Here is a 1,097,381-nt window from a genome sequence, read left to right on the forward strand (position 1 = left end):
TCTCCTTTTATTTTACTTCTTACTCTAACTAAACCTTCCCCTATTCTCTCCCTACTATTTTCCCCTGCTTTATTATATTAAACCTAACTTAAAATAATATTTAAACCTTATACCTACTCCCCTACTAACCTATAACTCTTAATACTCTAATTTTTTACTTACTATTTATTTACTTTATATTATCTATCTTAAACCCCTTACTACTCTATCCCCTTAACCCCTATCCTAACCTAACCTACTTCTTACTTACCTCTAAAAACTACTCTTTTCTTTAATCCTAAAAACATAACCCTGACCCTGACGCTTCTAACCCTAACCCTAACCCTTAAAAACACCGCTAACCCTAACCTTAACGCTTGCTCCTGCCCCTAACCCTGATCTCTGACCCCTATTCCTCCTTTATATGTCTTCCTATATAACCCACTCCACCACTTCTTATCCCCCGATCTACCTGATTACCCGCTAACCCTATCCTGCCATATTTCCCCGATTACTTCCATCTATCTGATTGCTTGATTACATTGCTTGATTATATTGCTTGATTACACCGCCTCTCCCTGATTACATGCTTAACCATGCACTATCTTAATGACTTGATTACCTTGTCTCTGTATGATGACTTGATTACCTCGCCTCTGTATGATGACTTGATTACCTCGTCTCTTTATAATGACTTGATTACCTTATATCTCCTTGATTACTTGATTACCTTGTATGTAACCCCGCTCTAAACCCTGCCTAACCCTCAACCCATGCGTCTACACACAATCGATCCACTATTATCGTGTCGCTACTGCTCTGCTAACGCCTTCCTTATATTACATCCATCCATCCTCAAAATTACAATGCTTACCCTCTATAACTCGCACCGTGTTTTCCGTCTAACCTATTGCACCTATGATCAACCCCTATCTTATATAACCATTAACCTCCACCTCACCTGCCAATATGTTTTTCTTCTACGCCTATACATATCTCTCTCTTTGCTCTACTCCCTTCACTCAACCCCGTTATATCTCTCAACCCATGCCTCGATTCGTTATACGCTGCTTCATTTTCCCTCTTAACCCTACCTACTCGCTCAATCACACCAATATCACAAATCTAATGCGACTACAACCCACTAAAACTCACCTTTATACCTCGACCCCTTACGCCTCATCGCACCGCGGCTCAACCCATAAACCTCTCCTTCTTAATCATTCCTTCCCCAACTTCACTGCCTTTCTCCGTGAACAATTGCCACACCCCCGACCTTTTCTTCGCACACGCATCTATTCCCTGCTCAACATCCTCGTCGTCATCATATCCTCCCTCCTTACATACATTGCAACACCTACTTCACTCGTCCAACTCTGCCTCAAAATCCGTCGCATCTTGCGCCTCCTTTATCACATCCAACGCTCGCCCCGTCTCTATCTGCCGGATCAACCTCCTGCTTCTCTCATAATTCGCCTCGATATCGCCACCCTCGCCCTCGCTATCTTCTCTTCGTCTTCACCTTCTCCATCGGCCCATGATATATCCCTCACCTATGCCTATGTCTTCATCTAATCCTCAACGCCCGCTCGCTATAAACATCGCAATGCTCTTCTTCGCCTACCTCGCACCTTGCTCGCCTTACCCTCTTCTCTTCCCTCTACTTTACTTCCCCTCCTCGCCTCCTTTCCCCTTGTTTATCTCCCCGCTTATTATTGCCTCACTTGCCTCATCTCTTTCTCTTTCTCTTACCTCATCTCCTCCTCAAATATCCCTTGGTCACATACATCGCATGCGTCATATATCTCTTAGTCGCATGCCTCTTTGGTTGCATCTCGTCTATAAATCCGCCTCCCCTCTCTTCTCAAACTCTCACCTCAATTCTTCCTTTCTCCCTCCACCACCGACCGAAACCATTGCCTACGCTCGGACTTTCGACATCTCGACCGCAACCCCTCGGCCGTCGCCCCTCCGTTTAAAACCACCTCACTCTCGAAACTCGGTATTTCACCTCTATCCCTTGCCTCGGCTCTCTATGGCCGTATCTGGACCTCACTCCCCCCTAACTATATTCATAAACTACTCCCCTATCCTTCTCTTTAAACCCTTACCCTAATTTTATTCTTAAATCTATCTCTCTACTTATATTTATAATTATTCTTTTATTTTTATTTTTATTTTTATTTTTATTTTTATTTTTATTTTTATTTTTATTTTTATTTTTATTTTTATTTAATTTTTCTATTTTATTTATGTTTTATATAACTATTCCTTTATTATATTTATTAATTTATTTATTTAACCCCTTTTATATAAAACCTTTTTATTTTTTCTTTTATTGCCCTTACTATCTAATTATATATATTTCTTTTAAAAAACTCTCTTATTTATATTTCCTTATTTACCTCTTAGCTTCTTATCCCTCCTTCTCTTGCCACTGCCTCTCCAAACTCACTACTACTTGACATACCCTACTTGCTTGAATCCCGCCGCCTATGCCTCCACCCCATTCAATCAACTCCCCCAACCACTCGAATAATCTACCCATCTGCTCGCTATCTACCTCATCAATCACCTCACCTATCTTCCGCCCTACCTCCCTTAACCACCAGTCTATATCCCGCACCCACTGCACTGCCATGATCTCAAATAATACCCCCTTATACTGACATGTCTTGCCCCTTGCCCTCCTAAATAACCTCTCATCATCACCCGCCGCTTCCCACTGCTCGCATATATCTTGTGGTAACCCGCAGTTGAAACACGCCGAGTAATCCGCGAATCGCTTCAACTCCATCATCGCCTCCTCTGCCCGCGTTATGCTCGCCCTCACCTTCCGCCACTCCTCTGACCCCTTCCATCTACATGCCTCCATCTCATGATACACATCCTCTACACCCTCGCACCTGCATACACTGCAGCTTCCACTCCAATCTGCCAGCATGTTCTCGAACATGATGACCTCCCCTGCCTCCCGCATTGCCTTTGACCTCCTCTCCACCTCTCGCTGCTGCACCAACCGCTGACTCCTCTCATAATCCAGCGCTGCCTCTGCCTCTGCCTCTGCACTTGACCCCTCGTCAACGTCCGTGATCCCCATCATGTCGCGACGATCCGCGATCTCTCTTTCCACCTGCTCCGCCTCGCATATATCACACATCTCCTCCTCATCCACGCACCCAAACCTGTCAATATTGCCATCCATCTCCCGATCAAGCACTTCTCGTCGACAACACTTGCCCTCGACGAACTCGACCGCATCCCTATCCCACTCCCACTCGTCCTTCTTCCCCTGCCGCTGCTGTTCCCACCTCTTCTTCTCTGCCTCCTGCTCGAGCCACGCCCGCCGTATGACCACCACTGACTCGCTCCTCTGCCCGTCTCGCCCTCCTCGTCCACTCTCCTGCACAAAGTTCTCCAGCGTCCGCGGCATCCCCACGTGCACGACTAATCGCACCTTGCCATCGTCGATGCCCAACCCCAACGCATTCGTCGCCGTGATCCATCCCTCCTCACCCCCGCTGCTGCTCATCCACTCCTGCAACCGCCGAGCCTTCTCTGCCGAGTCACCGGCTCCGCGCCAGTACGCTATGCAACCCAGCCTCTCTGAAACCATTTGCACTCGCCGGATGGTTCCCCCGTACACAATCACCTTGCCCTCGCCGTGTGCCTCTGTCCACTGCCGGACAATCTCGCACGCACGCTCCACTGCCTCTTCGTCTTCACCATCATCCCCATCCCCTCCTTCCTCCTCGCCCTCCCGGTTAACCCTGACAACAACACTACTACCACCACCACCGCCGCCGCTGCTCTTTATCATCCTCCTGCGGCCGGTATTCATCGAGTTCCTCCTCGTCTCCTGCTCCTTGCCCTCCACGACGTCGACGCTATACCGTATGTTTCGCCGCGTTGTTCGCTCCCTGAATATGTGCACCCGATCCAGCGTGAACTCCATCGCTTTGAACAACGCACTCTCGTCCGTCGGCTTCAACGTTGCCGTCAAGCATATCACGGGCACGCCAAAGTCACGGAGCGTCTGGCCTAGTCGCTTTATCTTTGGCCGGAACTTCTTGCTGCACCGCAACACCGTGTGACACTCGTCCACGACGACCCGGTCAAGCTTGTGCTGCCCGTGCATTCGCTCCACAAACGTCCGGAACCCCTTGGTGACGGCCGACTCGGGCGTGATAAACACCAACGCCGCCGCTCGCTGGACGACACCGCGGCTCTTCCACACGTACGCGTCGATGCCCGACCTCATACACCTCGACACCATGTCATCCTGCAGCGACACCAGCGGCGACACCACCACCGTCACCCCATCCGGCGTGCAGTACGCCGGGAGCATGAACGTCAAGCTCTTGCCACCCCCCGTCGGCGTCACCTGCACGATGGGCCAGTAACCACGGGTGACGGCGTGGATCACCGCCTCCTGTAACCCCCTGAACTCGGCCCCCGGTCCCATCATCTGCTTGAGCTGCCCCCGCATGTCGGCCCGGTGCAGCCGGTCGAAGCGCCTCCGCCGCATGCCGTCCCGCTCGTCGTCGATGGCGTATCGGCCCCGCTTATCCCCGATGCCCAACTCCGTCCGGTCCTCCGCCCCGAAGCCGAAGAACCGGTGCCACTGCATGCTGATCATCCGGAACCCCTCCCGCCGCTTCATCGTCCCCAGATCTCCCTGCCCGTACAACCTCGCGTATGCCAACCCGGCGATGTGTGACCCGTGCCCGGCCTGCATATCATACATGCTGTCGGCAAAGCCACTGCCCTCATCGTTGTTGTCGTCAAACCATTCGTCCCCGTCCGGCTTGAACGCCTTGTTGAAGTACCGGTTGCTGATGCCGATCGCGATGTGCCGCCAGCCACTGATGTTGAGCTCTTGGCCGGAGAACTGTGAGCTGTAGCGCTGTATCACCCGTCGGGCACGGTCGTTCCCCCACTTGCGCTCGCTGAACCAGTCCATGAATGCGGCCTCCTCCTCCATCATCATCTCGTTCTCGCTCTCCTCCTCCTCCACCGTTAACCCCCCGGGCTCTCGGTTCACCCTCTTCACATTCCACACCCGCTTCTTATCCTTCCGCCCGTCTTCACTGACCACTTGGTCGGCCCACAAGAACGCACTCCGCCGGCGCTGCTGCTTCACCCTGCCCTGCACCGCCTGCCACCACGGCAGCACCAGCCACATATACCACACCAGCAGCTCTCCGACCTCGCGTGGCAAGTACCGGTGGATGACCTTGACGGTGCCCGACCTGCGGTAGCCCTTGTGGTACATGGTCACGAAGCACACCATCCCCTCGTGGATGAATATGTTCCTGACGCCGCCGTTGGCCGTGTTCCACATCCGGATCCCCATGAGCTCGGTTGACCGTGCCGGCTGGCCCCCGAGCATATGCATCAGCATCAGCAACTGCCCCCGGAACTGCTCGACCAGCCGTCCATACTCGCGCACTGCAGCTTCTCGGTATACGCTCTGGCCGGCTTCCGACATGGTCGTCCACGCCTCCCGGGCGGCCGGCGAACCCTTGATCTGGTCCTTGACCCAACCCTCCCCTCGCCTGACCCAATCCGCGTTATCCTCGTTGCTCAAGAATGAATGATCTAGCATGGTCTCGCCGTGCCGGTCCTCTATCCTCGACCATGGTATGCGCGGCAGTGACCGGGGTAAACCTTCACCCTCCTCTTCAGCCATCACATCATACTCTCCTCCTCCTCCCATCACCTCATGCTCCCCCCTTCACCTGCCGTCACCTGCCTCAGCTCTCTCGTCCTTGCCCTGCCCTGCATCTTCCTCTGGCACCCCACCTTGCCCACGACCAGCTGGGCCAATGTCTGCCGCGTGTGCAACAGCAAATTGTGCAGCATGTCCGATATCTCATACATCCTGAACTTGATGCTGCCGTGGATGATCTGATCACCCCTCCAGTCGATCGTCTCTCTGCCCGGAGTCGTGAAGTGGATGTGCATGCCGTATGCGCGCGTGTTCAAGATCCAATTCATCGGTGTCGGGTCAGCGGCTACCCCCTCTGGAGTCCGGATCATGAACTGCAACATCTTGTGCCGCACGATCCTGAACAGTCCCTCGGCCTCCTCCCTCGCCTGGCGGGCAGTCATGTACTGCCGCAGCTGTGTCACCTGCGCCTCCCGCTCCAGCATGGATTGGTACAGCACCAGATACCTGGCCACCTTGATGACGGCCGAGTATATCGGCGTGTACTTCCCCACCGGCACCCAGCCACGACCCTCTCGGTCTATCCCCATGACGGCCAACGCACTAATAATAATATTCTCGTAGTGGTTGCCGGTCTTGAACGGATGATCGAGAAACTGCACAACCAAATCGAGACAGCCACGCTGCAGCTGGGCATCGCTGTACTGTCCCGTGGGCTGAACCCCGTGCCTAGTGGCGTACGTCACGGCTCGGCTGAACTCCTTCCACAGCTCCTCCTGCCGGATGGTCATGCGGTATGGTGGCCTCTTTCGCTCGACGGATGGCGTCTCGCTGGACCTGCGACTGTGGTTACTGCTGCCGCCGTCGCTCTCTCCGTCACTGAACGGACCACGCTGCTGCTGCTGCTGCTGCTGCTGCTGCTGCTGCTGCTGCTGCTGCTGCTGCTGCTCCTCGTCGCCTTCCTCCTCGTCGCCGGCAACACTCCAACCCGGGCCCTCTAGCCGCCGCCAGATGATCATCAACGTCATCCACCACGCCTTGTAACGCTGCCACGCGTCTGGCTCCATCAGCCCCTGGAACGGGTCGTTCGTCGTGATGGAACCTTCCTTGCGCTGGACCTCAAACAACTCGGCCGTGCCGGGATGACAACGACTCGCAGCGGCGTACGCACTGTCCAGCACGCGTTCGAAAACCTCCCACATCTTCTGCAGCACGGGCTCGTCGGGTCGGATCGGCTGCATGACCTCGAGCATATGGTCGGGGTTGATGCCTTCGAGATGGTGGGCCCAACCGCATCGCATTATCCAGCTGTTGGCCTCCCACTTGTCGTGTATGCCCTGGATGTCCTCTCTGGCCTCTGTGGTGAATGCCTGCGTATCTTCGTGGTACATTCGATCTATGTCGGCGGCCGGGTTCTCATCGTGACCTTGACTGTCATGATGGTCTTCGTGCCCCCCTCGTCGACCCGGCCAACTTCGAACCATCGGTTGCCGTACCCCCAATGACAAATCCGTTGGCACTGAACCCCAACCCTCCATGGCACGGGATCCTGCTCTCGCCGAGTACCCCGCCGCGTGCTGCCGGTCCTCTTTGGGCCATTGGTTAAACCATGCTGCTCCCGATAATGCTTCCTTATCTGAACTGTATCTCGGACGACGTATGGGCAATGTTGGCAACCTAAGCCGTCGTTCTTTGGCGGCTTGATATATACAATCGGGCCGGTCGTGGGCGGCGGCAGAGCCCAACAGCGTAACTCGGCCTGATCCTTGGCAACACCGTCCATCGTCATGATGGCTGCATTGATCCTCTTCCGGTCCTTGCGATCAATCTGCGAATGCTTGGACTTCAGATGGTTCATAACCTCGCTGGCGATGATGCCAATGCTGCAACTCTTACAGATGACGAACGGGTACTCGTCCAAGTAGATAAATGGCCGGATGCTGGGCATAGAGCTGCCTAAGTTGCCTTGCTGGTTCGTCATGGTGTCTTATAGCTGGCTCCTAAGTAAATGATTGCCGTGTTGATATGTTATAAACTGTAGATATAATGTTTTATGGGGTAAGAATAAAATGGAAGCTGGTCTTATTTTTTATTTGGGTTTATATATTTGTGGCGTTTATGAAACTCGACTTGAAGTTGCTTTTGCTGGTTGCTATAGAACCATGCTTACTACCTATACTAAGCCTACTAATCACCTATTAAATATAGCATATAGTTATATATTAATAAAGCTTCTTTATAGTAAACTTGACTATATTTCTGCCTTATGCTTTCTAGTATATTACCCCTTGGTCGCATATCGCTCGGTTATATATCTCTTGATCGCGTATCTCTTGATTGCATCTCTCTTGATGGCATATTTTTTGTTCGCATGACTCTTTGTTCACATGTCGCCTATAAAAACTTCTCTTATCTCTCACCTCTTGCCTTCTTCTTCTTCCCTCCCTCATCGTCATACTCACATCGACCAGCCCGGCTTAATACTAGCAACCTCAACCATAATCCATTTCACCCGTCTCCATAGTCACCCCTTTCGATCCAACATCAACTCTCTTGCAACGGGTAATAACCTCTTGTCTACTATGCGGCAATTAGCGCTAACTTCTGCTCAAGTCGTCTGTCGAAATGCCTGCCCTTGTACCTATCGGCCCTCTCGCCGTGGCCGCCACCTTTGACCACGGCACTCTCACTCTGCGCTTCGGCCTCGGCTTTCCGGGCTTCTATGCCATCGTCTACATCAGCATCGGCTTCCCCCTGCGGCCCGGCCTTTCAACGTCGCCTTTCTTCTTCACCCTGCAAACTGGATGCAACTGCGCTGGATCTGGCATTATAGCTACTACTTGACAACGAAATTCAACGCTGCTGTTACCCTCCTGCTGCACGCGTGCCACGTTTGACTTTATCACTAAATTGCCTCTTGCCTGCGCATAGCTTCTGCTATCTGCTATGTAGTCTCTCTCTCCTACTATTAGTATTTTACTGACAAGCTGGGCGACTTGCCTCTGTGATGTGCTGCTGCGCACAGACCACGTAATTCACCCAATAATATTACATGCTGCCCTCTGATTCTCCCCTCTCTTTCAACCACATCAAAAACTCCAGCATAACTTAAATCACTTACTGCTTAAGCAATTTAAGATATAATACCTTATAATCATATATATAGTATTGCATATAAGTTATCTTTAGATCCCTCTCTTTTTTATATTTTTTTCTCTTATAGTTTTCAAGAGTTCACCCCCCTCTATTTATCATGAGTTCGCCCCCCTGTCTTCAATAGCGCATTTTCCCCCAGTATGGTGATTTTCATAAGTTCGCCCCCGAACTCGCGTTGATGTATAGTTAGGAATTCCGTGACGTCTCCACCATGATCAAGTTGCTCAGTCTGTCCAACTTGTCGCCGTCCGTGGTCAGCGTCGTCATGGCCTGCCGCCTCTCTGAGGCGACACTGACGACGACGTCGCGTAAAGTAGACCTTCCGCCGGAGTACTTTCACGCCTTGATATCCACGTCGGCTGTGCAGAGCTTCTCTCCCCGGGATGCGTCTAACGTCGGGCTGTCCGACGTTGATTTATCGTCCCCGGTGCAGCCGCTCATGTACAAGATTGCGCTTCTCGACCTTCAAACCATCCAGTCGTCCCTCATGGCCGCAGCCAATGCCGGCATTGTCCCTAAAACTGTCGTCGGTAATATGAAGAGCATTTTGGCTGCTGCTAAACGACTGAGGGAGATCGTGGAGGCAATATTGCAGAAACAGCCGACCCTTGAAGACACGGTCTGGATCCTTATTGACAAGTTTCTGCAAAGCGGTGCTGCCAACTGCCTCAAGGAGGCTCTTGAGAGCGGCGACTACAACTCCGGAGACTTGATGACGGTCATCCTGGACCTGGGAAAAGCAATGTCACCCTCTAAGTCTGCGCTTGCCGTGGCCACGACAGTAGATCCAGAGAACTCTTCGACGACCGCTACAGAGGATGGGAGCAGCAGCTCGGCAAAAGTCGAGATAAGGTCCGTCGACGACCTGGCAACTGCCTCCTCCAAAACGGCCCAGCAGTTGGCTCGCTTGACAGCCACCGAGCTGGAACTACTTCTGGATAAGCACAGCCCCAGTACATCGGGCGACGGATCTGCTCGGACAACAGGTATGGAAGTCATAGTAAAAGAGCTCGAGCTGCGCCATCCATCAGCCGCATTTGCTTCTAGCCTGAGGGCTCATGTCAACAAGGGCAAGGCTGCAAGCCCGAAGCAACTTGCCACAGCGCCGGGAGACGAGAAGTTTGTCGCCCCCTCCGTGGACCTGAAGAAAGTCTTGAACTTCCTGGAAGCGCACCCCGACTTCGACTTAACCGCGGATAGCGTTGAGCAAATTCTTCGCGATACAGCGAGCGATAAGACCGCATCCACCGTCTCTCCACCGACGCCCTCCACCGAGGATGATCAAGATGCCGTCATGCTCTCGGAGTCAGAGAGCGTAAAAGCCACGCAGAGAGTATTCAAACTGGTGCCCCAATTTGGAAAAGCCTTGACACTTCTCGAAAATGGCGTTCATTCGGCCGCATCCATCCACCGCCTCGGCAAGCAACGGCTGGTGTCTATGCTCCAGAAAGATCCGAACTATGGGCCGACGGACATTGAGAACTTATTCAGCCGCGCTTCAAACGTAACGGCGGCCACGCGGATGATTGTGGGAACGTTTCAGACTTCTAGGACCGCGTTCAACTTTGGCGGCGTCAACACTGGCCTTTCTCAGGAGAAGCTCGACGCCATCACCAAGGATTTCCCCAATATGAGCACTCTCTTCCAACTTGGTGACCCATGCACCTGCAGTGACTGCATGACAGTCTATAGTCCCTCGTCGTACCTCGTGGACGTTCTGCAGTTTCTCAAGGGCCGACTCCTGGTGGACTCGTCTGGCTCTGCCAGCGGGCTGGATGCTCGAACCGCCCTCTTCGAGAGACGCCCTGACATCGGTGATCTCGACCTCAGCTGCGATAACACCAATGTTACGCTGCCACATATCGATCTCGTATGCGAACTGCTAGAAGACCAGGTGTCCTCACCACCCGTGTTCACTTACCGTGGTGTCGTAGCTGCAGGCATCATCAGCCCGGAGCTCCTGACATTTCTCCACGACACCCACGACCTGCCATTCACAAAACAAGCCGTGATTTCGCAGCCTACGGGCAGCATCTTCCGCCGGGTTCACATCGTCCGAGACAAGATGGCTGTCGTCCGCATGCAGTACCATCTCGGGCCCCGTGGTGGCTCGTGGGCTGTAGCTGAGCTTCGGCAGACATGCGGAGACGCAGCTTCTCTCGCTGCCGCCCCGTACTACGTAAATCAAGACGCGTACGACCAGATATCGCAGTCCGTGTACCTCCCCAATCTACCCTTCAATCTGACCGACTCTGAAGGCCTGAGCTACCTTCAGCAGATGGGCGTCGACCGCGAGGATCTAGTTCGAGCTCTTTCATCGGAGCCTTTGACAGATAGTCAGAGCTACACGGCCGCCATAGCTCACCTAGGTGTTTCGGAGAAGGAGGGCGAATTGATCGTGCAGGTGCGGTCAGATCAGGATTCGTTCTGGAACACTGGTAACACAACGTCTCCTGAGCTGGTCGTCAACAACGTACAGATGTTCCTCGACACGGCGAAAATTTCCTACACCGACCTAGTCTCCCTTCTGGACTGCACCTCCTGGCTTAACCCGCCTGCTCCCACTGGTAAGCTTTTCATACACCACCAAAACGAGAAATGCACCCTGTCTCAGAAGGACATCATCGGTCTCGATACCGCCGCTCTGGATAGACTGCACCGATTCCTCCGCTTGTCTTGCGCCATTGCTAGAAATACCCCTGTCATCTGGACATACGAAGATCTAGATCGCGCGATACACCTCCCGCGCGTAGGTGGTGGAAATCTAGACGGTCCGTTTCTTGCTCTTATTTCCATTGTGGACGCCATTACGGTTGCCTTAACTGAGGTATCTGGCAATAACCTGGTGGCGGGTGATATACTGAATCTGTTCGGTCAATTACCCGATGACACTTACCAGAAAGTCTTCCTGAATGTTACCAGAGTTGGTGGCATCGAGAAGGACTTTCTACTGGAGAATATCGTAACGAACACAACGGTGAAGCTCTCCACTCACGTGGACTACATTGCTAAAGTCCTTGGCATTGCTGCCGCGCAAGCCCAAGCGCTGGTATACCTTCAGGGAGACCCCTCCTGTCACTCGACAGCATCTCAACTGTCTATGCCTGGTTCTTCCTGGCGAAGCAGCTGAGAATATCGATACTGGACCTCCTCCTCCTTCGGACACTGCAAAATGCAGCCATCGCGCCGAGTCCCGAGGAGCTGCTGAAGTTCATCGTCAGCACGCGGAAGATTATCGATGCCGGGTTGTCGGCTGCGGACGTCTCGTATCTGGTTAATCATGAGTCTTACGATGTCAACTCACGGGACCTGTCAGATCAAGCGCTTACAACCATCTTGCAGAGCCTTCAGGAGGCCTATTCCCTCTCTAAGGCTAGTGAGGTCCCCGACTATGACCCGTCGGGAGACACCGACCAGGGAACTGCCACAGCGTTGGGACTAGTTGCGAAGCTGCCTGGAGTGAACCCTACGGATGTAGTATCATTCAAGGACATCATGGGCGGCTCTTTGCCTGCGGGTGCCGACAGCTTTGTCAACTTCAAGCTGGCCGTACTTGGAAAGGACCTGCTCCAACCGATTTCGACAAGCCTAGACCTACTCTCTATCAGCCCCTCGGATCCCACAAAGCAGAAGGACTTCATCACAGCCGTTTGTACTGGCATCTCGAAATATCTGTTTGCTGCAAAAAGGGAGACGAATTTGCGTTCCGTCATTACTGAGTCATTCCGCGTCTCAGACGCTATGGCGGGTAGCATCTTGGACAATACTGCGTCCATTCAGGCGCTTCTGAGCGCAGACCTAATTCAAGGGAAAATCTCCCGGGCCAATTTTCCGACGCAGTATCAGGAACTACAACTGTTAAACATGATCTGCTCCGCCGCACAGACGCTCAACATCACCCCCGACCTATTGGGCTGGCTTCTATCCAAGTCTGAGGCCCTCGGGTGGTTTCCGATTGACAGCCTCCCTCTGGCGCCTTCATCATCACCTCTCAGTTTCCGGTCTCTGCTTGAGCTCATTGAGGTTCTTAGCCTTTTCAGCTCGAGAGACTTCTCATCCGTCAAGGACCCCGATGATAAAGACAAGACACTCACATTGACCGGCTTTTTCGAGCAGACCCTGCCACCTAGTGACCCAACCGCGCCGCCTGCTGACCCGGTCGGCTACCTGGCCAAACTCACCTCCTGGGACGAGGATATGCTCACCAACTTGGTCGGTCATTTCAGCTTTCCTAATACCGCGATGATGGTTCCTTCGAATATTGCAAAGCTTAGGGATGCCATGGCTCTTATCCGTAGAACAAATCTCGACTTCGTCGTTGCAGTAAACATCACATCCTCGATCGATCTCTCAACGGACACGGTAGCCGCGCTCCGTCAAGGATTGAAGCAGCGTTATTCAGACCAGGACTGGCTCCTAGCTCTGAAGAATATTCAGGACCGTCTTCGGCTGCAAAAGAGAGACGCCCTGGTTGGCTTCCTGCTGGCCACCAACAAGCCAGACCCTGCCACGCCCGGCTCCGGCATGTCCTCACCTAACGACCTCACGGAGCTGCTCCTCGTGGACGTTGAAATGGGCACCGAGGCGGTCGCCTCGCGCATCATCCAGGCCCATGCTTCGGTCCAGATGTTTGTCCAGCGCCTTCGCATGGGGCTTGAACAGACGCTGCCTGACCCTTCGGCAGCAGAAGTAGTGGCCTGGAAGCAGTGGGACTGGATGGCGCAGTACCGGATGTGGGAGGTCAACAGAAAGGTGTTTCTCTATCCCGAGAACTGGATAGAGCCTGAGCTTCGCGACGACAAGTCACAGATTTTCGAGGACTTCGAAGGCTCCCTCGCGAAGGCCGAGCTCACTGATCCCAACATAGAGACCGCGACGGTCGCCTTCTTGGAGAGTATGGACGGCATCGCCAATCTAGAGCCCATGGCGACGTTCTACCAGACCGAGTTGAAAACGCAACACGTATTCGCGAGGACGAAAGGCGGCGATCCCGTCATCTTCTATTACCGTCGGCTCATTCAAGAGCAGCTGTGGACACCGTGGGAGAAGGTAGACGGCGCCGATATCACAGGAAATCATCTTATTACCTTTGTCCGCAACAACCGCCTTATCCTGGCGTGGCCGCAATTCACGTTCGAGCACGATCCGTCCCAGCAGTCTCGGGCGCCACCGGTTCCCGATCCTGACGCGCTCAAACAGAACAAGGGCCAGGAAAGCACACCTATCTACCTCCGCCTAGCCATCCACCTTGCTGTTAGCGAGCGGGATCCCACCACGGGCAAATGGTCGTCGCGCCGCGTGTCGAGGGACGCGATTTATTGGCCGGACAACAGGGGTCTATACAAGCCCGCAGACAGGTTTCCGGACACCATCCCGGACGATATCGCGCTTCGCTACTGGGACTTCGGTGGCAGCGTCGGCCAGATGATTTCAGTTGTTCAGAGCGCACCCAGCGAGATCGGGCCGAGCGAGGTATCCCTTGGCGCGTTTGCCCTTACCGGCTGTAAAGGTTACCCAGAGCCCTACCGACCAGATCGTAAAAGCAAAACCTCAAAGCTTCAGTATCGAGTCTCGCCTTCTTTCAAGAACACTGAGTACTACACGCAGAGATACCGGAAAGCGCGATATCTTAGCACAAACAGCGCGTCCTCACTCTCCATGTGGACCCTTCTGGACGTAATGGACCCTCGGGACATCCTAGGCAAGACATACGGCGGCTTCTCGGTAACTTACCCATCTGAAATTGCGATGATAGATTTTGCCGCCCTCATCCTGCAGATCTACGGCCTGGCCAACCGCAAATCGTACGCGAAGGAGTGGGCATCGGAACAGCTGGCACCGCAGACCTACATGATGGTGGACAATGATAGGGTCGTCTACAATCTTCCCATAACCATCTCTACCGGGCTCTTCATGCCGTTCATCTACAACGACGCCGCCGCGAGAAGCTATGTCGTGGTTCCCGGCCTCTATGCAAAGGATAAGGAGGCAGGCGATCCTAGGACCGCTTCCGATATTTACAACTTCTTCGGGAAGGTTCTGGTACTCGTCCAGCGATATCTCAAGGTGTACAACGATAACTCCGGGATCAGCATTGACAAGTTGCGCGACATGGTCAATCAGGACCCAGACTACGCCGTAGTGAAGAAGGAATGGCTCAGCGTGTACTGGGAAAACACCACAAACTTCCGGCTGGCCAATTTCTACCATCCATTGATGTGCTTGCTCAGAAAGACGCTCTATAGCGACGGGCTGCCCGCGCTGTTCGATCGGATGACGCAGCTGTCCACGACGGCGTTCGACTTCAAGAAGTCATACACGCCGAGTGCGCTGGTGCAGCCGGCCATTCCCAAGGAGAACCTCGAGTTTGACCTGCTGGATGGATACGCGTCGTACAATTGGGAACTGTTCTTCCATCTCCCGCTCGAGGTGGCCAGCAAGCTCAGCGCCGACCAGCAGTTTGAGGCGGCACGCCGGTGGTTCCACTACATCTTCAACCCGGAGGGCCACGACACGCCCGCAGCAAGCGGTGGTCCCGCCGTGCCCGAGACACAGCAGAAATACTGGCAGACCAAGCCCTTCTTCCAGAGAACCGTGGCCGACTACACTACGCAGCTCATAGACAACTTGATGTACGCCGTCGCCAGCGATCCCAACGGCACCAATCTAAAAGACTGGATCACGCTGTCGCTGTCTCAGTGGCGTTCGAACCCGTACTCGCCGTACGCCATCGCTCGCGCAAGGCCCGTTGCATTCCAGGTGGCCGTCGTGGTGCGCTACATCAAGAACCTGATCGACTGGGGCGACTCGCTCTTCCGGCAGCTCACGCGCGAGACCATAACCCAAGCCACGCAGCTGTACATGGTCGCGGACAGGCTGCTAGGGCGCAAGCCGCAGGTGGTGCCGCCCGCGGTCCAGCGCCCGATCAGGAGCTACAACGAGCTGGAGCTCGAGATCGACCTTTTCGGGAACACACTGATTGACCTCGAGAACCTGGTGCCAGATCTTGGCAGCCTTCCTCACGGTGGCGCGGAGCTGCCTCCGGACCTCCATCTGCTCTATTTTGGCATCCCGCAAAACGATAACATGCTGCAGTACTGGGATCTGGTGGCGGACAGGCTGAACAAGATCCGCCACAGCCAGGACATCGATGGAAATCCCGTCTCTCTTGCGCTCACGGCGCCGCCGATCGATCCCGGAGCGCTAGTCCGGGCCGTGGCGTCCGGAGCTTCCACCGGTTCCCTGGCCGGCGAGCTGTCCGCGCCGCTACCCCTTTACCGTTTCTGGTACATGACGGAGAGGGCTACCGAAGTCACCATGCAGCTCATTAACCTCGGGCAGTCGCTGCTGAGCTACATGAGCCGTCGAGACGACGAAGGCCTCGCGAGGCTGCGGGCCGGCCTGGACGTGGGCCTCTTGCAGGCAGTCCGAGCGGTCAAGGTGGCCGCGGTGGCAGAGGCCGACCTCGCCATTGATTCCATCGCGAAGAGCCGGGACGTCATCGCTACGCGGCAGGCGTACTACCAGTCCAAAGAGCTGATGAACGGGTGGGAGAAGGCCTCCGTGGACTTGGCCATCGCGTCCGGAGCCGTGGAAATCGGCGTCCTGCTGGCCAACGTCTTTGCTGGCGGCACGCAGATGCTCCCCAATGTCACGGCTGGCGCCTCCGGTTTCGGTGGCTCGCCGACGCTGACCGTGACCATCGGCGGAGGCAGCATCGGCAGCGGCCTGTCAACGCTCGCTGACGCGCTGGCCACGGGGGCGCGCATCCTGGACAAGGCGAGCGCCATCACGGCCGCGCAGGGCGCCTATCAACAGCGCCTGGACGATTGGAAGTTCCAGGGCGACTTGGCGACTGGGGAGCTGGCCCAGCTTGACGCAGAGGCGAAAGTGGCAGCGAAGCGCAAAGAGCTGGCCGCGGCTGATCTTGCGGCTCACGACGTCAACATCGCGGCGGCAGGACAGGTACAAACCTACATGATTGCCAAGTATACGAACCAGGAGCTCTACGACTGGTGCGTCGGGCAAGTCAGCGCGGCGTACTTCACTGCGTACAAGCTCGCCTACAACATGGCGCGCCAGGCGGAGCGATGCCTCACCTACGAGCTGGCGCTGAACGACTTCTCGGCGCCGCCATTCATCGCGAGTGGGTACTGGAATAGCCTCAAGTCCGGGCTCCTGGCTGGCGAGCAGCTGCTCACGGATATCAAGCGGATGGAGGCCGCCTACCTGGCCAAGAACGTGCGCGAGTACGAGCTGACCAAGAACATCTCGCTGGACCAGATCGACCCGCTCGCCCTGGTAACGCTTCGCGCCACTGGGAAGTGCACATTCTCAGTGCCCGAGGCCGTGTTCGACATGGACACCCCTGGTCACTACCTCCGACGCATACGCAGTCTCGCCGTCAGCATCCCCTGCGTCGTCGGTCCGCTCGTCTCCGTCTCGGCCAAGCTGACGCTGGTCTCCCACCGGTACCGGGTGCGCCCGACGCTGGCGCAGTCCGGCACCGATTTGTACGCGGAGAACCCACCGGGCGGCGACCCGCGCTTCGTTTACAACGCGGGCGCCACGACGCACACAATCGTGACTTCGACGGGCGTGGCGGACCCCGGCGTGTTCGCCCCGAGCGGTGCGGCGGGCGGCGGCGCGGTCGGCCGGGACAGCAGCTCCGACCGGTACAGGCCGTTTGAGAGCGCGGGCGCCGTGGGCACGTACACGCTGGAGCTGCCGACCGAGATGCGCCAGTTCGACTACTTTACCATCTCCGACGTCGTGCTGCACCTGGCGTACACTGCGCGTGAGGGCGGGAGCTCGCTACGCGACAAGGTCGAGCAGGGGCAGCTAGCGCGGCTGAATGCCCTGCGGAGCAACATGTTTGCCAACGGTCTATGGGCGGCGCACAGCATGCGGCGAGATTGGCCGGGACAGTGGTGGCAGCTCATACAGCAGCGCAGCGGTGGCGGCGCCGTGGAGCTCACTATCAAGGGGAACAATCTTCCGTACTTTGCGACGGCGGCTGGTATCGGCGCTACCATCGCCGGCCTGGCTTTCATCGGAAGAACCAAGACAGACGGCAGCCCGACAAACATGGGCAGGGCGCTAGTGCTGAACGTGACGACAGGCATGGGCACACCAGCAGCGACAACAGTGACCGTGACGCTGCACGCTGTCGACACTTTGGCGGGCATGTTCTTAGGCGGGCCGGCGGACTCTGACGACCCGGCCGCGGGCACAACCCTCGGCCAGGGGTTCATGTTGGCCGTGTCGGACTTGTCGGATGTGAAAACATCGGAGTTGGTGGATGTTTTTATTTTTGCACAGTATTCTATGAAGGGGGTTTAAGTAGGATATTGGCTTAACTTTGTTCCTCTCCCGGCAGTTTAAAGTTCTCTCTCCTCTTCAGTACTAATTTTATTCAGCCGAAGGCTGACTCTACATTAATCCATATTAATCCATAAGTTTCCAGAATAATGATGGTTTGGTGCAGACAAGGGTAATAAGTTTCCCGGGCTCTGATTGGCCTAAGCTTTGTATTGCCAGCCGCAAATCGTTCGGCAATTAGCTGATGGCTCCAGAGAAGTAGGTCCAAGCCCCTTTGCACCATCTCGCCGTTTATTTACTCAGAAGATGATTTATTTACGTTACACTTGGTTGAAGACAGCCATTTCGTCCGCTTCAACGCTTCTGCGTGTCTTCTTTTCGTTAGGTAATGGGTCCTAAATCTACTTCCCGGGACCTATATAATAGACATTATTCCTATTGCCTGTGCCCGCTGTGGCGAGGAGAGACCGGCGGGCGATTTCGTTAGTAAAAGGAAATCTGCTGGGAACACGAAGAATTGCCTTGATTGTCGTAATAAGAATAATTCTCATGTCAGCTCTGTCTCCCCACTCTGTAAGATTAATGCTAACTAAATAAAGTATTCTAGATCCAGAGACGCGACCTTGACGCTGAGAAACCTAGCCTTAGCTGAGAGACGTCGGAGACGACAGGTTCTTACACGGAATCCCTACAAGACAGACCACGGTTCTGCATAATTCTAGGTGATTCTGCTGGCGACAAGAAGAAATGTTACAAAAATTGCTCCAGTGCGTAAATAATGTAATGGTTGTAGATAATTGCTTGGCCCCGCGGACTCTCAGCCTTCGGCTGATTGTACCCCTTGCACCACCGCTCTAAAGTGCAAGGGGTGACGTAAGTATTTTAGGTACATGCGGGGAACCTGACGATGCATCATCAATCATTCCCACCAAAAACATCATACAAATCATTCTACTCAAGCATTCTAGTCAGGAACGGGGCCCGTTCCTGGTTTTGAACCAATCATAGAACTGGAATTTCTACAGGGGTTCCGTGACTTGGAACTGTTGAATATGTGGGGTGTCACGTGTGGGTCAAGGATCTTAAGATGAAAAGCAGGTCCTTCAGGGGCAGATACTGAACCAGAACACGAACACAACACGAATACACTGATTCAACCAATGGACCGAATACACGTACTGTCTGACAGGACGCAGATGGGAGCACGTGACTGTAAGCTCATTGTCGCATATCAGCCTGTCGCACACACGGCATAGCCCACCGGATTATTTCCGGAATTCCACTCGGAATTTCCGTTCCACACGGATTTCCGTCTTCTATATAAGACAGCAACGTCATTCTCTTTTGTATAGTACAATTGCTCCTTAGATAATTCTCATCAATTGACTGGTGCCATCAATGATCCCTGTGGAGCCAATTGTCTGACAAAGATGCTTTTGGCGGGACAACGACACGTGACAAGACTGAAACAAGAAGTCGGCCCCGCTTCCCATGATCCAATGCGATTAGGTCAAAAGCCATTCTAAGAAATGAAAAGCGTAGGGAAGGAAAAAAAAAAAGCTTCGCCATTAAGGTGTAAATTAGAACTAGAACATTTGCTTCGTATGTGTCATTCGCTTACGGGGAATTCCTAGATCACTAAGATCCTTGTAGACAGTATCATACTGTGCGAAGCGGTATGAAGTACACTATCACTATATCGAGGAGTTGAGACCTGATTGCTGCCCAAAACGCTTGTCTAAACTGAGGCAATCCTCCTTGCTGACACTTCCGACTTGCTTCCCCGATCACTGGCTCTTTGTATCCTCTTCAACTCTTTTCCTCATAATATCTATACGTCCGACCAACACTGCATAACATATAAGAGCCTTCTGTAAGTTATACTTATTTTTAGATGATTTTTCGCCTGGCTGATTTTCGCATCTAGATACTTTTGTCCACGCTCCGGCACTTCATGGAGATGGGCCCGCGTCTTTGGAACCAGACCAGCAGCCCCAATAGTAATACTTGGCCTTATTCATAAATCACCCTTTACAGCTGAGGCATAATGCGTCTCCTGAGAGCAGAGACTCTTAAGTTTGAAGAGTTTAGCAGCGACGATGTTCCTGTGTATGCGATACTATCCCACTGCTGGGAGCAGGATGAGCTCTCGCACCAGGATATGAGCAGCGTAGTCGAGCATGGCAACATGGCGCCAGGAACGAGGCATATTCAGGAAAAGCAAGGCTACCGCAAAATCTACAACTTCAGTCGCCAGGCATTAAAGGATGGTTATGAGTATGTATGGGCTGACACCTGCTGCATCGATAAATCCAGCAGCGCCGAACTCCAAGAAGCCATTAACTCTATGTTTCAGTGGTATGAGAGCTCCAGGGTCTGCTATGCCTACCTCTACGACGTATCTATCCCTACTCACAGCGGCAGCCCACTTGACAGAGGCCTGTTTGCAGCAGGATGGATCAAGTCCTTCAAGGCGTCTCGATGGTTTACTCGGGGTTGGACACTCCAAGAACTCCTAGCCCCACGGAGTGTGGTATTTTTTGACCAGAGTTGGAAGAGGTGTGGCACCGCCAGTGACTTATATAAAGTCATCAACACAATTACAGGCATAGACGTCCGAGAGGCCGTTAGAGATGTGGGAGGATATGGTCCAAGGTTCTGGCCGTTTCGAATTGCGAGGCGTATGTCCTGGGCCGCAAACCGGCAGACCACTCTAATCGAGGATCGAGCCTATTCGCTCCTCGGGCTCTTCGATATCAACATGCCGATGCTCTACGGCAAGGGAGAGCGAGCATTCTAGCGTCTGCAAGAGGAAATTATCAAGGTCGATGAGGATGCCTCCATTCTAGCGTGGAGTTCTACGGAAGCTGAGGCAGGATTCGCGCCTAATGGCCTAGCCAGGTCACCTGCTCAATTTCACAAGTACTCGGATCTAGTGAACCTAAAGAGCACCCGCTTTCGCTATGAGGCTTTTAATCCAACAATGATACCACGAGGCCTCCAAGCGACAATGAGGATCCGGAGAGATCCGAACGAACAGGCCCTCGCATACGCTGTTTTAATGACCGAAGGAGACCAACGCTCTAAATGGTCGAAGTCCTTAATACTTCCTATTTTGTTCCCTGAATTGACCTACTTACGGTCGGATATAGAGAATGAATGTATCAGGTTCTCGAATCCCTTTTGGGTTCCATCAACTTTTATTACGGAAGCCGAGCCAGAGCCCGTTTGCTTCATCAGACACGTGCAAGCCGCGGATGCGAACCCCAACAGTGACGGGTTGAGCCTTTGCTCAACCGTCTGGAAGGATTACGTCACAACATTCACATATCCTGTTCAAACGCAGCCTGGACGTCGCCATTTTCCTGTCGTTTTTGGTGGGTTCTCCAAAAGCTCGGGATGGAAAAAGGGTGGCCACGTATTTATCCTGGAGTTAGCTGCTCGTGCCCAGGCAGCACAGAGGTTCGTTGTTCTAGTTGACTATCAAGTGAAAGGTGGGAAAATGGTCGAGGGCCCAATTGTTACGGTCATCAGGCTGCAGCGAGCGATAAATCTGGCGTATGCTGTGAAGTTGGCGAGATTGAGGGGGCTTCGACGTGGCTTTGCTCTATGTAATCTCCCAGATTCCAACGGCGATATGATTCCAACAGATGAAATTGTTTACGTCAGTAGTTTCCACAGTTACTGGATTCACACTGAGGATAACAATCTTGAGGGATTATCGGTTCGCCCAGTCAGGGAACCGACAACAAAAGCCCTTTGCGCCACAAGGAGCTCAGGGGCATTTATCCCAAGGACGGCAATTTAGAGGAGGCGACAATGCCCTCATGGTTTGAGGACATTTCTCGAGGCTCGAGAGGGTTTTTCAGATTTAGTTAGGAGTTTCTACTTTGGCTTGGAAATCGATGATTTTTGATCTGGCGACATAAAAGCTATGTTAGTAGTTGAGTTTAGATGTGTCCCCGGCTCAGGACACGTTCACCTAGCCATGATCTGTCTCGACGATCCGATGGAACATCTCGGGACAGTACGTACTCTTCTGACCGAGAGGGTTAAAAGGCTGGTTTAAACGGATCGATAGGAATGACGTTGAGAGCTTGGCTAAACTCTTGTCGAGAGACCCTCCTCCATATACGGTCGATTGGCCTTTAGGGCGATACGTGACTATGTTTGCTGTAGGTAGCGGCTTGCAGAAAAAATTCAAGATCAGTCGAGGCTACAAGACAGGGAACGTTTTTGTGACCACCGTCCCCAGCTGGCACGAAGGTTTCCCGGGATACCTTCCCCTTTAACAATAGACTTGGCAAATGCTTTGGGCTCGACGATCTCCCCGAACGGAGTATAGCACCCTCGAATGAGGTACTTCTTTCGAATTACACCGAGGCGGTCAGGCTGCGATAAATACCGATCCCGGGATAGCCATATATAGGCGGGAGTAGTATAACTATAGACCGGTAAAGCATATTCAAGGAATAAGAGCCGGCCAACCCAAATCAATGCTGCTAATCCAGATGTAGAGTTATGCGCCGAGTTGTAGACGAGGGAGCACCATTGTATCCCCATGACTGCCGTATAGTAAACGATGGCCGAAGATGACATATTTCCAGCGGGGTCTTGATGCGTCCAAAACATCATGGAAAGTTGGAACAAGGCCTCGGATAATCGCAGCCAATAACCGGACGGGAGACAAAAGTCAGATAGATCTATCGTAACTTGTCTGTTGATCTATTTCTATTCCCTCGTCTTCTTCGGAATCGGTATCCTCATCGGTCTCTACATCTGTGTCCTCGCCGAAATCTTCGCCACTCTCTATACCATCCGAGTCGGAGTTGGAGTCGGAGTTGGAGTCGCAGTCGTCGCGCCACTCATGGCATTCCTCGCCACCAGACTCACAGTCTGCGGCGTCTAAACCATCGCGGATATCATCTCTTGCCAGTTGTAATTGACCTACTAGGTACATTATGTGCTGCATCATCTTTATCTCATTTAATCCTAGACGTAAGTTAAATATCTCCCGGCTTTGTCGCGCCGGATATTGCAGAACGCGAAAGCTGAAGCAGATAAATCTCTTCCATGTCGCCAGGTATCTCTTAAAGCTTGGTATGACCCGAAATCCATGCGGCCAAAAGGCATCTTTCGAAATTATGTTTAGCCAACAACGAGACATATATGGCATTCGATCAAGTATAGCTCTTGCCCTATCGAACATAAGGTCTAGGCCTTGGAGAATAATCCGTAGCCGAGCTTCGGTTTCAGCAGAGCTCCATAAGGGGGATCCCTGCACTGGCCGAGTAGATACCTTCCACTTCGCAGGGGGCCTGGTTGCTGGGCTGAGGCGGCAATGATATCGAGTGGCCTATTGCGGAACAGCTCGGGCCAGCGAGTATGTTGGAGCCATGGAGTCGTCTCGCTCTGTTGAGCGGCCTCGACATGATCGGTCTGAGTGCTTTCGAACGGCCTTTTCATGATGATATTGGTCACCTTAACTTGTCGGATGTCTGTGGGTGACTGGAGACGACAGTGATGAAGGAACCATCCAGGTTAGCAAAGTCTGTGTCTACGGATGGGTAGATGGCTAGGAGACACATCTCACGCGTGTCGACGCGTTCAGCTCGTTCAAACAACTTAAACTTAAATTCATTGTCAGACAACTAGCTCCACAGGGATCATTGATGGCACCAGTCAATTGATGAGAATTATCTAAAGAGCAATTGTACTATACAAAAGAAAATGACGCTGCTGTCTTATATAGAAGACGAAATCCGTGTGGAACGGGAATTGCAAGTGGAGTTCCGGAAAATAATCCGGTGGGCTATGCCGTGTGTGCGACATTCATCAATGGGTAACACTAACATCATCATGCCTGAGGGAGTCAGCCAATCAAATGGTCAGGAGTGCCTTATTGAGAAACTTCTTTCAGGTGAAAGAGGATTGTGGGGAATTACAGGGGCCCTAAGCCAATGACAGCGCGAAACAACCACTTTCAGTGAAAGTGGGAGGAACGATAGTGATGTAGGGCCCGCGCGGTGGCCTTCTACCAGTCCAACTGACAGTTCGCACCATCAGGTCCATAATGGTAGTCGGTTTGCAAACCATTTGCCATCATATTGATGCGCAAAACGCGATATCTAGAACTTGGTCCCGACAAGCTGAATTGATTCTTTCAAAACCAGTTCACCAAACAACTTTAGTTTTGCCATTGTCCTGATCGAAAGCGCGCCTGTTCCAGAAACAAGGAAAGCCGTCACCCAGTCCCTACCATGTATGGGGCTGGAAATGTGTAAATGCCGACGCCCATAAAGAAAAAAAAAAACATACATATATGGCAACGACTTTGAGGGCCTGATGTTTTTCGCTATATGATGGTACCGGGTTGAAATTTGGGGTTCAAAGTCTCGACTCTACGTCCTGGCCATGACCATTGTGTACGGTCTTCATCTTGAGGTCCCCCCAAACTCGGAATGAGGAGCGGGACACTGAGGCAGCAGAGGACTACCGCAGTAATCCCGCGTCTGGTCAGCAGCGGACTAGCGTAGCAACCTCGTGCTTAAATGGGTCTAGGGACTTCATCCGCTGTGACAAAGGGGGGATATTGTCCATCGCTGAGGCTCGGCTCTGGATTGTGAGCGTGATCAAGTCGTCAGATACATTTCCACTACTAACTCGATGCGCAGCAGCTCAATAAACCGGACGAGGAGGACGAGGAGGACGAGGAGGACGAGGAAGAGATGGAAGAGGACAATTGAGTGTTGGTGCTGTCCAGTTCGACCGTCATGGTGGCGGCCGATGTCTGTAGGACTAGATAGATATCTGCTTTGCTGGTCCGCAGCGACCCCCCAGCTTTGATTACATCCTCTGTAACGCGAAAAAAATTCAAGAATCTATGCTGAGGTACACGTAGCAATGTACTGCGGGGTGGGTTGCCCATCTCGCTAACCCGTTTTGTCTCTCTTCCGGTGGTTTTTGGGGTTTTGCAACAGTGACCCCTATAGCCTGCCGTAGCGGGGTGTTGTCAGACTTTTGGCACGTGATTTTTAGCAGCGATAGCAACAGCAATCACAGCTTTAGTTTTAGAAGCCCTTTCATGGCATTCGAAACTGTAGCCTCTCTAGACCCATGTTAAATGACACTTTTGACGCTGTATTTGAAGCTCCTTTCGAATGAATTTCTCGCTCATCGCGAAGCTGGTCGTTACCTATTGAAATCTTCCCAAGAAGCGCCGCCCCCATTCGACGATGCCCGGGTCGACGGCGCTTCCCTAAGTTGCGCGATACCTGCACAGCCCTACGACGACGGGTGATAAGACTTGTACACCTGCACAGCCCCCTCAATAGACTGTACTAGGCCGAAGAAAGCCGTGAGAACTAGTGCCGCCGCTGCTACCAAAAACGGCCATCTGTAGAGCCCCTTTCGTGTGTCAAACCACCACTGTTTCCATGTGGAAGGCTCACACTCATCGAACGCCTGCTTCAGGATCACCAGTCGATCGTGCCAAAACTTGAACCTGTCAATCTGTCGGTCTTTAGTCTGCAACGGGAGACAAGAGTGGGCGCTGAGATCCAGACTCTTCTCCGCCGCTAATCTGCGAAACCACCTTTTGCTGCTTTCGTTCATTTTCGGGAGAAGCAGGGCGAGTGTCTTCAGTGTCTCTTCTGCGAAGTCGGGTGGAAATATGTACCTGAACATCTTTGTTTAGCTCTATTCCGCGTATCTCGAGGTTTTTTGCTGTTCTGACAGTCCTTGACTACACGGGGGGAGAGGGACGGGTTGAATACTATGTACTTACGCATGTTTAGCCACCATGAGAAATGATGCATGATGAAAGATTGCGACTTCAGTGTCAAAATTGAACAAGCGTAGATGGTCGGATATGTCGTCTGTCCACGTGATCTTCAGTCCAGCAATGCGGTCTAGATTTTGGGCTGTAAATAGTGTGTCGAGTTTTACGGCCTCCTCACTCCTTGTGACTATAGGGTTAAAATGGGCTGCGATAAAGTCCTTGATGGGACCAGAGTCATCCTTCCACAGCAGGTCCGTTCCTCCTGGGATAACGTAAGGTGCCGTGCCGATGCTCATCATGAAGAGGAGCCTCGAAGTAAGATTGATCGATGCTTCGAATCGAGATTCGTCAATGTCAGAGTGGCGCTGTAGGTTCGATTTGATGTCCTCTCTGCCTAGGTTCTCCCGAACCAAGGCTACTGCAATAGCCAGGACATCTTGATGTGTCCGCACGGACACATGCAACCCATCATCCCTTAGAAACATCTCTGCCTGTTTGGAGTAGTATGCAAAGTAGCTATCCAGGTCCCCTTTGAACGCATTTTCGGTATTCCGCAACTGTCCGATGTTGATGCCCCAGAAAGCCTGCGCAATGGCTGTCCTGGCCGATCCGGAGATCGCCTCTGAATTCAGCGGCTGATCGAGTCCTTGGCTGATGGCCGTCATTTGCATCTGGGGTAAGGGTCAGTCGCTGCTGGTCTGTTCTTGGCATATGTTTAAACAAAATAGAATCATCCGAAAAGCTCAAGTAAATAAATTACTAGAACTAAAGATACTGAGTTGAGGCCCTCTGGAGTTTTTCCGAAATAAAATCCATTCCATTCCCCACGTCATCGCATATTGGCCCTCCAATGCAATGCCCCGTTAGGCTTTTTCCTTAGCATACTTGTCCTGGACTGCCTTGCTAGGCTTTTTCCTTAGCTGCATACGGTTCCTGGACTGCCTTGTTAGGCTTTTTCCTGAGCAGCAAAGAGGCCAGACTAGTAACCAACCAGGCTGCGAGAAGAAATTAATCATCCAATCGACAACAAGTTAACACAGTAAGGGGCGCCTGCGTTGGGGGACAGAATACGGGGGCTCGGGCCAGGAGAATCTCAGAGTAAGTTTCAGGTGGATTTGTGGCAGGCGGCGCAGTCACCACAGTGTCAGAGATTGAAAAGCGTACTGAGGCTACTTCCTTCGGAGAATACATTTACCCGAGCCGAGTGCTGCGACCAGCTTCAACACAAGGGGACTTTGCAAATTTTGTTCGGAAGCAACTGGATAGAACAATCAAACACACATCGCGAGCAACTCCGTGTACCCTGCCAGGATAGCACAGAGCTTGCTCAACCGCCTACTGCGTACATACACGCAAGTAGGTCATAAATTGGGAACGAAGACCTCTACTCTCCAACACCCGCCATTGGAATCTTCGTTATCGAGCTGGATGCCTGGTTTTGGACTGCGGCTTGCTTAACTCTGAACTAAAAGCCCAAGCTCCTGGAGACAAAAAGTCGACTCGCTATCACTCGTTATACACTCAATCCTAGGCCCTGAACGTGGTCCACCTGTGGGATTAGACTATCCTGCACAGTGGATGACCATCGGCGTGCCATCCTAGCTGCCCTAGCGTCGCCACAAGGCTTCTGAGGGCAGTTAAAAGCAGTAATGTACGATGTCTAAGCAATCTTGCTATATGGGGAGGCGTTAATATACTTTCAGGCAGGTGAACACGCCAACATCATTTGAGGACTCCGTGTGCGAGCCTGTTCCACTGCCGTTACCAGCGAGATTAGCATCGGGGAGAATCAAATGTTGGCGACCCAAAGGTCTAGTATCCGAAACTTTCCGGGAGATCTATCCGATTATTCTCGAAGTCGCCAAAACACATCTGGAGTCCCGTCCCAGGACCGAAGACGTTGTCTTGGGTTGTTACATGCTTGGAAACAGTTCTCGCACAGCCGTACCATACATCAGCTTTGCGTCGAGAGACCAGAAATACCGAAGAGAACTAAGGAAGCTCGTTCAAAACGAGGTTTTGAGAAAATATCCCGGGTGGAAGTCAGTCGACTGGAACCAGGATCCTGGGTCGAGGAACATGTCAGCCTGTGGAAGCAATGTCCACGACACTCCCAATAGTCCTCCAATTCTTCGGATAAAGAGCTCAACGTCGGGTTTCGGAGGATCAAAGATCTTTCTACTTCAGAAGAATGGGACGAACGAAATCTGGCAGCACATCGCGACTGGGGGTGGCATCATCGCCAACGGGAAAGGCTCCTGTTTTCTCATGACAACAGCCCACTCTCTTCCAGGCTATGAAGGACCCTCGTTTCCACTCCCACAAAGTCCAGACGAGTTCGAGTTCAACATGGACGATCTGAGCGATGAGGAAGAGCCTGATGAATTGGGCGTTGAATCCACCAGCCTGGGGAGCCGGACGCCGCCGGAAACCCGACGCAGTTCAACAGACGAGCTATCATCACGTAACTCCCAGTCCGAAGAGATTGTTTCCGGCGAACCATCATTCTTCAAAGAGAATGTGGAAGTAAGCCAACCAACCACTTCGGCGGAGGAGTTGCAGGTGCCAAAGCTTCCTTTGACCACGTCAACATCCGACCAGCAAACACGAGCTTTACCTGCTCAAGAGCACCATCCTCCACTCTACACCATATACTCCAAGACTCCATCCATCACATCGTCAAGAAGCTCTCACCCTGGACTGGACTACGCCCTAATTGAAGTCAATCGAATTGAACTTGGTAATGGAGCACAATTGCTTGAGACTAGACCGCCAGTGGCACTGTACCAGCCTGGACCGCGAGAGGTTGTGGCGATAACATCTTCCCATGGCAAGACAAATGGGCGATTGCTGGAAACACCACTGTTTGTCATTCGTTCTGACACTACGGACAGCCAAGAATTATGGACCGTTATTCTGGACTATGACACAAGGGAGGGTGACTCTGGCTCATGGGTTTTCGATGCTACAAGTGGAGAAATGATCGGCCACATTGTTGCAACAAGCGCTGAAACAGGCTCTACATTCATCATACCTGCGTTCCAGGTCCTGGACGACTTACACCAGCGGTTTGACGGATCCTGGCGGCCCATCACAAAAACCGAAGACATTTTAGTACATACCGGTACTTCAACAGCCGTGGCACAGCAGAGCTCAGCACAACAGAGCTTCCCCGAGCCGTCTACTTTGGCCATCTCTAACCCTATCGACCCACAAGTCGACAGCTCTAGCGGCACAGCTACGTCGGTAACAGCGCAACGCACGCCAGGGGCCATCTCTCCTCGCTTCCTCCAACTCCCTTCGTCTGATGCCGCGGCTGGTATCTTAGGTGATCAGGAATCTCCCCCAATGCCATATTCTACCGCCACTGCCCGTCATTTCAACACTACTGACCCGGAACTTGCGGCTGGGGCAGATACCCAACAGCCTTGTAACCATCACACCAAATCGCCACCAACTCTATCATCGTCGCATCCCTCTTCCTCAGCGGAGCGATCGAACAAAATGTCTTATTCATGTCCTCCCCTTCGTGACTACACCAACTTCTCTCTCAACACTAACCCATCCTCCGATTACAACAGCACCCATCGCCCATTGGCTGGACAAACTACTCCAAACGAGGGCTATGGCGTGTTCTGTTCCTTGTCCGAAGTTCCCAGGTCGCCATCCCGCGGCGTCAGATCTCGAGCACAGAGCGTTTCTAGCGATAGGCCTTCAACAACCGCCCATAGCCTGATGTTGGCCCCTTTAACAGTGTCGCCTGAGGCGGGCTTCCTTGGCGCCTCTGCTCCTTCCCAAATCGTCGCGAACGATCACGACACCCACGCCGAGACCTGCTACGACCAGCATGTCGTTGAGCCCTCTGGAGAAACTACCCTAGTGTCCTCTTCTGCCCGCACGATGCTGTCCATCTACGACCACGCACTAGCCGGAACCCTCACAGCGGACGGCCTGACGGGACATGAGGAGATCAACTCCGTCGACCCCGAAACCAAATTAACTCCGCTCGGTGCCGCCGTATGGCATGGCGATATAGACCAGATCAATCTGCTACTCGAAAAGGGAGCAGGTCCGAATGGAGCGGACGGGGCACGGCCTCCGCTTTGGGTGGCAGCATCAAAGCCGATTAAAAATGCCGGCCGCATTATCGAGATCCTTCTAGAGCATGGGGCAGATCCGTCATTGCCATCGGCGATTGATGACAACTCAACGCCGCTTCTGGGTGCGGTGAAATCATACAAGCCGCCTGCAGTGATCAGCGCGCTTGTGGATGCGGGAGCATCACCCACAGCCGGGAACAACAGAGGCGAGATAGCGGAGCAAGTCGCGACGAAGAGAAAAGATCGTGCTCGGCTGCAGGCTATGCTTCCTCGATCGCAAAGGGCAAGCAAGCGACTCCCGGTCCTTCTCATGCTCAGCGGACTGGTGCTCCTCATCGTCGCGTGGGCCAATAGGAACGCAATGGTTGCTATGGCTGCGATTGGGTTAACTGGAGCCGGCCTGGTCGCTGCCGATGCCGTCAAGAAGAGATTCCGCATGAGTGGCGTGTTTGACTCCATGATTCCAACGGTACGCTGGTCCCGAATTGTTGAGGCATTCAGCTAACGACGGCCAACTAGAGTCTTCAGGACCCCAGGCCGGTGGAACAATTCAAGACAGGCATGCGCGACTGCATTGAGACCAACCTAAACCGATTTTTCCCTCCGGGTAAGCAATTCCTGAAAAAGGTCGTGGAGAAAGCTGTGGAGCACTTCCAACAGCAGCTTCAACAATTTCAGCAATCCGCACTGCCCGGCATGCCCATGCTGCCTGACGATCAGGCGCTATTCATGCCCCGCCGAATCCAGCAGCTGATGCCGGTCATGGCGGCGCCTCGTGCCGACACTGAGGAGGAGGAGACGAAGCAATCTCATCGATTGTGGGACATATCGTCCAAGACTAGCCCTTCGGCACCTCCCGCGTACGAAGATATCTACCCTCAGAAACAGCCCGATAGGAAGCAAGCCTTTGGGGCTCAGGCTGCCACTGACGCTGAGGCTGATGCGAAGTGTGCCACCTTGTACGACCAGGCATTGGCATCTGGGGCTATTGGGGTCGGGACCGAGGAACCTGAAGTTCTCAAGATTAGTCGTAAGAATGCTATCACTAAGGAGCAGCTGGAGCAGTTCCTCCGGGCTCGTGAAGTTCAGTTGAAGAGACTTAGTAGTGAGCGGGACCTATTCTTTATCTGGGTAAGTGGTTTAGAACTCAGCTTAATACCTAAACTCAAGCTAACTAACTTTTAGATTCCGCTTCTCCTTGTAATGGTTTGTGCCATGCTCTATAGCTACTTTCCCTGGCTATTCACCTTCGCATCGGGGAACTGACTTCGAAGATGAAGATGGAGATTCGGAAGCTAATCTTGAGAGGGAAGAATTCGTACGTGAGGTCCTTCCTCTTTAGGCATACGATCCTGGAAAAATCTCAGTAGATTGATGAATACAATAAGAGTATTGGCTTGAAAGAAAATAGTGACGTTGCGGAAGTGTTGAAATCCTAGTTGCTGAACCATATCCAGGATGGAGGCCCAAACGGCTTCCAAAGACTCGGGAGGGAGGTAATACATGAGCTGTTGCTCCCGAGCAACTGGATACACTCGCTGGGCGAGTGTCTCGACGCCGCGAGCGGTGGCATTATATTTACTATGGTCATAGCTCGAGGGGTAGTGTTGGACATGAGAACTGCTGTAGTGCTGGTAAATAACGGGTAGCAACACGCCGTCCATCCATGTGCGAAAGTCTTCACCCCGAAGGCGACTAGACTGCTGCTCTTCGCGGTATAAGTGCGGGAACAGCAAGTACAGCGAGACATCTTCGAATCCGATGAGGCGACCAAAAGTGTAATGCGGGATTTGATGCACAGGACGGTTGACTTGACGCTGGTTCCCAGTCGTATCGAAGTAGTGAACCTGTCTCTGACGGAGATGGAGATCTGACTGCAGATCTGGAACAGGCATCTGGGTAGTAAACCATCGAATTCCTTGCTTGGCGACGGCAAGGTTACTAGGAAACCCTGTGATGCTATCCACGTCAAAGCCGACCCCAGCAACGTGTGTGATTCGTTCATCCCGATTTAAGCAAATATGAGGCGCCTGGTTCCCGGACCTAATACCGCAATAGATCTGCCGCCGACTTGGAGTGCTAATCTTTCCGGAAAGATCATCTTCCACAGAGGCGATGCGGGTAGAGCTGAGGACCTCGGGACAGAGGTCTGCAGTGGATTCCAGGTAAGCGGCAAGACTAATATGTTCCCTTGGATCTTGATCGTGCTGGACCTTGGCTGAACGGTGACAGTCTACACAACATCCTCGAAATCTGATCAACTGGTCCGCTAGCTGACGTCCGAGGCGTTTCACTTGGTCGTTGTAGACTGTATCAGTGGGTGATGAGGTTTCTGCAGCGTCGGCTGTAGCTATCGAAGCGGCGTCCTCCGTATCAGCTCCCACGAGTGGCAACGGTGGCAACGGTGCTTCCAAAGAAGCTTCGCCATCCTCCAAGGAAGTCTCTTCTGGTATAATTGGTTGCAGGGGGGGTAGGCGGAGGAAGGAGATGCGAGATATCTAGATTATTGAGCTCCAGAGCGTGGCTATGGACCTCCGACATCATGCTGACACTCTCGGGTCCATCACCGGACTGGATCGGGTTTCCGCCGTCGACTGGACAAGGAATTGGGGGCAAGGCGGAAGGAAGGCCTATGCTGTAGAAATTTGCATGCTGCCTGTCCCTTTTCGCAGAGGTTGCCTTCTGTCGCTTTGCTCGCCTCTGTTCATTGTTCGCATTAGCTTTGTCCTGGGGAGTAGCGTACTGGCGTGGTCGTCCGCGCTTTTTGCGTCCGAGTTCTGCACCGGGTGGCTGATCCATGGTTGAACCTGGAATAGTTACTATAGAAGATCAGAGAACGTGTTAGAAGATTGGTATTCACAGTGATAAAACAAAACCAAGTACTTAATGTGAGGAAGATGTTTGGATAAAGATATCAGTGAACCCCCTGAGACCATTGATGTGGAGATTGTTTTACTAAATAGGCTTAGCGCGAGTGGGAAGCGTGCTAGTTCAGATACAGTTTAGTTTTGACCACGAAATCAAAAGTGGTTTAGTTTTGGCCACGAAATTCTAATTGGCCACCGGACGGCAGAGCGACGACGAGGTTGACAACTTAGAAGAGTGGTAATACCACAACGAGGGCAGAAGTGAAGGTGAAAATAGGTTTTCCGATGTTGCAAGATCTAATTAAGTAGATTTGAGGCACAGTGAATAGTTTTTGTCAACTTTCTGCTTCTGAAGTCCAGTCGGGTTTTCCCTAATGGCAACTGCGGCAGCAACGGGCACTGCCCGACAGAGTAGGCGGCTACTCCAAGAGGATCGACAAAGCTTTGCCAGGCAAACACACGGAAGCGTTATACGATGGACTAAAGAGAAGAGAAGCCGACGTGCTCTCGCAGCTCCGTACGGGAATGGCGAGGATCAACAGTTACCTGTGCAAGATAGGCGCGGTGGAGTCGGACATGTGTGATTGTGGACAAGCAGCCGAGACGATGGAACATTTCCTGTTTCGATGCACAAAATGGGAGACACAGCGCGAAGGCATGAGACAAGTTGGACAAAGCATGATGGGAAATCTCTCGTTCTTTCTGGGAGGCAAATCGACGTCAGATGGACAGAAGTGGACACCTAATTTACAGGCGGTGCGAACGGCGGTCAAGTTTGCAATAGAGACGGGGAGACTGGTGGCGAACCGGGAGATATGACACATTAACAACTGAACCTAGGGAATACTAACATCCAACAGCCTCAGGTGGACAGTCCATGCTTCAGCTGCTGAAGATAGGATGCTGAACACTTGGAGAAATCGGCCTCCAAGCAGGTCTGTCAAACAGAGTCAAGCGAGGCTGGAAAAGAATCGGAGAGAGAAGTGGGGTTTTCTTTTGTGGTCAGGATCAAGATGGCGGAAGTGTAAATGGCAAGCGTATCTAACGGCCCTATGAGACTCGTTCTCCCGGGCGTAATAAAACCTACTACTACCTGATTAGGAAAATGTAACGCTCGCCAAAAGTATACTAACCCAGAATAGGAAAATGTAACGCTCAACCGCACTTTGTTCCCAATGGCCTTCGAGGTCATCAACTTTAACCATGTGATATAACAGCAACATAGATCTAAGATAGAAAAGAATGCATTTCCATGTTATTGAGGCATTTGACTACCCAATTAAACTATATAAGACGGGGAATTTTGGTTGTGGCCTTGAAAACCTAAGTCGCAATTGCCTACTAGATTACTAGTATAACCAGTTGCTCTCCGTCCGTAGAGTGAGATGTTACAGTTATGGGAACATCACACATCCTTTGGGCGTCAACGGTTTAGAAATATAATGGGTACTGAGATTGTATACCGTATAATCACCAGCCCTTCCATCGCGGATCCGTGATAGGAATCGCACCACCTTTCCCGCACCTCTTGCATTTGCATTGTTTTGCCTCCACAGGTACCAGCTTGCCACGTCCACAGCCCGAACAGCTTCCCACCAAAGGCTCTTCTAAAAACGAATCTAGAAGGTCCTTGATGAACTCAGGGGCATCAGCGGCTATCTTGTCGTAAGTATCCTTGCTTTCTGTTGAAGCCAGAGATGCTGGAAGGTTTTCTCTGGCAAACTCGAGGGCCTTGTCGCGGAGCCCTCTCGAGAAGTCTGGAGTCAAGGTATAGACATCCGGTAGAGAGCGGATAAAGTTGCAGATATTCGGTTTTCGACTCAATGCATTTGCGTAATTAGCTACCGATAAGCATTGAAGCCCTTCCATGCGATATTTCTCTCCCATCGCGAACATCATTGCATGGACCCGAAGAGGGGAGATAACGTCGGCTTGATCCTCTATACCTGTTTCGGTGATTTCTTCGGCGTAGTTACCGGTGTATAGGTAATCGACCATTCGCCGCACCATTGAAAGAGGATGATCATCCATGAAATACTGTCCGGACGCTTCCTGGAAGATGTGTTAGTGAAGAAGGCAGTGCAACCGGGAGATGGGGCCTACCTTGAAGGGCCCAGTGCAAGCGGCGCGTAATACTGGGGACTGACTGCATACGATAACTCCATGAACAGGTATCCTCTGTCCCTCACAGACGAATACAAAGTCAGTGAATTCTTCAGCCTCCCGTGCCCTATGATACAAATCAGATTACATCTCGTGTAGGATCGCAGCAATAGAAACATACTTTACGATCTGCGAAATGGTCTGCTGGGAGTTCATTGCTACGACGTTCAGACGAAACAGAATCGTTAGGAGAAATGTATCGATTCTGCAAGCAATAACTGAGACGGTAAAGTCTTTCAGACCGTTTCAATTCAATCCAACGATCGTCGTCGTTAAGAATTCCCAGCGCGAAAGAATGAAGACCTGGACTCAAAGTCGTTGACATAAAAGGTGAGATGTCGAGTCAAGGTCCGGGCCCATTGCTCAGTAAGTTGCTCCAATCCACTGCTGGCTTGAACCAATCCCGAAAAGATGTATATTAACTGTTAGGGAACACCTTCCATCAGGGTAAGTAGCGAGAACATTAAGATCGCTAAAGGCAAGTGTAGAGTATACTGCCATAGCGGTGAGAAGCCGCTTGGGGGCTAAGTGTCGCTAACAGCACTCTCTACCGGGTTTGCCAGTAACAATGTTGTACTGGGGTCTCCCTAGCTTCAGAACATTTGGCCAAAGTCCCCAAACAAGGTTCAATCGAACCCCGCTCAACAGCTGGCCTTTCTACTTCTATGACGAACTTCTTACGTCACTGTTTCCTTGTAGAAGAATGAAGGCCAAGCAGTCACCATCGTGCAAAAATGGGGTAAACCCCTTGAAATTGGATGATGGCCAAATCACCGGAGCATAAAGTGAATCCCTCACAATTCCATAGCGGCAGTTTCGGTGTACAGGAACCGTCGTCCTCAATTCAGAAACTTATTCGACTCTGGCTGACGGTTCATGAAGCCGAGGTCATCGACCGACAGTCCAAAGGCCATGCATCTAAAACCGCCAGGTCCTATCTCCTGAGTGCGTGTGTTACGTGATGCCTCGCCCTCTTGTGACGGTCGAGGTTCCCAACGTAGTAAACCGTAACCGAATTGGTTTATGTTGGCAGTTGTAACGGGGCGTAACGTACTGAGCGTAGGGTGGCGAATCACGTCTGATAATATCAAGAAGTATTCTTGAGTAATCAAGTTGTATTGAAAGCTGAGGTAGCTAGAGTGTCTGTCTAAGGAATGTTGTGTGGTCTTTTATAGGCATAGTCTGGGGGGTATCTCACGATGGACATCGTGAGATATCGCCACATTCTCACTCGCACAGAGTGAGAGAGTGAGCGGGACGACGGGTTCCGGAGTGAGCGGTAATACGTTGGTCCGTGCCGTACAGCGTCATGCATTCGGTCGTGACATACTAGCGCTGCCCATAAATCAAATGCAATCAATCAAATTGCCAAATAAATCAATCAAATATGCCAAAATCTTATTTCAAATCAAACAAATACAAAATCCCGAATTTGAAATGCCATTTGATATATTTGATACGTGATATGAGGTTGAGGTCCAACCGGCTGGGCTGCTGAGTGAGCTTACCCGGAACCTGGTGAGTGACAGAAACCGGTTAGTGGCCTGGCCAATCAGAGCCATTGCTCACAATCGCTATTAGTGAGCTACCTTCAGACATCACTCTAAATGCGCTAGAGACAAAGTAGCTTCTTAAGTTCCCTGCTGTTCGCCCCCACATCATCAGACCGCGTCTTTGGCAGTTTGTTTATTTCTCTCGACGCGTGCCAGCCAGCTCTGAGGGACGCCCAACCCAACGGAACCCCACGGCATCATGCTTCCTTCTCCACCCTCCGCCTTTGCTCTCCTCCGACCGCCGAGGAACTTGGCTAGTCAGTTTGAATCGACGACGCAGACGGCATTGCCAAATCATCCTACCGTTGCAGATCTCCCGCAAGCTGTATGGAGGAACAAACGATATGTTTTGGACGAGTCCCTGTCTCGAAAGGGCTCGAAGGGACGGAAGAGCTGGATCAAGCGCCATGGATTTTTTTCTTGTTGAAGTTGACGCTAACGACAGCCCGTTGAACCCTTACTGGGCCTGTCGTTTGTGCGACGCGAAGGGCCAGCCCGAGTTCTTCGCCGCTGCTGCTACCAGTTCAGCAGCTGACCACCTCCGCAAGTATGAGAATGAGATATCGCGAGCTTGAGCAACATTGACCATATGCAGGTCCCACAGGATCTTCGAGAGCAGTCAACGCGCCGATACAGACCCATCAACCGACGATTATGACCGTCCCAAGCGACCGCGCTTGCAGTACAGCGCCGTGCCGCGGGCCAAGGTCAAGATGATCCGGGAACTGAGCCTGGGGCTTCTAATCAACACCGATGTTCCCTTTTCTTTCTTTACCGATCTATTTTTCAAACAGCTGGCCTGGCAGCTCGACCCTCACCTGTCTGGCCAGGTACCGTGGAGCCGGCAATCGATGAGCCGTCTGCTGGATGACATGTACAAGTCAAAGAAGGATAAGGTCAAGCAGGAGCTCTTAGATGCCCTCACCAAAATCCATCTCGGGTTTGACCTGCGGACCTCGCCCAATCGGCACGCTATCATGGCGGTTACTGCTCACTTTCTTGACCACCAAGCCAAGCACCAGTCGCGCCTATTGGCACTCCGACGCCAGCTCGGGTGCCATAGCGGTGGAAACCTCGCCGTAACGCTTTCACGAGTTATACGGGAATTCGAGATAGAGGGTCGAGTTGGGACAGTGATCTCGGACAACGTATCCTCGAACGATAACTGTCTCCAAAACTTCTACGGAAGCCTCAACGTAGAGATGGGACCGGCGGAAATCCGGGCCAGACGTATGCGCTGCTACGGACATATCTTGAACTTGTGTGGGTGAGGGACGCTAAAATTGGACTCTCTGACTACCTTAACCGCTGGTACCGCTGTAACCGGCCGGTGGATGAGCAGTGAAAGGCGATTGCGAAGACTGTGGCATCCCTAAGCGTGCTACGGAAACCACCTGAAGACAGTGTGTTCAAGCAGTGGGTCAAAAACAGGACGGCGAAGACTACGGCGATGAGCAGCGAGCTCGAGCGGTATCTGCGGTTAGAACCACAAGAAATCGAGGATCCGATTGAGTGGTGGATGGCTCGCCAGGGGCAGTTCCCAATGGTCAGCCAGTTGGCTCTTGATATACTTGCCATACCGGCGATGGCGACTGATTGTGAGAGGTCGTTTAGCCTCGCCAAGTTGACGTTGATGTCGCAGAGGCTTTTAATGACGACAGAAACACTGGAGAAGTTGCAATGCCTCAAGAACTGGGTCAGGCATGGTGCGGTGAAGCTGGGCCCGACAGCAGGTGGGAGAGATGAGCTCCAGTGGGAGATTGTAAATAGCGGTACGGAGAGCGCGGATGCTGAGATTTGAAATATTTGAAATATTTGATTAAATATTTCAAACAACAAATCCAGCGTCGAGTGCTATCAAATATCCCAAATATGACCCCGGATTTGATTTGTTTGATTTGAGGGCAGCGCTGTGCGCTAGGCACAATCACCCACCGAGCGAGGACCCATCTGCACACCCAGCACACCGACGATTTGAAGAACAAGATGCTGCAACTATCTCAAATCTTGCGATATCTGGCACCACTCCGCGGGATATAAGGACATACCTCCATACTCACTCAGAGACCCTCGCAACCCAACGACACATATATAATCGGATCGCGGAGACGAGGAGAGATCTGCGTGAAGGTCAGAGCAGCATCCAAGCATTAGTTGATCAACTGCACAGAGAAGGTTTCTGGTGCCGAGTTCGATTGGACCCGGATAATCGACTGACAGCCATCTTCTTCGCCCACCCGGACTTTGTTGCGTACCTACAATGCAATCCAGATGTCTTATTGTTGGATTGCACCTATAAGACGAACAAGCACCACAAGCCACTCCTTGACATGATTGGAGTTGATTCCTATCAACGTTCCTTCTGCATCGCATTCGCCTTCCTCTTAGGTGAATTAGAAGAGGATTACTCATGGGCGTTAGAACGAACACCTTAGGTCACTCTATCAGCGTGAACTTCCGTCGGTTATATTGACGGATAGATGCCTGGCGGCGATGAATGCTGCTGCGATCTGGTTCTCATCCTCTAAAGCACTACTTTGCCTCTGGCATGTTAACAAGGCAGTCCTTCAGCACTGCCGGCCGTTCTTTGCATCGAAGGTTGGTCAAGCAACAGAGCAGGCAGAAGGCAAAGCGTGGGATGAGTTCTATGCGTTTTGGCACTCGATTGTGGCTTCCCCAGACGAAAAGTCATTCGAAGAGCGGCTGGCTAAGTTTGAGCTTAGGTACGGCAGCAAATACCTCGAGTCGGTGGGATACATCAAAATGTATTAGCTCGAGCCGCACAAAGAGAAGATTGTCAAAGCATGGGTGGATGAGCACTTACACTTCGGCAATATAGCCACTTCAAGGTAGGTAGCTTGCGGTATATGGCGCAGGGGGAAAAAATGACAAAACTAATGTGCATGCTCTAGGGCTGAAGGAATCCATTCACTAATCGAGTCGCATATCAAGACTTCTTCATTCGACCTCTTCGACGTTTGGCGGGCAATGAAGCACGCTATTACGAACCAACTGAAGGGACTCAAGCATATGCGAGCCTCTCAACAAGTGCGCACACCTCTGGAAGCCTCTGGAATACTATTTGAGGCGGTGCGAGGTTGGGTTTCACACCAAGCTCTGCGCAAGGTGCAAGAGCAACGGCAGCTACTCCAAAAGCAGCATAACGCTCCTTGCAGCCAGACCTTTACATCTTCACATGAACTACCGTGTTCTCACACCTTGGCGAAACTAGAGGAAGAGAGGCAAACCCTTTTGCTCGAGCACTTCCATCCCCATTGGCATTTGAAGCGAGACGTGGCGCAGCCCCGTCCCATGCTGGAACCACGACGAGCCACAAACCAACCTAACCAGAGAGACAGTCAGCCGACGACGAGCAATAGACGTGAGCCCTCTGGATTTGAGCCGGCAGAAGCTCGCAAGAGAGCTCCCAGTAAATGCAGCAGATGCCATACAGTTGGCCATACCATGGCCTCAAGGGCCTGTCCGCTGAGGTTCAAGGAGTTGCCCACACAAGCAGCACAGGCCCCAAACTCGGTTCCGCAGTTAGGCGTAGTAAGGCTAACTCCAGTTCCGGATTCAAACTGGTACAACGAACAGCGCTTCGGTGGCGTTGCAAGCACCAATGTCTGATGCCATCCTGGAATTCCCTACGGAAGCTAATCAGCGCTCACCCTCTGTTGCACACACGCTACTTGTCCGCTCCCCTCCTCCTATCTTAGATTCGCCTATCGCTCCTCACAATCCTGTCATACCGGGCTACTCAACTGGAATTCTGCCAAGATCTGCCAGCGAAGGATCTCCAGTTGAAGAGGCGGCTCTTTTGCGCAACCCCCCTTGCAATCACCGCCACGGTACGATTCCCCTCGGGCTATATATGGAAGATATATCGCCGCCAGAAGCGCATGGTACGCAGCGCAACCCGCAGGTAGCACCAAGACCAACCAGCAATATCGCAGGGCGATGGGGCTTCCACTCAGGTATGGCAAGCAAAGTTATAAGTGGTGTCTAGACTACAAACAAATGTCCAAGCGATGCATCACTTCAACCGGATCAAGAGAATGGACAAAGGAAGAGATGATGGCATATCTAGACTGGAGTAAGGCTGAGGATGAACGTATGGAAGCCCAGGTCGCGAAGGAGATGGGCGACAATCCCCTGACAAACAAGAGAAGAGGTGTAAAAGAGATTTGGAAGAGCGTGGAACGAGATAGTAAAGAGTAGCAAGCTTTGCACACGGACACTGGCTCGACGGAACAATGTATCGTAGTCAAAATGTAGCCCATTTACAATGTATTTTCTGCTAAGGCTTTCGTAGAATGAGCGAAGAATGTTGGATGGCTGGATGGGAGGATCTGAGTGCCATTTTGGGGGCTTAGTCAGGGGGCGCGCCCAGGCGCCCACCTATGAGTCGCCGATCTGTAGTACCGGTACAGTAAGCCTGCCAATACGGTATCGAAATCATTCATGCGTCTCACGGAGACCACGAGGACGCCTCAGCTTCGGAGCTTATGCACTTTATTCAGGGCTCATTTAGAAACTGGGCTAGGCATGGCAGCTGGGAGACCATTACTTATGCCTTCCTGATCGTAATGCAAAGTAATGGAACTCTAATGCTCAAATGCAAGTGTGCGTAAATCTCGGTTTCAAATTATGAATATGAAGATCCAACAAACTAAATACCTTACTAACTTAACATGTCCAATCTTGTGATTCATCCAAATCCATGATCTGTGGCCTAGGACAATACTACTAAGTAGAGGAATAAACTTCTCTGGGAACAAAGACCGCGGACCCAACTTAACCAATTAATTAAATCCCAAAAGGCGAGCACTGAAACTGAATATATCCTTTATAATTGCCATCGCTTGAACTGAAGAACGGTCCCCATGTGAACAGCTGACCGCTCATATAGTTATCCGGTCCCTCCTCGAAGTCGATGGTCCCATCAACAAACATGCGATCTGGGGTCGAGATATTGCCTCCCTCATAAGCCGTGGCTCGGAACCGCTTGCCGAAGCCCCGAGATGTGACTTCCTTGGTCACGAGCAAATTGCCGAGGCCGCCATTGTTGCCTGAAAAGTCGGTGTTGGTGGACACTTCTATGTAGTTTTCAAGATGGTTGGCGTCGTCGAAGTAGATCTCAGAGTGGATCTCGCAGGTGCTACCCGCGTCGCCGCCAGTATGAGTCAGGTAAATCCAGACTTTGGTTAAATACTGCTGCGCAGGAGCCCTCGCTGTGGCCGGCGCCTGGGTGACTTCAGCCTGGCGGGCTTTAGGTGTCTCATGTACAATTGCGAAGGACGCGGGCTTGACCGGTTGAGGCATTGTCGGTGTGTGTTCTTGTTACGGAGATTTGCGAAGTGATCTCGGTGTTGTAATTCAGACCCAGAAGTAGACTTGTATTTATATTTGGGCCAATTTTTACCCAAGATGATGATTTCGGTGCTTGTGGTACAGGGGCCTCAACGAGCGAGGAGCTGGAGGGGTATTATATAGGAAAGCATCGGGCGTTATTTTGGTTTATGATTTCAGCTGAAGCCGCATCAGACCACCCCATCTCTTGCGCTTAAATCGAATCTCTCGTCGTTGTAGGGGATCTGCGCAGAGTGTTCGGACAGATAACCTGCCTGGCGCTCGCAGCGCGGCAAAGATGGTGCTGCTTTGTGAAAAGGGGGTGGATAAGTTTTCTACCGAAATGCCACAAATCTTGCCGGAGCGGAGCGTGAGCCGGCGCCGCGGGCATTGAAGAAGTAGGCAACGATGATTGAGAGTGAATCGTTCCAGTGAAGCTCGAGATGTTGGTCAGTGCTAGTGAAAGATTTTCCAATCAATAAATTATCAGGCTTGTGGTTGATTTTACAACTTGCGCCATGCCGCTCCGAGGCAATCACAGGATGAGACGGTCGAGCCCACAGTTTTAATCATTCATCACATTGATCCGCGAGGAGAATAGTGACGCATTTCCTACTTCTTGCTTTTGCTAGGAGTGCAGATTCTCCAGAAAAGCTGTTGATGAAGACGGTCTACGAAGCGCCTCCCGGGGCTGGTGCTCCGCTGAGGGGCTATAAGCCCCTTCGTGGCAAACACGGCAGATGACAAATTAAACAGAAATGCCGAGAATCAAAACTACGTTCTGAGGGAGACGAATTATGACCTAATTATCTCGTGTTTTGCGGGAAAGTTTTGTCGATAGTTAACGCCACACGCCTCAGCTACTGCGTCTCGCAGTCACCCTTGCCAATTAATAGTAGCAGTGGCTCTCGAACTTTCGCAAACCGACGGGGATAGTATTCTCGACTGCACCCATCGGTCCTTGAAGGAGGATTTCAGCCAACCACCGAGCTGACAGGCTACGCTCCCTCTCGTAGCTTCCACTTTCACTGAAAGTAGACTTCTACGCATCTCGGTTAGTCTAGCACCCCTGTAATCCGCTTTCACATGAAAGAAGACTCTCAATAAAATAGGCTGACACCCTCACCGAAGGTGTGGAGGGTGTAATACAGGCCGAAGTATGTATCTCTGAGACATGATATTTCATACTAATAACTCTGGCTATGTGCTGGTGCTCCACGGAGCGGTGCGTGCATGATCGTGACCTTTTTTTTGCCCTCTCTGTCTGTGTACTATGGCAACGTCATCAAGAAAAAAGAGGTTGGAATTGTTGAAACAAAAACGGGTTACCCCCAGAAGACTGTTGAGACTTATACTTCAACAGGAATACCATCCAGGACCACCTAATGCATAGCTGTCGCATATCACCACTAGGTTCGTGCGACTGGATATGAAACGCGGCCCGTACTTTGGGGTTGTGTATCCGGTTTCACATCCAACTTGTCGCATCAAGGATTCCAATCCTAACGACATGAGCTTAAATAGCTCTGCCCGAACACATGGCTGTTCAATTTCTTTTGTTTTTTAGATAATTCTCATCAATTGACTGGTGCCATCAATGATCCCTGTGGAGCCAATTGTCTGACAATAGCCCCACCTAATGCATCACCAAAATTTCGATCCTCCCATACAAAATCTAAATTTTGGTGCAGGCAAAAATAGACCATCCTGTCAATAAAAATCGAAGCTAGTAAAATGTCTCTCCATAAAATTGATCAAACTTTACTCTCTGCGTGGTTTTTTGACCTCTCGACCGCTGCGTGTGCGCTGGCAGTGCCTTGTTACGACCATGAAGTCCTCACTTTCGTCCTCTGACCTGACACCCACCTCAATCACCGACTCGACCTCCTCATCCATATCCACCTCTATTTCTGCCTCCTTTGAGTTAGGAAGAGCTTCTCCAGCCGCTAGAGCCTCCGCTAGAGCCATGAATCGTCGGTTCGGGTTCGGTACCGCCTTTCTTTTCTTCCCTCGCCGCAGCTGGGCCACCTGCTCTTCGAGGCCAGTAATCCGCGCATTCTGAACGGCCACCTTCATCTCTACAGCTTCCAGCCCCTTTGCGATCTTACTGTACTTCCGCCCGGTTGGACGACTTCGGTGTTTGGCCAAATCTCTCACCTGGCGGCTCGTTTTCGGCGTACATCTGAGTGCAGCTGAGGAGGGCTGGGCGTCTTAAAACGTTCCGGCACCTTTTCTTTGTCCGGTTGAATTTCCGGATGTATTAGGGCTTTGCGACGATTTATTGGCCTATTTCCAGTAAATCTCCAGCCGGATAAGATAATATCCTTCCTCATGCCCGCCTCTCTGGCTTTCGCATATGCCCGAATAAAGTTGACTTTATCGACCGGCGCAGAATCGGTCAAAGTAGCCAGCTTTTGGAGTTCTTTCCGATACGCACCTTTATTGACATTAAAAATCCCATTATCTAACGGTTGCAGACCATGAGAACAATGTGCTGGTAGGTAACAGCAGTAGACGTTGTTCAGAAAGCACGTAGCCATCCACTCATCCTGGATGCTCGTCAGCCATCTTATAGCGGGAGACTTTGAAGTGAAAACCCCAAAAGACTCACCTGTGCATGGCTTCCGTGACCGTCAAGGATAATGAGTCTCGCATCTGATGCATCACGAGGCTCTGTTTGAGGTAGATAGACGTCCTTCAACCACTCGAGAGCTATGTGGTTGTCGGTCCAGCCGTTCGGTGATGTGATGTAGTGCCAGTCCGCTATCAATTCGAACTCGTTAAGAAACCACTGCTTCTGTAGCTCTTTTCCTTTAAAGATAATCCCCGGTTTTAAAGCGCGACCAGTTGCGGTGACAGCCTCAATAAACGAGGTCCACGTGCGCGACTGAACGCCTTTCAACATCGCCTTCTTCTTCGGGTCGGAGCTCCCAATTACGAGGCTATCCAGGCCTCATGGACAACCAATTAGCTATGCCCTATAAAAGCCCATAGAGCACTTATAGTAGACTTACCGAAACCCGCCATTATGCCGCCCTCGTCCACGTTAACCGTGTTCTCAGGCTTGATCCAGCCGTATTCGTTCTCCCGGATATCGAAGTACCAATTGACCGCCTTCGGAGTAAACCCGTCAAATCTAGCAGCTTCCTGACGTTTTCCAAGCTTGGTAGATAGTTGTGGGTGACGTTTTACGAACCTCGTGGTCCAGTGCTTGCCCAAAGGTTTGTTATCGCCTTGTTGTTGAAGGATGGCCTCGACACAGGCGCGGAGCTAGCTGTGAGAGGGAGCATAGCCCAGAGACTCTTGCCGCAGCACCCAACGAAGGAGAGTATCCTCTTGGCTCTTTAAAATACGCAGGTGGGCCTGGATACGTTCATTCCTGCTTGCTTGACCGGAAAGTCGTCTCGAAATGGTCCACTGAGGTACTCCACGTTTCTGGGCCGCCTCAGTCTGCGATAGGCCTCTATCAGTAACATCGAATATAGCCTCAGCTACGTCGTCTTCAGTATAAACATGCCGAACCATCGTGGCAGGAGTTCCACCGCGTAAACTAGGCGATATGCCTACTTGAGTGTATGTAGTTGCACAGGGTAGATGAGGTGAAAATGATAATTTTTCAAAGGGCTAGAGAACTAAGCCGCGCCGCGGAACGGGAAAAAACGAACCCGATATCAAGTTTCCACGGAAAAAGCAATATGGTACATGTCTTACTTTGTAAGTAACTTTACTCCAGAGCGAATGCGATGTTGTTGAAAATTTAGATTTTGTATGGGAGGATCGAAATTTTGGTGATGCATTAGGTGGGGCTATGCATTAGGTGGTCCTGGATGGTATGCGTTTTTGGTCCTCGAGGCGAATGCCGCAACCGGTGTGCCACGCCCCGGTGACGACAAGGAAAACAGGTTTATCGTTAACTGAGCCCATCTCTGATCTGCGGGATGCAACCGAGGTGTGCAAAGTATGAAGTGGAAGTGGACAACGGCTGGATGCGGCGCACTGCGGGTAGTTATATCCGGCGATCTGGGCCACCTCAGCCTCAAAAACACCGAAACAGTCCCGATCGAGGATCAGGCATTGGCATTCGTGCGCGACTACGGCAGGTTCCATATGGTCTCCTCCACACGTGGGCGAGGATAGCCTCAAGTGCAGGGGATCATACGACGACGAATCCTTCTGTGTCTCACCCACGGCCCGCATCAGGAGATGCCTCAGAGCCCAGCTCACCACGTCTCTGGACAAACTTCCCATTGTGACGGAGGAGCCACAGCCTCGCCTATGCGAAAGGTGGGCTCTGGAATGTGTGCCAAGGATCCGGTTCCTGCAGAACGTTGTTTTCTCCTGCGTATGCAAGGTCCGGTCCCAGCTGAACCCAAGCCCCCCTTTCTCTCGACCCATAAGGGTTCCTCCCTCGGTTAAGGGGGGCCTTGCTTCAGAGATGGGTTTCCCATTTATTGGGCACAGACTCGATCTTGGATGGGCACACCCGAGTCCGTGGTGACGAAACCAATACCTTGACGAGGACATTTGAGGCTCTTCCAATGTCTTGGTCGACGTGTTTTTGGGAGCTTACTTTGCATCGTTACAAAGACTCTTTTTCGCAGCTGCCACGACGGCAACGCCCGGTCCCTCCGATTTCCCGCCCGAGTTCTTGGAGTACGATGAAGGGGCGACGCTGGTGGGCGTTTGCGCCGCCATGATTCCCGTCGCGACGGTCATTGTGGGTGTAAGATTTTGGGCGAGGTGGAGGAAACGAATGCATATTGGCATCGATGACTGGTTAATCTTGATATCGCTTGTACGCTCAACAACACCTTCACCTTGTCTGTCGCTAACCTTTGAAAGCCTCTGCTTTGGTCTGTGGCGATTCTCGGCATCTGTGGTGGGTGCTCTGCAACATCATCTCGAGGAGGATTTACTGATCAAGACGCTAGCTGTTCATTATGGCGGTGTCGGAAGGCACTTGGCCGTGGTCGTGATGGAGGATCCAGACATCTTTGGACGATCAATGCTGGTGAGTGATCCCTTCTCCCTGCACTAACGCTACATCTAAGACGGATCTTCAGTGCCTCTTCATCGGCGAATTTACATACGGCACCGTCCTCTGCACCATCAAAGCAGCCATCCTCTTGATGTACTACCGCGTCTTCCCGACCCGGTTCATGAAATTCGGCGGATACGTCCTCGGCGCCATCACCTTTGCCTGGTGGGTGGCCGTGGTCTTCGTTTCCATCTTCCAGTGTGTGCCCGTCCACAAGACATGGCATCCGTTCATGGAAGGGGGACACTGCTTGGATAAGAACCAGTTCTTTCTGGGCAACTCGATTCCCAACATTATTACGGACGCCTTGATTCTCTGCCTTCCTGTCTACGAGGTCTCGAAGCTGCAGGTTCGCCGGTCGCAAAAGTTTGCCATTATTGGGATATTTCTCCTTGGAGGGATGTAGATCTACACTTGGCTCTTCAAGCAAGACTGTCTATGTGCTGACTGGTGATAGCGTCGTCGTGGTCAGCTGTATTCGCCTTAAGGTTGTCATTGACCTCGTCAATGCTGGAGTTGACGCAGACTTTACTCGTGAGCAAACCTATATCAACCCCACTCTTGCCATGTCCCGCTAACGCCAGCCAGAACTCATCGGACCCTGCTGGATATGGACGACAGTCGAACCTACGATCGGACTACTATGTGCAAGCCTTCCGACTATGCAGCCCGTTCTATACCTCCCCTTCGGTCGCTTCATCGGCGAATCCTCGAAAGAACAAGAAAACACATCTGGTCTTGTCACAATCGGTGGCACAGGATCAAAGTCAACCAACAAGAACAAGGTTCAGACAAAACACGGACCATTCAAGAGACTGCACGACAACGACGCGGCCGAGGAGCCCGTCCTGTGGCCCGAGTCTTATATTAACGAGCAAAGCACCGTGGTGGAGAGGACAGTCTACGCAAAGGATGTTGGTCCGGAGGCGATACCGTTGGGCTCGATTGCTGTGCATCAAGGCATGACGTGGACCGAGTCTCGGCGGGCAGGCTATTGATACAAGGGATATCAAGTAATGAGTAATTGTAAAATAGATAAAAATTGGTAGAGATGATTTGATGGGCATTGATAACTCTTGTTCTTTTCAGATGCCAGGCTAAAACCAAGCTTGAAGAAAGACTTATCAGCCAGGCATGATAACCTAAATTAGAGATAAACCACCGAGATCCTCAGCGTATCCTGTTAGAAGGCAAGCCCAGGGCATAGTTCTATTGCAGAGGCTCGTGAAGCATAACGACAGAAGACATAGGCCCCTTAACCTGGAAACAGGGTCAGTGACGGGCGTAGTAACAGAGTATGAGCCCGAACTTACGCCAGTGTTGGTATCAGTATCAAACGTTGCTGCGATGCCGTTGATAAAGTCTCCATCTGGGACCTGAACCGTTGTCCAGTTCTCTGGTCCTGGTTCCCCTTGACCAAAGATTGCGAGCCTCTCTCTGTTTGTTTTTAACTACAAGTCCGAATTAGTCAACTCCATCCCAAGCTTTGCAGCAAGTCCAGCACAAACCATGAGTCTTTTCAAAGTCCCGGACTTGGATACTCCAATCTCGACGATCCTCTCCCCATATGCGCCATTCAAGTCCAGATGGGTCATTTCATCTTCGGGCCAATATCCTCCGTGGCCAACGTATCGCTTAGGCTCCCAGTACCTTTTCACAAATTCAGCCCTGAGGCCAAGAATGGGCCTGGTCGCATCGGTGGGGTTCCGAGGCGTGTAGGCTGTGATTCGGGCCAGCTTTTCCAACTCGCCCTGACTTCTTGCCCATGGGAGCGTCTGGTAGGGACTGAGGTTGTCTTCAGGGTATCCTTCATCCAGCCCATGGGGAAAGATGGGAGATATCTTGATGTCTCGACGCTGCCACAGGGGAGGCGCGACAAATGCCCAGAGAAGCCTCTGTGCCAGAGGACCGGGGTTGCCCCAGAACAGGGGGGGTTTCTCCTCGAAGATTGGAGCCTCCAGGATGCCGATTCGCGATATGACGCCGTCCTAAATATCATTGAGCCGAGTCCACCAAGCCCTTAAGTGATCAACACATACCGAGCGAGTCTGTCCCTCAACGCCGACTAGACATTTGCCCTCTGAGACGCAGAGTATTCTGCAATCCACATTAAGTCGTTGGTTACCGAGCCGGAATTTGAGCCCTGATCGAAGTCGAAGCTGACGGCGGTTAGTCTCTTCCAGGCCCATAATATGCCATCCTGTCGGGACCAAGGAAAACCCACATTGATGCCCTTAATCCCAGTAATTGGCCTGTTCTCTGACTGGCTACTCTCTCCAAAAACAAGCTCCATCTCAGTTATCCAGTCCCCAGCAGTTATTCGTGCCGTCTCCACCTTTCCAGCTGGAGTACCAAAGAAGCGTGGGCTACTTCCGAAGACGACACCAAAACCGGACAGGAGACCATCGTCATTCCAAAAGCTTTCGAAGAGGAAGCTTCCAAATCGAGACTTCTCCATCTCTTTCCAAGAATGAAGCCAAAACGTCCGGCTGATGCCGTCTTGTCGCGACGCTTGAGTGGGAGCCACCTTGAACAAGATGGGTCGACGAGCCTGTTCAACGATCTCCAATTCCGGTTCCATAGCATACTTCATGTTCCCGGCCTCTTGGCAGTGGTCTAAAATCTCAACGCAGCACTGCCAGATACGTCTTCTATTTGCGATGGCCAGAAAAGAAGCTTCCACTCCAAACTTAGGCGTCGTCACAACCTCAAGCCAAGCGTACAGCTTCTTGTAATCGAACGCTGTGTTCAAAGTCTCCAGAGACGCACTCAGGTCCCAGAGCCAGGGCATATCGATAGCGATGCGCGATTTCCAAAAGCTGTTGCTTCGGGTATCGTGGTAGAAGGGCCTCGAGACGCTTCTCAAAGACAGGAGCGTGTCGCACGGTACTATGTTTGCGATCTCGCGAATTAGCTCGTTGGATAGCCTGGAGAAGGGGTCATCATCTGGACTAGCAGGCCCTAGGAGAATTGCTTCGGGTTCGGGAGAGGGCTGGAAGCTCCCCGACGTCAACTTCTCGCGCAGGTGGTCGTAGAAGTCGTTCACATCGTTGGGGTTGGTGACAGAGAACTAGTGACGTCGTCAGCATATCTATCTTGGCAGTCCGTACATGCTCCAGCCTCACCTCCTCGCCTGGAATAGGCTCCCAAAACTGATCCCTCCCAGAGACGGGACCATAGTTGATCTCGAGGTAGGTCGAGTATTGCCCCGATAGACCAGCCATCACCTTGTAAAGCAGGTCCCCATCCACCGGAGGAGGGCCTTTTGTGGAAACCTGGACTCTCTTGAGCATTAGGTAGCAGTCTTTGTGGAAAGGAAATACGGCCGATCTGTTGGGCTCGCTCGCATGATAACTTAGAGATGTTAGTGTAAGGTTAAAAGAGTGTGTCCCACTTGGAAGGACTTGCCAGTCAACTTCTCTCTGCTCTGGCCGGTTTGGGGTCTTCAAATAATATCAGAAACTATTGTTTGAGGTCTGCATGTAAACTGTCAACTCACCGTCACCCGGAAGAAGTATCAATTGACCCTAATGGTTGAGATTCAGCCTGGTTCATGCAGCGGGAAACAAGACTCACGTAGTCATCGTAAGGCTCCGCATCAGCAAAGAAAGTCCTGATCGCCTTAGCATTTGGCTCATTGGTAGACTTGTATCAAGCTCACCTATCGTCTGAAGGAGCGACTGGATTGAAGCCGAGGCACGAACCCTCACCCAGCCATTCCAAACTCTCCTGGCTGACTAGGTCAGGATCATAGCGCAGATCCTCCTCATCCTCGTACCAATCTTCAGACTCGTCGTCAGAAGGCTCCTTGTCCGGCTCATCATCACTTTCTGAGTCGTCTGGAGGAGGAAGTCCCTCGCGTCTTCTACGCACGATTTCTCGGCGTCTCTTCAAAGCGCGCGGCTGGCGGCTCCCGATCTCGGAATGGTCGTTTAGGGCGACGCCGCATATGGCGCAGTAGCAGTCAAACTCGCCCATTATACCAGGGAGTTAGTGTTAAGAGACGAAAACAAAGAGGAGGTGGCTAGAATTCGGCCAATAGTTTGGAATAAGACCGGCACGAGTTGCGCCGAATTATCTATTTAAGGGGGCGTGCAATTTAGCTACTCTACTAGTTAGTTCATTTCATTCTGTTCAATTTCCTTTTTGGGTGATTGATTGTGTTGGATACGCGATGGGGTAGGGGTGAATTCAGTAGATTATGGGTTACAAATTGATGATCTTATTGATTGAAGTCTTGATGATCTTGTTCTTGCTCGCTTCGTCATCGTGCGGGGGCGTTTGTCCATTCTTGATGTTTTCACCGCCACAAGCCACACATTGTTATAACGAGGAGCAAACTCCCTTCTATCCGCACACAGGGGCCAATCTAACAGATTGATTGATTTTCTCCTACACGGTTGTAGTCGTCTAACGGGTTCCGATGAACAGCCGAAGCCTTCGGATCAATGCTGGTCCGCGGTGCCCCACTTCGCCAACGTCGAGTTGCGTTGACCACCTGTCGCACTGAGCGTGCTAAAAGAATAAAAGATCAGGTAAACGATAATGAGCAGCAGCAGTGTGTTGATTGATTGTTGTCTGAGGTTGTCTCTTGTGCGGGGTATTCCATCCCGCAGAGTTAAAGCATACGGTTAGATTACTAACGCAGTTGTTTCATGAGGCCGTGAAGATCATGCCTACCCTGCGACAGGATGCGACAAGTGCGATGTAGCGATTTGTAACTCGAAGGATTGTTGGGACTTCTACCATAGGCTAATTTAGTTGGGGAGGAGATGTACCTTTTATTTGCGCCAGTTTAATTGGGTCGGCCCCCCTGTCGTGACCGCGTTGGAGGTTTATGACAGTTGATGGGATAGTGCGAGGTGTCAATCATTAAAAGCCCGCACCTGGCAATAGAGGTTGTCTCGAAGATTGAGAGTATGCAACATTGGGTGTAGCCAGAAGAGATTGAATCAAAGCTTGCCCTTCTTCCTAAATGAATAACTGAAGTTGTGCCCTTTTATCCTTCTTGGATAGGATCGTCTTCGTCAGCTGCGACGGAATGTTCCTCACGATCTGTTTCATCCAAGTCTGATACCGTAGCTAATACAGCCCGTGTGTCAGAGCGGCCTTAGTAATACGATGTGGTTTCCAAGAGGTTGGGTCGGCTAAACTTCGCTGACCCCGGAGGGCTAGCCGTATTAGGAAATGTAACGCTCAATCGATTGTCACTATATCACGGTATGCCATGACATGCTGCGACAGCAATATCGATCTAAGAATAATAAAACTTCTTTTTTATGTTTTTTAGATGAGTAAAGTATATATAAAAACCATACTTGGCCGTGATAATTAGTAGTAGCCGTGAAGACCTAAGTCGCAATTGCCTACTAGATTGGTGGGGCCTCAAAATCGGCCATCCCCGTCAGTCGTTCCTCCTGACGGGGGGTCCGCTGATTAGGAAAAGGACCGTTGATTCGGAAAAAAATAAAGATACCTCAATTTATATGGGGACCCCCACAGAAATAGAAGTACCTCTCTTTTAATGAATATCCCTCATACTACAATTGATCTGCTGCATAACCCCGCTTTCAACCCCTCCCTACCATGAAGCTATCACGACTTGGCGACATTATCACCAACAACCCCACAACATAACTCGCCCACAGCATTTGCAATTTTGAAGCTATTCGCGATATGGATATATCATTGGATGCGCCGATGAGCAGAGAGCATGCCATCCGAAGATGGATCAATCCGCACACCGGGAAGCCTGACTTTTCTCGCTTTTCCGAAGGCAACCTTGAGGCTCGCACCGTCGCAGCTGCCCACCTATATAAGGTCGGCTTTTATCGCACCATCACGAAGGCTGCACAAGAGCTGCGGGTCCCGTATAAGAGACTATGGTCGCGTCTTCAAGGAGCCCATCCGCGCACCGAAAATGGCGGTAATCGCACGCTGTTATCGACATCAGAAGAGAACGCAATACTTGCTTGGGCACATCGCCGCATCACACAGGGTCATCACATACAACTTCGTGCGATGCGACATCAGGCCAATGTGATACTCAAAGCTACGGGTCGTGGCGATGGGACTTCTTCAAGATATTGGGCCAAGCGCTTTATGAGGCGTCATAGAGATATATTTAAAAGGACCAAGAGCAACACCCGCGATGCGAGGCGGAAATCAATGCAAGATCGCAGTCACATTGTCGGCTTCTATGAAGGCTGGAAGGATACGATTATCGATATCGGCGTGAAGCTCGAAAACACCTGGAACTTCGATGAGACTGGCTTTCAGATTGGATACCTTAAAAAAGGGACTTTCGTATGGACTTTTGAGGTCATTGAGGAGGCCATCTTAACCGACTCTCACGACCTAGTCTCTATCACAGGGGTTGAGGCGATATCTGCTGCTGGCGAAGTTATTGCTCCGTTTCTTATCCTTCCTGGTGTTAACCTTCCGGTCCGATGGTTCAAGAATAACCTCGATGAAGAGGCAATTATCACGACTAGTCCAACGGGTTATGTCACAGACGTTCTCGCACACGAGTGGATTCGTCACTTCGAGCGTCTCACGAGACCTGCTGTTCCCGGCGATGTCAGGCTGCTTCTTATGGACGGTTGTGAGAATCACTTCACAGAGGAAATCTTCTTCTTCTGCCACCAGCATAACATTGTGCTTTCTCCCTTACCTCCGCACCTCACACATTTCCTTCAACCTCTCGATGTTGGTGTATTTGGCATATATAAGTATTGGCATCAACATGTGCTATATCGAGAGATCGCTGACGGCGCCGTTGACTTCGGAAAAGTCGACTTTCTCTTCCATTTTCAAGAGATCAGAAAGAGGACTTTCAAGAAGTCTACGATCCTCAGCGCCTGGGCGAAATGCGGTCTATTTCCTCATAATCCCTCGATTGTCCTGGACCGCCTTAAAGACCCGTTGTCATCCCTCACAGAGGAAGTAGCGGCAGAGACTTTGCCCGGCTATATTTCAGAAGGGTCATCTTCGTCAGACGACTCTTCGGAATCTCATCAATCTTCACGGCGCCGTGATAACCCTCAAACCCCAATTTCAAGGAGCCAATTTCGCTGGGATAATGTGGATACACCCCCTCTACGTATACGCACAATTGAACGCTATTCTGAGTACATTCGGATGCGGTTGGAAGTCTCTATAACCTCCAATGTCGCTATCACGCCGTCAGTTAGTCACGTATATGATAAATTGCAGAAGGCACACGTGACACTCTCACTTAATGGCATCGCGGCCACGCGGGAGCTGCAGCGATTCAGAGACAAGGCGTTAAGACGGTTAACCCTCTCAGAGGGGACATCGCTTGTATGTAAATACGGGCCAATTCGCGTCGGCGATGCGAGACTGCGAGTCGCCCGTGACGAATATAATCGACGAGCAGCTCAGCAAGAGGAACAGAGGCGCCTCCTAAAGAAGGATGCCCTTGACGAAGTGAAATTCGTCAGACGATGGATAGCAGAAGTCCGGTCACGTGAACGCCGCAGTGTCACAGAAGTCAGGGTCAACGAGATATACGGTCATAAGGATAGACATTGGAAACCCCTTTTACAGTGGAAGAAGCGGTGTGACTGGTGGTCTAAGGCTGACCGCCGCCGGCACCTAGATTCAGCGGTATTCCTTAGTCAACGATACGCTCTTCATCGTCAGCTTCACTTACGTGAGAAGCTTATACCGGACTGGGAGCCTGCTGTGCCGTGGCCTTGTTACTATGATAATGAGGTTATCATAGAGGCTTTGAAGTTCATCGTCTTAGATGAACAGGAACGTCAAGCAAAGAAGTCCCTGCTTTCTTTTGAAGTAGATGGAGTTGAGATAGTTCATGAGATTGAGGGTGACAGCGACATTGAACCATTCATCGTCGTCAAGGGCGAAGAAGACGAAGAGGAAGTGTAGTTATCCCTCCTTTCAGATGGCCAATTTCCTCTTATCATGACCTCTTAATTTGGTGTTGAAATTGTGACTTGGTGATGTTTAAAAAAGCGTCAAATATTGGTTATGTACAGGTCAAAAATACGCTTGCAAATATCAAGGTAATGCTCTAAACGATGGTACTTTCACACACATAGTAATTTGGCTGTGGGCTGATGTATCTTTCTTTTCCGAATCAACGGTCCTTTTCCTAATCAGCGGACCCCCCGTCAGGAGGAACGACTGACGGGGATGGCCGATTTTGAGGCCCCACCAAGTAGGGGCCAAGCTGTCTGGATCTGGGAGATTCAACGAGGATAGGAGGGGCTTGAGACCATGCCGAGCAGACCTAGCAATGCCGTGCTTCTTGCCCGGATGCTCCGATGCACGTTTAGGACTGAGAGCAAAGCCGCACTTGGTACATATGATGGCTGCTTCCGGCAGGTTATAATAAAGACTAAGCGTCTCGAGCTTCTGCAGCTTTGCCAGGGGTAGAGTGGGATAGCTATGTTGCTCTTGCTGGATAGTCCCATTCTCGTCGATAGAGAAGCGGGCCATTACGACCAGACCTATATAATAGATAGAACGAATAGATAGAAGCTAAGGAGCTATTATATAGAGAGAGGATAGGTATGCGAATATAGTGGATGATGATGAATGTTGTTGTTTAGTTCTGGAGTAGCGAAGGCAATAAATTCAACAGGGGTCAGACGACGGAAACGCGACGCGTTTCGCGTTTTAGGTTTTCTAATTTTATTGGCGCTCTGTGAGAAACGCAATGCGTTTCTAGATGGGGAAATACGGGGCGGAAATGCTAGACGGTGATTGGTCAGAAAGGGGAAACGCAATGCGTTTCTGGCGTGCATTCTTGATTAGGTTTTCCGCGATCCCGATTCGATTGAGCCTTCAGTCGATTGAATTGAATCGGGCTGATCGGGGAAAGGGGGGAGCAGGGAGACCAAAGTACCCACAGCTGATTTTACATTTATCGGCTCTGCAAATCTCTTCGCGATCTGGATTCCCGAGCTTCCACTTCCTTGATAGATCCCCCAATGGCCTCCCAAGCCGCACTCTCGTCCGCTCGTTCCAGCGTTCTTGATTCCATCGAGACCCAATCTTCCCCGTACCCAATCTCTGACTTCGACTCAAGCCCGGCACCCTCCTCCCAATTGGAGAGCGAAACCAGCGAATTGGACGGACCTTCCCTCGACGATTGGAATCGAATTGATTGGAAGCTCCCCCATATTATACCCGCGAACCACGAAGCAAGAAGGATCGGGGCTGGTGGTGGAGTCATGGCTTCAAGGTCCGCAATTCAAAGGCAAGGAAGATTAACTCGGAGGTTTCTTGGCTCTGCCTCCATTGTATCCGGAAGAAAAGGACGATTCTGTCGAACTTCTGCTTTGTTGCCTCTTGAAGCGGGAATATCAAGAGGCACCTCAGTACTCATGGTTTTCGAGTGAGTCTTCTATTAATCTATTTATTACTTTGCTTTAGCTAACTTTCCAGGACCCTGAAAATAAGAATCGCTCCCAAACAGGCAAGAAAATCGAATCCTATCTCCAAGCCGACCTTGCCTCCCCAAACGATCAACGACTGATCGCCAACCTTCTTGGTCATTTTTGCCCCGAGGGACTTCGTCTTCTCCTACTCGACTGGGTCACCTACCATAACTTGCCCTTCCGAACAGTCGATACTCCTCGCTTCCAACGAATCCTTCAGTATATCAGCCCAGTGGTCAAGAACGAAGATCTTCCGAGTAGGCAGCTGCTGAGGAAGATGCTCATGAACGAGTATCAGAGAGCTATTGGTCCTGTCACGGAGCCTCTACAAACCGCACGCAGCCAGATCCATTTCTCGTTTGATGGCTGTACTTCGCGCAAGAATTTCTCATTTCTTGGTATCAACGCGAACTTCATCGACTGCGATTGGAGGCACCAAAAGCTGCTCTTGTCGCTTAATCCCGTATCATCAAGACATTGTGGTAACAACCTGGCCGATGAGGTAGCGGATACCCTGTCGTTTTGGAAGATCGAGAAGCAGATTGGCTATTTCACTCTTGACAACGCTTCGAACAACGATACAGCGATGGAGTTTCTTGGGAAGGAGTTCGATTTTGACGATAAGGAACGACGCTTAAGATGTGCTCCACACATTGTTCATCGGGTAGTACGCGCCATGCTGTACGGCAATAGTAAAGTCAACGCGGAAGTGATCGCAACTACCCCCGAGGAAATCGGCAATGACATCAGCGACGAGGATGAGGGGGTCGCTATTCGTCACGCCTTGCGAGCCGTGGATCAATATGCAACCACGGACGAGGATGAAGACGATGAGGAAGATATAAGCGATGGAAGTGATGAAAGCGATGAGGTTGGCAACGAGCCTGTTACTGTTGATCCTTTCGAGCCCATCGAGGCGAACTTCTCTGTCCTATTTAGTCCTACTGCCCCCGGACTACAAGACTTCAGGAAAAATGGCCCAATGGGGAAACTTCACAATATGGGCATTGCACTTCACCGAAGTTCACAGCTTCATGATCTGTTTATTCAGGCCCAGGTTAGTACTATCAGCCCCCGTTGCGGCTTTCTTGCCTAACTAACCACTACTCTATAGATCGAAGTAGCTAGATAGGTAGCCAAAGAGAGCAATCTCGATACTAAAAAACCCATCCCTACTCTCGAGTTTGTCCACAACGTAGTGACACGCTGGCAGTCGGACAGAGCGATGATAAAACGAGCCTTACTCCTTCGACGCCCGATCAATTACTTCTTCCATACAATCGAGGAAAAGTGGAATATAGCCGGTGCCAAAGCTAAAGATCGGCCTCCTATTCTTGATTGTAGGCTTTCCGCTTAGGATTGGGAGATCATTAAGACTTTTGACCTTATTCTGGAACCCTTCGAAGTCGTAACAAAACAACTTCAAGGAAGCAGTCAGCCAGACAAACGATCAACTACCGGCGCCTTCCACGAATACCTTCTTTGTTTTGAACTGCTTTTGGACCACCTTGAGGAAGCAATTCAAGGACGGGTCCTCAAAGAGAACGCAGAAGGCGAAATGGAGATCATCAACATATTCACTGATGTAGGAGTTGAGACTCGCCAGCTTATCAAAGTCTTCATCAAACTCGCGTGGCAACGGCTCGACAAATACTACCACCTCATGACGCCAATTGCGTACGTTGCCGCCGTTGTTTTCCATCCCTGCAAGAAGTGGAGACTTGTTGAACAAATGTGGAATGGGCTTCCAACTCGTCGATCAGTGGAATGGACGGAAGATTACCAAAGCCGGATCAGGGCTCTTTGGACGGCTAAATATAAGGACAACCCTACCCGATTCAATCAGCCAAGAGTCAATCCGGTAGCCCATCAATCGTATAAACGACGGCTCAACAGGAAGATCGGGCCTTATCGGTCAACTATGACTCAGACGCCCGCCACTGTTCTTGATGAGTACGAGCGATATATCGTGGAAGAGCCTATCGATAGTGCTCAGTTTGAGACTGATCCGATTTCTTGGTGGAAACTCAATGAGTCGAGGTTTCCTGCCCTCTCTGTAATGGCTGTGGATTTCCTCTCGATCCTCTCGTCCTCGAGTGAATCAGAAAGGACCTTCAGTAGCGCAGGCATACAATCATCATATGTACGAAGCCGCCTGAGTAGGTCTACTATTAGCCAGCAACAGTGTCTTCGATCGTGGGGAAAGGAGGGTATCTACGAGCCAAGGGTGCAGTTGGATCAGGCTAAGGATGACTTCACTGAGCACGCCATGGACATATCGTAGCTAATTATTCCAAGCCTCGTTACGTAATCACGATCTTTAACGATTCAATTCAATCGCGATTCGATTGAGGGTCTGATCGATTGGGCGCGACTCGATTGGCGTTGAGCTCCCCGATCGCGATTCGATTGGGTGTTCAATCGATTGAGTTGATCTGGGGACCACCCTGGTACAGTAGGGTGACAGCCCGATAACAGATAGGAGGCTCTGGGGATTGCGATAGGGGTTTACGTTACTTTAATCGCAGGTTCCTTGAGGACACCTTTCTACCTTCTGTGCTTGTACGGATGCCGTTTCGTATAAATGAGGAAGGTATGCTTAGACAATTCTCGTCAGCTAATATCAGACAATTAGTTCTACAGGGATCAGTGATGGTACCAGTCAATTGATGAGAATTATCTAAAGAACAAAAGAAATTGAGCAGTCCTGTGTTCGGGCATAGCTATTTAATCTTATATCGTTAGGAACAGAATCCTTAATGCAACAAGTTAAATGTGAAACCGGATGCACGATCCCAAAGTACGGGCAGCGTTTCATATCCAGTCGCACGAACCTAGTGGTGATATGGGGCAGCTTATCTATGCTAACCAAATTAGGAAATCGTCACGCTCTCCAAAAACTGTACTAATCCAAAGGAGGAAATCGTCACGGTCGAGCAATGACGGCAATAATTCTCAAGTTTAACAAGCAGCTACAACAGGAATATAGATCTAATCATAAAAATACATTTTCATATTCTTTAGCCACTAAGCTCCCGGAAAGAGCTTTATAAGATAGGGGGCCTTGGTTGTGTTTCTGAAGATCTACTACCAGATTGGCCCCTGGAGAGAACTCTACTACATTTCCAATAGTCATTCTGCAGTAGGGTTCATCGCCCGTAGGCCGGCTATAGAACCGCCAGAGAGGGACCATCCTTATCCTTCGCGTCGACATCGGCGCCCTTGGCAAGGACTAGCTTGACGATGGCTACGCACCCATTCTCGGCACCCACCAACAGCGGCGTCTGACTAAACCGATCCTCCGAGTAGAGATTGGCATCATTTGCAAGCAGCAACTCGGCGACAACCTCATGCCCATCCTCAGCAGCCCACGACAATGGCGTCTGACCATCCTTGTTCGCATCGGCGTCGGCGCCCTTGGAGAGAAGGACCTCGACGATAGCCTCCTGCCCATTCTCGGCAGCCCACGACAGCGGCGTCCGACCATCCTTATCCTTTGCGTCGAGGTTAGCGCCCTTGGAGAGCAGTAGATCGACGACAGCCTTATGCCGCCAGTACCCGGCACCCCACCGCAGCGTCCAATAAATCATCCAGTGCCCATTCCCGGCAGACCGTGACAGCGGCGTCCGGTCATCCTTATCCTTTGCGTCGACGTCGGCACCCTTGGAGAGAATCAGCTCGACAATAGCCTCGTATCCGTTGCCGGCAGCCCACGCCAGCGGCGTCCGACCATCCTTATCCTTCGCATCGACGTTAGTGCTCTTAGCGAGTAGAAGCTTGACGATACCCTCTTGTCCATTCTCGGCAGCCCACGACAGCGGCGTCCGACCATCCTTATCCTTTGCGTCGACGTCAGCGCCCTTAGAGAGCAATAACTCGACGACGGCCTCGTGCCCATTCGCGGCAGCCCATAGTAACGGTGTCCAACCATCCCTATCTTTTAGGTAAACATTGGCACCCTTGGAGAGCAACAACTCGACGACGGCCTCGTGCCCATTCGCGGCAGCTTGCGACAGCGGCGTCCGGCCATCCTTATCCTTTGCGTCGACGTCGGCACCGTTGGCGAGCAACAACTCGACGACGGCCTCGTGCCCATTCTTGACAGCCCATAACAGGGGCGTCCGACCATCCTCATCCTTCGCGTCGACGTTAGTGCTCTTAGCGAGTAGAAGCTTGACGATACCCTCCTGTCCATTCTCGGCAGCCCACGACAGCGACGTCTGGCCGTCCTCATCCTTTGCGTCGACGTCAGCGCCCTTAGAGAGCAATAACTCGACGACGACCTCGAGCCCATTCGCGGCAGCTTGCGACAGCGGCGTCCGACCATCCTTATCCTTTGCGTCGACGTCGGCACCGTTGGCGAGCAACAACTCGACGACGGCCTCGTGCCCATTCTTGACAGCCCATAACAGGGGCGTCCGACCATCCTCATCCTTCGCGTCGACGTTAGTGCTCTTAGCGAGTAGAAGCTTGACGATACCCTCCTGTCCATTCTCGGCAGCCCACGACAGCGACGTCTGGCCGTCCTCATCCTTTGCGTCGACGTCAGCGCCCTTAGAGAGCAATAACTCGACGACGACCTCGAGCCCATTCGCGGCAGCTTGCGACAGCGGCGTCCGACCATCCTTATCCTTTGCGTCGACGTCGGCACCGTTGGCGAGCAACAACTCGACGACGGCCTCGTGCCCATTCTTGACAGCCCATAACAGGGGCGTCCGACCATCCTCATCCTTCGCGTCGACGTTAGTGCTCTTAGCGAGTAGAAGCTTGACGATACCCTCCTGTCCATTCTCGGCAGCCCACGACAGCGACGTCTGGCCGTCCTCATCCTTTGCGTCGACGTCAGCGCCCTTAGAGAGCAATAACTCGACGACGACCTCGAGCCCATTCGCGGCAGCTTGCGACAGCGGCGTCCGACCATCCTTATCCTTTGCGTCGACGTCGGCACCGTTGGCGAGCAACAACTCGACGACGGCCTCGTGCCCATTCTTGACAGCCCATAACAGGGGCGTCCGACCATCCTCATCCTTCGCGTCGACGTTAGTGCTCTTAGCGAGTAGAAGCTTGACGATACCCTCCTGTCCATTCTCGGCAGCCCACGATAGCGACGTCTGGCCGTCCTTATCCTTTGCGTCGACGTCAGCGCCCTTAGAGAGCAATAACTCGACGACGGCCTCGTGCCCATTCGCGGCAGCCCATAGTAACGGTGTCCAACCATCCCTATCTTTTAGGTAAACATTGGCACCCTTGGAGAGCAACAACTCGATGACGGCCTCGTGCCCATTCGCGGCAGCTCGCGACAGCGGCCTCCAACCAAGCCGATCCTTCGCGCCGACGTCGGCACCGTTGGCGAGCAACAACTCGACGACGGCCTCGTGCCCATTCTTGACAGCCCATAACAGGGGCGTCCGACCATCCTTATCTTTCGTGTCGACGACGGCGCCCTTGGAGAGAAGCACCTTGACGATAGCCTCGTACCCGTTGTCGGCAGCCCACGACAGCGGCGTCCGACCATCCTTATCCTTTGCGTCGACGTCGGCACCCTTGGAGAGCAACAACTCGACGATGGCCTTGTGCCTATTCTTGACAGCCCACGACAATGGCGTCCGACCATTCTCGTCTTTCGTATCGACGCCAACGCCTTCTTTGACGAGCAGTAGCTTGACGACAGCCTCGTGCCCTCTCTCGGCGGAATACGACAGCGGCGTCCGGCGGTAACTATCTCTCTGGTCTGGACTCTGCCCACGATTGAGCAGGGCGCTTCCTACTTCGTCTAGCCCGAAGTATGCCGCCAAGTGGAGCCCTGTCATGTTCCTAGGAACCCGTTGGCTGTAGTTCGAATGACTTGAGTACTGCTTGATGGCTAACATCGCTTGGCTCGATGCCTCGACCTTCGCCGTGCTCTCAAGGAAGGATATGACCAACCCGCTTAACGCCTCGGCTTTGGCTCTGGCCTTGGCTCTAGCCTCTCCATCTGATGTCGAAACCTCGTGCGCATGATGTCCCCAACTTCGAGCCGCATAGTTGTAGAGGGGGCTTGATCGCAGGCGCTGTTCAAGTTCCGCGTCCGTTAGGCAGGATCCGCTTTTGAAGCTATCGAATGAAAGATATGTGACGCATGTTGTCGTGATGTCATATTCTGCCTCACGGAACCACTTTTTCCGCGTTCGCACAAAGTACTCCTGGGTAGTGTAGTGGACCAGCCGGATGATGCTGCTTTCTTCGTCGACAGTGACTAGCCCAGCACACACAGATAATATAAGTTTAGTATTTGGAAGGAAGTCTGTGTCCAGGGCCGTGGTATTCTTCCGGACAGCAAGAGCGTGCTGGAGCTCCAGGGTAGCAAGGGGTCTTTTCGAGTGGACGATCCATGTTAGAATTTGCTTGGCCAAGTTTTGGCGCTCCTGGCCCTGATCTTTAATTCTCTTCATGGCCTGATCGTAAGTGTCGTCCAATCCTGCCATTCCCTTGCCGAGTGCCTGTAAAGCTAGCTTCAAATCCCCCTTTGTCAGCTTGGATAAAAGTGTATCCGTGTGGAGTTGCACAAGTAGGAACCTAAGTTCGACGTTAGCCCAAGCCTACTTTGGCGTCCAGCCAAATCGATAACATACATTCCATCAGCGGCTTCAAGGACTCCTCTCCTGATCATACCTCTCATTTCATCGTCAATAATGTCGGATTGTCGGAGCGACATTTTGTTGTTCAGATAGGTCAGGATATCTCCATCAGTTGGACGGATCGTGCGGGACAGGCCTTTGCTAAAAGAGTTTGAAATCTCTCTGCTGGGCCTGGAAGTAGCAAAGATGTTTGCTACGGCATGTATTTGAAGTTCGAAAATCTCCTTCAGAAACCTCGTTCGGCTGTCGTCGGATATCTGATATTCATCAAGTGCATCAACGACGATGAAGACTCTCGAATAAGTAGCAGCCACGGACCGAAGAGTTTGGCATATCTCGTCAAATTTTGGCCTCGTCCGGGTTTCTTGGCATCGGTCGTAAAGATCTTTCACGCTCGCAGGTCGCGAACGGGCCAGCTGCTTCAACAGGCTTGCGAGCAAGTCTTCGGCCTTCTGCTCGTCCTGCCTCCGGAAGTTGCAGTAGATGTACGCGATGCCAGTGTTTTGGTCATCTCGAAACCTCCAATAGAGATAATCGATCACGATTGCTGTGATGATGGTCTTCCCCGCTCCGGGAATGCCAGGGCAAAACAGCGTCTGCTTGTCCGTCTTCAGCCATGCTTGGAACTCGGCTGAGTCCAGAAACCATTGGCCGGTTCCTGCATGCCGCCGATGGATGAAGTCGCTTTGTTGAAGACCATAGTCGATTGGTGTAAACCAGTCGAGTATTTCAACGTCTTCTTTCGTGTCAAGCTGGGACTTCATCATTTCGACATTTGCCTCGGTTCTGGATACAATCTCAAGAACTAATATATCATTAGACGCTCGCCACCGAAACTTGACGATCATATGTTGGTTGGCTAACCCAATACACGAGAGGCGTCCTAAATGAAAAATCTACTTACTCTTGATGCATGCCAAATCTTCGACAGCTTGCGGAGCAACCACAAGCAAAAGCTTCCTGGCATATGCGGCAGCGACGACAGCGGCATATGACTGCCATTTCCAGTTCTTATGCGAGTCGGCATAATCACTGATGCCGCGAATGACCAGGCACGGGAAGTCGTTCATGAGTCCCGCCGCTTCCATCTCGAAACAAATCACGTTTTCCTTCTTCGCGATGAGGTCGCGCTTGACAGCACTTTTCATGACTGAGTTTCCGGAGCCAATGTTACCGTAAAAGATCCTGGGATATGTATCTTCGCGATCATCGAATTGGACCTTGTCTTTGGGCTCCGCTTTCTCAACACACTCATTGCAGTTGCGATTTCCCTCGACATGGACGCAGCTTGATTTAAACAGCATATCCTGGTCAGTGCCAGGATAAGTCCACGTCTTGCTTGACCCTGCTGTTTTCGAGATAGTTTTTTGGACGAGCTTCGAAATTTTTCTCCCCAGACCAAATTCTGACCTCAAATTGACCACAGCTGTTGTCAGCACACTTGGGGGTTCATTTAAAAGCCCCACGCGCCGAAACTCGTTGGTTTCTTCCCGTCCTAAGTCGTATTGGATAACTCCTCCTCCTAGGTCGTCTGGGAAGGACACAACTATATCGCCAAGGCGAATGTCGTTCTCTTCGCTGTGTACACCACCTCCGATTCCCACCATAAGAACGAACCTCAGCCCAGGGAACGTAGATTGCATCTTGCTCGCCACAACGGCTGCTCGATTGGTGCCGTAACGAGGGAGGACAGCCATGACGATGTTGTGCGGTCCAATGTGGCCCAGAACATAGTTATTGCCGTCGTGCTTGGGCTGATTTTGCAGTTTCGCGTGTTCTTCATCAAGTATGGCCCGTGCCGCTTGCAGCTCACTCCAGAGTGCGCATATCCAGCCAACTGTGTATTTTTTAGGAGGGAAGCTCGAGAGCTCCTTGTCCGTATCGGAATCGGCCATTTCTCCGCCGCAAGATTAATCAGTTAAGGGGAACGGGTGTCCCAATGTCGTTGACACAACTTGAGAGAATGAATGTAAAGCGAACATCGACTCCGCCTGGAGACCCTCGAGTTGCAATTCGAAGGATGAACTGTGACTGAAACCTGAAATGGCGCTGTTGAGGATTGCGAGAGTCAATACCAAATTTGTTGGTTGAGTGATATTTCGGCATGAGTTCCCGACACCCAATCGTACCGATGAGCACTGACATTGCTTCACCACAGATGTGGCTGGGGGCTGTACCTATTCCATTGCTCATTGGTGATTTCTTGACGCCCTTGGGGCCACTTGAGACATTCATGCTTCACCCCCACTCGGTTGGCTGCACATTTAAAAATGGGCATTGTCGCCTAGGCCTTTGTGATTGATCCTCACCTGGAGTGGCGCAATTTCACCGCTATTCTTGCATTCAGCTGTACGCAACCAGAGGTCACGAGCGACAAATAATAAGCTGCCCGCAGTGACATGAGGAGTTAGTGGCATATATACCCATCGTCCTCGCTATTCTCTGCTCTTCATACGCTCTGATCAGATACGTATCCAATGAGGCCTCCCACCAGCAAGCATTTAGGCAAATTGCTGAGATCCGATCATCTACAGATACGCTTGTGCCTAGGTCGAAGTTGATGGGCTGGGTGGGGAGGTGAGAGGCTTGCGATGCGAAGTCGCGACTCTTGGGGGGTTAGGCGTAATCGCCCCAGGCCGTGCGTCATAGTCTCTTCCGATTGGATGGACCAAAACCACGCCCCGTTGTCATGCTACGACACGCTCGCGGAAACAACGCGTCCGCTCTCACTTTTGCGGAAACTTCTTAGCCCTCATGCTTCCTCAAAGCCTCAAATGAAGCCATCTGACATTCAGGCCGAGTCTCCTACCCGCTGAAGCCCTCCATCATCCGAAGGGAGCCACTCCAGTAGGCAATTGCAACTTAGGTCTTCAAGGCCACAACCAAGATCCCTTATCTTGTATAGTTTTATTGGGTATTTAGATACTTAATAATACGCAAACGCATTCTTTTTTTTTATTAGATCTGTATTCCTGTTGCAGCTCGTGGTTAAACTAGAAGACCTCAGAGGTAAATCAGTAGCAGAGCATGGTCAAGCGTTACACTTTCCTCTTTTGGATTAGTACAGCGTTACACTTTCCTAATAAAGTTGGCGCGTTTTCGGAGTTCTAGACCTCGATTGCTTTTGTCACATATCACCACCAGGCTCATGCGACCGACGTGAAACGCGGCTCGTACCTTAGGGCCGTGCATGCGGTTTCACATCCGGCTTATCACATCAAGGACTCCCTCCTAACGATATGAGCTTAAATAGCTGTGCCCGAACACATGGCTGTTCGATTTCTTTTGTTCTTTAGATAATTCTCATCAATTGACTGTGCCATCAATGATCCTTGTGGAGCCAATTGTCTGACATGGAGAAATTGGCCTTCAAGCAGGCCTGCCACACAGAGTCGAGCGAGGCGAGACCGATCAGCGGACGAGGAAGAATGTGGGGCTTCTGGGGAACGCGAATAAACTTGGAACTGTAAATAGCCTAGCGCACCTGGCCCTATGAGGCTAGTCCTCCTGGGCCGAATAAATTTCATTCATTGGTCGCCGATTTTGGAGCAAGGCAATCTGCACACTCTTGAATCAAGTCGTCCAACTTCTCAGTCTCCAATTGCTTCTCCGTCAGGGCCTTCAGTGTTAACATACTCTGCCAATCGTCAAGATATATTTCCTTTTCCAATTCCACGTTGAACCTGAAGTAACAAATCCCTTCTCCCCCAGACCTAGAATTTAGCATTTTGATCTTGCGATCGAAGTCCTGGTGTTTTGCCTCCGTGTTCGTCGCATACGAGACAACTGTGCTGACAGCGTTGAGATATCCCCAACCGGGCTGTTGTACTGGCGTCTTATCGCGCCCTGTCCCAATGCTCACGACGCAGGAAACTTTCGGCGGATCTGGAACAGGTTCACCTTGAGTGATTCGAACGAGTTCATATCGTGCATCCCAGACTTGGTTGATGGGGTTATTGTTGAGGAGGCCGCCATCCCAGAATTCTTCCTTCATAACCTCCACTTTAGGTAGGTAGGTTGGAGCAGCGGACGTGGCGAGAGCGGCATCTCTTACTGTGATATGTGCAAATTTGTCTTCGACGTCCGATAAGGGGTCATAGGAGCGAAATAGCTCGGCGCGTTCGCGGTCGCGGTTGATGCTAGTGGCACACATGAACCTGAGGGTAGTTAGCCATTTATCTTCACAGGAGCAGGGTGTGCCGACATTGGCGTGGTTCCAGGTTTGCGGAGTTCACTTTCACCGCTTTCGTTCTCCTCCCCCATCACTTTGTCAATGGCCGTCTTCAGGTAATAATCCGAAAAGCGAGAAGGGAGAACGAGGGCTTTGAGGCGCAAGTAGGGATTGCCAATGTAGTAGCCAAGTCTGCCGCACTCATGCAGATGATAACCCCCCAAAACCCTGGGGAGCCTGGGGCTAAAGACTTCCTTAGCCATCTTCATATATACCTCGATTGCCTTCTCGGTATTCAATCCCAGCCGGAACAGCAAGAGTGCAATCAGTCCGCCTGTGCTGGTTCCACCGGCGAGATCGAAACAGTCTTTTGGAAGCCTCTTCGGTTGGCGGCCCTTATTAATTTTCTCCATGATTGCATCCAGGATTATTAAACTGGAGATAACTCTGACACCACCGCCGTCCAAACTGAGTAGTCGCAAGCTGGACTTGGCACCGCTCGATCTGGAAGACTGGGGAAGCGGGATATCAATTTGCTTCTCTTTGTAACCAACAATCGTCAAATCCGGTTCGTTTCTGAAGTACGCCGTGGCTCCTATCGGGATTCGGTCGTTCTCGATGAACAGCTTCTTCTCCGCGCCTGTAAAGATACTAATAACCCCGAATCCACCCTTGCGAGTCCAAAGCGGGAAAACACCCATGGAACGAGCGCTACCGGTACCATCGCCTGGAGGAGTGAGACTCTTTGTAGTCGCTGGACTGAGGAATGTCTGTAGATTCATGTGCGTAACATCAGCATCTAGGTCCTGTAGAATAGAAACGGGATATCATACCGTAGTGCTGAAATTCGCACCACCGCCAGTGCTAGACGCGCTGAGTCCGAAACCTGATAGCAAGCGACTGGGGCGATATTTCGAGACGACAACGGTGATGTCCTCGCTATGTTGGTTTACTACCCACACACAAGGCGGGATGCCCTGGAATGCTCGAAGACCTGCGCCGAAGATTCCCTATGTGACCAGATCATATGTCAGTAGCCAGGACACCAAATCGGGTATGGGTATGTTCAAACTAACCTTCGTCGCTACATGCGGCGGGTAAGCTGGTAGGGTTTCCCACTCCGTTGGCCTCTCTGGTGCTGGGAGTTGCACCGCTGGAATGTATCGTTGTTCAGATTCTCCTCCTGTAACAGAAACCATGGAGAAGGGGATCTCGAATATGTCATAATGCATTGGAGACTCTCGGGTTTTGGTTATCACATCCCTCTGTTTCCCTGACGCAATGTGATAGGTGACCTCCTCAAGACCCTCAAGACTTGACCTTTTCGAGGCGAGAGCCGCGAGTCGGGTTGCTGGTTCAGCTGAGGTAACCAGATGTCTGAGATCTACCTCCGCGTTGGACAGCACGAAGACCAACCGCTCATCGACTCGCTCGCTCCTTGGGACAGACCCTGGCCATGTAGTTGGCAGGCCCCTGATGGCCGCTTGGAACTGGTCCATTCCTAGGGTGTAGGACTTGGCAGCTTGCAACTCAAGTCCCATTGGGCTGGATGTAGACAGCAGTGAGATCTTCCCGGCGACGTTGACGTCGAAGACTGACACGTAGACAGTGCCCGCACCGGTGTTATAAAGCGAAACATAAACCCTATCTCCATCTGTTATGAAGCCGCTGCCGTCTTGCTCGATTGGCCGTATCGCGCCCCCTTCGTGTACCGTGCCAAACTCCACCTTCAGCCCGTGGCCGAGGACTTCTTGTGGGTTTTCACATCTCAGCCTGAGGAGGTGTTGAGCTTTAGCAAGAATCTCGGCATCCCGTATAAGTTCTCCAAAGACTGTAGCAGAAGTGGTTTCGTTATCAGGGATCTGTTGTGATGCAATCTGTACTCCCTTCTCGGTACGTAAGATTATCCTTCCGGCTTCTTCTTGGAACTTGGCGAGATGGGACGGATCTTCGCGGTCATTGTAACGTCTCAGGAAATTCGATCCGGTCACGGCTGCTTCGAGGGCCGGAAGGCCTTCCGGCAATATAACTGGCCATTCGTAGAGAGCCTCCTGGTGCAAAAAAGCCAACGCTCCCTTCTCGGGTAGACTTCCTCCCGCCGGCTCGAATGTCAGTTTAACTCTGGCTTTAAACCCAATGACGTGTGTTACAGTGGCTTCTGCAATCTGATCTCGTTTGTCAATCTCAGTCGAGCTGAAAGGCATGATGGCATATTTGTTGCCTTCGCGGACTCCAGCCACTCGACCTGCCTGAAGGACAGGAAATCCATCTTCCATTGCAATGGGAAATGATTCAGATGACTTCAGAGTCAATGAAAAACACGCGCGGGTGCTTGGACCCTCCGCCCGAGGATGCTGCTGTGGAAATTCGACGTGCACGAGCTCGCGGACCCGGATTAGCAACGTTCTCCATGAAATGTCTCGACCTTCTGTTTCTTCCATGGCATGGACAAGGGCTTCTGTCATTATACCGCCCCACTGGCCGTCCTTGAAGTATTCCCAGGCGGTTTCTCTTGTAGCAGAGGCGGCTATTCGAACTGCATCCTGGTTCCCCTCGATAGCGGTTTCTCCACGAAGGTCGCCTTTCTGCTTGAGAATTTCGACCCATTTGGCTATGTCGTGGTGCTGGACCTCGAGCAACTGCTTGGGAGTCGCATTGTCGCCGTGAGTCTCATCGCGCGCCATTCGACCAGAGTGGCAGCAGTCGAGGATGACGGTCACATTGGTAGTCTTGTTCGTGGTGTCTCTGAGCATGTGGGCTATCTCGACGTCCAGTATGCCCCTGAAATTTCCCTCACTAGTTTCATTGAAGTCGGTCGGTACGAGGAATTGATATTGGCGCGGTGTTTTTCGATCCCCCCCGTCCCCTGTTTCCTGTTTCCGCCGTGTCTCGACCAGTCCCCCGTGTCCGGAATAGAAAATGACAATAGTGTCTCCAGACGAGCTCTTGTCGATAATATTCTGCCAAGCAGTCCGAATGCCATCTCGAGTCGCCTTTTTGTCACAACATTGAGTGATTTCAAATCCACGTGCCGTAAGAACCTTGGTCATTCTATCGACATCATTCAGCGGACCACGAAGTCCACCGAACGGACTCGCAATAAGCAACGCTCTCTTGGTTGGGGGCATTGCTAGGCGAGAATAGGTAATAGGATAATTCCTTAGAAAGATGAAATGATGCTCTGGGTTGTGTAGAGACACATCCTTGAAATATGGCAATACACAACTTCAGTTTTTATACTTGGGGGGTCTCAAAATCGACCATCCCCTGACCTTCGTACCTGGTAGGGGGTGGATTGACTAGCAAAAAGAGGTTTGACTCGCAAAATTGCAGCTAAACCAAATCTGTATGCACTTATCTAGCAAAAGTTACACCGCATGTCTTCATAGATGCAAATCAATGCAGAAAGACCCCTAAATTCCAAAAATGAAGCTACAAAGAGGGTCACTTAAAATTAGTGGTAAGGCCACTTTTTTGGGGGAATTCAAACCTCATTTTGCTACTCAATGAACCCCCTACCTGAGGTACGAAGGTAAGGGGATGGTCGATAAACTGGGCAGAAAAGTACAAAACGCCCAATAGCGACGGCACTCAACATGGCATGTGATCGGATAAGGGTTTTTAGCGATGGTAGGTTCCGTGACTGAGTCGATAGTTCCCGGCTGAAAAGCCACTTATGAACTCTCATTCAGTCTCTTCACATGTGACAGAGCTCCAGAGATATCTCACATGGTATGAAGGAGTGGATCGAATGTAAGTAATATAGGCGTCATATGATAAGAGAAGTTAAGGTTTGCTTTCCCTATCTCCTGAATGCCCACAAGACAACACCTCCGTACCACGCCCTACATCAGCCTATCTTAGCAAAAGTACAAAGCCACGGGAGCTTCGCCTCTTAGTCAATGCTATCTAAGGTTGCGTAGTATAGCTCTGCTTATCGGAAGTACCTCTTTTACCTTTCAAACTTCGCCAGTACTAATGTACCTCTCAATCAATGTTAGTCTAATTGGGCTAACCCCGCAAAAGGTACTGAAGTGTTGTCTCGTGGGAGATAAGATGCCCAATAGCGACATATGGCATGTGATCGAGTAAGGGTTTTTAGCGATGGTAGGTTCCGTGACTGAGGAGCCGATAGTTCCCGGCTGAAAAGCCACTTATGAACTCTCATTCAGTCTCTTCACATGTGACAGAGCTCCAGAGATATCTCACATGCTATGAAGGAATGGGCTGAAAGCAATTGATGTCGGCGATAGAAGAGAACAAACCCCTCATTTTCCCAAGATTTATTTCACAGGGGCAATGTAGGAACGAATCATGCCATATAGTCATTTACATCTACAAGACATGGAGCAATTGGACATCAATCAGGGGAGATGCTCAGTCAGCGCTATGAACGGACCAGGCGGGAGCAAGACATGGAGAAATCAATGCAAATAGGTAACGACACGCGCGGTAATAACATGCTTCACGATCCTTGAAAACTGCCTGACCGGCCTGGCATCTAAATTCATTCTCCGTTATGACGAACGTGGCCAGATTCAAGACCTGGAGCGGGCAGTCCGAGTAAGGCGCCAACTCGTCGACTGCACCCCTGAAGACAATTATAATCGACCAGTCTGGTTAAGCAACCTCGGAGTCGACCTGGGAAAGTTATATGACCGGAGATGGCGGATGGAGGGAAGGTTGGCTGACGAGGGTCTGCATATTTCCAGCGCCTTTCAGATTTCTGGTTTCCCGCACATCTCTCTCTCAAAAGACCAGTTGTGCAACGGAGGGTGTGATCAGAAGAGATTTCATTGCGCTGCTTAATTCTAGCTAAGGGAGCGACGAAGGTCGGCCACTTATACCTATGTTCAGTCTTCCAATATCATAGGCAGCAGCCTGCTGCCTGATGCTAGTTGTGGTCGTTCACGATGATCGTGATTCTTGCCTTATTTATATCCTCATTCCAACAATCTCTTCGGCTGCTAAAAACCTCCACTGTGGTCTCGACAGGGGGTCTCGAGCCAATTAAAATGAGCCAAATGAAAGGTACTTGTTTTTCCTAGTAAATTGGCCAGTGATAGAAGTCCCAGCAATTTTGGTTGTTACAAATCGCAACATTGCACAACTTACATCCATACCAAGTCTGCCCGCCGCGCTTCTTCCTCGTATTGCCTGTTACCTCCACTAAGGGGCTTCTTTTCTGGCCCCTTGACCTAGGCTGCCCCTGTTGAAAGCCCTCACAAGCTAGGCAATCCGATTTTACTAACCCCCCAACCCAAACAACCCCCCACAGGTTGACATGATTGATGCTCCGATCGCCCTGTTCACTGCATTTTTGGCGGTCTTGAGTATCTAGCTCGACCCCAGTCCGGTAATGCTTCCTGGAATCGCTTTCTTCAGAATAGAAGTTAAATAAGGCGTTGAAAATGCACTCCCTCCACTCTTGTTGATCTGTATACTTTGCCCAATCCGGCTGGCCGTGTAGCTGCAGAAGATAGGTGTTGACTAGGATGACTTCAAAGAGGAAGGTCCACGTAAGAGCCTGCCAAGCGCCGCGGCGAAGGGGTGGTCATAGCCTAGATATGCCCTCAGTTGATCACCTCGGTCAACATGATTCATCTCATCGTTATAGAAAGCAGCCACGGTAGGAATGTTGACTTCCTTTACGGCTTCCTCACTAAAAAACCGCTGTACCGGCCGTGCTCGTGGATGGTCTGTTGACGGTCTCTTCCTCTTTCGCGAGGTGCGCTCATCGCCCTTAAACACGGTTGTCAGGAATAGCATGAGGGCGTTATCCTTCCACGCGATTTGGTTGACCGATGAAGAGAAGAAGGAGACAAGTTAGTAAGAGATTTGCATAGAATCTTGTCGTAGCTTCCTACCTGATTGTCAGCGGTCGTAATGACCTTGACCTCATTGTATTCATAGCCTGACTTTCCGCTAGCCTTATCCCTCTTTTTATCTGCCTGAGCTCCGTGTGGATGCCACAGTTAGGGCGAGCTGTGCCTGTGGCACCGTGGCCGTGTGTGTGAAGGCTGCGGAAGAGATCTGCTGAGGAGAAGAGGTTATCCACGACGACGTGATATGTCTGCTTTGGCAGCAGATTACATAGGGCAATGTTGAAACAAAAATGGGTTACCCCCAGAAGACTGTTGAGACTTATACTTCAACAGGCAACAACTACGCTCTGAGTCGAGTTCAGGGGGATCATATCGCTGTTTTCCTCCTGCTTCTTGCCGCGCCCTCTCCTGGATAGCTGTGCTTTTTCCTTGATAAAGCTCTTGTCATCGAAGGCATTGAGTGTCTGCGCCTCTTCAAGAATTGATTGGGAAGTCATTGTTTTCTTCAAAATGATTTGTATGGTGTTTTGCTAGCAAATGCTTCATAGGGGGAACTTTGGGTACCCCGCTTGTACTCTCGTCTTACTCGTCATCGCAGGGGTCATGTGGGGCTCGTGACTTGGTGGAGGCTTTTAGCAACCGAAGAGATAGGCACTTCTGGTCGGTTGCCGACAACGCGTCCATCTGAGTAGCTCAGTTGTTTTACGAGGCATTGATTGCGGATGTAGATGGAAAGGCGCGGCAAGCGGATCAGGCTGTGGCGGGAGCACTACGCACTACCATTCTGAAGGTCCGATCCGAGTATTGTGATCCGGCAGACTGGGCAGCGTATATTCATTCAGGTTCTTAACGTCAGGCCGGATTATCAGGACAACTTTAAGAAATCAAGGGAAGACTGAGAATTTCCGCTTTATTTCAATGAAATGATGAAAAGAATACATATCAGGGAGCTTATGATTTATGATCACACGCCTGCTGATAGCCGTAGTCAATTGACTGTAACATACTACATCCTCATTCATACCTCTTGTCAAAGTCCTACCTAACAGCTCGATATTTTGGCCGAACCGATTAGAAGCGGGGACCTCCATGATGCCTGTTACGATAGGAGCGGAAATCAAAGCGTGATCGGAGCGCAAGTTAAGACAGTGTGATTGTAGCACAAGCAACAGCCACGGTACTGTGGCTGGAACTTTCGAGGTCGTATTTGATATTCACGGCAGGATTTCGTGTTGTCAAAACTAGCCTAGACGCTGTCATATGAGATGGGCATTGTCAGCATCAGCTGACTTTTCAATGAACCTTAAAAATACGGCAAGGACACCGCTGAGATGGGTTGCGCGCGTGGTGTACGGAATTCTACAGCCACTTATATGAACATGATGCGCACTCTGGGCCAGCCGCTTACATGGACATGACTCACATTCCCGGGGTGTAGATATTCGCGTCAGATGTTTTCAACACGACTAAGAAGCACCACCCGGGAGTAAGTTTGCTGATGTATAACTGTTGAGCATTGGGCCTTCAAGGTGGCTCCATGCAGGACTGGCTTATCCTTTTTGCACCCCAGAGTCATCAACGCGTCGACTCAAGCATGGCTGCGCTGCCTCACATGGCTGTCTGCGAAGGTGTTCTCGGCAGCTTACCGTTGCTGGGACAGTTTCCATCCGGGTTCCTCGAAGAGCGATCAAGATCCGAAAGCGCCACAGTCGATCCCCTGATCCAAATCCAGCCCGAACTCTATTGCTGTTCACTGCTAAAGCTAGGTATCATTTCAATGCTTCAAGGTGAACCGGGCTACGCTTGCACGAGCTTAAGGAAAGCAGTCGAACTGTCAGAAAGCCGATACCCAGATGTGTACATCCAAGCAATTGCATATCTGATCCAATGCCGGCATATGCAGTTCAACTGGACAGCCGCCGGTAGTTATGTTTCAGGGGTGGAACTGAACGCTATCTTCGATCTCGTCACAGAGATTAAATGCCTCCAGGCGTGCTTGCAGAGCGCTAATGCTTACGAGCATGGTTGTGTACGCAGGCTCACAGCTGTGCTGGAATTACAAAGAAGGGTTGTATCAGCAAGGCCCAGCGTTCCAACTAGCGTCCAGATTGCTTTAGCACGGAACCACGGAACTGAGGGTGTCGCCCAGGCTATCCTGAACTGCAGGCTCAGCGGTGTTGACGAGGCCAAGATACTCCCACTCGAGGTCGAGCTGGCGCACATCTATCGAGTTGTTGGGGACCATGATCGCTTCCACAGCGCGATGGGCAGTGTCGTTCCCCTGAAACCGACTGATTTTATCATACGCGCACACCACAAGCTTAGGCTGGGCGATGCGAAGGCGGCAACATTTGGAGCTCCTGAGACCTGGAATATGTTGCTCGAACAAGGAACAGAGAGCAATGCGCAGCCGCGAGATGATGAGAGCGCCCACTTCGCCATGCCACTGCTAGAGGATCTCCAAGCCGCTGCTTCCCACTATCGGGACTCTGATTTTCTCTATGGAGCTGCTCATTACACACGGGGTCACGCAGCTGTCGAACTTCGACTTGGCTACCTTGCCACGCTGGGTACCTTCAGGTCTTTATCTACCACCTCTACCCCATACGAGAAAGCATTGGCGCATGTCAACCGTGCAAAACTCCTGTATAGCCACGCTGGTGATATTGCAGGAGTTCAGGTTGCCACCGCTCACTCTTGTTTGTGTCGGGTGGGTATGACCCAATTCCCCGAGGACAGCAACGCTGCTAAAGCGATCGGCCAATACGGTAAGGAGAAGGGAAGCTATAGTTTGGCCTTCGGACTGGGTTTGTTTTTTGCAAAGTATGCGCGGAGATGGCTTGTCTTTCTCGGCGACTATGAGAAGGCACTAGCAGCGCATATGCTTGCGGCCGCGGTGTTCGATGGCCTTGGGCTGAAGTTATCATATGTCTACAGTATTTCCGACCAGCTGTCAGTCTACGAGCTATTGGGAGACCAGAGCATGATTTATATCACCGCGGAGAAGGCATCGAATGTGTGTCACGAGATTGAGCGAGAGAGGCCGCGGACTTCGCAGATTTCCCAGATGGCACTCAACCACGCAGTACATGTTCTGGGAAAGGTATTCCAGCATGCGAACAAGCGGGCTGACCCAGAACGGCTCGCACACATTGCAGACAAATTGCGTGAGTGGCGCCGTCCAGACCAGACCGTGCCAGTCGAAGAGCTTCAGTCTCGCGTCTTTGAACGCGACCAAGAATTTCAGGCTGCCATGCACGAAGGAAGAATGGCCAATATGGAGGAACTTCAGGCAAGACTGGAGAGTCTGAATATAGACCCTGTCGACATTCAGACCCAGGGAGCATACAACCTGATCGACCACTTCATCTCCGTGGCGGACGCCTTGGTCCCACTCTATCGCAGTCGTAAAGCTGTCAGAAACGGAGAGTTGAATGAAGCGAAGAAGCTGTGGGAGAAAACCGAGTCAGTCTTAAGAGCCCACCCCACTAGTGAGAGCGAAGTACTTCTTGCTTCCCTCAGCGTCAGCAAGAGAGAATTTGAAGCGGCTGCGGCGCACGCGCGGGCGTATAAAGACCAACTCATCGCAGCGGAAAATCGTGAGAGTGTCGGCACGAATCAGGAGACCGAAGGCTTCCTCCGAAGGAAGAAATGGCAGGAAAAAACCCGATTACTAAACCTCTTTGCACGTGTCAGGCTTTACGATGACGCCAGATCATTACTGGAGGAGCTGGAGCTGGAATGGGGGCCAGACTGGTGGAACCAATACGAATATCCCGTTTGGGAGAATCTCGGTATCATTGCCCAAGTCAGCGAAGGGCTCGGAGAGTACGAGCGAGCGTGCGATTATTACGAGCAAGCCATGGAAGCTTTCGACAAGAGAAGGCACGCACTTTCGGTAGATGACCACAAGGTTGCGCTTGCAGGAGATTCGGTGGTCCAGGACATCTACTTTGGGGCCGCGCATGCCGCCGCACGATGGCATCTATCTGCAACAGAATCAGCGGCTGAATTCCTTTCTCCTCAAGTCCAGCGTGCTTTTGCTGCGATCGAGCGTGGGAAGGCACGCAGCCTGCTAGACTTGATTGAGGGTGCTATTCCAAATCCCAATGCAGATGGAAGCGTCGGGTCGCAGTGGCAGCAGTATAGGCGGCAGGGGACTCAGCTCGCTACGCTTCGAAGCTTGCTGTCTAGGTGCTACGAAGCTCAGCATCTGGATCGCAGCACAGAATCTAGGCTCAAAACAGAGATCCAGGAGAAAGAGAAACTACTCCGGGAATTGGAGGTGAAGTTGTCAGCTGGTGGACCTGATCCCACTTCCACCATCGGAACAGTTCTCAGCCTTCCGTCTCTCTGTCGACTATTGCCTGCGGATACCGCGCTATTGCAATACTGCTACAGTAGGGAGAATATGGTGGTGTGGAAAATCACAGCATCGGGAATAAGAGAAGTCTTCGTGGTTGATGTCCCAGAGGTTTGTTTGGAGGGTCACATTCTGCAGTATCACAAAGCTTGTGCGACTGCGTCGTCAGGAACGCGGGATCACGAGTCCTGGCTGGCCGATAAACTCCTTCCCTTCGAGTCCTTGGACGAGTCCAGGCTCATCATCGTTCCATACCGCTGTCTGCATCAACTACCTTTCCACGCACTACCCTATCAAGGGCAACTGTTGATGGACAGTAAAACGATATCTTACCTCCCCAGCGCCAGTGTCCTCGGGTATTTACAATCCGACCCAGCTCCAGATACTAACATCTCCGTCTTGGCGGTCGGCAACCCTTCCAAAATGAGAGACAAAAGCTCGTTGACCCTGAAGGAGCGCGATCTGGATCCGCTGCCGAGCGCCGACGTCGAGGTTAAGGCCATTGAGAATCTGATCGGGGACACCAGGGCATTGACTGGACCAAATGCAACGAAAGAGGCGGTCTCTGCGCTTCTTGGCCACTATCGAGTGCTCCATTTCGCGACCCACGGGAGCCTCTCTACGGAAGCGCCTATGCTGTCAGCAATTCACCTCGCGGACGGTGAAAACATTACTGTCGAGGACTTGATGTGGCGACGCTTGCGCGCTGACCTGGTCGTCCTCAGTGCTTGCAAAACAGGCCGCGGCGAGCTCACAAGCGGAGATGACGTGATCGGCTTCGCCCGCGCCCTGCTGGCTGCTGGAGCCAAGAGTGTATTGGTGAGTCTATGGAGCGTCGATGATGACGTGACGAGCTTTCTCATGACCAAATTTTATGAGCATTTGAAGAAGGAATGGTCTCCTGCTGGGGCACTTCAAGCGGCACAGCTCGCAACACGACAAGCCAAGCAGGACGACGTGCAGAGATTCCTCACGGGACTTCGTGATATCTGTCCCGAGCTTAAGCTAGGAGATGCTGCTCATCCGGAGAACTATAGTCATCCAATGTACTGGGCGCCATTCATCGTTATCGGTAGCGGCCGCAAAGGCGCATTTCGAAGCCTACGCGCAACCCGCCCGGATGATGCGGAGCGGGCACTTTGAAGACGCTCTGGCAGATCGCGAAGAGGTGAACTTGTGGATATAGTAGCCGAAAGGTTCAAGGATATTGTCCATGGAAACTTCAAGTAGCTCCCGAATCTGAAAGAGATGGGCACGGGCCCAAGGAGCTTGTTGAGGGCTCCTGTGTCACAGGATCAGGAAAAGTATGACCAAAGATCCACAGGATCAGGGGGATCGTGGGATTGATTCCTTCTCAACATAGCTCCAACACAGCCCGGTCGTCGGGATGAACTATTGTGTATAAGAGATTGACCCCTATACACTCATTAGCCAAAAGTCAAAACCGTTTCTACTGTACTAAGTAATGATTGTATTTTAATATTTACACTTTTTGGCTGTGCCCCAATCCTTATCTCCTGAGTAGTAGGTTTTATTACGCCCGGAACTAGTCTCATAGGGCCGTTAGATACGCTTTGCCATTTACACTTCCGCCATCTTGATCCTGACCACAAAAGAAAACCCCACTTCTCTCTCCGATTCTTTTTGTTCCAGCCTCTCTTGACTCTGTTTGACAGACCTGCTTGGAGGCCGATTTCTCCAAGTGTTCAGCATCCTATCTTCATGTTGGAAGAACTGAGAGTTCCCCCTTAACTTCAGGATCAAGATTAAAGTTTGAAGTCCTACGATTAAGGTTCAAAGTCCTAGATGGGATCACTCAAGGATATAAGGCCCCAAAGGGCCTCTCATTGAGATCATGAAAACATAACCAAGAATAATTACAATCACAACAACAAGAACTACCTTTTGTCAAGTGCACTCAGCATCCCTGCGTGACACAACAACATTGTGTCCGCCAAACAATCGTTGCCTAATAAGTCCTCAATTGCCGTCAATCGGTTCGATACTAGCATATATATGCAGCGGGTGCTTGACCTAGCTCGCACGAGCACTTTGACTTAGAAGCCCGTTGCGTATGATCAGCTACGCATTCCGTGTCCTTTGCTCGAAAAGCTCATTCTGCAGCTTCTGTCAGCCAAGGGACCTGGGCTGTCTGAACGACGATATACGTGATTGCCGGGAATAGCCCAACAATCATCTGTGGGTATTGAGTCATCAGCATGTGGTAATATCGAACTTATCGAACCGACTACAATTCCAGCGTGGGCAAGTCCAAAATTGAGCCCCGGTCAGTACGTCTAGCAAGCTGCTGAAAGTTATTAGAATCGTGTTTTCCCATCGACTGATCGCCGCGTGATATTGGGAGGCCCTCTTTGTCGCTTCCTAAAGCACGTAAGCGTTCGAAATGTGATGCAGAAGATAAATGTTATTATATCCGGGTCATGGGTTCTCACTGCCTTTGGCCTATCATCCGGAAGCCTGGGTCGTCAGGAACTCACTATTGATCCAATGAGCGGGCTGCATGAAAGGAAGGCGAGCATTTTGTGCTTTCTCGGAGCTTACTCCACGGTGCAGGTACATGATCCTGCTGCTGCCTAATAGTACCTTCCATGAGAGCGTCTTCAAACACGAGGCCGATCGGCTTCTCAGATCTATCTACGCACCTATACCCGAAATTTCAGTCGAAATGCTCAAATGGAGACGGTCCGGTCATGAGTTCTGTCATCTAGTAGGGTCGGAAGACTCACAGGAAGACGGACAGGTATTGAACAGCATCTTTGATACAGGGTAGAACTTTCCAGTTTCGAAGAGGCTGCCACAACAACTGATTTGAACTTTTCCTACTCGGGTTTGCTGGGGGAACTTGGTGTGGTCTACTTACTCTTGCCACTTTGTAGATCGATGCTTAGACTGTTAAGGTTGCAGGAAGTTCATGAACGAAGCAAGGCGCCCCGGCGGCAACGGTTGCAGGGGCTTGGTAAGGCATCCTATAGTCTTTTTTTTGCCTTGTTGGCGTGTGCAATGGGATTATGGATATTTTGTTCCGAGCCATGGCACTTCACCGCTGACCAAGAAAAAGGAGTGTCCTCTCGGGTGCATCGTCCCCTTTCGCTTTCGCAAACGGTGGCAATGAAAGCTGGGACCCCCCTGGACGAGGGCCGAGAAACGGTTGTGTTTCTAACGATGAAAGGCGAGAAATGAAATAAAATAAAATAAAATAAGACTGCTGAGTGTGAAAGAATACAAGGCGCATGCGTCTTGAAGATAAAGCAAGTAATTCCCACACTCTGCTCCCCAACTGCACCAGGTGGTAAGCACAGGATCTTACCCATATCGTGAGTGAGCTGGAAGGCTCATCCTCTAGCCTCGATCACCAGGGCGAACTGAACGAGAAGCGTGTGCTCCTGAGAAGCCGAAGGTTTTTGTCGCTTTTACCCTCGCCTGCAGTACCAGGGAATCAAGGCAAGACTTCGCTTATTGTTGATTAGTATGCTTCCACCATTCAGCTAGTCAAACTGGAGAGAAGTCATTTGACATGTCCTCAATTCGAAATCACGATGAATCCACATTCATCCTTGGATACACTCCGAGTAGAGGCAGCGAATGTTAGAGGCAGGCCCGAGAAGGTATATATAATGAAATCGCCAGTCATTTTAGGACACTTGACAATGAGGCAAAACGCTGGACTAGGTAGGTATCTTCTTGTGTGACGGTGTAAATTGGACTTCGGCAGACCCTGTATCCTCTTTTGAGACGGCGAACTAAAACGGCCTTCGGCCTACTTGTCTAAAGCAGCCGCCGTGCTGAGACTGCGATTGAGGACCACCCAATCCGTTCGCCCCAATGAACTTCCACTTTTCTCTCTCTGTTCGCTGGAGAAACCGTCTATTTGGCCTTCGTAGGCTGCATCACTAGTCACATGACAGACACACCACCTCAACATGGCGGCGATAGCGAAACTGCTGGATAAGTGTCATTTGGAAATACGTAGCAAACCCTTCTCTATGACTATCCTATATCAAACCTCGTTCTTCAAGACACCTTTGGCAGGCGGTTTGCGTCTTCTGTAAAGTTGCTCAACTTACCTAATATGAACTCTACATGTTGGTACGGGCCCCGGTGTAAGCAACGCGCGGCATTTCGACGTGCGGCGCATTTCTGGAAGCGAAATGGGGTGTAGAAATCTAAGGGCCGTGGTTGGAGCAGAAGTGGGTGCTGCGCATTTCAACTCTGCATGCTTGAGTGGGTGCCCGAGTCTCACTCGCGCCGTATGAAATAGGAAATGTGCCGTTCTTCCACTGTGCATGCTTCAGTAGGCAAGGACTTTGCTGAATAGTTGTTAAGGCCAGTGGCGGTCATCATGGATCACACGTGGTTCGTCCTGGATCACGGATAATTTATCTATGCAAGTAGGTAAGCCATCGCTTCAGATTGTGAACAATAAGTCCAGTTCCCCTCGCGTCACACAACACATAGCTAAGTACTGGTGATCTCGTCATAAGCGCACTTATTTTCAATGCAGTAGCTCAGAGTGGTGAAATTTTGGATGTCGGCTCGTGATCATATCACTCGTATCGAGCCACTTTCTTCGTACTCGGTCGACTTGCCTTGTGAAAATGTGGTATCGCTGATGAATTGTCATGGCCTGGGCGTCAAAAGTCTTGTAACCTAGAAAGCGAGTGGTGAACGACCTTTTCTCCTCGCTACGCGCACTGGGCCTTCAAACGAATTACTGTCGACAAGCGCAGGGAGGGATGAAAAGAGGAAAGAGAGAAGAGGGCACCCTAGCACCTGGTCCATGACCTGTCCAACATCTAGGCTGTGTGACTCGGAACTTCTCCCCGGTAACCCGGACCCACAGCTCTCTTCGTAAGCGCTTGAACAGACCCACCCACACAACAGCTTTTAGAAGGCAGGTGTGGGTAACCTTATGAATTCTCGCCAGGTGTTGCTTTGAGCACACCTGAGGGTCCCCCTTTTTCAGGGATTTGTGCTGTGTAATGGAATAGTCATGCCTCGTCAAAAAGTGGGAGCTGACGTCATCCAGGGTTAAATAATGTTTCAGGTAGTTCTGGGTTAGGTCTCTCGTATCTGTTGGTTCTAGCAGTCTTTGAAGCTAGATACAGCAGTGTATGGCTGACCTGGCGCACAAATTGGCGACGCCGATAGCGTACCGTTGTGTCGGGATTGGTGTGGTAGCCGCTGTCCAGTAGCATAAGCAGCTTATATGGGCCTCGGCCAAGTTTTGCAAAGGTTCCGCATCTTAAACCACTCTGTGATAATCGGCGGATTGCATCGGGCCTACTATCCCGATCTGTGGCTAGCTGTATGCGGGTTCCTTCCTGATCCGCCAATGCTCCGGATCACGTTCCCCCCACCCCCAAGATCATCAAGCCTCAACAATGGCTCGTCGGGCTACCTCACTTGCCAAGCCGAGAGTGTCGGGAGTGGGCAGAGCGCAATTCTGGTACCGAAGAACCTTTACCCGGCTTAGCAAGGTTCAGGGCACCAACTGCCGTGTAAAGTGAACGGAACAATTCTAGTCTCTCGTACAAGTGGGCGAGTGCGCCATGGCCAACGATGAAGCAAGCAGGCACCGACATGATAAGAGCGGGGGCATAGTTTCCTTTCGTCCGACTCAATGATTACGTGCGATGATGTTGCCACTGCTACGTTCTGTTGGTTTCCCCCTGCTCGTCGGTTGGCGAAGACAACATCGTTGGTGATTGGCGGGTCTGTGTGTGATTCTCATACGACAGGCAGCCAGTAACAGCATTCCCTGTTGATCGGCTAAAGAGTGCGAAATTGACTTTCGCGCCCACCGAACGGAGTCATCATGAGATTCTGAAAAGACTTAATCAATAGCTGTTGGTTGAGTAGATAAGCAAAGAGTCCCAGCAGCCAGGCTCAAAAGACTCCCATTCCAGGCTAAAATCTTCTTCTGTTCATTTTACCTCACCCAGTTTCATGATGTGTTACTTCGACCAGGTTGTCTGGGCATGCGGCAATTGGAAGTGGGGCAGGTTTCGTCAACAATGCAACAAAGAGAACCGCATTGGAGAGACCTGCGGATTGAAGCTCGTGTATGAGCGGCAGGACGAAGCAAAAAAATGCAAAGTATGCGATCAAGTGACGAAGAAGGAAAATCAGATTGAAAGGACGACCGAAAGAATGGCTTGGCTTCGTGAATGGAAGCATTTGGCCAGCCTTGAAAGATGTGAGGAAGAGGTGGCTTCCCTGAAGGATGCAATTTTGAGACTACGCGAGCAACACAGCACAGACATGTGTGGAGGAGCCGCCTTCCGCCTCGAGTCCGGAAGTCCATTCGAGCCCCATGCCAGCATCGGCGGTCCGTTCTCTCGCCCGTCTATTCCCGTCAGCCTTACTGAAAAGCAAGATGACCTACCATCAACTATGCTCTTCGAAATCTGCGCAACCATGCGTCAGACGCGGCCTAAAGACAACAGCAACAACAACAAACATCTATCACGTCTTTCAAAGAACTCAGCTGGAGTCCAAAAGCACGGGAAATTTTTGGCTTAAACATCCTTGTCGGTCAATGGTTAGCTCAACGCACGGCGCAGCCGTTGGTAATGGCTATTTTCCCAAGTCTATGGAGAGCGAAGAACTGTAACGGACCCAGGGACAAGGCTGGAGAGGCCGATAGTATGTCTTGTTGAGCGAATGCGGTGCTGTTATACTTTCGATTAGTGGCGAGAAATGTACCTTGCATCGCTCACGATTCATATGGCCTTTGGATTGCTGCTAAGTTGTGCTTCAACAAGTACCAAGTTAGTGGTTGATTAGATTGAGGTGGTAGGATGATGGCCTGGCTAAGATCGCAGGCAACGATAGTCAATCATTAACCAACCTCGTTTCCCACACGACGGACCGTGCCAGCCAGCCCGCCCTACTTAGTTCGAAGAATCACGCTTCTCCTATTGTTTCTTAAATGCTCTATAAATATTATCATATATAGCAGACATAGTCCCGACTACTTCCCTAATAATTACGCCCCGCGTCGTTTGGCAACCGACGAACTACGACGGGGGTAACCGACGAACTCTAGTTCACATTTCTAGGCTTGGGAGATGCCAGAGTAACAATGTTGCAGATCTACGATATATCAACTCTACGTCCACCTATTGGGTAAATTCCATGTCGTCCATATAGCCCATATTACTGGGCGATTGTCTTCCTATTGCACATTGAAGGCCCAGAGATCCTTCCCTCTCCGTTTCGTTCTAAGCTCCACCATACACCAAAAGGCTTTGAATGTTGACTGCGCCAAAGCCACGCTGGCGCAATAGTTCCCTGCCACGGTGAACAGGAAACTCGGCCACAGCCATGACGCCGACATCCTTAGCATCGACGCCGGCTTCACCTAATAGCCGTAGCACCGCCAAGAGCGTCCTCCCTGTAGCAAATACGTCGTCCACCACCACCACTGACGCGCCCTTGTGGACCAAACCTCGATCCATCTCAATGCTCCTTTCTCTTGAATCGTTTGATGTCCAAGACGAGATGTGCGATCGGTGCTTCATGATAGAAACAGTGGGTGGGGGAAGCTTGCCGGCTTCGCGAATCAACACTAAGGGTACACCGACCAGCGCAGCCAACGCTGGAGCATAAACAAAGCCGCCGGCCTCGCAACAGGCCACCGCGTCAACTTTGGCCCAGTCACCTATGAAGTGAGTTCGCAGTAGAGATGCACACAGAGCCAGTCCGCCCGGTTGCTGGGAGATGTTCAGGACGTGGCGAAACTCGATGCCCGGACGCGGAAAGTCGGGCACCACGCGTACCATACGTGCTAGCTTCCGCAGGTCCTTGTGTAAGAAGGGAAGTAGGGAGTGTTGGGCAAACGTTTTTGCCGCCTGGCTTCCGCTCGAGTCATTCTCGAAAGTGAGTGTAGGACAGTAGTTCAAGACGGTCGGATCCGACCTGCCATTGTTACTGCCCTTGCTCTCGCTCTTGTCATCGCCACCGCCACGGTAACCCTGATGCCCTCGGCGAGCTCGCCGCGTTTCTTCGTTAGTTTTGACGCAGACATCGAGCAGTCTGCTGTCTGGCACCAAGTGCGACAAGGATGTGACAGGTGCCTCGTCTCTCATCCCTGTGATCAGCAACACATCCACATTTGCAGCTTCGTACAAGACATTCAGAAAATGCTTCTCTGGCAGCTGAGGTCGTTGCCTCACTTGACTCTGGAAAAACGCCGTTAATGCTGGCCGATGTTGCTCCTTGTAGGCCCGGTCCCGAAGCAGGCGGTCAAGGTCAGCGCCAGTAGCCGCCGCGTATTCTCGCTTAGTCACATCGCTAATGCTGACGGGGCCCCATAGGGACACGCCTAGGCGCGCCTCCACTCGCGAACGCGTAGGCGTGCAGATTATGTCAGCCCTCAATTTGGCTTAAACCCCACAGTCGCAGTTTTCAGGGGCTCCGTCTGTTGCTGCCACTGCTGAACACAACTACAGTCTCCAGGAGCGGGTTTCCGCTATGGCCCAAGCAATATTTCCTGATGATGTGCTCCCGCCGGAGGGTACATACGATTCACGTGAGGCTCTACTCGCAGCTATCAATGAATGGGCAGCACCCAGAGGATACGCATTCATAACTGGGAGATCTTCGCGATCAACCAGTGGCAGGCAGATTGTTACATACGCATGTGATCGGTGGTGTCGTCCACCTAGCGCCTCAAAAGATCGCCAGCGCAAGACTACTACACGAGGAACCAATTGTCGGTTCTCAATCATTGCGAAGGAATCCCTGGATAAGGCGACCTGGTCTTTAAGGCATCGTCCGGACGGCCGATTTTCCTTACACAACCACGAGCCAAGCTGGCACAAATCGGCTCATCCAGTCCATCGGCAGCTCTCTGATGCGGACAAGTCAACAATCAGCCGCCTTACGAATGCCGGAGTAGCGCCAAAGGATATCAGGACTTATATCCGTCAGAACTCGAACACCATTGCAACCCAGCAAGATATCTATAATCGTATCGCAGATATCAAACGAGAGCTGTGTGAGGGACAGAGCACTATACACGCCTTTGCTAACCAGCTGGATAAGGAAGGGTTCTGGAGCCGGATACAGCTCGATTCAGATGACCGAGTCACGGCTGTGTTATTCGCCCACCCAGAGTCATTGGCGTACCTCCAGGCTTATCCAGACCTACTTTTCCTCGACTGCACATACAAGACGAACAAATATGGGATGCCACTGCTTGATATGATTGGCGTCGACGCCTGCCAGCGATCATTCTGTATCGCCTTTGCATTTCTTAGTGGCGAGACTGAGCAGGACTACCTATGGGCCTTGGACCGGCTCAGGTCCCTGTATGAACTCTGCAATACAAGGCTTCCATCTGTTATCCTAACAGACCGCGATAAGGCTTGTATGAATGCCGCAGAGATCTGCTTCCCATCTTCAATTTCTCTCTTATGCCTATGGCACGCGAACAAGGCAGTCCTCCGCTATTGCCAGCCGACATTCGTGCGCCACCAACAAGGATCGGAGGCCTATCAGCAGGGCCTGAGCGATTGGAGTGAGTTTTTCAACCACTGGCACTCAATTATGAAGTCACCAGATGAAGAGGCCTTTGATCAGCGCGTACAAGAGCTTGAAAGGCGCTACCTACCGCAATACATTGAAGAGGTTGGCTATATCAAGGCCAATTGGCTCGATCCGTACAAGGAAAAGCTGGTGAAGGCTTGGGTTGATCAGCACCCTCATTTTGGTAATGTAGTTACCTCGCGGGTTGAGGGTATCCATGGGCTCCTTAAGAGCCACCTCAAGAAATCTACGCTGGATCTCTTCGAGGCTTGGAGGGCTATGAAGCATGCGCTCCTTAATCAATTAGCCGAACTGCGATCCAACCAAGCGAGCCAGCAAATGAGAATACCGATTGAGCTCTCTGGATCACTATATAGTGCCATACGTGGCTGGGTATCTCACGAAGCTTTACGCAAAGTTGAAGAACAGCGGAAGCTGCTCTTGAAAGAAAACCTGCCTGGTTGCACCGGCGCATTCTCTCGATCTCACGGCCTCCCTTGCGCCCATACTCTCAAGGCTCTACAAGAACAAGGTCAAGCCCTTCGCCTGGAGCATTTTCACACGCATTGGCACCTCAATCGCCATAGTGTTCATCAGTTACTACTAGAGCCTCGGCATCGACCTGATCGAATAGCCGCCGGCTCGACTACTGGTAGACCGCAATCAAGCACCCAGAGAGAACCAAGTGCATTCGAGGCAGTTCAGGCAACAGTACGGCCAAAGGCACAACCCAAATGCAGCAGATGCCACCAAGTAGGTCATAGAATGACTTCAAAGGCATGCCCTCAGCGATACGAGGAACTTTTGCAGTCGTCAGCATCGTCGGCGCACGTAGGGGCAATGCCAGCGGCGTTGCCGTCGGCATTATCAGGGCAGGTACGACCAGTGCCGACGACATCTTCATCAGCACCATCTTTGCAGGCAGGGGAAGCTCTAAGACCAATGTCTTCAGGGTCATCAGGGCAGGCAAGGCCAATCAGGGATAGTGCTAGCTGCATTGTTGTTAGTATCGACGACACAGACAGTACAGTGCCGGCAGCATCATCATCAGCACCGTCGGCTCAGGCAAGGATAGTGCCGGCACCTAGGTATGATGACCCGCGGGCTATCTATCAGAGATATGTTGCTGCTCGAGATGCCTGGTACAAGGCGCAGCCTCGTGGCAGTATTAAAACCAACCAGCAATATCGGAGGGCGCTAGGTCTACCTCTGCGGTATGACAAATCAAGCTATCAGTGGTGTCTCGATTGGAAGCAGATGGGCAAGCGCTGCGATACGCCAACTGGCTCTAGAGATTGGACTAAAGAGGAGATGATGGCCTACCTAGATTGGAGCAAAGCAGAAGATGACCGGGTCGAGGCTCAGGTAGCTACGGAGATGGAACGCATCCCTTTTTCTAGTAGAAGAGGTATGTGTGATATTTGGGAGGCGGCAGCGGCAGATGGCGAGGCCCAGCAGGCTATTTATTCAGGTAGATAATCAACTATTCCTCACCGTTCGGGATCATAGGATTTTAGTACTCAGTAGTAGTAGTAGAGTTTATAGGATTTTAAGAACCACCTCAGAACTCGGAATTACAGCTGTGCGGGGTTTAAGCCAAATTGAGGGCTGACATAATCTGCACGCCTACGCGTTCGCGAGTGGAAGCGCGCCTAGGCGTGTCCCTATGGGGCCCCATTTTTAATAGCCCTATTACTAATAGCCCTATTATTAATAGCATTTATTATTAATAACTCCTATTATTAATAAGTATTGTTATTCGCACCAACAGACCTTGTTAGCCGCACGAACAAATCATGTGCCCAAATCTGTGACGAGCAGTCACAATAGCGTGCACCTAACCGCTATACCACAGGGCAAAAGATTGGGCCATAATCGCAATTGTAGCAATTATGCAGGTGCACCAGCTGCCCTATAGAGCCTCTATCGCTGACGGTGGACCAAGCCGTAACAAAATCAGCCCGCCCCAAGCCACAATACAGGGGCCTTAACTGATCCTTTCTTTAGCTACTAAGATATCTATGCCTAAAGAACCTTTATAGCTTTTTAAATACCTATAAATTAATTCTAACTTCTATTTGATTCTATTACTAACTTTAAATTCTAGTCTTACTTGATTAATTATAGAGTAAAGCTATACAAAGCAATAGCTAGTGTTATTACTGTGTGGATGCCTCGTGAACAGAGGTACTGCTGGTTTTCTTTTGTCTAGTACCCACTAAAATCTGGCTCTCTGCAAAAAAGAGTCCTCTGATTAGCTTAAATCTTGTTCGGCGCTAACAAAACATGTTCTGCGAATAACAACACTCTTATTAATAGCTTAATTCTAGGCCTTAACTCTAGTAATACTAAACTTACTAAGAACTTTAATACTAACCTAGATATTAATTTATTTATATATAAACCTTAATACTAATAATCTTTATAATAAATCTATTAACTTAAAAACTTTTCTTATTTCTTTAAAACCTTAATACTAATAACTTATTTTACTCTATAGGGATTTTAATATAATACTAGTATAATTAGTAATCGCGGACACGCTGTTGTGATCTGAGCCCCACTTGCCTCTGGCCTCATTCCTCCATCCATACGAACGAGAGTGATGCACAATACCGGTAATACTCCACAAAACCAAGAGCTGTCAGGCTGCAATAACGACGGAATGGTCTCCCCTCCCGCACCCAATGCCCCATCAGGATGTACATCTTTGAACAACACACAGAGGGTCGCTTGAGCACTGACCACCGCTCGGGCCTCCCTCAAACGTAGCAAGGCCGATCACGCGCCCCCATAACCCTCTAGTAAGGCATCTCAGCCCGACCAACACAACGTGCAGTTCGGACGGCAAAGTGCATGACTGTTTTGGTGTTGCTGCAGGTTTAAGCATCAGGCAGCAATGGGTCAACGCATTTCCGGCAACGTTGGCTGAGTAAACACCGCACCCTTCTAGTTTTATCCGCCTTGGCTGCTGCCGGTAGACAAAGGTAAGACCGGAAGCTCGGTTACAACCAATCCCTGCAATGCAGCCGCGAGTTTTTCCCTCTAAGGGCGGATAGATAACGCAGATCATCTAGTCTGCTCTAAGCGATCTGCGCGGAGCGGACCGGTTTGCCCCTCCTCCTACTGTACGATGTGATGCGGGGCAAGCGACACACTTTCAGCTCCTCACCTTCCGTGCCGCCTCAAGCTGAGGCAAGATACCAGGCCAATGATTCCCGATCCGGTCGCACTTGCCTGAGTCGACAGTTCCTCTGCTCACTGCCCCACCGCGATTTCTCATGCATCTTCTTTCAAGGCAATTGCGTCTTTGCCCCTCTCGCACCTGTCAGTGAACCTCCAAGCTGAATAAACTCTGTCCTGGTTTGAGGGTTGCTCGCCTCTACATTTGTCTGTTTATCAAGCACCGCCAAAGGTCTGAGACCCATGTGTCCCCACCACGACTTGATCAGTGGCCTGTAATTAGGCACCGGCCTGGCTTGTGCCCATATTCGCCCGCCCGTAAGACTCGGGCCCGACAACGAGCCTATCGTGGCTGCAGCCGGTCAATCAAGCTGTTTAGAGAGTCTTCGACAGGGGTTTTCATCAAAACCAAAAACGGTAATAGATCGACGCAGTTTTCTCTTTCCCCGGAAAGGAGATAACGTCCATCATCCCTAAAGGGACTTGAGCGATGGTACGAAGGTCAGGGTTTGACCTCCAAACCAAGGCCGTTTCTGACTCTTGGCTTTGAGTCGAAACAAGTTGTGTGTATCCGGAGACCGGGTTTGATTTGATTATCTCTCTGTAGGGTTATTATCTGGTAAATTCTCTTCTATTTTAGAAATCAGGACACATGCCGCTCCATACGACCGAATCACAGTTTGCCAACTGTCAGAAGGCGTTCGAGTTTAAATCATGCATGTATTGGTATACCTCAGCAATCACGTTCCTGTGAAGTGGACCTTCTTGTCTCCCCCACTTGAGACGAGGAGTTCACAGTGTCATGAGGTCTCAATGTGCACAAAGGGCTTTGTGCACATGACTGCAAGTGCGGTGTCCTAGATTGGCGCCGAGCTTTCGTGTCAAACATGACTGAAGCGGGGTAGAGGATTTGATGCTGAGGCTTAGGGAGATCTCGCGACAAGCATATCTGTTTGAGCCATTGTCTTGTTTCATTTGCCCTTCACGCCCCATGCTATGGATTGCAGCAACCGCAGCCGGATCGATCATGGCACCCAATGTGGATCAAACGCTTCGATGTTGCAAGAAAACGTTTGCCACGTCTAGTGCTCTTCGCCAACATCGGGCTGATTCGCAACGACATGCCTTAGACGAAAATACGCTACCTCAGACGGCTAGTCAGCGGCTCGAGCAACAGGCCATCTTGAAGTGTTCTTGTGGGAAACGCTTCAAGGCACAAGCGCACATGGATCAGCACCAGCGTGATTCACCCATGCATCGGGGACCAACCGAGTCGGGGGCCACAGCCTCGACTCTTGACCAGCAGACATTTAATCCCTTACCTGAGGGACATCCCGCACTAGACCTCAGCCGACATGCGATGCCCATCAAAATGATCGCGACGCCCTTCATGAGCAGAACGGGAACAAAAGTCGACCAATCAGAAGCAAGGCAGAAGCAGAGGTCGAGCAGGCACTTTGAACTGGCATTCCAAGGTGCAGAACTATGGTCAGGCTCCGGAAATTGGTATCAAGATGTCGGAGATGATCACGGACTTTGCGATAAGGATTGCGGATGGTGTGGGCATTGCGCTGATGAGGCAAGGATATAGAGCTAGAGTGGGCAGAGGGCTCGATTGAACCGATGTTATGCTTTAATTTGAGTATGTTGTTTGCCCGGCAAAATACAGTATGAGTCAGGCTGGAAGGTCCGCTCCAGGCATGCTGACTTCCCCATATCATCATTCGCGGCACTACCTTGTCGTGCATCAACACTGTCGGCTCTGTCCCCGTGTTCACTTCATACGGTCTACTGGCCTAATTATCATGGGGGTTAGGGTTCCTGGGTAAATTTAGAGGACGAAGATTTTGTTACGTCAAGATGCACCTCATGAGCCACACAAAGATGGAAGTATGATCTCGCTACGCTCAGAACACACCCTGCACTCCTGCCAATATGAACCAGTACGACCGATATAGCCCTTGGAGAGCCCATGCCGTCACGTGTGGAGCCTTGCTATGACAATAAGGCCTATGTTTTGGCATAGATATATTCGAGGCACTCTAAAGGCGTATACTAGCTACCCTATTTAGCTATCTATGTCTAGAGCGAAGCCTGGTTATATTATGACGTAGATTGATCCCGAGAGCTTAGCAGGTAATTATAAATCACTCCGCCACGGAGCTAGGGCCTATCAAAATGGTAGGGACTGGCCTAAATAATAAAGACACGAGGCAATTACTCAGGCAAGCTTGAAATTTGACGGCTTAGAGATTCCTACCGAGTCAAGGAAGGCGCTGCATCCCGGTACAGTTAAGGCTGCTCAGAACCTTAACGAAGACCGCAGCGCATCTGTACTCTATGGTTCGGATACCTCTACAGACGAGCTCTTACTTAACTTTAAGCGCCTAAGCGTTCGCGCTCTGCAGAAAAGCCAGCTTCCACCACGGTATCTACCGTAGGATCTTGAGAAATTCGGACGCTCTAGCCCCTCCACTTTTCCACTCTTTAACCTCCAAACCGCTAGTTACCGTTGGTTAATTGGCTGATACGGAGTTTTGTGGCGACGCTAGAGTGTCCGAATTTCTCGAGATCCTACGGTATACCGACTTAGCATGGAGCAAATAGAAGAGGCAAAGGTAATCAATCTGCTCTAAAGCTAAACGCGTTCAGGGACGAGAGGAGGTTTAATCTTACTCAAAAAAAAAAAAAAAATCAAGCCAAAGATAACGCTTATTATGTTGGGGGAAAAGCACGTTAAGCCATTCTGGGCCACAGGGTAATCTTGTGTACGTAGAAAAGGCCAGAGGCTCACGAGAACCCCTTGGACCATCGTTCATCATCATCCTTTTCACTTACCACCAGCAGAGGGAAAAACAGACCTTGAAGGCTTCCTCCAGCTATGGCTCGTCTTCTTATCAATTGATCATTCAGCCTTATCACTTTTCTGTTGTTTTCCAGTGAGAGGTGAGAAGAGCAAGTATTATTCGCACGTAATTTAGTCCAGAGGAAGATGTGTGCAGAGGGTGATTGATGGTAAAGTTGATTAGTACGTTACTGTACGGTACTGTAATTACCCGATAGACTGAAAATGATGCGTTTCGGCTGTTCTCAGACTTGCTAACAAGGAGCACTCGCAACTCATATTCCACGGTGAGTATTCCACTCTAAGAACGCCGTCTTTGCCAACCAAATATCCTCTGAAAAGCTTCGATGTGACCGACTTCGCTTGCTTGAATCACCAGTCACCTTCTTGACATCCATCGCCTCCGACTTCCACGCTCGCTTGTTCGGCACCAGCTGCGCCAACGGACGCCGAGGCGGCTCGAGTAGCAAAGCCCGTTCAAAGTCGATCATCATAACCCCGTTGGTCTCAGTGTTAAATAACATGTTCGCAAGTCGCACATCCTCGTGGATCACGCCCTCTCGATGCATGGCTCTCAAGGACCGAATGGCCTCGTTTTCGAGTGATTTGTTAATGTCGCTAATTTTCTGTGCTTTGTCGATGCTGCACCCTCCCCAGGACAGAAATGTCATGTGCACCACGTAGACCCGATGGTCATAGTAGTAAATCTTGTCCATCGACTGGAGGTCAATGGCACCAAGGAAGACGGGCACGTAGACGCCTTGGATAGGCTTGAGACGCTCGTAAACAGCAGCCTCGTGCTCGAGATCTTTGATGAAAGCTCGCACCGTGCCCTTGCTGACAAAGGTGTAGCCATGCGCAAGTAGGGTCACTTGGAAGAGCACACCCCGCGCACCACCCTCCCCCAATGGCCTGATCCCGTCATCAAGAGACTGTTCCAGCTGCTTCCAGAGTAGGCGAAGCCATTCCTCATGATTGACAGGATGACGTGCGCGGGCAGGAGCACAGCTCTTGCAGTGAAGTGCCACGTTGGGGCACTTTGGGTCGAGAAAACCTCCCTCAACCATCCCGAGAAGGCATTTCTGCGTACAGTACTGCCGACCCTGTTCACCGCCCCCTCCGCGCGGCCGTCGCGCCAGTCGCTGGCTCCGCCTAGTTCCTTGTCTTGTGTTTCGTCCAGTTGGCGTAGGTGTGTCCGGTGGCTTGGGCGCCGACTCGTCATCAGATGGTTCCCGTCTGTCGTCCTTCCTCAACGACCCCTTACCAATATGGCTCTTAGCGGTTCGACGTTTCCCTCTGCGGGGCAGGTGTGGCGTCCGATCGACGCCCTTGTAGGTGGTGGGTTCATGACCAGGTGAGTAGTCCGATGACGCCGATCGTTCATTTTCTGGAATAGAGCGTAATGTCGATTCGAAGTCCTCGGCCCATGTCTTCAAGTTCTCCATAGCTCTTTGGCGTTCCTCCTGCCCATTCTCCCGTCGTTCTCCTGGCGAACCGAGAGCCATGAGGGTGAACGCAAGATACTGTCCGACAGCCGTACAGATATGGAGGTTGTTTGGATGAGCTGACACCTCCGGACCAGGCTCCGCTAGATGATAGTACAGCGTCTCAGGTTCGTCCCAGTCAATCTTGAGAAACACGATGGCCTCGCCAGTAGTCAAAAGCCCATATTCAAGTCCACTTTCAATCATGTAATGGTATGTCTGCGTGATGGCAGATGACGTCAGCTTCTCTGCGTGGTACTGGAAACGCGCGTCAGGGTCTACAGAAGTTGGAATCGTCTTTCGGTTCACAACTTCCTTGTGGATGTCCATGGCGCGGAGACCGAGACGAAGATGCGGAGCGGTCAGCTTGTGCGGCGGCTTATACTCGGAAACGTAAACCATGGTGCGCCGGGAAGACAGGGTATTGTCGGATCGATAGACGCAGATTTGATCCGGTCGCAGCTGGTTGAGGTCTCTTCGATGGTCCGGCGTCCGTGGTGGTGTCGCTGGGGTCTCCCTGTCCACGACTTCCTCGGCGACGTCGCTGAGGGCATGGGGATGGTTCTCAAAAACGACACCATCTCCGATCTGAAAGGCCCTTCTGACCTCTTCCACCAGTTTGAGCTGTTGTATGATGGCCCTGACCGGATCCTCCACGCTATTATGCAGGAAATATTCGAGCGTCTTCTCGTCTGCTATCGGCCGTTGAGAGATCCTATTTCCCAAGCCGGCCAGGAAAGTTCGGTTCTCGAAACGCGGCGGTCGGCAGGAAATGAATCGTAGAGTGTACCGAAGGTGAGCTTCTGTTGATCAAGGAAATCGGGCCATGGCCTCAGATTTTTGGGACACCACTTGTCACGCGGATTTGTGATGGAGCCCCTCGAGGTCAGTTTTGGATCTGTTTCGATGGCAAATCGGGAGAAAACGGAGGTATGGCAGGCTTCGATGTACTCGTCAAGTGTCGTGAGTCGTGTTTGTTCCTCTGACGCTTCGGCGCGTTGCTGTTCCCTCTCGGCGCGTTGTCGCTCCTCTTGTCGTTCTCTCTCCGCTTCCTCGGCACGTTGCTGTTCCCTCTCGGCGCGTTGCTGTTCCCTCTCGGCGCGTTGCTGTTCCCTCTCGGCGCGTTGCTGTTCCCTCTCGGCGCGTTGTCGCTCCTCTTGTCGTTCTCTCTCCGCTTCCTCGGCACGTTGCTCAGCTTTCCGTAGGAGCCTCGTCAGCTCTTCTACACTCCTTGATCCATCCATGATGCGTGGGATTGATGTCTCGGTGAGGATCGATTTCGAAGGGTGGAAATTTGCATCGCAAACATGTGTTTGAAGCTCGGCCTAATTAAAGTGGAGCCCTATTACGTTGCGAGGGGTTACCCGCCGGAAATCATTTAAGGCAAGATCTTTGTCAGCGTGCGGGTCCCCACTTTGGGAGATCTCAGTCAGAGTTGTCAAAAACGTATTTAGTCTAGTGTGCTGGCCTTCTGAGGCTTGGTCCTGCCCGGCGTAATAAATTTCATTCATTCACAGTGTCCCACAAATCCACAGCGAAATCAACAGTCCAACTCCTATCGAGGTAATTTTACAGTCAGCTTTCTTGCTTGGGAACACTTTTGCTGACCTTATTTTTTCTATTTTTGCGTTGGTTAAGGCTCGAATCCTAACGTGATGGAGGGTGCTTCCTCGTCGACTCCCATGTGCCGCGACAAGCGCATTGACTTCACACCATCGCTTCCGGCACAGCAGGGACTAGGGATGGGACCCATTCCACTTCCCGAGAAGGTATTGCCGTCCTGAAACCCTGTACTCTACCTGTAATGTGACTAACATGCCATGTAGCCCGCAGTTATTGAAGAACGTAACGGCGAAATAGAATTTCGCGTCGTCAACAATGATGATGACCGGGAGAGTCTCATCGTCCTGGGTGGGCTGAAATGCGTCTTCCAGAAGCAGCTGCCAGAGATGCCCAAGAGCTACATCGCGCGCCTCGTCTACGATAGAGCTCACATGTCCATCGCCATTGTGAGGAAGCCGCTAGTAGTAGTAGGTGGCATCACGTACCGGCCGTTCAAGCATCGCAAGTTCGCCGAGATTGCCTTCTGCGCCGTCTTGTCAGACGAGCAGGCCAAGGGGTACGGGGCGCACCTCATGTCGCATCTAAAGGATTACATTAAGGCATCATCGGATATAATGCATCTCCTGACCTATGCCGACAACTTGGCTATCCCCTATTTCAAGAAACAGGGTTTTACAAAGGAGATCACGTTGGATGACTCAATTTGGAAGGGGTGTATAAAAGACTATGAGGGCGGAACTCTTATGCAGTGCTCTATGCTCCCAAGGATTCGCTACCTGGAGGTAGGCCGCATGCTCCTCAAGCAGAAGAAGTGCGTCCACGCCAAAATGCGGGCTTTTAGTAAGAGCCACGTGGTCCATCAACCTCCGAAACAGTGGGAGAACGGCCTCGCTCCCATTGACCCCCTGTCCATCGACGCAATCCGGGTGTCGGGCTGGTCACCTGAGATGGACGAACTGGCTAGGCAATCCCGCCACGGTCCGAACTACAAGCAGCTGCTACATCTCTTAAATAACCTCCAGAACCATCAATCATCGTGGCCATTCCGGCAGCCTGTCAGCGAGGACGACGTCGCCGACTATTACGAAGTCATTAAGGCACCAATGGACCTTAGTACTATGGAGGTCAGGCTGGAAGCAGAGCAATACATGACACCTGAGGATTTCATTAAAGACGTCCAGCTCATCTTCGACAACTGCAGGCAATTCAATGACGAGAATTCGCTGTATGTGAAGTGTGCCAACAAGTTAGAGAAGTACATGTGGCGGCAGATACGCACGATCTCGGAATGGTCCCATTTGGAGTAGTATGATGGTTTGACTTGGTTAACTTGAGGCACCGATACCTTTTTTCGTCTGTGAGTCTGCCGGCGTATACTGCACAGTACGCAATCCACGCCTCCATGTTCTGCCAATGTAGTGGCTTCAAGTACGGCTATGCGAGAGCCCGGGGGAACATTGATGACTGGGAAGAGTCTCTTCGCGAATTGGTCACAGATTGGTCATGTGGATAGGAATGAGTACCAGAGACGGACGCTGTACGAGCGACAATCAAATTCGCGATTACCACGGCTCGCCTCGATCAGAGATGGTCAAGGTCCCGCTAAACCACTAAATCGATTAATACTAACTGTAAAACCCTCGTAGAATCAAACAGCGTTTCTGACAGGTTTTGCAGAAGTCAGTATTTTATATTGCCGTGGTATATCGTCCGCGCAATTGCGCTCAAATTGCCCTCTGCCTAATCTGCCTCGGGGGTTCTCAAGATAATATCGTGTCTATTTAAATGAATGCCAATAAATCACAAAGCGGTCACTCAGGATAAAACTTATGAGAAAATCCATCTCTATTCTAATCTCGGTAACATGGATCCAAGAGGGCCTTCGATAAACTGCCGCAATTTTCCAAAAGCTCCTGGAACTCCTCATTCTCCCATACATGCCCAACAACACACGTGACATAATGGACTAGAAGCTGTCTCAATTTCTCTGGAACCAGTTCCTCGAAACCAAATCGCAGCAGCGCAAAGATCTCACCAACGCTATCTTCAATGCGGGCGGGACCCCGACAGGTCCATTCACGACAGCGGGGCTGTTTTGTAAGAGGGCGGTGCGGGCTCCTCGATTGAGATTGGCAGGAGTATGGATTCCCAGGTCAAAAGAGTCCGGGACAAAAGGCGGGCAGGAGGTGGCGGATGCCATCGCCGCCGCCGTGGGCTGCGCGAAGCGCAGTATTGTGGTTGTTGTGGTGCACTTGGTAAGAAGATTGGTGTAATTAGGGGGCTACTTTCTTAACATCTGCATGCCAAGAAAGTAAGATGACAAAGGTAGTGGGGCAGCTTGAATGCTTTGGCCTGGCTACGGCTTCCAGGGTCATTTAGCTCCGGCCATTTCCAAGCTGTTCGATAAGCTCCGCGGACGCCATCTCCCATCAACGATTGGTTATTAGAGCTCCTGGTCAATCCCTCACCGTATACTTGACCACCCACCCAGGCCTCTCCCTGCCCGCCCTGGCCTCTCCCTGCCCGCGCGAGGGCGGTAAGCCTGGGAACCCACAGAAATGGAAGGCGGTGTGGCTAACCTCCATGCGGTAGCTCGGACGTCGTATGTCGACCTCCTGCAGCCTCCTGCAACCTCAGAAGCCACCGTGCTGAACCAGTCCGGACCGGACCAGTTTGCAGAAATTGGGCTCAGCGCAACGGATGTTTTCCTACTGCTCGTTGGTGTCTGTGTAACAGGAAGGGAAAAATGCACGCGCTAGGGGAACCAAAGAATAACGGACCGAACGGGGCACTTATGGTTTTTTTTACCCCTATACTGCCATGCCGCCCGAGAAGCGAGATCCTCTGAACCCAGTACTACGTAAGGTGGAGGTGCATAAAAAAAAATGCTCGCAGCTCATGTCAACAAGGCTCCTCAGAGGCGGTTTTTGTGGCTGCGGCACCTAACGCTTTCTGGCGCCAGGTTTTTCAGCCCTCGCAATAGCTTCATGTAGGCTGCCTTGGCAAGGCTCCCCCAACGGGCGATTCAAAAAAGCCACGATGGCGTCTTTCGCTCACCTGCCAGCCTCCTCAACATGTTTTCATGTATTGAACCGCTGCCATGTCTCAAGCATACGACGACGCGGGCGAGGGCGCCGTCTTCGTGGGTTTCTGGGTTGACCATGGCCGAGGCAACATCCTGGGCGCGACTCTCACACTGCGAGCGCGCCATGCACTTGTCCTTCTGGCCTTCCTGGCCGTCCTCGTGACCTTTGCGGCAACCCGGAGCTGGCTGTTCTGGCGCTTTCTACTGCACAGCTTCATCAGCGGCAAAGCCGAAGATGCGTGTGCTCCAGCTCTCCTCCGCCACAAAGTCATCATACGCAATGTCGTCACCCCCAGCGCTGTTCTCTGGAGCCTCCTTTCAACGTCCTCTCTGAAGCCGAACACCCGCAAAGACTCACAGAGGGGGTTCTTCCTAGGCCTCTTCAGTGCAGGCCACGTTCTCGCCTTTGCCGCAGCCAGTATCCTCACCTCGCAGGTCATCGTGGGCCAGACCGTTGTTTCCAGAATCACTGAAACATGCGGGCAGTGGACGACCACCTACGAGGGGGATTTATGGAGAACGACGTATATTTCTTGGGTCTCGAGCTTACTCGCAACGCTACCATCGATGCCGACAACTACGTACGGAATTGCCACAGCAACCGAGGCACGTCTAGGCAAATCATGAGCTGCAACAAGCTGCTGACGCGTGAGCTTTTCTTTCGCACCGAAACGGACGCAGAGTGCCCTTTCGGGGACAATGTGTGTCTCACGGGGAACCGACCCTTTGTCATGGACTCGGGCAACATTACCCTTGCCGATCTGGGCATCAACTCCAAGTTTGCGCGGGGCTTGAGTGTGCGACGACGAAGTACCTGCGCGCCACTGGATGCGGAGCGATTTCGGGTTCCAAACCCACCGGAACTGGCGGCCAACGCCCTGGTCGAGTTCTCGACCTATGCTTTCTTTATGAGCAACGGCACCCCGATAGGATCGCAGTATGTCCGACACCCCAATGTCAGCCTGGATTACGATCTTCAGGCCTACGCAGTCGTACCGCCGCCGGGAGTAAGCGGTGTAGAGCTCGCGGCACCTCTGCAAAAAGACCAAGACGACCACACGGTGAGCCTAGTTGTGCTCTCCGGCACCGGAATCATCTTCACTTCACCTAACGACGACCCGCTCTTCTCAGCGCGGAGGAAAACACGGAACTCCACTTCCTACAAAATGGACAAAGCCGTCAACATGATCGGCTGCGACGAGCGTGCACAGCTCTGCAGCTCTCTTACAGGCAGATGCACGTCTTGGGAGGGGTCTACCTCCTCTTTACCCCGACGCCCTATCCGTTCTTGGCGGAGAAGTGGCTGAGGACGATGCCATGGACATCGTGAGGTCAACCATGCTGATCCAATTATTGCTCCAGACGACCTTGCTGCCCGAGAGCGTTGGCGAACGTACGGCCGCCTCCGCCCTGCAGGCCGGCCGCTATCTCTATGCCGGAAGGCAGGTGCGGATCGAGCCCGAGCAGTGGAAGCGCGAGCTAGAATACTGGTTCGCCGTCGGCCTGGCACGCCTGCAGCTGGAAGTTTTTGGGACGGTGGAGAAGCCGCCTGGTGTCGACCCGAGCATGGCCGTCAACTTGTGGGAGAAGGACAAGTTCAAAGCTCTGAAAGCGCTGTGCGGGGGAATCAAGTTCACGTCGCCGGGGCACACGTCGCTGAGCACGCTGGGGTTCGGGCTCATCCTCGGCATGTCGGGCGTGCTGGTCCTGCTGAGCTTTGCGGATGTGGTGGTGCCTTGGCTGCTGCGCAGGCGCGGCTATGAGTTCCAAGAATGGGAGCAGACGGACATGTTGAAGCGGCTGGAGAGGACATTGGAGGTGGAGAGGTGTTTGGACACCGTAACTGACCCCTTTCTCAACAGAGAAAAGCCCTAGATTAACTTGTAGACTAAGTCAACTCATTACCCTAGGGGCTTGAAATACTAAGAAAGGTGGCATGTCAAGCTAGTGTGTGCGCGTGAGTGCGTGAGAGAGATTTTGTGTGCGTGTGTATGGGTGTGGGATGCCTGGACAAGGAGGGCGGATGTGTTGGGCTCGGCGCGACAGATGACTGATTGTCAGACAATTGGCTCCACAGGGATCATTGATGGCACCAGTCAATTGATGAGAATTATCGAAAGAGCAATTGTACTACCCCTTGAGCTGTGGGAAACTGTTGAATATGTGGGGTGTCACGTGTGGGTCAAGGATCTTGAGATTAAAAGCAGGTCCTTCAGGGGCAGATACTTAACGAGAACATGAACACAACACGAATACACTGATTCAACCAATGGACCGAATACACGTACTGTCTGACAGAAACGTCCCGACCGTACCGAGCCCCACATCCGCCCCAACTTCTGAGATTGATTGATTCCATCTACATCCTCATAGAAATTCTTTCGGATTGATCAATGACTTCCCAATCGGTACCTATAGAGATCTCGTCCGAGGCTCTCAACGCGTATGATGATAGCAGCTTTATCAATGAAGATAATAGCCTTCAAGAGCATGAGGGTGATAGCACCCGGAGACCGGCTTTTCTGCCTGCCGAAGACCGAGGCTTCGATTTTCAACCCTTCCAAGTGCCGCGACGAGAGCTTCTCATCAATAAGCTGCCCCAGAGCCCGCTGATACTTTTCCAACACTTTATACCCATTTCCCTAGTCAATAACTGGGTCAAGTACACCAATGACTGGGTCAGCAGCCTCATCCAAAGCGGCGTTATTGATAGCCAAGAACACGAAATAACAGAAAAGTCACGCCTCCGCGCCTAGAAGCCAACTACGGCTGCAGAGATATATATCTGGCTTGGGATCCTTATTTATATAGGAGTCCATGGCGAAATAGCAGTCGAAGACTATTAGAAGACCTCTCAGCTAGAGGATCAGCGGCCTGAACACTCGATAATTAAGTTTATGACTTATGACCGATTTTAACTCCTTCATCGTCACCTCCGGCTTTTTGACCATACCAAATTCACTGACGATGACGACTTTCCTATTATCTTCCAATGCGTTGAGCTGTGGTCTCAATATATTCAACTTGCAACAATAGAGCTTTATAATCCGGGCTCATATCTTGCCGTAGACGAGGGCATGATCCGATATACCGGAAGGAATAAGCAAGTCACATACGTCCTCAAATAAGCCTATCGACATAGGTCTCAAATTCTGGATAGCTGCCCAGCTAGGCCTCTTCATGAGGTGGATTTGGCACCAACCTGGCGCAAAATACGGCCCAGTTGGTGTTGAGAGGAAGAAGCCGGCATCACAACGAGGGGGGAGGAAAGGCGAGGGAAGAGGCAGCCAACGGAAGGCTCCTAACGAGGTTGACGAGGTCAAGGAAGTTATCCACGTCGTCACACAAGACGGGGATAAGATCATGGCGTTAAACTCCACTCAAAGCGTCGTTATTGCCCTTATTAGCCTGTTGCTGGAGTCGACGTATCACGTCTTCGTGGGTAACCTCTTCTCGTCGCCAGACCTCTTCCGCTCCCTTCGTCAGCACAGCCACGGTGCAACTGGCACAGCTCGGCCTAATTGTGGCATCTACAAAGGCCTTGCAGACGCCAAAAAGACCGATAAGGCAGGGAAGTCAGGGTTCCAATTTAATGAGATCAAGGTCATCCCAACGGCCGATAATCAGGTAGGAAGACTCGACATTCTTCCTTACAATTCGGCTGATAACTTATCTTCTTCTTCTCCAGGTCAATCAGATCGCTTGTAAGGATAATGCCCTCGTATTGCTCCTTTCAACCGTCTTTACTGGTGATGAGAGATGTGATCGTTGGAGGAGGAGACCGTCAACGAAGACCCCAATGGCACGGCCAATACAGCGCCTTTTTAGTGGTGAGCCTGTCAAGCTTATAGTTATCGATCCCTACTATTGCCGCTTCCTACAACGACGAAATGAATCATGTTGACCGAGGCGAACAAAGGAGGGCATATCTAGGCTATGATCATCCTCTCCGCCGGGGCGCTGGGCAGGCTATTGCTTGGACCTTCTTATTGGATATAGTCTTAGTGAATAGCTTCCTCTTACAGCTGCACGGGGAGCCGGCTTGGGAGCGTTATATAAGCCAGAAGAAGTGGAGGGAATGCCTCTACAACGCGGTCTTCAAGACCTTCCATCCGCAAAGCCAGTCAAGGCGGACTTTTCGAGCCGGAGACGAATTTACGCCCGTGGCATAACATAAGCACGTCCGAAGAGGGAAAAAATCAGATTGTCTTGCTTGCAAAGGGCTTCAATTAGGGTAGACAAGGTCAAGAAGTGCAAGGAGGCCTTTGGCCCCGGTCAGCTACAACAAAAGAAGGCGTCAATCGATTTGGGGATGTGAGCAGAGTGATGTAGCGATTTGTAACTCGAGAGATTGCTGGTACTTCTATCATAGGCTAAAATAGGGGGGGGATTAGGTATCTTTGATCCGATGCATTTTAATTGGCTGCACTCTCCCCCCGCCGTGACCTGGCGGGAGGTTTTCCACAGCTCAAGGGATAACGTACATGATAAGCGAGTGGGACAAATAAGCGAGCGTGACAAGTTGTATTTTCTTAGTATTTGCACTATAAAATTGAACTTCTTAAAAAACTTTTAGAAAATTCCACGAGTATTTAATATAGTTCAAACTTATAAATAGTCTTTCCCGCATAATTTATATCCTCTGTGAATTTTCTTATATTTTTAAAAAACATTTATATAGTAAGTATGGTAGAAAACATTTTCGCACTGTATACTTAGCCATTTTACTATAAAGGGCTTTTTTAAAAATTCCAAAATAATTATAGTAGAGTTTTATCTTAAGTTAATTACTTAAAATGCCTCTCTTTAGACTTCTTAAAATTATGTAGCGGATTTTAGAAATTATAAAATCGATTGCTTTTAGTTATACAGTATGGTGTCACGCTCGCTTGTTTGTCCCACTCGCTTATCATGTACGTTACATAAAAGAAATGAGCAGGCGTTTTTCCGAGGCTTGGGTTTATAAGTGTCCGGATGAATATTTGTTGCAATGTCCGGATTCCATTCTATCTTATCAGATAAACAGAGGTAGCGTGCTGTTTAACAAGGATAGTGTGACGGTCAAGGTTCCCAACGTAGTAAACCGTAACCTGATTTGGTTTATGTTGGCAGTTGCAACGGGGCGTAACGTACTGAGCGTAGGGTGGCGAATCACGTCTGATAATATCAAGAAGTATTCTTGAGTAATCAAGTTGTATTGAAAGCTAGAGAACTAGATTGACAGGAAATGTGCGAATGAGGGACTCTATATACTACAACTCTTTGTACGGGAGCGACATTGAAAAGTCGCTCCTGGGTGTTGGAGCGAAACGGGTGGTCGCTCCTTTTGTGATTGGTTGCTTTCCTGGGGGTCACGTGCAAGGGCAGTGGCGAGTTCTCGTGTGACGGGGGTTGTAACAGATAGCCCTCCATCTAAAACCGATGCGTACTAGTGCCTAGAAATGACAGGGGTGCTGTGTTCCCTAGACGTGATCTTATTGACTGAGTCTGCCCGAACACAAGCGAAATCCGACACCCTAAACCCATTATTGATGTTCGAGTCGAATAACTGCCCCAATGTAGCACTAGGGTTGAGATTTTTGTAACACTCGCTTGTTTGTAACACTCGCTTATCACGTACGTTACCAATTTTTTACATCCATAGTTTATTATCTTGTCTTGCTACACAGATCTTTGAGGAGCAGAGACTAGACCGAACGGCGCCAAAGCGTTCCGTCGCGTTGCGGAACGCTTTATCCCTTGGGAAGCAGCCAGATCGTCACGCTGACGTTAATCCGTGTAGCTTGTTCGTTATACTATGTAGCATTCTAGCCCACCAACTACGAGCGCCACATTTCCGCTATGACTTGTGGCTGCGCTTCTCCTCGCCGATGCAATATTCGGATGCCAACACACCGACTTAGCTTCTGTGGCTGAGAATGGTCATGGCCATTAAGAACAAGCTCAAGGTCTTGACTTTCTGGGGAGGCGGGTTTGAGACTTATAACCAGCATATTATTGTTGCATCAGGTCTTTCCACCTTTTCGGCATGAGATGAACGTTCGGGTGGTTAGCGTTGCGGCTGAGATATATATCAGTCAAGGCAAATATGATTGGATGTTGGCCTTGCAGGTCTGTCAGCTAGAATTGTCCCTCTGATCCAGAATATGTTATCTTGCAGGTAGACGGGAAGCTACGTACTCCATGGCCTGTCGAGGGTACGTCAGACTTACCCGCACTTTGGCTTTCGAAGACCCGCAATCACCCAACCGAAGCAAGGTGTCAGTCCTAACTTCAAGGTTGAGTGACCAACTATAGAGGTAGCTCGCCAGCATTAAATACTGCAGCTCGGCTTTGGTACTCGTTACTAGTTACACTTAGAAGGCAGTGGGTATACGATTTATTGCCTGGGTTCGTCTTGAGTGCCAGGATCAACTTGGGCCTGACACGATAGCTTTGCTCATGTACCTCCATTGAGACAACTGAGAAGAGGGTATGGCCTCCCCGAGCGACCAAGGCCATCGGGACAAGCTTACGTTGTGCGAGTGACGATCTGGCGAGGTTTGACTGGTCCCTGGTTGGTGCCAGAAATGTTAGGCAGAATCTCCAATTTCTGGACAGGTATTAAGGCGGGGTAGAAGAAAAAGAAGGCAGTCCCACCAATTTGTCACATTCATCAACCCCAGGGGTTGCTGTCTCTGACGATCTAATTCCATCAAGCCAAGCCACGACTTCACGTCACGACCACGGTTAGAAGAGTTGATGCTTGCGGCCTTACTTGGTTCTCAGTTTCGTTATCATTTACCTCCGCTTCAATCAACACTACATTCATAATGTCGGACATCGGCCTCATGATTTTTGATCCTCCAGGTGGCAACTGGGGGACGTGGACGGCGACGCATGGGCCCTGCTTAGTCGAGTAAGTCGACATTGTTTTATCGACATGACAAAATTTAGAGTCTGATGATTATCAATCAGTATTGTCATGGTGCACGGTCTCAATGGGGGAAGACTCTCGACCTGGACCAAGAATATTATTTGCTGGCCAAGGGACCTCCTCTACCACCATATCCCTCGTGCAAGAGTAATGACGTTCGGTTACGATGCTAGCGTTATCTTCAGCTCAGACACTTCCAAGATTCGCGACTATTCCTGTCAGCTTCTGGCACAGTTGAGAGATAAGAGAGAGGCAGAACAGGTAACTTTCGTACCTAGGACATCCAGTTTCTCAAAGGGGATTTCGTTAATAGTTGCACAAGGAGATACACCGCGTCCTGATCTTTATCTGTCATAGTCTCGGAGGCATCGTCGTTAAGCAGGTAAAATCTTACCTTAGCCGTCCAGCCAGTTCTTGTCTAACAGCCCCTTAGGCTCTTATCATCGCTTCGATTGCGGATGAGTACCGATCAATCTCAGAGAGCACTTCGGGCATTGTAAGTACGCTTTGCGTGCGGCAACTTTGTTTCTCCACGTGACAAGCCTGACGTAGTAACTGATGGTACCAGGTTTTCTTCGGAACTCCCCATCGTGGATCTTCATCTGCCACCATTGGAAAACTGCTCTCAAGGGTTGCTAGATTTGCGGGGACACGGCACTATCTCATGCGGTCCCTAGAGATAAATGAAGACGGCCTACAGGAAATTGCTGAGAATTTCACGCGAATCGTACCGAAGTACCGCATCAAGAGCTTTTACGAGTCGGACAGACTCTTTGGGCTCAAGCTGGTGAGCATATTCTTCCTTACCCGTTGCGGGAACCTGGCCAAAAGTTCCTAATTTGCCGCAGATTGTGCCAAAATATTCTGCCACGATGGGCGTATCTCAGGAGGAACCTATCTCAATGAAGGGTGATCATCGAAAAATTTGTCGATTTTCGCGGGACGATCCGCGGTTTGAGGCCGTCTGGAAAGCGGTACAGCGACTCATTCCGCCTCAAAACACCGCCAGACCCGCAGTGACGAGACCAAGTGCCTTATTCCCAGGTAGATATACCATGAGCTTTCCCCTCTTTCAGGATGTATATATCCATTAACGTCAACGTTTTAGAACCAAAACCAATCGATACCACCCGAAAGTTCGATTGAGTCCCCAAGACAAAGTGATCTTTCCTGCTTCCAAAGGAACAGCCTGGCGGGCAGCTGCGATTGGATTCCAGCACATGCCAATTTTCAACGTTGGCTTGTCTCTGAGGACGCACATGTGTTGCACATTGTTGGCGAGCCGGGTAGTGGAAAATCGACTGCTGCGGACTGGCTGTTCAGGAACAGCAGCACCTGGTGCCCAGGGCGGCGATGTTTGATTTTCTCATTTCAATTGGGGTACGAAACTGCCAACGCATCCACCGCCTGGGGCTCGTTGTTATTCCAGTTGCTTGAAGGCGATACCAGCCAATCGCGGTGGGAAAGTGAATCACCTCGTCTCATCCAAGCTTTGACCTATGACAACCTCGGGTCCTTTTTCGAGTCCGCATCGTCGAATTCACAGGAAATATATATCATTGATGGTCTTGACGAGTGTGATGAGACGGTTCACGAATTTCTGAGGTCTCTCGGCACGGTATTGGAAAACTCTCGGCAATCACGCCCGAAGTTTATGCTGTTTAGTCGGCATATTCTGCTATCCCAGATTGACGGGCTTTTCAAGCCTCACGGAACTGTATTGCGAATCGATATGAACGCCGAGAGCATTCACGTGGAAAACGTCAAGAAATATATTCGAAACAAGGTTGACAAGCTTTGCATAAGGCGAGATGGACTAGACGAACTTCGAGACAAGATAGTTAAGGAGCTAGATATGCGAAGCTCGGGCGTTTACTTGCTGGCGTCTCTTACGTTAGAGTCCCTTACGAAGTCCGAGGCTACGCCGGCTGAAGTACGAAGGATACTTGGTAGCCTTCCTGACGATCTCCGGTCGATTTACTCCGACGCGCTCGAAAAAGTAGGACCCGCCGACCAGGAAAAGGTGGCCATACTACTTCTCTGGGTAGTATTTGCCGTGCGTCCCCTCAGCGATGCAGAGCTCTCCGCAGCGATCCAATTTTGTCGACGAACAGGGTCCTTTGCAACGCTTGAGGCGCTTGACGATCAAATTAGTCGCTCTATTCTCGGGACGGGAGGCATTTCGGAGCTTGTTGGACCCATCATCAAGCAGTCTGCAGATAAGATTGTGTCAATTGTTCATTCGTCTGCAAGGGAGTTCATAATTGGCCTCGCACCCGACCAATCACAAAACTCTTCCTTCCCGAATTCTGCTTGGGTGTGGAACTCAGTCGGAAGCTTCGATGGAGTCGAAAGTGAAAAGCTTTCAACTCGGGCAGCTAGAGCTCTTTCTCTGCACTGCCAGAACTTGATCTCGTTTGCGGACAGCACTGGGTTCCTACTTTCTTTGGTTGAACCCGCGACCGACACGGTTAGTTTCAGTCGCCCTCGGGCATTGCTCAGATATGCTGTCGAACACCTGCCAGATCATATTCGCCAGTGCTCTCCAAACCAGGACGCTCACGCTACCTTCGCAGCATTTCTTCGGAGCCCGACCGGGAGAACTTGGATGGGTGTGTTCTGGGTCTTGAGGGATCCGAGCCAACAGTACAGGGAATTTTCACCGCTGCAATTCTGTTGCGCTCTGGGTCTTGTGGAAGCGGTGAAGCAGCTACTGCCGAAGGGTGGATACCCAAGTGAGAGACTACCGGATGTCCAAGCAGTGAAGTCCACCCAAGCTTTAGCCAGTGAGCTTCTCACCGCAGTTGATATTGCGGCCATGTACGGAAACGTGGACGTTCTCGAAACCCTCTGTCGTGACCATCGGGTCCCAGTTGACTCGGATGACCTTATTCCACTGACGACGTACAAGCGAGGCGGTTCAGTCTTCGGTCGAACTAACTGGATCCACGTCGAGGTCTGGAGCCCTCGGAATCCTGCGCCGGGCACCAAGGGAGAAGACGTCGTTAGGGAGCGAGCCAAGGCCGAGGAACAACTCACCCGCCGGTATAGGCCCTTACATACCGCAACTCGATACGGCCATGCGGACGCCGTGGAATATCTTATTTCTCGCGGGGCTAATCTGTTACGCGAGGATAATGTGGGGAAGTGTGCTATCGAAGTTGCAATTGATAACGAAGTCGAAGTTGCCATTTCTCTCCTACTCCGCCATCACGAGCATGCGTTGCCTAAGTTGCTCCTTCGTTTCATCCGCCGACGACAGGACAGGTATCTCGCGCGGATTCTGAAGCTGCGCCCCGACCTACTAGTTGATGGAATGCAATTCCGGAGCCACCTCGGCCGATATAGTGGGTCAGTCATGCATTTAACCGCAGCGGCTGGCAGCGAAAACATGTTCGATGCTCTTGTCGACCTTGGTGGGCAACCTGATGTCAAGGACTCAGGCGGACGGCAAGCCATACACTACGCGGTCTCCGCCGGCCGGGACGCCTTCGTGAAATACCTTCTTGGCCAGGACCCTGCAGCCAGGAAATTGGTAGACAATTTTGGCAGGAATCCTCTACACTATGCAGTTCTTGGGGCCAACTGTGCAGCTCCATCGTGGACCCTGATTGGTAGCAGAGAACGAACCATCACAACCTTGATCGGCCAAGTCTCGATGGATGTATCAAAGCTGTTGGTCAGCTCAGCAATTATATCACTAGCTGACAGCTCAGATCTGAGTGTGGTATTCCCCTTGACCGAAGACGACGTAAAAAAAAACGACTGGGTCGATGACGAGCCGGACGGAGGTGACTTGGATAACGACGGCTTCTTGAAAGACGTCTTTCCAAGTGCTATCAAATTGATACTTAAGGATTCCCCAGTCCAAGTCGGGACATGCTTCCTCCACAAAGCGTTTACGTCTGCCTATTTCCCACTGCACATTGCCCTAGAGCTCAGTTCCAACGCCAGTGAGACGGATGATCAAGGACGCACACCTCTCCACGCTGCTGCCACTTCACGAAGGGTCTGGGATGAGAACCATCGGGCGCTGGCCACCAGGCTCAGAGACATAAATTGCCGCGATACCCAGGGTATGACACCACTACGCCGAGTTGTTGAATCCTCCGAAATTGCAAACGCGGACCTCATCAACAGGTTCGGGCTTCTTGTAAGCCTCGGCGCCGATGTGAATTCCGCCGACTCTTCGGGCGAGACTCCAATCACAGCGACTGCGAAGTATCTTCTAACCGCACCCCACATCTCCCATTCCAGTTCCGATGAAAATGTATTCCCTGATGGCGCCTTGACTATACTGCTTTTTAACAAAGGCGCCTCCACGGAAGCGATAAACGACGACATATTGCCCCACCTTGTGACGGCTCTTGTCAAGACAAGGAGAACGCAAGACGCAGCCAACCTACTGAGAGCTTTATCTCCACGACAAAAACAGGAGCTGTTGGAACGTGGAATGTCAAAGGTGCCTGGGACGGCCGAGTTGGTCCTCATGACTCACGAAATGGGGTGGTCAGTGGATGACCTTTCCCACATGATTCCGCATCTCGACCTACAGGACCTGAACGATCTTTTCGCTCAAACTCTTTTGCGGAAGATTCAACCAATAGCGGAGCTCTGCTTGCCTCTAATCCAGGGCAACGACTGGCTAGATAGGCCCGGTGCACGTGACTATTTGGTAAAAGCCGCCCAGACAGGGGACAAGAATACCCTCGATTTCTTCCTCGACACTATGAAGGGGAGTGTGGATGTATCAGACTCGCGTGGCCAAACAATTCTTTCGCACGCAGCAGAGAAGGGGCGCACTGAGATGACACAATCCCTGCTCTCTCGCGGCGCGTCAGCCTCTATCCCGGACAATGAAGGTAGAACGGCCGTCTATTGGGCAGCGAGGGAGGGGAAAATGGAGGTCATCAAGGCCCTCGTAGAGGTCAAAGCACCGATAAAGCCGATGGACGTTATGGTTGCTAAGGAGAGGGGGCGGAACGAAGTGGCGAAAAATCTCGCCTGGCACCTACAGGCGAGAAATGAAAATGGGCCGGCGGGGACATTGTGAGTGGGTTAGGACCGCGCTCGGACGTGGCATCCTGGCCCGTCTGGAAAAAGAGCATCGTTCCATGCCCCAAGAAACCACATTTGACGTTGAAGAAGGAAAGCCGAGAGCAAAGCAAGGCCTAGGATCTGAACTCTCAGACACGCTCACGGTTGGGCCGATCAAGTCGAAGACATCACCTGCGTCAGGGATTATGTCACATTGTCAGACAACTGGCTCCACAGGGATCATTGATGGCACCAGTCAATTGATGAGAATTATCTAAAGAACAAAAGAAATCGAACAGCCATGTGTTCGGGCACAGCTATTTAAGCTCATGTCGTTAGGATTATGCGACAGGCCAGATGTGAAACCGGATAGTTACATCCGGTCACACGAATGTTATGCGACACACATCGTATCACTAAGGCTGATCTAGCACACGTGCTGTCTGACCAAGAGGATCAAACCTGGATGAAACAGATAGCGAGGAAAACCCCATCACAGCTGATAAATACGACCTTAGCCAAAGAAGGACAGAACAGACTAGCTTCAGCCATTCATTGAGTTAGGAATCAAGAGCTTCACCGCAGTCAAAATCTCCCGTGGAATGTGACATAGTATCCAGACCGTATAACCCGTTGGAAGAACTGAGAGTTCCCCCTTAACTTCAGGATCAAGATTAAAGTTTGAAGTCCTACGATTACCCAGGGGGCATATTCTATCGAAGTGCCCCTCCATTCGTTCATCACAGAGGGGGCATCAAAACGTGTAACTGTGTCACTCCTGTAACCACTGTCAACCTATAGAAAATTGGCTGTTTGACAAAAATAAGCAATCAAAAATATTTAAACTTTTGGCCCACTTTTTCAAAGGGTGATTTTACAGAGTTATTTTTGTCAGGCAGCCAATTTTCTATAGGTTGACAGTGGTTACAGGAGTGACGCAGTTACAGGTTGTGATGCCCCCTCTGTGATGAACAGAGGGGCGGCCTATCATTAGTCAGCCCCCTGGGTAAGGTTCAAAGTCCTAGATGGAATCATTCACAGATATAAGGCCCCAAGGGGCCTCTCATTGAGATCATAAAAACTTAACCAAGAAGAATTACAATCACTACAACAAGAACTACCTTTTGTCAAGTGCACTCAGCATCCCTGCGCGACACAACATGGCACGCCTCAACCTCTTTGGTGGACTCCAATCGCTGCTTGAGTCGACGATATCACTATCACTTGAGGTGTCGGTCGTGGCCGTGGCGGAGTCGATGAAATCGTCGTTTGATGTCAATTGACGGTCCAGATCCAGGTTCAGAGTCCCGGCTGCACTGACCTCAAGGACAGCACCCGGATCCACCATCGACGTGGATGCTGGCAATGGCGATCCGGTGTTCATTGTATCTCCTTGGGACTCGGGTTCCGACTGTGCAGATATGATGAGGTCGCCGAATAACTGGTCAAGCTCCTCAAGCGTGCGTCCTCTGATGCGATTCACTAAACGGAGGACCGGCGGATGACCTCGCTCTACTAGCGGATAAATGAAACCGCTGCGACTCCCGGGCTTCACTGCGCGGCCAATCTTGAAAGAGTTTATAAATATTGTCCTGCCAGTGCATTGCAGAAGGCTCTCCGGTGTCCAGTGAAAACGAGGGTCAGAGGGATCGCAATCTGGTGTCCAGCCAGACGATCCAAATCGCTCGGCGGCAGCGGCGTTAAATGCATTTTGCAAGCTACCACGCGTTGTAATACAGCGATCCTCGTCTTCCATAGGGCATTTTAGGACTGCCGGATGGCGGTGACGCCGGAGCTGCCTATGTTCTGATGGGACATGTATGAGTGAGACCCAGGTAAGTCGCCGCTTGAGGTTCTTGTTTTGGCTTTCCTTCGTCGTTGAGATGAGTTCAGTGTTCGAAGGCCAAGGAAGGATCCAATGCGTAAGAAGGAGGAGATGACCAAGCTTCACGAACCAGCCGCACGCCTCTGCATGACCTAACACATCACTGATCATCTCGATGCTACGTCTGACAGCGATGCGGTAAGGTATTGACCGTAGACCTTTCCGTTGTTCCAAGTGGCCATCGCGGAGGTCGAACCCGAGAAGTTCGCAGACAAGGTCCCACACGTGAGGAAAGCGGATTTTGTTGCCTGTCAGGAAATGGGGTCGGGTATGACTGATGTTACGACGACGCTCATGGAAAAACCTCTGGAGGATATCATAGCAATATGGCGGAGGCTGAGACGCAGGAAATTGAGCAGCCGCTTCATCGGTGAGGTCGGATCCGCTCTTCCAGTGAAGACTTTTCCTCGCGGCCAGCCACACGTCACACTGGAAAAGTTCAATGACAGTGCTGTACAAATACTCAAGCCAGACGCATCGATTCGTTGGCAGCTGTCGTACGGAATAGTGGTGGGCCCATTGCTGTGCTTGCCACATCCGCGTATGGACGTCGCGGATGTCCCGGATTATCTTCCACTGGCGACCATATTCACCCAGCAGGATGCTGTTGCCCACCATCAGTCGTTCGCCAACATCGTTCTTGAAGCGCCAATTATCCCAGTCAAACTTCCCCGGGAGCCACCAGCCTAGCCCGTAGTCTTTTGAAGTTTTGTACAAGCCAAGGCCCTCTCGTTCAATCTCGAGGTACTGTCGTTGAGCATCTCGTGTGGCGATTTGCCTGGTCGACCTCCAACGATCTCTCCAAAGTGCTGACTCCTTGGCGATGATTCCAGACATGTTCAGACGCAAGCTTCGGAGTGCCAGGATCATGACGATAGTCTCAGGTAGGGAGTATCTGTCTGCGGTTTGCGATTTAATGTACTCGAAGAGAAAGCAATACTTGTTGATGGTGCCGTGCAGAAACCGCGCCATTGTTCTTGATTGAACGGCAAAAAATGGAGCCTCCCGATTTGAGGGTGGCTGTTCACAGCCTCCCTGTGTCGTAGTCTGAGAAGGGTCAAGATGTAAGACGATGCGCTCGAGCAGCGCCAAAGATACGCGATCTTCGGCTCGTACTCCGTAAGTGAACGGGACCGAGATACCGTCCCTGCCATCCGGAACTAAGCTCGCCCTTACACGCAGCTTGCTCAAGCGATAGGCAAGTTTGAGAGAGGCCTGGTTGGCATGGTTCCCGCGGGTAGATCCCTCACAATCATCTAGATACGTGGGATCTAGTGCCATTTTTTCGAGTTGGCGGTTCTGGAATGGATATTGCTTAGCGACGTCAAAAGGAACTTTGATGAGGTTGTAAAACTGGCTGTATACGAGGCCTTCGAGGATCTCACGGCTCCCGTCCGTGGGCTTGATGGTCATGTCCACCGCGTCACGCATCGTAAGCTTAGGGTACTCGGCGAGACGGAGGGGAGCGGATCCAGGCTTAAGTGGCTCCGGATCTTCGGTTGGCCTTTGTTCAGCAGAGTGCGTGGCATTATAACGACGACTCCAACACTGTCGCTGTCGCCAAAGGCGCTTCAGACAGCATCGCCGCCACAAGAGCACATTGGCCTCGGCGATGGAGCCAATTCGAGGGGTATATTGACGACCAATGTCGATGTACGTAACACAGGGGTCAAGGAATGTCTGGTCCACGGCGGCATTCCATTGGTTGCGCCAGTCATGGATGGTCTGCGTGAGATCGGCATTCATGTAGGCAAGTTTCAGGTTCTTAGCCCCCATGTACAGCCTTATGCCGGCGAATTGGGGGAATGCCGCTGCGCGAGATTGGACCCCTTGCCAAATGGCACCAAGGTGCCTATGCTGAAGAATATAGGAGAGTGTGTGGGTCCTCCTGCCTTGGCCGAGGATGTCGGTATTTGCATTCCCGTCCTTGAGGCGTTCCGTGGAGATGCCCTCTTGTCGGGCGCGGGAATTAGATTGGGCGATATGGCGGCTTTTGGGTATGTACTGGAGTATATTTGGGTCTTGTACCGCTGCAGTAATAGCTGGCAATAGGACATGGTCGTACCAACACGAGTAGTGCTCCTTGGGAAGGCAGGTGTGTTCGAGTGGATTGTCCGGTATGTGCCGGGGACATAGAGCTGGGAAGAATACCCAAATGAATGTATCAATCAAACCTTGGATCCGCCCAAAGCAATAGTTAGGCACATGGTGTAGGGGTCGTCGTCGCTGAAAGGTTTCCTGGGAGCGATAGTTGGTTTGGGTGAAACTGTTGCTCGGGATATCGATCTTGAGATGTACATCGTCGGTGTGGTTGAAGATGGCAAAGGGCTGTGGATACCATTGAATACCCAGTTTAGCAACAGCTAATGAAGAGGGAAAACTGCAAATACTATCAATATCGTAGGTTTTCTGTACCAGGTCATTTGCAAATGGCTTGTCAAAGCCGTGTCTTGTCGGGAGGCAGAGGCTTGGCGGTGCACCGCCACTGAGCGATCCTTCCAACGCAATCTGACAAGCCGCCCGATAATCATGACAGTACGGGTCCATTGAATATCCCATGGCCGGATGAGTGTCGCCATTGTAGGCGGCCTTAGGCTGAGAGGTGTGATTGAGAAGATCAGAAGAAGGATCTGTGACATATGGGAGTGGATGGTGGCTATGGTCGTCATCGATTAAGCCGTCCAGCCGAGCCACAACGTCGTCTAGAGAGTCGCAGGAGTGATGATATTCGTTCTTGGCCAATTCCTCATGATCTGCTGTGTGTTCTTGACTTGAGCAGCTCGGGTGGGCCGCCCATTCTTGGGCAAGGTACTTTTCAAGTGTGGGAACTGAGTCATCAGGAGTGGACCGGTGTTGATGAAGATGCTCGAAGGACTCGCAGCCGTTATAACATTCATTGCTTTCATTGTCGCATTCATCAGCTATAGATGTAATCAGTAATTAAGGCAAGTCCTGAGTGCAACCCTAGGATGCGACGCAAGGGGAAATGGCATTGATACCTTGAGCTGGTAATGTGGATAAATGAAGGCTTTTCTCGACTGCTTCTAGGAGTTCCTGCATTCCTTCGTCAGGCTGATGCCTTCCCTCCCCAGCTGAACAGTTTGGAAGTGATGTATCATAGATCTCATCATTTTCTTCCGAAGCAGCGGGTGCACGACTGGTCGTGCTGTCCACATCAGACAGACAATTCTGGTCATTATTTCGAAAGACATCATGATCCTGATCCCACAGGGAGTCACCGTTCAAAGGAGGGTCAGGATCATCAGAATCTTCGGGATTGCTCGACGGTGGTATAGCGAGGCTGTCTAGGGCTGTAGGAGAAGGCGGCGTTTCAAGTTCCCCTGACGAGGTGGCTGGAGTGTAAGGCGCGTTCTGGTAAAAGTTCATGCGAAGCTCCAAGTCTACATCTTCTTGTTGTAATCGGCGGTGGTAATAGGTTCTCGAGTGTATGCGTTGCGCCGCTAGTCGTTCTGCTTCTGTCTGTACCTTTCTAGGTCGCCCTCGGCGTCTCGGTTGTTTTTTATCGGACATGCTTGTTTCGGGAAAGGCGAGGGTGATGAAAATAGAAAGGATAGGTTATCAGATATAGATAAATGCGATAGTAGTGATGTAGTGAACGGACGTTCTGCCGATTAACTTAGTTGCAGACGAGTAAATTAAGTTATGCGACAGTATTGTAGGGAATAGCTGAATGCAGGAAGGGACCACCGCATCTACACGAGAAGATGAACGAATAATTACACCTTATATAGAGGAAATCACCGGTAACTATTCTATTACCGTGGCTTTAAGGGGTCACGGCAGTGTATAATACAGTCAGCATCATAATGAGGGGCAATTTCGGCAGTTGTTTTCCTCGAGGGAAGAAAGTTTGGTGGCTTGATTATACGGAGGTAGGACCCAAAGATCGTGGCCTGGGCCATCAACAGCACAATCTTCCAACAGCCTTGTCAAATATGCATAACTACACCTCTTTTCAATCTGCCCTAGAGCGGCCTCCGCCTGGCGCCGGATAGCGTTGGGGAGCACGGAAAAGTTTTGCACGAGATTTCCTTAGAACTATACCGTCGTCAAGCCGTCTCGAATTGGGTGAAGGATTTACTACATTTATCCTGTTGCGACGTTATTGCTTTTTCCTAGGCAACAAGTTTCGGACGACCCTGCCAGGATACGGAGCTATTCCCTTCTTGAATATTTCTGAGCCAAGACTTTTCGAGCGGGTCCGCACTATTCTACTTTCGATTTTTTCTGAGCCAAGTCTTTACAGTGGGTCGACGCCTTTCCTATTCGGAATTTATCTGAGCTAAGACTTTCTTATGTCATCAACCAGTTTCTCGAGCTTCAATCCGATAATTATTTCAAACCACGATAACTTACGCCATGAGGTAGTGAGAATTATGGGACTAGATGCATCCGGTTACGATTTTATCGCTCTATTTTATGTACCAATTTTACTTTGTTTTGGAAAAATTCGGTTCTCTGAACAACCCGCCATTCCCTGACCCCATGATCTCCATATGAGCTAACCCCAACCCTGGTGTTGGGAAATTTTGGACCAATCAGCGACTCGATCCAACTCCAAGCGATATTACTCCAAAGCACAGACGGCAAAACACGATTTATATGGGCGATTTTACTTAAATCGCCGGAGAATAAATTGTCAGGGGGTTTGATAAATGGTATCGGTTGGCTATCAGACCGGGGCCATTTGAAATTAAGCAGGCAGTCTTGAGATCGGAAGAGCCCTGGTATCTCGTCGATGATCGAAACGAGGTCCTTTCTTTCACGCGGCGTAAAGTTCCTAATATGCCTTTTGTGGAGCAGATGTGAAGCGACCTGATCTGCAAAGACTGCATATTGACAAGTGCTACAGACAAGTATGTTGAACTCCGTCAGGTGTACGAAGGTACCGTATGTCTGGAATTTTCCCTTCCCGCTGTCAAGTCGACTATTCCCGTCCCTGCTGACCGCAAGAGGTTGTGGCCGTGACGGGTTGATTACGCGCCCATCGTCAGGGAGGGTGCATGGTACTTGGCTCGATGAAGGGCTTAGCAATGGCGCCTCGGTACTTACGGTATTGCTCAGCCCTCGTCGTGGTCGCTTAAGGCTTGTCTGACTGGTGGTCTGTGGCGACGATATTGATATCCGCTTCCTCTTCTTTGCATTCGTTCCTTGTCCCAAGTTTTGCCTCGGCAGAATAGTGTCTGTGTCGGAACGTACAGAGGCGATATCGTTTGTGGGTGGCGCCTCGGGTCCGATCATGAGGAAGCTATGCCATTTCTCAGAGCAGCGTGCATACAGTCTGAGCAGTGATGGCTGCAACTTGTCCGGAAACGCGCCATCTAGGCCGTAGATTAAATGGCGCTGCATTGGACGATGGCCACTCTGCCATGCAAATGCAACGTCCGGATCGGCTGCTTCGGTCACGTCATCAAACCGGTTGAAGGTTGGAAGAGCTCCGCGAACATGCCGCTCGGTGATGGCGATCGATAATTGACGGTAGAGCCGAACGCCAATCTCCATCTCGGTGCCTAGAGCATCTCGGCTCAGGCGTTTAAGTTCTTCTGTGAATACCTTGGTGGTCCACCCGGTACTCCTTGAGATGGGTGTAAAGATGAGCGTCCTATCCGGCTCATGCCTGAAGCATTGACGTAGGATGGCGTAGGCGGTCGGACGTATATAGACAAGATATCGATACATCAATGCTGCGACCTGGGGGAAAAGAACCGTGCGACCTGGAACTCGCGGTTTGTGGTGAGGCGAGCCTTGTTGTGGCGAGTTATGGAGAACATCTGCCCGCCGAAGATCCCGATGCCTCGGAGCCTCGACCTTGTGTTCGTCTGTTCCAGAGTCAGCAGCTCCGAGACTCGCGCAGCCTGGCCGCTGTCTAGCTGCTCGAGAACCATGAGGTTCTTGAGAAAGGTATCATGCCCGTGCAGGTATGCCTGTGCTGCATCCACGTCCCAGCTGCCCTGGCCGTCGCCATGCCGCGTCTGGAGCAGACCGTCCACGGGAGCTGTGCAGGCCCGCATGAAGACCGTCAGGTATAATTCCCCGAGCCCGTTATGAGGGTCTGTGAGGAAGGAATAGCCGGGAGTCGTATTCGATAGCCTATCGCGCAAGCTTCCCATCTGCGGGTCCTCTGGATCGAAGTCGTACATTAAGCGCCGAGACTGGACGGTAGCTTGGCGAAATGCCTCATGGGCTAGGCTGCGGAACTGCCCCATGGAGAGCCGTGTGTCTCCGTCCCATGAGATCGTCTGCCCATCCTCGCTCCAATCAAAGTGCCACGCGGGGCCTTCACTTCGTTGAAGGGTCAACCCATACGCCAAGAGACTGAGGAACTCGCCAAGTGGCGACATCGTGCCGTCACACATCTGGTCGACGCGAACCGCATTGAGGGCTGCAAGCTGGCCGTAGCGGGGCCTGGCCGCAAATCCGGCATACGTATGAGCACGAAGAGGCAGGATGGCCTCGAGGAAGATCAACCGAGTGCAGTAGATCAGCCTGGAGAGAATGGGGGTATATCGGGCGGGTCGCAGATATTCGTTCCCTTCCTGCCTTGATAGTCCCCGGACAGCACTGAAGTAGACGAGCAGGGCTGAGCTTGCCCTTCCATCTTCGAAGTGTTCGGTAACCATTTCATAACAGAATCGCAGCACAGCATCCACGGATGGATCACAACTGTTATCCGTCTCTCTGGAAGGGACTCTATGGCTCCCGGGCTGAAGTTCGCCTTGGCCACCGTTTCTGGACTCAGAGACTCTATACCACTGGCTGTCAGAACCATATTCTTCATCGCTTGAACACTCGCCATATAGGGCATCACCGGCTGTATCCTCAGACTCGGAGAATTCGGACCCATCATCTTCCTCCTCTTCTTCTTCCTCTTCCTCCCCTTCTTCTCCTTGACCAGCTTCAGAACCAAGATTCTCTTGACGGAGCCAGAGAGCAGAGCCCGCATATGCATTCTCGGCATTCTCGTCTTCGTTGTCGCAAGGAGTCCAACAAGAGTCAAGCCATAGTTCTTCTAACATCCTACGTTGATGTGTTGAGAAGGTACGGCCCGTGATGGCACGAGATATGGCTCTCGGAAGTCGCCAGATACGCAGCCAGAAGCAGATGCAGCGCTTGAACTCGTTCCTGTATGTCCGTTCAGAGTTTGACTGGGACACGAGCTCGAACGGCGCCTTATAGGGGCGATCCATGAAGCGGCTACGCAGCCATCGCCGAACGCTGACATCGGTGAATCTCACTGTCTCGCCGCACTGGTCAAAGAGCCGGTCCAACGCTGCGACAATAGATAAGAGCCTGTTCTCGTCTGTCGCCGAGCTGCTGAGCTCGTGCCCGCCACGATGCATCCCTAGGTAGAGCGGCTGGGATGATGGCACGGGCAAGCTAGACAAGGAAATGAGGATTCGGCAGTCAGCACCCTCCAAAGTTCGATCCCAGCCGGTTCGGCGCATCCAGTTTGTCAACAAAGCTTGCGTGGACAGCACATCGCCATCGGTTGGGGGGTTGAGATCGGCGGAGTGTAGCTCCGAGCGAGTGCGTTCTTTATGTAATAGCTGATCTGCAAAGCGCTGTATGGGATCCGGGACTGGCTGCAGGGGTCTGTTGTCTGATCTTTTAGATCTCTGTGCCGAAGCTCTTGGGGGCGTAACGATCCAGGCCCTTGTAATGTCCAATGTCCAGCTCTGGAATACGAGGTTATCAACGATATGATCTCGCAGCCAATGCTTCCCGGTACTTATTGTGGCTTTAACCTCACGGTTGTGAAGCTTTCTGATGTGTCGCGATAGAACGGTTAAGCTTGTGGAACGTAGGCCGCAGTGCCTACAAGCCTTGCCGTCCAGGATCTGCAGGTGAGGATGGGGCGCAGAACCATCTGGTCGCTTAGGGAGTGTCTTGGGGCCAGGAAGTTGAAGTGAGTTGGCTAATGCGTTGAGCTTCTGGCGAGCCCCTTTTGGGACATGATGCTTCTCTCCAAGGTGTCGCCCAACGCGGTCATCGCCTGTTGTAAGCGCGAAGCCACATAGCGTACAGATGATGGCCTGCTCCGGTAGGTTAAAGTGGAGATGAAGCTTTTCCAACCTGGAATACTGGTCAAGGCTAAGTTGGATTTCTTGATGCATTAGATCCATGCTATAAATTGGCTGACTGATTTCTTCTGTAGAGGATAAGTGATGTAGGTGTTAGCTGAAGAAGATAAGAACATAGCAAATAAAGGCTCAGGTTAGGAAGAGGGAAGTGTGAAAGGAATTAACTTGGTTGGCACGGACCAACGCGACGCGAAAACGGGCCCCGTTTCGCGACGCGGTTTTAGAGTCAGAAATGAGAACGGGCCCCGTTTCGATTTTAGAGAACCCCTGTAAGAATGGAGAGTTTTGGTTGGTCCAGAGCTGGAAACGGGCCCCGTTTCAGTCTTTAATACTTGAGTAGTAGGATATTTGCACCATCGATGGTGCATGTATCAAGACCCTTTCGTCGAGCTTCAATCCGACAATCATTCCGAACTCCAATAACTCACGTCACCGGGTAGTGAAAAAAATATGGGACTAGGCTCATTCAGCTACAGCTATTGTCCTCTATATCTGACATCATTTTATCTTTTTCTCAAACACTTTGGTTCTCTGAACACCCCGTCATCCTTGGCCCTAACATTGCCATATGACAGGCGGAGGGCGGCGAGACGGAGGGCGATGTCGAGAGAAAGCAGCCAAAGTTGTGCTAGCACGGGATGACTTAAAGCCAGCTTGATGGCAATTTCATCCGAGCGTAATCTCAAACGAATGAATGTGGCGCCCTGCATGATGCCGCTTTGCCGTTCAGCCCTGGCCGCTAGTGAAGCAAAAGCAGGGGGGTCGAGAGAGAGCGCGTTCCCCTCTCCTCCGCTCCGCTCCGCCTGCTTTTTTTCGTTTTCCGTTTCATCATCTTCTGAATTCTCAGTCGGGTCGTCTCGACTCTCAGACCGACATAGTTGGAATCCTTATCGGACTTGCCAAACGCTGCAGACTAGCTTGTTGGCCGAGTTGGCGCGCTTGCGAGCCGCGAGTCTCCAATCACTCCTGTCTGGGCACCAGAGCTGGCTGTTTATCGCAGTTCGGTCCGCTTTAGCTTTGCCCGTGAGAGCTGCAATACTCTCCTCATCGTATTCAGGCAGTCGATGACGCTAGAATGAAGCTCTTGTGCTACGTCGCCGCCGCCTCGGTACTGGCTACTATGGCAAGAGCCAAGCCCGGGATCACTAATACTTCCTTCAACATTAAACCCAGCAAGCCTTTCGCCCTTCAGCTCAATGGCTGCGATGGTGGCTGCACCATTAAGCTTTTGATTGACGATTCGGACACCTTCAATTATGTCTCGACATTGGCTTGTATGCTTTTCTGCGTCACGTATCATGCCATACACTGCGCTGACTCTCTCTATAGCAACTGTTAAAGGTGATTCGTTCACCTTCACTATGGACCAAGGCTTACCTTCTGCTCTCTACGCCTTCGAGGTGATCGATAATAAATCTGGGGAAGTAGGCTCCCTCGCTCAATTCCAATACACTGCTGGCGATGGCGGTGGTGTTGGCCTAGACTCTACTTCGTCCGCCTCCGATTCTGCTTCAACTACTTCAGCTATCGAGTCCGGGTCGCCGAGGGTCACCAACTCGGAGACCTCTGTCACGAAAACATCTGGGACTTCATCTGACACAGCGACCCGTTCAAGCTCACCTCATGGAGGATCAGATGGACTGAGCTCTGGGTCACTGGCCGGTATCGTTGTGGGCGTTGTTGGTGGCGTGTTGTTGTTCCTGGCTGGCATGTTCTTCTGGTGGCGGAGAAAAGCTGGGACTTCAGGCCAGAGACACGAAGAAGATGCATCTCGTCCACAAGTGCCGGAGTTAGAGGTGAAAGCAAGGGTTGAATTGCCGGCCACCATCTCCAAGTCACTGACTGAGATTGGAGGGTTGACTCAACTGCCACAAGCAGCGGAGCTGTCGAGCCAGGGCCGAACAACGGAGCTGGCTAACACGGAACAAGACAGTAAGAAGGCAGGATATTCGGAAATCACTGCTGCAGAGCTGCACGAACAGGATCGATCTCCTTATAGCGAGCTGCCACCAGAGACACTCAAGTACGAGGTGGACAGCAATCAGCAGCCTTCTCCTGACCCGCCAGAGCTGCCATCGAGCCCTGTCCAGCGGCCGTCGGAGCTAGACGCGTCGCTGACTTCTCCATCGGATTCTGCCCCCAATACAAGAGCGGCTACCACGTCAGCTATCGGGGCCGAGCAGCCTGCCTCCGCCTTCAACCCCGCCGAACTCGCCTCGTTTGTCCCACAACCATCAAACAAGGCATTACTCATGGACCAATATGCACAACTTGAAGCTCGCAGGCAACGGATTTTGGAGTTGGACTGGATTGAAAGAGAACAGGCGGAGTTACACCAGCGCCTAAACGAGATGGCGACCAGGAAAAGGGAGTAAAACTGATGTGGTCACTTTTCTTTATTGTACGTAATACCCTAATATCTTATGCGTAACCAATCCGGAACTCTTGGCGTGACTCATAGCTGATATTAAACCGTTTCATAAGCACTCAAGCCCTTCTAGATGTTCCTATCGTCGCTTAGCTGCTGTTTTTTTGTCTGATCAAACCAGCAAAGAAGCGCTGTAAAATATGCTGACACCCTCACCGATGGTGGGGAGGGTGTAATACAGTCCGAAGGATATATCTCTATGACATGATATTTCATACTAATAACTCTGGCTATGTGCTGGCGCTCCAGGGAGCGGTGCGTACATGACCGTGACCTTTTTACGCCCACCCTGTACTATGGCGACGTCATCAAGATAAAAGAGGTTGGAATAGTGGCTGGTCAAGTTGCTGTTTCTTGCGCCGGTCCTGGTCGCGGACTTTCATCAAAACACCTGCTACTCTGTTAGGACTTATAGAGCCTCAAGCGTGAATAACATGATGGAACTCTACTTGCCATCAGGTAGCTTCTCATAGTGGAGAGATGCCCGTTCAAATGAGGTATCGATCATTAACCCGTCTAACATCTTGACCCTAGACATAGCAACATAGCTGAGCCCTGTCTGGAAGTCCCGTTCAGATAGATCTGTCACCATCTTGTCCACTGTGATGCTCTGTGACTTATGAACCGTAATGGCATATGATGCCATGAGTGGGAACTGCTTTCGTGTACAGGCGGACATCCCAAGAAAGAAGTCTCGCCTCACTGGAAGTATGGGTACTACCTCGCGCCCATCATCCGTGGTTAGATATGATGGCCCGGTATACTTATCCATCACCATCATAATGACAGATGGCGGGTCACGATGCGTATCAGCGCCAGGGGCCCAACCGATGCCATATACTGTTCCTTGGGCCCCATTAACTAGGCCTGTTTGATGCCAGATGTTCTGGGTTAGCATGAGACGAGCACCTATACATACCGGAAACTGGCCAGCCAGGTTGCCAGCTTGTTCAGATGTTGCCTTGTCAGCACCGTTACCAATGTTCTTCGCCATGGCTTGGTTTGCTGGGTGCTTTAGACGGCCGAGATGCTCGTAGTTGTACTCGTTAACATGAGCTTTCTTGCTATAGATACGAAGAGCAGCATCAAACGTATCTACCTCGCACTGGCTTAGCTTGGCCTGCACACGCTGGCTTAGAAGTTTCTATGACTCTATGGATAGCTTTAAACCACGTAGTTCTTTAAGCGCAACTCGAAAGCTAGCCTGGTCGTCGCCCTGTTGCCGCTGGACCTTTTTTAAGAAGACAGTGTGGTTGAAGGCCCTATATGCCGTCTGGCCAGAGACCTCATGCAGGTCCTTGAGTGGCCCATCAAAGTAGAGGGGCTTGTTTGCAACCGGCGGGAGCTGGAAGAAGTCGCCAACGAGGATGATGCTCATGCCGCCAAAGAAGTCGGCTGCTCTGCCGGGAAAGACTTGGCGGAGGCGTTTGTCAACCCACGAAAGCTGGCGCAGACCCAGCATACTCTTCTCGTCAATCACGAGATACCGAACGTCCCGCAGCTTCTTCTGGATAGCATTAGCATCTGCTGGCGATAGCTCTGTAAAAGCTCTATCAACGGGTAGCCGGAGAAGGGAGTATAGAGTTGTCCCCATGATCTGGTTGCTTGCAACACCCGTGGGTGCAGTTCTCCAGATCGGACTGGGCCGGTCACCCGCGAGCCTCTGAAGATGCGAAGATAGGACTTTGACCATGTAGGACTTGCCTATCCCGCCACCACCGTTAACGTGAAGCAGAATCTGCTCCTCGCTGCCGCATTGAAAGTGTCCAACAAATGTATCGTATACTACCCGCTGCTCTCGGTTGAGCGTATCGCGGGCTTCTAGAGGAAGGTCTTCAACATCCATACCGAGACGGTTCTGCTCAATCCGCCGGCGCCAGTAATCGCCCTGGACGATTCCTGGGTCGGCGTAGCGGCCGACGTGGGGTGTCCAACCGTATTGGATGTCGATATCCCGTCTGCCAAGAAGATCTATTGCCTCTTGGCTTGGTGGGCAGTCGGGAAGCTGGCGGGCAAGCTCAAGCCAGTCCTCCTCCACAAGGTCAGGTTCGTGAAATTCCTGCTCGAACTGATCCGGATCTGGCCGACATTCCTTGGTGTTGGCTGTGCCGTAGTAATCGTCAGGGTGCTAGTGGTTCCCGTAATAGAATTCGGCGGCAGGTGCGTAAGTGGCGTACTCGACACCGTCGACCTTGCGTAGTTAGTTGGGATCGCGATGTGGATGGGCCAGCATCAGCTTGACGCGGCAAAAATCATCGTATTGGTCATGTTGACGGTTAGAGCTGTACCGGGGGAAGTAGTATAGAACACGAGGCTTGGCTTGACGACCCCAACGTGTCCACTTTGTCCCGTCCCTCTTGCTTGTATTCTAGTTGGCTAGAAAGTCAAGATAAGTGAGTCCTTCGTGGAGGGGGGAGGGCGAGAAAGATACTTATCATATATATCCCAACAACCTCGGCGTCATCATAATCACCACCCTGGAGGCGAAGAGACCGTCCCTGCTGCTCGTATGGACGGCAATCAACAACCCTGACAACACGGGTGCCCTCCTGCAGCTCGCAGTTGAGCAAGACGTGGCAGATCTCTTGCTTCGAGAAGTCCCTCTCCGCAAGCAACTTGTTCATCAGACGCGAAGCAAAAGAGAGAAGCGGGTTATGGTGTGAGACATAGGCAAGATTTGTCGCCCCAGGCTGGCATAGCTGTCAGTCCGCTTCTCCATCTTACTGCAATACTTGGCTGCATAATTGATCACAGCCTGGAGACTGGTACAGGGGGATATGTCAAGGTTGGGCATGATGATTCCTCCAGCTCGCTGCCTGGATAAAGGGTAGCCTCCCGAGGATGAAGCATGCTCGTTCCGACTAAAGTCGAGTTAGAAGAAAATGTCAATCATTTGAGCGGGAGGATGAGAAAAGAGAAAGCGAAGGGCAACGATGATAGGGGAAAGCTTCATCGGACCAGGCAAAACCATACTTTCGGTAACTAGGAGTGTATCGTTGGCGTTGTTCATCTGGCAGGCTGTAGAGTGATGCGAATGGTGTTGAACACATCCGATTTGCTGGTTTAGGTGTTGTTGCTTGAGCCTCTGCTTTCGTCTGCGTTCTCGAGCACGTGCTCGCTTTTCTTCAAGTGAAAGTGCCCGGCGACCTATCTTCCGAGAATGCAACAGAATATTTCCTCACGCACAATTTGTCAATCCTCAACAATCTTCTGGGTTCGCAACCCTTTTCACTTCATCGCTCGTCCACGATGACGATGGCTAGAGTTGTGATATAGCAGCCCCTTTTACTTTGATTTTCCCCTGGACCGTTTGACATATCTAATCGTCAACCGACCTGCTTGCTTTTTTTTCCAGCCACCTACGAAAGTCCAAGAGAAATTATCCACAAACGCGAAACCTTCGGTGCCTCAATCTAGGATATTTATTGGGCAATAATTATTCTCAATCATGAAGGAAATGAAGAGGCGCCTTCTAGGATGAGGGTTGCATCTGTCCGGATTAATATTCATGATTGTTGATGAGCCTGTGTATAACCCTGCTCGTTCTAGGGCATCTTCATTGTACGAAGGCAACCCGTACTCCATTGATCGCGTCCATACAAGGCGATCTTTTTCTTAGCTTTTACACAGGGGAGGAAGCCCTGCCGGAGTATTCGCCGATAGACACTCCACACTGGACCACCAGGTTGCGTACCTAGTAAGGTCGAACAGTGTATAGTAGTGAAGATATGAATATCTGCAATTTGCTTTCATTAAGAGTTGATCCGGGCATGTCACTAGTAAAATTCTACAGAGCGCGTCTCGCACGGACCGCTTGGGGAAGGCATTTGGGGGTGAATAGTTGGTGGGCGCGCCCACCTATCAGTTGCCGTAGTGTACGGTTGCATATTACCACATGGGTGACAGTAGTGCCCTCTTGGCTCCGTCGGACAAAACAAATTCAATTATTCATTGCTGCTGACTCGGCAACTACAACTAAGACTCAACGAACGAACGAGCATAGCTGATTAAGTAGGTGCTCTTGACTTAATGTCTAACCTAGAAACTACGCAGTTTACCATAACCCTCAGCCCTCTCTCTCAACTGAGCGCCTCGCTCCTTCTTTCCCACCCGCTTCGTTCCCTTGGGTAAGATGTGGTTGAGCCGTTTCATAGGTACAACTTGACTCCACACCTGAACTTGAGAACCGCCATTGTCCCCCAGCGGCAGGCCTTGAAATCTACACATAAACGTGCCCACACCGTCCACCGTCGCGTTAATCCAGTTATAAACCCCTGGATCAATCCTGCTCAGAACGGCAGTATATGTGCCGTTGCTGTTAGCTACAGCTTGATCCATATTGAGGGACTCCAACCGTTCGCCAGGTCGGTCAGTGATGGTCCACAGTGTGTAAGAAGGCAGCACCCAGCAGGTCGCGGGGCCAGCGTCAATCGTGATTACGAGGGCATCCTCCTTGCTCAAGTTGTAATGCGAGAAGGAACTAGCCTGAGTAGCGAGGGTTCCAAAACTAGAAGACTGAACAGGGGCATTGATGATATTTTGTGGTCTTGATAAGGTCTGATCGCCGAGGAGAAATGTTCCATAGGCTGGTATGGATTGCTTGAAGTAGTCCCTAGCTTTATCGATGATTTCATCTTCCGAAATGCTATCCGGAAGCGAGCCAGTCGACACTATCTCCACCTCAAGAGAATCAGGTCTTTGAGAGTCCCAGTCGGCAATGTTGTTGCGTACGAAGAGCTGGACGGCGCGGGAATCGCTTTGAATATGGTTTGGAGACGAGGAAGCGGTTGAGTTAATAGTAATAACAAAAGAGCCATCTGAGTCGAGGACGAGATCTTCATTCGCCAAGACGGTAATGGCCGTGGTCACGGTAAGGTTTGTGATAAGGGAAAAGCTCGCATCAGCTAGACCACCTGCCGCTCGCTTTCCGCGGATAACATAGTTATATGAACCGCTGACCGGAATGGTACGGTAAATAGCGTCAGGGTTATCATAGGCATAACGGCCCCCAAGTACAGATCCTCGAGGGGGGTTAATCAGCCAATACACCATTGGGTGTGCTGGATCGTCGTTGATGGCTTTCTGCATTGAGCTAAAGGCCAACTCCTTAACGGCCGTGTCAAGGGATTGTAGCATGGCTGGAGACTTTACGTCATATCCATGCTGTTCCGCCACTGAGGCAAATTGCTGGCGTGCGTCCGAAATGAGATCATCGTAAGGGTGTAGCTGGTGGAGTTTGATAGCGAGGCTGCCCAGTGTGCGTTGGTCTGGTGTGTCCAGAGGATTCGACTGGCTTGAAGCCAGAGAACACATGAGTGCTCCTCCAAAGGCAAGATGATAAAAGAGACGACGCATTGTAAGTGGGCGAGGTAGAAAGTATAGTTACGCAAAGAAAAGCGAGCGCTGGACCTAACTTAGTTCTGCGTCAGCTTTATCACTTATATGCCACTGAGAGCTCTGAACGGAAACGCCGGCAGGGTTTTTTGCCCTGAGCCTCGTGACCCGGTAACTCGCCGACTCCGAGTATTACCACCAGCAAGGTGGCATCACGGGATCATCCATTACTTCCAATGGATGCCAAACCCCTGCTGGAGCAATGAATTTCGGGGTTTCGGACGGTAGTACGGGCACGATAAACGCCTGAGGGTCCGCACGCCATTTTTAGTGAATTGCCTTTATCTTGATTTTCTACTGGGTACTCTGTATGATCCAACATCCTGCCAGGTTCCCCCCACTTAAATCGTGGCTGTGGTGAAACTTAGAATATAAAATCGCCGACTGTTAGAGATTGAATTTTTATGGGGATTGTGGCTTGGGAACTTTGAGTTTAAGCCCAAATGCAATGCCTCGATTTATGGATTACCCCTTGCGGGGTCTACCTACTGCCGCGATGGCTCCTATGCCTACGCTGGACTTAAACAGGATGATGATTGGTTGCATTAGTCTCACTAGGGAAAACGGGCCCCATTCCCAAATGATCCCTGATAATTTGGGAAATGAGATGGATTTTGGGAATGGGCCCCATTCCTGAGGCGGTAGCTGACAAGGATGGTTAGGGATAGGTGATTGGCGCAGAAGCGGGAATGGGGCGCGTTCCCGACTTGAATACTTGGTAGGCAAGATTCGGCCGTATTCTTAGACCGGATCAATGCGGAGTCTGAACAGGCCCTTGAACGTCAGGATCAAGCAGCTCGGGATGAACGTATCCGCCACGGTACTTCTGCTAAGCGGTCAAGGCGCCAGGTGGATGGGTCAGATGATACAGCACCGCATCCCAAGAGGAGCCGAACTCTTCCGTCAAGCTTCAGAAGTCAATGCGTGCGAGATCAGTCTCTCAACGATGATGATTGGAGTCACCGGCCACTGTTTGGGTACCCCGGTGGCATTGCCACCTCCAGCGCGGTGGTTACGCGAATGGCCGTGCTCGACCACCTTGGGACTCGGGTTGGGTTCAGCGATGACAAGAACCCACTTCGAGCGAATCTCAAGTTGTGGACTTTAGGTGAACAATTAGAGGAATGGTGTACCGTTGGTTGTCAGCTCTGTTACGTCTGCGGCGATATGGGGTTGGATCACAAACTCGACGATTGCACCACTGTAGGTTCCGAAGTGGCTCGGCGACTACTCGGTTGGCTAGAGACTCTACGTCTTGACCGATTCGTAGGGGCCCGCGGTAACTGCAGCCTCTGCACCGAGACCGGTCAGATATGCGAGGACATAGCCATAGGACTTCGGGTATCTGATGCGAGCACCGAGGAAGAGAAGAATCGTTGGAAGCAGAAATACACGTCAGCAACCGATCCGGACGGCCTCTGCGGTAACAAGCCAGCCATACGAAGGGCGATTGCCGCTCTTTGTGTGTTTGACGAGCAGCTCCTCGGCAAGACATTGACCACTTTAAAACTCGGCCCATGCACCTTCACCAGCTTCCATGCCCCCGGTACTGATTCCCTGTCGCCTCAAATACGAAGCAGCTTGATCGACTCGGTTTCTATAATGAAAGAGAATACCGGATGATGACCCTACAGAGGGATGATCAAATTAAACCCGGTCTACGGATACACGCATCTTGTTTCGACTCAAAGCCAAGGGTCAGAAACGGCCTTGGTTTGGAGGTCAAACCCTCACATTCGTACCATCGTTCAAGTCCCTTTAGGGATGATGTATGTTATCTCCTTTCCAGGGAAGAGAAAACTGCGTCGATCTATTGCCGTTTTTGGTTTTGATGGAAACCCCTGTCGAAGACCATTTCTAAACGGCTTGATTGACCGGCTGCAGCCACAATAGGCCGTCGTAGGGCCCGAGTCTGACGGGCGGGGCGAATATGGGCACAAGCCAGGCAGGTGTCTAATTACAGGCAACTGACCAAGTCGTGGCGGGAACTGGGTATCAGACCTTTGGTGGCGCTTGATAAACAGACAAATGTAGAGGTGAGCAACCCTCAAGCCAGGACAGCGTTTATTCAGCTTGGAGGGTCACTTACCGGTGCGAGAGGGGCAAGACGGAGTTGCCTTGCTAGAAGATACATGAGAAATCGTGATGGGGCAGTATGAGGAAGAACTGTCAACTCAGCAGCAAGTGCGACCAGGAGGGGCAGACCGGTCCGCTCCGCGCAGATCGCTTAGAGCAGACTATGATCTGCGTTATCTATCCGCCCTTAGTGGGAAAAACTTGCGGCTGCATTACAGGTGTTGGTTGTAACCGAGCTTCCTGTCTTACCTTTGTCTACCGGCAGCAGCCAAGGCGGATAAAACCGGAAGGATGCGGTGTTGTCTCCGCCAAAGTTGTTGGAAATGCATTGACCCATTGCTGCCTGATGCTCAAACCTGCAGCAACACCAAAACAGTCATGCACTTTGCCGTGCCAACTGCACGTTGCCTTGGTCGAGCTTAGGTGGCTTACTGGGGAATTGCGGGGGCGCTTGATCGGCCGTGCTACGTTTGAGGGAGGCCCGAGCGTTGGCCAGTGATCAAATGACGTACGCGTCTTGGTCGGCGAGAGAATCAAGTTCTTTGAGAAGAGCCAACTTGAGCCCCGTCAGGGAAGCAAAGACGATCGTACATAAAATCCCTTCGGAATTCCCCAGTTAGTTCTCTTCAGCCACGGGCAGTCAGAGCTCTGAACATCCTCTTGTTCTTCCTTCAAGAGTCCAAACCCTTTTCCTTCCATTACCTCCTCGGCCAACTATCAAACACCCGACCCGCCGACCAAGATGCTTCTCAAACATCTCTTCCTGGGCTTCCTCTTGGGCGCCATGTCTATAGCGGCCCTACCTCAGCTAGAGCCTGAGGATGTCGATCTCGAGGTAAGGGACGATGAGGACCTAGTCGCCCGCGGCGGTCCCAAGTTCTGCCCCCCGGCCAGCACTCCGACAAGCACGGGCACTGCGTCTGCCCTGACGGTCAGATCAAGGATGGCAAGTTCTGCAAGTGCCCTGACGGCCAAATCAAGGTGGGCAAGTCCTGCAAGTGCCCCGGGGAGCTCATCAAGAAGGGCGACGATTGTGTCTGCCCCGACGGACAGATCAAGAAGGGCAAGTTCTGCAAGTGCCCACATGGTCAGATCAAGGAAGGAAACCACTGCAAGTGTCCGGATTATGAGATCAAGAAGGGAGACCACTGTGTCTGCCAAAAGGGCTATCATTGTGGTCATGATGGGAAGTGCAAGAAGGATCCCTACTAGGAGGGCAGGAGGTGATGAAGATTGATGTTGGTGGGCTATGGGACCCACTCCTTTAGTCGTTTGCAGGGTCTTGATGTAATAGTTTGGTGTCGATGACACATGTACGATCCTTAAAGACATGCTGCTTTGGATATGGGTTTGGTTAAATTGATCATGTAACTCGGTAATATGCGGCCAATGGCTACATGAATACTACCTCAATTTGTCTTCAAGCTTGATGTCCTTGTTTTCGGTGTCTAAGGTCGGTGAATGGTGCTTGGAGCGTTGACAGTGGCTGATCCAGCATATTTGCGTGAAGACACTGGCACCCCGGTCATTGGGGAGTATAATAGGGCAGGCCTAACCGCTCTACCAACAAGTCAACGCAATCTCTACTAGAGTTCATAGAAAATCCCATATAAAAAGAAATGTGGGTCATGCAAGCATGGGGTAGGATTCATAGAAAGCCGAGGGGTAAGATTGATTGGGCAAGATGAGTAGTAAAATTCGTAGAAAAGGCATGTATCAAAAGATTACATTCAGGCAGTATCACACAGCGTGTTTCAATTGATTCTAAGTTGCATTACGCCGTCGCGCCTGGGTTGAAGTTTTGGTTGATTTTTTTTGATGTGGTTGAAAGAGAGGAGCGACGGCGTGAATAGTGTTATGTGATTGGGCCGCACAGGCGGACCGTGCATCGAGGTATATTCAGACAGGTCAAACCGACCGCCAGTCCACACCCCGTGATATGCCTTGTGTACGAAGCCATCGGGTTAGTTAAAATTACCCTTTTGAGTTTCGCGGTCATTTCACTAGCCCATTTGGGATTTAGCGCTTAAATCTCTAGCCAACCAGAATTAAGCAGTTAAGCACTAACTTTATTTAATTTGCACGGTCAAGCACTAGCCTAATCAGGCTTTCGTGGTTAACGTGATATCTCCTTAACTACGCGGGGGCTATTATCGCATATTAAACCGGGGTCTAATCTAATAAAAACAAAGCTAATAAATGGTATTTTAATTCCTACCTAATTTCTAGAGTAATCGCGGACTCGCTGTTGCGATCAGAGCCCCACTGAGCATGGTGTGATCCACAATGCCAAAATGCATCAGGCTGTGACGACGGGATCACGTCCCCTCCCCGGACATAATGCCACGTCAGATTATGCCTCTTGAAAACATAAAGAAGGTCATTTGGTCAATGATCAACGCTCGGGCCTCCTTCGAACGTACGGCAGTTGATGAGATGCTCCTGCAAACTTGCAGCTAGCCACCTCAGCTCGACAAAGGCAATGTGCAATACGGCTGGGAAAGTGCATGACTGCTTTGGCGTTATCGCAGGTTTGTGTTTCAGGCAGCAATGGTTCAATGACTTTTGGGCAATGCAGGGTGGGGAATCTATCTACCAATGTAGACGAAATGTAGATGTAGATAGATGTAGATCTACATCTATCTATCTACCAGGGGGCCATGTGGGTCATCTATCTATCTATCTTACCATCGGATATGTAGGCGAAATGTAGATAGACGCCAAGATGAAGACGGAAAGTAGAGGGACTTTTTTTAGTGCGCAATTCCCTTCCAAAGCAAGGTACCGGTACCCCCACCTTACTACTACCAACACCCCCTGTCAGATCATTTCCCTTCCCCCTTTCCCTCAAGCTCATCGCAAATTTTGGTCAATCTCTTGATACAGCTCCCCCTTTTCAAATGTCAAGTGGCATACCATACAGTCGACTCTCAGTATAGAGCATCTGCCACAATGTCAACTCCAAGCGACTTGTTCAGTCAATCGGTAACTGACGCAAATAATTGCTCAGAGTTATCCAGTCAGCCAGATCTACCAAAACTAGATTCATCGTCGTCCCTCAGCACCTCAATTGCCGTCAAAGACTGGAGTACAGTTTCTCAAATCGTCCGTGGCCATTGGAATCTCTCAACTCGAACTGGACAAGCCACTGGATGGTTTTGGGCTCATGGTTACAATGTTCAAGCCAAAACTGCCACCACCGAACGGGGCCCATCCAGTTGGCTTTGCTGCCATTGCACCCAACGGAAGGTCCACAAACCAAAAGCCTATGTCGCGTCGAATACCCGGAACATTGAAAATCACCTCAGCAAAGCACACAGTGTCTTCCATCCAGATCCATCAAAAGCAAAGCGCTACGTATTGGAGAGACCTTTAAATCAATGCAACCTCCATGAGTTTACCTCCAGGAAGCGGAAAAGGGATGACTTTCACGACGAGCTGGTTGCTCGATTTGACAAAGCAACATTCCAGCGCCTGCTTATTCAGTGGATTATGGACGCAAACCTGTCTTTTCGCCTCTCAGAGCACGTGGGGCTCCATGAACTCTTTGACTATCTCAATCCGTTGGTCCGTGAGACTTCAGCAAACCTTACTCACAAAACAATTCGGGCCAAGGTTATTCATGAGTTCAACACTTACAAAGCCCACGTTACTGATACTTTGCTACGGAGCCCTAGCAAGGTCCACATTGCATTCGATGGCTGGACCTCTCGGAACAGGCATTCTTTCTTTTCCATCAATGCTTTCTTTCTCGACGACGAAACTTTCCAGCCTCGAAAAATCCTGCTAGGCCTCCCAAACCTCGCCATGGCCCACACCGGGGAAAATATCTGCGCAGCGGTCACGGAGGTACTAGAAGAATTCGAGCTTGTACAACACAACAAACTTGGATATTTTGTTCTTGACAATGCTTCGAACAACGATAAGGCTGTGGAGGAATTAGGGCGCAAGTTCGAGTGGCAGGAGCCTGCAGCCAGGAGGATTCGCTGCTTTGGACATGTCCTTCACCTTGTCGCTACGGCTATGCTTTTCGTCCACGATACCCAAGCTCTCGAAGACCTTGACCCGGACGACTTTGACGAGTGGACAAAAAGAGGGCCGGTTGGAAAATTACACAACCTTGTCGTCTGGATCAATCGATCGAACAAGGCAACAGTCATCTTGCGCAGACTACAAGACGATGACCCTGACAAGAACTACCCCGGCACGCTTGATGTCGTTCTTGACAACTGCACACGCTGGCTATCGCAATATTATATGATTGAACGTGCAATTAAGCTCCGTCGCTACCTTGAAGAACTTGTGGATATCACGATCCAATCGAACAGGAAGTTGGTCCGATCTCGATCCAAAGTCGAAAAATCGCGAAGCTCGCTTCCTTCATGTCTTGAGGAGGACAATCTCCTTACTGATGCAGATTGGGAAGCTCTGAATTGGTTCAGCAACATTCTCGCCATGTTCAATTCTTGCCTTTTGAGGCTTGAAGGTGACTGTCAAGTTCGGCTTCGAAAAGGAGGTGCGGAAGCACAGTACGGTATGGCTTGGCAGGTCGCCATTGCATACGAGTTCCTCTTATCAACATTAGAGAGGGCCAAGACAGAGTCGGCGGATCGGCCAGAGTCCAGCTACCTTTCTGCCTGTATCAACTCTGCGTGGGCCAAACTTAATAAATATTACACCAAGCTCGATGAAACACCGATTTATTACGCAGCTACTGTTCTTCATCCCGGAATACAATGGGCGTTCTTGACAAGGGCGTACAGCGGAAGGGAGGGTTGGATTGACAAGGCCCGACATCTCATCCAAACGCTTTGGGAGGAAGAGTATAGGGATCTTCCCGCCCAGTGGGAGATCGCTGACAGCAATCTTCCTGTAGCCGTGAGGGCACGGGAGTACAATCCCTTTGACTCATTCCAAGACGAGCTTATGTCGTATCCGAACTCCGAAGAAGAATCGGTCGCCGATGAGTTCGAAAGGTGGCAATCTACAAAGCAGGACACATTTTCAAAGCACGATAATCCGCTTGAATACTGGTCTGCCAAGCGGTTTGAGTATCCTCGTGTAGCGAAAATGGCGATTGACGTCTTATCAGTCCCTGCAATGGCTGCCGAATGTGAGAGAGCATTTTCCTCCGCTGGTAGTATGGTCTCTCCTCAGCGGACTCGTTTGGACGCGAGCACAATTGCAGTTACCCAAACGGTTAGGTCATGGCTGAAGGCAGGACTTCTAGAAGGATATGACGGGCTGCTGAAGGAGACGAGTGGCGAAGTGGCCGGGGTAGTTACTTAGTGGCTAGTGCATATCGTATTTAGAGTGGTAGATAGAAGCATCTATCTATATCTACATGTAGCCTACCTCTATCTATCTACATTCCGTTTTATGACTAAGCATCTACATCTATCTACCTTGGGTGTCGGTAGATAGATGTAGAGATTTCCCCACCTGGGGCAATGTGAGTTGAGAAAATGCCGCATCTTGCCGGCTTTATCCGCCTTGGCTGCCGCAGTACACGAAACAACTCATCGGTATTCATAATGAGGCGAGACAGGAAGCTCGGTTACAGGCAACACCTGCAATGCAGCAGGAGGTTTGCTTTGAGGGGAATCGATAATACAGGTCAGCTGGACGGGTCCCAGCGATCTTCGCGGAGCGGGCCGCTGCCTAACGGCGACTTGATGCTGACATGGTGTGTGGGGTAAGCATGTCACGGAAACATACGACAGCCAATGATTGCCCATGCGGACCCCCTCACTGCCATGCTGCAATTCTGCTCTCGCACCGCTAAGTGACTCTCCGAGCGCTTTTGAGTTGCTCGCCTGCACTTGTCAGTCTGTCACAAGTGCCACTGAACGCCCGAAGGCCCTGTGCTTCCACCGCTACGTGGTCAGCTGCCCGCCGTCAAGCCCTGTGTAGTCAGTCTGTGCTGAGGGGCTTTTATGGCTGCAGCCGGTCAAGCAAGCCGTTTTTTGGGCTTTCGACAGGGTTTGCATCAAAACCGAAAACGGCCGTGGACCAAGGCTGTTTTCTTTTTCCTCGGAGGAATAACCTCTGTTATCCATCCCTTCAGTGACCCTAGCGCCCACTCCACGGCAGAGCCATGCCTTGAAAGCTTTGGGAACGGGCTAAACGGCACTGAAGCAATACTACGAATGTGAGCGATGATTCAAACCAAGGCCATTTTTAGCTTCTGTTTTTCCCGGAGAAACAGCAGGCATCTAGACCGGGTTGAATTTGATCATCGCCTTGTAGGGTCATCATGTAGTATGTTCTCTTCCATTTTAAAATCGAGCCGATCAAGCCGCTTCCTAGTTATTTGCCGCGACAGGGAATTAGTACCTTAAGCCATGGAAGCCGGGGAAGGCGCACGGGCCGAGTATTCTTGTATTCGGACCCAAAACCTAAGATCGAAAGAAGGGTGCACGGGCCAGAAAAAATGGTATTGGGTGCCATTACCAGTGGTAATTGGTACAGTAGGTGAGGTGAGACAAGAGAGAAAAGGGAGGAGCAGTATAAAAATAATAGGCGTAGCGGAAGTAGAGCAGTAGAAAAGTAGGGAGGTCTAGAGACGCGACGCGTGCACGGGCCAGAATTGTGGTAATTTAACGAAATACAAGAAGTCGCGACATGTGCACGGACAACCCAGCAACGTGCACGGACCAGTTTTGGTGTAATTGAACGAATGACCACCACGACTGTGTACAGTAGTAGCATGCCCGAGGAGGTGAGGTGTTGTCAAATACTAACCTAATTTTCCAAAGATTGGCTTCCGAGGCAGAGGGTGATTCTAAAGATAGATGCAGAACCCAAGCTCAACTCACGGGGAAGGGAGAATGGCGCTCTCAATGAGGGCCAGCTGAGACGCATATATTAGAAGCATTCTCTCTCTATCTCATCGTTCTCCATTCTCTATGTCGAACCCTCTCTGACTGAGATACCGGCACCTTCCCTTTCGCACTCTTCATCTTGGCCGTTATACAAGAAACTCCTACTTCTCTTCTACATAACCAAGTTGACCCTATTAAAGAATCCACCCCTCAGTCACCATGCTTCTCAAACACTTTCTCCTGGGCGCACTTCTTGCCCTGAGCTCCGTCGCTGCACTTCCCAACCCCGAAGCCGACCTTCACGACGTCGAGGCCAGAGATGACAAGCACCACCGCCCCCGTTGCGGCAAGGACGCCGACCCTGATCCTATGGATAAGCACAAGTGCATCTGTAAGGACCAGGGCAAAGAATTCGATCCAGAACACAAGATATGCCGCTGCCCCAAGGACCAGAGGCCGGATCGTCACGATCCTCATAAGTGCGTTTGTAAGGACCGGGACAAGGAGTTGGTGATGGGGGTATGCAAATGCAAGGGAGACTTAAAGCCGAACAAACATGGCGAGTGCCGGTGTCCCAAGGGCACCCGTCGGCACGGAGATAACTGCAAGCGTCACGGGTATTGATCATGACAAAAACTGATGATGAATAATATGGGCAATGGTTTCTTTTCACGTATACTCTGCGCGAGCCTGCTTTGAGGCGTCGCGGTTACGATCCTTAGATAGTTATCCTTCTTCTTCTATTATGCATCCCTTCAATTGTCGAGGAGCTCCGGTCGGGTCACGGCAAGGGGGGCAGCCAATAAAAATGCATCGGATCAAAGGTACCTAGCTCCCCCACCTATTTTAGCCTATGGTAGAAGTACCAGCAATCTCTCGAGTTACAAATTGCTACATCACACTGCTTACATCCCCAAACTGTCTGGCGCCTCCTTTTATTACCACTGACCGGCGCCAACGGCCTCCTTGAGCTTCTTGACCTTGGCTGCCCTGATTGAAGCCCCTGGATTGACTGCCTCTGTAGGTAGTGATGAAGGCATCGATTGGGAAGTCATTATCTAATTAAGAATGGTTTGTATGAGGATTTAGGTGGTATTGATTAATGACGCATCGTGTGGTTCCCCTTATGTACCTCCTTGTTGACAGGGGCAGTGTGGGGCGGGGTACTCTCCGGAGCTCCTCGACAATTGAAGGGATAGTTTACTCAGATTGGTCAAAAGCAAACAAATACCGGTATTTCACTTTGAATGACTGGTCCAATCTGATGTAGATGCCCTGACAGGCCTGCTTGAAGGCCAATTTCTCCAAGTGTTCAGCATCCTATCCTACTACTACTGTACGGAGGCAGCTTTCAAAAGTCTTCGGCCAAGAAAAAGCAATGTCGACGCCACACTAGTAGTAAATACAAGAGGTACATCAAGTTCACTTAACCCACTAAATGAGGCCAGAAGATAGCAGGCTCTAGTCAGTAATTAAAAAATAACCTTCCCCTATAACCCCTGAAGCTATAGGGGAATTAGGAAGAGACCCTACTGTAGTCAATCCCAGCGTGAAGTATCAGAAAGTAGTCACAGGGTTCAAGGATGTGGCGTTCATTAGCTTGGCCGAAAACTTTTGAAAGCTGCCTCCGTACTAATGTTGATCCAAATCGCGCCGCATTATCGACTTTTCGTCCGTGCAAACCTGGACGACCACGAAATTCCCCGGCCTTTTGCCGAAAAACCACCCTTAGATTCTCCACTTTCTGTCCGTGCACATTGACACAGTAACCGGGTTCGACAAAAACAACCTGTTGTTTATCTATTTTCTATCCGGATCTTTATATCTTTTGGAATACCTTGTAGCCAATTGGCGGAGACCCAAGCCTTTGGCGGATGTCTGGTGCTGCGAACCCCGCTTCAGACGTCATCATCGTCATGGGACGCGAATCGGACGTTCCGGGCGGGGGACATCATCGTCCCCTGCGTAAAAGAGCGAGAACGACGAGGGCAATGCAATCAGAGCAACAAGAATGTGATATGGAATGGCAGGAGGAGGAGAGCAGCGAGGGGGTGCCGAGCAACAATCGACCCAGGAAAAGGACCACGCCTAAGACGGCCGACAGTATGACCGACGCGATTCAGGGCCTGAAACAACTCCTGGAACAAGACTTCAATAAGAAAATTGAAATCATGAAAACAGAGTTCCAGCTCGAGTTCACCAAGCTTAGCGACCGTATGACTGAGGAAGTCGCTAGGACCACGGCCCGGATGGCACAGGAATTGTCGCAGGTGCGAGAGCAGCTTGCTCAGGTTTGCAGCGAGCTGGAGCGTACCCGACTGCAGCTGGGTACCGTGAGCGAGGCTCATGCAGCACGATCGCCTAGTCAATCATATGCGGATGCTGCCAGGATGACGCCTACCAGTATTACCACTCAAACTCCATCCACGGTTCGATCGGCAACCCCGGAACCGGTGTTCTGCACAGTAGACACATCCAGTGTGCCCGAGGATCATATCGGAGACGCTACGCCGGCAGTGCTTCGCAGAACCATTGAACAGGAAATGCGAACGTCTAGCGGCCAACCTAGTTGGCGATGTGTTGCAGTGACCAGAGATGGACGAAATACCAACCGCCTGAGGGTCATCGGTAGGAATGAGGAAGAACTGAAGAAGATCAAGACCATTATTGAGGTCAAGAAGGCTCCAGGTGCGAGAGTCCTCCGAGACCAACTGTACCCAGTCAAAGTTGACAACATCAACCGTGCGGCCGTCCTCGACCAGGAAGGCAAGGTCCTTCCAGGAGCAATGGAAGCTTTGGGCCAGGAGAATGAAGTCCAGATTGCCAAGATGGCCTGGTTGAGTCGAAAAGACAGCGTAAAGGCGTACGGATCTATGGTGGTATACCTCACCAAAAACAGCGATGCCAGGAGACTCCTACAGGAACGCTACTTCCTTGCAGCGGGTGAATCGGCATATACCAGCGCGTTTGAGCGGAGAACCGGACCGATACAATGCTACAACTGCCAGGAGCTTGGCCACAAGGCCTTCTCGTGCAGCAAGAATCGGGTATGTGCGAGATGCGCCGTCGAAGGCCACCATCACAGTGAGTGCCAGACGCAGGTACCCAAGTGTGTACCCTGTGGTGGAGAACTATGCACCGCCCCGTACACTGCACCCCTGGGCCTAATTGGATGTCAGCACGAGATATGTACCGTGGACTAGCAGCGGGGAATCTTTACAATCTTTACAATCTTTACAATCTTTACAATCTTTTTGAGGGACGTAGAGGTCGGTGCGACCGTGGGCGTGGTGTCGCGAAATGGACGCGACTGCTGACGAGATCCTGGTGCGAGGTGGAGATTCAATCACCGTGGCGCGTCGGTCCTCGAGACCCGTGAAGCCGACTGCAAAACTACAGGAAAGGCTACAGGCGATTGAGAAGAGGAATGATACAGTGAGGAGGAACGGGCCACAACAGCCGCGGGATGGTGAAAATGAAGGCGAGACTGGATTGGCCGACGGGGCCAGAGATTCGCAGATGACGGAAGGCGCGACGGGCAACCACGCGTCGCCCATGCAGATCATGTTCCGAGCGATGCTCCAGGAGACGTCGACCCATTTGATGAGTGAACAGAGGAAGATGCTAGAGAGGCTCTGGGACGCGTTGATGGAGAACCAGTGAACGGCAACGCGGATGATGAGCGAACAGCTGGAGATGATACGCTAACTCCAGCAGGAAATCCAGACGATTAAGGCCCAGGCAGCCGAGGAATTGAAGAAGGCGGACGAGCTCAGACGCTCGCACGAACAAGCCACCAGGCAGCTCAAAGCCATGCGTGAACAGGCTGCAAGAGACCTTGAGCAGATGCGAGAGCAAGTTATGAAAGAGCTAGGGAGAACACAACCCCAGACGGCAGAGGAGTTGAAGCAAGTGAAAGAAGAAATGAAACAGGTGAAGGAACAGCTAAACACGATGGCCGACAGCATCTCCAGCAGTGCTCAGACGAGCCCACAGCCATCGTATGCGGACGTAGCCCGCACCCCGCCTACGAGCCAGCCAAGCAATGTCCACACACTGTCGTCCATGCGCACGACCCCATCCTCGTTCACGGATACCTTGTTCTGCACCATCGACACCTCGCGGGTCAGCGAAGAGGACAGAGGCAAGGCGCAAGTTGGAGAAGTTCGTCAAGCGATCGAAGAGAAGGTGCGGGCCAGAGAAGGCCAACAGAGCTGGCGGTGCGCAGCCGTGGTGAAAGACGCGAGGAACGCAGACCGCATCAAGGTGATCTGCCGGGATGAAGCAGAGATGCTGCTTGTCAGGGAGGTGGCAGAGAAGACGGTGGTCAAGGGCGCAAGAGTCCTCAGGGACTAACTGTACCCGGTTAAGGTTGACGGCGCAAACAGGACTGCGGTGCTGGATCTATCCGGCAACGTGCTGCCAGGTGCGGCGGAGGCACTAGGAAAGGAGAATGAGGTGACGATCGCTAAGATGCACTGGCTCAGTGATAAGGAGAATGGGAAAATGTACGGTTCGATGGTGATCTACGTTACGAAGGCGGGTGATGCGCGACGTCTACTGGAGGAGAGGTACTTCTATCTTGCCGGAGAGTCAGCTAGTACCAACATCTTCGAGCGGCGTCAAGGCCCAGCCCAATGTTACAACTGCTGGGAAACTGGTCATAAGGCGTTTACCTGCAAGAAAGCGCAGCGATGCGGTAAATGTGCGGAGGCGGGATATCGCCACGGAGAATGCCAGGCCGTCGAGCCGAAGTGCGTTCTATGCAGAGGGCCGCACGAGTCGTTCAGTCGACACTGCCGAGTGCGGCGACTATATGGTGATGTGCACTAATCTGAAAATCTTCCAGCTCAACGTGCGGAAGAGGGATGTGGTACAGCTGAGCATGATGAACGACAGAGACTTGCGGGACTATGCGGTGCTGGCGGTAGCTGAACCATACGCTTTGAGCATTGATGGAGCGTTGGTGATAGTACCGAACAATCACAGAAACTGGACGAGATTCCTACCGACAAAGAGACATGAGATGCAATGGGCGGTTCGCAGCATGCTCTGGATCCGCAGTGACCTAGAAGCGGAACAGGTGCCGATACCCTCGGCTGACCTAACCGGAGCAATACTCCGGTTGCCTGACCGGGAAGTCTTGGTGGTATCTGTGTACGTGGAAGGGAGGGACGAGAATGCTTTACGCACGGCCGTGAGACAACTGCACATGACGATAATGGACTTCCGCAACGGCACCGGCAAAAGAATGGATGTCGTTCTGGCCGGCGACTTTAATCGATATGACCAACTCTGGGGAGGCGACGAGGTGACAGGCAGGAGGCAAGGCGAGGCGGGCCCGATCATCGACCTCATGGACGAGCATGGCCTACTCAGTCTTCTCCCGCGAGGGACGAAGACTTGGGAAGGGCCAAACTGCGAGAGTACGATCGACTTGATGCTTATATCGTCCGAGTTGGCAGAAGAAGTGGTCCACTGCGGCATCCACCCGACCGAACATGGGTTAGATCACAGGGCAATCCGAACAGAGTTTGACCTCACGACGCCTGAAAGGACGGTTGAGCCAAGATTACTTTTTAAGAACGCACCGTGGAATGCGGTCAGGGAGAGGGTGAAGGGCAAGCTGGCACCACTCCCATGGGACGGCGGAGTTCAGGCATAGACGGACAGGCTGATGGAGGTGGTTCTCGATGCGATCCACGAACTGGTTCCACGGGCTAAACCATCACCGTACGCGAAGAGATGGTGGACAACAGATCTTACGAGGCTTCGAAAGGCGTATACGTTCTGGAGGAACCTGGCGAGGTCCCAGCGCCGTGTAGGCCACCGAATCGACAACCTAGAAAACAGAGCCAAGGAAGCAGCCAAGGAGTATCACGACACCATCAAAAGGCAGAAGAAGGCCCATTGGGATGATTTCCTCGCAGACGGGACTAACATCTGGCAAGCCGCCACGTACCTCAAACCCGGAGGTGGGATGGCCAGTGATAAGATTCCCCCATTGAAAAGAGCGGACGGGACGACGACGCAGGACAAGGCCGAGCAGGCGGAAGAATTGCTCAGTGCATTCTTCCCACCGCTGCCGGCAACCATAGAAGACGAAGACCCGCGACCGCGGCGGAGAGAAGTGGCCATGCCGAACTTAGCGATGGAGGAAGTGGAGGAGAAGATCATGGAAGCCAAGGCGTGGAAAGCGCCCGGGAAGACGGACTGCCGGCGATGGTGTGGAAACAGCTGTGGCCGGTGGTGAAGGAGCGCGTTATGCATCTGTTCCACACTTCACTGGGCGAAGGACAACTACCGGACCAGTGGAGGAGCGCCAAGATCATTCCGCTCAAGAAACCGGACAAGGGAAACTATAGGATCGCAAAGGCATGGAGGCCGATCTCGCTTTTGTCGACGCTGGGCAAGATCCTCGAAGCAGTAGTAGCTGACAGAATTTCGTACGTCGTCGAGAGGTTCGGACTCTTACCCACAAACCATTTTGGGGCGAGAAAACGGCGGTCGGCAGAGCAGGCACTGCTGCTCTTCCAGGAACAGGTCTACAAAGCATGGCGGAACCGCAAAGTGGTCAGTATGGTTAGCTTCGACGTCAAGGGTGCCTACAACGGAGTGTTCAAGGACAGATTGCTGCAAAGACTCGAAGCAAGAGGCATCCCTAAGGGGCTTGTGAAGTGGATAGATGCGTTTTGCTCGAACCGCACGGCCACCATCGTGGTGAACGGCTACACTTCTGAGCGACGGGAGCTGCCACAGGCCGGCCTTCCGCAAGGGTCGCCACTGTCGCCTGTGCTCTTCCTCTTCTTCAACGCAGACCTAGTGCAGAGCAGGATCGACTCGAAAGGCGGCTCGATCGCGTTCGTCGACGACTACTCAGCCTGGGTCACAGGGCCGACGGCGGAGGCGAACAGGGACGGCATACAGGCCATCATTGACCGAGCACTAGCGTGGGAGAGACGCAGTGGAGCGACGTTTGAATGCGACAAGACGGCTATCATCCACTTCACACGCGTCGCTGAACGCACCAGTGATGCACCGTTCATGATCAAGGGAGAGGAAGTCAAGCCGAAGCAGAAGATCAAGATCTTGGGAGTGGTTATGGACACGGAGCTCAGGTTCAAGCAATATATAGCCGAGGCCGCTTCCAAAGGTCTCTCGGCAGCTATGTGTCTGAGGAGACTCAAGATGCTTCCACCGCATACTGCCAGATAGCTCTTCGTCGCCACCGTTGCTCCGGCCATGGACTACGCTTCTGTCGTGTGGTCGCATGCACGCGGAGAAAGAGAACTAACCTGGCTCAATAGGGCACAGAAAGTAGGGGCATAGGCGATCACGGGCGCCTTTCGAACGGTGTCGACGGCAGTGGCTGAAGCGGAGGCCAGCATCCAGACGGTATGCGAGCGACATGCTCAGGCCGGCACGAGACTATACATCAACGTCCGGACTCTGCCAAAGACACACCCGCTGGCAACATTAAAAGTGTCAGTGAGCCGAAGGTATATCTCGCCGATGAAGAGACTGGCACTTGCACATGCCGAGAGCGGAATCGAGCGAATGGAAACGATCCAAGCCTATGCGGTACCACCGTGGCACGGCCGCGTGTTGCTGGAGTGCGAGACTGATCGGGAAGCGGCGGTAGCAGCGGCCGACAGTGCCGACGATATTGTCATCGCGACTAGTGCTTCCGACAGGGGAGGACTAGTAGGCATGGGAGGCGTCATCTGCCACAAATCGCCTGGCCGGGCAGATAAGGTAGTCGCCAGGTACTCGGTCACTCTCGGTTCGCGAGACGACCAGAACCCATACACGGCCGAGCTGGAGGCGATAGCAATGGCACTTCGATGTATGCCCGACGGACTTCAATGCCAAGAGCTCACGGTATTATCGAGCAGCCAGTCATCCCTAAAGGCGATTACACGACCACGATAGCAGTCAGGTCAGGGCACCATTCGGCAGATCTATGATCACATCGAACGACTGGGAAAAGCAAACAACAGGGTCAAGATGATGTGGATACCGTCCCGAAGCGATGAATTTGCCATGGGCCACATGGCGAAGAGGCAAGCCCGAAGAGCAACCGCGGCAGAGCGCACACCGGAGTCGTTACCATACCAGGCTCGCTCCACCCGGACCAGATTGGCGAGGTCGCAACTGCGGCAGCAACGGACACTGCCCGACAGAGTAGGCGGCTACTCCAAGAGGATCGACAAAGCTCTGCCAGGCAAACACACGGAAGCGCTATACGATGGACTAAAGAGAGGAGAAGCAGACGTGCTCTCGCAGCTCCGTACGGGAATGGCGAGGATCAACAGTTACCTGTACAGGATAGGCGCGGTGGAGTCTGACATGTGTGACTGTGGACAAGCAGCCGAGACGATGGAACATTTTCTGTTCCGGTGCACAAGGTGGGAGGCAGAGCGTGAAGGCATGCGACAAGTTAGACAAAACATGATGGGAAATCTCTCGTTCTTTCTGGGGGGCAAGTCGACGTCGGATGGGCAGAAATGGGCACCTAACCTACAGGCGGTGCGGGCGACGGTCAAGTTTGCAACGGAGACGGGAAGACTGGGAGCGAATCGAGGGATATAACATACTAATCATCGAATCCAGGAGATACTAACATCTAACAGCCTCAGGTTGACAGACCATGCTTCAGCTGCTGAAGATAGGATGCTGAACACTTGGAGAAACCGGCCTTCAAGCAGGCCTGTCAAATAGAGTCAAGCGAGGCTGGAACAAAAGAATCGGAGAGAGAAGTTGGGCTTTCTTTTGTGGTTAGGATTAACACGACGGAAGTGTAAATGGCTTAGCGTATCTAACGGCCCTATGAGATTAGTTCTCCCGGGCGTAATAAAACCTACTACTACTTCTGGCCTGGAAAGTCGGCATCAAAAATGAGCCTTCTCCGCCACACCCTCCGAGTTCGCACTTTCACAGGCAACCTCCACGCAAGCGCGCCTTTCCACGGGCTTCTTGTTCATCGATATTTCTCTGGTAGCATCTCAGCAAAGCAGACCCAGAACCTCGGCCTCGCGATGAACGGACACGGAGATTTGAACAACTCCCACGCTGGGAGGGCAGCAATTAGGCTTGCTGCCGATCCCGCCTACAGCTATCAATCCCTCGCCATTGGCTCCGACAAAGATGACGTCGGAATCCGAGAGCAATATCGCCCTTTTCTTTTTAACGGCAGTCCTTCCACCGATGACTGGATCTCGGAATTGGAGCTGAGCACAGCGATCAAGATGGTGCAGTCCGAGATCTTGGACAGAGGGCTCGATCGCCTCCGCATTCTGGTTCTGTACGGTAGTCTTAGAAGTCGGTGAGTGCTATGGACAAAGACGGATGTCATCATTTGATCTTTTGCCATCCATTTTAGCTCGGATATTACCAGTCTTACTCACCATCCCCAGATCATATTCCCGTCTGCTGGCCTACGAAGCCGCGCGCATTCTTTTCCGCCTCGGCTGTGATGTCCGAGTCTTCGACCCTGCTGGCCTGCCCCAGAAGGACGACGTCCAGCACTGCCATCCTAAAGTACAAGAACTGCGGGAATTGAGCAAGTGGAGCGACGGGCATGTATGGATCAGCCCTGAGCAGCATGGCAACTTGGTAAGCCCCCTCAACTGTGATTAAATGTGTACAGAAACATCAACCTAATCCACATCACAGACGGGCATCTTCAAGCAGCAGATTGACTGGATTCCATTATCCTCCGGCTCAGTGCGCCCTACTCAAGGAAGAACCCTGGCCATTGCCCAAGTCAGCGGAGGATCACAGTCTTTCAACGCTGTCAACTCGCTTCGGATACTAGGACGGTGGATGCGCATGTTTGCCATTCCCAACCAGAGCTCGGTGCCAAAGGCATACACGCAGTTCACATCTGAGCCTGAGGGCAGCCGTATGCTCGCCAGCTCAAACCGCGACCGCCTTGTTGATTGCATGGAAGAGCTTGTGAAGTATACCATCGTCATGAGACCCCACTTTGACTTGTTTGGGGATCGATTCAGTGAGCGCGAGGAGCGCAGAGCCAAGGAGACAAAAGGGGAAGTGGGAAAGTAGGCTGCATGATATAGAGATTTCTACAGACCAGTTGCATATTGTTCGAGCCAATCGATCCGGTGTGCACTGGTCTATTTTAATGTAGTTTATTAAACTACGACCTGCCCTTGGTACAGTAATGGATCAGGATACAGTTGAAAAGATAGTACTAAATCCCCGCCGGCAGCCGTGGCAAGCTGCTTCCTCACAATATAATCCAGCAGCTGACTTTGCATATGCTACAGCCAGATTGTGTTTAATTGAGCAGGCTCTTTAAACTCTCATTTTACAGGCCGATCACTCTCAGTTCGCCGCGGGTTTGACAGCATACACCTGGAAGGAGCCTGGGAAGGTTTAGTTGGCGGCTCAATCAGACCAAGCGTCCGGTGTACTTACCTGCCCATTCGTTAAAGTCTGTGATCCCTAGTCGAGCAGCCAGTGTCTCGGCTTCACTTGCCATCGAACTCGGCTGGTTCTGGCAAGCACACGTGGACGAGTCAGCTCCGCAGCATGGCTCCTTTTCCCCCGGCTTGCAGCAATTCTCTTTCGTCTTTGAACTGCAGCAAGATGGTGCCTCCTCTTCCTCTTCGACAGTGTTTATCCCACAACACGATGTCTTGGCCTCGGCGGCGGTACAGTACACATTCAAGTCATTCTTGCTGTCCACGATGAGAACATCTGGCAAAGACCAATTAGGCTCCATCATACTCTAATGGGACGATTCGGCTTACCGTTAAAACCTGCATTCTTGAGAAAGGCCTCATAATCGCTGACCTGGCTAGCTCCAGCGATGCACTCGACGTATAGAGCAATGCTCTTCTTCATCTCCTCGGTAAACTCCTTGCGCGCCAGTATGTCGCTGATGGCAACCCGCCCGCCGGGGTTGAGCAGTCGGAACATCTCGTTGAATGCAAGCTGTTTCTCCGCTTCAGGGACAAGGTTGATGACACAATTGCTGATGATACAGTTAGCAGTGTTGTCGGGTAGCGGGATAGAGGTGATGGCGCTTTCGATGAACTGAACGTTCGAGGCATTGGCGTGAGCTTTGTTGGCATTGGCCTTGTCGACCATATTCTATTGTGCATTATTAAATGGATGCTAGACTCGATCCGGATGGCAAGGACTTTCTCACCTTGTTCATGTCCACTCCGATGGCCTTGCCTGTAGGACCGACTCTCTTTGCAGCCGTGAAGACATCGAAGCCAGCGCCAAACCCAAGATCAACAACGGTTTCGCCCTTTGACAGTCAACAAAACGAAACGACGCGGGACATGGATAGACGCGCCTCTCTCAGCCTCGCGAGTGCAATTGGGTTGCCACAGCTCAAGCCCAGGTTCGCACCCTCGGGGATGCCAGCGAGCTCTTCTTCTGTGTACCCAAACGCTTTCGCAACGGTTTGCTCATACTGACCGGTGCTGCTCTTCGTGATTGAGCCGTATCGCCTATTAACTTGGTCATATATCTCGTTAGACTCCATTGCCAGTAGTAAATTGGTGAGGCCAGGGTAAGGATGGTGTTGGATGAATGCGTTGTGGTGGGGTGATGGGCCTATTTCGTTCGCAAATCCATCCAGATATTATATAGTTCTTGGGAGCGCATCGATGGGAGCGCATCGATAGGAGCGCATCGATATGTCACCGTTGAGAATATCTCATATGCTAATAAATCAAACATATCCGTCCACCTTTGCGCCTAGGCACCAGTCTGACGTACATGATGGTCTGATGGAAATCATGGACTCTGCCCAAGTAGGCCTTGACCCGTGGCGTCCAATCACGGGGTGTTTGAGACAGTTCGCAGGGAGAGACCTGTAAATGCTGACTAATACGCGAAATCGATGGGTCCTCATACATGTACGACCGGCCGTACAAATAAGATCACGTGATATATCATACGGCCGGTCGTACAAATAAGATCCGTTATGTAAGAGGCACATGTGGCCACATTGCAAGGGGGCCACACACCGCATTTTGGCCCTCGTACAAGACGATTGATAGCTTCTATGGTATTAATTCTAGTTGCCTTGGCTTTTCCCTGCTACAATGGTTGCAATTGACGACTCTCACGGCTTCCCCGATGATGCTCTTCCTCCTGAAGCACAATTTAGCTCACGCGAGGAGCTGACCGCAGCAATCAACGCTTGGGCAGCGCCACGAGGCTATGCCTTTATCTCCCAGAGGTCTTCAAAGACTGCGAATGGGAGACTTCACGTTACCTTCATATGTGATCGTGCAGGAACCCCTCCAGCTGGTGGGAAACGGTTACGGAATACCGCATCACGCCGTATAGGATGCCTCTTCTCTGTCACGGCGAAAGAGAGCCTATGTAGGACTCAATGGCATCTACGGCATCGCCCTGATCCTCGCTTTCATCGTCATAATCACAGCCCAAGCTCTACCCCAGTGGCACATCCAGTACATCGCCAACTATCACAGTCAGATAAATCAACAGTCCGCCAAATGGCCATCTCTGGCGTTAAGCCAAGCGAGATTAGGTCATATTTACATATGACCTCTGATACACTCGCCACGCAGCAGGATATCTATAACTCTATTGCGCAGAGTAAGCGAGAGCTTGCTCGGGGTCAAAGCAGCATACACGCCCTTGCTGAGCAGCTCGACGGCGACGGCTTCTGGAACAAAATCCGGCTCGACGAGAGTGGCAGGGTCGTGGCAGTATTATTTGCACACCCACAGTCACTGGGATACCTCAAACTATACCCTGAGGTGCTTCTCTTGGACTGTACGTATAAGACCAATAAGTATAAGATGCCCCTTCTTGATATAGTTGGTGTTGATGCTTGTCAACGATCCTTCTGTATTGCATTTGCCTTCCTCAGCGGCGAAGAAAAAGATGACTTTACCTGGGTCCTTGAACAGTTGCGGTATATGTATCAGCTTCATGGAGTAGCTCTCCCTTCTGTGATACTCACGGATCGCTGCCTTGCTTGCATGAATGCTATCTCCTCTTCTTCTTGCTTCCCTGAGTCAGCCTTGATCTTATGTCTATGGCATATTAATAAGGCTATCTTGACACATTGTCAGCCCGCCTTTGCTCGAGATAAAAGCAATACTCAATGGCAAGAAGAATGGAAGGATTTCTATGATATGTGGCACGAGATCGTTGATTCAGCCACTGAGGATATCTATAACGAGAGGCTTGAGAAGTGGAAGAAGCGTTATCTTCCCCTGTACGTTGAAGAGATGAGCTATATTATGGAGACCTGGCTAGACCCTCACAAGGAGAGGTTCATCAAGGCCTGGGTTCACCGATACCTTCACTTGGGGCAATTTGTTACATCACGGGCCGAGGGCATCCATCAACTTATCAAGAGCCACATGAAGCACAACAAGATTGATCTCTTTGATGCCTGGAGGATCATTAAGCTTGTTCTATCGAATCAGCTTTCTGAACTTCAGGCCAATCAGGCCAGGCAGGAGATTACTATACCTCTTGATATCTCTGGGGTATTATTTGGTAATATCCGCGGCTGGGTATCACATGAGGCCCTGCGGAAGGTTGATGCTCAACGGGCACGGTTACTAAAGGAGCTTCCCGTGTGTACAGGGGTCTTCACGATGACTCTTGGACTACCTTGTGCTCATAGCCTTCGGCCTTTATTGGTAGAAGGTCAGCCCCTTCAGCTACATCACTTCCATTCACATTGGCGCCTCCAGCGCTCAGGAACCCCCGAGCTTATTATTGAGCCTCGCAGGTTATTTGATCGCCTGGCAGCCAGTTCGACATTGCCACCGTCAAGCACGCAGCGTGAGCCATCTGCGTTTGAGGCCATTGAGAGAGCATCACAACCTAGGGCGCCGCCACAGTGTTCAAAATGTCATCAGACTGGCCATAGGATGAACGCCAAAGTGTGCCCGTTGCGCTACGACCATCTACTCGAACCTCCTCCTCAGGAATCAGCCCCCCCCCTTCAAGCTACGACGACAACGCACACGACAACGCATACATCCAGTCGCTCTATAACCCGCTCAGTATCGCCTGGGTCCCCGTCAGGAGCCTCTATTGTCTCCGAGACTATTACAACCACACATACAACAACACATACAACAATCCGGGTCTTATCCCCCCCGGCAGCTACGCCGGCAGCTACTACGGAGGCGCCTGTGTTGCGAGCTGGTGACCCCCGCGCTATCTATCAAAGATATAAAGAATCACGAGCGGCCTGGTATGCTACGTTACGTCGGGGAGCCCCAAAGACCAATCAACTATATCGGAAGGCTATGGGGCTGCCAATGCGCTATAGCAGAGCGGAATATGACTGGTGCCTTGACTATAAGCAGATGGGGAGACATTGCAAGGAGGGAAGAAGTATTAGAGAGTGGACCAAGGAGGAGCAGATGAGTTATCTAGACTGGGATAAGGCTGAGAACGAGCGAGTTGAGCATAATGTAGGGATAGAGATGGCACAGCAGCCTTTCTCGGGGCGGCGAGGTATGCAGGGAATATGGAATGCCGCTGAGGAAGATCTCGAAGTACAAGAGAGATGGTATCAAAATGGGAAACCCCCCCATTAACATTTGAAGGAATAATATAGCACGTAATTCATATATATCACTATGAAGACAAAGAAAATGCTAATCTCCGAGTATAATTATGGTGACCTAATGGCTTGATTAAATAGAGCTATGGCTGAGTGTAGATGTAGTGCAAAGTGGGCTTGGTCATCACTTATATATATGATAAGTCACGTTAGGGCAATAACACCATAAAATGGCCTTTGAATTATCTACTGTGTGCCCTGCCAAACCCATGTCACATACCCATTCCGGTCAATATTCTGGATATAGATCCCTGACCGCTCCACTGCCCGGATAGCTGGCAGGCTCATAGTCATGCCTATAGCAGGCGTTGGCCACGAGAGGCCTGTGTACGTTACCTCCTCATGGCGATATACCATATCAAGAGACCGAAGGATATTATGAGTCCACAATGGACATACATCAGGGACAGTCCGCTGTTGCCGCTGACCCAAAGAGTCTTCGAGGTACGCAACATGCCATTGTCCCGCAGCCTCGTATCCCCATGCCAACGTATCTATGACAATTGGTTGCCCTTGAGGAGGAAAATATGTCCTAGAGGCTGTTGAATAGGCACCGGGGTTCGCTGCATAATACACAGCAGCTGACGTGACATCCGTTGGCGAGGTATTTGCAAGCCGCCAAGTCTGAACCGCGAATGGCGGCACCGCATTGTGATTGTAGCGCCCTACAGCCTGTGCCTGCTGGTTGTTTTCGATCGGCTGTAGAACAAAGCGGTTGTTCTGGTCCAAAGTAAGCCCAGCCCCTGTTGCAGTATTATCGACGAAGATAGGGATATTAGGCGGGTTCTGGCGCTGGCGCTGGTGTTGTTGATTGTTAGACATCTTGATGATAGTATTGTATATGAGAATAGAGAGCATCTTTCGGTAGAGAAGTCCCTGCCTTATATATTTCATGCGTTGAGGTGATTCACTTATATCGTCGTGATCGCCGTTGTGTGCTTCACGGCCTTGGGCAGCCTGATGCGCTGTAGCTAACGCCAATAGATGATATATTATTCATTGAATAGCTACATCCCTACTGAATCACTCACTATGTTCAATTTGATGCATCACAGCTGCTTCATTAGATGAAGGAGAGGATCTCTCACTCACGCACTTTGGCGGGCTTACATAACGGATCTTATTTGTACGACCGGCCGTATGATATATCACGTGATCTTATTTGTACGGCCGGTCGTACATGTATGAGGACCCGAAATCGATATGTCACCGTTTTGAGACGGGCATAAAAATGGGATCCCATCGGTGACATATCGACGATAGGTAGCGACTCATCATGCCTCCGGGACCACCTTCGACACCACGACCCAAGACCAAACGGGTTTCAGCTCAGCACACACGGGAGCGGGTCCGCAATAATCAGCGTCGGCATCGTGCTCGTCGGAAAGACTATATCGCAACGCTAGAAGAAAAACTCGGCAAAGCAGAACAAACTATTTCGAGCCTCAGAGATCAGATCGAGGCTCTTCAGGCGGCATTGACGCGATACCGCCGCTATCAGAATGATCAAAATAGGGCAGATTGTCGCACGCCGCTGCTGCAACAGCCTCAAAGTCAGGGTGGCACATCATCGCCACCTCTTGCCGGCACTCATGGCAAAGCCTATCAGCCATCCAATGTTGTCTCTGATACAGATGACCTCGGAGCTGGGAAAATGCCCGCCCCGGCTTCCACAGATCCCCTGGCCTCCGATGGCCAACCTGGATCGGAAGTCAACGCCCTCATTTTTCCACCAGCTGAAAGTCTTCAGGCGGTTATCTCTATAGCTCAGTCATCTGAACCTGTCACCGGACCTCTGCTGGCTATAGGATCTGCCTCAACATCAAGCCCACGCTCTGCACCCGAGCTTACTTCCACAGCTGCAAGCTACCAAGCTGTCGCTGAGGCCGGAAGTCTGCTACCTGAAACAGTAATACCAGACCAGATATCGGCCCCAACAACACCCTGCTGCTCCAGTGATCCCTCATCGGGTGCACAACTAACTGCCGACACAATAAATCGAATGGCTCTCGTTCCGAGTCAGGAGACCCCACTCCTAATGCCTGCATTGCTCGAACCAGCAATGGAAGCCTACTACCAAGAAAAAGCTTACAGCGAGTCCACAATGCTTTGCTCCGAGGCATATATTCTCATCGCGCAACAGAACTTCAAGGGTATGAGCCAGGGAGACGTGGCTACATGGCTATGGAACGGCTTTCGCCGCTCCCTTCAACCGGGTGAGGGATGCCGCGTTAATACGGATATGCTATTCAGCCTTCTGGCATTCATCAGCGATACCTGACCCTACGTCCTGCCAAATGTGATGGCTCTACATCAGATTTTTCAACAAGACATAACTTTGTGCACTGCATGGCTGCTTGTGGACTTCTGAGGTTTCAAGGAGAACAGTAGATATAGGGCTGAGAAAACATGTTGGAAACTTGACTGACACTGTCGGGCATTTCGACGAGCTAAGCGAAAAGGTATCGCGCGTTAAACCGTTCTAGTGAATTAATACCTGCGCCCACAGCTTGGTTGCAAGGGTCTCGTTTCTAAGACCGCAGACGAGCGTGTGTTGATGTGCTGCATGACTTCCGCTACGTGACCGATGCGGGGTTGGCCGATAGGAGCAGCGGCCGATACGGCGGGGGTCAGTACGGCGGGGGTCGATACGGCGGGTATTGGCGGCCGATACGTGATGGCGTATCTGTCGGAGTGTGTAAACAGAAGGATACGGAAAAACAGACCGATACGGACCCAGGCCAGTCCCACGCGCACCGACCATGTGCCATCGCTGTATCGGTCGAGCTTCATATCGGCTCTTTCGAGGTCGGTACATGCAACGGCCGATGTGGAGCCCGACCGATACAACGGTGGCGCAAGGTCGGCGGGCGTGGGGTCGGCCTGGGTCCGTATCGGTCTGTTTTTCCGTATCCTTCTGTTTACACACTCCGACCGACACGACACGCCGTATCGACCGCCTATATCCGCCGAGCCGACCACCGTCCGTATCGGCCGCTGCTCTTATCGACCAACCCCTCATTGGTCGCCACATGCACCGACCTCTAAGCCCGCAAATCAGATGCGGAAAGTAGCGGCGCAAGGGTTCCATGGCCTTCCTTCTTCTTCTATCACGTAAAGGGAAGTGAGCTACTTTGAGTACTCTGTCCTCTAGCCAAAATGGCATTCAACGGTGGAAGCGCTCTGAATGTGATGCCCCACTTCGCAAGCACCCTCTCTTTAGTAACAGTTGCTGCCAGTACCGTACGTACGCAACAAATTCGCACACTCGAATGCCTCTTTTAGCATACTCTAATTGATTAGAGGCCTTGAGGCTTATCCAATAGGCCGTCTCGTGTTTTGTGGGGACACAAGGGCTTTGATGGACCGATCATACGAAATGCACAAAGCGCGTTTGTGTCCTCGGCAGGAAGCCAAGCGCGACTCCGCCACGCCATAGCCTCGTTAGGCATCCACCGTGGTACCTGTTGACGGATCCCCTCTCTCCTCAGCGCTTTCCTTCAGCGAACCATAGTTACACGAACATTGTCGCTGTTGGCCCCCACAACGAGGGCAAATCATCTCTTGTCAGCCGGGCCCCAGGGATCGGCATGCTTACAGTGGCAGCGCAAGGGTCAAGACAAAGATAAGACGGATCACGATGCCGCTCTTGGCGCTCTCAGGCTCCCCATTGCATCGTAGCGGAAAGAAGACGAGGCTCAGTTCGCATATGTAGTGTCAGCGGTTAGGCAGGGTAGCGATCAACGCATCTGGAGAGTCAGGGCAAGCCCATTTGCGTGACCACAAGGCATTGCTGCTTCAGATCAGTTGCGTACGACCAACGACTTCTGGACCTTCTGCCTGGACGCGGTCTGGGGTGGGCGGGCCCTGACCACGGTGGACACAATAAATACGATAAGGCTGTCGCACCCTGCTAGAAGCACTCGCGCAGGGGGTAGCTGAGGGTCGGTTACAAGGGCTATAAGGCAAGGAACCGCTCACCAGCTCAGACCTGTCAGATCAACGACACCTAGGCGGCCCCTCTGATTTCGGCACCCCAGCAGGCGCTTAAAAATAGAAAAGTGGTCAGCCCGGAGTCTCGACGCCTGGCCAGGCCCTTCTACCACATGGTAGAGGGCATTATGAGGTGGGGTGCACTGTCCACGTACGGAGTGCTGCGGAGCCAATTCTCAGGTTCTTTGCGGGTGAATAACACGGTGCCCGTAGGCTGGCTGTGCTGGTGCATACTTGTCCAATGACCTTGAAGGATCATGCTCTTGTCACGGATATGGCTAGGAGTAAGCGCCCTTCACGAAGCATGAAGCATGCCATTGTACTCTTTTCTCACCATCAGCCGTTGCCTGCCTCCCAACAGCTTCACGCCTTCTCTGTGGTCTGCCTCCTGAATTAGCAACACATCCATAACGCTCCCTGCCCCCACATCAAAGGTGTGGAGAGGCGGCCAATTGTGGGCATCGACGCCAAGATAACGGGTGAGCCCGCATTTACGACTCGTAACTGCGGGACTTCTTCTGGGAGACACGAGTAGAAGAGCTTGGAACTGTAAATAGCCTAGCATACTTGGCCCTATGAGGTCGGTCTTCCTGGGCGGAATCAATTTCATTCATTCGTGCTTGTTTGTTTGTTTGCATATTTTTCGTCCGGCAATCCTCTTGTGGATGGATCCAGGGTAAGCTACCCGCCCGGCGTGATCTGACAACCAGCCATGCACACACAAGGTCAAATCGTGCCAGCCTGCTCTTGCCTCCCCTCACCTGCTTGGCTTTGCACTTTCCACTCCCAACACAACAGAACCCTGTGATTGACCTGGTGCAGCGGCACACCCCATCACTCAGCAGCCCTATTGGCCTCACAAACTGTGCCTAGCTACAGGGGTCCTTTTCAGCTGTTGAGGCCTCCGCGCACGCAAATGCCGCAAATATGTTGCGTTGTCCCGCCTCGTCAGTGATGGCAATCCATCGCTCCATCGCCGTCCCGACTCATCGATCGGAGAAGCCATCTCGCTGATGCCATCATATCGCACAATAAGACCAACGCGCCCTCTCGGTGAAGATGGCGCCTAGGTTTTTTGGGAAGGCGAAATCCAGGACCAGAAGGTTTTTTCAGGCCGCTCCTCAGGAACCCGCCTCGGCTCTTTCACCACCAACACCTTCGCCAACACCGTCTCGGCCTGTATCCCAACCAACTACTCAACCGACATCTCAGCCAACGCCTTCTCCACCTACCTACACCTCATCGCTGCCGAGCCTACAAGAGCGACTTTGGAATGAGGCCTACGATGGGCTTAAAGCGAGCGAGCCCAAACTGGTCGGGGCGCAGGGCTGCCGTCAGATCAATCAAATCAGATCAGGACCCAAATCTGATCTGAACTGATAATTTGCCCTCTATATCTGATCTGATTGATTGATTGATAGATATCTGATATATCATAGGCCACGTGAAGCTATCCCCATCCTCAGGATCCTGCCCTAGGTTCTAACTGGCCTTGTTGCTCAAGCATAAGCCCCCTAGAGTAACACGCCCTCCCCTGATCCAGTTCTTCAGTAATTGAACCGACTCAATGCTCGATCCAAGCAGGGAATGCCGCTGTGAGGTGACTGTAAGCTTCGCAAGACTGAATGCTCTCTCACAGTCAGTTGCCATGGCCGGAATAGCAAGGACGTCTAATGCAAATCTACTTAAACGCGGGAAAGCGTTCCTATGATCAATCCACCACTGAATAGGATCATTCACCTGCTCCGGTTCAAGCCTGTAGTATCGTTCAAGTTCACTACCTGTTGCTGAGAACTTAGGCTGCCGGCTTTTTACCCACTGCTCAAACCTACTTTGCTCAGGTCGGGGCGTTAACGAGGGCGTGGCGAAAATACTCTCCTCAGAGGCATCATCGTCGTTTGAGTACCAACGCTCAAAGTAGCCTTTGATGCCATCCTTTGCATCCCGAAGCCATTGTAGCTGCTCTGGGGAGGTCCAGTTAGTCTCGAGCCACCGGAGGCCAAGGTCCGGATTTAGAACAACAGAGGCCGCAAACAGAGGCGATCGCCCGAGGAGAGTGTAGTACTCGTTAAGCTTAATCCAAGCATTATTGATGCTTGCCCGAATACTTGCACGCTCTTGGCCCTCCATACTAGCAATATTGCTCACGGAACGAGCATCGCCCTGTAGGTAGTCCTCTCGAGAATGTGCAGGGAGGGCATCTTCATTAAACCGTGGGCTGGCAAGTGGATGGGCCGGAAGAGCTGTTTCGCGACGGCGGCGTAACGGCGTGATCTCATACCCCTGAAGCCGTGATGGTAGTCGTGGCTGGCGTGAGGGTCGCTCTCGGGTTTGTCCGACTGCTGATGGTCGCGCAGGTGTTGATTTCACACCCGTAGCTGGTTCGGTCTCCTCTCCCTGGATCGTATGCCTTACTTCCGCAGCTAGATGAGCAGTTTCATCCTCGTAGAGAACCCTCCGGTCTTCGAGATGTTCCAGAATAAACTCCATCCCTGTCATGACCTCCCAGAGCCGGCCGTGACCCCCGCTTGTACCCCATCCCTGTGTTCTCATCGTCATATTATAGATCGGCTCCAAGATATGACTAACTTCCCTGAGGACCTTCTAGTCATCAGAGGTCAGGATGTCAGCTGTAGGAACCTTTCTTGAGGCGTCTGCTGCCAGCTCTAGCTCTTGAATGAAGCTATTGAGCCCAGACTGCTTGATCAAGGCGCGTTCGATCATCATATAGGTCGAATTCCATCTCGTAGCGTTGTTCTGTATGACTTCAAGCTCGGCCGTTGATTCTTCTGCAAGCTTATAAATGTCTGCCTCCTCCTGCTCCCTGGCATGTGCTTTGAATGCTTCGGTGCGTTGCGGAGAGCTCGGATGAACCTGACGATATTATGAAGCTTCCCAACTGGACCCTTAGCTCGCCAGTGTTCGAGGTCTTCTTCAACCCGCTCCAGCATGCCATAAGCCTCAGATTGAAGTTCGAAAGAAGCTGCATCATCGCCATAGAGGAAAGCTTGGGCAACAAGGTTTAGAATATGCCCGAAACATCGCATCCTTCGTGCCTCCGTATCCGCTCGAGTCATCGAGGCATCGAGAGTTGTGTAGAGGCTTCGCAAGCAAACATCGTTGCTGGTGGCATTATCACAGATCGAGACCCCAAGCTTCGAATCGATCCCCCAATCACGGACGACATTCCTTATAGTGTAGGCGATATTCTCGCCGGCGTGAGACCCGATCTGCCACCTGAAAGCCAGCAGCCGGCTTTGGTATAAGTTGCTCTGATCAATATAGTGACCAAAGATCGAAATGAAAACTAGTCTGTTTGGAGAGGTCCAGAGATCGAAGCTGATATGTACCTGGGTAATAGCCTTGTCGAGTCCCTCCTTGACGGCCGCTTTCTTTAAGGAGAGTATATCCTCTAGATCTTTCTTTGCTGCAGTTCGACCCCAGGGCACCTGGATATAAAGATCAGGGCCTAGCTGACGGAACAACTCTTGTAGGTAGTCACTCTCGAAGGTAGTAAAGGGGAGATTAGAATCAACAATATAGCCAACTGAGAGCTCTCTGATCCGTGCCATCTTCGCTCGGGGAAGAACTAAGGAAGAAGGAGCTGGCCGTTTCTTGGATGCGCTTCTTTGAAGATCGAGGACCGACGAATCGTCAGATGAACCCGGTCCGAAGGTCTCGGTGATCCTGTGAGCTCTGAAACTGTTAGTAATACCCAGGAAAAGGGAAGGACCGCCAACTTGTAAAGATGGGCTTGTGCCGAAGATGTCGACTGAGCATTGAAAAATCGCGGTGTGCCCTTATCATCACAGAGCCGGCAACACCAGATATCCCCGCTAGATGTATTGTCTCTCCTCAATTCTGCTAGGAACCAGCCATGGTTTCCGATCCAGCTTCGCCGGCCCCTGCTCTTCCTCCTATCTAAGAGGCTTGCAATAACGAAACGTCGTTGGCCTCAAGGTTGGCCTCAAGTAATCTTGTAAATGTCGTCAACGGAAGAATCGGTAGTCGAGGCTAAAGCCAAAGCTGCATCATACTGCTTGGCGATGCTCTTAGGCCGGGGTCCGAGACGAGGAAATGCGGGTGGTGGCGATGACGACGCGCTGCCAGCAAGGCTGCCTTTTAAAGCGGTCTCGGACATTTTGGACTATAATTAGCAGAAGGTCTGGATAGCTTCAAAATTAAATAGCCAAGATACGTTTCTGACGATCCAAGGGTGGTGTATGTTCATCTGGCTAAGGCTATACCGTGATAGAGCGAGAGTAGGAAAAAGGGGGAATCTTCCTTCAGATTTGCCTCCGCCCAGGACCCAGTGTCAGACAACTGGCTCCACAGGGATCATTGACGGCACCAGTCAATTGATGAGAATTATCTAAGGAGCAATTGTACTATACAAAAGAGAATGACGTTGCTGTCTTATATAGAAGACGGAAATCCGTGTGGAACGGAAATTCCGAGTATAATCCGGTGGGCTATGCCGTGTGTGCGACAGTGCTGATATGCGACAAAGAACCTTCTACCTGGCCTGCTATCTTGGAAATGACGGGGATATCGTCTCTTTAGCATCAAGGCTGCAGAGAAGGAGTCTAGCCCACTTAAAATTTCAACATCTAGCATTCAACTAGCAACGAAAGAGGTAACCGTGGCGAAAGAGTGTGATCTTCCTTATAAATCTCGCAATGAAGCCGGCCAAGGAAATACAACATGCCGTGGAGAGCAGCCATGGAAAAAACACAGCCCGTGAATCCACCGCTTCGTAAATAATTTTGGACACTGCCCATATTGCATCTCAAGATCAAAGCAATCAACCTCGAGAGAAACATGCCTATCGATGTCGTTGTAATAAAACCCTTCAGAATCCCGTCGCTCAGGCTGAAACGATGTGAACACATAGCCTGATTTCAGTTCTTCTTCAAGAAGCATTGCATCTGCATCCTTACCTCTTCTCTTAAGCCCGGCAATCGGAGAGCGATAGTCATTGTCTGGGCTACTTCCAAACCCCGTCCCACAGCCTCCACTCCTCTCGCTGCCATCTTCGCCAGACTCGATAATGAAGATAGCAACTCCCCGGGGCCCAGGGCCGAGCAATGTCGCTGTGCAGAGTGTTTTCCCCCGATAAATGGCTTCTTCAATTTTAGTCGCCATGCGCTTCTGCCATTCCGCAGCGAAGGTTGCTGGATGGTGTAAATCCACGATGCTGTGCAGCCTTTCGGAGAGAATGCGAAGGCGGCGATTGGCAGCCTGGAAAGCCAACCATCTCAGCGGCCGTAGCGCTCTGCGTTGTCGACCAGGCCTGTTACGCTTCGTTCTTTTATGCCAAACATGGCGATGGAAACCGTTGGTTGGGATCTCTTCGTCCAGTCGCCAGAGATGACCCTCAGTCTTGACACCCTCTTCGGCTAGGATCACACTAGAGAATCGGCACCCTTTGTTGAATGTGAGCTTTCCTGTAGGCTCAGGACATTCCAATCCATCAAAGAAGTGCATGTGGAGAATGTCAGTGAAAGGTGCTGCCCTTGCCGCCCCAGCGTTTACACCTTCTGCAGGGTGGTTGGATAGTATCTCCCCATTCACAAGACAGAGCGTGAGCAAGGATAGACTGAGGCTATATCCGCTTTGTTGAAGCTCCCTGCTGTCTAGTCGATTGATATACTGGCAACAGTTGGCGATGATAGCCAGGCGGTCCCAATCTCTATCGAGCTCGCGGCCTGTGACATCCTCAATAATTTGCGGGGTCATGGATACCGGGGCCGAATCGTCACAGCCGAGATCACCGGACTGGAGTAAGATGGTATACTTCCCAGCTCTCGAAAGGATGTTGCCCAAGTAAGGTGGAGGCGGCTGATGGCTTTGATAGGCCAGACAAAGCATTGTTGCTTGTTCGTGGAAGTTGACTGAATTGATACAGAGTTCCCCATCCAAGGATCCTAGAAGGCCGTGTGGCTTCTTATCATTGAGGTTCGGGGAATGGGGAACAAGAAGCGTCATCTTCGTTTTAGCGCGGTAGTTTTCCTGGTACGTCCAGCCTCGTGAGAACCACATGTCTGATGTCAGGTAGTTTAAAAGTCGAAGCGCTTGTAGGGCCCTTTGCCACGACGTTGATGACGAGAGCCAATATCGTTTCTCCCATCGCACCACAAGGTCGCCAGAGAGAATCTCTATAAGCAACTGAAGTTGATGCGGGGTCTTAACTGGTCTTGCCAGTAATGCAACTGGGTATTTGCTCAAGCTGTAGACCCGATCCATTGCTTGCATTCCTATTTCTTTCGCTTCTCCCTCTTCCTGATCAATGCAGTGTTTATCGATCCAGAGGTATTCGGCACCAACGTACTCCATGTACTTTTTCATGCGAACAAAAACCGTATCTCTTACGCTGGACGGCTTCGCTCAAGACGAAGCTACGCTTTCAACCATGTAACCTCCTTCAGGAACACCTAATTCTTCTGGAGGTCGCCGCCATGTGTAGGATAGAGCGACGTATCGTGGTTCCTTGAAGGCATTGATAGTTCTCAGCCTTAGAGTCGAGCGGGTGGAGCGTGCACGCCTGCGATTCGTGTTGCGGTGCCTTGGCGAGTCCGTAAAATATAGGCATCTCAGATTCTTGATGAAATCCAAAGACTTCTGCTGTTCCACCTGGGCGGTTTGAATAGCGACTAGCTGCGTTGTAATCTTTTCTTGTGGACGCTTGCGCGGATACGAACGACCGGATCGTTCATATCATCAGTCGCCTGAGGACCGCTAGGCACAAGCGGTAGGTTTTCTTGCGGCATACTCCGCTCCATTTGTGCTGCAGTCGAGGCTGTGAAAAGATTTGTAACTTGGATGACGATGTTTACTCTGCTGTAGCTTTTCAAGAATATTGTCGCTTGAGATTTGCAGGCTTGTTGTGTTGAAATGGTTCTGAAGGCTGGATGAGACGGCAGCACTTCAATCAGTCCGTAAGCGGAGAACTGCGCCGCATTTTATCTGTTCAGAAACCTGTAGCAATTCTGCACTTCCAAGCCGCGACAACGTAATGGAGCCCGGCACTGCTCCTCCCATCCCTGAGGTGGTGGGGTTCCCAGCCTAAGCTTAGCCATTCGGAATACTCAGAATCGCTGCAACGTGCAAAGGCATGCACGCAGACTCGTATATCCAACCAGCATACGCCAAATCGCGGGGTTGAACAAGCAAAGTAATCGGAGATAATGCAGCTCATTGCATGGCTTACCAGTACCCTTCCACGACTAATCTGGAACATGAGATATGGGCATACGGCTTGATCTCGCTTAAGATTGCAGATATTGCACACTCCCTGATAAGAGTGAGGCTAGCTGATAAATACTACCACCGCTTATCTGATCAATGCAGTAGCATAGTGTCTCAGTGATAACTTCGCAACTCTGTGGTGTGTGGTCTTCGTTTTTGACCATGTGACAGCCATAACACAAGTGGGGTCAAGCGATTACTGCTTCCTGCTCGTGTACCCCTCAAACTTATCACAGTGGATCACGCGCCGTTGCAACCACCAGTCACCTCAGCTAATTCAAGGCAACGTGCAGATCGAATGACAAGACGCATTGCCGCTTTGGTGTGGCTGCAGGCTTGGCTTTCAGGCAGTAGTGCGTCTATCAAAACAGCAGACCGGTCCCTGCGGGCCCGCCAATGCCTTTCGGAACGAGCCTTCAGATCCTCTGATTTCCCTGTGACTCTTCGATCACGGCTCGGTATATGGATTGAGAGTATCCCTTCAAATGTCGAGGACCTCCCGCCAGGTCACGGCAGGGGGTTGCAGCCAATTAAAATGCATCGGATCAAAGGTACCTAATCCTCCACCTATTTTAGCCTATGATAGAAGTCCCCGCAATCTCTCGAGTTACAAATTGCTACATTACACTGCTCACATCCCCAAATTGATTGACGTCTCCTTTTATTACGACTGACCGGCGCCAACGGCTTCCTTGAGATTCTTGACCTCGGCTGCCCTAATTGAAGCCCTTGATAAGCGAGGCATTCTGATTTTTTTCCTCTTCGGACGAATTTATGCTATGCAACAGGCATAAATTCGTCCCCGGCTCGAAAAAGCTTCCTTAACTGACTTTGCGGATGGAAGGCCTTGAACACCTCGTTGTAGAGGCGTTCCCTCCACTTCTTCTGGTTTTCATAACGGTTCCAATCTGGCTGGCCGTGTAGCTGTAAGACAAAGCTATTCACAAGGACCACATCTAGTAAGAAAGTCCAAGCAATAGCCTGCCAAGCGCCCCGGCGGATAGGATGATCAAAGCCAAGATATGACCTTCTTTGGTCGCCTCGGTCAACATGATTCATTTCGTCGTTGTAAGAAGCAGCGATTGTAGGGATCGATATAAGCTTGACTGGCTCACCACCAAAAAAGCGCTGTATTGGCCGTGCCGTTGGGGTCTTCGTTGACGGTCTCTTCCTCCAACGCTCAGTCGTCTCATCGCCGGTGAACACAGTTGAAAGGAACAATACGAGGGCATTATCCTTCCACGCGATTTAGTTAACCTAAGGAAGGAGTCGACTAATTAGCAGCTACCATCCACAACCCCTCTTTCGGCACAACCCCTCTTTCGGCAAGCAAAATAAAAAAAGCTTCACCAAAGCTCACCAACTTCACTTATACCAGAATTGGCCAAAGTAAATAGCTACTTAGGAGATAATGCCTCTATTGATTATAGAAATGATTGGAGTTAACGACTTTAGCTCTCTTAGGCTGTGCGGGGTATGTGATCTATGCATGCTGTGTTATGGAAATACTGTTGGTTTAATCATCAAACTCCTCACCGCTCTTTCCCGTGTTTTTTGACCTTTATCTGCGACAACGACGAGAAAATGCCTAGGTCGAGACCTCGATGGAAATATACAGAGGAAAACATGGCAGAGGCTATCTTGGATGTTACTGATGATGGCGTTTCACCTCCTCAAGCCGCTCAGAGACGGGGAGTGCCTCGAAGCACTCTAGTCGATAGACTTAACGGCCGCGGGGCCGTTAAAGAGCAGATCCACCCTCATCGACGCTTATCCAAGAACCAAGAGGATAGATTGGCTGCCTGGATACTCCGGCAGGAGTCCTTGGGCTACGCTCCGTCCCACAGTCAGATTCGCGCCTGTGTCATGGGCCTGTTGAGACAGCAGGGCGAACATCCCGACTTAGGACGCAACTGGGTGATCAAGTTTATCAGTCGCCGCGCAGATCTAAAGACCAAGATGGGTAGACGTCAAGAAGCCAAGAGGTTCGACTCTTTCACACCCAAAGCGGTTCATTGGTACTTTGATATCAGGGAGGGCCAGTACGGCTGGATCAAGCCCGAAAACACCGTCAACGTTGATGAAGGAGGTATTATGACTGGTTTCGGCAAGCATATACCTACATTCCTTGCCATTCTTTGAAATTCGACCGACTAATTCTCTTTATTTAGGCCTAGATAGCCTGGTTGTTGGAAGCGCGGACCCGAAGCGGAAGGCATTTCTCAAAGGACCACAAACTCGGAATTGGACTTCATTTATCGAAGCCATCACTGCTGACGGCCGCGCTTTGATTCCAGGCATAATCTTCAAGGGGAAAGAACTGCAGAAACAGTGGTTTCTTGAAGAATTTAAGAAGATAGCAGACTGGTATTACATAACTTCGCCTAACGGATGGACTGACGACCACATTGGCGTTGAATGGCTTGAAAGAGTTTATCTACCCCAGACAATGCCAGCTGACGACTCTGATGCGAGACTGATCATTTTAGATGGTCATGGGAGCCACGCAACGGTATGTTCTTCGTTTACCTCGGTTCAAGATCACTACTGAGCGACGGAAGGATGAATGGATGGCCACGTGCTTTTTGAACAACGTTTATTGTTGCTATCTGCCAGCACACTGCTCTCATGGACTCCAACCACTTGACAATGGAGTATTCAATGCCTCCAAGGCCGCATATCGACGAGAGTTGGAAAAGTTCGCTTCATTGACTGATTCCACTCCAATGGACAAGGTCAACTTCATCAGGATCTACGCCAAGGCTCGTCAAGTTGGCATGACTAAGAAGAACATACTCTCCGGCTGGAGAGTTACTGGGAACTGGCCGATTTCACGTACCAAGGCACTGAGGCATCCAGAAATCCAACAAGATAGGCCAAAGGGCAACCCAAGAGCAACCCCCGAACCCGCGCCGTATTTTGACTCGGACGATACACCACAAACGAGCCGTCAAATTCGTGATCTCGGGCTAAACAAAACACCAAAGACGCGGAGACGGTACCACGTAATAGCCAAGGGCTTTGAGGCTCAACAGCAGACAATAGCGGCGCATACGCTGAGGATTGCTAGCCTAGAGGAAGAATTGGCTCGCTTGAAAAGAGGGAAGAAGAGGAAGGCGGTGCCGAATCCTAACAAACGTTTTATGACTCTTGGGGAGACCCTATCCGGTGGAGAAGCTATAATAGAAGATGAGACCCAAAATATGGCTGTTAGACTGGAATCGGTCTGTTCAAGCGAGCAGGAGTCAGAATCGGAGGCTGGCTCTGTCATCGAAGTCAGAGAGGAAACTATACCCCGCCAACTCACCACGCGATCAGGGCGGCTTGTCAAAAAGCCCAGGGTACAATAGATGAACCTATTCGTTATTTATGAAACGAAGATTTTGACGCATTTCTATCAATTTGGTCAAGTTCTATGTAAGTAAAGTTGGTGATTTTTGGTGGTGGCTTTTTTATTTTGCTTGCCGAAAGAGGGGTTGTGCCGAAAGAGGGGTTGTGGATGGTAGATAAGAAGAAGTTTAGATTGTCTTACCTGATTATCAGCCGTTGGGATGACCTTGATCTCATTGAATTGGAACCCTGACTTCCCTGCCTTATAAGCCTTTTTGGCCTCTGCAAGACCTTTGTAGATGCCACAGTTAGGCCGGGCTGTGCCGGTTGCACCGTGACCGTGCTGGCGAAGGGAGCGGAAGAGGTCTGGCGACGAGAAGAGGTTATCCACGAAGACGTGATATGTCGATATCGGCAGTAGGTTAATCAGGGCAATAACGACGCTTTGAGTTGAGTTGAGAGCTATGATCTTGGCCCCGGCTTCCGTAGCCACGTAGATAACTTCTTCAACCTCGTCGGCCTTATCAGCCGTGCTAGGACCCTTGCTCTTTCCCTTGCTTTTCTTTCTTTGTGATGCCGGCTTCTTCTTCTGAACTCCAACAGGGCCGTATTTTGCGCCGGGCTGGTGCCATATCCACCTCATGAAGAGGCCTAGCTGGGCGGCTATCCACACCTTGAAGCCTGTGTCGATAGGCTTATTAGGTACGTATGTAACTTGCTTATTCCTTCCTGTATATTGTATCATAGCCTCTTCGACGGCAAGATGCGTGCCCGGCTCACAGAGCTCTGTTGTTGCAAGTTGAACGTGCTGAGACCATGGCTCAACGCATTGGAAGACGATAGGGAAGTCGTCACCGCCGCCGTCGGTGAATTTGGTGAGGCCAAAGATGCCGATATTACGATAAAGAAGCTGAAATCGATTGCAAGTCATAAACTTGATTATCGAGCGTTCAGGCCGCTGATCCTCTAGCTGAGAGGTCTTCCAATGGTCTTCCACCGTTATTTCGCTATGGGCTCCCATATAAATAAGGATCGCAAGCCAGATGTATACCTCTGCAGCCGTGGTTGGTTTCCAGGCGTGGAGGCGTGACTGATCTATTATTTCGGGTTCTTGGCTATCAATAACGCCGCTTTGGATGAGGCTGCTGACCCAGTCATTGGTGTACTTGACCCAGTTATTGACTAGGGAAATGGGTATAAAGTGCTGGAAAAGTAACAGCGGGCTCTGGGACAGCTAATTGATGAGAAGTTCTCGTCACGGCACCTCGAAGGGTTGAAAATTGAAGCCTCGGTCGTCGGCAGCAACAGAGATGATAAGGTGAGTGCGTTGGTAGAGGCAGGAGCAGATGTAGCAATAAAAGATTTCGTGGGGCAGACGCCCGCCGATCTTGCGAGAGGCACGAATTAAGAGATCTTCATATTTCTGTTAAAGACTTGGCAGAAACCGGTTGTGGCAGAACAGCAGGATCAGGATAGGAAACAGAATTGATATTCCTCGTAAATCTCAAGAGGAGGAAATTAGAGAGAAGGAATGCATGAGCTGGCCCAGCCGTCCTGGCACTAGTTTGCCAGGATCTATATGCTGGTAGAAAGAGCGCGCTTACATAGGTGCTCGAACACTTGTTCAGTGCTAGCACGCACGTCTTAGCATGAATAGCGAATGAGTCTGGTATCAAGGTGTTGTTGCTCAAGACAAGATAGAAGGAACAAGTCAAAAGATGGCCACTTCGGGAAAGAGAAAATAAGTCCAGGGAAGAAACACAGTATACAGATGAAGCCGCAAAAATAGATCTTGGATAGCTATCAAAGCTGATCTTCTCTGTGCTGGGCTTTTCCATCGTGCTTCTGGGGCGGGTGCTGATTCAACTACAGGCCTTCCCGCCCAGGCCCTTGATCCTGCAACCATCTAGGGCGCGGTGGGGTGCGTCGATCATCATCTTCTCAATCGAATCAATCTTGATCTTGCAGAAGAGCTTTGAGAAAAGGTACTGGTCACCAGCATCGTTGAGAAGAGGTAAGGTGCGGTAGCCTTGCTTAAGGTTGCTAAGCTTAGCAGTGTAGGTGGCCACTGCCGGTCTGTCATTGTAGTTCTCGCCATCGTTAGAGAGTTTGACAGACCATCGAGCAAAGACCAGATCGGGTTGTTTCTTCGTGACTTTGAACTTGAAGTGACCATCAAACATTGGGTTGAAGCCGTTCTCTCGTACGATATTCGTCCGGAACTTTTGCGGCGGGTCAGGATCTCGAGGCAAGGCTGACTCATTCCTCTTCTCCCGTTTATCACTGGTGTGGAAGACCTCAACCTCGACGTATGGGTTCATCGCCTTGTTGGCGGGAAGGCTGGCCGGTCGCATAAGCCGTTGTGCCGAGATGACATCGATGGTGAATGAAACAACACTGCGCTCCTTCTTGCCCCCAGGAAGTTCGGGGTTGTATGGGAGCACTTGGATGTCCCGTAGCTCCGCAGGTTTAAGCGCGTAGCCCGAGGAGTCCTGGCCACCGTCAAACATGGCGCGGTTGATCTGCATACCCAAGTCGAAGGTCTGCCAGTTGAGCGCAACCATCTGGATTCCGCGGCGCCAGTACAGGAGGGGATCAAAGTTGTTGGAGGTGATTCGGGTGCGATCAGGGTAAACTCGCATCATGTAGCGCAGGTTGTGGAGGTCGACTGCTATCTTCTGTTCCTTGGCGCGAAAGTGCTTGGCAAAGCTCGACTCCATGAAGGAGAAGATGTGGTTGGGTTGCTTCGCCTCGGCGGCGTCAAAGCCAGCAAAGTTGACACCGGCACAGTAGACGCCAAGATCGCCAAGCTCTTTAACAATCTTGGTAGACGTTTTTCGTGAGTTTCGCTCCCCGCCGCTGTCATCGTCACTGGCGCTTCTACTCGCCCTACCTTGCACCCCGCCTTCAGTAATGGTGTTATCACGAGTCTTTCTGACCGGCCGACGACAAGAAGGGCTAGGGCTACGAATGAGGCTCTGAGGAAGCGACTGCGAAGGCATCAACATGGCGGCATCAGTCACGGAACGAGTCAGTGGTGAGTTGAGGCTGTTGCCTCGTCGGCGGCCGCGGAAATTGCTGGCAGGAGGCTCCTGCTTGCTCTGCGGCTTCTTGACCTTGATGAGGATGCGTTCCATGAGCTCAGAGGGCGAAGGCAACTTGTCATAGCAGTCTTCTAACGTCTCGGTGACCAGTCGAGAGCCGAAGGCCTCCTTCATAATGTTGACCATGATGGCTTGCTGATTAGGGTTGCAATGAACCTCGAGGGAGATCCAGAGAGGGAACCTCGACTTAACAAAGGCGTACTTATTGATCGTGGCTATGACCTCACGGAAACTAATCGAGGTCGTAAGGGTGCGACCGTGGTTGACCTCGGGCTGCCCAGAGTTGCCATCCCAGCAGTCAACCTCGACACAGCGGCAGCCTCGAATAAGAACCGAGATGTAGCCCTCGACGCTGGACTGACCGGCTACCTGTCGACCAAGGAGGTAGGTGTTGTGGGAGCTAGAGATGATATATTCGTTCATGGGGCGGTCAAGAGTGTAGTTTTGCGGCTCCGGTATAATCGCTGAGTTTGTCTCAGATGTTAGGTACCTCACAAAGGCGGCTTCGGACATGACCAGCATGTCATCAGCCGCATCGGTGGTCTCAACTGCATCAGGTCGGTATCGGCGGCTGAGGTAGGCAAATTGCTTCTCCCACATAGAAAGGTTAGAATCAACGTCCTCCCCTTGGGTATCGCGGAGGAACGCTAGAAACTCTGGAAAGGTCATGCCAGTCTCAGGTTTAGCGACAATGCTGCGAATGATTCGCTGAACATCGTGCCTCTGCTTCATTAGGTGGATGAAACCCTTGAACTCGGTAAAGTTGAGCTTCTCACGTCGTCGGACATCGGATAGGCGGAAGTTGGTCTGCAGGGTCCACTGGGAGCTGTAAATACGAAGGTTCTGGCAAACACGCTTGACTCCGGCTATGTCCAGTTCCTCCTGCTCAGGATCACGGGGCTGGTGACCGAACTCCCTGGTCATCTCAGTCTGCCAATGCTGGACCATGGCCCCATCGTCGAAGGCCATGAGAGAGGTCATTGATCCCTGCCGGTAAGTCAATGTAGCCTCGAGGAACCCAGTCCAGCGGTTCAAGACTTCCTCATTATCGGTGACAATGTGCAGAAGCTTGGTCCTCGAGCTGCCTTGGACGTTATAGATGATGGTGAACCAGGTATCCGCACACGATTCGGACATTCCAAAGTCAAGGCAGTATTGTTGAATATCAGGACCAGTTCGGATCTCTTTGATCTCATCGATGTGTAAGGATTTATGTGGGCGAGCAGGGTCCCACGAGAGCTTGTTGGATTCAGTCTCATACATAAGATTAACCCGTCTCGTGCGACTTCTCCTGGACACCTTGAGAACTTCACAACCATTCCGAAGCTCGGCCGGCAACACGGGTCCGGCCTTGGCACTGCCACTTCCATTAATTGAACCGGCAGCGTCATTGTTGCTTGATGAGTGAGTGGTTGCGTCGAGGCCAAAGAGAGATATGTTGCCATCCGGAACCACGTCAGCCTCCTCGTCAGTGTCAGTCACGGCGTTATACTCTGGTGGCCGTGGCGGGGCAGTGGCGTTGCTGTCACTCCGACGGCGCAAGATGCTGGGCCCGATACTACGGTTCAGGCTGGCAGGGGCTGCCGAAGATTGTTGTCTGATGCTGGCAAACCGATGAGCGCGATTCGAGAAGCGGCGAATCAAGCTGCTACTCTTAGGCGAGGCCTCGGGCATTGCGCTGGGGTTGCAGCTAGCCAAGCTTCGATCTAGTGAGTCGTTGCTCGTCTTACGAGATAGGATAGACTCCGGTAGCTGAAAGTTGTAGGAGTACGGGTCCTCATTCCTACCGTGCATGGGTTTAGGCGACGGTTGGACTGAGGAACTAGTAGTCGGAACGACGGTATCGGGTGACATTATGGGCGATCCTTCTTGTGAGTGGTAGGCTGCTGTGAAGGCGCTGATAGCCGATACCGGGACCTTCGAGGGCTGAATGGGTGTGCGGGTCGTTAAACCCCGGCCAGAGTAAGAGCTTGGCAACTGGGCCGATAGAGAGATCATGTCTATACCTAGTTAAGGTAAGAGGGGGGAGCAGGATGTGATATGGCTCGGGGTCTGGGTTGGAAGGAGCCATGGCTGTGGGATTGTGGTGGTGACCGCACTATGTGAGTAAAACCAGGGCGCATCTGAAGGTTTCGTCGATATATACAGGAGATTAGTAAGTGGGACGAGCCATGGTGGAACACGCCGGAGAGAAAGGGGGAGGGGCCGCCATTGCAGGGGAAGATACAGTTGCACAGGCTGACCTCTTCGTGGAGTAGCCGTTGTCGACCTTCTGGGGCCGACGCTAAACGGAACGCCGCGGGAGTAGGGCTGGAGTCCGAGAAAGGGCATGAGCGTAGGCATGGTGGATGGACGGACGAAGGTATCACCATACATGCAAGGACGGCAGGAGCCCTGCCCAGTGTCTTCCTGCTGTCTCCATTGTAAGTCAAGATTAGGGCGGGTCGGATGGAGGAGGCAGACACGTAACCGCTTCTCCTTTGTGCCAATCACTCCACTGCCGAGCCACACCAATACAGCTATGCTAGAAAAATGATTCCCTCCTAGCTTCATCTTCTCGCACATCTTCAGGGATCCACCTCACTCCCTGGCAAGGCAGAGTTCTCGGAGATGCCATATGAGGCAGGTCTTGATGGCTGTTGGGCTGTTCACGCACGACGCGTGACCTCCAGTTGGTCAGGCTGCATCGGGATGGGAGTTTCCGGCAGCATTAGCTCGTCCATCTGACCGTGATGGAGTTCAACGCTGCGCCCGCACATTCTGATCATCCTCAGCCACGAACTTCTCGAACCATTCAGAGAACTCAAGAGCTCTAGGTGCCGTCATAAACCCCTCATGATCCTGCAGCAGTGAGACAACCGAGGTTGACATGCGTGCGACACCAACAACTCGCCGGAGTGCGCCCGTCCCCGTCTCCTTCTCTTCACCCAATCATCCCTCTAGGCATGCTGGTTCCCCCGTTTTTGAGGCTGCTGAGCCATCACGAGCGGCACAGGAACGGGTGAGCCGAGGATCAGCAGGTAGTAATCGAGGGAACGTCCCCCTAAGCGGCGGGTAGTCTCGGCAGCCCTGAACAGGGAAATAGCGGCTCGAGCCCCGTCAAGCGAGTCGTGATCACACACATCGCCTACTCTACGCTGAGGGAACCAATCGGGGAGCAAGTTCGTGCCAGAGGCCTCTGGAGCCACGTCCGAGATGGCACCATCCTCCATCATGCATCAAGGGCATTGATGAGACACTGCGGCATTTCTTCCATTGGCTGGGCGTCTGTTGGAGGCCTCAAAAGGATAAACATCGCTGTGAGATGCTTTGCTGCTGCCCGAGAAGCACCGCAGCGCTGTGAGGTAGCCCGACCTGGGGAACGCCTCTAGACAGTTGGCGTTGTTAGATTCCGTGGGAAGAGGGCGGGAAGGGAAGCTGTACGAGACGCAGAGTAGAGCTGGAAATAGCATCAGAGGGTAGAATGGAACATGAATCGTAGAATTTCTCATACCCTCCGCAATCTGGCATGGGGTCGATGCAAGCGTCGCCATGGCCGGTCAATCTCGGCGGCAGGAGACCTTCATTCCAAATCAGAGCGATGACGCGGCAGGATGGGCGAAGGGGGCTGGTCTGAAGGCAGCGATGCTTGCAGAAGAGGGGAAACGGTGGATACAAACGGGCAGAGCATGGGAAGAAGCAGAAGATACATGTTCGCAGGGTGGTAGGAGGTTGATGTCTTATGTACATAGAGTCACGTGAGGTGCGGTTGGGCTGGTGTGTGGGGGGGGCGCGCCTTGCCCGAATGGGCCGTCCGCGTTTACTGAACCTAATTTAAGCTATTTTAAGCTTAGTTTCGATTTTTGATTATTTTATTTAAAATGCGATTTGAGGTGTAAAACTGACCGACCATTTCGCTTGTGGAGCCCGTTACTTTTATCTGCCCTGCGCCCTCTTCGTACTGGTACCTTCGCCATTTTGATCTCAAGGGCATCGAGGCCCCGCCGATTGGATTAGACTCATGTCCTATGACTTGCACAGCGTCTGAGATAGCGATAACCCTATTAGAAACCAGGGTTGCATACCAACCTGTCCGAAATCGAGTAGGCCTTGGACCTGGTAAGTGTCACTGGAACATTTGGCAGCTATCTGGCACCTTCGACTGTCACACGAACTCCTTGAAGCTCTAGCGCGTTGGCGTTGAGCCTTCCATCATCATACTCGGCTTGGACTTTTATGGCCGATCCTTTCAGCTTGAATGTTGTTCGTGCTGGAAGCCCGGCTGTAGCTTCGAGGGCCCTGGCTAACCCGGTCACTGCTCTGACAGGGCTGAAATTTTCTCATATGCCAGTAAGCAAGCATGAAACCACCCCAATTGACAAAGGGAACCGTATCTCTTATTAGTCTCTGACCAATAGAGATTATGGGAATACTGGACAAACCCGGCGGAACTCACTGTCGGTATTTTGAACAAGCTGCCGCTACCCGGTACGTCGTCTACCACGGCCATAGATGGATATCATGAGGTTAGGGATGGGAAAAAAACACATGCATCATCTTTGCTAATTTTCTATCTCTAGCTTCGACTATGCCGAGACATTTTGAATGAAGATCGCTTATGCCAGCAAAATGGGACTTCATAGTCTGATAGTCTCGGCTGTCGTCCTCGACACCTGCAATCTCGAAACTCTGAGGGCTATACCCAGGGGCGAGCATATTAGGGGCACTGAAGCTCCTTTCTCGCTGGTCGACCTCGAGCGGTTCCTCCCGCTGAAATGCCCCCCCCCCCCCCCCCCCCAAAAAAAAGATGCGGAGACCAACCTTGCTCTCGGAGACCAACCTTGCTCTCATCCACTTTGGCAGCAATGCCAAAGTCAGTGAGATCGATCCCAACCAGGCCGGCTTCGGTTCCGTCCTCGTCGCCGGCGGCTCGCATGCGGTTTTGTCGCTCAAGAAAAGCGAGAACGAGCCTGAGCCTCTGGTCTTCCTGGGCTGCCATCCGAACGTGCTTGACCAGCCCAAGCACGAGACCCAGGCAGCCAGAGCGGTGTATCGGAGCGAGGTGCCAAAGGCACCATGGTTGAGATGCCCGATAAATGTCAACAGAACACATTGAAGTCCCTTTCCTGGCCAATCTTGCTGCCACATACTTGCACAGTGCGCTCCCAACTCCTCGGCCCGAGCCTTCTCTTGAAAGAATCCGAAAACCGGCAACAACTATCAGCCTCCGCCTGTTCGAGGTTCCCATTTTCGATGTAAGTGCTCTGTTAAGCTATCATGGTTTAGAGGATGTTGGCTGAATGGAACAGAAGCCGGTGAACTACAGCGCGTTCACGGAATGGGCCTTCTTCCCTTCCCCAGACCTTGTCCCTGCGACGTGCCCGAACATTACCGTCACCGTGGGTCCCTCCCAGCCTCGTTCAGCTTGCTTCATTGGTTCCCACTTAACCCAGCCCCATCGTCCCTGGACTTGGCCGGTGGTCGTCGATTCCTCATCCCTCGACCACGCTTGCGGATGAACACATCTTGATCATCATCATCATCATCGCCGTCGTCGTCCATGTGGCTGCGAGACATGGCATTTCCCCCAAACCCACCGCTGTGCTCGATATCTTCTAAACTGTCGTCAGTATCCATGGCCTGCGGCCTTGACAAGCCAAGTGCCGTCATCACTGATTGTGTCACTTCGGGAGACTCAGTATGAGGCCGATCTGGTGTCATGGCAACTGATTGCTCGGACATCGGGGCGGGAGCGGGCTTGGACGCCCTGTGCGAATACTTTCTAGGCCTTCCACTGCCGGGTCTGGCTCCGCCCCGTTTTCCCCGTGTCTTGGGCTCACTTCGAGACTTGCCCATATGCTCGGCCATTGCTGACTTTAGAGGCTGACGTGCTCGTTTTCGAAGCCTGTCCGAACCCTTCCCTAACGCAAAGTCCGAGTCAGTTGCTGACGGAGACCCGGCGCAAGACCTAGCCGCATCTGTTGCCGTTAGATGATACTCATCCTCCTTAGAGTCATCCTGTACCTCTCGCTTCCGCTTTCGCGGTAGTTTCGGTATGAATTCAGGCGACTCGTACATTTCCGAGTCCTCGTCTTCAAGGTCTTGACGCGAGGCCTTCTTGCCCTTGTCAGGATTCTTTTTGTCAGACTTGGGAGCTTTTCTTGCTACTCCCTGTCCATTATCGGCGCGATTTGGACGGCGTGTCCGCTTCTTGGCCTGGTCAGACATCTCTCCCGCCTTATGGTCGAGCAGCTTCTTGGTCAGATTTGGGAAGTTCTTGCCATAGTTGAAGAAGAGTTCCTCGCCAGCCTGAATGTCACGCGTCGCAGTGAATTTGATTCGGTATTCGCCATTGACGTAAAGAATTCGAGGCGTAATGTTGCAGCCACGCTTGTCGCCGTCTGACTTCTCCGACGCATGGTTGATATAGCGGCTCAGGTTGCCATACATAGCCGCGTCCACCCAAATGCCTTCATTTTCGAGAAGCGTAAAGACGTATGAGATGTTAGATTCTTCATCGAATACATCACCGCGTCTGGCCTCTCTCCGGACGCCTTCGTCATGGGTGATGAGTTCTCCAACATACTCGATGATGAAATCACCCTGTGCGATAAATTCAGCTGCGAAAAGCCCGTAGCCAACTCCCTCTAGCTGGCCTTGGCCTAACGCGAGAGCCCTGGTAAGACCCCGCTGTAAAGAACAGTTCTGGCAGCCAGTCGCGTGGAGGAGTTCATCTTCGGCATTTTCAGGATCAGCCCTCTTGAGAACGCCACAAGTACCGCAGAGATCTGGATCGCACTCGCGGTTCAGCTGCACACAAACACATGGTCTATCCTTTTGTTTCGAAAGACAAGTTTTGCCTTGCGAATGGCAGGCGCAGCCAGTGAATTTGTACGCGCAATTCTCCTCCGTGCATTCGCAGTACTTCTCACATAAATATCCGTACTGGACGCAAATGCAATTTTCCAGGGTACATGGTCCTTCGTGAGAGCAGGGCTCAATCAGCCCACGCTGTTGATGCTCCTGGCTGCGTGTGCGACTTTCCCAGTCGCCAATGAGCGCCTTTTTGAAGCGATCATACCATGAAACCGTCCTAGTTGGCGTCTTCCTGACTGGCTCAGGCGGAGGCAGTCTGATACCGAGGTGTTCATACTCGTGGAAAACATCGCGACAGTCGCGGTCGAGAAGGTGGGCCACAATGCAGAAGGGATCCTTTTTGACGCGACTGTGGTCAGCTGTCGCAACCGTGGATCGCATAACGATGTGCTCTTCCGGCGTCCAAGGCCGCTGCGCAGAGTTTACCGCGGAAGTGGTCGATGTTTGGTAGCAGTTGCGTTTGCACGGTTTAAGAGGATGCCCGTTGGCGATGTTGGCCCTGTCGGACAGAATGCGTCTTCTTCGCTTGAGGGTATCTGAGAGGCGAGGAAGCATCGAAAGGTTTCGTTTGCAGTTGGAAGTATCATACTCTCCATGCTCGCAGGAATGACTGAAGCAGATGAGACAGCCAAGAATACAATAAGTTCCCAGATTGAATTCGGCAGCCTTGAATTCGTCCTCGTATTGAGAGTCGGAGCCATCCTTGGCCGTCTGTTTGGTATCCATAATGCTGTTGACAGACTCATCGAGTAAGAGGACGTCTCGAAGCGTAATCTGCTTCGTCGAAGACTGGTTTTGGTGGAATACACGGTAAAATGCTTCCGTGAACATTTCGGCAGCTCTGTTGGCCTGGGGGTAGGTAGTGGACTCGGCTAGGCGATGGGAATTGAGGATGTCGGACTTCTGTCGGGGCGCGACTGCATCATCGGGTGCGCGACTTGCCATGTACCGGATCAGGGTTGATTTATCGCAACCGGGAAGCCTGAGCCTGTCCAGCCAGTTTTCAAGGTAGAGCGAGACAGTCGAGGCGAATTCCGAGCGGACAGTTACGCGCACTTTTTCCTCGCGACTCATTGGCTTAAATCCGGATTTGCGGTCAATGTCCTCCAGCTCCTGCAACCAAACGTTGTACTTTGACTCCTCAGAGCTCTCAAGGTCCCTCAGGTGGGGAACAAATGTCAGCATCGTATTTGGAGTGAGGATGTTCTTTTTGATTTCCACGTGGTGAAAGCGATACCGGGGAACGCGCTCTTCGTCGGTCTGGATGCGCATAACCTCATAGCGATCCTCACGTTTGTTGTTCTTGGGGCTGAAGTGTTCCTGTTTTTTTATGTTAGTATCGATTTTATCAAAGTATATAGGGTCAACTACTTTGAATTTGATTCTCATGGTTTCAGCCTCGTCGCTTGACGCAGGATTGCTGCTGAGGCCGGCAAAGAGATCATTACCAGTGAGAACACGGCGCTCCGTAGCCTTAGTGGATTCGATGATGTAGGACGTCATGCGTGCATGTCCGTCTTTAATATCTTAGCGAAATATGGTTAACGCTTAAACGATGCGAGAGATATCCCATTCCGGCTTTCGCAGGGTTTAATACTTGGGGCTTATAGCTTTAGCATTTTTAGTTGCTTTGGGGGAATAATACTCCAAAGTCGGCGTCACCTATCGATGCCCCAAGTTGGGGGATCGCACGCCAGATAACCTCGGCATGTCTTAGGCATCATCCCATTCATCATTTGACGTGGTTGCCTTTTGCGCTAACCTAAACGTCGGTTGCGACGGGTGAGGTGGCTCAAATGAATGAAAGCTAGATTGGCCTTGGCCAGGTCGTTTCTAAGGCGGACTGACGGGCGCGCAGCCGGTACCACTAGCAGGATCGTGCAGAACAAATCGGGCATTAGTCGTCTCGAAACGAGCCGGCTGTGGCGATGGTAATCGTCGTGGAAGAGAAGAATTATCCCCAGGATTGCTTAGATCGTCCAGGGTCAGGTAGGTTACCTTGAGTTATGTGGGAGGATGAGCAGGACTAAGAGCAGGAACTGCACCCGGAATTAGGCCTAGAGCCATGGCTGCGACTAACTTTATCAAAGTTTTCTAGGATTATCCCTCTCCTTCAGTCACGGCTGCCTGCACCATTCCGCAATGAAAACGGTCTCGTGCTAGATAATAAAGTAAAAGGAAGGGCGACGCAATCTGCGAGTTTGCCCTATCAGTCGGAAGGAGGTTTGCCTGGGTTGAGTCCTGAGAACCTAAATGAAAGACGCGCGTGGCCAACTAAAGGCACAGGTCCTAACTGAAAAGCGAGCAGGTGCGGTTAATAGCACAAGTAAACCCACTAATCCAGTGAATGTTTCGCAAATAATCCCTCATGCGACGAGCCAACGATGCCGGCTAATCTAGTTTGCGCGTCAGACTTTTATTAGGTTGCCTGTGAGGCTCGAGATGAAAGTGGTGATGATTGATTGACAAGCGGGCGTTGAGAGTCTGCAGGACTGGACAGGGGAACGCGTTCGCCAACAGAGCTTAGCGCGTCTCGCCGGCCACACCCCTGTCAGTCGCCTTGAGGGCCCCTTCCCACTAGGTATTAACCCAGATATCACCCCACACCTTATTAGTCCAGATACTTGGGCATGAGTAGCCGAGCAGGTACTGTAGACCAGCAGCGGGCCCGCGCGACGTTCGAGAACCTCGATCTACACAATATGGTCTAAGTAGTTTAGTTCTTTCAAGCAATTCTTAGCGAGCGATACGGTATTGTCGGTACGAAGCGTATCCGGATGTGCCTGGTCTAACACGATAAAAGGAAAGGAACTTACAGCCAACAACCCGCGACAATCCAAGACAGCGCATCGCAACACATGATCAATGATTATGCCGTCTCCAGGAATGGACCGACCCCGCAACCGGAATCGTGTCTCATTCTACGCCCTGTCTGCATTTGACGTGGCTGTGACCGTGACCATGGCCGCCTGGGGGCATCCCCACACCAAGCCCGGGCAGTGAATTGCTGCTTTCGGCGGTCAGCATTTGGCCATATCGTCCATCGGGGGAAAGCTTATTGTCGAGTGTGCACCTGACGCTCCCTCTAAATTGCAGTATGCAATGTACGACGGTCGACGGTGTCAGCCTTTGGTCTCAGCTCGCAGGCCCTGTCACCAGCGCCCGGGCTCCCCAGCCCTCTCCACTCGTTTCCGACACCCTAAGGGAAATTCGGAGCTAGGGAGGCTTTCCACAGAGCTTCCATGCGTTCCAAGGCGCGGTGGAACCTAAGGGGCCAGTGTTGGGATTTTACCTTTCTGTCGCCGACTTTGTGCGGGTTGGATGACCGAGGGTTTTCGCCTGACGTCAACGGTCGTGGATTGGAATGGACGTGCGATGATAGGCCGCGGGGGTCTGTGACAGACGGGGATGCCGCCTGATACATTTGTGCAAGATGATGCTGCACTGTTGAGTTTCTGCCTTGCTGCGCACGCGGAAATGTGTTTAGCATGTACGTGTGCTGTATGTAACGGGTACCTGGGGACTAGATATATCCGCTCATGTATGAAGTCCGTACCGGTACCTTGTGCGAGGCCAGCCCACCCCTTGTGTCGCTGGGACCATGCCCTGCACCCTGGGTTGCTTCACCCGAATGACCTTCCGCCACCTGATGTTAGCGAAGCGCAAACAGCAGACTAGGCTAGGCCAGAAATATAAAAGAGCAGTGATCTCCCTGGCCTCTTTTTCGAAAGTAGGTCATTTCTCACTATCGACCCAGATAGACTCGCCTTGAATAGTTGTTTGGCTCTGATCGCAACACGCGACCCCAAGTCTTGCACCACCAAGCAACTTACACCACCACTCACAAACACGAACCAACAAACATTACCACCGACAAGCAACTAAGCAACTGCTAGTCCTCAGTTCCTCATCTACAGCAACTCAAGCTACACCAGCTACAACAGAAACCCAAGCCAACATGCCCCCCAGCGACCATCGCAGCTTCCTCCTTGTCCCGGCCCGCCTCCCAGCCGACCTCTGCCTCCTCTGCCCAAGCGTGGCTAAGCGGGTCGCCGACAAGCCAAATCCGAGATCCTCGCAACTACTATCGCGCTTCAACTTAGCTTTAGCCTCCACCAGGAACAACGGCTCCAACTTCCGCAATCAGACACGACACTTCAGAGTTTGGCCTTGGCATGGCCCGGCTTCAACACCAACATAGTCAACCCCTCATCTTCCCTAAATCAATCGCCCTGATTCCACCAGATCTGCGTTTCGCCGCCTTAGGGCCTCGACGATAATACACAACACTTTCCACCGCTGTCCCTTGGGCTGGCCCGGCCGGACCTCACTTCGATTCTCTGATGATGACACCTTGATAAGGGGGCATCACTATACCGGTACCATTACGAATTTAATCTCCCCAGTCTTTGGCTATCTTCTCATACCACTTTGGGTTTTGTTTTGGGCTTTGTATCACTAGCTAGGCAATGTCATGGCACCGCCGATATGGCGGTTCTCTGGTGATGAGACGTAAAGTTACTTTGTATTCCTACCGTTGCTGCTGCATATAATGACGAGGTGAGCCATGTGGACCGAGGTGACCAACAAAGGCCATACCTAGGTTATGGTCACTCCCTTCTTCGCGGGTGCTTGGCAGCTCTCTGCTGGACTTTTCTTCTCGATGTGGCTCTCATCAATAGCCACTTGATCCTCTGCTTCCTGAGCTTGCCGGGCTGTCGCCGTCTTTGCCTTCACCCACTCAGCTGCGCCGAATACGTCAAGTAAGTCTCGCGAGTCAAAGTGCTTCACCTAACCTAACCTCTTGACCTACACTGATTCCCGGTCTATGTCCTCTTCCAGATCGCCCTTTCAGAGCCGCATAGCATCTTCTGCCTTAAGCTCATCCTGACAAAAATTACTGGCGAAACCAAAGAATGGATGAGATATCAGTACTTCATGTGCTATGCAGAAGGCAGTCTTTCACCTCCTCTCCTTGTGTCACTGATTCTTTCCAGCTGGCGATAGGTTTGGTTCTAAAATTGAGTGCTTTCAATGACCCGGCTATAGTACTCTGCGGGAACAAAATCCCTTTTCTTATTCGTCCGATCACCTCAGCGGTTGCAAACAAGATACACTCCATGTGTTTTCAAATGTCAAGAAGCACTTTGCCTTCTTGGAATAGCAATTGGCCACTTCTTCAGGCGGCGGCAATTACCTGTGTGGTAAGCATTTAACGGCAGCGGACATACTTATGAGCTACCATCTTGTGTCTGCTCGAGCGAGGTTGGCTAAATTGGATATGGGCGATGGGAAACTGGCTGACAGGTACCCCAACCTGTGGGCATATGTTGAGCTACTGCAGGAGGAAGCTGGTTACAAGAAAGCCGCGGCTAAGGTCGAAAAGATAGCTGGCACAAATTTGTCCATCCCGGTTATTTATTGATTAAGATAGCCATACTGGATCGTTATGTACAAGGTGATTAATCCGGACGCCCTGTCGCTCTATACTGTCATGTCTGTTATACGTCTTGCAGCGGCAGGGCGGAGTATTACTTCCCGTTCGGACGCTTAGTGTCAGGGAATTGAGGTCTCGGAACACGAGGGAAAGATGCAGGCAGCGCTGCTCTCAAAATCAAACAAATCAAATCCGGGGTCATATTTGGGATATTTGATAGCCTTCGACGCTGGATTTGTTGTTTGAAATATTTAATCAAATATTTCAAATATTTCAAATCTCAGCATCCGCGCTCTCCATACCGCTATTTCCATTCTCCCACCAGAGCTCATCCCTCCCCCCTGCTGTCGGGCCCAGCTTCACCGCACCATGCCTGACCCAGTTCTTGAGGCATTGCAACTTCTCCAATGTTTCCGTTGTCATTGAAAGCCTCTGCGACGTCAACGTCAACTTGGCGAGGCTGAACGACCTCTCACAATCAGTCGCCATCGCTGGTATGGCAAGTATATCAAGAGCCAACTGACTGACCATTGGGAACTGCCCCTGGCGAGCCATCCACCACTCAATTGGATCCTCGATATCTTCTGGTTCTAACCGCAGATACCGCTCGAGCTCGCTGCCAATCACCGTAGTCTTCGCTGTCCTGTTTTTGACCCACTGCTTGAACACACTGTCTTCAGGTATTTTCCGTAGCACGCTTGGGGATGCCATACCTAGTCTCCGCAATCGCCTTTCGCTGCTCATCCACCGGCCGGTTGCAGCGCTACCAGCGGTCGAGGTAGTCAGAGAGTCCAATTTTGGCGTCCCTCACCCACACAAGCTGCTCCTCCGAGGTCCAATTCACCTCCAGGTAGCTCATGCCGAGTGATGGATGGAGGATGATGGATGCGGCAAACAAAGGCGACTCTCCAAGCTTGGTGTAGTACTCATTGAGTTTCTGCCAGGCGGTGATGATTGAGAGTCTCAGATAGCGTCGATGATCCTTTCCGATGTCGTCAATTCCCGATAATCCTGATGGCTTGTCTGATCCATCACATTGTGCCAAGCCACGACCCCGCAAAGAGCTTTCTGTTGACTTTCGCGGATGTATAATGTCCATCTCGCAGTCCCTGAACCGAGCAGGAAGCTGCCGATTTCGGTCCGGTCGCCCTCGGGGCAGCTGAACTTACGAGTTGGTGTTCTTCCCTACTGCCTCGTCTGGGGCAGCCTAATAGAACAGCTTCCGATCTTTCAAGTGTTCCAGCAAGTATTCCATACCTGTCATCATCTCCCAAAGCCGTCCATGACCTCACTCACGCCCCACCCCTGCGTTCTCATGATCTGCAGATAGAATGGCTCCAGGAACAATTTTCGAGAGCACGAGATTGATCGCAAGCTTGAAAAAGCATGTGCTCTCTATTAATCCAATATATATGTGACCCATGCCAAGAGAGGAGTCGAGGGCTTCAGATATGATGGCGTTGGGGTCAACTTGGCTGTGGAATTGGGTTTGGGGCAACAAAAGCCACTTGGCAATCGATGCTGGGTTCACGGACGGCGTCGCATTCCAGCAAGAAAGTCTATCGCCACTGAGAATCGGTAGTTGGCTTGAGATGAACTAAAACATGGTACTCGCTGCAGAAAACAAATTCCTCCGAGTTTACGAGGCCTCCCAGGGACGGAAACCCACCCACCAAAACAAAACCCTATCCTCCGAAAATCGTGTGTGTGTGAAGAAATGCCGCAACAGCCGTGTCTCGATACCCATTGCCCAAAAATTAAGGCAGCTTAGCAAGCACCCGATACACGACATGTTCCTCTCCGTCGATATCAATAAGAATGCCCTGCGACACGAGCTTGCCGGTGAACGGGCCTTTGAACTTGCGCTCGTACTTGATGCCTCCATGAGACTTGGTGCAATCGGCGGTTGTCTTTGGCCACAGGCGTGCTGCAGCGATGTGCGGATTTTGAGCTTGGTCAAGATTCTGAGTACTTGCAGCCAGGGTGTTGGCGTGTTCTCTCCATTTGGCGTGGCGGTCTGCGCGTTCCTGAGCGTCCTCAACGCGTGCGATCTCGACGCCAGCCAAGTCCTTGATGCGCGCGATAGTCCGCGGAGCTCGTTTAGAAGTTGCCTTGGAACAGGGTTTCCGGATAGGCTTGGTAGCGACTGGTGCCTGGGCTGCTACCTGGTTGTCTGATTGCCTGGCAGGCTTCCGTCGGCGCAGACTGGAACGGTTTATGGAGGACTGCTCTGATTCTTGGGCCGGACTGGCATCTCCAGAAATGGATCCAGATTGAGGAGTAGGGATGACGATGGTGTCGGCTGATGACACCTCGGAGGCTGCGGCTGGGCTTGCTGCCCTCATTTCGCCGCCAGAGTTGCTGAGCTCAGTGTCCGCGTGGGAACGGCGAGACCTCGTGAGACGCATCCTCGGCCTGGGTCCTCGGGTTGAAATGGTCAGAGTTTGCCTAAGGATACGCGGTCAATTTTTTTCCCGTCTCATATTTTGTCGCTGGAAAGTGGATGAGATAGCAATATGGGAGTGGTGGCGAAATGATCATCATCGCGTGTGCGACTTGAGCAAAACAGAGTCGAGTCTGCAGAGGATCACGAAGAGAACCTAGCACAGGGCCGCAGGGGTCAAACAAACGATTTAAAACATCAAATAGCGACATGATAAACAAATGAGCATCGTCATGCCGCAGCTTGCAGTCATCGACAGTTCTCGCGAAGCCGTTCGAGTCGCTTGACTCGCCTCCAGGGAAGCTGGAGAGGATGGTGACGAGGGCAGGGAAGAGAGGCAGCAGGAGATGGGACTCACTCTAATGACTGACTGAAGATGGTTTCTCGTAGCAGGACGCTCTTTTCCAGTGCCGTGGTAGTTATTGAGCGCGACAAAGCTAGGTCTCGGTCTGTGGTCCGGGAACCCCGACACTTATGCCTTACGCCAGCGGGTCCCTGGCAATTAATTTTGTATGAGAAATTTTTTGGCGCTTGTAAGACATGGGTCAGGTGGCGATTAAAATGAGCACCAGCCGGCAATGAACAGTTTGACTGCTCTAACAGTTACGGTGAGTTTAAAAACTGGTGATATTATGGAATAAATGTCTGCGATTCGATTGATGCCCATCTATTTTCGTAGATATGTATGATTGTGAGTTTCTGAATGTATTTGCTTCATGATAACTTTTTTTGGTGGTTGTCGAGTAAGACGGGGTTTAAGAGCATGGGTTCAACCACAGTATCCAATAAGAGCGCGGCTCGACTTGCGAGGCACACAGTGGCTGCAGACTAGAAAGCTGCGGTGTGAAATTTGCTTAGCCCTCCCAAGTACCATCCGCACGTACACTGAGAACCGTCAAGAAGCTGACGAGAACACTGTCATACTCGGTGTCTTTGGTAAAATGATCAAGAACGGAGATGTAAAGTTCCAGAACGTCGCTCTCTAGCAGATCGAGAAGCCTGGAAATCTCGAGTACTTCCGGGTCACCACCATGGTCTTTCCAAGCGACAGTCAAGTCATCTGCGTGCACCATCATGATATCATAAGCGTTTTGTTGCCTCCTGCTCAGCTTGAACGGTGGCCGATCTGCCTTGTCCTCGAAAGACATACACCGAACAATCTAAGCAAGTAGTTGTTTAACCACAAGCGTATAACGCCTCTGGATCTCGGCCTTGAACCGGAAATGAAACGGCTTGGACCGCTCCTTGATAAGCTCCTTGCGGTTGACCTCAAACAAAGCATCGCAAGAGACGGTATCCGGTGTGATGACGGCTTTGGCGTGGTTGACCATTCGATCGAATGCGATATGTATGAACCGAAGCTGAGCATCGTCTGACTCGTCCGGGTCGTTCGGATCGACTTCGTATTCCATGGAGATCCAGTCCCTCAAAAAGTCCTTTTTCCCGCTAAAGTCCTTCAAGTGAAGAGCAGAGCCAAGCCGACGAAGCCACGGATTCGGTGCAGTAAAATCGTTCTCCGCATCAATTCGCCCTGCCTCTTGACTCCGGACATCATTGCCCTTACGCTGGAATGCGTCAATGGCTTGCTGAAGTCTGACCTGCGAGCCGTGGTCTTCAGATCTGAGCCCGTCGAGATTTAGTCCCCTTGCCACCTCGAACTACTCGCTACGAGAACCCGTCAAGAAGAATCGTTGATAGAGAACCCCGCTCCTCCACGGATTATTGCTTCGCTCTTGTTCAGCCATAGCAGCTGAGCGTCGGCCAACCTTCAGCTCTAGATCCCACTCGTGTTCATCCTTCAGATGCTGCCGTATTCGTTTCAAACTCGTGCCCACATATCGGCAAGTCGATACAGTCGTGCTATCTTCTGATACAAACGTGCAGCGGAATCCTCTCGTCTTTGGCCTACCCGATGCAGCAATTGGCGGCGTGCCGTCGGGTACAAGCGGAAGACTATCGTGGATCTCTTGTTGATCTTGGATAATATCAATCTTGGATGCCCACTTCTGCACTTCCTTGATCTCGGCAATGCCTAGATGGTGGGGAGAACTCTAAAGATGGTTTTTGATACGTCGTCGAGTTACCATAATCAGACAAGAGCGGCAGCCGAGAAGCCGGTATTCCGGTACGTGTACGAAGTAATCCATTCCGAACAAGTTTAGAGAACCAAAGATCAAGATTTCTTGCCCAACTCACCCTGGCTACTTCTCAATATTAATAACTCATCTAACCCCTTATTTCATATTGACTTTCTTCAAGCTGAACATAACGAGACCGATGGTCTACAGCCACCTCTGTGCCTCGCAAGTCGAGACGCGTTCTTAATGGCCACGGCGGCACAACCCATGTTCTAAAACCCTGTCACTCAACAACCATCAAAAAACAACATCACGAAGCAAATACGCCCACAATCTTGCAATCATATATTTTCATAAAGAAATATCGGTATCAACCAAATCGCAGATATCAGTTCGATATTCTTAGCTACTTTTAGCTTCACTGTAGCCCTCGTAGTGGTCAAACTGGTAATTGCCGGCTGGTGCTCATTTTAATCGCCGGCTGACCCATGCCACGCGAGCGCCAAAAAATTTCCCATACAAAATTAATCGTCGACAACTCACTGACGCAAGGCATAGTTGCCAAGGGCGGCTCTCGTTCCAGATGAGAAAACTATTCCAGCAGGTGTTTATTAGACTCGCCGCGGTCATCGACGTCTGGAAGCAGTTCTGATTGCATCATCTGCCAGCGATGGTCGAGCTCCTCCCTGTCAACCTTGTTAGTTACCTTTCCACATGCAATGCTTAGAGACTCCATGCAAATGAGCTGTGGAGGCAAGATTGGTACTTACGTCGTCTGCTTCAGCATCCTGACTCCCTTCTCCCTACAAAAGAACAGAAACCGCCGCATAGTTCGATCCCGCTTGAAAGATGCCATCACATCGCCACGAGGTGCTCCATCCGATTTGTCCATCGTAACGTTGACCTTGCGCATGATGATGTGAATGCGAAGCGCCTCAATGTTCCAAATCACTTCCTCAATCTCGTCGAGGTTAACATGGAAGTCAATGTGATCCTTAAACAAACCCCACGAGGCAGGGCTGACGTTCTTAAGGACTTGGTGCTGGAAGCAGCCGGCTTGCTCAATCCAGGTCCAATACTGGGTGACTGCCGTCGAGCTCGTGAATAATCGGTTTTTGACCTGGTAGAGGCGCCAGTCATACTTGGTGATTTCGCCACCACTATGTGAGTCCGTATCAGACCATGCGTCGATGTGGAACTCATCGTGAACCGGACCGGAAGCGGGCGACAAGCACTTGGGTCGCTTATGAAGATGAGTGTTAGATGGGCTGTCAGGCCCCATGGGAACTTGAGCAGCCAAGGGAGATTGGTCGATAAAGGACGTTTCGCGAGACGTGCTAGAAACAGAATGCATGCTCTTGCGCTTCTTCAGAGGTTTGGGCGTGTCGCTTGGACTGCCCTGGCTCTGGCGCGCCTTCAATCCGGAGGGACGGCCGATGTTCTTGAAGCCATGCTTGTATCGAAGGGCAGTCAGCTTCGGGTCGTGATAGAAGTCATGGATCGTTCGAGGCAAGTTGAAGCTGGCGCCCTCGGCCAGGATTAGCTCGTGCAGGCGCTGTCGCATCCACTCAATTGGCTGGATATCCAACTTGAACTTTTCCAACTCCGACATCGTTTCAGACAAACGGAAGAGCGCATCGTAGGACGTGATGCCGCCCTTTCCTGACTGGATGTACTTCTTGCTGAGGAGCTGATACGGGCTGACCGGGCCCTGTTCGTGAAACTCAAGGATTTTGACGCCCCGATTGACCAGCTGGCCGATCTGATACTTGGACGAGCCACCCTTTTCTTGCTTCGGACCGGCATCGATTGCAGCCTGGTGTTTTTCGCGCCATCGAGCGAGCTGCGGCTCAATCAGTGTTCTCACATTTGGCCAGTTAGGCTCCCAATAGGGGGTGATTTTCGTTGATCTTGACCAGGGGTACACCCTCAACGCACTCAGGGTAAGTGTAGACTTCTCCATTGTGCCGGAGCACCAGATTATCTCGGGTGATCTCCTCCAGAGGCTCCTCAGAAGGAGATTCCGTCGGCTGAGGCGACAGTTCGATGGGCATGGAAGCCGGTGTTGGTCGCTCTGCTCGCTCGGCTGATGGGGGTCTACTGCGAACATTGGCCGGCGTGAATCTAGGGGGTAACTCGATACTCTTGCGGTATCGGCGTCTGCTCAGGTTCCTGCGCTGGTTGAGTGCTATTGGGAGCCGACATGTCTTTCATGGGCGTGTCGAACTCGGTGGTAGGCTGAAGGATGCCAGACCGTGTAGGTCGCGGGACATGCGAAGGAAGGGCGGAACGTGGGACTTCAGGCCTAGATTGAGGTTGAGACTGAGATGGTGTTACCCTAGCCTCTACCATACGCTCTGGAGCAAGATCGGGCCTGGGTACGGGAGAAGGGCGGCTGACTGGTGCGGGAGGAGGCTCGTAGGCATGCCTGTAAGTTGGTTCGGGAGCTTGCTCAGGACCTCGTTCAGGAGCCGGAGGGGGAACAAGCTGATAGACAGGCTGGGGCGAAGGATGATGCGAAGACACGCAGACTGGTTCCTCAGTTCGAGGTGCCTGTTCGGGTTGTGGTTCGGGTGCAGGCTCAGGTCTGGTGTGCGACCCCTTGGCCTCCCTCTGCTGTCGCGACCTTTCCCTCGAAGCCAGTATGTCAATCGTATCTCCAGACGCGCCGTGGCAACGCTGACGGTTCCACTCACAGTTGCCACATCTCTGAAAGAGGTCACCACCGACAATAATACAATCATTGAAAGCTCCCTGATTCTTATTGCACGACCAGCATCGCTTGGACTGAATCTCTCCGGTGGCCTGGATCATGCAGGATAGCCACTTGACGCCCTTGGCTTCAGTTCGCTCATAAATGCTAGCAAGATGCGAGTCGTTGAAACGGCGACCGCGACGGATCTTGACGGGTCTCCGAATTTCGAGTTCCTGGATTCCTTCCACCCATTGATTCCACGGCTCGATGCGTTCCACCGGTCCGATCACATTGCCATCAGCATCGACAACGTCCACTATAACATCAGATGCGGGTTTGTCAACGGCGTTCTCGTTGCCGTGATGCTCAACACCTTCCATGCTCTCTTCATGGGCAGCCGATTGATAGGTTCTCACTTGGATGGAATCATCGGCGACCTCTCTCCGAGGAACATTTCCACTGACGTTTGAGAGTTCTGGTAATTCCTGAGGAAGGCCAAGGGCTTCCATGTCGGGGTCTTCGGAGTCCTCGACGTTGGGGTCCTCGCCCCTCTTCTCCTTGAAAAACCGACGCATCGTCTTCCAGATCTTCTGCTGAGTTTCGATCCTCGCCTGTCGCGACTCGTGGTAGTCTTGTTCAATACGCTTCAGTCGATCTGTCTTCACTTCACACTCCTCAGTCACGCGGGCTAGCTCGGCCTCGACCTTAGCTAGTTCTCGAGCTAGCCGCGCTTGCGACTCGCTTAGCTGGCTTCTTTGTCCGGTGAGCTCACGAAGTTTGATTCGGAGTTCGGTCGTAGATTGTTGAAACTCTTGCTCGTCCATGTTGTTTTCTGCTTCTCGTTGGCGACGAAGGTTGGTCCAGAAATTCCGTTCTGTCTTGTCCCAAACGGACTTGTGTTCCTCCACTGGGAGCGCCTCCCCGGCCGCGGCATCATCCACAGTGGCCATTTTGCGCCGCGTTGAGGCTGAAAGTCGCCCTTGAAGAATCGTCGAAGATGACTGAGATTCAAAGAAAGATTAAATGTCGTATGTGTTGGTGGATGTTGGCGTAAGTGATGGTTTCAGTCAATGTCGAATGCGGGACGCACGTGACCGCCTCCAGCTGGAGAAAAGTGCGGCTCGGGTGGGCAAGCTGCTGGTGGCCGAGCAAGTCCCACAACTTAGACCAGAAAAAGAGAAGAAAGGCTGGGTCGAGTCGGAGGAATTGGAAGATCGCTGTGGCTCTAGCTACAGTCCGATAGTCCGAGAGGCGAAATAGAGTCGTGGGGCGCGTGGTCCAAGGCGGGCGGGAATTGGACGAGCCACCCAAAGGACAAGCTGAGGTGATAGATTGGAAATTGGAAATGAGTAACCGAAGGGCGCGTAGGACGAAAGCCTGACAATGGAATCGTAGTTGGTAATCCGATTGATGTGGACCGGCCGATAGGCACCTGCAATCCCCTCACGCGCAAAGCGCAATTTTGCGAAAGCGGTCAAATCCCCGTCACTTGTCGCTCGTTAGTCGTCCCGGTTGGCACCCAGCTCTTTTTTTTCCCTCCCGGCGTCGTCAATGGCGTGTCTTGGGAAAAACCGGCCTCAATCCAACAGACAGTCACTTCGAAATCCCTTCCACCTCCGTCGCGCAAATGAGTGCACACTTCACGCGCCGTCGCGCCGGCCCCTCCTGGTTGGAGCGCACCTCGTTTTCCCAACTTGCTCGAAGGGAGCGAAAACGAAAGAGGGAGGAAGAGGAAGGGCGTGTGAACGAGAAAAGTAGTGAAACCAACAAGGCGACAGAAAAGGAGATTCCTAGGCTGGAGAGACTGAATGAAGAGCGCGCAACGCGTTGCGTGAAACGTTGCACGACCGTGGCGCGCGATGTTCTCGGTGATGAGTGACAGGAAAGAAATTTCAACAGGTGACCGGTCCCTACGGGCCCGCCAACGCTTTTCGGAACGAGGCCTACGGGTGTGATCTGGAAGGCATTGGGCGCTATGTGTCCCGAGCGCTGGGCGGGTCTGGTGTTTGAGCTACTGCGTATTGTGACGGTCGAGGTCCCCAACGTAGTAAACCGTAACCTGATTTGGTTTATGTTGGCAGTTGCAACGGGGCGTGGAGTACTGAGCGTAGGGTGGCGAATCGCGCCTGATAATGTCAAGAAGTATTCTTGAGTAATCAAGTTGTATTGAAAGCTGGAGAGCTATCTAAACAGGGAAGTGGGAATGAGTGAAGCTATTATACTACTCTGATTTGCTTGGTCGATCATGGTTTTCTGAGTCGAACAGAGTCAAACCGACCTCGTTCGACTCGCATGTGGCGAATAACCTTATTGGTCGGCACGGAATGTGTGATGTTCCGTCTTCATACCATTCCGATCTTGGGCAGAGTGCGTAATCAACCAACTACTTCCAATCATTGGATCCGTTGGATCCTCCAACTGCGGGTCCAACTCAACTGAGATCTCGCTCCCGTGCTTGGCAACCAGCCAATTCAGAGGTCCAGTTGATTGGGTTTGGGTCCAACCGGATCCAACTCGTTCTATTCAGTGTGGGGCATCATCCCAAGCCGAACCCGACAAACCTTTTCTCCACGTGAGGAGGATGGTTTCGGTTGCAAGATACATCCGGTACCGTAGATTATACAATGCCGTGGCTGTACCTGCTAACACGCTTTTGACCATATCAGAGCTTCGCGATTTGCACACGACGCGTCGGATCGCGTGGCGGTTTCTCAGCGCGTCAATTGTCCCTGCAGACGGCCTGGAAAGACTGCGCTGTTGTGTCCGATAAAATGGAGGCGAAGGACGTTAGCCTTTGGGCGTCAAATGTTGCAGTACGTCGCCGCTGAAAGGATCCATAGTACTCCTTCGCTAAAAGACTCCAGCAGTCTAGCTTCCCAGCCGCCAACACCATGGATGTCGATTCCCAGGACATTTTCTTGGGCCAAGTAGGCTCTGAAACGTCGTTGACCCTACATTCGTCTCCCTGCCCGTCGAGGCTCTCTACTCAGTCCTCATTCTTGTCAGGCTCAACGCCGCAGACCCCGCCGAGGAAGATACTTAACCTGGATGAGAATCCTACGCCTGGCGAGATAGCCACGTTCCCGTTCGAGCTCTTCAACGGCGAGCTTCGGGCAGGCACGCCTTCGAGGACCAATGGCGCAAAAGTTGCCTGGTGGTGGGTGAAAGGGTTCCGTATGAGGCTCAAGAGTAACAGCAAGAAGCTTCGGTGGGTATGCCGCCTGTGAGTGAGGAAGAAGTGCCGGACGGTCTCGCACTTCCTGTACGAATCTAACGGCAGTGCCAATATTATCAAGCACCTGCGAGATATCCATGGGGTCAAGGTAAGCAATAAGCCGCTCCTCATTATTTTACTCCGACTTAATTTTGCAGGACCCAGCAAGAAAAGACGTGACGCCGCCCAGCTGCACTAAGACTCTGACAGAACACTTTGGAGCATACATGGGCAACTTGTTCTGTTATTCTGTTGCTTGTTCTGTATAACATGTTAATTTTTTTTATTCTGTTATTCTGTTATCATGTTAAGGCTCTCACACTAATCTGTTATAACGGAATAACAGAATAAACAGGATAACTGAAATAAGCTTTTTTCATTGCTTTTGTCACATCAAACGGACCAAAAGGTCATACATTGATCAAACCGGAAGGAAGGTCTCTCAGCTGTTCAGAAAGGCTGCTGACTGGCAGGTCGGAAGTCCGAACTTCCGGTTAGCAGTTGGTGTCATCTATGTTTCCCAAAAAGCAAGTTCTTCAACACAACGGCTCCGGAGGCCCTTCACCCTAGGTATAAGAAACCGACCTATTTTCCACTCATTAGATAGAGAACCAAGAGCTTCTATGACAATCAATTCATCGCTGAACGTGACAGCTTTTTATCGCCGCAGACACCACAAATACCAGAAAATTTTCACATTAAGATAGCATTCATCTCATACCCATCATTATGGCTTCAGAAAGCGATATTTTATCGTCGATCGGCGACTCTAATTCTCAAACATCTGATCAGTTACCTTCAAACTTCTTCTCTATTATGGATCGGCAGTATCCAGATAAGAATAAACCGCTTGCCGCCGGCCGCAAACGAAAGACCAAAGGCACTGTGCTTTATGTGTGCCGATTATGCCCTAGATGGAGCCATGGGCATCGAACAACAGCTGTACATCATATCAAAAACCGCCATGCTGCACAGCCTCGACCGCCGCCGCCGCCGCCTTCGCCGATATCATCGAATCAACGCTCACTACCCGCCATGTTTGCATCTATCCCTACACCTGATAGTCTTCGGCAGGTTTTCAATCGGCAGGCATATAATGAAGCTGTTATAGGACTGCTCACACAGCGGAGAGCTCCTTTTTCAGCTGTTGAATGGAACGAGTTGAAGGATCTCGCTTTAGCATGCAATCTGACCATCGGTGATCAACTAATCACGTTCAGACGTCAGGCCATGCGTCATATTGCGGAAAATCACGTATTCTATAGAGATCAGATCAAAGACAAACTCGCAATCGCGTCTTCACCTATTCACATCTCCACCGATCTCTGGACATCGCCACATCGTCATGCTCTACTGGCTGTTTGTGCTCAATGGGTTGATCAGGATTATCAGCTGCAGAAGGCACTTCTAGGACTACCGGAATGTCGCGACAACCACTCTGGAGAGCGGCAAGCTGATCTCATTATGAGTATTCTCGAGACCTTCGGCATCATGTCGAAACTCGGCTATCACACCGGGGATAATGCTACGTCAAACGACACATGTCTGGAGTCCATAGCACGTCGATTGAAAGAGAACCTTAATGTAAGTTGGAGGCCGTTTTTGATGGACTAATCTAATGAGGAGCGGTAGATCGACTATGACCCCAAAAAACGCCGCATCCGCTGCATCGGCCACATCATCAATCTCTCCCTTCAAGCCTTCCTTCTCAGGTCATCGAATGAAGCCCTCATCGCCGCACTTGAAGCCGCATATGAAGCCACTAGTGAAGACCTGTTAATTCGCTTCTCTCATGCCCTCACCACCAGAAGACGTAGAGGACGTAGACGTCTCTCGAGATCGGACGTTGATGAGGACTATCTAGGCATTGAGGGCATACCTGCGCTACGTAAACTGCACGGTCTGGCTGTTTGGACACGCTGCTCATCGCTTAATAGCCAGCTGTGGGACGATGAAGTCGGTTTGCGACTAGGGATCGATAATGAAACGCGGTGGTCTTCATGGTATCATGTCCTCGATAAGCTTTTCAAAAAGAAGGCGCATATCGTTCAATTCATGCATGAACACGAGAAGACACTCGGAGACAATCGATTGACGGCGGCTGATTGGGATTTGCTTCAGAAAACGTACCTATTTCTCCAACCCCTTGATGGGGCCACATTGTGCGCTGAGGGCAATAAAGCATCTCTTTCACAGTCATTATTTCTAATGGACTGCCTTCTTTCCCATTATGAAAACGAGAAAGTGAGTCATTCATTGCGAGGGTAGTGAGGACATCTCAGCGTTAATCCCACATCTGAGATATCTCTCGCATGCGTGGTGCGGCCGGGACCCCTGCGGACATCTCATCGCTGGTCTCAACAGCTAAGATAGATGCGAATACGATTATAGCGGCACTACAGCGCACCCGAGACACGCGATGAACGCATGCTACATGCCATCGATATGGCTGGTTCATTATGGATAAATACTATAGCATGACCGAGGACGTTCCCGTTTATTCCGCCGCTCTCCTTCTCGACCCTTCGAAACGAGAGGCCTATATTAAGCAGAACTGGCCGGATGAGTGGTATAACAACATAATTAGCGGAGCACAAGCGATTTAGGAGGAAGAATATAATATTGAGCTCCCTGCTAAGCCTCTGGCCGCTCTGAGCGCTATCGCAGAAATTATGGAACATAAGAGTAATAAACTAGCTCAGTTAGCGAGGAATATAAAGGGTAAAGACCGCCGTATTGCGTTCTAAGGATGATTTCATAACCTGTATTATCGCTTAGCTGATAGAGGTTAATTCTACGCTGCTTTAATAGTAGTGCGCATCTAAGCAGCGGAGAAGATATCTATAACTTAGCCGCATAGCCATCGCGATACTCTCCATCTCACCAGAGTCATCCGAGCCAGAGAGAGCCTTCTCTGGGGCCCGCAGGACATGCTCATGGGATAGGCTGCGGATTAAATGTGCAAACATTGAGAGGGTAGGGTGTATGGGCAGCTGGCTGCGCGAAGGTCATATCATACCTACATCCCGCGGTGGATTTGGGTTACCGATGGTGTTCTCCGCGTTAAAAGATGATCTTACTGATTCAGATGACGATTTAGAAGACAGAGAGGATATTGATTGATATAGAATAGAGCCGTTAAATTAATTGTTGGATTTCATCGCCCCATTGGCTTACTATCGTGTTTCTTATCCTGTTATCCTGTAATCTGTATTTTTTCTTATCTTGTTCTGTTTAACATGTTAAGGGATTTCTTAACATGTTATACAGGTTGCCCATGTATGCTCACAAGACACCAGACAAACCAGAAGCCAGGGCTCATACCCCGTCCATGCGTGTACGCTAATAGCCGTCGTAGCTGCTCCGCAGCCTCTCACGTCTCGTGGAACTCCCACTCGACCGATGTAGCTGGTCTAAAAAAGGTAAAGCCTTCGAGTCGGTCTCTCCGATCCCACTGCTCTACCTGGTCACCTCCCGTGCCCCCACTCGGCTACTAGTAGCCATCTGGCCGTCGGCCATAACAGCGCTGTCCTGCGACAGCATGATGACTCCCGTCATAAGCTAAAATTAATCTCATTCGCTTACACTCCCAACTCCGTCTGATGATACCAGTAACCCCGCTCTGGGCTACTAGTAGCCGCTCGTTCTCTCGCTTGATTCTCTGAATGCTATCAGTCCTCATTCCATTCCGGATTCCCACTCACGTGTGAATATAAACATGATAACAAACCTGATTACTCACTAGAGGAAGTCAGTCTCGACTCTGCCTCGGTCAGCAGTGATGAACTCAGGTCTTTGTTCCAATCTCACGGGAGTGGGCTTCCAGCCCTTTTATGTCCTCCACTTCGTTCCGTCCACTCTGACAATGGCCGGATCGTTCCTCACCAGCCCATTGGCCGTCGTGTTGCTCGTCACTCGCCCCACTTCCTTGCTGACCCAACTCCGGTCGTCCCTCCCTCTCGTTGGCTATCAACTGACTCATTCCACTCCGTTCCATGGTCTTTACCGACTGGGGTCGTCTTCCTGCACTGCGTTCCGGAGCGACTCTTCTCCGGCGACTCTGTCTCGTTCATTCTTCGCTGTCCCGCGTCCCCGCGTCCCCCCTTATACCAAAGTTAAGAATCGGCTTCGCTGATAAGGGGGGACTTACCTCTCGCTACGCTCGAGTGCGGAGTGACAAGTCACTCCTTAACCTCGACTTGAAAAATTCTCGGGGACAAGTGAACGATCCGTCCACTTTGACTCTCTTGACGAGTCTCTTTCCACTCGCCTCTTTTCTATTTACTTCATCAATGTCGTTCCACTCCATCGTGATTACATGATCCCATGCATCCTTTGATGCTATTCACATTTATTCTCTAGCACTGCGTCGACCTCGTACCTGGGTCTTGAGCCCGGCCGTTGACAATTCTCGAGCGGTAAGCTTTCTTTCCGATTTAAAGTCGTCGGATATTCGTTTCTGATATCAGGCCAGGTCAGAATTTCCAAGTTAGTGGTTGGAAAGACGGTCTGTATGGCCAAGGGACCACAACTTGGAACCCCGCAATCCCGATGCGGCGTGGCACGGTAACTACACCGGGGAATTCTCATCTCGTGATTCGCATGCTCGCGGATCGGTTGTTTGGGCGTTTCACTGCCATATCTTGTGGCATGCCGAAGGAAAGTTTTCCGGCGGGTGACTCGAGGCTTTGTCTAACGTCGAACTCTAGCCGGAATGTTTATCGCGATTGCCCAATGGGTGACCGAGCTTCGGAGTACGTTGGAATCGTTACATAGTCGTCGAGGAATCGTCAAAGGCTTTTGCTTAGCCGGAGAGAAATCGGCGGGTCCAGTGGATTAAAACTATGCGTAGGGACAAGAGTCTGTATGGGATCAATACCCCCAAGAAGCCGGCTGCTAACCAAGACGAAAAATTAATGCGAACTTCATTTTGTAAGAGCACATTTCACATATGTGAATGTTCAATCGTAAGTCTATTCAAAATCTATACCAGTCAGCATATCTCCTGAAACATCTCTCCTCGCAACATACCAAATATCTACCAGTCATTACTCTGCGACGGCCGCAACGTACTACTCCCATGCGACCCCGGCAAGCTCGACAGGCGATACTCTCTATAATCCATAAACGCCCGCATGGAGCTCGAATTGTTCTCTTTCGAGCCTGGTAAGCTAAGCGCGTCGTCCTCTGGACGGGAAAACGCACGCGGTAAATTAGTGTCAGAAGTCTCCTCATCCCTCGGGCTCCTAATTGTGTTGCGGAAACTTGTCGATGGATGGAGTGCGAGGCTGGGGCGGCTGGTGCCGTAGCTGTCGCCGGTGGAGAGGCCGGGGACGAGTTTGCGGAAGATTGGGCGGAGGAGAGGGAGACAGCCTTGGATAATGTGGTTAGCGAGTGAAGGACGGAGGGTATTCGCGTTCTGAAGTCGGATTTACTGGCGAAAACAGCCAACTGGACCTCCACGCTCCCCCAGACCATTGCAAGTGTCAGCTGATATGGCAGCTCTTGAGAATGGGGGTCGTAGTTCTGAGACTGGATGATCTGAAAGGCCGAGGCGATACAGACGCTGGGATAGTGTAAGCAAGCGTCTTGGAGGTAGGCCGATGAACATACAAAAATCCACAAGAAAAGAGGCCGACAACCGCAATCTTTTGCCCAAACGGGAGCTTCATCCTCAAAACTTCGAATATAGGCAAAGCCAGAATGAGAGTATCCAGCAAAGTGTGCGTCAAGTCCGTTGCGAAATAGTACCTCGCCACATCCATTGTACAGCGGCCATGTATCGACTTGTCCCAGTAATACTGGACGGGCGAGCAGCGGAATAGTGTGACGAAAGTGCGTATGAGGATCCATACAACGCACGCGACCATGAGGAGAAGGATCGGCCATCGGATGGGTAAGAGTTGGAACATGCGCCGCTAGAAGGTGAGGACGGCGAGCTTCGAGAGGCATATTGACCAGGAATAGAGAAACTCGCTGATCCACAGGATTAGGTATGACTTTTCAAGGATATAGTCGATCTGCGACTGGGGGTACTGGCCAATTTTCTGGCCAAGCTTGAAGTGTTCAACCCCTAACACTGCATCAGCACGCTGCGACGTGACACAGAGTTCCAAGACGCACATATGAGGATAATGGTAGAGTACCCGACAGCAAAGAACTGCTCAAGTCAGCAAGACAATGTCTCGCAAAACCAGCGCAGCGCAGCCTCACCCAAGCAGCGATGGAAAAGCCATCGTCATAGCCCATGCCCATCCTCGTCATGCGCCGCGCCTTGAGCCTCAGGATGAGCGCGAGCGCGGCAAAGGGCAGGGATAACGACGCCGGCCCAGACACTCGGGACGAGGTTTGTCATGCCTGACTGATGCGACGGAGAGGAGGAGAGGAGGAGAGAAGGAGGAGGCCGTCATCGAGAAGGGTATTTGAATGTGTGCTTGTTGAGACCGTATGACTAAGATGGTCCGATCTGCTGGTGGCTGAGATGTGGATATTATGTAGTGAGCCGTGCTCCTCACAGACACACAACTTAGACTTTTAATCATCACCAACACACGCTTTGCACTTCAACAGTGCTGAACCCGCGGTGGAGAAAAATCTGGGGGCGGCAAAAGAAAACCTGGGGAAAAAAGAGGGGCGGCGTGGGGAGGGTTTTATCTATTGGTCAGAGGCAGGGCCTTGGGTCCATTGGGCCTCGTGAGGGTGGGAGGGACCAAGGATGGGCGGACCAGTCTAGACTCGGCACCGTCTGACGAGTCATGCGACACGTTGTTCAAAGTTGCGGTCGCAAGCTACCTGTCACGAGTTGTTCAATGGCACCAACCCACTCGGAAGAGTAAATGAGGCTAACAGTATCCAAGACTGCGAATGAGAGGCTGTAGGAAGAATGTCGGAAGAGTCAATTGCTTGCCTCAGCGAGGATCATCAACACAGCTACCACCAACTCGTCACCTTAGCGCCAACGCCCTTATCAGCCGGGCAATGTCATCAGCAGTGACACGGGCCAGCCAGAGCCGCGGAATTTCGATTACCCCCAGAATTTGATTGATTGATGCAGGGTCTGCCCCAATCTCTGTCTGTTATCGACTGGTCTCGGCTGTTGTCGCTCGAGTCAGATAAGAGAGCTGACTAGCCATCTCCCCTTGCCGGCGCCATTTGGACGGTCTTAATTAGAGGTCAACTAACGACAATGAGCGTGAAGTTGAGCTGAAAGCCAGAGGAGACAAGCCTTGTGGCGTTAAAGATGGTGCATTGCCAATGGAATATGCCGACAGAATATCGGAAAGCTTGTATTTGCAGAAAACTCTCCGGCAAGACCACCAACTACAGACTTCTCAACAAGCAGTCAGTTATCAAGCAGTACTAATTACTTAGTGATACTGATATTATATCAGTATCAGTAAAGCTTCTAATCAATCAATCAGTAATCAGCAACTCACGTGATACTGTTATATTCGGTGTCGAGATTTATATGGTATGTTTGCCTGCCGCAGAGCTTCGATTCAATCATGAGATCCGATGCACCCGACGCGTGGTGGCGATTTCATTGACGTCCCTCGTTAGCTAAAATGTGATAGTAAGTACCGCCATGACACTGCATCACTCTATGACAACGCAGGTATCTTCACAACAGAAGCCATCGTTCTGACAAAAATCCAGAATTGGATACATTCCACACCGTCAGCGGCAGATTATTTTGCAGCTTGAATGGGCTATGTCGCTGGTTTCCAAAACGAGCGTTTGTAACATGGGAGAGGGTCGAAGCCCATGTTATCGTCCTGGGAAACCAAAGCCAGTGGTGCTAAGAGGTACTAGCCCTGTCAGACAATTGGCTCCACAGGGATCATTGATGGCACCAGTCAATTGATGAGAATTATCTAAAGAGCAATCGTACTATACAAAAGAGAATGACGTTGCTGTCTTATATAGAAGACGAAATCCGTGTGGAACGGAAATTGCAAGTGGAGCACCGGAAAATAATCCGGTGGGCTATGCCGTGTGTGCGACAGGCTGACATGCGACATCGAGGTTTCTGACGTCAAAAACCTTGGTCAGATAGGTAAATTACCGTTCGGTAAATTACCTCGACGGAACCCTAGTTCGGGCAGAGCTATTTAAGCTCATGTCGTTAGGATTGGAATCCTTGATGCGACAAGTTGGATGTGAAACCGGATACACGACCCCAAAGTATGAGCCACGTCTCATATCCAGTCGCACGAACCTAGCGGTGATATGCGACAAGCCCTTATCAGCTTCGTATCCCATCGGCTGTCATAAACCTCCATTCCGTACCTCGCCCCACATGACTCCTGTCATCGGGACGGTACCTACGGGGAACCCAAAAACCCCTCTCAAACGCTGCACAGCTAAAATCACATACAGTTCATTTTGCTCATTGCAATGCCTTCCCGAAAGATACCTCCTAAGATACCGGCAGTCAACATCTATGTTGGCAAGAATTTCATAACAGAAGAAAACAGCAGCCGCGAGCAAGCGGCTGATAATACGTGCCGGCCCGAGTTTCCCCAGAGGAAGACCGCGGCTTCAATTTTCAACCTTTCAACGTGCTGCCTCTCGACCTTAAGCTCAACCCACTGCCCCAGGAGCCACTACAGCTCTTCCAGCTCTTCGTGCCTGTTTCTCTAGTCAAAAGCTGGGCCAAATACACCAACAGCTGGGTCGCCAGCCTGAAGGAGAGCGGCGTCATTGACAGCCAAAACCACGAACTGAAAGATGGCTCAAGGCTGCAAAAGTGGACGAGGCTCAAGGTCTCGGATGTATACATCTGGCTTGGAATCCTGATTTATATTGGACTGCACATGGAAACTAGGATCGAGGGCCATTGGAAAACCTCTTCGCTTGGGGACCAGCGTCCTACCTACTCCATCATCAAGTTTATGACCTACAATAAGTTTCAGCTTCTTCACCGCCATCTCCGACCTTTGACCACACCAAATTCGTACCTGATGAACGCTTCCCTGAGGTATTCCAATGCGCACAACCGTGGTCTGATCTTATACAATACGTATCAACGCAGCTCTTAGAGCCGGGCTCTCATCTCGCTGTGGATGAGGGCATGATCCAATATGAGGGGAGATCTCACCAGAAAACCACCGTACAGAACAAGCCGATCAACACGGGGTTCAAGGTTGGGTTGTAGCCCAAAAGGGCTTCTTTTTACGGTGGATTTGGCACCAGCCCGGTCTAAAATACGGCCCTGTAGGTGTTGAACCTACTAAGAAGAGGAGGACTGGAGTGGGAAGAGGAAGAGGCAGAGGCAGAGGCAGAGGCAGAGGAGGCAGAGGCCGGCGAGGCCGAGGGAGGTTGAGGAGGTTAAGGAGGTGATAGAGGTTATGACTAATAGGGATAAGGTCATCCCTCTGAACTCGACTCAGAGCGTGGTTATTTCCCTTATCAATATGCTGCCGCCGGCCGTATACCACGTCTTTATGGATAACCTTTTCTCGTCGTCCGACCTCTTCCTCTCCCTTCGTCAGCACGGCCACGGGGCTACAGGCACAGCCCGTGCTAACTGCGGTATCTATAAAGACCTCGCAGTCTCAAAAAACAAGGATAAGTTAGGGAAATTAGGCTATGAGTTTAATGAGATCCGGGTCATACCAACAGCTGATAATCAGGTAAGTAACTAAGATAGAATTATATATGATTCCCTTACTAAGTTCTCTCTTCGTCCTAGGTCAACCAAATCGCGTGGAAGGATAATGCTCTCGTGTTGTTTATGTCGACCGTTTTTAAGGGGAACGAGAGAATTGAGTGTAAGAGGAAGAAGCCGTCAACAGACCACATCCGGGCACGGCCGATACAGCGTTTCTTTGGTGATGAGAGTGTCAAGCTAATTAGCATTCCTACAGTTGCCGCTGAGTACAATAATGAGATGAATCATGTAGATCGAGGCGACCAATTGAGGTCATATCACAGCTATGATCACCCTGTCCGCCGGGGCGCTTGGCAGGCCCTAACTTGGCACTTCCTCTTAGAGGTTATCCTTGTGAATAGCTATATTCTTCAGCTTCACGGGCAGCCAAGTTGGAAGAGATATACGAGTCAGGTTGAGTGGCGTGAGCGGCTTTATAATGATATCTTCAAGGCTTCCCACCATGACAGTCAGTCGCGGCAAAGGTTTCGAGCTGGGGACGAATTTACGCCTGTTCCACAGCACAATTACGTCTCAAGAGGGAAAAAAAAAATCAGACTGCATTCCTTGTCAGGGCCTTCGGGTTGGGGAGGTTGGGTCAAAAAGCCAAAAAAGAAAGCCCTTAGCAGGTGTGAGCGGCAACAGAGGGAGGCCTCGGCGGCCGCGACAGTCATGGAAGGGATGCGACAAGTGCGATGTAGCGATTCGTAACTCGAAGGATTGTTGCGACTTCTACCATAGGCTAATTCAGGTGGGGAGGAGATGTACCTTTTATTTGCGCCATTTTCATTGGGTCGACCCCTGTCGTGACCGCGTTGGAGGTTTATGACAATCGATGGGATACATCCCTTTCCCTTTCCTCGGAAACGCATCCTGCTGCTTCCATCGGACAAGACACTTGAACTTTCAGGGTATTAGTTACTGTCCATGCGCGCGGAGCCCAGGCTCGTGGCCCAATCTTGCCAAGTTACACTGTCACATTCAGCCGGGGATTGTTAGACTGCGTTGAAGCTCTTGTTTCCAACTAAATGAGTGACTGAAGTTGATCTGGTTTATCCTTCCTTGGATAGAGGTCGTATTCGTCAGCTGCAACGGGGTTTTCCTCACTACCTGTTTCATCCACGTTTGACCCCGTGTGTCAGAGCAGCCTTAGTGAGACGATGTGATAGGCTCGAATTTGCTGCCGCGGTCCTTTTCGGCCGGAAAAACAGCCACCCGGGTGGAGTCATTTGGGTGTATGCGATGACTGAAATTCTCCTCGATAAAATATTGTCATCATAGGCTTTGATGACTTGTATCTCTTCTAGAATTGATGGGGAATCCATTGGTGGCTTGGAAATAATTTATATGGTGTTTTGGCTGCAAACGCTTCATTGAACAAACTTTTCGTACCCCCGCTTGTGCTCTCGGGATGACCGGGTTCATGTGGGGGGCGAGATACGACTTGGAGGTCGAGATGCACTGCGGAGATGGTGGTATTCAGCCATCTCGTGGAGATAGAGAAGAAACCTTATCCCATGAGTGCCCACAACCCTGCACAGCCATAACTGCTCCACATAACGAGAGCACAAGCTAGTTACAGGGAGCCTAACTAATGAGTAGGGGAGATAGGTGACTATGTCATAGAGTTAAGGTTGCGTCATGTAAGTGCAGATATTGATGAGACTTCTATTACTATGGAGAAGAGAAAGCGGAATGATGTACCTCTTATCTAGTGCATTTTTGATTGGATCGACGCCGCTTACTGTACGTAGGTGCAGGCTTGTGGGCACTCATGGGATGGGCAACATTTGTCAGCTTGTTGGCGGCCCTCATTTACTCTCGTTGGCCTTGAGGGTTTAATTTGGAATGAACACAAATACCGTCCATTTGCGCTCTCTGTGAAGCGACTCGCTCTTTTGGTGAGCGGTCTTTGCTTTATGCTCGCGACATGCACTAACAGTAAAAGGCGGCTTGGCCACAGAATTTTATTAAGCAGCGGTGGCATCCTAGTCGCTTCGAGGGACCCTCATTGCTAACACAGCTCACGGCCTCGGTCGATGAGCCTGCACTGTCATTCATTCCGAGGTACCAAGATGAAAAGAATTGACAAACGGTAATACGTAAGGACAGGAACTATGGCGTCATGGCCTATAAAGCAGAATGCATCCCTGGGGTCTCTTACTGTCTGTGACCCTGTTTCGTGCATGATTGCATGAGATTCGAGAGTCGCTGGCTCTCTCCATCATCAATGATCTATGTCATCTCCAAGACAAGGACCCGAGGCGGGGGGAAGGCGAAGCGAACTCAAAGCATCCTTGTCCTATTAGATTTCCTCGTGACGCTCGCAAATAATAACCTCAATTCACCCTCACACTCGTCCGCACTGTGGGTGGGAGTTGTGGATCTTTTTTTGAACCGGGTTTTCTTTGGGAAGATGGAATACAAAGCGGGGCGATGCGCGTAAAATTGTTAGGCCCTTGGCATCGCTGCGCTAACAGCAAATAATACGACCTCGCATACTGGTTTGCGACATGAGTTTGAGGACAGCACACCATAACCATAACTTTCTCCCTCACTAACCTACCTACTAACTCCAAGGTTTTTTGCCGTCATAACCTTAGAGGTGCAGCACCTAAGAACCAACGACACTCAGGCTTGCACCCCAACATCCTCCTTGGCAGTCACCGCGACGACATGTTCTCTTCTGCGAGGGACAAGGGTCACTGCGTTATTATGATTGCTCATTCTATTTAAACAAGGGTGGGCCCACCTTTTGTCTCGACGCAAATTCCCTGGCAGCCTGATTTGAGGGTATTCAGGTCTCTATCATTCCCGTGAAGCGGCTGACTTCGCCCTGGAATCTCGCCTTTCCTCTGGAGAGCCCCGACCAACTTTCGCTCTCAAGAGATCGCCATGTCTAGTCCAGCCCCCGATGGCAGTACAAGGCCGGCTATTCAGCACAGCCTCGCCCTCCCTCGGGAACATGCAAACCTCGACTGGCGCCGTGAACGAGGCGTCCGCAAATTCTACGACAAGACAGGCCATTTCCCTTGCGAACTCGCTCCGCAGTGTTGCGACACCTACTGGGACGCATTCACCTTTCTAGAGCGCATTCTTACTCTCGGCGTCAAGCTCTCGGAACAGGACTCGATCACTTTCGACGACGTCATGGCCTACCTCGCCGAGAGAGTCAAGTATCACAAGCCCAAGGCCCAAACCAAATTGCAGCTGAGCGACGTGGACAGCGCTATTGATCATTTCTTTTCGGGGGAACCAAATGCCAAACAAGCTCCTGTGAGTCGGGGGAATGGAGGAGCTAACCAGTCACGGTCAACCACTAGCGCCCCCGAGGCATCTCGAGCCAAGAGATCCCTTTCCTATGATCTAGAGGAGGAGTCTGTTCAGGTATCACCGAAGCGACGGAGGATCCAAGAAGTTGTGCCGTCAAACAGAAAGTCGATACCGGGACTGCCACCCGCTTCGACAACAAAACGTCCTTTATACTCGAGCGATAGCACTTCTTCGTCCAAGTCCTTTGATGACTCTGACACAGACAAAAACTGGAGTCCTGGGGCGCTGAGCACTGACACTGCCGACAATAAGGACTCTGCCCACGTCAACACCGCCCAGAACGACTCCGACAAGACCGAGAAAACCGTCGACGATGCTTCAGGGGCCACATCGAGGCCATCAGTACAAGGAAGACCTCCGGTTTCAGGACCTGTTGATGGAAACAGCAACGCCTCCAACATCAACGCCAACTCCAACTCATCGTCCGTCCCAGCCTCGACGCTCAACACCCCCCTCAAAGACAACACAATCACTAAGACATCTCAATCAAACTCGTCCGCCAGACGCCTCTCCCGCGTGAGCCCCCTTTCCCTCCCAAACGTTGCCCCACACTAACGATTGTAGTCCGCTGCTCACTCTGCTGCCCCGGATTCCCTTAACGAAGTTCGCCGAGAGATGGACGACGCGTGTCGAATGTGCTCCGAGGCGGTTGAAAGAGGAGCCCAAAGACTAGAACGATTACTCTCCGACCACTACAGCCAGAACGCAGCTCTACAATCCTCCTTCGAGCGAGCCAAAAAAGTTCACCAGCAACTCGGACGAGACCATCGGATTAATGCCAAAGCCCAGGTCGAAGCAGCAAGCAAAATCAGCACGAACGAAGGCTACATGGAGCTGAGCCGCAAGATCCTGCAAGCTTGGCAAGAAATAGCTGGCTCGGATGCATCTCCGTCTGGGTGGATTCGAAATGCGATTGAGGAAGCCACCGAGAAGCTAGCCGAGCTAGACATCGAGCGCAAGGAGGCCCTGCTCGAGCATGGCAAGGCTGCTGCTGCTTTTCAGCGAACGAGGCGGCAGATGGAGGAGGCCGGGGGGAAAGTCGACGATCTCAAGAGTTCAATGGAGGCGTGGGGAGTCCACCGAGACAAGCTGCAGCAGGAATGCCGCGCGGCGAGGTTTTTCGCGGGCATTGTGAGGTTGGGTCCTAGGGGGATAGGGTTGCTGGAGGAAGAGTTTCCGAGGGTTTCCGAGTCGATTGGCGATATATTGAAAGATGTTAGTACTTGAGCAGGTCGCGGAAGGTTCGGCCTGGATTATGTGATTGTTTCGGGATGACTGCTTCTGCTCTGGCAAGCAAGCGTTTTCTTTTCTTGTTAGTCTAATTGTATGCTGTTAGCATAGATAGGGTAACTAGCAAAGCTTAACGACGGAACTCTTCACATACCCTTCTCCTAAGCTTAACGTTCCCCATAAGCGAGTGTCCCAAACAAGCGGGTGTCCCAAAGCAGTTTTATGTGACGATCGTGTGTTTTCCCAAGGGACAAACCGGTCGTGCCTGTACATAAATAGTAGTTCTCCTACTGCTCATGTAGTATGAATCAAGCAACTTGAATCTTCTCATTTCAACACGTTTCACCTATTTCAACGAGGAGTTTCAGAGCACGATCCATAGCCAGACCATTTCTGAGCTTGTTCAGCCTGGCGGTGGCTTTCGGGAACTATTCATTCCGGATCCCAGAATTCTCTCAGGTGGCGAGACTGATGAAAAGGATCTGGACCCCGCCTCACTAACTACTAAGGTCCGCAACCAGAGTACGGATATGGGGGAGAGTCAAAGATTCCTATGCGGCAGCCGTTAATGCCAACCTCTCGCAACACTATCGATACCAGCCCCGAAGGGACAACTTTACCACCAAAGGGTCCCCTAGCACTTGTGGCTTTAAGGAATGAGTCGGGGCGCGCTACTGCTTCTAGTTGCAAATCTGCAGATGGTAGTATGTTGCACGTCCCCCAAGGCCCCGCCGGGGGATGCAAGGAGAAGAGTATCTGGTACGGCGAGCGACCAGCCTGGTGGCTTGACGTTCTCTGTCCTACAGAGCCTGAAATGAAGGTCCTCTCCCACGCCTTTGGCGTCCATCCACTCACCGCAGAGGACATTATGCTGCAGGAGGCCCGTGAGAAGGTGGAACTCTTCTCGCATTACTATTTCGTCAACTTCCGGTCCTTTTGTCATGACCACAACAGCGAAAACTTCTGGAAACCCGTCGACATATATGTTGTTGTCTTCAGAGAAGGTGTCCTCAGTTTCCACTTCTCCAAGACACCGCACCCTGCCAACGTTCGTCGTCGAATTCGTCAACTGGGAGACTACTTGATCTTGTCATCTGACTGGATCTTATATGTTATTATTGATGATATAACCGATGTCTTCCAGTCCTTAATACAGGACATTGAGGATGAAGTGGATGAGATTGACGACGCCATTCTGAGGCTGCACTTGTCTGCTGATAAGCGGCTGAAGGAGGATAGTTCTAAACCCGACGACGCATTTACCACCTTTGACCCCAATAGTGATATGCTTAGGCGAGTGGGTGACTGCAGGAAGAAGGTGATGGGCTTATATCGATTGCTAGGAAATAAGGCGGACGTCATCAAGGGGGTTGCAAAGCGTTGCAACGAGCGGTGCGAGGTCTTGCCGTGGTCCAAGATTGGCCTGTACCTCGGCGACATTCAGGATCACATAGCCACCATGACTACCAACCTCTGCAATTACGAAAAGTAAGTCCTGTACACGCGTGCTCCTGTAGTGTGAGAACAAGGTTATGCTAACAAGCCTAGGATACTCGCACGATCGCACGGCAACTATCTCGCACAGATCAACATCCGCATGAATAGGCGCAAGGAACAGACGGCCGACGTCGTAGGCAAGCTTACAGTTCTTGGAACTATCGCCCTCCCAATGAACGTTATCACCGGTCTATGGGGCATGAACGTCTGGGTGCCCGCCCAGGAGTACGAAGGTGATCTTACCTGGTTCGCCTGGATCACTGCTGGCCTACTGTTTTTTGGAGTGGAATGCTATTTGATCGCCAAGAGGGTTTATAATATTGTGTAGGCGGCATATTGCCCCTATGGCTGTTGAGAATGTTCAAGATGGGTGCTACCAAAAGTGATCCTCGAAATCATGTCCAGCGGAATCAGTGGCTGACAGAGCGCTCAGCAGAATCTCCCTTTGCTACCTTCTTTGTCTTTGTAACCCTCAGACGTGTAGTTGAAACTGGGCATTGAAGTCACGAGGCAGTTGAACGCGCCTCGTTAGGGAGTCCGATAGCGGAGCCGCTATAATTGATAGAGTAATTGGGAGGAGCGACCAGCCCAGTCCAGTTTTAGAAGGACGGGTACCCGTCCTCCTATTGATCGCCAGCCGATCCTGCAACATCGCACAGGCCAATATCACCAATTTTTATGGTGGGTTCTGGCAGCATGGCCGGAGAATAATACTTAGGCTCCCTCGTCCATCCTTTGACTCCTCATGTGGGCAGTTTTCCGAACTTTGTAGTTGATGGCAGATTGCCTGCAGCGTAACTAAAAACCAAAGTTGCATGATGACAGCACAAACCAAGAGAACACCTCGACAATGCATAGCATCATTAACTTGTACTGAGCGGCTGCAGAATTTTAACACAGCTCGGACAACATCTGTCGCCTTCCATGAGTAAGCCGTGGGAAGCTGACTACCCTATACTACATCGGCGAACATTGCCGCGAAGTATCATCAATTCCTCATGAACCCGATATCTTCACCAACATGTGAAATTGCTGTTAGGAGTTTATTAGAATGCTTGAAAGCTTTTTCCTATCTGAAATTGCCATGTAAAACTAAATTCGGTGGTGACAAACGCGCTGGATATTGACCTTGTCAGTTCTACTATGACAGTATACTTGCGCAGTTGAACAACATTATTAGACAATGATGGGGTCACCTGGCGTGTCAACTTCAGGCGATGATTGGACGCGAGAACTGGAAACTAGGATCGGCGGTCATTTCATCACCAGTATTTCTAGATGCTGGATTCATCCTTGTGTAATCAATCACTGAGGTTTGACCACCACAATGTCGCTGTCCTACATCACCTGGACCACCAAGTCATTCAGTGATACCAGTATACTGCGCCAATGATTGATCGCTCGTTTACATAATGCCGTAACGTCTGTCACTCACTGAGACATGTCTCACCACCTTGCTTTCTCCTGCTTTCCGCGCCCTCCATACATCGGGAGCACCGTTCCTTGACTGGTGCCGGGAAGACTCCTGATCGATAAGTTCGCAGTCATGAAGCTCTACGATCTCCTCGCCTGGACGCTTTTCACTTGCCCGTCGTTCGGCCAAACCGACGAAGAGGTCCATCTACAATGGTCCATCTGCGACTGCGACGCGAGAACGGTGCTCCAGAAACTAGGTGAAGATGTCCGCGGCCCGTACAAGTCGAATCCGATCGTCTATTTCGACACTCTCCCTCCAACACACGCGCAACATGGCGTCATGTTCCGCACGAAAGTCAACAAGGGTGAGCCTTTCTCCTTGATCAAAATCCGCTTCAACGAGAAACCGAGCTACACTCCCGAAGCCGCTTCCTGTGTCTGGGATCGCTATGGCAGCGGTGTCTTCTACACCTGCGGAGAGAAAGCATCCTTGCTTGGAACCCACTCAAAGATATGGAGCGACGACCAGATTTGCTTTGCCGAGCAGTAAGACGATATCGACTGGGACGGGCTTGTTCCCTTCGGCCCGTTTCCGGATGGCAAGTGGAAGTTGAGGATACTGGGATACAAGGCGAAACTCGACGACGTGGTGGCTGGGACCCTGCATCTGATGGAGATTGAGATAGGGCTTCCGAAGACTGAGTCAGAAGACGCTTTTCAGTGCATTACTGAGTATCTGGTTGATCGGGGCGTGGTGCTCTGTGATCCTCAAGAGTCAAAAACGTTGAGGCTCTTTCATGCCAAGGGATATCTAAAGCTCGGCGAGGATCTGAAGATAGCAGATTCGAATGCGGAGTTGTAATCGAACTTCACCACTGAGACAGAAGATTCATCATTATGTCAGCTGATTAACCTTTGGAGTTGGATTTTTGGAACCATCTCTATCCTCGCATTGCATGTAAGGAGTCAAATACGAATCACGGGCTGATTCACTCGAGTTGATCTACTGATGATGTCGCCGATAAGACGCGACCTCCTTTTAACAATTGCACTCGCTCATACCATTCATTATTGGGCTCCTCTTGGTGTTCGCAACCACCAACCCCTCCACAAGCCTACAATGCTAACCCTCCGCCAACAACTTGGAGTCTCGCCAGGCATCCTGAAGGATCTTCGCCGTCTGAGCTATAATATTTTGCCCTCTCTTTCCCATCACCTGTCACTCGGAAACACGGCTTTCCGATGTCTGTTGACCAATGGGATCAATGGGTGATAGTATGATGTGAAATTTTCATCGATAACCCTAATCTAATCATCGTTGTTACTGATCAAGCCTGTTTTAGAAATTGCCAGCTCCCTTGCGTCCGCGAGATTCCAGCTACTAAATCGTGGAACGATTCTGCTCTCATTTGGCCCGTTGAAATGAATACGTATCCAGAACAAGACTCGGAAGGACGATTCGAGCTCGTGCATGAGAGAATGTTAATCGCCATCAAGCACTCCAATGGCCATAAAGGCGTTATGCCTGTCTTTCCATCCGCTCCCGACATTCCGTCTCGCGATTCTCTAATAACTAGGTCCAGGTCGATCAAGAATAACGGCCAGAAAGGGTTGTCGTAGTCCTAATTAATCATGAGATTGTTGATCCAGACGTCCTTATGAATAAAGCCTGTTCCGTGCACAGACTCGAGCCCCTTGATGCAGCGATCGAGAGCAGCAAGCAGAGCCGATCGGCAGCTGACCATATCTCATCAAACAAGTCGAAATAAGGCGCTTTTGCGATTTCCTGTAACTCAGTGCTTGAATTGCTCCTGACGCGGTATCCCTCCGTCATCATCAACTGATCACGACCGGTATTTGCCACATCAAGGTCCAGCACCGGTTCATCTCGGCAGGTTTCTACCCTTAGACAAAATGGCTGCCCCTGCATCGTTCATCAGCCAGGACAGTCGGGGCCAGACCCAAAGAAAAAGGTACTCACAAAAGCTGCTAGTCAATATTGCCGTTGTGGTATTTAGACATTTGGCGGTGAGGTTGAGTTTCCTGCTTGGAAAATTTGCCCCAACGCCGTCTTAATTGCGTCTCGGTGACCTTTCAAATCGCCGCCCATCCAGCATGTGGCAATACAGCCTTCCTTTAGTGCCAGAGCAGAGCCTCTTCGCCGCGTTGGTTATTATGACATCGATATGCGATAACCTTAACCTCAACGATTCGGAAACTGTTTCTCTGTGCTACCACTCCGTTCCTTCGATTCTATGACTGGGTATGACGGCTCTGCGACGGAAAGCTTCGAACATCATAGCTTCGCACTACCTGCAGCTGCGCTATTTTAACCCCAATTTCGTTCTATATTCCGCCAATATTCGGGAGTCGCAATTCGCAAATTCATTCCAACACCGTTAAGCGCCTTAGCTCTCCCAACAGGTCACCTACACAATCACTCGGCTCGACTTCGTTGAGTTAAGAGATCAACTAGCGGCGGAATCAAGCTTGGACTATCTGTAAGCGGTCCATGTGGGAGGGCTGATCTGTACTGACATGTTGGTTTCGGCTATACCAAGGGAGTACCTCCTATTACGCCACGACCAAGATTCGCATACCTACTCAAGTATTAAAGACTGAAACGGGGCCCGTTCCTGGTTTTGAACCAATCATAGAACTGGAATTTCTACAGGGGTTCCGTGACTTGGAACGGGCCCCGTTCCCAAATCCATCATGTTTAGCGGAAACGCGTAACGGGGCCCGTTTCTGACGCGATGGTCTGTGACACCCTAGTAGAAATCAATGATGGCCAGCCAGAGACGAATTGTTCACCATTCGCGAACACTTCTTAAACCCGAAACAGAAAGAAACACTATGGTCATATCTTCGAGTATTTTCGACAAATTTCCTACACCTCATAGGATCACCCCGAACCAAGTGCAAAGGCTTGAACAACTTGGGTTGCACTATGGTTTCTCAGCACCAGCCATCATTTGTACGCGTTGTGGCTATGCTTTGAAAACAGACGACGATCGAGTCGGACGTCATCTTGGAGAGAAACATAATGTTCCCAAGTCGAGGCGTCGAGGTCTCAACGCCCTCATCAACCCGCTCCAACTCCCTGACCCTGATCTTCTACGTCCGCGACCAGATCGATCTGCACCCCTGTCAAGATCAGGTCGCTCATTCAATAGTGCCACACGGATAGGGGTTATCCGAGCCGGATAGAGACTATCCGAAGGATCAAACACATAGAAGTCTCAGCTCTGGAAGCAGAGTTTAACTATAAAAGACTAACCTTTAGACCCTCATTAGATAGAGAAATTAAGAGTCATTCGTTGCCCGATTCACCGAGGGACCTTCTGCCCGGTCGTCAGCTAGTCATGCACCCGTGCCGAGCGACAGGACTCAAACTTGGACCCGTTTCAGCTGGGGGGACGTCGGGTATATTGTGATGGAGAGTAAAGTTGTGGTCGGTCGGTTTCAGGGCCTGGTATAAGTATTTGTAGCTTGCATGATCGGTGGATTTACGACTAAACGCTCATGTAAAACGGAATCACTCCTGGGTCCATACCGGTCCAGATAAATGGCATCCCCTGGCTTAGCCCATCGTCATCAAACTTCCTATTGCTAATCTCTTGGCTGATGTGTCCCATCTCTTCCATGAACCTCTCGTTAGCGGCCGCAACAGCCTTACCTGTACCGGCAAGCAAGTTCTCTGAATTGAACATGTACCGTAGCGTTCGATTGTTCTCGACGATCTGTGGCCGATTGAATCGAGCAAGGAGAGAAATCTGATCCACAGACTTCTGCTCGTTGGGAAGCCAGGGAAGTAAGCTATCGACAACACCCTTCTGGTTGGGAATGGGAGCGTATAGCGAAGCCGGATGAAGTGGCAACACACCCGACGCTGTCACTGGCTCGCCTTGGTTCAACACGTGATGCGAGACGCCAGTAAGCCATGCCATGTGCGTAAGGATGTCTACCAGGTGCTTCCGCCTTTTCAGTGGAGCAGGAGGGAAGTCAATAACCTCTGCAGCACCGTTAGCCTCGGCGACCCAAGCTTGCAACTCCCAGTCCTTGGCGAGAACCTTGTCGGACTTGTAGGTCGACTTGACGAAGCTCTTGATAAATGTGCGAATGACCCTAATGATCCTGGCGCCGTCTTCATAGAACGGGAAATGCGGCAAGTCAGGCCCATGGGTTGCGTTGAGCAGGCCGCGCGAGCGGAGATTGGCCTCAAAGTAATTCGAACGGACTGGGCCGGCGACAGTAGGATAAAAGTCGGTCGCAAATTTTCGAACGGCAACGTTGGAGAAGGCAAAGTTCTGATCAATTAAACCACCGGGGTTGAAGAGAATCTTATTACCTATCGGGCGGATTGCGTAGGCCTGATACATCAACCGTTCGAGAAGGGCAAGGACGGGATGACAGCTGCTCATAGTCCGAAGGGCAGCCAGGTGGACAATCTCGGCGACGGCATGCGTGCTGGCAAGGTGGTACATTTGGCCATGAAATAAGTCATTGGCATTGAACATGACCTTGGCCAGCAGCCAGTCATTCGGTTCGTCCAGAGGGGTGTAAGTCAAGTTCGACCCGACGTTGGTCTTGATAGCGAGCGGTAAGAACTGGTGGGACCGGTCGTCGAGGTAGAAGAGGGCTTGACAAGCGGCAGCATAGCGGCCCTCTTGGGCGACGTAATCCTTCTGGTAGCTGTGGTCTGCGAGGAAGAGACGTCCCGCTTTGTGGAGCGACGGTAGCGTCGATCCCGTGAGTTCCTGGACGATTTTTGAATCGACAGCAAACGGTAACTCATCCGCATGGGGGCGCAGACGCTGGAGAATGTATGAATTGGTAGACAGTCGTTCCATGGCAAAGAGCAAGTCCGAAGTGAAGTTGCTGAACTGCCCTTTTGCAATGCCCCCAGGGACCGAGCCCGACCAGTGGCCATGATACAGGATCTTATAGTCCTCGAGATTTTGGAGTCCACCATGCTTTAGGTCACATCGTTAGCAGTGAGAATACGAGCAACCTAAGAAAAATGGGGGATCAAGTACAACTTGGATATCATGAAGGGCTGCCGCGGCTTCATGAGATGCTGCCTGTACCACCGGCGCTGCATCTCGTGCCCACAGGCTCTGGTCCCGCTGAGAGATCTGGTCTCCCAAGGGGCCAGACAGGAAGAAAGAAGTTTTTCCAATGAGAGAAGGTCTATAGAGGATCTCTTTTCCTTTTTTCCGAATCTCCAGTTTTCGTATCAGGATTTCGTCATCCTCGTTCGGCAGGGTGAACTCGGTAGGTAAAGGCAATCCTATGTCAGCGGCTTGGCCCGCGGGAACTTCTTCGGGAATGGATGATGGAGGACTGTCGCTGAGAGGAAGAGCTCCAACGCAGGCAACAACCCCGAGGATAATGAGAAGAGCACCCATCTTGGCTCAAACGATAAGCTTTAGGCTGTGGTTGAATGTTTGATCTGGGTTGAGCAATGTCGAGGGCAAGTATGGCGATCCCGGTCGCGCTTTTGTATCCCAGCCACTACTTCTCAGCCTTTCGTTTTCTGGTTGACTTTTCATTAACTTTATTCTCAGCGCGCCTTTCCCGCGAGGGGACCACGCCTATCTACTCATGTGCTATCGTCCAGAGACATGGCGGAGGTCAGCCCATCACCTTCGCCGAACACGGGCATGCTGCGCCGTGGAACCTAGCCTCTGAACAAGCGACACCCGGAGATAGATGAGTAACCCCCAATGCGACAACGGGAAAGTCCGCGGCGCATTCTGAAGATCTAGCACGTCCCGCCGTTTGCATATGTAGTTTTTTCCAGGGATACGTAGCACTCAACGTTATTCAACCGTCATTCAAACTCAATCAATATCAGGGAACCAATAGGATTGGTAACTTTCCTCCGGACGGAATATAATCGATCTACCCTATTGGCTCCCTGACATTGAGCGTTTCGTTTCCTTGGAGTTTGCTTACATGGGGTTCCAGCTCGTTGGCCTGGTCCTGTTATACCAAGTGTTACCGGCTGACACTGACATTTACGAGCTGTAAGGTTTGCGTAATACAGCCAGTTTCACATGCCGGACTGTTTAGGGTTGGAATGTTGAATGGACGGCCACTCGAGCAGCGCCTATTAGGCCTATCCTTCCACCTACTAATAGAAATTTACTCTCTCAACCCACCCTCACATGTAGGCTCGGTCCTGCATATTTACATTTAGGCTATGACGAGACACTCCCTATCAGCTGAACAGGCTCTACGTCGTAAGATTTACTTGAGTTCCTCGTAAAAGTACATGCCAAAGGCTTGCTCTCTTTGTCCGTGATGCTCACTTCCCACTTGAAATCGTCATCGTGTCGTAAGGGATGCTAGGTTGCTGCTCCGAGCCTCGTATTCGGAAATCAAAATTCTCGCAAAAGCAAGCCCTAGTCAAGATTTTGAGGGCGTTGACGACGAACGGACGGACTGTAATCCATATATGGCTCAGCGAGCTTTTGGCACAAGGCAGATCATAGTCCCGCAATGGTCCGTCCTCCAGGACTCTGGCCTGGTTTGTGATGCCACGAGACCCTATGCTTCGAAGGCTTAACAGCGGATGCCGTTCCAAAAAATATCCCGTGCATTTCTTATCCCTTTCATGTGATTAAGCCTGCAACCACAAACATTTGATATCGGCGAATGAGACATGCCGAGCCAAGTGACATGAGATCCTCAGCCGCAAATCGATACATCGGAATTTCGGAGGATTATTTCCACTAGCTGTATTTCCTTCAAATACCCGAGACGTGCGTGGACATATCGATCCGCTTATGCTCTGTCTGGTTTACAAGTTGGGCATTATCAAACCATGCCACACATCATCTCACAATGAGTACTACTATCAAGCTTCTGCTGCTTTTCGTGGCCTCTAGTCCCTTCGCCTTCGCTTTCCCTCCCTCCAATCACCCGACTTTCGGGGCACAGGGACAAAAGGCCATCGGCCACAATGATCTCTTCATTCCTAGCCCCCACAATCCCGTTCCGTACAAGGAGCCGTTTGAATGGGATGAGAAGATCCACTACTACGAGAAGCATGTCAATGGTTCCGGGCATGGTTATTATCGGCGATCTTCGTGCCCTGGCGTCAATACACTGGCAAACAGAGGATTCATCAACCGTTCTGGCCGCAACATTAGCTACGATGAGATAGCCCAAGCTGCACGTGTGGTATGGAACTTTGGGGATGACAACGTAAGTCACTTCTCAAAACCCCTCTGAAGCCAGTGCTCTAACAGGTCTTTTAGATTGAAATTGTGCTTGGCCCTACCCGCAAAGAGCATCCTGGCCCGCGCATCGACCTCCACATGTTCGCCGACGATGCCGTCCAGTTCAAGATCAACTGCCTCGCAGCTCCGACTCGCAATGATCGAGGGGTAGGAGATAATGTCAACCTAAATAAGACATTGCTCAAACAACTGCTCTCGGCTTCGAAGGACGGTGAGACCTTGACTCTCGAGGACACTGCGGAGCACCATCACCGGCGCCACAATGACTCCAAAGCCACGAATCCCAACTTCAGGTTCGGTAACAACGGAGCCATCTGCTCTCTTGCCCAGTACGCCAATATGTTTGGCATGCTGGGTCGACATGGCAAGAATGGACCGGGCACCTTGCACGTCGAGGATGTAAAAAAGTTTTATCTCGACGAGGACTGGCCGAAGGACTACTGGAGGAGACAGCTGCCATATTACTCCCCCGAGGCCAACAGCTACATTGACAGAATGGCGCGTCACATCGGGTACCAGATTGAAAGACCTTACCCGCCGGACGAACATAAATTGTATGATGTTGAAGGAGATGTGGCAGTCTTTGACGTTTTACCTCCATGGAAACTTCCAGATAGGTATACGCTAAAGGAGCATGAGGGGAAGAAACCATCGGACCTGTAACGCCGTGCTATCTGGACAACTAGAATACCAACAGACAAAAACGACCCCAATTACAGCTTGTGCTGCCTCTTGGAAGGGTTAGCCTTCCTCCATAAAGCTGTAGTTTCATTCACCTTTTGGCTCTTGACGGTCAGTGCCTCGTGGAGATTCTTGTACACGCCACCGGCCTCAACTAGGTCTGCAGTCTTGCCCTTACGGTAGTCGAAGAAGACAACCTAGCCGTAAGACTGTATATCCATGATAGCCGTGACGTTGAGGTGGCGGTGGGACGAGGCATTCTACTAGATCGTTTGCTTCTGGTATCACGTACCCGCCCGACCACCCAGTAATGATTAGGGGGTCGTACTGGTAGCAGGACTTGCGCCAACCGTCTCTTTGGAGGGCTATCTCGCCTAATTTCCCGTCCTGGCGGCCTTTGGTTGCCCAGCTCTTTCCAGCCGCGCAATATAGATTTCGAGGCTATGACCGTGGCGAAGACGGCAGCACGTCAGACCACGAAGAGACAAGTACCAGGGAAGCAGCCACCGATAGCAGTTTTAACGACGCTCAATACTGTGAGGACGGAACATCGAAACGTGAATAAAAAGTATCTACAGAGTATAGGCAAATAATTATGAGCCTAGGCTCGATTCGACAGAAGAATACCACCTATGCCAGGCGGATGTGTTCCCCTGTTGCTGTATTGTTCCATAACGCTATTGCGATGCGTCGAATAATGCCCTGCCTACTCTGGTGTCTTGAGCCCCTGATCACTTAGAGTGCCAATAGATCATGGTAGTCCGAAGGCCAAGACGCACTGCACAATGTGATGAAACAAGGGAGACATCATCGTTGCTCCCTGACTAAGGGAGCAACGCACTGACCAGATCTGTTGACCGCGACAGTAGAACAATAGTAACGGGTAGAGCCAGTCGCTTCAACCATAGCCTCACAACAGAGGCGTGGCTGAACTGTCTTGGGCAGCGCCGGCACATACGTTCGGGGTGGTGCGGTAGTGGATTCCGCGAGCTCAATATGTGATACAGGTAGATGTGTGTGACCAGCTAGTCAGTGAATAGTCACTCTTCTCTCTTCTCCTCTCAGCAGCATTGAGGATGGAATATTGAGTGGCCACAGATCCCAAACGCGCAGCAGCAGCCCAACTCCTGGGAACAATGCCTTCATAATCACCCAGAAACCTATCTCATTCGAAATTCAAGCAAATTTCGTCCCCGCATAGCCTTACTGCGGCATAATAAATATCTGCGATACCCATACAAAACATTCGGCTCACCAGCTCGCTAAAGCCACGGTATTTACCACATTCGTTATATAGGTCCATCTTGAAGGCATCGTCAATACGCAACCTCATGGCTTCGGTAAGCCTCCCTTCACTCCGCACGTTTTGATAACCGAAATCATGGCGCCTGCAGCTTGGTATGAAGTTGAAGCCAGCAGGCATATCAGGGGACCAGGAGCATTCATTTGATGACCAGTCGAAGCAGGGGGGATTCCGGGCGTCCCGAGCGCGGCTAAAGGTGCCCATATCGACTTCAAAGAGCAGTCTGTCGACTTCGGCGGCTGTGCATCTATCCTGCCGTGCGACGTTGTAAGACGGAGACTCATCTGCAGCTAGAGAAGTGGCTGACACTGCAGAAAGGTTGACCAAAAGCCAGAAAGATAGCTTCATTTTGCAACGCAGTATAATGTTCTAGTAAGGTGATAGGCCCAATGGCTTGGTTTTGGCTGGCCACATGATGAGACCAGGAGGCAACATGCATTGCCAGGCGTGACAATTATATAGTTGGTAGCATACTTGCCAGAGGGATTTTAACCTCCCCAATCGACGTCAGTAACTCGTCAGGAATAAACATTCACAAGCAAGTCCAAAGGCAAAACGAGAGGCGTATCTGAATTCTGTCATCGGTAACAGATGTGAGACGGTCGTACCGGAGGCTGATACAGACGTGCGCCATTCGCAGAAACATTGGTGGGCTTCCCACCTGATGGAGGGGTAGAGAGACACGTCAGTCATCTGCACCAAAGCAAAAGCGGCAAAGTCCAGGAGGTATCGTCAATGCTGGTTAGCCTCAGCTCTTGCGGTTAGTTTACCGGATGAATACACTGTACCGGAAAATTCACATGTTGGCGCCGATCTTTGTATGACGAAGCCCTCTTGAGTCGTGACTCTGGGCAGTAGCATGTGACGGATACTTATGCATCCCAGCATTTGGGGAGGTATATCTGTAGGGCTGCAGAGGCTGAGAGTCTGGCGGAATTATGTTAGACCCTTTCTCGCGTCCTCTGTGATGTCGTGCTTGTCATATAGATGCTTTGTAACGTGAGATTTCTTAATGCAGAGAGCATAATTGCACTGGTGGCGGATGCATATTAAAGAGAATACCCTCAGGACTATCAATTTTCCCAATTCCCAGTCTGCCGGATAAGGCTTGATACATAGAGTAAGGACAGTGTATGAAACACCGCTCAACTGGCCACATGCGCGAAGACCAGCTGCCAACCCTCTTAGACGTTCAGAAGTGGATAACAAAGCCCCATGATGTCAAAATACTGGGTATGAGCTAGAATGTCCACTATCGGCCACGCTCCGTTGCAATCCGAATTCCTAATGCCTGGACATACCCGGATATCAGCAGTGGTAACAGGCGCGAGATCAGGTGTCGAGATGTAGTACTCCGGACTAATGTGGGCATAGCCAACAAGCATAGGTGGCACATGGGGGACTGGATCATTGTAATGCGTGACGCGATAATTACCACCAGCTTGATTAGTGATATACGTGCTGAGGGCGTCGTCGCCAAAACGGGGAGCGCCGAACGTGTACTATCAATTTATGAGCAAATCCAAAACACTGTTGGGATGTCCATAGGTAGGAATACCAGATCTACATTGTACCCATTATTCCTCAGTTCTGCCGCGGCGAGACTAGCGATGGCTCCGCCCAGGCTGTGGCCCGTGATAGCGATACGGAATCCGGGATTTCTTGCCACAGTGGTTCTTATTGCTTCGAGAACACGGCCGCGAGCGTCCACCCAAGACGTCCAGAAACCCCAGTGTGCTGTGCAGCCGCTGCAGATATCCACGGGTATGCGGGGAAATATAATATCAGAAAGCCAACTTCGAATCGATGCTGAACCTCGGAAAGACACGATCGTGAGGTTGTTGGTGTAGTCGACGGCCACGAAGCCCGTCACGTCTGTAAGAAGTGAACTACAATTGATTGGTCAGCTAGGAGGACTCAATGTTTTAACGTGAGTGAATCCTCTGGGTTGTAGAGAGGTCTCTATAAGCACTTGCGCGGAGCGCTTTAGGTATTTGAAGAAGTTTTTGGTGGTGGTGGTTAGGGAGGACGGGGGACGGATGAAAGCAAAAGTTGGGCTAGAATCACAACTTGAATTGTGAAACAGCCTCTATATAACGAATTTTCATTGCAAACTCACTTCTCAAATTCTGCTATGGTTGTAGTGTTCTCTGCTTGCACCAACGGGCAGTTACTAAAGTGACAAGAAACCTTGTCCCCGGGCGAGTTGTTATTCTCTTGGCAGTATGCCGCGTCAGCATACTGCTTCATAAGGTGAAGCATTGACAACAGGCTTGGGTTAACATCTGATCTCAGTTAGTCTATAAAGTATACTCGTTGCCGCTTTGGCTTACCTCTTCGCTCGACTGCTATGGAACTAGCAGAGCCGCAAGATAGGCAAAGAAAGAATGATAGGGCGAGTTTGAAGAACATTTTGAGAAAAGTCCTCGGGCAAAGTGACGGCTCTCAATTACTCTGACTACATGCCCTGGGCATATTTCTCCATAGCATGATGATCTTATACCCGATTATTATCACATGAATAATTGGGCTCACTGAAGAACTCTAACGCCACGAACTCCTCTGACCTGTATCTGACGCTGGTTTCTATGCACTTCGGAACTCAAAGCAATCTGGTAGCATGTAATACGGAATGGCAACCACACCTGTCCGAACCGCTTGACGCTTACACGACTCCCAGATAAAAAATTCTAATTCCCTACCGAAATAGTAAGGCTCTTGAAGATGATACTCCTGATTGCTCTCGCTACCACCGAACTTCGGGGACTTGGTTGCTCACATACATATTGGCCTTGCAGAAAATGGGCGAATAAGAGGATTGTTTCCCATTTAAGTTCAAGTAACCTTCAAACAACTCTTATCTTTGCAACACGATGGAGCCTCCGAGGGTCGAGTTAATTGGTTGCGAGCCAAACATAGGGTTTTAGCTGCAAGCTTCGGGTCGCGCCTTGAAACTGGATTTAACACCCACCCGGTTTGTTCCAGTCCTTTCGGCCACCAAATCAACGTCCTGTGCATATGGGATTACCAGCGAGGACAGACATGTAGGCAGATTTAGTCAGTTTGCACTATTGGATATCCTTCGTCAGGGAGCTCTGCATAATCCATGTCCCGTTTTACATTCCGTTATGCGCGGTCTCCGCCTCGAATGCTGGCACAGAGATATCAGACTGCTAGAATTTGGCTCTACTCTCCTTAATCGGTCACCCATCGCCATATGCGTCAACCAGAGGGATTTAAGTTCGGGAGCGGCAGACGACGAGAGTGATCAGACATAGTGTGTTTCTACAGTTCGATTCTGGATGCTGCAAGCTCGGAATATACCGGAAAGGGCGTTTGGGCTGATGCCTCAAGGGGCTGATGCCAGGAAGGACGCCAGCCGATGGGGTTGATGCCCAACTGAAGGGCGCCTTGGACGTGATAATTACGACAATACAACTCTATTTAGGTCTTCTAAGGAGACATTTCTTCTAGCTATCTGGCCTATTACCTTAGCATGAAGTCTTCCTTGTTCCAGACGATCATAAACTAAGTTCAGAGAGTTCGGACCCGGCACTTCATCCTAATCATTACATGGAACCTGGATTCTCCACCGGCTTACTGGAAACAGCAAGGTTATTATATAAAAGCATAGGTTTATTTGGAGATAATAATTCGAAGAAAACTAGATTTAGATCCTTAACCAGGTTCCTATAGCTTCGAAAGGGAAATATCTCCTTCTCTCGCACTGACTTCGTCCGCGGCTTTCAGGCAAGTTACACCTCTTCTTCTTCGTCGATAGTTGCTAAGTTAAACTATAAGATAGGAGGTCTTCGAGAGCGGATTCACCGCACACAATATCATCTCAGGCTTCGAGAAGTCAGGCATCTATCCACCAAATCCCGAGCCGGCGATAGCATACCTTGCCAAAAAGCAGCTTCAGTCGAGGCAGGATGTTGACCCGGCTTTTTCCTCGCTTCTTCCTCATAACACCCGCTTCCAGACCGCCGCAGATACCGCACAACGCCTCTCAGACCGCTATGGCGATGTCTTCCGCTCTCCAACGCGTGCCGGGCTTCGTCAGATACGCAAGGTCGTCATAGAAGCCGTGATACTCGAGTCTACAGTCACCGCTTATGTAGATAGCCGGCATGCTCGAATTAAGAAACAATATAACGCTAAGAAGAGGGGAAAGAAGGCGAAGCTAGTAGGTAATTTCTCTCATAACATGAGTCTATAGGAGATTCGAGATCAGTAAGAGGAGGTTATCGCGGAAACGCGGCAGAAGGAGGAAAAGGCATAGGTCCGGGCCGCTCGCAGCTTCATGATATAGGAGATAAAGAAGATCAAGGATGAATGGCGGCAGAATAAAGAGAACACTGTCAATAGCGTGAAAAAGAAGCTATCGTGGGCTTAGTGGCTTAAGCATATAGGAAAGGATATCGAGTATTATTCTATGGAGACGCAACGGTCAACTATGCATCAGATGCTTACCCAAAAGCCTGACAGCTTCATAATAGATACATAACTGCCGCAAGAGGTCAACGAAGCTATTCACGAAGCTAGCTTTGCCCCGAAACCGCTCAGCGCAATGGATTGGACCGCTCTCGCAGGAAGTAATGATAGCGTCACTTTCCAGCTTGGCCGGGCTCCTGCCGAAGAAGAAGAAGAGGATAAAGATGATGATGACCTCCCTCTCTTTAAGCCTCCACAGCAAATACCCTCGCCGTCAGAGATGCGTTCGTCGCCGCCGGTTATAGCTTTATCAGCATCATCGCCGCGGCTGCCGTCCTTGCCGCCTGAAGACCCCTTAACGCCGTGCCCGATACGGCCTTAACACCACATATCAGGGATACAGAGGATCACGAGAAGCATCAAGCAAGGAAGGGCCGCATAAGAAGCCAGCCCGAGGGGCTAAAGAGACGCTATCACAGCCAAATTTGTATGGGGATCCGTCCAGCAAGGCGGCGGCCTTGGAGGCTTAGGCGGCGGCTTCTATCACCGATATCATCAATATCATCAATATCATCACATCAGGCATCGCCAATAGCTTCAGCCCGCCCTTTTTCAGCTTCAAAAATCACTTTTGACGGCCACCAAAACTCAGAGGATGAAAAAGGCGGCTGTTCAAGAGGGGAAATATTGTTGAAATGAGCATATTATGTTGGTTAAAGAAGAAGAAAGACTGGTGCTAACCAGCGGAAATTATTGACAAGAAGACATCCACATCCTCGCCACCAATGGATCGGAATAGCCATTGATCCGTTAAACAATGGATCTCAACAAATATGGCCTCGTTGATGTCTCACATTTTGTGGCTGTCTCATAATTTTGTGGCCAACCTAGCTTGCTAGGGTGGCTCGCCTGGGGCCCTAGCCCCACATGAGCCAACGGGTAGTTGTCCGACGGGAAGGTTATTTTGCGGGAAGACGGCCAGGATCCGCGCCTCTCTTACATAGCCCCATATGAGTTATGTCAGCCTGAACAACCATGGAAATAGTACAGTAAAGCACAAAAACCTGGATTATGCCACTAATAGTCGAAGCTATGTCTCAATAACTAAGGAGCAAGCAATTCGCGAGGCTATAGACCTAGCTAGAGGTATTGGGGCGCGCAAAGTATGCTTAAAACTACTTTGGCCGCTCTGGAGTGCATGGACTTGGCATTTGACCCTCTTGAGCCTCACGACTGTTGCCCGCTAAGGATGAGCCAGGGCGCACAGAACTTTCCATATGCACGATTTGGTCAGCAAGTTGTCACTCATGCGGCTTTACAACGGCATGACATGGCAACGGCGAATTTTCCCAAGTAAGGGCATCCTACCGCAATTTAACTAAATGTCGGGGATTAGTTAAGCATCTTGGCTCGGTTGTTAAAGACCGTCTTCTTCACCTATCATGTAATACCGTCATTTGGTAAAAAGATCAAGGGTCAGGTAAACGATAATGAGCAGCAGCAGTGTGTTGATTGATTGTTGTCTGAGGTTGTCTCTTGTGCGGGGTATTCCATCCCGCAGAGTTACTTAAAGCATACGGCTAGATTACTAACGCAGTTGTTTCATGAGGCCGTGAAGATCATGCCTACCCTGCGACACGAGACATTCAACCGTTTCCTCTTCGTTGTGTTAGAACATCAACGTACGACCAGGGCTGCTCGATTAAGTGCCGCAGCTGGGTTGAGATATTCGGCGACCGTAGGGCCACCGTAGGCAATATCAATATGGTCGTCGCGACACCCTCAAGTAGGTTCTTGACTCAACACAACCGCCGTCCTTTCGCCCAAATATATCAACCCCCATGGAGGAGATCGACAGGCCGCGGAAGCAGAGATCTGTCGTCGCGCTGCGGCAAGGATCCAGGGGCAAAAATGTCCCGGCTTCATTTACAGCGGTAACGTTAACCCACTGCTCAGAGTCAAGGCGCCCTCCTTTGCCCAGAGCGCCCAGGTGTGAGAGGGTCTCGGACGGTGCAAGCCGACGAGTCGTCATCACCTGGCCCAGCGGCCCGAGGCTGGTGTGGAGGCGCGTTGCTCGCATCGCAAATATTTAAACTTAGCAATGCCAAAAAAAATTACAATTAAGGTCTTAGCATCAACCACAGCGCGTAAGCTAAAACATGGGCTTGAATTTGGAGGTGGTGTGTAAGTAGTGTTTCGGAGCCACGGTGGTGCCAAAGAAAGGGAGTCGTTTTTGACGGGAGTTAGGTGACAAAACGGATCCTCCTCGGACTTTTCAACGAGCATCTTGTAAGCTTGAAGATCAAATTTAAACAGAGTTATATTTCCAAGCAGCATAAGTCATCATCTAAACCATTTTTCCCCCTCTCCTTTTCGTCCTTGTTTTCGCCGCGTACACCTCTTCAGGAGTGACACAGCTGTTAATGACTGAATCTTGACTCCTCATTGGTTGCTGCCTTGCTCGGTCGCCTCTGGAAAATGACGCTCTGCCATTGGCCAAGAGCGCCGGAACAAGATGCTGCCAAGCAGGCCTCTCGCCCCGAAATAGAGAAGGGCATGGCTCAGCTGCTGACCACCAGAGGTTCCTGATAATTCCACAAGTCCTCTTCTGGATACCTTCCAACCCACGACGCGTCTTAGGTATCAGCAAAGTAAGCCCGTACCCCCATCAAGCATCCCAAATACCTAAGTTCTGAACATACAGGAGAAATCCCTCAGTTCTCACTGGCTCAAAAGTCTCATCAATGGCTGAAGCATGGGGATTGAAGGCATGAATCAAGTGCATTGGAAGTGTTGAGACCGTAAGACTAAGGTGGTCCGATCTGCTGATGGCTGGGATGTGGATACTATGTAAGGAGCTGTGCTTCTCTCAGACACATGTAACTTAGACCTTTCAAGAACAACACATCATCTTCCACTCCCGCAATATTGCTTTATCAGGAAAGCAATTGCTAGTCAGCTACTTTTCTCCTCAATCAATCAAGCAACCATTCAATCTACAACCACATCTAGGCCATCTTTCAAGGTGCCCAGTTGGAGACACTCGTCAGTTTAACGTCATCCTGACTCTATTGAGAGTCATCTTTTATTAACGTGCTTTTCCTTTGACAACATCATGATCACTACATCCTGCAGTGGCACCACCGTTGTGATTATGCTCCGGTTAATTGCCGGAGCCCAAGAGCAGCAGTGAAGTTGGCGTGAGATGTAAGCAAAGAATACACTGAGAGAGATAGAGAATGCTGTGTGCCATTGAGGAAAAGCACCCGGTAAGAAAGCACCAGGAGAGTGGGGAACCAAGGGCCTTAGCAACCTCTGTCGCACAAACCCCGAAACCCATGCTTTCTGATCGCACCCAAGCCACCCGCATCGGGCCTCAATAACATGGCCTTTCGAGGAGAGAACCACTGTATAACCGCCTTCAACACTCGGTTCGAATGCGGTCTGCATGAGACTAGTCGTATCATGCATCGTATCGGACATCGCTATCATATCGGTAAACTCGGCTAGAATACGGCCTGCATGAAGTATATTCGAACGGGACAGGAATCATGTCCGACCGGAAACACGAAATGTGAATGTGATGTGTGGCCTCGTCCGTCGAAACGACGAAATGGTGATCTCAGTGGCTTGAGTCGTGCTCTGCTTTTCATGTATGGCTGAGGCAATCTCCGGAAGCAAAAGCTTCCAAGGTAGATAATTAATCTCCGTTTTGTTTGTGGCTGATGGTTAGGGGTGGTCTGATGACTCCTTGAAGGGCATGCAATTCTTCGGGCAATGCACGACAAGAGTTGTCCGAACAAACCGTGGATGACCGCTTGTCACGCCATTGCGGTTAGATATGCCTAGAGAGCTATGTCACATTGGACTCATGGGCAGATGCCTAGGTGTACGATTACGTTGCCTTTGGGCTTTTAATTCTTAAAATCTAGAACCCCCCAGCCACCAAGAACACATCTCCTTGTCTACCTCCCAACTACCCTGACTTAACCATGAACTACTTATATTAACTTATAGAAGCTCTCACCATGGCTTCCACCCTAGCTCCGCTCAACCTAAATTTCACCCGAAAGGCACTCAACAACGTTGACGACGTCGCCGGCCGTTGGCAGTTCGAGGGCGGCTCCGTGACACAAAACAACCAGCACGTTGCCAACTACGCCAGCACCAAGCGCGTGACGCACAATGGGACCGACCAGGACGGTCAGAACACGGCTAGCGTTACAACCACCATCTTCTTCATCGGCAGCCACCCGCCCGAAAACATTACGCTCGAGGGTGCCCATGACTTTAGCTCGGGCGACCAGACCGGGAGCGTGAGTGCTTCATCGAGCGCGCATAGGGCGAGGATTGGGAAGCAGTATACTAGGGATGGGCCTACGGGGAATGTGCAGATTCTGGGATGAGTGTTGAGTGCAGGAGGTAGTAAGGTGGGCTTCGGGTATACGAGATAAGATGTTAATGGTTTTGAAGGTATTCGATCAGAGGGATCAAAGTTCGACATTGCTGCTAGGCTTACATATTAATTTCACATGCTGTTGGAAGAACTGAGAGTTCCCCCTTAACTTCAGGATCAAGATTAAAGTTTGAAGTCCTACGATTAAGGTTCAAAGTCCTAGATGGGATCATTCAAAGATATAAGGTCCCAAAGGGCCTCTCATTGAGATCATAAAAAACTTAACTAAGAATAATTACATCTCGACAAGAAGAACTACCTATTGTCAAGTGCACTCAGCATCCCTGCGTGACACAACAACAAGGAATGGATGCTCCGATATGCTAATGAGAGTTTCCGGGTTTCGTCGTTCCAGCATGACGTAACGCGTCCGGAAGTGTTTCCTCGCAAAGACCCCGGAAGTACTTAGGGCGGATCCTCTGCATGTTGATCGGAAGGAGATCAGGTCGCGACTCGAGAGACGCTCGGCTATCAAGCTGGCAACGTCCGCGGGAAGACTGGCGAGTGTAGGCATTGCATGTGGTCGCTTGACTATGCTTTAGCTAGTATTGATCGATCGTTAGCCTTGCTGAGTGCAAAAAAAAAAAAAAAAAGCTCGACACGTCACTGTGAATATTGAGGTTGTAACCTCAAATGTCTCGTGTGATGTTTTAACTGGGTCGGAATGCGGGGAACTGGTGGGCTGGCCCAGCATTTTAAAGCCCAGGATGACCGCCCTTCCCCTGGCATGGGTGTCACCGGTGTAACCCTCATCCTTATCCTTTCTTTTTCCTAACACTCAATAATGCCCCCCCTTTTTCTTCTCGCTGGACCCCTGTCACATATCACCACCAGGTTCCACTGTAGTGCGGTTTAGTGCCTGAGGCATATCAACAATGGCCCAAGCCCTGCTGAGATAAAGACCGTCAGCATCACCAGTCGTTTCATGAATGTCATCTAATCAGCAACCCCTTTTTTACGATCTATCCCATATCAAACTTCGTTCCTCAAGGCTCATTTGGGCAAACCGCAACCGGTTTGCGTCTCCTGTATTCGTAGAAGCGCATGTCACGTGTTTTCGCGGCAATCACGAGCAAGATCTAAACGCGTGTTAAACCGATGATCTACCGGCCGGGTCAATCAAAACCAAACCAAAAACAGAGGCGTTCAACTCCGTTGCCCAATCGAAACCAACGACTTTTGGCTCTTCATCACGCAACTGCGAACCTCGTCTCTCATCCCTACGCTGAATGACCCACCTTTTCACGCACCAGACTCAATCGCTCTCTATCGCATCACCTTGAACCCTACTGCTTCTTCTCGAGCCCCACGATGGCCAGAACGAGGACGAAGAACGTCGACACTAGCCTCAACACTCGCGCCACGCCTCGATTGCGCACCGTTCAGTCCTCGTACATTTGTCGCGTAAAGCCAAACGCACAAGGCGCGTTGATCCGACGTCAACGGTCTAAACCGCGAAGCCCGTCATTCTTACATTTTCCTTCGAGTCCCAAGCGCTTCTACGTGGAAAAGGAGGGTATCCTTCCTACCGAAGACAGCCCATTGCAGGGTTTTAGTTATTTGGATGTCCCAAGGTCTGCCATTTCCCAGACTATACGCCCGATTGCCCCCTATGCCATAATGGGAGACGAGACCGTCGACTCTTCAGGTCCCGGGCTCCACGGGGCTGACCTTACCCTTCGCGATCACGATGATCCGCCCGACCTCGAAAGACAAACAAAACCGACATCTCTAGACAAGATGGGGGGCGGAAAGGACCGCGAGGACTTGGAAGGCAAGAAGCACAGGAAATCGGCTGGGCGAAAGAACATAAGCAATTCGGAGGAGCCAACTGATGCAGATAATACGGCTGAATTGGCCGAGCCTAAGGAGAAGCGAGATGATACAGAAGAGCCGAGATACGAAGTCGAAGCAATCGTCGGTTACTCCATCAAAAACGACACCGAAGTTGAGCTCAAGGTCAAATGGGCTGGCGACTCCGAGCCCACGCTCGTCGATGAGTGTACGTTTCAAGAAGACTGCCCACTTATGCTTTACAGCTACTGGCAAGACCTGGGGAGCCGCGAGAAGGCAACAGGGATAAAAAATTTGTTCCACGTTTTTAGTATCTGCGATTGGAGGGTCAAGGAGAAATTGGAATTCGAGGTACACTGGGTTGGATACCCGCCTGAGCAGTCGACGTGGGAGCTTGCTTGGAGGGTGAAGGATTTCGCGGAAGAGATGCACGCGAAGTATTTGGAGACACGCCCAGCTGCGAGAAAGGCTTGGGAAAAGGAGAACCAGAGAAGCGTTGGGGAATCTGCTATGTGATGGCCGATCTTTTGGTTGATAACGTTATGGCATTCGTAGAGGGCCTGTTGGTGGCTTATGGTATTGCTCGCTACTTAACGTGATAGCACCGTCGTCTGTGAGACAGACAATTGAGCGAGTCCCATCGATATAGTCTTGAGGCAAGTTGCTCGCTTCGATGCACTCCACATCAAGAGGCATCAGGCTCATTCGAAATTGAAAGGATAGCACTAATACCTGTATGATAGGTGGTGACTGTCAGAAAAGAAGCATACAACAAGGATGCGAACCATTCAATTCAATCAACCGAATGCACCAGTTGCGTTGAGTTGACCTGATCAACCAGAATCTCTAGTGGAGTTGATCAATTGCGAGTCAAATTGAGTTGAATGTCCACTGGTTGAAGTCGTTGACCTCCAAGCCAAGCTATTTCCACCCTCGCTCTTCCATAGCTATTATTATAATGACGTGAGAGATAACCACCGTCCAGGTATTTTTCGTACCAGGTCGTTGACTCGCCAAGTGTGAGAGACTATGCAGATTTGTCTATGCCCAAAGAGAACCTTTCATAACCTGGACAGCCGTGCCCGCCAGCTTGACCTTGTCAATCTTGGAGTCTTTTACCTCCACTTCGACAACAATGTTGCTTTCCTTGCCCATCTCCACGCCTTGCGTGATGTTATACCTGCGGCTCGGAGTCTCCTGCTTGTCTCCCACGGCGCTGAGGAACGAGCTCAGGCAGCACGCGGCAGCACCCGTGGCTGGATCCTCGAACTGGTGCGTGATCATGCGCGTGCGCAGGGAGACGACGGGCTGGCCGTTTTCATCCTGGCTGGATCCGGTGGGGACGTAGCAGTACCTCCCCATGAAGCCGCTCTGTCACCCATCGTCCAGGAGCTTGTCGATGGAGAACTGCGTGCTGCTCTGCTGCACCTCGGTGAGGAGTTCCAGAGAAGGCAACTCTATGAGAATGAAGCTCACGCCATTGACGACGCTGAAGATGGGCGCGTTGAGCTCGATCTCCCGAATCTGCGCATTGGACGAGAGCTCACTCGCCGACAGGGACAGGTCACAGAGGTGCTTGGCGTGCAGGTGCACGTTGTGGGGGATACTCGCGCTGGCAAACCTCGGGTAGCCCTCGCTTTGTGTGATGGGGATCGGTCCCGCCTTAGTGACCAGCGTCTCAACGCCTTCATCCAGCAATGAGACAGCCGTGCCCACGGTGGGATGTCCCGCAAAGGGGATCTCGGCGAAGGGCAGGAAGATGTCGATGCTGCGTTGCTTATTGGTCGCCGGGTCGGGCACGTCGTGCACAAAGACGGTCTCTGAGAGGTTGAACTCACGCGCGATGGCCTGCTTCTGCTCCTGCGTCGGCTTGGGCCCGGAGGTCACTGGACATCTCCTTCCAAGAGGCGTCCTTGCCATTGACGACGCTTGTTCCAAAGCCTAAGCCCGCTCTGTTACGCCAAACTCCTCGCGTGGCACTGCCCTCTTCTCAAGCCAACGATCTCGAAGGTTTCTAGTGGCCTCGTGTAACTCCTGGCATACTGATAAATCCGTCATGCCTCCATCTCTTATCGATTCATATGTGGTCCTCGCTATATCCGCTCAGAATTCACCATTTACTTCCCAGATCTTACTAATTATATGCCGGAATCCAGCTAGCTAGAATGCATTGATAAGATGAATACTCTTATATTTGATGAACATCTCGTCTTGCACACGACAGTCCCGCAAGCATTGAGGTAGGCGCAAGAAATAGCGAATGGTATCGAGATTCATCTCGAGCAAATCAGCCACCATGAGAGGTTCGTCCCCCTCGCCCAGGCGAGACTACAGGATGCCAGTATTTGTTAAGGATTGTGGTTTGATTTTGATCCAGAGGCGGCTGGATTACCGCCAATAAGCTGCGACTACCTGTAATTTGATAAATGAGAGTAGCGAAAAAACACAATTTAAAAGATCGCCATCGAGCAAGCAGAGTTCCAATTCATTAGCCCAAGCCCTCACCTAAGGTAATGATAAAGTGGCTCGACTTAAGCTATAGCAAAAGAACACACTAAGCCATAGAGTAAGCGATATTTAGAGAACTGAAAAACAAAAGAGCAGTCTTGAAATCCGGCAATTCAGAAGCATCCAAAACCGAGTTACTTAGGTGCCGCTAGGGCTAACACTTATGCCGACTCGTGACGGTTACCTCATTCAAGTGCGAATATCCTTGATATGTTAGCCGCTGCTATGAGTTGAAACGGTCCGCGAGTTACATACCACTTTACTCGTCGCACTGGTTCTTGTTGTCCAACTTGGCACTTTCACGAGCCAGCATCGCCGGAGCCAGCATCCCCGTACGGGTGGTAGTGTGTCTTGGTTGGCTTACAAGGTTTGGTGACCGTGACTGTGACCGGCTTGGTGACCGTGACTGCTGGCTTGGTGATCGTGACCGTGACTGGTTTGGTGACCGTGACTGCTGGCTTGGTGATCGTGACCGTGACTGGTTTGGTGACCGTGACAGTTGTGCACGGCGGGTAGTAATCGCCAGGAGCAGCGAGAACCAGTGGCATGGAAAAGAAGGGTGCAAGAAGAGTGAAGAACTTCATTTTGCAGGATAAACCAATAGGCTGAGATGTGTGATGCAAAATTGGTTTGTGGCTCTGAACAGGTATTGAGTATCAACTTAAGGCCTGAGTCCAAGATAGAGCACAACTGCTCGTAGGCTGCCGAGGGGAACAGCCTATATATAGACAAGTTGTTGTTTCAATATCTCCTTGTACCATTGCAAGATTATCTCCAGGCGAGGATCGGTAACTAGATGGGAGGTCCACAACAACTATCAAAGCGCTGCTTTGCACACTTCGCGTTGGGGGTACATTGATCTGAGCCCCACTTGCCGTCTGGCCTCATTACTCCGTACCACGGAGAGTGATCCACAATAATGATCCACAACACCAAGAACTGTTCAGGCTGCAATAACGACGGAATGATCTCCCCTCTCGGATCCAAGGTCTCGTCAGGATGCACGTCTTGAGCAACACAAAGAGTGTCATTTGACCACTGACGACCGCTCGAGCCCCGTCAAACATAGCACGGCCGATCACGCGCCCCCCAACCCCAAGTAAGCCACCTCACCTCGACCAAGGCAACTTGCAGTTCAGACGGCAAAGTACAAGACTATTATTAACGTGCTGCAGGTTTGAGCATCATGCAGCAATGGCCAATGCATTTCCGCCAACGTTAGCTGAGAAAACATCACATCCTGCCTGTTTTATCCGCCTTAGCTACTGCAGGTAGACAAGCAACTCATAGTCTTTATATCGTGTGAGGTAAGACAGGAAGCTCGGTTACAACCAACACCTACAATACAGCAGCAAGTATCTTGCTTTGAGGGCGACCAGAAAACGCAGGCCACTTATAGAATGGTGGGTCTCTTTCAATCAAGGCCCACGGGTAGTAGGCTCTAAGCGATCACCACGGGGCGGGCCGGTTTGCCCTACAACGATTTGATCTGACAAAGTATGCGGGGTAAGCGATGGTTTCAGCTGCCCACTAGTGCAACCTCCAGAATAACGACGGCCAATAATTTTAAATCTAGTCGCACTTGAAGCTAAGTGGACGGTTTCTCCCTTCACTACCCCACCACGATTTCTCACTCCGTAGTATACGTCTTCCTGTCAAGGCGTAAGTAGCAGGAACACAGGGTACATCAGGGGACAGTCAATTCTAGTGGTATCGCCACGGCAGGAGTGTGGCCTCCACTCATGTGATCAGCCTAGCCTAGTTTAGTATGTGTTTCCCGGCTATTCTGACCCCTAGCTAGCAGGCACTCCCTACAAGGGGCGCCCGGGGCAGCAGCCGATGTGCTCAATCAAGTCTCTCTCGAACAACAACATGAAGCGCAGCTAGGGCCTCGACACTTCCTTTAAGACGGTTGTGCCTTGCCCCTCCCACACTAGCCATCGACCCGCCAAGCTGAACAAACGCTTCCCCGCCCTCGGGGTCGCCCACCCCTACACCCGCCCGCCGATCCGGCAACCGAAGGTCCGATACGGTACCCATGTGTCCCCGCCACGGCTCGATCAGCTGCCTGCAATTAGGCACCTATCTGGCGTGTGCTCAGGTCCGCCCTGCTTGTAAGACCCGACCCCTGCGGCAGGGCTGTTGTGGCTGCAGCCGGTCAAACAAGCCGTCAATGGGGTCTGCGACAAGGGTTTCCATCAAAACCAAAAACGGGAATGGATCCACGCAGTTTTCTCTTTCCCCAGAGAGGAGATAACGAGATCATTCCACCAGGGTCTCTGGTCCGCGTCGAAGCTATCTCCTGAGTGCGCAAAGACCTCCGACCAGGTCACGATGAGGGGTTGTAGCCAATAAAAATGCGTAAAATTAACGGCACTTTAATTCCCGGTCAAATTTGGTGGTGATAGAAGTCCCAACAATGCTGATTAGGGCAGATTGCTACATCACAGATACGGCAGCCGAAGTTAGTCTGTTTCCGCACATTCGGCCGCTTCCTTTTTGCATTACCGCTGACCTCCCTAAGAGGATTCCATTCCTGACACTTTGCTCGCACACGCCCCTGCTGACAGCCTTGACAGGCTAAGCAGTCTGATTTGACATGGCGGTTGACATGATTGACCTCTCGATTGATGTGTTCCCGCCGTAAATCGGCGCTTTGGAGGTCACGCTCGTCCCTGATAGGTAGTGCTTCCTTAGTTGACTGTTGTGACCGTAGGTGTTGAACAATTCGTTGCAAATACAATCTCGCCATTCCCTATGATTCGTATATCTCTTCCAAGGTGGCTTAGGACCGTGTAGCTGAGCAATATAGCTGTGGACTAGGGCTACATCTAGGAGGAAGGTCCAGCAAAGTGCCTGCCATGCGCCCCGGCGCAGAGGATGATCGTACGCATAATACCCTCTTATCTGATCACCACGGTCAATGTGATTCATCTCGTTGTTATAAGCAGCAGCCACTGTCGGTATATCTATCATCTTGACGGCTTCCTCACCGAAAAAACGGCGTATTGGCTTGGCTTCTGATGTTAATGAGGACGGCCTCTTCCTCTTCCGCGTGACACGCTCATCGTCGGCGCCGGTGAACACGGTGGCCAGAAATAACACAAGCTTGCTATCTTTCCAAGCGATCTGGTTGACCTAGGGGTACGGCACGATGATAGATAAGTAGGGATTTCTCATAGAATGATATCTCAGTCTCGTACCTTATTATCAGCGGTCGTGATCACCTTGACCTGGTTGCACTCATAACTCTTCTTGAATTTGCCGTCATCGGTCTTATCCTGCAGCAATTCTTGATGGATACCACAGTTCTTGCGAGCCGTGCCTGTAGCCCTGTGGCCATGGTTGCGAAGACTTCGAAAGAGATTTGACGACGAGAACAGGTTATCCACAAAGACGTGATATGTCGCTTTTGGCATCATACCGTAGGATCTCGAGAAATTCTGTCACATCGTATCACCAAGGCCGCTCTGACACGCGGGCTGTATGACCAAGAAGGATCAAAACTTGGATGAAGCAGATCGTGAGGAAGACTTCGTCATAGCTGACGAATACGACCCGATCCAAGGAAGGAGACCAACTTCAGTCACTCATTCAGTTAGAAATCAAGAGCTTCAACGCACAGTCAACATCCCTCGTCAAATGTGACAATTGCCTTGGTTAACGCGACGTGGTTGGGGAACGCGTTCTAGATTGCGAAAATGTGGGGGGCGTGCGTTAGCCCACAATAGCTGATACCTAGTACTGCATAGCTATAATTAACAGTCGAAAGTAGACTCTATCTGTGGTTATCTGGTGTAGGGTAAACCCCCGCTAGGATCTGGATCTCCGACACGCTTTTATGGGACCGCATAATGCACCGTGCTATATCAATTATTTCAACTTTTAAAATGCATGAATTGATTTGATTGAAAGGAAGAGTTCGATAATTTGATTGATTGATTGGGATGATTGATTGATTGAGTTGACATATGATGAACGCTGTGGATATGTCTCTGGGATCTCGGTGGTACGAGCATAAGAGACACGCCACGCTCTGAAATTGTGAGAGGGACTTCGGAGTCTGAAAGGCCGTTGTTCGGTGGATATCAACTAAATTAGTGTTGTCTCTTGGCGTTAACCAACAGAATACCCGCTTCTCCCTTTTTCCTTCCTCCCTACTTATTACTCCTGCCCGATTAATTAGATGCTGTGTAAGTCAACCAAGTTTCCCATCAACTAGCCCCGTCGCATCTCAAGACTTCAACAGACGTATGTCGTATCGCCAACACCTAGCACAAACACCAATGCAAACAGAGTCTCAGGCCGCTCAGCTTCAGTTTACCTGAGGCCTCATGCTCAGCCACCTGACCTCCACATGAGCAGGCAAAGCCCGGAGAACCTCTTCGTCCATGTCCGGCTGCAGAAACGTCACAAGAATCAAGTCAAATGTTGCCAGATGGTCGCTGTTCCACTGCCCATCATGAAGCCTGGGTACACTGCGGATGGCGTCTTGAGAGACTAGGCTATCAGCCCAAGTCACATCAACCTCCCCAACGCTATGGAGCGTTTTGAGAAGCTCAAGACCGGGCGAGTGGCTGAGTGTCGATTGACCCTTCTTGAAGCCCATGCCGGCAGCCAGGACGCGGGATTTCTTCTGGCCAAGCCCGCTAGATGACGTCTTGGTGCGGAGTTCCTCGAGGATTTGCAGTGCGATACGCCGTGGCCGCTCATACATGCGCCTCGTTGCTTCCTCCAACAGTGGGAAGCTGGAGTTGGATAGCAGGTAGAACGGGTTGACTGGGATGCAGTGACCGCCGACACCCAGGCCGGGTGTGTAGTTCATATAACCAAACGGCTTAGTTGCAGCCGCCCGGCAGACTTCATACGGGTCGATCCGGTGAGCAGTGCAGGCATCGGCCATCTCGTTGGCGTATGCAATACAGATCATACGCTGACAGTTTTCGTATAACTTGGTCATCTCGGCGACCTCTGGCGACGAGACGTGCACAATGGTGTCGAAGACGGATGAGTAGAGGCGCACGATGGCGTCGAGAGAGCCAGGTCGGAGATCTTCAAGGGCAGAGACGATCTTGGGAATCGAAGAGACGGGCGGGTCTGTACGACCGGGGTCGACACGCTGTAGATTCGTCAGTTATCTTAAACGCGGAAGAGACATAGAGGAGTGCTTACCTCGGGAGACATGCCAGCAAAGAAACCCTTTTGCATGGCCAGTGGGCCCAGAAGCTCTCTCGTCATGCCGACGGCAATGGAGCTTTCAATGACAATCGTTGCACCAGGGCGAGCATGCTTCTCCACGGTCTGAAGCGATTTGCAAAGAAAGGACGTATCGACGGTGTGATCCTGGCGCAGGAGGGTAGGTACTGAAATCAGAAAGTGTGTGGCCCGGCGGAGGGCAGCGGCATCACATGTGTATTCGATGTTCTTAAGGTCTTCAACAACCTCCTGCGTCTGTGCGGTCCGGAGATCATTGATGCGAGTTCTCGAGACGTCGAAGCCGATGACGGGATATGTTGATGAAAAGGTGCTGACAAGATGAGACCCGACATAACCAACCCCCAAGACGGCCACTGTAGGTGCATCACTGGGCGAGATTGCTTGAAGGCTGTCATCTGTCGAGGTAGTTGCTGACTCCAGAAGACCATTGAGGTTCTTGTCCAGCAATGGCGTTGAGGTATCCGATGGCGGTGTCTCGATACCACTGCTCCGCATGTAGTGATGACTGAGCCATGGCCGTTCTGAGAGACCTTTTTCAACCGTGAGATCAAGCGAGAGGGATGAGCCTCTCCGAAGAGTATGGCAGCATGCGTCGGCTTGGGCCATTCCGTTGCCAAGTTGATGATAACTGGTACCTCTGGCCTCTTGAACTCAAAGGCGAACAAAATAAAGACCGCTTGTGATGCACTGGTTCAGAACGTGAAACGAATGATTGGAAATGCACTTGAACGTTTGACTCAAGACTTTGAAATTGAGACACGAGGTGACCGACGGGCCATGGGCTTTCCAACTCTCGCTATATACTCCAGTGAGAGAAGCGACAAGAGAGCATAAAGCATCATGCCGGCTGTCTCTTTGCGTGCCAAATTTCCTTGTCCTTGTCTTACGGTCAATTTGCGTCTCCATGCCGCCCAGCCCAGATGGCTTCACGTTCGAGAACCGTTCCAAATAGCCAACTTCAGGTGCTCTGCCAGCCTTGTCATTCTTGAATAGCGCCGGAGCTAACATGAACTATTGGTGATCTATGGACGCCCGTGTTGGTTGCGTGCTGGAGCGGGAGCCCCTTCTCATGGTTATCACAATTCTGCTCAGGGGACGGGGCTCGTTGCTGGAAGAGACCTTTCAGGCGGCTGGGAGTCCGGCGTGATACGGTGGGGATGCGACGTGGCGAATCTGCAGGTACCCAGTTGTTCAGAAAAGAAAATTAGTGCCCAAAGGTAGCTCACCGGTGCTCTCATGGTTACATGGTGACATCAAGGACGACGGTGGCGTGTTGGAGGAAGACCAATGGTGGACGGATACGGGATATTCCGCAAGGCTGAGGACGCCCTGTTGGATTTGTGGGCTTGGGAAAAACAAAACACTTCCGGTGATCCAGGAGCACAGCGCCATTGCGGTTCTATTGAGCCCCAAGTGCTAGGGTACTATAATCCTTTTTTACTTTTTTCAACGTCCCGTGTCTGTCCCCTGCGGGAACAATCAAACTAGCTAGGATATTCCAGCTGGCCGACCGTCTCCTCGCCTGAGATCGGCCTGAACGGCACAAATTCAGACACTGTGAGGGAAAACGGCTTCCCAGAGAACGCCAAAGGCTATTGGGTGACTATTAGTGTTTGCCCCTATGCAGACCCAGGTCGAGACTGCACACCGGCTTTGTTGCTTGCTACCAACTTCGAAATACGCATGTGCTCTATATTGCTCGGCCCAGAACGTCAAGGAGCCAACGCAACCGAGAGAGCCACCGGCGCGGCTGAAAAATCGTTCACCGCAGACGAGTCATGCAAGAACATGTTGATGAACAAGCTTGATGGCTCATAACCTGAACCGCGAATGAACTTGCTGGGCAGCTCCCTCTCGCCACATGGCAGCTTGTTCGTCGTCACGGACATTATTGCCAACAAGCCGTGATGGCCGAGAAAAGGGCGTCGGTGGTTGGGCCATTTAGCTAACTACTAAGGGTGCCATTAACTCCACGGGGGTTGGACCCTTCTTTCCATCTGTTGCTGGCTGTTCCACCAAGACCTGGATTTTGATGTGGAACAGGGCGGGTAGCGCTCCCGGCCTGGGAAGTCCAAGCCGTCCAAGCTACGGCAACAAAACATTGCTTGTTTAGGGAAAAGAGATTCATGGAGGCTACTATGGTGGCTGAGGCGGGCAGGGTATCCAGTATCGACATCCGTGCCCAATACTACGTACTAAGACGGTGGTTAAGTGGCATGATGTGACGGCCTGATCGACGATGTTGAGAAATGCTTGGTTCAATTTATAATAATGTGCAGCTCTAAACTAATTACGGAATATCTAATTACCTTATGCAAAAAAGAAAAAGAAGAAAAGAAAGAAGAAGAAAAAAAAATTAAGCCAAACTGTGCGGATACATGCAGATGCAAGACGCTTCTCACTCAGGGGTCGTCCGTTGCAGGTTCTGTCTAATGACTTGCCAAGCCGGGACATTCTCTGTCACCCTCAGATGCTGTCGGGTGAAGAAGAAAGCATACTCGTAGATGCTCCAGTACACACTCGCAACATTGACAAACACCATGATAAACTTGAGGAACATATATGCCGGGAACGCAATCCACTGAATCCGCTCATCCGTCGCCCGCTTTCTCCTCAACAGCCCCAAGTGGATGAGGTTGAACCAACAGACAAGGAGGAAGTTGAAGACGAGCAACCCGCTACTCACAATCAGCGTGAGGCGCCAGCTGGCGGCTAGAGCGACGGGAAGAACAAGGGGTGCGAAGAGGAAAATGAGCGAGTCGTAGCACTCGCCAAACACCCACAACTTGGTGAAAAGCTCACGCCAGCCCAAGCGCCAACTGAAGGTGAGATATGCCATATTAGTCCACATGCGGAACATGAAGAAGAAGTTCCAGCGGAAGAAACGTTGTCTGTAGATGGACATCTCGCCGTAACCGCCGCGGGAGCCTTCCTTCTTGGCAAACAAGGCCGGGAAAAGACGGGGCGGCGTTTCGGTCTCGACAAAGACTTGCGAGCTCATGACCATGCGGTACCCGGCGGCCCTCGCCGTGTGGCCCAGGAACCAGTCTTCAGAGATGTGGTATCCGGGGTGAGCGTGGAAGATCTTCTCCAGCACGTCTCGGCGCCACAGCGCAATCGCGCCGTGGGGAAAGATGACACTCCCGTAACGGGTCTGGAACACCTTGGCTAGGCCAGCAACTTTGTACTCAATGTCCTGGGCTTGCTGCATGAGCGTGCCGCGAGACGAATCTGGACCGACGCTCTTGATGGTGTAACCCACACACGCCACCTTGTCCTGGTCGGGATTCCCGAAAAGATGCGTGGGTAGGGGTAGGGTGGCCGGAAGGAGCACATCGTCGTCAATCAGCATGCAGTACTTGTACTTGTTAGCTAGCGCCACGCCCACAAACTCGGCCGTGATCTTGCTACCGATAGGCACCCAATAGTGCCTCACTCCAAACTCAGCACACACGTCGGCGGTGTGATCAAGTGGAGTCGGCGAATTCCCGTTAGCGATAACAAAGATCTGCTCGGGGCTGAAGATGGCTCGACAAGCCGGCAGCGTCGAGCGCAGCGTCTCGGCTGACTTGTAGCATGGGATGATGATGCAGCACTCAGACGCATCTCGTGGCTTTTCCGAGTTCGAGTCAGGCTCTGTGCGGTCAAACGTGCAGAAGAACTGCGGCAGGGTGTTGCGGATGGTGCCGGCAATGACGAAGGCAAGAAGGCCCCAGATGTGGTCCTGGAGTTCTTCACTGTGGAAGAAGTGCCAAAACAACCGCGCAACGCCGTCCCAGAGCGGCCAACCGACAAAGACGAAGTACACGATGCTCAAAATGGTCACCACGTAGAGTAATCTGGTGAACGACTTGGTCCAGACTCCTGGGGCATCGAGTACCTGTTGGTCGTGGGCGAGTCTGGTAAAGACTTCAAAGTCTTCGTCACTGAGCGCCGGCTCCTCAAAGGGGAGTTGCTTGCCCGCCTTCATGGGATTCTTGAACATGTAAAGGGGCGAGTTGGACGAGGTGCTCCGGTAGGACTTTACCGAGCCAAGTGTCTGCGCCGAGGTGGAGGCTGAAGGGCTTGGGGAGCCACCGTCGCAGACAGTTGAGGCTGGCCGGCTGCTTGAGCTCAAAAACGACAAGACTGAGAGTGAGCTGCTGAGCCGGGCAGGCTGCGGACCTTGCAGCCGAGACTGTGGCGAAACGCTAGACGAGGGGGACGGGGGTAGCCCCTGAATAGACCCGCCCTGAGGCGCTGGAGACGGAGCAGGAGTCGAACGAGAAGACGAGGTGAGAGCTGGTGACGGAACTGCCACGGGTGAAGCTGGCGGGAGGCGAGGCGGAGGTGTAATAGTGAACGAGACGGGATCACTCTCAGATGCCTTGGACTGATCGTTGGAGCTCATGATGGGCCAAGTGACAAGAGATAAGAGTACTGAAGTAACGGTCTAGCAAGTATCAGAAGGATAAGCAAATGAGTGAGAAAAGGCCACAAGGAACCTCAACAACGGGAGGCAAAGCCTCAACGAGTGTTTGAAATAGACGAAGGTATTGACTGCAGAAGGAAGGCAAGAAGGACTGTTGATGCTGATTCCCTTGATGCTCCTCTTTATAGCATTAACACAAGCATGATGAATCTGCCATTTTCTCTTTTACCCCCAATCCAGTAGCTTCCGGCGGAAGCGCCAAACTGTGTTCTAGACATCTCCCAAGGACATGGGTCTGGCATGCAGGAGGCTACCGTAGGTTAGACAACTCAGAATACGATCGATACAGCTCCGTGCCTTATCCTATGGAAGCCTCAGTTGAACGATTGACTCCTGCTCAGGCTTGCAGCTCCTTATTTCCTGGCCACCGTGGATGAACAAGCCACTTGACCCTACTTTAGCCTCTCTCAGGTGGGAATTATGGGGAAGATACTGGCAGGCGGCTAACCAGGAAATCCCAAGTTGTTGGTTGGCTGGATGCCTTGATCTACTGTAGATTCTGCATCCAGCCCAGCTCGGGTCGCCCTGTTTGTCACTCGTTGGCTGGAAGGTCCGCTGAATGTGGAAATTTGCAGTGGCCCGTCCCGCTAGGGATCAGCAGTATATTGAGCAACGCCTATGGGCTAGGATGGTGACGCCTTACGTGGTTGTCCAAGGCTCGGCCCTGTGATTTTCGTTTCTTTTGACAATGGCTTACTCCGTAGTACGTATCCTTATTTTTGGACTATTCAGACGCTGTACCTCTCCATCACACGGAGACAGGCACATATACAAGGGCACAGAGGGCCTACTTGTCCTTCGGTAGTAAGGGATCTTTGGACAAGGACTCCGTGCGTCATGGCGCCTCATTCGGCCGTATCCCTGACAAGCTGTTAAGCGCTGGCGGCAGACAAAGACGTGGCCAAGACGCGCGGTGACCCGGTCCTCGTTGCATTCAAGGTACGTACGCCAACCGCCTTCGCTAGTCCGCAAACTATCGATCGCTAGCCGGCCACAGAACCAGGCGTTTCCAATGTGTCCCGTAATAACCGCGCTGCACGCTTGGCATTCGCCTCCGGGGCAACATCCCGGGCATTTAGGGATAGCGAGCATTCCAACGGTCGAGAATCATAACCTGGCATTCCCCGTTTTGCCTCTCCCTTTCGTCGCATGTCGTTAACGGTTTTTTGTTACTGTCATCTCCTTTTCTCTCTGCCATTTCCCATGTAGTCGTCGCGATGGGGAGACAAGCAGCCGCTGGTGGTGCTCTACTCGCTCTGTGCCGCCTCTGCTTATGTCTCCTTTCTTCCTTGGTTCTGCCAGTCGCAGCTGCAGCGGGAGGCCGTTATTCCAACTGCTCCTTCTTTGTCACGAATGGCACCGCTGCTTCACAGTTTTCTTACTACCGCTTCTATGATTTCCGCAACATTTCTTCAGACACGTGGGATGATGTCCGAGAGTCCCGCGACCCCAACAATATCACTGCAGGCGCTTCGACGAATGATATGGCGTGGCAGCTCGACTGGTCACGGAGAGAGGGTCTGCGACATGCAGGTCCGGATGCTGGGCCTAACCTGCTGCCGATCGACTACCAGCCAGACAGCGTGTACATAAGTATGTTTAGACCTTTGATGCAGACTCACATGGCTGCCCGCTGTTGCGAGTAAGTCGGTTGACTCGCCCTCCTCGTGTCGCAGAAAGCATATCGGATACATCAGACGGCAATGCCAAAACCGCCCTGGCCCTTCCAAGCTCTCGCCAAAATGAGAGCTCTCATCAGTCAAGCGGCATGGACTTCACCGACGAAGCCATCCTGCACTTGTCGCTGCGTCTCTACGCGCGTGTCTCGGGCGCACCGGGTGCCTGCGCCGCCTTCTTCACATACAAGAACGACACGCAGGAGGCCGACATCGAGCTCTTGACTCGCGACGATGAGGATGTGGTGGGCTTCAACACACAGCCGACGTTCGATATCCGTGGCAAATACGTTCCGGACTCACACTGGAACATGTCGCTGCCTAAGAATATCTCGAGGGAGACATGGATCAGTTACCGTATGGATTGGGTGGGAGACCAGGTAGTCTGGTATATCAACGGCGTTCATATGGCCAACACAACAGTCAATGTGCCTGTTGCGCCCAGTCGGTTATCCGTCGCGTTGTGGGGTGAGTTATACTTAACCCGCGACATTTCATAATTGAGACAAGCTAACCTGACCGTTAAATGTAGGCAACGGCGGGACGTGGACGGGCAACATGACACTGGGCAAGTCGGCCCTCCTCGAAGTGCAGTGGATCGAAGTGGCGTATAACCTCAGTGGTGCAAACCCAGCAGAGAGAGGGACTACTGTGTGCAATTTGGATGAGGTGAATGATGAAGGTAGCTGGCGGCCGTATATATTTCCGCCAGCACACGATTCTCCTGGCTACAAGCTGGGTCTGAGCGCTTTTTTGATGGGTTTTACTTTCATTTTAGCAATATAATGAGGATGCTTATAAGACTTGGTCATAATACGCGAAAGAATTCTTCTTGCTCTGTTCTTCTCATTTGTTCAGGGGCAAAGTCGACAAGACGCTGTGCAACCTCGTTGTGAAGCCGGGAATGCGACCCCAGTGGTATTGGGGCCAGCTCTAACCCTTGGTCCTTCCGATTGCACCTACGAAGTCCACCAATCTTTATGGCTTAATCTTGGCCAGGTTGGCTCGAACAACGTCATTTAGGCTTCCGGAATGGCACTGCTGTAGCTGTGGTATCTCCTCGACGTCCCAACTCCACCAACGAACACGGCAGCCCTACCAGCAGCCCCTGAGCGTAGCAAGTCCAAACCCGCATGGACAGACAGGGGATTTATTTGATTAATCTACTGGTCTGGAACGTCATTGCTGTACCACAGGCGCCTCAACTCGGCAGGTGCTCGGCTCTCCGTCGTGAATGCCACACGACCTTGTACTGCCTCCCGTCACAGCTGAAGCTGATGCCAAAGCGGCTGGGAGAGACAGACCACCCCAGTTTGCCGGAGACAACCTTGCTTGGTCCAATAATAGGAGCGGCTTGCCATTTCGGGATGAGGGAACAAAACTTTCCCCGGTAAACCAAGTGCTGCAAATCGAGACTAAAACCGTACGGAGGCAGGGCCAAAAAGTCTTTACCTAAGTTGTCAACGCCACATCCTTCAATCGTTGTCAGCTACTTACAGGTACATCCCTCTTAAATCCGCTCCATAAGCTAACCTGATGCCTCTATAACTTCAGGGCGTGTAGGGGAAGTGTGGGTTTCGGCTACTGACTGGAGCCTGCTATAATATACTGGCGTCAAGCAGAATCGAATGAGATTGAAGTATTCCTTGTATGTACCCTGGTTATGGCGCTGTTGTTGCTTTTTCCTGGGCAGACTTTTTGGCCCTGCCTCCGTATGCAGTCTGCCTCTCTGAGGTTCGGGGCGTCAATGCGCGGGGTCGGTGCACATCATGTCGTCCAATTACCGAATTGTGCAGAGTAGGGCTGCCCAGGTTCACAAACGAGACAATAACGCCAATACTTTTTCGTCATTGAGGCAGAATCGCCAGAAGTAGTCGACTAACAGCTGACCTAGCACAATGTCCGGCGCTGCCTGCGGCCTCCAAGGACAAGCCCTGGACGACAAGGATGAATACAGAGCAGAAGCTTCGCCGTGATTGCACGTCGAAGCTACCATGAACCGCAGGTTGTGTTAATTTCTAATACTAGAGTGTTCGCCATGGTTTACAGGGTATGCAGGCCTCAACCGTATGTGCGCAGTCAGATAGAGCAACGCGGTAAAGAGGACTGTCCTTCACTTCCGCATTGTCCAGACTCTGGCTCGGAAGACGACGGTTCCGACCACACAGACCACCAAGGACGCAAGCGCCGTAAAGTCTCTAGATCCCCTTCTGTCGCAGGGTAGGCATGATCTTCACGGCCTCAGGAAACAACTGCGTTAGTAATCTAGCCGTATGCTTTAAGTAACTCTGCGGGATGGAGTACCCCGCACAAGAGACAACCTCAGACAACAATCAATCAACACACTGCTGCTGCTCATTATCGTTTACTTGACCCTTGATCCTTTTGGCACCCTCAGTGCGACAAAGGGATATCAGATATATCAGATGTATAGGCGCTTGTATCTGAATTGATTGATCGGATGAAATTCCATATCTGATTTGAATTGATTGATCTGATTGATATATTTGATTGTTAATCTGATCTGACAGCAGCCCTGGAGTCGCGTAGGGAGACCAAGTGGCTGAAGGAAGCGCTGAAGGAACAGATTGAAACGACCAGGGAACTTAAGGAAATTGTTAGAAGACAGGAAGAGACGGTGCAGGAAATGGGCAGACACGTGGTTGAGATTGATGAAGCAATATTGCGGGAGTGGGAAGTGATGTGTTGTTCTTGAATAAGTTACATGTGTCTGAGAGAAGCACAGCTCCTTACATAGTATCCACATCCCAGCCATCAGCAGATCGGACCATCTTGGTCATACGGTCTCAACAAAGAGTAACTCAATCAGCTCTTCAGGGGATCCTCTGGTGGCACCGGTCCCGGTCTCTTCATCTGGTATTTCGTCGCCGCTTATTTCACCCAGGCCATTCATCCACGTGGTGAACTCCCTATCCTCGTCCTCCTCCTCATCGCTTCTCATCGCCCTCATCGTCCTCGTCTTCATCCTGCATGTATTCCTCATGCCCTGCAGCTGCTTGGCCACGTCGAATCGAACACCTGTACGTGCCGGCGAGCTTCTCCATGGCGGCTGAGCCCCCAACTGCCTCGTGGGTCCAGATCGCATCCAAGAACTGGAGCTGCTTCCTGTTCAGCGCCAGGCCCGCAGCCTGTATGCGCGTGTCGGGGGGCATTTGATAGAGCCGAAAGACCATCGCTAGGCATCGTTTAAGCAGGATTCGATACTTGCCTGATGACGATGGCTGCACGAGCGTGAAAGGCTTGCTGTAGATGGACGAAGTCTGCGTGCTTCGGAGCCAGCAGAGGATGTGTCGACTCGTCTTCCTTGCCGTCTCCTCATAGCGGTCTATCATCAAGTCGGTGAGACGGACAAGTGAGGCGATCCTGTCCTGGCCCCCACCTGGTCTTATAAGATCTTCGTCGAGTCCGCATACTCCGCGTCGTCCGAGGAGATGTTCCCGTCCGCCAGGGGAAGTGGACGTCCGTGTTAAAGCCATAAATACCTAGCGGCGACCCCTATCTCTATATGTCTAGTCCTAGCCGGTTCTCTCCATCTAGGGCCGCTGTAGTGCGAACGCCGTTATCTCCCCCGCCGGCTCTGCCGCAGCGGGATGCTGTCGTCTATTGAGTTCCCGCGTTAATACGGCTCGCAGGTGGGCCTGGACCGCCGGGCCATCCACCGGCCGGACGACACTTCCGCCTCGCTTGATAATCCAGTATCTCCCCGTTGACCCGGTCGTCCATGTCTGTAGATAGACGCATTCGAACTGCTGGTCGAGATCGCGGCGGCGACGGGGTCGAGCATGATCGGCTTTGAAACGGCAGTCATCCGGCGGGCTGGATAGGTGGCGCCGCATCAGCTGGAGACTGATGGTGCGGAATCGGCAGTGGATGCAGGCGAAGCCTTCGTATACTCGCAGCTTGTCGTGCTCAGCCGATCCGTCGGCTCGAGGTGGTGCCTCGTCGGGGTCTAGGAGCCTGGGTGGGGACAAAGACTTAAGAAGTCGGCTCAGCCCTTTCCTTGCCTCAGTGGAGACGCTATGCTTATCGCGAAGATGTGTCGTCACGCGTGGTGGCCCGTTGGATAATGCGAATTTGCAATCATCTCGGGTGCAGATCAGGACACGCGCTTCAATATCGTGGAAGAGATTAAGGTTATTAAATAGGTCCTGGTTAGCCATTCTGCTGCTAGCTGCTACTTCTATTTCTACGTATAGTAAGTATGAGTATACTACTATATATAGAGGAGGCAAGATGTGAGAGGAAAGAGAGGAGTAGTATTTATTTATTTAATTTTTTATTCATTACGCCCGGCGGCTTAAACCGAAAGGGCACCCATCACTAATATATCCATACATTGCTCAAATTGTGTCCTTGTCTCCTTGAGCCCATACCGTGCCCGCTTGTTGCTTATGTTTCCTTACCTATTCGCTCTCTGCGGATTCCCATGGTTTGGTAGCGTTATTAACGAACTAGCTTGAAGCCTATTCTTCAAGTGTTCAGTGTCCTATCTACGGCGGCTGAAGCGGTGTTCGCTTTTATTGGCACGGGGTGAGGGTCGAGTGAAGTTGGGAAATAGTTGGTTGGTGGGGAGGGTTTTTGGGGGGGTGGGGGTGGGCTTCCTCTCCCCGGTTAGCTTGCATCAAGGCGGCCCGTGGCCAATGCATACCGGATTGTCGCTCGAACAGCTTCCAAGTTTGGCGTCCATTTTTGGTCATCAGATGGTGACTTTCCTCCAAGATAGAAAGAGATGTTGCCTCTCTGGGTATCGGTGCATTGAAGCATCTCTGTCCGGTATGCTGTCCACTTTCGGCATCGGAAGAGGAAATGTTCAACTGTCTCTCTCGCTTGTCCACAATCACACCGGTCCGATGGTACCGCTTTGATGTGGAAGAGATATGCGTTCAATCTCGCTATGCCTGTTCTGAGCTGGGCGAGCACACTAGCTTCTTTCCATGACAGCTGGTCGTAGAGTTGTCTCGTGTGTTTCCCCGGGAGTGCCGCATCGACTCTTTTAGAATGTCTTCCAACCTTGTCTGGCAACGACCCATTGGCGTTGACTTTGGATCGTGCAATCCTGAGCGTTGTCGATTTCATGCCAGGAAACCACTTTTGAGGAATGGCTCCTTGCTGTGTTGCCTTCCATGCCTCTGCCTTGGCCTGCTTCAGAAGCTCGTTTTCATCGCTTGAGGGTAGCCACAGGACCCTTACGACGTTTCCGTCTTCCCGCAGGTCTTCAATGGAATCGTAGATACAGCGTATGTATTCTTGCCCGGACTGCTGACGGGGTTGCTTGAGCGTAAGCGCAGCAGCCTTGTTGCTCGTTAGCAGTGCAAACCTGCGATATTTCACCCTTGGTGGAGTTCGCCTTAGGGCATACGCCATCGCCGCTAGCTCTCCGCTATATGGGTTCTGTTCTGTTCTCATACCAAGAGTAAATGAGAAGGTCTCGAGCTTTGGGCCGCCTCGCACCGAAAGCGGAATCTGGACTGCTCCACCAACACCCACTACGTCATTTCGCGCAGAGCTGCTCACTGCGATGCGTATGGCCCAGCCTGCTTCCGACTCTCCTGGGGCTGTATCGTCGGTGATGGCCTCCACTCTTTCCTCCCATGGCGCTAGTGCGAATGGTTGAATGGCTTCCAGCTGTTCCATTGGTATATCTCCGAGTGTCGTTGCTACCTGGTAGAGTGGTGACCGGTGAGCCCTTCTGAACGCTCGTATGCGGGATGTCATCCTGCGGAGAGGGTTGGTGCTGGGCAATGCGCGGATATCCGTCCACATCTTGGCTGCCCTCCTCCAGAACCGCTGTTGTGCTGAAGCGATATGAGCTTCTGCTTCCGCTACGCTCGTCGCCACTGCACTAAACGTTCCAACGATAGCCTGGGCTCCCGCTCTCTGAACCCTGTTAATTGGTCCCATGATTCTGTCCTGGCACCTGTGCATCCACACATTGGAGGCGTAGTCCACAACCGGGGCTACTGTAGCTGTGAATAGCCGTCTTGCTGTCGCTGGTGATAAGCCCCTTAACCTCTTTAGTTCCATTGCTGCTTTCAACCCCTTGGATGCTGCCCTGGCGATGTGTTCCTTGTACTTGAGCCCGGCGTCCATGATAACTCCCAGGATCTTGACACGGTCTTTCGGTTGGACTGTCTGCCCCCTGATCATAAAGGGCTCTGAGTCGGACTTGGACTCCTTCCGGGTGAAATGTATGATAGCAGTCTTGTCCGCCTCAAATCTCGCGCCGCTTCTCCTCTCCCAATCCATAGCCTCTTTGATAACTGCTTCGACTCCCTTACGGTTGCTCTGCGCTGTCGGCCCTGTGACCCAGGCTGTAAAATCGTCCACAAACGCGATCGCTCCTCCGTTGCTGTCGATCCGCCGCTGTACCAAATCTGCGTTGAAGAAAAGAAACAAGATTGGAGACAGCGGAGAGCCCTGGGGTAAGCCTGCCTGTGGTAGGTCTCGAATTTCCGATGACTCTCCGTTGATTAGGATCGATGCCGTGCGATTGGAGCAAAACGCTTCTACCCAGCCAACTAGCTGCTCCGGGATGCCACGTGCCTTCATTCTCTGAAGAAGCCTTTCCTTCCACACTCCATTGTAAGCTCCCTTGACATCGAAACTGACCAGGCTCACGATCCGTCCACGTCGCCAAGCGGCATAGATCTGTTCCTGCAGGAGCAGAAGCGCTTGTTCTGCTGATCGTTGCTTGCGGGCTCCAAAATGATTCGTCGGGAGCAAGCCGTACGTTTCCACAGCATGTGAGATCCTTTCCGCGACCACCGACTCCAACACCTTGCCGAGTGTAGCCAGTAGGGAAATCGGTCGCCAGGCCTTTGCCACCGTGTAGTCTCCTTTACCGGGCTTTTTGAGCGGTATGATCTTTGCGTGCCTCCACTGGTGGGGCAACGTTCCCTCTTCCAATGAAGCCCGAAATATTACCATCACCCAGTGCTTGACGACTGGCCACACCTGCTTCCAAACAAACATCGGCAGTCCATCTTCCCCGGGGGTCTTCCAAGATTTTGCCGCGAACAGTTGTCGTTCTACCTCCTCTGTTGTGATATCTGGCATCGCTATAGGGGCTCTTTGAGGCCTAGGGCCTTCGTTTTCGATGTCGTTCGGCAGGGGAGGAAAGAACTTGGATAGGAGCTCTTCAGCTTGTTCCCTGTGGTTAGTCGTGGCTGTCCCATCCGCCCTGGCCAGCTGCGGAATTTTGCCAAATGCTGTATCATCCTCAGACTTCAAGTACTTGGCCGCCTTCCAGATGTTGTCATTGTCCGCCAGAAACTCGTTCCAATGCTTCTTCTTTTGTTGTCGGATGGCGTCATGATACTGCTTTGCAGCCCCTTTCGCCATCTCTTCCAGCTCCGTCCTGGCTTGCCCTGCCCGCCTCTCGGCTCGAGCGCGGTTCCTCCAGTTCGTGTATATTTGGCGAAGCTGCGTCAGGTCCGTCGTCCACCACCGTTTGGCGTACGGCGACGGCTTGGCTTTTGGTGCCAGGGAATGAACCGCCTCCATAACCACCGACATCAGCCTGTCAGTTTTCTCCTGTACGGTGCCTTCCGACGGCGATGCCTCCAGTGCGCTTGCAATTCTTGCGTTGATTTCTCTCCATGGCGCATTCTTCAGGAGAAGCCGAGTCTGTTGTTTTGGTCCGGGAACCGAAATGTCGAAGACCGTGTCAATCGCCCGATGATCTGAGCCGTGTTCCGTCCCGTGAATCGCGCATTGGACAGTTGATGCCGTCAACTCCTCCGAGGCCAAGACCAAGTCGACCGTTGTCTCAAAGACTCCGTCACTCCACGTCTTCGTTCCTCTGGGGAGCAAGCTGGTGAGGCCAAGTTCGTGCATAAGGTCAATGATCTGGTCCGCTTCACCCTGTCTCACTAAAGAAACGTCATCTCCTCCCCAGAGCTGGTCGTGCCGGTTAAAGTCTCCGGCAACCACCACATCCACAACCCTACCTGCTTCTCTTCTTGTGTCTGTGATAACCTGGCGTAAGATGTTGCAGGTGTCTCGTAGAGCCTGAGCATCTCCTCCTGGTACGTAAGTTGATACTACCAGGACCAGCCGCTCAGGGAGCCTTATGACGGCTGCCGTCATGTCCGGCGACTCAATCGGTATCTGCTCCGCCTCCACATTCTTGTTCACCCACAACATGCTCCGGACCGCCCATCTGCCATCTCTCCAAATTGTGGGGACCATTTTGATCCATTTGGGGTGTCCCGTAGGGACTGTAAATAGTTTGCTATCGACTTTTCGTGCCTGTGGTTCTTGGATCGCCAAAACTGCAAAATTTTGGAGTCGCTTGTCGTTCATTAGGCTTTCGTGTACCATACCCTGTTTTCTTACATTCAATTGGATCACCTGAAACATCTTACTCATGCCGGGTAGGATAGAGTCTCGGGCAGCTTCTGCTGAACGACTCGTGCGGTCCACCACAGGGTAGTAGTAGTAGTAGTAGGTTTTATTACGCCCGGGAGAACTAATCTCATAGGGCCGTTAGATACGCTAAGCCATTTACACTTCCGTCGTGTTAATCCTAACCACAAAAGAAAGCCCAACTTCTCTCTCCGATTCTTTTGTTCCAGCCTCGCTTGACTCTATTTGACAGGCCTGCTTGAAGGCCGGTTTCTCCAAGTGTTCAGCATCCTATCTTCAGCAGCTGAAGCATGGTCTGTCAACCTGAGGCTGTTAGATGTTAGTATCTCCTGGATTCGATGATTAGTATGTTATATCCCTCGATTCGCTCCCAGTCTTCCCGTCTCCGTTGCAAACTTGACCGTCGCCCGCACCGCCTGTAGGTTAGGTGCCCATTTCTGCCCATCCGACGTCGACTTGCCCCCCAGAAAGAACGAGAGATTTCCCATCATGTTTTGTCTAACTTGTCGCATGCCTTCACGCTCTGCCTCCCACCTTGTGCACCGGAACAGAAAATGTTCCATCGTCTCGGCTGCTTGTCCACAGTCACACATGTCAGACTCCACCGCGCCTATCCTGTACAGGTAACTGTTGATCCTCGCCATTCCCGTACGGAGCTGCGAGAGCACGTCTGCTTCTCCTCTCTTTAGTCCATCGTATAGCGCTTCCGTGTGTTTGCCTGGCAGAGCTTTGTCGATCCTCTTGGAGTAGCCGCCTACTCTGTCGGGCAGTGTCCGTTGCTGCCGCAGTTGCGACCTCGCCAATCTGGTCCGGGTGGAGCGAGCCTGGTATGGTAACGACTCCGGTGTGCGCTCTGCCGCGGTTGCTCTTCGGGCTTGCCTCTTCGCCATGTGGCCCATGGCAAATTCATCGCTTCGGGACGGTATCCACATCATCTTGACCCTGTTGTTTGCTTTTCCCAGTCGTTCGATGTGATCATAGATCTGCCGAATGGTGCCCTGACCTGACTGCTGTCGTGGTCGTGTAATCGCCTTTAGGGATGACTGGCTGCTCGATAATACCGTGAGCTCTTGGCATTGAAGTCCGTCGGGCATACATCGAAGTGCCATTGCTATCGCCTCCAGCTCGGCCGTGTATGGGTTCTGGTCGTCTCGCGAACCGAGAGTGACCGAGTACCTGGCGACTACCTTATCTGCCCGGCCAGGCGATTTGTGGCAGATGACGCCTCCCATGCCTACTAGTCCTCCCCTGTCGGAAGCACTAGTCGCGATGACAATATCGTCGGCACTGTCGGCCGCTGCTACCGCCGCTTCCCGATCAGTCTCGCACTCCAGCAACACGCGGCCGTGCCACGGTGGTACCGCATAGGCTTGGATCGTTTCCATTCGCTCGATTCCGCTCTCGGCATGTGCAAGTGCCAGTCTCTTCATCGGCGAGATGTACCTTCGGCTCACTGACACTTTTAATGTTGCCAGCGGGTGTGTCTTTGGCAGAGTCCGGACGTTGATGTATAGTCTCGTGCCGGCCTGAGCATGTCGCTCGCATACCGTCTGGATGCTGGCCTCCGCTTCAGCCACTGCCGTCGACACCGTTCGAAAGGCGCCCGTGATCGCCTGTGCCCCTACTTTCTGTGCCCTGTTGAGCCAGGTTAGTTCTCTTTCTCCGCGTGCATGCGACCACACGACAGAAGCGTAGTCCATGGCCGGAGCAACGGTGGCGACGAAGAGCTGTCTGGCAGTGTGCGGTGGAAGTATCTTGAGTCTCCTCAGACACATAGCTGCCGAGAGACCTTTGGAAGCGGCCTCGGCTATATGTTGCTTGAACCTGAGCTCCGTGTCCATAACCACTCCCAAGATCTTGATCTTCTGCTTCGGCTTGACTTCCTCTCCCTTGATCATGAACGGTGCATCACTGGTGCGTTCAGCGACGCGTGTGAAGTGGATGATAGCCGTCTTGTCGCATTCAAACGTCGCTCCACTGCGTCTCTCCCACGCTAGTGCTCGGTCAATGATGGCCTGTATGCCGTCCCTGTTCGCCTCCGCCGTCGGCCCTGTGACCCAGGCTGAGTAGTCGTCGACGAACGCGATCGAGCCGCCTTTCGAGTCGATCCTGCTCTGCACTAGGTCTGCGTTGAAGAAGAGGAAGAGCACAGGCGACAGTGGCGACCCTTGCGGAAGGCCGGCCTGTGGCAGCTCCCGTCGCTCAGAAGTGTAGCCGTTCACCACGATGGTGGCCGTGCGGTTCGAGCAAAACGCATCTATCCACTTCACAAGCCCCTTGGGGATGCCTCTTGCTTCGAGTCTTTGCAGCAATCTGTCCTTGAACACTCCGTTGTAGGCACCCTTGACGTCGAAGCTAACCAGACTGACCACTTTGCGGTTCCGCCATGCTTTGTAGACCTGTTCCTGGAAGAGCAGCAGTGCCTGCTCTGCCGACCGCCGTTTTCTCGCCCCAAAATGGTTTGTGGGTAAGAGTCCGAACCTCTCGACGACGTACGAAATTCTGTCAGCTACTACTGCTTCGAGGATCTTGCCCAGCGTCGACAAAAGCGAGATCGGCCTCCATGCCTTTGCGATCCTATAGTTTCCCTTGTCCGGTTTCTTGAGCGGAATGATCTTGGCGCTCCTCCACTGGTCCGGTAGTTGTCCTTCGCCCAGTGAAGTGTGGAATAGATGCATAACGCGCTCCTTCACCACCGGCCACAGCTGTTTCCACACCATCGCCGGCAGTCCGTCTTCCCCGGGCGCTTTCCACGCCTTGGCTTCCATGATCTTCTCCTCCACTTCCTCCATCGCCAAGTTCGGCATGGCCACTTCTCTCCGCCGCGGTCGCGGGTCTTCGTCTTCTATGGTTGCCGGCAGCGGTGGGAAGAATGCACTGAGCAATTCTTCCGCCTGCTCGGCCTTGTCCTGCGTCGTCGTCCCGTCCGCTCTTTTCAATGGGGGAATCTTGTCACTGGCCATCCCACCTCCGGGTTTGAGGTACGTGGCGGCTTGCCAGATGTTGGTCCCGTCTGCGAGGAAATCATCCCAATGGGCCTTCTTCTGCCTTTTGATGGTGTCGTGATACTCCTTGGCTGCTTCCTTGGCTCTGTTTTCTAGGTTGTCGATTCGGTGGCCTACACGGCGCTGGGACCTCGCTAGGTTCCTCCAGAACGTGTACGCCTTTCGAAGCCTCGTAAGATCTGTTGTCCACCATCTCTTCGCGTACGGTGATGGTTTAGCCCGTGGAACCAGTTCGTGGATCGCATCGAGAACCACCTCCATCAGCCTGTCCGTCTGTGCCTGAACTCCGCCGTCCCATGGGAGTGGTGCCAGCTTGCCCTTCACCCTCTCCCTGACCGCATTCCACGGTGCGTTCTTAAAAAGTAATCTTGGCTCAACCGTCCTTTCAGGCGTCGTGAGGTCAAACTCTGTTCGGATTGCCCTGTGATCTGACCCATGTTCGGTCGGGTGGATGCCGCAGTGGACCACTTCTTCTGCCAACTCGGACGATGTAAGCATCAGGTCGATCGTACTCTCGCAGTTTGGCCCTTCCCAAGTCTTCGTCCCTCGCGGGAGAAGACTGAGTAGGCCATGCTCGTCCATGAGGTCGATGATCGGGCCCGCCTCGCCTTGCCTCCTGCCTGTCACCTCGTCGCCTCCCCAGAGTTGGTCATGTCGATTGAAGTCGCCGGCCAGAACGACATCCGTTCTTTTGCCGGTGCCGTTGCGGAAGTCCATTATCGTCGTGTGCAGTTGTCTCACGGCCGTGCGTAAAGCATTCTCGTCCCTCCCTTCCACGTACACAGATACCACCAAGACTTCCCGGTCAGGCAACCGGAGTATTGCTCCGGTTAGGTTAGCCGAGGGTATCGGCACCTGTTCCGCTTCTAGGTCACTGCGGATCCAGAGCATGCTGCGAACCGCCCATTGCATCTCATGTCTCTTTGTCGGTAGGAATCTCGTCCAGTTTCTGTGATTGTTCGGTACTGTCACCAACGCTCCATCAATGCTCAAAGCGTATGGTTCGGCTACCGCCAGCACCGCATAGTCCCGCAAGTCTCTGTCGTTCATCATGCTCAGCTGTACCACATCCCTCTTCCGCACGTTGAGCTGGAAGATTTTCAGATTAGTGCACATCACCATGTAGTCGCCGCACTCGGCAGTGTCGACTGAACGACTCGTGCGGCCCTCTGCATAGAACGCACTTCGGCTCGACGGCCTGGCATTCTCCGTGGCGATGTCCCGCCTCCGCATATTTACCGCATCGCTGCGCTTTCTTGCAGGTGAACGCCTTGTGACCAGTTTCCCAGCAGTTGTAACATTGGGCTGGGCCTTGACGCCGCTCGAAGATGTTGGTACTAGCTGACTCTCCGGCAAGATGGAAGTACCTCTCCTCTAGTAGACGTCGCGCATCACCCGCCTTCGTAACGTAGATCACCATCGAACCGTACATTTTCCCATTCTCCTTGTCACTGAGCCAGTGCATCTTGGCGATCGTCACCTCATTCTCCTTTCCTAGTGCCTCCGCCGCACCTGGCAGCACGTTGCCGGATGGATCCAGCACCGCAGTCCTGTTTGCGCCGTTAACCTTAACCGGGTACAGTTGGTCCCTGAGGACTCTTGCGCCCTTGACCACCGTCTTCTCTGCCACCTCCCTGACAAGCAGCATCTCTGCTTCATCCCGGTAGATCACCTTGATGCGGTCTGCGTTCCTCGCGTCTTTCACCACGGCTGCGCACCGCCAGCTCTGTTGGCCTTCTCTGGCCCGCACCTTCTCTTCGATCGCTTGACGAACTTCTCCAACTTGCGCCTTGCCTCTGTCCTCTTCGCTGACCCGCGAGGTGTCGATGGTGCAGAACAAGGTATCCGTGAACGAGGATGGGGTCGTGCGTATGGACGACAGTGTGTGGACATTGCTTGGCTGGCTCGTAGGCGGGGTGCGGGCTACGTCCGCATACGATGGCTGTGGGCTCGTCTGAGCACTGCTGGAGATGCTGTCGGCCATCGTGTTTAGCTGTTCCTTCACCTGTTTCATTTCTTCTTTCACTTGCTTTAACTCCTCTGCCGTCTGGGGTTGTGTTCTCCCTAGCTCTTTCATAACTTGCTCTCGCATCTGCTCAAGGTCTCTTGCAGCCTGTTCACGCATGGCTTTGAGCTGCCTGGTGGCTTGTTCGTGCGAGCGTCTGAGCTCGTCCGCCTTCTTCAATTCCTCGGCTGCCTGGGCCTTGATCGTCTGGATTTCCTGCTGGAGTTGGCGTATCATCTCCAGCTGTTCGCTCATCATCCGCGTTGCCGTTCGCTGGTTCTCCATCAACGCGTCCCAGAGCCTCTCTAGCATCTTCCTCTGTTCACTCATCAAATGGGTCGACGTCTCCTGGAGCATCGCTCGGAACATGATCTGCATGGGCGACGCGTGGTTGCCCGTCGCGCCTTCCGTCATCTGCGAATCTCTGGCCCCGTCGGCCAATCCAGTCTCGCCTTCATTTTCACCATCCCGCGGCTGTTGTGGCCCGTTCCTCCTCACTGTATCATTCCTCTTCTCAATCGCCTGTAGCCTTTCCTGTAGTTTTGCAGTCGGCTTCACGGGTCTCGAGGACCGACGCGCCACGGTGATTGAATCTCCACCTCGCACCAGGATCTCGTCAGCAGTCGCGTCCATTTCGCGACACCACGCCCACGGTCGCACCGACCTCTACGTCCCTCAAAAAGATTGTAAAGATTGTAAAGATTGTAAAGATTGTAAAGATTGTAAAGATTCCCCGCTGCTAGTCCACGGTACATATCTCGTGCTGACTTCCAGGCCAGACACACAGTGGGAGCCCACATAACAAATAGCACTTTGGGCAGTGCAGATAGAGATTTTTAGGCCATATAAACTAAGCCAAGCGTGGCTAGGAGCCATGCCTGGACCCACCCACCGCCGGCCATGGCGAGTGAATCCTTACAGGGTCTGATATTCCCACGCGAGAGAGCCGCCAGGGTGGGCCTCATTTCAATGAAGATTACGTCTCCATGGCTTCTTGCGGCATCTCACGGCATCTCTCCTTTCATTTCTCCAGCGTGAAATCATGAGATCTAGGTGCGATGACTGTGTTTTGGGGCAGCTATTCTTGTTAGATTTGGTGGACTACAAAGTCTTTGGCATAGGTGTTCATGCCGCCTGTCTAGCAAGTCGCAATGTCGCCAGGAGTTCAAGCTACCGTGATTCATTGCTCTTTGGCCACCAAGGCTTGTTCATCCCAGATAATAACTACTTGCTATCCCAAACAGTCGCGTCGTACTCATCCATCCACTCCACGAACTCGCCACCGGCTTTGGCCCAGCCGGCAATGCCTTCGAATAGGATCACGCTCTCCATATCGCTGTCGCCTTGCTCGTCGAGATGGTCCTTGAACCATCCAGCTGCTCGCGAGCCCCGGCCCCAAGAGGATGCTGGAGAGGTTAGTATGTCCCTTTATTACATGCTGCGAATTTTGGAAGCAGTGAACCAAGACCTACAGCAGTACCAGATGATTTTTTGGACTCCCGCCGATTTAAACAGGCTGTACAGCGTCGGTATGGTCGGGTAGAGGCTCTGTGCCGGCAGATTGATGGATCCGCGAATGGTGCCGCCCTGGATGGCAGAATGGGTGAGTTGATACTCGATTAATTGTTGTCTCGGAAAACACGGCAGGTAGGTAAAACCTCGTGGTCTGTCCGGCGGAGATCGATGAGGACATAATTCTTGCCAGCGATATTCTTGCTGTCCTTCATCATCTCCAATGCTGCCTGACGTGTCATGGCCGCAGGGGCCTTGTTGAGTGGAGGAGGGTAGGCAGCATGCCAGGGCGTGGCGGCATCAGTAGAGGCCATCTTGGATGAGCAGATGCAGTTGACCGGTTGGAATGCGAGAATTAGGCGAGGACGGGCGCCCAACCTTAGGAGAGATTTTGTGATGTTCATCACATCTTGGAGGGGGGAGGGAGGGTATTTCTGATTATGAAGCCCTCTGAGGGCCGAAGGCAATGGGCAACCTCACTCAGACATGGTAGGGAATGTGTCATACCCAGACTATGATTGGCGACGGCCAAAATTATATGTGTTCTTGGGACCCTGTCATGCCCGAGATGTGATTGGTTGTTCAGCTTTGCAGGGACTCAGTCCTGCGCCAGCTGTGACTGTGTAACCCCACCAAGGAAATTCCAACCGGGGGCTGTGTCATGCCGAGGCTGCGATTGGCTCGACGGCAATTTCGACCAGCAGCGTCCATTGCGATTCCTAGATTGCTGCAAGTTTTGGGGCGCAAGAGGGACCGCGGTGATTCACGTATAAGGTCGTGTTCGTCTCGACGATAGCGATTCATACAGGCACAGAATTCATCTGCGTCGCTGGACTCCGAGCCACCCACAACCACCCTGCACCGCGCACCGCATCGCTTCAAACCTACCACGCAAGACGACCGCCCGCCTTCAACATGACACTGGAGAAGAAGAAAGGGTTGGGCAGCCACGAGCCGAAGCCTACCCCGCCTCGCGCAGGCCTAGACAATGGAAGCACTGGACAGTCTGACCTAGATCCCGAGGCCGCGCCTGTGAACACGAGCCCCGATGAGCAGCCGAAGCAACAGCTGTCTGCCTTCAAAGGACTCGGTCCTCTGGATCGCTACCTAGCCCTGTGGATTTTCCTAGCAATGGCTATTGGCATCATTTTGGGCAACTTTGTTCCCGAGACGGGGCCAGCCTTGCAGAAGGGCAAATTTGTGGGTGTTTCAGTGCCGATTGGTATGTTTTCCTCAGAGACTTGAACTTCCGGTATCTGAAGCTGACAAATTTACAAGCTGTTGGCTTGCTCGTCATGATGTATCCTATCCTTTGCAAAGTACGATACGAATCGCTGCATGATCTCTTTTCGCACAGAGAGATGTGGAAGCAGATCTGCTTTAGCCTTTTCGTTAACTGGGTCCTAGCTCCCTTCCTCATGGTGAATCTCGTCACCCGGTACGCTTCCTTTCGCAGACGGCATACTGACGTTACTCTTAGCTTGCCCTGGCCTGGGCTTTTCTCCCTGATAAGCCAGAGCTTCGCACCGGTCTTATTCTCGTGGGCCTTGGGAGGTGTATTGCGATGGTTCGTTCACCTGTCACCTTCAGACATTTACAAACCATACTAACACCTTGCTTTCAGGTCCTCGTTTGGAACAGTCTCGCCGGCGGCAGCGACGAATACTGTGCCATCCTCGTCGCTATCAACTCGATACTCCAGATGGTCCTCTTCGCCCCCCTGGCCATCTTCTTCATCCGCGTCATCAGTCACGAATCGGGTACGATCAATATATCCTACAGTGTCGTTGCAACGAGTGTGGCTGTTTTCCTTGGCATCCCGCTTGGGGCAGCTATTATTACGCGATTTGTTCTTCGTAAAGTCGTTGGACCCGATTGGTATCAGCATACATTTCTCAAATTCCTTGCGCCTTGGTCCCTCATCGGCCTGCTCTACACTATTCTCGTTCTATTCGCATCCCAAGGCCGACAAGTTGTTCATCAGATTGTGTCGGTCATCCGGGTAGCCGCGCCACTGATTGTGTATTTCGTGCTCATCTTCTTCGCTACTTTATGGATCAGCAGACTGCTCGGCTTCCGTTTCTCAATGGTCGTGACCCAGAGCTTCACGGCTGCGAGCAACAACTTCGAGTTAGCTATAGTAGTGGCAGTAGCGACTTTTGGCCCCAACAGCGATCAAGCCCTGGCATCTACCGTTGGTCCGCTTATCGAGGTGCCTGTCTTGGTAGGCTTGGTGTATGCTGTCCGCTGGATGGCCAACAGATGGGGTTGGAAGTAAAGTAGTGAGCCGAACGGACTGGTCTGCGATGGTAACAATAGATAGGTGTATTTATACACGCACAGTCTTCATGACGTGTATTCTACGAGAAACGACAGTAAATTTTTTCTTGCAGTTTTTTTCAAAGTGTCCAAATCTTCGTACTCTCGTTGTCGTATGCTCAGGCGAGCTGATCCAGGAGCTGGAAGACCTTGGTGTTGAACTAGCAACATTTGTTGCTGCCCGCCGGGGAAGGGGTAGAGCCACAGAGTACGCTGAGGAGACTGACGAAGCGGTAACACGCAGACAGCACATGCGTCGGCTGCATCGTGCGGCTCGTCAGCAGGTCGCCGCACACCACAGCCCGCCTGACCTGATTTCGCTCCGCCTCCGCAACGATCCACTGCGCTGTCTGCCGCACCCGATCCAAGTCATGATGCTTGAAGTGGAGGTCGCTGAGAAGCAGCCATTGCACCGTACTGGCAGACGGCGCTCGCATGGCTCATGGTGGCCAAAGGGGTGGTGAAAGATGCCACAAAATGGGGCGTCATGGAAATCTAAGAGAATGAGAATTGAGGGGGATTGAAGAGTAGGATGCTGTCCGTTATGATGTCACTGACGGTAACGCACTAAGTTGACCGACTCTACTCTGGAGGCGTGCATTGGCACCCGGGGAGCACGGCCCCATCCAGAGGCTTATTGTCGCACTGAGCGTGCTGAAAGGATCAAGGATCAGGTAAAGAATAATAGGCAGCAGCAGTGTGTTGATTGATTGTTGTCTGAGGTTGTCTCTTGTGCGGGGTATTCAATCCCGCAGAGTTACTTAAAGCATACGGCTAGATTACTAATGCAGTTGTTTCATGAGGCCGTGAAGATCATGCCTACCCTGCGACACCTTTCGTACCGAAAGGCATAAGAGCGTGGTTATTATTGCGTTTCGCTCTCCTTGTCCAGGTGTCTTGCACTAACATAGGACCTGGATCGCAATGTCAGAACCTCCTTCCCAACTCACCGTGACACCGCTTAAGTTTACAAAGAGTATAATTGCGCTGTCGCACGGTCGTGAGATTGTCCTAACCATATTGGCCTCAGTGCTTGCATCGCGGCTCCTTGGCTAATAAACATGCCAACGCGAAACAGAGTTGCCCTTCAGTACCTGATTTACTAAAAGAGGCGACGTGATAGGTGTTTTCTTTATCAAATAGAGAATGGTCCGATGTCTCCTCTTCGGAATATAGCGGCTATCTGCAATTAACACAAGAGCATTCTTCAAGACAGAAAGGAAGCTCCACTGGCGTCCGTAATCTGAAGTCGCTCTGTATATTTTAATCTTCGCTCGGTCACTCTTAGGCTCTTAGGAATAACGACAGCACTTAGAAACATTTTTGCTAAGCCGGAAATTTAGAAATCCCTAGCGCAGTCTGGGGTTGAGTACGAGACATGGCTCCATGCTCAAAGAGCAATGAGATTCTACTGGTCATCACACGCGGATTTGCAATTCGGACAAACCCATCAATTAAAATGAGTTCAGTTAGATCGGGCTCGATCCTTTCAGGGATGATGGATGGTTCTTAGTTTAGGCGTCTACTCCACCGAAACAAGGTCCGTGAGGTTTTGTACCGATGTGGGCACGGAATGGCCAGGGGCCAATAGCAGGGAGTTCTTACGACTCCCTCTCCTTGTACATTTGTAGGACTTCTGTTTCCTGGCGCTTCAGTACAGCTTTTGGTGTATGAAAAGTAGCGACGTGTCTTTGGCCCAGCAATTCGGGGCCGGAATTCAGCTCGGAAAGGCTCCAGACAGTTTCTTAAGCGGAAATCTGGCCAGGCCACTACTGGAGCTGTCCATTGTCGGCTGAGATGATGGAACAGGGGCTTCATTTCACTAGACGCCATCAATGCTTGAAATGAGTGGCGTAATTAATGAGCAAGTGACAGGTCAAATGCAAGAGGCAAGACCCGAGAAACAGCAATTCGTACTGCGTAAACGGCGTGGACCTTGGTCGTAGAGTCTATTGCAAGCCACACACAGAGCAAGCCACACACATTAATCGTCGACAGAGCTAAGCGAGGGCTAAAGATGAATCACAAGCTGAAGAGTCAGTTGTGAAACCAGGGGTAGCGAAGGTTAATGACGCCTTGCCCAGGAGTGGCCGATGTCTTGGCCTGAAAGACGCCAATGGGAGGGACTACCGATTTGACGGTCTTTATTAGCGCGTTGCGCCCTATGGACAAGTGCATGCGGAAAATCGGCAATCGCAGACTTACCAAGTCTGGCATTGTCTGCACGACGGACCAAGTTTGGTTCAATTACTTGGGATTCTGGACTTGGGGTTCCAGACTTGAACATGAGGCGAGAAAATCGTGACCAGTGACAGGACTGACCAGATTGCTTCAAGCTCTACCTAGGTTCCAAAGCCTTCTCCGCCTACTTGGTTTCACCGATTCGTTCCGCAGGAATGGCGTCTACAGCCATGTCGTGACATCCAAGAGGGACCAACCCCAGCCAAAGCTTAAAGCAAGCTAACCAAGGAAAGTTGAAGCCACCCCCTCACCTGGATACAGCGTCCCGTCTCCCCGCCTCCAAAACTTTACTAGCTGGAGCATTCTAAAAAACGCCTCTGGCAGTTGGATGGTGGGCTCGAGAGGCTTGACCGGGATGTTGACTCGATCGCAAGGAGGTCATCGAACGCCATGGCGCAGCCTAGCAAGATGCCGTCACGAATAACGCGCCTTGATCGAGTCATTCCCCCGCTTCCCCAGGTCTCCCCGGATCCGCTCCAGCCGTGGTGTTCCACCTGCCAGGGACTAGGGGTGCAGATCAGGAGTCCATTTATGTCGCTAGACATCCACGTCGTTGGAAATGCGACCCTTCATGACGCTCGTCACTTTCTAATCGAGTAGTGCTGATCCTTCGGCTGGCAGCAACACCATGTCGTCGCTATTGAGCGACCACCCTTACACGGCCAAACGGGCCCTTCAGGGTGCGATCTACACCCCAGAGGCGGTCCTCGTCATTGTACGCTGTATTGTTATCGCGGCATGTTTCAATATGCTGATGTGCTTAGGTCTGTTCGACGTTGGCGCTGTGCAATGCCGTTGAGCTGCTGTCCCTCATCTTCATGACCTTCAAGCGTCGCTCAGGCCTCTACTTTTGGAGCATCCTGCTTGCGTCGTTTGGTGTCATTCCCTACTGTGTCGGATGGTTGATCGTCTACTTTGACTTTACTCATGACTACGTGGGCATGATCATTGATAGCGTTGGCTGGGCCCTGTTGGTCTCTGGCCAATCCGTGGTGTTGTACTCACGGCTTCATCTCGTCGTGACTGATGCTAGAATCCTACGGGGTGTTCTCTGTATGATCATCATCAACGGTGTTGTCTGGGTATGTCAGTCCGTGCTCTGAATGCATCAGCGCTAACAGCAGTGCGGCACACGAGCATCACAGTCCTGCTATTTGGATCGACGTACAGCCCGAACGAGAGCAAGCGAGGGTTCAACGCCGTCTTCAATGTCCTCGAAAAAGTACAAATGACCTTCTTCTGCCTCCAAGAGTTCATCATCTCTGGCCTCTACATCTGGAAGACGATCGGCATCCTCAAGACGGCCTTTGGCAATACACGACGTGTTCTATGGCAGCTCTTTGCCATTAATATCGTCATTGTCATCATGGACATTGCCCTTCTCGCAATCGAGTATAAAAACTACTTTGTCTGGGAGCAAGGAGTCAAGGTGGTTACATATTCCATCAAACTCAAGCTTGAATTCGCTGTCCTTGGCGAACTCATCGATTTTATCCGGCACCGTGGAGGAACCCAGTCTGGATCGAATCGAGATTACCGCAACACAGGTGCATTTGTCGAGCTCTCTGCACACAAGCCAGGAAAGGACAAAAATATTGCCACCAAGACCGATCCTGTGCGAGATGACTTGGAGTCCAACACGGTGGTTGTGGCGTCCAAGGGGTCACGTCTTGACGATGGCTCTGGAGACGAGATACGTGTCGTTACCAGAGTGGATGTTGAGAGTCTGAACGTGGATCCGAGAGATGATAGGAGTACTGATGAGTTGTATGATCACACGATTGCCAAATCCACGGCGAGATAGCGCTGACGCGTAAATACTCTCTTAATACTTAACCTCTTTGTTTAATAATCCAGTGGGCAATTGCAACTTAGGTCTTCAGGGCCACAACCAAGATCCCTTATTTTATATAGCTTTATTGGGTATTTAGATACTTAATAATATGGAAACGCATTCTTTTTTTTTTTTTTTTTTTTTAGATCTAGGTATAACGTACATGATAAGCGAGTGCACCAGACAAGTGAGTGCACCAAAAATCTCTACCTTAAAGATAGAAATCGCTATAAAAACACCACAAACCATTTGATCAATTAAAACTACTCACTATACTCTTCCCCAGATGTCTCAATCACTACCTGACAGGTCCTTGCATTATGACCGGGCTTGCCGCAGACACCACAATGCCGAACTCCCGCTCGCGCCGACCTCCCTTGACCACCACTCCGCGACGATTCGGCCACTACCTGCGCATCAATATCCATCTGATCAATTGCTTGCCTTCCTTCCTCTACCGTCATTACCCCTCTTTTCTGTAGTCGGGTTCTTTTTGCCCTCCGGCGCCGGCTTAGTATCTCATTTGCCTCTCGAAGGTCTTTGTTCTCAGCGGTCAATAAGGCAACCCGATGCATAACTGCCTTTGTCCCCTTTGCAAGAGACTGTAGAGCTTCTAAAATTGACTCTGGGGAGCTGCTCTGATGCCTTCTAATTCGTCTTTCGAGGTATTCAGACTGAGATCCAGCCTCAAGCACGGTCTTTGGGGTCCTTGAGGCCCAAGGGGTCGACGGTTCAGCTGCCTCCTCAACCGGCGTTGGCGTACGTAGCTGCACATCAAGCTTTGAGATCACATTTTCCGCATTAAGAGGAACAAGCCCAGCTCCTCTAAAAGCCCCCTTAATATTTCGTTCCGTCATAGTGGCTTGAAATGCGGCGTAGAAGGCCGGAAAGAACTCGGTCTTTGAAACGTGGGTTATAGAGCATCTGATCAGACGCTCTATTTCTCGACCATAAGCACTCTTAAGCACGCTGAAGCACCCGACGTCAAGGGGCTGAAGTAGATGAGAGGAATGAGGTGGCATACAAAGCCTAATGATCTTGTTCTCCTCACAATATCTCTCGAATTCGATGGAGTGGTGACTTTCGTGGCCATCGAGGATTAAGAGACGATAGACACCAATTGATCGATTGGTTGTGCACCGGTTAAAGTGCTTGAGCCACTCGAGACCGGTCTCGTTATCGGTCCAGCCATTTTGGGTCGTCGCAATAGCCCAATCGCCCGGGAGGTTGCTTTCTCGGTACCAGTTGGCGAGATGATATTGGCCCGCACCGATGATAAACGGCGGGATCGGCCAGCCTTCCGCATTGATCGCCTGAATGACCGTAATCCATTCCCGGTTTCCAGGCTGCACTGCTTTTGGCTTTTCACGCCTTTCTGTGCCTATGACGACCATTCCGCTTGCAATCATGCCCATAAGAAAGCCAGTCTCGTCAACGTTATAGATATCATCTGATCGGATGCCGTACTTCGCGATTGTGTTCGCCACAAGCCGAAACCAATCGCGGATAATGGTTGGATCTTCGCACTTAGCTCTCTGGTAGTCGTATTTGCGAAAAAAACGCGTCTTAAGGTCTGGGTGTCGCTTGACGAAGTTTGAAGCCCAGCGCACGCCAACTGGTGACGCGTCGCGGTCGGCAAGCAATTGATCAGCCATTTCTTTCACACCACGTAGCCGGGGGGAAATCCTCGCGAATCTAGGTCAAGAATAAACTGAATAATGATCTGTTCCTCTAGATCTGATAGTTTGCGTGATTTCGGGATGGTATCGCGTTGAGATTGTATGCCATTGTGCCGACGACGTAAGGCATAGTAGTCAACCTGGTAGAGCCTTGCAGTTTGTCGTAGTTTTAAATCTGGGTTATTTTGAAGGGCCTGAAGTGCAAGAAGTAATCTAGCTTCTTTATTTGATTGAGACATGTCTAGTTGTGAGGAATTAATTGATCAAATAGTGATGATGTTAGATGAGGGATTTTTGGTGCACTCGCTTGTCTGGTGCACTCGCTTATCATGTACGTTATTCCTGTTGCAGCTCATGGTTAAACTAGAAGACCTCAAAGATAAATTAGTAGCAGAGCACGGTCAAGCGTTACACTTTCCTCCTTTGGACTAGTACAGCGTTATACTTTCCTAATAAAGTTAGGGCGTTTTCGGAGTTATCCCTTCAATTGTCGAGGAGCTCCGGTCGGGTCACAGCAGGGGTTGGCAGCCAATAAAAATGCATCGGATCAAAGGTACCTAGCCCCTCACCTATTTTAGCCTATGGTAGAAGTACCAGCAATCTCTCGAGTTACAAATAGCTACATCACACTGCTCACATCCCCAAACTGTCTGGCGCCTCCTTTTATTACGACTGACCGGCGCCAACGGCCTCCTTGAGCTTCTTGACCTTGGCTGCCCTAATTGAAGCCCCTGGATTGACTGCCTCTGTAGGTAGTGATGAAGGTATCGATTGAAAAGTCATCGTTGAATTGAGAATGGTTTGCATGAGGATTTAGATGGTGATAATTAATGACACATCGTGTGGTTCCCCTCATGTACCTCCTCGTTGACAGGGGTGGTGTGGGGCGGGGTACTTGCCGGAGCTCCTCGACAATTGAAGGGATAGACCTCGATTGCTTCAGGAGAGTCAGTAAATGTCGCAAGTATTGAAGCTACAATGAACGTTCGATTTGTAGACGATCAAGAACAGGACCCGGCCGTGCTACACCGACGTCGCTTGCAAGCGAAACGCACACAAAACTACCGGCGGCGCAAAAAGGCGAACCGAGACATCAAGGCCACCGATGATCAGGCCGAGTTGTTGCCCCAAACAGTGGAGTCAGAGTCGGAGAGTGGGCAGGCAGGCAGACTTGCGTATTGTGATATAACGTGCTAAAGTGATATTCATATTCGTATTCACATATTCGCAAAAAGTGTGCTAGAATATCACCCTAGCACTTTAGCACGATTGATATCACTATAGCACTTTACCACCTGTGCTGTCAGACATCCGCAAATCAATCAAAATTAACATCGGAGTCTCCATCGCCGCCACTATCAAAGCCCGTATCAGTAATTACACCCATACCACCATGAACAGTCTTCTGGATATGCCCTTCACGCAGCCAGTTACCTATACATCCAACCTTCTCAAGATTCTCGCAAGTCATTCGTTCTCTATCCCAGGAGAGAGTACGTCGACCACCAGAGAAAGCAGATTCCGGATCAGCTGATTCAGGCGCGATCGAGAGGATATCAATAGCCATTCGACTTAGCTGAGGATAAGTCTTCCGCTGATCCTTATGACACCACCATTGAAGTGGTGATCCACTTATTTTGATGGGTGTTGCCTTGATAAAGTCTTCAAGATCGTCCATACTATGACCAAGATCCTCGGTGACTTCCAACTCTTCAAGTAAAGCGTCCCACTCGTTCGGTTGCCGCTTTTGCGAAGCAGATGCCTTATCAACCGACTCTGCAGGTCCAGTCTCAGGCTGAGTTTTGTACTCTTCTTCCCAAATTGTACGGACACCAGCAATGGCGTTCTCGTGCCATGACTCTGGCCAGTGGCGCTCAATGTACCTGATTCGCTTTGAAGGATCAAGTAGGAGGGCGGCAGCGTAAACAGGCGCATCTTTAGTCATAGTATAATACTTGTCGAGAATGAACCAGCCCATCTCAATTGAATGAAGGGTACGGCGATCAAGCATCTCTAGCTTCGAGTAATGTTCCTAGATTGGATAATTAGCTAAGTTAGGGTTTAGAGTCTATCAAGAGACAGCAAACCTTGTTCTTTTCATAGTGGCGTAATAAGCCATCCATAACTGTCAATATTTGCGACAAGGTAGAATTCTTACCCTCAGCCCATAAATTTGCCGACGCGAATGGGTGGAGAAATCTATGTGTTTTTTCAAGGTAATCCCAATCTGATGAGTTGAGGATATTATCGTTGATCTCCTTATCGTAATCAAGCAAGAATTGCTTGATCTGTGATTGTCTTCGGATAAGATTATCGATCAGCTTATACCAAGAGTTCCATCGGGTGTCGTTATCGATTCTAAGCCGCAAGCCTACTCGATCCTCCCATAGATCACTGTGGATAGATGAATTTCGAAGCCAGACTGCAACGTTATGTAGTTTGCGCATCGCCGGGATGGTTTGCCAGTCTCTGAATTTCCCATCCTTGAAATCGGGGGGCTTCCGAGCGGCCCTTTTCGCCTTTCCCTTCCATATCTTACTGAAAGACTGTTCTTGCTGTCCCGAAGCTTCAGACCGCGATGTTGGCTCATTGGCGGATACATCATAGAGTGTAAAGTAGAATTGTTCGTACATCTCGGTGCCGGTTACGTCGCTAGCAGCGGCAAGTGCTGCGCGTAAAGCTTCTTTCGAGGAAGCAAGGAGAAAGGCGTGAAGGGAGAGATTTATGATATGAGCGACACATCAGATTCGACGCTGGTTGGGATGGAAAGATATCTAGACTCAGTTAACCAACTACCTATTAATCAACGTTCTAAATAACATACGCCGTATTTATCCTGTAACCGTTGAGAGAGATGCTTTAAACAGGTATCGTTTGAAGTAGCATTATCGCCGGTATGATAGCCGATTTGCTTCGCAACACCGTATTCTTCGATTGCTTCCGCCATTAGAGCTGTTTGGCGTTCGCCACTGTGGCTGTATTGACATTCAGGCATAGCTAGCAGGGCCTTTTGAAGTCGATAGCCATTATCAACCCATCTAGCGCATACTGCTAAAATGCCATGCCGATGAGGCGATGTCCAGAGATCGGTCGAGAGATGGATTGGATCTTCGATACGGACGCCTGAAGCTTTGCTTTCAATTGGGACCGGTATAAATCGAGAGTAGTGATAATACGACGCATAGCTGCGTCGCGGGATGTGAGGAGAAGATCCTCAATAGCCGGATTGCATGCCAATATGATGTCCTGCATCTCATCCCATTTCACCACGGAGAATGGTAAACGACGGCGTGTGAGAAGACCGACAATCGATTCTATATATTGCTGTCGGTTAAAGGCGCGGCGTAAAGTGGTATCTGATGGCTGACTGTGAAAAAAACTGTCTATCCGAGGCTGCTTTGATGGCCGGGTAATAATATCTTAGTCGTGCTCGTCTAGGGTACTGGCCTCCGTCTGAAGAATAGAGGCATGTTTCCTTTTCGCGTGGTAAATAGCATTGCCATGCTTTCCATTTGACCATGGACTATCTGGGGGGCAATGAAGGCATTCATACATAACACGACCAGACGTCTTTCGTTTGCCAGATGGGCCTAGTTTGGCCCTCTCTGGATAAGTGGTGCGGAAAATGACGTCGAAGCTAGATTATTCGAAGGGCAGATCATCGGGTGATGCTCTAGTCTGTGATTGAGTAAGGGTATCAGTGATAAATTTTGAAGATGAAATCATAATTAAATATTGAAAGTCGAGGCAGCAGACTGTCGGACAGCGCGCTCTCACCAGGTAGCTCATAATATAATGATGATCGGAATGATTGTCTTCTGTCTCTTTCTCATCATGGTTGTTCTTGCTCTCCTACTTCTTACCATCCACAACCCCTCTTTTGGCACAACCCCTCTTTCGGCAAGCAAAATAAAAAAAGCTTCACCAAAACTCACCAACTTCACTTATACCAGAATTGGCCAAAGTAAATAGCTACTTAGGAGATAATGCCTCTATTGATTATAGAAATGATTGGAGTTAACGACTTTAGCTCTCTTAGGCTGTGCGGGGTATGTGATCTATGCATGCTGTGTTATGGAAATACTGTTGGTTTAATCATCAAACTCCTCACCGCTCTTTCCCGTGTTTTTTGACCTTTGTCTGCGACAACGACGAGAAAATGCCTAGGTCGAGACCTCGATGGAAATATACAGAGGAAAACATGGCAGAGGCTATCTTGGATGTTACTGATGATGGCGTTTCACCTCCTCAAGCCGCTCAGAGACGGGGAGTGCCTCGAAGTACTCTAGTCGACAGACTTAACGGCCGCGGGGCCGTTAAAGAGCAGATCCACCCTCATCGGCGCTTGTCCAAGAACCAAGAGGATAGATTGGCTGCCTGGATACTCCGGCAGGAGTCCTTGGGCTACGCTCCGTCCCACAGTCAGATTCGCGCCTGTGTCATGGGCCTGTTGAGACAGCAGGGCGAACATCCCGACTTAGGACGCAACTGGGTGATCAAGTTTATCAGTCGCCGCGCAGATCTAAAGACCAAGATGGGTAGACGTCAAGAAGCCAAGAGGTTCGACTCTTTCACACCCAAAGCGGTTCATTGGTACTTTGATATCAGGGAGGGCCAGTACGGCTGGATCAAGCCCGAAAACACCGTCAACGTTGATGAAGGAGGTATTATGACTGGTTTCGGCAAGCATATACCTACATTCCTTGCCATTCTTTGAAATTCGACCGACTAATTCTCTTTATTTAGGCCTAGATAGCCTGGTTGTTGGAAGCGCGGACCCGAAGCGGAAGGCATTTCTCAAAGGACCACAAACTCGGAATTGGACTTCATTTATCGAAGCCATCACTGCTGACGGCCGCGCTTTGATTCCAGGCATAATCTTCAAGGGGAAAGAACTGCAGAAACAGTGGTTTCTTGAAGAATTTAAGAAGATAGCAGACTGGTATTACATAACTTCGCCTAACGGATGGACTGACGACCACATTGGCGTTGAATGGCTTGAAAGAGTTTATCTACCCCAGACAATGCCAGCTGACGACTCTGATGCGAGACTGATCATTTTAGATGGTCATGGGAGCCACGCAACGGTATGTTCTTCGTTTACCTCGGTTCAAGATCACTACTGAGCGACGGAAGGATGAATGGATGGCCACGTGCTTTTTGAACAACGTTTATTGTTGCTATCTGCCAGCACACTGCTCTCATGGACTCCAACCACTTGACAATGGAGTATTCAATGCCTCCAAGGCCGCATATCGACGAGAGTTGGAAAAGTTCGCTTCATTGACTGATTCCACTCCAATGGACAAGGTCAACTTCATCAGGATCTACGCCAAGGCTCGTCAAGTTGGCATGACTAAGAAGAACATACTCTCCGGCTGGAGAGTTACTGGGAACTGGCCGATTTCACGTACCAAGGCACTGAGGCATCCAGAAATCCAACAAGATAGGCCAAAGGGCAACCCAAGAGCAACCCCCGAACCCGCGCCGTATTTTGACTCGGACGATACACCACAAACGAGCCGTCAAATTCGTGATCTCGGGCTAAACAAAACACCAAAGACGCGGAGACGGTACCACGTAATAGCCAAGGGCTTTGAGGCTCAACAGCAGACAATAGCGGCGCATACGCTGAGGATTGCTAGCCTAGAGGAAGAATTGGCTCGCTTGAAAAGAGGGAAGAAGAGGAAGGCGGTGCCGAATCCTAACAAACGTTTTATGACTCTTGGGGAGACCCTATCCGGTGGAGAAGCTATAATAGAAGATGAGACCCAAAATATGGCTGTTAGACTGGAATCGGTCTGTTCAAGCGAGCAGGAGTCAGAATCGGAGGCTGGCTCTGTCATCGAAGTCAGAGAGGAAACTATACCCCGCCAACTCACCACGCGATCAGGGCGGCTTGTCAAAAAGCCCAGGGTACAATAGATGAACCTATTCGTTATTTATGAAACGAAGATTTTGACGCATTTCTATCAATTTGGTCAAGTTCTATGTAAGTAAAGTTGGTGATTTTTGGTGGTGGCTTTTTTATTTTGCTTGCCGAAAGAGGGGTTGTGCCGAAAGAGGGGTTGTGGATGGTATAGCTAAACAGACGAAGCTATGATACTAGACCTGCTGGCCCTGCAACAGACCTGTAACACTGTTCTGACGATTCACGCGTTATCGTGTGACACCGTTTCCTGTGGCTGTCTATGCAACACTATCATCCATGCCACTTCTCCAACACAGACCGCGGAATTCAAAGATATCTGGCAGGGCGAAGGATTGGTGCCAGCATCAAGTCACAAGTGCATTTGGTGTGGTGGATGCTAGCAGCAACTTACATACCAAAGGTTGCACTCTGGCCTGCTGCCCATGCCGAGGTCTACAGCCTACACTCAGGATTGTAGCATAAACTATAGAGCTGCAGCTTAAGCTGAAGAAGTCGGATGTAGTTGGCATCCTCTCGCCTCCCACAGAAGGGCGTGTGCGTGAGTAGCAAGAAAGATTGAATCTAAAAACTTGTATTTAGATTATGGGGAAATTCTGCGAATCTAAATACGCTATGAAATCCTATGTTGTGTTAAAGGTGTGACGAGAACAAGGGGGTGTTGAAAAAGTTCGTTCCAGTAGATCCAACCAAAGTACTGTAGATAAGATTATCTAATCTTATCTGATAAGGGTGCTACACGGCCGATAGCATTTTAGCTATCGTGATATCACATTTAGCTGAAAAAAAGAGTGATATATATTCACGGTGATATATATCACTTTAGCACTTTAGCACAGTGTGATATCACTTTAGCATATCACAATACGCAAGTCTGGTCTGGCAAGGCCTAACAGGATGACAGTGAGGAACTTGACCGCCGTTGGCAGCTGATGCAATCAAAGCAGCTCCCAGACGTCGACGGCCGCGGCGAATTTGACAAACGGTTGCTGGAATAGTTTTCTTATTTGAGTGAGAGCCGCCTTATCAACAGTTCACCGACGATGTTCTCAAGCATGTAGAGCAGAAATGCGCCTCATTTCCACCTCTGCTCCAATCACAGCCCTTACCTAGATCTCTACCCCCGTTTCGCATCTAGAAATGCGCCGCGTTTCTTATATGGGGACCTGTGCTAACCTGTAGCGTTCACATTACCGGTAGGTAACTTGAATACCTTCACAGGAGACGCAAACCGCGAGCGGTTTTCCCAAATGAGCCTTGAGGAACGAAGTTTGATACGGAATAATCATAGAGAAGAGTTTGCTAAGCTTTTGCAAATGACACTTATCAAGAAGTTTCGCTTTTGTCGCCAATGTCGAGAGGGTGTGTGTGATGTGTGGCTAGTGATGCAGCCTACGAAGGGTCAAAAATAGACGGTTCTTCCAGCGGACGGAGAGAGAAAAATGGACGGTTTATTGGGGCGAACAGATTGGGTAGTCGCCAATCGCTGTCCCAGTTCGGCGGCTGCTTTAGACAAGTAGGCCGAAGGCCGTTTTAGTCCGCCGTCTCAAGAGAGGATACAGTCTGCCTAAGTCCAATTTACGCCGTCTCACAAGAAGATACCTTGTCCAGCTTTTCGCCTTACTGCCAAGTCTCCTAAAATGACTGGCGATTGCACTACATATACCTACTCGGGCTTGCCTATGACATTCGCTTCCTCAACCCAGAGTGTATCCAAGGATGAATATAACAAGCGAAGTCTTGCCTTGATTCCCTTGTACTGCAGGCAAGGGTAGGAGCGGCAAGAACCTCTGGTTTCTCGGTAGTACACGCTCTTTGCTTAGTGCCTCCCGGTGACTGAGGCTAGATAATGGGTCAATCCATTTCTTCGCTATTCATTGCATGTTTACGGTGCTCATTGTCCTCCATTTTGAGGAATTCTTCGTTCTATTGACGAGTTTGGTATTTTGAACACGTCTAATAGAAGGCATTTTGCCTACAACCGAGTCCATCCTCCCACACCTTGGGGCCGTATGTGGTCTTACCGAGGGTTTGGCGTTTAGGAAAGAATGAATGCTTAACTTTTGGCATATTCTCCATTCCTCTCTACAGCTAGGAAAGCCAAACTCCACAGCTGGCGTACATTACTCTCGGTTCCGGAGCTGAGCCCGGGCGGAGGCGGTAAGACGCCCAAGGGTGAGAACCTGTAGCTCCCACTCTTCTCGCTACTTGCTGTACTGTAGGTCCAGCTCCAGACCTCAGACTGCAGTTGGTTTGAATTAGCTTCGATGACATCCCACAAAACGTTGTATGCACGTCTCAAAGCAGTGTACACTCCGTCATCGCGGCAGAATGCCGGAACCTCATCAATATCCCGAGAGGCGCGCTTCAAATCCGACGCAGGACATCGTGAAAGTTGTCGCTCCAAGCCCTTCGCCATCAGTGCTAGTTGCCAGCTCCAAATGACGGTTCCATGGTACGCAGAGTTGGTGAAGTTAGCTATCAAGACATCGTCACCGGATAATACCGGGTTCGCAACGACAGCACCAAAGGGCGTAGTCAGGCCCGCGGGGAAGGGACGAAGGATTGCATTTGCGGTGGAGTTGACAAAGGTCGTCAGCTGCTCGTCGTCGGTGGAGTTGAGCAGGAAGAGACGGAAAGCCGTATCGGTATGGGTGATGGGTATCTTCTCTGGTGATGCGGTGCTATTGATCGCGATAGCATAGTCGATGACTTTTCCGGAGGAAGAGTAGTTGGCAAGAGAGTCCGCATGCGTCGGACCATCGTAGAAGGTGCTCTTGCTGGTATACTCTTCCAGAAGAGATGTAGCATCATCAACGGTGATATTGTACTGGAAGAGAGGGAGCGTCTTGTCTTCCCAAACTTTGGCCCTTTTAGCTGCAACGGTACTCCATTTCTTGGCGACAGAGTTGTTGGGGTATACGCCTGGCATTGCTGCCAAGCTAGAGATGGCATAAAGTGCTGCTGGTACGAGGGCACAGTTCACATCAAAAGGAATTCGACCATTTGCAAGACCGTAGGTGGAGTCTCGCCATTGGCCTACAAGTTCATTCTCTTTGAGGTGAATCAGGTTCTCGATCGACTGATTTTTCTCAAAAGCCTCAGTGATGTTCATGATTTTCTGCGCGGCGATGTAGCTAAGATGTCCCCAGCTCAGGCCCTGATTCTGAACATTGATCTCGCCAGCCTTGATGTTTAAGAGTGGTTTGATCCTTCCTGGTGAGGCATTGAAGTACCGTGCCATGAGGATAGGAAGAAAGTAATCCGTGTCAATCATGGGATACACGAAGCGCGCAGCCGTCGAAGAGATATTGTTCTGCAAATTCAGAAACGTTGCATAGTCGCCAATAGTCTCCTCATGGCATACTGAACCGTCAGTCCGGTTGATTCGTTCTAAAACGGCTCCAATGACGGCTTCCATGGCTGAACTATTGCCGGTGCTGAGGACGGGCTCCAAGAGGAGGGCAGAGATCATGCTATCTCGGCCAAAGTACGTCAGGAATCTCCAACCGCCAGCGAGAAGCTTTTCTGCGTATGAAAAGAAAGACAGGGAGCGGGCCTGTGACGGGTCTTGCTTGACTAGAGACTGGGATTCCTCGTTCAAGACCTGTCCGGGAGTCAACTGCTTGAGCTGAGGGTAGTTGAAGGACGCAGAAAACCGGTAGAACCCAGCCCCGAAGCTAACGGTCTTGTTATCGATACTGATTTGGCTGCCGTTGTTCTCCCAGGGCTCCAATGTGAGGGTTGTAGCGGTGACGTTGTCCAGCCATAGACGAGAGAATTGAACACCCGTTTCATTGACCGTGGCGACATTAATGGCGTCTTGAATAAGAGGGCTGAGGATACTGGGTCCTTCGGTGAAGTCACGGATGTTCCGGATGCTCCCAAGTATAGCCACTGTCAGCTCTGCGGAAGCATTGAACGAGAGGACCCCCTCAACGCCAACAAACGGGTACTCGGACGAGTCTTCCTCTCGGTGTACTGCGCCCAGAGGACCTCCAACGGTGGAATTAACAAGCTCAACGGCAAGAGTCCCGTTTTCACCGCTCTGAGGTTGGAAGAAAGTGCATATTCCGCTGTTCCCAGCAGGCCATGCTACAATCAGCCGTGGACCGATGATGGAGAGGTTGCTGTCTGGCAGAGGACTGGTGATAACGACTTGTGCGTCGACATTGCAGTCTGAGTAAAAGAAGCTCTCATATGGCGGGTCGCTGAGATGCTGGCTGGTTACTTGACACGAACTAGACTTGTCGCCGAGGACGATCATGTAGTACAGTGTAGTAAGCAACAAAGCCGCGTGAGGGATCAGCATATTGAAACCAGACGAATGAAGCTGAAGACTTGAGTAGTGGTACTCGTCTGCTTTGAAGCGGTCACCGAGGCCAACATTTATACGTCCCAGCGAGAGGCGTACCAGTTGTTCCTAATCGAGCTTCTTCATGGAGATGCCCCAAAGCGCGGTTACGAAAGCGCGGGTTGCGGGGTAGTCCCGCGCATAAGAAGTTTGCGGGGTAATAGGGCCGCACAGTCGGTCCGAGTGTGAAGCTGGTCAACGAGGTATATGCCACATTCGACAACTTCTCTGGCGATCTCTCCAAAGGTCCTGACTTTGGTGCACTAGCCAGGAGCCCCACGTGCAAGGATGGGCTGATGACGAGGAGAAGTGGAAAGTTCCGGGCTGAAAAGTTCGGCAAGGCCATTCTTTTACGTCCGACAAAAGCCCACTAGCCTGAGCCATTACTCCTACAAGCCAATCAGTTCATCTTTTACGGCTAGCTGGCAGTGACCGTTGGCTGGCTGTAACGGTCATGGATTGTTGAGCCACGCTTAAGCATCAAGACTAACGAGTGTCCTTTGTGCTGGGCCCCATGCCAGTAGGAGAGCTGGGCTGATTGTACGGCCCGATTAGTTTTGTTCCTAGCTGTATGTCGTACTCGCTTCTTTAGACCCTTGAGCTTATGACTGGGCCTTCTGCTTGAGAGCTCCTAAAGCCGGTTTTAATTTTGGACTAGTTAGAAACTCGGGCGCAACTGGAGTTTTGAGATGGTATGGAAATCCAAGTCTCTTTCTACGCTTGGCACTTCCAGGACCCCTGGCTCTGTCCAGATGGTCACACCTCGTAGGCGTTCAGAACCCTTCCGACAGTATTATAAATCTTCATATCTAAGCACAAATAGATGTATATCCATTTAAGGAAGACATCCTCATAGATCCCAAATCAGTGGATGATAAAGGAGGAACGCCTTGTATATGTTGAACAGAAGGCATATGCTGGGTATCACGTGCGGGTCAAGGGTCTTAAGATTGCTTATGGATACAGTAAATCCTTCAGGGGCAGAGACTTCCCCAGAGGCACACAACACGAACACACCCATCCTGCGTCAATGGACCGAATACACGTACTGTCTGACAGTATAATGCTTATTGTGGATGTATTTTCCGTTCATCCAAAATCGGCTCGTCCCATGGTTCTCGGGATCCACTAAAACGTCCCCGAAGGAGAGATGAGTCGACTTCGAAATTTTCCTCAGGAAGGTGGCTGTACTATGACTATGAAGAGATATGCTGGATTCCAATGGTTCATCCGCGGAGTGGGTTGGCTAGCATCCTTCATTAGGTCTGCTGGCATCGCAGCCATCCTCATCATTGTCCGACTGTCTTAGGAGATTATGTATGGCGAGGCGTTCTCGGATGTAGGCAGCTGTCGAGGTTTGGGATGGTCGCCAAGGATTTACGTCAACTGCTGCAACGTCCCGGCGACCCGGTGACTCGAGCCAAAGTCTATGTTGGCGGATTAGCCGTTCAAGGTCCTGGCGCTACCAATTGTTAGGCTCTAATGTCACTTAGGTTGGACATTGGTGACTTACTATGGGCTTTACGTGGGATGCGAAGCCAAAGCATTGGGTGATCACATCCAAGCATAGCTGTGCCTTGTCGATGGCCATCTGCATCGGTAACCCAGTATTATACCCCCCTGTGCAAGTGCCGAATAAGATCAGGCGCGCGCTATGGTAGGCACATACCGCGACATCAAACTCCAGCATGTTCCCTTCGTCCTTCTGCTGAATAATGCTCGATAGGATTTCCACGATCTCTTCTGTGTGTCCAAAGCACTTGTCCTTCATTAAAGCTAGCTTGGTAGGTGTTATCCCTTCTGTGCCAAGATAGGGAGAGAGCCCAGGATATTGGGTGAGGAAAATACCATAGAGGTCACAATAGCATTGATGCCAGCTGAGGTGCAAGCTTGCATGCTGCGGTGATCTATAGAGCTTTATGGGGTCTGAGGGTGGGTACTGGCCAGAGGGCGCAAGCCTAGATCGGAGTCGAAGCAGGTCGTTTTCGAATTCTTCTATAGAACAAAGCAGGTCGAAAATATTAATTTCTTTAAGAAACAGGCGTCGATTTAATCTATTTGCACGTGATTAGCATATCTGCATCTTCACATGCGCGATAGGAGGAAGAGGCAACGTAGACGGTAGTGGTTAAATCTTGGACTGGACAAGCGATGTAAGGGATTAGGCGGTGTCGGCAATAAAGAAATTCATAAACATACATTCTAATACGCCGCCGAATAAACGTAAGCTTTACAAAAGCTGCATGAAGGCCTATGGCTCGAGGCTCCAATCCCTTATCGGAGTGTAGATATCCAGTGTTTACCAGCCGTTCCTCGGTAAAGTCGATCTCCTCACAAGGTAATTGAAGATGGATAGTGTCCGGGTGAAACAGTTCATAGCCCTTCGATTCCGAAGAGAAATTCTCATCAAGTAGGTACAACGACCAGAAAGTTCTTCTCCTAACCTCCTGAGCAGCCGGTCTTAGGCCTGAGTGTTCGTAGTTGAGGCGCAGGGCCGCTGCCCACCGTCCGGCGAGGCCAGCCATCATGAAAGCCCGCGAGAGCTGTCCCATACTGACTCGATAGCGAGTGACGAGCAGGGAAGCCTGGAGCTGGAAAATCGAGGGTCGTTCGAGGCGATCGAGGATTAGGCGTTCTGACTCCCGGGTCCATGCATCGCGCTCAGCCCCATGTTTGGAGAAATATATGGCTGTAATAGCGCAAATGGCAAGCTTTAGTGCCTTGTCGATGGTTTTATCACGACATCGCTGGACGACGGTAGCCTTGTGAAGGAAATTGTAGGAGGAAAGGGGATAGAGACTGTTAAAGTATTGCTCAACTAGTGATATTGCGACATCGTCCGAGGGGCAAGTGTCTGGTGACGCCGATGAAATCGCAGGTTCCATGCCATGAGTCGAACTGTCACGGTGAACCTCGGATACGGCCCTGGGAGTTGGCCGCTGCTGCGGCCCGGCCGACTTGCTGATCGAGCCTGGTTGAGTATCCTCCCATGTCAATGAAAAAGTTATCTTGGGGTTAGCCATTGGTCTTTTCGGAGTGATGGGTCTGGTCTGGCGTTGAGAGTAGCGCGGATTGCGTCTTGTAAACAGCACCAAAGGATCAAGATGCCTCCCAGAACCTCGCTATTCAATTATGTTATTTGTCGTGGCTATTATTTATCAGCGTGATCGTCGCACCACAAGGGCAACGACAAATCCCGAGACGACGTGTCACTTCTTGTTTTCCACCAGAGGAAAACCATCCAATGAATCGCCCACATGCGCGATTACTTGGTCTGCTCTCCCGCGGAAATGATGTTCATTCGCTGTTGTTGCCATGAGTGACTAAGAGTAATTATCGCCCAAGTGTTTTAGGGGTTTTTGTTCGATGCTCCACACAACCGGTTGGCGGAGAGCTTGACTCCACCTGTGCCGCGCTCCATTATTGCGTCACCTGCCAGCACGATTGCGCCTTCGGTGGCCTCATATCAACGGAGTACAATTATGTGACAAAAGTCTACCCCCACCCCACCTCAGACCCCAGACCTATATTTTAACCACGCACCTTTGCATCGCGATAGCATCATCAATTAATTATCAATAAAATAATTATTTACATCAAAATAAAGCCTTAATTATGCCATTTGATATTTCGTATACCATCCACGTGCAGCCTTAACAGCGTATAGTCGGCGCTCAAGTGACCCCATAAGCTTCGAAATCATTAATTGCGAAAGACCATCCCACTCAATCAACACACATCGATCAAATTCTGCCCTATCTTTAATATTATCCTTCAGATCCTTGAGATATAGGAATAACTTCTTTAATTTATTCTTCAGAATATTCCATAGGTTCTCAATTAGGCTCATGTCTAGCGAATTTAGCGGCCAATCTAGGAGTTCAATCTACCGTATCGACTCGACAAATTGATAAAACTTGGTGGGTCTTGATACCCTTGCTAGCCTCTGTTTTCAGGCTCTTGATTTGCTATCCCGCAGGAGAGGCTCTCACTGGCAGCTCGCGAGGCGGCAGAGGCTGGCTCTAAACTTGAACTTATGGGGCCAGAACCAATTAAAAAGTCACGGACTAGGGTACTCAGACCCACCAAGTTTTGCAAATTTGTCGAGTCGATACGGTATCGGATCCGAAAAAGTTATGGCCATTCCCTTCACGACTTACGAACTCATTAAACAATCGGGAAACCATCAAGGGGGAATCTCGTAGGCACAGGGGGATAACGTCCATAATTGGCGCGTGTCCCATCATGCAAGGCTAAGCAGTACACGGACATTACCTTATTGATTGACATACGTGCCATGACGGGAGCTTGGCTGAACCTCAGAATACCTACTCGTTGCATGCAACCCCTTGAGATGTACAAGAGCAGCTCACATGTATTTGAGTTGACTCGATCCATTTAGATAACATGATAACCGGCCAAAAAAATCTCTGGGGGCCAGAGTACCCATGGCGCTTCCAATCTGCTCTAGAACAGCCAAGGGGATAACTGCTGAGCTCACAGGAGCGGCCCGGCTGTGCATTCTCGGAGCCTGTCAGAGCCAGCCATGCATCTGCAGCGTCCGGATGACCGGCAAGTATTGGCACGCGAGCTTGCACAGCAAGCAATCTTACAGACAGAAACGGTCTTAGGAGGCAGCCGGCTCATGCATGAGGGTTACATTCACCTGTTGGCGCTCGACTAGGGTTACATTGGGCTGTCCCACGGCCCGTGCCCTTTGCTGTACCCCAGGTTTTTTCCCCTGACCCCAGCAAAGACCATGGGGTAACCGCTGGGATTTCTTGCTCACCGTCTCTAATATGTAGGACTCGCACATGATTTATCTACGAAGAAATGGCCCCGGAAAGTCACCTTCGCTCCCCCTAAAACTTCCCACCTTCGCTTAGTCTCGCATCTCCATGCTAGTTTAGCCTACTAGTGCGTACGTTAGCACCATCGCGTTATCCGCATGCGCTACTCGTCTACGAAGCATAGCAGACCGTCACCCAATCTTCATAACCCATCGTTGTGCACAAACTCCCCTCATTCTCGGCTGTCATGGAGGTTAGACACGAGTTGGTTCCTGCTTCTGCAGATGGGCGGCCAACAAGAGCAATATACGTCTTGGAACGGGCTTTTTCAGTTCCTTCTTTGATTGGGAGTCTTCTCATCATCATCACATTCTGCAGGGCCCGAGGTTTTCGCAAGCCCATCAACCGCCTTATCTTTTACGCGACCTTCGGGAATATCATGTCCAGCGTTGCAGTAATAATGGCTGATGAATTTCTCTACAACCCCACAGAGGCTGGTTGTAAACTGCAGGCTTTCCTCATTCAAATGTATTACTTTCCACGTTTTCCGTTGCAGCCAAGAGCTACACACAGTCCACTAACATCCAATGATCTAGGTTCATGCCTGCCGATGCGTACTGGTCATTGGTAATGGCTCTCAACGTTTATCTTACCATCTATCATAAGTACGACGCGCAAAGGCTGCAGAGAGTAGAGGTTATTTACCTGTTTTGTTGCTACGGATTGCCGTTTATCCCCACCTTGACATTTATCTTCATAAATGATCCTGCAAGGGGGACGTTTTACGGTCCGGCCAGACTATGGTGTTGGGTGACACCAAAATGGGTAGTTGTAGCAATGGCTACATTGCATTGTCCTGTCTGGTAAGTCTTTTTCCCTATTAGTGATTTGGTGCGCCGGATCTGACAAGTTTAGGGTGGCTATCGTATTATCTCAAGCTAAACTTTATCTAGCCTCCTTCATAGCCAAGACATTCTCCATTAGCCAGTCACGATAGACCGTCTGGATCCAAACACCTAGATGGCGCAGGCAAGGGGCGAGCTTGTAGCAGCCAACGAGGGTGTCAGTGCTTCCAAGGGGGCGCGTTGGGATCAGATCAATGCTGTGAGGTTGATCCCTGATAAAAAAAAAAAAAACAAGAGTCCATTCTCCCTCGTTGACGGATATGGCAGGGATTGTGACGTTGACAGCCAAGGATCGCCATCATGGACGCCTTGGCCTGTCCGTACAACGGCTGGGCTACGCATAGTAGCGCTATGGCTACTAATGACTAGAACATAAGGGCTTCACCTCTAATGGCCATAAAAGGCCCCTCCCGCCAAGGGTCTCTCTTAACAATCAAACCTAGAAGTTTATTTTGCTTGAGGGGGAGCGTAATGTTTGTATGAATCCAGACTTATATGCGCTTAAGAGACCGAATGTGGGAGGGACATTCTGGAACGATGTCGCCAGCATTTGTAACAGAGCCGATAGAAAGTGGTCCCAAGAGGTGGGACAAGAAGAGAAATGTTCACTTACATTCCAAACAGTCTCCTTATAGACCTCCTCAAACCAGGCTTCTGCGATACTTCAATAATCGTGGGCTATAGCGTGGATGGTAAACATAAACATAGGAAGTAAAGGTGCTTATGCTATGAAGTACGAGCCTGATATGGGCAAAATGCGTTAGCATTTTGCGAGGTCTATGATATTGCAAATAATATTCTAGTCGTTCCTAAGCAGTCTAAAGGTTTTATTAGTGCTATGAGTTAACTAAGAGTATGCGATAAAGAATATAGAGGGACCAATTGGCGTGTAACGTACATGATAAGCATGCGTCGCACTTTCCTTAACCCGTTCACATGGAAATCACTAGAAAAACACAACAAACGCTGAATCAATTAAAACTAATCGCTTCGTTCTTCTTCAGATACTGCAACAACTATCTGACATGTTCTTGCATTATGCCCAGTCCCGCCGCATCCTCCGCAACGTCTTTCCTTCGTTTGCGCCGACCTTCTATGACCGCCATTTCTAGGCGATTCGCCCTCTACCTGCCCACCAGCATTCATCTAATCAATTACCTGCCTTCCTTCCTCTACTATTATTGCTCCTCCCTTCTATAGTTAGGTTCTTTTTGCCCTCCGCCGCCGGCTTAGTATCTCATTTGCCTATCGAAGGTCTTGGTTCTTAGCCCTTAGTAAGGCATTCTTATGCATTATTGCCTTGGTTCCCTTAGCAAGAGACTTAAGAGCTCCCAGGATTGACTCTAGAGAGCTACTTTGATGCCTCTTGATTCGTCTATCAAGGTATTCAGACTGAGATTGGGCCTTAAGCACCGTCTTTGGCGTCTTTGAGACCCAGGTTGTAGGTTGGCTAGCCTCCTCCTCAACCGGTGTTGGAATCCATAGCTATATATCAAGCTTCGAGACTACACTTACCGGGTTAAAAGGTATAAGCCCCGCTCCTCTAAAAGCCGCCTTGATATTTCTTTCTATCGTAGCGGCCTGAAACGCGGCGTGAAAAGCCGGAAAGAACTCTGTCTTTGAAACGTGGGTTATAGAGCATCTGATCAGATGCTCTATTTCTTGACCGTAAGCGTTCTTAAGTGGGCTAAAAGACCAGACGTCAAGAGGCTGAAGCAGATGAGACGGATGAGGCGGCATACAGAGTGCGATGATCTCCTTTTCTTTGCAATATCTCTCGAAATCGATAGAGTGGTGACTTTCATGCCTATCGAGGATCAGAAGACGATAACGACTAGTTGATTGGTTGGCTATACACCGGTCAAAGTGCTTTAGCCACTCGAGACCTATCTCGTTATCAGTCCGGCCATTTTGGCTCGTTGCAGCAGCCCACTCGCCCGGCAGGTTACTTTCTCGGTACCAGTTGGCGAGGTAATATTGACCCGCACCTATGATAAACGGCGGGATCGTCCAGCCTTCGGCATTAATCGCTTGAATGACGGTAATCCATTCCCGGTTTCCAGGCTACACTGATTTCGGTCTTCCGCGTCTTTCTATGCCTATGACGACCATTCCGCTTGCAATGACGCCTATCATAAAGTCAGTCTCGTCAAAGTTATAGATATCGGCAAGGTTGATACCATATTTCGCGATTGTATTCTTCACAAGCCTAAACCAGTTGCGAATAACGGTCGGATTTTCGCATTTGGCTCTCTGATAGTCGTATCTACGAAAAAAACGCGTCTTAAGCTGTTTGTGCCGCTTAACAAAGTTGGAAGCCCAGCGCTTGCCGACGGGTGACGCGTCGCGGTCGGCGAGCGATCGGTTGGCCATTTCTTCCACACCACGCAGTCGCGGGGGAAATCCTCGTGAATCTAGGTCGAGAATGAACTAAACTATGATTTATTCCTCTAGATCAGAGGGTCGGCGTGACTTTGGAATCCAATCGCGTCGAGACTGAATGCCATTCTGCCGGCGACGTAGCCTATGCTCAGAGATCTTATAGAGCTTTGCAGCACGTCGGATGCTTAGCTTCGAATTATTTTGAAGAGCTTCAAGGGCAAGAAGAGTTCTAGCCTCAGTACTTGGGTCCGACGTATTTCGTGGTTGAAGAATTAATTGGTCAAACGAAAAGTTAGGTGTAAGAGGGAAAAGTGCGACGCATACTTAGATGCGACGCATGCTTATCATGTACGTTAAACAATAAGGTCAGGCATGCTAGTAAATGAATACATTCTCCTGCCTACCTTATTACATCTTAGATAGACCTAGTTCCTCGTAGTACAGAGCCTCCTTGCCCGATCCTCCATCCCAAGTACACATCGACGCATCGACACCTCTATTACATATCCCAGACCACCACAAGATTATGTCCACGCAAAAGCCATACCCGCCCGGTCCGTATCCAGCGGCGAGGATGAGTTCCAGATTTCCCCGGCATGCGCAAATAAGGAGCCCGCCGCGTCTAGCTCCCAGGCGAAGAGTCGCCGCAGTCCAACTGGAAAATCCTCCTCCTCGGGAAACCGGCCGTTACTCAGACTCAAGTCTATTGATAATACCAGCCGAAGGTACAGATTTGGATTAGAGCTGAAAATGTCTGGCCACCCAAACGAGTCACTCGTTCCCGTAGTCGTTGTAGGCTGTAAGCATCCTAGCTCAAGGAAGCCGGCAATATGTTGCACTGCGCGGATAACAAAATCGGCGATGTCATACTGTTCGTAACATGTCTTGATAGTTTGAATGACAGCCTTTAAGCGCAAGTTCTTCTCCAGAAGCTCAGAATTCGACGTCGCCGAGCCCGAGGATATCGGCAACCTGGCGAGCTTGACATCCAACATATGGAGAACCAGCGGCGTTGCGATGCACGCAACAACACTGCTGGGTAGCCATCGGTCAAGGTTCATATGGTGCAGCGCTTGGAGTGACTGGGTCACTGATAGGGCAGCATCCTGAATCTCCCATTGGTTTTGAGATACTGCTGGCCACCCGCTTGGAATGTAGTAGCATGGTAGACTGGTTTGGCTTGCCAGGCTTAGAGCCTCGTAATGACAGAGAGCAATCCATGATGAACTAAATCTCAGTTAGTCTTACTTGCGAAATTATATACGAGTTAGGCTTTTCGTACTGGTAATATATATAAATAAGGTTAATGTGCAACGTTACCGAATAGTGAGGAACCTCGGTGTCATTCGACACTGCCAGCGTCTCTGTGCGTCTGCCCCGCAATAAGTGAGAAAACGAGGTTTTCTCGTCCCATTCCCTTAATGAATTCTTGGTATCCGAGATTCTTGTTAATATTGCGGCCAGGTCTGGTCCATGTAGACGTTGCTTATCCATTGGGTAGACCAGCGCCAGGACATCAGTCAGAACGACACAAAGGTCGGCAAACCTCTCTAGAATACTATTTAGGCATGTCTTTGAGGTTTTACAGTATACTCTGCTATGTTGGATTTCGTTTTCTAGGTCCGCAGATCGTAGTGGTGCGTAGAAGGCAGAGCTAGTGTGCGCTGGATCGATCTGGGGCCGTCTCCTGAGACACAACGAGAGCACCCTGTCTCGGATGATGCAACACCACCATAGTCTTTTCAGAACACTCTGAAGACCCGAATTGTCCGTTTCGATGGATGCCGTGGAGGGCGCGCGCCAGGCTGCTTCTGCGATTTGAGCGTGTTGAATAGCGATGTTCAGCCAGGTGATGTTGACCTCTTTAATGCCGAGGTAGGTTGAAGAGGATCTGAAGGAGAGCAAGAGAGCGGCTTGTGCAATGCAAATCGACGATGATTCACTTCCGAAATCATACAGGAGCTGCGGACAAGCATGAGCGGGTAGTACTGGAGTTTTGTAGAGGGAATAACCTTCGCCTTGCTGTAAAAACCAGCCTTTGCTTCCCTTAGACTTGAGAAACCAAGATTCTCGAGTGTTTCTAAAGGTACAAACTGCTCAATGTTTAGCCATAGTCCTTCGTGAAGTAGAATGGTGGACATACGTTGCAAGCTGCAAATAATAGCGCTTGGAAGACCAGCAGAGATATTTTCGGATCTGATGCATCTGCGGCCGCCCACCGTCGAGAATATACGTCCCAGAAAGATCGTTCATCTAGTAACGGGAGAAGAGGATGGACATGGAGGAAGTACTGCTGCACGATAGAATCCATGGTCTGCCGTCGGGGGACAAGAAGACAGCCTTGTATGTCGAGAAAGTTTATTTCTTCGGAGGGCATGTTGGCAAGATTGCCGATACTGAGGAAGTGATAGTCCAGATAGAGCACTGAGTCTGCGCCCGGCTCTACGCAAAACGAGGGTTCGAAGGAGGTAGGGGTCGGGGGGTTGAGCGCATGCGGCGATGTCTCTGCGTCTGATGTGATCTCATCAGCATGTGGCGAGTGACCCCAAACCGACTTCTTCAAAAGCCGGACCCTGTCCTTGAAGCCTCTGCTGAAGCCGGATATGTTAGCGTAGCCAGACCTCTGGGCGTTGGGAGAGGTACACTCACGCTCTTTTGGTGGAGGGCAGAGTTGTGCAGGTTTTGCCACGCAAACAGCAGTTCGTACATGGCCCGTCTTCCTTCGAGACATCGCAGCGGACCTTTCTCTCACGGCAGCGTAAGCACGCCCAGGGTGCTTTCAGCCGTGGTCGGGAGGCCTTGAACTCGGATTGAGAGATGTCTCCCGGGCCGATTGGCTCCATGATTGACACGCCCGTGGTAGTGTCCGTCCCACAAGAGATCCTACCTAGAGGTATTTGACAATGTCACGAGCCCTTTAAATCGTCTGAACGGCCTGCAAAATAGTAAAGTTGGAACTCGTCTGACTTGGTGACTGCACGGCAATGGTAAAACGAGAAGAGGATTAAGGTCAACAAAGAATTATGTGGCGTTGCTGTCGATGGGCCCGCAATATCAGAGATATATGGAGAAGAAGAAAAAAAAACAGGTTCTTGATCATGGTTGAAGCAAGTCCCGGAGGGAGCCGCACTACTTACAGTATGCTGTCGATGAGTGCAGTTGATGCGGTGGAGAGCCCGCAGAGGCTTCTTGGTGTGTCCTCGGATCCGTCAAAGATTGGTCAGTCGCCTCGACCCGCAGATCTTCACCACAGACATAACCACCTTACTGTCACATTGCTGCCATCTTTGGAGACATGCAGTACAATTGCAGTAAGCCAAATTTTGACAGGTCCGAGCTAGCGATGATCCTGTGTATTGATTGGTATCTCGCTTCGAAGATCCAGCCACAGCTGATTCTTGGGAACCAGGGTTATTTCGGAAGGCTAATCGGATCCCCCTCCTTTCATTACCCGATTTGCATTAGGCTACCCCGCAGTTTTGTCAAAGCGGTTTGCAGGGCTACTGGCTTCGGCCTACCGTACCTGAGCCGGATCCGACGTAGCAGACGAATCTCCCTGTTCGCCCTTCCCTTAACTGTTGGGTTAGTTTTCACTCTGCTTGTTCGGCGAGCAGACGCGGAAGGGCTTGGATGTTCTTGAATCCCAGCCCTCCGTTGCCGCCGTGGCAATTTTCCAGCCTCCCCCTTGCTCCCTGAGCATCGGTGTTCCAATACCAATCCACGTACTAGGAACAGCAGTACCCAGTCGCCCAAGGCTGATGCTCTAAGTCCACCGTGCTATACCCTACAAGATTGGTTGATTGGCATTGGGCTTGAGCCAGATTTGTAGACACGCCATGCGGACAACTCCCGACCTTACCTGGCATCCTACTAGGCCTGGTCCCACCAGTCAGACTTGAAAGAGCGCTTCCATTCCGTGATTGCAGATCGTTCGACTAAGTGATTTGATACAGCCCGCCGTCTAGGAGTAGGAGTAGCATGAGTTGGGACGTCAATCACGCTCTGCTTCTCTAGCAAACAAGATAGGGCACTCCTCAAAGTGCAGCTAAAATAGAGTAAAAAACAAGCCATAGTATTATTGGCTCTAAAGATATGAGCTGAAACTATCAGGCATGCCAAGGTGAGGGCCCAACCTGTCAAGCCCGTTGTTTCAAGGCGACAAAAAGAATAACGAACCTAGCCGTGGGGCATATTCCTATCTGCCACCTTAAATACCGCTCCTCAAAGTGTATACCGGAATCCCTCTAGCCCTCCGATAATCTTTCCACCGGCCGCAGCGCGCTTGTTCGCCCTGAAAAACTTGACATCTAGCGCTAGGGTGATGAGAATAATCAAGCTACTGGCGATCGTCGCGGCGTAGATTCCTGGCCGATACCCAGGCGCATCCTGGCTGCGGAACACGGTGCTACCAATGATACCTCCAATGCCCCCCGTCCCAACCAGGGTAGCCGAGCAGAGAGCTCTCTTCCATTGGCCGCGAATATTATTGGCTTGCCAGGTCAGGATGCAGGGGACATTGGCGTTGCAAGCCGTGGTGGTGACGAAGGCTCCAAATTATCGTGCGCCCACGTTGGTAGCGAAGCCGAGCAGCGGCAGCCCTGCAGAAGCGAGTTAGTGCCTAGACCTCAGACAAGTTTCATAGGGAGTCGGGCGTCTCATACCAACGAGGAGCAGGCAGCCGTTGAACACGATAAACGGAGAACGAATTCGATACTTGTCGCTCAGGAACGCCATAGTATACATGGCAACTCCTGCAGCGATGTACGGAGGCGCAATGAGGCATTGAGACACGGCGACACTGAATCCCAGACCATCTTTCAGGATCAACGGCAGAAAGTAAGCAATAGCGTATGTGTTGACGGTAGTGAGACCAAAGAGTGCGGCGAAGCCCCAGATCTTGAGGTCATAAGCATTTGCCATATACTCGCGGAGAGAAAAGCTACAGGGCCTAAATCAGCAACAAAGTCAGGGACAGGCGTTTCGGCAAGGGCCTACCGTTCAGCAGTGGCGTCCCCTCTGTCCAGTTCGATTCTTGCCACGATAAAGTCGGCCTCTCTCTTGCTCAGCTTGAGGCCCAAAACATGACTCACAGCGTCGGGGAAGCCCAAGACGGTGAGGTAGGCGAAGCCAGCCACAACACAGATGAGCACTCCCTGCAGGATGAAGATCCACCTCCACCCCGATATTCCGCTTTGTACAATTATGACGTCGGTCTCCTTGTCGACCACGACTCGCCCCCACCAGGAAGGACCGGCGCCATGACCATCCAGTTGCGAGAAGCCGAGAGCCAGGACGCCTGAGAACGCGGACATGGTTGTTCCGATGAGGTAGAACACGGCGTTTCGTTTCTGGAGCTCGTATCTGGGATACCAACAACTGAGTAGGTATGCACAACCTGAAGTCTGTCAGTTGCTGACGGCGTGCGGCATCATCGCCTCATGTGTACTCACCTGGGAAGAATCCAGCCTCGCAAGCCCCAAGGATGAGCCGGAGGGGGATGAGCTCGCTCCAGTTCTTGACGAACCCACTCGCGATGGTTGCCAAACCCCAAACCAGCGTTGTAAGTGACAGAAAAAGGCGTGATCCTACTTTCCGTAGGATCGCGGTCGACGGAGGCTGGAAAAGCACGTAGGGAATGAAGAACAGGAGCACGATGATAGAGTATTGGCTGCCCGTCATGACCAGGTCCGTGCTCATGCCAGAAATCATTGCAATTCCAGTGTTGTTCCTGTCCATGAGGGAGACACAGTAGAGGAATCCGAGCGTTGAGACCAGGCGGACATCAATGCGGCGGATTGTCCGCCTCTGCTCATCAGGAGTCAGAGCTTCGACCGCCGCAACGTAGGCAGCCTGGGCAGCATCGCCGTCACAGGAGGTTGCGAGCTCGAGTTGCTCGCCAACAGCGACGTCTTTGCCGGGTGTATCGTGTTTCGCCATCTTTTCAGACGTGCCCAGAGAGGCGAGTCGTAACTGCGACTATTTTTTAATATGTGGAGAGAAGCTAAAGGCTTGAGGTAACGAGGCTGAGGTTAGGGTGCCGGACAGCCTAGATATAGACAGCCCCATTCATTAGCAATCCAAGACATGCCAATGACTATCGGATCCGGATTCAGGCGTGAAGTGGCCTTGGGCTCTCTCGGTTCTGCCAAGTATTCACCTTCATATTGCAACTGAGGGTTGCCCTTCCAGAGTGTTTTGTCCACATCAAGAAGTCAAGATGCGCATGGTTAGGTCCATGGCCTGCAACGTTCCTTGATAGCCCCTGTCATAATCCAGATGAATTTTCAGCCGCAAGAGATCAACATCGGATCCGGTGTCCCTAGCTACATACCTGCCACCCCTGGAGCAGCTGAATTGCAACCATCACAATGGTTCCTTTACTTTACCCCGCAAAGTTCAACCCCATACCCCGCAAAAAACTACTGCAACTCCCCGGATTTGTGGCGTTCGCAACTTAACCGAGTACCACGATAGGTCTTGATGAGGTCTGTGCGGAAACCACATCGGGCCAGGTGCTGCCCATTCCGCAATGACAGAAATAAGAAAGCAGGTGGCCCACCAGAAGGTTGGCCCAATCCAGTGTCAAGTTTTCCGCTTTGATGTCGGTTTCCATGATGAACTTGGAAGGCTGGGGACTGTTATCACCTTGGCGGAATTGCAGTTTCTAGAGGCGTATGCTTGAGACACTAGCTGGAAACCGACAAGTTTCTGCGATCAACAGGACGAGAGGCTTCGCATCGTATACGAGTTACCGAAAACATGACCCGAGTTCACTTGGGTGCGAGCCTTGGACGATATTGAAGGTCGGAACCGTGCCTCCCATGGTAGTCACGAAGCCCTCCTGAGAGGATCCGACATATTGACGGGCATGAAGAAGGATGAACATCTCGGGAAGAATGTTCTTCAGGAAAGGTATATTTATTCCCCAGGCCTCCCCGGAGAAATGCCCTCTACTCAAAAACCCACTTCGTCTCAAAGTGGCCCCCTTCTCCAGTCTGAATACTGAGCTCTACCATCTCCATCTTCCTCACCATGTCCAATCTCCTTACACTAGCAGGCCTCGCGGGTCTTGTTGCGCATGGCGCGCTGGCAGCAAGCCTGGGTGCCTACAACGTTGATCCCAACAGCGTGTCCGTGTCTGGGATGTCCGCTGGAGGGTTTATGGCGGCCCAGCTGGGCGTTGCCTACTCCAGTACTTTCAAAACAGGCTTCGGTGTGTTTGCCGGTGGCCCCTACGACTGCGCTCGTCACCAACTGGTGAGACCTCTGACTTATACTCAGCACTTGCGCGCCGCGGGGCTATGCTAATGTTCGTCACTGAAACAGTACAGCACCTGCATGTACAATCAGAACCCGTCCATCACCAAGCCAGTCGCCAACATGAACTCCTGGAGTGGGAGTCAAATTGACCCCATCGCCAATCTGCAAGATCGCCAGATTTACATGCAGGTTGGATCCGCCGATACAACCGTGGGGCCGAAGCCCATGAATCAGCTCAAGGCGCAGTTGGCCAACTTTAATAATCCATCCAAGGTCTCCTTCATCACCACCAGCGGCGCTGCTCACGTATTTCCAGCCGACTTTGATTCGACTGGCAACAACCAGTGCGGGCAAGCAGCGTCCCCCTACATCAGCAACTGTGGTTACGATGGTGCAGGTGAAGTGTTGAAGTGGATGTACGGTGATCTCACACCCAGGCAGAACGGACAGCTCTCTGGCAGTGTAGTATCCTTCTCCCAAACAGGCACCTATGGCGCCTCTGGAATGGACAGCACTGGATATCTCTACGTTCCACAGGCTTGCCAGAGTGGTTCCGCATGCAAACTACATGTGGCTCTTCATGGATGCCTGCAGAGCTTTGGCAATATTGGAAACAAGTTTATCAGCAACACGGGCTACAACAAATGGGCTGGTAAGTCTGACTCATTTTGCTGTTTCGTCTCTGGGCCGTTGGCTAAAATAACCTTGATACAGATACGAACAACATCATCATTCTCTACCCGCAAGCCAAGGCTGACTCTTCGATCCATGTAATCTGGAGTGGACTTTACCTTAGCAACCCTAATGCTTGCTTTGACTGGCTCGGTTGGTATGGTTCCAATGCTGATCAGAAGGGAGGTGAGTTACCTGAGTTTTGCCTGTTTGAGAAGATTTGTCCCACTGACGCATGATCTCATTTCCTAGGCGTTCAAATGGCGGCCATTGTCAACCAGGTGAACAAGATCACGAGTGGTTACTCGGGCCAGTGATCATGCCACTACTTCATCAGGAGGTTCCTTGGGTACTGCCAGACCAACGGCCTTCATCTACCGGTTCGTTGGCTCTGCTACACTCGCTCTACTCGTGTTCAGGCAATAGGTTTAACTAGCTGGAGGGAATCCATTGTACCTAGACTCCTTCCTTCGTCAGGCTGGAAATGACAATTTAAACTGCCGAGCAAACAGGAATGCGTATCTCATATCGGATTAGTCAAGGGTGTATGACACTCTTTACTACCTAGTTTCGTGGTATACAAGCAGACAAAGGCCTACAGCAGAATGAAGGGACTTGATGTTCCTTGGGACTCTAGACCCTGTCGTCGCTTTGGCCAACGTTTCTTCCTTTGCTTTTTGTTGATCATCATAACGGCTCTAAAGACGGCATCGGTTACAAGAGCAAAGAACACAGTTATCAACACATGACGGCATTAAAACAGAATTCCGTAAGCACCGTAAATTTCTTCTATTGCTGCCAAACTGCAGGAACATCATATGACTGCCGTGTGTCTCGATTTTGTACCCAAAGACGGAACTCTCCATATTCATTGTCGGCTTCATCAATACGTGCGTCCGAACAAGCGGTTGGTCTTACAAAGATGCTGTCGGATCCGAATACAGCGGGAAGAGTAATGCAGTCGGTATCTACGGAAACGTGCTTCGGATCCGATGGAGGATGCGGGACGGCATTGGCGAAGCAGTCAGGATCCTTCGTGTAGCCAGCTGCGGCGCAGCATTACGAAGGCGCCATGTGGGCGTGAAAATCCATTGACGGGTTATAAATATAAGCTTGGGAAGGATACCAGCCACCTCGCAGGACTCGAGAGGGGGGCTTGATCATACACAATGTCCCAACCCGCCCTCCTCACGTCTTACCCGGAATGCTTCGACCGGTCAACAATCCCCTCCGAATCCAGGGCGTTCAATCAAAAGCTGATTGAACTCGCTCTCAGTGCTCCCAAGTGGATGGAAGTGGGAGCTGCAGAGTATCGGCGTCTACGCGCGGCTGGGAAAACTGTTCTTCCGGGTCCAACTCTCCTCGCATCCGCAACCGCGTTCCAGATACCTTCGCGTGACTCGGATCGTCCTATTCCATGCCGACTCCTCAGGCCGCAGAACAACAAGCCTTTGTGCGCCGTTTTCATGCACATCCATGGTGGCGGCTGGGTGCTGCAGGACGTGTTGAAATGAGCATGTTGTGTTGATTGAAGAAGAAGAAAGGTTGGTGTTAACCACCGGAAACTATTGACAAGAAGACATCCACATCCTCGCCACCAATGGATCGGAATAGCCATTGATCCGTTAAACAATGGATCTCAACAGGACGAAACATACCAAGACCCGAGACTACAGGCCATAGCAGATGACCACGGTCTGCTCTGCATCTCGGTCGGCTACCGGCTCGCACCTGAGAATCCTTTCCCAGCGGGACCCGAGGATTGCTACGATGCTGCAGAATGGCTCGTAGCCAATGCTGAGGATACCTTTGGGGCGTCGCTGGGTTTCATCGGTGGGGAGTCTGCCGGCGCGCACTTGTCGATGCTCACAACTATCCATTTGCTACAGCATGACAAGGTCGAATTCTCCAGCTTTCGCCTCAGAGGCATTATACTTCATTTCAGCTGTTATAGCCTGGACTGGACGCCGAGGGTCTATTCATACCGCCGAGGACAATCCTGTCTCGTCCTGGACCGGGTCACTATGACTGACTTCCGGGAGGCGTTCCTACCAGACTGTCCGCCCGAGACGCTGAAGGATCCTCATGTTAGCCCTCTCTATGCGGATCTGGAGAGCTTGCGAGGAAGGCTACCCTCGGCTCTCTTTACTTGCGGCAGTGAAGACTGCCTCCTGGACGATACGTTGTTCATGAACTCGAAATGGTTGGTGGCAGGTGGCGAGTCAGTCCTTTGCATTGTACCGGGTGCGCCGCATGGTTATATTATGTTCCCCCGACACTTGGCTGGGAGCGGTGCTGAGGCAGGAATGCGAGCTGTTGATAATTTCCTGGTAATCAGAACCAAGATTCATTAAATAGTATACTGCTATTTACTTACAAGCCAAGTTAGATAGTTAAATAACGCTCCTGTAATAGCTCTAACAATGGGTCATTTAACCCGCCGGCACCTTCACACAGCACAGGAGATGCCCGCGAGGATCCAAGTGGCAAGACGAAGCGCATAAATTCCGCCCAATTAGAAACTTCCGGTTCGGAAATGACGATACCAGTGGTGTCATCCTCCACAAAATGTACCAAGAGGGCCGATCTTGCGGCCCCACTATGGATCCATCATGAAATTTGACGAGATGGATGGGGCCATCTCGCCGAATCTCCTTGAGTGCGTTAAGGCTTCGTGAGGTTACTTGACCCACATGACCTTAGTCATGACGTAGGTACGAGAGGGGTACGGCATAGTGCTCCATTAATTATTTCCACCTAAAACACCATATAAATCTTTTTGAAGATACTCATGAGCTCCCAATCAATCTCTAGTCAGGCACTGAGTGCCTCTAATCCAAGTATTATAATTACGAAAGAGAATAGCCGTCGCGAGCAGCCAGCCGATTTCACCTGCCGGCCTGTATTCAACCCAGCCCCTAGCTGCGGCACCAATTTCCTCCCGGTGATGGTGCCCGATCGCGACCTCGAGGTCAAAGAGCTGCCCCAGAAGCCTCTTGACCTCTTCCATCACTTTGTGCCTTATTTCCTAGTCGCTAAATGGGTTAAATATACGAATGACTGGGTTGACCATTTGCTTCGCAGTCGCAGCTGGAAGCCACGGTGTCAGACAACTGGCTCCACAGGGATCACTGACGGCATCAGTCAATTGATGAGAATTATCTAAAGAACAAAAGAAATTGAACAGCCATGTGTTCGGGCAGAGCTATTTAAGCTCATGTCGTTAGGATTGGAATCCTTGATGCGACAAGTTGGATGTGAAACCGGATACACAACCCCAAAGTACGGGCCGCGTTTCATATCCAGTCGCACGAACCTAGTGGTGGTATGCGACACATGGTGATGCCGACACGGGTAACGAGGAGAGTGCTCGGGTGATGATTGCGTTAGAGGCCTGGGCGTCATTGAGCAGGTTGTTCGACTCAAACGTCAGTTGGGGTTAGGTAGGTTAACAGCAAAATGAGGATGTTCGTAGGCTTCATTTCCACAAGACATCGTTAGGCGTAGAACAACCCTGATGATTGGCCGGCTAGTGTGCATGGTAAAATTGGGGTCCAAAAGAATCTGAACGCTGCCCCGCCAACGTGTAATCCACCACATCATCCCTCGACACCCTCTCTATCTTTGACCATCCACAACAACAGCAAATGATGTCCAATAACGATGGAATTTTCTCAATTATTTGCGCAAATCGCGCGCCAAATCAGGATTTCAATGAGGTGGCCCGAGCCCTTATCGTTCGCGAGGTAGAGACAGGAAGGACCTACCGTGATGTCGCCGCCGAGGCAAAGTGTTCACCAGCCACCATCTTCAATATTTATCAACGCTGGAAAACTCAACGAACTCTGGATAAAAAGCCAAAATCTGGGCGTCCTAAGAAACTCACGGTTCAGCAGATTCGGTACGTATTAGTTTCACTTAAACGCGACCGCAGGATCACATATGAATCGCTTGTCAATTATCTAGGTGGTAACATCTCTCGGACAACGATACGCCGAGTTATCCGCTACCTACCACTACGGTCGCAAATGGAGAGCAATGCAGAGGATACCATTATCAAAAGAAACAGCTCGTCAGCGACTATCATGGTGTCAAGCTTGGAAGGAAGATATCGAAGAATTGATTGAGGTACGGCGGTTTGGAAACTAGGTGTCAAATTTACTCGGGAAGCTTTCACTTAACTAATACCATCTTTAGACCATTTTCTCTGATGAATCGATAGTTCAATCCCAACCGAATTATGAACGTGGATGGATCTTCCGGAAGCCTCATGAGAAGTTCATGAAAGAATTCGTCAATATCACAGTTCATGGGAAGTCCAAGTTATCGATCATGGTTTGGGGAGCAATTTGGAGAGGAGGGAAATCTGATATCATCGTTATGATCCGCGATCAAACCGCAAAGAGGAAAGGATATACTTCTTTGAGTTATCAAGAAGCTTTATCCAAAGGTTTACTTCCTATATATAACGGCACAAGAAGATCCCAGCTGGATAATGCGAGAATTCATACATCTCAGTCATCGACCGACTGGTTACTTTCCCACTCAATTGAGTGGATTGACTGGCCGGCACATTCCCCAGATCTCAACCCAATTGAGCATATCTGGAAGCAATTAAAACTTAACATTAGGAAGATGTTCCCTCATTTAGACCTCCTGAAAAATAACGAAGTCGATACGGCAAAGTTGATCAAATGCATCAAGTTGGCGTGGGCAGCAATTACTGTTGACCAGATTAATGCACTGATTGACTCACTCCCTCGCCGACTTGATGCATGCATCCAGGCGCAAGGATGGTATACCAAATATTAAAGAGGAAAATTAGGGGTTCATTTTGATATATAAATCATATTTTTAAATATTTATTTGATGGAAATATATATATGTGAAGTTGACGCTGTGAAAGAATTCTAATCCTGTAGGGTGGGCTGTTCAGATTCTTTTGGACCCTAATTTTACCCAGGGTGCCGGGGTCAGAACCCTGTCAACCCCAAGGTTAAAGTTTACCTTGGGTTCAACTTGTGACTTGGGATCAATGATGGGTTTAGGGACTATGAGAAGCTACCTGATGGCAAGTATAGCTCCATAATGTTTTTCACACTTGAGGCTCTATAAATCCTAACAGATTAGCAGGCGTTTTGATGAAAGTCCGCCACCAGGACTGGCGTAAACAATAGCAACTTGACCAGCCACTATCAGTATGGCTAACAAACCGACCGTCTGACAGACCGTCTGACAGGCCACCTTCAGACCGCAGACCGACCGACCGGCAATTCTCGTCAGACCGACCGACCAGAGCTGCCGGTCGGATTGGGTGGTCTGAGTCGGTCTGGGTTGGGGGTTTCCAGGGCCGCCATTGGTCGGCTCCGACTTAAGGTACCCGTGCCACGCCCCACTTATTTTGGCACCCTCGAACTCGCGCCACAAAATAAGTGGGACGTGGCGCAGGTAGCCATTGAGTGCACCCCTTTAACTAGCGCGGGTAGAATCTCAGGGTCAGATAATCAGACCTAGACCGGCCGAGGTGCTAACCCAGACCGACCTAGACCGACCGACCGAAGGGGCCGGTCTAGGTCTGTCGGTTTGTTAGCCACACTGGCCACTATTCCAACCTCTTTTTTCTTGACCTCGCTATAGTAGTTACACTGAGATTCAGGACAAGGCCGAGCAGGCGGAAGAATTGCTCAGTGCATTCTTCCCACCGCTGCCGGCAACCATAGAAGACGAAGGCCCGCGACCGCGGCGGAGAGAAGTGGCCATGCCGAACTTGACGATGGAGGAAGTAGAGGAGAAGATCATGGAAGCCAAGGCGTGGAAAGCGCCCGGGGAAGACGGGCTGCCGGCGATGGTGTGGAAACAGCTGTGGCCGGTGGTGAAGGAGCGCGTTATGCATCTGTTCCACACTTCACTGGGCGAAGGACAACTACCGGACCAGTGGAGGAGCGCCAAGATCATTCCGCTCAAGAAACCGGACAAGGGAAACTACAGGATTGCAAAGGCATGGAGGCCGATCTCGCTTTTGTCGACGCTGGGCAAGATCCTCGAAGCAGTAGTAGCTGACTGTCGCATACCACCACTAGGTTCGTGCGACTGGATATGAAACGCGGCCCGTACTTTGGGGTTGTGTATCCGGTTTCACATCCAACTTGTCGCATCAAGGATTCCAATCCTAACGACATGAGCTTAAATAGCTCTGCCCGAACACATGGCTGTTCAATTTCTTTTGTTCTTTAGATAATTCTCATCAATTGACTGATGCCGTCAGTGATCCCTGTGGAGCCAGTTGTCTGACAATCATTGATCCCTCCACGCATCACTGATCATGCTAGCGCGAAAAAATTCTCCTATAGAAAAAAACTATTGGTAGCTCAGCCGACGGTTTTCATAGGTGATAGCGACAAGCCTATATACTTATAGCCGTACTGCTTGTCTAGAAGGAAGAATTCAACCGCCTCCATAGCCGATGACTTGCAAACCCGTGTTCGACACTCGGTGGCTGGAGGACGGAGTTCAGTTGGCAACCATAGTAAGTTCTGTCCTTCCCATGTGATCCAGGAGGCGTCGTCGCTTATGCCGTAGCTGTGATCCCTCCCGAGAGTCCCTGGCTGATAGTGGCTTATCCCTTGGTAAAAGTAACGACAAGAGTCATCCAACCATCGAGAGTCGACCTCGGCGAGAACAAACTTCTCGCCGGGCTCGAGGCTGACTGGGAAGGATTCTGGACGCCCTTTTACCTCTTGTTTTCTCCCTGTGGCCATTTCGTAAATAACCACCGTTGAAGGATCTTCTCGGAATGCCAACAGCTTGCTGGTGGGGGAAAATGTGAGTTGATGAATCCGGCCAACGGTTAGTCTTCCCAGCAAGATGTCCTTTGCAATGTTCTTGACAGCAATCTCAGTAGATCGTGTCCTTGGCATAAAGACACAATTTGCTTCGAGTTCCCCATTGGGCGAGATGAACTCTTCTTGGTGATCTAGAGCCTGTTTCCCAGGCGACAGCGACACGATTCCCTCGCACGATACGTCCAAGATATGGATATTGCTTGAAACCCCCATGGCCATGTGGTACCCTGAGGGCGAGAATGCCACATGAATGCTGCCCCAGGCTATATCGAGAGACGATTGCTGCCTCAGAGTCTGCGCGTCCCGTAACAATACCCGGTCCGATAGGGTGATGGCCAAAATCTCGCCTCCTCGCACAAAGTTGACCATTGTCCACGGCTCTCGGGATGGTACCATCGTCTCCAAGGTATTTAGAGCCTTTCCAGACTCAATGTCCCAGAGGCGAACAGTTTCAGCCGATGATCCGGACGCCAGAAACTTCCCGTTTGGCGAGAAGGCAACCGAGAAAACTCGTTCATCGCGATTCAAGAATAGCGACTGGACCCTCAAATCCGTGCGATGACGCAAGGACTTGATGACGGCGCCTGTTCTCACATTCCACATCTTGACCGTTCCATCATCCGAGCCTGATGCTATCATTTCCCCATCGGCTGAGAACGCTACTGAGTTGACTGCCTTGACATGGTCATGGAGCATGAGTTTGCAATGCCCGTCCTCTGGGTTCCAGAGCTTAACGGTTCCATCCGCCGACCCTGATGCCAAGAGCGCGTCACCCGGCGAGAAGGTGACCGAATTGACGGTGTTTATGTGGCCATTCAGGGTGTGTTTGAGCTCACCCGTTGTGGTGTCCCACACTTTGATAGTCTGGTCCCCTGATGCTGATGCGAGGAGCTGCTTGTCGCTTGAAAAAGCCAGTGAGAATACAGGCTCACTGTGGCCATGGAGGTCGTGCATAGAATCGCCCCAAGTCCCATTCCATATCTTGACGATGCCATCGTTGGATCCTGAGGCTAAGAGCGCGCCATCGGCCGAGAATGCGAGGGCATTGACTTCAGCTCTGTGGTCCCTGAGAGTCATTACCACCGGATCCCATCCCCTAACCACGGCGGGCTTCTTCACAACCCATTGCGGCGCCATATCCTCGAAAAGACTTCGTATCAAGCTCAGTTTCGGGGTAAACAGAAGCCCAGAGACATACGCCTGAAGTGGATAGTTCTTGATGAGCCAGCCGTTGTGGCTAAGAAATCGACGAGCGTCAATCGTGAGATGAAGCAAGGCTGACTTCTTCGTCATATGCTACAATGCATTAGAATGGCTCGTTTTGCGGGGCTCTCAGAGTCTCAGTCTCACCACGTTAAGAAATGTTGCCATCAGTTTTGCAGGATACCCAACGGGACGTTCAGCACCATGCTAAGATTCATGTGTGAGCAAGTCTTGCCGTGGGCCATGTAGCTCCTGGGTTCTTACCATTCTTAGCGCTCTTTCGAGCTTGTCTAGCGAGGAAGCGGCGGCAGCCATAGCGCCGCAGAGACTCAATGCCTCCAGCCAGGGCAGGAAATGTTTTTCGAGAAACGCCTGCATCACTCCTCCATCCAAGAGGTCGTCGTGGTGCGGCGCCTCGAGCAAGTGGTCGGCCCAGTGGACGCAGGCGTAGCCTACCGATGACATTGGATCGGGGTTTGGCGCCCTGATTTCGGCGACGTGGGTTCCAGGATGGCATAGCCTGTACATGTCTCGATGGACAGAAGTCTTCATGGCGTCCAGGGAGCCGGTGAAGAAGCGACGATGCGTCTCCTTTGCGCTGGGGAGTGCCGCAGCTGCTGCGCGGGTCAAGTAGTCCTTGGCCGACGGATGGAAGACGTGAACTCGTTCCTTCCGAATCGACAAGAAAGAACCGCATCTTTTGACGAGCCTCCTGACTGATTCGGTCTGGGTGCTGATGGCTGAAGGCAGTCTCGACACGGCTCCCAATTCTTGGACGTGAAGAGGCCTATACGCCACGAGGACTGCGGAGAGCAAGCGGATGCAATGCTGGCTTTCCCTTCCATGCTCAATCTTTTTCATCATCCTGGCGTATAGCTCTTCCAGCCCGGCAGGCATTTGGTCTAGAGCGGGCTCTATGTCTTCAACGTCCTGAAGCTCTTTGAAGACGAGAGCGACCCATAGAAACGTTCCTGACGCTTTCTGCCTCAGCTTCTCTCGAACTCGAGTGCGTAGTGCATAATTGCCTCGAGGTTGTTCAAGCTTTGAAACCCTATCGTCAATGTACGCGTCGACTTGTCGTGAAACGCTGTCGGCGTTCTGCTCAAGACTGAGCGTGATCTTTGGATCATACCGCCCGAGGCGGCCATCAATCACACTACTGTTTTGACTTGACACAACCCACTTGACACGGGAGGAAGCCGCTCGCACCGTGATGAAGTCCAAAAGGTCCGTTAGGCCGGTCTCGCACTCGTCGAGCGCATCGATGACGATGTGCGCATTGCCCACGCGCGGGTCATGCAGCATCCATTTAAGGATCTCGGACAACCCCTGGAATGCGTTCGGTCCCTCGAAGAGCGCGGAGCCAGCCACGGCATAGTCTTGGCGCAGCTTTGAAGTTAGGGACGGGTGCTGCGTCGCGAGGGAGAAGATGAGGCCTCTGAGCAGTGCATTGACGTTGTTGCGATTTGCTTCAGTGCCCCGGCAGAAGAAGTAGGCAAGAGCGTGAATATCTGTCGTACTGGATCCTGGTGACTGCGTTTCTTGTTTTCTTTGTTGGTGCAACATTCGCTCTAGCTCGTCAACGATGCCGACCATGAGCTTTGATTTGCCCTTCCCTGGCTCTCCACTGATCCAAAGGAGCCGTATCTGGTCCTCTCGGTGCCACCTCTGAAAGTCGTCATGCTTGAAGACCCAATCGCACGAACCTTTGAGCAAGCCGCCCTCAGAGTGCCTAACATCGTCCAGGTCATCACGGGGACGGCTCAGGACGAGGTCTTGGAGGCAGCTGTCGCCTTTCCCAGCATGGATGTTGAGGTGCCCTTTGTTGACACCCACGAAAGTACCACCTTGGTTGTCGCCGTTCAAATCGATCTGGTAACTTGTCGCCATCTTCCTTGCGCGTGGTGTGTGAGCTCAGTGTCCAGCATGTCGCGGACGGGTTCGCTGAGCGATGGGCCAACGTGTTTGAACTCGACTGGACTCGATCAGCCGGCTTGCGGGGAAAACGTAGAGCTGAAAACGCCATCTCATTACCGACCAATCAATCCGGAGAATGGCTGTTAAGGTGGCCGCCATCGTGGCCAACCAAGATCCTGTAAGCGCCAGCCTGATTGCCAAGCAATGCGGCCAACCAACATCCAAGGCCAAACTCTCAGCCGAAGAGTTTGGCAGTCAGATTGGCCAATTCCACTCAGCGAAGCACCATCGTCACACGATATAAACCACTAATGTATTGCTACAAGTGGGGATCCTCATTTTTGTGGTGTGTGGTGTAGTTGGTAAAATCTAACAACACTTCTCTCAGATCTAAAGACTTCCCCTTGCATGCAGCCATGCACATAACACGCCCCAACGACCCCCAATCTTGTGTTGTTGGATTGCGCAGGAATGCTGAGTGCACTTGATAACAAATTGTCCTTGTATGTAGTGATTGTAATTATTCTTGGTTAAGTTACCATGATCTCAATGAGAGGCCGGTTGGGGCCTTCTATCTTTGTGTTCCCATCTAGGACTTTGAACCTTAATCGTAGGACTTCAAACTTTAATCTTGATCCTGAAGCCAAGTGGGAACTCTCAGTTCTTCTGTGAGGGAATGGTCACGTGATTTACAACGTTATGAATAGGGTCATTTTATGAATTTTTATGTAAATAGCTTTATGTCAGAGTTTTCCTTAGGAATCTCTTTCTCTCCTCGTAAACAATCATTTTGCCCAAGTCGCACTCGGCCTCGTTCGTGCTCTTGTACCGTCACATCTTCCAACACCTTGTCCCTTTGGGCGTATCACAAAAGGCACAGCTCCGCCTTCGAAAATCGCAACTCGGTCACCAGCCCGCGTTCCACTAGCCGCTAGTCCGACATATCCGTAACCGATAACGTACATGATAAGCGAGTGCAACAGACAAGCAAGTGCAACAGTGGGCTTTTGTAACGGGCTGTGCCCGTAGGTGGCCTCAGGAACCCTCGGCCTTTCGTGGCCCATTTTTTACCATTAAGCCACCATGACGCGTAACTTATCTGGTATCTGGTGGGAGCCGGATTCGCATGTCCTATGAGCTTGCCCCCGAGTTTGACCGCGAAACTCAAAAGGGTAATTTCGACTGACCCGATGGCTTCGTACAAAAGGCACACTGTAAAAACTCATTGAATTCGTACAGTGCTAGTGCCCCATAAAAGTCTCCCTGGCCAGTACTTCTAATTGGATGTTACGTCATAAGCGGATAAAAGTGGGGAAACGGAGTCAAAGTGGATACTAGCGCTGTACGAATTTATTGAGTTGTACGGTATCAATGAGTGTAGAATAACGGTCAAAGAGATGAAGATGATTTAGCTACATAATGGATATACAGGCTCCAAAGCAAAGCTTCGCCTATGTCGAAACGGCCTCAGCTAGCTTTCAGTACTTCCCATCATGGAATTTGAAGTCGCTGACTGTGCCAAGATTAGCCCCGATTTGCACTCCTCTGTTCGGTCCGTTGAACGTAGAGGTGTACTGGGTGCCTTTCGCGTTGTCCGGCTTCGCCTCGGCAGCCTCGTCAACCCATCTCGAGAGCTGCTTTTGTAGCCGCTTGAAGTGATCATCCTTCGAGCTGGCTACTTCCGCCATGCCCTGGTGCGTAGTCTTCAGGCGGCTTGGGTCGGGGCAGCCTGGGATCTTGACGGCTTCTTCGTCTGCGAGGATGACGGCGGTTCCCTCCAGCTCGGTCTCGCGGCCTTCATAGAAAATAGCGACTTCGATGCCTTTCTTCGAACTCAAGAACGCAAGGAACTTCTCGCAGATTACCGTAAGCTTTTCCGACTTGGAAAGATCCTCGTCGAGTGGAGCGTTGCCGCCGGCGAGTTGAAAGAAGTTCTTCCCGGTCTCTGTCCATTTGGTATTGTCTGTGTGGAATGGCGTACCGACAAATGCGATTCGCTTGACACGCTTGACGAATTCTTTTTGGCCTGTTGAGCCAGTCTGGGCTCGCAAAATGGCCTGGAGGGCGAGTTAGCCAAGCGACTCAACGCGAGGACAGCAGTTGTATGGACAAACCCTCTCACAGACAATGCCTCCGATACTATGCGCAACAAATATGACAGGGCGGTCACACTGCCATTAATCAGAAATGAAACTTCGTCGGCGCTATTAGTGTTTTACTTGCCGTCTTGTTCTTGGCTCTGTAGTCCATGACCTCGTCTAAAAGATCTATCGCATAGGAGTCGATTCCATTCTTCGAACTCCCAGCCCAGAACTCCTCCACCTTCGCCTCATACTCAAAAAGAAGGATGCGAGCCTGAGGCAAGAGGTTGGGAAGAATGCTCTTGGGCCAGCACACGGCCGCGTCTTCAGAGACGGCCGTCCAAGGCTGCCCGTTGGCAGACCAGCCGTTGATGAAGACAATGCTATGAATGTCAGAATAGGAATGCAGTTTCAGGCAGAAATCCTCCTAACGTACTCAACGCTGGCATTGGGAGGCTCAGAAGCCACTTCGAGCGACATTTTGTTTGGGCTGGTGAGGGGAAATGGAGGCCGAGGTGGGTCAGGCTCTGGCAGGAGTGAGTTTTTATGGATGTCCGGCACACGCTGAACCCGGGCCAAGACCTTCAGCCGCCCAGACTCTCCAGGCAGAACAGCATGGTCCACTTGTTGGATCCCACTGGTCGAATTAGATCTTCTTGCTGTTCAGCTCAACTGCAAGAAGACGCCGTTTGACGCCCCGGCGGGTGATCGGCCAATAGAATTTACGCCTCCCAACCAGAATGCATATTCCGTCAGCGAATTCCCCGCAGCAATGAGACCTGTCAAACGGGCCTGCGTGGCTTTGAGCATCGGCAATTCCAGCATAGCCACCTCTCGCTGCCTGAGGCACACTGCGAGATGGGGGCTGTGTCGGCCAAATATGCATTCGCATAATCGCCCATCAACTTCAACCGTTCCCAGGGTTTCCAACCAGCTGCAACTCAAATACGTTCCAAAATGACCGACCCTCTATCCATTACCGCGAGCGTTATCGGCATCGTCGGCCCGGCCTTGCACGTCATCAGGATTTTGATCAACGACATCAAAGAGATCCGCGACGCCCCTAAGAACCTGGGAGATCTCCTCGGAGACCTTGAACTAGTTGGGACCGCCCTCGAGTCGGTCGAGTCGATCGAAGAGGAGCAGTGGAAGATTCTCGGCAGGGCCACTACCGATCTTGCTAAGGCTACCATCAAGAAAACCAAAGAGACATTGGAGGAGGTTGATGAAGACCTCGAGAAGTACAGCCAGAAGAAGAAGATCCCGAAGTGGGATCGGGGAATTCTCGGGTTCTGGAAGAAGAAAGACCTGGAGGGCATGTCGGCCCAGCTTCACACTTGCCAGGGCAGCATCACGTCGTTAGCCAGTACAGCGACTCTGTACGTCATAGCCTGGGAGACGCCCCTGGATACAAGGCTAACTTCTCTGTTATAGTCACAGCTCCATCAAAAATGCCGAGACGACTAATGAAATGGCTACGATGGTCTCCACCAGCCAGGACCGAATCAACACCTCGCTCACGGCCGTGGAACAGCGCCTGGCCGAGATAGAGCGGCATTTGAAGGAACAGCGCCCTGTAGAGGTATCGCTGGAACCAGATGCTGAAGATGTCTCTGCACGGGCTGCAAGGGAGCGTGAGGAACTTGAGGCGGCCCGACACCTCCTCCAGAGTCTGCTGGCTCAAGTCCAGAAGGTCTCTGAGGATGCGAAGAAGAACAAGTCCGGTGATAGAGATTACTACGATATCTTATTTGGAGGCAACAACAAAGGAGTGCAGTTGGGCGTGAACGAAGGCAACATGAGCGGCTTCCGGTTCGACGGTGCATAGAAGTGCCTCAGATATGGGTATCAGTCGATTCTGTTGATTAACTTAAGCTTGTGACCTTCTGTAGACCTTCCAGGGTGTTTTGATATCTGATCTAGTAGCACTCTTTTCCCCAATGTTTGAACACTCAGGTAACCGACCAGCTTGGAAGGCTTCGACAACAGCCGGGAATCGTAGAATAATCACTCGGGACTGGGGTGTTATTCAGTCCGAAGGACTTTGCCTTTCGGTACGAAAGGTCTTCTTAAGCTCTGGGATTTTCACCCCCAAAATCATTAGGGAAAACCCGACTATGCCTAGAGGCAGGAAGTTAGTAAAAACCATTTACCGGGCCTCAAATCTACTTAATGAGATCTTATAATATCGGGAAAGCTATTTTTACCTTTACTTCTGTTCTTGTTGTGGCATTATTGCACTTCCAAGTTGCCAACCTCGTCGTCGCTCTGCCGTCTGGTGACCAATCAGAATTTAGCGGACAAAATGTGGCCGTTTTCGGAAGAGTGGGGCTAGGATTCAGCCAATCACGAATTTCGCAGACAAAATCTATCCATTTTCGGAAGTGTGGAGCGGCTAATCTATATATAGACTAGTGCTCCATGGTGGGGTTGTTTTGCTCGAACGTCACCCATGAGTGGGTACGAAGCTAGGGGTGACAGGAGGGTAGGGTAGCGTTGCCCTAAGGCATGCACCTCTTCCCAGAATAACCGCGATGATTGGTTGTTTGGGAATATAAGGAATGACGATGTCGATGCGTAGATACTGTATGGGATGGAATGAATAAAATAGTTGCTAATAACTGGATATGAATGTGATGGGTTTGTCCTAGATTCGTCCAAATCTGAATCATATGCTTAGTGGGAGAAGCGTGTCAGATTTGAACTTTTTTTTGCCTGAAAAGGGGACAAATTGTACTGTTTACCTTCCTTGCCATGCGCCACCAACCAAGTATCAGGTCGTAAGATCATTGGTGGCCCTACCCGACAATCTACCGAGCCGATTCGGTTACCCCTCGCAACACGGGTCCACAAATCAGTTGCGGTTGAGAAACAAAAGCCAATATTTGGCCATACTCTCACTTTAGCACCTGCATCATATGAATTGATTTGATAATTTGAAGCCATGGACGAATCCACAAGACTCCGAGAGCTCGAACGGCTTTTAAAGGAGTCGGAACAACGCGCTGCGAGAGAGCAGCAACGCGCCGAAAGGGAACAGAAACGCGCTGAGGAGGCAGAGAGAGAACGACAGGAGGAGCGGCAACGCGCCGAGGCAGCAGAGAGAGAACGACAGCTGGAGCGGCAACGCGCCGAGGCAGCAGAGAGAGAACGACAGCTGGAGCGGCAACGCGCCGAGGCAGCAGAGAGAGAACGACAGCTGGAGCGGCAACGCGCCGAGGCAGCAGAGAGAGAACGACAGCTGGAGCGACAACGCGCGGAAGCGTCAGAGCAACAAACCCAGCCCACCACACTCGACGAATACATCGCTGCCTGCCATTCCCTTGTATTCTCCAGCTTCACCATTGAACTGAACCGGAAATTGACCTCGAAGGGCCCCATTACTAATCCGCGAAACAAATGGTGTCCCACAAATCTCCGACCGTGGCCCGACTTCCTGCAGCAACAGAGGATCACATTCGGCACCCTCTACGACACCTTCCCTACCGATCGTCGCGTTTTTGAGAACCGATCCTTCCTCTCCGGCTTAGGAAACAGAATCGCGAAGCGCAAGATAACAGATGAGAAGACGCTCGAGTACTTCCTGCACAACAGCGTCGAGGATCCGGTCAAAACCATCATGGACCAGCTCAAAGAGGTGGAAGAGGTCAGAAGTGCATTTCATCTAGGAAACGGCATCATTTTCGAGAACCATCCGCATGCCATCAGCGACATGGCCGAGGAGGTCGTCGACCGCGACACCCCATCGACACCACCCTCTACGCCAGACCACAGACTCGATCTCAACCAGCTACGACCCGATCAGATCTGCGTCTACCGATCCGACAACGCGGGCTCGACGAGACGTACGATGATCTATATTTCCGAGTACAAGCCGCCTCACAAACTGACCGCGCCGCACCTTCGTCTCGGTCTACGCCCGATGAATATTTACAAGGACGTGGTCAACCGGAAGACGATCCCGACATCCGTGGACCCAGATGCGCGTTTCCAGTATCATGCGGAGAGGCTGACTGCAGCGGCCATCACGCAGACCTATCACTACATGATCGAGGGTGGACTCGAGTTTGGTCTATTGACGACGGGCGAGGCGATCGTGTTTCTCAAGATTGACTGGCGGGAGCCTGCGACGCTTTTGTATCACCTGGCAGAGCCGGATGCGGAGGTGTCGGCCCATCCTCATCATTATCACCTGTGCACGGCAGTAGGTCAGTATCTGGCCTTTAGTCTCATGGCGCTTGGTCCGCCGGGTGAACAACGGTTGCGTGGGCAAGACGAGCGCCGCCAAGCTACTGAAAAATTGAAGACGTGGATGGAAGATTTCGAGACGACGCTACGATCGATTCCGGAGGACGAACGACATGCGCCGAAGAGCTCACCCGGCTACCAACCAGAAGCTTACGAGGGTGTCGACCGATCTCCTTACCTTCTCCGAGGAAAAAGACGGCGACGTGTGGGGGATGAGCCCGTGAAGGAACATGCACAAAGGGATCCAGGAGAATCATCTGATGACGAGTCAGCGCGCAATTTTCCAGACACACCGAGTCCGACAGAGCGGCGATCACATCGAGGAGGGTCAGGAGGCCAGACAACTCGACGCAGTCAGCGAATTCTGGCGCAACGGCCGCGGGGTGGAGGAGGAGGAGGAGGAGGAGGAAGCAACGGCAACGAACAAGACAGGCCGTACTGCACCCAAAAGTGCCTTTTAGGGCTCACCAAGGGCGGTGTCCTCGACCCCAGATGCCCGAACGTGTCGCTTCACAGCAAGCAGCCCAACAATCACCGCAGCCACTGCCGTGGCCCAGGCCGCACTCGCGCTCGCCATCATCCAATCGATCACGCTAAATTCCTCAAGCTTCTACGGGAGCAGTTAGAACGGACATTAGACGGCGGAATCACGCCGTTGGGACAGGGTGGTGCGCGCGGCGTACTGTTCAAAGTGAGCCTGCTTGCGTACGGCTATACCTTTGTCAGCAAGGGCACGGTTCGGGCATTTGTTAAAGACCTTGAGCACGAGGCGGCGGTGTACGAACGACTGCGGCCCATCCAAGGCATAAATGTGCCCGTGTTCCTTGGGGCCATCGACCTCGGATTGATGAACAAGATTTATTACTATGACCATCGAGTCTATGTGATACACATGACATTTCTATCGTGGGGAGGATATGAGCTTGATCCGACAGGGACTGCGGATGGTGTGAGTGGTGTGGAGGAACAGCTCGAAGGGCTCGAAGGGAAGGCGATGCGGTCGTTGCGCGCAATGCACCAACAGGGAGTAGTCCACAAGGATGTAAGAACAGCAAACATGCTGTTCAATCCGGAGATCCATGGGGTCATGATGATCGACTTTGAAAGAGCGCTGCTGCTGGAGCCACCTCGACGTCCGTTGGCTCAGCTTGTGCCGAACAAGCGAAGATGGAAGCCAGAGACAGTAGATTGCAGCAAGTTAGCAGAGAAACCAAGCGATCGAGGTCAGGTCAGCGGGGCATTTTCCGAGGACATTGGGATGATGAAGATAGTATTTGAAGAGCATCATCTTCACAAGTCGTAATATAGTTAGTAGCATCATGAAACAGGAGGTGCATAACGAAGCCCTAGAGTAATCTTCTCGCCCCCGTTTTTTCTTGCCCTACTCTTTCAACACTGTCAAGACCAGAAGACGGGTCTGGATTAGATGATAGCGTGAGAACCAAAGCATTGTCCCAACCTTCGATACAAAAAGCCTACGAGCAAGTGCCCACCCATGATGTTGTCGCGTACATTGCAGCAACGACTGGCGAGTCGTCCTGAACCAGCCATACCACCAACCAATTGACCAAATTCATCACCCTGAACTTCGAACGTAACCAATCGCCGTTAGCATTAGAACCAGATGGTTAACAGCCATGAAATGGAAACTTGTGTGCAGCTGGCATCTTGTGGAGTCGAGACAAAATCAAGATATTTTGGGCCATATTATATTTCCCATCTTGATGTACGTCACGCGACTAGAACGCCTTTTTTTTTTTTTTTAATCAGGCTTGCTCCGAAAGTGTTGCGTCTATTATAGCTTGAGTCTTTTTTTTTTTTTTTTAATCACACCGCACCGAGCCGTCAAGGACAAGGATCACAACCATCGTGAATAGCTTCACGGTCAGCGTGAACGCTACACCATAACTAGCATCAGGCAACAACCTGCTGCCTATGAGATCGGCAGACTGAACACAAGTATAAGAGACCGACTTTCGTCGCTCCTTTAGATAGAAAAAAAAACAGGCGCTCATTTGATCCTCATGGCCCATCAGTACCTGCGTCACGAGCAAGAACTGAAGGGGAATATCAGTACACTTTTTGAAGTCCTAAGCTAGGTTTTACCTCAAACTTGAAAGAGATTTATTGTTTCCTGCACGGCCTATGACGCCTCAAAAGAATGACTGGGTGATGATCCTATAGGGAGATAGTTACATTAAATTCGGCCTACACGCCTCTTATTTCTACTCAAAGACAAAGGCTAGCAACGGCCTTAGTTTAGGAATTATTGCTCTCACATTCGGAGTATCGCTCGAGTGCCCATCAGCCAGCTCTCTGGCCATAGCTTCGACACGGAGTGGGAGGACCATGGACCCTGGTGGGATGATCTCGTTATCTCTTGGAGGAAAGAGAAAACAGCATCGATCCATTGCCGTTTTTGGTTTTAATGCAAACCCTTGTCCAAGACCCCCATTGACGGGGGGTTTGACCGGCTGCAGCCACAACAGCCCCGTCACAGGGGTCGAGCCTCACAAGCAGGGCGGACATGAGCACACGCCAGATAGGTGCCTAATTGCAGGCAGCTAATCAAGTCGTGGCGGGGACACATGGGTATTGGACCTTCGGTTGCGCTGGATCGGCGGGCGGGTGGAGGGGAAGCGTTTGTTCAGCTTGGCGGGTCGATGGCTAGTGTGGGAGGGTAAGGCGCAATCGTCTTGAAGGAAGACGTGTGCTGCGGAGTAAGAAATCGTGGTGGGGCAGCGAAGGGAGAAACTATCGACTCAGCCGCAAGTGCGACCAGATTTGAAATCATTGGCCGCTATTATCTTGCCGCAGTTTAAGGTGACAATGAAGGTTACACCAGTGCGTAGTTAAAGCCATCGCTTACCCCGCACACCTTGTCAGATCAAATCGTAGCAATGCAAACCAACCCGCCCCGTGCTAATCACTTAGAGCCTACTAGATAGTCTGCGTTATCTCGTCGCCCTGAAAGCCAAAAACTTTTGCAGGTATTGGTTACAACCAAACTTCCTGTCTTACCTCGCACGGCACGAAGACCCATGAGTTGCTTGTCAACTGGCAGTAGCCAAGACGGATAAAACCAGCAGGATGCATTGTTTTCTCAGCCAACGTTGCCGGAAATGCATTGACCCATTGCTGCCTAATGCTCAAACCTGCAGCAACACCAAAACAGTCATACACTTTGCCGTCCTCGCTGCACCTTGCTTTAGTCGAGCTAAGCTGGCTTACTGGGGTGTTGCGTGATCGGCCGTGCTACGTTTGAGGGGGCTCGAGCGGTGGTCAGTGATCAAACAACCTCCTCTTTATATTGCTCAAGACGTGCATCCTAACGAGACTTTGGATCTGGGATAGGAGACCATTCCGTCGTTATTGCAGCCTGACAGCTCTTGGTGTTGTGGATCACTCTCGGTGGTGCGGAGTAATGAGGCCAGACGGCAGGTGGGGTTCAGATCATAGCTGTCGGAAAGCACGTGTGGCACCAAGATGACTACAATTGTGTTGTTGTTCTTGTTGAGTTCAATCTGACTGTCTGAGGTCATCGCCACTTATGAAATACGCAGCTCCCCCTCCTTCTTGCCTAATTAGGCCAATTTCCTTCTTCGGGTTCCACGTGAGCTTGTTGCGTACAGGGTCCAATTTAACAACAGCAGTGCGCCCGCGATTACTTCAAAATATAGACTAGTGATAGAAAAAACCATAGGCTCAGGGGTAAGTTACTAGCGCTGGGCTAATTCTTCACTAAAAAAACCGTGGGCGAGCCAGCCCATAGCTACAATATATGGCAAGGCAATTTCGACTGGCCTGATGGCTTCGTACGAATGTCCATATTCTTGGCCGAACAATAGCTTCACGCTTTCGCTATGGTCTGCCCGGGTCATGCCCAACCTCCTGAATTGGCAACGCATCCACAACGGGCGGCTCAGCTTTGACGGGACATGCTAAAACTCTAGGCTAATCGCTGCACACCTCGTGCATGTCGTTCCCACCTCCACATGCGCCGTGTCAGGGGGCGGCTCACGCCAACACCAATAGAATCTCTAGGGCATTTTAAATACTGTTGTACAAGTGGCTAAAAGGCAACACTCGCTTAAGAGACTTACAGGTCAAGGTACCTGATACCCTGACCAGGCAGCAAGGCGCAATAATTTCTCGTGTGGCCATGGAACAGCCCATGTAAGGCGGATTTCCCGTCCCCCTGCAGCGCAGCTATAGACCCAGCTCTACAGTCTTACATATTGCGGAAAAGTCACGCAATACTTCTTTCTGTTCGAGTGCATTCATTGTCCCGTCGACCTGGAGAAAGATACGTTCCAAGCCTAGCGTCGGGAGATTAGATCTGCCCGTACGACCTCCCCGTCTTCGACTGGCAGAATGGCAGCTGCCGAAATTCTGAAGCTCCTCCTCGCTATATCGTTCGTGGATCACGTGGCTGCAGCAGATTCTGGAGATGACTTTTCTAACAATCTATTCTCAGACCTGGCACCGTGCTTGTTACAATCTACATTGTTTTAGCTTGCCTATGTGCTAATGGTACCTTGTGCGCAGCATTCTGACCCTTTTCGGAGAACGAGTCGCCATGCAATTCATGAGCCAATCGATGGGCTGGGCCGACAACATCATATTTGCAATGGCTCCCCTGGGCATCATTACTGCTATCGTTGGTGCCATTAGAGTTGGTGGTCCTTCATGGCTCAAAGCTATTATTGGGAGAGCTAGGGAGAACCTCGCGACGGCCGAAATGGATCTCATGTCGTCCACCTCGAAAGAAGTCTGTGAGCTCTGGAATCGCCAAGAGGTGGTAAGATGCATGGGGTCAGCCCCAGTCATAGAGTTTATCTGCTTGCTACCCAGGACCGGAGTTGCAGAGGCAGAGGTAAAGGTAACGGACCTTGAGACGGCAAAAGAAAAATATCTCTCTGAAATTGGTTGGTGAGTCCATTCATGTCTACCAAGCCAGACACTCACCATCCCCTCAGACTTGAACATCCGGGAGGACTTCTGCCGATGGCGTGATTCACGAAATCTTCGGAAAGACGCAGAGAAAGATCCAACAGATTCATCGCCACCGATCGTCATCATACGAAACAAGTCGGACGCTGCGCCAAATATTTCGCTTAATTCCCACAATCAAGTCTGGCGAGGAGAATTACGCGCAGCAGCCGTCTTTGGGGTCTTTCTTCAGCTCGGGGTCCTTGTGTACTCGGGATTCACCACCTATTACCCGACATTGAAATTACTGAAGGAAGAGCGCCCCATTGCCAAGTACGCCTTTCCTTGCACTGCGGTCGGGACACTAGTCTTGGTCGTTGGCATGCTGGTATGTGCCCATGTTGTGGAGAGTAGCACGAAAGAGGAGAGATATCAAGCAGGAGAGGGGAGGAAAGCCAGACTGGTTTGGCTGCAGCAGGAAAAGACCGTAAACGACCAGGATTTTGATTCCTTTGCGATATTTACCAAGGATGATAGAACTGTTATCACAACATCGAGGCGACTGGGCAACAAGCATGCCACCGTCTTGGCATTCAAGGCTGGCCTCGGCACGTTAATCAGCCTCTGCGGGTTTATCGTGCAATTCACTGGTTTGCGCGGGATGCACTGGTCGGCCTCGATTGCTCAGCTTGGCGCAGTCCTCGTGATGACGGGTGTCAGGGCATGGGTTCGCCGTGGGCTTGCGAAGCCTCCCACCTGCCAGCCTCTCCATTCAGAATTCGAGCTTGATTGGTTTGCGATGACTTTTGGGGATCTTGAGAATGCTCCATGGCTTCATTCCTCAAAAGTAGACGGGGAGAGACACAGCAGGCCTTGGACGAACGGTGGCTGGGACTGGCGCATCGGAACGGTTGGAGATCCTGCTACATCATTCGAACCCTTGCATCCGATCGAGAGCGAGCCTACAGATCCTAAGAATCTGTCGAAGGTGCATAGGGTAATGATGATACGGAGAGATCTTGGTGAGCTCGCGGACTGGCATGGCTCTGCATCTCAAAAGGCCATTGCCCTTGCAAGGGCGATTGAGATCACGATGGATGCTCTCATTGAAGGTCCCACTAGAAAGTTTACCTGGACTCTGCCAGCCTGTGGCGGCGATTCAATCCATTTTCGTTTAGAGCGACAACAGAACGGGAAGTGGAAAGCATACTCAGACGAGATCGAAGCAGCGCTATCGTTATGGCTATATTCCGTCAATGAACAAGAGCAGGGTCAACGTCGAAAAGGGCAAAAAAGCAAAGAGGCTACGAGAGTTCCGCGCAAAGACGACGCGTGGCTGCGCGCCAAATGATCGCCCGCGAAGCTCAGCCTGCGACTTCTGGGCTCATACACGGCGGACCTCCATCAAGATCTTTGGTGGTGGATGCCCCGTGATACGGCAAGAATCATGAAAGTGGAGGAAGATCGTGACGGCAAGCCAGGCGAAAAGTCAGGGGACAAGCCAGAGGTCACACTAGAGGTAGAGAATCACAGAATCGTTGGATGTGGTTCCAGCCCTATCGATGCATCTCGAGAGCTGGATAAGCGAACTCGATACAGGAGCTGCGAGCTCGCGAAACCCAGCTTTGAATCGGCCCAGGAGGATATTGGCGAGGAAAGGGCAACAAAGGCTGTCTTGGCGACAGAGTCGCATGGCCCTCTCAAGTTGCTATATGCCCAAGACATGTTCTCGGCTTTCATGTGGGCTGCGGCAAAGACACTGAAAAAGCCCCTCAAGGGCAGCGCTGACATACGTCCCGACGACACCAGCGGTGACAATGCCTGGCAGTCCTTCACGCTCCGGAACAACCAGCTGTCGCAGATGGCACAGGATATTCAGAGCACCGGACTTGGCAGCCTGGAAGATATCTATCTGAGCATGATTCCACCGCTCAGCAAGGAACACAAGCTCCCACAACCCGACGCCATTATTCAATTGGCACGACAACAAGCTCAGAGACACGAGCAGCTGAAGCATTGGAAAGAGGCCGGCGATGCATACTTGTGGCTCTTCCGAACGGCAAGGAGATTCCCAGAAGAGAGTAGCATTGCTACCAAGGCTACAGCCGTATTGATGGAATTCCTGAGACAACTCGCCTTAACCATCGAATTGAGGGAAGCTCAATACGGGGGAATCATACTCTGGCAGCTGAAAGGGCTGAAGTCAGTTCTTGAAAAGGAACTTAAATCTGTTGGCCGAGGCATCTTATCGAGCTTCATGGGGTTATATGAGGAACAGGGCGATGGTTGGAAATGTGTCTCTGTGCAGGAGGCCCGGACTGGCTGGGTGGAAGACACGACCTACACAAGCTACCCTGAATCATTCAAGCGCAAAAGGCTGCACCTGCTCCATCAAGACAACACCCATCGCCGCCCTCCACCGGGAAAGCGGAATACCACCGGTCGCCCAGCTTCTCGAAGCACGGCGGCTCCGCTTCTCTGCACGACTCAAGTCGCTCGATGAGGCCCACCCCTGGCGAGCCGGACACGCCCACCCCGCCAATCTACTTACCACGACCTTATCAAACGAAAATACCAAGCACCGCCAGAGAGCAGCTTCAGGACACGGCTTCAACGCACCGACGAGCTCCTCGCACCCTGCACACGACCAAAGCTCATCCAGCAACGCTTTGGCGATGAGCAAACGACACCGCTGCAGACAGCATCGAAAGAGAAGACGGCTGAGGCCTTCCTTCACTGGGTCCAGACACTCAATCCACTCGCCCTGGTCGTATACTCAGATGGCTCTCTATCCTCAGATGGAGCCGCCAGCTATGGCTATACTATCCACCAAAATAGCCTCCCGATCCTTGATGGATCAGGACGACTCGGACCGGCTGAGGTCTTTGATGCCGAAGCCACAGGGGCATTAGAAGGCTTGAAAGCCGCCCTACACTTGCAAGAATCAGCAACCCGAGACATCTTCATCTGCCTAGACAACCTCGCTGCCGCTACATGCCTGCGGGGCACACCATCAGACTCCTCCCAGGAAGTCTTTCTCGAGTTCCAGTCCCTAGTAGCATCCCATGGGGCCACTCAAGTGCGCTGGGTACCTGGTCACACCAAAATCCCCGGCAATGAACAAGCGGATAAACTAGCAAAAGCAGCATCCTCGCTGCCCGAGCCCGAGGGCGCGCGACCCACGCTGGCCTACCTGCGAAGAATCGCGAGACAGAAACCAAAAGAAGCATTCAGAACCTGGTGGCCCTCCGCCTCCCCTGAGCAGTATAAGAGATTGAATCTCAAGGCGACAATAGCCTGCCCGCGGGAGCTCTCGCTCCCGCGTACAGTCTTGCACCACTTACTCGCTGCAAGGTCCCTTCACGGGGATTTTGCCGCATATCACGAGAGGTTCAATCATACTGAAGCACGAGTACTCTGCTCATGCAATCGACGCAAAACACCTGACCATATCTTCTACTGCAGAAAGGTACCGCCACGGAAGCGAGCGAGGCTCGCTCCATCGCCGAATACGGCAGTGAATCTGGCATTAGGAAAAGACTTTGATAAGTTCGTCAAGCTGGCCAAGATAAGCGCCTTCTTTGATAGGATCTGCCCTCGCTACTAGACAGGGGCCGACCTGAGATGCAGTGGCGTCTGCCCCCTCCTTTATTCTCTTTTCTCTTCTTTTGTTACCCCTTTCTATTACACAGGCTTGGCCAGACAAGGAGCCGCAACGCTCTCTGTCTGGCTGCGGCCATCCTCAACCACAGCCCTCCACCATGACTATCCTAGTCATGAGCTGCCCCGCGGCTACTATTCACTAGCCGTGCCTGGACCGCCCGCTGACGGGTAACAGGCTCGATGTAATGCGCCATCTGTGCCGATGATATGCTGGATAGGGGACACTGTATGGTTAGATCATAGGTAGACTCCCGTAGCTCAGCACGTCCTGTGCTCCCTTAGGAGACTTCTGGGGCCTCACGGCCCCCCGGACGAAAAATATACATACATACATACATACATGCACCTGCTCCATCCACCTTCCTTTGTCATCACACTTTCTTGGCATACAAGTGTTAAGAAAGTGGCTCTGTCTACACCTAATTCCTTAACAAGTGCACAACAAACGTCCCAATCTGCGCTTTGCGCAGCTGCAAGCTGCGGCGATGGCTTCGTCGATGACGAACCCGCCTGCTGCCCCGGACCCCTTCGATCTGGGGATCCACACTCCCGCCAATCTCAATCGAGGAGCCCGTGCAGCCCTCTTGCAGAACAGCCCGGCGGCCGTCAACGCCCCCGTCGGTGTTTCACCTGGACCCGGGCGGACGGCCCAGACACCGTCTTCACCACTCATCGCCGCCACCACTGTTGCAGCTACGGAAGGAACTGCACGCGAACACCCCTCATCGATCTTCGAACAACGACCAGTTTCTATCATCGAATCGGCCAATGATCTCGCGCGCGAGCGCGTTGAAGAATACAACGCCAAGTTGATGGTCTTCCAGGCCTTTTGCGCCAAGTTTGAAGAAGCCGCCCAGCAATTCACCACCGGACCGCAACGGCGTTTCGCTCAACAATTTGCCGACAGCTTCCTTGACTCCTGGAAGCGGGAGCTCTCCAGCAACGGATCTACCTCTAAGCCCACGTACAGTAGCGTCACTGCCGCCTCGCCTCCTGTTGCAGGCGACCGTCGGACCCACCCGCCTCAGCAACATCGTCAGCAACAACAACAGCGCCAACGGATTCACCCACCTCATCGTCAGGGGCAACCGACGACCGCCGCTCCACCCCGACAGGATCTCCGTGTCTTTATCCGTCTAGAAGCCGAAGCTCCGGCCCGGGCTCAGAGTAGCTACGCGATCCGGGCCCTTATTCGGGAGAAACTCGGTGCCGTTTCAGATAAGATTCGACAAGTATTCCAAGTCAGGTCTGGATGGGCCGTCCAGACTGCCGACCCTGAGACTCGCGACTTCCTCATAGAAAAGCAGGCCGAGTGGGCGGCTGAATTAGGAGCTACGACAGTAGAAACGAACAAGGAATGGTTCACCTATGTGGTCTCAGACTTTCCCACAAAACTGACTGACTTTCGTGGTAACGAGGTGGACAGCGACAGTATTGTCAGCGGCGAGATAGAAATCCAGACCGGACTCAAGCCTGTTAGTGTACGTCCTGTGCGACAAGTGTCGGACAACCCCTTGACCAAGACCTTACTTGTGTCCTTCTTGAAGCCTACAAAGAGATACTGGTCTCTCTTTGGCAGCCGCGCGGCTAGACTTCTCGACAAGACTGACCGCCTCAGACAATGTGAAACATGCTGGGACTACCATTTTGCCCGCAACTGCCACAGACAGCCAGTCTGCCAACGCTGCGGTAAGACTGGACACAGTGCAGACGACTGCGCTGCATCAGAGCAGTGCATCAACTGCTTAGGTACTCATCCGGCTAGCTTCCGAGGGTGCCCTGCTCGGCCGAGGAAAGTGCACGGCGTCTTCCGCAGGGTTCCGCAGCGATCGATGGAAAAACGATATCGATCGCCATCGCTATGGCGATAGGGGTCGATGGCGATGGCGATGCAGGGTCCCCATCGCCATCGATCGATCGCAGGGTCAAGTCATATCGATCGCCATCGATCGTCCTTATGTCGATATTCAGGGGTGACCTCAGGGGATAAGTAGTAGGGGCTAGAATTCAATATCTCTGCCTCAACAAGAGGCAGAAATGAGTGGCTGGCAAACAGGCCAAGTCCGAAGGCTCTTGAGTCTTCGGTTCATTAGTTTTGATGGGATTTTGTACGTGGCAAGATGTCGCCCTGTCCATGCTTTCCAGTTTACTGTTAGACTTTTAGTCTGGACTCAAACAAGGAGCCAGATTTGTTTAATTAGTCAAAGGTCGGTTGTAGTTGCAAAGACAAGCTGAAGCTTTAGCAGCGCAGGACGCCAGTCAGAAACCAACTGCGGCATATCATTATCACGCACGACCCAATGCCTTCGTTCTTGGTGCCAGGAGGGCTTCTACAAACCCACTATCCCCTTAGATATGTTCCAAGGCGTGCTACAGCGGGCCGGAGATGGAATAGAGAGCGTCCCTAACAGCGACAGCACCATAGAATGGCACTTAATTGAGACGAGATGCAACTTTCGAAAAGCATCATGCCTTCCCGACTTGGTAATAAGTGGGGCAACAGGGGGTTAGCGATAACTTCGATATCGATCGCTCCGATGGCGATATAGGGTCCTAATCGATCGCCATCGCCATCGACGCGGACCCACATGTCGATGGCGATGGCGATATGGGGTCCCATCGCCATCGATCGATCGATGCGGAACTCTGGTCTTCCGCCGGCTCACCAGAGAGCAACGAGAACACGTCCGGGCAGTGGGCGCACAGACATACCGACAACGTCACCTGGGATCACGACTAGAAACTCAACAAGACAACGCGACTGTTCTACAAAGAAACGACAGCACATCATCTGAACAGCCGAGCCTTCGTGCTCCAAGTCCAGCGGCATCAGGCGCACCTTCGTGCATCATGGTGGCCACGACCCCCCAGGCCGGCTACGAAGTGGAGGAGGAGCCCGAGCAACCCAGACCAGGCTCACCAAGGAAACGTCGAATAGTACTTATCACCCGTACTCATGACCAGGAATAAGTACTCACAGACTCGAAAGAACGACAGGAGGCCGCTCAGGATCTTCCAGGCCAACGTCGGCAAGATCCCTCCGGCCCACGACTGCGCCCTGGCGCTGGCCGACTCTGAACGATACGACATCGTCCTTCTGCAAGAGCCATGGACGGCCCATACAGACAGCCGCTCCTTGACCAAAACCCACCCGGCATACGACACATTCACACCTGTCGAGATGTGGGATAGTAACGACACTCGGCCGAGGGTCATGACATATGTCCGAAGAGACCCAAAGCTCCTGGCTGATCAGATCAGGCCCTCTCAGACTCGAGATATTCTCTGGCTGGTGATCAACGGCATGACGATAGTCAACTTCTATCGTCAGAATGATGAGCATGACGCCCTGGAGACACTACTACAGTGGCCTGTCCCAGGACGCTGCCTCGTTGCTGGCGACTTCAATGCCAGACATCGTAGTTGGCAGACAGGCCCTACTACCAACCGCGGCCAGGAGATCGTAGCCTGGTCATCAGAAAACGATCTGAACCTACTCAATTCTCTGGACATTCCAACAAACCCATACGGCAATACGATCGATCTCGCCTTTACGAATATGCCATTGGCCGAGGCTATCGTCGAGGACCACCTCGCCACTAGCTCCGACCACTTCACGCTTAGCCTGACCCTGCCCGACGTCAGGCCAGCTCCGACTCAGCCGGGTAAGGTACGGGTGACAACAGACGACGAGCTCAAACGATTTGTAGAGATCGTAGAGCTCGGGGCCACAAGAATCCCCCTCGCGAATTCGACTCCAGCGGACCTAGATGAGCTAGCCTCCGCACTCGTGAATCTCCTGATGTCGGCAGCGAAGGCAGCCGGACGGCCTTCACGGAGGAGCACGCGTTCTGCTCCGTGGTGGACCGAGGAGTGTGTCGGCGCCGCCGCGGCTTTCCGTGCCATCAGAAGACTCTACCCTCGCGGCTTCAATCAAGATGTCCAGATCGCCAAGAGGGACCTCCATCGCGTGGTCCGCCGGGCTAAAAGACAGTATTGGCGAAACCTCATCGACAGTTTCTCCGATAGCAGTGCTGTTTTCAAAGCTGTTCGCTGGCTAAAATCTCCAGGACCTTTCCAGCCCCCACCGCTGCAGGTCGACGATGTCGTATACGAGTCTCAGATGGACAAGGCCAACGCACTTCGGCAAGCCACACTGGAACGACGGACTGCGGAAGACGACATCACAAACCCTTGGATATCAGTCTATTCTCCTAGATCGATCCCATTCCCGCTGGAGATTTCGCTGGACGAGGTTCAGTATGCGACTCTTCACACAGGCAATACATCTCCAGGATCGGACAGCATCACGGTAGATCTCCTCAAAGCTGTATGGCATATCATCGGAACGCACGTCTGTCGCTTATTTGAAAGATGTCTGACGATAGGCCACCATCCGAAACCGTTCAAGGAGGCGGAAGTGGTCATGATCGCCAAACCCGGACGCCGCGACCTCACGTCGCCAAGGGCCTGGCGACCTGTCTCTCTGCTCTCCTGCCTCGGCAAAGGGCTGGAACGTCTGATCGCACGCCGTCTATCGTGGGCAGCTGTCCACTACAGCGTCCTTCACCCACAGCAAGCCGGGGCTCTCCCCAAAAGGTCAGCAACAGACCTGGTGGCCGCCCTGATCCATGATATCGAAGATGCGTTTGCACGCAAGAAGGTGGCCACCCTGGTCACGATGGACATCCAAGGTGCTTTCGACACCGTCATGCGCAACAGACTAGTCTTGCGTCTTCGTGAACAAGGCTGGCCCGACCATCTGGCTAGATGGGCCGAGTCCTTCATGAGGGATCGATCAGCCCGTGTCAGATATCAAGACACCCTTACCCCCTTCACCCCTCTTCAGTGCGGCCTCCCCCAAGGTTCACCGGTATCGCCGATTCTCTTTCTGCTCTATACTGAACCAATCTACCGACTGGGCAACCCCCAAGGCCGCTTCGGCTACGCAGATGACACGGCCATCCTATCCATAGGCGACACAGTAGACGAAAGTACTGCCATGGCATCCAGCGCCATCGCGGAGATGGTGCGCTGGGGCGCGGAAAATGGCGTGTCCTTCGACCCGAAGAAGACTGAAGCCATGCACTTCTCCCGCAGCAAACTCAGGACCGCACCGGCAGTACGTCACGGAGATGTCAAGAAACACCCCGAGTCAGCTCTACGCTGGCTTGGCATCTGGCTCGACAGCAGGCTATCGTTCCGGATCCATGTCGAAAAGTGGGCGGCGAAGGCACAGGCCGTCGCCTACCACCTGCGAGGACTGACCAACACAATACATGGCCCTCTGCCGAGCGCCGTGCGAGGTGCTGTCAGAGCATGTGTCGAGCCAGTGCTGCTCCACGGCTCCGAGGCGTGGTACCCGGGCAGGACCAGGCCGCGGTGGACTCAGCCTACCAAGGACCTGCCATCAAGTAATCAGCATCTCATACAGAGAATGACTAAAGCTATGAACCAGGCCATGAGAGCCATACTTCCCGTCTGGAAGACGACACCCATCACCATCCTCCACCGAGAAAGTGGGATACCACCAGTTGACCAGCTACTCGAAGCAAGGCGACTCAGGTTCTCCGCGCGGCTCAAATCGCTTGATGAGGCTCACCCTCTGGCGAGTCGGACGCGCCCGCCTAGCCAACCTACTTACCACGACCTCATCAAACGAAAATATCAAGTACAGGTAGAAAGCGGCTTCAGGACACGTCTCCGTCGCACAGACGAACTCCTTGCACCCTGTACGCGGCCAAAGCTCGTTCAGCGATGCTTCCATCAAGAACAGATGGCGCCGCTGCAGACAGCGTCGAAAGAGCAATCGGCCAACACCTTCTCTCGCTGGGTCGAGTCACTCGACTCGCTCACCTTGGTTGTATACTCGGATGGCTCTCTGTCCTCGGAAGGAGCTGCGAGCTACGGCTTTACCATCCACCAGAATAACATCCCCATCCTCGACGGATCCGGTCGACTTGGACCGGCCGAGGTCTTCGATGCCGAAGCGGCGGGAGCATTAGAGGGTTTGAAGGCCGCCCTGAATCTGCAGGAATCAGCAGCCCAAGACATCTTCATCTGCCTAGATAACCTCGCTGCTGCTACATGCCTGCGAGGCACACCATCAGACTCCTCCCAGGAGGTCTTCCTCGAGTTCCAGGCCTTGGCAGCGTCTCATGGTGCCACAAGGGTGCGCTGGGTACCAGGCCACACCAATGTCCCCGGCAACGAACAAGCGGATAAACTAGCAAAAGCAGCATCCTCGCTGCCCGAGCCCGAGGGCGCTGGGCCAACGCTGGCCTACTTGCGAAGACTCGCAAGACAGAAACCGAAGGAAGCATTCGGATCCTGGTGGTCTTCCGCCTCCCCTGAGCAGTACAAGAGATTGAATCTCAAGGCGACAGTGGCTTGCCCGCCAGAGCTATCGCTCCCGCGGGCAGCCTTACACCATCTGCTGGCAGCGAGATCCCTCCACGGGGATTTTGCCGCATACCACGAGAGGTTCAACCATAGCGAAGCACGAGTGGTCTGCTCATGCAACCGACGCAAATCACCTGACCATATCTTCTACTGTAGAAAGGTACCGCCACGGCATCGAGCGAGGCTCGCTCCCTCGCCAAACACGGCAGTGAATCTAGCATTAGGAAAAGACTTTGACAGATTCGTCAAGTTGGCCAAGACAAGCGCCTTCTTTAATACGATCTGCCCTCGCTACTAAACGAGACCGACTCGAGACGTACTAGCGTCCGCTCCCTCCTTTATCTTCTCTTATGTTCCTTTGTTACCTCTTTCTATTATCTTGGCTCGGCCAGATAGAGAGTCGCAACGCTCTCCATCCGACTGTGGCTATCGGCAACCACGGCCCCCCGCCATGACTGTCCTAGTCATAAGCTGCCCCGCGGCTACTGTTTACTAGCCGTGCCTGGACCACCCGCTGACGGGTAACAGGCTCGATGTAATGCGCCATTTGTGCCGATGACATGCTGGATAGGGGACACTGTATGGTTAATTCATAGGTAGACTCCCGTAGCTCAGCACATCCTGTGCTCCCTTAGGAGACTTCTGGGGCCTCACGGCCCCCCGGACGAAAAATATACATACATACATACATAGACGTTGCGGTCTTTGGGCCCGTAAAGAATGCATACCGCCGAGAGCTTAACAAGCTCGCCGGAATCGATGATGCCACGCAACTAGGCAAATCACATTCATAAGATACTACCACAAGGCAAGGAAGATCAGACCGAAGTCAAGGAATATCATCGGAGGTTGGAAATCATCAGGATTATGGCCAGTCTCGATGGCAAAGTCCCTGATGAACCCCATGGCGAGTAAGCTAGAAGAACGGCCGGTCACGCCGCCCGAGGCGCTGACGCCGTCGTCAGAGGCAACAGAAAGTCTTTTCTGTACACCCCGGTCATCGCAATAGCTCAGAATGGCGTTATGAGGCGTTTCTTCTTTTGCAAAGATCGATCGCACGCTTCGACTCTTCCTCACGAAATTGGCAAGGGCTTGGACCGTCAGAATTCAACATTGGTGGATTAAGAGAAGGAATTATCACTCCTTCGGCATGAAAATAAGGTATTACGGCTAAAACAAAGGAAGAAGATTACCTTCAACCCCAATGAGCGTTTTTCGAAGGTCCCCGACATCGCGAAGGTCAGTGATCAAATGTATAAGCTTCTGAACCCCCCAGCAACATAGCGAAAGTCTAGATGACCAAACTTGAGGATAGGTGGATAGAATGGCGGCTGGCAATTCCAATGGTGCCCTATTTAATATTTAAATATTATTTTGTTGTTATTAAATGAAGGGTGTTAATGATGTCTTCGTTGCCCGATCTTGTGGAAAAAGGTGACCGGTTTCTGGGGTGGGGACTTACTACCACTGGTCTCTCGGTTAGGTGACCTTCTCTGGCCAGAATATGATCATGCCAGAGACAACCGGGCATTCTATTTAGCTCATATAGATCAGTTTCTAAGCGGCTAAGCCGCCGGGAACACGATGTGGGCAGCATGTGTACCACCATCAGTCGCGAAGACTTTTTGGTAAGACTAGTTGACTCCGGTACGTTTGATCTTATGTTCATGGGCCCGCTTAAGATGATTCGAAAGGATTTGAGACTGGTAGAACGCAGGTTGCAGTGCTTGCAATTCTCTTAACTTGCCGATCCCTAAACCTACAATTACTCACAAGAAACACAACGATCCCAAGGTAACGGATTCTGATAACCCGCTGGGTTTCAACAGGCAGTGCTCCCCTTCGTCCTCTAGCGTGGATGCCATAACAGACCTTTCAAGTCTTCTAGTATGAGTAAGTGGTCGAGTATGTGTTCGTGGGAACATGAAGCAACAGAGACATGAAATTCTAGCAGATGCTATGGAAAGAGATGGGCCCGCTTACTTTGGTTGCGTTCCTAGAGAATCTCCTCGCAGTTGGCGTCGAATCGAAGGATGAAAAGCCTCGCATTTTGCATGAATTTTTCAGTCTTGTCGAGCTGCCTGTCCCAGCCGAAGAGCGTCTCGACGAACTCGATGCCGGCATTCTTGCCTGGACCTGATGTCTTTCGCTCGGCAACCTTGAGCATGGAGGACTCGCAAGCCTTGAGAAGCCCCCTCAGCTTCTCACTAAGACGGTCACCGGCGTCAATGAACTCCCCAGCAAGGACCCTGCTCTTAGCGCTACGTGCCCTACCCACAAATTCCTCAGCTCGCTTCACCTTGCCGGCTAGTTGAATAAGGAGAAGCCAGAGTTCACCGGCCATATCGGAGAGGGGGTAGATGGGCCGTGATGGTAAATAGTCCAGTCATAGATCCACTTGCCAAGGCTATTGGCATCAAACACACTGCCCAGTAGCAGGACGGGCTCCTCGGTGGGATCCCAATTCTTGAGTGAGTAGCCCTGAGGGATGTGGTGCTTTCTGGCATCAGCCTCGGTGGCCTTGGGAGTAGCCAAAATCGGCGTTGTGGTGCAGTGGCAGCTGGTAGGTCGGACGAGTTGGGACTGGGTTGGTAGGACAGCGGTCGAGGAACGGCGGCTATGCACGAAACTGGTGGGAGACTGGAGCTGGGGCACAGGCATCTGCTCTCGACCGTAGAGCTTTTTATAGTAGGCGGTGGGGACGGCAGCTTCCGGGCCGTCGTTGTGATCGTAATTAGCGGACAATCCCAGATCGTATTCAAAGTCTTGAGTGTATAGCGCGGGTCGGCGGTCGTGACGATTGCTGAGGCGCGACTGCGCAGGAAGCACGTAGGTGTGTCCCGGAGCCTCGATGAACTCGTCCTCGTCGGACTCTCCATAGAGGTTGGAGGCCCCGATATAGGCAAACGAGTATTGGCGGTTGCACTTGGAGCGCCGAGACGAAGCGGAGAGCCTAAGCGATAAAGAAGTTCTGTGGTTTATAACTGCAGTGCTATACTGCCCGAAGCTGCTGTAGCGGGGAGAGCCCTTGGGTGGACGCGGGCCGAAGTTACCCTGCTGGGGGGAGCTGTTGAAGCGTCCGAAGTCTGGTTGGGTTGTAGGACAGTGATGGATCGTCTCAGCCCAGGCGCGATAGGGCGAGGGACTAGGAGTTACAGATGACATCCATGGGTAGACACTGGCGTGGTTGAGGATTGGGCTCCATCTAGGAGTTCCTGGGAAAGGGTAACTCATGATCTAGTAATGCGGCGATGCGTAACTGATATCCGCCAAAGAAAAAACCAACCGCTCTCTTCCAAGCTCGTACAGTTTTTGCTGATGAAATTCTGGAATTTTCGAGATTGCTTGTTCTTTTCCCTTTCTTTAGCATTGATGTGGAGTTGTGGGAACGTAATCCGTCTCGTCATTTGGTGCAAAGAAACTCTGGATTACAGTGTTAAAAATCAGGACGCGCCTGAACCTCAGCAGAGCCCGATTTTTTCCTCAGCTTCTCGGTGCAATGTAGAATATAGTTCTAGTATCCAGGGTATTCCTAAAGAAATTGTCCGGGTTGGCACGCCAGCAGACGTCATAGTCGAGTATTAAGCGCAGCGGCGGCTTGACCACCTAATGTTTGTTAATTGCAACACAGCGGTTCGTCCGCTCAGGGATTTAACACGTGAAAATCGCACTGCTGATGTCGGTGAGACGAGGCTTCAATTCGGGATGATCATCAGCTAAAACAGATGACAGTAAGAAGCGCACAAGCAGCTCGGGCAGACTTTGAGATATCCGCGGAGCGATCTTGATTCGCCCACCTATCACCTCCTACTGAAGCCCAACAAATTGACGATCCCCAGCGTTTGCGGAGCTCCAAGAGCTATCGGCAAGAGCACGGACCTCCAATCATCAACTGCCGCGTAGCAGACCTCCGACGCCCATCATGGCTCCAAGACAGAGTTTATATGACGAAAGATCAAGTCAAAACATGATGGCCAAAACTCTTAGGTGAGGAGGCGTCCTCGGATATTGTCCATATAGAGAGAGCCCTTGTCCCAATACTCATTCGGTGTGTTCTAAAGGTCCAAGCGCGAGTACATGTTTGTGTAAATTATAAACGCCCTCCCCCCCACCCTCCCCCCCAACCTTCGCAACCCAGTCGGGGCCCGTTCAAGCCACTCTATCTCAAAACTCTAAAGGCCCTCAAGCAAGTCAAGCATACCTGCAGGCAAAGCTTTTTGTGTTCCATGGCCCTTTGAAATTGCCTATCCCTCTAAGCTCAAAGACATGGGCGATAAGTAATTGCCAGACTCCGAAACCCTCGGCAGATTGGCCAATCCTGGCCGCATAAGTCATCTCCCCAAACAAAGAGATTTATGATCCCCTCTGATTCCGAAAATGGGCGTTTCAACGTCCTGGTCCCATTGGCAAACTCAATTTCCCGCTCACGGCCCCGTCGTCCTAAGCCTAGGCTCTGCTGGTACTCTGCCGCTTGCTAGGGCACACACAAGCTTTGGGCGCTGCACCCAGTATCGCATTCCGGTCAGGGCTCTTGAAATGCTGCCTTATTTGATCCTCGCATCCTCTTCGATCCTCCCCTGCCCTGCTCCCTCGAACGTAACCGCATAGCTGCGACTAAGAGTCGTCTCCGCAAGCGTGATGAAGCCTTAGTACTCGCTTCTCACGAAAGAGCGATGGAGGAACAGAACCGCTAGCTCTCTTCGTGTTTCAAATCTTTGACTACCGAAATTTACTACCTGAAGACCCAATTGCTGCGGCATACGCACTGCAATTGCGTTCTCATCCAGGAATACATCACCAATGAGGCAAAGAGGTGCGTGGGTAGGCTGCTCGCTTGTTCTTCTGCTTTTTCTCCCAACGGCAGTTCGCTGAAGCCCGACCACGGGAGCCCATGCGATGCCAGCACCGCCGATTCGGTAAACATGCAGGGTCTGGAGGCGGATAGCTTCCCGCTGATATGGACGAACCCTTTTCAGCGGGGACCTTGTGCAACGGAGGTTAGGGGCGACGTGTTCGACATGGGTTTAGAACCACTTCAAACGGCCGCCATGCCGCCTGATTCGATGGTCTCTGCTCAGCCAGTTCCAACAACCCCCCTCACCATATGTGGACCGGGGCTATCTGTCATTATGGAACCGCGAGGACTTCAAGTGGATGAGATTGCTTGGGACCCATTCCGGAAGTTTTGATAATAGTGGTTGTCGCTAGCTCCTAATGTTAGAAAGAATGGACAACGGTCTCGCGTGAAAGATATTCGAAATTTCCCATGAACGCGGACTTGGTCGATATTCCGCCATCCCTTTTATGTAAATGGGGCTTGAGTGATGCTTCGCGTATCCGCACGAGGTGCAAGTTGTAGATAGGAAGGCATTTTGGTTAAGGAGGTTGTTCAGTGGCCATTTTCCGTATTAGCTGAGGTTATCGAGCAGCCCTGCTGGGTAACAATGATGATTCAATTTATGAGAATGAAAGCAGATAGGATGTCTTATGTTTTGGAGGCGTTGAAGCTCTTCATTCTAACTAAATGAATGACTGAAGTCGGTCTATTTTACCATTCCTCGGATATGTTCGTATTCGTCAGCTGTGACGGGTTTTTCCTCACGATCCGTTTCATCCAAGCTTGCTCATGTGAGTCACACAGCCCGTGTCAGGGCAGCCTTAGTGATACGATGTGACAGGAGAAAGTCTACAAGGAATGGTGGGCTCGCAAGGTCCTTGGCCTGGTCAGCTTTGTCAAGATCAGGTCGCTCATTCAATAGTGCCGCACGCATAGGGGTTATCCGAGCTGGATAGAGACTATCCGAAGGATCAAACACATAGAAGTCTCAGCTCTGGCAGCAGACTTTAACTATTAAAGACTAACCTTTAGACCCTCATTAAATAGAGAAATTAAGAGTCATTCGTTGCCCGATTCACCGAGGGACCTTCTGCCCGGTCGTCAGCTAGTCATGCACCCGTGCCGAGCAACAAGCTTCGATAGTAAAGGTGCTTATAACAGAGCATTCGACGAGAAATTACGCAAGAGGGTTACGCCAAGAGGTATACCTTGCATGCGCGCCTTCTATTTGGGGCGGGTGACCACCGTCGTGGTGAACAGACAGACACTCGACCTAGGCGGCAGGATAGGCAAATTCCCAAAAGCGGATCGACAAGGCACTTATCAGGCGGAGATACCCACACCCTTTTTGATGCACTGGGGAACGAAGACAAAAACCAAAAAAAAAAAAAAAGGAGAGAGAGGGAGATTAAGCTATTATCATTTTGACTCATAATCCCAATTAATCCGAATACGCGAGGTTGAACGGATCAAGAAGCGGCTTAGTTTTTCTTCCTGTATACCACATCCTCCTCATTACCAGCCGCTTTATTCTCCCATACCGTCGCGTTCATATCCTTGACATATTCCCTAGATGGAGTCGAGGGGCATGACAGCAAATTCTTCATAGGCATTCCAGCACCTGCGGTCTAGTAATATACTCGGGGTCGGCCTAGGGAGGACTCAGTTGCGCCTGGGAGAATCATACCAGACAGAAATCACAACGGGCGCCGAACATCAGAACCCTATTGCGGCACTTGATAGGGCCCTCTTCGCGATCAATACTCTGGTCTTCAAGCCAGGTATGGAAACTCACATAGTAATTCGCGCAGGGGCTGGTCATCTTAGTGAAGATGTGGTCGATCAACAATAGCCTGGTCGTATGTTGATTCTCCAACGGAACGAAGGGTAAAAGTGTCAAAGGCCCAGAAGGAATGAGATCAAGGATCCGGAGGGCCCAGAGGATTAAATCTTCCCAACACAGCCTTTAACACAGCCCGGCTGCAGGGATTAACTGTCAATTCTGATAGTTGTGCACTTATTAGATACAAATCAAGGGCCTTTCTACCTGCTTTTTCCATTTAACCTTGTGACAAAACGGCTGAATGTTTATATCTCTCTACGACACGATTGCATTAACTAACGTCCCAATCGACTGGTACGGATGTCATTCTGATGGCAAAACCCGCCAGCAATGACGGTACTGCTGGATAGGTAAAGAGCACGGTCCCTAGCATGACGGCACTCATCGTTCGGCACAATCTATATGTATGTCCATTGAATTGGAAGATCACCTTTCTGTCACAAAATTGATGCAAAAAGAACGAATAGTCCTCTGGATCTAGCTCTGCTAAAAGCCGATCAAGCGGAGCTTCGCTGTTCGTGCCGTTGCTTGTACGATTTGGCCGTGGCTGTATCAATTAGGCAATTCTTGCGTTCAATTGGCGGGTGGCTGGCGCAAGGACCCCTACTAAGCTCCTAGGAGTGCCACAAGGACCCAACTGTTGGGCTCCGGGCCGGTGAATGCCTCCCCATTCGCCCAACGGCGCACTCAACTGGCCCAGCAGTGAGTTCCGCGTGCTACTTGCGCGGAACGTGGCTGTTGGGTCAAAAGCTGCCGAGGCGAAGAATAATCTTGCTTCATGGAGTCGGTTGTAGTGATAATTCTGTGTCTGTCTGGTGATGGGGAATCAGTTCTCAACAACCGAGCCAAGATCCTGAACCAATCCCAAACCTTCCGCTAATTGCGGCGGTAGCCGCTTGTTTCAGAAAGTTCGCCGTTACCATGCCATGTCGTTGTGCAGCTTGCTGACCAATCGTGCATATGGAAAGATCCGTGCACACCGGCTCGTGCTTAGCTGGCAAGTACATCATGCGAGCCCCAACACTTTAGCTAGGCTTGTATTCTCGCAATTCGCTTGTTCCTTGGTCATGTAGACATATCTTCGTGTCTCCACAGGGTGATATTTTGCACCGTAAGCTGTTTCATAATAGCTGCTCGTAAAAATGTATGCTGTACGCTCGCCGATGTTCCCGTGACATTCGACAGGCAAGTATCGTTAACCCTGACGACCACGCCACCTTTCAAGATGTCAGAGGCGCCCCCGCTTCTCCCAGTGCCCGCGTCGGTGGCTTATGCCGAGCAACCCAAGGCACCGTCGATGCTGGCCGCATTGTACAGCTTTCCAGATGGAAAATGCAATTGTGTCGCTCAGCCTGGTCGCAATCATGGATTTTTTTAAAGCATGGGCAGCCCAACATGCCGTAAGTCCAGCACTGCAGGGCCAAAATAATATATATACACTGTACATGTCTCCGACCAACCACGGAAGAATCGTCATTAACCAGTCTTACAGTCTACTGGTGCCTTATGATAAATTCTCCTTGCATCCCCGGGTCGGCAAACGCCGATGAGTAAATATGATTGTGAAGGCTCTCTTCCTTTCCGCCTTTCGCAGAATTATTGCGGTTGCTGAGGTATTTCGCGTCAAGGTAAGAACTTATTACAAGTGTTTGGTCGACAGGACAACCTCTAACTTGCACCCCACAGAATTTCAACAATAGCCAAAGTATTTATGCTCGTTCCAACAAAAGATTTAAGCTCAATCTTCCATATAGTCTCCGTTCACATCCTTACTGAGGTTGAGGTATGTTATACATCTGCTCATAAGTGCACGGAGGTGATAACAGTATGGCTAGTCCGTTTCCTCCTTTGACGGGTCTTCGGGGGATCCCGGCTATTGACGACCGTGTTGCCAGGGCTATGGCGTGGCATTGAGCATCGACTCAGCAATGTGTTTTCTATCCCGGGAATAGATACCGCAGGGGGGTTATGAACCTCCATTCTCTATTCGCGGCGATTAAAATGAAGCCTTTAGAGCAACCAGACTGCAACGGACAACTACATGTGATTTACTCCAGTAGCAGACCACTGGTTCATCACCACTAAACTGGCCTTGCCGGATTACCGCGTAGCCATTCCCATAATCAGTAATGATGGCTGGGTATATGTAATGTGGACATTTCCTAAACGCCGAGGACTCTAGAGCTTTCTATTGTCGCCCAGGGTATCACAAGCCACGATGGACGGGCGATATCTACCAGTATGTCCCTGCGTTGGTGGAGTTGCTCTGCTGACACGGAACTAACACTCGGATATGGCCTGCTTGAACCTCAGGGTGAGACGTTTAGGCAATGGATCCTTCGTATCTTGCCAATTTTGTTCCCGAAGTAGGTTTATAAGCGGCTCAAACGACATTAGAGCAGCGAGGAGTCGCCTTGGATAGTCTTAGAGTGCTTCAAACCGCAATGCGGTTTGACGCAAACATAGCCCTCCTCACATCTAAATTTGGATAGCAGACCGGTGGTAGTGTCTTCACGTCGCGTGACGCTTAATTTTTCTCTCGACTACAACCCTAAGACGTGGGTCTCGCCGGTCCTGCCTAATGGAAATTTCTCAATATCGAGTGAGCGCGGAAGGTATTGACGCGTTACCTATATACTAGATTAACGACTGTAATAGCTGGTATCATAACTATCGAAGCATTCTCTCTAAGAGACTAGCGAAATAGAATCTTTAGGCCTAACCCGAGCCTTTTTATCTGGTCTAATGCAGAGTACTGCGGTCAGGAATAACGTAAAGTCTCTCAAAATGGCCAGTCTAAGTCAAATTCTATGTCCTCTGCCTCAGTACTTATATGCACTTCTGCCAACCCTTCGGAGGAAGGCTCTCTAGTGTGGGCGTTGGCACCAGCGATGATAGAATAAACAGGGTGCATTTGCGGGTTACGTGGAAGCATTCTCTCCAATGGCCTTTGGTCCCGGTGCCAAAGGAAAACGGTACAGAATGCTTGGGCATTCGGCACTTATGATGGCGACGAACTGAGATGTCTGTTCCAATACAATATGAACGTAGCACTCAACAATGTAATCTAAGCCAATCCTTCCTCCATCCCGCTCCATCTAGCACCTACCTTTAACGCACGTCCTTGCAGCTTGTTCCGGGTAAAGCCACATTAACTTTCTCACGATAAACCGTGTCCCCAACGTAAGATTGTCCAGCTCTTGAGTTTGCGTGACTATAGAGCACCTGATTGATACAATGACGCAATCAGTCATCTTTATGTGAATTGTGACTGGAGTGGCGAGTCCATTCACATCATTTGGTTGTACTGCAAAACTGCTGATGAAGTCCCACCAATTTTATCTAGCCGATCGAGCTGGTGATAAAACATGTGAAATTAGTACTAGTGAGAGATAATGAAGGTAGATATTTGACTAAAGAGGAATCCTGACCTCTGACGCATTCGATAGCGACATGGATAATCCCTTCAACGCCAACCTCAAATACCGAATCTCCCTCTCCTCCATTGCTTTGCCGCCCTCATACTTTCCCCCACCAGCGAATCGTCAAAACCTCCTTCCCTGCCTTAATTATCAACAGCAGGCCTAGCTTAGCCGGATCCCGCCTCTAAGCCCATTTACGTTTTACCCTACCTATTCCGTCCCTCTCTCCCTTGCTTCCTTGCGCGCCGCCCATTCTTCCTCCCAAAATCGCCCTCAGACCACCTTCATATCAATGCCTCATGCTACACTCAGATTGATCCGGCCTCGCCATCTCAATCTGTTCCTCTGTCCATTCCAGATCGAGGCCTCTCGCTTTCATCTATAACTCCTCTCTCAAACATTCCTGAGTACCTCACTGGCGCTTCCCAATCCAAATAAGTCTCGGCCGACGGCGCACCGCCTACCCAACAAACTTCCATATACATGGTCCAACACTTGGTCAAACAAAACACTCTCATACGCATAACTACCTCGAGGCTAACCGCCGGCGTGGTGAGGCTTATCAGGAGGACCGTGCTATCATGGACCAAGTTCGCCAAATATGGGGGACGGAGGAGACAATCATGTTGCGAGAGATTGAGGGTCTCAAGGAACGTGTTCATCGCCTTGAAGGTGAGAACTCGATTCTCAAGTCCATCGTCATCCAGGTCACTGGTATCGTGTTGCCAGTGGGCAGCCAGCATGGTGATAGTGGTGGCGCTTCAATGGAGAATTCATACTCCTCTACGACCTCAAGTCAGTCGACGTCACGATCCCAAAACCCATCCATTCCGGTCAGCTTCTCCAGGACAGACCCTTTCTCTCTATCTCTAGGCCTCGACGGTGCACCCTGTCGGGCTCACTTCCGCAGTCCTGGTGACTCCTGTATAGCACCCAGTCGCCCGTCCATCCCTGCGCCCATCGTCCCCTTGGATCCTCTAACACAGCCCGAAAAATCCATTGACAAAAACTTCCTCTCTTCTCCATCAGGGGATTTCTTTGGGTCGGTTGCGAGCATTGACGTGCAGGAACCCAAGCTAGACGGCATCACCGTCAAGGAAACTGCCGTCAAGAAATCTACCTTTACTGTTGGTGACGAGCATGCTGAAACTCCCCCGTCTCCAACAACCTCACCTCCAGTCGATGCTGCCCATAACCCGGACGTGAACCGAAACTCCTCTATCGACGGCTTATCGTCAGGGAAGAACAGTCCATTCACCCTCACACTCGCAGAACCCAAGCGGCTGACAATACATGCCGGTCACACATCCTGTCACTCCCTCTCAATCATCCCCACCGTCTCTAGCACCGAGACGAGTTCCCTCCATGACCGAAGCTATACCACGACTCCGGCACCTGAGATGGTCGCAGATGCGTCAATGCATCCCACAAAGCCGGAAAACCTTGAAAAAACCGCCACTGGCCAACGATCTCATGAGGCATGGCAAAACGAGCATCTAGATCATCCAGAGCCCATGCTCGACTCCGTGGATAACAAACTACTTAAGGGACCTTTGATCAAGAACATTCGTGCTCTAGATGAGACCTTCTAGGAGGCAGTCAACCAGAAGCTCAAGCCCGTCAGGCGGAGTTTGCCACAGAGCTCGGAGTTTAATCCTGACCCTCAGGACATGGATGCCCCGGATCATAGAAGATCTAGTTGGCGGAGATCCAATGACGCGCATGCAAATACCTATGATGACGACTGCGACATACCCGGTCGCGAGAGCGTGGAAGCGGATATTCCCCTCAAGTTCAAGTCCACGTCAAATTTTGGGGCACCGTTTGGTACAGTCTAGAACAATGCCAAATGGCTTCCGAACACGTGATAAAAATTACCTCATTCATCAACCACTATCGCGAGAACGTGACGAATATTGGCTGCTGAACAAATAACCGCTGAATCATTTTAACGGAAGCAAGAAACAATGAACAGATTCTGTTCCTTCAAATGTATGACTTGATATAAGTGCCCTATCTCCTGAGCTGTCTGAAGCCTCCAAGCAGTGATAAAGCAATATTGCGGGAGTGGAAGATGATGTGTTGTTCTTGAAAGGTCTAAGTTACATGTATCTGAGAGGAGCACAGCTCCTCACTTAGTATCCACATCCCAGCCACCAGCAGATCGGACCATCTTAGTCATACGGTCTCAACAAGCTGGTTACGGAGGGCTTACTCCCAAGTCAATTATGTCAAAGGCTACTCAGTGATAGTTCTGCTTATCGATAGTACCTCTCATGCCATAAAAAGATGGCCAGCCCTGATGTACCGCTCAGTTAAACTGTCCTAATTGGGCTAAACTCGGAAAACGTGTGGAAGTGTTGTCTTCGTTCATCTGTTGGGCGCGCTTGGCTTCCGTGGTATCTGGAGCTTATCATGGCTGCCGATACAGCGATATGAGCCCTTGATTTTGTTTCGAAAGTGCTTATCAAACCAATCCCTGGCGTGAACAAAGTCTCCCGTTACTTATCCGCCTTCTTTAGGAGATTCGCCGCAACATCGAGTAGGCGGGGACAGTCTGATTATGAGCAGGAGGTGAGGAAGGTTACGCGTTTCGCGTCTTAGTGGGATTCTAGAAACGGCGCGCGTTTCCAAGAGCAAAAAAAGAAGTGCGGCCTTGCTGGATGTGATTAGCCGAGAAGTGGAAACGGGGCCCGTTTCTAGTCTACATTCTTGAGTAGGTTAGGGGGCTAACATCCATCGGAGCAGCAAGTATCTCCCCTCCCAGGGTTGTAGCAGGTGTGGAAATTAATACACTCGATAAATCCAGGACCACAAGATCTCTCGCATGTGTAGGGTGGGGGAACCGGTTCACAGGAGTCAACCTGTCGCTCCATGACTCCCTTCAACGCCAAGAACGCCGATGATCGTCCGGCCACCAGGGGAATGTGTGCGGAGGCTATCCCAACGAAGACGAGAGTGGCTAGGAGCTGCATCTTAGAAAACAAAAGTACGCAAGTATGAAACAGGTAAAGTGAGTAGACGATTTCAGAGTGGATGCGTGCGTTGGAATGAGTGTTCTGGGACCGAAACAGACATGATTTCCGAGAACTGTAGAGCTCTCCATCTGGGATATATATAATCTCTAATCACGGCAGGCTTTGGCATTCTTAGGGGTCCATGCATCCATTCTGGATGAGTTGACTCGTCGACATCGGAGGTTGACTGGGCTGATATCCACACCTTGAAGCCTGTGTCGATAGGCTTATTGGGGACGTGTGTAACTTGCTTATTCCTTCCCGTATATCGGATCATAGCCTCGTCGACGGCAAGATGCGAGCCCGGCTCACAGAGCTCTGTTGTTGCAAGTTGAATATGCCGAGACCATGACTCAACGCATTGGAAGACGATAGGGAAGTCGTCGTAACCATCAGTGAATTTGGTGTGGTCAAAAAGGCGGATATGACGATAAAGAAGCTGGAATCGATTGTAAGTCATGAACTTGATTATCGAGTGTTCAGGCCGCTGATCCTCTAGCTGAGAGGTCTTCCAATGGTCTTCAACCGTTATTTCGCTGTGGACTCCCATATAAATAAGGATTCCAAGCCAGATATATACCTCTGCAGCCGTGGTTGGTTTCCAGGCGTGGAGGCGTGACTGTTCTGTTATTTCGTGTTCTTGGCTATCAATAACGCCGCTTTGAATGAGGCTGCTGACCCAGTTATTGGTGTACTTAACCCAGTAATTAACTAGGGAAATGGGTATAAAGTGTTGGAAAAGTAATAGCGGGTTCTGGGGCAGCTCATTGACGAGAAGCTCTCGTCGTGGCATCTCGAGAGGTTGAAAATTGAAGCCTCGGTCGTCGGTAGCCGGAAAAGCCGGTCTCCGGGTGCTATCACCCTCATATTCTTGGTGGCTATTATCTTCATTGATAAAGCTATTATCATCATACGCGTTGACTGCCTCTATAGGTAGTGATGAAGGTACTGATTGGGAAGTCATCATTTAATTGAGAATGGTTTGTATGAGGATTTAGGTGGTGATAATTAATGACGCATCGTGGGGTTCCCCTCATGTACTTTCTTGATGACAGGGGTGGTGTGGGGTGGGGTACTTGCCGGAGCTCCTCGACAATTGAAGGAATAATTACCATCTATTTTAGCCGTATTTCACGACACCAACTGGTAAAACATCGCTCTCTTGTGTCCATCTTCATTATGCCGAGTAATGCGAATCTCAAGGCCGCCCGGGAAGTCGTGCAGTCACGTGCCTAAGAGACTACTGGATGTTGGCCGAGTTGAGGAACCCATCATGCGCCTGTTCACAACCGATCCTACCACTGTGGAGAACTATGCTATTGCAAGCTATGCCTGGGGTATTGGCTCGAAAGCAGACGCCATTCACTAAGCCCGAACGACCCAGGCGAATATAGGACCAAGGATGGAACATGGGTTGTAACTCGCGAGTCTGCCGAGGACCGTCCGGGACCTAATTGAAGTATTGGTCACCGAAACCTTTGGATTGATGCTTTCTGTATAGTCCAAGATGATCCGGTCGAGCAACGGCATCAATTGGATAGAATGGCCGAGTTTTACAAACGAGCCGACGTCCTCGTCTCTGCTGCAAGTGCTTCGCATTGCGGTGAAGGATTCTTGCAACCTCGAAACGTTGACCAGTGCTATGGTGCCATCTATGAGTTACCTTTCAAATGGGAATTCCCCAATCGCGAGGTCAAAGGTTCTATGTTCCTGTGCGAAAAGACCCTGAACTACATTTTAGACGAGGACCCTCTATATATGCGGATTTGGACTTATCAAGAGCACCTCGTCTCGACGCGTGTCATAAGTTTTGGCACACGACAAATCAAATGGAAATGTCAGAAGGACGGCAACGTGGTCGACAGTGGTGATTACTTAATACCAGATGGTGACCTAGAGCATCACCTTGACGAAGCATTCTCGCCATCCCCATATTCTTCAGAGAATCTTGTGGAGATTAATTGGAGAGTTCAAGCCTGGATGAAAATCGTTGAGAAATACCCATTCCGCCATTATTCTCGTCCCAAAGATAGGCTACTAGCTTTCTTTGAATCGATATCATATTTGGCGCCTTTCGTGGGTTGGTCAACGTCGGAATGTCTGGCCGGGATACGGAAAGCTGACGCCGCCCGATAACTTCTTTGGAAGAAGGAGAAACCCCCGAGTGCGGAAGAAAGTAACCCGGACTAAATCTCTGGACCTTCGTGGTCTTGGGCGACATCACCGGGCGGAGTTATCTACGACTTTGGCGTATAGCTCCGTGATTTAAATGATTCGTTTAAGACAATCGAATTTGTGGAGGAGCCTGAAACGCCACTCCGCCTTGTTACGGAAGGATATATCTAAGAAGCCTACTGGAAGAAGGAGTTCTTCGGGAGCCTTATGAAACGTAAGCCCTTTAGATCGGTTGAGAATAGTCTACTCGTCGAGGTAGCATGGGACGTTGAAGTACCGCCCCAGTCAGTGTGGTTGCTCAATGTGGCGCCGAACTATCAACCATGCATGGATATGGGATTAATTTTAGTGAGGGTAGCAGAGGATCCAGATCGTTTTGCACGGCGAGGCTTTTTTAGGGCGGTGGGCTCTGGCCTGTCGGGGCTAAATGGGCGATCCTTGGATAACCAGAGCACCCTTTACTCAGACCAACGAGAAGTGTACCGCAACATTTCCATAGTCTAGTTCGTACCGTGTTGCGGGCACCCTTACTGGTCGGACTTCGAGCAGCAGATATTACTTCTTGGGCGACCGGTCTTTGTAAAAAAAGATTGCCAGTCTATCAGCTCCCTATATTACTTGAGAATTTCAACAACGGAACCGTACGCTATACCACGACGAACATTAGTAAAAGCAAAGTTCACAATTCTAAATCGAACAAGGGCAGAGTTCCGAAGCGAGAGAACACTGCCAGAATTGGGAGATCCTCTGGGAGGGTCGATTCAGCCCTGTCTGGAAGACACACTCGCCTACTATACGACCAGCTGTCGTGGAAGGAGGCCAGCGTGCTGGCACAGCTTAGGACCGGAATGGCCCGACTAAATAGCTATCTATATCAGATTCGAGCTGCGCCGAGAGATGAGTGCCCGTGCGGACGGGCAAAAGAAACGGTAGAGCATTTTCTCTTCCGCTGTGTGAATTGGATAACACACCATAAAGAGATGCTTCAATGTACGGACATAAAACGCGGCAATATCTCCTTCTATCTAGGAGGAAAGGCGGCATCAGATGGACAGAAGTGGACACCAAACATGGTCGCTATGCGAGCCACAGTCAAATTCGCAATCGCTACGTGTCGCCTTGATCAGAGATGATCCAAATCCCGCTAACCTATTAATACTAACTATACACCCCTCGTACAATCAAAAGCAGGCACTGCTTCAGTCGCCGAAAATAGGAAACCGAACACTTGGAGGAATTGGGCTTTAAGTTGACTTGCTACTAACCTTCACGAGGACCAAGAAGAAGAGCGATGACTAGTCCAAAAGAACAAGGCGGGATCCACAAGGGCTTGGCGAGATCAAGGCAAGAACTAGAGTTGTATATGCATTTTTAGCTTCAGAGCCCTTTGGGCATGGCCTACCGGGCGTAATAGACTTGTGTGTGTGTGTACAGTAGCACCTACAAAAAAGCAGACTCCAAAAGCGCCCCAACAAACGTCCACCGGTCTATGTTGGACCTATCAATGTGTCTTTCATGCCCGTTCCAAGCATTGGTGGTATTTTCGAACACCCGAATTGAACAATGCCAGTCTACCATCACTATGAGTCCTCCGCTTAATTAATCGGCGTACTTAATAACTCAATCAAGTTCCCTTCAGGATCAGCTACGTATGCATATCTGCCACCAACATGGAAGTCATCCGGAGCAGGTGGCGAAACAGCCCGACATCCCGTGCTAGGCCGGGTGATATATGCAAAAATGCCTTCCAGATCACCAACCATTAAAGCCCAGTGAAAGTAACCCTGAACCTTACTACCGTCCATTGGATCCTTGGGCGATTGATCGCTTGTTGAATCCGCATTTTGAACTAACTCGATGATAACCCCCTGAGCATTCTGAAGTTGAACGACCTGGAATAATTCAGGCGCGTGGATCGTGAAATTCCGGACGACATTTTCGAATTCCATAATGCTGCGGTAGAATTGTGATTGTGCAGATATGTTGGCGACGGAAAGCCCGACGTGGTTGAATTGAAGGCCATGTGCTCTCCAAGTGTGACTGTTAACATTGAGCGCCATAGTGACTATTGATGTACAAAGAGGAAGTACTTTTCAAATGTTCGATGTCGAGTGAGCAATGGCATATCCAATTGTGCGACCGATTTATTACAATAACGGCTACAGAACACCTTTTAACAAGGGGGCCACGAGACGTACGAGAGTGCATGCGCGCATTGTAGTTCGCTGGAAAGCTGAGGGTTCCTTCTAAGTCCGAGCTTAGTCTGATTAGAACCGGTGGCTGATAAATGTGGGACCTGGCTAAGAAAGCGCCGGCCTTAGTGGGCACAAACCCGCGGAAAAAGAAACCCCCACCAAACCTCGTGCGTCTTATCTCCGAAGCATTGCGTACAGGAGCTAGTAAACAAGGGCAGATGCAGTACCTGGGCTAAGCTATCATGGTGTCGTCGTCAGCATTGGACTGGCAGGACAGAGATATCTCACGCCACATACGCAACCGCTGACCGCCCAAATGAAGAACAAGTCAGTCTAGACTAACTTACTGAGAGCGTGAACATCCGCTCGGCAGCGCATGACACCCAGAAAATCAAGCCTCTCGGGACATAGGTGCAAATGCCGCGGTCTTGGCGTAAGACTCAATTGTATGGTGTTCAAAGATTTGCCTAGTTACTGTACTAAGATAAATATGGAAGGAAAGTCGTCGCAAAGCGACCTGTCCAGCGTGATGAGCCAGGGAATTCACGCAACTCGCACACTTGCGCTTTCGAATTCCATAGTGCCAATGGTCCTCGTTACCGGCGTCAAACGCGGCATGGGCTTCCCCTGGTACAACCAATCGGTCAGCGGTACCTGGACAGCAGCATCATCCTCGGCTGCCGGGGTGCAATGGCGGCGAAATTGCTGCCAAGCATCTTGTCACCGCCAAGCGGCTGCCCATTTCCATTGTTAAGCTGAATAGAGTATAGCCAGCGCGTTCTCCGCGTTCAAGTAGAAGAATTGACGGGACCTGCTCATCGCTCGCAGCGACAGCGGGCAACTTCTGACACACTGCGGCAGTCCCGATGTCGTTACCGTAGCCTCGCTACTTCTGCCGACCTCGATCCACCCTCGGTATTTCCAGTGGTTTAACAATGCTCGGCCCTCCAACGTTGTAGTTACCAAAACGTTCATTCCATTACCGCGACACCGCAGCTGACCACGAACTTATCCTAGTGTACAGCACGCGAGATAGCTTCGGACACACGGCAAAGAAATATGTGACGTTTTGGCTTATTCCCAACTGGTTGTACTAGTTTCAAATTAAAGTGTGCTTCGTGCAGCTCCAGCCCTTCGTATCAGGTGACTAGTATGCAGTTGAGCACCTTTGCAGCTCAGTCTCCGAATGCAAAACCAGGAACAGGAAAGCGATGGAAAAGATACGATCACTACGGCACCCCTAAATCCTTTACTGAAGTATGTCATTAAATGGATTCTTGCGGCTTGTGGCGTTTACGTCGCCCTGCACCCACTGCAGTCCTAGTGGGAGCCATATTTTAGGGAACCTCCCAGAAGTGAGGGAAGAATCGATTCATAATACTTTCATCGTAAAGTAGTAGGTAGAATAAGGTCTACTCTACAACAAATTGCCTTGGTGTTTGTGCGCCTGCAAAAGTTGCAGATATGTATCCCGAAGGCATTCGTGCAATGGCCTGTACTGAATATCCAAGATCCTTGCGGCCTCGGTACCGTCAACGTCATACGTGACTGCCGCATCATTCTTCCAGCTTCCTGGTTTCCCGGGTTCAATTCTGTCTCGCAGTTCCGGTAGCACTCTCCTGGCCTCGTCACGTACTAACTGCCAATGACATCGTTGAGCAACCAACAACCTTTTACCAGCCGCCTCTGGTACATCTATGGCCCGAAGTAAACACTTCGCAACGTCTCGTACGTCTATCCAACTTCCTAAGTGGCGAGAATTGTACACGGGAGGATTAGGTGAAGGTTCAACGAGCTCCCAGAGCATTCGAGTGGATAAGTTGACGTTGTCGAGCTGGACAGGGCCAACATGGGGGCCAAATGTAGCGCTCGGAACAATAGAAACCATGTCGTAGCTCGGCCTTTGGTCTCTCATCCAGGTCCACATAGCTTTCTCAGCCAATGCCTTCGAGCCCATATAAGCGGTCATGTTGCCACCCTCCGCAGCCTCATCATATGTCAGAGGGTTCCAATCCGCAGAGGTATACCGATAACTGGCATCGTTGCTGAGAGATAGATCGAGGCAGGCAGTGAACGAACTGACATGTATAACCCTTTCCACGGACATTCCACCGTATTGGAGAGCTGCTGTAAGTATGGAAGTGCCGCTCTGAATTGCTGGGTCTAAAACCTCTGATTTGACGTCCTTGGGGTTGTTAACAAGTGGAGAGGCCAGATTGATGACGGCTCGAACTGGTCTCGCAGTAAAGGCCGGTTTGAAACTTCCTGGCTTAGAGATGTCGGAAACTTTGATCAACAACAATCGAGTCAAAGATTCTGGAAAAACTCTGCGGACACTCTCAGCAGCTCGCTCTGACCTGATTGTTCCAATGACGCTATATCCTAGTTCAAGAGCAAGTTTTATGACGTGCATTGCCACAAAACCATTGGCACCTGTTACAAGAATATAGTTAGACATTGTGAAGGGTAGGAAGAAACGTTGTACTAGACTCATTTGTGAAACTGCGTCAAGCGTTTACCGTCAATGCCTACTTATAGATTTGTACTCGTTCAAGAAGCATGTCTGGTCATGTGTCAATCCTACCCAAATTCGTCTAAGCTACAGTAGCATGATGCACCTGATTGTTAAACCCGACGGTCGGGGCCACATTATCTCCGGGCCCATGAGGGGACTCCAGGTTGCGCCAAGCTCGCCAACTCAGTCTGTCAAAGGCCATGGCCCGGCAGGCTGGATCAGAGGCTTGATCCCTGGAATCTTAATTCCGGCGAAGAGCCGACTATCTCCGCGTCCGTCTGGCCGCCCGCGGATATGGCCTGGCCCAGGGTCCTGCTGACTCATATGGACCCAACCGACTTGCTCCACCCTGTGCCGTGCCTCGAACACCGCACATCAAAGAACCAACTCTCCCCGTAAAAATTCTTCGCTCTTTCGAGCTGTTAGCAGCTTGATTGCCCGGGGTAATTTTACAGGCCACCCGACCACGCTTTCGCCTTCGGGTGTCCCGCGGAGAGCTGTAATTAAGTCCGGACTAATATTTGTAAGCCAGCAGGAATCCGGAGTTTGCAGCACTCTCGCTGACAAATACCTTCCGCGCTGCGCTGCCCAACGGGTGTACCAACAGTGCCACAGTCTTCTCGCAATCAATCATCATATCTGCCACTTTACAGTCACGGTTGGCATTATAAATCGGTGCCTTGCGCCTATTCTTGACCAGCTGTATCTCAATGTGACATATCAAACAACACCCGCAGCCTTGAAACAATAATATCACCATCATGTCAACCACAGCTCCTGCTGCGCTTGTCATAGGGACTCACACTTGGTCCCCTGATAATTACGATAAAGCCAAGAGTATTGTTGAAGCGGCTAGACAACATGGAATTTCTGTACTCGACACAGCGAGAAGCTATGTAGGATTCTACCAGATGAGCCTTCGAGTCCACGCTCTACTAACATCTCTTCGCAGGGTCGCGGAGGGTCAGAAACGGTCCTGGGCAGCTTGGGTCTATATTCGGACTTTTCCATTGATACGAAAATTCCCACAGGTTTTATGCCAGGTGCGGCCGGTAACATCGAGAATCTTGCAAAAGAGAGCTTCGCGGCCCTGAAGTCGAACAGGGTAGGCACTAAACTATATTCTATACGTCGACTGCTCTGTAGTCTCTTACACAATTCCATACTAGGTTCGTACACTTTTCCTTCATGGTGCTGATGAAACCGTCCCATTTTCGGACCAAATGGCGGAAATTCAAAAGCTCTACTCGGAAGGGCATTTTGAAAGATTTGGTTTGTCGAACTTCACCCTATCACAGCTCCTTGACCTCGTCAATGTCGCAAAATCCAAGGGCTACATTCTTCCCACTGTGTACCAGAGCAGCTACAGTGTGGTGGCACGTCAGAACGAAGTGCTATTATTTCCCACACTTCGAGCGCTTGGGATATGCATCGAGGCTTTCTCCCCCCTGGCCGCGGGCTTCTTAGCGAAGACTCCAAACGATATTGAGAAAGGACACGGAAGTTGGGATGCGAGCACTCCAATGGGGCGATTCAACCGCGATCTCTTCTACAAACCGACATACATGCAGCTGTTGCACCAATTCAGCAGGATTGCGCAGGAGTGTCAAGAGTCGCAAAGTGGTCTCGCTTACAGATGGGTCCGGTACCACTCGGTGCTCGATGGGAACCTCGGCGATTCGATGATTCTCGGTGCTGCCACCTGCGAGCAATTGAACGAAACCTTGGCTGAACTGGACAAAGGTCCGCTGGAGCCATATCTTGTGCAACGCATTAGCGATCTCTGGGAAATCGTTAAGCACGAGGAGCCTGTGGACAATCTGAAGTCCGCACAAAGAGTTTTTCAGGCGTAGAGGTGATCAGTCCTGTTCCATTGTACTCAAGTGTTTGTGAAACATCAGAATACCTGCAGCGCTATGAGAGCTGGGTGGCGGCGGGGGTTGGGCTTTGTATGCGTGGCACGTAGTAAAATTATTTGCAACGAGCCAGAGGGCACTTCTTGGCCGTCTCATTCAACCGTAGCGTGCAGAGTAGAGAGTCTGACCCATCACATGAAGAGCCGTGCGTCTCAACGCAAGACCTAGGGCCGTGTAGCACCATAGATATCAGAGCTGGGTGGCGGTGGGGGTCGGGCTTTGTATGCGTGGGACTTAGTGACACAGGCAGTTGTCCTGCTGGGCGTGCGATGCGAACGCCGCGCGGCGTTGGGAAAGACAAGATTATGCCTGCAACATCCGCCAACATTGGCGCGAAGGGAACTACGTCGGGCGACAACATTCAGGCTCGACAAAGAATGTAGCATCTGCTTCGAAGCGCTTCCTACGGATCAGATCCAGTGCCCCCCTTGCGGTCAGCTACGCCACCATCCTGCTCAGGGCGCGTGCTAACACTCGCAGGCCACGTTTTCCACGAGCGATGCGTCTTACCGTGCAGCAATCGGGCCAATACATGTCCTTATTGCCGGCAGCGGCATGGCCATGACGCGACATGGACGGTCGGCGCGATCAACCTCCAGTCCTGACGCTAGGGCACTGCACAGAAAGGACGGGAGGCCTGGTGGCTAAAGACGCGGAAGCGGTCGACGCAGCCTCGTGCTTTTGTCGTGTTCTTTGGGGTTTTCTAGACCCTCAAGGCTATCCATTGGCTCGCGTCTTGCGAGGTGCCTTAGCACCTCGCCTGAGCTAAAGGCGCTTTCGGCTCTCGCGACTCTGGACTCGTGTCCTGTGGGGTGCATGCTATTCCCGCACCCCTAGTTGCAGGTAGTGGACAATATGGTTACCCGCGAACTGACTCGTCCTTTGCCCACACTAGGAAAGAAGGCTGCTTTCTTGCCTTTCAGTGTCATTGCTGTTGGAAACATCTCCAACTGGACAAGGAGACACTGGCCGCAAACTGGCGTGATTTAGCCGCGCGAGGCATCGCATGCATTGGCCAGAGTGTCCATGGCGGCTTGCTGATGTAACCCATTCTGGCTTGCATTCTCTACTATCCGAAGGGCCGCAAAGGCACAGGGCCAAGCGGATGTCTACATATGCCTTCCTCCATCAACCTCACCCCACTAACACCAGTATCTGGACGAATCCAGAATGCATACCTATTTGTCCACCAGGGTGGCAATAGCCCCAACTGGATGAGTGGACTGGCTCAGAAGGTGCTGCGGCTACTGTGTGTCCTGTAATGCGCACACAAATGGCTAGGTGGCTCCCCTTGACGACGTGTTGCTGTGCCCACTCTGGACTTGCATCCGCATGTGTGCTGGTAGTCGGGATCTGTCGCATAACATTCGTGTGACCGGATGTAACTATCCGGTTTCACATCTGGCCTGTCGCATAATCCTAATGACATGAACTTAAATAGCTGTGCCCGAATACATGGCTGTTCGATTTCTTTTGTTCTTCAGATAATTCTCATCAATCGACTGGTGCCACCAATGATCCCTGCAGAACCAATTGTCTGACAGGATCACATGCCCACCTTTGGACGCGCGCCAGCACCTTGCACTTCAAGAATCGGACGAAGAGGGCGCCTCACTCCATAATGATCTGCACGGCAAGAACTGGACGCCGCCACATCGTAGCGACGTCGAGAAACTGACATGTAGCTGCCCAATGTTAAGCAAAGAATTAGACGGTGCACGCCCTACCTGATGAAGCAATACTGCGGGAGTAGAAGGTGTTATGTTGTTGAAAGGTCTAAGTTACATGTGTTTGAGAGAAGCACAGCTCCTTACATAGTATCAACATCCCAGCCACCAGCAGATCGGACCATCTTAGTCATACAGTCTTAACACTACCCCTGTATTCGCAGAGCAGTGATCTGCGCGTGAAGAGTTGGACGAAGCGGGACCCTGTCACTGCATCTGCTTACAAGCTCCACATCAGTGATCGGGAGGTCAGAAACGGACGACACGGTAGCGAGAGATGCCACCAAAGGGCATCAAGAAACCCACATTCAACTGTGGCTCAATGCCATGCGAAGAACGGGACAAACCCACGCTCAGTGATCTGCATGTCAAGAGCTGGAGGACGGGACGCGATAGCGAGAGGCACCACACAATACAATACAATTTATTGCGCTCGGCGGCTTGTTTTGGCCGAAAGGGTACTCATCACTAATGCGGCACCACACAACGACGCCCGAAATTGGCATTTGGCTTTGGCTAATGTCCATATACTCCATTATCACTCAGGTGCGCCGTTCCCGCAACGCTGCAACACGCCCCGGCTTCACAACAGGACTAGGTGCGCCTCCGTGCTATAACCGTACGCCTCACAGCGGCAACTTTTGGCCTTCAACAATCGGTTCCGAAGAGGGGGGTCTGGAAGGGCTTGGAGTCGATGGCAGGGGTGGGGTTGGTGACGGTGGACTCCGCAAGGCCCCATAGCCACTCAATGAGGGTCTGTTGAAACAAAAATGGGTTACCCCCAGAAGACTGTTGAGACTTATACTTCAACAGGGTCAGCGTGCACCTATCCGGACTTAACAAACCCATGGCCGCGGAAGAATATTTCACAGGACCTACAACTATATCAGCTGCAGACTACTATAAGCTGACATCTATGCGATTGGTCCAATGTGCTCATTCTGTCAAAAACTAACCTCCACTCAACCAGAACCTCGACGTGGTCGCGCGTCTCCATACCGCCTGGGTCGGGCGCCCTCCGCCCGAACGGGTCTCCGCGGGTTCGGACTAGTGCAGCCTGACTAACCTTTTCTCCGCGGGAATCATCAAGGTGCTAACTCCGCCTCATCTCCATCCTTAGTGCCGCATTTGAGAATGCTCCCGTCGCGAGCGATGTCCCCAACTGAACAAAAAAATCGCTGCCGGAGAAATTAAGCGTTGATTTACTAACTTCGCCAAGGTTGACTTTGCCATACTTACCTAAGGCTCGTTACCCTGGCAGGTGTACAACAATAACGGTCGTGAGTGCAGGCATCATGTGGAACTTGCAAGGGGATAAGCGAAGTCTGGTGGAGCTTATTCCATGGGATGCCGTGGATGAGAGCCACCACCAAAGAATGCGAGACCAACGACTCGCCTGTGGCTGGCGCGCCGAGAAGTACCTAAATGGAGAGACTGCGCGATCCAAGGCTCTACAACTTTCTATTGGATTGTGAGCTTTAATATCTTCAACCGCCAAACCTTACCATAACAACCCATACAAGTTATATCAGAGGAGGTAGCGGACAGAACGCTTCTGCTCAAAAAACACGTTATGAGATGCACGAATGTAAGTTGAGGTGATCACCACGTATGGCAAGAAACTAACGTTTCAAAAAACAAAGGAATGCAAAGAACTTGTCGATTCAACAACTGCACTGTATCCTTTCAAATGTCGAGGACCTCCCGCCAGGTCACGGCAGGGGGGAGCAGCCAATTAAAATGCATCGGATCAAAGGTACCTAGCCCCCACCTATTTTAGCCTATGATAGAAGTACCAGCAATCTCTCGAGTTACAAATTGCTACATCACACTGCTCACATCCTCAAATTGATTGACGGATAACGGGTCCTGGGGTAGCTCCTTGACGAGAAGCTCTCGTCGCGGCACTTCGAAGGGTTAAAAATCGAAGCCTCGGTCTTCGGCAGGCGGAAAAGCCGGTCTCCGGGTGCTATCACCGTCATGCTCTTGAAGCCTATTATCTTCATTGATAAAGCTATTATCATCGTGCGGGTTGTCTGTCTCTATAGGTAGTGATGAAGGTATCGATTGAGAAGTTATCGTTTAATTGAGAATGGTTTGTATAACTAAGGATTTAGATGGTGATGATTAATGACGCATTGGGTGGTTCTCCTCATGTACCTTCTTGATGACAGGGGTGGTGTGGGGCACGCTACGGCCAGGAGGTCCTCGAAAATTGAAGGGATAAAGTGCCAATCGAGGCAACACCATTCGTCAGGTTAGACTGGCCCGTTCGGCATGAAATATGCTACCTTTTTCGGCCCCATCTCGTCGTTGGCATGTTCAAAGGCGTGCCGCCATTCTGCCAAGGCAAATTTACCCGTGGTTTCAATTCCACCCCGTTTACCAATAGGCAATGCTCCGGTTTCCACAAGTTTAATGAGTTCCTCGGCTTGCTGGCGAGTGTACATGAACGTTCCTTTTATGGTCAATGCCTTGAACATCATCAGTAGGTAAGGGAATTCGACATCGCCAAGCATACCACCCATAATGCTAATTCGACCCTGAGGCCGAAGTGCGATGATGGCTGACTTTATGTGCGTGGCTTTAGTTCCAAGATTTGGTGATATGTCGAAATAGGCGTCAGCAGGGCCCTCTGCTTGGAGGGCTGCGGCGTCGGCTTGGACATCCCCAGTTATGGGGACAACAGCAACGCGGCCTTCACTGCCCTCGGCTAATTTTCTGAGCTTTCCCTCATTTCGACCCATGGCGATGATTTTCCCGGCTCCGAGAGCTTTGGCAACGAGCACGGCGGCGCTGCCGAAGTTTCCTGTGGCGGGAGCGACTATCACTGTCTCCCCAGGTCGAACAGCGATGTCACTGAGACCGCCATAAGCAACCGCCAGCGTGCTAATGTATCCAAGCTCGTCAATGCTGTACCCAAGTTTCATGAGCCTGTGCTCGTCCAGGATATGCACGCATTCAGCAGGGACTTTGACCAGCTCAGCCCAAGTACCGTTTCGCCATTCCCGAGACATTAAAGCTTCACTCTCAAATGTGGACCCCATGTGAATTCCCTGCAGTAGAGGTGTAGCGAAATTGTTGTCCCGAGGTCGTATAACGCCGTCGGTAAAGACCAACATGCCCGGCTTCAGGTATGGTGTGTCGGGTGCTGCCGCGGCGACGCGGCAGATTGCGTTTGTACCGGGAACTAGAGGAAGAGGGTAGTTATACCCTCTGGGGTTGCCATTGCAAAACACATCCTTCGCATATGAGACGATCGTGGAGCATAGCGGGCGAAGAATGACCGAGCCAGCGGTTGGCAACGGCGTTGGCAGTTCCACGATTGAGCCAGGCTCAGTCGCTGAGCGAAATTGCAACCCGCTAAAGGTTGGCGGAAGGTTGTGCGATTGGTGATCAGCCATTGGGTCGGTTCACCCTGTTGTAGCGCAACAGCTTGAATGGATTGGAGTGGGATGAATTTGAATGTGATGAGTGTCCTACTCTGAAGCCGACAGAGTCAATGTATTCCTTACGGGTTGGAACTCCCCATGCATTTATATATATGTACCCCTTCATTCGCTGCAAGCTTCCTACTGCGAGCCAAGCAGCGTGTATCAGGACGAGTTTGGACTTTATGTCCGGACCGGACTTACGCGGAGGTAGCTCTGGTCGCTCCACTAATAACCCACAGCCACATTCGGGCCGCGCATTGGGCCACCCACCAACCAACCAACCAACAGCCCCTTTGTCTCGTTCTATTAGCAGTCGACGTTCCAACGCGACGGGTCGTACCACCGACTGTCGCTTTACATTTGGAGGAAAGCTGAACAATGTGACTTCCAGCTAAATGTGCTGCACCCAACCGTCTGCCAATCAACATTGGCGCCCGCCAGTCAAGGCTTGCAACACGAGTCTCCAGATTCATGTCCTGTTCAGCGGGCTCAATTTGTTCGTTGTATTCATTCTACCTAATCAACGAGGGTAAACCGGCCTCGATAGTGGAACGTTTCTTTCTCATCACACTTGCGGTGTGCACGAGGTAGAGAATGATAAAGTTCGGCTGGTGGCATAGCTGCCTTTTTAAAAGCGTACATGCAAGGAACGAAGTTGCTCAGTAACAATTGCATAATGTATATTGCTGCGAAGTAACACTGTTTATGATTCAATCATGCCCTGTCTAGCACATGTTTCTCCATCGAGCTCCTCTTTGAACTGTCCGCCTGGTTCCCCTTCCTCCTCTCCATGATGGCGAGAATCGGAGCTGGGTCGCAATATGGCTTGTAGTCTTTGATCAGATCATTCTTGTCAAAAGTGACCACAACCACCTCGCTAAAGTCGATGTTCTCTCCGAGAATGACAAGAGACACTTCGAGCGCAGTTGTGAGCACCATGCCACCAAGATCCAAGCCCTGGATGGAGATTGTGCGGGCCTCGATTCGCCAGAAGGAGAGGAGCTGCTTCATCCACTCGAGAGCCCCGTCATGCCCATAGAAGGGCTTCGACGTTCCGTGGATGACGCAGTCCGGACTTAAGTACGAGACCATCCGCTTCCAGGCCTCTGGAGGCGAGTCATCGTGCATGTGCGCCACAACATCCCACCATTGATCCAGTAAAGCGCGGAGCACCTTGAGTCTCGTCTCGCTGAATTCAGATGACATATTTGAAAGCAGTACCGGGCAATAACGTAAAGATAAAGGCAGTAAATGGCTCTGACTTAGATTTATCGCGAGCAGTTGCGTAACATGGCGGCGTGGAAAGTAATTTGCAACTTAAGAACTCGGCGAGGAGCTATGGTGGAAGGCGAGTCGACTTGAAGATCCCACTACAAGGCGAGCTGAGCCATTGGTACGGTCCAAGGCCTCCTACTACAGCCGCTTGGGGTTTTTCAATGTCAGACGGACTTAGGTATGCCATTGACGCGAGCCCAAGCGCCGAGCCGATAACGGGAGGTGGGGAAAGCCGGCATATCCGCGGGCGACCAAAGGGAGGCAAACGCATTCGGCGCTTTGCCGGAGTTAAGACCCCGAATCATCAGTTTGAAGGTCCGGCAGCTGCCGAGCCTGTCCGAGACGCCGTGAGAGGGCCCAGCTTGCGCCCAGCATTACTTGGCGACGACGCCGCCGTTGACACGATCAATGACATAGAAGAGTGATTTCCGCTCTGGGTTCCAAGGACCAATGCTTTCCATGACGGTTCTTCCAGGCTTACCAAGGTCAGCCTGCCAGACAATGAGGCATTGTTAAACCCGAATCTGTCACAGCCGATCCACTACCAATTACATGATGGCTCTAGCAGCTTTCCGCCAGGTTGGAATGCTAGAGCGGCCGAGACCAGCTCAAAAGTCAGGCCGAACCACTGGTGGTGGTGCTGACGCGCTGCGGTACGTGGCTGGGCAAGCATTACTACGTGCGGGAGTACAGAAGTACCAGCACAGCACTGCGCTGGTGAAAACCCTCCTTGACACCTTGCCTCCATAGCCTTAGCCCAACAAGAAGCCATTGGCTGAAAGAACAAGCCCGCGACTGCAGTCGAGAAGCGAGCGTGGAGAGCGGGAAAATGGGTTGGTCCCCCTGCACGTCACCTCAGCCTTGTCTTGCTCTGCAGAACCAGGTGGTGGGTCGCGGAGTCAGCAACCGGAACTATCAGCCTCTTAACCCCGCAACGCCGCGGGAATCACCAGAGCCTATATAGCCAACAACACCGTGCCGTGGAAAATGGACCACGCAGAGCCTCCGAATAACACATCGTGGTTCAAGATGACCCGACAGCGGCGGAAGCTCCCTCCTTCATGCAGCCTGTGTCGGACCCGTAAACTTCGATGCAATCGTGCCAATCCCTGTTCCAACTGCACGATCCGCGGAGTTCGGTGCGACACGGTCGCTCGGACGGCTAGCCCGGCCCCCGTTGCCGAGTCACCCGTGGATGCGGAACCGGCCGCAACAAAGCTGTTGGAGAGGCTTGCACGCCTGGAGGCTGTACTAGCAGACAGCGGCAGCAAACCTGAACAGACTTTTGAAAATCTCAGCCGAAGTAACCTGGCTTCATCATCGTTTATGTCCACGAGGCTCAAGAACGTGACAAGCGACGTGTTGAGGCTTGAGAAATCGTGTTCAACGCAAGATACTCTAGTGAGTCCGCGCATTAGAGAGGCCCCAGAGCAAATTATACCTAACACTAGCTATCGTCAGGGCCTAGGCCAAGATCCTTTCGTGGTTTCCACTCGCCCGATCCAGGAAATTACCGAGCCGCTGTCCTTTCACAATTATGGGGGCTTTGCTGGATTCGATGCTGCATCGTTTGTTCATCCGATGACCATTAGGTGCGTTAATGTGCCTCTCCGGCACGAGGCTCACATCCTAGTGAACAAATTCATTGCCGATGTCAGTCCATTTCATCATGTCATCCACACCCCGTCGCTCCATCGCGTCATTGACTCCCTCTTCAACGATCTGGACAGGGCCAAAGTTCCTGACACAGGCGCGTTACTGCTTTTGCTGGCCATCTGTTCTAGCAGCACTTACATGTGGACGATTCTCGACAACCACAGGTGCCTTTACCCTGATACGGCGACAGCAAACTCACAGTCTATGATGTGGCTTCGAGCCGCTCTGGATGTTGTCGACCATGCAAATCGCGCTTCATGTGTAACATTGGAGTGTACACAGGCGATGGTCATTGTGTTCTTCCAGCTGTGTTGCCGGGAAGGCATTTCGAGAAGGGCTCGGTCCCTTGCTGCTCACGCCATTGTCATGGCTCGGGAACTAGGGCTACACCGCATTGATTGTGACAACCAATCCTCTGACTCGGATGGGTTACAATGCACTCGGACAAAGACGGAGATCGGACGCAGGCTATGGTGGTATCTCACGGCAACAGACTGGTAAGCGGACGCTCTGCCTGGGCTTCGTTGTCTGACCGTAGTAGGATGCTCTCGCGACTGTCAGTCTCTCAACAAGACATATACTCCAGGATGTCAGGTCCAACATCAGTCAAGAAGCCCCGCCATCTGGACGACACGGACGTCGGAAAAGGTGAACATGCTGATCGCCCTTTGGACGAACCAACAAGCGTGTCCTATCTGCTCCAGCGCATTCGCCTGGCGGAAATAGTATATGATCTCCCAGATTGGAAGGGAAACGCCGGGTCAAACCCCGAAACTACAGCATACTGTAGAGTAATGGACGAGGACGCCAGACTCAGGCAGTTCATGCGAGACCTCCCGCCGTTCTTTGACCTCAACCACAACGCCCATGCTAAAACGCCCGCTACCGGTTCCTGGTATTCTCCTGGAATAATCACGCAGAGGTATCTGCTCAATATGGTTCTTCATGCACGCTTCTGCAAACTACACATACCGTTTCTTGCCCGCGGCACCATTGAACCCGGCTTTGCATACTCTCACGATGTTTGCCTGGAGTCAGCTCGGATGATCATCAAGATGGAACACCAACTGAGCACTGAAAATCTGCCGTTCGCGTTATTCCGTCGAAAGTTGAACGTCAAACTTCGCAGCATTTTCGTCGCATGCACTGTTTTCGTCCTGGATGCCTGCCTCGGACATGGAAACGAGGCAGGAGACCAAGTGGATGGCCTAGCTGACGTCTGGAAAATTCTGCGCGAAGCCGGAGAACAGTCACCTTCAGCATCGAAGCTGTTGGACATGTCAGTCCAGATTGTGCGGAGGTACAACCCGGCACATCCTGTGCTCGAGGCAGAGATATTTAGGCACGACCAGACAAACCAAGTTCCGAGCGAGGCATCCCGAGTCGTAAAACCGCACCATGGCTACAACGACGGTTCACTTGTTCAGCGTGTCAACCACGCTTCAGGAGGTTCTTTCTTATGCCAGACTCTGGACACCTTCCAAGGTGAGATAGGATGTGAGGGAGCAGATTGGGCGGGGTTGTGTGGACTTGAAGCACCTTTTCTGTAAAGCGAGACCAGACGTGCAACCAAAAGCTCTGTTAGAAACTTATTAAACGCAACACCCCTGGAAAATGAAACCGATGAGGCTTGCCTGTGCCTCCTGAAGAAGGGATTCAGATGAGAAGACTTTTCAGGTTCGCCTTCAGCGCTTCTCGGCCCTCGTCCCACCCAGGCTCCAATTTGTCCCCGAAATCTGCGCTGTAACGGTTGCTTTCCTCGAAGAGTGCCGACGTGCCAAGCATGCGGTATGCTGGAGAATTGAGCCTGTCAGTTACGCCATCTTTGGTGTCCTGGCGCCAGGCTTCCTTGGCTTTCTCCAAAAACCCGTCGAGAGGCACGTCTACAACCTGCCATCCCCGGCCGTCTATCTCTATCTCTTCCAAGATGTCAATTAGTTCATTTGTTGACACGGTGTGGCTTGCAAAGTATGCGGGCCTGTTGCGATATTGCTCGGGGGATTGAAGCACGGCGGTAAGGGCGTTGCCACAGAGCTCTAGCCTGCTGATACTGCATTTCTGATCCCCGGAACCGAAGCGCATGACGGAACGTGCGTCGCGGTCGATCCAAAATTGCTTGTTTTCGATCGCCCAATCGTACCAGGCGCCAACAATAATGGCTGTCCAAGTGATTGCACCAGACGCCGACACCGCTGCCTCTAGCTCTCTCTGGGCCTTTCTCTTGGGCCCAAAAATGAAAAGCTCGTCCGCGTGCGGGTTGAACGTATCAGAACTAAAATCAGGAGTAATCAAATGGGTCACGCCGGCTGCAATTGCTGCTTGAACAATAGCTCCTTGATTCGTCGCTGCTGCTGGATTGAACGCTTCAACAAGTGCATCCTGGCCGGCGAGAGCAGACGTAAGATCTGCCACATCATCGTACGACGCGGTTTTTTTGACGACTCCATGGGGATATTCATGGTGCTTGCCACCATGACGCCCAATAGCTGTAACAACGAAGCCGTCTCGCATCAAGGCCGCGACCAAAGCTTGGCCAAGTGTACCCGAGGCCTGTAATTGATTACCATTAGCGGCGTGTTACAGGTGGTACCACGGTGGAGATAAACGAACACCCAATACGGCAACGTTCTTCGTGTTCGCCATTGAGGATGAGTTGGAGCGTGAGATTATTGGGAAATAGTTTAGCCGTTAAGGATTCTCAGTGCTAAAGAAGTTCATAATACAATATACAATTGAAGCGCTCCCTCAATATCAGTCCGTATGCTGCAATATATATAGCACTTCGTGCCCCAGAGCGTCCGTAGCAGCAGCGGACGCTAGACGGATGCTTGGATTTCTAAGCGGCAGTGTGAGCGGGCCGGATTTCCTAAGTGTTTTACGCGACGTGCGGCCGAAATTTTGAGCTCCGCGGATTACTTGCGGTCGAGGGGCAACAAAGAGGGGCGGACGCATCAGTCCGGCCCTAGGCAATACAAGTGATCCCCGCGGAATTCAGCCCTGATTTCATCCGAGTTGCTTGAATGACCTTGATGTATTTGTCAGCGGGTCAAACGCCATTACGCTGCTGATTGGGCCTCTAAAAGCAAGATGAAGAATAGTAGAAACATGCAGCTGACCTGCCTTATGCAAGAGTAGTCTGCACTTAGCTTATAGACATCTGGTTACTTGTGCCATGAATACCAAAGGGGACGGAGGAACTTGGGCGTCGGACTGGCGTCATTCTGTAATATCGGGGAGGCTTACGCTCGCGGACACTTTCGCTTGAGCAGGCGTATGACATACAGATTGAGACACTTACATAAAATAGCTACGACGATTGGATTTCTATTGCTTAGTTAAGCCGCTCACAGCTATCTTGCACATACCAGGACATGCCGCTCTGGTCCGCGAGATGTAGGGCATACGATATGGCAAGGCCATTAATCATCAGACTCTCAGGCAAACCCCCTGTGGTTCGGCGGGAAGTACTGTTTACGAACCACAAAACTACTCTACTGGGCCCAGCTATATCTGAGTACCAGAGACCAGGTTACGTTGCTCAGATCGTCTCAACCAAAGGAATGTTTTCATTAGAGACTACCCAAACGTGATACGCAAGGCGAGGCACACCTACAGAGCGACCGCAGCCCCATCCCCACGAGGATCGCTTCCAGCAGAATACACCCTTTGACATTCAATTCCGTCGTTGTGTACCCATATAAGCTGACCACGACCGAACAAGGATCTTGGCTGCCCACGTACCATGCTGACTCGATAGCCAAGTTCTCGTAGCGCTGAAGCTACCGAGACGCTAATCCCATCCTCAAGACTGACAAGTTCCTGCGATTCGCGGCCTGAGCTGCTTGGCGTCTCATTGTCGAAAGAGATGCAAACCCTTGGCGCATCCAGGGCCGCCTGAGGGCTCATTCCAAACACGAGCATATTCAGGAGCACCTGGACGTGACCCTGAGGCTGCATTAATCCACCCATCACACCAAACACAGCCTCCAAAGCACCAGTTTCTGCATCCGTCACCAATGCAGGCATAATTGTGTTGTAAGGCCGCTTGCAGGGTCCAAATGAATTGTAATGCCCGGGATCAAGGCTGAACCCACGACCCCGGCATTGCAAAACAATGCCAGTCTGCGAAGGGATGATCATAGTCCCAAATCTGTCTGCCACACTATTGACAAACGAGCATCCGTTCCCTGCTCGGTCTGTAACCGCCAGGTAGACGGTATCACTAGGAAGCGTTAAGAATGGCGTCCTGTGCTGAACGCCAAAGGCCTTGCAGGGATCGAATAACGCGGCTCGCGAAGCAAGGTACCTGGGTGAAAGTAGCGTCGCTGTCTCGAACGTAGAAGCCTTATGATCTGCCACGAACCGGGCCCCATCGGCGAAGGCGAGCTTTAAACATGATATTAAAGCATGTAAATATCTGCCCAGGGCGGTTGTGGAGGTTAGCTGCAATAGACTTGTCCATGGGATAACGATTATGCTCGTACCTTGGCGTATTGTGTTCTCCTATCGAAAATTTGTCAATTGTACCAGAACCTATCAACTGCTGCATGATGCCTACCGTCATCAACGCAACTATTCCTTGACTATTGGGGGGATGCTCCCAAAGATCAAGTCTTCGATTGAACCCTTTCATCATCCCGATGCACGGATCGATTCGAAACGATAACGCTTCAGTTATCTCGCTTCCGCGATCAGCGTGAGCCTTAAGATCATCCAGATGCAGAACTCCACCCAGTCTGGAAACGGCGTGGACAATCGATTCTGCGATGGGCCCTTCATAGAAACCTCGTTTGCCTTGCTCGGCTAGTCGACTCATAGTTTTGGCCAAATGTGAATTCCTGTAGATTTCTCCAGAAAGAGGTGCTCGATATCCCCGTGGGCTGCTAGGGTCTCTTTTGAGCATATCGCCGCCATTGGGTGCGGATCGCAGAGCTTCTTCGTCAAGCTGCCACTTTTCATCTCGTCGTGGTTAGTTTTCTCTTTTATAAGCGGTTTGTACCAGTTCGAAATTGCGGTTAAAACGTACGTCAGCCGACGTGATTTCGCCGATGGGTATGCCTGAACCAGCTAAGTCGATTGCTGGAGTAAGCACCTGCTTTAGGGACAGCCTGCCGGAGCCGAAATGCTCAACTACATCGACCCAAGCCGCGGCAGATCCCGGCACCGTGACAGCATGGGGTGATGTCCTTGGGATCGCACTGTGTGGTCCAATGTCATGGCGGACCATCTCGAGAGTGGCACGAGCGGGCGAGAATCCAGAACCATTCAATGCACGCACATTACGACATTCTGAGTCGTAAAACAAACAGAAAGCATCCCCCCTAGTCCGGTCATGCCAGGCTCGGCTACATTCAAAACTGCTGCAGCTGCTATTGCAGCGTCCTGGATTAGTTAGCTGCAAGTTTGATGCGTCATCTAGTGAGCTGTCGTTCCGCCGTTAAGTGTGACGAACCGCTGCGTTCCCTCCAGCGCGAAGCATTCTAATGCCAGCTTCGTTTGCCAAGGGTGAGGTTGAGCTGACTATTCCATAAGAGCTGTGAACCGGGCTTCGGCGGCTGTGAAACCCGCAGAGCAGACCGGCATGTAGTCCTTGCGCCAACGCAGGCATGGACATAGGACGCCGTCTGAAGGTGCACTCCATGCCTGGACGGATACCCATGGCTGTGAAAAACACGCACTACTCAGGGCTGAATGCCACAAGTAGCCAGTAATTTTTCGCGAAGACCTGTTGTGATCGCAATATAGTGAAAGATAGGAAAATAAGGGTTACAGTAACCCTTCACTGTGTCAACTTCGCTATGTTGCCTCAGCCACGACTTGTTCTTGTTCTTGGGCGAAACGCCGCGGCATTTGTGTTGTATTTATCGGGCGTGTCCGCCTGATCAGAAACTGATTCGTGCCATTTTACTCCGACTGTCATGCCAGTAGAGGACCCACTGTGGGGCTACATGCGCATGTAGCCTTATCTCCGGTTATTTCGAATTCTGTCCGATGGAAAGCCCACGGATTTTAGGGCAGAGATTTTTGCTCCGATCTCATTGATCAGAAAACTCCACATTGGGGAATTCCGCAACCCAAAGTCCATAATCAAGCCTGCATTTAGAAGGATTATCCTCGGATTATGGGCATGATAATGCCGCACATGGGGGGATAACCTCGTCGCTATAACCAAATGTAGATGTAGCATGCATCTATTGAACTGACTTTCTTTCTAGCTTGCTTTATCTCTAAGTCTAAGCTATTAATTTCTTTAAAGATATTAAAGATATAGAAATAGCTTCTTTACTTCTTAAGTTATACTACGTAACTATATATAGAATTAATCTTTCAAAAAACTTTATAACTCTATATTTTAAACTATTCCTTATTAGGGCATAAGTTTTTTAGCCTTTTATAGCTATAGTTATTAAATAAGGTTCTTAAAAAGTCTTCATATAGTTAGACTTCTTTTTTTACTATATCTAGTATAGTAATAAAAGTATTAAGTAGCAGCGCTCAAGCTATTTATTCTGCCTCTGCTATCCCTTCAATTGTCGAGGACCTCCCGCCAGGTCACGGCAGGGGACAGCAGCCAATTAAAATGCATCGGATCAAATGTACCTAATCCCCCACGTATTTAATCCTATGATAGAAGTACCAGCAATCTTTCGAGTTACAAATCGCTACATTACACCGCTCATATAAGTGGTGATCAATGACGCAACTGTCGGATACGAGGGTGGTAAGTCAAGATGAATGATAATCTTAAGACGGAGAATAGATTAGTGATTGATTCAACTCTGTCTCTTCGTCTTCGTCCTTTCCTCGTCCTCATTATATTCGACGAGACGAGGCTGTGATACGAGACCCGCCGAACCTGCAACAGATCTGTAACACCACTCTGACTCTCGTGGTGCACTCTTGTGACAATCTGGGTAGAGGCATATGCAACAGCAACGTGTGGTTCCCCTCATGTACCTTCTTGATGACAGGGGTGGTGTGGGGCACGATACGGCCGGGAGGTCCTCGACAATTGAAGGGATAGTACTACGACTAAGCTCATACTGTGACGGTCGAGGTTCCCAACGTAGTAAACCGTAACCTGATTGGTTTATGTTGGCAGTTGTAACGTGTGACGGTCAAGGTTCCCAACGTAGTAAACCGTAACCTGATTTGGTTTATGTTGGCAGTTGCAACGGGGCGTAACGTACTGAGCGTAGGGTGGCGAATCACGTCTGATAATATCAAGAAGTATTCTTGAGTAATCAAGTTGTATTGAAAGCTGAGGTAGCTAGAGTGTCTGTCTAAGGAATGTTGTGTGGTCTTTTATAGGCATGATTGGGGGGTATCTCACGATGTCCATCGTGAGATATCGCCACATTCTCACTCGCACAGAGTGAGAGAGTGAGCGGGACGACGGGTTCCGGAGTGAGCGGTAATACGTTGATCCGTGCCGTGCAGCGTCATGCATTCGGTCGTGGCATAGGTCGTGACAGGAATTTTTTAAAAAATTTTAAAAAAAATTTATACTTATAACGTACATGTATAGCAAGTGGATCAGACAAGCAAGTGGATTAAGTATACTGTGCACTAAAAGTAGAGATTTCTAAGCTTAATTAAAATAGCTACAAAATAGCTACTAACTTAAAAAAAGCTATGTTAGATATTAGATTACTAAATAAGCTATCTATATTTTTTTTAGACTTTTAGAAAAGTTTCTTTATAGAGTAATAGCTATTTATACAGTGTAAATAGCCTTTTTAAATACTAGCTAACTAAGACTTTTCTAAAAATATATAAAATTTAATACTAGTAGCTTATTATATAATATACTTAAACTTTTAATTTTATTTATTTTAGGCTTAGCTTGATTTTCTTAGAAATTTTTAAATTATTTTAATATTAGGTATAAATCCCTTTATAGGGCAAATTGATCCATTTGCTTGCCTGATCCACTTGCTATACATGTACGTTATAAAAATAATAAATATTTTATAAGATTTAAGTCTATTTTAAGTTTAGTTTAAATTTTTTAGAATTATTTAAAGATATTTTTAAATAAAGTATAAATACTAAAATTCAAATTGGTCCACTCGCTTATCATGTACGTTAGTGCTTTAGAACTTATCAGCCCGTTAACTCCGAGTTGGGTATTATGCAACGGTTTGTTGGCAAGGCATTTCCCATCTTCTACAGAGGCGAGGTCTCGGATAGCTGTTGCTAAACCCACGCCTAAAGTTCCCCGCAGCAAATTTTATGTTAATTGAACACATGGTGAGAGCCTTTCCAAAGGCGGTACTTCGGTACGAGGGCGGAGCTAGCATCATTATAATTCCCGCGGAGAAAAGGTCAGTCACACTTAGTGCATTAGTGAGATCCCGCGGAGACCAGTTCGGACAAATGCCGCCCGATCCAGGCGGTATGGAGACGCGCGACCACGTGTAGGTTCTGGTTGAGTGGAGGTTAGTTTTTGACAGAATAAGCACATTGGACCAATCGCATAGATGTCAGCTTATAGTAATCTGCAGCTGATATAGTTGTACATACATACAGTGGGGTGCAAAGTGTTTGAAACTTGTATCTTGTATCGGCCTCCTAGCCTAGCCTGATTAGGCCGGTTTTTTCAGTGCCGCTTTCACAACCGCTTTTCCTCCTTTCAACACCACACATCACGATGCCTCGAGGCAAAGAGCTCTCGCCGACCTTACGGTCGCGCCTTTGTGAATTACGAAAGTAGGGTTATACCTTTAAATAGATCAATAAAATCCACCCAGAAGTCCCTCTTTCCACGATCAAGACTACGATTTATCGCGAAGAAAAACGCGGTGTTGAAAACCGCTCCCTGCCGCGTTGCGCGGGCCCGCGAAAACTCTCAGAAGAACGACGCGATCAGATTTACGATGCGATCATAACCAACCCTAACCTTACGTACCGAGACCTCCTCGAATCAGTCGATAACGCCGTTAAAGAACGTTCCTTACAATACCTTCTTCGCGAGCTAGGTAAGAGGAAGTGGTTGAAGAAAAAACGCGTCGCGTTGACGCCGCTCCAGGCTCGAAAACGACTCCAATGGGCACAACGCTATGAGGAGCTCGACTGGAGCCGTGTCAAGTGGAGTGATGAGTGTATGGTCCGCCGCGGTCAAGGAATAAAGCCAGAGTGGTCTTTTCTTCGTCCTTCCGAGCAGATCGAGCAAGGCGACGTTATGGAAGTCAGACGGCAAGGCACCGTACGGCAGATGTTCTGGGCCGCCTTTGGTCGAAGATGCCGTACGCCGCTCGTGCCTCTTATCGGTAACGTCAACGCAGAAGGCATCTATAGCCCCTATAACTTTATTTTGCCGTGGTTTATCGAGCCCGGCGATATCTTCATGCACGATAACGCCTCGGTTCACACAGCCCAGGTCATCAAGAGCCTTCTCGAAGACCTAGGCATCGAGGTCATGAACTGGCCGCCTTTCTCGCCTGACCTGAACCCCATCGAGAACCTGTGGGCCCTGATGAAGGCCGAGATATATCGGTTACATCCTGAGCTCAACTACGCAGAGGATACGGTTGAAACGAAATATGCCTTGGTAGAAGCTGCGGTCGAGGCGTGGGATGAGATCGAGCCGCGGGTCTTGAAGAACCTCTCTGATACGATGCCCAACAGAGTCGCCGCAGTAATTAAGGCCAATGGCTGGTATACGAAGTATTAGATCTGTTCAATTGACGACGAAGGTTGAAATTACATTGCTAAAGCGGCCATGGTTCCACAGCTAATTTGGGTTAGATCCAATGGTCGATACAAGATACAAGTTTCAAACACTTTGCACCCCACTGTACGACCAGGGGAGCTACTCCCCGTCTAAGACCGAATGTACATGGAAGAAGATCCTTGCCATTCGTCATGGCACTGCCACGAAGCGGGAATACGACCACCGTATTCCGTACTCTGTATAAGTAACCAGATGGAGGCTCCGCACACCACGCCGCAGAGGGCGTTTCCACCTGCCTATATACCTTCCTCAAGCTCCTGGGGTGCCCACCACTAAGTTATGTCCAGCTTGTTGCTCAACCAACAACAGGTCGGCCAATAATCGCTCAGACCTAGTGTGTGACCTACCGCCATGTCGTTCAAGAGGCCTTGCCCCGACTCAGACCACGAGTCGCCGCTTGGCCATCAAAGAGGAAAGAAGACAGAGCACAGTCATTTTCCTCAACGAGCCTATCGTACGTACAGAGAGCTTGTCTTTCACCTCCCGTTCAAGCCCTTTTTCCCTTTTTATTTTTTTTTTATTTTTTTTTTTTATAAATATTGATAATATCATCCTTAGGTGAACGCCTCAAGGCCAAACTTGAAGGTCTTGAAGATGAAGTGCCGGCCCCGCAAGAGCTCTTCATTGATGCTGCACCAACACCGAGGTCGGAGATCACCAACCCTCCTCTTGACTCCAAGGCGGCTTCGACTACATATCCAGATGTTGCGACACCAGCAGCTCATCACGATCTCATGACTGGCGCTGTTTTCGACCTTGGTGCGTCTGCAGCTTCACATTTTCTTCTTTAGGAGGAGCGGTCTGCTGACATGCGTGAATTGTGATTGTTAGCAAGTATAGACGCAGCATATCCCTCAGAAGGATGTCTTGGCAGCCATCACCTGGACTTTCCGACCGCCTCAGACTTTCACGCTTCATTGTCTCCGCACGGCACCTCTCTCTCGTTGGACCCGCAAAATGTTCTACGGAGACTACAGGACGACTGCTCCGTCATAAACATGCCATCATATTTCGAGCGCAGCAAACCTGGTCCTCTTGAATATGTCCGTCCTGAGATACCCAGCCATGCCGCTACAAACCCGCACCCGCGTGGCGGAAGAAGCATTGACCGTGCTGCTCCCGTCCAGGACCGAATACGCCACATCGTGGATTCAGCCATCGAGGCCGGCTTCACGACTTTTGATGAAGCTATAGAGGCCTACTATACGGAAACCTTTGATGAGACCTCGCCACTAGATCGGGACCAGAGACTGAGCCGCAATCGGCGGCTACCCCGGCTGCTGGGTGCTCTGCGCGATGCTTCCAAGGACTGGAGTCATTGGGAGCGGCGAGGCTTTCAAGAACAGATCACTCAAGGCGCCGAGGATATTCTCGTCGACGAGCTTGAGCTCTTCAGGAAGGAATACCCAGACACTGCTTTTCTCCGAGAAATGACCAGCTCGGAGCTGGGAGGGGGCCAGACCGCTGGAACAAGTCGAGGGTCGAGAAACAGGCGAACATTCCAAGACGATGTGTGTGCTTTCCCCCCCCCGTTCCTCCCGCCCTCACAGTTCCCATCTCTTTTCCTCCTTGAAGCCTCTTTCCCCGCCCCGAGGGCGATCGCACAAAAAGCAACCTTTAGAACGGCCTGATACTGAACAATCTCGCAGCTCCCAAACCTATGGGCTTTGGCTACGACGCTTGTAGCGAGGACAAATGCATCAAGGCATGATTCCGACTGCGAAGCAGTCCTGCGTATCATGGAGACTTTGTGCGCTTCGCGAAGTAATGGGTCCTGAACAACAGGTCAATGGTGTAATAACAGGAGACGCATCCCACACAGAAGGCCTCTGTAGCCAACGCAGCACGCAATTTTGAAGACTGAAGAACCTACGGCCACACTGCTTGGTTCCAAAGCGGCCAAAGGATCAATTGTGAGTCCAAGGCCTCCGAAGCAGGCAGCTAGCCCCAGCAGAAGAGCATGCCGCGCAAATATCTTGAGAACGGGGTGGTCACTCTCCCAGCGTTACTCTCGGTGTTGCTTGGCAGCCTCCCGGCAATTTTACGTAAACACTCCTACTGCTCGATGCACCTCTCAACATTCAGATCATCGAATCCAAGCAGAAGCATTGCGTTGCCTTGCACACAAGGCCTTGCCCTCATTGCGAACGTCAGTCGATCTGTCTCGTATGCTTTGTAGTATGCTCAGATCGGCCAATGGCCTCGGTCTCACGTTGAAGCAGCAAACATGCCCATCGGCCCAACCTTCAAGGCTAGCGCCTTTATGACCGATTGTTATCAATCTTCAGGATGCGCAATGATGGCCCCTGCTGCAGGGAGGGACTTGGTTGCTCCAACAGCTCAGGGGAAAGCTATTTAGTCAGTACAGCTTGAGGAAGAACATGTCTTGGAACATGCAACCTGGCTCTCTCACGGGCTAGAACGAGCCGAGAAAATCGATAAAGATACATCACGCTGTTCCCCGATTACATGTGCATCTATATGCGGCAACACGGCCCCTTGGTCTCTGTGAGAACGCTATTCATAGCTCCTCGTTTTTTTGGACAGTTGTCATAGCTTCATTTTTCTTGTAGAATGAGGCGGTAGCCTCATTGCTCCGTCCTCGATCTCCGTGTAGAAGGCTTTCCTTGGGAGAAACCAGTCTTGACGCGGCTGGGCATGCTTCCAGACGAGGGAAGGCTTGAGGGCATTGACGCACGCCTGTTACATCTGCCTCGGACTTGGACCTGGATTACTTGTGATAGATGTTAAGCAGGCGGATGACATAGTTCTTGGGTATCGCATGAGTCACACTGTGAATAGCGGTCTAATCAGTCCTCTCTTTTAGCCTGATAGGTAGGATTTTTCCATGACAGTATGCGTCTAAGCTTCCGAGGATTACATCCTGCAGTCTGATATTGTTGCCTTTTTTGAGCTTGCTTAGATGTGGAACCGGCAAATTCTCAACACATCAAGAGACCTATATAACTGGGCATTGCGTCGCTACCCACCCCCCTTCCCCCATCCCCCTTCGCCCTTCCCCCTTCCCCCCTAGCGGCGTTTTCACTAATCCACACACAGTCAGGGCACAAGCACTTATATTTGATACCAGGTGCAGCCCTTAAAGGATTTCCCATTTACAACTCAAATCCCTCTCTACATCTCAACGCGACTTTACCCAACTGCTGTAGCCCGGGCAATGGAGTTGCAAGATGGCCCCTCCACGAGTACGTTGGTCGGGACCGATGCTATGGACCACACCACATCGCCCGCCACGGCTGCCATGAATATGGCGGCCAACTTTTACCGCGATGTCCAGGCGTGTGCCAACAAGCACGAGCGGCAGCAGTTGCACAGACAGTACCGCGACAAGATCCTCACAATCGATCAGCTCGGTGCCAACATAGCGGCGGCTTTCCTGCCCTTCCTCGGCCCCTCGGGCAGCCGTGAAGGCGGCGCTGATGCTGAGCAATGGTCCGAATTTGACCGCCTCGCCCAGCGCGGCAAGAATATGCGGGACCGGCAGAGCCAGCACATCAGACACCAGTCGGGCGTGATCGCCGCTTGGGGAGGCGAGAGGTTCCACTACTACGGCTGGGAGGCCCTGCCGCTGCCTCTCCTGCGACAGTTGCACGAGCTTGCGGTGCTGGTCCCGTGCTGGACCGACGTCGTCGACCTGCTGAATTCCAAGATGCTTGCCCGGCATGAGCTTCGCATGTTGCGCGGCAATAACAAGGCGCTCCTGATCGGGGAGCACTCGGCGGCTTCCAAGGTGCAGAACCGCCACTCCCCCGTTGAACGCTCCGACATCATCTCGGCTCTGGAAGCTGCTCGTCAGAGGGCAACCCCTCTGGACCTTCGGCAGCAGATGGACCTTGCGGCGGAGAAGGTGAAAGGGGCTAGTCTCGGGGCATTCGGCCTCAAGCGAGATCTCTACAGCATGATTGTGCCATCAGTCAATGGTGATGGCTCGGATGAAACGGCCTCCTCCTCCTCCTTCTCCTTCTCCCCACTTCACAGCCCCCTGGCGGCAGTGCACCGTTAAAGGTACCTAAGCGAATCAGGTCGGTGCCGAGCTCGGCGCAACCCTCGAAGCGTTTGGCTGCTTCTTCGGAACGCCGCTTGACGAGAGCCGCCGTTATCCATAGTGATGGGGAGTTCTCTAGTCAAAGAGGCTTGGGATCGCGAGTCCAGGCTGAGCCCCCTTCATACCCCACCGAGGCTGGTCCTCCTGAGCATGCAGACTCGGATTCTTGTTCGGGCGATGCTGTTGCGGTGACGGAAACGCTGGATGAAGCTGCTGGCGATAAAGGCGCGGACGAGCCAGACTGCAGGCCGAGAAGAGTACAAGAGCCGGAATTAAGAATTGAGGGCAGGCATGAGAGCGACAACCGGGATGATGAAGGGACTACTAGTGACAACGTTGGGAGTAATATGGAAGATGATGGGGCCAACGACAACACAACAGCACAAGGCGAAGAGATGGACATAGAGCCGGCAAATGAGCCAGATCTTGAGGACATGAGGCGAGTCGAGCCAGAGAGTCATGATGCTTTGCAAGACATGGTCGCGCTGTCAGAGGGATCATATGCAGTGGAAGTGGAGGCGCTTGATGCTCTATTCCACATGAGCCGAGAGAACAGCTCTGGTCAGATGCAGACACAAGCACACCTTGACGTTACAAGTCCCGACATTCCAGCGCCTCAAGCTACGGGGTCCAGCCCAGGCACCTCGGATCGCAGCAGTGTCGAGATGCCGGATGCTTCTGTCGTCCAAGCCCATCCCGGTGTTGTCGACGAGCCTGGGCCATCGAGGGCCTTTCCAACGCTGCTGCAGACATTGCGAGCGCGGTATGACCCTGAAATCACCCGTTTCATTGGCAAACTACGAGAGCCTCACACTTCAGATGATGCGGCACCACACCGTCTCTTACAGCTCGAATGGATCGAGGCACAACGCTGGGCCAGCATCTACGTCGAGCCAGAGCATGTCTTGGGCCGGAGCTGTGTGGCTTCCCAGCAGGAGGCGGATGTTTGGTACCTTGACTGGGATACCTTCCGCTCCTACGGCGAGAGTGGCTTTGCCTTCGAGCGTCCTGTTGTCATCAAACAAAGGTTCCAGGACAGAGGCATGTATAATATCGCAGAGTACATCGACATGCTATGGCAGCGCTTCCCCGAGCAGGAGGTGCTCATACAGAACAGCACGATGGGCACGCGCAATTCCATGAGCGTCAAGGACTATTGCATTACCGTTGCCGAGGTTGACCTCAGCTCGCCCGAGTCAGCTGCCCCCGTCAGCAACGTCATCAACCTCGGCCGTCTAGCCCAAGCCGACGAACCATTGCTGACCAGGCTGCCTCGATTTGGGCTCCTCTACATGTTGGCTGATCGCGTGGCAGGCGTCATGGGCCGGAGCAGTCAGCTCAAGCTCAGTGGGGTCAAGGGCAGCCTTGGCTTTGACATGTTGGGCTTCTCGGGGGCCTTCTCTGGCTCCCGCATGGACCCTCTGGTTGGCAGCTGGGTACGTTGTCTTGCCGGCTTCAGCATCTGGGCCATCGCCACCGACTTGGACGCTGGGGACTGGCAAAGATTCTCGAGAGATGGCCGTGATTGGTCTCCCGAGGGCAAGAGTCGCCTCATTGTCCTGGAGCAAGACGATGTTCTGTTGATGCCGCCGGGCTTGCTCGCTGTCCATGCAAACCTTGTGCCGCGGCGCTGTCTCGCAGAAGGCGGCATGCTCTGGGACGAGTGCAGAATTCCAGAGATCATAGAAGGGCTGCTCTATATTGTCAAAAATCAGCAATGTGTCGACATGCCGCCTGGCATCGAGTTGGGGGCTCTTGTTGATTCATTGGAGGCATGGTTGGATGCTGACGATTGCATCTACCCATCGCCTCACGGCAGCAACACTAGTGAATATGATCAGGCAGTGAGAGCTAGCATCCAGTCACTCAGAGAATTGTTATGAGAGCATTCGAATCCGACACTATCCTTTTTCTCTGCGAGTGTGGGTGGCCCACCGAAGAAGCATGTTGAGTGAGCATACTGTAAAGGAGAACCTGGGGTTGTAAACTTTAACATTTGCAACAAGTATGTCCATCTAATGCGAACCTCCCATATTTCAAAGCGAATTTGAGGATAATAAATAGTAAGGATGATGGGTGCACAATGCGAACAAGGTGTATGTAGTAGCTATTGGCTCAGGCCGACTCTGTAGTATATATAGGTCGCCGTGTGATGTCAAGCGAAGCCTTCAGGTGACTCGACAGAACTTATTCTCAAGGGTCAATTCCAATTGTAAGGATTATGGTAGTACTTGCTGTGGAGCTACAGCAGCGCGAGTGTACGAGAACATAGAAACACTACTGTGAGTCTTACCAACTAAGATCGGTTGTTATGAGAAGGCTTGGGTTACCAAGGCTAGCCAAGTTCGATACGTATCCTGTCCTAAGAAATGGGCTAGGCAGGGTATATAGTATCCCGAAGCATGGGCTGGCCAATCATGTACTGTCCTTCGGAAAAAGGCTGGCGTATAATATGATACCCCTATCTGGCTAGCATGCAATTCTAAGCCCCGTGATGTGCCTTATCCCCTGGACTGACCTAAGGTGCAATTGGGGTACCGACAGGGGTCTGATCCAATTAAAATAGCCGATATCAAAGGTACTTTCTTCCCCACCTATTTTAGCCTATGATAGAAGTCCCAACAATCCTTCGAGTTACAAATTGCAACATCACACACATCACAACCCCAAGCCGAGTACTTTCTGAGACTATTCCCACTTTGGAGCTCACGCATGCCCCGGTTCTGCCGGGTTTCGTCAAATCTGATGCCTTTGCACGCAAGGCAAGGGCCCCGTTTCCCTCGCTGGATGAGATTATGCTGTGAAATAGGCGTAAATGTGTCTCCCGACCGGTATCTCTTCCTGGACTTAGCTATGTGCCCGTAGTGTTGGATGAGGCTATTCACAAGTGCCTGCCTCCACCTCCCTTGGGGTTCAAAAGGAGCCCATTTGACCGGTTGCCGTGACTGTATGATATAGCTATTCACAACAGCTATATCCAAGAGAAAGGACCACGCGAGGCATCTCCAACTGCCCTTCCGTATGTGATGATCATAGTGAAAAGGTGCACGAAGTTGATCGCCGATATCAACAGCCCCCATCTCATCGTTGTATTCTGCCGCAAAGGACGGAATCACACAGTCAGCACGGCCTCTGTACTAAAATAACGCTTAGCTTGATGAGATGAGCTTGCCCCTGAGTTGACCGCGAAATCCTGATTAGGCTAGTGCGTGACCGCGAAAATCAAATGAAGTTAGTGTGTGACCGCTAAATTCTGGTTGGCTAGAGGCTTTGAGCACTAAGTCCAAAATAGGCTAGCGTATTGACAGCGAAACTCAAAAGGACAATTTCGACTGACCCGATGGCTTCGTACACAAGGCACATCACAGGGTGTAGAGTAATTCTGCCCGCTTATCGGCCTCACCGCCTACCTAAAATATCACAACCCCGCGTCTCATCAAAGTTACACGCACACAATAGGATATCTTCGTCGCCTCATAGTCTTCATCAACAAACTTCTTTTTGAACTTTTACACCACCCTGAAACGGTCTCATGACACTGTCACGATGCCGCCGGCAGAAGCGCACCATCGCCATCAATCTTCGCTCGAAGGGATCCTCGATTTCTCTGCACGGCCCCCCTTGACCCCAACTCAACGCCACTCAGCCGCTCGCCGATTCAATCAGTTGGTCAATCATTTCGACATTTCCGATGGCAGCAGCAAGGATTACGACCGAGTGAAACTTGTTCGGCTCACATACGAGTATGCGCGTTCTGAGGAGTCCAAGGGCAACTTCCTGCGTGCATTCTTTGAGTCCGCGGGTCTTCCGATTGATGCGGATGAGGATATCGATCTGTGCAATGCAGACCGACAGGCAAAACTGCGTGATTCATTTTTTAACTTCGCCGAGTATCTGTTTGAGAACTTCTTTTTGCCACGTATGTTCGTATAGCCCTCTTCTGATGTCGGTCTCTAATCATGGCGCTCACAGTGAAATCGTCTACCAAGAAGACTCCCCAGCCCTCTCCCGCATCCCACTCGGCGGTCCAAAGAGCACAAGGAGAAGGGCGGAATTTTCTTGGTACCCCAGAACGTGTATCAGCTCTTAGGGGTGCCTGTTTGATTCGTGATCGTCATCGCTGCGTTATTACACGTCGCTTTGATGACACCGAAGCTCTTTGGCGTATGGACGATGCGAGTCGACACGGTGTTGTGGCTAAAGACGACGATGGAAACTCCCTTGAAGAAGAGGAGGTCTTCGGCACTCTCGAGGTGGCGCACATTCTGCCACATTCACTCACTCAGGTGAATGCGAGCAAGGAGTTGGTATGGACTCTTACTCCTCTTCAAGCGTCGTCCCTGCTAACCACCATTCTTCTAGAATCCCTCCAAGGCAGCGGCACTGGCAATTCTCAATATGTTCGACAGCGGGGCCGCATTCCTGGTTGAGGGAACCGAGATCGATCGACCCCGTAATGCCATGACCCTCACTCATACCATGCATCGCTGGTTCGGCGACTTCCAGATTTTTTTCGAGCCCGTTGATCAACAAGCGCACACCTACTGCATCAATACCTTTATGCCGAAGATCTTGAAGAAACAATTTCCTGTCACTCGAACACTCTACCTTACCGAGTCACGAACCATTGACCCTCCTTCGCCTCGGTTGCTAGCGATCCACAACGCCATTGCTCATATTCTCCACCTCTCTGCTGCAGGGGAATACATTGATCGAATCCTGCGAGACCTGGAACAACATGGTGTCCGGGAAGATGGTTCTACAGAGATAGACCGTTTTGTGAAGCTTCGACTGGATGGGTGGTCGGTCAGCGAAGTCAATGGTTAGTAGAGACGGAAGTTTCAGAAATGGTCAGGTTCTCCCTAACCCTCCCTTTCGGCTTAGCTTCGTGGAATGATGCGCTAGGCTCTATGTGGGTTAGTAGCTCTACACTTCCAAAAATGGATGGATTTTGACCGCGAAATTCGTGATTGGCTGAATTTTAGCCCCACCTTTCCGAAAACGGCCAGATTTTGACCGCTAAATTCTGATTGGCTGCAACACTTGAGTCGATAGCAAGGTCAACAACTTTACAAGACGAATATAACAATAATAAGGAATAAAAACCTATTAATAAACAAGTAAGATGAATTAAAATACCCTATTGTATGCTTAAATTCTATATTTAGTAGTTTTATTATAGATTTAGCGTCTTGTTTGAGTCCGGTAAAGTATAGTAGGATCGACAGCCTATCCCGGATCTGCGAGAGATCGGCATGCGCAGGCTCCCAGTCATACATCAAACGGGAGTAGGATGCTGTGGCCGAACGTAGCACCTCACGAGCTAGGCCGCGGAAGTTTGACATCGATAGTTGTTGGTTGCCATCCCAGGAGAGCACCTCGCCGTCATCGCTCCAGTGAAAGCGGAAGGTCGACCCCTGAGACCGCCGAAGAGCATTGCCATATGACAGGAGGCTCAGGAACTCTCCCATGGGCGATAGCGTGCCATCGCACATATACTCTCGTCGGTCTGCATTAAGTCTTCGCAGCAGCCCGTGACGCGGCCGACGCGCAATGCCACCGTAGCTTCGCGAGAAACGCAGGAGCACTGCCTCGAGAAAGACCAGCCGGGAGCAGTATATGAGTCTCGCCAGGATGGGAGTGAACCGGTGAGGCTGGAGATATTCGTCGCCGTCAGGGGTCGACAACCCGCGCACGGCACTGAAGTAAACCAGCATCGTCGAACTCGCGACGCCGCCCTCAAAGTCTTCGGTAATAGCAAAGTAACAAAAGCGTAGCAAGATATCAGCGGCGGGGTCTTGGGGTTGGTGCTCCTGGCTGTCTAAAGACCAAGTAGAAGTTGTCTCGGCGTCGGACTGATCGCCCGCACCCGCAGCCACACTCCTTGGGCCACCGTCTTCCGTTTCGTCCTGTTGCTCACCCTCCTCACCCTCCTCACCCTCCTCATCCTCTTCATCCTCATCATTATCTTCATCCTCATCATCTCCATCTTCATCTTCACTCTCATCCTCGTCCTCGTCCTCTTCCCCATTCTGCCCTTCATCCTTACTATCACCAGTGTCCGCATCGACAGGTCCCTCAGACCTCCAGATGTCGTCCACCCAAAGCTCACGCAGAGCTCTAAACTGATGTTTATTCAATCCTCGGCCTGTGACTTCCCGTGTGACCACCAGCAATAGACGGAATAGTCGAAGCCAGAAGCAGACAAAGCGTTTCAATTCTTTCCGGTAGACCTTCTCGGAAGATGACTTGGTAACCAGCTCAAAGGGCGCCTTATTCGGGCGGTCTGGAAACCTGCCGCGAAGCCACCTTCTCAGGCAGACATCAGTTCCCCGGACTGTCTCGCCGCATTGGTCGAGGAGGCGATCCAATGCTGCCACCATCGACGCCAATCTTCGTTCATCTCGCGCCAGGCTGTAAATGACTTCCCCTCCTAGGACACCTAGCGGCATAGGACGGTCAGTCCTGCAGTCGGGTAACTCCGCGAGCGAGACAAGAATATCGTGACGCGCATCTTTGAGTATCGTTTCCCAGCCTGTGCGCCGCATCCAGTTGGTCTGGAGGGCAGAAGAGCTCGGTACCTCACCTATAGGCAGTCTCTGATGGCCGCTCTGCTGATTCTCCAGACGGGCATGTTCCTCTACAAACAGCTTTTGGGCAAGTTGTTTGACAGGATCACGACTGGCCTGCAGAAGGACGCTGCTAGGTACAGACCTGCCGCCAAAGTGGCCGTCAGCGCCGACGAGCCATGACCTTCTGGTATTGTTGAACGTCCAGCTCTGGAATAAAACACCTTGCTGGATATGATCTCGCAGCCGGTGCTGCCGGGTTTGCTTTCCGGTTGCGAGCTCTAACTTGTCGCGGTGTTTGGCCCTGAGATGATCCTCCAGAACCTTCACGCTAGCGGAGCGAAGACCACAGTGCTTACAGGAGGAGGCCACCTGCAACGTAAGGTAAGGGTGAGGTCGTGATCCATCGGATCTAGGGGCCAAGGTGTCTGGATCTGGGAGATTCAACGAGGATAGGAGGGGCTTGAGACCATGCCGAGCAGACCTAGCAATGCCGTGCTTCTTGCCCGGATGCTCCGATGCTCGTTTAGGACTGAGAGCAAAGCCGCACTTGGTACATATGATGGCTGCTTCCGGCAGGTTGTAATAAAGACTGAGCGTCTCGAGCTTCTGCAGCTTTGCCAGGGGTAGAGTGGGATAGCTATGTTGTTCTTGCTGGTCATTCCCATTCTCGTCGATAGAGAAGCGGGCCATTACGACTAGACCTATATGATAGATAGAACGAATAGGTAGAAACTAAGGAGATATTATATATAGAGAGGATAGGTATGCGAATATAGTGGATGATGATGAATGTTGTTGTTTAGTTCTGGAGTAGCGAAGTCATTAAATTCAACAGGGGTCAGAAGACGGAAACGCGACGCGTTTCGCGTTTTAGGTTTTCTGATTTTATTGGCGCTCTGTGAGAAACGCAGTGCGTTTCTCGAGGGGGAAATATGGGGCGGAAATTCTAGACGCTAATTGGTCAGAAAGCGGAAACGCACTGCGTTTCTGGCGTACATTCTTGAGTAGGGTGATATTCTAGCACACTTTTTGCGAATATGTGAATATGAATATCACTTTAGCACGTTATATCACAATACGCAAGTCTGTCGAGGTGCGGTTCCTCTAAGAAGAAGGAGGCCGAAGTAGCAGACGAAGAAGTCAGTAGAGATTTAAAAACTCGCCGCGGTATTCACGAGACTGGGTCTGCGAGTATCTCGTATCCTGAACGAGATCAAGACGACTATACTAGGCGAGCCTAAGAGAGAAATCGAATTGCATTAATTAAATTTCGAGTTGGGAAGAGGGAAGATGCAAAGCAACTTAAATCTGACGGAGGATATAGAGCAGATTAACGGTGACTTATTTACCTGCGTGGCAGACGGGACTCTCCAAGTCTATAACTTTAAGATAAAGCTCCTCTAACACAGCGATTGCAACTGCTCCCTCATCCAGAGCTCTATCGCAAACGAAGCCAACCGCTACATCCGAGATGGGTAGTGAAAAACATCATCAGCAGCATTGGCTCTACCATAATTAGAGTCTAGACGAGGTACAAGGAAACCTGTGCGTTGTACGATTCGGAGAAACGACGATGATCTTAACGAAGAACATGAATCAACATGACGACGATTAATCGATCATTACTATGCCTGAATGATTTAGGACGATGCCAGGGGAGAGATGGTAATCTGGGGCCTGTTGGACTTTTCTTGTGAGACGCGGCGACGTGGTGCTGTTTGGGGACCTGCCCGAACGAAAAATATACATACACACATATATAACTGCATCACAGCGAAAGCCAACTTAATATTCTCAAGAAAATACCTCCATTAATATAAGTACTTCAGCCACCCTGAAACCACACTGGAGAGTAGCTACGGAGTCATGGTTGATTGATCCACAGTCATTCTTGGCCGGACTCCGCTGTTGGAGCATCCAGGGGACCCCTAAAGACCATTGAAGGTTAGAACCACATCCATACATTCCTATTCCCAAGAGATGCCGGTTATCTATCCATTCATACCCACTTCTTAATGTCCACTGGGATAGGCCGAGAATGTCCCTTCAATTGTCGGAGCTCCGGTCGGGTCACAGCAGGGGTTGGCAGCCAATAAAAATGCATCGGATCAAAGGTACCTAGCCCCTCACCTATTTTAGCCTATGGTAGAAGTACCAGCAATCTCTCGAGTTACAAATTGCTACATCACACTGCTCACATCCTCAAATTGATTGACGGATAACGGGTTCTGGGGCAGCTGCTTGACAATAAGCTCTCGTCGCGGCACTTGGAAGGGTTGAAAATCGAAGCCTCGGTCTTCGGCAGGCAGAAAAGCCGGTCTCCGGGTGCTATCACCGTCATGCTCTTGAAGGCTATTATCTTCATTGATAAAGCTGCTGTCATCATACGCGTTGAGAGCCTCCGCCGATATCTTTATAGGTACCGATTGGGAAGTCATTGATCAGTCCGAAAGAATTTCTATGAGGATGTAGGCGGAATCAACCAATGACGCATCATAAGGTTCCCCTCATGGGGGTATCAAGGACGTGGGGGGCGCTCCGCACGGCTTGGAACACATCCCTCAGGCAATCCGTCCGCCGTGCTCTCCCCGGTCGCCGCCTGATGGGCAAGTCGGCATCCACCTCAGATTGGATTGCAGCGTACAGGTCTGCCGGGCTTTCCAGGGTCGACTCAGCTGCGGCCGTGATTGTTGACTTCTTCTACATCTTCTACCTCTCACAATTCCCCGGACTTCCATCCCTACCTCTTGCCCTATCCGCCGCGTCCGTGCTCACGATTGGCGTGCGGCTCGATAATGTCGACATGCAAGACGATTCGAAGTTTGGGCCAGGGTCAGTATACGACAGGGCCGCAGCGCTCCCACCTCTACCCGCTGGGTCCGGCTGGCTGGAATTTTGTGCGGATGTTGCAGTGTGTGGTGCCATAATCAAAGATCGCGAAACAGTTTGGACCGGGTTCCCCTGTCAACTACCGGAAGTGTGTCTCAGCCCTGCAGCGCTGATGGATCTCCGGTGGATAGATGGGATGGTAGGGCCTTTCTATGGCGCGGCTCTGCGTCTGTTGGGCATGGACGGTCCAGCGGGGCGGATCATCTCCGGCGTTGGCGACTGCGGGTGCGCTCGGCTCGCCATGGACCAGCTCGTCAGATATAATGAGCTTGCTGATATTATACATGACCAATATCTGGATTTGCCGCTTAACGACGTGCTCGCGGCAACTGGGCTGTCAGGCCGCTTTGACCCATCCGCGTACCAGTTCTCCTGCAACGTCGTAGTGGAGCGTATCTCACGTTGCCCTAGGCATGACGAAGACACCCAGGACTTGCTGGCTGGCATAGCGTCTGGCGCCGTCGTCCCATATACTATCATACCTCGGTACAACTTGCTCGTCGAGTTGGCATCGCACGGGCCCCCGCCGGAACCTCAGTGGTACTGCGTCCCATTGGAGGACGCGGTTGAATACGACTGCTCGACTTTCCTGGCTGAGGATTGGAGCGTGTCAAATTTCCCCACGCTCAGAACGGGATCTGGGGGGCCGCGCGGGCAGCAGCTCTGCGCACGTCGAACGTGGCATCACAGTCTGCTACCATCTGCAGCTATGAGGCAGTTCTCGACTCGCTAGGGGGCGGGTGTTCTCTCGAAACCTTCCTCGGCTTTCTCGCTTCACACGAGAGCTTCGATGATAGTGTCGCCAGGTCCACCTTGGGCGGATTCTGGGACTTGCTGACCGCCAGAGCGCCTCGGCATAGCGACGTAGCGGCTTTCTTCTTACAGTACAAATCGGCCCTCATGTCCCGGCCCGCCTGTCTCACGGGGGGATACAACAGATTGCTTACTGGCCTGATGGCTACCATAATTGAGGCTACTACACTCAACCCTTACGCCAGGTTGTCTCGGCTGGCCGCCTCCCCTCAGCCGCCTGCTCGGCTGTCTAAGGAACGGCCAGCAATGGAGCTCTAACAAGCCTCTCCGGGTACCACTTTGTCGCATATGAAGCCTACTTGGGAATGATTGCTCACAGAGTTTTGCCTGCCCTGCTGTCAATATTGTTGCATACATTCGTTGCGGGTCACGATCACTGTCCCGGGGCAGAGGAGGTATCTTTGTGGGAATTGCTATACGGGCATGACATTTTGGCTACACGGGCATGGCTCTTATACGGGCATGACTTTTGTAACATCTGATTCGCTAGATGTCCGTTGACCCATAGATACATCTCCGCAAAGGCGGCGAAACCAGCTTCGCTAACAAGATCTCCTTTTCAGTGTAGAAGCAATTAGGTCGGGCCAGCCCCCTTGAACAGGTCTTGCACAGGCGTTAAAATAAGGACTGATTTTCCATACAGAACAAGGCCAACTCCATTACGTCCTCGAAGGCAGCTATCTACACCTCTATTTCCTAACTGTTATACAAGAAAGAACCTCCTCGTCGCTCTTAACCATTTCCCACTGACTCCTGCGCCTTCGGATGCTTGGTTGCGTCCTCCGTCCGCTGGCACGCATCCCTGTAGTTCTTCCATTTCCCAGAGTAGCTGACTGACTGCGTGTCTGGGGCTGGGATGAGGGACCGACCCGGCTACCGGCCCGTTGGCTCTCTTCCAGGGCAAGTCTAGCAAGCGTCGACTTGTTCCGACTCCCTGGTAGTCGACCTCGCCTGCGCCCTGACGCCTGGCTAGCTGGTTGGCTTGCTGGCTTACTGGCGGGTTGGATACTGGACTGGCTGCTTGTACCGATAGCTAGCCGTGTCGGAACAGCCTGTGTAGTATTCTTCGGCCTACCGCGGAGAGCAGTGGCGATCTTGGGGTCGAGGATCCGTCGATAGGGATCTCGAGAGGTTGACTCTCGCAGCCGCCACCGTGGATGGACGTCCCACTTAGTAAAAGGCGTGCCAGACCCCATCTTCGAGTAGATCCTATGGCAACAGGGGATACCCAGCTCTACCGATACTGAGCAGTCCTCACTACAATCCACGAGAGGATCAGGGAACGGGTTCTTCCCTGTCGGCATCGCTTTCCTTGCTAGCCGATATTGCTTTGTGATCAGCCCGAGGCCTTTGGACGAAATCGATGCTCGCAATTCACCTAGGTACTCAGAGCTCAAGCTGAGATACCTACCCCTGATAACCAGGTAGGAAGCTTCGACTCTTCTAGCTATATGTCCCTTACTAACTTATCTACTTATCTAACAGGTGAATCAAATCGCCTGGAAAGATAGTGCCCTCGTATTATTCTTATCAACTGTGTTCAAGGGCGATGAGAGGACCGACCGTTGAAGAAACTATCAACGAAAAAGGCCACAGCGCGGCCGATACAGCATTTCTTCAGCGGTGAGCCAGTCAAGCTGACATCTATCCCTACGGTGGCTGCTTCCTATGATGATGAAATGAATCATGTGGATCGAGGAGACCAAATGAGGGCATATCAAGGTTATGATCACTCGATCCGCAGAGGCGCTTGGCAGGCTCTCACTTGGACCTTCCTTCTTGACGTGGCCCTTGTGAATAGCCACCTTCTTCAACTCCATGGGCAGCCAAGTTGGAAGCGATATACAAGCCAGAAAGAGTGGCGCCGATGCATTCATAACGAGCTCTTCAAGGCGTTCCATACGACCAGTCAGTCAAGGAGAAAGTTTCGGACCGGAGACGAATTTACGCCTATTGCACAGCATGAATTTATCGCAAGAGGGAAAAAATCGGACTGCGTAGCCTGTCAGGGTTATCGCCTTGGGCAGCCGAGGTCGAGGAGCTCGAGGCGGCCGTTGGCGCCGGTCAGTAATAACAGAAGGGGGCAGCGGCGCCGACAATCAACGAAAGGATGTAAGCAATGCGATGTCGCGCTTTGTAACTCAGATTATTGTTGGGACTTCTATCATAGGCTAATTTAGGTGGGAAGTAATGTACCTTTCATGTTTGGATTTTAATTGGCTAGACACCCATGTAGCGACCTCGACGGAGGTTTTCGACACTAGAAGGGATAGTTGTCAGGGAAGTCAAACTGGTAATCGTCGGCTGACCCATGCCACGCAAGCGCCAAAAAATTTCCCATACAAAATTAATCGTCGACGACTCACCGACGCAAGGCATAGGTGTCGGGGATAGTTTTTCGTCAGGCGATACGACTGTAGCGTCATGGCCGCGTATGCATTCGGTTACCGGCACATACGGAGTGAGTGGAACTTCCCACTCCCAGGCCATCACATGTCAGCAACATCCGCTTGTAGTGCAGTCCACCCGCCAACTGAATAGCCCCAATCTGTGGCTTGAATCATTAAAACCATAACAGCAGTTCGACCTCACAGTTTAAAGCAGTCCAATTGAATCTGCAGCCTCTAAGGCCATCCTTGTAGTGTGTTGACGCGACGGATAAACCATAACACAAGAGGATATGTTTTGGTTGGGAAATATGAAAGCGGAGAGAGGCCATGTCAGCCCACTTCACGTTTAATGTGCACACCACTAGCTGGCGTAGGCCATATCGCCGCAAAGTGACGCTTCGCTCAACTATATCTCTTACTATTTCTCATCAAGATATAACATGCGAATGCAACGAAGAGGCTATGTACTTGAAGCCCTGAACTTCTTGAGGCCTTCATGTTCATGAATGGCGTCCAGATGTGTTTTGCTCCCAAAGCATCGTTCCTTGCTATCGCTAGGTATCCATCACTCCCATTCCGCTCTCACCGCGCTACCCTGAACTCAATGTTTGGCTTTACCAGGGACATAGTCCAAGGTTTCATGACCATTTTCCCAGAGGTTGCGTCTAATATTAGCGGGACAAGGTAACAACTAAGGCGTGCGCCACGGTGGAGAAAATTGCGGGCGATAGTGCCAGCACTGCCCTTAGGGTCAGATGCCGGATTGGATTCAATTCAACGGCGGTCTCGGCCAGGGACATCGTAACGCATAAATTGGCCGGGCGCTCTGCGGTTGATGGCCCAATCATGCCCGGGGAACGAAGCATTATGCAGGTGCAGGCCGCAGACAGACGGAGAGAACAGAGACAGGCCGCAGACAGACGGAGACAGACGGAGAGAACAGAGAAAGAGATGGTCGGCTCGTCAAGGAAAAGAGAAGCGACGCTGGCGCGATAGAAGTGGCGCGGTCGTGGCGTAGCGAGAACCTTTCGTTCCTCAGGGCATATCTGCTCAGTTCGAGGGAGCGGCAAGGCTTTTCTAGCTAGAAATGGCGCTCTACTTTGCAGTCTCGACTTGAACTGGTTGTTCCATAGTATGCAGCCTGATTTTAAGTCGCAGAAGCTGACGATCATGGCTGATTGCCACTCCGATAAGGGACGGAGAGCAGTTATGCCATGTCTCAGGCTTATAACTTATGTTCGCCTCGAAAGGTTGGATCGGAAAGCAGCTATAAGTTCAAGTCGATTCGCTCTTTAACCAAGACAACTGGAGCAGTTTCCGACTACCAACTCCAACAGCGATTCGAAATGGGGCCTGGGATTTCACAGTCTCCAACTGGCTCTCCCACGGGGAGAGAATCGCAAGCATTCTCGCCTCAATCACCACAATCAACTGAAGAGGACTCGCATATCCATTCGCCATGGCTTGACCCATTGAGTCCCAATCTCCGAGACTCTTTCGTCATCCTCGGCAAACATGACAGCCAGATGGGACTTCTTGGTACCAATCGAGCCGATCATACGGGCCCTGGTCTGGACGTCTTCCGGTCCAGTTCGAACAAAGTACGCCAGCCGGACCCGTGGCCGAAGAAAGTGGTCAAGAGCAAGTGGTCGATGGTCATCTGTCTTATGCTTGGAGTTGGCGGCGCCCTTGGTCACCATTTTCTCTATGATCATCTCCATGGCCGAGAAGCCAAAGACCAGCAATGGTGGCTCCGACTGGGCCAATTCATTTCCTTCGTCGCTAAGGCAAACTTCGTCGTGGCCGTTTTGATGGCTCGCCAGCAGGTGGCCTGGAGGGCAGTCGGACAGAAAGGCTTCTCTGTTGAAGCAGTCGACTCTCTCTTTGGGGCCGTCCACGACGTCATGGAGCTCTTCAACAAGGAAGCATGGAATAAGTCCTGGCTCGTCATGTTTCTTGCCATGTACATGTGGGCCAGCACTTTTATCGTCATTTTCTCGTCAGCTACTCTTGATGTTGTCCCAGACACTAAACGAGAAAACACCACGTGCCCATCAATCCGAACTCTGAACTTCTCCAATGATGTGAAAAAGAGCTGGAGAGATGAAAAGAAGGCCGAGAACGAGACCTTGATCGGAATCTCCCTTTCCTCCTATAACGAGACCATGGACGGTAAAAAGTCGGAGAATAAGAATGACCAGAACTTCTTCGACTACTGGGACAAGCCCAGTAAGGCATTAGGAGCTATTGCTTCCACTGTTTTCCCCGAGGGCAACCACTCCAGAGGGACAATGTAGCACTGGAAGTCTGCGGAGATGGCTGGGACTGTTCAACCACCATTCATTTTATGGGACCAGGATATAAGTGTAAACAGCTCGCCAAAAACGCCGGATCTACGATGGAGAAGTTCGGAGAGGCCAAGCCCCCTGTTGACCTGGATATGCTTGTTCCTGCTGGAAATTACACGTACTACGCAACCACAAACGAAGGGGATTATTCTCGGCCACAAATTAACCCCGGCGAGGGCGGTGTACCCACCCAGCCACTGCCGTTCCCCCGAATCTTGGTGCTTTCAGAACTGAGCCAATTATCTGGCTTGGACACGCTACTGTGGACGATGTGACCACCCCACACGCCCTAAACAACAGTGATAAGGGGTGGAAAGACGACTATACACCAGTGATCTTTGCGTGCGAGCACTGGGAAACGAACTACACGGTCAATCTCAACTATACGAGTGGTCTACAGACGTACAATGTGACCAAGCGAGATTATAAGCACAAGATCATCGACACCACATATATAGGTAACAGCAGTAGTGATGGGACCCTGGACGGAACCATTGCGGCACCCAAAGAGAATTATGTCCTGCCTCACCCAGACTTTAGAAAGTATCGTCAAGTTGCCGCATACCATGCCCTCGGCAAAAAGCTGCGCGACCTGCTACACGGATCTATCAAGCTGCCAGATTTCATAACAGACTCCGAGATCACAACTTCGAAGCTCATCGACCGGCACGAGCATCTGACCGTTCCCAACTTTCAAGATGCAATGCGCCATCTGTACGAAGATCTGCTCATCTCTCTCCTCTCAGATCCTCAGTTGCTTGTTGTGTCGTGGGCAGCGGACCCAAGCAAACTCTCGGGTACCGGCGTTGGCGGTCCAGATACATACTATTCATGTGTACGTCAACGAGAAGCCAATTACTTCTTCTACCAACGGAAAGTGCTAGTAGCCGTCTACGTTGCATCATTTGCCGTTGCCTCAGTCGGCGTAACCTACGGCATTGTTGCAATGTACAAGGACGGGGTCAGGGAACAGCGCGAGATGACATTCTCTTCGATCGCAGGAGCGACAAGGAGAGTGAGTCTAGATCAAAATGAGGATAGAGAGACACAGATCCGGTGCTGGCCTGTCGAGGAACGTTCTGGAGACCGGCTCTACGAGTTTAGGGCTGAGGGACGTGCTGGACAGGAAAACGGCTCGAGGTCTGCTTTTGGAGAGAAGGCTTCTCTTGCGGTCAGGGAGGTGGCAGAGCCATGGTCTGTTTGATGTGTTGTTTCCAAAGGGAAGAGGCACTCCTTGAACCCTAACCAGAGTGGCGCATCAATCACTATCAATCACTATGAAGGTGATAATGCAATGAAATGACTGCTGATTAAGCAGGACCACAATGATAATGATCATTGAGGGGCAAGGAATGAAACGATAGTGATTGAAATGATTCAATGAACGGAACATCCCGGCCATAGTGAGCGCGATTAAGTCTGGGCTCATTCTTCTGCCACCACATCCTTGAGCAATCCGTCATAATCGTCCAGCAAACCCGCCTTTAACCAGGACCTCACGGTTTGCGTTACGGCAACTGTTTCCGCCTGCAGCCGGCAGCGTTTGGCCGACACCATGTTCCCACAGGAAGAGAATACCCTCTCGCACTCCGCCGCCATTGGAGGCACAGACTCTGTGCCTCGAGGTAAATTACCAGGAGGTAAATTACCAAAACCCCTAGGTAAATGACGGTCATAAACCCGAGGTTTATGACGCGTCATTTATCACGTGCTTCCAAGCACTATTTGGTGACTACGAAACGGCGTCGGTGGAATGATAATACGCACATACAGTCTGGTGTCATTGGTATTCGTCGGGGATGAGGTACCGATCACACCAAAATTGGCTGTGCGGGTACAAGAGGTCCATACCCCCGTGCAACGGCTCCGCGCTTGTTTCTTCGCCAAAACTCACAGACTTGCTACTTCAATATGATAGTATTATATATCTCGAAAGCCAACCTATTTACATTTCAACGTCAATAAACAGACTCTCATATGGTGATCATGGGGTCAGGGAATGACGGGTTGTTCAGAGAACCGAATTTTTCCAAAACAAAGTAAAATTGGTACATATAATACAGCGATAAAATCGTAACCGAATGCATCTAGTCCCATAATTTTCACTACCTCATGGCGTAAGTTATCGTGGTTTGAAATAATTGTCGGATTGAAGCTCGAGAAAATGGTTGATGACATAAGAAAGTCTTGGCTCAGATAAATTCCGAATAGGAATGGCGTCGACCCACTGCAAAGTCTTGGCTCAGAAAAAATCGAAAGTAGAATAGTGCGGACCCGCTCGAAAAGTCTTGGCTCAGAAATATTCAAGAAGGGAATAGCTCTGTATCCTGGCAGGGTCGTCCGAAACTTATTGCCTAGGAAAAAGCAATAACGTCGCAACAGGATAAATGTAATAAATCCTTCACCCAATTCGAGACGGCTTAACGACGGTATATTCAACGAAATCTCGTGCAAAACTTTTCCGAGCTCCCCAGCGCTACCCGGCGCCAGGCAGAGGCCGCTCTAGGGCAGATTGAAAAGAGATGTAGTTATGCACATTTGACAAGGCTGTTGGAAGATTGTGCTGTTGATGGCCCAGGCCACGATCCTTGGGTCCTACCCCCGTATAATCAAGCCACCAAACTTTCCTCCCTCGAGGAAAACAACTGCCGAAATTACTCCTCATTATGATGCTGACTGTATTATACACTGCCATGACCCCTGAAAGCCACATTAATAGAATAGTGACCGGTTGTTTCCTCTATATAAGGTGTAATTATTCGTTCATCTTATAGTGTAGATGCGGTGGTCCCTACCTGCATTCAGCTATTCCCTACAATACTGTCCCCTAACTTGATTTACTCGTCTGCAACTAAGTTACTCGGCAGAACGTTCGTTCACTATATCATTACTACCGCATTATCTCTATCTGATAACCTGGCCTTTCTATTTTCATCACCCTCGCCTTTCACGAAACAAGTATGTCTGATAAACAACAACCGAGACGCCGAGGGCGACCTAGAAAGGTACAGACAGAAGCCGAACGACTAGCGGCGCAACGCATATACTCGAGAACCTATTACCACCGCCGATTACAAGGAGATGTAGACTCGGAGCTTCGTATGAAGTTTTACCAGCACGCGTCTTACACTCCAGCAACCTCGTCAGGGGAACTTGAAACGCCGGCTTCTCCTACTGCCCTAGACAGCCTCTCTATACCACCATCGAGCAATCCCGAAGATTTTGATGATCCTAACCCTCCTTTGAACGGTGACTCCCTGTGGGATCAGGATCATGATGTCATTCGAAATAATGACCAGAATTGCCCGTCCGATGTGGACAGCACGACCAGTCGTGCATCCGCTGCTTCGGAAGAAAATGATGAGATCTATGATGATACACCACTTCCAAACTGTTCAGCTGGGGAGGGAAGGCATCAGCCTGACGAAGGAATGCAGGAACTCCTAGAAGCTGTCGAGAAAAGCCTTCATATATCGACGTTACCAGCTCAAGGTATCTATGTCATTTCCCCTTGCGTCGCATCCTAGGGTTGCACTCAGGACTTGCCTTAATTACTGATTACATCTATAGCTGATGAATGCGACAATGAAAGCAATGAATGCTATAACGACTGCGAGTCCTTCGAGCATCTTCATCAACACCTGTCCACTCCCGATGACTCAGTTCCCACACTTGAAAAGTACCTTGCCCAAGAATGGGCGGCCCACCCGAGCTGCTCAAGTCAAGAACACACGGCAGATCATGAAGAATTGGCCAAGAACGAATACCATCACTCCTGCGACTCTCTAGACGACGTTGTGGCTCGGCTGGACGGATTAATCGATGACGACCATAGCCACCATCCACTCCCATATGTCACAGATCCTTCTTCTGATCTTCTCAATCACACCTCTCAGCCTGAGGCTGCCTACAATGGCGACACTCATCCGGCTGTGGGACATTCAATGGACCCGCACTGTCATGACGATTATCGGGCGGCTTGTCAGATTGCCTTGGAAGGATCGCTCAGTGGCGGTGCACCGCCAAGCCTCTGCCTCCCGACAAGACACGGCTTTGATAAGCCATTTGCAAAGGACCTGATCCAGAAAACCTACGATATTGATAGTATTTGCAGTTTTCCCTCTTCCTTAGCTGTTGCCAAACAGGGTATTCAATGGTATCCACAGCCCTTTGCCATCTTCAACCACACCGACGATGTACATCTCAAGATCGATATCCCGAGCAACAGTTTCACCCAAACCAACTATCGCCCCCAGGAAACCTCTCAGCGACGACGACCCCTACACCATGTGCCTAACTATTGCTTTGGGCGGATCCAAGGTTTGATCGATACATTCATTTGGGTATTCTTCCCGGGTCTATGTCCCCGGCACGTACCGGACAATCCACTCGAACACACCTGTCTTCCCAAGGAGCACTACTCGTGCTGGTACGACCAGGTCCTATTGCCAGCTATTACTGCAGCGGTACAAGACCCAAATATACTCCAGTACATACCCAAAAGCCGCCATATCGCCCAATCTAATTCCCGCGCCCGGCAAGAGGGCATCTCCACGGAACGCCTCAAGGACGGGAATGCAAATACCGACATCCTCGGCCAAGGCAGGAGGACCCACGCACTCTCATATATTCTTCAGCAAAGGCACCTTGGTGCCATTTGGCAAGGGGCCCAATCTCGCGCAGCGGCATTCCCCCAATTCGCCGGCATAAGGCTGTACATGGGGGCTAAGAACCTGAAACTTGCCTACATGAATGCCGATCTCACGCAGACCATCCATGACTGGCGCAACCAATGGAATGCCGCTGTGGACCAGACATTCCTTGACCACTGTGTTACGTACATCGACATTGGTCGTCAATATACCCCTCGAATCGGCTCCGTCGCCGAGGCCAATGTGCTTTTGTGGCGGCGATGCTGTCTGAAGCGCCTTTGGCGACAGCGACAGTGTTGGAGTCGTTGTTATAATGCTACGCACTCTGCTGAACAAAGGTCATCTGAAGTCCCGGAGCCACTTAAGCCTGGATCCGCTCCCCTCCGTCTCGCCGAGTACCCTAAGCTTACGATGCGTGACACGGTGGACATGACCATCAAGCCCACGGACGGGAGCCGTGAGATCCTCGAAGGCCTCGTATACAGCCAGTTTTACAACTTCATCAAGGTTCCTTTTGACGTCGCTAAGCAATATCCATTCCAGAACCGCCAGCTCGAAAAAATGGCACTAGATCCCGCGTATCTAGATGATTGTGAGGGATCTACCCGCGGGAATCATGCAAACCAGGCCTCTCTCAAACTTGCCTATCGCTTGAGCAAGCTGCGTGTAAGGGCGAGCTTAGTTCCGGATGGCAGGGACGGTATCTCGGCCCCGTTCACTTACGGGGTACGAGCCGAAGATCGCGTATCTTTGGCGCTGCTCGAGCGCATCGTCTTACACCTTGACCCTTCTCAGACTACAACACAAGGAGGCTGTGAACAGCCACCCTCAGATCGGGGGGCTCCATTTTTTGCCGTTCAATCAAGAACAATGGCGCGGTTTCTGCACGGCACCATTAACAAGTATTGCTTTCTCTTCGAGTACATTAAATCGCAAACCGCAGACAGATACTCCCTACCTGAGACTATCGTCATGATCCTGGCACTCCGAAGCTTGCGTCTGAACATGTCTGGAATCATCGCCAAGGAGTCAGTACTTTGGAGAGATCGTTAGAAGTCGACCAGGCAAATCGCCACACGAGATGCTCAACGACAGTACCTCGAGATTGAACGAGAGGGCCTTGGCTTATACAAAACTTCAAAAGACTACGGGCTAGGCTGGTGGCTCCCGGGGAAGTTTGACTGGGATAATTGGCGCTTCAAGAACGATGTTGGTGAACGACTGATGGTGGGCAACAACATCCTGCTGGGTGAATATGGTGATAGGAACGTAGGAATGTAGTTCTAGCCTTCAATGAGCCCTAGGTAGGGGTCCCCTGGATATTCCCAACGGCAGTGTCACACCAAGAATGATTGTGAATTAACCATGACTCCGTAACTACTTTCCAGTATGGTTTTAGGGTGATTGAAGTAGCTATATTGATGGAAGTATTTCCTTAAAACTAGCAATTCGGTTTTCGCTGTGATGCAGCTATACGCATTCATTCGAGTGTTGATCTTGAATCTCATTGTCTTCTCTAAGCCTGCCTTCCCCCTCTCCGCAACCATGCTCTTCATGTCGGCACCTGCAGAGTGATCTAATTTCCTGCGCTTCCCCCTTTAAGCTCGACAATTTCACAGCTGAACGGTAGGAGCCTATATATAAACTGTCCAGTGGGGTAAAAATAAAAATCCAAACGGGGGAAACCAGATTTGCAAGCTAAATAAGGTAATGTATTCCATAAGCGAGTCGGCTAGTTTCTAACCCGACGCGTTTCTTCCACGACGAGCCATGGATCCGCTTCTTGCCGAAGCTAGGGTTATTTTGGCCCTCGAAGCTACTAAGAACAACAAAAAGCTAAGCATTCGAGCTGCAGCAAAGATATACGACGTTCCTCGTACAACCCTGGCCGACCCATGCGCTAGCCGACCTGCACGACGCGATATCTTACCCAACTCGCTTAAGCTCGTAGAATTGGAAAAGGACGCTATCATACAGTACGTAAAGCTGTGCGCGATCTTATCCGCCTAGATTGCGTGGTGCTGAAGATATGGGCAACCAACTACACACATCGCGTCGGGCATTGGCAGGAACTGGGCCTCTTGACTTCGCCAGGCCCCGGTCAGAGCTCCGTACGCGTTTTCCTCGCAAATAAAATTACTAGCGAGCTAAATTCGAGAATCCAAAGGTTAGTGGCGAGTGGTTTGTACTTGTACGGAATATCAAGACCGAGTACGGTATCCCCGATGAGGATACCGTACGACTTCGACGAGACTGGGTTCATGATGGGCATTATCTTCGCATGAACGGTGCTTACTACCTCTGACAGCCGTGGAAAGGCCAAATTAGCCAAGGCCGGCAACCGAGAGTGGGCAACTGCTTCCCAAGGAGCCAATGCTCAAGGCTGGACTGTTCCACCGTTCATCATACTAGCCGTGCAGTACCATTTGGCCAACTGTACAAAGAGTGATCCCAGCAGATTGGGACATTACAGCAACCGAAATGACCGGAATGCCAACGAAATAGGCCTAGATTGGATCAAGTACTTCGACAAGCATATAGCGTGTCGTATGAAGGGCATATATCGGCTATTTATCCTCGACGGCCACAAGACCCACCACTCTACCGTATTCGAACTCTACTATAAAGAACATATCATTCGTATACTTTGCATGCCTCCGAATTCCTCCTATTTCCTCCAGCCACTAGAGATTAGGTGCTTTGGGCCGATGAAAAAGGCGTATGGCCGCCAGATCGAGGACCTGATGCGGGCGCATATCACGCGCGTGAGCAGGATCGGGTTTCTATGCGCATTCTCCAAGGCCTTTTTTGCTTCTATGCCAAAGAAACATATACAGAGAGACTTTGTAAGTGCTGGCATCGTACCGTACAATCCAGAAAGGGTTCTTCCCAAGCTAGATGTATAGTTACGGACTCCAACACCCACCGGAAGTGTGAGGCCAATGGTGGAAAGCGCCGCAGTCATCTAGGTCAGGCACAGGATCTCCTTTTCCTTTACATGGACGCTTGCAACGAGGCTTTCCCACCAAGCGTACCTCTTGCCGATAGACCTGAACAGGGCCGTGGGCGCAGATGGGATCCTCACATCAGTGTCGATCCAGGCCCAGATGCGCTTCAGAGCTTGATACAGTGGAGGAACGCTCTGATAAGAGTTTGTTAGCACCGTAATTCTGTAACGCAATTGCAGTAGACCAGAGTAGCGCCAGAACCAGCCTGCCCGACTGGTAGGACTCAAAGAAGCAAATGGCAATTCTCCACTTACACTCCGCACTGGTATTCGAACGACCTCCTCAAACCAGTCCCGTGATACGTTCTTGTGGTCGGGGAGCGTTGCGAGCATGCCCAAGAAAAAAACTGGGAGTAGAGGTGCTTGTGCCGTAAAGTGTGAGCCCGATGTCGGCATGATGCGGATGCACTTCGCGAGGTCCGTTAAATTAGCAAGAACGCCGGGGTGGTTTCGAGGCAGCCTAAAAGTCCAATGAGCACTCTGAGTCCTCATGACGATTACCGCAGCGCGGAAGGAAGGTCTCAAGCCAAATCAAATCCCTCCTCCACCCGTCCCGACTCTGCTTCTTCATCCATACTTCATCCATACCTTAATAGTCGACATTGCAAGTAAATGATCGCAGCAATTCTCCACGCCTCGGCCGTTACATCCGTCATTTCCCGGTTCGAGTCGATGATTGTGTCGTCCGACTTCGATCTGACCCATTCTATCGTTGGAGGGCGTGTTTGGGCGTCCTCCCACGATATGCCTTCTCGACTCCACTGCCGCATCTCTTGGAGTTGACGGTGAAGATACCGTGCCGTGATGGGAACAATGGTGCTGTTGGGTTCTTGCTGCAGGCGGGCCGCGCAGTACGTCACTTGGCTCATGGTATGCAGCAGCTTCTTGGAAAAGCCACATCCGCCGTGGATCTCAAACATGTCCTTCTCGGTGCCATAGAGAAGCCAGCCAAATCTACCGGCCTCTTCCTCGGGTTTCAGCGTGGCTGGCGAAGGGAGCGCCATCATTGGCTGGGCAAGAATGACCGCTCGGCCGACGATGATGGACTGGGAGATGCGGAGATCGCTATATTGGACGTTGTGGTCTTTCCAGAATCGGCAACCGGGATCTGTTTTGTGGAGCAAGTACTCGCCTTGTTTGAACCCTTCCAACCAGCGAGGGGAGGAAGGTTTCTTGAGCCGCCGCTCGGTTAGGACAATCTAAATGAGAGTAAGATCTTGTTACGACAAGGTGTCGACGGAGCGCGATCATTCGACAACGGTTTGCGGTTACACGTACATCTTGCATGGAGAGGATAACAGCCATGGTAATGACTTCATCCCCTCCCCGATTCGTCTGCTCTCTGGAGCAACAAGAAGCTTGCTGAAATACTCGTCTGCCATCACATACCGTTCATTGATTCGTTGCCGAATAAGCTCATCCGGCAGGTAATCATAGATATATACCCCAGCCAAGCTCTGAATGGCGTATAGGATGCCTTCGTTCTTATGCATCGGTGCCAAGTCCCTTAACCATAGGTTCGTGTGGTTGAGAATGCTCCTTCCCGGACACCAATTCTTCGTATCTGTGATCAATTCATGAGGAGTCGCTCGGCAAACCCAACAAGGTATTGTATGTCCCTTTACAGGGACATAGATTACGGACGTACAGAATTCAAATAACCGCCTATCGATGCGATCCATCTTGGCTTGGAAGCCAAATTGTGGTGGCAGCATTCTCGGCTGATCGGTCGTCATGGCTTGCAATGCAGACTCTTGAGGTGGTGTTGGAAGGTTTGTCGCCATCGTTTGCGGGAGCACATTTGTCCAGGCCATATCGGTCTTCACTGGTAAAACAGACATGCTAGTCGCCGCGTATGGCGCAGGCATGGGCCCGATGAGGGTCACAACACTGGAACGCCGACTGACAGTAGATAGCTGCGTCGAGTCCGTAGTGACATCCTCTATACCATCGTTGGATGATGGTGGCACAGCAAGGGTGGATGGCCGTCTCGACGGCTGTCGAGATGGCCAGTTGAACTTCACATAGCCATTGATCTGGCCATTTTTAGGTCGGAGAAAGCGCGGAATGGTTGACACCGACACTCTATGTTCACGGTCCGTGAAGGGGCTGATGAGAACCGTTCTGTCTACCGGCTCATGGCTCTCGGGACCTTGAGGATCGGCTGCGAGCTTTGTAGAGGCAGCCGGTACCGCGGGCAGCAGATGAGGTAGGCGAGTTGGCTGAGGAGCTTGATGAGAACATGGCTGGGGTACTGCATGAAATGTCAGCTCAACGACTTCATTAGTCTACTACTATAGCGCGACCGGTTTACTAGGCGGCTTTGGTTTCTTTCGATCGGAAATGGAACAATGACGAGGCAGGGACCATGAACGAAGATCGGTTCTGAGCAGGATTCGCCCAGGGGTGAGATTGAGCGCGGTGAGGGGGTGCATCATGTTCTCTCTCATCTCAATGCCCAAGGCTTCACGTTCATGAGCCGAGCACCATATCGACACCAATCACAAGGATATTATAGGAACGACAAGGAGTCCGGACGAGAGGGGAGACCCCGTCAATAAAGGCGCGAATGTGGAACGAGGGGAAGAAAGGCTGGAAAGAGGCGGTGAATGCGCGGGCAGGCTCGTTTCCTTACCTGAGAAAGTCGGTCCCCAACAACACTTGAATTCCGTAGCAAGATTGAAGGGCACCTGCGATGGAGATGTCAAGCCCACAGACAATTCTATTGGATTATCAAACAACGGGACACCAGTGGCCAAGTGCCTATTTATATTGTTGGAATCCCTTGGATGGGCAGCGGCTATATTCACTGGGATTGTGTCGTTGTCATGCTGCTGGTACTTGACGCGCTTTAGCGGACGATCAGACTCTGGCCGGTGCTCCATCTGAGCGGCTCGCCGCGATGAAGTCAACAGACCGCAGGGTGCGCCGGAAGACGACTCTAGCTCGCCTGCAGCGCTTAGCAGAAACCTGCGTATTGCAGTGAATGGAAGGGGAAATGGGGGGCCAGGGAGTGACACCTTGGGGTTGGCCGTATGATACGGCCCGTATCAGAGCACCAGGGGAATCCGGCGGCAGCGGGCGGCCGCAACAACGAGACGAGTGCGACAGAGAGGGGCCGGGACGCTAGGGCCAGCGTGCTATCGTTGCGGCGCGTTACTCGAGAGCCTATTGCGATGCTAACAGAGTGGTTCGCTTTAAGACGAAAACCACGCTTATGGAAAGTGCATTTGGAAGCGACAACCAAGAGAATTGAGGAGACAATAAAAGCGAAGGGGAAAGTGCGCAAGAGGAAGCAGAAAGGCAACCAAGGGGAAGCGTGGAGTAGTACTTATTTTATTGTAAAAAGCATGCCGACCAGGCCGTTCCATCACCCTTGGTCCGTTCCCAAAACGTACTCCGTACGAAAGGAGGTCCCCGTTCGAAAAAGCAACTACGCCGCCACATCTAGGATAAATACATTAAGCACGAACGCACTCCATACTCTTATTAATATTGGTAATACCAGACACTAGCGAGCCATAGAGGTCTAGCAAGAGATTTTCTGCCCTGTTTTCGATGGAGCTCTGTAGCAGGATGAAGCAAGATACCGACAGGTAGATATGGCGTTTGTACTTGAGGCAAAATTTTTAAAACGTTTCTCCGCTCTAGGAGAAGGGTTGCATCTCCCACGGGAAGGTGTTTCTCCAATGGCTACCCGTTGGAATAGAGCGGGCCAACTTGAGCAAGCTAAAGGTCGCTTCCAGATGCAGTGTCGCCCAAGTGCCGCGCCTCACGCGCCTTGAAGCGCGCCCTTGGCTTGGCGCCGTGATGAACCCAAGATTACGGTTACACGGAGCGGGTAGCATCAGCGAGTGCGTGTACCAATCGTATGCCATCTTGCAAGCCTGACTGGCTTCCGCTGTAAAGCCCCCTGCAGCCACGGTGTGGGTCATTTCGAGTTCATGTCGATCTCAAAATAATGTGGGCACGGTCCGCGCGAGCGAAAGGACGGTTGGACCAAGCGAGCGGCACCGAGGTTGCAGAGCCTTCTTTTCTCCTTCCCCCTTCTCATTCTTCGTCCACGAGTGCATAGCACAACACTCATTGAATTTCACGCAACGTGGCGGTGGATATGAGGCGAAAGTGAGGGAAAGGAGCGAGACACGTAGTCATGGAAGACTTAATCTTACATCTCTATGAGGTGCAATAATGACAAAGGTTATTGAGAAAAGGAGGCGGCCAGAGACCATAGATGACTTGTGAACATCCCATCATTTGAGACTGGCCCTCCTCTCCATGGACCGTTGCAGAGCCTAACCCTTGAGCTGGTCCGTGCTGCGGCAAGTGCCGCTTGATCCGGGGCTGCATATCTGCACCCCACTGCCTCTGCAGGCCCATTCTTCATTCGGTGGATAGGTGTCGCACATCACCACTAGGTCCGTGCGACTGGATATGAAACGCGGCCCGTACTTAGGGGTCGTGTATCCTGTTCCACATCTAGCTTGTCGCATCAAGGATTCCAATCCTAACGACATGAGCTTAAATAGCTGTGCCCAAACACATGGCTGTTCAATTTCCTTTGTTCTTCAGATAATTCTCATCAATTGACTGGTGCCATCAATGATCCCTGTGGAGCCAATTGTCTGACAGGCTGGCTATAACGAAATGACATAGAACGTGCTGTCGTTGCAAAATGTGTGTTTCTTGGGCAAGCAGAAGATCTGGCCAACAAGGTGTTCTAATTGGTTGAATTTCTTCCGGCTGATTCTTCAAGATGATGAGTCACCGGCGAAGGTCGTACGCCCTTGACGCTTCAACATTTGAGATCAAAGCTAGGACACATGGCTCATCCCAATCATTTCCTATTCTTCGGTATCATGATCCTTGGAATCAACACCTTCAAGATGGAAATCACAAAATCAAGGAGCCTTACGAAGGAGAAAGTCGCCGGTCGAGACTTTTCCTTTGAGATCAGCGAAGTCATCGCCAAACCCTACGACCATCTCTTCAAGGGCACAGAAATCATCACAACTCGTACCACGCCGAAGTTGAAGACCTACGGGTTCGATGAGGAGGACTTTGCCAATTTGGATGACCTCGACACAGTCGTTTTCACAGTGAATCGGGATGGACAGATCTTGGGGTATGCGCATGCAGCCAAATCGTGGAACAATGTCGTCACACTCAACGACATCGCCCTAGACAAGAGTATTCGCGGCCAAGGGCACGGAAAACGACTCCTCGACGCTGCTGTCATATGGGCCCGCCAGCTTGGAGTAGCGGGGGTGCGATTGGAGACTCAAAACAACAATGTCCCGGCTTGTCGGTTCTACAAGCGGTATGGATTTGTGTTTGGAGGATATGATGAGTTGCTGTATAAGGGAATACCGGAGCACCGAGACGAGACAGCTTTCATCTGGTATTATCTTTTCACTTGACGGGTATCTGTTATTGTCCCTTAGAGATAAGATCTCGGCAGCGGTCATTTTTGAGTACTTGAACCGAAATAAACAAGGGCCAAGCATCATGTGATTAGCCGTGACAGGTCAACTTCCTTTCAGACTTGGCAGCATGTGCTGCTCCGCTGATAACCGGAGACTGGCCATCCGCCCCCCAACCAAGGTTTCTGTGCCGCTTTACGGCTGTCCCCCACATTGGAAGGCCGGTTGCTGGTCTCTCTATCTCGCCATGTTAAAACAAAAATGGGGTTACCTCCAGAAGACTGTTGAGACTTATACTTCAACACGCCAAACGTCGACTTCTTCCGCAAAGGTCGCTCCCAACCGTCCGTGAAGCCGGGAGACAGCGGGATCATCTGCCGTTGACATCGAAGACTGCCTTTCAGTAAATATCTCCAACGTGTCCATTTTCGGGCTGAAACCTACCGTGAACCAGGGGATATAGATAGCTTTGAAAGAAACGGCCAGCGACATCGATGTGGATGATCGAAGGCGACAATGCGACGCCAAGTTTGATCCTTTGTTGCAGCAATAATTGTGCAATCATCCTCGCTCTGATAACCCTTGTACCAATTGATTGCAGAGCGTCTGTTCTCAACGTACGCGGTAGCCCACTTCTGCCTTCCTCTGAGCCATGCGGAAATTGGGTGGTTGACAATTGCAAGTCGTATGAAGCTCGCTGTATCTGTCGTCCGGACCGCATCTGGCTATTGAAAGGATGTATTCTCAAGCTTTCCAGCACAGACAGCTGAAGCCTGGAGGCATGTCAGCTGACGCTGATGCGAGAGTCCGAGCACGCCATAACGACGGCGTGGATAGCTACGGTTGACGCCCTCGCCAACGGCAGACTTCTACTACGCTCTTCTGCTGGGCCATTGCATGGCTATCTTATTTCGAGACCAGTTGCGCGTCTCTACATTTCAGTTAGGGCTGGGTACAATGAACCTGCATCCGACGACGCTTTATTTAGCGGGGAGACCCGAGTGAGTTTTAGTCCAGCGGTGTGACCTACAAATGGCCTAGGAACAATTTGTTGAATCAAAAATGGGTTACCCCCAGAAGACTGTTGAGACTTATACTTCAACACAATTTTCGAGAGCACAAGATTGATCGCAAGCTTGAAAAGGCATGTGCTCTCTATTAATCCAATATATATGTGACCCATGCCAAGAGAGGAGTCGAGGGCTTCAGATATGATGGCGTTGGGGGCAACTTGGCTGTGGAATTGGGTTTGGGGCAACAAAGCCACTTGGCAATCGATGCTGGGTTCACGGACGGCGTCGCATTCCAGCAAGATAGTCTATCGCCACTGAGAATCGGTAGTTGGCTTGAGATGAACTAAAACATGGTACTCGCTGCGGAAAACAAATTCCTCCGAGTTTACGAGGCCTCCCAGGGACGGAAACCCGCCCACCAAAACAAAACCCTATCCTCCGAAAATCGTGTGTGCGTGAGAAATGCCGCAACAGCCGTGTCTCGATACCCATTGCCCAAAAATTAAGGCAGCTTAGCAAGCACCCGATACTCGACATGTTCCTCTCCGTCGATATCAATAAGAATGCCCTGCGACACGAGCTTGCCGGTGAACGGGCCTTTGAACTTGCGCTCGTACTTGATGCCTCCGTGAGACTTGGTGGAATCGGCGGTTGTCTTTGACCACAGACGTGCTGCAGCGATGTGCGGATTTTGAGCTTGGTCAAGATTCTGAGTACTTGCAGCCAGGGCGTTGGCGTGTTCTCTCCATTTGGCGTGGCGGTCTGCGCGTTCCTGAGCGTCCTCAACGCGTGCGATCTCGGCGCCAGCCAAGTCCTTGATGCGCGCGATAGTCCGCGGAGCTCGTTTAGAAGTCGCCTTGGAACAGGGTTTCCGGATGGGCTTGGTAGCGACTGGTGTCTGGGCTGCTACCTGGTTGTCTGATTGCTTGGCAGGCTTCCGTCGGCGCAGACTGGAACGGTTTATGGAGGACTGCTCTGAGTCTTGGGCCGGACTGTCATCTCCAGAAATGGATCCAGATTGAGGAGTAGGGATGACGACGGTGTCGGCTGATGACACCTCGGAGGCTGCGGCTGGGCTTGCTGCCCTCATTTCGCCGCCAGAGTTGCTGAGCTCAGTGTCCGCGTGGGAACGGCGAGACCTCGTGAGACGCATCCTCGACCTGGGTCCTCGGGTTGAAATGGTCAGAGTTTGCCTAAGGATACGCGGTCAATTTTTTTCCGTCTCATATTTTGTCGCTGGAAAGTGGATGAGATAGCAATATGGGAGTGGTGGCGAAATGATGATCATCGCGTGTGCGACTTGAGCAAAATAGAGTCGAGTCTGCAGAGGATCACGAAGAGAACCTAGCATAGGGCCGCAGGGGTTAAACAAACGATTTAAAATATCAAATAGCGATATGATAAACAAATGAGCATCGTCATGCCGCAGCTTGCGGTCATCGACAGTTCTCGCGAAGCCGTTCGAGTCGCTTGACTCGCCTCTAGGGAAGCTGGAGAGGATGGCGACGAGGGCAGGGAAGAGAGGCAGCAGGAGATGGGACTCACTCTAATGACTGACTGAAGATGGTTTCTCGTAGCAGGACGCTCTTTTCCAGTGCCGTGGTAGTTATTGAGCACGATAAAGCTAGGTCTTAGTCTGTGGTCCGGGAACCCCGACACTTATGCCTTACGCCAGCGGGTCCCTGGCAATTGTTGGAATAATTGGGAGCTTCCCCCTCACTTCAGGGTCACATCACAAAGTCCTAGATTGAATGTTGAAAGTCCTAGATGAAATCGCATGGGATATAAACCCTTAGGGAGCTCTCACCATGACAATAATAATAACAACCTTGATTTTATCAATCACACCCAGCATCACTGCGCAATTCAATAACAGCAATTAATTTTGTATGGGAAATTTTTTGGCGCTTGTAAGATATGGGTCAGGTGGCGATTAAAATGAGCACCAGCCGGCAATTAACAGTTTGACCGCTCTAACAGTTACGGTGAGTTTAAAAACTGGTGATATTATGGAATAAATGTCTGCGATTCGATTGATGCCCATCTTTTTTCGTAGATATGTATGATTGTGAGTTTCTGAATGTATTTGCTTCATGATAACTTTTTTTGATGGTTGTCGAGTAAGACGGGGTTTAAGAGCATGGGTTCAACCACAGTATCCAATAAGAGCGCGGCTCGACTTGCGAGGCACACAGTGGCTGCAGACTAGAAAGCTGCGGTGTGAAATTTGCTTAGCCCTCCCAAGTACCACCCGCACGTACACTGAGAACCGTCAAGAAGCTGACGAGAATACTGTCATACTCGGTGTCTTTGGTAAAATGATTAAGAATGGAGATGTAAAGTTCTAGAACGTCGCTCTCCAGCAGATCGAGAAGCCTGGAAATCTCGAGTACTTCCGGGTCACCACCATGGTCTTTCTAAGCGATAGTCAAGTCATCTGCGTGCGCCATCATGATATCATAAGCGTTTTGTTGCCTCCTGCTCAGCTTGAACGGTGGCCGATCTGCCTTGTCCTCGAAAGACATACACCGAACAATCTAAGCAAGTAGTTGTTTAACCACAACCGTATAACGCCTCTGGGTCTCGGCCTTGAACCGGAAGTGAAACGGCTTGGACCGCTCCTTGATAAGGTCCTTGCGGTTTACCTCGAACAAAGCATCCTAAGAGACGGTATCTGGTGTGATGACGGCTTTGGCGTGGTTGACTATTCGATCGAATGCGATATGTATGAACCGAAGCTGAGCATCGTCTGACTCGTCCGGGTCGTTCGGATCGACTTCGTATTCCATGGTGATCAAGTCCCTCAAAAAGTCCTTTTTCCCGCTAAAGTCCTTTAAGTGGAGAGCAGAGCCAAGCCGACGAAGCCACGGATTCGGTGCAGTAAAATCGTTCTCGCATCAATTCGCCCTGCCTCTTGACTCCGGACATTATTGCTCTTACGCTGGAATGCGTCAATGGCCTGCTGAAGTCCGACCTGCGAGCCGTGGTCTTCAGATCTGAGCCCGTCGAGATTTAGTCCCCTTGCCACCTCGAAGTACTCGCTACGAGAACCCGTCAAGAAGAATCGTTGATAGAGAACCCCGCTCCTCCATGGATTATTGCTTCGCTCTTGTTCAGCCATAGCAGCTGAGCGTCGGCCAGCCTTTAGCTTTAGATCCCACTCGTGTTTATCCTTCAGATGCTGCCGTATTCGTTTCAAACTCGTGCCCACATATCGGCAAGTCGATACAGTCGTGCTATCTTCTGATACAAACGTGCAGCGGAATCCTCCCGTCTTTGGCCCACCCAATGCAGCAATTGGCGGCGTGCCGTCGGGTACAAGCGGAAGACTATCGTGGATCTCTTGTTGATCTTGGATAATATTAATCTTGGATGCCCACTTCTGCACTTCCTTGATCTCGGTAATGCCTGGATGGTGGGGAGAACTCTAAAGATGGTTTTTGATACGTCGTCGAGTTACCATAATCAGACAAGAGCGGCAACTGAGAAGCCGGTATTCCGGTATGTGTATGAAGTAATCCATTGCGAACAAGTTTAGAGAACCAAAGATTAAGATTTCTTGCCCAACTCACCCTGGCTACTTCTCAATATTAATAACTCATCTAACCCCTTATTTCATATTGACTTTCTTCAAGCTGAACATAACGAGACTGATGGTCTGCAGCCACCTCTGTGCCTCGCAAGTCGAGACGCGTTCTTAATGGCCACGGCGGCACAACCCATGTTCTAAAACCCTGTCACTCAACAACCATCAAAAAAAGACATCACGAAGTAAATACGCCCACAATCTTGCAATCATATATTTTTATGAAGAAATATCGGTATTAATTAAATCGCAGATATCAGTTCGATATTCTTAGCTACTTTTAGCTTCACTGTAGCCCTCGTAGTGGTCAAACTGGTAATTGCCGGCTGGTGCTCATTTTAATCGCCGGCTGACCTATGCCACGCAAGCGCCAAAAAATTTCCCATATAAAATTAATCGTCGATAACTCACTGACGCAAGGCATAGTTGTCAGGGGCGGCTCTCGTTCCAGATGAGAAAACTATTCTAGCAGGTGTTTATTAGACTCGCCGCGGTCATCGACGTCTGGAAGCAGTTCTGATTGCATCATCTGCCAGCGATGGCCGAGCTCCTCCCTGTGAACCTTGTTAGTTACCTTTCCACATGCAATGCTTGGAGGCTCTATGCAAATGAGCTGTCGAGGCAAGATTGGTACTTACGTCGTCTGCTTCAGCATCCTGACTCCCTTCTCCCTACAAAAGAACAGGAACCGCCGCATAGTTCGATCCCGCTTGAAAGATGCCATTACATCGCCACGAGGTGCTCCATCCGACTTGTCCATCGTAACGTTGACCTTGCGCATGATGATGTGAATGCGAAGCGCCTCAATGTTCCATATCACTTCCTCAATCTCGTCAAGGTTAACATGGAAGTCAATGTGATCCTTAAACAAACCCCACGAGGCAGGGCTGACGTTCTTAAGGACTTGGTGCTGGAAGCAGGCGGCTTGCTCAATCCAGGTCCAGTACTGGGTGACTGCCGTCGAGCTCGTGAATACTCGGTTTTTGACCTGGTAGAGGCGCCAGTCATACTCGGTGATTTCGCCACCACTATGTGAGTCCGTATCAGACCATGCGTCGATGTGGAACTCGTCGTGAACCGGACTGGAAGCGGGCGGCAAGACCTTGGGTCGCTTATGAAGATGAATGTTAAATGGGCTGTTAGGCCCCATGGGAACTTGAGTAGCCAAGGGAGGTTGGTCGATAAAGGACGTTTCGCGAGGCGTGCTAGCAACAGAATGCAAGCTCTTGCGCTTCTTCAGAGGCTTGGGTGTGTCGCTTGGACTGCCCTGGCTCTGACGCGCCTTCAATCCAGAGGGACGGCCGATGTTCTTGAAGCCATGCTTGTATCGAAGGGCAGTCAGCTTCGGGTCGTGATAGAAGTCATGGATCGTTCGAGGCAAGTTGAAGCTGGCGCCCTCGGCCAGGATTAGCTCGTGCAGGCGCTGTCGCATCCACTCAATTGGCTGGATATCCAACTTGAACTTTTCCAACTCCGACATCGTTTCAGATAAACGGAAGAGCGCATCGTAGGACGTGATGCTGCCCTTTCCTGACTGGATGTACTTCTTGCTGAGGAGCTGATACGGGCTGACCGGGCCCTGTTCGTGAAACTCAAGGATTTTGACGCCACGATTGACCAGCTGACCGATCTGATACTTGGACGAGCCACCCTTTTCTTGCTTCGGACCGGCATCGATTGCAGCCTCGTGTTTCTCGCGCCATCGAGCGAGCTGCGGCTCAATCAGTGTTCTCACATTTGGCCAGTTAGGCTCCCAATAGGGGTGATTTTCGTTGATCTTGACCAGGGGTACACCCTCAACGCACTCAGGGTAAGTGTAGACTTCTCCATTGTGCCGGAGCACTAGATTATCTCGGGTGATCTCCTCCAGAGGCTCCTCAGAAGGAGATTCCGTCAGCTGAGGCGACGGTTCGATGGGCATGGAAGCCGGTGTTGGCCGCTCCGCTCGCTCGGCTGATGGGGGTCTACTGCGAACGTTGGCCGGCGTGAATCCAGTGGTAACTCGATACTCTTGTGGTATCGGCATCTCCTCAGGCTCCCGCGCTGGTTGAGTGCTATTGGGAGCCGATGTGTCTTCCATGGGCGTGTCGAACTCGGTAGTGGGCTGAAGAATGCCAGGCCGTGTAGGTCGCGGGACATGCGAAGGAAGGGCGGAACGTGGGACTTCAGGCCTAGGTTGAGGTTGAGACTGAGATGGTGTTACCATAGCCTCTACCATACGCTCTAGAGCAAGATCGGGCCTGGGTAGGGGAGCAGGGCAGCTGACTGGTGCGGGAGGAGGCTCGTAGGCACGCCTGTAAGCCAGTTCGGGAGCTCGTTCAGGAGCCGGCGGAGGAACAGGCTGATGGACAGGCTGGGGCGAAGGATGATGCGAAGACACGCAGACTGGTTCCTCAGTTCGAGGTGCCTGTTCGGGCTGTGGCTCGGGTGCAGGCTCAGGTCTCGGTTGGATCTCCAGGTGCGGAGGCTCCGGTTCCGGCTCAGGTCTGGTGTGTGACCCATTGGCCTCCCTCTGCTGGCGCGACCTTTCCCTCGAAGCCACTATGTCAATCGTATCTCCAGATGCGCCGTGGCAACGCTGACGGTTCCACTCACAGTTGCCACATCTCTGAAAGAGGTCACCACCGACAATAATACAATCATCGAAAGCTCCCTGATTCTTATTGCACGACCAGCATCGCTTGGACTGAATCTCTCCGGTGGCCTGGATCATGCAGGATAGCCACTTGACGCCCTTGGCTTCGGTTCGCTCATAAATGCTAGTAAGATGCGAGTCGTTGAAACGGCGACCGCGACGGATCTTGACGGGTCTCCGAATTTCGAGTTCCTGGATTCCTTCCACCCATTGATTCCACGGCTCGATGCGTTCCACCGGTCCGATCACATTGCCATCAGCATCGACAACGTCCACCACAACATCAGATGCGGGTTTGTCAGCGGCGTTCTCGTCGTCGTGATGCTCAACACCTTCCATGCTCTCTCCATGGGTAGCCGATTGGTCGGTTCTCACTTGGATGGAATCATCGGCGACCTCTCTCCGAAGAACATTTCCACTGACGTTTGAGAGTTCCGGTAATTCCCGAGGAAGGCCAAGGGCTTCCATGTCGGGGTCTTCGGAGTCCTCGACGTCGGGGTCCTCGCCCCTCTTCTCCTTGAAAAACCGACGCATCGTCTTCCAGATCTTCTGCTGAGTTTCGATCCTCGCCTGTCGCGACTCGTGGTAGTCTTGTTCAATGCGCTTCAGTCGATCTGTCTTCACTTCACACTCCTCAGTCACGCGGGCTAGCTCGGCCTCGACCTTAGCTAGTTCTCGAGCTAGCCGCGCTTGCGACTCGCTCAGCTGGCTTCGTTGTCCGGTGAGCTCACGAAGTTTGATTCGGAGTTCGGTCGTAGACTTTTGAAACTCTTGCTCGACCATGTTGTTTTCTGCTTCTCGTTGGCGACGAAGGTTGGTCCAGAAATTGCGTTCTGTCTTGTCCCAAACGGACTTGTGTTCCTCCACTGGGAGCGCCTCCCCGGCCGCGGTATCATCCACGGTAGCCATTTTGGGCCGCGTTGAGGCTGAAAGTCGCCCTTGAAGAATCGTCGAAGATGGCTGAGATTCAAGGAAAGATCAAATGTCTTATGTGTTGGTGGATGTTGGCATAAGTGATGCTTTCAGTCAATGTCGAATGCGGGACGCACGTGACCGCCTCCAGCTGGAGAAAAGTGCGGCTCGAGTGGGCAAGCTGCTGGCGGCCGAGCAAGTCCCACAACTTAGACCAGAAAAAGAGAAGAAAGGCTGGGTCGAGTCGGAGGAATTGGAAGATCGCTATGGCTCCAGCTACAGTCCGATAGTCCGAGGGGCGAAATAGAGTCGTGGGGCGCGTGCTCCAAGGGGGCGGGAAATGGACGAGCCACCCAAAGGACAAGCTGAGGTGATAGACTGGAAATTGGAAATGAGTAACCGAAGGGCGCGTAGGACGAAAGCCCGACAATGGAATCGTAGTTGGTAATCCGATTGATGTGGACCGGCCGATAGGCACCTGCAATCCCCTCACGCGCAAAAGCGCAATTTCGCGAGAGCGGTCAAATCCCGTCACTTGTCGCTTGTTAGTCGTCCCGGTTGATACCCAGCCTTTTTTTTTTTTTTTTTTCTCCCGGCGTCGTCAATGGCGTGTCTTGGGAAAAACCAGCCTCAATCCAACAGACAGTCACTTCGAAGTCCCTTCCACCTCCTTCGCGCAAACGAGCCCACACTTCACGCGCCGTCGCGTCGGCCCCCCCTAATTGGAGCGCACCTCGTTTTCCTAACTTTCCTCGAAGGGAGCGAAAACGAAAAGAGGAAGAGGAAGGGCGTGTGAACGAGAAAAGTAGTGAAACCAACAAGGCGACAGAAAAGGAGATTCTTAGGCTGGAGAGACTGGATGAAGAGCGCGCAACGCGTTGCGTGAAACGTTGCACGATGGCGCGCGATGTTCCAAGTGATAAGTGAAAGGAAAGAAATTTCAACACGTGACCGGTCCCTATGGGCCCGCCAACGCCTTTTGGAACGAGGCCTATGGGTGTGGTCTGAAAGGCATTGGGCGCTATGTGTCCCGAGCGCTGGGAGGGTCTGGTGTTTGAGCTACTGCGTATCCACTGTCGTGTCGCAACCCAGGGATCTTTCTTAATCTGAACGAATTACCAGCACGACTGCCGACAGTATGCTAGCCAGCCACTAAAGCGATTCTATCGGCACGCTATCGACTCGCCAGCAGCAGCGGTCCACCTGTTGTTGTGTCACGCAGGGATGCTGAGTGCACTTGACAACTGGTGGTTCTTGTTGTCGTGATTGTAATAAACGTTTATGTGTGACGGTCAAGGTTCCCAACGTAGTAAACCGTAACCTGATTTGCTTTATGTTGGCAGTTGCAACGGGGCGTGGCGTACCGAGCGTAGGGTGGCGAATCACGTCTGATAATGTCAAGAAGTATTCTTGAGTAATCAAATTGTATTGAAAGCTGGAGAGCTATCTAGACAGGGAAGTGGGAATGAGTGAAGATATATATACTATTCTGATTTGCTTGGTCGAACGCGCTCTCGTTCGACCTGTTCGACCATTCAAGGTTAAGGTTTTACTTTTGATCGAACGTGGTCGAACTCGTTTCCGTTCGACCAGTTCGACCACACACCACTTCCACCGGGGTCTGTTTGTTCCGTTCCGAGCTCCGACGTTTTCCGTTCGTATCCTGGTTGATCTTCCTACTTGTAACAAAGCGCTAACGTGGTTGATAAGCGATCGACGCACTTAGGTTACCTTTGTATATACTTTCTGCTAAAAAATACCGCAGTGCATCGCTCGCATATATGCGTCGCTCGCTTATCAACCATGTTGAGTAAGACCGGCTAAATAAAGCTCCCGGTGGACTAAAAGACGGCACGCTCGGCTCTCCATCTGCGACTTGGGGTTCGAAGGGTTTTTCGTCAGAGTCCCAGGTCACAGAAACATTCAGGAAACCGGCCCGTCGCAGATTGATCGTAAAGTTTTCAACCCTTAGATACTCACATCTTTCTCTACCTTAGCCCAGAACGCCCACGAGTCATGAGGCCGACATCGTTATCTTGGCCAATATGGATACTGGCAACAGCGATGGTGGGCGTCAGTGCTCAAGACGACCCAGAGCCCCCGGAGTATCCAATACGCGTCAACATTGGTGTTGTTTTCCCGCGCAATGAGACCTACAGCCTCAATCTCCGTGAGCTGCCCGTCGTCTTCGCCATCGAAAATGCCCATGCGCTTTTCTGGGCCGGGTACAGCATTCGCTGGCAAATCGAGGGCATGGGTCCCCGACCCAACTCGGGCGTCTTCGAGGCTGGTAGCGTGTATACGATTGGACACCAAGCCCCTCTCCCGCCCGATGCCATCGGCAACAACTGGATCGCAGCCAACACAAGCTACTTCACTGACTCCCCTCGCGAGCCCGAGCCAGGGCCATTCCGCTTAATCTGGTCGCTCTCCATGTCGCATTGCGTCCGTGGGGGGCCCAACCGTTGGATCATCGAAAGCCTCGGCAACCGGATCAACGGAACGGTCGACTTCAGCGTTGGAAATGATACCGTTGCTCCGGTCAATTTGACCGCCGCGTGCCCCAAGTATTCCAACGGCATCACTATCACGCGCAACTCCCTCAGGACTAGGTCGTGCCCCGTCATATCGTTTGAAGATCCAGACGAGCAGCCCAATCTTTGTGGTCTCAGGCTCGACCAGACCATGGCGGACTGTGTCATGGCTAACGTCACCGGGAGTGACGACAGATCAGCCTGCGAAACCCTGCTGGAGAGGGTTCAGGAGGACGGAGGTTCAGATGGAGCGTCGGAAGATGGAGATTCCTCCTCTAGGCTAGCAATCCTCACAGTATGCGCCGCTACCGTCTGCTGTTAAGCCTCAAAGCCCTTTGCTATTACGTTGTACCGTCTTCGTGTCTTTGGTGTTTTGTTCAGCCCAAGATCACGAATTTGACGGCTCGTCTTTGATGTATCGTCCAGGCTTGCTAATCAATCAATTCAATTCAATTCTGGCCAAATTGCGGTTGGTTGATGCGGCTCTGCGGAGGAGCAGATTGATATTGATTACTATTGATCAATTTAGGGGCCGATCGACATTGATTGCAATTTATTGACAAATATTACTAAACAGAAACCTTCAGCGCTGATTGCCCATCAGTTACCAAGCGCGGCGATATATGCTACGGTGGGGCCGACTTACCACTACTTTAACAAATCTATCACCCCCCGCCTGTCCCAATCCGCAAGGCACAAAGACGCTCCAATTATATCGCCTCCCAGCCTCGCACGGTTCGCCGGCGTCAGGGGTCCCGTAAGGCTGAAAATTCGTTCCGGTTCGTCCGACATACAAGGTATTGATAGGATATCAAGGGCCATCTATGAGAGATGAGGCCACGTACTACGCTTGCTAATCCAGTACGTGATTGGATCTGTACAAGCCAAATCCTCTGGATCATCTGTCCGTGCAAGATAGTGGTCGTATTCATCCCGGTCTTCTTCCAGTTGGACCGCAGGACATGTTAGACTATCAAGGAAGTCGTTGAGGCCTGATGCCACCACAATCCTGCGCCGCTCCGGAGGTCGCTCTAGTTGAATTGGAATAACACGATGCTTGTACTCAGCTTCCCATATCTGTCTGACGTCACGCCTAGCCTTGTCACGCCAGTCTGGCCTGTCGTTCCAGAACTTGTCAACGAAGCTCCACTTCATGCGAGGATGTAGCACAACAGCTGCCACATATATGGGCGAATCGTCCGTCAATCCATAGTACTTGTCAAGCTTCATCCAGGCCTGGTTGATATTGTAACGGAAGTGTTGTTCCTTATGATCTTTGTATCGCGTCTTGAACTCTTCCAGATGTTGAAGTAGGAACTCGTACGTAGGGAGTATGTCCCATACTCGACTCCCTGACGCAGTGCCAGGATTGCCTTGCATACAGGTTGTAGCCTCTTCAAAGGGCTTGAGGACTTCAAGATAGATTGTAAGAGTGTGCCAATCGTCATCATCAAGTGCATCATCCACAATATGAGGCTTCTCCCGCCGCCTCGCTGGAGGTTCTCGGGTGCTGTTGTGTGTGATCTTGTTCCAGTACCATGCGGTACCGGTACCCACCTGCCGGTAATACCCACCTACCGGTAAGCAAAAAAAATATTTCCCCATACAAAATGCCCAATTTCACTTGCACAGTACTTTGTCAAAAGGAAAGATTTTTTCATGAGAAAATGTCTGCTGTATTAAGAATTGTATGGAATTTAATATTCCAGCATTGTTTCTTTAGTGACGCATGCGGCATGGCCGCACGGCACTAATGTAAAATGCCTCAAAATGCCTCCCTTATCACCCAGCCTCCCCGAAGCTTCATCCAGAATTTTCTCTTTCCCATCTTTCCTCAATCACCTCAAACATGCCTCAATTATCTTATACGGAGGAGGATGTTATCCAGGCCATACTGGATGTCACAGATAATGGCCTCTCCCAGAACCAAGCTGCCCAGAAGAATGGCGTGCCTTAAACCACTCTTTCTGACCGATTAAGAGGCCTACCGTCAAGATCCGAGGTCACCCAGCCTGCTCAGCTTTTCTCCAAGTCGGAGGAGTCCAGATTGGTTACCTGGATACTTCGATAAGAGGCCTTGGGCTATGCTCCTTCCCACAGCCAAGTTCGCGCCACCGTCGCTGCCTTCTTGAGACAGCAAGGACGGGAAAGGCCTATCGGTGTACACTGGCTAGCCAGGTTCATTAAACGCCATGACGATATCAAGACGAAGGTGGGGAAACTCCAGGAAGCTACAAGGTTCAATTCATTTACCCCAATGGCCATCAATTGGTACTTTGATATCCGGGAGAGCGAATATGGCTGGATCAAACCGGAGAACACGGTTAATGTTGACGAGGGCGGTATCATGGCTGGATTTGGTGAGCATTAATCATTTTTGCTACGAAACTCTCTAATCCACTGAAAAAATAGGCATGGATTCCTTGGTCATTGGTAGTAGCGATCCTAGGAGGAAGGCCTTCCTCAAGGGCTCGCAGTCCCGCACTTGGACTACCTTTATCGAAGCCGTCACCGCAGATGGCCGTCTTCTGAAGCCGGGGATTATCTTCAAAGGTAAAGAGCTTCAGCAACAGTGGTTTATCGATGAGCTTCGGGGGGTCGCCGACTGGTATTATATCACGTCCGACAATGGCTGGACGGACAACCATATCGCAGTCGAGTGGCTCAAGGAGGTCTATCTGCCTCAAACGCAACCGGCGGATGAGTCTGATGCAAGGCTCATCATATTAGATGGCCATGGGAGCCATGTATCTGTGAGTATCTACCTGTTCTAGATCGGAAATACCACTAACGGCGCTAACTAAAAATCCAGGATGAGTGTATGGCTACGTGCTTTTTGAACAACGTATATTACTGTTACCTGCCTGCACAATGCTCTAATGGGCTGCAGCCGCTGGATAATGGCGTATTCAATGTATCCAAGGCTGCCTATCGAAAAGAACTGCAGGAACTGACCAGCCTGACCGATTCTGCGCCGGTGGACAAGGTCAACTTCATCAAGGCCTATGCCAAAGCCAGGGAAGTGGGTATGACGAAGAAAAATATCCTCTCAGGCTGGAGGGTGACTGGAAACTGGCCGATTTCACGGCGGAAAGCGCTCATACATCCTGAGATTCAGCCGGACAAGAAGGAAACGACGCCCGGGTCAGACGGCCACAGAGACAGGCAAGTCGACTCTGATAATACGCCAAAGACCAGCCGCCACATCCGAGATCTGGGGAAGAACAAGAGTCCGTCAACAAGTAGGCGCTATTCTGTGATATCGAGAGGGTTTGAATCTCAAGAGTCAAAGATCGCCTCTCTGAGCACCAGAATAGCCAGTCTCGAGGAGGAAGTTAGTCGGTTAAGCAGAGGCAAGAAGAGGAAGGCGATACTGAATCCCAATAAAAGATTTATGATATTGGCAGAGGCTCTAGTGGCTAGTGATACTATTTCCGAGCCAAACGAAGTAATTGAAGGGGTGGATGCTGTTGAGGATGTGATCGAGGTGGGAGGGATAGAAGATGATGAGAGGTCAAATTCGGAGGAGGAAGAGTTAGCTGTGGTACGCACACGCGCGGGGCGTGAAGTCAAAATACCGCGAAAATATTAAAATCCACTTAATTCTAAAACGAAATTCGAAAATCATTTCACGGGTTTTATTTTTAGTGAATTTTCAACATATGGTTGAAAAATTGCATTTTGTATGGGGAAATATTTTTTTTGCTTACCGGTAGGTGGGTATTACCGGCAGGTGGGTACTGCATGGTAGGAGACATGAGGCCGAAGCCTTTAGATTACAGCAATTACAATTGAGTTTTCGGTGTACCCTTTACAGAGACAAAAGCTGCTTCCTATTTGCGGCGACAGGGAATCGGCGCCGGGACCTTGGAAAACTGGGGAAGGCGCAAGGGCCAAGTATTGTGTTATTCGGACCCAAAACCAAAGATCCGAAAGAAGGGTACACGGGCCACGGCGGCAGCATGCACCCCGGCGCTAGTCAAACCAGACGGAGAGCTTGTCCAGCAGCCCGAAGAAAAGGCTGAGGTGCTGCGCCAGTCCTTCTTCCCGCCCCCATGTCAAGCGGACCTCTCGGACGTGGAAGGACACGTATATCCACCCCCAATCGAGTGCCCAGACATAACCATGCCTGAGATCGAAAGAGCTGTACGAAGAGCGGCCCCGAACAAGGCCCCTGGCATCGATGGCATCACCAATGGTGTGCTGCATCAAACGCTTGACATTCTCCTCCCAACACTCCATGTACTCTTCAATGCGTGTCTTCAGCAGGGACACTGCCCCACGCACTTCAAGGATTCGGCCACAGTAGTCCTGCGCAAGCCTGGAAAAGACGCCTTTGCGCAGCCCAAAGCATATAGACCCATTGCCCTCCTCAGCACCCTGGGGAAGGTATTGGAGGCTATCATTGCCAACCGGCTAGCATATCTCGCCGATGTTCATCAAGTACTTCCCAGCCGACATACGGGAGGCCGGAAACTCGCCTCGACAGAACACGCAATGCACTTCTTACTCCAGCGAATACACGAAGCATGGGCGGAAGGCAAGGTAGCCTCTCTCCTACTGCTCGATGTGTCTGGAGCATACGATAATGTATCCCGAGAACGGCTTCTCCACAACCTCCGGAAACGGCGGGTCTGCCAGAACATAGTACGTTGGACAGACTCATTCCTACGTGACAGATCCACCACACTCAAACTGCAGGAGTACACGGCGCCCTCGGCGCCCATCCAAACGGGAATTCCACAAGGATCACCCGTCTCACCAATTCTCTATCTCTTCTACAACGCGGACCTCATCGAGGCATGCAAAACAGAAGACACAGAGGCAGTCGGATACATCGACGACGTATCCATCCTGGCAGTGGGCCCAAGCACCCAACGCAACTGCAAGACTCTCAAAGGCATCCACCGAAAGGCGGAAAGATGGGCAGCGAAGCATGGGTCCCAGTTCGCACCCGCCAAGTACGAACTCATCCACTTCACGAGAGACCCGAAATTGAACTGCACGCATGCTCTACGCCTGCCGCATGCCACGATCAAGGAGTCACCGTCCTGCCGTTACCTGGGCATCCAAATGGACACCAGACTCCGCTGGGACTACCATCGGGAGAAGGTGGAAGCAGGCGCCACAAAGCGGCTCTCAGCCCTATCGGCCCTAGCGTCGTCGACGTGGGGTACTGGACTCGTCAACCTCCGACAGGTCTACAGAGCAATGATCATACCTCAGATGCTCTATGGCTGCTCTGCTTGGCACATTCCCGGCAGCAGCCGCACTGGTAGGGGCAGCTCCATGGTGAATGCTATCAAGGAGGTTCAGAGACGAGCGGCCCAGATAATAACAGGCGCTTTCCGGACTACGGCTGGAGCAGCGGTGGATGTGGAAGCGCATCTGCTCCCGGCACAACAACAGATCGAGCAAACGGCTCTAGAGAGCGCGATGCGAATCAGGACTAGCCCACTCTATGGCGACGTGGCCTCAGCTGGAACCAACGTGAAGAGCCCTCTGGACCAACTCTCGAACATTTTGGAAAGGAAATACAGGGTGAACCTCAGCCGCCTCGAGAAACGCCAACCACACTTAGTGCCACCGTGGTGGACTCCGCCTTTCGTCCGAATCGCCGGATCTGCCGACGAGGCCATCGAGGAGCACGATGCGGCGGAACCGGTAACAATACGCATCTACACCGATGGTAGCGGCATCAACGGCCACGTAGGCGCCGCCGCCATTGCACCTGAGCTCCGGATCGATGGCGTCAGCGCGAAGCGCCTAGAGTATATGGGCCCATCCAAAGCCTCAACAGTCTACGCGGCGGAGCTGAAGGGAATAGTGTTGGCACTGCAGATACTGCGTGACGTGCATGCAACCAGCAGCGCTCCCGGAAAGAGCGCCATCTTCACCGACAACCAAGCCGCTATTCAGGCTCTACAGAACCCCAAGACTCCGTCGGGGCAGTATCTCCTGGCGGAGGCCATCCAAGAGCTGGAAAACCTCCGAAGCCAAGGGTGGGAGCTACAGTTCCGCTGGATCCCAGCATATATCGGCGTGCCTGGCAACGAAGCGGCAGATCAAGCAGCAAAGGAAGCTGCCGGGTATGACGCGGCCACAGGAGCACGCTGCGGACCACAGATTGAACCCGACACACTACGAACCCTGATGGCAACCACAAAACTCACCGTCCGTCAGGCCATGCAAGACGAGTGGACGATGGCGTGGAACACAGCTAAGCACGGCAGAGAGCTATACAAGCTCGGGGTACGACCAGGGAAAGCGACACTCGACAAACATCAGGGGACGCACCGAGCTGTCAGCTCAGTGATCACCCAGATGCGCACCGGCAAGATCGGCCTCCGGGCTTATCTAAGTGCCATCAACAAAGCCGAGACCGACCAATGCCAGTGCGGCCGCGGACCACAAACAGTACGACACATCCTGCTCGAATGCAGGAACTGGATAGAGGAACGACAGGAGATGTGGGCAGGCAAGCAACCATGCGTGGACATCAAGAAGATTCTCTGTAAATCATCAATGGCAGTACAAGCAGCAAAGATGCTACTCAGGACGGGGCTGCTCGGGCAGTTCCAAGCAGTCCCGACCACAGTCACCAACACATAAAGTCGACGAGCGAATTCGGTAAACAGAAGGAAAGGAGGGCTGAGAGGCCTGACAAGTGCATAGATGCAGAACAGATAAGTAGGCTAGCAGTAGAGGTATCCGGACTCGGGCAGAGGGGGAAGCAGTTCTGGAAGGACACCAGTTGACCAGACGGAGAGTCCTGACAGAAGTGGCTTCCGGCTGAAGCAAGAAGTGGGAACACCAGTATTGTAGTCTGTACGCTGCATAGCTGCCACTAGGGCGGCTGGGACAGTCTATGAATAAAACAAACAAACAAACAAGGGTACACAGGCCAGAAAAAATGGTATTGGATGCCATCAATGGTACAGTAGGGTTTGGCTGTACGAGTAGAAAAGTTCAACGATGTAACAAGTAATCCCTGCTTTAACGTAAGTTTCCGAGTGTTTAAACCCAGACGAGACTTGAGTAACGTATACTAATCGATGGCAGCCAAAACCTTTCAAAGTTTACAGTGGCGCCATCCACAATATAATCCCTCCCCGTGATGCATATACGAGATGGCGTCAACACCGCCGCGAATCTCTCCTTTTTGCCCGGTCGTCAATGCTTCGCGCATCTAGGTTTCCCCCGGGAATTTGACTATTGCTATCGCGTCCTGTTGAAATTGGACAGCCACCTAGTTGACTATATATTGGACCTGTCTCCATGACTACGTCCGAGCACAACGTTCACATCGGCCGCCAACCGAGATTCAGCTCGCATATATCCGGCTGGTTCAACATTTCAGCCTCGCTACTGAACACTCATACATCCCGTCCGTCTTCCGAGCTCCGTCTATAATAATCATCGATCGCCTACTGCGCTTGTCTGCCCGCTTGAATGTCCGTCAACCGCTTAGACCCGCTCATCGTCCCGGCCGCTAAACAACATACGGCCACCGTCATCTTCGTCCATGGACTGGGTGACTCGGGCCATGGTTGGGCCTCGATTGTTGAGAACTGGCGGCGACGGCAGCGGCTGGATGAGGTCAAGTTTATCTTGCCTCATGCTCCTAGAATCCCCGTTACCGCCGTAAGTATGCTTCCTTGCCAGCGGTGTAGTGGATGGTTCGAGGTTAAGCACTAACATTGGAGGAACTAGAACGGGGGAATGAGGACGACGGCATGGTTTGATCTAGTATGTTTACGCCGAATATTGACCATTCTGCATCACGATCTACTCACATTGGAGCTAGGTTGCTTCTTCTCATGTAGGCGCCATGGTCCGCCAGGAGGATGTCGAGGGTATCAAACTCAGCCAGAAGTACTTCCACGAACTCATACAAGAGGAGATCGACTCCGGAATTTCTGCAGACCGCATCGTCCTTGGTGGCTTCTCCCAGGGCGGTGCCATGTCTCTCCTTTCCGGTTTGACCTTCAAGGCCAAACTTGCCGGCATCATCGGCCTCTCCGCCTGGCTTGTTCTCTCTCAGAGCTTCCCTGACATGATATCACCTACCGACGCGAACCGTCAGACCCCCGTCATTATGTTCCACGGTGACCAGGACACCATCGTGCCTACAAGCCTAGCTAAGCGTAATGCGGAGAGGCTTAGAGAGTTGGGATACGATGTGACCTGGAAGACCTTCCAGTAAGTGCAACCGAATTAGAAGACTCGAGCTATAGGGCAGATTAGGCTGACATTTGTATCCAGCGGCATGGGTCACTCTACTAGCCTGGAGGAGTTGGGTGATGTGGAGCCATTTTTGAGAGCGCGACTCCCTCCTAATGCATGCAAGAAGGATGAGGCGTAAGGGGGATATATCTGGTCTGTCTACGAACATGGGCAAAGTACACCATATCCGGCTCAGTCTCTCTTCTCGGCCTACCAATGTCTCACGAAATTAATGAGTTTACCGTAAAGGATTTTATTGAACCTGCCACCACAGTTGTGACGTTTAACTCGAGTCTCTTTGAAATTGTGGTGCCAATCATGTTCGACGCCGTCATTGCATGGGATGACCAGTAGGAAATTTTGCAGTACGACGCAGCATTTGGGTGGTTCGGCTTTCTCCCCGACATCCTTGTTACTGCTGCTGCTAGGAAGCCAGGCGCATCAAGTCGTGGTGAAGCAAGCATCACCCTCGCATACACACTAGCCACCGGCATCTGCCAAGCTCATGGTAAGTATTACACAGAAGCAAGAAAGCAGTTCGGAGGCAACGCAGAATCTATGAATTTTCTCACTGGCAGCATTTGATTCGGCCAGGACTACGAATTAGGCCGAAACACCTTGCTGTGTAGGTCGGTACACCAGCAAATGGTGCAATATCAGCCCGAAGTCCACTGCCCGCACATCGGGCCTTCTGGGAGAGGAATTTGCGTCAAAAGGAATTGGCGATAGCATACCAACGCTGGCTACGATTAGTATCCCCACTCACTTCGATTGTATGCTCAGACGGCTCCTTATCCGCGGAGGGAGCTGCCGGTTATGGCTTCACTGTCCACAAAAACGGCCTCTCAGTCTTCAATACCGAGGCAACAGGAGCTCTAAAGGGCCTGCAGGTCTTAGACTCCCCGACTCAACAATGCAAGGAATCGTAATCTACCTCGACAAGATTGCAGTCGCCACATGCCTAAAGGGCACGCCCTATGACTATCTCAAGAAGACTTCCTCGAATTCCAGGCTCTGGCTACATTACACGGAGCCACCCAGGTACGCTAGATACTTGACGACTCGAACATCCCATGTAACGAAGAGGCTGATGCCTTGGCCAAAGCGGCATGCACTCAGCCTGAATCTGGAGATACTCTCCCAACAGTGGCATACTTGCGCTGAAAGGGGTGACGACCGCGCCAGAACTGGATAAAGTCCGGCCGGGTTGGACTTGGGAATCATGCTGAGGGCGGTGGTCTCAGAGTCCAGGATAACCTTGTCCACATTCAACAGAGAATGGTTTACGGCTTTAGAAGCAGTAAGTAATTAGTGGACGAGTCGGATAATACCTTCCACACGACACCGGTCACGTCACCCGTGGCCTTTGCCAGTGTGCCGGTGGCGTAAGTCACGATCTTGACCCCATCTCGAGGTTGTCGTAGAGCACCTTCCTCCGGATGCTAGTGATATCCATGTCTAGGAGGCTATCGCTGGCATTATTCGTGATCTTATTTGCGGCGCTCCCGACATCGGACCCAGCCTTGGCCAAGGTACTGACTGAATTACTCAAGATCTTCGTCTCGGTGTAGGTGGTGACTCCCACCACCTTAAGGTGGTGCTGGTACTATGGTCTGCAATTTGCTGCACCGGGGTGCATGCGTTAGTTATTACCTGATGAGCTATCCCGCTAATTTTAGACACAACCTCTGTGACAATAATCACGAAACCCCAGAATATGTCTCAGGATAAGTCAAATATTACGTTCAGGGCAGCGCGGCAGAAGTGGAAAAGAAGTACAGGGCTTCAAGTACATAGGCTCCCCTTAGCATTCACATGTTGTATCTTACGAGAAATGGTAAGCTTGCTATAGCTCACCGAAGCGTCATTACGAACGGTGACACGGCTTACACCAGCCGGTGGTGGCACATTACACATAAAGTAAAGCTGGCATGGCTTCTTGTGGCTTCTATACCGCCCAGCCACAAGAAGTCTTATTATTTTATGGTTTACCCAAGGATAGCCTTGGATCCTACAGGTTCAATTGGGCTCCCTTCGAACTTCGAGCTTGCACTGTTGTTCAGATGTTCATAATTCAAGCCACAGATCCTGACTATTTAGTTGGCGGGTGTACTGCACTACTCGCAGATGCTGCTGACTTGTGATGCCCCGGGAGTGGGAAGTTCCACTCACGCCGCATTTGCCTGTAACCGAAGGCATATGCAGTCATGACGCTATCGTCGTATCGCCTGACGAAAAATTATTCTATGTAGGGCTACTCGTTCACATTGACTTACATGCGTTCGAAAAGAATGCCAGGTATCAGCCACAATGCCGACTCATAGTGGTCATAAACTCTCTGCTTCATTTAATGACTATTAAATGGTTTGAATGGGGAGGGTAGACTATGAATTGCTATTGGTCTAAAACCAGAAACGGGTCCTGTTCCCATATCAAGATACTTGAGTTGGCTGGTTTGTAAGGCCTAGCTCATCCCGTTTCCCTGCGCTAATGCTTCGTCAGTGCATGTCGTTGAGACAGGGTTGGGGTTCTTGGGCGGTTCGGAGCGTGTAGGCCAAGGCAAGGTCCCGGCTTGGTGTACCCCACAGTCTTCAAGTGGAGGAGCCTCTAAAAATAGCTGACCGTTACCTGAAGTATCAACGGTGAGGCGAGGAAAATAAAACAATCCAAAACTGGCTTAAGCCCATTACGCAAGATTTACAAAAGCTATTTGTTACGCAAGAGTTACATATGCAATTCGTCACCATCTTCTACAGCCGTTTTTGGCTGCCACACTTTTGAGGTACGTAGTCCTCATCCGACAACCACTAAACTACTGCCATCTGCGGCAGTATCGATCGTAGAGACCGGCTGTGGTGGGATCAGAGTGCGTAATCAACCAACTACTTCCAATCGTTGGATCCGTTGGATCCTCCAACTGTGGGTCCAACTCAACTGAGATCTCTGCTTGGCAAACAGCCAATTCAGAGGTCCAGTTGATTGGGTTTGGATCCAACCGGATCCAACTCGTTCCATTCAGTGTGAGACCCCGGCGCCGTAACTTTGACCCCACATTCACCTTCCCAGTTAGGCCCGCTGGCCAATGATCGGCCGCTGAGGGGCATCATCCCAAGCCGAACCCGACAAACCTTTTCTCCACGTGAGGATGATGGTTTCGGTTGCAAGATACATCCGGTACCGTAGATTATACAGTGCCGTGGCTGTACCTGCTAACACGCTTTTGACCATATCAGAGCTTCGCGATTTGCACACGACGCGTCGGATCGCGTGGCGGTTTCTCAGCGCGTCAATTGTCCCTGCAGACGGCCTGGAAAGGCTGCGCTGTCGTGTCCGATAAAATGGAGGCGAAGGACGTTAGCCTTTGGGCATCAAATGTTGCAGTACGTCTCCGTTGAAGGGATCCATAGTACTCCTTCGCTGAAAGACTCCAGGAGTCTAGCTTCCCAGCCGCCAACACCATGGATGTCGATTCCCAGGACATTTTCTTGGGCCAAGCAGGCTCTGAAACGTCGTTGACCCTACATTCGTCTCCCTGCCCGTCGAGGCTCTCTACTCAGTCCTCATTCTTGTCAGGATCAACGCCGCAGACCCCGCCGAGGAAGATACTTAACCTGGATGAGAATCCTACGCCTGGCGAGATAGCCACGTTCCCGTTCGAGCTCTTCAACGACGAGCTTCGGGCAGGCACGCCTCCGAGGACCAATGGCGCAAAAGTTGCCTGGTGGTGGGTGAAAGGGTTCCGTATGAGGCTCAAGAGTAACAGCAAGAAGCTTCGGTGGGTATGCCGCCTGTGCGTGAGGAAGAAGTGCCGGACGGTCTCGCACTTCTCGAACGAATCTAACGGCAGTGCCAATATTATCAAGCACCTGCGAGATATCCATGGGGTCAAGGTAAGCAATAAGCCGCTCCTCATTATTTTACTCCGACTTAATTTTGCAGGACCCAGCAAGAAAAGACGTGACGCCACCCAGCCGCACTAAGACTCTGACAGAACACTTTGGAGGGACTGCGGCCCCAGCCGACCAGCGTATCTTTTCTACCATTCTTAGGAGGCTCAAACTCGGCGCATTCGAAGAGCTACTCGTCGACTGGATAACACACGATAATCTCCCTTTCCAACTAATCGAGAGTGAGCGTCTTCGCCGCCTCATTGAGTTTGTCAACCCGATGTACAAAGACAAGATACCATCTTCCGCGGTCCTTCGATCTCGACTGCGATCGATCTACAATGGGGCGAAAGGAGCTGTAACGGAACATCTAAAAACTGCTCGTGGCAAGATTCACATCACATTTGATGGCTGGGCGTCTCGCAATCAGCTCTCGTTGCTTGGAGTCAACTGCTTCTTCGCTGACCAACAATGGCGGCACCGGAAACTGCTTCTCGCCCTTCCAGCTGTATCTGGACGCCATACTGGCGATAACTTAGCCAACGAAGTGGCTGACGTCTTGGCAGAGTGGGATCTTGGAAGCGACCGGCTTGGGTATATGGTCCTTGATAATGCCAGCAATAACGACACGGCAATGGTGGCTCTCGGCAACGAATTCTAGTTTGATCCAGACGAACGCCGTCTCCGCTGTCTGGGCCACGTCATTAACCGGACTCCGAATACGATTTCGACTCTCTACCGGCAGATAAGCTTAAGCAATGTTGGAATAATTGGGAGCTTCCCCCTCACTTCAGGGTCACATCACAAAGTCCTAGATTGAAAGTTGAAAGTCCTAGATGGAATCGCATGGGATATAAACCCCTAGGGAGCTCTCACCATGACAATAATAACAACCTTGATTTTATCAATCACACCCAGCATCACTGCGCAATTCAACAACAAGCAATGGCGGAGGAGGGGCCCAGTTGGTCGACTTCACAATCTCAACACCGCTGTCTTGAACTCGCCACAACACTTAGAGTGCCTCTTGAAGTGGCAAGAAGAAGACCTCAAAAGCGGTGTCCTTGAACCCGTCGATCCTGAGACTAGGAAGAAGCGAGTGCCGCTCAGACCTATCGCTGATAACGAGACCCGCTGGAACTCTCGCCATCGTATGATGGTCTGTCAGACAATTGGCTCCACAGGGATCATTGATGGCACCAGTCAATTGATGAGAATTATCTAAGGAGCAAGAACTCAATGGCAAGACGCGTTGAGTCGTGCAGCTCTTTATACACAAATGAAAGTGTTGCCTGTTTAGGCAGTAGCAGCTGCCCTGCAGGCAGCTGCACTAGTGGGGCCAGGGCTTGATATGCGACACCCAGCCACCAGCAGATCGGACCACCTTAGTCATACGGTCTCAATAGTAGGATGGCTGTTTAGCGTTTCACTCACTCTGGCGATGCTAACACCAAACAGCCTCAAGCTGGCAGACCATGCTTCAGCTGCTGAAGATAGGATACTGAACACTTGGAGAAATTGGCCTTCAAGCAGGCCTGTCACACAGAATCAAGCGAGGCGAGATCAACCAGCGGGTGAGGAAGAATGTAGGGCTTTTGGGAGACGCGAGCAGAATGGCGTAGAATTGTAAATAGCCAAGCGTACTTGGCCCTATGAGGTTAGTCCTCCCGGGCGGAATAAAACATACATACATACATACATACGTACGCCCTACGAGAACTGCATCACCAGTACACAGCCTGAACGGCAACCTATAGCAACCGTCGATCCCACTACGGCTGACTCCGATGCTCGATACTCGAGCGGCAGCCAAAGCTTAACGTCCTCATCTTTCACAACCCATACACCGTCAGTGCTTATACCATAGCCACAGTAGCTAACGTCTCGTAAAGAAGGCTGAGTCAGTTGACTCTCAACAGATGGCAGGTCCAGGCTCAGAACTCCGATGTCAGTAGATAGGCAAGAGTTAGCCATCCGATCAAACCAAAGGTGAGCCATCGGCCTGCCCACGTTGAGCGTCTGGAGGCAGGCGCCCGTACCGGCATCCCAGATCTTGACTGTCTTATCAAGCGAACCTGATGCGATCCACTGGCCATCCGCCGAGAACGCGGCCGAGAGCACCGAGTCGCCGTGGCCCTCGAGCGTCCGCATGCAGCCGCCCGTACCGGCATCCCAGATCTTGACTGTCTTATCAAGCGAACCTGACGCGATCCACCGGCCATCCGCCGAGAACGCGGCCGAGAGCACCGAACCACAGTGGCCCTCAAGCGTCCGCACGCAGCCGCCCGTACCAGCATCCCAGATCTTGACTGTCTTATCGTACGAACCCGATGCGACCCACCGACCATCCGCCGAAAACGCGACCGAGAGCACCGAATCGCCGTGACCCTCAAGCGTCTGAATGCAGGCGCCCATACAGGCATCCCAGATCTTAACCGTATTATCGAGCGACCCCGACGCGATCCACCGGCCATTCACCGAGAACGTGACCGAGATTACCCAATCGCCGTGGCCTTCGAGCGTCTGCATGCAGGCGCCCGTACCGGCATCCCAGATCTTAACTGTCTTATCATACGAACCCGATGCGACCCACCGGCCATCCGCCGAGACCACGACTGAGAGCACCGAGTCGCCGTGGCCCTCGAGCGTTCGCATGCAGCCGCCCGTACCGGCATCCCAGATCTTGATTGTCTTATCAAGCGAACCCGATGCGACCCACCGGCCATCCGCCGAGAACGCGACCGAGAGCACCGAACCACCGTGGCCCTCAAGCGTCCGCACGCAGCCGCCCGTACCGGCATCCCAGATCTTGACTGTCTTATCGTATGAACCCGATGCGATCTGCTGGCCATCCGCCGAGAACGCGACCGAGAACACTAAATCGCCGTGGCCCTTGAGAGTTCGCATGCAGGCGCCCGTACCAGCATCCCAGATCTTAACCGTATTATCCCTCGAGCCCGATGCGATCTGCTGACTATCCGCCGAGAACGTGACCGAGATTACCCAATGGCCATGGCCCTCGAGCGTCTGCATGCAGGCGCCCGTACCGGCATCCCAGATCTTGACTGTCTTATCGTACGAGCCCGACGCGATCCACCAGCCATCCGCCGAGAACGTGACCGAGATTACCCAATGGCCATGGCCCTCGAGCGTCTGCATGCAGCCGCCCGTACCGGCATCCCAGATCTTGACTGTCTTATCGTACGAACCCGATGCGACCCACCGACCATCCGCCGAAAACGCGACCGAGAGCACCGAATCGTCGTGGCCCTCGAGCGTCCGCACGCAGCCGCCCGTACCGGCATCCCAGATCTTGACTGTCTTATCAAGCGAACCTGATGCGATCCACTGGCCATCCGCCGAGAACGCGGCCGAGAGCACCGAGTCGCCGTGGCCCTCGAGCGTCCGCATGCAGCCGCCCGTACCGGCATCCCAGATCTTGACTGTCTTGTCCCCCGAGCCCGATGCGATCCGCTGACCATCCGCAGAGAGCGCGACTGAGTCTACCCAATGGCCGTGGCCCTCAAGTGTCTGAAGGCAAGCGTTCCAATTCTCTTCTACACTCGGCTTCGATATCATCCAATCCGGCTCTTCCTTCTTGAACAGCTTTCTAACTCGACTACGGGTGGGGCTAAACACCAATGCCGATGCGTAAGCCTGCAACGGAGCAACTTCTATTGCTCGTTTGTGGAAAAGAATAAATCGGTGCGCGTCTCTTAGAAGTTCGGTTAGTTCTCGCGCTTCCACGTTTCGCTGTGATGTTAGGCGGTCTCTCTCAACATATGGATAAATTAAGGCCACTCACTACTAAACCCCTGAGCTTCTGCATTGCCATAGCTCCCTCCGACATACTGCGCAACAGACTGAGAGCTTCTAGCCAATACAGATACTTCGTTTGAAGGAAGTCATGGATGACGCCGCCGTCCTGTAAGTCCTTGTCTCTCGTCTTCGCCGCGGGTTCTGAGTCATGGAGATGGTCAACCCAGTAGATACAAGAATATCTGGTCGAAGCCAATGGGTCAGGGTCGGGCGTCGAGACCTGTTCGATAGGGAATCCTGGGGCGCACAGGTTGTAAATATCTCGTCGGAGCGATTTTGACAGGGCCTCCAGTGACCTCGAGAAGATGGCATGGTGCTGGTCTGCGGCACCAGAAGGTAGGATCTGGTCGGATGTCTTGCTGAGCAGGAAATCCTTCGCCGATTGATGCACAAAGTAGATGACGCCCTCTCGGAGGGTAAGGAAAGAGCCGCAGCACCCGATAATGTCTTCCAAGTCGTCCTGGTCGAAGTCCTCGAGTGACTTGACAAGAACCTTCAATTCCTCTAAAGTAATGGGCCGGTATATTACCGAAGCAATACCTAGGATCTCTTTGCAGAGGTCCGCATCATTCGAATTAAAGATATGTTTCATCATTCGCTTGTAGAGTGGATCAAGTCCTGGTGGATACGACTCCAACTTGTCGCGCACATGCCGTTTTCGGACCTTGGGATCTGCGAGCTCTTGACAGACCAGAGCTACCCAGAGAAACGTGTCATTGGCACGAGAGACCAAGTGTTGTTCAACGACATCCCGTGTCTGGCGATCATATTTCTTTTCTTTTGCCAGTGCTTCAACCCTGTGCCGAATGAACATGCGTACGGCGGCGGAGATTGAAGCCTGATTTAATTCGAGGTGCAGTCTGACTTTCTGCTTCGTATTATCCAGTTTCTCCTCGATGTCTGGCCAGTTGCGACTCGAGACAATCCACTTGACACGAGGAAATTCAGACGACATCTTGACAATCCAGTCGAGAAGTTGCTGACAACCTGTCACGCATTCGTCGAGCGCGTCGATGATCAGGAAGGTGCTGTCTCGCAAGATTTCTGCAAAGATGTCTTCAAAGATCTCAGACAAAGCCACCCATGCATTTACATCCTCAAAGAGTTTTTTGCCGGCATTTTTGTACCTTTTCTTTACGTGCGAGATGAGGGACGGTTGCTGGTCAAGCAGGAGGTAAATGAGGCCGCGCAGCACGGCCGTTGCATTATTAATGCGCGAGTCGGCGGCCTGGCAGAAGAAGTAAGCCAGAAGTTTCTTGCTCTGCTTCTCTAGCTCCTCGACAATGCCGCAGAGCAACATGGTTTTGCCCTTGCCAGGATCGCCCTTGATCCAGAGCAGCTGGCTGTCTCTGTCGTCTCGCCATCTCCGAAAGTCCTGATGATGCAGAATCCACTTGTACGAGTCCTTGAGAAGCCCACCCTTTGTCTCCTCGATGCGTCTCTTGTCGTGGCGGGGATCGGTCACTTGTAGGTCGATAAGGCACTGGTCAAGGTTCGGGTCGTCGTGGTTCGCGTAATTGTTCGTTATGTGATTGTTTGTCGTGTAGTTGTCTCCCACCTGGAGTCTGCCATTGCCAGCAACTGTCGCATTCCTCAGGGAATTGATCGTCCCCTTTTCGCGTTGGTCATTCATTGCCATCTCGCGCTCATCGAGGGCTAGGCACCGGGCACGAGAGTCCTCCGAGATCAGCTGTACCCAGTCAAAGTGGACAATGTTGACCGGACTGCCATCCTCGACCAGGAAAGTGACTCATATTAGGCAGATTTTGGGCGCTGGGTACGTACAGATCAGCTGTCCTTTTTTTGACCCCGTCTCTGTAGATTGGAGCCAATCAATGCTCGGAACAGTCGTCTGCGCAAGCCACTAAGCCGCCACGGAGTCTAAGAAGCAGCTAGGTTATTTTTAGGGATTGACATCTGCGACCTGGGCGCTTTCCAGACAAGGGCATAGCGCCAGTGGTGCGCAGCCGGCTTGGGGTTTGTCGTTCGCCCAGAAACGAAACCAACGGGCTTGCTGGCGGCAGAAGGTTCGAATCACGGGATCAGGCCGTGAAATAGAAGGACTCTCTCGAGGCGAAGTGGTAATATATATCAATAAATGACGTGCCCATGTGCAGATAACATGGTTCCCAGCGCTGCTGTCCCCAGGATGTGACACTGTTGTAGCCTGGAGGGGATTTCTTTGAGCACGCTCTAGTCGCTGTCCATAAATCCCTTGGTTCCATGACTATCCCCGACATGCACTCTCGACCTTCCCTGCGCATCTAAATCTCCAATCTTGTTCGTCGTAACGCCAGTCCTGCTGGGAACTGCTTGAGAGATATATTCATTCCCCACCTTTACCTTTGCGGTTTCGGCCACCTTCGCTTTGTCTATCGTGTTGCTGCTGCCTAGTGCTTCTAGTCTCCTACTTGCTGCCTCTTGAAGGAGGTCATCCGTCTCTTGCGCCGCGTCTGACAACACCTGCAGGCTTGGCCCTTCTCCAACTTCTTCAATCTCGATCTCCACCATTCGCTTGTAGGCTTCCTGTTGTGGGAAGATGGCCTCCAAGCCGTCAAGAAGTTCCTGAATATCCTCAAGCAACCGCATAAAGGACTTTTGCTTATAGAGTGCCCAGGAGATCTTCTTCGATAGACTGGTGGCCTTCTGCCGCTTCTTCGCAAGATCGCGCATCGTGTTTCGCAGTGTCACGACGGCCTGGTTGGTATTCGTGCTTGGATCGAATAGAGCCAACTCCTCTTCTCCCGCGCCTAATTTGAAGTTCGACGACTCCGTATGTGCATTGCTGAACAGGTTGAGGAGTTGCTCCAATGTGTTCTTTGCTATGCGGACCTGATTGTTGCTAGGTTTGACTTCGGTGAATCTGCTGTCATTGTTGATCTTGACAGCATCTCCCCAACGAGAAAGACGCAGTCGAGCAATGTCGAGTTTAACCTGGCAAGTCTGGTAGTCCGTCCCGAAATTCCGTCCCAGCTGGATGTATTCAAAACAGTCAACCACGTTATTGAAGAGTGCCGCAACGCTCAGCGCGCTGGCAACGACGCCGAATATCTCAGCCATGATGTGCTAGGGCAGAGAGGAGTCACCGGGTGTTTGTGATGATGCTGCAATTAGGGAGCCGATGGGATCGCTCATGAGCGGGGAATGCCTTGAGCTGCAATTCCGGAGGGTAAATATGTCGAATTGCCGCCTCAAGTGAGTAAACCCCCCCCCTTGCCTTTTCCGCCTAATCTTGCTGCCTGAGAGTAGGCGCGACTGACGGTATCGCAACGTAGGTGGCGCGACCCCGCGTTCGAGACTTTTGCCAGGCGTACAAGATGGGTCTAAATGTCGACCCTCCCGTGTTCCTTTCAATGATACGGGGGCCTTTAAGGAAGGAAAAGTCCGTTGATTGGGATATGTACATTAGCTACATGGAATTTGTATAGTCGCCACTAATCAGGCCAATATTGTCCTAGCTGCTCCTGCAACCACTCCGAGTCCTGCCTTGATGGCGGAGGATGCCGTTGTCGGGCGCCACGAACAAAGAAGCAACATTCGTCAGGAATCGTCCTAGCTGAACGCCATTGCCACCTTGATGAGGAGTACACCATGACGATGCCATGTGTTGAGAGCTTTATCCCTTGGGCTGTGGAAAACCTCCCGCCAGGTCACGGCAGGGGGTGTGTCGCATATCAGCCTGTCGCACACACGGCATAGCCCACCGGATTATTTCCGGAATTCCACTCGGAATTTCCGTTCCACACGAATTTCCGTCTTCTATATAAGACAGCAACGTCATTCTCTTTTGTATAGTACAATTGCTCCTTAGATAATTCTCATCAATTGACTGGTGCCATCAATGATCCCTGTGGAGCCAATTGTCTGACATTGCGCGGGGAAGCCAGGTCAACTTTTGTTATCAAGTCAGGACGCCTCTGCTCTGACATTCTTTGTCCAAATCGCCATGAGCATGCTGTTGCCTTCTGAGGAAGGTCGCCGGCGTGGGTTCAGCGGTTGAACTACGATCATGTCCCGGGCGACTCCTTCAGGACTAAGATCGCGCGTCTCAGTTGAACTTGAAATGTCATGACTTGGCTCGATGTCTTCGAATTGGCCATCTGGTGGTGGCGCAGCTGATCTTCGTGTCGTGGTGTCATGATATTCGTCAAGATCACTGTCTGGACCAGCCTCAGATCGTTGTGCAGGTGAGCTCGGGTCTGCTGGCAACGGCGGGTCTGGTGTTGAGGTGTTCGAGCCGGTTGGCCCGGAAGCTGGTAAGGCGTCCCTACTGTCCAGCTGTGGTGTTGGGTCCGGCGTCGGAAGAATTGGTGGTTCGCCCAGAGGTGTGAGAAGTCTTTGCGATAGAGGCTGTACAGGCTGTGACGTGTTGTCTGTAGTTCCTCTAGCGTCTTCCACCCCCGAGTTCGAACCGTCTGGGCTGAAACCCAAGATGTGGTCATCGAACTCATAGAGAAATTCGTCCAAGATCGTGTCCCAGTCTCGCTGAGGAAATGGCTCCAATGCCTGCGGTGTTGGCCTGTATTCCACGACCGCTTCCGTCTCGAGCTGTCCCTCTTGCTCTGGATCAAAGAATTCCCCTTCATTGAATCGTAAATCTCGGGACAGGATAACCTGGTTGAGCTTGGGGACCCAAATACGATAGATGTTACTGGCGTGGTAGCCAACAAGATATCCAACGTGTGCTCGTGGGCCAAGCTTGAATCGATTGATGTCCTTCCCGGCCTTGTAGCGGCAGTTTAGGGGATATGCTTTGCAACCATACGCATAAATCCCGCGCCAGTCCGGTCGAAGGTCCTTTGTTGCATCGAAATCGACATTTGGAGGTCTATACCATCGAAAGTGCTGGTGAAACCAACGGTCCATTTTCTCCTTGGGTGACATCCACTCATTCCTCCGGCTAGGAAGGATGTTGTGTATCCAAGTGGCTGCACGGTAGAATTCTGGCCAGAGATCTTGCGGAAGATGCCCAATCATACACCGCATCCGTAGCTGATTGATTCCTCCAGGTCGTTCCGCTCCACCAGTCGGCTCTTTGGTGTGTGACAGTGGGAGTTCGATGTCTATTCCTACCTCTGTGGCCCAGATCTGAAACTCGGAGTCCCTTTGATAAGGTAGATTAATGATGGTCCTTTCGTTGTCGATTCTGATCTTGCCGATCGATGCACCCGTGTGTCGCTTGACTCGGGCCTCAAAGTCCTTGATGATCCTGCTGACTTCCGTCTTTGAAGCCAAGGACCAGGAGAACATCATGCCGCTGAACTCGTCTGTGATTAGCAGAACGTAGCGGTGTCCATTGAATGCCGCAGGGAACTCGAAGATATCGACGAAGATCCAGTAAAACGGTTGTCTTGACCGGTCTGACGATTCCCTGCGGGAGATAATCTCGGTCGCCTTGCCTGTGCCGCAGGCCGTGCATTGAACAGTAGTCGGACCCTTGATCCGGACTCCCTTGGTCTGTATGACAAGTTGTTCAAGTGCTTGCGGCCCTGCGTGGCAAGAGCGAAGGTGCCAGATTTCGGAAGAGTCCATTCGTGGCGGAGGCGGAACCCTTGAAATCGCCACTCTGTGTCGTCTCGGCTCGAGTCGGTCCGTCTGGAAAGAGGAGAGTACCTCTTGGAAGGCGTTGAATACGGAGATCAATGATTGTGGAAACTTGAAGTAAGAGCGGGAAACTGGCTTGTATTCGACTACATCGAGGTCGTATTGGTCTGTGAGTCGACAGAGGACGTCATTGTCTTCATAGGTTCCCACTCGGAGTGTGTTATCGAATCCACAATGCCATAATCCCTTCCTTGCAAGTCTCTTCGCGCTGATGATGTTCGTGTGGAATCTCGGTACATATGCAACGTCAAGAAGGACAAGCGCGCGCGTGTTTCTTCCGTCTTCGCCATCCAGTATGTTTTCCATCCTTTGGGTGCCTCGTGCCTCGACCTTCAAAGAACCTTCGCCGATCATGACGTAGTCGGTTTCCCCAGCCTCGCGGATTTCGGTCAGCAGACTCCTGTCATTGACAATATGGGTAGTTGCTCCACCGTCATAGATCGTCGAATTGTAAAGAGGATGCTTCTCTCGCAAAGCTGCGAAGACTGCGTCGGTGGTTCCACTGGGGAGGCAGTTGGCATCGATGGTCAAGCCAGCAAAGTCGCCGTGTTTGCGTGGGTTTGTGTTGGTGCTTCCGGTTTCCTCCAGTTGGTCCGTCCTCGTGGTGGGCGCTGAGCCTTTGACTGTGTCCACGAGGCTCTTCCATCTGGCTTGCTTCAGAGCTTCCTTGCAGGCTTTGACGCGGCTTGGCTTGACTTGCTTTCTATCCTTGGACTCGCCATTGATCGCGATCTGCACCGCAGCACAATCAACGGGCTTCCATCGGTGCTTGGAAGAAGGTAATCCGCAAGGACAGTGGCTTTGAGCGGTGTCAGAAACGGAAAACACGCTGTCACTCAGCTTGCTGGTCATCCTGGTGCTCCGGACATGCTCATGGAAGAGTTCTCCAAGTGCTCGTAGCGTGATATCAATCTTGAGACCGAACTTCTTGCTGTTCATGATCTGAACCTTCTGTTGGCTTGCCCAGGTTGGGTCAAAAGCTGAGACCGCGGCGAGGAAGTCGTTGACTGCAGATTGTCCTTCAAGCTCGGCGATCTTGTGCCTTTCTCCCTCCAATTTGGCCTTATTCCAAGTCACGAGCCAGTCCTCCGGCTTGACCCTCTTCGTTTGGGTGAGGATCTGACGATATCTCAAGCGCGCTTCCTCTTTCTGTTCGTCCTCAGAGGGCGTAAGGCTTGATTTCAGGTCGCGGACGATAGTGCGAAGGTCAGACTTAGATGTCGTGTTGCCAAGATACGTCTTGTCGACGGTTGATCGGACCCAAACAGCGAGTTCAGCATAGGCACGCTGCCGGTTGGCGAAGGTCGCGAGTTTGACCTTGTATTCTGACTGGAGACGAGTGAGTCGGGCTGACGGTGTTCCTGTGAACAGGGTGTCCTTTGGTTATTATATATTTTTAACTTGAGCGTAGTTTTGCTACTTGATGCGCCATGCAGTTTTCCATGATATCGCCAACATAATTTGCCCTTGAATACAACTTGTACGATGAGAAGGGCTCAAACACAAGAATTTTCATGCAAAATATGTCAGTATCGAATGGGCCCCGATAGTCCATGCTCATCGTCGCTTCACTAGATGGGGTTTGACAGATGCCGTCTGCTCAGTTGCTGGGTTCGCGAATCGCTGCTGCAGACTGAGCAACTGATATGTAGGCCAAGATGGTCAGGAGGTACGTCCTTGGGCACCGAACCTATACGACTGTAAACAAGTCTCTTCTGATATTCTTTGGTCTTTCCTAGGCTGAGGAGTTACCAGGCTACCTAGCTATAAACTCAGGACACTGGGCGACCCCCGTTTCGATACTGCCACAACCTGCTTAACTCCCACATCTTCGGCGCCTTCACGTAATTGCCATAAGTACCATGTCCTGTATGAATGCCTGCATTATTGGTAGGCGTAACACTCAACACTTCTTCTCTCGAGGCGACTTTCCGGCGTCCCCTGTTCGACTCTCCCTCGAGTCCGTCCATCAGCCCGCTCAAAGAGGGACTTGGTACTTGTTTTTCCCTCTCGATCCAACCATCTACGGCATTAATCGAAGAATCCATGTCCATGAAGTCCCCTTCCTCGGGGTCACGTGTGAAGCGCCTTGTCGGATCAAGAGGAAAGATGGAATCAAGGTAATGCTGGTTGAGCTGATGTCCCGCCCTTGGATTCACGAAAACTCTGCCCATGAACCGGTTTTCGAGAGGGTCTTCAGGCTTCACCTTGGTGAAGTTTAGCACTCCCCATCTACTCGCAAAATCGTAGGCATTAGCGTAGTGTTCGATATGTGAGATGGCGCACCCGTGGATGCCCTCAGATGCTACCTCCTCGGGTGCAGAAAACCCGCTTGTAGCAGCGGGCGGGGCGGTGCTACGACACGGGTTGCTGAAATGGTTTGCAAGACAGCCGAAAGTATAGACCTCGAGGTATTGAAGAAGATCCTGCGGAATTTCATCGAGAAGCCAGTCTAGTATCATGCCGCCCTCGATACCGCCTTGGGAGTGCAGAATCAGAACAACCTTCTTCACGCCCCGCCGGTAGAGTGCCTTTTTCACCAACACATAGCATTGCCGGACGTCCGATGTGGCATAGAGAAGGGCACGCTGGATCAGACACTGAACGAGATCGAAAACCACACCAGACCTAAGGAAAGTTAGAGACTGCTGTGTATTTTGTACTATCTGCTCGCGCAGAATTTGAGGCTTAAGTGGGGTGATGGGCGAAGATAGAACAGAGATCACACATACGTCTTGTTATGCACCCCAACGACAGGACGATGGAATGTACGCGATAGCCGGTCGATGTTATTTTGAAGCCAGTTCCTCCTGAACCAGGACGATGGCGGTTAGCTCATATGCGCCCCGAAATTGTCCAAGAGGGAGGTTTGACTTACCCTACACAAATTCCGTTGAGGAAAATCCAGTACTCGTCGTCATGTGGAGCCCATCTTCGAGAATAGGCGTCCTCAGTAGACTTGAGGCCGTCTTCAGGAATGCCCTTGTTAAAATGACGGCATACAAGGACATTTAGCCCTAGAACCGTTGTAATGTATAAGATCAAGATCGAAACCGGTAGATATAATAAAAAGGGTAGAGAGATCAAAAAGCCCAACTGGACGACAAAAAGGACACAATGAAATGCAATGTCGATGAGGTTAGCTGCCGTAGGGCAGAGTTCGTCCATAGGCCCAGAAGGCCATGGATAGAGCGGCAAAAAAATAAATGGAATGTAAAGAATGTTGCGGAAAAAAAGTTTGACATCGGAGGCGAACAATTGCCAAGGAGAACCTGTGTACGAAGGGGGACGCTCTGTCTTTGCCTCTTCTTGCGAAGAAAAGAAGCGGGGGGAGTGGGTAGACATGATGACTGCTGACTTGCGTTTCATTCATTAAATTTGATTGGAGATGACGCTGGATAGAATGAGGCATCTTAATATATAGTCCGGCAGGCATGTGATATCACATGCTGCACCTTACGTGGGAGACAGTGGACATGATTGCAGAAGGTCACCAGTACCTCTTCACATGCCAGGATAATCTTTGTACAATTCCTTCATTGACACTCGCAATGGATAAGTTCCTCTGGGCTAGGAGATGCACATCAAAGTTACTATTGTGTTGCTTTTGCTGTTCGTTATTGGGTTTGTTGAGGCATTGAGCATGATGCCGAGTGTGTAACCTTATTGAGTGTCTGATACTATGAGGCTTGATCTATCAAGGCAACCTAAAAAAAAGGTTTCTCCTAGTGCTGAGAATATCTTCCTGCCACGCCACCAAACATAGGTCGTTTGGGAGTATCATTCCGTGTCCGTCTATGTGCTTACGTTCAGCTGGCCCAAAGGTCAGCTTATGTAATGAGAATTTGCGGCTGCAAGGTCGGCGTGGCCAGAAATTGTAGTTGCGGCTGGAATGTTGTCTCACCGAAAGCCTGCCTCAATTCTTTCTCTGATTTGCAGCCTGCCAGGCCACTGACCTGTCCAAACCTGTCCTGCACATCAGCTGTACGTGGCCCTAAATATGTATAGTTAGCAGAGCTCTCCAGCAGTTTTAAACCACCTTGCTCCCCTTCTATGGATTCTGCCCAGGCCACTTCGACAACTGCTTAACAAGGTCGACTGCTCAGACTGACTTTCACCGCCGAATGAATACGAGCGCCTCGTGAAAGCTTGTCTTCATTCACATGTCGAAACATGAGTTTTCAACTTCGTAGTGTAACAATTACCGGCATTTGGTATTTGCTCCTTGACGGCTAGAATCAGTTGTGGCGGCTGATATCCATACGCCAAAAGTAACCTCCTCTTTCACCACCGAACGAATACGAGCACCTCGTGAAAGCTTGTCTTCATTCACATGTCGAAACATGAGTGTTTAACTTCGTAGTGTAACAATTACCGGCATTTGATATTTGCTCCTCGACGGCTAGAATTAGTTGTGGCGGCTAATATCCACACACCAAAAGTAACTTCATCCGCCAAACTAAATATGTCTGATTTTCGACATGTGATGCCCACTGAACCCAATGTTCGTTCTGGAGTTGGACCTATGTAAAAACTGAGACTTAAAGAGAGCGACTTTGGACCTGGACTGTCCTTTTTCTCATTTCCGCAAGTGGACTGCCAATTCAAACTTCTGCCGCATTTTTTTTGGGTTAACATTCATATCTAGCCCAATCCTCTACGTGCATCACGAGTTTCTACCTTGCCAAACCACTATGCCCACCTCCACGAACAGATCAACCGCTGCCATGGACGGTGCAAGGGCAGCCCAAGGGTCCGAGCCTGCTGGTGGCGACGGGATTCACAATTCTCAGAATGGCACGACATCCGACGAACGCGCCAATTTCCGCCAGTCAGACGGCGTGGAGGCCGAAAGAAGCGACACGCAAGGGATACCCCCATTTGCTAATGGCGGTAAGCACGACAGCCAATCGCCTCGCCGTTTCCCCCGAATCTCGCTCCCTGTTGAGCTAATGCGAGATTCCTATGATGTTGTGGTCATTGGAACTGGATATGGAGGGGGCGTGGCCGCTAGCCGGATGGCAAGAGGCAAGCAAGCAGTTTGCGTCTTGGAACGGGGAAAGGAGAGATGGCCTGGTGAGTTCCCTGAGACGCTCCCGGACGCAGCCAAGGAGATTCGTATCAGTGGCCAGTTTGCGCCAGGAGACAGGAGAAGCATCCCAGGAACGCTCGTCGGCGGCGGAAACCCCACGGGGCTCTATCACTTCGCTGTCGGCGAGGGACAAAACGTGTACATGGGCAACGGATTGGGTGGCACTAGTCTGCTGAACGCAAACGTGTTTTTGGAAGCAACCCCAACCGTCCTGGAGATGGACATATGGCCAAAAGAACTTAGAGGAACAAAGGCGTGGAGAAAATGTAAGCAGGCTCCGACTTCCTTTTACCAAATGCTTTTCACATAATCCCCGAAGGGGCTTGGTGGTTGGGTTTGCTTGGTTTCATTGAAGCGAATCTACCGCATGTCCTATTCCTCTAATGTGGTCGATATTCGGGGGAGCCTGACTAATATGGTAAAGACTACGACCGAGCAAGCGGCGTTCTTGAACCAGTTGAGTATCCTACGACGTTCCCTGAGCTTCCCAAAGCGAACTTGCTTAAGAAACAAGCAAATCTTATGGGCTTGGAGGACAAGTTCTATCGTGTCAAACAAACAACTCGGTTTGAAGATGGGCCGAACAGCTCTGGGGTTTTTATGCGGGCCTCCTCTCTGACAGGCATGGACGCCACTGGCATCAATGACGGGAGCAAATCGACTACTCTGGTGAACTACCTCAGTGATGCATGGAACTGGGGAGCGGAAATCTTCTGCGAGTGCGAGGCGCGGTACGTGACGAAAGCCCCTGGACGGGACGGATATATCATCTACTTCGCGTGGCACTCTGGCAAGCGGGGACGCTTTACGACCCTCTACGATGACTTGATGTGGGTTCACGCAAAGAAGCTTGTATTCTTTGGGGCTGGCAGCCTTGGAACTACGGAGATTCTCCTCCGCAGCAAGCAGCTAGGTCTCAACATGAGTGATGACCTTGGGACCGAGATGAGCGGAAACGGGGATATGCTGGGCTTTGGGTGAGACCTTCTTGCTCTGTTTCCCAATGCTCAAAGAAAGCTTGACTAACAAAAGGTTGGGTAGCTACAACACTGACTATGAAGCCAACTGTATGGCACATCCTGACCCTACCCCGGACCGACCAGTTGGACCTTGCATCACGTCGGTGCTGGACTTGCGCGACAAGCAGAATCCCTTGGGAGGTTTCGTGGTTGAAGACTGCGCAGTGCCTCTCGCTCTTGGCCCGTTCATGATCCCCATATTGGAATACTTACCAGACCCGATACGGCCTTCATACAATGCTGCCCGGGCAGCCGCAAAGGAAGCAGCACGGCTAGGAAGCAAGCTTCTTGGGCCGTACTCCCCTCAAGGCAGCGTCGCAAGAACGGGAGTGTATCTGATTATGTCTCATGACAGTGAGTTTCACCGTGGTCTAGCCTGCTGCTTGTGACAGCGCTCATACCCCTTCATAGGTAGCCAAGGTAGCCTTACCCTTCGGAAAGACAAGCCTGTCCTCACCTATTCCGGGGTTGGCCGTTCCAAATCCGTGTCTCGCATCCATAGCTTCTTGGAAGCGATGACGACGGCTGTCGGTGGAAACTTTGTTGCTAACCCTGCTTGGACTTTGCTCGGCGCCCAAGAAATAACAGTTCATCCAATGTATGGCCAATTTGAAGAAATCTTTTCCAGTATTCTCAACGTCTCTAATGCATCTTGCAGAGGTGGAGCTCGGATGAGCGCAGATGGCACGGGCAATAAGGGCGTGACGAACCACATGGGCGAAATATTCAAGGGCAATGGAACAGAAACTCACCAGGGCTTGATCGTTTGCGACGGCTCCATTGTCCCAGCCGCGGTGGGTGTGAACCCATTTGCAACAATCACTGCCCTTGCTGAAAGATCGGTTGAACTTGTTGCCCAGAAATATGGAATTGCCATAGACTATGACACGAAGAATGGTGACTGTCATGAAACATCTTATCTGGGCTAGAGGCTAACAACCAGCAGGTATACTGGATATGTTCGGCAGCCGGTCGTTCCCTTTGCCAGGAGATGCGGGCATAGAGAAGCTGGCGTGTACTATTGCAAAAGCTAACGAAAATGGGGATGCCGGAATAGGCTTCTCTGAAGTCATGTCCGGATTCATTCATGCTGGGCGCGATATAGGTGACTTCGAAACTGCTGCCAAATTCGCCCGCAGCCGGTGTGAATCTGCGCGCTTCTTCCTCAGCGTCAAGTCTTGGGACACCGCAGAATGTAAGCACATTGCCACATACCGACCTTTTCAGATATGCAATGCTGACACCTCGGAAGTGGTCAACAACAGCCTCCACCCGGCCAATCTCACTGGTACCTTCTGCTGCAACTCTCTTGGGGGAACATTCATCGTTCATCGAGGCACTTTTCAACTGTTCAATCAAGATCCTCGAGAGCCTGACACCGCGAACCTGACATATAACTTCGACATGGTGTCTCCCAGCGGTACCAGACTGCACTTCAATGGTTACAAAGTCGTCAACACAGCGGCTTACCTCAACCCCTTGGCGCTCTTGAGACAAACAACCACACTGTATGTCACCATTACAAACCATAAGGCTGAGATTGTCGGACGTGGCACGCTCCACATCCAGCCCGCGGATCTCTGCCAGGAGCTTCAGACTTTCGAGACAACCGGGCCAACGGCCTGGGCAAGGTTGGCATCCGTTGCAAACTTTTTTGCCTACTTCGCCAGACAGCTCGCTACTCCGTTCTTCTCAGCACTAGGTTACCTCCAGTGGCCAAGTGACGGAGTGAACTACGCTTCTAGGGTGACTACTGCTTCCCAGGTCATCCCTCTAAGAGCAACTGACGGGGTCAAAACGACAATGCTCATGTGGAATCCCATCGGGGAAGATGGGAACGAAACCTTTGCCCCGGCGCCAACCATTCTCTTTATAGCAGGGGCAGCAACTGACCATACGATGTTTGCCCTCCCTACAATTGAAAGGAATGCAATCAGCTACTTCCGCGAAGCTGGCTACAGAGCATACTGCCTCACGCATAGAGTCGGCCGGACCACTGTGGCCCAAGAGGGACACACGACGTACGATGCGCGGCGAGACATCCGCGCTGCCCTGGCTCACATTCGCAAAGCCGGCGGTGCGCAAGGCCAGGAAGAACCACAGAAGGTTTATGTGATCGCCCACTGCGCTGGCTCCATCGCTCTCGCCTGCGGCCTTCTCGACGGCACGATCCCGGGGGATTGGATTCGAGGCATCACCTGCTCAATGGTATTCATGAACCCAAAATTTGGCAAGGTCGACCATCTTCTATCTAGATTTCCGGTGGATTTGTACAGCAAGCTTGTCAGTTCCTACTGGGATTGCTGCAGCAGTCGCAACGACACATACGTCCAGCAGCTTCTCAACCAGGTGTTGCGTCTCTACCCCGCCGGTGATGCTCGCGAGACATGCAGATCGGTTGTTTGCCACAGAAGCGAATTTGTCTTTGGCCGGTGAGTACTGGTAACAGCTAGTCCATTCCATGGGATTCCTTGCTAACCATATCAATTTCTTGCACACCAGCCTCTGGACCCACAAAAACCTCAATGAGGCAACTCACAGACATCTAGACCAATTCATCGGCGGTACCTCAATGCGGTCTCACGGATGGCTCATGAATTCTGCGCGTCGTGGTTATGTGACAACCAACGACCCAAGCGTGAGTCTTGTGACACCGGAAAACATGGACCGCTTGAAGGGAATTCCGATACTGTTTTTGTCAGGTACCGGAAACATGGTTTTCACCGCGGAGAACACAGATACCTCCTACACTACTCTGTGCAATGCTTATGGGAGGCAGTGGTACGAGAGGGAGGTCTTCGCCGGCAAAGGACATTTGGATGCCTGGATGGGAGCGACTGCGTATCAGGACGTCTATCCAAGGGTGAAGCGACATGTTGATGAAGTTATGAAGAAGGAATGAGCCCACATCTATGAGGACACTAGTCCCTATGACAGCATTGATGACCAGGCTGGCGATCAATTCCACCTCCACCTCAATCTCTTCAATTTTATGGAAGTTGAAGTCAGGTGCATCAATTCCATCAACTCAATTTCACCTTCACATTGATGGCCTCAATTCCATTTCGATGCCTTCAACGTTGACCACCGGTTGAAATGTATGTATGTGTATTTTTCGTCGGGGGGGCCGTGAGGCCCGTAAAGTCCCCTGCTGGGCGTGCTGAGCTAGGGCCTTTTATGCTGAACATCTACGTAGTGCCTGCGAGTAGCCTATCCCTTGGGCTGTGGAAAACCTCCCGGCCGTACCGAGCCCCACATCCCCCCGTCTTCTCAGAGATACATGAGGGGAACCTTATGACGCGTCATTAATTGATTCCGCCTACATCCCCATAGAAATTCTTTCAGATCGATCCAAAGACTTCCCAATCGGTACCTATAGAGATATTGGCGGGGGCTCTCAACGCGTATGATAATAACAGCTTTATCAATGAAGATAATAGCCTTCAAGAGCATGAGGGTGATAGCACCTGGAGACCGGCTTTTCCGCCTGCCGAAGACCGAGGCTTCGATTTTTAACCCTTCGAAGTGCCGCGACGAGAGCTTCTCGTCAAGGAGCTACCCCATAACCCGTTATCCGTCAATCAATTTGAGGATGTGAGCAGTGTGATGTAGCAATTTGTAACTAGAGAGATTGCTGGTACTCAGTGTTACGGTCAATTCAAGTTCAAGTCAATTTTTGAGGGAATTGAATTGCGAAGGCCACGAATTGAATTATGAGACCGTAAGTTGAATGGAATTGAGGTAATTGAATTGAAAAGTCACGTGTTCCCTCTCCAGTACTTTAAACACTCAATTGCTTCTACAGTCTCGTCAACTAGCTGCTGCCGTTGGGGCCCCATTGTGAGCTTTGCCTGACTGAAAATACGCTCGCATTCTGCTGACATAGGAGGTATAGATAGGATGTCAAGGGCCATCTGAGATAACGTAGGGAACGCCTGTTGTTGCCGTTGCCAGAAGGCGACTGGGTCGTTCGTAGTTTCCGGATGCCTTCCCAGCCACGACTTCAACTCCAAGGCCGCTGGACCATCTCCCTCGCTGGCGTTCTCGTAGAAATCTTTGGGCAACAGGTCTGGCAGCCGGCCCGCGTGTTGGCTAGGTTCCTCAGGAGTCAAGGGGCGTAGGGAGGGTTCCTTGACACCCCAACCGCTGAAAAAGAAGTCCTCGAAGCTGCTGAGTATGTAATCTTCCTTGCCTTTAGCGTAACAACCAACGAAGCGGGAGCCCAAGGCAGGATGAAGGATAACAGCTGCCCACTAGACCAGGGTTTGGCTCAGAAGCTCCTTATACCGTTCCAGTTGATTAAGGGCTAGCTGACAGCAAAGTCGGAGGTATTCCCTTGTATTAGTACTAAGATCAGACTTAGTAGCTAGAGAGGAAGTCCGACTATAAGCCTGACTATAACCCCTTGGCTGTGACTGATACTCAACCTCAGTCATTATAACGGCGTGGCGGAACGATCGTACGGGGCGGCAGACGGTACTCTTCGGAGTCGACAGACAGGCTAAGAGAACGGCGATCGCGTTCAGCCTTGAAGTGAGATATCAGGCGAAGGAGACTCTGCATTATCCACCCAATATAGCCGGGCTGCCGGGATTGGAACTGCATTGTTTCCTCTTGAAAGGGACGGAGAAGATCGACGATCTCTTGCAATACATATACATTCCAATCTTCGTAGCTCAGTCTCTTCTCGAGTGGCAGGCGCCGGTCTTCCTTCTCTGCCCGGTTGGCTCCAATCCACATCTGCAGAGGCTCTTGAAGACGAATAGCCCGCTCAATCATACAGAAGGTTGGGTTCCAACGTGTCATTATTGTTGCAAAGCTGTAGGTTGTGGTGGGCTTGGAAAAGGGAGTTATCATCATCAGCTGAAGAGACGATACCAGAGACCAGCAGAGAAAAGGATTCCCGACGTTGTGGAGAGCGGCGAATGAAGGATACAACCTCTGACAGCTTGGCCACAGGACCACACTTGATCCACCTCGCTAAACGCTCCTTTTCCTGAGAGCCAAGTCGTATAACATCCTCATCATCAGGTATCCCTAGTTGTGGCTGCTCTGTGGGTTCAAGGAAGGCTTTGGCAGCAAGGTTGATGATGTGGCCTCAACAGCGTAGCCGGACTGTTGGAATGTCTGTGAACGCCGGCAGGCTCGGAAGGAGGTCAAGTTGATCGAAAAAGAGATTCTGAAGGCATATATCGTTGACGGTAGCGTTGTCAAGGGTGAAAAAGCCGAGATTTGGATATCGAAGTTATTGATAACTTCTGCAACTAACGGAGCGATATTGGCACCTGAATGAGGGCCACTGATCCGCCTCAGGGCTAATAGCTTATCCTTCGGGTTGCCGGCAGAGTCAATGAAGTGACTGACGATCCCAAGGAGGGCCTGCTGGCTAGGGGAGGTCCACGTATCGAAGCTTATGCGGATAGCTGACTTTGACTCCTGCAGCTGCCTTTGAATCAGCTTCTGACCACTCCTGAAGTCATCCATAACCCACTGCTTAATAGTCTCATGATGACGAGGAAAAGCGGCGTTGATGATGTCGGAAGGGGTCCGTAAGAGGCGTTGGAAGGTATCATGCTTAACGGTGTTAAGCGGTATATTTGGCTCAACAATCCAGTGGATCAGAGCCTCCTTGAACTGCTCAACAGCGGCCTTCGTTGTCGGAGGAGGGGGCCTGGCGTGAGACTGTAGGGCGGCAAGGGCCAAAGAAGCTGCTGATGACGAAGTCTCAGGGGTGCCAGCTTGTGTAATTGAGTGCTGAATCTGAAGATGATGCCTTGCGGACGACGTAGCTTTTAGCTTACATAGGCTACTTTTCCCCTTTCCTTGACGGTCGCAGAGCTTGCAGACCCAGAAGGGGTCGCCGAGTGTGTTGCTTCCGGTGACTTCGATAAGTCCCCAGCCGTGGTTGATAATGAAGGATCGTAGCTTATTACGGCGGTATACCCAGGTGTGTAAAACGAAGGTCTGGCGACCGATTCGTATTCGAAGGAGGCTCTCAAGCGTGAGATGACGTGGATCTTCGATATTGAACTCTTCAACCTGCGCGCCAACGGACTTTGGGCCAGATAGCATTCGTAGGGGGCCAGGCGGGAACCAGGCGGGCCGGGTGTCGAGGAGGGAGTTATCGACGGCGTAGGAGCGGGGGAATCGCGATTAGGGAGGAATAAGTCGTCATATTCCTCGTCAAAAGGCGTTCCAAGCATCGTAATAGACGTCATCTTCATAGCCTTTCGTTCCTCGGCTTACTGCCACGGATTACGGCGCGAGAGACGCAGACGCACCGGGCCCCTCTCTGCAACGTGGACTTGGCGGCGATTGGATCGGCTAGAAGATGACTAAAATAAGGAAGATAATCAGAATGAAGAAAACGGCGTTCAAATCAGCCAAAAAGGCGGCCTTTTGGGAGGTTGAGGGAGGGAGGTTATGTATGTGATGTGCAAAGGAAGGAGATTGAAAATGAGGAGCGGCGCGATGAGATCGCGAAGTCACGTGCTTAAGCTATTCCTATTCGGGATACTGACTAAGCAGACTTTGGCAATTAGGGTAGCACCTTGAGAAACCATCGGAAAATGCCCAACTTGACACATTTTAATAGCATCACCCCAAAATCCTTATTTAACTTGAACTAATTCTATTACTTGACCATGTTGGATTACATTAAATTACTTGAGATATTCTCGAGTTGGGTTGAATTGAATTGAATTGAATTGGAGAAAGTTGAATTGACCGCAACGCTGCTGGTACTTCTATCATAGGCTAAAATTTTAGAAGGGGGAAGGGGTACGTACCGTTGGCCTGATGCATTTTAATGGCCGCACCCTGTCAGACAATTGGCTCCACAGGGATCATTGATGGCACCAGTCAATTGATGAGAATTATCTAAGGAGCAATTGTACTATACAAAAGAGAATGACGTTGCTGTCTTATATAGAAGACGGAAATTCGTGTGGAACGGAAATTCCGAGTGGAATTCCGGAAATAATCCGGTGGGCTATGCCGTGTGTGCGACAGGCTGATATGCGACAAACGAACATTCAGGAGACCAGCGTACGGAAGCTGTGGCCAGTGGTGATTTAATATGGGCTTGAGTCCGTAGGAAGGGAGGCAGACAGGTCATTGACAACTCCGCATACACAACCACACAACAGAGCATCGAGATAGCGACGATCATCATGGAACCGTTTATACATATACCAGAGTTGCCATTTGTTATATGTAAAGTATGCCAGTATAGTTATGTACCGGTAACGGACATTGGAAAACAAGATGGGGTAGCTCAGAGGGGCGACTGTCGCAGCATAGCACATGAGATGCTCTCCACGGGTCGCGAGACGCGGTATGCGCAATTAAATTGATAAATTACACGTGAATTAGAGTTTACTCTTTTACCTAAGGATTCGCGTCAGGCTGAGCTGTGTGAGCAAACTTTGATACTTCAACCCTGCTCGCGTCTGATTGGCTAAACCATCGCCAAGAAATTAATCCTTGCAAGGGACGATTGATTAATCGAAGCTTGGGTAAAGGACTAGGCATTAATTGGGAGCAGGCTTTAATTAAGAATAGAAAAGTAGGGCTTTGTAATAAATAGATAACCTTACAACTTTTTTATTTATTTATTTATTGTAAGATATCTGCCTGAAATCGTTGAGTTTCATACCAGAAAGTGGAGGGGACACCAGATCGATTGATTAAGTACATACGCATCAAGGTAGTTCCCTATATCTATGAAGGTGTAAAGGTTCTCATCATGTTTTAAATCAGACAAGAACACCAACAGAAACCCAAGCATTGCGGACAATGATCGATGCAGGAATGCCGAACAGCCGGTCGGCTTGATCAACAGTCACATCAGCCCAATTCTTGAAAGTAATATCTCCGCCAAATTCCCTAACGCGTGGGTCTGTCAAAGTCTCATACCAAATCTTTCCTGCCTTCTGCCAAGCAAACCCACCGAAGCCAATGGCAATCAAGTAGAATGCGCGATTGGGGATACCCGAGGTATCGTGAACATCCAGGCTATCGCTGTACTGGCTATAATGGGCGATCTGACGGTCTCGACCAAGGATCGGATCGTTGAACGCAGTCCCCGGGTTTGCGATGTTGCGGAGGGCTGCACCTTTGAAAGCAACGGGGAACAGATTCTGACCAGTGAGCCAATCAGCATCTGCAGCGGTCTGATTGAAGTGCCACTGCTCAACCAATGCGGCAAAGACATCGGAGATGGACTCGTTCAAGCCTCCAGCCTGCTTCCAGTACGGGATCCCGGCGGTGTATTGGGTGATGGCATGGGTCAATTCGTGCGCCACAACATCCAGGGAATCTGCAAAATAGTCGAAGGTGATGCCATCACCATCTCCCAAAGCAAACTGGACGCCGTCCCAGAAGGCGTTGTTGTACCCGAGGGTTCCCGGGTTGCGGTTGTGATGAACGGTAACAATAGGAGTACCGCCGTTGCCGTTGATGGCGTTGCGACCAAACACGGTGTGGAAGAATTTGACCGTGATGCCAACACCGTCATAGGCGTTGTTGACCTGTCTGTCGCGTTTGCGCGCAGCACCTTCCGCGCGAGCAAGGGTACCAGGAAGAGGGGAAAGGTTCCCCCCATCGTAGATGGCGCGCCTCAGCACGAGAGCCACGGCTTCAGGGTCATGGGGCTCGTCCGTCGCGGCAGGGCCAACGAGAGCAGCTCTCTGTTCACGAATCTTAGCATCTGACCTCAACATTGCCCTTGCACTCTCCCGAGTCTTGTCGTCTGCTAGTTCACTCTGGGCGACATGTTCAAGAATGCCGGGCGGGACAAAGCCTGATCTCACAATTGGTGCTTGGGCTGCCGGAACATCAGAATCGCCAGGAACAGTGGGTGCTTCACCGCTCGTGAGGGCTTGCACACGCCGCTCGCGGAAGTCCTGATCGGCTGATAGGGTGTCACGAGCAGCCCGACGCGCTTCATCTGGAAGAGCCTCAGACTTTGAGTCGACAATGTTCTGGAGGATATAAGCAGGGACGAAGTGGCATATCTGGAACGAGAGGTTAGCATGCAATCGAAAACAATAACTCTGAGAGTCCTACAGCCTCGGACTGGTGCTGATTGCACATGATGGTTGGCCGACAGGTACTTTGCGAGGTAAGGGGTAGAGAGGCCAATATTCGTTTTAGATCGTAGTTGAACCTGGGTGATTCTTGGACGATGAATTTGCATTCGATGCTCACCACCCATACCTTTTATTTATACCTCAATTATGGACGCCCGGTCAAGAGCGACCCCCAAGCAGGCTGCAACGCCTTTCACATGTCCAACATTCTGTGTCTTGGCCTAAACCAAAAGCAAAGCCATGTTGGTCATCGAAAACTCAATCCTGCAGTACGCAACTCTGTTGCCATTTTCCCGATTCATTGTCGCATGAGAAAGACATGTGCTGGTTGAGGAACAAGCCGCTCAGCAGGGCCGGAGAGTACGGCTTGTTGCAGGACTCAGTACACTTGGCAGCTGCCGAGCTGAGTTTAGCACGCCAATAGTGAATGATATGATCATAGCATGATATTCCTGGAGCCTTCAAAGGTAATTTTGCACAGTATATGGCAACATGTGTCGGTTGTTCTCAAAGCGCGCCGGGCTGCAGCGGCACAGTGTACTAGACCATGCGGTAACAGGTATAACCATTTATAGCTACTGATGTATCTTCGTAGCAAATCGCGCGAAGGTATTAACGAAAATGATGGATGGTGTGCTCGACAAGACGATGGCTAAATTTTCGTCAATTCCTCCACGCCGGCAATCATTTTTACAGCCACCCAGCGTGATATTTTTCGTTACTAATTTGCAAAGCGGGACCACTATTAGGAGAAAAGTTATTATCTACGTCACCCTTTCGATCCTTAAAAAAGCATATTAATTGCCGACTATATTAGGAATCGCGGGTGCGGGGTGCTAAAGGTGTACGGTATTGCCTTCCGATAGGCCATTTAATGCCTGCAGGATGTAGTGCTTTCTTCAGAGGGCTGAATAAGCCCTCGGGACTAGCGTATCCCTAATACCAATCAGAACGTAACAGTCCCCCGTATCCTGCTAAGCGTAAGCCTTAGTAGTAAGCTCCTTTTGCCAACGGATATCATTCGTATTAGTGACGAAGTTTATAGTCTTTTAGGGATCATCACCTGAGAGCCGTATGGAGCTTATTAACTGCCGCTACGATGTTTCGGCATTCACAAGTCATCGTAAGCCTCAACGTTACATTTGGTGTTGGAGCACATTCAGCCGCACCGACGTGTTTGTACTATATTCACCCTGGTGTGTGCTTGAGAGTACGTACAGCGCATCCAGCAGTATTAGGGTTGTTTTCCCAACGTGTGGAAGATTTCTCTTGCTATATCAAGCACGATCACTGCGGGATCTCAAACTCCAGTCAGGTTTTCGCTGCACAGCGAATCCTAGGCTCCTCCTCGAGGACGCTAACTGGCGGATGCAAGCTCGAGGCCTAGGGGCAAGACCGCCGTTCACTCGGTGAACTCAACGGACCCCCTGCGAACTCGAAGGCTCCCGGGGAAAGACATTGCAACCATCGCCAAGATCTTGCCAACTGCTGGAACTTACTTTGCAGCTACTAGGGATGCAGCCAAAACCTCGAACATTGTACCACACTTTGTACAGGTTCAGGTACACTAGGGAAGGGAATCCAGTAATCATCTCCTGTATACCAACGTTGATCGGAGAACATGCCCGTCTACGACTTTCCGCCCTTGTAATGTCCAGAATGCAGTAAAGAATGAGCATAGAAGAAACATATGAAGTGTTATTTTGGAATCTCGCATCCCAAAAACGCAGAAGAGCTTGGAACTGGCGAGAGACTCTCACCATTTCCCAATGCGGCACAGAATGCCCGAATAGTCGCAGCGATAACCTATAGAGTCATACACATACAAGTTTTGAGAAGGAATATGCTCCTTTTCTGCTTCCGCTAAGATGATGGCGACGAGGTACTTCCATTTAATCATCCATCAACACTTACTGCTGTTCGACTGTGATACTCTTGACTACTTACACTTAAAAGCCAGGGTGTATACGGTTTATCACCTGGGGTTGTCTTGAGTGCATGGATCTGCTTAGGCCTGGCATGATAGCTTTGCCCATATGCCTCAATCGAGACAATGCGATCACGTCTCTTCAAGATGCAGATAATCCTGCTTCTACATGGTGGCCGCCCTGCTTCTTCACATCTTCAGGCCACCGATCCTAGACATGCTGTCACAAGGCGCAACAACACAGCCTTCTATACGATTTCGTTTTCACATCGACCCCTCCCCATCCCTCCCAATCCTATCAGTTTGCTCCCTTTAATCTAAATCCACTCAAATTTACCACTAACAGCAATAAGATTCTACGACCAGGCTCTCGCTCAACTGCCGATATTCCCCTTCCTTCAAGAGTGTGAGAGGCTATGGCCGAAACTTTAAGTGTCTCAAAATCGGGTGGATAAAATGTTTTGAAATCAGCAGCATGACGATTAGCACGGTCACCGAAAATTGAATTTCTATGGCGCCGCCAGATTGCTGCGCTACAACTGAGCACCAAGTGCAGAATGCCAGCATGCAACCCAAGCTTTAGTTCGGACTTTTCATTACATGGTGCGTCTGAAATAAGCATTTACGCTCCAACGTCAACCTCTTACCGCCATCGCAGCCTCAATTTTTTCGTATTATGGTATGATTACCTTTTCTATGTCCTCATATAACCCAAATGTAGAATAATGCATCTGCACTAAATCATCCTGATTTCATTATTACTATCTTGCCCCAAGCTTGAAAAGTAAGAATAGTGACAGTAGCAGACCTGCGCTTGCTCCTAGTCGTATTCAGTCGAAGAGTTTTTGGCATTTTGTTCAAGAACAGCCACTACCGCACCTACTTGGTCCGCTCTTGCAATCTACCGATGCTCAGTCGCCTTTCTCGCTTCATTCAAACCCTGCCCGCTAACGCCCAGCTACCACACAGCCCTTCCGCGCCGCCTGTTCACCATGGCCGCCATTGTCGACTCCTCAGCGCAGGCAGCGCCAAATATGACGCCCGAGTACGAGGTTAAGCTCCTACTTGAACCCACCGCAGTCCTCGGCCCCAACAAGGAGCTCACGAGTACCGTCCTGTCGGCCTTCAATATGTCCCCAAGCGCCACCAAGCAGAGTATCCAGTTTCTTGACACGACCAGCAAGGATATCTATACCGCCGGCTGGAGCGCACGCATCCGCAAGACTGAGAACGACGATGATTTGGAGCTGACGTATAAGAAGCGGTATCCCATCGTGGGCGGTGACATCGACGCCGCGCTCACCACAGCTAATAACGATGGCTTCGACGCCAGCGACGTGAGATACGAGGCGCAAGTCGAATGGGGCTACCAAAAGCAGACACTCTCTATCAGCCGCAAGAAGAAGGTGGCGGATTCCATGAATAGCGGTGTGGATCTGCCGGAGGAATCGGACTCGCATACAATGTTGATTGACGAAGCGCCCGATAAGTTCGATAACTGGCGCGGCAGCAGATGGGGCACCGGCGCATTGGCAGAGTCGCGTATTTTTGGGCCGGTCCGCGCCAAGCGCTCCATTGGCAAGTGGGAGGAGATGCGGGTCTACATCGAGGTCTGGCCCCTCCTCAACAGCGAGGGCACGGGAATCGACTACCTCGTCGAGGCGTCTTTCAAGACAGAGAGCCGCACGGCTGCCTCAGAAATGCACGACAGCTTTATCTCCCACCTAAAGGACAAGGACTGGCTTCTCGAAGAGGACTCACTGAAGACGCAGCTCATTATGGAGCGTTATTAATATGGAAAGTTACTAGGCGCAGGGATGGTTCTTAATCTGGCTTCTGCAATAATGGACTCCAGAGTAAAAAGAGAATTTCTAATTATGAATTAAATATCAACTACAATTTAATACCTAGAAGAACCCCCCCACAATAAACGAATCAGGGTATGATTTATCTGCCTATGACGTAGTTTTGACTTTTGGCATTTCCTCTCTAATATGACACCTGCCGTGCTAGCCCTCACCCGGAGCACACGCTGCGCGGAGGCGTTTAGTAGAATTGTCTAATATCTTTTCTCTAGTATCCGCGCTCCTAGCAAAAGCAAGAAGCAAGATATGCATCATTGGTCTCCCGATTAACCTGACTAATGATTAAAACCGTTGTTTAACAGTCTTATCCATACTTGGGCATTGTAGAGTAGAGGGAGCTCTACCCACTACCGTAAGATCTCGCGAAATTCGAACAAAGTGGCGTCCTTATATTTCCACTCTTAGCCGCCTTACCTCTTAATCTAATTGGCTAACTTCTTTCCGGTTATTTCCAAAAGATCTGACTCATCAATTACTGTAAGCTGATTCGATAGCATGGCCAGCTGGCTTGCATTAGCCTGCATTAACTTGCATTAGTTGAACTTAGTTTTGTTCGAATTTGGCGAGATCTTACGGTACTGTGCAAGTGAAATTGGGCATTTTGTATGGGGAAATATTTTTTTTGCTTACCGGTAGGTGGGTATCACCGGCAGGTGGGTACTGCATGGTACTATCGACACGGTCTTCACCGTCCTGCTCCCAATTGACTAAACATCCCGAGGAAAACTATGCGACATTTCACAGCATCTTCCTTGCTGCCGTCTCAAAGGCAGCAAGCCATCATCGACCTCATCTAGATGACCTCGTACGGCTCCCAAAGCGAGTTGACATCCGGGAAAACACAGTCAACGTTAACCTCATTATCGGAAAAAATGCCAGCCTGAACGGCAGCGCCGAAAGCCACGGCCTCATCGGGGTTGGCACACTTGGAGACCTTATTACCACCGAAGTATTCCTCGATCAAGGACTTGACCTTGGGAATACGGGTAGAACCACCGACAAGGATAATATTATCAATCTCAGTCTTGTTAATATTAGCACCCCTGAGAACTTGCTCAATAGACTCGAGGGTTTTCTTAAAGAGATCCATGTTGAGCTCCTCAAACTTCGCGCGCGTTAGGGTCTCGGAGAAGTTATCGTCTTCGAAGAAGGCCTCGATTTCAATGCGGGTGCTCATCTGAGAAGATAGGGCATGTTTAGCCTTCTCGGCTTCACGCTTCAACTTGCCCATGGCCTTAAGGTCCTTGGTGACGTCGATGTTATTTTTCTTACTGTAGGACTCGGCGAAGTAATTAATGACGCGCTGGTCGAAGTCCTCGCCACCAAGATGGGTGTCACCAGCGGTAGCTAAAACATCGATCGCACCTGCGTCAATGGCGAGAAGGGAGATATCGAAAGTACTACCGCCGAGATCGTAGACAATGGTCTGTTGCTCATCTTCTGCCTTGTCTAGACCGTAGGCAATAGCGGCGGCAATGGGCTCGTTAACAATCCGGAGGATGTCGAGGCCGGCGAGATTACCGGCGTCCCTGATGGCCTGTCGCTGGTTATCCTTCGACAAGTTAGCAAGCTTGCAGACAGTTCCGTGTTGGAAGGCAACTTACGTTGAAGTATGTGGGAACAGTGACGACGGCGTCTGCGACCTTCTTACCGAGGTAAGACTCGGCGACCTGCTTCATCTTGCCTAGAATCATAGCAGAAACCTCCTCAGGTGCTAACTGTCTGTCTGCACCGTCGATCTCAACCTGAACGACAGGCTTGTCGTCCTTGGAGATGACCTTATAGGGGAAGTGTTTAATGTCCTTCTGGACCTCGGACTCCGAGAATTTCCGACCGATTAGGCGCCTATGATGAGGTTAGTGGCTAGCCTTCCATATGATAGAGACTGCTCTTTGGGTTTACCATACTTGATATCGAAGATGGTATTTCTGGGGTTGGCGGCCGCCTGGTTCTTAGCGGAATCACCAACCAGACGTCCCTCCTTAGTGAAGGCAACAGAAGATGGAGTAATTCGGTTACCCTGATCGTTGAGAAGAATCTTGACCTTGCGCTTTTGCATCACACCGACGCAGCTATATGTAGTACCTAGATCCTAGAGGCCAACTGTTAGCTAGTTGGGTTGCAGCGAGCCGAGGAGGTCTGGTAGAGCCGGTCGTATATACGTACAATACCAATGACGGTATTATTATTCCCGGTGCTACATGCTTGGACGGTCTGAACGAACGCTAGGGAAGAGAAGAGGAGCGCGATCCAACAAAGAACCCCCAGGCTCAAGGCCATGGCTGAGAGCCGTTGTGTATGTGGAGGCCTGTTCTGCATAAATATCAAGCAACGTGAAAGAGTGGAAGAGAAAGGAAAATGTAACTTACTCTAGCGAGGCGAGGAATCCTTAAATATCAAACGGGTCTATTCACTCAAAAATGGGAGGGGATATCGATGGGTTGGAAAGATCGAGTTGGGAAGAATGGAAGAATGTGGGAGCTTATAAAGGTACGTCTACAAAATAAAAGCTTAGGTGTCTTGATTGCGCCAGAGACCAGATCCACATCAGCCGCCACAGACCTGGTTGTCTTTATTCCGTTTGTTCTTTACCTAAACTGGAATAAGGTAATTATCCGTTGCAGGGATTAATTTCTTAGCAATAGCCTACTTAATACACCCTTTGAACCCCAACTCCATACGAATCCCATGTTTGGGTTAAACACTGCACACTGTTTGCCATTTTCAGTAATGAAGACGCAGTGGGGGTAAGGTGATTGGCAACGAGGGATTAAATATGAGGTGGTCAATAGGTTTGATCTTATCTTATCTTAGTATCTTAAGGCCTGCTCGCTTCCGGCACAGCCGCTGCGACTATGCCGGCGGATCTTCGTTCCTCCTGGTCCTGACCCGGTTCCCGCCCCTGCCCCTCACATGTCGGGTGATAAATTCCGTTGTGGAGTTGCCGAGTTGGGGGGGGGGGGGGAGACGGACAAGCTGGACGTCCTGGATTTTTTTTTCTGGCCCTTTCAGAAGATTAATGGACCTCCCATCTATATGCACTCAGTCTCATCAGCCCTGGAGTCCTGGTGTGTCGGGTGCCTACCGTACATGTCTCGAGTGTAGAGAGAAGAACGTCGCTCGGAGGAAACGCTTGCGTGCTGCGCCTGTGCAGCCTGCTTCCCCGACGCCTGTCAACCTAGCACTGATACACGAATGCAGACATTGAAAATCAAAGATCAGTCTGGATTCTATTGCTCCCCCCTTCATATCTAAGGAGCGACGAAGGTTGGTCTCTTATACTTGTGTTCAATCTGTTGATCTCATAGGCAGCAGGCTGCTGCCTGATTGTCAGACAACTGGCTCCACAGGGATCATTGATGGCACCAGTCAATTGATAAGAATTATCTAAAGAGCAATTGTACTATACAAAAGAGAATGACGTTGCTGTCTTATATAGAAGACGAAATCCGTGTGGAACGGAAATTGCAAGTGGAGCACCGGAAAATAATCCGGTGGGCTATGCCGTGTGTGCGACAGGCTGATATACGACACTGATGCTAGTTGAGGTCGTTCACATTCATCGTGATCCTTGCCTAATTTTGGCCTCATTCCGACGACCTGATCTTGACAAGTTTCCTCCAACACTCAGTGAAGGTCTCCGGAGCTTGACAACGCCCATCCCCGTTCACTCTGGCCCTCGCTGTAGCCGCTGCGACGAACCGTGGGATTCGACCGTATATCGAATGTGCGATCGATGTCGCGAGCACGACGCTCTTTCTCACCGTCGCCAGCGTCGCCAGCGTCGCCTCGTCGCGCCGAGTCAACCTCTCGCCCCTAGCACATCGAGCGGCGAGAGGTCGATATGCTCGGAATGCCGGAGACCATGGATCTCGACACTGTACCGCACTTGCGACGACTGCCGTACTCGCCGAGCTGCCCGCCGTATGCGAGCTTCGCTTACGTCTGATACGGCGCAGGAGCCACCACCGAACAATATTTGTCCTCGCTGTTCTCGACCCTGGTCTTCAGCGATTTATCGGTTATGCGACAATTGCCGGTTGCGTAATGCAAACCAGCGCATTCTAAATGACCAAGCCATTGCAGAAGCGGGTGCTACTGATCAGCAGCGTCTCACGAAGGTGTGTTATACTTCAGACCACCTACACTGGCGACGGTTCCGTGTTGCCTACTGAATCTTGACAAGACCCGGGCGAGACGCCCGAGGCTCTCACATCCGGGTAGGGGCCAAAATTCCGTTGGCTCCCAGAGCCTAGATCCCCTAGCTCTATCACCTCTCATACACCATACTTTCCATTCAGCTGTCTCGTTGAACTTGACTCGCTCCTTGGTGTATCATCATCCTCAACCTTTGAGCTCACTATTTCCGTGACGACGGTCTTGTGGATTCCTATAGTTGGCTGTGGGGACTGGCTAGAGCTTTGTCCGTGTTGGCGGCTTGTTGAGACGTCTTCCGTGCTCCCCAGCTCAATGTGTGCTGTATATCGCGTGGGGCTCGCTTTACTTGCTCCTCGTGAGATGAGCCCTGTGAACCCGCCGCGTCCGTTCTCCCGGCCGGTGCCTCCTCGGGGTACATCCGTAGTCCGTGACGACTTGCCACCCGGCCCAATGCCAGACGTGGAGCGTCCGTCTTTGTCTCCATGTTGAGTGGCACGGACGACCTTCTTAATCAGTTCGGCCATGTTCATCTCGATGTAGAGCTTCGTGAGGTAGGCGAAGCATTGGAACTCGAGATAGCTGTGACATGACTCGTCAGCGGAACACACCTTGGTGCGTGAGGGGCCAGAAACACTTACACCACAGCAACTGGAAGAGACATGAGCCCAATTAAAACGACCTTTGAGGTTGTGAGTTCACTTGAATGGGGAAATCTTAGAAGTGGTGTTGCTACTTACATCCATGGATATCGAGATTATGACCATGGCAATGTTGACGGTGAAGAGAGTGTTGTACTTGGTTAATCCGTTGGAAATCAACCGTGTTCGAACCAGATAAATGAAGTAGATATTGAGAGAGGCATCAACAAGCAGAAAGATGACCTTCTCTATGCGATCCCATATAGCATCGATACGGATCCAAGTCTCTGAAATCTGTAGTCGGTTGGGAATCCAGACAATGCCAACTGTGATGTTGATAAAAGTCAGGATTGCAAAGGCTCCCCACTTGAGCCTGGAAGCCTTTTCTCGGTTTATCATCAGAAGGGACAGGCGATTGATGATAATTTGCACGAGTAGCTGAGTCTGTTGGTTTTCATTTATCAGTTTCGGTTCCATGATCTCGGTCTCGGTCTCGTGCTGCGACTTGAACATACCTGGAAGCACCAGCATACAACTTTAACAAGTAAAAGACGAATCAGATGCGGATTTCACATTAGAATTTTCTGGATTTGCCACACGTACTGATGAAGAACCAGATCCAGAAACTGAGTGGTTCAAAGGATGTTAGTCTAGCTCAATCATGCCTGGTTAGAAAGGGGATGTTACCTCGTTTCAATAGTTCCCCACATGTACAGCCAGGTGAGGACACTGATGATTATACAAGCAATCCACTCTCCCCAGATCATCCAAACGTACGCCGTGACCCTCCGGGACCGTGACCAGGAGCTCAGCGTCTGCTTGCTGGCCTTGGCAGCCGTGAATATGGCCACACCAAAGCACAATCCCCAGAAGATACTGGCAATGTTCATGTGCAGATTGGTGACGACCTCCTCCTTGTACCAAGGTGGCACTAGAAACCCAGTCATGATGGGAATTTCGATGGCCGTCAACCAATTGGGGGAGGTCTGGTATCTCTGGGTAAAGAGAAGTTGATCGAAAAGCCCTCTGGCTTAACTTCACAACATAACCTAAATCAGAGGGTAGGGAGTGATTCTGTACTAAGAATATAGAAGTACCTCTTTGGCGACATTGGGGTTTCTGAACTACTTATTCTTCAACCTCAAGAGGTAGGGCTGTGTCGGAACAGTTCGGTAACAATGATCTTCACGGGGCTCGACAGACGCACAACCTTGCCGATCCGAGCGGTCATTAAATTCTCTAGCAAAGCTCGAGTCAAGGAGATTCTGTGGTTCATATTAGATGGGTACGAATCAATGAACAAGGTTGATCGTGGAGGCCTAACCTTCTCGGTCTAGGTCGTGGATAGCGCCAACCATGACGGTCGGAGTGTACTGCCTATCTCTAAGCTAGACTGATGCATTAAGCATGAATGGTAAGGTATAGAATACTAGGTAGTCAAGATTACAGTTAGCCTTGTTCCATGCTTCTCTTATTTCAGCTCGAACAGGAGTCTCAACTAGGCCCCGGGCCCCTCCCCACGTTATTGGGTGTGGGAAGAAGATGTATGGCTTTCATACAACCGGCAATGCGAAGCCACACCGGGTCGCAAGTGAAAATCGTAAGATAAATGCTGTCGAGCATGCGGTCAGCTCCTAGAGGAGGTGAATCGGCTGGGAGTGCCCCCTTTCGTGGTGCTCTCTCATTAAGGCAGCGTTTGACGCGTCAGTCATTACAGTAGCTCTCAGCGTCTTGAAGACCAAAGCGGTAGGGATCTGCAAAGACCAAGAGACTGAGGAATTTAAAGTTTTATAGCGCGGCGCGGCCCCTCAAGTGAGGTTGTCACCGGCTCGTCGTTAAATGATAGCTCGGGCTAATAAGCGCTTTGAGGGGACTCTGGATAGATACTATCAGCCCTCGTCTTGATTGCGCCATTTTGAAACCCAGGGGTTCCAAGCAAATCTCCCAATCCGGCGTCCCCGCTTCCTTAATAAACAGCGACATTCGGCTACAGAGGCTAGTGGAACAACTACTTGTCAAGGGCCCAAGTCCCTCGGAATCTGGGGTGCGAAGCGGTCCAGTGTACCAGCCTGACCTTGGAGGAAAGATATCAATTTGGTGGTGGGTGATTAAAAACCGCTACCCGCAAGCCGCCAGCCTGCTCGGCAGATTTGGAATGAGGAGCCGTGGTCGCTCTTCGGGGAGAAAACGCTTGTTGTAGGGAAGAGGTGTCGGAATGAGGATAGAAATAAGGCAAGAATCACGATCATCGTGAACATGTTCACGATGTTCGTGAACGACCACAACTAGCATCAGGCCGCAGGCTGCTGCCTATGATATTGGAAGACTGAAAATAGGTATAAGAGGCCGACCTTCGTCACTCCCTTAGATAGAATCAAGCAGCGCAATGAAATCTCTTCTGATCACACTCTCCGTCGCACAACTCGTCTTTTGAGACTAGCGACGATAGTAGCGGCTCTGAGCCCAAATTGGTGCCGGCCTTGACGAATCGGCCAGTCGGACTAATCTACGCCTGTATTGTCCACCTAGATATGGAGATTGGACCGCCAAGACTCGCAGTAATAGTGCCAAGGTCGGTCATAATGACTTCCAGGTCCCGGTATTGTATGGTATGAGCATGAAGTTTAATTCTGTGGTCGAGTGCTGTAGAACGTCGACCGCGCAAGAATATTTTCGGTGGTGTGCCATCTCGCCCTTATCATTCTTTTTGATCAAACCATGTGTCTGACCCGCAAGTGAAATCCGCAATTTTGAACAATTTTCGCGGTGATTACCAGCAGGTCCTTCGGCATGTTCCGTCGTCTCGTCAGGCTCACATGCAAATCAGCTATGTAGGAGGCGCGTTTTGGCGCGGGGAATTGTGGGAATGTTAGTGAAGTCGATATTCTAGCGCCGTGGTTGCGCTTGTAAAAGATATCCGTGCACCGCCAACTTAACCCAAGACAAGCAAAGCGGTTCAGGGCCACAAACGGTCTTTTTGAGGCTGACCCTGGATTAGCGTTGTGGGGGGAAGTTCTGCCAGGTAATTCGCACTGGAGATGGGCATGGCAATGTGCTCTTGGTCCGTGCTAGTAAGGTAACCCCGCTAACGTGTCAGCCCCAGCAATGGGCCACACTTTTATATCAACACCATAACCTTGTACATTCCAACCGTGATTTCTCGCGCAACTTACCTAGTATCGCCAAACCGATTTGGCCATTGAATCCAGCATGCCCGAATATAATGAAGGCGCGTTTCAGAAGGTGTTAAAAGAGTGGGAAAGTGGCACATCTATGCGTAAACCCGCGGAGACGTATGGAATCCTATATTCCACCTTCCAGGCTCGCATTCATAGTCGTGCAACGCGAAACGAGAGTCATGAGAGTCAGCAGAAGCTCTCTGCGATACCAGGAAAAGGCTATCGTGACTGGGTTCTCATTCAGCAAGACCTGGGCTGCCCAGCTACGAACCAATAGTTGAAGGAATTCACCGGCCGCATCGCGTTACGCACTGGCAACAAAGAACCCATCGGCAGACAGTGGGTTGAGACCGTTTTGGGCCGCAATCCGGAGGTAAAGACAGTGAAAAGGCAAGGCCATCGATACAGAGAGCTATATTGGAGCGTCGGCTGAGCATGTCGAGGCGTTCTTTCTGTTACTGATGATTCCGCTGATCTAGAAGATCAAGCCTTAGCATCGCTACAATATGGACGAAACGGGGTTAATGGAGGGCCACGGACTCAATGGCCTAGTGCTTGGGAGCTCACAGAAGAAGATTTCGCTCATCAAGCAGCCCATCTCGCGCTCCTGGATCACAGTTAGCGAGTGCATCTCAGCAGACGGGAGAGGCATGGCGCTGCTGGTGATCTTTAAGGGAAAATCAGTCCAACAACAGTGGTTTCCAAAGGGGACGGCTTTTCTGGATGCTTGGAACTTCACGGCATCTGAGAAAGGTTGGGCTTCTGAGGGGATTGCGCTGAACTGGCTGAAAGACAGCTTTATCCCGATGACGGCACCAGATGACACGTCTGAGCTAAGACTGCTGCTTGTTGATGGCCACGGAAGTCATACGGCTCACGATTTTATGTTTGAACGGCATCTTCCTTCTTTTCCTCGCTCCAAACGCCTCTCACGTTCTCCAACCTCTCGACGTTGCCGTCTTTGGCCCCTGTCAGAACGCGTATCATGTCGCCGAGAGATCTCCAAGCTAGCCAACATCGCCGACTAGACCCCGCTGGGCCAAACTACTTTCCCCACCTGTTATCACAAGGCTCGTCTTGCCAGAATCACAGAAAAGAACATCATCGCAGGCTGGAATAGCTTCATACGTAAAAACCAAGTCATTTTACTGTTGTGATGATGCATGATCTTGGCGATGTGAATCCTTCGTGTGAGTCGGCGTCGAGATGACCCTGCGGGAGTGATAGCCCAGGAATGCTGACGACTGGACGAAACACTGATTGCAGGTGGCAATGCATGACGCACCTACCATTGTCAAGCAAGGGCCTCCTACGTTGTACGACGAAATGGGATCGCCATCGCACTGACTCGAGGGCCTAGTCAGCCACCTGACGAACCGAACTCTAAACCTTATCCCTGCGCGGGTGTGATCATATGCGTGCGTCTTTTTTTAAGGCACCCACCTAAAGCGTATTTCCCCACAGAGGAGTGGGCAATGCTGTCAAGCAAGTGGATATGCACGCCAACACGACTCGGTTGCATGCAGAAAATTTTCTAGTCTGGCCTAAAGACAGGGGTCACTGACCCTCTTTGGCGTAGTTTTTGAGGTCCCCTAAAGATCGATATTTTTGATATCGATGTTACCAGCTAGGAAATTAGCTCAGAGGGATATAGGATAACTCCAAGGGATTCCTCATCGCTAAGCCAAGCCTACCCCTAGGGTAGACTAACAAAATTTTTGCCTGCAGCTGTAATCCTGTAAGCATTCGGCATAAATGTTCTTCGCTCGTCGGGTTTAGCCTCGACGTAGCTTTCACTAACTGCTCCGAAAAGCTACGCCTAGACTAACCCCTTGACTGGTGGGGCGAGCAAACCGACGTTATGCTGGATATCGTAGTAACACGTGTCAGACAATTACAGTAGCGTTTCGGCAGCGAAATCAAACTGCCGATGTCATGGCGTGTCTGGTAGGCGTGACTGACCCGATAACCAGGATACGCTTGATGAGGCGAGTCTTGTACCCCAAGGAGCCTCACTAGTCCAGGAGGTGCACGAGTCGAGGCGGATTGGTGACGCAACGGTGGCTCCTTGTGTGGCTCCAGACGACTATATGCTCAATCGACCCCAATTGCGCTCTATACCGCGACCGATATCGACCAACATTCAGTCGATAATTTGGAGTGCCACATACAGGCGCCGTCGCCAGTGAGGATCACCGCTTTTCAGCAACTGACGCGCCAGAATGCCAGGCTTTCTTGTTCCTGACACCTATGTGGTAGTCGCACCGAGCCTCGACGACCTCCTAGTAGCCAGTATCATCTGGGGCTTCACACTCGCGACGGGAGTCTTTGCGGGCAATAAGGCTCTCAAGCAAACGTGGGCACAATGGAAACGTTCTCGACGCATAAAGCCGTACGTGATCATGATTTGGGCCGAATGGATCGTCTCCATGGTGATTGGCGTTTTAGCTTGGGCTTTTCTTCGGGGGTTCATTGAGCCAAGGTGCGTCGAGAGAATACCTTTGCATAGTACAGGAAACCTTGGTGGGCTGACAAGAAGTCGTTGCGCAGCTTTTGGATTTACTTCGTTTTTCGTATGACACCTGTCATCCAAGCGACTGGTGGAGCGACTTGAAGCTGACAGTCTGTTGCAGTTGCTCTTTGGGTCGTTCAAATCCAGTGCATCTGCGGCATCATTATCAATCGAATCGCTCTCCTCATGGTCGACAAACGCGATGTCCGCAAGATTCGCTGGGGGGTAGCCATCTTGCTGGGACTCATCAACATCAGTGTCTTCGTCATCTGGATCCCCGCGCAACTACAAATTTCTGAGACATGGGTGAATGTCAACCATATTTACGATCGCATCGAAAAGGCTGTCTTCCTGGTCATCGACGCCAGTCTGCATCTCTACTTCATCTATCTGATCAGAGTCAAGCTCATCGCCAACGGTCTTGACAAGTATACTCCTCTGTTCCGGTTCAACATATTCATGGTGGCGATATCCATGAGCCTCGATGTGAGTCTTGAAACCATTGTAGGGCAACAGTGGCTGGTGACCGCGGACTGACCCATTGGCACCCAGATTATTCTTATCGGTAGCATGTCTATCGGCAACGGTTTTATGTAAGTCTAGTCCAATTAGTTGATTCAAACGACCTCGGGTCTGACCTTCACTTCCTAGCTACGTACAATTCCATCCTCTTGTCTACATGCTTAAACTTTATATCGAGATGAACATTTCTGCCCTCATCGTCAAGGTTGTTCGCGCTACGGGTAATCACAGTTCCTATCAAAACGACTATGCACAGGGTACAGAGCTGCGGTCGAAGCTCAGGGGTAACATCCAGGCGGCCGGGCCCTCTGGTAATCGGACCGGTCTAGGGACCGCGGGCCAGTTGTTTTCCAGCCGTAATGAGGCGCACATCGAGGCCGATGCAGGCAGCAAGACAACGTCCAAAGGCATTACGAAGATGGTCCAGACGCGGGTGACAGTCACGCCGAGACGCCAAGATGAGGAAGACGAAGACGGCAGCTCGCAGTCGTCGACGCGTCAGTTGAAGCGCAACTCTCATGTCTACGAGGATCAATTCGTTTGAGGGTATGCCAACCAGTGAAGGGGCTGGGAGGCTAGGATATGCGCGAATCAAGCATAGACTACGACATCCATAGGGATATCGATGAATACAATTTTGTTTGTCATATAGTTATGCTAATCTAATATTGTGCTCAAGCAAGCTCTTCGGTGCAATCCTCCGACAGGCTCCGCCGCGTGGGAAACTCATTCGTCCATCAGTCTACATACATACCACTTTTTCCGCACCCCCTTTGATGCTCATCTTAGACCAAGGCATAAAACGGCGCCGTTATTACATGGACCAGTACCAAAGGCCGGCGCGGGCTGGAAGATGCGACAACGAACTGTCCTTGCCAAGAGATCCGGGCTCGGTCACTTGTGAGGTCCCACTCAGTGCGGTATGAGAGGAACACTACAATATCCCTTTGGCTGTGCGGAAGGAACTTTCGGGTCTTTAACAGGATTCTTAACAAATAAGAGCTTGACAGTGAATGAGAGACATTTGAATTAGGGATTATGACCCGGATCTAGAGGTTCAGCTGCTAAGATAAATACATTAGAATCCCTGTTTTCCCGCCTGATATCAGCTGCTCATCCGTAGCTTCGATAAGTGAGACGAGTACTCAAGGTCCTTCTGCACAGCCAAAGGGATACGGCAGACGCGAACGATCGGCAAGATAGTTGCCGCACCAGAACAAGAAGGTTCAGACGGTGAGGTTGCTAAATTAATCTCGGCCTAGGGCCCGCGGGGAGCTTCCGTAGTCGCGGAGCCAAGTGGGCTGGTATTGGTTGTTAAGGTTTCTCCTGTGTGGGACCCTGAAGATGCCACTTCTAGGCCCTTGTCATATTCCCAACTCCCACTTTCGGCAAGGCTAATCCTTATGACCTCCGCTCAACCCCGGCTTTCTGTTACATAGTACGTGGAGGGGGGAGTGATCAAACGCGGCCACGTCCCAAAGTGAGGAGATGTCTGGGGTCTTCGAAAAAGGGGCTGACGCCAGCAGACAGAACTTTGCCAAGGGTTGGAGAAGCCTCGGGCGACCAAGAAGCAGACGGAGGGATATAAAGAGCCGGAGCAAGGGGAAAGACGGTCGGATACGCTGGAGACAAGCTAGCAGAGCTCTTCATTCCAGCTTTTGAACTTCGACCTTTTTCCTCGCTTCCAGGATGGGCGTGTACACGAAGCTTGCCGATGAGGTGAACGAGGTCGACGTGATTATTGCTGGAGGTATAGTACTCGTCTTCCCCCCACCATAGATCATAGAAGGGCTAAAACCTCCATAGGTGGCACCGCAGCATGCGTCGTAGCTGGACGCCTGGCCGAGGCCGACCCTAGCTTGTCGATTTTGGTAATCGAAAGAGGCCAGGACAACCGCGGCGTTCAAAACATCGAGAACCCTGTGTTCTTCCTGGACCACCTACTGCCCACTAGCACGACGGCCATCTTCTACCAGAGCAACAAGGCAGACCAACTGGCAGGCCGTGAGGTTATCGTCCCCTCCGGTGGCACTCTCGGCGGTGGATCATCCATTAACTTCATGATGTATACCCGTGCCCAGCGTTCCGATCTTGACTCATGGAAGACCCCGGGCTGGTCAGCCGATGAGCTGCTTCCGTTTATGAAGAAGGTATCGTAGTTCGCAAGTGCTTTGCTACCTGAAAGAACGTCGCGACTGACAGTACCAAGCTCGAGACGTATCATGGTAGGGGCGAGAAGGGCGTTCATGGACACGATGGCCCTGTCCACGTGTCTGATGGCACATTCCGCTCCGAGTATTCTGAGAACGAATTCATCAAGGCTGCTGCTCAGGTCGGCTGGCCTGAGATCAAAGACCTGCAGACGTTGGACGCGAACGACGGCGTTGAGCGCTGGCTGCGCACTGTCAGCAAGGATGGCAAGCGTCAAGATACAGCGAGGGTGTACCTTCATGACAAGCTCAATGGGAGTGACTACCCTAACCTCCATGTCCTGACCGAGTCCAAGGTTGTTCGTATCTTGCTTGACGACCAGAAGCGCGCTGTCGGTGTGGAGTACACTCCAAACCCTGACTTCCAAGCCGTAGTTGGTCCCACCCAGCACCCCAAGCTGACTGTCACAGCACGCAAGCTTGTGGTGGTCTCCTGCGGTGCTTGTGGTACGCCCCCTGTGCTGGAGAGGTCCGGTCTAGGTGACCCTGAGATCCTGAAGAGGGCGGGTGTTCCCGTTGCTGTCGACTTGCCGGGTGTAGGCCGCGACTACCAGGATCATCAGCTCATCCTTTATCCCTACAAGACCAGCCTCCAATCACAAGAGACAATTGACCGGGTTCTCAGAAACCCGGGGGGCCGCCAGGAGTTGATCGACAAGAAGGACAAAGTCTTGGGGTGGAACTCCATTGACATCTCATCCAAGCTACGGCCAACGGAAGCAGATGTGGCAGCTCTTGGTCCTGACTTCCAGGCTGCGTGGGACCGGGACTTCAAGAACGCCCCGAATAGGCCTATGATGCTCATGGGCCTTGTATCATGGTAAGCTCCCTGTTCTTCCAAAAGCAGCTGGGCACAAGTGAAAGACCAATGCTGATGGAAACAGTTTCCTGGGCGACCCTTCAACCGTCCCGGAAGCGCGGTATCTCACTGTCGGTAACTACACGGCATATCCCTACTCGCGCGGACACGTCCATATTACAGGCCCTGAGGTCGACGATCCGCTGGATTTTGACGTCGGCTATCTCAATGATGCGCACGACATCGACCTGAAGAAGCAGCTTTGGGCGTATAAGAAGCAACGTGCAATCATGCGGCGCACCGCAATGTACCGCGGTGAGGTCGCGGCTGGCCACCCGCGCTTCCCGGCTGGTTCAGCAGTCGCCTGTGTCGACCTCGATGAACCTCTTCGTGATGTTCAGGACCTGCAGTACTCTGCTGAAGACGATAAGGCGATTGAACAATGGATCCGAGAGAATGTCGGCACTACGTGGCACTCCATCGGCACGGCAAAGATGGCGCCTCGTGAGGAGTTTGGTGTCGTAGACCAGCACCTCAACGTTTGGGGCACCAAGGGTCTCAAGGTCGCCGACTTGAGCATCCCGCCGATGAACGTCGGTGCAAACACCAACAATACTGCGATGGTAGTAGGCGAGAAAGCAGCAGATATCATCATCAAGGAACTAGGCCTCAGGTCATGAAACTCATGACCTATGTTTAATAGGAATTGTTATTGCATCTTGATGATGTTTATGGAGTTGAATGCTGGTGCAAAACATGTGAATGGCGAAGAAATCTGAAGCATACAGAACGTAAAAAAATCCTATTTAAAGTCACTTCCGGGGTATGTGTGGCTAGTCTTGATTACGTTCTAGGTCGAGGCTATACATGGTTCACTGAAATCTGGGTCTCCTATATCTTCAACGAGTTCTGGGACGACGGATGGCGATCAGTACGGAAGAGCGGCAGGAGTCCTCAGCAGCTATACAACTGGCCGTGTGGGCAACTACAACGTATCAATTTTGACCCCAAAGTTGATTTGATTGACATATGATGAGCGCTACTCCACACCAATTACCTATCACAATCATGCTCCCGGGAATAACCCAACTCCATCAGCTCATCCCTCCGCTGATGGAGATGTCAACGGCGACACGGCCGTCGGATCCGATAAACTGACCGGCTTGCAGCCATAAACTACATATCTGCATCTATTAGCGACTCTCTGCTTCAGGAGCACGCGACTCACACTGGCCAATAAGCATGCACAGTCGTATCCCTCAGTGCTTTCCTCGCCCTGGCCACCAGCGCCAGCACCTCCTCCCTCGACCAGCCCAGCCCGCGCGTCAGGGGCGCCAGTGCCGCCGCCTCCAGCGCATAGTCAGTATTAATCAGGCTCCACTTACCCAGGTCTTTATACTTCTTGTCACGCGGCCAATGATTCGTTGGCCACTTATACACTGTCTCGACCACGCCTTCGAAGCCGACGGCTTCCATTGTCGACTTGCGCTCCTCCGCAGCGGTAGTGGACCGCCCCAATTTCTCCAGGCCCTCCTGTATGAGAGTCATCCACCTCAATAGGTCGGAGGTTTCGGAGAGAGTGCCGTCATCACAGCGTAAGTGGCCGATGTCCTGGGCTTCGAAGTAGCCACCGGGTTGGAGTTGGCTAGATTGAGTCGGCTGTGAGTGATTGGACACGGTAAGACACCAGGGATAGGGTTATGGCAGACTTGAAAGCATTCTCCACGATGTTGAAATTATCAGCGAAACTCCCTGTCGTCATCCGGCAAAAGATAAAGTCGAACGTCTTAGACCACGTCCACTCCTTCTCGAGGTCGTCTATCTTATTATACGAAGTTAGCATCTTGGTTCTCAAAAACATGGTTCGCTTCCCCTCAATACCTCGAAAGAACAATTTGGTGGCACGCTACGAGCTGGTCAGTAACAATATCTATGGTTATGAAAGGACACTGGAGCTTACAAGGTTGGTTGCCCCGGGCTGAGATCAACACCGATTACCTAGCTTATTCATCAGCAGAGGGAAGTCGAACATAGTGAAAGAAAGCAGACCTCCGCCTCAGGATGAGCGTCGGCTTGAGGTTGAGTTAGCCATGAACTAGGTGATCTTGAACAATATATCAGCTTGGGAACACACCATACTCTATCGCCCAGATACCGGTGCCTGTACCAAGGTCGAGAACCCTGGCGGCACCATCATTTTTAGGACACAGGCAATGTCTGCCTCCGATGGTCAGGGTCATGACATGATGCTGCAAGTCTGGGTTGCTGTCAGTGCTTCCTTGCTATCGGCCGGGAGATTCTGTGATTCGAACCTAATCTTTCTATCTCCTTCTAGGGAAGTAGATGGTTATCTTGAAGTTCTAAGAAGTTCGACGTCCCACGGAACGTGTAAAATGTGTAATTACCTCATCATTCGGCATGAAATATTCTGTTGCATATCTGTCAGCGAAAGGGTGATATGGAGGATAGATCCCGACGGCGGGGATTCTCACTGCCTGCGCTCATGGCATGATATGTCCGGCCGTTCTCCTCCTGATATGCAAAGATGCTTGATCTCAATGATGCCAGAGACTCGCTCAGTGGCTATGAACGAGTTAGTGGGCCTTTCGCATTACAATCGGTGGCTCCACAGCTGCGAACCTACCACTTCCAGGGCAGAGTCGGCGTCTTCGTCTGCAGCCTGCGAACGTATCAGCTTGGTTTCGAGTGCGGCGGAGTGGCAGCAGGGTTGCAGCGGGGCTGCGGCGGTGCTCCCATGCCAGTGAGTCGCTCCAAGGAGACGAATAACATACAATCCGCGTTCCATTCGCCGGCAATAATTCATCCATCATGCGTTCTGCTGCTCCAAGAGAAGTGTAAGTGGAAATTCTACAGGAAGGGTCATCCTTAACGTACAATCAGGATTTCGATCACGTCTCCTTCTACTGACCTGACGAAGGTGTGCCTGTGCAGCAGCCATTTGCCCGTCTGATTAATCACATTACCCCAGTTGTTTGGACAAACCCAATCCGCCGCCACTCAAGGTTAAATCGGTGGGAAACTAGTTCTAATAAAAGTACACATTGGTGGCGTCTACGTGGACCCTCATTTGCTTCCTTACAACGGTCATGCAAATGCTCTAGCGGCTGGGCGGCACCTTGTTGTCGGTCTCCCGACCCGGAGCAAGAGAGTAGCGGTGTGTGGCAGCAGCACTTAATTGGTCCGGCATTCACCGGGTGTCTTGAGACGGGACGAACCTGGGGAAGGGGGTTCATGTTGATCGCCACTGCCGTGCATAACTCTTCCCAATTGAAGTCTCCGAAGGCGGCAAGTCTGGGAGCCTGCTACCGCTGCTACTGTACCCATACCGCCGGCCACTACGCCTCTCCCCGCACAATTGCCGATCACGATCGACCCTCTGTTGCCCCTGAAGATTCCAGATAACCGGTCAAAAGGTGCCTCCCTCAAAGACTGGAGGTCCGTACGTGTTGCCCCCTCTATCCACTACTTTGGATCAGCTATCCGCCTCTCAATCCACCGACTTGCATAGTATTGGCCGGCCGCCTCCATTACGTGCGAAAGCAGCCAGCTGGCTTCCATTTACGCACGGTAGCCCGCCAAGGGCATAGACGATGGGACATTTCCTCTTTCCGATGCACGAAGTGGGACACCAAACTTCCAGGCGGTGCTAGCGGCGATCAAATTTGCGATGGATATAAGAAGGCTCGATGCTAGCCAGGAAGCAGCGATATGCTAACGAAATTTAAGGAACATACTAACCGTTCGTACTTAATTATACTCACACCAGACAACCTCAAGTTGGCAGACCAAGGCTTCAGCTGCTGGGGATAGGATGCTGAACACTTGGAGAAGTTGGCTTTCAAGCAGGCCTGTCCCGCATTGTCAAGCGAAGTGAGAGCAATGAGCGTTACCGTCCACTGCATCATGCCCCGAGTGGCCTCTGGCATTGCCATCTCGCACAGCTCCACATCCATTTCCGTCGGCGTTCTCCGTCGGGTCCATCCACACCACGTTCATTGGCCGCCCATCATACGAGGGCAGAAGAGTGCCTGGCACAATCCTCTCAATTTCCTGCTTAACCCTTTTTCTTAGCTCCACCGGCTCAATCCCGGAGCGCTGGTGATGCTTGCGTATGTACTTTGGAAATACCTTAGGGACCACGCGAACCCGCACTCGCTCGCTACAACACCAGTGCGAGCGCTGTACCGCCATAAGCAGTATCGTATTGGCACCGTATCGTCTTCCAACCTTGGACAGCAAATACATAATTGGACCGGCGTTCTCTAGTCGGGATGGAACCGGCATTTACCGCGCACCAACAGACATAAGTGGTGTCCTGTTCGAATCGACAGCGATGCAACCACTTGATACACACACTCTGCCGGACGCCGAGCTGCATTCTCCCTAGCCGTCCAGTGCAGCTTGCGGCCAAGCTTAACTTAAAGGGGACATGGCTTCCCTCGCCCTCGGCCAGATAATCTGCTTCTCCGCGGCACCTCCCGTGCCCACATGGCTTGTTTTTGGCAGCACCAACGCATCTGCACTGGAGAGGTGATAGCAATATCGGCAGTCCACGTTTGGCCCTCCTCTGTCCCCTAAAATTGACCCGTACAGAATCAGAGCGCTCCGCATGGCGGACGAGGTGCAGCGTCTTGGTGGGGAGCTATGTCGAAATCGATGGATAATTATCTTATCTCCTGCATACAGCCGCCGCCTTTTAATCGGAAGGGAATCAAGGCACGGGCCGCGGCCAGTGATCGGCGTGAGCGATCAACCGGGGCGCAAGACTGGCGTCGACGTGATTTCCCGAGAGCTAAATGAAGGAGCCGGCGACTTGAGGAATATGTACCCAGGGGGCTGACTAATGATAGGCCGCCCCTCTGTTCATCACAGAGGGGGCATCACAACCTGTAACTGCGTCACTGCTGTAACCGCCTCGCACACCGTAATTGCCTTATTTCTCCACCAAATAAAGCCCAATTTCAATAAAAAGGTTATCAATGAATAGCGCTTAATCTGATCAATTGATTCTGTCAATTTGAGCCTTCTTGAGGCTATTCCCACATTGTTGTGTGTAAGTGAATGTGATGCCTAGTCTCGGGCCCGCGACGGCGGCACGGGAATTGTCATCCCGGCCACCACAATGCACGCCTCGACCCTCTCGTCATCCGAGTAGTTATTAGGCACGCGATCATAGCCGAATCCGCCCCAATCTTCTCGGCGTAATAGATCTTCTTCTTGATCGCTATTTCCAGGCGAATAATCCCTGCTTCCGGCCGTCAAAGCGGCTTGTGTGAATCCTTCGATCTGTGTGTTCATGATGACTTCAATATCGTCACAATCCTCCTCCTCGTTGCCGGGCAATAGCGGCGTTAAGTCTCTTGATGATACCGAGAGCACATCTTCAGGTATGTTATCTAGCTGACCTCGCAAAGCTGCCGCCTCTCGCAAGGCTGCAGCCTTGTCAAGGTCAGCCAAATAGTCGGCGGCCTCGGGAATAGCTTCAAGAACATGCCGACCCCAAATTCGATGCTGGAAGTCCCGTTTTTCCTCGTCACCTTCAATCCAAAGGCGCCTGCGATTCTCTAAGGTCTCCTTTTCCGTCTCAGACATTATTCTCTGGCGATCGGCCTCCTGTGAAGCCATCGCGGCTGCTTCTGCGGCCGCCTTTTCCTTCTTTGCTTTCACGGCCGCGCCGCCACGGAGACGCGGCTGGCCATCGTCACGAAGGTTATGGAGGAAATTATTCTGTTGCCGAGTTAGTTTCTTAGACTCTAGTCTCCGCTGCTCTTCCTCTCGTGCTTCAACCATACGCTTTAACTCTCCTACAGTAAAAGCACCATCTTTGACGCCCTTAATTTGGCGTCGACTTCGTGTGCGGCGTCCCTCGAGTCGTATACGCTCCTTCTGTAATCTAATGACATTCTCATGTGACTTTTGCGTCACAATAGCGAGATCAACACACGCTTCAGCGCTCCGGATAACCTTCCGCGTTGGTGTATCAAGGAGGGATATAGACCTTTGAACAGAGAGATCAGAGAGTTGCTTTTTGACTCTCCTCGGAGTCACCTTATCCCTATTTAAAGTCACTGGGAATAGAGGCTTTTGTCGCTCTTCAGCGTACCGGCGCAGCGGGCCTAGGACGACTTCTGGGTTAATAGGGAAGATGCCTGACTTTTCATAGCCAACGTATATATGACAGGCCTTAAATGCGGCTGCATACATACGATTCCACTGGTTCAGAAAGTCGAATCGAGAGATCTGCATACCGCCGGCTATCATGAAGTCCCTGAGAGCGCATTTTTGTTCATTTTTAAGGTGTTGATAGACGCCAACGTCAAGAGGTTGCAGACGGTGACTGAGGTGACTTGGGAGGCGATACGGGATAATATCAAACATTCCACAATACCAGATAAATTCAGGATCCTCATGAGCGGAAAAGGAGTCCATTAGTAGGAGCCGGTATGAGGTCGGGGCCTTCTTGACTTGGTAACGAGGTTTGAACGCATATTCCTCGTCAAATTGGGACTTCGTGATAGTCGTCGGGTAGCCAAACCACTCCTCAATAGAGGATCCGGCGAAGGTCTCGCTGGCGGCAAAGGAACAGCGGTTAAAGTGTTGCAGCCACTGGACAGATCGATGAGAGTTATTATAACCCGTATCTGTGAATGTGAGGACAACACGCTCGTCAATATTAGCACGCGTATATTCCTCTAATAACGTCTTCGCCTTAAGTATCAGGAACGAAGGAATTGACCTCCCAGCTGCGCTGGCGGCATCAATAGACGTCAAAGACTCCTTATTCCCGGGCTGAAAGACAGTCGTCCGTGTGTTTCGTTTCATCCGGGTAGAAAAGAGCTTCAGGCTACCATTTACCCACCCAATTTGTAAGGGGGTCTCGTCAAAGTTCCAAAGATCGCACTTTTGGATACCAAGGGTGCTCATTAGGGCGTCGAATTCCTTGAACCAATTGTCGATATGTTGTATATCTGTCTCGGCAGCGGCACGGGTGACTTCTTGGACCTTTGGGGACTTATGTTGAAGCTCTGGATGACGCTTTTTGAACCTCCGTACCCACGATACTGATACAGGAGGCTGTGGGTTGTCAAATCGGTGTCCCCGAAGGAAACTGGCGTAGTTACGGATAGAGGTTTCTGACACAGCAAAAGCGCTACTCTCAACTGAACGGATGAAGGTCACTAAAGCCCGTTCTTCCGGCCCAGTCAGCGCCGATGGAGTCCCTCCTTTGGAGTCAGAAGGCAGCGGTTTCCCAGCTTTTAATAGATATATATATTTCTTAGTCAGGCCGGCATTTGCGTGGTGAAGCGCGGCGGTGTCACTGATGCTGTATTTGCCTGGGGAGGGGTTCGCCCGAGTTGTCGGTGGCGCGGATGCCCCGGATAGATACGCATGCGCCGCACGCGCCGCAGCAGCGCTTTCTTTGCTTGAAAATCGAGGCATAGTCAATTTCAATTGAAAATAAAGTCAGGCTTTAATTTGAAGCTATTCGGACTTCAATTCGTGGAGAAATAAGGCAATTACGGTGTGCGAGGCGGTTACAGCAGTGACGCAGTTACAGGTTGTGATGCCCCCTCTGTGATGAACAGAGGGGCGGCCTATCATTAGTCAGCCCCCTGGGTACGGCATGAAGCGCAAACGTAGCTTTATCGAATAAGCGCTAGAGATGCTTATTGAGCGGCCAAAAGGCGGAATAGTAGTTGTGTTTCATCGTGATGGAAGCTTGCACTTCGATGGCTTGGTCTGTTATCGAATGGCTTCTTTCCCTACCGGGGCCATTCGTGTGGCAGATGACGACGAGGTACTGGATCGTTTCGCACCTTTCGTTGCAGGGTTTGTTATGTAGGATATGGGTGTGGATAAGACTATCCGACTCGAGTGGCGTAAGATATGTCGCGCCTTGGGCCGTCGCGAGGAAGCTAGCCCGGGCCATCTCTTTTTTAGCTCGCCTAATACTATGGTGGCATTTACCCAACATGCTACCACGTTGCGGGAGCTGACAGCGTAGGTGCTATTGGCGGCGAATGGGGATATGATGATTAAAAACCGGGAGGCTCGTCTCCGCTATCCCGCATCGACGTTAAAGCCCACAGAGATCTAGCACGTCTAACAGTGCGTGAAATGGGCTTTGAGGAATAAGGTTGGCATAACTGTCGTTGGCGGGGGGCATAGTGGTTACTGTCTCTGGCCCAACGTCGTCTCGGTCGATATGAGCGCCTTTCAAAAAATATATATTCTCGCGGCCGGAGAAGAGGGAGAAGAATCGGATTTTAATTCCAAACCTTTAGTCGTCGTCGAGGCTGGCTGCAAGACAGGTGACATTGTCCGAGAGACCATGGCGGCGGGCGTGATAGTGCCCCTAGGGGCTCGCCCAAGCGTCGGCGCGGGTTTATGGCTATAAGGCGGAATTGGTCACCTCGCCAGGCTGCACGGGCTCGCATGCGACGCAATCGTCGGGGCCGTGGTGGTCAGCGTCGACTCGGGCTAGGTCCTCTGCATCGGCCGTGTGCTAAGCTAATACTAGCCGACTGCCGCCGTGCGCCCAGAAAACGGTGATGCTTTATTATGGGCAATGAAAGGCGCCGGGACCAACTTTGGCATCGTAGTCAGCGTTACTTTCAAGGCATACGCAGCCCCGACCTACCTGATTCGAAACTGGGTTGTCCCGCTGGACGATAACGCCGATGCGCAGGCCAAGCTCAGTGATTTTGATGAATTGGTCGCTACAGAGGTCCCTAGGAACGGCTCTGCAGACGCTTATTTATATTGGGACACCGGCCGGCTGCGTCTCGGTATGACGATGTTCGAGTCCTCCGTGACTGGGCTTAGCCTGGAAACACCCATACCAACGCATACGCTCATGAGCATAATCCTGGGGCCAGAACAAAGTTCCAAGATCGTGGACGGCGTTGGTTTATTCGAGACCGAGATGTACGTGTCCGGTATGCATGGCGGGCATGGCGGCGGTAAGACGTCCTCATTTAAGCGATGTATATTCTTGAAAGGCATCGGAACATCGAACGTCGCCCGCATCCTGGTGTCAGCTGTTGAGACTCGTCCCTTAGCGCTCTGTTATCTCTATCTACTGCAAGGCGGTGGAGTAGTCGGCGACGTGGCGGGCGATGCCACCGCTTTCGGTTGCCGGGACTGGGACTTTGCTTGCGTTGTGACTAGCGTCTGGCCCCGTGATCAAGATGGAATAGAGACCGCTCGAGCTGCTGTGGAGTGGGTTTACAGAGTCGCCGGGGATCTGTTGCCCCTGAGCAACGGCGCTTATGGCGCCGATCTTGGGCCAGACCCTAGAGACGCGGCGCTGGCGGCCAAGGCTTTTGGGCCAAACCGGCCACGTCTGGCCCGTCTTAAGCGCAACTTAGACCCGCATAACGTGCTCCCTTACGCCTGTCCGCTCCTGAATCCGCCAGTGGAACAGAAGCTCATCATTCTTATCACGGGCGAAAGCTGTGTCGGCAAGGTCTATTGCGCCGACATCTGGGTCTCCGTTTTCACCTCTAAAGGCCTTAGGATACGTGTAGTCAGCATTAGCGATGTGGCTAAGCGAGAATACGCGACGGCTATTGGCGCTGACCTTGACCGCCTGCTTCGGGATCGTGCCTACAAGGAGCAACACCGGCCAGCATTAACGACGTTTTTCCAGAGCCAAGTGCGGCAACGACCTCAGCTGCCAGAGGAGCATTTTCTGAATGTCTTGTACGAAGCCGTAGATGCGGATGTGCTGCTGATCACGGGGATGAGAGATGAGGCGCCTGTCTCAACCTTGTCGCACTTGGTGCCAGATAGTAGACTGCTCGAGGTCTGCGTCAAAGCTAACGAAGAAACGCGGCGAGCTCGCTAAGGGCATTAGGGTTACCGTGACGGTGGCGACGGCAAGAACGATAGCAAGGACAGCGACAATAGCAGGCCGAATCCGGCCGTCTTGAACTACTGCCCTACACTTATCTTCGAAAATGACACGAGCGGAAGCCAGGCGGCAAAAACGTTTGCCCAACACTACCTACTTCCCTTCTTACACAAGGACCTGCGAAAGCTAGCATATATGGTACGCGTGGTGCCCGACTTTTCGCGCCCGGGCATCGAGTTTCGCCACGTTCTGAACATCTCCCAGCAACCAGGTGGACTGGCTCTGTGTGCATCTCTACTGCGAACTCACTTCCTAGGTGACTGGGCCAAAGTTGACGCGGTGGCTTGTTGCGAGGCCGGCGGCTTTGTCTATGCTCCAGCTTTGGCCGCGCTGGTCGGTGTACCCTTGGTGTTGATTCGCGAAGCCGGCAAGCTTCCCCCACCCACTGTTTCTATCATCAAGCGCCCATCGCACATCTCGTCTGGGACATCAAGTGATTCAAAAGAAAGGAGGATTGAGATGGATCGAGGTTTGGTCCATAAGGGCGCGTCAGTGGTGGTGGTGGATGACGTATTTGCTACAGGGAGGACGCTCTTGGCGGTGCTACGGCTATTAGGTGAAGCCGGCGTCGATGCTAAGGATGTCGGCGTCATGGCTGTGGCCGAGTTTCCTGTTCACCGTGGCAGGGAACTATTGCGCCAGCGTGGCTTTGGCGCAGTCAACATTCAAAGCCTTTTGGTGTATGGTGGAGCTTAGAACGAAACGGAGAGGGAAGGATCTCTGGGCCTTCAATGTGCAATAGGAAGACAATCGCCCAGTAATATGGGCTATATAGACGACATGGAATTTACCCAATAGGTGGACGTAGAGTTGATGTATCGTAGATCTGCAACATTGTTACTCTGGCATCTCCCAAGCCTAGAAATGTGAACTAGAGTTCGTCGGTTACCCCTGTCGTAGTTCGTCGGTTGCCAAACGACGCGGGGCGTAATTACTAGGGAAGTAGTCGGGACTATGTCTGCTATATATGATAATATTTATAGAGCATTTAAGAAACAATAGGAGAAGCGTGATTCTTCGAACTAAGTAGGGCGGGCTGGCTGGCACGGTCCGTCGTGTGGGAAACGAGGTTGGTTAATGATTGACTATCGTTGCCTGCGATCTTAGCCAGGCCATCATCTTACCACCTCAATCTAATCAACCACTAACTTGGTACTTGTTGAAGCACAACTTAGCAGCAATCCAAAGGCCATATGAATCGTGAGCGATGCAAGGTACATTTCTCGCCACTAATCGAAAGTATAACAGCACCGTATTCGCTCAACAAGACATACTATCGGCCTCTCCAGCCTTGTCCCTGGGTCCGTTACAGTTCTTCGCTCTCCATAGACTTGGGAAAATAGCCATTACCAACGGCTGCGCCGTGCGTTGAGCTAACCATTGACCGACAAGGAAGTTTAAGCCAAAAATTTCCCGTGCTTTTGGACTCCAGCTGAGTTCTTTGAAAGACGTGATATATGTTTGTAGTTGTTGCTGTTGTCTTTAGGCCGCGTCTGACGCATGGTTGCGTAGATTTCGAAGAGCATAGTTGATGATAGGTCATCTTGCCTTTCAGTAAGGCTGACGGGAATAGACGGGCGAGAGAACGGACCGCCGATGCTGGCATGGGGCTCGAATGGACTTCCGGACTCGAGGCGGAAGGCGGCTCCTCCACACATGTCTGTGCTGTGTTGCTCGCGCAGTCTCAAAATTGCATCCTTCAGGGAAGCCACCTCTTCCTCACATCTTTCAAGGCTGGCCAAATGCTTCCATTCACGAAGCCAAGCCATTCTTTCGGTCGTCCTTTCAATCTGATTTTCCTTCTTCGTCACTTGATCGCATACTTTGCACTTTTTTGCTTCATCCTGCCGCTCATACACGAGCTTCAATCCGCAGGTCTCTCCGATGCGGTTCTCTTTGTTGCATTGTTGACGAAACCTGCCCCACTTCCAATTGCCGCATGCCCAGACAACCTGGTCGAAGTAACACATCATGAAACTGGGTGAGGTAAAATGAACAGAAGAAGATTTTAGCCTGGAATGGGAGTCTTTTGAGCCTGGCTGCTGGGGCTCTTTGCTTATCTACTCAACCAACAGCTATTGATTAAGTCTTTTCAAAATCTCATGATGACTCCGTTCGGTGGGCGCGAAAGTCAATTTCGCACTCTTTAGCCGATCAACAGGGAATGCTGTTACTGGCTGTCTATCGTATGAGAATCACACACAGACCCGCCAATCACCAACGATGTCTTCGCCAACCGACGAGCAGGGGGAAACCAACAGAACGTAGCAGTGGCAACATCATCGCACGTAATCATTGAGTCGGACGAAAGGAAACTATGCCCCCGCTCTTATCATGTCGGTGCCTGCTTGCTTCATCTTTGGCCATGGCGCACTCGCCCACTTGTACGAGAGACTAGAATTGTTCCGTTCACTTTACTCGGCAGTTGGTGCCCTGAACCTTGCTAAGCCGGGTAAAGGTTCTTCGGTACCAGAATTGCGCTCTGCCCACTCCCGACACTCTCGGTTTGGCAAGTGAGGTAGCCCGACGAGCCATTGTTGGCTTGGCTTGATGATCTTGGGGGTGGGGGGAACGTGATCCGGAGCATTGGCGGATCAGGAAGGAACCCGCATACAGCTAGCCACAGATCGGGATAGTAGGCCCGATGCAATCCGCCGATTATCACAGAGTGGTTTAAGATGTGGAACCTTTGCAAAACTTGGCCGAGGCCCATATAAGCTGCTTATGCTACTGGACAGCGGCTACCACACCAATCCCGACACAACGGTACGCTAACGGCGTCGCCAATTTGTGCGCCAGGTCAGCCATGCACTGCTGTATCTAGCTTCAAAGACTGCTAGAACCAACAGATACGAGAGACCTAACCCAGAACTACCTGAAACATTATTTAACCCTGGATGACGTCAGCTCCCACTTTTTGACGAGGCATGACTATTCCATTACACAGCACAAATCCCTGAAAAAGGGGGACCCTCAGGTGTGCTCGAAGCAACACCTGGCGAGAATTCATAAGGTTACCCACACCTACCTTCTAAAAGCTGTTGTGTGGGTGGGTCTGTTCAAGCGCTTACGAAGAGAGCTGTGGGTCCGGGTTACCGGGGAGAAGTTCCGAGTCACACAGCCTAGACGTTGGACAGGTCATGGACCGGGTGCTGGGGTGCCCTCTTCTCTCTTTCCTCTTTTCATCCCTCCCTGCGCTTGTCGACAGTAATTCATTTGAAGGCCCAGTGCGCGTAGCGAGGAGAAAAGGTCGTTCACCACTCGCTTTCTAGGTTACAAGACTTTTGACGCCCAGGCCATGACAATTCATCAGCGATACCACATCTTCACAAGGCAAGTCGACCGAGTACGAAGAAAGTGGCTCGATACGAGTGATATGATCACGAGCCGACATCCAAAATTTCACTACTCTGAGCTACTGCATTGAAAATAAGTGCGCTTATGACGAGATCACCAGTACTTAGCTATGTGTTGTGTGACGCGAGGGGAACTGGACTTATTGTTCACAATCTGAGGCGATGGCTTACCTACTTGCATAGATAAATTATCCGTGATCCAGGACGAACCACGTGTGATCCATGATGACCGCCACTGGCCTTAACAACTATTCAGCAAAGTCCTTGCCTACTGAAGCATGCACAGTGGAAGAACGGCACATTTCCTATTTCATACGGCGCGAGTGAGGCTCGGGCACCCACTCAAGCATGCAGAGTTGAAATGCGCAGCACCCACTTCTGCTCCAACCACGGCCCTTAGATTTCTACACCCCATTTCGCTTCCAGAAATGCGCCGCACGTCGAAATGTCGCGCGTTGCTTACACCGGGGCCCGTACCAACATGTAGAGTTCATATTAGGTAAGTTGAGCAACTTTACAGAAGACGCAAACCGCCTGCCAAAGGTGTCTTGAAGAACGAGGTTTGATATAGGATAGTCATAGAGAAGAGTTTGCTACGTATTTCCAAATGACACTTATCCAGCAGTTTCGCTATCGCCGCCATGTTGAGGTGGTGTGTCTGTCATGTGACTAGTGATGCAGCCTACGAAGGCCGAAATAGACGGTTTCTCCAGCGAATAGAGAGAGAGAAAAGTGGAAGTTTATTGGGGCGAACGGATTGGGTGGTCCTCAATCGCAGTCTCAGCACGGCGGCTGCTTTAGACAAGTAGGCCGAAGGCCGTTTTAGTTCGCCGTCTCAAAAGAGGATACAGGGTCTGCCGAAGTCCAATTTACACCGTCACACAAGAAGATACCTACCTAGTCCAGCGTTTTGCCTCATTGTCAAGTGTCCTAAAATGACTGGCGATTTCATTATATATACCTTCTCGGGCCTGCCTCTAACATTCGCTGCCTCTACTCGGAGTGTATCCAAGGATGAATGTGGATTCATCGTGATTTCGAATTGAGGACATGTCAAATGACTTCTCTCCAGTTTGACTAGCTGAATGGTGGAAGCATACGAATCAACAATAAGCGAAGTCTTGCCTTGATTCCCTGGTACTGCAGGCGAGGGTAAAAGCGACAAAAACCTTTGGCTTCTCAGGAGCACACGCTTCTCGTTCAGTCCGCTCTGGTGATCGAGGCTAGAGGATGAGCCTTCCAGTGTACTCATGATATGGGTAAGATCCTGTGCTTACCACCTGGCGCAGTTGGGGAGCAGAGTGTGGGAATCACTTGCTTTATCTTCGAGACGCAGGCGCCTTATATTCTTTCACACTCAGCAGTTTTATTTATTTTATTTTATTTTATTTTATTTTATTTTATTTTATTTTATTTTATTTTATTTTATTTTATTTTATTTTATTTTATTTTATTTTATTTTATTTTATTTTATTTTATTTTATTTTATTTTATTTTATTTTATTTTATTTTATTTTATTTTATTTTATTTTATTTTATTTTATTTTATTTTATTTTATTTTATTTTATTTTATTTTATTTTATTTTATTTTATTTTATTTTATTTTATTTTATTTTATTTTATTTTATTTTATTTTATTTTATTTTATTTTATTTTATTTTATTTTATTTTATTTTATTTTATTGCATTTCTCGTCTTTCATTGTTAGAAACACAACCGTTTCTCGGCCCTCGTCCAGAGGGGTCCCAGCTTTCATTGCCACCGTTTGCGAAAGCGAAAGGGACGTTGCACCCGAGAGGACACTCCTTTTTCTTGGTCAGCGGTGAAGTGCCATGGCTCGGAACAAAATATCCATAATCCCAATGCACACGCTAACAAGGCAAAAAAAGACTCTAGGATGCCTTACCAAGCCTGCCACCGTTGCCGCCGGGGCGGCTTGCTTCGTTCATGAACTTTCTGCAACCTTAACAGTCTAAGCATCGATTTGCAAAGTGGCAAGAGTAAGTAGACCACACCAAGTCCCCCAGCAAACCCGAGTAGGAAAAGTTCAAATCAGTTGTTGTGGCAGCCTCTTCGAGCCTGGAAAGTTCTACCCTGTATCAAAGATGCTGTTCAATACCTGTCCGTCTTCCTGTGAGTCTTCCGACCCTACTAGATGACAGAACTCATGACCGGATCGTCTCCATTTGAGCATTTCGACTGAAATTTCGGATATAGGTGCGTAGATAGATCTGAGAAGCCGATCGGCCTCGTGTTTCAATACGCTCTCATGGAAGGTACTATTAGGCAGCAGCAGGATCATGTACCTGCACCGTGGAGTAAGCTCCGAGAAAGCACAAAATGCTCGCCTTCATTTCATGCAACCCGCTCATTGGATCAATAGTGAGTGCCTGACGACCCAGGCTTCCGGATGATAGGCCAAAGGCAGTGAGAACCCATGACCCGGATATAATAACATTTATCTTCTGCATCACGTTTCGAACGCTTACGTGCTTTAGGAAGCGACAAAGAGGGCCTCCCAATATCACGCGGCGATCAGTCGATGGGAAAACACGATTCTAATAACTTTCAGCAGCTTGCTAGACGTACTGACCGGGGCTCAATTTTGGGCTTGCCCACGCTGGAATCGTAGTCGGTTCGATAAGTTCGATATTACCGCATGCTGATGACTCAATACCCGCAGATGATTGTAGGGCTATTCCCAGCAATCACGTATATCGTCGTTCAGACAGCCCAGGTCCCTTGGCTGACAGAAGCTCCAGAATGAGCTTTTCGAGCAAAGGACACGGAATGCATAGCTGATCATACGCAACGGGCTTCTAAGCCAAAGTGCTCGTGCGAGCCAGGTCAAGCAGCCGCTGCATATTTATGCTAGTATCGAACCGATTGACGCCAATCGAGGACTTATCAGGCAGCGATTGTTTGGCGGACACAATAATTAGACAGCGAGGCTAGTAAGCCTACGCACTCTCGGGTAAGTCCCTAGTTCGAGAGGGACGTTAAAGTGATCAAGGTACCTACAATGATCTACAAGAACAGTACAGATTGAGAGAAAAGTTTGTCCGCCTGGATTTCCGTCCATCCCAACCCCTGACGGTCTTGTCATAGGATTCTTTTTTTTTATCTTTTTTTTTTCACTCTAACTGTGCTTGAAAAGCATGACGTCTCCGAAGCCTGGATTAACCCTATGGGGATCTCCTGCAGGAAGGTTACTGACATTGTCTCAAACTGGGAATATCCCATAGCTGCCGACTGCGACGACTAAGACTGGGCTGGTAAGAAGTACATGGCTCGAATGAAAGAGCTGTGAGTGGCCATTAACGCGAGCGGTGGGGAATCCATTGTCACTCTTAATGCATCCTCTTTACTGGTACCTTCGTCATTTCGATGTTAAGGGCATCGAGGCCCATGTCGGTTGGATTAACCTTATGTCCTATGACTTGCACAGGGACAGTGAGAACACTGCCGGAAAGCAAGTTTTGTCGCATACTAACCTGCCTGAAATCGACTGTGCTTTGGACCTGGTAAGTGTCACTGGAACACTTAGTATCTATCTGGCACTTTTGACTGACACACACAAACCTCTTGCGGTTCTAACGCGTTGGCGTTGAGCCTTCTGGCATCGTACTTGGCTTGGCTTCTGTAATCAATGCTTTGAGTGCGAAGATCCTTTGTGCTGAAAACCCGGCTGTGGCTTCAAAGGTACTGGTTAGTCCGGTCGCTGCTATGATACGGCTGAAATTCTCTCATATGTCGCTAAGTAACTATGGAGCCACTCCATTGACAAAAGGAACCGTATCTGTCACCACTTTCTGGCCAATAGAGATCATGGAATACTGGACGAAACCGGCATATCTTCCTGCCGGCATTTGGATGAGGCTGCCGCTGCCCGATACCGTACATGGGCTACAGTGGCCACTGCCGGATCTCGTGAGTTCAAGAATGGGCGAAACAGATGCATCATGTTCGCTCATTTTCTCTCTCTACTTAGATTCTACGACGCCGAGTCATCCTAGATGAGGATCGATTATCCCAGCAAAATGGGTCATAGTTTGACGATCTGGGATACCGATCTCGGTACCCTTAATCTCGAAGTTCTGAGGGCTATATCCAAGGGCGAGCATACTGGGGTCACCAAAACTCCTTTCTCACTGGTCGACCACGAGCGGTTCTTCCCCGCTGAAATGCTCCCCCTAAGAATGCAGAGACCAGCTACGCTCACACCAACTTTGGCAGCGATGCCAATGCCGACGAGAGTAGTCCCAATTAGACCGGTTTTCTGTTTCGTCCTCGCCACCTGTGTCTCGCAGCGGTTATGTCGCTCAAGAAGCGTGAGGACGGGCCTGAGCCTCTGACCTTCCTTGACTGCCCTCAGAACGTGCTTGACCAGTCCAAGAACGACACCCGTACAGCCAGAGTTGTGTGTCTAAGATCGCTTCTGGGTCAGGAGCAGGGTGTTAAGGACACCGCTGTTGGGATGCTCAGTCATGTTAATGGAACACATCGAACTCTGTTTCCTGGCCAATCTTGCTGACATATACTTGCACAGTGCGCTCCTAACCCCTTGCCCGAGTTATTTCCTGAAAGAATCCGAAAGTCGACAACTTATCAATCAGCCTCCGCCTGTTCTGCTTTTACTAGAGCCTTTTGCAGATCAAGGCGTGCCATCCGTTGACCTACCCAGAGCCGCTGCGTCAGAGGTCCTTGACTTCGCCTTCGATACGAACCTGCACCGCACACAACGGCAATCCGGGGAAACACAAAGTAAGGTCTGCATCGACTACTCCGGGGCTGAAGGCTACCCTAACACCACTGTCGACTCTCCAGGCATCCAGCCGGGTAATTCTTTGCGCCACAGGGATTCCTAGTTGAGCGCTGGGCCGATTGACGAGATATGTACAAAATGCCGAAATGCACAAGAGCGTAGGTGAAAGTACCTTGACGAAGTTGAGACTCCCCTCTTCGGGACGCAGTGGGACCACGAACTTGGCTTTGGAGCCCGTGTTAGCGGTAAATTCAGAACCGAAGACACCTATAGCTTCTCCATGATTTTAAGTCGTTAGCCCCATGGCGCAGTCTGTCTGCTCGCTCTTGTGCAAACATGAATGGGATCTAGTAGGACAACACCGGCCTCAATGGACAACGTGTTCAAAGGTGAACAAGCCAACAGCTGGCTCAACGTAGAGGGAGAATGTGAGCTAGCCTCTTCCATCGGAGGCCTCGGCGAGGTTGACTTTGACAACGCCAATAGGGGTAACCCAGCCTACACCAAAGTCAAGCCCACCAAACCCGAGAGGCACATGGTGAACCCGCCCGGAAACACTAGAATGACTTTCCAGCCGCAGGGGAAAGTCAACTCCATGCTCGCATTCTTCAACGACACCGGTAGGGGTGCCAGCGGGCATAGCGCGCCCTACGTTGACGGAAAGCTCAGCACCCGCGTTAAGTTGGACTTTGGAGGCTTTGGTCTGAAATTCCCGCTTAACCTAGAAGATAAACTGGGCACTAGGAACGCCGAGCGTGACGACAACAAGGTTTCCATGGATAACGATCACGCCATCTACAACTCCAGGGGCGACGGTGGCAGGTTTGCGCGGAGCACTTACTTTAAATCCGGTCCCACGGTCGACCTAGGCTTATTCGCTGCCCTTCGCCTGTTCGAGGTTCCCATTTTCGATAGAAGTGCTCTTGTGGTATAGTGAAGGTTCGCTGAATGGAACAGAAATCGATGAATTACAGTGCATTCACGGAATGGGCCTTCTTTCCCTCCTCAGACCTTGCCCCTGTGGCGTGCTCGAAAATTACCGTCACCGTAGGTCCCTCCCAGCCTCGTTCAGCTTGCTTCATTAGCTCCCACTTAACCAATCCCCATCATCCCTGGACTTGACCGGTCGTCGTCGATTCCTCATCCCCCGATCCCGCTTGCGGATGAGCACATCTTGATCATCGTCATCATCGTCGTCGTCGTCCATGCGGCCGCGAGACATGGAATTTCCCCCAAACTCACCGCTGTGCTCGATATCTTCTAACCTGTCGCCAATGTCCATGGCCTGCGGCCTTTGCAAGCCAAGTGCCCTCCCCAGCGGTTGTGTCACTTCCGGAGTCTCAGTACGAGGCCGATCTGGTGTCATGGCAACTGATTGCTCGGGCATCGAGGCGGGAGCGGGCTTGGGCGCCTTGTGTGAATACCTTCTAGGCCTTCCACTGCCGGGTCTGGCTCCGCCCCGTTTTCCCCGTGTCTTGGGCTCACCTCGAGATTTGTCCATATGCTCGGCCATTGCTGACTTTAGAGGCTGACGTGCTCGTTTTCGAAGCCTGTCCGAACCCTTCCCTAACACAAAGTCCGAGTCAGTTACTGACGGAGACCCGGCGCAAGACCCAGTCGCATCTGTTGCCGTTGGATGATACTCATCCTCCTCAGAGTCATCCTGTACCTCTTGCTTCCGCTTTCGCGGTAGTTTCGGTATGAATTCGGGCGACTCATACATTTCCGAGTCCTCGTCTTCAAGATCTTGACGCAAGGCCTTCTTGCCCTTGCCCTTGCCAGAATTCTTTTTGTCAGACTTGGGAGCTTTTCTTGCTACTCCCTGTCCATTATCGGCGTGGTTTGGATGGCGTGTCCGCTTCTTGGCCTCGTCAGACATCTCTCCCGCCTTATGGTCGAGCAGCTTCTTGGTCAGATTGGGGAAGTTCTCGCCATAGTTGAAGAAGAGTTCCTCGCCAGCCTGAATGTCACGCGTCGCAGTGAATTTGATCCGGTATTCGCCATTGACGTAAAGAATTCGAGGCGTAATGTTGCAGCCACGCTTGTCGCCGTCTGACTTCTCCGACGCATGGTTGATATAGCGGCTCAGGTTGCCATATATAGCCGCGTCCACCCAAATGCCTTCATTTTCGAGAAGCGTGAAGATGTATGAGATGTTGGATTCTTCATCGAACACATCACCGCGTCTGGCCTCTCTCCGGACGCCTTCGTCATGGGTGATGAGTTCTCCGATATACTCAATGATGAAATCACCCTGTGCGATAAATTCAGCTGCGAAAAGCCCGTAGCTAACTCCCTCTAGCTGGCTTTGGCCTAACGCGAGAGCCCTGGTAAGACCACGCTGTAAAGAATAGTTCTGGCAGCTAGTCGCGTGGAGGAGTTCATCTTCGGCATTTTCAGGATCAGCCCTCTCCAGAACACCATAGGTACCGCAGAGATCTGGATCGCACTCGCGGTTCAGCTGCACATAAACACATGGTCTATCCTTTTGTTTCGAAAGATAAGTTTTGCCTTGCGAATGGCAGGCGTAGCCAGTGAATTTGTACGCGCAATTCTCCACCGTGCATCCGTAGTACTTCTCACATAAATATCCGTACTGGACGCAAATGCAATTTTCCAGGGTACATGGTCCTTCGTGAGAGCAGGGCTCAATCAGCTCACGCTGTTGATGCTCCTGGCTGCGTGTGCGATTTTCCCAGTCGCCAATGAGCGCCTTTTTGAAGCGATTATACTATGAAACCGTCCTAATTGGCATCTTCCTGACTGACTTAGGCGGAGGCAGTCTGATACCGAGGTGTTCATACTCGTGGAAAACATCGCGATAGTCGCGGTCGAGAAGGTGGGCCATAATGCAGAAGGGATCCGTTTTGACGCGACTGTGGTCGGCTGTCGCAACCGTGCATCGCATAACGATGTGCTCTTCCGGCGTCTAAGGCCGCTGCGCAGAGTTTACCGCGGAAGTGGTCGATGTTTGGTAGCAGTTACGTTTGCAGGGGTTAAGAGGATGCCCGTTGGCGATGTTGGCCCTGTCGGACAGAATGCGTCTTCTTCGCTTGAGGGTATCTGAGAGGCGAGGAAGCATCGAAAGGTTTCGTTTGCAGTTGGAAGCATTATACTCTCTATGCTCGCAGGAATGACTAAAGCAGATGAGATAGCCAAGAATACAATAAGTTCCCAGATGGAATTCGGCAGCCTCGAATTCGTCCTCGTATTGAGAGTCAGAGCCATCCTTGGCCGTCTGTTTGGTATCCATGATGTTGTCGACAGACTCATTGAGTAAGAGGACGTCTCGGAGCGTGATCTGCTTCGTCGAAGGCTGGTTTTGGTGGAATACACGATAAAATGCTTCCGTGAATATTTCGGCAGCCCTGTTGGCCTCGGGGTAGGTAGTGGACTCGGCTTGGCGATGGGAATTGAGGATGTCGGACTTCTGTCGGGGCGTGATTGCATTATCGGGTGCGCGACTTGCCATGTACCGGATCAGGGTTGATTTATCGCAACCGGGAAGCCTGAGCCTGTCCAGCCAGTTTTCAAGGTAGAGCGAGACAGTCGAGGCGAATTCCGAGCGGACAGTTACGCGCACTTTTTCCTCGCGACTCATTGGCTTAAATCCGGATTTGCGGTCAATGTCCTCCAGCTCCTGCAACCAAACGTTGTACTTTGACTCCTCAGAACTCTCAAGGTCCCTCAGGTGGGGAACAAATGTCAGCATCGTATTTGGAGTGAGGATGCTCTTTTTGATTTCCACGTGGTGAAAGCGATACCGGGGAACGCGCTCTTCGTCGGTCTGGATGCGCATAACCTCATAGCGATCCTCACGTTTGTTGTTCTTAGGGGTGAAGTGTTCCTTTTTTTTTTTATGTTAGTATCGATTTTATCAAAGTATATGGGGTCGACTACTTTGAATTTGATTCTCATCGTTTCAGCCTCGTCGCTTGACGCAGGATTGCTGCTGAGGCCGGCAAAGAGATCGTTGCCAGTGAGAACACGGCGCTCCGTAGCCTTGGTGGATTTGATGATGTAGGACGTCATGCGTGCATGTCCGTCTTTGATATCTTGGCGAAATGTGGTTAAAGCTTGTACGATGCGAGAGATATCCCATTCCGGCTTTCGCAGGGTTTGATACTTGGGGCTTATAGCTTTGGCATTTTTAGTTGCTTTGGGGGAATGATACTCTAAAGTCGGCATTACCTGTCGATGCCCCAGGTCGGGGGATCGCACGCCAAATAACCTCGGCATGTCTTGGGCATCATCCCATTCATCATTTGACATGGTTGCCTTTTGCGCTGGCCTAAGCGTCGGTTGCGACGGGTGAGGTGGCTCAAATGAATGAAAGCTGAATTGGCCTTGGCTAGGTCGTTTCTGAGGCGGACTGACGGGCGCGCAGCCGGTCCCACTAGCGGGGTTGTGCAGAACAAATCGGGCATTAGTCGTCTCGAAACGAGCCGGCTGTGGCGATGGTGATCGTCGTGGAAGAGGAGAATTATCCCTAGGATTGCTTGGATCGTCCAGGGTCAGGTGGGTTACCTTGAGTCGTGTGGGAGGATGAGCGGGACCAGGAGCAGGAACTGCACCCGGAATTAGGCGTGGAGCCATGGCTGCGACTAACTTTGTCACAGTTTTCTAGGATTGTCCCTCTCCTTCAGTCACGGCTGCCTGCACCATTCCGCAATGAAAACGGTCTCGTGCTAAATGATAAAGTGAAAGGAAGGGCGACGCAGACTGCGAGTTTGCCCTGTCAGTCGGAAGGAGGTTTGCCTGGGTTGGGTCCTGAGAACCTGAATGAAAGACGCGCGTGGCCAACAGAAGGCGCAGGTCCTGACTGAAAAGCGAGCTGGCGCGGTTAAAGGCACAAGTGAACCCACTGATCCAGTGAATGTTTCGCAAATAATCCCTCGTGCGACGGGCCAACGATGCCGGCCAATCTAGTTTGCGCGTCAGACTTTTGTTAGGTTGCCTGTGAGGCTCGAGATGAAAGTGGCGATGATTGATTGTCCAGCAGGTGTTGACAGTCTGCAGGACTGGCCAGGGGAACGCGTTCACCAACAGAGCTTAGCGCGTCTCACCGGCCACACCTACGGAGGCCGATAGGGAACACTGTTGCAAAACTCCCCTGTCAGTTGTCTTTAGGGCCCCTTCCCACTATTAACCCAAATATCACCCCACACCTTATTTGTCCAGATACTTAGCCATGACTAGCAGAGCAGGTACTGCGGACCAGCAGCGGGCCCGCGCGACGTTCTAGAACCTCGATCTACACATTATGGTCTAAGTAGTTTAGTTCTTTCAAGCAATTCTTACCGAGCGATACGGTATTCTAATCAACCAGATTTTCATTAGCTATGGTTATAAGTCAAACGGCGCTGTGCCAAATGATAATCACTTTGTCCGGCTTCAAAAGCTGTGGACGTGTATATGCTAGCGTCCCCTTTTCTATAGCTTCAAATTTCAATTCAGCGACTCGCATTGCGAACCCCATTTGAGCAATAGGCACTGTCCTTGCATAAGCGATTTTCACTCTAGGTGCCAATATCTATGTGTGAGCATTTAGCACCCCTGCGTAATATTCGCAACAATTGAAAGCTCGCACGCAACAGGTAGCAGTGCGGCTAAACTTCGCTAGGCTTGCGCGCCAACCATATTAGGAAATGTAACGCTCAGCTGAAAAGTTGCACTATTCTATGACAGGAAATGTAACCCTCGACCGATTGTCAACATGCCGCGACAGTAATAGTTCTAAAAAATAATAGAAGTGTTTTTCCGTATTCTTTAGACAGTAAATCATACATTAAAACTACATTTGAGTCTAACAATTGGCTGTGATCTTGAAAACCTAAGTGCTGATTCCCCCCTGGAATGCAGAGCTACGATCGGTACATGATGGAGGAGGAAGATGAGCTTGGAGTTTATATGAGGCAAGGGCCAGTCCGGCGAGAGAACTTGAACCCCATTCTATGGTGGAAGGAACACCAAGAAGAATATCCACGTTTGAGCAAGTTTGCCCTCGACATCCTGGCAATTCCTGCTATGTCTGTCGATCCTGAGCGGACGTTTAGTGTCACAAAGTTGACAATAAGCTCGCAAAGGCTCAGCTTAAGCCCCGAGATAATAGAGGAAATACAGTGCCTACGGAATTGGCTAGGCCATCAAGCGATCACTGTGGGCGAGGTCGTCAGCTTTGGTGGGACCTGATGGGCTGGGATGGAGGGGAGGCGTGAGAGTGCCAATAGCTTCATCCTGGCCTCAGGTCAGCGCTTTCAATTCAAGTATATCAATTCAATTCAAGTTAAGTAAGTTCACGGACGATTTTATTTCAAGTAATCAAGTTACACCCCCGAATTTGACTTACTTGAATTGAAGTCAGCGCTGACTCTCAGTTCTTCCAACAGCTGGCAGTGACTTCTTCCCACCGCGTCTGTAGTGATTGGTATCGTGGGTGGATGTCCACTGTTTGGGGCTCCTGGCCACGTCATTGTTGCCGTTGGCAAAGTGGGGTACAGCGGATTAACGTTGAAGCCCCCCGGACCCCTCTATCGGGGCATGATAAAATCATAAGTTGCAACACCGCCACCACACAGGTAATCTAATGAGGTACTGTCAGGACCAGAAAACGCAAGCCACAACGACAACACAACAAAAAATGGCATCGAAGACTCTAGTCGAAACTTGGTACGACGCGCACGCCGAGGTAGAAGAGCATCGTTTGGACGAGGGGAGACTAGAGTTCGAAGTGACAATGCGAGTCATTAAGTCCTGCACTACCAGTCTGGAGTTAGAGAGGGCCAAGATCTTAGATATTGGTGGTGGCCCGGGAAGATATGGTAGGATTGCTCATTCATGTCCTGACATGTGGAAAGGAAGATTCTGTCCTGGTTGCTAACTGGCCTACAGCTATTGCGTTGGCAAAGCAAGGACACATAGTAACGTTGAACGACTTAGCGGAGAAGAACCTGGAGATCGCTAGAAGAAACGCAGAGAACGTGGTGGAATTCGATGCCATCGTCCATGCGAATGCTCTTGAAATCGCGCAACGTGCGCCGCTTCAAGCTTCTCAAGGCTCATTTGACATAGTTCTTTGCCTCGGCCCTCTGTACCACCTACTGGCAACCGAAGAACGGGCCACCGTAATAAGCAACAGCATTCTGATGGCAAAGCCTGGTGGTTATATTCTCCTAGCTTACGTTACGATTTATGCGCACCTGCGAGATATGGCGCGTCGCAACCCAACCCGTCTTGCGAAAGAGTGGGACTTTTATCAGCAGTATCTACGCAGCGGCGAGTACACCAGGAACATAAATACAGAGTCGTTCCATGTGTATGCTGCTGATCTGGACAAGGAGTTGCAAGGCTTTAAGAATCAAGTGAGTGTTGAGAGGACGGTCAGCTGCGAAGGGTTTCTTGGGTTCGAAGGCGCAAGAGAACTGGCGAATTTGAAGGATGAAGATATGGAGAGGTGGGTGGATGTTATAATGCAGAGCGCAGAAGAGACGGAGACGTCAAATTCGGCGGACCACCTACTTGTCGTCTTGCGAAAGCTGTGATTGGCGCAGTGTATATAGTCCGTCAGATCTACTAGATCATCGACAAGCACAACCTCTTAGGGAAAGCAATGATATCCGGTCCCAATTTCCGTATGTGTTGGGAGGCTTTAGATGCCGTGCTAGCCGTCTTCTATTTTGACAAGATAGGCTTCTCCTCTTCCTCAACTCCCTTAGCTGTGTACGGCACGGATGAGAGTGCACAACAGAAGAATCGCAATTGATACCGCCATTGCGGATCCGCACGGTATGATCCTAGAGTTACCCGCCCTCGTGTCGCGAACCATATCGTAGACTATGTCGATGTGAAGTATGAGGGGTTAGACTAAACACGCTCAACGTGAAGCGTCCACTTACCTTGTGCCTGGTATTCAATTTTTAAGTCTTCCAACTTGTCCTCGATGCGATTCAGGAGAATGCGTTCAAGTTTTCCGTGGTAAGAACGAAGGGCCTCCCAATTTTCGTCCAAAACGGTGTGCGGTGGTATGGCGGAGATGGAGGCTCTTAAATCGATGATTAGGTTGTAAAAGTCGTGAGAGAGTTCAGATATCATTCTCCGAGACTTAAGGAGCAGTCGCCCTACAGCGCGGTACACCTGCGGGGATTTGTTGTCGTCCTCCACTGAACCCAGGATTTCCTTCAGCTATATTAACGTCAGTGGGTGGCCAACCTGATAGTAGGGAATGACGCACTTCATCCCCCAGTGCCGCTGTTATTTGGTCCAAGGCAGCAACCCATCGCCTGCTCCATTCCGTTAGCAGGATCCCGATGGCAGCCTGGAAGATTGCGACTCCGCCAAATTCATGGCACGGCTGAAGACCCAGATCAGCCCAAATTTTCTGCTGCCCGATACCGTCAAGGTTGAACTGCTTGTCGTCCGTAAGGTTCATTAAAGTATAACACGGATAATGATGCCATAGTGATGTGGTGATTGCGACTGCTGATCTTGTTTCACAAATGAGAAAACCCTGCAGGAAGCCGGGGCTAATAGCATGCTCAGAATCCCTCTCGAAAACCAACCCCGACGAGGCGGGGTTCTTCGTACTTCTAATGGCGGAAGCCTCCTGAATTGTTAGATGACGAATGTGGAATTGTGCGTGTAGCATTCTGTCGCCCAAGCAGCACCAATTCGTCCAGTTCGACTTCGGCCACGAACAGATATATCGTTTCACAAACACGGTTGTACAGTTGGCGACTTCTGACGTCTCCAAGTCATGGCCGAGGGTGATTTGGGAAACAATGAACGCAAATATATGCCACGGCATAACCCGTCCGTTGGCCTGAATGTTCCTTGAAACCCTTTAGTCGCGTCTATGACTGAGAGTAGCGGGCATCTTTCGTACCAGCTTCTGCCAAATACACCACTTTCTCCATGGCGTGGGCGCTCCCAGGTTTCTTCACCGTCTCGCTTGCGTGACAAGATTGATGGAAACCCCAGTCGAGTGAATGATAATTCTATCAGAGTGACTGGGGTCCAGCGGAAGAAAGTCCAGTCGCCAGTGAAATGCCCAGGATGCTGGCGAATGCTCCTCTGATGTTGAAACAAACTTTCGTCGGCCGTTGTAGCAACTTCGGTAGGTATCTCATTGCTAGATTCTGGCGCTGTTATTTCCCACCATGGGTACTCTAAAGTTGGTATCTCGTGCGGCCAGGCGCTCTTCAGATTTTCTTCCACTGCTGCATCCCATTTCTTCCAGGCCTCCTTGCCTAGCCTGTGAGCAGAGTAAGTCACCTCTCTATGCCTAGTCCAGCCGAATACAATCTGCTGGATGAGGAAAAATCTTGTGTCCGGAATATCGTCCTTACTCGCAAGATCTGCGACAGCCCTGACGCCCAGGAGGTCGGAGAGCGGGCCGCCTAGGAGGACCAACGTTACCACTTTCAAGAGTTCCGCTGAATTGGCCGGGTGCAGTTTTTGAGAATGCCAGAATGCACGATGATCGTCATGCACGATGTAACTCATAGCTGTGTCTTGAGTTCCACCGTCGCTTGTTCCAAAAAGCTAGAAAAATCAGATACAAATCAGAAGCCATGGATGTGCCTGTGGGCAAGATGGGTGAATAAGTAGGCAGGAGTTGAAGCTACGGTGAGCGGCATGTGTTGCATTATTCCCTCACGGTAAGAACCTTTTGACGCTTCCGTCAGTCACCCTAAAGGAGATGACGATTCTTTCAGTCACGAACCACTCAAATTCGACCACGTTCGAGCAAACTACTTCGGTGGCGTTCTGGTGTTCAGAAGTTGATTCATTAATGGGTAACACAGGTGATCTGTGATTTCACGCTTGCAAGCCACAAAGAGTTCGGACAAATCAGACGGCCTGGGATTACAATCTTTGTGGTCTCCACCGCAATCCGAGCAGCGGGGTGATATGCACCCCAAATTACAACGGGGCCATAATTACTCACCGAGGAGACAACATCATCAAGTAGAGTCCTTGGTGCTTGCACAAATCGACTCGACTTTCGCAACACTTGGAAGTGAGGATGATAACCAACTCAAGTGAAGGCTGACTGGCAGAACTTTGCGACGCAAAAACGGCAGCTACATTGAGGAACAATACATAATGGCGGACGGCATTCCGAACCGTAATCGCGGACACGCTGTTGTGATCTAAGCCCCACTTGCCTCTGGCCTCATTCCTCCATCCGTACTACCGAGAGTGATGCACAATACCGGTAACTCTCCACAACACCAAGAGCTGCAAGGCTTGGTCTCCCCTCCCGCACCCAATGTCCCATCAGGATGTACATCTTTGAACAACACATAGAGGGTCGTTTGAGCACTGATCACCACTCGGGCCTCCCTCAAACGTAGCACGGCTGGTCACGCGCTCCCACAATCCTCGAGTAAGCCTCCTCCTGCTGTGTGATGTGATGCTGACAGGGGTGTGCGGGGCAAGCGACTTTCAGCTCCTCACCTTCCGTGCCACCTCCAGCTGAGGCAAGATACTAAGCAAATGATTCCCGATCCGCTCGCACTTGCATGAGTCGACAGTTCCTCTGCTCACCGCCCCACTGCGATTTCTCATGCATCTTCTTTCAAGGCAATTGCGTCTTTGCCCCTCTCGCACCGGTAAGTGACCCTCCAAGCTAAATAAGCTCTGTCCTGGTTTGAGGGTTGCTCACCTCTACATTTGCCTGTTTACCAAGCGCCTCCAAAGGTCTGATACCCATGTGTCCCCGCCACGACTTGATCAGTTGCCTGTAATTAGGCACCTGCCTGGCTTGTGCCCATATTCGCCCCGCCCGTAAGCCTCAGGCCCGACGACGGGCGTATCGTGGCTGCAGCCAGTCAATCAAGCCGTTTAGAGGGTCTTCGACAGGGGTTTCCATCCAAACCAAAAACGGCAATAGATCGACGGAGTTTTCTCTTTCCCCGGAAAGGACATACATAACGTACATCATCCCTAAAAGGACTTCAGTGATGGTACGAAGGTGAGGGTTTGACCTCCAAACCAAGGGCGTTTCTGACTCTTGGCTTTGAGTCGAAACAAGATGCATGTATCCGTAGACCGGGTTTAATTTGATCATCTCTCTGTAGGGCCATCATCCGGCAATTTCTCTTCCATTTTAGAAATCGAGCCGATCAAGCTGCTTCCTATCTGTATTTGAGGCGACATGGAATCAGTACCGGGTGCATGGAAGCTGGTGAAGGTGCATGGGCCAAGTTTTCATGTATTCAGACCCAATATCAGATCCGAGAAGCGTGACGGACCAGAAAAAAATGGTATTGGGTGCCAATACCAGTGGTAATTGGTACAGTAGGGTTAGCACAGGCCTTCGTGTAAAAAAACTCGCCCTATTTCGCGTTTTCGCTAAACACGCCTAGACTGGAAGTGCGGCGCATTTCTAGAGGCGAAATGAGGATAGAGACCGAAGGGCTGTGACTGGAGCAGAAGTGGAAATGCGGCGTACCTCCCCCATATATACTTAAGTAAGCTTTTACCTTGAATCTGTGAATGCCTTCATCTGTGGCACATTCCACGTAGCTGCCCTAGTTCGGCGAAGTTTGGTAGACCAGCAGTTACCTTAAACCCAAAAGGAAAGCCTGAGGATCTTATCGCAGCGGTCTCATTGATCAGCTCAAAAGATAAGATAATCGTCGGCTAAGTCCCGGTTGATGCCCGATGCGGAGATGAATCAGACTTCAACCCACGAGAAAGGCGGGAGCATGGACACCAGCATGGGCAATGGCTTCAGAGGCGAAATGACCAGAAGCATTATTCATCGAAGTCCAAGTGCGATGAACCACTTGAGATTGATGGTGAAGTTCCAAAATTTTCAGCATCTGGAGGGATGAAACTTGAGCCAATCATGGAACTCGTTTCTGCCCCACCGTTGTCGGGTCGACGCGACATCATCACAACGAACATGTGACAGCGCTCAACGACGATCCATCAACAGCAGAGAGACACATCGTACCTGAACAATCGCTGCAACATTCGTTCGCGCGATTGATGTTCAACAGGATGCTGAGTTCCAGATCGATTCAAGCCTGGCTGAACGGAATTCATGACGACGCTCAACCAGCGTCCGAGTCATCTGCAGCCCTGTCATTGAAGCAAGCCATCAAACACGAAGACCGAAAACGAAGACTCCCATCACCTCCCCCAGAGAATCACATTCAATACTCCCCTCTCTCCCAGATGGACAATCCTGGGACACCAAAGCGCCCTAGGGTAGCACCTATCACCAATACGACCGACCCGCAACTTCGATTGTCTCCAAAACGGGGTCGAGAAGAGGACGACCATGACTCGGACCAGGAGGAGGAGGGCGGCTACACGCCACGAGCATCAGACTCTGGTGCCGGCAACAGGTCACGGCCGGCAAGGCCTCGCAAGAAGACCTCCCCAAGTCGTGTTTCAATCTCGACATCTTCCTCTCCCAGCAGGAGACTGGACAGTTTATCCCTGAATACCGACGGAATCGTTACTCGACAGCTCGGAATTGGCGACAAACGGCATCCCGTTGTGCTCAAACAGATGCTCTCGAAGGTCCTCAAGTGGTCAAAGTGGAAGGGCATTCTGGGCTCAAGCATGCGTGAAGTATTCGGCGATGATCTGTTGGAACACGGGCTAGACGAAGATGACGCGTATTCAAAAGAACCGGACGATTATGGCAGCACCCTGTCACCAAATGATGTGAGCGAGATTGTGGACTACGCAAGACAATGTTTTGAGAAAAGTCACGCGGAAATTGTATGGAACTTCGAGGTTCATCACCGTCTTTTAGAGAAAGTCTTTCGGGTTGGGCAGCGTCCGCATCTAGTCGATGTCATCTCGTGGTATGCCGCGAAACCATCCTTCTACATCACTACTAGTAACGCTAATACTACTAGTCATTCTGCCACCATCACCAAGGAGTATCTGCCCACGGCGGCAGGATCTAAGCTCGTCGACTTCTGCATCTACATCAACCCCGGAGCAGATATCGAGAGTGGAGAGGACTATGCCGACCAGGCAAATGAGCTGAGGCGTTCTCTTCCAATGCTGTGCATGAATCACACATCCTATCTCGGACTCAAAGCTGAGCCAATATCCACTAGCCTGGAAACTAAAAGATCAGGCGATGATGAGGATAATGCGACTCTGCAGATAGGCACATGGCAAGCTGCGAAGTGGAATTACCTCAAATACTTGCTGGTAAGAGTTGGAGGTGAGGCACATGCTGAGACTGCTCTGGATGAGCTTGGCATATTGCCGGCCATAATCACTCAAGGCCATCAGTGGAGCTTTGCGGCGACAACACGAGAAGGCAGCAAAACAGTGAGTATTCCTCTCCTCTTCCGTCAGCCGTGTCGACGACAGACGCAGCGGTATTTCTCTCCAAGTACTGACAGCTAGTAGATCCTCTGGGCCAAATTTATTTTTGGCGATACTACTTCTTTAGCCGGCGTTTACACAATCGCCACCGTTGTTCAATACCTACGGCACTGGACCGCGACCGTGTACTGGGAATGGTTCAAGAGGAACATCCTAGACATCACTCACAAAGCTCCTATTTGAAAGAAAGAAAACCGGAAAGGGATAGCAATTAAACGAGTCGACGATGCGATTAATACATTCTACCTCTCATGTCAAATCCTGAAAACTCCAGGATCCTGTTCTAATTGCACAACGAAGCGGCGTCTTGCTTCCGATAGTAGAGCTCAGACTCGCCATAACATCTAGGGTAATTATTAGGGTCGCGACCTCCGCGACATATATAAGAATTTGCCTAAGACATCCATGCGGCACAACCCGCCAATAGATAGTTATTGATACCGACTCGCTCTGGCTCAACACCCGAGGACAGATTCCGTTGGAGCCTGGTCCATAAGGGAGGTGATAGAAGTATCGGTTATCGCGTGGGACCCCCATCTTGAGGTCTCTTGACCTTTTGGGCCCCGTATCTATCTCGAGAAAAGATGCCGTCCCACCGGTTTGCAGCCAAAATGCCGCACGCGGTGTGGGCTGTTGCGTAGTCGATGTCTTCGTCGTTGAGTGCCCTTAGCGACAACAAGACGTGGCTTTTGTCATCGCCGCCATCGTAGCCGGGATGAACAAATTTGATGAACCCTGGTTTGCGGGCATTCGCGCAGACGAAGAAAAGTCGTGGCCCGTCAACGGGGTTGCGAAGCATCGCCAATTCTACCTCTCTGGCTTGACTTCCCGGTCGTGATTTATAGCTTCGGCTGGTGCCACAGAAGCACCTCCGATAAGTCGGAGCCAGTGGTGTCGAATCAAGAATTATAGCCATCTATGTATGATTAAACTCGTTTCTTCCACACGGTCCGGTTTAATCCGTTGAATCCATCTAAGAGCCGTTGGAATATTCGAACGATCCGTGGAGCAGTAGAGTTCCCAATACGGACCTGTTCCCCCATCCACTCCCGCGATAACCGATCATAGTCTTTATCCCACTTTTCCTTGCCCATTTCTTCCTGGATAACCATATCCCCTAGTACGCCATCCGCTACTGTTAGCAACGCTGCAACTGTACGACATAATATTTCTACCCCGCAACAGCTCACACTGCCCTCTCCCATAACGCTGCCCCTATTGTCATCGGCATCCTCATAGTTGATAGGGCGACACACTACATTCGGGAAACGACATCGCAAACATTGCTTTCCCTCCCCCCTCTCAGCCCCCCGAATCCCCGACCACCTGTGTAGCAGCGTCATTGCGGGCTTGGATTCGCTGCGCAACGTACACGCTTCCATATCATGGAGATAGCAAGCCTCGCTCCATTCGTACGCCAAACATAGTTGACAGCGAACTCCGCCCCTACGCCATGCTCGCATACGCGCTCCCAGGGCGGATAAGTAGGCGGTGTCCCCCCAATACCCGAATGAGCGCTCTCCCTCATGCTCCGCCAATTCGAGTGCCCCTTGGACTTTGGAGCGCTGCAAGGATGTATTATCCTCATCTGAACCACCTTTTTCCGCTATCGCCTTGCTCTTCGTAGGCTCGAATTGGGGTTGGCATTGCCGTCTGATGATGAAATAGTTCACTTCGGAACTCGGGAGATGTAATTCGGCTCGACGCCGGTCGACTTCCTTCTCGATCCATAGATCTTCCACAACGACATCTAACCGACAGAAGATGCACAGCATGACCATGACGTCTTGCCTGCCCCACGGCATCGGAGAGAGGAGCCACCCCTCTGTCCCCCAATGCTGGTTGAAGCGGATATCGCTCTGGCTACGCCAGGCCCCAATCTGGTCCCAGAACGTGTCCGTGTCCGTGCCAGGACCACCTGAAAGGGAGAATGCACACATGGCCGAGACTGCGTTAACAACGACTTCACGGAACTCGCATCGGCTCCCATCCTGCCGCCGCCACTCTCGCGCGAGCGATGATTGACAGGCATACTCATCTCCTCCCCACGGGGGCGCGTCCCACTCGGAGGCCGTGTCTGTTGCGCTTTGGTTTACCCACGCAGGGCAGCAAGACCGGGGCAGACCACAGTCTCCGCACCAAGGAACCGGGCCGTATCCCTGTATCCCATTTGCCTGAAGCTCTACTATACTCTCCCAGAGACGGGCGCGGATGGAGCGTGCCCGACATCCTTCGACTCGGGGGCATGTTGAAAGGGGATGCTCATCGCAGGCGGGATCTCGGTAGAGAAGGCAGAGCGGACATCGGACAGACCATCGCTCTAGTTGCTTCTGGACCTTCTCCTCGTTGACAAGATCGTTGCTCTGATCATCCCTCCAGTTCTCGCGCCAACAGTTTGGATTCGGATATTCCCAGTGTCTCCTCTGGCACCACAGTGATATGTCTTGCTTCGACCATGTGCTGATAGGCCTGGCTGACCCTGATGGCTTATACGGGTTCAACAAACGGTGGTGATACCGATGGATTAATGAACCATCTAGTTTCTCTTGAACAGAGCAACGAGCTCGGGCCGATCGTGCCTCTAGGCTCACAGATTCGCAGCGTCGTAAGCGGGCAGGCCGATTCCACCGGGCTGAAGGATGCAGGCCGAAGATGTCGGTATTGGACAATTGGCTCTGGTGACCACCTTCGTCATCGTCTGGAGGCAAGAGTTCATCAGCCACTTTATGATACCAGACCGTCCTTGACCAGAGCGCAAGCTGTCGCATCATCTCAATGCCTCCGACGCCTCTGTTTGTGAACCCTTGAAGGAGGAAGTCCGCCACCATCTCGTCGTCGACTACCGGGCTTAGCGCCATATGCTCGTTCTCGTACCATTGTGCCGCCGCATTCCGCATGTCGTTCATGAACGTCGTAGCATGGGATTGGTAGAGCCCGATGATTGTATCACGGAGCAGGTGCTTTCCATATCGGCAAGTCCACTCCAATTCGTCCCTCTCAATCCAACCACCACCGCTAGTTTTCGACCATTTGCCACAGAGCTGCCTAGGCAGGTAACAGCGGTAGCATGCAGTGCCCGGGGCTCTTCCTTCTGCATAGATGGCGTTGCCGAACTCGGTTTCTATTGCTTCGGCACCACCGTATGCGCATTCGCGCAGGTCATGAAGGACGGCTTCGCCCTTGCGTCCGCTCCCAATGCAGTAGCTGCATTTCCGCCACCACCAGTCGATGGTTGCTGCCCACCTCTTCACCACAATGTCTCCATCAGGCCGATTGGGGGTCGATCCAGGTGCCTCAAGCCTGGTTGGGGCTATGCTATTCCGACAAGCCCCAGGCGGGTTTTGGGGTAGGTTATCGAACGGTGGCAATCCTAGCCGATAATTTTGTCGGACGTAAAAGCCAACTATCAATGCCTCGAAGATGAAGAGAAGCCTCGGTATCCAACTGTCTTTGTGGGGAATTCGATGCTCGAACCAGGCTCGGGCGCTCCGTTCGAGTGACAGGTCCACATCATCGTTATCTGATGCTAACTTGGCAAGCATCTTGGCAAAGAACTGGTCGTCATATGAGCACAGAGCCGCGATAACCCTCCTCATGATTGGTTTTCGCTCGCAGTGGCCATCGAAGCCCGGCTGCGATTGAAGCTCCTTTGCCAGCCTTGCCTTCTCCTGTTTGGATCCTGCGTCATGGATGCTCTGGGACAGGCAAATATCTCCACACGGGAACCACATATGCGTGCACATACTGCAGGAGCCAGGGTCCTCCAAGACCTTGGGGATATTGAGGCTCTCCAGCCATTTGAGAATCGACCTTGCTTTGTCGCAACCGTGCCAGCGGTCACATTTCTCCATTGCGTGACCCGGCTGCACGTTCCCATTCATGACAAAGCAGAACTCGCACCCGACTGTCTCCCACCACTCTAACGTCGCGTATGCGTTGTCAAGGCGTTTTTCGAGCCTCCAAGTACTGCCCTCGGTGTCTTTTGCGCGTTCCCGGATTAGATCGATGATCAACTCCTGCTGGTGGACCGTAATCGTGCTCAAAGATGACTTAGCCGAGCTAAGGAGTGGGCCTGTGAACTGCTCTTCAGACCGAGGCTCCCCTTTGTAGTCAAATGGGAATTTTTCTTGCGTAGGAATGCATTCAGATGCTGTTGCTTCTTCTAGTGCAGACGATCCATCTTGCGTGCGATAGCGTTTTCTCCTTCTCGCCGGTGGCGATCGCGAGCGTTGGGGGCTTTGACGCGTCCACGACGCACGAGCGCGTTTCGGCAAATGGCGAGTGTGCCGACTGGTCTCATCGTTCATGTTTCTCGGGCGGTGCAGACGAATTTGATTGATTGGTTAGTTAGATAATTGGCGGATGAATCTGTGTGCAGTAGGTAGAGTCGAGACAAAAACGAACGTGTGAAGGCCTGCCCGCTGGTTGAGCAAGGCGAAGAACCACGAGAATGTCTGGAAGGAGGAGCACCTCGGATCAATACTAATCCGCGGCGCCCAACTTCGATCTATCCTGATTGGTGGGGCAGGCATATCGTAACGGGCATGAATCGAATCTAAACTGCAACTCATGTAATAGTAAACCACCGCCTGGTCAGCATACGAGAGGCTAATACGCATAATCAAGGCGAAAATCGGTCAATGTTTAACTACATACTAGGTATGTAAGTAGGAGACGCTATCGGCACATAAATTTGGTATTCAGTAGTAGCAGATGTTGGGATGGGGTAGTATACCCGATCAACGATGGAATCCTTTGTCATGGCATCGAGCTTGTTCGCCTTTCAAAAAAAGATTTCTAGGTGCCCAAAAAGATTGGAGATAGAGTGCACTTTGATGCTTGGGGAAAGAACAATATCGAAGCAAGTCTAATGCATGGTAGTTATCCCATAGCTTCCGCGTATTTAGCCCCTATCGACATGGACGACCCGAATGAATCCCAGCGCGCGAACATAGTATAGGAAATCCTATGACTATTCAAGCTTGAAATCAGAGTCTATAATAGGAGCCAAAAATTGAGTAATGGAAATAAAATTAACACTATAGACTTTCCCTACGATTCAGAAGTCAAGTCGATTATGCCGTTATCGATGCTAACGTCTGGCCTGGCTCGTGATATGATAGGTCCTTTCGGATCGGGCGATCTGATGTGGTCTAAGACTAGATGATCCGTGAAACTGACGGTGCGATCGAACTTTCTCTGGCACCAGGGGCAGAGGTACCGACCGTTCACAAGAAATGCAGAGATGAGGGGGTTTTCATCTTGACTTCCCGTCAATTTTTGCAGGCGTTTAAGAAAGTGTGGTGGGACCTCGTGCGGCAGCTGGCCAAATCGTGGCTCACCCGTTTGCATCTGAACAGAACATGGAATCAGAGGTCTGGCCGGGGGCTTGGGCGGCGATTTGATCGGTGGCTGGGCTAGCGGTTTGACTGGGAGCTTCACTGACGTTTCCACGGGGCGATTTCGTGGTGTTTTAACCACGAGCGGCTTGCGTATCAAGGAGACTGTTCCCGAGTCTGATCTATAAAGTGTTCCCAAGTGTGATCGTTTGAAGGATCTCGTATTTGCAGCTGGAATATTGCGAGTTGGAACTATGGGAGCCCGACGTCTTCGCGTTGGCAGCCGGCCGATAGGGGTGGTAGAGTTGACTTTAGTATCTATAGGAACAGAAGACCGCGCGCTCTGAACTTGACCTGGCAATATCCCAGATTCCCTAGGTTGAGATCCACTTGTCGGGGTTGTGAGCGAGGGTTTCGGAACCAGGGCGTGGGATGTTGTTTGTTGTGCTTCGGAAAGAGAGGTATTTGTAATTTGATTGGCGCCGTCCCGAGGTCTCGCTACCTGTGGTCCGCTCGTTAAATTCCAATCTGTGATCGGACGGTTTGGTTGTGGTGTGCGGGCTATCCCTGATTGCGAATTCTCGGTGCTTGTCATGGAATCGTGGTGCGACAACATTTGTATGGCGTGGCGACTAGAGTTAAGTTCATTATCAGGTGGGACAAGATCTCCGGCATGCCATTGAGCAGTTCGCGGCCGAGCTGAGGGTAGCTGGGGTTGCCTTGCTGTAAATCCTTGTATTTCTCTCGGGAAATAGAGATTGATTGATTTCATCTTCAGGTTGAGAAGGTCGGCTGCCGTGTGATTGAACAAGGCTCGTTGAACCTGATGTTGGTAGATGCGTACGGGTGACGTAGAAAGGTCGCTGCCGTGGGTGATGCTTCTGTCAATGGCCTTAGTTGAAAGACCACTGTCGATCTGCATCACTTCGTTGGTATTTTGGACACTTGACAGTTCGCTTTCCGTGATTAGCTGGCCTTCATCAGACATTTCATCGTCTGAAATGCGGATATGGATTGCCTTGGGATCAGTAACTTCTAAGCGACCATCAGTGCTGATAGTTTGCTCAGTGTTTGGATCGCTCCTCGGTCCCAGCTCAGGTGCACCCTGGCAGCCTTGGTGACTTTGATCTAGCCGGGGCTGTCGTAGGAGAACTTTTGATTGCAGGTTTGGGGACAACATGGCCTCCCTCTCATGGATTGGTTCAGCTGTCGAGTCCTGCATCACCTGGCTCGAGCCAAGAGAAGTAGACATGGCAAGACTAGCTCGTGCAGTGCAGGCCAAGGACTCTGCCGTATAATCTGCCTCGCCTTCTATCATCGTTCGGCAAAGCACTTCCCGGTCAGCCATTTGCAAGCCAGTGTTAGCACCGACGGTTTGCTCTTTATCTAAAACGCTGCCCCATTCGGACCCAAGGGCATCACTGGAACAGCGTGGATGAACTCGCTTCGGCAGGGGGTTTGGTCGGGATGTTTCTGGTTCCCTGTCTGACAATGAAGAGACTTTCCTCCCTTGAGACCAAGGCCTAGTAGCAACCTCCGTCAACGGGGCCATGCTATCTGGGGTAGGACTGTCTCTTCCCACGGCGTAAGACAATGATATTGTCCCAGAATCTGGCCCTGTTTTGGTTTAGCATGAGCCGAAGTCAGGACTCCAACGGTAAAACTCACTGTCTGACGAAGGAGCCGAACATTCTCTACCTTTTCTTGCGTCCCGGGTCTCTTTTTCCTCGCGCCTCCGGAGATAATTCCTTGCAAACTTCAAATTCGGCACAAGACGTAACGAGGAACGAAACACATCTAATTCCTGCAAATCTCCTGCACTCACCCCATCTGCCGGGCTTCCATCTGGGAACTTGTTTCCGTCAAAGTATAAGACGGGAAATTCCCGCTCCAGGAAACGTGGCCCACCGCGTTCATATTCGTTCTTCCGCGTGAGGTGTTTTGTTCCTGGATCGTACTCGTAGTATTCCGGTAGGTGTTCAATCAAGCCAAGGCTCTCTAGTGTACTTGGTATACCGAATTCCTCTAGGCCGGTGTGAGGTAGAAGTAGTGCGGGCAACCAATTTTTCCCCATCTCCCAGTATGCCATATATATTCGTCCTGGAATTGGGTCGGGGATTCCCTCATGCTTTCTTCGCTTCCACTGCCATTTAAAACCGCCATGTCGGCCGACTCTAGTCCGGTTGTACCTGGTAGCCTTTGGTGTCTGTTCCGATCCCCAGGACTGTCGTCCAGAGATCCCATCTGTGATGGATGCAATTGAACGTTTCATGCTGCCTTGATCGGCCTTGAGAGCAGCACGATTATTCTTCTCCGCTAGTTCAGCGTTGCAGTTTAACACCTCAACCCCGAATTGCCAGACGATCAGCGTATCAGATGGACTCCGTAGCCAACCATGCTTCTCACTCCTCAGATGGGCCCCAGCACCTCTAAGAGGAGGGTACTTAAAATCATGATCGTGTTCATCGCATCGTAGAATAAACCACGATCCTTCGGAAACTGGAAACTGGATGATGATCCGTTTAACTTGGGCTTTGCCGTCTTGGAAGACTTCGTCGAAAGATACTGATCTCGTGGGGCCTTGATGCCGGTATTGTTCTGTTGTGTCATCCTGGGTAAGATTGCCTGTATTAACACACTGTTGACTAGACGTCCGGCAGTTCGCTCACAGGAAAGGGCGCGCAGACAATGGTCTCGCCAATGGAGGGGTCGAAATCGGACCGCGGCGAAGAACTTGGCGAAGTCCGCATTGTCTCAAAATTCGGGTTTAAACCCTCCATTAATGTCTTTGTTTGCGCCGCACCGGAACGCAGATTAAGACTTGTCCGTGCCATAACGAGATGTTGAAACCTGGCAAAATGCGACTAAGGGAAACTCAATTAAAGATTGAGCTGGCAGCCTGTGTACGCACCTTGCTGGTATGAATAAGTTAAAAAAAGGGGTCGGCAAGACGGGCGCAGCACTCTCTTTTATGGGGCGCTGTCTCGGGATCCAACAGTCTGGTTTAGGACATCATTGGTTATTTCAGGACTGTACCCTGTTCATTGGCCGACGAGATACCAATTGCCTATCTTAGGTTCCCCGTTCTGATCCTTGACCAACAACCACAGTGTTACCACACCACTAGGTAAGGTGTCTCGGATCTCACCATTACTGGACAGCTTCTGCGGGGCATGCTCCGCTCTTAACCTTGGCTGCGTGTCATCATTGTCATGTGCGAACTAGTGCGTTAGTACCAACAGCTTTGCAAGGGCCCTCGACTTGATGGCCAAACTCAGTTCCGGACAAGCATTGTTCTCCAATGGATGTTAGCACCTTATTCCCAGAAGACAAAACCCCTCAAAAATCACTCTTTAGCTCCGCAGCGGATGAGGAGCGGTTAGACTTGATCGTGGTAGCGGCCGACCGCCTCTTCGATCGGTGTGATGAAACAATCAGATGCACTGACACGTGCGTGTGGAGATGGCTTTGGTTACTGTAACTGTCGCCATAGGTGGCGAGGGGTATTATGGGTCGAGGTCTTGGAAGAGCAATGCAAAGAGTTGAGGCAACCTTGGGGGGATCTACATGGCTCACTAAACAACCGGCGCCGATCTTGTCCTGCGTCTCGCCTACTACATGGTGACGGAGGATTCCGAGCATGGAAAGTCAACTATGCTCGCCTATTTCAGTGCTGTCCGTGGCCCCTCTGGCCCTCACGCGAAAGAATATCCCCGCCCCCATTTGCGCCGCCTTGCAAGTCTTGTCAACTCCCAGCTCACATCTGCCAAAAATCCCTCGCTGTTATAAGGTGTAAGATAACTCTCGTGGTTGGCTGCAATCCGCGGCTCATGTTCTCGTTTGCGTTTGCGTGACCATGGGAGGTCGGGAGAGGCAGTCGAGTCGCCCATAGGTTTGTCGCTTGGAGATCTAGACGAATCCGTGCAATCGCTTGTCAACTCGGGGATGTGCTGTCTTTCTGATTGCCGCGCCCGTTTGGAGGGGTCACCATCAGGACGTTGTCCATCTTGGCCCTGGTTTTGCTCGGAAGGCGACTCCAGTATCCTCGGGCTTGCGATCCCGGCCAGCGTGGGTCGAATTTCGAGCGGAGTATTAATACCCGATGTCGATGCAACACTCCCCGTCCGGGGCAGCTGCTCCACGAAAGGCATCTTGGCGGTCATATTCTCAATGCAGCACATGTCATAGTGATGGCGTAGCGCAGCTCTGTCCACCCGACGCTGCACTTTGGCTTTGCGGCCATGGTACGCGAGGAGGATATCGTATGGCATGAAAGCGCGAACCTGGAGAGTTTCCGGGTGTATCGAGAAGAGCCGCTGGTCGAACATGTCGTGGAGATGACTGAAGAGGAGGACCCCATTCTCTGATGCCCAGGTGCGTTCCCAGGCCTGCTCTAAACGGCGAGGGCTCACCCTTTCGCCGCCGTCCTGCATTTCGTCTGCATCAGCTTCTGGGTCGGGGTATGTATGATACTGCAGCTGAGACACGAGGTGACACGCCTGCAGCGCGGGACCGATGGTTGGGCTGTCGCACCACGAGCGTCCCATGCCAGTAACGGCACACTGCTTGGCTGACGTGAGGCAAGAGTTGCGAAAGTTGGCCATGGTCATTTTGGCTCTTTCGTCGGAGATATTGCATTCCGGGGTGCAACCATGTTGGCGAAGTCCTCATCAGCCTGGTCTATGTCCGGATCCTTACGTGGTGACACAGAACCAGATGCTGATCGCTTCGAGGGAGATCCAGGTTTCCTTCCGCGTACTGTTTTGCGGAGCGGGTAGGCCGCGTAGCGTGGGTCAGTTGAGGCCTTCTTAGGAGGCAGGTAGCGTGGCTCTAGCCGGCGGACAGGCTTGGAAATGCGCTGCGCGCATCCAGCTGGAAAGGGTTAGCAAGAGTCGCCATGAGAAGACAATACTCTCTGAACATACCCTCAAAGTGGCACTTGGATGGCTGATCAGCTGACAAGCCGCAATCGTGGTGCTTGAAAACGCGGTACTGGAGGATCGCACGGTCTTCAGGAGCATCAGGTTCTAGCTCAGGAAGGGCGGGAACGAGTTGATCCAGCCCATTGCCATGCACGAACTTGGGAGCGGGACATTCATCCTCGGACACATTCAGCATATCCAAAAGGCCGAAAGCAACTTCATTCCACACATCCGAGCTCTCATCCTGGAACTCGAAACTCAGACGCATCTCATTGACGATGTCGCGAAACGTCATAAAAACATCCTTTGCCGGTTGGAAGACGCCAGCGAAAGGAACGTCGCCGGGCGCTGTGAGGAGCTCAATGTTCCATCCGTGCGATCGCATCGTTGGATTCACGGCTGCGCTGGTCATGTTGGGCGATTTGGTGATGCTGAGCATTGAGACCCGAATGATGTCGCGATGTTGACATTGCGAGAATGGCAGATCTAAAAAGAAATAGAGTGACACCGCATTAGCATTAATCCGAAGTGGTTTGGTTGGTCAGCGCTAAATGGCAGGCTATCTGTGCTGGTTAACCCAACAACTGGCGTCGTGTTTTTTTTTTTTTTCTTTATCCGTTGTTTAGGGTAACCTATTCACCCTTCTTGCGATCATTGCCCTCCGCAAAGTGGGGCAGAAAATCAACTCTACCATAATTGATATTGCCATTGACTACTGGACTTAGCAGCTCTAAACCTCCCAGAGTCAACGACGCGAGACATCGTGATCCGCCTAGACAGCCTAGCGGCTGCCATCCGCCTCCGCGGCACCCCATCCGACTCCTCGCAAGAAGTCTGTCTAGAGTTCCAGGCTCTGGCCGCATCGCACGGAGCCACACAAGTGCGCTGGATACCTACGCGCTGGCCAAGGCTGCGTATTCCCTGCCTGAGCCCGCAGGATCCCAGCCGACGCCGGCGTACTTGCGGAAGATGGCGAGACAAAAACCGAGGCAAGCTTTCGAAGCATGGTGGACAACTTGCGTCCCTGAGCCGTACAAGAGACTCCACCTCAAGGCGACCACAGGCTGACTCCCCCACCGACTGCATCAACCTCGCAATAGGCGGGACCATCAGAATTCGTTGACCCTGACGTCTTCACAAGGTATCTCGGTGTAGCAGAGTAGGTATTTGAGTCATGTTGCTTGCTTTTGGTGGTCCTCTGCTGCAAAGTCCGCTTCGCGTCATTGCGCACCTTTTCAGCGATGTTCTTCAAGAGCTTCCTGTGAGCTTCTCGAGCTTCCGCATCGCCCTCGTTAGAGATTTCCGGTAAACGCCAATTTGGGTACAGATTCAGATGTGAAGGCCGAACTTGAATCTGGCTCTGTGAGTGCGAGCCGAAGTAATAGTGGCATAAGCGACAGGTTGGCTTGCTGGCGCCGATGTATTGCCATTGCCGCCAAAATCTATCTGGTCTTGTAATTCCGTTCTTGGTGAGGTAGTGATGAATGAGAACTTCTGCGTGTACGATTGGCCTGAAAGTTCTCTTCAAGAGTTGAATTCGGATAGCCTTATCCAGACCCATCCTGCGGAGATCCTCGGCATCCTGCATAAGCTCTGGCATCTTTACTTTCTCGAAAGCCTCCATGTGTTGAACAATGGCGACAGCTGTCAGGTCCGACTGTACAATGGGCTTGGATATGCGAGTACTAGATGGTAGTGAGGTGATCGTAAAGTCCTGAAATAGTAGCGGCCAGGCTGTTGCTGCACAAACAATGAAGCTCGCAGCTTGACGGTAGGAATGCCAACGGCCGAGATAATGTTTTAGCTCGCACCACGGCTCAGACTTGAGGAACTCGCTGCCCCTGGCTTTCGTCCTGACGGCCTTCTTGATCCCTGTCATCGCCAGCTGGGCATTATGGATCAGGTTGATCAGCCTTTCACAGTCTCTCAGTGCTGGGGTAAAATTAGTCTCGGTATGTATAAAGTATGTCGACAGAAGGGGGAGACTTGCACTTTATTTCCTCCTGCTCGCGTATGTTGTTGACCGAGAAGTTGCATTTCTCTCTGAGCTTTTGGAGTTCACTCTTCAAGGTCTCTGTTCATCGTTGGAGTCAGTGTCATGTAGTGGGCGATGCTATATACTATGTCATACCATCTTCGGACTGTCGCCGTTCGTGGTCTTCCAGACAAAGGCCTAAAGCCTTATCGAGTCCGTCCTTGTATTCGGTTATCCGGGACATGTTGAAAGCTAATATCATCCAGAGTACTCTCTTCTCGAGGGCATCGGAGCTAAGATTTTGGGGGTTCTGCCCAGCCAACTGCAGTAAGTTCGTTACGAATCTCGTGGTAGCCCTAGTCTCCTCTTCGTCCTTCCTGTTCGCTGCAAACACGAATTCGGGTCCACTCGTCCCTTCGAGAATCATCATGGCGGTGACTGAATTCCCACCTCGTTCATTGTCACAGACCTGGGCGAGCTTATTTACAAGCACGCGAAAGGCTTCGGAGTCGGACTGCAGGTTGTCAAAGTCGACCGTAGCGTGGCTCTCTGGTTCTTCTCGGGTCAGGTTGCAGCTTTGAATCATTGCATACTCGAGAACGATTGGCTCGTAGAGAAGTCTACGCTCGAGCGGATCGAGACCAGCATAGTATTGGAACTCCGAAGTCTGGACTACCGCCATTCTTGATGATGCGTGATGATGCTGTCGTGGGAGAACTTCTGCCTGGTAGCTTGATGTAGCATTAGCCGAGCTATGGTGATGAAATGCCTGGAGTGAAGATAGTTAGGCAGATTGCTACCAGGGTTCCTAAGGCAATTTAATACTTCGTACTAGGCCGGCATCATCATCGGTGATGCTCTATGACACAATCGTGAGTAATATGGCAGGGGAACTAAGGTCCGAAAAAGACTTTTGCCACCGCATCGGTATTCCTCGTCCGATTAACCAGGAGCTATTGAAGCCCACCAGAAAGCCCCGACTTGCTAACATCAGCTTCGGACACCACTTCCATATCCACTCGAGTAGTAAACGTCGAGCGTATTTACCACAAGAAGTTGACAAGACACAGCAATCATTGAGGAAGACTCTTGACAACAGATGCTCACTAAAAAGCTAATTCGGGAAGCTAAGCCACGCCGCCGGAACACAGTTGCGTCATTCGAGCCGTAGTTTACATACCCTTCCCCCCGCGCCAATGACGCCCTGACCCTGGAAGTATAACTATCTTCACATGCCCCCGCACTGCTGGTCCGGATTACTTTTAACCAAGAAGTCCAAAGGGGGCGTCTTGCGCTTTTGAAGTTCGTCGCTTGCGCTCAAGCACTGAGCTTACAGCCAGGTACACACGACAACCATCAAAGGTGGAGAAAGCATCGCTTTTGCTGCTTTGAAACAAATACATTAGCTGATGAGTCCCAGAAACACACTCAATCATGGAGCCAGTACCGGAAACGGCTTTTAGGCCGCATGCCTTGAACCCAACTCTCCTGAATAGCGCTGGAGGGATTGTAACCGAGACACCTGGGATGCCACGACATGGGGACCTTATCACTGCCAACTCCCTCTCCCTAGACCATACAGTCAACCCGGCTCTCCTACACGCTACGACTTCCACCGACACTGTCACTGCCAACCATTCTAGTTGCTTGAAGGCATAGTCTTCTCGTAGCTCGCATGCTAGCAGTCAGGAAAACGATAACTGGAGGATGCTTACGAAGGGTTGCAAAAATGTCCCTGCTGAAGTCAAAGCGAAGAGTCCCGGAGATGTTGTCAACGCGCTTGAACAATCTAGGCGTGACATAGAGTCTACTCAAACTCTGGGACAGCATTTGCCGACCCACGCAGTCACTCCGCGAAAACGTATAAGACATGCCAGGGGGCCCAATGGGGAGTATTGTTGTTCCTGGCTGGCGTGCTCTCGGACCTTTCTGACAAGCAAAAAGCTGAGGTAAGCGCCCATCTCTCGATTACCGACAGTCGAAGTATTGGTTAGTTGGTTAATGAGTTCCGCAGCATTCACATCCGCACAATACATAAGCCCCGGACGCTTTGTATAGCAGGATGTGGACAGATATTTGGGGACAAGAAGCCCATGCTCCGGCACGTCAGGGTCCACCATCGGCAGTTCCTGCCCACCCGAGACGCGTTCAAATGCTCCATCTCGGAGTGCAAGAGAGAGTTCACCCGCCCTGATAACCTTAAGCGTCACATTGAGGAAGTGCATACCAAGCAAAGACGGAGGAGGAGATGATCATAGGTGGACAAGGCTCTCCCAGCGTTGCAGAAGATGGGAGGGACTGAGACGTTATCGACCTCTGGGAATGAAATTTTTGCAGTCATCAGGATCATGTGACTAACTAATTTACACCATGCAACTCCCACCAGGTCCTCTGTTGCAGACCCCAGAGCTGCTATCCATCATCAATACCAACGCGGCTCGTCGTCGGTCTGTAAGCCCAAACATCCGCCAGTGCCTCTGGTCGTAGACAGTACACCAATTGTTGTTCCCGTGCCACCGGGTGAACACGTTGAGAAAGTGCCTCTACTCCACGAGCGGCAGAGTTGCAACGACTGTGGTCATAGCTCGATGGATAATGCTGGACATGGGCCGTGCTGTAGCATTGGTATATCGCAGGGAGGAGAATGCCATCCATCTATAGCCGAAAGTCTTCATCCCTGAGCTTACTACACGTCTGCTCTTCTCGATATAGGTTGGGGAACAGAAGATATAAGGATATATCTTCAAACCCAACAACGCGGCCGAAGGTATAGCGAGGAATCTGGTACACGGGCCGGTAGACTTAATGTTGCTTTCCATTCGCATCGAGATATGTGACTGGGATTGATTGGAGGTGAAGATCAGACTGAAGATCAGATACGGTCATCCGAGTAGGAGACGAGCGAATACCTCGCCTAGCGACAGCAAGGTTACTCGGAAAGGCCACGATACTATCCACATCGAAAGTAACCCCAGCATCGTTCGAAACCCTCTCATCTTCATCTAAGCAAATGTGGGGTATCTCGGCTCTAGAGTCAAGACCACAAAAGGCCTGTCTTCTGGATTCAGGGCTCATTTTTCCGGCTAGGTCATCTTTCTGGTGTGCGATAGCCTCCTTGCTAAGGATGTCAGGGCCTAATTCGGGTGTGAACTCCAGGTACGGCGAGGCTGATCTGTTCGTTGGGACCTGAAGTGTAGGCCAAGCTTCTCTAACCACCGAAGCCCCTTGCGTGATAAGTCCACCATAGGGCAGGTAAGTACGAAGGTAGAAACGCTATTTCTAGGAGAAGAGAGTGTGATGAGAGCTTTTAGTGACCTTTGTTGGTAGTCAAATGATGATGGTGGGAGTTGCGCGTCTGGCATCTTGCTAGCCTTTTGGAAACGGGGCCCGTTTCCAGGGGCAAAATGGAAGAACGAAGCTGCTAAACGTGATTGGCTCAGAAGTGGAAACGGGGCCCGTTTCCAGTCTACATTCCTGAGTAGAGGCAGAGAAGGGTGGCATACCAGACATCCGCAATACAATAACGAAACACGACGGTGAGGTGTTGACGTAGTTGGACCGTTCTCGTGTATCGCTTTCTTGGGGAGGAGTATCTGAGCATTAGGCACATGCTTGGGTTGTGTTGGGCTACGTTGGCATGATAGTTTTGCCTCCCCCGATGACAGTAAGGTGTGTTCAGCTCCAGCCGGCCAACTTAGGCATGCTTTCATCATCTCTGCCATGTACGAAGACGGAGATGATCAGTTGGTGTCCGGAGATTCAAATGGCTTCGTCGGCTTAAATATGGGGATGGAACCGCCTGAACCCGGTTACGGGTCTGAGAACACATCGGGTAGGAGACAAGGAGAGGAAAGATTAGGAAATCCGGCACAAGACGATCAGGCAAGAATCGCCGGTCTTGATTCCCAGTCAGAGGCTGGGTTTGAAGCACACTCCGACTGGTCATCACACATTCCTGATACTTCGAGTTAGATGGACGTTGACAGCCAGCCCGATGACGTGACCGAGTCGGACCATTTTCCGGCAAAAGAATTTCTCGACAAAACGTGGAATCGCCTCTGTGCCTGCCGATAGGAAGAAAACATGGACTGGCGTGGACAACCGGTACTCAACCTCGAACAAATGGCTGGATATTGGAAAACCCTGGGAGTGCCGGATTCGATCGGCCCTCCTTATTCCTCTTCTTCGAATGGATAGCGGACGTCAATCACCCCGATTCGGAGTCTACGTCTTCTTTCCAGGACTTTCCCACGTTTGTCGCACAGCCTCGTACCTTGCTGATGATGAAAGGCGATTATGGATCGATCGGCTCCCTTTGCCTGAAACCTGTCGCTTTTGTCCACCTGGTGTTCTCCAACAGCACCCTCGTTCTTTTGACGATGTTAAAAAGTAAAGCCCATAGTCGCGGTGAGAGCTACGCTGGGGCATCGTTCAGAGCAGCATAGACATGCATCGTTATCTCCCTCAAGAACGCCTGGAGGCAATCTGGCGGCACATGGCTCAGAGCACCGAATGTGTCGATCGTGTTGGGTCCCAAGGGATAAACCGGTCGTGCTTGGTTTATGTTGGCAGGAGGACTAGTTACGTGGTCTTTGAACAAATGGTTGTCACGTCTGGTGATGTGCTCAAAGGCATTGGGTGTAGCCAAGTTGTATTGATAGCTGCTACCGGTACATGAGAAAGTGCAATGAGTGTGTGCTATATACCAAGTGGCTCATCGAAGGGGAAGTGAGTGAGTCTGTTCTCCCCGCTCTTGCCCTGGTGATGGATGTGGGTTGGCTCACTGTCTCGAGAGTGAACTGTCTTTGGTATGATTGAGACCAGTGGGGTCACCGTGTCCACGTGGCCCCGAGTCCCGCCGGGTCATGTCGCGGGTTGTGACACGGAAGACCCTGCCAGGCATTGCTATCCAGGCCCCATGAGTCCACCACTCTACTCCCCTTGGGTTTCAGGCTTCATTCCATAAACTGAACAACTATCAATACGTTAGCCCACGAAACCAAGAAATTAATGGACACGCGTACATTGGCCAGTAGGCATGGATCTTTGGATCATTCAAATCGTTCCTCACCTTAGGCAGGAAAACATTTACCTCCTCGCTAGACCAACCGAGGCCCCTTGTGAATGGCGCCATAGTCAACGACTCCAGAGCAATGCTTGTGTTTTCATTGTTCCATGCTCCGAGCTCCTTGTACTTCTTGTCCTTGGCCCAGCGATTTGTCGGCCATTTGAAGCGTGTGGCGACGATATTAGTGAATCCGACCTCGGCCATAATGTCCTTGAACTTGTTGGTTTGTTCGAAAGGCCGGCCTAACTTAATGGCCGCTTCCTCCAGAAGCTTGTTCCATTTGAAGAGTGCATTGTCCTCGGTAAGAGTTCCGTCATCGGACTTCATGATAACATCAATGTCCTGGAGTTCAACGTAGCCGCCTGGGGTGAGATTCCTAGCCAAGTTAGGGTTGATGGAGAGTACAAAGGTCGAAATGAACCATACTGGTAGATTTTGCGCAAGTAACCCAGCCAATCCTGAACGCTAAAGTTCATCATTCTGCTGTGGATGTAATCAAAGGGCTCAGAGTACTCCCATTCCTGGTCAATATCGTCAATGAGAAACTGAACATTCGGTGGAACACTGATTGACTGTTAGTAACTATGGGAAACGCCAAAGGCAATCCGGGTTTTACAAGTTCGGCTGAATGGGAGATAGATCGACGCCGACAATCTAGAATTGTATAGTTTTAGCTTTGACTCTTCGCTTCTGAGATGACTCAATTTACCTCAGCCTCAGGATGGTCGTCACCAAATTCAATTGCCCAAATCCCCGTGCCAGTGCCCAAGTCGAGGACTCGTTTGACCTTGGAATCAGAGAGGTTCGGGGGCGAAAGACCAAGTTGGTTGTCGAAAGTGAGAAGGAACAAATTGTGCTGCAGGTCTGAACTTTTTCAGTACGAACTATCCAGTACCTGCCGAGGGGGTTGTTATACCTAGCCTCTCGTTTTCTTGGTCGTCGTTCGGAAGGTTATATTCTGCACGCGTCAGACATCATTGTGGACTCTCTAGATCACCCGAGGAGAGATCATCGGCAACCCACTTCCATCCTTGTATCGATGATACGTTCTCCCATTTTCTCGTCGGTAGTCGAGAATGGAACTTCTCAGGCTTTCAGTCGACGATGTTGTATCCTACCACCATGGCCTGGATTAGTGGTCTTGTCTCCACGTGTTGCGCGACAAGCAAGAAGCAGTTCCTACATCTCCAAGCGACGAGTCCTGATCGTCAGCTGCCTGGACTGAAAGTCAGCTCATGCTCTTCTTATGCAAGGAGAGGCATCAAACGTCTTCATCGGGGGCCACGATAGGTTCTGCATTGGCTGCTGCCATTTCCTGAATCGTCCTGAATCGCGTGTTGGGCTTCTTGGTAGATTGAGCGGCGTGATATTCTCACCAAGGTTTCCCCTCAATGAAGGATGGTAAGTCGACTAGCTTTAATACTGCGGCGCCGTATTGACGAACTCGAGCGGGCACCAATCAAATCTGAGAGGGGCCGCCTTGTTCTCTCTCTCCTCGTCTGATGTTCTGCAAGGATGTTGGCGACATTTCGGGTGGTTGACTGGACGCGACCCCGCTCTGGAACGATCCTAGCTCACAGGGACTGGAAAAAGGAGTAGACACTCCACCAATTGAGATGAGATGGAGTTGTTTTTACGCGAGCTAAACCGCCACACATGCTCGCCGCTCGGGCCCGGGTACTCGCAATCGGAGGCTACATCGGTACCTATGACAAGGCCAATGCTCAGCTTTGCAAATTATATCGTCTGTTCTCTTCCAACAGGGTTTCCGCGGAACTGTGGTACGGCATAGCAGGCAAGGCAACGAGCTTATTTGTAAGGGTGATCAAAAACCGTTGTGTGTCAGTTGTCAGCTGGCGATGATGACAGGTGGACGCTAGAAGGGAAGGGTGGGTAGCTGGAAAGCTAAAATAAGCAGCTCGTCCCGCATCGCCTGGTGGCGTCAGATCCTTTTAGGTCAGGCCGGCCCGCTCCCGTGTAGATCGTTAGCCCGACTGGATCAACCGAGCTGTTTATTCGATGATAGAGATTCTTGTGTTGCATTCCGGATACGTTGGTCGCAACTGAGCTCCCCGTTTTGCCTCAAGAGACGGTCAAGGATGGGCACGTGGCAGCATTGTCCCCGAGCTTAATTCTACTATATTTGATGGGCATCTGAAGGGAGAACGACTCTATTTCTTCCGTAGTGCTACAATTAATGAGTTCTAGGTGCTCAGAAATGCCTGTCATCAAGTTTAGGCTGCTCGCTGTATTATCCAAGTGCTGGGTAGGATGGCCGTAATCAACTGGAGGCATAATAGAAGGAAGGTGCAAGTTGTAGAAATTGCTGTATGGCAAGCCCCTCTCTCTAGCTGCTACTTTCTGCCGCTTTTCCCGTTTGCGTTGAGTATCTGCTGTCGCTTTGTCCTGGGCTGTTGCATATATGCGTGGTCGTCCACGCTTCGTTGGTCTCTCCATATTAACTCTAGTAGATGTTGGAATATTCGGTGTTGGAAATTACTTGATGTTGATGCTTTAGATTGCTTCTTGAAATTCCTATTAACGTACATGATAAGCGAGTCGGAAATACAAGCGAGTCGGAAATTGATACTGTACAGCTTAACGAGAACATTTTCAATTTTTTAAAACGGGCAAGTAAACCGGAAAATTCCCAAGAAACTCAAAAGATATATTATTTAGATAAAAAGTCACAACACAGTATTTTCCTGAGATTTTTAGTTAATTTATGTAGCTCATTATATACGAAAGTGAGGGAAAACACAGTGCGAATAAGCCTTTTCTTAATATCTCTATGAATAAAGATAACGTACGTGATAAGCGAGTGGATCAAACAAGCGAGTGGATCACTTTTACCCTATATGTCACGGCCCATGCCGCGATCGAATGCGTGTCGCCACACGGCACGGATCAACGTATTCCGCTCACTCGCACCGAGTGAGCGGGACCCATTTTCTCACTCCGGGCAAGTGAGAATGTAACACTATCTCACGATGGGCATCGTGAGATGTTCCCCAGACCCTGCCTATAAAAAACCACACAACATCCCTTAGACAGACACTCTCGCTACCTCAGCTTTCAGTACAACTTGATTACTCAAGAATACTTCTTGACATTATCAGACGTGATTCGCCACCCTACGCTCAGTACTACGCCCCGTTACAACTGCCAACATAAACCCAATCAGGTTACGGTTTACTACGTTGGGAACCTTGACCGTCACACTATAGTGTAAATCTCACCTAAATCTAAAACAGGTTAAAAAATTTCTAAATAATCTAATTAAAATCTATATATGCTAAGAATATAAAATCAGGTTTATTAAAAAATCTAAATTATCTTAGTAATTTTTTTAGACTTTTAAAATAACTTATTAATAAGTTATTTAAGAATTTCTTATTCGCACTGTTTTTTTATAGTTTTTTATTTTTGAAAATTAAAGAGATTTTTTAAAAATCTAAGAAAATTATAAGCTTATAGTTATTTTAGTTAGATCTATAGAATTACTCTTTTTAGATCTATAGCTATTTTATAGAAGTTTTTAGAAATTTAAGGTTTATGATTTTTAGGTGCACAGTATGGCTGATCCACTCGCTTGTTTGATCCACTCGCTTATCACGTACGTTATAAAAACTTCAGAAAAGATATTTCGTATAATTCACTGCCCAGATAACCGAGTTCTCATCTCTGAGTTGTTTTGGGTTCAGCTTGAATATATAAAGAATTTTCTCAAAATCGCGATTTAAGGTATAAATCCCGATTTCCGACTCGCTTGTATTTCCGACTCGCTTATCATGTACGTTATTTTATTGCTTTTGCGGGTTGCTACCCCTTCAATTGTCGAGGACCTCCCGCCAGGTCACGGCAGGGGGAACAGCCAATTAAAATGCATCGGATCAAAGGTGCCTAATCCCCCACCTATTTTAGCCTATGATAGAAGTCCCAGCAATCTCTCGAGTTACAAATCGCTACATCACACTGCTCACATCCCCAAATGGATTGATGCCTTCTTTTGTTGTAGCTGACCGGGGCCAAAGGCCTCCTTGCACTTCTTGACCTTGTCTGCCCTAATTGAAGCCCTTTGCAAGCAAGACAATCTGATTTTTTCCCTCTTCGGACGTGCTTATGTTGTGCCACGGGCGTAAATTCGTCTCTGGCTCGAAAAGTCCGCCTTGACTGGCTTTGCGGATGGAAGGCCTTGAAGACCGCGTTGCAGAGGCATTCCCTCCACTTCTTCTGACTCGTATAACGGCTCCAAGTCGGCTGCCCATGTAGCTGCAAGAGGAAGCTATGTACAAGGACCACATCTAATAAGAAGGTCCAAGCAATAGCCTGCCAAGCGCCCCGGCGGATAGGATGATCATAGCCAAGATATGACCTTCTTTGGTCGCCCCGGTCAACATGATTCATCTCGTCGCTGTAAGAAGCAGCGATTGTAGGAATCGATATAAGCTTGACTGGCTCACCACCAAAAAAGCGCTGTGTTGGCCGTGCCGTTGGGGTCTGCGTTGATGGTCTCTTCCTCCAACGCTTAGTCGTCTCATCGCCGGTGAACACGGTTGAAAGGAACAATACGAGGGCATTATCCTTCCACGCGATTTGGTTAACCTAGGGAAGAAAAAGACTAGTCAGCCGCTAGATAAGAAGAAGATCAGATTATCTTACCTGATTATCGGCAGTTGGGATGACCTTGATCCCATTGAATTGGAACCCTGACTTACCTGCCTTATCGGCATTTTTGGCCTCTGCAAGACCTGGGTAGATACCACAGTTAGGCCGGGCTGTGCCGGTTGCACCGTGGCCGTGCTGACGAAGAGAGCGGAAGAGGTCCGGCGATGAGAAGAGGTTATCCACGAGGATGTGATATATCGACTCCGGTAATAGGTTGATAAGGGCAATAACGACGCTTTGAGTCGAGTTGAGAGCTATGATCTTAGCCCCGGCTTCCGTAGCCACGTAGATAACTTCTTCAACCTCGTCGGCCTTATCAGCCGTGCTAGGACCCTTGCTATTTCCCTTGCTTTTCTTTCTTTGTGATGCCGGCTTCTTCTTCTGAACTCCAACAGGGCCGTATTTTGCGCCGGGTTGGTGCCATATCCACCTCATGAAGAGGCCTAGCTGGGCGGCTATCCACACCTTGAAGCCTGTGTCGATAGGCTTACTGGGGACGTATGCAACTTGCTTATTCCTTCCGGTATATTGGATCATAGCCTCGTCGCCGGCAAGATGCGTGCCCGGCTCTCAGAGCTCTGTTGTTGCAAGTTGAATGTGCTGAGACTATGACTCAACGCATTGGAAGACGATAGGGAAGTCGTCGCCGCCGCCGTCGGTGAATCTGGTAAGGTCAAAAAGGCGGATATGACGATAAAGAAGCTGGAATCGATTGTAAGTCATGAACTTGATTATCGAGTGTTCAGCCCGCTGATCTTCTAGCTGAGAGGTCTTCCAATGGTCTTCAACCATTATGTCGCTGTGGACTCCCATATAGATAAGTATTCCAAGCCAGATATATACCTCTGCAGCCGTGGATGGCTTCCAGGCGTGGAGGCGTCACTGTTCTGTTATTTCGTGTTCTTGGCTATCAATAACGCCGGTTTGGATGAGGCTGCTGACCCAGTCATTGACTAGGGAAATGGGAATAAAGTGTTGGAAAAGTAATAGCGGGTTCTGGGGCAGCTTATTGATGAGAAGCTCTCGTCGTGGCACCTCGAAGGGTTGAAAATTGAAGCCTCGGTCTTCGGCAGGCAGAAAAGCCAGTCTCCGGGTGCTATCATCCTCATGCTCTTGACGGCTGTTATCTTCGTTGATGAAGCTACTATCAGCATACGCGTTGAGCGCCTCCGCCGATATCTCTGTAGGTATTGATTGGGAAGTCATCAATTAATTCGAAATGATGTGTAGGGTGATAAAGGCGGAATCAATTAATGACGCATCACTACCTTCCCCTCATGTACCTCCTGACAAATGCGTGACACCCCACATATTCAACAGGATCACGACCATCGTGAATAGCTTTACGGTCAGCGTGAACGCTACACCATAACTAGCATCAGGCATGTCAAGATCAGGTCGCTCATTCAATAGTGTCACACGGATAATGCCTATCCAAGCCGGATAGAGACTATCCGAAGGATCAAACACATAGAAGTCTCAGCTCTGGCAGCAGACTTTAACTATAAAAGACTAACCTTTAGACCCTTATTAGATAGGGAAATTTAGAGTCATTCGTTGCCCGATTCACCGAGGGACCTTCTGCCCGGTCGTCAGCTAGTCATGCACCCGTGCCGAGCGACACAGACACTGCGATGTTGTTGAATTGCGCAGTGATGCTGAGTGTGATTGATAAAATAAGGTTATTATTATTATTGTCATGGTGAGAGCTCCCTAGGAGTTTATATCCCATGCGATTCCATCTAGGACTTTGTGATGTGACCCTGAAGTGAGGGGGAAGCTCCCAATTATTCCAACATGCGATCGATACAGGCCTCAGACTTTCCGAAATTGGCTTGGATTCTCTCATGGCAATCGAATGGCGAAGATGGCTCCGCTAGGCGTTTGGGCTTCAGGTCAGCGTGTTGGAAATGATGGGGCTTGCGTCATTGAGGCAGCTCGGAGAAACGGTAGCTACGAGGCTTCGGGAGAAGGTCAGCCAGTAGGATTGTTATGACTCATGAATCCAGAATGTCATCGTCAGGACGGGACTGGAATATGCCGATTTCAAAAGTCTATTTCCCAAGGCACACTTGTTGTTTCTGGAATATTTTCACCTTTTTTGGCTGGAGTTTTGCTGGCTCAGATAGATGCCCAAGGGTGATACGCGATTGTCGGTGAAGGTTCTGGCGTGTGCGGGGCTCGGCCACACACGACGGTCCATCGGGTGACATTGAGATGAGTGTCTAGACCTAAACCGATTGCAGATCATGGGTCTGGAACACGCCACAGGCAGGCAAAATGAATCAATTAAAAAGTCCCGACCGCCGCCTAGCCACTGTATGTGTTATCATAAATAACAGGGACGCGAGTGTGAGGAGCAGTAACAGCTTCGACACAAGAGGTACCAAGATTAACATGGTCTCTAATAATGGCAAGGTTACTTGTCACTTATGTTGCACCCAGCGGATAAAGTGGCCCGAGTGTTATAGTCTGGCTGGTGAAGGGGAACAAAATGACGGCAAAGTAGCTGTTAATAAGTAAGGTAGTGTCTGAGCGGTGCCTATTTACTGTGATCGCCTTCAACTACCCCGCTTACCCGCGTACCAGCCACCCTTAAAACCCAAACACCGGATCCTGCTCTAGCCTCTCACAACCCCTGCTTCACGGCTTGCCCTAAAACAACACGAGAAATTGCCCAATAAAAACTGCCTCCCCTGTCTTGGATCTCGCGCACCCTCCAATCCCCCGTCCCGATCCTCTGGGTCACCGTGTATAAGCTTTTCCCATGCAACCAACCCATCGGGTCGACTCTCTGTCTTATTCAGCGATCTCAGCCTTAGACCCAGTCTGTCGGTGTCTCGCTGAAACCCCTCTTCTCCTCTTCACAGAAACACACCACCGCAGCACGCACCACCACTTGACCCTACAATTCCCTCTCCTCTCCCCAACGCAAACTCCTGCCTTTGATCCCTCTCCACTCTTGAAATCCCTGTTAGGGCGCGACGTGTCGTTGCGCACGACGCTTCCAGTTTTCACGGCAGCGACCCACAACTCGGTTATAACTCTGAGGATCCCGATGTCGAGCACTAATGGGCCGAGAGACAGTCTTTCCGAATATGAATTCAGCTTTGAGGCGTACCTTGACTATTCGACAGGAATTGAAGTCGACGTGAGTCTCATAAGAAAACCTTGGCCCCCATTCCACCGTATGCTCACATTTCATAGTCAAATCCTTGGAGTCGTCCCACGCTGTCAGCTCTCGGCCCTCGATCGCCAACGTATCTCATTTTCAGGGCTAATGTATCGCAGAGACACCGCATCCGTGGCAGAGAGCATCTACGAGTTCCACAAGGAGAATGGGCGAACCTACCATGCTTATCGCGCTGGCTGTACGTTCTGCTCTCATGTCTCATCTCATGCGCAATAGAAGCTCAACCTGCAGCCTACTACTATCCCAATGACATGATCGAGGTTGAACGGTTGAATACTCAACATGAGATTCTCAAAATCCTCTTAGATGGCAGGAGTTGCCTTGCTCCCTTCTCTCAGGAAAACCCTCCACGCAAGGTTCTTGATATCGCCACAGGATCCGGCTGCTGGGCTATCGATCTGGGAGATGAGTTTCCCGAAGCCCGGATCATCGGCACGGACCTGTCTCCTATCCAGAGCGACTTAGTTCCTCCTAATGTTGAATTCATAATTGACGATGCGTGCGTAACTGCCCCTAGCCCTTGCCTTTGACAAATAAACTGACAAACATAGAACCGACGAGTGGCCTCAAGGCAGGGACTGGTGTAACTTTGACCTGATACATACCAGGGTAACCATGGGCTGCTGGTCTGATATGGCTAAACAAATCATTCAGCCGGCCTTTGAACGGCTGAAGCCTGGTGGATGGATAGAATGCCAAGAACTAGAGGGCCTCTTGGAGTGCGACGACGGTTCGGTCAAAGACAATGCTTTCAAAAAGTGGTGCGATGACATTGTCGACGCCAGCATAACCGCCGATCGACCCTTGCCCGGTGCTGCAAGTATGAAGCAGGCGTTCATAGAGGCCGGATTCGTGGATATCCATGAAAAGATATACAAGATTCCCATCAACGGATGGCCTAAGGACTGCAGGCTTAAGAGGTTTGGAGAGCTATGGCATGCGAACGTGGTGGAAGGACTACAGGCGCTTAGCTACGGCTTGTTGCACCGCGTTAAAGGCATGACTAAGGAAGAGATCGAGGTGAGTTTCGACTACCTAATTAACCTAGCACTCAACTAATAGGTACTAGGTCAACCTTGTCGACGTGAGGAAAGATTTAGCAGACCAGAGAATGCATGGTTATCAGAAGTTCTATGTTGTATGGGGCCGCAAGCCAGAGGATGCTGAGATGTCCTAGAGTGCATTGTGCCTCGATTATGTTCGATTAAGACCTTCGCGCACTGGGGTATGTATGTTGTTATTTAGGGGTCAAGAAAATTCAGAAGGATTAGGATATCACTCCCTAATTCTCAAAGGTGCCAGACTTGATAAGACCCAAATTTCTTACCCTCATCAGGCTTTAGACAACCGCTGTGTTGATCACCGTGTAATCTTCCTTTCACGGCGCCGTCGAATCCCTACTTGCGACGAATGCTCGACTTACACGATGCGTCATTGGCAAAAGAGGTGCCGTGGAGCCGGCAGTCGGTACGTGGTACCCTGCGGAAATTATTCGAGGTAAAGAAGGGAGCAATATCGAGTCAATTGGAGAAGTCAGTCACACGGATTAGCTTTAGCTTTGACATGTGGACTTCCCTAAACCGATACGCTTTCCTTGGCCTCCACGCTCACTATCTTGACACCTCTTATCAAGTCCAATCGCAACTTCTTGCCCTGCGCCGCGTGTTGGGAGCCCCTTCCGGAGACAACCAAGCAACTACAATATATGACATCTTCGGCGAGTACGGGATACGAAATCGGATTGGCGCGGGTGTCTGCGACAATGTCTCGTCCAATGACACATGCTTGGCGAGCCTCTATCGTCAACTTTCTCCTGCGATGGCCGAGGAGGATATTAGAAACCATCGAACACGGTGCTTTGGGCATATTGTCAACCTTGCAGCTCGAACGTTCCTCTGGGGGAAAGGGATAAAGCAATATTGCGGGAGTGGAAGATGATGTGTTGTTCTTGAAAGATCTAAGTTACATGTATCTGAGAGAAGCACAGCTCCTTACATAGTATCCACATCCCAGCCATCAGCAGACCGGACCATCTTAGCCATACGGTCTCAACAGAGAGACCCTGACTCGTTTGAGCGAGAAACCTTCACCGAGGCGGCTTTCCAAGTTGAAAAGCGTAAGCTTCGACTTTGGCGGAAACAGGGAGCAGTGGGCAAGCTGCATAACATCGTCCGATTCGTCAGGACTTCTCCGCAACGGCGAGAGTTGATGAAATCTCTGGCGTGCGGCCGGCGCGATGAAGACGATTATCAACTTTTTGGGGACGTCCGAGCTGCCATCGATCTCAAACTGATGCAGAACAATGAAACCAAATGGAATTTGACGTTTCTGATGATCCAGCGTGCCATTCGCAAACGAGAGCAGATTGACCATTTCATCACATATCTCGACACGAAGGCAGCAGAGCCCCGACAACGGGTGCCTGTCCAAGATCCTCTTTCACAGCAGGACTGGCTTCTCTTGGCGGAGGTAGCAGAGGATTGATTCCCCGCCGACAGCGGAGTAGAATGGCGGTTGCCGAGTACGTTGGCGTGGGCAATCGGCTGATACATGCCTCTCTAAGGTTGCGAAGGAGGAAGAGCCGACGGCTGTGCGCCTGCGTCCATGAGAGAGGATGACTGCACAGTAGACAGAGGTGAAGCAATAGCAGGTGCGTGAGCGTGGGCATGAACATGTCGCCAAGGACCCCCACGCTGGCTGACCTCCCGAGTGGGGGGAACGGCAGCAGGTGCTTGTGGTTCAGACTCGAAGTCGAAGCATAGATGGGAGGCAGAGACTCTATCTACGCCTTCTTCATAGCCGTGGGCGGGTTGAGTACCACTAGTCACTGGCTGTGACGGAGCCGCCGGTGCTGGAGGTTGGTTGGCATACTGCCATGGAGCCGAACCCGGAGTTTGAGTTGGAGGAAGTGTAGATGGATGAGCCACGAACTGTGGCCCCCATAGTTTCTGGCTCTGAGCCTCGCCGATGCGCTTGGCCGTGATGTACCTTTTCGCACCTTCGACGGTCGCCATATCGTGCAAGATGAAACCGACTCTCCACTGAAAGAGGTTCTCATCTCTCCCGTTTTCGACTTTGAAGATGGCTTCCCACGCGATCGCATCCGAAAGAATTCCCTACCAAGTATTCAAGTCGGGAACGGGCCAAACTACCAGTTGGGGGTTATAGGGGCTGGCCAGTGAAAATGCGGGACGGGGTCCGGGGGTAGGACCGGATCGTCGACAGGGGTCCCGAACTACCACTGCCAAACTACCAATTTCCCCCTGAGAGCCTCAGGGTTATCTTCGTCCTTTGTCGCATATCATCATTAGGTTCGTGCGACTGGATATGAAACGCGGCCCGTACTTTGGGGTTGTGTATCCGGTTTCACATCCAACTTGTCGCATCAAGGATTCCAATCCTAACGACATGAGTTTAAATAGCTCTGCCCGAACACATGACTGTTCAATTTCTTTTGTTCTTTAGATAATTCTCATCAATTGACTGGTACCATCAATGATCCCTGTGGAGCCAGTTGTCTGACAGTCAGACATGTGCCAACGTGACAAGGGCATATAGTCCTTCACTCCAATCAATACCGTGACGCTCCCAGCTGGCGAAGGCTATGCGATTATTATCGTATTTTTGACCCATATTGTCATATTCTGCGGCTCTCACAATATTCTAACGAAATTCTAACCTAACGCCGACGGTAGCAGCGTGAAAGAGGGAGCGTGCTGCGACTCAAATTAAAGCCGGTGTGCCGATATTACCACAAAGGAGCCTTTTCACGTGTGATATTCGTTTCAAGTACTCGGGCGCAGGCGACTACTTGCACCATTTAACGACTTCAAGCGCCAGCATCACGAGGACAAGTGTGGAAGGGAGAATCCTAAAGCACGTGTCAGCAACAAATGTTGGGGTAATGTGTACTAAGGAGGGGTTGCAGGTGACTTACCAAATAACGTAGCTCTGAAACAGAACTCTTCCCATCGTCTTCGTAAAAATGCAGTTGATCTGGCAAATCTGCGCCAGTTGAAGAGCGCTGGGCGCGCCGGTGAGCAAGAAGCAGACGACGACGAAGATGGGGTCGTCGAGGATGCTAATTGGTAGGTACTTGGCAATCAGCGCCAGAATCGGGGTCATGACGATGGTGGGCAGCAACATTCGGGAGATGAGCGAGGCGATCAAGAGCTTGTTTCCATAGCGCTCTTCTTCGGGATCATGGGTCTCGTCCGTGGGCATGGTGTTGTGTGCTAAGTTGGCGCCTAGGACCACCAGAATCAACGGAACCGCGACATCGCCACTAGAGCGGATGGCATTGGTTACGCTGTTCTGGACCAAGGAACCTTCCTCAAAGAAGAATCTCTGGAGAGAGGGGATAGAAACAGTCAGCATGGCAATCAGCATGGCCGAGAGGGGTGGATTCATGAATTCCCAGATGAAGTTGTTGCACTTCGCCCCAGCTCTCTTCAAAAAGCTCAAGAAGTTCTGGATAGGATGAGGCAAGCTTTCATACCGACGCTCGAGAGCTTCCGAAATCGTGCTCTTCCAAAGACCGAGCCTAGCCTTGACCGATGCAAAGAATCTGTTCGACTTCTGGCCCTCCTCCATGGGGCGGATGCGAGGGAAATAGTATATGTCACCCCCATCTTCGCTCTCGTCAACAGGAGTGATGCTTGACGATCCACTATTCTTCAAAAAGTTCATCTTGAGGTTATCATCGCTAAAAATCGTTAGAGAAACCCTCGAGGTATTAGCAACAGGTGTGCGACCAGCGGAGTCAAAGCCCTGAGAGTCGATACTACGACGATCGTCTTCGGAATCTGAGCCACCGTCAACTGCACCTATAAGAATCTGGGTTTCATGCTCGCCGCCTTCTTCATAGCGGGATTGACCCTCCTCGGCGATATCCTGCTGATACTCGGGGTACTTCTCCTTGGGGGCCAGCAACACGTGGTATCCCCAGCTCCAGCGCAAAAGTTGACCGAGCTGCTGGAAGATGAGCAGATACAGAATACCTCGTGCAGCAACTTCGTCATCATTGTCTCCAGTGACTCCACCCCAGTGCAGTCCCTTGATTGTTTGCGACAGCGAAAGGACCAGAGAGATGGGAAGCGAATTGGAATTGCCGAAAACGCCCATGGCTGTTACGAAGTTGGCGGGTCGTCTGCTAAACCCAAACAACCTGCCGACTACAACAGAGGCACCCCAAGACACAAACGTCTGGATGATAAAGATAACAGGGATAATCGCAAGCTCGGAAAGCTTCTCGGCGGTGAGTTGAGAGGCAAGTTTTGTGAAAACTGAGAGGCGCAATGGTCAATGACGTTGCTCGTGATAAGGGCAGGGGGGCGCATCAACGTACTCAGGCATGGCGTAAAGAGCATCACATTCAAGTTTGCCAAAAACTTCTGCTTCTCGGCATCTAAGTGACCGAGCCTTGCGACGATATATCCCGGGAGACTGACACAGACAACCTCGAGAACGGCTTCGAAGACCAGGAGACATAAATGCGGAAGCGACGTGTGGGGATCGTGACTCTTGGCGAGAGCCTGCGTGTGCATGTCATAATAATTCTGAGCAACGGACCGCGACAAGCGGTACGACGTCGGCGCCGCAATGGCGCGTATCGAATCCATAAAGAAGCGAAGCGAAGCTGTGAATGATGTTGTGTTGGAAATCAAGGTTCGTGAAGTCGGAGGGCAGCCGGGGGCTGATAAGGCCCGACGGCGAGGCGCGGGTGGTACCTGCAGATACAGGTGGAGCGACAGGCGATAAGTGAAGCGTATCCGTGCGGTCGGGTAGTCAGCTCTTGGCAGCTCATAACAACGGTCTGAGAAAGGAGATGAGCCGTATCGAGAGGCAATGGATGGTGTGAGAGGCTAAGAAAATTTTGAAGTGCAAGATGGTCGGACTAGGCAAACAGCCGGACAAAGCCCAGCGCTAGGACTGTGTGGGTTCTCAAATGGTGCGAGACCAGGCGGTGCCAGAGCTGGCTGGCATTGGGTGTGGTAGTTGTGAGACACAAATTGCGAAGGAAGGCTCGTCAGAGGGTCACTAGGCTTAAAGAATAGCCATTTTTGCTATTTTCATTAATATGTTTATTTTCAGTAGAATTACGCTCTTGGTTCTTTACTGAAAGGGAGTTTTAAATGTTTTTACTGGACTGTAGGTATCAGGATGAATGAAGAATATGAAAAGTGCCACTTATACCGTCAGGGCATCTTAAGATGTCCCGGGTCTTGTTGGCTGCGAGAGGCCCCACCGACCTAAGGCGTAACGGGTAAGCTGTGAGCGTCTGACCCAGATGGCCGCGTAATCGTCCAAGGCAGAAGGTGTTGCTGTCACCTTATCTCCTCTGCTGTGCGAAGACTACAGCTGAGTCACCCGCAGGGATCTAGCCCAATTGAGACCAGCGTATTCTCCGTGACTTCATGAAGCACTCATCTCAGGAGGGGTGGCGAGTACCGGGAAGTTAATGCTCTATCATGACATCTAGCCAATGCTCTCAGATCCGTTAAGATACTAACTGCGGGGCGAGTGACCTGCTGTAGTCTTCGCACAGCAGAGGAGATAGGTAAGTTTAGAAGAAGGGAGTCCTTCATGTTGGGTTCAATTGCTCCCGTCAAGCCTTAGAAGCGGTCCATAGAGAGGCAACAATTAGCGTTATAGTCACTCCATCAGCCAAAACTTCATCTCACCAGAGCATCAAAATCGCCAAAGGCGATCCGCTTTTTCGGGGTTAAATGTGGCTCCCTGGCATGTTTTTGGGGAGAGACGCTTAGCAGTCGACCAATCATAACAGCTTCGGATAGTCACGTAAACATCCCTCAGGGTCGGTTGGGCAGAAAACTCCATCACCACCCACTAACCCTTTGACCCCTGGCGTTGAAAGTGATGTGCCCCTTGCAACTTGGTGCCGCAGATTATCCGAAGATAACTATAACTTTTTGCTACGGACTTGGTGGTCCCGTAAGAGGTATGTACCATGACCTAATGTCAGACCAGGCAGTCGGATGCGGCAGGATCTCGGAAATGGAAGAACCGTGCACCTAAGACACGTTTGACCCGATTACGAAGGATGTTGTTTTATATCATATGTATGAAGACGCTCCCCCCTTTGATATAAACTAGCTTCCCAGCTGCCAATAACTTGGTTATAACATTAAACCTCACCCGCATTACCTATCTATCACCAGAGCTGAACAACGGCCTGATCATCTTCCAACGTAAACCATCACGGCCCGGTTTGCCTGTTGGGAATACACTACTATCACAAGCCGGATACGCCCTGGGTGTTTCACCTCACTTTTTTAATCATCCTGGCACCCCTCATTTTGGCTCCAACACAATCTGTGTAAGTTCGATTTTAAGCCGTGGTAGTGGCCACACTAATGATGTGGACGCGAAGCTTCTGGCAGCTATCGACTTGGGACACGCGTCTCCCGCCCAGTGACGGCTCCTGATGTGACAAGCTCTTGTCATAAAGGAGGAACTTGTCACATTTGCGTAGCTGAATTACGCAATCGACCGGTCCTTGCATCATCTATGGATCCGTTCCCAGAAAGTCTGATCCTGCTCAGGTCCAGAACGAACAGTTTTAGGGCGGTTCTGCGTTTGGCCAATCCTTCGAGACGATCATTCAGCCTAACGATTTGAGCCCACAAGCCGGAACAGCCACCAACCCAGGTGTTAGCCTTTGGCCCCCCCCCCCCCCCCCCCTTTTTTTTTTAAGAGTCCACAGGCAATCGTTGTGCATAGCAATCTTACCCCGAAAGCCGACAGATGGTCAAATTAAAAGATATTGTGGTACCAGATCGGGCCACCTGCTATCCGTAGTTTCTGCACCATCTTTCCTCCACATCTCCACGGTTCATGATGGGAGTCCTACGACGGTTCCTGATTCGCCACAAGCCGCTGCAAATCGCTGTCGTCGCCACCGGTTTTCTCGTTTTGGCCGGATTTCTACTTCAATTCCAATCTCGCCCTTTATCCATTTCACGGGAATGCGCCGAGGTCATGGGCTTGGCCAAAGCACCCCCACTGAAACCGCTTGTCAAGCCCGAGGGTGTGATTGTTAGCGGATTCGTCTTTTATGGTCGCAAGAGCAGGGTATCAAGCATGCAATGCTACATAGAGGTCAGTATCTAAGAAAGGTCCTAATTGAAGCCGTGGTGGCTAATTGGGTTTTATGCAGCGAAACTTGGTTGATAATGGAGGTTGGCTCGATGAAGTCCTCTGGATTGTTAACACCCAAAACGAGGAAGATCTCCGTTACCTCGACGAAATAATCGCCAGCAACCCGGCGAGACACAAGAAGATTATCCCCGAAAAGCACTTATCGACATATACATATTACAAGGCTTGGCAACTCCTGGAGCGTGGCAAGTACTATATCAAGATTGACGACGATATTGTCCGTTTGCCTTGGCTTTATTTTGGCTTTCGCGGAGGATCTCTTGCCATTCGTATGGCGATAGGTACTGACTCGTTCTTCTCTAGCTCTGGATTGATGATAATGCTATCCCTAACCTTGTCAGTCGAAAAATCGATCATCCGAAAGACTTCGTTGTTGCTGGTAATATCATCAATAACCCTCCGTTGGGCTTCATGCACTTCCGAATGGGTGCACTTCATCCATACTTCCCCGAGCCCGAACAGCGGAGCTACGTTACCAGCGGCACTGACTACTGGAAACCCTCCCGACATGGCTTCTGGGATGGCCCCAAGAATTTCACCTGGGATATTGAAAAGCCTCCACCAGCATGGCCGCAACACAGATGGCTGAGAGTGCAAGACGATACGATGTTATACCAAACCCCTGTTGCCAAGCTCAAGTATGAGGTCTGGGGTCCGAGCTACCAGGCATGGTCTATTGCGGCCCAGATGCATTATTCCTTACTCGAGAACATCGAGAATGATGCACTAGATCTATATAAGTTTGAGAGGCCGTGGACAATGTACGGAGACCGCATCAGGATCAATTTCATGTGCGTCTATGCCGACGATATCCTGGATACCGACCCTGAGAACTGGCCTAAGCGTCGAGGTGATGAGGACATGATTGTTCTTGATCTTCCCAAGCAGTTACGTCGCCGTAAGTTGAGCCCCGACCGAGTCCGTATCATCCTGGTTAATTAACTCTTATTTTGCAGCTGTCGTAATCCAGGGAGATGCCATAGCCGCTCACTTCCAGTACAAGCACCAAGGAGGCCTAGGAGATACTGACCTCTTGAAAAGGTATCTCGCTCTCGCGCAGGATAGATATTGTCTTAAAGCGACTTCTACAGGGGTATAGACTACTATTATAAGGCCTTCATTCGTTTGTATTATCTGCTGAGCTCATCTTATTTTGGGGGATTATTAGGCATTGTATAAAGAGCTTTAAATTGTGACGTTTGCTGCGGAGGCGATGTAATCTCGCGGCGTGTAGCTAAAGTGTCGCATGGCTAGCAGCGTAGAAGTCGTAAGCCTGGTTAGTGGATAAAGTACTCTATGGTCGTCGATTGATAAATACATACACAACAATAAGTGATGATACGATACACAACCGGCTCCTCAGCGCTGCTGAAGTTACTTTTGTTCCGTCGACGACCTCTGATGTAAGTGAGACCGCCATGGTTGTACAAGGGAGTTGATGAGGATATTTGGTGGTCAGTGCAGGTTTCAACAGCACTCAACAATGCGTGAGGCTTCATTCTGATCGAACCAAACGAGTTACCCGTATGTTTCCGCCTATCTAATAGATACTTCTTGGTCTGCAAATCGTCTCATATACCATATCAGACCGAGGGAGCAAACAAATAGATATGATGTCGTTATACATATCCAGACAGCTTCCCTCATGTAATCTGAGTCCCAATGCTTCATCGCTGCGCTAACCACGTCGTCCGCATTCAACAAATCGATACCCTCTCGAGCAAGTATCCTCCACACGTAGTCTCTATAAGATATCGGCCAACAGGGCAAGCCCCAATATCTTGACTTCAGGTTTCGTTGTCTGGCGACTTGGATCTGGTCTCGCAGAGTTCTAAGCTGCTGTTTGTTAAAACCCGCCCGAACATTTCCAATGGTCGTTTTGAAAGACGCTGAGGCGGTGTAGAACTCGTTTTCTGATTCATCGTGACAGGAAAACTCGCTGCTAGGGCTAAATCCGGTTTCGGTGAGTAAGTCCAGAGGAGCATCAAGAAAGACATCGTGGTACCGCTGCCATTTTTCTGGGTCTGCACCCATGTTGATGTCGCGCCGCTTGAGGATATTTCCCGTTCCCACAATAGTTACAGGTCCAGGCCAGAATGACTGGTTCGTGGTCATAGTGTGCATTTTCTCGTGTCGAGCCAAGTATTTCCTGTCACGTAAAGGTCCTAGCTGCTCGAGAACCAAAGGCCAAGTGCTCACTGGGTCATCCTTCACGTCGACGAACAGTATTAATGTCGTATTCGGCTGGATCGCGAAGACACCACGAGCTTGGGCTGTGGAGTTCAAGCCCTCCTGTAACACTAACGGATTCATCGAATTCAAGATTTGTAACAGAGGGTCGAGATACAGGGAGCGGAGTGTTCTGCTCGAGGAAAGGGATTGTCGATCATGACCGACTAAGAGGTCCTTTCCATCTGGGCTGAGCCACACGTCTGCTTCTGTGCTCGCGCAGCCCACAGCAAGCGCTGAAAATAGAGGGTGAAGTCGCCAATAGTCATTGTGAGAATGGCACATTACGGGAAAGACGAGAGGTGATAATTCCGCGAGCCATACTGCGACATTAGATGTCGAGTTTCCATTCTGCTCGAACCGGTCGGCGAATGCGAAGCGTGAGGTCTCGTAGGCATCGAGAGTCTTCGGCAGTATGACGGAAGCCAGCAAGAAGAAAGGCGCCCTATCTCTTGCATCAGCCGCTATAGGTACTTTTTACGCAAACCTCATCTTGAATACATCGAACTCACACAATCAACGTTGTACCACACACGGCAGTGAACCAAAAGTAGACCAATCCTTTATGCGCTCCCGGTACTCGTAGTTCCAGTTGTGGTTGGTGGTGTTCACCCTGCCACGAATCACCACCTCTCTGTGAAGTAAGTAACTGGTATTCGATAGCGTCCGCGAGATTTCCACCGCGGAAATAGGCTTGAATTCCCATGTTCGCTTGTCTATCAACAACGGGAGGGTAGCGGTGCAAGTGTAGGAGGACGTGGGAGCTGTCGGTAAGAAGGGGCATCGATGGCAAAGAACAGACATGGCTTTTCCTCTCTCCTCGGTTGGATTCTTGACGGACACGTTTAGTTCATCTTGTTTGCTAGCAGTGCTGCCTGTTGGCTCACGTGGGGCGAAGGCACAATGCAATTCAGCAAGCTAAGTTAGTCACAAGTTACGAGACAGCCCCTCTCACCATGGCGCGTCCTCATTTTGTTTGCATCCAATACCACTTCCGAGAAGCTTCACTGCAGTATTAGGCACACTAAAGGGAACCGGAAGCCTGTTGTTGGTTCGACTGAAAGATCGTGTGGAGGTTAGCTTAGCGTTCCCATCGTGAACTATTCAGCGGGGGCCGAGACCCTAGTGGAGCATCAGGACACCCCATTTTTGGCACTGAACCGGTGTGGAACCATGACGCCGATCAACTCCGAGGAGTCTTTCACGCTTGGGCCCACCTCTCACATACGGGGCATTGTGTTTCGTTTCAGGTCTCCCTCCATAGGCGTTTGTCTCGGCTAGCGTGGCGTGAAGCTCGAGATCAACTCCCAAAGGAGAATTATTGAGTCGAGCCTCCTCCAAGCATTCTTCATGTATCAACAGAGTCCGAACGCCATCAAATCTTTTCTCTGCCTCCCATGCTGCTAAGCTAAGCCGAAGTCTAGTGGAGAAAAAGAGCAGTTTGCAAAAGAAATAACTTACATGAGAGCCCAAGCATCAGGTTGCGCCGCGGCAAGTTCCGCTAGGCCTCGAAGTTGAACATACGCAGCCTTCCTCCTGGTTGGCCAGGCCTGCGATGTGGCGAATGCCTTGCTAAAACATCTAAATCGATCCGCTAGCCCGGAGGACGGACGCGTCAGCATATATGGCGTGGTAGGGATGATCTCACTTCATTACCCTGCAGGAGGGTCGACCGGGAGCGTAATGGGAGTGACAGGGTCCCAGGAGATGATAGGTCGCGGATGCCATGTATCCCGAGTGCACACAAATACTGCATCGTGGTGCATTCAGCCTCTGATCGCAGAGCCATTTGCATTCCCCTCCTCGGTCTTGCACGGTGAAAACGATAATATTCCCACTCCATATCACTACGCTTAATTTGCAGAAGGCGATATCAGGTAGCAAGATGAGACCTACGATCATTGCTCCTCTGCTCGGATTGGCCTCGGGAACCGTGTCCTGTCCCATCTTTTGTTCAAACTCGCCAACCGTACAGCACACCCGATTCAAGTACTGCATTCATCGTTATGCAGTCTACCCTGAAAAGATCGCCGAACCATTTGTTTCGCCCCGACTAAGGAACTGGGATATAGTTCCAAACACAAAAGGCTCTAATGATCATATAATGGCATCCCGAGCGGCCTACGGTGCCTACCCAAGCCCGTTTTTTCCGGTGACGAAAGACGAAGCGATGACAACTACTAAGACTTGGGGGGGCCGCAGCAACGAAAGGACTTCTTGGTTCATACACATCTACAGTTCATCTCTATCCTATATACTATCCCACTTGACTCAAGTGGTGGACCCCGTCTTCCTAACGCTCGTTTTTATCTCTTTTGCACTTTTCTTGGCAGCATACTTCATCCCAGAACGGTACGCATTCTTTGAGTCAATAACTAATTCGGTGGAAATCTAATCTCGAATCTAGAGCGGAAGACGAAGATGACTCAACAGTATCCCGAAGAATTTCTCTGCGCTCTCGGAGAGACCGATGGCAGTTCGACGTGAAGTATAAATCCTCAGAAGACGGCCTAGAAGATAATCCCATCACAAGAGGTGATCGATATAGTTAATCTGAACTCCTACCGCCGCAGGCCATGCTTAGAGGTGCTAGAAGTTAGCCGGGGAGATATATGTAAACGGGCATACTTCAATAAAGAGTACCATGGATGGTATCTGGTTAACGTCTGGAATCTGTGACATGTTCGTATTGTGACTGGGATGTCGTGAGAAGGAAGTAACGAGGCCGCGGGTTGGTGCTGTTTAAGGGCTAGCCGGAATAATAGCCTTCTTCCTCTAATGAGCGTTGTATGACGGAGAATTCAGCTTGGGAGGCGATGATTAGTTATGTTGTTGTCATACGCGATGGCCACAGATGTTGACATTTGGCTGCAGTCGCATACGTAGCCAAACACTCACGGCAAGGGCCAGTTTGGAAGAAGAGGGAAACGAGTCTACATCGCGAGCCGGTCGCCGACGTAGGTCTCTTGAGTCGGTAGATGAAAGGAACTAAATTGCTCTGCCCCTGTCGCATTTTATCACTCGGTTCCTTCCTTTCACTCAGTTCATACCTTTCTCCGAGGCGGGACGGGGCCTTTACTTGCTGTGATGTCCTTATAATTGCCTCGGTTCGATATGCACTTCTAACGAAAGCATTGCTGTATTTGCTAAAAGCTCCTCCGTCGACTTTAGACCCTCAGCTTCTGACCTAGAACAACCGTGCTGCATATTATCGAGACCTTGATTTCCTTGCTATCAATCTTGCTCTCTCGTGTACGTTCCTTCTGAGTCCAGGGTCTTACCATCATGCGTTAGGGTTAGACCTTTGCCGCTTCCTTTGTCGGCCTTCGGCAGCCTGTTTATTTCCGTTGCAAGGTATATATTACTTGCATCTTCGTTCTTGGCTTTCTCCTGCGAACTCGTCTCGAGGATTCTGTATCTCGTGGCTCATTCTTCGAATGCAGGTCTGGATATTTTCCAGAGTAATCACGCAGCCAGGGTTAATAGTAGTGTTCTTGGATGCAGCAGGATGCACACATGCTGGCAACGCCTCAATCTGAAGTGCATGTTAGGTATTCGTCCAAAGCTGAAAGCCTTGCCTCGAGGAAGCTGCCTAGAGCCAAGCCTCTTGGCATTCCGAGACAGCCATGCGTTTCAGCTCAATCTTGATTACGTCGCCCACCACGTAACGCAGAGCAAAAAAGGGATGCTATGGTATTAAAACAGACCGACTGATGAGACCAGTCGTGGAAAGGTCTAGACCACACAGCCACGCCGGTGACAAACGCCCCCGACACAGGGCTAAAGCGCAGAACTGTCATTGACTGAGACTTGCCGGAAACGGCAAAGTATTCGTATTCATTACGGTGCAGCCAATAGACGTGCTCAGACTCGACGGACCCGATCATGTCCATGGTGCCACCAAACCATTTAACCCTCGAAGCCGCGCCGCCAAGGATATCATGTGAATTTTCCGAGTCTTCTTTACGCCGCTACAAGTCTGGCCACGCGACGGGTACACCTCTTAGAATCCGCGTTGGGAGCCTTGATTGGGCAGCTCGTAGTTCTCTGAGAAACATGGCTCCGCTTGAGCCTCAGCAACCGCCACGCAAGAAGTGGACAAGGACAAAGGCGCCCCGGGTGAGGACTGGCTGTAAGACGTGGTACGTCACCATCTTGCTATGCCGCTGAATTCCTACTGTGCTTGCTGTGACTCTATGTTGCTTACCTCTGGCAGCAAGTTAGTTGTGCAGACTGCCGAATCGTCTATCCCTGCGTACTGATCCGCCTCGACAGAAGCCGGCATTTGAAGTGTGACGAGCAAAAGCCCGTATGCCAGCGATGCTTAAAAGATAGACAGAAATGCGACGGCTATGAAGGTCCCAAACCTCCCGCCCCCAAAGCAAAGAAGCAATTGAAGCTTGTGCAGTACCAGTCCAAGCCGAAGAGCCAAGCCTACCGAGCCCTCTCGGCACTGAGACCTGCCCTATCGATCGAGAATCTCGGTTCCCCAGCCGACGCCGCTCTTTTCTACCACGCCCGGGAGTACACGATCAAAGATTTCGACATCTTATCCAGCCCCATGTTCTGGCATAACTTTGTGCTACCGCTCGCCCACACCATCGAGCCAGTCAAGTATGCGCTCTGCGCCCTCGGTGGAGCACACCGTGGGTTCCAGGTTGGTTATCGGGGAAACGCCACATCGTTATCGTCGGCCGCCGAATTCGAGTATGCCTCCATTCAAAAGTACAACCAGGCTATACTACACATAAAGCCACTCATGGAGGAGAACTCAGAGATCAACCTACAAACCACCCTCATCTGCTGCGTCATCTTTATCTGCATCGAGAGCTTGTATGGACGCTACACAGACTCTATCCGACACCTCAAGGCTGGCTGCCAGCTCCTCAACTCCGTGCGGGCGGAAAAGAAGTACGGGAATGTGCCGACACCGCTGTTATACTTCCCGGGGGGCGAAGAAGCTGAATATACCCTGTTCGACCTGGCCACTGAAATGCTCTACCGGCTCGGGCAGAATGTTGCCATCTACGTGGGAAACGACACCTTTGACGACCTCGACTTGCCACCTCGAACTAGATACATGGGCGACCCTAACACACCTTTTTCTAGCTTGCTCGAAGCAGCCTTCTTTTTAGAGCGCGTCGACGAATTGTACGATGAAAGCTACATTGGGTTCGCATTTGGCCCTCGACTACATGGGTCATTCGAGTCGCCGTCCCATGGGCATTCAGGAGCGGCGTTTGATTATGGCGCAGGAAAGGCCGCCCTGGATGCCGCAAGTCAAGCCTTTGCCGTGTGGAATTCCCGCCACGAGCTCACCAAATGTCAAAAGATATACGAGGACCCCACGCCCGAGAAAAAGAGCGCAATCGCATCGCTCGACATGCACCAGGCTGTCTGGTTCGGGCTGGCCAAGCTCGAGACGATCGACCAGGAGATTGCGAGGGAAGATGGAGAGAGGATCCTGCAGAGGGCAAAGGTGCTAATTGAGATGGAGCACCGGAGGCCTAGTCCTGTGTTTGCCTTTAACGGCTACCTGGTGCCGCTACTCTCTCTGGTCTGCACGTACTGCCGAGACGTCGACGTCCAGTACAGAGCAATATCCTTGCTGCGTACCGTGCGCCGGAGAGAGGGGATCTGGGATAGCCAGGAGATTGCCGACATTTACGAGACCATGATAGCTGCTAGGACGCAGAATATGGTCGAGTGGGATAATTTGCCTTGGGGGATACCGCAGCTGGCAGCAGAGTTGTCGTCGTTGAGGCTCTCTGAAAGCAGTGGGTCTACTCCTGGGTCACGTTCTGGCAAGTTCTTTTGAAAGGAATTCAAAGGGAGTTTAGGGAGCGAAAACTGGATAGGTTTGAATACATTATGTTCGGAAGCTTTTGAGAGACAGGGCTTGGGCTGCTGTCTTATTTTTATTCCTTGTCGATAGTTCCGCATCGCGATGCGAATGGCCTATTTTGAGCTGTTTCGCATCATTTATTCCTTTCAGGGAATAGACACGAGCTCGGTAGCATGGGTCCCGCTGCAATGCTGCTGCATAGATGCCGCCAGCAAGTAGCTTGGCTTAACCTAGTGAGATCCTTGGCAGCGCGGTCAGCTTGTCAACCGGGCCGAGACCAATACTCGATGTGATTTGCGAAGACTGAGTGTCTATAAGTCCTCTTTGGGGTCTCTGACTGGATGCGAGTTAGATCGCGACAACCTTCAGACATAATTCATGTTTGAGGGTTGTCGCACCCCATAAGTAGCATGCTGAGACGTTTCTATTACAACTAGGAACTGCCATCGGAACTCTCGGATGCTTGCTCACATACCCTTGCTTTCCGAAACCGAGTCAGCCTATCGGAACACCTGACTCTGCATTATCTGCATCGATCACGCCAATTTCCGTCCTTTCGTCGATGTATCTGTGGACACACCGCGGAATATCAAGCCAGCCCTTGTCCTCCTCTCGCGTTCCGTTCCACGATCAGGTTACATGTTTCCACACGGCGTAAGATATCCTTAGGTTTGGCCATGGGGCTTTTCTTGGCATGTCATCTCGACTTTTAGGCGAGGCACGATACGACGCTCTTGGTGGCTCAAATCAGGTCCGGTCTCACGTAGTGTTGTTCTTTCTCCACAGTCCAGCCTCTTAGGTTTGGTGCTTGAGGTGATAAACATCAAGGCCTTCATATCGGCCAAGAAGCGGTTTTACGGGTTTGCGAGGGATGCACGTGGAGGGCGGAGCTGAAGAGCGGAAGACCCGTTCCAGGCTTACTGCCTCCAAGAACGTCCTCTCTGTTGGTAAGATTCAAGACTTTAAAAGCAGCGTATTCACTGTGCGTAAATCTCTATTCGTTGTCGGTTCTGGCGCTTGGATTGCGTTCCTGCTGTCAGCGTTCACAATGCGGCCTCTGCTCACACTGATACTTCCCCTAGGGCTGCCGCTCCTGCTGGCATCCTCCTCGGCCGAACCTTATGCACTTGTCACCGGGATCCAACCAAGCCGACGAGAGTGGGAGTTCGATCGTTCATGTCCCCGCTCAATCGGCATATGAGTGTCTCTTGTGCATCCCTTTTCGCTCGGATCTTGCCAACGAGTTCCTCCACGAGATCAGCAAACACATTCAATGACACTCCACCATCGACGCCCTCAAGGACCCTCCGGCAACATACGCTTCATCAGCTACCGGCATCCTAGGCAGTCTGGAGATGATCGGCCGGACCAACTATGCGAGTCATTATGAGTTTGTTATTGCGATCCCCAACCTGCTCAGTACCGCTAATGATGGCCACTTTGCGACATTCCCTTGCGCTCTTTCAATCTTTGACTTCCAATAGCCTATAACTACTTTAATTTCACCCCTGGCACTCTTTCGTCGTCGCTTGGCTATATCTCGTCTTACGTGGTCTCCTCTGCTGCACTTACCGCGGTGGCTGCAGCCTGCAGGAGGAACACGATGGACCGTTAGTACGTAATTCGAGAAACAGTCCACATGCTAGAACTTTAGGCCTTTTACTTAAAATGTTTACACTTGATTGTCGTTTCATAGTTCTTATCGGCCCGCAGCGCCTGGATAATCGGCATCTTCAAAACGCAGTCAACAGGGGGTCGCAATGAAAGCTAAGACATACCATTGAGGCTGAGCTCGGTAGATCCCCCATCTCAATTCTAGCAAGGGCCCCTTTTTCAGTCTAGATCCTTGACTCCGCCTCAGTTGGCCCGAGGGACTAATCAAAGTGTGATCAAATACGGGTACCAAACGGTTGAGCATAGTGGAGGATCAAGCGGGGGATTCGGGCCGCGCGTACCGCTAACCCGTTTCGACACCCCCTTTGAAGGCAAGGCTAAGAAATCCCGGGCCCGCAGAAGACCGGATTTCCAACTCATCGGGGTCATCGTGTCGATGTTGATGGCGCCTTGCAATGCCATAGAGACGACCAGTATCAGGAGCCATGATGCATGAAAAGCATGGCTCAGCCTCTTGTAGACTATTAAACGCGCTAATAGGCGAAGAGATTGTTGAAATGAGAAGATGCTAGTTACTTGATTCTTCCTAAAAGTGTAGAAGGGGAACCACCGTTTATGTACAGGCACGATCTCTTGTAGAATGTTCCTCCTTCTTCCACATCTTGCCACCGCCTTGGTCGCCTCACACTTGTGATCTCCAACAGAGATTTCCAATTAACGCATGTTTTTACAGCAAATTCAAGTGCCGTTGTTAATCTAAGAAGTAGCCTCGTGGGTGACGACTTGGTCCATATGTTTTGCCGAAGTTTCAAAGCCTCCACATCATTTATCACGGCACTGAGAGCGCTGGTCAATTATTCACATTAATTCACAGAGGCTATTGATCCATATATCATTGGTCCATGATTACTAGATGCCATCTATTTTCCATCTATTCTTACATACTTATACATTTAAATGTCTGAGAGGGTAGGTGAAACGACTCGCATCTATGAAGTTATCTTGCTTGTCGTGGTGAAACCCTGCGTGTAGCCAACTCACGAACGCATCCTGCATGAGTTGAAGCAAGTCTTTGATAGGATAGTCCTTGTGAAACCAGTGATGGCGGACAAAGACTCCACCGCATGTCTTATCGCCAATGTAGGGGGCGCCATTTCCGTCCATGCATGGTATCATGACAACCTCCTCTGTTGAATTATAATCGTACCGGACATAATTCGAGAACGCGGCTTGCTCGTGGGCCCAATCTTTCGCCCAGCGCTTACATCCTTTGTATTTTTTGTCCGTGGGACATTGCTCCCAGTTGTGGAAGAGTTCTTGTGTTCGGTTGCTCTGCTGAGCGATGATAAAGCCTGTATTCTGCATCACTCGGCCGTTGGCGTCGCGATTTCGTGGAGAGTTCGGGTCGCTAGCCATAGCGACGAGAGTGTTGTCTGTCACGTTCCATAGACTCATCAGCCACTCGAAGGGCATCTCTGGATACATAAAGATGGCATCGGCGTCGAGGAAAACAACGATTTCGTGAGTCTTGAGCGCTTCTTTGATCATTGGGACCTTGACCCAGGTCCCATGGCGATTGGGGTATGGAGGAGCTCGGATGAATCGGTAGTCGTACCCGTGAATCATAGCTGAATCAGACGAGAAAAGTCAGCTGGATACTCTTTTAGAGACGCAAAGCAGGCAAAAGATACCATAGAGGTAGTGATTCATCATTCCAGCAGTCCTCCCTGTCATTTCCTTGGAGTTCAAGGACGATTCGTTCATCATGGCGCTAGGGCCTGTGTCTAACCGCGTATCGACATCCAAGATGAGCAGCTTCTTGCCCAAGGGCTGCTGCCAATGATGTTCGCCATGCGGAATCTCGTAGTGATATCCTTCCTTTGTCAAGAAGTGTGTAGTATTGATATCGTGGATAAAAGGCGTCCATAGATCATGCATCAGCTGCGGCGTGTGTTCGGCGAGCCTCGCTGGGAGTGGGGGTGAAAAGGATGTGCTAGGAAAGCCAATTGTGTGAACGGGGCGAAAACAGGTGAGCTGAATGAGTGCAACCGACTTACTAGAAAGTCGAGTCGTTTGCTGGCGAGAAATAAAACTCCCATATGTGTATTACCAGGCCGAAAATTAGCAAGGTGAACATGGCAAGCAGGACACCCTTTTGCCGGTTAGCCCGGCCCTGCAACATTTTGTTCGTCTGTGAACAGTTGGCGCTCGTATTCTCTGCATCAATGCAATAGTTTCGAGCGACGTCAAAAAATATACCTGGCATGGCAGAGGCCCTGATTATGGGGGGCAGGCTAGACGCCACTTCTGTACGAAGGTAAATAATAAAACTTCACGGTGCTACGACGTGGTAAATCGGCACAAGCTAGCTCTGGACCAGTTAAGCCGCGACATGTCGCCGTTGTGGCTAACATACCGACACCGCCATTGCATCATATGCTTACATGTGAATGGGCTAGAACCCCCGGGCCTTCAGCCAGCATGTTACTTCAACTGCGCTAAGGAACCTTGTCGAAGCCGACTTCCCGGCGACCTATCTCTTGGAGTGCGGACAGGCTTGTAGAGCCCGATCCCTGTCAGCGTACGTTAAGAAATACATATACCTAGGACTGAATATTACTCTGACATAAGTACTTGTTACTAGCTGTGGCCCTAACGGCATCGATATCTTCTGACAACACACCTGTCGATATTTTCAACGCTTCGAGACTGGGGGCATGGTAAGAGCTTGTGGGATGATGTGAAGCCTAGCCATAAGATGCTTAATACATTGAATTTGAGTCTTCCCGCCCCAGCGAGCATAAGCTAGGAAGAGTACATCCGATTATCTACTTCGAAGATCCAAGGCCTGTTGGACCTTCGCCATAATTACTCCTTCTATAATAGCTTAGCTACTTTTGTCAAGTAAATAGTAGAATAGACTGTGCCAAGAAAAGTTCTCCAGACCACTAACAGCACCCGGTTAAGGACGTATATGCAAGCGAAAAGCCCTACCACCCCCAAGCCAAACCAAGCCCACGGTTTCTCTCCCAGCCACATAAATGCCTGAGCATCTTCTCGATGCCAAGTGGCAGATTCGAGGTCGGCCATATAGGGTGTTAATTGAGATGAACCAATGTCCTTTACTGTTGGTGAGGGTAGCAAAGGCTGCATAAGCAAGTAATCCTCCACCACTAGACTTAGGAAGAGCGGTCCAGAAGATATCATAATAGCGCAGTAGGGTAGCAGGTGAGCCCAGAGCCGAGTTACCCTGTGAAAGCCGGGTAGCTGAGAGATGGCTGCTGCAAATGCTGGATGCCTCGCAGATGATATCATAAAATCGTTGGTTACGCCGGTGGGTAGGGTTGTTTTAAATAAAGCAGTGTGTGCCGCTGTGTCGGACTCGATTTGGTGTATCGGGAAGGCCTCGTTACAAAAGGTATCCATATCGAGGTATATTCCGCCGTAATGATAGAGAACAAAGTAGCGGATAGAGTCTGCACGCTGGATAGGGAACGCGTAGTTATCCCAGGTATCCAGGAACCAGGGGTATTCGGAGGAGAGAAAATCGCGAGCCCGCTCGTCAGTCCAGAGCTAGAACAAACAGCATGTTAGAACCTGGCATATCTGAGGAGATGTTGTGGGTGAATGGCCTTCTTCAAGTGAAATACCTTATACTCAAAATCGGAGTAAGCATTGATGCAACTTCGTTGCGAGTGAACCCACGCGTCCAGAATCGTCTCGGTGGCACACGTTTGGTGTAAAATTCGCGGTACCTTAGGTCGATCTGGGCGATCAAAAATTCTCGGTGTACCATGGCGAGTCAGGGTGATTTGAGGCCTAAATAGTACTTCGTTCTGGCGTAGTAGGGTAATAAGCGGATGGAGAGTATGAAGCAGTAATCCAAAGATCACCAAGTCTATCAGGAATAGATATACTGCGGCCCTTCCCAGTCGTGCGGACTTTAAGTATTTCCTCGACCATCCCCTAAATAATCTAGGTTCCCATTCTAGGCCCTCTTCATCATATGGTGCGTCGTAGTTGACGAGGCTGGTGGTCAGCCGTCGGAGGTATTGCCAGATGGTTATCATCCCAGACAGATTTACAAGCCGAGAAATAAATGATGCCTCTGGAGCTGAATTTGTTTCCTGAGTGCGCATGTTTATGAGTTAATTGAACTAGCCATAGGCCGGGATAGCAAGGCGTCGTCATCACATCCCAGGTCGCTGTCAGTCCTGAAATGTAATTGGCCGTAGCAAGCCCGCGAATGTTAGCCCATGTACCGCCTGGCATAATGGCATTGCACGAAGCGTGGGAACCTGCCCTAACCTATAATTGGGCACACGCTCATTGTGACATCAACGCCACCAGGATCTAGAACCTCGTTTCAACTGGCACTGGGACGTTACGACGCCGCCTCTGGCCAACGGTGGCACCTGATCGAGCACCAGACCCGTTGAGATGACGACGGCGATCGAGACAAGTCTAAGCCCAATCCATAGTTCGTGATGCAGGGAGGCGTGAGGGACAGGCCGCGTCATGGCCAAACTGGAGGGAACGCGCTTGGCCCAGCGTGGCTTAGATCATGGTACATGTCTCTAACGAACCTCACCCGATGTATATCAGTCTTCCCCTCCTCCAACTTAGTATGCCGACTAATCCGCGCTTTGAGGAGTACCGCAGCTAAAGATCTAAGAAGGCGCGCCGTTCTCTCCTGAAGAGAATTCTTGGCGTCATTTCATGGTGCTCGACATGTTTCCCCGTCACGTCTTCACTCGCCAGTTCGTGGTTGTCGGCATCATCTTACTTGCTGCGTTGTCGCTGTGGCACTTTCAAAAGCTTCTCTATCCTGCGTGGACGCTCCTCACTCTCCCCTTCAGCTGGCCCCTTAACTCGGCTCAGTTTTTGATATCCTCTGAATCTGATGGCTTTGACCTCAGTTTCGCCAGCTATAACAAGTTCCAAACAACCGCCGCCCAGGGTTACAGTGACCGCGTACCAGCCATCCTTCATCACATACCATGGGACTCCGCCGCAGCGCGCGCGACATGGAATGAGTCAAGAAACAGCTGTCTAAATTTGCACCCTGGGTGGGAACATCATCTCTGGACAGACGAGAATGCCAATCAGTTCGTGAAAGAAAATTTCCCTGATTTCAAGGCGACATGGGACGCATACCCGTTTCCTATTCAGAGGAGAAACGCGTTGAAGTATTTGCTGCTATATCATTACGGTGGTAAGCCTTGGCCTGTAATCATCTCTCCGCTTTTTTTGACATCATATAATACGGATTCCCTATCGCACCGATTATTGATGAATTTCTTATAGGAGTTATCTTGGACATGGACCTGAAATGCAAGCGAGCCCTTGGTCCACTACGCCGATTTGATTTCGTCGCGCCGGCGGCTTCCCAGACGGGGTTCTCGATCGACTTCATGATGGCCAGCAGGAAGAATGAACTTATAGGTGCCATAATACACAATCTGAAGGGATACAATCACCGCTGGTTTGGGCTTCCTTACCTCGCCGTTTTGTTTAGCACGGGTGGTCACTTTGCCTCGTAAGTGGAATCTCTTGGCGTGTAAAATGTCAGCCTTGGGCCTGAAGGTTTATGTATTGACTTCCCTCCTAGCACTATCCACGCATTACAGCGCAATAGGGCCGAGCTCAAGATCCTAGCTGGCCCTCCGGATAACTTCACACTACATTGCCTAAACGGCAGGGCGTCGACACCGATCTTCGATCACCTCTACGACTTGACTTTGCCCTCTTATAATAGTCCAATGTCTATCTCATTTATGTCATTGGATACCTGCATAGCCCTTATATTACCGTTTCTTATTATTTGTATTGTCGGGGTTATGTTAGTTATAGTGGATCGGCTACACAGGGCTGTTAATGCATGGACGTCGTCGTGGAAGAACAATACGGATATCGACCCGGAAAAGGCAAATCTCCATTAATAGCAGTGATTAAATCCATCAAACTTTATTATCTGCCACAAGCTATTATCACTTATTATTTATTGGCAGGCTATTCTCAGCATGGCTCGCAGTTAGCGGGCCACAAGTACAATTCTGGATGCACGCCTAGCTACATTGGTGCCAGGTGCCGCTAGCCCCCCATTAAGGATTAGGTTCCGCCTCGTACAAATCGTACTGTCATGGGACGAATGCGTCCTGTTCTACTCGGATTAGTGGAAAGCGTTTTTTTTTTTTTCTTTTTCTTTTTTCTGGCACCTTTGCCCTGATGACGCGGCCGGGAGAGCTCAGCTCCAAACCGGCCATTGATAGAGTAAGAGGAGGCCAATTCGGTTTAGTCACGCACGCCCTCCCCAGGGATATGCATCCCTTTACAGCCTCTCGCTTACGTGTTTTAATGCCTATCCACTGCGCTGCCGTTGACCTGTAAGGTTAACCAACAGCCACCCAATATTAGCTGTCCGGATAAGTTGCCGAGTTTCGTTACAACCATTCCCCTCACGGTCCCCTTTCCCAACCGTTTACGGACAAGGGTGGACACACCAGCCGTGATTGCAGTTCCCATTGCTCAGGAAAAAAAACCGCCGATGAGCCGTTCAAGTCCTGTTTTAGGGGTTGGCTGGCGACCAAAAGTTACGCGTGAAAGTCTATCTGCGGTGGAAGGGGATATAAAGACGCTTTTTGCCCCGATTGTCCAAAAGGGGATTCCTAACAGATCCTCAATCTTGACTGCCAATCCTGGCTCTTTTTTGTGCAAGGACTCTCTCTTCTACTAGTGTCACAATACTGTGATATCAACACTTAATCACACTGATCCGTCAAGATGCAGACCAGGATCCTCCTCGCCACCCTCTTGGCCGCGGCGACCGCGGCCGAGGACTTCATGGTCCATCCCGAAATCAAGCGCGAGATCGAGGCACGAGCCGCCACGGCCCTCGCCAGCGAGTGCGAGGCTGCCCAGACTGCCCTCCTATCCCTCTACACTGGCATTCCCACTCCTGGCAGCGCCATCCTCTCCTTCGAGTCCAAGCACCCTCAGACTGACCCGTGCCACCTCAGCACTCCTGCCAGCTTGAGCAAGGAGTACGCCAGCTACACTTCCGAGATTAAGCTGTGGCACTCTCAGCACTCTAAGGAGATCGACTCTGCCCTGTCCAAGTGTCCTACCCTCACCAAGTTCGCCACGGCCGTACCTATCTGCACCGCGACCAACGCCACTGGCAAGGAGGCTGCTGCCGCCAGCACCTCCTCCGCTTCTGGAACTAAGGTTGGCCATACGTCGACCGTCAAGAATACCGCCGCTGTTACGACCCAGACCGCCACAGAGACTACTAGCAGCACGATGACCTCGAAGGCTGCTGGTGCACATCAAACCGGCATGGCTGGTGCTGCCCTCGCCGCCGCTGGTATGGCTGTCGTTCTTCTGTAAAGGAGCCACATAGTATGCGATAGCTCAAGTTTCCTTCAACCGTTTCTGTGCGGAAAAGTCATGCGGATGGCATTCATAGTGCTCTTAGATATCAAAGAATCCGCGAGAAGGGTTTTATTATACTAGTTACGGGAGAGGAGATTGTTGTTATCGGGTTGATCTCTTTCTCAAAAGGTCCGGTAGAACGAATGGATCTGAACAAACAAGGTCTAACAATCTGCGCAATTCGCAAAGCTGACGATGTGTGGGAACCTTAACCCCACGACTGTGTCAACGCTCCAGTTGGACACGGCAGGGACGTCTAACCAATGAAATCGCATATGAAAGGTATATTATTTTCCACCTGAATTAGCCTGTGATCTGTGTCGGATTCAGAGCGATGATCTTGCCGCCGTCAGCCATACTAACCTCACAACTTCCTCAGCCTTGTCAGCCTCATCAACTTCCCTTGGTCTGCCGCCTCTTCCTCCTCGAGCTACTGTTCTTCTCTTGGAGCATTCAATGGGAACGAAACCGTGGTTTGTACCGGGCTGGTGCCAAATCCATCGTATAAAGATACCAAGTTAGGCTACAACCCACACCTTGAACCCTATGTTAGGAGGCTTTCCTAGTATATATGGCGCCTTTCCACATTGAATAGTTAGAAATTAAACCCTCGATCTTCTACGGGAGGAAAGTCAGGCCGACGGGTACTATCACACTCATACTTCCGACGGCTATTATCTTCTCTAATAAAGCTACGGTTGTCATATGCATTGAGGGCCTGAGTGATTGATTAAGAACTCATAGATAACATCAAAATGATAATATGGTGTTTTAGGTGGGAATAATTAACACCCAAGCCCAGTGAACCGCTATGACAAACCACCCGGATATACCACACCAGCACTTCGCGTTATGAACACTCCGCGTTTTCTCGTGCCACAATTATCCAACTTGAATTCTGGTTGAAGATTTAGGACCAGCGATACCGAATATACAGAAACTGAAACTCAATTTGCCATCGACCAGGATATCACGATGGGAGATGTGAAAACAGCTGCTGATGAATGGGAAATCCCACATTCAACCATACGCGACCGTCTCGAGGGTGCAGAAAGCCGCACAGAGGCTCAACCGTATCCTCAATGCCTCTCGCCAGTGCAATCGAAGCACCTTACTGACTGGGCTCTTACTCAGCAGGCTCTAGGCTTCCCGCAGAGTTATGAGCAGCTCAAGGAATTCGACCAAAGGATGGTCAGGAACAACGGCGATAATAGACCGATCGGCAAGCATTGGATTGACGGCTTTTTATGTAGAATATACCGAAAGCAAGTTCCTCGCATCGTCAATATCAGGGAAAACAGACCGATAGTCAAGGCACACCTTCTCATTTGCTATGCAGAAGCAAGTAAGGAAGCCATGAAGCCAGAGGCTATCCAGGCGGGTTTAAAATCACGTGGAATGTGGCCAGTTTCTATACTGAAGGCCCTTTTGAACCCATGGTTCCTTGAACGGCAAGGACGGCGAGAAAGGAGAAAGTTCGGAGCATTCGGAACACCTGTCGCGGCAAGGAAGAGACCAGGAACAACAGAAATCGCAATAATGACGGTCCATCGGACTTTGGAAGTGCGTACGGCAATAATGAGCATTCCAAAGAGCGAGCCTCTAGGTACGACGGTAGGGCATCTCTTCAGGAAGGTCAGCAGGGCCTTGGATAAGCATGACACCAAACTGCTGGCTCGAGCATGAAAATTACATCTTGAAGGGCCAAGTCGAGCATTTTTAGCCGGCAAATAGGAAAGTCAAACCTAGCCCTTAGGAACGGCTTGTGAATATTGAGAACATCTGAAATACACGCGAGCGGCTACGGCAGCTCAGCTAGAAGCTTATCAACAAAATTGAAAAGAAGGAATTAAAGTATGAAGATATGTTATTTTGGTTTCAGCTTTATTTGGATTATACTCCTAATAATTAATGTTATTTTGCATTCGCAAAATTGAGGGCGTTGATGATCAGATTCGGTAACGGTTGGCTGGGGTCGACCAGTGTTTCGTTTCCTGGTCATATTCTCATGGCCATTTGACATGTCCTTTCTCTTCCTCTTCCTTCTATAGCGCAGATCGTCCACCCGTTGGCCGCAGTTCTCTATTGCAGCAGCCGGCGAATGGTTATAGGACAAAAGGTATGCCATGATCTCCACCGGACTGGACTCGAATTTTAGTACCCTCGCGGCAATACAGCTGCTGGCCTCTTAAGTTCTACATTGCAGCCGTTTTATTAATTTACCTCGACAGATTTCCGTTCCAGTTGCCCAATCATGTATTGGTGGAGTTGCTGAGCTATGTCTCTAACAGCAAGCTACAACCCGATATATATCAACACGACAAGGTCGGATTAACGACTTATCTAATTTCTTAATATTATTAAGTTCTGTTATGGAAACTTAATCCTCCTAGGATGCAACGCCGTCGAGGATGCTCGGAGGCCCGACAGAGTTATCCCTTTCTGCAAGGTAGCATCCACCTTATACACTCACCCATTAAAAGAATAATTAGGCTATCGTAAAAGAGCCATGATAAACTGTTAAGATAATCCAAGATGGCTATCAAAACGTTCTATTGCTCTGGAGGGCGTGGACTGACTCGCAAAGGAAGTTAATACTTGCAACATAAGATGACCGCTGGTGCGGAACATTACACGAGGGAGTTGAAATCAAATGTTGATTATATGCTTTTAAGTCGTGAATAAGGGTCCCGATACACTCATTCTGCCTACTGGACATCATGGCACCGATTGAGGTTTCATTCTAGGAAGCTGCGGGTGCGACAAAATCGTTTGAATCCCTCCCAAGGGACGCTTTATACATGAATTTGGCGGACAGGCGAAATGGGGGAGATTGGAAGGCTAATACACATCCAAGCGGCCTGAGGATGTTAACAACCTTAAGGCTACACCCGTAGCATTCAGACTGCTATTGTTTCTGGCAGGACGGATTTCGGATATGGCTACGCTAGACCATGACACGCCCTGCAACTCGTGTCAAGCTATGTGTCTATCCTAGCTGTGAGATGCTGGCGAGTCTGGCTCTCAATTTCAGTGACATTTGAGACTAGGAAACGTCGTGCAAGAGAACCCAGAAAATCCTTTTGATAAAAAAGAAAACGCTAACCATAAATACTTCGTTCCTCCAAATAATCTCTCGAACCTATTCTCTGGAGCTCTAGGCTCGGGAACTGACGAGACTCGTGATCGTCATGGTCAATGTTAACGGGTCTCTGCGTGAAAGCACTCGGAGTTACGGTCAGAGGAGCGCCTAAGTCCTGATGGTGACTTTCGCTTTGCTCAGGCAAGTTGCCTGCATCTCCCACGTAGCCCAGTCGACCAACGCCAGCCCAGAAGGCCCTGTCCTCACTTCGGTGACCCCAGGCCCAGCCAGCGCCCTCTTGGATGGGAAGGTGATAGTATCGGAAAGCGTAAATAGAGGTGATAGTACCCATGAGGAAACCGAAGAGAATGTCGAAACCATGATGTCGAAAGTCGAACCACCGTGAGGAAGCGACGAAGACCGCAACGCAAAAGGGCATAAGAGTGATGACCAGGAGGTAGATCGGGGCGCAGCGGCTTGGCGACGCAAAGACCGAATCTTGACGTTTTGTTGAGCAGCCATATTGATGTTAAAGTGCGGGCAAGTCGCAGAGCGGCGGTTCATAGAAGCCTGAGTCCGTGTCGGTTTACAATGATCAACCTCCGAGTGCATGCGGGACGGGAAGGCAGCGTGGGTGGTAGAACCAGCGGAGACCGAAGCTGGCACGACAAAGGGAATGGTGACGGCAAATTTACTTGCAAGGAATAGGGAAGTGTAGATGAGACCAGCAGCTGAAAAGGACGAGTGACCACTGGGATAGCTTCGGAAACCATCGTTGAGCTTGTGCGAATCCTTCTGCTGGCAAATGTCGGCCGAAAAGAGCTGACCATTTATGCTTTCACCAGCATATCCTCCCACTACGTATTTCTGAGCGTCCTCGACGTCGGGTTCGCATCGGGAGAGCAGGTCAGGGCGAGGCTTGCCATACATGTTCTTCATACCCTCAGTGAAGAACCAAGCTGAAATAAGGGCCAACGCAAGACCTAGCCAGCCCACGTGGAGCTCCCAGAGCTTGCGCTTCCATACCAAGGCCTTGGGAGTGTCTTTAGGCACGGTCGGTCCGGGTACGAAAACGAGGGAGACGATAGCAATGACGCAAATCGGGATGACGGCACTGAGAGTGAGGAGCAAGTAGGGAGGAACGGTCTCGTGCGCTGTGAAAGGGAAACTGTTTTTGGGTTAAGATTAGCGGTGAGCACACGGATGGGAGCTGTATCAAATGGATGGAAGGGAGACACACGAGATGTCAGGGTCGACGAGGGAGAAGGGCCTTTTATTAGGCTCGATCCGGCCGAGCAATGCAGCGATTGCAGCGACAACAATGAGGGCCAACCAGTCCAAGGCGTAAGAGAGAAGCAATCGCATCGAGATATGGCGCGCGCCGGGAGTGAAACCTATATCTGAGTCCGCCATTTTGTGGTAGGGGAACATTCTCGCAGGGAAACAGGAAAGGAGGGGAGATGAGGGCGGGCGGTTGTGTTCTCTTTGGCGCTGGTTTGGTACTTCTTGGTGGCTCTGCTAGCTTAGCGGGGACGTTGGCGTATGCCGTTACCTTCGGCCGCGTAATCGTCCGAGAGAGAAGACTCTTTTTGGCTAAATGATCAGAAGCCGCCTCCATCTTAGTACGGACGTTCGGCAATTACCAATCTTTGAAATAATGGGCAAACAGGGCAAAACAGACGGCAAACTCCGCAGGCCCTGCACGCGAGACGCCCCTTAGCTGCCTCTAATCTTCCACCATACGGTGCAATCCGACGAGCCGTTTTAGGGCTGGACGCGATGGACGGCCGAAGTTGCCTCCTGTCATCACACCATGCAACTGACGCTTGGTATCGTCCACTTCGTACTCAGCGGTCCATTCACACCGGATCTTCTGTTAATGTGCCCCTTCAGTCATATTTCTCCTTTCGCTTGGCAAACGGATTCGTCCAGGAAAATCTGGGAATCGTGTGAGATGATGGACAGAAGGATGCGGAGGTAGCGCGCCTCGTATGCAGGGATAAACAGTTCGCCCAAACTCTTCGACTCCAAGCCAGAATAAGCAAGCGCTTGACCACCTGTAAGAGGCGAGTCTCAGCTATTCTTCTTTAATTCATTTCTCCTTTGTAGTTTCTTGCTTAAAGCCACTGTGTGATAATGATCGACGAGGCCCACTTTTTGACGGCAGGCTTGGGCCCAAAGCATACTACGAACTCGTACGGAGCAGTAAGTGCCGAGATTCGCCATCGTGACAAAACTACTACATAGTACAAGACATGACCAGACTCTCTGTAATGCTTAAATGTGGGCTGGCGAGGTCCATCCACTTTGGTCGAATGCTCCTGCCTCAATCCTAGTGGCTCCACGGAATACGTGCTCGGTCTAAGTGACAATCTGTCGAACAGGGGATGCGATGCCTCCTTGACAACCACATTAAAGCCTAGAATCCGTCTGTCAGCGCACCGCTCAGAAGGGGAATTTAACAGGGACTAGGGACTGTGTAGTCTCATCCCGAGAATGTTAGCAGCACTCCTACTTCAGCTTCCCTCCGACACCACTCTGTTCAGTCCAGGCTCGCTTGACAATCCAGGCTTAAGTTTGTTTTCATTTTGCCCGAACATATCGACAGATTTGTTTGATATCCATACAGATGGCGGCGCCTTTGCAAGTTCGAGCGGACAATAGTCCTCACTTATGTCACCATATGACTCCATCGTCGCCAAACATGTCTATCAATGATGCAACGACCCAGAGTGGCTCTACTTTGGGATGGAGGACCCTAAAGATTCTGCATCGAAACAACCCGTACCCCATGTCGCCGACGTCGAGATTGGAGTTCGCTCTCAGTTAACCAAGGTAGACGACTCACCGTACCACATTTTCTCTCGACGCCAGAAATGGTATCTCGTCTCCCTTGTCTCCTTGGCTGGGTCATTTTCTCCGCTGTCTTCGAACATCTACTTTCCCGCCATCAACACAATATCATTGGATTTGGGTGTAAGCACTTCTCTTATTGCCCTAACAATCACCGTGTATATGATCGTCCAAGGCATCGCTCCTTCATTATTTGGTGCTCTGTCGGACACATGCGGTCGCCGCCTCACGTTCTCTATACTTCTCGCTATATACACTGGAGCAAACTTGGGTCTGGCTTTCACGTCAAATTATCCAATGCTGCTTGTGCTGCGAGGGCTCCAGGCGGCGGGCTCTGCTGCAACTATCAGCATCAGCGCAGGTGTCATCGCTGATGTGGCCGCGCCGAGCGAACGGGGGGGCTTCATGGGAACGAATGCCGGCATCAGGTATGTTGAAGCAGCGTTTGCGCTAGTAATCTTTACTCATCAGGACAAAGGATGACAGGTCAAGCCATTGGGCCCGCCATTGGCGGTGCCCTCAATGGTGCGTGGGGTTTCAGGAGCATCTTTTGGTTGTTGTTCACCTTGAGTCTCTTGGTTCTCATTCTGCTGTTAATCTTCTTACCGGAGACACAGCGCAAAATAGCGGGTGATGGTAGCATTCCCCTTGGGGGTTTCCACAAACCTTGGATCTACCTGCTCCAGGCCCCAAAGGAATGGGCCTGCACAACTAAGGCACAGGCACGAAATACGCCGCCCCTATCGTTCAAAAATCTCATCGCTCCTTTGAGGAACGTCTTCGAAAAAGACATCTTTGTCCTTCTAGCTTGGGGGACTCTGGTGTACACATTATGGAGCATGGTGACCTCTTCGACCACGACGGCACTGTTGCGGACATTTCCGACCCTAAACCAGTGGCAAGTTAGTCTCTGCTTCCTCCCCAATGGAATCGGGTGTGTCCTAGGCTCGATCTGCACAGGAAAGCTCCTGGATAGAGCCTTCAAGCGCGTCGAGGCACAATACAAGGAGGAGCATGGCTTGGACACTGTGAACGTCAAGCTCAACAGGAACTTCCCTTTTGAGCGTGCACGTCTCTCACTGATGCCGCATTTCAGTGTAGCGTTCATCTTGTCCATGGCACTCTACGGCCCCAGCTACGAGTTCAATGACCTACGCAGGCATTTCGCCGTTAACCTGGTTGCTTCCCTGGGGCTGCAGTTCATGGTCGCATTCACGGCCACGGCCATTTTCAACATCAACTCTACCATGCTAGTGGACTGTTTCCCTGAGGGCTCCGCTGGTGCTACGGCCACTAACAGCTTGTGTCGGTGCCTCCTTGGGGCTGCTGGGGTCAGTGTGATTCAGCCACTGATCGACGCGGTGAAGGTGAGAAATGCGTTTCTAATTCTGACGGGAGTTGTTACGTTTTTCGCCCCTCATGTGGGTTCATCAGAAATGGGGCGAAACATGGAGACTGGAAAGAGAACGGAAGAGGGCTGCAAAGTTGGCGCAATGAAGGCAGGATGATCGCCGCAAGCAGGCTGTAATGCTATCCCGCCAGATGAAACCAGACCAAGATAGACAATTTTTGTCTCCTTTCATCGCACGAACTCAGTCGCGAAAACGATAGTGAACTTTGAGGAAATCAAGAACCCGTCTTAGGGGTTTGATGTTTGCAAAGTGGGGGTGAACACAGAATGTCGTTGAAGGCGATCTTGTTTGAATTGGGTAAAAATGTTACGCCAAAAGTCTGACAACACCAGACCCACATCACCATCCCCCCGTCTTCACACATCATCTTCATCCTTTAATTACATAATAATAAGAAGTCCAATGAAGCCGAAAAGCATATCAATTTAAAGCCCTTGATCCGTAGATTAATATTTTGTATACCAACCCCCTGCCCGACGCACGGCTTGAAGCCGGCGCTCCATTGACTGCGTTAGCTTCTCGACGAGGCCTGGGTCCAATGCATCCCACGCTTCCTTGATCCACGACACCATTTTTGCTGTATCAGCCTGACTTTTGCCTAGTCTAGTAAATTCAGGGTGTAATCTTCGTAATTTGGACTTCAAAGCTTTCCAAAGGTGCTCTATGGGGTTGAGATCAGGCGAGTTAGTCGGCCAATTTATGGGCCTGATCCCATGGAGAAGCAGCCAGTCTTTGGACTTCTCTGAAGTGTGAATCCGGGCGTTGTCTTGCTGGAAAAGCCCAAATTCGTCGATGAAAGGAAGAAGACCTTCTGACAGTGCCTTGATATAGCTCCAGCTTGTGTAACCGTTCCTCTTGGCCTCAGGATCCCTCGTCATGACGATGAGAATAGTCTTCTTCTTTCCAGCTATGCCAGCCCACACCATAATAGACTGACGAGCTTTTCCGTGTTGTTGAACATCGACTAAGTCCTTACAAAGCTTTTCATCAGGCCGGCGAAAGACCCAGCCGTCTGGGTTATTCGGAGCGTTTTGAACTGTGCACTCGTCTGTGAAGCAGGCCTGCGGGAAAGTCAGCGGTAGAACCCTCTGTCTTTCAGGGCCAATTTACTAGCAAAAGCTCGTCAATCCGAGGGATCCAATACTCAGAAAATTCAAGCCGCTCTTTTGCATCGTCCTCTGATAGTGCGATACGTCTTTTGGACCGCCATTTGCGGCGCCAATAGCTCTGAAGCCTTCGCTGGAGGGTCCTCTTGCTTATATTCAAATCGAGCTCTAGAATCAGGTCGTTCCACGTCAGGTGCCGATGCCGGTTAATAAAAGAATTCATCCTCACAATCTGTATAGCCGTGAGTTTCTTTGGCCGCCCTCCACGAGGTCTCGAGTGGTTATAATGGTGTTGTTCCCAGCGCCGCTTTGTGCGATAGACGGTGCCCTGATCCGTGCCGTAGTCATCTGCGACATCCCGATACGATTTGCCGGTGTATATCTCAGCCACCATCGCAGATCTTTGCTCGGGGGTAAATTCATGATTTCTTTGGCAATTTCCGCTTATTTTAGTGCCAAAATTGCGTGTCTCAGGTGCCATTTTGGGTGGCTAATCTCGTGTTGAAATTGAAGCCTGTGTCGCAAAGTCGCATCGTGAAGCGGGGTCAGGGTGGTGGAAGTGACAGGAGGTCACGTGGCTGAATTTGTGACCTAGCAACCCACAAATCGTTTAATTATTGTAAACAAAACAACATCATTGTAAGATAATAGGTGATAGACAGACTAGATCACCAAGATTGATTGGCAGTCATACGCTCTAATTCTCTAAAACTATGAACTGTCATCCCGACAAGCGGACTTCTAAATTGTTTTGAAATGAACGCCAGTGCTTCACCAGATGATTAGTGAATGACCCTGGGCGCTGGTAGTTTTTCACCTTTCTCTCGTCGCATAAAGGACAGTTATAAAAACCTTCAGAGTTCCTTAGCCCATTGAACTCAGGAACCAGACTTCTTCGTCTTAAATATTCCTTTAGATAATCGACGAGCGGCCCAGGAAGTTTATAAGCCCAATGGTTCAAGTCGAGTGATTCTGACTCGCCTAGGATTTGTAGATCAGGATGCATGGGTGCGCCTAACGATGTTGCTTTCTCGAGGCCTAAATTGCTTGGCCTAACTTCGTTGAACCGTGAAGGTGCTGACGCACTTGCATGGGCAGCAGCTCAACCTTGACCAGTCGACAAGCAATCCTGATCAACTGGCAATGGGACAGTGCCAAGTAATGGACTGCTTGCCGCGTTGGGGTTTGCCACCTGCGATACAGTAGCTGGGTTACTCCACCGATGGGTAGACATGGCATGGAATGTCGTGTCTTGCCCTCTAGAAGGAAGAATCGGTGGTAAGGCGCACGCATTCGGTGGCGGCTGTGACGTCGATAAGACTTTTGTAGAGTCAATGCTGATATGACCCCGGTTTAGGGGTCGAATTGGTGGAAGAGCAGGAAAAGGTTGAAGCGGCGCACGATTCGACGCTGGGCCTTCCGACAAGGTAGAGCTGTAACTGGACGATGGACCTTATAATACTAGTTGAAGTCTTGACGTTGGAGAATGCTGAGCTTGGTCCCGTGATTGTTCATCCATTATGCGACATGCCACTGGCTCGGCACCCTGGTTTCGAGGAGTTTCTGACGCGGCTTTTGCGACATGTGCTGGCTGAGAAGGTCTTAACTCAGTCGACCTGGATGGTGCAGAAGGTTCGGCTTCATAATGGTCGTCAGATGTGAGCGGTGTTGACCCGCTGTCTCGCACTGGCGCCGGCGAGCGAAGGGTATCGAGCGCAGCCTGTGCGAGAGCGGATACTTGAGGCGATACTCGTGGCGATATGATAGCCGTGCTGTCGACACGATCTCCGGCCCCTTCTTCTGCGGCGAGAGAGTCTCGTTCTGCTGTGCTCGTGGCATGATCGAACCCATCTATGGCTTGGCTCGTCCCTGCGGAGGTCTGAGACCTCGTTACACTCAAGATCTGGCCGGGATGCTCTTCCAGTTGAGTTCCATTTACCGGGTTGATTTCGCATCGAGTATCAGAATGGTCGTTTCTTGGTATCTCTTGGCGCGGTTCAGGGCTTTGCTCCGGCTCTCTTAAGCCACCTGGCAACGAAGCCCGGCCATCAGGAGCGGATGCGGTGGAACGCGACTGCGCTGTACATGGTGCCAGCTCAGCCGGATGCGCGACTTCGTGATCATCCTGATTTGGATCTGGGGAAGGTCTTGGATGAGTGTGCTGCTCTGGATGCGGTGATAAGCTGTAAGCAGAACTGTACGCGGAAGTCCCTATGGCGACATACCATTGAATGAATCGGTTCTGTCCACGCCAGAACTCGCGACGATGACCTCCGCTTGCGGCGGCGCTACACGGTCTCTCAGGAATTTCCGCACTGATTAAAAATGCGGAACCAGAGACGACTAAGCAGCATTTACATCGAGGGTGCGCAAATCTTTGGCAGCTACCCAGCCCACTGCACTCCTGGCCGGGAAGTCCTGCCCGTCAAAGTACATGACGGGAAACTCACGCTCTCTGACAGACGACTCTCCATCTCTGTATCCTTCCCGCCACCTAAAACAGTTGGTCCGGTTGTCATAGTCATAACATCCTGGCACGTCCTCTGCTAGACCTAAATCTCGAAGATTGTTTCGGACGCCAACGTTATCTAGCTCTGTCAGGGGGAGGAGGAGGACGGCCAACTATTCCTTAGACTTCTCCCAGAAAGCGAGATATACGTCGCCAGGTCTTGGGTCTATAATGCCGTCGAAATCTTGATCGCGTTGCCGCCTACTATCGCCATGATGTCGCCTTCGACTCTGCCTGGTGGGTCTGTGAGAAGGCGAGATTTTTTCCCGTAGGGGCCTGTTGTGAGCAGCACCCTGCTCGTGTTCCTTTCGCAACGCTTTCAGAGCTACTGTGTTGTTCTTGTCAGCCAGGGTCTCGTTGCAATCAAGAACCTGAACTCCAAGTTGCTCGATAACTTCGGCGGGCTCTTTCGACAGCCGGCCATGCTCTCCACCAGCCAGGTGGGCCGTAGCGCTCTCGATCGCTTTGTCTTTAAAAGTGAGACCATGCTTGTCGCATCGAAGAATGTACCATGCACCATCGCCTGCTGGAAACCTAACGATGACATGTTTGGTTGCAGCAGACCCGTTCTGAAAGACTTCCTCAAAGTGGATTGTCTTCATCACTTCTCTATGAGGATCTATGCGATCGGCCCGGTGGCGTTTCTGTCTTGTTGACAAGCCAGATGGACTTTCCTTTCGTTTTTCCTATATGCGTCAGCTAACGATCCTGCCCATCCCGGTGCAGAAGAGGCTCACGGGACAGACGCGCATGACACTTCCCGTCCTTGGAGCAGATGCATGCAACTGTGAAGTCCTGAACTCTCGCTCAGTAGCTTCACTTGGCGTAGTCAAAGACGTTTCCAGGCCATCGGAAGAGCCGCCATGACCACTTTCGGACGGCTGCTGGTTCGAAAGTGTTCGCAGCGATTTCTCTACCTGGGACCGTCCTATTGTTCCGATCAGATCGTCGCAAAGACTCTCCATTGCTGCATGTAATTGTTGATCATAAGCTTTTTCATCTTCCTTGAAGGTCGCATTGTATGTGATTTCCAGTTCTTTCAACTGGCCACCGTGGTCTTCGATCTCGCGTTGAAGTCCAGACGCTTCCGGTGAATGGGGGTTTGCTAGAAGGCGATCCCACGCTTGAGCAAGGCTAGCCCTCACAGCTGCTGCCTTCTCCTCGTAGATCTCATGTGGCGATTTAATCGCTTCGAATTCGAGGCTGCATCGTGTGACAATCTCTTTGATGTCCTTCAATTTGCGCAGACATTCCTGTGTCGTCATTCTGACCTTGGCTTCACGCAATGACTCAATATCAGCTGCGACGCTCACTGAGCTATGATCTCTAGAGCGAGAGCACGGGCGATGGCATTAATTGAGTCCGTTAGACCGCTTAAACGCACGTGTCTCGGGAACCGGTCGTCACCTATCTGATAATCAGGGGTTCGATTGAACGTGTTGTCGGGATCGGCAGAAGTGAAGTTCAGGTTTGAAGGTCAGCAGATGGGCCGACGCTTGTGGGGCGAAGTTGTTGGCCAGGCGCCATGTTCAACGCGTCGAGTGGGCGGCTAAACAACGCACTGGTCGCCAAGTGCGGATACATACCGGGTAATCTAGCCCCGCACCTTCCCTCGGTGCGTCATTCAGTCAGCTCCTCAGACGACATACGTTCTTAATACAAGAGAGGGGGATTAAAAATGGATGATAAGATCAAGGCTCGGGAGAAATAAACACAGGGCCAGATCACAACAGGACGCCTCTATCATAGTCAGAATCCCGCTCGTCTGCTGTCGCGTTTGGATAAGGTGGATGATCTAGTTTATAAAATCTCGGGCCACATTAGTAAATTAAATGGCAAGAGGCGTGGCAAGAGGCGTCCTTTAGAATATGCTTATCCCCTCAATTGTCGAAAGGCTCCCGAAAGTACCTTGCCCCACATGACCCTGTCACATGACAGGTACATGAGGGGAACCTAAAGATGCATCATTAACCATTGCCGCCAAAATCGTCATACAAATCATTGCAAAGTCATCTATGAGTTCTCAATCAATACCGGGCGAGGCCCTCAATGCATATGATGATAGCAGCTTCATCAGAGAGGATAACAGCCGCCGCGAGCAAGGGGATAGCACGCGGCAGCCTGACTTTCCTCCCGCCACAGACCGAGGCTTCAATTGTCAACCCTTCAAGGTGGAAAGGCGCGATCTTAAGGTCAACCAACTGGCCCAAGAGCCCCTATACCTCTTCCAACACTTCGTGCCACTTTCCCTAGTTAGCATCTGGGCCGAGTATACCAATAGCTGGGTCAACAGCTTTGCAAGAAAGGGGCATTATTGATAGCCAGAACCACGAATTAAGAGAGGGGTCAAGACTACAGGAGTGGAAGCCGACCTCTGCAGCAGAATTATATATCTGGCTTGGAATCTTAATTTATATAGGAATTCACAAAGAAATCGCGATTGAAGACCATTGGAAAACCCCTGAGCTGGAGGATCAGCGCCCTGGACACTCGATTATCAAGTTTATGACCTATAAGCGATTTCAGCAATAATATGAAGAGGCTTCAATTAAAGAAGAAGAGGCATCAATCAACTTGGGGGTGTGAGCAGTGTGATGTCGCGACTTGTAACACAAAATATTGTTGGGACATCTACCTTGGGCTAATTTAGGTAGGGAATAATATACCTTCCATTCTTCGCATTTTAAATGGGCAGACATCCCTGGAGTGACCTGGCGGGAGCCTTTCGACAATTGAGGGGATAGGCAGCGCGTAGGGAAGACTGACTGCGGAGGCGCTATACTAGATATGGTAATTAGGACGGTCCCCGTCTAGTTTTAGAAGGACGGGCACCTGTCCCCTATTGATCGCCAAATATGTAATTGAACGCATTTTTAAGACGGCCTCACTGCGTGTACGGGCCAGATTTGTTGTATTTGATCATATTACACGCAACCCCTGTTTCAGTAGCAGGGCAAACGGTACAGTGCAACCCCAAACCCCTGACCGTCGTTCAGCCGTCGTCCGCCGCCGCGACCGTGTTGTGTCTGTAATAGGCAGTGATACGCTACGTCAGGCCATAGTTACATTAACCGACCCAGTAGGTTGGCCTGGACCCCATTGATCTGCAAGGCGGCACAGAACACGATCCAATGATCGGCTAGAACTACGAAACCCTTGAGTTTAAGTGGAATGGCCAAAGGGTGATGGCGCAGCTGCGGTACCATTTTATACCACCTCGTCTAGGGTAGTAGATATATCATATCTCTTTGTTGGGCCAGGTCAAGAAAGTAACATTTAGATACATCATCGTGCAAATTGTCGTGCGAACATTTTCGACGCCATAATTTTCAACGCAGCCCGAGTTGAGGAAGGTGTTCAAGGCGTGACGATACTACCACAGACTCAAGTGCCGCGGCGACCCCTTTTAACTTTAATATATTTCCCGTCCCTTTCCCCGATGCTAATTCTCTTCGCAGCATCCCACCGTTCCTCGGGACCTCCTAAGCTACAGAGGCCGTATAGACTGATGCCATTGTCCCTCTCCTCCAGCATGATAATCAAGCCCGAGTGTCCTCCCGCGCCGGCACGCAACTCGGGCCGTCACAAACCATCGGAAGCCACGCCCAGGTGCACTACCGAGAAGCGCCACGACACCCAGTTGTATGATACATTAACCGAATTACGGGATAGTATCCCTCCTATGAGAGTTGAAACGGCAAAGGAAGGAGAGGAGAGTGAAATGAAGGACCCGCAAGAAGGAACGCCTAAAACGATGGTGGATGAGGTTAGTCACCACCAACTCGTAAAGTAATAATTCTTAACTAGAATAGGGGGCTATTATACATATGGCGAGAGAGTATATTGCGCTCCTCGAGGAGAGAAACAGATGTCTCGTAGAAGAGCACACAGTACTGCAGTCGACAATTGCTGCGTTTGAGATGTTATTTCCACGTTACTGGTCTTCCGATGCAAATTTTGCGCATCGACATGGTCAGTTTTCACGTGGATGTAGCGGCAGGTGATGGGGACCTCCAGGGCCACCAGGCTGGTTCTCATTTCAATCGTCGGTTGACCCATGTCATGCAAGCGCCAAAACATTTCCCATACAAAATTAATTGTCGGCGACTCGCCGACGCAAGGCATAAATGCCAGGCATAAGTGTTAGGGATGCTTCTATGATAGTCTCAAGCCTGAGAAGCTCCTCTGATTCATGATGGATGCTCGTTTACATTCTATTAACTATCTTCCCAGTTCTGGTGCTCCCCGTTTGCTATCAACGTCGTCTTGCAACTTTTATCAACTCCCAATTCACGTCTGCCAAGAACTCCTCACTGTTGCAGGGTGCAATGTAACTATCATGACTGGCCAGCGCAGATGCGATCCAAGGCTCATGTGCTCGTTTTCGTTTGCGTGACCATTGAAGGTCGAGAGAAGCCTCCCAGGTGTCCATTCCTGAAGTTGGCTTATCTGTAGGACAGGAGGGTGATCCGGATAACGAGCCCGTCAAGGATGCGAACCACTCAACGTATATCAACATGTTGAAATGGATTGACGTCAACCGTTATCCCAACTCAACCAACATCAGGTTTGCTGGTCCAATTTCTAATTAGTTCTACTTCTCGGCAGATTTAATCAAATTATTCAATATATTTGGATCAGCAAACCTGACGTTGGGTGAGTTGGTTGACGGTTGACGTCAATCCATTTCAATATATTGAGTTGAGTTGAATGGTTCGCATTCTTGGAGCCCGTGCAATCATCGTCCGTCAACTCAGGAACGCGAAGTCCTTCAGCTTGTCGCGTCCGCTTGGACGGGTCACCACCAGGACTCGGTGCATCTTGGCCACCGTGGTTCTGCTGAGAGGGCGACTCTAGTATACTTGGGCTGGCAATCTTGGCCAGCTTGGTTCGTATATCGACCGGAGTATTTACGCAAGATATCATCGCAACACTCCCCAACCACGATAGCTGCCCCACAAAAGGCATCTTCGCGGCCATATTCTCGATGCAGCACATCTCATAATGATGACGCAGCGCAGCCCGGTCCACAGATCGCGGCACTTTGGCGATGCGGCCATGATACTCGAGAAGGACGTCGTAAGGCATGAAGACGCGGATCCAGTGAGTTTTCGGGTGTATCGAAAAGAGCCGTGTGTCGAACATGTCGTGAAGATGACTGAAGAGGAGAATCCCATTTTCCGGAACCCAGGTGCGTTCCCAAGCCTGCATCAAACGACGCGTGCTCACCCTCTCAGTGCCGGCTTGCCTTTCGTCGGCAGCGGCTTCCGGGTCGGGATATGTATGGTACTGTTGCTGAGGCACAATGTGACACGCCTGCAACGCTACGCCGATATTAGGGTTGGCCCACCACGCTAAGGCCCTCGAGACTCGACCATGTATGTTTACCAAAATAGGTGTAGACGTACGTCGGCACGCCGGCACCTTGCTATCCCCGCCAGCCTGGATCACAATGGCGGCTCCGCTTTCGAGACAACGGCTGCTTGGGAGGACTCCAGGTCCATGCGTTCCGCGCCTTGGCCGTTTTAATCACTAAGGAGCCGTGGCGCCAAGCTCATCTCAGCCACCGAGGAGGGTTTCTCCAGATTAAGCTAGACACGAGTCGGAGCACGGACTGTCGGGTGAGCTCGGCAATTTTAGCTTCAATAGTCGCCTGATGTGGCTGGACTATGCTTGGGATTTCCTATTCAACTTATCTCTTCGGCTGCTAAAAACCTCCACCAAGTCACGGGCCCCACATGACCCCTGCGATGACGAGAGTACAAGCGGGGTACCCAAAGTTCCTGTCGCACTGAGCGTGCTAAAAAGATCAAGGGTCAGGTAAAGAATAATGAGCAGCAGCAGTGTGTTGATTGATTGTTGTCTGAGGTTGTCTCTTGTGCGGGGTATTCCCTCCCACAGAGTTACTTAAAGCATACGGCTAGATGACTAACGCAGTTGTTTCATGAGGCCGTGAAGATCATGCCTACCCTGCGACAGTTCCCCTCATGAAGCATTTGCGAGCAAAACACCATACAAATCATTTTGAAGAAAACAATGACTTCCCAATCAATTCCTGAAGAGGCGCAGGCACTGAATGCCTTCGATGATAAGAGTTTTATTAAGGAAAAGCACAGCTATCCAGTGGGGCCCAATGAACCCACCCGGGCGCCTGTTTTTTCGGCCGATACGGCCCGCGGCCACAGCTTCGAGCCTTTCCACATAGAAGCTCGCGACCTTCACATCAACCAACCGCCCCATACGCCGCTGCAGCTATTCCAGCTTTTCCTACCTATTTGGCTCGTTGAGAAATGGATTCACTACAGCAATAGCTGGGTTGCTAGTTTGATCGCAAAGGGCGTAACCGACAGCTGGAATGACGAGCTGAAGCCAAAGTCAAGGATTTGGAGCTGGGGGCAAGGAATCACTGTTGCAGATGTATACATATGGTTCGGCATGCTGATTTACGTAGGAATTCACAAGGTAAGAAGGTTTGAAAGCCACTGGAGTACCCCAAAGCTGGGGAAGCAAGGCGCTCTTCACTCTATCCTCAAGTTCATGCCCCTATCGAAGTTTCAGCTCACCCACCGCTATCTCCATCCCCAAGGGTCGGACCAACTACACTGCATATCCACGTGGACCACATATAAGTGGCCCATCTCTATTAAATCCACTTTGCCGGCGCTCAGTTACGTAATAATCCACTACATTCGGGCCTGAAAGTGTATGTAATGGAGTGGATTTAGGTGGATTTAGGTATGGTGGGATATTCCCTGCCCCTGTACGGTCGATAGTACTTATTTTTGTATATAATTGCCTATTAAATCGCGGTACCTAGACTCAAGTCAGCCAAGGTCGATCACCTCCACCGCTAATCTTAACGTGATACGGGAAACTGCCCCTATTGAGCGCGTTTTCCAAAATGTCCTGCTTGCTATTGTTTTTGCCAAAAAAAAAAAAATAATAATAATAAAATTAAAAAAAAAAATAAAAAAAAATAAAAAAAATTGGACGATGTCAACCAACCAGTCAGCCCAACTAGGCCAACAGCAGCACCTCGAAGGCCGTCTTTTTCGCCATTTCAGAGGCTGGACTTGGTCAGAACGCGCTCGTGATACTAGCTCTTCGCTGTGGGACTTTGGCTATGATATTCAACGTGATGGCTTACGCAAATGGGCTTGCAAGGACTACATCCTCGGAAATCGTCCTATTATCGCGAGTTTTACCTCTTCAGGTCCCCAGAACGCGGCAAATCATCTATGGCGTGAGCACAAAACACCAGCACCAGAGGGAGAAAAGAGCACAGCACAGCTGAAATCCGAAGGCGCACTGAAATCGAACCAGCCGACTATTGCCTTTGTTTTGAAACTGGACGTCAACAAGCCTACGGAACAGAATATCGCGAATAGCTTCATGTCACGCTTCGGTAAGCAACACTTTCAGCGTATGCTATTCGATTTAATCGTCAGTAGCAACCAGTCCTTTCCCTTCGCCGAGAACCCCATCCTCCGAGAAATCTTCGACTATTTGAATCCCTCCGTTTCGATTCAGCGCGCCAACTTGAGTGTCAGGACTGTCCGATATAAGGTCATTCAAGAGTATAACCACTACAAGCAGAAGGTTATCGAGGTGCTGAGGAACTCCCCTGGAGCGATTGATTCATATCTCATTTGGTAGCTGGACGTCTCGAAATAAGCTTGCCCTCTACGTCATTGCTTGTTTTTTTCAGAGGTGAGAAGAATCGCGGCCGCGCAAAATCATGATTGGGGTTCCAGAGGCTCATCGTCACTTCGGCTCAACGATCGGTGGGGAGGTTCTCGACGTCCTACACACTCTTGGCGTGGGTCCAGAGAAGATTGGCTATTTCACGCTCGACAATGCTGAAAACAACGATACTGCCATGCAGGTCATTGGTGCTGAACTTGGGCTCGATAGCCGACTACGCCAAGGACGTTGTATTAGCCACACAATTAACTTGTCACCCAAGGCGCTCTTATTTAGCAAAAACGCCGACGCGTTCGGGCAGCAATTATCAGGCGTAGAAGCGTTATCTAATACTGAATACGCTCAATGGCGCAAAAAAGGACAAGTTGGCAAGTTACACAATATCGTAGTTGATGTGCGTATTAGCTATCGGCTGATTTACTATGTATGAACCGAAGCTGAGCATCGTCTGACTCGTCCGGGTTGTTCGTGTCGAGATCCATTGTTTAACGGATCAATGGCTATTCCGATCCATTGGTGGCGAGGATGTGGATGTCTTCTTGTCAATAGTTTCCGGTGGTTAACACCAGTCTTTCTTCTTCTTTAATACAACACAATATGCTCATTTCAACAGTTCGGATCGACTTCGTATTCCATGGAGATCAAGTCCCTCAAAAAGTCCTTTTTCCCGCTAAAGTCCTTCAAGTGGAGAGCAGAGCCAAGCCGACGAAGCCACGGATTCGGTGCAGTAAAATCGTTCTCCGCATCAATTCGCCTTGCCTCCTGACTCCGGACATCATTGCCCTTACGCTGGAATGCGTCAATGGCCTGCTGAAGTCTGACCTGCGAGCCGTGGTCTTCAGATCTGAGACCGTCGAGATTTAGTCCCCGTGCCACCTCGAAGTAGTCGCTACGAGAACCCGTCAAGAAGAATCGTTGATAGAGAACCCCGCTCCTCCACGGATTATTGCTTCGCTCTTGTTCAGCCATAGCAGCTGAGCGTCGGCCAGCCTTCAGCTCTAGGCCCCACTCGTGTTCATCCTTCAGATACTGCCGTATTCGTTTCAAACTCGTGCCCACATATCGGCAAGTCGATACAGCCGTGCTATCTTCTGATACAAACGTGCAGCGGAATCCTCCCGTCTTTGGTCTACCCAATGCAGCAATTGGCGGCGTACCGTCGGGTACAAGCGGAAGACTATCGTGGATCTCTTGTTGATCTTGGATAATATCAATCTTGGATGCCCACTTCTGCACTTCCTTGATCTCGGCAATGCCTAGATGGTGGGGAGAACTTTAAAGATGGTTTTTGGTCCGTCGTTGAGTTACCATAATCAGACAAGAGCGGCAACAGAGAAGCCGGTATTCCGGCACATGTACGAAGTAATCCATTGCGAACAAGTTTAGAGAACCAAAGATCAAGATCTCTTGCCTAACTCACCCTGGCTACTTCTCAATATTAATAACTCATCTAACCCCTTATTTCATATTGGCTTTCTTCAAGTTGAACATAAAGAGACCGATGGTCTGCAGCCACCTCTGTGCCTCGCAAGTCGAGACGCGTTCTTATTGGCCACGGCGGCACAACCCATGTTCTAAAACCCTCACTCAATGATAAAGCGAATAATTGTCAGTGATGTTAAAAGGTCTAAGTTACATGTGTCTGAGAGGAGCACAGCTCCTCACATAGTATCCACATCCCTGCCACTAGTAGATCGGACCATCTTAGTCATATAGTCTTAACAGAAACCACCTCTCTTCTAGGAGTCGCTTCGCATCTACTCCTTTCGTTACGTAGATTACTATTGACCCATACGTCTTGCCGTTCTCCTTGTTGCTAAGCCAATGGATCTTGGCTATTATCACTTCGTTCTCCTTACACAGAGCCTCCATTGCTCCGGGGAGTATATCGCCATTCGAGTCTAGCACTTCTGTACGATTTGCGCCGTCTACCTTGACTGGGAAAAGTTGGTCCCTTAGCACTCTTGCGCCCTTGATTGCGGTTTTCTGTGCGGTTTGCTGGATAAATTGCATTTCGGCTTCGTCCCTGTAGGTTACTTTGATGCGGTCCGCGTTGCGTACGTCTCTCACTACCGCGGCGTATCGCCATGTTGGCCCTCTTTGGACCGCATTTCCTCTTTAATGGCTTGTCGAACTCCCCCGGCCTGGGCCTTGCCTCTGTCCTCCTCGCTCACCCTCGGCATGTCGATGGTATAGCACCACGTATCGCTGAACGCGGACGGTGTTGTTCGCATAGATGATAGGCTTTGAATGTTGCTTGGTTGGCTTGTCGGGGTGCGCGCCATATCTGCATATGATGGTTAAGGGCTTGCTTAGGCACTGTTGGCCGTGACGCTTTTGGTCACCACCTCTAGTTGCTCTCGTAGCTGTCCCATTTCTTCTGCTGTTTGCTGTCGTGCCTGCTCAAGCTGCTCGTTTATCTGCTCAATTATCTGCTTGCGCAGTTGTTTCGGATCTTCCGCTTCCTGTTCTCGCATCTATCTATGCTGTTTAGCTGTCTCTTCTCGCATTGCCCTGAGCTGGTCAGCCATCTGTTCGTGCATGCGCCTAAACTCTTCTATCTTTTTCCGGTCTTTGGCTGCTTCGGCCCTGACCGTATGAATTTCCTGCTGGGGGTGTCGGATCATCTCCAGCTGCTCAGTCATCACGTTCGTCGTCTTTTGCTGGTTCTCAAGCAACGCATCCCAGAGCCTCTCCAGCATCTGCTTCTGCTCGCTCATGAGATGGCTCGATGTTTCCCGGAGTATCGTGCGGAGCATCGTCTGGATCAGCGACTCGTTGCCGCTCCCCGCGCTCTCTATGGCCTGCGATCCTCCGACTGCATTACCACGGTTGTTATCACCTGCTTCCATTTGCTCTACAGCCGCATACTTTGGCGTTTCGGCCTTGCTTGCGGCTGCCTGCACATTTTTCTGGGCTTTCGCGGTCGGTTTCCCGGCTCTCGGCGAGCGATGCATCGTAGCCACTGAATCCCTAGTCTCGACGAGGATCTCCTCGAGGGTCGCGTCCATCTCGCGATGCAACGCTCGCGGCAGTGCCAACCTCTCCTTTCGCGTGTAAAGAGTGTAACGAGTGTCCTATGATAGAGTCATCAACCCCGACAGAGAGATCTAGGGTATAGACATCATATAGTAAGCCGTGCTCCTCACAGCCACACACAACTTAGACCCTGAATAATCACCAACACACCTTTTCGCTTCAACGGGCTGAGACAAGGGCTCTTCTAGTCCACGTGCCCTAACATCTTCAATTTTGTCTCAGCCTTCCCTCGGAGGTCCTTGATGCGCCTCCGCAATTCCAAGGAGCTCAGCCATTGGTTGCTCGACGCTTTGCGTCTATTCAGATTATATAGTGCAGGGCATTTCATCTGCAATGGCTTCTGAGAGTCGGCATAGTATCTTCTTCCATCTCCAATCATCACAGGCTTCTACTATAGGTCCACTATCAACTTAAACCCGTGGTCACTAGGGTAAAGCAATAGGCTAGCGGTACATACCATACCCCTCTAGATGGATAATAGCTCTCTTTAACTATTGTTTTGCTATTGTGGCCAAAAGTCTAGCCTCTTGAACAGAAACATACCCCCTGCTCCCTACCATCTCATGGATGACAGAGCCCTAGGCGTGCTAAATCCTATGGGAGACGACTGGACCTTGGTGACATCCTATATCTCTTAACCTCTCCCATGGGAGCAATGGTGCTCGATAGACCAGCTAGGACCATTTGGTTCATCCCAAGATGAGACTAGCACGGCAAACAGCGTCCACACGCCGACCGTTCCCTCACCTCCTAATAGCTTTGTGTATCGCAGCGATACCAGATTGACTGATGTTTGGAGCGACAACAACCCTATGACCGAATCTCCCAATCTATGGAGTAGCGATATTCCCGTCACGGAGATTGTACCTTCTTCTATGCTTTCTGAGCCTGTGGGTTTTGAGAAATCACCTCCTGTCTAGGATGACTGGTATTGACCCTGGTCACCAAAGAAACTGCCTCAAAAGCGGAATCACGATACTTACCGCTTTCTATCTCGTAAGTCCGATAGACGAAGTTCGTCTCGCGACAAAGACACGGACCCACTGGCAAAGGAGAAGACACAGCATGCAAGTATTCGCGGCAATAGAAGTGCCAGGGCCAACAACGCTTACGCAGTCCAACAGCGCAATGACGACATGAAAAGGGCCCGGGAACGGAACCGACTCGCAGCCAATAAATTCCGAGCCAAATAGAGGGCCGAGCTGCTGAGACTCGAGTCTAGCGAGCAGGATCTGAAGCGCATCCATCGCGATCTTTCTACATGCGTGGCAGACCTAACTCTTGAGATTTATACGCTTGAGATGGAACTTCTACAGCATTCGGGGTGCAACTGCGCCCTCATCCAGAACTGCCTCGTCCACGAGTCTCAGCGATTTGTATAAGCGTTAATGGGGAGACTCAGCGAGAGGCTACATCTCGGCAGCCGGATCAGCCTGGACGGAGCGATCAAGGATAAAGGCGGGATTAAAACAGGGCTGGAAGATAGATGATAAGGATATGACTAAAGGTGGGGGGAGGGCACATGATGGCATTGCATAATTACTAGTGACGGGAGTGCAATTGGTTTATTGGTACGGAGTATCCCGTTCTGAATAATAATTTCTTTTTCTTGCCTAATCATCCCACCTCCGGGTCCGTGCTATTGGGAGTTTGCGTCTCGACTGCCTTTCATAGTCTTTTCTTGTGGGTGACTGGCAGTACTAAACTCTCGGGAGAAAGGCCCGTGCGGCCAAGACTATGTATTCAAACGTGGCAAGCGCCGTCTAGTTGGGGTGTCACAAAGGCGGCTCAAGGGGCAGCTCAATGGGGGTGGGTACTTAAAATGTGTCTTCTTATCTCCACAATGTGTTTGAGAAGCGGGGAAATTCTTGGCATGGGTGTATGTTGAGCAGTGCAAGACGACGAGCAGATAAGAACGATAAGAGGTTCCACTGTATTGCAAAGGGAGACTCTTCCCCTTTGTCGATACCTCCCTTTCCTCCCCCGCTTTCGAAACCGAAGCCGTTATTAGCAGCAGCCGCCTCCGACCTGCCACCTGGGATTTATTGACTCTCAACGGTTGAGAACAGAACTAAAGAGCTAATGAAGGAGGGACGTATGCAGGTTTGATTACCGCGCCAACATCAGATACGTCACTTCTCGCAGTCCTATTGCATGAAGTGGCACGCAGTGATCTTCGGTTACACCACCGGGTGATACCCTGGACCCTGCAGCAGCCTTGTGGCGACGTGGGTCAGCCACTCAATGCACGATGTTGCTTTTGGATTTTACAATGGGTTAACCTTTATTACATCTTGTCCTGTAAGGTATCCAACAAGGCGACTCGCCCTTCACTCTCGGCATACTATCCCACTCGAATATAAAAACCACCCGTGGCATTGGCAGGCTTGTTCCAACACACTTAGCGATGGGGAGTATCAAGCCACATTCCTCTGCCGCAACTGCAGCCTTGGGTATCCTAGTCCAATCCTTGGTCAGGATAGATGAGTCTGCGGATCCTTACCTCCTGGAACACCACTGCACACTTGACATGCACCCATGTGGTGTACACACTAGTGACATGTCACAAAGCAAGCCAATTGCTGCGTGAATGGTGTCACTAACCTCAATCTGGCCAACAGCTCGTAGTTCCTGCCGGCCAGCAAGGGCACAATACCAGGCCAGATGCAACTTATCGCCTGTTTTGGAGGAGAGCGGGAAACCAACAGGTGCAACGCGCTGTCTGCAGCATACTTCCTGTGATATCGAGTAACGTACATGATAAGCGAGTGCACCGGACAAGTGAGTGCACCACTTTGAAAGTTCTTAGGATTTACACCTTAATTTTTAATCTCTTTAAAAAATTCTCTAAAATTAAGGAAAAAACTTAGAAAGCGATAATTTTAAAGTTTGATTATATAAAATGAGAAAAGTATTTATTATTTTTTACAGATTTTTTAAACATCCTTTAGTAAGCTAGTTTAGAAAAAATCTTATTCGCACTGTATATATAGCTATTTCTTTATAAACGGATTTTATTAAAAATATTAAAAAATTATTTTTAGATATCATATAGAGTTATTTTTATAGAAATACTCTTTTTAACTTCATAGCTATTTTATAGCTATTTTTAGAGACTTAAGATTTCGTGATTTTAGGTTATACAGTATGCTGGTGCACTCACTTGTCCGGTGCACTCGCTTATCATGTACGTTACTTCTCAGATATCCGTCAATGTTATGGCCTGAACCGCCCGTGATGCTTCGTAATAAGTCTGTGGATTCGATTAAACTACTGTTCGGACACCGCACTCTTCCCCTAGAAAGATTGTCGCATATCACCACCAGGTTCTACTGCGCCTCAAAGAGACGTGCTACCGGATGTGAAACTCGGCCCGTACCTTGGGGTCGTGCGTGTATCCGCTTTCACATCTGGCTTCTCACATGAAGGGCTCCAACCCCAACGACATGAGCTTAAATTGCTATGCCTAAACACATGGCTATTCCATTTCTTTTGTTCTTTAGATAACTGACTGGTGCCGCCAATGATCCCTGTGGAACCAATTGTCTGGCAAAAGGCGCCTCGGCTCGGCAATTGTTTGGCCTCCCGTAATGGGTGTACGACCCACCCTGAACGACACGGTTACTCAGTCTTTCGCCACAACTGAAGCCGACGGAAAAGCGGTCGGGAAAACACTGCAATTGAAACTCAAAACATCATCCCGTTTCGTGGGTGTCAAAATGCAGAAAGCGGCGTATGGCATGTTGTCCAATCATAGAATTGTATGGAGCAGGGCTGCATAATTGAGGCAACAACGCTAATACTTTTAGAGATAAGGGCGAAATTGCAATGAGCAATCAGCAATAGCCACAATAGAACAGGCGGCCTTGCCTGCCGCTGTCCGACCACCGAGGAAAAGCAATAAACAACAATGACGCATAATAAGCTCGCTGTGTCTGCCCAATAAGCCGCAGATCCCAACAATTTTCGCCAGGCATTGCAGGGGTATGTATGACCTGGCACTAGCTAAACCCCTCCAGTGACATGCAATCCGCATTTCCCGCCCCGTGATTCTAGCCCAACCTGCCAACTAGGTAAGGACTAGAAGAGGCAAGTTCTTCAGGTTGTTCCTACTGAGTATTGGGAGGCAGGGCTACCCTCCTGTTCCATGCCAGCGCATTCCCTTTCCGTTTCAAGAACTGGAGGCGCAAACCGCTTGCGGCTTGCCTAAAAGACCGTTGAGGAACGAAGCTGGATATGGCAGTATCCAATATGCTCGAATCATTCATATTAATAGCCAGAAATTTGTCAATTAGATCTCCATAAGAGACATTCAGGAGCTGGCCCAGCTGCGTTCGTTGATGGCTCACACCAGGGCAGGGTTTCACAAATGCCGAGCTAGGGTATCCTTGTAGCGCAGGGTGATGCTCTGAAATGACTCGATGGAAGGATGAAAGGCCCTCATTCTATTAAGCGGGGGGGAACAGTGGTCATACGAGTGCCAGCCACTGATGATTCAATTGGTCGTTGTCCGCCATCTTCTGTCCTCTCCGTGCTTGGTTGAATAGGGAAGGTGCGCCTCTTATCCTCCCCCGCACCGCCAGGCTATCCATTAGATGCATGGACTTGTCTACATGGAAGACCAGATATCTTGTCTATCGCCCGGTTCTGCGATTTGACGATGTTGTTTATTGCATCTGGAATAGGACATACCTTATTAGATTGACGCCTGCGTGTGCTCAAAATGGTGATAGCATCTTTTATATTGATATTGATGGACAGGCAAGCAAGAGAAAACATCATCAAGGCCATGAAAATTCAATCAATGAGATCCACAATCTTCATCTCCGTAATCCACTGAACTCACCCCGTTATGCGTTTGAGATACGTACCGTGTATCCAATATATACTGGCCAATTTCTGTCTACTGTACCCGACGTATCCAACAGTGGTCAGCCAAACCCCGCTGACCGGACACAGCTGCTGACCAGGGGTGGCTGCAACGACTGACTATCGCCAATACCATGCGCGAGCACGCTATTGGAGAGGAAATGTTCATTTGCCAGCCTACCCCGAGGAATAGGGCCTATGTCTTAGACCGGGAAGAAAGACCGTTCTCGAAGGGTGTTTCAGGACTGCTGTGGGCAAGAGCGCCCAGCGTATCTCGAAGCTACGTTGATCTCGACAGCGACACGGCGGAGGAGTTTAAGCTGGATCCATTTATACATGGTGGGTATGTTGACCGATGACCATCCTTCTTGGCCGGTACTCAAAATGTCTCTTAGGCCTCACATGCACAACACGGGAGACATTAGGCGTTGGCGCCCTGATGGTTCCCTCGAGACTCTCAGGCGGGTTAATAATCAAGTCAAAGCCAAGGTAAGTTTAAACTTCGATAATTTATCCTAGTCTAACACGGAGAAAGGGGCTTCGTCTCGAGGTCGACGGCGTATCCGCATTAGTTGCGTCGGCTCCCGATGTGTCTCGGGCTGCGGCATTGTTGATTAACGGAGAAATCCACGCGTTCGCATCCCCACGAAGCTGCAAAGTCGCCGTCATTGCCGCCCATCCGCAGAACCGTCTGTCGTACTTTGCTGTCCCTGCTCAGATACACCTCTTTGAAGATCGGCCGGTAACAGCAAACGGAAAGGCTAATAGCCAGGAGCTTCAGACACTGGCCACGAACAGGGTGAAGAATGGACCAATACAGCTGGCAGGAAAGGGTAAAAGAGGCAACATAGACGCCCGGATCGAGATGCATTCGCAAACGCCCATTTCGACATTGTCCATCCCCGCTGAGAGGCGGGATCTCACCCAAGACCTACCGCACAAAAAGTTGGCGCAGTCGTTCAGAGGCCTCAGGCACCGAGTTTTCATTGTTTATCGGACTCTATTTACTCTGGTGTGTGCCATGAACTTGGCGGCTTTGATACTTGTCCTCGTCCTCAGGCCCGGATCACAGTGGTTAGAGACGATAGCTGCTACCAATCTCACAACGACCGTTCTTGCGCGCCAGGACATGGTCATCAACATCCTATTCACCATCGCCTGTTCAGTCCCCAAGCGAGCTCCGCTCTGGATTCGCGCTCGTTGCGCCAAGATATATCACCTGGGCGGTGTTCACTCGGGAGCAGGTTCTTGCGCAGGCGCATGGCTCATCATCTCGACCATCAAGGACACAATCTGCAAGAGAACTCGTCACGACGGGCAGCGGATTGAGTTTATTGCGAGGCAGGCAGTATCATGGCTTCTCTGTGGACTATTCTGTTTATTGGTCGGTCTTGCCTGGCCCTCGTTCCGAAAGCGACACCACGACATGTTTGAACGGTTCCATCGATTTGCGGGATGGGCTTCGTTGGCCCTGCTCTGGGTGCATGCAATGCTAGGCATTAATGATACCCGGCCCCATAGTCAGACCCTCGTCCTTACGACGGTCAGGTGTCCCCAATTCTGGCTCTTGGTAGCTGCAACATGTAGCATTGCCTCTTCGTGGCTGTCTCTCCGCAAGGTCCCCGTTGACGCCGAGGTTCTCTCTGATCATGCGGTACGGCTACACTTCAACTACACCGTCCCGGTAAACGGAAGCTTCACGCGGGTCTCTCAGAGACCCCTCCTGGAATGGCACTCGTTCGCGACGATTGCTGCCTCGGAGGCTTCCGGTAGTTCCAAGGGGTTTTCTGTCATCGTTTCCAACGCAGGCGATTGGACCCGTGCCTGTATTCAGAAACCACCTGCGAAGCTTTGGGTGCGTGGTATTCTGACGTTTGGACTGATGCGCATCGCGACGCTCTTTAACCGCCTCGTGTGTATCGCCACAGGGTCAGGGATCGGGCCGTTGCTTGGACATATCAACCATCCGAGCTGTCCCACATAACTCATCTGGTCGGCATCACGGCTAGAGATAACTTTTGGAAGGGAGATAATTGACCTTGTGCGAGAGAAGATTCCGGATGCCATCATCTACGACACTAAAATCTACGGACGGCCGGACCTCGTCCGCATGGGTTTGAACCTGGCACTGAACTTCGGCGCTGAGGCTGTAATTATTATCGCCAATGAGAAAATCACCAAGAAGGTCGTCCATGAGATCGAGTCCCAGGGGCTTCCAGCATATGGAGCTATCTGGGACAGCTGAGGCGATCTCCTATTCTCACCGGAATCTCGGAGGCAGCTGATGTCTAGGATCCGGGGCAGAAACAGCGATGACAACCAGTGACCCTTCTCTCGGTGCGTCTTGTTGAGCGCGCTTAGTCTTACTTTTCTATCCTCCCCTATTCCGGGTTCATGCCTGCCCGAGCTACCGGGAGGTGGACTAGGGACCGGTATAATACTTGTGTCCACTGGTAAGCTGATACTCTCATCGCAGAGGAAAGTCTCAAGTCTTGTGCACTAGAACGATAAATGGACCATCACATTTGGAGCAAGAGGATAAGAATTTAACCTCTGCACCGCAGTTAGGGCGTACTTTTGAGCCGCGCTTTAGTTCAATTCGATTATTAGCAGCTTCATTCCTTTACATCTCAAGGTTCTCGTAGCAAAGCAATGGGTGGATACGCTCTTTGCCATCTTCGGTACCGCGACAGCACTTGGGGTGAACTGCCGATCATAAAGCCCAAATTTGATTTAGACCATATTCGGGAGAGTTCATTCTTTGGGCTAAGGTATCCAAGCCACTCTGCTTGACTTGATTTGGGTCGCCGGCTTGGGATATAACGGCTGAATGGCGTGCTTGTGATATTCTGATGGGCCAGTTCGTTTAACTACTATGCGGAATACAGCTCGCTGAACTTTACGTCTTTATGTTGTCCAGACTTATCAAGTGCTTTCCATTCTGCTTTATTCTCCTGCCAACGATGAATCAAATGGCCGATGTGAGCCCGATCCGCTTCTGAGGCATACCGACGATTGCTGACAGGCTTAACTACAGCCAAAACAGTCTCTAGGCGTATCCAGAAGTGATGATTATTGACAGACTCCAGCACCTTTGGGAGAAGGTCGAGAGAGCCGGAGGCCGCCACCTCGAAAATTCCATGCTGGCAGTTACGAAGTGCCCGACTGGATTTAGCAGGTCGGTCCTAGGGGACTGCCGCTTGGGCGTGCGGGTACATTCACTGGCGGAATTGTTAAGGCGGCCGGTCTAACCAACATGTGGCGGGACTCACTAGCAAAGCCTCACCGTTACGATAACTTCGAAGGGCTCCGCGTTGCCACGAGAGCCTGCATCAACTCCTCAAACACCAATCCCGCCAGACAGCATCATTCGACGACAACATGAGCTCGTACGAATCGATCAAGGATATGCTAAGTGGGTTCAATTGGTTCAATAAGGGCACCGTCAGCAGTCTATCTAGGGCCTAGTCAGTCATCGCTGAAGAGCACCGTGATCAGATGTTCTAGAAATATTCCTTCAAAGATCTCATCGTCAATCAGGCGACCACTGCCAGTCGTACCAGACAGTCATCCACCGGATGCTAAACTGCCAGGCTGATGCCAGATTCCGTGACATTGCTGTCCTGGATACCGGGTATCTAGGGTCAGTTCGTCTGCATTTGGGCGACCGGGAGGGCTTAGATGCGCTGCCGGACATGGAGGTGTGGGTTCTGCCTGGGGGTGGATGCACTGTCCTTTTGTGTGTGAGAATAGGGAATATAAAATGATTGGGCTGTGTTAGGCTCATGGCATGAAGAATGAGGAGCTACTCAAAACCGACCTATATCTACTTCGCTTCATTTCGTCGATAGTATCGCACCTACCACGTCACATGGATACTCGAATCGTTACTCACGTTGTTCAACGCATCAGGAGACTCACCCAAGGGCTCGAGATGACAGAGAAAACGGGCTGCTCATTATCGCAACTATGGATGTCGTCTGGCAAGATACGAACAAGGCTCCCCATCTCTGCTAGCACTGCGTACGAAAGATTCATGCGGTTTGCCAAGTGTTCACCCTTTCCAATGTGCTAAGAACAGCGGTCCAGAAATCCTACTTTCCAGGTCTGACCAACTGCCTAAGACTAAAATAACAGACAAGAAACCCTTCTTTTTTTTTTTTTTTATCATGACCAGATTGGCTTACGGCTTGGCGTTGAAGCTTGGAAGCTTGGTTGGGACTAATCAACTCTGCCATCAATCACCCTTTGCACACATCTTCCTCTGGACTATTACGTGCGAATAATGCCTCCTCTTCTCACCTTCCTTGTCCACAATGATTGTTCTGCCCTACATTACATCAGACTTTCATGATCGATTGTCCCACGCAAGATGGTTTGGGTAATGCGATATATCCATTGTAGCATTGCCGGATTGCCCAGCAAAAGTGAATGCGCACTCCGCTTGTGGCTCGTACAGTTCTGAGGCAAAGAGTACAACGCATCTCAGTTAGTTGTAGCATATATCAACAGCAACAGAAGGCTCTAAAGGAGGAGAAGAGGAGACGGCTGGTGAAAGCCAATGTGACTATTATTTTCCCGGCCCTCATAGTCAAAGTAAGAGCGCATAGGGGCATTGAATAAAGGAAACTAAGTAGGCCCAGGCGGTTGAGGAAGCTGAGGAAATAAATAAAGTTGAAGAGGCTTAGGTTTGGCTCCCATTCGAAGATTGGGTGCTGACTTCTTAGTTAACATAGGGCGACGTTCCGAGTCAGGCATAGAAAGGTGGCTGGTGGATCGACTCGTCTTTAAGCTAATATGGACTGGCCTTTGATAATGTGAAGCTTTGGGCCTGCTCTCGGGAGTTACTATTGGATTTCCAAAGGAATTGGTCCCAGTACCGGACTCGAGAGATGCTCTTGTCGGTCCACGGCTATGAATGGTGAGCTCAAGGGGGGGCTCTTGAGATGCTGTAGTAGGTCGACAGGCAAGAGTATCGGCCGTACGGGAAGTTTTTAAGGATGCTTTAGGTCGAAGGTCCTTTGGTAAGGATAGCTGAGAGGGTATGGGAGTATTCTCGTCCCCGTTATACCCTACTGGCGTTAAGAAAGGAGCCGATCCTCGAGGGCTTGTAGCCAAAGGCTGGGCAACCTTGGATCCGATATGCGTAATGACATTATCGGGGGAAGAGAGAAATTGCCGACTTTGAGAGTCTGTAATGGAGTTCTGAATAAGAGAGTTCCTGGCAAACCGTCCGAGGGGTTCATAAATAGATTCCTCAATAAGCTCCTTATTCTTCTTAGACGGCTTGCTATAGAACTTGGCGATATGTTGAGGGGCATGCGTAGCAGCGGTGGCATAGGAGTGGGGTGGTCGCTGGGGAGAGTGCGTCTCCCGATGGAACCGCGACGAAGTTGTGAGGGAGGTTGTCCTCGGAGGCACAGCGATGGGCTTTGGGAAGGCTGAGTGGGCCGTCCCGGCCTTTCGGGCCTGGGATTGAGTGTTCTGGAGGTTCCGCACGGGGACCCGAGGATCACCAACCACTCGGGGCACCCGTTGCGGTGCTCGTTGGGGTCGAACTTGTGTAGGGATTTTAGGCAGCGGTTTGCTTGGGGGTGGTGATGGTGGTTCTAGTGATTGAATCTCAGAAGGGGATAGCAAGGCTGGGTATTGCTTTTTCTGGAGGAGGGCCTTGATGTCTTTATTGCTTTCTCCGGGGCTAGGCCTTAAGAAAGTATCCAAGATCTCATCGTGGGCTTGGTGGTGTTGGTAATAGTCCTCATGAGAAGATTCTGATTCGGTTCGGCCGTAATGGAATTCAGTTGAACAGCAACTTGATCCACCTGATGCCTCACCCTCGGGTTCGGAATGTTGACCGGGGCTGCTCTGTGAGCCCCTCTCGCCACGTAGGTGCGTATTATTGCCCTTGAACAAGTACTTGCGGACCAGCTTTAGATTGAACAACCGGCTTGACTGCTTGGTGAGGCTACCCATGTTGGGAGGGCGATGAAGAGAGTCTAGGTACAGATTGAGACAAGGTGGCAGCTGACATCCGTGTGAGCAGTGGTTTGGTTTGAAGGGATCAGCTTGCATTCAGGAATCGAGGGCGGTATTATATACTGCCCCTCGAGTGCCGGACAGAGACAGGGCTAACTGAGTGCTTCTGTGACACAGCTAGTCTGGGATGGTACATACACACGGCATTGATGTATGTGTGGTTTGTTCAGGTTGATCAAGAGAACCCCTTAAGTGAGAGAGTCACATGGAGAGGGGCATTCCTATTTGGACAGCTTGCATTCGCTACCATCGCTTCTGCTAAAAACGCAGCTATGATCGAATATTTGGTTGCCTCAGACTCTCGGTCCAGGAATAAGGGGTGCCCTTGTTAGTTGAGTGATGCATACGTCGCAGATTAGTACACAGATTTGCGGGGCAGGTTGTCCGAGCACAAGCACTTGTTTGAACCACGACATGCTGCTTAAGCGCAATCGATCTGGCTGTGATGCATCTGTTACACAAGCGGCCTTTGCAAGGGTTGTGAAACGAAGACGTCAAGAAACCACGGCCTAAAGCGCACCCAGAGGCGGGTGGAGGGAGGGGAAGGGGTTAGGGAAAGCAAGCACACGGCACAGAAACAGGCGAAGCGCATCCAAGCAAAGTAAGAGAGACGGGAAGCACACCGCATATTTGACTGTTGATGCACCCTCATTGGCGCGCCGGACAGGAAATACGCTTCAACCGAGGTAGCATGTTCTGATTACTTTAGTTAACCTCAGCGAGACGAATCCCTACTGATAAGCTATTATTAGGTGTCATTCGGCTGTCCAGAGCGCTAGCGGCCCGATTGTGCCTGTCAAACCCTAGCATAACGAGGATCTCCCAGGTGCGCATCAAAAGGGTACCAATCGATCAGCTCTGTAGCCTGGAGTTTGGACGGGGCACAGGCCAGTGGTGAATCCCGTACAACGGAGGCAGCCATCAGAAAGTGCAACAAGTCCAAAAACGGTGCGAAATGCGGCTCTCGAATCAGATGTTTTAAGCACGGTCCGCTGCATCCCTGGGACCATTTCGGAGACGGGATGACAGTAATTACTACACTATGACGCTCAGGGTCCGCATGGCAGCTTTTTGATAAGGCCATGGGCGACCAGGGTGTGATGAAACGGGGTGAGTTGGTTGGCCTAGTTCTTCATCCCGTCCGTAGATCAGGCGTGGTATTCCAGGCCCGGTTCTTTAGGGTCCGTGCTTTCCCCAGGGTGGAGGGATAGCCCAAGGGTTCGCTGTGTATTCCGGCAAAAAGCAAGGCCACTGCTCAAAATTGCAAGGTGGAACTGGCAGTTGCCCCTTAGCTCATGCGCCATCAATGTTGAGCTCAGTTCCGCCTGCATTTAGCGTCCAACCGGGAGCCATGGTCTATCACTTGTCATAATTGACAGTCTGCCCAGCCTTCTCCCCTCTCTTGCTCTTTCCGGGCCTTTGCATGTGTGTGTCCGTGTGCAAGTCCGTCTCTCGACCTACCCACACTTAGCTTTCCTCCCCGCCAAAGTCGTCCGTAAAGTGCCGGTAGAGATTAGTACATATAAAGGGCCCTAGCGATTGGTTAGAGAGTGGAGGGGTTAATAAGAAGACTGAGTGTTTGATCACGATAGTGATGGCGAGTGAACTTGCGACTCGTGGGCGTACCTACTCAAGTATTCATGCTCAAAACGCGCCCCGTTTTGACTTTTCCTCCAATCACCTTTGGAATCTCAAAACGGGGCACGTTTCCATGCACAGGCGTTTAGCTGCAGCCCAAAACGTGTCGCGTTTTCCCTTCTAATAGCCCGTGCCATGCCTGTAGAGTGAAATTAATTAAGCCCTTGACAAAGGAGGACGGCACGCGATCGTCACTCTTAATATCACAACAAATTTACGCAGCTCTCCCTATACGGAATACTCTGCTACTGCTTGGACTCTCTGCTCGACTGGTAGCAATGCCGACTGATGAGCACCGTACCCACACTGGGCCTGGCACCCAATTGTCGCCGAGCCAACTTGCAAAGCTTAGCCGACTTAACTTATACTTCAACTCGCCTGAGCCTGCTATCATTTGCAAGGGATGCGGGTACGCGATAACAGCGGACAAAGATCGTGTGTCTAGGCACCTTGGCGAGACCTACTAGTTCGATAAACTAGCCCGCAGAGGCCTAAATAAGCTCATTCGCTCGCTGAATCTTCCCGACCCTAAGGACCTTTGTCCGCGGCCCGAAGGTAGTATTCCTCATCCTCATCTGAAAGCCATGAATGGTTTAGCTTGTAAGCTCTGTGGTATTTGATCTACCTTGCCGTCGTGGGAGCTCACTATTGGCTTTTTAGCCAATAGTGCTCCCATTTCACTGGAGGGGCTTAGCGCACCTTTGTTCAGATAAGCGAGGTAGCTGCAGGATGGCTTGTAGTATGGTTTGATCGTGGACGTTGGTAGGAGTGGAAGGCGTCAATGACATATTATGAACCTCAAGAGAATGGAAGGGGCACTATGGTAGATACTCAAGGGCGTTCTTTGTGACACTAGACGAGGAGAATAGACTACTGTGGCCCGCCGGGGTTGGAGTGCTGAGGGTGAAGTGGCGAGGTCTCCATTCAACACAGTGGGAATATTATACCAGAGGTTTCAATAGACTGGCGCAGAATACTCCTAAGCCGGCATTAGCAGCCCTATGTGGTTTTTACATTAATAGCGCTACATTTGCGCCCCCCTTTAGACGACGGCATGCATAGACATATATAAGCCCGTGTGGACTGTTAATCTCCTTCAATCTAGGCCCGGCTAAGCGGCGAGGTAGGCCAAATTGTAAAACATGTCAAAGAAGCTGGCCTCAAAGGCAGTTCGAAAAAGTGGTCTTATATTGGAGGCTTCGCTTGCGTCGTCAAGAATCTTGGATCCGTGGGAGTGCCAGAGCGCGAAATTCACCTGGAAGGTCCGTAGAATCGATTGTAAAATCCATTGGGCCATCAGGGTAGACGTAGGTGCAAAATTCTAAAAAGACTATAGTTAGTTAGCAATCTATTTCCCCTGATTAAGAAAAGGGAAACGCTCTCACCTTTGATAAGTTCCGTAAGGCTTACGGGAGCCTCCGATGGCGGGTGCATAATGCTGGTTGAAGGCTTTGTGTCTGAATAACGAGGTACTAGTAACATAGTGCCTGGCCTGAAATAAGGCGGTGAGACTGCAGACAGCTCAGAGATTGGATGTTAAGAGACTCCAGCACCGGTGGCTCAGCTGAAGAGGCATGAACTTATGAACACAAGAAGACCGTCACCCTTGAGGTACGTACATATGGGTTTGAGAAGGGGAAAGAGACAAGTTCTGTGCTCAGAATAGCTAGTCTAAGTAGTCCTTTTTTTTTTTTCTCTCTCTGGTTGGCTGGGAGGCATAGCCTGTGGTCGAATACCGCCATTTAAGCAGGTGTTGGGGAGGATGAAGTGACAAGGCTCTGCGAGGTAGACAGTATATGGCATGGTCGCACGATGCGGGGCAGCATATCGGTTGTTTACTCCTCGTATCTACCCTAGTTGTGGCGTTATTGTTACTTTTTATGGGCAAATACTATCGATCCGGTCCTCCGTAAATTAGCGGCAGATCGATATTGAAACTCAGCAGCGAGGATTCTCGTGCTCTTCCCACTTGCCGTCCCCGTGGTTAATCTGTAGGTTAGAGTAAGAGCAGTGACCAGGATTGCCATTTTTAGATAATTATGTTTAATGCAATATTTTTTTTTCCCCACGCAATCAATGCCTGTAGCCCTTGCTCGCTGCGCTGGCTTAGCTCTGCCGGAGCGAGTTGTTCCAACTCTGGAGATCTACTCCAGGCTAAGGATCTAACACTTGTCACCACGGTCGCGCTTAGATCGTAGCATGATACAGCTAGGCTCTCATCTTCTGCCATCAAACAACATTGAGGACACTCAATATAGTGATGAAAATGGATTGGACCTGCTTTCAACCCTTGGCACCCTCCGCCCTGAAAATGCCTTTGTTGACCGCGAGCTGCCCCTCAATCCGCGAGGCCATGTGTCCTACCAACAGCAATCCCCAGGTTGTCACAGGGCATAAACGTGGTCGCACCACCCAATAGCATCCTTGGATGAGTGTGCACGGGCCGGGCCGCTCCATCTAGGTTGCCGCAGAGGTTCGTTGAAGAGCCGTCACCAGGCATCGACCCATCATTGCATCACCTAGTTCCGCCACGTCAAATATTTCGTAAGCCCAACGTAACTATTAGTCCGGTGTGGAGCTGGGTTCTCTACGCTATCTGTGGGTCTGAGAGGCAACTGGCTCCAATAGGAGTACTCCAGCTCAGGCACGGGCCCTTGGGGAAAATCTCGCGGCGGATACACTAGATTTCACTCATGGGAATACTCTTTGTAGTTGAAAACAGTGTCTCAATAACCTCCTGAAGGCCGCAGGCCCAAATCAGGTCATTGTTCTTAACCACAGACGTTCTATTGAGTAATGGATCTACCAGGATTTACAGCGTTTCCTGAGCTCTCCTCATAGTAGTTACTCCTTTCAGCCGGATAGCATGGCCTAAATCGGCAGCTTAGTCAATAGTGTGGCGCCAGTCGAATGATAAGGCTTGGTCCAGACCGGATTAGGCACTAGAGTATTATCGCCCCTCTTTCAGACCCCATTTCCAGCACTCCGGGCACTGGGGAACAAGACGTGTTATTTGTGGTCAGTTACTCGGGAACTTCCGCTTGCTTCCATGACTTGACTCCAAATCGGCTGTGGCTTAATAGTCCGAAGCCCCCTTTAGATGACTGCGGATGGACCCCGCTTTTAAGCTGTGTTTGCCTCTCTCTTCTAGAGTAAGGCAAGCCACTGGTATTGGGGGGTGCCATAAAACTCCAGGCCATGAATCACTGCGTAAATTCTTTCGCCGGCCTGATCATTTTACGTGTTCATCGCCTTAGACAACAGCTTGAGGGAGAACTGGGAAATGGCTAGTCGCGAAGTGGTTGGCTTAGCACCAACGCTGTAGCGCCCTTGTCTCGGCAAATGCGCCCTCCCTGACCCATTCCAAAGGTTGCTTGATTTTGCCAGGACTCAGGTGACTACACCAAGCTTGTGGCTACCTGAGGTGCACCTGCTGATCATTTGACAACAAGGCCTGATCGCCTCGGTCGCCTCGAGTCGGGGGTCCCGGATGGTGAACATTGACGGATGGAAGCCCCATGTCTGCCGGCCGGCTCGAGTCACATCTTATCATAACGGTATCCCCGGCCTGGTGTTGACAATATACATCTCTTCTAAAATTAGTGGGGAATTCATTGATGTCTTTAAAATATTTTGTATGGTGTTTTGGCCGTAAATGCTTCATTGAACAAACTTTTTGTCCCCCCTTGTACCGTCGGGATAATCGGGATCATGTGGGGAGTGGTATGGCTTGGGGGTCCTTGTCCACTCTTAGGATAGGAACGTGGAGTGGTCATCCTGGTTGATCACAGTGACAGGAAGATAAGGTGGGAGCCGGATTAAGTGCTGTGTTACGTGAGAAAGCTGTGTCTCCTAAAGACCCGAGCGACAGGTCCTTCTACTTATTGGTTTAGCTCGAGGTCGAGAGGAACTGAGACAATGCGACTTGGGAGCGGCACAGCTGTGGCCCTGCGTTTGGATTGGAGGGGCGCGCGCAAAACCACCAAGGCTGGGAGAAGAGGGAAGTATGCTAACCAGATCGGGGCCCTCCAAAACTTTGGCCATCGGAGCTGAGACTTAGGTGCCAGGAAGGCAATCGCCCGCCCAATCAGACCGATAGTGCCATCGGCACTCAATAATCTGGAGTCAAGGGAGGACATATCCCGGACTTTACGACGCGTATAAAGTACCATGTCTAGATTGCCCTGCTGGCGCAGAAGTAGTTCGCCAGATCATCTCCGAATGGATACCTCACTCCACCTCAACCCAATCCGAGCCGGCATACTCAAGCGCCAAGTTACCATAGTACGATTTCCAACTTCAATCTACGGTCCTCACTGACCTTTAGAAGCGATATTTTACCGCGCTTGGTTTGGCGTTCCACGCATGACCGCAAGACAAATCCTCTTACAGGCGAGCCGATCCGCAAAGAAACGAGCCAGGCATACTCCGGCTTCAATGTCATGATAAGCGACGCGCGATCGAAAAAGGCTTCATAAGCCCCGCCGATCTAATGCATTGGGGTTGGCAAGACGGCAAGCGAAATCGAGAGTGCCATCGGCGCTCTCAAGGATCACCGGGGGGGTTCAAAGTCAAGTGCGTCATTGGCATTTCGTGATCATATCCCTACCTCACGAGCCAACAGTATTTCTTTTGTTCGGCTCGCCAGAAATTGTTGGATCATCTTGAATGCATAATACTTATCTTGAATGCATAATACTTTATAAGAATGCAAACCTGCAAGACATTATGTTGTTGCCTTGAACCGTGGTTCGTCAGGAAACCCCATTCCTCCGATCTCACGTCGTCCACTCCCAAGATCCAAGCCTCGACGAGCCCCCAACTCCTTATTGCCATCGTAGTAGCCACAACAATAGTGGCACTTGCCTTGTATATTCTAGCCATATCCTGCTATAGAAAAGGAGTTAGTCCAAGGATTGGTCCACAATGGAGGACAAAATCTGTAGTAAGCTTCCTCTTCTCGCAAACTGAAGACTCTTAACTGTCATAAATTTACGGTCCAGCCCCCCCCCCCGGTCAACGTTGCCCAAAGGGGCGGAACGCATTGTTAGGGTGGGCCAGTGTGAAGACCGTGCTTGGTGGTAAAGGCGTGACGGGTCCGTGCTCGAAGCCCCAACTGAAAATTGGCCCCCCTTCCTTCTGGGCTAGAATGAGATTTGGCTTCTTAGCTACCGTCATCAACCTGCATCTCCAGCGGGGGTTGGGGTTTGGTAATCATCTGTCTCCATAAGGCTGAAACATACCAGCAAATAAACACTCAAGAGGCTACACAAAGCACAACACATTTGACGTGCTCCCATGTCACGGATGCTTGTCTGGTGGAAGTAACGCCGAGGCTTTTCCAATAGCACCATGCATAGAGAATGACGGCGAAATTTTTCATTGAATAGGCTCTCAGTTCTCCGTCAGTTATGTGACAACTGACAAGAGCTATTTGCCCTTCTCCTGTCAGCCAAAGTTGCTCCTTTGTGTGATTCGAATATGCCACAGCTCTCGTCTTCCGCCATCAAACAACATTGAGGCGCCTCAATATAGTGATGAAAATCAGATTGGGCCTGCTTGCGGCCCATATTTTCCTTCGCCCTGAAATGCCGTTGTTGACTGCACGTTTGTGTCCAAGTGTGCCGTGTGGAGTTTGCGAAACTAGGTTACCCCTCAATTCGCGAGACCGGGGGTTCTCCCAACTGCGTTTCCCAGGTTGTCGCGTGGTATGAACATGCGCGCACCGCTCAGTAGTATCCTTGGACTAGTGGGCAAGGGCCGGGCCGCTCGATCTAGGCTGCCCCAAAGCTTCGCTGAAGAGCGATGACCAGGCATCGACCCGTCATTCCCGCGTAGCACTAGTTTCCCTACGCTCTTTGTCAGTCTGAGAGGCAACTAGCTCCAGCAAGAGAACCCATCTGTATGCAGTTACAATTTAAGCGCCACGGTGGTGACAAGTGCCAGACGCTACCTAGCCCGAACACTTGAGCTTTGCCTGAGATAAGGCAGCGCAACAGGCAAGGGCTACTTTCAGGTCTGTGCATTAAACATGACAATCCAAATGCTGGGCTTTGATCACTGTTCTTAGTCTAACCTACAAATTAACGTCAGGGGCGACAAGTCGGGAGAATACCAGGGTCTACTGCTAGGCTTTCCGTATCGATCTGCCGCCAATTTACGGAGGACCGGGTCAATAATAGCCTTGGCTCATGAAAAAGCAAGAACAACGCCACAACTACGGTAAATTTAAGGAGTACTGAGATACTTAAGTCCAATTCGATACCGCTAAACGGCAGGTAGAGTATCATAGTCTCTAGTGGTTCCCAAAAAGGAAACCCCCTACGCCCCTAACGTTTTATGGCATTTGGTCTCAGCTGTGGTTGATCATAGGGATGTAGGAGGATGTGGCGTTGGCGCCATCGGTAGAGCCCTTGACGGTCATCCGTATGTAGGTAGGCCTTTGACTACAGATATCAGTCCGAGCCCCTCCGCCAATGGAAAGGCAATATCATGGGCGGGACAGGGGCTAGCGATAAGACCCCGTCTGAGCGTCTGGGGGAACTGGGGCCCGCTGCCGGCAAACATGATAACGCGCCCAAACTTCGGGGACTGGTGAATGTTAAATAGGAGCACCGGATCTCTCCGGGACAGCCCTACATCGAAAAGAGTCGGGATCAATGTCATCGGGAGAACCTAGAGCGACGAGGCCCAGTCATCGATCGGGCTTCTGGCAGGATTAGTGCATTTCAGGGTGGTCCCCAGATCAACTGGTCGAGGCAGTCGGGACTGAGCTCGGCGATTGAGAGTCCGATCCAATCGCAATTCAATCAGGTTTTCCGCGATCCCGATTCGATTGAGGGTCTGATCGATTGGGCGCGACTCGATTAGCGTTTAGCGCAATGTGGAATTGCGCTAGGTCAGATACAGTTTAGTTTTGAATATGAAAACCAAAAGAGGTTTAGTATTGATATACAAAATTCTGATTGGCCAGCAGACGACAGAGCGACGACGAGGTTGACAACTTGCAAGTATGATAACACCGCAATGAGGGCAGAAAAAAAATGGGGAAAGGGAAATTTCTATGTCCCAAGAACTTATAAGGTAGATGTGATACAGTGCGAATAATTTTTGCCAACCCTTTGCTCCTAAGTCTAGTCGGGTTTTCACCAATTGAGGTCATCCCAGGAGAGGGGATGAGGGGGTGGACAACACACAAGGAAAAAAAGGCACCAACGACCAAAAATCGGGAGATTGAGGGTTGAGGTAGCTGGCTGGGGCAAAGTCCTTTCGTTATTCAAGGCACAGCGAAGTTAGTCCCGAAATCTCCTAGTCCTGGGTTGTTGGGGACCCCAGAGTGATGTCGCGTCGCGTTGGGGTATCTCTCAACTCCGGCCCGCCGGGGACAAAACGCCAGATTTGAGCGCTAAAGAGCCCAATTTTAGGGCAAGAGACCAGGAGAAGAACCTCTGGTGCCGATCCCGGTGCCAGACCATAAGATCGTGGACTGAAGACAGTCAGATGCTTGTTGGAGCAGGAGGAGCTCAGGCAACTGGCATAAGTCTAGAAGCTGCGCACACGGCCCAAACAGTCCTGCGAAGTCTAGAATGCCCCTTCATGCAACAGAGTGCTGCGGAAGCTTTATCCAGGACAAGTGCCATTCATAAGAGACATCTCTCTCGATGTAACACCTCCCTTAAATAACAAAACTTGGGATGACAGCGGAACTCCTGACTTATAAGATCGGATTGGTCCGAGTACAAATTATTCGCACCCTCCGCTGATCCTGCCTGCAACGATACTGGCTCCAAACTGAGTCGTCACATAGGCAGTCAATGGAGCGCAGCGCTCAATCGTTGGCAAGAGCAACATGTCGCATATCAAGCCCTGGCCCCACTCGAGCAGCTGGCTTGCAGGCAGCTGCTCCTGCCTAAACTGGTAACGCTTTCATTTGTGTGTATAAAGAGCTGCACGACTCAGTGCATCTTGTTCCTGAGTTCTTGCCCTTTAGATAATTCTCATCAATCGACTGGCACCGTCTAGGACGCCTCTCACGACTGCCGTCGTAATGCTTGATGTGGGACCCAACTGTCTAACACGACACGTAATCCCCCACGGACTTTTTTTCTTTTTTTCTTTTTTGAGGGGGTTTGGGGGAGGGGGAGAGCCGGGCGGCAGAGGGGGGGAATGAACAGCTCAAGCATGCTTCGGTCTCTGTCGAAAGGATTCTCGATCGCACAATCAACGCGCGAGGCTGGGCTGGCCAGATAGTTGCATGTGCTCTTTGGACATTTGCTGGATTAGTAGAGGCCGCGAACGTGGATCGAAGTTGGGCATGAGCTCCCATCCCTGGTCCCTTAACCATCACCTCCTCCTTCCAGCTTGCCAGCACTAGCTCCACCCTGAATTGATGAATAGTGGGCCCCTTTCATCGTTGACTCATGCGGTTGCTGTCCCCAGTGGATGTGGGTTGCATTCGAAAGAAAGCACTATTTAGGTTGGTGTTCATCCATCGGCATCAAAGCTCCATCTGCTTCTCGCGAACGGGCCTTGCCCAAAGGATGTCCACTCTGACGGCCGTATCCCAGACATCTTCAACATCAACGTCCCGAGTGAAGCGTCAACTACCGGCGCCAGCCAATCCAAGCACCAAGTAAAGCTCTGTGGAACTCGAGTCTCGGGCACTGTTCGAGTGCTCTAGCGGGGAGGGGAGCTTTAACAAGGTGCGCGTCACCTCAAGGGCACATCCCCCCAGAGCCTCGACAGACGCAAAAGCCACCAGTAGTGGCGCTACCGAAAAGTTGCCGGGGTAGTAAGATCGACCACAGATTGTCGTTTGCCGCGGTTCGCTGGCTGATGCCTCACAAGCCCGATTCCCTGAAAACTGTCGCGGTCGATGATGTGATGACGTAAAATGGGTCACTGCAGACAGCCTGCTAGTGGTGTACCTAAGCTCCCAACCCAACGTCACGATCTCGGCCAGGCCAGGCTCAAGGACGTGAGTGTAAGGCCATGGGCATCATGGGCAACATGGCGGTCGGAGCGCTAACACATGCTCGGTTTCTGTGCTGATCCCAACTCCTTGGACCAATGAAGTGAGGCAATTTGTTGTGCTCAGACGAAGGTAGGATGCAACTCAGAACTCAAGGCACTTTACGGAGAAGGCAAGCCGCCCCTTTCCCCAGTTACTGGTGTTCATGATCCTCAGTTACGCAAGATTCATCAGAAACCCCCAAGCTTAGAGCGTAAGTGGCTTGGATTCTGAAACAGCAGTTGGACTGGCCAATGATGGTCGCAATGGTAAAGTACTCAGCTTACCTCGTAAAGGTCGCTGAATCTCCGGTTTGGAAGGTAGAGATTCACGCTTGCGCCTCCTTCCCCGTCCCCCTTCAGTTTTAGTATTTTACATCGCCCAGCCATGGTCTTGGGCCGACATCACAACGTTTCCCAGCCCTTACCCTCCCGATCCCTGTCGAGCTTGATCAAGACGCATCACCCACTCAGCTCATCGATATCTCCGCTGATTTCCCCAGCTCAGTTCACGACACTCATCCTGGATTGTCTCCAATAGACTAAATCGGCCCTCCACCGCATCCTAAGCACAGGTCAACTCTATTGTACCTCTTTCTCTGCGGCTTCTAATACAGTATTAAAGCACCACATGCCCTCAACTCTCGACTTCATCCACTTCTCCTCTGCAGGCTCTTAGGTCGCCTCTTCAAGTTCGACTTGATCCTCCCCATATTTCTTCAACAACTTCTACTTCACAATAATCGCCCTGTTTAACTAGTTAATACACCTTCATCTCTTCTCTAGTTTCTCTAATTCTTCACTTCCCTCTCCACCACAAGCCACCTAGTTGCCGACTTGGTTGATATAAAAAAAACCCTAGTGGAGTCACTCCTCACCACAAGTCCTCGCACTCAGAGTCGGTTCGATATTCTTCTGCAACAGATCCTACCACCACCGAAGTCGCGAATCAACGGCTCTGCAAATCATCGCTCTGCCAAGGGCTGTCCCAGTTACAAGATCTCCCTTACATTCGAGCTCTTAATTCAATCGCACTCTGGCCAGCCGGATCTCGGCCTCGACGTTCCTGTGCTCTAATTTGCTGTAGCCTGGGATCATTCAAATCCTTCGTCTGGAAACGAGAGCGGCTAAGAGCACCATCGTCCGGAAGCAAAACATCATTTCCGACTCCCCCGTCCTAAGGCCGCGGCTCTCCCCCTGGACTACTCCCTGTATAATTCGACCTGGTCTCTTTGTCACCGGTACGGGCCAGGCTTATTATCTGACCCTTGAGACCTGCATCACGCCTCCTGAACCTAAGCATGCCCCTATTGGAAGACTTGACGCTTCACCGACCTATTTAAGAGCTTCAACGCATTTAATCGCTTGCAACCACGGCTCTTAGAGCGGTATCTATGAATTTATAATGGAACTTCTAGAACTTGTTGAGGACGAGCCTACGGCCCACCCATTCCGGTGCAACTGGGAAGAATGCATCAAGGTTCGTGTACTTCTTCCTCTTTGAGCCTTTTGGAAGCTGACACTTCGGATACAGAGCTTCAACCGCAAGTCTGACCTGCAGAGGCATTACCGAATTCACACGAATGAGCGTCCTTACGCTTGCACAATCCCTGGTTGTGGCAAGAGCTTCATTCAACGAAGTGCCCTGACTGTCCATGTCCGAACGCATACTGGTGAAAAGCCCCACCAGTGTCAATATATTGGCTGTGGAAAGCGCTTCTCCGACGTGAGTAGTTCGTAGAGCTAGAAATCCCTGCCGCAATTAACCAGTTCAACAGTCTTCCAGTCTCACCCGACACCGTCGAATCCACACTAGAGAGCGCCCTTACAAGTGTGGCCACAATGGCTGCTTGAAGAGGTCAGCAATTTAGCCCTTGCTAAAGCCCTCCAGCTAACGAAGGGGCAGTTTCTGCAGGAAGACCACAATGACCAAGCATCAGCGTAGATCGCCCCAGAAGGAATGGACCCCCACAATCCTTTGGACGACTGCTCGTCGGACTCTGACTCTAATGAATTCCCGTTGACTCCTCAGACCCTCTCGATGACTTGGTCTCCTCTGATGGCCGCCAACTCGTCAATGCCCCAGGGCGCGTTGCATCGTGCCAGTTCCTACCCTGACTTCGGACAGCAAATGCATGATTACCCTCTCCAGCACCACCAGCAATACGTTGGCCGCCAAACAATCCGCTCCAATATTCCTCCCAAATTCCAGTCGCACACGGTTGGTGAACAGCAAGTCGACATGCATATGATCCCTCGAACAGCGAGCATTCCTCGACAAGCCCGTTATGTTACTGACCAGAGCAACCCTGGATTCACGACCATGACGACCAACCCTGTCTCGTCCCAGTACCAGCTTGCTCAGCAGCAGGTTGAGCGACCTCCCATCGAGATGCCTTACTCGACCCCAGGCATGGCGGCGAAGCCGTTTATCCAAAGCAGTCCTTGTGCTTTTTCGGCTGCCTCTGTGCAGAGCACCCTGATGCAGGATAGCGGCTTCTATCCGCCCCAAAAGCAACACCCACCTTCGTACACCATTCAGGCTGCTTCCCACGTCGACTCTCGTCAGAGATTGCCCACCTACCCTCAACCGATGCACCAGGCCATGTCTCAGGCTCAGCGGACCGTCACTGCCCAGGCACGGCAGCAAAGCCCAGTTTCCGCGACCAATAACTACCCTCAGCCGACTTGTCAGCCTCAGGAGGAATATTGGCCTCTATACCACTCCCCGACTAAAGTGACCACTATTGGCTAGTTGCCCGCCTATGGCGCTGCTGTCTATGACTTTTGTGGTCTAAAGATCGAGTTTGACGATCCCACCATGCAATTGCCTAGCAGTAGACTCGAGACCATTTAAAACCCCTCGATAGCGTGCTACATAGGCATAATTGCATGACTTGGTTCCTAATTGAGCCTATCTCTATATCTGTATTGTACCCAGGATGGACCAGGCAAATATTATCCCGGTTTTTAATTTTATTGGATATATCACTTGGGATAGCTATACGGGAATTAATGCGAGCAGATAACCCAGACGCTGCTAGGGGGCGCCGAAATCATTGCGGATTGGATGGGACTTATAACAATCCCGACTTGGAAACATTTCTCGGCGTTCTTGCGCTGTTACCCAGGTCTAGAGCGTTTGAGAACGGGCCGGCTTTCCTGTTTCTTCTATGACTATGCCTGGGCTAAGCAAACTCTCCTTGGGCAGTTGTCGGTGTTCTGACGACCCCCCCTTTTTTTCTTTTTTCTTTTTCTCTTAATTTTTTTTTATTTTTTTATTTTTATTTTATTTTTTAATTTCACGCATTACGATTCCAGTTTGTTCGAGGCCCTACCTGTGCAAGCGCATGGCATTGATAATAATACGCATTGTTTGGTCGCTTGATATTATTTCGCATTTTATTTTGTATTGTCGGTCTTTCTAGTAGCGATCAGGGTAAAATCTCACGAAAGGCGGACAATAACCTCATTGAAGGCGATTTGGGAGGTTTATTTATTTTGTTTTTGGCAGGTGAGAACGGGTGAGTGTAGGGGCTGAGGGGATTTGGTTGATAGAAAAGGGTGCCTAGTTAGACGCGATGCTGCAATGACCGTTTGACAGAGTTTAGAGGAGCGAGGATTCATGAATAAGGGGCGTGGGGTACGGGTTGAAACCCTTCTAGCCGTGCCAATCACGAATGGCAAGGGAGGCGATGAATCATCAAGGATTGGAAATACGCTGTAGATGGTGCTGATAGAGAAAGCACGAGAGATGAATGCATGGCCAGCAGGACTGGGCAATGGGGCAAATGTATCTGGACGACGTTAATGAATGCGATGTGGTATGCAATCTAATCATTAAGTGTGGTGGATAAGATGGGCCTCAGTCATGACCATCTGCGCCGGACCACCCCGCTGGCTTGGTGCGGCATTCCTGCCATTGGGAATCAAATTTCCGTCTAGCAGATCCAAAGACGTCCCGGCAGACCTGCTCAAGCTCATTCTCCGGTCTCCATGGAGAGTAGCAATATGCTTTTCATTACCCCTTAGCTTTTTTCGCTCGATCGGGGAGATAATGAGCCACCTGACACGGCGGTGCCGACCATGTGCTTAAAAGCAGTTATGAGAAGTTTCCGCTTATGGGTATTGAGCTCACCACCCATCTTGACGACTTCCTTTAGATGGGGAACCATATCATAGCCTCAGCCCCGTCACGAGATATGGAGGGTATTTGATTACCAGTCGACTACTTCACACGCCCCCGCCACACACCCGATAAGCGTGGAATTACTTGGGCTGACGGCCTGGTGGAGTGATTGCTTGTACTGGAGGTGTTATTCGTCGCGTTGGCTGCTAGTGGGAGACGGGCGCTGCAAGCCCAGGATTTAATTGGCTGAAGTTGAACTCATGGCACGGCTCGGACAGCAGTGGCTTAAAGGAAGAAGCAAGTCATGGACGTCGATGTCCAGTTCAGGAGGGCTGAGCCGATCATTTCCCGACATTTAGGGATCGGCAGTGGTGAGGCTGGGAGCTATTGATTGCTAGCGCTTTGGGACTAAGCCTGCAGGGGATTTATGACTTGGCGATCCAGCGGTTTGCAACCCACCCTAATATGGACAACCCTAAGTGCGTCGTCTGAGCGCGACGGTCTAGAATGCACAGGGCCCTATCCGGGGCAGTGGAGGGTAGATGCGACAATGGGAACAGTTCATGGGATTGCGTCTAGGGAATGTGGTACGCGGGGCGCCGCGACCTTGAAGTTGTTCAAGTCATGGAGCGACCTCGCTCATATCACGAAGGGCGGCACGCGCCGAGCCGTGTTCTCGGCGATCTTTACTCCTTCTACCTTCTGCGGAGACATATGAAACGACAGGGGCACTTCCAAGATACCCAAACCAAAGGCCCACCACAGCAAAGCAGCTCATGGATGCCTTCCAGACGGGCAGGATGGATGTCTCAGATGCTAAGGTATAGCGATGGAGTGAATCTCAAACCCAGGACTCGATTCGCGGAGCCCTGGCACAATACGTGCAGACATGGAGGTTGATGTGGCAGATGTGGCACTGGCAGCGGCTGTGCTGCAATATGCGCCCCCACCCGATTTCTCCTCGACGAGAGATCAAGAAAGCGGTCAGCAAGATTCATCGAGAGAGGGTAGAACAAAGCAGCATAATCACCCGCGGCCCTCTGGTGAATCACAAAATGGGCCCGAACTCGACACAGCCAACCACTAAACATGACGCCAAGCGTTGGGAGACCTGAATGCATCCACATCCCGGCTAGCAACAAACCCCAGAATTCGACGTCCCTGTTCCCGTTCCCTGGCCCCGCGCGATGATTTCGTCCATGCACAAGGTTCTCTCCAGCCAACAATTCTGCGCGGTTTGCCTCTTTGGGTGCGGGTTGGGCAATGTGGCGTTTGCAACGTCGAGTTCTCGTCAGGCGCACCCAGCCACCCCAGAGTTGTGCATGCAACACAAGTTCCCTCAAGCCAACCATTGCTGACCAGACTCACGTACGCGTGATTGGCCCGTACTCGACACGCTGGGTCCTGCACAAAGCAAAGAAAGCGTTTAGTTGACAGCGACACGAATTGAGAAAATAGCCCTTCAAGCCGTACTGCGAATTTTCCAATAGGACGGCAGCTGCGACAAGAATTGTGACAAAGCTGCGCATTGACTGGTAACCCTCTTTCTTCACTCAGATCAATCAATTAAGAAACACACCCGGTATGATCCGTGGCAGCAGCCACCTAAAGGTTCCACCCTTTCAAAGTTTCTTGGCATCGTATTCTAAAGAAAGCCGCCTCCGATATCATGAATTCCTCACCATTGCATTGCCGAATCTGTATCCTCGCCCTGCACAGGCGCGAGGGAGATATAGCATCGGCCTTGACCAGCCCACCTGGCGCCCCTCGCCTCATTGACTTTGACTCAAGGAGCCCCGGATGCTCTTTCTCTGTGATTGCACCACGAATCAGTACCTCCCGCGCCCTACGACGCGGCTGCCACGATCTCAATTCTCTCCCAAAGAATGTCCTCCAGTCTCAATCAGTGGGGACGCTACATATAAAGGAATCCCCCATCTGCTCTGACTGAGTTCTCTGTATCTGTAGTTATGCAACGCGATAGTACGACTTCTTTCTTGGGGACGCTGATTTGACGCTTGTCTTCACGACGTCGGACCCATAGCGGGATGTGCAATTACATCTATGTGAGCACTGCTCCGGCTGTCACGTTCCATGCTGACACCTGCCTCGCGCAGAAAGAGCTGAGCTGTCAGCACCACTATTACCTAGTGGAATCGTGGTGCCCCAAATATATTGAGACGGAGCGAAGGTGCCTACCGACGATTGTTAGCAGGCAATATTGGTAAGCGTACTTGGCATCCTGGCCATTTCAGTTAACTGACTGCCCTCCAGGGGTAACGACATCTGTGGTGAGTTCTCAGGCAACAGTATCACGAAGTCAGGTACTGATAAGCATCCCTGGCCAGCTGCCTGCCTCGAACGGGAGCAACCCAGTAAAAGCGCCGCCGCCCACCGCGAACATAGGCAAGGACGGCAGATTGGAGGGAGCAGTGACCTGAAGAAATAGAATGCAACGAGAGGAGAAGGCCGAGCCTGGATCCTAGCACAGAGAGCTCTGGAACCTGCCGCAGTGCTGAGTTTGCTGATCAATAAATAACATCTAATGACACCAATGTACCATGATACGCAGTATCCAGGTATTAACGGATTCATCGTGTCAATATACCAGAGGCCCTCATTGCACAAGTGGCAAGCTCTCGTCTGCAAATCCTCTGTCAACCGCGATGCCTAGCTCTTCACCCGTCTGCCAACCACCAGCGCTTTCGAGCCGGGATGCTGTGATCAAGATCCCGACCAGTGGCCGGACCCCGAATTCGTCAGGAAATCACAGTGGCTGGCTTAATATGTACAATACACCTACAGGAGGGGTCACACTGGGCCCGACCAGACTGTGGCGATCGATAGCGTCAGCGCCACTGGCACCGATCTACAGCATTTGGCTGCAGGAGGCAACGCAGAGACAACGACGCTAAGATGCAGTTGCAAGAACGCGGAGACAGAGGGTATGCAGCTCAGCTGTGGCTTGCTGCGCCTCATGGTGTACGCCGTCAACCCAAAGGCCTCTTAGAGCACGCAAGGTTATGAGCCTCAACGTACCGCCGAGCAAAGACATTATACTAAGCCATATGCATTACAGAAAATGGTTCATGCCTGATTTTTTTACCCTAAGGTAGCAGTGGTTTCGGCCTCTACAGTACTAAACTACTCTCTTACTTTTTACTCACTTAGCAAGTCTTTCCATAATAATAGCAACAGTTATCCCTTCTTTATTTACGCACCGCGGAGTCCACCTCTGCAAGATTGGTGCAATCGGGTCCAAATGACCCATTGGGTGGGCGGGCGCAGGGGGGAAGGTGCAGGAACCCCAACGTTCGAAGCTTGGACGAGAAATAAGAGGATCAAGCAGTCGGAGTTGGTGGGCTTACTGCAATGGGCGAGGCACTGGTGTCGTGCAAAGATGGATGATGAACGAGCGGCGGCGGCCAACTGAGTTGTGAAGAAACACATTAGCGACAAGTAAGCACTTTGATGCCTAAAGTGATTCGGATTCGTGCTGTGCCGAGTTTCGGGCGTACTACGACTTGGAAGAGAAGCTGGACAGTGACTTTAAACTGTGAAGGCCATAGCAATCAAAGGAATGTGATGAATAACTGCTTAAGCTGCCATTAACTGCCTTGATGCGAATTCCGTGAGAGGCTGAAACTGTAGTCCATCCACAAAGTGGATTCTTACTTACACAGCATCGCAATCATTGCTATCTCGAGCTTGACAACAGAGGACGGAAACTTGAAGCTCTAGGCGATCATCAGACCAAGTGTGTCTCCCCTCCGGACTTGGAATCGACAGCTCCAGCGCCAACACGCTTGTACTGCAGCCAAGACGGGTGAAATGAAGAATTTGCAGCATTTCTCATCCAAAATCACTAAACGCCTTGGGCGACTGCTGCGTGATTTTCGAACCTGCGGCGATCGGTCTGCGGACCGGCCCGCTGGCGCAACAGTCCAAGCATTAGCGTTTCATTGCATCATCCAAGATTCCAGAGAGTACGTTAGCTCGGCCGCTAATCAAGCCGTCTGCCCAAGTTCGTCCCCTAGTCAGTCTTCACGGGTCGCGGCACTTCTAACACGGCTCCCCACATACGACGACCCATCCGGACCTCGACATCCACTCTCCCTCTAGCTTCCTTACGATTGTACTCCTGCCGTAAGTCGGCCGGTTGTCTTGCCTTACCGGTTAGGGAGTTGGCAGACCGAGTCGCACTGGTCTACAAGGCTGGACTCCAGATAAATTCCGACTCCCGTGCGATACAAATTCCGGTGCCTCGTCAAGGCGGTATCTACCTATATTGAAAATTTTCACTTCAGGAGGCCGCCTGAATCCAAGACGTACATGTCGGTGACTCACTAGGGGTCGGGCGATATCCCGTACGCCGACTCGCACAGGCGCATAGCTGTCGGTGATAGCGTCTTGCATACGGGGAATGTATTCTCGTACACGGGTTCCCCTCCAACGCCTCGAGAGGGGAGATCTAGCCGGCTCGCGTCTGGACGGTCACCTGTCTTCCGAGGTGAGAGGCTAAGCGATGGGAGCAACGAGGCCGCTGCAGGGGCTAGGGCCACATGCACCCTCCCCTTCCCCTACGTCAGTTCGCGGCATCAAGGGTCAACCCACATCAGCTCACTCTATGCCTCTGCAAGAAGCAATGTGTCATATGCGAAGGTGGTAATTAACCTTACATGCATTGCCTACCCCACCGTGACTATGGTTTGGTTTTTATCCGGACTTCGATTTCGAAAGTAAGGGAGATATGGGCGAAGAGAAAAAGATGCCTTTAACGCGGAACCAATCCCATTGCGTTTATTGCTTTGTCCGTCGACTCGGCTCGATCAGCTTACAGACATGTCGAGGACCTCCCTGCCGTTGCCTCTAGCCTGTACTATGAAAGCCCTCCTCCTAGCCGCGGAGTTGCGGAGGAGTGGTCTCAGACCACCTTCTGAGATATTCCCATGCCGCTGTTCGTCGAGCCCTCACCTGCCCGACCCTTATCGTATTTTGATACATCAGACCGGCCACCCTCCTCCTGTTATTTCACATTGCTTTGACATCCCTCCTCCCTGCATCCCTCAAAGTAATCTCCGTGATAGCGCCTTGGCACTTTTCTTAGCTTTGTATATAATGACGGGAGTCATGGGCGAGGTAGTTCTGAATGAGGGTGCAATTGCATCCCGAGTGCTGTAGAAGTTGCATCTTAAGTTTATATACCTCGAATGTTAGGTCGGTCACGCAGGCGGACAGATTGCGGTGGATGCGTTCTAAGTCCTGATTGCTAGACTCGAGGCTCGATATGACTTCCCTCTTCTTGATACAGAATTTGGTGGATGCAATTCGATTCCGTTCTTGAATCCTATTGATTTGGGCGATATGCTGTGGGGCTGATGGATTGCCGGTGCCGGCAGCATTTCTTTTTGGCCCGAGCAGTTGAATATTTCGCCTTCTCTGCCAGTGGATTAAGTTTTCCGTCGCATATTAAGTTTTGTCCAGTGGGTTTGCGAGTCGGAAGGTCGTTAGAGTCACCATTCCGCTTCAAACTCGGATTCTTTGCTGTTAATGGCGGGTATCCGAAGCCCTGGACTGGAGGCAATTCCTTGGCAACGATATGCCTAGAAGTTAGAGATAGAGTCGTGTCCTCCGTAGTAGGATCAGGGCCATTCCACCAACTGGTAAAGTGGGTTACAGTGTTGATATCATTGCAATGGTCAGTCGAGTCGGCATGGAAGTTATAGGCGAAGCCATTGAGTGAAGGACCAGCCCACGTGTAGACGCCGTTTGCAGCGCTACTGGTGTCTGCTGACAAATGTAGCAGCGTTGACTCATCCACAGGCCACCATTGCCCCCATTGGAAAGACTGAGAAATATATGCTATCCCAAAGGGTGAGCCGTCTTCCATGGGATTCAGCACGCCTAGGGCTCTGTCGCTCATGAAATGGAGAGGGATCGAGAGTTATGTCTCTTGCAAGAGATTCAACCAAGGTTGAAGAAGAAAGAAGAATAGCGAAAAAAAAAAAAAAAAAGAAAGGGGGGGGGGGCTTTGCCTATTTTAAGAGCCTAAAATAGGTCGTTGGCTATAGTTCTGTGGTGGCGATGGTGGCTTTGGGTTGGTAGAAAACCCTATAATGAGAAGCTCGAGATGATCGGAGGTGGTAAAAAATATGTTGACTCTCGTAAGTTGATATAAACGAAAAGACTTGTGGTATATAGTATAGTTGACAAGCAAGGCGTAGAAGAGCCGGCAAGAGAGCTCTTTTAGCCGCTCTCACATATATTATAACTCAGAGGGTGGCAGGAAGACAGAGCTTGAAGGCTACCAAAGTGCGTGGACCAGAGGCCGTGGTTGGGTTTCACAGGCACCTTTAAAAGGTCAGAACTCACCACACGTTTGAAAACAGGTGGCTTGGCTTTGAACCCGCATTCCTCGACCTGGCATCCTGTTCAAGGGCCATCACTCCTCACAGCCTGACTCACATGGAATTTGCCGGGAGGGGGCGGTGCCAGAAAAATAGCGCTGGAATGGCATCGACCGGTCAGGCCTGGTATCCGTGCATTCACTCGCGCGGGCTGAAACGGCACGCGCCGTTCGAGCACTAAAACACAGAAGGGATAGCTTTAGCAAGGGGATCGGAGATCCTGGCGTGGGTAGCACATTATGAATTTTGGGGAACGCCCTATTGGTTAGCCAAGTTCGAAGCATACATGCAAACCCCAATTGGGAAGTGGAGATAGAATAGATGGAGGGTTGTTCTAGATGGTTGGGCTGGTCCAAGGGGGGTTAATATGCAAACACAATGGTGGATTGAAGAGGCGAGATCTGGCAAGAGGTAATAACTGCAATGGTCAGAGCATACGTGCTTTAGTTGGTTACCAATCCCAGGTGTTTACATGACAAATATTTACCGGGGGGCACAATTGGATCCTGAATCCCATGGTTCGTCAGAGTAGATGCTGCCTCGCCCTGCTCCTTACAATCGTGACTGAGATTGCGATCGACGCCTGCCTCTTAATGTTTTTCTTACCTAGGCTGCCAGGCGAGAGCAAATATAAGTTTTCCACGGAGCTAGTCGCATTCATCTAGCATGATCAGTTTCATCGACTTCAATATGCATCTTCACGAGTGTCGCCAGCGAAGGTCCTCTGCCTACCGATGAACAATGCCAATCCCCGGGAAACACCACTAGGCGGCTTACTACCTCAGGCATTAGATTCTCGTTACCGCGACCAACTAGATATCGAATACCCCTGGTAACTGTGTCTGAAATCCGCCCGCCCGTTGATACTTTTGGCTCAACCGTTTTGCTGCTTATGGTATGGTATTGGCTGGCTGCGGGCCTCGTGCACAGTGCCCGCACTCCCTATAAGATACAGACTTCTTCTTGTATTGAGCTTTTATTTCACATGACCGGGTTGTCGGCTCGGCATTGTTGGTGGGTAGATCGGAATCGTTGTGGTGCAGGGTACCTTGGATGACCATGTTGACTGGGCTCACGGCTTCGGTATAAAAAAGGGCAAAAGAGGGATAACTCAGCTCAGCATATGGACCATCCACGACACTGTGGTTACAGCGAGGCAGCCATCAGTATGTCCCTTGATCCAGTTGTCCCGGACCGCAGTATTGACAGTGCCACTAAGAATGATTCCGTAGGTGTCCAACATAATACCTATTAGCAGTTATCGGGAGCCAGGGTTTATCGATATAGTGTGACTGTGACAGAACTTAGCGCCGTTGATGCCAAAATCGATAAAATCGTTAATGTAGCTATTGCTGACCTTATTGTGTTGTGTCTGCGCCTGGGGTTTGGATATGGAGCGCGGCGTCGTATATAATAACGTACTGATCTGAGATCTGGACACTGGTCATGTTGTGTATAAAAATGCCGATGAACCTGAGCTTTGTCGACGACGGCGTGATGTTATTATGGACTCGGCAATTGATCGAGCCAGCCATGAAAACCTCGTACCGTCCGCCATCAGTGAGCCTGTTCCCAATCATCCTACGGCTCGGAGCACCGCCTGCGGCTCTGTTCGTACCAAGAAGTCGCTAAGTTGGAACTCGGTGATAGACACGCTCTCTAATCGCTTTCCCACTGAGAGCCTTCCGGTGCTGGCCAGAAACAGCGCCATGTGAAATTCAGGCCCTATTATGTAGACACCAGGGCTAGCTAGGATCAATTAGTACTTTATAACAGCGGAGTAGGAAGACGAGAATAGTGTCAAGCTCGACAAATGCAATCCCGTCTTGCTCTCACATGTTAGATGCTTGGCGTAGGTGTCGCCGTCAACCCGGATCTGACCCCCCCGAGAAGCAGCGTCGATCGCGTCCTGAATGAACTAGTAGAGTCAAACGTGTATGGTGAGGCAATCCTTGTTGTTATGGTGTTTCTTGCTCTCTTCATGGCCTCCGGAATTGCGTTTCATGTCCTTACCGAGGTGTGGCCAACGCGACTCATTCATCCTATTGCACACCTTACACTTATCTTTGTCCCAAAGATGACAGCAACGCCAATATTTTCATTCGAATAAGATATTGCCCCAAGTATATAGAGGTTAGTAACTTACACCTTGTGATGCCGAGGAAGTTGACAAACCTTAGAGGCCGGCGGCATGGCCAGGGCTTGTGCAGGTGTAGCAGTCAAGGTCAACGAAAAGGATCTCGGCAGCTATCCAGCTGGACTTCAAGATGTCTAAGGTTTCAAAGGGCCTATTCACTGTACCATCATATCTAGCTCCAGGAGCATATACTCCTTGTTTCGCGAGGGGAGATGTCCAGAGATTATTATCCGCATCCTAGCCACCAGCAGATCGGAGGCCGGCTTTAGTCACTCATTTAGCTAGAAGAACCGAGAAATTTGCTATGGCTCTTATCCATCTATCTAGATGATACAGAATGTTCGTGCACCTACAGCGCCAACCGCTCGCCTCTCCCGCTGTCCTTTTCTAGCGCCGCCCAACAGTCTCGGTGAACAGAATATCCACAAACGAAGAGGCAAGATTCGCTGAACTCTTACGCGTCCCAATGTCGCTGAACATCTGTGAGCCCACCTGAACGTTGGTTCCAAAGTGGCCCATCGACCGGAACTCAATCCCTGCTGCTAATGATGACTTCGAGTTGGTCGGTCCGATCGCAAACTGCTCTGGGCCTCCAGATCCTGGGTTGTGCCCTTTTCTCAGCTTTCCTTCTTCAATGTCGACCGTGATTTCTTCAAACACCATGATACCTCCATATGACGGCCGGGCCTGGAGTGAATCTTCTCGAACTTGGTACGTTCTCGAACTATCTGCCGAATTTATCGACCGCGTTCGTTTGGCATTGCCAGACGGGCCGGTGGTACGGAGGTCGATTTCAAAAGTTTTGTCCTGGAGCTATTAGCGCCAAGGCCGCTCATCCCTGTCGGTACCTGAGGTACTTTGATATAAAATCTCTTCAGTTATTCACTCCCTGAAGCTATAGGGCGATTGTTGAAGCCCAGGGGAAAATCTGGTGAAGCCTAGCGGACCGCATTCTTGGAAGATAGGGGCTTCAAAAGCAAAGAAAGAGGGTCATAAGTACCGATGTAACTGGGCTTAGAAAACCTCCTCTGATTGGCTGATGCATTTATGTGGCTTGGCGGCCAGGACAAGACTTTTGAAATCGTCCTCCGTAACGCTCACCTGAATCCTGCCTGTGGCGCTCTTCACCCTGCAACCTTCCGGTATGTTTAAGCGGCTTAAACGAAGCGCCACCGCCCAGACATGGCGGCAATGGGATGGATGAGAACGGTGCTCCTCCGAAAACACCCAGACACATCGTTCAGTCACGGAAATAAAAGCACGTTATTTTTGCATATCAATACTTATGGTCCTCGCTTTTGCACCAGCTTAGCTGGGCTGGAGCTTAACTGTTTTGGAACTTTATGATCGATGCTAGGCTGAGTAGACGAACATAGCTAGACGATGTATCAGGACTACAGAGCTAATCTCAGTGCCATTCGGGGAAGACAGAGAGCGGAGGCGCTATACCAAATGTAGTTTTGGACGGACCTGTCCAAGTCCGAGACGGACGGGTACGGAGTACTATTGATCGCCCCAATGCGACCTGGCGAAGCACGGGCCGCCTGCTTCCGCGTCCCCGCCGGCCCCCTGTCGCGGTCCGTTCTCACGAGTTGGAATCGAAACCGTTGTATGGACGCCTTGATAGAAGGCCAATGCAGACGCCAAAGCCATCAGAGCTTCACACTACATTTAAGCCAGCCGGTAGCTTTGACACGGGCAGAACGGTCTGGAAGCGTTTGCTACGAGGCAATGACGACAGTATCGGGCGATTAGCCCGCCCTCGTCTAGACGCCGGCCGGTCTTGGGCCTTGGCGTGTTGACATTCCGCTGAGAAAATACCCGGCGGGGAGGATGAGACGGGAAGGTAGTGGCCTTATTTGCCACATCAAGATCTGCTGACTACTAAATGTCTAACTTAAAGCCGCCCCGACAAGGTTGTTATCGCCTTCGGTCCGGATACCCGACGATGCCTCACCAGCGCTAAACACGCCTCAGATACCCCGACACGACTCCCAACAGATCAGAAGACGTTTGCTAATCACATTCACAAGCCACACCTCATGGAAGCCATTGTCTGTGCCTGCTTGAAAGACATCGACGACACGCAAAAGAAGCCCGTGCTCCAACGGGTCCAGAGCGAAGTGGCTCCGACAGTGCAGTCGTGTGATGATAGGCCCCTCGGGTGAACAGTGGCATGGGTGATTGTTGTGGTCCACGACAAACAATCAACAAAAGTGTACTGATAGAGAAAGAGTCCAGTATTCACGATATCTCGTCTGTCAGCAGGGGGTGGGGTTTGCTGAAATGCAACACAACGCCGACGTGATCAAAGAGATCCCGACACTTTTTTCTGCTCTCCTCCCTGTAGGCCTCGACAGAAGGGATAAATGAGATGGGTCGCATCGCATCGTCCCGCAGGTCTGGAGCGAGAAGCAGCAACAAATTCTCCGCCCAGATGAACCGGGGCCTGACCGTCTAATCCTTGTACGGAGGAGCCAGGAACCAACGCCGGTCTCGCCCAATAGACAGTAGACATCGCTAGCCTATTCGAAACAGGACTTGATTGTGATAGCTCAAGACAAGACATCAAACGGTCACGCCGCATATAGAACAAGGGAGAAAGGAACCTTTTACTCTCGCGTGTCAAGGGCGGCTCCTATGCCTCGACGAGATTCTTGACGCCCTTGCCGATGGCAATCATGCAGCGCCAGGGAGGAAAATCAGGTCACAGCTTCGTCATGGCGGCGCCAATACTGGCCCTGAGCGCATTGTCGACTTGGTGGCGCGATGTACCGAGCGCCAGTTGAGGGCTGCAAAAAGAAAAAATCTCGACGCGCCGAACACTCGCCGCGGCTTTTCAGAGCTTGGCACAACCTTTCTCCTTCCGAAGCCCAGGGCCACCGCGCACATTGGTTGTCGCCCTTTACCACTAGTACAGTGGGATGCAAAGAATATGGAACTTGTATCTTGTACCGGCCTAAGTTATCTAGGCCTAACCGGGCAGTTAATTTATTTATACTGCTCTTTTGATTGGAGCGGCCCATATTGGCAGGGGATAATTCCGCTAAATTAGCGAGCCAGTACAAGATACAAGTTTCATACTCTTTGCGTCCCACTGTAGGAAAGGCTCTAGCCCCAGTGATCGGACTCCCGACCAGTTGCCAAGTACCGGAATATGGTCGGGGCTATCCAGTCCGCATCCCGCCCCAGTGTTATGCCTCTAACAGCTAGCGCCTACCGCAGGAGGCTTCAGGGAGCGTGCTGTTATTACTTTGTAACCGGTCGACTCTTTCCTGGGGTGGAAGACAGTGGGAAACCAAGGTATCGTCACTAAAAAGTGCTCTGATTGGACCAACTACCCTATCGTGACCGCCGCGGAGGCAGCTGAGGAGATAGGCCGCGCCATTTCTATCTTCTCTCTTGGTGCCTTTTGCTTCTCGTGCTAGGCTTTTTTGCTCTCTCTGCTGGAACCAGGGGGTGGCTTACATTCCATCAATTAACAATTCATAATACGCTGTCACCTCCCCTTCTCCCCTACACAGGTTGCGGAGGCTATACATCCCTTTGCAACCACATTCGTTACTTCCCTACATCCCCACCGGCCCTCCCATCAATCCGTACAGCTCTGATTCCCACATTTCTCTAAGTAAACATCGAATAATGGCGGAGTCGGGTTCCAAGGACACCGCAAAAGCCGAGCCGCGGCTTGATGCCCTCGGCATCTTCTGGATGGTCTTCACCTTCGCCTGGACCTTCATGCTCGCTGGCGGGATGTACTTTCTATGGCGTCGTCGCAATATGCCCTTGTTAAGGATTCGAGGCCTGCCGCTGTCCTTTACTGCCATCATCCTCCTCCACCTCTACTGGGGTGCTGTCCAAACCGCTTACGTCTGGTTCCCTCTAGTCACACCCCAGGTCGAATACTGGGTCATGAGCACCTATCTACCCTTCGGCATTGCTCTGTTTCACGCTTCTAACAGCCGATTCCTCCATATAGCCAAGACCCAGAAAGAGCTCTTCGCCGCAAGCTCACACGAGAAGCCCCGCCGAGCCAAGTCCGGCCCGAAGGGTCGCATCCAAACCTTCAATTACACCAAGAAGATCCTTATCCTTGTCGGTCTGGGCATGGCCTTCCAGGTACGACTTCATGCTGCATCACTGGACTGGATGCATGGCTAACTTACACAGCTTTTTCTTACAATCTTTATGTTTCTTATCTCGCGAAAGTTCCACCCTTCCTTTGGCATCCCCGGCACTGAAGTCACCGGCACTGAGGACTACCAAAAGTCTCAGATGGGCCGCGGCTGGGAATGGTACGCCTAATATCTCCCCGAGAGCCATCCAAATACTGACCCGTACCCAGGTGGCCGTCCGTCTTCTGGCAGTTCTTCTGGGCATGGATCATTGCCCCCTACATTCTGTGGAAGTCTCGTGATATCAACGATACCCAGGGATGGAGGACTCAAACCGTAGCTTGCTGCATTTCCAGGCCAGTCTCCCTTGAGGCTATGCTCGACACCAAGCTGACCTAGACATAGTCTTCATGCTACCCCTATGTGGCTGATTGCTTTGTATGTTCCTGGTATGGCTCCCGTCAACCACGTCTGGGTTCCTCCCCAATGGTAGGCACATTTTATGATACTTCCGTCAGGCATTGAACTCTGACTAACCGTTTGCTAAGGATTGCCCTCTCAATCATATTGCTTGAGATATTTACCGTCTTCTTTCCTTGCTATGAGGTTATCCAGCACCAGACCCTGCGACAGGAGACCCTTGACTCTATCGCCCAATGGCAGCTCAATAAGAGAGTTGTCGATAGGGGCGCCAGGTCAATGGTCACTGGATCAACCACGGTTGCTGGCTCCGCCTTGACTTCCTGGTCCAAGGACAGCAAGAGCAGTGGCTCCGGCGAGAGTATTCTTACTATGGAGGCCCTGGAGTACGTCCTTAAGCGAGACCCCGAGACACTACAGCAATTTTCCGCCCTCCGAGATTTCTCTGGTGAGAACATCGCCTTCTTAAGAGCCGTCGCCGAGTGGAAGTCCTCGCTGCCCGCTGGCGTCCGCGACCCCGAGAAGATCAAGGACGCCTGTGTCCAAGAGCTCGTCCGCGAACGATTCAACAGCGCCCTCCGCATCTACACCAACTTCGTCAGCTCCCGCGACGCCGAGTTCCAGATCAATCTGTCCTCGCAAGACCTCCGAAAGTTGCAAGTTGTCTTCGAGAGCTCGGCCCGTATCCTTTACGGCGAGGAGCGCCAGATCGACCCTGCCACGCCCTTCGACTCGTTCCAGATGACCTTGACAAAGACTAAGTCGTCTGCGGCGTCGGCTCACGGCTCTGAGACGGGCATCATGCAGACTGAGTCGATCAACAACTGCTCGGGGTCCATCAGCGACAAGGCTCTCTACTGGGGGATATCCCCGAGGGCTTCAACGCCACCATCTTTGACGATGCTGAAGGAAGCATCAAATACCTCGTCCTGACCAACACGTGGCCCAAGTTTGTTAAGGACCGGCGATGCTCGACCAACTCTAACGATACCCTCGAGGCTGGAAACGGTATTCCCGCGGCTCGTTGATTGAAGGCATTGAAGCAAAGTACGCGTGTTTTACGGTGAATTTTCTAGGCGATATTTCACAACTTGGGAGGGTTTTTAATGCTTCTATTCTATTAATGAAAACGCGACTGGACCATCAGTCTTCGTCTGTTACTCTTCTGTTAACTGCCTCAACTCGTGTCGTGGTACTACACTTTTGGCTGTCAAATCCACCGCTGCTTGGCTTCAATCCATCGTTCAACTTGGCACGCCGGCGGGTGGCGGCCGCGAGGTTGTCGAGGCAGACAACGATGCCTTGTGTCGCCGAATCAGGGTGGCTCAACGCGGCTTGCAGGCCTCTGAGAGCCCCTGTCGCTTCTGCGTCGAAGACCTCGGCGGACCCCTAGGCGACCGGAGCCGTCTAGAACTGACCGGTCGCCCTGCCGGATGGTGAACTCATAGCTGGCGGTTCCGTCTTTCGACAGGGAACCGTCTGAGTATACAATCAAGGTATGTTGTGGCACCGTACTTAGCCATTGATGGGAAGCCGTTGCTGATTCCTCTTTCGATGCTGTTTGTAGCGGTGTTGCTTGGTCGCTGTCGAAGCGTTGTTAGATGAGCAGTGGTCGTACGCGCGCGGTGAGGAGTTCATCTGCTCGTCTAAGTCGTTGGATCAGGAGATCACGGGTGGTTGAGCCAGTCGTACGAATTGCTCATCCAGTATTTACCTGGATCGCCTGCGGGATCCGGCCAAGGTCGATGCCCAGTGTCGCATATTACCACTAGGTTCGTGCGACCGGATATGAAACGCGGACCGTACTTTGGGGTCGTGTATCCGTTTTCACATCCAGCTTATCGCATTAAGGATTCTAATCCTAACTATATGAGCTTAAATAGCTGTGCCTAAACACATGGCTGTTCAATTTTCCTTTGTTCTTCAGATAATTCTCATAAATTGACTGGTGCCATCAAAGATCCCTCTGGAGCCAATTGTCTGACACCTAGTTTGCCGGAAATATGGGTCCGGATGGCATAGCCGATCTAGTTTCTGGCCGGCGCCTCGGCTTCGAGCCGGACGAAAACGCGGTGGTCGTCGGGAGGTGAGGTAAGAGGAGCCGGTTGTCCCTGGAGACGCTGGCCTTTTTCTTGTTGTTGTTGATGTTAATATGGGGGAGCATTGTTCGTGGCTAAGGTCGTAGGCCGAGTGGGAGGGCGCTCGAGGTTCGCGGCGGCAATGCTGCTGTAGGTCAGTACGGGAGCAGATTTGGCGTTGGCAAGTGCCTAGTTCCGGAATTCCAAGAAACCTTTGGAAAAGTGTTCGGCAAAGCTCCGCTTCGGTCCAGAGGTGAATCGTCAAGCAGTCTGTGAATGATACGCAAAAGGCTTGGAATAGTTAGCTTGGCGTTTTATGCCTCCACTTATTCACGCGCGAGTCTGTTGGCTGATTCGAGAATAGAGATGGGACTAGCTGCGCTTCATGAGTTGGGGCCCGGCAGGTCAGGAAAGTCGGCTTGTTGCGCTCCTTCGGTAGCTGCAGCGTAGGAGGCCGCATTGAGCGGCGACGAAGAGGTCTGAACCGCCCTCCCAAAGGCGGGCGGGCTGGAGGTGGCAGATACCATCGCCGCCGCTGACGGCTACCCGGCGCGCAGCTAAACGATTTATAGTGCACTTGTTAAGCAAAAACGTGAAGATTAGACTACTTTCTTAACATTTGTGTGTCAAGAAAGTAAGAATACAAGGGAAGGTGACGAAGTTGTGAATCCAAACTCCAGTCTAGCTACAGGGTACCTCACCATGCTTTTACGTTTTGCGTTACGTTGCCACGAGGGCTGCTGCCCGCGCACGGATGAGAAATGCGTACATGGGCACAAGAATATGAGCACAGGCCCCTTTGTGCGTGTTTTGTCAAACTACAAGGGGGACCTGCGGGGTGGATAGTTTGCATGTACACAATCCCAAGCCGTCAAGTTTGCGACTGGCCTTGAGCTCTGGAATGTAGCCTTGGGCGGGGCCTTGAGCCGCATCCCCTTAGGACTCGGGATTTTCTAACTAATAAGATTTGTAATCATGTAGGAAGGCCCGCGTCTTATCTTGTCGCGTCTCATATCGGTTGTCCCGGCTAGATTTGTACAGTAAATACAGACACCAAGATATGCCGCTGAGAATCGAAGATGCGCCTCCTCGCCAATCAAGGACCCAAGGTATTGCGAGGCTGCAGACCTAGGTGAAAGCGCTGGGTCTCCCATAATGTGCACACAACAGTGTATTGGCAGCGCTAGAATGCATGGATTCAGCATTTGAACGCCATGAGCTTCCCGCCTATTCCTCAAGCTTGAGCTGGGGGTGCACGGAACTTTCCATATGCACAACTTGGCCAGCAATTCATCCCACCAGGCGCTATTGAACCCTGGCGATGCGTTATTCCTGCCGGCAATGTGGTTACGCTCGGCGAGCCCTACGGCTGATATGGACGTTACAGTCAATCTCTTTTTCCGCGGCTTAGAGAGAGCGTCCTCAACTGGCCGTGATGTGTATAGAAACAGGGATCTGGCAGCATACGAGAAGGGGTGACAAGACGTGGCACGCGTAGTAAAATGCTTCGGAGGCTTGCCCTGTGAAATCCGCTAGTTCTATCTGGCGAGGCTTGTGGATGAGCTGGTACACAAACAATCCCCATGAAGAGCTTTATGAAGGGGACCGTTGCAACCGTTGCAGAGACGGCGTAGTGCCAGCTTGTATCTGGGTCTTTTCAGAGAGGGATGCCGTTCTCGTCGCGTTGGCGCCATTTCCGGTTGGCGGTTTGCTTGAGCCACCTAAACTTACCAGAAAGTTTATGGGTGAATAGTGCCGTAGAAAAGATTTGGGAGAATGTTGGAAATGGTATAAACATACGGATGCGGAAAAGCATTGGCTAGAGACAAGGGCGGAGTGCACCGAGATCGCCTCCAGGCCTTGGTTCTCACGATGATGGTGGGAAGAGGCGGCTGCCCCTTGCAGCAGCCTCCGACGTTAGTGACGAAGGGCGCACATCATTAACTGCCAAAGCTCGGGCGTTAAGAGGCCCAGTTGCGAGCACGGTATTATTTCCGATCGAGCACAAGCGACGGGTAAAACCCTGGCGGAGCACTTGACCGCGAACCGGACCCGCCACCAATTTAAGTCTTTGGCTCGGCGACCAGGCATGTTGACAGGCTTTCCGATGCAACCACAATCCCTACATAAAAGCATTCTGCGCCCGTTGTATGAATTCATAGCTTGACTTAACGCCGTCATCTTTGTTTCATCTGGGCAGTGCTCAAGCCACCCCTACGCAAGCCTGCTCGGTTACCATCCCCCGATCAGCTAGCTCAACACCCCAGACGGAAGAGAGATCGTAGATGGCGTTTCAGTCTCAATTCCTAGTGGGTCCTCGAATCACAGCCAAGCTTTCTCACCTGGCTAGTCCTTGGGTGTTAGTCTTGGTCTGATGGTGGCCATGGTGGCCATCCTGGTATAGTGGGAAGGGCATCTTGCATCCCAAAATGGCTTCCGACTTCGTAATGAATGACCAAGTCATCTCAAGTGAATCCCAAAGCGTGGCCAGCCTGTCCTAGCAACCAAACTCAACCAGAAGCAATGCTACCGAGCTTCTAAACTCCGTAAGCCGTGCCCCCGTTTGTAGGTGTCAGTTAAGAGCCGCCCGAGTCGCATTCATGTTCCACCCAGCCAAGTAAGGATCCTCGCTCTCTACTGCACGGTGTCAGCAACTTGCCGTTGCTCTTCCGCGGGCTCTAGTCTCATCATGACTTCCTACGAATTGCTTGGGGAGTATCAGAATCACATCGTGCCCCAGAGCTACAATGCCGGCTTCGTCGCTCTCAGCTACGTTGTCAGCATGGTCGGCGCAGGCTCGAGCCTTGAGCTTATTAAAAGACGAACCGGCTTCCGAGGCCTGTTCAACCAGTATGTTCACGTGTTTGTGATGCTCAAAGTCACATATTATGTCTTTGAATGCTCGCACTGACCAAATCAGCCTGTTACTCGTGAGCTCGGCCGTTACCATGGGCGGAGTAGCCATCTGGTGCATGGTGAGTAACAACAATATCCATCTTCATCACGTAGTACTCGAATGCTCACCATCTGTTCTACTAACTAGCATTTCATTGGAAACAGAGCCATCGATCTTGCCAACGGAGAACCCGAGATGCAAATAGCCTACTCGCGGGGGTTCACAGCTGTATCCTTCTTCATCCCTATCCTCGTCTTGCTGGTCGCCTTTCTCGCAATCGGCACCAATAATACCGTTTCCTGGTGGAGAGTTATTGTCGGCGGTGTTCTCTGCGGCGTTGCCATCTGCAGTATGCACTATCTCGGGAACGCGTCTATCAAAAACTATGCCTGTGTATATCGGCCAGTTAATGTCGTCGGATCTGCCATCATCGCCGTCGTTGCCAGCAACGTTGCCCTCTTCACGTTCTTTGTCTTTAGAGCTGTGTGGACCAATTCGTGGCAGAAGCGAGCCATCTCGGCTGCGGTCCTTGCAAGTGCTGTATCAGGGATGCATTGGTGTGCCGCTACTGGAACTCGCTATCGTCTCAGAGATATCAAGTCTGAGGGTAACGAGCCCTCTAAAGGTGCAACTGTCATTGTGGTTATCTGTTTGGTCAGTAAGCAACCGCAGCTGACAATATGAAGAGTGCGGCTAATCCAGAACAGTCTCTCGGTGCCTGTTTCATCATTGCTACCTCAGCTATTATTCGCGCGAGGAACATGAGAAAGTCGGCCCTTCGAGCACAGCAGGTCACGCTGGGCGCGGCCGTCTTTGACAAGGGTGGAAGAATTCTCATTGACCCTGATGGATTCATTCCCAGTACTGTTGTCACTGACTCCTTTCTGGAAAAGGTAGACAGATATACTCTGCCACGTTGTGTATGAACCTCGACTCACTTCGCTAGAATACCAAAGACGGCTTTAGCATCAGTCACCCAATCTTCCAATGGATGTTCCAGGCATCAAGAAACTGGAGTACTATCTCGAACTTTGTCGGCGGTATGAGGCGGCACATATCACAGTTGCCGCATTCTAGTACTCACAAGGACGGACGACGTGGCATTCAGCTCATTAGCGAGTATGGAGAGATAATTGAACGCTACGACGTCATTTTTAAGGAACTTTTCTGTCTTGCCGCAGCCGAGCTTGCGGACCGGTTTCATGAGGATATGACCTCAGTAGGTGTCTTGTGGGATGAGATTATCCCTACAGGCCCGGGCGGCAAGTGGCCACGAGCCCAATCTCGAATGGGCTCCCGTCTAAGTCTCTCTCTGGGGAATGGGAGACGCTCATGAGGACAACCAAAGCGGCTCTGACATGGCAGAGAAGGGGCTCAACGCTCGACAGCTGGACTTTGGGCGCGGCTTATTGATGTTGTTAATTCGCCGCGTCGAGTCGGATCGGGACGCCGAGCGTTTTGTGTCAGCCGGTTATCGTTTCGCCGAGCTCCATCAGGTCAGCAATATCATCAGGTCGTGCATGCAGATTCAGAGTTCCGATTTTGAGACGAAACTCCGATCCATGTCGACATACGCAACCAAGCAAAACGAGGCACCCCAGGTGTTCATATAGGATTCTTCTCCATCCGAGCCTGCGTCAGCTCCGGATTCGAGGTTCTGGTACAGAAGGACGCCCGACATCTTCTCCCATCCACGGCTCTTCCACTTAAGACACTCGAGAACTGGCACGTACAGTTCCTCAGGCGGTTTGAAAACATGCCAGTTTCCAAAATACTTCAAAGTCTAAAGGAGGAGATCTCGGCGCGGCAAAACGCTCAGGAGATCGAGTTTGCGGGTCAGCTATCAGAGACCATCAAGACGCTGTGTGAGTGGACACAAGAGCCCCTTTTTGAAGACGCAGTCCTCACGTCTACCATGGTTCGTGTACCCTGCCGAGACGATGAAGAATGGGTGCAATCGACCATGATTGTGATGCGGCGGGTGATTCCCATCCACTCAGTGCTGTCGAGCCCCAACTGTGAATTTGTGCCTCTTAGCTTTTTCAAGATGCGCCAGTTCTCAGCACAATTTCAACAAGAATTTATACGAGGGGTACACCAAGAGTTTGGGCACGTCGTCAAGTTGGCGGACAGGCGTGAGGGATCCCCAGATAGCGAACCTGGTTTCCTATCTAAGTTCTGGCCGTTTGGGCGGTCCGATAGTTTAGTGGCCACAAGGATGAATAGCAAGACTATGGCGGCGGTGAGGGGACGACGCGCCTTGTCGCCCAACTCACGACAGGCCCGGCCGTCATGTGGAGATATCATGATGTTTCAAGACATCACGGTCCACGTTGAAGAAAGAAAGCCGAGAGCAGAGCAAGGGCCCGGATCGGAAGACTCAGACACGCTCACGATCGCACCGACTAACTCGAAGACATCACCGGTAGCAGGGATTGAGCTCCAGTCGATGGGCCACTTCGGAACCAACTTGCAGGCGGACTTACGGGTGTCCAACGACATTGGGGTGCGTAAAAGTTCAGTGAACCATACGTTGCCGTTTGTGGATATTCTTTTTGTCGAGACTATTGAGAGCCGCGAGAAAAAGACGGCGAGAGAGGCGAACGGTTGATTGCGCAGGCGCACGAACATTGTATATCACCCAGACAGATGGATAAGAATCACCGAGAGACTCTTGATTTTCCTAGCTAAATGAATATCTAATGGCGAGTCTCGTACTGTTGATAGTTTCATCCCTGTAATTGGGCTGTGCTGAGGGCTATGCTGGAAGGATCTGACCCCCTAATCTTTCTGACCCTTTGCCCTAAGCGGTTAGATATCCACAACGGGACCATTATAGTCCCTCCTGGCCTGTACGAAGTAATAGACAACGCTAAAAATGGCAACTGAACCAGTAACTAGAACGCTGTAATTCATCATGTCGGGGGTTGGGTTCAGCACTGGAGGCCAAAAGCTGAAGAAGCCAACCACCGTCAGATAGCAGATGGTGAATATGTTATTTGCAATACCAAAAGCGCCCGGAAGATGGAAGGGACCCCAAACGAGTTCGGCGCCTGTGGTGTTAGCCAGGGCTGGGAGATCTGAAGTAGCTGGCAACGCGAAACCTTTGGTGGTACGGCGGTAGAGGAGCAGAATAGCGGCCAAGAGGTAGGAGGCGTAGAGACAGGAAATCGAAAGGGACGTAACGTTCATGAATGCAATAGGAGACCCAAGGTTGATGAGAGATAATAGTACCGAAATTGTGGTAGTGACGGCGACAGCCCAAACGGGAACAGTGGTGCGGTCGTCGACCTTAGACAAGGTGGGCCAGAAAGGGAGACCGCGGTCACGGGCGAAGGACCAGAATACTCGTGAAGTCGAGGCAAGCATGCCGACGGTAGCGCAAGCTCCAAGGATCATGATAATTGTGGCCATGACGGTAGCACCGGCCGTGGAATTGGTCGCCTGCTTGAAGATATATATATATGGAAATCCCAGCATGCCGGGACCAGAGTTGATAGCCTCGTCAAAATTACCCATGCAGAAGACCATGGCAATGATCATGGCTAAACCGCAAGCACCATTGATAAATAGACTCAGTAGGACGGAAGCGGGAACCACAACAGACGGGTTCACAGTTTCCTCGGACATCTGCAAAAGCGAGTAAGTAACGACCTCTACTGGGTGTATATAAGCAAACTCTCAAACAGGGTAAAACATACGTGGAAAGCGGCATCAGTACCGACAAAGGCGAAAACATTGCCCATTATACCAACCATAAAGGATAATCCCTGAGATGGCCAGCCGCCGTTGTTCACGAAGCTCGTGAAGAGCTCTTTCGACATCTCCGTGAGGGCCTAGAATAACGAGGGGATAAGGATGGCGAAGAAACCCAACACGTGCAGAATCAGGATTAAGCCCTCGAATTTGGGCAGCACCGAACTGACAAGGGTGTTTATGGACACGGCGAATGCGAATATGGCCCAGAAGAGCAGAGTGCCTTGCCACAGCTTGGGCTCAAAGCTGTCGTTGTTCAAAGATATTAAACCCAGAATCATGTTTCCAGTGAGAAGAGCGCTAGAAGCAACGGAGCCTTGCCAGCCGCCGACCGTCAGAATCCCTGTAAGGTAGCTCAAGAACTTGGCGCAGGATCGCGGTGCCATCATGGCAACCCAGTGGTATTGTCCACCGGATGTGGGAGCCATGGAGACTAGTTCGCACATTGTAGAGAAGACGCTGAAGTTGCCGACCCAGACGATAAGGAAACTATAGATGACGCCGGCAGTGCCGCCGTTGTTGAGGCCCTGAGCGAAGAGGACTGCGACAGCTTCCCAGGTAATCAGGATGGTACAACTAAAGCCGAGAATCGACATGAAGCCAAAATTTCGCTATTCAAGCGATGTAGTTAGTAATGAAATGAGGCTAATATAATAGAGGCTGAAAGTTGATGACGCGGTAGCGTACCTTGAGAACCTGCTTCTTGCCTAGTCGCGCCAATTGATCACTATCAGCGTAGCCGTTCGAAGACCGAGCAGAAAATGGCTTGACCTCCATCGAGACGCCGGCTTCATGGGCCTCGACGGCCACCGTGTTGCCCAGCTCATAGCTGGAGTTGTCGCTACCCATCATAGCGGAGCGGGGAATGGAAGCAGAAGGCGAGTTCAACAAATGATGGACTAAAGAGGAAGGATGGGAGAAGAACAGGACAGAAGAGTTTAAAATATAGAGAAATAAAAGAGAAAGAAAAAAAAGAGATAAAAGGAGAAGTCGAGAATTCCAGACGATATCAGGAGACGGCAAAAGGAGGATATTGACGCCACCACCTCCTCCCTAAGGCGAGAAGTTGGTGGTGCTTGAGGTTTAACCGGCAGCCTGCTCCGGTGCCCCGGTGCATAACTATGGAGATTAGCAACTCTGGAACCTGTCCAGGGGCCTTGACACTGCATTAGTCTACCGAGGACGGCGCCTTGAAGAGGGTCAGTGCTACAACGTCCAGGGTTCATATTTGCTGACAGCCAGACTACCATTGCTTTTTTTACGTCTCTCGGCTGTCCAGCACAAGGATCTCTACAGAAACTTTCAAGGCGGTTTCTTAGACACTCAACTTGGCCTATAGAGCTGCGCAATTCTGCTTCATCGGAAGGAGCACTACTTCCCACCCTGACTCAAGGAGACGGTTGCCTCGGGCACCGGAGAGATCATCAAGCAATTGAGCGGCGACGTCATACGGCATTATGAGGCGCTTTGGGAAGACGCCACATGGAAAGTTGACATGCTTCATGCTCCATTCCAGGTCAAAGCGCCCCCTTGTCCGATCTAATACCCAATCCGCCCTCTCCTATCCAGTCACGTTGCCAAGTTGGCACCTCCTCCGTTTTCACCCTGCCCCTGTCATGTCCGTGCTACTATGTATACAAGCATTCTCTTAAATCGCTGCCATCCCGAACTACTCCTGTGGCTAACATGCGGCAAATATGTACAAAACCTGTTTCCCTATGAATTGAATTACCCCTGCCATGGCTCATCTACATGTTGGGTCCTCGCTTTGGCCCCCTGCAGAGTGGTGCATCATCTTAATGCCTCTTCACGCCCTCAGCTTCCCGGATGATTTCACTCTTATCAAGATTGGGGATTCAAGCTGTCCGACCCCTTGATCGATTTCCATTCACGACGCTAGGCTACAATGTTTCCCTATGGGTGAGATCCAAAGCGCTGTGCCTCCTTCAGCGGGGAAAGAGAAATTCTCTTTAATCTTTCCCAAGGGCTCTTTCGTGCATGCTCCGCACTTCCACTTGCCATGCGTGAAGGATGAGGATTGACTGACTTGAGTGGCTCGTGCGGCGGCTTTGCCCCTCCGAAGCAGCACCCTGCTGCTCCGTCGTTATATTTATAGCCCCTCGTGAGTTTGACTTAGAGAAGTCAGCCAACTCGAATACTTGGCTATGCTGTGATTCAGTCGTAATAGCCTCCTCGATCAACCTGAACGGTCGTGACCTAGTGCCTAAAGGGGTGCTCCCGCTTGACTTGTTTCCACTGCACCCCGGCCTTCCACTCGGGTAGCCGTTAGTGCTAGTCTTGCCCTGTCGCCGAAGGTCATCCATACGGATCTGGCCGGATTCCACGCTGTCGAGGAAGGGCTTGAAGCTGGGAATGCAAACGGTGAGGATGGAGAGACACTGGACTAGCTGTAAAGCGATAGCGGCTTTCCAGATCGAGAAAGTGAAATCGGTGGCACCAAAGGCCTTGTTGGAAAAATAGATTTGAACCGCAATTGCGGGCGTAACACTTTTCCGTCTTTGTTAGAGTTTTTCTATTGCACAAATTCTAGATAGATTAATCGCAATTGCGTGATTGAAACGTACAGGATACGGCTGCCAAAAACACCCATCACCAAAGCCTTCTTGGACCATGATGTTTGGATTTTCAGAACGCTTTCGCACATGATGACAACAATAGCAATGTCCGAGGCAATATTCGTGATGGAATAGTAAGTCCAGAAAGCAGTTCGGTCGATGCAGTCTGTGTCGTCAGCGTACCTCCATGGCGTAGGTAGTCGGCACTGGAAGAGGTTGACAACGAGCGCAGTGAATCCCCACCCGCCGACGACAGCCTCACAGCCAAAAATGATCCATTTCTGGCCTTCCCGGCTCATAATCCGGAGACCGACGATGCCTGATAGCTTGCAACAGAAAAGGGAGGTGATGAACATGATGTTGGCCGCGTATTGGCTCTACAATCGGAATACTCGATCAGTCCTTCTGTCCATGATTCTGCGGGTTGCGGTCAACGCATCTACCTTGAAGAATGTGTCGATTTCGCGGGAGTTCAACGTGTTGAAATGCCGCCCCAGTCCATTATCACATCCCGCGAACACAGCGATGGACTGGCCGATTGCAAGGACCTGCGGGTATGGGCGTGAGCACACAGCGGTTGGATGTTTCGCTAGGTGAATCGCGTTGACAGGTCTATCTACTTACACTTGCAACAATGGTGAAGATATCATCGGCCCTCAGGGTTTTGATCATGCGGATCTTGGTTCCCGTGCGGACAGAGCATGCGAGAAGAGCGATGACGAGGAACATCAAGGTTAAGACCTGGACTAGCGGAGACTTGTTGGTGTCGGTGATAACTTTTTGCGTAGGATTCATGTCAGGCGAAGCAGCGGTTGTTACGGTTACAATGGTGGGAGTAACGGAAGAATCGAGTGAAAAGGATGGAGGGGAACCATGACGATTGAGGAAAAGCACGACGGTGGGGGAGAACAAATAGAAACAACAGCTGCCCGCAGGAAAGGTGAGGAAGAAAGTCAAGCACCTCAACACCCGAGGTTGGGGAACGTTGATTGTGTGAAAAATCCCCGAGCCGCTTCTTGGAAGCGGCGCGGGAAGAAGGCAGGGCGGCATTCTTGACCTAGATAGCAGTTGAGATTGCCAGGATCGCCTTCACTTACTTGGCTTGGCGCAGTTTGTCGATAGTGTCTGGGCTGAGCCTTGTGGGTGCAAACGAGACTTGGCTAGATTCAATCACTGCTCCTCCCCAGCCCAAAACACGAAACAGGGGCACGGTCCGCCGACGACGGAACACCTTCGGCACCCGGCCGAGGTCTGGAATAGCCCCCTGGAAAGGACGTAGCTAAGTGGCTCCATGATGCATCGTGATGAATTGAAAAACCTGCCCGTGACTTGATTACTCAGGACCAGTTCATAAGGGTGTAATGTTGATGGATGTCTAAGCTTCCAGTTCGAATTAAGGTATCTTGGCATAGAAAGTGTGCGGAGAAGATACTTCGCCACCAATCTGTAAGCTTGGCCGAAAACAGGCAAGCTTCACCAAGACTGAGTTCAGGCACAGTGATAAGAGCCACATTTCAAGGGCTCATATCCTTCTGACATGTGCATTGACACTCCATTCGACCAGGATGTGAGATATGAGATATGATATCACCAAATTGCCCCGTGCGTGCCTTTGCGGCTGTCGATCAATCGGTCCGCGGAGAACTATCCGGGAGGGCCCGCGCACATGTAACCTTCATGATTGGTCCTAAACCCCGGCCCTCAAGTTTGGCTCAGGAATTCACTCACCTTAGTTCAAGGTTAGATGTCAGAGAACACAGTTCCCGTTGGTTATACTCCGTTCAAAAGGCACAACCACCGTCCTGCTGTGCGCTTGGACGCAGGAGAAACTGCATGGGGGTAATTCCCGTCAGGCGTGGCGCAGCATCCTCTCGATCCATTTGTGGAACCAGCACCGTGAGAAAAATGGTAGAAACTTTTGAGGCTTGAGAGGTAATCAGTCGATCTTTCGGGGTCTCGGCATGCATTGACTTTGGCCCTGTCTGGACTCAAATGAACCCATCTTCGTATGCGATTCTGCGCATCAACAAGCTCCTATGTCTCAACCCACAAGATCAGCATCATGCCTTTCAAGTTGCTCGAGGTGGACACCGCCACTGACTTTGAAGAAGTCATCGAGTGCCAATGGGCCGCATATGAGAATCCCTTTCAAAGTTTCTTCCGCTTCTTCTGTCCAGTTCATGGCGACGGCCCTACTGCCTGAGCAGAGTCAATTAAGGAATGTATAGCTCGCCAGCTAGACTGGCACAATTCGGATCCAACGAGTTACTGGGGGAAGGTCATTGATGACAACGACAAGATTGTTGGCGCTTGTCTATGGAAGATCTGTCCAACCAACCCTTTCGAAAAGCACGATGGCTATTCCGAAGCCTATTGGTACCCGGAAGGAGAGACGCGGGAATATGTTAGCAAGTGTTTGGAGCAGTTCGACGCACCAAGACGCAAGATGGGGGCAAGACCGCAACTTTATAAGTCAAAGCCCAAATATTCCTTTCGATCCTCTCTGTCATCGAGCTTCAAATTGGTCGCTACTTAGTAATTTGGAAACTTTGCTGATGGTGCAAGACCTCAATATCATCTATACACGCCCAGACTTCCGGCGTCAGGGTGTGGCAGACTTGATAATGGACTGGGGTAAGCAGAAAGCTGACGAGATGGGCGTTGAGATGTGGCTGGATGCCACCGAGTATGGTGTACCTGTCTACAAGAAGCACGGATTCACGATTGTCAACATTAACCGACTGCAACCGACAAAGGCAGCCCCTGGCGAGGCGTGGAGGAAGATTGACGAGGAGTTGCAACCCATGACCTTCTGGCAGATGTGGAGACCCGCTGGTGGCAGCTACGACGAGGGTAAAAGTATAAAGCCGTGGGAGTGAGCCGCATTCGCAGATGACATACCAGGCTATATCGCTCAAGCTATCTCTATTCCATTCACGGCTTTCAATACCTATGAATTCTCCCCACCGTAATAAGCATTAACCCCGAGAGAATAATATATACCGAATAAAGGCGCCTTTCCCGCCTTGCTATAGAAAACGAAGTTTGGATCATAACCCGAGCCCTAGTCGTCGCGGTGCATCACAACGCCTAGCATGGCCATAAAGTCGGTCTCGTTCGAAAAATGCTCTGTAGTGTGGACGTATTTGCTCAAAGGGTCTTCTGTCCCATTTTTCACCTTCCAGTCGATACTTGGGTTCCCAAAGATGAATATTCTTAGCCTTTCCTTAATGATTCGTCTCTGAGGGGAGCCTTTCGGAATCTCTGTTACCAGCGTCTGTAGCGCTAGGCGCAAGACCAGGCAAGCCTGAAAGTGCGCGATCATGACGATTTTGTCGGGGATCTTACCAGCGGCGGGCCATAGAGCACGCCTAAGCTCTTGCTCGACGGCCTTCTGGGCAGCCTTGCTACTCTGTGTGCTTTCGATAAGAGTATTTCGCTCAGCGGCCCTGTGTTCGCCGCAACACTCGACAAAGTTCCAGAGGATTCCGTCGCTTCTGTTGTATACTCCTGTGACTTCTCTGTTGAAGGTGTCACGGATCTTATCGCATGACCGTTGAAACCAGAAGAATTTGTTTGCAATGCCGTTGATGAAGAGCCATTTCTCATTTGGTGAAGACGGCGGCCCGCCGTGAAGCGCTGAAATGTACGTTGGTGATGGAGGGTTGGCATTTGCATCAAAGTCGCTGCGTAGGCTGGCGTTTAGTTGAAGGTCGTCGAGCCTGTTTGGCATTTTGCCTCTGCCCATCTTCAGAATAGCAACAATGGTCAAAGCTACTCTCTGTGCTTGGGAAACCACAACATTTCTGTTCTCCGGTAGCTGTAAGACGAGTTCATTGTACGGATTATCCATGCCTGGGAACAAGCAAACGAGGGAAGGCCAGTAAGTATCAACTATTGTTCCCTATACTCACAAACATGGCGGCCAAAGCCCGGTGGCAGCTCTTACACTGACTTTTGAGAGTACTGTTTGCCTCGTGTTTTTTCCCAACAGTCACTCTTTATGCCTCAAGTCAAGATGCAGTCTGGCCAAGGAGCTATCTACGATCAACCATTTTTTGACTAAGATCAACCCGTCGTCAGCCTCAAAAGTGAAAATGAGCCGTAAACGCGACAAGTAGTCCGAGAAGGTGGAGATCCTGACCCGCTGTTGGAATTATTCCTCGACATATCAGTCCATTCTCCAAGGAGTCGCTATCAACTTGACGACGAGTTCCAGACCATACGCCTAGGTGATGCCCTGAGCAACTTGGCGGCGGGTAGGTTTAGAAATTCAACGCTGTGGCTCTACGACAGCGATGGGCGCAAAGCTCGTACCTACAACGGCGTCATGTTAGCTCGAAATGCCAACGAGGCCCTTCAACGCAACGTAAGTAGAATCCAGATCACTCTGGTCCTAGTCACTGACGAATAGTATCAGCGCCTTGACGATCAAATGGAACCTGATGCATGTGTAAGGAGATTGTGAGTACATCCCGTACAAGCTGGCTGGAAGTGGCTAACTAATTGAGCGGTAGCCACATCCACCATCCCACCCCAGAGTCAATGGGTGTATTCATTTTGAATGCCAAAAATTCAGAGCTCTGCGTCCTCAGAGACTTTTTCTGGAATCACATCAGAGGCCAAAAGAACAAGGCTTCAATTCGATTCACCCCTGGGGTCAGTATTTTTTCAAACTAACAGAGTTTTATCCTCACGGCCCAGACGATAATTTGAGAACAGAATGGCGGAAGAACCTTTTCCTTGACTTACCATATTCCTTCATTTGTGCTGCGCACGGTCGATCTTCTGAGAGATGACCTGCCGGAAGACTGTCGTAAAAGGACAGACCGCAGCCCATGGAGAAAGTCTCGCAAACTCTCATTTTTGTGCACAGATATGCAGCCCGATGCACAAATTGTGGACATTCTCCACAAGACTCAGCACTCATTCACGGTCTACGGCTACAACAAATCCATCTGGACGTCGAACTACCCTATAGACACCTACTTCTACAAGCATGACCCAGATAACCCAGACACTGTCGGGTTCTACGTTGATGATCCCAATGATGAAGAAGATGCCGATGCTGATGCTGAAGTGTGGGATCCATCAACCATCGGCACTCTGGAAGCCCACAAAGTCGTTCTAGATCCATGTGATTACTTCCTCATAGTTTTGCTTGAGCGCTATAAACAGTGGTATGAGGAGTGGATGAACACCTTCACCATAATTCAAAGGAGAATTTCAATCTACGTGAGTTGTCCCAGGCGACATTCGTAACTTAGGATTAGCTGACCTTGTTCGTAGTTTGAGACACACACCGCAACCATGGTGACCGTTCCTACTTCAAAGGAATCAGCTCGCAAAGCTCTGACGTACATAGAGAAAAGTCGCCAGTGGCTCAAACAGACCGAAGAGCTATTGGAATTGCTCACCCGCACGCTCCGTGCCATCATCACGTCCTGGAACGTCTTCAAGCAAGATGACCGGGTATATTTCCCGAAGAACCGCGGGATTTGGTCCTCACACCAACAAATTGTCAACAAGGTCAAAGAACTTGCAGACGTTCTGGAAGGGTTTTTAGACTTAAAAGACCGATGCCGCCATTTCGGGAAGAATGTAAGTAGTCTACATATATCTATCTACACATTTCTCTCAATTTCTATCATTCACAGGCTTCATGCATCTGTCTCTCTTAGTGAAGGGAGTTTTTATTTTATTTTTTTTATACAGAGGTCGCAAAAAGCAGGAGCTGATGCTAATGCTTTATCACAGTTGGAACTTGACATTGGCGTGCAAAGCGGCCCCGTCATCTCCCTCCAGTACTTGAATGTCACTTTTGTAAGTCTAACGTGAACTTAGTTTAATTTTAACTGTGACACTGATTACTTGCATGCAGATGCAAGTCATTGCACCGGTCGCAGTATCAGCAGCAATTATACAAGCGCAGATTTTATCTTTCGGTGTATCCATGGCCTGGTTTCTTTCCCTGAGCGTGGGTCTTTTCGCCCTCAACTGGCACACATTGAGCCAAGCATGAGTCCGCTGCCCTGGTGGCGCTCAAAGATTCTCGATATTCGCAATCAATTGTTTGACGCGCATGAGGCTGTTGAGGGCACGATGGAGGAACCCTTTGGTCACCAGCCCTTCCAGGTCCTCTTTAAGCGAAGCCTATCTGGGCTTTCTGAAATTCTGTGGTCCGCTAGGCCGGTTGGACCACGCGGAGAGGAGGAGTCAGATAGTGTGCAGGATCAATTCGAATTGGAAGGGGGTCTCTAACCCTACCTCCCGATGTGTTAGATCCTCAAGCGCCAAGGCGTGGATAGGGCCAATTTGGAGACTTCTCTATGTAACATGACGTTCTCAAAGGAAATTTCCAGTCTAGAATCCCTTTGAGTGTGTGAGTATATGACAAGACATTTAGTGAGGCTAGCGCTGGGCGTCTCTAGTCGTGGCACATTATATGCAAGGAGTTGTTGTCAGATCTCAATTGGCTCCTCATTAGACCCATGACCAACGTTGATACCCAACCCACACCAACTATGTCTATTTGATATGTAGTACGGTCGCCTTACCTATCAAGTCTTTGGAGGTGATGTCATCTAATAGCCATTCGTGCCCAAGGTTCTTTGTGTCCCGAGATATCAGACAAAGAAGAGGGGGTCAAGCCATATTGGATGTCACAGATAATAGCCTCTCGCAGAACCAAGCCGCCCAGAAGCATGCCATACCTCCGACTACTCTTTGGCCGATTAAGAGGCTTACTATCAAAGTCCGGGGTCAACTAGCCTGCCCAGCTACTATCCAAGTCTCAGGAGGCAAGATTAGTTCCATGGATACTGAGACAAGAGGCCTTGGGCTATGCCCCTTCTCACAGTCAAGTTCGCGCTACCCTCTTGAGGCAACAAGGCCGGGAAAGGCCTATCGGTGTACACTGGCTAGCCAGGTTCATAAAACGTCGTCCAAAGATCAAGGTAAAGGTAGTAAAACGTCAGGAGGCTGCGAGATTCAAATTCTATTACCCTAATGGCCGTCAATTAGTACTTTGATATCCGGGAGGGCGAGTATGGCTGGATCAAGCCTGAGAACACTGTTAATGTTGATGAGGGCGGTTTTATGGCTGGATTTGGTGAGTATTTATAATTTTTGTCGTAAAACACTAATACATTCCGAATCTAGGCCTAGATTGCTTGGCTATCGGAAGTAGCGATCCCAAGAGGAAGGCCTTCCACAAAGGCTCTCAGTCACGCGCTTAGACTAGCTTGTGACGGTCGAGGTTCCCAACGTAGTAAACCGTAACCGAATTGGTTTATGTTGGCAATTGTAACGGGGCGTAACGTACTGAGCGTAGGGTGGCGGATCACGTCTGATAATATCAAGTATTCTTGAGTAATCAAGTTGTATTGAAAGCTAGAGAGCCAAGTGGAAATAGGAAATGTGCAAATGAGCGACTTTATATACTACATCTCTTTTGCGGGAGCGACGTTGAAAAGTCGCTCCTTCCTCCAGGAGCGATGTTGAAAAGTCGCTCCTGCGTATTGGAGCGATACAGGGTGTCGCTCCTTCCATGATTGGTTGCTTAACTGGGGTCACGTGCAAGGGGCAGTGGCGAGTTCTCGTGTGACGGGGTTGTAACATAGCTTTATCGAAGCCGTGACTGCAGATAGCCGCCTTCTAAAACCAGGGATTATTTTCAAAGGAAAAGATCTTCAGAAACAGTGCTTTATCAATAAGTTCAAGAAGATAGCTGACTGGTATTATGTCACTGAGAAGGGCTGGACATGATGAAGCAACACTGCGGGAGTAGAAGGTGTTATGTTGTTGAAAGGTCTAAGTTACATGTATCTGAGAGGAGCACAGCTCCTTACATATTATCCACATCCCAGCCACCAGCAGGTCGGACCATCTTAGTCATACGGTCTCAACAGGACAGTAATATCGCTGTGTCAGACAATTGGCTCCACAGGGATCATTGATGCCACCAGTCAATTGATGAGAATTATCTGAAGAACAAAGGAAATTGAACAGCCATGTGTTCAGGCACAGCTATTTAAGCTCATGTCGTTAGGATTGGAATCCTTGATGCGACAAGCTAGATGTGAAACCGGATACACGACCCCAAAGTACGGGCCGCGTTTCATATCCAGTCGCACGAACCTAGTGGTGATATGCGACATGGTACGTTAGTCGCGGGGGAAATCCTCGCGAGTCTAAGTCGAGGATAAACTGAATAATGATCTGGCCCTCTAGATCAGATAGTCTCCGTGAGTTAGGGACAATATCGCGTCGAGACTCAATGCCTTTCTGCCATCAACGTAGCCTTCGCTCATCGACCTTGTAGATACCAGCAGTGCGTCGGGTGCTTACTTTTGAGTCATTTTGAAGGGCTTGAAGGGTAAGAAGGGTATTTGTCTCGGTATTGAATTGTGGCATGCTTGGTTGTTGAGGATCAATTGATCAAATGAAAAGACGAGAGGTTGAGGGATTTTTGCGGCGCTCGCTTATAATGTAGGTTATCGGCTCTCATATTGTAAACAAAACAATATTGGTGAGAGAGAGACTAGATCACCAAGATTAATTGGCAGTCATACGCTCTAATTCTCTGAAACTATGAACTATCATTCCGACAGGCGGACTTCTGAACTGTTTTGAACTGAACGCCAGTGCTTCACCAGATGATTAGTGAATGAACCTGGGCGCTGGTAGTTTTTCACCTTTCCCTTATCGCATAAAGGACAGTTGTAGAAACCTTCAGAGTTCCTTAGCCCATTGAACTCAGGAACCAGACCTCTTCGTCCTAAATATTCCTTTAGATAATCGACGAGCGGCCCAGGAAGTTTATAAGCCCAATGGTTTAAGTCGAGTGATTCTGACTCGCTTAGGATTTGTAGAGCAGGATGCATGGGTGCGCATAACGGTGTTGCTTTCTCGAGGCCTGAATTGTTTGGCCTAACTTCGTTGAACCGTGAAGGTGCTGACGCACTTGCATGGACAGCAGCTCGACCTTGACCAGTCGACAAGCAATCCTGACCAACTGGCAATGAGACAGTGCCAAGTAATGGACTGCTTGCCGCGTTGGGGTTTGCCAGCTGCGATATAGTAGCTGAGTTACTCCACTGATGGGTAGACATGGCATGGAATGTCGTGTCTTGCCCTCTAGGAGGAAGAATCGGTGGTAAGGCGCACGCATTCGGTGGCGGCTGTGACATCGATAAGACTCTTGTAGAGTCAGTGCTGATATGGCCCCGGTTTAGGGGTCGAGTTGGTGGAAGAGCAGGAAGAGGTTGAAGTGGCGCACGATTCGACGCTGGGCCTTCTGACAAGGTAGAGCTGTAACCGGACGATAGACCCTGTAAAATTAGTTGAAGATTTGGTATTGGAGAATGCTGAGCATGGTCCTGTGGTTGTTCATCCATTATACGACATGCCACTGGCTCGGCGCCCTGGTTTCGGGGGGTTTCTGACGCAGCTTTTGCGATATGTGCTGGCTGAGAATGTCTTAACTCAGTTGACCCGGATAGTGCAGAAGGTTCGGCTTCACAATGGTCGTCAGATATGAGCGGCGTTGACCTGCTGTCTCGTACTGGCGCCGGCGAACGCAGGGTATTAAGTGCAGCCTGTGCGAGAGCGGATACTTGATGCGATACTCGAGACGATATGATAGCCGCGCTGTTGACACGATCTCCGGCCCCTTCTTTCGCGGCGAGAGAGTCTCGTTCTGATGTGCTCGTGGCATGCTCGAATCCATCTATGGCTTGGTTCGTCCTTGCGGAGGTCTCAGGCCTCGTCACACTCAAGATCTGGCCGGGATGCTCTTCCATTTGAGTTCCATTTACCGGGTTGATTTCGCATTGAGTATCAGAATGGTCGTTTCTTGGTATCTCTTGGAGAGGTTCAGGGCTTTGCTCCAGCTCTCTCATGCCGCCTGGCAACGAAGTCTGGCCATCAGGAGCGGATGTGGTGGAACGCGACTGTGCTGTACATGGCGCCAGCTCAGCCGGATGCGCGGCTTCGTGATTATCCTGATTTGGATCTGGGGAAGGTCTTGGATGAGCGTGCTGCTCTGCATGTGGTGATAAGCTGTAAGCAGAACTGTACGCGCAAGTCCCTATGGGAACATACCGTTGAATGAATCGGTTCTGTCCACGCCTGAACTTGCGACGATGACCTCCGCTTGTTGCGGCGCTGCACGGTCTCTTAGGAATTTCCGCATTGATTGAAAATGCGGAACCAGAGAAGACTGAGCAGCATTTATATCGAGGGTGCGCAAATCTTTGGCAGCTACCCAGCCCACTGCACTCTTGGCCGGGAAATCCTGCCCGTCAAAGTACATGACGGGAAACTCACGCTCTCTGATAGATATTTCGCCATCTCTGTATCCTTCCCGCCACCTAAAACAATTGGTCTGGTTATCATAGTCATAACATCCTGGCACGTCCTCCGCTAGACCTAAATCTTGAAGAGTGTTTCGGACGCCAATGTTCTCCAGCTCTGTCAGGGGGAGGAGGAGGACGGCCAACCATTCCTTAGACTTCTCCCAGAACGCAAGATATACGTCGCCAGGTCTTGGGTCTATAATGCCGTTGAAATCTTGATCGCGTTGCCGACTACTATCGCCATGATGTCGCCTTCGACTCTGCCTGGTGGGTCTATGAGAAGGCGAGATTTTTTCCCGTAGGGGCCTATTGTGAGCAGCACCCTGCTCGTGTTCCCTTCGCAATGCTTTCAGAGCTATTGTGTTGTTCTTGTCAGCCAGGGTCTCGTTGCAATCAAGAACCTGAACTCCAAGTTGCTCGATAACTTCGGCGGGCTCTTTCGACAGCCGGCCATGCTCTCCACCAGCCAGGTGGGCCGTAGCGCTCTCGATCGCTTTGTCTTTAAAAGTGAGACCATGCTTGTCGCATCGAAGAATGTACCATGCACCGTCGTCTGCTGGAAACCTAACGATGACATGTTTGGTTGCAGCAGACCCGTTCTGAAAGACTTCCTCAAAGTGGATCGTCTTCATCACTTCTCTATGAGGCTCTGTGCGATCGGCCCGGTGGCGTTTCTGTCTTGTTGACAAGCCAGATGGACTTTCCTTTCGTTTTTCCTATATGCGTCAGCTAACGATCCTGTCAATCCCGGTGCAGAAGAGGCTCACGGGACAGACGCGAATGACACTTCCCGTCCTTGGAGCAGATATATGCAACCGTGAAGTCCTGACCTCTCGCTGAGTAGCTTCACTTGGCGTAGTCAAAGAAGTTTCCAGGCCATCGGAAGAGCCACCATGACCACTTTCGGACGGCTGCTGGTTCGGAAGTGTTCGCAGCGACTTCTCTACCTGGGACCATCCTATTGTCCCGATCAGATCGTCGCAAAGGCTCTCCATTGCTGCATGTAATTGTTGATCATAAGCTTTTTCATCTTCCTTGAAGGTCGCGTTGTATGTGATTTCCAGTTCTTTCAACTGGCCACCGTGATCTTCGATCTCGCGTTGAAGTCCAGACGCTTCCGGTGAATGGGGGTTTGCTAGAAGGCGATCCCACGCCTGAGCAAGGCTGGCCCGCACAGCTGCTGCCTTCTCCTCATAGATCTCATGTGGCGATTTAATCGCTTCGAATTCGAGGCTGCATCGTGCGACAATCTCTTTGATGTCGTTCAATTTGCGCAGACATTCCCTTGTCGTCATTTTGGCCTTGGCTTCACGCAGTGACTCAATATCAGCTGCGACGCCCACTGAGCTATGATCTCTAGAGCGAGAGCACGGGCGATGGCATGAATTGAGTCCGCTAGACCGCTTAAACGCACGTGTGCCAGGAACCGGTCGTCACCTGTCTGATAGACAGGGGGTCGATTGAACGTGTTGTCGGGATCGGCAGAAGTGAAGTTCAGGTTTCAAGGTCAGCAGAGGGGCCGACGCTTGTGGGGCGAGGTTGTTGGCCAGACACCATGTTCAAACGAGTCGAGTGGGCGGCTAAACAACGTACTAGTCACCAAGTACGGATACATATCGGGTAATCTAGCCCCGCACCATCCCTCGGTGCATCACTTTGTCAGACAGTAGGTGTTCGGTCCATCGATCCCAGCTCAGTGTATTCGTGTTGTGTTGTTGTTTTTTGTGTCTGCCCCTGAATGATCTACTGTTTCTGTGCGTAACCTCAGGACCCCTGACACGCACGTGACACCCGAGCATATGCCTTCTGTTCAACTGTTTTCCCCACAGGATGGCTGGCCCGTTCTATCATGGTCAGTTGAGAATAACATGGTAGCAGTCATGTGACCCATCTAGTCTCATTTCGGCTGACGAGGCATGTTTCACGGCGCCACACGGTCAACCTGAATCTGTTCAACCCGACTTACGCATCACCTCTTTCCATCGGAAAAACCTGATATTCCAGTCCCTTCCATGCCCACGGTATTGATTTTACCACCAGAAGTGCTGCAGCAGGTAGAGTAACCATGCCATCAAGATGTGGTCCAGCTCAATGCTTAGGTTCAGCGCAGATCCTGTTGCATGTCCACGACGGCCTTAGGCAGCGTCAATTTGGTGGATTCGAGTCTCCGCCGCGTCGCTACGAACTCAAAGGAATCGACTTTCGTAAGAATCTGTCATCTCTACGCTTAGTTAATCGTGCGTTTTGTGATCTTGTTACGCCGTTGCTGTTCCAGCATGTCGCCATCAGCTTCGACAGCGGCATAGACCGTCTTCGGGCAATATCGAAAAGCCCACTGCGCCGCCTGGTCCGTCGCCTTGACTTATGCGTCAAACTCCGTCCTGTATCTGGTTTCGAAAGTTACTGGGCGGCTATAGAGGATGAAACGGACGAATATCTGGCCTATCTCAAGCGGCTGGCCATCGTTATTCATACAGCTTTACCACGGTTCTCTGAGGTCAAGGTCCTGAAGCTTGACTTTGTCGATATTCCGTACGATGACATCGATTGGGAAGAGAACACTACGGACTTGTTTGAATCACTGGCTACAGCTGTGCGAAGATCTGAACTTGATAAGTTGGATGAACTTGACCTTTGGCTGCCTCTCGCTTTCGATTTCGGTTACTTTCTGGACAATGAAGACGCAGATGATTGTTCATCAAAGCCGCTTTTTCGACGGCTTCGATATCTTGACCTTCGATACGAACAATCTACCGAAGAAGGAGAGGGTATAGAGTTCCGCTGGATGTACCCAAACCAAGAGTACGACAAGTACATTCGAAAACTGCTACCGCTTGCACCAAATATATGTGCTCTGTGGCTTCAAGGATCAGATGCCTTGATGCTTGATCGATCAGCATTCTCCCCCTCGCACCGTCTACGATCGTTGAACTTGGAGAGCCTGTCAATGACTGGCGACGCCTTCTGTACGATTGTCCATCAATCTATGGAAACCCTTGAACAGGTCGTCGTAAGGGGCGTCTACCTGGAGTCCGGAAGATGGAAGAAAATTCTCTTGGAGATGTGTAAGCTTCCACTCCTTACGCACTTTTACATTAAAACTTGCGGTTATCAAGCAGAGGGGGAAAGTGCACACTTCAATCCATCAGATTTGGGATCGCGCCCGGAGGACTCAATAATAGAGACTACTGAAAGTGATGATCTCGATGCTTGGCGAGCTTTGTTAAAGCGGCTGCGAGAGAACAAGCTTCGGATTCATGGGATCGATTATTCGGAAGAAGACGAGTTGGAAGACCTGAGAGCCGAAAGAGAAGAGATCGAATGAGGCAAGATTTACTGAACGCTGTGGTTAAGAAGATGGTTGCTGGCTGGTCAGATACTGAGCCGTCTGATACCGAGACGAGTGATTTAGAGGCATCTGACACAGGTTAAGTTCGTCATGAGCCATTCGATCATGTAAATTGCCATGAGGTAGATATCTTTCTTATATGGAGGCTATTGCTTTTACCGTTTTGTATTATCATTTGGGATAATCGATAATAACATTCAAGACTCGATACTTAGTATCTTCAACTCGAGGTTCCATTCTACCCACTTTCCCACCGTTACAGTGCCCACAAGGTAGATAAAGCAGCCATCTCGACAGCTCCCACAACGACTGCCACCCGTGAGAGATGAGCAGTATTGCTCGTTTTCTTGCTTCCTTTTCGGCCAGGGATTGGATGCTGCAGGCTATGACACCTGTTGCCCAGTAAACTTATCGTTCTCATTATACCGCACTATTTTCGAGACAGGATGAGGGGTGCCTCTGGGACGAGTCAGCGACGGCGTCGAACAGGCTGCCGACTCAATCTACCTCTGAGGCTGGCAGCATTATTGGAAGAGGCTGGATAACATTGATGAGAGTATCATGGTCACTGGTTGCCTCGGGCTTTCAAATAAATAAATAAAATAAAAGCGAGTATCTAATTTGATTTGATTTGGAGATAAAAATTATTGATTTGATTTGGATCGATTTGGATCTTATTTGGATAACGTACATGATAAGCAAGTGGATCAAGCATACTGTGCACTAAAAGTAGAGATTTCTAAGCTTAATTAAAATAGCGATAAAAAAGCTATAAGCTTAAAAAATGTGATTTTAGCTATTTAATTACTGAATAAACTATATATATTTTTTTTTAGATTTTTAGAAAAACTTCTTTATAGAGAAATAACTATTTACACAGTGTAAATTGAGTTTTTTAGAAACTAGCTTACTAAGATTTTTATAAAAATATATAAAATTTAATACTAGTAGCGTATTATATAATATAATTAAACTTTTAATTTTAGATATTTTAGGCTTAGCTTGATTTTCTTAGAAATTTTTAAACTAATTTTATATTATGTGTAAATCCCACTATAGGGCAAATTGATCCACTTGCTTGTCTGATCCACTTGCTTGTCATGTACGTTATCCGGATAACCTCACTTTTCTTTTAAGATGATTCACATTAAGCGGCTCCTATGATGTCCGCTTTCAGCCGGCCTCTCTGAGCCGTCAACATCTATCCGGCTAGGCTAAATATTCGCTCTGGCTCAGAAGACATGGCTGGAATGTAAAAGTGTTGAGACCGTATGACTAAGGTGGTCCGATCTGCTGATGGCTGGGATGTGGATACTATGTAAGGGGCTGTGCTCCTCTCAAACGTATGTAACTTAGACCTTTTAACATTACCGACAATTATTCGCTTCATCACGTACTCAAGCTCAAACTTAGCCAGCCGCTCTTCGAATGACTTTTCGTCTGGGGAAGCCACAATCGAGTGCCAAAAACGCATAGAACTCATCCCACGCTTTGCCTTCTGCCTGCTCTATTGCTTGGCCAACCTTCGATGCAAAGAACGGACGGCAGTGCTGAAGGACTGCCTTGTTAACATGCCAGAGGCAAAGTAGTGCTTTAGAGGAAGAGAACCAGATCGCAGCAGCATTCATCGGCGCCAGGTCTCGCAGGTACTGATGGGCCATGAGGATCAAATGAGCGCTTAATTTTCTATCTAAAGGAGCGACGAGAGTCGGTCTCATATACCTATGTTCAGTCTGCCGATCTCATAGGCAGCAGGCTGTTGCCTGATGCTAGTTGTGGTGTAGCGTTCACGATGGTTATGATCCTTGCCCCTGACATCTCGAAACAGATGCAGGCCCCAGAATGTGGCACATCGCCTCGGCCTGGGTGTCTCGACGACAGTTTTGAAAGAACGCAACCAGAAGTTCATTGAGGCGGCACGTAAGCTGCGTGATTCAGCAGAGCACATTCCGCCTTGAGCCGCTGGGGCAAGGGTTTTAAATAGGATATATATTCCAGTGGCGAAGCAACATGGAGAAGTAAAGGTGGGAAGTGCAAGACTACAGCGAAAAATTGCTGAGGCAAAATCCTGCGTCTAGACATAGAGTGTGATTAACCTCCTCGCCAGGCCTCACGTCGGATAGAGGATGCCCTTGGGGAATCGTGGCGTGATGGAGCACGCCGTCATACTCCATCTTGGCAATGTCCTTGTGGCCCACGGGGCTGATGCTTAAGGAGCTTGTGTTGTTGGAGGGGAGGATTGAAGTGGGCACGCTGGTTGGGATATAGCCAGTGCTATAGTTGTCGGCTGATGGCGATGGACTCGAGGCTTTGGAGGGGACGGGGCAGGGGACGGTGCTCGCCCAGGATTCGCAGTTGTTGGGTTGAGGGACGTATTGTTGGCTGTAGTCCGGGAGGGAGTTGCAGTCGTCAGAGAACGATGATCCTCGAGGGCTAGGAATGGCATCGCTACCAGTACTGGGGTTTCCGTCGCAGACTGTTGACGTTAACAAGAGCTCGTTTGGCATTAAGAGCTGTCATGGAGTTATACCTGGAACACAATAAGGTGATGACGTCATTGGCACTTCCCTGCTCTCCTTGAGTCGCATCAGCTCTTCCTCGAGCGCCTTGTTGCGGCGCAACAGCTCTTGGACGGTCTGGTTGCGGCTCTGCATGCTCTTACGCTCCTCCAACTCGCGCTCCAACCGCTCGATGTGCTCCTTGGTGCGGGCGCGGATAACCCTCTGGGCTTCTCGATCGTTTGCTCTCTTGCGGGCGAGTTGTGAGGGAGTAAGGGTAGAAACACTTGGTGCACCTGAATAATGTTGTGTTAGTATAGTAGTAGTAGGACTGTCTTGCGTTGCTTTGCTTCTGTCTACTACAACGCGCTGTAGGCCCATGACGTGGGAACAATGAAGCAAGCCTAACAAGCAAAGGGAAAAAGCAACATACCCTTTCGTTTAGGCCTGGGAGGCCCTGCTGAAGATGGCCGTGTCATGTTAATTGTATGTGATGAGGCGGGAGAGATAGGCCGACTACAGGGAGTAGTGGAAGAGGACGGCGACGAGAATGCCGCGTTGATGCTGACGACCCCCTTCATTTTACTATTCGCGGCCCCAACGTCTCTCTGTATGTGATTATCGATGGTGGTAGCGAGCCGTGACCTTCAATGATGAACTTATGTTAAATTCGGCCATGCGTAGTGGGATATAAATTATAAAGAATCTGTTTCGCCCCGTCTCTTATACAAAGGATCATTTGCGGTCGCTCCTGAAGTCTACTTAACGCATGATCGTAGGTTTCCGCCAAGACAACACCATCACGGCGTGCTGTGCCACATAGCGGGCCCTCGAGTTGATGATATAATCGTGGCTCAGCCACAATCGTTGACGAAGTTTTGCCTCAAGACGTGCGCAGTTGTGAATGGTGGTCTGATACGGTATTCTAGACGGTGCTCCCCAAATGTGCGAATATTGTGGGGTAAAGTGGCTGTGCTACATCAGCTAACCAACCCCCCGTCACTGCCGTAGTTCAGCATTATCTAGACAAATGTGAGCCACCAACACCGGTGCATGCATGACGCCATTCTTCCACCACCATCCTGATTTTCACTGCGTGAGAAGCTCACTCAACTCACAAGTAGCACAGGATAAAGCGCATTTTCTACACGGCTCTTGAGTGAGAAGTATTTGAGGCAGAGCCACTTCAAATTCAATTAAGCATGTCGGATGAGACGAACGTCATTGTATTTGCCACAGATTACCGCGTAGGAGGCCTCAGGAGACAGAGGCGGCGGGTTTTGTGAGCCATTTACTTTGCTCCAAGGCCATGGAGTGATGTGCGTCGCTGCAGAGGAACCCAATTTCGTTTGCGATTTCTTTCCACCTTACGGAAACTTGGTTCCGCTCCCACGGGGGGTCCATTGACTAGGAAAGGGGGCCCTGACAGCTACGCCTTGCGCCGGCTGCTTCCTGGAAATTAATTTTGTGTGGGAAATTTTTTGGCGCTTGCATGACAAGGGTCAGCCGGCAATTAAACCGAGCACCAGCCGGCAATTACCAGTTTGATTCCTACGAGCGGCGAAGCAAAAAGCGTGTAAGAATATGGAACTGATATCTGCGATTTGATTGATACTGATACAGCTTTGTAGAAATGTATGATTGTGAGATTGTGGATGCGTTTGCCTTGCGATGTCCTTTTGATGGTTATCAAGTGACAGGGTTGCAGAGCATGCGTTGTACCGCCGTGACCAATAAGAACACGATTAGACTTGGGAAGCACAGAGGTGGCTGCAGACCATCAGTCTTGTTATGCTCAGCTTGAAGAAAGTAAACATGAAATAAGGAGTTAGATGAGTTATTAATACGGAGAAGCAGCCGGGGTATGTTGGGTAAAAAATTTTGATATTTGAGTCTCGAAAGCCATACGCAATGGATTCCTTCGCACACGTGCCGGAATACCGGCTTCTCAGTTGCCGCTCTTGTCTGATTATGGTAACTCGACGACGTATCAAAAACCATCTTCAGTGAGCGACTATAGGGAATAGTAAACTAACAATTGCCTTAGCGTACACCTTCTCATCGATCGCCAATGACACCGAGTTCGCGCAGGCAAGGGCACCGATGCCAATTATCGTTGCGGTGGAGCGGACGTCGGGACAGCTTCAGATCGCGGACAATTCCACCATTGTAGAATTCAACCCATGGGAAATGGGGTCCTACGATCCGGGACTTGCCGCCTTTGCGCCTCTGAGATATGTCGGCTCCGACTTCGAGAACGGTACCATCAAACGGGATGGAGAATGCACCGCTGGGGTCGATAACGCCGGGTTTGTCATGGGGACCTCATCGTCACTGTTTAACCAGGCATTCTTACAGATCGGCAAGGCTGAGAATGTTCCAGAATTCTTATTTGAGGCCATAAACAACACGCTAGCGGATATTGGCGAAGAGAATAGGGACATCGCCAGCTGGCTCAATCCGTTCTACAAATACAATCCCAGGAACAACTCAAACGCGGACAGCACGGCCCTGACGCTCGTCGATGGTGGCGAGGACTTGCAAAACATTCCCCTGCATCCATTGATATTATCTGACCGACAAGTGGATGTCATCTTTGCCGTTGACGGCTCCGCTGACACTGAGACTCGCTGGCCGAACGGCACGGCCCTTGTGGCAACGTATCAGAGATCCAAGGAGGGCGTCTCGACCCAAAATAGCGAGTTCCCAAAGGTTCCAGATCAAAACACGTTCATCAATCTGGGCCTAAACAAGCGTCCGACATTCTTCGGGTGCGACACGGACACCAACTCCTCGTTAGGCCCGCTGATTGTCTATCTCCCCAACGCGCCGTATACATATCAGTCCAACTTCACGACCTTTGACCTCGAATATAGTTATACGGAGCGGAACGAGATCATTCGCAACTGATATAATGCCGCAACCATGGGTAACGGCACAGTAGACTCTAACTGGCCCGCCTGTGTAGGTTGTGCGGTGTTGGCACGCAGCCTGGTCCGCACAGGTACGGATATGCCATCTAAATGTGTAGACTGCTTTGAACGATACTGTTGGAACGGTACGACGAACTCGACGACACCGGGTATATACGAGCCAGAGCAGATCATTACCAGTGGCGTAAGGCACCAAGAGCCGTTTATGAGGGCGATAGGAGCTAGTGTGTTGGTCGTTTTCATGGTGCTGTACATGTGATTTGAGTAACTGGAAATGGGAGAATATGATGACAACTGTCGCGATGGCTCTGGTGGACTGTATAATCTCTCTGGTGCGCAAGGCGAAATCCGGTACATTAGGTACATGAACTGATCTGGCGGGATGCCAGTCCGAGTCACTCTCTTCCGTGCATTCTTAGTTCAGTCTGGCTGGCCCTTCGTTCCCTGGGAATTCTCCAATTACAAACTTGTTATGATAGATCTTGTTAACCACCAAATAGAGTTGGGTGTTACCAGTTGTGGCTTTTTTTCTCAGCGGACTCCTCAGTATGCCCTAGCCCAGGTTATACTGTAGTGGTAGGCACTGTAGACTGGGTGTTTGCCGCGCCATTCTGCCCTTCGACTCTCTGCTCGTAGCCATGCGCTTGAGGATGACCTCTTAAAAGGGCAAGAATTATTAGTCCACAATCCGAATCACGCAATATTTTATGCCTAAGGGGACTTACTTAATGAGTTTTTCCGCCTGATGCTTAATATCGCGCCTTGTCTCCTCGAGCTTGATGTAAGTATGGAAGACATATATCCCCTAGAGGTAGTTGCGTCAATTTCTTCCACCTTCTTGTATGTATAGGACGAATATAGGGAAAAGACTCACGAGAATGCCACTCGTTAAGTGGAGGAACCACGCGATGAATGAGAAGGCCAGGACCGTCCTCCACTGCGCGCATCCTGCCCCATCGATGGTCACTGTCCCAATGGGGCCGACTCGCCAGAAACGACCCCAATAGTAGCCCCAATAGTCGTAATACCAGCGTGCAGAGCACGTGTGACTACCCGTTCTCTGTTCAAAGTGAGTTTTGCAGTTAGTACCAGTCGGTGGTCTTCGCCAAGGAATAGCATAAAAATGGGAGGGGGAGCCATTACGGTCTGAAGCAGGCAGTATGCCACAAGCCACATCACAAACAGTATAAAGTCAAATGGGAATCCCAAAAAGAGAGATTTGAATGGTGGACAAAAAAGAACGAGTAGACAATACCGATGCCCACGACGACCATGGCATAGATGATCCGTCCATCGGCTTCCGCCTGCGGGATGCTAATGAGATAACAGAAGCGAGAGAGAATTCCAAGGACAATCACAGCGCAGGCAAATTCACCAAGACGGAGGATAACAGAAATGACTTTGTGCGCAGTACCGGTGTGTGCCATTTCGGAGTGGAGCAGGAGTGGTTGATTAGAAATAAGAGGTTAATAGGGTACTTCAGAGGTTTGAAACCGTTGTGTATTCGGCGTAGCCTAATGTTTTTGCCGGCAGGATTGAAATGAAAATACAAAGCGAACCGTGGTGTATATATTCCTGAGACGACTGATATCTGTATGCAAGGTTCTCATTACGCAAGAGTGTCGCCAGTGTCTGCCTTAAGTTAAGGCAATTGATAGGGACGCATCACGAATTGATAGGGGCGCATCCGCCTTAGGGACGCGCCAGCTTTTATAACATCTGATTGGGCCAAATTTTCCAGACCCATAAATACTTCCCCGTGAAGGCGGTGAAGCCAGCTCTCTTAACAAGCCTAGTTCTTCCTAGTCTAGAAGCAACTACGTCAGGCCAATCCTCTCCAGAACAGGTCGCGTTTAGGTGTCAACTCAGTATTATTTACGATAAAGAATCAGAACGATTCCATTAAGAGCAGCTATCTACGTCTCTTTCTCTTACCGTTATTGAAGGAAGAATCTCCTCGTCGCTATTACGCAGCTCCCATTGACTTCTTTGTCTCCGAATACTCGGTTGCGTCCTCCGTCCACTAGCACGTACTCCTGTCGTTCTCCCTGCTCTAAGAATAGCCGACTGGCTGCGTGTCTGATGCTGATTTGGGATACTGACTTGGCTGCTGGCCTGTTGGCTCGCATCGACTTCCAGCCTCGCCAGTGTCGACTTGTTCCGGCTTCCAGGTGGCCGACCTCGTCCGCGCTCTGATGGGGCTTCGCTACTGGCTGGTTGACTTGCTTCCAATTCCGTTTCAGCCAGAGTCGACTTGTTTCGACTACCCGGTAGTGGACCTCGCCTACGCTCTGAAGAGCCCTGGCTGTCCGGTTGACTCCTGCTTGACCTGATGGCTAGCCTTGCCGGAACCCCCTGTGTGGTGTTCTTGGGCCTGCCACGGAGAGCAGTGGCAATCTTGGGGTCGAGAATCCGTCGGTATGGATCTTGAGCGGATGATTCTCGTAGTCGCCATCGTGGATGGACCTCCCATTTGGTGAATGGCGTGGCAGACCCCAACTTCGAGTAGACCTTGTGGCAACAAGGGATCCCGAGCTCAACCGAGACCGAGCAGTCGTCATTGCAGTCCCCGAGAGGCTCCGGGAACGGATTCTTACCGGTCGGCATCGCTTTGCGAGCTAAGCGATATTGCTTGTTGATCAGCCCAAGGCCCTTCGACGAGATTGCTGTCCGGAGTTCGCCAAGATACTCAGAGCCGGACCCCATGTACTCGCGAGCGGTGAGGACCTCATCCGCTGCGCAGGCATCGCCAAAGTCCCGCTCTTGGTCATTCATCATGTCCTGCATAGCCTCGACAAGCCGATAGAGATGACTCATACCATTCAGAAGATAGCTCTTGATGTTGTTGTTGCTGGCTTCTGTCCCAGATGTGACGCGGATGCCGAAATTGCGGTACGTCCTGATGAAACAGCGGGCCCACTGGGCTCTTACAGGCATGTAGGTTCCATGGAGATACCGCAGGATAGCTCGCTGGTCGTCAAACTCTTTGCATAGGTTTCCCCATGCCTTCTCGTGGGCCTCCTCAGTCTCGGCAAACAAGACGAGCTTCCACATCATGAGAACCCCTTGATAGCTATGAGGGATGACCTCAGATGTTGGCGCATGGACAAACTGTCGGTCTTTGGGGCTTAGCTTAGCCTGCGTCTGTGGGGCAGAATCATCCCCCTCGGGGTCATCGGGGCTGCTACTCCTATCGCGGCGGTCCTTAACCCACTTCTGCTTTGACTTGAGCAGGACGTTCGAATTGATGTGGTGGATATAGAGCTGCTGCTGTACATCGGGAAACTGACCGTTCAATGCGGCTTTCATCTGGTCGTCGAAATCGGTAATGATAACGTCCGGTTGTCGGATCGAGTGCTGCTCTGCGAGCTGTCGAATGCTCTCGGAGAGGAACTGGAACCCCTCCCGTCTCTCATTGTCGATCAATCCGAAAGCTGCATTAAAGACAGAACCAAGGCAAGTTTGTCCTGTTGCCTGGAACAATGGAAGCTTGAAACGATTGGTGTTGTATGTGTTGTCAAAGCTGATGACCTCGGGAAACCGCTTCCACATCTGGAGACAGTAGGAAAATGTCCAGACAAGACCAACGAGGCGGTTCGGCTCATCATCCGCCCACTTAACGACATAGGGAACATCTTTCTCATCAAACAGCTTGATCAGTGCTGCAGTAGGAGTGTGCCCGTTCAATTTGTCTCGATTGATGAGAGCCCGGGCGTTGTAGATATCCCTCTGCGTGAAGGTTGACTCGGGGTGTTGCTCTTGGACTACAGCCCGTACGTCACGGGCCCGGATACCGACCCGACGGCTTATTGACTCAATGGTTGCCCTGACAGGTGTAGTGAGTCGTCTGTGGGAAGGATGCGCAGACGGTCTAATGCTGCGATCATGGTTGTGTTGACTGTGTTCCGGATTCGAGTGCTGACGTAGAACCCATTTGCCCTCTTCTAGAGCTTCGGCAATCACCATCCACTTACATCCGCACTTCCGAGACTTCCGCTGCCGAAGACCTGCGCCTCGGCTGGGTTTTGGGTCTCCATACCGATCGCACCGAAGAGAATACCGGATCTTCCGCCCCTTGTACGAACGGCCGTTGTGCTTTGCAAAGCCAAATCCATTAACGTACTCCACAAGCGAGCCGACCGCACAACCGAGCCGATCATTCAGATTTTCACCTTAAATCGTGATTTTAAAATAATTCTTAAAAATTCAAACTCAGCCTAAAATGGCTGAAATCTTGGAAATAAGCTAATTAGTAAAATACCTAACGTACTCCACAAGCGAGCCGACCGCACAAGCGAAGCGATCAAAAATCCCTCAACCTCTCCTCTTTTCATTTGATCAATTATTTCTCAACCACGAAATATGTCACAATTAAATAATGAGGCAAATATCATTCTTGCTCTTCAAGCCCTTCAAAATGACCCAAAACTACGTATCCGGCCCGCTGCAAGGATCTATAATGTCCGTTATACTACTCTTCATGGTCGACTTAACGGCATTCCTGCTCGATGCGATATCATACCGAACTCACGTAAACTGTCTGATCTAGAGGAACAGATCATTGTTCAGTATATTCTCGACCTAGATTCGCGCGGGTTTCCCCCGACTCCGCGGTGTAGAAGAAATGGCCAACCGACTGCTCGCCGACCGCGATGCATCACCTGTCGGAAAGAACTGGGCTTCTAACTTTGTCAAGCGACACCAAGAGCTCAAGACGCGTTTTAATCGTAAATACGATTATCAGAGAGCTAAATGCGAAGATCCGACCCTTATTCGCGAATGGTTTGCGCTCGTGAAGAACACAATCGCGAAATATGGCATCAACCTAGCTGATATCTACAACTTTGATGAGACTGGCTTTATAATGGGCCTGATCGCAAGCGGAATGGTTGTCACAGGCGCGGAAAGGCGTGGAAGACCGAAATCAGTCCAGCCTGGAAACCGGGAATGGGTTACAGTCATCCAGGCGATCAATGCGGAAGGCTGGGCGATCCAGCCGTTCATCGTGGTTGCGGGCCAATATCACCTCGCCAGTTGGTACCAAGAAAGCAACCTCCCGGGCGATTGGGCTATTGCCACGACTAAAAATGGCTGGACCGACAACGAGACGGGCCTTGAGTGGCTAAAGCACTTTGATCGGCACACAAAGGCCCGATCAACCGGTGGCTATCGTCTTCTGATCCTCGATGGCCACGAAAGCCACCACTCGACTGACTTCGAGACATATTGCGAGGAAAACAACATTATCACGCTTTGTATGCCGCCTCATTCATCTCATCTGCTCCAGCCTCTTGACGTCGGGTGCTTTGGACCGCTCAAAAAGGCCTACGGTCTGCAAATAGAGCATCTGATGAGATGCTCTATAACCCACATTTCCAAGACTGACTTCTTTCCGGCCTTTTATGCTGCCCACGAAGCCGCTATGACAGAAAGCAATATCAAGGGGGGTTTTAGAGGAGCCGGGCTTGTTCCTTTAGACCCGGAAAGTGTCATATCAAAGCTTGATGTGCAGCTACGGACTCCAACACCTGTTGAGGAGGAAGCGAGCCTCCCCAACCCTTGGGTCTCAAAGACGCCAAAGACCGTCCTTGAGGCTGGCTCTCAGTCTGAATACCTCAAAAGACGAATTAGAAGGCACCAGAGCAGCTCCCCGGCATCTATTCTTGAGGCACTTGAGTCATTTTCTAAGGGAACGAAGGCAATAATGCATCAGATGGCATTATTAAAGTCTGAGAACCAGATCCTTCGACAGTCAAATGAGGCCCTTAGCAAGCGGCGCAGAGCAAAAAGAACCCGCCTGCAAAATAGAGGGAAGATGACTGTAGATGAGGGTAGGGAAGCAATTGATCAGGTAGCTGTTGATACGCAGGGAGTGGCCGAATCGTCGAGAAGTAGTGGTCAAGGAGAGTCGGCGCGATCGAAGGAAAGGCGTTGTGGAACATGCGGCAAGACGGGTCATAACGCAAGAACATGTCAGATAGTTGTTGCGATGTCTGGAGAAGAGTATAATGATTGATTTTAATTAATCAGAGGCTTTGTTGTGTTTTTATTTGATGATTTTTATTGATGGTTATGATTTTTGATCGCTTCGCTTGTGCGGTCGGCTCGCTTGTGGAGTACGTTAGTTATAAGTAATATAATATTGCAACTTATAACTCATAGGACTATTAGAACTTTTATTACTATAGAAAATAGATAGGAATGAAAGTACTTTTTATTTGCACTCTTTTAATTAGACCAGACCTCCTATTTTAACCCTCATGAAGCCTTAACGCACTCAAGGAGATAAATCTTGACACTAAATATAACAGTATTACGTGAGTTACTGATTACTGATTGATTGATTAGAAGCTTACTGATACTGATATAATATCAGTATCACTAAGTAATCAGTACTGCTTGATAACTGACTGCTTGTTGAGAAGTCTGTAGTTGGTGGTCTTGCTATAGAGGTTTTTCTGCAAACACAAGCTTTCCAATACTCTATCGGCATATTCCATTGACAATGCACCATCTTTAACGCCACAAGGCTTGTCTCCGCTGGCTTTCAGCTCAACCTCACGCTCATTGTCGTTAGTTGACCTCTAATTAAGATCGCTCACATGGCGCCGGCAAGGGGAAATGGCTAGTCAGCTCTCTTATCTGACTCGAGCGACAACAGCCGAGACCAGTCGATAACAGAGCGATTGGGGCAGACCCCGCATCAATCAATCAAATTCTGGGGGTAATCGAAATTCCGCGGCTCTGGCTGGCCCGTGCCACTTCTGATGACATTGCCCAGCTGATAAGGGCGTTGGCGCTAAGGTGACGAGTTGGTGGTAGTGGCTTGTTGATGATCCTCGCCGAGGCAAGCAATTGACTCTTCTGACATTCTTACTACAGCCTCTCATTCACAGTCTTGGATACTGTGAGCCTCATTTACTCTTCCGAGTGGGTTGGTGCCATTGAACAACTCGCGACAGGTAGCTTGCGACTGCAACTTTGAACAACGTGTCGCATGACTCGTCAGACGGTGCCGAGTCTAGACTCCCTGGTCCGCCCATCCTTGGTCTCTCCCACCATCACGAGGCCCAATGGACCCAAGGCCCTGCCTCTAACCAATAGATAAAACCCTCCCCACACCGCCCCTCTTTTTTCCCCAGGTTTTCTTTTACCACCCCCCAGATTTTTCACCTCGGGTTCAGCACTGTTGAAGTGCAAAGCGTGTGTTGGCGATGATTAAAGGTCTAAGTTGTGTGTGTCTGTGAGGAGCACGGCTCACTACATAATATCCACATCCCAGCCACCAGCAGATCGGACCATCTTAGTCATACGGTCTCAACAAGCACACATTCAAATGCCCTTCTCCTCGATGACGGCCTCCTCCTCCTCTCCTCTCCTCCTCCTCTCCGTCGCATCAGTCAGGCATGACAAACCTCGTCCCGAATGTCTGGGCCGGCGTCGTTATCCCTATGCCCTTTGCCGCGCTCGCGCTCATCCTGAGGCTCAAGGCGCGGCGCATGACGAGGATGGGCATGGGCTATGACGATGGCTTTTCCATCGCTGCTTGGGTGAGGCTGCGCTGCGCTGGTTTTGTGAGACATTGTCTTGCTGACTTGAGCAGTTCTTTGCTGTCGGGTACTCTACCATTATCCTCATATGTGCGTCTTGGAACTCTGTCTCACGTCGCAGCGTGCTGATGCAGTGTTAGGGGTAGAACACTTCAAGCTTGGCCAGAAAATCGGCCAGTACCCCCAGTCGCAGATCGACTATATCCTTGAAAAGTCATACCTAATCCTATGGATCAGCGAGTTTCTCTATTCCTGGTCAATATGCCTCTCGAAGCTCGCCGTCCTCACCTTCTACCGGCGCATGTTCCAACTCTTACCCATCCGATGGCCGATCCTTCTCCTCATGGTCGCGTGCGTTGTATGGATCCTCATACGCACTTTCGTCACACTATTCCGCTGCTCGCCCGTCCAGTATTACTGGGACAAGTCGATACATGGCCGCTGTACAATGGATGTGGCGAGGTACTATTTCGCAACGGACTTGACGCACACTTTGCTGGATACTCTCATTCTGGCTTTGCCTATATTCGAGGTTTTGAGGATGAAGCTCCCGTTTGGGCAAAAGATTGCGGTTGTCGGCCTCTTTTCTTGTGGATTTTTGTATGTTTATCGGCCTGCCTCCAAGACGCTTGCTTACACTATCCCAGCGTCTGTATCGCCTCGGCCTTTCAGATCATCCAGTCTCAGAACTACGACCCCCATTCTCAAGAGCTGCCATATCAGCTGACACTTGCAATGGTCTGGGGGAGCGTGGAAGTCCAGTTGGCTGTTTTCGCCAGTAAATCCGACCTCAGAACGCGAATACCCTCCGTCCTTCACTCGCTAACCACATTATCCAAGGCTGTCTCCCTCTCCTCCGCCCAATCTTCCGCAAACTCGTCCCCGGCCTCTCCACCGGCGACAGCTACGGCACCAGCCGCCCCAGCCTCGCACTCCATCCATCGACAAGTTTCCGCAACACAGTTAGGAGCCCGAGGGATGGGGAGACTTCTGACACTAGTTTACCGCGTGCGTTTTCCCGTCGAGAGGACGACGCGCCGAGCTTACCAGGCTCGAAAGAGAACAATTCGAGCTCCATGCGGGTATTTATAGATCATAGAGAGTATCGCCTGTCGAGCTTGCCGGGGTCGCATGGGAGTAGTACGTTGCGGCCGTCGCAGAGTAATGACTGGTAGATATTTGGTATGTAGCGAGGAGAGATGTTTCAGGAGATGTGCTGACTTTGGTATCCCCTCAGTTGTGCTGAACCTCCCGCCAGGTCACGGCAGGGGGTTGCAGCTAATTAAAATGCGTCATGTCAAAGATACCTGTTGTTCCCCCTAATTTAGCCTATGATAGAAGTACCAGCAATCTCTCGAGTTACAAATCGCTACATCACACTGCTCACATCCCCAAATTGACTGGCGCCTTCTTTTGTTATAGCTCACCGGCGCCAAAGGCCTCCTTGTACCTTTTGACCTTGGCTGCCCTAATTGAAGCCCCTTACAAGCAGGGCAATCCGACTTTTTACCTCTTCGGACGTGTTTATGTTGTGTCACGGGCGTAAATTCGACCCCGGCTCGGAATGCCTGCCTTGATCGGCTCTGTGGATGGAAGGCCTTGAAGACCGCGTTGTAGAGGCATTCCCTCCACTTCTTCTGACTCGTATAACGGCTCCAAGCCGGCTGCCCGTGTAGCTGTAAAAGGAAGCTATTTACAAGGACCACATCTAATAAGAAGGTCCAAGCAATAGCCTGCCAAGCGCCCCGGTGGATAGGATGATCATAGCCTAGATATGACCTCCTTTGGTCGCCTCGGTCAATATGATTCATTTCGTCGTTGTAGGAAGCCGCAATAGTAGGGATCGATATAAGCTTGACCGGCTCGCCACTAAAAAAGCGCTGTATTGGCCGTGCCATTGGGGTCTTCGTTGACGGTCTCTTCCTCCAACGATCACATCTCTCATCGCCAGTAAAGACGGTTGAAAGGAGCAATACGAGGGCATTATCCTTCCAAGCGATCTGATTGACCTAGAGAAGTAGAAGAAGACAAATTATTAGCCAAATTGTAAGGAAGAATGTCGAGTCTTCCTACCTGATTATCGGCAGTTGGGATGACCTTGAGCTCATTGAATTGGAAGCCTGACTTCCCTGCCTTATCGGCCTTTTTGGCCTCTACAAGATCTTTGTAGATGCCACAGTTAGGCCGGGCTGTGCCGGTTGCACCGTGGCCGTGCTGATGAAGGGAGCGGAAGAGGTCCGGCGACGAGAAGAGGTTATCCACGAAGACGTGATATGTCGGTATCGGCAGTAGGTTAATCAGGGCAATAACGACACTTTGAGTCGAGTTGAGAGCTATGATCTTAGCCCCGGCTTCCGTAGCCACGTAGATAACTTCTTCAACCTCGTCGGCCTTATCAGCCGTGCTAGGACCCTTGCTATTTCCCTTGCTTTTCTTTCTTTGTGATGCCGGCTTCTTCTTCTGAACTCCAACAGGGCCGTATTTTGCGCCGGGCTGGTGCCATATCCACCTCATGAAGAGGCCTAGCTGGGCGGCTATCCACACCTTGAAGCCTGTGTCGATAGGCTTATTGGGGACGTATGCAACTTGCTTATTCCTTCCTGTATATTGGATCATAGCCTCGTCGACGGCAAGATGCGTGCCCGGCTCACAGAGCTCTGTTGTTGCAAGTTGAACGTGCCGAGACCACGGCTCAACGCATTGGAAGACGATAGGGAAGTCGTCACCGCCACCGCCGGTGAATTTAGTATGGTCAAAGACGCGGATATGACGATAAAGAAGCTGAAATCGATTGTAAGTCATAAACTTGATAATCGAGTGTTCAGGCCGCTGGTCCTCTAGCTGAGAGGTCTTCCAATGGTCTTCTACCGTTATTTCGCTATGGGCTCCCATATAAATAAGGATCCCAAGCCAGATATATACCTCTGCAGCCGTGACTGGCTTCCAGGCGTGGAGGCGTGACTGATCTGTTATTTCGTGTTCTTGGCTATCAATAACGCCGCTTTGGATAAGGCTGCTGACCCAGTCATTGGTGTACTTGACCCAGTTATTGACTAGGGAAATGGGTATAAAGTGTTGGAAAAGGGACAGCGGGTTCTGGGGCAGCTTATTGATGAGAAGCTCTCGTCGCGGCACCTCGAAGGGTTGAAAATCGAAGCCTCGGTCTTCGGCAGGCAGAAAAACCGGTCTCCGGGTGCTATCACCGTCATGCTCTTGAAGGCTATTATCTTCATTGATAAAGCTATTATCATCGTACGGGTTGACTGCCTCTATAGGTAGTGATGAAGGTATCGATTGAGAAGTCATCGTTGAATTGAGAATGGTTTGTATGAGGATTTAGATGGTGATGATTAATGACGCATCGTGTGGTTCCCCTCATGTACCTTCTTGACGACAGGGGTGGTGTGGGGCACGGTACGGCCGGGAGGTCCTCGACAATTGAAGGGATAGTGATTGATTTTAAGTAATTAAATGCTTTGTTGTGTTTTTATTTAAGTTCTTGTATGGAAGGTTAGGAAAAATGCGCCGCATGCTTATCATGTACGTTATACGTTATCAAAATCAATTGATGATGTTTTGGCGGGGAATTGGCACGAATTCCTTTCCTAGATTAAACTTTTCGTACCCCTCTCTGCCCCCGGATGATCGGGATCATGTGGGGCGAGGTACGGCTTGGAGGTTTCCACGCACTCAGGAGATAAGTTTGTGTGGGCAGTAACCCACTGTGACGGTACAAGAGCACGAACGAGGTCGAGTGCAGCTTGGGCAAAATGATTGTTTACAAGGAGAGAAAGAGATTCGTAAGGAAAACTCCGACTTAAGCTATTTACACGATACGCATAAAATGGGACTATTCATAAAGTATGAAAAGTCACATGATCGTTCCCTCACTACCACCCACCATCACCCCGACTACTCAAAGAGCTTCCAACACCACAACTCCGTCAATTTGCAAACTAAAAATACAAGGAAAATAAAATTCTACTCGTCGTCTTCTTCCGAGTCTAGATCTCCATCCAGATACTGTTGCGAGGGCCGTCGTACCTCGCCGACTGGCGCCGTGGAGGCTCTTCCTCACTCTCTTCCTCCTTTTCTTCTGCTACTACTATGCAACTGCCCTCTCGAGCTGTACGCTGTCCCGGCATTTGGTTTCGTTGTGGAGCCACTTCTGCAAGGCTCACGAATCCTTCGTTCGGATCCTGGCGTACTTGGCGGCGTTTCGGCAGCGATGGACCTCTGATCTTTGGTCTTCAACTTCTCTCCTTTCTTCTGGGCCGATGATTTCGTCACCTCAGCAGGAGCGCATATTCCGTAATCCTTTGAATAGATGAGCATTCACGTTCTGAATGCCCTTCTCTGCAAAGCTTCTAGGTCTTGGACTCTTGTTCTGGATATACCGTTTGCAGACCCTGCAAAATGGATTGACGTATTAGATAATCAAGCCTGATCTTGATTGAATTGAATTGATGTCGGTCAATCTAGTCAACGCAGTTGAACAGAGTTGAGTGGTTTGCATCCTTGGTCGCTAGCGGCTCATCATTGACTATGTGTGAAGCAGCCTGGCTCTGGCCCATGTTAAACTATCGTCACGGGCTACATCTCTTGACTCCGCGCAAGGGGCTGTGACTGTTACAAGATAGTGTTGAAAGTGTTTGAATTGGCCTTGTCTTCTGCAGGAATCAAGGGCCTAAGCCCCAGACACATATACACAAAATACCCTTCAGGGGTTGGCCGACTTCCTCCCTGGACCTGTGGCCTATTCACTCAACAGTGATGATGATAGGGAAAAAAGTTGGCCACCACATCCGCGACAAACTTAGAAGCACGACGGTGTTGTACCAAAGGAACCAAAACAACAAAACGTGACATTACTCAGTCCATACAGGAACAATCCCGAACAACAACCCCCCCCAAAAAAAGGAAAATCTATCGAGCAGACCCGAAGGTCCAAAGCTTCCTCCAGATACTATCTTTCTTCTCCTCTGAGTTCTCTTCCTTGATATTCTGCCTGCCGACAATAGTGAGGAACACTTGGTCCAGCGTCGTCGGACTAATACTATAGTGTCCGATGCCCAAGTGGCCCCTGTTCTCCTCGAGCAGCACCACCAGGTGGCCAATGGCGCTCTGGCTGATATCCTGTCCCGAGTTGACAATCTCACGCTCGTCGTGACCCTGAATCGTGGCGAGGACCTGGCTTACGCGGACGGAGAAGCGGATCTGACCGTGGTAGGTCTTTTCGTCGACGTCGGCCGAGGGCAGGATGTTGCGGATCCACCGGATAACGTGGTCCATTTCCTGGTGAGTAGTGCGCGGCGCCGTGTTAGACACGAGATGGATATGAAGACTATCGCCGAAGCGGTGGCGGAGGTCATCCGGTGTTCCCAGCGCGAGCATGCGGCGGGCGAGGATACCAGCACGACCAGCCAGCGCGTCAGCCTCCTCCATGCTGTGAGTGGTGAGGAGGATAGATCGGCCGGGCACAGTAGCGGCAAGGGTCTTCCACATGATACGCTTAGAAGCTGCATCAAGACCAGAAGAAGGCTCATCAAGCAACACCACGGTAGGGTTGCCCATCAGTGCAATTCCGAGACTCAGCTTGCGCTTGTTTCCCCCGGACAGAGCGTGGGCCATGCGAGTCGAGAAAGCCCCCAGACCAACAGCTTGCAGGACGGTGCTCACATTGTGCTCCACATCGGGGATGCCTCGCACCTTGGCGTAGAACTCGAGGTGTTCCCTAACTGTCATCTGGTCCACGGCGTCGAACTGGGGACAGACACCCAGGTTGGCTCGAGCATCCGCTAGGTTCTTGATGACAGATGCATCCTCCACAAAGATGTCTCCACCATTGCAGCTGGGCTTGATATCGCCACGAATCATGGAGATGGTGGTCGACTTGCCAGCACCATTGGGACCAAGAAGGGCAAACACCTCGCCACGCTTGATACCAAACGTGACGTTGTCAACGGCCGTGTTCTTACCAAAATTCTTTGTGACATGCATGACGCGCAAACCGTTTTCGTTGGAAGCATTGCTTGTGACCCGGCTGAGCTCATTTGCAATCTCTTCGTCAGGTTGCTCGGCGTCTGACTCGGGCTGCTTGGGACGGTCAAAAAGAGCACGGATAGATGAACCCGCTGATCCCTTGTCTAGCCAGATAAGCAAGCCAAACAGAATGACAGATTGGACAATGAGATAGACAATAGGGCCACCATAGTAAAGGATACCGCCGGGATTATGAGAAAGATCGTCCCCGTCGCATGCAGTAGAGAACAAGTTCAGGGTCACGAATAGCGCTCTTAACGCGGATCCAATGGGAGCGACGGCAGAAACAACAAAGTGGACAATGAGCAGGCTCGAGTCGATTTTTGTGACGGGGGAGTACGTGATGACGCACATGTAGGCGATCAGGTAGAACAAGAAGAAGAAAGCCTGCCCGGCCGAGGCCCAAGCGAAGGTTGCTAGCTGGGTCTTAGTGAAGAGTGATATCACGTACGACATCAGGGTAGAAGCCAGTCCGTACAAGGAGAAAATCAAGAAAATATAGCCCAGGTGGAACCAAATGTTGGAGACTCCGGCCCACAAAGCCGTCACAATCGCGGAGCTGGCGACAACGATTATGAAGTCGAATAGAAAATAGGCTGCCCAGAGAGGGAAGGGACGAACACCGTTTGAGTACTCGAGGGCGCGGACAAATCGGCGACGTTCCATGCTCGGGTAGAGAGCAAAGAAGGCGGGATAGACGGACAAGGCGATGCCCATATAGACGAGCAGGTTTAAGGCATCACCGGTTCTGGAACTGAATGGAACCTCAAACCAAGACCAGGTCGTCGCGATAGTGGTGTTAGTCAACAGCACATCAAGATACTGCTGAGCCGTCATGGGACTGGTGATAAACAGATTGGCAACCCACGCGAGGGTAGGGGCCTGGTTCTCGTCTCCCAGCCAGAACGCCGTCGTGACATTCTTGCGGTTGCTCTTGATGAACTTTTGAAAGGCATCAAACGTGTCGACGATCTCGAGATTTTCTAAAGCGGCCTCGCCTGCTGAGGAACCTCTACCCATGCACTCGAAGAGGGGTGCGAACAAGCGGGCGGCGGTATTCCGAGCTACCTTGGACTGTGGCCCGACCAGGAAGATGATCTGGTCGTCCGGGTCGATCTGGCTGAAGGCGTCCTCAGTAGTCGAGTTGGAGGCTTGGTCGGCCGGAGAGCAGCCAGTTGGGTCCTGGTCTTCGATGAAGAGCGATGTCAATGCAGCAGCGACGATCGGGAGAAGGAAAGCAATGAGGTACGGGATGCAGTTCCTCTCGAGGATGGTGAAGCGTTTCTTGAACAAGATGATGACTTGTTTCACGTATCCCACGCGCTGTCCAGCCAGAAGCTTCAGGCCTTCGGGCTCACTATCCGAAGACTTCTCGGTAGATTGAGCCTTTTCGGTGCCCCTGAAAGCCTCCTCTTCCTTGATCTCTTCAGCGACTTGCAGGAACACGTCTTCGATAGTAGGGCCGGAGAAGCGGTACTCCCTAATCCCCCGGTTTCGAGTTCCTTGATAACAGCGGCTGCGAGCTGGGACGTGGGAGCAGTATACGTGACAAGATCGAACGCTTCCGTCTTCCTGACTCCCTCGAAATCAGGGCTTTGCCAGAAACCTTGGCCCTTGGGAACATTGACTCTGTATCCACCACCCAGTCGGTCCTTGAGCTCGACGGACGAGCCCTCGGCACGGAGTCTACCCTTGGAGAGGATGGCAATGTGATCAGCCAGCAGATCGGCTTCGTCCAAAAAGTGGGTGGTGAGAATCAGAGTTCTTCTACCGCGCTCGGCTAGCAAAATATCCCAGAGCTTTCGCCGAGACAAGGGGTCAATACCACTGCTGACTTCGTCGACGCAGCAGACGGCACTCCCACCAGTAAGCATCATTCCCAGCTGGAGCTTGCGCTTCTGGCCACCAGAAAGTGTCTTGGCGTAGGCCTTTCGCTTTTTCCAGAGATCAATGGCCGTGATGAGATCGTGGATTCCTTGTGTCGTGGCTCGAGCTCTAGGTGCCTTGAGATGGTTGAAAATGCGGATATGCTCCTCGACGGTGAGGTCATCCCAGAGGACGTTTTTCTGCGGGGCGATGCCGAGGCCTCCAGAGCCGTCAACAGTGATGGATCCGCTCGTCAGCTTGTTCATGCCGGCGATGGCATCCAGAGTAGTACTCTTGCCACTTCCGTTGGCACCGAGAAGGGCGACAATTTGACCTCGCCCAACGTCAAAGCTCAAATCATTGACAGCCATCACAGGCTCTTTCTTTGTGCTGCATCGGTTGAAGAGGCGCGAGAAAACACCAGGGCTGTAGACCTTTGAGAAGTTTCGCAGCTGCACGGCATTATGTCCCAAAGTATTCACGTCGTTCTGCCGCAACAGCATCTGGCGGCCCTTGGTTGAGTTGCTATAGAGGAAGTTCTCGATGAGGGCACCAAGTAAGGGATACGCGAAAATCTGGATGATGATGAAGATCCAGAGGACAATGCCGGGAAGCTCCCAGGGACTGTCGGGAGCGGACTCGACGATATTTGTAGGTCTGCCCAGCTCCTCGTAGCGTGCCATAAAGGTGATGAAGTAGACATATGAGCAGGGGGTGAATAGGAGGGACAGGATGGCGACAGCACCAGTGCCAGGGGAGCTGATGGATTGGGCGAGAATGCCGAGAAGAGCGGCGGCCAGAATGGCCGTGATACCACTTAGCTGGGCCTTCTTGAAGAAGGAGGCAATTAATAGGGCCATGGACGAGAACGCGAAGCCAGAAATGATGTTGAAGACGATGGGAATAACGACATTGGTGTTGGCAAAGACGCCACCACGAATAGCCAGTGAGCCCACAACCCAGGCTGGGGTGTAGATAAGGGAGAATGACAAGTGGTGGGCGATGAGACGGGCGGCCTGAGCCATCCACGGCTTGGGTACAGGCATCATGGCATCGATCAACTGCGACATGCCGCTCTCGCGCTCAGTTGCAACAAAGCCAGTGAGGTGGTATGTAACCCAGATGACGGTGGTGATGAAGCCGACGCCCATCCAGCTCGTAATGATGTTCTGGTAGCCTTCGCGAATTTCGTCTTCGTGCTCCTCTTGAGTTGTTGTGGTGAAGGGGTACTCCAAATTGTCATCCAGAGCATCATTGCGTGAGTCGTTGAGACGAACAATGATGGCGTCGACGGCGCGCTGGACCGGGAGCAAATAGACCTCACCGTCATTGTCATTCTTTTCGACATCAATCTGGCCAACACTGGCAACGAGGGCGCCATCGGTACGGATGGTGTAGTTCCAGAGACCACCAAGGCCCTCGTTTGGTGAAGACCGCATGACAACGGCACCGAAGCAAGTCGATATGCCGCGGAGGCTGCTACGACATTCGTAGACGAGATCCTCCTCGTCCGTCACGCGGGCCACTTTCATCGAGCTGGATGCATCCGAGATCTGGTCAGCGAGGCGGTCGAGGACACGATCGATCTCACCACCGGAGTGGCCGCTGTTGACGAGAACAAACTTATCGCGCCCACTTCCATCGGCATTCTCAAAGGCCTGGGCAAGAGTCTTTACAGGGACGGGTTCACCAATGCCGTACCTCGCAGGCGGGACAAGGAGGTTCTTTGCGAAGCTAAGAAAGGAGGAGAGGATGACGGGGAGGAGGAACGCCATCCAGACGCAGAGGGCGAGATGACGGAAGATGAGAATGCGGATGTTTTTGCCCCAGAGGGTCATAACTTGGTTGAAGAAAGTCATGATGGGCGAGCTTGACGGGAGGGACGGCCCTGGTCGTAACTCGTCGCAGTTTTCGGAGAGAGAGTATATGATATAGGTCAATTATTGTATGCAGAGGATGAGAGAGTGGTTCATTCGAGGTATGAGGTTGATATTGGCTTGAGATAGAATTCCAAAGACAAGGAAAAACAGAGAGGATATGACAAAATGAAGGACAACAGCACGGTGTGTCCGGCTGCTGTTTCAACGCTGTAGCCACAAGCACAAAGCCAATGCCACTCGAGATAGTCGCCGACAAGTGCAACGATCTCAAGTCAAGTCAGGCCACGGCGAAGCTCGTTGCAGGATCAAAGTGCAGCTGTTTCGAGGCTAACAGCAAAAGTCGCATCGAGAGATGTGGTCAACGGACATGGAATGTGTCGGGATATTGAGTCCCGGATGGTTTATTTAATGTTTTCCGGGGTGAGTGCTCCACACCATCCGCTGGCCAGCCCGGTTTTTAGCGGACGCCCTAGCGGCGTTGGTAGTACCGCGCACTTCATCAGCTCGCTGTTTCCTTGGTGGGATTTTAGTGGGTGTGGCGCCGCAACGTGGGTGTGCGCAGCCGCCGCCAAGGTAGACAGCGGTACGTCGTGGCGCGACGCAATGACAACTTCTCGGGTCATTTTTCTGCCTGGGTCTTCAGAGAGGAGGATCTGACTTGATTCGACGAAGCAATCTGAACCATCATTTATTCATTCATGCGAGGCATTGTATTTCTTTGCCTTGTGGATGCGCAAATTCTTTCGAGGTTGCTCTGATTTTTGCACCGACCCTCTGGCCGCTGCATCGTGAGGTCGCCAGCACAACTCCATGGTGGCTGGCCGTGTTGGGAGTTCTAGACCCAGGCAGCTATAATTTGGCACCGCCATTTCGAGGCTTCAAGACACTTTACCGGGACACAGACGATGCGCGCTGCCGCCACGCGCGATACTAGAAAGGGGCTGAGCATCGCGTCAACCAATAGGACCCGCAACCGGACATTGGGGTCGCCGGCCAACGGAGATTGCAGTGAAGGCCATCTTTGAATAGCTTCGTCCAAGTGCCGAACCCGCAAGCCCTTTTGGGGAAGCTCGCCGTATACAGCCTACGCCAAGGCATTTTCCCACCAGCCTGGGCTGAGGGCAGCTCCCCGCATTCCTGCCGATTTTGGGCTTCTAATTTTGCACAATATTTTCATAAAACGTTCAAGGTCGCGACTCTTGATTTGTGTTCAAGCTACATGCTGCCGTCTTTCGCTCCGAAAATGGTTTCAATACGACGAGCTGTTCGATGCATAGTGTCGCCTCTGCTCTATTTCGGGCTTCTTGGCTGACCAGCCTCATTCGTATAGGAATGTGACAGATTGCTTTTGATGAGATACTTCTTGAGTCACAGGGTCTCCCTTCTCCCTTCAAGTCGGCGAGACTGCATTCGCGATATGCCATTTTTAACAAAGTTTACGATACGCAGTATGCAATACAGTAATATGACTCAGCACTTACGGCAACTCTAAAGCATCTACAGTTGGATGAACATCGTCCATCGTAGTCTCGGCGCTATCTGAACCCGAGGCACCATCGTCAGAGAGACTGAGCATCCATTATCGCAAAGTAAGGGAAACGCCATTGCAGTGGACACGCACTGGCTCTGGACAACATTCCGGGCCTCACCGCTGCACTCACAAAGAATGTTCCTCCCCGTGACGCAGTAAGCCGCCATCACCGCCGCCACAATCAGCGCTTCTCGTTTGGCGCTTGGCGGGGTAGTTTTCGTTGGAAAATGCCGCGGGCCGCACTCAACTGTCTGAACACTCACTCGGACGTGACCGAGAACGGTTCGGTTCGGGTCCGAATGGGCCAGGAGGCTTGCTTGCCAAGATTGAGCAGAATGAAGAAATCGAAAATTCGATGCCTTGTGGCACCATGGGATGGAAATATTGGCTTGGCTCTCCACAGGGCTGCTCACTTACAAGGCAGTTGTGGCACGAAGCAGTGCGCCGCCAGACATCCTCGCACCTCTTGAGTTCTATACGAGGGTATAGATCTTGGCGGTGAATAGCCACGATTCTGACATGCCCAATGAAAGACTTTCTGAATCAGTTTCCCTAAATTAGCAACTCTTCAGCTACAAGTTACTACGGCCCAGAGCCACCAGAATTATACGCTATACGAGCTCTCAGCTCTTCATAGATACGTCGATTGCTTTCTTTTGATAGTAAGCAGGAGGCTAGGATTGAGGTCCTGATGCGAAACTGGCATCTGAGCGGAATCTCTAACATCTGTGACCGGTTATAAGGATATCAGAAGAGGCTATCCCCAAATCAGTAGATAATCCGCCACGGATAGCAGCATTAACTCCTCATATCGTATAAATCTTTATAATAATCGTCGTTAGTGGCTTTCTTTATATATCCTGCGGGTCAACAGCTTTAATTATTGCCTAGATGCTTCGAAGAGGTTATTACGGCCTGAAATACGCCTCATTACATGCCCGCTGCACGTCACACCAGGCCCCACCTTTTCTACCAACTACAAGGCGCGTCAGCCGCTTACTCACACGGCCGGAAGCGCTGGGAGCCCATAGGCTCGCGGTACCCGCGAATTTAAATTTCGCGGGTACCGGCGACTGATACACTGGCGCCTGGGCGCGTTTTCTGACTAAGCCCTTAGAACCCGCCTTCACATCTCCTTGCTTGCGCGAAGACCTCCAACGCGTACCCCGCAGGGGTCTGATCCAATGAAAATGAAGCTGTTGAAAGGTACTTCTTTTCCCACTTATTTTCTATGGTGATAGAAGTCAAAGCAATTTGCTGAGTTACATAAAGGAACATTGCAAAGCCCGCAGCCGTACCTTGATTTCGGCACCTTCTTCTTGCCTCTATTCCCGTCAGTCTCCACCAAGGCACGCGCTGCAGCTTGTGATCTCGCAACACCACAGCGATGGCCCTGACAGGCGTGGCAGGGACTATATTTGGTACGGCCTCGATAGATAAGCTGATGGCCCGGGTTGCTGAGATCTTCATTGCCGGACCTATATCTCTTCCTTCCCTCACAGGCCGGACTGTAAGCCGCGATGAGGGCATCCACAAGGCAGCTTCTCCACGCCGCTTGTGACCTGTATCTCTTCCAACTTGGGTTTCCGTATAGCTGCAAAAGATAGCTGTTGATGAGGGCGATGTCAAGGAGGAAAGTCCAGGCTAGAGCCTGCCAAGGGCCCCGACGAATGCGGTGATCATAACCTAGCGATGCCCTCAGTTGGTCTCCTCGGTCCACATGATTCATTTCGTCGTTGTAAGTAGCAGCAAAAGAAGGAATCTCGAATTCCTTCACAGCTTCCTCACCAAAAAAACGCTGTATCGGCCGTGCACGAGCTTCCATTGTGTTTGGCCGCTTCCTCTTCCGCTTGACGAGCTCGTCTCCCTTAAACACGGAGTCAGGAAGAGCACGAGGGCGTTATCTTTCCACGCGATTTGGTTGACCTGCCAAGCCAAGAGACAAATTAGTAAGGGAATCACACGTAAATTAGTCTTAAGACCTTGCCTTGTGATCAACTGTTGGGGCTATTCGAAGCTCGCCAAACCGAAGAAGGTTACGGCCGGCAGTGTCATCAACTTTGAGCTGTACGAAGGGCTTAAACATGCCACAGTTGCGGCGGGCTGTGCCTGTGGCCCCGTGGCCTAGCCGGCGAAGATGTGTGAAGAGATTCGCAGATGAGAAGAGGTTATCAATGAAGACATGATATCTGGCTTTTGGCAGCTTATTAACTAGGGCAATAACCACGCTTTGAGTCGGGTTGAGAGGCGTATATAGATCTCTTCGTCTCTGACTGCGTAGCTGACCAGGAAATTGGCTCTTCTTCCTTGGGTGCCGGCGCGGCTTCTTCTGAAGACCAACTGGTCCGTATCTCTTCTTCGGCTGGTGCCAAATCCACCGTAAGAAGAAGCCTTTTTGGGCCACAACCCAAGACTTAAAGCCGAGGGGCGTAGGTTTATTAGGGACCTTCGTTGTCTCGTATGACCTCCCTGTAAAGCGGGTCATACACTCATCCACAGCGATATTCGTGCCTGGGGTCCATAGCTCGAGAGACACACGTTGTATGTGCTCAGACCAGTCATCCACGGCTCGGAATACCTTCGGCAGCTGTGTATCGGCGATGTTGAACGGGTTGAAGACTCGTATGTGGCGTTGAAGAAGCTGGAAGCGGTCGTACGTAAGGTATTTGCGTATACTGTGGTCAGCGCCTTGATGCCCCAGCGAAGAAGTCTCCCAATGGCGGTGGATCGTAGATTCCTTATGAATTCCTATGTAAATCAGGATGGCAAGCCATACGTATACCTCTGCAACGGAGGTCTCGTACCAGCCTCGCAGCCGGCTTGCCGGGCCCAAGTGACGACTTTGGAGCAAGCTTTGAACCCAGGAATTAGTGTAACGGAGCCAGCTTTTGACGAGGGAATAAGGTAGGAAAAGCTGGAAAAGCTCTAGAGGTGTCTGGGGCAGTGACTTGACCTCTAGGTCTCGTGAGGGCATCTCCATAGGAAGAAAGTAGGCGCCGCAGCGTGTGGTCGGGCTGAACACGGGTCTGCAGGTGAAATCGTCAGGTTGCTCACGGCGGCTGTTTTCTTCTGTGATATAACTACTAGGGTCGGCGGCGTTAAGTGCCTGGCCAGGGACTGATTGGGAAGTCATAGGTCTCTTCAAAATGATTTCTATGGTGTTTTGGCTGTAATTGATTTCAAAGAGACCTCTCGTACCCCGCTCGTACCCGTGTCATTTACGTGAAAAAAGTGGGTCCGGTACGCGTTGGAGGTCTTCGCGCAAGCAAGGAGATAACATTTCGAGAGCTGAAACTTCACCGCTGAGGTTTAACTGTGCAGCATTAGGCAACCAAAGAATGCCTGCCAGAACACAGATGTCCTCGGAAGTGGAATCGCCTTATTGAACAATGTTTTCCTCTGTACCAAGGCTTGCTCGTAATTGAATGAATTAAAAATAAAACTGGCCCGTGCACGTTGTCTCACGCCCTTACAAAGTGCGTCGAATTACACTTTTTCGTCCGTGCACACGGTGAGAATCCAGACGGCGATCAATAGGGAGACAGGCACCCGTCCTTCTAAAATTGGACGGGGCCCGTCCTGGTTACTACATCAAGTATAGCGCCTCCGCTGTCGGACTTCCTAACGCGCAGATGACTGATCACGAATTTCTCACCGACTTGTTTCTGCCAAATGATGCTCAATATTGCCCAACCGCTTTTTCTTTAAGCTATGGTCGCGGTGTCGTAACTTCTTTCGTAATCGTTGAACTTTTTGGGGGTGCTGTATGCTCTGTCAATTGAACTTTGGCGCAGGTCCTAAAATCCCACCAAATCCCCACTGATTAGAGGGCATAAGTGGCGCTATCAGATTCGTTGTTGTACTTGGCCTTCACAGTGGTCTGCAGGCGGATGTAACTTGTCCAGGCAGAGGCAAGTGATCTTTCTGAGAAACCTCGGCGACGAAACACTAATCGTCCTTCGTAGTCCACCTTGCCTCTGGATCATCCTGCGAGCGAACATGTCTCAACCTAACGACTACACAGTCGGCTGGATAAGCGCCATAAGAACTGAATACGTTGCTGCACTGGTATTTCTCGACGAGGAACATAAAGAGCATGGAGCTGTGTCGCCTAATGACAACAACGCTTATACACTGGGCAAAATAGGGGACCATAATGTCGTTATTGCTGTCTTACCCGACGGTCAGTACGGCATATCATCTGTTGCAAGTGTCGCAAGAGACATGATTCACAGCTTTCCTAATATTAGAGTTGGTATGATGGTCGGCATTGGGGGCGGTGCACCAAGCAAAAAGCATGACATCCGTCTGGGTGACATTGTGGTCAGCACTCCTTGAGAGGGCAAGGTGGCGTGTTTCAATACGACTTTGTGTGACGGTCAAGGTTCCCAACGTAGTAAACCGTAACCTGATTTGGTTTATGTTGGCAGTTGTAACGGGGCGTAGTACTGAGCGTAGGGTGGCGAATCACGTCTGATAATATCAAGAAGGATTCTTGAGTAATCAAGTTGTATTGAAAGCTAGAGAGCCGAGTGGAAATAGGAGATGTGCAAATGAGTGACTTTATATACTACATCTCTTTTGCGGGAGCGACGTTGAAAAGTCGCTCCTTCCTCCAGGAGCGATGCTAAAAGTCGCTCCTGCGTGTTGGAGCGATACAGGGTGTCGCTCCTTCCATGATTGGTTGCTTACCTAGGGTCACGTGCAAGGACAGTGGCGAGTTCTCGTGTGACGACGGGTTGTAACACTTTGGCAAAACCATTCAAGATCAGAGCTTCAGGCCAACGGGGTTTCTAGATGCATCGATATCAGCTTTAACGAATTTAATTAAGTTTATTTTGGTAGAGAAATACGAGTTCAGAGTTGTGAGAGAATTGCGGTCATGATGCGCGAAAGGGCGGGTCGCCATGTTATTCCTATAATGTACTAGCCTAAGTAGGTTAGTCTAGGGTAGCCTATATATAGCCATAGGTCCCCTATCCCTCTAAAAATAAGGTTGATAGCTAGTGAGACCGGAAGCTATCCCTTCCGAATTTTAACTTTAAAACACTACTAAGGTTTTGCTAAAACTATGCTATAACTCGGCCAATTCCTACTCGGTCAGACTATATTATATATGGTTCGAAAGCTCGGAAAAGCAGCTTTCCGATGGTAGAGCTTTGGGCCGAATCGGCTTAACTTTAGGCCGGTTTTTCCTTATATTAAGGCAGCGTTCCCTCTTAGACTAGAACATTTCTATCTCTTTAAGCAGTCACTCAATCAATACAATAAGATAACGCTCTCTTTTAGCTCATTCTATCTATTTTATCCACTAGACCCACTTTTATCTCTATGCTCCCTTATCTAGCCAATCAGACCTTCTTTAGACCTGATTCTACTGCCTATTCACCTCCTTTATCGTCGATATTTTTCAGTCTCTTACAGTAAGGTAGTTGCACAACTCATAACCATGGCGCCAAGTGGCGTCGAGGCGTCCAACCAAGCGTTAGGCCATTTGCAATAACGTAGAACCGAAACGGCCAAATTCGACATTGCTGACCCGAGATAGCTTCTTGCTAGGGTGTCACGGCCCATGCCGCGATCGAATGCGTGTCGCCACACGGCACGGATCAACGTATTCCGCTCACTCGCACCGAGTGAGCGGGACCCATTTTCTCACTCCGGGCAAGTGAGAATGTAACACTATCTCACGATGGGCATCGTGAGATGCTCCCCAGACCCTGCCTATAAAAAACCACACAACATCCCTTAGACAGACACTCTCGCTACCTCAGCTTTCAATACAACTTGATTACTCAAGAATACTTCTTGATATTATCAGACGTGATTTGCCACCCTACGCTCAGTACGTTACGCCCCGTTGCAACTGCCAACATAAACCAAATCAGGTTACGGTTTACTACGTTGGGAACCTTGACCGTCACATAGGGGCGAAAAATTGTCGACTCTCAGGTTGAGGCCATGAGCGTTAATTAACTATTTGCAGAAAACAAAAAAAAACCTAGGTCCGACTTACTATCCCGCAATGAACCGACTCTTTGGAACTGGCATCTTGCCTTGTTCGCGGAGGCGCCTTGTCCCTCTGATGAGAACAATGAGACCGGTAGCCCTCAAATCTAGATGGAGTGCATCTCGACAGGCGTCTCTATCGACGAAAACACACGACGGCATGCCAGAAAAGATCGCATCCTCCATGGCAGCAAAGTCGAAGGAAGCCTCTGGAGATGACCAGCACAACAAATCGTACTCCTTCGGAAAAGGTTTCCTCCACTCTCTTGGCCAAGTCTACCAGGAAACATTCAAATCTGAGCTACCGCCAGCTCAGCTCCGGCAGATGGAAGCTGAAGCCTTAGACATCATGCAGCAGCTTGGCGACCGGACCGGCTCGTTCTCTCGCGCCATAAACTTCGAGTTCACAGCGTACATGGTAGCCCCGTACCGAATCCTCAAGGCCAGCGGCACATCCGTGCCCCAGATCCGCCAACTGCTCGAAGACGCGCTCCAGCACACCATGGCTTGGGCGTCGCAAACTGTCCGCAAACAGCTGGACTCGGCTCCCGACGCTTTCGAGAGCCTTGTGAAGGAGTCGAAAGACAAAGAGCGGAACTTCTATGTGGAGCCGGACTTCAAGCTTCGACGGGCCCGAGACATGCCCGACTCTTACAGCCTGGAGGTGCACAACTGTTGGTACATGAACACGCTGGAGAAGCTGGGTGCTCGAGAGATTGGACCTAGCTTCTGTGCCTTTGATAGGAGCTGGTATGCTCCCATCGATCCTGGGCGCCATGGTGTCAAGTTCACTCGACCGAGCACTATTGCCGAAGGCGCTGATCGATGTCGTTTCAATATCGACCGTGTAAGAAAGACGGCAGAAACGTGATCATGTCAGTATTTTGGGGAAACAGTTGAGCGATGATGATTGTTGTAAGAACCCTTTGTTGGCGTTGCTATTATGTGATATTTGTAGTCTTTGAGACACCTTACTCTTCTGAATTCGATTCTTGTACTGACATTGGTCCGTATCGTGATTGAAGCTGTAGATTCCTCTTGGCAGGTAGGTCTGCTGCCACGGAGTGACGAGACTGGACTGGACTGGACTCCTGCTACTCAAGGTCATAAGATCATGATAGCGGAAAGGAGACGCTGAGCTCTGGCATGGGATGAACTGGAATCGCAAAAAACAATGAGAGATGGCCGCGCTTAGAGTGGCTTCTATGACTGTCGAGTCTAATGTTCTGGCGGAACACTAATGAGGGCATTGTTGTTGGAAACCACATCGTATTACTAAGGCCGGTCTGACACACGGGCTGTATTAACTACGGTATCAGACTTGGATGAAACAGATCGTGAGGAACATTCCGTCACAGCTGACGAATACGATCCTATCCAAGGAAGGATAAAAGAGACCAACTTCAGTCATTCATTTAGTTAGAAAGGAAGAAGCTTTAATTTCAATCTCTTCTGGCTACAACCAATGTTGCACACTCTCAACCTCCGAGACTTGTCAACAAGCTGACACTTGCCTTGAAACGGTTTGGTGGATTAGTCAGAGCTATACAGACTGCTTCGTCATTTTCGCAGGACCCCGCGAACCTAGGCGGTCCCGCAGACTGCGGCAATTTACCAGCCGAGCTTTCTTCGTTGGAGCGCTTGCCTTCCTTTACTGAAGTTCGAATTCAATAAACCACGACTCACTCGACGAGTAGAACTAAAATAGCAGTGTCATATTCGGTTTTCGTCCATGGCCTTTCGTTTGACGTCTTAGGGCTCGTTTGGGATGCCGGCATCTCTGCACTCCAGGATTGACGACGCGAAAGCATCAACCATCCCCAGCCAGTGCTTCAAGTCGCGTTCCAGGAAGCCGATATGCCCAAATACGAATTTCTCGTCTCAAATGGCGTACCGGCGCCGGCTAACAAGGCCGTCCGGAGCCATGCCATAAAGACAGCCCTGCAGTTACGTTCGAACAGGATGGCTGGATGAGATTTGCCGGATGGCGCAGCAGACTCAGCACGGACAGCACAACGAAAAAAGGAGCTAAAAGGCCAGTTCAAGATCGGGACGGCCTCTATGAAGAGTCGCGGTCCCAGACCTGAGGAAACGTCCCAGACGATGATACGGCACGACAGTGGCAGCATGTCTGTACCGGCAAATGCGAACCAGAGCCGTTTTTGCAGCAACTACTCAACGGGAGTCGAATGGTTCGCAGCTAATATTCTCGAGCCTTTTGGAACGATCCCGATACCATCGAATCCGAGAATCGACACGCTTCTCAAGCATTGTATGCATTACTCGTTTCTGCTACCCGTTGCTCTAGCTCACCGGCTCTAGTCGTGGTGTTTTTGACTACCTGGCTACAACAGTTCCCAGCAACAAGACGTGGCTGAGTCTTGCGATTTAACGAGTTCAGCAGCTGACCACCTCCACAAGTATGAGAATACGACGTCGCGAGCTTGAGCATTATTAACCACATGTAGGTCTCACAGGATCTTCGAGAGCAGTCAAGGTGCCGATATAGACCCATTAACTAAGGAATCTGACCGGCCTAAGCGACGGCGCTTGCAATACAGCACCGTGCCGCGTGCCAGAGTCAAGGTGATCCGAGAACTAAGCCTGGGACTTCTGATCAACACCAATGCTCCCTTTTCTTTCTTTAGCGATGCATTCTTTCAACAACTCGCCTGGCGACTTGACCCTCACCTATCTGACCAGATTTCATAGAGCCGGCAATCGATGAGCCGTCTGCTGGATGACATGTACAAGTCCAAGAAGGATAGGGTCAAGCAGGAGCTCTTAGATGCCCTCACCAAAATCCATCTCGGGTTTGACCTGTGGACCTCGCCCAATCGGCACGCTATCATGGCGGTTACTGCCCACTTTCTTGACCGCCGAGGTAAGCACCAGTCGCGCCTATTGGCCGGTGGGAAATCTGCACAATGTTGTCAAGTTCATCAGATCATCCCCTCAGAGGTGCGAACTCCTCAAGAGGATCTCACGCGAGAAGGACGAAGCACAGGGATATCTCCTGGCGGGTGAGTCGACGGCGGAGCTAGAGGTCGTTATGAACAACGACACGAGATGGAATTCCACTTACCTTATGATCCCTCAAGCACTCGTCAAGCAGGGAGACATTAGGGCGTTCTTGGTCCATCCAGACGTGGAGAGATGGCTACCCGAGGCCGACACGTTGAAGGGAGATGACTGGAGGCTTTTGGAAGAAGTGAAACATATTCTGGAGCCATTCTATCTGCAGACCATAAGAACGCAGGGGTGGGGCAGTGAGGGAGGTAATGGACGGCTTTGGGAGGTGATGACAGGCATGGAATACTTGCTGGAACACTTGGAGGATCGGAAGCTGTTCTATCAGGCTGCCCCAGACGAGGCAGCAGGGGAGAACACCGATTCGCAGGTCGAACTACCCCGAGGGCGACCAGACCGAAATCGGCAGCTTCCTGCTAGATTGAGGGATTGCGAGATGGACCTATATCCACGAAAGTCAATGGAAAGCTCCTTGCCAGGTCGCGGCTCGGGACAGTGTGATGATGGATCGGGCAAGCCATCGGGATCATTGGGAACTGACGACATGGGAAAGGATCACCGACGCTAACTGAGACTCTCAATCATCACCGCCTGGCAGAAACTCAACGAGTACTACACCAAGCTTGGAGAGTCGCCGTTGTTCGCCGCATCCATCATCCTCCATCCGTCGCTCGGCATGAGCTATCTAGAGGTGAATTGGGCGTCGGAGGAGCAGCTTGTGTGGGTAAGGGATGCCAAAATCGGACTCTCTGACTACCTCGACCGCTGGTACCGTTGCAACGGGCCGGTGGATGAGCAGCACAAGGCAAGCACTCAAGGTTCTCGTCCTCGAAATTGGTAGTCGGAATCTAGCTCGCCTCACCCCCTTTCATTCTGATATGGCGGGGTTCTTCAACTCAATCCTCGGCCGCGGGTCTCCCTGTGGAACTGGCTACCCACCCTTGTCTATCCCCGCCAACCTGTCACCCGAAGCCCAGCCAGGTGTGATGGCCGTAGGACGCGACCCCGTTCAGCCACCTCTATTCACGATGCAGCACCATCTCAAGCTTTTGGCATCAACCAACCGGATTGTCTCGGCCAAGTCCTCATGATCTTAAACCCCTCAAGCGTGGTCGGAGGTCGACCAGTAGCATAGAGTCCGCCATCCTGTCGGACCGAACTCGCACAGATACGTCAATCAGCTGCCGCAGGGTTGGGACTAGCTACTTCACCCGTCATATTCTTAGTCCCCAGATCTACGCCTTGGATATGACGATTAAAATGTAGACCTGTGAACAGATTAGCCCGCGGGGGGGTATAACCATCCAAGAGTCCGAGGTCAACGAAATCAACAAGGCCTTATTAGACGACAAGGCAGCGACTATCCACCCTGTTCCTATGGTAGATAACGGGCACATGGGGAGGCGCGCATAAGTAAGAAAATCGGGAACAAAATTGATGATAAGGTGGGATTGACGTGTCCGTCTCTCAACCACAGAAGTTCCTTATGGTGAGGGTAAACAAATCGGATGGGTCCGGGACGGCATGCCCGCCATGTAGCACGCTCCACCTTTGATGCATGAGTCCCTGACCGGTGTTTGTGGCTTGCGCTTAAATTTGCATCTCGACCAACAATTCCCCGTTTGAGAAATGCCTCGTCCTCCCAGGACACTATGCCCAAGTCGAGTTGGCGCTGGTCTGGCCCAGCCTCTAGCACTCAGCTTCCAGGGGAATCCGCGCCAGAGCCAGCCCGAGTTTTGGCTGTAAGATGATTTGTTATGGATTGGCATGGAAACCTGATCAACACGAGAGAGGAATCAGCCATTCATTCTCCAGCGACAATGGAACAATCAATGGATGATCGAGTAATCTACTGTCTTAGCCGCAGGCGCGAGGCCTCCACTGGTCGCATGAACGTAAGGCTAATTCATCACTACCATTTCACGTTTCACTCTACTCACTCTACCGAGGAGCTAAACTCCTCCGCCCACGCTCTTTTACGTCCTCTTCTTAACTCGCGGGTCGTCCTTCTCCTTATCCCACCTGCTTCAGGCTGTCGGTTTCTCCCTGACCTGAGGTTAATTAAGCCGCAGGCATTACAGAGTGTCCTGTCGCCACCGGGACCGCGTCTCCACTGAGGCGTGTCGGTCGTACCGCACCTGTCACATTCTCCTTGAGCTACAGCTGGCTGCACAAGCCGTCAGCACTGACGTTTCTCACTTTGGAAATCAGCCTACCTTTTGCTGCTTCCTACCCTCAATCCCGTTCCTCGGCGGTAACAGGTCATGCCCTTCCTCGCAAGGGCTCTTCGTTATGGCTCCTCCACGAGCTCTCTCATCCTGGGTTGACACCTGCACCAGATCCTTGACTTGGTGCAGATGACGGTCGATGAGTTTGACGTCCCTAAGCATGTCGCTGAACTCTTGTTCAGTAGGTAGTCTCCCGGCGGCTGCAAAATTGAGGATCGCCCGCGATAAGACTCCGATCTCGAGACAAAGATTCTCAAAGTTCGGCCAATCCTGATAACTCCAACTCTCGAAATGCTCATTAACCGTGCCATTGTATCTATTCCGAGCAGAGTCAAGAGTTCTTTTAGAGGGAGGCGCTTGCCAGGGGTCGTATAGCCGCGGGACATGTGGCGAGATGGCAGGTCGAGGGGAAACGTTATGGAACGGCACGGACATGTGGCCTGGAGGTGGCTGTGCTAGCTGATGGGGCACTGGAGGTGCAGATGGCGGCGGCGGACGGTATCCATACTGCCAATTAAAGTGCGGAGGGATGTTTGACCTTGAGGGCGTGCTCAATGGTCGGTCTGGGGCGAGGGATGGTCCAGTCTTGAAAGGCAGCTTTGGCGAGTTTGACCTCAGCAAAGCATGCTCTGGATGAATAAATGATAGGGGTGAGTGCAGAGCGTGAGGAGATCGATGCCTCTCAGTACCGATGTATATCGGAGGGACAGGGGCGCCAGGCTTGTCGGTAGCTGGGGTGGGAAGAAAGGGAGCTAGGTTGGCGCTCAATATGACTTCCCTGATGGATGGCAGTGACTGGCAACTGCCGTCGGCCCTGTAGCACGGTGGTCATATTGGGGATATGGAGGTACTGGTTGGCAGAGAAATGACCGTTGAGGGTGAATGGGGTTAAACAAATATGTGGCAGATTCGTCTGAGGACTTCAGGCGAATCCTGACCCAGCTACGGAGCAAGCAGCTTCTGACTGCATTTCGCAGTTACCAGCGATGATATAGGCGCATTGCGACGGTAATGTTCATTCCTGGGGATTGCCGAACGACGGGATACCTTGGACGGAGGAACCGCATCACCTTCAGGGAGGGCCAGAACCACTTGCAGACTACGGTACCTGGAACCGAAGCTTCAAACCGAGTCTTTCTGATGGAGGGCCTCGACTCCAATAACGACCCACTTGTTGTTCAGCTGTGGCTTTCGGCCAGGCCGGGGAGTGGTATCCATCGGAAATGGCCTGGGACAGGAGAATCTTAACGTAGCCAGGATTCCCCACATCACAGTCGCTGATCAGAGTGGTGATAAATTGTTGCTCTGTTTTAGCTACCGTCCTCCATCCCTATCAATGCCCCATCCACGGACCAGAGGTGACCTATTTCTTCTTGTCTACACTCATGGTTCAAATGAGCAGTCAATAGTCAGTTCTTGCAGGGTTCGGAGAGGAGCGGGTGGGCCGAGAGGGGGCATTGAAGATCTAGAATAATGTACGGTTTTTTTTATCCCGTCAAAGCTGAACTGCCAAGGCCGGACCTAGCTTACGCCAAAGAATTGAACTTAAATATTTATTAAGCTATAGGATCTGTTTATACTCGGGTCTGAATAGAATTGTAATGTTAACGAGTTGGCTGAGAGTAGTCGTAGCAGCCAAATCACAGGATAAACCGATAAACTGTATCCAACGTGGAAGTGGACGTCTCGCGAGGTTCTGGTCTTGCCGCGCGACTCGCCGGTGCCCTTCTGCGAGAAGAACTCCCATGTCTTGGAGCAAAAGAGTGGCGTGGTTCTGCCGAGCTTGCGATCCCCCTCGTCGGAACCACTCTGACGCTAGGTTCCACGGCGGATAGGCATATCCTCGAGAAGGTGGAAATGGCGCCTGGTCAGCTTCCAAAGCTCAATGCCGATGGTGAAAACAACGATGAAACCGACGGAGAGGGCCCACTCCCAGGTGATGCCCCTGCGCTTGAAGAACCTGGTGTTGAGAAAGGAAATGTAGACGACGGGGACGACGGAGAGACCCCCAGTGATGACCCACCAGGATAGGAATTGGTTGGAGTAGATGTCCTTGAAGACGGGGAAGCGGCAGTCGTCATCCGGGTTGAGGCGGAAGGTGGATCATCGCAGGCTCTTAAACTCCCAGGCAGAGATGAGCGGCACGAGCCCTGAAGACGGGGACACAGGCGTCAGAGTAGCGTTGGTTGCACTCCCTGCCCAGATTACCACCGTTGGCGCCGTAGATGATGTAGAAGGCGTAGAGGGTACAAGCACCCATGATGCAGCCATAGATGCCTGAACTCTTGCTTCGCAGGCTGTTCCCCTTCTCGGGCCTCTACAGCCATGGCCATACTTGTCCCAGCTCAAACCGTTGATTAGAGTTTCGCGCTGTTCTTCATTTCCGGTCGTGCAGCCCCCTGCCGGGCAAATGTCTTCACTTGCCGCGCCACAAAGAACCTGCCCTGGAGCTTGACTAGCGAGGCAAGCGGCGGAGTTCTTCGGTGAACTGATCGGGAGGTGTCGGTGTGTGTGGGGGGCCCCTCGCCCCTAAACTTATTCGCGTATGTGCGATCCTTTTTCAGATCGGTCCGTCGGTTTCCAAAGATGGCTGTGAGAAGGTTTCAAGTTACGGCAGAAAAATAGCAACTCATGGAACCCAAACTGCATTGGCTTTAAGGATAGCGTGAGTGCGGGTTGTCTCGACGTTGGAGGGTGGCGAGTGGGATACCGGGAGTTGAAGACCCAGTAAAAGGGTTTTAAGGCCCTTTGTCCCGTTCCTGTGTCTTGGCCCTAGAGATCTTTCTGTCTCGGATATTGATGGAGTCATAACTTGGAGTTGGTTGATTTGAGAAGACATCAAGACACAACACCCTCCATCATGTCGGATTCCAAGGTCACCGAGGCCATTGCCGACGGACGAGTTCCCAAGGGTATTACTGCCGATTACCTGAACAAAACCCAGGACGCGCCGGCCATTGCGGGCATCGTTTTTGTAACGATTTTGACGAGCATCATTGTCCTTGGACGACTCTGCTCTCGAGCTTTCGTCATCCGCCGGTTCGGGCTCGATGATGCCCTAACTCTGGTATCGTGGGTGAGTTTTCTTCCATCTGTCATTCTCGAAACGAACCAGCCGTCGTCGTCCCGCTTCCCCCGGACGCATCAGCGGCTGTGATCCACGATTGCGACCGCCGATCCTTTATCCCCAGGCAACGGAGCGTTACATCGTAACTGACAACTCCGCCATAGCTATGTTACATCCCCTTCGTTGGCCTGTGCATCAGGCTCATTAAATTGGGATCCGGACGGCATTTCGAATATATCGAATACGTCTTGGATATGCCGACGGTTGAACTTACCGAGATTCTCGACTTTGCTGCGCATATCATTTATACGATTGCGCTTCTCCTTTGTCGAATTTCCGGTCTGGCGTTTTACTACCGTCTATGCAGCCTTCACGACAACTTCCTTCTGGCCATGAAAGTCATCTTTGGGATTCTTATTGCTGGATATCTCCCTCAGATTTTCCTCCTAATCTTCCACTGCATCCCTGTAACTAGCCTCTGGCCTTATCCGTTCCAGCCAGGATATGACAAGTATACGTGCCTGCAATGGGGTCTAGTCTACAGCGTCAACTCGTCCGTTTCGCTCCTTTGCGATTTGCTTCTGTTCGGTATCCCGATCGTCATGCTTCGAGTACTTGAGATGCCTCGTAAGCGCAAGATCCAGCTTGCTTGCATTTTGCTGCCCGGTACTTCGTAAGTATCCCAGGTATTGCTTGAACTATTCTTGGCCACCCTTCTTAACCTTGGATTAGTGTTATTGCGATCTCTATTACACGCCTCGTCTTTGTGATCGAGGGTCAATGGCAGCCTGACATGTCCTGGGCTTGTAGGTGCCCTCAATTCCTTTCCTCCTTCTTTAAATTATAACTAAGAACACAAAGATAACCCAATGCTGGCAATCGAAGTCACCGAAATCGGCGCCACTCTTATTGCTCTATCCGTACCTGGCTTCAAGCCTATAGTCGACAGATTTGTCCTACGACGAGTTCTCATTAAGGGAGACAGCAAGGGCAACTCGCGATTCAGCAAACAGACCAGCAACAACAGTCACGGCACCGCTTTAAGGTTCCTCAAATTCCACCCTGAACACGATATCCTCACCGGCCGCGATACCTCAGCAGAGGGCATGAACACCTATCGGACGAAGAACCAGTCGAGTGACAACCAGAGTGAGAAGAGTGCAGATGGCATCTTGGTCAAGGTGGACTTCCAACTAAATGAGGATAGCAAAAGAGATCGGAGCGAAACGGAAACATGGTGGAAGGGCTAGAACCGCTGAAAGCTGGAGTGTACTGACATCTTCGATTCAACTCTGAGAAAAAGGAATAGACCGGGTTTGCACATGTTCTCGCCTCACCCCACTTTCACATGGAATTAAAACACATCAACGACACAGTGGAGGCCAGCTGCTTTATTGCTCTCACTTGATCTTCCAGCCCACGACGGAAAAAGAGGGTAGGTGCCCTGGTCAACCATGAGTACTCTAAAGACTTATTGGGCATGAAGGTTCCGATCTGAAAGCCACCTCTAAAGAACGGCCCACCAGCCAACAGGCGCTTCGGCGTCGCCGATGCGACGTTATGAGACTAAATACCACTAAAAGCCCAGTCAGATCCTTCCCAATCACTACTCCCTCTGGCTGCCCTGGAGGGGCTGCAGTACGACTGGAGTTTAACAGGCATTGATTTTAATTACGGTGTCTTGTTCCTACCGGGGGACTGCCAGGGTCACGATCCGCCGTTGTGCACAATGCCCCAGGAGACCACAGGCGAGTATCATATCACCAATTCTCGATCTACCGCAATTACCCGTGGCCTGGGCTCTTTAACTTCTTCGCTTTATTGGCATTGAGATGAGGCCTATTCCCTCTGGGAAACCCGGCAGTCTCCAGAACCATTCTAAGGGGAGCCACCGCTATCCAAGAACCAATATAGCCCGAATAAAGTCCGACTTGTCGAGTGGTTCCGACGGTCCCGAGAGGGAAGAGGAATCGGCATCCTTAGTCGCCAAAAGTGAATCCCCTCGTCGGAGTGCGTCCATGCGAGTCGACATCCCAGCGGCTGTACGTGTATTCTCTTAAAATTCCTCCCGTATTGCCCCTCACTGACTATAGTCATAATACTTCGGAGTGAGGAGGCGAAGTTGGAGGATGTTGAGAAGAGCGCCGACCATGAGCACTAGCGCCGCTTGCGCGAACTTCTTACCCTCCACGGCCATCGTCGGGCCCGTCTACGGAAGCAGAACCGTCCGTTGATGGAGCACACATCGGGGATACCGAGCCAGGGCTTGCCGAGTCCGCACAGGTTTAACAAGGCGGAGTGCCAGGGGTCAAAGGCAGCGATCAATGCGCCGGATCGGGGGATATTCGGTGTTGTGGACTGGGGTGAAATACCCGTGGATTGTACCGCCGGCTTGAAGGAAACTATTGCAGCTGACGTTGGCCGGCCCGGCCGTCCACCGCCAACACAAGATATCGATGGTTGATTGATACACGACAGATCAATGAACAGAGACAAACAATGTCCCTCCCCGCGACTTGCCCACTCACGTTTTGGTTCCACCGTAGTTTACGCTAGTTGGACCATATCCCAGCCTGACCCCACCGGACGGAAGACAGAGGGTTTAAGTACGGCACGTTGGAACAGAGGCTCTTGGCCCGCTCCAGTAGAGCTTCGACGGCAGCCGTAGTCTGCCCTGTGAATATCTTCTCTCGAAGGGATTATAATTACATATCACCCGCCCAACTCTGAAGAACCATTTATACTGGGAAGATACCTAATATATAGAACATCCCTCGAGCCTCTTGATTGACAGAGCCAGGGCCGGATCTGCCTCTTTATAGTTCTAAGAAGCAACCTACTCGAGCTGGAAGGATTTGCGGCGGTGCTGATGGACATGGACTAGAATATTCGGGGCAATTATACAATATATCTTAAATTTGTTATCCTACATAAACTAAAGGGATGCTTCCCTTTCGAGGACATGCCCCCGGAAGGAGTTCGGGTGGTGAAGTAGGCAAGCCGAACGAGAAATCAACAGCCGCACCTGGTGAGGCCCAACATAGAGAGATAGTATTACTATAGACCTCCGCCATGTGATGGCTACCATCTCCACCATGTTGTCCATGTTCAAGTCGACCGGTCGAGTTCCTATTGACGTTGAACGATCTATCTTCATCGGAGTAAATGTCCCCGTTGACCAAATAGGTACCCCCCGTCGTTGTAGATAAGATTGCAGATAAGATTGTCAGAAACAGGTGTTAGGAAACATTACACACTGGATGGTAGTCATTACTAATATTTGAACGGATGTGCATGCACTAGCGGGGAGTGCCCTAGATTGCCGCCTGAACTTTGCCATTCGCAATACAGAAAGATGCCACACCATCGCCAGAACTTGAGTCGGTCCAGGCGAAGAAGATCTAGGTAAAGGTGTTCCAGATGTGGATTTCAAGAGAATTATATCTGATCCAGATGTTTCGTTTCGGGCGCCAGGTGCTGTGATTAATGGAGTCGTGGAGACGTTCGGGATGGAGGCGTATCAGAAGGTATGGCTGCCTCGGCAATCCCTCCAATAAAAAGCTCGTCAAGTGTACCATCGGCGGAAACCGCAACTTGGCTGGCCAAGGATACGGTGTCGTTGCCGATGTCCGCGATGGCATTAGTATGTTTTGTTTATTGTTACATGCCAAGCTGGTGTCTGGCTGCATTCTAATTTTACATCGTCTCACTGTGGACGGTGAATCAAGTATCGATTTCCCCGAGCCGGCAATGCGGCATCAAACAAATTATCGATGTGCCGCATCGAAATTTAGTCGTTATCATTGTCCTCCTGTTACTCATGCTGCTTAATGAACCCCCCGGCTGGTTGCATTGCACGGAGAGGATGCTTGAGGCATTTAATTTAGGTACATTTGAAGCCACGTCTCAGGTAGCTCGGCCCGACATCCACCCAGTCTTGTTCTCCTTATCTTGCACTGGGTCGTCACTCATTTGGACCCTTGACTTCCAACGCCAGACAGTCTTTACGTTTCCCCACGATGAACGTAGGTTCTTCTCATAATGAGAACCAGAGAACTCTGTGATAAAACCGATATCTAGTTTCTATAACTATTGGAACAGGGCCAATATACGAGGTTGGCCACCTTGCCCGTTCGGTAGAATCTTGTGGCGCAGCGTGTGACGATGGCAGAGCAACACCAGTTGCCCTCTGAGCGATCCCCAGAGGTGCAAGTGGATATATTCCGACTAGGGTCACCCGATGAGCATCCCATGTTAATCTGATAGTTTCCACTTGGAGTCTCTCTGGCAACTAGGCTGGGTACTAGAACGGTGAATGTGTGTGGTTCTGCACCACCTCCCGCAGTCAAGAGAGCATGGTTTTATTCCAAGACTGAGGTGCTAGGGTTTGGAGGTAGGGCAGGAAACCGATTCAATACTTCTAATTATCTTGTTGTTGGAGTAAGTCGAGGGGGAAAAAAAAAAGGCGCGTAAATCGAGCCGCAGCATATTGAGTAATTGGCGACACTGGCTTGGCCCTTCGTCACACAACCTTCATGCCTCCAGCCGCAGCGGGTACTGGGACGCTGAAAACGGCTGTGGCCGAGTTGGACCAATCGGGTTCATGCCATGGGTGCCTGAGCTGTCAAGCGACTGCCGGTAGCTCTGTGGCAGGTAGCACGCCACGCAAACCGAATTTCACAAACGGTTAGAGTCCAAACTGCGGCGGAATTGTGGGCCACAATGACTCTCAGGATACCTGAATTTCACATGTCATTTGACGGATCTGCGCACTAATTCCGTCAAACTTCGGCGAATGTAGGAGTAGCGTTACTAGTGTTAGCAAGCGGGAGGATAGCGGGAGGATAGCGGTCAGCCAGCGAGCCATTGCGTCATCCTGAGGCGGCTCTGGCCGATCATCGGCTTAGCCGAGAATCCTCATACCCCATGCTATGGCTAATGAACTGTACCCAGAACAGATTATCAAATCTATAGCCAACCGGTGTTTTGAATATAGCCTCCGAGGTCTCGATTGCCTTCGTCAAATAATGACCTTCTAGATTTATAAGGCTATTAGAAACTTCTCCCTCTCCGGAGTCACCGAAGGAAGTCATTTATCAGACTACTTTAAAGGTCTACCCAGGCTTCTCCATACCGGAGGCCTCAAGGAAAGAAAGAAACACCTGGACACCGGCAATCCGAGTTCTAAAGTCCTACGGAGAACGCGTCCTATATGCCTGAAACGTGGAGTCAGCAAGTTCATGTCGAAGTATCGGTACGTGCTATAACTCGCCACAGAAGATCTATCACTTAGACTTATAACTAGATTGTCAACGAGCCCTCGTCAACCCCATACTTTGGAACAGAAATTATCGTGGCGACGCAGACGAAGAAGTGGGTATTAGGATGGAAGGCTACGCAGCAAGGCGCCGTGTGGGAAAGGCTTGATTATGAACAATATACAGATCTAATAAAGCCTACCTAATAGCCTATCGTGATTCTATCACAACCATCGTCCAGGTATATAAACGAAAAAGCTACACGGTCCGGGGAGACGCGCCAGCGACGAAGGCACCTAGAACAATTACAATAACATTCATAGATCACGGATTGCATCACCACCGTACGTACACAAGTCCCGGAGTACATCTGACGCCAAAATACACACGTGCCGAATTATCAACGCATTGCACAATGGCGGCGGGGGCAATTACTTTGCACTCCAGGCTAGAACCTTCAGTTTTCCTTCCTTCCAGGCCTCATGAACCGAAAGCCCAGACCGAAAGCCCAGAGTTTCAAGATCTCGTTTGTGGGTGGGAACTTCCTCAGAATACGCTGGACTATGGTTATTGCCGATGAGGATTTTCAAGCTCAAAGTTAGCTTCTACAACTAAGAGAACCGGCTTGAAACGACCAGGAGACCCCAGCAAGTGGCGGTGTTCGTGCAATGATGCCAGCCCGGTCGTTAAAAAAAAGAGAAGGAAAAATTTGTAAACGAGGTAACCCCCCCCCTTGTTTTAAAAAAAAAGAAGAAAAAAAAGAAATTCCGCCTAGCATTTCAGGCTCTAATTGTTGGCTCGACAAGCTTCGCAGGGATGGTTGGTGAGAATGGACTGATTGGCTGGAGCTGGTAGGGTACTGAGTTTTAACTTTAACCCGGGGTGCGGGATATTGTGCATCGGCAGGGGTCGGGAACTCTCATCTGGTACGGGCTACGAACGGAGCAACCGTTGCAAAACTCCCTGTCAGGTTTTTTAAGTGGCCCAAGCTCCCGTAGTGTCCCCGCCGTCTGCTTCCCCATGGGGAACGGTCGGCTCAGCGACTGCAGAGTGCAGAGACCCCTGTTCAAGAAACCACGGCAACCCCGATGTACTGCTAACTAGTCAGGGGTGAGGGCGGTTAGCCACTGCTTATCAAGATGAATTTCATCCCATGCATTGATCTTCCGCATCATGACCACTCAGGTGCTGAATCCAGGTCGTATCTTCCCTGGGAGCCCTGCTCGCCGACGGCTATCGATGGTCCTTCCGCGTTCGTTGGGTGATAACCAGAGCTCAAAACGAATTTTGGCCCAAGTCACGGCAATAGGGACGACTCCCCCACAAAAAGAAGTGGTGGGTCTAGCTGAGGACAGGATCTGCACACAGGACATGATAGATTCGCTCCCGAGGTAGGAATACGGAAGAAAATGGACATGACAGGCTAAAGGTGATTGACAGGAAACCCTAGAAAAAGTCCCGATATCCGAGTTTCCTCAAATAAAATTACACTTCTTACATACCAATACACTTGTCCACAAGATGGCCTGATTTAGCGCGGTTATTGGCAAGCTGAGGAAGCACATTATGGATAATTCACAGGGAGTCAGGGCTATCAAGTATTGATCAGCCAGTAGCCTGTATGCGTCTTTTATCGACACCCAGACCATATCCCTCCCTATTTCAGAGTACCTTTTGCGAGTTCCTAGGAGGCCAGTTGGGACCCGTGATGCTGATTATTATCAGCCCTATGCTTCGGGACAATAAGGAAGAATTCTAGATATGTTATGAGTCCGTGCAGAGCTGTTCGCAATGGCTGGAATTCATGGGCTCATGAGAAATTGAGCAATCAATACTACGCCCCCCACGTTCAGTTCAGATCCGGCGTGAAGGATGCAGCTTGGCATCTGGCACGGTGGGAACCCCCGCTAAGGAGGGAGCTGCAGGGTCAGAGTTCTCGCTGCGCTATTGAATACAAGAAGCCCCATCTCCTCACCGAAGGCTGTTCCTTTCTTCTCATCTTTACATACGGGTGCCTTAGTGTCATACTTCGATACTTTCCCCGCTTTTCACTCTCCCATTGTCTTTCACCCCGTCCCTCGAATTCCCTCTGTCTACACTTCGCCAACTCTCTCTCGGACATATCTTTTTTCACCTACAAATACTTGGTCCTCTTCAATACCTTGCATCGTGCTCTCTCTTCTCACGCTTCGACAATGGCGGAAGAGAAGGTTCCTGGCGATTGGGCAGAAGTTGCTAACACCGGTACCCACGGCCTCGATGAGAAGCAAATACAGGTCGCTGCCGCTGTCGATGAGGATGAGGATGAGGATATCGACGCTTTGATCGAGGACCTTGAGTCCGAGGATGGTCACCAATTGGAAGAGGAGAAAGATGATGTCACGCCCGAAGGTGGCCGTGTCGTTCCCGAGAACATGCTCCAGACTGACTCCCGTATTGGTCTTACCGAGGCCGAAGTTGTGGCTCGCCGCCGCAAGTATGGCCTTAACCAGATGAAAGAGGAGAAGGAGGTCCTATACAATTTGTCATGGAGGTGAGTTGTTTCTAGCTGCCTGAAACTGGCAAGCGTTGCATCGACCAGGTTAATATGGCCTCATCGCACTACTCCCATACCAAAATTTAGACACCGCGTTGGCTAATGAAACCCATGAAATAGGCTGCCGCCGTTTTGGCTGCCGGTCTCGAGGACTGGATTGATTTCGGTGTCATTTGCGCTCTGCTCTTACTGAACGCCTGTGTAGGTTTCATTCAGGAGTTCCAGGCCGGCTCTATCGTCGACGAACTCAAGAAAACCCTTGCCCTGAAGGCTGTTGTCCTCCGTGGCGGTACCCTGAAGGAGATTGAGGCGCCTGAGGTCGTTCCTGGCGATATCCTCCAGGTCGAGGAGGTGAGTCCTGTACCCGTCCTTGCCCAGACTGATCCAGTTTGGCTGACTCTCTGTCTAGGGTACCATTATCCCCGCCGATGGCCGCATCGTCACTGAGGGCGCATTCCTCCAGGTTGATCAGTCCGCCATTACGGGCGAGTCCCTTGCTGTCGACAAGCACGCCGGTGATAACTGCTATGCCTCTTCTGCTGTCAAGCGTGGTGAAGCTTTCATGGTTGTCACCTCTACTGGTGATAATACCTTCGTCGGTCGCGCTGCCGCTCTAGTCTCTCAGTCTTCTGGTGGCACTGGTCACTTTACTGAGGTTCTCAACGGCATTGGAAGGGTGCTGCTCGTCCTAGTCATCTTCACACTCCTCGTTGTTTGGGTTTCCTCGTTCTACCGTTCCAGTGGCATTGTCGATATCCTTCGATTCACCCTCGCCATTACCATCGTTGGTGTTCCCGTCGGCCTTCCTGCCGTCGTCACCACCACCATGGCTGTCGGTGCTGCCTACCTTGCCAAGAGAAAGGCTATCGTCCAGAAGCTCTCTGCCATTGAGTCACTTGCTGGTGTCGAGATTCTCTGCTCTGACAAGACCGGTACCTTGACAAAGAACAAGCTATCTCTTTCTGAGCCCTACACGGTTCAGGGTGTCGAGCCTGATGAGCTCATGCTTACCGCTTGCTTGGCCGCTTCCCGCAAGAAAAAGGGTATTGATGCCATCGACAAGGCTTTTCTCAAGGCCCTCAAACACTATCCCCGTGCCAAGGCTGTGTTGTCTAAGTACAAGGTCCTCGACTTCCAGCCCTTCGACCCTGTCTCCAAGAAGGTCCAGGCTACGGTTGAGTCCCCCCAGGGCGAGCGCATCATCTGTGTCAAGGGTGCCCCTCTTTTCGTTCTTAAGACTGTGGAGGAGGACCACCCTATCCCCGATGAGGTTGACCGTGCCTACAAGAACTGCGTCGCTGAGTTCGCTACCCGTGGTTTCCGATCCCTTGGTGTTGCCCGCAAGCGTAGCGAGGGTGCTTGGGAGATTCTTGGTATCATGCCATGCTCTGACCCTCCCCGTCATGACACTGCCCGCACTATCAACGAGGCCAAGCGTCTCGGTCTCTCTATCAAGATGCTTACTGGTGACGCCGTCGGTATCGCCCGTGAGACTTCTCGTCAGCTCGGTCTCGGCACCAACGTCTACAACGCTGAGCGTCTCGGTCTTGGTGGCGGTGGTGATATGCCCGGTTCTGAGGTGTACGATTTCGTTGAAGCTGCCGATGGTTTCGCTGAAGTTTTCCCGCAGCACAAGTACAACGTCGTCGAGATTCTCCAGCAGCGTGGTTACCTCGTTGCCATGACTGGTGATGGTGTCAACGATGCTCCCTCCCTGAAAAAGGCCGATACTGGTATTGCCGTCGAAGGTGCCTCCGATGCTGCTCGCTCTGCTTCTGATATCGTCTTCCTTGCTCCTGGTCTCGGCGCTATCATCGATGCCCTCAAGACTTCGCGACAGATTTTCCACCGGTAAGAGGCCCTTTCCAGCAGCTGCAGATCATAACTAATGGCTTTCTCGAAGAATGTATGCGTATGTAGTGTACCGTATCGCGTTGTCTTTGCACATGGAGATCTTCCTTGGTCTCTGGATCGCTATCCTGAACCGATCTCTCGATATTGAGCTGGTCGTTTTCATTGCCATTTTCGCCGATATCGCTACCCTGGCCATCGCCTATGATAACGCCCCTTACTCCCAGACCCCCGTCAAGTGGAACTTGCCCAGGCTCTGGGGTATGTCTGTCCTTCTCGGCCTTGTCCTGGCCATTGGCACATGGATTGCACTGACTACCATGTATGTCGGTGGCGAGGATGGTGGTATCGTTCAAAACTACGGTAACATCGATGAGGTTCTCTTCCTTGAGATCTCTCTTACCGAGAATTGGCTGATCTTTATCACCCGTGCTAACGGACCCTTCTGGTCTTCCATACCCTCTTGGCAGCTCAGCGGTGCTATCTTGGTCGTCGACATTCTCGCCACCCTCTTCTGCATCTTCGGTTGGTTTGTCGATGATGGCCGAACCAGCATTGTCGCCGTCGTACGTATCTGGATATTCTCCTTCGGTGTGTTCTGCATCATGGGTGGCCTCTATTACCTACTGCAGGGCAGCACTGGTTTTGATAACCTCATGCACGGAAAGTCTCCCAAGGAGAGCCAGAAGCAGCGCTCCCTCGAGGATTTCGGTAAGTGAAACGCCTTTGACCCTATCACCTTGGCCAGCGAGCTAAGTCCTCTAGTTGTCTCTCTTCAGCGTGTCTCAACCCAGCACGCGAAAAGTCTCAGCAAATAAAGCTGAAACACACCTGGACCATAATTAGCCAGTCCCTGTACTTTCGCTTTGCCTATGTTGAACTGCGCTGCCTGTCCCCTAGTGCCGCCCGTGTAGAACGGACAACTAGGCGGCCTTTCATCGAGGCACCTTATCAAACAATGAAACCATGATGCTTCTCTGCTACCTCTGAGTGAGGTAGACATTGTCAGATCCAGGTGCCAAATCCTGCCCACCTTCACACCAACTGCACCACTGTCCTAGCTAGCCCCGCGTTATTCCAGGTTGGAGATGCTGTGAGATATGCAGACTAGGTTAATTCACGCACTCGGAGAGTTGGGTCCTCATCAGATTAAACCCTACCCTTATTCCGACACTGAATCGGCCAGCCCAGTTCCCCTCCCGAGTGACAGGCCTGCTTGGAAGCCAATCCTCTCAGATAGTCAGCATCTCATTTTCAGCAGCAACTGAAGCTTTTCCACTGGTCCAGTAATTCCCTGTCCCTCAGCGACGTCTAGAAGAGGTACATCACGCTGCCCCCAACTCACTACTTGCCACAATTGTTTCCACCCGAGTATGGACAGGTTGACTCTCCCACAACCCTTCCATGCTTTGGCCGCCCTGATCTTTTGGTCCACTCCTTGTAATATCGTGCCCGGCGTGGTATACTTCTCTCCTCGGATGTCGGGGGGCTAGGCTTAGATTCAATCTGCTGAGACGATCGAAACTTGTAACGCCTACAGTTCGCCTCGCCCTCATTCTGTCGTCCGGCAACCCATGGCCCCTGTTTTACAAATCCCGCAGGTCATAGTACCTAAAGCTGGAGAATAGATTGATTGCCAAGGATAGAAAGGATGGGCCGATATTAAGAGGTGAGGGTAGTGGATCTGAGTCGGGCTGTTTGTTGTCGCTCGCCACGGTTTGGGATGAGCATCTAAATCTCGCTATCCACGGAATCTGCGCCTCCCCAGGATGTCCACCACCTCCAGCCGGCCAACTGAACCATAGTTCCCCTGTTGGTTCAGCCAGTGCTGGCAGATTCTGAGGCTTATAAAACCCAAATAGAGTCTGCATTGATTGGATTGGAAGATCAACAAAACTGAAGATAAAGGGCCCTTTATCTCCCAACCCTCGAAGCACAGCAAGATAGACCAACTTCATAATGTTAATTATTCGGATCTGATGCGGAATTGTAAGATAAGGATTGGTTCGCATCGTGGTACGATGGGCATCTGCTTGCACAGCGGCACCGACGCCAAACTCGGCAACTGATCTTCCCATATTGCGGCACTGTGTCTGGGTTATTTCCGAGTCTCCCTTCATTCGACATGTGGCACTGCCGCGGCCTAGGTCCTTGGCCTGGGCACCCAGGCTTTGCGAACCTGCAAGGTCTAGAATTAACCAATTATCTGACTCTGAATCATTATGAGGAAGGCTGGTGGCAACGAGGGCTATTGGCATTGCAGCGAACAGCTTAGAAGCAGAGCAGTGGCCAGGACGCTACCCGGAAGCTCAAATTCTGCGATGCACTTGGGGGACTGGACAGGGAGAGGCTTTGATAAGTTCGTCAAAAGCGCCAAGAGCGCCTTCTTCGAAAAGATCTGCCCTCGCCACTCGACAATGCTCACTCGAGATTCACTCGTGTCCCACTTCCTCTCTCTTTATATTTATCTTCTCATTTGTCCCTCTTCCTTTGATCATCCGGCCCCGGATTGATGAAGGCTGTTCCACCACCTTTCATCTAACCGGGACCGCTTAAGGCTACCCCGGGCAGCAACGACAGGGCTGTTTACCCGGTCTCTGTGATAAAGACTGAGTGTCATGGCGACTACCGTCGACATAACCGCGCCTGGCCATCCCGCTGACGGGTAACAGGCTTGACTCAGTGCGCCTCTGAGCCGATGCTATGCTGGATAAGTGGCCTATATTGCATGTGACAGAAAATTTTGTCGATGGAAGGAGCCGTCTATGGCTCATCCGCCGGCAGTACGTAAATGTCAAGTATAGAAGATCTTAGCTCAGCACGTCCTGTGCCCCAATAGGGGACTTTATGCGACTCGCGGCCCCCCGGTCGAAAAATACACATACATACATACGTACATAAGCATATCACCTAGTTTACAGGGTGGAACTCCTGCCATAATGATTCGGCGTGCTTATACTGAAGGCGGCGTAGCTAAGGCTGTATTCGATATTACTGATAGAGGCCTATCGCAGACCGAGGCGGCCTAGGAACGTAGAGTACCTCAGTGGGCCATTTCGAGACGACTTTCCGGTCAAGCAAGCAGGAATGAACGTATCCAGGCCCACCTGCGTATTTCCAAGAGCCAAGAGGAGACTCTCATCCGTCGGGTGCTGCGACAAGAGACTCTAGGCTATGCTCCCTCTCATAGCGAGCTCCGCGCCTATGTCGAGGCTATCCTTTAACAACAAGGCGATAACAAGCCTTTGGGCAAGCACTGGACCACGAGGTTCGTCAAATATCACCCAAAACTATCTACCAAGCTTAGAAAATGTTAGGAAGTCGCTAGATTTGATGGGTTTACTCCGAAGGCAGTTAATTGGTACTTCGATATCCGGGAGAATAAATACGGCTAGATTAAGCCTGAGAACATGGTTAATGTGCACGAGGGCGGCATAATGGCAGGTTTCGGTATGTCCTTTATAAGTTTTCTATGGGTTTTTATAAGGTATAACTAATTGGGTGTCCATATGGCTTGGATAGCCTCGTAATCGGGAGCTCTGACCCGAAGAAGAAAGCGTTATTGAAGGCCTGTAGTCGCGCACTTGGACCTCTTTAATTAAGGCTTTCACCGCAACTGGCCGCGCTTTAAAACCGGGGATCATTTTTTTAAAAGGAAAAAGAGCTCTAGAAGCAGTGGTTTCTTAACGAATTCGAATTAATAGCGGACTGGCACTATATTATATCACCGAACGGCTGGACCGATAACCATATAGCCCTCGAGTGGTTGAAAGACGTCTATGTACCTTAAACGGAGCCTCGTGATGCATCAGATGCGAGACTTATTATCCTTGACGGTCACGGGAGCCATGCAGAGGTGAGTCTTTTGGTGTTTTCACCGCAGAGTGTCTCGCTCTAAGATCGCTGACGAGCACCCAGGATAGGTGGATAGCTACGTGCTTTCTGAATACCATCTACTGCTGCTACCTACCAGCGCATTATTCTCATAGCCTATAATAGTTAGATAATGGGATTTTTAATATCATTAAAGGTGCATATCGGAAGGAACTCTAAAAGCTGGCTAGTTTAACCGATTCTGCGCTGGTTAATAAAGTTAATTTTATTCGGGCAAGCGCGAAAGCCAGGGAGGTAAGTATAAGGAAGGAGATTTTCTTATCCGGCTAGAGGTTTACTAGAAACTAGCCTATAAACCGTCACAAAGCTCTAACGCATCCGGAAATTCAACAGGATAAAGAAAAAGTATTAGAATAATTTAGGATGCCTAGTCCTCCTCAATTATACTCGGATAATACGCCGAAAACAAGCCGCTAGGTGAGAGATTTGGCTAAATATCGAAGTCGTCCGACTAGGCAGAAGTATAGTAAGATCGCAAAGGGCTTAGAAGCTTTAGAGATAAAGGTGGCTATTTAGACTGCGCGGATTACTGGCCTAGAGGAGTAGGTGTCTTAGCTGCGGCGAGGGAATAAAAGAAAGGCGGTACCGAACCTGAACCGACGATTCATGGCTCTAGCGGAAACTCTAGCGGCTGGAGAAGCTCTTCCTAACTCGCAGGAGGCACAAATGGAGGTGAATGTGGATGAGGAGATCGAGTCGGTGATCGAGGTGGGTGTCATATCAGAGGACGAAAGTGAGGAGTTGGGGGTCGTAACAAAACGCTGCTAGCGCACACGCAGCGGTCGGGCGGTCAAACAAACACGCAGAGAGTAAATTTTAATTAATTTTATGGAGAGTCTCTTTACTAGCCTCGATTTTTACTGACACCATGGTCTATTTTTGTGTGCACTAAAATTTAGATTTTGTATGGGAGGATCGAAATTTTGATGTATTCGGTGGGGCTATGCATTAGGTGGTCCTGGATGGTATACCCGGCTCCTCAAGCGCTTCACAGCCATGGTGTTTCGCGCCTACCACTTGCCCGTTGATATTCGGCGACGTAGGGCAGGCATTCGGTTCAAGAAGTCGCAGCTTGGTTTGATGGCGGCTATATGGAATCACAAAGTTTGGGCCAAGCATGGTGTACGTAAAGAAGGTAGTGATATAGATACGGCGAGAAGTACCCTAGCCTAGGACCGAGGAACTTTCGGAAGTCGCGCTGACAATCACCAATACAGACGCTGTTATCAAAACTTTGACTGAATCTAATTAGAAGTGAAGAGTGACACTTGCTGTTGGCTTGATGACAGGCAGCTGTCCATGGATCCAAATCGTGTATATTGAATTGAGGATAATCATTCCAGCTGGGCAGAATGTGAATTGAATGAAGCGATAATTTGCCTCCAGATCCAATTGAGGGCATGGGTGATTGTTACTCTCACGACAACGAATGTAACGAAGCTGACCTTTAGGTCGGGTAAATGGATGCCCGCGCATACATATCTTGATAGGAAACCGAATACGTTCTCGTAAATTGCCCATCCTGGCTCTCCGTGCTCGGCCTTATCGCCTACCCATAAAATAGCCAAATGTGTGTCTTAGGCGATAGTCCAGTCACCCCAGAAGTCAGGATGAATGTTGAGCTGGCCAAGTTCATCTACCCTCCAATTCGTCGTGTCCACCTTCTTACCGCCAATTGACCAATTCTTAATGTGGAGACCCAGTTTGAGCTTGTCTTGTCCTGGAATATAGGCATCTTCATTCTCGCCAATCTTCATTCCAATTAGGCTTTGACCAAGTTGGACGTTGTCATCCTTGAGCAAAGCGTCAAACTTGATGTCGTCCACTGACAAGTCGTAGTTCTGAAGAGGTGCGATACGGAATAAAGCTGGACAACGCCCTTCGCAAGTTATATCCGAAATTTCCCCTCTCACTGTCCTCGACGCGTCCACAAACTTCTCGGTCTGATAGTTCGGTGACGCTCCGATGATTGCAGACGGAACACCGGTCTCGCTCTTGAACCAGCGGGTGTGGATGACCCTAAGACCTTGGATGGTAACTCCAGAGACACCGCGCGGTTTCCAACCCATTTGGATAACTGGATCGTTGTGACATTTCCATACCGTCACATCCTGAACCTTTGCATTCGAGTGGTAGAGCTTGATGGCGTCATCGTTGACATGCCAAAAGCAGTCTTTGACTGTGCCAGCATAGATTTGTGGACCGTCTGTCTGGAAGTAAAAAGCCCCAACTTGCTTATAGTCCGAAATCTCTTGTTTGACCTTATTGTCTTCCTCATGATCTGTGTGGTACTTAGGAAAGAGGTCAACAGTATTGAAGGGCGGCGCATTAACAGTCGGCCCAACACAATGCCATGTCTGGCTATCCAGGACTGACTGGTGTGAAAAGATTCTAAGGCTGGTTCGATCGTCCTTCTCTGCCACGTAGCTTTTGGCCGTGTTTGCCATATAAGCATAATTTTCGCCAGAGACTACACCATGTCCGATGGTATAAAAGCCATTCTTGGAGGTTGTGTATTCGAATGCACCCTTGATATATGTCCCGGGCTCGAAGTAGACGTAATGGGTATTGGAGTCCAGTTTGATATGGCTCTTGCCTAAGTGGCCGTCCTTTTCCATCCAGTAGATACCAGCCTCAAAGTACAGCGTAGGCTTTGATCTAATTGTCGACTCGGTTATCTTCCCGGGCTTCAGAACTTGAGTGTCTGAAGAAGTCTTGGATGGAATCAGCTTCTTGGGTATGAAAGGGCTAGCGAAGATGAGAAGAGCGTTTCGCGGCTCTTCGCTAACGAGAAGGCCTTCTGATTCCACGTATGACTGGCCGTTCGAACGATAGGCGTAGAGATCATTCTGAAACTCAACTGAAAATCTTCGGCCGCTGGCATCATAAGGGACACGTATGACAACTGTGTTCGCGGCCGGGGAGGTGATGGTGTACTTGATATTGGAAGGGCGGATCACAACGTTTGATGCCGGGCCAAGCTCCGAATTGTCAGTTGACTTGATTCGGACTTCAACGTCTTGGGAATATTCGAACTGCGTCCATGCCATGTTGATTTTGGCCTCCGACTCAATGGTGATACCATCGCCGTCTTGAAGGTTGTACTCCTGGCCAGCGTTTGCTGGGTCATACATCTTTCCATTTCCATTCCTCGGAATGGATTCGTAGACAAATGAATCTTGGAATTTCCCCTGGCCTGTAAGGCGGACGGACACCGAGTACTTGCGCGACTGGCGGACTTCATTGGCGGCCACTGGACCGCGGTCATTGACTTGGTGTTTATCATGCCACCAAGTGTGCAGGCCGCCTCCTTTCGATGTATGAGGACTGATACTTGCAGCCAGCGAGCCGGCTACATGCAGAGAATTGGCAAATGCAACGAGAAAGCCCACAATCCGCATGATGAACAAATGAATCGAATTGTGTGCCAGGAAACGTGTTTGAAGAGAATGTGGATGAGAAGGGGCAGCAAGGTTCGGTCTACTAGCTGCGGGGTGCATCTAATATATTCTGCAGGAGGGTAGCGCTTTCCGGCAAATTCACATGACCATCTTTGCGAACCCAGTCCTGTTTTGGTGATCCCGAGAAATCGGGCAAAATAAAGTACTGGAGAGACGCGGGGAAACACGCAGAGGCCGCTAATAGGCGGGGAATGGCTTGAAGTGGTATTTGGCCGAGTTTCATCGATGTGGACCTCACTTCTGCGAGTTCTGGGCCGCTAAAAACACCAAGGAGGAGTTAGACCATGACGAGCATTTTGGGCGCGTTTGATGAGTAAACCCGGATGACCACGAGCGCTCGTCTCGACTAGGTAAATGACCGTATTGCAGGATCGTCGGTTTGTGGCGCACTTATGCTTTACGCCGTCACGAACATGGTATTTCTCAAATCCGAGCTCACACCAAATACTTGAGCAGTTGGAGGCGAGGCACCCTCGCAAGGCAGGATCACACCATGAATTCACGGGTCCCAGATTCCACTCGCGGGTCCATCAACTGGCCCCAGCTTGGTACGATCTTCAATCCAATGGAAACTGTTCTCTGGCTTCTCGGAATGCAACAGGTAATTCGTCCTGCTTGCGACTTTTCTGACGAACGTAAAGGGTCTGGCATAACATCCGTGCGGTCGTACACTGCGCAGCCTACATAGAAGGGTTCTGCTTGTCGTCCGCGCCGTCTGCTCGCATCGATCCATAACCACATCCACGACTGCAATGAGCGCGCCAATTTTGCGCTCGTCATCCGTAGAGCTAAAGAAGAGTTCGTTGAAGTGAGTATGGTCAATACTACTCCCGCTTCCACTTAATAGCAGGCCTCTGGTTGAAAATGCAGGAGAGGGCACAAAGGCCAGGTTCCTTAGCAGGTCTTGGTCAACCGCTTTGTACGTCTGCTCCCGGCCGGTGCGCTCTAACCAGAGCCGAAAACCTGTGAACGCTGATGTATGTGATTTCGCACTGGCGTCTGTTCAAGTGACTGCGCCTGCGGCTGATGAGCCCTGATCTCGGCCTCGCTCGCGCGCGCGCGAAGACGCTCTTTAGATGGTCGTATACCTCCTTGCCTCCTACAGACCGGGTCGTGGACCGAAGCCGCCGTCGCCGTCGCAAAGTCCTGCCATCGCTTCTGCGTGTGGCACCCTGTATAATCGCGTACTCCCTTGACCATGTTGCAGGGCACTTCATCCCTTGCTTGACGACCGCATGATACCGAGTTAGCGCGCGGCTGTATGGTGGTTTTAAAGACTAGCCATTCTCTATTCGGTAAATGGCCGAAACTTAACCAGGGAGCTAACTGGCAAGTTTATACCTAGCGCAAAGATACGAGCTATAGGAGTACCATGGATCACAGTGTTCTAGGCCGCCTGGAGGAAAAAGGTTCTAGAGGAATTATCGATCGGGATTAGTGGAACGATGGGGGAAATTTATGTCACGCGATAGCCCATTTCCACGTCTTTGTCGTCATTGCAGAGAGGGATATAAAACGCGCGAGACGAGGTCTTGTCCGGCGACCCCTCTTCCTTGACTTATATTCCTGGCTCTGTATTTGGATATACTTTAGCCCAAATGCCTTCTGTCACAGCCCCATCGTCTCGTCAGTCCGTGGTGGCCATTCCTCTATCGGATGAGGAACGGAAGTCACAGACCATCACAAATGATCACCTGGCCAAGGCAGTGTCAGCAATGCACCGAGATGGCATTTGTGTCTTGGAAAATGCAGTCAACATTGGGCATACAGGGATACTCAATAACATTCTCTGTGCGGAGGCAGAAGAGATGGCTGAGTTGCCCACCACTCACTTCAACGACGTAAATTAACCGCTGTCTATATCTAGATATCCGACCAGCTGCTGACTAGATGCAGAACTCTGAAGACGGCAACCCAACGGGAAATATGTCGCAAGGACCACCTCTCCAGCCGGAACTTATGTACAGCGACATTTGGGCCAACGGCCCCGCCGCCGCCGTCCTGGCATGTATGCTCGGCCCCCAGCCGCAGGTGAACTACGTGAATGGTAACACCGCTTTGGGTGGCTTCAAAGGCTCCCGCCAGCGCGTCCATGTCGATCTCACCTTCAACCACGCGCAGTTCCCCTTTGCCATTGTTGCCAACTGCTACCTCGCTGATGTCTCCCCAGCCAACGGCAGCACGGAACTCTGGATCGGCTCTCACCGAGATACCAGTGTTGAAATGAGAAGATGCTAATTGCTTAATTCATCCTAAAAGTGCAGTAGGGGAACCACTGTTTATGTACAGGCACGATCTCTTGTAGAATGTTCCTCCTTCTTCTACACCTTGCCACCGCCTTGGTCGCCTCACACTTGTGATCTCCAACAGCTTTCACCTGCCTGGCTAAGACAGCCGTCTTGCAGTCGAGGCATATAACCAAATTCAATTGTATGAGGTGAACGAACGGCCCGATTGTTGGTGGTGTGTTGTCTTGCGCGGGCTCAGCTTCATCTGTCTGCCTCTCGGGCGGCGAGCTCGGTATATCGTCACAAGTAGGCGAAATGCTGTCTTGGTCGACTCCAACAGCCAATAAGTCTTCACTAGCAGACCGCGATACCACTCCGGCCGCCACGGGACCACTCGCAGATAACGAGTCAATTCCCAATCGCAGTCGTTTGTGGCCCAAAGGTGATTCCGCAGAATCCGACATAAATGGCCGCTTTTGAGATGGTGCGATGCTGTCACTGGCGGTTGAACGTTCCAATTCGCCGGGCTCGGACCCCACAGAGATATAGCTAGTTCTGCCACCTTCTTCCCACAAGAAGGCATGCCAGCTTGCTGAAACCCGGCTATAGGCTTGGAGTAGTGCGGGTTGAAGATGGTCTGGGTAGGCACCGTCGAGACCGTAGGTTGTATGCCGTTGCATGGGCCTGTGTCCACTCTGCCACGCATAAGCCACTTTATGCGCCGCCGTCCTGGTGGTATCATCAAATCTATTGAAGCGTACAGCAGCGGCACGAACATGTCGTTCTGTAATAGCAATTGAGATTTGGCGATATAACTGGACCCCAATGCCTGACGGGATGCCTGAGGCGGTATCACAATGTCGTCGAAGCTCTCTGGTGAATGTTGAGGCGGTCCAGGATGTTGATTTTAGGCCTATTTGCGAGAGCGGCGAGAAGAGCAGTGCTTCGGTAGACTCCTGGTGAAAACACCTGCGCAGTATTGCTAATGCGACTGGCCGTATATAGACGAGATACTGGAATACGAGCCGAGAGACAAGTGGGGAGAAGAAACGTGTAACGTAGAACTCATTGTTAGTCGCCAGTCGAGCCTTATGGTGTCGGATAATTGAGAACATCTTTGCACCCCATATGCAAACCCCTCGCTCTCTTGATGAAGTATTGAAGCACTCTAGTGTTAATAACTCCGAGATTCGCGCACACTGGCCGCCATCAATGTTACAGAGCACCATAAGTACTCTTAAGAAACCATCATGCGCCTCCAGGTAGGACCGAGCACCTCTAATGTCCCAGGTACTCTGGTCTTTACCCCGTGCCCGAAGCAGACCGTCGATCGGAGAGATACATGCCCTCAGGAGCAGTTCGAGATGGGCATCCGTTAGCTTGTTGGCAGGGTCAGATACGAAGGAGTAGCCCGGTGTTGTCATCGACAGCCTATCCCGGATCTGCGAGAGATCGGCATGCGCAGGCTCCCAGTCATACATCAAACGGGAGCAGGATGCCGTGGCCGACCGTAGTACCTCATGAGCTAGGCCGCGGAAGTTTGACATCGACAGTTGTTGGTTGCCATCCCAGGAGAGCACCTCGCCGTCATCGCTCCAGTGAAAGCGGAAGGTCGACCCCTGAGACCGCCGAAGAGCATTGCCATACGACAGGAGACTCAGGAACTCTCCCATGGGCGATAGCGTGCCATCGCACATATACTCTCGTCGGTCCGCATTAAGTCTTCGCAGCAGCCCGTGACGCGGCCGACGCGCAATGCCACCGTAACTTCGTGAGAAACGCGGGAGCACTGCCTCGAGAAAGACCAGCCGGGAGCAGTATATGAGTCTCGCCAGGATGGGAGTGAACCGGTGAGGCTGGAGATATTCGTCGCCGTCAGGGGTCGACAACCCGCGCACGGCACTGAAGTAAACTAGCATCGTCGAACTTGCGACGCCGCCCTCGAAGTCTTCGGTAATAGCAAAGTAACAAAAGCGTAGTAAGATGTCGGCGGCGGGGTCTTGGGGGTGGTGCTCCTGGCTGTCTAAAGACCAAGTAGAAGTTGTCTCGGCGTCGAACTGATCGCCTGCATCCGCAGCCACACTCCTTTGGCCACCGTCTTCCGTTTCGTCCTGTTGCTCACCTTCATCCTCATCATTACCTTCATCCTCATTATCTCCATCTTCATCTTCATCTTCATCTTCACTCTCATCCTCGTCCTCGTCCTCGTCCTCTTCCCCATCCTGCCCTTCATCCTTACTATCACCAGTGTCCGCATCGACAGGTCCCTCAGACCTCCAGATGTCGTCCACCCAAAGCTCACGCAGAGCTCTAAACTGATGTTTATTCAATCCTCGGCCTGTGACTTCCCGTGTGACCACCGGCAATAGACGGAATAGTCGAAGCCAGAAGCAGACAAAGCGCTTCAATTCTTTCCGGTAGACCTTCTCGGAAGATGACTTGGTAACCAGCTCAAAGGGCGCCTTATACGGGCGGTCTGGAAACCTGCCGCGAAGCCACCTTCTCAGGCAGACATCAGTTCCCCGGACCGTCTCGCCGCATTGGTCGAGGAGGCGATCCAATGCTGCCACCATCGACGCCAATCTTCGTTCATCTCGTGCCAGGCTGTAAATTACTTCCCCTCCTAGGACACCTAGCGGCATAGGACGGTCAGTCCTGCAGTCGGGTAACTCCGCGAGCGAGACAAGAATATCGTGACGCGCATCTTTGAGTATCGTTTCCCAGCCTGTGCGCCGCATCCAGTTGGTCTGGAGGGCAGAAGAGGTCGGTGTCTCACCCGTAGGCAGTCTCTGATGGCCGCTCTGCTGATTCTCCAGACAGGCATGTTCCTCTGCAAACAGTTTTTGGGCAAGTTGTTTGACAGGATCAGGACTGGCCTGCAGAAGGACGCTGCTAGGTACAGACCTGCCGCCAAAGTGGCCGTCAGCGCCGACGAGCCATGACCTTCTGGTATTGTTAAATGTCTAGCTCTGGAATAAAACACCTTGCTGGATATGATCTCGCAGCCGGTGCTGCCGGGTTTGCTTTCCGGTTGCGAGCTCTAACTTGTCGCGGTGTTTGGCCCTGAGATGATCCGCCAGAACCTTCTCGCTAGCGGAGCGAAGACCACAGTGCTTACAGGAGGAGGCCACCTGCACCGTAAGGTAAGGGTGGGGTCGTGATCCATCGGATCTAAGGGCCAAGGTGTCTGGATCTGGGAGATTCAACGAGGATAGGAGGGGCTTGAGACCATGCCGAGCAGACCTAGCAATGCCGTGCTTCTTGCCCGGATGCTCCGATGCACGTTTAGGACTGAGAGCAAAGCCGCACTTGGTACATATGATGGCTGCTTCCGGCAGGTTGTAATAAAGACCGAGCCTCTCGAGCTTTTGCAGCTTTGCCAGGGGTAGAGCGGGATAGCTATGTTGCTCTTGCTGGTCATTCCCATTCTCGTCGATAGAGAAGCGGGCCATTACGACCAGACCTATATGATAGATAGAACGAATAGGTAGAAGCTAAGGAGAAATTATATGTAGAGAGGATAGGTATGTGAATATAGTAGATGATGATGAATGTTGTTGCTTAGTTCTGGAGTAGCGAAGGCATTAAATTCAATAGGGGTCGGAAGACGGAAACGCGACGCGTTTCGCGTTTTAGGTTTTCTGATTTTATTGGCGCTGCGTGAGAAACGCAGTGCGTTTCTAGAGGGGGAAATACGGGGCGGAAATGCTAGACGGTGATTAGTTAGAAAGGGGAAATGCACTGCGTTTCTAGCGTATATTCTTAAGTAGGGCAGCCTAAGGCTTCGCCTTTGGCTATAATGTCATTCAGCTATAACGTACTCCACAAGCGAGCCGACCGCACAAGCGAAGCGATCAAAAATCATAACCATCAATAAAAATCATCAAATAAAAACACAACAAAGCCTCTGATTAATTAAAATCAATCATTATACTCTTCTCCAGACATCGCAACAACTATCTGACATGTTCTTGCGTTATGACCCGTCTTGCCGCATGTTCCACAACGCCTTTCCTTCGATCGCGCCGACTCTCCTTGACCACTACTTCTCGACGATTCGGCCACTCCCTGCGTATCAACAGCTACCTGATCAATTGCTTCCCTACCCTCATCTACAGTCATCTTCCCTCTATTTTGCAGGCGGGTTCTTTTTGCTCTGCGCCGCTTGCTAAGGGCCTCATTTGACTGTCGAAGGATCTGGTTCTCAGACTTTAATAATGCCATCTGATGCATTATTGCCTTCGTTCCCTTAGAAAATGACTCAAGTGCCTCAAGAATAGATGCCGGGGAGCTGCTCTGGTGCCTTCTAATTCGTCTTTTGAGGTATTCAGACTGAGAGCCAGCCTCAAGGACGGTCTTTGGCGTCTTTGAGACCCAAGGGTTGGGGAGGCTCGCTTCCTCCTCAACAGGTGTTGGAGTCCGTAGCTGCACATCAAGCTTTGATATGACACTTTCCGGGTCTAAAGGAACAAGCCCGGCTCCTCTAAAACCCCCCTTGATATTGCTTTCTGTCATAGCGGCTTCGTGGGCAGCATAAAAGGCCGGAAAGAAGTCAGTCTTGGAAATGTGGGTTATAGAGCATCTCATCAGATGCTCTATTTGCAGACCGTAGGCCTTTTTGAGCGGTCCAAAGCACCCGACGTCAAGAGGCTGGAGCAGATGAGATGAATGAGGCGGCATACAAAGCGTGATAATGTTGTTTTCCTCGCAATATGTCTCGAAGTCAGTCGAGTGGTGGCTTTCGTGGCCATCGAGGATCAGAAGACGATAGCCACCGGTTGATCGGGCCTTTGTGTGCCGATCAAAGTGCTTTAGCCACTCAAGGCCCGTCTCGTTGTCGGTCCAGCCATTTTTAGTCGTGGCAATAGCCCAATCGCCCGGGAGGTTGCTTTCTTGGTACCAACTGGCGAGGTGATATTGGCCCGCAACCACGATGAACGGCTGGATCGCCCAGCCTTCCGCATTGATCGCCTGGATGACTGTAACCCATTCCCGGTTTCCAGGCTGGACTGATTTCGGTCTTCCACGCCTTTCCGCGCCTGTGACAACCATTCCGCTTGCGATCAGGCCCATTATAAAGCCAGTCTCATCAAAGTTGTAGATATCAGCTAGGTTGATGCCATATTTCGCGATTGTGTTCTTCACGAGCGCAAACCATTCGCGAATAAGGGTCGGATCTTCGCATTTAGCTCTCTGATAATCGTATTTACGATTAAAACGCGTCTTGAGCTCTTGGTGTCGCTTGACAAAGTTAGAAGCCCAGTTCTTTCCGACAGGTGATGCATCGCGGTCGGCGAGCAGTCGGTTGGCCATTTCTTCTACACCGCGGAGTCGGGGGAAACCCGCGCGAATCTAGGTCGAGAATATACTGAACAATGATCTGTTCCTCTAGATCAGACAGTTTACGTGAGTTCGGTATGATATCGCATCGAGCAGGAATGCCGTTAAGTCGACCATGAAGAGTAGTATAACGGACATTATAGATCCTTGCAGCGGGCCGGATACGTAGTTTTGGGTCATTTTGAAGGGCTTGAAGAGCAAGAATGATATTTGCCTCATTATTTAATTGTGACATATTTCGTGGTTGAGAAATAATTGATCAAATGAAAAGAGGAGAGGTTGAGGGATTTTTGATCGCTTCGCTTGTGCGGTCGGCTCGCTTGTGGAGTACGTTAATTGGGCGCCAGAGGAAAATAGAGTATGCGAGATAAGACAAGCTGGCTGCTCTTGGGACGAGATACACAGGACCCTTCCACACCGTTCCAAAGGCACGATCAAGTCCGGTACTCGTCTAAACTAAAGAATAAAAAATTATCAAGTCTCACATGAAACTCGCTTAATAGGACATAAAAACTCAGTCTGAATTTCATTGATATTGACATTGAGAAAGCATTGCAAGTGACAGCTCTTTCACGATTTTCCATCCAGTGGCCGACCTTGCCTGGCTTGCGGACGATACTACAATCATACAGACTACGAAGCAGACTTGGTCTGAGTTAGATGGAACAGGCCGTTGGCATTGAGATTCTGGTATTATTAGAGATCGAAACCCGCCACCCGTAGCTGCCAATACACAACAAAATCTTCCTGAGCCTTCCAGCCGCAGGCCCCAAGGTCGTCGCCTGCCTGTGCTCAGCTACCCTTTTTCTTCTTTTTGAATATACATGTTAATTCTACATGACCACTAGCACTCAAAACTTCAGTCCAGTCTGTAGTAACACTTTGGGATACTCCACTCTCAACATTACCAGAACATGGGACGATACCTCTGAAAAATGGTGTACAAGGGTTGTTTGTAGGAGTAAACTTGATTGCTTTTCCAGTTCGCACAAAAGGCCCATGAGGTGGGGGGGGGATCTGTCCAACGCATTTTTGGATTATCTGGCCACTGGGAGTATGGACTTCCGTTATTTTAGCAGGAAACTTCCCAAGATTGTCGTGAAGATCATATATCGTGTCTTCTGCCGTGAGACAAGAGGCCGAGGTGTTGAAATATACCGTGCATAAACCACGAACATTCGATATGTGGACGGCACTTCCTTTCACTAGAGTGATAGTAAAGTATAGAAGTAGTAGTGCCAGCATGTTCTTGTATACGGGTGATTGTGGCTTTGTGAGTTAGCGGCTTTCAACTATAATCTTGGTGATAATGAAATCAAGGCTTACCAAATTTGTAGGTTTCGTTTTGTGGTAACTTTATGCTTCGCTTGTTTGGTGTATCTTGCTCTTCGTCTGTGCGTTGAAGCGAATAAAGGACTTCGGGAGTGTAAGTTGGCGGGGATGAAGAGGTGTACTTATAGATTGACCTGTCTCGAGCCTCGATAGTGTGGGGCATAAGAAGCGAGGTGAAAGATCACAGTGCATCGCCCAGGACCTCCTCAACGCTCAACAAAAGCACCACCTCAAAAACAAAGTTATGGGCTAAATGACTGGATGGAACCCACGGTGGTCACGGTCCGAGTGCGATGCGAGGTGATGAGTTTATCGACTTGGACTCGGGCTTGCCAGCACAGATTTCGCTAATAAGGAAATAGAGGAGAGCAGACCTGGAGTGAGTGGTAATGATGAAAGAATATCATAAGGCTAAGTTGCCTCTGTCTAGTACCGATTTATATGCATATATGGCTTTGCGACGAGAGGCAATAGGCCATTAGATTCAGAGGCGGAGAATACGGTTAGGTTCCCAAATGACGATGCGTATGTGTCATTAAAGGCCTCGGTATCGCTAGATCCGCAGCTTATTGCGTTAAGATCTTACTCTCGATGCTGTTTGTGTGATATTTCTTTTGTTAGGGATGTAACGTAGGCTCCAAAAATGCTATTGTAGCGGCACGAAAGAGTGCTCAGACATTTTGCCATCCTTGAGCAGGATCTCGGTACCGTAGCCGCGCGTGGATGCAATGTAATGCAGGAGCGTCTGTGTGTACAATGGTGTGGATCCTTATCCATTGTCTCCACCACTTAAGTTTAGGCGTTGCGTTGTCCCTACGAGGAGTCTGAGCAGCTCACTTTGGTCGAAAGAGCCTTTAGGATATTATTGAAATCTGTGTGTTGTCCCACGTCCCCCTTATATACCTCACGGTGTTATTTATGTTACCGAAGATCTGTTAATATACTTGCTATCACTTTAACTGAGTATAGAGCCCTTAATTCGTATAGTACCGCGAGAGTAGGGGTCAAGTTGCTGACTTGGCAAGAAATGTAAGTTACCTTGCATTATCCTTAATTGATGTAAAAGTTAATCTTTGAGTTAGAGATGAAAGAGGGATCTGAACGGCAATTTTGCTGTGGCGGCTGCAAGTAGCAGGTCTCGAACCTCTGCTATCATATCGCGGCCGCGTGATGGAGGTGTAGTTTCTTGACGTTTAGATTATCCCCAATCTGTAAGGGCAGGCGGCAATCCCCGCCTGCCTTGCTGCCCCGTAGTTATCAGCGAGAGAAATACCACCATGCCGCGTATCCTTAAAACAATGGTACTTCCAAGTTAATAGATGGCTTAGCATATATGGCACAACCGGGGAGTATTGGGCAGTGGACCAAGTGTGGTGGTTTTATCGGCTGCTAAAATTTTTTTTTTTTTAAGTCACCCTGAGGACGGGTGCAAAGGAGCAGTCGGGGCGAGCAAATTGCGGCAGGAGAGTGATTGATGCAACATTGCTCTTGCGCTTTCTTGCCTGCAGGTATGAGATTAAGGTTTAGTTAATGGTTAACTTTGAGGCTGAGACGAAAAAAAATAATGTCATGGTACTCCGTAGATATGATTGGATGTTGGCCTTGCAGGCCTGAACTTGCTTTGGATTCGGGGGGTCAAAGCGAGGGCCTCGGCCATGTCGGGCTGCCAAGTCAAGTCTGGATTCTACAGCCGGATGTGGGCCCGCGGCAGATCTTTCTCGCGTGCTGGCATGAAATTAAAGGTTCGATGGTTAGCGTTGAGGCTGAGACAAATATCAGTCATGGGATATATGATTGAACGCTGGCCTAGCGAGTCTGTCTTGTTTTGGATTCTCTGGAAGTCGGTCTATTGCATCCCATATGTCCCAATCCCGAAGCTATTGCAAACGGCCCATGACTAGATCCCGAGTCACTATGATATTGTTCCTTGCAGAACCTCGACAGTACGGATCCCTTGCTTGACATAACGCCTGAAAACTTCGCAGGTCAGACAGAATGGGGTCGATTCTGCCTGCCGTGTCCTGCAAAATAGTGGTCCTCGAGATAGGTCTGTAAGTTAGGATTAGTCCTTGGCAATATGAACTCCCCTGCACTTGCACAATAAAGGCGTTGTTCATGGTCATGGGAAAAGTCAGTTTCCGGCAGTGTTGACCAGAAGTCTGAGCAACGCAGCCACATGGTGCCGGCTTTGTGACGCGGCCAGTTCTGCCTGTGCATCAAAGGACCTTTGAGTCCATGACACCTCAGACCATCAGGCCATCAAGCCAAGAGTACCAGTTCAAGGAGGCAGAGGTACATGTACTTGACTGTTTCAGAGGCTTTGAACACTAATTCTATGAGCACGACAATAGAGTAGCTGGTGTGGCCTCTACGGCGCGGACGGACTGCGTAGACTGGTTTGATAGGCTTTCACTACAATTTTTAAACGCACCAAGGGAATCAGAAGAATGTTGTTGGTTCGGCTGGCAGTGTGTCGCATATCACCACTAGGTTTGTCCGACCGAATGTGAAACGTGGCCCGTACTTGGAGTCGTGTTTCCGGTTTCACATCCAGCTTGCCGCGTCAAGGACTCCAATCCTGACGACATGAACTTAAATAGCTGTGCCCGAGCACATGGCTGTTCCATTTATTTTGTTCTTTAGATAATTCTCATCAATTGACTGGTGCTATCATTGATCCCTGTGGAATTAGTTGTCTGGCAATTTGCCATGGTCTCCTAAAGTCCATACGTACCTGGGGGTCTGATGTACGTGCCTTAATAGGCTGGCCCCTCTCCTGCTGGAGAGGGGCCAGCCTATGTATGTATATATGTATGTATATTTTTCGTCCGGGGGCCAATGGGCCCGAAAAGTCCCCTACTGGGGCACTGGACGTGCTGAGCTAGGGGGGTCTATCTATGACTTTTCTGCGAAAACCGACAGCAGACCACACTATCCAGCATATCATCGGCACAAACGGCGCATCGTATCGAGCCTGTTACCCGTCAGCGGGATGACCAGGCGCGACTTGGAAACAGTAGCCGCAAGACAAGCCTGTGACCAGGACGGCCATGCTGGGGCCATGGGCACGCGTGGTCACGGTCAGATGGAGGGCGTTGCGGCATCCCCCACCTAGCCGAGTCCAGGTAGAAAGAAGAGGTAACAAAAGAAAAGAAGAAAAGATAAAAGAGGTAAGGGACGCAAGTGCGTCTCGAGTCAGTCTCGTCTAGTAGCGAGGGCAGATCTTATCAAAGATGGCGCTTGATTTGGACAGCTTGACGAACTTGGTGAAGTCTTTTCCTATTGCGAGGTTTACTGCTGCATTCGGTGAGGGTGCCAGTCTCATTCGATGACGCGGTGGCACCTTTCTGCAATAGAAGATATGATCCGGTGATTTGCGTCGGTTGCACGAGTAGACCACTCGTGCTTCGCTGTGGTCAAATCTCTTATGATATGCGGCGAAGTCCCTATGAAGGGATCTCGCTGCGAGTAGATGGTGTAAGATTGCTCGCGGGAGCGAAAGCTCCGGCGGGCACGCTATGGTCGCCTTGAGATTGAATCTCTTATATTGCTCTGGGGAGGCGGTAGACCGCTACGTCTCGAATGCTTCTTTGGGTTTCTGTCTTGCGATTCTTCTCAGGTACGTTAGCGTTGGCCGAGCGTCTTCGGGCTTAGGCAGTGAGGATGCTGCTTTTGCTAGTTTATTGGCTTATTCGTTGCCGGGAATATTGGTATGGCCTAGAACCTAACGCACCTTAGTAGCACTATGCGATGCTGCTAAGGCTTAGAACTCGAGGAAGACTTCTTGGAAGGAGTCGGACGGTATGCCCCGCAGGCACGTGGCGGCAGCGAGGTTATCTAAGCAGATTATGATCTCTTGTATTGGTGATTCTTGGAGATTCAGAGCTGCCTTCAAGCCCTCCAATGCTCCGGCGGCTTCGGCATCAAAGACCTCGGCCGGTCCGAGGTGACCCGATCCGTCAAAGATCGGGAGATTGTCTTGGTGGATGGTAAAGCCGTAGCTAGCTGCTCCCTCTGAGGAAAGGGAGCCGTCTGAGTATACGACCAAGGTGAGCGGGTCGAGTGACTGAACCCAGTGGAGGAAGGCCTCAGCCGTTTCCTCTTTCGATGCCGTCTGTAGCGGTGGCATCTGCTCTTGGCTAAAGCGTTGCTGGATGAGCGTCGGTCGTGCGCAAGGCGCGAGGAGCTCGTCCGTGCGTCTTAGGCGTGTTCTAAAGTTACTCTCTGCCTGTACTTGATATCTGCGCTTGATGAGATCGTGGTAAGTAGGTTGGCTGGGTGGGAGCGTTTGGCTCGCCAGAGGGTGGGCTTTATTAAGCGATTTGAGTCGCGCGGAGAACCGGAGTCGCCGTGCCTCCAGGAGCTGGGCGACCGGTGGTATCCCGCTTTCCCGGTGGAGGGCGTTGATCGGAGTCGTCTTCCAGACGGGGAGTATGGCTCTCATAGATTGGTTCATGGCCTTGGTTATTCTCTGTATGAGATGCTTGTTGCTCGATGGCGATTCTTTGGCAGGCTGGCTCCATCGCGGCCTGGTTGTGCCCTGGTACCATGCCTCGGCGCCGTAGAGAAGCACTGGCTCGACACATGCTCTGATAGCGCTTCGTACGGCGCTGGAAAGCGGGCCGTGTTTCGTGCTAGTGAGTCCCCGTAAGTGGTAGGCGACGGTTTGCGCTTTCGCCGCCTATTTTTCGACGTGGATTCGGAATGATAGCCTGCTGTCTAGCCAAATGCCTAGCTAGCGTAGGGCCGGTTCGGGATGTTTCATGACATCACCGTGTTGTACCGCTGGAGCGGACTTGAGTTTGCTGCGAGAGAAGTGCATGACTTCGGTCTTCTTTGGGTCGAAAGATACGCCATTTGCTGCGCCCTAGCGCACCATCTCCTCGATAGAACTAGATGCCATAGCGGCAGTTTCATCTACTGTATCGCCTATGAACAGGATGGCTGTATCGTCTGCATAGCCGAAGCGGCCCTGGGGGTTGCTTAATCGGTAGATGGGTTCTGTGTAGAGCAGAAATAGGATCGGCGATGCCGGTGATCCCTGCGGAAGGCCGCATTGGAGCGGGGAGGAAGGGGTGAGGGTATCTTGGTACCTGACACGAGTAGATCGGCCGCCCATGAAGGATCCAGCCCACCTAGCCAGGTGGTCGGGCCAGCCTTGTTCACGCAGACGCAGAACCAGCCTGTTGCGCATGACGGTGTCGAACGCGCCTTGGATGTCCATCGTGACCAGAGTGGCCACCTTCTTGCGTGCAAATACCTCTTCGATATCGTGGATCAGGGCGGTCACCAAGTCCGTTGCAGACCTTTTGGGGAGTGCTCCAGCCTGTTGGGGGTGGAGGACTTTGTGGTGAATGGCTGCCCATGCTAGACGACGTGCGATGAGCCTTTCTAACCCCTTGCCGAGGTAAGAGAGTGGCGAGACAGGTCGCCATGCTCGTGGCGTTGTGAGATCCCTATGTCTAGGTTTGGCAATCATGATTACCTCCGCCTCCCTAAACGGTTTTGGATGGTGGCCTGCAAAGAGGCATCCTTCGAATAAGCGGCGGACTTGCGTCCCGATAATATGCCACATAGCTCTAAGAAGTTTAACTGTGATATTGTCTGATCCTGGGGAAGTGTTTCCCATATGGAGGGTCGTATATTGCGCCTCGTCCAGGGAGATTTCTAGTGGAAATGGTATCGTTCTAGGAGGAGAGGTTTAAATCCAAGGGTCTTGGATGTCATCCTCTGCGGTTCGTCGTTCCAGCGTGGCTCGTTGGAGTGCGTTCGCCTTGTCCATCTAAGTTTCGTAGACGACGTCGCCGATCTGCAGTGGTGGCGGCTAGAAGGCCCCTGGGGACCTTAACCACCGCACAGCTTTAAAAACAGAGCTATTGTCGGAGAAGCTATCGATGAGGTTCCGCCGGTAGAGCCTTTTGGCTCGATAGACCACGCGGTGGAGGCCTCTTTTGGCGATTTGGACATCTTGGTTGAACCCGAAAGGGTAGAGTCTTCTCATTGCACGAAAAGCAGCCGCGGCGGCGGCGTACTCTTCGGTCCACCAGGGAACAGTACGTGCCCCCTTCCGTGTAGGTCAGCCGGCTGCCTTCGCTGCCGATGTTAGGAGGCTTACGAGCGCAGAGGCGAGCTCGTTAAGCTCCGACGGAGTCGAATCGGCTATGGGAAGTCTGGCGACTCCGAGCTCTACGATCTCAGCAAACCGTTTGAGCTCGTCATCTATTGTCACATAAATCCTACCCGGTTGCATCGGGGCTGGTCTTGCGTCGGGGAGGGTCAGGCTGAGTGTAAAGTGGTCAGAGCTTGTCGCGAGGTGATCTTCGACAATGGCCTCAGCAAGAGGTGTATTCATAAAAGCAAAGTCAATAGTGTTCCCATGCGGGTTCGTCGGTACACCAGGAGTGTTCAGTAGGTCAAGGTCATTTTCTGACGCCCAGTCTGCAATGTCCTGGCCCCTGTTGGTAGTATGTCTTGTCTGCCAAGCATGATATCTGGCGTTAAAGTCACCGGCAATGAGGCAGAGTTCCGGGACAGGCCATCGTAGCAGTATATTCAGTGCATCGTTCTCGTCATTCTGACGATAGAAGTTGACTATCGTCATGCCGTTGATTGTAAGCCAAAGAGTATCTCGAGTATGAAAGGGCCAGAACTGGTCCGCTAGAAGCCTCGGGTTGCGTCGGACATATGTCATGACTCTAGGCCGAGTGTCGTTGCCATCCCATGTCTCGACAGCTGTAAATGTGTCGTATGCCGGGTGGGTTTTAGTGAGAAAGCGGGTGTCTATGAAAGTCGTCCATAGTTCCTGCAGAAGGATGATATCGTATCGTTCGGTATCTGCCAGCGCCATGGCGTAGTCGTGGGCCGGAGCGATCTTACCGACGTTAGCCTGAAAGATCTTCAGCGGCTTTCTGTCGATCTTCCGTGTCTGCGAGTATCTATTCCTAGTCATAAGGGCGAGTAATAAGGACTATGCGACGCTTTCTTGGCGAGCCAGGTCTAGGGTGCTCGGGTTCTTCCTCTACTTCGGAGGTTGTAGCCACTATTATGCATGAGGGCGCTCTCGATGCGGCTGGACTAGACGCGTGAGCGTCCGGTTGCTTATGTGGTGCTTTGATGTCCCTTTGCCGTTTGGGTATGCGTTGTTATGGTTCTAGTCGCGGATCTGGGTTGCGCTGACGGTATATTTCAGCACCTATTGTTCGGACATGTTCTCTTTGCTCTTTGGTTAGCCGGCGGAAGATGCCGTATATCTTCTTCGGGCGGGCCGAGCACTTGTGGAAGTTGGCTTCATGAGGGCCGTCAGTTGACGCACTGTTCTGGTGCAGTACAGTCATCTGGGGTGTGGCCAGTCTTGCCATAACATCGGCAAGGAGGCTATCTATTACAGATGCGGAAGGAGTGGTAGTCCCAACATGTCATACACTGCCTGGGACGATCGGTTTTATCGACGAGCTTGGCCGTATGGCTGCCAAAGAGGGACCAGTACTTCTTGGTCGGTCTCAGGAAGGATACGAGCAAGGTCTTAGTCAAGGGGTTCTCTGACATGTGTCGCGAAGGGCGCACGTCAACAGGCTTGCGCCCCGTCTACATTTCTATTTCATCGCTGACAATACTTTCGCTGTCTAGTTCATTGCCACGGAAGTCGGTTAGTCTGCGGGGGAAGTCTGCGACCGCATAGGTAAACCACTTCTTGTTGGTCTCTACTGCGGTGGCCCCAAAGTCTGCTGCCCACTCGGCCTGCTTCTCTATAAGGAAGTCGCGGGTCTCAAGATCGGTCGTCTGGACGGCCCATCCAGATCTAACTTGAAATACCTGTCGAATCTTGTCCGAGACGGCGCCAAGCTTCTCGCAGATGTGAGTCCGGATCGCGTAGCTACTTTGGGTTCTGGCCGGAGCTCCGGCCTTAAGGCGGATGAAGACACGGAGGTCCTCTCGGGGCGGGGCGGTAGTCGTCTGTTGCCCCTGGCGACGAGAGGGGGCGGCTTGTTATTGGCGTTGATGGGTTGGATGGTTATGAGCAGCAGGAGGCGAAGCGGCGACGCTGCTGTAGGTAGTAGGGATAGATGCGGCACTGGCGAGCTCCCGGTTCTAGGAGTCTAGGAAGCTATTGGCAAAATGTTGAGCGAACTCTCGTTCCGGCCCGGTGGTGAATTCTCGAGCGGCTTCCTCAAACTTGGCGCAGAAGGTCTGGAATACCTTCAACTTAGCATTGTACTCCTCTACGCGTTCGCATGCGAGTAAATGGGCCGATTCGACAATAGAAACCGGTTGTTATTCGGGCGGGGAGGAGGGATAGGCAGGACGAGCTCCTTCCGTAGCTACAGTAGTGGTGGCGGCGTTGATTGGCGAGGACGGCGTCTAAGCCATCCGCCTGGGTCCGGGTGAGACACCGACTGGGCCGTTCACGGCCGCAGGGCTGTTCTGCAAGAGGGTTGCACGGGCTCCTCGGTTCAGATTAACGGGAGTGTGGATCCCAGATCAAATGGGTCCAGGGCAGCGGACGGGTTCGTCGTGGACGATGCCATCGCCGCCGCTTGCGGCTGCGCAGAGCGCAGGTTGGAACGTCTCTTGTGCACTTGTTAAGGAATAGGGTGTAGATAAAGCCACTTTCTTAACACTTGCATGCCAAGAAAGTGAGATGACAAAGGAAGGTGTGGAGACCTGTGCGGAGGTCCTTGCGCACTGGAGATAGGGTAGGATACGACCCAACGCCATTGTTTAAGGTAGGATTGGTTCGCAAGCAAACGGGTAATTTTTGAATCCTTTTTGGGTCTTATCCATCGCACCAATTAATAGAGCGATGCTTCCGGCGGCCGCTAGATTGTATGCATGGATACTCTTTTTACTGTCATAGATGCTTTGGCCTACAGATTTGGTGCTAATTTAGCATGCATGTCTGACAAACGCATTTCTTGGTATTTGTGATATGCCTTGAATCGGTAAAACACACACCATCGCGTCATGTCGGCCACAAAAAGCATGCAAGTCCAATGAGGCCTTCAACCTTGGAAGCTATGCAATCTTTTCAAGAAAACTCTGTCGATCCCTCAAGATCTGTCCGATCGGCGCTAAATTAACTCTTCTCCTCTCCCCTCTCGGCCAAGACTTTCGCAATTCCAAGTGAGACAAATAAACCCCAAAGCCCGATTACCGACCGAGCGGACGTGTGAAACCCATGCCGCGCGCACACAAGTCAAGGGTCATCTGGACCCCTGAACCATTCGATTTCGGCACGCATTAAGCTCGGACGCATCTGGTGACAGCACCACACCTTGACCGGAGCACCTTAGATTCTTGGTATAATTTGATTCGTGGAGGCCTTGCGCCGGCAGGCTTGGCGCTCTCTGTGAGTGTGGCAGACCCGAAGCAGCTCTCCTATGAGATGGGCACGCCTGGTGTGATGCGAGGGTAAAAAAAGGCGTAAAAAAAAATAACGCTTCAGCTCCACCGTTATCCTGGGATGTTTCAGCGGACCCCCCTTGCTTAGCCCATGTCGCAACAGGAGCGCCAGTGGGGGAGAGTGATTATGCAGGGTAACGCAGAGTAACGCAGAGAAACGGCAGCATTACGATCTTCGCGCGTGTATTGTTTGTAATGTTTCAGTGATTCATACCCCGGGCAGTAATAAATAGATACGTATTGCCTCGCCCGGGCAAAAGGGGCCACGTGTTTTGTATGGAATCACCCTTGCCGGGCGGGTTATTGGCACATGATGATGGCCACCTGCAAACGCGTACTAGCCCCGCTGGGGCGCTATAAGCGATTGGCCATGGGAGGCAATGTGCGAGATAGTGGTGTGCTCATCGGCCAATCACGGCTTCGACCAGTCTATCGGGCCTCGGGCTGGGTGGTATAAGGAGAGGGTGTCTACCGCAAACGAGTTGCGTCATGTTTTTCTTTTTCATTTTTTGGTTTCTTTCTTAGAAAACCTTTCTATTCCAGCAGTAACCTACCCAGCTAGGCGCTGTTCATCGCCGCCAGAGTACCCCCAAAAAGAGGATTCGCCCTGCGTTCCAGCAATCTCGCTCTGGAGAGGCCATCCAAAAAGCTCCGCCTCTCATCTCCACCAATGTCTCCCGCCTCTCCAAAGATTTCCCCTCGGAATCTGAAGTCTACGCGATTGCGAGTTTCGCCAAGCCCATCAGGGAAATCTGAACAGTCACAAACAGAAAGAATAGAGGATACCATTTTTTGCGCGCCACTTGAGTCTGTGAGTATGAAAGGGTGGAGCACCATTGAATTTGCCTGACATGAAGGGATTAGCGGTCGCCGATTGATGAGGACGAAAATGAGCTGGGTGAGCAACTGACACAGAGGTCGATACCATTCGAGGCAGTCATTCAGAATGAAACAGACAAGCACATCATTATTCAATACCCCAGAGGCCACGGATCCTGGTTCATCCTCCGCTGCCAGGAACATGACCTTGACTTTAGAAACCACCCGCTCAGAGCTGCCTCGGCGCATTTGAGGAGCAGACAGCACGGTCGGCTGCAAGACACGACTGGACCAGCCGTCATCGAGCATTTCGGCATCAAGGTTTTGAACTGCAACGAGGAGCTTGCGCAGATGAACAATGCTGCGACTTTGAAGTTTAAACCCGCCATTAAACGATCGGAATCCCGACACGTGGATGTGTCAGTACCAGCAGAGTTAGTACCAAGAGAGTCAGTGCCAGATGAATCCGCACCGGAAGAGTCGGTACTAGAACAACCAGTACCGGAAGAGCCGGCATCAGAAGCAGTACCAGAAGCAGTACCGGAAGAATCACCACTAGAAGAACCAACACGAGAAAAGTCAGCACAAGAAGAGCCAGTGCCAGAAGAGAGCACCCCACGCCAAAAGAGACGAAAACTATCCTCAGCGCCATGCGATCTAGAAGACGAAGTGCCGCCCGCGAAGGACGAACCGATGCAAGAACCGAGCCATGACCCGATAATAAGCCCGACACCAGGCATCGTGTACCTGGCCTACCGAGAAACGACGAAAACTTGGCTTCCGGCTCTTGTTTTGCCATGGAACAATCTCGGCAAAGTTGGCTTGTCAACAACCCTCGAATCCCTGGGCCTGACGGAGAATGTTCCTAAATGCTACGTGTACGACCCAGGGACGACATATCTGGAATGGAAAGCGCAGTACGAAGATAGTGGCGCTCTTGTCGCTCAACGGCAATTTCCAGTTGTTTATTTTGATTCGACGGCTTTCCCAAGTAAAGATGCTGCGGGATGGGTCGGTACTGGCGGTTTGCAGGAACTGGACCTTTCTGATGCCTCTGCATGTCTCGAACCGCATTTCTCATTGGCCCGAGATTTCTTTGCGAAACGTCTGGGGATGACGGGAGATTGCAAGAGCTTGAGCGCCCTTGTAATCCCGGACGGTAAGTTTGAGATTCTTATGATTGCGGCTCCTTGCATGTTACCAACTGCTGTTAGTCGAAGATGCCAAGAGACAACAACCCTCGCCACAAGCAACACCGAAAAAGATCGAAAGTCCCGTATTAACCATTCCCGAGAACTTACCGGCGAAGGAACCGGTCGTCGCATCCGTTATCGCAGAGAAAGAGGTCACTCCACCAGTGGAAACACCGACAACCGAGCCCAGCCGTGAAGCTCCTGTGGAATCTGATTCGAAGCCCTCAGTGACTACTGAGTCTCCCTCGGAACCCTCTGATCCCAAGCCCATCACCGGCTCTGAGCTCCTCAACAAGCCAGAGCTGATCAGCAATTCTGAGTCTATCAGCAACTCCGAGCCAGTCGCCAACCCCGAGCCTATCCACAATTCCAAGCCCATCGACGACTCCGAACTCATCAGCAGCTCTGAGCTCATCAGCAAACCCGAGCCTATCGGCGACACCGAGGCGACCAACAGCCCCGAACCTATTAGCAACCTTGAGCCTATCAGTATTACCGAACACACTGACAGTCCCGTGCTCATCAACGGGCCCGAGCCGATCGGCAACTCTGAACCTATCAATAACTTCGAGCCCATTAGCCACCCAGAGCTCGTCAGCAAGCCCGAACCCATCAACATTCCCGAGCCTGCCAACGCCTTCGAATCTGGCAACAGCCCTGAACCCATGAACATCTGCAATCGAGAGGTGTCCATTGAGAACCAAGCAAGTAGGCGCAGCGAGTCTCGGAGCCACCATACCGCACATGTGGTCATGGTGAACCAGCATACTTATTCACCGGCGAGCACCTACGTTGACCCCCGACCAACACCACCCGCATCAGAGATCCAGTCTCATCGACACCGCGTTGAGCGCGCTTTGCTAAACCACATGTCAGCCGATCTTTTTCAACTCAAGACAAAGTCAACAACACTCATCTTTCCTAAAGCCGTATTCGACTTAGAGACATTACAGTCAACGCTGCCACCTATCCAACAACTCCCTAACATGCAGGGCCATTCTCAGGCTCTTCGACCCATCAGTGATCAGATGGGCTCCCCAGCACCCAGCATTAACCAAGCACAATCGTTTTCATCTCAGGCCACACAGCCCTCCATGTACAGCTCACCAGCACCACAACACACGCCTGCGTCCATTCCCCGTACGGCTCCCGCAACAACAATCAAAAGGAGCCTTGCCACACGGAAACCTGTTCCTACTCAAGGACCTGTCCACACACCGAGACCTCTCGCTCCGCGGCGACCTGCCGCCGTAGAGGAAGCTGAGCCTCGATTTGGAGAGACCCTCTACGGCGTTCCCGAGTGTATTCTCCAGGGCGTGAGAAGATGGTTGAGGACGACCGAGAAGAACCCTAAGATTTCCGAGTTTTGTCTTTCTGATGGGCTGTACCGCTGCCCTTGGTGTCACAAGCGGTTTGCCAGACCGGGTATTTTCACGGATCATTTGTCGTTGAAGCATGATGAACGGCCCAAACCGCCGGAGATTAGACCAGATCACAGATGATCTGCAACTATAGGAGTTCAGGACGGTCATAAGTATATTGTAATGAGATTTCTTACATGCATTTTCACTTTATCGTTTAGTTATTGTATCGTTGACTTAACTCGCTACATCCGTTTAACCTGGTGGTGATGGATTAGTAGAGGGAGAGCCTTATCCTGGATTCCTTGCAATATGACAATCTAGTCTCATTAGAAATAGCCTTTCCTAGCGCAAATCGCGCTTTTCAGGCATGTTCCGAAAGGCATTGGCGGACCCCGTAGGGGACCGGTCTCCTGTTAGCTTCACGGGTCTTCTCACGGGTGGGCATTTTGCAGTTTTATTGGCTGCTTTCGCCCCACCCCGAGGTCTCACCTCGGCCAATCACATAAGCGCTTCAAGAGCTACACTTGCACTAACATTCCAGACACCTGCCTCAATCGTGGTTGAACAGGTCAATTGCAAAGAACGAGTTGCATTTGATATTACCGCTGGCTTCGCAAAATCTCAAACTATGAATAAGTATGGTTAGAGAGTCCAGAGACAAGAATCGTTCACGTCTTTGCTCAGCTGCTTGTCACAATATGGCATTCCACTCAGCCCAACCATGAGCTACGGCCGAGTCTGATCCAGCAATATATTGCGTTAATGAGAGGGGAAAAACGGGTCTTATGTACAGCATATACTCCCACTAAAGGCTAGGTAAGATATAGAAGCTACAACTACTTCCTTCTTATGGGTTTAAGAAATGATACTTGGGCTGGATAGAGATGGTGTTAATGGATATGTACCGGTACCTGATTTCACGGGACCCGTGAAACTAATAGAATCACGGGTACCCGTGAACCTATGGGCTCCCCGACGCGATAGACGCGTTAAGCATATCTCCCCAATGCGTGCGGACATGCGAAATATCGACCAAGCAATCATGGGCAATCTGTCGTTATTTCTGGGAGGCAAGACAGCAGAGGACGAGGACAAGTGGAGGCCGAACTTGGGAGCGGTGCGAGCAGCGATCAAGTTTGCAATAAGCACAGGCCGTTTGGATGCTACACAGACAGGAAAAACACACTAACAAATCAAATAAGATAGTAAGAACCAACATAGCACAGCCTCTGGTAGACAGACCAGGCTTCAGCTGCTGAAGATGGGACGCTGAACACTTGGAGAAGTTGGCCTTCAAGCAGGCCTGTCGCTGGGACAAACGAGGCTGGGGAACGTGGCAAGATGCAAGGATTGGTGAGGTTAAGGGCCTAAGGCGTGAGATGTTGGAAAAACAATATAACGAGATACAACGTTGTGTGCCCTATGAGGCGTATCCTCCCGGGCGTAATAAACTCATTCATTCATTCATTCAGCCATCCGTTTCCCCCCTCAGCCATGTATGATGCTCGCAAATTGCTATGAAATTTAATCCCGAATGGTTTCTGCGCGAAGTTTTAAGCTCGCTGGAGGTCACTGAGGTTTGACTGCTCGTCGACGTGATTGATGCCAGTCTCACTCTCTTCCTCCTCCCCTTTCTTCCCCTTTCCGTATAGTTTATATACCTAAGTTACGCTTAAAGCATCTACTAATCCCGTAATAGCGTCTTCTGCATTAAGCCCAAACTTATTTTCCTCGAACAAGATGCGGAGATTCCCGTCCCTAATCCCACACCCGCAGCAACCCATCGCACCCATTCTGAAAGTCTTGTCATTCTCGTTGGGCACAAGGGCCTCGAGAGTGATCTTATGGTTGAAGCATATCTTGTTGAGCTCGCTCTTCATGTCGGCGTGCTCTTCGCTATTGATGAGCATATTCAGCCATTTGTAAGCACCTGAGAAGTATCTAGATGCGTTTCAATTTACGTCAGTCTTTCCTCTTCTCTAACGGTAAGGGGATAATGTATATGAAAGAAGTAACACTCTTCTTACTGTAGGATCTGGGATCCTATAGTACCGCGTTCGTGATCCGCTATATGTCGATGGATTGCGTCATAGATTGCGGCTGTGTTAGCCTCGATCATCCATGGTCTTTCAAAAAGGCTTGAGACGTCATTTTCCACTTCAGGTTTCTTGAATTCGTATTGGCTTCGTACTGTAAACAATGGCGAATGAACTGTCAGTGGCGCCTAGAACTACAGCATTGAGTAAAATCAAAGAACCTACTGCTTTGGCGGACATTGTAAGGGAGTACACCTTGCCCGTACTGCCCATCTTGTGGACCGGTCTCCTCACCCAACGCAGCCGGATCCTGTTGCGGTCTTTGCGCCACTTCGATGGGCATGTGAAAGAACAACCGCCTCGCATATGCGGCCGCTACCGCAGCCGCATACCCATGCCACCGGTCGTTCTTGTGGGAGTCGCAGTAGTCGGAGATGCCACGGATAACAATGCATGGGAAATCGGCAAGCGCTCCTGCCGCCTCCATCTCGAAACATAGCAGCCCATACTGCTGCGCTAAGCTATCTCTCAGCTTAGCATCCTTCACCACCAACTCCCCAGACGCGATCGTCCCTCGGTGTACAACGACAAAAGACTCGTCGCCATCGTCAATAGGTCTCTCAATGCGCTGCCCCGGGTCACATCCACCTTCTTCGCAAGATGCCCCCGCCCGCTGATGTATGTAGTCTGATTGGTAAAGATGATCGTTCGCGACACCGGGAAACTTGAAGCGTGGAAGACTTCGACGGCTCGTTTGCATTCTCTGCGTATCCTCCCAAACGGGATCGCAGTCCACCATTGCTCGCTGCACTGCTAGGGATTGTGCAGCGTTCAGGAGGGCTGCCGGCGGCGGCGCGAGGGCGCCTGTCCGCTCAAAGTGGCCCTCCCTTGCTCTTCCATGGTCATATTTTACTGCACCAGAGTGTATGCTCGTCGGTTTGCTGACCACCACATGGCCTAACCGGATCGTCCCGTCATCCGTCTCTACCGGCACTCCGCCGCCAATACCAACCAATAGGCCATACCTGAGGTTCGGGAATGTCATCCTCATCTGGGCGATGACAGTGGCTGCGGGGCAGTTACCCGGCTGGTGAAGACCTGCGATAACGACATTGTGGTTGTTGATGCTGCCAAGTTTGTAGACGTTGTGATCCGCGGGCAACTGCGGTAGAGATTCGTGCTCCTCGTCCAGCATCAGCATCGCCGCGATCTGTTCCACCTCCAACGGACAGATCCATCCCACTCTATAGGCATCATGGCTCAACATTCTCGGCGGCATCTTCGGTCGGCCGGGCGTCGGCCGGGCGTCGCACCTGGCCCAGGGAGGTTCTAGGTGAAGGGTATCTTTGGAGATTCCTGAATCGTCGGGGTTACTAAAGCTTTCGTGAACGTGGGGGGGAACCGACGTCCAAGAAGATGGGGAAAAGTGACAAGATGACTGCATGCGAGACCAAGGACGCCTCGCAATCAGCCCTGGGCGTTGGGAACTGAAAAGAGACAGTGCCTAAGCGCCAGCCTTGATGCGGGTTGGGGAGTGCATATCGCTAGCCAACCAGACATCTCGACTGCTGTTAGACAGGCAGTGACTAATACATGCACTAATGCAGTCAGAAGGCGTTCAATTGGTCCAGGTGTTAGACACGAATGACGAATAGAGCGGGCTGCACTTAAAATGCACCCCCTGTCAGATCACAACCTTTGCCGCTAGCCTCGATCAGGCTTTGTTATGATGCTGCATTTGCGTATGTGACCTGATAAGACTGGGACGGACACAGAGGAGAAGCGTCCAAAGAAGGGGAGGGCCGCTCGCTTGCCGAATCTTCTAGAATCTTTAGCACGTGACCTACTGTGCGCAGTCGTGCTGGCCCCTGCACGCCACGGGGCCGTCCGTGCACGCATCGCGTCTTACTGTATTTCAGTAAATTACCTCGAATCTGTCGTAGGTACTGATGGGCCATGAGGATCAAATGAGCGCTTGATTTTCTATCGAAAGGAGTGACGAGAGTCAGTCTCTACCTGTGTTCAGTCTGCCGATCTCATAGGCAGCAGGCTGTTGACTGATGCTAGTTGTGGTGTAGCGTTCACGCTGACCGTGAAGCTATTCACGATGTGATGAAGCAACACTGCGGGCGTAGAAGGTGTTATGTTGTTGAAAGGTCTAAGTTACATGTATCTGAGAGGAGCACAGCTCCTTACATAGTATCCACATCCCAGCCACCAGCAGATCGGACCATCTTAGTCATACGGTCTCAACACGATGGTTGTGATCCTTGCCATCGGCAGAAAGAAACGGCCAGCGACATCGATGTGGATGATCAAAGGCGACAATGCGATGCCTAGTTTGATCCTTGGTTTCAGCAACAATTGTGCAATCATCCTCGCTCTGATAACCCTTGTACCAATTGATTGCAGAGCGTCTGTTCCCAACGTACGTGGTAGCCCACCTCTGCCTTCCTCTGAGCCATGCGGAAATTGGGTGGTTGGCAATTGCAAGTCGTATGAAGCTCGCTGTATCTGTCGCCTGGACCGCATCTGACTATTGAAAGGATGTATTCTCAAGCTTTCCAGCACAGAGAACAGATATTACAGAGGAACATCTGAAGCCTGGAGGCATGTCAGCTGACGCTGATGCGAGAGTCCGAGCACGCCATAACGACGGCGTGGATAGCTACGGTTGTCGTCCTCGCCAACGGCAGACTTCTACTACGCTCTTCTGCTGGGCCATTGCATGGCTATCTTATTTCGAGACCAGTTGCGCGTCTCTACATTTCAGTTAAGGCTGGGTACAATGAACCTGCATCCGACGACGCTTTATTTAGCGGGGAGACCCGAGTGAGTTTTAGTCCAGCGGTGTGACCTACAAATGGCCTAGGAACAATTTTCGAGAGCACGAGATTGATCGCAAGCTTGAAAAGGCATGTGCTCTCTATTAATCCAATATATATGTGACCCATGCCAAGAGAGGAGTCGAGGGCTTCAGATATGATGGCGTTGGGGGCAACTTGGCTGTGGAATTGGGTTTGGGGCAACAAAGCCACTTGGCAATCGATGCTGGGTTCACGGACGGCGTCGCATTCCAGCAAGATAGGCTATCGCCACTGAGAATCGGTAGTTGGCTTGAGATGAACTAAAACATGGTACTCGCTGCAGAAAACAAATTCCTCCGTTTTTACGAGGCCTCCCAGGGACGGAAACCCGCCCACCAAAACAAAACCCTATCCTCCGAAAATCGTGTGTGCGTGAGAAATGCCGCAACAGCCGTGTCTCGATACCCATTGCCCAAAAATTAAGGCAGCTTAGCAAGCACCCGATACTCGACATGTTCCTCTCCGTCGATATCAATAAGAATGCCCTGCGACACGAGCTTGCCGGTGAACGGGCCTTTGAACTTGCGCTCGTACTTGATGCCTCCGTGAGACTTGGTGGAATCGGCGGTTGTCTTTGACCACAGGCGTGCTGCAGCGATGTGCGAATTTTGAGCTTGGTCAAGATTCTGAGTACTTGCAGCCAGGGCGTTGGCGTGTTCTCTCCATTTGGCGTGGCGGTCTGCGCGTTCCTGAGCGTCCTCAACGCGTGCGATCTCGACGCCAGCCAAGTCCTTGATGCGTGCGATAGTCCGCGGAGCTCGTTTAGAAGTTGCCTTGGAACAAGGTTTCCGGATGGGCTTGGTAGCGACTGGTGCCTGGGCTGCTACCTGGTTGTCTGATTGCTTGGTAGGCTTCCGTCGGCGCAGACTGGAACGGTTTATGGAGGACTGCTCTGAGTCTTGGGCCGGACTGGCATCTCCAGAAATGGATCCCGATTGAGGAGTAGGGATGACGATGGTGTCGGCTGATGATACCTCGGAGGCGGCGGCTGGGCTTGCTGCCCTCATTTCGCCGTCAGAGTTGCTGAGCTTAGTGTCCGCGTGGGAACGGCGAGACCTCGTGAGACGCATCCTCGGCCTGGGTCCTCGGGTTGAAATGGTCAGAGTTTGCCTAAGGATACGCCGTCAATTTTTTTCCGTCTCATATTTTGTCGCTGGAAAGTGGATGAGATAGCAATATGGGAGTGGTGGCGAAATGATCATCATCGCGTGTGCGACTAGAGCAAAATAGAGTCGAGTCTGTAGAGGATCACGAAGAGAACCCAGCACAGGGCCGCAGGGGTCAAACAAACGATTTAAAACATCAAATAGCGACATGATAAACGGATGAGCATCGTCATGCCATAGCTTGCGGTTATTGATAGTTCTCGCGAAGCCGTTTGAGTCGCTTGACTCGCCTCCAGGGAAGCTGGAGAGGATGGCGACGAGGGCAGGGAAGAGAGGAGCAGGAGATGGGACTTACTCTAATGACTGACTGAAGATGGTTTCTCGTAGCAGGACGTTCTTTTCCAGTGCCGTGGTAGTTATTGAGCGCGATAAAGCTAGGTCTCTGTCTGTGGTCCGGGAACCCTGACACTTATGCCTTACGCCAGCGGGTCCCTGGCAATTAATTTTGTATGGGAAATTTTTTGGCGCTTGTAAGACATGGGTTAGGTGGCGATTAAAATGAGCACCAGCCGGCAATTAATAGTTTGACCACTCTAATAGTTACGGTGAGTTTAAAAACTGGTGATATTATGGAACAAATGTCTGCGATTCGATTGATGCCCATCTTGTTTCGTAGATATGTATGATTGTGAGTTTCTAAACGTATTTGCTTCATGATATCTTTTTTTGATGGTTGTCGAGTGAGACAGGGTTTAAGAGCATGGGTTCAACCACAGTATCCAATAAGAGCGCGGCTCGACTTGCAAGGCACACAGTGGCTGCAGACTAGAAAGCTGCGGTGTGGAATTTGCGTAGCCCTCCCAAGTACCATCCGCACGTACACTGAGAACCGTCAAGAAGCTGACGAGAACACTGTCATGCTCGGTGTCTTTGGTAAAATGATCAAGAACGGAGATGTAAAGTTCTAGAACGTCGCTCTCCAGCAGATCGAGAAGCCTGGAAATCTCGGGTACTTCCGGGTCACCACCATGGTCTTTCCAAGCGACAGTCAAGTCATCTGCGTGCACCATCATGATATCGTAAGCGTTTTGTTGCCTCCCGCTCAGCTTGAACGGTGGCCGATCTGCCTTGTCCTCGAAAGACATACACCGAACAATCTAAGCAAGTAGTTGTTTAACCATAAGCGTATAACGCCTCTGGGTCTCGGCCTTGAACCGGAAATGAAACGGCTTGGACCGCTCCTTGATAAGCTCCTTGCGGTTGACCTCGAACAAAGCATTCCAAGAGACGGTATCCGGTGTGATGACGGCTTTGGCGTAGTTGACCATTCGATCGAATGCGATATGTATGAACCGAAGCTGAGCATCGTCTGACTCGTCCGGGTCGTTCGGATCGACTTCGTATTCCATGGAGATCAAGTCCCTCAAAAAGTCCTTTTTCCCGCTAAAGTCCCTCAAGTGGAGAGCAGAGCCAAGCCGACGAAGCCACGGATTCGGTGCCGTAAAATCGTTCTCGCATCAATTCGCCCTGCCTCTTGACTCCGGACATCATTGCTCTTACGCTGGAATGCGTCAATGGCCTGCTGGAGTCTGACCTGCGAGCCGTGGTCTTTAGATCTGAGCCCGTCGAGATTTAGTCCCCTTGCCACCTCGAAGTACTCGCTACGAGAACCCGTCAAGAAGAATCGTTGATAGAGAACCCCGCTCCTCCACGGATTATTGCTTCGCTCTTGTTCAGCCATAGCAGCTGAGCGTCGGCTAGCCTTCAGCTCTAGATTCCACTCGTGTTCATCCTTTAGATGCTGCCGTATTCGTTTCAAACTTGTGCCCATATATCGGCAAGTCGATACAGTTGTGCTATCTTCTGATACAAACGTGCAGCGGAATCCTCCCGTCTTTGGCCTACCTAATGCAGCAATTGGGCGGCGTGCCGTCGGGTACAAGCGGAAGACTATCGTGGATCTCTTGTTGATCTTGGATAATATCAATCTTAGATGCCCACTTCTGCACTTCCTTGATCTCGGCAATGCCTAGATGATGGGGAGAACTCTGAAGATGGTTTTTGATACGTTGTCGAGTTACCATAATTAGACAAGAGCGGCAACCGAGAAGCTGGTATTCTGGCACGTGTACGAAGTAATCCATTGCGAATAAGTTTAGAGAACCAAATATTAAGATTTCTTGCCTAACTCACCCTGGCTACTTCTCATTATTAATAACTCATCTAACCCCTTATTTCATATTGACTTTCTTTAAGCTGAACATAACGAGACCGATGGTCTGCAGCCACCTCTATGCCTCGCAAGTCGAGACGCGTTCTTATTGGCCACGGCGGCACAACCCATGTTCTAAAACCCTTACTCAACAACCATTAAAAAAAGACGTCACGAAGCAAATACGCCCACAATCTCGCAATCATATATTTTCATCACGAAATATTAATATTAATCAAATCGCAGATATCTGTTCTATATTCTTAGCTAACTTTTAGCTTCACCGTAACCCTCGTAGTGGTCAAACCGGTAATTGCCGGCTAGTGCTTATTTTAATCGCCACCTGACCTATGCTACGCAAGCGCCAAAAAATTTCCCATACAAAATTAATCGTCGACGACTCACTGACGCAAGGCATAGTTGTCAGGGGCGGCTCTTGTTCTAGATGAGAAAACTATTCCAGCAGGTGTTTGTTAGACTCGCCGCGGTCATCGACGTCTAGAAGCAGGTCTGATTGCATTATCTGCCAGCGATGGTCGAGCTCCTCCCTGTCAACCTTGTTGGTTACCTTTCCACATGCAATGCTTGGAGGCTCCATGCAAATGAGCTGTGGAGGCAAGATTGGTACTTACGTCGTCTGCTTTAGCATCCTGACTCCCTTCTCCCTACAAAAGAGCAGGAACCGCCGCATAGTTCGATCCCGCTTGAAAGATGCCATCACATCGCCACGAGGTGCTCCATCCGACTTGTCCATCGTAACGTTGACCTTGCGCATGATGATGTGAATGCGAAGCGCCTCTATGTTCCACATCACTTCCTCAATCTCGTCGAGGTTAACATGGAAGTCAATGTGATCCTTAAACAAACCCCACGAGGCAGGGCTGACGTTCTTAAGGACTTGGTGCTGGAAGCAGCCGGCTTGCTCAATCCAGGTCCAATACTGGGTGACTGCCGTCGAGCTCGTGAATAATCGGTTTTTGACCTGGTAGAGGCGCCAGTCATACTTGGTGATTTCGCCACCACTATGTGAGTCCGTATCAGACCATGCGTCGATGTGGAACTCGTCGTGAACCGGACCGGAAGCGGGCGACAAGAGCTTGGGTCGCTTATGAAGATGAGTGTTAAATGGGCTATCAGGCCCCATGGGAACTTGAGTAGCCAAGGGAGATTGGTCGATAACGGACGTTTCGCGAGGCGTGCTAGCAACAGAATGCATGCTCTTGCGCTTCTTCAGACGCTTGGGCGTGTCGCTTGGACTGCCCTGGCTCTGACGCGCCTTCAATCCAGAGGGACGGCCGATGTTCTTGAAGCCATGCTTGTATCGAAGGGCAGTCAGCTTCGGGTCGTGATAGAAGTCATGGATCGTTCGAGGCAAGTTGAAGCTGGCGCCCTCGGCCAGGATTAGCTCGTGCAGGCGCTGCCGCATCCACTCAATTGGCTGGATATCCAACTTGAACTTTTCTAGCTCCAACATCGTCTCAGACAAACGGAAGAGCGCATCGTAGGACGTGATGCCGCCCTTTCCTGACTGGATGTACTTCTTGCTGAGGAGCTGATACGGGCTGACCGGACCCTGTTCGTGAAACTCAAGGATTTTGACGCCCCGATTGACCAGCTGACCGATCTGATACTTGGACGAGCCACCTTTTTCTTGCTTCGGACCGGCATCGATTGCAGCCTGGTGTTTCTCGCGCCATCGAGCGAGCTGCGGCTCAATCAGTGTTCTCACATTTGGCCAGTTAGGCTCCCAATAGGGGTGATTTTCGTTGATCTTGACCAGGGGTACACCCTCAACGCACTCAGGGTAAGTGTAGACTTCTCCATTGTGCCGGAGCACTAGATTATCTCGGGTGATCTCCTCTAGAGGCTCCTCAGAAGGAGATTCCGTCGGCTGAGGCGACAGTTCGATGGGCATGGAAGCCGGTGTTGGTCGCTCCGCTCGCTCGGCTGATGGGGATCTACTGCGAACGTTGGCCGGCGTGAATCCAGGGGTAACTCGATACTCTTGCGGTATCGGCATCTGCTCAGGCTCCCGCGCTGGTTGAGTGCTATTGGGAGCCGACGTGTCTTCCATGGGCGTGTCGAACTCGGTAGTAGGCTGAAGGATGCCAGGCCGTGTAGGTCGCGGGACATGCGAAGGAAGGGCGGAACGTGGGACTTCAGGCCTAGGTTGAGGTTGAGACTGAGATGGTGTTACCATAGCCTCTACCATACGCTCTGGAGCAAGATCGGGCCTGGGTACAGGAGCAGGGCGGCTGACTGGTGCGGGAGGAGGCTCGTAGGCACGCCTGTAAGTTGTTTCGGGAGCTTGCTCAGGACCTCGTTCAGGAGCCGGCGGAGGAACAGGCTGATGGACAGGCTGATGGACAGGCTGGGGCGAAGGATGATGCGAAGACACGCAGACTGGTTTCTCAGTTCGAGGTGCCTGTTCGGGTTGTGGTTCGGGTGCAGTCTCAGGTCTGGTGTGCGACCCCTTGGCCTCCCTCTGCTGTCGCGACCTTTCCCTCGAAGCCAGTATGTCAATCGTATCTCCAGACGCGCCGTGGCAACGCTGACGGTTCCACTCACAGTTGCCACATTTCTGAAAGAGGTCACCACCGACAATAATACAATCATCGAAAGCTCCCTGATTCTTATTGCACGACCAGCATCGCTTGGACTGAATCTCTCCGGTGGCCTGGATCATGCAGGATAGCCACTTGACGCCCTTGGATTCGGTTCGCTCATAAATGCTAGCAAGATGCGAGTCGTTGAACCGGCGACCGCGACGGATCTTGACGGGTCTCCGAATTTCGAGTTCCTGGATTCCTTCCACCCATTGATTCCACGGCTCGATGCGTTCCACTGGTCCGATCACATTACCATCAGCATCGACAACGTCCACCATAACATCAGATGCGGGTTTGTCAGCGGCGTTCTCGTTGTCGTGATGCTCAACACCTTCCATAATCTCTCCATGGGTAGCCGATTGATGGGTTCTCACTTGGATGGAATCATCGGCGACCTCTCTCCGAGGAACATTTCCACTGACTTTTGAGAGTTCTGGTAATTTCTGAGGAAGGCCAAGGGCTTCCATATCGGGGTCTTCGGAGTCCTCGACGTCGGGGTCCTCGCCCCTCTTCTCCTTGAAAAACCGACGCATCGTCTTCCAGATCTCCTGCTGAGTTTCGATCCCCGCCTGTCGCGACTCGTGGTAGTCGTGTTCAATGCGCTTCAGTCGATCTGTCTTCACTTCACACTCCTCAGTCACGCGGGCTAGCTCGGCCTCGACCTTAGCTAGTTCTCGAGCTAGCCGCGCTTGCGACTCACTTAGCTGGCTTCGTTGTCCGGTGAGCTCACGAAGTTTGATTCGGAGTTCGGTCGTAGATTGTTGAAACTCTTGCTCGACCATGTTGTTTTCTGCGTCTCGTTGGCGACGAAGGTTGGTCCAGAAATTCCGTTCTGTCTTGTCCCAAACGGACTCGTGTTCCTCCACTGGGAGTGCCTCCCCGGCCGCGGTATCATCCACGGTGGCCATTTTGGGCCGCGTTGAGGCTGAAAGTCGCCCTTGAAGAATCGTCGAAGATGACTGAGATTTAAAGAAAGATTAAATGTCGTATGTGTTGGTGGATGTTGGCGGAAGTGACGGTTTCAGTCAATGTCGAATGCGGGACGCACGTGACCGCCTCCAGCTGGAGAAAAGTGCGGCTCGAGTGGGCAAGCTGCTGGTGGCCGAGCAAGTCCCACAACCTAGACCAGAAAAAGAGAAGAAAGGCTGGGTCGAGTCGGAGGAATTGGAAGATCGCTGTGGCTCCAGCTATAGTCTGATAGTCCGAGGGGCGAAATAGAGTCGTGGGGCGCGTGCTCCAAGGCGGGCGGGAATTGGACGAGCCACCCAAAGGACAAGCTGAGGTGATAGACTGGAAATTGGAAATGAGTAACCGAAGGGCGCGTAGGACGAAAGCCTGTTAATGGAATCGTAGTTGGTAATCCGATTGATGTGGACCGGCCGATAGGCACCTGCAATCCCCTCACGCGCAAAGCGCAATTTTGCGACAGTGGTCAAATCCTGTCACTTGTCGCTCGTTAGTCGTCCCGGTTAACACCCAGCCTTTTTTTTTTCTCCCGGCGTTGTCGATGGCGTGTCTTGGGAAAAACCGGCCTCAATCCGACAGACAGTCACTTCGAAATCCCTTCCACCTCCGTCGCGCCGCCCCCCCTGGTTGGAGCGCACCTCGTTTTCCTAACTTGCTCGAAGGGAGCAAAAACGAAAAGAGGGAGGAAGAGGAAGGGCGTGTGAACGAGAAAAGTAGTGAAACCAACAAGGCGACAGAAAAGGAGATTCCTAGGCTGGAGAGACTGAGTGGAGAGCGCGTAACGCGTTGTGTGAAACGTTGCACGACCGTGGCGCGCGATATTCCTGGTGATAAGTAAAAGGAAAGAAATTTCAACAGGTGACCGGTCCCTACGGGCCCACCAACGCCTTTCGGAACGAGGCCTACGGGTGTGATCTGGAAGGCATTGGGCGCTATGTGCCCCGAGCGCTGGGAGTTTGAGCTACTGCGTATCCACTGTCGTGTCGCAACCCAGGGATCTTAATCTGAACGAATTACCAGCACGACTGCCTCCAGTACCTATGCTAGCCAGCCACTAAAGTGTTTCTATCGGCACGCTATCGACTCGCCAGCAGCAGCGGTCCACCTGTTGTTGTGTCACGCAGGGATGCTGAGTGCACTTGACAACTGGTAGTTCTTGTTGTCGTGATTGTAATTATTCTTAGTTAAGTTTTCATGATCTCAATGAGAGGCCCTTTGGTGCCTTATATCTTTGAATGATCCCATCTAGGACTTTGAACCTTAATCGTAGGACTTCAAACTTTAATCTTGATCCTGAAGTTAAGGGGGAACTCTCAGTTCTTCCAACATGTTCTTGCTTCAGTGTTGGCGGCGATTCCCCTCAAGATATTTGGCAAGCGATGGGGAACAGCCAAGGCACTTCGATACTACGAGTTCCTGGAGGAAGTTGGAGGCGGTACTGACTGAGTGATATCGTATTGTTTGGGGAATTTTAGTTTCCTTTATGCGTAGGCTAACTGTTAGTTGATTAAGAAGGCTCTTGAAAGGGTTGTAGTGTGGAATTTACTTCTATCACTAGGTTTGCGGCGTGATTCTAATAAACCACCTTCAGTGTGATCTTGTAAATATTCCTACTCCTGAGAGAACAGACCCAGTTTCTCAAAGCTCCGCCATCACGTTAATATCTTAGTACAGTGAGCTGTCAACTTAAGTTGCTGGATCTCTCAGACCAGATGCGTGAGATGGGCACACGTAGACACAACCATCGGTACTGGGCCTTTCTCGACCATATTGTCATATCCATATTGAGAAATTTCAGTGCGAATAATTCCCTCAAATACACTAGTGCCTCCCTTACGAATCGGCCCCACATATATGCTGTTCTGGGTCATTCTCGGCTGGACCTTCTTCTTGTGAGCCAAGCGTGTTAGCGCCTGGAGGCAATATCCCCGCAGCACAATACAGAGACGGAGGAGTTACAGAGCATACACCGTAAAAATATTACTAAACTATAAATACGGGTGTAAGCTACTGGGTTTGCTCTTTTCTTCCCATCCTCATTCGCTTTCCATTCAGTCTCCTCTGACATTACTGGCCATGGCAAGCCTACAAAACACAACGTCAGTGGAACTACATCTTGGGAATGGCATTCAACTAACCAGGGCAGCAAGAGGTACACCCTCAACACGGGCGACTCGATGCCTGCCCTAGGGCTTGGGACATGGCAGTCCAAGCCTGGTGAGGTAGAGCACGCAGTCCAATGGGCTCTGCAGTGCGGTTACCATCACATCGACACAGCCTTTGCATATGGCAACGAGAAGGAGGTTGGCGCCGGCATCAGGGCATCGGGCGTTCCACGAGAACAGATCTGGCTTACTACCAAGTTGGACAACGACTGTCACCACCGCGTTGCCGAGGCTATCGAGACCAGTCTCGCGAACCTAGACACAAGCTATGTGGACTTGTATCTCATGCACTGGCCAGTTGCGCTTGATCCTAAGAACCCCGGTCAAGTTCTTGAGGACTGGGACTTTGTTGATACCTGGCGCGAGATGCAGAACTTGGTTGACACTGGAAAGGCCCGCAACATCGGTGTCAGTAACTTTGGCATCCGTAATCTGGACAAGCTGCTGTCAGATGAAAGATGTACCGTGAGTCCTCTCAACAGTCTAGCTCTTGAGCCATTCCTAATCTTTGTAGATTGTCCCCGCGGTCAACCAAGTTGAACTTCACCCTTTCAACCCATCTTCCAGGCTTGTTAAATACAACACGTCCAAGGGGATACATACAACAGCCTACTCGCCGCTCGGCAGTACCAATTCGCCGCTCTATTCCAACGATACAATTGCCTCTATTGCAAAGGCACACGGTCGCACTCCTCAGCAGATCTTGCTGATGTGGGGGTTGCAAAGGGAAACGAGTCTTCTCCCCAAGTCAGTGACCAAAGCGCGCATCGAAGGGAACTTTGACCTCGATGGTTGGCAACTTACAGCTCGAGACATGGCCAGGATTTCAAGTGTTCCCGACCGATTCAAGGTTGCTGATGATTCGTGGCTTCCTGTGAGAGTATTCTTTGGAGATGATGAAGAGGCTGCCTTTGCCGAGCCTACGTCAATGTTGTAGTCGGACAAGCTCAGAGTTCAACGAGGGCAGAGTGATTGCCCCATCAAGATATTAATGAGTAGTCACAAAAAAATTCACCATAGAACTCGTGTCATTGCAACGGGATGGTAACATGTAATCTTGCCCAAATGCATTGCTTGATCTCCCTTGGGTCTAATGCTCACACAACTTTGTCCATCAAGAAAAATACGGCAAGTACCATATTCGAGGATAGCCCATCTTCTATCATCAGAGAAAACCCGGGAAAACAGCATCATTCGGATCAATAAAAAAGTGCATCCGTCCCACCAAGTTGGCATGTCCTCTAACGCGAGGAATACAAGCAGGGAAACCGTCGACAGGGCTTTTCTCCTCGGAAACAACATCCGCCTCAAGCTCGGTGCCGATGATTGATCGATGAATAAGTCTTGAGCGACCAACTGCTATCCTTCTCTCTGCTAAAAGAATAGCAACCCTACTGTACCAATTACCACTAATGTTAGCACCTAATACAATTTTCTGGTCCGTGCACGCTCCGCGGACGTTGTACTCCGTATTGGGTCCGAACATAAGAAAACTCGGCCCGTGCACCTTCCCCAGCTTCCATGGCTTAAGGTACGAATTCCCTGTCGCCGCAAATAATTAGGAAGCGGCTTGATCGGCTTAGTTTTAAAAAGGAAGAGAAAGTACTGGATGATGACCCTATAAGCAGATGATCAAATTCAACACGGCCTAGATGCCTGCTGTTTCTCCTGGAAAGACAGAAGCTAAAAATGGCCTTGGTTTGGATCATCGCTCCCACATTCGTAGCATCGGTCCACTGCCATTTACCCAGTTTCCAAAGTTTTCAAGGCATGGCTTCGCCGTGGAGTGGGGGTTAGGGTCGTTGATGGGGATGATGACATACATTATTCCTCCTTCGGAAAAAGAGAAAACAGCCCCGGTCAATTGCCATTTTCGGTTTCGATGCAAACCCTGTTGAAGGCCCAAAAACGGCTTGCTTGACCGACTGCAGCCACAACAGCCCCGTCCAAGGGGTAAGCAAGGCAGATTAGCACACGCTACACAGGGGCTGAATGGCGGGCAGCTGACCACGTAGCGGATGCACAGGGCCATCATCTGTGCAGTGGCACTTGTGACAGACTGATGAATGCAGGTGAGCAACTCGAAACGAGGGGACCGAATGGGCAATCATTGACTATATGTTTCCTCAGTTGTGAGGTGATATGCTTACCCGGCATACCATGCCAGCATGAAGTTGTGGTGGGCAGACCACGGAGATCGCTTAGGCCCGACCAGATGACCTGTATTATCGATTCGCCCTCAGAAAAGAACCTCCTGCTGCATTGCAGGTGGTGACTGTAACCAAGCTTCCTGTCTCGCTTCATTATGAATACCGATGAGTTGGTCAATAGATACCTAATCAAGGAAGCACGAGTTTTCAGGGACGCATATTAGCACACCGCTGAGACTATTTTGAGCAAATCCTTGTGGTTGTACTTATACTAGAATAAAAATGTTATCTGAAGAAATAAGAAAAAGATCTAAGATTAAAGTTTTTATAGAGTCCCTTCTCACTATCTACTCTATACTTGCCTAGGTGCGCTGGGATAAGCTACCTAGGTATGAATATGTGCTAAGTAGCCAAGTCGGTGATTTGAATATCTGCTCCCTTTAACTCTTGCTCTCGACATCCGGGTGAACTGTCTCTATATCCCTAGTCTTCTCTCCCAGTGCATTCAACTGTAGCTCGGCAATCTCATCTGCGGGGATCCTGTCGGGCGTTGTATTTACCAGCATGATCATTGGGAGAAGAGCAGCACCAAGCAGGGCAAATGTCACGCAGCTAAAGGAGCTGTCAGAAAGTACCCTTTCATGAGTGTATACCAAAGGGGAGAACTTACAACCCAATAAGAGGGTCACTCTTTGTCTGAGTGTTCATACCATAGGCGATGGCTTGGCCAATAGCCTCAATGCACCTAAAGGCAGCTCCGTTGCGGACGTTTTCTGGCATGGCCGTTAGCGCTGGGAACCAGTGGCACACATGGTAAACTTACCTTGAGCATTCATTGCAAACGAAGACAGAAGCCAGTACATATATGACTGGGACAACGGACCGGTGGTCTGGATAAAGAAGTAGGGCAGGAAGGAGGAAGCGTATAGACTGTGGTCCCAGTCGATAGCACCCGGATCATTGCGCCGAAATCTGACCTGCATGATAATCGACCAAATGTAGACGCCGATGTTGAGAATTACCACGGTATAGAGACCGACCTGGGCGCGGCGGCGTTGTGAAAGGTACTTGGCGTCGAGGATGAATCCAAGGCCGAAGCAGCCGACACTGAAGAGGTGTTAGTAGGCAGTCGGCAGAGAACAAGGAAGAGCCTGGACTTACATGCAGAAGAATGGCGAGATTAGCGATGAAAGGGCGCGGGCACGGACTGAAAAGTAGATTCCCAGATATGTGGACCAAGAGCCGCTGTCCCTTTGTTAGTTTCTGATGCCTGTCATGGGGTCGGCAGAGCTTCATGGTACCTGTAGAAGAAGGACCAGAGTGCCCAGAGAGACGAGAGCACGATGAGCCTCGAGGTCATAGTCTTTGCAATCCGCCTGACCTCCTGCTTGGTGGAGAGAGCCTCGGCGGTGACGATGTGTGTGCCATCAGATCGAATGACGCGTTCAAACGGCGTGATCATGAAGGCGAATGGCAGACTAGGACCCGATCAGCGGAGGCAAAGGTTCAGGATGGAAATATACTCACGCCATGCACTCAATAATCAAGAAGGCGATGTATGTGTCGGGCGTTACTCCACCGCTGACACCTTTCTCGTGGTTCTTTGACAGGCTTGGAAAAGAATATTGTTAGCCAATGTCATACACACCAAACTTTAAGATACTTACTTGATTGCACCACCAACAAGCTGGCCGAGATTCCGAGACACGATCCAGAGAGCGAGATACTTGCCACGCGCACCAGACGGTGCAAGCGTCATGATTGCACCGGCCTCAGCCACGTACCAACATCCAGTGCCAATGCCGCCGATTACACCGCTCAGAATGAGATACTAATGATTCGAGTCTTGTCAGCGCATCGGCCCTGAAGAATAAAATCAAGCTCGCTCACCCATTGGTTGCCAAACTTGCTGTTGCAGTAGTAGGCGGATCCTTGGACGGGGAAGGACATGGAGCCGATGACTAGAGCCCACTTGACACCAAGCTTGTTCACGATGGGGCCTCCCATGAAGCAGGCTAATGGCCATTGTTAGCCAAGTGAGAACTCCCTGTGCCTGGATACGTACTGCAAGCGAGCATGGCATATCTCAGAGCAGTGGCAATGTTCGACACTTGAGGAGTCGCAAGGCCGCCGCCGCCAAGTCCTAGAACATGTTCGCATTAGCCGGTGGCACTCGAGGATGAAATTCGGTATAGATGCCACTCACCTGCAATCGCATCTGACATGGCTGGTCCGCAGAATGCCTGGATGCTCAGCAGCGTCATCTGCGTCAGACTGTGCTGCCATACTCGTTTCCACCGAGGAATGGAAATCTCTTCAGTGGTTGCCATTCCATGGTCAGGGAGACCAGAGACTGTAGTCTTTGAGTTGGCCATTGTGGACGACTTGTTATTGTAAGTATGCTCAGTTGTAGGTTTCAATGACAGAAGGGAGGTTGTACAAGATGTCTCTTTATACACATTCGAATACATGTACAACAACCCTGTCGTGATAACCCCTCTCGAGAGTGGAAGGTCCAGGCGAGTGGCCAGGAGGGTTATCTTGGGTGGAGCGAGTGAGTCAGAGCATGAAGGTCCAAGCGAGCAGCCAGCGGGGAAATCAACTGTTAGATAGCCCATCACGTCGTCTTGAGCCAATGGGCTTCAAGAACACGGTGATTTCTATCCTTATCCCCATGGGGTTTGGCGAGTTTCTCCCCGCAACTCCCGAGTTTGTCAGCCGACCTGCTGATCGGAGTAGATCAGAAAGAGCAAAGTCGTTGAAATCGCGTTGATAACGTCGCTTAGAGCTGGGATTGTGGGGTCTTGTTGTCGCCTTAATTGCTGGGAAAGTCCCTACCAGCCTCGACCCGATCCTTGATTGCCTTTAGCTTGGCGCCCAGACACTTCGAGATTAACAGAACGACAAATGACGCCATCACGAGACACGACAAAGGTGGTGATTGTGGGTGGAGGCGGCACCATGGGCTCCTCCACGGCACTGCACCTTATGCGCTCTGGATACTCGCCCTCAAATATCACCGTCCTGGATGTTTACCCGATCCCTTCAGCGCAATCGGCTGGGTTCGATTTGAATAAGATTATGAGCATTCGACTACGCAACAAGCCTGATTTGCAGCTGTCGCTTGAGGCGTTGGATATGTGGAGGAACGACCCATTGTTCAAGCCCTTCTTCCACAATGTCGGCATGGTAAGCCATTGGGCAAATCTCAAGTCGAATTCGGGTTAACGACTCGTCAGATTGACTGCTCGTCATCCAAAGAGGGTATTGCGAATCTCAGAAGAAAACACCAGACTCTTATCGACGCAGGTGTTGACCTGGACAAGGCCAACACCTGGCTTGAAAGTGAGGATGAACTTTTGGCGAAAATGCCCTGGTTCACAAAGGAGCATGTGAAGGTAAATGCCTTGAAGATTTTGAGCGATCAAGGCTAACAGACTAATACAGGGATGGAAGGGCTTGTTCACAACTGACGGCGGATGGCTCGCTGCGGCCAAGGCCATCAACGCAATCGGGCGCTTTCTAAAAAGCCAAGGCGTACAATTCGGGTTTGGAGGGTAGGTTTTTGCCATCGTCGCGACTGTATTTTGCGCTTACACCGTCATAGGGCCGGTACTTTCAAGCAATCTCTCTTCGCCGCCGACGGATCGACATGCATTGGCGTTGAGACTGTCGATGGCACTCAATATTATGCTGACAGGTCATTCTGGCCGCTGGAGCGTGGACGCCGTCGCTGGTAGATGTAGAGGATCAGTGTATGTCCAAGGTCAGTGCAGTCATATAACCCGTATCCTCTTATCAGGAGGTTGTCAACGTCGGTGTTGACTGGTCTGGCACTAGGCCAGGGTCTTGGCCCATATCCAGTTGACCCCTGAGGAGGCAGCTCAATACAAGAACATTCCCGTCGTGTATGATGGCGAGTACGGATTCTTCTTTGAGCCCAACGAGTAAGTCGCGCGGCCAAAGGCTGAAAACACATGCTTAGAATATTCCTACAGAGATGGTATCATCAAGATCTGCGATGAGTTTCCAGGATTCACTCACTTCAAGAAACATCAGCCATTTGGCGCCGCACATCCCAAGTTCATCTCGGTTCCTCGGTCTCACGCCAGCCATCCCACTGATAGCTACCCAGACGCCTCTGAGGCAAGCATTCGAAAGGCCATGGGTCGGCTCTTGCCAGAACTTCGAGACAGGAAAATCGTAGATCGTGCCATGTGTTGGTGCACTGACACTGCTGATGCCAACCTTCTCATCTGCGAGCATCCCAAGTGGAAGAACCTGATCCTAGCGACGGGAGACAGCGGGTATGTTTACGCAGCAACTATGACTACTTTTCTAACCTTCTTCTGTAGTCACACCTTCAAACTGCTGCCCAACATTGGGAAGCATGTTGTCGAGTTACTGGAAGGTACATTGCCGCAGCAGCTTGCCGAGTCTTGGAGGTGGAGGCCCGGGGGCGACGCGCTTAAGTCTCGACGTGCAGCTCCAGCCAAAGATCTTGCAGACATGCCAGGCTGGAAACACGATGCACGACTGTAAGTCTTGGGGCTGGACGAATTTTTGTGCTTGCAAGGCCACTTAGGCAGTAGACAACAATATTCAGAGCAACGTACCTTGATTCATACTTACCCACCAGGCTGCACGATAATGTTCTCTCTCCGATTTACTCGCTGGCGGAAAGGATAATAAAAAAGACCGAGAAGATATCAGAACGGCTGTCAGACGGTCTGGCTGATTGCCACTTTGGCGTGATGCAAGCTACAACTTAATACCCTTTGTGCGAGAATGAAGATACGAATCCCCAAAGCCCAGCTGTCTTGTCGTCTCACTAGCACCAAGCACATCTCTCCCCTTGGGGAGGTTTGGGGGATACTGGCGAAGGTTTGATGATGACCACATTTCCTGTCAGCAAAGCCGGGGTGATCTTGCTGGCTGCTAAATGGAATGGGAAGTTCCACGGAATAATAGCACCAACGACGCCAATCGGGACGTAGCGTGTGATGACAGTCCGCTTGTCGTCGTCTTCGATTACATCTTCTGGAAGCTCTATATGCGCCAGCCCCCGAATCCATGCGATTGCAACATCAGTTTCCACATCGGCTTGAGGGATCTGAACAGCGAGACTTAGTAAGATTCAATCAAAAGGGCGGGGGGACCTGCAGGCTTCCGCTGCTCGGATACAAGGAGATCTCTGAAGTCCGTCTTGACTTGCTCCACGGCGTCCGCAAAAGCAAGAACAGCACTGCGGCGGTCTTCGTATAAGACTTTTAACCAAGTTCTGAAAGCCTTCCGGGCTACATCAACGGCACTATTAAGGTCATCTTGGGTCGTGACGGGAACCTCTTCTTTTGGCTGCAAATTGGCAGGATTGACAGTGTGTCGGTTTCCTTTGTTGTGGAGGGTTTGCCGTCAATGATTTGAACAAAACCGCCCGTAAAGTCCAGCCTTGGACCTTCGGCAGTCTTAGAGCCTTCAATCACTGCGGGAGACATGATGAGAAGAGATAAGCGAATCCGATAGTGAGTTCGTGGGGGTGCGAAATGCGCTCGTTCACTTTCAGGGCACTTGGATTATATACTCGCCCTCTCTCCCACCAACAACACACTATCAGTTTGTCTGTGCCGAATTCCGAAGATACGGGGGTTGATGCTGTGGTATGCACACAACCTCCGAGCACCAGCGGGAAAGATTCAACCCACAGCCAAGCATGACTTGAAGTACGTCAAGATGACGTGAATGTCTTTTGGACCAGCTGTCATTGACTGGTGGCTTATGTGCTATGTATGTGAAAGTTTCGAGGGCGCCACAGTTCGGCTTCTGACGTTGTCTGTGAAGCAGAAGCCATGTGACTTGACGCTACCTCAGACCTAACAGCATGGATGAAGTACTGCCATGAGGGTCTGATGGCTTTTCAGTTTGGCATTATGAATCATGCCTACGTAGAACATGAGCTTTTGGGGTGTTCCCATGCAATTGCATGATTATGTGCTGGTAATTGCTTCGAGTGGTCCAAGGCAGGGTCTATTCGAGGTTCTCGAATGGACCCTTCCTGCGGGTACACTAGGCTAAGGTTCTGTCCGAAGCTTAACCTTTGCGTCGAGCACTTGTGCCTCAAGGTGTATTCAACACACCGAGTTAGGCTTTGGTCTGAATACCCTAGACTAGGGGTGATCCAGACCCTCTGGTGGTCTCTTACTCCGGATGACCGCATGCGGGATTTGTGGGCTGATTCTAAATCTGGTGCTGCATCAGTCGATAGATACATATACTTGGTGGGGCCTCAATTCAACCGTACCCAGGGGATTAGGTAAGCTAGTTACGCAACCCCTCTGTTCATCACAGAGGGGGCATCACAACCTGTAACTGCGTCACTGCTGTAACCGCCTCGCACACCGTAATTGCCTTATTTCTCCACGAATTGAAGTCCGAATAGCTTCAAATTAAAGCCTGACTTTATTTTCAATTGAAATTGACTATGCCTCGATTTTCAAGCAAAGAAAGCGCTGCTGCGGCGCGTGCGGCGCATGCGTATCTATCCGGGGCATCCGCGCCACCGACAACTCGGGCGAACCCCTCCCCAGGCAAATACAGCATCAGTGACACCGCCGCGCTTCACCACGCAAATGCCGGCCTGACTAAGAAATATATATATCTATTAAAAGCTGGGAAACCGCTGCCTTCTGACTCCAAAGGAGGGACTCCATCGGCGCTGACTGGGCCGGAAGAACGGGCTTTAGTGACCTTCATCCGTTCAGTTGAGAGTAGCGCTTTTGCTGTGTCAGAAACCTCTATCCGTAACTACGCCAGTTTCCTTCGGGGACACCGATTTGACAACCCACAGCCTCCTGTATCAGTATCGTGGGTACGGAGGTTCAAAAAGCGTCATCCAGAGCTTCAACATAAGTCCCCAAAGGTCCAAGAAGTCACCCGTGCCGCTGCCGAGACAGATATACAACATATCGACAATTGGTTCAAGGAATTCGACGCCCTAATGAGCACCCTTGGTATCCAAAAGTGCGATCTTTGGAACTTTGACGAGACCCCCTTACAAATTGGGTGGGTAAATGGTAGCCTGAAGCTCTTTTCTACCCGGATGAAACGAAACACACGGACGACTGTCTTTCAGCCCGGGAATAAGGAGTCTTTGACGTCTATTGATGCCGCCAGCGCAGCTGGGAGGTCAATTCCTTCGTTCCTGATACTTAAGGCGAAGACGTTATTAGAGGAATATACGCGTGCTAATATTGACGAGCGTGTTGTCCTCACATTCACAGATACGGGTTATAATAACTCTCATCGATCTGTCCAGTGGCTGCAACACTTTAACCGCTGTTCCTTTGCCGCCAGCGAGACCTTCGCCGGATCCTCTATTGAGGAGTGGTTTGGCTACCCGACGACTATCACGAAGTCCCAATTTGACGAGGAATATGCGTTCAAACCTCGTTACCAAGTCAAGAAGGCCCCGACCTCATACCGGCTCCTACTAATGGACTCCTTTTCCGCTCATGAGGATCCTGAATTTATCTGGTATTGTGGAATGTTTGATATTATCCCGTATCGCCTCCCAAGTCACCTCAGTCACCGTCTGCAACCTCTTGACGTTGGCGTCTATCAACACCTTAAAAATGAACAAAAATGCGCTCTCAGGGACTTCATGATAGCCGGCGGTATGCAGATCTCTCGATTCGACTTTCTGAACCAGTGGAATCGTATGTATGCAGCCGCATTTAAGGCCTGTCATATATACGTTGGCTATGAAAAGTCAGGCATCTTCCCTATTAACCCAGAAGTCGTCCTAGGCCCGCTGCGCCGGTACGCTGAAGAGCGACAAAAGCCTCTATTCCCAGTGACTTTAAATAGGGATAAGGTGACTCCGAGGAGAGTCAAAAAGCAACTCTCTGATCTCTCTGTTCAAAGGTCTATATCCCTCCTTGATACACCAACGCGGAAGGTTATCCGGAGCGCTGAAGCGTGTGTTGATCTCGCTATTGTGACGCAAAAGTCACATGAGAATGTCATTAGATTACAGAAGGAGCGTATACGACTCGAGGGACGCCGCACACGAAGTCGACGCCAAATTAAGGGCGTCAAAGATGGTGCTTTTACTGTAGGAGAGTTAAAGCGTATGGTTGAAGCACGAGAGGAAGAGCAGCGGAGACTAGAGTCTAAGAAACTAACTCGGCAACAGAATAATTTCCTCCATAACCTTCGTGACGATGGCCAGCCGCGTCTCCGTGGCGGCGCGGCCGTGAAAGCAAAGAAGGAAAAGGCGGCCGCAGAAGCAGCCGCGATGGCTTCACAGGAGGCCGATCGCCAGAGAATAATGTCTGAGACGGAAAAGGAGACCTTAGAGAATCGCAGGCGCCTTTGGATTGAAGGTGACGAGGAAAAACGGGACTTCCAGCATCGAATTTGGGGTCGGCATGTTCTTGAAGCTATTCCCGAGGCCGCCGACTATTTGGCTGACCTTGACAAGGCTGCAGCCTTGCGAGAGGCGGCAGCTTTGCGAGGTCAGCTAGATAACATACCTGAAGATGTGCTCTCGGTATCATCAAGAGACTTAACGCCGCTATTGCCCGGCAACGAGGAGGAGGATTGTGACGATATTGAAGTCATCATGAACACACAGATCGAAGGATTCACACAAGCCGCTTTGACGGCCGGAAGCAGGGATTATTCGCCTGGAAATAGCGATCAAGAAGAAGATCTATTACGCCGAGAAGATTGGGGCGGATTCGGCTATGATCGCGTGCCTAATAACTACTCGGATGACGAGAGGGTCGAGGCGTGCATTGTGGTGGCCGGGATGACAATTCCCGTGCCGCCGTCGCGGGCCCGAGACTAGGCATCACATTCACTTACACACAACAATGTGGGAATAGCCTCAAGAAGGCTCAAATTGACAGAATCAATTGATCAGATTAAGCGCTATTCATTGATAACCTTTTTATTGAAATTGGGCTTTATTTGGTGGAGAAATAAGGCAATTACGGTGTGCGAGGCGGTTACAGCAGTGACGCAGTTACAGGTTGTGATGCCCCCTCTGTGATGAACAGAGGGGCGGCCTATCATTAGTCAGCCCCCTGGGTAACCCTCAAAGCATGTATTGCCTTCATGACCCCAATCATCGAAATCCTGCCGAATCCCACGGACGCACGGTGTACCGTTGCATCCAGAGCAGCCACCGAGGAACCTGCCTCTGCTGAGTTTGATCCGGCGGTCATTGACACCAGCACCCTTCACAGGGAAGAAAAAGACGGCTCAGTTTCCAAAGACTGACCCAACTCCAACAAGACAGACCGGCCGCAAGTAATGCAGCCGGATGCAGGACTTGGCATCAGAGCTAGGACGTTGACTCAATGCTGAGGGTCGTAGTCGCCCGCATTTCGTGTCTCAGCTTTTACATTGCCGAGACGTGCCGGAATCGCCTTGGCTGCCCAGCCCCCCGAAAATAGGAGCTCTATCTATAGATTAAGCGGCTATCACTAGAGCCCAAGTGCTCCCCCCCCCCCCCCCCCCGAAAAAAAAAAAAAAAAAATACCATGGCAAGAAAAACTTGGTCTTCAGTTCGGACAAAGGAAGTCAGGGCGCAGCATGCAACTGGGCTTTAAGATCAGCAGGTTCCATTTGACATTTAAGGCGCTCAATTGACCGGCCTCGACCAAGCCTCGCCGTTAGAGTTGGAAACAGCTGCAGAAAAGTCTCAGTCGGAGCATCTAGACCCTCCACAATTCATCAAGGCAACGGATTGTCGTGACCTGGATAACTAACTTGCAGCCAGGGTGCGGAGATGTTTTGTTTGGCAGCTGTCGCAACACCAGACGCCAGGCAATGGGTACCAGGTGAAAGGCTGGACAACTGCTGAGAGGGTGAGCTAAGGCATGGCAGATCGAGGCCGTTCTTGGCTGTTACGGTGGCTTGAAATAAAAGCTAAGGGTCCTGCAACCAATAGAGCCGGCAACGATAGCATTAATGCAGCAACATAGAACAGTGAAACCTGAGGGCCAGCGCATACGTAGTTGCTTGTGAGAGATGACAAGGCCAAGACTAAGGGAGCCTACGCTTAAGCAAGCAACCTGTGAGATACTCTTGGTCTGATTGAGCTGCCGGTTGCCCCGAACACAGTGTCGGTAGCCGGGGAGCCGGCTCTCAGTCTCCAGCGCCTCTGGGGTATGGAGATTAGTCTCGTTCAAAATTTGAGACACATATTGCTTTCCAATCGATGCGCAAGGACTGGGCGGAGATGACATTCGCCATGACAGCCACCATTGTCTTCCAACGGAGGTTTCTCAAGAGCCGAGTCGCGATTGCACAACTTCAAGAAGCTTGGCCATGAGTCTCAAAGGGGGAGCCACCTTCATCACCTTGTCGTCTGTCTTTCGCGTAGCCTCATGGCACGGTTTCCTGAGTCGAGAAGCTAACAGGAACGTCACCTTTACTGGATTCGGTCCTTAGGCTAACAAGATGAAGAGCCATATGTGGGTGATGGAACGGGTAAGGAATGTGACTCCAGCCCCAGCAACATCAACAGGCGGGGATCAACGGCTCAGGGTCCTCGCTATTCCCGGTCTTCCTCCTAATTACACCTAAATTTCAGTGCACGGAAGAGGGTACAGCAGTGTTTGAACCCCAGCCTACGGTTTCTTTTAGGACTTTCATCGATAGTTCGACCCAATTGACCTCTTTGGCCATCAGCCTTATTTCATACCGCTTCTGTTGAGCCCGTCGAGCGTTAGTTCCGGCATTGAGGCTGCCAACTGAAGCGCCACTTCTTAGCTTAGCGCGACAGAGAAATACGGCACATCTTTCTTTGGCAAGACCTTTTCCTCGGGACATAATGCCGTAACGAGCCTTCGAGTATATATCGCTCGTCTTCCGCCGGTCCAAATTCTGCATCACCCATCTCGTGTCAGCTGCTATCCTCATACATGCATGTCAAAACATATACAATCACCGCGAGAAACACTTAACCATAAGACGATGCATTTGTTTCTTCTCCTGCCTCTGCTGAGCTGCATTTGGGCCTCACCTCTCCTCCAACTCGCTTTTCGCTTTTTGATGTCGACTCGATACCTGTCGTGAATCAGCCCGACCTCAACATCTTCAACTTTTCACTCCACACTCAAGACTTTAGTGTTGAGAAGGGCGCATACGATCTCAGCTACATTCAGTGCGAAATCATCTTCGACTGCCGCGGCCAGGGAAACTACCAGCCATTCCAGGTCAGAGGCTCCCTCATCGCCTTCCAGGAAATCCCATCTCCCGGGACGCGCAACGGCGTGAATCCAGTCGACGTGGACATTTCAGTTGGTAACCCTGTCATCAACCCTGTCGCTGGTAGCATCCAATACGTTACCAACCGATATCTCAACCCTGTCATCAGAGGGGCCAGGGATACAACACGCGTCGACTATGCGTGGGTATCGTCCACAGCCAGCTCTGTAACAGTCTACATCGACACGTCTACGGCTGCTGCTAACTAGCTTTCGGTCTTCAATGCGAGGACTGGACGTTTCCGTGATGTCTACAACCCGGCCAGCGGAGCTTTCGGTGTCAACTTTTGGAACAACAGGCAGGTTTCTGGCAAAATCAGCCTTTGGGGAGATCACTCATTTCTGGGGCTCAAGCGCCATACGTGGCGAATATCGGTGGAATGGTGACACAGAGGGGGAGGTTTAGACTCTGAGTTGGTACAAGGCTCTTGAATAGACTTGGATTGGTAGTTGACAGTGTTGAAATAGTTGAACTTCGAGAGCATCAATTAAGAAATCAACAAGGGCCAGGGACCTTCGACTTTCTCTAGAATGAACGATGTTGAGGGCTTCAAGTCTTTTCATCTGACGTGCCAACGAGCATTTGATGTTCCTACAGAGACATTTCCATGATAGCGAATATTCCGTTCGAAAGCCCAAGTCAGACCGGGACTCAGCAAAGTCCCGTGGCAGTAGCATTGTTGCAGCATAGCGGAGGTTAACCCTGCTACACTTAATTCTCGCCGAGATACGTGTTGCTCAATCTTTCCTTGGCTTGATCCATTACAAGTTTTCTCATTATTGTCCGCAAGGATAGGAGCTTTTATCACCCTTGCTCTCGAGGCTCACAGTAGCTAATTCAACGGCGCCTCTCTGGTCAATTGAAACTTTAAACCAAGAATATTAGAAGAAACGGACTGACCGGGTCTCACCTCTCAAAATTCAGGCATATCGACAATGAACGGCTTCCAAATCTCTCGTAAGCCGCCACGACCGTTGGCTTTCAGCCGAGATGGATGCGTCGGAGTTCCCGCCTCCACAGGTGAATGGATCACAGGTTTGGCGGAACGGAGGTGTGGAGCCAGGCACGGGAGAAGCCGATGACGTGAGATGAGCTCGAGATCCATTAAACCGGGACAGGGTCTAGAATGACAGGACACTAGAAGGCTTGTTAACGGTGGCGAGAATTCTGGGAATAAGATGGTGATATTATGCGCCTCTTCCACTCCCAACTGGCGAATGAGGGTCTATGCATCGAGTCCCCATGATGTCTAGGCTCGTCGTACAGCGTCCCAAGGGGGAATCATTAGATCGGATAAAACATATCGACATGAATTCATAATCAGCTGCGATGCTACCCATCAGGCTCACGATAGGACTTATCAACATTCAAATGATAGTACCAATCTCTAGAAACAACGAAATCACTGGAATTGCCGTATCTTTCATAGCCTCTGTCAAACGCGCAAGGATCGCCAAGACAAAATCTGTCAGACAACAGAAATCTCCCCTGACCAAACTTGGAGCCCCGATCGGCTTACCCGGCCCCAAACGTTGGATCTTTGGGCAATACGAAGAGGGGGCTTGCAAGCCACAGTCGAATAAGCGGCTCTGCCATAACCGTGGGTGTGGTGTTGTTGCGGGGTACAGTCTGTACCAGTGCTAACAAGGGTGTGAACAGTGAAACCTATTTTTAGGTCGTTCAGTTTTGACGTCTGTTAATAACCTTTGCAAAAATTCGCCGCTATTGCGAAGTGCTGTTAGGACTGGCAGTTACACTACTTGTACATTCAGTCCTGCGTGCAAGATGGCACGCATACGTCGAATTACTATGATTCCCAAGCCGGCAGAGCCAGTTACAGTTGACAAAGCCGCTGTTGGATGCCCTGGTACTGTGTTCGTGGCGTCGTGTTGAGTTCTGCTAGTACAGCCCTGGCTGGCGACCAACCCAATTGGGTAATCGCTAATGTCCAAGCATGTGGCACCGTCCATTGGATGAGACGCGTACGCTTGCACGATTCACTAGTGATGCTCTCGCCAGCCAGAGTGATGAGTGAATTGAGTTTGATGGCCCCCCAGGACTCTGGTTCTTCCGTAACGTTGCCATTGAGGCTCGGGCCGATGTTTGAAAGGTCATGTTATTTCTGGGTGCCAGAGACTGAGGTATGTGAGCTAGCTGCCGATAGCCACTAGACGGCGCATACGAAGCTAGCTATCGTCAGCCAAGATCATGATGCTACTGCGAGCTCACTGTGTACATTGCAACATTTGTAGCAGACTAACCCCTGTTGATCACCCCTCATGTCATGGCCTCCTAGAGTCATTACACCAAAGGCCCTCAGCATCTGCACTGGGTTTTGGGGCTAGCTATCTCTCCGGTCTTTGCCAAAATGACAGAATGTCGTCAAGGCAAGGCCGAGTCCCGATGGAGGGTGTCGCCCCCACACCACCCAACGCCAGCTCGTGTGGTAACATAGGCCAGATGGATAGAAGCCATCTCGGTAACAATAAACTATACAGCTAAGAGTTGACATGAAGTATATAATCACCTCTTCGTCCCCCCAAGCCATCTCTCATCCTCATCATCACAACTCAGCAAACAAAGCCTCCCACTACAGACTCTCACTCCCGCTACAAACACTCGCTTCCAACTTTCAACTCTACTTTCCAACTCTGCAATCATGATGATGAAGCTCACTGCCGTCTTTGTCGCCGCCCTCGCTACCCTAGGAGCCGCCACTCCCACTCCCAAGGGCTGCACTCCTGGAACCTACTCGTGCACTCCCGACGCCACGGGCTGGCAGGTCTGCAACGTCGACCGCACCTGGGTCGTAAGTCCTCCACTTGCAACATTTGCTATAGACTCTGACAGCCTAGGTCGCTGGCGCTTGTCCTCCTGAGACCACTTGCGCCTTCAACAAGGAGAACAACTCCCCCTACTGCGTTCCCATCCGCCTCTACAACCCCTAGATCGTCTCAGAGGCTGGTCGATAGTTATGTTCGGTTCCGCGACGCGGTTTCAATCATCTCTTGACCGATCCAATATTTGTCTCTTACTGTCTGCTACTTGACTTTCTGGATTGATGTTTAGTCTTGGTTTCTGATTTTTCATGCTTTCATGAGTTACGGTCCCTTCATGTTTATACATATCGATGTAAATTAGAGGAATGTTATAGATAGTTAGCCTTAAGGGCATAAGCTACTAGTTCCCTATCCCAGTTATCTGAGTGCAAGTTAAATACCAAAATTTACTCCGCCTCGTAGTTAATCCAAGAGCAAACACCGCGGCAGCAAAATTGAAGTTATTGACCGAAGTGGAAATATCAAATACCACTAGGATTGGCCATATCCCGACAACGTAGGATAGAGCAGTGGGGTCATGGCCTTCATGATGAATATGCCCTATCGTTTGTTCGGAAGACGGCGCATGAGCTCGAGGAAGCCAATTGTGAGAATAGGGACGTTGGTTGTCGCTAGAATGATGAGAGTATGAGCTGGCATGGGCAACCACCCCTGCAAGCACCTGTGGAAGAGGAACTAGGACAGGCCGCATATTCAGTTGCGGCTTCAACCGGGAATTCATAAGAACTTATCTAATTTGAAGTCAATCCGACCTCGGAATAGTATCGATGCCTACAAGTTATATCGAGTACTGAAATTGCCATGGGAAATACCAAGGTGACCAAGAGGGACCGAAGCAATGAAAACCTTAAGAAGAGATGGCGTACTTTTAAGAACAACGGCTTCCAGCTTTATCAGGATTATGAGGCTCAAGTCTATATATGTATACGTCGCAAGGGCGAAAAATATGAGTTCAAGTCTACTGGCAAAGCTTTGCCGCTTTCGGAGGATGAGAAAGTCAGGACCCGCATCAAGACGTGCCAAGGCTATCACTAACGGAGCACGACAGAATGAAAGCTTTCCATTGCCAGTGCAGGTGACAGCTACAGATATCGCGGGTGGTAGAATTCAAGACTCGGTATGAGGAAATAGGCACCGGCGGCGAACTGGTCAAGGTAGGATACGAGGTGGAGTATTTAAAGGGAGCATGATAACGGAGCTTGGCCAAGGAGAAGGCTATGCGGTATGCAATAAATAATGATAAAAACTGAGTAAAAGCATGCTTGATCTTGACTTGTCCATCTTCCCTGTCTCCTCCATGGTGGTTTCTCGGGAAAGCTTCAGTTTAGAGCCCACGATCGTAGAGAAGTACTAAGAGCGGGGTAACCGTGAGCCCCTGCCCACGCCCTGTAGGCCTCCTTGAGCGTCGCAAACCACTCCATATGAAGTGAGCAAGGGGCAGGGGCAGGGGCAGAGGGAGGGTCTGGGGCTGGCAGCGATCCTAGCGCTTATCCCTGTTCCGGGGCATCGGAGGGCGTTACCAGGTGACCTTTCCATGGCGCGATGGATGTGAATGGGTCAATCATGTTGCATATCTCCGGCCGAGTGGACGTTATTGGGCTTTTACGAGATCCTGACAAAGCTTAGGACATGGATTTATACAATAGCAACTTGTGCACTATTGGTTGGAAGCCACCGGGCGAAATAAATTGTGTGTATGTGTGTGTGTGTAGATATCCAATGAGAACTGGGTGGATGGGTTGGAAATCACAAGCTTCTGGGCGGTGCCGCAGGATGGAACGTTCGCGGCTGCTGCCCTGGTCAGTTTTCTGCGGTAGATAAGCTATTGTAGATAAACGAGGTTGCCGGATGGTTGGCTAATCTCCCCCGCTGCCACATATTTCCCCAGCCCTCACTCTATTCGGCGAATCTATTCCGCCGCACTGCTTCCTGTAATTGGCCAGGCTGTTTCCGGCGCACCTTGGATGTCAGCTGTGCAGGAATAGTTCCATGTTCGAAGCAGAAAGCATGCGAAAAGTGCATACGTGGCATGTGCTTGTTCGATAAGGATTCGAAGCTGGTCACGACGCTCGGCAGGTGGACACATCCGTTACGATGTCTGCATTCCCAACGTAACAACCTGGACCTCAATTTGGACCTCGATCGCCCGAGACCCCCGAGACCGTGGAGGGAAGAGGGGCATATAAAGGAGCTCAGTCATGCCAAGGAAGGTGATCATCTCTACTTAATCAAACTGAGTTCAGTACTTGAGTCCGTGGCACTTGGTCACATACATCTCAAGCGTTGGAAACTTCTGACATCCAAGCCCTCCTCTACATGTTCAAAAAGCTATCTCGTCACGGAGAACTTCTTGTGTCAGCAGCACTCCCACAATACTACCACAGAGCGGCTTCTTACGCTATCTACAATGAGTCCGAATGCCTTTAGAGTTATTGTCGTCGGTGGTGGCCCGGTCGGGCTGACAGCCGCACACTCCCTCTCACGCGCAAACCTTGACTTCGTCGTGCTCGAGCGCCGCGCCAAGATAGTTGAAGATGCCGGCTCAAATCTCGTCCTGCTTCCTATAGGATTGCGTGTATTGGGCCAGCTAGGCTTGCTCCCCACCATCGAGAGCGTCAGCTCACCGATGAGCCGTTTCAGGCGCATCGATCATGGCGGACGCGATCTTGGCGACACCCTGTGGTTCACATATTTCAAGGAGAAGTCAGTACGCACGCTTGCAGCAGCTTCCAGCCTCTTGATATCTATGGCTAACGGTACCCATGTAGCCACGGTGCCTATCCACGAGTGATAAGCCGGCATGACCTAATGCAAACCCTGCATGACGGCCTTCCGCCGGAGGCACAGGCCAAGCTGCTTCCCGGCAAGAAGGTCACAGATGTCTCTTCCGGCCCTGATGGCGTCAGCGTGACTTGCGCGGACGGCACCTCCTATACCGGATCCGTCCTTGTCGGCGCCGACGGCGCCCACAGCCGGGTGAGGGACTTGATGCGGACGGCGGCCTTGCAAACACCGGCCACCACCGAGGACGAAGTCAATGAAGCGGAGCCGTTTATCACTACCTACCGCGCCATGTGGGTCCGCTTTCCAACGGTCCCTCCGATCAAGGCCGGAGACGCTAGCGAAACACACGGCTACAATTGCACTCTCCAGCTCTTTGCTGGCGAGGAGACTTCGGTCATCGGCGTGTACGAGCGCATGGAGAAGCCGACGCGAGACGGAGCGCGGTACAACCAAGCGGACGAGGAGAAGTTCATAGAAAGGTAGGGTCACCTGCCTATAATCGAGGGCGGGTTGACGATCAAGGACGCTTATGTCAACCGGACCCAAGCCGGCATAGTGAATCTTGAGGAGGGCGTCGTCAAGCATTGGAGCTGGGACCGAATCGTTCTTGTCGGCGACGCGGCGCACAAGTTCACACCAAGCACCGGCGCGGGTTGCAACAACGGCATCGTCGACGTTGTGGCGCTCGCTAATGAGCTGTATCATGCGTTCAAGGCTATCCGGGCCTCGGACCCGGATGCTTTTCCGACCAAGGAGCAGGTCTTGGCTGCGTTTGACGGCTACCAACACGCGCGCTTCGAGACAGTTAAGGCAGGCCTCGCCAGTGCAAGCCAAGCCACCGGGGCGGCGACGTGGTCGGATGCAACTCACAAGTTCGTGGACCGCCATATCCTCTCAAAGCAGTCGCTTCAGAAATTCTTTTCAAATCGGAACGCACCGGCACTGGCTCGCACACCTGTCTTTGAGTATGTAGAGGGTGAGGAGCACATGGTTGGGAAGTTTCCCTGGGCTCATCCCATCAAGCCGGCGTCCTCTTAGTTGGCTGCTACTGAGTTCCCGTGCTGTATGACACGAATCTCTGTGATTTCTCTTATAAATAGTCATTTATGATAAGACGTATAAGTTCTGAGGGCTCTTAAGACTCTATTAGTGTATGTCTTATATCGATCCACTGTTTCGAGCTCCTCAGTGGTGCACTGTCTTTCTGAATAACGTATATGATAAGTGTTACGAGTAGGAAGATCAACCAGGATACGAACGGAAAACGTCGGAGCTCGGAATGGAACAAACAGACCCCGGTGGAAGTGGTGTGTGGTCGAACGGGTCGAACGGGAACGAGTTCGACCACGTTCGACCAAAAGTGAAACCTTAACCTTAAAGGGTCGAACAGGTCGAACAAGAGCGCGTTCGACCACGATCGACCAGGCAAATCAGAATAAGTATATATAGCCTCGCTCATTTCCACTTTCCTACGTCTAGATAGCTCTCCAGCTTTCAATACAACTTGATTACTCAAGAATACTTCTTGATATTATCAGACGTGATTCGCCACCCTACGCTCAGCACGTTACGCCCCGTTGCAACTGCCAACATAAACCAAATCAGGTTACGGTTTACTACGTTGGGAACCTTGACCGTCACAAATACAGCGCTTTTTTAGTGGTAAGCCGGTCAAGCTTATATCAATCCCTACTATTGCTGCTTCCTATAACGACGAAATGAATCATATTGACCGAGGCGACCAAAGGAGGTCATATCTAGGCTATAACTATCCTATCCGCCGGGGCGCTTAGCAGGCTATTACTTAGACCTTCTTATTAGATATAGTCCTAGTGAATAGCTTCCTCTTATAGCTACACGGGGAGCCGGCTTAGGAGCGTTATGTAAGCCAGAAGAAGTGGAGGGAATGCCTCTATAACGCGGTCTTTAAGACCTTCCATCCGCAAAGCCAGTTAAGGCAGACTTTTCAAGCCGGAGACAAATTTACGCCCGTGGCACAACATAAGCACGTCCGAAGAGGGAAAAAATCAGATTATCTTGCTTGCAAAGGGCTTCAATTAGGGCAGCCAAGGTCAAGAAGTGCAAGGAAGCCTTTAGCGCCGGTGAGCTACAACAAAAGAAGGCGCCAGTCAATTTAGGGATGTGAGCAGTGTGATGTAGCGATTTGTAACTCGAGAGATTGCTGGTACTTCTATCATAGGCTAAATGGGGGGGGGCCAACTCAAGGGATAGTTCTGAAAAATAGTAGAAGTGTTTTTCCGTATTCTTTAGACAGTAAACCATACATTAAAACTACATTTGAGTCTAAGAATGGGTTGTGGTCTTGAAAACCTAAGTGCTGATTCCCCCTGGAGTGTGTCGTTCATTCACATCCCTGCAAGGTACTCTCGAAGCGGTGTGCGTTCTTGGTTGCCTGGCGAGGTTGGTATCACCACATGGTGTCGTCCTGGGCTTTCCGACCGCCTAGTAATCAAGCCTTGTTCAAGTGCTTCCCGATCGAGCTCTGCGCAAGGTATATTAACGAAGATTCTGTCGTAGTGAATTATCTTCGTCGTTTCTGTGGTGACGGGTATAGATGTGTGCTTATTAACCCAGGACCCTACCCCGAAATGTTCGTACGCCATTCGCTGAAGCTGCAGCTTTCCGTCAAGCATCCACTGGCGCCTCCGGAATTGGTGCTTTGTGACCCAATTACTATAAATATAATTGGTGACCGGCTCAAGAATGATGCTTGTAATGATGATGATGCCTCCTCCAATAAGGACGATAACGAGAGCAAGGACGGCAAAGGACTTGTGCTTCCCCGGGTTCGGGACTTTCATTGATCGGCAAAGATTCTGGTACTCTGACATCGGCAAAGTCTTCAGGGCAAGATTGTCCGTCAAGGGTGAATTCGGACCGGTTGGATACTCAACAAGAGCATACTGGAGTTTTGTCAAACTGATCGCAAACCAGTTCTTAACTTCAGTAGCCCACTGATTGCTAGGGAGAAAGCCTTGTATAGACTCAGTAACTTTCTCGCTTGCAAGCAGCGCGCCTGCCCCTCGACCTGCCAGAGAGGAAACAATACCATCAGCACCATTTAGGGCCATTATCAGCCTGCCTGTGGCATTTTGGGTGGGATTCAGCCCAATGTTGGAAATGTGATCTTGTAATTGGAAGCCTGCGGTTAACGGGGTGCATGTATGGTTTTGTCTCTTTGGATTGCATAATTGATATTGATCTGTGCAAGCCATGATGTTTACCAAGTCTATCACCAGTTAACTCGAGGACACCAACTTTCGAGAAGACTTACTGTCGGGTTGGCAGAACTCTGAATGATTGGTTGGATGAAATCCAAAAAATGGGTCGTCAATAGGGCTTGCGGAGAACATAAAATTCGGAAATAGCCAGACAAGGGAGAGATCTGCCTGTGGCAGGTAGAATTCTTCCGATGGAAGCCAGCTTGAGGTCTTGATATCTCCCCCATAATGACTTATCGATCTGTCAATGGAGACGTAAGCGATGTAAGTAATTAAAGTGACTGAAATTACCTAATGCTATATCCAACGTCTGAGTTGGCCAGGTACGAGTCATAATCAAAGGTAAACGGTGTTTCATAAGCTTTGTTTTGGCCAAAATAGTACTGATACACCGGGTAGGCGGTTTTATTGGTATAAGTCTCCTTTGTTAAATTTCGGACCACCTCAGGGTCGACGACGGCGCATTTGGTTACCCTGCGATAAGAAATTCTGTTTTCCAATGGCGCATTAATACCAAGGTGACGGTGAGAGTCGATGTATCCACTGTCAAGTTCAAGCGTAGCTGAGCAGAAGCCACTCCCGAGGGGACAGGATGCGTTCGTATTTTCCGCCCATGCAATTTGTGGTTGAACAAACAAGTTACATTGTGCCGGGTTTCCATTGCTCCCATAGCAAGCTCGCGCGTGTGTGTCCGCAATAATGGTCTGGTTAAGTGCTTTGCTTGAAAATCCGGTTTCAGACGTCTTGTCAAACACTATCCCACAAGTTCCTGGCCTGACCAAAATGTCGCTGGAGGCGGATTTAGTAATGACGGATGAAAAGAGTCCAACCACAGACCAAACACAGAAGTTGGTAATAGCAAGGAAAGCCCATGCCCATGACCGAAATATAATCATCGAGAATTTTCTTGGCTCTGGTTGTCCACGTCGCCATGAGAATGGAAGCGCCAGCAGTTCTCGAGCAGCACCGATGGATGTGCCGGCATTACGAAATATTGCCTGATGCTGACAGTGCAGGATATCAGTAGCCTTGTCTGTTGCGTTCATCTGGTGAATAACAAAGCTCAGAATGTTCCAGAATTGGCTTCCAACAAAAACGAGAAACATGGACAGGGCAGCCACCAAAATTGAGCCATTTCGGCTGGTCAGAGTTATGGTTGCACCAGCAATTCGCCCTTGGGAATAGTCGACCCACACGCCAGTATACACGTTAAAGTACATGGTGGGAGATATCGGAAGGTTCGATTGAGAAGTTGTTGGAATAATGGCATCGACGTCAATGAGAATAAATATACGCTGACCTGAACTACAGCAACCAGGCCGCACTGGATGGCTCAGTTACGAAGGTTCCAGCTAAGGGCATCAACTCTTGCTTCCAGTTCGGCGTTAACCTTATTTCATGCTGATCCTTTTATCTGTGTACCATGTACAAGCATGAGGCTGTGTAAACCTTGTTAACGGATTAGGTACCCTTCATAAAGTCGTCCACGCCACTGTGAGGTCTTGGCTATTTATAGGACCCTCCTCAAGGAAAAGAACTAGCGTGTCTTTCAGGATCCTCGACCATGCATGCAGCCAATTATGGGCTGTGCATGCAGAATTTCGAAGACCTTCCCATTTGTCAGTCGGGGGGGAGAAGAGAGGCGGGGCCACAGCCAGTTGACAAGTATCATTACATGTCTTACGGGCTGTGGTACAACGCCATGCACTCAAGTTTGTTGAGCCCTTCAGAAGGGTTTGTGACGTGGCCAATCAGCCAATTTAATAATGATACTGATTTTCGTACTACGTAGGCGTCGTAGGCGTAGGTGAGTATGCGAACTCCACCGAGTTCCAGCGGGTGGAGAGACTTTGGCCAGGGTGCGGACTGCCCATTGGCGGTCCAAGTGCTATCGCGATCCCCTGTCAACCCGTGAATAAAGCAGATGTCGACTCTGGCATCTGGACTGTCATGCAAAACTTCAACTCCATCCAGGAATCTGAGGACCGGAGGGCGCTCAGACGGGCTAAGTCTGCGTTCGGGTGTGATGAGTTAGATGGCGCAGGTTCGCGGCCCATGCCTTGCTGCTGGTCAAGCCAAGTTGGTGGTCACTTCCAGGATAGGTGTTTCTGTAACCTCTTCATCGTCGGCACTAGGTTATCGAACCAAAGGGAAGGCGAGCAAGGGCGGAAGCGTCGGTATTTGCATGTATCTCTGATACTGCCAAGTCTCCTCGCCTCTAGGTGGTAGATGAGAGAGGAAAATGCGAAGGTGTGAGGAAAAACGGTGGGGTAGGGAATCTATTCAATGCCGCAAGCCATCCTTTTGACTTTAGGGCTCGCAGCGACTCCTACCCAACCACAACTGCGCAGCTGATCATTTCCATGTCTTAGACTGGGGCCCAAGACGGTCGCGGAATGTTCCAGACTGCAAACTGGTCAGCAAGTGACGCGCAGGATTTTAGCTTGATGATAATGACATGGACGTATCATCTTACGTTCCCTGCAATTAAGATTTTGTCAATTAGTGTGTGTGTGTGTGTGTGTCTGTGTCTGTCTGTCTGTGGCCAGACCGTCTCCTTGAGTGCGTTATGTCGGAAAGCACCAAGATGACTACAATTGTGTTGTTGTTCTTGTTGAGTTCAATCTGACTGTCTGAGGTCATCGCCACTTATGATATACGCAGCTCCCCCTCCTTCTTGCCTAATTGGGCCAATTTCCTTCTTCGGGTTCCACGTGAGCTTGTTGCGTACAGGGTCCAATTCAACATGAACAGAGGGATTGAGGTCGGATGATGGCAATTCGCCTTTCCTAATTGGGTAAGGTGAGCGGGGAAATTAGCGTAGTTCCACCTTGCCAAGAGTCCGAATTTCTCGAGTTTCTACGGTATTATCCTTAGTTCAGAGGCTCCAACCGCTAAAAGGGAAGTAGTAGCTAACATCATCTAAGCCCCACCACCCAGAAACCGCCCACACCCAGAAACCGCCCACCTTTTCCCCACCAACACGTCAATCTTCAATTATCTTCAGACCGCGATTTCTCGTGCAATATTAAAGCTATCGCGATAATTCTTATATTTTTAGAATCACCATGCCGAATTACACTGAAATCGACATCCAAAACGCGCTCCAGGAAGTCCGCGAAGGCGTACCCGTGCGGACTGCTGCCGGGCGACATGGCATACCAGTATCAACCCTCCGTGGCCGCATTTCCGGCGCTCAAAGCCACACCGAAAGTCATGAACACTTCCAGAAGCTCTCAGCTGAGCAGGAAAAGCATCTCGCTACTTGGATCATAGCCCAAGACGACCTAGGCTTTGCACCGAGTCATGCCCAGGTCATCGACTTTGCTGGGCGTATTGCCCGACTCAACGGCAATGAGGAACCCATTGGGGTTCACTGGATGGACGGTTTTTTGCGCCGTAACGAAGGTATAAAGACATTACGAGGTCAGAGACTTGATTCGGCTCGGTTTAACGGAGCAACTATTGAGAATATTAAGGGTTTCTTTCCTCATCTCGCCGTTCCAGTTGTCAAGGAAATCAAGCAGGAAAATCGTCATAACATGGATGAAATGGGCATCATGGAGGGACTTGGATATAACAGCCTTGTACTAGGAAGGGCAGAGAAGACCCGTACGATCGTTCAAAACCCCGGCTCAACAGACTGGACTACAATCATCGAGTGTATCTCAGCCATAGGAAAAGCCCTGACGCCGCTGGTCATATATAAAGGTCAGACAGTTCAACAGTCTTGGTTTCCTGAAGACCCTCATTTCCTTGACTTCCTGAAGGATTGGGACTTTACATGCAGTCAAAAGGGCTGGACCAATAACCAGATTGCGACGCTATGGCTCAAGAAGATATTTATCCCAAAGACAAAGCCGGCAAAGGAGGGAGATAAGAGACTGCTTATTATCGACGGCCACGGCAGTCATATTACCGACGAGTTTATGTTCGAATGCTTCTGGAACGATATACATATCCTTTACCTTATACCGCATTCTTCCCATGTTCTTCAGCCTCTTGACCTTGCAGTCTTTGGCCCCATCAAGCAGCGTTATCGTCGTCTTATATCCTCGCTTTCCTCGATCCAAGCACATACCCCCATCGGCAAATGCACCTTCCTACGATGCTATTACGAGGCAAGGAAAGCAGGGATGACGGCCAAGAATATCCTTGCAGGTTGGAAAGCCTCTGGACTTTGGCCGGTATCGATAGCAAAGCCCCTGATGAACCCCATGACAACCGCATTGCCAGAGACCCCAAAAACACCGCAAAAGAGGGCCCGTTCGCCATCCCCTTGTCTTTTTTAAGACCCCTACATCATCACGAGAGCTTCGAGCTTCACTTGAGAGCATCCCATCGGCGTCAAAGCTCGATGGTGCGATGCGACTTTTCATAGGGAAAATTGCTAAGGATATGGACCGCAAAAACGTCACATTGGCGAGTCAGGAAAGGGAATTAATACTCTTCAGGCAAGAAAGAGAGGAAATGAGACCTAAGAGAAGAAAGAAGGTTCCCTTTGATCCCAATCAACGCTTCGCAAAGGTTCCTGATATTGATAAAGCCCGTCAGGAGATGTTGAAGCTTCTGAAGCCGAGAGAGACATCAGAGAAAGTCAGGAAGTGGAAAAAAGCAGATCTATTTCATGAGTGGCAATTGGAGATTACGGAGATGCCAGATTTAGTATTCTCATAATGTTGTGTTGTTGTTAAAATTGATGTTATTTATGATGCTTCAAATGAGCGATGTTCGTGAAGGTGGGCGGTTTCTGGGTGTGGGCGGTTTCTGGGTGGTGGGGCTTACGCTCTCTACAAGCAGCATTTGGCTGCCTGATTTTGTCCTATCCGACGATGGTTTCTTCTTCGGTTTACTCTGATCATATGTGGTTTTTAATCTCCGAGCCTTTGCCAATCGATGTTGTCCTCTCTTGTCAATGTCATCTCCGTGGTGAGCCTTGGTTCTCCTACAACTGAAGCATGAAGTTCACTCGTAAGACACGCAGCAGAAACAATGCGGCAACGGCGCCACAACCAGTGGCGCCCAGCATATTAAGCAAAGTTTAATTAGACGGACAAATTTCCCCGAACTGAGCGCCATGCTGAAGATCCAGCAGCTCCTGGATTGAAAACCCCATGACAATAACCTTTCCCGATCTACAGCCGATGACGATGGTGGATTCCAACACTGTCGAGCAGGTTGGTCGGAAATCCACCGGCAACCAGAGCAAGTTATTTCCATGCCAGGAAATCCAGCACCCGTCTCCAGTAATACCGAAGCCGGAGCGGCAGTCGCGACTGTGGCTAGGCATAACTAACGCAGTAGATGCCACAGATGCCTCTGTGACTAGTGGCTTAGGCACGGTAATGGCGCCAAGATTGGTAAGGAGGCGTGTATTACCTGGCTCAAACGATAGGTGCGATACAAACCCAATGTGAACTGTCTGGACGCAGTCCCCGGCGTCGGTGCGCCAGATCCGCACCGTTCGATCGTCCGAGGCCGATGACACGAGCACCGAGTCGTGCGAAAATGCCACCAACCTGACCCAGCCTTCATGGCCCTTTAGCTCCTGGACGCAGTCACCCGTATCGGCGTGCCAGATCCGTACCGTCTTATCCCGCGAGGCAGACGCCACGAGCGCCGAGTCGTACGAGAAGGCTATCGATCTGACCGAGCGGCTGTGGCCCTTGAGTTCCTGGATGCATTCACCTGTGTCGGCGCGCCATATCCGTACTGTCCGATCGTCCGAGGCCGATGCCACGAGGGTCGAGTCGTGCGAGAAGGCTACCGACTTAACCCAGTCGCTATGACCCTCTCGAGTTCCCTGGATGCAGTCACCCACCCGTATCGGCGTGCCAGATCCGCACCGTCTTATCCTGCGAGGCAGACGCCACGAGCGCCGAGTCGTGCGAGAAGGCTATCGACGTGATCGAGCGGCTATGGCCCTCGAGTTCCCGGACGCAGTCGCCCGAGTCGATGCGCCAGATCCGCACCGTCCGATTATCTGAGGCCGATGCCACGAGTGCCGAGTCGTGTGAGGAGGCCACTGACCTGACCGAGCGGCTATGGCCGTTGAGTTCCTGGACGCAGCCACTTATGTCGATACGCCAGATCCGCACTGTCCAATCGTCCGAGGTCGATGCTACGAGGGCCGAGTCGTGTGAGAAAGCTATCGATCTGACCGAGCGGCTATGGCCCTTGAGTTCCTGGATGCATTCACCCGTATCTGCGCGCCAGATCCGTACTATCCGATCGTCCGATGCTGACGCCACGAGCTTCGAGTCGTGTGAGAAGGCTATCGACCTGACCGGGCGGCTATGGCCCTCGAGTTCCTGGACGCAGTCACCCATGTCGGTGCGCCAGATCCGCACCGTCCGATCGTCCGAGGCCGATGCCACGAGGGTCGAGTCGTGCGAAAATGCCACCGACCTGACGGGGCCGCTATGGCCCTCGAGCGTCTGTAAACATGAGCTCCAGTCTGTTTCGGCCTCCGGAGCAAGGGATATCCAGCTAGGAATCTCGCTCTCGAAGGTGTATCGGATAATACTCTTCTCTGGTGCAAAGGCAAGTGCCGAGGAATATATCTGGAGGGGTGTTTTGTCAATTATTGAAACGTTGGCGAGAACGAAGCGTATAGCGTCGCTAAGGAAGCTAGATACCTCCACACTCCCTTCGGGCTGAGTCGCGTTAGCAGTGAAAGTCAGGGTGGATAATGCAATGCTTACGTTGAGGAGTGACGGTAAAGTTTTGATGATACCAAGACTTTCCGACGCCCTTCCCATGAGACTTAACGCTTCCATCCAATGTAGAAAATGGCGAGTTAAAAAGTGGTGGACAAGTTCACCATCGCTAACACGATCACTTGCTTGTTGTATGTGGTATACCCAGTGTAGACAAGCATACTGAACTTCTAGTGGTAGGCATGCATCTACCTTCTGGGGAGTGATAGCTGACCGGCTCGTTCCTGGGGCGTTCACATCACAAATATCTGTCCGAAGACGCTCGTTCATGACACGCAAGCAGTTTGCGGCTATCTTCCCATGGGAATATTTCTCGTCTACCCAGAACGGGTTCTTCCCCCGTTTCTCGACATCCACCAGGAAGTCGCGGAAGGAAAGATGTAGTAGCCTGACGGGGGAACTGGACGACGGCGGAATACTCAGGACTGAATGAAGCAAGTCTAGCCTACCATCGATAGTATCTTTAGATACACTGAGCATCTGCGCCAGGGCACAAGTGGGCAGGGGACTGGCAAGGATGATAATCGAGCCAACAATGACTCGAAATTCTTGTAGAGCCTTCTCTCGCTGCCTGATAGGCAAACCGATGACCAGCTGGTTCAAGACGGGCAGATATGTTGCATCAAGTTGCGATTCCTGGCTTCTCGTTCGGTATTTCAGAACCTCTTGGAGTTGCTTATCAGGGTTACCGCATCTGCGATCAGCGAGGAAGCGGCATACAGTGGCGGCGAAGATGAAGAGTGGAACCGCCATCTGTACTAGAATCTGAATATTCGATTGGCCGGGCCAGCTTGCGGGTAGTTGTCTGTCTTCGGGAACGGAAGTATTGTAATTGGTTCTGATTACTGCAAGCTCGTGCCGGAGAAATGCAGATATGTCATGCTCAACTAGGTGCTCGGGCATCTCATGGAGAACCAAGTCCTGGTACTTGCCCGTGATCGCGCTGAAACCCAGGCGAATCGGCAGATCGGGTCTGCTGGTGACAAGGATTCTTAGTCGCGGAGACTGCAACGCCTTGATGCGAGAAAATAGGTTGATGATGAGTTTGATATCGTCGTCCCGTTCGCACTCGTCAAGAGCATCGACAACGACGACAAGCGTGGCGGTCTTCCGAGCGTCTTGAGGTATCCTTGACAGAGGCTCTAGGATGAGCTTCTTGAACTGCTCTTGCGCAGCCTTCCCGAAGATGGTGGTATCGGCATCGATGGCATTTTTAGCATGCGGCGCGAAGGCGGGCACTCTGGAGACTAGCTGGGCGGCGATGGTGGTGACAAATTTGGACAAGCTGCCTCGGTCAGCCTCACCTCTCTTGAAGAAGAAGCTGGCGCCAAGGCGACCGGTGGTGGCGAAGGATCGGGCCACGGTACGGGAGATGGTGGACTTTCCGGTTCCAGCCATACCATTGAGCCAGAAGATGGCCTCGGCGCGAGGATCATCAGCCCATTCAGATATTTGGCGAAGAAGGTCGACTCTCGTGCCGTAGAGGCAGATTGGGTTGTGTTCTTCGGCGCGGGAGTCGAAGCTGGCTTCTACAACAGCGGGAAGTCTATCGAGTACTGCTTTTTGGTCGATATCGAGGAGCTTTTTATCGATATGGAGTAGGTTCTGGTCGATCTTGAGTAGAACGGCCCTAGATTATAGCCTTGTCGGTTCCCATAAGTTGAAGTGGACATGGATTGGCGACTTACGTATTGTCAACTTGTAGGCCCAAGGAGATAGCGAGTGTGCATCGCCCGAGACCCTGGGCAATCTTTTCGATGTCCTTGTTCTGAAATGGCCATTTCAAGGCCCAAAGTCCCAGTCGGCTCATTGCCTTGCGCGTTGTTCCAGGGCTAAGCACTTGTTCCAGCTCTCTGAGCTGCGATAGGCTGTCCTTGACCGCAACCATCAGCTCCTGAGAAGCCTCGAGCTTCGCGCCATTAGGACCCTTGAGTAGTAGCTGGACACTCTCGGAAGCCTTCTTCAGGTTAGTGGCTTCTCGTTGAAGTCGGTCGATGTCATCTTTTGCGTTTTTGGTGTCTCTGTAGTAGTGGAAGCACAGCGAAGCGACCTTGGCCGACGAGTGGACGACTGCAATGAGGCTCGCGACGACACCGAGAGCTTCCAGAGCCATTGCACGAAGAGATCGGTCTCGCGCTGGTCTGGTGTCAGTAGAGCATCACGGGTAACCGTTACCAAGGCTGCGGTAGTAACTGCAGCTATCAGCACCGGTGAAATGTGTATACCGCCAATCGCACCCTGGCAAGACACTGGGGATGTCGGAGACTTTGGACATGCGGTTGTGGCGGCACGTCCCCAACCCCTAATGGCGGATATAGCTAGATATATATATATAGCTTCTACGTCGGGTCACAGCCACATGGTACGCCTTGAGGTTTGCCTGAGTTGCACTCGATAGACTTGATATCTGCCTGTGTCGGGTTTCTGGTGCACGGCTGCCATTCCCTAGTATGGAAGTCAGAGCGTGAAATTAGGTTGGGGAACATCGCGCTAGAGCCGCTATCAGCCACAGCAGCTCGCCAACCCACAACCTTGTTTACACATGCGTTTCGGTAAGACCCAAGAGAACATGAAACGCATCAGGGACGATGGCGACGCCCCTGTGCCCAATTTTGTGACTCGCTTCGAGGCCTCCGATTTGCGGCCAGGTTCTGGCGGGCGGGCTACGCTCTTCCCGTCTATGATTTAACTAGCACTGTTATGGAAATGCCGATGATGATCCATGCAGGGGTTCAGGGTTCCGGATGAAACGTCCAGACAGGATCAATAGAGGCATGGTCCGGTGCATTGAACGCTTGTCATCGTTGGCAATTGCATGGTCAGCCTAAGACTCTCCACAGGCAGACACATTGGCTGTCCACTAGCAATGCCTACCTACATATAAGTGACCTATGGTTGATATCGTCAATCTACGTATGTACTTAGAAATAAACATTATTCTAGTCCCTATGAAGTGGTAGTGCTCAAAATGCGTCGTGCAAGTGCGATATTTCTGCCCTTGCCGCTGGCTTTGTTATGCACAATCATCGAAGGGCTTGATCGCCAACGACGCAATTACGTGACGATTCCCTGCCGTCCGTGGTTGTCACCAAGGAATCAGATCGGCGTGAGTTACGTGCCACGCGACGTGGATGGCTGGAGCAGGGGAACAGAACGGAATTTGCCGTTCATCGAGGAGCAGGGGAACAGAACGGAATTTGCCGTTCATCGAGGAGCAGGTCCTCTTGGTCGGCTGTGAAGGCTGTTCCTATTCGCGTATAATACCTGGGGGAACAACGACCCGAAATGAGAAACTTTGAACGTGCAGGTGAAACAAAGAGTCGTAGCACTACGCAAGTCAATAAATGACTCGCTCTTCCACCATAGCTGCGTCTGCCTTGCGGCCCGCCGTCGTTCGCCTTGTCACTGGCCGGCCTGACATCCCTTCGATCGAGCGTGCTACAATTCCAGGAAGAAATTGACAGAACCTATTATGCCATAAGCTCCAGTGGTGAGTGCGATCCCCGTAACGGATCGTCATGCCCTCATGTAATGGGTCATTTTAAACAGACTATCTATCCTACGGGGAGGGTAAAAGCAGACGTCTCAATCAAGACAATGCGAGTACGAGGGGGAGGCATATGCAGGAATGGTTAATATTGAGGGGCACAAACCTGTGGTACAACCTATGGCTCCTCGCCTTCCAGTGAAAGCTTGCCCTGTCCCCTACGGCGAAGGCTTGGCCAAGCATGTCTGGGAATGCTGGCGCGGGAACAGGGATCTGGACCAAGAGAGCAAATTTGAATATAAATTCCCAGGCGACAAGGTGCCTCCTCAAGCCGCGCTGCACCAAAGAGGCGTCCAAGGACCCTGGCAACTCCAATTGTAATTTAAATCATGCCCCAGGCTTACGCCGTCGGTGCTGGGATGTGTAAAGCTGGGAACGTGAAATATGGGGATCCAGGATTCAGGTGGAGTGGTGCCTTCCCCCTTCTCGGGTAAAGCCGAGAGAGTTCAGGCTCGGTCCAGTGGTCCTGGGTGGTCCTGGCGCCGCGTATGTGTACCTGGACGTTCCGAAGACCAAACCCAAGCCTAGCGTTTCCGCCCCCCTCCCCGCACAAAAGGCGGCCAGAGAGACACACGACGTGGGCTCCGCGCTGCTGCGGGATCAGCATGGGGGGCGGCGAACCGCGCCGTGCCGTCCGCGTTTGCGGCTTCGTCATGCTCTGGCCCAAAAATCCGCCATTGGGATGTGCATTTGATGACCAAAGGGCACACGCCAGGCAAAAACACATTACAGGATCAGTGGCTCCCTAGCCTCCCCCTGATAGGAGCATATAAGCGAGCCAGTTAGGTTATTCGCTGCATGGGCCAGCAGCGGTTGGTTGATGGTAGGAGGGGGTGGTGAGGCAGTTTGTCGGGTGGACAAGACTCGCATCAGCATGCATCCCCGTCAGACGGTCGTCCTTGAGAAACATGCAGGGCAGATTGGGTCCACCTTCGAAACACCTAGCCGTCTTACTGGATCCAGGAGCCTCGTGGTTGAGCAGTCGTCTATTTCGACTCCGTGCCACTGGTGCTGCTGTGTTTGCGACGAGTCCCAAGACGACAGGTATTTCGATTCCCGCACGCGACTGAGCTGTCACTCGCTCGATGCAGCGTCCCTCCACGCATGGAGTGAATCACGGCGAAGGGGAGGGTAAGGCGAGTGGTGACCTCTCCTGACTCTTGTTGAGCCCTTAATAAAATGTAACCCAGTACCATCGGGTTGGGATGTCTAATGGTACCCTGCAGAGGTCATTCAGTGAATGTGTACCAGTTCCATCGCCCTACTCTTGCATAGCCCCGGATTCAGCCAGGCGGCGCGGCTGATCGCTTCATCCAGATTTTGCCCATCGGAGGCGAGGCCTGGAGACAAACCTCGCCATTAGTCCAAATTTGTTAAGCAAAGTTTACAACTAGACCACATAAGAGTTGCTTCACTAGCATGTCTAGCCGGACATTCCGCATTCAATCGATCATTCTCGGCGACTCGTTCTTGGCAACGTCATCATTCGGCCCGGCCACTACCAACTGAATCATGACTTCGCAGGAGCCCCTAGCTGTGCGGAGGGGCATTGCTATTATTGACTGACCCACAATTTAGAAGCCAACTAGTCTTCGGTCCAGTTTCTCCCGTGCGCCCCTTGTTGATCCGTTTAAGGCGGCGCCGCGGCATCTCAACATCCAATCTATCGGGCGTGATCTAGGGGATTTGATCGCCAACGACGCACTTCGCAAATCGGCGTCCGTCACGTACCGCGTGGCATGGATCGTTGGAGCGGGGGGAAAACGGAATTTGCCATTCATTGACAGGGCCCAAAAAAGTGCGGCAGTACCTTTTCATCAAAGGAGGTCTTGTGTCCTTCCACCCCGAAACCGACGGAGGGGCTGGTTACTTCACCTGCACGCTCAAAGTCTCTCCTCATTCTGTTTTCCTGGTCGTTGTTTCCCTAGTACTCTACAAGCATAGGAACAACCTTGCCAGCCGACCAAGACAACCTGCTCATTTGGATGAAGGAGGATAGGAATCGGCCTACCCCGAATTCACTGCGACTCAGCGCCCCCCATATGTGAACTCAATCAATCAAACACAACAATCAAATCAACCAAGCCGGTCGATTTTAGCCCTCAATCAAATCAAACCATCCCATTTTCTAAGTTGAAATGATTGGTATACTACTACCTGCTCCTAAAGTCTTGATATCCCTGCTAAGGGTTGTTAGGCTGTTGTCCTACCCTAAACCACACGGCCCAAGATAAGCGATACATCATCATGTTAGGCACTCACAGTCTAGAAGTTAGTATTTACTAACACAGCCAACCCCGTTTCGCCTCGTTCCCCACCGATTCAAGACGCGCTGTGACCTCACCTCCAACCGCGTCGCGCGCGTCACGCCAACGCATCCCTCAATACTGTTACTGTATGCCCGTCTCAACATAAAACAATATGTCTTTCCAACCCGCGCTCGCATCCCCGGCAAGCCTGTCGCCGGCAACCTCAACGCCAACGCCAACGCCGATTCCTTTAGCCTTCTCGCGGCTAGCCCAATCTCGGACGGTGGCCAAGCAATTGGAAGAGGCAGCCGTTGTGGCATTATCCGCAAACCCGACCCTTGAGGACCTCCCCAAGATTGTCTGGAAGAACCGTCGGTTCGTTCATGAAGACTCGCTAGCTCGAAAGGGTGCGAAGGGCAGGACGAGCTGGATCAGATCACACGGGACATTCTTGATCGAACTAAATCACCATGACTAACCGATCGGCCATGTGTGGTGCTGCAGCCAGTGTGATAGCAAAGGCGGTGCATTATACTAAAGGCAAAAGCCAGGGCCATACAAGAGCTAAGCGTCGGGTTTGTCATTGATAGCGATGTGCCATTTACGATATTCGAACATAGCTTCCTACGAAAGCTCTTCAATCAATTTGACCGTGAGTTAATGCTTTAGATTCCATGGAGTGGCAGCTCGATTACCCGCGAGCTCTAGCGTCTCTTTAAGACGAAGAGGGATGTTATCAAAGCAGAATTGCGGGTTACTTTGACAACAATACACCTCAGTTTCGACCTCTGGACGTCGCCGAATCGATTCGCAGTAATGGCCGTGTTTGCCTACTTCATTGACCAACGAGGGCGCTATTAGTCTCGACTGCTTGCTCTGCGCCGTCAGTTAGGCAGTTATAGCGGCGAGAGTCTCGCTAGTACTCTTGTTGAAGTTGCCCAAGAATGGGATATCAAAGAACGGGTTGGTACTATTGTTTCGGACAACCTGGCTACGAATGATGCGTGTCTGCACTATATATACAAGGAACTAAACCCCTCGCTGCGACCTAACGATGTCAAAGCGCGTCGGATGTTGCTATGGGCATATTCTCAATCTTGTCGCGCGCGCATTTCTGTTCGGCAACCACGCGGATGCTTTCGAGCTGGAGTCGGATATCAACAGCATCCGAGGTCTTGCTGAGCAGGATCTGGCCCACTGGCGCACAAAGTGTCCCATCGGAAAGCTTCACAATATCGTCAAGTTCATCAGATTATCACCACAGCGGAGTGAACAGTTCAAGCGAATTGCTCAGGAGCAGGATCACGAGGGATATCGCCTTTGTGAAGAATCGACCGCGGGACTTGAGATGACGCTGAATAATGAAACAAGATGGAATTCTACCTATTTGATGATTCAGAGGGCCCTGCGGAAGCAGACTGATATAAGAGCCTTCCTCTTTGCAGTTGAAGGTGAATCAGATGCAGCAAAACGGATCCCCTCTGACGATATTTTGTCTAACGAAGATTGGCCCGTGCTGGGAGAGATCAGCGAAATACTCAAGCCGATACACCTTCAGACGATCCGAACACAGGGCTGGGGGAAGGGAGACGGTCACGGGCGGCTGTGGGAGGTGTTGGTGGGAATGGAATACCTCTTGGAGCACTTGGAGGAGTGGAAGAGCTTTTACGATGAGGTCACAGTCGAGACACCAAGTGCGACCAAGGCGACCGCCCTAGATGGCGTCGGGCCAACGGGCAAGGGCTCTGAAGGGCGGCCAGCCCGGGTACGGCACCTCCCTGCTCGCTTTGAAGAGGATGAGGTTTACTTGCCTCAAGAACATGGGCACATGCCGAGTGGCGTTGGAGCCGCCTCATCAGAGTGTTCACAGGCGGCAGGCAAGGCACCAGCCTCAGGCGTATCGCAGAAGAGCGGCTTGCCTTCGAACCACCAGGCATTCATCCGGACATCGATCAACAACGGATGGAAAAAGCTTGATGAATACTACGCTAAGCTCGGAGAATCTCCTTTGTTTGCTGCGGCAGTCGTTCTGCATCCGAGGTTTGGAATCAGCTGGCTAGAGGCTGCTTGGGTCTCGAAGGAGCAATTGACGTGGGTTCAAGATGCGAAGATGGGCATAAAGGAGTACTTCAATCGCTGGTACGACTCAAGGCAAGGGGGAAACGAAGAGAAACCGCACCACGCGATACTGCCAAGGACGATGGGCCAGGAGGATGGCCACTACAGCGAATGGATCAACAGCAAGACGAAGAAAGCATTTGCAACAGGGAACAGTTTCAGTGAGCTCGATAGGTACCTCCGTATCGAACTGCAAGATACACAGGATCAAATCCAGTGGTGGAGAGATCACAGGGCTTCTTTTCCGTTAGTGAGCCGCTTTGTGCTGGACGTGTTAGCAATTCCAGCTATGGCCAGTGATTGTGAGAGACAATTCAGTCTTGCAAAACTGGCTCTGACGTCGCAGAGGCTTTCCATGGGTTCAGGTGTGCTGGAACAGGTTCAATGCCTGAAGAACTGGGTTAGACATGGTGGGGTAGAGCTAGGTAGCTGGGTGACTGGGTGAAGGTGAAGATGTGGTGATGTGCAGAGCGTGTAAGAAGCACGACCCACAAAGTTGATTACGGGTATCAATCAAATCAATTAAATCAATTTCGACATGGAAGATAGTCAATCAAATCAACTTTGACCCCAAAGTTGATTTGATTGACATATGATGAGCGCTGGTGTGAGGCGAGACGGGAAGTTCGGTTACAGCCAACACCTGCAATGCAGCAGGAGGTTTTCTTTGTGGGCGAATAGATAATACAGATCATCTGGTCGGGTCTAAGCGACCTCCGGGGAGCGGGCCGGTCTGCCCGACGACGACTTGATGCTGGCATGGTGTGCGGGGTAAAGGTGTTACCTCTCAAGTTGTGAGTCACAACTGAGGCAAGATAGGTACTACAGACCAATGATTGCCCATTCAGTACTCTCACTGCCCTGCCGCAATTCTCCTCCCGCACCACTAAGTGACTCGCCGAGCTGAACAAACCCCTTCTTGGCTTTTTGAGTTGCTCGCCTGCATTTGTCAGTTTGTCACAAAGTGTCACTGAACGCACGATGGCCCTGTGCATCCGCTACGTGGTCAGCTGCCCGCCATTAAGCCCCTGTGTAGCGTGTGCTGAAATCTGCCTTGCTTACCCTTCGACGGGGGCTGTTGTGGCTGCAGCCGGCCAAGCAAGCCGTTTTTGGGCTTTCGACAGGCTTTACATCAAAACCGAAAACGGCAATGGACCAAGGCTGTTTTCTCTTTCCCCGGAGAGGGAATAACGTAGGTCATCCACCCCATCGGTGACCTTAGCCCCCACTCCACGGCGGAACCATGCCTTGAAAGCTTTGGAAACGGGCCAAACGGCACTTGGAGCGACGCTACGAACGTAAGAGCGATGCTCCAAACCAAGGCCGTTTTTAGTTTTTGTCTTTCCAGGAGAAACAGCAGGCATCTAGGCCGGGTTGAATTTGATCATCTCCCTGTTGGGTCATCATCCAATATTTTCTCTTCCATTTTAAAATCGAGCCGATCAAGTAATTCATGCCATCTACTGCAATCACTTATAACGACATATTCTTTGAGACGTGGCAGGCCCTGCAAAAGGCAATAAATCTCTTTCGGGCTCGGGGTAAAGCCGAGTTTAGCCCCCTATCCCTTCAATTGTGATAAGCCTCCCGGATGTAACTCGCCCCACATCACCACTATCACATGACCAGTACATGAGGGGAACCTCGCGATGCAACATCAATCATTACGACCAAAATCATCATACAAATCATTTAAAAATCATCCATGAGCTCTCAATCAATCCCTGCAGAGGCACTCACTGCCTACGATGACCATAGTTTCATCAACGAAGATAACAGCCGCCGCGAGCATGAGTACGACAGCACTCGGCGGCCCGTATTTCCGCCGGCCACAGACCGAGTATCGCACTGAGCGTGCTAAAAGGATCAAGGGTCAGGTAAACGATAATGAGCAGCAGCAGTGTGTTGATTGATTGTTGTCTGAGGTTGTCTCTTGTGCGGGGTACTCCATCCCGCAGAGTTAAGGCCCTGATCAGGAACGGGGTTCTGACTGATCCCGACTTTGAGTTTTCGGGATAAATGCCTATCAGACGCACCAAGCTCAATCCAGCACCAGTCCCAGCAGGCAATAGAAGCATCAACTGTCCTAAGAGCATATGTGCACATAATGATAAGTCTCTTTCTCGCCACCTTCTCCCGCACGTTGCGGACTTGCTCAATGAGGTCAAAATTATGATGATCATACCAGAAATCGTGAGTCAAAATGATTCACCCCGTGAAGGGGTGTAACAGAGTGTTCACGCAACGGGGTTTTGGTACGGGACGCTGGCCAACCTAATTTTATGCGCCAGCTTGTCCCATCTTGCAACAGGGATCTCTCAGAACCCCGTTCCTGATCAGGGCCTAAAGCATACGGCTAGATTACTAACGCAGTTGTTTCCTGAGGCCGTGAAGATCATGCCTACCCTGCGACAAGTGACCTATCTGCTAAAGGTCTCTAAAGCTTTGTATATTAGGTACCGACAGGGATAGGAGGAAGTAACGTCCTTGACAGCAAGACAAAACTTTCTGGCCCTTCCTCCGTATATAATATGCGTTTGGACGGACGTGCAATTGATCCGGTGCTGCTTGAAGAAAGGTTTCAAAAAGCAAATATGGATGCCAAATGAGGCATGGCGTCGACTGCCATACACTATTCCAAATACGGTGGCCGCAAAAACGAAAGCGGTTGAGTTTGACCGCTAGATTCTGATTGGCTGCAACTCTCGAGTCGACAACGAGGTCAACAACTTGCAAGACGAAGATACCAACAAGGAATAAAAACTTATTTACATATAGGTAAGATGAATTTAGAGACCCTATTGTATGCTTGGATTCAATGCTTAGTAGTTTTATTATAGATTCAGTGTCTAGTTTGAGTCAGTTAACATACGGTAGTCCTCTCAGCCAATCTGTGACCATCCCCCAGACAACGCCCTCCAATCTTATAGCACTCTGAACAAATGTCAAAATCCCCACTGTTGCAAACTTCGCAGTGGTAGAAGACCCCGTCTTCCGGCATGCTCAAAGTGCAAACATCGCACCATCTGGATGTCCCGTCATTAGATATCGGGCTCACATCGATAAATCCGTCGTCATTGCAAACCGCTATGCCTCTCTTCTCCGCGTAGTCGAGTAGCGCTTGCTCGATGTCGGAATTCCCACATCTTCTAGCCCACCACCACGAAGTCCGTCCGAAACGATCCTTAGAGTCGAAGGTGACTCGTCCAGTAGCCAGCAGCAATTTGACGATCCCCGGGCGACAATTTCGTACAGCTATTGATAGCGGTGTCGAACCATAATGGTCTTCCTGGTCGGGATCAACGGAGTCATGGCTAAGTAATGTCATTGCGACGGTATCATGTCCGTTCTTAACCGCAAATGATAATGGCGTCCGACCGATAGTATCTTCTGCATTCACACTGCCCTTTGCAAGCAGCAGCTTAACGATGGTCTCGTGCCCGCTTGCGGCGGCGCACGATAGCGGCGTCCAACCATACTTGTCCTTCGAGTCCACGTCGACGGCTTCGGTGGCGAGCAGCAGCTTGGCAATAGCCTCATGCCCGTTTGCGGCGGCCCATCCTAGCGGAGTCCGACCATACTTCCCATCCTTCGAGTCCACATTGACGCCTTCAGTGGCGAGCAGTAGCTTAACAATGGCCTCGTGCCCGTTTGCGGCGGCGCACGATAGCGGCGTCCAACCATACTTCCCATCCTTCGAGTCCACATCGACGCCTTCGGTAGCGAGCAGTAGCTTGACAATGGCCTCATGCCCGTTTGCGGCGGCGCAGGATAGCGGCGTCCAACCATACTTCCCATCCTTCGAGTCCACATCGACGCCTTCAGTGGCGAGCAGTAGCTTGGCAATGGCCTCATGCCCGTTTGCGGCGGCGCAGGATAGCGGCGTCCAACCATACTTCCCATCCTTCGAGTCCACGTCGACGCCTTCAATAGCTAGCAGCAGCTTGACAATGGCCTCGTGCCCGTTCCTGGCGGCCCACGATAGCGGCGTCCAACCATTCTCATACTTCGAGTCCACATTATCCTTCTCCGCCGCGAGCAATAGCTTGACGATGGCCTCGTGCCCTTTTTCGGCGGCGCACAATAGCGGCGTCCAACCATACTTCCCATCCTTCAAGTTCACGTCGACGCCTTCGGTAGCGAGCAGTAGCTTGACAATGGCCTCGTGCCCGTTTGCGGCGGCCCATCCTAGCGGCGTCAGACCATCCTTGTCCTTTGAGTCCACATCAGCCTTCTCCGTCGCGAGCAGCAGCTTAACAATGGCCTCGTGCCCGTTCCCGGCAGCCCACGATAGCGGAGTCCGACCATACTTCCCATCCTTCGAGTCCACATTGACGCCTTCAGTGGCGAGCAGTAGTTTGACAATGGTCTCGTGCCCGTTTGCGGCGGCGCACGATAGCGGCGTCCAACCATACTTATCCTCCAAGTCTACATCGATGCCTTTGGTGGCAAGCAGCAGCTTGACAATGGCCTCGTGCCCGTTTGCGGCGGCCCATCCTAGCGGCGTCAGACCATCCTTGTCCTTTGAGTCCACATCAACCTTCTGCATCGTGAGCAGCAGCTTAATAATGGCCTCGCGCTCTAGTGCGGCAGCCCACCAGAGCGGCGTCCGGCCCCACTCGTCCTTCGAGTCGATCTCAACCTTGTCCGTATCGAGAAGCAGCTTGACAATGGCCTCGTGCCCGTTCCCAGCGGCCCATGATAACGGTGTCCGGCCCCACTCGTCCTTCGAGTCAATATCAACATTAAGCTGTTTCGCCCTTTGGAGAATCACTCGTAACGGCCCTAACAACTGATAGCGCGACACTATATGTACCATGCTTGTCCCTGTCCCCGGGCAATCATCCGAAGATGGCTCTATTTTGCCGTAAACCTGCAGCCATGATTGAAAAAGAGCTTGTGATGGCCAGGCGAAATAATCTAGAAGATCATCTTGAGACACCTTCCGCTCCTCGCCTTGTTTCACGTGCGATACCCATGACGTCGTGGCGTAGTGCAATAGAGGAAACTCGGACTCGGATACCAAATCATCGGGGAACCGGAATGCTGACTGGGCGACCTCCTCCATTGCCAAGTAGCGTATGCAGGCCCTGGACAACCGATAGTGTGCGACTCCGACTGCCAAATCGGTAGACGTTAAGCTGCTGTCCAGAGCTGACAAGCCTTTCTCGACGAAGAAGTCCTTGACAGACTGGTGGATGAATTGTACAGTCTCCTTGTCAGATGACAGCGCGATTTCGGCAAGGCCACAAGTTAATGTCTGAATTCGCCTCTTCATCTTGTCGTTGTCGGATGTAAAATCTTTCGTCCTTTGACATTCCCGTAATAACCGGTGTGGGCAATCGGCATCGACAACCATGGCCCACCGCAATTCGTCCAGTGATAAGGGCCGTGTGGCAAAGCAGATCCACTGGATCAGTTTCAAAGAGGCTGACCTCTCGTGCATGCCTTGGACGGCTCGAGAATATAGTTTATCGAGATCTGGGGGGATGGCATTGATTTCCTCTTCGATCGCCTTCCATCCCACACCTCTACGCTCAAGGTCGAAAACCCGCTTTGTCACGAGACGTGCCCACATGAATACGCCTGAAGCGTGACCTGTAATTGTTTCCCTTATTGTAGCCGGAATCGTAGATGATGTGCAGGTAGAAAACTTGGCTTGTACGTAGGTCGAGATATCCTCTCTGTTTTCATGCTCAAGGCATATTTCGAACCCGGAATCCAGATCGAGAATAGGGTAATGACGACATGTAAAGCAAATGTGAATCTGTGAATCAGTAAACTGAAGCTCTTGGAGTAAGGACTTAAACTCCTCGACCAGATCGATCGCATTCTCTTCGCCACACTCGTCTAATGCGTCGACAAATAACCGGATCGAGCGATTCTCTAGGACTTTCAGAAGTGAGGACTTGAAGAAACCTTGCATCTCGCGTAGATGCCACTGCCACTTTTTCTCCGGTTCTCCCATATTCTTGCACCGTTCCTGGAAGGCGGCAATGAGGTCCGGGAGGGCGTCGGGGACATGTCGCAGGAGTTGATGAAGGAGCGACCGGAAGAAGCCGAGCGGCGTCCTTTGGAGTTCAACACCACGACCGTGGAAGAAGAACGAGAGTACGAGGGCTCTGTCTCCGATGCTGGATGCTATAATGGCATCCCCGACAGCGTATCGTAGCAATGTTGACTTTCCAGAGCCTGGCTTCCCTTTGATCCAGAGTAGGCCTCGATCGTAAGTAGCCCAGTCTTTATATTTCTCGTGTCGAAGTAGCCACTTGCATGTCCCTTCTGCAGCGCGGTCGATGTCATTGAATCGAGTTTCCATTTCGGGAAAGGATAGAGACCGTAAGCATTCTTGTGACGGTTGCGAGGGTTCGGGTGGGTTTTGGTGAATCATCTCCCGCAACCGGGAAAAGTTGTCGTCGTTACGTTTGAGTATGATGATCAGAAGCTGATAACAAGTCAGTTGGATTCTGCGCGAACTTGAGCGACCCTGTCCGTTTAAAAAATAATAATAAACTTACCCAGTCTCTGACACTGGTATCCGCATCATCGATCGCCTTCTTCCTTCGGGAAATGGAGCGGTCATCAAGCTCATACATCGCGCGTCCAAGGCGCTCTAAAATAATTAGAACCGCTGAAACTCGGCATTCATAACTCCAAGAACAAACCTGCTTCGCACTGCTGTAGGTAGTTGTCCAAGGCCATCACGTAGAGTAAAATGGCCTTGTACACATTCGTCAAACGACGGTCAAACTCTTCCCCAGCGAGCTGCCCTCTGAACCATTTTTCATATTCCATGTATCTTGCCATAAACCCTGTGATGACCTCTGAGCTGGAAAGGATGAACCCGCGAGCTTCTTCAGCATTGGCCGCGACCTGCAGACCGAAAGACACGACCGACCAAACCAGGGCTGCGTGACCCGACATATCAAGCTTCGCTGCAGCGTCACCGATAGATTTAAATACCAAGACTCCTTTGATGATTTTATTGAGGACCTAGAACAGAAACTAAGCATGCACTTGAATATAATTCCGGAACGGAGTTGACCATACAGCCTTCCAGGTCGCCTTCTTGTCTTCGTATTGGAGCCTCTTCGCCCTGGAAACAATAAGGCTGATGTAGTCGGTGGACGGGACTTCCCCATAAGTGTCGGGGCGTGAGCTTCCCCCCTGACCGTTGGGGGATGAGCCTGCCACATGGCCTTCCCGTTTGGATGTGATTAGTCCGTCGAGCTTCTTCCGGTCTCCGGGATCAAGGCTCTCTGCTGCTTCTTCCCAGAGGGCACCCACACCCAATTGAGGTTGGGCTTGCTTGGCTTGCTCCTGAAGTGGCTGAGGGTGCTGCTCATTATAAATTCCTGATGTCGAACTGGTCTTGGGATGTAGTGGCTCTTGGAAAGACCGAGAAGAAGGGCATTGATCTGGCTCAGATTGCCAATAGGCGGTGCATGTGCTGTCCCGATTGCCGGTCAAACTGTGGACAACCGTGGCATCAGGATGGTTGCATAAAACGGTAAATCCGCCCGAAGGGGCGGCTGGCGGAGAGCTTTCGGAAGACGGCTCAAAGCGTTCTGTCTCCGGACGTGGTTGCGGGTCGGGTGGGTACGCGTCGCCGCTCGCTCGTTCCCGTCGGCCGTTTTCAGAGGGCTTCGAAGGAGCCTCAGGGTGCCTCCTCCTAAAAATATTCGACAGGATTCCCTTGTGTTTTCTCTTGTCCTTTCCCATTGTCCGAGCGCGTTAACCAATCAAAGAGGCGTTGACGAAGCGTGGGTAACCGCGGTTGTGCCTAAGGAATGTGAGCTTGACCACGGGCTGGCGCGACCGCGGGTCTTACCAGGAAAACACCGCTCAAAGGCCAGGATTCCCGTCAAAGGACAAATTTTATGGAGAGAGCGAAGCTATCAAAATCGTTTCGGTTCTGATGGAAATGGAAAGTCAATTGTACGAGAAAATGTGTGGACGCTGATCAAGAAAAAGCTGAGTAGAGGCCAGATGATTGCTACACACTATCGACCCCGCCTATGTGATGTCATGGATGGTCATTTCCGAGCTCTCTGTGAATCAGCAGTTGCAGGTCGGCAAAGATAACCTTCGTTCAGCCACCACAATAATAATAGGGAGTAGTTTTATTGGGGTTGCCTTACGTGATGACCACACTGCACAATAGACTTCCCGGCTCGGAAGGTTCACTGAGGGGTCTTCTTCCCTCTTGCAACTGCCTCACGGGGAGTCAATTGCTCGCCTCGGCAGGTGTCTCGTCATCTCTCACGCAGTCAAGACTCGACTTTCAGTCTCCAAGTCATTCTCTCGCAACTATAGCACTAACAAGACTGCATATACCCCCCTTTCCGCCCCCTTCCCCCGCTGTACGATGACGCCCTCCAGCGAGTCCATCACCGTCGCGCCCGCCCCACAGGACTCCGCATGGCCTCCACCCCACATCTGGGAGACCATGAGCGCCGCAGACCGCGCCAGCTGGCTAGGTCAAATACAGCGGGACAGGGCCAGGCGTCTGGAATTAGATATAGCCGAGACTGACCTCCGCCGGAGGAGGCCTCAGGGGGACCTGCAAATCGACGAGGATAACCAAGAGGAATACCGTGAGCCACCCCCTGAAGTGAAACCACTCATCGACATGTTCCCGGGTGTCTCCGCCGCCCTCCTTACTCGCATCTTCGAGAGGAAGCTGAAGGCAACCGAACTCATACGCCTTAAAGAAAAATCGGTCACCGATCTAGATCAGGAAGACAGGGTCTTCAAGATGACCGAGTCAGGAGGGGCAGTAGGCTTCAAGAAGACAGCGCCATCGCTCAAGGACTGGGGCCCCAACCCCCAAATATGGACCGGCTGCTTCCTCACCTACCTGGCAGCCATAGGATACCTCTTCGGCGACAAGTACCCTAAGGCGGTCCCTAACCTGCTCATGTTTATGAGGCAGATCCTGGACTTTGCTCAGACCTATCACTGGTCGGAAGCGGTACTCCCGCTTGCTCTTAACTTTCATCAATATATACTGGATAAGGGAGAGCTGTCGACGGATAGCTACCTGGTCACGGCCCAATTCCGCGAGAAATACCTCCGCCACAACCTCACCCTGCCAGCCAAGTCACCACCGCATTCCCCAGCAGCCCGACCCCGACAGGCGAGACGGGCCAGATCTTCAAACAATGAGACAGAGGTTTGCGACAAGTTCAACACGACAGGGTGCCTCTGGGAAGGCTGCAAGAGACGTCACGAGTGCACGGTATGCGGTTTAGGCGACCACGGTGCCTCGTCCTGCCGCAAGAAGAAATAGCAAGCCAGCCGAGCGGTGAGGAGAGGCCCTAGCGAAAACAACGGGACAGCCTCCTACCTACCAGCGACAGGCGCGATACCGTGTGGTCAACCGGCGAGGCCTAACACAGCCACCCAGTACCCCGTCTTCAACCCAGAACTCCCGAAACTAGAGTTCTCTCCTTCACCACTACACACGCAAAGCTGGAGCAACTTCCTCCGCTACTATCCTGGGAACCTCGGGCCCACCCTCGTGGGCATCCTAACGCACGGTGTCCAGATAGGCTACAGAGGCAAGAGGCAGTCTTACCATTCCACCAACCACCACATACACGAACCCAACATTATCACGGAAAAATTAGCAGAGGATCTTAGGCTCTGTCGGGTTAGATTGACCTCTGAACCTTCCTTCATCTCGCCGCTTGGGTTAGTTCCTAAACAGGATGGGGGATGGCGCCGCATCCACGACCTATCATGGCCCCCTGACCGAGGCGTCAACCAGGGTATACCAGACAGCTGGTCAGCCATCGAGTATATGAATATCGACGATATATACGACCAGGTTGTGCAGGCCGGCCCAGGCTGCACAATCATCAAAAGGGACATCAAGGACGCTTTCCGAATAGTCCCCGTTGCTGAGGATAACCAGCACCTCCTAGCCTTTCGGTGGAACGATTCCACCTACGTCGAGTGCTGCCTCCCCTTTGGCCTGGCAACAGCCCCATTTCTATTCAACCTCTTTGCGGAGGCTCTCCACTGGATACTCCAGTGCCTCCTCCCTGCATTCTACATGAACCATTACCTAGACGACTTCATCGCCATCACAAGATCGCTCTCAGTGTCCGACCCTGCGGGTGCCTTCGACGAGGTCTACAACATCGTAACCGACCGCCTAGGCATCCCTCGCAACACCAAAAAGGACGAGCAAGGGACATGCGTCGCGGTCCTAGGTATCCAAATCGACTCCATCGCGATGGAAGCTCGCCTGCCACCAGAGAAGTTGTGCCGCGCCACATTGGACGCCGCAGCTGCCCTGAACGCAGCGAGTCTCAGCCTCAAGCAAACCGAGAGTCTTACAGGCTTACTAGCCTTCTGCTCAAGAGTCGTCCGGCTAGGAAGAACAAGGCTGCAGTCTCTATACACCTTCCAAGCCGCCTTCCCACGTGGGAAGAGCGCGCGCCGCCGTATCCCCTACGAGGTACGTGACGATTTGGAGTGGTGGAGGGACTCCTTGTCTCTCTTCAACGGCGTACTCCTAATCGACCCCTGCCGCCGCCACATCACGCATCTATACACAGATGCCTCCACCACAGGCCAGGGGCTCTTCTTCTTTTCTTCCAAGTCCACATCGGACTGCTGGCTGGCCCATTGCCACCAGCTTCATGCAAGCAATGCTGCCACATTGGCCCTTGCTCAAGACGCACACGCGCACATCAACACCAACGAAGTAGACGCCATCCTACAAGGCTTCCTACTCTTCAGCCACCATTGGCTTCATCACACCCTCGTGGTCCACACGGACAGCTCTACAGCGCACACAGGACTGAGTAAAGGCTTCCTTCATGGTCCGCCCAATGCACCTCTGAAGAGCCTGCTTATCCTAGCCGCGGCGAGGGACATCCAAATCGTGCCACATTGGCTACCCTCCGGGGAAAACACATTAGCAGACGCGCTCTCGCGTAATAACCTTCCACAGATTGCTAACATTTGCCCTCACTGGCAGGACCTCTCGGTATTGAACCGCCCGCGTGGTTCTCCTCACGAGCTCATCAGCTCAACGCAGGCCACCTGAAGCTGCTCTGGAACGGGCTCGGCGCTAACACGCGCTCCGTGTATCTCTCTGCCCAGCGCAACTACGAGAGGCACTGCGCGCTGCAAAACTTGCCAGCGTGGCCAGCTTCGAGGCACTCACTGATCTCGTGGCTAACCTCACGACTCCTTGGCAATTCCGGCCAGAAATCAGTCAAGCCAGACACGGCCCTGGCAGACTTAGCCGCCCTCCGGGCCTACCACATTGATAACTTTCTTGATGATAAACTCTTTGATAACAAGCACTTCCGCCGTCTCATCGATGGCGCGAGAAGACTCAGCCCAACGGCCAAAGTACGAGTCAGAAAGCCGATTTCGCGTGAGGCCATCACAGCGCTATCCGCGGGCTTAGACACACTTCCGCTACAGCCCTCGCAGATGACCGTTGACCTCAGGGATGATCTGAACTTCGCAGCCGCCTGCCGGGTGGCATTTGCTGGATTCCTCCGCGTCGGAGAATTCACATACAAGAGAGAAGACCTTGGCATACCTTCTATCTTCTTAGCAACGAAACTGACGCGCTCAGACATCAGATTCTCGTCTTCGTCCGACCATGCTCAACTCACACTCAAGAGGAGTAAGACGGACCGCCGCCACGAAGGAGTGCAGATCATCCTCGCGAGAACAGGAGACGGAGCATGCCCAGTCGACGCGCTTCAAAAGCTGCTGCTCCTTGACCCCAAGGAGCACGACGCCCCGTTATTCTCCTTCCACGGAAGACCATTCAGTCGCAGCAACTTCCTATCTACCCTCTCTACCAAACCGAGAACTCTTGGGTTACAAACGGACGGGTACTCAGGCCACAGCTTTCGGAAAGGTGCAGCGCAACATGCGCACGATAGTGGGATTCTCAACGACCAGATTCAGATGCTCGGGAGATGGACCTCGGAGGCATTCAGAGTTTATTTCACGACGAACGCGTCAGTCTTGTATCAGCTCAACCACCAGTTCCAGACGGGCTCGCCGGCGCCGCTGTCTCTGGTTCAACCACCGTCCCCTCCACCATCCTAGTTTGGCCCGGGTCATTTGGGCCCTCTCTGACGCTGCGGTCTAACACGCTTACGCATAAGACCGCAGTGACAGGTGACCCGTTGCGGCCAAACTACACACACTCTGTCCCTCTTGACTGCGTGAGGTCACCAATAAAATAATAATCTAACGTGCATGATAAGCGAGCGGTAGTAGTAGTAGTAGTAGGTTTTATTACGCCCGGGAGAACTAATCTCATAGGGCCGTTAGATACGCTAAGCCATTTACACTTCCGTCGTGTTAATCCTAACCACAAAAGAAAGCCCAACTTCTCTCTCCGATTCTTTTGTTCCAGCCTCGCTTGACTCTATTTGACAGGCCTGCTTGAAGGCCGGTTTCTCCAAGTGTTCAGCATCCTATCTTCAGCAGCTGAAGCATGGTCTGTCAACCTGAGGCTGTTAGATGTTAGTATCTCCTGGATTCGATGATTAGTATGTTATATCCCTCGATTCGCTCCCAGTCTTCCCGTCTCCGTTGCAAACTTGACCGTCGCCCGCACCGCCTGTAGGTTAGGTGCCCATTTCTGCCCATCCGACGTCGACTTGCCCCCCAGAAAGAACGAGAGATTTCCCATCATGTTTTGTCTAACTTGTCGCATGCCTTCACGCTCTGCCTCCCACCTTGTGCACCGGAACAGAAAATGTTCCATCGTCTCGGCTGCTTGTCCACAGTCACACATGTCAGACTCCACCGCGCCTATCCTGTACAGGTAACTGTTGATCCTCGCCATTCCCGTACGGAGCTGCGAGAGCACGTCTGCTTCTCCTCTCTTTAGTCCATCGTATAGCGCTTCCGTGTGTTTGCCTGGCAGAGCTTTGTCGATCCTCTTGGAGTAGCCGCCTACTCTGTCGGGCAGTGTCCGTTGCTGCCGCAGTTGCGACCTCGCCAATCTGGTCCGGGTGGAGCGAGCCTGGTATGGTAACGACTCCGGTGTGCGCTCTGCCGCGGTTGCTCTTCGGGCTTGCCTCTTCGCCATGTGGCCCATGGCAAATTCATCGCTTCGGGACGGTATCCACATCATCTTGACCCTGTTGTTTGCTTTTTTTCCCAGTCGTTCGATGTGATCATAGATCTGCCGAATGGTGCCCTGACCTGACTGCTGTCGTGGTCGTGTAATCGCCTTTAGGGATGACTGGCTGCTCGATAATACCGTGAGCTCTTGGCATTGAAGTCCGTCGGGCATACATCGAAGTGCCATTGCTATCGCCTCCAGCTCGGCCGTGTATGGGTTCTGGTCGTCTCGCGAACCGAGAGTGACCGAGTACCTGGCGACTACCTTATCTGCCCGGCCAGGCGATTTGTGGCAGATGACGCCTCCCATGCCTACTAGTCCTCCCCTGTCGGAAGCACTAGTCGCGATGACAATATCGTCGGCACTGTCGGCCGCTGCTACCGCCGCTTCCCGATCAGTCTCGCACTCCAGCAACACGCGGCCGTGCCACGGTGGTACCGCATAGGCTTGGATCGTTTCCATTCGCTCGATTCCGCTCTCGGCATGTGCAAGTGCCAGTCTCTTCATCGGCGAGATGTACCTTCGGCTCACTGACACTTTTAATGTTGCCAGCGGGTGTGTCTTTGGCAGAGTCCGGACGTTGATGTATAGTCTCGTGCCGGCCTGAGCATGTCGCTCGCATACCGTCTGGATGCTGGCCTCCGCTTCAGCCACTGCCGTCGACACCGTTCGAAAGGCGCCCGTGATCGCCTGTGCCCCTACTTTCTGTGCCCTGTTGAGCCAGGTTAGTTCTCTTTCTCCGCGTGCATGCGACCACACGACAGAAGCGTAGTCCATGGCCGGAGCAACGGTGGCGACGAAGAGCTGTCTGGCAGTGTGCGGTGGAAGCATCTTGAGTCTCCTCAGACACATAGCTGCCGAGAGACCTTTGGAAGCGGCCTCGGCTATATGTTGCTTGAACCTGAGCTCCGTGTCCATAACCACTCCCAAGATCTTGATCTTCTGCTTCGGCTTGACTTCCTCTCCCTTGATCATGAACGGTGCATCACTGGTGCGTTCAGCGACGCGTGTGAAGTGGATGATAGCCGTCTTGTCGCATTCAAACGTCGCTCCACTGCGTCTCTCCCACGCTAGTGCTCGGTCAATGATGGCCTGTATGCCGTCCCTGTTCGCCTCCGCCGTCGGCCCTGTGACCCAGGCTGAGTAGTCGTCGACGAACGCGATCGAGCCGCCTTTCGAGTCGATCCTGCTCTGCACTAGGTCTGCGTTGAAGAAGAGGAAGAGCACAGGCGACAGTTAAGCGAGCGGTCAAAACAAGCGACCTGTCAAGTTTCGACTACCCGGGGGATTAGATAAGCGATTTACGCAACCCGGCGACTGATAGGTGGGCGCCTGGGCGTGCCCCCTGACTAAGCCCCCCAAATGCATTCTCCGATTGGTGCTGCGAGACGCGCTCTGCAACACCTATCACGAGCAATTGAGTCGCCAGACAACGGGCTAGTAATGGCCCAGGCAGCATTTGATGAAGCGAATAATTGTCGGTAATGTTAAAAGGTCTAAGTTGCATATGTCTAAGAGAAGCACAGCTTCTTACATAGTATCCACATCCCAGCCACCAGCAGATCGGGGTCCTCATACATGTACGACCGGCCGTACAAATAAGATCACGTGATATATCATACGGCCGGTCGTACAAATAAGATCCGTTATGTAAGCCCGCCAAAGTGCGTGAGTGAGAGATCCTCTCCTTCATCTAATGAAGCAGCCGTGATGCATCAAATTGAACATAGTGAGTGATTCAGTAGGGATGTAGCTATTCAATGAATAATATATCATCTATTGGCGTTAGCTACAGCACATCAGGCTGCCCAAGGCCGTGAAGCACACAACGGCGATCACGACGATATAAGTGAATCACCTCAACGCATGAAATATATAAGGCAGGGACTTCTCTACCGAAAGATGCTCTCTATTATCATATACAATACTATCATCGAGATGTCTAACAATCAACAACACCAGCGCCAGCGCCAGAACCCGCCTAATATCCCTATCTTCGTCGATAATACTGCAACAGGGGCTGGGCTTATATTGAACCAGAACAACCGCTTTGTTCTACAGCCGATCGAAAACAACCAGCAGGCACAGGCTGTAGGGCGCTATAATCACAATGCGGTGCCGCCATTCGCGGTTCAGACTTGGCGGCTTGCAAATACCTCGCCAACGGATGTCACGTCAGCTGCTGTGTATTATGCAGCGAACCCCGGTGCCTATTCAACAGCCTCTAGGACATATTTTCCTCCTCAAGGGCAACCAATTGTCATAGATACGTTGGCATGGGGATACGAGGCTGCGGGACAATGGCATGTTGCGTACCTCGAAGACTCTTTGGGTCAGCGGCAACAGCGGACTGTCCCTGATGTATATCCATTGTGGACTCATAATATCCTTCGGTCTCTTGATAGGGTATATCGCCATGAGGAGGTAACATACACAGGCCTCTCGTGGCCAACGCCTGCTATAGGCATGACTATAAGCCTGCCAGCTATCCGGGCAGTGGAGCGGTCAGGGATCTATATCCAGAATATTGACCGGAATGGGTATGTGACATGGGTTTGGCAGGGCACACAGTAGATAATTCAAAGGCCATTTTATGGTGTTATTGCTCTAACGTGACTTATCATATATATGAGTGATGACCAAGCCCACTTTGCACTACATCTACACTCAGCCATAGCTCTATTTAATTAAGCCATTAGGTCACTATAATTATACTCGGAGATTAGCATTTTCTTTGTCTTCATAGTGATATATATGAATTACGTGCTATATTATTCCTTCAAATGTTAATGGGGGGGTTTCCCATTTTGATACCATCTCTCTTGTACTTCGAGATCTTCCTCAGCGGCATTCCATATTCCCTGCATACCTCGCCGCCCCGAGAAAGGCTGCTGTGCCATCTCTATCCCTACATTATGCTCAACTCGCTCGTTCTCAGCCTTATCCCAGTCTAGATAACTCATCTGCTCCTCCTTGGTCCACTCTCTAATACTTCTTCCCTCCTTGCAATGTCTCCCCATCTGCTTATAGTCAAGGCACCAGTCATATTCCGCTCTGCTATAGCGCATTGGCAGCCCCATAGCCTTCCGATATAGTTGATTGGTCTTTGGGGCTCCCCGACGTAACGTAGCATACCAGGCCGCTCGTGATTCTTTATATCTTTGATAGATAGCGCGGGGGTCACCAGCTCGCAACACAGGCGCCTCCGTAGTAGCTGCCGGCGTAGCTGCCGGGGGGATAAGACCCGGATTGTTGTATGTGTTGTTGTATGTGTGGTTGTAATAGTCTCGGAGACAATAGAGGCTCCTGACGGGGACCCAGGCGATACTGAGCGGGTTATAGAGCGACTGGATGTATGCGTTGTCGTGTGCGTTGTCGTCGTAGCTTGAAGGGGGGGGGCTGATTCCTGAGGAGGAGGTTCGAGTAGATGGTCGTAGCGCAACGGGCACACTTTGGCGTTCATCCTATGGCCAGTCTGATGACATTTTGAACACTGTGGCGGCGCCCTAGGTTGTGATGCTCTCTCAATGGCCTCAAACGCAGAAGGCTCACGCTGCGTGCTTGACGGTGGCAATGTCGAACTGGCTGCCAGGCGATCAAATAACCTGCGAGGCTCAATAATAAGCTCGGGGGTTCCTGAGCGCTGGAGGCGCCAATGTGAATGGAAGTGATGTAGCTGAAGGGGCTGACCTTCTACCAATAAAGGCCGAAGGCTATGAGCACAAGGTAGTCCAAGAGTCATCGTGAAGACCCCTGTACACACGGGAAGCTCCTTTAGTAACCGTGCCCGTTGAGCATCAACCTTCCGCAGGGCCTCATGTGATACCCAGCCGCGGATATTACCAAATAATACCCCAGAGATATCAAGAGGTATAGTAATCTCCTGCCTGGCCTGATTGGCCTTAAGTTCAGAAAGCTGATTCGATAGAACAAGCTTAATGATCCTCCAGGCATCAAAGAGATCAATCTTGTTGTGCTTCATATGGCTCTTGATAAGTTGATGGATGCCCTCGGCCCGTGATGTAACAAATTGCCCCAAGTGAAGGTATCGGTGAATCCAGGCCTTGATGAACCTCTCCTTGTGAGGGTCTAGCCAGGTCTCCATAATATAGCTCATCTCTTCAACGTACAGGGGAAGATAACGCTTCTTCCACTTCTCAAGCCTCTCGTTATAGATATCCTCAGTGGCTGAATCAACGATCTCGTGCCACATATCATAGAAATCCTTCCATTCTTCTTGCCATTGAGTATTGCTTTTATCTCGAGCAAAGGCGGGCTGACAATGTGTCAAGATAGCCTTATTAATATGCCATAGACATAAGATCAAGGCTGACTCAGGGAAGCAAGAAGAAGAGGAGATAGCATTCATGCAAGCAAGGCAGCGATCCGTGAGTATCACAGAAGGGAGAGCTACTCCATGAAGCTGATACATATACCGCAACTGTTCAAGGACCCAGGTAAAGTCATCTTTTTCTTCGCCGCTGAGGAAGGCAAATGCAATACAGAAGGATCGTTGACAAGCATCAACACCAACTATATCAAGAAGGGGCATCTTATACTTATTGGTCTTATATGTACAGTCCAAGAGAAGCACCTCAGGGTATAGTTTGAGGTATCCCAGTGACTGTGGGTGTGCAAATAATACTGCCACGACCCTGCCACTCTCGTCGAGCCGGATTTTGTTCCAGAAGCCGTCGCCGTCGAGCTGCTCAGCAAGGGCGTGTATGCTGCTTTGACCCCGAGCAAGCTCTCGCTTACTCTGCGCAATAGAGTTGTAGATATCCTGCTGCGTGGCGAGTGTATCAGAGGTCATATGTAAATATGACCTAATCTCGCTTGGCTTAACGCCAGAGATGGCCATTTGGCGGACTGTTGATTTATCTGACTGTGATAGTTGGCGATGTACTGGATGTGCCACTGGGGTAGAGCTTGGGCTGTGATTATGACGATGAAAGCGAGGATCAGGGCGATGCCGTAGATGCCATTGAGTCCTACATAGGCTCTCTTTCGCCGTGACAGAGAAGAGGCATCCTATACGGCGTGATGCGGTATTCCGTAACCGTTTCCCACCAGCTGGAGGGGTTCCTGCACGATCACATATGAAGGTAACGTGAAGTCTCCCATTCGCAGTCTTTGAAGACCTCTGGGAGATAAAGGCATAGCCTCGTGGCGCTGCCCAAGCGTTGATTGCTGCGGTCAGCTCCTCGCGTGAGCTAAATTGTGCTTCAGGAGGAAGAGCATCATCGGGGAAGCCGTGAGAGTCGTCAATTGCAACCATTGTAGCAGGGAAAAGCCAAGGCAACTAGAATTAATACCATAGAAGCTATCAATCGTCTTGTACGAGTGCCAAAATGCGGTGTGTGGCCCCCTTGCAATGTGGCCACATGGGAATTGATCCAGGCACCGCCGGCGGTGTGATTATCCGCACGTGACCTGGGCACCGCCAGCGGTGTAATTATAATCCGTTATGTAAGCATGATAGTTGCGATGGGGCCCCATAGGGACACGCCTAGGCGCGCCTCCACTCGCGAACGCGTAGGCGTGCAGATTATGTCAGCCCTCAATTTGGCTTAAACCCCGCACAGCTATAATTCCGAGTTCTGAGGTAGTTCTTAAAATCCTATAAACTCTACTACTACTACTGAGTACTAAAATCCTATGATCCCGAACGGTGAGGAATAGTTGATTATCTACCTGAATAAATAGCCTGCTGGGCCTCGCCATCTGCCGCTGCCGCCTCCCAAATATCACACATACCTCTTCTACTAGAAAAAGGCATGCGTTCCATCTCCGTGGCTACCTGAGCCTCGACCCGGTCATCTTCTGCTTTGCTCCAATCTAGGTAGGCCATCATCTCCTCTTTAGTCCAATCTCTAGAGCCAGTTGGCGTATCGCAGCGCTTGCCCATCTGCTTCCAATCGAGACACCACTGATAGCTTGATTTGTCATACCGCAGAGGTAGACCTAGCGCCCTCCGATATTGCTGGTTGGTTTTAATACTGCCACGAGGCTGCGCCTTGTACCAGGCATCTCGAGCAGCAACATATCTCTGATAGATAGCCCGCGGGTCATCATACCTAGGTGCCGGCACCATCCTTGCCTGAGCCGACGGTGCTGATGATGATGCTGCCGGCACTGTACTGTCTGTGTCGTCGATACTAACAACAATGCAGCTAGCACTATCCCTGATTGGCCTTGCCTGCCCTGATGACCCTGAAGACATTGGTCTTAGAGCTTCCCCTGCCTGCAAAGATGGTGCTGATGAAGATGTCATCGGCACTGGTCGTACCTGCCCTGATAATGCCGACGGCAACGCCGCTGGCATTGCCCCTACCTGCGCCGACGATGCTGACGACTGCAAAAGTTCCTCGTATCGCTGAGGGCATGCCTTTGAAGTCATTCTATGACCTACTTGGTGGCATCTGCTGCATTTGGGTTGTGCCTTTGGCCGTACTATTGCCTGAACTGCCTCGAATGCACTTGGCTCTCTCTGGGTGCTTGATTGCGGTCTACCAGTAGTCGAACCGGCGGCTATTCGATCAGGTCGATGCCGAGGCTCTAGTAGTAACTGATGAACACCATGGCGATTGAGGTGCCAATGCGTGTGAAAATGCTCTAGGCGAAGGGCTTGACCTTGTTCTTGTAGAGCCTTGAGAGTATGGGCGCAAGGGAGGCCGTGAGATCGAGAGAATGCGCCGGTGCAACTAGGCAGGTTTTCTTTCAAGAGCAGCTTCCGCTGTTCTTCAACTTTGCGTAAAGCTTCGTGAGATACCCAGCCACGTATGGCACTATATAGTGATCCAGAGAGCTCAATTGGTATTCTCATTTGCTGTCTCGCTTGGTTGGATCGCAGTTCGGCTAATTGATTAAGAAGCGCATGCTTCATAGCCCTCCAAGCCTCGAAGAGATCCAGCGTAGATTTCTTGAGGTGGCTCTTAAGGAGCCCATGGATACCCTCAACCCGCGAGGTAACTACATTACCAAAATGAGGGTGCTGATCAACCCAAGCCTTCACCAGCTTTTCCTTGTATGGATCGAGCCAATTGGCCTTGATATAGCCAACCTCTTCAATGTATTGCGGTAGGTAGCGCCTTTCAAGCTCTTGTACGCGCTGATCAAAGGCCTCTTCGTCTGGTGACTTCATAATTGAGTGCCAGTGGTTGAAAAACTCACTCCAATCGCTCAGACCCTGCTGATAGGCCTCCGATCCTTGTTGGTGGCGCACGAATGTCGGCTGGCAATAGCGGAGGACTGCCTTGTTCGCGTGCCATAGGCATAGCAGCGAGATTGAAGATGGAAAGCAGATCTCTGCGGCGTTCATACAAGCCTTATCGCGGTCTGTTAAGATAACAGATGGAAACCTTGTATTGCAGAGTTCATACAGGGACCTGAGCCGGTCCAAGGCCCATAGGTAGTCCTGCTCAGTCTCGCCACTAAGGAATGCAAAGGCGATGCAGAAGGATCGCTGGCAGGCATCAACGCCAATCATATCAAGGAGTGGCATCCCATATTTGTTCGTCTTGTATGTGCAGTCCAGGAAAAGTAGGTCTGGATAAGCCTGGAGGTATGCCAATGACTCTGGATGGGCGAATAACACTGCCGTGATTCGGTCATCTGAATCAAGCTGCATCCGGTTCCAGAACCCTTCCTTATCCAGCTGGTTAGCAAAGGCGTGTATAGTGCTCTGTCCCTCACACAGCTCTCGTTTGCTATCTGCGATACGATTATAGATATCTTGCTGGGTTGCAATGGTGTTCGAGTTCTGACGGATATAAGTCCTGATATCCTTTGGCGCTACCCCGGCATTCGTAAGGCGGCTGATTGTTGACTTGTCCGCATCAGAGAGCTGCCGATGGACTGGATGAGCCGATTTGTGCCAGCTTGGCTCGTGGTTGTGTAAGGAAAATCGGCTGTCTGGACGATGCCTTAAAGACCAGGTCGCCTTATCCAGGGATTCCTTCGCAATGATTGAGAACCGACAATTGGTTCCTCGTGTAGTAGTCTTGCGCTAGCGATCTTTTAAGGCGCTAGGTAGACGACACCACCGATCACATGCGTATGTAACAATCTGCCTTCCACTAGTTGATCGCGAAGACCTCCCAGTTATGAATGCGTATCCTCTGGGTGCTGCCCATTCGTTGATAGCTGCGAGTAGAGCCTCTCGTGAATCGTATGTACCCTCCGGCGGGAGCACATCATCAGGAAATGTTGCTTGGGCCATAGCGGAAGCCCGCTCCTGGAGACTGTAGTTGTGTTCAGCAGTGGCAGCAACAGACGGAGCCCCTGAAACTGCGACTGTGGGGTTTAAGCCAAATTGAGGGCTGACATAATCTGCACGCCTACGCGTTCGCGAGTGGAGGCGCGCCTAGGCGTGTCCCTATGGGGCCCCAGTTGCGATGTCCCTCTCCCATCTAAAGACAGGGCATCTATTTACATAATTGAAGAGATACAGCAAATCGCTATATATGCAGCTATTCAATATAGAGTACATAGTCTATTTACAACATACAAGCCCGCTCAGGGCCGTGGAGATTACACAATGCGTACACTCGCATCATCCGAACACCACAGCTATCACGATGCAAGTGAATCACTTTACACATCGTAGTATATAAAGCAGAGGCCTCTCTCTTGTAGAAAGCTCTTCGTTCTTGTATCAACGCATTGAAAAATACCATCAAAATGGCTAACTTCACCCCAAACAACACTCAAAAACTAAGCCCCTTCACCCTGTAGTATAACATCTCTCCCGGCAGCATCCCAGATATCCTGCATTCCTCGCCGCCCTGAGAAAGGCTGCTCTGCCATCTCTTTCCCTACATTCTGTTCAACCCGCTCATTCTCAGCTTTATCCCAATCAAGATAACTCATCATCTCCTCCCTAGTCCAGTCTCTGATGCCGGATTCCCCCCTGCAATACCTCCCCATTTGCTTGTAGTTAATACACCACTCATAGTCTTCTTTACTATAACGTGTAGGTAGCCCCATAGCCTTCCGGTATTGTTGATTGGTCTTCTGAGATCCCCGAGGAAATGTAGCAACCCAGGCCTCTCGTGCTTCTTTGTATCGTTGGAAGATGGCACGGGGGTCATCGGCCCGTAATGCAGGCACCGCATTTGCTGGTCCGGCCGCTGGAGGAGATACCACATGAGTTGTTGTGTGTGTTGTTGTACAGGCTATGATCTCCGATACTATAGAGGATCCCGATGGGGATGATGGGGATAGCGATCGAGTTATAGAGCGAGTAGTTGTATGTGTTGTTGTATGCGTTGTCGTAGTGGTTTGAGTAGGAGCCTCCAATAGATATTGGTAACGTAAAGGGCATGCTTTAGACCTCATGTTATGGCCTAGCTGATGACAGCTCGAACACTTCGGCGCTGCCTTTGGCTGTAGTGCTTTCTCAACACGTTCAGATACACACGGCTCACGTTGTGTGCTTGTTGGTGACAGCGTTGAACTAGCAGCTAGACGATCAAACTTCTTGTGAGGCTCAAGAATAAGCCGGGGGGTTCCTGAGCGTTGGAGATGCCAATGTGAGTGGAAATGATGCAGTTGAAGGGGCTGATTTTGCACTAGCAAAGGCTGAAGGATATGTGCACAGGGCAGACCAAGAGTCCTAGTGAAAAGCCCTGTACATGGAGGATATTCCTCCAGCAGTCGTTGCCGTTGAGCCTCAACCATCCGCAGGGCTTGATGTGATATCCAACCACGGATGTTGCTATACAACACCCCAGATAGTATACGAGGTGTGTTGATGTGCTGCTGGGCTTGGTTCGCCTCGAGCTCGGCAAGCTGGTTTGACAGAACAAGCTTGATGATCCTCCAGGCCTCAAAGAGGTCAGATTGCGAGTTTTTCAGGTGGGATTTGAGAAGCCGATGAATCCCCTCGCACCGTGACGTAACATATTGCTCAAAGTGAAGGTATTGGTTAACCCACGCCTTGACAAACCTCTCCTTGTAGAGATCTAGCCAGGTCTCCATGATGTAGCCCACCTCGTTGATATGGTCAGGGGTATAGCGCCTCTTGAACTTCTCAAGCCTCTCGTTGTAGATTGCCTCAGTCGTCGAGGCTACAATCTCATGCCAAGAGCTGTAGAACTCAGCCCACGCTTCCTCCCCTTGAGGGTTGCCTTTATCCCCAACAAATGCGGGCCTACAATGGGCCAGAACTGCCATGTTGATATGCCACAAGCATAACATCGAGGTTGACTGAGGGAAGCAAGAGGAAACAGCATTCATACAAGCAAGGCAGCGATCTGTGAGTATCACAGATGGGAGGGCTGCTCCATGGAGCTCATACATATACCGTAACCGTTCAAGAGCCCAGGTGTAGTCATCCTCTTCCTCGCCGCCGAGGAACGCAAATGCAATACAGAAGGACCGTTGACAAGCATCAACACCAACTATATCGAGCAGAGGCATGCAGTACTTGTTGATCTTGTATGTACAGTCCAATACAAGCACTTCGGGATATGATTTGAGGTATCCCAGCGACTTCGGATGTGCAAATAACACCGCCGTAACTCTGCCACTCTCGTCAAGGCGAATTTGATTCCAGAAGCCCTCGCTCTCGAGCTGATCAGTAAGGGCATGTATGTTGCTTTGACCTTTGGCAAGCGCTCGTTTGCCCTCTGCAATGTAATTGTAGATATCCCTTTGTGTAGCAAGTGTTTTTGAGGTCATCAGTAAGTAGGATCTAATCTCCTTTGCCCCAATGCCGGCACTAGAGAGTTGTCGGACTGTTGATACCTCTGGGCCTGATAGATGACGATGCGTTGGATGTGCTACTGGGTCGATGCTTGGTTCGTGATTGTGTTGATCAAATCTAGCCCCGGGCCGATGCCTCAGACTCCATATAGTCTGACACAGGCTTTCCTTTGCTATCACAGAGAAGGTGCATCCTGTGCGACGTGTTGTAGTTTGCCGATGCTGTTTCCCCGGGGCCTTTGGGGCTGAGGGGGAGGAGAGACCCCTGGTCCACGGTCACAGTTGAAGATAACTACTCTTCTACCATTGGGAGTCTTCCTAGATCTTGCAATCGTAAAGGCATAACCCCGTGGCGCTGCCCAAGCGTTGATTGCTGTGCGTAGTTCCTCCTGTGAGTTGTATTGGCCTTCAGGGGGAAGGGCATCATCAGGGAAGCGGCGGGGGACCTCAATTGGGTTCATTGGAGCAGGGTGAAGGCGCGACAAGTTAAATTGATACTGCAGAAGCTGTTGCTCGTTGAATTGGTGGGCCAATTTGCAGTATGTTACCCCTTTTCAAAGGCCGCGTAACTATCATGCTTACATAACGGATTATAATTACACCGCTGGCGGTGCCCAGGTCACGTGCGGATAATCACACCGCCGGCGGTGCCTGGATCAATTCCCTGGCCACATGTGCCTCTTACATAACGGATCTTATTTGTACGACCGGCCGTATGATATATCACGTGATCTTATTTGTACGGCCGGTCGTACATGTATGAGGACCCCAGCAGATCGGACCATCTTAGTCATACAGTCTCAACAGCATTTGTCGAAGATGCCCTCCCACCGGAAGGCGTATATGAATCACGCGAGTCTCTCCTCACAGCTATCAATTCCTGGGCAAAGCCTCGAGGGTATGCTTTCACGACGGGCAAGTCTACGAAGACTCCGAGCGGACGCATCAAAGTGGTATACGCATGCGATCGAAACAAACAACCGCCGAGCGCATCTATCGAACGTGTTCGCCACACCTCGAGCCGAAGAACTGGCTGCAAGTTTTAAGTCCTAGCCGAGCAATCGCTAGATGGAGGTGTATGGGTTCTGAGCCATCGTCCAGACAAAGAATGCGCTAGGCACAATCACCCACCGAGCGAGGACCCATCTACACACCCAGCACACCGACGATTTGAAGAACAAGATGCTACAACTATCTCAAATCTTGCGATATCTGGCACCACTCCGCGGGATATAAGGACATACCTCCATACTCACTCAGAGACCCTCGCAACCCAACGAGACATATATAATCGGATCGCGGAGACGAGGAGAGATCTGCGTGAAGGTCAGAGCAGCATCCAAGCATTAGTTGATCAACTGCACAGAGAAGGTTTCTGATGCCGAGTTCGATTGGACCCGGATAATCGACTGACAGCCATCTTCTTCGCCCACCCGGACTCTGTTGCGTACCTACAATGCAATCCAGATGTCTTATTGTTGGATTGCACCTATAAGACGAACAAGCACCACATGCCACTCCTTGACATGATTGGAGTTGATTCCTGTCAACGTTCCTTCTGCATCGCATTCGCCTTCCTCTCAGGTGAATCAGAAGAGGATTACTCATGGGCGTTAGAACACCTTAGGTCACTCTATCAGCGTGAGCTTCCGTCGGTTATATTGACGGATAGATGCCTGGCGACGATGAATGCTGCTGCGATCTGGTTCTCTTCCTCTAAAGCACTACTTTGCCTCTGACATGTTAACAAGGCAGTCCTTCAGCACTGCCGACCGTTCTTTGCATCGAAGGTTGGCCAAGCAACAAAGCAGGCATAAGGCAAAGCGTGGGATGAGTTCTATGCGTTTTGGCACTCGATTGTGGCTTCCCCAGACGAAAAGTCATTCGAAGAGCGGCTGGCTAAGTTTGAGCTCAAGTACGGCAGCAAATACCTCGAGTCGGTGGGATACATCAAAATGTATTGGCTCGAGCCGCACAAAGAGAAGATTATCAAAGCATGGGTGGATGAGCACTTACACTTCGGCAATATAGCCACTTCAAGGCAGGTAGCTTGCGGTATATGGCGCAGGGGAAAAAATGACAAAACTAATGTGCATGCTCTAGGGCTGAAGGAATCCATTCACGAATCAAGTCACATATCAAGACTTCTTCATTCGACCTCTTCGACGTTTGGCGGGTAATGAAGCACGCTATTACGAATCAACTGAAGGAACTCAAGCATATGCGAGCCTCTCAACAAGTGCGCACACCTCTGGAAGCCTCTGGAATACTATTTGAGGCGGTGCGAGGTTGGGTTTCACACCAAGCTCTGCGTGATGAAACAATATTGCGGGAGTGGAAGATGATGTGTTGCTCTTAAAAGGTCTAAGTTACATATGTCTAAGAGGAGCATAGCTCCTTATAGTATCCACATCCCAGTCACCAGCAGATCGGACCATCTTAGTCATACGGTCTCAACACTGCGCAAGGTGCAAGAGCAACGGCAGCTACTCCAAAAGCAGCATAACGCTCCTTGCAGCCAGACCTTTACATCTTCACATGGACTACCGTGTTCTCACACCTTGGCGAAACTAGAGGAAGAGAGGCAAACCCTTTTGCTCGAGCACTTCCATCCCCATTGGCATTTGAAGCGAGACGTGGCGCAGCCCCGTCCCATGCTGGAACCACGACGAGCCACAAACCAACTTAACCAGAGAGTCAGTCAACCGACGACGAGCAATAGACGCGGACCCTCTGGATTTGAGCCGGCAGAAGCTCGCAAGAGAGCTCCCAGTAAATGCAGCAGATGCCATACCGTTGGCCATACTATGGCCTCAAGGGCCTGTCCGCTGAGGGTCAAGGAGTTGCCCACACAAGCAGCACAGGCCCCAAACTCGGTTCCGCAGTTAGGCGTAGTAAGGCTAACTCCAGTTCCGGATTCAACTGGTACAACGAACAGCGCTTCGGTGGCGTTGCAAGCACCAATGTCTGATGCCATCCTGGAATTCCCTACGGAAGCTAATCAGCGCTCACCCTCTGTTGCACACACGCTACTTGTCCGCTCCCCTCCTCCTATCTTAGATTCGCCTATCGCTCCTCACCATCCTGTCATACCGGGCTACTCAACTGGAAATCTGCCAAGATCTGCCAGCGAAGGATCTCCAGTTGAAGAGGCGGCTCTTTTGTGCAAAACCCCCTTGCAATCACCGCCACGGTACGATTCCCCTCAGGCTATATATGGAAGATATGTCGCCGCCAGAAGCGCATGGTACGCAGCGTAACCCGCAGGTAGCACCAAGACCAACCAGCAATATCGCAGGGCGATGGGGCTTCCACTCAGGTATGGCAAGCAAAGTTATAAATGGTGTCTGGATTACAAACAAATGTCCAAGCGATGCATCACTTCAACCGGATCAAGAGAATGGACAAAGGAAGAGATGATGGCATATCTAGACTGGAGTAAGGCTGAGGATGAACGTATCGAAGCCCAGGTCGCGAAGGAGATGGGTGATAATCCCCTGATAAACAAGAGAAGAGGTGTAAAAGAGATTTGGAAGAGCGTGGAACGAGATAGTAAAGAGCAGCAAGCTTTGCACACGGACACTGGCTCGACGGAACAATGTATCGTAGTCAAAATGTAGCCCATTTACAATGTATTTTCTGCTAAGGCTTTCGTAGAAAGAGCGAAGAATGTTGGATGGAATGATGGGAGGGAGGATCTGAGCGCCATTTTGGGGGCTTAGGGGGCGCGCCCAGGCGCCCACCTATCAGTCGCCTTTCGTCAAGCTTCAATCCGACAATTATTTCAAAGTCCAATAACTCATGTCATCGGGTAGTGAAAAATATGGGACTAGGTTCATTCGGCTACAGCCATCGCGCTCTATATCTGATATTAATTTTATCTTGTTCTGAAAAAAATTTTGTTCTCTGAACACCAACAATTGTTCAATACGTCCTCGACCTGGATTCGCGTTCACTTCTTCCCCGCCTTCGGGATGTCGAAGATATGGCTAAGACCGCTCGCCGACCGCGACGCGCCACCTGTCGGCAAGCGCTGGGCGTCTAACTTCGTCGAGCGACAACCGGAGCTCAAGACGCGTTCATTTCGAAAATATGATTATAAAAGAGCCAAATGCGAAGATCCAGAGATCATTCGGGGCTGGTTTATCCTCGTGGAGAACACAACCGCCAAATATGGCATCGCCGAGTCGGATATCTACAAATTTGATGAGACTGGCTTCATAATGGGGGTTGTCTCGACAGGTATGGTTATCGCAAGCACAGAAAGACGTTCAAACGCAAAATTGGCCCAGCCCGGCAATCGGGAATGGATGGCAGTAAGGAGTCAATAACGGAAAAGAACGTTCGGGGAGGTTTTCAAGGCACAGGTCTTGTTCCATTGGACCCGGAAAGCGTGATTTCTAAACTGGACGTGAAGCTACGTACGCCGACGCCTGTCGAGGGTGCTGATGAGCTACTCGCACCCCCGGCTTGGGGGGGGGGGCAGTAGTTTCTAGTGCCTATGATCGATTAAACAAAATATTTGGACTTTACAACGGTCAATTTTGGCGTAATTAGACTTTCGTAAACACACTCTGCAATGCGTATGTGCGTTTCACCTACGAACGGCCAAAATAGGCTGTTTTTCCAGCGAACCGCAGTCCCAGCACCGCGTCTGCTTTAGACAAGTAGGCCGAGGGCCGTTTTCAGTCTGAAAAGAGATACATAGTCCGCCGAAGTCCAATTGAGACCGCCCCACCACAAGAAACCTAGTCAAGCTTTTGCCTCATTGTCAAATGTCCTAAAATGGCTGGCGATTTCACTATACATACATATATACCTACTCGGGCTTGTCCCGAACATTCGCTACCTCTCCTCAGAGTGTATCCGAGGATGAAAAAGAATTCATCGCGATTTCCAATTGAAGGCATGTCAAATGATCTCTCACGGGCTTGACTAGCTGAGTAATGGAAGCAACGGTGATCAACAATAAGCAAAGCATTATCTTGATTCCTTTGTACTGCAGTCAAGGGTAGGAGCGACAAACACCTTTGGCTTCTCAGGACTACACACTCCTCGCTCAGTTCCTCCTGGTGATTGACGCTAGAGAACGAGCCATCCGGCTCACTCACTCACGATATGGGTAAAGTCTTCTGCTTACCCATTGGCGCGGTTGGGGAAGAAAGTGAGGGAATCACTTGCTTTATCTTCGAGAGGCATGTGCCCTGTATTCTTTCACTCTCACCAGTCAAGGCTTCGGATCAAAAGATACGAGTTTTGGAAAATCTTTACTTCTGCCTGGGAGGGATCTGATTCGGTTGGTCTTTTGGCTCATAGGCGCATTTGTATACCCCCCTTCCTTTTTTTTTTTTCTTTTTTTTTTTTTTGACACTCTGATGGTTGAGAAAGAAATCATCCACTAACCTCTCTTATACGGAATCGCAGCTTTCATTGCCACCCTTTGCGAAAGCGAGAAGAGAGATGTAGCCAAGAGGACACTCCTTTCTCTCAGTCAGCAGTCAAGTGCCATGACTCAGAACAAATAGACTTGTTGGAGGGCAATGCATCATCCGTAACGGCATTGCGCACGTCAACAAGTCTAAGAGACATTGAAGGCTTTCATTAATACAAGCTTCTTTCAAACTCGTCATCGCTGCCAAGGTCGTCCGCTAAAGCCATTCAGAGACAAAATCTAACATGAGGGCATCGAGATCTTTACAGCCGAGTACATACATCTGCAAATCGTCTCCTTTGCTAACGAAAGGACCATAGGGCTTAATACAGCCAGTGTCGATGCTGTCTCGAGAACATTTTCCACCACTGTACCAGCTTCGAGCACTTCCGCGATTAGTCCAGCGGACCGGGCCTCTGCTGCAGAGATGGGTGGAATCATCTGCATCGTCCATGTCACCCGGTTCTGCTAGTCAGCTCCCTGCTTCCCCGAAGCTGAGTGGACGATGTCACGGTACGGAGGGAGAGTTCAAATGTTATTGCTCAAGAAAAAGCAACAAAAACGCCACAAGTTGGAGAAATACAAGTACTTCGATCTAATTTGATGCCGCTGAAGGCCAGTCGATAATGGAATACCTTGTTCAGTAACAAAAAAGCAAGCTACCTCCATGCCTTCTGAAGTTATAGAGAGCTTAGGGTAAGGCTTTCTGAAGCATATCGTGTCGCAATGTACCCGAAGTAACTGACAGGGATTGCAGGATGTGGCGCTGATTCTCATGGACAAAGACTTTTAGACCCATCCTCCATACCCTGAACTTGCCCACGGCGTGGTCAGCCGCTGCGTGCTCCAGCCCCCAGGAAGAGGACCAATGATGACCTCCGGAAGACCGAAATCACAACCTTCAGCGGCAAAAATCAGGTCACACTATCGATCATCGACTGTCAGCGGATCCAGTGCTGCATGTCTTGGGCTTTTCTTGACGCCTCAAGGTTAGAATTAGCTGTCACGCTCAAAGATTGACCATCAAATCCACAAAGCCTCCCCAAGCTGTCAAGAAAAAAGAGTCGGTAGTTGTCATTCCCACTTTAGACCCTAGGCTAGATGTGCTCGAGATGCCACTCACCGCCATTCCTTCGACTGGCACAATCATAGGCTTGCTCACAGCTCGCATCCCCGTGCAAAGGCCTGCGAGATGGCGGCAACTCCGTGCGGCCTGCGCTTCGAGGGCTGAGATCTCGCTGATATCAGCTCCCGCTGCTCGCCCATCAGCTAACTAACCAACTACCGGGGGTACCCCTGTGGGGAAGTGTGGGTAAGCTCTTTACCGCATAAGCAAGTTCCGCTACCTGTGAGAACAATGATTCACACGCTATTGTCCCGGGATGCTTCCTGCAGGTGTTCCAGAAAGATGGTAATGAGCTTCTGCGAGAGAGCGTTGCGCTTTGCCGGTCGATTGAAGGCGAGAACTCGTACCCTGGCGACAGGCGTAGTAGCCACAACCAGCTCATCATTCATTATGAAATTATCGCTTGCGATGGTATCAAAAACAAGGCCATCAGGCTGAATCTCGGACCCTGATGGAAATGGCTCAGCTCGTGGTTCGTCGGGTAGTCGGGTACATTAATAACGCGATTTAGCGACGTCGATTAGCGCATACGTGGCGAATGTCTCACTATCAACTGAGACACGGCTGTCCAATTGTCAAGCCAGCAAAGGTTATTTTCCAAAAGGGAAATGCCTTGGTCCTAATCGAGGTATTTGGAAAGCGGTGGCTAGAAATTTGGATCATCATTTACCGTGTCGGGTAATAATCGAGGTAAGTCATTTCCTACGAGCCATTTTGTTGAAATGTGGCAAGTCAGTGCGCTCTATCTATACAGCGCTTTGGCTTAATGCAAACTCTCAAGCTTGACTCAAGGGTCCATCATCCTCGTGGTCGGGCGATAGGGTTGCGGATAACCCGCACATTCTCCATGCATTTCCAGAGAAATGGTATGGATAAATCGCTGAGAATGGCTAGCTGAAAGGTCCACAGCGTTGTGCTGCAATGCAAGCCTCTTCCGCACGTCAAAACCCGCTCGAGATAGCTCCCGAGAGTAGTCTTCTTTCCAGCTTGGCAATCGCCCAACCGCACAACCGAGTACCCCCGCTCCGGCTGAACCCCTGCCACCCTCGGCTCATGTGAGATTCTGCAGATGCCGGCGGGGAGCGAGATCCTACAGTTCCCGCTCATGTTGAAGATCCTTGGCATTTTATTTATCCGCGGTCGTGGAAACCGTCATCACTGTCATCGGGCTAATATGGGCTTGCATACCCCACAGCGGGCGACTACACAACGGGCTCTTGGCGGTGAACCTACAAGTTCAGCCAAGTCCAGATACCTGCTGGGGACATTGTTCAGCCACCTGAAGATTGCTCAGCCATTCGCATTGTCATGTGGCATTTGTTACCTAGTTATCTTCGACGCTATTTGGCTCAAGCGGCACCGCGTGACTTAAGCCTCGCGCAATACCTGCACACATGCCGGCGCAATCGTGGAGATGCTTGGTCCAACGCCCGACTACGGCGCAACAAAAGGCCCTTGCGGTCAGTTCTCACATATCGATACAAAGAAGACTCATTTTTGAGAGGCGGGAGGGCAGAGCTGAGACAGACACAATGCAGCTAACTAGTGGAGGTCATCTATACCTTTGAGTGTAATGCCAAGTTTGCGTCAAGAGAAGGCTAGACTCGATCGAGAACCATCGAGGAGGAGAAGATAACTATTTAAGGTCGGCTTCATGGTGTGCAGAGAATCCCCTCAAATCTCTTGTACAATCAAACCTTGCTTCAAAAGTTCTTCATGCACCTTAAAGATTTCTAACTAGTCGATAGGCTTGCCGATACCTGGGCTGCTCGTGTTACTTACCTGAACTGCTTACGGCCCAACTGAGGCTACCATTGTCAACACGATGCATCGGCATCAACCTTGCCAACCTCTATCTATAGAAAGGCCTACAGCCGGGAGTAAGGGATACATATTTGATGAATCCCTTGTTCCTGCTCCTGTAGGCGAGGCTGGCGTCTCGTGGGCCGGTGGCTCTGGGGTATCTCGTGGATATGTGGATCTACCAGAAAAGACAGCTGAGAGATTCAGGCTCGATCCATTCAGTCAAGACGGGTAAGTCATCCGATGCACTTTCTTGTAGCCACAAAATTGATTGTGACATGTTCCCCATAGAACCAAGATGTACAATGCTAGAGATCTCTGCCAGTGGAACACTGACGGCACTATCCTCATCTTGGGGTGTATCGATGATCAACTCAAAGTCAAGGTTTAATTCCCTCACCGCAATCGAAAAGTTCTTCGTTCACAGATCCAGGACTTTCGTATTAAGCTAGATGGAGTTATTGCAGCTCTCAGCTCGTGCCCTTCCGTACAAGGGGCTGCTGCGCTGCTCATTGATGGCGAGATTCATGCCTTTATCACACCTCGCCATTATCCTCTTCTAGTGATTCAGGACCACCTCAAAGTCCATGAACCTTACTATCCCATACCAACACGGTATCACTTTTTCGATGCATTGCCCCTGACGGAGAATGGTAAGTTAGACAAAAAAGCACTGCGGCACGTTGCATCCGCTCCCCAGGAGCCTACCTCAACATTCGAAAAGGCGTCCTACGGCCAAATCCTTTCACCCAAACCCGCCCTTCTCGGACACTCGCGGTCCAACTCTTCAGCTTCAAGTGCTACACAGACCAGCTCGTTCTCGGACCTGTCGGATGCCACCCTGGTCGAGGAACAAGCCGATCTCAAAGCCGCCCTCCCCGACAAGAAACACTGCAAATATTCGCGCGGACTCCGTTACCGGGCACTCATCATATACCAGCGGCTTTTCTCGCTCGTTGGCTTGTTCAACATCTCGGCTGCCATTGCTCTGGTAATGACCGGGATCAGCCGGGAGTGGCTAAGCAACATCACGGCAATCAATCTGGCCACGGCCGTTCTCGTCCGCCAGGAATTCATCATCAATGCCCTGTACACCATCGCTTGCAGCGTACCAAAGTCCTGGCCTCTCTTCATTCGGGCTTGTTGTGCAAAGATATATCATCTTGGCGGTGTCCATTCCGGCGCAGCCATTAGTGCTGGAGTTTGGCTCTTGGCGGCGAACATCGCCGACATTGTATGCATGGTGAGCGGAAATTGTTCAAAATGGGGCAAACAGTCGACCACATCCAAAGTTATCTCGTGGACTCTCTCGGCCTTTTTCGCCGTCATGATCGGTCTTGCCTAGCCGTCGATGCATAAGCGCCACCACGACTTGTTTGAGAGAACCCATCGATTTATCGGCTAGACCTTGCTCGTATTCTTCTGGGTTCAAGTGGTTCTCGCAAATAAAGACAATGCCACCGCAGGCACTTCATTAGGACAAGCCTGCGCCCGGTCACCACCATTCTGGCTCCTGGCCGTAGCGACTGCGAGTGTCGCTTCTTCGTGGTTCTTTCTCCGCAAGGTACACGTTCAGGCGGAAAAGATGTCGAACCACGCGATCAGACTGCACTTTAACTACACAGTCCCCGTCAACAGCTCATTCACTCGCCTATCATACAATCCCCTCATAGAGTGGCACTCGTTCGCCACTATTCCCGCCCCCGAGGCCGTCAACGGCCGGCCGAAAGGCTACTCGATCATCGTGTCGAACGCTAGCGACTAGACTAAATCAACCATTCAGGATGGTCCAGACCACATTTGGATCCGAGGCGTACCGACGTGCGGTATCATACGCATTGCAACCCTGTTCAACCGGGTTGTTCTCATCGCGACTGGCTCCGGTATTAGACCAATGTTAGGCCATATTCAAAATCCGTCAGGTGGGATTCAACTCATCTAGTCAATAAAACAGCCTAAAGAAACCTTTGGAGAAGATCTCTACCGTATTATTACCGAAAGAGTTCCAAACGCCATCATCTACGACACAAAGAAGTAAGGCTATCTGGATCTAGTTAAAATGGGCTATAACGTGGCAAAGAGCTTTAAGGCCGAAGCTGTTATTATTATCGCGAATGAGAAGATTACGAAGAAGGTGGTTTATGGTCTTAAAATAAGAGGCGTACCGGCTTATGGCGCAATTTGGGATAGTTAAACTGCTTTACTGAGGAGTTGAGGATTATTACGGTCTTATATTAGCAGAGACCTCGCATTTTTGAATAGCGGATTGATTCATCGTGTGTTTTTTGGTCTATAGAATAAAAAGTTTAAGGTGCTTGCATGATTTGATCAGGTCTACATGTGTGATAAACTATAGATACTTACCCGATACGATCAGGCATCTTCACCGCTTCTAAGCTTAATATAACCCTTACGCCTACACAATAAAGGGACGTAACTATTGGGGAGCATTGTGTGATACAACCGAGCACAATAATGTTATGTGTATATTTAATTAAAGGATGACCTATATGCCAACCAATCAGCTTCCAGATCAGAAATACCGTCATTTCTCGCCTATTCTCCTCTAATATCGTGTTGGGTTAGGTTCGGACTAGGTATGCTTGTCCACCTGGGGTCGCAGAGCTCCGATCTGAGACTCTAGTATAGTTAAAGAAATAAAGACATCAATGTTGTCGAGTTCACTTAGACTAACAGCCCAGACACCGACTTCGTTCATTCCATAGATCCAGAGATATAATGACCGAACGTGTGCAGGCAACTTTTTCGTTGCATTATCCTCAAAGGCGACACGGTTCATCAGCTATTCAAGAGCTTGTAGGTTCTGGAGCCTGTTTGTAGGGCCCCCGCTGCGCAGCCTATCTAGAGGAGAGTTGTAAAAGTTGCGATTATTATATCGTGCGACCCACGGGACGTGGGGGCCCGTTCGTTGTTCAACTTTGGTTCAACTATAGTCAACAAAACTGGTTAACGTACAGGGTGTAGCGGGATATCATATGCCTCCAGATCGACCGACTTGCCAAGGACGTTCCATTCTGTCGTCGGGGGAGACTTCCGGGACCGAGAGGGAACTCGCGTGGGGCCGGTAGAACGTTCTCCATGGACATTCTCCGAGGCGAGATAACCCCGGAGACGCAGTACTCTTTGGTGGATGGGCTGTCCTGGGGCACGTTTGCCCCTCGACAGTACGAGACAGGCGCTTCATGATGCGTGAGAGTATTCTATACGACGTCTCGGCCGACTTGGTCACCGTTCGGAGCCGCCGCAGCATGGTATGAGCGTCGTCAATGGCCCTGAATACGTCTTCCCGGACCGGTAAGGTGTGATGTTTGTCATGCAAAACGGCCGAACACAGCCCTGCCGCAGTGTCAAATATGAAAAGCAGGGCGAAGGGGAACCTAGCAACGTGGGGATACACCGAGTTGAAGAAGCGGCGCAGGGAGACCATGAACTCCAGACAGTAGCTGATGCCATCGTTGCGGATTGTGAGCTCTGTGTGCAAGAATAGGGACGTAAACGCGCGGGCGAAGAAAGGTCGGATGGGGTTAAGCAACATAGAGAAGGCCATAATGTGTACGTAGTGCCGGTGCACGGCGACCCAGTCCAGATACTGGTCTGTTTGATACATATCAGACGGATGAAGGAAGTCCTTGGTCCATTTCTTGATGATCCCCACGTACTCCCGAATGTCCATGGGGTCTGTGATGTTCTTGGTACGGCCGAATCGATCGAAGAGGTGCTGGATGAGGCTCGATTGCATCCTCGCGTGCAACAGTGGCGAGTGCCGCGCCTCTTCAAGACTGGGGCTGGGGAGTCCAACGTCGCAGTCAGACCGGTCGATAAGCATGGGCCGTCCGAGAAGGGTGGAACTCTGGCTGGGGGAGATGAGCCGCCATACTCAGTAATCAACTAGGGAGTCCAAGAATTACTAGTCCCAGATATCCATAACGCACCAGACCCTTCTCTGAATTTCAAGCTCAAATTCCGTCACAATTTCAGCTTTCGACTCCTGGTGGATATCTGCAGGTACAGTTAGATATCACAACTAGAAGGCACCAAGTAACTTAGTGGGATATAAAACTGAAGGGATACATACGCAGCTCTTGGGCCTCCCGAATAGCCAAGTTCAAGACATGCCAGAACTCGATGAAGCGTGCTTCAAACATGAACCAGTAGCAGGAGTGCAGGAGTTGCTGAATATTGATCAGGTGGTTGTAGCCGATAGGGATGGTCCTGCTCAACTCGCGAGCGGCCTCATGGTACTGCTCCGTGAGCCGCTGGATAGCGTCGCCTGAGTCAATCTTGCGCTTCCCCTGCAAGTCAGCCTCGGTGTACTGCGAGGCACATGCACACACCATGAGCAGGAGGCAGGTCCACTGCACACTGAGGGGCTTGTTCTCTGTGCGGGCTGTCCACCATTGCTGATATTGCTCCAGGAAGGTCTTGGGATACACTATACAGTGAATATTTACGTTGTCAAAGAAGTTCTGGATCAGGGTATCTGCAAATAGTGTGATAGTCAGGAGAAACCGATAAGCGATATTTTCTAGGTGGGCTCACCAGTGTACGGCCTCGGAGGGACAACTTGCAGGGCACGGCGTAGCTGGGGGGAGATCTTGGGGTCCTTGAAATATTCTCGCGATGGCGTCTCGACGACCTGAACACAACGTAGTTTAGACGGCAGTTCAAAGGGCTAAGGTGTCGTAGGGAGAGAGCCCACCCCGTCCTGCGTAGTAAGGCTAAGGAGCATGTACGAAGGCATCGAAGCTACAGTTCTGTGGCGATTGAGGCCCCACTTTCCCTTGGCCCAGCCCTCCCGATCTGCTTTTCTGGTGTGGTGCCGGTTGGTATCCTTGAACCGACACTTGTCAGCCACCTTGCGTTTCTGGCAACGGTCGCAAGGCCACTTATGGTTGCACTAGGCCGCGGTTAGATGGCGGGACGGTACTCAATGCCATGGTGTGAGGGAAGTCGTTTACTTTCTGCTTTCGCCGGGTACACTCCGTGCAAGCGCGGGCCTTTTCCTTTTGGGTATTGGCCATGGTGCGGGTCCTGGTTGAGGCCGCTCATCGAGTCGTCGTCGATGGCAGATGCGAGCTAAAGGATGAAGGCGAAGGCAGGGGTGTGCTCGCAAATGTTGCCGACAAGTCGGGAGGGAAGAATTGATTTGAGGGTGCGCGACGATCGACTCATTTTGACTGTGCACTTTCCCTGCTCTGACTGTTGTCAGACAGTACGTGTATTCGGTCCATTGGTTGAATCAGTGTATTCGTGTTGTGTTCGTGTTCTCGTTCAGTATCTGCCCCTGAAGGACCTGCTTTTAATCTTAAGATCCTTGACCCACACGTGACACCCCACATATTCAACAACTGTTCGTGTTTTTGTACCCCTGTGTTTCTTATGACAAGACACCTAGTCCATACCAGCCTAACCCCTCCACCACCACCGCACCAGTTTGCGAAACAGCAAAAAACAATCCCAGCTCAGCCTGTGGTCGCCCACCGCAAACCAAACAGCGCTACTCCATTGTGTCTTCGGATCCGCACACAGGGTGGCTCTCCACTGATTCCAGCCCTATTGTCCCGACTACTTTCCCTCCCGTGATTAGAGAGAAAGAGCCTCCATTCAAGGTTACGCGTCACATTCTGCTCCAGGCTTCCAGACTCTGGTTGCTTCCTCGTGGCTACGAGGTCATTCCCCATGGGCGGGGGAAAGTCCACCCGACAACCGGGTAAGCCCCAATTCGGATTCCTGCAGCCCTCGACGGCAGGGCGCAGCCTTAAAAAAGTTAAAACGTGCGATACAGTATCCTTACAGTATACTCACCTTGTTTTGCCGGAGCCAACAGTGTGCATATCGAGAGAAGCTAGTTTTCGCACTTGTCTCAGACCCCTGACTGCAGAAAGTTTCAACGGTGGCTTGGCATCACTTGGTTCATATCTTGCATGTAGATCTCTAGGCTGACCCATCCAATCAGGATTAATCCTTCTCCTAGGCCCATCCGTTCAGCAAGCGAAACAAAGCCAGAGCGGCCTCCACGCAGCCTCGAAAAAAGATCCTTGTCTGGGAAATAGGTGATTGATAACGTGTACGGCAGCCACATAAAGTTCATGTTAAATTTTCTGCTTCCCATCTAGCATCTGCGCCACTTAATTTTCACATCGGAAGTCCCTCCCAAATCAGATAGCCGCCTTTTTTGCTTTTGTGTTACTTGAATTGAATTGATAGCAGCACTGCTCCCAGTAGCTTCACGAGAAGAACAAGCTTCTATCTGACTGGGAGCCAGCTCTGCCTTGGTCCCCTTGCTACGATACTGAGGTTATTGGCGAGGCCACGAGATTCATCGTCTTAGATGAACAACAGCAGCGCGCAAGGAGGGCTTTGATGTTGAATTATGAAGTAGATGGGCTAGAGATCACGGAGGAGGTAGATGGCGAGAGTGACGCTGAAGAATTCATCGTTGTCAAGGGCGAAGACGATGGAGAGGATCTATAATTACCTTCATTTTCTGCTGATCAGCTAAATTACTATGTGATTCCCTCATTGCGTATGAAAAAACCGGCTCCTTGACCGTCTACTTGACTGTTGATTCAGGGGTTGCGATATCCTTTTAAATGCGTTTGCAAAACCCCGCTTGTAAATAGGTAAGATCATCCTTGAAATGAAGCGACATTTATCTGCTAGTAAATTGGCTGTGGGCGGATGTATCCTATTTTTGCGAATCAACCCTCTTTTTGCTTGTCCTTCGTATCTGCAACTGTGGGCACAGGGACGGACGGGGCAAAGTTCCAAAACAGGAGACTCCGGCTGGAACAATCAGCCGTCAACCAGGGTCTCCCGGTCAAGGTGTTCACAACTGACAGGTAATCAAACCGTTGTAAACCTTATTCCACGCTACGCATAATATATCTGTATACAGAAACCCCTTCCCAATTAAAGGAAATGCTCCCAGCCACCAAGGCCCTCTCCTCCCCTTGTCAGTTCGTGCTGTCAGAAGAGATCCCCCCAACCGTGCGACAAGTTGACGTGCCTATGTTCCCTTTTGACGTGAATATCCCCCGCCTTCTGGCCCTTGCTCCTCGTAAGGGCGGGATCGTGTTGCGCGGAGACTAGAACACGGGGGTATTGCCGTAACGGGAGGGATGGAGGGAGTTGTCATTGTAGTCATGAATAGCTCCCGCGTGGGGGACGCAACAGCTGCATTGGCACTGCTTGTCAATTGGGAGACTCTCGGTAGACACATCAGGTTATGAGACAAACGACATCATATGGTTTATAATGTTAAATCCAACTTAGTTCCTCAAGGCCTCTTCAATGCAAGCAGCGCGCGGCGCTGCCGTCACCAGTGGCGACTGATACACTGGCGCCCAAACCCCGCATTCTTCATCTACTTGAAACCTGAAGCTTTCCTGGACCGTCGTCTGGGCTCTGATCTGCCGAACCCCGCACTCCAGATACTGCGGCCCGCGAGAACTACCATGCAGTACCCACCTGCCGTACGTACCCACCTACCGTACAGCAAAAAAAAAATTCCCCCATACAAAATGCTATTTTTCAACCATATGTTGAAATTTCACCAAAAATAAAACCCGTGAAATGATTTTCGAATTTCGTTTTAGAATCAAGTGGATTTTAATATTTTCGCGGTATTTTGACTTCACGCCCTGTGCGTGTGCGTACCACAGCTAATTCTTCCTCCTCCGAATTTGAACTCTCAACTTCTTCCATCCCTCCCACCTCGATCACATCCTCAACAGCATCCGCCTCTTCAATTGCTTCGTTTGCCTCGGAAATAGTCTCACCAGTTACCAGAGCTTCTGCCAATGTCATGAATCTTTTGTTGGGATTCGGTATCGCCTTCCTCTTGTTGCCTCTGCTCAACCGGCCAACTTCCTCCTCCAGACTGGCTATTCTGGTGCTCAGAGAGGCGATCTTTGACTCTTGAGCTTCAAACCCTTTCGATATCACAGAATAGCGCCTTCTTGTTGACGGGCTCTTGTTCTTCCCCAGATCTCGGATGTGGCGGCTGGTCTTTGGCGTATTATCAGAGTCGACTTGCCCGTCTCGGTGGCCGTCCGACCCGGGCGTCGTTTCCTTCTTGTCCGGCTGTATGAGCGCTTTCCGCCGTGAAATCGGCCAGTTTCCAGTCACTCTCCAGCCTGAGAGTATATTTTTCTTCGTCATACCCACTTCCCTGGCCTTGGCATAGGCCTTGATGAAGTTTACCTTGTCTACCGGCGCAGAATCGGTCAGGCTGGCGAGTTTCTGCAGTTCTTTTCGGTAGGCAGCCTTAGATACATTGAAGACGCCATTATCCAGCGGCTGCAGCCCATGAGAGCAGTGTGCAGGCAGGTAACAGCAATATACGTTGTTCAAAAAGCACGTAGCCATCCACTCATCCTGGATTTTCAGTCAGCGCCGTCAGCGGCATTTCCGATCTAGAACAGGTAGATACTCACAGATACATGGCTTCCATGGCCATCTAATATGATGAGTCTTGCATCAGACTCATCCGCCGGTTGCGTTTGAGGCAGATAGACCTCCTTGAGCCACTCGACTGCGATATGGTTGTCCGTCCAGCCATTGTCGGACGTGATATAATACCAGTCGGCGATCCCCCGGAGCTCGTCGATAAACCACTGTTGCTGAAGCTCTTTACCTTTGAAGATAATCCCCGGCTTCAGAAGACGACCATCTGCGGTGACGGCTTCGATAAAGGTAGTCCAAGTGCGGGACTGCGAGCCCTTGAGGAAGGCCTTCCTCCTAGGATCGCTACTGCCAATGACCAAGGAATCCAAGCCTATATTTTTCAGTGGATTAGTGAGTTTGGTAGCAAAAATAATCAATACTCACCAAATCCAGCCATGATACCGCCCTCGTCAACATTAACCGTGTTCTCCGGTTTGATCCAGCCATATTCGCTCTCCCGGATATCAAAGTACCAATTGACCGCCATTGGGGTAAAGGAATTGAACCTTGCAGCTTCCTGGCGTTTTCCCACCTTCGTCTTGATATCGTCATGGCGTTTAATGAACCTGGCTAGCCAGTGTACACCGATAGGCCTTTCCCGTCCTTGCTGTCTCAAGAGGGCAGCAACGGTGGCGCGAACTTGACTGTGAGAAGGAGCATAGCCCAAGGCCTCTTGTCGAAGTATCCAGATAACCAATCTGGACTCTTCCGACTTGGATAGCAGCTGAGCAGGCTGGGTGACCTCGGATTTTGACGGTAGGCCTCTTAATCGGTCAGAGAGAGTGGTCGGAGGCACGCCGTTCTTCTGGGCGGCCTGGTTCTGGGAGAGGCCATTTTCTGTGACATCTAGTATGGCCTGGATAACATCGTCCTCCGTATAAGATGATTGAGGCATGTTTGAGGTGACTAAGGAAAGATGGGGAAGAGAAAAGTTTGGATGAAGCTTCGAGGAGGCTGGTTGATAAGGGAGGCATTTTGAGACATTTTATATTAGTTCTATGCGACCACACCGCAAGCGTCACTGTGGAAGCAAAGTGGAAATAATAAATTCCATGCAGTTCTTAATATAACAGACATTTTCTTATCAAAATATCTTTCATTTTGACAACGTACTCTATAAGTGAAATTAGGCATTTTGTATGGGGGAATTTTTTTTTTGCTGTACGGTAGGTGGGTACGTACGGCAGGTGGGTACTGCATGGTACCACTGCATATATCGGGATTTATGACACAAAATCGGAATGCGGTAAGTACTTTCTCAAAGCCCTCCCCCTTGCCCGTTCGCAGATTCTTCCGTGTCACATCCTCCCCAGCTTATTTAGCTCGTTCCTTAATTAAATATTTGGCCAGCTTAGCTAACAACATTTATTCCATTAGCGCGGGAAGTTTACCTAATTACCAGCCGAATCTCGCCTTGAATATGGCTGAGCATATCCGGCCACTACTTCAGAGCCCGAGTCCCCCACAAGTAATTTCATGGTTACAGCCAGGCCTTCCTCGCTCGCCTCTGCGAGCAGGCTGCGCGGTACGATGACATGGTCACGCACGTGAATGAAATCGCGAAGACCGATGGTGAGCTCAGTTTGGGCGAACAAAGCCTTCCTACAGGAACGTGGTCGGCACCCACCGTATCAGTTTGCGAATTCTCGCCCAAGTACCAGCGTTTCGGCTCTGGCTAACCCGGCCAGTAGCCTACCTTTATATCCTTCATCGTGGCAGTACACATGCCTTTCACAGTCGTGTCTGGTAGTGTGTGTTCATAAGCACCATAAGATTGAAAATCCATTGTGGCATTTAGTGCTCTCACCAGTCCCAGACTCGGACAACCTAATCCTCCAGCCCGTCATAAACACCCCTCTCAACGCTCTCATAAACACCCATAACAACCTCGTCCCCAAACGGCAGCACTTGTGCTGCCAGCATACCTGCAACACCCCTCTCAACATCCAGCCACCAAAACTGATTCGCCAAGCCTGCCCAGCTCGCTACATTCCTCCCTTTACTCCCTTTCACGTCCTTTCTTCCCCTCCTCTGTGCCTTTTCGTCTTCTGGCGATCCAGCGCTGAGGTTCGTTAACATACAACTGAGACCAAATCCCTGCGGCGGATCGCCCTCCTGAGGCAGCAGCTCCTCAAACGCATTCGTAAGCTCCGGTTTCGCGGCAGCGATGTTTCTACGGCCGAAGTTGGGGCGGTCAGGGATCTGGTTCGTGAGGATTTCGGTTATGGACGTGGAGCGGAGGAGCGGTTGTTGCGTGGTAGGGGAGATGCCGTTATTTAAGAGTGTGGAGAGGATTTCTGATGTAAAGTTGTTAGATTCAATATTTGAGACATGTGATGCTAATGCTGCTTTGGTTTTGCAGCTGTGGCGGATAGGAAGGAGATATAATGGATGGGGAAAATAATTGGAGGCAATGGCATACGGCAGTAATCCCGGACCGCGCCAAAACATCCCGCGCCTCCGGAATTAAAGATGCCGTCTCTCTCCTCGTCCGTCTCGGCTCTGAGCGGCCGTCTGTATAAGTGATCCCTCTCTGTAACTTTGCCGGCACCGTCCCTTTGTAGCATACTCGCCATATTACTTCTCATCTCCGCGCCAGGAAACATAGAGATGTGGTCGATGCCGAGCGGAGTGAAGATGTGCCGCTGAAAATAGTTGTTCAGTTTGAGCCCAGAGACGCGCTCAACAAGGACACCGCCCAGTCAAGGTTGACCTAAAGAACCATCATCAGCTCGCTCGCACTCACAGCCCGGTCTAATTATTAAGTCCAATAAATCTGGCCAAACTTAAAAATCCGCTCAGAATCAAACGTCCTACATACCCCTTCCTCCCACGCCTCTCCCGACTCCCTCACCAACGGCAAACCCAGCACATCTCCGGCCTCCCCGCTAAACTCATCAACCCCTACCGGCCTCCCCCAATCTCTCGGTGTCTCATTCAAAAAGCTATATCCGAACCCGGCTGTATGCGTCAGCAGCATCCGGAGTGTAATCTTATCCTTCTTCTCCGCAAGCACCAGCTCCCCCTCGTTCTGACTCAGAACTTTCTTCTGTGCGAGCTCAGGACATAGTCTCTCCACCTGCGCCGCATCGTCCAAACTAAGTTTTGATTGCTCCACGAGCTGCATGCATGCGATCGTCGTGATAAGTTTCGTGCAGCTGGCGAGCCAGAAGGTGGTGTCTAGGGTCATTGATTTTGGGCGGCTGAGACCGGTCATGCCAGACGCGTGGGAGAAGAGTGAGCCATGTTTGGAGACGCAGGCGAAGACGAGCCCCGGGATGCCTGTGGTAGTGGAGGATGATGTTATGGAGTCCAGGGCTGCGCGTATGGAGGCTTGGGATTGAGGAGAGAGGTGCATTGTGGTTTTGTATTGACTTGGACCGATTGGTGAACTTGATGAGTGGTATTATCAATTGAAACGGTAAAGGACAGACATGCAGATAAGACAGAGAAACGCATGGCTTACTGTTGGACTATATACGCAGCGACGAGAAGGGAAGATAAATTGCTCATGACGGTTAGCTGGCACTCGGCCGCAAATCCGGCTGATCACGCTAAAACCCCGGCTCATCACACGCCAACCTCAATAAGATGCACACTAATGGAAAGCTCCGTGTGGGAAAACCTGCGTGCTTGCAAATTTGCCTAGATAGCGTTGTTGGGATGACAAAGAACCTTTTGTTAGAAATCAAACCGCTGTCCCATGCAGCCAAAAGTAGGGGCCCCAAGCCTAGGTACAGGAACATTGGGCTTAAATCATCCTTGGCTACTTCTGACACCTTTAGGTAGTAACAGTCAGTGCATGACTAACTTACTTCTCAAGTGCGGAAATTTGTGAATCATTAATGTGGAGCGCCAGAATGAAAGGCCCAATATTGTAAGTAAAAACATGAAAAGTTGACCGACCACATCCGTTGGGCAATGATCTAATCACCTAGAATCAGATGGATTCCAACACAGATTCTGCCTCGCAATTGATTTGGCTGCAAGCCGTTATCTTGGGCTACTGGTGTGCAAATCCCTCTGAAGGAAATACCTCGATCCCGGTAGAGCTGCTGTTGAATATTCTCAACTTGCTTCTGCTCCATGATGTCATAGTAGAGTATGTTCGAGGAGCTCTATGAACCTTATGCTGGAAATGGGTGGTTTTTCAGTCTAGGGACCGGGTCTTTGGCATCCCACCATCGCCACCCCTTCCTCCTCACGAATACGAACCAAAACAAAAAGACAAGAAATAAAAAAGAGCAGAAGGGGCCAGCTCTCTTGGCCCCTTGGACTCATTTGAGTATTACAATTAAGTACTTAAACGAAAGCTGTCCTGCTGACAGTAGTGCCCTTCCGTTCTTTAAATAAATCATGGTAACCGAGAATGAATGCATGAAATTTATTCCGAACAAACCTCATAGGGCCAGCACGCTAGGCTATTTACGGTTCTAAAGGTTTGCTCTTGACCACCTAAAAGCCCCACATTTCTCCTCTTACAACTCCTTGACTGTGTGACATGCCTGCTTTGAATGCCATCTTCTCCAAGTGTTCAGCGTCCTATCCTCAGCAGCTGAAGCATGGTCTGCCAACTTGACGTGTCTGGACACGACTTGGTGGTGTGGTGTTCTCGCAGTTTTGTGACTGTCTCGCAATTTTTGTGGCAAAGCATGATCAAGGTTTTTGTGCCAAAGAGTTTGCTTCGTGTTATGATGCGGGGAATGGTCGAGATGGGGTCTTCGCATTTGCTTCATAATTCATGATAACACTATAACTATGACATGATCACGTCAATATTTGTTCAAACGAAACTTTCTTCCGGCGTTGGGGTGTGACTTCTGTAAGGTACTTGATCGATGCCAAGCTCGATGGTCAAACTTGATCTGAGCTTGGTCGCTCTGCGATGACACACTGGATGACAAGTGACGCTACATACGTGTATCTCACGGACGACACAGAAGGACAGATACAGATGCAAAGCGGCGATGTCGCATGTGATTCCGATCTCAACTGCCCTAGACCAAGGATTGTGATTGCGGACTGTGATTATAGTGTCTTGCCTCGTCCAACGGTGGGTAATTGTATTACATTCATCCCTTCGCACACGTAAATTGCAATTATAAAGGCCAACTCCTTTCTAAAAAAACATGGCGTCAGTGTCTGGGAGCTGTATCTGTAAGAAGATCACCTACACTGGGAGATTGGAAGTAGTATGGAGAGCACAGATGCTGAGATTTGAAATATTTGATCAAATATTTCAAACAACAAATCTAGCCTTGCGGGCTATCAAATATTCCAAATATGACCCCGGATTTGATTTGTTTGATTTAAGGGCAGCGCTGGCCGCGAGGGTTGGTGGCTTGGGAGAATGATCTATTACTTACGTTGACTATCTTAGCTGTCAGTGGTAGTCTTGTTCATCTGATTCTACCTCTTTGAGTGGCAAGAACATGTCAGGAATACCGAGATGTGCCCGTCACCCTATCATCCAAAATACGGCTAAAGGGCTTTTCCTCTTGGAATGGATCGAAGGTTCATGAGAATGAGGAGAAGAGTAGGTAACAGATACCTGACAAGGCATTGATGTAAAAACACGTAATGAGAAAGTTGTGGCATGTGGAGTACCGCATATGCTTTGCAGAATCATTCAAGAGTGGTCTAGAGGACATTTACTAGAATGGGCAGTGGAAATACGACTTGAGCAGATGCATTTGATCGGTCTCTTTGTGATGTATATTATGCCCATGATCCCACCCGTCTTGAAAATTATCATCTTCCCCGCCTCTTCTGCGTTTAGAAAGCTATCACCACGAACAAATAAGCCTTCCCGTCCCTATCGGCACCAAATTCAGTCCTCCTCGTCGCCATGTCTTACCCAACTAAGCCTTGCTTTGTCGGTTCTTTCAAGGGATGGGACAATGAGGCCCTGAAACATCCTGCGTTGCAATACTTAAACGACCTCAACACTGACTTCGGCGAGACCAAGGTGGCGCATTCGGGGCCACATACCAAGTGGAGCACCCAGGACTGGGAGTTCCAAGCCCAGAATGGGCAGGTCCTTAGAGGAGAGGAGGCTTGGAAGAGGCTGATTCATTCGGCTCGGTTCTATGACAAACTTTCAATCGACCCCCTCTGTGCTTTTATCCAGGATACGGAAGACGGATATGATGGCATACTGTACGCGAATTTATACACCAACTTTGTGAAGCCGGGAGAGAAGAACCAGTCGGATAACAAAGGAATTGAGTGGGAGATGCGGGTCAGTATATTGCTTCGGATGTGCGAGTCCGCCGGCCAACTACTGAACGTGATTCAGATTCCAAGAACTTATCGTCTTACCTTCGTGAAGGATTCTAGCGGGCCACACGGCCTGAAACTCAGCAAGCTGGCTATCGTCGGGGATGTCATGGGCACCATGGCAACGGCGGTTCGCAAGGGGCTGGTTTCACAGGAGAATGCGTTTCGATTCTAGGTGGACAGAATGAACCGCCACTCGATATCAGATTGTCGTGTATCATTTGAACTGGATATGCCGTCCTAAGAAAAGGAAGTTGTGACTATCGCGACTATCGCCAATAACCGCCTCGGGGATGCATGAGGTGTGGATGTGCGTGTGGCGGCTACTTTTCTCCGCTTCTTATCGCCCTGATATTCGCCCCCTTGCCTTTGTCTAATACCGTCCTCGAAATGGGATGTTGTCGATCACAGATCTACGTCATGGTCGATGGACCGGTTAAGAGAAGGAAACAGGGACTGGTGCTTTCTCCAGGTTTTATTCTCGGACACACTGGGACCTCGACCCACTGCCGACGACACCTCCTTTGCAACCATGGACAGGAGTCAAGACGAATTGGTTCTCTTCTAGATCAAATCTAGAAAGGAGCGACACCAAACATCAACCCCCGTCCTTTGAGAAGACTTGTTCAACGCATGGTCAATGCAACCTCCTTCGTCGTAGTCATTACACAATGTGGCGGGCTTGTTTGCTCAATTCCATGTATTTTGCCCTTTAATACACTAATAACTGCCAGGCCAATGCTAATATTTGGCAGTGGTAAGCTTGGTTATCGTTGACGCAATCAAAATTCATTACTGGTACGCTTCTTAAGCCCACGCGGCCTTGATAAGATCGGCGGCCTTTTCGCCGATCCCATACGCCGGCATCTGGGTGTGGCCGTTGTTCACCTTGGGCATGATACTGCAGTCCACAACTCGGAGGCCCTTGACACCCTTGACGATGAGCTTCTCGTTGAGGACGACATTGGGGTCTGAGGCCTTGCCCATAGCACAAGTACCGGAAGCATGGTAGCCTTGTAAGGTCAGCATTGAACCTAGTGAAGATTGCGAATAATGTATTTTTAGGGGAGGCGAAGTCACTTACAAGTCGTCGCATTCTCCTTAACGTAAGGGATCCAGTCCTCCCTGGCCTTGTAGGTGTGGTGGGTAAGGTCCGAGGGCCAGGAGCCCTTGATGACATCCTTGGTACCAGCACCCTCAGTGATGATCTCGTTGGCGAAGCGACAAGCCTCGGCAAGCACCTCCACATCCAGCGGGTCGGAGAGGTAGTTGCAGTCCACAACGGGGATAGCCGTCGCGTCTGCGTTTCGCAGTGTAACGGTTCCACGGGACTTGGGGGAAAACAGCTCGGCGACGATGCCGAAGGCATGCTTGCCGTCGATGGGGAACTTGTCGAAATCCTTCGGTCCACCGTAGCACTCGGTGTTGAAGAGCTCGATGTTGGGCTGGCTTGGGGCAAGACCCATGGGGTCGCGGCCCTCTTTCCGGGGAGCGTCGTTCCAGACATCGGAATCGGCAAGACGCTGGTCCAGGCGAGCGAAGGCTAAGATGCCAAAGGGGAAAGTGGACAGGAAACCAGCCTTCTGCTCCTTCCAGAGGGTATACGACTTGGCGAGGGCATCACCGTGGTACACAAGGTAGTCATTGGTGAGACCGGGCTTCTCAGTCTCGTAGAACATGAAGACGATCTGTAGTAAGTAGAAGTCAGCGGAGTCTTAGATGTGGTCTGTAGACAAAGACAAACCAAGTGATCCTGGAGGTTCTTTCCCACACCAGGAAGGTCCACAAGAGTGGTGATACCATGCTTCTCAAGCTCGTCCTTCGCGCCAATGCCGGAGCGATTCAGGATGTTAGGGCTGCAGTAAGCACCGCCGCTAACAATGACCTCCTTGCGAGCCTTGAGCTCGATAACACTGCCATCAGCTTTAATGGCCCTAACGCCAGTGGCCTTAAGCTCGCCATTCTTATCCTTCTCGAAGATGACCTTATCGACATGAGTCTCGACAAGAAGCTCCAGAGTGCCCTTGTGCTTCGGGATGGTCACGAAGTCGGCACCAGTAGTACGCAGACCCTTGTAAACAGTTCTCGTAGCATGGCCGCAACCATGAGAGTTTCGTCCATGGGTAAACATATCATGATCTAGAGGAAGGCCCTTGGAGATCATGGACTCCTTAATGATGTCGGAGATGGGAGCAAGGTCATGAAGCCCAGTGTGAAGGTGGCCATCGTAGCCGTGAGACTCCTTGTCCGCCTCAAACCAGTCCTTGCCGTGGAAGGTCTCAGCCTAGGGTTTTGACAAGTTAGGTATCCCAAATAATATAATGGAAACAACGACATCAAAAACAATGTGTGGGGAGCAGCCACGTGGAGATCCGAGTGCCGGGCAGTTGGTAGTGGGAGACATACCTTGGACATGTACTTGAAAAACTCATCACCACTCCAGCCTTCAAGATCCCAATCATCGAAATCCTGTCGAACACCACGGACGCACAGCGTACCGTTGCATCCTGAGCAGCCACCGAGGAACTTGCCTCTGCTCAGTTTGATCTGGCGGTCATTGACACCAGCACCCTTCACAGAGATGATATTCCAGTCCGTCTCCTTGTCAACGATCTGGGACCAGCTAGACAGGTAAATAAAGTTAGAAAGAAGGTGATTGCACTGGGTATCTCGGGCAGTACGCCAACTTACCCTCCAACCATATGGACATTTTCGAGGTTCTCATTGTGCTGGCCAGCCTCGATGAGGACAACCTTAGTGGCAGGATCTTCGGCAAGCCGCGCTGCAACTACGCAGCCGGAGGTCCCGCCACTGTCAAAACAAGCTGGTTAGAAACCGAGAAGGAAGGTAAATTCGGGCTGTCGTCACAGTCAGGGAGCCAATGGGAAACTTACCCACAAACAATAAAGTCATATGTCAGATTGGAAGCGGCCATATTGTCTTAGAGTGCTCTGTATGCAGAACAACGATAGAAGTAGGATTTTGGAGCTGTCACCAAGAAATTACTGCTGGGACTTTCCTAGGTTGTACCTAGAGAAAAGGATGCCAAACGGGGAGAAGGGCAGTTCCCCAGGTATTATGTCATCCTGCGATCGAGTTGAGGGTCGCCTCCCCGCTACACCACCAAATGGCCCTTGCCAGCTGGAGCATCCATTTTCTCCCCAACTTCACCTGCGCCAACGGGAACTTTGAGTTTGGACTGTCTACAGCATGCCGTAGTTGGGCAAATATAGTGGATTGCGCACCAAGCCGCTGACTGAACGTTGACGTTTTGCTGCACCTTCAATTTGGGGAATCCTGGGTCAGTGGGATATGGCTCGGTCCTGGGTCAAAGAGGGGCCTCTCGGCAGTACCAACCTACATCTGGTATTTCAATGATTGATGCCCGAATTTCATGGCAATCGAGACTTTTCCAAGAGCTTTTCCCGACTAGAAAGTAAAGTTATTCTTGGAAGATCACATTAATCTGGCTCTTGGGACTTGTTCGAAGTTGACCTTTCCACACTATGTCGTCATATTCCCCTCTCGTCTTTAAACCGGAGTGCTTCTATCCTTCGGCGGTCCCGCCCGAGCCCAGAGGGTTTAATTCCAAGCTACAGGACCTCACACTGAAGACTCCCAACTGGAAGGAAGTTGGGGCAGCCGAATATCGGCGCCTACGCACCGCTGGCAAAACTTGGCGCAACGCATCTCTCCTGCACAACTGGGTTTGAGCTGCCTTCGAGGGATCCAGGCCGCTCTATTCCCTGCCGCATCCTGAGGCCACAGAATAGCAAACCCGTAAAACGCCGTTTTCATGCACCTTCACGGCAGCTGGGTACTGGGGGACGAAACCTACCAAGATCCTATGTTGCAATCCATGGCGAACGACCATGGTCTGCTCTGTGTCAAATGTAAATGGAAAGAAGTCATGCATGTGAGGGTTGTTGAGAGTCAATTGGCCTTGACCACTGCCCAAGTCAAGAGGACGAAGGTCCCAGTTATATACACAACAACGGTGCCCATGGGTTCAAGATTGCGCTGGACTGGGAAGAAGGTGCAAAGATGAGCTTGGAGGGAGATCTTCTGCGGGCAGAAGAAGACCTACTGTCCCAAGATTGCATGAGGCTGTCAAGAATTTCCGAGGTCGAGATGGCTCTTTCCCTGCAGTTTTCACCCACGAAGGTGTTTTTGGGGTTTTAACGAGGCTCGACAGGCGTGCACATCAAGTCCAACAGCAGCTCGAGTGGGAGTGTTGAGACCGTATGACTAAGATGGTCCGATCTGCTGATGGCTGGGATGTGGATACTAAGTGAGGAGCTGTGCTCCTCTCAGATACATGTAACTTAGACCTTTTATTATCACCGACAATTATTCGCTTCATCAGAGATCATCCACCGATTAACAAAGGCGAGGGAATGAACGTAAAGGTTAGAGAAGAGAAAGTGGGAAGTTCGGGAGGCTCCGCATCCGCTCACCGCCGCGGAGGAGGCACAATGACTTTGCGCTGCAAAACCTGTCGCCAACCCAGTTTAGAGGCCGGCTTGAGGCACGCGTTTGAGATAATGAGGCGACGTCTGAATGAATCCAGAGATACCAAAAAATAGTGATCTGGCTATAAACATCGAGTCCACAACACTAAGGCCGAACTGCTCCAGCCCCATCATAGCTAAACAATTGTTATTCTCTGCCTCTTCCACCCATTTTCCGAATTGATAGCAAAGAGTGTTCCCGCCTCCGTAACAGCAATTCCGACTCGCTTGTAAACGTGTTCTTGGCCATTCGAAACGCTCCCAAGCAGCAGAAAATGCTGCTCGGCATGCTCCTTGTCGGCATGTTCTCCTTCTTCAAACGGATTCGTGTAAGCAATAAACGCGAGATTGAAACCCCGTCGTCTCTGCGGCAGAGTACAGGCGATCTGGTCGTCTTCCTCAAGAGCTGGGCCCTCATTTTTCCAGAGATCATCGGGCTGGGTCATGTCGAAGACAGCAAAGGGGTCGGCGCGCGGCGAGTCGGGATCAGAGCTCGTCACATTGCCGTAGGTATCAGCCCAATCGTAGACTTTTCCTGTCTTACGCAATTCGTGGTATGTCCTCACGCCAGCGTACTCGTAGAGCCAGCACCTGAGGACGAACTCTCCCCCTTGACGGTTCCGAAAGGGTCCGAGGTGGCCGGCGTCGTCTGCACGGCTACAAACTCAGGGTCCAGACTAGGCTGCCGCACGATGATTACATCTTCTTCCGCCAGGCCATGCTCGATCTCGGCCACCAGTGACGTCCAGCTCCAGCTCGGAGACCCATTGTTGGCAAGGGACGGCCTTGGCGGCTGAGTGCCATCGTAACTGTCCCTGACTGGGCTCCACATCAATCCGGTGACGATGGAGTTCGAATTTCCAACCCACAGTCCCGCGACGTACCGAGCTTTGGTGAGATCATGGACTTCACGGGCCAGACCCGACAGAGCGGGCAGCTTATCCCTTGGAAATGTCAAATGCCGCCGAGTATATTTCTGCACCAGCGTGTACCACTGTGTTGATCGGATCGATGGTGGAGCTGGCTTTTTTTCTTTTCCGATGAATCTTCGTCGATAATCCAAGACATCGACAATATTTCTTTTTACTATGTTTGTGCCGCCCGGCTCTCTCAGGTGGCTATACTGACCATCCTCGGCAAAAAAACGGCTCCGGCATTGCCATATCATTTGCTCTTCCGTGAAATACAGGACGCGTCTGGAAAAAACAATCTCTCCTGAAGTGTCCAAGCGCGCCCGTTCCAGGGCTGCGTGAGGATGGGATTCCGAATATCCGACATGGAAAACGCATCAGTGACTGTAACGCTGTCTGGGAGGAGGGGCCGCAGATAGAATGTCCCCGCATCCGTGTCGACTCTGGGATGCTTCTGAGTTTCGGCCCGTGGGCGTAGAATCCCATGTTGGCAATGCGAAGCAGCCACCGCGCAGATTGTGACCTCAGAACCGTGATAATATTGCCCCATCTTTGCGGCTTCGGCTTCCCAGTCTTCTGGCGAGTTTTGGATAATACAGAGAGAGTCAATCCACAAATATCGCAGGTGGAGTCTCCGAGCGATAACCAATGCGTCTTGGAAGTTTTTCGCGAGCATTTCCATGTTGATCTCTTGCACCATGCTCGCTAGATTTTCCTGGAGCAACTTGGTTATTGCACTAGTAGTTGAGCCCCAACAATGGGAGAGTGTAGCGTAAGGCAATGCTTTCTCTTCGGGGCCAACAATGTGCAACCTTACAGGCTCGCGTCGGCCGTCGCCAACGTCGATAAGCCGACTCGGTGTTAGAATGTTGCCGCTCATCTCGCATAGATCATGGCTTTTCACACATTTGTTCAACCACGATCGTGCCAACTCGAGGACTGAGAATGCCGTCGGGTCTCGTACAACTTCTCGTGAATAGATAGCTGGATTGGTTCTGAATGTGTTACCTGCGCAATATTTAGTAATGATGTGACGAAAGGAGACGTTATAAAATAGCTAACATACGCCGGTGCTGGTAAAACTCCAGAACAGGACGGAGGCTTTTCTTGGGGCGTTTTTGAGGAATCGATAAGAAGTCCGGATTATATTGCCAGATTTCCGGATGCATGGAGGCGAATGTGTATCTGGTATAACCGCGAACTCCATTCAAGCAGATTTCAACACCTTCCTCTAAAGAATAAGCATCAATAGATCCGGCTGTAAGCGTTGCTGTGCAGAAATCGTCATTGGCAGATGTATCTAGTTCACTGGAACCCGACTGATGCGATAGTGTGACCCAGAGCTGCTCAGGACCGTCGCAGCAGCCCTTTGTCGTCAACATCCATTGAATCTCCTCATACTGTTGCGTTCGAGTTGCACGTATTTTCTCTGCATGCTGGAGTTCAGGATCAATTGAGTCGCGTCCGTTTTCATCGGACTCCGAATCCTTGTTCTCTGAATCGAGACCGAGTCCCAATCTATCTAATCGGTAGCTCAGTTCTGCCTCGTATTCGGCGTCGTCAGCAGTGATTTGGGCTTCCTGCTCCTCGATACGGCGAGCGTTCCACTCATCAGAGTCTTCGAAATATCCGTATTTGTCCTTCCTAAAGTCATATTCATAGAACCCGCCGCAACCGACACTGAATTTAAGAGGTTCAGATCCGCCGTATTCAGTTCTGAAACCGTCGACTAGGTTATCTGTTGGTCCATAATGGACCGACTCGAACGGGTCGTCTGGTGGGCGCCCGATGGCATCGCTGGACGAGCAGTCAGATTGGGACCGCTCGGCCAGCCCTTGGCGTCGAGACCTCGAGTACTCGATAAAGGGCCGAAAGTAGAGACAGATTTGGCAACCTTTCTCGGCTGATGCTATGAGATCGTCGAAAGTAGCGTGGTGTCGAACAAGACAGAGATGTAGATACGACGGTTCATGAGAATGGGGTAGCTTGATATGCTTGCACTTGTCACAGAGCATGTCGAAAACTATGCATGCAAGGAGACCCAGGTTTGTCTCTAAATGACGCCTCTGACTCTCAGGATGCTGGTAGTCCAGGTGCAGCGAGTGATACAGATGCTGGCTCTGACACTGATATCCTCAGTGTTTGTGTATGGTGATCGGCAAGAGATGGATGGGACAACTCAATTGTCTAACACACTCGGGAAGATGATAGAAACGCGGACTTGAGCATAAAAGGTGTTGGATATGTCAATGAGAGGCTGTGTGCTCCGACTTCATGGTGCGAAAATAACGCATTTCGAGTGGGAGAAGGAGTGGAGGATTGGGTGCGACTTCTGATTGGCACCAATCTACGGCAGCCTGCAAGGCTTACTGTCACGAGTCCGAATTCTCTGATGGGTCTGATTGGATATGTGTATGTTCTTGGTTTCGTCAGGTCCCCGCTCTGAGTTCTGCTAGATACGCAATGGGGTAGGGGTGGATTCAGTGCCTTGGGGAACGAAGAGACGAAAGGTCTTATGCTCTGCCTTGAGGAACGAAGAGAGGAACGAACGAAGAGACGAAAGGTTGTGCCTTGAGGAACGAGGAACGAAGTGAGGAAAGGTCTTATGCCCCCCCACCCTCTGATTATGGGACCACCTCCCCCTCCCTTCTGGCCAATCAGCGGCCTAGATCCGGGCTCTTGATCTGACCCTTCATCTCATTGGCTGGCCAATGTGTCCAATCTGGCCTCCCTTTCGCACTTTCCGCCTTGATGCCCTCGAGTTTCGCCTCATGCCTCTCGCGGTTGGCTACACTCCTCTTTGCCGGTCTGAGGGCGGTCCATTTCCGAAGCCTCTTCAACCGGCCATGCCATCAGCTTCCTTGATGGTCTTGCGTGCAAGCATAAACCAGCACATTCTAGGGCTTGCATACGCAGGCACAAAACCAACGGGGCAACCTGCCTGCATTAGCGGGAGGCAGCGTCATCAATGGAGTGGAGGGTCCCTGAATTGGACTGAGCGGCTAAAGCGCTGAAGGACAGACGAGAACGCGTGGGCAGATTGGGTATGCAGCAGCACTGAAGGGCCAAAATGGGTGCGTGCTGTCCTTATTGCAACCTAGCACTTATTCCAAAACGACCTCGTCTTGTCTTCCTTTTTTCAACACATTCCAGGACATTATCTGCTATGCATCCAAGGTAACTATAAACATGGCGCTGGAGGAACTATGCTGCTTCCAGCAGGGGTTGGCCATGTGAGTGAATTGAAAATCCCATCACTGGGCTTGGGCATGCCCCACATCCCGGCCCTCGATGTGGCTGTGTGGACCACCGGCTTATGATAACATGGTTCTCTGGGCAGGAAGTGTTCTGTTGTCCCGATGTTTTTCCCTTATCCAGCGTCTCACAACAAACCAGTTCTCGACACCAACCACCCGCCCCCTCTCTCGCGCAAATCCATCAGCCTCCATGGAAGAAATTGAGAGGCTGAAAGAGCAGCTACGAGAAGCGCACCGCCTGCGCGAGGAGGAGCAACGCCGACGCGAAGAAGAGCAACGACGACGCGAAGCTGCTGAAGGTCGCGCCCTCGAGGAACAACACCAACGAGAAGAAGAGCAACGCCGACGCGAAGAAGCCGAAGAACGCGCAGACGCATCGCGACCATTGACACTCCAACAATATCTCGAAACATGCCATTCGCTCAGCCTTGATATCGAAATAATAACCGACCGTTCCCTGACGACACAAGGGGACACGACGAACCCGACCGGGCGAATTTATCCTCGACGAATCATCCCGTGGGCCACATTTGCAAGGGAACAAGAACATGTCTGGGATGAGCTTTCCTTCAGTCCCTCCATTTCTTCCCAAGCCGCCTTTCCATCTCGACATCAGTTGGACTATGTGAGATCCCTGCTTCGCCCGGTCAGCAGCGAGATTGGACTCCGAAATAGCGAGCGAGACGTTGTGGAAAATGCCGTCCAGAAGCTGATGGACGCGACGTACAACGACTCGTCGCTGAGAAGTCACCTCGGCCTTGATGGAACGGTGACTTTCGAAAGCCACACGAACCTCGGTATTACTGACGACTCCCTCTCCGAATCGATGGAGCAAGTGTCGATTGGTTCCAGACCGCCCAGCCGGTTGACTCGACGTCGACGAAAGGCACGGGGGAAGGGCAACCGAGGTGATCAGTTCTGCGTATACCGGACCTCTGACGATCAAAATATTCCTGCCGTTGCGATCGAGTACAAGGCGCCACATAAGTTGAGACGCAGCGAGATCGTTACTGGGCTGGTCTCGGAGATCCAGCCGGATCGTGATGTGATCAACCAGGAGGGCGAGGGATATGAATTCGCAGCGAGGCGACTTGCTACTGCCGTCGTGACCCAGCTCTTCTCTTATATGATAGGTAAAGGCATCCAGTATGGGTACATCGACACCGGGGAGGCATATGTTTTCCTCCGCATCCCGGACGACCCTTCCTGTGTCTACTACTCCGTCTGCGTGCCAAGCCTAGACGTCCAAGATGATGACGAGACTCGACTCCATCGTACTGCTGTTGCGCAAGCCTTTGCCTTTGTGCTTCAGGCCATCCGATCGCCGCCGCCCTGCCAAGCCTGGCATGACGCTGCTGAGCATCTTGATACATGGGCCGTGGAGTATGAGGACGTATTGCGGAGCATCCCGGCAACAGATCGGAAGCCGCGACGCGAGACTCCTTACAAGGCGCAACAGTGGAAAGGGTTTGTACGCTCTCCGATCCGGACACGCTCGCGATGCTTGCCACCCCGAGACGGGGCACAGCAGCCAAGCGATGACAGCAGCGACGACGATGACGACGAGAGCCCTTGCCCAACGCCAAACCCAGGCGTTAGTCGCGGAGGTGCCTTGACCACCACATCAACAGGCGTCGGATCGAGCGAGATGGAGGGGCATGATGGAAGCGCAGCCTCGCAAGAGGGCACCAACGTGCGACCAAACATCCGGGATCGACCATACTGCACGCACGATTGTCTTCGTGGGCTCGCGTTCGGGGGCCCAATGGATGAGAAATGCCCCAACTTGGCGAATCATGGCAATATACACATCACCCTGCGCGAGTTTCTTCGTCTGGCGAGGGATCAACTAGCAATTGATCGCGGAAAGGATGCTGATTGTGTGCCGCTCTACCTATCTGGATCACGTGGAGCCCTCTTCAAATTCCGCCTCTCATCACATGGCTACACACTTGTGGCGAAAGGAGTAGAGTCCATGGATACCAAGCATCTACGCTACGAAAACAAGATATACAGTCATCTTCAGGACCTCCAGGGGAAGTTCGTTCCGGTCTGTCTCGGTGTTGTTGACCTCATCAAGCCCTATTACTTCGATAGCGGCGTGTACGAGGACTTCATGTTCCTCAGTTATGGCGGGCGACCAGTGTTGAAAGGATTGGGAGAAGTCAATACAGATGTCGCCAATGAGATTCTTACCGCGCTCGGTCGATTGCATCAGCACGGAGTCCTCCACCGCGATGCAGAGCCACGCAACGTGCTCTACGATAAGCGCACTGGCAGATGCATGATCGTGGATTTGATGCTGGCGGAATTCCATGCCCGACAACCTCTCGGACCCATCAACGTCAACAGACGAAATCGGAAGAGGAAATGGGCGCCAGGAAAGCATGAGAAGGACGTTTTTGCTGCTGAGGCGCAGTCCTTGCGGGCGAGTCTGACACAATAAGGCCGGGGTCTAATGGGCGTGTGCTGTGAATGATTGTGCCGTGATATTCAATGTACTGTGAAGGAATATACTGTGATACTGAATGTGCTGGGATACTGAATGTGCTATGACACGAAACGCACCATGCTAGGGACTGTGCTATACCACCATATACTATCCTAACTTCTGTGCTGTGACATTATGTGCTATCCTAGAAACTGGTCCAGGACGTAATGTGCTATCTCATAATCTGGGCTGGCATATTGCGAGGTCCCAAAACTGGGGCCTGTTGTGTTGCAGCCGGATTGACGGTCAAGTCCGTGGTCCAAAGAGTCTCGTGTTGGGACGACAAATGTAAATCATCTAGATAAGCAAATACCCGAGACTTAGCCGCTCGAGCAGAAAACAAGCCCACGATAGATGCTCGAGAACAACCCCAGGAGGAAGAGCGCCTCCACGAAATTATGCCTCCAAAGCGCAACATAAGCGCATCGCAGCCCTGGAGCTCAAATGAAGGGCGCAAGGTGCGTCATGCACGTACCGTCAGGTGGGGTGCTTCACACGCGACGTCTTTACAGGGGAGCGGAGAGCTGCATGAACCCAGTCCACTTTGCTGGCCAAGTGCAGCTCCGGGGGGGGGGGGGGCAAAAACAGGTCCCTGGATAAACAAAACTCCAAGCCAACAACACCAACATGGCATCTACTAAAATTGGCGACAACAATGAGGAATCAGTTATACCCCGCCCTCAGGCCAGATTACAGCCCTTGCCTCGTCAACCTTTCACAATGGTAGTTGGTAAGCACGCCCAAAAGGCTAAAAGAGACCGAAGTAATGAGAACTTCAAGAAGAACGGCCTCAATATCCATCAGACTTACGATGCTGAGGTGTATATATGCATACGTCGGAGAGGCGAGAAATATGAGTTCAAGTCTACTAAAAAGGCATTGCCGCTGTCGGACGAGGAAAAGGTCAGAATGTACCTTGGTGACATAGGCGGATTGTTACTAACAGAGCATGGCAGAACGAAAGCTTCCCGCTGCCAGTGCTCGTGACAGCTGCAGATGTTGCGGATGAGAAGAGCGATCAAAAAAATTCCACGTGAGGAAAGGGACGGCGGCGGGGGAATGATCAAGAAGGCGCGTTGTGCGTAGGAAGCCCGTCAACTGGGCTCGAACAAAGCAGTCCTGTCGATCTAGAAGATATACTCTAGCTATTCAAACTCATGTCGTTGGGATTGGAGTCCTTGATAAGACAAGCCAGATGTGAAACCGGATACACGACCCGAAGGTACGGGCCGCCAGATGTGGAGGGGTCAGCCACACGGCGCCCGTAACGCGGCGTCTGTAGCAAAGTGGTTCGGCGCGCATAGTCACTGCCTATAGATATTAGCAAGCATGATACCATATTTCGCGATTATATTCGCCGCGAGCGTAAACCAATCGCGAATAATAGTCAGACCTTTGCATTTAGCCCTCTGATAGTCATATTTAGGAAAGAAACGTGTCTTAAGCTCTGGGGTGTCGCTTGACGGACTTGGAGGCCTACCACTTGCCGACGGGTGACGGGCCATCGCAGTTTATTTCAGGGGGTTTATGAGGCGCCTTACATTTTTAGGCTATTCCTATTTGAATCAAGTCCGTACAGCATGTCATCCAAAAGGCGCGTCACCTGACTACGTGTGTCGATCGCTTTTAAAGTGCTACGACTCCTCCGCCCCGGCGCGTCATCCCACGGCTTCACGGACTTTTTCAACTCCTCTTGATAATAGGACCAGATGAGTTCTTACTTGTGCTCAAAATGGCCAGCGTCAGCGTTAACAGAGATGATGGAGATCTACGGATCACCGTGATCGGTGCCGGTACCATCGGCCTCTCTCTTGCCGCCCTACACCTCACGTATCTGAAGACTCCGTCTAATCTCACGATCGTGGACGTTCGTCCGGACCTTGAGTCTCACATTCTCAGGTCTCTCCCGGCATACCTCCCACAAAGCCTCCATATACGCGTCCCACAGGTCAAGCTCGCTTCCTCAGTACCGGCCGCCGTTAAGGACAGCGCCATAGTCCAAGAGTGCGGTCCCGAGAACCTCGCCTTCAAGTCCGCCCTCTGGTCTGAGGTCGAGCCGCACGCTCCGTCAGACGCCCTGTTCTGGACCAGCACCTCTGGGATCCCGGCCTCCCATCAGAACGTCCAGATGCGCGACCCATCCCGCCTCATCGTTGTGCACCCCTTCAACCCACCTCATATCCTACCCCTCTTGGAGATTGTGCCCTCTCCGCAAACGTCGCAATCTGTCATCGACCGTACGGTTGGATTTTGGCGCCGGAGAGGCCGCGAGCCCGTCCTCCTCCAGAAGGAGATAACAGGCTTTGTGGCGGGTCGGTTAGCGTGGGTGCTGCTTCGCGAGGCAATTCATCTTGTGGACCAGGGCATCGTGACGGTTGAGCAGCTCGATAGAATTTTTGAGATTAGTATGGGGCCCCGCTGGGCATATGCTGGCCCGTTCAAGAGCTTCCATGCTGGCGGCGGCCCTGGAGGTCTAGAAGGACTGCTGAAAAATGTCAGTCTCACCGTGCAAGCTTGCTGGGACGATGCCGGCAAGGTGAACATGGGCGACGCATGGGAAGATAAGGTCTTTAGACAGGCGAGGGAGTCATACGGGGCCCCAGACCTGGAAGAGCGAGATCGTGCCAACCGAAAGGTGCTACAGGCTGTGCAAGAGGCGAAGAGAGAAGCCAAGGCCCAAGACTAGGACGTCTGTCTATCTCAAATACAAAGACGTCCGAGACTCATTACGATTAGTTTATCTAGTCAGCTTTCGTGCCTACGAGTGGGCATCAGCACAGAGATGGGATTAAGAGGCTAGCTTAAGGGGACAGCGGTCTAAGGTGGCGGTCACTCTGCAATGGTCGAGTCTACAAGAGCACTTCATAGGTACTCATGCGTGAGCATTGAATTGACGATCTGGAATTGTTTTCGCAGCAGTTATGGCCTGTTCCTAAAGTCGAAAGTTCTGTCCGCGACCTAGCCTTGAGGACTCACAACCTTATTACAGCTTTTCCGTTTCTAGGATTATCCCACGAATCTCATTTCAAGGTGGAAGCCTCAACATCGTCGCAGATGAAGTTGACCTACCCAGCGGGGCACCTGGTGTCGTGGGCGTAACCATTGGCGCTGTCCGGGACGACATCCTGGGCACAGCAGAACTCACAGTTGCCGATGGGGCGGCAGTTGGCCGGGGGCAGACACACCATCCGGTTGTCGCGAGTCGACGGAAGGGCCGCGGCCTGCGGGGCCAAAGGGAGCATGGCGAGGAGGGGCAACCTTGAAGACCATCGTGGATGTGGGATTTTTGTGTGTTGAAAGGTCTAAGTTACATGTATCCGAGAGGAGCACAGCTCCTCGCGTAGTATCCACACCCCAGCCACCAGCAGATCGGACCATCTTAGTCATACAATCTCAACACGTACCTAGTCGTCGTGGATATGCTACTGTTGTCTCACCCTGAGTTCACCAGCTGCTCAGGTTAAAGCAGCATCAGCTCAGGATCATGGGCGAGAAGGGAAATCATAGGCATCTAGGTTCGTGGCAGAATTTGCATGTCATGTTCCCTTAAACACTCTAAATTGTCTTGTCCGCCTCGTTCTCTTAAGGCGTCTCACCAGTCAAGTTATTCGTTTTCAACCTGGACCATCTCGTCCCTAGGCTCACTGCAAATGCAACACCAGTAGCAGCAATGACGAGGGCGAACGCAACTTTTAGTCCCTCCATATAAGTTCGAATGACCAATGGTGTGATGTTTTCATCAAAAACTTGCCGGATTTCAGTTGCGCCGGTCTTGACGAGCTGAGACTGTGAGACCTGAGGTGCCATCTCGCGCATCTCCTTTAGCATGGTTTGGAGGAAACTGGTTTGGGCCGCAGCTACAAGAGTCAATGAATGCCTTTATAAGAGAGGGGTGAGCACTGTGAAATAGGAAACTACGCGTAAGTTAATAGCCCCATAAGTCGAAACACGCTGTCGGTGCTAGGGGTCTGTCCCCCTGTTTCTAGAACATATCTAACGGCCATAGGCGATCGACATGAACTTACCGACGAGGAAAGCACCTCCGACAATTTGAAAAACTATTAGAGAATTTTTAGTTGATGTTGAGTTCGGTAAAGTGTACCTAACGTATTGGGGGGCGTTAAGGGCAGAACTAATAAGGAGACTTACAGAGTAGGATGGCGGTCTCAAAAGCCAGGTCCAACTCTTTCGATGTTCCCTGGGTGGCAATCATGGGGACTTGGATGCCGGCACCCCAAGCAAGGCCGGCAAGGACCTGGTAGCCGATCTATTTGCCGCTACCAGTTCCGATATCAAGGTTGTAGATCAAGCCCGCTGCGACTGTCGCAATAGCTGCGCTACCAACCAAAATTGGGGCATAAATTCCGGTATTAGTGATTGAAGCACCAGACACTATGGTAGCAATAGTGGCTGCTCTGATAAGCGGCAGGTTGCGAACACCAGACATGGTTGGTGTGTTGAGACCGTATGACTAAGATGGTCCGATCTGCTGGTGACTGGGATGTGGATACTATAAGGAGCTATGCTCCTCTTAGACATATGTAACTTAGACCTTTCAAGAGCAACACATCATCTTCCACTCCCGCAATATTGTTTTATCACTTATAAACGGTCCAACCGCTACTTTCTGGAAGCAGCTAGAAGAGATTGCCTACAGCAGAGTGTCCTATGCTAGTAACCCCAGCGTTGTCAGTTAGCTCGGTCTATAACTGGGCCCTGGACTCTCGGTTGATAACCGCTACCTGTTGGGATTGAGGGGCTGGTTATCAACTCCGTCATCCTCGCCATGAGATTCCGTTAGTGGACCACTCCGTCCAGACACAACCAAGATAGATTCAATAATGCCGGAGGGCTTGATCATGGTAAGCCAGGCATGAACACCGAGTGGACCTCCCTGGTATAGTCTCGAGCGCTGGCCGGGTCGGTCCATAGTTATACAGCTTCCGTGACTATTCTTGTTGACATAAACGCGCCAGGAATATACCCATAAAAAGAATAGCGACAGAGGAACCATCTCTATACAGACAAGTAAGTTAGGAATCCCGATATGGAGATCTGCAAAGGTCAGCGTGTCTGTCTCTTTCAGTGCCCCAATATCCGTAAGGACCCAGAATAGTATCTAAAAGAGGGCAATCAGCGCAACGGTTTCTCTTTTTTCAGGACGAGCTGACAAGGGCAAGCAGACTTACTCCTTGTACAAAATTTAAGAAGACGATGATCTTGAAGGCTATTAACTTCAGAAGAGGTCGGCGCTGTGTAAGGTCCGGTTTCAGGAAGTGGTAAAACTGCAGAATAGACAACACGGCGGTGACCAAGGAGATTATCTGAATCAAGCGTAGCCAAAACTTGGCAAAATGAGGCATGAAGCTCCATCGGCAATAGATCCCGACAGCCGCAGTAACATCAGTTGCGATTGACACAATAAGTGCAACGGTCGGCATTTGGAAGACCATGAACCAGCGAATCTGATTATACAATATTAGCATGCATCGAGATGTAAAGATACTTCCAGCCATCATACCCTGAACCATTTTACTCCACTTGTCTTCTTCGTCGCAAAAAAGACTTCGCGTTGATCGATGTTGGGGCAGACGTAGTCGCACAGGAGCAGGAAGAACGAACAGAAGGCGAGACCTTCAACGAGGCTCAACCACGGATCGATGTACACCTCCGCTGTAGGGAAGCAGACTGAAAGGAATGATATGAGAGAATACATGGTGATGAGGGTACTAATGCGCATAATCCTAGAAGTAAATTCTGATTAGCAATCGATTTCTAAAACCCCTCTTAAAAGCTACCTACTTGACCTGCTCTGATGGGTTTGAAAGATGTGTCGCATGAAGTTGTTTGAAGACCATCATAACGGTGATGGTAAATGCAGCGCATGTTCCAGAGATGATAATATTCAGGTGATAGAAAGTCATGCCCCCAACGAGATCGTTCGGGGCATCTGCTTGTTATTAGCAAACTTCGCGTCGTGATAAGTGGATCTTTTGTACCTTCATTCAAAGAGGGGTCGGGGCATATTTTGTGTTTGCCGGATGAATGATGGTGGAATATACCCATGTTCACAGCGTATCTGCTTCGAGTTAAAATAGGTCCCGCTGCTGAGCAAAGTGTCCTGTATTGCTTGTGGAAGTGATGGATAAGTTTTGCCAAGAATGAAAGCCAGAAGACGACAGATATTTCTATTCTGGCCAGTCCGATCGGTGAAATCATTGTGAAATCAGTGGAGGCATGGAGACGCCACCTGATAGCCAATGGCGCTAGCCACGCTGCGGCTGCTGGGCTCGTGTTGGTTCGCTGTAACGTGATGCCGACACCCGAAACTAATTGTAAATTTACGACGCCCTTGTGAGGCTTTCAACATCGTTTCTCGTCGACTCGGTACAGCCAAGTTGCAGGATTTGGGCGTTGCGTCAGCCAATCAGCATCACAGGATACGTCGTTTCTCGCCCTTTGAAGGCCACCCACGTAGATAAGCGTTAACAAGACGGGCTAAGGAATTGAGTTCGTCGTTGGTGGATCTGTGACTGATTAGCTCTAGCAGGGGTTCGAATGAATCCCCGTTCTGAGATGGTGGCTTCAGAAGGGGCAGCATCGTGGCTCAGGTTGAGCCAACTTGTGTATTCAGGGTTGAACGGTTATCAATTCTGGTTACAACCTCGCCAGCGACTCGAATGAGATACTCTCTTCGAGACGCCGCGCTTATATTCAGTAGCATGAATAGGGTTTGCGCCTCTTATAGGCGCGCAATTCGTCCGTTTGTGGGTTTGTCAGTATCTCGACAGCTAGTAAATCATTGGGAATTGCTATACGGGCATGACATTTTGGCTACACGGGCATGGCTCTTACACGGGCATGACTTTTGTAACATCTTATTGGATAGGACCCTCTTTTGTTAGCACATCCCGGTTCTGCCGACAGCGCTAATTTGTACCTAGAGTTTTCATCCCTTAGTGACTGACGCGACGCTCTCCATCAGGTGATTAGCTATCCATTGCTAGTCTCCCAGCCCTTGATGATAAAAACGTTCATTATGTCCCAATCCGAGCCTCCTTATCGCTCAGAGAGCAATTCAAGACGCCGAACCCGAAGGCCTAGCCCGAGCGATCAATCACGTCCTCGAAAACGACAGCGACAGGCTCGACCAGCCAGGTTCAGCCCACCACTACTTACGGATAGACCACAATCAGCTACCAGCACCGCGACAAGTATCGACCAGTACTACGGTATCGGCGACGAAGATGCGCTTGGAAATCTCTTCGCATCTTATCCACAGACCTTTTCAAGCTTTCCACGGCCTCATGGATCGTAGGGGCTCCATGAGCCACCATGGGAGCTCCGTTTCGATCACGAGATACACCTTTCGAATAATTTCCCATGCGGACGAACACGATCGCAGCGAGTTAGAATACCCATACCAGGCCCTGAAACCGATCTACTACTATCCTCCTCTCCACCACAATCTACCCAACGGCCCCCAATTGCAACAAGGGCCGACTTTAAATCCGCCTTGAAGTTGGTACGCGAGGTTATCGGGGAGGAGAAGAGACTGACTATTGAACTTGCCCGGTCGTACGAACGAGTACGCCAATGGCGAGAGAAATGGGGTTGGTCACCACTCAACTCAGATGCCTATGAATCCCCTCCGCCATACTCTCCGCCTCGAGGGCTATCTATCCAATCTCCCCAGGCACCATTACCCCCACAGGCAGTCAGATCTTCCCCTTTCCAGCAGTCCTCGTCGCCTACCCCAGACCCTATCCCAAATCCACCAATCCCAGGCGACGCAGCACCATCCGCCGAGGTTCTCTTCAACTGGGTGAATGCCTTCGCAAAGGCTCATGGGTTTGGTATTGTTCGACGGAATGCCTACTCATATAAAGGCCGGAAGATCAGATATTCATTCCAATGCGATCGATTCGGAGAACCCAGACCTCCTGAAGGCGTAGGGATCCGACAGCGCAAGTCCCGGAAGTGTGGTTGTAAGTGGATGGTCGTTGCAGAGGCGTTAGAGGAGGATAAGTGGCTTTTACGACAGCACTCAAACCCCGAACACAGCCAGCATAACCACGGGCGTAGCATCGGACCATCTTGCCCATCCCTACCATAGGAGGCTCACTACGCCTATTAGGGCTACCGTTGAATCAACAAGCCGCAGGGTTGGAATCCGAGCTCGCGATGTATGGGCTGTCGTCCAGGAGCAACATCCCGAGTCTGTCTTTACACGAAAGGATATCTACGACGCCAGGTCTCTTATCAACCGCGATAAATTCGATGGATATACACCTACTGCGGCACTCATCAAACTCTTCGACGAGAGGGAGATTCCCTATCTCGTCGAGTGGGCGGACGATAATCCGAATCGTCTTCTTGGCCTTGTCTGGACCTTCCCCTACTGTCTTCAGATGTGGAAGCGGTTCCCCGAGGTCATCAGCTTTGATAACACGTATAACCCCAACCGCTTCAAGCTCCCATTGTTCCAGGCAACAGGACAGACTTGCCTAGGATCGGTCTTCAATGCCGCCTTCGGTTTAATCGACAACGAGAGACGGGAAGGGTTCCAGTTCCTTTCCGAAAGCATTCGGCAATTAGCAGAACAGCAATCGATCCGACAACCAGACGTTATTATCACCGACTTCGACGATTCGATGAAAGCCGCCCTAAACGATCAGTTCCCCGAGGTACAGCAGCAGCTCTGCATCCACCACATCAACTCCAACGTCCTGCTCAGGTCGAAGCAGAAGTGGGTTAAGGATTGCAGCCACGATAGCAGCAGCAGCAGTCTTGATAGCAGCGACGGGGAGGCACCTGCCCCGCAGACACAGGCAGATCTAAGTCCCAAAGACCGACAGTTCATCCACGCGCCAGCAGCCGAGGTTATCCCTCATAGCTATCGAGGGGTTCTTATGATGTGGAAGCTTGTCCTCTTCGCCGAGACTGAAGAGGCTCACGAGAAGGCATGGGTAAACCTTTGTCGGGAGTTTGATGACCAGCGGGCTATCCTGCGATATCTCCATGGAACCTACATGCCTGTTAGGGCTCAGTGGGCACGCTGCTTCATCCGCAAGTATCGCAACTTCGGCATCCGCGTCACCTCTGGCACAGAAGCAAGCAATAACAACGTCAAGAGCTACCTTCTCAATGGCATGAGCCACCTATATCGGCTAATTGAGGCGATGCAGGATATGATAAGGGACCAAGAGCGGGACTTCACCCATGCCAGCGCAGAGGACGAGGTACTAACTGCCCGCGAGTATCTCAGCTTGAGCTCTGAGTACCTAGGTGAATTGCGAGCATCGATTTCGTCCAAAGGCCTCGGACTGATCACAAAGCAATATCGGCTAGCAAGGAAAGCGATGCCGACAGGGAAGAATCCGTTCCCTGATCCTCTCGGGGATTGTAGTGAGGACTGCTCAGTATCGGTAGAGCTGGGTATCCCCTGTTGCCATAAGATCTACTCGAAGATAGGGTCTGGCACGCCTTTTACTAAGTGGGACGTCCATCCACGGTGGCGGCTGCGAGAGTCAACCTCTCGAGATCCCTATCGACGGATCCTCGACCTCAAGATCGCCACTGCTCTCCGTGGTAGGCCGAAGAATACTACACAGGCTGTTCCGACGCGGCTAGCTATCGGTACAAGCAGCCAGTCCAGTATCCAACCCGCCAGTAAGCCAGCAAGCCAACCAGCTAGCCAGGCGTCAGGGCGCAGGCGAGGTCGACTACCAGGGAGTCGGAACAAGTCGACGCTTGCTAGACTTGCCCTGGAAGAGAGCCAACGGGCCGGTAGCCGGGCCGGTCCCTCATCCCAGCCCCAGACACGCAGTCAGTCAGCTACTCTGGGAAATGGAAGAACTACAGGGATACGTGCCAGCGGACGGAGGACGCAACCAAGCATCCGGAGGCGCAGGAGTCAGTGGGAAATGGTTAAGAGCGACGAGGAGGTTCTTTCTTGTATAACAGTTAGGAAATAGAGGTGTAGATAGCTGCCTTCGAGGGCGTAATGGAGCTGGCCTTGTTCTGTATGGAAAACCAGTCCTTATTTTAACACCTGTGCATGACTCGTTCAAGGGGCTGGCCCGACCTAATTGCTTCTACGCTGAAAAGGAGATCTTGTTAGCGAAACTGGTTTCACCGCCTTTGCGGGGATGTATCTATGGGTCGACGGAAATCTAGCGAATCAGGTGTTACAAAAGTCATGCCCGTGTAAGAGTCATGCCCGTGTAAGAGCCATGTCCGTGTAAGAGTCATGCCCGTGTAGCCAAAATGTCATGCCCGTATAGCAATTCCCTACTTTATTTAGCTTGCAAATCTGGTTTCCCCCGTTTAGATTTTTATTTTTACCCCACTGCACAGTTTATATATAGGCTCCTACCGTTCAGCTGTGAAATTGTCGAGCTTAAAGGGAGGAGCGCAGGAAATTAGATCACTCTGCAGGTGCCGACATGAAGAGCATGGTTGCGGAGAGGGGGAAGGCAGGCTTGGAGAAGACAATGAGATTCAAGATCAACACTCGAATGAATGCGTATAGCTGCATCCCAGCGAAAACCGAATTGCTAGTTTTAAGGAAATACTTCCATTAATATAGCTACTTCAGTCACCCTAAAACCATACTGGAAAGTAGTTACGGAGTCATGGTTGATTCAAAATCATTCTTGGTGTGACACTGCCGTTGGGAATATCCAGGGGACCCCTACCTAGGGCTCATTGAAGGCTAGAACTACATTCCTACGTTCCTACCATCAAGGCATGCCGGTTATCTACCCAGTTCATATCCACTTCTTTGTCTTCACTAGGATAGACCGAGAATGTTTGCCTCGTAGACCGTAGTGACCTTGCCCGTGTTCGAATTCTGAATGTAAACTTACACGTCAGTGTCGCTTGTCCACACCATTGGTTGTGGGCGGCTTCCATTACCTCGTATCGGGGAGAATCAGGGCTGGCCTGGACATTTCGATCGGCTTGACTGTCAGGCTCCGTCAAGACGTCAGTGATAACACCAACAGTTTCGGAGGTTTGCGAGTCAGGGCCTTGGAAGATTCATCTGAGTTCTGAACCAAATAGTGCAAGAACCGTCACTTACCGCCAACCGGCTTGTATCGAACTGACTGACCAGTCTTATATCGAGCCATGATGTTTGAAATTGCAGTTGTTTGATTGATTCAATGGGAGCTGCTTGGTGTGTTCGCCTGTGATCATTGTAGCCAAGGGGGGATGTCTTTTATAGCCGTCGCCGCTCGGGTCTCGAACAATGGCATTTGACAAAAGCTATTGTTGGAGGATAAACTTTGTATCCCTATTGCATCATTTTGCCGAAATCAATGTTTGGGCAGAAAATTGAGCCTGTGCGTGAGCACAGGCGTGTAATTAACGTTTGCCATTACAATTCCGTGCCGTCACCTTGTCTCCCCCCGTCGCCATCGTTGTCCATAGCTGCCCCCCAAACGCCAGACAAAAATGATAGCCTCTGACGTCACTGATGTCACGATCACAATAATCTCGTGATAGGCCTTTGCTTTTTGCTTTGCCATTCAAGGGGGTTTCTCGGTTAGCTTGGGCCCTGCCACATTCCAACGGTGTCCACAGAATGCTCTCTATCTGATATTTTGTCATTGGCGTTAAGAACAATCTTTTGTCAAGTGTACTCAGCACCCCTGCTTAGTCCAACAACACGACGTTGATACCTGTCACATTTAACGGGGGATTTTGACTGAGAGTTGAAGCCCTTGATTCCTCCTAAATGAATGGCTGAAGTTGGTCTGTTATATCCTTCTGTGGGTAGTTTCGTATTCGTCAGCTGTAACGAGGTTCTCCTGACTAGGCTCTCCTGACTAGGTTGCCTGACTTTCATTAATTCTGAGAGACACGCAGCCCGAGGGTAGGAGCAGCCTTAGTCATACGACGTGATAATATCGTCTGCCGAGGAACCTTCTGACTCCAATGTGATAAAGCAATATTGCGGGAGTGGAAGATGATGTGTCGTTCTTGAAAGGTCTAAGTTACATGTGTCTGAGAGAAGCACAGCTCCTTACATAGTATCCACATCCCAGCCATCAGCAGATCGGACCATCTTAGTCATACGGTCTCAACACAATGTGTATCCTGGAGTGCGCTCGACTAGGCCATGGTAGTACGCTCCATGAAATCCAGTGCTCAATCCCCAATAGTGTTCTCGGAGCATTTCAATCGGAATCTGACCAGCCAAGCGGGTAGCGCCGGGGTCGAAACCCGTCGTTTGCATCCCCTACGTAGGGGAGGCATTGCCTATGCTTAACGGTATAACGTTAACAAAGATCTCTTCCTCAACGCGCACTAAGCGTGATCACGGACTACATGGATCCCTCTCGCATTAACACAAAACCCGATGAGACACCCAACTTGCCCCAAGTTCCCGAGGCGTATGACGAAACACTGAGTTCATTAAGCTCGGCAAATCCACTATCTTTTGACCCCTCCCCAATTCCGAATCTTCCATCTATTTTGATATCACCGCCGATGAAGCACCGCCACCTTTCTAAAAAGCACTTCGTCGCCCTCCCGCCTCCATCGGTATGGTTTCCCTTCTATCTCGCTTTGGATATCGATTGAAGTACAATCCAACTGGCAGTTAATCCCTTTTCTTTGATTTCATTCGTTGATATAGGTAGAGCCGGACTGGCAAATAAACCCCACGTCAATAGTTTGGAAGTCGACCAAATACACCTTCATCGCCATTACTATGTCGCCCACCCTCCTGTGCACCACACATGTCCTGCGCGGCAGCCTCCGCGCCCGCGCTGTGAAGCCCCTCGCCGGCATGGCCTCGACCAGCTTCGTCCGCGGCAATGCCGCTCTCCCCGACCTCCCCTGTAAGCTCTCTCTCCCCCTCTCCCTGGTTCATCTTCAACCCAGGGTCACTGACCGGAGTCGTCCAGATGACTACAGCGCCCTCGAGCCCTACATCTCCGGCCAGATCATGGAGCTCCACCACTCTAAGCACCACCAGACGTACGTCAACGGCTTCAACGCCGCCCTCGAGGCCTTCGCTGAGGCCAGCGCCAAGGGCGACGCAAAGGCAGTCGTCACCCAGGCACCCTTGATCAACTTCCACGGCGGCGGCCACGTCAACCACTCGCTCTTTTGGGAGAACCTCGCCCCCAACGGCAACGGTGGCGGCGGCGAGCCCGAGGGCAAGCTCCTGACCGCCATCAACGAGGACTTCGGCTCCTTGGACGCTCTCCAGAAGCAGACCAACGCCGCCCTCGCCGGCATCCAGGGCTCCGGCTGGGCCTGGCTCGTCAAGGACAAGACTTCCGGCACCCTTAGCGTTGTCACCCGCGCCAACCAGGACCCCGTCACCGGCAACCTCGAGCCCCTCCTCGGCATCGACGCCTGGGAGCACGCCTACTACCTCCAGTACCAGAACCGCAAGGCCGAGTACTTTAGCGCCATCTGGGACGTCATCAACTGGGGCACCGTCTCCAAGCGCTTCGAGAAATAAGTGCAATGGAGAGGGAGAGTGAGGGGTCATGCCATGTAGATGTCCTGTGCCCGTGTGGCCGGTGTGAGAGTACCGTCAAAAGTAGTCTATATGTCACATTTGACGAGGGATTTTGACTGCGCTGAAGCTCTTGATTTCTAACTGAATGAGTGACTGAAGTTGGTCTGTTTTATCCTTCCTTGGATCGGGTCGTATTCGTCAGCTATGACGAAGTGTTCCTCACGATCTGTTTCATCCAAGTTTTGACCCTTCTTGGTCATACAGCCCGTGTGCCAGAGCGGCCTAGGTGATACGATGTGACAGGTTGATGAATGGTTGATGAACGATTGATGGGTGAATAATATAGACCTAAATAGGTTATTGGTAAATGAGGTGCCTAGATATCTAAAATTAGCCCCTTACGCATATGATTCTTTGTCTGTTGTCCCTGCCGCCTGCGACTGGCCCTTCCCCGCGTCTTGTCCCCTAACGAAGCCACCTCGACTCTTCAGAATACGTTTCGTCATTCAACCAGCGCGACATCCTTAATAGTCCTGTCGCTCAGCTCTCCTAGTCTGGCTTGGGCGGCAGTCATTTCTTCCGTAAAGTTTCTAGAGGCCCTTGAAGAACTTCGCGACGGGACAATCTTCGGTCCCCGACAGAACTTTCACCAATTCCTCCGCCGTCAAATGATCTGCCGTTGTTTCCATCCTGTGCACCCATACACACCGTCCCTCTCTAAAAATCAGCTCACCACCATTCTGCCAAAAGTCTCCACCTCTGAAAGCCTCGTACCCACTCCAAACCATTTGTTTCGCGCTTCTGATGATAAGACCGAATAAGGACTGTTTCGTGTATGACGGTCTCCGAGAGGCAATTAAGGTTCTTTTCATCCGGAGCATTTCGTACAGGCGGCCAGTGGGGTCCGTGAAGATTGGCAGTTCGCAGGATGTTTCCGCTGCATAAGGGGGGATGCGGGACGGGTCGCCGCACCCGACGATAATGAGTCTAGACGGACCAATAGGGAGAGTGGAGAGGACGGTCGGTGTAAGATGTAACGCTATGGAACGGATATAATCTTGATCGCAGGAGCAGAAGAAGTGGCGAACTGAATTATTGACTTTAAATCGCCCGTCTTAAACATTTTCGGTCTCCCAGAAAGGACTTACTGAATATCACGACAACATTGAGAATGTCATCTCTTGCAGCGACTAGTTCGCCAAATGGACTAGACTTGCCGTCGAAAGAGAGGACGGGAAGTTTATAAACGTCAGAGATGATCTCTTCATCGAGAATAGGACAAGCGGATGCCGGAATGCACGGCTTCGACATGATGAGGACTAAGGGTCAACAATTAAAGGTGTCGAGAATTGTTCGTCAGGGCCGGGTGCAGTCAAACTAAAATAGTTTGACTATAATGTCATGGAGTAAGAAATGAGGTGCATGTGACAGAGGTGCACCGGATCGCATGCTTCTATGAGATTGTGTGCGTTAAATGATGCAACGTCAGGAGATCGCGCGCACAACTCCCAGTGCAAGAGCGTTCAAGGGTCTGAAAAAGCCACAAACTGCCACAAGCATCTCTTCATGTCTGTTGGCTGAGGTGGATTACGGATCTGCCAGCGGGGATCCTGGGTCGATTCTAGACCACGAGCGCTCGGCTACTATTAATACCTTTTCCTTCTCGCAGATCCGTCGATGTCAGTTGGTATCAAAGCAGTCATCACCAACACGACCCTCACGGCGCTTGAGGTGGTTCTCTTGGGACCATTTCACACAGGATCTATTTTTCAGTGTTCTACAAACTGCTCTTTGACACTTGGTAATGATGAGCGAGCCAGTTATCAACTTGCCCTTCGTCTACCGCGCGGTGCTCCTCTACTTCGAACCTGCAGGAGCCGTCGTTGGCGCCCTGTTGCTTCACTTTCGCCCCGCGATCTTCCTCAACGGCATGGCTCCGGTCGCCAAATACGCGCCGAATAACCAGATTATCTGCGACCAGCTTGCGGCAACATATATCCTGTTTGCGTTCAATGAAGCCATTATATTGCGCACTACGAATGCCATGCGGATGTGGAGAGCCATCCTGATCGGTATCTTGGTGTGCGATGCTATACACTTATATGCGAGTTGGGCAGCTCTGGGCGGGACTGTGTTCTGGGATCCTCGTGCCTGGAGGCTCGAAGATTGGGTGAACCTTGGGTGTCTTTGGGGACAGGCAGCCGTCCGGCTTGCTTTCATGGCAAGAGTTGGGCTCAAACAGGCTGTGACTACAAAGTTGAGTTGAGTTGGTCGCCATCGGGCGGGGTCTGGTTTAGCTGGAGGACGACGTTGATAGCAGGTGTCACCTGCCTCACATGTGATTCTATGTGAGGCCATTAAAGTTCAAAGAAAGCTTTCTCGCTAGTGGAAGCTCATTGGGTAGTGTGGCGAGAAGGACGTCAATATTACGTGTCCTTGGCTTCCCCGTCCTCTGGGTCCAAAATATCCATGATGTCCGTATTGTCTTAAAATACGTATTTTGTATTTTCTTATTCGGAGGCTAGCATTGCGGCTTCGTGTCGTTGATTTTTCTTCGGAGTATGGCCTCTTGGATGTAACAACTTACTCTGACATCATGATCTCTGCTTTTATTTTCCCGCTGATTATCTTTCTAGCCTACTTCATATAAGAATATCGTCGATCTCCGTGCGAATATCGCGGCCGCTAAACAATCCGGTCTTCCGTATCTCCTCTGCTGTGCGAAGACTACAGCAGGTCACTCGCCCCGCAGTTAGTATCTTAACTGATCTAAGAGCGTTAACTCGACAATAAGATAGAGCATTAACTTCCCGGTACTCGCCACTCCTCCTGAGAAGAGTGCTTCATGAAGTCACGGAGAATACGCTGGTCTCAATTGGGCTAGATCCCTGCGGGTGACTCAGCTGTAGTCTTCGCACAGCAGAGGAGATATAGTCGCCCGTCAGTTGAGACCCCAGGTTACTTCAGCTCGCCATTGACTGTCAGCAGCTTGGGCTTTTTACAATCGAGCATGGCTTTTAAGCCACCGATTATTGGTCCCCCTACTTCGAAGACTGCCAAAATACTGGACAGATGACTGGCTTAAGTTGGTTTAAAATCACCCGGGGCTTCGACACATGCTAATTGGAACAGCTACTTGCCTCCCGATTGGGCTTGGGAACTTCGTTACGATGGTATGAAGCTCGGCGACAATTTCTTGGTTGTATCACCCGGTGCGATCATCCTCTACACTTCCGACCCAAGAATGATCAGCTATATATGCACGAGGCCTGAGCAATTTCCCAAGCCGCTCGCCCAATATGCCATCCTCAACATCTGTGGCCCAAACGTGATCACTACTGAGGGTCCAGAACAGGGTTGAAAGCCACTCCACTCAATCCACGTAGTGGATCCACTCGTGGATTCCACTGTCCACTCCACTGGCAAAATTCCAGTGGATTGGCTAATCCACCGAATCCACTCGACGATGTCGTGGGTGGATTGGGTGGATTAGAAGTGGGGTAGTTAAGGGCGCCCATATTTTGGCAGAATGCCTCTAACAGAGCCTGATGTGCCCCTACGTTTCTACAATGTTGCCACCCTGTGTCAAAACCACCATGAAGCTTCTAAACAAACGCAATTTTAGAATATACAAAATTCAGGAAGTATCATTGGAATGTCCTTGGCTTTCTCATTGGGGTAACATAAGTCTTGATAGGTATATTTAAGCTTTGCTCCGTGAGTGCCATATCGTCTTGAGAGCCATTAAAAGTTATACATTTTCCTATTACACAACGACATTTCTAGCACATATCAGGTTCGACTGTCCATATTTTGGATTTATAACGCAACACTTATACTATTAAATAACTTCCGGCAAGCTAATTCAAAAAACGCGTCTAGATCCCTCGATTTCTTAATACTACGCGAAAAATTGCAAGCGACACTACTCGCGTCAAGCTCGTGATTTGAAGGCTGTTGGGGACTTATCTACTACGCGACCCCAAGATGACACTGGCTACGTGCTTGTCCACAATAAATTAGCTTGAAAGGAAGTATCTGAAACATCTGCGGGATAAGGGCCTATTGTGCCAACTGACCGCGTTGGACGCGTCATGCGCGCTTACTTGACGGCCTGTTGTTAACCCATCACTGCACCATATTTTGCGATTTCGACATGACAAAGAGATTATTTTACCATGACCTCGCCTGATTCCTGCTTCGACATTTCCGACAGCGGCTTCGGGTCCGCTGCCGAATCAGCGCCCTGCCCGACGCCGTATCCTACCCGTTCAACCTCGACCCCTGTCTCGACTCTGACGACCTCTTCCGCAAGCGATGAACAGTACGAACGTACGCTCTGGAGGCATTTCCCAGGCTGGGCGTTCTCTGAGCGAGCCAGAGAGACGCGTTGCTGGGCCTGGCCACTTGGATATGACATCCAAAAGGAAGACGACCGCAGATGGATATGTCGAGCGTGCATTCGCAAGAATAATCCACATCCGCGTCATTTCGAAGCTGATGGCATTCACAACGCGTACAATCATCTGTTCAACGACCACGGGATTCGCGCTCCTCCTGGGATGACCAAAGGAACTGCTGAAAAGAATGCGAATTCTAAGGGCAGAAAGCCTCCGGGGCAGCGGACTCTCGCTGAATCCATGAAGCTCGATCTACACGACCCACGAGAACAAGCAATTGCGAACGACTTCATCAAACGCTTCGACAAGGAACACTTCTGGAGGCTTCTGATCGACTGGATCGTGGCCAGGAATCACTCCTTTTCAATTGCCGAGGAGGCTGAACTCCATGCTATCTTCGATTACTTGAACCCGTCAGTTTCGGCACGTAAAGCCAATATTACCCACACAACAGTTCGAGAAAAGATCGTCGCCGCGTTCGAACAAAACAAGCAGAAGGTGATAGAGGCCTTGAGCAAGGCGCCTGGCCTTATCCACATGTCCTTTGACGGCTGGCGGTCTGGAAACCGGCACGCCTTATATGGTATCTGTTGCTTCTTTTAGGGACGAAAACAACAAACCTTGCAAGATTACGCTCGGGCTCCCCGAAGTCAGCGCTAGGCACACTGGGCCTAATATCGCCGCCGAAATCCTCGACGTAATTGAATCGTACCAGATCCAAGACAAGATTGGCTATTTCACGCTTGACAACGCGAAAAACAATGATACCGCTATGGAGATTATTGGTGGAGAGCTCGGCTTCGTAGGGGCCCGCAGGCGAGGACGCTGTTTTGGGCATACCTTGAACCTCTCCGCCAAAGCCGTTCTATTCGGGCACGATGCTGACGCTTTTGAGCGGCGGATATCAGGGGCAGAGCCTCTTACTGAAACAGAACACTTGATTTGGCGCAAGAAGGGGCCAGCAGGCAAATTGCACAATCTTATGGTAGCTATCCACAGATCTGACTTGTTGACTGGCATGCTTCGCAATATTCAACAAGAAGCCTTCAACAAGTCAACTGACCCCAAACTCAAAGCCAGGAAGCCATTGGATGTTATTTTGGACAACGATACCAGATGGCTATCACAGTTATATATGATACGACGAGCTCTACTGCTTCGCGACCATATCGAGCGACTCGTTGCCCACCATCGAATCGACTTCGAACAACAGAACAAGACCAAGAGGGGCGGCCCTAAGAAGTCACTCACATTGCCCTTTATTTGCCAGCCAGAGAACCAGCCATCCGATAAGGACTGGGAGGTGGTCGAATTATTTGCGCGAATCCTTGGCTACTACGAAGCCACGATCAAAATGCTTGAAGGCGACGGCCAGATCCGCAAGCGGAAGCGTGGGTGGACTGGGTCATATGGCAATATTTGGGACGTTATTCAGGGCTTCGAATTCCTTCTCGAGCAGCTTGAACGCTTCAAGGATATCGCGAAGGACTTCCCTGATCCTGAACACTTCAGGATCAACATCAATTTAGGCTGGCAGAAGTTGAATGAGTACTACGAGATATTGAGCGAGACACCCATCTACTACACTGGCCTAGCGCTCCATCCGGCATACCGATGGAAATGGTTTGAACGCAACTGGACTGACCGCCCTGAGTGGATTGACGAGGCAAAAAACATGGTTCATGATGTCTGGCGTTTTGAGTATCGGGAGGCCGTATTGCCTGGAGAGGAGCCATCAGCCGTTGAGCCAGTTCCCAAGCAGCGGAAGACTTCGGACAATCCGTTCCAAGAATACCTTAAACGAAACCGCTACACAGCGCCAGAAGCAGGCCACGATGGCCTCACGCCAGGCGAAGACGAATACCTCCACTGGATTACGCACTGCGAAAGTGGCGATGGCTCCATTGACGATCCTCTCGCTTACTGGCACGAGAAGCGATTCAAGTATCCAAACTTATCGCGAATGGCGCTTGATTTTCTCACGATACAACCAATGTCTGCTGAGTGTGAGCGTCTTTTCTCAGCAGCAGGTCGGATGGTGAACCCTCTGCGCCACCAGCTTGAAGCCCAGATTATCGGGATGTGCCAGGTATTGCGTTCATGGCTGAGGGCGGGTATTATTCATGAATTAGATCCCTTTTTTATCTCGGTAGACGAAGAAAAAGTCAACCTCGAATTGGCTCAGATGTCAGATCAACAGCTTGAAGGATGGGCAACAAAGTGGCTCACTCAGGTGGTGGGCGTTCAAGGCGAGATGGAAGCCAGTTGGAGATAAGTCTCACGTGGAAGTTGGAATAAGGGACGTAGGTGGGCAAGGGCTTCGGGAATAGCTTCACCATCATGGCATCAAGAATAGAGGCACTTGCCAATCCACCCAATCCACCCAATCCACGATAGCTTCCAGTGGATCCCCTATACTGAGATATTCAGTGGATTATGATCTACCCACTCCACTCGAGCAGCCAGTGGATTGAGTGGAGTGGCTTTCAACCCTGATCCTCAGATATCGTTCAGTGCGATTGGTGCGAATTCGAAAGTTGTTACGGAGGCGCATGCACTGGATAACCTGCTCGGTGAGGAGAGTCCCCTAACACGATTGGAAGACGTGGATGCGAAAGTTCTACTCTTGGGAGTTGGGTTCGACGTTTGCACGTGTTTTCATCTGGCCGAGTATAGAATCAATTCACGAAAGGCTGATAACCCGTTTGCGGCTCTGGTGGATGGAAAGAGGACATGGATGACGGTGTTGGACGTCGCTGTGAGTAACGACGATTTTCTTGAGCTAGGGAAGGATTTTGTCGCGGAAACCGGCGTCACCAATGGTAAGATTGGTGGAGCAGAGTGTTGGTTATTCTCCCTGCCGCAGGCAGTCACGTTTGCTGAGAAGTGGTTTGCATCGCATCGAGTGCCTGCTTAATAGCATACTGTGGTTATTGTTAGAGAGCTTTATAGGAGAGGAAGAATAGCCTAGGCATCAGGTTCGTCTCTTCTCCGACAGTCTAGGAGCCTACTAAGGACTGGGTCTTCGAAGACACACCGAGAGCTCATTATCTTTTGTAAGTTTTCTAATATCTAGTCGCTTGTAGAACATGTGTAAATGACTTTCGTCGTCATCGGACCTTTTGTCGCGTTGCAATGAGCCATCGAAGTCAACGACCTCGATTCTACACCCCGTGATATGCGTTCTAAACGAAACCATCGGGTCAGCCGAAATTCCCCTTTTGAATTTTGCGGTCAATGCACTAGCCCTTTTTGTAGTAGTGAAAACTGGGCTTAGGCCAATCAGAATTTAGCGGTCACACATCAACTCACCTGGATTTTGCGGTCATCGCACTTGCCTAATTAGGATTTCACGGTCACTTGCTTACTCAGTCCCCGCGGAGCGGGTCACTTGTTGCTACGCCAACCGCCTTGAGTGCGAAATGAAAATAGCTTAGCGCAAAGGCCCTCTGGGGTGTGTCCCCCCGGCGAAGTAAAATCCTTCCTTCCTTCCAACCGCCTTGCAATAATACGCTCATTTCATTTCTCCATCATCGCCAAGGGAGCCATATGCTGTCAATGTGTCGCCGCGCATCACAGCTATGACTGTCACAACGAAACCATGAGCAACTCAGATTCCCGTGTCCTCACTTGGCTTGATAGCGTACCCGACGACTTGCTCTCCGCTCGTACACGTTCCGCTCTCCAAGAGCAGGCCTATAGTAGGAAGCGACCCCATCCAGATTCGCTGGCTCCCCTCTCGCCGCCAACGTCGCAACGTGAGCGTGCTCGACGCGTCCCGCTAGAGAGCAAATTAGTGTCCAAGATGCTGCCCGTGACGCCTTCGAATAAGAGGCGAAAGGTCGGGAGACGGCTCATGTCAGGAGCACATGCATCACCCTACGATAACGACGAAACGCCAACCCAACCCAACCGAGGAGCTGCACCGTCTCTTCGTGACTCTGAGACTTCATCCCTGTCGTATCAAAGCAGCCATGCATCAAACAACTCATCACCCAGCAAGATGTTCTCTGCCCTCGGCCTCTATCCCAGTGGTGTCGATCGCAAGCAACTCGATGTGGATGACCCAGATGTCCCCGTCTCTTTAGCAGAGCTTTGCATCGACATGGAGACCATTGCTACGGGAAGCCGCGTCGTCCCCAAGTATCTCGAGGTCTGCAAGCCTGCTTTGCTCTCCCCAGCCCTTCAGCTAATTTGTGGCAGCCTGAGATATCTCACCTAAAAACCTCAGCTCGTACTTTTTCTCTCTTTCGCCCTGGGGTATTTGATCCTCTGGTCAATGCAACAACTCCCACAGAGTCTACGCCCGGGGTTGCCTCAGATAGTCTTCCTGATGGGCATCACAAGCTTACCCTTGATGAGATAGTGCAATTTGTGGGCGACGCCAGGGATTGCCACGACATGGAGCAGGAAGAGGCTGGCTGGAATAACCTTGTGCATACTCCTCTACTGCGAGCAGTTTTTTACGGGAAGAGTCCGCGCGGCCGTCAACTCGATGGTTTTTGTCCTTGGTCAGTAGGCTCCCAGCGCACCAGAAGAATAACAGGCCATGACTTACTTTTGTCCATAGCACGAGCGCCAGTATCCTTTCAGGCTATCGAATAAACAGCTTCCACGGAAAAAAAGGTTGACTACGTGTTCCATCTTGACCCAAGCAAGGATAGCGACCAGCCCGCAATCGAGAATGCCGCCCTTGAACTTCGTCGGGCTCTTACCGACAACTCGATCAACCATACAAGCTACCCGCCCCTACGGTCTCATCCCCTCTCGGTCAGCATTGAAACCAAGCGAAGCGGCGAATCTGAGCAGAAGGCACAGCTGCAGATGGGGGTCTGGCAAGCAGCTCAATGGAAGCTCTTGTCAGAGCTCGCTTGAGATGATTTGCACAAGCTACCGTTTATTCCCGGCATATTTATCCACGGACATGAGTGGAAGTTTGTGGCTACATCCCATCAAAATGGCAAGACGGTAAGTTATCGTCTATACTTAGTGGTTTCCTTGAAAGACCTGCAAGCTAACTCGTATGTTCGGACTCTATGGACGGGTGGCACCTTTGGCTCAACGGAAACGCCGCTGAAAACCTTTCAGGCTATTACTGGTGTTCGTCGCCTGCGGACTTGGTCCCTTGAAGTATTCTGGCCTTGGTACAAGGCTTATGTGCTCAAGGTTCCTGCCACATCTGTATCGGTACCGAGCGGATGAGGTTGTCTACGAAGAAATGCTTGTGCGACTGATCGATTTTCAGGAGCTTTGGAATTGAGGGAATACGATTGTTATGGAGTTCATCATGGGGGATGCATTTGTTTGGACACTTGTACTTGCTGGGGCGTTGAGGAGCGGTCAAGCCGGTTGCCCTGATCAGAAACGGGACCCGTTTCCTAGGACGAAATCGGGGTAGGCTTCTAAAGGCTGTTGGAAACGGGCCCCGTTTCCACTGTGCATACTTGAGTAGCCTCGTCGCTGGTGCCACCTGGTTCCCTGAAGTGGGTCAAGAAGATCCATGTCTTTGAGTTGGTTCTACTTCGTGGCAGTCAACGTCCATAGCAATGTTCACGTTCACGATCAAATAGCCCAGGTTTTCAAGAGTAAGATGAAATTCCATCTCTTCACTATACGAGAAGCCCCCTGCATTCGCGAGGCGGCACTGGGAAAACCCTGTGGGAAAACCAGTGCTGGGGGTCGAGAGAAGTTCATGTTCCGATCCGAAACGCAGTGGAAAGATCGCCTCTTAACAACGATCTCCGAATATTGCGCCTAACTCCTTAAAGACCAAGGAAACCCTGTTCAGGCTTATCATCGCCCCGGGTGGCGCTTCCTGACCAAAGGTCATCCATGTTCCTCATCCCGCCCTCATGTTCGGCAACCAGGTCAATCCGGCTGCCTAGACCGCCCGATATGTAACTACCACAACGCGTTTCTAGCTAGGTCCTTCATCAAATCCCCCTTACCCTACGTCCGTCCAGGGATCGGAGACAAACATCTCGCTGCTCTTGCAAACGCTGACGTGAAAAAAATACAGTCTAATCTTTGACGCACTTCCAGCTGCTAGCCTTGTTCCTCAACCTGCAGAACTTGGGGTCGTCTCCGATGAGAGTGTAGCTCGCACCTTGGCAGTTGGAATTTTCAAAGATGGTGCAGCGGAGGCCTTGTTTGGCCTTGCCGCTCTCAGCCCTATTGGCGGCGCTGCCGGATAGGTTCCTGCACCTTCCTAGTTTGGCGGAGCCTTGAAATATGAGGTTTTGGAAGCAAGGCTTGTCGAAGAGCTGGATGATATTGTTTACTTGGCGTTTTTTGACGACACCGTCATCGGCTATGCCTGCGTTCGGGACAGCGTTTACAGCGGCGGCCGCGAGAGCAAGAACCGAGACAATGGTAGGGACGTGCATTATGATGTGAGTGGCGAGAGCTTCAGACTCCGAAGGCAGATGGACCGGCAGGAGTGGTGGTTGCTTTCGTTTTCCCTTTAGACTTGTTGCGAATCTAAGATTTCAGGAAGAGATCCCTCGATATTTATACTTACCAATATCTTATCTCCTCTATCGGTTTCTTCATATGATATATATAGATATATATAGATATATATCGATATATATAGATATATCTAGATATATATATCTATATATTCCTCTAAGCCCTCTCTTTGAGGGAAGCTTAAAACGAAGATTAAGGTTCTGTTACGCAGCCTCACTTATGGAGGGCTGCATAGCTGATGTTTGCTAACGGTAGTGCTTACGGGCCTGATATGCTGCATTCCCAGAGGGAGCAGGTACAGTACCAAAATAAACCTCTACGTCGTACAGTATATTCACTGGTCCAGAAGGAAGATGTAGAAGTCGCTTGTATAGGTCAAAGGGTAACAATAGGTGGGGCAGCAAGCTTCACTGTGTAATTTTCCTAGGTGTTGATCTGTGCATGTTAGAGGGGGGCACTGCGCTTCGTCATTTTCGCGGGACGCCGCGAACCCAGGCACTCCCAGGAAATATTGTGGCTTCAACAAAGAGTAACGCAGCACTGTCGGGAGATAATGCTGACCACAAAAGTAGTAAGCTAGAGCAACGGAACCGTGAGCAACAAAACATGGATAAACAAACCATAAGAGGCCACATGTAAGGTTGATCAATCGGGTGCCTAAATATAGCATGCTACGGATTGGCCATTATGTGTCGTGCGTTGGCGTTGGAATCATCTTAGTCTAATTGTTGTGGCTGTTCGATGTTGTCACCACTGCGCTGCCATCATTCGGGGGTGCACTTCAGCAATCTCCAAGGCTGTATAATATCAAAGATCTCAACCATTTATCATACTTGCATATAGCACACCTCTCTTGCACACGTTGATATTTAGTATCATCATTCTCGGCTTTCGTGCCCTATAGTTCCAGCTGAAGACTATACGGTTGCCCGCAGATGACGCATTTCAGCTCCATAGCATGGCCTTGTATGTAATGGTGTCCTTTCAAGATGTTCGTGTTGGCCGACTCTTCCCACCAGGTGAGAGTACCACTCTTCCAAGAGTTGTATCGCATCAAATCCGTGCTTCCGTCACATATACCGCCATCGATCCGTATACCATGCCATTATCCCTATCGCTGAGCCAGAGGATTTTGGGTATCATCGTCTCGTTCTCTTTGCTAAGAGCTTCTAACGCTCCGTGCAGTATATTGCCGCCCGTGTCGAGTATTGCCGTATGGTTTGCGCCGTCCACCATGACCGGGTAAAGCTGGCCTCTGACTACTCTCGCACCCTAGACCGGGTCTTTTGTGCCGTCTGCTTGACGAGCTGCGTTTCCGCCTCGTCTCTGCAGCCGCACGGGCCGTCGCAGACTAGTCCCTCCAGATTTGACGGGCTGTGCTTCCTTCCCGGTTGAACGGCGGCCAACTCCACCCGAGGAGGAATTCAGGGTGACCTTGTGATAAGTCACTGTTGCCATTGTCGTGGTATCTCCAGACTTCCTAATGAATGTAGGGTTCAAGCCTGGTCTGACCACCTTAGCCGAGCTTATCGATGGCGTCTATATCTAGACAGCCTATTTTGCTCCGTATTGGATAATTTGGTTCTCGACTGCAAATTTGATTCGCAACATAGTTTCTTTCATTGGCATTTTTGTAACATCCGCCTAAATACGGCGATGTAGCCATCGGCCTAGGGCATTCAGTGACGTGGACCTGCGTTGGCCGAATATTTAGTGGAACACAGCCTCCAGTGGCGTACGCCATTAGCGTAAGAATCCAACTAATCACTAACAAACTTAACGACATAAAATGACGGCAATTGAATCAACAGAGTCGCAGCGAGTGAAGAAGGGCGCAGTCTCCAAGCTTCAACGCTCCCGAGTCCGCCAAATCATATCTGGCCGGCATGTTCACATACCATACTTCGCACTGGATATGCCTTGCTTCGCTCCCACCACCAGATTTCAGCTTTAGGCCTTAAGTTGTTGTGACGGCCGTCTAAAAACGGGGGTGTAAAGGGCATGTGAAAGGAATGCATGTTATATTAGAGTACCTTTAAGCGCTTGGCTTTAATGCTCAGTATAAGTCTCTTATACTTCAATAGGTAAGCCTAGGCATATTAAAGCAATAAGTACCCGTCGCGTCAACACCTGCATGGATAGCCTTGGAGGCTGCAGATTCAACTGGACTGCCTTTAAGCTGCGAGCTCGAACTGCTATTAGGATTTCAATAATTCAAGCCACAGATTCTGGCTATTCAGTGGGCGGGTGCACTGCACTACAAGCAGGCGTTGCTGACATGTGATGGCCTGGGAGTGGGAAGTTCCATTCACGCCGCACGACGCTGGTAACCGAAGGCATATGCAGCCATGACGCTACTGTCATATCGCCTGACGAAAAGAATATGTAGGACTACTCGTTCACATTAGCTTGCATGCGTTCGAAAAGAATGCCAGTTATAAGCCACAAAAGTTAGGCTAGTTATAACATCTCTGCTCATTGAAGGGTCATTGGATAATTAAATAGGGATAGAAGAGTGTCGATTGCTATTGCCCTTAAACCAGCAACGCATCCCGTTTCATATTTCTACGGTTGAGTAGGCCAATATTGTAAGGCCTAGCTTATCCCTGTTCCTTGCGTTGATGCTTCGTCAGTAAATGTCGTTGAGACAGAGTTGAGGCTCTTGGGCAGGTGGAGAGAAATTAGGCGGCCCGAAGCGTGTTAGGCTAGAAAGGTCCCGGCTAAGTGGCAGAATGACTAAAAATAGCATTTTCTTAGCCGAAGTATCTACAATGAGGGAAAATCGTCAAAGCTGGGCTTTTAATTATTACGCAATATTTGCATAGGCTCACCACCCACTACTGCCGTTTTGGGCTGCCACTCTTTACAGTAGTACTCATCCGATTACTAAACCACTGCCATCTGCAGAGTATCGACGGTCGCTTTGGGTTGCTCAGGCTGTGCATTAGTGATGCGGTTCTCGGCAAATGGGGAAGGTTCAGCACCACCTGGCTTCTGTACGATTAACTACGGATACACCTCGTGGGAACGAGTGGGAATTTACTGGACCCCGTACTACGCAGTATGGAGGGGTCAGAACTTCCACGGTTAACGCTCGTATTTCAACGGAGCCAACCCCTTGTCTTTATTGGCGCCATCCGCAAATGAGTCACATCTCTTCCAAATTGACTTTACAGTCCTGACCGGTTCAGCAACGCTGAGGTAAGTACTGGAAGAACTAGTGAGGATATCATCAACTATAATAGCGTGGAACGTCAATCGAAATCTCACTAAAGCCCACAATTTCATAGTTTCGTCATTGGTGGATGACGGGCCTCTCCGACCATCCAACATGAGGGTAAGTTAGTTATAGAGTTAAGAGGCGTGCCACCTATTGCCCGATTATCTAACTTACTCCATGAGCATTAACAGAGCTGATAGGACATCCCGAACCCTCCTAAAAACCTCAGGTTCTCGGTAGTTCTTATTCTCCTCAATATTGGTCTGCTTCAGCAGTTCTCACAATCTCTCAACTAGTTCCAATTAGTAACGAGGTGTGACACCCCGCTCAGCTGATAGGAGCTTAGGTGTCCACGCATGTAATGAAGCATCGTCTTGAGACGTCTGTCACATGCTAAACGCAATCCTAGGCTAAGTAAGGACTTGAGTCTACAAGGGCTAATACTAGCTTTAAATAGAAGAAAACGGATGTTCTCATTGTATTCAAGAACTAACCTGACTGAAATGCACGTGAAGCTTTATCCATTAGGGTACTTAGCCTCAAGAAAGGTATAAAGTTCAATGGATTGTCACCTTATCCTTAACCATTCAGCATGTCTCGCCCATGATAGTATAACATATCATAAAGACAGGAGCACCGCACCATCTTCTACAGTTTTCTCACTTCAGCTCTTTTCATCATCCTAATTCTCGATAAAAGCTGCCGCAAATCTTTCACATGGCCCAAATTCTTCATAATACAGATGGGCTTGTTAACTTGCGGAGGCTCGCTCAAGAGGTGGAAAGGATTACGCCCGACGACAAGTCAGTTCCAATTGTCTTAGGTAGGTATGACCAGCATCCTCGAGCGCAAGTAATAACGCAGTGAAGTGCCTGGATTCGTTGGTTGGGGCCCACCGCTCTTCGGTGCCGTCAACTACTTCGGGGGAGTGGTTGACATCCCCAAACTCCTGGTCGATAGAGGATACGCAGTTATTATCGCTCCAATTTCTCCCATATTCTCCAACTGGGAACGCGCTTGTGAGCTATACAGGCAGCTCACATTCGGACAGTATTGCTACCTATGCCTGAATTAACATTCTTAGCTCATTGTTATTAGATTCAGCGCTATCAATCCGATGACAAATTCCCCTGAGGAAGTCTATGACGTGGACGTTGACTACGGCACTTACTTTGATGCAGATCCAGCTCGCGCCCCGGAACAAACTAGGATCGGGGGTAAAAGGCGAGCAATCTTGTTTTCAAACTCATCAGACTTCCGTAACTGGACGTGGGACCGGGATCACAAAGTTCACTTTGTTTGCCACTCTCAAGGTGGCAACACGGTCCGCTACCTCATTAGTCTGATGGCCAATGGCGCCGGAACTTTGCACCCCACATACTTCACCGAGACAGGGAGAGATGACTGGGCCATATCCGTCACAACCCTTGGAACCCCTCACAGAGGGGCGACCATCATAGATGCCCTCGAAACTTTCCTTTCCGTATGTACTCAAGCCCCCTGGCTCCCAAAGCGTCAAGACTTCTCAGGCTAACGAAGCGTAGCGAACATGGCCAGAGGCAGTAGGGTTGGTCGCAAGACTCTTTGCTACAGCATCCTTCTATCCCCCAGAGAAAAGGGCTTATGACCTTCAGCTTGACCACTGGGGGATCCGCAGAAATGAGGGAGAAAGCTTCCAGGATATGCTCGCCCGGATGGAATCAGTCAACGGCCCGGTGTGGAAATGGCTGAATTCCGACCACAATGGTCTTTACGATAACAGCATCGAGGGCGTCCATGATCTCTCCTTAAATACGATCAAAACCTCGGACAATATCTACTACTTCAGCCTATCCTTCCATGCAACGGATCCTTTCCCTCAAGTTTGGCCCCTGTGGGGCAGGGGCGCGATTAACTCCTTTCCCACCAAACTTGAGGATTTCGTGCGGATGGTTGTAGGAAGCATTCCAATCCTCAGTGGACTCGTGGATATAATAGCCAACGCATTTTCTAGCCTTGGATGGACAGTCCTCCTCGCCGTAACCCCTTTTCCCTCTTTCGTGGAATGGGTTACGAAAGAGGTGATAACTAGAGTTATCCAGGAACTAGGCTACAACCTTGTGCTACCAAGCCCAGGCCGCTACATCCCTAGAAAAGATGTCATACCCGTCTTGCTACCGACTGTCTACGCAATGGGAAGCCAGGAGCTTACGGAGGCGCAAAAGAACATCCTAGGGCCTAATCTGGGAGACTGGTACCAGAATGACGGAGTCATTAACACTGAGTCCATGAGCGGTCCGAACGGCTCCGTCAGAGACATTAATGAACTGCGAGATTTCGACTTCAGCACAGCCGGAAAGCGGGGAGTCTATTGGCACTTGGGCGTCAACGATCGAATGGACCATATCGATCAGATTGGAGTTTTCATCGAGCGAAACACGGTAAGGCCCTGGATTCCTTACTACTAGTGGCTTCACTAACGTCGAAGCAGGCGGATCTCATGTAAGAGATGTATCTTAATATCGCGAATCTGATAACGCGACTGCCGGTTGATTAGGCTGACTTGCTCCTTGTATTGCTTGGGTTATGTATTGTCTCTATTCTGTCGCCTGCATCCAGGATGCTCTTGAACGAGTCAACCAAAGTCTAAGGTTGTGCTTGAATGTCCAAGCTAGGTCAAGAAGTACAGATTGAATGATCATTCTGACACAATATCTAGAGCTCTAGATGAATGCACTTTGTTTGTGAGGTCCCAATCGCGTTCGAATTCGTATCTACTGTACGAGTACCGTTTTTTTTTTTTTTTTTGCGTCAAAACATAGTAGAATTGGCCCGTGTGCTCTCGTTGTCCCTCAGATTTCGTTGTGTTGCGATGCAAAACAACATTTTCGTCCGAATTCAACTGCAAGATCTTGGTCGCGGGGGACCTTCGTCCGGTCTGCGGCGGAGATTTCATCCGAGAGAAAAGTACACTCTGCTGGCAGCGTTTGTTTTCAATCACCAGTCATAAGGCGCTCTCTTTCCTGATTTCACTTTTCCGCCTCTACGGCACACGCGAAGCCCCTCGGCAAACATATCGGAAAGTTTCTTTACCGTAATGCAAATCACAGCCGAGCAATGAAGATAACACATCGTTGGCTTCTGGGCTAGCCTTTTCACATGTTAGCTATTTCGTCCATCTGTAATAGACTTTAAATGCAAGGAAGAGATGAGTCATTATTGCGTTCCATTAGAAACACTATTTCAGTTAACATTCTGTAATTAGTTGGCGTCTAGGTCAAGTATGGAGTACCGCGGATTATACACCGTCTTCAGCCGTTCAGAGTCACTCGTTCCATGTCATCTGAGAGTTGTTGCAGGTTTCTACTTAACGGCCCTCAAGCCACTGGTCTCTTGGCTTTGAGCCGAGGGCAAGTTAAATGGTCTTCACTGCCAGGAAGGACGAGGCGTTCGGCAAACTGCTCTGCCAAATAGCTGCTCCGAGTTACCGCTATTCGTCGTATGGGGAGTGGTGAGCGTTTTACTGACAAGCGGTGGTACCACCCAGGTACCCAGAAGTCTACCACCAAGTCACAATAGACAGCGGGATCACAATTTACAAAACCCCACCTACTTCACCTAGGGTGCGTGAGGCAAGCATAAAGCCCTACTCAAGTATAAAAGATGAAAACGGGCCCCGTTTTGGGTCTTCGACCAATCATGGCCTTTACATTTCTACCCTCGTCTGGGAAATGAACACGGGCCCGTTTTCTCCAAGATAGTCCGTGCAATGCCTGTTGAGTGCATGAACATCATTTCCCTCAACCAATAAGGTTCCCGTCCTCGCCATGGGTTAGAAAGGAGAACCCCCTTGCGGCAACAGACTCACAACGCGTGGACCGGACGGACAGGCCCACAGTACTTGCTGCACGTTTCCAAAGAAGAGTTCGGGCAACAAGGGAGGATGCGGATTGGCATTACAAATGCAAAATCATTGTCATTGTCAGCTTGACCGGTAGTTAGGCCGGCGGACACTGACAAGGAAAATACCACCATAGAACTATCTGTAGAACCATCTGTGGAGCTACCTACAGAACCCAGGCCTCAGTTACCTACGCCGTCTCTCTGCAAGCCGTCAGCACCATCACCCCCACCAGGCCCAGTTTAACTCCGCATGTGAGGTACGACGATCCGCGGGCAATCTACCAGAGATACGTTGCGTCAAGAGATGCCTGGTATAAGGCTCAGCCTCCGGGGACCTCCCTAGGTAGTTGACAGTACCGAAAAGCAATGCGTCTATCCTTAGGATACCTAAAAGCAAGCTAAAACCAGTGACTTGATTATAAACAGATGGGGAGATGCTGTATCACTTCGACGGGCTTAAAGGAGTGGTCCGAAGAAGAGATGATGGCTTATTTAGACTAGGATAAAGTAGAGACTGGTCGTATTGAAGCTCGTGTAGCTCAGGAGACGGAAAATGGGCGATTATTTACAAGTAGAAGAGGCATGGGTGAGCGTTGGGAAATAGCACAGCAGGATATTGATGAGCAAGAGCTTTGTACTCAGCCATGCAGCAGGAGGACAGCTGTATTGTAGTCCAGCATTAGTACCTCCTCGATTTAATTGAAAATTGTTGGGTTTAGAAGAACGTATAACTATATGCTACTGGCCACATTTGCCGATATGCAAGATGGAACATTTAGTCAAGTCAGATTGATCACCCAGGGACGTCCGACAGCGGAGGACGGGCCCCTTCCAATTTTAGAAGGACAGGGACCCGCCCCCCTATTGACCGCCCCTGTTGACCACCGTGGATTTGAACCCTGTGCACAAGCCAGTATTGTTGGATTTTGTCAAACCTTATTGATTCGCCTACTAAGAGGCCTTAGGGTCAGCTCCCGCCTCCGCGACTAGTGCACTTGCTCCATCTCTGATCTCCACTAACTTTATACAAGGCACACTATTCTTCAACACCAGATGTGCCGAGGGTTGGATTGCCTTGCGCCCCCAAAGTCAGATAACATTCTGGTTGTAGCCATCTCACGTCAGGATGTGGTCAGATTTCCAGCTCACTCGCGCCAGAAGCTCCATGCAGGCTGAAGGTTCGAGACTCCTTGCTTGATGGGCGTGTTTGGTTGGTTGGGGCCCTCACCTCCAACTCCATGACTACCAGTCCCGCCCAAACACCAAGGCAAAGGCACCAAGCCTCAATCCTCCTCCTATCGCTAGGGCGTGTAATTTTTGCGTCTACACGAGGCCAACAAAGCGGCTTACAGTTTGCAGGGCGTCAATGTGGTATGATACGTTGTGGCGCACCTTCAGGCATCCAGACTGAATCCCACTCTTCACCTCGCGTCACCCCAGCCTCGTTGCGTCGTCCACATGTGACAGCGCCTTCTCAAACTCACATACTCTCGCTCATTCCTGTGCGTTAATATTCGTCTTCACCTACGCCCCGTGATGCCAGCTTCTTCTTTCCGCATCCTCGTCCTCGAAGCTTCGTCCCTTCCCTTTTATCGTGTCTTCTGACCCCTTTCTCCTGCTGCCGTTATAAACCCCTCCCTTTATAGCCAGAGCCCTATTGCTTCCTTAGTTCCTCCAAAGCATCACCATGGACGCGAAAACCCAGTTCTACCGCTCCCAGGTCGGGGAAGCCTTTGTCATCGACTACTCCCATACCGACTTCCCCTGGAAGCTCCTTGCCAAGGACGCCTACTACTTCTTCGTCTACATCTGGGCCCTGCCATGGGCAATCTGGCCGCTGTATCCGTTTGGTCCTAAGGAGTTCAATGAGCTAGCTCCTACCCGCCAGAACCTTTTATGCGTCTTCATCCACTTCATCCTCGCCGTTCTGCAGCTTCTATTCATCCTGGCGCTGCCTTTCACGATCCTCTTCCCCATTTGGATGGTCTTAACAGGCATCGTTACCTTCATGATAGTAAACTGGGGGCTCTGCCAGCTGCTCAATGGGAAGCATGATACGTATCGCTCAGACGAAGGGTATGCCAAGCCGCTGCCCGAACATGAGCACGAGCAGTGGGTATTCCTGAATGGCATCTGTGTTGGGTATGTCCTCTATCTCCAATGCCTATCACGATTCTGACCACCATTGCAGCGAGCACTGGATGAAGAAAAACCTAAACCGGCTGGCCCTTACCTTCGGGCGCCCGTTTTTGGGAATCCACAACCGGACTTCAGGATTCATCTTTGACATCGTCGAGTGCTTGATCCAACGCAACTTTGGATATGCGAATTCGGATATTCGAATCTGCTTCAAGATTCTCAAGGACATATTACACAACCCCAGCAAGTCTAAGGTCATCTTTATCTTGCACTCCCAGGGGGTATTGAGGGTGGTCTGGTGCTCGACTGGCTGCTTCAGGAACTGCCCCAAGATCTGTTAGGAAAACTAGAGGTCTATACCTTTGGTAGTGCTGCGAACCATTTCAACAACCCCCATCGCCACGCCGTCTCGCAAACTCTAGCTCAGCTCAACCCTTGGTCCGCCATGGGCACGATCATGACAGAGACCATCTACAAGTCACCTGTCAGCAGCCCTCGAGAATCCAAGAACAGAATTAGTGTTCAGGTTCCAGCCTCTTCCAAGAAGTCACCCTCAATCTCCTCGACTCGTTCCGTCTCGGCCGCTAAGGATAGGGCCATTGGCCACGTCGAACACTACGCCCACAACACTGACTTTGTCGCCATATGGGGCATCCTTCATTTTGCTACCAACGCCATGGGCTCGCCGCAGCTCCCTCGCTTCCTCGGCCGGTTGTTCTCGCGCTCCGACAGAAGCGGTGGGCATCAGCTCAATCAACACTATCTCGACGGCATGTTTCCGCTCAGGTTCGACCCGAAGACAGGCAAATATACTGGGGCCGATGAGAACAACAAGTTCATGGAGGAGGCCATTAAGATCGGCAAAGAGGGCGATGCTATGTCTAATGCTCGGGAAGCCTTCGAGATTAGCTGGGCCGGTACGCAGGGCTTTGGCACCGGAGAAATCTCGACCCCCGTGGAAGTCTACGGCTCTCCAGTCAAGGGGGAGTTTCACGGTCAATTCAAAGTGAAGGATCTGAGCCGTCTGTGGAGCTATAGGAACGGCCGGAGACCAGTTGAGGTGCCCCCGTTGCTCATCCCGGAGGAAGGGATAGTAAGAGATGCTGACGTTTAGGGCTGCGGGAGCCTCGCAAAGGCAAGGATGGGCAGGCAGTACGGCGGTCGTGGAATTGAATTAGCAGCCATATGCTTGTGATGAAACAATATTGCGGGAGTGGAAGATGATGTGTTCTTCTTGAAAGGTCTAAGTTACATATGTCTAAGAGGAGCATAGCTCCTTATAGTATCCACATCCCAGCCACCAGCAGATCGGACCATCTTAGTCATACGGTCTCAACACTCCCACTCGAGCTGCTGTTGGACTTGATGTGCACGCCTGTCGAGCCTCGTTAAAACCCCAAAAACACCTTCGTGGGTGAAAACTGCAGGGAAAGAGCCATCTCGACCCAGGCACTCGAAAATTCTTGACAGCCTCATGCAATCTTGGGACAGTAGGTCTTCTTCTGTCCGCAGAAGATCTCCCTCCAAGCTCATCTTTGCACCTTCTTCCCAGTCCAGTGCAATTTTGAACTCATGGGTCTTCTTCTATCCATAGAAGATCTCCCACTTTAACTCATCTTTGCACCTTCCTCACGCTTCAGTGCAATCTTGGATCTGTGGGTCTCCTGTCTGTCCATGGTAGGTCTCCCATCCATGCCCATCTTTGCACCTCACAAACGTCGTTCTTTGAGACCCAATGCTTCTCGAAATAGTAAGAAGCGATCCTTCGGCAAAGCCTTCGTTAGCCCATCAGCGACCTGCTTGCCTGTTGGAATGTACTGGAAGTCAACGGTTCCATCATTGACCTTCTCCCTGCAGTAATGATGTTGAATATCAATATGCTTGGTTCTTGCATGGAACTGGGGATTCTTCGACATTGCGATTGCTCCTTGGTTGTCTCCGAAGATCACAGTTGTCTTTAGTTCTGGGACCTCCCTGTATTCTTTTAATAGTTCCTGGAGAAGGCTTCTCAACCAGACTGCTTCCTTTGCTGCTCCCGTTTGCCCCATATATTCTGCTTCACATGAGGACAGGGCAACAGTCCTTTGTCTCTTCGAGCTCCAGCTAATAGCGCCCGTGCCAAGGTTGAACACGTATCCAGACGTTGACTTTCGAGTCTCCAGGTCTCCCGCCTAATCCGAGTCGGTGTAGCCGAGAAGACGTTGCAGCTTTCCTTGGTACACCAGTTCCAGATTTTGCGATCCCTTGAGATATCGAAAGATACGCTTGATAGCCGTCTGATGTTCGTTGGTTGGGTTTCCTAGGTGTCGACTGCATAAGGAGACGGCAAAGGCAATGTCGGGTCTCGTCCCAAGCATGAGATACATCAGGGATCCAATAGCCTTTGCATACCACTGCTTGAGTTCATTAGTTGCCTTATAGTCGGGGTCTGGCTCTCTGAACTCGCTTGTGGCGACTGGTGTGGCATTAGGGGCGCATTGGTCTATTCCAAAGTCTCGAAGTATTTTCTCTAGGTACGTTGTTTGTGATAAGGAAATCGATCGGTTCGCTCTGTCTCTTCTCAAGGATATGCCTAGGTAATACTTGCATAGGCCCAGGTCTGTCATCTTGAACTTGTTGCATAGAGCTTGCTTGACCGCTACGATCTCGTCCTTGGAGGGTCCAGCGATAAGCAGATCGTCCACATACACCGCAATGAATGTGTGACCTTTCACGAAGATCCCTATGTCTGAGAGTAAAGGCTTGAACCCGAGTGTCTCGAGGAAGGTCGAGAGGGTCTCGTACCACACTCTTGGAGCTTGCTTCAGTCTATATAATGCTCTTAAGAGCTTGCAGACTCTTCTACTTCCATCGTCGAATCCTTCGGGTTGTTCCATGTATATCTCCTCAGTTACGAGGCCGTAGAGGAAGGCTGTCTTGACATCCATTTGTTCTAGTTCTAAGTCGAGTGCCGCCGCAATGGCAAAGATCATCTTATAGCTCATCGGCTTGACAACAGAGGCGAAGGTCTCGTTGAAGTCAATTCCTTCCCTTTTTTGAATCCCCTCACGATAAAGCGGGCTTTGTACCGCAGAACCTCCCCATTTTCCCCTCGTTTGAGCTTGAACACCTATTTGCCTTGAAGGGCCTTACGTCCTGGTGGGAGCGTAACTAGGGTCTAGATACTATTCTCGATTAGAGATCCGTGTTTATCCTTCAGTCCTCCCCACCAGAGTCTTCTATGAGGACCCTGAATGGCTTCCTTGAAGGTTCTCGGTTTTGACTGGTCGATGTCGCGAGCAACTAGGTATAGTTGTCTTGTAATCGTTGCGAGGAGGGCGAAGTTTGTGCTGGCCAGTATGTATCTCGATGGTAGCTGTCCTCTGGTCGATCTTTCGGGCAGTCGAGACTCTGCGTGCCGTTCTGTTGCTTCTGGTGGCACTTCGTGCTCGTCTGTGGCAATATGGATACTCGATCTGGTTGACTCTTGGTCCGGATCCTATCCTGGATCTCCTACTGAGGACTTATCCGAGGTTGTCTCTCTATGGCCAATCTCCTCGGTTCTATTTGCCTCTCCTGACGCGATCGGAAGGGGCGACGGTTCTAGAATGAGAGGATTTTCCACGTCGGTGTTCTGTTCTCGGTCTACCCGTCGCCGTTGCGATGATCTCTGGTCACTTATCTGATGGGTGAGATTGTCGAGTGTTGGTTCGATACTTTTGATGTTTTCAGAGAAGACGATATTGTTAGACACAAAGACTTGGCCCCTTTCGTCAAGGAGAATATAGTTCGTACTACCCTGATAGCCGAGAAGCTGACAGGGAATACTCCTGGATTGTATCTTCTTTCGTTTAGAGGATGGAAGTAGAGCCTATCCTCGTGAGCTAAGTACTCGCAAGTGACTGAGATCGGGAATATCTCTATACCAGGCTTGGTATGGAGTGGTGGAAATGCTTGCCGTGGGGCAGAGATTTCGGATATGGTTCACTGCCTTGAGAAGGTATGGCCACCATTTCAAAGTAAGTCTAGATTTGATCAGTGTGGGCGTGAGTTTATCTAGGATGATTCGATTGAGAACCTCTGCTAATCCATTTTGTTCGTGTTGCTCCGTCGCCGTGTAGGAGAGATGAATTCCTCTGTCCCGATAGAACATAATTAGGATGTGGCTTTGATTTTCTCCTCCTTGATCGAGATGCAGGAAGTGGCATCGTCTTTCTGGTCTTTCGAACTGCTTTAATAGATGCTGGAAATATTCTTCGAACTCTGACTTCTTTTTGATTGGATATACCCAGGACATATGAGTAAAGTCATCAATAAAGCAGGCCTAGTACCGGCTCCCGTCTACTCCTACTTCCTGGAAGGGCCTAGTAATGTCCGCATGAATGCACTCTAGGGGGTAAGTTCCTTTCTTGATCGGTCGAACGTGAGGCTATTCCTTGAGTTTGCCTTGTGCATAAGCTCCACATGGATTTGATGTAGACTGATCCGGTCGAATTCCAGTAGACATCCTCATCAGTCTCGTAATATTTCTCTGTCCCAAGTGTGCGAGTCGTTCGTGCCAAAGATGCAGTCGAGGGTCTCCCACTGAAAAGGAGGCTAACGCGGTTTGAAAGTGATCTTCCTTAGCTTCGTCGACCACATAGACGCCTGAGATCCTTGTTGCAGTGAGGACGACTTTTCCTTTGTTTGTGACCACTGCCTTCCCATTTCGGAAAAGAACTTCTGTACCCTTCTTCTCCAGCGCTGACACGGATAATAGGTTCGAGGATCCTTCCGGAACGTAGAGAGCGTTGTCGAGAGTAATATTCTGTGGCCCCTTGGGTCCTTGCACTCGGAGGGTGTAGGCTCCATGGCCTCCTGGTATAACTGTTGCGTTTGCAATGCTATTGATCGGGAATCCCTGGTACTTGTGGAGAACTGTAAAGTTTGTATGGCGGCAGAAAATATGTGAGGAGGCACTACTATCTAGGATATGGATCCGTTTGAGGGCCCGAGCTTGGGGGGATGCCTGAGATCCAGAGAGTCCGAATGACGAGCCAATTAATCCAAGGTGACCTTGGAAGTCATTTTGCCAAAGAGCCAGTCTCGCTTGATCGGGCTGGATGTATACAGGAGTCGCAGCCGTAGTAGATTCCGGTTTATCATTCGTCTTCTTCTTTTCCTTCTCTCGTCTCTGCGTTTTTCGTTGTCGTCTCTCGTGGGCCGTCCTTTTATGCTCTCGTCTAAGTTCCGGGTGAAGTTTCCAGCAAGTTGACTTGTTGTGTCCTTTTCTTCCACAGTGTCCACAACCTGAAGTATCCTGGGCCACCATGGCTCTATGTGTAATCCTTGCAGTGGCTCCTCTTTGTCTGTCCTCTTCTTGGGATGCGGCAAAGATAGCAGTTTCGAACGTAATGGCCTCTTTGAGGATAACGTTGCGATTATTTGGATCTCTGATAGGAAGGATGTTATGGTTCTGATTGAAAGCAGTGAGGAAGACTTTATAGTCTGGACCAAGCCCGCAGAGGAACTTGTTGACAAAGTGTGGTTCCCCAATCTGGCAGATTTCATCCATCTCCAAGAGTTCAGCCCTTACCTGACGAAGCTTGTTTGCATATTCTATAACCGAGTCATAAGAGTCTAGGGTGAGTTCTTGGTACCTTCGATCGAGTTCTTGAAAGATGGCGCTTCCAACGGGGCGATACCGGGTTTCAAGGTGATTAATCATGCCCTGGGCCGTTGGTATCCCCGTGGTGAACACTCGGGCATTGTATCCGAGCCGACTTCGGATGGCGCCGCATGCTCGATCCTGACGACTCCTCTAGGCCTCAATCTGTGTTGTGAGGTCGTTCCCTTCTGTTGGTGGTTGAGCATTCCTGGTCAAAAGGTCTCCGTATCCGCACATGTCCAGTAGGTCGAGCATTTCTCTCTTCCATGTCAGCCACTGGCTGGTTTGCTCCAGCTTTGGAATGGCGCTTGAATTGCTAGCGAGGTTGAGCGATTCCTTGGAAAGGGACATGGTGAATTTTCCGAGGGGCCGATGATCAAGGTACAGAGGGGGCAGCCAGTTTTCCGACAGGTTTCATGTCGAGGCTTGGGGAGTCTTCTTGTCTTCGTTAGGCGATGTCTGCTGGAAGAAGGCTTTATTGACTCGAGGTCGTCTGATTCGTCCTCCAAGGGAGTAAGATTGACTGTATTACTCCCGCTGTCTGGGAAAGGGGCGATTATCTGATTTCGACCGTATGGCAGACCACTTTCAGGTGGTCTTGGTCTGTGTCGGCCTGAGTGGGCTGATTTTTCAGCTGTTGGCTGGCTCCGCCTCGCACTGTGAACAGCATTGTCGGGACGCCACGCGTCTTGACGGGCGAGTTTCGCGTCATGCCATTCATCTCGCGGCTCGAAGTTAGGCCACCAGTCCTACCGTAGACCGCCCTACTGGGAGCTTCAACAATCCCAGACTGACAGACTCAGGGGCTGGCCCAGGTCTGCCAGTTCGCCAGCCAGCCTGCAGTCTGAGAGCCCCTCAGTGATTTGGGATTGATGATTAAAATTCGGTGTCTTGGACAGAGGGGTCAAGGGCTCCTTCTGGAGATATCTCTAGACATATCTTGTCAGCTGATTTGCAAGCTCCACGAAATATCTAAAGAAGGAGGTAGCTCCAGGTAAGCTGAATGTGCATGCGCAGTGGAAGGAAGTCTTTCGACTTCTTGTGCTGTCAAGGAAAAGTGGAAAGGAAGACAGAAAACACTCAGCTTTGCCGTTGGAGGAAGATGGTGCCCTCCGGGCTCATAACCTGATGAAACGAATAATTGTCAGTGATGTTAAAATGTCTAAGTTACATATGTCTCAGAGGAGCACAGCTCCTCACATAGTATCCACATCCCGGCCACCAGCAGATCGGACCATCTTAGTCATACGGTCTCAACAGTAAGCTATGCTTCTCCGCGTCTTCCACACGCTCCATGGGGGAACACAGCCCGAATTGTGCAGATTATTAGAGTTGTAATGCGCTTTGCAATCTTGTATGGATTTCACAATTTGGCTAATTATAGAACTCAAAACAGAGATGAAGATCAGAGCTTAGTTGGTGGTGCATCTAATGGTAAGTTTAGAGCTGCGCGGTCTTAAAACCAATGCATCTGATACAACAAAGCTTAAACAAGCTCATTGATTACGACCTGCCAGTACCTAATTGCCATACGTAGTAAGCCCGTGGTGGTTTAAGGTTTTCACTAAAAGTTCAGCTCCGCCTACGGCGGCCAATTTCACGTGCCAGATAACATTCAGCTTCCTGTGCCCCATCAGCTGTTTGGCACGAGGGCTTGAACTTTCGGGCACACCAGCATCGGCAATTGCGTGACGAGGCCATTGCAATAGATGCAGTAGTACATCAATCACCACAAACATATATTCAAAGGAATTCCCCCTTTTCCCTCGCACTCATCTTACTACAGCGGGCAGAGCATTGACAAGCTACACCCAACAGACCACCATCCCCATAACACCTCTTACTTGTTATTGCCCACCAACTACTCCCGCTCTACTCCGAAATGGCTCGCGAGGGTGATCATACCGGTACTGCACATAAAGTTTGCTCTGTCGTCCTCCGTTTGGGTGAACTAGCTTGCGCTGTGATTGTCCTCGGAATCCTCTGTCGCTTCTGTTACCTCATCAGCATCAGGCAGGCGAATGCTGATGGACGCATCGTCTATACGATGGTTGTCGCGGGCATCGGTATTGTTTACTCTATCTTCCTTTGCCCTCCATTTAAGGCTCTCTTTTTGAGCTTCCCTTTTGACTTTGTAATGTTTATCATGTGGCTCGTGGCATATAGCCTCCTTCAGAACGTATAGCTCCCCCTCTTACTCTTATATTATTCCTTACCTAAGACCTCGACTCATATTGACTACACTGAGTAGATAACTGGTGGCCATACCTGTTCTTCAAGCTGGTATTACGACTACTGGGGCTACTATTGGGGTCGTTTCTGGCGAGTCGGCCCTATTGGAACCGTTAATATTGGTGGGGCCGGATGCGCACAATGGAGGACGGTCCTAGCCTTTTCATTCATCGCGTGGTTTGTCCACTTGCTGAGTGGCATTCTCGTAAGTACCATTGCCATATCCGTTCCCATCATGGAATAAATGTAAGAAATTGACGACAACTGTCTCTAGGGGGCATATGTCTTTGTTGTTTACATCAGGATCAAGGATGTAACCCACGACATCAAGTACCACTCAAAAAAACTCGCCAGGTAAGTTCCATTAGGAAAATGTTTAGATATTACGTGATTTGGATTTTAGAACTAATAATTCCCGTACTTAAGACGGCATCCCCAGACACGTGGCTACGACCAGGGCATTGATGGGCATAAAAATGCGGAAAACGGCCAGCCCGTTGATGTGGCTCCTGCGCCTGCTACTGTCTAGCAGGGCATATTGAGAAATCTAGCTGGCTTAGTTAGGCACACTGTACTACCATGAGTGGATGACTATCGTCAGTGCAGGTGTGCAGGAGGCGGTTGAGCACCCTGAACAAAATCTGCGCCAGGTTTCCAGTAATTTTGGATGTACTCGCGGCAAGTGAATGTTGCTGGCATGTGATAGCATGTGATGGCATGGGAGCGAGAAGTTCGACTGATGCCAATTACGAACTCCCAAGTGGCTGATTTAACTTTCCCAGCCACGAAGCTTTCAGTCGTATGATCAGAACAAGATTTCTTTTCTATCGTGGCACCTGCTAAGCGTTCTGCATGTGAATCCCCGCAAACCTGCTGGAAGACTCTTAGATACATCAATCATTTAGGTCTGGATCTTAATCTGCTTTTCTGTTGCTGGCAGGGTGGAGAGGTAGAGGAGCGTCTGGGTTGGGAGCGTGTGCCGAATGAAGCGGGACAGGGATTTGACCAGACGATGTGAATGGGACAACATTTGGCAGCTGAATGTTCTGCTGGAAATCATTGGTGTCTAAGCACCTCAGTCCCATCGATAAAACAGCCCTTCTCCTCCAGTAACTGAAGTCTTATTCTTCTCTTCCTCATTCTCCTCTCTACAGTTGCATCTCAAGTCCCGACTACCTAACATCATCATTGCTATTACCGTAATTCATGTATTCGACCTCACAGACACAAAAGTAGTTGAGCCGCTGTCACATCCGTCATAGCAGCGGCAAATCATCTCGTGTCTGCTGAAGCGCGGCATTAAAGACTCCCGTCGACCAGAAAGTTTATACAGCTGTCAATCGCCGGACCATGGAGCACCTGAAGCCATTTGCAGGGAAGGTCATCATAATCACGGGCGCTGCTCGCGGCATCGGCCTAGCGACGGCCCGGTACCTCGCCGCGCGGGGCGCAACAGTCTCGTTGGCCGACGTACGGGAGCCGGAGCTGGAGAAGGTACAGGCGGACATCGCTAAGGACTTCCCTGGCACCGGCGTACTGCACGCGGTTGTGGATGTGAGAAGGGGGAGGCTGTGGATAGCTGGATAAAGAATACTAAGGAGTCGTTCGGTAGGATCGATGGCTGCGTTAATAATGCTGGTACGTCTTGGTTGCCTATGGATCCCCGCCATGCATGATGGGTGTAAAGTGGGAAAACAAACTGACGTTTTTAGGCATTAGCGGCTCTATGAAAGCCATCGCGGAACTCACGAACGAGGAATGGCAGCAGGCGCTCGACGTTAACCTGACGGGAGTGTTTAACTGCCTCCGTGCCGAGATCCCCGCCATGGAGGATTCCGGCAGCATTGTTAATATATCAAGCACGCTCGGTCTTCATGGCGCGGCAACGCTAGCACCATACGTCACGTCCAAACACGGCGTTATAGGCCTGACGAAGTGTGCTGCCAAGGAGGTCGCTTCGAGGGGATTCGAGTTAATGCTATTTGCCCGTAGGTCTTGGATGCGTATGATCAAGGTGTTTCTGTTAACCGAAAATAGTGGTGGCGTTGACACACCCATGATGCACGAGGCCGTCGGTAAGGTCAAGTCTGTGAACCTGGAGCCCGAAAATCTCCCTCAGCTGTTCAAGAGGTACAGCAAGCCCCAGGAAATTGCAGCCCTCATTGCGTATCTGCTGGGTGACGAGAGCGGATTCACGACCAGTTCTGTATATTCCATAGACGGTGGCTGGTCGGCTTGAGATTGAAAGAGGCAGGAAAGACGGGAAGCTCCCAGTCCGATTATATTGACATTGCACATGCAAGGGACCCAACAGCTTGCAAATATCGGGGATTATAATAACATTGACTGCCGATAGATTTACTTAACTCACAGTTGCACGATTTCTGGAGGTTAAGCAATAAGGTCTTTTGGGAATTCATCGATAGGCCATACGAATCCAAGTACCCTTTCACGGGCGCATTTCTCCCATCTATTGCATCCGGCAATCTTCGGAGACTTGGACCATCGTCAGCGTGGAAATGCAGAGGTAGGACGTTGGGATTTAAGCCACTTCTACCGCCCCAGGGTGATCATACTGTCCAACCCGAGCAGAGCACGAGATATGTACCGTGGACTAGCAGCGGGGAATCTTTACAATCTTTACAATCTTTACAATCTTTACAATCTTTACAATCTTTACAATCTTTACAATCTTTTTGAGGGACGTAGAGGTCGGTGCGACCGTGGGCGTGGTGTCGCGAAATGGACGCGACTGCTGACGAGATCCTGGTGCGAGGTGGAGATTCAATCACCGTGGCGCGTCGGTCCTCGAGACCCGTGAAGCCGACTGCAAAACTACAGGAAAGGCTACAGGCGATTGAGAAGAGGAATGATACAGTGAGGAGGAACGGGCCACAACAGCCGCGGGATGGTGAAAATGAAGGCGAGACTGGATTGGCCGACGGGGCCAGAGATTCGCAGATGACGGAAGGCGCGACGGGCAACCACGCGTCGCCCATGCAGATCATGTTCCGAGCGATGCTCCAGGAGACGTCGACCCATTTGATGAGTGAACAGAGGAAGATGCTAGAGAGGCTCTGGGACGCGTTGATGGAGAACCAGTGAACGGCAACGCGGATGATGAGCGAACAGCTGGAGATGATACGCTAACTCCAGCAGGAAATCCAGACGATTAAGGCCCAGGCAGCCGAGGAATTGAAGAAGGCGGACGAGCTCAGACGCTCGCACGAACAAGCCACCAGGCAGCTCAAAGCCATGCGTGAACAGGCTGCAAGAGACCTTGAGCAGATGCGAGAGCAAGTTATGAAAGAGCTAGGGAGAACACAACCCCAGACGGCAGAGGAGTTGAAGCAAGTGAAAGAAGAAATGAAACAGGTGAAGGAACAGCTAAACACGATGGCCGACAGCATCTCCAGCAGTGCTCAGACGAGCCCACAGCCATCGTATGCGGACGTAGCCCGCACCCCGCCTACGAGCCAGCCAAGCAATGTCCACACACTGTCGTCCATGCGCACGACCCCATCCTCGTTCACGGATACCTTGTTCTGCACCATCGACACCTCGCGGGTCAGCGAAGAGGACAGAGGCAAGGCGCAAGTTGGAGAAGTTCGTCAAGCGATCGAAGAGAAGGTGCGGGCCAGAGAAGGCCAACAGAGCTGGCGGTGCGCAGCCGTGGTGAAAGACGCGAGGAACGCAGACCGCATCAAGGTGATCTGCCGGGATGAAGCAGAGATGCAGCTTGTCAGGGAGGTGGCAGAGAAGACGGTGGTCAAGGGCGCAAGAGTCCTCAGGGACCAACTGTACCCGGTTAAGGTTGACGGCGCAAACAGGACTGCGGTGCTGGATCCATCCGGCAACGTGCTGCCAGGTGCGGCGGAGGCACTAGGAAAGGAGAATGAGGTGACGATCGCTAAGATGCACTGGCTCAGTGACAAGGAGAATGGGAAAATGTACGGTTCGATGGTGATCTATGTTACGAAGGCGGGTGATGCGCGACGTCTACTGGAGGAGAGGTACTTCCATCTTGCCGGAGAGTCAGCTAGTACCAACATCTTCGAGCGGCGTCAAGGCCCAGCCCAATGTTATAACTGCTGGGAAACTGGTCACAAGGCGTTCACCTGCAAGAAAGCGCAGCGATGCGGTAAATGTGCGGAGGCGGGATATCGCCACGGAGAATGCTAGGCAGTCGAGCCGAAGTGCGTTCTATGCAGAGGGCCGCACGAGTCGTTCAGTCGACACTGCCGAGTGCGGCGACTACATGGTGATGTGCACTAATCTGAAAATCTTCCAGCTCAACGTGCGGAAGAGGGATGTGGTACAGCTGAGCATGATGAACGACAGAGACTTGCGGGACTATGCGGTGCTGGCGGTAGCCGAACTATACGCTTTGAGCATTGATGGAGCGTTGGTGACAGTACCGAACAATCATAGAAACTGGACGAGATTCCTACCGATAAAGAGACATGAGATGCAATGGGCGGTTCGCAGCATGCTCTGGATCCGCAGTGACCTAGAAGCGGAACAGGTGCCGATACCCTCGGCTGACCTAACCGGAGCAATACTCCGGTTGCCTGACCGGGAAGTCTTGGTGGTATCTGTGTACGTGGAAGGGAGGGACGAGAATGCTTTACGCACGGCCGTGAGATAACTGCACACGACGATAATGGACTTCCGCAACGGCACCGGCAAAAGAACGGATGTCGTTCTGGCCGGCGACTTCAATCGACATGACCAACTCTGGGGAGGCGACGAGGTGACAGGCAGGAGGCAAGGCGAGGCGGGCCCGATCATCGACCTCATGGACGAGCATGGCCTACTCAGTCTTCTCCCGCGAGGGACGAAGACTTGGGAAGGGCCAAACTGCGAGAGTACGATCGACCTGATGCTTACATCGTCCGAGTTGGCAGAAGAAGTGGTCCACTGCGGCATCCACCCGACCGAACATGGGTCAGATCACAGGGCAATCCGAACAGAGTTTGACCTCACGACGCCTGAAAGGACGGTTGAGCCAAGATTACTTTTTAAGAACGCACCGTGGAATGCGGTCAGGGAGAGGGTGAAGGGCAAGCTGGCACCACTCCCATGGGACGGCGGAGTTCAGGCACAGACGGACAGGCTGATGGAGGTGGTTCTCGATGCGATCCACGAACTGGTTCCACGGGCTAAACCATCACCGTACGCGAAGAGATGGTGGACAACAGATCTTACGAGGCTTCGAAAGGCGTACACGTTCTGGAGGAACCTGGCGAGGTCCCAGCGCCGTGTAGGCCACCGAATCGACAACCTAGAAAACAGAGCCAAGGAAGCAGCCAAGGAGTATCACGACACCATCAAAAGGCAGAAGAAGGCCCATTGGGATGATTTCCTCGCAGACGGGACCAACATCTGGCAAGCCGCCACGTACCTCAAACCCGGAGGTGGGATGGCCAGTGACAAGATTCCCCCATTGAAAAGAGCGGACGGGACGACGACGCAGGACAAGGCCGAGCAGGCGGAAGAATTGCTCAGTGCATTCTTCCCACCGCTGCCGGCAACCATAGAAGACGAAGACCCGCGACCGCGGCGGAGAGAAGTGGCCATGCCGAACTTGGCGATGGAGGAAGTGGAGGAGAAGATCATGGAAGCCAAGGCGTGGAAAGCGCCCGGGGAAGACGGACTGCCGGCGATGGTGTGGAAACAGCTGTGGCCGGTGGTGAAGGAGCGCGTTATGCATCTGTTCCACACTTCACTGGGCGAAGGACAACTACCGGACCAGTGGAGGAGCGCCAAGATCATTCCGCTCAAGAAACCGGACAAGGGAAACTATAGGATCGCAAAGGCATGGAGGCCGATCTCGCTTTTGTCGACGCTGGGCAAGAGCCTCGAAGCAGTAGTAGCTGACAGAATTTCGTACGTCGTCGAGAGGTTCGGACTCTTACCCACAAACCATTTTGGGGCGAGAAAACGGCGGTCGGCAGAGCAGGCACTGCTGCTCTTCCAGGAACAGGTCTACAAAGCATGGCGGAACCGCAAAGTGGTCAGTCTGGTTAGCTTCGACGTCAAGGGTGCCTACAACGGAGTGTTCAAGGACAGATTGCTGCAAAGACTCGAAGCAAGAGGCATCCCCAAGGGGCTTGTGAAGTGGATAGATGCGTTTTGCTCGAACCGCACGGCCACCATCGTGGTGAACGGCTACACTTCTGAGCGACGGGAGCTGCCACAGGCCGGCCTTCCGCAAGGGTCGCCACTGTCGCCTGTGCTCTTCCTCTTCTTCAACGCAGACCTAGTGCAGAGCAGGATCGACTCGAAAGGCGGCTCGATCGCGTTCGTCGACGACTACTCAGCCTGGGTCACAGGGCCGACGGCGGAGGCGAACAGGGACGGCATACAGGCCATCATTGACCGAGCACTAGCGTGGGAGAGACGTAGTGGAGCGACGTTTGAATGCGACAAGACGGCTATCATCCACTTCACACGCGTCGCTGAACGCACCAGTGATGCACCGTTCATGATCAAGGGAGAGGAAGTCAAGCCGAAGCAGAAGATCAAGATCTTGGGAGTGGTTATGGACACGGAGCTCAGGTTCAAGCAACATATAGCCGAGGCCGCTTCCAAAGGTCTCTCGGCAGCTATGTGTCTGAGGAGACTCAAGATGCTTCCACCGCACACTGCCAGATAGCTCTTCGTCGCCACCGTTGCTCCGGCCATGGACTACGCTTCTGTCGTGTGGTCGCATGCACGCGGAGAAAGAGAACTAACCTGGCTCAACAGGGCACAGAAAGTAGGGGCACAGGCGATCACGGGCGCCTTTCGAACGGTGTCGACGGCAGTGGCTGAAGCGGAGGCCAGCATCCAGACGGTATGCGAGCGACATGCTCAGGCCGGCACGAGACTATACATCAACGTCCGGACTCTGCCAAAGACACACCCGCTGGCAACATTAAAAGTGTCAGTGAGCCGAAGGTACATCTCGCCGATGAAGAGACTGGCACTTGCACATGCCGAGAGCGGAATCGAGCGAATGGAAACGATCCAAGCCTATGCGGTACCACCGTGGCACGGCCGCGTGTTGCTGGAGTGCGAGACTGATCGGGAAGCGGCGGTAGCAGCGGCCGACAGTGCCGACGATATTGTCATCGCGACTAGTGCTTCCGACAGGGGAGGACTAGTAGGCATGGGAGGCGTCATCTGCCACAAATCGCCTGGCCGGGCAGATAAGGTAGTCGCCAGGTACTCGGTCACTCTCGGTTCGCGAGACGACCAGAACCCATACACGGCCGAGCTGGAGGCGATAGCAATGGCACTTCGATGTATGCCCGACGGACTTCAATGCCAAGAGCTCACGGTATTATCGAGCAGCCAGTCATCCCTAAAGGCGATTACACGACCACGACAGCAGTCAGGTCAGGGCACCATTCGGCAGATCTATGATCACATCGAACGACTGGGAAAAGCAAACAACAGGGTCAAGATGATGTGGATACCATCCCGAAGCGATGAATTTGCCATGGGCCACATGGCGAAGAGGCAAGCCCGAAGAGCAACCGCGGCAGAGCGCACACCGGAGTCGTTACCATACCAGGCTCGCTCCACCCGGACCAGATTGGCGAGGTCGCAACTGCGGCAGCAACGGACACTGCCCGACAGAGTAGGCGGCTACTCCAAGAGGATCGACAAAGCTCTGCCAGGCAAACACACGGAAGCGCTATACGATGGACTAAAGAGAGGAGAAGCAGACGTGCTCTCGCAGCTCCGTACGGGAATGGCGAGGATCAACAGTTACCTGTACAGGATAGGCGCGGTGGAGTCTGACATGTGTGACTGTGGACAAGCAGCCGAGACGATGGAACATTTTCTGTTCCGGTGCACAAGGTGGGAGGCAGAGCGTGAAGGCATGCGACAAGTTAGACAAAACATGATGGGAAATCTCTCGTTCTTTCTGGGGGGCAAGTCGACGTCGGATGGGCAGAAATGGGCACCTAACCTACAGGCGGTGCGGGCGACGGTCAAGTTTGCAACGGAGACGGGAAGACTGGGAGCGAATCGAGGGATATAACATACTAATCATCGAATCCAGGAGATACTAACATCTAACAGCCTCAGGTTGACAGACCATGCTTCAGCTGCTGAAGATAGGATGCTGAACACTTGGAGAAACCGGCCTTCAAGCAGGCCTGTCAAATAGAGTCAAGCGAGGCTGGAACAAAAGAATCGGAGAGAGAAGTTGGGCTTTCTTTTGTGGTTAGGATTAACACGACGGAAGTGTAAATGGCTTAGCGTATCTAACGGCCCTATGAGATTAGTTCTCCCGGGCGTAATAAAACCTACTACTACTAGAACTGTCTACTGATGTAGTAGTCTCGGCAGGTGGTGCTTCGGAGGATGACTTGACGTCTTCATTTCCATTCCATTTTCCTTCCTTTTGCTTCTTCCTCCGCTCCTTTGGTGCTCGTCGTAGTCGACAACCGCCCTTTTGATCGCTCCTCTTCGCTCAAGTCTCCGGCGTACCGACCGCTCGAATCTCTCTCTGTCTCTGTGCGTAGGAATTTTGTGCGACATTATCGTCGTCGCTGATCTCTCGTCATCACTGAGCCGGCGCGAGCAGCCCGACTGGTCGAGATCCGTCCATCAAAGATCGGTGTCCCCTATCACACTTGTTCCTCTGATCTAGTCTGAGCCCGGGCAGAGAGACGCTGGATTCTCATCTCCCCGATGAATCATCTATCCACGACGCTCCCGCCTCTGTTCGCTTCCCTAGTTGCACCAGCGGCTTGACACATATTTGGATAGACGCTCCCCCTCTTCTTGTCACCTTTGCCCCTCGTGTCAGGGGCAAGGATCACTACCATCGTGAATAGCTTCACGGTCAGCGTGAACACTACACCACAACTAGCATCAGGGAACAGCCTGCTGCCTATGAGATCGGCAGACTGAACACAGGTATAAGAGACCGACTCTTGTCACTCCTTTAGATAGAAAATTAAGCGCTCATTTGATCCCCATGGCCCATCAGTACCTGCGACACCTCGGACTCGCTTCTCCATGCCGTGCCGATTTTCTGTTTCTCTTTGAATAATGGCGTTTCTTTGTTTCCGACTCGAACCATCTCCTTCGACCTCCTCGAACCGACTCTCATTGAACAACATCATCTTTACCTTTCATCTTACGCCCACCCTTTTGACTCGACGTTACCATGTCGGCCCCATCAACACATTCCACAATGCTGGTTGCCCCAGCCCGACTCATCCTTCGCCGAGGAGCCTCCTACAACCACGACGACCATGGTCCCCTCTCTTCGCCTTCTTCCCGATTCAACTTTAACCACCTTTTCTTCTCTCCACTACCTTCTCCCAGTCTCCCCGCCTCGGTCCCGAGACCCAAAAGGGCCTCCAGTCATATTTTGGTCACTTGGCTGAACCAGCTCTTCCGCCGGCTCTTCTTCCTGACTGGACTACTTATCGCTGTTTACTTTCTGGCCCTGGCTTTTCCAGAACCGTGATGCCATGCCGGCCGCCTGGCTGTACTTTTCCCAGGAACAGTTTGAGATGGTCAGCCAGGACGCAGTCCCTGACTTCCCCACCCATGTTGTCATCAACGATAATAGGGCCGCTCCAAGTGGACGGTCTCTATCCTGCCCAATTAAGATTTCCCGCTGTCCATTGACCAGTATGCCGAAATGAGTGGACAGTGTCGAGAGGCCCCTTCCGGGGCCCGAGACCTTCACCACAAAACCCCTCTCGGAGCGGACGATGCTGAGCTACGATGCTCCGGATGATTACTTTGTTGATGTGTATGAAGCAGAGAGGTCGGGCTTGCTGCCCGCATCGGGCAAGGCGATCCGTCTTAAAGCCCGTGGACACGTTGTTGGCATGAGCAAGGCTTCGGTGAAGCACAAGCCTGTGTGTCAGAGCCCCATGACCTTCGTGCTGGAGACCCCGGATGCCGGTTTGGGAAGCACCTTGATGATGATGTGGACCTTCTATGGACTGGCCAAGGAACAGGGCAGGGCCTTCTTCATCAACGACTCCCGCTGGGCATATGGCACCTACACAGACATCTTCGAGGCCCCTCCTGCCCCCGACTGTAGGCCGCCCCCGCGGCATCACATGGTTCCCTGTCCCTTCCAGGCACGACACCTGGTCGTCTCGGTGGTCACGGCCAAGGAGATCTTCTCGGCCTTGCTGGCTAAGAGCCACCGCATTGCAGAAACCGACAATGGGCTGCGCGATCTCGTCGAACTCGCTCAGACAGGAAACCGCGACTTGTTCCGCCTGAACCAGGACGATCAGGCCTACGTTGACAATCGCGTTACTGGACTCGAGGCCAAGGCTAAGGTGGGGGACACCACCATGCTAGATGCTCCTATCATTGGCCTCCACATCCGCCATGGTGACTAGCACCCGCTTGAATACCAGTACCGAGACGGCTACATCCCCGCCGAGGTCTTCCTCCAGCAGGTTGTGCAGCTGGTGGAAGCTCACTACAACTCGTCCGCTGCCGGGGACGCCAAGCCCCACGCCATCACTCTCCTCGCCTCCGAGGATCCCACCGTGCACGAGGAACCTGACTTCTCTAACGTGATCCTGCCCCAAGAGCGAATCCTTCTGGCCTCGAAAGACGCCATCGAGGAAGCCAACCCCAACCCACACATGCCCCACCACTTCGTGGACGAAACATTTGGCTGTGAAGGCGGCTTCTTCGCGCCCATGTTCTGGAACCTTCGGTATCGAGCGCAAGAACAACGCCGCCAATGCGCCCGCTGGCGTGGATTTCGAAGATGTGAACGAGGTGGCGAGACACATGGCGCCTCTGTCGGAGGAGACGCTGAGATTGCGGAGCCTTGTCGGTAGGGCGTACATGATGGACTTGGCGGTGCTTGCTGGCGCGAGCGACAAGGTGGTGTGCACTGTGAGCGCCATGGGGTGCCGGCTGTTGGCTGTGATGATGGGCTGGGAAGATGCCATCGACGCTGGCGGGCGGGTGAATGTCGACGGGTCGTGCGGACGGACTGGTATCAACTGGTAATCCCTGACGACCCGGACGGTATTATACATTTAATCACGACGTATGCATTCGTTCCTTATTCATATTTTAGAGAGGAGAGCTCAAAAGGTAGAAAATAAAAATACCCATCGCGCGGGGCATTGGCAGGCGTTGGTTTGGCGCGGGCGTTTGTTTCTGGGCAGTAGCATGATACAGCTTTCTTTTCCCCTTGCATTTGTATACCTATTACAAGAAATACTCAGACCCATATGGACCTCGTGAACTTCATCAAAGGGGTGCCCACCGGAGCCATTGCTTTATATATATCCCACCATCTTGGCGCAGCGCTCGCAGTAGTAGAGGTTGTGGGCGATGCGAACCATGCCCATGGCGCCGATGTCGTCGGTGGAGGTGGCCTCGACGGAGCGGGCGCACCGCATGCAGCGAAGCACCTCGACGGAGGCGATGGGGAGTTGTACTGAGTCCATGGTGGGTCTGTAGCCGGCGGCAGAGGCGGACTCAGATGCGATGTTTGAATCGGAGGAGGTGGAAGGCGAAAAGAAGAGCCGTAGTGCTGGCTAGAAGGTCGGCTGGGGCAGGGCGTGGCGATGTAATATAGATATCCTCCAAGCCAGGGGATGGAGGATGCGCTGGCTAACTTGGATATGAGTGATCGGGGGATGTGTGGGTGGTAAAGCCGGGTCCCCTGTGGCTCATCGGCCTCTGGTCGTCCGGCCTTCTGGATCGTCCCCTGGCCTGAACTGGTGGTAGGGTGAGCTCGGGGGCAATCGTGACAGACGGCCTTGTTTGATCTTTGTCTCGTCTAGTGTCTCGGTTTCCATCTCGATCCATCCTCGATTTTATTACCTCCCGCCGCCGTTTAATCTAATGCACCCTAACGTCTAGTAATACAGACAGACAACCCACCCATCTCCACCTCACATACTCATACACTCACACACCCTCGCTATCGACTGATGATAATTTATTCTCCCTTTTGTCTCTACGGCTCCGGCTTTCCCTCCCCCCGGGAGTTTATAGGCTAAAAAGTCTACCGTGTCAAGCGACGGGTCGAGAGCAAGCGCATGCAAGCACACACACCACAAATATGCCCAGCACCATGCTTGTTAGGCGGAGCGTCTCAAGAGCTAAGGGGAGTGGTCCCGGCATTTGGTGTTATATCGTGTCTAACTCGTTGGTCTCGTCCATGGCGACCCCAGAAAGAGGCCCTCCAAGGGCATCTTGGCTTTGTACTGTGGCGGCAGCATGCATGCCGGTCTGTGAGTCTGCGACTCTGTGCTGCCTGTGTCTACCACCGGCGGTCCCCGTGACAACTACCTCTTTTGTAGTGTCAACGACGCCGCCCTCGCCGAGGCTGAGGGTGTCACTGCTCCCGGCTACCCGACCTGCCCCAGCGGCAGTTGCCGCACTTGATGCTGCTATCGCCGAGGACCTCGAATAATTCGGACAAGGTATTCTTACGTGCCCTCTCGACCTAGGCCACCTTTGGTTACTTTCTTATCCGAGCCTTACCCTAGGGTCCTAGCTTCTCAATCTCCGAAGACGTCCAAATAGTCAGATTCCCAAGGAGAAGTTGTGTGATAAATGTGCAGTCGCTAAAAGGTTCTTCAGATAGGGAGTTGAGCTCGGCAAGGGCATCGTGAACGGCCGGCTTGGCAAGGTGGTAGGCACGATTGTGCGAGTTCTGGATTTCGTTGTAGAAGTCAGAGAAGTTCAGAGCCATACCTAGGCGCAACGGGTGGGTGGCGACGAGCTCGATCTGAGCAATATTAGTAACGACCTGAAGGTAATACAGAAGAATCTTTAACAGAGCTGATCATACAGCATTAATGGATATGGGGCCTACTTCGTAGGCCTCCTGGGCAGAGCTGACGGCAATATTGCGCTGTTTACCCTAGGCGGATTCAGCAAGAAAATGACTATTTGCAGGCTGCACTGCAGGCCCATGGTGACAGAAGTGAGCGTCATGAAAGGGCTCGCACGGTTGAACTTGTAGGGGATGACGTCGGTGAGGGCCACGACGAGGTCCCCCGGGCCCTCGAGCTGGATGCGGGATCTGCAGACGGGGCACTGGAGCAGCTTGTTGGAGCGCTCGCGGTTGGTCACCCACGAGAGCATGCGATCCTAGTGAGCATCGAGGGTGCAGGGGCAAGGGTCGACTCGGGACGACGGAGAACTCAGGTCTGCTCACCGTGGCTAGCTTCATACATTGAACGACGACAAACCTACTACTTTCTCAAAGGTAGCCACAGGCTCGCTTCTCAACACGAATACATACAAAATAATGAGGACTTGGCCCAAGCATGCGATCCCGATAGGAGACAGGCAGCAAGGGTAAGTCATTATCCCTTCAAATGTCGAGGAGCTCCGGTCGGGTCACGGCAGGGGGGCAGCCAATAAAAATGCATCGAATCAAAGGTACCTAGCCCCTCACCTATTTTAGCCTATGGTAGAAGTACCAGCAATCTCTCGAGTTACAAATCGCTACATTACACTGCTCACATCCCCAAACTGTCTGGCGCCTCCTTTTATTACGACTGACCGGCGCCAACGGCCTCCTTGAGCTTCTTGACCTTGGCTGCCCTAATTGAAGCCCCTGGATTGACTGCCTCTGTAGGTAGTGATGAAGGTATCGATTGGGAAATCATTATCTAATTAAGAATGGTTTATGTGAGGATTTATGTGGTATTGCTTAATGACGCATCGTGTGGTTCCTCTCATGTACCTCCTCGTTGACAAGGTAGTGTGGGGCGGGGTACTCGCCAGAGCTCCTCGACAATTGAAGGGATAGTTAGCTTCGTGTCACCAGATATAACTCGGGCTGGGCAAAGTTGGACAAGTACTACCGGCTCACTGATGAATCGCCTGCCTACGTTGCCGCTATCGTGCTCCACCCTTCACATAAATGGCACTACATACAGGAGAACTAGAAAAAGGAGTGGGTTGAGTCGTCAAAGAAGTTGACGGAGACGCTGTAGAACGGCTATAAACCCGTGGAATCACCTCTTCCTCTCTGCGAGGTCCCATCGACGACTACGAACGAGTTCTTGAATTGGCGGAACAAGCACCTGCAACCGTCACTTGTCACGGACGAATATGAACGTTATTGCAAGTCTCAACGGGTTTACGGGTTTACAAGCGCCCTTGCATAGTGGCTAGAGGAGACATGGCAGAATAACTGCCTAAACCTGAGTAAAATGGCGGTGGATATACTATTAATTCCCGCAATGTCTGCTGAGACCGAACGACTCTTATCTGGGGCCAAGATAACCATTATAGATCGCCGAAATCGGCTTGGGAGTGATGTAGTTGAAGCACTGGAGTGCCTAAAGTCATGGTTTGGGGTACGAGAATTTCAAGGTGATGTACTTTAGCTGCCGCATTAGAATAACCCGGGTCACGTGTAATATATGGGATGTATTGTCACACTGGCAATATATTGGGTTCTTGGCAATACAATACAATAGAGGCTAACATCATATGGCCTAATACAATATGCACCACTTGGCAGTACAATAATATGGCGAGGTTTCCATATTGCCAATATACGTATTTTTTATATTATTCGCAACACTGGATATTCCTATTCGGCCTGTGAGTAGTTGGCCGAGTGCTCCCAAGTGCGCGAGAGCGTAGTCTGCGAACCCTATCAGCAACATTGGTCTCGAGTTACCCCGCGGGACGTTTGACAGGCGCAACTCACATGAGGGTTGGGCTGGTCGTAGGAGCTGGGAGCGTTGAAGTCCGTGGGCGGCATGTAGCCGTAAGTCGCATAGGGGATCAGCCCGTCGTCGCTGGGACACGACTCCCGCTTGGCGGTGTCGCTAAAATGCGTCCTCGGGGAAAGCATCATGGGCACGGCGGAAGCATTCAGGTAGTTGGGGTAGGCGTCAGCAGTAGTTATGGCTAGGTAGGTCTTAGGGGAGCCGTAGGGAGCGATGAGGACCTCATCAGGAGCCGGATAAGCCGAGTGTGTGAACGTGGAAAGGCTGCTAGAGCGAGCCCGGTCGTCGTAGGTGCCAGGGAAGAAGAGATCGTCAGTCGGCTGCCTGGGAGGAGTGAACTGGCCCTGAGAGACGACTGGCTTGGCGGAGGTAACGGGCTGCGACTTTTGGGATTTGAAGGATCGCTTCGACTTGGTGGTCTCCTGAGGCTGCTTATCGGACTCGGCATCATCAGAAGAGCCAGCACGGCGCTCGAGGTCCTCGAGGCGTCTCTTGAGCTTCTTTCCTACAAGCGGGCATCCATGTCAGTTCTGGTCGAGAATCAGCTTAGGAATCTCCGGGAGTCAAGTCCGGTGGAAGTCAGGCTCCCGGAGTTAGCGGAGACAACATACGGTAGTTGCGCTGAGCAATCCGATTCTGTATCCGTCGGCGCTCGGCAAGGTCGGAGATCTTGGTCCAGTCCTCATCAGGGTTAGCAGAGGCACTACTGGTACCCGAGTAGCGTCTGCGAGGAGGAGCTTCCGCGTAGGCGGGTAGTGACATGAACATGGACATTGTGAACGTGGTTGTAGCTGGTTGAGTAGAGAGTTCAAGTAGGTAGGCGCCGTGGAAATGGTACTTGTCGGTGCTGTCAACGACGGGGCTCTGGACGACCCAGGCACGATTGAGACAACGGGTTGGGGGTCTGCCTGAGCTGTCTATTGATGTTCCGTTTCTGTCTGCCCTCTTCCGTCTGTCTATCTTTATGTGCTTGCAATCGACCAGCCACAATGGCTGGAGGTTAGTGGTGGTTGGTATATATAGGGGATGTTGGGCCTGGCGGCGGGCGTGGGGGGTACGATGAAAGAGTAAACGCAACCTGAAGCTCCTGAAAACAAGGATGGACTCGGAGGCAGACCGAAAGTGGACGGTAAGTTGGGGGAAAGAGGCTGCAGATTTTCAATATCCCAAGAGCTGTGGAAGCAGGCACAAGGGAAGCACCAAAGCCCACCTTCTGCACACTACCCTGGACTAGCTGCTACTGGAAGGGGAAGTAGGCGACTGCACCTGCTTATGGGATGTAAAGCGGAGTCTCTCAGTCACTAATGTAGGGAAGAGAGTTGGAGGCGGCGTGTCGTCATGGCCTAGCAATGAGCGGACGAGATGGGCGAGAATAAACGGGCTTATATGTCGACGGGCGTGGGGACGGCGTGGGTGAACGAGTAACAAACAGCACCGGCCAAAGCGTACCTTTAATCCAGCGCGACGTCGTTGCGACTGTCGATAGTTTGCATATATGCTGGGGTATTAGGGCTACAGTAAGAGACGAAGGAGATGGAGGTGACAAAGATGGGATCGAGGCTCCAATCTGTAGACACGGTCGAGGCTCTCCCCAAAGCAGTCTGTCGTTTCATTGCGGGCGGCACGAGTCACGAAGAGGCGCTCGATCTCCGGGACTCCTCATCACAGGGGGGATAAGAGACTGAACAACCCAGCAAGAGGCAGAGACAAGAGGCGTAACGGACTCAGATGGCAGAAGTGCTGCCCAATGCGGCTCAACATCGGACGACACGTGCCTGGGGTATGTTAGAGGGGCGTGATAGGGAGAAGTGGGGATGAAGTTCTTTCCATCGGTCAACTGGGCCTGCAACAGGTAAAATCCCCGAACCCCTCCTCAAGGTGACGACTAGGCATGTAAACTATCGCGCAGCTTAACTTTTGGCGCGTCGTGTGGCGCGAGTCAGTATCACACAGGCGAAGCTTGTGCTTGGAACCGTAGCATGCTGGACCGAATGGATGTGAGGCTGGCGGTGATAAGGCGAACGCAGCCATGGTGGAAGATTGCCAATTGGTGATCTTCTGGGTGCTCAGCAGTGGGCGCTAAGCAGCGGGCGAGCCGTGGCGCGAAGGTGAAGAGGAGGCGATGGGGAGGGTGGGTGAGCCCGTTCACCGGTCCCCGATGGCCGGATCACGGCTATTTTGTTAGTTCGCCCGGATTCTTTCGCCTCCCTTCAGGCTTACCCCCACATACTACTACTAGACCTCACGTACTAGACGAACAAGCATGGCATGCCGCTCCTCAAGCTCAACATGATTAGAATCGATATTTACTAACGACCCTTTTGCACAGCTTTTACATTCCTCCGTGGCGAGACGGAGGATGATATACTTGGGCAATGGACCGGCTGAGGTGTTATACGAACAAAACAGCGCGGCGAATCGTTGTGTCGCCTGTATGAATACTGTTACGAATCCTGCCCCTTCCTCCTCCTTGCTGCTTTGTCCATAGCATGCGAACAAAGTGGTGTTCCGTCAAGAGAAAGGATGAATAGTAGCGGAAGCTGTTGACCAGAGACCCCCTCCCACAACATGTACTGGGTCTTTTTCTCTATCACGCGGGTTGCCTTGTCTGAACACTCTGAAGTCTCTACACGAGCAAAACAGAGTCCTTTTGCTTGAGCACTTTCACCCGCATTGATATTTGAAGCGTGACACAGGTCCACCACCACTTCTAGAGCCTCGTCAACGTATTGACCCGCGGTGTCAAACTCCAAGATTCCGAAACAGAGTACTACAAGAAAGCCCAGTGCGTTTAAGAGCGTCGATACGACTATAAAAGGGCCACCTACATGCAGCAGACGCCATGCCGTTGGCCACACCAGGGCTTCACGCGTATGTCCCTCGAGGTTCGAAGAGTTGATCTCGCGAGGAGAAACAGTTTCAGTGCCACTTTCGCAGTCGGCCGCCACACCAAACCCAGGCCCAGACACCATCGCGGTGCACCGTCCAAGCTCCGACTGAAGTGCTGGGGAGACATGCAGTAACGTTGGTGCGAAAATTAGATCCACGGGTACCTATAAACCTAATGGCTCCCTTGTCGCTAGAACGCCCGGGTTCAGCGTCGTTCGACCATCTGCCACATCTACCCACTTTTAGGGTGCTACGTAGTGATTACAGAGCATGGGATCCTAGCTACGGCGGCTCATAAAAAATGAATTGCCGGGCTCCTGTCCTAGGGAGCATCGGGGCTTACCCCTTCGCCATCAAATGTCACATGTCAGCCAAAACTGCCGACCATCGGCGAAGTTCCGGCCAGCCACTTCTATCCCGGAGCAATTCACAGGGCCTCTCGATGGCTCCAGCGTCCGCCGAAAATGTTCTCCGATGAACCGCATGTGACAGACGCTGAAGGTTGCGCCCACTTGGCACCCAACATTGCGGTGCTTGGAGGAGAGATGGCAGAAATGGGAGAGATGGGTGCACTCGGGTACTGCGCACGGGAACATTGACGGGCTTTTGGTCAGCGAGTGATTGAAGGTTTGGCTTTGGCTTTGTGAAGGGATTCGAAGGTTCCCGCCTGACGATGATGGCTGCAGTTCATGATGCCCCGAGGGGCGAGCGGATGTGAAAGGAGGCATACTGACATTTCAAGCATTTATGATTTCTGCTCAATTGGATAGAAAGAGCTGTGACACTCACATTTACGCCGTAACGATCGGTCTAACAACCACGAGATTAGGTCCCAGCCAGAACTTGACCGTTGGAGCAGCTGAATTGCATTATTTTGGCGGCCGAGGCCTGGCCCGAGGCATCACTTCTAAATCCCTTCGACCTCTACCTTGCTCACAACTTTCACCATTCCCCTATGTCCAGTCTTGAACAGCGCTCCGCCACAGAGAGCCACGGAGAACCTAGACTACACCATGGATCCAGAACAGCGCCCCGTCGCGGAGAAGTACCTCCTCAACACGACGGTCAAGAGTCTCACCTGGCGCAGTGTCACAGTAACAGTCAAAGATCAGGAAACGAAGCAGGCAAAGACGATTGTTGATAATGTCGAGGGAATAGTGGAAGCTGGTTTGTCAATTACCCTCTTGCATTGGGTCAGCATGAGAAACTAACAATGGTTGATTAAACGGGCGAGATTTGCGCTCTCATGGGACCTTCGGGGTGTGGAAAGACAACGCTATTGAATGTCCTAGCTCGACGACCCAGCAATACAAGCAATATCGAAGCACAGGTCCTCATCAATGGAAGCCAGCTTTCGAGAGCGGCGTTTCGGGACATTTCTTGCTTCGTTGAGCACGAGGATGCGCTTATCGGGTCTTTAACTGTTCGCGAGACGCTGGAGTTTTCTTCGCGATTAGCTAGCACAAGGTAGGCTCCTGCAGAAGTCAAGAACGGGATCGCATGCTCTAGGGAATAGGCTGGCTGACTGCTTAGCTCCCTCTCCAAGCAAGAACGTCTCCTCCGTATCAATGGCCTCCTCGAATCCTTCGGCCTCGTCGACCAAGCCAACACCCTCATAGGCACGCCCATCCGCAAAGGCGTCTCTAGTGGTCAAAAGCGACGTGTTGGTATCGCAAGCCAACTCATCACTAGCCCGAAACTTATCTTCCTCGACGAGCCCACCAGCGGTCTTGACTCAGCGGCGAGCTGGAAGGTCGTTAACTACCTCCGCCAAGTCGCTAGGCGGAACAACCTGATAGTCATCTGCTCGATTCATCAGCCCTCGACGTCGACGTTTAATTTGTTTGATAAGTTATTGTTGCTTTCTCGAGGAAAGACGCATTACTTCGGATCTGTAAGCGACGTAACGATGCACTACGAGAAATTCGGCTACACGGTTCCTAAGCACGTTAATCCGGCTGAGTTCCTCCTGGAGCTGGTTAACGTCGATTTTCAGCAAGACAAAGCCGCGGCAGCCCAGCGTCTCAGCAATCTCCAAGCTACCTGGCAAACCTCCCACCGCGCGAAGAATACGAGGTCCGCCATCATGACTGCTGAGCAGGAGGGTGGCCACTTCAGAAACGAGGGGACGGATAACAAACCCAGCATGCCGAGTCTGACACTTACGCTATTGCATCGGAGCTTCATTAAGAGTTACCGCGATGCTGTGGCGTATGGTATTCGGCTTATCATGTACCTTGGACTAGCTATCCTAGTGGGAACAGTATGGGTTCGCCTTGCCCCGGACCAGGAGTCCATCCAGCCTTTCACCATCGCTCTCTTCTTCGGGTCTGCCTTCATGTCCTTCATGGCGGTCGCGTATGTCCCAGCTTTCCTGGAAGATAACCTGCAGTACGTTAAAGAGCACCAGAGCGGTCTCTACGGCGCCGCGGAATTCATTCTTTCCAACTTTCTTATCGGCGTACCGTATCTATTCCTTATCGTTGTTCTTTTCTCCCTCATCTCGTACTGGCTATGTAACTTCCACCCTACTGCTAAAGCGTTCTTCATTTGGATTATGTGGTTGTTCCTCGATTTGCTGGCTGCTGAGTCCCTGGTGGTATTTGTAGCCTCCTTGTTCCCCAGCTTCGTCATTTCGCTGGCGCTCGTTGCCTTCGCGAATGGCCTGTGGATGTCCGTGAGTGGCTTCATGATCCCGCCCACGATTCTCAATCCGTTTTATAAGTACGTCTTCTCCTACTGGGACTACCAGAAGTATGTCTTTGAGGGCATGATGATAAATGAGTTTTCCGGTCGGGTCTACGACTGCGGTGAGGGCTGTAGGTGTATGTACGACTCTCCCCTGGCAGACCAGTGTAAGATTGATGGCCAGGCGGTGCTAGATCAATATGGATATGAGAGGGGACATATGGGCAGGGATGTGGGCATTATGATTTCTATTATCTTTGGGTATCGATTGGCATCGTGGATTGTACTTAGGGTTAGGAAATAGATAGATCGCCTAGGAGATTGTTGGACATTACCCACGGAATTAGTTCAGAATGTCAACAGTGCGTTTGGAGCATACCTACCACGAAGTCGGATGGAAATATATATGAAAAGCCCTTGATTTATAGCTAATTGAGGGTCTAAGTCTGCTCTTTAGCACATACATAGGGCTTATCATTATTGGGATTGATGTGAGGTCCCCGAGTCAGTTGCTGTGGTCTGACCGTCTTGCAACAATCTTGTAACATTTTGGTACCAGATCTTTAGAGATCTATGTAACATCACCTCTGGTGGGTAGTGTGTGTAAGATTTCGCGCCGATTGTTACATGAGAAATATCTGTTTACCGTACTTATAGGTACCTGAGGTTGCTGATTATTTTGCACAGCGTCAGAGTATTCATTGGGTCCGTGTGATGATTCCCAGAAGCCATTGAGGCTATTTACAGGAGTTTGTGTTCCTAATATGCATGTTGTTTCAAAAATCTCGTTCTCGCTGTCTGTGGTGTTTTTTTCCTGCTGGCAGAAGTCACCCGGCTGTGGAACTTTTCAAGGACCTTCACTACGCGACTCGGCCGGGTAATGATCGACCTGACGGAGACGAAGCGGGAGTTAATAGAGGCAGTCGTTGAATTATTCAGGGCAACATCGTATGTCAAGAGTCGTTTATATTCGCGTTGACATCGCACATGTTAAAGATTGGTGGCCGGGTATGCTGAAGTAGTATGGGGTGGACCGAGGACGCAATTCAGGTGGCTGAGATGTAACGCACCAACTTGCGCCGCGTTGAAGTGTGTCTCGTAAGGTCTGGGTGTTGCCGAGTGCGAGGCATGTGATCTGACTTTGCCTCGTCGACAATGATGAGATATCAGTGCCGCATCGTACCGCGGCAGATGAACTGCGTGCTCGTGAGTCATGGAAACTGGTATCACACATGTTCTCTCGCACTTAGCGCACTCACTTCCCAATAGCGCTGTTTAGTTGCCGAGCCAAATAGGCCCCTGTGCTGTGTTGAGTCTCCATTGACTGCCCGCGCTGGCCTAGGCCCGGGGCTTCAGGCGCTCGTCATTTCCTCGTCTCGCCAGGTTTGATAGCATTGCAATAAGCTACTTATTACTCCTCCTGCTACTCAGAGTACGTATGGTCCTGGGATGGCAATTGTCCGGGGACTGAACGGAAATTAGAGCGAGGGTGTGAGCGGATATGCAAGAGGGGGACAAGTGGACGACGGCAAACGGCTAAGCCAGCGTGACATCAGCTTTCCAATCACATTACCTTGAATCCAAGTACCGATAGAGGCCGATTTCTTCCTCGGCTTCTCGGTTCATTGTCGAATATGGCTCCAGTATCTAAGGCATTCCTGAAGGCGTTGTCCGCCTTGGCACCCAAGCGGACGTCATAATCGAGTATCCTCAAGCGGTGTTAGGTCAAGGACTTCACGCATTTGTCGTCGGTGCAGATTCTCAAGTGGTATCTAGTCGACAGGGTAAGGTGGACATATGAACGGATTGTGCAGGCGTTTCCCCGCAGCCTATGCAAAGCAACAAGAACATGTATGCGCTGCAGAAGCCGATGCAAATGCGGCGCTGTGCGCAGCCTCCACTGGATAGTAAAGAAGCATCATCGTCTCTAGGTGAAATAGCGAAGCATGGGGTCGGTGAAAGTAAACAGCAGGAGCACGCCACCAACGAGGGCGACAGTATCGGATCACCCCTGCAGATGTTGTAAGGTGCGTGGGGTCTCCCATCAGCCTCAGACATCCTTGTCTCCATACTCCCTGACATCTATGCCTTTCGCCGGCGAGTCGCTATATAGTTATTAACCTTAAAAGAAAATAATTTAATTATAATAATAGAGTTATTAATAGCGAGATTAATTACCTCAGCATTATTCACCAGCGATTTGATTAAAATCGCCCATACGAATGGGTGCATGTGCTTTGAAGTTGGATCGGTTCGCTGATTGGCTTAAACTTCCCGACCCCCAGAGTTGGGGTAAGCCAGGGTTAAGTTGGGGATAGGGGTACGCAGAAAATAAAAGGGCTCATGGTCAAAGTCTTTCTTCTGCTGTAGACCAGACCACCTAGAACTCGTAACCGACTGCGACCGTGGGCCTGATTTCCCGGTCGGGAAACGTCTGGAGCAAGTAGATCGAGGAGATAATTGACACGTGTATATCCTGAGTCAAGCTCGCCGCCATCGACAACGGGCTTCCTGATTTGACCGAATGGAAAACAAGTCTGTGCCTCTTCAATCATGACGCGGTTTCGCAACTCCTGGGGCTTATGTAACGATTCTGCGGCACACTCACGGGGTCTTGTGGTTCCTAACTTAACGAACCTGACATTATCGGGTTGATGACCCGGGGTCGACGCTCACAGCTTCGGGAAGATTGGGCCCGTCCGGGCGTGTGATATCGGAACTACTCGAGACAAGTGTGCTCGCAAATCGTAAAGTATTTTCCATGGCTGGCACTATCCGCACGATGTAATCCGATTCGAGTAGCAGGGCACGGGAGGCTAAAGAGTTCACCGGCCATATGTTCATCTACGAACGGCAAAGGATACCTGTACAAAAAGTCATATTATGCAGCCAATCCCTAGTACTCTAAACTAGTTATACTAGATTATTCGAGGCAGCACAATCCCCGGTTGGACTGCTCTCTCTACTCAAGCACCATTCAGGAAGCGTCCGGAGAGAATAACATAGCTCATGACCATCTTTCGATTGATGGTGCAGCGAATGGCTGATTGCCTGTAAACTGGTGATTATGCCGAAGAAAATGCTGAACCAGAGACGGACGGCCAAACCCATGGTATCCCCCCTCTTCAGGTCCACGCAATGATGTTTTCACTGGCAGACAAATACCTCATCGGAGGGCTTGAGCTTTATCGGCGGGCAAGTACTTGAAGGTGTGGAGATGGGAACGGGCTATTCGGTCTCGACAAGATGATGAAACAAGGTATAGCACATGGTATGTTGTTTTAGGTCATGGGGTTGTATGTGCTTGAGTATTGAGCTTTTAGGCTCGAGAGGAGCATTCTAATCGGTCGCGAGAAGTCAAACACGATGTAGATTCTTAGTTGTATTTGGCACATGATAGTCTACCAGCTCGGTTGAGATACCACGGTGCGGAGGAATGGTTAGAAGCCTATTGACTCATCTCGGCAAGCGCTCGCCGGCGCCCATCGTCTCGGTAAGCTACGATTGTTTGTATAACCGTGTGAATTGACGAGACGTAACTTAACGGACCGTTGAACCACGACGCCACTGTCCATCAAGAAGGTTCAGCCATAATAGCATAAACGACGAATAGAATGTGGCAGTCTAATGGTCTGAAGAGAATAGAAACGGAAACTGCGGGGGCCAGGCCAATTCCGCGTGTGCACACTTGCATCTTAAACCCCGATTCGAAACAAGATTGGCAGCGTGGGAGCCATAAGTGCTCCGCCAAGTCTGTCATACTCCGCCAATGCCAATCCACAAAGGAAGACTACTAGATCAGCTAACTGGACTGTCCCATTCGAATACCCTGTCAAAGAAGCGAGCAAGGTCTCGAAAGAGGCATGTTATGCCTGCTCAGTGATCGGATGAAAGGAAATTCACGAAACCTGAGACACCGTGAAGATGTGAAGTCAACCTGAGAGCCTCGTGAGAAGAAAAGGTATAAGTTGTGGCCGGAGTCGGGGCCAAGTGCAGCCAAGGAGTATGCTTATTGTGGTAGTATATTCTTGGACTCTTCGTCGCTGAGGAAGATTTAGTGAATATGGTCTCGGTGGTTCTCGGGCGGAACGTAGCCGCAGTCGATATAGGAGGGCAGGAAGATCTCTGTGGACGTCACAACTCAGCCCCGAATTGAAGTAACGATATGTATTGTAAGCCAGCATACCCGGATTCCAGACGAAACCCTGGCTAGAAGAGAGGTAAAATATCTATTTGAGGTATTGTCAGTATAAACTGGCAAAGATAGGAATATGGCCATCGCCTTTTAGGGGGCGCAGGTTAGAGACTAGACTAACATACCAGCCAAGGCGGACCATCCAGGCCGCCGATATTGATGACGGTGCATTCTTGCTGGGAGATGGCGGAGCCTGGGATGACAGTTAGCAATGTTGCAGATGAATAAATGCTGAACAATCATGTCATGTCGTTGCTGCTGAAGCTAAGTCAGACCGGAGGAGGATCGACGTACTAAGAAAACTCGGTCGGTGGATGTGCAAGGCTTTCGGGTTGCCGGCCGATGGAGGGGGTGACGAGGGCGAGCTCAAGGAGGTGCTGTTGGTAAAAGAGCTGGTGCGCTTGAGCGAGCGAGGATACGGCGTAGCTGGGGAGCCAGCGGGAATGGCAATGGAGGACGGCATAGTGAACACTGTAAGTGGCAATAATGATACCGGGAGGCCAGCCGGAGCGGGATCGAGTGGAAATACTATTGATGGAAGAGGGGCGAGGAACGCCGAGTCGAGGAAAACCGAAGGAGCCCATAGAGTAACACGCCCTCCCCTGACCCAGTTCTTCAGTAATTAGGCCGACCCAATGCTCGATCCAAGCAGGGAATGCCGCTATGAGGTGACTATAAGATTCACAAGACTGAATGCTCTCTCACAGTCAGTTGCCATAGCCGGAATAGCAAGAGCGTCCAATGCAAATCTAAAACGCGGGAAAGCGTTCCTATGATCAATCCACCACTGGATCGGGGCATACATGGGCAACCTGTCTAACATGTTAAGAAATCCCTTAACATGTTAAACAGAACATGATAAGAAAAGAAATACAGATTACAGGATAACAGGATAAGGAACACGATAGTAAGCCAATGCGGCGATGAAATCAAACAATTAATTTAACGGCTCTATTCTATATCAATCAATATCCTCTCTGTCTTTTAAATTGTCATCGGAATCAGTAAGATCATCTTTTAATTCGGAAACCATCATCGGTAACCCAAATCCACCGCGGGATGTAGGTATGATATGACCTTCGCGCAGCCAGCTGCCTATACACTCTAACCTCTCAATGTTTGCACATTTAATCCGCAGCCTATCCCATGAGCATGTCCTGCGGGCTCCAGAGAAGGCTCTCTCTGGCTCGGATGACTCTGGTGAGATGGAGAGTATCGCGATGGCCATGCGGCTAAGTCGTGGATATCTTCTCCACTGCTCAGATGCGCACCACCATTGAAGTGGCGTAGAATCGATCTCTATCGGCTGAGCGGTAATAAAGGTCATGAAATCATCCTCAGAACGCAACACGGCGGTCTTCACCTTCATATTCCTCGCCAACTGAGCTAGTTTATTACTCTCGTGTTCCACAATGTCCGCGACAGCGCTCGGAGCGGCCGGAGGCTTAGTAGGGAGCTCAATATTGTATTCTTCCTCCCAAATCGCTTGTGCTCGGCTAATTGCTTTGTCGTACCGCTCATCCGGCCAGTTCTGCTTAATGTAGGCGTCTCGTTTCGAAGGGTCGAGAAGGAGAGCGGCGGAATAAACGGGAACGTCCTCGGTCATGCTATAGTATTTATCCATAATGAACCAGCCCATATCGATGGCATGTAGCATGCGTTCATCGCGTGTCTCGGGTGCGCTGTAGTGCCGCTATAATCGTATTCGCATCTATCTTAGCTGTTGAGACCAGCGATGAGATGTCCACACAGGTCCCGGCCGCACAACGCATGCGAGAGATATCTCAGATGTGGGATTAACGCTGAGATGTCCTCACTACCTCGCAATGAATGACTCACTTTCTCATTTTCATAATGGGAAAGAAGGCAGTCCATTAGAAATAATGACTGTGAAAGAGATGCTTTATTGCCCTCGGCGCACAATGTGGCCCCATCAAAGGGTTGGAGAAATAGGTACGCTTTCTGAAGCAAATCCCAATCAGCCGCCGTCAATCGATTGTCTCCGAGTATCTTCTCGTGTTCATGCATGAATTGAACGATATGCGCCTTCTTTTTGAAAAGCTTATCGAGGACATGATACCATGAAGACCACCGCGTCTCATTATCGATCCCTAGTCGCAAAACGACTTCATCATCCCACAGCTGGCTATTAAGTGATGAGCAGCGTGTCCAAACAGCCAGACCGTGCAGTTTACGTAGCGCAGGTATGCCCTCAATGCCTAGATAGTCCTCATCGACGTCCGATCTCGAGAGACGTCTACGTCCTCTACGTCTTCTGGTGGTGAGGGCCTGAGAGAAGCGAATTAACAGGTCTTCACTAGTGGCTTCAGATGCGGCTTCAAGTGCGGCGATGAGGGCTTCATTCGATGACCCGAGAAGGAAGGCTTGAAGGGAGAGATTGATGATGTGGCCGATGCAGCGGATGCGGCGTTTTTTGGGGTCATAGTCGATCTACCGCTCATCATTAGATTAGTCCGTCAAAAACGGCCGCCAACTTACATTAAGATTCTCTTTCAATCGACGTGCTATAGACTTCAGACATGTGTCGTTTGACGTAGCGTTATCCCCGGTGTGATAGCCGAGTTTCGACATGATGCCGAAGGTCTCGAGAATACTCATAATGAGATCAGATTGCCGCTCTCCAGAGTGGTTGTCGCGACATTCCGGTAGTCCTAGAAGTGCCTTCTGCAGCTGATAATCCTGATCAACCCATTGAGCACAAACAGCCAGTAGAGCATGACGATGTGGCGATGTCCAGAGATCGGTGGAGATGTGAATAGGTGAAGACGCGATTGCGAGTTTGTCTTTGATCTGATATCTATAGAATACGTGATTTTCCGCCATGTGACGCATGGCCTGACGTCTGGACGTGATTAATTGATCACCGATGGTCGGATTGCATGCCAAAGCGAGATCCTTCAACTCGTTCCATTCAACAGCTGAAAAAGGAGCTCTCCGCTGTGTGAGCAGTCCTATAACAGCTTCATTATATGCCTGCCGATTGAAAACCTGCCGAAGACTATCAGGTGTAGGGATAGATGCAAACATGGCGGGTAATGAGCGTTGATTCGATGATATCGGCGAAGGCGGCGGCGGCGGTCGAGGCTGTGCAGCATGGCGGTTTTTGATATGATGTTGTTGGAGATCACAAGTGTGAGGCGACCAAGTTGGTGGCAAGGTGTTGAAGAAGGAGGAACATTCGACAAGAAATCGTGCCTGTAGATAAATAGTGGTTCCCTACTTCACTTTGAGATAGAATTAAGCAATCAGTATCTTCTCATTTCAACAGATGTACAGCTGTTGTTCGATGCCCATGGCTCCATTTAGGGCATAATCGGCACACATAAAGCACAGTGCCTTTGGTCTTTCGTTTGCGGCCGGCGGCAAGCGGTTTATTCTTATCTGGATACTGCCGATCCATAATAGAGAAGAAGTTTGAAGGTAATGGGTCAGGTGTTTGAGAATTAGAGTCGCCGATCGACGATAAAATATCGCTTTCTGAAGCCATAATAATGGGTATGAGATGATAACTATCTTAATGTGAAAATTTTCTGGTATTTGTGATGTCTGCGGTGATAAAAAGCTGTCACATTCAGCGATGAATTGATTGTCATAGAAGCTCTTGGTTCTCTATCTAATGAGTGGAAAATAGGTCGGTTTCTTATACCTAGGGTGAAGGGCCTCCGGAGCCGTTGTGTTGAAGAACTTGCTTTTTGGGAAACATCGATGACACCAACTGCTAACCGGAAGTTCGGACTTCCGACCTGCCAGTCAGCAGCCTTTCTAAACGGCTGAGAGACCTTCCTTCCGGTCTAATCAATGTATGACCTTTTGGTTCGTTTGATGTGACAAAAGCAATGAAAAAAGCTTATTTCAGTTATCCTGTTTATTCTGTTATTCCGTTATAACAGATTAGTGTGAGAGCCTTAACGTGATAACAGAACAACAGAATAAAAAAAATTAACATGTTATACAGAACAAGCGACAGAATAACAGAACAAGTTGCCCATGTATGTTGTTGGTGCCGTCGGTGACACAGACAAATCCGCCGTTGGCGACGTAACCGGCGGTCTGGGTCTCGGAGGCAAGTCGGACGAGACACCCGAAACTCCCAACCAGACCGAGGAAGCCAAGGACCAGGTGGCCGAGGTCAAGACCGAGAACCAGGAGGGCACTAGTATCAGCCTCGAGGGCCGCGATGGGCCCACAGGCAACAAGGAGGCAGCCTAGACGCAGGACAAGCTCAAAAAAGTTTCCCCTGAGGAGGCAAAGGACTAGACCTCCAAGGCGAAAGATGTCGCTAAAGAAGTCCAACCTGAAGAGGAAAACCCGAAGACTTGGCAAAAAAGCAGCCTGAGGACGTGATGGAGCAGAAGCCCGAAGACATCACTTCCAAGGTTGACGAGAAGGTCGACGAGCAAGACGTACCAAGGGTGCTCGAGGGTGCCTCTCAGGATAATCCCCCAAGTCGGAGATTCCCGAAGGCGAGATTCCCAAGTCCGAAGCCCCCCAGTCTAAGACTCCTAGCGAGGGAGTTCCTAGTGGTGAGGAGGCTGCCGACGAGTTGGCTAAACAGGCAAAGGAGAAGGTTGCCGAAGGGGAGCCTCTTCATTATCGCCAATTCGAATTATTCGCTCGGAACTCAAACCCTCTGACCAATACCCTCCCACTTCAACATTGATCTCCGGAATCTGATGATGGGCTATGAGGAGCCAAGCACCAAAGACTGGCTTCGTCAATACATCTAGAACGGCGTAGGCGATAATTGCCGAGTCCACGGATATCTTCTTTGCGCCGTCTGCGATACCCCAGACACTGGTGACAGGTCAAATCAGCCAGTTATAAACTAGAAATAGAGCACCTACATTGGGTAAATTGTCCAGAGAATCAGAATGAAGGTGACCATAGAACTAAAAAGCTTGGTGACCTTGGCACCCCTGGCGTCTACCGTTTTGGAACCATATACTGCAACATACCAGATGACAAGCAGATAAGAAACGCATGCAATCGCGAACCACCCCCATGTCTGCGCGGTATTATCACGGCCGAAGGCCGCAAAGAGCCCCGACAAGACTATAATAAGAACAGCCACAATAGCCATTAAGGTGTGAGCGCCGTCGATCCCAGCGAGAAGGCAGAGCTCCAACAACAAGAGAGGAGTTGACAAGCTCCAATCAACAAAACGAGCCCAAAATACCTCACGACAAACATGACGATGTATATCGGGTACATGCTTATGACCTTCTCTTATCATTTGGCAGATGAAGGCTGCAGCATGGCCTGACGCCATGGCGAAGTAAGAAAGAGCAGAAATAATGGTGGTCAAGGTAGTAATAACATGGTACAATCGGCGAGAGATGATAATGGTAGAGGACCGTAGAGCGAAGACAGCGGACGCGATGACCATAATCCCGAAGACGATCCAGAGAGCACGCATGCCGTCACGACCGACGACTTGGTAAGTGGTTGACATGGCTAACTCTGATTAGCACTGATAGTTCCAAGTTAACAGTTATATCCCGGACGTACGGACGACGGCTGGAATGGGATAAACCCCTGTGTGGGTTGCATGCGCGTTTATAATCATTTTGCTGGCCTTTAGTGGCAGCACTGAAAGAAAAGCATGCATACGAGCAATGAGTGAAAGTTGGAATCGAGCTTCACCTCCGTGAAGAACGGTTAAATGAGCAAATGAAGCCCTCGTAATTCAGCACCATTTTTCGTAACAGACGCCATGCATTACATATTGATGATGCTCAAAGCTAAGCGGTGATGCGGGGTATGTATGAAGGAGGAGCGTTTCCTGGTGTCACGTCAATTTACCGTCATGACCTCACCTCATTGCCTTGTTCACACCATCAGGACTGGCGTGGGACCTTGTCACATAGAATTGGAACGAGGTCAACCTCATCGGTAACCTAAACTAATAGGTAAACCATATGCCATCATGCGATCGCGCATAAACTATCCCATCGAATGCCGAAAAGTTCCGCTACGTACCTCGCCCCACATGACCTCTATTATCACGACCGTAGGTATATAAGAACCCAAATATGCTACGAGGTATTTGCTGCTAAAACTACACACGAATCATTTTGAGAATACCTATAAGTTCCCAATCACTTCCTGGCAAAGTGCTTAATGCTTGATGAGGATGGTAGTTTTTAAGAGAAGACAATAACTACTGTGAGTAAGGGGGCTAATAACATGTAGCTGCCCGGCTTTTCTCTCGCTAAAGGTTGAGGATTTAATTTCAAACTTTCAATATAAAAGCTCACACCCTTGAAGTTAACTAACTGCTCTAAAAGTGATTACGGCACTTCTATTACTTGATATCTCTTTTCCAAGTCAACAGCTAGGTCAAATGCACCAATAACTAGATCAGCAGCTTATTATGAACAGGGCATTGTTAATGCTAGAACCACGAATTAAAAAATAGGCCAAGGCTACACAGTATCCCTTCGATTGTCAGGAGGCTCCAGTAGGTAGCTGTCACGGCCCATGCCGCGATCGAATGCGTGTCGCCACACGGCACGGATCAACGTATTCCGCTCACTCGGTGCGAGTGAGCGGGACCCATTTTCTCACTCCGGGCAAGTGAGAATGTAACACTATCTCACGATGGGCATCGTGAGATGCTCCCCAGACCCTGCCTATAAAAAACCACACAACATCCCTTAGACAGACACTCTCGCTACCTCAGCTTTCAATACAACTTGATTACTCAAGAATACTTCTTGATATTATCAGACGTGATTTGCCACCCTACGCTCAGTACGTTACGCCCCGTTGCAACTGCCAACATAAACCAAATCAGGTTACGGTTTACTACGTTGGGAACCTTGACCGTCACAGTAGCCCACCCCACATTACTCCTGTCACATGAGCAGTACGTGCGGGGAACCTAAAGATGCATCATTAATCATTCCCACCTAAAACATTATACAAATTACTTCGAAGTTATCTATGAGTTCTCAATCAATCCCTGCTGATGCCCTCAATGCCTATGACGACTAGAGCTTTATAGGAACATCTGCTTGCGTTGCTTGTAAGGGCCAACAGATTGGAAAGCCTTGGTCAAGGACCTCAAGGAAGCCTTTAGGGGGTGGTTAGCAGCAATACAAGAAGGCATCAATCAGGGGAGAGTGTAAGCAGCGTGATGTCGCGATTTGTAACTCAAAATATTTTTGGGACTTCTATCACAGGCTAATTTAGGTGGAGAATAATGTAGCTTTCATGCTCTCATATTTGATTGGTTAGACACCCCTGTAGTGGCCTAACTGGAGCCTCCTGACAGTCAGATTGGCTCAAGAGATACGCTCAATCGGAGGGCATCATCTTAGCTGACTGGCCTCCTTACTCTCCTGACCTTAACCTTATCGAAAACCTCTGGTCAATTCTCAAAGAGCGGATTTGCGAGCGATATCCTGAACTTGGGGAAATTCCGAAGAATACAGCCTCTTTGGATCGCCTGATTGAAGCTGCGAGAGAGGTTTGGGCCGATATCGAAGATGAGGTGTTTGAAAATGTGATAAATTCGATGCCGAAGAGAATGCAGGCTGTTATTGATAACGACGGATGGTATACGAAATATTGATATATACTATGAGGAACTACATTCTTTGAGCTTCAAATTGATATAGCTTATGGCCTCATACGATTTAAATTGACTGCGCAATAACTCGTCAAAGTCAGAGGGCGTGATGAGGCCAGTTGGGGTGGATCGGGTTAGTGTCGGAACTTTTGCACACCCACTGTAATACTGCCAGTTACCATTTGTATATAGCTCTCAGTTCGCAACAGTCCCTCTTTAGAGGACGATTGCCACTCATTCAGTGACGTAGGAGATGAAGTTATGTCCCATAGAATAAGCAAGTCGTGCCGCCCAGGCCTCAATCCAGTCCATCATCGCCCCAAAAATCAGATGGGAGAATTGGGTGTTTCACGAGGATGCGACGATGGCTGACTGTGCGACGGGCACGGACGAGGTTTGTGTAATTGATGGAAATGTGTGCGGGCGTGGAAGATCTTGCTGTGTGCACGGACGCAAAACATGTAAATTAACAAAAGCTGGAGAGGACATCGAAGCGTGCACGGGCCCATCTGGTCGTATTTTTGCCAAATTAAACGTAACCCTTGGTAAAGTAACCTCGAAACCGACCACCACACTTATGAGTTGACGAGCAATAAACCCGCTTTAAATTGCCCTCCACCTAGGGTTCTCCCTGTCACTCTTATTGCTGCTGTCAAAACCTCCCATTCTAGCACTACATTTTCCATTGCTTATCTGACACTGCTAGCCCGAAGCACGTTTCTCTGTTTGAGGCCCACCGTTCCGCCTTACCACGCCAAATCGCCCTTACACCACAACTTGCCGCCTCATCTTCGGTCAAATATTTTGAACGAATCTGGCTAGCCAGATACCTATCATGCAGCGTAATAAGTTTGTCTCTCATCTTGATCGGTTTCTCCAGGATCGTAGCACTGAGTTCATGGTTGTAGCCACACTTTCCTCGCTGGCCTTTGTGGACAGGCTGAGCGCTACGAGGATATGGTCCCCCACCTGAAGGCAGTGGTCAATATAGGTGGTGAGCTTAGTGTCAATGAGCGGAACCTCCTCGCCATTGCTTATAAGAACGTGGTTGACACCCGCCGTGCTAGCTGGCGCATTATATACTCGATCGAGCAAAAGGAGTCAAGGGGTAATGAGAAATATATTGCTACTATCTGTGGATACCGCATTAAGATCGAGAATGAGCTCGAGATGGTTTGCCAGGACGTCTTGGATCTGCTAGATAGGAGCTTGATCCCTAATACCGGTAGTGACGAGTCGAAGGCGTTTTATTACAAGATGTCAGCCTACTTTACTGGCCTCTCGTTCCTAAAAGCACCTGGGCTGACTCGTTATCTTTTTAGGAAGGGCGACTATAGCCGTTACCTGGCCGAGTTCGCGTCGGGTGAAAAGCGCAATTTTGCAATTACCTCTGCCTATAAGGCCTATAAGGTGGGTTCTATATCTATTGGTTCAGAATTCAATCAGCCAAATAAGTAATACTGATCGGAGATTATGGTTTGCTTCTTAGATTGCTGTCGATATTGCTCAGACCGAGCTCACGGCCACTCACCTGTTGCGGCTGGGCTTGGCTCTTAACTTCTCAGTCTTCTACTATGAAATTCTGAACTCACGGGATGGTGCCCGGTATCTTGCGAAGCATGCTTTGGATAATGGCATTGCCGAGCTCGACGCCCTGACCGAGGAGTCTAATAGTGGCAGCATCCTGATTATGCACCTCCTCTATGCTAACTTGACTCTTTGGATGTCTTCAGACAGTGGAGAGCTGGAGCCCCCCTCAAGCTGAAGAACTTTCCCTCAGCAACACCAAGGACATTCATCATGAACACTCTTCAAAATCAGCAAAGTCAAGGCCATTCAGACCTATTTTTTTTTTTTCTCATTTTCCAGAGTCTCTAGCTGCTAAATAATCCCTGATACTTTTCGCCCTTTCATTTCGACTTTGTTGACGTGCCTTTTAAGCCCAGAACTCTCAATATCTACTCCCGAGATTTCACAATCTAGTTTCCCATATAACCGGCCATGCCAATTCTAATATACGTATTCAATTGACGATGGCTTCAATATGCGGTTACTGGGGGTAGCCGACTAGTGGGGTGGCCACCTTTGCAACTAATACGCCCTAGGCAGCTACAACCTATGACTGATTCCCGGTCCCCGCACCTTACGTACTCCATTACGGGCCGCCTTCTAACCAAAAAAGTGTTTAGGCTAAGGATAGGGTCTATTAGTATAGTAGATACCTGAGAGAGCGCGGTACCTGGTTGTGTCATAAGCAGGAGCATAGAATCATAAGACTGTTTGAAGCTATGGGTTATGATGGGAGTTATCCCAATCTGCTGGAACAGTCTGGATAGGGGCAGGATCTGCTCGGCTCCATCGCATCGAAACATAGGATGGTGCCTCCTGCCAGGTTATACTTTTGCCGCTCGCGAAACTCGCCCGAGTATCGGCCAAGAAGCTCAGGTCATCGCCGCGCCTTCGTCTAAAACGCGCGGAGCTTCTTCTAGTCAGACAGCTGGGTGTTGAGCACTAGGTTGACAGTTCTAGGGAATGATTACCAAATGAGATATTCTTGCTTGGTACTCCTCGGGGATGGTTTGGCAATTAACGGGACATCGAAGTCCAAATGGACGGCAACTGGGTTAATATCTAATCATGCAATACTCTTTCTGAGTCTAAAACGTAACGCATTAACCCCAAGCTGGCTCGAACCTAGTGACGTCTAGGGTTCTTAGGATAAGAAAGCCTTCTCGGCGGCATCGCGAAAAGAAGGACCTTATCCGTCACAAAGCATGTCAGAAGACCAATGATAAAAGGTCGACACCATGATGACAGTACTGTTTCCCTCAACATTATTGTATTACTTAGGCTTCGCGATATTCTCTAATAACCATTTTGCATTATTATGCCACGATAATTGCCTTTAGAATTTTCATGTGATATTATTAGAGGTTTGGCATTGAGAGCGTGGTTATAGCTCGTCGTTGAAACCTCCTCTTGTAGGGGCGCTCGCTATTGGCAGTGGACAATATTGTTGGGTCCGTGATCTCGAATATACCCGGTGCTTTTTTTACTTTGGCCTCTTATTCCGCGAGAAGGAGAAGCTAGCTATACCTTCGAGACTGATTACCGCCCATATTTCGATAAAATATGCCCAAACCCGTCCGTGCACACGTCTATGTCCTAAGCATTCTCGTTGTTTTTTGTACGCTGGAGGGTCTTATTGGTCCTTCGTCAGAATACAGGTGTTCGCCCGTGCACGTTTATAGGGCTCTTCCCCTGGCTAGCACTGCGCCGTCGTTAGTCGCCCCAGGCAACCCAAGCGATCCTAAAAAGACGGGTCCTCCGCCCACGCGTAGCTAATGTCCATAGCTACTGCCGCATAAGTATTGGCTATGTTTGGAGACTGTCTTATTTCTGGGACGATTTATAGGAAGCCATAAGAAGAAAGTGGGATTAAGAGGATGCTGAAGTATGAATGCTACTCTGTTGAAATATTAAACGCAGTAGGAGGAAGCGAAATCAAGAATGAATAAGCTTCTGAAACAAAAATAAATCAACTATACCTAGGTGAGGGCTAAGTAGGTCTAGCTCAAATGTGCTGGAGGCGCCACGGCCCTAAACTAGTAAGGTGGCGGTTATAATAATCTTAGACTCTAGTTTCCTACTTATTATCGCCCCTCGGGATATGAGGTTAACTTTAAGTTGAGCATTTAGCTCGAAGCTCCGCGGCATGACGTCGCAGTGAACCACGTCAGCAACGTGGAGTGCCCCGGCATTTTGGTCGTCTGCGTTTCCCCAACATTGTCGGATCTCGGGGGGACATGCTCCTCCCTCACGTATATCTCCAGGCCCCCCTTTTCGAGATACTTTAGCATCAGGCAGCTTAATTTCGGGCCTCAATCTAGCTTGGGATATACAGGCTGCCGCCAGTTCGCTGGCAGGCCTCGGTCTTAATCTGCATACCCCAGTGATGGCCCAGAATAACTGGTCAACCATGCCTGCTACAGTGTTCCGCCATCAGGTTTAGATGATCCATACAGCAATCAATCCATGGTTTGTGAGCTCTCTCTGCTCAAAAAAGATGGTCTTGGCAATAGCATATCTTCAAGACTCGTATGTTCCGAATCAAACTGCTATTATATTGATCAACTTCTCACCTAACCTATCTAAAGTATCTTGATTTTGCTGGAGAGTAGCGTCTAAGAACGATTCAAGACTGTTGACCCCTCACCACCTACTAACTATCCGTCGGGTAGGGCAATACTCTTTCCCTTGCCTTGACCACCGCTCTCACTTTTTTTTCCTTCCCTTTTCCCTTCCTTCGTATCCGCCTAGGTATAGCCCCCCTCGCATTGACAAAGAATAACACGTTCATTCTTCTCGACTGCAAATTCCGGTTCTTATTCTCTTTGCTTGCTGTTATCTCGTGTCTCCCTCTCCCACCCTGCACCGGCTACCTCTAGGAATGAGTATCGCTGAAGGAGAGACACCGTTATACCACGGGAATAGCGAGTAAATATGGGGAAAGGTCGGTAAAGCCATTTAATCCGAAATGTGCGGCACTTACGCTTCAGCGACTTATTTCGCAATACCAACATAGGCGAAGCAATGTTTAAATGCCTCTGTCTCCATAGCGAATAGGCCTCCGTGGTTAAGCAGGGAAGCTGGGTGCCACAAGTTGGGGTCGAGGCGCTTAAGAAGCCCTGGGTAGCTGTTTAATCCGATCGGCTCGGTAATACCCTATGGGTTGCGGAGAACAAGGTATTGCTTGTCACTAAGGATAGTGTAGCCGAGAATAGAGTAGGCATGGTTGGCAACGACGTTGCTGCCTCTGTACATGTTGCCAGTGGCGTAGGTCCAGGCAGTCATGGGGTTAATGGTCTTGAAGTTGACGCAGTTGGAGCGGACAAGTCCTAATATGTCATTGGCAGAATGGTTCTCGGTCCTGTAGTAGTGGGGTTCCCGGCCGTTGATCTGTGCCATGGCCTTCACAGGGTCGCCGCAATGCGTCTGGGTGATGTCGGGTTGCTCCGATGAGCTACCGGTGATCCATTTGGCAAATGCCTTCTCATATAACGATGGCCATATGTCAGCACCGTCGCTGGAGCGGCAGTATAGAGGCCTATTGTTCGAGTTGTTGATGGGGATTTCGTAATTAACCTCCACAGTCTCGGTTTTGCCGTTATTATCGCCGCCCTTGTCGTGAAACTTGATGGCGAGGCGTTTCTTCTTATTCTTGTCGTAGTGGACTCGAGTAGCGCGGTTAATGGCAACAGGGTCGGACCAGAAGACTGAAAACAGGGCGGCAATTAGCCAGCTGTTGCCGGCATAACCCTGTGTGGGATCATCAAAGTTGCGCATGGTCTCTCTTTTCTCGCCAATTTCAAACATGGTAAGATCGCTAATGAGACGCTTGTTGACACTCTGGAAGAAATAGTCGTACATGTCGCGCCACGAGCTGTTAGGCGGTGTCTAGTGACCCTTTTGCATCCTGAATGGACTGACTAGCTCGTTGACGGACATTGTCACGTCACGGTTGGAGATCGTCTTTCCCAAGGAGTGAGCGTAGAGCATCAAGTGCAGCTTGCCATTCTGCATGCGAGCCACCTTAACCCGCGTCTTACCTAGATCCTTTAGTCCGATCTTCTCAAGGTCGTCCAGCTTCTGAACCTCTGACAGATCAGGAGTCATAAGGTCCCACTCGTTTAAGATCTTCATGTCTTTCTCAGATAACTTCTCTGCCTTCCTCTCCTTCTCGTTGAGCTTTAGCCCGGCGAATAGCACGGAGCAATGCTTCATGTCGAAGAGTTCATCGTAATCCGTCTGCAGGACGTTGGAGATGATCTTTGCCGAGTTTATCGAAAACTTGTCAATATTTCGACCGAGGAGGGCTTCCACGAGTGAGTACGGATTGACAGCACCGACTCTGACATCCTTAGGCGGCGAATCGGGGCGCATGTTCCCCTCCCTGGAGAGTCTAGCCTCAATTTTCATGTCAAGGTTATCGTAGCCCGACTGAAGGCCGTTGGAGCCAATAGATGCTGGCTTGTTAACTTTCTGGCTAAGAAGAGCTTTGACTAAGGCATATGGGTCGATAGAAAGAACATTGGAGTCTTGGGATGCGGAATCCGGGATAAGAAATCGGATGTCACCTATGTTGTTTAACGGTAGAAAGGGTAATATAAGATGATTGGAGTATTGAAGAAATTTAGCAAGTGGCCAGGCGAAGAACACGTTACTGTCTGTCGTGAACAAAATGTCAAGAAGTGTCATTGCAAAGGGTTTTATACCTTTTATTTACACGCGACTTGCAATATTACTTGGTTTTTGCCCGTTCTCGCACTTCTGGGAATGATTCACGACTGCGTCAATATTAACCTAAACCTGCACACTTCTACCACCGTCGTCAAGTTCCGTAACGCTCTCGCATCATCGACTGTAGATGCCCTTTGCGGGGAATCTTCTTTCAAATCGTGGCATATATTTCCGGTCAAGGAGGTAAACTTTGCTTGTGCTGAAGTCAGGGCCCAAATATGTTACCTTGAGAACAATGTCATCGTTACGATGTGTGCTTCCACAAGATGAAACCATCCTATCGGTGTTGACGCAGAGCTGATGCTAGATGAAGGCTTGATATTTAGCCCAATGCTGGGAGTGGCATAATTAACTTTAGATGTTGCGCGCAGCATATGGACCTAACCTTGGTAGTCTAAAAAGTTTCGTAGTAGACCCGGCGGATAGCAGCGGATATGTGCTCCCCATAAATTCGGTTTTATATTTGCGAAGCTTATTGCAGAGTATCATCAGTAAACTACAACATCAGACAGAAGTTGAATTAACTAGCCCAGTTTTAAAGTGCGCATTGGTTCTGACCCAATAAGGCCTTAGAGCGTTAGATCTATGACGTGCTTTTATACTTCAGAACCCTGAGGGGACGTTAACAAGTTGGTCAGTCAAGAGATGGTAAAGGGCACTTTGTGTAAATTGGCTTCTAGCGTCAAGCTCAGGCGGGATAGCCGAAGCAAAGCATGAGATCCCTCACAGAACTATTGGAGTGTGGATTGCGATAGGGCGGGTAATGTTGGAGGCAGTGGAGATAAAATGTACCAATGAGGCTTTTCTTGAGCGTCTCGAGCGAGCGACGTGGCGCTTTTGACTTTGCGTTGAGGCGTGATAAATACTTCCGTAAGAAGTGACGCAGAACCGCATCAGCGCCGTTATAGGGATTGTTTACTCCGCATTGAATGCCTTTATGGACACGGTAGAAGCCGACTGGTTGCGCCAGGCAGATGCTAAACTCACCAGAGAATATATTCAATCCATGCGATGGCTAGATAGATAGGGTACGTTGGTCTAGAGCGACTTCTTCCTAATAGTGCCCCACTCTCCTTCATATAGATAGAGAACCCAGGTACGGCAAATGGCAAGCTTACGGGCATAAGGGAGGACGCTAATCCCTAGAAAGCTCATCAAGGACTAAGCCATTTTTAGCGACACCATCATGGTGTCGTAATGAGACATTCATTGACAGCGACATGTCGACGAGTGGATTTGATCCCCGCTTTCTCGCTACTGCAGTAATTGTAGTTTACCATGTCCTGGAACTGAAGTCTATCCCTTCAATTGTGGAAAGCCTCCAGGAGGGTCACTATGGGGTGACTTCCCACCTAACGTATCTTGCAATGGAAGTCCTCACGGCCTCACAAGCTATGGATTAAGACTTTACGTTACTTTTATTCTCTCGCTAATTGCCACACCGATATAGTTACTCACGTATAATTGAAGTATGTGGGGTAATGTCGAGCGCTATACCTAATAAAGGCTCGCCACAATGAAAGGGATAGGGCATCATTTGTTGGTTGCATGATTCCTCCGTATACTTCCGTCGTGATCTCCTTCAAACCCTTATAAAGATATCGTCCCTGGTTTTGTATTTTGCCCCGTGCCCTATGACTGTCCTGCGAGGCTCGTGCGGTTTGCAGCAAGCCAACTTGGTGGCCAATTTCTCTAATTGTTCAGTATCCTAGCTTCAACGGCAGAGGCAAATTCTAGCTGCCAGTGGCGGCATGAGAGTCGGTCTTGTGAGTAGGTCAAGGGTTATTGGATTGATAACTGGATCCATGATATCTGTCTCCTCGCTATCTTGCTTCTGCTTAAAGACGTCCTGTTGCGGGCGAACGTCACCGTCGCTTCGAGCGCGTCCATGTTAGTATCTAATTTTCAGGGTCTGATATACAGGTCCACTTCGTCAGCGGGCATATCCTCTGGAAGTTTCATAAAACCGGCCCTTGGGGTTTGTGGCTAGATAAATACCTGTAGGATGGAAACCGCTTAAATATCAGAGATTTCATGGGAAAATAACTTCATTATGTAGTGGTGACGGACTACAATAGAGATGATAAGGTGAGTGCGTTGGTAGAGGCGGGAACAGATGTAGCTATGAAAGATTTTTATGGGGCGGACGCCCGTCGATCTTGCGAGAGACACGAATAAACAGATCTTCATATTTCTATTAAAGGCTTAGCAGAAATCGGCTATGGCAGAGCAGTAGAACCAGGATAGGAAATAGAATTGATAGTCCTCGTAAATCCCAAGAGGAGGAAATTAGAGAGAAGGAATACATGAGCTGGCCCAGCAGTCTTGGCACTGGTTTGCCAGTATCTATATGCTGGTAGAGAGCGCGCGCTTACATAGGTGCTCGAGTATTTGTTTAGTGCTAGCACGCACGTCTTAGCATGAATAGCGAATCGCGTCTAGTATCAAGGTGTTGTTGCTTAAGATAAGATAGAATGAACAAGTCAAAAGACGGCCACTTCGGGAAAAAAATACGTCCAGGGGAGAAACATAGTATTAGGTGAAGCCGCAAAAATAGATTATGGATAGCTATCAAAGCTGATCTTCTCTGTGCTGAGCTTTTCTATCGTGCTTCTGGGGCGGGTGCTGATTTAACTAAAAGCCTCTCTACCCAGGCCCTTAATCCTGCTACTATCTAGAATGCAATAGGGTGCGTCGATTATTATCTTCTTAATCGAATTAACCTTGATCTTGCAGAAGAGCTTTAAGAAAAGGTATTGGTCACCAGTATCGTTGAGAAGAGGTAAGGTGCGGTAGCCTTGCTTGAGGTTGCTAAGCTTAGTAGTATAAGTGGCCACTGCCGGTCTATTATTATAGTTCTCGCTATCGTTAGAGAGTTTGATAGACTATCGAATAAAGACTAGATCGGGTTATTTCTTCGTGACTTTGAACTTAAAGTGACCATTAAATATTAGGTTAAAGCCATTCTCTCGTATGATATTCGTCCGGAACTTTTGCGGCGGGTTAAAATCTCTAGGCAAGGCTGACTTATTCCTCTTCTCCCGTTTATTACTAGCGTGGAAGACCTCGACCTCGATGTATGGGTTTATTGCCTTATTGGCGGGAAGGCTGGCCGGTCGTATAAGCCGTTATACCGAGATGACATCGATGGTGAATGAAACAATACTGCGCTCCTTCTTACCCTCAGGAAGTTCAGGGTTGTATAGGAGCATTTAGATATCCCGTAGCTCCGCAGGTTTAAGCATATAGCCCGAGAAGTCCTAGCTACCGTTAAATATGGCGCGGTTGATCTGCATACCCAAGTCGAAAGTCTGCTAGTTAAGCGTAACCATCTGGATTCCGCGGCGCCAGTATAGGAGGGGATCAAAGTTGTTAGAGGTGATTCGGGTGCGATTAGGGTAAACTCGCATTATGTAGCGCAGGTTATGGAGGTTGATTGCTATCTTCTGTTCCTTAGCGTGAAAATGCTTAGTAAAGCTCGACTTTATAAAGGAGAAGATATAGTTATATTGCTTTGCCTCGGCAGCGTTAAAGCCAGTAAAATTGATACCGGTACAGTATACGCCAAGATCACTAAGCTCTTTAATAATCTTAGTAGATGTCTTTCATGAGTTTCGCTCCCCGCCGCTATTATTGTCGCTAGTGCTTTTACTCGCCCTACCTTGCACCCTGCCTTTAGTACTTATGTTGATATGAGTCTTTCTGACCGGTCGACGACAAGAAGGGCTAGGGCTATGCATGGGGCTCTGAGGAAGCGACTGCGAAGGCATCAACATGGCGGCATCAGTCACGGAACGAGTTAGTGGTGAGTTGAGGCTGTTGCCTCGTCGGCGGCCGCGGAAATTGCTAGCAGGAGGCTCCTGCTTGATCTGCGGCTTCTTGACCTTGATGAGGATGCGTTCTATGAGCTCAGAGGGCGAAGGCAACTTGTCATAGCAGTCTTCTAACGTCTCGGTGACCAGTCGAGAGCCGAAGGCCTCCTTTATAATATTGACCATGATGGCTTGCTGATTAGGGTTATAATGAACCTCGAGGGAGATCTAGAGAGGGAACCTCGACTTAATAAAGGCGTATTTATTGATCGTGGTTATGACCTCACGGAAACTAATCGAGGTCGTAAGGGTGCGACCGTGGTTAACCTCGGGCTGCCCAGAGTTGCCATCCCAGCAGTCAACCTCGACATAGCGGCAGCCTCGAATAAGAACCGAGATGTAGCCCTTGACGCTAGACTAGCCGGCTACCTGTCGACCAAGGAGGTAAGTGTTGTGGGAGCTAGAGATAATATATTTATTCATGGGGCGGTCAAGAGTATAGTTTTAAGGCTCCGGTATAATCGCTGAGTTTGTCTTAGATGTCAGGTACCTCGTAAAGGCGGCTTCGGATATGACCAGCATGTCATCAGCCGCATCGGTGGTCTCGACTGCATTAGGTCGGTATCGGCGGCTGAGGTAGGCAAATTGCTTCTCCTATATAGAAAGGTTAGAATCAATGTCCTCCCCTTGGGTATCGCGGAGGAACGCTAGAAACTCTGGAAAGGTTATGCCAGTCTTAGGTTTAGCGGCAATGCTGCGAATGATTCGCTGAATATCGTGCCTCTGCTTTATTAGGTGGATGAAACCCTTGAACTCGGTAAAGTTTAGCTTCTCACGTCGTCGGACATCGGATAGGCCGAAGTTGGTCTGTAGGGTCCACTGGGAGCTATAAATATGAAGGTTCTGGCAAACACGCTTGACTCCGGTTATGTCTAGTTCTTCCTGCTTAGGATCACGGGGCTGGTTATTGAACTCCCTAGCCATCTTAGTCTGCCAATACTGGGCCATGGCTCCATCGTCGAAGGCCATGAGAGAAGTTATTGATCCCTACCGGTAAGTCAATATAGCCTCGAGGAACCCAGTCCAGCGGTTTAAGACTTCCTCATTATCGGTGATAATATGCAGAAGCTTAGTCCTCGAGTTTCCTTAGATGGTATAGATGATAGTGAACCAGGTATCCGCATATAATTCGGATATTCTAATATTAAGGCAGTATTATTGAGTATTAGGACTAGTTCGGATCTCTTTGATCTCATCGATGTGTAAGGACTTATATGGGCGAGTAGGGTCCCACGAGAGCTTATTGGATTCGGTCTTATATATAAGATTAACCCGTCTCGTGTGACTTCTCCTAGACACCTTGAGAACTTCACAACCATTCCGAAGCTCGGCCGGCAACACGGGTCCGGCCTTAGCACTGCCACTTCCATTAATTAAACCGGCAGCGTCATTGTTGCTTGATGAGTAAGTGGCTCCGTCGAGGCCAAAGAGAGATATATTGCCATCCGGAACCGGGTTAGCCTCCTCGTCCATGTTAGTCACGGCGTTATACTCTGGCGGCCATGGCGGGGCAGTGGTGTTATTGTCACTCCGATAGCGCAAGATACTAGGACTGATACTACGGTTCTGGCTAGCAGGGGCTGCCGAAGATTGTTGTCTGATGCTAGTAAACCGATGAGCGCGATTCAAGAAGCGGCGAATCAAGCTGCTACTCTTAGGCGAGGCCTCGGGCATTGCGCTGGGGTTATAGCTAGCCAAGCTTCGATCTAGTAAGTCGTTGCTTGTCTTGCGAGATAGGATAGACTCTGGTAGCTGAAAGTTGTAGGGGTATGGGTCCTTATTCCTACCGTGCATGGGTTTAGGCGACGGTTAGACTGAGGAACTCGTAGTCAGAACGATGGTATCGGGTGACATTATGGGCGATCCTTCTTGTGAGTGGGAGGCTGCTTTGGAGGCGCTGATAGCTGATACCGGGACCTTTGAGGGCTGAATGGGTGAGCGGGTCGTTATAACCCGGCCAGGGTAAGAGCTTGGCAACTGGGCCGATAGAGAGATCATGTCTATATGTAGTTAAGGTGTGAGGGGGAGCAGGATGTGATATGGCTTGGGGTCTAGGTTGGAAGGAGTTATGGCTGTGTGCTTGTGGTGGTGACCGCACTATGTGAGTAAAACTAGGGCGTATCTGAAGCTTGCGTCGATATATATAGGAGATTAGTAAGTGGGATGAGCAATGGTGGAATGCGCCGGAGAGAAAGGGGGAGGGGCCGCTATTGCAGGGGAAGATACAGTTGCATAGGCTGATCTCTTCGTGGAGTAGCCGTTGTCGACCTTCTGGGGCCGACGCTAAATGGAACGCCGCGGGAACAGGGCTGGAGTCCGAGAAAGGGCATAAGCGTAGGCATGGTGGATGGACGGACGAAGGTATCACCATATATGCAAGGATGGCTGAAGCACGAGATCGCCGTGAAGTGGGCCGCAGATCCCGGCTGGTCAAACCGCCACCATAAATTCCCTGTCTTACTCGTCCATGATTAAATAAAACCCACCGTCCTGATCACTAGGGTCATCAACCCCGCATACTAAATACGACGCCGTCGTCGCAGGTAGAAGGTATCAATTCGTCCAGAAGTGCTGGATACCCTCGCGATCGCACGTGGCAAACGTTAACCTGGATCGGGAATCACATAACGGCTCGAGGGAACACAGACGTGCATGGGCCATGGGCCTAGGATAACCCTCCAGAGGATTTTAAAATTACATTGCACTTTATTGCAGATAATGAATGGTCACCGCTAACTAACTCCTCTGCGTACGAACCTATAAGGGCCAGGGTTGCAAATAAATCCACTGAATGCAGGGTCTGTCGGAATCTACCCGCTGTACCAAAGTATAAAAGTCAGGGGGCCCCCATACCTAGATATAGAGATAATTGGGCCTATATCCATCCATGTTATATCTAACACGGTCCATTCCACGAGGCTGGTCGGCTAGTGGATTATTCATCTATTAATTCCCTTCGAAGCGGTCGTGGAGTGGATGGAGTGGAGTTGAAAGTGAAGTAGTTAAGTGCTCCCCCTAACTTAGATGTATGAGCTTAACTCTGGCTGGTAGCTATGATCGTGAACAGTCTTGGCAACGCAGCTTTTACTGGTATTTAACGAAAGCAGTGCCGTTAGAACCGTTAAATATTTCTTATTGGAGCTATATAAACCATAATATGCCGGGTAGCGCTTTGCATGACAAATAGCAAAGTGAAGAAAAAAGTAGGGAACTATACATTCACCTTTCTATGACAGCGTGGGTTGAGCCAGAGGTCTCGAAGTGCTCTCGTGACGAGCCAACTGATGCAGTCCTAAAGACCCACGCAAGCTTGATCGCTGCAGGAAGTTCCCTTTGTTCCTCCTTCTTCCTCTGTTCCTCGCTTTATTCCTTAGCTTTAGTAGACTTGCTGTACCCGACTAGCCAGGGTGTTAGCAATAACTTCAGTTTTGAACAACTACTAACCACTGGCGTAATGGACTACCCCACTAATTCATCCACTATACCCATTCTACTCTATGATAGCTTCAAATGGATCCACTATACTGGCGGGCGCCGTGGATTAAGATCCATCTACTCTACTGGGACGGTCAGTGGAGTGGATAGATTGATTTATAACCCTGACAGGGGCGCAGACCAGTCACCGTACCGCCTCCGTACTGCCTCCGTCCGAAGAGACGTCGCTTAGCGGCACTCTGAGATGCTTGCACATCGGATATGAATTGTCTTGACCTCTTCCTTATATATAGGTGACCAACATGTCCTCAAAGGATTAGAATGACAGGTCGTCCGCTTAGCACTATGCAGCAGTTGCTGCTTTCTTGGCTTCCTCGCCTGCTTCTTGGATATCCTGCGCGATGACCCTCTTCGCCCCCTTTAAGATATAATCGACGTTCCCCTACTCTTCCTTTCCTGGCTATCAAGCTTTTGGAGTGATGAATGGCCCCCATAGCTGTATTTCAGTAAACTAATAATGTAAGGGCAGAGAGCAAGGGTCCTCCATGAGGCCCGAAAGGGGGACCCTAACTTCAAACTCCTATACTTGGGAAAGCGTATTCATAACAGGGAGGATTGATATTCAGGGAATGAAATATTTCTAAATTCTACTAATCTGAATATACTTTAACTGAGACATTGAATCGAATGGCCCCCGCTGATTAGACTATCCTCAATATCGGCCTCCGATGCAGCCTAGAACGCGTATTCTTCATTTGGTTGTTTTCCAAGGTATCCAAAGAATGTAGGCGAGAGCAGACGCCGTAAAGTGTGCAAGTAAACTCGCAGTTAATTCGATATCTGGTTCTTCTTAGATGGGGTTAAACGGTTAAACGGCTAAACGGACCCTAGATGGCATGAAGTCTCTTACCTATAACATTTTCTATGTATATATGCTCAGGGTGGCGTATCTATTATTATTAAGCATTACAAGAATAATAATGAAATGAGGCGACTCATGTGTAAGCAAGACTATGATGATAATGATCATTAAGGGGGGAGGAATGAAATGGTAATGATTGAAATGATTTAATGAGCGGAGTATCATAGCGGACCTTAGGTACCCTATACTATGCAGCATGAACTGCTTCTTCCGCCGCTAGTTCCTTTAGTAATCCGTAATAATCGTCTAGCAAGCTTAGCTTTAACCAAGATCTTACTGCTTTGCGTTTTTGAAATCTATTTCCGCCTGCAGATGACAGCATTTCACTGACACCACTTGTGAATACCCTCTAGCATTCGCAGTGGAGAGATAGAGAAGATGTCTGTGACAATCTGCTTAAGGCGTGGGTATTCATACTTATTGAGCCAATATAAGAATGGGTCGCAGTCCTTTTCCAGAGAATTGGCGAGGCATAGCCAAGGTAACAACCGGCTGTTCAATTGAAACGAGACTAAATCGGCTATCTAGATATCGCAGCAACAATGGGGTGATGAAATTAATGGTTGCTAGAAATGAGTAGATAGCTGTAGCCCTGGTTTTTGAGTACTAATACCTTAGTAAGGTTTGTTTCTTTTCTGGGAATACTAGGTACTTATACCTCCCAGGGATGCACCCGTCTGTTCATTTTATTTCCGTCCTAAGGCAGTGATCGTTATGGCAGGCAGGGCATCAATAAATTGATTGATAGTGATCATTATTAATCATTCGTCAATAACTTAATCAGTATTATCGAATGATGCGCCAGCCTGGATGTACTTGATACTTCGTCCCTCGGCGTCGCTTTAAGGCTAGAGTGCGAACATCTGTGGTACGGAAGCTGTGCCTGTTTCATAGACAAAGAGCACATTCTCGACGCCTACAAGACCAATGTTTAGCCTGTACTTAATAATATAGCAGTACTAAAACGAACGATATGCTAACCGATATGCTCTTGAAGAACCTATCTATTGAAAGAGGCATATTTAGACGTGCCTTTATCCCATATTTAACGCCACGAGGAAATATGTCAAGGACAGCTGTAGTACGTTAGGAATGAGATACAATTAAAAATTAGTAAACGCTTCTGTCACATAGAATAATTACTCCTTGCTGCAGCTCCGCCTCCTTCTATACGATTCCGTTGCCAACGTGGTTGGCCATAATACGGTCTTCGGCAGTTTTTTCGGACTATATATGATCCTATCTATAGGTTAGACTGGGAAGGCGTATAGGGAGATTGTCATACTCCTTATATAAAAAGCGCAAGCTAGAGACGAGAGCAGAGCGACGCGCGGCTCCTGTCCTCTCGGCCCCCGGGGGCGCTTATACCTAGCCCTCATCACGGCCACTGAAGGCTCTGGACACGATTTCCTCGGAGGATCCTTTTGGAAGGTGCCCGGCCTGATCTTTTTTATCATCCCGGTAAGTCTTGAGTGCGGAGTGTATAGTCTGGAAGAGCTGAGCCGTCTGACGAGTCTGCTCGTCTATCCGTTGACGATGTTGGCAATTCAGATTCTAGAGCATCTCGATTTTTGTTTCTTTCTCGACCATGGAGCGCCGCAGTGCATCGTTCTCCCCGCGCAGCTTGAGAATCTCTTGTTCGAGGGACGCGAGGATGTCACCTCCTGGCTGGGCCTGCCGATTGGCATGGCCGAGTGGGTTCACCTGAGACGGCGGTTGGGATGGAGCGATCACTGTTCGGGGAGATCCCGGTCCCGAGCGGACTGAGGAGGCAAGGGTGGTAGCTGCTTCTCATACATAGCCAGGAAGAATGAAGTATGGGCAAGCGAGTTCGTTTGGACTTGGAAGGCCACACTTTATACATGTATGAGCTAAAAGATTTAAATAAGTTACAGGAAGTAAAGCGGTCTAAGGGGTTTAGAAATCAGACTGGTGATAAGGAGACCGGCGGAGTTTTCTCTGGACCGCGTGCCCTGCCCGTCTAGACTAGAGCGGCGTGGGGAGGGTCCTATCTCCTGAGCGGTCCGAACGCATCACTTCCGTGCCTAGCCCCAACATGACCCCTGCGACGACGAGAGTACGAGCGGGGTACCGGAAGTTTGATCCGTCAACCTGAGCCCCCCAAAACACCACTGAAGGAGCCCTGAAGCAATTCGATATCATCAATGAGTACTCAATTGATTCCCGAGGGCGCGCAGGCTCTCAATGCCTATGACGACAAGAGCTTCATTAAAAAAGAGCATAGTCATCAAATGTGGCCTAACGACCCCACCTGCATAGCTATTTTCCCGGCTGCCCAAGACCGCGGCACGCAATTTGAACCTTTCAACGTACCAAGGCGCGAATCCCATATCGCTACGCTGCCTTCAACGCCTCTTGAGCTATTCCAGCTTTTCCTACCTATTTCCCTCGTTGAGAAATGGGTGCATTACACCAAGATCTGGATCTCGTGGCTCAAAACCAACGAGATCGTAGATAGCTGGAAAAAGCCGATGGGTCGAACATCACGTCTGCGAAATTGGGAAGGAACCTACGCCTCAGAGGTCTACCTGTTCACTGCAATACTGATTTATATGGGAATACACATAGAAAAGAAGCTCGAGACCTATTGGTCTTCCCCTCAACCCGGCCTGCAGGGCACAGAACACTCATTCATCAAGTTCATGCCGTACTGGAAGTTTTAGCTCATCCACCGTCATCTCCGCCCTTTTGACCACACCAAGGTCGATGAGACCGATGTGGAACACTTGCTAAAGGTGTTCCAAGGCGTTGAAGAGTGGTCTGACAACATATAAGCAGTCTTAGCCGAGCTTTTTAGGCCGGGATCTAACCTTGCCGTCGATGAGTGCATGGTGCGTTATACGGGGAAATGTGACGCCAAAACAACGGTCAAGGGCAAGCCAGATCCAGTGGGTTTCAAGATCTGGGTTATCGCCCAACAGGGCTTCTTCCTCCGGTGGCTTTGGCACATCAGAGATGCGACTTATGGCACCGTTGGTCTCGAGCTTCCACCGAAGAAGTCATCCACCCGTTCTCGGGCTAAGGCCGTCGGGAAAGAGCTGCTGCGCTCTGCGCAGCCGCGAGCGGCGGCGATGGCATCGTCCACGACGAACCCGCTGATGTTATACGTTATATATATATATACAGCAGGCACCGCTTCAGCCGCCGTAGATAGGACTCTGAACACTTGGAGAATCGCCTTCAAGATAGCTTGCTAATAATACAAACCCCACGAGACCCTGCGGAGAGATGGAAAACGAAGAGGCAAAGGCAGAATGTGGACGCTGCATGGGCTTTGACGAGATCATGACGAAGCTTGGGGAACGGATATGTACAATAGCAAGTAGTGCCCTATTGACTGAAAGCCGCCGGGCGAAATAAATTGTGTGTGTGTATACCGAATTCACTGTCGTGCGTTCGAGATACGTACAGCGCGTCCTACAACGTTTTTTAGGCCCATCTAAGATGCACCACTTCTCTCCTTCGTCTTTTAGAGCAGCCCACACACACCACAACCATCGATGGCAAAAGCATTAGACAAACACGACGACGTCGCGCTTTATTTAAGATAGGCTTTGGCCGATGTTATTTACTGCTCGTTCACCCACACCCTCCTCACGCCCATTGATATAAGCTCATTATCCTCCCCGCCAACTCCCTCGCTGTCGCTCATCACCACCCCACAACGGCACGCCGCTTCCACCCTGCCGACTCCCGAGCGAACCCGCGCGTTTGCAACCCTTGCCATAGTGATTAAACGACTCTGCGTCAGGGTCTCAAGCTCTTCAATCACCATGTCCAACCCCCCTTTGTCCAACACAGCCGTCCGCATCGTGCCCTCCACCGCCGACGACTCTGGTGAGTAATCCTGCCTTCGCCGGCACTGTCTCTCATGTTCCTCAGCCGCCCGCCTGGCTTGCTGATTTTTCATTCCAGCATGCACAATCACTGCCGGCACTGAGGCGCCAACCAATTTCCCTCCTCCCAAGACGGACAAGCCTCGCCTGTACGTTTGCGACACCTGCCAACGATCCTTCGCCCGATTGGAACATCTCAAGCGACACGAGCGCTCCCACACCAAAGAAAACCCCTTCAAGTGTCCCGAATGCAAACGATGCTTCGCCCGCCGCGATCTGCTGCTGCGTCACCAACAGAAGCTTCACCAGACCTCGACTCTGTCGTCCCGTCCCCGCAACCGCCACGAGTCTGCCGACGGCATCCCCTCCGGCCAGAGTCGAGCTTGCAAGAAGAGTTTCGCAGGGCCTAACCCATCCAATGGGCCGGGCCCATCCATGAGGCCGCGGGCAAACACGATCAGCCATGTTGACAGCAGCACGATGCAGACGATTGCTGCTGCGAATTTCTGTGTCCCAGGAGGCATCCCCCTTACCCATACCCACACCAGACACCTTAGTCTAGCCGGGTTGCCCATCCCCGGCTTGGACCATGGCATGTCAGCAGCTATGGAGCAGCGAGGGGTGCATCACGGTTTGCCCAAGCTGGAGAAGGGCACCTCGGGAAGCCTCGACTTTAGCAGCGGCTTGCAGAGAGCGCCGCCGATCGCCGTCCTCAACTCCGACTTCAATTCTAAGGACCTCTTCGGGCCGGGCACGACGATAAACTCCAATGACCTCCATTACAATATTTTGCCGCAATCAACGGCCTTGGAACAGGCCTCGCCGTTCGCGCTATCCATGAATGAGATGCCCTCGAGGCAGATCCTTGACGATAGTTTTGACGGGTTGATTGGCTTCGAGTATCAGATGCCCTTTCACATGAACGAAAACGTAGTGGACAGATATAGTCCGTCCGCTATCAACCCGACGAGCCAGAGCGGGATAAGCGATGTTATGCCGGATGGTTCAAATCCCGGGACGAGTACCATATGGCAACCCTCCGTGATGGACTCTCTACAGATACCGAAACCGTTTGCGATTGTTCTAGATGGCTCGGTCTTCCCGGATCTCTTGAATGGGACCTCTTTGTCACCTCAGCCGGCTTCTCAGAAGATCAATGGCCCTTACCTCTCTACGCCTTCACCTGAGCCGAGCCCATTGGGGTCATCCGACGTAACGAGACCCCTGGCTTCAATATCGGCCCGGAGATGCTCTCCTCCCTTCGCGGTAGCAACCACGGTCTCGCCCGTAACCATCATCACAGATACCACGCGGAGTATTATCGCGAACACCGAAGATCAAGGTAGTCAAGAGAAGAAGCAAAGCAGCTAATACGCAGCACATTGTTCCCGGTCCTTTAACGAACCTAATTCATGTTATGCGCGAAACTACTATCAATTGAGTTATCTCCAGGCCCTGACTTGGATTCCATATGGCTATACGGCAAATTTCTCCTTCAATCTATTGGTGGCAGATGTTGCACTCAGGGATAAACCATATGTCACGTATGAGCAACCAGTATAACGCAACCGGGCATGCCGACGTTGAGATATCCGGCCATGTTGAGGTGACGGGTTATAGCAGAGGCACCCGTGAGAAGTGATCGAGAAGCGTCGGCACATCTCTTCAGACTAGCTTGCATTTACGGGGGCTATTATTGAAAAGTTATCTAGCCCCAAATCAACCAACTTCAAGTGGGACCTTCAACAATTCCTAATTTAAAGCATCTAAAACTGCCCCGACGTACTTGCACGCTTAAGTGCGAGTTAGGAATCTCATGACAAGAGGGAGGCAAGGGACAAATTCGCATCCACTAAAGCGATAGCGCAGATTTTTACCCGACCAACATGGCTGTAAACCCGGCGGTTAAGATGTATTTAGGCCCTCCTCTTCTAGCGCCTTCTTCCTCTCTTCTCGCACTTGTACATATATTTCTCTGGCCTCCCTCTATAAGCTCCTCTTCTAGCAAATCGACGCCAGATTTTTCATACTCCGCTGGGTAGCTGGTTCTCTTCTCCAAACGTCTTCCTCAATTTAAGCACCCGCAGTCCTAGTTCTTCCACTTCCATTTTCCTCGCAGTATCTAATATTGTCTGGCTCAAATGTGTGGCCGTTTAGCCTGTTGGATGTGACACACAGGAACGGCACCAGCACCTACACGCTAGGCACCATGGAGCACCATAACATCATCATTACGTGTTTGTCAACAGCCCAGTACGGAACGAACAACGCGGCGATTTTGTTGATCCACCCGGCCCATACCTTCCCTTCGATCCGCCTGGGTTTGATGGTGGAAATTGGAGATGCAGTGCCAAGCAAGGCAGATAAATGTTTGGGTGACCTTATCTTCGGAACGAGGGTGATGCAGTATGATCCTGGGAAAATCGTTAGAAACGGACAGATCCAGCCGATGGCGATCCCGAAGGTACCTCAACAGCTGCTTTGCACGGCAGTCTCTGCCTTACGATTAAAACATAAGGTGGAGTCCAATCGGGACTCGTCCATCCTGCAGGAGATATTCAAGGGGCACTCCGAGGATAGTCGCCCGAACTCACCGGATTGCCTTTTCGGTGCGATGTATGATTGTATATCTCTAACGCCTGGCTGAGACGGATGTGACTACTCGAAGCCGGTGCTACGAGATAGGCAGACGACAGATGATCCGCTGATATATTACGGTGCCATCGCCTTTGGGAACCAAGCCATGAGGTGCGTCACTACCCGGAACAAGGTTCCTCGGCGATTAGACGTTTTGTTTCGAAATGGACGCCGCTGGCCTAAAACTCTTCCCCCTTGTCCCCCAATTTGGAGAATGTACGGCTACTCGGAGTCTCACAAGAATAAGGAATGGCAGAAAAATGCCGTAGCCCTGCTGAGGTTGCGTATGTAAGGGAATTCCTGGCCGTGCTACCCGTGGCCGAAGCGTGTACAAAAGCTGCCTACGTATCCAACCCTCCTCAGTTAAGATCAGTGATCTTGGGAGAATGTTATTGTTATCGTGACTTACATTCGGTCTGTAGGTCGAGTTGTATCGAACGATCACCAGCAGCGATTGCCAGACTACCTCAGACCCAATTCAACGCCCGAACAGAAATCCCAAAGGTATACGTATTGCAGTATGCCAGCCAGCATGTTCCCTACCATACCAATGCTACGGCAAATACGGTTCCTCAAGGCGAGTTCTTATCTCGGTTTCCCGTCCCTAGCTGGATCAGTATTATCAACCTTTTTGAGAGGTACTGGGCACTTTGATACATACCGAATGCGAATATTCTATATTTTCTTGTGGATGAAGACTTCTTAAAGCTCATCCACATGAGACTTATAGCCGATATGCGTATTAATCTTCCAGAGATGTAGGCATCCGTTATTTGCCACTTTGGCCAACACTACAGAGATGCTATCGCTACTCTCCTAGGCTTGCCTTCGAGCATCCACAACGGAGTCAACATCGTAGAGGGGCTAACGCGTAGGAAAGTCTTCACAAAATACAAAGATCCAACACCGCTATTTTGCACTGCCCAGCATGGGGGTCGGACAAGCATTGGAAGTTTCATTCTCGCCCTCAAGGAAAAATGGAAGTGACACATAACTCGCACCATTTAAGCCAACCACCAGGCCCCAATTCGAGGTCGCCACCCTCTCTTATGGTTCCTTGGTTTCTAACCTGTCCGTTCTTAGGCTGCTCTTTCGACCGGGTCTACCTTGCCCTCCATGGTCTCCCTCTTATCGGTCCTGTCCATGTCTCGTGAGCCTCTTGCCATTTCAAAGGAGTAGTCCCCAGGTGGCGGACGGGCAAGCTCACCTGGTGCTAACAGTCACCGTCGACTGAACCTTCGCCACGTTACGCTGATGAACCACGGCATGTGCCTTACCGATCGCCGTCATGACTTCGTCCCAGCTGCCTTCTAGACAGGTGAACAGCACGCCCTTTCGTCAGCCTCGCAAAATTTGGTTTCCATCTCTGGAGCACGCAATCACCAAGACTCACCGAGCGTGGTGCCAGTGGAGTGCATTGTGTGCTTCAGCCCACTAGACTTGAGATATCGCTGCACCTCTGCGAGCTCAGCGGCGATCGACGGGTTGCCTGTTCCAATCTGTGTTCTGGCATCAGCGCTGTTTTCATTCTTCACGTAAGGGCGTGACGGGAGCTGGCCGCCCGAATGTTGGAAGGACCCATACAGGAACAAGAGCAAAATCGGCGCAACACGATGGCGGCGTAGAAAGCAAACTATAGTCCATATCGGCAATCTCAGACGCGGTTTGGTTCGGGTGAATTGATTTAAGTACAGCAAGGCTCATTCACCGACAGGTGAAGGAACTCTACGCTGTGATCTTTGAATTGATCTTAGCGGAGAGACATGTTACCTGGCGAAACACGGGCTTTTGAACTTTGGACTAGAGCCGAGTGTAGCATGTGAACCAAGTGCCATCTACCCCGCGATCGGGAAGTGAACGTCAGGGTGAAGTGGTCGATGGTCCGAGAGCACAGGTATTAACATCGAGTGATCCCATCATGACGCAAACCCAAGAGGGGTTTGCAATTAAACATTCTGTCGCACGACCTCCAACGACTTGCTGTGTGCGTCCCACTCTGCAATACGGGACTGTTGAGTCTGGCTCTCGGTTTCCTCTCAAGGTCGCTATTGGTAAAGCTTGACTTGTGCCCAAGCTTTTTCGTGATCGGCTTGTGGTTGCAAGTGTCCTGTCCTTCGTTGGACAATAGTACAGCCCATGTGCGTCAGGGGTAGCGTTCTTATCCCATCGACTGTCATAAACTTCCAACGCGGCCACGACAGGGGGGTCGACCCAATTAAAGGGAGTAGTTTTATTGGGGTTGCCTCACGTGATGACCACACTGCACAATAGACTTCCCGGCTCGGAAGGTTCACTGAGGGGTTTTCTTCCCTCCTGCAACTGCCTCACGGGGAGTCAATTGCTCGCCTCGGCAGGTGTCTCGTCATCTCTCACGCAGTCAAGACTCGACTTTCACCCCCCCACCTTCCCTCTGTATATAGCACTACTACAATATACAGACACTTGCCTCCCTACGAGGGAGCGCGGACGGGCCCTCTCTGACGCTGCGGTCTAACACGCTTACGCATAAGACCGCAGTGACAGGTGACCCGTTGCGGCCAAACTACACACACTCTGTCCCTCTTGACTGCGTGAGGTCACCAATAAAATGGCGCAAATAAAAGGTACATCTCCTCCCCACCTAAATTAGCCTATGGTAGAAGTCCCAACAATCCTTCGAGTTACAAATCGCTACATCGCACTTGTCACATCCCTTCCATGACTGCCGCGGCCGCCTTGGCCTCCTTCTGTTGCCGCTCACACCTGCTAAGGGCTTTCTTTTTTGGCTTTTTGACCTAACCTCCCTAACCCGAAGGCCCTGACAAGGAATGCAGTCTGATTTTTTTTCCCTCTTGAGACGTAATGGTGCTGTTGAACAGGCGTAAATTCGTCCCCAGCTCGAAACCTTTGCCGCGACTGACTGTCATGGTGGAAAGCCTTGAAGATATCATTATAAAGCCGCTCACGCCACTCAACCTGACTCGTATATCTCTTCCAACTTGGCTGCCCGTGAAGCTGAAGAATAGCTATTCACAAGGATAACCTCTAAGAGGAAGTGCAAAGTTAGGGCCTGCCAAGCGCCCCGGCGGACAGGGTAATCATAGCTGTGATATGACTTCAATTGGTCGCCTCGATCTACATGATTCATCTCATTATTGTACTCAGCGGCAACTGTAGGAATGCTAATTAGCTTGGCGGTCTCATCACCAAAGAAACGCTGTATCGGCCGTTCCCGGATGTGGTGTGTTGACGGCTTCTTCCTCTTACACTCAATTCTCTCATTCCCCCTAAAAACGGTCGACATAAACAACACGAGGGCATTATCCTTCCACGCGATTTGGCTGACCTAGGACGAAGAGAGACATTAGTAAGGGAATCATATATAATTCTATCTTAGTTACTTACCTGATTATCAGCTGTTGGTATGACCCGGATCTCATTAAACTCGTAGCCTGATTTCCCTAACTTATCCTTGTTTTTTGAGACTGCGAGGTCTTTATAGATACCGCAGTTAGCACGGGCTGTGCCTGTAGCCCCGTGGCCGTGCTGGCGAAGGGAGAGGAAGAGGTCGGACGACATGAAGAGGTTATCCATAAAGACGTAGTATACGGCCGACGGCAGCATATTGATAAGGGAAATAACCACGCTCTGAGTCGAGTTCAGAGGGATGACCTTATCCCTGTTAGTCATAACCTCTATAACCTCCTTAACCTCCTCAACCTCCCTCGGCCTCGCCGGCCTGCCTCTGCCTCTTCCTCTTCCCACTCCAGTCCTCCTCTTCTTAGTAGGTTCAACGCCTACAGGGCCGTATTTTAGACCGGGCTGGTGCCAAATCCACCGCAAAAAGAAGCCCTTTTGGGCTACAACCCAAACCTTGAACCCCGTGTTGATCGGCTTGTTCTGTACGGTGGTTTTCTGGTGAGATCACCCCTCATATTGGATCATGCCCTCATCCACAGCGAGATGAGAGCCCGGCTCTAAGAGCTGCGTTGATACGTATTGTATAAGTTCAGACCACGGTTGTGCGCATTGGAATACCTCAGGGTAGCGTTCATCAGGTACGAATTTAGTGTGGTCAAAGGGTCGGAGGTGGCGGTGAAGAAGCTGAAACTTATTGTAGGTCATAAATTTGATGATGGAGTAGGTAGGACGCTGGTCCCCAAGCGAAGAGGTTTCCCAATGGTCCTCGATCCTAGTTTCCTTGTGGAGTCCAATATACATCAGGATTCCAAGCCAGATGTATACATCCGAGGCCTTGAGCCTCGTCCACTTTTGCAGCCTTGAGCCATCTTTCAGTTCGTGGTTTTGGCTGTCAATGACGCCGCTCTCATGCAAGCTGGTGACCCAGTTGTTGGTGTATTCAACCCAGCTTTTGACTAGGGAAACAGGCACAAAGAGCTAGAAGAGCTGTAGTGGCTCCTGGGGCAGTGGGTTGACCTTAAGGTCGCGAGGCGGCACGTTGAAAGGTTGAAAGTTGAAGCCGCGGTCTTCAGCTGGGGAAACTCAGGCCGGCATGTATTATCAGCCACTTGCTCGCGGCTGCTGTTTTCTTCTGTTATGAAACTATTGTCATCATAGATATTGACTGCGGGTATTTTAGGAGGTATCTTTCGAGAGGGCATTGCAACGAGCAAAATGAATTATGTGTGGTTTTAGCTGTGAACGGTCTGAGTGAGAGGGGTTTTTGGGTTCCCCGCTGGTACCGTCACGACGACAGGGGTGATGTGCGGCGAGGTACGGAATGGAGGTTTATGACAGTCGATGGGATGTTCAGATGTCAGCAGCGGATAATTAACTGGCCGAGCGCACCACCCAACTTGTGCATTAGACCATGCATGATTCCGTTATATCCGAATTATCCAGTAAAGATTGCTGTATCGAGTCTTGTCTCCGGACAATGCAAGCCACAAATATTGAGGTGCGCCTGGCTACGCCCGCAACCTACCGTCGCGCCAAGGGGGTATATAGGCTCGTTGTCTTGAGCCCGAGTTCCATCTCTACGACCTCCTTTCCAACACCTATCCCTCGCGTTCATCCAGCTCAAAGTCCCTGTACCACATTCAACATGGCCACGCAGTCAGGAATCACCATCGAAGGGCCCAATAAGCCCTACACCATCGTCGATAACATTCCCCGCCCAACCCCAGGCCCGAAGCAGGTCCTGGTGAAGTCCCTTGCCGTGGGAATCAATCCTGTGTGAGTACCACCGTCGCGTTAGAAGACCATAGCGACTGACAGTGGCATAGTGAGCCCATGCAGCAGCACTCTGGCCTCCTTATCAACGAGTGGCCGGCCATCATCGGCAGTGACTGTGCCGGCATTGTCATCGATGTCGGTCCGGACTGCAAGAAGCTGGAGCGAGGCGATTATGTCTTTGGGTGTGCACCTCTCGGCCAGAACAGGTTTACCCCATTCCAAGAGACTTTTCTTGTTGTGGAGGATGTCTTTTTCAAGAGAAGCCCGAACCTCTCTATCGAGGCTACCTGTGGCATCGGCGTTGGACTTTTGGTATGGATGCCCATCACCTTGGTTTTGCACACACTGCGGATGAATCAGGACTATCTCGAAATTCACATGCTAACATGACTAGACGTCGAGTCTCTGCCTTTTGGCGGGCGCAGAGCTCAAGCTACCTGAGGACAGTGTCAAGGCCCCCGAAAAGGATGAATGGTTTGTCGTTTTGGGAGGCACTGGGACCGTTGGCCAGCTTGCGGTCCAGGTAAGTGAAACTGTTGTTCTTCTCAACGTCATTTCTAACCATTCCAGATTGCCCATGCTTGTGGATACAAGGTCCTGGCGTCGTGCTCCCCGTCCAAGAAAGCTGTAAGTTGCACATGTTGCTTCCTACACTTAGTTCCAAAATACTCAGACCATCCCTAGGTTGCTATTGTAAATGGTGCCGCGGCGACGTTCAATAACCGAGCCACAATTGACGAGCAGCTGGCAGAGATTCGTACAATCACTGGCGGCAACTTTGCCAGGATGTTTGACGCCACTGCATATGGTTACGACCTGATGGTGAAGGCACTCGAGACCTGCTCCACGGCGACGACCAAGTATCTGACGACTGTTGATGATTGGTCAGTATCATTATTAAAACAACACCCAAGTATCATGCCTCTGACCGAGAGAACAGGTCCGAGTTCAAGACCCCATCCACGATAAAGGAGTACCGAGCTGAACTTGGCCACCTTTGCCGTTTTGATGAGCCCCTTGGAGTCGAGGTGACGAGGGACATTGCTAGTTGGATTCCTACTCTGGAAACCCATCTTGCTACTGGCACGTTGAAACCAATCGAGTATGAAGTGGCCGATGGGGTTGGTTGGGACAAGGTCATCCAGGGCATCCAGGACCTGGAGAACGGAAAGATTGCAAAGAAGCTGGTTGTCAGAACTCAGAGCGAATAAACGAATTTAAGTTCCTTTTAACCCCGCGGATCGGAGGGTTGATCGATACATTCATATGGGTGTTTTTCCTAGCCCAATGCCTCCATCACGTACAGGACAATTCGTTCAAACCGACCTGTCATCCCAAAGAGCAATACTCGTGTTGATACAATCAGATTCTACTGTCAGCCATCACTGCGGCGGTACAAGATCCAAATATACTCCAGTACATACCCAGAAGCCGCCATATCGCCCAATCTAACTCCCGCGCCCGACAAGAGGGCATCTCCACCAAGCGCCTTAAGGACTTGAACACGAATGCTGACGTCCTCGGGCAAGGCAGGAGAATCAACGTACTCTCCTATGTTCTCCAGCACAGACACCTTGGTGCCATCTGGGAAGGGGTCCCATCTCGCGCAGCGGCATTCCCTCAGTTTGCCGGCATAAAATTGTATATGGGTGCCAAAAACCTGAAGCTTGCTTACATGAATGCCGATATCGCCCAGACGATTCATGACTGGCGTAACCAATGGAAACGTTGCCGTGGACCAGACATTCCTTGACCCTTGTGTTACGTACATCGACATTCGTCAGCTCGAAAAGATGGCTTTAGATCCCTCGTACCTAGCTGACTGCAAGGGATCTATCCGTGGAAGCAATGCCAACCAAGCCTCTCTCAAGCTTGCCTACCACCTGAGCAAGCTACAGGTAAGAGCAAGCTTAGTCTTGAATGGCGGGGATGGTATTTGTACCCCGTTCAATTACGGGGTTCGAGCAGAAGATCGCATATGCTTAGCGCTGCTTGAGCTCATCCTCTTACACTTCGATTCTTCTCAGTCGATGGATCAAACGAGCCGTGGTCAGACATATCAAGATTGGGAGTCTCTGTTTTTCGCCATTAATTCAAGGACAATGGCACGTTTCCTGCATGGCACTATCAACAAATATTGCTTCCTCTTCGAATGCATTAAATCCCAAATTGGAGTCAGGTACTCCCTACCTGAAACCATCGTCATGATGTTAGCGCTTCGAAGCTTGCGTTTTAACATGTCTGGAATCATCGCCAAAGAGTCAGTACTTCGGAGAGATCGTTGGAAGCCAACCCAGCAAACTGCCACGCGAGATGCATAACGACAGGATCTTGAGGTTGAACGAGAGGGCCTTGGCTTATGCAAAACCTCAAAAGATTATGGCTTAGGTTGGTGACTTCCGGGTAAGTTCGACTGGGATAACTGGTGCTGCAAGAGCGAAGTTAGCAACCGGCTGATGGCGGGCAACAATATCCTGCAGGGTGAGTACGGTCGTCAGTGGAAGGTGATTAGGGATATCCGTGACGTCCATGCGCGGATGTGGCAGGCGCAGAAATGGCCCCAACAATACTGCGTACGGCAATTGCAGGAGAATCGAGGCGTCTGGCTCGAGTATTTGTACAGCACAGTCATCAAACTCTTTCAGTATGACGTGTGGCGAGCAGCAAGGAAAAGCCTTGACTGGAAGAGCGGTTTGGACCTTATGGACGAGGCAGCTGCCTGATACTTTGTAATTTAGCCTTCTTTATACTGTTATGATATTTTTTAACGCTCCTTCTATGACTGCCGTTGCAACATCACCCATACGCGACCCTATTTTCTGACAGGCAACAAAATACGCTTCCCTCACGTGTGGGATCTCGTCTGCGATCTTCTCGGATTCGACATCCGCGATGGCCACTTGGAGCAACGTAATGGCCTACAGTCGATGTCCTACCGCATAGCTGTTCGACGCAGTATCGAGCTGATCAGCGATGTGTTAGGCCATGCGGAGGCGTGCGGCTGGTTCATGAAACTTGGTCACCTCCTCCTTCTTACCAATTGGATCCTCCCTTGGCCCTCGAACACTGAATTCATCTCGACTACGAAGGAAAGTCATAAAAAGAATCTCAAGCGGCGACTCACCTGGGTTTCTCTCATATATGTCGCATCAGAACCCAGGCAGCTCCTCCGTCCGACCATCCTGACATACCCTGTAGAATATGAGGAGCGCTGTATCACAACGCGTGATAACTTGCGAGAAGCATTGAACGGCATTACTGCCGAGCGATTTGGATCATCTAGCTGGACACCAGATTGCGATCCCTCTGACCCTTGTTTTCACTGGACACCCGAGAGCCTGCTACAATGCGCCGGCAGTACCATAACCAGACTCTTTCAAGATTGGTCGAGCTGTGAAGCCTGGAAGTCGCAGCGGTTTCATTTATCCGCAAGCCGAGCGAGGCCAACCACCGGTCCTCCGTTTAGTGGATCGCATTAGAGGACGTACGCTTGTGGAGCTTGACCAGTTATTCGGCGAGCTTATCGTATCTGCAAAATCAGGACCCGAGTTTCAAGGAGATACAATGAACATCGAATCGCCATTGCAAACATCAACACCGATGGTGGATCCGGGTGCTGTCCTTGAGGTCAATGCAGCCCGGACTCTGAACCTGGATCTGGACCGTCAATTTGACATCAAACGGCAATTTCATCGACTCCGCCACGACCACGACCGACACCTCAAGTGATAGTGATATCGTCGACTCAAGCAGCGATTGGAGTCCACCTAAGAGGTTGAGGCGTGCCATACGACGCGGTCTGTGAATTATCCCGCCAAACACGACATCGGACCACATCGTAAACACTTCTACATCACGCTGCAGTCTCGATACCTCGCGGCTTTATGGATGGAGATACAGGCAAGAGCTGCTCCTTACCGGGAGTACGCTGGATTACGGCTCTATATGGCTGCCAAGAACACCAAGCTGACCTGGATGCGGCCTACGCTCGAGTCAGCGCTTGAGGAGTGGCGGTGTCACTGGGACTCTGCCGTCGACGAGACCTACATTGATCCACATGCGACGTATATCGACATCGGGCGCCAGCTTACGCCCGCCGAGACAGGACCACGGGGGCGTGTGTTGCTCTGGCGTCGATGCTGTCTAAACAGACTCTGGCGTCGCCGCCTACAATGGCGCCGACTTCAGGATCGTCTCCATCGCCCGGAAGATGAGGCTGGTCCTGGTCGGTCTGGCAAGCGCCGTAGTCCACCCATCCGCCGGACAATCTATCCATTCGTAACACTGCGCGATGCTAGAGGTATGACGATCACTTCCGGGCCAGAGAGCTGGGAACTTCAAAACGGTCTCGTATACAGCCATTTCTACAACCTCATCAAGGTCCCATTTGATGCCCCTAACAGTACCCATTCCAGAACCGGCATACAGAGAGTATGGCCTTGGACCCTTCGTATCTCCGCGACCAGCGCAACTCCACGCGGGGTACGCATGCGCACCAGTCCCGGGTGCAGTGCGCGTACAGGCTCAGCAAGCTTCGTATCCACCGTAACCTTCCCACGGTAGACCAGGATGAAATAGATGATACAGGGCAATCGTCGCTCGAACTGGCACACCACCAATTCACGTATGGCATCCGGGCGGAGGACCGTGTGTCACTAGCTCTTCTACGGCGTATCACGGAACTGTTCTCGTCAGCTCGATCATCCCAACTGGGTGCGCCTTGTCGAGGATGACGTCAAGCGCCGTGTAACTGGCCCCATTGACCAGCTTCAAGCCCTGATGGATATTGTGGTTCACGACGACGGGCATCCCTGGCACGAACATGAAGACGCCTGGTACTGGTATCATGCTGTCGTCGCCCTGGTTCAGCATCATAATGGCTTCCTCCTCGGTCGGCAGATCGTCCTTCCACTTGTGCTCGGAGATGAAGATTCGCATCATCGACCGCTGCTAGACCTAGAACGCCAAGCTGGCCTCCATATTCAGGTTCCACCGATTCCTATTCAGCGGCGTCACCACGGTGATGCCCATTTCCCACGGGATCCTCCTGCCTTCCCGGTAGCACCTCGAGGTGAGCAGGTCCAGATCCGTGCGGTCCTGCACGCCCAGCCGGATCCGCTTCAGCAGTCTCTGCAGTTCCAGATCCCCGGCGGCGCGCATTTGCTCGTCCAGCATGACGACTATCGTGAACTTCTTCCACAGCGCGTGGGCTTGGTCGTGCTAGTGCCGTTGCTCGGCGTTAAACGAGTTATCTACATCCCACGAGATGACTGCGCTGGGGAGCAGGATCGACCGGTCTTGGACCGGGCGAAATTGGTGGAAGTCTCCGCAGAAGAGGACGATGGGGATTCCTCCAAAATCTCGCTGCGATCCGCGAAGCCGGCAGAGCTGCTAGTTCACCATGTACAACGTCCGCGGGGCGAGCATGCTGACCTCGTTGACAATCAACAGATACTTTTCCTGCCAGTCCATCCGTGACGGTCCGTTGACGTAACGATCGGACGAGTTGGAGGGCCCAATCCCATTGGCACCTTTGTCTCTATTGGCACTCATGCGTGATGCGTCCTTAGAGAAGTTGCGAGCCGGCGATACCGTGCCTGACATGCCGTTCCCTCCCTGCCGCTCTAATCTCAGCCAGCCCCGCAACCATGTAGGTGAGTCTGGATGAGCACAGAGTAAGCAGGATGGAGTCGGCAACGCAGATTGCCGGGCGGCCACCATCAGTTCATTGATACCCCCCACGCCGTGTGAGTCACTCCGGCCCCGTCCGACTTTTCCTAGATGTCGATCAGCACATGCTTTTAGAGCAACGTATCGGAACATTATCATAGTAGCGGAGGCAGATATAAGCTGAGGAGAGGGATACTGACTGAATAGTAGCGGAAGCTATAAATTAACAACCTTCAATATCGACACGAGCTTGCAAAATGGACATTGAAGAGCTTGACCACGGCCGACCACCGACGCCTTCCTATTATCCTACCGCAGGCGGTCGCGTGCTCCGTTAGGAAATTAAAGCCATTGTTTCCTTTGGGCTCTTAGACTATAACCTGGTATCGATCACGTAGGTTCCATCTGGAAAGTCCTTCAATAATCGTATCTACTTCCTCAAGCTAAAACATTCTGCGAGCAAGGTCTTGTTACTACCAGGCACCCTGTCGCAGCCAGAGTAAGTCGTCTTAAAGGTCAATGGCCGCTTCTTTGGGGCAAATAAGATTCAAAACGAAGTGTCCTGCTTTCAGCTTCTCTAGAGATACTGCCCTGATATCCCGTCACCGCGTGCCCTGGCCTGGTCCGAGGGTGGACGTGTCGCGACTTATGCGACCTTATGTCAGATAAGGATATGTTCCCTTGATATGCCGCCCGGCGTGGAAAAGCCTGAGCATGGCGGGTGGATATTAATGTCTTACGTTGCTGGAAGCCCAATGATAACCGCCGACCTGAGCGACGCGATTCTCACAGACCTGGCCAAGCAGCTCGGTGATATTGTCGTGCGCTTGAGGCGAAATATTCCTCCTCAAAAGCGCTGCGGAAATATTCGTCTCCCACCTAGAAAACTCGGAGAGCAATGTGTGCCTGTAGTAGATGGCATAGCTCTAACCATCCGTGATATTATCCAAGAGGGCATTGAGGTCAATGATCCTATCACCACTGCAAACGAGTACTACCGGCTCAGGCTGACGGATAAGCTACGAGAGCTCGAAACCTCCAATACCTACGCCCCAAATAGATCCCTCGCAGAGACTCTCCGTGCTTTCATATCCGAGCAGCTCCCGCACCTCGAGCTTACCGATGGCGACGGCATCCCCTCCGGCGAGTTCGTTCTGACACACTACAACCTCTCTCCGCGCAACGTCCTCGTCTCGGGCCAGCCGCCCCGCATCACCGGCCTCGTCGACTTTGAGTTTGCGGGCTTCTTCCCGCCCGTCGACGAGTTCCTGAACGATGACGTCGTCAACAATGGTGGGGAGTGGCCGCGCGAATTTTACGAGGCGTACCTGGCGCGCCTTCACGAGAAGGGGGTCGCGACGCCGGTACGGGGGTTCGACCCAGATGTATGGAACCGCAATTGCTGGCTTGAGACGCTTGTAGGGAGCATTGCGCCGTGGTACTTGCCCGGCGGCTGGAAGGGGGAGGAGTTGCAGGCCAAGCTGAGAGAGGCAGAGGCTAATGCGAGGGAGATGTTGAAGAGGCTTATTAGGGATCATGACAAATATCGGGAGCAGGCAATTCAGTGACGCGACGATGAGACGCCGTAGAGGCCTTGAAATACATTTCAGACTCAGTGCGTTCCCAGCCGCCCACCGCCGGCGCTGCCTGTTGGATAAAACGGAGGAAAGATGCGATCAAATGATATAGATCACGAAGATGATGGTTAAAGGGTGCACGATGTCGGGTTTTTCTTGCTGTCTGCCTTATTTCTGCCTTTTATTGGTGACCTCACGCAGTCAAGGGGGACAGAGTGTGTATGGTTTGGCTGCAACGGGTCACCTGTCGCTGCGGTCTTATACGTAAACGTGTTAGACCGTAGCGTCAGAGAGGGCCCCGTCCGCGCTCCCCTGTAAGGAGGCAAAGTGTCCGTATATTGTAGTGGTTATATATACAGAGGGAAGGTGGGAGGGGAAAATCGAGTCTTGGCTGCGTGAGAGATGACGAGCTACTTGCTGAGGCGAGCAATTGACTCCCGTGAGGCAGTTGCAGGAGGGAAGAAACCCCTCAGTAAGCCCTTCGAAGCCGGGAAGCCGAGTCTGCAGTGTAGTCGTCACGTGAGGCAACCCCAATAAAACTACCCCTGAATAGAAAAAAAAAAAAAGGGGGGGGTGGGGGGTAAGGAAGGGCTGCACGATCTGGCACTCACCCCCCCGTGAGAAGATGGATGATTGGAGCCAATCAGCTATGCATGTGGATTCCCTTAGCATTGTGCATGGGTTAACGTAACACCAAACTCTAATGGGACCCCATGCATAACTTAAGAATGGGAGCATTTCGCCCCAGGGGTTCCAGCCAACTCCGTAAAATGGCCAGTGCGCCAATTAAGCTTTACAGCTCGGACGACTTAGTCCGGATCACCTCGAGGATCCAGTCTTTTGACCCTGAAGGGTTTGGTTCAAATGTTCGATGTCCAATCCTCCACAGCGAAGCCTGCTCGGCTGATTATGCTCCGAAGTGGTTCCCGTGGAGCAGCCCCAAGACCCCGCTGCCCAGCATTGATGGTGACGAGATCGGTCTCCATGTTTATTTGTGCGACTGCCCTTTTCCTCGTTATCTGTAGAAGAATGTTCGTCGTCCTCTTCCACTGCCGCGGAAACTTCCCATCTCCTAGTGTGGTCGAAGAAGATAAATTTATACGCTGGCCACTGAGAAGAGACATTTCCAGACCACCAGCAGCAATCCATCTTCTCGGGAAGCTTGCTGCCAGCAAATTTTGCTTTATATTACTTTATGCCACTCATTGACGCGCTGTACACAAAGGCACCTCATAGCCTCATATGATAATAGAGGCTACGGCCGGATATAGATAATATAGACTTAACTCCAAGGTCACTAAGTTTTTACATATGTCTCACTCGAGATTTTATCTTTTGTTTTCAACATCATGAGATAGCTACAATCACTCGTATCAAAACTCCTAGCATGAGTCCCAGGCAATCTTATTCGATTGATATTCCTGCAATTCCATGTTGACATATTGCCCTAATCCACACTCGGTGAGAGACAATGTTGTAACTGGTTGGATAGATGTCATCGAGTCAGGTGGTATAGCGCTCGTTTGAAGTGATTCTAAGCCCATGTCGAACATGTCGTCCCTAATCTCCGGTGCTCTAGACCCCTGCTGAAAAGGGTTGGTCAAGATAGGCGTGACGCTATGTGGCTCCAGGCCCAGTATGTCCGACTCTTCGGCTGCGCTGGCATTGGTCGGGCTCCTGGAGTCCTGGTTTGGCGAACTGTCGAGGGTATAAAAGGAAGAAGAACGAGCGAAAACCCCCTCCACACAATTCTTCGCCTCCTGGGCGATGTATTTCTGGATTAGAACGCAATTGCAGTGCGTATGCCGTAACATTTGGGTCTTTAGGTTGTAAATTTCGGCCTTTGCAGAGTCAACAACCTCTGAGAGATGGCGGTTCTGGTCCTCCATGTCCTCTGCGAGCGATGCGAGTGCTGAGGCTTCATCAGCCTTGCGGGCACGGCATTTCGCCGCCGCAATGCGGTTACGTTCCTGCACCCGACGCCGGCGGGGATCGTTGTGAAGATCCTGGCCATTGAGCTCCACAATTTGGCCGGCTATCCCTTTCTCTTTTAGCTGCTTCCTGGGTTTTCGGCCCCGCTTCCTTGGCCTCGGTGACCCTGCGGCCTGCACGGAGGCACCAGAGCCCACAAGCTCCGTTTTTGCCTGCGGATGGCTCCGATTATGAGGCCGCCTGTTCAACTTTTTGTCTTCCAGGACGGATAGCGGCTGTATATCTTGGGGTGCTTCATTACATCGAAGATATTCAAATTCCGGAGGCTCTGTCTGTAATACGACCTTGGGGGATCGGAGAGTCGTTTTGCTGGTGGCATCAGTTGCACCGTCAAAGAACCAACTGCCACCGATTTGACTTGGCGCCGGCTGATACGTCGTACTGGCTCGAGATACCGGGAAGCGGTACCCATCCAAATGGATGACGGGACCATGGGCAAGATGTGGTGGCGATAGCATCTGGCTGAGATCGTAAGATCTCCCAGCTGGGGGATACGCAAACGACATGAAAAGAATCCAGCCCCGCGGATTATAATTGCTAGCCGGAATAATAATCCATGATGAGAGGTCTTGTAAAGTCTAGGTTGATGCCTTGGATATGGAAGAAGTGGGAATTCAACTGATGATTCCTCAGCAGGACAGGAAGACCGAGGAGGATCCGAGAATCAAACTGAGTTCTTTTACAAACATCCACCTGAAAGGAACGTAGTACTAGGAACAGTGCGCAAAAGCTTATCCTACTTCTGGCAAGCAGCAGCGCATCAGCAGAGACTAAGCATATACCGTCGTAGGATAATTTCTGTGACCGTATTGATCCAGTTTGCTGAGTATTGATGGGTGGCTTTCAACTTGCCCATCCTGTGGGTACCAAAATAAATTCGTCTTGGGGTGGTGATAAATCCAGCCAAACGAGTGTTATTTTTTTTGTTACCCACTAGCACATGCATGGTGATTGCGTATGGACGTACTCAACCTCACCGGAATATGCCGAGTAGAGGCTCAAATAAGGTTGCGGAAAAGAGTATCTTCCCCGCAGATTCCGTCTCCAACCTGCAATTCTGAGCACATAATCATACGAGTGAATCATGAAAGTCCTTGCCCAACCTAGTGCTGATAGGGGCGGACCTGCCTTGACACACCCCGCACGCAATGCGGGGAATCGGAGGGTCTTATGTCTCAACGACTATTAGCCCCAAGCCGTCTGGTAGTATTCTTCGAAGCGCCCGCTCTGAATGGCACCGTCTTGTTTTGACTCGGCCTCCCGACATGGCATAAACTCTTTCTTGGTGTCACGATGCGCCGTGCTCCTGCCGCTAGGTCTTGGAGCCCCAAGCACCCGGGATGGTCAATTTGTCGGCTTCAGTCGGAGGTGACAGAAGATGATGGCTCCGCGGGAGAACTCAAGTCTGCCCGAGCTGGCTGCGCCATTTCAGCTGTCATCTGTTTTGACCGATCGTCGTCGCAAGTCGCAACCTCGTGTCACCGACGTTAGAAATGCGTTCTTTCTTGTCTTTTTTTGTCTTTTTTTGTCCTTTCTGGTAGTTTTAAATCAGAGGGACCACGCTCAGGCCAGTGCGGGCAATGAAGAAGTCTCAACAACAGAGTGGGAGGTTACTCAGCTTGGCACAGAAACAGCACCATTAGGGAGTTAGTACGCGGGGAACGAGAATACAACTGCGGTATCGGCCTCCATGGCTCGCGAGCACGCTACGATCTACGGCTGTAGGCCGCGGCACTGGCATGTCACGATGGGTCTCTAAAGGTTCAACAATTCAGTGCATCTTCGGACTTGACTCCGGCAGAGGTCTTCTACAGCCACACGGAGGAAAAGAGCGTGAAATGTTGAGAGTGAGCATCACGAAAATGACGCCCCCACCTACGCCGGCGCCGGATATCTTGAGCAACAGCACGGCCCACAAAGTGTGACGACGAAACCCAAACATCCAAGCGTCACCGACGTCGCATTCTCTGTTTACGCCCCAACAGTAGGCAGACAAGGTGATCATACAGTTAACCACCATAAGAACGGCGTTTGACTCTTCTCGCGGGTTTATACGTCATGGCGACTAAGAAAAAGATCCGCAGCCGCCTGTATCCTCAAATCCAGGGTCTGGACTCCGTACAACTGAGTGCCTCGCTGCAAGATTACTCGGTGAATGAAGCAATGGCATTGTGGGTCAAGCTAGAGTTGTAAGCTCCGCAAATGATGTGTCCATGGTTTGATTCAATGAGTACGCTCAGACCAGCACGACAACCATCGCCAGGTGGCGCAAAACTTCCGGACTGGTGCGAAGCATTGTCTCTATATCATTTTCCTCGAAGTATGCCAGAATCTGTTACCTAGAAATGGTTGACATGTGAAAGAAAGATGGCTGAGAGCAAGAGCGAAGACGAGCTTCTCGGCGTACCATGATACCCTGCGTAAAGCGCCAAATAATGTCACTCCATCGTTTCTGCAACGTACTACGTAGTAGTCCCTCTTCTCTTGTCTTCACCATCTCGATTGACCTGGACCGGACACATTAAGGACACGGCGTCACGTGCCCAATCTGTTCCGGCCTTTGTCTTTATTTTCTCCCCAACCATAACAAACACCGTAGCAACCCTTGACGCCCCGCGCGAATCCAAGCAGCTCCAGAATTCGGGGGTGCTACTACATGTCGAGTCGAGCAGCCTAGGTATGCCCTTGTACGACATGTGGTAAATGGGAGTCAGGTCTATTAACCGCCTTTTTAGAGGATCGTTCTATCGTCCTCCCAAAGGAGCTCCTACCTCGTCCCATCGCCAATGCAACGGTGCCGTTTTCAGCCGCAACTTGCGTGCAAGGCACCGACGCCTCGTTTTGTAACAGACCTAGGAAGCGACCAATACTTTTGCTCTCTTCAACGTCCAGACCCGGCACCCACTTCCGCTTCCTCGTCGCCTCCTATCCATGGCGAGCCAATGGATATGTCCTGCTCCTCGACGCCCGCTAGGGATGTTTCCATACCGTCCGATTACGATGAAGGCATCCATCATTTTGAGCCGTCGGCAGAGCACGCTCGGTTGTCTCGAATTTCGGGGGACGGTTTCTCTGTGGCACCGAATAACGGGCTGGGACCCCGGCCGGATCTCGAGATTGGCGCCTCGTCTAGGGTCTCGTCGGTCGGCCCCAGTAATTCCGCTGATACCTCAACGGGGGGTTCTCCAGAACTGAGAGAGTTCAATGGACGCTGTGAAGATGACACGGCTATCAACGTTCAGCCGCGGCAGAATGTTGACTACCTTTCTCATGACTGGAAGGAGGAAGAAATCTGGTTATCATGGAAGTATATAAACTTCTATCGAGAAGAGCACCCCAATAGCGCCCGTTTGGAGAATGCAATCTGGAGAACATGGGCAAAATACAAGAACAACCTGGGGACTGTCTCTCCCAAGACACTCAATTGGTAAAGCCATGACGATATGCGGCACGAGTATTGAGCTAACTTTGTGCAGGCTGAAAGAGGGCGATGTGACTTGGCTATATGGGCCCGTTCAACCAGGTGCTAGCAAGATACACCGTACACAGTCTGGTCCTTCCAGCGCCTCATTGCATCATCCTGAATCACCAATCAAGATTGACAGGAAGCCTATTCTGAAGAGAAGGAGCATATCAGATATCATACTGCAGAGGCCATCATCAACATCCCTGTTGGCCCAGCAGGCAACACCAGCGGCCCAGGCGAGGGAGAAAGACAGCCAGCGACTCAAAAAGCTTTCCTTTGATCGAACTGCGATGAGGGATGACACTACGATCCAGATGCCTTCGACATCATGGAGTTGCGATACCTCCGGTATGCCGCCATCATCAACAACCACTGGGATATCATCGCTAGGTGCCGAGCGAAAACGTATTCACTTTAATGCAAAAGTCGACCAATGCATCGCCGTCGAGGTGAACGGCAGCGGCGGCGACAACGGGGGCGGTATCAATACTGATACCAACCCAATTGGCCAGAGTAATCCCGCTGGCGGCATCATGATGAAACTCGAGAGGCCACGAAAGTCGGCTTTCCTGATGAAAAAGAAGGGCAAGGGGGTTAAGAACCAGACACCCTGTGATGGCAAGTCGATTGCGATGCTTCCACCAACGACGCTCAAGCATCGAGGACATGTATCGGAAGTCCAAGGAGCCACCATGCACGACATCTCAGCCGACTCACACAGTGATGTCGTTTCGCCGCTTTCACCACAACAGGCAGCTCGCGCGCCTATAGCATTGGGAAGGTTTTCCGAGGATACAGTGGATGCCGATACAGACTCGGCCCGGCACAGCTCTGGAGGTTTCGAAGAAGGGGGCCTGCATTCCACTACCTGTACGGACAGTTGGACCGGCGAGCTAGCTGGCATGCGTTACACCCCGTCTAGCATGATTATGCCCGACAAGGAGGCGGTTACACCTCCCAACGAAGGGATATTTTGGCGCACTATGGACGTCTTTGACACGCTCAGGGACATTGTCTTTCTTACTTGGAATACTGGCTGGAGATGAATCTTTGAATGATCAACACACTTTATATCTTATGACACTCGCCTGTGCTTCCTTGCTTGTCCAGCTTGTCCTTGCGAGCGTAAGTGCCGCTATGCCAAACCACCAGGGTCCCGAGACGTACACCGTCGGGCACTCTCACCAACCAGTATGCATCTGCAGCAATCGCAATGTGAAAAATGTAGTATACGCACGTCAAGTCAAATTTGCGCCAGCGGTGCCAGAATTTAACCCGAATCGTCACAATGGCTGAGTGGGTATCAGCCATAACACATGGCAATACCGGGAGAGCCATTCACGAGTTTCAAACGACTTGGACAGCGATGTTAGTCACCATGAGCATTTTGCACGAATAAGCCTTTGAGGGTTGAGATTGTCGGGGACAAACAGGGAATTGCTGGCTGGAAATTGGAACGGTTTCGCCGGATCCAGTTGCTGGACCACGGCTACCAAGGAAGCCAATATTGGCGTTGGCCGAGCCAAGCTGTTCGTTGGAGAAAGTTGTCGCTCATCGCTTCAATGAACCGCATAAAAGAAGGGCCCTGGAATCTGCATTGACCCATTGCTGCCTGATGCTCAAACCTGCAGTAATACCAAAACAGTCACGCACTTTGCCGTCCGAACTGCACATTGCTTTGGTCGAGCTGAGGTGGCTTACTGGGGTTTGCGGCGGCCCGTGATCGGCCGTGCTTCGTTTGAGGGGGCTCGAGCGGTGGTCAGTGATTAAACTGCCCTATCTTAGTTTTTCTCAAGACGTGCATCCTGACGAGACGTTGGATCTGGGAGGGGAGATCATTCCGTCGTTATTGCTGTCGGAAAGCACGTGTGGCACCAAGATGACTACAATTGTGTTGTTGTTCTTGTTGAGTTCAATCTGACTGTCTGAGGTCATCGCCACTTATGATATACGCAGCTCCCCCTCCTTCTTGCCTAATTGGGCCAATTTCCTTCTTGGGGTTCCACGTGAGCTTGTTGCGTACAGGGCCCAATTCAACAATTGCAGCCTAACAGCTCTTAGTGTTGTGGAACATGATTGTGGATCACTCTGCGGTACGGAGCAATGAGGCCAGAGGGGAAGTGGGGCTCAGATCACAGCAGCGCGTCCGCGATTACGCGACGAACGAATACGATGTTACACGAAATGTATTGACGTTATCTGAGTTTATACTTTGTATAACCTAGCACCTGAGAGCTACCAGGGTTATCCCTGTACCCCTTGTGTGGCTACCTGGCAAGGGGAGGGAGCAGCTAATGTTATTTTAGTCATAGCGCCGTGCACATGATCAGGCTCCCTGGGATGGCGGAGGTAACCCTAACATTAAAGTTGTTTAACTTAAATTCTCGCTGATCGCTCTTTGTAGACATTAAAAGACAAGTTTAATAAAGTATTATGCGAGTTAGAAAGTATATCGACTGCCTCTATAAACTTTCTCTCTTTCACATGCTAAGTCTTGGAATCGATGACAAGGCTATCAGCCTTTAGTTCGTAGCATCTCTAATATTTATTCGCCTTGTTTTAGATTATATGCTAGAAGACGTCCATGTTATTACACAATGTTTATACTTGCAGAACCGATAATTAGCCACTGAAAGCTGCGGAAGTTGAGACTATAAAAGGACTGTAGATAGGTACCGAAGCCAGTATTGACAATAATAAGCTATAACTAACGTACATGATAAGCAAGTGGGACAGTCAAGCAAGCGGGACAGAAATCATAACCTCTAAGACTAAAACCGCGATAAAAACACTATAAGCCATTTGATCAATTAAAACTACTCGCTATACTCTTCCCCAGACGTCTCAATCACTACCTGACAGGTCCTTGCATTATGGCCAGGCTTGCCGCAGATACTACAATGCCGAACCCCCGGTCGCGCCCACCTTCCTCGACCACTACTCCTCGACGATTCGGCTATTACCTGTGCATCAACATCCATTTGATCAATTGCTTGCCTTCCTTCCTCTACTGTCATTACCCCTCTTCTCTGTAGTCTGGTCCTTTTTGCCCTCCGGCGCCGGCTTAGTATCTCATTTGCCTCTCGAAGGTCTTGGACCTCGGCCCTTCCTAAAGCCATCTCATGCATAACTGCCTTTGTCCCCTTCGCAAGAGACTTCAATGCTTCGAGAACTGACTCTGGAGAGCTGCTTTGGTGCCTTCTAATCCGTCTTTCAATGTATTCAGACTGAGATTGGGCCTCAAGCACGGTCTTTGGGGTCTTTGAGACCCAAGGGGTCGAGGGTTGAGCTACCTCCTCAGCCGGCGTTGGAGTCCGTAGCTGCACATCAAGCTTCGAGACCACACTTTCCGGGTCAAGAGGAACAAGACCGGCTCCTCTGAAGGCTGCCTTGATATTATTTTCCGTCATTGTGGCCTGAAATGCAGCATAAAAGGCCGGAAAGAACTCGGTCTTCGAAACGTGGGTTATAGAGCATCTGATCAGATGCTCTATTTCTCGACCGTAAGCGTTCTTAAGCACGCCGAAGCACCCGACGTCAAGGGGCTGAAGTAGATGAGACGAATGAGGCGGCATACAAAGCCTGATGATCTTGTTCTCCTCGCAATATCTCTCGAATTCGATGGAGTGGTGACTTTCGTGGCCATCAAGGATCAAGAGACGATAGACACCAATTGATCGATTGGTTGTGTACCGATTAAAGTGCTTGAGCCACTCGAGACCGGTCTCGTTATCGGTCTAGCCATTTTGGGTCGTCGCAATAGCCCAATCGCCCGGGAGGTTGCTTTCTCGGTACTAGTTGGCAAGGTGATATTGGCCCGCACTGATGATAAACGGTGGGATCGGCCAGCCTTCCGCATTGATCGCCTGAATGACCGTAATCCATTCCTGGTTTCCAGGCTGCACTGATTTTGGCTTTTCACGCCTTTCTGTGCCTGTGACGACTATTCCGCTTGCAATTATGCCCATAAGAAAGCTAGTCTCGTCAACGTTGTAGATATCATCTGATCGGATGCCGTACTTCGCGATTGTGTTCGCCATAAGCTGAAACCAATCGCGGATAATGGTTGGATCTTCGCACTTGGCTCTCTGGTAGTCGTATCTCCGAAAAAAACGTGTCTTAAGGTCTGGGTGTCACCTGACGAAGTTTGAAGCCCAACGCACGCCAACTGGTGATGCGTTGCGGTTGGCAAGCAATTGATCAGCCATTTCTTTTACACCACGAAGCCGGGGGGAATCCTCGCGAATCTAGGTCGAGAATGAAGTAAATAAGGATCTCTTCCTCTAGATTAGATAGCTTGCGAGATTTCTGGATAGTATCGCGTCGAGATTGGATGCCTTGCTGCCGGCGCCAGAGCCTCATACGAGTAACTTTATATATCTCTGCCGCCCGTCGGAGGCTTAATTTTGGGTTATTTTGAAGGGCCTGAAGGGCAAGAAGGATTCTAGCCTCAGTATTTGAGCTTGACATCTTTTATGGTGAGGAATTAATTAATCAAATGGAGATGATGTAGGGTGAGGGATTTTTGTCCCGCTTGCTTATCTGTCCCACTTGCTTATCATGTACGTTATAGATACTGTAGAAACTCATTAAATTCGTACAATGCTAGTGCTCCATAAAAGTCCCTTTATCCAGTACCTCTGATAGGATTTTACATCATCAGCAGGTAAAAGTGGAAAAGCGGAGTCCAAGTGGATACTAGCAATGTACGAATTTATTGAGTTTTTACAGTATAATATCCCAATCGTCGAACTACGCTCATGCAGCTCTTCATTGGTCACTCATTCCACCTGCTTTTCAAAGAGGAGCTAAATAGGCATAACTGCCGGGATGGCGTGCAGAACGATGACGCTAAGCTGACGGATGGGGGCCTTTGCATCCTGAGACTCGGGGACATCGGCTACCCGATGTTGGCACCTACGGAATACAAGCATCTGATGAGGGCCGGACTAGCTCTAGACGAAGGTGTCTGGTGCGTTAATGGCTTTCTCTCCTCTATCGGAGCTTATAGCGGTTAAGAAAGGGCACTTAGAGGTTTCATCACGCGTTTGCTATGAGCGTTTCAGTCAAGTCGGACAGTGGTTGCTTCGAAATCTTTGGGTGCCAACTTCTTATTCGGTCTCGCTCTCTTCCGCCATTGCCTTGCGTATTGGGGGATGGGAGTATGTTTGAATTGCTTCGCAAGCCTTTCTCAACTAAGGCCGGCCATCTCTATCTCCACGACCTGTGGCTAATTCGCATCGATGTTCCCATAGTGCGATTGCATGGAAACCTCCGGATACTTTGACCGGCTCAAAGTTTCAACGTTCCATCTGATGCTCCAGCTCTCCGCTTACTAGTCTCTTGTGGCATCAATGAATTGAATGTAGCCGAAAGATACGATGACTGGTGATACTTGTGATGAAAATCGGTTGGGCGGGAGCTGTACGATCCATCCATCAATTTTGTCCTTACCGACAATTTTTCATATGGAAACGTCACTGCAGTCAGCATGCTCTTGCCGATTATGCGAGCTGAAAGAACTCGGGTTGAGTCCTGGCTCAGGTTTCCGAGTCTTAGTCGTGTTCCATGTCATTTTTTGGGGGCCGGGCTTCCAGTTTAGGAAAGTTGTCGCATATCAAGCCCTGGCCCCACTAGTGCAGTTGCCTGCAGGGCAGCTGCTACTGCCTAGAACAGGCAACGCTTTCATTTGTGTATAAAGAGCTGCACGACTCAGTGCACCTTGCCATTGAATTCCTGCTCCTTAGATAATTCTTATCAATTAACGGGCACCGCCTAGGATGCTTCTCACCCAACTGTCTGATAAAAGTCCTATTCCCGGCCCAAGGCGTAGCTACGCGGCGAGGTTTGAATGGCTTGCGTGGACATCATGATGGCTCTCATAGCATTCCTTCTCATCAACTTGTTTGTTTGAATAGATAATGTCAACTATTATATAATTGTGAGCAAATATTTCACGGAAAATATCAGTTCACCGCTTGATTCACAAGGCAGCAAAAGTCTGACGGCCAGGGGAGGCTCTTGAGGATATGGCAGGCCTCATTGAGGTGACATTCGAGTCCCCTATTATTTCCCTTCGCACATCATGAAAACCAATCCGCTGCAATCATAAGCCGCCACAAAGTTTGTGCAAGCCCAGGTTAATATGAGTAATATTTGAGCCTTCTATCATTTGCCGCCGCAAATCCAGAAAATCAACCCCTCGGCAATAATAAGCCGCTACATGATTTGGCAATGATAACTTCCCAAGTCATATGTATACACTCATGATGCAATGTTACGCAATGCTTGTGGTCAAAAACAAACCATATAGACCGACCTTGACATTATAGATAAATAGGTTGCTTGCATTCCTCTCAGATTATCAGCCCATAAATCACCAGCTTTCAACTTCACTGAACCATCAATTATAACTTCCAAAACCGAGATTGAACTTTCAGCACAATGGCAGGGGCAAACACTTTTGAATGTGGACCAGAGAGCGGACCGGCAGCGCCGCCGACTTTCCGCAAGCAAGTCACCGCAGACATGCCGTTGTACAACGTCGGCGATCTCGCGAAAGTCATGGATTCGCCATCGACGCCTCGTCTTTATGCATCTAAATTATTCGAGAGCGTTAGTGTTAAAGACTTCGGTGCCAAAGGTGACGGTGTCGCTGATGACACCGAAGCAATTCAGGCAGCCATCGATTTTGCACTGCAGAACGCCATCACCGAGGTGTATGTCCCGGATGGAAGATACTTAACTTCCGACACGCTCCATCTGGGCTGGGGAAACAGTTTCTACACCATTAATCTTGTCGGTCCACGGACAGGGACTTACTGGGGCAACAATCCCGATCGTTCTGGTGCTAGGATCCTTCCAACGAAAACGGACAGACCCTGCATCAACATTCAGGGGGGCCGCAATTCCGGCATTCACGGCATTGGTTTTCTCAGCGAAAAACTTGCCATGTACATCGAGACCAACATCGCTGGGGCATCTCAAAACTTTCCCTCCGACCCGGCTGGCTGGAACGATAACCGGAATATTCCACGTGGCCTGCAGCGTAACGCTCCCTTCTGCTGCATCTCCATCGATGCATATACAGCCAAGGAGAGAAGCTATCCAGCTGTCAAATATCCGCCGTGGACGGGCCTCGGCCAGGACACCCAGACGCAGTTAGCTCCTTCGTCTCGTTGCACCATCGACAGCTGCGATATCTCCGGATTCTGCGTGGGTGTCATAACGGAACCCTGTGGTGGCGACGGAAACGGAGACTTCACCAGGATCCGCAACTGCAACATTGGCACCGGAGTCTACGGTATCGCCATCTGCCATACACAGAGTCGATCAGTTGAGATACGAAACTGCGTCTGGACCAAGCTACATACCTTTCTAGACAACTCCACATTTGGGCAAGGATTGGGTCAGTTAGACGGCGGCATGGATCTGTGTTCCGGAGGAACGAGTTACCAAGCGTTCAACATCGGCACCACCACTTGGGTTGGCGGCTTCGTCGTAAAGAACCTCTATATGGAGTCCACCGTACGTCTTGGACTGTTTTCCGGAGGGTTTGCCACGTTTCAGGCAGCAGTGTTGTTCGAAGGCTGCCGCTTTGCCTTCCATCCGGAGACTTGGAACGGGGTTCCAGCTGATGCCCCGGTGTTCCATCTCGAGGTGAACGGGACTGCAGCAGTTAAATTCAGCCACTGCCGCTTTGACTCTGGACGGTTTTTTGTCACGAATGCCAGCGCCGGAGTCGTTTTTGAAAATTGTCAGTGGACGTGTGGAGGGGACTACGCAGCCAACTCTCATGGCGCATTCCTGGATCCAGCGATAGCCTTGGGCTACGACCATTTTGGCGGCCTGCACATTATCAACCGGACCAATACGAGAGGCCCACAGATCATAGGACAGTGTGAGGCTACGCACTTCAGATGGGATCCCCAGAATAACAAACTGTTCTCAGCCGGGCAGTACTTCCAGTCAGCGTCTAACGTTAGCGTCAGAGACCCTAACATGGAGGGTGCTCTCGTCCACGCGGCCGCTGAATCTTATCGTGACGCCCAGGGGCGCAACTGGCCTATTCTTCTCAAACCTTCAAGTACGGCTTTACCGCTCGGGAATAATGGGACGTTCACAGTACAGCCTAGCCAAAGTGGGATGACGCTTTCCGGGGAGATAAGTGCCCTCGCCCAAGCTGGCAAGAACGTAGGCGGTTTCTGGCGCCGCCTCGACCCTGGCGATATTCTAGAGGACAGCAGCACATGCAACGTCTACATCGTTACCTCGGTGAAGTTGAATGCGACTACCAACAACTTCGTATTCACCGCCGAGCAACAGAACAATTACTCTGTCCGAACCGGTACCGCCGTCCCATCGAAAACGGTCTCGTCTGGTCCGTCTCTTTACCTCTACAAAGCAATCCGCCTCCCCCGCGACATGTACTTCGGCGATTTCGCTGCTAACTCGACCAATGTTACTAATGTCCATCGCGGCAATGGCTACGGCGATAGGCTCAAGGACGACATTCCAATCGGCATGCTGATTGCCGAAGAGCCCAGCGTCTCGGTCAGCGGGGATTACGCTGTGGCGTCGAAGGGCAATGTCCGGATCGCCTCCGTCGCCAACGGCAGCCCAGGCACGCCGGGCAGCCTCATGCTCACAAGCCCTGCGTCATACACGGGGCGCTTTCCTATCATGCCCGTAATGCTCGCTGGCGTGAATGTGAGGACGGCGGGACTGCAGCCGAAACACGTTGGACGTTTCAAGTGTGCCATCGCCACAAGTACAACCGTTCCTGAGCCCAACATCACGGCGCAGAGCCGTATTCTCCTGATCCCTGCAAATTCTGAGGCTGCAGCACTCATGGGGAGCGCAAAGTCTCTATACGTCTCTGCAAAATCGCCTGGTGCAAGTTTCACGGTTGTCACGGCGGATGGGACCAGCGCCAATGGCAACGAGACCTTTGATTATCTTATTGACGCCTAGTGCCGTCCTGTTTATCAAGACCCCAGTTCGGCTCGTGTACCTTAGGATTTACGACCCACCAAACATGGACAACAAACGACCAATAAGAGAACCGGACTAAGCGCCTTGTCAGGACAGAATGGTGGAACAGGAGCAAGCCCAAATTGGAAAGACAAAGGTCACATTTGAGGAACATCGCCACATGCAGATGGTCACGGTGATCGCAGCAAGATTTCAGTAACGGCCTCGTGCACTTAAAGACACTAGTTAGGACTTGGGTGGTCAACTAAAGTGTTGGAATTACCATGCAGTACCCCTCCACCGGTAAGAGTGTTGATAATTTGACCCCGCCTTGATATGAACGAATACGATGTTACTTGAAACGTATTGTCTGAGTTTGTATCCGTACTTCATATTGTATCCCTTGAGCTGTGGAAAACCTCCCGGCCGTACCGAGCCCCACATCCGCCCCAACTTCTGAGAGGTACATGAGGGGAACCTTATGATGCGTCATTGATTGATTCCACCTACATCCTCATAGAAATTCTTTCGGATTGATCAATGACTTCCCAATCGGTCCCTATAGAGATCGAGGCGGAGGCTCTCAACGCGTATGATGACAGCAGCTTTATCAATGAAGATAATAGCCTTCAAAAGCATGAGGGTGATAGCACCCGGAGACCGGCTTTTCTGCCTGTCGAAGACCGAGGCTTCGATTTTCAACCCTTCCAAGTGCCGCGACGAGAGCTTGTTGTCAAGCAGCTGCCCCAGAACCCGCTGTCTCTTTTGCAACACTTTATACCTATTTCCCTAGTCAATAGCTGGGTCAAATACACTAATGACTGGGTCAATAGCCTACTCCAGAGCGGCGTTATTAATAGCCAAGAACACGAAATAACAGAAAAGTCACGCCTCCGCGCCTGGAAGCCAACTACGGCTGCAGAGATATATATCTGGCTTGGGATCCTTATTTATATAGGAGTCCACAGCGAAATAACAGTCCAAGACCATTGGAAGACCTCTCAGCTAGAGGATCAGCGTCCTGAACACTCGATAATTAAGTTCATGACCTATGACCGATTTCAACTCCTTCATCGTCATCTCCGGCTCTTTGACCACGCCAAATTCACTGACGATGACGATTTTCCTATCGTCTTCCAATGCGTTGAGCTGTGGTCTCAACATATTCAACTTGCAACAACAGAGCTTTGTAATCCGGGCTCACATCTTGCCGTAGACGAGGGCATGATCCGATATACCGGAAGGAATAAGCAAGTTACATACGTCCCCAATAAGCCTATCGACACAGGCTTCAATGTGTGGATAGCCGCCCAGCTAGGCCTCTTCATGAGGTGGATTTGGCACCAACCTGGCGCAAAATACGGCCCAGTTGGTGTTGAGAGGAAGAAGCCGGCATCACAACGAGGGAGGAGGAAAGGCAAGGGAAGAGGCAGCCAACGGAGGGCTCCTAACGAGGTTGACGAGGTCAAGGAAGTTATCCACGTCATCACAGAAGCTGGGGATAAGATCATGGCGTTGAACTCGACCCAAAGCGTCGTTATTGCCCTTATTAACCTATTGCCGGAGTCGACATATCACGTCTTCGTGGATAACCTCTTCTCGTCGCCAGACCTCTTCCGCTCCCTTCGTCAGCACGGCCACGGTGCAACCGGCACAGCTCGGCCTAATTGTGGCATCTACAAAGGCCTTGCAGACGCCAAAAAGGCCGATAAGGCAGGGAAGTCAGGGTTCCAATTTAATGAGATCAAGGTCATTCCAACGGCCGATAATCAGGTAGGAAGACTCGACATTCTTCCTTACAATTCGGCTGATAACTTATCTTCTTCTTCTCTAGGTCAATCAGATCGCTTGGAAGGATAATGCCCTCGTATTGCTCCTTTCAACCGTCTTTACTGGCGATGAGAGATGTGATCGTTGGAGGAAGAGACCGTCAACGAAGACCCCAATGGCACGGCCAATACAGCGCTTTTTTAGTGGCGAGCCGGTCAAGCTTATATCGATCCCTACTATCGCCGCTTCCTACAACGACGAAATGAATCATGTTGACCGAGGCGACCAAAGGAGGTCATATCTAGGCTATGATCATCCTATCCGCCGGGGCGCTTGGCAGGCTATTGCTTGGACCTTCTTATTGGATATAGTCCTAGTGAATAGCTTCCTCTTACAGCTGCACGGGGAGCCGGCTTGGGAGCGTTATACAAGCCAGAAGAAGTGGAGGGAATGCCTATATAACGCGGTCTTCAAGACCTTCCATCCGCAAAGCCAGTCAAGGCGGACTTTTCGAGCCGGAGACGAATTTACGCCCGTGGCACAACATAAGCACGTCCGAAGAGGGAAAAAATCAGATTGCCTTGCTTGCAAGGGGCTTCAATTAGGGCAGCCGAGGTCAAGAAGTGCAAGGAGGCCCTTGGCCCCGGTCAGCTACAACAAAAGAAGGCGTCAATCAATTTGGGGATGTGAGCAGTGTAATGTAGCGATTTGTAACTCGAGAGATTGCTGGTACTTCTATCATAGGCTAAAATGGGGGGGGGGGGGTTAGGTATCTTTGATCCGATGCATTTTAATTGGCTGCACCCCCCCGCCGTGACCTGGCGGGAGGTTTTCCACAGCTCAAGGGATAGCTTTCGCTGGTTAGCGCTAAGTCAGATGACCGGGAACCCGCCATCCCGGGAACCCGCCAGCCCCACTTTAAGCCACAACACCAAGGAGCACGATCATAAAGATCACTCATATCATAACGAAGAGAGCTAATAATTAGCTAATTTGAGCAAATTAATAATATAAATAGATCAGATGATAAGAAAATTAGCTCCTTAACAAGCCTCCTTTTCCTGCTCTTGCCGCATTAGGCTCCTTGTTGCATATACCTCCTTCAGCTCACACACAACCTGATGAGGCGGTTTCTCAACCTTCCGTCTCTTTGCAACACGTGATTGGCTCACACGAGCTTCTAATTGGTCGGCTCGATCTGATTCCATTACCCTTTTGAGGGTCTCTCTCTCTAGCCCCCTGCCAATCGTGCGGCAAAAAAGCCTCCTAGTTGGGGTCAATTCCTCAACGTGGAAGGCAGCCCTTGCAAGGTCAGCCACATATTCGGTCCGCTTGGGCGTATGAAAGAGAGATAATTCAGGCTCCTGATTTACTGCTCGTGGGGTCAAATTACCTTCTTCGGCAGCTTGAGTCTCTTCTTCATCCGGTATCACATACGGGCTCGAGAGAGGTTTTTGAATGTTGACTGGCCACAGGCCTGATCCTCGCCAGCCACTCTTGATATTGGCTTCCGTAAATGCAGCGGCCCGAGCCTTATACTAACACCGAAGGAAGGTTGCCTTTGCCGTTGGGCCTTCTTCAACCAATGAGGCCACAAGAGAGAGCTCATTTCGGTAATTCCTCTTAAGAATACTAAAGCATGATAGGTCAAAAGGCTGAAGGATATGTGATGTATGTGCCGGCAAGTGACAGGGGTGTATATTCGCTCTGAAGCAACCAAAGATGAAAGCCTCAGATAGGTGGCTATCGTGCCCATCTAGGAAAAGGAGCCTCTTCTCATTAGCCTCTTCCGGCTCAGTACACGGGATGAAGACCTTCTCGAGCCACTCGTGGCCAATCACGTTGTTGGTCCAGCCCTTTGGAGATGCCGTAAAGAACCAATTACTTAAAAAGGAAGGATCCTCTGGAAACCACTGTTGTTGAGGCTCTTGACCTTTGAAGATAACCAAAGGGGGAAGGTTCCGGCCATCCGCACTTATACACTCAGTAACAGTAACCCAATTGCGTAACGTAGGGTCCTTTTTAATTGCTTTTCTTGTCTCTGATTGGCCGACCACTAAGCCGTTAAGACCGACTCCTTGGAAGATGCCAATTTCATCCATATTCCAACGATAACAACATCGGATAATGACGACCTCAGGGTCCTTCAATTGATCAAACCAAGACCGGATGATAACTGCTTTCGAGCCTCTGATTCGCTTAGCTTCAATTCGAGTCGCATGGAGTGTTTTGATTCGTTGGCTGCGGGCTATGAACCTTTCAATCCAATGCTTGCCAAGGGGCCTCGAGTCTCCTTGAGCCTCAAGCACACGCTGCACTAATTGCCTAATTTGGAAATGCGTCAACGGGGTTCCAAGGATATCTTGAATTCTCAGCCAATCACAGATCTGTTTTTCAAGGGCATGAGAAAGCCGCTGTTGGCCCTCATGAGCCCTTCCTTTTGGCTCTTTTCCGGCAAGTCGGTCCCGGAGGGAAGATCGAGGAACTGAGTGCTGATTGGCTGCTTTGATAACCGAACTTCCGTTTTTGACCTTCTGAATTGCCTCATTGAGGTCTTCATCCGTATATTCAGGCATTCTGATTGGCTAGAATGGCTTCAATTTGATATAAAGATCGTTATATAAGTGATCAATTTGATGAGGGTTATGGTGTTGAAGGGAAAAGCGGGGGTGGCGGGTTCCCGGTCATCTGACTTAGTCTTTCTTCTTCTTCAATCAACACAACATGCTCATTTCAACACGGCGACACTCGTGAAGATGCGTATTGAAGACGATGAAACTGATCATGCTAGATGGGTGCGCCTAGCTCCGTGAAAAACTGATATTTGCTCTCGCCCTGCAGCCTAGGTAAGAATAATAACATTAAGAGGCAGGCGTCGATCGCAATCTCGGTCACGATTGTCAGGAGCAGTGCGAGGCAGCATCTGATCTGACGAACCATGGGGATTCAGGATCCAATTGCGCCCCCTGGTAAACACTTGTCATGTAAACACCTGGGATTAGTAAACAACCAGAGCACGAATGCTCTGACCATTGCAGTTATTTCCTCTTGCCAGATCTCACCCCTTCAATCCAGCATTGTGTTTGCACATCAACCCCCCTTGGACCAGCCCAACCATCTAGAACAACCCTCCATCTATTCTTTTCCACTTCCCAATTGGGGTTTGCATGCATGCTTCGAACTTGGCTGTCCAATAGGGCGTTCCCCAAAATTCATGATGTGCTACCCATGCCAGGATCTCCGATCCCCTTGCTAAAGCCATCCCTTCTCTGTTTTAGTGCTCGAACGGCGCGTGCCGTTTCAGCCCGCGCGCGTGAATGCACGGATACCAGACCCGACCAGTCGATGCCATTCCAGGCCGCTATTTTTCTGGCACCGCCCCTCCCGGCAAATTCCGTGTGAGCCAGGCTGTGACGAGTGATGACCCTTGAACAGGATGCCAGGTCGAGGAATGTGGGTTCAAAGCCAAGCCACCTGTTTTCAAATGTGCGGTGAGTTCTGACCTTTTAAAGGTGCCTGTGAAACCCAACCGCGGCCTTCTCTGGTCCACGCACTTTGGTAGCCTTCAAGCTGTGTCTTCCTGCCTCTCTCTGGGTTATAATATATGAGCGGCTAAAAGAGCTCTCTTGCCGGCTCTTCTACGCCTTGCTTGTCAACTATATTATATACCACAAGACTTTTCGTTTATATCAACTTACGAGAATCAACATATTTTCTACCACCTCCGATCATCTCGAGCTTCCCCATTATAGGGTTTTCTATCAACCCAAAGCCACCATCGCCAGCACAGAACTATAGCCAACGACCTATTTTAGGCTCTTAAAATAGTCAAAGCCCCCCCCCCTTTTTTTTTTTTTTTTTTTTGGCTCTTCTTTCTTCTTCATCCCTTGGTTGAATCTCTTGTAAGAGACATACCTCTCGATCCCTCTCCATTTCATGAGCGATAGAGCCTTAGGCGTGTTGAATCCCATGGAAGACGGCTCACCCTTTGGGACAGCATATATTTCTCAATCTCTCCAATGGAGGCGGGCAATGGTGGCCTGTGGATGAGTCAACGCCGCTACATTTGTCAGCAGACACCAGCAGCGCTGCAAACGGCGTCTACACGTGGGCTGGTCCTTCACTCAATGGCTTCGCCTATACCTTCCATGCCGACTCGACTGACCATTGCAATGATGTCAACACTGTAACCGATTTTACCAGTTGGTGGAATGGCCTTGATCCTACCACGGAGGACACGACTCCATCTCTAACTTTTAGGCATATCGTTGCCAAGGAATTGCCTCGAGTCCAGGGCTGCGGGTACCCATCGTCAACAGCAAAGAATCCGAGTTCGAAGCTGAATGGAGACTCTGACGACCTTCCGACTCGCAAATCCGCTGGACAAAGCGTAATAGGCGACGGAAAACTTAATCCACTGGCAGAGAAGGTAAAATATTCAACTGCTCGGGCCAAAAGAAATGCTACCGGCACCGGCAATCCATCAGCCCCACAGTATATCGACCAAATCAAAAGGATTCAAGAACGGAATCGAATTGCATCCACCAAGTTCCGTATCAAGAAGAGGGAAGACATATCAAGTCTCGAGTCTAAGAAGCAAGACCTAGAGCGCATCCACCGCAATCTGTCCACCTGCGTGGCCGACCTGACATTCGAGGTGCATAAGCTTAAGATGCAACTTCTACAGCACTCAGGATGTAATTGCACCCTCATTCAGAACTACCTCGTCCATGAGTCCTGTCATTGTATACAAACATTCGAAGAGAAGTCGCAGCGTGAGGCCTCACATTGGCAGTTATAACTCCTGGCGCGACGCGAGCAAAATCAATGCGGGTCCAAAACGGAGCTAGGAACAATGCCAAGGCGCCATCACGGAGATTACTTCAATTGTTTGAGGGATACGGGGACGAGGGATGTCAAAGCAATGTGAAATAACAGGAGGAGGGTGGCCGGTCTGATGTATCAACATACGATAAGGGTCGGGCAGGTGAGGGCTCGACGAACAGCCGCATGGGAATGTCACAGAAGGTGGTCCGAGACCACTCCTGCGTAACTCCGCGGCTAGGAGTAGGGCTTTCATGGTACAGGCTAGAGGCAACGGCAGGGAGGTTCTCGAAATGTATGTAAGCTGATCGAGCCGAGTCGACGGACAAAGCAATAAACGCAATGGGATTGGTTCCGCGTTAAAGGCATCTTTTTCTCTTCGCCTATGTCTCCCTTACTTTTAAAATCGAAGTCCGGATAAAAACCAAACCATAGTCATGGTGGGGTAGGCAATGCGTGTAAAGTTAATTACCACCTTCGCATATGAAACATTGCTTCTTGCAGAGGCATAGAGTGAGCTGATGTGGGTTGACCCTTGATGCCGCGAACTGGCGTAGGGAAAGGGGAGGGTGCATGTGGTCCTAGCCCTTGCAGCGGCCTCGTTGCTCCCATCGCTTAGCCTCTCACCTCGGAAGACAGGTGGCCGTCCAGACGCGAGCCGGCTAGATCTCCCTCTCTCGAGGCGTTGGAGGGGAACCCCGTGTACGAGAATACATTCCCCGTGTGCAAGACGCTATCACCGACAGCTATGCGCCTGTGCGAGTCGGCGTACAGGATATCGCCCGACCCCCTGGTGAGTCACCGACATGTACGTCTTTGATTCAGGCGGCCTCCTGAAGTGAAAATTTTTAATATAGGTAGATACCGCCTTGACGAGGCGCCGGAATTTGTATCGCACAGGAGTCGGAATTTATCTGGAGTCTAACCTTGTAGACCAGTGTGACTCGGTCTGGCAACTCCTAACCGGTAAGGCAAGACAACCGGCCGACTTACGGCAGGAGTATAATCGTAAGGAAGCTAGAGGGAGAGTGGATGTCGAGGTCCGGATGTGTCGTCGTATGTGGGGAGCCGCGTTAGAAGTGCCGCGACCCGTGAAGACTGACTAGGGGACGAACTTGGGCAGACGGCTTGATTAGCGGCCGAGCTAACGTACTCTCTGGAATCTTGGATGATGCAATGAAACGCTAATGCTTGGACCGTTGCTCCAGCGGGCCGGGTCCGCAGACCGATCGCCGCAGGTTCGAAAATCAGGCAGCAATCGCCCAAGGCGTTTAGTGATTTTGGATGAGAAATACTGCAAATTCTTCATTTCACCCGTCTTGGCTGCAGTACAAGCGTGTTGGTGCTGGAGCTGTCGATTCCAAGTCCGGAGGGGAGATATACTTGGTCTGATGATGGCCTAGAGCTTCAAGTTTCCGTTCTCTGTTGTCAAGCTCTAGATAGCAATGATTGCGATGCTGTGTAAGTAAGAATCCACTTTGTGGATAGACTATAGTTTTAGCCTCTCACGGAATTCGCATTAAGGCAGTTAATGGCAGCTTAAGCAGTTATTCATTATATTCCTTTGATTGCTATGGCCTTCATAGTTTAAAGTCACCGTCTAGCTTCTCTTCCAAGTCGTAGTACGCCCGAAACTCGGCATAGCACGAATCCGAATCACTTTAGGCATCAAAGTGCTTCCTTGTCGCTAATGTGTTTCTTCACAACTCAGTTGGCCGCCGCCGCTCGTTCATCATCCATCTTTGCATGACACCAGTGCCTCGCCCATTGCAGTAAGCCCATCAACTCCGACTGCTTGATCCTCTTATTTCTCGTCTAAGCTTCGAACGTTGGGGTTCCTGCACCTTCCCCCCTGCGCCCACCCACCCAATGGGTCATTTGGACCCGATTGCACTAATCTTGCAGAGGTGGACTCCGCGGTTCGTAAATAAAGAAGGGATAACTGTCGCTATTATTATGGAAAGACTTGCTAAGTGAGTAAAAAAGTAAGAGAGTAGATTAGTACTGTAGAGGCCGAAACCACTGTTTTACCTTAGTGTAAAAAAAAATCAGGCATGAACCATTTTCTGTAATGCATATGGCTTAGTATAATGTCTTTGCTCGACGGTACGTTGAGGCTCACAACCTTGCGTGCTCTAAGAGGCCTCTGGGTTGACGGCGCGCACCATGAGGCGCAGCAAGTCACAGCTGAGCTGCATGCCTTCTATCTCCGCGTTCTTGCAACTGCATCTTAGCGTCGTTGTCTCTGCGTTGCCTCCTGCAGCCAAATGCTGTAGATCGGTGCCAGTGGCGCTGACGCTATCGATCGCCACAGTCTGGTCGGGCCCGGTGTGACCCCTCCTGTAGGTGTATTGTACATATTAAGCCAGCCACTGTGATTTCCTGACGAATTCGGGGTCCGGCCACTGGTCGGGATCTTGATCACAGCATCCCGGCTCGAAAGCGCTGGTGGTTGGCAGACGGGTGAAGAGCTAGGCATCGCGGTTGACAGACGATTTGCAGACGAGAGCTTGCCACTTGTGCAATGAGGGCCTCTGGTATATTGACACGATGAATCCGTTAATACCTGGATACTACGTATCATGGTAAATTGGTGTCATTAGGTGTTATTTATTGGTCAGCAAACTCAGCACTGCGGCAGGTTCCAGGGCTCTCTGTGCTCGGATCCAGACTCGACCTTCTCCTCTCGTTGCATTCTATTTCTTCAGGTCACTGCTCCCTCCAATCTGCCGTCCTTGCCTATGTTCGCGGTGGGCGGCGGCGCTTTTACTGGGTTGCTGCCGTTCGAGGCAGGCGGCTGGCCAGGGATATTTATCAATACCTGACTTCGTGATACTGTTGTCTGAGAACTCACCACAGATGTCGTTACCCCTGGAGGGCAGTCAGTTAACTGAAATGGCCAGGATGCCAAGTACGCTTACCAATATTGCCTGCTAACAATCGTCGGTAGGCACCTTCGCTCCGTCTCAACATATTTGGGGCACCACGATTCCACTAGGTAATAGTGGTGCTGACAGCTTAGCTCTTTCTGCGCGAGGCAGGTGTCAGCATGGAACGTGACAGCCGGAGCAGTGCTCACATAGATGTAATTACACATCCTGCGCTGGGTCCGACGTCGTAAAGACAAGCGTCAAATCAGCGTCCCCAAGAAAGAAGTCGCACTATCGCGTTGCATAACTACAGATACAGAGGACTCAGTCAGAGCAGATGGGGGACTCCTTTATATGTAGCGTCCCCACTGATTGAGACTGGAGGACATTCTTTGGGAGAGAATAGAGGTCGTGGCAGCCGCGTCGTAGGGCGCGGGCGGTACTGATTCGTGGTGCAATCACAGAGGAAGAGCATCCGGGGCTCCTTGAGACAAGGTCAATGAGGCGAGGGGCACCAGGTGGGCTAGTCAAGGCCAATGCTATATCTCCCCTCGCGCCTGTGCAGGGCGAGGATACAGATTCAGCAATGCAATGGTGAGGAATTCATGATATCGGAGGCGGCTTTCTTCAGAATACGATGCCAAGAAACTTTGAAAGAGTGGAACCTTTAGGTGGCTGCTGCCACGGATCATGCCGGATGTGTTTCTCAATTGATTGATACTGAGTGAAGAAAGGGGGTCACTAGTCAATGCGCAGCTTTGTCACAATTCTTATCATAGCTGCCGTCTTATTAGAAAATTCGCAGTACGGCTTGAAGGGCTATTTTCTCAATTCGTGTCGCTGTCAACAAAACGCTTTCTTTGCTTTGTACTGGACCCAGCGTGTCGAGTACGGACCAATAACGCGTGCGTGACCACTGGTCAACAATGGTTGGCTTGAGGGAACTTTGTGTTGCATGCCATAACTCAGGGGTGGCTGTGTGCGCCTGACGAAAACTCGACGTTGCAAACGCCACATTGCCCAACCCGCACCCAAAGAGGCAAACCACGCAGAATTGTTGGCTGGAGAGAACCTTGTGCATAGACAACATCATCGCGCGGGGCCAGGGAACAGGAACAGGGACGTCGAATTCTGGGGTTTGTTGCTAGCCGCGATGTGGATGCACCCAGGCCTCCCAACGCTTGGCGTCACGTTTGGTGGTTGGCTGTTTCTAGTTCGGGCCCATTTTGTGATTCACCAGTGGGCCTCGGGTGATTGTGCTGCTTTGTGTTACCCTCTCTCGATGAATCTTGCTGACCGCTTTCTTGATCTCTCGTCGAGGAGAAATCGGGTGGGGGCGCATATTGCAGCACAGCCGCTGCCAGTGCCACACCTGCCACATCAACCTCCATGTCTGCACGTATTGTGCCAGGGCTACGCGAATCGAGTCCTAGGTTTAAGATTCAATCCATCGCTATACCTTAGCATCTGAGACATACATCCTGCCCGTCTGGAAGGCATCCATGAGCTGTTTTGCTGTGGTGGGCCTTTGGTTGGGTTGCAAACCGCTGGATCGCCAAGTCATAAATCCCCTGCAGGCTTAGTCCAAAAGCGCTAGCAATCAATAGCTCCTAGCCTCACCAGCAACCAACGCGACGAATAACACCTCCAGTACAAGCAATCACTCCACCAGGCCGGAAGCCCGAGCTTCGAGTTCCACGGAGCTTTATTTGGTTTTTGGATTGGCCGGCGCCGGTAGTTGACGCTTCATCTGGGACGTTGATGTTGAAGATGTCTGGGTTACGGCCGTCAGAGTGGATACCCCTTGGGCAAGGCCCGTTCGCGGGAAGCAAATGGAGCTTTGATGCCGATGTATGAACACCAACCTAAACAGTGCTTTCTTCCGAATGCAGCCCACATCCACCGGGTACAGCAACCGCATGAGTCAACGATGAAAGGGGCCCACTATTCATCAATTCAGGGTGGAGCTAGTGCTGGCAAGCTGGAAGGAGGAGGTGATGGTTGAGGGACCAGGGATGAGAGCTCATGCCCAACTTCGATCCACGTTCGCAGCCTCTACTAATCCAGCAAATGTCCAGAGAGCACATGCAACTATCTGGCCAGCCCAGCCTCGCGCGCTGATTGTGCGATCGAGAATCCTTTCGACAGAGACCGAAGCATGCTTGAGCTGTTCATTGCCCCCTCCCCTAACCCCTTCAATAATAATAAAAAAAAAAAAGCCGTGAGGGGTTACGTGTCGTGTCAGACAGTTGGGTCCCACATCAAGCATTACGACGGCAGCCGTGAGAGGCGTCCTAGACGGTGCCAGTCGATTGATGAGAATTATCTAAAGGGCAAGAACTCAGGAACAAGATGCACTAAGTCGTGCAGCTCTTTACACACAAATGAAAGCGTTGCCAGTTTAGGCAGGAGCAGCTGCCTGCAAGCCAGCTGCTCTAGCGGGGCCAGGGCTTGATATGCGACATGTCGCTCTTGCCAACTATTGAGCGCTGCGCTCCATTGACTGCCTATGTGACGACTCAGTTAGGAGCCAGTATCGTTGCAGGCAGGATCAGCGGAGGGTGCGGGTATTTTGTACTTGGGCCAATCCGATCTTTATGAGTCAGGAGTTCCGCTGTCATTCCAAGTTTTGTTGTGTAAGGGAGGTGTTGGATCGAGAGAGATGTCTCTTATGAATGGCACTTGTCCTGGATAAAGCTTCCGCAGCACTCTGTTGCATGGAGGGGCATTCTAGACTTCACAGGATTGTTTGGGCCGTTGTGCGCAGCTTCTAGGCTTTGCGGAGCCGATAAAATACAAAATTAACTAGCTGTGGGTTCTTTCCCCCTGGTTCCCGATCAGCCCGGTTCAACTCAATCGACTGAAGGCTCAATCGAATCGGGATCGCGGAAAACCCGATTGAATTGCGATTGAGTCGGACTCTCAATCGCCGATCTCAGCCCCGACTGCCTCGACCAGTTGATCTGGGGACCACCCTGAAATGCACAAATCTTGCCAGAAGCCCGATTGATGACTGGACCTCGTCGCTCTAGGCTCTCCCGATGACATTGATCCCAACTCTTTTCGAAGTAGGGCTGTCCCGGAGAGATCCGGCGCCCCTATTTAACATCCACCAGTCCCCGAGGTTTGGGCGCCTTACCATGTTTGCCGGCAGTGGGCCCCCCAGACGCTCAGACGGGGTTTTATCGCTAGCCGTTACTTCCACCAGACAAGCATCCGTGACATGGGAGTACGTCAAATGTGTTGTGCTTTGTGTAACCTCATAAGTATTTCTTTGCCGGTATGTTTCAGCCTTATGGAGACGGATGATTACCAAACCCTCCCCCCGCAGGAGATGCAGGTTGATGACGGTAGCTAAGAAGTCAAATCTCATTCTACTACGGTATGATGGGCAAAGTATGTTAGCTCGCCCCACACAACAGCAGGGGTCAGAGAGGGTCACTTTTCCCGGTCCAGTTTTGAGTTGGGGCTTCGGGCACGGACCCATCACGCCTTGACCACCAAGCCCGGTCTTCACACTAGCCCACCCTAGCAATGCGTTCCGCTCCTTTGGGGTTCCGACGGCTCCGCTTTGTCAATGTGGCTATATGATGGTGAGGAAAAGATCCGCAGAGTTCTGCAGCCTCTTCCTGATTAAGGGTCATCTTCATTTCCAGAGCTGTGGCCACAGATGGGAACAGACCCGCCAATGCTGTGGGTTGGATAGTGCATAGAGAGTGAAGGGCGAGGCTTTGCAGGGCTCTGAAAGGACCAGATATGACAGGCGTTGGCCCCTTGTAAGTCCAAAAACAACAAGTTGCATGGTGGGGCTGAGCGACGGGAGCAATAAGGTCGCTGCGGGGGCCAGGGCAGCATGCATCCTCCCTTTGCCCTGGTCAACGTGCAGAAGTAAGCGATATGTCATGCGCGGACGTGGTGATTAAACTTGCATGCATTGCCTCCTTCACCGGGACTATGGCTTGGTTGTCATCCGGACTACGATTTCAAATGTAAGGGAGACATACACAGAGAGAAAAAGAAGCCCATTATCGTAGAACCAATCCCATTGCGTTTATCCTTCCGTCAGTCGATTCGGCTCGCTTAGCTTACATACATATTGAGAACTTCCCTGCCACTGCCTCTAGCCTGTACTACGAAAGTCCTACTCATAGACGCCGCGGAGAGATGCGGAGGAGTTGTCTCAGACATCTTTGTGAGACAGTCCCACGCCGCTGTTCGTTACGCCCTAACTGGACCGGCGCCTATCACATGTTGATATATCATTCGGGCCACCCTCCCGAGGGATTAGCTTAGTCCACCGCCTCTAGAACCCTAGCCACCCATAAGGCTAGGTTCTTCGCCCCGCGACACCGACCTAGCGGCAGTTGAATAGTGAAGGAAAGAGAAATCAGTATTCTGTAGCTCTCAGGCCTGCTGCCACCTGTTGGTTTCACATTGCTTCGACATCCCTCGTCCCCACAACCCTCTTCGCATCTTTCCTCGCCCCGTTTTAATCCCCGCATTAATTTTGCTCCCCCCGCAAAAGGGGCTACGCCTATGAAAACAAGGCCGCTCACTGCGACTTCTCCGCTAACGCTTGCACGTATCGCTAGGACTCATAGGCGAGGTAGTTCTGAATGAGGTTGCAATTACATCCCGAGTGCTGTAGAAGTTGCATCTTAAGCTCATACACCTCGAACGTCAGGTCGGCCACGCAGGTGGAAAGATCGCGGTGGATGCGTTCTAAGTCCTGATTGCTAGACTCAAGTCTCAGCTGTTCTTCGCTCTACTTGACACAGAGCTTCTTAGCAGCGATTCAGTTTCGTTCCTGATTTTTTTTAATACTATTATTGCCCTGTTGGGCTGAATGACCGCCGTTTCTGCTAGGCCTTCACTTGCAGCGACTAGTTGATTGTCTTGAGTTCTTCTTTGGCTATGGATTCAGGTTTCCGTTAACAAACCGGCTTCATCCAGCGGATTTGCGGGCTGAGATACTGTCAGAGTCACAACTCTGATTCAAACTCGGATGCTTTGCTGTTGAGTTGCTTGCATTTATTTAACATGAGTGGTTTCACTATTTTTGATATGGAGATGCATGAGTGTCGCTCGGGGAAGTCCCTCTGCCTACCGACGAATGATATAAATCCCTAGAAAACATACTACGTCCAGGCATCAGATTCACGTTACTACGACTAACCAAAATTCAATACGTCCAAGGTAACTGCTTTGGCACCCACACGGCCGGTGATGCTTCTGGCTCAACCGTTTTGCTGCCTCTGGTATGGTATTACCTGGTTGCTGGCCTCGCGCGCATTGCTCACACCCACTACAAGACGCAAAGCTCTTCTTGGGTTGAGCGTTTGTTGCATATGATGAGGTTGTCGGTGTCAGTAGTGTTAGCGAGCAGGTCGGGATCGTTGTGGTGTGAGGGATCTTAGATGAGCATGTCGTCCGAGGCTGCGGCTTCGGCGCGAAAAAACTGCGTAAGAGGGATAACTCAGGATAAGTACATGGACCATCGACGACAGCCAGAGCTATAGCGAGGTCGCCATCAGACTGCCCCTCGATAAGGTTGTCCCAGACCACAATAATTACGGTGCCGCCGAGAATGATGCCGTAGGTGCCAAAGGCAATGCATATCGGCAGTTGTTAGCTGCTGGTATATATCGACATGGTGTGACCGCGACGGAATCCAGCGCCGTCGATGCCGGACTCGACAAAATCATCAATGCAGGACACAGAGCGCGGCGTCGTATATGGTAACGTAGTGATCTAAGATCTGGTTACCAGTTACGTTGTGCATACAAATGCCGATGAACCCGAGCCTCGTCGATGACAACGCGGTTTTATCAGGGACTCGGTTATTGGCCGAGCCAACCATGAGAAACCCGTATCGTCCGCCGCCAGCGAGCCTGTTCCCAATCACTCGAGCGTTTTGACCACCGACTACCGCCCTGTTCGCACCGAGAAGTGGCTGAACTGTAAGTCGGTGATTAACATGTCCTCTAATGGCTCTCCCACCGAGAGAACCTTCCGGTGCTGACTAGAAACGGCTCTATGTAAAATTTAGGCCATATTGTGTAGATACCGGGACCACTTAGGATAAAAGAGCAACTTATAATAGTAAGGGTAGCGGTACGAGAATGGCGTCGAGCCCGACCAGAGCAATCTCGTCTTTCTCAATTGTCAGCTGCTTGGCGTAGGTGCCGCCTTCAAGAAGGATCTGATCCCTGCAACAGGCAGCGTCGGTCGCATCCTGAATGGACTGGCAGAGTCGGACGTATATGGTGCGACAGTCCTTGTTGTTGTGGTAGTACTTGCTCGCTGCATGGTCTCTGGCACTGCGTTTCATGTCGCTACCGACGTGTGGGCAACGCGACCCACCCATCCTATTGCACTCTCACGCTTATGTTTGTCCTATAGATGACAGAAACGCCAATCTTTCCATTTGTATAGGACATCGCCCCAGGACTATAGATGTTAGTAGCTAACACGTTGTGATGCCGAGGAAGTTGACAGACCTTTGAGGCTGGCGGAATAGCCAGGGCTTGTGAAGGGTATAGCAGTGACGAAGTCAACCAAGAGGGTCTCGACGACTACCCAGTTGAGCTCTATGATGCCCAAGCTACTGAGAGAGATATATGAGTGGAATTGGCCAAGTGTGGCAAGCCTTAAGGAAGAGAAGACAAGCAATGGTCGTGCCCAATGATTGGACTTGAAAGGGTGGTTACATATGATCATGAAATATAATATCACCTCTCTTGTAGGGAATGAAGGTGCCGCGTTGCGTGCAGGAGATGACAGTCAATAGTATATATTTGCGTTCGTTTCTGGGTGCTTTAACCGGAAACGAGCAATTGAGATTTGATAGCAGGAAGTCGATGCGCCATGTACTCTCATTATACTGTCATTGATGACAAACTTATGCAGTGACCCAAGACTTCTGAGACTAACAGTAGATAGATCCTCCGTAGCTATGGGCCTCTCCAGGTTTCACGTGTATCGACCTCGCTTCAAGCTGTTGCTTCTTGAATTTGGCATAACGTAGGCCGCACGCATTGCACAACGTCCTCGCTCCATCAGGACCCCGTCGCCATTCGGGTGTGTCAACTCGGTTGCAATTATGACATTGGTCAAGGGGAGCCGCACGCTATCCACGTATGAGTTTTTTTTTTTTTTTTTTTTTCTCTCAAATGATTGAACCTACCCTCAATCGCATGTTGGCCTCTGTCATACCATATTGGGGCCTCATCGCATCTCCGTGCGTGGGCATATCGTGATCCTCCTCGTATGGGCTCTTCATTTTGCCTGCTTCACGAGCCCGCTCGTTCTGGCTCAATGCTTGCAACAGACTCCTTACTTGCTCCAAATGCCGCTCGATGCGCTCGATGTTGCCGAGCATATCGCTGATATCCCGCTCTGTCGGTAGTCTACTTAGGATAGGGTGAGCTCTATGCTGCTCTTGAGTGATTCGGGTATATACTTCGGAGAAGTTAAGAATCTTGTGGGAGCAGGAACCGATCTAAAGTCGGTTAATATTAACGCCCTTCTATGCGCGCTTATTCCGACATACTTGACTTAAAGAATCTTGGTAGCTCCAGCTTTCAAAGTGCTTAGTCACAGTAGCATCATGTCTAGCTCGAGGACTACACACTCCCTTTTCCGTATCGGGAGGTTCCCATGGATTATAGGGCTTTGAGACATGGGGCAGAACCGCGTGCTTGGGAGAGATCCGAGAAACGGGCAGACGAATCTGGCTAGGAGGTTGTTGGCCAGGTTGATAAACACGCGTAGGAGGCGGCGGCGGATGAGGATGTGTATACACCACGTTGAAGGGATAGTGGGCCCGCGGATGCCTCTGCTGTTGAGGATGATGTTGCTGGGGAGGAATGTCCGGCTTGGCTGAAAGGCCCGCCTGGCAGTCCGAGAGAGGCAGTAGCGGTCGGCTAGTGAGTGGTAGCCGATGAGAACTTGCGAAGGCGGTAAGAGCATCTTTTTGAGGGGAAAAGACGAAGCCGGGTGTAGTGGCTGTGGTGAGGAATGCTTCCCAGCCTTTGAGAACGATTGAGGAATGGGCTCGAAAGATGACGAAAGTTTGGAGCCGGGCTGGGTGCTAGAAGGAGGTCCAGGAAGAGGAGGACCCAGCTTGGTGTCCTGAATGAGTTCCGAGATTGAGGGCAATGGCCGACGATTCGAAGAATCATTACCGTTGGCCGGCTTCTGGGGCACAAACAGAAGAGATCATGTTAGAGATGCTTGCACTGGATGAGGAATGATGATAGTCCGAGGAGACTAATGGTCGAAGCGCGTGGTGAGTGGACGGCATAATGAGCATTGTCATGGCCATGGCAGGAGGTTCCCTATGCAAGGTTTCCATATGATCTCTTGAGATAGATAGGCGCTGCTAATGATGGTGGCGAGAATGGTAGGTTGCAGTAGGTGGTGTAGTCGTTGGGGGATGGAGGCAGAGCGAAAGCGGGAAGAGTGAGGGAGTTGTTGATGTGGGAGGACCAGCCAGAAATAAGAGAGGATGCTGCAGCAGCTCTCGTATTGGAAGCAAATAGACCACTTTCTCATAGAGTTAGGGGGTGTGGCAAATACAAAAGATGGCCTGGGGCAATTTGATGTCGTAGATGCATCTGATCTGGCTACATTCGGCTGGGGAGTGCTTGATGAATGAAGGAAGAAATAGACAGGCAGAGGGATGATAAAGGAAGAGCTTCCGTGACTTGACGAGCCAAAAAGGGTATCGAGATATGGAGCTAGCACTAGATGTGATGGCCTACTTAGGCGAGGGAAGGGGCTTTACACATAGGAGAACTCATGAGGCAAAAAAAAAAAAAAGGCAAACGAAGAAGCAACAGGCAAAGAAATACATAAGGCCAGAAGAGCCACGGGTATAGATAGTTCTGAAGGTTGATAGGAAAGAAGATTTGTGACAGCACTAAGGTGGGAGACCGACAGGGAGGCGGCCTGGGACTTGGGCTTCTTGGGTGGACAGACGCATGCAGACCAAATGAGCGCGGCTTACTTGCTGGCTTTCAAGGTTCGCTGGGGAGCGCCAAATCCACCGCCACAAGTAAGCGTGCCGGGGGATCGGTGTTGGCCCGCTGGATCACAGACCAGAAAAAGTGTAGCGCAAATTACTTAAGGCGGCGGCAAATCGTGAAACTGGCCTAAGGACCGGGGCTAAGGGACGTGGCACTTAAGCCGGTTTAAGATAGAGAGATAGGCGAGTGGAGGGAAACCCAGGGCACCGGGTTATAATCCTCTCGCGCGTTGGGGCTGGCAAGAAGGTCGATGTTTGCGGACGTTTGGCGTTGCGGGCTCTTGGTGCCAGGTGGTCGTGAGCTAGAGGAAGAAAACTTATGTCGGAATGAACTAGTTGGTTAACTGAACGTTGCCTTGACGACATTCTCCCGTGTTGATGCCATTGACTCGATCTGAGGTGACTGGGGCGTGCGGTCTGTAGTTTGTAGATGGTTGGAGCTTGCCTTGGTTGCGCACTGGCGGTTTGGCGACTAGCAACGGAGCAGTAGTGGACGACACCAGACCCAAAGCCGGGCAGTGCTGGGCCACTAATATGGCGGGCAAGGACGAAGCCTGCGGCGGCGGCCGGTGGCGTGTGGAAGGCACCAGAGCGGGTGAACACACTGCGGCGAAAGGAAGAAGAGGAAGAAGGCAATTAAAAGAGGAGGAAAAAAAGAGAGAGAAGGAGAAGGGGCGAGGAGGGTGAGCTGAGGTAACAACTCGAAAGTTGATGGTATCGTATTGTGAGACATGCGGAGGTGGTTGGATGCAAGGGAGAGAGAGCGAATGTTCAGGGGCAGGTGAGCGTGGGCCTCCTACAACCCTGAATCTCGGTTCAGGCGGCGTTGACAGATCTTCGGCAGCCCGTACCATCGCCTCGGGGATTTGGGCATGGTCAAGGGCCTGTGGATGGACAGTGCTCGAAAATGTGAACCAGTCGAAGAGGTACGTAGCTTGCACCCAGGCGAGCCTCCACCTTCCTTTTGTCTGTTTGTGTATCTCCGGATATGTATACGCTGTTCCATGACCTCTGTAGAAAGGCGCCGCCTGCATTGGACTCGATCAGTGAACAGATATCCTGCCCGATCGAAACCATTGATGACATGGTTGCCTGCCCATCCTGTCAAGCACCATCAGCTTGTCCCTCATTGCACTCTCGTTGCCTTCCGGGGTTAGGACGCTCTGCAATGCCAGCGGCTTGCATTCCCCTAACAGAGGGAAAGAACCGCAGCTTAAAGCGAGGTCAATCCGCCTACCATCTAAAGAAGGCTTTAGATCAGGAAGCCCACACTGGTCTGGGACTAACTATAGACGCAAACGGAAGTTCTCGAGTAAGTCATCACCAACGAGAAATGTCTTTTTCCGTGGTAACCTGAGTCGCTGGAAATGGGATCTATTATATTTTAGCGCCGACTCTGGTCTGGACTAAATCTTATCATATCGGTGGCGTAACACTATTGGTTACGTTACCGATTTAGGCCATGATCTTGGGTGGAGAGTAGCTACCTTGAGGATAGGTTAGAAAATGCCGTGAATTCTTGTAGATCGTTTACTAAAGAGGACGTCCGTGGCTGAGAATAATGAACTGATTGGGCCTGTGGCATTTCGGAGTTATTGAGACGTTGTTCAAAGACTGAGTATATTCCTATAAGTGGAATCTAACGGATCCTCCGCAAGATTTCCCCAAGGGTCCGTGCCCGCCTTAGGCAGAGACTAATAGAACTTCCAGCAAACAAAGACAGCCAAAATACAATGAGTGGGCTCCGTCGGGGATCAGTACTGACCATCGACGTTTATCTCGCAAGATGTATGATTCATGCTAGGCCGCATGGAAATCCAGGGTGGTGAAATGATTGACCCGAGCGACCCATATATCAATAAAAAAATTGCTTGGGTAAGACAAAATAGTGACTGGTTATATATACCTTGGGGTAGCCCCGGAGTAGCCCTCCATATATCACTGGCGCCTCTCGCCTGCTGATCACCCCTGGTAGAATGGGGGCCGGAATGGAGATAAGAGATAACAAACAGTATTAAAGCTTAGATATCCGGGGCATGTGTAAATAACGGCAATGACCCCTGCAAGTCAGGAATTTAGATGTAACGTACCATCTGTTGTTGTGTCGCCCAGGGATGCTGAGTGCACTTGACAAAAGGTAGTTCTTGTTGTAATGTTGTAATTATTCTTGGTTAAGTTTTCATGATCTCAATGAGAGGCCCTTTGGGGCCATATATCTTTGAATGATGCCATCTAGGACTTTGAACCTTAATCGTAGGACTTCAAACTTTAATCTTGATCCTGAAGCTTAGGGGGAACTCTCAGTTCTTCTAACACATAACCACCTTCTACGAACGGTGCTAGAGAAGAGCGAGCGAGCTTTAGGTAGACCTATATACTTTGCCACGGACTAACCCACTCCACAGCCTCCCACGGGGAATCAAGACGTTCAAGCGTTTTATCTCCCCACTTAGGCGCATTGCCGACGTTTGCAAGGAAATACCAAAAGGCACCATGGAAGTTATTTAGCCATACACGCTAGCACCCTGGGAGGCATGCATGTAAGCTATACTGAGCGATAGGGGGAGGAAGAAGAAGACAAGATCAAGGACTTGGCTCAGGCTCGATGGGCAGTCAGAATAGCGACCAGTAGTTCCGTAAGGAACGGACTGGTCGGCATGGAAGGAACAGTCTGGCTTCCGCTCTCCATAACTAAAGCGGGCAAAATCATCGAAACCTTTTCGGTCACCCTGGGTACGAGGGAAGAACACAATCCCTACACAGCTGAGTTGGCAGCTATCGCTCATGGCCTCAAATGGCTGCTGGAGATGAGGTATCGGGTCATTGTCATCCTGATAAGCAACAAATCTGCGGCGCAGGCCATACGTAATCCCCGTCAATAATCCGGATAAGGGCATATTCGGGACATATATAACTCCATGGAGGCACTTTAGAGAGACAAGAACAGGGTCAACCTAGTCTGGGTACCCGCGCGCGCTGAACTTAAAGTCCAGAGAATAGCCAAGATATCAGTCCGCCAAGCAGCGGAGCCGTACGCCACGCCACGACGAACATTAACGAAAGCAAAGTCCACCGTTCTGAACCAAACAAGGGCAGAGCTCCGAAGCGAAAGAAGACCGCCAGAAGGGGTGGGTAGACACTCCAGAAGGGTCGATTCAGCCCCGCCTAGAAGACACACTCGCCTACCATACGACCAGCTATCGTGGAAGGAGGCCAGCGTACTGGCACAGCTTAGGACCGGAATGGCTCGACTAAATAGCAATCTATACCAGATTCGAGCTGCGCCGATAGATGAGTGCCCGTGCAGACGGACAAAAGAAACGGTAGAGCATTTTTCTCTTCCGCTGCGTGAATTGGACGATACACAGCAAAGAGATGCTTCAATGTACGGATATAAAGCGCGGTAATATCTCCTTCTTTCTGGGAGGGAAGGCAATATTAGATGGACAGAAGTGGATACCTAATATGAACGCTATACGAGCACAATCAGATTCGCAATCGCTACGGGTCGCCTTGATCAGAGGTGATCTACCTAAGTTCTACTAACCCGCCAATCTACCAATACTAACTATAAACCCCTCGTACAATCAAAAGCATGCACTGCTTCAGCCGCCGAAAATAGGAAACTGAACACTTAGAGAAATTAGGCTTTAAGTTGACTTACTACTAACCTTCACGAGGACCAAGAAGAAGAGCGATGAGTAGTCTAAAAGAACGAGGCGAGTTTCACAAGGGCTTGGCAAGATCAAGGTAAGAACTAGGGAGGCGTATGTATTTTTAGCTTCAGAGCCCTTTGGGCATGGCCTACCGGGCGTAATAGACTTGTGTGTGTGTGTACAGTAGGTTTACCAGCAAGATATACTCGTCACCTCGACTAGGTACTACAATTAACTAGAAACATCTGCTTCGTAAATGATTTCAAGAATTCTCCTCCACCAGCCACGAAACACAGTGCCTCCCCATTTGCGTATGATCCGGAAAGCTTGAAGAAGGCGATAAAGGCCATCGATGGATGACGTTTCCCCCAGACTGATGTCGTGGTAGATGACAATGTGAAGCACCTCGCTCCCCTTGGCATCCAGCCTGAAAAAGGGACGGGCGAACAGCAAACTCCACTTGGCAGATTGGACATAGATCAAGGGAAATACCATCTCTTGTAGCACACCCCTCAAAGCCGACGCTTTGGAGGCAGACGTGAGACTGCCCAGCGACCAGATGCGTCTGACGTGCGCAGTCACCCAGATGCCAAGCTGAACTCGAGCCTCCTCCTCAGTTCGGCTGATGGTCTTTGTCTCAATCCCAAGGAAGATTGGATGATGGCGGAGGGCAAAGTAAGAAATGTGGTTAATCGAGTCAGAGCCTCCAGTTATGAAATGGGAAATCGTCTGATCAAGGCGGCCACTTGGTGACGTTGATACATCATGCAGTTGGTCGACTTGCCCATCGCCAATAAACAAGGCAAAGTCGACCATCTTGGACGAGGAGGTGAGACCGTCAGACATGGTTGGCAGGTATCGTGGATCGATCTTAGCGTTCGTACTGCAACATCAGGTCAGGAGAATGCACGCGAGATTTTGGGAAGAAGTGCTTACATGTATCTCCAGCCGATCTCAGAATCGTCATGCCCAAAGGCCAGACGCAGGACTGCTGAATGGACCGCGTTGTTCCACTCAGCCTCTCCTTCCATATCCCGACTGCATCGCCTTGAAAGCTTCTTGATCTCCTGGAGTTGGGAAAGCTCATGAAGCAAATCCTGGCGACTGCGAGGGTCATCCATATTTTTATGGAGTTGGTGAATCCGATGTTTGCGTTCAATGGCGACGTGAATATCCTCGCAAATCTGAGCCGGATAGATTCCGACTGACATGGTAATGTCGGTGAGGTCCTGGTGGAGTTCATCTCCAGCATCGCCCAGTAGTGCCCCGTTGTCTTTGAGGTCATCATATTCAATTCCAGCTTCTCGAAGTGAGGCCATGTTCTTCAGTGGACTGGTGGACCGTTTCGAAGCCGAGGACTGTCTTGATGGTGACGAACGAGAGCTTGTCAATGAGAGTCTGTCGAATACTGCTTGATAGTCGGACAGGGACTTGCTGTATTGGACGGAAGTGGCGGTGGTCGATGTGTTGGCGCGGTTACTAGAATCTCGAGAAGCCCGCGGTGTAGCTTCGGGGTCTGTACGAGCCGAATGATGGCTCGTCTGTGAGCCACTGGTCGAGCCGGTACTGTCATCGTTGGGATTGTGTCTCCGGGAGCTCCGCTTCACTGGGGAGCCGGTATTTTGCAGAGGTGGCCGAACTGGGAGAGACTGTGCCTTTGCCCTTGGTGTTTGTGTGGCCTTGACACGCTCGCTCCTCCTTGGCTGGTTTGTGGCATATGTGTCACTCATATTCAAGATGAGCCCTAAGCCGTCTGATGACTGGAGGGAGAGTGGTCTTTGGTTGCTCCTGATGCACCGTGGGTGCGATACTCGCGATGTGGCCAGCGGTGTGGCCAACAGACAATGGCCTGGTGACGGGGGCAACTGATTGGCAACAAGATCGCAGAGCCAAGCTTCAATTATCGCAGGATGCATTTCCGTCAGAATGGGGAAAATAGCAAGAAGGTTTGGTTAATGAGATTTCCCATTAAGGTACCGCAACTTGTTGTTATCGCGCGCATTGTTGTTTTTGATTGCCTTACATAAGCAGTGTCAACTGATGTTGGTTGACTAGCCAACGCTCGCATTTCGTAGCGGGTATTTTTCGGCTCTGGCAACATGAGTCCACCCCCGCGCCGAGCCTCACGACGACCAACCTTCAGCTTGGGAGAATAAAACAAATTGGACCGAAAGGTAGAAAAGCCTCCAAAGCCTCACCTATTTTCTCTATAGCATGGAGCTTGTATGCTTGCTCTTGGCGGCTCGGCTTAATAGAGAAGTGACTAGTTTCTTACATTATGGAAAAAACAGACTTGGGTTCCGTTTTGACGGTTAAAAACAGTATTTAACGGTCAAATTCCCAAAAGGGGGTTTTTAGCAGTAATTTACGTCAAAAACTCTCCTGTTTTTAGGCTTAGTGTATAGCTGTATTAGGATTAGTGTGTATATATGGAATAGGTTTAATGCATCGCGTGACTAGCGCACAAAACATCACCAAATTCCCTTCTTCAGTATTAAAAAGTAAAGAACATGCGGTTGAATTGGGCCCTGTACGCAACAAGCTCACGTGGAACCCGAAGGAGGAAATTGGCCCAATTAGGCAAGAAGGAGGGGGGAGCTGCGTACATCATAAGTGGCGATGACCTCAGATAGTCAGATCGAACTCAACAAGAACAACAACACAATTGTAGTCATCTTGGTGCCACACGTGCTTTCCGACACATGCAACTATCACGATGAGTAACAAAGGAGGTCGCCCTAAGACTCATGGTGTTTATGAACACTTTGCAGTAGCCCTAATTCCTCCAGGAGGGGGTAAAATCACTCCACTTCGCGTTCGGTGCAAATACTGTTCTAAAACCATGGCTAAGCACGTCTAACGGCAATAGAATCACCATACCAAAGAGTGTCTTAGTTCCAGCAAGCTACAGGCCATATGGATTGCTAGCCTCGAATCACTACGGCTTTGTCTATAATGGATCGAAACTCTAAAGATCAACTCGATCGAGCCGCAGTGTGACGGTCGAGGTTCCCAACGTAGTAAACCGTAACCGAATGGGTTTATGTTGGCAGTTGTAACGGGGCGTAACGTACTGAGCGTAGGGTGGCGAATCACGTCTGATAATATCAAGAAGTATTCTTGAGTAATCAAGTTATATTGAAAGCTAGAGAGCTATCTAGATAGGGAAGTGAGAATGAGCTAAGCTATATATACTATTCTGATTTGCTTGGTCGGTCATGGTCGAACGCGGTCTCGTTCAACCTGTTCGACCATTCAAGGTCAAGGTTTCACTTTTGATCGAACGTGGTCGAACTCGTTCCCGTTCGACCCGTTCGACCACACACCACTTCCACCGGGGTCTGTTTGTTCCATTCCGAGCTCCGACGTTTTCCGTTCGCATCCTGGTTGATCTTCCTACTCGTAACACAAGTCGACTCTGATAATACGCCAAAGACCAGCCGCCACATCCGAGATCTGGGGAAGAACAAGAGCCCGTCAACAAGGAGGCTCTATTCTGTGATATCGAGAGGATTTGAAGCTCAAGAGTCAAAGATCGCCTCTCTGAGCACCAGAATAGCCAGCCTGGAGGAGGAAGTTGGGCGGTTGAGCGGAGGCAAGAAGAGGAAGGCGATACCGAATCGCAACAAAGGATTCATGACATTAGCAGAGGCTCTAGTGGCTGGTGACACTATTTCCGAGCCAAACGAAGCAATTGAAGGGGCGGATGCTGTTGAGGATGTGATCGAGGCGTGAGGGATGGAAGAAGATGAGAGGTCAAATTCGGAGGAGGAAGAGTTAGCTGTGGTACGCGCACGCGCAGGGCGTGAAGTCAAAATACCGCGAAAATATTAAAATCCACTTGATTCTAAAACGAAATTCGAAAATCATTTCACGGTTTGTATTTTTGGTGAATTTTCCACATATGGTTGAAAAATTGCATTTTGTATGGGGAAAAAAAAATTTTGCTGTACGGTAGGTGGGTACGTACGGCAGGTGGGTACTGCATGGTATAGTTCTCTGCCGTGCTTAGCTATGCCCTAAGCTATTATCTACTCGTCTTATATAGTCTAATAGACGGTGAGTTTTATGGTTACTATTAGGGTCCGTAGTGTGTCGGGTTTGATTTGTAGTCCGCAGTGTACTCCTATCACTGAGTTATATCCGGTAGCTTCCTTTGCCGCTTAGTCTGCCGCTTCGTTGCCCGGCACGCCGATGTATGCTAGGGATCTAGCGGAACTATAGCTCTTATTCTTAGCTTCGAAGGCTATCTAGCTCTTAGATGGCCTCTATTAAGAGATATTGTCCCGATGGGGTCTTAGGGTTCTGTAGAGCCTGGATAGCGGCTTGGTTGTCGGTGAATATGGCGCTCTTTCTGGGAGCGGTGCTGGTTGCATGCGTGTCACGTAGTATCTGCAGTGCTAACACTATTCCCTTCAGCTCCGCCGCGTAGACTGTTGAGGCTTTGGATGGGCCTATGTACTCTAGATATCATGGGGTGACATCTTCCCTTGAGGTGGCTGCCTGTGTAACATCATCATGCATGCCACTTCTCCAATAGAAATAAGTCTATTTTACCCTTAAGTCTTTAAGATTCTAAAGATAGTCCTTAAGACTAGGTGTCGCACTGAGCGTGCTAAAAGGATCAAGAGTCAGGTAAACGATAATGGGCAGCAGCAGTGTGTTGATTGATTGTTGTCTGAAGTTGTCTCTTGTGCGGGGTATTCCATCCCGCAGAGTTACTTAAAGCATACGGCTAGATTGCTAACGCAGTTGTTTCATGAGGCCGTGAAGATCATGCCTACCCTACGACAGGCTGACTCGACAGTTTCATCCCCCCTCTGCCCCACCGCGATTTCTTGCTCTGTAACCTCCCACACTGGCCAGAGACCAACAAGCTAACAAACGCTTCCCGGCCGGCCTCGGGATCGCCTTCCCCCACACCTGCCCGCCAATCAAGCGCAACCGAAGATCCGATACCCATGCCCCCCCCCACCACCACTAGCCTTGGACAAGGGTTTCCTTCAAAATAAAAACGGTAATGGATCGACGCAGTTTTCTCTTTCCGCATAGAGGAGATAACGTAGATCGTACCCTCAGGGTCCCTAATCCACCCGCTCTCCGTCGAAGCCATGCACCGAGGGCTTTAGAAACTGGCCAGAGGGCCCTTGAGCGATGCTACGAATGTTTCTGCTTCTTCAGTTCTTGTTCGATGCATTGAGATTAAGAAACTCGAACAACAATCGGCTGAACACATTGGGAACATAATATTGGTGCCCGGTTGGCAGGTCTCGTATCGCCATTCGCGCCGCTGGCGATCTGGCCTTGGATTGGCCGAACCATTGGAAGACGGCCCCAATCCAATTTAGATTGACCACGAAGCACGGCTCGGCGCGAGCCGTTCTTGGACCTTGCCTTAACTGACATAGCATTGTTATGACGGAGTAACCCCACGGCTGGCCTTTCTGAAGCTTGACGTGTTTACCATTGAACGAGTGTCCCCAGCCGCGATCACGGCGTTTCCATGTCTAAGGTCTTGTCACACTTCGCGGGCCATTAGATCTTGTTTGTACCCTCAGCTGCTCAAGCAATGGTCCATTCGCGTCTTCGTTTCTGTCTGATCAGCATGCATAAGTGCGGGCCCAACTTTCCTCATGCAGTGCTACTTTTTCTTGCCGCCTACCTCCCTTTATGACAGATTCTTGTCCTAAACCCACCACTGATCCCTCCAACCATTATTGATGATATATTTATAAACCTGAGAAGAACTCTCATCTCACAAAAATTTAACAATCAAGTTCAATCAACACCTGCACTCAGCACCCCTGCGTAATATTCACAGCGCAACAAGATAGCAGTGCGGTTAAACTTCGCTAGGCTTGAGCGCCAACCATATTAGGAAATGTAACGCTCGACCGATTATCAACATGCCGCGACAGCAATATAGTTCTAAAAAATAATAGACGTGTTTTTTCGTATTCTTTAGACCGTAAATCATATATTAAAACTACATTTAAATCCAAGAATTAGTTGTGGTCTTGAAAACCTAGGTGCTGATTCCCCCCTGGATTGAGGCAAGTACACGCTATCCTAAAGGCAAAGCACGCTGCCAAAGAGCCAACATGTCGAAGAACCGTTCAATTTCACCCCAATAAAGTTTCCCCCCACCTCCAAGATATCATCACTGCTCGAGATGAGGCTGGAAAACAGACATAAAGCCCCGGACCGATACCACCTCTGATTGAAGGCTTGTAACCTTGGATCCCAAAACAGCCCCGTTCCGAGCGTTTCTACTGGAGTAGAGGGAGGAAATAAACAACACGACAAGGACGAAAGGTTCAACAGGACATGAGGGAGGAATCTAGAGTCTACACTAAAAGACATTTTTTTTTAAATATCATGAATGCTTCCGGCGATCGTTCTAGTAGCGTTAGAGTGTAATAAGTATCTTCCAGCCTCCTACGCCTCTCTAAGCCCATCAGCTTTCCATAAGATATCTGTTGTCGACCATCGCTCCAAATTTCTTCGTTCCTAGTTGAGGCTCTCCTCCCCAGGCTGGATGGTGCCGTTGTTGACGGCTGCCTCGTGGGACCTGGCAACGTATCCCCAGACAGGGAAGTACTTGTCGAGCCAGGGAATCATCTCTTTGGCGCCGGGAGTGTTTCGCCAGTCTCTCATCAGGTCACAAGCAATGGAGAAGAGGCTGACCGTGTGGACACCGGCCTTGGCCATTCGATCGTTAGAGATGTCGCGGACAAGAGGAGAGGTGGTGCCAGAAGCCTCGACGTTGGCCCAGACGGAGTATCCCTCCTCTCGGAGAGAAAGTGCCAGGAAGGTCGTGCAGACATCAGTCGTAATACCGGCCATGATGATTTGAGACTTGTTGGCGGCCTTGACAGTATCTCGGAACTCCTGGTTGTCCCAGGCGTTGACCTCTCCCTGACGCTGCACAAGTGGCGCATCGGGGTGCATCTCAAGGATCTCCTTAGGCAGAGGGCCATTGGGGCCATTCTCGGCGGACGTCGTCAGAATCACGGGCAGATCGAAGACCTTGCCCAAGGCGGCGTGAGCAAGCATCTGGTCGCGGTAGAGCGTCGGGTCAAAGTCCCGAGCCAGGCTGTAGAGGCCAACCTGGAGATCGACGACCAGAAGCAGCTGAAGAGCGTGAGTTTGAGGCTCAAGTTTTGAATCCACATCTCAGAAGCAGCCAACTTACTGCGTCATTCTTGTCCAGTCTTTCAAATACGAACTCTATCTCACCCTGTCAGTCAAGTCCGCCGCCTATCGGCTAACCAGCAAAACTCATATCTATCTGGGTAAACTCACTGTCTTCGCTGGCAGCAACGGCCATAAAGCCAAGGGTCATAGCAAGGAAGGAGAGGAACTTCATGATGGCGAAAATTTGTAATTGTCTTTAGCGCAGGAGGTCGTGGAGAGGGCTGGAATTGAGACTCGGCGTGAGGCGTGATGTGGCCACAACTGTGCCGACCCCCCAATCATTTATATCTTAAGATGCGTATAGACTTTTGGCTACTGCAAGGGACAGAGAGAAAGAAATACAGCGGACTCGGCGGACAGATCCAGACCAAACGTGATGATGAGACGGTCTACGATGCAGCTGCCGTGTAACCCCACAAACGGGAAATGCATGCGATTTCCTGCCACCCGGGAACTTATAATGTGACTTAAAGAGTCATAGTTGGGTTAAATTCGCGTAAGTGGAAGTATAGCAGCAGCTAGCCGTGTAACCCTGCCTCTAGTACTAAGACTTCCTTCTCTTTCGATAAAATACAATAAAACTAGGCTCATGCACGCCGTCGTGTCCTTTTGAATTTGCGTTTAATGACGCGATTTTCGTCTGAGGAAGAACTAGTGAGGATAAGCTTCGGGATATCGGAACCAGTGGAGGCCGCGAGTGTGGTGGGGCAAAACAGCCCGCTTTTCAACTACGCAATGGGGTCGTCATGAGAAGCCTAGTACGAACGACCTGTGTCATTAATCACGCCCTGCTTGTCCTTCGTTACCGGCCCATGCCCTCCTCCAGCATCCGAATCCAGTGCATTATTACTTACTTTATTATTATTTTAGCTTTATGTAACGTACTTAATAAGCTTGCGCGACAGACAAGTAAGCATGACACTTAAATTTCCACTCTTTTTTTTTTCCCTACAGTCCCTTTCTTACCTCCGATATACTCCTACATCTGCTCCACCACTCGCGACACTTTTGCCTACCATGCTTCGCTCGAACACGCCCGCTTATGTTCTGACTCCGAAAGCCGTCCCCTATTCTTCCCACTCTTATCTGACAACAGTCTCTAGCAGTGCCCGTGAGGTTTCTCACCAAAACCTGAAATACGCTAATGAAGACAGGGGTAAGAGACCGTTGAAAACTTGACCAGTAGAGGCCGTTGAAGTTTTATTTGGGTCAAATAAGAAATGATTAGTATGAAAAGAATGCATGAAAGCTCGTATTTAATTTTAATTAGGTTTCAGAACATAATAGTCAAACGTTGAGGCGTAAATGCCGGGTTTATATTTGATAGTTATCGAGCTAGAGTCGGGTTGGCAGGGGCATGAGTGGTGTATATCAAGACAAAAGTGGAACCCCAGAGAAAAAGCAACTGTCGCAGGGTAGGCATGATCTTCACGGCCTCAGGAACAACTGCGTTAGTAATCTAGCCGTATGCTTTACGTAACTCTGCGGGATGGAATACCCCGCACAAGAGACAACCTCAGACAACAATCAATCAACACACTGCTGCTGCTCATTATCGTTTACCTGATCCTTTATTCTTTTAGCACGCTCAGTGCGATAGGTGGTCAACGCAACTCGACGTTGGCGAAGTGGGGCACCGCGGACCAGCATTGATCCGAAGGCTTCGGCTGCTCATCGGAACCCATTAGACGACTACAACCGTGTAGGAGAAAATCAATCAATCAATCACCCAAAAAAGAAATTGAACAGAATGAAATGAACTAACTAGTAGAGTAGCTAAATTGCACGCCCCCTTAAATAGATAATTCGGCGCAACTCGTGCCGGTCTTATTCCAAACTATTGGCCTAATTCTAACCACCTCCTCTTTGTTTTCGTCTCTTAACACTAACTCCCTGGTATAATGGGCGAGTTTGACTGCTACTGCGCCATATGCGGCGTCGCCCTAAACGACCATTCCGAGATCGGGAGCCGCCAGCCGCGCGCTTTGAAGAGACGCCGAGAAATCGTGCGTAGAAGACGCGAGGGACTTCCTCCTCTAGACGACTCAAAAAGTGATAATGAGTCGGACAAGGAGCCTTCTGACGACGAGTCTGAAGATTGGTACGAGGATGAGGAGGATCTGCGCTATGATCCTGACCTAGTTAGCTAGGAGAGTTTGGAATGGCTGGGTGAGGTATCGTGCCTCGGCTTTAATCCAGTCGCTCCTTCAGACGATAGGTGAGCTTGATACAAGTCTACCAATGAGCCAAATGCTAAGGCGATTAGGACTTTCTTTGCTGATGCGGAGCCTTACGATGACTACATGAGTCTTGTTTCCCGCTGTATAAACCAGGCTAAATCTCAACCATTAGGGTCAATTGATACTTCTTCCGGGTGACAGTGAGTTGATAGTTTATATGTAGACCTCAAATAATAGTTTCTGATATTATTTGAAGACCCAAACCGGCCAGAGCAGAGAGAAGTTGACTGGCAAGTCCTTTCGAGTGAGATACTCTTTTAACCCTATACTGACATCTCTTAGTTATCATGCGAGCGAGCCCAATAGATCGGCCGTATTTCCTTTCCACAATGACTGCTACCTAATGCTTAAGAGAGTCTAGGTTTCCACCAAAGGCCCTCCTCCGGTGGATAGGGACCTGCTTTACAAGGTGATGGCTGGTCTATCGGGGCAATACTCGACCTACCTCGAGATCAACTATGGTCCCGTCTCTGGGAGGGATCAGTTTTGGGAGCCTATTCCAGGCGAGGAGGTGAGGCTGGAGCATGTATGGACTGCTAAGATCGATATGCTGACGACGTCACTAGTTCTCTGTTACCAACCCCAACGATGTGAACGACTTCTACGACCACCTGCGCGAGAAGTTGACGTCGGGGAGCTTCCAGCCCTCTCCCGAACCCGAAGCAATTCTCCTAGGGCCTGCTAGTCCAGATGATGACCCCTTCTCCAGGCTATCCACCCCCCCTGTTCTGGGGCAACCCCGGTCCTCTGGCACAGAGGCTTCTCTGGGCATTTGTCGCGCCTCCCCTGTGGCAGCGTCGAGACATCAAGATATCTCCTATCTTTCCCCATGGGCTGGATGAAGGATACCCTGAAGACAACCTCAGTCCCTACCAGACGCTCCCATGGGCAAGAAGTCAGGGCGAGTTGGAAAAGCTGGCCTGAATCACAGCCTATACGCCTTGAAACCCCACCGATGCGACTAGGCCCATTCTTGGGCTCAGGGCTGAATTTGTGAAAAGGTATTGGGAACCTAAGCGATATGTTGGCCACGGAGGATATTGGCCCGAAGATGAAATGACCTATCTGGACTTGAATGGCGCATATGGGGAGAGGATCGTCGAGATTGGAGTATCCAAGTCCGGGACTTTGAAAGGACTCATGGTTTGTGCTGGACTTGCTGCAAAGCTTGAGATGGAGTTGACTAATTCGGACTTGTAGTTGAAAACAAACAGAGAGAGGTTCGCAATCTTTGGTCAAGGGGAACCAGGACCAGAGAACTGGACAACGGTTCAGGTCCCAGATGGAGACTTTATCAACGGCATCGCAGCAACGTTTGATACTGATACCAACACTGGCGTAAGTTCGGGCTCATACTCTGTTACTACGCCCGTCACTGACTCTGTTTCTAGGTTAAGGGGCCTATGTCTTCTGTCGTTATGCTTCATGAGCCTCTGCAATAGAACTATGCTCTGGGCTTGCCTTCTAACAGGATACGCTGAGGATCTCGGTGGTTTATCTCTAATCTAGGTCATTATGCCTGGCTGATAAGTCTTCCTTCAAGCTTGGTTTTAGCCTGATATCTGAAAAGAATAAGAGTTATCAATGCCCATCAAATCATTTCTACCAATTTTTATCTATTTTATAATTACTCATTACTTGATATCCCTTGTATCAATAACCTGCCCGCCGAGACTCGGTCCACGTCATGCCTTTATGCACAGCAATCGAGTCCAACGGTATCGCCTCCGGACCAACATCCTTTGCGTAGACTGTCCTCTCCACCACGGTACTTTGCTCGTCGATATAAGACTCGGGCCATAGGACGGGCTCCTCGGCCGAGTCGTTGTCGTATAGTCTCTTGAATGGTCCGTCTTTTGTCTGAACCTTGTTCTTGTTGGTTGACTTTAATCCTGTGCCACCGATTGTGATAAGGCCAGATGTGTTTTCTTGTTCTTTCGAGGATTCGCCGATGAAGCGACCGAAGAGGAGGTGTAGAACGGGCCGCATAGTCGGAAGGCTTGCACATAGTAGTCCGATCGTAGGTTCGACTGTCGTCCATATCCAGCAGGGTCCGATGAGTTCTGGCTGGCGTTAGCGGGACATGGCAAGAATGGGGTTGATATAGGTTTGCTCTCGAGTAAAGTCTGCGTCAACTCCAGCATTGACGAGGTCAATGACAACCTTAAGGCGAATACAGCTGATCATGACGATGCTATCACTAGTCAGCACATAGACAGTCTTGCTTAAAGAGCTAAGTGTAGATCTATATCCCTCCAAGGAGAAATATCCCAATAATGGCAAACTTTTGCGACCGGCGAACCTGCAGCTTCGAGACCTCGTAGACAGGAAGACAGAGAATCAAGGCGTCCGTAATAATGTTGGGAATCGAGTTGCCCAGAAAGAACTGGTTCTTATCCAAGCAGTGCCCCCTTCCATGAACGGATGCCATGTCTTGTGGACGGGCACATACTGGAAGATAGAAACGAAGACCACGGCCACCCACCAGGCAAAGGTGATGGCGCCGAGGACGTATCCGCCGAATTTCATGAACCGGGTCGGGAAGACGCGGTAGTACATCAAGAGGATGGCTGCTTTGATGGTGCAGAGGACGGTGCCGTATGTAAATTCGCCGATGAAGAGGCACTGAAGATCCGTCTTAGATGTAGCGTTAGTGCAGGGAGAAGGGATCACTCACCAGCATTGATCGTCCAAAGATGTCTGGATACTCCATCACGACCACGGCCAAGTGCCTCCCGACACCGCCATAATGAACAGCTAGCGTCTTGATCAGTAAATCCTCCTCGAGATGATGTTGCAGAGCACTCACCACAGATGCCGAGAATCGCCACAGACCAAAGCAGAGGCTTTCAAAGGTTAGCGACAGACAAGGTGAAGGTGTTGTTGAGCGTACAAGCGATATCAAGATCAACCAGTCATCGATGCCAATATGCATTTGTTTCCTCCACCTCGCCCAAAATCTTACACCCATAATGACCGTCGCGACGGGAATCATGGCGGCGCAAACGCCCACCAGCGTCGCCCCTTCATCGTACTCCAAGAACTCGGGCGGAAAATCGGAGGGATCAGGCGTTGCCGTCATGGCAGCTGCGAAAAAGAGTCTTTGTAACGATGCAAAGTAAGCTCCCAAAAACACGTCGACCAAGACATTGGAAGAGCCTCAAATGTCCTACTGTACCAATTACCACTGGTAATGGCCCCAATACCACTTTTTGCGGCCCGTGCACCTTCCCCTTTCGGTTTTTTTTTTGGCTTCGGGTCGGAATACAAGAATATTTGGTCCCGGTATGGCCTCAAGGAGACAAGGACACAATTTGAGAAATGTATGGATATATTAGTGATTGGTGCCTTTTCGGTTTAAGCCGCCGGGAGTAATGAATAAATAAATAAAAATAAATAAATAAATAAGATACAATGAGTGGGCTCCGTCGGGGATCAGTATTGACCATCGATGTTTATCTCGGAAGAAGTATGATGCACGCCAGGCCGCATGGGAATCGAGGGTGGTGAAATGGTTGACCCAGCGACCCATATCTCCTTGAGTGCGTTAAGGCTACAAACCTGTCACTGCATCGGACCGGTTAATCCGATTCGATTGCATAACATGATATATATTACTAAGAACGCACAACAATATGCGATTTGACCGGCTGTTTTTTATGACGCAACCGCTACGGGTTATAGCCTTAACGCACTCAAGGAGATTGGCCGTGCTGTAGAAGTCGTTGTTGACGGTCGCTTCCCCCACCGCTCACATCTCTCATCGCCCTTAAACACGGTTGGTAGGAATAACACGAGGGCATTATCCTCCCATGCGATTTAGTCCACCTATTGGATAAGTAGGCATATTAGTAAGGGAAACATAGCCAAGAGTATCAAGGGTTTATACCTGGTTATCAGGGGTTGGCATAACCCTGATCTCATTGAATTTGAACCCTGATTTCCCTAATTGATCCTTTATTTTATAGTCTGCAAGCTCCTTATAGATGCCATAGTTAGGACGGGCTATGCCTATAGCACCGTGGCCGTGCTAATAAAGAGAGAGGAAGAGGTTAGGCGATAAGAAGAGGTTATCCATAAAGACGTGATATATTAATTATGGTAGTAGGTTTATAAGGGCCATAACGACGCTCTAAGTCGAGTTTAATGCAATGACTTTATCCCCGTCGTCTATGAGGACGTAGATAACTTTAACCTTATCAGCCTCGCTAGCTTCCCTCTCTTAGCTGGCTATTCCACTTTTTCCTCCTTGGCCGCGGCGGCGGCGGCCGCCTCTCTCTCTTTAAGATACTAACTTCTTCCTCTTTAGACATTTAATGCCAATAAGACTATATTCTATACCGGGCTAGTACTAAATCTACCGTAAAAAGATACCTAATTGGGCTATAACCTATACCTTAAAGCCTATATTAATAGGCTTACTAGGCATATATATTACCTCTAAGTTTCTCCCTATATAGTAGATTATGCCCTTATCTATAGCGAGATAAGAGCCTAGTTATAGAGCTATATTATAGCATATTATATATATTTAGACCATAGTTATATACATTAAAAGACCTTAGGGAAGCTCTTATTATTAGTAAATTTAATATAATTAAAGGGGTAAAGGTAATAATAAAGGAGTTAAAACCGGCTATATATTATGAATTTAATAATAGATTATTTAAGATATTACTCCCTTGGCTTAGGAGTCTTCTAATAGTCTTTAATCGTAATTTCCTTATAGATTCCTATATAAATTAGAATCCTAAGCCAGATATATACTTCTACGGCGCATATAGGCTTCTAGCTTTGCAGCTATGACCGGTCTTTCAATTCATGGTTCCGTGTCAGACAATTGGTTCACTAGGATCATTAATAGCACCAGTCAATTTATAAGAATTATCTATAGAAGAAAAGAAATCGAATAGCCATAAGTTCGGGCATAGCTATTTAAGTTCATATCGTTAGGATTATACGATAGGCCAGATGTAAAACCGGATAGCTACATCCGGTCACACGAATGTTATGCGACAAGGAGCGATCAGGAGCGACGGCTTGAATCGCTAACGCTCCCAACGCTCCCAGCGCTCCCTAAGAACACCACGAAGTGTATAGCACACACTCATTTGCACTTCCCTATGTAACAGCTACCTCAGCTATCAATACAACTTGGTTACACTCAATACCCTTGAGCACATTACCAGACGTGACTTACACCCCCTTGCTCAGACTACGCCTCTACACTCCTGCCAACATAAACCAGCACGGCCGGTTTATCCCTTGGGAAACGCATGATCGTCACAGTAATAATACCTCTCTATTTATACAGTTCCTAAAACCCATAGAATAAATCCCTCCCAAATATTAATTAAACGAAGTAGAGAAGTGGGAAAAGTAAGAGATAATTAGATAGTGACTAGGGGTAAATGAAACCGTGATGCGCTAGTAATAAAAGAAGCACCAAAGAAGTAAAGTCAAAAGAGTCCCATCGGTCTAGCTAGAAAAGGCGAAAGATATGTGTGGCTATAAAAGACCTGCCAAGGGCCGGGCCGTTAGCTCTGGGTTGGGTGAGCGGCCCAGAGCGGTTTTGTGAAGATCCTATAGAGGCGGGTAGATTGATTCGACAGCTGAATCGATGAGATGAAGGGGCGGTCGTATTGGCAGATGATTGACCGGGCCAAGGCCAGCTCACGAGAACCCAATATGGTTGCGATTAGTGAGGTGCATGCGGAAACGGGTGGGGGATTATGCTGGAGTTTCGGGACTGGCACGTGCATATGCTCACGCGCGCCATCGCGAAGGCCTGGCAAGGCCCGAGCGAACCTTATACATTGCCTCCGTAACCGAAGACCAGAGGTTACTATACCCGCTGGAACCAGTCAAAGCCAAGAGTCATGTTGTAAGAGGCGGAGGCTAAAGCCGATGATTCCCAAAGGTCAGGCTGACTAGAGAAGTTTGTTGTTCGGCCGTCGCTGGAGTTATCTGTTTGCTTAGCCTCGTTTGGGCAGGGGAGGCAGAGAGAGACTAAGAGGCGGGCCGGGACAGGGAGGGAGTTTCGAAGGTCGCTGAGTAGGCATATTGATTATAGTGCGTGCTGCTTGACTAGATTCGAATAGTTATCAAGAGAGCCAAGTATAATTGGCTAAGTCCGTGACGGTTGGTAGTGTTGAGTGTCGAGTAGTATCGAGCAGTCGGGATAGTAGTAGTATGAGAGAGTTAAGTGACGCGAGATATATTGCAAGGAAGCACAAGCGGGAAAGAGGCGATGGTGAGTGCCTAAATAATTTCTTAAATGAGTTAATAGTAGAACGGGCTGATTGACCGATGATGTCATGCTCTCATAGCTTTGGCGTCTCCCAGCGTCCCAGGCGTGAGCTACCATCTCTCTGAAACGTAGCGTGAACCTTCGTTTTCTCGCGCTTTGGCCTCCTTCATCTGCTCCTTCTAATGTAATCCACGGGAACTCGACGCAGCCCCTAACTTTACCCGCCCTCATTACTTTATCACATTCAGAATGCGCGGTCGACAACGCTCAATGATTTCTTAGCGAAAATAGCTGCTAATTTCAAATCGAAATGAGAATTGACTAAAAATGCTCTCTTCAACTAACGTACTTGATAAGCGAGCGCCGCAAACAAGCGAGAGCCGCATTAGGATTTATACCTTAAATCGAGGTTTTCTAGGGGTTGATTGAGAGCTCATAGATGACTTTCATATGATTTATACGATGATTTTGGTGGTAATGTGTCGCAGGCCAGGTATGAACTCAAAGAGCCTCAGGAACAGGGACCCAATAGGGCCACGGGTAGCCGGCGACTGATGGGTGTGCTCCCATCTCAACCAACCAAGCCAAGTAACTTGATTGATGGACACACTGAATGGTAGCAGCAATGCGGCCGCACGGGTTAGGGTAGCATTCAAAGTCCTTGAGATCATGTAGTCAGCGATCAATGCGCAACAGTTCAGGCTCTGCAACCCCCCGCGAGATCCGACTAGTCCTATGCTAGCGCGGTGATCAAACTTGGGTGCATCCCCTACTTCATTGACGCCATGGTCCAATTCTCATCCGGATAGCCAACCGTTGAGGGGGCCGAAGGCCAATGAAGCCGAAGTGGCAAGTCGGGGGCCAGGCATGCTAGACGGTGGACGTCGAGGACGTAATAAAAAGAAGAGACGCCTTTGCCACTGGGCCAAACCCATTGTGATTATCCTTTGTTTCTTTGATGCGGCCCGCTTAGCTTGCACCCCCCGAGAAATTTCCCGCCCCTGCTTGCAGCTTGTACTACGCAAGTCCTCCTCCGAGATGCCCTGCACATGGGGTCCGAGCCACACTTGTGTAACACTCAAAGCCATTCTCGTCACACTGGCCTAATGCAACGCTATCACATGTCGAGACATCATATCAGCCGCCTTTCGTTAGTCAACCGCGCCAAGAACGAACGCTAGCTACCCACGGGAACCGGGCCCAGGACGGCGCGGTGACAAAGGCAGGGGCCCTGGAAAATGAGATCGAGATGACTTCTCTGTGGTGCAGACCTCGAGATAAATAAGTCTAAAAGGAAATAGGAACATTCTGTGGCTGACAAGCCGGTCAAGTCCCCGTCCCCAAGTCCCCAAACAATAGCACTACACAAGCTTTCAGATAACGCGTCCACTCTGGAGGTCCCTACAATGGCATCCTATCATCCTTGCCATTCTTGTCCCGCTTCAATCCCATCTTCATTCTGGCTCGGGTCGCACCGGGTGCTACTACCGTCAATATGAGGCCTCTCGCTGCGACTTCTCTTCGCATGCTTGTATATATCGGCTAGACTCATGGACGAGGTAGTTCTGAATGAGGGTATAATTGCATCCCGAGTGCTGTAGAATTTGCATCTTAAGTTTATACACCTCGAATGTCAGGTCGGCCACGTAGGTGGAAAGATCGCGGTGGATATGCTCTAGGTCCTGCTGGCTTGACTTAAGTTTTAGCTGTTTTTCCCTCTGCTTAATACGGAGCTTATTGGATGCGATTCGGTTTCGTTCCTGGATTCTTTTAATGTGATTGTTGCTATGTTGGGTTGGATGAGCGCCGTTGCCGCTGGCATTTCTCGTGCGGCGAAAAGTTGAATGGTTTGTCTTGTTCTTTGCTTGTGGATTGACGTCTCTATTACCCAGCGGAGTTCTTCCAGTGGAATTGCGAGATATAAGATCGTCAGAGTAGCAATTTTACTTTTGATATGGTTTCTTTGTCGTCGAGGGAGAGTCCTAATGGCCCTGGGTAGGAGGTGATTCCTTAGAAATCCTATGCTTAGGCACCAAAAACAGGGGCGTATCCGGTATGATAGGATTAAGGCCGTTCCACGAATTTATATAATCAGTCTCATGGCTAATAACATGCCAATGGTCTGTCGAGTTGATGTTATAGTGATAGAAGAAGCCATCGAGTAGAGGTCTAGTCTGCGTATAAACGCCGTTTAATGTGCTGTTCTTGCTTTTTGATGTACTAAATGGGACTAACTGGTTTGATGACTACTATTGCTCTTATAGAAGAGATTCGGGGATGTAGGATATCCCAAAGGTTAAGTCGTCTCCCATGTCTCTCGGCTCACCTAAGCCTCTATCGTCCGTGAGATAAAGAGAGATCACAGGGTATATCTCTATACAAGAAGTTCAGCTGATGGCCAAAGCAGCGGGGGAAGAGCTAGAGGGAGACCCTAACCATCTAGAACCGTCTTGAATGCCCGTTGGGCTATTTCTGCGCTAGTGACGGTGATTTCGAGCAGGTGAACAACCGCGCACTGGAAGCTCGGGATGACTAGGGGTAAAAAGAAGCTACTGTGCTGACGCTCATACAAGTCGCTGCGAACGAAATGACCTGCAATATGTTAACAGAACTCGAAAATAGGACGTGGAACGACCGACAAGGAAGCTCGTTCAATTTCCCAGACCGATCAGATCTCGACGAGTGGCGGGAAGGGAAAAGTCAAATTTAAGGATGTGAAAACGCATGGATAAGAAACCATCTCGGTATCATTGAAACCCTAGGTTCGGAAGAAATTCCCCGGAAAATGTGGCCCGGCTTCAAAGCCAAGATCCTTGATCCAGCATCCGGTTTAGAGGCCACATAGCCTGACTCACGACTTGCTAGGAGGGACGGCGCGGGACGGATGGCGCTAGGATGGTACCTGGGCGCACATTTCATTCTCGCTAGTCCAGAAAAGAGATAGTTAAGGGGACTAGGGAATCAGTGAGACTAGCACAGGACCCAACCTTTTAGTGTTGAAGGCCGTGCGAGAGTCTGGAAACCCGCCCAATAGGCAGCCAAGGTTGATGTCTGTGGCCTCCAACTGCGGAATTGAAAAAGAGTACTCCGTAGTGGAGGTTTATTCAAGATGATTCGGCATACTTCGTAGTCCATGGGCTCAATGTGCAAACACCTCTAGGATAAGACGGCGAGATAGGACAAGAGGAAACAACGGCGATAGTCAGTCTACCTATTTTGTTTATCGGATGTCACGTATTCCTACAACCAGTGTTTGTTTGAGAAACATACTGGTTCGCCAGATCAGGTGCTGCCTCGCACAGCTCATCAAAGGTGTGACAGAGGCTGCGAGCAAAGGATCTTATTTGATGTTGTTCTGGGATAGACCATTCTGCCAAGGGAAATCTTAGCCCTTGCACCGAGTAGCTCACATTTTCCAGTAATTATCGGCTCCACTGCCTTCAACGTGCCCCTTCACGGGCATGGGCAAAGCAAGTCGCTCTGCATACCTGTGTACACGGTTTACACCCAGGAAACCGCCCTAGGGCGACTCGCCCGGTGGGCCCACTGGGTGGGCCCACTTTCAAGTCTACCCACCGGGTATCCGATATTGGACGCCACGATCTACGATTACCATCCCTTTATACCATGCGGCTCAACAGGGCTCCTTTTGGCGGTGAATTTGGCACCAACCTGGTCCCAGAATATGGGCGTACCTGCTTGAAACAGCCCTTATCAACCGCTATCTGTAGCTTTGAGGGCAGCCCAAGTGGAAGCGATACACAAGCACAAGCTCAAGTGGCGGCAACGCGTCATCGACAACCTTTTTTTGTCCTTCCATATCGCCAGTCAGTCAATGCAGAGGTCTCGGTCTGGAGATGAGTTCACGCCTATTAAACAGCATAAATAGGTCTCTAGAGGGAAAAATTAGGAGTTGATTGTTTGTGGGGGAACATGCCTTCTTTCGCCGTCCAGAGGTTACACGGGCCAGTGGGCCCACTTAAAAGATCTCCCAGCTCCAAGCCCGTCGGGGGCGGTGTCCGAAGATTGACCTTACAGTTGTACGTGGTACGTTGTGATTCTCGGGTGGGCCAGTTCTGCTTATCGGGGTCCTGTCACGGGAGTTATCTGATTGGTTTCCACTGTGCATGTGATTCCAGGAGCTGGCATTCATCCCTCTCATTCTTACTAACGTCGGGTACCCTTTTCCCACCTGCAACATCATGACAGCTCACATTCAACCCGCGATTTCTCGCGCAGAAAAAAAAAAAAAAAAAAAACTATCACCAAACTGACTTTTGCAATCGATACAGCATGCGTAAGTAGCCAGAAAAAAGTCTTCAGCTGGCTCTTCAGGACCACGAAAATGGGATGTCACAGAATGCAGCAGCTGCTAACCGGTATGCGGCTTGGAGAAGACGTTAACCAGACTAATCCCCTCAATTGTGGTAAGCCTCCCAAAGGTACCTTGTCCCAGTGTTATGATACTAGCAAGGTTCTCAGTTTATCGCTGCGATAAGATCTTATCTGTTATGCTCTTATGATAAGTGGACATGAGGGCTCAGCGAAGAGGGAGGCTTACACTCAGTCGAGGGGATATTTGACATGTCCATCGCCATTTCTGTGGGTTCTGGTGTATTCTCGGTTTTCGAGGGTTGTCAATGCGAGAATTCAAAAACAGCGCTCGGCGATACGACCGCCGCCGCAAAGGACACTCAGGAGATGTCAAATTCCCAATGCAATTTTTGTTCCCAATGTTTACAACTGCGACATTCACATGCCCGCAAAACACCACTTGCATTTGGATGGCACCATCTCCCTTCAACTGTAATTGTGGTAGGTCTCTACTACCTACATTGCCCCACACTATCCCGATCCTCACGAGTGTACATGAGGGGAACATGCGAGTCAAGTCAATCTCCTTGACTGCGCGGGGGCTACCATTGGGTATTCGTCCCCTCTGCTAGAGTACTATCTGAGATACTAGGGATATTCGTGGTATTGTGTTAATTCCTTATCGAGTTTTTGGAAAGCAAAGAGAAAGACTAACCGTAATTGGCTTAGATCCCTGCTAAATACCCAATGGTAGCCCCCGCGCAGTCAAAGAGATAGACTCATGAGACGCCAAGTCTTACGGATCTCGAATCGCATGTCTTGACGTTCGATTTGATGCGAATAACGATTCTCGGGGATCGAACCATCCACAGGGATCGACCGAACTTCCATCGGTTGGGCCGGATGAGCCACGTGAGCCACGCGAGCCACGTGATTCGCCGGAAACGTTTCAAGAGCCCCTGTGACGAGTTGCTCGAGGTCCTCTCCTTGGGCGGGTGGCCACTCATTTGCTCACGCGAGGGTGGGGGGGTTTGCTGCCTGCCACAAACTTTATTGCGTTTGGTATCGTGAGAGGCGTAGCTGGAGGCTGGAAACCAGTCTTGTTCTAGTCAAGAATAAAGCATGATCGAAGGCTCACTTTTCGCTTTTTAGCTTCACGAAGAGAAGGAAGCTCGAGCGAGTGTTCATTCCAAATGTACGTGGCACTGAGTAGTTATATTCTCTACTGACGATCGCTTGATTCACGTTCTTCGTCAATATGCTCGCTTCCCCTTCCCCTTCCTCTCCCTGATTGTGGGAACAATCTGAGTCATCCTCTGCTGGGCCAGGGGCTTTACAACTGCCTTGCTGGCTCTGCTGTCCCTCCCGCTCGTTTCGATGCGGAAGCTGAAGTCAACAACGCCTACCAGTCCGCTCACAGCCCGAACTAACCCCTCAAGATCGTCGCATACCAGCGTACTGCATACCTGCATCGCGATAAATTCGGCGTAGTGGTGCAGCTCCAAGTGTGCGTCTAGGCCTTCGGTGTCCTTGATGAAGGCTATGCCCGCTTGTTTGCTCTGGGTTTGCGGGTCACGTCTGATGCCTCTATTCCCGACGTGACCTGGGTCTTCCTGGCACAAATCGATAATAGCCAGCCCAGGGTTTCCGCGTCCGGGTGAGAAGCCCCGATGGGGTATTGATGGATCGTCGTCTTGATCTGATTCTGCGGCCGTACTATCTTTCGGCAGCTGCCTCAGTCTCTGCATCATCTCGAAAGGTTGAGGGAGCGGCAGGTAGGGTGGCAAGCTCTGGCCCGAAAACATGGAGTTTGACAGCAACGTTAATGTCGACAGGGCGGTATGGTGTGTCGGCTCTACTCGCGGGAGGACCTCTGCGAGCGCCAGCCACCAGCCGTTATCTTGCAGGTCTGCATCAGCATCCGGTGCACCAGCTGCTCGGTCTTCAACTTGCTCTTCGTCAGAGTCCTCCGTCTTGTGCGTTCTCGGCGGATGTGTTAGGGCATAGCTCATAAGCGTTAGGTAGCTCATGATGCGCGCGGTACGCATGATGACCTCTTGGTACGTCTGAAAAGGAAAGCGGCCGCCTATGGTGGGCTCCCATCGCTGCCACGCGAGATGAGATTCAATAGACGACATGAGACGTACAAATTTGCCGAAAATCTTACGCCGAACGCTTAAGAGATGGTAAGCAGGCGATGTTGCTGACCCGATGTCGCCTGCGGTTCCTTCAAGCTGCGACTGCATGGTCGAGATTATGACGCTAAGGTAGTTGGCAAGAAGGTATATGGCCGCGGACAAATCCCGGCGAAGCCAAGTCCGATCGGTTAAAGGAGAGGGGAAAACTGTCCAGAAGAACGCAATCAGACTGCCTCCAGTGACAACAGCGAGCCGATACGGAGCCAAGAGATAGGTTCTGCAAGTGTTGTATTAGCTTGTGGCGACCTGGATAAAAAGGAAAAGGATAGGTAGTCCTTACGGGTAGTACGGCTGTCCTGACTCGGTAGCTACAGCTTCGCCAAGCCGTCTGACCTGTAGCTCGTAGGCGATAATAACAATTTGAGTAAGGATAGCCATCATGACAGCTGTAAGAAACCGGGGAAATTTGAAAAAGTAATATTCAATAAAGAAGAAAACCCATAAAAAGACGATAACGCCGGGAGTCTTCTGGTCGACGATATACCAGATAATGAGGGAGAAGATCATGCCTAGACATGTGCCCCCGACTCGACAGAAGAAACCGAAAATAGACTGGCCAGAAGCTATCGAGAGTGAGTACTCTTTGAAGTTTACCTGTCAGTGACGCAGAGACCTACTAATTGTCATTCCCAGGGCGATAGTAATCATTGCCCAATCTAGTCTCTGCTCTTGGAAGAAGTGTTGGGTTTGTTCCAAAAAAGCCACGATACCAACCGTCATCGCAGCACAGGCGACTCGAAAGCCGAAGGCTGACTCCTTGGATCCTAAGACGGCCGAGATCTTGCGAAGCCCATTCCCAAGATGTTGCCAGGTACTAGAGGCAGGAAGATGCTCCAGATCCTTCTTTTGGTTGTAGCCATCTCCGTAATTGACTTTGTTTGTCTCCAAGATATCGGGGCTCTGCTTTCCGCTCTCTTGTTGTTTGAATATACTAGTCAACCACTTCCATACCATGCGTTCGGAAGGGAAGATCAAGCGTTCATGCTTCATTGTACCGTCCTCGATCTTCTCGTCAGCGAAGGCGACGAAGTCCTGGACTGCTTCCCCAGCCGCATGCATTAACTGTTGCATATACAGCGTCACGTAGAGTTGGGTCTGGTTCCTTGGCACGCCGTCACCGGGCATCAAGTGCTGCGGATTGGCGAGTTTTGCTTCGCCCCCAACTAGTGTTCGCTCCCTAGCACAGGCCTTGAGGATTTCACCGTTCTGCGAATAGAATTGCCGAACTTTCTTATCCAAAACGCTAGCAAACCCTTCGTCGCCAGGGTTAGCCTCGTCGCCGTGGGCCTCGACATCGTCCGATCCGCTGCTTCTTGACTTCTTGCATGCCTTTGGTTTGGGGAGAATCTCCAAGCCGATGCCGGTGTGTTCGAGTCCTTGGTCGATTACTTCGGCGAGGACCTGGAATGGAGTGTGTATTTGTTTCATGATATCATTCCATACTTGCTTCTCCCAATTCTTTTCCGCCGCGATTTCAGCTCCTGTGCCCTCCTGTGCATCCCACCTTCGACGCTCGGCAACTCGATGCAAGATATCTATCATCGAATTTATCGCCACTCTATACGCCGTCAGCTGCGTTTCTTCCCAGAAGCAGGGGATAGCAAACTCGCATTGGAATCGTAACGTTCCGAATTAGGGTGAAAGTGTCGCCGAGATCTTTCGCGTCAAGCTTTCCCCAAGCCAAATCTCTCTTTGCATAAGCCACATTTCCATGTGTCTTCCCAGCCAAGACTCGTATTTCCCTTGCTGTCTCTTTCAGAGTCTTGGCTGCTTTCGCCCCCTTGGTCATGGCTTCAAACTTCGCCTTCTTGTCCAACTTCTTGTTCCGCGAGACTGCTCGCTCCTCGGCACTTCTCGTCTCGATAGAAAACACGTCCTCTTTTGCCAAGGCCGCCAGATATTCCTTTTGTAGACCAACTACCTTTTTGAGCAGGCCAATTAGCACCTTGAACTCCCCCATCACTACCATACGACTGCTAATAGGGAAGACGAAGAGCGACACGCCCGCCGCTAGTCCCACGCCCAATAGCATCGCTAGAAGCTGCTCTTTCACGAAAGCCTCCGCCGCCGCCGTCGTGGCAATCGTGGGGCCCAAGGTCATGCTAGCGTTGATCAAAACACTATAGATGATCACAGGCAGGCTAAAACTGGGCAGCTTCGCCCGCACAAGGTTTGCGAACCACATATTGGCGAACAACCATACTGCGCAGACCGCCGATTGGGATGAATTATACGATGGCGGGCCTGTCGTGGTATCCTGGGACGTTGGGGGGAGGTATGAATGCGTGCTTGGATGGAGGACCAGAGTGCAAGGAGAGAGACGGCCGAGCCAACGCAGATGATAAGAACGTTTAGGGCGAGGATCTGGACAAATCTGTCTCGCGGCAGGATCGCGACAGTAAGGACGGAGATTACCGGGATTAGATAGCCCATCGTCGTGAAGTAAGTATATATAGGTGGTGATTGATATATCGATATGCCGATAATAGGAGGGACGGAACCCCTGAGGAAAGAAAGAAGATATTAGTATAGAAAGTCCCTGAAGAGGCGAAATAAGGTAGGTTGATGTCTGACTTGAACATGAGGATTAAGGTGGGAGCATCTAGCCCGACCTTGCCCATGAAGCGCTTCAATATAGCTAGCTTCGGCTCCGACCGCGGACGCACCTCCACGGCGTCACTGACAGCGGGCTCTTGCGTCTCTGGAGACTGGCTCAGGGGCTCCATTTTGATGTTGGCTCTAGGCCCGCAATGGGTTGCGATATTCGTATGTTAGTAGATCACCACTCTGTCCCTGTAATTAAGCCCGTAGGTTCTAATGGAAGAAGTGCGAGGCCGGCGTAAGACGTGCGAGTAGGTCTATAAAGTTGAGTTCGGGCATGGTACCTAGTGAAAGTCCGGGAAGCCGACGGCCATTTAGCTTTCGTCGATGCTGTCATTCCACATCTCCCAATGGTGAGGGGAACTTACTTTTTGTGACCACTTGGCCGCCGCACCCAAGGACGGGGAATTTTCTGCCTCCAATCATGTGAGATTTGAGGATATATGCTTCGACGGCATCATGCCACTCATCTATGCATGACCTCAGAGGGCAGGCCGTGCGAAAGATTTCTTCTCCCTTGGGTGAGCAATTCCGACGGGGCGTCTATCTACCTTCAGGCTCTGGTACCTGGCACTTCATTTGACTTGATGAAAACCTGCACCTAAGGCTTACCAAAGTGGGAGCGAATCCCATCCCATCAGTGGTCTTAAGGCTCCAAGCCGTACCTCGCCCCAGTGTTAAATATGTCATTAACAGCTAGCGCCTTCTATAGGTGGTCTTAGGGAGCGTGTCTGATAAGGGCATATCATTTATCTACTTGTTCCTTTGGCGAGTTATAGTGAAGGTGAAGGCATCGCCGCTATCAAGAGTAGTGATTGGTCCGAGCCCCTCGCCGTGACCTGCTTGAGGCCTTAAGACCACTCATGGGATAGGTTAAAGAGCCGCATTTATTTTACCCCACAGTCTCTGGCCATGGCCTCGCCGACCGGGCCTCGACCCCGGTGATCCGTGGCCGGGATTGCCATCCGAATACATTACACAGGCGTGCGAAAAGGTGATGGGAGGGATCCCAGGAGCCGATTACGACAACTCCGGTATGACGATGATAACGGAATTGCTATAGAAGTTCGCTCTACATGCTGTGCTACTACTTCCCTACTTCTACTAAGAATTGGACCCGTCTACGACTGCGTTGAACAAAGCAAAACGCTCAGATAACCGTGTTGTAACAAAAGAAAACAAGATCATACGCTAATTATCGTGTGAAAGGGTGTGTGGCGGGTTGCTTGAGAATCGTGTAGATCACCCAAATTGTCGGTCTTCTCAAACGCTTCGCCCATTCCCGTCCAACCTGATCCAATCTCATCGCATTTACGCACCGAGCAAACGAGATGCGAAAAAGTCTTCAACTTCCTCGCATATGTGAGTGGTCGGTATATCAAAGCACAGTTATTGTCCTTTTTTCTCCTTCACGCTCTCATCTCTATCTAAATTACAAAACTCCTATAGCTCCGGATACGCCTCCCTGGCATGGTCCCACAGCCGCCGCTTCCGCTCGGATGACAGCGAGTCCCACAGCCTATCTACCAGCCTGTTAAAAATCCACTCGCTCTCCTCCTGACTACCCACTAAAGGACTGCCAGGCCCGACCCACGACCACGTCAGCTCCATATCTGAGTCCCCATGGCTAGGATCCCGGGCCTTTCCCTTTGGTGTGGCCTTGCAGTGCATCTGTGCATTGTGTTCATCTTCGCCCATGAGTTTGAGGTACCAGGCCCATTGGTCGAAAGTGTAGCGATGCGGCTTGGATTCTTTGAGGTGGGTGGCGATGACCTTGATCTCGGAGATAAGGAGGAAGTGGAAGTCGGTGCCTGTGGGAAGCCCATCGTGTTGATTGCAGCGCAATTCGGAGGTGAAAATCGATGGAGCAGCACGAGTGTGTGGTCGGCGACTGTCCCGTGAAACCCCTTGGCCGACAGCAGAGGCACTGGGGCAGCCTCTGCTGTCGTCCAGGCCTCGAAGCAGAAGTAGAAAGCGTTAAATTATGACCAGTTTTGATAGGAGTTCTCAGCCTTCTCAAAGACAACAGCACCCACGAGCCATAGAACGAGCCATGAGAACATAGAGATAGCCATAGCTACCCATCTTCTGTGAGATGAGGATTTGGCCTGAATCTTGCGCATCAGAGCAAACTCGGCCTTTCGGCGCTCAAACTCGTTTGCCGGGGCTTTATTTGATTGTGTGTGTGAGATTTCGAACTGTTGGCGGCTGGGCTCGAGGACCTTATCATCACCACTGCGTATTATAGTCCGGATCACCTTGCGTCGCTTCCTGTCGTCCATTCGGGCTGCGACGCAGCGTCGTCCACGCTCGAGCATTAGGCTCCTAACTGAGCTGATGACTAAACCAAGGGTTATAATACCAGTGAGGGCGTATGGGATCAGGAGCGCTCTTGCAAGAGGAGTATTAGGATAGTAATCACCAAATCCAACAGTAAAGAGGGTAACGACGGTCCAATACACAGCATCCAGGTAGTTCCAGCCTTCAACTTGGGAAAAGACATAGGCGCCAAGGAGGAGGTATGTAAGGAACATAATGGTCTGTAACATTAGAGTGCGTTGACTTAAGGTCAGTATAAAGTCCTTCCGGTAGCGACCAGTCAAAGCACCCCAGAAGGTAGCCGCCATGAGCGAAGCATCGATGAAATAGAGGATGGCTGCCCAAATGCCATAGTAAAATGCCTGAGACCAGACAAGCTCGTTTTCAGGGAACCCAATGTCTTTGAGAGGCCGAGCGACAGCGGCGCTCAGAGACATGCGGCACAGAGCAGAGACGTACCTGTTGACCTCATGTTAGCGACGTCCCCGGATTGTATGTTTTTCTTGTGTAGTCTCACCTTACGGAATGCCTAATTTCACACCCACTCCTGCCTCCCTTCTGACAAGTGGAACGGCCTTGTGCGAATAGTGTGTACATGATGCAGGGTGGGAAGGTTACACAGTATCCTCGGATGGTTGTCCGTGCTGAGATTGGCTGCTTTTTGGCCGCCGTCAACGTAACAGGACCAAATCTCCAAAGGGCATGGTGGGCTTTACCCCTCCAAAGGAAAAGGTGAAGAGGCGTCGGCCTTGCGGCCCCGACCCGGAGCCAGACTCAATCTTGGGTGCTTGATTTCTCTTTATCTTGGGCAGCCGCGTCAACACTCTAACTTACCTTTTCTCATGGTTTCATCTCTTTGATAGGACTCTGGTCTCAAGTACTCCGTGATCTACATCACCGATGCTACCCTGGTAATCATTGGACCCTACATCATTAAGAAACAGCTAAGCCATTCCACGCGCCGTATGTCTTCAACCAGCGTGGAATATAGGCGCTACGACAATGAGGAACAATCGCTTTTAAGGCATGGAAGGAAGCTGGAGTTCCCTTCTTTGAATCTTCAGCATTGGTATTCACATCCACTTGAGGGTGAGCGATGGGCTATCCAGAATATCAGAGAAAAGACCACGCGACTCCTCTTTTCAAAAATTGGCCACTACTCCGTTATTTCTTTGGTATGTCTCGATATTCTAGGCATGGTTGCTAGTGAGTTATACTCTACGTGGATCATGAGTAGGCAGCTAATTCAGGTAGATTTCATTCTGCGTCTATTCAAATGCGAGCAAGGGAAGAGTGGTCCTGACTGGAACCTTGCTTTGAACATCCTTGGCGCCATCGGCTTGGTCTTCTCGTGTTTGTTTATGATTGAATTAATTGTTTCAGTTTGGGCATTCGGTTGGAAGTACGGTTCGCCTACACGCCTGCCTTATTTTGACAGACTGAGATGCTAATAAGCTCAGTTATTTCGAATCTTGGTTTCACTGCTTTGACGCGTTTATCGTCGTGGCAGGCTTCATCACCGATGTTGTCTTGCAGGGTATCATCGAGGAAGTTGCCTCTTTGATCGTTGTCATGCGTCTCTGGCGAGTCATCAAGATCATTGAGGAACTCAGTGTTGGTGCCCAAGAGCGGAGTGAAGAGTTGGAGCGCAAGATCGATGAACTCAGGAACGAGAATGACCTCTTCAGGAAGGAGATTTCTCATTTAAGGCGAACGCTCGACAAAGCTGGCGTGCATGACGAAGGCCATAATACTCCGCCTACTTCAGACTAATTAGGAAGAATCTTCTTAGCAATTGACGAGCATTCAAGTGTATTTTTTCAGCGTAGTGGCAGCTTCCTGTCGTTTTCTGGTTTTAATCTATGAAAACAAGCTCACCGGCGCCGTGTCTACATCTCTGCGGTCTCTTTCCGTTTGACATTTTGAGGTTCCTTCGGCATAGACCTCTAGTCTGTGAGGCGTATTACCACCAATATTCTTTCACTATCTGCTGGACCCTCTAAACTGCCTAATCCGCAATTCGGTAATCATACTCGCTCTATCTGCCAGCAGGTAGCTTCACCGGTACTCATAACAGCGAGGGAAGCAGAGCTCTTCCGCCAGGTGGGCCTTAACCATGCCCAACCAGAGCAGACTGGGAGAGGATAACTTTGCCCTCCATTAAGATGCATAGAAATGGGACCAACGAAGACATGGCAAGGCCCCGACAAGCACAATCGACCTGATGCTGGCGACGGCGGGGGTGGCAAACGAAATGGTGACGTGCTCAATACACTCAACAGAACACGGATCGGACCACCAGGCGATCCAAACAACGTTCGATGCCGCGATGCCTGAGCGGATTGTCACGGAAAGACTGTTGTTCAAGAACGCACCATGGACAACAATCAGAACCATGGTGGAGGACAATCTCCGAGAGCTTCCCTGGACTGTCGGCGTGCAGGAGTGACGACGACAGGCATGCCCGGAACGAATATGAAGATTAGCCGGCAAGGGGATGGCGCTGTCATCGCCAGGATTGAGCATCATGAGGGCCCTCTCCTCCGTCGGCTGAGGTAGATCCCGAATTTCAGAGCTTTGGCCATCCACTTCGATAGTTGCTGTGCGCTTTGAGCAGAATGCATCGATCCAGCGTAGTAGTCCCTGCGGGATGCCTCGTGCGCGCAACCTCTTAATCTCATGATCTTTTTTTCAACCCCCTGTAACTGTATGTATAGGTGATCCCTATAGATCTCACGCGTGACTCGGGCCCTTTTGTATTCCAGGAGCACTAGATGCCTGAAACGCCAACACCTACTTGTTCGCCGCCAATGAGGTCTAGAAGCATTAATGATACACTTGGCTCCACGTCTTGCCGCACCATATCCAGGTTATTTCTTCTTATGTTTCAATAATTGGCAAGGCAGACTCGAGGAGGGGGGTGGATATGTCTCTGGTCAGGAAGCGAAGACACCGATCCTTTAAGATCAAGCAATCAGCAGGCGTCGTTAGTAGGTTAGATCTCTCACAAGAATCAAGGGATCAGTAGGAGGCTTGGGCCCAGACCCCGAGAGATGCAGCAAGGATTAGCGGGCACGGGGTTATGGTCGCAAATGGATCTTCGGGTGCCTTGTTCCTTTTCGCCACCCCGAAGCGGATCCTTGTTCTTTAGAATCACCGTTATCAAGATTTGCAAGTCTTCGCCGTAGCTGTTCCACTCTAAATGGAGTGTTCGTTCTACTCGCCACTTAGTTATCGCGGGCTTCGCTGGTACCCAAGGACAGGGTAGAGAATGAATCCACGACTTCCACAGTATTGACCAATATGTTGACTTCAATCCAAGTCAATGTCATTCCACGAAACCTGTTGTTATGTAATCAATCCATCTATGGTTGGCGCCGTCTAGGCGCACAGGTCCGTACAGTCACAGGCCGAGAGTCCATGTATGTATGTATGTATGTTTTATTACGCCCAGAAGAACTAATCTCATAGGGCCCAGCGCTGCCCATAAATCAAATGCAATCAAACAAACCGCCAAATAAATCAATCGAATATGCCAAAATCTTATTTCAAATCAAACAAATACAAAATCCCGGATTTGAAATGTCATTTGATATATTTGATACGTGACACGAGGTTGAGGTCCGACTGGCTGCTGAGTGAGCTTACCCGGAACCTGGTGTGGCAGAATCCGATCAGTGGCCTGGCCAATCAGAGCCATTGCCACAGTTGTTATTAGTGCGCTACCTTTAAATCTTACTCTAAATGCGCTAGAGACAAAGTAGCTTCTTAATTTCCCTGCTGTTCGTCCCCACTTCATTAGACCGCGTCTTTGGCAGTTTGTTGTCGCAGGGTAGGCATGATCTTCACGGCCTCATGAAATAACTGCGTTAGTAATTTAGCTGTACCGGTATGCTATAAGTAGCTCTGTGGGATGGAGTACCCCGCACAAAGAGACAACTTCAGACAACAATCAATCAACACACTGCTGCTGCTCATTATCGTTTACCTGACCCTTGATCTTTTTAGCACGCTCAGTGCGACATTTGTTTACTCCTTCCGACGCGTGCTAGCAGCTCTGATGGACGTCCAAGCTAACGGAACCCCACGGCATCATGCTTCCTTCTCCACCCTCCGCCTTTGCTCTTCTCCGACCGCCGAGGAACTTGGCGAGTCAGTTTGAATCGACGACGCAGACGGCATTGCCAGATCATCCTACCGTTATAGATCTCCTGCAAGCTATATGGAGGAACAAACGATATGTTTTGGAAGAGTCCTTGTCTTAAAAGAGCTCAAAGGGCCGGAAGAACTGGACCAAGCGCCATGGATTTTTTCTTGTTGAAGTTGACGCTAACGACAGCCCGTTGAACCCTTATTGGGTCTGTCGTTTGTGCGATGCAAAAGGGCTAGCCCGAGTTCTTCGCCGCTGCTGCTACCAGTTCAGTAGCTGACCACCTCCGCAAGTATGAGAATGAGATATCGCGAGCTTGAGCAACATTGACCATATGCAGATCCCACAGGATCTTCGAGAGCAGCCAAAACGCCGACACAGACCCGTCAACCGACGATTCTGGCCGTCCCAAGCGACGGCGCTTGCAGTACAGCGCCGTGCCGCGGGTCAGGGTCAGGATGATCCGGGAACTGAGCCTGGGGCTTCTGATCAACACCGATGTTCCCTTTTCTTTCTTTACCGATCCCTTTTTCGAACAGCTGGCCTGGCAGCTTGACCCTCATCTGTCTAGCCAGGTACCGTGGAGCCGGCAATCGATGAGCCGTCTGTTAGATGACATATACAAGTGCAAGAGGAATAGGGCCAAGCAGGAGCTTTTAGGTGCCCTCACCAAAATCCATCTCGGGTTTGACCTGTGGACCTCGCCCAATCGGCACGCTATCATGGCGGTTACTGCTTACTTTCTTGACCGCCAAGGCAAGCACTAGTCGCGCCTACTGGCACTTCGACGCCAGCTCGGGTGCCATAGCGGTAAAAACCTCGCCGTAACGCTTTCACGAGTTGTACGGGAATTCGAGATAGAGGGTTGAGTTGGGACAGTGATCTCGGATAACGTATCCTCGAACGATAACTGTCTCGAAAACTTCTACGGAAGCCTCAACGTAGAGATGGGACCGGCGGACATCCGGGCCAGACGTATGCGCTGCTATAGACATATCTTAAACCTGGTTGCTCGTGCGTTCCTCTACGGCGAAGATTTCGAGGCTTTCGAGGCCAAATCGCAGGTTTTTGACCTTCTCGGCCGGCACGAGGATGACCTACGTCATTGGAGAAAGAAAGGGCTAGTGGGAAAACTCCACAATATTGTCAAGTTCATCAGGTCGTCCCTCAGAGGTATGAGCTCTTTAAGAGGATCTCACGCGAGAACGATAAAGCACAAGAATATCTCTTAGCGAGTGAGTCAACGGCGGAGCTCGAGGCAGCCATGAACAACGACACGAGGTAGAATTCCACTTATCTTATGATCTCTCGAGCACTCGTCAAGCAGGGAGATATTAGGGCGTTCTTGGTCTATCCAGACGTGGAGAGATGGCTACCCGAGGCCGACACATTGAAGGGAGATGACTGGAGGCTTTTGGAAGAAGTGAAAAATATCCTGGAGCCATTCTATCTGCAGACCATGAGAACGCAGGGGTGGGGCAGTGAGGGAGGTAATGGACGGCTTTGGGAGGTGATGACAGGCATGGAATACTTGCTGGAACACTTGGAAGATCGGAAGCTGTTCTATCAGGCTGCCCCAGACGAGGCAGTAGGGGAGAACACCAACTCGCAGGTTCAGCTGCCCCGAGGGCAACCAGACCGCAATCGGCAGCTTCCTTCTCGGTCCAGGGACTACGAGATGGACATTATATATCCGCGAAAGTCAACGGAAAGCACTTTGTCGGGTCGTGGCTTGGCACAATATGATGGATCGGACAAGCCATCAGGATTATCGGGAATTGACGACATCGGAAAGGATCATCGACGCTATCTGAGACTCTCAATCATCACCGCCTGGCAGAAATTCAATGAGTACTACACCATGCTTGGAGAGTCGCTGTTGTTTGCCGCATCCATCATCCTCCATCCATCACTCGGCATGAGCTACCTGGAGGTGAATTGGGCGTCGGAGGAGCAGCTTGTGTGGGTGAGGGACGCCAAAATTGGACTCTCCGACTACCTCGACCGCTGGTACCGCTGCAACGGGCCGGTGGATGAGCAGCGAAAGGCGATTGCGGAGACTGTGGCATCCCCAAGCGTGCTACGGAAAACGCCTGAAGACAGTGTGTTCAAGCAGTGGGTCAAAAACAGGACAGCGAAGACTACGGTGATGGGCAGCGAGCTCGAGGGGTATCTGCGGTTAGAACCACAAGAAATCGAGGATCCAATTGAGTGGTGGATGGCTCGCCAGGGGCAGTACCCAATGGTCAGCCAGTTGGCTCTTGATATACTTGCGATACCAGCGATGGCGACTGATTGCGAGAGGTCGTTTAGCTTCGCTAAGTTGACGTTGACGTCGCAGAGACTTTCAATGATGACGGAAACACTGGAGAAGTTGCAATGCCTCAAGAACTGGGTCAGGCATGGTGCGGTGAAGCTGGGCCCGACAGCAGGTGGGAGAGATGAGCTCCGGTGGGAGATTGGAAATAGCGGTATGGGGAGCGCGGATGCTGAGATTTGAAATATTTGAAATAATTGATTAAATGTTCCAAACAACAAATCCAGCGTCAAAGGCTATCAAATATCCCAAATATGACCCCGGATTTGATTTGTTTGATTTGAGGGCAGCGCTGAGTAGCAGCTGCCTGCAAGGCAGCTGCTCTAGTGCGGCCAGCGCTTGATATGCGACACCAACTCTTCATGCACTCACCCCTCTCAAGTGTACGACTTCCTAGCTGACATCGATGCTAGAATATTGTACGTTGTGCACCAGAAAAGACACGCTCTGACTCGGCGGACATAGTAGGTGTTGGAAGAACTGAGAGTTCCCCCTTAACTTCAGGATCAAGATTAAAGTTCGAAGTCCTACGATTAAGGTTTAAGGTCCTAGATGGGATCATTCAAAGATATAAGGCCCCAAAGGGCCTCTCATTGAGATTATGAAAAACTTAACTAAGAATAATTACAATCACGACACAAGAACTACCTTTTGCCAAGTGCACTCAGCATCCCTGCGTGACACAACAGCAAGTAGTTGAGAGCTCGTATAGTCTGCTCGACTCGGGAACATCGGCACGTCGAAAGAGATGGACGAGACCCATACTCCGCGATAGAATTTTTCCGTAGAGCAATAGAAACTGGGGTAATGGGTCACCTGGTCCTTAACTAAGGTGATAGCCGCTACGGAGCGGAGAACTGTGCTGGTTGGCATGATGAATTGGGCATCGGCGGAAGATGCTTCCCCATGTGAGGGTAATTTACATGAATTATCCTGGTTATACGAGGCTCGAAAAATGGCCACGGACTAACTAATGGGTGCTTGTTATTCCTGTTACATCCTAGGGCCATGAGCTGTTTGAAACGTCCCAGTGAGTCTCCGCTCCGAGTGCCATCACGTAGTCGAGTCTAGTCTCGCCACAAGCCCCTTTTAATAAAGGACCTGAAACCGTGTGCCCAGTCAAATGGTGTCAGGGCCGATAGGAATCGGGCGGCTTGTAAAACAAAGCACCAGAGACATAATGCGCCTCGCTCAGCGATGGGCTGTTGCATCAGGTTTTAGGGAGACAGGGATCAGCGGAAGTTATTCCTCCATTCACGAAGCGGCGTTTTGCAGGAAGTAGATGTCCACTTTCATCCGGTCATTTTATCCCATGTTTCAAACTTGTTTGTTCCGATTAACTAAGGGCTGGTATACGACCTGGTGTGTCGCTATTTTCCTTTTATTTTCTCCTTTACCGCACTCCAATAATTCCAGTCTCTGCGGTTGTCTCAACAAATGCCCAGCAGCGTTTGCAAGATGTTAATGAATAAATGAAATTTATTCCGCCCGGGAAGACTAACCTCATGGGGCCAGGTACCCTCGGCTATTTACAGCTCTAAGTTTATTGTTCGCGTCTATTAGAAGCCCCACATTCTCCCTTGCTGACCGGGTCTCGTCTCGCTTGACCCTGTGTGACAGGCCTGCTTGAAGGCCAATTTCTCCAAGTGTTCAGCATCCTATTCTCATGGATCGTCGTAGCGGACCAAGGCGCGAATTTGAGTTTCTCAATGTCGCACCGGGCGATGACGGCTTCGATGGAACCTGACGCGCTGTGTGTTGCCGTCGATGCCGGTGCAGCCATTCCGTCGGGCTGCGGTCGAAGGCATAATACGAAGCGTCGAGGATAACCTAAGGGCCGAGGCCACGCGACGACCCATGTTTTCGGATAAGACGATTTAAGGTTTGGCTGCTTTAATGACAGTAATGCTACCCCCTGCTTATACGCCCAGACCAATCATTATGCTCCAAGATGAAATCGACCCTAGTTAAATGTCATTAAGCTTTTTAGGATTCCCGAAGACTGGCCAGGGGCTATACGCTATACCCTATCGGATATTGCCCATATGTAGCTAGAGTAGTATCTAGAATTGGTGTCAGACAATTGGCTCCAGAGGGATCATTGATGGCACTAGTCAATTGATGAGAGTTATCTGAAGAACAAAGGAAATTGAACAGCCATGTGTTCGGGCACAGCTATTTAAGCTCATGTCGTTAGGATTGGAATCCTTGATGCGACAAGCTGGATGTGTCACAACCCATGTCCCAAGTACTTCCAAGGAAGGCGGTCGACCTGGGCAGAACCCAGACAGACCCACCTATTCCGACCAATACCAACAGGAGCGACACTTAAAGGAGCGACGTCGCTCCTGGAGCGCAGCGCTCCCAAGGACCAGCGCTCCTAGGGACATATATACAAGCAGGCAAGGCCATAGACAGACTCAAGCCACCTCAGCTATCAATACAACTTGGTTACACTCAATACCTTTGAGCACATTACCATCCACAACCCCTCTTTCGGCACAACCCCTCTTTCGGCAAGCAAAATAAAAAAGCCACCACCAAAAATCACCAACTTTACTTACATAGAACTTGACCAAATTGATAGAAATGCGTCAAAATCTTCGTTTCATAAATAACGAATAGGTTCATCTATTGTACCCTGGGCTTTTTGACAAGCCGCCCTGATCGCGTGGTGAGTTGGCGGGGTATAGTTTCCTCTCTGACTTCGATGACAGAGCCAGCCTCCGATTCTGACTCCTGCTCGCTTGAACAGACCGATTCCAGTCTAACAGCCATATTTTGGGTCTCATCTTCTATTATAGCTTCTCCACCGGATAGGGTCTCCCCAAGAGTCATAAAACGTTTGTTAGGATTCGGCACCGCCTTCCTCTTCTTCCCTCTTTTCAAGCGAGCCAATTCTTCCTCTAGGCTAGCAATCCTCAGCGTATGCGCCGCTATTGTCTGCTGTTGAGCCTCAAAGCCCTTGGCTATTACGTGGTACCGTCTCCGCGTCTTTGGTGTTTTGTTTAGCCCGAGATCACGAATTTGACGGCTCGTTTGTGGTGTATCGTCCGAGTCAAAATACGGCGCGGGTTCGGGGTTGCTCTTGGGTTACCCTTTGGCCTATCTTGTTGGATTTCTGGATGCCTCAGTGCCTTGGTACGTGAAATCGGCCAGTTCCCAGTAACTCTCCAGCCGGAGAGTATGTTCTTCTTAGTCATGCCAACTTGACGAGCCTTGGCGTAGATCCTGATGAAGTTGACCTTGTCCATTGGAGTGGAATCAGTCAATGAAGCGAACTTTTCCAACTCTCGTCGATATGCGGCCTTGGAGGCATTGAATACTCCATTGTCAAGTGGTTGGAGTCCATGAGAGCAGTGTGCTGGCAGATAGCAACAATAAACGTTGTTCAAAAAGCACGTGGCCATCCATTCATCCTTCCGTCGCTCAGTAGTGATCTTGAACCGAGGTAAACGAAGAACATACCGTTGCGTGGCTCCCATGACCATCTAAAATGATCAGTCTCGCATCAGAGTCGTCAGCTGGCATTGTCTGGGGTAGATAAACTCTTTCAAGCCATTCAACGCCAATGTGGTCGTCAGTCCATCCGTTAGGCGAAGTTATGTAATACCAGTCTGCTATCTTCTTAAATTCTTCAAGAAACCACTGTTTCTGCAGTTCTTTCCCCTTGAAGATTATGCCTGGAATCAAAGCGCGGCCGTCAGCAGTGATGGCTTCGATAAATGAAGTCCAATTCCGAGTTTGTGGTCCTTTGAGAAATGCCTTCCGCTTCGGGTCCGCGCTTCCAACAACCAGGCTATCTAGGCCTAAATAAAGAGAATTAGTCGGTCGAATTTCAAAGAATGGCAAGGAATGTAGGTATATGCTTGCCGAAACCAGTCATAATACCTCCTTCATCAACGTTGACGGTGTTTTCGGGCTTGATCCAGCCGTACTGGCCCTCCCTGATATCAAAGTACCAATGAACCGCTTTGGGTGTGAAAGAGTCGAACCTCTTGGCTTCTTGACGTCTACCCATCTTGGTCTTTAGATCTGCGCGGCGACTGATAAACTTGATCACCCAGTTGCGTCCTAAGTCGGGATGTTCGCCCTGCTGTCTCAACAGGCCCATGACACAGGCGCGAATCTGACTGTGGGACGGAGCGTAGCCCAAGGACTCCTGCCGGAGTATCCAGGCAGCCAATCTATCCTCTTGGTTCTTGGACAAGCGCCGATGAGGGTGGATCTGCTCTTTAACGGCCCCGCGGCCGTTAAGTCTGTCGACTAGAGTACTTCGAGGCACTCCCCGTCTCTGAGCGGCTTGAGGAGGTGAAACGCCATCATCAGTAACATCCAAGATAGCCTCTGCCATGTTTTCCTCTGTATATTTCCATCGAGGTCTCGACCTAGGCATTTTCTCGTCGTTGTCGCAGACAAAGGTCAAAAAACACGGGAAAGAGCGGTGAGGAGTTTGATGATTAAACCAACAGTATTTCCATAACACAGCATGCATAGATCACATACCCCGCACAGCCTAAGAGAGCTAAAGTCGTTAACTCCAATCATTTCTATAATCAATAGAGGCATTATCTCCTAAGTAGCTATTTACTTTGGCCAATTCTGGTATAAGTGAAGTTGGTGAGTTTTGGTGAAGCTTTTTTTATTTTGCTTGCCGAAAGAGGGGTTGTGCCAAAAGAGGGGTTGTGGATGGTACCAGACGTGACAACCCACCCGCTCAGAGCAACGCAACCTGATCCTCTGCCAACATAAACCCAGCACGACCGGTTTATCCCTTGGGAAATCACCCGCTCGTCACAGGATATGAAACCGGATACATGACCCCAAAGTACGGGCCGCGTTCCATATCCAGTCGCACGAACCTACTGGTGATATGCGACAATTGGTGTACAGCTCGAAGTATTCACGATTCCGTGAACCACATGCACGCCATTGGGTGACCAGATCTGTTTTATTTATTGTCGGTGGTCCCAGGACCAGCGCAATCCTGCTCTTCCTCACATTAGTGGTCCTGGCTAAGGGAGAGAACCAGAAGGATTAGCAGGATGATCAAATCGTCTTGGCCTCCAAGCCGCCAACGTTAGCCCTAAGGTATCCCGCTTAAGTTCCGGCCGTTAGAGGCATTATCATCCCCCACGGAGAGACTGCAACCACACATCCGACAACGTGCGAGAGAAACATTAAAAGGGTCACAACTAGAATCGCCCCATTTGGTGTTGAGTGGCCCGCTGAAAATGTAAAGGAAATCCAATAAAAATGAGACCCTAGGGATCCTGAGCTCTAGGGAGTACCGGTATGCTGTTTCGGTAGGTTCGCGGATGTCATCACAGCCAAGAACATTGGCCTCTTTTCACCCCGAGGAAGCCCTGACAGCATCTTCTCCTCTGGCCCTGGTGAATATCTTCAACTTGTCTAACCCCTTCATCACCTCGACTTCCACAGGCGAAGTTGGGAAGTCCCAGTGCTCATAACCCTGCCACATCTGCCTCGTCCGGGGTGACTCTCCATCTGCAAACGGTTTACTGCAAAGCGTCAGGCAATGAAACTTGTGTCCAGCTTCTTCCTAGTCTGACCCAGGTGCTCTGATTCGATAGGAAGACACTTACTTGAAGCTGTTGAAAGGTGGACGATCGTCACCCATGGTGATGAATGCAGCGGGCCGAGCAAGATCGGCAACGATTTGCTTGACAGGCGCAGCGACCCAGGCAGAGAACACGATAGATTCGTCGTCAACTTCCGCAAAGCCTCCGGCCCCGAAGTTCCCTACGATCTCGAACCCCTTTTCCCTCAAAAACTCCTTTGTATCATCCGTATACTGGGGATCCTGGGCAAGCAGTCGAATCGCCTTGCCGTCGTGGGGACAGATTTCCTCTGCCATGGTCAATGCCGCCGCGTGCTGTATCATTTCTGCGTGTACGTCGGCGCCATGCGATTCCAGGTCCAGCTGCTTAGCCGCTTGGTTCGGCAAGATCGTCACTTCGGGAGGTCTGCGCGCCATATCGCCGAGCCCGAAGCAGACGATCTTGGTCACTTTACGGGCGGCCAGGAGCTTCCTGAGTCGCGACTTGAAGGACTCGCAAGTGATACTCCTGTTCCAGAGCTGCCTCTTGGTCTCGAAAAGCCTTGTCCAGTCCTCGATGTTGCCGCAGAAGTCACGCATCAACTGGTTTCTCCAGCCTACAAGATAGGAGCAGTAGTACGTTTCGCTGGAGCCGTCAGGCTTTGATGCAACGAGTTTCCAGTACTCTTGGTACTCGACGAATGGTTTCCTGGGAATTAGCGGATTAGGTCAGCTCCAAAGTTCGTACAGTGTCGAGTTGAAATAGTACTACCAGATTGGCTTTTCTGCCCCAAACAAGGGGTTTTTCACTTGCACTTGCTTGCCATCAATACACTGGATGGTAAATCTGTCGAGGGTGGCGGACTGCTCAAGTTGTCGTTCGATGTCTACTAGGTCACTCTTTGTCCAGAACTTGGTCCCCGAATCGTACAAGTCGGCCACACGTTGGCTACTTATTCTCCACGGTGTGCAGCCATAGTCGAGCAGCGGCACCGAGGGGCCAGCTGGACCCTGTTGTCCAGGCTCGACCGTGTCCGAGGGTGGGTTGCTGGTCGACATGACGCACAGTGGTGTCGAGAGACTGGAGCAATCTACGAAATACTGAGTGAGCCAAATAAGTGAAAGATCAAAAGAAACGATTGATTGTGGAGGGATGGAATCCCCCTCGCTGCTTTTTAAACAACCCCGCAATCATCCAATAACGTACATGATAAGCGCGCGGCGCAGACAAGGGAGTGGCGCACTTAGAGTTCCAGACAAAACGCCGTTTCGACCCCCTTGCAAAAACATCAGTTCTTAATAAAACTTAACGAAATGTCACTTGTATGTTTTGCTATAGTATAGTGATAGAGTAGTATTTTTCTGAGATTTTATATAATTTTATTTCAGAACTTATTCCAAAGCTTCAGTATAAAGTATTCCCGATATCAAACATGCCATTCAAGAGGTCGCAAAGGGTTATTCTGCGCTCGCGCGCGGTATGGCATTCCTCGTTCAGCCCTCCAGGACCAGATTGCAGGCACCCAAAGCCGCCAGAAGAGTCACGAGTGGCGCCAGAAGCTCTCAAAATAACAAGAAGAGAAGCTGCGAAACTAGGTCCTTGCCCAGGACTCCCTAGGGTTCCCGCCGACCCATGCCCAGGTTGTAACGGGCTAGGCCCTGCTGGACAAGGCAGTGCCTTGTCCTCTTGCTGGCCTGAGCACTGTTGCTCTGGCGACGGCTTAGTCTATTTTGTTGAAGGATTTTCTGTCCTTTTCTTTTCTTTCCTTCTTCTTTCCTCAGCTCGAATGTAAAACGCATGAGGACTATAGCTGTAATTTATACTATTAGAACCCTTCACACAGGTCACTGACTTTGCTGGTCGAATCGCCAAAATGAACGGCTTTAAAGAACTAATTGGAACTCATTGGTTAGAAGGCTTTTTGCGCCGTAACAAGGAGGTCAAGACCATGAGAGGTCAGAGGCTTGATTCTGAGCGTTTCAATGGGGTAACAACTGAAAATATCAAGGGTTTCTTCAATCATCTCAAACGTCCCAGTGGTCAAGTCTATCAAGCCCGAGAACCGGCACAATATGGACGAAGTGGGCATCATGGAGGGCTCGGAGACAACGGTCTCGTACTTGGGAGCGCAGAGAAGAACCGTACAATATCTCAGAACCCTGACTCGAGAAACTTGGACCATAATCATCGAATATATCTCGCAGCTGGCCGGCCACTGACTCCCTTAGTAATCTATAAGGGAAAGACGGTTTAGCAGTCTTGGTTTCTAGAAGATCTGTATTCATTAGATTTCTTGAACGATTGGGACTTTACCCGCAGTCTGAAGGGTTGGACTAATAACTTTATTTGCAGTTCTTTGGCTCAAGAAGACCTTCACTCCTCAGACTAAGCCCGCGACAAAAGGCGATAAAAGACTCCTTATTATTGACGGCCACGGCAGTCATGTTAGTGACGACTTCATGATCGAATGCTTCTGGAACGATATCCACATCATTTACTTGATTCCTCATTCTTCTCACGTTCTTCAACTTCTTGACGTTACCGTCTTTGATCCTGTCAAGCAGAAATACCGTCGACTCATTTCTGGCATCTCAACAATCGAAGGACACACGCCAATCGGCAAATGCACATTCCTACAATATTATTATGAGGCAAGAAAGCATGGAATGACCTCTACGAATATCATCGCAGGCTGAAAGTCTTCTGGATTGTGGCTGGTATCAGTCGCGAAGCCCCTGATGAACCCGATGACAACCAAGTTGCCGGAACAGCCAAAAACGCCGCCAAAATCGACCCAACCGCAAACAGAGAGTCTTTTTTTCAGACCCCTCAGTCATCTCGGCAGCTTCGAGCTTCATTTAGTGGCATCTCGTCGGCGTCAAAGCTTGATGGATCACTTCGACTTTTTTGGGCAAAATTGGCAAGCGTCTGGACCGGCAGAACGCCATTTTGGCGAGCCAAGAGAGGCAATTGAACCTCTTCAGGAATGAGAGAGAGGAAATGAGGCCTAAGAAGAGAAAAGAGCTAGCCTTTGACCACAATAAGCGCTTTGCAAAGGTCCCGGATATTGACAAGGCGCTTAAGGAGATGCTCAAACTTCTGCAGCCAAAGAAGACATCAGAAAGAGTCAAGAAACTAAAATTAAGTGATTGTATGCATGAATGGCAGCTAGGGATTACGGGAAGGCCAGATTTGATATTCTCATAGCTTTGGAATGTTGTTTTAATTGAGAGTGTTCATGATGCTTGAAATCAGCGATACTGCCAAAAAAAAAGTGGCCGGTTAATGGGGGTGGCAGGGGTAATGGGTGGGTGGCTTCGTCGTCATTCGAATGGGAACGGCCCTCGTGGGCTGCAAGGATGTGGAGATAGCAACGGGGCAATGATTACCCGATCTCGACCGAAAGCCGATCTGGTCGGCATGCAGTGGGAGGCATTAAGTATGAATACCACCTGGGGTCCGGACTAGCCGGTCTAGCCCGACCGAGCCTTTGTTAAGTGGCCGCTTTTAAATTACAACTTCAACCTTCAGTTACATAAATCTGGTATTTCGTATACTAACCTTCTGCCGCAATTACTACAGCTACCTAACCGTAATAACGGCGATAGCTACTTGCCTCGAGGTATCACGTAACGCGTTGTGATGTGTTAAGTGTATTGAAAGAAGGAAATCTAGTCGTAAAAGCAGCATCGAAATAGCCGGCCTAATCGGGCTAGTCGGTACGGTAAGAAGTCTTCATACTTACAGTCTGATTAAAACGTGACTCCATTGCGGAGCACGTAAACCAAGAGGGCGCGGGCGGGATCGGTGTCTCTAGGCCGAATGCGGGAGTTGAGCCACTGGGGGGGCACTTTTGTCGGATACGAAGGTGGTGATAAGTCAAAGATGAATGATGATCTCAAGATGAAGAACAGATTATTGATTGATTCATCTCTGTCCCCTCGTCTTCTTCCTTCTTCGTCCTCATTATATTTGACGAGGAGAGGCTACGATATTAGACCTGCCGAACCTGCAACAGATCTGTAACACCCCTCTGACTCTCGTGATGCACTCGTGTGACAATCTGGGTAGAGGCATATGCAACAACTTTCTCCTGAAAGGGGGGGCACTTTGAATCTGACCGCTTTTTAATCAGACCGCTACTTATTGCTCCCACTGTATCCAGGACGAAAGTCCCGAGGCCGAACCCCGGCAAGGGACTGCAGGAGACAAGATATCGACCTGGGTCCAATAATTATGTGGTTGCCCCGCGCCATGAAACGCAGCGACCGGCTCAGGAAGGCGGCTGTTTTACCTAAACAGCGTGTGCTTTCTTCTGCACTGAAGAACCTCAACAAGGCCCGTTCGTCCCACAAGCTACCTCTAAATCGGGTTTTAATTCCTCCGCGGCCCATAGCGTGGCTCGCCATCCGTCATGACCACCGTCTCATTGAGAACTGCCGAGAATGTGTCGGCTCACTAGCGTGGCGACTCACACTCCTCCCGGCGCTGCGCAACCAGCCAATTCATAGATCCCGGGCCCACAACCAAAAAAAAAAAAAAAAAAAAAAAAAATTCGCGCTTCAGGCCTCGAAGAGAGCCAATGCATATTTGTTCAGATGAGATTTAAGTAGTGCATGGATTCCTTCAACTTGAGACGTGGTTCCATTACCGAATTGGGTGTGTTGCTCGACTCATGCCTTCACAAGTTCTCTTGTATAGTTCAAGCTAGAATGTCTCGACATATCCCTACTTCGTTGACATAATTCGGCAGGTACTTCTTCTCAAATTCCTAAACGCGTTCCTTAAACGCCCCCTCGTTCGGTAGCTTATGATGGGGTGCCAAACTGGTGGAAGTCAGCCCGACCAGTGGTGTCTGTAGCACTGCTTGTTGCTCGGCTGTTGACAGCTAGTTGTTGCTTACGAGAGAAGGCGGGGTGACATGGACGGAACACCACTTTGTTCGCATGCTATGGACAAAGCAGCAAGAATGAGAAATGGACGGCATTTGCACCAGCATTCATAGAAGCGACACAATGATTCCCCGCGCTGGTTTGTTCATATAACGACTTCAGCTGGTTCATTGCCCAAGTATATTATCCTCCGTCTCGCCGCTGAGGAATGCAAAAGCTATGCAAAAGGGTCGTTGGCAAACGTCGACCCTAATCATGTCGAGGAGCGGCATGCCATGCTTGTTCATCTTGTACGTGCGGTCCAGTAATAGTATGTCTGGGTAAGCCTGGAACCCGGTTGAGCTAACAGCCGTGATCCAGCCATCTGGGTCGAACTATATTCGGCTCAAAAGCGTTCTTGGGCCAGCTGATTGGCGAGCACATGGATGAAGCTTTGTCTTTCGCAGACTCTTCGTCACGTAGCTGCGATACAATGGTGGTACGAAAAGTAGATCCACGGGTACCCGTGAATCTAATGGCCTCAGCCTCTTCCTGACTCTTCGTGTCGGTACTTTATCATGCAGCAAACCAGTCCTGAACTGTAACGAGCCCCGAGTATTAACCCACCCGGCTCTACGGTCTGTTGGAGCACAGAAGGGTGTCTGAGACCAGTGAACGAGCCCACTTACCCTCTCCATCGCCTCCTCTTCACATTCGCGCCACAGCCCGCCCGCTGCTGAGCACCCATGAGATCACCGATTGGCGACCTTCCGCCATGGCTGCGGCCGCCTTGTCACCGCCGGCCTCACACCCCTTCGGTCGAGCATGCTAAGATTCTAGGAACATGCTTCGCCTGCGCGATACTGACTCGCGCCACCCGAAACTCTAAAATTTAGCTGCGCTATAATTTACGGGTCCGATCGTTAGCTTGAGGAGGGGTTAGGGACCTTGCCTGTTAAAGGCCTTGCTGGCGATGGAAAGAACTCTATCCCCACTTCCCCATATCGTGGGTCCCTCCAATACCCCACACACATGTTATCTGACGTCGAGCCATATCGAGCAGTACTTCCGCCATCCGAGTCTGTAACACCTCTCGAATTTGCCTGTTTCCGGGCCTTTCAGGCTCTAATTCTCGTAATGAGGAGTCCCGGAGATCGAGGCCAGGTTTCTTCATGACTCGTGCCGCCCGCAACGAGACTCCAGACTGCTTCGGGGAGAGCCTCGACCGTGTCCAGACTGGAGCCTCGATCCCATCATTGTCACCACCATCTCCGTCTCTTACTGGAGCAGCCCAAAAATCTCAGCGTGTTTCAAACCATCGATAGCAAAAATCATTGGACAGACGCAACGATGTCGCGCTGTATTCAGAATACGCGCAGTCGCCTACTTCCCTTTCCAGTAACAGCGAGCCCAAAGTGGTGTGCAGAAGGTAGGCTTGGGGCCTTCCCTTGTGTCTGCTCCGCGGCTTTGGGAATACCTAATCTAAAGCCTCTCCCCCTCACCTACCGCCCACTCTCCATCTATCTCCAGGTCCATTACCAGCTCAGCTCTTAGTAGCTTCAGATGAATTTTGCTCTTTCATCTTCTTATCATTTATACCACCGCCTCTCCTCAAACAATTCCTCTCACCACCTCCTGCCTTGTTGCCTGTCAATTGCATCCATATAAAGACAGACAGACGGAAGATGTCAGGCAGAAACTCAACTCATTGTCCCAACCGTGCCTGGGCTGTCTAGAGGTTCGTCGTTGGCAATAGCGACGATATCTATTATCCCGACGGCTCTCTATTTCAACTCCTTCTCTCAACCAACTTCAACCTCTCTCACAATGTCCATGTTCATGTCACAACCCGCCTACGCCTACGCGGCAGCTCCTCCTCCTCCCGGACAGAACTCAGGTGCTAGCAGTCCTTTCAGCACCTCTGTCAACCCCGATGAGGACTGGACCAAGATCTCTGACCTTGCCGAGCGCCGACGGGTACAGAACCGCATTGCTCAGCGCAACTACCGTATGTTTCCGCTTAACTTCGGGAGTCTGATTTTCACCGGATCTCACTCTCGGAGATTCCTCAAGTTGATTCTCAACCAAACTGACATGGGTTCCCGTTTGCAGGCAAGAAGCTCAAGCGTCGCCTTGAGGACCTCGAGCGCCGTGCTAGCTCTTCTGATGATGCTAAGTCCGATAAGCAGCCCCAGAAAACCACCAAGTCGAAGCGATCCTCCTCCTCTACGTCCCAAAAGCCGCAGCCCGCTACCCCCGCCAAGCCTGTCATCTCTCAGGGTTAGTTCACTCCTCCCAGGGAGCCGGCAGACGATCTCAGACGATCTCTTCGTCCCTGGCACATACGGCGACTGGGCTCACTCCAACAGCCTTTTCCAGCTCACATACTTGACTTATGCGGCTTCTGATGGGATCCCCCTCGCTCCCCATGGCTCCCCAAAGACCCACCTGACCATGACTACCGCTGACGCCTACCACAACTATCTCAATGCTTCCGCCGTGCCCATGATGGTTTCCCCGATGACGCATTTTAGCGATACCATCAAGCGGGAGTCGTCCCCCAGCGATGACTGGCTGACCCCTTACACGACATACGGCTACATGCTGCCCATGGACTTCAACACTCCCAGCCCTTACGACCAGTCCAACCTTCTAGCAACTAGTTCCAATTGATTAGATGCGTTGTTGTGTTTTTATGGTAACGCATTCCGCAAGCGAGCCGCTCATTCAGATTTACACCTTAAATCGCAATTCTAAGAAAATTATAAAAATTTCAAAACAGGCCTAAAATAACTGCAATTTTGAAATGAGGTTAACAAAATACGAAATTATAAAAGAAAATTTTACTAACGTACATGATAAGCATGCGACGCATCCAAGTATGCGACGCACTTTTTACTACCCTAAAGGATTTAAACTATGATAAAAACGCAACAAATCAATTGATCAATTAACGCTACTCACTATACTCTTCCCCAGACGTCTCAATCACTACCTGACACGTTCTTGCATTATGCCCGGGCTTGCCGCATACACCACATCGCCGAACACCCGGTCCGACCGACCTTCCCCGACCACCACCTCTTGACGATTCCGCAACTACCTGCGCATCAACATCCATCTGATCAATTGCTTGCCTTGCTTGATCTACTATCATTACCCCTCCTTTCTGTAGTCTAGTCCTTTTGACCCTCCGGCGCCGGCTTAGTATCTCATTTGCCTGCCGAAGGTCTTGGTTTTCAGCAACCAGTAAGGCAACCTTATGCATAACTGCCTTTGTCCCTTTCTCAAGAGACTTCATAGCTGCAATAATTGACTCTGGAGAGCTACTATGATGCCTCCTGATTCGTCTTTCGAGGTATTCAGACTGAGATCCGGCCTCAAGCACGGTCTTTGGGGTCTTTGAGACCCAAGGGGTCGTAGGGCTGACTACCTCCTCGGCAGGCGTTGGAGTCCGTAGCTGCACATCAAGCTTTGAGACTATACTTTCTGGGTCAAGAGGGACAAGCCCAGCTCCTCTAAAGGCTGACCTGATGTTTCTTTCTGTCATAGTAGCCTGATGCGCGGCGTAGAAGGCTGGAAAGAACTCGGTCTTAGAAATATGGGTTATAGAGCATCTGATCAAATGCTCTATTTCTCAACCATAAGCCTGCTTAAGCAGGTTAAAGTACCCGACGTCAAGAGGCTGAAGTAGATGAGACGAATGAGGCGGCATACAAAGCGTAATAATCTTCTTTTCCTCACAATATCTCTCAAAGTCGACGGAGTGGTGACTTTCGTGGCCGTCGAGGATCAAAAGACGATAGGAACCAACTGATCGGTTGCTTGTACACCGGTCAAAGTGCTTTAGCCACTCGAGACCGATGTCGTTATCGGTCCAACCATTTTGGCTCGTTGCAATAGCCCAATCGCCCGGGAGGTTGCTTTCTTGGTACCAATTGGCGAGGTGATATTGGCCCGCACCGATGATAAACGGCTGGATCGCCCAGCCTTCCGCATTGATCGCCTGAATGACCGTAATCCATTCCCGGTTTCCAGGCTGCACTGATTTTGGCTTTCCACGCCTATCTGTGCCTGTGACGACCATTCCGCTCTGAATTATGCCCATCATAAAGCCGGTCTCATCAAAGTTCCAGATATCATCTGATCGGATGCCATACTTCGCGATTGTATTCGCCACGAGCCTAAACCAATTGCGAATAATGGTTGGATCTTCGCACTTGGCTCTCTGGTAGTCGTATTTACGAAAAAAACGCGTCTTAAGCTCTTGGTGTCGCGTAACGAAGTTATGAGCCCAGCGCTTGCCGACGGGTGGCGCGTCGCGGTCGGCGAGCAGTCGGTTGGCCATTTCTTCAACAAAACGCAGTCGCGGGGGAAATCCTCGCGAATCTAGGTCGAGAATAAACTGAATTAGGATCTGTTCCTCTAGATCAGATAGTCGGCGTGACTTTGGGATCCAATCGCATCGCGATTGAATGCCTTGTCTGCGACGACGTAGCCTTGGCTCGGAGACCTTATAGATCTTTGCAGCGCGTCGGACGCTTAGCTTTGGGTCATTTTGAATGGCCTGAAGGGCAAGAAGGGTTCTAGCCTCTGTATTTGGGTCTGACATGGTTGGTGGTTATGGAATCAATTGATTAAGTGGAAGGTTAGGTGTAGGAGGGAAAAGTGCGTCGCATACTTGGATGCGTCGCATGCTTATCATGTACGTTAAATTTTATGTATTTTTGTTTATCCCTTCAATTGTGTTAAGGCTCCCGAAAGTACCTCGCCCCACACCACCCCTGTCACATGACCAGTATCGGAAGGCCCTGGGTGGGGGGCTTCCAATTCGGCACCCCCGTGGTCGCAGCCGCTCCCACGGGGGGCGCGTTGACCAGCAAAAGGGGCCCTTGACCCGCAAAACAAAGATACCTCCACAACGGAGCTGCTACCACCAAAATAGAAGTACCTCTTTTTCATGAATAATCCCGCATTCTTGCACACATGACCCTGTTACCCGTTGGTCGGCCCTGTGGGGCCCAACTAAGAGGGAAAAGCGAAGCGCCTCTTAGTTGGGCCCAACAGGGCCGACCAACGGGTATCTGCAACCCCGCTCGTGATATCACCAACTTCGGCCACCTTTGATAATTCAGCTCGAAGGGCGTTTTATTCAGCCCGAAGGGCGTTTTACTCAGTCAGAAAGAATCGAGCATAAAACCTCCTCTGATTGGCTAATTAGCCAGGCATATGCTCAACTCGTGCGCGAATGGGTCGGCTGTTAACGCCACCCAATGAAGGCCTCGCCACAAACCACCCCCTGAGCGTTGACTTGGTAACTAGCTAGCTTGACAAACTCTCCAAGAGTTTTCAGTTCTTCTTTACTTCAATGCAATCAATTTGTTGGGTTGCTAAGCACGATCCCGACTGAATAACCCTCGTGCCCTTTACTCCGTACACTAACCTACGTGGCGGATGCTTCCCTTTTCTGTCGAATCTATCAAACCCATCAGGTTACTAACGGTATCCAGGTTCACATATTACCTCCGCAGCCAGCATACCTCTCAAGATTCCCCGGTTAACCTGCCTCCGGGAAGCAGTGCAGTTTCCTCCCTGATCATTCAGACCTGATCTACCTCCCTCAAAGACAGCTTCCCCATCGAGATCTATCACGGTATTGGACGTAAGCCGTCGCAAAACCTCCCTGCCCGGGCGATATCCAGCAGTCTAGGTGGGTAAGAGGTGGATACATATACGGCCAGATGGAGGACCATATACCCGAGTCAGTTCGAAACTGCCACACCTGCAAGCAAGACCTGCCCGAAGTCGAATTTCGAAGCGTCAAGGACCCTACGAAGTTTACAAGAGTCTGCGCTAGCTGTAGGGCACGCTGAAGGGAACGTGTAGCCGAATCCCGAGCCGCCGTCGCCGCCATGCGGAACATCGCCTTAAGGCAATCGCCACAGAGCCACGAAAAGGACCGATTCTCTAGCTAACCTGACGCCTCCAAGGCGGGCTGCGCCAAGGCTTGCGTCTGTGCACTGATCACAATCTCCTGCCACATCTGCTTTATTCCGTGGCCTGGCGCCCGCATTCCAGGGACCATCTAGATCTCTGCTGGGGCCATCTACCCCAAGCGCGGAAGAGGGATCTTCCCCTATCCCTCCTAACATTAGCCTGCCAACAGTGGTTCTGGGCACGCCAATTCCTCAATGCACTCTTCCAACGGCTCCTGTTGTGCTAGGCACGCCTATACCACAGGAATCGTTCCCTACCACTCCTTCATTATTGCCACAGGGACATCGTCGCGGCCGCTATACACGTCAAAGCGCACATGCTGAAGAGCGACAGTTTGATCAGATAGTTGATCCACCTTTTACAGGGGACCTTAACTTGCCTGCCCTTAGTGAGGAGGATCAGGCCCTTGTGCGGGAGTTCTATACTGCCCTGAATGACGACAAGCTGCATAGCTGCATTCGCTGCCGGGAGCATTGGTTCGATATGAAGAGAAATAGCTTGAAAATCTGCAGCCGCTGCATTAGTCGAGACAGGAAGAGAACCCCTGACGAGCCCTACTTCTTTAGCGCTGCGAATAGCCTTGAATTCGGGGAAGTCCCGGGAATCTGCCTGACCTAACAATGGTTGAGGAAATGGTGATTGCAAGGGTTCACGTGCACGTGAAGGTCCTACAGGTACGTGGCGCTCAATATAAATACGCGGTCACGTTGTCCACTTCCTTCGAAATGTTGGTAGGCTATTTGAAGAGCTCCCAGTCCTACCTGAAGAACTAGATATTGTACTCCTGCGGCCTCCTAATATGGAGGGCGATCCTCATTTCCAGCAGCAGTTCGCTCACGATTTCCGGGTACGCCGCTCATGCCTGCTGGCCTGGCTGCATTACCTACAGCACCATCACCCAGGCTATCGCGATATCGTCGTGAGGCAGGATCGTTTGCAGCGGCTTCCTCTTGACGGCAGCATAGTTGCTTCCATTGCTAGCCAAGTGGCTGACATACCTGACGGCGAGGTCCCCCAAGGCCCCGTTGAGGAGGCTGTAGAAGAGGATCCTAGCGATGCAGACGCATCAGCGATCCCGAATTTGCAGGTTACCGAAACCGAATTAAACGCCTTGCAGTCCCGATTCCCTCATGGTACCCCTGACCCCGAGCGTATGACTGATCTTGAGCATATGCCGCCTAGCGCGCAGGCTCAACACCAGATGCCACTACCTTCCATTCGCAGGGCTCCTATCAACGAATTCAACCGTTCCCAGCCGCTGTTAACGCTCGCGTTCCCTACTCTCTATCCCGACGGCAAGGCGGACTTCGTGGAGCCTCGCCTACGAAGCGTCACGTACCAGGACTACCTTGCCCATGCGATGAGATGGCAAGACGGACGTTTTGCCCGCCATGAGACGTGGCCTTTCGTCGCCCTCAACACGCTGTTACGTGCGCAGGTCAGAAAGCGAAGCAACTACTCAGTCAAGCAACACGAAGGCCGCCGTCAACCCCTTACGCGCGCTGACCTAGAGGAAGCAATGGCTAAGCCTGATGAGTCAGAGGCTCACGGAACGATAGCCAGATTAACCACTACAACCCCTTGCTTACCGTTGCGTGGCTAGCCAATACAGATGTCTCGCCCTGCACGAGCCTACAGCAGGTGATCGATTACGCAGCCAAATACTGCTCCAAGTCGGAAAAGAAGAGCGAGGCTTTTGCCCAGATTGGGAAGGCCCTGATGCCCCGGGTCAAGGACCACAACCCCCTGATTTCCTTCACGTCAAAGCTCCTAAATCAGCTAGTTGCTAAGCGGGATTACTCAAAACAGGAGGTTAGCCACTTGCTCCTCGGCTTGCCGTTACAGGAGGGCTCACGAACCTGTCTATACGTTGACTGCCGTAATCCTGACATGCATTCCTGCTCCCTACAGATCGATGGCGATGAGGTTGACGAGGCTCTCAACATCTACGAAAAGTACTGTCGACGCCCAGAGGCCCTAGAAGACCTGACATACGTTTCCTTTCTCAAATACTGGAATTTCCCCTCTAGGAACCCTTCCATGTGTAAGCAATGGCAGCTAAGCAATGTTAACGGCAGACCTCGTGTATTGGTCTACTTTCCTCGCTATCGGGCTGATCCAGAAGGTCAACAGTGGCCAGATTACTGCCGTGTAAAGCTAACATTGAACCACCCACATCGCCGGCTTGATGAGCTCCTCACATTTGACGGCCAGCGTTTTAGTTCTCATGCCAAGGCCTTCTCCTATTGTTGGCAGCACCACAGTCATGGTGATGACCATTACGGCCGGCCAAAAGAGGCTCGATTACAGCCTCAAGAGGATCAGTACGAGACTCTGCCTGTGGAGGAGGAATTTGATGACGAAGACTGGATCCGCCTCGCCGCCCTTTTACCTGACAACCCCCTTACCCAGGAAGGACTTGACCTACTTGGCCGCCGCGATATCGACGTCAATTACGACTGGACACGGCATGTGGGCACTGATCAGGAATTTCGAGACAGCTACTGGAAAGACCTTATCGCTAGCCACCCTATAGCCAACGATGTGGAGGTTCTTGGCCCTCACTGGCGTGACCAGCTTAACCCACAACAACGGCTCGTGTACGACACCTTCATGGGCCACTTCCAGGCGCAAAATCCTGCTCAAATCCTTCTCCACGTTTGACGGTGGTGGTGGTACAGGCAAGTCCTTCCTTATCAAGGTGCTTTCCTCCCATCTTCAGGCGGCTGCCCTACCGAATCCTAGTCCTATTTGCCGCGCAGCGCCAACAGGCGTTGCGAGTAACCAGATACAGGGCGGCACCATACATTCGTTGCTACGTCTCCCAGCAGGTGGTGCTTTTACCGACCTTCCCCCAGCCGACGCAGCCGCCCTTCAGTCCCGTCTACGGCACGTCAAGTACCTCGTTATCGATGAGAAGAGCATGCTCGGGCTTGAGCAGCTGGCGCGGATCGATTCCCGACTGCGGCAGGCCTTTCCACAGCGTAGATTCGAGTTCTTTGGTGGTGTGAGTGTCTTGTCTGTAGGCGATTTCTTCCAGTTACCACCAGTCCGGCAAAAGCCCCTGTATTCGACTAGCACCAGCCTGTCTTCATTGGAAAGGAGAGGGCAAGTGGCCTACCGGTTATTTGGCCGCACCGTCTTCCTGACCACGGTACAGCGCCAGGCTGGTGATGATCAGGCCCGGTTCCGTCAGGCCTTGCAAGAGCTGAAGTTAAGTTATCTATACCATCCTGGAACCTCCTTAGCAATCGGGTACAAGCCAAGCTAACGCAGAGCGGGGTTGATAGATTCAGGGCCGCTTTGCGGGTGTGTTCTACAAAAGCCCGCGTCAGCGAATACAATTACGAGCATATGGTACACCTCAACTCCCCAGCAATACAGGTGGAGGCAAAGAATCAGGGCAGCGGCGCGGGACAGGCGCCAAGCGACAACGCTGGCAATCTATCCAACAAGATCCCTGTTGCTAAGGGCGCCAGGGTAATACTCACGACTAATCTATGGCAGCCAGCTGGCCTAGTTAACGGTGCCCAGGGTACTGTATACGATATCGCCTGGAATGCAGGCGCCAACCCATGGGAAGACCCCCTGGCCGTTATTATGGTGGATTTCGGTAGCTACGATGGACCGCCGTATCTAACAACTAACGAGGGCAGGAAAATCGTACCCATCCTTCCCGTCACACGGGATTTCCTAGTGGCCAACGAGACCTGCGCTCGCACGCAGTTTCCCCTGATCGTGGCATTTGCCATCACTGTTCACAAATGCCAGAGCCTAACGAAGGATCAGATAGTTACTGACCTCGCTATACGCGACTTCCAGGCCGGTATTAGTTATGTTGCCGTCTCACGAGTTACCTCGCTGCAAGGCCTACTCCTTGAGGCGCCTTTCGATCGTCAGAGCCTCTATAACACGCCCACGGAAGGTTTATACGCCTGCGTTTCCTACGTACTGCGTTTGTGGCTATCTATAAGGCAGGAATGAAGATGCGCCTTGCTGACCAACAACGCCGTCAGGCTCAACAGCTGACCGATCCGCCGTATCCACCACGCTACATTGAATAAACGATGTGTTGCTATAAGCTACATGGAAAGGGGAGGTTTGACAGACGGTATATAGTTAGATTGGGCCTGCCAGGAAGCGTGAGAGGGCACAAACTCCCTTACTACAGGTTTGAAGCGGTTTAACAGCTGGTTACCCGCCGCAAGAGAAAGGGGAGTTCTAGGGGGTCCTCTCAGGAGAGCTGAATTGCAGATATACGATATTTACCCTTCGGGCTGGATATTCAGCCGTTAAGTCTCTTGCCTTGACAACTTAACGGGTGTTCGAAGTATTTTTATTCCCTCAGTGAGACAATTTAGGGCAAAACACAGGACGACAACGCGGTTGACTCGGCAAGCGCTCCTTTTATTTAGCCCCACTGCAAGCCAGAATGATCGACCGCTACTTTATCTGGTTGTCAACACCCGAGACTAAGAACCTGTATTTCTAATACAACCTCGGATTTCGAAGCCAAGTTTAAGAGAATTGAAATCGATTGCTTCAAGCTTCGTTCCTCAAGGCTGTTTTGCGCAACCCGCGATCGGGTTGCCTCTCGTGTCAGATATATCAGATGTATAGACGCTTGTATCTGAATTGATTGATCTGATGAAATTCCATATCTAATTTGAATTGATTGATCTGATTGATATATCTGATTGTTAATCTGATCTAACGGCAGCCCTGGCCATCGAGGCAAAGGTCAACGTGAAGTTGGGGTTTAACGAATAAAATGTCGGTGATAATTAGGGCCTAGAGATAGCATGGCAGTTGAGATTTTCATGGTTGAGACAACGAATTATTAGAGTGCTTTGAATTAATCAGTCAAAAGCTAAATGACTATGAGCAGAGTACCAGTATAATCCCCTCTTCATCTAGCTGTGCTTGACGATGCGATCAACAAGACTCTTTTATACATGAAAGTGTGACCAGACACCTTGCAACCCTTTCCCCTTCAGCTTCCTCCATTTCGATACCCCCACCGTGGCGCCTCCAAAAGATGACTGCTTAAGCGGAGCAAGGAGAGCCAGTGGACCCGGCGTTACCCGCATACTCGGCGTTGGCGCCACTAGGGAAGCCACCGTTGTTGCTAGCCTTAGGGGCAGTAGTAGCAGGGGCCTCACTGTTGCTACCGGAGCTAGAGCCATCCCAGACCGCAGGGCCGGGCATGGGGAAGGTCTTGGCACCGTTGTAGATGCTGAAGTTGGCGTAGTCGTCGGTCACCTTGTAGGCACCGGGGAACTTCACCATGGGGCCAGGCTTGCCGTTACCGCCACCGGTAACCTTGACCTGAGCGCAAGAGACGTAGTGCTCGGGTTGGTTGACGTGAGATCGGTGGATACCGATGTGCTCAACCCGGAGGAGGTACTCTCCGTCAGGAGTGCCGGCAGGGATCTTGACATCAACGGAGGCAGAGTCGTAGTTGCACCAGGCGCCCTTGGTAAAGTCACCGCTGGCGTTGCAGACTCCCTCCTCCATAATCTTGAACCAGTCACCCTTTCCATCGTAGGACTTGACGTCACCACCGGCATCAGACATGTAAGCCAGAGTAGGGCCAGGGTGCTGGATCTTGGCACCAACACCGAGGGTGAAGGTCATCACATCACCAGCCTTGATTTCCAGAACTTCGGTTTTGCCGCCGGTGGTGTCACCGCCCTGGTTGCAGATGATATCGTCGCCGTCAACGAAGGAGTTGTCCCTGATATCGGCGGCAGGGTTAGAGGAGAACTTGATGGGGTTGTACTTGGTAGGACGGGTGAAGTCGCGGATGTACTGGAAGGGCCTGGAGGTAGCACCGTTGACAGCAGTGGCGTCGAAGAAGTAGTGAGCAGAGGCAACCTGCGAAAGGGCAGCAAGAGCGACAGCGGAGAACTTCATGTTGAAAGATTGGCGTTGGAGATAGTGAAATTGAGTGATTTGCTGGAGACTGGCTCGGTGAATTGGAACGAAAGGAACGAGAGACTAGCTCTTCGAAAGAGAGACTGAAGTGAATGAAAGAAGATGAAGATCTGTTGATGGAGAAAAAAAAAAAAGTCGAGAAGGACAGAGCAGACGAGAAGCATTTATAGATTCTGGTTCCGAACCCCCCTGTCATTCTTTGACGCCTTGAACAGGGATATATGCATGGGTCACTCGGGGATTGCACCGGAATCAGATTTCATCCAGCCAAAGAATCCACTTGGACAACTTGCCCCAGTTTGTTAAATGCCAAACGCCAAGAAAAAAAATTGATCCCCGTCATTGTCGAACCCTAGTAGCTGCATTCAACTTGGCCTATGTTTTTGCCCTCGCTTCACATGTGTTGTTTCAGACTCCCGTGAGCGGACCCACGCTTCCAGGGAGTGTTTCAGTGGCTATTATTTTATCGCACCAATCAAGTACGCCATTAAATATAACCAAGGTTCTGGATGACAGGCCGCCTAGTTTCGCTTATTTCCCCTATGAAACAACTTAAGAATATCTCTAATGAAGACTGCGTGCGCGCCTGTGAGATAAGGCGGATCAGGCGATACTTAATTATTAAAGCTATACCCAGAGGGCTGACTAATAATAGGCGCCCCTCTCTTCACCAGGGAGGGGGCGTCACAACCTGCAAGTGCGTCACGGCTGTAACCGCCTCACACACCGTAACTGCACCACATCTTGACGAAATAGAGCCCGAATTTAATAAAAATACTAAAATACTACGTCACCCCTTGCACTTTAGAACGATGGTGCAAGGGGTACAATCAGCCGAAGGCTGAGACTCCGCGGGCCAAGCAATTATCTACAACCATTACATTATTTACGCACTGGAGCAATTTTTGTAACATTTCTTCTTGTCGCGAGCAGAATCACCTAGAATTATGCAGAACCGTGGCCTATCTTGTAGGGATTCCGTGTAAGAACCTGTCATCTCTGAAGCTGCTGATCCCTCATCTTTATCTTCATACCATCCGGGGGAGACTCGTAAATCAGGTGATTGCGATCAAATGGGGCATCGACCATGCAGTACCACCCACTGGTAACACCCACCTACCGGTAAGCGAGAAAAAACAGTTTCCCCATACAAACTGCCATTTTTCAACCCCCTCATAAACAGTCACCAAAAATATGAAAAACAAATTGATTCCTATTTTTCAGTTTAGAATCGAATGTATTTTAATATTCTCTTGGTCTTTTAACTGCGCGGCCTGCGGGGGTGCGTGCGACAGGTAACTCTTCTGCCTCCGAATTTGAACTCTCATCCTCTTCCACTCCTCCGACCTCGATCACATCCTCAACAGCCTCTGCCTCTTCAGTTGACTGGATTGGGCTAGAAATAGCTTCACCAGCCCCTAGAGTCTCGGCTAATGTCATGAACTTCTTGTTGGGATTTGGTATCGCCTTTCTCTTCTTGCCTCTACTTAACCGGCCGACTTCCTCCTCCAGACTGGTGATTCTTGCGCTTAGCGAGGCGATCTTTGACTCTTGCGCTTCGAACCCTTTCGATATCACAGAGTATCGTCTTCTCGTCGAAGGGCTCTTGTTCTTCCCCAGATCTCTAATATGACGGCTGGTCTTTGGCGTATTATCAGAGTCGACTTGCCCGTCTCTGTGGCCATCTGATGCAGGCGTCGTTTCCTTCTTGTCCGGCTGAATCTCAGGATGTACGAGCGCTTTCCGTCGTGAAATTGGCCAGTTTCCAGTCACTCTCCAGCCCGAAAGGATGTTTTTCTTCGTCATACCCACTTCCCTGGTTTTGGCATAAGCCTTGATGAAGTTGACCTTGTCCACCGGTGCTGAATCAGCCAGGCTTGTCAGTTTTTGGAGCTCTTTGCGATAGGCAGCCTTGGAGGTATTTAAAACGCCATTGCCAAGTGGCTGTAGGCTGTGGGAGCAATGAGCCGGCAGATAACAACAAAATACGTTGTTCAAATGGCACGTAGCCATCCACTCATCCTGGATTATAAGTCAGCGACATTTTGGTTCCCAAGATTCAGAACAGACAGGTACTCACAGATACATGGCTTCGATGACCATCTAATATGATAAGCCTCCCATCAGACTCGTCTTCCGGTTGCGTTTGGGGAAGATAGACCTCTCTGAGCCACTCGACTGCGTCCCAAAACCACGGCGAGAACGTGACTTGGTCAGGTACCTGCTCTAGTAACCTACCATCGTTTACTCCAGAAATGGGGATAATTCAACCCTTATTCTTCACAGCCCTGAAATACAGTCATCCCGTCTGGCGACGCAGAGCTTTGAACGTACTCTCGAGATGCGGCAGGGAAGGTCCATGGTGTGGTGAAATTGAGGCCGCGGTGGCCTCGGTTGTGGTTGAGGCAGAAGAACGATTAGCCGACAATCCACCATTAAGTATAGAAAGTTCCGAACATGTTACCATACACGAACCGAGTAACATCGTGGAAGGTCGAAGGATCCATTCATGTTGGGTAACCGGGTATGTGGATAGAGAACCGGACAACATTAGCAGCGAAAATCGGGGTCTACGAACTGGGGCGAGGTTTGCAAAGGTCCAGATGAGCAAACATGTTCTCCAGTATGAATACTGCATTATTAACTCGTATATTTATGAGGACCAAAGTAATGAAACCCGATACCTGATTCAGGCAACATGCTAATGGTATGTAGGCTACCACCTGTGGCGGAATGTCGGTAATGTTATATCGTCTACCATGGCCCTCGGCTACCATGAAGACTTGTCGACCAAATACGAAACACCCTCGTTCCTCATTAAGCTACGAAAGGCGGCATTTGCTCGAATCTACTCACTGGATAAGAACTCATCTCTTTTTCTCGGTCGCCCACTTCGCTTGAGCAAAAGATTTTGCCATTTTCAGCTCCCCGACAGTCGGCTTCCATTAGACTGCCAATCACCGTTGCCGGATGAGCTAGGTCTCTACCAATGGGATCCGGACTCTGCGATGAACTACCGGGCAGAGACTCGCTGGTCAGCCCTCTGTGCCTTTGTCAAAGAAGATGCCATAGAGCTCTTATTTGATGTTAACCGGTCTGACTGCCGGCAAACCGTTGAGTGAGCTAAAAACGCCTCGGGCTGTTGCGTTTTGTTCTAATCATCTTGGAACGTGTTAGGGCGCTTCAAAAGATAGCAGATACACAGTGGAACTCACTTCCAGCCCACTTTCGAGTTCAGGATGGCATTAGGAACCATTCAGATAGTCCATTTCAACGGGACTTCATCGCCAGCATCCGACTCAATTACTTACACGTGTCCTTCTTACTCCGCCGCCTTGGATGGGACCGACTCTCTGAGCCCAACGCCCCCCTAATCGAAGTCGCCATCGAGATGCTTAAGCTAGTTGTCGAGCTCGTCATGTTGCGAGAGGAACTCTCAAACTCGGGCACCAAGCTGTCTTGGAAGGTATGTGTCCAGGTGGGCGCCGCCGGGATCCTCCGAGTTGGTGGATAACGCTGACATATATAGATTGCTCACTATGGGTTACCCGCCGCGGGCATCATATTGCTGGCCATGCTCAACCCACACTCGACTCCGCCCTGCCTCCGGACGACACGGAGCAGCGTTCTCCAGGATCTTACGGTCTTGACCTTGGAGATTGAGAAAGGTACAGTGGCGAAAGCGGGAGACGCCAACTACGCCCTGCTGACCAAGGCCACTCAAACGATCCATCGGTTTCTAGATTTTACTCTGAGTGACAAAAGGGCTGTACAGCTGACTACGGTTCCCCAGCTGCCGGAGGGGCTCCAGAACGCGGGCACGTGGGAGCAGCAGCTTGGTCAGGACTTCCTGGAATCTGAATTGTCCTTCTGGGACAATATGGCGGATCATCCATCCCTCTTCAGCCATTATCTCTTAACAGAAGGCGAAGGACTCGATGGGCCTTCTCTGCCAGTGACAGTCGCAGGGGGGTCCTGATATCTCGGGAGGCTTGGGACTCTAGATCTAATATGACCTGCGCAATATCAATGTCAATTTTAACACCTTATTTATAGTGATAGTCCAGGCTCTGCATATCCTTGCGGATCTTGTACCTCTCCTCGGCGACCCGTAGGACGTCAAGATCAACATCAACCACTTCAACCTTGTCTTCGCCTGGCGGGATACTCCCCAGGGCGCCCATGATAGGCAAAGTGACCCTGCTAAGCCCATCCGCATTGCAGAAAGCAACTACGGCGTTGTTCTCAAAAGCCCTCGCCGTCAACACGCTGCTCAGAAAGGTTTCCTCCGCACCAGCATTAAGCCCGCGAACATCCTCGCCGCCAGCTGTGGACCAAAAAGCCGGAATGATGATCAAATCAGCTCCGTCGCGCGGAAGCTTTCGGGGAAGCTAAGGTCCCAACAGATCAAGAACCCAGCCCGCAGAGGCCGCCCGTCAGCATGTCTCAAGGGAGTGTCGAACGCCAGGTGAGGAGCTCGACCAGGGGTGAAATGAGGCCGTTCGGGATGCCAAAGGTTTTTCTTCTGGTAAGACCCGCAAATCTCGCCCGTTCCGGCAGCCAGAAAGTAGGCCACACTGCGTAGACCCTCTTTGCCGCTGTCGCCGAGATTCGCCGAGATACGCCTCGCAGATGGTACCAGGCACGATATTGATATTGAGTTTCCGAGCAAGTGCTTGGTAGTTGGCCAAGTATGGCTTCGATTCTATAGTAGCGGCAAAGAAATCAGGATGCTCAGGCTCCCAAGAGGTGAGATGGAACTCTGGCAAGACAGCGAGGTGGCATCCCTTCACAGCCGCTGATCGCAGGAAGGATTCTGCAATAGCAAAGTTCTCCGCCACCGCAGCGGCCTGGAACGGGTGTTAGAGAGCATTGCCGCATGGGAACAGCAATAAGCTGAAGATGCAGGGCTTGGTGGTAGCGGTCTTACCTTCGGGCTAAATTGGCAAAGAGCAATCTTGAATATAGGCGCCATCTTGTCGCAGCGAAAATCCAACCTCGTCGATGCGTAGTGTCAGGGTCGATGAAACGCACTGATAACTTATCGGATCCCCAACGGCCGAATACGTAAGGAAGAATTTGACGGTAGGACTACACAGCACCTACCAAGCGGACAACATGGACGTCGACAACCGCGAATGAGACACATGGAATCACTCTCAATACTACAGTACAACGTCAGGAAATCGAGAGACATCGTCATGGCTACCCTCCTACGGGATCCAAGGGTAATGAAATTCGACATCCTAGCCATCCAAGAACCATGGACCAACCCCTTCATGCACACCACACACCACCCGGCAAAAGACCAGTTCCATCTATGCTACCCCCGAAATGAAGGAAGAGACCCAGCAAGGGTATGTCTATACATCAACAAACGCCTCGATCATTCAAAATGGCAATTCGAGTCGCACAGTCGGGATCTTTGCACAGTAACGATAGCCTTTGGACAAGGAGACGAGAGGAGAGAGATCAAGCTACACAACATCTACAACCCCAACCGAATGACAGAGAATAGGCGAAGCGTGCTACCCCAACTGCGAAGGGTGCTCGACTCAGCTCAGCAAGCAGATCAGATACTGATCGGAGACTTCAACCTACACCATGAGATGTGGGGAGGCTCCCATATTCCTCGAATAGAGGCAGAGGCAGATGATCTCGTCGAGATTATGGAAGACTATAACCTCACAAACACTCTGGCACCAGACACCATCACTTACGAAAAGAACAACAGGCGGACAACGATTGATCTCTGTCTGGTCACTCTCGGCCTAGTCGACCGGGTTATCAGATGTGAAGTAGACCGTGGTCTCGATCACGATTCAGACCACCTGCCGGTTGTAATCTTCCTCGATGTGTCAGTCAAACAGCTCAGCAGAGAGCCTAGCAGAAGCTGGAAGTCGATAGATGAAAAGAAATTCAGGTCTGCGGTCCTGAACAAGCTGCCGCCGCAGCGGAGACCGAGAACCCGAAACGCACTTGATCGGTACGTGGGGGAAATAGTCGCAGCGCTGAAGAATGCAATAGAGACAGCAGTACCACGAAGGACATGGTCACCCCAATCCAGACCCGGCTGGGATGAGGAGTGTACGCAAGTGCTGGCTGAGGCCAAGCACCTCAGGCGACTCCACAATCTCTACCACACGGAAGAAACATGGGAGGCATACCGAGCAGCCAGAAACCACAAGGGCAGGGTAATCAAGAAAACACTAAGAAGAGCGCACCGAGAAAAGGTAGAGAGAGCTTCAGTGTCACCAGAGGCTCTCTGGAAAATGGCGAAATGGGCCAGAAACAGGACCATTCAGGCACCAGAGATAACACCTATACTGGAGCACCCAGACACCTCTCAGATGGTCTCAGAGCCAGCGGAAAAGGCAGAGATCTTCAAGAGAGCATTCTTTCCCTCCCCACCGGAGGCAGAGATTGGCGACATCGAAAACGCGATTTACCCAGACCGAATAACGATGCCACCCATTACAGAACAAGAAGTGGAGAGAGCCATACAAGAAGCCTCGCCGCTCAAGGCCCCCGGCCCTGATGGCATCCCGAACAGAGCATTGCAGCTAGCAGCGACATGGATCAAGCCTCACCTGTCGGCAATCTTCAATCAGAGCCTCAATCTCGGCTATTGTCCGCAGCACTTCAGGGAATCGACAACAGTTGTACTGAGGAAGCAAGGTAAAGACAACTACACCATCCCGGGGACTTACCGGCCGATCGGGCTGCTAAACACCATGGGCAAGATCATGGACGCTATAATAGCACACCGCCTGAGCTACGTGGCAGAGACATACAACCTGCTGCCTTCGACCCATGTGGGAGGCAGAAAGTTGAGATCCACCGAGCACGCCGTGCATCACATCATCGACAAGATTTATGAAGCGTGGAACAGAGGCCGAGGGCAGGTGGCTAGCTTACTCCTGCTCGACGTCTCAGGCGCATTCGACAACGTATCACACCAGCGGCTCCTGCACAACCTGCGGAAGAGGAAGATTGACGAGAAGACGGTTAGGTGGATATCGAGCCTCCTAGAGGACCGGCACACCAGGATCTCCGTCGACGGGTTCAAAACCGAGTTGTACAAAGTACGCACGGGAACCGTGCAAGGCTCGCCACTTTCACCAATTCTCTACATCTTCTACAACGCAGACCTGATCGAAAAGTGTAACCTAGCAGACGACACCTCGGCAACCGGGTTCATCGACGACGTGGCGATCCTAACATGGGGAGATACAACCGCGGAAACATGCACCGAGCTTCGAGGGGCACTTCAGATAGCCGAGCAGTGGGCGAAAACCCATGCATCGGTTTTCTCACCCAGCAAGTTTCAGCTCATACATTTCACCAGGGCTCGCACCAGAATAGATACCCGGCAACCACTGCAGACAGCCTGGGGTGAGATCCCGGCAAAGCCGACGTGTAAATACCTAGGTCTCATCATGGACTCGGCGCTGCAATGGAAGCCCCACGTAGATGAAGTACGGCGGAAGGCGACGAAGACAACCTCAGCCCTCAGCAGTCTGGGCAGCTCAACCTGGGGCCTTACCCTGCAAGACATGCGAAAGATCTACCGAGGGGTGGTGGTGCCACAGATCATATATGCATGCTCAGCCTGGTCAAACTCAAACTGGAGAACGCGGACCATGCCATATCCAAACAAGACACTGGCACAGCTGCAGAGTCTGCAGGCGCGGGCAGCCAGGGCAATATCTGGCGCCTACAAGGCCACATCAGCCCCCGCTCTAGACATCGAAACACACCTCCTTCCCATCGAACATCAAATCTGGAAGCATAATGCTGACTGCCTGGGAAGAATCAGCAATGGGAAACAAGAACCCCAGCGCAACTCCGGTCAAGCGAGAGAAGAAAGGACAAACATAAGCCCGCGCAGAGCAATACAAAAGGCCATACAGGACGAAGGAGGATTTGATCTGGAGAAAATGGAAGCTATCACACCGCACGTCGTCCCACCATGGTGGACGGGCCCAGAAACGTTCATCGAAGAGAGCGTCGAGAAGGCGCAAGCGAGACACCAGTACAGCACCAGCAACGAGCCAGATGCCTTCCACATATACACGGATGGAAGCGGTATCAATGGCCACATTGGCGCTGCTGCCGTGTGCACCACTATCAACCAAACCAAAAACGCCTACATGGGCGATGATTCCGTATCAACGGTGTACGCCGGTGAACTGCAGGGAATTTCCTTGGCTCTACAGCTTGCCCGGGAGGATAGAGACAGAGGCAACGCCAGAAAGAAAGTCTTGATATACACAGACAACCAAGCAGCTATCCGGTCGGTGGCGAGGCCCAGAGGCAAATCCGGGTCATACCTTCTCCAAGACATTACACAGCGAATACAAGAACTACGAACACAAGGTTTGACCGTCGAGATCAGATGGATCCCGGCCCACAAGGGGATATACGGCAACGAAGCGGCTGACCGAGCGGCCAAAGAAGCCACAGGATGGCGACAAAGAGGTCCGCCGGGACCAAGGGCACAGCAACCCCCCGTACTGCATTCCTTGAAATCCACGTTGAAACTGTGGTCGCGCAGAGTTGTTAAACAAAGATGGCAAACACAGTGGCAACAGGAAACCAGGGGCCGGGCAACCCTCAGGCACACGCCAGAGCCAACACCGAAAGTACTGCAGCCACACAAGCACTTCAGCAAGAGGCAGAGCGCCATTTACATCCAACTCCGGACGGAAAAGATTGGGATGAATGACTTCCTCTTCAAACGAAGAGTGCCAGGAGTCACCGGCCCGAGATGCAACTGCGGCGAAGGACGGCAAACAGTAGCCCATATCCTGCTTCAATGTAGGAGGCATACCACACTTCGAAACCAGGAACTGGGGCAATTTCTAGGACGTCGAAATCTCCGACAACTACTGAGCGAACGCAAAGTAGCAGCAAAGGTCGTCAAATTCATGGAACAAACCCAGGTCCTAGGGCAATTCAGGACCAGTTCGTAACCAGACGAAGCTGAGCGCTGGGGAAGACTGTAGGTAGGAGGACACATACACGGGGCGTATGACTCGCCCCGTAAGAGCCTGAAAGCATGAGTACATTAGTATTTAGAACCACGACCTACAGAGGTTGGCAGCCGGTTGTAGATAGAGGTTTGAGGACAGAAGTGGGAAGTCTGGAGACGGCTGGCCAAACACCATTTGGCGTTTGGCGAAGTGGGGCGCAACGGATAAACATTCGGGGCGCTTCGGCTGTCGGCCAAACCCCGCTTACCGGGCATGGCTGCCGGGGAATGGCGGCTAAAACCGAGTAGGAATAGAACCTGAACCTGAACCGGAGGTATGGAATTGTGCCAGCGATGACGACAAACATTCACGGGTATGAGGTCAGCCGAACGTCATCTACCATTTTTTTTTTCGCACGCTGCAGTTGGGCCCCAACAGCTCCAGGGAACTGTGATATATTGGTCAAGGAAAATCATAGAGGATTTCATTATTTTTGACCTTGGTTGGACAACTTCCATCGAAATTCTGAGCCCAGTCGAACAAGTCGCAAGACCACTCGAGAAAGCCTATGAAGGGCGATGCACCATGGGCGTTAGGTGTTATGTGGACATTGACATTCATCACTCTCGTCTTCGTGATCCTTAGAGTCTACACGCGTGTCGTCATTGTCAAAACCTCTGGTGTCGACGACTTTGTGTACAACTTTGCCTTCGTAAGTCGAGTCCGCCCTTAACTCCATCGCTGCAAAGCAGTCATATGCTCATGGAGTCTGTCCAGATTCTCTTACTCTTATACACAGTTTTCATACATTTGTCGGCAAACTATGGCTTCGGCCAGAACATGTTCGAGATTGAAGACGTTGAGGATGCGGTTCGGGCAGTTCTGCTCGAGGTAATCGGGCAAACATTTGCCATTATTGGTATGGCAGTCGCGAAGTGCTCTCTTGGTCTTTTTCTCCTGCGCCTTGTCAGCGTCAACATGATATGGCACAGGATGGCAATCTGGGCTACCATGGCAGGCCTTATGTTGACTTCCATCTCGGTCGTCTTCGTCTATTGGCTGCAATGTACTCCACCCGCGTACCTCTGGGATCACCGAATTCGGGGGGCTTCTGCCACATCAATTCCGTCCCGGCTGCTTTCACACTTTCCAGTACGTACGTGCCTACCGAGGAAGTCGGAAGTACCACCATGCGGCAGTCGAAGGCTTCTTGTTTAATTGCTAACATGATGCCCATAAAGTTTTCTGCATCATTGTCGACTTCTTCTTCGCTATTTTCCCCTGGGTATTACTCTGGAACCTTAACATGAATACGAGGGAAAAGGTTATTATTGCCGGCAGTATGAGTCTTGGTGTCTTGTAGGTCACGATTCACTTCTTGACCAGGCTTATCGTCATTGCTATGCTGACTTACGCACAACCACAGTGCCGGCGCCTGTGGTATCAAGAGGACAATGGAGTTACCCAACCTGACCGAGCAGAATTACCTTAGTGTGTAGCTCCTTATTATCACCGACGGATTGCGGCACAAAAGTGGCCAAGAGGTATTACTGACCAACCCACCTGTGAGCAGAGGACACCGTCCGCGCGATCGTTTGGTCTGCCGCCGAGATCGTCGTAACAATGGTATGCATTGGTATTCCGGTCTGCCGACCGCTCTACAAGCGTGTCTTCCAGAGGCTCACGTCCAACGGTGGCGGAGAATCCCAGCTTCCCCGATGTTCAGCTCGGCTTTACCGGTCCTCCTACCAAAGCATGGCAGTACACAGGCCCGACGGGCGACAACTCGAATGACGAGATCCGAGGTGCTGAGTTCAGCCATAGCCAGGCGCCACCCGATATCCGCACGAGCAGCTATACGGCAGGACAACCTGTTGGGGTGAGGATAGAAATGAGGCAAGGCTCACGGGGAGAGTGAACGACCACAACTCGCATCAGGCAGCAGGCTGCTGCCTATGATATCGGCAGTTTGAACATAGGTAGAAGAGACCGACCTTCGTCGCTTCCTTTGATAGGATCAAGCAGGGCGATGTCAATCATCTCTTCTGCCCGCACCTATGTTGCACACTTCAAACTTCTGAGTGTTATGAGCCCGGTCTGCCGGCTTGTGTGGCCCAATGTCGCATATCACCACTAGGTTCGTGCGACTGGATATGAAACGCGGCCCGTACTTTGGGGTCATGTATCCGGTTTCACATCTAGCTTGTCGCATCAAGGATTCCAATCCTAATGACATGAGCTTAAATAGCTGTGCCTGAACACATGGCTGTTCAATTTCCTTTGTTCTTCAGATAATTCTCATCAATTGACTGGTGCCATCAATGATCCCTGTGGAGCCAGTTGTCTGACAGGCCTCTTATGTCGGAAAGCACGTGTGGCACCAAGATGACTACAATTGTGTTGTTGTTCTTGTTGAGTTCAATCTGACTGTCTGAGGTCATCGCCACTTATGATATACGCAGCTCCCCCTCCTTCTTTGCCTAATTGGGCCAATTTCCTTCTTCGGGTTCCACGTGAGCTTGTTGCGTACAGGGCCCAATTCAACAACACCACGCCCCGTTGCAACTGCTAACATAAACCAATCAGGTTATGTCAGACACGTGTGTTCGTATAATGATGGGGACAGATAGTCAGAAGATGGAGGAGGAGTGAGAATGATTGATTTAGGATGATCATCATGTGTGTGACTGATCTGTAGATGTGTTGTCTCCTTGTTCTTCGTTCTCCCCCCTCGTCTCTATATCTGAAGAGGCGAGGCCAAGATACTAGATCTGCTGATCCTGCAACAGGTCTGTAACGCTGTTCAGACAATTCATGTATCATCGTGAGACATCTTCCCTTGAGGTGGCTGCCTGTGTAACATTTAAATAATACAAAACGCTAAAAAAGAACTTAATATTTAAAATAAGTTATAAGTTCCGCTTCGTGTCGAGTCTTCATGCGCCCACTGATACCATACTGTCTAAATGAACATTTGAAATATCTTATTGGGTCAATTTGACTCTCAGTCCATTTCCCACTTCTTACTCGACGTTGAGGCTAGGATGCTCGAGGATAAATACTGTGCTACACCTTATACGAATGCCTTAGTACATAAACCAAGATGGATGGGTTCTAATATGTGGCCCCTTGGGGAGAGGAAATCGGCTGCACTCGGCAGCGCTTGCAGTTTGTTGGAGGTGCGCATTTGGTGCTGCTGATTTCGCCCCCCCGAGGTAAAAAAAAAAAAAAAACGCACAGCAACTTAAGTTCCTGTAGTTAATAAGCGAGAAGGAGCGAGAAGGAACATTTCACCCCCAGGGGCCAAATCTTGGCTCGACCGAAATGTGGACTGTTGATATCAAGCCATTGCTATATGGTCACCCAGATCTGCCCCTTGCCGTACCGTAGGCTCGCACTTGGCCCCAGGTTCGGGCGCTGCAAGGCCAAATACAATACTCAGCCATGATCCTTCGCCGAGTCTCGTTCATTCATTCCAGCTTCACCACGCTGACGACTTCTTAACCGAATCGCGCCTCTTAAACCTCCTTGGTCTTTCATCGTTATTTTCACATCTTCTGCAACTCAACACTTCAAAGAGTAGGCCTGCGACAATGCTGGAGTATTCAAACAACTGTAACTAGAGCTCTAAGTTTATCTCGCTCCACTAACGGTATCATGATTCTCGGTCAGGAATATGAGCTTAGTTCAGTGAGATGTCCTCAAGAATATCTTTATCAATAGAGTTGCGGCTGCCAGACTGTCCCAATCGTTGAGTAGTCAATCTGGCTCACTTCTTTGACCAGGTCGTAACTTTGACTAGCAGTCCTGATCCAGATCTGGGGATCCTTCCTGACGGGTCGCAAGTGTAGTCGCACCGCTCTCATTGCGCCTTTCTCATTTGGCTCCCAGCAGTTGAGCGTGTATTTTAGAGTCGTCCTTTGTCTGATAGCAAGCCATATCTGGAAAGGAATCGCTCCGACAACAGTTAATCCGGTGAGTACTGCAGTGACATAATGATTCCGCTTGGAGATTGGACCGCTGATACCCTACGGCGTTCTAGTGAAACCACCCCGATGCCTCATGACTATCTTCTTGGACTGGGTCGTCATCATTCCACAGTGCTCATACCATTTCGGCGAAGGAGCTAGAAGGCCCCATTCATCTGGACCTAGATCTACCGCACTGTCTGGTATGATCTGGTATGCAGGACCTGGGCCTTCGGGTGGCATCTTCCAGGCGAAGAGAGACTCGTCGTTCTTGCTGATCAGAGCGTCTTGAAGTCTTAAGAACGCCCCCTTTCCCTCCCCATACTGAACTGGCAAGTGGAGATTGAAGATGCCAAACATGCAGTACGCCACATCCTCCTCTCGAGTCGTTTCGCGATGTGCTGACCAGCTCATCTTGGCGGATATGCAGGCGCTCCGGAAATCCTTCTCGCCAGTAAGATAGTGCGCTGCAATGCCCGTGATGTGCTCAATGGATTCCGCTAGTTCCAGCTTGGAGCCGAGACAGTTCCAGTCCGTGTCGTAGAATAACAAGTTTTTGGGTGCAAGAAGCTCCTGCAATGTCCATCCACGTGTAAACCACTTGGACATCTCACCCGTCTCCAAACTTTGGAAAGTTTGTGAGGCGCTGACGCCCTGGCGCACATCGGCGAGATGGGTGAGACATACCACGGCTTCACTATACCACTTGAACATGGAGTTAATGGATTCGGACAGCTCGCTAGTGTCCGACTTGTTGATGCAGCAGTTGTCAATCCAAATCCACTCGAGACCCCGTTTCCGAGCGGTGATGCAGGCACCCAGAATTTTATCCAGCTGTGGCAGAACATGACGACCTTTGGTGTTCTTCAGATCCCGAGTAAACTGCCCAAACTGAGCGAAGAGAATTTCGTCTGATCCCCATCGGTGAGACAGGATGGCGTAGCCCCGTTCTCGGAAGTCAGGCTGCGTGCTGGCGTGGAGCTCAAATGTAGTAGTGTTTATACAACGCATTAAAGCCATTTCAGTAGGTAGTCCCGGTTGGGCAGTAGCGAATAAGGTCTGAACGCGCTTCAACAAAGTATGTGCAATATGATCACGAAAAAGTCGAGGGTGCAAAATTTGATTGTAATGGCCCTCGTATCTCGCCACTCACTGGCGGGAACAATTTGCAAACATATCCGTCGGACACGGATCTGCTGTGTCCGATGGGGCTTAGCCAGGGCCCCTGTTGGCTGGACCCGAGTCCGTAATTTCCGAACTCCGTGTCCGTAGGCTTTAGCTGCTTCTTTACGGATCCGGGGAGATTGTTTAAGACCGTAGAGAGCTTTCCGCAGTCGGAAGACTCTGCCTGACTTGTCGTCGAAACCCTGTGGCTGAGTCACGTAGATTTCTCCTTTGACACCACCGTAAAGGAAGGCAGTTTTGACATCCATCTGTTCCAGTTCAAGGTCTAGGGCCGCAGCAATAGCGAAGATCATTTTATAGCTCATCGGCTTGACCACGGAGGCAAACGTTTCGTGGTAGTCGATTCCCTCTTTTTGTTCGAAGCCTCTTACAACGAAGCGAGCTTTGAATCTGGTAATCTCGCCATCCTTTCCTCGCTTGAGCTTATGCACCCATTTGCCCTGGAGAGTATGTTTTCCTGGAGGTAGGTTGACTGGTATGAAGGTGCCGTTTCTCGTTAAGGAGTCGATTTCGTCAGTCATGGCTTGCATCCATTGTTCGCTATGAGGCGAGTTCATTGCTTCAGCAAAGGTTTTGGGTTCGGTCGGTTCAAGGTTGTTGGCGATCATAGCTAGATGAATGGCAATCATGTTGAAGCGCCATTGGTTTTGTTGAGCTGATGGGTCTTGTTGAGCTAGGACTGTGTATCTTGATGGAAGTTGTCCTCTGGTTTCCCGTACTGGAAAACGTTGTTGGGGATGACCGTCGGCTGCTTCCGCGACGACTTGGTGTTCGTCGACCGCACTGTCGGGGCTTTGTGTTCTTTCTGGAGTCCCCAGTTCCACATGGAAGCTTGGCTCGTCTTGATTCGGTTGATAGGATTGGTTAGGGGTTGACTGTATCTCTCCGTCTGTTCTGATGTTTTCGGTTAGGGGTATAGTTGGGAGAGATGATGTGAGATCCATCCGTTTTGCGTTGGGTTCGTCAGTTGGTTGCTCGGATGCAATTCATTTTCTCAGCAGGGATTTCTCATCGAACACGACGTTGTTCGCAAAGAATATTCTTCCATCATCGTCGAATAAGGCGTAGTTTGTGCTCCCTTGATATCCGAGGAGTCGGCAGGGGATTGTCTTGTCGTCTATCTTCTTCCGTTTGGCTGAAGGCAACTTTGCAAAGCCTCGGCTGCCGATAACTCGGAGATGGGAGAGATCCGGCACTTCCTTGTGCCATGCTTCATAAGGTGTGATTTGACGACCCGAGGCTGGTGAGAGGTTTCGTACGTATGCCATGGCTTTGAGGACGTATGGCCAGAATTTCTTTTCCAGTCCTGAATGGATGAGAGTCGTTGTGAGCTTCTCGAGTAGGACACGGTTTGCCACTTCGGCCACCCCGTTTTGTTCGTGCTGTTCGGTGGCAGAGAAGATCACCTCAATTATCTTGTTTTCGCAGTGGAGAGTGACTGTATCAGCTTGGTTTTCTCCCCCTCGATCGAGGCGAAGGTAACGGCAGCGACGGGTTGGTGTCTCGGCTTGTTCCAGGAGTTGTCGAAAGCAGTTGACAAATTCGGACTTTTTCCTGATTGGGAAGACCCAGGTCATTTTGGTGAAATCATCTATGAAGCAGGCCCAGTATCTATGGCCGTCGATGCCTTTGTCTGGGAAGGGGCCAGCGATATCGCCATGCAGGCTCTCCAGTGGTCTTGTTCCTTTTCGGATGCATCCGCGATGAGGCCTTTCCTTCATGCGCCCTCTTATGCACGCTTCACAGACGTTGGAGTCAGATAGAGGAGTGATGCCCGTGGACATCCTCATGAGTCAATGCAAGTTCTGTCCACCCAAATGGCCGAGTCGGTCATGCCAGATCTGCAGTTTGGGGTCGCTGACGGAGTAGGCGGCCATAGCGGTGTGCAGTTGTTCGTCATCTTCGTCGATGACGTATAGACCGAATTTCCTAGTGGCGCTAAGGATGGCTTTACCGTGGTTTGTAACGACAGCTCGTCCTTTTCGAAATAGAATAGTTGCTCCATCTTCCTCGAGGGCTGAGACTGAGATGAGGTTGCAGTGAGCGCCTGGCACGTAAAGTGCCTTATGAAAGGTTGTCGTTCCCTTGGTATTGTTCTGTCTGGCTTTGAGGGTGTATGCCCCTTGCCCCTCAGGCATAATGGCCGAACCAGCTATGCCGTTGAGTGCAGAGCCGGTGAATTTCTCGAGTGATGTAAAGTTCCGTCGGTGGCAGAACGTGTGGGAGGAGGCACCACTGTCCAATACGTGGATTCGCTCCAGCAGTTTGGATGGTTCTGACGCAGCCAGACCAAACCGGGGTTGAAAGGATAGAAGGGCCGTGTTTAAGAAGGCGACGGCGGCAGTGTGATCCTCGTCGAGTTCCAGTGACGAGGTGTTCTCCTTTCTCTTCTCAAGCTTGGCTTCTCGTCGTCCACTCCGAAGTGCTCGTTTTCTTCTGAACTCCTCAAGAAGGTCGGGGTGTAGGCCAAAACATCCGGCCTTGGTATGACCTGGTTTGTTGCAGTGGCCGCACGTCTGAGCCACTCGTTCTTTGCCAGGGCCACGGATTCTAGCCAGCAGAGCCGTTTGCGTCTTGGCCTTTTCTCGTTGTTGAATGTTCATTTCCTCTTGCTCTGCGGCGGCAAGAGCGATTTCGAATGTTACGGCAGGTTTGGTTATTTCTCCGTTGGAGCCTCGCTTGGGTAGCAAGTTGTGGTTTTGGTAGAAGGCAGTGAGGAACATATAGTATTCGGGGCCAAGTCCGGTTAGGAACTTATTGATGAATTGAGGCGTGCCGATTTTGCATGTCTCGTCTAGTTGCAAGAGTTCAGATTGAGCTACTCGCAGCCGTTCTGCAAAGTTCATGACTCCCGAGCATTGGTCTAGGGTGAGGCAGCTGTATCGTCGGTCGAGCTCTTGGAAGACCGCACTTCCTTTTGGTCTGAAGCGCTTCTCAAGCTCATCGAACATCTCCGTGACGGTCTCCTTGTCCTTTACCTGCTCCCTAGCGTTGTATCCAAGTCGATTGAGGACAGCTCCGCACGCGCGTTCCTGCTTGGAGAGCCAGTTGTCGATCTTTTCGACGGTCACGGCGCTGGTGCCGGTGGGTTTGTCCTTGTTTCGTTTGAATAAGTCCCCGTATCCCGACATTGTGAGATGGTCCTTCATTTCTCGGCTCCAGTTGATCCATCCGGCTGTTGATTCTAGCTTCGGGATGTTGACTAGGTTTCCAAGTGTTCCTGTCGGTTCCTTCGAGGCCGACATGCTTAGGGATGAATTCCTTGATGGCTGGACGAGAGAAGACGTAGGAAGAGTGTGAGGTAGGCTCAGGTGAATCTTCCCTTTTCAGCGTAGCGATGTCTCTTGCGAGCGCGAGGCTGGAATTCTGATCGTTGTCGATGGTATCGACAACAACGGGTGCGTCAGAACTCCCACTGGATGTAACGTGGGTTTCTTCTGGTTCTGATGAGGCAATTGAGGCAGCTTCAGGGTCCCAAATGCTGGTTGAACTTGCGTCTGAAAGCGAGTCGTCGGTGTCGAAGTGGATTGCCCTAGGACCTGTTGGAAGGACTGAGGGTTCACTTAGATCGTAGGATGTCGCATATCACCGCCAGGTTCGTGCGACCGATGTGAAACGCGGCTCGTACCTTGGGTCGTGTATCCGGTTTCATCCGGTTTCACATGCGGTTTCACGTCCGGCTTGTCGCATCAAGTACTCCTGTCCTAGAGAGGACCACTCGAAGATGTAAGGTCTCAAAGGTCCTGTGCAATCCATCAACAGAATTCGACAGCGGAGCGTTCGTCAAAGTCAGCGACACGATGAGGAAAATGTTGCTTGTGGAGGAAACAAAACAAGGTCGGTTTCTAGAGCGGTCTAGCTCTCAAATTATGGTCGTGTGAATTATGGCCATCATGTGAGGCCGGGTCATGAGGCGAGGTCTCGAGTAAAACCTTGCGCAAGGATTTTGGTCGGTCGAGAGGCTGGTGACGGATGAGGCCGGGAGGTGTGTGTGCAAAATCAAGCACTTGATTCCTAAATAAGGCGGCTAGCAGTATTCAGTGAAAATTCGGGTATGGTGTGATGAGTATCTTTAACGCAGTGGAAGGAGGCGGTTAGACCTCGAGTCATATTGGAAATCATGATTAGGAGGATACTCAGCTGTAAGGTGGCTTTCCGGGCTCATAACCTGTTGAAATGAGCATGTTATGTTGATTAAAGAAGAAGAAAGATTGGTGTTAACCACCGGAAACTATTGACAAGAAGACATCCACATCCTCGCCACCAATGGATCGGAATAGCCATTGATCCGTTAAACAATGGATCTCAACACGCCGCCCAACGACCCCAATTATAAAGCCGAGCACGTCCTTGATGTGGGCACTGGTACGGGAATATGGGCGATTGAATATGGCGATGAGCATCCAGAGGCCAAGGTAAAAACGTTCACGCCGCAGGGGGTTGCTTTAGTTGACATGGTTAGGTCATCGGTATCGACCTCTCTCCCAACCAACCGAGCTGGTATGACTTCTAGTTCAGTTCTATTTGCTTATATTCTGACGTACGACACAAGGCTTCCTCCAAACGTCGAGTTCCAGATCGATGATATCGATGAAGAATGGACCCATTCAACGCCGTTTGATTATGTCCATAGCCGTATGATGAACTCGAGTGTCAAGGACTGGAGAGTTTACCTCGACAAGTGCCTCCAGTTAGTTACCACGTTTCAGCACGTGTTTGCTTGCAACTTGTTGACAATTATTACACTGTCAGATCACTTGCCCCGGGGGGTTACGTCGAAGTGCAAGAAATCGACTTGAATGCCAAATCTGATGATGGGACTCTCCGGGAAGATAGCTACCTTTCGAGATGGCTCAAGCTCCTCGGCGAGGCAACTGTCCTCCTCGGTCACCCGTACCAGGACGTTCAGCAGATAAAAGACATCATGGCTGATGTGGGCTTCAGTGATGTGACCGTCAAGTACTTCAGGTGGCCAACGAATCCTTGGCCGAAGGACGCAAAACACAAGGCTCTTGGCCAGTGGCATAATGTCAATATAGGCAGTGCAATTGAGGCACTCACTCTAGCGCCCTTCACAAGAGCACTCGGTTGGAAAGCCGAAGAAGTCCGGACCTTTGAAGCCCATGTGAGGAGGGATTTGAACGACCGACGAATCCATGCGTACTGGCCAATGTGAGTTTGCCTGCTCGGGCCTCAACTACTTGCTAATGTCATCGCAGTGTATCCGTGTATGGGCAGAAGCCGCTTAGTTGAAGACAATGTTCAAGGCAGAATTGACCCCGGTTATTCACTCGTCTAGCTATTTGCTATCGACTTGTCGTAGGCTCGTAAGGCTCATCATTTGTGCACCATCGTCTCCATATCCACCCAGCAATGACTACCATCAGCGCCAGTACCAAAGCGGTCTCTGCGGCAAGAACAATGCTAAACGACTGAGAGTACCTATGGGCGTACCAACAGTACCATATAGTCGAAGACCTGCGTCAGCGCTATGCAATTAGCTCTTCCGCCTTATCCTGTCCCCGTAGCTCAGCATCGCTTCGAGACCTGTTGTTGTTGTCCGCTCTATGACCTCCATAAACAGCTTCTCCTTCGCAACGGCCGGCTTCAGATACTTTCTGGGTCGCCTTCTAGTCGCAGAAAACCAGTCTTTCTTCGAAGCCAAACTTGGAGTTCTCGAACCAGCGCTCAGGGAAAAGGTATGGATCGCGACGAAGCCCTTCCCGCCTCTGCTCTTCTTGTCGCGCCTCCTTGGCTTCTCTCTCGAGACGCCCTGGAGACACCGTCCTTGAACCTTTAGGCTCGGCCTCTGTGTTTATCATCACCATTTGGTAATCCTTCTCAGCGGCTGCTGCATCCCAGACAGTCTCCTCCCACGTGATATTCCTGTCCGCGGATCCGTGGCGGATAAAGAAGACTTGCCAATGCGTGGGCATGGTGTACCAGTCATGTTGGGCGACCCTGCGCGCCGTCTAGCAAGGACTGGGTGTGATGCTCAAACAGTACTTGCGCCACGGAGGCGGCTGTTGCAGCTGCGAATCTTTGCCCAATGAGATCCTGGGCTTGTCTGCTATAGGAATTTTCGTTGATATGCTCCACGAGGCGACGGATATCGTGGAGGCGTTCTTGGTAGTGCAACAACATTCTGGGAGCCTCTTTGATCTCGCTAATTCGCTTTGAAATGGTGTTGCAAGTCGAGACTAGCTGGAAGATTGCAGCGGTGACCCCGATAACCTCGGCCATGGTGGGCAAGGTGTGGTAGCAAAAGGCTTAAACAGAGAATATCCGATTTGAACGGATGTGGCCAGAAATGGCGATAATGGGCTATAGTCGGGAATGTACTAACCCCTCGGCAGAGCCCCATGCCCAAACAAGGCAGCAGGCGAACCATGGGCCGCACGGATTGGTGGTCTCTTATTTAGAAGTGTCGTCCGTCGCCTCAAGCCGGCCCTTCGACTTCTCGGTATCGTCCAATGGAGTGCAAGAGTTACAGAGCTTCGTTGCCTGTTTGCTGCATGCTACCTGATACATCCAAGGTCCCAGGCAGCAACACACACTATCATCCAACAACCCCTTGTGTCTTCAAAGTTCTCCATGCTGGAACAAGCTAAGCAACGCCAGTTCCAGAACCGCCAGCAACAACGTGGCCATAGGAGGGAGTGGGGGAGGCAGAGGGAGGGGCACAGGGAGAGGAAAAAGATGGAGTCGGAAGACACTAAGATGGGGGTCCTTGGTTTGGGCTGGCAATTTCCCCCTGCCCCGTTCGAAGCAAGCGAGGTTTGAGCTCTTAGACAGACACGATCCGAGTACCGAGCGATCGTTTTGTGATCGACCATCACGATATAGCAATGCAGGCCACCGCGGAGAGCATCTAGGAGAGTGAAAAGCTCAATGTAAGATTCAAATAGCGGCCGAACAAAGGGGAAGAGAATACAGGGGTGCCTGAAACAGTTTTGTTAAGTCTACCATTTAGTAATACATTCAGCTCGAACTATTTTCTGCACCAGCCTCTCGCCTTACCTTGGCATGAACTTCTCCAATCTCCATCAATCTCTCCCCCTACGCAATGCCTTTATATCACTCTGGTTTCATACTCTATCTGGTTTAAGAATCTATATGCTCCCTTTTCTTTTTCAGCTCCAATCATGACGAAAACGGTGATGTCGCAGTTTCAGCGATAACCGTTTTTAGAGGTGAGACGCTCATGGTGGTAGCCATTGTGTAGGAGTCATCAGACTTTCTCCCACAGCCTACCTTTGGTCAGGTACAGTCTGGCAGCGAGATAGAACGCAGTTCCAGCACCAAGCATGCAGCCAGTAAAAACTTGGAGCTTCCAATAGCTCCCGCCTGCTCCCGAGATTAAGGCACCCCCGATTGGGCTGCCAGTGAGGGCAGCCACAGACATGAACGCGTACATGGTTCCGGTGTTGGAATAATTGGGAGCTTCCCCCTCACTTCAGGGTCACATCACAAAGTCCTAGATTGAAAGTTGAAAGTCCTAGATGGAATCGCATGGGATATAAACCCCTAGGGAGCTCTCACCATGACAATAATAATAACAACCTTGATTTTATCAATCACACCCAGCATCACTGCGCAATTCAACAACATCCGGAACGGGTGCCTATCTCCTTGAGGTCTGAAATGTCCGCTACCAAGGCCGGGCTGATGGCTGTATAAGTGCCGGAACTGAATCCAAACAATGCGGCAAAAGCGATGGCTGACCCATGACTGTGCCCTGGCAGCCACAATGCCAACACAAAGATGGTCGAAAGAGTCGCGGCTGCCATTGACACGTTGAAGCTGCCAACTTTGTCTGCTATGTATCCCGGTAGAATACGCCCAATTCCACTGTTGCAGTCAATATCATGTCGCTAGGCATGGGAAAGAGCAAATCGACGCCTTCTGTGTAGGTAGATACGGGGATGCCCGGATTTTACTCACCTCGCCGCATTGAAGATTGAGACCAGGTACCCAGCCATATCATCTGACAGGCCGACATATTCACCGTAAGTTACCATGAATGTAATGGGGATGAACATGCCCATGGAGTAGAAGAAGCCCGCCAAGGAGGTTAGCACAAAGGAGAGCGACGTAAAGGGGCGAAGATAGGCCATAATGCCGGTCTCCTTTGGTTGAGGTGGGACTCGTGATCGGACGGTTAGATTTGTCAGAAGAAGCAGGCCGAATAAGAGGAAAGCGCAGACACGCATCGTCCACCCAAACCCAATACGTGGTATCAAGCGATTGACCAAAACAGGCAAGATAGCGCCGCCGAGACTCGAGCCGCTAGCTGTGATTCCCAGGGCCAGAGCACGCTTTTGTCGGAACCAGGTGGCGACGCAGCTGAAGGACGGATACAGAACCATGCTTGCACCCAGGGGGCTGCAAATCGCCTGGGATAAGATGAACTGGTAGTACTGAGACGATATCGAGGCCATCATTAAGCCAAAAACGTGTAGCAGTGTCCCCACAAGGAGAAGGTAGCGCGGGCCGAAATTGTCAAATGCTCGCCCCACGAAAGGTCCCTGAGTCATAGCTTGAGCACACATAACACAAAAGACTTGAAATCAAGACCTACAGCGATGAACATCATAAACATTGATAAGGCCGGAATCCATGAAACAGTGCTGGGTGACAAGTCCCGCAACTGGTTTGCCTCGTAGTATGCCTGAAAAACGCCGACGCCTGCCTTACATGTTAGCGATTCAGAGTCTTATATTCTAGACAGCAACATGGGGAAAATTGTCGCACAGTTGGTCCAGCCAAAGCTGACAAAAAGTCCAAAAAAGGCCCCCAAGACAGCCAACCAAGCCTTCAACCCCCCATCTGGGAATTCGGTATTAGGCTTGGGTGACTCCGGTTTCGGTTCCTCGACCCTCGGCTCTTCAGTGTCTGGGTCCATGGCAGTTCTGTCAAGCGTGTGTGGAAGTTACTTTGATCGAAGAAAAGTATGACAAAGAAATAGACGCAAATTATACCAGCCAAGAAACTCGAAAAGTATATTGAGAACGTATTGCGTGAGTCACTGCAAAACTTCCAGGGACAATATGCCGATATAAATGGCTGATGCTGGATATTTTCTATTACGTGATGGCAAGCCACTGTCTTTGCGGCCCTGGTGAAATTACCTCGCCAGTAATGCATTTAAGTCGTCAGCTAGAGGGCGCGAAGTGGAGGCTCCGCGGAGGTCCGAGTCGGCCAATGGCAGCGGATCGTGGGGCTCAACTAAGTCAGTGCCTCTTTAGCAAGCCGCTCGGGGGTCCGAATGAGTTTAATGTTTTCCCGAATGTTACTCTCCCCATCCTCATGCCACTTCGGCGAGTCGACGCAGTACCTTACCTTGCTGCCCAAGTTTCAGCCCACTCAAAGACCAGATGAAGCGCTCGCTATCAGAAAGCAGACGTAGCGCCTGGCAACAGCCGGCTTCTTGCGAGTTCTGCCGCTCCAAAAAGATTCGCTGTGACAAGGAACGGCCTTGTTCGAACTGTACGACTAGACAGCTAGAGTGCCGATATGTTTCTGGTATGTTCAGAGCGAAGAAAAGCTCGTTATCGTCACGGGGTGTGAATTCTGGTCGACGCTAAAAACCACACAGAAGATGCAAACCCGATCACTGAATCGGAGAGGGAGGATTATGGTGCCGGATACTTGTCATTGAGACGGTAGGCTTATGCAGAAGATAATATCACAGGTATGACATATTTCGCTAATGTTCAAAAGGCACGTCCAGGAATTACAGAGTCGAGTCCAAAAACTGGAGAGCTTGGCTTCTTGCCAGCCTGGATCCGCCCTGAACATAGCGCAACATCGCCCTGAGAAACGAATCCCCACGGTCGGCCGACAAGAAGACATATCACATACTTGGAAAAATTTGGAAGAATTCGCAGCAACCCCCCAAGCCGAACCCGCAGCGAAGCCATTGATCTCGCTCGCGCCAAATTGCGCTGGGCCAACCGTCGCGAATTCTACGGAAGCCAGCAGCTTGATCGCCGCTCAGCTCCCCCATGTACGACTTGCTCGATTATTGTTCAAACATTATGTGCAGACAGCCGACAGCTTGCATAGGGAGATACACATTCCTTCCACCCAAGCACTCTTAGAAACTACGTATGCCCAGCTGTCAGCTTCATTGCCTGTATCCACTGAGACCTTGGTCTTATTCTGCAGCATCTTCGCCTCCAGCTCATTCTATGTGTGCCATAAACACTCACATCAAGTGCATCGCGAGCTCAAGGATGCTCATGAGTTGCATCCTGTATGGAAGAGGATAGCACTGGAGTCGGTCATGAGTCACAATGCGGCTGCCTCCTTGACTCTGACATCGTTGCAGTCTATATCCATCATGATGTATTTGACGTGGGATTCCGAAGGCCAGTCAACGACATTCCATACTCTACGGAGCCTGGCACATACGAAAGCTATCCAGATGAAGCTTCACCGATTGGATGCAGATACGGCAACGGACGTTGTCCAAGCTGAGTTGAAGCGACGACTGTGGTGGCATCTTGCAGCAACAGATTGGTGTGTAAACTCGGTTTCGTCTGCACTTGTCAGCCAATGCTAACTCTTGAATAGGTTAATTGCTAGCGTGCCCGGTCCGCAGGAAGACATCTATAGCTTCCATACCAAACACATGTGTGTTCGGTATCCTGCCAACCTTGACGACGAAGACATCCGGCCGGATGGGCTTTATACAGAAGGCCTCCCAACTGATCAGCTGACGCAAATGTCATATTTTCTTCAGCGGTTGAAGTTTCCAGAGCTCTGCCGCGACGTTATGGACAGCCTCCCAAGCGGTGAGGCGAGCCTACCCTACGATCAGGTCTTGAGGATGAGCAGCCGCTACACCGACTTCATGGACCGTCTTCCCTGGTTCTTTTGCGCCGATGAGAAAAGTACAGCCCAGGCCGCAGTTCTGGCAAGCCGACGCCCCTATCTTCTCCGCCAGAAATTCGTGCTGCTGTACGGCATATATTCACGTATCGGTCGTCTACACCGACCGTTTCTGCTCCGAGGCACCGACGAGAAAGAATTCTTTTCTGTTTCTCATTCCCTGGCCATCCAGTGTGCTGAGAGAATGATCGAGATCCGGCGCATGGTCGAGCCTGGCGACCTCTGCCTGCACGTCCATTCTCACAGCATGGACCAGCACTCGTTCAGTGCGCTGCTGCTGTTGTCCATGGGCATCTTGGGGGAAAAGGACACAGAACTCGCGCAGAAGCGCAAGGCGGACCTGCTCCCCATCTGCAGCATGCTAAAGGAGAAACAAGGATCGCTAAGCCGAGCCGGCCATGGCATTTCTGCTGCCATCGACCGCTTGGTGGAGACTTTGGAGAGGCCGAATCTAGCGCATGATTGGCCGGGGGCTCACCTAGACGGACCATCGATCCAGGATGTTGCCACACTCTGGAAGGAACTAATTAAAGAACTGCCCAGTCCGTCAGACATTCCATGGGACGACTTTCTCGACTGGCAGGGTCCTTAGGCTCACATTCCCCTATGGAATGGATGTATTACGCCCGTTAGAGTTATGGGCAACTACCCCTTAAATGCATACTCCTTTTCAATCTCTCTTTGCGGACTATTCGGACCTGGACCTTACATATAAGACAGACAGGCCCGTTGCGATCGACTCACTAGCTAGGGCGTTGGCCAAAGCGTTCAATACCAATGCCAAATATGGTATCTTTCAGCACTTACACCAAAGAAGTCTCCTGTGGCAACGGTCTCAGGATATTCCCCTGGAGCGGATATCTTTCGCGGCTGGTCAGGCGCTTCCGTCGTGGTCTTGGATGGCATATCACGGGCAGATCGAGTATCCGGACACCCGATACAGTTATTACATTCAGCCCGGCAGACTTGCACTGGAGGAGCCTCTACCAACATTTATCCCAGCTTCAACACTGGCAAGAGTTGCCCGAGCAACAACGAATGGGTATTTCTAGCAACCTTCACAGGAGCAACCCATATATTGCAGCCTGGCACTTCTATAAGCGGTTTGGCGTATTTAGAGATATCGTTCTGAAGCAGAAATTTAACGTTACTAAGTTTTGGAATACGTATGAATGGCAGGGTCGTGGAAGTAGGTATTGCCACGGCCTGTTCTGGATGGACGGTGGGCCTAGTGTTGACTTGGAAAATGAGCATTTATGGATGAAATTCGCTCGTATCTGGAGTTTCCACGTCATAGCTTTTAATCCTGAGCCAGCTCGAGTCCAATAGCAAGGAGAAGGTAATCCCTTGGCTGTAAATCCATTATAGCAACCCTTGACGTTCTAATGGCTCTCATAGGTTCTGAACCGCTGCTAACGCTACTACTGCAGTGAGGCGTATTGCCCATGAAAGAAGAAGGATTTAGAAGAGATTCCTTGTCGCTTTTTCTTCCCACGGGATACGAGAGATACGGCTGATGTTATTCGACGATAGGGACAATCCTACTTCTCCTTCGAGGCGACCAGGAATAATAGCCTTATGAACCACTATAATTAGTGTTTTAGTCTTAGCTGGTTAGGCAATATTGATAGCTCCCCCTGTACCGGCCTTCAAGCTGTGATTAATTATGCAGCCAAGTAACAGAGCATCATAGTGGACAAGATGGTGACAGATCTATCTGAACGGGACTTCCAGACAGGGCTCAGCTATGTTGCTGTGTCCAGGGTCAAGATGTTAGACGGGTTAATGATCGATACCTCGTTTGAACGGGCGTCTCTCCACTATGAGAAGCTGCCTGATGGCAAGTAGAGTTCCATCATATTATTCACGCTTGAGGCTCTATAAGTCCTAAGAGAGTAGCAGGTGTTTTAATGAAAGTCCGCGACTAGAACTGGCGCAAGAAACAGCAACTTGACCAGCCACTATTCCAACCTCTTTTATCTTAATAACGTCGCCACAGTACAGAGAGGGTAAAAATAGGTCACAGTCATTTTACGCACCGCCCCATGGAGCGCCAGCACATAGCCAGAGTTACTAGTATGAAATATCATATCATAGAGATACATCCTTCGGACTATATTACACCCTCCCCACCATCGGTGAGGGTATCAGCATATTTTACTCATCACCAAACCATCGAAGAAATATCCAACTACCATCCATGCCTGAAAGTGAGCTCCATCACTCTTAACTCTTTCTTCCCAATCACCATCCATTTATCACCATCCTTCATCTGTTGGCCTCTTCCCATTGCATACCGCTTGTAGTAGTCCGTCCCACTGCAATCTTCCAGCGAGCACACTCCACCAGCCCAATCGGCAGGGGGTACTCTTTCAGCATACATAAACACGGTCATCTCAATCAGTTCAGGAAACATATGTTGAACAAGCATTCTGATTGTGTCGCCAGCTCCTTGATGATATGTCCAGCTGGCGCTGACAGCCAATCTCTGCAGACCTTTCCCCTTCGGATCACGAAGACTCAAGTCTGATAGCAGGCGCGACATTCTGAGATAGTCCAGATCGCCAAGTACAACAACGGTATCAACCGCAGGATTAATATACAACACACGATTTAAGTCATTAATACTATCGCCAGCATGCTCATACGGCGCAAAAGTCGCAAGGGGCAAGTTGACGGGATAACAATCCAATGCGGCGGACCTCGCCTCGGAATTTACAGACAGCACGGCAGGATTATTACAACCGCTTTGCCATTTTGGCACACCTCCATGTTAGAAGTCATCGGCGTAATGCGATCTGCGGGCGTGGATCTCGACGATACGGGGCGTAAAAGAGTAGCGCCAGATCTTTAGTCGGAGCTCGAAAGGGAGGTGGGGAAAGACGTGAAAAGACAAGGATGACTCAGGTGCTAGAAGTGCTAGTTCCGCTGCCGATTGCAGTCTATCGTTGACCATAGTCAGCGCCCTTAGGGGAAGAGTGGCATAGGTCAACAAGATGGAGGAAGAATTAAATATTAACGCAGGTGGAAGAGAAGCGGGGAAGTCAGCAATTTGATTCACAGAATTTACCCAGGGGATTAGGTAAGCGAGTTACGCAACCCCTCTGTTCATCACAGAGGGGGCATCACAACCTGTAACTGCGTCACTGCTGTAACCGCCTTGCGCACTGTAATTGCCTTATTTCTCCATGAATTGAGGCCTAAATAGCTTCAAATTAAAGTCAGATCTTATTTTCAATTGAAATTAACTATGCCTCGATTTTCAGATAAAGAAAGCGCCGCTGCGGCGCGTGCGGCGCATGCGTATCTATCCGGGCCATCTACGCCACTGACAACTCGGGCGAACCCCTCCCTAGCCAAATATAGCATTAGTGACACCGCCGCGCTTCCCTACGTAAATACCTCCCTGACTAAGAAATATATATATCTATTAAAAGCTGGGAAACCGCTGCCTTCTGACTCTAAAGGAGGGACTCTGTTAGCGCTGACTGGGCCGGAAGAATGGGCTTTGGTGACCTTTATCCGCTTAGTTGAGAGTAGCGCTTTTGCTGTGTTAGAAGCCTCTATTCGTAACTACGCTAGTTTCCTTCGGGGATACCGATTTGATAACCCATAGCCTCCTGTATTAGTATCGTGGGTATAGAGGTTTAAAAAGCATCATCTAGAGCTTTAATATAAGTCCCTAAAGGTCTATGAAGTCACCCGTGCCGCCGCCGAGATAGATATATAACATATCGATAATTAGTTCAAGGAATTTGACGCCTTAATGAGCACCCTTGGTATCTAAAAGTATGATCTTTGGAACTTTGATGAGACCCCTTTATAAATTGGGTGGGTAAATGGTAGCCTAAAGCTTTTTTCTACCTGGATGAAACGAAACTCACGGACGACTGTCTTTCAGCCTGGGAATAAGGAGTCTTTGATATCTATTGATGCCGTTAGCGCAGCTAGGAGGTTAATTCCTTCGTTCCTAATACTTACGGCGAAGATATTATTAGAGAAATATACGCATGCCGATATTGACAAGCGGGTTATCCTTATATTCACGGATACAGGTTATAATAACTCTCATCGAGCTATCTAGTAGCTATAATACTTTAACCGCTATTTCTTTGCCGCTAGTGAGACCTTTGCTAGATCCTCTATTAAGGAGTAGTTTGGCTACCCGATGACTATCACTAAGTCCTAATTTGACGAGGAATATGCGTTTAAACCTCGTTACTAAGTCAAGAAGGCACCGACCTCGTACTGGCTCCTGCTAATAGACTCCTTTTCTGCTTATGAGGATCCTAAATTTATCTGGTATTATGGAATATTTGATATTATCCCGTACTGCCTCCCAAGTTATATGAGTCATCGTATGCAACCTCTTGACGTTAGCGTCTATTAATACCTTAAAAATAAATAAAAATGCGCTCTTAGGGACTTTATGATAGCCGGCGGTATATAGATCTCTCGATTTGACTTTCTAAACTAGTGGAATCGTATATATGTAGCCGCATTTAAGGCCTGTTATATATACGTTGGTTTTAAAAGGTCAAGTATCTTCCCTATTAACCCAGAAGTCATCCTAGGTCCGCTCCGCTGGCACGCTAAAGAGCGATAAAAGCCTCTATTCCTAGTGATATTAAATAGGGATAAGGTGACCCCGAGGAGAGTTAAAAAGCAACTCTCTGATCGCTCTGTTCAAAGGTCTATATCCCTCCTTGATATACTAACGCGGAAGGTTATCCAGAGCGCTGAAGCGTGTGTTAATCTCGCCATTGTGACGCAAAAGTCATAGGAGAATGTCATTACGTTATAGAAGAACCGTATATGACTCGAGGGACGCCGCATACGAAGTCGACGCTAAATTAAGGGCGTCAAAGATGGTGCTTTTACTGTAGGAGAGTTAAAGCGTATGGTTGAAGCACGAGAGGAAGAAGACCAGAGACTAGAGTCAAAAAGGCTGACCCGGCAGTAGAATAATGTCCTCTAGAGACTTCGTGATGATGGCTGGCCGCGCCTCCGTGGCGGCGCGGCTGTGAAAGCAAAGAGGGAAAAGGCGGCCGCAGAAGTGGCCGTGATGGCTTCATAGGAGGCTAACCGCCAGAGAATAATGTCTGAGACGGAAAAGGAGACCTTATAGAACCGCAGGCGCCTTTGGATTGAAGCTGACGAGGAAAAATGGGACTTCTAGTATTGAATTTGGGGTCGGTATGTTCTTGAAGCTATTCCCGAGGCCGCCGACTATTTGGCCGACCTTGATAAGGCTGTAGCCTTGCGAGGTCAGCTAGATAACATACCTGAAGATGTGCTCTCGGTATTATTAGGAGACTTGACGCCGTTGTTGCTCGGCAACGAGGAGGAGGATTGTGACGATATTGAGGTTATTATGAACACATAGATCGAAGGATTTACATAAGCCGCTTTGGCGGCCGGAAGAGGGGATTATTCGCCTGAAAATAGCGATCAGGAAGAGGATCTATTACGCCGAGAAGATTGGGGCGGATTCGGCTATGATCGCGTGCCTAATAACTACTTGGATGACGAGAGGGTCGAGGCGTGTATTGCGGTGGCCGGGATGATAATTCCCGTGCCGCCGTCGCGGGCCCGAGACTAGGCATCATATTCACTTATACACAACAATGTGGAAATAGCCTTAAGAAGACTCAAATTGATAGAATCAACTGATCAGATTAAGCGCTATTTATTGATAATATTTTTTATTGAGATTGGACTTTAATTCGTGGAGAAATGAGGCAATTACGGTGCGCAAGGCGGTAGTAGTAGGTTTTATTACGCCCGGGAGAACTAATCTCATAGGGCCGTTAGATACGCTAAGCCATTTACACTTCCGTCGTGTTAATCCTAACCACAAAAGAAAGCCCAACTTCTCTCTCCGATTCTTTTGTTCTAGCCTCGCTTGACTCTATTTGACAGGCCTGCTTGAAGGCCGGTTTCTCTAAGTGTTCAGCATCCTATCTTCAGCAGCTGAAGCATGGTCTGTCAACCTGAGGCTGTTAGATGTTAGTATCTCCTGGATTCGATGATTAGTATGTTATATCCCTCGATTCGCTCCCAGTCTTCCCGTCTCCGTTGCAAACTTGACCGTCGCCCGCACCGCCTGTAGGTTAGGTGCCCATTTCTGCCCATCCGACGTCGACTTGCCCCCCAGAAAGAACGAGAGATTTCCCATCATGTTTTGTCTAACTTGTCGCATGCCTTCACGCTCTGCCTCCCACCTTGTGCACCGGAACAGAAAATGTTCCATCGTCTCGGCTGCTTGTCCACAGTCACACATGTCAGACTCCACCGCGCCTATCCTGTACAGGTAACTGTTGATCCTCGCCATTCCCGTACGGAGCTGCGAGAGCACGTCTGCTTCTCCTCTCTTTAGTCCATCGTATAGCGCTTCCGTGTGTTTGCCTGGCAGAGCTTTGTCGATCCTCTTGGAGTAGCCGCCTACTCTGTCGGGCAGTGTCCGTTGCTGCCGCAGTTGCGACCTCGCCAATCTGGTCCGGGTGGAGCGAGCCTGGTATGGTAACGACTCCGGTGTGCGCTCTGCCGCGGTTGCTCTTCGGGCTTGCCTCTTCGCCATGTGGCCCATGGCAAATTCATCGCTTCGGGATGGTATCCACATCATCTTGACCCTGTTGTTTGCTTTTCCCAGTCGTTCGATGTGATCATAGATCTGCCGAATGGTGCCCTGACCTGACTGCTGTCGTGGTCGTGTAATCGCCTTTAGGGATGACTGGCTGCTCGATAATACCGTGAGCTCTTGGCATTGAAGTCCGTCGGGCATACATCGAAGTGCCATTGCTATCGCCTCCAGCTCGGCCGTGTATGGGTTCTGGTCGTCTCGCGAACCGAGAGTGACCGAGTACCTGGCGACTACCTTATCTGCCCGGCCAGGCGATTTGTGGCAGATGACGCCTCCCATGCCTACTAGTCCTCCCCTGTCGGAAGCACTAGTCGCGATGACAATATCGTCGGCACTGTCGGCCGCTGCTACCGCCGCTTCCCGATCAGTCTCGCACTCCAGCAACACGCGGCCGTGCCACGGTGGTACCGCATAGGCTTGGATCGTTTCCATTCGCTCGATTCCGCTCTCGGCATGTGCAAGTGCCAGTCTCTTCATCGGCGAGATGTACCTTCGGCTCACTGACACTTTTAATGTTGCTAGCGGGTGTGTCTTTGGCAGAGTCCGGACGTTGATGTATAGTCTCGTGCCGGCCTGAGCATGTCGCTCGCATACCGTCTGGATGCTGGCCTCCGCTTTAGCCACTGCCGTCGACACCGTTTGAAAGGCGCCCGTGATCGCCTGTGCCCCTACTTTCTGTGCCCTGTTGAGCCAGGTTAGTTCTCTTTCTCCGCGTGTATGCGACCACACGATAGAAGCGTAGTCCATGGCCGGAGCAACGGTGGCGACGAAGAGCTGTCTGGCAGTGTGCGGTGGAAGCATCTTGAGTCTCCTCAGACACATAGCTGCCGAGAGACCTTTGGAAGCGGCCTCGGCTATATGTTGCTTGAACCTGAGCTCCGTGTCCATAACCACTCCCAAGATCTTGATCTTCTGCTTCGGCTTGACTTCCTCTCCCTTGATCATGAACGGTGCATCACTGGTGCGTTCAGCGACGCGTGTGAAGTGGATGATAGCCGTCTTGTCGCATTCAAACGTCGCTCCACTGCGTCTCTCCCACGCTAGTGCTCGGTCAATGATGGCCTGTATGCCGTCCCTGTTTGCCTCCGCCGTTGGCCCTGTGACCCAGGCTGAGTAGTCGTCGACGAACGCGATCGAGCCGCCTTTCGAGTCGATCCTGCTCTGCACTAGGTCTGCGTTGAAGAAGAGGAAGAGCACAGGCGACAGTGGCGACCCTTGCGGAAGGCCGGCCTGTGGCAGCTCCCGTCGCTCAGAAGTGTAGCCGTTCACCACGATGGTGGCCGTGCGGTTCGAGCAAAACGCATCTATCCACTTCACAAGCCCCTTGGGGATGCCTCTTGCTTCGAGTCTTTGCAGCAATCTGTCCTTGAACACTCCGTTGTAGGCACCCTTGACGTCGAAGCTAACCAGACTGACCACTTTGCGGTTCCGCCATGCTTTGTAGACCTGTTCCTGGAAGAGCAGCAGTGCCTGCTCTGCCGACCGCCGTTTTCTCGCCCCAAAATGGTTTGTGGGTAAGAGTCCGAACCTCTCGACGACGTACGAAATTCTGTCAGCTACTACTGCTTCGAGGCTCTTGCCCAGCGTCGATAAAAGCGAGATCGGCCTCTATGCCTTTGCGATCCTATAGTTTCCCTTGTCCGGTTTCTTGAGCGGAATGATCTTGGCGCTCCTCTACTGGTCCGGTAGTTGTCCTTCGCCCAGTGAAGTGTGGAACAGATGCATAACGCGCTCCTTCACCACCGGCCACAGCTGTTTCCACACCATCGCCGGCAGTCCGTCTTCCCGGGCGCTTTCCACGCCTTGGCTTCCATGATCTTCTCCTCCACTTCCTCCATCGCCAAGTTCGGCATGGCTACTTCTCTCCGCCGCGGTCGCGGGTCTTCGTCTTCTATGGTTGCCGGCAGCGGTGGGAAGAATGCACTGAGCAATTCTTCCGCCTGCTCGGCCTTGTCCTGCGTCGTCGTCCCGTCCGCTCTTTTCAATGGGGGAATCTTGTCACTGGCCATCCCACCTCCGGGTTTGAGGTACGTGGCGGCTTGCCAGATGTTGGTCCCGTCTGCGAGGAAATCATCCCAATGGGCCTTCTTCTGCCTTTTGATGGTGTCGTGATACTCCTTGGCTGCTTCCTTGGCTCTGTTTTCTAGGTTGTCGATTCGGTGGCCTATACGGCGCTGGGACCTCGCTAGGTTCCTCCAGAACGTGTACGCCTTTCGAAGCCTCGTAAGATCTGTTGTCCACTATCTCTTCGCGTACGGTGATGGTTTAGCCCGTGGAACCAGTTCGTGGATCGCATCGAGAACCACCTCCATTAGCCTGTCCGTCTGTGCCTGAACTCCGCCGTCCCATGGGAGTGGTGCCAGCTTGCCCTTTACCCTCTCCCTGACCGCATTCCACGGTGCGTTCTTAAAAAGTAATCTTGGCTTAACCGTCCTTTTAGGCGTCGTGAGGTCAAACTCTGTTCGGATTGCCCTGTGATCTGACCCATGTTCGGTCGGGTGGATGCCGCAGTGGACCACTTCTTCTGCCAACTCGGACGATGTAAGCATCAGGTCGATCGTACTCTCGCAGTTTGGCCCTTCCCAAGTCTTCGTCCCTCGCGGGAGAAGACTGAGTAGGCCATGCTCGTCCATGAGGTCGATGATCGGGCCCGCCTCGCCTTGCCTCCTGCCTGTCACCTCGTCGCCTCCCCAGAGTTGGTCATGTCGATTGAAGTCGCCGGCCAGAACGACATCTGTTCTTTTGCCGGTGCCGTTGCGGAAGTCCATTATCGTCGTGTGCAGTTGTCTCACGGCCGTGCGTAAAGCATTCTCGTCCCTCCCTTCCACGTACACAGATACCACCAAGACTTCCCGGTCAGGCAACCGGAGTATTGCTCCGGTTAGGTCAGCCGAGGGTATCGGCACCTGTTCCGCTTCTAGGTCACTGCGGATCCAGAGCATGCTGCGAACCGCCCATTGCATCTCATGTCTCTTTGTCGGTAGGAATCTCGTCCAGTTTCTGTGATTGTTCGGTACTGTCACCAACGCTCCATCAATGCTCAAAGCGTATGGTTCGGCTACCGCCAGCACCGCATAGTCCCGCAAGTCTCTGTCGTTCATTATGCTTAGCTGTACCACATCCCTCTTCCGCACGTTGAGCTGGAAGATTTTCAGATTAGTGCACATCACCATGTAGTCGCCGCACTCGGCAGTGTCGACTGAACGACTCGTGCGGCCCTCTGCATAGAACGCACTTCGGCTCGACTGCCTGGCATTCTCCGTGGCGATGTCCCGCCTCCGCATATTTACCGCATCGCTGCGCTTTCTTGCAGGTGAACGCCTTGTGACCAGTTTCCCAGCAGTTGTAATATTGGGCTGGGCCTTGACGCCGCTCGAAGATGTTGGTACTAGCTGACTCTCCGGCAAGATGGAAGTACCTCTCCTCCAGTAGACGTCGCGCATCACCCGCCTTCGTAACGTAGATCACCATCGAACCGTATATTTTCCCATTCTCCTTGTCACTGAGCCAGTGTATCTTGGCGATCGTCACCTCATTCTCCTTTCCTAGTGCCTCCGCCGCACCTGGCAGCACGTTGCCGGATGGATCTAGCACCGCAGTCCTGTTTGCGCCGTCAACCTTAACCGGGTATAGTTGGTCCCTGAGGACTCTTGCGCCCTTGACCACTGTCTTCTCTGCCACCTCCCTGATAAGCTGCATCTCTGCTTCATCCCGGCAGATCACCTTGATGCGGTCTGCGTTCCTCGCGTCTTTCACCACGGCTGCGCACCGCCAGCTCTGTTGGCCTTCTCTGGCCCGCACCTTCTCTTCGATCGCTTGACGAACTTCTCTAACTTGCGCCTTGCCTCTGTCCTCTTCGCTGACCCGCGAGGTGTCGATGGTGCAGAATAAGGTATCCGTGAACGAGGATGGGGTCGTGCGCATGGACGACAGTGTGTGGATATTGCTTGGCTGGCTCGTAGGCGGGGTGCGGGCTACGTCCGCATACGATGGCTGTGGGCTCGTCTGAGCACTGCTGGAGATGCTGTCGGCCATCGTGTTTAGCTGTTCCTTCACCTGTTTCATTTCTTCTTTCACTTGCTTTAACTCCTCTGCCGTCTGGGGTTGTGTTCTCCCTAGCTCTTTTATAACTTGCTCTCGCATCTGCTCAAGGTCTCTTGCAGCCTGTTCACGCATGGCTTTGAGCTGCCTGGTGGCTTGTTCGTGCGAGCGTCTGAGCTCGTCCGCCTTCTTCAATTCCTCGGCTGCCTGGGCCTTGATCGTCTGGATTTCCTGCTGGAGTTGGCGTATCATCTCCAGCTGTTCGCTCATCATCCGCGTTGCCGTTCGCTGGTTCTCCATCAACGCGTCCCAGAGCCTCTCTAGTATCTTCCTCTGTTCACTCATCAAATGGGTCGACGTCTCCTGGAGCATCGCTCGGAACATGATCTGCATGGGCGACGCGTGGTTGCCCGTCGCGCCTTCCGTCATCTGCGAATCTCTGGCCCCGTCGGCCAATCCAGTCTCGCCTTCATTTTCACCATCCCGCGGCTGTTGTGGCCCGTTCCTCCTCACTGTATCATTCCTCTTCTCAATCGCCTGTAGCCTTTCCTGTAGTTTTGCAGTCGGCTTCACGGGTCTCGAGGACCGACGCGCCACGGTGATTGAATCTCCACCTCGCACCAGGATCTCGTCAGCAGTCGCGTCCATTTCGCGACACCACGCCCACGGTCGCACCGACCTCTACGTCCCTCAAAAAGATTGTAAAGATTGTAAAGATTGTAAAGATTGTAAAGATTCCCCGCTGCTAGTCCACGGTACATATCTCGTGCTCTGCTGCCGGGAATAGAACGGTCGTAGACAGTTCTAGAGGCACGCAGTTGCCTGCTACTTCCAGGTAGCTCATGGATAGTCGGCCAGTCATCTGTCCTTTCTCGCCATTAGTTAATATTTCGCCCCGTTTCACATTGGGCAACTCCACCGTCGAAGCCGGGGTCACGGGCCAATCAGAGCCGACTGGGCTTGCATGGAACGTGCAGCTTGCGGCGAATTCATCTCATGCAGGATCCTGATGACATCCGTGCGGTATACTATAAGCTGTAGTAGGTATGGACTAACTATGGATCGATCCCCAAATGTCACGCCGCTGGCTATTGCTCGCTCTTCGCGTTTTGACCCACCGCCTCTTGCTTGCTCGAATCACAGTTAGCGGCTCCTCCCAGCAAGAAAATTATGTCGGCCTCTCCTCTCCGCCCTCCTTTTATCCCAGGCTGTGGCGAGCGCATAGCTCAAAAGTACACGCTGTAACCCTAACCCTAGGCATTCGGGATTACCTCCCACAGAGACAGGGTATTGGGCATAGCTGTAAAGCGTATTCAACCCCATTCGTTATGTGTTAATTATGTCAATGCTGTGTTTTTCGCATCTTGACACCGTTTCCTTGGCAACCAGTTCCCACTTGACACCCTCCCTCGTCAAATGTAACTTTTCATCTGTGCTTATTACAGACCTGGAAATTACTATCTAGAGTAAAGTTTGAGTCAAAGGCCACGCGAAAAACACGCGACATGACGTCGCGCCACCGTGAAGCACCCGGAGTGAAATTTCGCGACGCAGCTAAGAAGCCAATATCAACGGGCACCCATGCACTAACGAACCTTAATATTACCCCAACACACAAATTAAGCAGAGCAGTAGACGAATGGAGGCTTAGGATGGAGTAATGATACTTACAAAACCTGGCTGTGAGAAGTAGAGTAAACGGATTATTGGAAAGGAGAAAATAGCCATCAGAGGAGAAGCAGTATGAGCAATGCACCGGGTCCGACCCTGCCCGGTAATTCGGTCTGGTAAAGTCAGGCATAATGTTAGTAGTCTTGGAAGGCTGCTTCAAGGTGGTGCCTTTCCCAACGCAAGGGTCTTGACGCAGCACGCCAGCCATTCGAGTATGCTCTTTGACGTCAATTACACTCAACGAATGTCACCTTTGCTTGTACCATTGACACAGAATGTCTCCTCCGCGTCGTGTTTTTTTTTTCAAGGCCCAGGCCGTAACTCTCCTCTTCGCTTCTCCTCCCTTATCTTGCAAGCATATTCCTCTTCCCTGGTCGCCTTTTCTTCAGAGTACCTCAGACTGCTGTTCCAGAGCGTATTGCAGTTCAGTCACCAACATAACCTTGACACTAAACTACCCCCTCTGTCTTGTGGCTTCCTCTGCCTTGCGTCGTTGCCCAACAACGCATCATGTTCTACTCCGAGACTCTGCTCCAGAAGAGCGGGCCGCTTGCTCGCATCTGGCTTTCCGCCAACCTCCAACGCAAGGTTTCGAAAAAGCATGTGCTCCAGTCGAATATCATCGATAGCATAGCACTCATCACCACGCCGAGCCAGGCACCTATGGCTCTTCGACTGAGCAGTCAGCTCCTGCTTGGAGCTGTCCGGATCTACCAGCGCAAGGCACGATACTTGCTGGATGACTGTGACGACACTTGGATAACAATGCAGATGGTATGTAGGACCTCTTGGTCCATTTAATTACATGCATTGACATTTCTAGACCTTCCTACCAAGCATAGACCATGATCTGCCCATCAGTCTTCAACACCCCGACCCCGAAGCACTCAGACTTCCCAATGAGGTGATACCTTACAATGGATTTGAGCTGGCTCCTCCCCCCGGCGCGAACTGGCTTCTGTCTCTGATAGGGGATGTTGGAGTGGCCCCGATCAGCCGCAAGCCCCGCGTCAGCCTCCGCGACATTTCCTTGCCAGAGGATTTGAGCCCGAGTCGGTACCCCGGCATGTATGAGGAAGCTGCGGTGCCCATGGAGGGCTTGGATCTCGAGCTTGATTTTGGTGTCGAGATTGGCCGAGAAGCGCCAGCTCCTCGCCCATTTGAGGAAGAAATGGTGAGCGAGCTGGAACCAAGGCCACCTGAAAAAGAGGGTGTTGCGATTGAGCCATCCTTTGAAGAAGGACTTGAACTCCTGATAGGGGTTGAAGAGTTTGAGTTCCATCCAGCGGATATCAGTGGCGCTCCAATCCCCGAATCCCCCCCTTGTCCGAGATCAGCGAAGAAGTTGTTCGGCAGATCGAGGCAGAGATTCCCTCACTCCGCCTGCCCGAACTTCGTGAGCCCGAAGAGGAACGCGCTATATCGCGACGACCTGAGCAACGTGTTAGGAGACGGAGGATTCTGGTACCGGATGAAGAGATTACTCTCTCAAGCCGCCAAATCCAGGAGCAGCAGACAAGCCACGAAAGCATCATCAGACCGACAAGATTCATCCCTCGAGATCCGTTTCTGGCCGCCTTGGTAGATATGCAGACATCCGGTGGCTTTGTATCCTCTATTATGATGGAAGGACGAAGCTCTGGGTGGGCTCCCGAGTTGCGAGGAATCCTCTCTTTTGATGCCATTCAGGAAGCAAGACAACTGGCACGGAAGCGTCCAGCCCGAGTTGCTGAAGTTGAACCAGAGCCTAGAGTCCCCAAGTCCCCACGGCTGGAAATTGTCGAGGAGCCAACATTTGAGCTTGGAGCGGAGGGCCTTGTTGAGCCGAGCATGGCCGCCGAAGAAACCATGATTGAGATTCCAGCCTTGGAGCCCAGTCCTCTTCCTCCCAGCATTCCCACTGAGCGGCCCCCAATCGTGGAAACCACCGAAGATGTCGCCTACATCTTGCAAAATCAGTTCGGTCCGGAGGCTGCGATCAGTTCTGACGTTCGGGCGAGAAGCTCTGTCATTTTCCAAGGCCTGGTCCCCGAACAACAAACCACGAAGGTCGAGGCAACCAAAATGTTCTTTGAGAGTCTAGTGCTTGCTACCAGGGATGCAATCAAACTTGAGCAAGGGCCGGGGTTGGGAGATACTATCCAGATATGGGCCAAAGAGGGCCTTTGGGGAGACTTTGCCGAAGCAGGTACGAGTAGTTGAATAGAGCCTCAGGTTACGGCACTGGTCAAAGCAGGTAGCCAGCTAGAATTTTTTTTTTTTTTTTAAATGTCGTCGGACTTAGTTTTGAAGCCCAGAGAAGCTATGAAAACTACCAGTTATAACACTGAGCTTTGGAGAAATATAAAGACTTGCCTCATCGATTTCAAAACAGCGCGCTGCTTATTGTGGTGAGACGTAAGCGTCGCGGTAAACTTCCAGGTTTATTTGGCCACGGAGCGAATCTGTCAACACATCCCAAAATTCCATAAAGCGCAAGATAGACAAAAGCCAGAAAGGACTCACACAACTTCTAGCTTACAACGTCATGTTCACTAGTATCAACCTCTTGGTCCACTGTTGATTGGGAATGCAACTCTGGGATAGCTAAGAACATTCCAAGTAGTGCCATAGTCCCAATACCCGGACTTGTTAAAAGGCGAGGTAGCACCTGGAAAGAGAAGCCATAGAACCACGTCAATGAGCTCGTCACCTGGTCCACAGCTGTCCCCCAAAGCTCTCACAAAGCTTGCTCGGTATGAATCTCTCTTTTATGTATAGTCCTAAACCTCCTCGAGGCTTCCCTTGACTAAGTGGATGTGCTCTCTCTATATCTAAGTGGCAAGACGCTCCAAGTCTTCGCCGGCATTGTTCATAAGCCCCAACCGACATGCCTTCGCCGTTATGTAGTCAGTAGTGGATATGCCGATGTGGGTAGTAAAGAAGTTGCACCCCCAGCTCTCTATGGTGAGGTGCTTCTTGGTGCTGATAGGCAGCCCATTAATCTGCACGCGCCTAGGACCTCGATTGACTGTTCTCGCCATCTCTAGATACTCTCTGTACGCAGATAGGTATCCCCAAATGTGACACTCCATCTAGCAATTAGGTCAACATCCATGCTATTATGCTTCAAAATAAAGGAATCAAAGGTTTCCTATTTCACCTCTTACGACACTATCGTACAAATTGATCCGCAAAGCTGGCACCTAGTCCAACCGCCTCATAATGCTTCCTTGCATTATCCAACTTGCTAAACACATCCTCGATGTCGTCCAGATACATATGCCTCGTTGCCCAGTCCTGCGGGAATTTCCCTGGCCATGCATTCATCTCTCGTTCTTCCTTTATCAGAACCATCCACAGTGTATTTCCAATCCTCAATGATTCATCGCCTCCCTTGCCATTCATGACTGGCGCCGCTGGAAGGGCTTCAACCTGTGCCCCACGCCCCTTGTTCATGAATCCTCGCTCCTCCAAACTCTGTCAAACGGTCGTTGCAGCATCGTGTCGGACTAGGTATCCTTTTCTATGAACCAAATCTCCTCGGCCCCTGCCCTCACCCGTTCTCACCTGCCAAAAACAAAATTAATAAACCTCCCAAATCGCCTTCAATGAGGTTACTGTCCGCCTTTCGTGAGATTTTACCCTGATCGCTGCTAGAAAGACTGACAATACAAAATAAAATGCGAAACGATATCAAGCGACCAAGCAATGCGTATTATTGTCAATGCCATGCGCTTGCACAGGTAGGGCTTCGAACAAAGGGGAATCGTAATGCGTGATATCAAAAAAAAAAAAAAAAAAAGGGGGGGGGGGTTCTCGTCAGAACACCGACTACTGCCCAAGGAGAGTTTGCTTAGCCCAGGCATAGTCATAGAAGAAACAAGAAAACCGGCCCGTTCTCAAATGCTCTAGACCTGGGTAACAGCGCAAGAACGCCGAGAAATGCTTCCAAGTCGGGATTGTTGTAGGTCCCGTCCAATCCGCAATGATTTCGGCGCCCCCCTGGCAGCGTCTTGGTTATCTGCTCGCATTTGTTCCCGTACAGATATCCCAAGTGATATATCCAATAAAAGCGAAAGAAAGAAAATTAAAAACCGGGATAATATTTGCCTGGTCCATCCTGGGTATGATACTGATACAGAGATAGGCTCAATTGGGAACCAACTCATGCAATTATGTTTGTGTAGCACGCTATCGAGGGGTTTTAGATGGTCTTGAGTCTGCTGCTAGGCAATTGCATGGTGGGATCGTCAAACTCGATCTTTGGACCACAAAAGTCATAGACAGCAGTGCCATAGGCGGGCAACTGGCCAATGGTGGTCACCTTGGTCGGGGGTTGGTATCGAGGCCAATGTTCCTCCTGAGGCTGACAAGTCGGCTGAGGGTAGTAATTGGTCGCGGAAACTGGGCTTTGCTGCCGTGCCTGGGCAGTGACGGTCCGCTGAGCCTGAGACATGGCCTGGTGCATCGGTTGAGGGTAGGTGGGCAATCTCTGATGAGAGTCGACGGGGGAAGCAGCCTGGATGGTGTACGAAGGTGGGTGTTGCTGTTGGGGCGGGTAGAAGCCGCTATCCTGCATCAGGGTGCTCTGCACAGAGGCAGCCGAAAAAGAACTGGGACTGCTTTGGATAAACGGCTTCGCCGCCATGCCTAGGGTCGAGTATGGCATCTCGATGGGAGATCGCTCAACCTGCTGCTGAGCAAGCTGGTACTGGGACGAGACAGGGTTGGTCGTCATGGTCGCGATTCCAGTGTTTCTCTGGTCAGTAACATAACGGGCTTGTCGAGGAATGCTCGCTGTTCGATGGATCATATGCATGCCGACTTGCTGTTCACCAACCGTGTGCGAATGGAACTTGGGAGGAACATTGGAACGGATTGTTTGGCGGCCAACGTATTGCTGGTGGTGCTGGAGAGGGTAATCATGCATTTGCTGTCCGAAGTCAGGGTAGGAACTGGCACGATGCAACGCGCCCTGGGGCATTGACGAGTTAACGGCTATTAGAGAAGACCAAGTTATCGAGGGGGTCTGAGGAGTTGACGGGAATTTATTAGAGTTGGAGTCTGACGAGCAGTTGTCTAAAGGATTGTGGGGGTCTATTCCTTTCTGGTGCGATCTACGCTGATGCTTGGTCATCGTGGTCTTCCTGCACCAACTGCCCCTTCGTTAGCCGGAGGGCTTTAGCAAGGGCCAAATTGCTGACCTCTTCAAGCAGTCATTGTGGCCACACTTGTAAGGGCGCTCTCCAGTGTGGATTCGGCGGTGTCGGGCGAGACTGGAAGACTATTGAACTGGTTAATTGCGGCAGGGATTTCCAGCTCTACGAACTACTCACGTCGGAGAAGCGCTTTCCACAGCCAATGTATTGACACTGGTGAGGCTTTTCACCAGTGTGCGTTCGGACATGGACAGTCAGGGCACTTCGTTGAATGAAGCTCTTGCCACAACCAGGGATTGTGCAAGCGTAAGGACGCTCATTCGTGTGAATTCGGTAATGCCTCTGCAGGTCAGACTTGCGGTTGAAGCTCTGTATCCAAAGTGTCAACCTCCAAAAGGCTAAAGGAGGAAGAAGTGTTGTTGAATTGCGCAGTGATGCTGGGTGTGATTGATAAAATCAAGGTTATTATTATTATTGTCATGGTGAGAGCTCCCTAGGGGTTTATATCCCATGCGATTCCATCTAGGACTTTCAACTTTCAATCTAGGACTTTGTGATGTGACCCTGAAGTGAGGGGGAAGCTCCCAATTATTCCAACACGTCCTTAGCAAGGAGGCGATCGCACACCAGAAAGATGACCTAGCCGGAAAAATGAGCCCTGAATCCAGAAGACAGACCTTTTGTGGTCTTGACTCTAGAGTCGAGATACCCCACATTTGCTTAGATGAAGATGAGAGGGTTTCGAACGATGCCGGGGTTACCTTCGATGTGGATAGTGTCGTGGCCTTCCCGAGCAACCTTGCTGTCGCTAAGCGAGGTATTCGCTGGTCTCCTACTCGGGTGACCGTATCTGATCTTCAGTCTGATCTTCACCTCCGATCAATCCCAGTCACATATCTCGATGCGAATGGAAAGCAACATCAAGTCCACCGGCCCGTACCTATATGCCCCACGTCATACAGCCCGAACAGGAGTTAATCCAAATGCCCGAGAATGAGCTCTATGCCCGACTAGTTGGTCTTCGGGAGCAAGTATCTGTTGAGATCCATTGTTTAACGGATCAATGGCTATTCCGATCCATTGGTGGCTGGGATGTGGATGTCTTCTTGTCTATAGCGTTCGCTGGTTAGCGCTAGTCTTTCTTCTTCTTCAATACAACACAATAGGCTCATTTCAACAAGTCGAGGGGGTAGAGACCTTTGCCGACTGCATGAGGCTGTGCAATGCCAGGAGCTGGTGCAGCCACGCCCTCCACGGCATTCACAAGACGGCCTGCCAGATGTACGACCTCAAGGTCAGCAGCGCGACTACGCCCGGGCTGTACGGCGGCGGGTGGAACTGCGCCGTCAAGAAGTAAAGGGGTTTCTAACTCTCAAAGACTCGAGGCTGCCATGTTCAACACGCAATCTTCGAGGACGGCTCTACTACCACAGGGGTTTCAACAACCTGCACGTTTTGATGAATGGTATAAATCCTGAGGTTTCTGCCAAAGCTGTAATAGCTCAGACAAAGTGGTCTCGTACCCGCCCTATATTTTCTATAGCCCAAGACTATCAAGCTTCCTACATCCAGGCCGGACATATAAAGTGAGAAGAATGGTGATGAACTCGCCCCGTGAAGCTCAGCATTCAAGAGTTTACTGAGCACTCCCGCTCAAGTCGTCTTGTATTTCTAGGTGTCAAGGCTAAGAAGACGACCTCGAAGGGGCGGATTGCAAGTCCTGGCCGTAAAGTTGGCATAGTAACTACTGAACCCCCAAGGATTCTCAATACCGTAAAATCTACGCTCCAATTGCTATATATGTCCACAGTGAAGTTTGCAATCCCAATACGAGGAAATCAATGCAACTTCCTCTTCAGTCCCATTCGTTAGGGTCAAGGGCGAACTTGAAAGTCTGCCATAAGTGTCAGTACCACAGAGTAGATGTCCAATACTTTGACCACTTGCATCCAGAGCCATGTCAGAATCAGACTCATCTCTGTCTTGCATCGACAGCTTGATGATACGGGTCTTTCTCTTCTGAAGCTTCACAATATTCTACAGCAAGTCAGTCATCATCCAGCTCAAGAATATCAAGGAGTTGTTACCCGCTCCACAGATTCAGCCATGATGTACTTGAAAACAGTCACTGGTCGTGTCTGCCCCATCCTGACTACCCTTGCGATGGCTTGCTCCTCGATCGCCGGGTTCCACTGGGGCTCAACAATATGTACCATGTTTGCCCTCGTCAAGGTGAGTCTACATCCATGTTAGAAGGATCCTGAGAATAGTCTCTGTCTGCGCGACGTACCCAACCGCGCCAGTGTTCATGGATATCAAAAGAACTCGAACCGTCGGGGCTTGACAGAACCGGGAAAACAAAGCTGTCCGGTCCATGACCGCATCTCGTCCATCGACCTGAACAAAGTCAACCCGGTTGCTGGAGAGTATGCTCGCTAGCATGTCCAGCGTTGTCCTCCAGCTCGAAAAAACGACACTATTTGTGGCTTCAGCTCAGGAATCGAAAATTTTGGGGAGGAAAAGACTTGCCTCTTCGAATCCTCTTCCAAGCAGGATGCCTTGATGTTGTCTACCACGGCTGACAGTTTAGAAGACTGCTCCACCAGCTCGCTACTGAACGGTGAATGTCTTGGCATGTCTGAGGCAAAGCCCCCTGTGTCCATTCGATTGGGAGATGATGCCGCAGAGCGAAACGGCGAGGACGGCTGTGAAAACGGTGTACCAGCCGAGCTTTCATCACATCTCTCAGGTTGAACCCGGCCACACAAGGGACAACAATCAAGAGCACCAAGCAGAGGGCCGTCTTGTTCGTTTTGCACGCTGCAGAAGTCGCACATGGTGTCTGCACTCGGGGACTGCGAGCCTCTCTTTCGTTTCGCGGGGACAGCTAGCCGATCCAGGCGCCCAGGGTTGGCATCCTCGATTAGAGCGGCCCCGTGATTGCAAACTCGCCGAAGCTTCATCACCGCTGAGAACAAGGCGTTGGGTTTCTTCCGGGATGTCTCTTGGCCGGCCATCCTGTCGAACTCTTTACGGCACTGCTCAAGAATCTCACCGAAGCGGGCCTTCTCTTCTGCTGTCGGAGTCACGAGGACTTCCCTTGTGGTCACGCTCGGAAGATTGAGTAGCGTTTGGGTCCTTCGAAGACAGGACGCCTTGAGGAGAATCCTCAGGTTCCGTGCTGTGTTGGATTCAAATTCCGGATCTTGTCTCAGTGGCTTGATGATATGCTCTTCAAATACCCCAGTCTGGCAAAATGGCTCGAAACGCAGGAACTTTAACAGTGATCTGAGATCGTCGAGGCTGTTCTGGATTGGTGTGCCGGTAAGGCACCAACGTGTCTCGCTCTCGAGGGCTGCCGCAGCCTTGAAGAACTTGGTGGATGAGTTTCGTATTTGGTGGGCTGTGTCAGACAATTAGCTTCAATAAAGATTCTTGCGATCGTGGTAGAAGCGTACCTTCGTCCAGAACAACTCGTGTCCACTTGATGGACTGCAACACTTTAGACCTGCTGCTGTCACTTTCCAGGGTATGATAGGTAGTCAACACGACCTCGTTCCCAAGACATACTTGTCCCTCTTTGACGCGTCTGTTTCCATGAAAGATTGCCGTCTTCAGAATCTGCGGGCGGAATCGTCTGGAAATCGTAAGCCGTGAGAAGCCATCAAGCATGGATGGGATGGGTAGCTACGCTTTAATCTCATTGTCCCAAACATCAAGCACCTCTTTAACCCAGTTAGCAGCTTTCCAATATCAAGAGGGCAAGGTTTGCTTTACATACGCCGTGACGGAACAACAATCAGGGTGGTATCCCGCGATTGGCTCTCGTGATCAATGGTGGTGTTGAGCCTGTCGTTCAGTTGCTTTGAATACACAATCGCACTCAGCATTGTCAGCGTCTTGCCGAGACCCATCACATCTGCCAGTATCCCACCGCGCCCGGGGACAGGCCGACGGGAAATCAGGCTGTCAAAATTCCTTCGAGTTAGCTTGCCAGAAATTTTCAAGATTAGAAATCCAGGGCCAAGATACCTATGATGAATCGACGAGAGCAGCCTTGTGTGCATGTCCGAGACGGAGTAGGAGTTCTCTCGTCCTAGGATGAATTCGACGCCCTGGAGCTGATGGCTGTTCATAACTCGCGTCAGTAATGGGCCACCTACGATCTCGGGGCCAAATATGGCATACTCTTTCAGTTGGGTATCGACCAAGAGGGAGCCGAGCACATTTCTCAAGTTGTTTCTATCGCAGGCCGCCCAAGGGATCCCGTCATCCCGTCCATTCAAAGAGTCTAAAGCATCGTCGATGGCTTGAGACACGGCCGACTTGGATTCTTTAGGCACGGGTCCAATCAGATGCCTTAGGTCGGTCCTCTTCCGTGGGTAGAGGTAGTGAGGGTTCATGTAGGAGGTCTCTGGATCTAAGAAGACTGGGTGCTGGAGAACCACGTTGACATCTGCCATGGCCTGGCCAACCTCGTCCATTAAGTTCCTCGGGCCATAGACATTGACCGTGATTTCAACCGGTGAAGGCTTGCGATTGGACTTTCCACGTCTAGCATGGAAAAATTCGACTCCAACAACGGCTGTGAACGATACGTCCTTGGTTTTCTCGGCCACGAAACATAGGGCTGAGGCGGTGCGACAGTCAAGAACCGGCCGCTTGTTTGTCTTAAGCCCACCGTCGGTGGACAGGAAGCACCGATTGCCTGTGAGCTCGACAGGGAACAAGCAAAACCGAGTCCATGGCGAGGCTTGGTTTGGCGTTGTCGAACTCATCAGCGCTTGAGCTCCACAAAGCTATGCCTGGTCAGTTGAACTTCGCTAGGATGAGAAATAGAACTTGCCGCCCCATAACAAATTTGTTCCGTGTCCGTTGCATCCGTGGTGTCATGTGCTGCCTCTGACAAGCCTGGGTCCAGATCCAGGTCTAAATCCATGCTCGGGCCAGGTGAGAGCAGAGCGCTCGACAGGCGGACATCATGGCTGGGACCTGGGATTCGTTTGGAGGGAGCCCCATCATCGAAGCCATCGTCACCAGTTCGATACCGCTTTCCGGGCTGTAGCATCATGCATTACTAGAAAGGAAACCCAGTATCCAGTGGTCAGTATAGCACGGAGAGAGGAGGAAGCTAAGGTGGTGATGTGAACAAGAAAAGAGGTGAAGGGCGTTTGGGTAGCCTGAAAATGCCTTGAAAGTGCCTTGTCGGATCAGCTAGATGGCGGTCGCAGTCCGTGGAGGCTGCGCAGCCCGACGATGTGCAATGTTTACTCGTTCAGTGAATCTAATTGGACGTGTTGGCGTTATAATCTGGGGCCTGTACTACGTCAAGCCTCAAGAGGCAGACCTGGTAAAACGAGATGAATGTTTGAGAAATCAGGCTTTGAGTGGTTGGCACAGCCCCCGCCGCTGCCAGCCACCGGTAGATGCAAGGCGATGTTGGCCCTCCCAGCCAATCCCCAACCTCGACAAGCAAGGCGACTGTCGTCTTGGCTGCAGGTGAGGCGTCGTAAGAGCTGCTGACCAACGACCACGTAGCTTTTGCACTTTGGATGGAGTTTGAGGCTGACATACTCCGCCCAAGCGCAACCCTTATACCCCTCCGTCGCCCTGCCTCCTACTCCAGCAAGTTTGGACAATTGCGCAAAGCGATGGCATCTACTAGCAGTACAAGTTTCGAGAAGTCTTTGGAACTGTTCCGCAAGGAGCTTTCCAAGGACCAGCTGCAGAAATTCAACGGCGCCAATCTCAAAGATCTGAACAACGCGATTCAAGAGGTGCAGGCCAAACTCGGCCGCGACAAGAGGCTCTGCAACTTCAGGAGGCTTGAAAAGTTCCTAAGCGCGATGGAGCATGTGGAACAACTGGTCACGATCTTTCTCAACGTTCATGAGGTTGTGGCATTCGTGTGGGTAAGTCGGCACGCCCTAGGACAGCCTTCTCGAGCTCACTCACTAGATCTAGGGGCCTATAAAGCTCGCCCTCATGGCTGCCACAACTTTTAAAGACTCCATAAGGCAACTCTTGGACGTCTACGAGGAAATTGGCGAGGCGCTCAGCAACCTTGCCTTCTTCCACACGCTCATCAGGAGCAAGGGGGCAGAGCACCTCAGGCTGGCCTTGGAGGACTACTTTTCCGACATTCTTCGGTTTCATCACTGCGTCCTGAAGGTTTTTTCTCGGCCCAGTATGTTCATCCATTTGGGGTTGGACTTTGTGCCCTGTTTCTAATTATCTCTCAAGACTGGAAAACGTTCTTCATAGCGGCATGGGGCAGTTTCCGGCGCCAGGCCGAGCCCATCATCCGAGCTCTCAGGCTTCGACAGGGAAAGCTATCACACGAGAGGCTGCAGTCGCATGCTATTCATGAAGGAGTCCGAGACTTTCGGGTGCATGCGGACGATCGGTTTGACAAGCTGGAAGCAGATCTCGAGAAGATCAGGAGTACCTTGGCATCCGAATACCTGAGAAGCCAGACATCTTCTCAAGATCGAGACATGAAGGATCTTCTAGAGGAAAGGCTCAATGTTTCCAGGTCTGAACCTCGCAGCAGACTAGATTCCCCGGAGCTAAGCTCTCCATCTGCCGGAGATTGGATCTTCTCGGACCCTGCCTTCCAGTCATGGGAAGGGCTCGAAGGAGAGCCATCATCTCGGACAAAGGTTCTATTCTTGAGCGGCTCACCTGGTGCTGGTATGTTCTGCGGTTCCTGTAACTGGTGCTTCTTTTCTCACTGGCCTGCACTTTCATAGGGAAAACGACTCTAGCGAGAAAAGTGATTCGCTACCTGAAAGGGAAGGGGTCTGCTCATGGCACCACGGTATACTTTTTCTTCAACCACGCTGATAAAAGCTCCGCGAAGCCAATGCTCCGTACAATACTGTCGCAGTTAATCCAACAAGACGAACCGATCCTTCGATACCTGTACATGAAATGCTCTTCCATGGACAAGAACATCGAGCTCTCTAGCATCGCAACCCTTCAAGACTTGGTCCAGGATTGCCTGACATATCAACCGAGCACCTACGTCGTGCTCGACGGCCTAGATGAGTGTGCCGAGAACGAACCCAACGTAATCATCACCTGGTTTCTGGAAAAGGTCCTTCCGCGCGCGGCTTCTCGGGGTTGCCACCTTAGGTTGTTTATCTCTGGACAGAGAGACGGGCGACTTGATCAGCTGTTGTCAGCACAGCCTCAGATCAGACTCGACACGGTCAGCTCTCACCAAAATGACATTGAGGAGTACTCTAAATCCCGGGCTGCCGAGATTTGTGCAAGATTCTCGCAAACACCGGAACAAGAGGACGAGTTGGCGAGCAAGGTTACACAGGCATCACAAGGTATATATACACTACCCAACTCATCTCTGGCGGCTTCTAATTGAGCAGGCATGTTTCTATATGCCCAAGTCGTCATGGATAATTTCTTGTCCATGGGCTCGATAGCCGAGTTCGAGTATGAGTTGGAAAGCGACAAGTTCCCCTACAACCTGGATAAAGCGTAAGCGAGAGACGTTCGGATGCATAGCCAAATTTACTAACAGGACAAGGTACGAGCGAATTGTCCAGCGAGTAGTCGAGAATTCGAAGCCATGGCGACAAAAGACTGTAAAGAAGATTCTGGGCTGGATTATCTGCGCAAAGACGCCTCTTCGATGGCGCGAGATACAGTCGAGGTTCTGCATCGATGTGGACAAGGCAACCTGCAACTTCAAACGTCGCTGTCTCGACAGTTGCAAGGAGATTTGCAGTTCACTCGTCGATGTCGCAATGTGCGAGTTGTTTGGCAGCGTTCAGTCCGAGCAGATCGTCCACATGGTCCACGAAACAGCCAGCAAGTATGAGACCGCCCCCCTTCTACTGTCTCAGCCCAGTCGCAAAGACTAACTTCGGCAGGTACCTTATCCAGAGAGGCACCATCAACCTTCTCCAGGAACATGCCGACATGGCTCTCTTCTGCTGTCGTTACCTTTCTTCGCGGCCATTTCTCGCAGACCCTAAAAGCGATACCCTCCATGACGCCATTCGATCAGGTTATTTTGGATTCATTGATTACGCGGCGGTTCACTACTCTTATCATGTTCAAGAAGCACTGGACGATACTTCGGTCTTGCGGGCGGCTGTTGTCAAGTCTGCAGTGTGCTTGCTCGAGGCGTGCTCCGATGGGTTGACTCCAGATCAGTCGACCCTCGAGGAGTCGTCGGCTCTGGCAGTGACAAACTCACTCTGTGCAGAGAACACGAAAGAGTCAGTTCAATATCACGTAGCTACAATTCAGGCGGCGTTGGAATCGCGACATGATAGCCTGTCTGGAGATCAAGCATACCTGGATCTCTCCGGTCCCATGAGATTCAAGTGCCCCAGGATCCATTGTTCCAAGTTCGCCACCGGGTTCCGAGACAAAGACGCTCGCTACAGACACTTTAACAAGCACAAGCGGCCATTTATATGCGCCGATGCCGACTGTTTTGCCCACGTCGTTGGATGCGAGTCCCAGCAACGTCTCGAGGCTCACATGAAAGCCTTTCATCAGGACAACTCAGGAGTCGCCTTTCCTTCCACCAAAGGTACCAAACCGAAAGACATTTTTGAGGCCTGCAAAAGAGGCAACCTTGAAGAAGTCAAGCGATTCTATTCTGCTGGAGTTCAACTCAACGAAAGCAGGACAATGAACTTTATCACCCCATTGTACATTGCCACACAGGCTGGACATACTCATGTTTGCAAGTACCTCATTGACCAAGGAATAAATCCTTTTCGAGGCTCTCCGTTCGGAACGAAATACATACCCATGTTCGAGGCCATCCAACAACAAAATGCACCGATGATAGAGTTGTTTATTCACACAGGCCTCGGCTTCGAAAACGAGTTCAACATGCCGCAGATTCCACGGTGCATTGCCATAGCCATTCTGGCTGGCCTTTCCGAAGCTTTGGGTCCACTACTTGAGCATCAATCCTGTTCCAAGAATGCGGCAATGATTGAGGATGTTCTCAGAGCACTAATACGCGTGACCCAGAATAGAAAGTCGGCCAAGAGACTCTCTGCCGATTCTTACCCGGTGCACGTGTGGTTTCGACGAGTATTTCCAAATTTATATCACAACGGGACCTCAGTCTCTGGTGCAGACTCTCTCATCAAACGGCCCGATTCTGCAGAATACCGCACCTGCAAGAAAACCTTGTTTCAGTCAGATAACCGATTCCTCCGCCAGGCGATAGCAGAGGAGTGCCATCCACTTACTATGTTTCTGCTGGATCTTGCGGACAAGGACGACTTGCAGGTTACAGATGATGGAGGATGTACACCGATGCATATACTTGCAGAGAAACGAATTTTCCCCCGGGACAGCGATAGACGTCCAACCATCGCGCAACGGATCATTCAAATAGATGGCGGTGCGTCTGCAAACACCCCTGACAAGTCCAACAACCTGCCCGTCTACACAGCGGTAGGCAATATTGACATAGCAACGGGGGCTGTCCAGACTCTTATTGCACACACCGACAATCTCAACCATAGGAACTCCGAAGGGATCAGTGTGATAGAGCGTGCAGCGACAGAGGGCCATCATGTGAGCATGTTGCTCAAGACCGGCCGGGTTGATCTTTTCGACAGAAACGAAAAAGGCCAAACATCTTTTTTTTCATCGGCCATAAATGGCTACAAGTCTCCTAAGGTGGACGTGCTGGAGATGCTGCTTGAAGCAGCTCCAACACTGGCATGGACAGCCGATGACACAGAAGACCGCCTAACGCCGCTTCATCACGCAAAGGGGGGAAAGCCCTACTGGGGCACCACTTTTGGGCGAAAAAGGACACGGCAAAGCTTTTACTCTCACTTCCCGAGGCTGAAAATGTCCTCCGTGCTTTTCTAGCTAGCAATGTGGGTGGCAATGCTGAAGCATGCAAACAGGTGCGGGAATTTGCACGGAAGGAGAATCTTGAAGGAGCTATAGAAGTGATGGATAGAATTGGATTCTAGCCTCAGGGCCTTACTCTGAGAGAGCAATAAAAAGTCAATCAGCGCTTGAAAAGACGACTACACACGCACTGCACTCAATCCTTGGAGATGGCTAGTGAAGTATCATCAGTTTCTATTACTCTTCGCCAGCCGGTTACGATCGGGTTGCTCATCTCTAAACTCCAATTTATCCTCAATACCGTATCGACTCGACAAATTTGCAAAACTTGGTGGGTCTAAGTACCCTACTGTCTGTATTCCGCTCGGTCGTGAAAGTCTTTGCGAAAATTCTTGGGTCAGCCAAAGAGCAGGATAAAAATTGGCAATAAATCAACAACACCAATAGACAGGACGAAAAGTATACCAATGGATAGCTACAATTGAATTTAATCCGGCCGAGGTATGCATGGGAATTTAAATGCAACATGGTGTAGTTTACTCTCGATCAAAGAGAGAATTCAAGGTCAATTTTCATTTCTGGTGGTGATGACTGTGGATAAGTGGCTTCGGCAATGGACGAATGAAAGGAATTTTAAAACAAAGACTACCCAGGGGATTAGGTAAGCTAGTTACGCAACCCGGCGACTGATACACTGGCGCCTGGGCGCCATTTTAGAATTGGCGCCCGGGCGCGTTTTCTGACTAAGCCCTTAAAACGCGCCTTTCTATTGGCTACGGATGGTTTTTTGCAGGCTTGTCCCTACTGTACAAAGGATCGCTTGTAATTTAGTAAAATATACACTTTCCGTCCGTGCGCTGACCCCCTGCCATAATTTTCTTCATGAAATTACACAGGAGAGGCAAGCCGCGAGCGGCTTGCGCATAGAGCCTTGAGGAACGAAGAAAATGGCTAGGGCGCCATTGAAAGCCAAGAGCCTGGTGTGGAGATTTTCAGAAATGCTACTCCCAAGGTTGCGTGGGGTCGTCTTATATTTTCCGTCCCAAATTGTCTTTGGTGGCTTGCATCTGTCCAGGGGTATCCGGGTATCCTGGTGGCGCACGGCACGCTATGCACTGTGACATCAAAATAAAGTCTAATGACAGTTTGAAAGGGTGAGAAAATGAGGGGATGGTGAGATAAGCATGATGAAACTTTCAGAGAGTTTTATTATAAAAGAACCAGAAATCATCCGAGGCCTTCCTTCAAACAGAAGACCTATTGTGTTCCCAGAATCCTTTTGTCATTGCACTATGGCCAGCTGCCCAGTTCGCTTTGAGTTCTACTGCGGCGAGACTCAAGAGCTCAAATACACCCACGACCTTCCCCGCAGTCTTGTCAGTGAGGCTCAGACTGCAGGGCAAAATGCCGGGTATAACCATCTGTTTGTGACAGCAGTGCAGCCTTTCATGAAGGAGCATGAGGCGGCGTGCCGTGCTGCTTCGAGTCCATTTTGTGAAAACTGTGGGTTATTTGCAATGAACATCTTGCAAAGCCCTATGTCTTGGCTTCACGTGGCGGAAGATCCTTTCGTTGGCATCTGGGTCAGCCCCGTGTGTGGGAAAGGGGAATGTGAGACGCGGATACGGCAGGAAATCCAGGATACAATGGCTGAAATGGTCCAAGGGGATCCGCACCGAAGGCGGGGTACCTGTATGGAAATTTTGCCCTGCAAAGTATGTGGGAAGATGGAAGGAATCAAGAGGTGTGGTCGGTGTAAAGTTGTTGGATACTGTGGGAAAGAGCATCAAAAGGCTGACTGGAAGGTTCACAATAAGATTTGTATTCACAAGGACGGGTAGTTAATGTATTTGAAAACGCATGCCTGTTCTTTGGCGAGAGATAGGATTAAGGGTGTGGAGTTAAAGCTGCACTTGGTTAGATAATAGGCTAATTCTGTCTCGGTTTATTTTCCTCATGAGAATATTGAAGCAGACTACCATTTATGTTGTTATATTCCTTTTCTAGAATTTTTTTTGGTGGGTTGACGGCTCCGATGTGGCCGGTTTGGCGCATCTGACGGTAAAGCGACAATTGAATCAAGCGCAGGCGTTGAAGCGTTTACTGTTGAGATCCATTGTTTAACGGATCAATGGCTATTCCTCCTGACCACATCGTCGTATTCATCATGCGCCCGTTTCATGTCAAATGGATAGTTTCCTCCCGCCCACGCTCGGATGAACCGGAACTGCGCCGTCTTAGATTAGCATCCAGTTTTCCTGGTCGCGCGTTAGTTCCGGCTCACCTGACTGCATGCTGCAAGCTTTGGGCCGGGATATCCGGCCAGGGGTGGAAGGAGACGCGGTAAATGACCAAGGCCAAGAACGCGAACCCTGCCTATCGAAGGAAAAAGGTTATTACGACATATACAGAGGGTTGTCAGACAACTGGCTCCACAGGGATCACTGACGGCATCAGTCAATTGATGAGAATTATCTAAGGAGCAAGAACTCAATGGCAAGACGCGTTGAGTCGTGCAGCTCTTTATACACAAATGAAAGTGTTGCCTGTTTAGGCAGTAGCAGCTGCATTGCAGGCAGCTGCGCTAGTGGGGCCAGGGCTTGATATGCGACAAGGGTGTTAGGCCGTCTGACCTACCGTTATGAGCAAGAAGACAAGACCGAGAAGGACGGAACTCTGAGTGGAAGTGGATCGGAGGAAGCCATTGCCTAAGATGTTTGACGCCATCTCTAGTTCAACTGATCCGGGAGTCAGATTACTTAGTGCTTGAACCTTCGAAGCAAGCCAATGACTACAGCCCACTTTTGTAACCTTCTGTGGCAAGGTATTTTACATTACGGCCGACACGTATCAGCATCCCGAGTTATTCATCTCCGTTCTCGTCCTCCTCATCGTTCTCATCCTCGTTGCTACCGACATTGCGGAGGGCAGCCCAAAGTCCGCCACCGCCGTGGTTCACCATCCACCAATACTTTTTCCTACAGACCTTGACGGAACCCAGTATCACATAGTTCGGATCCATAAAATCAACCGAGATAGTCGCCTCATCGGGATAGTCCTTAATAATGCAACCTTTATCGCCCAGTACCTGATACTTGACACCCAGCGGACTTGGACCTCGAGAACCAAAAGATTTAAAATGGTTCTCAATCACTCTCTTCATGACGTGCACTTGTTTGGTGATCTCGTTTGCTTGCTCGGTGCCAGTGTTCGCCCCGAATATGACCTGAAGCCGGGTGACTCCGCGCAAACAACTAAGCTTCCTGCGCGCACCTTCCTCCTGGAAATAGTCGCTAGTCATGACGATGTTCTTGATGTTAGATTCAAGCTGTTCGCCGTACCCTCGATACAAAGAATCAGTAAATTTATGACGCTGATGATCGTCATCCAGGAAGTCAAGGGATGCCGATGTCATTGGACATATCTGAAGAATGTCTGCCTTCGGATTGACGTAGAGGCTTTTCCGGCTTTTCCGGCTTGAACTTATGGCGGAACAAAGCAAAGGTCTTCAAAGTATGTTTCCGAGACTCTCGACAAACATGTAGAGCGACAGGAACGTTGGCAACATCTTTTTGTGGGCAGCCCGAGCTATTAAGATGATCGAGCCAAGCCTCAAGGGAACAGCGAATTTCGAAATAGACGGAATAGGTGTCTGCGTGGGAATGCTTGCGTAAGGCGAGGACTCGAGGCACTTCCAAGGTGGCCTGCCAAATGAGACACCTAACTTCAGGGGGCGCTCTTCCAAACGGATGTGGCGTCGAGGCCCGTGCCATACCTCGTGTGATGGGTATGGTGAGAAGCAAGTTGCCGTCAGAAGATGGAGATACGAGATGACCAGCCGTCGTTGACAAGAGACACCGATTAAATCCTAAAAGAAGGGCAGGTTTCCCGTGATGGCGATGATGCGGGAAAACGCAGAGCAGAGGTGCAAGACACAGTGAGGATTGACACAGTACGGAAGCTATCGATTGGACAGGAGTCAAGAAGAATGCGGAAGTCAAGACAGCGATCTGGAGCGAGCGTAGATGTAGATGGCCTGAGAAATCGAGTCGTCAGCGATAGAGAAACACCCCTTCATAGTTTTACCATTATGTCCGAACTGGTCAATTCTCCCCGTGTGATATACCGTATGCCATGGGGAGCTGCCGATGGACATTTCTGTTTGCGTGAAGGGAGCCAACCGACCTGCAAGCGGCTGACATGAAGGGCAAATGACGGAGGGAGCCTGATAGCGGGTGGGAAAGTTAGAAGGCTGCTGTTGAACGCTTGTCCAATGGCGGTTTCGCATAGCCGTGTTGGAGCGGCGTGGACGTGTCGTTGCAAAATGTGGTGGCCAGAGACAGCATTGGCGATACTGAATCGTACCAGAGGACGTAAATGGGACCACTGGCAGCGAGTAACAGACACGTTAAGGGGCCAGCGGTTGTCTGGCCCACAACAATGCCTAATAACCGAGCTGGAGTCTGTCTCCCTTGGTCTCCTTCATGTGGCATTGCCGGAAACGTGGCCAACGACCCAGCTGCTGGATGACGTCGGCATCCAGAGTATAGTGATGCCGCAAACGAAGCAATTGGGCATGAAGTCCAAGACGAAGTGAATTTGATGGGGATGAGGTATCGTGGTATCGTGGTCTGCTTCAAGCGCAATATTAGTACTGACGCTGGAGTCTCGATTAGTGTCCAGGCCTTACTCTTTGTGCAGCCATTGTCATGGTGATCCATGGACTCCCTTCGGCTTTCTACAGCCACCCTCCTCATTGTGTTGGGGATTCGGCGACCCGAACAGCCAGGCTACCGCTTGCTACCACCACGGGTTCACTTCTTTTTGACTAAGGCCGGCGACGCGTTGACGGGTCGCGTACAATCGCGTAGCCGCGTGCAAAGAAGCGTGTGGCTGGTATCGGGAGAGAAGCCAGGCGCTTTCCACTGGTATTGAGCGCTGGGATGAAAGAAAGAGTTGGGCCTACCTAGTATTGAGTATGAAGAGATGGGATGAAGCCAGGATAACTTAATGGTCGCCACTTTTATTGAAGCTTCTTGATGATGGAGAACGCGGCCCAGGGACCCGAGGAATGAATGAAATTTATTCCGCCTGGGAGGACTAACCCCATAGGGCTAAGTACGCTAGGCTATTTACAATTCTACGCCATTCTGCTCGCGTCTCCCAAAAGCTAGCAGCCTTTAAAAGTTTTATCTAGGAGCTATGAGCGGCCATGGCGCTCATCCCTGTCGGTACCTGAGATACTTTGGCTCAAATCTCTTTAGTTATTAACTCGCTGAAGGTATAGGGAGGGTAATGAGAGCATAGAGGGTAATCAAGCGAAGCTTACATAGTATTGTGCTATCTCCTTATTAACGTGATTGACCACAACACCGCCCACCCCCCAACCCCGCCCAACTTTTTGAACTTCGTCCTTCTCGGTCCTACCCTGCACCGAAGCCGCAACAACCCGGTCCTGGGAATAACCATTCCGAACCCACGTCGAAAAATGGGCGGCGAAAGCGCAAGCCGTCGCCTACCACTTACGGGGACTCGCCAGCACGAAACACGGCCCGCTTCCCAGCGCCGTACGAAGCGCCGTCAATGTCACAAAGCGAAGGAATCGAGCCAACGACTATGGCCGGCGTAATATGAGTATCTAATTAACTGATTTTAGGGCTGCCGGAATATGGCCAACTAATGCTGATAGACTGATCAATGAGGTCGTCGACCCAGACAAGCCGCTGGCGCCGAAATGAACGCCCTTGATCCTGCTACCATCTAGGGCGCGGCTGGATGCGTCGATCATCATTATCTCAATCGAATCAACTTTGACCTTGAAGAAGAGCTTTGAGAAAAGGCACTGGTCACCAGCTTCGTTGAGAAGAGGCAAGGTGCGATAACCTTGCTTGAGGTTGCTGAGCTTGGCCGGTCTGTCATTATAGTTCTCGCCATCGTTGGAGAGTTTGACAGACCATCGAACAAAGACCAGATCGGGTTGTTTCTTCGTGACTTTGAACTTGAAGTGACCATCAAACATTGGGTTGAAGCCATTCTCTCGTACGATATTCATCCGGAACTTTTGCGGCGGGTCAAGATCTCGAGGCAAGGCTGACTCATTCCTCTTCTCCCGTTTATCACTGGCGTGGAAGACCTCGACCTCGATGTACGGGTTCATCGCCTTGTTGGCGGGAAGGCTGGCCGGTCGCATAAGCCGTTGTGCCGAGATGACATCGATGGTGAATGAAACAACACTGCGCTCCTTCTCGCCCCCAGGAAGTTCGGGGTTGTATGGGAGCACTTGGATGTCCCGTAGCTCCGCAGGTTTAAGCACGTAGCCCGAGAAGTCCTGGCCACCGTCAAACATGGCGCGGCTGATCTGCATACCCAAGGCGAAGGTGTGCCAGTTGAGCGCAACCATCTGGATTCCGCGGCGCCAGTACAGGAGGGGATCAAAGTTGTCGGAAGTGGTTCGGGTGCGATCAGGGTAAACTCGCATCATATAGCGCAGGTTGTGGAGGTCGACTGCTATCTTCTGTTCCTTGGCGCGAAAGTGCTTGGCAAAGCTCGACTCCATGAAGGAGAAGATATGATTGTATTGCTTCGCCTCGGCAGCGTCAAAGCTAGTAAAATTGACACCGACACAGTAGACGCCAAGATCACCAAGCTCTTTAACAATCTTGGTAGACGTCTTTCGTGAGTTTCGCTCCCCGCCGCTGTCATTATCGCTGGCGCTTCTACTCGCCCTACTTTGCACCCCGCCTTCAGTAACTATGTTGACACGAGTCTTTCTGTCTACTACTACAATACCAAGGACAGGTTGTAATTTACTAAATTACACACTTTCCGTCCGTGTTTTGACCCCCTGCCACCATTATCTTTATGAAATTACATTCTTTTTGTCCGTGCACGCTGGTTGGGTTTCGAATGCCCCGGATGTCTCAGCTTTAATCCTGCTTGTTGTCTCTTGTCTCCATTCCGGCCCCCATTCTACCAGGGGTGATCAGCGGGCGAGAGGCGCCAGTGATATGTGGAGGGATACTCTAGGGCTACCCCAAAGTATAATGATCAGTCACTATTCGTCTTGCCCATGCATTTTTCTTTTTTGTTGATATATGGGTCGCTCGGGTCAATCATTTCACCACCCTGAATTTCCATGCGGCCTGGCGTGCATTATAGGTCTTCCGAGAGAAACATCGATGGTCAGTACTGGTCCTCGACGGAGTCCACTCATTGTGTTTTGCTGCCTTTGTTTGCTGGAAGTTCTATTTGTCTCTGCCTAAGGCGGGCACGGGCCCTTGGGGAAATTTTACAGAGGATCCGTTGGATTCCACTTATGAGAATATACTCAGTCGTTGAACAATGTCTCAATAACTCCGAAATGCCGCAGGCCCAAATCAGTTTATTATTCTCAGCCACGGACGTTCTCTTTAGTAAACGATCTACAAGGTTTCTGAGCTATTCTCAAGGTGGCTACTCTCCACTCAAGATCATGGCCTAAATCGGTAACGCAACCAATAGTGTTACGCCACCGATGTGACAAGAATTGGTCCAGACCAGAGTCGGCGCTAAAATATGATAGAACCCATTTTTAGCGACTCAGCTCACCACGGAAAAAGACATGTCATTGGTGATGACACTCGAGAACTTCCATTTGCATCTATAGTTAGTCCCAGACCAGTGTGGGCTTCCTGATCTGAAGCCTTCTTTAGATGGTAGGCGGATTGACCTCGCTTTAAGCTGCGGTTCTTTTGCTCTATTAGGGGAATGCAAGCCGCTGACATTGCAGAGCGTCCTAACCCCGGAAGGCAACGAGAGTGCAATGAGGGACAAGCTGATGGTACTTGACAGGATGGGCAGGCAACCATGTCACCAGTGGTTTCGATCGGGCAGGATATCCGTTCACTGATCGAGTCCGATGCAGGCGGCGCCTTTCTACAGGGGTCAGGGAAGAGCGTATCCATATCCGGAGATACACAAACAGACAAAAGGAAGGTGGAGGTTCGCCTGGGTGCAAGCTACGTACCTCTTCGACTGGTTCACATTTTCGAGCACTGTCCATCCACAGGCCCTTGGCCATGGCCAAATCCATCGGCAACTTGTTGCACCGTCTGTCGGCCAACTTGTTCTTCCTATGCAAACTGCGCACTGCCGCATGTGTTGAGCTGCTGTTGAACTGCAGTCACATAAGGCCGGTTTTCTTAAAGTACCCGAGTTCGCAGCAGTGTAGTCGCCCTTAAAGTATTGGAGGCCGGCTTTGTGCTGCTGCGGGAATGAGGACGGAGGACATTGCTTAATGCCTCGGTATTTGTTGGCCGACTTCAGCGGTAAAGCAAGATGCGCTGAGAACTCAGATCTCATCCAATCCCCGAGGCGATGGTACGGGCTGCCGAAGATCTGTCAACGCCGCCTGAACCGAGATTCAGGGTTGTAGGTGGCCCATGCTCACCTGCCCCTGAACATTCGCTCTCTCTCCCTTGCATCCTACCACCTCCACATGTCTCACAACACGATACCATCAACTTTCGAGTTGTTACATCTGCTCACCCTCCTCGCCCCTTCTCCTTCTCTCTCTTTTTCTTCTTCCTCCTTTATTTACTTTCTTCCTCTTCTTCCTTTCTCCGCAGTGTGTTCACCCGCTCTGGTGCCTTCCACACGCCGCCGGCCGCAGCAGCAGGCGTCGTCCTTGCCCGCCATATTAGTGGCCCAGCATTGCCCTGCTTTGGGTCTGGTGTCGTCCACTGCTGCTCCGTCGCTAGTCGCCAAACCGCCAGTGCGCAACCAAGGCCAGCTCCAACCATCTACAAACTACAGACCGCACGCCCCAATCACCTCAGATCGAGTCGATAGCATCAACACGGGAGAATATCGTCAAGGCAAGGCCCAGTTAACCAACTAGTTCATTCCGGCATAAGTTTTCTTCCTCTAGCTCACGACCACCCGGCACCAAGAGCCCTCAACGCCAAACGTCCGCAAACATCGACCTTCTTGCCAGCCCCCAACGCGCGAGAGGATTATAACCCAGTGCCCTGGGTTTCGCTCCACTCGCCTATCTCTCTATCTTGAACCGGCTTAAGCGTCACGTCCCTTAGCCCCGGTCCTTAGGCCATTAGGCCAGTTTCACGATTTGCCGCCGCCTTAAGTAATTTGCGCTACACTTTTTCTGGTCTGTGATCCAGCGGGCCAACACCGATCCCCCGGCACTCTTGCTTGTGGCGGTGGATTTGGCGCTCCCCCAGCCAGCCTTGAAAGCCAGCAAGTAAACCGCGCTCATTTGGCCTGCATGCGTCTGTCCACCCAAGAAGCCCAAGTCCCAGGCCGCCTCCCTGTCGGTCTCCCGCCTTAGTGCTGTCACAAATCATCTTTCCTATCAACCTTTAGAACTATCTATACCCGTGGCTCTTCTGGCATTATCTATTTCTTTGCCTGTTGCTTCTTCGTCTACCTTTTTTTTTTTTTTCTCGCCTCGTGAGTCCTCCTATGTGTATAGCCCCTTCCCTCGCCTAAGTAGGCCATGACATCTAGTGCTAGCTCCATATCTCGATACCCTTCTGTTGAAATGAGAAGATGCTAATTGCTTTTAATTCATATCTCAAAGTGAAGTAGGGGAACCACTATTTATGTACAGGCACGATTTCTTGTAGAATGTTCCTCCTTCTTCCATACCTTGCCACCGACTTGGTCGTCTCACACTTGTGATCTCCAACAGCAACTACATACACTCAAGTAGGCATATCACCTGGTTTACGTGGTGGAACTCCTGCCACAATGATTCGGTATGTGTATACTGAAGACGACGTAGCTGAGGCTATATTCGATATTACTGGTAGAGGACTATCGCAGACTGAGGCGGCCCAGAAACGTGGAGTGCCTCAGTGGACCATTTCGAGACGACTTTCCGGTCAAACAAGCAGGCATGAACGTATCCAGGCCCACCTGCGTATTTCAGAGAGCCAGGAGGAGACTCTCCTTCGTTGGGTGCTGCGGCAAGAGTCTCTGGGCTATGCTCCCTCTCACAGCTAGCTCCGCGCCTGTGTCGAGGCCATCCTACAACAACAACAAGGCGATAACAAGCCTCTGGGCAAGCACTGGACCACGAGGTTCGTCAAACGTCACCCATAACTATCTATCAAGCTTAGAAAACGTCAGGAAGCCGCCAGGTTTGACGGGTTTACTCCGAGGACGGTCAATTGGTACTTCGATATCCGGGAGAACGAATACGGCTGGATCAAGCCTGAGGACATGGTTAACGTGGACGAGGGCGGTATAATGGCGGGTTTCGGTAAGTCTTCTACAAGTACTTTATGGGTTTTTATAGGGCATAGCTAATTGGCTGTCCATGAGGCTTGGATAGCCTCGTAATCGGGAGCTCTGACCCGAAGAGGAGGGCGATGTTGAAAAGGCGTTCAGTCGCGCACGTGGACCTCGTTTATTGAGGCTGTCACCGCAACTAGTCGCGCTTTAAAACCGGGCATCATCTTTAAAGGAAAAGAGCTACAGAAGCAGTGGTTTCTTAACGAATTCGAATTGATAGCAGATTGGCACTACATCACAACCGAACGGCTGGACCGACAACCACATAGCTCTCGAGTGGTTGAAAGACGTCTATCTACCTCAAACAGAGCCTCGTGATGCATCAGATGCGAGACTTATTATCCTTGGCGGTCACAGAAGCCATGCATAGGTGAGTCTTTTGGGGTTTTCACCGCAGAGTCTCCCGCTATAAGATCGCTGACGAGCATCCAGGATGAGTGGATGGCTACGTGCTTTCTGAACAACGTCTACTGCTGTTACCTACCAGCACATTGTTCCCATGGTTTGCAGCAGTTAGATAATGAAATTTTTAATGTCATCAAAGGTGCGTATCGGAAAGAACTCCAAAAGCTGGCTAGTTTGATCGATTCTGCGCCGGTTGACAAAGTCAACTTTATTCGGGCATACGCGAAAGCCAAGGAAGCGGGCATGAGGAAGGAGATTATCTTGTCCGGCTGGAGATTTACTGGAAATTGGCCTATAAGTCGTCACAAGGCTCTAACACATCGTCAAATTCAACCGGACAAAGAAAAAGTGGTGGAACAGTTCAAGACGCCGAGCCCTCCTCAGTTGCACTCAGATAATACGCCGAAAACGAGCCGCCAGGTGAGAGATTTGGCCAAACACCGAAGTCGTCCAACCAGGCAGAAGTACAGTAAGATCGCGAAGGGGCTGGAAGCTTTAGAGATAAAGGTGGCCGTTCGGAATGCGCGGATTACTGGCCTCGAGGAGCAGATGGCCCAGCTGCGGCGAGGGAAGAAAAGAAAGGCGGTACCGAACCCGAACAGACGATTCATGGCTCTGGCGGAGGCTCTAGCGGCTGGAGAAGCTCTTCCTGACTCAAAGGAGGCAGAAATAGAGGTGGATGTGGACGAGGAGGTCGAGTCGGTGATTGAGGTGGGTGTCAGGTCAGAGGACGAAAGTGAGGACTTTATGGTCGCAACAAAGCACTGCCAGCGCACATGGAGCGGTCGGGAGGTCAAAAAACCACGCAGAGAGTAAAAATTAATTAATTTTCTAGAGTCTCTCTCTAAAGCTTCGCTTTTTAATTGACGACCTGGTGTTTTGTGCACGCATTAAAATTTGGATTTTGTGTGGGCGGAGCGAAATTTTGGTTATCCATTAGGTGGGGTTATCCATTAGGTGGTCCTGGATGGTATCTATATCTCTCTTTACTTAATTAAACTTCCTAACCATACCTATATCTTATCCCTTAAAAACCTACGGTTGTGCGCATTGAAAGACCTCAGGGAAGCTCTCATCGTCAGTAAATTTGGTATAATCGCCGGGGCGAAAGTGACGATGAAGTAGTTGAAACCGGTCATATGTCATGAACTTGATGATAGATTGTTCAGGACGTTGATCCCCCGGCTTAGGAGTCTTCCAATGGTCTTCAATCGCAATTTCCTTATGGATTCCTATATAAATTAGGATCCCAAGCCAGATATATACCTCTGCGGCGCATGTAGGCTTCCAGCTTTGCAGCCGTGACCGGTCTTTTAATTCATGGTTCCGGCTATCGATAACGCTCCTTTCCAGCAAGCTGTTGACCCAGCTGTTAACTAGGGAAAGAGGCACAAAGTGTTGGAAGAGGTGTAGCGGTTCTTGGGGCAGCTGGTTGACCTTAAGATCGCGCCTTTCCATATTGAATGGTTGGAAATTGAACCCTCGGTCTTCTGCGGGAGGAAAGTCGGGCCGCCGGGTGCTATCATACTCATGCTCGCGGCGGCTGTTATCCTCCCTGATGAAGCTTTGGTCGTCATATGCATTGAGGGCCTCAGCAGGTATTGGTTGAGAGCTCATTGATAACTTCGGAATGATTTGTATGATGTTTTTGGTGGGAATGATTGATGATGCATCGTCAGGTTCCCCGCATGTACCTATCATGTGACAGGGGTGATGTGGGGCGGAATACCTTCTGGAGCCTTAACACAATCGAGGGGATAGTAAGGGAGTTTGACAGTCCTGGCCTTAGAAGATCGATTAGCACATGGAAACAGCTGAGATTAGTACACTTACAGAAACAGATACCTGACCAGCCATGTTACGGCTTGGTACCCCTACGCGATAGGCTTCATAAAGCAGCTGGTGCACCTGCTTGATTGCTACAATTGCGATCAAGGTCCAATCTTTTGCCCTGTGGCGTAGCGGTATAGGTGCCGGCTACTATAACTGATCGTTGCACTTTATTGCTAGCACTGCTTCCCCGCTTCTTTATGCGGACAAGGTTTTCAATGAATGCTACACCTCCCGTTGTGAGTGTCGAGCCATTTGCGCCAGGCCAACAATCCTGGGCGCCAGGCATTCAGAGGCCTTGCCGCCTTTGCAACTCTTCATGCTTTGCCCCGCCCACCTGGCCTGTTGATGTTTCTCTTCCGATCAACAGGCTCCTCTTTGTGGGACCAGCACCTTTGACGGCTTAGTGTCTCATTAAAACAAGCATGAAGGATCGCACTGCCAGTGTCTACGCTTCAGTCTGTGTGACTCTGCCCTTTGCCACTCTTGCGGTGATCCTCCGACTTACCGCACGGCCTATGACCAAAGCCGGCTATGGTTATGATGATGGATTAGCTATACTTGCCTTTGTAAGGTCTCACTTCAGACTCGCGCCACTATTGCTTGCTAACCCGGCTCTGCAGGCCGGCGCAGTTGCATTTTCAACTATTACGTTGATATGTACGTTCGGACAGCGTCTGTCTGATTCTGTTCGTCAATCTCTGACAAGGCCGGATAGGGACTCTCTACTATGGGCTTGGCCGACCCCTCGAGGACGGTCCGAAAAACCTAACCGCTACTGCGACCCTCGAAAAGTCACGGCTGATGCTATTCTGCTCGGAGATATCCTACTCCTTCTCGATTGTCTTGTCCCAACTCACCATCTTGATGTTCTACTGGAAAGTTTTTAAGTTCTCCAGCATCCGCATACCGATTCAAATATTGCTGGGGGCATCCATCGTCTGGCTCATCATGCGAGTCTGTATCACGATATTCCAGTGCGTGCCGATTCAAGCTTTCTGGGATATCTCGAGCAAAGGTTCAAAATGCACTGTTCATGAGTCCGCGTTCTCGTTTGCAACGGTATTAACGCATGCTGTACTTGATGTCCTCATTCTGGTTCTTCCGGCGGTCCAGATTGGGAAACTACGCCTTCGGTATGGCCAGAAAATTTCCATTATTGCTCTTTTTATGGTTGGTGTCCTGTAAGTGGGATCTACTTGGGAGTTAAGTGATTGTGGCTAAGTGGTCTTCAGGGTTTGCATTGCATCTATTTTTGTCCTTATAGAGGTTTTGAGGGCTGATGCCACATCAACCGAGATGCCTTTAGACGTGGCGATGAGCATGGTTTGGGCCGTAGTTGAAGTCAACCTCGCTATTGTTTCTTGTAACTGTCAAGGAGCCTAAGTTCCTCTGCATCTCACTAATAAGTTGTCATAGCTTCCGTTCCAATGCTCCGACCTCTTTTCCGCAAACTCCTTCCGGGCTCATTCCTAAGCTCGCACACCTATAACCAAACCATTGGTCACCAAGATCACTCGAAAGCCATCAATCTTACGACAATCATAAGAACCCAAGAAGCCGACGAGTCAAGCTCGACACATCAATTGGCTGGTCCGGAAGGCGGAATGCAACACTATGAAGCATGTACCGTTGAGGGTGAAACTACTATGTCCAGCCCGTGGCATGAGTGCCCATCGTTAGGAGATAGTGACTATGGGGAAGGTCCCCATGTCGGTAGGGAGACGGTTGCCTACGTTGAGCGGGCTTAACTGTACAATATGAACCTAGGGGACCCCTTTTTAGGTCATTGTAAGAATGCTCTCGCTACCCTTTTCTCGAGGCACCTCTGTCAACAGTGAACAATATCCAACGTTAAACGTAAAAACCGAAAGCGAGCTAGTTAACCAGAGAGGGGCGTTACTAAGGTTATACTTTGCTTCGTGAGAAGTTAATGACCCTCGCTACTTCTGGGGGAGACAAGGGAGGCTGCGGCAACGGGCGCGTGCCTACTACAGACGCTCGAGATTGGCAAGGTGATTACTTGTGGGGGCCTGTGCGGCTGGCAGCCGAGCCAGCGGCAGGTAGATTGCTGGCGTTTCCTTCCCCCACATGGCCTTCGGAAAGCTCAAGGATATGGAGGCTAATTAAAGATTTTGTAGATATGCCGTCGTCTAGTCGAACATTGCGCGTTTTACGTGCGCTATATAAATCAAGTTGCGAGGTACGGAAAATTCCATCGTTGATGGCCCATCTTCAGCCATTCTCATAGGTGAATAGTATCCGTCTCTAACAAAGGGCTCTCCGTTGTTGGGGAGAGTGGCTCTGTCTCAAAACTTGTTGGTTGAGAGACGGCCTCCAAGCTGACGGATGGCTCCGTTGCAAGAGTACTCTCCTCGGGGGGTTCAGATGAGTTGTGCCTGCTCTTTTGAATGCAGTTTTCTAAGGGAGCATCCGGCGGTGCTGAAGTTGACTGGATCGTCTTTGATGGGACGGCGGCTCCTTCTAGAGGCTGTGGATCGGCCTTGGAGCCGGTCGGTCGCGAGACAAGCACCATGTTGATGGCTGTTTCTGTGGCTAGAGCGCTGTCCTGACCGGATTCAGACGAGGTTTGCCTGCGTTTTTCGGCGGAGTTGTCTAAGCAAGGACGTGGCGATTGTGATGTTGAGTGCACCATCTTGGATGCAGTGGCGACTATGTCTGGAGAGTGTGGATCGCCTCCTGAGTCGGCTGTTTGCGGCAGGGTCTCTGAGTCTATAGCGTTCTCTGAAGTCGAAGTCCTCCCTTCGTCATCTTTAGATAAGTTGTCGTCAACGCTCTGCATGGGGGTTCTCTGGTCGAGACCCAAGTCCGACGAACCTGATTGGGCGGTCTTTGGTAAAACGACTGTTTTTGCAGAGAGTGGATTGGCCTCGAGATCCGTTACTTGTGGCAGGGTTTCTATGCTGATTGGAATCTCTGCAGTCAAGATGCTCCCCTCATCGGCTTGAGATGCATCATTGGCGCCTTGGGCGGAATTGTCCTGGTCGACGGGCGAATCTGCTTGCACCGTCGCTGGCAAAGATGTTTCTCTTCCTGGAGCGATTGAATCCTTGGTCAATTTGCATGGCATCTGATTCTGGAGTAGATGGAACAGGACTTGTACTTCCAGGTGGCGATAGCGGCTCGCAAGGCACTCGAGACCTTCCGTCCGCAATTTCTGAAGGTAGAGAGCATGAGGGAAGTCGCTCCGATATCGTTGCAGGACTGCAGGGGAGTTGCTCCACAGCCAAAGCGCCCTCCTCGTCGACTTCAGGTGGACTATCGCTACCCTTGCGGACGGAATTCTCCAAAGAGAACTGGGGCTCCAATCTTATTTGTTGTATGATTCCTGATGAGGAGATTTCCCTCCCGGAAGAGGCTGAGTCGGCCCCTGGCTGTGCGGATGTAGGCACATCGTGAGGGAAGGATACGGCACAACTGCCACTTCTCTTTACGCCAGAAGGGGTCAATATCTCAGGTTCGGATGAATCAGCAGGCTTGACCGAGGACTCTTTCGGTCCTAATCGCTTCCGAATATAGCTCCGCGCCGACTCCAAGTTTGGGATAAGGGACGAAGAGGAATCAAACACATTGAACGCCTGAAGGTCCCCTACGCCAACCCAGCCGACAGTGCTCTCCTCTGGGAATTTGAACCCGTCGAAGTAAATTTCTGGAAACTTGCGTTCCATAGCAAGAGGCTCACCGTCTTCGTAACCGTTTTTCCATCTCAGCTTTTTCGTTTGTGGATCATACGCATAGCACTCCGGAATGTGACTCATCAAACCCAAGCACTCAAGAGAGGTTAGCGTGTGGGTGTCATCAAGGCCAGTTTGGGGCAGAATCAGTGCTGGTAGCCAGTTTGTTGCCACTTGATCGTATGCCAGGTAAATCTGGCCTGGGGTTAGGTTAGAAATCCCGTCGCGGACTCGTTGCTTTAGCCGTCGTCTCTTTGTGGTTTGTTGATCCGATTCAGCTCGGCTAGCACAAAGCTTCGATCTCTTCTTCCGTGCAGAGACCACCGGATAGGTTGAGGGCCTCGTCTTCGAGAGACGATTTTTGGCGCCGCTTAGACTAAGATCCAAAACCATAGAGTTATTCCTCTCAGCTAGCTCGACATTACAGCCTATCACCTCGATGCTGAAGTGCTCGATGACCATGGATGTCGAGACGTGCCCGCGGATGACCGTGCTTGTTACTCCTCAAGTGCGCAGCGGCGCCCAGCTGGTTTCTGAAGTTAAATATCATGCTCGTCGCAGCGGAGAATGAACCAAGGGCCATAGTTGAGCGGATACTGGATGATGACGTGCTTGACTGGGGCCTTTCCATTTTGGAAAATTTGGTCAAATGCGACGGATCGCTTGGCGAGCACGCTCCTACGGTGCGGGGATGTCTTCCGGCTGATCATCTACCTTGCTCACAGGGTCCGTGCTGGCACAGATAATGGTGTCCTGTATGTCTGGCTCGGTGTTAGGAATAGCTTGATATTCATCAGAAGATTTCGCAGGTGGGTTTGGCGAAGCTCGCATTCGTTTTTGCGACGCTGAAATCGTCCTGTTGTGTTGGACGCGGGAGACGGGCGAGGATAGCTGAAGCAGTGGCGTTCTTGGTACCCTCTGCTCGGGATCGCCGAGCCACAGGCCGAAGCCTGTCATCTTTGAAGGCACCTGATGCTCATGGCGACGGCTGATAGTATTTGCAAAGCACTCGAGCTCTGCTGGTTTCGTAGTGGTCAAGTTCTTTAGCAGGGGATACGTAGGAGCAAATTTCTTTCGCCTCCAGAAGCCCTCCTGTCGTAACCTTTCGCTGCAACTCATATCCGGTTTGACCGGAGTGTTTCTAACTCTGTCTGTGGTGGCGACACGCGGGTTAGTAACTGCGAACTGGCACGCAAGGTCCATCGTTAGTCTACCTGGTGGCTACTAGTCATCGCGCCACGCCTTTCGAGCAGGAGAGCTAGGAAAAAAGTTTAGGTGTTTAAGCGTCCTCGTCTTACTACTTAGAAGCTACGAAACAAAAATCTCGCATAAGGCCCAGCTCTAATAAATGCCGAAATTCGCGGCTGGGTATCAGTGAGCATTAATTTAACTTGTTCTATCTATTGCTAATATGAAACAGGACACTCCCTATTCCACCTCAACATAACCCTATCCCAGGTATTGTTACGATCTTACAAAGGGAATCGCCCTACGGCCTGAATCTCCAGTATCACGCCGTTTCCTTTTCCCGGATAGCCTCGAGATCTGCTTGTGTTTCAACGGTGGCTCTATCGTCGCAAGATTGAAGTCGATAAGCATGACCGACCCGCGCTCATTATTCCAAAGCAAGTTTTGATGCCGCAGATCATTATGAAAGACGCCATGAGTACGCAGAAGCCTCTGTAATGGCTTCTGTTGCTCCTTCACGTAAGCTTCGTCGGCCATTTGATCCCCGCCCCAGGACAACAGCAGCATGTGAACAACAAACGACATCATGAGCGGGTAGGGAGTCTGAAGGTCTATGCTTCCCAGGGAAACGGGAATAATGTCCCCTTGTAGTGGCTCCAGTTGCGAGTATACCTTCTTCTCATGTTCAATGCTCAAGACAGCGGCGGCAAAGGTTCCTTTTCCAACAAAAGTGTAGCCGTAGGGGCGTAGTGAGAGCTTGAATAGCTGCCCTATCGCACCATACTTGCCCTCTACGGGCTTGCAGTAGCGGTACCGATCATATGGCCGATTCATCTGACGATCAACGATCTGTATGAACTCGGAGGCGCCGATTCGATGGCAAGCACCCCCTCCTGGGGCACGGTGAAGAGCCACGTTTGGACAGTTCTCATCAAGTAGGCCCTTTCTTTTGAGGCCCAGAAGACATGCTTGCGTACAGTACTGCCGGTCTGCAAGGTTGAAACTGGATCCGTTGGTACTCCCAGAATGGCTATTGTCGGAGGACCCCTTCTTTCGTTTGTTTGAACCTTCGAGTGCCACAGTTAATGACGGCAGCGCTTCTGAGACGTCACCATCGTCTTCACTGTGATAACTCGCATCACTATCAGTGTCGTCGGGGCCACTCCTTCCTTCCGGTAGATGGGTGTCTTTGCATGATGATCTCGTTCGTCGGGTCTGCGGTGACCGGGCAGTATCTCGTTCGAAGGAGGATGACGGATCATATGATGCTGTCATCGCTGCGGGCGGTGACGACGATGGAAGCTCCGCTGTTGGCTCGCGCATATCGGCATACATGTTAGGCCACACCTGCAAATCGGCCTGTTCGCTTTCGAGCCACTGTTCTGTCTTTCCAGGATCGAGGAAGCTCTGCAGACAGAAGGCAGATAGCTGGGCAACTGCTGTGAAGAATGGATCTAGCGTCTCGCCCTCAGCACTGGTGTCTGGGTGAACCATGTGATAGTACAACACCCGGGCGTCCTCCCCAACATGTAGAAAGATGAGGGAATTCCCAGCAGTAAGATACCCAAAGGAAGTTCGACAGCAAACCATGTAGTGGAATGTCTGGGCCAAGGCTTTGGCAACCCGTTCTTCCGCCCGCTCGTCGACGCGGTCATCTCCAGCGGACAACTTGTGACTCGACACTCTACGTAGCACGCTACTAAAGAGGTCCTCCTTCCGCAGTGCTTGCACGAAGTCTTCGACAGTGATCTTATGCGCTGCTTTGTACTCGACCGGAAAGGCAATCATGGTTTCGTCTCTCGTACACCATCTGTCCGGAACGCCTATCCTTGGCTTGTCTTGTTCCCGGATGACCTTCTTCTGCGGTCCAGATTGGCCTCGGCGTTTCTGGATAGGTTGGGCACTAACTCTGCTGTGCTCAACAGGGTCCGTTTCTGTCAGAGCATCGACTCGGTTTCTGAACACGACTTTATCGCATTTGAGACCTTTCGTGGCCCGGTGGGATTGGCAGAGTGGGCCAAAAACACGGAAGATCTTTCCGACTGGATTTTCCAGGGCCCGGTATTCAAACTCCTTAAGGTCTGCTTCGCAGGTGACAGGCCCTGCCATGAGTGCATCTTCAGTCACGCTCTCGACTTCAGATAGTGACGGAAGAAGATGACTGTTGCTGAGCACATCACGCATGATGTTGTAGTGCGTCCGCTGCGAAGTGATAAAATCCTCCCATGGTCGTAGCTTGAGTGGATAGTATTTGCCATTGACAGTCGTGGTGCTTTGGCTAGAAGTTGCTGCCGGGGGGGCTCTGACCTTCAGAGACTTGAATAGATGCTCGTGGCAGTATCTGAGGTACTCGTCGAAGGTCGTTTTTTTATGGACGAGTAGCGCTGCACGCGTCTCAGCAAGCTCTTTCTTAAGGCTTTTCACCTCATCGCTTTCAGACATAGCCGTTCGAATGATAAACCTGGTAGAGTTGGCTTTATAAGGCTGGTCGAGTGCACACCTGGTTGAAAGAAACAAGGTTCAAATTAGCTCTTCTTGGGTTCTGTGAGCCTGGGAAGGATCATGTGGGGAAGGCGGCGGGACTGCTTTTCCGAGTGCCGGATGATTACAGGCTACTGTGCGCAGTCGTGCTGGTAATTCGTTCAATTACACCGAAACTGGCCCCTGCACGCCACGGGGCCGTCCGTGCACGCATCGCGTCTTACTGTATTCCAGTAAATTACCTCGAATCTGTCGCAGGTCCTGATGGGCCATGAGGATCAAATGAGCGCTTGATTTTCTATCGAAAGGAGTGACGAGAGTCAGTCTCGACCTGTGTTCAGTCTGCCGATCTCATAGGCAGCAGGCTGTTGCCTGATGCTAGTTATGGTGTAGCGTTCACGCTGACCGTGAAGCTATTCACGATGGTTGTGATCCTTGCCTTGACAAGGACAATCGTCGCAGATAAGCAAAATTGATACTCAGGTGCAGCAAAACGCGTCGCGTCGAGGCGGCGCTTTAGGAAGTCCGACAGCGGAGGGGCTATACTCAATGCAGTAATTGGGACGGGCCCCGTCCCTCTATTGAGCGCCTCGATAGCCGCGTCGCGTGCACGGGCTAGATTCTGTCAGGGGCAAGGATCACTACCATCGTGAATAGCTTCACGGTCAGCGTGAACGCTATAGAGGTCTAGTGATAGCAAGACTTTTTCCTCTGTCATCTTGGGTTACTTAACTATAGACTGAGAGTATACTAGTCTATGAACCTTGGTTGTTGTGTTGAAAACTTAAGTGCTTATTGCCCTCTGGAGAATAGACTGTCAGTTAGTCAAACCAGACATCCACCACCACCACACGGAGTCGCATAATGCCAACCTGAAACCTGAGAATCTGACCAGGGGGTGCAGCTACACGCCCCTAGCTATCGGGAGAGTGCCCACACGGCCCAGCCTAGACAGAGGGGTCTGGGGTCTGGGGTCTTTTGCAGTGAGACTCAAATGGTGACGTTCAAGGGGGGGCATGGTCGGTCTCGTAGATATTAACCTTGACAGGGACGCAGCGCAAACTTTCCGCACCAGCCCATCACTTTTTCATTATCCTTTATCAAGTTCTGCAAGGGCAACTGGACAGTTGATCGCAAATCCCCAGCCTTTTCATCACGGCATTCTGTCAACACGACGAGTCGAGCTTTGCCCTCTCCCATACTTCTTGCGTGGCATGTTTTCACCTTTCTTCTGCCCGGTCATGGCCCGAGTGGTTGTCAGCACCTTGCTTGGTGACGACGGTGACGACTTCTCGTCGTGAGAACTCGAAGACTTAGGTCGTGAAGGTGACATGTTGGTTCATGCTTGAAGAGGACTACCCTCGGGTTGTGCCTGGGGCTGTTCTTATTGACTTGCCTCCGTCAACTCCGGTGGCTCTTCTGATGCCTCCTCTGGGTCGCCTGCCTCGGCATGTTCTCCCCAGTAACTCAAGAGCTGAGGGGCATCGTTGTCTTCACTTTATCAAAAAGGCTTGATTCTTCCGAGGTGTCCTGTTCTTCATGTCATCATATAATGGCCATCCTTTTCATACCATCTCTTGATGAGGGGGATGAATATGCCTTATGGCAGCTCCTGGTCTCTAGTTCTTCGTTTTGTCTTTCAATTTGACTTCTGTGAGTGGGTCTACGTCGTAACTAAAACATGCACTGCAACATCGTATAACCTTCATCCCTCTAACATCTTCGCCTGTCTCGCCCCTTGGCTCGTCAATGACACGAGTGCCGCCGCACGAAAATGGATCACGAAGGGACGCATGGGAGACACTGGAAGATACTGGACTGGAGAGTTTGTTAGGTTCTAAATTAAAGGTTAGCAAATAAGCCAAGGCACGGGGGCCCAACGAGATCTAGCGCGCACCAGGGCCACCTGTCCTGGAGGTCTCTGAAAATCCAGGAATGCAGCTCGTGTTCCAAACTGAATGTGATGATATATGCTTTCTGAGTTTTAAAGAAGATCTTTAGCAAAAACCTTTCGTCAGTATTCAGTCACCCTGCATACTCATATATGAGCAACAGTCATGCTCACTCGTCTATACGAACTACGTCATCCGCTTGCATAATATGAGACACAGCAATCTGTCCCGCTAGAATCGCTCATCATCATGCAGATGGCCGAAAGATTATGACGAAGTCTACAGATGGGCTGCGAATATGCCGTCTGGAGGCGTATATAAGGATGCCGTTGTTCCTCCCACAACGAAGACTTCTCCTTCATTACTGACGCTCGCTCAACACCATAACCAACAAAGCAATCCCCATAAGCCTCTAATTTCGCTCAACAGCAGCCAAGCGAGTCATTTTGGCCCCATTTCTACCTCCAAACAGCCACTATCACCAAAATGAAGTTCACCATCACTCTCATGGCCGCCTTCGCTTCTATCGCTGCTGCCGCCTCCAAGGAATGCACGCCCGGAACCTATGCTTGCACTAGCGATGCCAAAGGCTGGCAGGTCTGTGACGTCTCTGGCAAGTTTGTGGTAAGTAGTTTCATGCCTTATCGTCTTGCTACAAAGAGATATGCTAATAACACACAATTCTAGCTCGCTGGCTCTTGCCCTCCCAGCACCTCGTGCAAGTTCTTTCAAGCTAGCAAGAGCCCCTATTGCGTTCCCCCTGACTTTAAGTTCCCACAATGAAGCCATTTATGAAGTTAAATTGGCCGATCGAAAGAAGTGTATTAGAGCGGGCCTTATCAATGGAGCCTTTGCCCTTCCTGTCGCTTCTTTGTTATATTCTTATGTTCTCCGTACCTGCCCTAGCCTTTAATCGACGCGTCTTGTATGACGATGACCATAGTAGCCATCGGATGATGGATGGAGGTTGATTGATTGATTGGTTGATTTTGTCAAGGGCAAGGACCACAACCATCGTGAATACCGTAGCCTCACGGTCAGCGTGAACTCTACACCATTACTAGCACCAGGCAACAGCCTGCTGCCTATGAAATCGGCAGACTGAACACAGGCATAAGAGACCGACTCTCGTCACTCCTTTAGATAGAAAATCAAGCACTCATTTGATCCTCGATCCCTCATGGCCCATTAGTACCTGCGACACAATGCACCCATCGAGCCTGGCAACTCGAGTCAAGACGACGTCTTTGCTGGCGGCATATCTACCAGCCTTGACCACGAACCAGATGGCCCCAGCATAAGTGACATCGAGCCAAATCCCTGCTTACTACTACTACATCCCTATTGTCTCTCCCACTTTCGCTGAAAGCGGACTGTGGGGAATCACAGGGGTCATGGGCCAATGGCGACGCGTACAAACCACTTTCAGCAAAAGTGGGAGAGACAATAGGGATAGTGCTACTCTGCCGGTCGGTGCACACCTAATAGGACCACGCAGGCCGTCTTCGCCTTTCAGTAGCGTTGCAGGCGGTAGCCGAGCCTCTCACAGGATCTGGGGGCGATCAATAACATCTGTCTATGCATCAAATATTACACTGTGGGATCTGTCAGTGCTTGCTGGAGTTCGACAGAATGATAGCTTACACCTCGCCATTGTCAATACCCTCGCATTCGAATCCCGCTTCATCCATCCATTAGTATGATCTCAGGATTCGATCGACCATTTCCCCAGACAAACCAAGGTATTTGGTTGGATCGAGCAGCTTTTCGAGAGCGGCTCGGCTGAGGACGGAAGAAATCTCCTCTGTTTCCATCAACAGATCGAGCAAAGGCCGTCCGCTGACATTGGCTCAACGACTCATCTCATAGACAAGGTCATGGGCTCGCTGCCGGCCGAGATGCGCTGCCAAACCCATCATCACCGCTTCGGTACAGATTAGACCATTGGTGATTTCCAAATTGGAACGCATGCGTGCGCTGTCGACCTCGAGACCTGCGAGCAGTGTCCGTGCCTGTTGCAAGGCACCAGAACTCAACAGGAAGATCTCGGGCACGGCAATCCATTCCGTTTCCCAAGGGCCGGTGGAGCGCTCGTGATCCTCAACCATCGCGTCGAGAAGGGTCGCGACCAGTTGCCGGACCACCGTCGTGCAGGCATGAATATAATTGCAGGATATTGGATTGCGCTTCTGTGGCATGGTGCTGCTGGAGCCGCGATCTTTAGCGTAGGGTTCCGAGGCCTCGCCTACCTCCGTTTGCATGAGCAGCTTCACATCTGTCGCAATCTTGCCCAGAGTCCCGGTAACCAGTCCCAGGAAGCAGCCAACTTCTGCGATCCGGTCGCGCGCGGTGTGCCAGGCAATGTCCGGTTGACCCAGTCCGAGTTCTGCCATCAGTCCTTCTTGCACCCTCAGCCCAACATCGCCTAGCGAAGCGAGCGTGCCAGCGGCACCACTAAACTCGCCTACAAGCACCCTCGGACGGAGTTCTGCCAGCCGCTGTTGGTGGCGCTGGATCGCGGAGAGCCAAGTGGCCACTTTGAAGCCGAAGGTGATCGGAACCGCTTGCTGTAGGTTGCTGCGCCCTGCCATTGGCGTATCACGGTAACGACGGGCGAGGTCAGCCAGAGAGTCAACGATTGCTCTCAGATCCTGCTCGACCAAGGCAAGCGCCTCTCGGATCTGGATGATGATGGCCGTATCGGTGATGTCCTGGGTGGTTGCTCCCCAGTGACAATATTCCCCAAGACGATCCGCGCAGACATCTACGAGCTGCTGCACTACTGGCAGAACGGGATAGCCGATCAACTCCGTCTGGCTTTTGAGCTTTGGCATGTCGATATTATCGAGGGTGCATTTGGCTGCGATCTCATGCGCAGCACGTTTGGGGATGACGCCAATATTGGCCTGCGCTTGTGCCAGTGCCGCCTCGATGCTAAGGTAGCATTGCACACGATGCTCGTCTGTGAAGACGCGACGCATCGCCTCTGAGCTGAAGATGTCACGGAATATTATAGAGTCGATTGCTGTGGATGCCATGGCTGTTTCCCTCGTGACTTCGTCATCCTAGATCATGTTTTTCCACTGCCGCTGTGTCCAGTATATATGTACCGGGTGACCACACAGTTACGTCATTTGCGCCTATTTTAAAGTGGGGTGCTGGGTCACCCTCCACACCGCGCCGTGGCAGCCTGATGGCGTATCCGGCAACTGAGTGGCTTGGAAACCGTGCCAGCCAGTCCACGAAATCCCGATGGGCCGGAGGGTGTCCCGTCTCTTCATCGACGGTAGCTCTCGATTTTCGATTGGGCTTTTAACGCGCCTTCCTTTGTCAAGGACGTCACCTTCGGATTCTTCGCGTCGTCGTTGTTCCTCGAGGGCGCGACCTTCAGCAGCTTCACGTCGTCATTGTTCCTCTTCTCGTAGGCGCTGTTCTTCCCGTAGCTGCTTCCGCAGCCTCTCAATTTCTTCCATGGACGCTGATGGAGTTGTGCGAGAGGCGGGCGGATGATTGGCATCGACAACTAGTCTGTTGTAGACGCCCGAAGATGGGAAAGTATCGGGACAACAGAAAACCTGCTGCCTAGGGAACCCCCACGTCATAAGCGGATCAGTCCGCCCAGCCACATCAACGACCGAAATGTTGGGTTTGCTCGCTTCTCGATACATGTCTATTGGTTCCACTAAAGAAACCTCGGCGCTTAATCACAGACTGCAATTGCCGGTGAACAGACCGAAGGGTCACGGACGCCGTGAGGGGCCGGTATCCCACCTGACTCGGGCCTCCGATACGGGTCTGGCCACCTCCGGAGTCCGGTCGGCAATGACCCCGCTCGTTTTCGGGGTTCAAATACCCTCACTTCAACAGCCCTCATCTATTTTGAGACTCTTCTCCACATTCGCAGCAATGGGCTTCAAAGTCACACAGTGGAAATGTTCCTTTATCTTACCTCACCACCAGGAGCTTTGTCCTCGAATACATATAATCGGGCCTAGTCCACGTTCACCCTTGCTGGAGGTTGCCGTTCCTCGCGACAATCGTCCCACAAAACTTTGTCAGGCACTTCAGGCACAGTTGATCATCCATCTAATGGTAGGCGACATGTCGTAATCGCCAACCAACCGTTAGATTCAGGGAGAACCAGGGCATACGATACGGACCTTCTGTGCGCACCATCTCGGAGAACGCCGCCGAAGTGTGTGCTCTGCCTCAGACAGCACCGCTGCGCCTGACAACTGCTCCTCGAAAGCCTCAACATTGTGGCCAAACAGCAGCGCTTTGGCCGAGAGATATAGAGTATGGCCGAAGCACCGCCCACGCCTCGTCGATCCGACAAACACAAGCTCCCCACCGATTCCTTCCATGGCTTTATCGTTACTTTCTGCGTTGTCCAGTGTGAAGTACCCAATCCTGTCCTGGATCCCATAGGCATCAAGGACGTAAGGTATTTCAGTCGCAATGTTGTGTCCGAAATGGCGCGTTTGTAATTCAGGCACGCCAAGCACCAGCTTGCGCAGCCGGCTGTTCTCGTCCCGAAAGCAACAAGCAATCCCGTACAGGCTGTGCCTGTTTCCTGACTTCTACCCGTCAAAGAAGACGTGAATCAGGCCGCATGGCTGCTTCAATACCGCTAGAACCTTATGCTTGTGTGATTCGTAGGCTGACCGAACTTTGTGGCGGATAGTCATCCTGGTGATATTGGCGTCGGTGATCTTGACAAGTGGATTGAGATATTCGAATATTCGGCGCAGTCTTCCCTGTTTACAGACGCTAAATGAGCGGTTCTCCTCGATGATCCATTCCAGTAAAAGACGCTGGAAGTGCTTCCGGTCGAAGCTCTTAACAAGACCATTCGCAATCTCTTGTTCGCGTGGGAGCCTAGTTGTGACGGTCGAGGTTCCCAACGTAGTAAACCATAACCGAATTGGTTTATGTTGGCAGTTGTAACGGGGCATAACGTACTTAGCGTAGGGTGGCGGATCACGTCTGATAATATCAAGAAGTATTCTTGAGTAATCAAGTTGTATTGAAAGCTGAGGTAGCTAGAGTGTCTGTCTAAGGAATGTTGTGTGGTCTTTTATAGGCATGATCTGGGGTATCTCACGATGGACATCGTGAGATATCGCCACATTCTCACTCGCACAGAGTGAGAGAGTGAGCGGGACGACGGGTTCCGGAGTGAACGGTAATACGTTGATCCGTGCCGTGCGGCGTCATGCATTCTTTCGTGGCATAGGTCGTGACATATCTCTTATATCTCTCTTTATCCCCCTTTTTTCTTAGCTTTACCATCCACGACCACTTAATCGGCACCCCCACTTAATGGACCACCAAAATTTCGATCCTCCCATACAAAATCTAAATTTTGGTGCAAACAAAAACGGACCATGTTGTCAATCAAAATCGAAGTGAATAAAGAGATTCTCCATAAAGTTGATCAAGCTTTACTCTCTGCGTGGTTTTTTGACCTCCCGACCACTGCGTGTGCGCTGGCAGTGCTTTGTTATGACCATAAAGTCCTCACTTTCGTCCTCTGACCTGACACCAACCTCAATCACCGACTCGACCTCCTCATCCACATCTACCTCTATTTCTGCCTCCTTTGAGTCAGGAAGAGCTTCTCCAGCCGCTAGAGCCTCCGCCAGAGCCATGAATCGTCTGTTCGGGTTCGGTACCGCCTTTCTTTTCTTCCCTCGTCGCAGCTGGGACACCTGCTCCTCGAGGCCAGTAATCCGCGCATTCTGAACGGCCACCTTCATCTCTAAAGCTTCCAACCCCTTCGCGATCTTACTATACTTCCGCCTAGTCGGGCGACTTCGGTGTTTGGCCAAATCTCTCACCTGGCGACTCGTTTTCGGCGTATCATCTGAGTGCAACTGAGGAGGGCTCGGCGTCTTGAACCGTTCCACCACTTTTTCTTTGTCCGGTTGAATTTCAGGATGTGTTAGAGCCTTGTGACGACTTATAGGCCAATTTCCAGTAAATCTCCAGCCGGATAAGATAATCTCCTTCCTCATACCCGCCTCCCTAGCTTTCGCGTATGCCCGAATAAAGTTGACTTTGTCAACCGGCGCAGAATCGGTCAAACTAGCCAGCTTTTGGAGTTCTTTCCGATACGCACCTTTGATGACATTAAAAATTCCATTATCTAGCGGTTGCAGACCATGAGAACAGTGTGCTGGTAGGTAACAGCAGTAGACATTGTTCAGAAAGCACGTAGCCATCCACTCATCCTGACTGCTCGTTAGCGACCCTTTAGCGGGTGACTCTGCGGAGAAAACACCAAAAGGCTCACCTGAGCATGGCTCCCGTGACCGTCAAGGATAATAAGTCTCGCATCCGATGCATCATGAGGCTCCGTTTGAGGTAGATAGACGTCTTTCAGCCACTCGAGAGCTATATGGTTGTCCGTCCAGCCGTTCGGTGATGTGATGTAGTGCCAGTCGGCTAACAATTTGAATTCGTTAAGAAACCACTGCTTCTGCAGCTCTTTCCCTTTGAAAATAATTTCTGGTTTTAAAGCGCGGCCAGTTGCGGTGACAGCTTCAATAAACGAGGTCCAAGTACGCGATTGTACGCCTTTCAACAGCGCCTTCTTCTTCGGGTCAGAGCTCCCGATTACGAGGCTATCCAGGCCTCATGGATAACCAATTAGCTATGTCCTATAAAAACCCATAGAGTGCTTGTAGAAGACTTACCGAAACCCGCCATTATGCCGCCCTCGTCTACGTTAACCGTGTTCTCAGGCTTAATCAAGCCGTATTCCGTCTCCCGAATATCGAAGTACCAATTGACCGCCTTCGGTGTAAACCCGTCAAACCTGGCGGTTTCCTGACGTTTTCCCAGCTTGGTAGATAGTTGTAGGTGACGTTTGACGAACCTCGTGGTCCAGTGCTTGCCCAAGGGCTTGTTATCGCCTTGTTGTTTGAGGATGGCCTCGGCACAGGCGCGGAGTTGGCTGTGAGAGGGAGCATATCCCAGAGATTCTTGTCGCAGCACCTAACGAAGGAGAGTCTCCTATTGGCTCTTGGAAATACGCTGCTGGGCATGGATACGTTCATTCCTACTCGCCTGACCGAACAGTCGTCTATAAATGGTCGATCGAGGCACTCCACGTTTCTGGGCCGCCTTAGTCTGCGATAGGCCTCTATCAGTAATATCGAGTATGGCCTCAGCTACGTCATCTTCGGTATAAACGCCCCGAACCATTATTGCAGGAGTTCCACGTGTACATCTGGTGACATGCCTACTTGAGTGGACGTAATCGCGTAGGTTAGATGAGGTGGAAATGAAAAATTTTCAAAGGGTTGGAGAACTAAGCCACGCCGCGGAATGGGAAAAAAGCAACCCGATATCAAATTCCCATGGAAAAAGCAATATAGTACATGTCTTAGTTTGTGAGTACCTTCATTCTTGGCCAAATGCGGTGTCATTAAACATTCAGATTTTGTATGGGAAGATTGAAATTTTGGTGGCCCATTAAGTGGGGGTGCCCATTAAGTGGTCGTGGATGTGTTGAAACAAAAATGGGGTTACCCCCAGAAGACTGTTGAGACTTATACTTCAACACTCCCGCGGGCTCAATAGGCTTCTGGCTCAGTGGCTTTCTGGCACTCCAGCGGGTCTCAGGTCTCTCTTCCGGGGCATTTTTGAATTTCGTGGCTTATTTCTCCGGCAGCAGAAGTGTGGCTTCGGTGTTGGTGGCCCGGTCGCGCAGACTATGTCCATTGTGTCTTTGCTCCTGGATATCCATCCATTCTAAGCGATTCTTTACGAATGGAGCCAGCCGACCCATTTGAGCCGCTTATGAAGTCTGGGGAAATCTTGTTGCGTTTTACATGTGCTTATATTTTGGGACCCATCTTGGTTAATTGACTGATTTTATCCTACGCGGTTGTAATCGTCTTATACGATTATGCCCGGATAGCGGGGTCCGGCGAACAGCCGAAGCCCCTCGGATCAGTATTGATCCGAGGGGCCCACTTCGCCAACGTCGACGGTGCTGACCAGCTCTCCCCAGATTTCCCGCTTCTCTCCCTAACCACTATTTACATTTGCTTCCCGGCCCTTGTAGACAGCGGTTTCCAACTAACGCATGCATGATTCTAGGCTCTCTTGGGTCTCCATACCCTTTGCTTCGCGGCCTTGTACCTACAGTCTCCACCCAGTGCTCAGCTTCGTCTGCTTTGGTCTCGAATTCATGACTCGTACACCTTGGACAGGTAATTCAGTATATCATACCTGCAACATTCACAGACTTCTTAGTCAATGCTCCTTTGTTAGCTTTTCAAGATTTTGCAAAGGTCGACAGATCTTCAGACTAAGACATATACTTAAGTAAGGAAAACCAGTAGGTGGAAGACGAATTACGAGTGTGATCAGCATGCTAAAGCGCTTACAAGCTTTAACTGGAAGAAAATATTATAATCCGCGCAGCCTTGTCTAGGCGAGCATTTCCTGAATAATGACGCGGCGGATATAGCGGCAGATCATCAGGTCTAGACCTGGTCCCGGAAGATGTGCCGTAAGTCGGTCAAAACGCCTATCATCAACTAGTTAAGCGATAGAGTCAACAGTTTAAAGTTTCTGCCCAAATTAGTGGTAGCAGGCCCCTGAAAGCGCTCCCCCCAAGGTCGCCTGTCAACACACAGAAAATTGTCTCAT

General features: G+C 51.0%; 294 protein-coding genes across 294 annotated transcripts; 146 read left to right on the forward strand and 148 right to left on the reverse strand.

Annotated features, from left to right (window-relative positions):
- Positions 1-2,687: 2,687 nt before the first annotated feature.
- On the reverse strand, positions 2,688-7,631 carry MRS44_016933 (uncharacterized protein; the record flags this gene model as incomplete). The annotated part of the gene is made up of 4 exons (XM_065617485.1): positions 2,688-2,840; positions 2,894-5,714; positions 5,861-7,081; positions 7,147-7,631. The coding sequence occupies 4 exons, from the start codon at positions 7,629-7,631 to the stop codon at positions 2,688-2,690; spliced, it is 4,680 nt and encodes a 1,559-aa protein (XP_065473557.1).
- Positions 7,632-8,275: 644 nt separating this feature from the next.
- Positions 8,276-8,494, forward strand: MRS44_016934 (uncharacterized protein; the record flags this gene model as incomplete). Its single annotated transcript, XM_065617486.1, has 1 exon — positions 8,276-8,494. One exon carries the CDS (start codon positions 8,276-8,278, stop codon positions 8,492-8,494), a length of 219 nt encoding a protein of 72 aa, XP_065473558.1.
- Positions 8,495-9,017: 523 nt separating this feature from the next.
- Positions 9,018-18,148, forward strand: MRS44_016935 (uncharacterized protein; the record flags this gene model as incomplete). The annotated part of the gene is made up of 3 exons (XM_046273041.2): positions 9,018-11,768; positions 11,821-12,072; positions 12,149-18,148. 3 exons carry the CDS (start codon positions 9,018-9,020, stop codon positions 18,146-18,148), a joined length of 9,003 nt encoding a protein of 3,000 aa, XP_046127274.2.
- Positions 18,149-20,174: 2,026 nt separating this feature from the next.
- On the forward strand, positions 20,175-20,927 carry MRS44_016936 (uncharacterized protein; the record flags this gene model as incomplete). Its single annotated transcript, XM_065617487.1, has 1 exon — positions 20,175-20,927. The coding sequence occupies one exon, from the start codon at positions 20,175-20,177 to the stop codon at positions 20,925-20,927; it is 753 nt and encodes a 250-aa protein (XP_065473559.1).
- A 1,893-nt stretch (positions 20,928-22,820) lies between these two features.
- On the reverse strand, positions 22,821-23,087 carry MRS44_016937 (uncharacterized protein; the record flags this gene model as incomplete). Its single annotated transcript, XM_065617488.1, has 1 exon — positions 22,821-23,087. The coding sequence occupies one exon, from the start codon at positions 23,085-23,087 to the stop codon at positions 22,821-22,823; it is 267 nt and encodes an 88-aa protein (XP_065473560.1).
- Positions 23,088-23,341: 254 nt separating this feature from the next.
- MRS44_016938 (uncharacterized protein) lies at positions 23,342-23,593 on the reverse strand (the record flags this gene model as incomplete). The annotated part of the gene is made up of 1 exon (XM_065617489.1): positions 23,342-23,593. One exon carries the CDS (start codon positions 23,591-23,593, stop codon positions 23,342-23,344), a length of 252 nt encoding a protein of 83 aa, XP_065473561.1.
- Positions 23,594-25,411: 1,818 nt separating this feature from the next.
- On the reverse strand, positions 25,412-26,578 carry MRS44_016939 (uncharacterized protein; the record flags this gene model as incomplete). Its single annotated transcript, XM_046273040.2, has 2 exons — positions 25,412-25,805; positions 25,914-26,578. The coding sequence occupies 2 exons, from the start codon at positions 26,576-26,578 to the stop codon at positions 25,412-25,414; spliced, it is 1,059 nt and encodes a 352-aa protein (XP_046127271.1).
- Positions 26,579-27,824: 1,246 nt separating this feature from the next.
- On the forward strand, positions 27,825-31,273 carry MRS44_016940 (uncharacterized protein; the record flags this gene model as incomplete). The annotated part of the gene is made up of 3 exons (XM_046270289.2): positions 27,825-30,476; positions 30,527-31,138; positions 31,193-31,273. The coding sequence occupies 3 exons, from the start codon at positions 27,825-27,827 to the stop codon at positions 31,271-31,273; spliced, it is 3,345 nt and encodes a 1,114-aa protein (XP_046127270.2).
- A 29-nt stretch (positions 31,274-31,302) lies between these two features.
- MRS44_016941 (uncharacterized protein) lies at positions 31,303-32,806 on the reverse strand (the record flags this gene model as incomplete). Its single annotated transcript, XM_046284308.2, has 2 exons — positions 31,303-32,505; positions 32,558-32,806. 2 exons carry the CDS (start codon positions 32,804-32,806, stop codon positions 31,303-31,305), a joined length of 1,452 nt encoding a protein of 483 aa, XP_046127269.1.
- A 1,538-nt stretch (positions 32,807-34,344) lies between these two features.
- On the reverse strand, positions 34,345-35,193 carry MRS44_016942 (uncharacterized protein; the record flags this gene model as incomplete). Its single annotated transcript, XM_046281609.1, has 3 exons — positions 34,345-34,926; positions 34,978-35,104; positions 35,159-35,193. 3 exons carry the CDS (start codon positions 35,191-35,193, stop codon positions 34,345-34,347), a joined length of 744 nt encoding a protein of 247 aa, XP_046127268.1.
- A 1,804-nt stretch (positions 35,194-36,997) lies between these two features.
- MRS44_016943 (uncharacterized protein) lies at positions 36,998-40,811 on the forward strand (the record flags this gene model as incomplete). The annotated part of the gene is made up of 8 exons (XM_065617490.1): positions 36,998-37,137; positions 37,186-37,857; positions 37,995-38,362; positions 38,436-38,841; positions 39,026-39,313; positions 39,503-40,132; positions 40,188-40,441; positions 40,600-40,811. 8 exons carry the CDS (start codon positions 36,998-37,000, stop codon positions 40,809-40,811), a joined length of 2,970 nt encoding a protein of 989 aa, XP_065473562.1.
- A 588-nt stretch (positions 40,812-41,399) lies between these two features.
- Positions 41,400-41,915, reverse strand: MRS44_016944 (uncharacterized protein; the record flags this gene model as incomplete). Its single annotated transcript, XM_065617491.1, has 1 exon — positions 41,400-41,915. One exon carries the CDS (start codon positions 41,913-41,915, stop codon positions 41,400-41,402), a length of 516 nt encoding a protein of 171 aa, XP_065473563.1.
- A 1,788-nt stretch (positions 41,916-43,703) lies between these two features.
- Positions 43,704-45,467, reverse strand: MRS44_016945 (uncharacterized protein; the record flags this gene model as incomplete). Its single annotated transcript, XM_065617492.1, has 6 exons — positions 43,704-44,049; positions 44,100-44,491; positions 44,554-44,894; positions 44,957-45,085; positions 45,139-45,216; positions 45,296-45,467. The coding sequence occupies 6 exons, from the start codon at positions 45,465-45,467 to the stop codon at positions 43,704-43,706; spliced, it is 1,458 nt and encodes a 485-aa protein (XP_065473564.1).
- Positions 45,468-46,635: 1,168 nt separating this feature from the next.
- On the forward strand, positions 46,636-47,978 carry MRS44_016946 (uncharacterized protein; the record flags this gene model as incomplete). Its single annotated transcript, XM_065617493.1, has 4 exons — positions 46,636-46,953; positions 47,006-47,382; positions 47,438-47,514; positions 47,569-47,978. The coding sequence occupies 4 exons, from the start codon at positions 46,636-46,638 to the stop codon at positions 47,976-47,978; spliced, it is 1,182 nt and encodes a 393-aa protein (XP_065473565.1).
- A 211-nt stretch (positions 47,979-48,189) lies between these two features.
- On the reverse strand, positions 48,190-50,958 carry MRS44_016947 (uncharacterized protein; the record flags this gene model as incomplete). Its single annotated transcript, XM_065617494.1, has 8 exons — positions 48,190-48,240; positions 48,294-48,431; positions 48,489-48,968; positions 49,020-49,139; positions 49,205-50,050; positions 50,106-50,255; positions 50,557-50,593; positions 50,642-50,958. 8 exons carry the CDS (start codon positions 50,956-50,958, stop codon positions 48,190-48,192), a joined length of 2,139 nt encoding a protein of 712 aa, XP_065473566.1.
- Positions 50,959-52,656: 1,698 nt separating this feature from the next.
- On the forward strand, positions 52,657-54,891 carry MRS44_016948 (uncharacterized protein; the record flags this gene model as incomplete). Its single annotated transcript, XM_065617495.1, has 1 exon — positions 52,657-54,891. One exon carries the CDS (start codon positions 52,657-52,659, stop codon positions 54,889-54,891), a length of 2,235 nt encoding a protein of 744 aa, XP_065473567.1.
- A 1,067-nt stretch (positions 54,892-55,958) lies between these two features.
- Positions 55,959-58,692, forward strand: MRS44_016949 (uncharacterized protein; the record flags this gene model as incomplete). The annotated part of the gene is made up of 3 exons (XM_065617496.1): positions 55,959-56,198; positions 56,404-57,465; positions 57,766-58,692. The coding sequence occupies 3 exons, from the start codon at positions 55,959-55,961 to the stop codon at positions 58,690-58,692; spliced, it is 2,229 nt and encodes a 742-aa protein (XP_065473568.1).
- An 883-nt stretch (positions 58,693-59,575) lies between these two features.
- Positions 59,576-64,920, reverse strand: MRS44_016950 (uncharacterized protein; the record flags this gene model as incomplete). The annotated part of the gene is made up of 3 exons (XM_065617497.1): positions 59,576-62,963; positions 63,020-63,830; positions 63,930-64,920. The coding sequence occupies 3 exons, from the start codon at positions 64,918-64,920 to the stop codon at positions 59,576-59,578; spliced, it is 5,190 nt and encodes a 1,729-aa protein (XP_065473569.1).
- Positions 64,921-66,548: 1,628 nt separating this feature from the next.
- Positions 66,549-69,949, reverse strand: MRS44_016951 (uncharacterized protein; the record flags this gene model as incomplete). The annotated part of the gene is made up of 4 exons (XM_046274193.2): positions 66,549-67,182; positions 67,230-67,966; positions 68,030-68,206; positions 68,273-69,949. The coding sequence occupies 4 exons, from the start codon at positions 69,947-69,949 to the stop codon at positions 66,549-66,551; spliced, it is 3,225 nt and encodes a 1,074-aa protein (XP_046127264.2).
- A 4,609-nt stretch (positions 69,950-74,558) lies between these two features.
- MRS44_016952 (uncharacterized protein) lies at positions 74,559-78,527 on the forward strand (the record flags this gene model as incomplete). Its single annotated transcript, XM_046271496.2, has 1 exon — positions 74,559-78,527. The coding sequence occupies one exon, from the start codon at positions 74,559-74,561 to the stop codon at positions 78,525-78,527; it is 3,969 nt and encodes a 1,322-aa protein (XP_046127263.2).
- A 4,827-nt stretch (positions 78,528-83,354) lies between these two features.
- On the forward strand, positions 83,355-83,927 carry MRS44_016953 (uncharacterized protein; the record flags this gene model as incomplete). Its single annotated transcript, XM_046277423.2, has 1 exon — positions 83,355-83,927. The coding sequence occupies one exon, from the start codon at positions 83,355-83,357 to the stop codon at positions 83,925-83,927; it is 573 nt and encodes a 190-aa protein (XP_046127262.2).
- A 701-nt stretch (positions 83,928-84,628) lies between these two features.
- MRS44_016954 (uncharacterized protein) lies at positions 84,629-85,495 on the reverse strand (the record flags this gene model as incomplete). The annotated part of the gene is made up of 1 exon (XM_046277422.2): positions 84,629-85,495. One exon carries the CDS (start codon positions 85,493-85,495, stop codon positions 84,629-84,631), a length of 867 nt encoding a protein of 288 aa, XP_046127261.1.
- Positions 85,496-85,880: 385 nt separating this feature from the next.
- MRS44_016955 (uncharacterized protein) lies at positions 85,881-88,024 on the forward strand (the record flags this gene model as incomplete). Its single annotated transcript, XM_065617498.1, has 3 exons — positions 85,881-87,647; positions 87,701-87,889; positions 87,944-88,024. The coding sequence occupies 3 exons, from the start codon at positions 85,881-85,883 to the stop codon at positions 88,022-88,024; spliced, it is 2,037 nt and encodes a 678-aa protein (XP_065473570.1).
- Positions 88,025-93,239: 5,215 nt separating this feature from the next.
- Positions 93,240-95,692, reverse strand: MRS44_016956 (uncharacterized protein; the record flags this gene model as incomplete). The annotated part of the gene is made up of 2 exons (XM_065617499.1): positions 93,240-95,143; positions 95,239-95,692. 2 exons carry the CDS (start codon positions 95,690-95,692, stop codon positions 93,240-93,242), a joined length of 2,358 nt encoding a protein of 785 aa, XP_065473571.1.
- Positions 95,693-96,103: 411 nt separating this feature from the next.
- Positions 96,104-97,318, forward strand: MRS44_016957 (uncharacterized protein; the record flags this gene model as incomplete). Its single annotated transcript, XM_046271490.2, has 2 exons — positions 96,104-96,217; positions 96,275-97,318. 2 exons carry the CDS (start codon positions 96,104-96,106, stop codon positions 97,316-97,318), a joined length of 1,158 nt encoding a protein of 385 aa, XP_046127258.2.
- A 1,793-nt stretch (positions 97,319-99,111) lies between these two features.
- On the forward strand, positions 99,112-100,971 carry MRS44_016958 (uncharacterized protein; the record flags this gene model as incomplete). Its single annotated transcript, XM_065617500.1, has 3 exons — positions 99,112-99,620; positions 99,695-100,274; positions 100,327-100,971. 3 exons carry the CDS (start codon positions 99,112-99,114, stop codon positions 100,969-100,971), a joined length of 1,734 nt encoding a protein of 577 aa, XP_065473572.1.
- Positions 100,972-102,276: 1,305 nt separating this feature from the next.
- Positions 102,277-102,804, forward strand: MRS44_016959 (uncharacterized protein; the record flags this gene model as incomplete). The annotated part of the gene is made up of 1 exon (XM_065617501.1): positions 102,277-102,804. The coding sequence occupies one exon, from the start codon at positions 102,277-102,279 to the stop codon at positions 102,802-102,804; it is 528 nt and encodes a 175-aa protein (XP_065473573.1).
- A 3,104-nt stretch (positions 102,805-105,908) lies between these two features.
- Positions 105,909-111,065, forward strand: MRS44_016960 (uncharacterized protein; the record flags this gene model as incomplete). The annotated part of the gene is made up of 7 exons (XM_065617502.1): positions 105,909-105,994; positions 106,054-106,273; positions 106,326-106,394; positions 106,446-106,508; positions 106,581-106,799; positions 106,861-107,056; positions 107,230-111,065. The coding sequence occupies 7 exons, from the start codon at positions 105,909-105,911 to the stop codon at positions 111,063-111,065; spliced, it is 4,689 nt and encodes a 1,562-aa protein (XP_065473574.1).
- A 1,101-nt stretch (positions 111,066-112,166) lies between these two features.
- On the reverse strand, positions 112,167-116,465 carry MRS44_016961 (uncharacterized protein; the record flags this gene model as incomplete). Its single annotated transcript, XM_046282488.2, has 2 exons — positions 112,167-115,855; positions 115,934-116,465. The coding sequence occupies 2 exons, from the start codon at positions 116,463-116,465 to the stop codon at positions 112,167-112,169; spliced, it is 4,221 nt and encodes a 1,406-aa protein (XP_046127255.1).
- A 1,252-nt stretch (positions 116,466-117,717) lies between these two features.
- Positions 117,718-121,078, reverse strand: MRS44_016962 (uncharacterized protein; the record flags this gene model as incomplete). The annotated part of the gene is made up of 3 exons (XM_065617503.1): positions 117,718-117,735; positions 118,008-118,572; positions 118,662-121,078. 3 exons carry the CDS (start codon positions 121,076-121,078, stop codon positions 117,718-117,720), a joined length of 3,000 nt encoding a protein of 999 aa, XP_065473575.1.
- A 1,033-nt stretch (positions 121,079-122,111) lies between these two features.
- MRS44_016963 (uncharacterized protein) lies at positions 122,112-123,411 on the forward strand (the record flags this gene model as incomplete). The annotated part of the gene is made up of 2 exons (XM_046281608.1): positions 122,112-122,310; positions 122,366-123,411. The coding sequence occupies 2 exons, from the start codon at positions 122,112-122,114 to the stop codon at positions 123,409-123,411; spliced, it is 1,245 nt and encodes a 414-aa protein (XP_046127253.1).
- A 498-nt stretch (positions 123,412-123,909) lies between these two features.
- MRS44_016964 (uncharacterized protein) lies at positions 123,910-126,088 on the reverse strand (the record flags this gene model as incomplete). The annotated part of the gene is made up of 3 exons (XM_065617504.1): positions 123,910-124,593; positions 124,657-125,592; positions 125,918-126,088. 3 exons carry the CDS (start codon positions 126,086-126,088, stop codon positions 123,910-123,912), a joined length of 1,791 nt encoding a protein of 596 aa, XP_065473576.1.
- A 1,414-nt stretch (positions 126,089-127,502) lies between these two features.
- Positions 127,503-128,819, reverse strand: MRS44_016965 (uncharacterized protein; the record flags this gene model as incomplete). Its single annotated transcript, XM_046278925.2, has 1 exon — positions 127,503-128,819. The coding sequence occupies one exon, from the start codon at positions 128,817-128,819 to the stop codon at positions 127,503-127,505; it is 1,317 nt and encodes a 438-aa protein (XP_046127252.2).
- Positions 128,820-129,512: 693 nt separating this feature from the next.
- Positions 129,513-130,481, forward strand: MRS44_016966 (uncharacterized protein; the record flags this gene model as incomplete). The annotated part of the gene is made up of 2 exons (XM_046282487.1): positions 129,513-129,526; positions 129,581-130,481. The coding sequence occupies 2 exons, from the start codon at positions 129,513-129,515 to the stop codon at positions 130,479-130,481; spliced, it is 915 nt and encodes a 304-aa protein (XP_046127251.1).
- Positions 130,482-131,676: 1,195 nt separating this feature from the next.
- Positions 131,677-132,146, forward strand: MRS44_016967 (uncharacterized protein; the record flags this gene model as incomplete). Its single annotated transcript, XM_065617505.1, has 2 exons — positions 131,677-131,865; positions 131,916-132,146. The coding sequence occupies 2 exons, from the start codon at positions 131,677-131,679 to the stop codon at positions 132,144-132,146; spliced, it is 420 nt and encodes a 139-aa protein (XP_065473577.1).
- Positions 132,147-133,886: 1,740 nt separating this feature from the next.
- On the forward strand, positions 133,887-136,223 carry MRS44_016968 (uncharacterized protein; the record flags this gene model as incomplete). Its single annotated transcript, XM_065617506.1, has 3 exons — positions 133,887-133,919; positions 133,978-134,291; positions 134,342-136,223. The coding sequence occupies 3 exons, from the start codon at positions 133,887-133,889 to the stop codon at positions 136,221-136,223; spliced, it is 2,229 nt and encodes a 742-aa protein (XP_065473578.1).
- Positions 136,224-137,977: 1,754 nt separating this feature from the next.
- On the forward strand, positions 137,978-146,350 carry MRS44_016969 (uncharacterized protein; the record flags this gene model as incomplete). The annotated part of the gene is made up of 9 exons (XM_065617507.1): positions 137,978-138,277; positions 139,603-140,805; positions 141,476-142,081; positions 142,130-142,329; positions 142,376-143,360; positions 143,424-143,733; positions 143,793-144,856; positions 145,088-145,639; positions 145,694-146,350. The coding sequence occupies 9 exons, from the start codon at positions 137,978-137,980 to the stop codon at positions 146,348-146,350; spliced, it is 5,877 nt and encodes a 1,958-aa protein (XP_065473579.1).
- Positions 146,351-146,655: 305 nt separating this feature from the next.
- MRS44_016970 (uncharacterized protein) lies at positions 146,656-147,823 on the forward strand (the record flags this gene model as incomplete). Its single annotated transcript, XM_046271478.1, has 3 exons — positions 146,656-147,083; positions 147,175-147,373; positions 147,434-147,823. The coding sequence occupies 3 exons, from the start codon at positions 146,656-146,658 to the stop codon at positions 147,821-147,823; spliced, it is 1,017 nt and encodes a 338-aa protein (XP_046127248.1).
- Positions 147,824-148,105: 282 nt separating this feature from the next.
- Positions 148,106-149,206, reverse strand: MRS44_016971 (uncharacterized protein; the record flags this gene model as incomplete). The annotated part of the gene is made up of 5 exons (XM_065617508.1): positions 148,106-148,146; positions 148,199-148,480; positions 148,534-148,876; positions 148,935-149,039; positions 149,144-149,206. The coding sequence occupies 5 exons, from the start codon at positions 149,204-149,206 to the stop codon at positions 148,106-148,108; spliced, it is 834 nt and encodes a 277-aa protein (XP_065473580.1).
- A 638-nt stretch (positions 149,207-149,844) lies between these two features.
- On the forward strand, positions 149,845-151,943 carry MRS44_016972 (uncharacterized protein; the record flags this gene model as incomplete). Its single annotated transcript, XM_065617509.1, has 4 exons — positions 149,845-150,127; positions 150,242-150,528; positions 150,847-151,359; positions 151,659-151,943. 4 exons carry the CDS (start codon positions 149,845-149,847, stop codon positions 151,941-151,943), a joined length of 1,368 nt encoding a protein of 455 aa, XP_065473581.1.
- Positions 151,944-152,549: 606 nt separating this feature from the next.
- On the reverse strand, positions 152,550-153,185 carry MRS44_016973 (uncharacterized protein; the record flags this gene model as incomplete). Its single annotated transcript, XM_065617510.1, has 1 exon — positions 152,550-153,185. One exon carries the CDS (start codon positions 153,183-153,185, stop codon positions 152,550-152,552), a length of 636 nt encoding a protein of 211 aa, XP_065473582.1.
- Positions 153,186-153,639: 454 nt separating this feature from the next.
- Positions 153,640-154,644, forward strand: MRS44_016974 (uncharacterized protein; the record flags this gene model as incomplete). The annotated part of the gene is made up of 1 exon (XM_065617511.1): positions 153,640-154,644. One exon carries the CDS (start codon positions 153,640-153,642, stop codon positions 154,642-154,644), a length of 1,005 nt encoding a protein of 334 aa, XP_065473583.1.
- Positions 154,645-158,092: 3,448 nt separating this feature from the next.
- On the reverse strand, positions 158,093-163,138 carry MRS44_016975 (uncharacterized protein; the record flags this gene model as incomplete). The annotated part of the gene is made up of 7 exons (XM_065617512.1): positions 158,093-158,112; positions 158,189-158,897; positions 158,997-159,180; positions 159,231-160,052; positions 161,131-162,638; positions 162,759-163,013; positions 163,058-163,138. 7 exons carry the CDS (start codon positions 163,136-163,138, stop codon positions 158,093-158,095), a joined length of 3,579 nt encoding a protein of 1,192 aa, XP_065473584.1.
- A 3,833-nt stretch (positions 163,139-166,971) lies between these two features.
- MRS44_016976 (uncharacterized protein) lies at positions 166,972-171,892 on the reverse strand (the record flags this gene model as incomplete). Its single annotated transcript, XM_065617513.1, has 4 exons — positions 166,972-166,998; positions 167,137-168,116; positions 168,539-168,553; positions 168,805-171,892. The coding sequence occupies 4 exons, from the start codon at positions 171,890-171,892 to the stop codon at positions 166,972-166,974; spliced, it is 4,110 nt and encodes a 1,369-aa protein (XP_065473585.1).
- Positions 171,893-174,824: 2,932 nt separating this feature from the next.
- On the forward strand, positions 174,825-175,133 carry MRS44_016977 (uncharacterized protein; the record flags this gene model as incomplete). Its single annotated transcript, XM_065617514.1, has 1 exon — positions 174,825-175,133. The coding sequence occupies one exon, from the start codon at positions 174,825-174,827 to the stop codon at positions 175,131-175,133; it is 309 nt and encodes a 102-aa protein (XP_065473586.1).
- A 314-nt stretch (positions 175,134-175,447) lies between these two features.
- Positions 175,448-178,396, reverse strand: MRS44_016978 (uncharacterized protein; the record flags this gene model as incomplete). The annotated part of the gene is made up of 1 exon (XM_065617515.1): positions 175,448-178,396. The coding sequence occupies one exon, from the start codon at positions 178,394-178,396 to the stop codon at positions 175,448-175,450; it is 2,949 nt and encodes a 982-aa protein (XP_065473587.1).
- Positions 178,397-182,603: 4,207 nt separating this feature from the next.
- Positions 182,604-190,496, reverse strand: MRS44_016979 (uncharacterized protein; the record flags this gene model as incomplete). The annotated part of the gene is made up of 13 exons (XM_065617516.1): positions 182,604-183,000; positions 183,098-183,439; positions 183,500-183,527; positions 183,627-183,898; positions 184,116-184,745; positions 185,132-185,268; positions 185,658-185,903; positions 185,955-186,393; positions 186,436-186,824; positions 187,395-187,443; positions 187,622-188,694; positions 188,777-188,948; positions 188,995-190,496. 13 exons carry the CDS (start codon positions 190,494-190,496, stop codon positions 182,604-182,606), a joined length of 5,676 nt encoding a protein of 1,891 aa, XP_065473588.1.
- A 1,821-nt stretch (positions 190,497-192,317) lies between these two features.
- MRS44_016980 (uncharacterized protein) lies at positions 192,318-195,705 on the forward strand (the record flags this gene model as incomplete). Its single annotated transcript, XM_065617517.1, has 7 exons — positions 192,318-192,359; positions 192,411-192,769; positions 192,827-192,869; positions 193,553-194,344; positions 194,393-194,886; positions 195,237-195,329; positions 195,621-195,705. The coding sequence occupies 7 exons, from the start codon at positions 192,318-192,320 to the stop codon at positions 195,703-195,705; spliced, it is 1,908 nt and encodes a 635-aa protein (XP_065473589.1).
- A 2,028-nt stretch (positions 195,706-197,733) lies between these two features.
- Positions 197,734-198,712, reverse strand: MRS44_016981 (uncharacterized protein; the record flags this gene model as incomplete). The annotated part of the gene is made up of 5 exons (XM_065617518.1): positions 197,734-197,744; positions 197,966-198,133; positions 198,196-198,326; positions 198,374-198,561; positions 198,623-198,712. 5 exons carry the CDS (start codon positions 198,710-198,712, stop codon positions 197,734-197,736), a joined length of 588 nt encoding a protein of 195 aa, XP_065473590.1.
- Positions 198,713-205,307: 6,595 nt separating this feature from the next.
- MRS44_016982 (uncharacterized protein) lies at positions 205,308-208,800 on the forward strand (the record flags this gene model as incomplete). Its single annotated transcript, XM_065617519.1, has 5 exons — positions 205,308-206,261; positions 206,310-206,876; positions 207,278-207,484; positions 207,538-208,463; positions 208,524-208,800. 5 exons carry the CDS (start codon positions 205,308-205,310, stop codon positions 208,798-208,800), a joined length of 2,931 nt encoding a protein of 976 aa, XP_065473591.1.
- A 1,218-nt stretch (positions 208,801-210,018) lies between these two features.
- On the forward strand, positions 210,019-210,438 carry MRS44_016983 (uncharacterized protein; the record flags this gene model as incomplete). The annotated part of the gene is made up of 1 exon (XM_065617520.1): positions 210,019-210,438. One exon carries the CDS (start codon positions 210,019-210,021, stop codon positions 210,436-210,438), a length of 420 nt encoding a protein of 139 aa, XP_065473592.1.
- Positions 210,439-213,403: 2,965 nt separating this feature from the next.
- MRS44_016984 (uncharacterized protein) lies at positions 213,404-215,299 on the reverse strand (the record flags this gene model as incomplete). The annotated part of the gene is made up of 2 exons (XM_046274191.1): positions 213,404-214,864; positions 214,928-215,299. The coding sequence occupies 2 exons, from the start codon at positions 215,297-215,299 to the stop codon at positions 213,404-213,406; spliced, it is 1,833 nt and encodes a 610-aa protein (XP_046127232.1).
- A 1,441-nt stretch (positions 215,300-216,740) lies between these two features.
- On the forward strand, positions 216,741-217,801 carry MRS44_016985 (uncharacterized protein; the record flags this gene model as incomplete). The annotated part of the gene is made up of 2 exons (XM_046273036.1): positions 216,741-217,103; positions 217,157-217,801. The coding sequence occupies 2 exons, from the start codon at positions 216,741-216,743 to the stop codon at positions 217,799-217,801; spliced, it is 1,008 nt and encodes a 335-aa protein (XP_046127231.1).
- A 2,257-nt stretch (positions 217,802-220,058) lies between these two features.
- Positions 220,059-221,534, reverse strand: MRS44_016986 (uncharacterized protein; the record flags this gene model as incomplete). The annotated part of the gene is made up of 5 exons (XM_046274190.2): positions 220,059-220,112; positions 220,424-220,624; positions 220,681-221,011; positions 221,242-221,407; positions 221,456-221,534. 5 exons carry the CDS (start codon positions 221,532-221,534, stop codon positions 220,059-220,061), a joined length of 831 nt encoding a protein of 276 aa, XP_046127229.2.
- A 6,050-nt stretch (positions 221,535-227,584) lies between these two features.
- On the forward strand, positions 227,585-227,962 carry MRS44_016987 (uncharacterized protein; the record flags this gene model as incomplete). The annotated part of the gene is made up of 1 exon (XM_046274189.1): positions 227,585-227,962. One exon carries the CDS (start codon positions 227,585-227,587, stop codon positions 227,960-227,962), a length of 378 nt encoding a protein of 125 aa, XP_046127228.1.
- A 1,361-nt stretch (positions 227,963-229,323) lies between these two features.
- On the forward strand, positions 229,324-230,322 carry MRS44_016988 (uncharacterized protein; the record flags this gene model as incomplete). Its single annotated transcript, XM_046277415.2, has 1 exon — positions 229,324-230,322. The coding sequence occupies one exon, from the start codon at positions 229,324-229,326 to the stop codon at positions 230,320-230,322; it is 999 nt and encodes a 332-aa protein (XP_046127227.1).
- Positions 230,323-230,847: 525 nt separating this feature from the next.
- Positions 230,848-232,898, reverse strand: MRS44_016989 (uncharacterized protein; the record flags this gene model as incomplete). The annotated part of the gene is made up of 3 exons (XM_065617521.1): positions 230,848-231,133; positions 231,185-231,692; positions 232,679-232,898. The coding sequence occupies 3 exons, from the start codon at positions 232,896-232,898 to the stop codon at positions 230,848-230,850; spliced, it is 1,014 nt and encodes a 337-aa protein (XP_065473593.1).
- Positions 232,899-234,894: 1,996 nt separating this feature from the next.
- MRS44_016990 (uncharacterized protein) lies at positions 234,895-238,137 on the reverse strand (the record flags this gene model as incomplete). Its single annotated transcript, XM_046274188.2, has 4 exons — positions 234,895-235,452; positions 235,518-235,757; positions 236,639-237,433; positions 237,487-238,137. The coding sequence occupies 4 exons, from the start codon at positions 238,135-238,137 to the stop codon at positions 234,895-234,897; spliced, it is 2,244 nt and encodes a 747-aa protein (XP_046127225.2).
- Positions 238,138-239,929: 1,792 nt separating this feature from the next.
- On the reverse strand, positions 239,930-241,921 carry MRS44_016991 (uncharacterized protein; the record flags this gene model as incomplete). The annotated part of the gene is made up of 1 exon (XM_065617522.1): positions 239,930-241,921. One exon carries the CDS (start codon positions 241,919-241,921, stop codon positions 239,930-239,932), a length of 1,992 nt encoding a protein of 663 aa, XP_065473594.1.
- Positions 241,922-243,219: 1,298 nt separating this feature from the next.
- On the forward strand, positions 243,220-244,790 carry MRS44_016992 (uncharacterized protein; the record flags this gene model as incomplete). Its single annotated transcript, XM_065617523.1, has 4 exons — positions 243,220-243,595; positions 243,679-244,146; positions 244,211-244,360; positions 244,678-244,790. The coding sequence occupies 4 exons, from the start codon at positions 243,220-243,222 to the stop codon at positions 244,788-244,790; spliced, it is 1,107 nt and encodes a 368-aa protein (XP_065473595.1).
- A 1,836-nt stretch (positions 244,791-246,626) lies between these two features.
- MRS44_016993 (uncharacterized protein) lies at positions 246,627-247,175 on the reverse strand (the record flags this gene model as incomplete). The annotated part of the gene is made up of 1 exon (XM_046274187.1): positions 246,627-247,175. One exon carries the CDS (start codon positions 247,173-247,175, stop codon positions 246,627-246,629), a length of 549 nt encoding a protein of 182 aa, XP_046127222.1.
- Positions 247,176-247,232: 57 nt separating this feature from the next.
- MRS44_016994 (uncharacterized protein) lies at positions 247,233-257,709 on the reverse strand (the record flags this gene model as incomplete). The annotated part of the gene is made up of 5 exons (XM_046271485.2): positions 247,233-247,885; positions 248,152-248,162; positions 248,348-252,024; positions 252,480-256,392; positions 256,439-257,709. 5 exons carry the CDS (start codon positions 257,707-257,709, stop codon positions 247,233-247,235), a joined length of 9,525 nt encoding a protein of 3,174 aa, XP_046127221.2.
- A 591-nt stretch (positions 257,710-258,300) lies between these two features.
- MRS44_016995 (uncharacterized protein) lies at positions 258,301-258,902 on the reverse strand (the record flags this gene model as incomplete). The annotated part of the gene is made up of 2 exons (XM_065617524.1): positions 258,301-258,482; positions 258,719-258,902. The coding sequence occupies 2 exons, from the start codon at positions 258,900-258,902 to the stop codon at positions 258,301-258,303; spliced, it is 366 nt and encodes a 121-aa protein (XP_065473596.1).
- Positions 258,903-259,503: 601 nt separating this feature from the next.
- Positions 259,504-261,371, forward strand: MRS44_016996 (uncharacterized protein; the record flags this gene model as incomplete). The annotated part of the gene is made up of 5 exons (XM_065617525.1): positions 259,504-259,810; positions 259,867-260,009; positions 260,069-260,155; positions 260,213-260,812; positions 260,982-261,371. The coding sequence occupies 5 exons, from the start codon at positions 259,504-259,506 to the stop codon at positions 261,369-261,371; spliced, it is 1,527 nt and encodes a 508-aa protein (XP_065473597.1).
- Positions 261,372-263,776: 2,405 nt separating this feature from the next.
- On the forward strand, positions 263,777-264,952 carry MRS44_016997 (uncharacterized protein; the record flags this gene model as incomplete). Its single annotated transcript, XM_065617526.1, has 3 exons — positions 263,777-263,863; positions 263,913-264,234; positions 264,294-264,952. The coding sequence occupies 3 exons, from the start codon at positions 263,777-263,779 to the stop codon at positions 264,950-264,952; spliced, it is 1,068 nt and encodes a 355-aa protein (XP_065473598.1).
- An 867-nt stretch (positions 264,953-265,819) lies between these two features.
- MRS44_016998 (uncharacterized protein) lies at positions 265,820-266,637 on the reverse strand (the record flags this gene model as incomplete). Its single annotated transcript, XM_065617527.1, has 2 exons — positions 265,820-265,881; positions 266,007-266,637. 2 exons carry the CDS (start codon positions 266,635-266,637, stop codon positions 265,820-265,822), a joined length of 693 nt encoding a protein of 230 aa, XP_065473599.1.
- A 1,342-nt stretch (positions 266,638-267,979) lies between these two features.
- MRS44_016999 (uncharacterized protein) lies at positions 267,980-269,294 on the reverse strand (the record flags this gene model as incomplete). Its single annotated transcript, XM_065617528.1, has 2 exons — positions 267,980-268,693; positions 268,749-269,294. The coding sequence occupies 2 exons, from the start codon at positions 269,292-269,294 to the stop codon at positions 267,980-267,982; spliced, it is 1,260 nt and encodes a 419-aa protein (XP_065473600.1).
- Positions 269,295-274,646: 5,352 nt separating this feature from the next.
- Positions 274,647-276,902, reverse strand: MRS44_017000 (uncharacterized protein; the record flags this gene model as incomplete). The annotated part of the gene is made up of 1 exon (XM_065617529.1): positions 274,647-276,902. The coding sequence occupies one exon, from the start codon at positions 276,900-276,902 to the stop codon at positions 274,647-274,649; it is 2,256 nt and encodes a 751-aa protein (XP_065473601.1).
- Positions 276,903-278,190: 1,288 nt separating this feature from the next.
- MRS44_017001 (uncharacterized protein) lies at positions 278,191-279,967 on the reverse strand (the record flags this gene model as incomplete). The annotated part of the gene is made up of 4 exons (XM_065617530.1): positions 278,191-278,406; positions 278,458-278,535; positions 278,614-278,902; positions 279,144-279,967. The coding sequence occupies 4 exons, from the start codon at positions 279,965-279,967 to the stop codon at positions 278,191-278,193; spliced, it is 1,407 nt and encodes a 468-aa protein (XP_065473602.1).
- Positions 279,968-285,545: 5,578 nt separating this feature from the next.
- Positions 285,546-287,752, reverse strand: MRS44_017002 (uncharacterized protein; the record flags this gene model as incomplete). Its single annotated transcript, XM_065617531.1, has 4 exons — positions 285,546-286,248; positions 286,304-286,983; positions 287,034-287,114; positions 287,165-287,752. 4 exons carry the CDS (start codon positions 287,750-287,752, stop codon positions 285,546-285,548), a joined length of 2,052 nt encoding a protein of 683 aa, XP_065473603.1.
- A 1,823-nt stretch (positions 287,753-289,575) lies between these two features.
- Positions 289,576-291,634, reverse strand: MRS44_017003 (uncharacterized protein; the record flags this gene model as incomplete). Its single annotated transcript, XM_065617532.1, has 5 exons — positions 289,576-289,619; positions 289,683-289,960; positions 290,017-290,416; positions 290,472-290,991; positions 291,581-291,634. 5 exons carry the CDS (start codon positions 291,632-291,634, stop codon positions 289,576-289,578), a joined length of 1,296 nt encoding a protein of 431 aa, XP_065473604.1.
- Positions 291,635-292,053: 419 nt separating this feature from the next.
- Positions 292,054-293,270, forward strand: MRS44_017004 (uncharacterized protein; the record flags this gene model as incomplete). Its single annotated transcript, XM_046277411.2, has 4 exons — positions 292,054-292,278; positions 292,348-292,933; positions 292,996-293,139; positions 293,206-293,270. The coding sequence occupies 4 exons, from the start codon at positions 292,054-292,056 to the stop codon at positions 293,268-293,270; spliced, it is 1,020 nt and encodes a 339-aa protein (XP_046127211.1).
- Positions 293,271-294,122: 852 nt separating this feature from the next.
- Positions 294,123-295,307, forward strand: MRS44_017005 (uncharacterized protein; the record flags this gene model as incomplete). Its single annotated transcript, XM_065617533.1, has 2 exons — positions 294,123-294,443; positions 294,600-295,307. The coding sequence occupies 2 exons, from the start codon at positions 294,123-294,125 to the stop codon at positions 295,305-295,307; spliced, it is 1,029 nt and encodes a 342-aa protein (XP_065473605.1).
- Positions 295,308-298,605: 3,298 nt separating this feature from the next.
- Positions 298,606-302,888, reverse strand: MRS44_017006 (uncharacterized protein; the record flags this gene model as incomplete). Its single annotated transcript, XM_046284804.2, has 4 exons — positions 298,606-298,813; positions 299,365-301,091; positions 301,146-301,205; positions 301,263-302,888. 4 exons carry the CDS (start codon positions 302,886-302,888, stop codon positions 298,606-298,608), a joined length of 3,621 nt encoding a protein of 1,206 aa, XP_046127209.2.
- Positions 302,889-304,393: 1,505 nt separating this feature from the next.
- On the reverse strand, positions 304,394-305,476 carry MRS44_017007 (uncharacterized protein; the record flags this gene model as incomplete). Its single annotated transcript, XM_065617534.1, has 4 exons — positions 304,394-304,972; positions 305,030-305,054; positions 305,110-305,379; positions 305,433-305,476. 4 exons carry the CDS (start codon positions 305,474-305,476, stop codon positions 304,394-304,396), a joined length of 918 nt encoding a protein of 305 aa, XP_065473606.1.
- Positions 305,477-305,953: 477 nt separating this feature from the next.
- MRS44_017008 (uncharacterized protein) lies at positions 305,954-306,824 on the forward strand (the record flags this gene model as incomplete). The annotated part of the gene is made up of 2 exons (XM_046277408.2): positions 305,954-306,375; positions 306,431-306,824. 2 exons carry the CDS (start codon positions 305,954-305,956, stop codon positions 306,822-306,824), a joined length of 816 nt encoding a protein of 271 aa, XP_046127207.1.
- Positions 306,825-307,940: 1,116 nt separating this feature from the next.
- Positions 307,941-310,547, forward strand: MRS44_017009 (uncharacterized protein; the record flags this gene model as incomplete). The annotated part of the gene is made up of 1 exon (XM_046272297.2): positions 307,941-310,547. The coding sequence occupies one exon, from the start codon at positions 307,941-307,943 to the stop codon at positions 310,545-310,547; it is 2,607 nt and encodes an 868-aa protein (XP_046127206.2).
- A 3,276-nt stretch (positions 310,548-313,823) lies between these two features.
- MRS44_017010 (uncharacterized protein) lies at positions 313,824-315,527 on the forward strand (the record flags this gene model as incomplete). Its single annotated transcript, XM_065617535.1, has 2 exons — positions 313,824-314,045; positions 314,205-315,527. 2 exons carry the CDS (start codon positions 313,824-313,826, stop codon positions 315,525-315,527), a joined length of 1,545 nt encoding a protein of 514 aa, XP_065473607.1.
- Positions 315,528-315,623: 96 nt separating this feature from the next.
- MRS44_017011 (uncharacterized protein) lies at positions 315,624-317,783 on the forward strand (the record flags this gene model as incomplete). The annotated part of the gene is made up of 2 exons (XM_065617536.1): positions 315,624-316,617; positions 316,756-317,783. 2 exons carry the CDS (start codon positions 315,624-315,626, stop codon positions 317,781-317,783), a joined length of 2,022 nt encoding a protein of 673 aa, XP_065473608.1.
- A 541-nt stretch (positions 317,784-318,324) lies between these two features.
- Positions 318,325-319,816, forward strand: MRS44_017012 (uncharacterized protein; the record flags this gene model as incomplete). Its single annotated transcript, XM_065617537.1, has 2 exons — positions 318,325-319,528; positions 319,605-319,816. The coding sequence occupies 2 exons, from the start codon at positions 318,325-318,327 to the stop codon at positions 319,814-319,816; spliced, it is 1,416 nt and encodes a 471-aa protein (XP_065473609.1).
- An 873-nt stretch (positions 319,817-320,689) lies between these two features.
- Positions 320,690-324,539, forward strand: MRS44_017013 (uncharacterized protein; the record flags this gene model as incomplete). The annotated part of the gene is made up of 2 exons (XM_065617538.1): positions 320,690-320,776; positions 320,820-324,539. The coding sequence occupies 2 exons, from the start codon at positions 320,690-320,692 to the stop codon at positions 324,537-324,539; spliced, it is 3,807 nt and encodes a 1,268-aa protein (XP_065473610.1).
- A 1,698-nt stretch (positions 324,540-326,237) lies between these two features.
- MRS44_017014 (uncharacterized protein) lies at positions 326,238-327,475 on the reverse strand (the record flags this gene model as incomplete). Its single annotated transcript, XM_065617539.1, has 2 exons — positions 326,238-326,548; positions 326,668-327,475. The coding sequence occupies 2 exons, from the start codon at positions 327,473-327,475 to the stop codon at positions 326,238-326,240; spliced, it is 1,119 nt and encodes a 372-aa protein (XP_065473611.1).
- A 7,449-nt stretch (positions 327,476-334,924) lies between these two features.
- Positions 334,925-335,935, forward strand: MRS44_017015 (uncharacterized protein; the record flags this gene model as incomplete). The annotated part of the gene is made up of 1 exon (XM_046271495.2): positions 334,925-335,935. One exon carries the CDS (start codon positions 334,925-334,927, stop codon positions 335,933-335,935), a length of 1,011 nt encoding a protein of 336 aa, XP_046127203.2.
- A 1,435-nt stretch (positions 335,936-337,370) lies between these two features.
- On the reverse strand, positions 337,371-338,324 carry MRS44_017016 (uncharacterized protein; the record flags this gene model as incomplete). The annotated part of the gene is made up of 1 exon (XM_065617540.1): positions 337,371-338,324. One exon carries the CDS (start codon positions 338,322-338,324, stop codon positions 337,371-337,373), a length of 954 nt encoding a protein of 317 aa, XP_065473612.1.
- A 309-nt stretch (positions 338,325-338,633) lies between these two features.
- Positions 338,634-339,496, forward strand: MRS44_017017 (uncharacterized protein; the record flags this gene model as incomplete). Its single annotated transcript, XM_046274186.2, has 2 exons — positions 338,634-338,697; positions 338,862-339,496. The coding sequence occupies 2 exons, from the start codon at positions 338,634-338,636 to the stop codon at positions 339,494-339,496; spliced, it is 699 nt and encodes a 232-aa protein (XP_046127202.2).
- A 3,651-nt stretch (positions 339,497-343,147) lies between these two features.
- MRS44_017018 (uncharacterized protein) lies at positions 343,148-344,188 on the reverse strand (the record flags this gene model as incomplete). The annotated part of the gene is made up of 1 exon (XM_065617541.1): positions 343,148-344,188. One exon carries the CDS (start codon positions 344,186-344,188, stop codon positions 343,148-343,150), a length of 1,041 nt encoding a protein of 346 aa, XP_065473613.1.
- An 818-nt stretch (positions 344,189-345,006) lies between these two features.
- Positions 345,007-346,098, forward strand: MRS44_017019 (uncharacterized protein; the record flags this gene model as incomplete). The annotated part of the gene is made up of 3 exons (XM_046272296.2): positions 345,007-345,141; positions 345,198-345,350; positions 345,415-346,098. The coding sequence occupies 3 exons, from the start codon at positions 345,007-345,009 to the stop codon at positions 346,096-346,098; spliced, it is 972 nt and encodes a 323-aa protein (XP_046127199.1).
- Positions 346,099-350,146: 4,048 nt separating this feature from the next.
- On the reverse strand, positions 350,147-351,292 carry MRS44_017020 (uncharacterized protein; the record flags this gene model as incomplete). Its single annotated transcript, XM_046278921.1, has 1 exon — positions 350,147-351,292. The coding sequence occupies one exon, from the start codon at positions 351,290-351,292 to the stop codon at positions 350,147-350,149; it is 1,146 nt and encodes a 381-aa protein (XP_046127198.1).
- A 744-nt stretch (positions 351,293-352,036) lies between these two features.
- On the reverse strand, positions 352,037-352,528 carry MRS44_017021 (uncharacterized protein; the record flags this gene model as incomplete). The annotated part of the gene is made up of 1 exon (XM_046281605.1): positions 352,037-352,528. The coding sequence occupies one exon, from the start codon at positions 352,526-352,528 to the stop codon at positions 352,037-352,039; it is 492 nt and encodes a 163-aa protein (XP_046127197.1).
- Positions 352,529-353,584: 1,056 nt separating this feature from the next.
- On the forward strand, positions 353,585-355,803 carry MRS44_017022 (uncharacterized protein; the record flags this gene model as incomplete). The annotated part of the gene is made up of 3 exons (XM_065617542.1): positions 353,585-353,998; positions 354,059-354,750; positions 354,840-355,803. 3 exons carry the CDS (start codon positions 353,585-353,587, stop codon positions 355,801-355,803), a joined length of 2,070 nt encoding a protein of 689 aa, XP_065473614.1.
- Positions 355,804-355,909: 106 nt separating this feature from the next.
- MRS44_017023 (uncharacterized protein) lies at positions 355,910-359,912 on the reverse strand (the record flags this gene model as incomplete). The annotated part of the gene is made up of 6 exons (XM_065617543.1): positions 355,910-356,803; positions 357,995-358,559; positions 358,738-359,204; positions 359,280-359,451; positions 359,532-359,635; positions 359,706-359,912. The coding sequence occupies 6 exons, from the start codon at positions 359,910-359,912 to the stop codon at positions 355,910-355,912; spliced, it is 2,409 nt and encodes an 802-aa protein (XP_065473615.1).
- Positions 359,913-362,632: 2,720 nt separating this feature from the next.
- Positions 362,633-363,929, forward strand: MRS44_017024 (uncharacterized protein; the record flags this gene model as incomplete). The annotated part of the gene is made up of 3 exons (XM_065617544.1): positions 362,633-362,673; positions 362,860-362,941; positions 362,988-363,929. 3 exons carry the CDS (start codon positions 362,633-362,635, stop codon positions 363,927-363,929), a joined length of 1,065 nt encoding a protein of 354 aa, XP_065473616.1.
- Positions 363,930-364,340: 411 nt separating this feature from the next.
- On the forward strand, positions 364,341-365,767 carry MRS44_017025 (uncharacterized protein; the record flags this gene model as incomplete). Its single annotated transcript, XM_065617545.1, has 4 exons — positions 364,341-364,443; positions 364,548-364,748; positions 364,821-365,500; positions 365,639-365,767. 4 exons carry the CDS (start codon positions 364,341-364,343, stop codon positions 365,765-365,767), a joined length of 1,113 nt encoding a protein of 370 aa, XP_065473617.1.
- Positions 365,768-367,167: 1,400 nt separating this feature from the next.
- On the forward strand, positions 367,168-369,938 carry MRS44_017026 (uncharacterized protein; the record flags this gene model as incomplete). Its single annotated transcript, XM_046271493.2, has 2 exons — positions 367,168-367,923; positions 367,989-369,938. The coding sequence occupies 2 exons, from the start codon at positions 367,168-367,170 to the stop codon at positions 369,936-369,938; spliced, it is 2,706 nt and encodes a 901-aa protein (XP_046127192.2).
- Positions 369,939-371,601: 1,663 nt separating this feature from the next.
- MRS44_017027 (uncharacterized protein) lies at positions 371,602-372,882 on the forward strand (the record flags this gene model as incomplete). The annotated part of the gene is made up of 3 exons (XM_046277407.2): positions 371,602-371,974; positions 372,028-372,362; positions 372,418-372,882. The coding sequence occupies 3 exons, from the start codon at positions 371,602-371,604 to the stop codon at positions 372,880-372,882; spliced, it is 1,173 nt and encodes a 390-aa protein (XP_046127191.1).
- A 324-nt stretch (positions 372,883-373,206) lies between these two features.
- MRS44_017028 (uncharacterized protein) lies at positions 373,207-375,317 on the reverse strand (the record flags this gene model as incomplete). The annotated part of the gene is made up of 2 exons (XM_065617546.1): positions 373,207-373,213; positions 373,282-375,317. 2 exons carry the CDS (start codon positions 375,315-375,317, stop codon positions 373,207-373,209), a joined length of 2,043 nt encoding a protein of 680 aa, XP_065473618.1.
- A 1,649-nt stretch (positions 375,318-376,966) lies between these two features.
- MRS44_017029 (uncharacterized protein) lies at positions 376,967-378,587 on the forward strand (the record flags this gene model as incomplete). The annotated part of the gene is made up of 3 exons (XM_065617547.1): positions 376,967-377,046; positions 377,193-378,056; positions 378,224-378,587. 3 exons carry the CDS (start codon positions 376,967-376,969, stop codon positions 378,585-378,587), a joined length of 1,308 nt encoding a protein of 435 aa, XP_065473619.1.
- Positions 378,588-381,933: 3,346 nt separating this feature from the next.
- MRS44_017030 (uncharacterized protein) lies at positions 381,934-383,016 on the forward strand (the record flags this gene model as incomplete). The annotated part of the gene is made up of 1 exon (XM_046278919.2): positions 381,934-383,016. The coding sequence occupies one exon, from the start codon at positions 381,934-381,936 to the stop codon at positions 383,014-383,016; it is 1,083 nt and encodes a 360-aa protein (XP_046127188.2).
- A 101-nt stretch (positions 383,017-383,117) lies between these two features.
- MRS44_017031 (uncharacterized protein) lies at positions 383,118-384,271 on the forward strand (the record flags this gene model as incomplete). The annotated part of the gene is made up of 2 exons (XM_065617548.1): positions 383,118-383,185; positions 383,296-384,271. The coding sequence occupies 2 exons, from the start codon at positions 383,118-383,120 to the stop codon at positions 384,269-384,271; spliced, it is 1,044 nt and encodes a 347-aa protein (XP_065473620.1).
- A 1,756-nt stretch (positions 384,272-386,027) lies between these two features.
- Positions 386,028-388,772, forward strand: MRS44_017032 (uncharacterized protein; the record flags this gene model as incomplete). The annotated part of the gene is made up of 2 exons (XM_046274422.2): positions 386,028-386,559; positions 386,638-388,772. The coding sequence occupies 2 exons, from the start codon at positions 386,028-386,030 to the stop codon at positions 388,770-388,772; spliced, it is 2,667 nt and encodes an 888-aa protein (XP_046123357.2).
- A 717-nt stretch (positions 388,773-389,489) lies between these two features.
- On the forward strand, positions 389,490-390,625 carry MRS44_017033 (uncharacterized protein; the record flags this gene model as incomplete). The annotated part of the gene is made up of 2 exons (XM_065617549.1): positions 389,490-389,695; positions 390,028-390,625. 2 exons carry the CDS (start codon positions 389,490-389,492, stop codon positions 390,623-390,625), a joined length of 804 nt encoding a protein of 267 aa, XP_065473621.1.
- A 59-nt stretch (positions 390,626-390,684) lies between these two features.
- On the reverse strand, positions 390,685-393,161 carry MRS44_017034 (uncharacterized protein; the record flags this gene model as incomplete). The annotated part of the gene is made up of 7 exons (XM_065617550.1): positions 390,685-390,861; positions 390,982-391,186; positions 391,315-391,925; positions 392,005-392,068; positions 392,116-392,290; positions 392,375-392,980; positions 393,041-393,161. 7 exons carry the CDS (start codon positions 393,159-393,161, stop codon positions 390,685-390,687), a joined length of 1,959 nt encoding a protein of 652 aa, XP_065473622.1.
- A 2,451-nt stretch (positions 393,162-395,612) lies between these two features.
- On the forward strand, positions 395,613-396,146 carry MRS44_017035 (uncharacterized protein; the record flags this gene model as incomplete). The annotated part of the gene is made up of 1 exon (XM_046278918.1): positions 395,613-396,146. The coding sequence occupies one exon, from the start codon at positions 395,613-395,615 to the stop codon at positions 396,144-396,146; it is 534 nt and encodes a 177-aa protein (XP_046127184.1).
- Positions 396,147-397,664: 1,518 nt separating this feature from the next.
- MRS44_017036 (uncharacterized protein) lies at positions 397,665-398,252 on the reverse strand (the record flags this gene model as incomplete). Its single annotated transcript, XM_065617551.1, has 1 exon — positions 397,665-398,252. One exon carries the CDS (start codon positions 398,250-398,252, stop codon positions 397,665-397,667), a length of 588 nt encoding a protein of 195 aa, XP_065473623.1.
- A 1,141-nt stretch (positions 398,253-399,393) lies between these two features.
- Positions 399,394-404,292, reverse strand: MRS44_017037 (uncharacterized protein; the record flags this gene model as incomplete). The annotated part of the gene is made up of 4 exons (XM_065617552.1): positions 399,394-399,575; positions 400,103-400,589; positions 401,251-401,302; positions 401,387-404,292. The coding sequence occupies 4 exons, from the start codon at positions 404,290-404,292 to the stop codon at positions 399,394-399,396; spliced, it is 3,627 nt and encodes a 1,208-aa protein (XP_065473624.1).
- Positions 404,293-406,359: 2,067 nt separating this feature from the next.
- On the forward strand, positions 406,360-407,151 carry MRS44_017038 (uncharacterized protein; the record flags this gene model as incomplete). The annotated part of the gene is made up of 1 exon (XM_046277404.2): positions 406,360-407,151. The coding sequence occupies one exon, from the start codon at positions 406,360-406,362 to the stop codon at positions 407,149-407,151; it is 792 nt and encodes a 263-aa protein (XP_046127180.2).
- Positions 407,152-407,651: 500 nt separating this feature from the next.
- Positions 407,652-408,490, reverse strand: MRS44_017039 (uncharacterized protein; the record flags this gene model as incomplete). The annotated part of the gene is made up of 2 exons (XM_065617553.1): positions 407,652-408,386; positions 408,437-408,490. 2 exons carry the CDS (start codon positions 408,488-408,490, stop codon positions 407,652-407,654), a joined length of 789 nt encoding a protein of 262 aa, XP_065473625.1.
- A 596-nt stretch (positions 408,491-409,086) lies between these two features.
- MRS44_017040 (uncharacterized protein) lies at positions 409,087-413,441 on the forward strand (the record flags this gene model as incomplete). Its single annotated transcript, XM_065617554.1, has 5 exons — positions 409,087-409,189; positions 409,242-409,582; positions 409,642-409,674; positions 409,720-410,373; positions 410,679-413,441. The coding sequence occupies 5 exons, from the start codon at positions 409,087-409,089 to the stop codon at positions 413,439-413,441; spliced, it is 3,894 nt and encodes a 1,297-aa protein (XP_065473626.1).
- An 840-nt stretch (positions 413,442-414,281) lies between these two features.
- Positions 414,282-416,598, forward strand: MRS44_017041 (uncharacterized protein; the record flags this gene model as incomplete). Its single annotated transcript, XM_065617555.1, has 8 exons — positions 414,282-414,473; positions 414,637-415,031; positions 415,095-415,190; positions 415,484-415,563; positions 415,685-415,828; positions 415,946-416,096; positions 416,331-416,355; positions 416,518-416,598. The coding sequence occupies 8 exons, from the start codon at positions 414,282-414,284 to the stop codon at positions 416,596-416,598; spliced, it is 1,164 nt and encodes a 387-aa protein (XP_065473627.1).
- Positions 416,599-418,393: 1,795 nt separating this feature from the next.
- Positions 418,394-419,603, forward strand: MRS44_017042 (uncharacterized protein; the record flags this gene model as incomplete). Its single annotated transcript, XM_065617556.1, has 3 exons — positions 418,394-418,435; positions 418,487-418,945; positions 418,995-419,603. The coding sequence occupies 3 exons, from the start codon at positions 418,394-418,396 to the stop codon at positions 419,601-419,603; spliced, it is 1,110 nt and encodes a 369-aa protein (XP_065473628.1).
- Positions 419,604-420,652: 1,049 nt separating this feature from the next.
- On the reverse strand, positions 420,653-425,821 carry MRS44_017043 (uncharacterized protein; the record flags this gene model as incomplete). The annotated part of the gene is made up of 3 exons (XM_046272295.2): positions 420,653-422,695; positions 422,748-424,451; positions 425,105-425,821. 3 exons carry the CDS (start codon positions 425,819-425,821, stop codon positions 420,653-420,655), a joined length of 4,464 nt encoding a protein of 1,487 aa, XP_046127177.2.
- An 846-nt stretch (positions 425,822-426,667) lies between these two features.
- On the reverse strand, positions 426,668-431,710 carry MRS44_017044 (uncharacterized protein; the record flags this gene model as incomplete). Its single annotated transcript, XM_065617557.1, has 4 exons — positions 426,668-429,726; positions 430,227-430,993; positions 431,244-431,382; positions 431,638-431,710. The coding sequence occupies 4 exons, from the start codon at positions 431,708-431,710 to the stop codon at positions 426,668-426,670; spliced, it is 4,038 nt and encodes a 1,345-aa protein (XP_065473629.1).
- A 1,349-nt stretch (positions 431,711-433,059) lies between these two features.
- MRS44_017045 (uncharacterized protein) lies at positions 433,060-437,378 on the forward strand (the record flags this gene model as incomplete). Its single annotated transcript, XM_065617558.1, has 8 exons — positions 433,060-433,723; positions 433,882-434,434; positions 434,490-434,830; positions 434,888-435,074; positions 435,135-435,373; positions 435,423-435,671; positions 435,729-436,908; positions 437,018-437,378. 8 exons carry the CDS (start codon positions 433,060-433,062, stop codon positions 437,376-437,378), a joined length of 3,774 nt encoding a protein of 1,257 aa, XP_065473630.1.
- Positions 437,379-438,234: 856 nt separating this feature from the next.
- MRS44_017046 (uncharacterized protein) lies at positions 438,235-439,282 on the reverse strand (the record flags this gene model as incomplete). Its single annotated transcript, XM_065617559.1, has 2 exons — positions 438,235-438,722; positions 438,940-439,282. The coding sequence occupies 2 exons, from the start codon at positions 439,280-439,282 to the stop codon at positions 438,235-438,237; spliced, it is 831 nt and encodes a 276-aa protein (XP_065473631.1).
- A 231-nt stretch (positions 439,283-439,513) lies between these two features.
- Positions 439,514-440,548, reverse strand: MRS44_017047 (uncharacterized protein; the record flags this gene model as incomplete). Its single annotated transcript, XM_065617560.1, has 1 exon — positions 439,514-440,548. The coding sequence occupies one exon, from the start codon at positions 440,546-440,548 to the stop codon at positions 439,514-439,516; it is 1,035 nt and encodes a 344-aa protein (XP_065473632.1).
- Positions 440,549-442,233: 1,685 nt separating this feature from the next.
- Positions 442,234-443,572, reverse strand: MRS44_017048 (uncharacterized protein; the record flags this gene model as incomplete). Its single annotated transcript, XM_046282477.1, has 2 exons — positions 442,234-443,493; positions 443,546-443,572. 2 exons carry the CDS (start codon positions 443,570-443,572, stop codon positions 442,234-442,236), a joined length of 1,287 nt encoding a protein of 428 aa, XP_046127173.1.
- Positions 443,573-446,487: 2,915 nt separating this feature from the next.
- Positions 446,488-447,288, forward strand: MRS44_017049 (uncharacterized protein; the record flags this gene model as incomplete). Its single annotated transcript, XM_046282476.2, has 1 exon — positions 446,488-447,288. The coding sequence occupies one exon, from the start codon at positions 446,488-446,490 to the stop codon at positions 447,286-447,288; it is 801 nt and encodes a 266-aa protein (XP_046127172.2).
- An 865-nt stretch (positions 447,289-448,153) lies between these two features.
- Positions 448,154-449,419, reverse strand: MRS44_017050 (uncharacterized protein; the record flags this gene model as incomplete). Its single annotated transcript, XM_046274184.2, has 3 exons — positions 448,154-448,912; positions 448,965-449,205; positions 449,268-449,419. 3 exons carry the CDS (start codon positions 449,417-449,419, stop codon positions 448,154-448,156), a joined length of 1,152 nt encoding a protein of 383 aa, XP_046127171.2.
- A 2,218-nt stretch (positions 449,420-451,637) lies between these two features.
- MRS44_017051 (uncharacterized protein) lies at positions 451,638-453,103 on the reverse strand (the record flags this gene model as incomplete). Its single annotated transcript, XM_065617561.1, has 5 exons — positions 451,638-452,097; positions 452,157-452,197; positions 452,256-452,671; positions 452,760-452,782; positions 452,844-453,103. The coding sequence occupies 5 exons, from the start codon at positions 453,101-453,103 to the stop codon at positions 451,638-451,640; spliced, it is 1,200 nt and encodes a 399-aa protein (XP_065473633.1).
- Positions 453,104-455,841: 2,738 nt separating this feature from the next.
- Positions 455,842-456,363, forward strand: MRS44_017052 (uncharacterized protein; the record flags this gene model as incomplete). The annotated part of the gene is made up of 1 exon (XM_065617562.1): positions 455,842-456,363. The coding sequence occupies one exon, from the start codon at positions 455,842-455,844 to the stop codon at positions 456,361-456,363; it is 522 nt and encodes a 173-aa protein (XP_065473634.1).
- A 1,194-nt stretch (positions 456,364-457,557) lies between these two features.
- Positions 457,558-458,913, forward strand: MRS44_017053 (uncharacterized protein; the record flags this gene model as incomplete). The annotated part of the gene is made up of 5 exons (XM_065617563.1): positions 457,558-457,727; positions 457,850-457,908; positions 457,969-458,333; positions 458,400-458,440; positions 458,499-458,913. The coding sequence occupies 5 exons, from the start codon at positions 457,558-457,560 to the stop codon at positions 458,911-458,913; spliced, it is 1,050 nt and encodes a 349-aa protein (XP_065473635.1).
- A 1,145-nt stretch (positions 458,914-460,058) lies between these two features.
- MRS44_017054 (uncharacterized protein) lies at positions 460,059-462,058 on the forward strand (the record flags this gene model as incomplete). The annotated part of the gene is made up of 4 exons (XM_046282474.1): positions 460,059-460,119; positions 460,176-460,519; positions 460,579-461,399; positions 461,464-462,058. 4 exons carry the CDS (start codon positions 460,059-460,061, stop codon positions 462,056-462,058), a joined length of 1,821 nt encoding a protein of 606 aa, XP_046127168.1.
- A 414-nt stretch (positions 462,059-462,472) lies between these two features.
- Positions 462,473-464,632, reverse strand: MRS44_017055 (uncharacterized protein; the record flags this gene model as incomplete). Its single annotated transcript, XM_065617564.1, has 7 exons — positions 462,473-462,532; positions 462,607-462,725; positions 462,764-463,023; positions 463,518-463,635; positions 463,871-463,961; positions 464,023-464,058; positions 464,615-464,632. 7 exons carry the CDS (start codon positions 464,630-464,632, stop codon positions 462,473-462,475), a joined length of 702 nt encoding a protein of 233 aa, XP_065473636.1.
- Positions 464,633-466,469: 1,837 nt separating this feature from the next.
- MRS44_017056 (uncharacterized protein) lies at positions 466,470-468,839 on the reverse strand (the record flags this gene model as incomplete). The annotated part of the gene is made up of 1 exon (XM_065617565.1): positions 466,470-468,839. One exon carries the CDS (start codon positions 468,837-468,839, stop codon positions 466,470-466,472), a length of 2,370 nt encoding a protein of 789 aa, XP_065473637.1.
- A 1,129-nt stretch (positions 468,840-469,968) lies between these two features.
- On the forward strand, positions 469,969-472,011 carry MRS44_017057 (uncharacterized protein; the record flags this gene model as incomplete). Its single annotated transcript, XM_046282473.2, has 2 exons — positions 469,969-471,207; positions 471,259-472,011. 2 exons carry the CDS (start codon positions 469,969-469,971, stop codon positions 472,009-472,011), a joined length of 1,992 nt encoding a protein of 663 aa, XP_046127166.2.
- Positions 472,012-472,712: 701 nt separating this feature from the next.
- On the reverse strand, positions 472,713-473,285 carry MRS44_017058 (uncharacterized protein; the record flags this gene model as incomplete). Its single annotated transcript, XM_065617566.1, has 1 exon — positions 472,713-473,285. The coding sequence occupies one exon, from the start codon at positions 473,283-473,285 to the stop codon at positions 472,713-472,715; it is 573 nt and encodes a 190-aa protein (XP_065473638.1).
- Positions 473,286-478,712: 5,427 nt separating this feature from the next.
- Positions 478,713-480,371, forward strand: MRS44_017059 (uncharacterized protein; the record flags this gene model as incomplete). Its single annotated transcript, XM_065617567.1, has 5 exons — positions 478,713-478,840; positions 478,885-478,928; positions 478,983-479,161; positions 479,289-479,511; positions 479,827-480,371. 5 exons carry the CDS (start codon positions 478,713-478,715, stop codon positions 480,369-480,371), a joined length of 1,119 nt encoding a protein of 372 aa, XP_065473639.1.
- A 147-nt stretch (positions 480,372-480,518) lies between these two features.
- MRS44_017060 (uncharacterized protein) lies at positions 480,519-484,033 on the reverse strand (the record flags this gene model as incomplete). Its single annotated transcript, XM_065617568.1, has 3 exons — positions 480,519-482,168; positions 482,391-483,284; positions 483,338-484,033. 3 exons carry the CDS (start codon positions 484,031-484,033, stop codon positions 480,519-480,521), a joined length of 3,240 nt encoding a protein of 1,079 aa, XP_065473640.1.
- A 2,044-nt stretch (positions 484,034-486,077) lies between these two features.
- On the forward strand, positions 486,078-486,978 carry MRS44_017061 (uncharacterized protein; the record flags this gene model as incomplete). Its single annotated transcript, XM_065617569.1, has 2 exons — positions 486,078-486,258; positions 486,329-486,978. 2 exons carry the CDS (start codon positions 486,078-486,080, stop codon positions 486,976-486,978), a joined length of 831 nt encoding a protein of 276 aa, XP_065473641.1.
- A 170-nt stretch (positions 486,979-487,148) lies between these two features.
- Positions 487,149-488,938, reverse strand: MRS44_017062 (uncharacterized protein; the record flags this gene model as incomplete). Its single annotated transcript, XM_065617570.1, has 4 exons — positions 487,149-487,270; positions 487,333-487,618; positions 487,668-488,265; positions 488,319-488,938. 4 exons carry the CDS (start codon positions 488,936-488,938, stop codon positions 487,149-487,151), a joined length of 1,626 nt encoding a protein of 541 aa, XP_065473642.1.
- A 2,508-nt stretch (positions 488,939-491,446) lies between these two features.
- MRS44_017063 (uncharacterized protein) lies at positions 491,447-492,985 on the forward strand (the record flags this gene model as incomplete). Its single annotated transcript, XM_065617571.1, has 3 exons — positions 491,447-492,264; positions 492,319-492,745; positions 492,827-492,985. 3 exons carry the CDS (start codon positions 491,447-491,449, stop codon positions 492,983-492,985), a joined length of 1,404 nt encoding a protein of 467 aa, XP_065473643.1.
- Positions 492,986-493,319: 334 nt separating this feature from the next.
- Positions 493,320-497,109, reverse strand: MRS44_017064 (uncharacterized protein; the record flags this gene model as incomplete). Its single annotated transcript, XM_065617572.1, has 3 exons — positions 493,320-493,718; positions 493,834-493,919; positions 494,175-497,109. The coding sequence occupies 3 exons, from the start codon at positions 497,107-497,109 to the stop codon at positions 493,320-493,322; spliced, it is 3,420 nt and encodes a 1,139-aa protein (XP_065473644.1).
- A 745-nt stretch (positions 497,110-497,854) lies between these two features.
- MRS44_017065 (uncharacterized protein) lies at positions 497,855-500,891 on the reverse strand (the record flags this gene model as incomplete). Its single annotated transcript, XM_065617573.1, has 3 exons — positions 497,855-499,758; positions 499,810-500,752; positions 500,811-500,891. The coding sequence occupies 3 exons, from the start codon at positions 500,889-500,891 to the stop codon at positions 497,855-497,857; spliced, it is 2,928 nt and encodes a 975-aa protein (XP_065473645.1).
- A 945-nt stretch (positions 500,892-501,836) lies between these two features.
- On the reverse strand, positions 501,837-503,475 carry MRS44_017066 (uncharacterized protein; the record flags this gene model as incomplete). Its single annotated transcript, XM_065617574.1, has 3 exons — positions 501,837-502,711; positions 502,840-503,013; positions 503,067-503,475. 3 exons carry the CDS (start codon positions 503,473-503,475, stop codon positions 501,837-501,839), a joined length of 1,458 nt encoding a protein of 485 aa, XP_065473646.1.
- A 636-nt stretch (positions 503,476-504,111) lies between these two features.
- On the reverse strand, positions 504,112-505,720 carry MRS44_017067 (uncharacterized protein; the record flags this gene model as incomplete). Its single annotated transcript, XM_065617575.1, has 2 exons — positions 504,112-504,995; positions 505,195-505,720. The coding sequence occupies 2 exons, from the start codon at positions 505,718-505,720 to the stop codon at positions 504,112-504,114; spliced, it is 1,410 nt and encodes a 469-aa protein (XP_065473647.1).
- A 3,732-nt stretch (positions 505,721-509,452) lies between these two features.
- On the reverse strand, positions 509,453-511,162 carry MRS44_017068 (uncharacterized protein; the record flags this gene model as incomplete). The annotated part of the gene is made up of 7 exons (XM_065617576.1): positions 509,453-509,699; positions 510,063-510,482; positions 510,533-510,670; positions 510,723-510,760; positions 510,816-510,970; positions 511,023-511,064; positions 511,153-511,162. The coding sequence occupies 7 exons, from the start codon at positions 511,160-511,162 to the stop codon at positions 509,453-509,455; spliced, it is 1,050 nt and encodes a 349-aa protein (XP_065473648.1).
- Positions 511,163-514,226: 3,064 nt separating this feature from the next.
- On the reverse strand, positions 514,227-515,566 carry MRS44_017069 (uncharacterized protein; the record flags this gene model as incomplete). The annotated part of the gene is made up of 4 exons (XM_065617577.1): positions 514,227-514,378; positions 514,570-514,711; positions 514,769-515,341; positions 515,393-515,566. The coding sequence occupies 4 exons, from the start codon at positions 515,564-515,566 to the stop codon at positions 514,227-514,229; spliced, it is 1,041 nt and encodes a 346-aa protein (XP_065473649.1).
- Positions 515,567-517,832: 2,266 nt separating this feature from the next.
- MRS44_017070 (uncharacterized protein) lies at positions 517,833-519,144 on the forward strand (the record flags this gene model as incomplete). Its single annotated transcript, XM_065617578.1, has 6 exons — positions 517,833-517,925; positions 517,982-518,007; positions 518,066-518,145; positions 518,199-518,466; positions 518,519-518,987; positions 519,037-519,144. The coding sequence occupies 6 exons, from the start codon at positions 517,833-517,835 to the stop codon at positions 519,142-519,144; spliced, it is 1,044 nt and encodes a 347-aa protein (XP_065473650.1).
- Positions 519,145-519,530: 386 nt separating this feature from the next.
- Positions 519,531-520,451, forward strand: MRS44_017071 (uncharacterized protein; the record flags this gene model as incomplete). The annotated part of the gene is made up of 2 exons (XM_065617579.1): positions 519,531-519,719; positions 520,023-520,451. The coding sequence occupies 2 exons, from the start codon at positions 519,531-519,533 to the stop codon at positions 520,449-520,451; spliced, it is 618 nt and encodes a 205-aa protein (XP_065473651.1).
- Positions 520,452-520,525: 74 nt separating this feature from the next.
- On the reverse strand, positions 520,526-520,981 carry MRS44_017072 (uncharacterized protein; the record flags this gene model as incomplete). Its single annotated transcript, XM_065617580.1, has 1 exon — positions 520,526-520,981. The coding sequence occupies one exon, from the start codon at positions 520,979-520,981 to the stop codon at positions 520,526-520,528; it is 456 nt and encodes a 151-aa protein (XP_065473652.1).
- Positions 520,982-521,774: 793 nt separating this feature from the next.
- On the reverse strand, positions 521,775-524,554 carry MRS44_017073 (uncharacterized protein; the record flags this gene model as incomplete). The annotated part of the gene is made up of 5 exons (XM_065617581.1): positions 521,775-521,838; positions 521,905-523,252; positions 523,315-523,831; positions 523,874-524,032; positions 524,480-524,554. 5 exons carry the CDS (start codon positions 524,552-524,554, stop codon positions 521,775-521,777), a joined length of 2,163 nt encoding a protein of 720 aa, XP_065473653.1.
- Positions 524,555-525,827: 1,273 nt separating this feature from the next.
- MRS44_017074 (uncharacterized protein) lies at positions 525,828-527,260 on the forward strand (the record flags this gene model as incomplete). The annotated part of the gene is made up of 5 exons (XM_065617582.1): positions 525,828-526,088; positions 526,147-526,365; positions 526,452-527,046; positions 527,105-527,189; positions 527,248-527,260. 5 exons carry the CDS (start codon positions 525,828-525,830, stop codon positions 527,258-527,260), a joined length of 1,173 nt encoding a protein of 390 aa, XP_065473654.1.
- A 122-nt stretch (positions 527,261-527,382) lies between these two features.
- On the reverse strand, positions 527,383-529,161 carry MRS44_017075 (uncharacterized protein; the record flags this gene model as incomplete). The annotated part of the gene is made up of 4 exons (XM_065617583.1): positions 527,383-527,421; positions 527,471-527,707; positions 527,832-528,822; positions 528,890-529,161. 4 exons carry the CDS (start codon positions 529,159-529,161, stop codon positions 527,383-527,385), a joined length of 1,539 nt encoding a protein of 512 aa, XP_065473655.1.
- Positions 529,162-532,262: 3,101 nt separating this feature from the next.
- On the forward strand, positions 532,263-534,195 carry MRS44_017076 (uncharacterized protein; the record flags this gene model as incomplete). The annotated part of the gene is made up of 2 exons (XM_065617584.1): positions 532,263-532,496; positions 532,717-534,195. 2 exons carry the CDS (start codon positions 532,263-532,265, stop codon positions 534,193-534,195), a joined length of 1,713 nt encoding a protein of 570 aa, XP_065473656.1.
- A 2,594-nt stretch (positions 534,196-536,789) lies between these two features.
- MRS44_017077 (uncharacterized protein) lies at positions 536,790-538,018 on the reverse strand (the record flags this gene model as incomplete). The annotated part of the gene is made up of 4 exons (XM_065617585.1): positions 536,790-536,825; positions 536,878-537,464; positions 537,528-537,829; positions 537,894-538,018. 4 exons carry the CDS (start codon positions 538,016-538,018, stop codon positions 536,790-536,792), a joined length of 1,050 nt encoding a protein of 349 aa, XP_065473657.1.
- Positions 538,019-540,567: 2,549 nt separating this feature from the next.
- On the forward strand, positions 540,568-541,379 carry MRS44_017078 (uncharacterized protein; the record flags this gene model as incomplete). The annotated part of the gene is made up of 2 exons (XM_065617586.1): positions 540,568-541,051; positions 541,144-541,379. The coding sequence occupies 2 exons, from the start codon at positions 540,568-540,570 to the stop codon at positions 541,377-541,379; spliced, it is 720 nt and encodes a 239-aa protein (XP_065473658.1).
- A 1,240-nt stretch (positions 541,380-542,619) lies between these two features.
- MRS44_017079 (uncharacterized protein) lies at positions 542,620-543,225 on the forward strand (the record flags this gene model as incomplete). The annotated part of the gene is made up of 1 exon (XM_065617587.1): positions 542,620-543,225. The coding sequence occupies one exon, from the start codon at positions 542,620-542,622 to the stop codon at positions 543,223-543,225; it is 606 nt and encodes a 201-aa protein (XP_065473659.1).
- A 1,020-nt stretch (positions 543,226-544,245) lies between these two features.
- Positions 544,246-544,956, forward strand: MRS44_017080 (uncharacterized protein; the record flags this gene model as incomplete). The annotated part of the gene is made up of 1 exon (XM_065617588.1): positions 544,246-544,956. The coding sequence occupies one exon, from the start codon at positions 544,246-544,248 to the stop codon at positions 544,954-544,956; it is 711 nt and encodes a 236-aa protein (XP_065473660.1).
- A 1,415-nt stretch (positions 544,957-546,371) lies between these two features.
- On the reverse strand, positions 546,372-547,765 carry MRS44_017081 (uncharacterized protein; the record flags this gene model as incomplete). Its single annotated transcript, XM_065617589.1, has 3 exons — positions 546,372-546,850; positions 546,943-547,520; positions 547,593-547,765. 3 exons carry the CDS (start codon positions 547,763-547,765, stop codon positions 546,372-546,374), a joined length of 1,230 nt encoding a protein of 409 aa, XP_065473661.1.
- A 1,335-nt stretch (positions 547,766-549,100) lies between these two features.
- On the forward strand, positions 549,101-550,713 carry MRS44_017082 (uncharacterized protein; the record flags this gene model as incomplete). The annotated part of the gene is made up of 4 exons (XM_065617590.1): positions 549,101-549,633; positions 549,684-549,730; positions 549,928-550,107; positions 550,166-550,713. The coding sequence occupies 4 exons, from the start codon at positions 549,101-549,103 to the stop codon at positions 550,711-550,713; spliced, it is 1,308 nt and encodes a 435-aa protein (XP_065473662.1).
- Positions 550,714-551,063: 350 nt separating this feature from the next.
- Positions 551,064-552,204, reverse strand: MRS44_017083 (uncharacterized protein; the record flags this gene model as incomplete). The annotated part of the gene is made up of 2 exons (XM_065617591.1): positions 551,064-551,678; positions 551,728-552,204. 2 exons carry the CDS (start codon positions 552,202-552,204, stop codon positions 551,064-551,066), a joined length of 1,092 nt encoding a protein of 363 aa, XP_065473663.1.
- Positions 552,205-553,076: 872 nt separating this feature from the next.
- On the reverse strand, positions 553,077-555,497 carry MRS44_017084 (uncharacterized protein; the record flags this gene model as incomplete). The annotated part of the gene is made up of 5 exons (XM_065617592.1): positions 553,077-553,139; positions 553,186-553,906; positions 553,949-554,066; positions 554,438-554,918; positions 554,970-555,497. The coding sequence occupies 5 exons, from the start codon at positions 555,495-555,497 to the stop codon at positions 553,077-553,079; spliced, it is 1,911 nt and encodes a 636-aa protein (XP_065473664.1).
- A 3,358-nt stretch (positions 555,498-558,855) lies between these two features.
- On the reverse strand, positions 558,856-559,377 carry MRS44_017085 (uncharacterized protein; the record flags this gene model as incomplete). Its single annotated transcript, XM_065617593.1, has 1 exon — positions 558,856-559,377. The coding sequence occupies one exon, from the start codon at positions 559,375-559,377 to the stop codon at positions 558,856-558,858; it is 522 nt and encodes a 173-aa protein (XP_065473665.1).
- Positions 559,378-561,225: 1,848 nt separating this feature from the next.
- On the forward strand, positions 561,226-561,888 carry MRS44_017086 (uncharacterized protein; the record flags this gene model as incomplete). Its single annotated transcript, XM_065617594.1, has 1 exon — positions 561,226-561,888. One exon carries the CDS (start codon positions 561,226-561,228, stop codon positions 561,886-561,888), a length of 663 nt encoding a protein of 220 aa, XP_065473666.1.
- Positions 561,889-562,542: 654 nt separating this feature from the next.
- Positions 562,543-564,221, reverse strand: MRS44_017087 (uncharacterized protein; the record flags this gene model as incomplete). The annotated part of the gene is made up of 3 exons (XM_065617595.1): positions 562,543-563,209; positions 563,732-563,962; positions 564,010-564,221. The coding sequence occupies 3 exons, from the start codon at positions 564,219-564,221 to the stop codon at positions 562,543-562,545; spliced, it is 1,110 nt and encodes a 369-aa protein (XP_065473667.1).
- A 192-nt stretch (positions 564,222-564,413) lies between these two features.
- Positions 564,414-564,947, reverse strand: MRS44_017088 (uncharacterized protein; the record flags this gene model as incomplete). Its single annotated transcript, XM_065617596.1, has 1 exon — positions 564,414-564,947. The coding sequence occupies one exon, from the start codon at positions 564,945-564,947 to the stop codon at positions 564,414-564,416; it is 534 nt and encodes a 177-aa protein (XP_065473668.1).
- Positions 564,948-569,978: 5,031 nt separating this feature from the next.
- Positions 569,979-572,089, forward strand: MRS44_017089 (uncharacterized protein; the record flags this gene model as incomplete). Its single annotated transcript, XM_065617597.1, has 3 exons — positions 569,979-570,187; positions 570,364-571,756; positions 571,874-572,089. 3 exons carry the CDS (start codon positions 569,979-569,981, stop codon positions 572,087-572,089), a joined length of 1,818 nt encoding a protein of 605 aa, XP_065473669.1.
- Positions 572,090-574,473: 2,384 nt separating this feature from the next.
- MRS44_017090 (uncharacterized protein) lies at positions 574,474-575,817 on the reverse strand (the record flags this gene model as incomplete). The annotated part of the gene is made up of 1 exon (XM_065617598.1): positions 574,474-575,817. One exon carries the CDS (start codon positions 575,815-575,817, stop codon positions 574,474-574,476), a length of 1,344 nt encoding a protein of 447 aa, XP_065473670.1.
- A 12,115-nt stretch (positions 575,818-587,932) lies between these two features.
- MRS44_017091 (uncharacterized protein) lies at positions 587,933-589,282 on the forward strand (the record flags this gene model as incomplete). The annotated part of the gene is made up of 3 exons (XM_065617599.1): positions 587,933-588,007; positions 588,062-588,253; positions 588,473-589,282. The coding sequence occupies 3 exons, from the start codon at positions 587,933-587,935 to the stop codon at positions 589,280-589,282; spliced, it is 1,077 nt and encodes a 358-aa protein (XP_065473671.1).
- A 9,357-nt stretch (positions 589,283-598,639) lies between these two features.
- On the reverse strand, positions 598,640-599,863 carry MRS44_017092 (uncharacterized protein; the record flags this gene model as incomplete). Its single annotated transcript, XM_065617600.1, has 4 exons — positions 598,640-598,812; positions 598,900-598,972; positions 599,239-599,264; positions 599,659-599,863. The coding sequence occupies 4 exons, from the start codon at positions 599,861-599,863 to the stop codon at positions 598,640-598,642; spliced, it is 477 nt and encodes a 158-aa protein (XP_065473672.1).
- Positions 599,864-602,842: 2,979 nt separating this feature from the next.
- On the forward strand, positions 602,843-604,668 carry MRS44_017093 (uncharacterized protein; the record flags this gene model as incomplete). The annotated part of the gene is made up of 5 exons (XM_065617601.1): positions 602,843-603,319; positions 603,371-603,495; positions 603,546-603,608; positions 603,721-603,804; positions 603,864-604,668. 5 exons carry the CDS (start codon positions 602,843-602,845, stop codon positions 604,666-604,668), a joined length of 1,554 nt encoding a protein of 517 aa, XP_065473673.1.
- A 3,834-nt stretch (positions 604,669-608,502) lies between these two features.
- On the forward strand, positions 608,503-611,320 carry MRS44_017094 (uncharacterized protein; the record flags this gene model as incomplete). Its single annotated transcript, XM_065617602.1, has 7 exons — positions 608,503-608,663; positions 608,734-608,788; positions 608,857-609,058; positions 609,116-609,363; positions 609,417-609,602; positions 609,656-610,013; positions 610,293-611,320. 7 exons carry the CDS (start codon positions 608,503-608,505, stop codon positions 611,318-611,320), a joined length of 2,238 nt encoding a protein of 745 aa, XP_065473674.1.
- A 200-nt stretch (positions 611,321-611,520) lies between these two features.
- On the reverse strand, positions 611,521-613,317 carry MRS44_017095 (uncharacterized protein; the record flags this gene model as incomplete). The annotated part of the gene is made up of 4 exons (XM_065617603.1): positions 611,521-612,339; positions 612,411-612,545; positions 612,636-613,076; positions 613,153-613,317. The coding sequence occupies 4 exons, from the start codon at positions 613,315-613,317 to the stop codon at positions 611,521-611,523; spliced, it is 1,560 nt and encodes a 519-aa protein (XP_065473675.1).
- A 1,118-nt stretch (positions 613,318-614,435) lies between these two features.
- On the reverse strand, positions 614,436-615,836 carry MRS44_017096 (uncharacterized protein; the record flags this gene model as incomplete). The annotated part of the gene is made up of 4 exons (XM_065617604.1): positions 614,436-614,982; positions 615,051-615,418; positions 615,485-615,589; positions 615,666-615,836. The coding sequence occupies 4 exons, from the start codon at positions 615,834-615,836 to the stop codon at positions 614,436-614,438; spliced, it is 1,191 nt and encodes a 396-aa protein (XP_065473676.1).
- Positions 615,837-617,103: 1,267 nt separating this feature from the next.
- Positions 617,104-617,920, forward strand: MRS44_017097 (uncharacterized protein; the record flags this gene model as incomplete). Its single annotated transcript, XM_065617605.1, has 2 exons — positions 617,104-617,194; positions 617,634-617,920. The coding sequence occupies 2 exons, from the start codon at positions 617,104-617,106 to the stop codon at positions 617,918-617,920; spliced, it is 378 nt and encodes a 125-aa protein (XP_065473677.1).
- A 185-nt stretch (positions 617,921-618,105) lies between these two features.
- Positions 618,106-618,774, reverse strand: MRS44_017098 (uncharacterized protein; the record flags this gene model as incomplete). Its single annotated transcript, XM_065617606.1, has 1 exon — positions 618,106-618,774. One exon carries the CDS (start codon positions 618,772-618,774, stop codon positions 618,106-618,108), a length of 669 nt encoding a protein of 222 aa, XP_065473678.1.
- Positions 618,775-619,371: 597 nt separating this feature from the next.
- Positions 619,372-621,063, forward strand: MRS44_017099 (uncharacterized protein; the record flags this gene model as incomplete). Its single annotated transcript, XM_065617607.1, has 7 exons — positions 619,372-619,410; positions 619,462-619,505; positions 619,559-619,700; positions 619,764-620,276; positions 620,331-620,642; positions 620,799-620,864; positions 620,923-621,063. 7 exons carry the CDS (start codon positions 619,372-619,374, stop codon positions 621,061-621,063), a joined length of 1,257 nt encoding a protein of 418 aa, XP_065473679.1.
- A 2,578-nt stretch (positions 621,064-623,641) lies between these two features.
- Positions 623,642-626,694, reverse strand: MRS44_017100 (uncharacterized protein; the record flags this gene model as incomplete). The annotated part of the gene is made up of 3 exons (XM_065617608.1): positions 623,642-625,086; positions 625,146-626,115; positions 626,167-626,694. 3 exons carry the CDS (start codon positions 626,692-626,694, stop codon positions 623,642-623,644), a joined length of 2,943 nt encoding a protein of 980 aa, XP_065473680.1.
- Positions 626,695-627,464: 770 nt separating this feature from the next.
- Positions 627,465-628,724, forward strand: MRS44_017101 (uncharacterized protein; the record flags this gene model as incomplete). The annotated part of the gene is made up of 1 exon (XM_046280249.2): positions 627,465-628,724. One exon carries the CDS (start codon positions 627,465-627,467, stop codon positions 628,722-628,724), a length of 1,260 nt encoding a protein of 419 aa, XP_046127018.2.
- A 1,433-nt stretch (positions 628,725-630,157) lies between these two features.
- On the reverse strand, positions 630,158-631,725 carry MRS44_017102 (uncharacterized protein; the record flags this gene model as incomplete). Its single annotated transcript, XM_046282450.2, has 5 exons — positions 630,158-630,339; positions 630,471-630,673; positions 630,918-631,224; positions 631,279-631,542; positions 631,680-631,725. The coding sequence occupies 5 exons, from the start codon at positions 631,723-631,725 to the stop codon at positions 630,158-630,160; spliced, it is 1,002 nt and encodes a 333-aa protein (XP_046127019.2).
- A 1,432-nt stretch (positions 631,726-633,157) lies between these two features.
- On the forward strand, positions 633,158-634,156 carry MRS44_017103 (uncharacterized protein; the record flags this gene model as incomplete). Its single annotated transcript, XM_065617609.1, has 2 exons — positions 633,158-633,233; positions 633,294-634,156. 2 exons carry the CDS (start codon positions 633,158-633,160, stop codon positions 634,154-634,156), a joined length of 939 nt encoding a protein of 312 aa, XP_065473681.1.
- A 1,632-nt stretch (positions 634,157-635,788) lies between these two features.
- On the reverse strand, positions 635,789-638,216 carry MRS44_017104 (uncharacterized protein; the record flags this gene model as incomplete). The annotated part of the gene is made up of 3 exons (XM_065617610.1): positions 635,789-635,815; positions 636,214-638,097; positions 638,154-638,216. 3 exons carry the CDS (start codon positions 638,214-638,216, stop codon positions 635,789-635,791), a joined length of 1,974 nt encoding a protein of 657 aa, XP_065473682.1.
- Positions 638,217-638,596: 380 nt separating this feature from the next.
- Positions 638,597-640,195, forward strand: MRS44_017105 (uncharacterized protein; the record flags this gene model as incomplete). The annotated part of the gene is made up of 2 exons (XM_065617611.1): positions 638,597-638,710; positions 638,765-640,195. 2 exons carry the CDS (start codon positions 638,597-638,599, stop codon positions 640,193-640,195), a joined length of 1,545 nt encoding a protein of 514 aa, XP_065473683.1.
- Positions 640,196-641,585: 1,390 nt separating this feature from the next.
- MRS44_017106 (uncharacterized protein) lies at positions 641,586-642,821 on the forward strand (the record flags this gene model as incomplete). Its single annotated transcript, XM_065617612.1, has 4 exons — positions 641,586-641,729; positions 641,783-641,819; positions 641,870-642,329; positions 642,377-642,821. 4 exons carry the CDS (start codon positions 641,586-641,588, stop codon positions 642,819-642,821), a joined length of 1,086 nt encoding a protein of 361 aa, XP_065473684.1.
- An 891-nt stretch (positions 642,822-643,712) lies between these two features.
- On the reverse strand, positions 643,713-645,035 carry MRS44_017107 (uncharacterized protein; the record flags this gene model as incomplete). The annotated part of the gene is made up of 1 exon (XM_065617613.1): positions 643,713-645,035. The coding sequence occupies one exon, from the start codon at positions 645,033-645,035 to the stop codon at positions 643,713-643,715; it is 1,323 nt and encodes a 440-aa protein (XP_065473685.1).
- Positions 645,036-646,655: 1,620 nt separating this feature from the next.
- On the reverse strand, positions 646,656-651,496 carry MRS44_017108 (uncharacterized protein; the record flags this gene model as incomplete). The annotated part of the gene is made up of 2 exons (XM_065617614.1): positions 646,656-649,251; positions 649,317-651,496. The coding sequence occupies 2 exons, from the start codon at positions 651,494-651,496 to the stop codon at positions 646,656-646,658; spliced, it is 4,776 nt and encodes a 1,591-aa protein (XP_065473686.1).
- Positions 651,497-655,023: 3,527 nt separating this feature from the next.
- On the reverse strand, positions 655,024-656,181 carry MRS44_017109 (uncharacterized protein; the record flags this gene model as incomplete). The annotated part of the gene is made up of 1 exon (XM_065617615.1): positions 655,024-656,181. The coding sequence occupies one exon, from the start codon at positions 656,179-656,181 to the stop codon at positions 655,024-655,026; it is 1,158 nt and encodes a 385-aa protein (XP_065473687.1).
- Positions 656,182-659,142: 2,961 nt separating this feature from the next.
- On the forward strand, positions 659,143-659,928 carry MRS44_017110 (uncharacterized protein; the record flags this gene model as incomplete). Its single annotated transcript, XM_046282452.2, has 1 exon — positions 659,143-659,928. The coding sequence occupies one exon, from the start codon at positions 659,143-659,145 to the stop codon at positions 659,926-659,928; it is 786 nt and encodes a 261-aa protein (XP_046127025.2).
- Positions 659,929-661,845: 1,917 nt separating this feature from the next.
- Positions 661,846-662,655, forward strand: MRS44_017111 (uncharacterized protein; the record flags this gene model as incomplete). The annotated part of the gene is made up of 1 exon (XM_065617616.1): positions 661,846-662,655. One exon carries the CDS (start codon positions 661,846-661,848, stop codon positions 662,653-662,655), a length of 810 nt encoding a protein of 269 aa, XP_065473688.1.
- Positions 662,656-664,100: 1,445 nt separating this feature from the next.
- MRS44_017112 (uncharacterized protein) lies at positions 664,101-665,316 on the reverse strand (the record flags this gene model as incomplete). The annotated part of the gene is made up of 4 exons (XM_065617617.1): positions 664,101-664,138; positions 664,221-664,254; positions 664,304-665,129; positions 665,297-665,316. The coding sequence occupies 4 exons, from the start codon at positions 665,314-665,316 to the stop codon at positions 664,101-664,103; spliced, it is 918 nt and encodes a 305-aa protein (XP_065473689.1).
- A 139-nt stretch (positions 665,317-665,455) lies between these two features.
- MRS44_017113 (uncharacterized protein) lies at positions 665,456-666,346 on the forward strand (the record flags this gene model as incomplete). Its single annotated transcript, XM_065617618.1, has 2 exons — positions 665,456-665,525; positions 665,994-666,346. The coding sequence occupies 2 exons, from the start codon at positions 665,456-665,458 to the stop codon at positions 666,344-666,346; spliced, it is 423 nt and encodes a 140-aa protein (XP_065473690.1).
- An 829-nt stretch (positions 666,347-667,175) lies between these two features.
- Positions 667,176-668,632, forward strand: MRS44_017114 (uncharacterized protein; the record flags this gene model as incomplete). Its single annotated transcript, XM_046281593.1, has 4 exons — positions 667,176-667,391; positions 667,547-668,055; positions 668,115-668,188; positions 668,244-668,632. 4 exons carry the CDS (start codon positions 667,176-667,178, stop codon positions 668,630-668,632), a joined length of 1,188 nt encoding a protein of 395 aa, XP_046127028.1.
- A 6,203-nt stretch (positions 668,633-674,835) lies between these two features.
- On the forward strand, positions 674,836-677,746 carry MRS44_017115 (uncharacterized protein; the record flags this gene model as incomplete). The annotated part of the gene is made up of 4 exons (XM_046282453.2): positions 674,836-675,150; positions 675,297-675,527; positions 675,586-677,027; positions 677,080-677,746. 4 exons carry the CDS (start codon positions 674,836-674,838, stop codon positions 677,744-677,746), a joined length of 2,655 nt encoding a protein of 884 aa, XP_046127029.2.
- Positions 677,747-682,498: 4,752 nt separating this feature from the next.
- MRS44_017116 (uncharacterized protein) lies at positions 682,499-684,322 on the reverse strand (the record flags this gene model as incomplete). The annotated part of the gene is made up of 1 exon (XM_046277380.2): positions 682,499-684,322. One exon carries the CDS (start codon positions 684,320-684,322, stop codon positions 682,499-682,501), a length of 1,824 nt encoding a protein of 607 aa, XP_046127030.1.
- A 1,658-nt stretch (positions 684,323-685,980) lies between these two features.
- Positions 685,981-686,620, forward strand: MRS44_017117 (uncharacterized protein; the record flags this gene model as incomplete). Its single annotated transcript, XM_046273025.2, has 2 exons — positions 685,981-686,223; positions 686,279-686,620. 2 exons carry the CDS (start codon positions 685,981-685,983, stop codon positions 686,618-686,620), a joined length of 585 nt encoding a protein of 194 aa, XP_046127031.1.
- A 4-nt stretch (positions 686,621-686,624) lies between these two features.
- Positions 686,625-692,130, reverse strand: MRS44_017118 (uncharacterized protein; the record flags this gene model as incomplete). The annotated part of the gene is made up of 4 exons (XM_065617619.1): positions 686,625-689,556; positions 689,656-690,073; positions 690,717-691,962; positions 692,017-692,130. The coding sequence occupies 4 exons, from the start codon at positions 692,128-692,130 to the stop codon at positions 686,625-686,627; spliced, it is 4,710 nt and encodes a 1,569-aa protein (XP_065473691.1).
- Positions 692,131-697,045: 4,915 nt separating this feature from the next.
- Positions 697,046-698,761, reverse strand: MRS44_017119 (uncharacterized protein; the record flags this gene model as incomplete). The annotated part of the gene is made up of 2 exons (XM_065617620.1): positions 697,046-697,963; positions 698,159-698,761. 2 exons carry the CDS (start codon positions 698,759-698,761, stop codon positions 697,046-697,048), a joined length of 1,521 nt encoding a protein of 506 aa, XP_065473692.1.
- A 597-nt stretch (positions 698,762-699,358) lies between these two features.
- On the reverse strand, positions 699,359-700,231 carry MRS44_017120 (uncharacterized protein; the record flags this gene model as incomplete). The annotated part of the gene is made up of 1 exon (XM_065617621.1): positions 699,359-700,231. The coding sequence occupies one exon, from the start codon at positions 700,229-700,231 to the stop codon at positions 699,359-699,361; it is 873 nt and encodes a 290-aa protein (XP_065473693.1).
- A 3,120-nt stretch (positions 700,232-703,351) lies between these two features.
- MRS44_017121 (uncharacterized protein) lies at positions 703,352-706,195 on the forward strand (the record flags this gene model as incomplete). The annotated part of the gene is made up of 3 exons (XM_046277382.2): positions 703,352-703,492; positions 703,546-704,659; positions 704,715-706,195. 3 exons carry the CDS (start codon positions 703,352-703,354, stop codon positions 706,193-706,195), a joined length of 2,736 nt encoding a protein of 911 aa, XP_046127035.2.
- Positions 706,196-707,718: 1,523 nt separating this feature from the next.
- MRS44_017122 (uncharacterized protein) lies at positions 707,719-709,372 on the reverse strand (the record flags this gene model as incomplete). The annotated part of the gene is made up of 3 exons (XM_046284798.2): positions 707,719-707,998; positions 708,085-708,247; positions 708,319-709,372. 3 exons carry the CDS (start codon positions 709,370-709,372, stop codon positions 707,719-707,721), a joined length of 1,497 nt encoding a protein of 498 aa, XP_046127036.2.
- A 2,007-nt stretch (positions 709,373-711,379) lies between these two features.
- MRS44_017123 (uncharacterized protein) lies at positions 711,380-711,967 on the reverse strand (the record flags this gene model as incomplete). The annotated part of the gene is made up of 1 exon (XM_065617622.1): positions 711,380-711,967. One exon carries the CDS (start codon positions 711,965-711,967, stop codon positions 711,380-711,382), a length of 588 nt encoding a protein of 195 aa, XP_065473694.1.
- Positions 711,968-712,818: 851 nt separating this feature from the next.
- MRS44_017124 (uncharacterized protein) lies at positions 712,819-713,475 on the reverse strand (the record flags this gene model as incomplete). The annotated part of the gene is made up of 2 exons (XM_065617623.1): positions 712,819-713,193; positions 713,245-713,475. The coding sequence occupies 2 exons, from the start codon at positions 713,473-713,475 to the stop codon at positions 712,819-712,821; spliced, it is 606 nt and encodes a 201-aa protein (XP_065473695.1).
- Positions 713,476-713,519: 44 nt separating this feature from the next.
- Positions 713,520-714,210, reverse strand: MRS44_017125 (uncharacterized protein; the record flags this gene model as incomplete). The annotated part of the gene is made up of 2 exons (XM_065617624.1): positions 713,520-713,922; positions 713,972-714,210. 2 exons carry the CDS (start codon positions 714,208-714,210, stop codon positions 713,520-713,522), a joined length of 642 nt encoding a protein of 213 aa, XP_065473696.1.
- Positions 714,211-714,906: 696 nt separating this feature from the next.
- On the reverse strand, positions 714,907-717,795 carry MRS44_017126 (uncharacterized protein; the record flags this gene model as incomplete). Its single annotated transcript, XM_065617625.1, has 1 exon — positions 714,907-717,795. The coding sequence occupies one exon, from the start codon at positions 717,793-717,795 to the stop codon at positions 714,907-714,909; it is 2,889 nt and encodes a 962-aa protein (XP_065473697.1).
- A 2,134-nt stretch (positions 717,796-719,929) lies between these two features.
- Positions 719,930-720,955, forward strand: MRS44_017127 (uncharacterized protein; the record flags this gene model as incomplete). The annotated part of the gene is made up of 3 exons (XM_046272292.2): positions 719,930-719,952; positions 720,000-720,483; positions 720,533-720,955. 3 exons carry the CDS (start codon positions 719,930-719,932, stop codon positions 720,953-720,955), a joined length of 930 nt encoding a protein of 309 aa, XP_046127040.1.
- Positions 720,956-722,608: 1,653 nt separating this feature from the next.
- Positions 722,609-724,543, reverse strand: MRS44_017128 (uncharacterized protein; the record flags this gene model as incomplete). Its single annotated transcript, XM_046271475.2, has 10 exons — positions 722,609-722,780; positions 722,839-722,941; positions 722,992-723,275; positions 723,330-723,413; positions 723,470-723,646; positions 723,696-723,779; positions 723,836-723,999; positions 724,059-724,183; positions 724,234-724,311; positions 724,375-724,543. 10 exons carry the CDS (start codon positions 724,541-724,543, stop codon positions 722,609-722,611), a joined length of 1,440 nt encoding a protein of 479 aa, XP_046127041.2.
- A 586-nt stretch (positions 724,544-725,129) lies between these two features.
- MRS44_017129 (uncharacterized protein) lies at positions 725,130-727,299 on the forward strand (the record flags this gene model as incomplete). The annotated part of the gene is made up of 8 exons (XM_065617626.1): positions 725,130-725,357; positions 725,408-725,566; positions 725,616-725,725; positions 725,776-725,868; positions 726,014-726,115; positions 726,167-726,475; positions 726,524-726,706; positions 727,140-727,299. 8 exons carry the CDS (start codon positions 725,130-725,132, stop codon positions 727,297-727,299), a joined length of 1,344 nt encoding a protein of 447 aa, XP_065473698.1.
- A 1,347-nt stretch (positions 727,300-728,646) lies between these two features.
- On the forward strand, positions 728,647-731,016 carry MRS44_017130 (uncharacterized protein; the record flags this gene model as incomplete). The annotated part of the gene is made up of 1 exon (XM_065617627.1): positions 728,647-731,016. One exon carries the CDS (start codon positions 728,647-728,649, stop codon positions 731,014-731,016), a length of 2,370 nt encoding a protein of 789 aa, XP_065473699.1.
- Positions 731,017-732,635: 1,619 nt separating this feature from the next.
- Positions 732,636-733,654, forward strand: MRS44_017131 (uncharacterized protein; the record flags this gene model as incomplete). Its single annotated transcript, XM_046281594.2, has 2 exons — positions 732,636-732,665; positions 733,259-733,654. The coding sequence occupies 2 exons, from the start codon at positions 732,636-732,638 to the stop codon at positions 733,652-733,654; spliced, it is 426 nt and encodes a 141-aa protein (XP_046127044.2).
- Positions 733,655-736,104: 2,450 nt separating this feature from the next.
- Positions 736,105-736,393, forward strand: MRS44_017132 (uncharacterized protein; the record flags this gene model as incomplete). Its single annotated transcript, XM_046281595.1, has 2 exons — positions 736,105-736,254; positions 736,301-736,393. The coding sequence occupies 2 exons, from the start codon at positions 736,105-736,107 to the stop codon at positions 736,391-736,393; spliced, it is 243 nt and encodes an 80-aa protein (XP_046127045.1).
- A 2,299-nt stretch (positions 736,394-738,692) lies between these two features.
- MRS44_017133 (uncharacterized protein) lies at positions 738,693-740,107 on the forward strand (the record flags this gene model as incomplete). Its single annotated transcript, XM_065617628.1, has 3 exons — positions 738,693-738,988; positions 739,054-739,548; positions 739,660-740,107. The coding sequence occupies 3 exons, from the start codon at positions 738,693-738,695 to the stop codon at positions 740,105-740,107; spliced, it is 1,239 nt and encodes a 412-aa protein (XP_065473700.1).
- Positions 740,108-741,586: 1,479 nt separating this feature from the next.
- Positions 741,587-743,531, reverse strand: MRS44_017134 (uncharacterized protein; the record flags this gene model as incomplete). The annotated part of the gene is made up of 4 exons (XM_065617629.1): positions 741,587-741,626; positions 741,689-742,232; positions 742,365-742,552; positions 742,603-743,531. The coding sequence occupies 4 exons, from the start codon at positions 743,529-743,531 to the stop codon at positions 741,587-741,589; spliced, it is 1,701 nt and encodes a 566-aa protein (XP_065473701.1).
- A 1,848-nt stretch (positions 743,532-745,379) lies between these two features.
- On the forward strand, positions 745,380-746,603 carry MRS44_017135 (uncharacterized protein; the record flags this gene model as incomplete). Its single annotated transcript, XM_065617630.1, has 1 exon — positions 745,380-746,603. One exon carries the CDS (start codon positions 745,380-745,382, stop codon positions 746,601-746,603), a length of 1,224 nt encoding a protein of 407 aa, XP_065473702.1.
- Positions 746,604-747,352: 749 nt separating this feature from the next.
- MRS44_017136 (uncharacterized protein) lies at positions 747,353-751,305 on the reverse strand (the record flags this gene model as incomplete). The annotated part of the gene is made up of 5 exons (XM_065617631.1): positions 747,353-748,114; positions 748,158-748,967; positions 749,016-750,660; positions 750,719-751,171; positions 751,256-751,305. The coding sequence occupies 5 exons, from the start codon at positions 751,303-751,305 to the stop codon at positions 747,353-747,355; spliced, it is 3,720 nt and encodes a 1,239-aa protein (XP_065473703.1).
- A 4,575-nt stretch (positions 751,306-755,880) lies between these two features.
- Positions 755,881-757,389, forward strand: MRS44_017137 (uncharacterized protein; the record flags this gene model as incomplete). Its single annotated transcript, XM_065617632.1, has 1 exon — positions 755,881-757,389. The coding sequence occupies one exon, from the start codon at positions 755,881-755,883 to the stop codon at positions 757,387-757,389; it is 1,509 nt and encodes a 502-aa protein (XP_065473704.1).
- Positions 757,390-759,778: 2,389 nt separating this feature from the next.
- On the reverse strand, positions 759,779-764,666 carry MRS44_017138 (uncharacterized protein; the record flags this gene model as incomplete). The annotated part of the gene is made up of 5 exons (XM_065617633.1): positions 759,779-759,793; positions 760,003-763,389; positions 763,463-763,557; positions 763,610-763,937; positions 763,995-764,666. The coding sequence occupies 5 exons, from the start codon at positions 764,664-764,666 to the stop codon at positions 759,779-759,781; spliced, it is 4,497 nt and encodes a 1,498-aa protein (XP_065473705.1).
- Positions 764,667-765,312: 646 nt separating this feature from the next.
- On the forward strand, positions 765,313-769,034 carry MRS44_017139 (uncharacterized protein; the record flags this gene model as incomplete). Its single annotated transcript, XM_065617634.1, has 3 exons — positions 765,313-766,185; positions 766,237-767,893; positions 767,938-769,034. The coding sequence occupies 3 exons, from the start codon at positions 765,313-765,315 to the stop codon at positions 769,032-769,034; spliced, it is 3,627 nt and encodes a 1,208-aa protein (XP_065473706.1).
- Positions 769,035-769,488: 454 nt separating this feature from the next.
- On the reverse strand, positions 769,489-775,342 carry MRS44_017140 (uncharacterized protein; the record flags this gene model as incomplete). Its single annotated transcript, XM_065617635.1, has 7 exons — positions 769,489-771,266; positions 772,381-772,414; positions 772,893-773,514; positions 773,755-773,777; positions 773,828-774,340; positions 774,659-774,945; positions 775,060-775,342. 7 exons carry the CDS (start codon positions 775,340-775,342, stop codon positions 769,489-769,491), a joined length of 3,540 nt encoding a protein of 1,179 aa, XP_065473707.1.
- A 799-nt stretch (positions 775,343-776,141) lies between these two features.
- Positions 776,142-781,232, reverse strand: MRS44_017141 (uncharacterized protein; the record flags this gene model as incomplete). Its single annotated transcript, XM_065617636.1, has 7 exons — positions 776,142-776,222; positions 776,277-776,465; positions 776,519-777,944; positions 778,161-778,307; positions 778,985-779,195; positions 779,808-780,695; positions 781,076-781,232. The coding sequence occupies 7 exons, from the start codon at positions 781,230-781,232 to the stop codon at positions 776,142-776,144; spliced, it is 3,099 nt and encodes a 1,032-aa protein (XP_065473708.1).
- A 2,346-nt stretch (positions 781,233-783,578) lies between these two features.
- Positions 783,579-784,031, forward strand: MRS44_017142 (uncharacterized protein; the record flags this gene model as incomplete). The annotated part of the gene is made up of 1 exon (XM_065617637.1): positions 783,579-784,031. The coding sequence occupies one exon, from the start codon at positions 783,579-783,581 to the stop codon at positions 784,029-784,031; it is 453 nt and encodes a 150-aa protein (XP_065473709.1).
- Positions 784,032-784,745: 714 nt separating this feature from the next.
- MRS44_017143 (uncharacterized protein) lies at positions 784,746-785,260 on the forward strand (the record flags this gene model as incomplete). The annotated part of the gene is made up of 2 exons (XM_065617638.1): positions 784,746-785,013; positions 785,064-785,260. The coding sequence occupies 2 exons, from the start codon at positions 784,746-784,748 to the stop codon at positions 785,258-785,260; spliced, it is 465 nt and encodes a 154-aa protein (XP_065473710.1).
- Positions 785,261-789,153: 3,893 nt separating this feature from the next.
- On the forward strand, positions 789,154-790,896 carry MRS44_017144 (uncharacterized protein; the record flags this gene model as incomplete). The annotated part of the gene is made up of 4 exons (XM_065617639.1): positions 789,154-789,362; positions 789,423-789,516; positions 789,559-790,374; positions 790,537-790,896. 4 exons carry the CDS (start codon positions 789,154-789,156, stop codon positions 790,894-790,896), a joined length of 1,479 nt encoding a protein of 492 aa, XP_065473711.1.
- Positions 790,897-792,123: 1,227 nt separating this feature from the next.
- Positions 792,124-794,173, reverse strand: MRS44_017145 (uncharacterized protein; the record flags this gene model as incomplete). The annotated part of the gene is made up of 6 exons (XM_065617640.1): positions 792,124-793,006; positions 793,061-793,151; positions 793,228-793,632; positions 793,692-793,788; positions 793,852-794,016; positions 794,111-794,173. The coding sequence occupies 6 exons, from the start codon at positions 794,171-794,173 to the stop codon at positions 792,124-792,126; spliced, it is 1,704 nt and encodes a 567-aa protein (XP_065473712.1).
- Positions 794,174-796,763: 2,590 nt separating this feature from the next.
- On the reverse strand, positions 796,764-798,495 carry MRS44_017146 (uncharacterized protein; the record flags this gene model as incomplete). Its single annotated transcript, XM_065617641.1, has 4 exons — positions 796,764-797,453; positions 797,499-797,531; positions 797,591-797,931; positions 797,985-798,495. The coding sequence occupies 4 exons, from the start codon at positions 798,493-798,495 to the stop codon at positions 796,764-796,766; spliced, it is 1,575 nt and encodes a 524-aa protein (XP_065473713.1).
- Positions 798,496-799,427: 932 nt separating this feature from the next.
- MRS44_017147 (uncharacterized protein) lies at positions 799,428-800,958 on the reverse strand (the record flags this gene model as incomplete). Its single annotated transcript, XM_065617642.1, has 3 exons — positions 799,428-799,897; positions 800,023-800,245; positions 800,422-800,958. 3 exons carry the CDS (start codon positions 800,956-800,958, stop codon positions 799,428-799,430), a joined length of 1,230 nt encoding a protein of 409 aa, XP_065473714.1.
- Positions 800,959-803,448: 2,490 nt separating this feature from the next.
- MRS44_017148 (uncharacterized protein) lies at positions 803,449-804,054 on the forward strand (the record flags this gene model as incomplete). Its single annotated transcript, XM_046281596.1, has 2 exons — positions 803,449-803,841; positions 803,899-804,054. 2 exons carry the CDS (start codon positions 803,449-803,451, stop codon positions 804,052-804,054), a joined length of 549 nt encoding a protein of 182 aa, XP_046127054.1.
- Positions 804,055-804,686: 632 nt separating this feature from the next.
- Positions 804,687-806,814, reverse strand: MRS44_017149 (uncharacterized protein; the record flags this gene model as incomplete). Its single annotated transcript, XM_065617643.1, has 6 exons — positions 804,687-804,913; positions 804,964-805,567; positions 805,624-806,163; positions 806,286-806,502; positions 806,571-806,690; positions 806,774-806,814. The coding sequence occupies 6 exons, from the start codon at positions 806,812-806,814 to the stop codon at positions 804,687-804,689; spliced, it is 1,749 nt and encodes a 582-aa protein (XP_065473715.1).
- A 1,713-nt stretch (positions 806,815-808,527) lies between these two features.
- Positions 808,528-811,316, reverse strand: MRS44_017150 (uncharacterized protein; the record flags this gene model as incomplete). Its single annotated transcript, XM_065617644.1, has 4 exons — positions 808,528-808,925; positions 808,967-809,410; positions 809,578-810,309; positions 810,368-811,316. 4 exons carry the CDS (start codon positions 811,314-811,316, stop codon positions 808,528-808,530), a joined length of 2,523 nt encoding a protein of 840 aa, XP_065473716.1.
- Positions 811,317-812,592: 1,276 nt separating this feature from the next.
- Positions 812,593-815,004, forward strand: MRS44_017151 (uncharacterized protein; the record flags this gene model as incomplete). Its single annotated transcript, XM_065617645.1, has 1 exon — positions 812,593-815,004. The coding sequence occupies one exon, from the start codon at positions 812,593-812,595 to the stop codon at positions 815,002-815,004; it is 2,412 nt and encodes an 803-aa protein (XP_065473717.1).
- Positions 815,005-816,781: 1,777 nt separating this feature from the next.
- MRS44_017152 (uncharacterized protein) lies at positions 816,782-817,735 on the forward strand (the record flags this gene model as incomplete). The annotated part of the gene is made up of 1 exon (XM_046277387.2): positions 816,782-817,735. The coding sequence occupies one exon, from the start codon at positions 816,782-816,784 to the stop codon at positions 817,733-817,735; it is 954 nt and encodes a 317-aa protein (XP_046127059.1).
- Positions 817,736-818,509: 774 nt separating this feature from the next.
- Positions 818,510-820,765, reverse strand: MRS44_017153 (uncharacterized protein; the record flags this gene model as incomplete). The annotated part of the gene is made up of 6 exons (XM_065617646.1): positions 818,510-818,560; positions 818,695-818,906; positions 819,075-819,107; positions 819,199-819,316; positions 820,239-820,514; positions 820,571-820,765. 6 exons carry the CDS (start codon positions 820,763-820,765, stop codon positions 818,510-818,512), a joined length of 885 nt encoding a protein of 294 aa, XP_065473718.1.
- A 1,323-nt stretch (positions 820,766-822,088) lies between these two features.
- Positions 822,089-825,026, forward strand: MRS44_017154 (uncharacterized protein; the record flags this gene model as incomplete). The annotated part of the gene is made up of 3 exons (XM_046270349.2): positions 822,089-822,363; positions 822,463-823,037; positions 823,114-825,026. The coding sequence occupies 3 exons, from the start codon at positions 822,089-822,091 to the stop codon at positions 825,024-825,026; spliced, it is 2,763 nt and encodes a 920-aa protein (XP_046127063.2).
- An 818-nt stretch (positions 825,027-825,844) lies between these two features.
- On the reverse strand, positions 825,845-826,184 carry MRS44_017155 (uncharacterized protein; the record flags this gene model as incomplete). Its single annotated transcript, XM_065617647.1, has 3 exons — positions 825,845-825,904; positions 825,970-826,082; positions 826,136-826,184. The coding sequence occupies 3 exons, from the start codon at positions 826,182-826,184 to the stop codon at positions 825,845-825,847; spliced, it is 222 nt and encodes a 73-aa protein (XP_065473719.1).
- Positions 826,185-827,770: 1,586 nt separating this feature from the next.
- Positions 827,771-828,532, forward strand: MRS44_017156 (uncharacterized protein; the record flags this gene model as incomplete). The annotated part of the gene is made up of 1 exon (XM_065617648.1): positions 827,771-828,532. One exon carries the CDS (start codon positions 827,771-827,773, stop codon positions 828,530-828,532), a length of 762 nt encoding a protein of 253 aa, XP_065473720.1.
- Positions 828,533-830,336: 1,804 nt separating this feature from the next.
- MRS44_017157 (uncharacterized protein) lies at positions 830,337-830,798 on the forward strand (the record flags this gene model as incomplete). Its single annotated transcript, XM_046271473.2, has 1 exon — positions 830,337-830,798. The coding sequence occupies one exon, from the start codon at positions 830,337-830,339 to the stop codon at positions 830,796-830,798; it is 462 nt and encodes a 153-aa protein (XP_046127067.2).
- A 1,912-nt stretch (positions 830,799-832,710) lies between these two features.
- Positions 832,711-835,849, forward strand: MRS44_017158 (uncharacterized protein; the record flags this gene model as incomplete). Its single annotated transcript, XM_065617649.1, has 3 exons — positions 832,711-833,489; positions 833,536-835,196; positions 835,395-835,849. The coding sequence occupies 3 exons, from the start codon at positions 832,711-832,713 to the stop codon at positions 835,847-835,849; spliced, it is 2,895 nt and encodes a 964-aa protein (XP_065473721.1).
- A 684-nt stretch (positions 835,850-836,533) lies between these two features.
- Positions 836,534-837,807, forward strand: MRS44_017159 (uncharacterized protein; the record flags this gene model as incomplete). Its single annotated transcript, XM_065617650.1, has 3 exons — positions 836,534-837,085; positions 837,392-837,443; positions 837,542-837,807. The coding sequence occupies 3 exons, from the start codon at positions 836,534-836,536 to the stop codon at positions 837,805-837,807; spliced, it is 870 nt and encodes a 289-aa protein (XP_065473722.1).
- A 1,145-nt stretch (positions 837,808-838,952) lies between these two features.
- On the reverse strand, positions 838,953-839,318 carry MRS44_017160 (uncharacterized protein; the record flags this gene model as incomplete). The annotated part of the gene is made up of 1 exon (XM_046281597.1): positions 838,953-839,318. The coding sequence occupies one exon, from the start codon at positions 839,316-839,318 to the stop codon at positions 838,953-838,955; it is 366 nt and encodes a 121-aa protein (XP_046127071.1).
- A 4,022-nt stretch (positions 839,319-843,340) lies between these two features.
- MRS44_017161 (uncharacterized protein) lies at positions 843,341-845,108 on the forward strand (the record flags this gene model as incomplete). Its single annotated transcript, XM_046278903.2, has 5 exons — positions 843,341-843,446; positions 843,493-843,673; positions 843,722-844,106; positions 844,168-845,043; positions 845,094-845,108. The coding sequence occupies 5 exons, from the start codon at positions 843,341-843,343 to the stop codon at positions 845,106-845,108; spliced, it is 1,563 nt and encodes a 520-aa protein (XP_046127072.1).
- Positions 845,109-848,192: 3,084 nt separating this feature from the next.
- MRS44_017162 (uncharacterized protein) lies at positions 848,193-849,758 on the forward strand (the record flags this gene model as incomplete). The annotated part of the gene is made up of 3 exons (XM_065617651.1): positions 848,193-848,647; positions 848,697-848,898; positions 848,964-849,758. The coding sequence occupies 3 exons, from the start codon at positions 848,193-848,195 to the stop codon at positions 849,756-849,758; spliced, it is 1,452 nt and encodes a 483-aa protein (XP_065473723.1).
- Positions 849,759-850,815: 1,057 nt separating this feature from the next.
- On the reverse strand, positions 850,816-851,616 carry MRS44_017163 (uncharacterized protein; the record flags this gene model as incomplete). The annotated part of the gene is made up of 1 exon (XM_065617652.1): positions 850,816-851,616. One exon carries the CDS (start codon positions 851,614-851,616, stop codon positions 850,816-850,818), a length of 801 nt encoding a protein of 266 aa, XP_065473724.1.
- Positions 851,617-853,052: 1,436 nt separating this feature from the next.
- On the reverse strand, positions 853,053-854,330 carry MRS44_017164 (uncharacterized protein; the record flags this gene model as incomplete). Its single annotated transcript, XM_065617653.1, has 1 exon — positions 853,053-854,330. The coding sequence occupies one exon, from the start codon at positions 854,328-854,330 to the stop codon at positions 853,053-853,055; it is 1,278 nt and encodes a 425-aa protein (XP_065473725.1).
- A 3,522-nt stretch (positions 854,331-857,852) lies between these two features.
- MRS44_017165 (uncharacterized protein) lies at positions 857,853-858,741 on the forward strand (the record flags this gene model as incomplete). Its single annotated transcript, XM_065617654.1, has 3 exons — positions 857,853-858,056; positions 858,101-858,140; positions 858,215-858,741. The coding sequence occupies 3 exons, from the start codon at positions 857,853-857,855 to the stop codon at positions 858,739-858,741; spliced, it is 771 nt and encodes a 256-aa protein (XP_065473726.1).
- A 503-nt stretch (positions 858,742-859,244) lies between these two features.
- On the forward strand, positions 859,245-861,150 carry MRS44_017166 (uncharacterized protein; the record flags this gene model as incomplete). Its single annotated transcript, XM_065617655.1, has 3 exons — positions 859,245-859,379; positions 859,662-860,515; positions 860,562-861,150. 3 exons carry the CDS (start codon positions 859,245-859,247, stop codon positions 861,148-861,150), a joined length of 1,578 nt encoding a protein of 525 aa, XP_065473727.1.
- Positions 861,151-861,165: 15 nt separating this feature from the next.
- Positions 861,166-863,160, forward strand: MRS44_017167 (uncharacterized protein; the record flags this gene model as incomplete). Its single annotated transcript, XM_065617656.1, has 1 exon — positions 861,166-863,160. One exon carries the CDS (start codon positions 861,166-861,168, stop codon positions 863,158-863,160), a length of 1,995 nt encoding a protein of 664 aa, XP_065473728.1.
- A 27-nt stretch (positions 863,161-863,187) lies between these two features.
- MRS44_017168 (uncharacterized protein) lies at positions 863,188-864,537 on the forward strand (the record flags this gene model as incomplete). The annotated part of the gene is made up of 1 exon (XM_065617657.1): positions 863,188-864,537. One exon carries the CDS (start codon positions 863,188-863,190, stop codon positions 864,535-864,537), a length of 1,350 nt encoding a protein of 449 aa, XP_065473729.1.
- Positions 864,538-865,674: 1,137 nt separating this feature from the next.
- On the forward strand, positions 865,675-867,946 carry MRS44_017169 (uncharacterized protein; the record flags this gene model as incomplete). Its single annotated transcript, XM_065617658.1, has 4 exons — positions 865,675-865,976; positions 866,170-866,815; positions 866,879-867,327; positions 867,718-867,946. The coding sequence occupies 4 exons, from the start codon at positions 865,675-865,677 to the stop codon at positions 867,944-867,946; spliced, it is 1,626 nt and encodes a 541-aa protein (XP_065473730.1).
- Positions 867,947-868,998: 1,052 nt separating this feature from the next.
- MRS44_017170 (uncharacterized protein) lies at positions 868,999-869,603 on the reverse strand (the record flags this gene model as incomplete). Its single annotated transcript, XM_065617659.1, has 3 exons — positions 868,999-869,244; positions 869,308-869,379; positions 869,439-869,603. 3 exons carry the CDS (start codon positions 869,601-869,603, stop codon positions 868,999-869,001), a joined length of 483 nt encoding a protein of 160 aa, XP_065473731.1.
- Positions 869,604-871,068: 1,465 nt separating this feature from the next.
- Positions 871,069-871,984, reverse strand: MRS44_017171 (uncharacterized protein; the record flags this gene model as incomplete). The annotated part of the gene is made up of 3 exons (XM_046271497.2): positions 871,069-871,122; positions 871,189-871,715; positions 871,822-871,984. The coding sequence occupies 3 exons, from the start codon at positions 871,982-871,984 to the stop codon at positions 871,069-871,071; spliced, it is 744 nt and encodes a 247-aa protein (XP_046127122.2).
- A 3,128-nt stretch (positions 871,985-875,112) lies between these two features.
- On the forward strand, positions 875,113-877,091 carry MRS44_017172 (uncharacterized protein; the record flags this gene model as incomplete). The annotated part of the gene is made up of 3 exons (XM_065617660.1): positions 875,113-875,266; positions 875,392-875,566; positions 875,633-877,091. 3 exons carry the CDS (start codon positions 875,113-875,115, stop codon positions 877,089-877,091), a joined length of 1,788 nt encoding a protein of 595 aa, XP_065473732.1.
- A 3,750-nt stretch (positions 877,092-880,841) lies between these two features.
- Positions 880,842-884,030, reverse strand: MRS44_017173 (uncharacterized protein; the record flags this gene model as incomplete). Its single annotated transcript, XM_065617661.1, has 8 exons — positions 880,842-880,912; positions 880,974-881,016; positions 881,108-881,213; positions 881,277-881,643; positions 881,688-881,794; positions 882,092-882,675; positions 882,822-883,433; positions 883,482-884,030. 8 exons carry the CDS (start codon positions 884,028-884,030, stop codon positions 880,842-880,844), a joined length of 2,439 nt encoding a protein of 812 aa, XP_065473733.1.
- Positions 884,031-884,990: 960 nt separating this feature from the next.
- On the forward strand, positions 884,991-885,212 carry MRS44_017174 (uncharacterized protein; the record flags this gene model as incomplete). The annotated part of the gene is made up of 1 exon (XM_046271498.1): positions 884,991-885,212. The coding sequence occupies one exon, from the start codon at positions 884,991-884,993 to the stop codon at positions 885,210-885,212; it is 222 nt and encodes a 73-aa protein (XP_046127119.1).
- Positions 885,213-885,550: 338 nt separating this feature from the next.
- On the reverse strand, positions 885,551-886,455 carry MRS44_017175 (uncharacterized protein; the record flags this gene model as incomplete). Its single annotated transcript, XM_046278910.1, has 2 exons — positions 885,551-885,797; positions 885,848-886,455. 2 exons carry the CDS (start codon positions 886,453-886,455, stop codon positions 885,551-885,553), a joined length of 855 nt encoding a protein of 284 aa, XP_046127118.1.
- A 2,956-nt stretch (positions 886,456-889,411) lies between these two features.
- On the forward strand, positions 889,412-890,341 carry MRS44_017176 (uncharacterized protein; the record flags this gene model as incomplete). Its single annotated transcript, XM_065617662.1, has 3 exons — positions 889,412-889,425; positions 889,485-889,986; positions 890,066-890,341. The coding sequence occupies 3 exons, from the start codon at positions 889,412-889,414 to the stop codon at positions 890,339-890,341; spliced, it is 792 nt and encodes a 263-aa protein (XP_065473734.1).
- Positions 890,342-893,301: 2,960 nt separating this feature from the next.
- On the reverse strand, positions 893,302-894,834 carry MRS44_017177 (uncharacterized protein; the record flags this gene model as incomplete). The annotated part of the gene is made up of 2 exons (XM_065617663.1): positions 893,302-894,019; positions 894,083-894,834. The coding sequence occupies 2 exons, from the start codon at positions 894,832-894,834 to the stop codon at positions 893,302-893,304; spliced, it is 1,470 nt and encodes a 489-aa protein (XP_065473735.1).
- Positions 894,835-898,190: 3,356 nt separating this feature from the next.
- MRS44_017178 (uncharacterized protein) lies at positions 898,191-898,874 on the reverse strand (the record flags this gene model as incomplete). Its single annotated transcript, XM_065617664.1, has 2 exons — positions 898,191-898,454; positions 898,584-898,874. 2 exons carry the CDS (start codon positions 898,872-898,874, stop codon positions 898,191-898,193), a joined length of 555 nt encoding a protein of 184 aa, XP_065473736.1.
- A 468-nt stretch (positions 898,875-899,342) lies between these two features.
- MRS44_017179 (uncharacterized protein) lies at positions 899,343-900,602 on the reverse strand (the record flags this gene model as incomplete). Its single annotated transcript, XM_065617665.1, has 3 exons — positions 899,343-899,735; positions 900,048-900,493; positions 900,572-900,602. The coding sequence occupies 3 exons, from the start codon at positions 900,600-900,602 to the stop codon at positions 899,343-899,345; spliced, it is 870 nt and encodes a 289-aa protein (XP_065473737.1).
- A 4,668-nt stretch (positions 900,603-905,270) lies between these two features.
- Positions 905,271-905,789, forward strand: MRS44_017180 (uncharacterized protein; the record flags this gene model as incomplete). Its single annotated transcript, XM_065617666.1, has 1 exon — positions 905,271-905,789. One exon carries the CDS (start codon positions 905,271-905,273, stop codon positions 905,787-905,789), a length of 519 nt encoding a protein of 172 aa, XP_065473738.1.
- Positions 905,790-906,899: 1,110 nt separating this feature from the next.
- Positions 906,900-908,333, forward strand: MRS44_017181 (uncharacterized protein; the record flags this gene model as incomplete). The annotated part of the gene is made up of 2 exons (XM_065617667.1): positions 906,900-906,963; positions 907,042-908,333. 2 exons carry the CDS (start codon positions 906,900-906,902, stop codon positions 908,331-908,333), a joined length of 1,356 nt encoding a protein of 451 aa, XP_065473739.1.
- A 6,310-nt stretch (positions 908,334-914,643) lies between these two features.
- MRS44_017182 (uncharacterized protein) lies at positions 914,644-922,012 on the forward strand (the record flags this gene model as incomplete). Its single annotated transcript, XM_065617668.1, has 18 exons — positions 914,644-914,774; positions 914,825-915,086; positions 915,169-915,297; positions 915,345-915,401; positions 915,459-915,658; positions 915,715-915,964; positions 916,141-916,415; positions 916,471-916,672; positions 917,163-917,177; positions 917,255-917,465; positions 917,601-918,089; positions 918,145-918,401; positions 918,639-919,256; positions 919,470-920,177; positions 920,242-920,254; positions 920,345-920,428; positions 920,888-920,943; positions 921,110-922,012. The coding sequence occupies 18 exons, from the start codon at positions 914,644-914,646 to the stop codon at positions 922,010-922,012; spliced, it is 4,860 nt and encodes a 1,619-aa protein (XP_065473740.1).
- Positions 922,013-923,403: 1,391 nt separating this feature from the next.
- MRS44_017183 (uncharacterized protein) lies at positions 923,404-924,471 on the reverse strand (the record flags this gene model as incomplete). Its single annotated transcript, XM_046278905.1, has 1 exon — positions 923,404-924,471. One exon carries the CDS (start codon positions 924,469-924,471, stop codon positions 923,404-923,406), a length of 1,068 nt encoding a protein of 355 aa, XP_046127106.1.
- A 2,328-nt stretch (positions 924,472-926,799) lies between these two features.
- Positions 926,800-928,525, forward strand: MRS44_017184 (uncharacterized protein; the record flags this gene model as incomplete). The annotated part of the gene is made up of 2 exons (XM_046282466.2): positions 926,800-927,440; positions 927,490-928,525. 2 exons carry the CDS (start codon positions 926,800-926,802, stop codon positions 928,523-928,525), a joined length of 1,677 nt encoding a protein of 558 aa, XP_046127105.1.
- A 5,398-nt stretch (positions 928,526-933,923) lies between these two features.
- MRS44_017185 (uncharacterized protein) lies at positions 933,924-936,452 on the forward strand (the record flags this gene model as incomplete). The annotated part of the gene is made up of 1 exon (XM_046274178.1): positions 933,924-936,452. One exon carries the CDS (start codon positions 933,924-933,926, stop codon positions 936,450-936,452), a length of 2,529 nt encoding a protein of 842 aa, XP_046127104.1.
- Positions 936,453-936,992: 540 nt separating this feature from the next.
- Positions 936,993-938,312, forward strand: MRS44_017186 (uncharacterized protein; the record flags this gene model as incomplete). The annotated part of the gene is made up of 1 exon (XM_065617669.1): positions 936,993-938,312. One exon carries the CDS (start codon positions 936,993-936,995, stop codon positions 938,310-938,312), a length of 1,320 nt encoding a protein of 439 aa, XP_065473741.1.
- Positions 938,313-958,831: 20,519 nt separating this feature from the next.
- Positions 958,832-960,330, reverse strand: MRS44_017187 (uncharacterized protein; the record flags this gene model as incomplete). Its single annotated transcript, XM_046271465.2, has 2 exons — positions 958,832-959,483; positions 959,537-960,330. 2 exons carry the CDS (start codon positions 960,328-960,330, stop codon positions 958,832-958,834), a joined length of 1,446 nt encoding a protein of 481 aa, XP_046127099.2.
- A 4,780-nt stretch (positions 960,331-965,110) lies between these two features.
- Positions 965,111-965,969, reverse strand: MRS44_017188 (uncharacterized protein; the record flags this gene model as incomplete). The annotated part of the gene is made up of 3 exons (XM_046281598.1): positions 965,111-965,734; positions 965,796-965,830; positions 965,906-965,969. The coding sequence occupies 3 exons, from the start codon at positions 965,967-965,969 to the stop codon at positions 965,111-965,113; spliced, it is 723 nt and encodes a 240-aa protein (XP_046127098.1).
- A 1,729-nt stretch (positions 965,970-967,698) lies between these two features.
- On the forward strand, positions 967,699-969,479 carry MRS44_017189 (uncharacterized protein; the record flags this gene model as incomplete). The annotated part of the gene is made up of 6 exons (XM_065617670.1): positions 967,699-967,938; positions 968,399-968,548; positions 968,604-968,779; positions 969,039-969,180; positions 969,238-969,375; positions 969,429-969,479. 6 exons carry the CDS (start codon positions 967,699-967,701, stop codon positions 969,477-969,479), a joined length of 897 nt encoding a protein of 298 aa, XP_065473742.1.
- A 211-nt stretch (positions 969,480-969,690) lies between these two features.
- On the reverse strand, positions 969,691-970,026 carry MRS44_017190 (uncharacterized protein; the record flags this gene model as incomplete). Its single annotated transcript, XM_065617671.1, has 1 exon — positions 969,691-970,026. One exon carries the CDS (start codon positions 970,024-970,026, stop codon positions 969,691-969,693), a length of 336 nt encoding a protein of 111 aa, XP_065473743.1.
- An 84-nt stretch (positions 970,027-970,110) lies between these two features.
- Positions 970,111-971,119, reverse strand: MRS44_017191 (uncharacterized protein; the record flags this gene model as incomplete). The annotated part of the gene is made up of 3 exons (XM_065617672.1): positions 970,111-970,231; positions 970,490-970,662; positions 970,715-971,119. The coding sequence occupies 3 exons, from the start codon at positions 971,117-971,119 to the stop codon at positions 970,111-970,113; spliced, it is 699 nt and encodes a 232-aa protein (XP_065473744.1).
- Positions 971,120-979,854: 8,735 nt separating this feature from the next.
- On the reverse strand, positions 979,855-983,525 carry MRS44_017192 (uncharacterized protein; the record flags this gene model as incomplete). Its single annotated transcript, XM_065617673.1, has 5 exons — positions 979,855-981,016; positions 981,080-981,362; positions 981,417-982,200; positions 982,406-982,919; positions 983,374-983,525. 5 exons carry the CDS (start codon positions 983,523-983,525, stop codon positions 979,855-979,857), a joined length of 2,895 nt encoding a protein of 964 aa, XP_065473745.1.
- A 1,318-nt stretch (positions 983,526-984,843) lies between these two features.
- MRS44_017193 (uncharacterized protein) lies at positions 984,844-986,316 on the reverse strand (the record flags this gene model as incomplete). The annotated part of the gene is made up of 3 exons (XM_046282464.2): positions 984,844-985,327; positions 985,390-986,178; positions 986,237-986,316. 3 exons carry the CDS (start codon positions 986,314-986,316, stop codon positions 984,844-984,846), a joined length of 1,353 nt encoding a protein of 450 aa, XP_046127093.2.
- A 599-nt stretch (positions 986,317-986,915) lies between these two features.
- On the forward strand, positions 986,916-987,492 carry MRS44_017194 (uncharacterized protein; the record flags this gene model as incomplete). The annotated part of the gene is made up of 3 exons (XM_046282463.2): positions 986,916-986,925; positions 986,974-987,121; positions 987,180-987,492. 3 exons carry the CDS (start codon positions 986,916-986,918, stop codon positions 987,490-987,492), a joined length of 471 nt encoding a protein of 156 aa, XP_046127092.2.
- A 2,321-nt stretch (positions 987,493-989,813) lies between these two features.
- On the forward strand, positions 989,814-990,636 carry MRS44_017195 (uncharacterized protein; the record flags this gene model as incomplete). The annotated part of the gene is made up of 3 exons (XM_065617674.1): positions 989,814-989,871; positions 990,146-990,161; positions 990,219-990,636. 3 exons carry the CDS (start codon positions 989,814-989,816, stop codon positions 990,634-990,636), a joined length of 492 nt encoding a protein of 163 aa, XP_065473746.1.
- A 533-nt stretch (positions 990,637-991,169) lies between these two features.
- Positions 991,170-992,369, forward strand: MRS44_017196 (uncharacterized protein; the record flags this gene model as incomplete). The annotated part of the gene is made up of 1 exon (XM_065617675.1): positions 991,170-992,369. One exon carries the CDS (start codon positions 991,170-991,172, stop codon positions 992,367-992,369), a length of 1,200 nt encoding a protein of 399 aa, XP_065473747.1.
- A 3,655-nt stretch (positions 992,370-996,024) lies between these two features.
- On the reverse strand, positions 996,025-996,540 carry MRS44_017197 (uncharacterized protein; the record flags this gene model as incomplete). Its single annotated transcript, XM_065617676.1, has 1 exon — positions 996,025-996,540. One exon carries the CDS (start codon positions 996,538-996,540, stop codon positions 996,025-996,027), a length of 516 nt encoding a protein of 171 aa, XP_065473748.1.
- A 996-nt stretch (positions 996,541-997,536) lies between these two features.
- Positions 997,537-998,805, reverse strand: MRS44_017198 (uncharacterized protein; the record flags this gene model as incomplete). The annotated part of the gene is made up of 3 exons (XM_046279628.2): positions 997,537-997,708; positions 997,793-998,455; positions 998,519-998,805. 3 exons carry the CDS (start codon positions 998,803-998,805, stop codon positions 997,537-997,539), a joined length of 1,122 nt encoding a protein of 373 aa, XP_046128819.2.
- An 815-nt stretch (positions 998,806-999,620) lies between these two features.
- MRS44_017199 (uncharacterized protein) lies at positions 999,621-1,000,443 on the forward strand (the record flags this gene model as incomplete). Its single annotated transcript, XM_065617677.1, has 2 exons — positions 999,621-999,828; positions 1,000,100-1,000,443. 2 exons carry the CDS (start codon positions 999,621-999,623, stop codon positions 1,000,441-1,000,443), a joined length of 552 nt encoding a protein of 183 aa, XP_065473749.1.
- A 4,002-nt stretch (positions 1,000,444-1,004,445) lies between these two features.
- On the forward strand, positions 1,004,446-1,005,291 carry MRS44_017200 (uncharacterized protein; the record flags this gene model as incomplete). Its single annotated transcript, XM_046282462.2, has 3 exons — positions 1,004,446-1,004,626; positions 1,004,731-1,004,898; positions 1,004,939-1,005,291. 3 exons carry the CDS (start codon positions 1,004,446-1,004,448, stop codon positions 1,005,289-1,005,291), a joined length of 702 nt encoding a protein of 233 aa, XP_046127090.1.
- A 964-nt stretch (positions 1,005,292-1,006,255) lies between these two features.
- Positions 1,006,256-1,007,230, reverse strand: MRS44_017201 (uncharacterized protein; the record flags this gene model as incomplete). The annotated part of the gene is made up of 1 exon (XM_065617678.1): positions 1,006,256-1,007,230. One exon carries the CDS (start codon positions 1,007,228-1,007,230, stop codon positions 1,006,256-1,006,258), a length of 975 nt encoding a protein of 324 aa, XP_065473750.1.
- Positions 1,007,231-1,009,414: 2,184 nt separating this feature from the next.
- Positions 1,009,415-1,012,679, forward strand: MRS44_017202 (uncharacterized protein; the record flags this gene model as incomplete). Its single annotated transcript, XM_065617679.1, has 6 exons — positions 1,009,415-1,009,462; positions 1,009,505-1,010,099; positions 1,010,159-1,011,273; positions 1,011,338-1,011,833; positions 1,011,992-1,012,540; positions 1,012,594-1,012,679. The coding sequence occupies 6 exons, from the start codon at positions 1,009,415-1,009,417 to the stop codon at positions 1,012,677-1,012,679; spliced, it is 2,889 nt and encodes a 962-aa protein (XP_065473751.1).
- A 982-nt stretch (positions 1,012,680-1,013,661) lies between these two features.
- Positions 1,013,662-1,014,531, reverse strand: MRS44_017203 (uncharacterized protein; the record flags this gene model as incomplete). The annotated part of the gene is made up of 1 exon (XM_046277391.2): positions 1,013,662-1,014,531. One exon carries the CDS (start codon positions 1,014,529-1,014,531, stop codon positions 1,013,662-1,013,664), a length of 870 nt encoding a protein of 289 aa, XP_046127088.1.
- Positions 1,014,532-1,015,794: 1,263 nt separating this feature from the next.
- On the reverse strand, positions 1,015,795-1,016,913 carry MRS44_017204 (uncharacterized protein; the record flags this gene model as incomplete). The annotated part of the gene is made up of 2 exons (XM_065617680.1): positions 1,015,795-1,016,496; positions 1,016,887-1,016,913. The coding sequence occupies 2 exons, from the start codon at positions 1,016,911-1,016,913 to the stop codon at positions 1,015,795-1,015,797; spliced, it is 729 nt and encodes a 242-aa protein (XP_065473752.1).
- A 252-nt stretch (positions 1,016,914-1,017,165) lies between these two features.
- Positions 1,017,166-1,018,531, forward strand: MRS44_017205 (uncharacterized protein; the record flags this gene model as incomplete). The annotated part of the gene is made up of 4 exons (XM_065617681.1): positions 1,017,166-1,017,175; positions 1,017,268-1,017,670; positions 1,017,730-1,018,018; positions 1,018,082-1,018,531. The coding sequence occupies 4 exons, from the start codon at positions 1,017,166-1,017,168 to the stop codon at positions 1,018,529-1,018,531; spliced, it is 1,152 nt and encodes a 383-aa protein (XP_065473753.1).
- Positions 1,018,532-1,018,598: 67 nt separating this feature from the next.
- On the reverse strand, positions 1,018,599-1,019,527 carry MRS44_017206 (uncharacterized protein; the record flags this gene model as incomplete). The annotated part of the gene is made up of 3 exons (XM_046280253.2): positions 1,018,599-1,018,943; positions 1,019,016-1,019,402; positions 1,019,483-1,019,527. The coding sequence occupies 3 exons, from the start codon at positions 1,019,525-1,019,527 to the stop codon at positions 1,018,599-1,018,601; spliced, it is 777 nt and encodes a 258-aa protein (XP_046127086.1).
- A 226-nt stretch (positions 1,019,528-1,019,753) lies between these two features.
- MRS44_017207 (uncharacterized protein) lies at positions 1,019,754-1,025,445 on the forward strand (the record flags this gene model as incomplete). Its single annotated transcript, XM_065617682.1, has 6 exons — positions 1,019,754-1,023,519; positions 1,024,079-1,024,239; positions 1,024,305-1,024,683; positions 1,024,769-1,024,886; positions 1,024,954-1,025,018; positions 1,025,207-1,025,445. 6 exons carry the CDS (start codon positions 1,019,754-1,019,756, stop codon positions 1,025,443-1,025,445), a joined length of 4,728 nt encoding a protein of 1,575 aa, XP_065473754.1.
- A 2,110-nt stretch (positions 1,025,446-1,027,555) lies between these two features.
- MRS44_017208 (uncharacterized protein) lies at positions 1,027,556-1,029,309 on the reverse strand (the record flags this gene model as incomplete). The annotated part of the gene is made up of 2 exons (XM_065617683.1): positions 1,027,556-1,028,445; positions 1,028,649-1,029,309. The coding sequence occupies 2 exons, from the start codon at positions 1,029,307-1,029,309 to the stop codon at positions 1,027,556-1,027,558; spliced, it is 1,551 nt and encodes a 516-aa protein (XP_065473755.1).
- Positions 1,029,310-1,029,666: 357 nt separating this feature from the next.
- Positions 1,029,667-1,030,257, reverse strand: MRS44_017209 (uncharacterized protein; the record flags this gene model as incomplete). The annotated part of the gene is made up of 1 exon (XM_065617684.1): positions 1,029,667-1,030,257. One exon carries the CDS (start codon positions 1,030,255-1,030,257, stop codon positions 1,029,667-1,029,669), a length of 591 nt encoding a protein of 196 aa, XP_065473756.1.
- A 216-nt stretch (positions 1,030,258-1,030,473) lies between these two features.
- Positions 1,030,474-1,031,811, reverse strand: MRS44_017210 (uncharacterized protein; the record flags this gene model as incomplete). Its single annotated transcript, XM_046271471.2, has 1 exon — positions 1,030,474-1,031,811. The coding sequence occupies one exon, from the start codon at positions 1,031,809-1,031,811 to the stop codon at positions 1,030,474-1,030,476; it is 1,338 nt and encodes a 445-aa protein (XP_046127083.2).
- Positions 1,031,812-1,032,978: 1,167 nt separating this feature from the next.
- On the forward strand, positions 1,032,979-1,033,933 carry MRS44_017211 (uncharacterized protein; the record flags this gene model as incomplete). Its single annotated transcript, XM_046282459.2, has 5 exons — positions 1,032,979-1,033,095; positions 1,033,143-1,033,180; positions 1,033,233-1,033,370; positions 1,033,433-1,033,852; positions 1,033,900-1,033,933. The coding sequence occupies 5 exons, from the start codon at positions 1,032,979-1,032,981 to the stop codon at positions 1,033,931-1,033,933; spliced, it is 747 nt and encodes a 248-aa protein (XP_046127082.1).
- A 377-nt stretch (positions 1,033,934-1,034,310) lies between these two features.
- Positions 1,034,311-1,034,923, reverse strand: MRS44_017212 (uncharacterized protein; the record flags this gene model as incomplete). The annotated part of the gene is made up of 2 exons (XM_065617685.1): positions 1,034,311-1,034,641; positions 1,034,682-1,034,923. 2 exons carry the CDS (start codon positions 1,034,921-1,034,923, stop codon positions 1,034,311-1,034,313), a joined length of 573 nt encoding a protein of 190 aa, XP_065473757.1.
- Positions 1,034,924-1,036,620: 1,697 nt separating this feature from the next.
- Positions 1,036,621-1,037,049, reverse strand: MRS44_017213 (uncharacterized protein; the record flags this gene model as incomplete). Its single annotated transcript, XM_046279671.2, has 1 exon — positions 1,036,621-1,037,049. The coding sequence occupies one exon, from the start codon at positions 1,037,047-1,037,049 to the stop codon at positions 1,036,621-1,036,623; it is 429 nt and encodes a 142-aa protein (XP_046127081.2).
- Positions 1,037,050-1,038,057: 1,008 nt separating this feature from the next.
- Positions 1,038,058-1,040,168, forward strand: MRS44_017214 (uncharacterized protein; the record flags this gene model as incomplete). Its single annotated transcript, XM_065617686.1, has 5 exons — positions 1,038,058-1,038,205; positions 1,038,279-1,038,345; positions 1,038,562-1,038,689; positions 1,038,901-1,039,204; positions 1,039,259-1,040,168. 5 exons carry the CDS (start codon positions 1,038,058-1,038,060, stop codon positions 1,040,166-1,040,168), a joined length of 1,557 nt encoding a protein of 518 aa, XP_065473758.1.
- A 12,273-nt stretch (positions 1,040,169-1,052,441) lies between these two features.
- MRS44_017215 (uncharacterized protein) lies at positions 1,052,442-1,054,133 on the forward strand (the record flags this gene model as incomplete). The annotated part of the gene is made up of 3 exons (XM_065617687.1): positions 1,052,442-1,052,705; positions 1,052,755-1,053,192; positions 1,053,288-1,054,133. The coding sequence occupies 3 exons, from the start codon at positions 1,052,442-1,052,444 to the stop codon at positions 1,054,131-1,054,133; spliced, it is 1,548 nt and encodes a 515-aa protein (XP_065473759.1).
- A 1,984-nt stretch (positions 1,054,134-1,056,117) lies between these two features.
- MRS44_017216 (uncharacterized protein) lies at positions 1,056,118-1,061,850 on the reverse strand (the record flags this gene model as incomplete). The annotated part of the gene is made up of 11 exons (XM_065617688.1): positions 1,056,118-1,056,868; positions 1,057,118-1,057,197; positions 1,057,250-1,057,470; positions 1,058,270-1,058,410; positions 1,058,986-1,059,109; positions 1,059,160-1,059,310; positions 1,059,363-1,059,491; positions 1,059,545-1,060,475; positions 1,060,531-1,060,592; positions 1,060,643-1,060,661; positions 1,060,854-1,061,850. The coding sequence occupies 11 exons, from the start codon at positions 1,061,848-1,061,850 to the stop codon at positions 1,056,118-1,056,120; spliced, it is 3,606 nt and encodes a 1,201-aa protein (XP_065473760.1).
- Positions 1,061,851-1,062,723: 873 nt separating this feature from the next.
- MRS44_017217 (uncharacterized protein) lies at positions 1,062,724-1,066,948 on the forward strand (the record flags this gene model as incomplete). The annotated part of the gene is made up of 7 exons (XM_065617689.1): positions 1,062,724-1,062,984; positions 1,063,037-1,063,259; positions 1,063,316-1,063,765; positions 1,063,825-1,064,412; positions 1,064,461-1,064,572; positions 1,064,622-1,064,909; positions 1,064,968-1,066,948. The coding sequence occupies 7 exons, from the start codon at positions 1,062,724-1,062,726 to the stop codon at positions 1,066,946-1,066,948; spliced, it is 3,903 nt and encodes a 1,300-aa protein (XP_065473761.1).
- A 2,848-nt stretch (positions 1,066,949-1,069,796) lies between these two features.
- On the reverse strand, positions 1,069,797-1,070,348 carry MRS44_017218 (uncharacterized protein; the record flags this gene model as incomplete). The annotated part of the gene is made up of 1 exon (XM_046284802.2): positions 1,069,797-1,070,348. One exon carries the CDS (start codon positions 1,070,346-1,070,348, stop codon positions 1,069,797-1,069,799), a length of 552 nt encoding a protein of 183 aa, XP_046127132.2.
- A 2,223-nt stretch (positions 1,070,349-1,072,571) lies between these two features.
- Positions 1,072,572-1,073,489, reverse strand: MRS44_017219 (uncharacterized protein; the record flags this gene model as incomplete). The annotated part of the gene is made up of 1 exon (XM_046271487.2): positions 1,072,572-1,073,489. One exon carries the CDS (start codon positions 1,073,487-1,073,489, stop codon positions 1,072,572-1,072,574), a length of 918 nt encoding a protein of 305 aa, XP_046127133.2.
- A 3,191-nt stretch (positions 1,073,490-1,076,680) lies between these two features.
- MRS44_017220 (uncharacterized protein) lies at positions 1,076,681-1,078,447 on the forward strand (the record flags this gene model as incomplete). The annotated part of the gene is made up of 3 exons (XM_065617690.1): positions 1,076,681-1,076,688; positions 1,077,052-1,077,194; positions 1,077,771-1,078,447. The coding sequence occupies 3 exons, from the start codon at positions 1,076,681-1,076,683 to the stop codon at positions 1,078,445-1,078,447; spliced, it is 828 nt and encodes a 275-aa protein (XP_065473762.1).
- Positions 1,078,448-1,079,886: 1,439 nt separating this feature from the next.
- Positions 1,079,887-1,081,212, forward strand: MRS44_017221 (uncharacterized protein; the record flags this gene model as incomplete). The annotated part of the gene is made up of 5 exons (XM_065617691.1): positions 1,079,887-1,080,030; positions 1,080,085-1,080,121; positions 1,080,180-1,080,645; positions 1,080,697-1,080,827; positions 1,080,881-1,081,212. 5 exons carry the CDS (start codon positions 1,079,887-1,079,889, stop codon positions 1,081,210-1,081,212), a joined length of 1,110 nt encoding a protein of 369 aa, XP_065473763.1.
- A 494-nt stretch (positions 1,081,213-1,081,706) lies between these two features.
- MRS44_017222 (uncharacterized protein) lies at positions 1,081,707-1,083,787 on the reverse strand (the record flags this gene model as incomplete). Its single annotated transcript, XM_065617692.1, has 3 exons — positions 1,081,707-1,082,531; positions 1,082,575-1,083,356; positions 1,083,592-1,083,787. 3 exons carry the CDS (start codon positions 1,083,785-1,083,787, stop codon positions 1,081,707-1,081,709), a joined length of 1,803 nt encoding a protein of 600 aa, XP_065473764.1.
- Positions 1,083,788-1,083,834: 47 nt separating this feature from the next.
- Positions 1,083,835-1,086,786, reverse strand: MRS44_017223 (uncharacterized protein; the record flags this gene model as incomplete). The annotated part of the gene is made up of 2 exons (XM_065617693.1): positions 1,083,835-1,084,341; positions 1,084,633-1,086,786. The coding sequence occupies 2 exons, from the start codon at positions 1,086,784-1,086,786 to the stop codon at positions 1,083,835-1,083,837; spliced, it is 2,661 nt and encodes an 886-aa protein (XP_065473765.1).
- Positions 1,086,787-1,089,203: 2,417 nt separating this feature from the next.
- On the forward strand, positions 1,089,204-1,089,500 carry MRS44_017224 (uncharacterized protein; the record flags this gene model as incomplete). The annotated part of the gene is made up of 2 exons (XM_046271472.1): positions 1,089,204-1,089,341; positions 1,089,405-1,089,500. 2 exons carry the CDS (start codon positions 1,089,204-1,089,206, stop codon positions 1,089,498-1,089,500), a joined length of 234 nt encoding a protein of 77 aa, XP_046127137.1.
- A 1,067-nt stretch (positions 1,089,501-1,090,567) lies between these two features.
- On the reverse strand, positions 1,090,568-1,091,755 carry MRS44_017225 (uncharacterized protein; the record flags this gene model as incomplete). The annotated part of the gene is made up of 1 exon (XM_046278913.2): positions 1,090,568-1,091,755. The coding sequence occupies one exon, from the start codon at positions 1,091,753-1,091,755 to the stop codon at positions 1,090,568-1,090,570; it is 1,188 nt and encodes a 395-aa protein (XP_046127138.2).
- Positions 1,091,756-1,092,847: 1,092 nt separating this feature from the next.
- Positions 1,092,848-1,095,926, reverse strand: MRS44_017226 (uncharacterized protein; the record flags this gene model as incomplete). Its single annotated transcript, XM_065617694.1, has 6 exons — positions 1,092,848-1,093,238; positions 1,093,302-1,093,703; positions 1,094,166-1,094,950; positions 1,095,013-1,095,260; positions 1,095,416-1,095,716; positions 1,095,828-1,095,926. 6 exons carry the CDS (start codon positions 1,095,924-1,095,926, stop codon positions 1,092,848-1,092,850), a joined length of 2,226 nt encoding a protein of 741 aa, XP_065473766.1.
- Between the last annotated feature and the right edge of the window lie 1,455 nt (positions 1,095,927-1,097,381).

Source organism: Fusarium solani, assembly GCF_023522795.1.
Source record: "Fusarium solani strain SB1 chromosome Unknown bctg00000013, whole genome shotgun sequence".
NCBI classification, from domain to species: Eukaryota; Fungi; Ascomycota; class Sordariomycetes; order Hypocreales; family Nectriaceae; genus Fusarium; species Fusarium solani.